Source organism: Schistocerca serialis, chromosome 3 (assembly GCF_023864345.2).
Source record: "Schistocerca serialis cubense isolate TAMUIC-IGC-003099 chromosome 3, iqSchSeri2.2, whole genome shotgun sequence".
NCBI classification, from domain to species: domain Eukaryota; kingdom Metazoa; phylum Arthropoda; class Insecta; order Orthoptera; family Acrididae; genus Schistocerca; species Schistocerca serialis.
The window spans coordinates 972,546,765-973,700,197 of record NC_064640.1 but is presented as its reverse complement, the minus strand read 5'-3'; the positions used below and the strand labels follow the sequence as shown (position 1 = coordinate 973,700,197).

The window sequence follows — 1,153,433 nt, the reverse complement described above, 5'->3', positions numbered from 1 at the left end:
AACCGCCGCTCGCCATCCGGCGGAAACTCCTCATGGTGCGACGGGTGTGTCAATTCCTTGCCTGTCCTACCTCCCCTGCGTATCCTACTGTCGCCCGACCGCCTATGGAACGTCTCTTTTCCAGTCGTCCCAGGGCAACGAGACCATTTGGGATTCGTGCCAAGCATTTGCTTGAGTCCCTTGGTGTCGAGCGTGTGGCCCCCCAACGACAAGGTTTTACTCGCCTGCCTCCCTGGTTGCTCCAGAGGCCCAGCGTCCTTTTAGACTTGTCGGAGTACCGGAGGAGCTGCACTCCTGCGTTTGTTTTTACCTCCTTATTTTATGATATTTTGACCAAGCATCCCGACCATGTACCAGTATTTACGGATGGCTCTAAACAGGGGGACTCTGTTGGCTGTGCTGTTGTTTTCCCTGATCGAGTCGTCAAGTTACGGCTTCCTGCGGCGTTTACCATCTTTGATGCCGAATTGTTTGCGATCTTGCGGGCATTGGAGCAGATGAGATGTGTTCCCAGTCTTAAGTTCCTCATCTGTTCTGACTCCCTGAGTGCCCTTCAGACCATGCAACACTTGTACCCAGCGGATACGGTCGTCCAGAACATCCATGATGCCCTCCTCCACCTGCAACGGCATGGGAAGAAGGTTTCCTTCTGCTGGGTGCCGGGGCACGTGGGTATTAGGGGAAACGAACTGGCGGATGTGGCTGCCAAAGATGCGTGTACCCTCCCTCACGTTGTTGCATGTGCCGTCCCCCTCCATGCTGTTACATCCCTCCTGCGTTTTCGCGTTCTGCGTCAGTGGGAAGAGGAGTGGCTGGCAGTCGGTGAAAATAAGCTGCGTCTGGTGAAGGCCACCACGCGGCCATGGCGTACGTCCTACCAGTCATGCAGGCGGGATGAGGTCAATCGCCTCCGCATCGGGCACAGTCCCTTAACGCATGGCTTTTTTCTCCAGCGGGAGGACCCCCCAATCTGCAGTGCTTGTGGCGTCCAGATTACTGTCCGCCACGTTTTACTTGACTGTCTTTTATTCTCTGACCAGAGGGTGGTGGTTTCTTTGCCACCGGATTTGCCCTCTATTTTACAAGATGACGCGATGACTGTAGTTAAGGTCTTACGGTTTAGTGTCCTGTCCAATTTGTTGCCTCGGATTTTAGGGAGAGGGTTTTAATGTGCTGCTGGGTGACTGGCTCACCCAGGTTTAAGGTAAGAGGTCAGCCAGTCACGATTACCTCCTTGTTTCCCTTCGGTTTCTGTTCTCTTTTCCTTTTTTCCCTTCCTTTTTAGTGTGTTCCTTCTCCTCTTGTTTTGCCTCTGTATGTGAGGATTTCACACTGCGTCAGGTCTGTGTCTTTTAGCCGTTCTCCTTGTTCGTTGTCCGTCTTAGCCCTTCCCTGCATGTGTTCCTGTTTTTATGCGATTGCGCGCTGATGACCCCCTTGTTTAGCGCCCGTAAACCTCAAACACCACCACCACCTTGAAATGTAGCTCTTCTTACTGGCCGATTGCATGAACTTAGATGCTTCTTCTGTGTTCTACTGTGCTGCTTGTAGTGTCTCCGCATACCGCAGCACGCGACAAGGGCTTGCAGACGATAAATGTAACCGTTTCAGAGAGAAAAGCGACCAATGTGACGATCTGGCGTTATGTCTATTCGATAGTAAATGACGGAAAAGGGAGATTTTTAAGGTTTTTACTACATATTAACACTTCTCACATTTTCTCGTGTTACGTCGCTACCAGTCCTCGGTTTATGCAAAATCTTAAGGTCCTCGGTCATGTCCAAGGCACCAAACCAGCCAATAATTCAATAATCGATAACTAAAACTTGAAATGTAGCTCTTCTTACTGGCCGATTACATCAACTTAGATGCTTCTTCTGTGTTGTACTGTGCTGCTTGTAGTGTCTCCGCATACCGCAGCACGCGACAAGGTCTTTCAGACGATGAATGTAACCGTTTCAGAGAGAAAAGCGACCAATGTGACGATCTGGCGTTATGTCGATTCGATAGAAAATGACGGAAACGGGAGATTATCTTAGGTTTTTACTACATATTAACACTTTTCACATTTTCTCGTGTTACATGGCTACCAGTCCTCGGTTCATGCAAAATCTTAAGGTCCGCGGTCATGTCCAAGGCATCAAACCGGCCAATAATTCACTAATCGATAACTAAAACTTGAAATGTAGCTCTTCCTACTGGCCGATTGCATCAACTTAGACGCTTCTTCTGTGTTCTACCGTGTTGCTTGTAGCGTCTCTGCATACCGCAGCACGATACAAGGGCTTGCAGACATTAAATGTAACCGTTTCAGAGAGAAAAGCGACCAATGTGACAATCTGGCGTTACGTCGATTCGATAGTAAATGACGGAAACGGGAGATTTTCTTAGGGTTTTACTACATATTAATACTTTTCACATTTTCTCGTGTTACGTGGCGGCCAGTTCTCGGTTCGTGCAAAATCTTAACGTCCTCGGCCATGTCCTAGGCACCAAACGGACTATTAATTCAATAATCGATAGCTAAAACTTGAAATGTAGCTCTTCGTACTGGCCGATTGCATCAACTTAGATGCTTCTTCTGTGTTGTACTGTGCTGCTTGTACTGTCTCCGCATCCCGCAGCACGCGACAAGGGCTTGCAGACGATAAATGTAACCGTTTCAGAGAGAAAAGCGACCAATGTGACGATCGGGCGTTATGTCGATTCGATAGTAAATGATGGAAACGGGAAATTTTCTTAGGTTTTTACTACATATTAACACCTTTCACATTTTCTCGTGTTACGTGGCTGCCAGTCCTAGGTTCATGCAAAATCTTAAGGTCCTCGGTCATGTCCAAGGCATCAAAACGGCCAATAATTCAATAATCGATAATTAAAACTTGAAATATAGCTCTTCTTACTGGCCGATTGTAACAACTTCGATGCTTCTTCTGTGTTCTACTGTGCTGCTTGTAGTGTCTCCGCATACCGCAGCACGCGACAAGGTCTTTCAGACGATGAATGTAACCGTTTCAGAGAGAAAATCGACCAATGTGACGATCTGGCGTTATGTCGATTCGATAGTAAATGACGGTAACGGGAGATTTTCTTAGCTTTCTACTACATATTAACACTCTTCACATTTTCTCGTATTACGTGGCTACCAGTCCTCGGTTCATGCAAAATCTTAAGGTCCTCGGTCATGTCCAAGGCACCAAACCACCCAATAATTCAATAATCGATAAGTACAACTTGACATGTAGCTCTTCTTACTGGCCGATTGCATCAACTTAGATGCTTCTTGTGGTGTCACCGCCAGACACCACACTTGCTAGGTGGTAGCCTTTAAATCGGCCGCGGTCCATTACTATACGCTGGAAACGCGTGTCGCCACTGTCAGTATATTGCAGACCGGGCGCCACCGCACGGCAGGTCTAGAGAGACGTCCTGGCACTCGCCCCAGTTGTACGGTCGACTTTGCTAGGAAAGGTTCATTGACAACTACGCTCTCATTTGCCGAGACGATAGTTAGCATTGCCTTCAGCTACGTCATTTGCTACGACCTAGCAAGGCGCCATTACCAACTGATATTTATTATGTGAAGCATGGGTCATCAAGAGAGATGTTCTACAATTGTGGATTAAAGTTAAGTATTACATCATCTACGTACTTTATTTGCAATTCTCAAGATGTTGTCCTGTTCCAGACTTCACGCCAGTCAGCGTGTAATAAACGCGTGCATTTTGGCCTCCTCTAGAAACACAGTGTTGGCTCTTCTGCCAACACTACACTTCTTCTGTGTTCTACTGTGCTGCTTTTAGTGTCTCCGCATACCGCAGCACGCGACAAGGGCTTGCAGACGATAAATGTAACCGTTTCAGAAAGAAAAGCGACCAATGTGACGATCTGGCGTTATGACGATTCGATAGTAAATGACGGAAACAGGAAATTTCCTTAGGTTTTTACTTCATACTAACACTTTTCACATTTTCTCTTGTTACGTGGTTGCCAGTCCTCGGTTCATGCAAAATCTTAAGGTCCTCGGTCATGCCCAAGGCACCAAACCGGCCAGTAATTCAATAATCCATAACTAAAACTTGAAATGTAGCTCTTCTTACTGGCCGATAGCATCAACTTAGACGCTTCTTCTGTGTTCTACTGTGCTGCTTGTAGTGTCTCCGCATACCGCAGCACGCGACAAGGGCTTGCAGACGATTAATGTAATCGTTTCAGACAGAAAAGCGACCAATGTCACGGGCGTTATGTCGATGACGGAAACGGGAGATTTTCTTAGGTTTTTACTACATATTAACACTTTTCACATTTTCTCGTGTTACGTGGCTGCCACTCCTCGGTTCATGCAAAATATTAAGGTCCTCGGTCATGTCCAAGGCACCAAACCAGCCAATAATTCAATAATCGATAACTAAAACTTGATATATAGCTCTTCTTACTGGCCGATTGTAACAACTTCGATGCTTCTTCTGTGTTCTACTGTGCTGCTTGTAGTGTCTCCACAAACCGCAGCACGCGACAAGGGCTTGCAGACGATCAATGTAACCATTTCCGAGAGAAAAGCGACCAACGTGACGATGTGTCGTTATGTCGATGACGGAAAGGGGAGATTTTCTAAGGTTTTTACTACATATTAACACTTTTCACATTTTCTCGTGTTACTTGGCTGCCAGTCCTCGGTTCCTGCAAAATCTTAAGGTCCTCGGTCATGTCCAAGGCACCAAACCAGCCATTAATTCAATAATCGATAACTGAAACTTTAAATGTAGCTCTTCATACTGGCCGATTGCATCAGCTTAGATGCTTCTTCTGTGTTCTGTGCTGCTTGTAGTGTCTCCGCATACCGCAGCACGCGACAAGGGCTTGGAGACGATAAATGTAACCGTTTCAGAGAGGAAAGCGACCAATGTGGCGATCTGGCGTTATGTCGATGACGGAAACGGGAGATTTTCTTTGGTTTCTACTACAATTTAACACTTTTCACATTTTCTAGTGTTACGTGTGTTCCAGTCCTCGGTTCATGCAAAATCCTAAGGTCCTCGGTCATGTCCAAGGCACCAAACCAGCCAATAATTCAATAATCGATCACTATCGATGTAGCTCTTCTTACTGGCCGATTGCATCAATTTAGGTGCTTCTTGTGGTGTCACCGCCAGACAACACACTTGCTAGGAGGTAGCCTTTAAATCGGCCACGGTCCATTAGTATACGCCGGACACGCGTGTCACCACTGTCAGTGATAGCAGACCGAGCGCCCGCAACGGCCGGTCTAGAGAGACTTACTGGCACTCGCCCCAGTTGTACAGCCGACGTTCATAGCAATGGTTCAATGACAAATACGCTCTCATTTGCCGAGACGATAGTTAGCATAGCTTTAAGCTACATTTGCTACGACCTAGCAAGGCGACGTATTCAATTGATAATTATTATTATGAAGCATACCTAACGCCAGTCAGCGTGTAATTAAACGCGTGCATTTCGGCCTCCTCTAGAAAAAATAGTGTTGGCTCTTCTGCCAACACTACACTTCTTCTGTGTTCTAGTGTGCTGCTTGTAGTGTCTCCGCATACCGCAGCACGCGACAAGGGCCTGCAGACGATACATGTAACCGTTTCAGAGAGAAAAGCGACCAATGTGACGATCAGGCGTTATGTCGATGACGGAAACGGGAGATTTTCTTAGGTTTTTACTACATATTAACACTTTCACATTTTCTCGTGTTACGTGGCTGCCAGTCCTCGGTTCATGCAAAATCTTAAGGTCCTCGGTCATGTCCAAGGCACCAAACCAGCCAATAATTCAATAATCGATAACTAAAACTTGAAATGTAGCTCTTCTTACTGGCCGATTGCATCAACTTAGATGCCTCTTCTGTGTTCTACTGTGCTGCTTGTAGTGTCTCCGCATACCGCAGCACGCGACAAGGGCTTGCAGACGATAAATGTAACCGTTTCAGAGAGAAAAGCGACCAATATGACGATCTGGCGTCGCTAGACACTACTAGCAGCACACACAGAAGAAGCATGTAAGTTGATGCAATCGGCCAGTAAGAAGAGCTACATGTCAAGTTGTACTTATCGATTATTGAATGATTGGCTGGTTTGGTGCCTTGGACATGACCGAGGACCTTAAGATTTTGCATGAACCGAGGACTGGCAGCCATGTAACACGAGAAAATGTAAAAGTGTTAGTATGTAGTAAAAACCTAAGAAAATCTCCCATTTCCGTCATCGACATAACGCCAGGTCGTCACATTGGTCGCTTTTCTCTCTGAAACGGTTACATTTATCGTCTGCAAACGTGTTTCCCGAAGTATCGGTATAGTCGGATATACAAAAAAATTTTTTGAATGTCGAGATATCGATTTATTTCGAGAATTGATTTAGTTCGAAATATTGATTCATTTCGTGATATTCGTTTATTTCAATATCGATTTATTTCGGGATATCGGTTTATTTCGTGTACTGATTTATATCGGAACATCGATGTATTTCAATACATCGATGTTTTTCGATATCGATATTTCGATATATCTCGCTATTCGACATATTTCGAGCTACCGATATATTTCGTGGTGGTGATGTTTTTCGTGGTATTGATATATTTCGAGATATCGACATATCTCGGTATATCGGTATATTTCGAAATTTCGGTATAATTCGAGAAATCGATGTAATTCGAGATGGCTATATAATTCGAGGTGTCGATATAATTTGCGATATTGATATAGTTCGATGTATCGAGACGCTTAGGCATTTCGAAACGCTTCGGCATCACGACACGTTCGAGATATCGAGCGCGTTTCGAGATATTGCGGTGTATCTACATATCGCTTACTTCGAGTTATAGTGGCTTTTCGAGATGTCGAGGCGTTTCGATATATCGAGACGTTTCGAGGTGTCGCCACGTTTTAAGATATCGAGACGATTCGAGTTATCGTGACGTTTCGAGATATCGAGACTTTCTGAGAACGAGACATTTCGAGATATCTAAACTTTTAGAGATTTCCAGTCTTTTCGAGATATCTAGACTTTTCGAGTAATCTAGACTTTTCGAGGTATCTAGATTTTTCGAGATATCTAGACTTTTCGAGATATCGAGACGTTTCATGGTATCGAGACTTTTCGCGGTGATGAGACGTTTTGCGGTGATGAGACGTTTCGAGATGTCGAGACGTTTCGAGATACCAAGACGTTCGAGATATCGAGACGCGTCGAGAAGCCGAGACGTTTCGAGTTATCGGGACGCTTTGACGTGTCGAGACGCTTCGAGATATCGAGACGCTTCGAGATATCGAAACGTACGAGGTATCTAGACGTTTCGAGGTATCGCACGTTTCGAGATATTGAGACGTTTCGAGATATTTGGACGTTTCGAGATATTGAGACGTTTCGTGATATTGACACGTTTCGATATATCGAGACGGTTCGATATATCGAGATGTTCCGCCTATCGAGACTTTTTGAGATATCGAGACGTGTCGAGGTATCGATACGTTTCGGGGTATCGATACGTTCGTGGTTTCGAGACGTTTCGGTGTATCGGTATGTCTCGGGGTGTCGGTATGTCTCGGGGTATCGGTATGTCTCGGGGTATCGGTATGTCTCAGGGTATCGGTATTTCTGGGGGTATCGATATGTCTCGAGGTATCGATATGTTTCGATACTCATAATATATATAGCAGTTCATGACATCCAGTCTTACAGATTTCAAAACTCCGCTATTTCTCTCCCCACATCCACCACTGCTGGCGGCTCACCTCCAACTGCGCCACGCTACGCGCTGTTAACATCTAGCTGACCAACACTACAATGGCAGACAACAATGCAAACAAGCCACAGACTGCACACAGCACAGCCAGTGATTTTCATACAGAGCGCTACGTGGCGTTGCCAATAAGAAAACATAAACAGCCTACTTACAATACTATGCTGCAGAAATTTCGCTGGGAAGAGCGCTTACTGATCCTGCATACGGTCGCAATCTCCCACGTGCGACGTCCATATTTTTAGAGCGGAAAGACATTCGTTGCCGTCAATTTGTTTCGGACGAGGAGGCGCACGCTTGAGTATCGTAATGGTTCTGTAGGCACCGCAAACATTTTTCCATGAAGGCATTACCGTCTTGTCGCATACTTGCATAAACGTAATAACAATTATGGTGATTATTTTTGAAATAATAATAATTTCCTTACTTTTTCCCAACTGTCTCGCTTTCGTTTCAATGCGCCTTAATGTGTTTTCATCTCCCACAGAATTCTTTCTTTCAGACGGCTGTTTTCTACTAATATGTTGAATTACGTCAGTCAGTAAGTTTCATATCGGCAAACAAAACTAAAACTTACAGATTTAATCTTGGTATCTTGTCTGGAAAGGGGCATTTGCGTCAGTCAGTGGGGCTTGCTTGCAGTTGATTACGTCTCAGATTATAAATCTATAAATAAACAAGAAACGTCATGTTCCTTCAGGGATTAGATACAAATATCGCCTGACCTTTAGCTCGGGTAAACGGCCCTGAAGCGTTAAAATATAGCTGGATGCAGATTACGATTCGTGTGCGACTTTGTAATCTCCACATTAATCCGTGGAAGTTGATCTGGTAGCTTGCAGATACGACAATAGGGACAAGAGTTGACCATGCACGTTCCAGCCCGCTGTAAGCTATGTACAGTGTTTTCGAGGGTGAATGGTCAGTAACAAAGATGTAACAAAAGTCAAGTCATAATTTTAATACGCGAACAAGAAAATTGAAGTACAGATTTTGTATATTAATCGTACAACGAGGACAATGATCCTTATGTGATTCGAAAGATACTTTGCCATAGATGTGCGCTAAGAAAAAATAATCTCTGTATTTAGCCATTAAGAGTCGTAAAAGGAAATAGAAGCTTTCACATTCGTAACACTAATCTTTCATTCTCTATCACGCATTAAAATCTCCAATGCCTGAAAATTGAAAATTGTAGAGCTTCCAACCTCTGCCTAGCGCACAGATGAAGTGCTACAGTAAAAATGACACATGAAAGTGACAACATTTCGTGAGATCGTATTGTAGGGGCTTTCGTGTTTACATGGATTTGCAGTACAACATGCATATCTGGTATGTAAAATGCGACAACTGCTAAGTCAATGATGATGTCAGCAGTGAAAAATCATATCGTAGTAACGAAGTCTGTAAATAGCGTTGTATATTGGCGTCGTTATATCGCTTAATTTTGTGTAAGACTAATTACGCGATCGTTTGCTGCCATTATCAGAAACTTTGTACTAAGTTCCGAATTTGTAATTTCTTCATTTTGAATATGTAAGACTTCCGACTTCCCTTAGTATGCAGAAACCATATTTGTTTTAGGGCATGCCTAGAAGGAGAATGTTAACGGGTCAGTGTGAAAGACGCAGAGCTAGGCAGACACAGTTTTTACGTCGAGAAAGTAATAGCAATGTGGACATTCATAATGATAACTCATCTGTTTATCGAAAACTGAAGTACCGATCCTTAAAATTAATTATACAATATGGCAAATCAAACTTGCATAACGGGTAAGGAACTTGGCCGTAGATGTCAACTAAAGGAAACCATAATGTGTGTCCATAACCATTAGAATGGGTAAATAGAAGCACACACATGTGAAAACTTTTCCTTTGTCTCTGATACTGCTACCAACTTCCAGGACCGAAGCTGCTATGTCGTTGAAGTTGTCAACAGTGGAAAACGAATCGTAGTAACGAAGTCGTCGGGGACAGCAAACGTTCTTTATTAACGTCGTTTTTTCACTTACTTTGGTCAAAGAGAAAATAGAACTAACTCTGTGTTCATTTTCCGCCGTCACCACCAAATGTAGTGTGTTCCTAATTTTCAGTATCTGCATTTTGAGTAGCTACGACGTCCTGTATTGTAACGAAACTGTACTTGTTTTAGGCTATGCCTCGAAAAAGAACATTAACGGGTCGGGCTGAAAGACGAAGAGCTAGAGACACACAATTTTTGTCAGATGTCAGTAACGATAATTCTGTTGTCGTTCTAAAAGATACAATTAAATGTGCATGGAACATAATTACAAATAATTTTGAGAGCTGTAATTGCGCTTTGATGAATTTACAACGCAGATATTGTAATGCAAATCATTTCGCGTCTGAGATGACCTTATACGGTACAATGGCATTCACATTGTGTTGTCATAAGGGTAAAATGAATTTGTCAACGTAGTGTATCAAAGACTCCCTTTAAATGCTTGAATAATTAAAGAGAAATTAAAGAACTGTTTCATAGACACACGTAGCTACAACGCAGCATTTGCCAGGGATCAGTTCTGCGGCTAAAATTTCACTTTAAGATACATGACATTATCCATCGCATATGAGATCCATTGACGCAATTGGTCGAATTTTGACCACAGGCGATACTAGTTCTATTAATATGCTTAGGTCTGCTGATCAGATACCATAAAATCCCACACAGCAGGTGAAGAATGAATTTATTGGTTGTTGCAAAGTATGATTGGTTGATTTGGGAAGAGATGACCAAACAGCGAGGTCACTGGATCAAATGCAAAGTATGCATGACGCGTTTTGGAGTTACTTCCATCTTTAGAAATCTAAGTGCAAAGGAGGCACAAGGACAAGAGCGTTACTGGTCGTGTACATAACAGAAAGTCCAAAGCGGACTCACATGCTGTACAGAGAGGTCTCGATAACGTGCAGACGTCACGGTACACCTGACAGGTCTTTATGGTGAATTGTCTTCAAATAAGAACGGATGGAGAATAAAGATGCTTGTGAATCCACCTCACACCATCACATAGGGTCAGTGCAACGGCTCTTCATGCACAACACGCGATTTAACAGTACCCCAAATTCGGCATGTCTGTCTATTCACTGCACCCTGTAGTGTAAAATCAGCCTCTTCACTGTACAGAATATTACCCAGCTATAAGTCACCAACTTCGATCCGCGCCAGAAACCGAAGAGCGAATTCATAATGTTGCTGCGCATAGTGAGGTTTCAGTTGCTGCACTGTCTGGATGTTGTATGGGTATCAGAGTAAAGTAAATCGCAGAATATCTGTCGTGTTGACCATTGGATGGATGATTATCGTCTCACTGCACGAGCTCTACCCGGGGCACATGCTGCGTAGTCAGTGCAGCAACGGCGACCTCGTCACTAACTTCCACCGGGGTAGGACGACTTCCTCTTCCGGGTATAGGTCTTGTAGAACCCCAAATGACCCCCGACCGCCGAATCATGAGTACCATGCTAACTAGTTCCTGTGGAATACAGACCTTGACTTCACCATGGCTGTCTCCCCCTTTACACAAGAGGCCCCCACGAAGGCAATAGCCAGTAACGACCTCGCCATCCGCCAACTGCTGTGGAATCGGTCCCCACCTAGGGTCCTCATCCTGTTTGTCAGCTAAGTCGCAGAAGAAACCGGGTGTCTCGGAGAGAAGGAAATTCACCCCAAGATCCGTCTCCACGTGGCCCTTGCCTTCCCCAGACTCTCCCGCGAACATACGGCTGAGAGCGTCGGCCACTTCATTATCACTGCCCCTAATATGCCAAACCCGGAGATAAAGTCATCTTAACTTTGGCATGATTTTTAGCGAACTTATTAATCAAAGATTAAGTTCTGGCACTGGCCAAATAACTCGCGGAGGCTCATTTGTTTCAGTTCAGTTGTATTGCTCACCTGTTTTCCAGATAAAGTTGTGTAGTTTATATCTCAGAATATTGTCTGCCGTTGATGTCTGTTGTGTTAGAGATAATTGGCAGCGGTCGACGCATGCATACTAGCAGCAGAGCACCACGGGGGCAGAGAGATATTTAAGGCCATGTCCTCTCCTTTACATCCTGGGTTATGTTGTCACTTTTGCGTGATTCCATCTTTCTGGTGGAGGATTATAGCATCCGAAATTCAGTTGCATTTCCAAGTTGAGTATGTTTCTATGTCATTCCCTGTCTCGTGGATCTCTCGTATTGATCTGAATCCTTTGTCTGCTTATGTCTATCGCCAATTCACACGAAATTTTGAAGCAACCTCATTTTAGGGGTATTGTCATATGATCATGTTCTAGTTGTAATCATTCTAAGAATATTGTTGATTAATCAACTGAGTAAGCAAGTTTGAAGATCGGCTTGGTCAAAATTAAAGCACCTCCTTAATTGTTTTAGTCATTTGTATATAGTGTTGTTTAGGAATGTTGGCTAGCCAAACGTTAAAAAATCTGTGTTCTTATGCTTAATCTGTTTCTCAGCTGATTGGAAGCAATGAGAGTTCTGCTGGGAATTCTATGGACATTTGTACTATTTAAGTAAAGCTAACTAAGTATATTTGCCTAGTCATATCCAAATTTCAAGTTTTACGGGTCTTGTTCCATGTAAAGAAATTTATTTATTATTTTTCCAACTGATCTGGCCTTATAAGGCAGTCTCCTGTATTATTGTGATTGTGATTTTATAATGCTTTCGATTGTAATAAAATATGTAGCAACTACAACAGATTACTATTGTGATTTTGGTGTGTCACTACCATAACTCATTTCATAGAGGATGAAATGTTTCATGAAATATTTAATTATGAAAGCATTTTTAAAGCTAAATACACTCCTGGAAATTGAAATAAGAACACCGTGAATTCATTGTCCCAGGAAGGGGAAACTTATTGACACATTCCTGGGGTCAGATACATCACATGATCACACTGACAGAACCACAGGCACATAGACACAGGCAACAGAGCATGCACAATGTCGGCACTAGTACAGTGTATATCCACCTTTCGCAGCAATGCAGGCTGCTATTCTCCCATGGAGACGATCGTAGAGATGCTGGATGTAGTCCTGTGGAACGGCTTGCCATGCCATTTCCACCTGGCGCCTCAGTTGGACCAGCGTTCGTGCTGGACGTGCAGACCGCGTGAGACGACGCTTCATCCAGTCCCAAACATGCTCAATGGGGGACAGATCCGGAGATCTTGCTGGCCAGGGTAGTTGACTTACACCTTCTAGAGCACGTTGGGTGGCACGGGATACATGCGAACGTGCATTGTCCTGTTGGAACAGCAAGTTCCCTTGCCGGTCTAGGAATGGTAGAACGATGGGTTCGATGACGGTTTGGATGTACCGTGCACTATTCAGTGTCCCCTCGACGATCACCAGTGGTGTACGGCCAGTGTAGGAGATCGCTCCCCACACCATGATGCCGGGTGTTGGCCCTGTGTGCCTCGGTCGTATGCAGTCCTGATTGTGGCGCTCACCTGCACGGCGCCAAACACGCATACGACCATCATTGGCACCAAGGCAGAAGCGACTCTCATCGCTGAAGACGACATGTCTCCATTCGTCCCTCCATTCACGCCTGTCGCGACACCACTGGAGGCGGGCTGCACAATGTTGGGGCGTGAGCGGAAGACGGCCTAACGGTGTGCGGGACCGTAGCCCAGCTTCATGGAGACGGTTGCGAATGGTCCTCGCCGATACCCCAGGAGCAACAGTGTCCCTAATTTGCTGGGAAGTGGCGGTGCGGCCCCCTACGGCACTGCGTAGGATCCTACGGTCTTGGCGTGCATCCGTGCGTCGCTGCGGTCCGGTCCCAGGTCGACGGGCACTTGCACCTTCCGCCGACCACTGGCGACAACATCGATGTACTGTGGAGACCTCACGCCCCACGTGTTGAGCAATTCGGCGGTACGTCCACCCGGCCTCCCGCATGCCCACTATACGCCCTCGCTCAAAGTCCGTCAACTGCACATACGGTTCACGTCCACGCTGTCGCGGCATGCTAGCAGTGTTAAAGACTGCGATGGAGCTCCGTATGCCACGGCAAACTGGCTGACACTGACGGCGGCGGTGCACAAATGCTGCGCAGCTAGCGCCATTCGACGGCCAACACCGCGGTTCCTGGTGTGTCTGCTGTGCCGTGCGTGTGATCATTGCTTGTACAGCCCTCTCGCAGTGTCCGGAGCAAGTATGGTGGGTCTGACACACCGGCGTCAATGTGTTCTTTTTTCCATTTCCAGGAGTGTATATTGAAACCTGAATTTGGCTTCTCGGTTGAAGTAAAAAAAAAAAAAAAACATGTCTCTGTTTTTGATACATTCAACCCATAAAAGGGGTGGAATATAGGATGAAATGTTTTATGAAAATAATTCAGTGTGAAAGAATTTTTAAAGCTAAATCTATGAAAATTGTGTTATTGAAAAATACGTGTTTCACTGTTTTTGGAACTACTGTAAGTAGGCTGTTTAGGTTTTTTTATTGGTAACGCCACCTCTGTATGAAAATCACTGGCTGTGCTGTGTGCAGTCTGTGTCTGCTTTGCATTGTTGTAATACTCGCCATTGTAGTGTTAGGCAGCTGGCTGTGAACAGCACGTAGCGTTGCACAGTTGGAGGTGAGCCGCCAGCAGTGGTGGATGTGGGGAGAGAGATGGCGGAGTTTTGAAATTTGTCATGAACTGCTATATTTATATATGATGATATCAAGGTAAATACATTGTTTGTTCTCTATTAATATCTTTCATTTGCTAACTATCCCTATCAGTAGTTAGTGCCTTCCATAGTTTGAATCTTTTATTTAGCTGGCAGTAGTGGCGCTCGCTGTATTGCAGTAGCTTGAGCAGCGAAGATTTTTGTGAGGTAAGTGATTTGTGAAAGGTATAGTTTAATGTTAGTCAGGGCCATTCTTTTGTAGGGAATTTTGAAAGTCAGATTGCGTTGCGCTAACAAAATATTGTGTGTCAGTTTAAGCACAGTCATGTATAATTCTTCAAAGGGGACGTTTCATATGTCGACCCTTGGCCTAGGATACCTCACTGGAATCTTCTGATTTTTTTTTCTTGTAGTTTGTGTAATGAGTGTAGCTATTGTTTATTGCTAGCGCGCAATTGTAGAGAGAATCTCCTTTGTAGTTGTAGTTTTTCATTGTTGTACACAGTTGTGGCATGCATGTAGATTTGCACCTAGTATTTCGCAGCTGCAATTAACTAGATATTATTTTCAGTGCTATGTTAATGTGTTCTCTTATTTTTTCTCTTCAAATTGTGCTTTTCTGTGTTATCGTGTGAAATATTGTGACAATAATGGCGTGTGAAAAACGTAACACTAGGCTCCAAAGTGAACTGAGAAATAATAGTGACGACGAGCGTAGCTTGCCAGCACCACTGTGTAAGGAATTAACAGACGTTCAAAGTAGTAATTTGGTAACTGTGCATAGGGAAATGGAGCGGGCTGCAAACAATGGCGTAGACAGTGAAACAGGTAGTGAACAGGGAAGCATTATCGATCGATCGCTCGGCAACAGCTCGCCTCAGGAATCCGAAATGACAGGACACAATTTCGCAAATACTGTAGATTCAGGTTTTGGGTCATCACCGTTTTCTCAAATAAGTCAAGACACATTTTCTGCTTGTCAAAATGTGAATGTTGCCGATGCAAATGCACTGCCGAAAAGCGTAGAGAAACAGATTCCAGACACTACTACATTATTATTGCAATTAATGCAACAAATGGAACAAAATCAGAGACAAACACAGCAAAAGCTTCAAAAGTTAGACACAATGGAACAACACTAGAGACAAACACAGCAACAGTTAGACGCAATGGAACAAAATCTTCACACCACGCTTGAACAAACACGTGAAGATTTAACTACTGAGTTACATAACATCGATTCGAAATGTCAAAACGTCTGTAATGACGTAAAAACACAAATTTGTGAGCATTTCCAACCTATTTTTTCGCGTCATGAAAATGCATTACAGAATCATGAAGCAGCCATAAAAGAACTGCAAACTATTGTTCATGAAAATCACAACACCTTGCAAGCTAAAATTGACTCAGTTGCATCTACCGATTCGGTTACGCAACTTGCAAAAACTCAAGAAAACTTAAAGGACACAGTAGATACGATTTCAACACAAATGGACACTCTGAAACTTTGTTCAGAAAAACACACTGAGGAAATAAGTACACTATCGGAGAAAGTAGCCGAACTTTCGGATCAGGTCACTAATCTATCTACGAAGGTAGATGATAATCTGAATGACACAGAAGAGTGCAAACAAATTAGGAAATTCAAACAAAATCAGAATCAGATTAATACGCAACACCAAAGAGAAATCCGGGAAGTACAAGATCAGCTGACACAGTTAATACAAGAATTACGTATTTCAGAGGATACTCGCGCCCCAATACGGGAAGAGGGACACAGAAATACGGAACAGCCACAAAATAATAACACAGGGCATTTCGGAAGTTATGAAAGAAATTGGCAATGTGCACCGAATTTTGAGATGGAACGGCCGACACGACCTAACAATGACCGATATGCGACTCGCCGACATGATGATTTTGACTATAAGCTGTTCATTACTACACGTAAATTCAAAACATTTAAGAATTCTGGCAACGACATTCATCCACAAGCATGGCTCCATCAATTCTCGCATTGTTTTCCTCCCAACTGGTCGTTAGAACACAGATTAGAATTTATGTGTGGCTACTTGGAGAATGAACCAGCTGTAAGAATGCGATCGGTAATTCACGATTGCCACAGTGAAGGAGAGTTTTACCATGCCTTCCTCTCAGCATATTGGTCTCAAGCCACACAAGACCGAGTAAAACATAGCATCATAATGATGAAACGTTTCGAACAATCTGAATTTTCCAGTCTTATGAAATATTTTGAAGACATGTTGCATAAGAATCAGTATCTTTCAAACCCATACAGCCCCTCAGAACTCATCCGCATTTGCTTAATCAAACTGCCTGAACATTTACGACATATTTTGGCAGGACGTTGCAAAGACGACATTGAAGCATTTCAGGGACTCTTACAAGAATTAGAAATTGACACTGACAATCGCGGAACGCGAAACCAGGAACACAACAATTATAGGTCACATCCGTCGCAATTCCGCGATGAAAGAAGTAATAACTTGACACGACAAGGCTATTCTCACAACACAAATCGTGACCAAAACAGACACCACCCGTATGACAACTGTTGGCAGAGTAGTAATAACTACAGGGAAAGATCACCTCTCTGTGGTAATGACTATCACAGAGACAATAAGAGAAACAGACAATATGGGAACCAAAATAAATACTATCAAGGGAGACAGAATAACTTTAGACGCGACGGACCAGCGCACAGTTACGATTCAGGGAGAAATTCTCCACCATGTGACCGACAAGAAAGAAACTATGGAATCTACCGACATGACGACAGACGATATGATCGTAACGACAGACCTGAATTGCATCAGAACTGGCGGGATTCAAACAGAGCAGGGCCCTCTCGTCACGGTGAATTTGTAGAAGTTAGGTCTCCAAATCCCAATAACGACGCGCGCCAACAAAGAGACAATAGGCAATGACTCACACCGCTGGCAGCAACAAAACGTACTTATGAAACCTCCCCTTTTAACAATTATACATGACTGTGCTTAAACTGACACACAATATTTTGTTAGCGCAACGCAATCTGACTTTCAAAATTCCCTACAAAAGAATGGCCCTGACTAACATTAAACTATACCTTTCACAAATCACTTACCTCACAAAAATCTTCGCTGCTCAAGCTACTGCAATACAGCGAGCGCCACTACTGCCAGCTAAATAAAAGATTCAAACTATGGAAGGCACTAACTACTGATAGGGATAGTTAGCAAATGAAAGATATTAATAGAGAACAAACAATGTATTTACCTTGATATCATCATATATAAATATAGCAGTTCATGACAAATTTCAAAACTCCGCCATCTCTCTCCCCACTCCACCACTGCTGGCGGCTCACCTCCAACTGTGCAACGCTACGTGCTGTTCACAGCCAGCTGCCTAACACTACAATGGCGAGTATTACAACAATGCAAAGCAGCCACAGACTGCACACAGCACAGCCAGTGCTTTTCATACAGAGGTGGCGTTACCAATAAAAAAACCTAAACAACCTACTTACTCCTCAGGGGGGTACACGCTTGCTTTGTGTACCATGTGTATGGCAACCACAAGGAACCCTAGCTAATATGGTATTTGCTTATACAACTTTACACATCGGTACCATATTTCTCTAACACACAAATTACACAGCTATCTGATCATTTAACTGAGAGATAAACATTTTTTTACTACATCAGTGTCACATGTTTACGCAATACACAGTTGGGTAACTTCACACTTATGAAACTGTATTTTGTCTGTACTTTGTAAACTGTTCATATTTTTTCGGAATCATTGTGATACTATGAGAGCTTTGAATGATGTATTTGGTAAGGGAGCATGATTTTAAAGTACGTTTGAGGTAGATGACACTATTGAAGTGAGCAGAGAATTTTTTTTAGGTTTTGAAATTATTGCAGAAAGCTACGACGTTTTTGAGATTTGATTGAGGTGTTATGATGTTATTATTACGACGACGATGTGTACTATGCTGTTGAGATATGTTTATGATCAATAAGATGATGCTACCGTATATGAGGAATAAGAAGTATGTTGGAAACCAAGAATCGTGCTTTAAGAGTTATGAAATGTGCGTAAATGCGTGACTGTATCACAATGCTGACGAATATTTTATTTGGACACTTATATTTATAGGATTTTTTTCTACAGATTTGCAACGCTAATTCTTGACCTGTGAAATATTTTTATGTGAGACTGTCACTGTAGCGGAAACTGCTGTCGTAAATACACTCCTGGAAATTGAAATAAGAACACCGTGAATTCATTGTCCCAGGAAGGGGAAACTTTATTGACACGTTCCTGGGGTCAGATACATCACATGATCACACTGACAGAACCACAGGCACATAGACACAGGCAACAGAGCATGCACAATGTCGGCACTAGTATAGTGTATATCCACCTTTCGCAGCAATGCAGGCTGCTATTCTCCCATGGAGACGATCGTAGAGATGCTGGATGTAGTCCTGTGGAACAGCTTGCCATGCCATTTCCACCTGGCGCCTCAGTTGGACCAGTGTTCGTGCTGGATGTGCAGACCGCGTGAGACGACACTTCATCCAGTCCCAAACATGCTCAATGGGGGACAGATCCGGAGATCTTGCTGGCCAGGGTAGTTGACTTACACCTTCTAGAGCACGCTGGGTGGCACGGGATACATGCGGACGTGCTTTGTCCTGTTGGAACAGCAAGTTCCAAAAAATGTTCAAATGTATGTGAAATCTTATGGGACTTAACTGCTAAGGTCATCAGTCCCTAAGCTTACACACTACTTAACCTAAATTATCCTAAGGACAAACACACATCCATGCCTGAGGGAGGACTCGAACCTCCGCCGGGACCAGCCGCACAGTCCATGACTGTTGCGCCGTAGACCGCTCGGATAATCCCGCGCGGCAGCAAGTTCCCTTGCTGGTCTAGGAATGGTAGAACGATGGGTTCGATGACGGTTTGGATGTACCGTGCACTATTCAGTGTCCCCTCGACGATCACCAGTGGTGTACGGTCAGTGTAGGAGATCGCTGCCCACACTATGATGCCGGGTGTTGGCCGTGTGTGCCTCGGTCGTATGCAGTCCTGATTGTGGCGCTCACCTGCACGGCGCCACCACGCTTACGACCATCATTGGCACCAAGGCAGAAGTGACTCTCATCGCTGAAGACGACACGTCTCCATTCGTCCCTCCATTCACGCCTGTCGCGACACCACTGGAGGCGGGCTGCACAATGTTGGGGCGTGAGCGGAAGACGGCCTAACGGTGTGCGGGACAGAAGCCCAGCTTCATGGAGACGGTTGCGAATGGTCCTCGCCGATACCCCAGGAGCAACAGTGTCCCTAATTTGCTGGGAAGTGGCGGTGTGGTCCCCTACGGCACTGCGTAGGATCCTACGGTCTTGGCGTGCATCCGTGCATCGCTGCAGTCCGGTCCCAGGTCAGCGGGCACGTGCACCTTCCGCCGACCACTGGCGACAAGATCGATGTACTGTGGAGACCTCACGCCCCACGTGTTGAGCAATTCGGCGATACGTCCACCCGGCCTCCCGCATGCCCACTATATGCCCTCGCTCAAAGTCCGTCAACTGCACATACAGTTCACGTCCACGTTGTCGCGGCATGCTACCAGTGTTAAAGACTGCGATGGAGCTCCGTATGCCACGGCAAACTGGCTGACACTGACGGCGGCGGTGCACAAATGCTGCGCAGCTAGCGCCATTCGACGGCCAACACCACGGTTCCTGGTGTGTCCGCTGTGCCGTGCGTGTGATCATTGCTTGTACAGCCCTCTCGCAGTGTCCGGAGCAAGTATGGTGGGTCTGACACACCGGTGTCAATGTGTTCTTTTTTCCATTTCCAGGAGTGTATTTCCGTAAGAAAGTTAAGTGACCACCTGCACGTGCGTCGTCGGCACACCGCTGTGTCAGACACCTGGAGAACAAGCCATTAAGGTGTGCCTTTCCGGAAGCACAGGTCGAAAAAAAAAAAAAAAAGGGGGGAGGCCATTATCCTCGCTATTGACATTTCCTTGTTGAAAGCATACTGTGGAGCTCGTAATTTATGATATTTACTGAAATGCCTAATGAAATGATGAGAAATATTTTTACATCTGCACACCTGATTACGACAAGCGTCTTTCTAAGAGAGTTGAGAGAATTTTTACTAACTTATGAAATGTCACATGACTATTGAATGATATTTGTATGCTTTGGTTTGTGTAATTGCTTATTTCATTTGATACCTGTTTTCCAGCTGTGTTACAGCATTAGTTTTATAAAATAAACTTAAATGCATTTGCTAATGTGAACACTTTCTGTCAACAGATCTATTAAATAATAATTTTGTGATCCACATTCTTCAAAAAAGGAGCACTTGGAAAGGAAAGAACAATAAGAAGGGACTAGTAACAGTAACTGCATACATAATATTCTTTTCAAGTACATGGTAATATTTCTTTTACAATAAGTTGTTGTGGTGCACCACTTTAATTACTTAAGACATTAAGATGTGGTTATACATTTCCCTTATCTGCATTGTTGTCTTTAGTGTACTATTTTTTTCTGCTTGAGCTTTGTCATGTTTAGGTATAAGTTATTTCATTTTCTGTTGTTGGTTGCCAGGCATAGTGCTACAGAATTTCAATTTGTGTTACTCTGCTAAGCCAGATTTATTTTTTTGTTTGCTGCGCATTGCCTCATATTAGCTGTAATGTTGAATTGCTTGGTAATTTAGATTTACTGTAGCTTGCTTTGCAATTTTCCATTTTTTTTGGTCATTGCTGTTTGTGTTACTTATTTTGTGCTGCTGCATTGCCTCATCCCTAAGTTTAGCATCTGAGCTCAGTAGATTTAAGTTAGCTTAAGAGGGGGTAGCCTCTAAGAGAATGAGTTGCGATGAATTGGAAGAAATGCATTCAGAAGTTATATGAAAAAAAGTACAGAAAACAGGTTTAGGTAGGATTTTCTTGGAAATAAATGTTGAGGTAAGAAATGTGTGAACATATAAATACAGAAAACATGCTTAGATAGAATTTTTTTTGGTGGAAACAAAGGATGAAATAAGAGGAAAGATATATGAAGTTTTGGGTTGGACTGCAGTACCACATGTTACACTGAAAACGAACCCTGTCCTTTCCTATTGGTATTATCCCACTATGTGTTTGTGTACCCTTGTGCATTTGTTTTCTTCCTGTCTCTGTGTAGTTTCATATAATTTTTTCTTCTTTTAATATTAAGCTACATTCACTATGATGAGGAATACTGTTATCCTCAAATATAATTGGCATTAATAATATGTTATTTACCTTATAAATATGCTTACACATTATTTATTCTGTTTTGTTTTAATGCTCATGTGTGAAGTTGATGTTTCGAAAGTGATTCTGATCTTTTATTTTTGTACTCATGTCATAATTCCTGTAACACTGATGTATATGTTTATTTCTATTCTGTTGTAAAGCCTGTACTACAAATGTTATCTGTATTGTTTTGTTCTTTAATGATGTATTTTGTACCTTTGTTATTGTATTCTCATGTTATAAAATTGTAATTGACACCAGTTCATCTTATTATTAACTTGTAAGTTACATTTCACTGCACACGTTTCTGTTGGTCATAGTATATGGACAATATGTGAGAAGTAGGGACTGTTAGTGTTTGCACGTGTGTTGATAATCCAGTAAGGGACTGGATAACAGCATTGCTCGTTCTAAGGACAATTCCAAAAACTTTGTGAGTGCACAAGTGGTGGTTTATGGACTTGCTATATTCTCCGCAAGACTCTTCGATGGTGAATGTGCACCTGCACAATCGCAACAGATGGCTGCTGGCCATCTCTACAAGGACTACAGTGAGTCTGCATCTATGATGACCCACCAACGCCATTATTTCTACAAGGACTGCAGTGGGTCTGCACCTCTGGTGGCCCACCAATACCGTAATCTCTACCAGGACTACAGTGGGTCTGCTCTGTGATGACCTACCTACCAATATTCTTCAAAACGTCGAATGACTCTGCTGTGGGTTTGCTATGTTGTGGCCCATTACCTGTCAGCATGTCAAGAGTCAGCACTGTCTTTCCGTTGGAAGGACAACACTACTTCTTCAAGACTGCATGGAAATCCACTACTTCTGTGTGCATTTTCTTTTACTGCTCAGACTTTGAGAAAAACTCTGCATTTTTACTGTGATGAACAATCTGGACTGTCTTTATGGACTGTGAGAAATTTTTAGCTTTTGACCAACATTGTATCAATAAGTGTGTGCATTTGATTTCTTTGTTATTGTAATTATGAAAAATTTTTTTCAAATCTGTATTGGCCACTGCCCAATCCCATTTGTAAAATTTTTTGTGGGGAGCATGCGGGCTATGTAAGTAGGCTGTTTAGGTTTTTTTATTGGTAACGCCACCTCTGTATGAAAATCACTGGCTGTGCTGTGTGCAGTCTGTGTCTGCTTTGCATTGTTGTAATACTCGCCATTGTAGTGTTAGGCAGCTGGCTGTGAACAGCACGTAGCGTTGCACAGTTGGAGGTGAGCCGCCAGCAGTGGTGGATGTGGGGAGAGAGATGGCGGAGTTTTGAAATTTGTCATGAACTGCTATATTTATATATGATGATATCAAGGTAAATACATTGTTTGTTCTCTATTAATATCTTTCATTTGCTAACTATCCCTATCAGTAGTTAGTGCCTTCCATAGTTTGAATCTTTTATTTAGCTGGCAGTAGTGGCGCTCGCTGTATTGCAGTAGCTTGAGCAGCGAAGATTTTTGTGAGGTAAGTGATTTGTGAAAGGTATAGTTTAATGTTAGTCAGGGCCATTCTTTTGTAGGGAATTTTGAAAGTCAGATTGCGTTGCGCTAACAAAATATTGTGTGTCAGTTTAAGCACAGTCATGTATAATTGTTAAAAGGGGAGGTTTCACTACAACCTCCAATGAGGTGCAATAAGGGCACACATATTCACTGACTCATCGCCTTCCAGCCCAACCTGCAAAGTATACGAACTTGAAATTTGATGAAGGTGTAAATCTTACGCTGTAAGCATCATTTAAGAAGAGATTGTTCGAAATCCCACTCCTAAGGGGGTGAAATATATGTTGAAAGGGTTTTTTAAAATATGTCCCTATTGAAGCTAGAACTACAAAACTACGAAAAATGGCATTTGGTTTCTTTGTCAGAAACAAAAAAAACAGGTTTTAAGCATTTTCCGAAATTCTTCCATTAGGGGAATAAAATAATTACTGAAGGTTTTTTGAAAATAAATCATTATTAAGGAACTACTAAAGCATTTTTAAAGCAGCATCTATGAAAATTGGATTTGAATTCTCGGTTGGATGGAAAAAAAAGTGTTTCGTTGTTTTTGGAAATTTAACTCACCAATAGAGTGAAATAGTGGACGAAAAGTTTTATGAAATATTTCACTATGAAAGCATTTTTAGAAATAAATCGATGAAGATTTGAATTTGGCTCCTCAGTTCTAAATAGAAGAATACATGTTTAATTGTTTTTGAAAATTCAACCCCTAAAAGGTGTGAGATGTTTCTGAAAATGTTTCATTGTGAAAGCATTACTAAATATATCTCAGAATTCGTATTTGGCTCCTCTGTTAGAATTTTTCAATGTTGCACTGGTTTTGGAACTTCAATCCTAAGGCGATGAAAAATTTTAATGAAATATTTATTGCATTATATTAAAATATTTTAAGTCTGCATCTATGGAAACCGGTATTTCACTTCTCAATTAGATATAAAGAAATAAGCATTAGGGAATGAAAGATTCTATGGAGATATCACGACAAGACTACAAACGGCTTGATTAACAAAAACCTTGGACTCCAGCTATCGGCATTGCTTTTTGGTCATAAGAACATTCAGTAAAAGACCATGCTTCAATGGCGTTAATTAGCGTGAAAAGTTAAAGTGTTGCAATTTACAAAAGACATAAAAAACGATTAAAGAAAAAAAATTCTTTGTAGACCATACGGTCTACGTAAGTAAAGAAGCGGATGATAAGCTAGCTCTTTATGCAAATGAGTTGGTCAGTTTAAGTTCCGAGACATGTCATGCAGCAAGAACCAAATCCTATAGTTGCTACGATTGGCTAAAGGGAAAGTTTTGCAGAATCAAGGGAAATCACTTCTACAAGTGGTTGAGAATCTCGTAATGAATAAAAATTATGTATTGAAGATTCCAAGGTGGGAGACGCAAGATTCCTCCCCCCCCCCTCTCGCCCCCCCTCCTCCCATTGCTATCTTCCTTTTCCTATAGAAAAAAAAAAAAAAAAAAAAAAAAAAAAAAAAAAAAAACGAGAGAAATTTCCGCTGTGAAACAATTTGCAAACAAGAGAACGGCCCTTGAAATTTAACACTTCAAAGTTTTAAGCCCTGCTCTTTCTGTATGTTGATTAGAAACTGTTAACCCACATGTGAAACCTGAGTACATAATCCCTGTGACATTTGATCAACGGTGTTCCTTAAGGACAGGTTCTGATTGAAAACGTTCGAAAATTCAATTTCTTTGTAATTGCATTTTTTTAAGGGTGTACTTGTCTAGACTCTTGGAACGGACAGGTTTTTTTAATCCTTGCGTTACAGAAGTTTCTACAGCCCATTGTTTGAAGCAGTGTCACGGCTGCCATGAGCCGCCCAGGGTAGCCGCGCTGTCTCAAACGCCTTGTCACGGTTCACGCGGCTCCCCCCGTTGGAGGTTTGAGTCCTCCTTCGGGCATGCTTGTGTGTGTGTGTGTGCGTGTGCGTGTGTGTGTGTGTGTGTGTGTGTGTGTGTGTGTGTGTGTGTGTGTGTGTGTTGTCCTTAGCATACGTTACTGTAAGTAGTGTGTAAGCATAGGGACTTGTGAGGTGTCAGGCAAATCCAACACCTTCCATGAAAACCCTGACATGATAAGCAAATCCAGTACTATGTCACATAGCTCTGAATAAATCGTGACATTAAATTAACCAAAGTAATACGAGTAACGAGTGAACAAATGGAATATCACAGACTAACACAAGAATGCCTAAATGCATGTCATACCTTCCCACTATGAGACAGACGCAGTTCCGAGGGGAGAAACGAGAACAGAAGCCAAGAGCAGAACCGTGTTAAGCTGGAAGGCCCTACGATAAGGGACGGACGGACACCCACGTCGCCAGCTAACTGCTAGGATCACACCACCCGCAAGTTTTAGCGTGAGACTTTTTCGCGCCTCTGTTACGTTAGGACCAACGCCCAGCCCATGTTAAAAGATAGAGCCCTCCAGAAGAACAGTATAGATCTTACAATAACGCTAAAAGGACCACACCAGCTGCAAGTTTTAGCGTGAGACTTTTTCGCGTCTGTTACGTTGCAAACTTTAAAAACATTGCCCCACCACGAGAAGTATAATGTTTCTCATTGGATAGACAGAATTTTTGTAGGCGGAGCTTAAGGTTAACATTGAGACCCTGATTGGTAAGATGAAAACACAGCCAGATAGTTTTTTTTTTAAACCAACTTCGGTAAATTGTAGTAAGGAGAAGTTAGGGAGAGTTACTTCCGAGACGGCGAGGTGAGCGGAGCTGTGCTGTCCGCCGCCCCCTGACGAACACCGACAAGGTAATGAACGCACGCGATGCCGCATAACAGCGCATAAAGCTTCTCTCAGAACTGCAGAAGTCTCATCTGTTACATCCCTTTTTTGCGTAATACTAGTGTCGATCGTCAATTAAAGCTCATGGTGTTCACATTTGCCACTTGAAGTAAAAATCTGAAACGCGATGATTTTTCTGTTATATTGTTATTGAGAAGCCACATCAGCCACTGTAATTTACGACAAGTTAGATAAGTAATTAAAGATAATTGAGGATCACTGTAGACCATTTTGATAGTATTCTCTCTTGTGAAACTTAATTTAAACCTACATTATAGATGTGATATGCCATAGGTCATCCTTCAATCCATTGTAGAACTTGGAAACCCATTCAGGGAATATTCGTTCACATTTTTGTTGGTTTTTACCATCCTGTATTAAAACATCTCGTTTTATCAATAGTGCAATTTATAAACAATGTTTTGTGATTAGAATAAAATTTCCAATGGTAAACTTAACTGCTTTTTCGACGTTATTTTACCAGCTAACTAAAAATAGGAAAGCCTTGAACCCCTTCCACTAAATTTAGTTAGTATTAAGATTCTTTTACAGGGAGTGCAGTGGAGCTGACGCTGAAATCATTAAGTATTTGGTTATATCATCGCTAGTCTCACTGATGATGATGAGCGGTTGGCGTCATTGGCCGGGAGGCCCCTTGCGGGGCAGGTCCGGCCGCCATATCGCAGGTCTTATTACATTCGGCGCCACATTGGGCGACCTGCACGCCGGATGGGGATGAAATGATGATGAACACAACACAACACCCAGTCCCTGAGCGGAGAAAATCTCCGACCCAGCCGGGAATCGAACCCGGGCCCAGAGGACGGCAATCCGTCACGCTGACCACTCAGCTACTGGGGCGGACGCTAGTCTCACTGAACTCTTCTGAATTCTACATGTCATGTGTGGTCTGGCGTCTCCTTACCAGCAACAGGTCCCAGGTTCAAACTAGTCAATTCCCTAAAAAACACGCTCAGAGCGTCGTTGCGCGAAAGTGGTAGGGAGAAACGATATAGAACAAACAGACACCACTCAGAATTCAAATGGCTCTGAGCACTATGGGACTTAACTTCTGAGGTCATCAGTCCCCTAGAACTTAGAACTACTTAAACCTAACTAACCTAAGTACACCACACACATCCATACCTGAGGCAGCATTCGAACCTGCGACCGTAGCGGTCACACGGTTCCAGACTGAAGCGCCTAGAACCGCACGGTCACACCGGCCGGCTAGGGACTGATGACCTCAGCAGTTTGGTCCTACAGGAGCTTACCACAGACGGACGGTTGCCATGGGACACTCTTTGAGTCGGAAACGCTTCCTCAGGAAGAAGGTCTACACTACGCTTGTCCGTCCGCTTTTAGAATATTGTTGCGCGATGTGGGATCCTTACCAGATAGGACTGTCGGAGTTCAAAGAAGGGCAGCACGTTATATCGCGAAATATGAGAGATACTGTCACTGAAATGAAAGAGGATTTGGGATGGGTATCATTAAAACAAAGGCGTTTTTCGTTGCGACGAAATTCCAATCACCAACTTTCTCCTCCGAATGCGAAAATATTTTGTTGACACCGACCTACATAGGAAGAAACGATCACCTCGATAAAATAAAGGAAATCAAAGCTCGTACGGAAAGATATAGGTGTTCGGTCTTTCCGCGCGCTATACGAGATTGGAACAATAGAGAATTGTGAAGATATATGAAGATAGTAACCGTTCTCGAAAGAACAGGTACCGCTGATGACCGTGCAGCTTCTCTAGAATAAATGATAATTAATTGAAACGCTCAGCTGCCGACAGGTGTTGATGTACCTCGGGGTACACATTTTCAGCTGTCCCCATCGAGGTATATCAACACCTGTCGGCAGCTGAGGGTTTCAATTAATTATCATTGATTCTAGAGAAGCTGCATGGTAATCAGTGGTATCTGTTCCTTCGAGAACAGTTACTATCTTCATATATGTAGTTAAAGGCTACCCAGCCATTGACCTTCGTCTGTGCGAATGCGCAAAGATTGCCCGAACTCTTACGGGAATCGTCACCTTAGTGTGCCCGAGTAATGAGTGGATGGGCAAATACCTATTACGTACATTACGTATGTAGATTGTGGACAGTTGGGAATGTGGGTCTCACGGGAAACGTGCAAGGGTTAAGTCCCTGCAGTCGCGCTATTCATCTGTGTCCTCGGTGGCTCAGATGGATAGAGCGTCTGCCATGTAAGCAGGAGATCCCGGGTTCGAGTCCCGGTCGGGGCACACATTTTCAGCTGTCCCCATCGAGGTTGTATCAACAAAACCTGTCGGCATCTGAGGGTTTCAATTAATTATCAATTCTGAAGGTAATTCTATGAACCTTCTGCCAGACACTTAAATGTGATTTGCGGAGTATCCATGTAGATGTAGATGAAAACTCGTCCCGTGTCGCACGTGCTCAAAACGATTCATACTGCGGAATGCATGCAAACATACTCGTCGAAAATACTGACGAATAACGAGTGCTGCATATCCAAGTTACATAGATCGGCCTTTCCTGCCAAGAAGAACAGGGAATTGCTATGTAGGAACAATTCGAGCTAGAGGTAGGGCTCATAAGCACTCCTTGAATTGCAGACTAAACGTAAAGAACGAAAATGAATTTTTGGTAAAAATTGGTCAAAACGTAATCCTGTGCCCTCCGTATTGGATTAGCCGTTTTGAATATTGAAAATCTGACTTCAGCTTCCTGTTCAGCGACATTAAAAATATATATGTAACACTCAGTTCATGCAAATCGAAGTAATAATATAACTAAAAGTTTTCCCTAAACTTTGAACACGTTTTTTTTCGAGAAACGTTTTTTTCTCAGAACGGCATGCAGCATAAACTAAAAGTGATTCAACCTCTTAACTTCTACCTCGGACCCCGAAAAGTAAACATTTTCCTTAGGAGCTTATAGCTATAATATGACATTTGTTAATATTAACTAATTTTTGTGTGGGCATAAGGAGTGAAACAAACCCCCAAAAATCGAACTCAAAGTTCGAATTAGCACTGTATCGTTAAATTTAAGGTTGTTTCATTGCGGTTAGGTATGCGCTCCCATAAATTTTATGTAATATCGACTGATGTTATCCATTTTTAATTTCAGAGAAATAATGTAGTATCAACTGATGTTATCCATTTTTGATTTCAGGTAACATCTGAGGGGCCACACTGCACGCACTCTGCGTACTTCAGACTCGCAGACCCTTGATCAAATCATAATTGCGGGCGCCATTTTTTTTTACTGAAAATCTAAAATAAAGCTCATAGTATGATCACTCGTAATTCCCAAACAGATTCTTCGAATGTATTTTCATTGTCTCAAAAAAATTTCCAAATGTACCATTTTTTGCTGATTTGAATGAGAACCTGGCCGTAATGGCGGAATATAGTCACGAGATTTTTTTCGGAGACGTTGTACGGTCGCGAGAAGAATTTCGTTCCACGCGCGTCGATGGACATTCCACAGATATTACTGTGTGTGTGTGTGTGTGTGTGTGTGTGCGCGCTACTCAGTCGTGCCATTTGAGTGTACATCTTTGCATAGTTTTCCTTTCACGCTGTAAACAGTGCTTGGCTCAGTTGCTAACTGGCCATTGAGTGGTTCCGAAGGTGTCGGATGTGTGGTGCGTTCGGTCTGCTAAGACAACAACAGACAGGCGTGGTGCGATGGCAGAAGCAGACACTGAGGGAGCTAGCTGTAGGGACGCCAGCGAACAATTTATGCCAAGTAAGACGAAGAGAACTATTCTAAAATTATGAGCCGTCTCGAAAGTGTTTATCATTAGTAAATCTTGTAGTTGAGACTGACAATCAATCTACAATAACTGACAGTTTTGCCTAGAGAGAGATACAGGAAATCCCCCCTCCTGAATGAAATTTTGGTTGTGATGACAGGCCGATGGGTAGTGTAGCCCGAGATCTAAGTTAGGTTGTAAGGAGGTAATTTGATTGAGAGTTGTTTATGCCAACGATTATGAATGCCGAGTAAACGTTGTGCGAGCAGATTGCCCTGTAGCGTAGCCTAGTGTTTCCGTCCGCGCCATATTTATCACATTTTCTCTAGCTGTGTACAAAAGTCGCACAACAGCCACGAAAACTACGTTTCTGGTGGGGGGAGGGGAGAGTCCACTATGTAACTTTCAGTATAATTTTTAGTAAGCGCCGAAACTAGCCGAAATAGAAGCGTAATTTTAACTATATTTCCGTTTGTGGGAAAATAGAGGTTCTCCTCTTTCGGCAGCAACTGTAATATGTAGGCGACTTATTAGTTTTTTTAACTCTGAATCATGATCTCAATAGACGCAGAGCTTTTTTTTACGTTACTTGCTTCGTGGTCTATAGTAAATAATGCAACGGTCAATTCTTTGAAGTGCGACGTGTGTCTGCAATGTTCGTAAGGCCAAGTTTGTATTTATTCGGTGTCCGTTTTTTTTAAATTTTTTTTGCCATATACTGTATAATTAAGGCGAGGAAGATAATGTTCAAGGAGCACAGCATTAGCAGTCTATGGAGAAATTGAGAATTTGGATCTGATGAACGGCATGCTCGGGCAGTTGGTGCAATTAGGTTGCCCACTGCGTAATTCGGACACAGTGATCATTGCCTCTCCCTAGTAACCAGGGGACTCGGGTGCTAATCCTGGTCTGGCACAAATTTTCAACAGTGCCCATTGACTAATGTCAGTGCCCATTGTCAGCTAATTTCATTGTTTCGGTGTTAAATTGTATTTTGTTCACGATACGCCGTTTAGCTTTTTCATGGATAACAGCTTTGGAAAGCGTACAGGCTGTACAGGTTATATTGATATTCGCTCGTCGTTAGTCCAAAGCTAGTATAGCGATTTTTAAACACAGTTGTAGTGCATATTAAGCCTACACACATATTTGTGTCCTGTGTTTCTTTACCAAGAACTTCTTCGTAGGTAATTTCCCTATAGTGGTATTTTGTTTAAGTATTTATAGCCTGCAGGCTTGGATGAAATATGAAACACATGTCCGAAGTTGCTGTTGATGCTGCAGATACTGTTTTATCCGTACTAGGGGCACAAACTCTTCATCTAATAGAGGACACAATTTGTCCCGAGAGTTAGCAATTTTTCATAATATAGGCCTAGCTTCGATATATTTTTCTCTAATTCTTGTTTGGATTTAATCTTAAAACACACTAACTCTTCCACCAATTATTCGATATGTGGTTCCATCCCTTTCGTAGCCTACAGTTCCTAAACGGTCGATAATATTAATAATTTCCTTTCTCACTTTTATTTCCTGTAGAATCTCCTGTTTATGGTTATTGCTAACCTGTTTCACGTTCTCACTTTTATTATTTTTATTTTTCTAGTTTTGTGACTGGTAGCCAAGTTTTCTCTGAATTCGGTTTTTAATTCTGAAATAGTAACAGTTAAAGGTCAAGTGATGATTGCGATCTATTTGAGGAGAGTGGTTCGGAGATTTTTCATATTAGACGTACACAGGTCATGGAGATCCTTATGTATATAACATTACTTGAAGTGTAATGTAGCCCATTCTCTTGTCATGATCTCGGCTGTATCGTAGCGCATTGTCTCGGTTAGGTTGGAGATTTTGGTTGAGAGTTGCCGAAGTCAAAGAAAGTGATTACGAAGTCAAGACTGTGCTAACAGAACGATCTGTAGCGTAGTCCAAAATGTTCTTTCGGTCCGTTTAAAATCTCTTTTAATTAAAAATAACTAAAGCTGCAAGATACAAAGACAAAAACTATTACGTAATAGAGAAATCCCAGACTACTGTGGTGTACGTTGTGCACGTATACTAATTTATTGTCAGTGAATATATATTTTTTACTCATTTGCTGGATTCCAGTTTTCCGCTTTTTGCGGCGAAAAACCTTTTCCTGCGAAGGGCCCATTAACTTGTCGGTTATATTCGTGACTTTCTCGACGGTCAGTTATTTCATGGTAGTCTATCCACCGGCGTCATTGTTAGCATCGAGTATAGATATAAGTATTAGGAAGTCTAATATGAAGCTAACGCATGAGTATGTCTAATGATGAATAAGAAAAATAGGATTGCGGGTTAGCTACTACAAACAGCATAGTGAACGCGTTATTGTGGCCAAGATAGACACGAAGCCCAAGCCCACCACAGTAGTACAAGTAGTCCGCAGATGACGAAGAAATTGATGAAATGTGTGATAAGATAAAAGAAATTATTCAGATAGTGAAAGGAGATGAAAATTTAATAGTAATGGGTGACTGGAATTCGATAGTAGAAAAAGGAAGAAAAGGAAGCGTAGTAGGTCAATATGGAATGGGGGTAAGAAATGAGAGAAAGCCGCCTGGTAGGTTTTTGTCCAGAGCATAACTTAATCATAGCTAACACTTGGTCCAAGAATCATGAAAGAAGGTTGTAAACGTGGAAGAGACCTGGAGATACTGCAAGATTTTAGATAGATTATATAATGGTAAGACAGATTTAGGAACCAGGTATTAAATTGTAAGACATTTCCAGGGGAAAATGTGGACTCTGACCACAATCTATTGGTTATGAACTGTAGATTAAAACTGAAGAAACTGGAAAAAGGTGGGAATTTAAGGAGATGGGACCTGGTTGAACTGACAGAATCAGAAGTTGTAGAGTGTTTCAGGAAGAGCATTAGGGAACGATTGACAGGAATGGGGGAAAGTAATACAGTAGAAGAAGAATGGGTAGCTTTGAGGCATGAAATAGTGAAGGGAGCAGAGGATGAAGTAGGTAAAAGGACGAGGGCTAGTAGAAATCCTTGGATAACAGAAGATATATTGAATTTAATTGATGAAAGGAGAAATTACAAAAATGCAGTAAATGAAGCAGGCAAAAAGGAATACAAACGTCTCCAAAATGAGATCGACAGGAAGTGCAAATGGCTAAGCATGGATGGCTAGAGGACAAATGTAAGGATGTAGAGGCGCATATCACTAGGGGTAAGATAGATACTGCCTACAGGAAAATTAAAGTGACAGCATAGGTGGGGGAGGTGGGAGCACTCATGGGAAAATTCCTGCAATAGTGGTTGTTAGAGCTGCACCTTTTTTTAGATGGAAGTCAGCTGATAGGTATTCCTGCTTAAGGGATTCTCTCTAACAAAATAACCACTTTTGACAAAGCTTAGGCATCCGAGTAATGAGGGAATTAGTATATTTCATCAAAATGTACAAGGATTAGAGATAAAGTTAGTGAACTGCTTATAGATGTCGACTCAGAAATTATTGGTATATCTGAACACTTCTTAAATAAGGAGATAATTCAGAGGCTTCCTTTACCAGGATACAGGTTGGCTGGCAGCTTTTCTAGGAGCTGTTTGCGGTGTGGGGGAGTAGCCATGTATGTGGAAAACGGCATCCCATTAGAGTCAATTGATGTTTCAAAGTACTTCACTGAAAAGGTGTTTGAATGTTGTGTAGGTGTGGTTAAATTTAATGGAGCTAAACTTCTAATTGTTGTTATTTATAGATCCTCAGACGCCGATTTCACAACATTTTGCTAAAGTTAGAGGAGGTTCACTTTATAGGAAATACAAAAAGTTTGTTATATGTGGTGACTTCAATATTAATTGTATAAGTGATTCTGCAAGGAAACGGATGCCGGTAGACCTCCTTAATTCATATAATCTTATGCAAACCTTGTTCTTTCCAACGAGAGTGCAAGGGAACAGTAGAACAACCATAGACAACATTTTTGTTCATTCCTCATCACTAGAAGGGCATTCTGTTAGCAAAAAGGTGAATGGCCTTTCAGGTCATGATGCACAAATTATAACTCTAAAAGATTTTTGTGCTGCAACACATGTTAAATATAGTTATCAACTGTGTAGGAAAGCTGATCCAGTTGCTGCAGAGACCTTTGTAAACCTTATCAAGGAACAAGAGTGGCAAGATGTTTATAGCACTGAGACAGTAGACGATGAATATAGTGCTTTTCTCGAGACTTTTCTCGTTCTCTTTGAAAGTTGCTTTCCCGTAGAACGTTCAAAACAGGGTACTAGCACAAACAGGCAGCCTGGGTGGTTGTCTATAGGGATAAGAATATCTTATAGAACAAAGTGGCAATTATATCAAAACGTTAGAAACAGTCAAAATCTAAATGCAGCAGCCCATTACAAACAGTAATGTAAGGTGCTTAAAAATGTTATTAGGCGGGCAAAAAGTAAGTGGTATGCAGATAGAATAGCTAAGTCTCAGGATAAAATTAAAACCATATGGTCAGTCGTAAAGGAAGTGGCTGGTCTGCAGAGACAGGTCAAGGATATAGAATCAGTGCGTAGTGTGAATGTTCGTGTTACTGATAAGTCGCATATATGTACAGTATTTAATAATCACTTTCTGAATATAGCAGGTGAACTAAACAGAAACCTAGCCCCAACAGGGAATCATATAGCGGTCTTAGAAAAAAGTGTTCCGAGACTGTTACCTGAAATGCTCCTCCATGATACTGACAAGAGGGAGATTGAGTTAATAATTAAATCACTAAAGACCAAGAACTCCCATGGATATGACGGGGTATCTAGCAGAATACTGAAGTATTGTTCTGTGTATGTTAGCCCAATACTTAACCATATCTGTAACTTTTCCTTTAGTAGTGTTCGGTTTCCTGACCGATTAAAGTACTCGGTAGTGAAGCCACTTTATAAAAAGGGAGACAGGGATAATGTTGACAACTTTAGAGCTATTTCCATGCCATCGGTGTTTGCTACAGTTATCGAGAAGGTTGTATATACAAGGTTACTGGAGCATTTAAATTCACATAATTTGCTGTCAAATGTACAGTTTGGTTTTAGAAATGATTTAACAACTGAAAATGCTATATTCTCTTTTCTCTGTGAGGTTTTGGACGGATTAAATAAAAGGTTGCGAACGCTAGGTGTTTTCTTTGATTTAACGAAAGCTTTTGACTGTGTTGACCACAAAATATTACTGCAGAAGTTGGACCGTTATGGAGTAAGGGGAGTAGCATAGAATAGGTTTTCCTCTTACTTTAAGAACAGAAAGCAGAAGGTAATTCTCTGCAATATTGAGAGTGGTAACGATATTCAGTCGCAATGGGGCTCTGTTAAGTGGGGCATTCCCCAATGGTCGGTGCTGGGGCCACTGCTGTTTCTTATTTATATAGATGATATGCCTTCTAGTATTACAGGTGATTCAAAAATATTTCTGTTTGCCGATGACACCAGTTTGGCAGTGAAGGATCTTGTGTGTAATATTGAAACAGTATCAAATAATGTAGTTCATGAAATAAGTTCGTGGCTTGTGGAAAACAATTTGATGCTAAATCACAGTAAGACTCAGTTTTTACAGTTTCTAACTCACAATTCAACAAGGACCGATATTTTGATCAGACAGAATGGGTATGTTATAAGCGAGACGGAACAGTTCAAGTTCCTAGGCGTTCGGGTAGATAGTAATCTGTTGTGGAAAGCCCATGTCCAGGATCTCGTTCAGAAACTAAATGCTGCTTTATTTACCATTAGAACAGTATCTGAAATAAGTGACAGTTCAACACGAAAAATAGTCTACTTTGTATATTTTCATACGCGTATGTCGTATGGTATTATTTTTTGGGGTAATTCTTCTGATTCAAAAATGGTATTTTTGGCTCAAAAACGGGCTGTTCGAGCTATATGTGGTGTAAGTTCGAGAACCTCTTGTCGGCCCCTATTCAATAGTCTGGGATTTCTGACATTGCCCTCACAGCATATATTTTCTTTAATGTCGTTTGTTGTTAGCATTATTAGGCGATTCCCAACAGTTAGCAGCTTTCACTCAGTTAATACTAGGCAGAAATCAAATCTATATGTGGAATGCACTTCCTTGACTCTTGTGCAGAAAGGAGTGCAGTATTCTGCTGCATCTATTTTCAATAAGCTACCACAAGAATTCAAAAATCTTAGCAGGAGCCCAAAATCTTTTAAGTCTAAACTGAAGAGTTTCCTCATGGCTCACTCCTATTCTGTCGAGGAGCTCCTGGAAGAGCTAAAAAATTAAGCTAATTCTAGTGTTACATTGTTGATTTTCTTTATTTATACTTACAACTTGTCGCCTTATTATGTTTTTATATTTCATTTTATCTGTTTCTACTATCGTGTTATAATTTTATATATTGACTCGTTCCATGACCATGGAGATTTCTCCTTAATTTGGTCCCACGGAACAATAAATAAATAAAAAACCTTTGGAGAAAAGAGATCCACTTGTATGCATATCAAGAGCTCAGATGGAAACCCTGCTATAAGCAAAGAAGGTACAGCAGAAAGGTGGAAGGAGTATATAGAGGATCTATACAAGGGCAGTGTACTTGAGGACAGTATAATGGAAATGGAAGAGGATGTAGATGAAGATGAAATGAGAGATGATATACTGCGTGAAGAGTTTGACAGAGCACTGAAAGACCTAAGTCGAAACAAGGCCCCGGGAGTAGACAACATTCCATTATAACTACTGACACCCGTGGGAGAGCCAGCCCTGACAAAACTCTACTATCTGATGAGCAAGATGTATGAGACAGGCGAAATACCGTCAGACTTCAAGAAGGATATAATAATTCCAATCTCAAAGAAAGCAGGTGTTGACAGATGTGAAAATTACCGAACTATTTGTTTAGTAAGTCACAGGTGCAAAATACTAACGCCAATTCTTTACAGACGAATGGAGAAACTGGTAGAAGCCGACCTTGGGGAACACCAGTTTGGATACCGTAGAAATACTCGAACACATGAGGCAATACTGACCCTACGACTTCTCTTAAGAGCTAGATTAAGGAAACGCACACCTACGTTTCTAGCATTTGTAGACTTAGAGAAATCTTTTGACAATGTTGACTGGAATACTCTTTCAAATTCTGAAGGTGGCAGGGGTAAAATACAGGGAGCGAAAGGCTATTTACAATTTGTACAGAAATTATACAAGTCGAGGGGCATGAAAGGGAAGCAGTGGTTGGGAAGGGAGTGAGACAGGGTTGTAGTCTATCCCCGATGTTATTCAATCTGTTTGAGCAAGCAGTAAAGGAAACTGTTGTATCCTAGCCAGTAATGCCAACCGAGCCCGCTGCCAAAAGGTTGGCAGCATCAAAGTCCGGACGCCGTCCGCATAAGCAGCGCCAGCGATACAGGAAATCGCCGCAAGTCTGCGCGCGCCACCGCTGGCTTCTGGCTTCTTAAGCGCTGGAGTCGCGAGCGCTAGGACAGTTCTGTATTCGCCGCTCAGTTGTATACTCGCCACCGAATTGTGTACTTGCTAGTCAGTTGTGTGTTCATCGCAGCAGAGTTGTTTGTCGTCAGCCGACGCTGACCTAGCCGCTCCTACTCGAACTAGACAATTTCTGTAGACACAGAGTTCACTACTATGTTTCTGTATCTTCGTTAATAAAAGATAAGTACCGACTTTTATTTAATCAGTGTGTTTGGGTTTTCATCTTTCTGTTCACTGTTCCAGCGGACCGGTCGGCCCGCTATTAAAAGTGTGGCGGTGACTTCGTAAGCCGTTTCTACAGCGAATTGCTTGTCGCTACGAACACCGCCACAAAACTGGCGACGAGGACTTCCGAACTCGTGTGCAGGGCTGGTTCAACTTGTTTCTGGTTATACTAATTATAGCGATAAAATTTTGGGGGCTGGTTTAATTTGTGTTCACTATGTCTGCCGAATTACAACAGTTGATCTTGTTACAGAGTCAGCAAATACAAAGTCTGGTGGAAGCAATCGCCAAACAAGCGGCTAATTCTCCAACACAAAAGGAACAAGCACAGGCAGCACCAACTTTCCGTGCTTTTGATGCATCACGAGAAGAATGGCGAGAATATTTCGCGCAGTTGCAGGCGCACATGACAGTCTACAAAATCACAGGTACTGAGCGGCAGCTTTATTTAATTTCCACTACAGGCGTGGAAGTCTATCGACTACTTTGTAAGTTGTTCCCGGAATCCAAGCCAGAAGCTTTAGACTATGACGTTGTTGTTAACAAGCTTGCTGAGTATTTCGAGTCGCGAGTTCATGTAGCAGCAGCCAGATTCAAGTTCTTCAGATTAAAGAAACTGCCACATCAATCTAATAAACAGTGGTTAACAGATTTACGGGGCCTCACCCGTCAGTGCCGATTTAATTGTGTGTGGAGCTTCCTACAGTGATGTCATGTTACGAGACGCTATTACTCAAAACATTGCAGATTCTCGTATTCGTGCTGCTATCTTAAAGTTGCCTGACCCGTCATTAGAGACTGTGATGAACATCATTGAAGCCCAAGATACTTTTGACTATGCTGAGTGTGAGTTAGATCAGCCATGCACTTCTCAAATTGCCTGTGCTTAGCAAGTTATGTCACGCCCGCGGCCCCACCGGCAGTCAGACTGTAAACACTAGCCGGCCGCGTCATGTTAAACACATTCGTCAGCCGCGTGTGCAAAATGATAGTTACGTCTTGCCCTAAGTGTGTTCTTGCTCATCCTCGTGAACGTTGCCCGTTAAGAAACGCGGTTTGTCAAAGGAAAGGACACATCCAGACTGTTTGTTTGCGTAAACGCAAGAACAATTCTAGTGCTGCCCAGCCCATGGATATTCATGTTCTTCAAAGCCAGCCCGCCCAGAAGGTCGCGTTTAAAGACTCTTCCACGGTTCGTGTGGGTAATAAACTTGTTCGCAATAAGCCACCCACCCAGCCCTCTGCTATGCGACCCAGGCGTAATTCAAACGCTGTAAAAAGTAATGTACAAACTGCAAGTGAAGCGGGAGTTGTTGTTCCACCCGCCCAACCCACGAGTTGTCGTAAGCAGCGAACACGCGCTAAACGCGCTGATTTTGTGTCTTCCGCCTCCACTGCACCGATCCAGAGACAGTGTAATAAACTATTTGTGAAGCTACGCATCCAGGATAAGACCTTCAATTTTCAATTAGACACTGGTGCGTCTGTGACTCTCATAAATAGTGCTACGTATGCGGCTATCGGCCGCCCTAAACTTTCAGCGGCAAAACATTCTTTGGCTACTTATAGTGGCGAACACATTCCTGTGTTAGGTGTATGTAGCGTGCCAGCCACATTCCGTGGCAATACAAAAAGTTTCCTTCACAGTGCTCCGCGCTACAGACAGTGTAAACATTTTCGGATTAGACTGTTTTGACTTGTTTGGCCTGTCTATCCAAGACAATGTGTTGCAAATTAATTCTGTTGTTCCTCAAGACAGCATAACCGATTTGTGTAAACGATACAGTGACATATTTAAAGACGAACTAGGTTGTGCTGCCAACTTTGCCGCTCATATTACGTTACAAGATAATGCTCAGCCTCGATGTTTTCGTGCTCGTCCAGTGCCTCACGCCCTCCGGGCACCTGTAGAAGATGAACTTCGTCGTTGGCAAAACAACGGTGTTATTCAACCCGTTTCAGCGAGCCAGTGGGCTTCTCCCTTAGTTATTATAAAGAAACCGTCCGGCAAGTTACGTTTGTGTGCTGATTTTAAGTCGACAGTTAATCCTCAGACTGTCATTGATTCTTTTCCTTTGCCTAGACCGGACGAGCTGATGGATAAGTTAGGGGAAGCTCGTTTCTTTTCCAAAATTGATCTCCGTGAAGCATATTTGCAATTGCCCCTGGACGAGCAATCACAACAGTATTTTGTCATAAACACGTCGTTGGGGTTGTTCCGTTTTCTGCGTTTGCCTTTTGGTTGTGCGTCAGCTCCAGCTGTTTTTCAGCGTTTTTTGTCACAACTTCTGGCTAATGTGCCATCGTGTTGCAACTATTTAGACGATATTGTGTCCGGTCGGACGCCTGCTGAACATTTCCGTAATTTGGAGTGTTTGTTTCAAGTGTTGTCTCAGGCAGGCCTACGTTGCAACATCGATAAATGTTCATTTTTCCTTACGGAGCTGGAGTATCTGGGACATGTTATTAATGCTAAAGGCATTCATTCATTCATCCCTCCCAGTCGCATTTAGCAGCTATTCGTGATTTGCCCGCCCCCTCGCAATCTGCAGGGATTGCAAGCAGTTCTTGGCAAATTGACATATTATATTAGGTTTATACCTAATGCATCACAGATTGCTGCACCGTTGCATCGTCTCCGCCGTAAGAATGTTCCATTTGTGTGGTCAGCTGATTGCCAATCAGCCTTTCAGCAGCTTAGAGGCTTTATTGAATGATCGTTGTCTGGTCCATTATGACCCTAACAAGCATCTGGTGTTAGCTTGTGATGCCTCTTCTTTCGGCCTCAGTGCTGTGTTGTCTCACCGGGTCGGTAACACCGAACGTCCTATTGCGTTCGCATCTAAATTGCTAAACAAAGCTCAGTGTAATTATAGCCAATTGGACAAGGAAGCGTTGGCTATTGTGTTCGGTGTCACAAAATTCCATCACTACCTCTATGGTAGACCATTCTATTTAGTAACAGATCACAAGCCCCTGACGTCACTGTTTCATCCGTCTAAACCAGTTCCTCAGCGGGCAGCTCAGAGACTACAACGTTGGGCTCTTTTGTTATCACAATACCAGTATGAGATACTGTATCGCCCTACAGCTCAGCATGCAAACGCTGACGCGCTTTCTAGATTACCGATTGCTGCGGATGATGTCTTCGATTTCTCTGACGACTCTTGCCATCCGATTGACGCCGATGAGCATCAATCCCTCCGGGATTTTCCGATTGATTATCGTCAGGTGGCACGTGAGACAGCTACGGATCCTCATCTGAGTTTACTATTACGTTTTGTTCAACGTGGTTGGCCGTCCAAGGCAAAGGACATATCGGATCCTGTGGTTCGTCGCTATTATCCGCAACGTCATCTGTTGTCTGTTTCGCACGGAGTTTTGCTGTTACGCACCGAGAATGACCAGCTTCGTGTAGTGGTTCCCCAAGTGCTCCAATCCAAGGTCCTCGACTTGTTGCATCAAGGTCATTGGGGAGTGGTCCGCACCAAGCAGCTTGCCCGCCGTCATTGTACATGGATCGGCATTGATAAGCAGATTACGCAGATGTCTACAGATTGTTCGACGTGTGCCGAACACCAAGCTGCTCCGCCTCAACGCTATTTTGAGTGGGCACGCCCTGCCGGTCCCTGGCAGCGAGTACATATTGATTTCGCTGGTCCATAGTGATAGATGCATTTAGTAATTTTCCGTTTGTTGTGCCCATGCAGTCTACAACGTCTGCACAAACTATACAGGCGTTGACTTCAGTTTTTTTGTATTGAGGGTCTTCCAGAAGTTTTAGTGTCTGACAATGGTCCACAATTTACCTCTGCTGAATTTGAAAGTTTTTGTTCTGCCAATGGCATTCGCCATGTTCTTACTCCGCCGTTCCACCCTCAATCGAATGGTGCAGCGGAACGTTTTGTACGCACATTCAAGGATCATATGGACCGCCTTCGTGCTACGCACTCTCGTCAGCAGGCCCTCATCACGTTCCTGTCGTCGTACCGGACCACGCCACGCGACGGCCCTTCGCCTGCGGAGCTTCTCCACGGCCGTCGTCATCGCACCCTACTACGGTTGTTGCACCCCCGGATCGACCCGCCGCTTCTGAGCATCGCACGCGTTTTCAGCGCAACGACGCCGTTTTTTTTCAGAGTTTATCACGGTCGCCGTCGTTGGGAACGTGGTACCGTGATAAGTGTCCAGGGTCGCGGTTTTTATACTGTTCAAGGTGCTACTGGGGTGCACAGGAGGCATCAGAACCAGTTGCGCCGCGCTGGCCGCCCGGATTCTGCCGCTCGTTCTTTGTCCACAGATTTGGTCCGCGGCGGGTTCCAGCCGCGCCTTCCGACTTCGCTGCCGCCCCCAGGGCAGCAGCAGCCGCCGTCGCCGCTACCATGCCGACAGCCCGTCCCGTTGATGCCTCCCGCGCAGCTTCATCCGGGAGCGCCCCCGGTGGTCGCTCCGGCGCCTACGGTCCCTCTTCAGTCGCCACCGCCTTCGGAGCTGATGGACGTCGACCCCTCAGCCGGGCCGCCTTCCCAAGCGGTGGCTGTGCAGCCTGTCCTGCAACCGCTTTCCTTGGGCACCCGCAAGGAGTCTGAAACCGCAGCGCCTTGTCCGGCGCCCACTCAGCAGCCGTCGACGCAGCGTCAGGAGACGCTGCCTCTCTTCGTGGGTCCCGACGCCCCGTCGCGTCCAGTACCAGAAGCTGCGCCCGTGGTCACAGGCGTGCACCCTGACCTCGGTTTTCAGTCGGTGTTTCCCGAGGCCCCGCACAGCCAATGCTGGGGTGCGGACCGGGGACTGCCACCGACAAGTCTCTGCCCCGGTCTCTTCTGCTACGCCTGCGGCCAGACCCCTCCCCCGCCGTCGACGCTCGCCACGTCATTATTCAACGACGGTGCGGCGATTTGGGGGGGGGGGGGGGAGTGTTGTATCCTAGCCAGTAATGCCAACCGAGCCCGCTGCCAAAAGGTTGGCAGCATCAAAGTCCGGACGCCGTCCGCATAAGCAGCGCCAGTGAGACAGGAAATCGCCGCAAGTCTGCGCGCGTCACCGCTGGCTTCTGGTTTCTTAAGCGCTGGAGTCGGGAGCGCTAGGACAGTTCTGTATTCGCCGCTCAGTTGTATACTCGCCACCGAATTGTGTACTTGCTAGTCAGTTGTGTGTTCATCGCAGCAGAGTTGTTGTTTGTCGTCAGCCGACGCTGACCTAGCCGCTCCTACTCGAACTAGACATATTTCTGTAGACACAGAGTTCACTACTATGTTTCTGTATCTTCGTTAATAAAAGATAAGTACCGACTTTTATTTAATCAGAGTGTTTGGGTTTTCATCTTTCTGTTCACTGTTCCAGCGTACCGGTCGGCCCGCTATTAAAAGTGTGGCGGTGACTTCGTAAGCCGTTTCTACAGCGAATTGCTTGTCGCTACGAACACCGCCACAAAAGAAACAAAAGAAAAATTCGGAGTAGGAATTTAAATCAATGAAGAAGAAATTAAAACCTTGAGGTTCGCCGATGACATAATAATTCTGTCAGAGACAGCAAAGGACCTGGAAGAGCAGCTGAACGCAATGGAGTGTCCTGAAAGGATGATATGAGCATCAATAAAAGCAAAACGAGGATAATGGAATGTAGTTGAATTAAGTCAGGTGGTGCTGTGGGAATTAGATTAGGAAATGAGACACTTGAAGTAGTAAATGAGTTTTGCTATTTGGGGAGCAAAATAACTGATGATGGTCGAAGTAGAGGAGATATAAATTGTAGGCTGGCAATGGCAAGGAAAGTTTCGGAAGAAAAATTTGTTAACATCAAGTACAGCTTTAGGTATCAGGAAGTCTTTTATCCGAGTATTTGTATGGACTGTAGCCATGTATGGAAGTGAATCATGGGCGATTAAGAAGAGAATAGAGGCTTTAGAAATATGGTGCTACAGAAGAATGCTGAAGATCAGATGGATAGATCACATAACTAATGACGAGGTATTGAATAGTATTGGGGAGAAGAGGAGTTTGTGGCACAACTTGACTAGCAGAAGGGGTCGGTTGGTAGGACACGTTATGAGGCATCAATTTAATATTGGAGGGCAACGTGGAGGGTAAAAATCGAGGAAGGAGACCAGGAGATGAATACACAAAGCAGATTCAGAAGGATGTAGGTTGCAGTGGGCATTGGGAGATGAAGCTTGCACATGATACAGTAGCATGGAGAGCTGCATCAAACCAGTCTCTGGACTGAAGACTAAAACAACAAAAATATGAAGGCATCTGTCTCATGTGTAACCTTCAACAGAAATGGGACAGACAAGAGGGTCAGATTAGATTTATGTACTTTCCGTTGCAATTGATCCATAATGAGGAGATACTCAGTCGGAAACTAATATGCTAATTTACCTTCCACAGATCGCAAGTAGACTGATCATGGACATGGAATGAAAATTTAGACATACTTGTGACTTGACACGCCTCCGCCTCCAGCTAAAAAAGACGACGCCAACGAGCTGGATAATCAAGCAGGCGAGGTTTCAGCGAATTGTAACAATGAACTGCCGCCTAAGAATGATAAAGTTATTGGACCTAATTGTTCTAATCTTGGGTGCTCTTGGATGACAACTGACAACACCTCCTCCTCATCTCATATTTCACCTGAAATTCTGATGCCCTTGCCAAAAGTTAACGAAAGCACGAAAAGGGCGAAACGGATGTTTTAAATGATTTGAAGTACAAAAAAAGAGTTAGAAGTCATTATTAAGGAAAAATAGAAAAGAACTTTGCCAAAGAAGACAGAGCAAAGAAAAAACTATTTGCGAAACAGAATAAAATTAAGAATTCAAAAAAGAAAAATAGGGCCTGAAGATAACTGTAAGAAAGGAGAGAGAATGCAATACTAACGGGAGTGATTACGAGGAAAGTTATGACTGTGCATGTTTATATTGTGGTGAGTTTTATTCAAAATCAGTTGAAGGTTTGGTCGCTTGTTCCACGATTCTTGTGCAGAAATAGATAGCAAAGGTGATGAGTCTTTCCTCGTGTGTGAATTTCGTAAATAACCTTAAGAAAAGGATACAATACATGAAAACTGTAGTTTGACATTAAACTAAATCAATACCGAGCAAGCAAATATTTTCTGCATTTCCGATAATTTTATACGTTTCTATAATCACTTGTACTTATCAATCCAATCTGCCCCATGCACGGGGCAGAATGGAGCAATTGACATACCTTTCTGTTTTTGAACGAAAAAAATACTGTTCCTTTATGGCAATGTTCTGGTAGTTTTGTGATTAATACTACATAATATATTCATATAAAAATTGGTAACTCTCTTATTTAAAACTTTTGTACTTTTAATCAAATGTATGACAGATGCAGTGAAAGAAACTATGAACTTAAATGACTGCATATACACCATTAAGTGCAATACAACTTCATATTCAATTTTTTGTAACTTAATGTACCTTTCCTCTCAAACCATTTATCCCAGAACCATGTAATTCTAACGGTCAGTTGTCTTACTCGACATGCATGAAGTAATATTTTTGATGCTTCCTACTATATTATAAAAAACCCTATGGTCTTTTTATTTTTGAAATTTGCCCACAAAACATCTTACTAAACTCTTCCAAAATTACACTATTAATATATTATTCATGAAAGGTTGGTTGGTCGTTTGAGGTTTAAGGGACCAAACAGCAAGGTCATCAGTCCCTTGTTTCAAATATGCTCCATTCCGCTAATGGGACATCTCAGGAAAGTCAGAACAAAAAAAACGGAAAAAGGTAAAAACGTAAAAGGGCAGTCATGTTGTCATTGGTAAAAAACAAAATGAGGGAAGTCGGCAAGAGAACGAAGCAGCATAGGCAAGACCACCTGTGACTTAAAAGGTGCAACCGCTAGAATGTAGGAATACGTATGGGAAAAGGAGACTAAGCAATCCTTACAAAAAAAGGTAAAAACAGAGTAAAAGGGGAAGAAAAGAGGATCTCTGTCGGGGAGGTGAATCGGGAATCTCCAAACACGGCTTACCGTGGGAGACACCCAAACACTCACCGCCCTGCCCCAACACCAGAGAGAGACTAAAAACCTTAAAACTGAGAACAAAAACCGCTTTCCCGGAGGAAACCGAGAACCAGAGAGACCATCCCGGATTCGTCAGCCAACATCAAAGGTAAAGTGTGGGGGGAGTCTGTACTTAGCACGCAGAGCCAAAAGAAGGGGGCATTCAACCAAAATGTGGGCTACTGACTGGAAGGTTGGTTGGTTGGTTGGTTGGTTGGTTGGTTGGTTTAAGGATTAAAGGGACCAAACTGCAGAGGTCATCGGTCCCTTTTTCCAAAAAACCTTAAAATACCCACAGAGAATAAAAAACGTTCAACAGAATAGGAGATAGACGACACAGAACAAAATAAACGTAGACAAGGACCAGACAAAACGAAATAAAATCACACAGAGTGTGACGGTGGTTGGCCGACCATAGGAACAAAAATGGAAAAGCCAACCACCGAAAACACATTAAAAACTGAGTTTAAAACCGTAGGCCAAAGGCCAGAATCAACACAAAACAATAAAATACAACATAAACACTCATATTAAATGACAAAAAAACCCTGGCCGAATAAAACGCAAAACTAAGCCATAGCAGGGTCATCTGTTAAAAGGGCAGGGAGCGTGTCAGGCAGTACGAACGTCTGCCTGAGCACAGCTAAAAGTGGACACTCCAATAAAATATGGACCACAGATAAAACGGAGCCGAAGCGACATAGAGGTGCGTCCTCACGGCGCAATAAGTGGCCGTGCGTTTGCCGAGTGTGCCCAATGGGCAGCTGGCAGAGGACAACAGACTCCTTGCGGGAGACCTGCATGGACGCCCGCCACACAGTCGTCGCCGCCTTGATTGGACGGAGTTTGTTGGGCGTGGGCAGATTGCGCCATTCAGCGTCCCAAACCGATAGAAATTCACGGCGTAAGACTGCCCGCAAATCAGTCTCCGGGAGGCCAATCTCCAGAGATGATTTACTAGTGGCCTCTTTCGCCAGGCAGTCAACATTCTCATTGCCGGGTATCCCAACATGGCCTGGGGTCAACACGAAGACCACAGAGCGGCGAGTATGCAGGGGCTCATGGATAGACATCACCAGACGAGAACAAGGAAAACACTGGTCGAGAGCTCGTAAACCGCTCAGGGAATCGCTACAGATAACGAAGGACTCACCTGAGCAGAAGCGGATATACTCTAGGGCTCGAAAGGTGGCGACCAGCTCAGCACTGTAAACGCTGCAGCCAGCGGCAAGGAACGTTGTTCGGAATGGTCCCCTAGAGTTAGCGCATAACCGACTCGACCAGCAACCATCGAGCCGTCAGTGTAAACAATGCCAGAGCCCTGATACATGGCCAGGATGGAATAAAAGCGGCGGCGGAAGGCCTCTGGAGGGACTGAGTCCTTCGGGCCCTGTGCTAAGTCGAGCCGAAGGCAAGGGCGAGGCACACACCACGGGGGTGTACGCAGAGGTGCCCGGAAAGGAGGTGGAACAGGGAAAAACCTATGCCCGGAGAGAAGTTCTTAGACGCGTACGGCGATAGGACAATCCGACCGGGGCCGACGTTCTGGCAGATGGACGACTGACTGCGGGAACAGGACACGGTAATTTGGATGCCCGGGCAAGCTAAAAACATGCGCAGCATAAGGTTCAAATGGCTCTGAGCACTATGGGACTCAACTGCTGTGTTCATAAGTCCCCTAGAACTTAGAACTACTTAAACCTAACTAACCTAAGGACAGCACACAACACCCAGCCATCACGAGGTAGAGAAAATCCCTGACCCCGCCGGGAATCGAACCCGGGAACCCGGGCGTGGGAAGCGAGAACGCTACCGCACGACCACGAGATGCGGGCAGGCAGCATAAGGAGCCAGTAATTGTTGGCGTCGTAACAGCAGTGGAGGGACACCTGCCTCCACTAGTATGCTGTCCACAGGGCTGGTGCGGAAAGCACCAGTAGCAAGGCGTATCCCGCTGTGGAGAATTGGGTCCAGCACCCGCAACGCAGATGGGGATGCGTAGCCATAAACCAGGCTCCCATAATCCAGACGGGACTGGATTAACGCCTGGTGGAGCCGTAACAGGGTAGATCGGTCGGCGCCCCAGCGGGTGTGGCTCAAGCATGTCAGAGCATTTAGATGCCGCCAACACGCCTGTTTAAGCTGCCGAATATGAGGCAACCAAGTCAGCCGGGCATCGAAAACTACACCCAAAAACCTGTGGGTCTCCACCACAGCAAGATGTTCGTCGGCAAGATAAAGCCGCGGCTCAGGATGGACTGTTCGGCGCCGGCAGAAATGCATGACGCGGGTCTTGGCAGCCGAAAACTGACAACCATGCGCTACAGCCCAAGACTGCGCCTTGTGGATAGCACACTGTAGCTGACGTTCAACAGCGGCAATGCCAGTAGAGCTGTAGTAAAGGCAGAAGTCGTCAGCATACAGGGAAGTGGAGACAATTTCCCACCGCTGCAGCGAGCCCGTTGATGGCGATTAAAAACAGGCAGACACTGAGGACAGATCCCCGTTCTCCTGGACTCGGGAGGAACTATGGGAGGCTGCGACTTGCACGCGGAAGGTACGATACGACACAAAATTGCGGATAAAGATCGGCAGAGGGCCCCGAAGACCCCATCCATGAAGCGTAGAAACTATGTGATGACGCCATGTCGTATCGTATGCCTTCTGCATGTCGAAAAAGACAGCGACCAGGTGCTGACGGCGGGAAAAGGCGGTACGGATGGCCGACTCCAGGCTCACCAGATTGTCGGCGGCGGAACGGCCTTTACGGAACCCACCCTGAGACGGAGGCAGAAGGCCCTGTGACTCCAGTACCCAGTTCAACCGCCGGCTCACCATCCGTTCAAGCAACTTGCAAAGTACGTTGGTGAGGCTAATGGGACGATAGCTGTCCACCTCCTAAGGGCTCTTGCCCGGTTTCAAAACAGGGATGACAATGCTTTCCCGCCATTGCGACTGAAACACACCCTCGACTCAGAGACGGTTGTAAACGTCGAGGAGGCGTCGCTTGCTGCCCACTGAAAGGTGTTTCAGCATCTGACAGTGAATTCGATCTGGCCCAGGAGCGGTATCAGGGCAAGCGGCAAGGGCACTGTGAAATTCCCACTCACTGAATGGAGCATTGTACGATTCAGAATGGTGGGTGCGAAATGAAAGGCTCCGACTTTCCATCCGCTCTTTAATGGAGCGGAAGGCCAGGGGATAATTGGAAGAAGCGGAACTCATAGCAAAATGCTCTGCCAAGCAGGTTGCAGTGACACCGGAGTCAGTACAAACTGCCCCATTCAGTGAGAGCGCAGGGACGCTGACCGGGGTCCGATAGCCGTAGACGCGTCGAATCTTGGCCCAGACCTGCGATGGAGTGACATGGATGCCAATGGTGGACACATACCGCTCCCAGCACTCCTGCTTGCCTTGGCGGATAAGGAGGTGGGCTCGCGCATGCAGCCGTTTGAAGGCGATAAGGTGGTCTATGGATGGATGTCGCTTGTGACGCTGTAGCGCCCGCCGGCGATCTTTAATCGCTTTAGCGATCTCAGGCGACCACCAAGGCACAGTCCGCCGCCGAGGGGACCCAGAAGAATGGGGAATGGCAAATGCGGCGGCAGTAACGATGCCGGTGTTGACCGATTGAACCACCGCATCAATGTCAGCATTAGAGAGAGGCTCAATAACGGCAGTGGAGGAGAACAAGTCCCAGTCAGCCTTATTCAGAGCCCATCTGCTAGGGCGCCCAGAAGAGTGTCGCCGTGGCAGTGACAGAATGATCGGAAAGTGGTCACTACCACACAGGTCGTCATGCACTCTCCATTGGACAGACTGTGAGAAGTGAGGGCTGCAGATGGAAAGGTCGATGGCAGAGTACGCGCCATGCTGAAGTGTGTGAAGAAACCATCATTTAAAAGCGAAAGATCGAGCTGTGCCAATAAATGCTCAATGGTGGCGCCTCGACCTGTCGCCACCGACCCACCCCATAGAGGATTATGGGCGTTGAAGTCGCCCAGTAACAGGAAAGGGGGCGGCAATTGGGCTATCAGCGCAGCCAGGATATGCTGCGCATCATCATCATCATCCGGTGGAAGGTAAAGACTGCAGATGGTAACAGCCTGTGGCGTCCACTCCCGCACAGCGACAGCCTCTAAATGTGTTTGTAGAGGGACAGACTCGCTGTGAAGAGAGTTAAGGACATATATGCAGACGCCACCAGACACCCTTTCATAAGCTGCCCGGTTCTTATAATAGCCCCGATAGCCACAGAGGGCAGGGGTTTGCATTGCTGAAAACCAAGTTTCCTGAATAGCAATGCAGAAGAAAGAGTGAAGGCTGATAAGTTGCCGGAGCTTAGCTAGATGGTGGAAGAAACCGCTGCAGTTCCACTGGAGGATGGTATTTTCCATGTCTGTGCAAGGAGTGACGGGACTGGGAAGGCAGATTACGCCGCTGGGTCACCTGTTGCCTCCGATGGAGCACCCGTGCAAATGCTATCCATTGCGTCCGAGGGACTGGCGAGATCGAGGTCCTCAGCGGACGCCAGAATTTCCACCTCGTCCTCAGAGGCAGAGCTTGTAGGAAGCGGTGGGACGGGTGCCACCAAAATATCGTTGGTCTTGGGGACTTTCTTCTTTTTCTGCTTGTCACGCTGTGCCTTCGGTGGTTCAGGCTTCATGGGCTTCACTGGGTCAGTCTCAGGGACAGACGACGACCGTGAGGCCCTACGACCAGGGACCGGTGGTAGTTTCAACCACTTGCGGGCGTCCGCTTTTCCACTGGTCGGAACTTGCGAAGGGAGGTCCCCAAGGGATCTCTTCCTGGCGAGAGTAGCCGAAGAAGTCTTACGCTTCTCCGGCTGGGAAGGGGGAGCTGATGTCCCCGATAGTTGGGAGGGCGTTGCTCCTGAAGAAGATGGAGCAGGAGCAACAGGGTGTGAAGTGCCCCCCACAATCAAGGGGGCTGTTGGATGCTGACCAATCATAGAACCATCCGTATGGGACGCCACAGGAGATGGAAGAACCGTCGTTGCAGCAGCGGCGTACGTTGACGCCATTGGCACAGGATGGAGCCTCTCATATTTCCACCTAGCCTCAGAATAGGTCAGGCGGTCCAGGGTTTTATATTCCATTAACTTCTTTTCTTTCTGGAATATCCAACAGTCCGGCGAGCAAGGGGAATGGTGTTCTCCGCAGTTAACACAAATAGGAGGTGGGGCACATGGAGTATTGGGATGCGACGAACATCCACAATCTCTACATGTGATGCTGGAAGTATAGCGAGATGACATGTGTCCGAACTTCCAGCATTTAAAACACCGCATCGGAGGAGGGATATATGGTTTCACATCACATCGGTAAACCATCACCTTAACCTTTTCGGGTAACACACCACCCTCAAAGGCCAAGATGAAGGCACCTGTGGCCACCGGATTATCCCTTATCCCTTGGACCCCGATGGACACGCCGGACGAAGTGAACACCTCGTCGTTCTAGGTTACCGCGTAGTTCATCGTCGGACTGTTGAAGAAGATCCCTGTGGAAAATAACACCCTGGACCATGTTTAAACTTTTATGGGGAGTGATGGTGACGGAAACATCCCCCAACTTGTCGCAAGTGAGCAACATCTGTGACTGGGCAGAGGATGCCGTTTTGATGAGCACAGAACCAGAGCGCATTTTGGACAAGCCCTCCACCTCCCTGAACTTGTCCTCCAAATGCTCCACAAAAAACTGGGGCTTGGTCGACATAAACGATTCCCCATCAACCCACGTACACACGAGGTACCGGGGTGAATATTCCCACTGCCTTCTTTAGCCAGGCGTTCCTCCCATGGAGTGGCCAGGGAGGGAAGCGATCTATGATCAAATTTCTTCCCGTTGAGGTTAGACCTCGATCGCTTAGAGACTGCTGGTGGCGGCCCACCAGCAAGAGATGATTTACCACGCTTCATTGTGGGTCATCCGCCCTGATGCCGCCCACTCCGACCAGGGGCTCTCCCCACGGGCGCCACCCAGCCACAGCAAAGAGCACCTGGCAGGACGGCCTTTGCCAGAAGTCCCGATGCCCCAGAGGGATAGGCATCTACTCCTTGGCATACGTGGGGAGGTAGCAGCTCAGGCATCAGCAGTGCGATTCCTGTGTAGTCAGGGGGCTACCACCAAGAGGATACATGACGACCCTACCACAAAGGACTGGCTACCGTGCTGGATGTCGGGTGTCGAAATATCCATGTACATCACGAGGGCAAAGATGGAAGTGCACAATGGGGGGAATGTACGCTATCGGGAACACACTTCAGCAGATGTGGCCGGAAGCTCGATGTACATCCAACTCCATGACAATACTGGGTGTGCCAGATCTTAGGGCAAGATGGATGTAAGATGCACCACGTAAGGCGTCCTTCCCCAAGGAAAATTTTGAAATGTAGTGGTCAAACCCCTTAGGGTACCATCATATTAAAGGCCTAAACAGTTGAGACTCCTTTTAGTCGCCTCATACGACAGGCAGGAATACCGCGGGCCTATTTTTACCCCCAAACCCGCAGGGGGTCTGACTGGAAGGCTCCACAACCACATAGTGGGGGTGGTTCATCATGCAAAAGAAAACCATGGGTCAGCCTGGTACGGCCAATGCAGAGACGACACATTGTGGATGAGTCCTTTTGGGAGAGGCGAAAGGAAGTACGCCACGGGCCTGGTGTCACCTAAACCGCACGAATTTTATTAGACAGGGGAGTAGCCTCCCAAGAATTGGCCCATGACTGTGCGAAGTGGGATTTGATGTGAAGCCGTAAATCCGCTGCAGGAGGGGTTACAGAAAACGGGGGGGGGGGGGGGGTAAGTAACTGCTCCCCCAGCCAAACGATCAGCGAGCTCATTACCTGGGACACCCACATGGCCAGGGACCCAAAGGAAGTCAATGGAACAAGCAGCACGGTGAATATCAGCGAGATGGTCATAGATGGCAGAGACCAAGGGATGGCGCCAAAAACACCGGTCAATAGCAAGAAGGCCACTCATCGCATCCGTACATAACAAAATGCGGTTGTGTTGGGACTGTTTAATAAAGGCAAGGGCCTGGGAAATTGCCATCAATTCCGCAGTAAACACCCCACATGTAGGTGGCAGCAGATGACTTTCCGTTCCAACAGAGGACGTGAAGGCATACCCAACATGATCAGCAGATTTAGAGCCATCAGTGTAAAAAACAACAGCATCCCGAAACTCCCATAAAATTTGGCGGAAGAAGGAATGGAACACCAACGGGGGGATGGAATCTTTCGGACCTCGGCGGAGATCCATCCGAATTCGAGGCCGAGTAACTAACCAAGGAGGGGTGGAGGGGAGGGAGCGAGGAAGACAGGACAAAGAAGGAAGCTGAAAATCACGGCAAAGAGACGCAAGGCGGAGCCCAACCGGTAAACCCGCCCGAGGGCGGGAGTCGGGTGGGCGACATCCATGGTCTGGGAACAAGATAGGAAGGATGAGTGGGAGATGAACGGATAGTGAGTGCATAAGACACCAGAAGCTCGGACCGCTGAACAGAAAGGGGGGGGGGATCCCAGCTTCAACCAGCAGACTATCAACAGGGCTAGTAGGGAAGGCACCTGTGGCCAAACCGATACCACGATGGTGGACTGGATCCAGCACGTGCAGTGTGGAAGGAGCAGCTGAACCATAAACTTAACAACCATAGTCCATGTGAGACAAAACTAGAGCACAATAAAGATGGAGGAGGAGGGAACGGTCCGCACCCGAAGAGGAGTGGGCAAGGAAGCGAAGGACATTGAGTTTACAAAAACATCCTACCTTCAGGAGTCTGATATGGGGCAGCCAAGTGAGCTTGTTGTCGAAAAGAAGACCCAGGAAACGAAACTGTGGGACCACAGGCAATCGTTGTGCAGCGAGATAGAGCTCTGGATCAGGGTGGATCGTAGTATGGAGACAGAAGTGGACCACTCGCGATTTTAAATGAGAGAATTGAAACCCATGTGAGAGGGTCCATCCAGAGACACGCCATATAGCTACCTGGAGCTGCCGTTCTGCAGATGCCATCGAGGAGGAACTAACCCAAATGCAGAAATCATCCACATACAGGGCAGGGGCGACCAAGGGACCGACAGAGGCCACAAGTCCATCGATAGCAATGAGGAAAAGAAGGACACTCAAGACAGAACCCTTTGGGATGCCCGTCTCCTGGGTCCGTAGAGAACTAAAAGCAGTACCAACTCGAACTCTGAATGACCAATGGATCAGGAACTGGCGGATAAAAATCGGTAGTAGGCCCCAAAGACCCCACTGATGAAGGGTAAGTAAGATGTGATGGCGCCAGGCCGTGTCATAGGCCTTGCGAAGGTCAAAAAGCACTGCAACCAAATGGCGGCGCTGGGAAAAAGCCTGCCAAACTGCGGATTCCAAGCGAAGTAAATGATCGATTGGAGACCGTCCCTCTCGAAAGCCACGCTGGTAAGGGGACAGTAGATCCCGAGATTCGGGGACCCAATTGAGCCGACGGGCTACCATCTGTTCAAGTAACTTACAAACAACACTGGTCAAACTAATTGGCCGATAGCTGTCAACAGATAGGGGGTTCTTACCAGGCTTAAGGACAGGAACCACAATGCTATCCCTCCACTGAGAAGGGAAGTCACCCTGGAGCCAGATACAGTTAAACACCCAAAGAAGATGTTGCTGTTGTGGAGCACTGAGATGTTGAAGCAGTTGGTTATGAATGGAATCTGGGCCAGGGGCCGTATCATGAGAAGAACATAGAGCAGAAAGAAATTCACATTCAGTAAAAGGTTAGTTGTAAGATTCTGACTCACAAGGGGTGAAACATAAAGTGGAAACTTCAGCCCGCTGTTTTTGATGAAGGAAAGCAGCTGGATAGGAGGCTGACGCTGATGCCACTGCAAAATGGTTCGCAAGATGTTCTGCAAGAACTAATGGGTGCATACAAATGCCATCTGGGAGGTGAAGGCCTGGGAGGGTGGACTGCCGATGGCAACCTTGGGGAGAGCGAAGTGTAGCCCATACCTGTGACAGAGGGACAGTAGAACCAAGGGAAGAAACGAATCGTTCCCAACATATCCGCTTGCTCTGTTTGATTAAATAACGGGCTTTAGCGTGAAGGCGTTTAAAGGTAGTAAGGCTGGCTACGGATAGGTGCCTCTTAAAGTGTTGCAAAGCTCGACGGCGATCACGGATGACAATGGCAATGGCAATCGCCGTACTCCACCATGGGACTCGCCGGCGACGAAATGGTCCAGATGAGCGCGGGACAGCAAGGCCAGCAGCGCGAACAATCGCGTCAGACACGTCACGTAGGACGTCATCAATACAACCCGACTAAGAGGGAGAAAACACGACCTGTGCAGTGTATAGAGGCCAATCGGCGCGTTGGAAAGACCAACGAGGTAACCTGCCCATCGGGGAGCGGGAAGGGAGCGTGATAATCAACGGGAAATGGTCACTATCACAAAGGTCGTCGTGTGGCGACCAGTGTAATGAAGGGAGGAGAGAGGGAGAAGAAAGAGAAAGATCAATGGCAGAGAAGGTACCATGACCGGCACTGAAATGAGTAGGGGAGCCATCATTATGAAGGCACAGGTCGTGGTCTGCAATAAATTGGTCGATGAGAAGACCTCGTCTAGATGGAAAGGCACTGCCCCACAAGGGATGATGAGCATTAAAATCCCCAAGGAGGAGGAAGGGAGGAGGAAGTTGCTGAATAAGGGCAGTTAAGGCAGCAGGTGTAAGAGTCCTGTCAGGAGGGAGATAAAGGTTGCAAACTGTGACCGCAGAGTCTAAGTGGACCCTAACAGCAACCGCTTCCAATGTAGTTTGAAGAGGAATCCACGTGCTAGCAATATCTGTACGGACCAACGTACAAACGCCACCAGAAGCCTGAAGGGGTCCGACCCGATTTCGACAGAAAACACGGAGGGTCGGTGAGTGAGCATCAGTAAAATGAGATTCCTGGAGAATCACACAAGCTGCAGAGTAGGACGAAAGAAGGGATTTCAATTCCGGAAGGTGACTATAGTATCCATTACAATTCCATTGGAGAACCACAGAACGATGGTTTAAATGGGGGCTGAACACGCTAAAGCCAGTCATACCGCCGGGTCCCCACCCGTCGTCATAAACGACTGGTCAGAATCCGGTTGTGAAGTCGGGGAAGGGACCTCCGGTGACACCACAGGCTCTTTGTCCCGAGACTTATGTTTCTTCTTCTTTTCAGGCTGAGATCGAGGAGGGCTGTGTGGCATAAAGGAGCCAGCTGCAGCAAGATGAGGAACAGAAAGAGACCGGGCGACCTGGGGGCCGACAGACCGCGGCTCTCGCGGTCGTCGCGCGGCAGCAGACCTTTGCCCCGGAAGGTGCCGGGAAGGTGCATCCCGGGAGAGGCGCCCTTGACCGGCAGACGCCGAAGGAGTGGGACACTTCTCCGGCTGGGGATGGGGAGCAGCACCCATAGGAGGTGTGGGAGCCTCAGGGGAGGGGTGGGGGGAGGAGAGGGGTCCGGGATGGGGGTAAGGAAGGGGGAGGAAGGGGTGTAGATGTAACCAAGGCGTAACTAGATACCATGGACACAGGGTGAAGTCGTGTATATTTCTTACGGGCCTCTGTGTAGGTTAAACGATCGAGCGACTCATACTCCAGTATCTTCTTTTCCTTCTTATATACTGGGCGATCTGGTGAACGTGGAGAATGACTACCATGACAATTTACACAGACAGGAGGGGAACACAGGGACTCCCCTAATGGAGTGGACTGTTTTTTTTTGTTTTGGTTTTAGGGCGCAAAACTTCTATGGTCATTAGCGCCCGGTCCGTGACTTACGAAACAGTAAAAAGCCGAAATTGAAAACCAGCAGCAATGGGAACGAAAGTCATAAAATTGGAGAAACTTAAAGCAGAAGGAAGGCTTAAAAATCCACTACAGAGAGGGGTTGGTTGTCCCCAAAAAAAGCTTCAAATGACTGACGTCATTTCACTGGCACTAATAAACTGGAGAACGCGGTCGGCTGAGCGCGTGTCATCTGCTAAAATCGACGATATATCAGGCGAAAGCTGTAGACGGGAGCGTAACGGATTAAAATAGGGGCACTCAATTAAAAGGTGTCTTACCGTCCACAGCTGAGAGCAGTGGGGACAGAGTGGGGGAGGATCGCCGCTTAAAAGATGTCGATGGCTAAAAAGACAGTGCCCTATCCGGAGTCTAGTTAAAATTACCTCCTCCCGACGACGCGTTCGGGAGGAAGAGGTCCAAGCACAAGGAAGAGCTTTCATGTCCCGCAATTTATTATGGGTAAGTGTCGACCAATGCGTGTGCCATAAATGAACAACACGTCGACATAGAACGCTCCGTAGATCGGCGAAGGGAATCGATTGAATAGCTGGTCGGGGAAGAGAGACTGCAGCCTTGGCTGCAATATCGGCCGCCTCATTTCCACAGATACCAACGTGTCCCGGGAGCCAGAGGACCGCCAACGAGACGCCCCCAGGTGGAGCAAGCGCAGACAGTCCTGAAACCGATGGACCAGAGGGTGCACAGGATAAAGAGCTTGGAGACTGAGGAGAAAGCTGAGAGAATCTGAGCAGATAACGTACTGTATCCGCTGATGGCGGCGGATGTAGTGGACAGCCTGGAGAACAGCGTAAAGCTCTGCAGTATAAACCGAACACTGGTCGGGAAGCCGAAAGTGATTTGGGGTGTCGCCAACAATATAGGCACTCCCTATACCTAACGATGTTTTCGAGCCGTCGGTGTAAATAAATGTGGCGTCCGTCATTTGTGCACATAGAGCAGCAAATGCCCGACGATAAACAAGTGAAGGGGTACCATCCTTGGGAAATCGACAAAGGTCACGGAGCAGGCAGATCCGGGGACGGAGCCAAGGCAGAGCTGCACCCCAAGTTGTCAAGAAGGTTTTAGGAAAGCGGAAGGAAAGAGAATGGAGCAGTTGACGGAAGCGGACTCCCTGTGGTAGTAGGGAGGAGGGGCGGCCTGCATACCCTACATCAAAGGAGGCGTCGAAAAAAATGTCATGGGCTGGATTAGCAGGCATGGAAGACAGATGGCTAGCATAACGACTCAGAAAGACTGCTCGCCGATTGGACAGCGGAGGTTCAGCAGTCTCAGCATAAAGGCTTTCCACAGGGCTGGTGTAAAAAGCTCCAGACACTAAACGTTATCCACGGTGGTGGATAGAGTCGAGACGCCGAAGAATGCTTCCATAGTCCAATTTCGAGCGCACTAAGGCGCGATAGAGGCGGAGAAGGACCACTCGGTCCGCTCCCCAGGAGGTACCATTCAGGACACGGAGGGTGTTGAGGGATCGCAGACAGCGAGCCGAAAGATAGGAAACGTGGGAGGACCAGCACAGTTTTCTGTCAAACATAAGACCCAAGAATTTAGCGACGTCTGAAAACGGAAGGTTGACAGGACCTAGATGTAAGGAGGGCGGAAGAAACTCCTTACGTCGCCAAAAATTAACACAAACGGTCTTACTGGGAGAAAAACGGAAGCCAGTTTCGATGCTCCAAGAGTGGAGGCGATCGAGACATCCTTGAAGACGTCGTTCAAGAAGGCTGGTCCGTTGAGAGCTGTAGTAGATCGCAAAATCGTCCACAAAGAGGGAGCCCGAGACATCAGGAAGGAGACAATCCATAATTGGATTGATGGCAATGGCAAACAGTACAACACTTAGCACGGAGCCCTGTGGTATCCCGTTTTCTTGGGAGAAGGTATGGGAGACAGTAGTGTTCACCCGCACCCTAAATGTGCGCTCTGCCATAAATTCGCGAAGAAAAAGGGGCAGCCGACCTCGAAAGCCCTAAGAGAACAGTGGGCGGAGGATGCCTGTCCTCCAACAGGTATCGTATGCTCTCTCCAGATCAAAAACTATTGCTACTGTTTGGCGTTTCCGGAGAAAATTGTTCATGATATAAGTGGAGAGAGCAACAAGATGGTCAACTGCAGAACGATGCTTTCGGAATCCGCATTGGGCAGGTGTTAAAAGACTGCGGGATTCCAGCCACCACGCTAAACGGTAATTCACCATACGCTCCAAAACCTTACACACACGTGAGAGAAATGGGGCGATAGCTAGAGGGGAGATGTTTGTCCTTTCCAGGTTTCGGAACAGGAACGACGATAGCTTCCCGCCATCGTCTGGGAAAAGTACTGTCGGTCCAAATTCGATTATAAAGGCGAAGGAGGTAACGAAGACTATGGGTTGATAAATGCAGCAACATTTGGACGTGGATACCATCTGGTCCTGGGGCGGAGGAGCGAGAGGACGAGAGTGCATGTTGGAGTTCCCGCAAGGAGAAAACAGTATTGTAGCTTTCGCGATTTTGAGAGGAGAAAGCAAGAGGTCGCACTTCCGCTGCACGTTTCTTCGGGATAAACGCTGGCGGGTAATTTGAAGAGCTCGAAATCTCAGCAAAGTGCTGACCCAAGGAGTTAGAAATTGCGACGGGGTCCACTAATGTGTCATGAGCGACAGTGAGCCCAGAGACCGGGGAGAAACTAGGCGCGCCTGAGAACCGTCGAAGCCGACTCCAAACTTCCGAGGAGGGAGTGAAGGTGTTAAATGAGCTAATAAAGAATTTCCAGCTTGCCTTCTTGCTATCGCGGATGACACGACGGCATCACGCTCGGAACTGCTTATAACGGATAAAGTTGGCCAAAGTAGAATGGTGGCGGAAAACGCGGAGAGCACGTCGCCGCTCACGTATTGCATCACGGCATGTCTCGTTCCAACAAGGAACTGGGGGGCGCCGGGGCAATTCGGAGGTGCGTGGTATTGAATGTTCCGCAGCTGTAAGAATAACGTCGGTAATATGTGTGACCTCATCGTCGACGCTGGGAAAGTGACGGTCATCGAATGTCGCTACAGACGAAAAAAGTGTCCAATCGGCTTGGGCAAACTTCCAGCGTCGCGGGCGCATGTATGGCAGTTGAGGCTGCAGTCTAAGGACACATGGAAAGTGGTCACTCGAGTGTGTATCGTCAAGGGCGAACCATTCGAAGCGCCGAGCTAGCGGAACAGTACCGACCGCAAGGTCCAAATGAGATAAATTTGTCGTGGAGGCAGACAAAAATGTAGGGACCCCAGTGTTGAGGCAAACTTGGTGGAAGACGTCTAGCAATAGTGAGCCACATGGAGGCCCCCAAAGCGGGTGGTGGGCATTGAAGTCCCCAACCAGCAAATATGGGGGTGGAAGCTGACCAAGAAGATGAAGGAGATCAGCTCGTGCCATTGGTGTGGACGATGGAATGTAAACAGTACAAAGAGAGAACGTGTATCCGGAAAGGGAAAGACGGACGGCGACAGCTTGGAAGGAAGTGTTTAAATGGATTGGGTGATAATGGAGAGTTTCATGGAGAAGAATCATGAGTCCTCCATGCGCTGGAGTGCTTTCAACAGAGGACGGACTGAAAATGAGGGAGAACAAAGCGGTCATGGGGACACAGCTTTGTTTCCTGAAGACAGAAGATGACTGGCGAGTAGGATCGTAAGAGGATCGACAATTCATCCCGATTGGCTCGAATACCGCCGATATTCCAGTGGATAATGGACATAGGGTGAACAGAAAATGGAGGAATGTGGCCAAGGTCGCTGTCAACTCAACGACTGCTCTGAGCTTGCGACCAACAGCATGGAATGGCATTCAGCCGAAGGCAGAAGATCCTGATCCATAGGTTGGTCAGGAGCAGCTCCTGCCACGAGCGATCGTCCGGTTGATCGGCCGCCAGCAGTGCGCCTCGGCGACACAGAAGACGGCCGAGGGCGATTTCCGCCAGGTGGTGCTGTAGATGGGACACGCCTTGGCGGAGAAGGAGAGGAACTGGGTTTCTTTGTAGCCTTCTTGGAAGTATGATGTTTAGAGGAAGGAGGAACCGATGGTTGGGAAGTTGCCGTACGTAAAAACTCTTCACGAGTATGCTCTTTTTTCGAAGTCTTGGTATCTGACTTTTGGGCTCGAGATTTAGCAGAACTCGACGAAGGGTGAGCCAGAGAGTGGGCAGGCGAAAGTGGTGAGGTTGAACGGGCGATCTTTGCGCTGGCCGACCTGACGACCGTGGCACTAAAGGTGAGGTCGCAAGTCTGCGTGGCCGCCTCCTTTGTTGGCCGAGGAGAAGCAAGGACAGTGCTGTATTTTCCTTTCTGAGGCACGGTGGGCTGTCGACTGGCGAATAATTTTCGAGCAGCAAAGGTCGACACCTTTTCCTTTACTCTAATTTCCTGGATGAGCTTTTCGTCCTTAAAAACGGGACAATCTCGAGAGGAAGCAGCGTGGTCACCCATACAGTTGATGCAACGAGGGGATGGAGGTGGACAAGCACCCTCATGGGCATCCTTGCCACACGTAACACATTTGGCCGGATTGGAACAGGACGGGCTGGTGTGATTGAACCGCTGACACCGATAGCAACGCGTAGAATTTGGGACGTAAGGGCGAACGGAAATTATCTCATAGCCTGCTTTGATTTTCGATGGGAGTTGAACTTTGTCAAATGTCAAGAGGACAGTGCGGGTTGGAATGATGTTCGTGTCAACCCTTTTCATAACCCTATGAACAGCCGTTACGCCCTGGTCAGACAGGTAGTGCTGAATTTCTTCGTCAGACAATCCATCGAGGGAGCGTGTATAAACGACTCCGCGCGAGGAATTTAAAGTACGGTGCGGTTCCACCCGGACAGGGAAGGTGTGTAGTAGTGCGGTACGCAGCAATTTTTGTGCCTGGAGAGCACTGACTGTTTCTAACAACAGGGTGCCATTCCGTAATCTGGAACAAGACTTTACAGGACCTGCAATTGCGTCGACACCTTTCTGAATAATGAAAGGGTTGACTGTGGAGAAGTCGTGACCTTCCTCAGACCGAGAAACAACAAGGAACTGTGGCAACGATGGAAGAACTGACTGTGGCTGAGACTCAGTGAACTTACGTTTGTGAGCAGACATAGTGGAAGGTGAGGAAACCATTGCGGAAGAATCCCCCATGATTACCGGCGTCTCCGATGGCGCGCTCCTCCCTCGCGGGGGCCCTCTCTGAGGGCACTCCCGCCTTAGGTGATTGTTCACACCTCAGGTCACACCTCCCGACAAACGGACGGAGGGACCAATCGGCACTTTCGGAAGGTATCAGCTCGGGTAATCACCCCTCCCTGGGCCTGGCCGTTACCAGGGGGTACATACGTGTCCTACCTGTCTACCCGGGGCGGGGAATTACGTGTTACCCCGTCACCGGCTACGCATGGAAGTGCGTGGGTCGGCCTTCAGACACGCACAGGGAGGACGAAAGAGAAAGGGAAAGGAAAGAAGAGAGGTCTCAAACGCCGCAGCGGAGACAAGGGTAAAGAGAAGAGATAAGGAAAAGAGAAGGACAAAGGAAGGATGAAGACATACAAGCAAGGAAGGCGAAGAATGCAGTACATTTACAAGCGTCCGTCTCCGGACGTAGGCACAAACCATACTCCCAGAAGGGGAGAAAGGGAAGGAAGGAGCCAGAGGTGAGGGGGGGGGGCGAAGATGGGGGATGGGGAAGGATGCGGAAAGGGAAGGTATGCAGCCCGGAAAGGAAGGAAGGCCACATTAGCTCGGGGTCCCGTGCTCGCTACGCACGTAGCCACAAAAGAGTTGTGGATCCGCTGGGGGGGGGAGGGGAGTGGACTGTGGTCACCACAGAGAGGGGCCTGCGAACAGTGGGAAGACGTGATCAAAACGCAAGCACTTAAAACACTTCATAGTAGGGGGGATGTATGGCTTCACATCACAGCGATAGACCATAATCTTAACTTTCTCAGGGAGGGTATCCCCTTCAAAGGTACCAGTATCAATACGATTGTCTTTAGGACCATTCTGAACACGCCGAACAAAGTGAACACCCCGCCGTCCGAGATTGTCCCGAAGTTCCTCATCAGTTTGAAGGATTAGGTCCCTGTGAAAAATCACACCTTGTACCATATTTAGAGACTGGTGGGGGTAATGGACACAGAAATTGTGCCAAGATGGGTACAGGCACGAAGGGCCGCAGATTGGGCAGCTGAAGCAGTTTTTATCAGCAACGAACCCGACCGCATCTTGCTGAGGGAGTCCACTTCGCCAAACTTGTCTTCAATGTGTTCCACAAAGAATAAAGGTTTGGTATTGGTGAAAGTATCTCCATCAGTCCTGGTGCAAACTAGATAACGGGGGAAAGGTTTTGCCCCTAGCCGACGGGCCTCACCCTCTTCCCAGAGGGTAGCCATGGAAGGGAAGGCCGAAGGGGCAAGAGAAGCAGCACTTGAGGAATCAGTTCCACGCAGAGAGATGGCCGCAGAAGAACAGCCAGAGTTCTGGACCCGTATGCGTTTCATTTGCATAGTGTCCGCCCTGATACCACCCACTCTGATCAGGGGCTCTCCTTATGGGTGCCACCCAGCCACAGCAAGGGCCGTCTGGTACGGCGGCCATTGCCGGGAGTTCCGATGCTCCAGGATGACGAGCAACCGCTCCAAGGCATGCATGAGGGGGTCACAGCTCAGGTATCAGAAGCGTGATCCCTGTGTGTTCAGGGGGCTCAACCAAAAGGGTACATAGCGACCCCACCACACGGGCTGGCTACCGTGCTGGCTATGCACCCTAGTATCAGACGACGACGTGAAAGAAAAGGTGGAATGTACTAGGAGGGCGCACATCGGAGACACTAGGTAAGGTGCTCTTCCCCAAATGGCTCACACTACGGAGGAGAAATTTCGTAATGGAGGTCAAACCACAGAGAGGGACCAAGGAATGCCAAAAGGAGGAGATGATTATGCAACAAAGCTGAATTGGAAAACCAACAGAACCAGAAGGATAGCGGGGGCCAACATAAGCAAGGACACCAAGAGAGGGAGAGGAGAGGGCGAGGGGAAAGGAGCAAGGAGGGGAAGGGAAAGGAAATGCAGCCCTGGAGAGAAAGAAGGCTGCAATGGCTCAGGGCCCCGTGTACGCCACGCACGTATCCACAAAAGAGTTGTGGACCCCTGGGGGAATTATTCATGAAAAAACGTCATTCTTAGAAAATAGTGGAAATCCATGTAAGAAATGTTTCGTATTCTACCGTTAGTATAATACAACTTGAGATAAGGGACATGGAAATAGGTCAATTTAACATGGTGCAGATAGAAGATACCTTCTCGCCATTAAATTTGTCTTTAAAAACAAATGACTATTTTCAAATCAACAGCTCATTTCATGAAGTCATTACTAGAAACGTGAATAATCCTCACAAAAATTTGGAAGTTAATTGCTTTGGTGCAAGAAAGTCTCCATCATTCAGGAAAACGCATTTTCAATAACGTGCCAGCAGCCATACAAAACTTTACTACTGACAAATTTCAGTTTAAGAGGAGCCTAAAGGATTTATTGCTAACCATCTCCTCCGATTCCATTAATGAACTGAATTTCTTAGTAGAATTAGCGTGCGCGCGGTTGAGAGTGAGTGAGAGAGGGGGGTAGGGGTCAAATAATGCGAGTACAATCAAAAGTATGTCTAAATTTTCATTCCACATTCCACGTCCAAGATCACTCCACTTGCGATCTGTGGAAGGTAAATTAGCATATTAGTTTCCCATTAAGTGTCTCCTCATTATGGATCAATTGTGACGGGAAGTACTATAATCCAATCTAACACTCTTATCTGTCCCACTTCTATTGAAGCTTACACATCAGACAAATACCTTTATGTTGTTGTTGTTGTTATCTTCAGTCCAGAGACTGGTTTGATGCAGCTCTCCATGCTACTCTATCCTGTGGAAGCTTCTTCATCTCCCAGTACCTCCTGCAACCTACATCCTTCTGAATCTGTTTAGTGTATTCATCTCTTGGTCTCCCTCTACGATTTTTACCCTACGCTGCCCCCCAGTACTTTACTGGTGATCCCTTGATCCCTCAGAATATGCCCTACCAACCGATCCCTTCTTTTAGTCAAGTTGTGCCACAACTTTCTCTTCTCCCCAATTCTATTCAATACCTCCTCATTAGTTATGTGATCTACCCATCAAATCTTCAGCATTCTTCTGTAGCACCACGTTCAACTGCTCTTCCAAGTGCTTTGCTGTCTGACAGAATTGCAATGTCATCGGCGAACCTCAAGGTTTTAATTTCTTCTCCATGGATTTTAATTCCTACCCCGAATTTTTCTTTTCTTTCCTTTATTGCTTGCTCAATAAACAGGTTGAATAACATCGGGGATAGACTACAACCCTGTCTCACTCCCTTCCCAACCACTGCTTCCCTTTCATATCCCTCGACTCTTGTAACTGCCATCTGGTTTCTGTACAAATTGTAAATAGCCTTTCGCTCCTTGTATTTTACCCCTGCCACCTTCAGAATTTGAAAGAGTATTCCAGTAAACATTTTCAAAGTTTTCTCTAAGTCTATAAATGTTAGAAACGTAGGTTTGAACTTCCTTAAACTATCTTCTAAGGTAAGTCGTAGGGTCAGTATTGCGTCACGCGTTCCAGTACTTCTATGGAATACAAACTCGCCTTTCCGCGAGGTCGGCTTCAACCAGTCTTTCCATTCGTCTGTAAAGAATTCGTGTTAGTATTTTGCAGCAGTGGCTTACTAAACTGGTAATTTTCACATCTGACAACACCTACTTTCTTTGAGATTTGAATTACTATATTCTTCTTGAAGTCTGACGGTATTTCGCCTGTCTCATACATCTTGCTCACGAGATGGTAGAGTTTTGTCAGAGCTGACTCTGCCAAGGCTGTCGGTAGTTATCATGGAATGTTGTCTACTCCCGGGGCCTTGTTTCGACTTAGGTCTTTCAGTGCTCTGTCAAACTCTCCACGCAGTACCGTATCTCCCATTTCAACTTCATCTACATCCTCTTCCTTTTCCGTAATATTGTCAAGTACATCGCCCTTGTACAGACCTATATACTCCTTCGACCTTTCTGCTTTCCCTTCTTTGCTTAGAACTGGCTTTCCATCTGAGCTCTTGATATTCATACAAGTGGTTCTCTTTCCTCCAAATGTCTGTTTAATTTTCCTGTAGGCAGTATCTATCTTACATTTGTCCTCTAGCCATCCCTGCTTAGCCATTTTGCACTTCCTGTCGATCTCATTTTTGACACGTTTGTATTCCTTTTTGCCTGCTTCATTTACTGCATTTGTATATTTTCTCCTTTCATCAATCAAATTCAATATCTCTTCTGTTACCCAAGGATTTCCACTTGCCCACGTCTTTTTACCTACTTGATACTCCGCTGCCTTCACTATTTCATGCTTCAAAGCTACCCATTCTTCTACTACTGTATTTCTTTCCCCCATTCCTGTCAATCGTTCCCTAATGCTCTCCCTGAAACACTCTACAACCTCTAGTTCTGTCAGTTTATCCATGTCCCATCTCCATCAATTCCCACCGTTTTGCAGTTTCTTCAGATTTAATCTACAGTTCATAACCAACAGATTGTGGTCAGAGTCCACATCTCCCCCTGGAAATGTCTTACAATTTAAAATCTGGTTCCTAAATGTCAGTCCTACCATTATAGAATCTATCTGTATCTCCAGGCTTCTTCCATGTATACAACCTTCTTTTATGGTTCTTGAACCAATTGTTAGCTATGATTAAGTTATGCTCTGTGCTAAATTCTACCAGGCAGCTTCCTCTTTCATTTCTTCCCCCCCAATCCATTTTCACCTACTACGTATCCTTCTCTCCCTTTTCCTACTACCGAATTCCAGTCACTCATGACACTTTTCGTCTCCCTTCACTATCTGAATAATTTCTTTAATGTCATCACACATTTCATCAATATCTTCGTCATCTGCGGAGCTAGTTGGCATATAAACTTGTACTACTGTGGTAGGCGTGGGCTTCGTGTCTTTCTTGGCCACAATAATGCGTTCACTATGCTGTTTGTCCTTCCACGTGAACCGCTGGTGGGGAGGCTTGCGTGCCTCAGCGACACAGATGGCCTTATCGTAGGTGCAACCACAACGGAGTGGTATCTGTTGAGACGCCAGACAAACGTGTGGTTCCTGAAGAGGGGCAGCAGCCTTTTCAGTAGTTGCAGGGGCAACAGTCTGGATGATTGACTGACCTGGCCTTGCAACATTAACCAAAACGGCCTTGCTGTGCGGGTACTGCGAACGGCTGAAAGAAAGGGGAAACTACAGGCGTAATTTTTCCCGAGGGCATTCAGTTTTACTGTATGGATAAATGATGATGGCGTCCTCTTGGGTAAAATATTCCGGAGGTAAAATAGTCCCCCTTTCGGATCTCCGGGAGGGGACTACCCAGGAGGACGTCGTTATCAGGAAAAAGAAAACTGGCGTTCTACGGATCGGAGCGTGGAACGTCAGATCCCTTAACTGAGCAGGTAGATTAGAAAATTTAAAAAGGGAAATGGATAGGTTATAGTTAGATACAGAGGGAATTAGTGAAGTTCGATGGCAGGAGGAACAAGACTTTTGGTCAGGTGAATACAGGGTTATAAACACAAAACCAAATAGGGGTAATGCAGGAGTAGGATTAATACTGAATAAAAAAAATAGGTTTGCGGGTAAGCTACTACAAACAGCATAGTGAACGCATTATTGTGGCAAAGATAGACACGAAGCCCACGCCTACCACAGTAGTACAAGTTTATATGCCAACTAGCTCTGCAGATGAAGAAATTGAAATGTATGATGAAATAAAAGAAATTATTCAGGTAGTGAAGGGAGACGAAAATTTAATAGTCATGGGTGACTGGAATTCGAGAGTAGGAAAAGGGAGAGAAGGAAACATAGTAGGTGAATATGGATTGGGGCTAAGAAATGAAAGAGGAAGTCGCCTGGTAGAGTTTTGCACAGAGCATAACTTAATCATAGCTTACACTTGGTTCAAGAACCATGAAAGAAGGTTATATACATGGAAGAATCCTGGAGATAGTAGAAGGTATCAGATAGATTATATAAGGGTAAGACAGAGATTTAGGAACCAGGTTTTAAATTGTATGACATTTCCGGGGGTAGATGTGGACCCTGACCACAATCTATTGGTTATGAACTGTAGATTAAAACTGACGAAACTGCAAAAAGGTGGGAATTTAAGAAGATGGGACCTGGATAAACTGAAAGAACCAGATGTTGTACAGTGTTTTAGGGAGATCATAAGGGAACAATTGACAGTAATGTGGGAAAGAAGTACAGAAGAAGAAGAAGAATGGATAGCTTTGCGGGATGAAGTAGTGAAGTCAGCAGAGGATCAAGTAGGTAAAAAGACGAAGGCTAGTTGAACTCCTTGGGTAACAGAAGAAATATTGAATTTAATTGATGAAAGGAGAAAATATACAAATGCAGTAAATGAAGCAGGCAAAAAGGAATACAGACGTCTCAAAAATGAGATCGACAGGAAGTGCAAAATGGCTAAGCAGGGATGGCTAGAGGACAAATGTAAGGATGTAGAGGCTTATCTCACTAGGATAAGATAGATACTGCCTACAGGAAAATTAAAGAGAACCACTTGTATGAATATCAAGAGCTCAGATGGAAACCCAGTTCTAAGGAAAGAAAGGAAAGCAGAAAGGTCGAAGGAGTATATAGGTCTGTACAAGGGCGATGTACTTGACAATATTACGGAAATGGAAGAGGATGTAGATGAAGTTGAAATGGGAGATACGATACTGCGTGAAGAGTTTGACAGCAGTGAAAGACCTGAGTCGAAACAAGGCCCCGTCAGTAGACAACATTCCATTAGAACTACTGACCCTTTTGGGAGAGTCTGTCCTGACAAAACTCTACCATCTGGTAAGCAAGATGTATGAGACAGGCGAAATACCCTCAGACTTCAAGAAGAATATAATAATTCCAATCCCAAAGAAAGCAGGTGTTTACAGATGTGAAAATCACCGAACTGTCAGTTTAATAAGTGATGGCTGCAAAATACTAACACGAATTCTTTACAGACGAATGGAAAAACTAGTAGAAGCCAACCTCGGGGAAGATCAGTTTGGATTCCGTAGAAACACTGGAACACGTGAGGCAATACTGACCTTACGACTTATCTTAGAAGAAACATTAAGGAAAGGGAAACCTACGTTTCTAGCATTTGTAGACTTAGAGAAAGCTCTTGACAATGTTGACTGGAATGCTCTCTTTCTAATTCTAAAGGTGGCAGGGGTAAAATATAGGGAGCGAAAGGCTACTTACAATTTGTACAGAAAGCAGATGGCAGTTATAAGAGTCGAGGGGCACGAAAGGGAAGCAGTGGTTGGGAAGGGAGTGAGACAGGGTTGTCGCCTCTCTCCGATGTTATTCAATCTGTATATTGAGCAAGCAGTAAAGGAAACAAAATAAAAAATCGGAGTAGGTATTAAAATCCATGGAGAAGAAATAAAAGCATTGAGGTTTGCCGATGACATTGTAATTCTATCAGAGACAGCAAAGGACTTGGAAGAGCAGTTGAACGGAATGGACAGTGTCTGGAAAAGAGGATATAAGATGAACATCAACAAAAGCAAAACGAGGGTAATGGAATGTGGTCGAATTAAGCCGGGTGTTGCTGAGGGAATTAGATTAGGGAATGAGACAAAGTAGTAAAGGAGTTTTGCTATTTGGGGAGCAAAATAACTGATGATGGTCGAAGTAGAGAGGATATAAAATGTAGACTGGCAATGGCAAGGAAAGCGTTTCTGAAGAAGAGAAATTTGTTAACATCCAGTATTGATTTAAGTGTCAGGAAGTCATTTCTGAAAGTATTCGTATGGAATGTAGCCATGTATGGAAGTGAAACATGGACGATAAATAGTTTGGACAAGAAGAGAATAGAAGCTTTCGAAATGTGGTGCTACAGAAGAATGCTGAAGATTAGATGGGTAGATCACGTAACTAATGAGGAGGTACTGGACAGAATTGGGGAGAACTTTGTGGCACCGATGACCGTAGCAGTCTAGTCCCTTTAATCCCACAACTTTGTGGCACAACTTGACTAGAAGAAGGGACCGGTTAGTAGGACATGTTCTGAGGCATCAAGGGATCACAAATTTAGCATTGGATGGCAGCGTGGAGGGTAAAAATCGTAAAGGGAGACCAAGAGATGAATACACTAAGCAGATTCAGAAGGATGTGGGTTGCAGTAAGTACTGGGGGATGAAGCTTGCACAGGATAGGGTAGCATGGAGAGCTACATCAAACCAGTCTCAGGACTGAACACAACAACAACATGCTGTTTGTAGTAGCTTACCCACATTCCTATTTTTTTTATTCGTCATTACCTACTCGTGCATTACCTTAATATTAGCCTTCCTAATACTTAAAACTATATTCGATGTTAAGAATGACACAGGTGGGCAGACTAACATGAAATTACTGACCGTCGAGATAGTCACGAATATAACCGTCAAGCCCTTCACAGGAAAAGGTTTTTCGCCGCAAAACGCGGAAAACTGAAATCCGGCAAATGAGAAAAAAATATATATTCACTGACAAAAAATTAGTGTACGTAAACAACATACACCACAAGAGTCTGTGATTTCTCTATTACATAATAGTTGTGATTGTATCTTGCAGCTTTAACTTTTTTAAATTAAAAGAGATTTTGAAAGGACAGAAAGAACGTTTTGGACTACGCTACAGATCGTTCTGTTAGCACAGTCTTTACTTCGTAATCACTTTCGTTGACTTCGGCGACTCTCAACCAAAATCTCCAACCTAACCGAGACAATGCGCTACGATACAGCCGAGATCATGACAAGAGAATGGGCTACATTACACTTGAAGTAATGTTATATACATAAGGATCTCCATGACCTGTGTACGTCTAATGTGAAAAATCTCTGAACCACTCTCCTCAAATAGATCGCAATCTTCACTTTACCTTTAACTGTTACTATTTCAGAATTAAAAATCTAATTCAGAGAAAATTTGGCTACCAGTCACAAAACTAGAAAAATGAAAATAATAAAAGTGAGAACGTAACACAGGTTAGCAAAAACCATAAACAGGAGATTCTACAGGAAATAAAAGTGAGAAAGGAAATTATTAATATTATCGACCGTTTAGGAACTCTAGGCTACGAAAGGGATGAAACCACATATCGAATAATTGGTGGAAGAGTTAATGTGTTTTAGGATTAACTATAAACAAGAATTACAGAAGAATATATCAAGGCTATATTATGAAAAATTGCTAAATGTGGAGACAAATTGTGTCCTTCAGTATTAAATGAGGCTGTGCACCTAGTACGGATAAAACAGTATCTGCAGCATCAGAAGAAACTTCGGATGTGTGTTTAGTATTTCATCGAAGTCTGCCGTCTATAAATAAACAAAAAAACCCTATAGGTAAATTACCTACGAAGAAGTTCTTGGTAAAGAAACACAGGACCCAAATACGTATGTAGGCTTAATACGCACTACATCTGTGTTTAAAAATCGCTATAGTTGCCTTGGACTAACGACGAGCGAATATCAATATAACCTGTACAGCCTGTACGCTTTCCAAAGCTGTTATCCATGAAAGAGCTAAACGGCGTATCGTGAACGAAATACAATTTAAGACCGAAACAATTAATAACATTATCTGACAATGGGCACCGATTTAAGTAAATGGGAACTGTTGAAAATTTGTGCCAGACCAGGATTAGAACCCGAGTCTCCCGATTACTAGGCAGATGCAATGATCACTGTGTCCGAATTTCGCAGTGGTCAATCCAATTGCACGAAATGCCCATGCATGCCGTCCGTCAGAACCAAATTCCCAATTCCTCCACAGACTGCTAATGCAGTGCTCCTTGTACATTATCCTCCTCGCCTTAATTATACAGTATATGCCCAAAAGAACAAACACCGAATATATACAAACTTAGCCTTACGAACATTGCAGACGCCGTCTATGTAACACACGTCACACTTCAAAGAATTTACCAATACATTGCATTGTTTACTGTAGACCACGAATCAAGTAACGTAAAAAACTCTGCTTCTAATGAGATCTTGATTCCGAGTTAAAAAAAAAGAAAAAAAACACTAATAAGTCGCCTACATATTTTAGTTGCTGCCGAAAGAGGAGAGCTACTATTTTCCCCACAAACAGAAATATAGTTAAAATTACACTTCTATTTCGGCTAGTGTCGGCGGTTATTAAAAATTGTAGTGAGAGTTACATAGTGGACTCTCCTCCTCCTCCCCCCCAACACACACACACACACACACACACACACACACACACACACACACACACACACACACACACACACACACACACACCAGAAACGTAGTTTTCGTCGCTTTTGTGCGACTTTTGTCTACAGCTAGAGAAAGTGTGTTAAATATGGCGCGGATGGAAACACTACAGGGCAATCTGCTCGCACAACGTTTACTCGTCGTTCATAATCGTTGGCATAAACAACTCTCAATCAAATTAAGCCCTTCCAACCAAATTTGGATCTCGGGCTACACTACCCATCGACCTGTCATCACAACCAAAATTCATTGTGGTAGGGGGGGGGGGGGGGGGGGACGGATTTCCTGTATCTCTCTCTAGGCAAAACTGTCAGATATTGTAGATTCATTGTCAGTCTCAACTACAAGATTTACTAATGATAAACACTTTAGAGACGGCTCATAATTTTAGAATAGTCCTCTTCGTCTTACTTGGCATAAATTGTTCGCTGGCGTCCCAGCAGCTAGCTCCCTCAGTGTGTGCTTCTGCCATCGCACCACGCCAGTCTGTTGTTGTCCTAGCAGACCCAACGCATCGCACATCCGACATCTTCGGAACCACTCACTGGTCAGTTAGCAACTGAACTGGGCACTGTTTATATTTTAAAAGGAAAACTATGCAAAGATGTACACTCAAATGGCGCGCGCGCGCACACACACACACACACACACACACACACACACACACACACACACATCAATATCTATGGAATGTACATCGACACGCGCAGAAGGAAATTCTTCTCGCGAACGTACATCGTCTCCGCAAAAAAATCTCGTGACTATATTCCGGCGTTACGGCCAGGCTCTCATTCAAATGAGCAAAAAATGGTACTTTTGGAAATTTTTTTGAGGCAATGAAAATACATTCGAAGGATATATTTGGGAATTACGAGTGATCATACTATGAGATTTATTTTAGATTTTCAGTAAAAAAAAATGGTGCCGTAATTATGATTTGATCAAGGGCCTACGAGTCTGAAGTACGCAGACTGCGTGCAGTGTGGCCTCTCAGATGTTACCTGAAATCAAAATTGGATAACAACAGTTGATAGCACATTAAATTTATCGGAGCTCATACTTCTCTCAAATTAAAAATAGATAACATCAGTCGATATTACATAAAATTTATGGGAGCTCATAACTAACCACAATGAAACAACCTTAAATTTAACGATACGGTGATAATTCTAACTTTGGGGGTTTGTTTCACTCCATATACCTTAACAAAAATTGGTTAGTATTAACAAATGTGATATATTATACGTATAAGCTCCTAAGAAAAGTGTTTACTTTTCGGGGTGATAGGTAGAAGTTAAGCGGTTCTAACCATTTTTAGTTTATGCTGCATGCCATTCTGAGAAAATCGTTTCTCGAAAAAAAAAAGTTTAAGGTTTAGGGAAAACTTTTAGTTGTATTATTACTTCAATTTGCATGAACTAAGTGTTACATATATATTTTGAATGTCGCTCAACACGAAGCTGAAGTTAGATTTTCAATATTCGAAACGGCTAATCCAATATGGAGGACCAAGGATTATGTTTTGACCAATTTTTTTTACCAAAAATGTATTTTCGTTATTTACGTTTAGTCTGCAATTCAGGGAGTACTTACCAACCCTTCTTCTAGCTCGAATTGTTCCTAGATAGCAATTCCCTGTTGTTCTCAGCAGGAAAAGCCGATCTGTCTAATAATCTGGATATGCAGCACTAGGCAGCCTGCACTCGTCATTCGTCAATATTTTCGGTGAGTATGTTTGCATGCATTCTGCAGTATGAATCATTTTGTGCACGTGCGTCACGGGACGAGTTTTCATCTACGTCTATATGTGTACCCTGGAAATCACATTTAAGTGCCTGGCAAAGGGTTCATCGAATCACCTTCACAATTGGTAATTAATTGAAACCCTCAGCTACCGACAGGTGTTGTTGATATACCTCGATGGGGACAGCTGAAAATGTGTGCCCCGACCGGGACTCGAACCCGGAATCTCCTGCTCACATGGCAGACGCTCTATCCATCTAAGCCACCGAGGACACAAATGAATAGCACGACTGCAGGGACTTATCCCTTGCACGCTTCCCGTGAGACCCACATTCCCAAGTGTCCACAATCTACATACGTTATGTACCTAATAGGTAGTTGCCCATCCACTCATTACTAGCGCACACTGAGGTGGCGATTCCCGTAAGAGTTCGGGCAGCCTGTGCCCATTCGCACAGACGGTCAGTTGCTGGGTAGCCTTTAACTATATATATGAAGATAGTAACTGTTCTCGAAAGAACAGGCGCCACTGACGACCGTGCAGCTTCTCTAGAATAAATGATAATTAATTGAAACCCACGGCTGCCAACAGGTGTTGGTTCAAATGGCTCTGAGCACTATGCGACTTAACTTCTGAGGTCATCAGTCGCCTAGAACTTAGAACTAATTAAACCTAACTAACCTAAGGACATCACACACATCCATGCCCGAGGCAGGATTCGAACCTGCGACCGTAGCGGTCGCTCGGTTCCAGACTGTAGCGCCTAGAACCACACGGCAAAGTCATCATCAATGGTATCTGTTCTTTCGAGAGCGGTTACTATCTTCATATACCTTCACAATTCTCTATTATTCCAATCCCGTATAGCGAGAGGAAAGAACGAATATCTACATCTTTCCGTGCGAGCTCTGATTTCCCTTATTTTATCGAGGTGATCGTTTCTCCCTATGTAGGTCGGTGTCAACAAAATATTTTCGCATTCGGAGGAGATAGTTGGTAATGGAATTTCGTCACAACGAAAAACGCCTTTGTTCTAATGATGTCCAGTCCAAATCCTGTATCATTTCAGTGACACTCTCCCATATTTCGCGATATAACCTGCTGCCCTTCTTTGAACTTTATCGATTTACTCCGACAATCCTATCAGGTAAGGATCCAACACCATGCAGCAGTATTGTAAAAGCGGACGGACAAGCGTACCTGAGCAGAGCGTTTCCGACTGAAGTGTGTCCCATGGCAACCGTCTGTCTACGGGAAGCTCCTGTGGAACCAAACTGCTGAGGTCATCAGTCCCTATGCTTACACACTACTTACAGTAACGTATGCTAAGGACAAAACACACACACACACACACACACACACACACACACACACACACACACACATGCCCGATGGAGGACTCGAACCTCGTAGCCAATCGTAGCGACGGGGGGAGCCGCGCGAACCGGTGTAAGGCGTTTGAGACAGCACGGCTGCACCGCGCGGATCATGGCAACCGTGACACTGCTTCAAACAATGGGCTGTAGAAACTTTTGAAAGGCATGGATCACAAAAAACCTTTCCGTTCCAAGAGTCTACACAAGTGCACCTTTAAAAAAATGCAACTACAAAGAAATTTAATTTTCGAACGTTTTGAATGAGAACCTGACCTTAAGGAACACCGTTGATCAAATGGTGCAGGGATTATGTACCCAGGTTTCACATGTGGGTTAAAAGTTTCTAATCAATATCCGCAATGAGCAGGGCTTAAAACTTTGAAGCGTTAAATTTCAAGGGCCGTTCTCTTGTTTGCAAATAGTTTCACAGTGGAAATTTCTATAGTTTTTTTGCTATAGGAAAAGGAGGATAGCAATGGGCGGAGGGGGGAGGGGAGACGGGGGGAGGAATCTTGCGTCTCCCAGCTTGGAATCTTCAGTACAAAATTTTTATTCATTACGAGATTCTCAGCCACTTGTAGAAGTGATTTCCCGTGATTCTGCAAAACTTTTCCTTTAGCCAATCGTAGCAACTAACTTTGGCACATAAATAAACTGTAGAGTGAACAACTTTTCTGGGAACACTTTTATTCTTAAAATCATGAGAGGTGGAGGGTATTTAGTTAGTCGTGATGCATTTCAAGTGCTACCCACAACTACTTCTCAGATAAGAAAGCTAACTATCCAAAATAAGGATAAACACTTGTTGTAAAACGCTCCTCTTGCTCGACCTCTCTACAGTACGGCACTTGCTTGACCTGCACATTGCAACCTCAATTAAAATCAACCGAGCAAAAATGTGTGCACTTACTGTTCATAAATCACTTGATTGTTGCGCTCCTTACTTCTGCAATAGAAGACTTCAGGCTTTTAAATCTTGGTATCCGAACACAACATGTGAAGCTATTATCCTTTCCATTACATCTCACAACCAACTAATGTCACTCAGCTTTCTTAATGCTAACGAGTGTCACACAAAGTACAGAATTTCTTTTCTCGTCAGTTACTCGCAAACGTGGACCCCCCATGATGAGTGGCTGCAGTGTCTTAACCTACATAACCGTACATATGGTTTCAGACGAAGTGTTACTTGCAAAGGAGTAGGATAACGAGCTATCGGCCTGGCAATTGAGTTGGAGTTTGGCCGAAGCAACTTTAGGCACGAAGGAGATAATGATGTTTCCCTCCGAGAATAATTTTGCTTGGGCTGTAAGCGGCGCACAGCTCAGCGTTTACAAAGTTGCCAATTAAATCTCATACCGGGAATACTATTATTAAGCCCAGTTTCCACAGCAGCGAATGGAAGCGAACGCAACCGTACGAACATTTGCAGACCACTTGCCAGTATTCACTACCTTTCGTCTACGAGGTCTGTTCAAAAAATTCCGGAACATTATCCACAAAATTTTTCTACGCTTACCTTCACTTATTTGTATATGATCTCCCCCACGACTGATACACGGCTCCCAACAAAGTTTACACTTCCGGGAGCAGACTGTGTTCGCCTTTCGCTGGACCGCGCGTCTATCGTTAACAAATCTTCGTCCTCTCAACTTGGATTTCAACTTTGGAAATAAAAAAATGTCTGCAAGGGCCAAGCTGACCTGACAAGCTTTTTATTTTTTGATCTTTGAGAACATTTCCCTACCCATTGCGATGACTGAACCTTGTTCTCAACGTAACTGCAATGTTACATTCTTCTGCAATCTATCGGACAGTCAGTCTTCGTTCAGCACGCACAGTTGCGTTGACGTTCCCGACACAAGCGTTGTTGGCAGAAGTCGAAGGACGTCCTGGACGAGGGTCGTCTTTAACTTCCGTCCGCCCTTTTTTAAACCCTGTGAACCATCCGTAGCACCGAGTACGGCTTAAGCAATCATCACCATAGGCTTCCTGCATCATTTGGTGTATGTCTGTAAAGGTGTTATTGAGTTTAGCTTTTAAGTTCCTATGGGGCCAAACTGCTGAGGTCATCAGTCCCTAGGCTTGCACCACTTACACACACCCATGCCCGAGGGAGGACTCTAGCCTCGGACGGGGGGCAGCCGCACGAACCGTGGCAAGGCCCCGAAAACTGCGCGGCTACCCCGAACAGCGGCTTCCTTGAGTTTCACGCAAAATTTATTGCAGGCGCATTGCTCCTCTAACTATCCCCTCTCGAAGTTCGCCAACTGTGCGACACGACGTTCTACTCAATACAGCACTGAACAATAAGCTAACAGACATACAACAATGAAACTTCCCGCAGTTACACATTAAGCACACGCGTGTGCAGGGATGTCAACTGCATTTCGCCCCAACACGCCATTGGCGCGAAATTACGAATGTACCGAAATTTTTTTCAACACACCTCGCGTATTCAAAATTTAGGGTATGTTCTAGACATTTTTAGCAAGTAGGCTTCCTCCGGATAGCTTACGTGTATCTTCACGCATCTGCCAATTTCTTCAGCATCTCTGTTACATTCTCCTGTGGGCCAAACAAACCTGTAACCATTCGTGCTGACTTTCTTATGAACAGTCCAATATCCCCTGCTAGTCGTATATGGGATAGGTCCCACACACTGGAGCAATATTAGAGTATGGGTCACACCAATAGTTCGAAAAAGATCATCTTTGTGCACTGATTATATTTCCCATTAATTCTAACAATGAATTACAGTCCGCCACTATCTTTACCTTCGACTGAGACAATGTGATGGTTCCATTTCTTACTTCTTTATCACCAATGTTAAGATTCTCGCTGCTCCCGTTTATGCTTCATCTCATCACTTTTGTCTTTGATTTACTCTCACCCCAAATTCTACACTCATTATGTTGTATATTCCATTCATCAGATCCTGTAGTAATTCACTTTCCTGAGGACGATAATGTTATCAGGAAATATTGTCACTGATATTCTTTCACCCCGTATTTCAGTCTGATCTTGAACCTCTCTTTTATTTTCTTCGTTGCTTCTTTGATGCGTAGATTGAACAGTAGAGGCGAATGACTATATCAAAGTCTTACTCCCTTTTTAATCCTTGCACTTCGTTCTTGGTCTTCCATTCATATTTCCTGTTGGGCCTTGTACGAATATATTACCCGTCTCTCCCTAGAGCTATTTTCTTCAGAACTTCGATCTTGCACCATTTTACATTGTCGAACGCTTTTCCAGGTCTACAAATCCTATGAACGCGTCTTGAGTTTTATTCAGTCCTGATTCTATTTCGTATCCTTACAATGTGTTACACCGAGGTATTTGTGTGAGTTGACCGATTGGAAATGAGAGCTATTGCTGTTGTAGTCATAGGATACTATGTTTTTTCGTTTTGTGAACTGCACAATTTTAGGTTTTCGAACATCTAAAGCAAGCTGCAAAAACATCCGAAATTCTGTTTGAGTCTACGTACAAAAATGCATTGTTAGAAAAGCAAACTAAACCAAGAAGGGACAAAATATCAGCAACGAACAACGTAGAATCTCTACGGCTAATCTGGATTCAACTGCGCCATCATCTTCAGCAACAATCAGGGCACAATCCAAGGAGGGATCTACACCTACATGGATATTCTGCAAATCACATCTAAGTGCCTGGCATAGGGTTTATCGAATCACCTTGACAATTGTCTATTATTCCAACTTCATGTTTTGAACTGCCCAAGGTGTATTGAAGACTAAAAGGAGTCTCACGTCCGGGTTCCCGCGTTCGATTCCCAGTGGGGTCAGGGAGTTTCTCTGCCTCGTGATGACTGGGTGTTGTGTGATGTCCTTAGGTTAGTTAGGTTTAAGTAGTTCTAAGTTCTAGGGGACTGATGACCATAGCTGTTAAATCCCATAGTGCTCAGAGCCATTTGAACCATTTCAACTAAAAGGAGTCTGTCACGGAAGACCGTATTAAGTGTGATAATTACTCCCAACAGTGGCATGAAGAATGTACAGCTTATGAAAGTCATGGTGCATTTTCTTGTTATTCGTGTTAGTGCGTACTCTTACCAGACGATGCGGCTACGAGTGCGAACGAGCAGTCTATATAATGACATTTAAGGGGCTCCGGAAAGGCTCAAAATCATGAAAAGTTCAATTTTTACTTTTTTGCGTTTTCTGAATCTGCAGACTATTACCTTTTAATAGACATATAATTTATTCAATTCCGAAGACTACAACTATTTTTAAATTTTTTTTGAAATGTGTTCTACATGGGCGTGACCCACTGTGGCGCTGTTAAACTGCTGTCAAATGGTGTTATTATTAACGTCCGTGTTCATCAGGTACATTTTAGTGATGTGAGATAAAGTATGTGTTGTGGCTAACCTGTGATGGTTCAATATATATCGCTGGTGTGATTGTCGATTGTTTTATGTTTATTTACTCTGTCGTTATCTCGAAAATATTCGTAATTAATTCTGTTTCTTGAGTCTCTGTTTTGTTGAAGTACACTCCTGGAAATTGAAATAAGAACACCGTGAATTCATTGTCCCAGGAAGGGGAAACTTTATTGACACATTCCTGGGGTCAGATACATCACATGATCACACTGACAGAACCACAGGCACATAGACACAGGCAACAGAGCATGCACAATGTCGGCACTAGTACAGTGTATATCCACCTTTCGCAGCAATACAGGCTGCTATTCTCCCATGGAGACGATCGTAGAGATGCTGGATGTAGTCCTGTGGAACGGCTTGCCATGCCATTTCCACCTGGCGCCTCAGTTGGACCAGCGTTCGTGCTGGACGTGCAGACCGCGTGAGACGATGCTTCATCCAGTCCCAAACATGCTCAATGGGGGACATATCCGGAGATCTTGCTGGCCAGGGTAGTTGACTTACACCTTCTAGAGCACGTTGGGTGGCACGGGATATGTGCGGACGTGCATTGTCCTGTTGGAACAGCAAGTTCCCTTGCCGGTCTATGAATGGTAGAACGATGGGTTCGATGACGGTTTGGATGTACCGTGCACTATTCAGTGTCCCCTCGACGATCACCAGTGGTGTACGGCCAGTGTATGAGATCGCTCCCCACACCATGATGCCGGGTGTTGGCCCTGTGTGCCTCGGTCGTATGCAGTCCTGATTGTGGCGCTCACCTGCACGGCGCCAAACACGCATACGACCATCATTGGCACCAAGGCAGAAGCGACTCTCATCGCTGAAGACGACACGTCTCCATTCGTCCCTCCATTCACGCCTGTCGCGACACCACTGGAGGCGGGCTGCACGATGTTGGGGCGTGAGCGGAAGACGGCCTAACGGTCTGCGGGACCGTAGCCCAGCTTCATGGAGACGGTTGCGAATGGTCCTCGCCGATACCCCAGGAGCAACAGTGTCCCTAATTTGCTGGGAAGTGGCGGTGCGGTCCCCTACGGCACTGCGTAGGATCCTACGGTCTTGGCGTGCATCCGTGCGTCGCTGCGGTCCGGTCCCAGGTCGACGGGCACGTGCACCTTCCGCCGACCACTGGCGACAAGATCGATGTCCTGTGGAGACCTCACGCCCCACGTGGTGAGCAATTCGGCGGTACGTCCACCCGGCCTCCCGCATGCCCACTATACGCCCTCGCTCAAAGTCCGTCAACTGCACATACGGTTCACGTCCACGCTGCCGCGGCATGCTACCAGTGTTAAAGACTGCGATGGAGCTCGGTATGCCACGGCAAACTGGCTGACACTGACGGCGGCGGTGCACAAATGCTGCGCAGCTAGCGCCATTCGACGGCCAACACCGCGGTTCCTGGTGTGTCCGCTGTGCCGTGCGTGTGATCATTGCTTGTACAGCCCTCTCGCAGTGTCCGGAGCAAGTATGGTGGGTCTGACACACCGGTGTCAATGTGTTCTTTTTTCCATTTCCAGGAGTGTATAATAATGAGTAAAAGTAAAGTTATTAGAAATCCTCTGAAGGCTTTTAAGAGAAGGAGAAATGTTGGAAAGCCAAAGGTATGTGTGATTACTGTAAACAATAAAGACGATAACCAAGTGAGTGAACCTAACCTCTCAAGTACACCTGCCCATAGCAGTCAAAGTGGGAAAGAAAATACTTCACAGAAGAAGCTTGGTTCAATGAGTTGAAACTAGGAATATTTTATGGGCGAATCGGATGTGAATGAAATATTTGATATGTCGGTTCTCAAAGGAATTTTTTCAAACTGTGTAAGATGTATTCATTGTAGTGAAGTTGGTCTGGAACTCTCCATAATAAAGTACGTAGGACTTGCTAGTGAAATACAACTGAAATGTGATAAGTGTTCATACATGACCACCTTTTGGAACGGTGTTGCAGTAACTGCAACTGAAGAAAATGGTAGCAAAATCTACGAACACAACATTAGATTTGTTTATTCCTTGCGTTCAGTTGGTAAGGGTGCTACTGCAGGTGCAATTTTCTGTGGCATCATGAATCTTCCAAATCCCCCAATCAAGTTTACGACCTATAATAAATTAATAGGGTCTAAAGTAGAAGATGTTTGTATAGAATCTATGAAGAACGCTGTGGAAGAGGCAGTAATGGAAAATAATGGTAACAGAGATTTGACTGCAGCGTTCGATGGTACCTGGCATAAACGGGGACATACATCTCTTCATGGTGTAGTATCTGCCACCAGTATGTATACAGGGAAAGTTTTAGATGTAGCAGTAATATCAAAGTATTGTAGATGTCCACAAAAATATAAAGGTACACATGAAAATAATTGCAAAGCTAACTATAGTGGAGGAATGGAAGTGGCTGGTGTTGCTAGTATATTCCAGCGTTCTGAGGCGTGTGATAAAGTGCGATATGTTAATTACCTTGGTGACGGTGATTCTAAAAGTTTCAAACATGCTCAAGGACTGAAGCCGTATGGTGATGATGTTGTAGCGCAGAAATTTGAGTGTATTGGACACGTACAGAAGCGAATGGGAACGAGACTTCGGCGACTGAAAGCTTCGTACAAAAAACAAAAACTCGGTGATGGTAAAGGGTTGGATGGGAAGGGAAGGTTAACTGACAGTGTAATTGACAAAATACAGAACTATTATGGAATGGCTATTAGGCAAAATACACAAAGTGTCGACGAAATGAAGAAGGCTGTTTGGGCTCTTTTTTTTCATACTTCTTCAACCGATGAAAATCCCCAACATAGCTTGTGTCCCAAAGAAGAAGACAGTTAGTGTAAATATAACGAAGGATTGCTAACTAGTGAAGTGTACACTCATAAGCATAGTCTGCCTCATGCAATAATGGAGGTGATAAAACCTATTTTCAGAGACTTATCAGCACCTGAACTGTTGAAAAAGTGTATTCACGGAAAAACTCAAAACCCCAATGAAAGTGTAAATAGTGTTATATGGTCCAGAATCCCCAAGACTGTATTTGTTGGAATAGAAACACTTCACTTTGGTGTGTATGATGCTGTTGCGACTTTCAATGATGGCAACGTTGTAAGGTGCAAGGTATTTAGAAATATGGGAATGAAGATAGGTTCTAACATGGTACGAGCGATGCCTGCTTTAGACAAGGAACGCCTTCGGGCTGCAGACAGGGCTGTAAAGAGTCTAGAAATACAAGCTAGAGTAAACAGGAGGAGGAACAAGAGGAAGCTAGAGGAGGAGTTTGCAGAGGATGAAGATAATCCATTCTATGAACCTGGAATGCACTAAAAAGTTAATCCAATCTTTGTCGCTCGATTCCCAAAACTTTTATTTTCTCATACTAATTACATGTTTTCTAAGGATCTTCCAAACATATTTGTTTCAAACTTTCAGTAAATGTTACACAGTACCTTCTGCATAATTTAACAAAGCCTTTTTCCAAAAAACTGTATATTTTTGAATATATAAATAAAAAAATTGCTAAAAAATGTTGCGCATTTTCATTACAATTGAAAAAAATCATCTTTAATAACTGAACTAAAATTTTGTAAAATCCCTGTGTTAAGTTGTATACCCATATTCCAATAAATAATCTGTAAAAAGTTCAACTTCCTACCTCAAATACTTTGTGAGGAAAGATGTAATTTATAAGCGTTATTTTAACATTGCAAGTATAGGGCGTTCCGGAGCCCCTTAAGGTTTGGGTTAAAAGTTACTCTGATAAATGTTGTTCGTAATTAAATGAGCAATGGTTTGCTATTTGTTTCTTTTAACTTTCTCATCAACTTGAAATGACCGATTAAATACTAAGAGCATACTCCTTCCTGACTTTCCCCTGCAAAGGCAAATTGATGAAGTCGAATAGTTTGTAGGAAGAATTTTTGTAGTTTCATGACTTTAGGTTGGCATGACTGATATGAGCTAAGAGCGGCTGACTAACAAAAAACTTTTATTTGTAACCTTAATGTTGTAATGAACAATGACGCGTCTGGTTCAAGTTTCCACATTAACTGAGCAACGTTCAGCGATGCGTTTTCCCTTTCAGAAGGTGGAAAACGGCCAAAATATTTTCTCTAATGATTTTTCAGTGTGGTCGAAGCTGTGCGAACGACGGAAATTTTCGATAAATACGTAGGACAGTTGAGAAACAATCGAACTTGAGTGACGAATGAAAAACGCCGTGGCCGGCCAATTGAAGTGTCTCCTCCTTCGGTTAAAGCCGGCTCTGACGACATTACTCCTGATGGCCGACGTGTTGCAGTAGAACTGAATAGCAAAATAGCTGCAATAGGTAGTGGCACCGTTCGTAACGTTGTCAGTGACATGCTCAAGTACAGCAAAACAAGTCCAACGTGAGTCCCGAAAGAATTCACACAACAACACCAGGAAACCAAGAGTGCTATGAATGTGAAGGTGAACCTTTTCTGATCGAGATTTTAACGTGTGATGAAACTTTCGTTCAAAATGGTGAACACGACTCGAAAAGACAAGGCGTGAAATGGAAGCACACCAGCTCACCTGTCCGAAAGAAATTCAAAACTCGAGCATCAGCGAGGAAAGTGATGCAGGCCATCATTTGGATGCCACAGTTGTCGTATTTTGGTGATTATTTGGAAGATCAGCGTACAGGACGCAGCGCTGACGACTCACACATACTGACGAGCAAAGTAAAGCCAGCGACGAGAGGAAAGGGTCGCCAATGTCAAAGAAAAGACGTGATATTATTACACAACAATGCTCGCCCACACACAGCGCAGATGATCCAAGAAACCACTGGAAGGAAAAAGAAACCATAATGGGTTGGGGAAACTCAACGTCATCGTCCCTACAGTCCAGATTTGACTTCCGTGAATTTTCATTTTCATATCGCTGATATTATGCAGAATGGAAGCTGTCTGCAGTGTAATTAACACATAAGAAAAACTTCAAAAGTCAACCCCAACTGTAGAGCATTTGTTGCTACCTGTTTGACCCGCTCAAGGACGCATCGCGTGGAAAGGATTCAGCGACAGCGAGGAGGTTAAAACAATTTCGGTTTTACTTACTTCATTCGCATTTATCGCCTATCTCTTGCCTAGCAATATGTCGCAAACGACTGGAAAAAGCGCAAGTGGCACTCGTATATAACGAGATCTATATACATTTGCCTTCTGAATATTACACCCGTAATTGGTCCAACCTATGGCAGTTTAAAAAAAAATCGCAGGTGACACTCGTGTACAAGAAGAGTAAAAGAAAGATGTGCAAAATTACAGACCAGTGTCGTTGACATCGATTTTCTGCAGAATTCTAGAACGTATTCTGAATCTGATTATAATAAATTTCCTAGACACCGGAAAGCTTACGTCCATAAATCTAGCACGGTCTTAGAAAGCTCGTGTGAAACGCAGCTTGCCCTTTTCGCACATTATATACTGCGAACCACGGATGAAGGGTGTCAGGCAGATTGCACTCTCCTAGATTTGAGAAAAGCCTTTGACACGGTGCTCCACTGCACACATTTAACGAAGGGCCTCGTATAAGCATACGGAGTAGGTTCCCAGATATGTGAGTGGCTCAATGACTACAACAGATACCAGTACGTTCTCGACGGCGAGCGTTGGTCAGAGACAAGGGTATCGTCAGGAGTGTAACAGACAGCTGTTATTCTCTATAGACATAAATGATGTGACAGGCAAAGTGAAAAGCAGTCTGCGGCTGTTGATGATGCTGTCGTGTACGGGAGAGTGTCGTCATTGAGGCACTGTAGGAGGATACAATTAACGCGAAGCGCGGACAACTGAGAAACGTGCAGGAGGCAGTGAGGTACTGAGCCATGCCGACGCCGGTCCCTCAGTCAGCTGCGCTACGTTTGTCGGTTGAGGACCCAGGACACGAACAGCCTGAGAAAGGTGGTCCCACATATTCTCGATTCCGTTATGCCCGGGAAGCCTGGTGGTCGGTGGAGTACAGCAAACTCATCCTGGTGCTTTTCACACCACGCACGTACACTGCAAGCTGTGTCACACATTCAGTTGTTCTGCTGGTAGATTCCGAGGGAAAACAAACTCGATGTAGGTGTGGCAACGGTTCCGACAGATATTTCTGCTCATCCACTGTGCCTTCCAGAACGACGAGATCACGACGGGAGTGTCACGATAACGTTTCTGAGACCATAACGATCTTTCCTCCTGTCTTAACCCTGCCGTCGGCTGTTGCAGGGTATTCACTTTCAGGTGAATCACGCCCTACACGCCAACGTCTGTCACTTGAAAAGCCCGCTTGTCACCGTGCAGTGGACGCTCAGTCGCAGAACTGGCGTGGAAATTCCAGTCTTCGTCGCCGGTGAACAGCAGTCAGCATAGGTGTGTGGACCAGGCGTCTGCTGTGGAGACCCATACGCAGCATTTTTCGCCGAGTGGTCTTTGAGGAGACACTGTCGGTAGCCCCTTGGTTCACGTGCGTGGTCAGTTGCTCAACAGTTGCACGTTATTCACCTGCGGCCTTCTTTAACTCCTGTCATCTGTGGCCCGTGGGGCACCACAACAGCCTCAGCGTCGGTTCTGGACAGCGCCACGCACGGTGCGCTTTAAATATGGCAAGACGCCAACATTTTACGAACTTTGCCGTTTCGAAAATGCATACACCCGTGGCCCGAAAGGCAATCATCACGTGCTTTTGGATGCCACATAAATCGTTGAGTTTCCGCATTACGCATACCCTACACTGCTAGTGCTGCCACCTACTGTCTGAGAGTGGTTATTGCACATTGACGTCGGACACAGGCGGTGATGATAATGTCACTGGTCCGTGTAGTTGGAAAAAGGAAACAGAAAGGGGAAAGGATGCTAATTGGTACCAGGAGCAACAAAAATGTGGTAAGTACACGAATTGCCTGTGCATGAACTCCGAACGAAATAGGAGCAGCGGCAGTTTAGAAATTGTAAATGGTAGAATCACTGCTGAACAGTAAGTTTCTCGCCCAACCTGACGAAACAGATGTGGAGATTGAGAAACGAATGCATAACTGCTGGAAAAGAGTCTGCGGAGAGGAGACAGTACCTGTTTTCCGAAGGTTTAAAGAGAAATTTCAAGATTTGCGAGATAAAGGTTTAGATTACGTCGCAAGTATGACGAATTATGAGAGAGACTGCACAGTGTAAGGGAAGCTACTGGGATGTCCCATAACCATGCCACTAATTCAGGGATTCAGCTGCGCGAAGAGATTTTGAAGGTGACTGAAGTTTTTTTGAAAATAGATAACAAATCTGTTCCAGACAAATGAATCCGGGTGATCAGTTACGAAGAAGGGGTGAAAATAAATCTCTTCTTACGGAGGGTCATTTCAAAGTTGTTCGAAACAACTGAAGCAACTGTACACCATTGCATGTAGATACCTGAAGCACAGAAGACTAGCTTTTTTACCAGAGGAAAGTCAAAATAATTGTGAAATATTTTTTTCTGCAGTGCTAGACTTCGAAATGGCTGCAAATTAAGCTATGGAAACAGTGTTCTCCGAGCCATCTATTTCCAGTTGTAATTTTCATTTCAAGCAATGCCTCTGGAAGACATAGAAGAACTGGGATTAGTGGAGAAATACTGGGATGAAAAAGTAGTTCGATAGTCTTGCCGCATGTATGCTGTAGAGCACATCCTCCACCGGACTGCCTTGATGATGGATGGATGGTAACAGCGTAGCAAATGCCCAGTAGCGAAAAGATCATGAATTCGCAGACTATATAGTCAATCAATAGATGGAAAATCCTAGTACACCATCTGAAATGTAGAATTGGTGAAGACAGACAGTCGACCGAAATAATTTCGAAATAAATTCACTCCTAACTTGGCTTCAGTTGCGTTAGGTAATACCTCGATACCTAACACAACTGTATCAAAGTTATCTGCGTTCAGAGAATTTATTTCGAAGTGACTTCGGTCAGCTATCTACCGTCATCAATTCGATGCACAGGACCATGAATGCTGGCATAGGAAACGATACTCAATAAGGCGAAGGTATTTGAACCTACAATTTCTGATCAGTACGCTAAAGGAGAATGCAATAAAATCAATACCTGAAATTAAAAAAAAATAATCCATTGGTCAGCCTCTTCAGTGAAAGAGGTAAAAGATACATATGTGTTGAGAAAGAGTTAAAAGATATTTTTAGAACACACAATGACTCGGTGGATTTAAGACGTTTAAATTTTACGACATTCCTACGAAAAGTTCGTAAAATAAGACAGGAAGTAATGTTGTAGAATGGAAAAGATAAAAAAAATTATTTTTTAATACACGGCTATGCACTATAGACAGTCTTAAGCCTAGATAAAATGTGGAGGGGCGTTCTTATTACAGAACGACACGCAGAGCCTCCCCACTGTCGCGGCTTTCTTTGAAGGTCGGAAAACCCGCAGCTAAAATGTATGTGGTCAGAAACACCGCGTTGACTCACTGGTCGCCAAGTCACACGGCCACAGAATCCCATGACACCCTTCAAGAGGCGGCGAGGCATCTCGTACAGTAGTTATTTGAGAGTGAATTTATTCCTCGCTCCTCATGAGACGTCATCAAACTGATCTTCCTGCTTCTGGAGTGTCTACAGCGAGTATGAGGGAATCCCGAAACGTTCCATCTTATTTTTGTTCTGCTCTCCGTTCCACACCTTCAAGGACCCACTTCTTTTCTGTGGTACTCGAACACTTGTACTTCTTCGATGTCATTTTCGCGACGGATTTATATACTGTGCTTATGCTTTATTGAGAAAACACGGGAATTTTTCGAAGTCGCTTCCGTTTATGGAATGTACCGAACACATGAAGTTTCTTCGATAAACAGAACTTCTTACATGGGTCTTGACAACACGAGCGAATTACAGAGAATTAAATAGTGAGACTCACCTGCGTGTAACTGCATAGGCCTATTTTCGGTCCCCACAAATAACTGTAATGCAACTAAGGACATTATAGCGACAAGAACGTCAGCCGGGTAAATAAGTCGTACACAAAGTGGACATCCAGCGGACGCAGGTAAACACTTCCTGTTATACCATGCCACTGCTGCCTCGGTGTAAACACGGAGGACAGAAGGAAGTGCTCTGCGTCCACTATCTGCGTCCACTATCTGGACTCCAGAGCAGGAAACAGCCGGGGTCCTCGGTGGTCTAGTGGTAAGGGGTCTGGAACGTTCCAGTGCCTCGGCTGGGGCTATTATCCCCGGCCGGCGCTGGAATTTTCAGATTTCCGAACACTAGCCTCCACCTCTGCCCTGGCATGTGGCGCATGCCGGGTACCCCCGTGGGGTCCTTGCTTCGGATCCCACGTGTAGCTAGCTCACTCCCACACTACAAACTAAACCTGATTATGCTGCTGCAAACATTTTAAATTTCAATTCACACACTTTCTTCGCCGGACTTCATCTACATATACTTTAAGGTACTTAATATATCTCACTATCAAAAGAAACTGCATGGTATCGTTAATATTTGTAGGATTACAACTATGAAATAAAAACCTTACCAAAAAAAATAAGTAAAAGATTTTGTTTTCCTTTGTGTACTGAATACTGCTGAGGCAAATACCCAAACATCCGCCATTTTCTTGTAGTTAACAGTCAATATTCGAAAAAAGAAGTTTATCATACTGATTCACATATTACATACTGTATTTCACACGATATCAGTGCTGAAACAGCAGTAATTATTTCAAAGTCATAAGAAAACGCAAAATATTATATCAATAGCGACACACAAGCCAACAATGTGTTCTTTTTAGTATCATGATTGACTATTTGATAAATAAATTCTGTATAAGGAATTGTTTCGTAACAGTTGACACTATCTTTTAAAAATACATTGTTTTCACTAATTGCATTTTCAAAAAAGAACACAGGCCTTCTTTTTTCTCAAATTATTCTAGCGTCAAAATGAGATGTTTGATATGACACAGGACACTAATGAGATAAACTCTTCTTTTTGTATGAAAAACGATATTTCTCGTGGTTTTATGTTAACTGAATGCTGATTCAAACAGATAACACTTAACATTAATAAGAGGAACTTCTTGGCGATTTTACTAACACGTCCATATATTTCATACAATATTTCGATTAATAGTTATATGACAACCTCTCTGCCTCTACTTTTCGTAAAAGTATCTTGTGGATCAGAAAAGAAATTATATTACTACCTCTGCAGGTTAAGTCTAGTTGAATGAAAGAGATTGTAAAGGCCGTAGCCGAAGATGCAGAATGTTACGTTCTCTGCAAGGCCTTTGCCATCAGTAATGAGTGAAACTGTAAAATAAGAAAAAGGGATGACAAACGTCTATTATTGCTGTACTATTATATCACTAACGTTGCATTGCAAGAAACTTTCTTACAGTTCCCCTTGCTGTTCAAAATTCTTTAACCCACGATACCGTGCGATTATTTTGGTACCATTTAATGTAACAGTAGCCCCGACACCTCATTGCGCATAGGAAATTGAACCGAAATTTCGTATTTTTGGTAATGAGAGAGAGAGAGAGACTGTCTGCTAGTATGGCTGTTTCTTTTGCTATTAAATTCCGAGCCACATATCCATTTTCAATGCTTAAAAGTGTGGACAAGACTTTTAGTAATACTAAATCACAAAGACTGAATGATGAATGTAACATGCTGCGTACATTAATGTCGCTGGAGATGTAGTTTGCATTATATCTTATGAGAACAGAATTATTTTGTAACGTGTGAAATACACAAAAATACGGTAACAGACAAACCGAGCAGTGATGCCATAGTCTGTTTTGTAATAATAGTGTAAAGGAAGAAATAAACAGCAACTAGACATTTAAGTCACTCAATTTTCGCGGCCATTTTGCAGTTCATCACTTTGCTGCTAGGTGTCACTACTAGTCCCTCACACACTCAGTTATCACTTCGCTGCTAGCTGTCACTACTAGTCCCTCACAAACTCAGTTATCACTTCGCTGCCAGGTGTTGCTACTAGTCCCTCACACACTCAGTTATCACTTCGCTGCTAGGTGTCACTACTAGTCCCTCATACACTCAGATGTCTGTAGTGGAGGGCTTCGCTACCAGAGGGCTCTATCAGCAACGGTGAGGACTAACTCCGTCGGCGTTTGCTGCTTCACTCCCCAACATCTATGCTAGCTGACGTGACTGCTAAATCTTCAGACTAAACGAAAAAATAACACAAATACCTAATAGCGCAAATAGTGATAAGTGCGAATACTACCGAACCATCACTTTCATACGTCCTGGCTGAAAATACTGATCCAAAATATCTACAGAGGAATGGAACAAAGAGAACACGAGCTAGAGGAAAATCGATTTTGAGAGAACACACTAGCCGCTAGAGATCGGTTGAAGAAATTCAACCTATATTTATAACATCAATAGATGTAGAAAATAACTTTTGACAGTTTTGACCAGAATATACAGTTTGAATTTAAGATGCAGCCAGGGATAAAATACAGTGAGCTGCATGTTACCTAGAGTTCTGCCAGAAATCATACAGCGGTTGTATGACTTAAAAGACATAAAGGAAAGCTGACAGTTGATAGTTGAGAAGAGAGAGTGGCTCTAGCCAATTCTCCCATGTTATTCACTTTGCATGCGTCGTGCTACACACTTATCGAGTCTGTAGAGGGAACCTAGCTGATGAAGTTTTACATAGGAATCGATGTCTGGAAACGTCATCCAGCGACGCTATAGAGTATCAAAGTTACAGGCGCTGGAGTCTATAAACCATGTGTATACAGGAAGATCCAATGAAGATGTTAGCAATTTTCTATGATGATGGAGATCGATAAATGTATCAATTTGAGGTTATGTCCCTATAACGGAAAATTATAAGAGAAGACATTCCTGTTACGTGTGATATTATGTACTGGTAGTGTTGTAGCTAAGATGTACGACAGGAAACTTTCAGAGGTGGTAGTATGGATCGAAAGAAGTAGCTAAGATTTAGGGCAGGAAACTTTCAGGGGTGGCAGTATGGACCGAAAGAAGAAAACAATGTCCAGTACACATGGGCTGTAAAATGCATACCTCAAGAGCTGTGAGGACTTGTTCATCTTCGCTAGCATAAAACATATCTCCACTATTGAACAAGTGCTCGTAGCTGCACAGGTATGCATTTTGTAGCCCATCTTTAAGGGACATTTTTTCTTACTTTGATCCATACTACCACCTTTGAAAGTTAGCAACAACAGTACCAGTACTTGTATTCCACCGTCAGAGGTATGATAACGATTTTCCATTGTAACTTTCGACTGATTTGTTTCCGGAACTGGGGCCCTTACCTCAAATTGATACATGATCACGGCATCACACTCTACTTACATACATTTGCCGGAGCTGGCGCCTGTATTTTGATGCTCCGTAGCCTCGTTAGATGACGTTTGCAGGCATGAGTTATTAGATAAAATTGCAAGCTCTAGAAATGTGAAACACCTTGTCTGAAGAAAGCAACATACGAAACAAACGAGAAATTCGGGAAATTAATCGAAGATAAGAAATAAGAAATAGAAATTGTTTCCAAATCGAACTTTCATTTTGCTGCTGCTAATTTGAAATTTCGTGGAATTTATTCGCTCTGAAGAGGATCGTTCAAACGATTGTCGAAATGTTATTTTAGTTGTTTCACTGTTTTGTAATGACATTGCCTAGTACCCAAAATGATTTTCTTCAAGCGCTAATAGAAAGCACAGAAGCTGAAATCGTTATAGATACAGAAAGCTGGCTAAAGTCTGAAATAAGTTCTGCAGAAATTTTTACGAAGTCTCAGACGCTGTTCAGGAAAGGCAGATTAGGCAGAATTGGTGATGGAGTGTTTGTGTCTGTCAGTAGTGGTTTACCTTCTAGTGAAGTCGAAGTAGATACTCCGTGCGAATTGGTATGGGTGGAGGTTATACTTAACAGCCGAACTAAGTTAAAAATTGGCTCCTTCTACCGACCCCCAGACTCCGATGATATAGTTTCTGAACAGTTCAGAGAAGATTTGAGTCTCGTAACAAATAAATACCCCACTCATACGGTTATAGTTGGTGGGGACTTCAACCATCCCTCGATATGTTGGCAAAAATACTTGTTCAAAACCGGTGGTAGGCAGAAAACATCTTCCCAGATTGTCCTAAATGCTTTCTCCGAAAATTATTTCGAGCAGTTAGTCCACGAACCCACGCGAATTGTAAATGGTTTCGAAAACACACTTTACCTCTTAACTACAGACAATCCAGAGCTAATAGAGAGCATCATGACTGATACAGGGATTAGTGACCACAAGGTCGTTGTAGCTAGGCTCAATACCGTTTCTTCCAAATCCGCCAGAAACAAACGCAAAATAATTTTATTTAAAAAAGCGGATAAAGTGTCACTAGAAGCCTTCCTAAGAGACAATCTCCATTCCTTCCGAACTGACTATGCAAATGTAGACGAGATGTGGCTGAAATTCAAAGATATAGTAGCAACAGCAATTGTGAGATTCTTACCTCATAAATTGGTAAGAGATGGAACTGATCCCCCATGGTACACAAAACATTTCCGAACGCTGTTGCAGAGGCAACGGAAAAAGCATGCGAAGTTCAGAAGAACGCGAAATCCCGAAGATTGGCTAAAATTTACAGACGCGCGAAATTTTGCACGGACTTCAATGCGAGATGCCTATAATAGGTTCCACAACGAAACATTGTCTCGAAATTTGGTAGAAAATCCGAAGAAACTCTGGTCGTTTGTAAAGCACACAAGCGGCAAGACGCAGTCAATACCTTCGCTGCGCAGTGCCGATGGTAGTGTTACAGACGACTGTGCCGCTAAAGTGGAGTTATTGAACGCAGTTTTCCGAAATTCCTTCACCAGGGAAGGCGAATGGAATATTCCAGAATTTGAAACACGAACAGCTGCTAGTATGAGTTTCTTAGAAGTAGATAGCTTAGGGGTTGCGAAGCAACTCAAATCGCTTGATAGGGCAGGTCCAGATAGTATACCGATTAGGTTCCTTTCAGATTACGCTGATACAATAGCTCCCTACTTAGCAATCATATACAGCCGCTCACTCACCGATAGATCTGTACCTACAGATTGGAAAATTGCGCAGGTCGCACCAGTGTTTAAGAAGGGTAGTAGGAGTAATCCATCGAACTACAGACCTATATAATTGACGTCGGTTTGCAGTAGGGTTTGGAACATATACTGTGTTCAAACATTATGAATCACCTCGAAGGGAACTATCTATTGATACGTAATCAGCATGGTTTCAGAAAACATCGTTCTTATTCACACGAAGTAATGGCCGCTATCGACAGGGGATCTCAAGTTGATTCCGTGTTTGTAGATTTCCAGAAAGTTTTTGACACCGTTCCTCACAAGCGACTTCTAATCAAGCTGCGGGCCTATGGGTATCGTCAAAGTTGTGCGACTGGATTCGTGATTTCCCGTCAGGAAGGTCGCAGTTCGTAGTAATAGACGGCAAATCATCGAGTAAAACTGAAGTGATATCAGGTGTTCCCCAGGGAAGCGTCCTGGGACCTCTGGTGTTCCTGATCTATATAAATGACCTGGGTGACAATCTGATCAGTTCTCTTAGGTTGTTCGCAGATGATGCTGTAATTTACCGTCTAGTAAGGTCATCCGAAGACCAGTATCAGTAGCAAAGCGATTTAGAAAAGATTGCTGTATGGTGCGGCAGGTGGCAGTTGACGCTAAATAACGAAAAGTTTGAGGTGATACACATGAGTTCCAAAAGAAATCCGTTGGAATTCGATTACTCGATAAATACTACAATTCTCGAGGATGTCAATTGAACTAAGTACCTGGGTGTTAAAATTACTAACAACTTCAGTTGGAAAGACCACATAGATAATATTGTGGGGAAGGCGAGCCAAAGGTTGCGTTTCATTGGCAGGACACTTCGAAGAGGCAACAAGTCCACTAAAGAGACAGCTTACACTACACTCGTTCGTCCTCTGTTAGAATATTGCTGCGCGGTGTAGGATCCTTACCAGGTGGGATTGACGGAGGACATCGAAAGGGTGCAAAAAAGGGCAGCTCGTTTTGTATTATCACGTCATAGGGGAGAGAGTGTGGCAGATATGATACGCGAGTGGGGATGGAAGTCATTAAAGCAAAGACGTTTCGTGGTGAGATCTATTTACGAAATTTCAGTCACCAACTTTCTCTTCCGAAAGCGAAAATATTTTGTTGAGCCCAACCTACATAGGTAAGAATGATCATCAAAATAAAATAAGAGAAACCACAGCTCGAACAGAAAGGTTTAGGTGTTCGTTTTTCCCGCGCGCTGTTCGGGAGTGGAATGGTAGAGAGATAGTATGATTGTGGTTCGATGAACCACTGCCAAGCGCTTAAATGTGAATTGCAGAGTAATCATGTAGATGTAGATGTTTGTAGGAATTCTATCGCTTCTCTCCGATATTTTCAGCATGATACTAGTATTTTTCCTACACCTAACACCGTTAATAGTACTTGAAATGATGAAAATAGTACCTAATACTTTTTGATATGAAGGCAGAAACGGTGCTTCGTTTTAATGATAACAATATACAGGAAAATTCAGCCATGTTTCTGCGAAGTTGCATAACGCCGAAATCCTGAAACACATCCGTATATTTCGAATGCGGTACAACAGCTGTAGGTAGGAGACGAGGTACTGGCGGAAGTACAGCTGTGTGGACGAGGCGTGAGTCGTTCTTGGGTAGCTCAGATGGTAGAGCACTCGCCCGCGAAAGGCAAAGGTCTCGAGTTCGAGTCTCGGTCGCGCACACAGTTTTAATCTGCCAAGAAGTTTCATATCAGCGCACACTCAGCTGCAGAGTGAACTAATTCTGGAAACAGCGGTATAGTTACTGGAGAGATACAGGATGTTCCAAAATTCCCGTTAAAAACTTCTAGGGAATTGAGTGACGATATTTTGAATTGGAACCCATGTATGGAAACGTATATCCCTGCTACAGCCGTATAAATATATCTTCGCTATTGTGGTATGCAACAGGGTAATCATCACTGGAGGGGGGTTACTTACGTCGGATCGTATGATGTCACGCAATGGTAACGAAAAGCGTGTGGGAAGGAGTCAGACGTTGTGGACAACGATCTTGATAAAGGCGACCAGCAGCTCTTCCAGCACTGTGAGCTTGGCCACACACAATACTCGTGTCGGTGTATTCGGCAAAAGTGTACTCAGCAATGTTGCTCTATCAGTCACAGACACAAGAACGAGACTCGAACCAGTTCAGACGAACCCTTTGGAAATGTCCGAAAGGACACTACGAATGTAGTGTGTGGATGTACAAGGTTGTAAGTAGGCTGTTTAGGTTTTTTTATTGGTAACGCCACCTCTGTATGAAAATCACTGGCTGTGCTGTGTGCAGCCTGTGGCTGCTTTGCATTGTTGTAATACTCGCCATTGTAGTGTTAGGCAGCTGGCTGTGAACAGCGCGTAGCGTTGCGCAGTTGGAGGTGAGCCGCCAGCAGTGGTGGATGTGGGGAGAGAGATGGCGGAGTTTTGAAATTTGTCATGAATTGCTATATTTATATATGATGATATCAAGGTAAATACATTGTTTGTTCTCTATTAATATCTTTCATTTGCTAACTATCCCTAACAGTAGTTAGTGCCTTCCATAGTTTGAACCTTTTTTTAGCTGGCAGTAGTGGCGCTTGCTGTATTGCAGTAGTGGGAGAAACGAAGATTATTGTGAGGTAAGTGATTTAGTGATTTGTGAAAGGTATAGTTTAATGTTAGTCAGGGCCCATTCTTTTGTAGGGATTATTGAAAGTCAGATTGCGTTGCGCTAACAAAATATTGTGTGTCAGGTTAAGCACAGTCATGTATAATTGTTCAAAGGGGACGTTTCATATGTCGACCCTTAGCCTAGGATACCTCACTGGAATCTTCTGATCTTTTCCTTGTAGTTTGTGTAGTTAGCGTAGATTTTGTTTATTGCTAGCGCGTAATTGTAGAGAGAATCTCCTTTGTAGTTGCAGTCTTTCATTGTTGTACAGTAAAACAGTTGTGACATGCATGTAGATTTGCACCAAGTATTTAAGTAGACATTATTTCCATTTCTATGTTAATGTGTTATCTTATTTTGCTCTTCAAATTGTGCTTTTCTGTGTTATCGTGTGAAATATTGTGACAATAATGGCGTGTGAAAAACGTAACACTAGGCTCCAAAGTAAACTGAGAAATAATAGTGACGACGAGCGTAGCTTATCAGCACCACTGGGTAGTGAATTAACAGACATTCAAAGTAGTAATTTGGCAACTGTGCATAGGGAAATGGAGCGGGCGGCAAATAATGGTGTGGACAGTGAAACAAGTAGTGAACAGGGAAGCATTATCGATCGATCGCTCGGCAACAGCTCGCCTCAGGAATCCGAAATGACAGGACACAATTTTGCAAATACTGTAGATTCAGGTTTTGCGTCCTCACCGTTTTCTCAAATGAATCAAGACACATTTTCTGCTTGTCAAAATGTGAATGTACCCGGTGAAAATGCACTGCCAAAAAGCATAGAGAAACAGATTCCAGACACTAATACATTATTATTGCAATTAATGCAACAAATGGAACAAAATCAAAGACAAATGGGACAAAATCTTCAAAAGTTAGACACAGTGGAACAAAATCTTAAAAAGTTAGACACAATGGAACAAAATCAGAGACAAACACAGCAACAGTTAGACACAATGGAACAAAATCTTAAAAAGTTAGACTCATTGGAGCAAACTCTTGAACAAATACGTGAGGATTTAACTACTGAGTTACATCACATTGATTCGAAATGTCAAAAAGTCTGTAATGAGGTAAAAACACAAATTTGTGAGCATTTTCAACCTATTTTTTCGCGGCATGAAAATGCATTACAGAATCACGAAGCAGCCATAAAGGAACTGCAAACTATTGTTCATGAAAATCATGAGACCTTGCAAGCTAAATTTGACTCAGTTGCATCTACCGATTCGGTTAAGCAACTTGCAAAAACTCAGGAAAACTTAAAGGATACAGTAGATTCGATTTCAACACAAATGGACACTCTGACACTTGGTTCAGAAAAACACATTGAGGAAATGTGTTCACTATCGAAGAAAGTAGCCGAACTTTCGGATCAGTTCACTACCTTATCTACGAAGGTAGATGATAATCTGAACGACACAAAACCGGTAGTCTTTAATGACACAGAAGAGTGCGAACAAATTAGGAAATTCAAACAAAATCAGAATCAAATTAATACGCAACACCAAAGAGAAATCCGGGAAGTACAAGATCAGCTGACTCAGGTAATACAAGAATTACGTATTTCAGAGGACACTCGCGCTCCAATACGGGAAGAGGGACACAGAAATACGGAACAACCACAAAATAATAACACAGGACACTTCGGAAATTATGAAAGAAATTGGCAAGGCGCATTGGATTTTGAGATGGAACCGCCGAAACGAAGTAACAATGACCGACATGGGACTCGCCGACATGACGATTTTGACTATAAGCTGTTCATTACTACACGTAAATTCAAAACATTTAAGAATTCTGGCAACGACATTCATCCACAAGCATGGCTCCATCAATTCTCTCATTGTTTTCCTCCCAACTGGTCGTTAGAACACAGATTAGAATTCATGTGTGGCTATTTAGAGAATGAACCAGCTGTAAGAATGCGATCGGTCATTCACGATTGCCACAGTGAAGGAGAATTTTACCATGCCTTCCTCTCAGCATATTGGTCTCAAGGCACACAAGACCGAGTAAAACATGGCATCATAATGATGAAACATTTCGAACAATCTGAATTCTCCAGTCTTGTGAAATATTTTGAAGACATGTTGCACAAGAATCAGTACCTGTCAAACCCATACAGCCCCTCAGAACTCATCCGCATTTGCTTAATCAAATTACCTGAACATTTACGACATATTATTTTAGCAGGACGTTGCAAAGAAGACATTGAGGCTTTTCAGGGACTGTTACAAGAACTGGAAATTGACACTGACAATCGGGGAACGCGGGAACAGGAGCACAACAATTACAGGTCACATCTGTCACAATTCCGCGATGACAGAAATAATACACGACAAGGCTATTCTTATAACGTAAATCGTGACCAAAACAGACACCACCCGTATGACAACCGTTGGCAGAGTAGTAATAATTACAGGGAAAGATCACCTCTCCGCGGTAATGACTATTACAGAGACAATCAGAGAAACAGACAATATGGGAACCAAAATAATTATTATTACGGGAGACAGAATAACTTTAGACGCAACGGTCCAGCGCGCAGTTACGATTCAGGGAGAAATTCTCCACCACTTAACCGACATGACGACAGACGATGTGATCGTAACGACAGACCTGAATTGCATCAGAACTGGGGGGATTTAAACAGGGCAGGGCCCTCTCGTCACGGTGAATTTGTAGAAGTTAGGTCTCCAAATCCCAATAACGACGCGCGCCAACAAAGAGACAATAGACAATGACTCACACCGCTGGCAGCCACAAAACGTTCTTATGACACTAACGACGCAGCTGCCGTAGCTAGTAATTACGTAAAAATGGAAGACATTAGGGACATCTTACTCCAAGAACACGACGTAAAACATAACAACATTGCATATCCTGTGATTCACATTACAGTAAATGACGTAAAATTTACGGCAGTACTTGACTCTGGCAGTCCCATTTCAGTAATCAGTGAAACAGCCTTTAGCAAATGCAACAAATCGAACGATTGCCCCACACTTCCGTTACGTAAGATTAAATTACAAGGTGCAATCTTTGGAAAAAGTGTAGATGTACGCCAACAAACCAATTTAGAATTCTTTTGTCAAAGCCACAGCTTCTCTATGAACTTTCTCATTGCTCCATTATTGTCGACGGAAATTATATTGGGAGTAGACTTTTTGAATGAATACGAAGCAGTCTTAAGCTTTCACGATGCTGAAATAAGTTTAGAGAAAGAAGGTAAGTCAATAGCTTTGAAATTTGAAGACTGGCTCTCAAACCATGATGAGGAAATTAATCGGCTTTACCTTCTGTTAGACAACAGTTCGGAATTTTCTACGGAACTAGACACTAACAATCACTCTGCAAATACTGACAGGGATGACATCGACGGCATATTTGAAATTAATGAGTTAATTCAGAATAAAATTCAAACAATTGAGAATTGTAATGACACTGATAGGCAGGACCTTTTTGAGATTTTACAATCACATTCCACAGTTTTTACTCACAAAACAGGTACAATCAAGGGATTTCAATACCAATTTCGTGTTCGTGAGCATACTAAATTTTGTGTTAGACCATATGTAATTCCAGCACATTATAGGGACCGTGTTAGAACAGAAATACAATCTATGCTTGACGAGGGCATTATTGAGCCTGCAGTAAGCTCATACAACAATCCATTACATGTTGGTGAGAAGAAAAATGGATCGATCAGGCTTGTCTTAGATTCGAGACAAATCAATACGATCATTATTCCTGAAACAGACAGGCCGCAAACGGTGGAAGAACTTCTTCAAAATTTTAATGGTGTAAAAGTGTTGTCTTCCATTGATCTCAGATCCAGCTTTTATCAGATCGAACTTCATCCAGAATGTAGAAAATACACAGCTTTCCTTTGTTTCGGCGTTTGTTATCAGTTTCGGAAACTTCCCTTTGGTTTGAACATTTCTTCAGCAGCATTCATTCGCGGGCTAAATTCCATATTACCTAAGTTCTTAAAACGTCACATCACCTTATATGTGGACGATATTCTAATAGCAGAAGCTTCATGGGAACTACATAATCGCATCCTCAACAGTTTGTTACGTATTTTTGCAGAATCTGGAATTACAGTTAACTTGGAAAAGTCTGAATTCGGTAGGACAAAGGTGAAGTTTTTGGGACATATTATTTCTTCTGAAGGCATTCAGCCGGATCCTGAAAAGTTAGAAGCAATCAGAGCCATTCCAGTTCCATCCACAAAAAGACAAGTCCGCAGTTTTCTAGGTATCGTAAATTTTTACCGTCGTTTTCTGAACATGCGAATTCTTGTTACACCAAAACTTTGTTCTCTCACTGGAAAAAATACTATTTGGAACTGGGACGAACAAGCACAGTTGGAATTCAATTCTTTGAAAGAATCGCTACTTAACGCGCCAATACTAGCTCATCCAGATCTGTCACAAGATTTCTGCCTTAGCACGGATTCTTCTAAAGTCGGTCTTGGTGCCCATTTATTTCAAGAAGCTATAGAAAATGACACTACCATTCAGAAAACCATTGCTTTTGCTAGCCGAGTGCTAACAAAATCTGAAAAAAATTATTCCGTTACTGAATTAGAAGCTTTAGCTATCGTTTGGGCATTTAACAAATTCCGTTTCTTTCTTTCCGGTAAGCACGTAAAAGTATACAGTGATCATCGTGCATTACAATTTCTTATGTCTTCAAAATTAAATCATGACAGGTTAAAACGTTGGGAATTGTTTCTGCAAGAATTCCGCTTCACAATAGTCTACATTCCCGGCAAGGAGAACATTGTTGCGGACACACTGTCACGCGCACCGGCTGGGCTTGAGAAAAGTACCACAGAAGGCAACCTCGAGAAAAATTTCAGTATTCTTTACATTCAGAAAGTAGCCTTTGAAAACTTCATCACCACATCTTTAAAGGACATTGCTCATGAACAAGATAAAGATCCGATTTGGAAAGACATCAAGAGCAAATGGCATGAAAAGACACACACACAGATTCGGCATTATTATCTGGTTAGAAACAACATACTGTTCAAACGCTGCACTGTTGATGACAAGCTATGGGTACTTTGCATTCCTGACGATTTTGTTAATAAGCTCATTTGGTACATTCATTTCAGCTACGCACATTTTGGTCCACGAAAATGTTATCATATTCTTCGAACGACTTGTTATTTTAACAATATGGAAAAAAGAATTCGAAGAGTCTTGTCTATTTGTAAACTTTGTCAAAAGGCGAAACCATCTAATGTCTCACATCGTGCTCCGTTGTTTCCTATTATTCCTTCTAAATTAAAAGAATTTGCTGCTGTTGATCTCTTGGGACCGCTTGTCAGAACATCCAATGGATTTTCGTACGTTCTAGTCGCTGTTGAGCTTACTTCAAAATTTGTTTCTTTCACTCCGTTACGTAAAGCCACTGGACGATCTGTATCAAACGCCTTTGTTAAAAATTTCTTACGTGAAGTTGGCCACGTTGCTAAAGTCATTTCAGATAACGGACCGCAATTTAGATCTGCTGTTTGGTCACGCACGCTTCGGAATCATAAAATTAAACCTGTTTTTATTTCATTGTACTCACCACATTGTAACCCGTCTGAACGGATTATGAAAGAAATCAATAAGCTTTGCAGACTTTATTGTCACAGAAAGCATCAGCGTTGGGACAGATATTTACATTTATTTCAAAATGTGCTGAATGAAATGCCTCATGATTCCACTGCTTTACCACCTACTCTTGTACTAAAGAATGAAGAACCACCGAACAGAATCAGAGAGCTTGTACCTTTCCCAAATACACGTAAACTTCGACACAAAGATATAATTGATTTGGCTCTTAAAAATATAAAATCTGCAGCAGACAAAAGGAGAAAACTACACGGTAAAGCAAATGCAAAGAAATTGTATATTGGTCAGAAAGTTCTCATTAAAGCTCATTCATTGTCACATAAGAAGAAACACTTGAGTCACAAATTCTTTCTAGTTTACAATGGACCTTACAGAATCCGACGTATACCACATGATAATTGCGTTGAAGTTGAAACTCTGCGCACTAGGAAGAGTAAAGGTTTACACCACATTTCACATGTAAAACCGTTTATTGAAAGATAATCTGCTTTTTAACTTTGTTTTTGCCATATAACTTTTCACTTTACATTACTAGTATGCTGTGTCAGACTTAGAATCTGTTAACATGCAACAATGTTTGAAATTAAATATCCAGTCAAGAACCAAGAGAACTTATTCAAACAGAAATTACGAATGCATTGTTATTGCGAACAGACGACACAGTGTTATTGTGTGTGTACATTCTTGCTTGTTAGTTGCACGATTAGAACATTTACCAGTACTGCTAATGAGATTTTAATGCAACATTTTGGTTTACTTGAAAATACATTCTGGGTTTAAAGTACTTTCTGTGAGATACCAGACGACACAGTGGTTAGTTTATGTGACAGCTACACGATGTTATCATGACGCTACTAATGAGTGACAATTTACAATGTTGCTTTTGCAGTGTATCTGTTTTATATCTGCACAGTTTTCTGAATTCTTCTAGGAAGAGAAACATGTTTTAGTAGGAACTTTTGTGGTATAGCAACAATGAGACAGCCTTTTCCGTAGCACAACAATACGTTACAGCACAGTACTTTCCTCATCACGGCAATAAGCGTAATAACTAAGACATTTATACGCAAAGCATTTCACTTTTGTGTATTATGAGGTAAGTACATTGACTTCTGCAGAACTTAGCTTTCGGAGGACGATAACTACGACACTTCCACACAGATTATGTTGCAACAAGACGCACATTTAGCGCTACAGTACACGTATTTGAGTGATTAATTTTGTACTTAAAACATTTATTTTTAAAGATTTTTGAATTACAAAGAAAGTTTTCCGTGACACATTTCATTCCATTGCAATGATCTGTAACACCTGAGGACATTATTCATTAATCCTCAGGGGGGTACACGCTTACTTTGTGTACCATGTGTGTGGCAACCACAAGGAACCCTAGCTAATATGGTATTTGCTTATACAACTTTACACATCGGTACCATATTTCTCTAACACACAAATTACACAGCTATCTGATCATTTAACTGAGAGATAAACATTTTTTTACTACATCAGTGACACATGTTTACGCAATACACAGTTGGGTAACTTCACACTTATGAAACTGTATTTTGTCTGTACTTTGTAAACTGTTCATATTTTTTCGGAATCATTGTGATACTATGAGAGCTTTGAATGATGTATTTGGCAAGGGAGCATGATTTTAAAGTACGTTTGAGGTAGATGACACTATTGAAATGAGCAGAGAATTTTTTTTACGTTTTGAAATTATTGGAGGAAGCTACGACGATTTTGAGATTTGACTGAGGTGTTATGATATTATTACGACGACGATGTGTACTATGCTGTTGAGGTATGTTTATGATCCATAAGCTGATGCTAAATGAGGAATTTGATTATGCTATGTATTTATTATGATAAAATATTGACAAGGTGTCGACGAATATGTATATGTGTAATAAGGTAAGGAATAATGAGTAGTGGTTAGGGACTCTGGTTTATGAAAAGGATGTTGGAAACCTAGAAACGTACTTTAAGAGTTATGAAATATGTGTGTATATGCGTGAATGTATTACAATGCAGACGAAAATTTTTTGGACACTGTTATATCAATAGCATTTTGTTTCTACAGATTTGTAACGCTAAATCTTGACCTGTGAAATATTTTTATGTGAGACTGTCACTGTAGCGGAAACTGCTGTCGTAAATATTTCCGTAAGAAAGTTAAGTGACCACCTGCACGTAATGCGTCGCGGGCACCCACCTGGGCGACAGCCGCCCGGAGAAAAAGCCATTAGGTGGAGAAAAAAAAAAAAGAGGCCATTAACCTCGCTTCTGACATTCCTTTGTAGAAAGCATCGCAAATACGACACGCTAATAATAACTTGGAAACATTCTTACATCTGCAAACCTGATAATGACAAGTGTCTTTCTACGAGAATTGAGAGCTACTGACTTACGAAATGCCACATAGCTATTGAATGATGTTTTTATGCCTTGATTTGCGTAATTGCTTATTTCATTTGACACCTGTTTTCCAGCTGTCTTGCAGCATTGCTTTTATAAAATCAAATGCATTTGCTAATGTGAACACTTTCTGTCAACAGATCTATTAAATAATAATTTTGTGATCCACATTCTTCAAAATAGGTGCACTTGGAAAGGAAAGAACAATAAGAAGGGACTAGTAACAGTAACTGCATACATAATGTTCTTTTCAAGTACATGGTAATATTTTTTTTTTACAATAAGTTGTTGTGGTGCACCACTTTAATTACTTAGACATTAAGATGTGATTATACATTTCCCTTATCTGCATTGTTATCTTTAGTGTACTATTTTTTCTGCTTGAGCTATGTCATGTTTAGATATAAGCTGCTGTTTGCCAGGCATAGTGCTACTGAACTTTAATTTATGTTACTCTGCTAAGGCAGATTTATTTTTTTTTGTTTGCTGTGCATTGCCTCATATTAGTTGTAATGTTGAATTGCTTGGTAATTTAGATTTACTGTAGCTTGCTTTGCGATTTTCCATTTTTTTCATTGCTGTTTATATTGTTTTATGTGCTGCTGCATTGCCTCGTCCCTTAGTTTAGCATCTGAGCTCAGTAGATTTAAGTTAGCTTAAGAGGGGGTAGACTATATAAGAAACGAACTATGGAGAATAGGGGAAGAATGCTTTGAAAGTTACATGAAAACGGTTTGGGCCTAAATGAGTATTGTACAATGAGCCATATTTATTTTGAAAGAAATATGAATAGAATACAGAAAGCAGGCAAGGTTAGAATGTGGGTCTCCCGGGAGGCGTGCGCGCGATAGTCCCTGCAGTCGCACTATCCTTTGTGCCGTCGGTGGCTCAGATGGATAGAGCGTCTGCCATGTAAGCAGCAGATCCCTGGTTCGAGTTCCGGTCGGGGCACACATTATCACCTGTCTTCGTTGATATATATCAACGCCCGTCGTCAGCTGAAGGTATTAATACCATTCTAATTTCGACCTGGAAAAGGCCCTCCTGTATAAACAGTGTCTCTGAAGAACGATTTTTTTTTGTTTCTTTGGTTATTAACGACTGAAACTGCAGAACAATAGATGTACTGTGTCACATCTACACTGAAATGCCAAATAAACTAGTATAATAATGCGTATTGAAACACAGAGGTATGTAAACAGGCAAAATATGGTGCTGCCGCCAGCAACGCCTGTGTAAGACGTGTGTCTGCCGCGGTTGTTAGATTTTGAACGTAGTATTATACTCGGCGCAAGAGCGATGGGACACAGGATCCCCGAGGTAGCGATGAAGTGGGGATTTTCCTGTACGACCATTTCACGAGGGCTCCGCGAATATCAGCAATCCAGTAAAACAACAAATCTCCGACATCGCTGCGGACGGAAAAAGATCCTGCAAGAATGGGAACTGAAGAGAATCGTTCAGCGTGGCGAAAGTGCAACCCGTCCGCAAATTACAGAAAATCTCAATGCTTGACCATCAACAAGTGTCAGCATGCGAACCATTCAACGAATCATCATCTATATGGGCTTTCAGAGCCGAAGGCCCACTCATGTACCCTTGCTGACAGCACAGCACGAAGCTTTACGCCTCATTTGGGCCCATCGGTACGAACATTGGACTGTTGATGACTGGAAACATATTGCCTGGTTGGACGAGTCTCACTTCAAAATGTATATAGAGTATGGACGTGTACGGGTATGAAGACAAAATCATGACTCCATGGACCCTGCATGTCAGCTGGGGACTGTTGAAGCTGGTGGAGGCTCTGTGACGTATGACGTGTGCATTTGGAGTGATGTGGGACCCCTGATACGTCTAGATACAACTCTGACTGGTGACACATGCGTAAGCATCCTGTCTGATCACCTGCATCCACTCATGTCCATTGTGCATTCAGACAGATGTGGGTAATTCCAGCAGGACAATGCGACACCCCAGAAAACCACAATTGCTACAGAGTGGCTGCAGGAACACTCTTCCGAGGTTAAACACTTCCGCTGGCCGCCAAACTCCCCAAACATCCAGTACGTTTCCAGTAAATTTTATAGCATTATCGAGCATATCTGGGATGCCTTGCAACGTGATGATCAGAGGAGACCTCTACTCCCTCGTACTCTTACGGATTTATGGGCAGCTCTGCAGGAGTCATGATGTCACTTACCTCCTGCGCGACTTCAGCCATTAGTCGATTCCATGCCACGGCGTGTTGAGGCACTTCTGCGTGCTCGCGGGGGCCCTACACGGTATTTCTTTGGCTCTTCAGTATAACAAATTACTTGTCAAAGTGACAGCGTTACCAACATGTTTGAAATAGTTGTAGCACACGTTTCCAGTCAATTGTATAGCCGTTGTCGTATTACAATTGGTATCAGAGAATACATTCCATAATTCGTGACAGATCGTGAGGCGCGACTGGAGACGTCCGCAGCGTTTACCCAGGGGGCGTCTTGGCTACGGCAGCTCTGACGCCCACGAGAATAACCGGAGGTAGAGAGCGCAGCACGGCTAGTTTGAAGGACATTTTCAACTAGTGTTGCCAGAGGTGTCTCTTTTTAGAGATACGACGACTCGCCGCACGTAAGCTTTAAGCGGAAAGCCTAATGCTCCAACTTCTGGCCTCTGCTAACATTTCGAAATACACTATCCTATCAGTAAGTGTACAGGAACCTATTAGTGCACATCAATATGCAGTGTGTCCACCCTTTGTCTCTATGGCGGCTTGAACTCTGCGCGGGACACTAAGTGAGGTGCCTGCCGACAATTTACGCACCACACACGGAAATAGTATCTACGTGTTTGTCTTTGTACATGCCAGGCAATACATTGCTCAGCAAGATTGCCATGTCTCTCACAAATTTTGAACGTTTGGAGCACAATGGGCGGGTTCTTTAAAGCAGGTCGCGATTTTGACGATGTAGCGAACCCACTGAACTGAATTTGGTACGATATCCGTCAGGAGGGCATCCACTAACTTTATCAATGTCAAGCCGTATAACTGCCCGCGTAAAGGCCAGAGGTGGACCAACACGTTAACGACTTATCAATTTGTGAAGCTCTTTCTCTTGAATTAATCATCCAGTTTTTCTACAACTCTAATCATTCATTTGCCCCTACACGTACATCACGTGTATCGATTTCCATCGCACTGGGGTATTTCCTCCGGGATACGTTTATTTTCCTTAGCGTGTAAATATATTTGGAGCGTGTCATTCAAAAACGTTTGAAACGAAATAGAGGGGAGCGGGTTGTTGTTAGGAGAACAGAATGTATTAGACTCGCGGATCGTGTTATTGGCACAGAGCGAAAGAAGTATGACTGAAATGATGAAAGAATTAAACAAGACACGTGAGTAAATTGGAATGAGAAATAATAAGAAAAATGCAAAATGTCCGGTGGTAAGTGCACGAAAAGTAAGAACAACTGTAATGCTAGGCAGGAAGATACAGAACAATTTAGTGTTTTTAGATAACTGCGACGCGCTATTACGGACGACATTAGAAGCAATAAGGAGGTGAAAACACGTATAGCAATTGCCAACGAGACGTTTCATAACAGGAGGCTTTTATGTGAGTGTGTTGATAGGGGATAAAATAGGCAGGCACAGTGAGAAATGAGGTGGTGTTGAGTGGGAGAACAGAGAGAAATTTTAAAGGTAGCAGGATGAGGAAACACAATTGACGTGGACACTGAATGAGAAGAGATTGTTTATTGATGGATGGTATGGAGGGAATAGTGAATGGAAGAAGAGGAAGAGGAAGAAGAAGAAGAAGAAGAAGAAGAAGAAGAAGACGCAGAACATACCAGGTGGTGGACAGCGTAAGGACAGAAAATAGTTGTGAGAAAACAAGAGGGTAACAAATGATGGGACTGCATGGAGAGGTACATGTGAAGACCTGCCCTAGGGCATAACACTCATGATGGCGGCGATGGTGGTGGTAGTGGTGGTGGTGGTGGTGGTGGTGGTGGTGGTGACGATGAACTTATTTAGGACATTTTCCAAGACGCCCATTTTTTTGTAATCGAAATTTAAACAAAAAATAGGCAGCATATAACATATACTCTAAAAACGACCGTGAAGTGCGTGGTAGATGGAACTTGCCACTATACCAGTTATTAGGACTTATTCCCACTCCACTGACGTATGGAGCGTGCGAATTGTGACGCTTAAAAGCCTCTGTGCGTGCTGTGCTTAGTCTAATCTGGTCTTCACGCTTCCTACAGTTACGATACGTAGGCGGTTTCAGTATATTCCTACATTCATCATGTAACGTCGGTTCTAGAAACTTTCTAAGTAGATCTCCTCGCGATACTTTGCTCTTCCACGGTATAGTCCGTGTCTATCATCAACTGTCCGTTAGTTCAGTTCTTTGAACACCTTCGTGACATTCTCCTATGGGTCAAACAAACCTTTTTTTTTTTTTTTTGTGGTTTTAGGGCGCAAAACTTCTATGGTCATTAGCGCCCAGCCCGTGACGTAGAAAACAGGAAGGTCAAACAATCCTGTGAGCATTTTTTGCTGCCCTTCTCTGTAGAAGTTCAATATCCCCTGTTCGTCCTATCTGCTACTGATTGCAATTCCCCAGTATTGTACCAATGAACCGCACGCGCTTTACCTACAAATATGCTTATATGATCGTTCCATTTCATACCCCTACAAATTTATACACTCAAGTATTTACATGAGTTAACAAATTGCAGCTGCAGCGCACTGAAGTTGTAGTCATCGGACGACGTTGTCTCATTTTGTGAAATGTTGATTTTGTTGATACCGTCACTGTAGAATATTTGGCTATGCTAACAGAGCCTCAACCTCGCCTCTGCTTGCACGGCTTCGAACTATAAAAGTCCTCGAATGTGTTCCGTAAGTTTTGGAGACAGATGAAAATCGGATGGGACCAAGTCGGGGCTGTGTGGAGGTGAATCGATGGCAGTGAACGAACGGCATCGGAGTGCTGCAGACGTCGCAGCGCTCGGCTGTAGTTTGGCGTTGTAATGCTGACCAACTCTTCGAATTCGTGCTTTCAGTTTTCTGAGCTGTTTCTCACGCACCGACATAGTTACATCACACACCGCTATGTTACACGGTACAAATCGGAACCCTCTAGCAGCAGAGGGCTGCAGATATGTAGAATAAAGATGTAGAATGTTACTAACGTTTTTTAACTAGAAAGCTTGTAAGACGTATGCTTTGCCGGCGATGGGCGAAGCATGACAGAATCTCTGACCAGAGAGTAGTTTATCGTTAGTTGTTGCTTGTCGCTAGTCTGCGCTTGTCTGCGCGAGTCGTCAGTAGTCTGGTGTAGTCTGCGTGAGTCGGCGGGAGTCGGCATGTGTCGGCTGTGTGCTCTGCTCGTGACTCTGGTCAGGACTCTGGAGCATGTGTATTGTTGTAGAAGGTAAAGAAGCAGCCTTGCGCATATTTAATAATGTATATTAATTGTAATTTAATTTGTTCCAAAAAAAATGCCCTAATAATAATTTTTATAATATAAAGTAACTCTTAAAGAAAAGCATTCATTTCAATTTAAAGAATATTTCCAATGCATGATCATTCCTTCCAATAATAAAAAAAAATATATACGCCAGCATTGCACGAGGCTGTGTCCAAAAATATCTATTTAAGAGCAGATATAATTGCAGTTTTTATTGAGGTAAGAATTTTTGCTGTTTTTATTCAGAATACAGGGCCGAAGGGAAGCGCTGCTGTCCTCATAAAATTTATCAGGTTATAATTTTTTTTTAATTATTTTGGTGTTCAGGAATTTTTCTGTTTCGAACTTAACATTAAATGAGAAAAGAATTTTGTGGGAACATTAAATGTAAATGCATTTCTGCACACAGCCTATAAATGGGAGCCAATTTTGTTCAGAGATTACAATATTTAAAATTCATTTAATTATTATTTTGTGGGGAGTTTACGCATGGTTCATATTTTAAATATAAAGAATTCGTTGGGGAGGTTACACTTGGCACAGTTTGATTTTTATATATATATATATATATATATATATATATATATATATATATATATATATTATTATTATTCTGTGGGAAGGGTACACTTGGCGACATCCGGCCAGGATCGTATTTCTTTGTGAATCTTCTGAGAAGTAGTCATATACCTGCTCTTATTTACTTAAACGTAGTTTGCATCTGGCGCAACGCATTTACTAATTTGTCACTCTTTCTTTCACAGATCATCGGCAATTTGTTGCTCTTTGTTGTAATAGTGTTTGTTGCATTTTGCATTGTCCTTGTTTTATTTGGGCTTAATTCTGATTTGTGAAAAATGCCGCGAAAAACTGTTAATAGTACATCGCGGTGTGTAATGAGTGAAATAGCCGATTCTAATAATTTGACCGATAATACTTGAGACTCTCAGTCCCCCATTTACAGACAATCAGTGCGTACTGATCACCAGTAATGATTTTAATGCTAATGATGAGCAAACAAATTCAATTGTGTCCTCTGTTAATTTAACGACAATTGATGACGCGGGACGTTCTGTTACAATGAACGCTGCCCAGTTCGACAAGCCCGATTTGCTAAATTTACGTAGCGAACAGATAATTGTTTTTGACGAAAATGAACAGTATACTCAAAGTAGGCCAGATTTATTTGATTCCGAGGTAGTGACTAACAATACACATCCGATTGGGAAACCTTTTCGAGAATCACAGAATGACCAAATGGTTCCACAAAACGTGACAATAGCAGGTACGCCATCAAACAGCACAGAGAATAGATTAGGTAATATTGGCTTGGATCAAATTATGGCAATATTGCTACAACAGAATGAAAATTCTAAACAACAGAATGAAAGACAAGACAACAATCACAAACAACTTAGTGAAAGTCTCAAACAACAAATTAATGAAAAACAAGACAACCTTAATGAAAATTTCAAACAACTTAATGAAAAACATGACAACCTTAATGAAAAATTAGACAACAATTCCAGACAGCTTAGTGAACAGATTACAGCCGTTGCCGCGCAGTGTCATGATACTAAGGAACAATTACGTGAGGAAATTAAGGCTTGTGCTAGAAACAGTAGTGAAGAAATTAGATCTGTGGCACAAGAATTAAATAATAGATATGCAGATACAACTAAATTACTTAGAGACGAAATTAGTGCAGTCGGTAAACAATGCTCTGAAAACGCAACACAGTTACGCGACGAGTTTAAGTTAATGTCAGCAGAACTTTCACGCACACTGGATGCGAAATTCGACCAACAGAACAGTCAAATTGACGAACGCTTTAATCACCACCTACAGAACAGTGAAACGCGTTACCGTAAATTCATACAGGAACAGAATAAAGTAAAGTGACAAGTCATGGAAAAAATCACCGCACAGAGACAGGAAGATAAACGTAAATTGTTTGCGAAAGCAAATACATACGTAGACAACAATATTGCTACAGTATCAGACGAAACTAATACTATCAAACAGTTGAACACCGAATTGCGTGATGAAATTTCCGATCTTAAAACAAAAACAGACACACACGCACACAGTAGACTTTCAGACAGTGACCGACAGACTTGAACAATTAGAACTAATACAGGATCCCGATGCCATCAAAGCAGACGTTAAGAAGTTAAACAAAACCACACGTAAAATACAAGAACAAATTAATGTTTGCGATACTAAAAACGATGATCAGGTAAAAATAATGACTGAAAAATATGATGAATTGGCCAGTCGTATTGACGTTATCGAAAGTAATAATGACACCAAATCAGACGATACGTCACCAGTTTAGTTTAATCAAACACCCGAATTCCAAAATTTACAGCAGACGATCAGTGAGATAGATTCGTCTAATAATACATTACGTAGAAAATTGTCAACTTTACAGCAAGAGGTAACAGAGATAAAAAATATTTCAGTTAATAACACGTCACAGCATACGGCACATTCCGAACATCTCACACTCACACAGCCAGTATAATTTGGGTAATTTACGAAGTACGTGACTTAGATTCCGAAAAGACACAGACTAACAGATTCTTATGCAATCGTGAGCCTGTTCACAAATTCAGTGACGATAACGTTGATTATAAGCAAATTTTATCCGTAAAAAAATCTAAGGTATTTGAATATGACAGAGCACAGGTACACGCTTTGAACTGGATACGTCGATTTATTTTTGTACTTTCACCGCGATTGCCTGTAATGCAGAAACTAGCATTGGCTTGGATACAACAATTTGTTTTTGAATTTTTACCGCCATTGCCTGTAACGCAAAAGCTAAAATTTATTTGCAGTGCGTAATAGACCTCAGGGGATTCATTACACTTAGATGAATATGTGCCGTAGCGTGCACAGGGCCTCGAGCCGCAGTAGTGCTGGTTCATCTTTAGTTTTCTGCACTGCTGCCTTCTATTCTACTATCCTTTATATCCATCAGAACAGCTCTTCTACTATCGATCTATCTTGTATTAAGAATGTGTAAAGAAAACCCGGTATGACAAATTTTACCGAAGTGACAGTTCTCTTTAGACACTCCCGGAATGACAACTATCGCCGTAACTTTAATAACAGATAAAATTGTAATCGTCAGTGTGTACAAAATTTTCAGCAGTCGCAAACACATTTTGGTAACAACAGACGTTTTTCACCGCAACAGCATGAAAGCCAACCGGTTAGCATACTTAACCAACAATGTAGTCTACAAGGTCAACCAAGCTTTAATGTTTCGCCGCGTGCACGTATAGCATCAGCGCCAACAAATAGTAACGCACAGCAACAAGGGAATCAGTACGTACAGAAAACACACTATTTCAATTCCTATCGCAATGCACCGTATAGAAATGACTATCACGACAGACGTAAAAATAATGAGCACAATTTTCAGCGTACATTTAATAACAGTCGATCTTATCAGCAGCAAGAACATCAGCAACAACATGTTATCATGAATGAACCAGACAGTAGATATCATCCCGAACGTAATACGTCTGGAAGAAATAATAGAACAGTACAAATAGAGGAAATGCCACAGCGTCCTCCCGAAAATAATAGCACGTCAGATAGAATTTGACTAAATACAGTACAGGTTGCAACTTCCAGTAACGCAAGCAATACTTTTGCGACGCAGAATATTGTTCACGAGAATGTTATTTGAAACATGCTTTATTGAATGCACCACTTTTATCGCACCCAGATCTCACTAGAAATTTTTCCATTGCCACCGACAGTTCTAACACCGCTTTAGGCGTACATATTTTTCAGGAAATTGAAGAAGATGGTACTACAGTAATTAAAAACATCGCTTTTGCAAGTCGCATTCTGTCACCTGCTGAACGAAATTATTCTGTTACAGAACTTGAAACATTATGTGTTGTATGGGCTTTTACCAGATTTAGGCATTTTCTTTATGGAAGACACAATACCGTTTACACAGATCACAGAGCGATACAATTTTTACTTTCGGCTAAATTTACACACGACAGATTAAGTAGATGAAAACTTTATTTGCAGGAATTTAATTTTACAGTTGTTCACATTCCCGGCACACAGAATATTGTAGCAGACACACTATCCCGTTCTCTTAACAACGATCAGCAAGACATCGCAACCAACTTCTGCAAAGCAAATTTCAGCGTCATGTACATTCAACAAGTTGCATTTGAAAATTTCATTTCGTCGTCATTACAAGACATAGCACAAGAGCAGAGTAAAGACAACGTGTGGAAAGAAATTAAACACCTTTGGCAAGATAGGAATAATGTTACCATTAGAAACCATTACACTGTACGCAATGACATTCTGTTTCGCCGCTCTCATCCTGACAGCAACAATTGGTTATTACGCATTCCTGACGAACTTGTTAACAAATTAATCTGGTATACTCATTTAAGTTACGCACATTCTGAGCCATAAAATGTTTTCTTATACTGAGACAGAACTGTTATTTTACCAACATGGAGAAACGTATACGACGAGTTTTAGCGTCATGTAAAATCTGCCAGAAAGCTAAATCATACACGACTTCACATGTTCCTCCATTGCATCCCATTGTACCTGTTAAACTGAGACATATGGCCGCTGTAGACATTTTTGGTCCGATTTCCAGAACTAATAGAGGTTTTTGCTACATCTTTGTCGCTGTTGAACTCACTTCAAAATTTGTTACCTTCACTCCGTTACGCAAAGCTACTACTAAAACTGTTTCGAAAGCATTTGTAAAACATTTTCTATTTCATGTAGGGCATGTGTTGAAAGTAATTTCCGACAATGGATCACAGTTTCGATCTGCTATATGGACACGTATGTTACGAGCAAGAAACATTTCTCCGATCTATATATCCAGGTACCATGCTTCTTCGAACCCTTGTGAACGATTAATGAAAGAAATTGGTAAACTGTGTAGAATATACTGCCATAAAAAACATATTGATTTGGACACATACATACTCTCATTCCAGGATGTAATTAATTCCATACCAAATGAATCTACTATGCTATCTCCGTCTGTTATACTGAAAAATGTTGAACCACCTAACAAAATTAAAGAATTAGTAACCTTTCCTACATCTCGTCGACTACGACACCATGAAATAATTGACATTGTGCTGAACAACTGAAAGGTGGCTACACTGAGCCACTGCGCCAGAGATTGCGCCAAAGAGTATTATTCTGCCTCCTCCACAGTGCTTGTCGAGAACTCGTACTAGGACTCGGGGTAGTCTGTGCTGAGATGTTGTAGCAGAGAGTTTTGTTGAGATGTGCTAGTAGGCAGTGCTTGCCGAGATGTGATATTGGAGAGTTCTGGTTGAGATGTGATAGTCGAGAGTCGGTGTGAGATATAATGTAAGGATTAGAGTGATTTTCATCAATATAAATGGGGTAACTAACTCAGTTTCTTTTTATTTCAGTATCCTAAATAATGCGTCATTACAGGTTCAGTCAACAAAGCATCTGGCGTGTGTTCTTGTATTAGAGTTTAATTCTGCTTTCCTTACGCAATTATAGTATTTGTAATTTTCTTTTATCACGTCAGTAAAATTGGTATTAAAAAAATTCTTGTCTTGTAGGAGAAGAACTGTGCCAGATGTGTACGTTGAGTCACACTACCACACACAGAACAATTACACTTGTGCTCTGGTTTAGTAGGTTTTATAGTTGCTGGGACTTAATTAATTAACTGTGTTTACGAAAATTTTCTTTCATTGTTTGTTGTTGTTCTTTGCAGTCAGATAGCGTAATAATACTAGTCAGGGCCAACCGATTACGAGACACAGCGTAATCGGACTCACAGCTACGAAAAATTTAAGAAGTACTTTCATTATATATAATTAAGCCCCCATGCACGTGGCGACCGCTGCTTCGGATCGTCCCTTGGATTCTTCTGATTGTAAAAATAGTAGACGGTAGTATTGTTGTAGTAATTTGTAGTTAGTAATTGTAGTCTATTTTGCATGTGTAGATTTGGTAATTGTCATTCTTCTAATGGTATTTTTTCTCAGAATTTGAATTGTTGTCTTGTCTACGGGTTTGACAATTTAGTGCAATTATTTCAATTGTTCGATTGATCGTGTTTGAGGGGACATTGCATGTAAATGGTATTGTTGGAGATAAGAGTCATTGTGTGTAATTTTCGTACAGTGACGAATTTTTTTTATGTTTTGTAAATGATTACGCGGTCGATGAAAAAGGCAAAAATGATGAATAGTGAGAATGACGAAATTGTTATCATGGCGAACTCGCCGACAGAGGAAAACAGTATGATGGATAATGAAGGGGAAAACAATGTAATAAGTCGGGAAAATAGTCCGGAACCATTTCAAAATTTTTCTCAATCAGAAAATTCACAGAATCCGAGATTAACGACAGAAGATTCTGGAATAGTATCGAACACAGATAGCTTTACAGCTATGACGAAGGAAACTGGTTTTGCGGGAAATGTTTGGGGCGAAAAGAATTCTGAACCATTTAATATGGAGCAGTTGATGGGTGCAATATTAAATTCGGGATCACAGTTACGATCTGAATTAAAAACAGAGATGGGAACTTTGGCAACACGGTTAGACTCACAAATGGAAACACGGATGGGAACAATGGAAACACGGTTAGGATCTGAATTAAAAACAGTGGCAACACGTTTAGAAACAGAGATGGAAACAATGGAAACACGGTTAGACTCACGAATAGGGACATGTTTCAAAAATATGAAAGATGAGTTAAAGAAAGAAATCAGAGAAGAAGTACAACCGATTTTGAATTCTCACAATAATAGATTAATTGCAGTAGAGATTAGACAAAGGGAACAGGATAAAGAACAGGAAGAAAGAGATCGCGTGATAGTACAAAAATTTTCAGAGTTAAATTTACAACGTGCACACGATAAGAAAGAAATATTTGAGAGAATCGAGGAATCCGTACCAAATGACAGAATAAATAATCTAACACAACAATATGAATAGTTAACTACCAAATGTGTCAATACTGAAACCCGAGTTGCGACACTTACGGAAGACGTAAATAAACAGAAAGAAAAAATAGGTGATTTAGCGGAAAGAGTTGAGGAGATATCAGATAAATTGACAAATCTTAGTTTACATGGGGACAGAGATTCAGATGATACAGCACCATTGCCATTTGCAGAAACCGAAGAGTATCAGAACATAAATAAGCATGTTGAAAATCAAGGAAAATTTAATGAACGCGTGAAAAGGGAATTTGAGGCATTACGAAAGCAAGTCAAACAAATTGAAGGCGAAATAGTAGGAAAGGACAGTAGAAGAAACTTAGAATCACAGATAGCAGAGGGGTATGAAGAAAGTAATTTATTTCATTTACGAGAAGCAACAAGAGAGCGCCAGGCGCGCGAACTTGACAATAATCGACACTCGGACTGGGACAGACGCGGTAGGTCTTTGTCGCCACGAGGCGAAAACTTTGACTATAAACACTTTTTGACTGTTCGGAAATTTAAGATCTTCCGCAATTCTAAGAATGACATACATCCATGTGCATGGTTAGATCAATTTACGTACGCACTTCCGCCAGATGTGCCACAAAGTCACAAACTAGAAATTATGTGCGGCTATTAATGTCCTCAGGGGATTCACTACTCTAAGTGAATATGTGCCGTAGCGAGCATAGGGCCCCGAGCTGTAGTGGTGCTATTTCTCTTTTAGTTTTCTGTACCGCTGCCTACTCTTTTACTATTCTTTGCATCTGTCAAACCAACTCTTCGACTATCAATCTATCTAGAGAGTAAGTAAACATTAACCGGATATGACTATGTTACCCAAACGTGACTTCGGAAATTACCGTTTGGACTTACTGTATCTTCAGCAGCATTCATTCGTAGTTTAAACGAAATTTTACCTGTTTATCTTCGTGACAATATTACTTCGTACGTGGACGATATTCTTATTGCTAAACATTCTTGGAGTGAGCACAACAAAATTTTGGATTCATTATTACGTATCTTTGCACGAGTTGGCATTACTGTGAACTTAGAAAAATCTGAATTTGGTCGTTCTCAGGTGAAATTTCTCGGTCACATTATTGCTACAGAAGGTATTCTTCCTGATCCAGAGAAACTAGATGCTATTCAATTCGCAATGACATTCTTTTTAAACGAAAATCGGTCGACAACTCTGTTTGGTTAGTTTGTATTCCTGATGAGTGGGTTAATAAGCTGATTTGGTATACGCATTTCAGTTATGCACACTTTGGTCCCAGAAAATGCTTTCATAAATTACGAGAAAATTGCTACTTTGTAATATGGAAAAACGTATTCGATCTGTTCTGGCCAAATGCAAATCATGTCAAAAGGCTAAGCCGCCAACAGTTTCTCACAGAGCACCGTTGTTTCCTATCATTCCAGCGAAATTAAAGGAGATGGCTGCAGTCGATTTGTTCGGTCCAGTGGTTCCTTCTACTAATGGTTTTGCGTACATTTTCTTAGCAGTGGAGTTGACGTCAAAATATGTGTGTTTTACACCTTTACGCAAAGCAACAGCTCGTTCAGTATCTAACGCTTTCATCAAACATTTTCTTAAAGAAGTTGGTCATGTTGATAAGGTTATATCAGATAATGGATCACAGTTTCGTTCTAAAATTTGGCTTCATACTCTACAGCGTTGTAAAATTAAACCAATTTTTATTTCACTTTTTCACCCTCAATCTAACGCTTCAGAGAGATGGATGAAGGAAATCAATAAATTGTGTCGTCTTTATTGTCATCAGAATCACAGAACTTGGGATCAGTATCTTCATATTTTTCAAAACATTATGAATGAACTCCCTAATGATTCAACTTCTTTACCGCCTATACTGGTATTAAAAAATAAAGCACCGACAAATTGCATTTCTGAAATAGTTCCTTTTCCGCCTTCACGGAAACTGCGTCATTCTGAAGTTGTCAACCTGGCTCTACGAAATATTGCATCTGCGGCTGCTAGAAGAGAGAGATCAGCTAAACGTCCTGGTTGTTTAAAAATCTTGTCAGTTGGTCAGAAGGTGTTAATTAAGTCCCACCATTTGTCTCACAAAGGAAAAGGCTTGTGTCGCAAATTTTTTCTGCTTTATAACGGTCCATATAGAATTCGTAAAATTATTCATGATAACACTGTCGAAGTAGAAACTCTTAAATCTCGACGCTCTAAAGGAATACATCATATATCTAACGTAAAAAATTTTGTGGAATGACATACTTTTGAGAAACCAACAGCTAGATGTAAACATGCGGAGAGTACAAGGATACCGCGCTGTATTTTGGCGGCGGCACATACTCAAAGCAACAGTCAAGTCTGCGCGCCGCACAAGGCAGTCGTTGACCGCAAACAATTGCTTCCTACGTCACGCGCCTACAGCTGATCGAGCGCTCAGTGCGAATGCACTAACAGCCGTAAACAAATACACAGTTTAATTTCTCCGACTAAATTCAGTATAAAGCTATAGTGACTTGATGAATTATGTTATTAACATTCAGTATCTTTCAGGATACGGTTCTATAAAATATTTAAGAACTTCAGGTAAATTCTGTGTGTCTCCGACGTTAAGAGGACTTGCTATCGAGAAATTTTCAGGAAGAATGTAATTTCGAAGAAGAAACTAATAAACTAAAAAGGGTAGCTATTAATTGAGTTCATTTTTCAGGTAACATATTTCCACTTAGGTACGTACTTTAGACGTAATTTGCTGCTCGCGATTACGTGATTCATACTTTGTGCTGATTTCATGTTATATGAATTTACGTGTGAAGCGACGTGCTTGCGTACATTTGCTGATTTTTGTCAATGTTTTATTAATGAACAGGATTGTTATTTGTATATATTATGCATCGCTTAGCTGCACTGCTTTTTCACTGATGTCATACTTTTTAATTATGTGCCTGCTGTGCTTATTTATTTAAATTATAATTGTCACCTGATTAGTTGTGCTGATATGTATGTAAGTTATACTTTGTGATTTATCTGCTTGCGCTTTCATGTTTACTGAATAAGATGACATATGAACATTTATTTGCTTATGCTGATATGATGCTAATGACCTGTTTATTATGTTAGATAACATATGTTTGCTGCTATGCGTATGGATTGCATATTTATACATATCTGTTGTTGTCACAACTACTCTTTAATTTGGTATATAGCAATGCTGATGTACAGTGTACGAACATAGAGTTTAGGTTACACTATGGTATAGGTTACAGGTTGTTCGCTTGGCAGAGCCTCGTTATAAGGATTGTGCTGCATCCACTTGTTGACATTCTGTTCTCTACTGGTATATTTACTCGCTATTGCTTGTTTTGCTTACGCTCAGTGCCTTATATTTTTAAGATAAGAAAATGAACTGCTATAATTCGACGAACGACATTGGTACAAAGAACTTCATGGAAGTCACATGAGCTGAGGTTTTATGGAAGCTGTATAACTTTATGCTAATAGGAAGGAAGCTAACGACATGACATACCATTACTAGGTTTAGACCATTAACAATTATTACACTGCATTCTTCGTGAGCAATTGAAATAGGAAGTGACACTTGACACAAGAAATACTCCACATGTTTGCTTCTGCCATAATTCTTGAAGTGATGTACACACTGTGAAATATTATGATCATTCACACTCCGTAATCGTACTTAATTACTGAGAGTTATTCGAACTAAGTCTGTTAGAGGTCATGTATGCATTTCTTTTGTTTATAATTCATAATGAATAGAAGATTTGGGTCAGACAGATTACACAGAGGTTGTGTGTTGGCAATGTGTCTTCAGATTGTATGGGATGATGAACTGAAGTTTGCATTAGGATTTTATCTGTACTTGTTCGAGGAGACTGACTAGAGGAAAGAGTTGTTATGGAAGTGAAATAAGATTGGTAATAAGGTTTATATGTATCGACGTATTGAAGAGATATTATTGAGGTATTGAGATTATATGAAGTTGTTGATTATTGGAGTTTTTGTGGACAAGAGGTAAGGTAAATGATATTGATAATAATGTTTATATGTATCGACGTATTGAAGAGGTATTATTGAGGTATTATTGAGATTGTGTGAAGTTGTTGATTATTGGAGTTTTGGTGGATAAGAGGTGAAGTAAGTGAGGAGCATATTTTTTTTTGTTGGTCTTATGGAACAAGGAGGATGAAGATAGCAGACTAGAACACTAAAGTAGAAGGAAGATAGTCTATACACACACTTTGTTAAATCACTAAGCAGTATATACTTTTTTTTTGGAGAGAGGAAGTAATTGCATATCTTGGCTCACTGACAGTTGTTCAGCAACCGTACATTTTGATCTGGCTTGGCAAACATTGGTCTTGACATGATGACTATGACGTTGACTTAACTATTATTGACTGTTATACATTGCTGCCACTACTACTTGATACACATGATGAACATCAGATTTTGACAGAATTGCATTTACACAGTTAACACTATTCAGTTACACAGTAGTACTTAATGTGGATGAAAGATGAGTGAGTGTGTTTTGTGTGTTTTCCTTTCCTAATCCTACCCACCTATCTCCCAAATATATTTTATTTGTTTGTTGTGGCTTGCACTGACACCCATAAATATTATAGGTTTACTGATATTTGAGTATTTGTAATAGTTAATATGACAATTATCTGACATCATTTGTGTGTTTGTTATGATTTGTATGTTTAGTGTAAAAGCATTTGTATGTGCATTCAAACTATTGTTCATGCCTGAACTGTCTGATCAGGGATAGTGAATATTATGGACTGTTACTTGTACTTTTTCTGCATGATTGGTGACACTAGTACATGTTTAATTTCTGCTCATGAACAGTGTGATCAGTGATAGTGAATATTATGGACTGTTACTTGTACTTTTTCTACATGATTGGTGCCACTAGGACATGTTTAATTTGTGCTTATATACTCTGATGAACAGTGTGATCAGTGATAGTGAATATCATGGACCGCTCTCTGGACCTGCTCATCATTGCTAGGTGCAACTGATGGACTACTTGTATGGAAATGAAGTCACTTCTTGCTGTCTGCACCTGCTCTCAACATTGCTGGGTGCAACTGATGGACTGTTTTTGCTGAAATGAAGTCACTTGTTGGTGTCTGCACCTGCTCAACATTACTCGGTGCACAGATGAAGCTACTTCTATGGAAATGATGTCACTTGCCGGTGTCTGCACCTACTCAACATTGCTGGGTGCCACTGATGGATTGCTTCTACTGAACTAATGTGACTTGTTGCTGTGTGTAGCTCTTCAACTTTACTGGGTGCCACAGATGGAACTGCTTCTACTGAAATGATGTCACTTGTTGGTGTCTGCACCTGCTCAACATTGCTGGGTGCAACTGATGGACTGCTTCTACTGAAATGATGTCACTTGTTGGTGTCTGCACCTGCTCAACATTGCTGGGTGCAACTGATGGACTGCTTCTACTGAAATGATGTCACTTGTTGGTGTCTGCACCTGCTCAACATTGCTGGGTGCAACTGATGGACTGCTTCTGCTGAAATTATGTCACTTGTTGGTGTTTGCACCTGTTGACCATTGCTGGGCTGGAATTATAAACTTTTTTTTTTGAATAATTAAAAGTATTTTATGTGAACATTTGTATAAACTGATTTTTTGTGTATGGGTAAACTATTATGTAAAGCCACATGTATGAAAAGAATTTGTATTGCCTACTGTATTTTATATATTAGGTTATTGAAAGGTCAGTGCAAAGCCAAAATTTTAACTAATTATGTGATATTTAGGTATTAATATTATCTTTTATTTTGTCTGTATTTTTCTGGACGAATTTGGTGGTATTTTCACCACCAATGCTGGCAAAAATACCATCAAATTCTGGCCTGTGGAGGAGGGGCATATGAAAGGTGGCTACACTGAGCCACTGCGCCAGAGATTGCGCCAAAGAGTATTATTCTGCCGCCTCCACAGTGCTTGTCGAGAGCTCGTACTAGTCAGTGCCTGTCGAGGACTCGGGGTAGTCTGTGCTGAGATGATGTAGCAGAGAGTTTTGTTGAGATGTGCTAGTAGGCAGTGCTTGCCGAGATGTGATATTGGAGAGTTCTGGTTGAGATGTGATAGTCGAGAGTCGGTGTGAGATATAATGTAAGGATTAGAGTGATTTTCATCAATATAAATGAGGTAACTAACTCAGTTTCTTTTTATTTCAGTATCCTAAATAATGCGTCATTACAGGTTCAGTCAACAAAGCATCTGGCGTGTGTTCTTGTATTAGAGTTTAATTCTGCTTTCCTTACGCAATTATAGTATTTGTAATTTTCTTTTATCACGTCAGTAAAATTGGTATTTAAAAAATTCTTGTCTTGTTGGAGAAGAACCGTGCCAGATGTGTACGTTGAGTCACACTCCCACACACAGAACAATTACACTTGTGCTTTGGTTTAGTAGGTTTTATAGTTGCTGGGGACTTAATTAATTAACTGTGTTTACGAAAATTTTCTTTCATTGTTTGTTGTTGTTCTTTGCAGTCAGATAGCGTAATAATACTAGTCAGGGCCAACCGATTACGAGACACAGCGTAATCGGACATACAGCTACTAAAAACTAAAAAATATTTTCAATCATATATAATTAAGCCCCCATGCACAACATCAAACGTGCCGCAGAGCGCCGGAGAAGACAGCAAAAACAGGTTTGTACACGCCGTGACTTTCACATTGGACAGAAGATATTAGTACGTACACACTATTTCTCCAACAGAGGAAAGAGTAGATGCAGTAAATTAGAGCTTCTATACGCAGGTCCATATCGGATTCGGAGCATTCCTCACCCCAATGTAGTACACGTCGAAACTTTGAGAACCAGAAAAACCAAAGGGAACCACCATGTCAACAACATGAAACCTTTTTTTGAATGAACATACTTTATGATTTATCACACTGTAATGGCATTTCCTAATTTTTTTTATGACCACTTATGCAACTATATTCACATGAACACTTACTGATGATTATCGTATTTTTTCTTGGCAAGTGCCCGGCAAGGTAAGGTTAGCAGGTCGCTCTTCTTGTCGTTACACATCAGACCGTGCATATTTTTCCACATGAAGTTACACATTTTTTTGACCACTTATGCAATTATATTTATGTGACTACTTACTGATGATTGTCGTATTTTTTCTTGGCAAGTGCCCGGCAAGGTAAGGTTAGCAGGTCGCTCTTCTTGTCGATACCCATCAGACCGTGCACATTTTTCCAGATAAACTTACGTATCTTATGAATAATTATGCAATTTTATCTAGTAACATATTAATTTTATTAAATTCTCTCTCCATTAAAGTCTTCAATTCTCGCCTCTATTAACTACACAACAGACAAGCTGAACACAAAGAAGGTCACATTTCTTGTCATCATATATCAGACCGTGCATATTTTCCATTTTCATGTATGTATGATTGTTTTCCTGTTTTGTTTGTATGCACTATGAAATATTTAAGATATAACAAACACCAGTTGACTTTGACATTTTGCCTTATGATATCTCAACATCGTGACTACTTTACTTTTTTTGCTGCTACATTGTGATACACTGTGTACATTTTTGCCTCTGAACACTGTTTATGTTTTTGACATATTACGTTTTCTGTCATGCTATGCTGTATGCTCAATTATGCTACTATAAACCAGTTTTTATTTAATGGGTATATAATTTAAATGCAAGACAATCTTTGTTCATCATTTTCAGAAAGAAATAACGTGTAAAAGAAATAAATTAAACAGAAATGGGAATTTAACCTTCGGAATGAATGAAAGAAGATGCAGTACCTCGTGACGAAGAGTAAATGGATCAGAATTAACAAGCATTAACGAGAATATACTATATACACCGTATGATAGCAGTCTTAACTAATTTTTTCTTTCAGAATACGAGGCGATTGATGCAGGCTGTCAGACAGAACTACACATCTTAGTTTTAGTGATGAAATATGCTAGAAATAAGGAATAGTTGTATAATGAATAATGAAGTGACTTTTTTGCAGATGATAATGAACGGTGATGAATAATGAAGAAGAATATGCTACTATGGATAATGAAGTTTTTCTTTACAGGTGATGATAATAATGGAGTTATGATAATATGGATAATGAAGTTTTTCTTTACAGATGAGGATAATGATGAAGTTTATATATTTACTGTTAGTTAAGAAATGCTATGTAGTTATTTAAGTATTTGTTGCAGTTCGTTTTGACAATATGTCTTATATTGGATGGTATGATGACTGAAGGTTTCGGAAAGGACAGCTGGAGAACATATATATTTTTTATACACATTTCGCTACCTGTTAATTCGAAGTTCACTACTTTTCAGCATAATATGCGTTTCTTCTTTCAGTTTAATAATCCATTTTGTATATTTTTCAGGAGGAATTATTCATGAAATTAATGTGCTATAAGCAGTTGTTCATTAAACCTATATGATTTATGAATGTGATCACATATACTCTACTGGTTTCATAACCTTGCTACAGCTGACTCATGACGAATGATGTTACACATCTTCATTTGCAGCAATAACTCAAAAACAAATATTGTTATGCCCCAGTAATTAATTATCGATCCCAACGCAATGCATTGCTAGCACAAAAAAAAAAAAAAAATGTATTACCAGTCCCAAATAATGCTACCAGTTTAAGAGAGTTCTGAGTAATACTGATCAGCTCTGAATAGTATGTCATTTGAATGATGAATTCTGAGTAATACTGAATGATGCTTTGTAATAATGCATAAATACTATGTGCATAATTTCTGTAAATAATATTTTTGTTATACTCTATAAATGCTATGCCAATAATTAACTCTTGTTTTGAATGATGACTTCTGAAAAATGCATAAAAGAAATGCTTTGTAACTGGCCAATGAATGCCACTGATTACTGTAATGAGATGACCTATGATGACAATGATTACTATAATTAGATGAATTATGTATAAATTCTATGCCAATAATTACTATATTCAGACAATTTATGAACATTATTCTGTAATACTACATACATGGTACAGAAATGTTCAGTAACTGGGCGATGAGTGACACCAATTACTCAAATCAGTTGTTAGACTAGTGTAATTCTCAATGAAGGCTAGTATGTGACTTAATGTCCTTCACCTTCTGACCTAATTACCAGAAATTACTGCAATATCCGTTTGTCCTGTCTATCCTCATGACCATGGAGGACTATATTTGGTTTTTGCACTAATTCTACGTTGGTGTACTTTACAAGAACATGGTGTTGCCACGAAATGCTGTCCACCACCTTGAGCGATGGAGATATTATGGTCGCACTAATTGGTGTACTAGTGTACTAGCAAAGTGATAGCATGGAATATTATTACGACATTTCAGTGTCTTGGCTACACTGATTAATACTTCAAGGAAAAGAACTTCAGATTGTCTCACTTGGTGTTGTGCTTCTATAGAAAGATATGGACTTTCAGTGCAGCTGCGTGCAACCTAAAGTGCTACAACCATGACGCAATCCTTCCCATTCCTTTCCTAGTTCTTGTAAAATGGTAAACACTTATACAATGCGTTTAAATTCTTGTAAAATAATAAAGACATATACAGTGCGTGTGCACTTCATTTCATTTGTTAACAAGATCAGTTGTCCTAAATATGCTAAAGACTTATACAGTGTGTGTGCACTTTATTTCATTCCACAATATGTTATGTAAGAATGCTAAAGACTCATACAGTGCGTGTGCACTTTATTTCACTCCATAATATGTTATGTAAAAATACTAAAGACTTCTACAGTGTGTGTGCACTTATTTCACTCCTTGATATGTTTATTTGTTGTGAAAATGCTAAAGAGTTTCACGGTGTGTGTGCACTTTATGCTATTTGTACTCATTACGTATACATTTTGTGAATCCCAGATATGTTCTGTACTACAGTGCGTGTGCACTTGTCATTTTGTTAACATGATTTGTATTCATTGCATATAAATTTTTGTGATTTGCTGATATGTTCTGAACTACAGTGCATGTGCACTTTTGTCATTTGTACTCATTATGTTTATTTGTTGTAAAAATGCTAAGGAGTTTTACAATGCGTGTGCACTTTTGCCATTTGTTAATATGTTTTGTACTCATTGTGTATACATTTTGTCATTGCCTGATATGTTCTGTACTCAGTGCATGTGCACTATATTTCATTTCATGTTCTGCACCTATATATATGTATATATTCTGTGATTGTAAAGTTAGTTAATTAAGAAAAAATTGTTGCTCATGGCAAGTCCAATTGACTCACAAACCTGTGAGCATTTTTTGCTGCCCTTCTCTGTAGAAGTTCAATATCCCCTGTTCGTCCTATCTGGTACTGATTGCAATTCCCCAGTATTGCATCAATGAACCGCACGCGCTTTACCTACAAATGTGCTTATGTGATCGTTCCATTTCATACCCCTACAAATTTATACACTCAAGTATTTACACGAGTTAACAAATTGGAGCTGCAGCGCACTGAAGTTGTAGTCATCGGACGACGTTGTCTCATTTTGTGAAATGTTGATTTTGTTGATACCGTCACTGTAGAATATTTGACTATGCTAACAGAGCCTCAACCTCGCCTCTGCTTGCACGGCTTCGAACTATAAAAGTCCTCGAATGTGTTCCGTAAGTTTTGGAGACAGATGAAAATCGGATGGGACCAAGTCGGGGCTGTGTGGAGGTGAATCGATGGCAGTGAACGAACGGCATCGGAGTGCTGCAGACGCCGCAGCGCTCGGCTGTAGTTTGGCGTTGTAATGCTGACCAACTCTTCGAATTCGTGCTTTCAGATTTCTGAGCTGTTTCTCACGCACCGACATAGTTACATCACACACCGCTATGTTACACGGTACAAATCGGAGCCCTCTAGCAGCAGAGGGCTGCAGATATGTAGAATAAAGATGTAGAATGTTACTAACGTTTTTTAACTGGAAATCTTAAGAGTTTTCAAATAAAACATTTGGAGTCATTACTTCTCAGCACGCCCACGTGTTACATGCACAAAACCAAGAAACTGTTTCCGAGCAAAGTATGCTATCCTTTTAATTGAACATCTTTGTAATGTACATCAGTGGTAAACCTTATGGTGATGGTGAAGTTTCGTGTTTATATTTACATTGGCCAATACACAATTAAAATGGCAGTAGCCAGGTGGATATTAACTGCAATACCGCCCACAATGCCACGGTAAGTGGAAGATTTGTTTACCGACACATGTCGCCATGTAACAGTCGCTCATGGTGATACATTAAAGAGTTCTCTGTTCCCACGTCAGAGAGCCAGTACCCGGCACCACTCTAATGAAATAAAGACGCAATTTCTGTGTGCCAAATTTGAAGGTGAGTTTGTACAGGCTACAAAACTAGTTAATGGAATTAATAATATTTTAAAGAGTGAGTTGTTGTTGTCTTCCGTATTTATATTCAATACACTAGTCACAGGCTCTAGATCCTCAGTGGATATGCTTAATCGGTTGTGATACTATTTGAATTGTTGAGTGCGTGATGTGTCCCTTCGAGATTAATTTTGCCTGGGATTTAAGCGACTCACCGGTCAGCATTTACAGAGCTGCAAACTACATCTCGCACCGGGAACATTATTAGGCTCAGTTTGAACCGCAGCTAAGGGAAGCGAGCGCAGATCGAACGTGCATTCGCAGTCATTCCCTCTATTGACTACCATTCGCCTATATTCAATATTTAAGGATTCCTCCGGAAATATTCCAAGTAGACTTTCTCTGGATATTTTACGTTTGTTTCCAAACGCCTGCCAGTTCAATTTCGTCAGAAACTCTGTGACACTCTCCAACGGGTCAAACAAACCTGTGGCCATTCGTGCAGCCCTTCTCTGTATACATTCAGTATCGCCTGGCAGTCGTATCTGATTATGATCCAAGAATCTCGAGCAATATTGGGGGATGGGTCGCACGAGTGATTTCTAAGCAATCTCTTTGGTACACGTATTGTATTTTCCTAGAATTCCACCAACGAATGGCAGCCTGCCACCATCTTTTCCTAAGACTGCGTCTATGTGACGGTTCCATTTCAAATCTCTAGAAATTTTTACACCCAGGTATTTGTGTGAGTTGAGCGATTGAGAATTTGACTCGCTGACACTATACCCGTAGGATAAGGTTATTTCGTTTTGTGAACCGAACAGTTTTACATTTCGGGAACATTTGAACCAAGTTGTCATGCTTTGCACTACAGTGAAATCTTATGAGGGCGTGGCTTCTTTCAGACAGTACTTCATTGCAGACGACTGCATCATTTGCGGAAAGTCTGAAGTTCCAAATAGACCACTTAACCACCGCCCCCTTCTCCCCTACAAATTGCTATCTGAAGAATGGAAGTCCCATATGTAAACCACCTTCAAAAGTTCGTTTACTTTCCGTATCAGTTAATGTGTTAAATACTTGACCTGAAGAAGCATAGCCTTTTGCAGTTGAAGATGCTCTGTTTTAAGAGAAGCTAGTTTTTCGAAAACATCTCAGCGTTTATGTCCTGAACTAGGTGTTGTACAATGCTATAATTTTTCAGGTATATTCAACGCTATGTGTGAATACTGTCTGACAAATGTGTTGCGAATAGAGTGAGTTGTAAAGAAGTAATAAATTCAAAATTCATACCTGATGCTGACGCCTTACTGCATGAACAGCTAAAATGTAGGAGTGATAAAAGTCTTTTTTCCATTCATCATTCTGTCAGGGATGTCAGCGGGAAAAAAAGTTTCGCAAAGTTTCGACATTATGTGTGAAGTTTGTTGGAAGTCGCCAAGTGCTGCCATTCACAAATGCACGGTGAATATAATCTGGATAATTTTCGCGCCATGTAACTATGCTGCCTTAGACGAGTACGCAGTTTCTAACTTTTAACGCCCGACTTATTGCGTTAAACCTATGTCTTTAAATGAAGGACGGAAGGAGGATTGTATTTAATGTGCCATCGATGTTGAGGTCATCAGAGACGCAGCAGGAAATGGCATTGCGTCAAGGAAGGGTAAAAGAAGTCCGCCGTGCCCTTTTAAAGGAACCATCCCGACATGTACTTTGAGTGATTTAGGAAAATTACGGAAAACATAAATCAGGGTGGCCGGACGCTGATTTAAACAGACGTCCTCCCCAATGGGAGTCTCGTAGCTAGCGTTTCTGCTCTAGATCATGGGATTCCGGGTTCGATTCACGGCCGGGTTGAGGACTTTCTCCGCCCGGGGACTAGGTGAGTGTGTTGTCCTTATCATTTCGTCGTCATTAGTGAAGGTGGCGAGATTGGACTGTGTAAAGATTAGGGCTTTGAACAGGCGCTGATAACCGCGCAGTTGAGCGCCCAACAAACCAATCTTCATCATCATCATCATCCAATGTACTAACCACTGCGCCAGCTCGCTCGGTATACTTTTAAATGAGTAGATTATGGCAGCATTTTTACTATTTACATTGACTTCATTCTTCATAAATGAAAGCATGAACTACGAGAAGACAAAGGAATTGGGATAACGAATGAGAAATACCTCATTGTGCTTCTGTTTGTAGATTACATAATTCAAGTGAATGAAATGACCTCCAAAGATCTGCATACCACCTGAACGAAATATGCAATGAATGCAACTTTAAAATTTCTAGTAATAAAACGAAAATAAGTGCACTTCCAGGAAAATATTCAGTCAGTTTAAAACTAGTTTTGGATAATCCTGCTTTAGAACAGGTCTCTTAATCTTTCATTTAGGGTACGCCGTAAGAACTGATTTTTACACGGATACTGAAAATAAATTACACAAATTCTAAGCTCTCTGCGGCACCATTATCCGAACATTGGGCAATAAAGTACAAAAAGAGATTGTCCCGAAATTCTATAAAGTGGTCGCGGTTCCTGTGTTATGCTATAAAGCGAAAACATGGTTAAAAGAAAAAAAATTCAGACGGCAGTGATGAGGTTCCTAAGAAATTCGAAGGACTGCAGAACAAGAAATGATTAGGAATGAAGATGCTAGAGAAAAATTAAGTATTTTCAACAGAAACTAAAAAATTCAAAAATATCGTGAAGACTGGTGAGAATGCTAAGTCCCAGACTTCCCCAAAATATTCTGAACTACAAGCGGAATGGGAGAAGTGATATTGGAAGGCCTCGGACGTGGGAGTAATTTCGTTTGAGAGACTATCCCGCGTGGCGACTACTGAAATACATTATAGAATTCTTAAGTTAAACACCAATATAAGTAACTTTTAATGTAGTTTACGTTCACTGATGTAAAGAAAAAAAATTTCTTGCTTTCTAAAGTGGGGGTATGATCTTTCTCAGGATTAAAACTGTCTCCATGCCAAATTTGAACAATATCTGTTAAGCAGTTTAGTCTCGAAAACGAAACAGATTTTGTTACAAAGCAGAAAAACAACTGAGAGAAAGAAGCGGCGTCAGTTTCTGCAGCACGCGCCCATCATTTTGCAGGACAGTGTTCGGGCAGGCTGGGTTAAAGTCATGACAGATTAGATCGGTATATGGGGATGGGAAGCGCCGCACCACTCACCAAACTCCCCGGACTTACGCCCTCGTGAGCTCAGCTTGGTTCCTAACGTGTAGGACGAACTTAAGGGTATTCGGTTCGGGGCTGTTATGGAGATTCGTCGGACAATAGTCCGCTCCATTCGAACTGCCTATACAACTGGCATAGCTAGGGGTATCTTGCTCTTTCGACATCACTGACGACGACTTATATAAGAGAGCTGTTCAAAAAACATCCGACCTTTGTTAATTGTTGAAATCAACAATGGTATCAGAGCGTGCGTGCGCTCATGTTTTCAGGCATGCATAGCACACATGCCTGATTTTCTCCACTACTTCGGAGCGCTTGTAAGTGGTACACGTTGGATTTAGTAATGTTAGCAAAATGACGTCGTTGCATCACACTTGGCTTCAAGCTTGGCGATTCTCAAGTTGAAACTATCATGTGTTTGTGGGCTAAGTAATGGGTACTACACGGCTAAAGGAGTGGTACAACCGTTTCAGAGGTAGCGGCTAATCAATGAAGGCAGAAGCCAGTTAAGGTACGCACTCAGTATCCGCATATCAGGTCGTTACTGACCCCGCAAGATCCCTGGTGAAGCAGAGTAGACGAATCACTATCACAGAAGTTGCAGTCTAATCTAAAAGCCGTAAATTCAACTAAATAACTAGGTATTACAATAACGAACAACTTAAATTGGAAGGAACACATAGAAAATGTTGCGGGAACGCTAACCAAAGACTGCGTTTTATTGTCAGGACACTTAGAAAACGTAACAGACCTACAAAGGAGACTGCCTACACTACGCTTGTTCATCCTCTTTTAGAATACTCCTGGGAGATGTGGGATCCTTACAAGATAGGCCTACTGAGTACATCGAAAAAGTTCAAAGAAAGGAAGCACGTTTTCTATTATCGAGAAATGATACAGGATTTGGGCTGGACATCATTGAAAGTAAAGTGATTTTCGTTGCGACGGAATCTTCTCACGAAATTCCATGCACCAACTTTTTCTTCCGAATGCGAAAATATTTTGTTAACACCGACTTACGTAGGGAGGAACGATCACCACGATAAAATAAGGGAAATTAGAGCTCGTACGGAAAGATACAGGTGATCATTCTTTCCGTGTGCTATACGAGATTGGAATAAGAGAGACTTCTGAAGGTGGTTCGATGAACCCTCTGCCAGGCACTTGAATGTGATTTGCAGAGTATCCATATAGATGTAGGTATAGGTGTTCACATTTTTCCTATCCCCTGTATGTACATATCTTTTCCCACGAACTTTGTTACCTCAATGTCGATATCTGCTCCATTTTCGAAATATGTGAGCTTACTTATATTATCTGTAATGTTAATATATAACATGAACAGTAAGGCTCCCAACACACTTCCCTGTGGTACAAGTGGTTACTTTTACACGTATAGATGAACTCTCCATTCAAGATGAGATGCTGTGTCATCCCTACAAAAATATTTTACTGGCCGTACTTTATATGGTACAGGCAAACGGTCAACTACAATTGCTGTTAACTGTGCGGTAACCTCTAGCGTATCAGAAGTGGTTTAGGAAAATTGTTTCAAATGAGTGTACGCACTCGTGTTTCGGCAGGTGCGCAGTTTTGCCTTTCAATTTTTGCACGTTTCCCAGATACTTTTTCGAAAATTTCGAGCAAAGCAAATCGAAATGTTTATTACATCATGAAACAAAGAAGAAGCAAATGCGGGTTTGTTCGCAAACCCGAAGCAACATCTGGTGCAAGAGTCATGGGTTTTAATAAAGTAGCTGTCGATTAGTGGTTATTCGTTGCTAACAAATGTAACTGACAAACACAAACTAATGACTTCTCAAATATCTAATTGTGATGATACAGACGTTTCGGTTAATCCTAAAAACCAATCGAAGATCACAGCTTGCAAGGGAAAACGTCAAGTAGGATCGTTAACATCTGCAGAAAGGGGCGAAACTGCAACCTGCCTCATTAGTACGTCAGCAAACGGAGGTTACATGCCTCCTACGCTCATAATTCCATGAAAGAAAAAGCAGAAAGAATTTGACTTAGGACTGGCAGCAGGAGGTTGCGCTGAGGTCCATAGCACCGCATGGATGGTCACAGAGTCATTATTTGTATGGTTTCGAAAATTTGTGGAATTTTCTAAGGCATCAAAGGACTTCCCAGTTCTCCTTATATTAGATGACCACTCCGCACATAACACGAACATTGACGTTATGGACTACGCGAGGGAGAGTGGCATTTCGTTGCTATCTTTACAACACATTGCTCTCACTGACTTCAGCCGCTTGTTGTTTGTTTTATGAAGCCTTTAAGGCTTCGTTATAGTGATTAGCTTCGAAAATGGCTACGAAGCCACGCAGGGAAAGTCGTAACTATCTTTCAAATTTCAACGCTTTTTGGTTCAGCTTTCGTCTAAAGTGCGACAACGAAAACCGCTATTAAAAGTTTCGAAGCTACTGGAATATGGCCCACGAACATTGCAGGCGCCGTCTACGTAATACCCGTCACACTTCAATGAATTTACCAATACGTTGCATTGTTTACTATAGACCACGAATCAAGTAAAGTAAAAAAAACCTCTGCGTCTATTGAGATCATGTTCCAGAGTTAAAAAAACTCTAATAAGTCGCCTACATATTACAGTTGCTGCCGAAAGAGGAGAACCACTATTTTCCCACAAACAGAAATATAGTTAAAATTACGCTTCTATTTCGGCGGTTACTAAAAATTGTAGTGGAAGTTACATAGAGGACTCTCCCCTCCACCCACCAGAAACTTAGTTTTCGTGGCTGTTGTTCAACTTTTGTACACAGCTAGAGAAAGTGTGTTAAATATGGCGCGGACGGAAACACTAGGCTACGCTACGCTACGCTATAGGGCAATATGCTCGCACAACGTTTACTCGGCATTCATAATCGTTGGCCTAAACAACTCTCAATCAAATTACCCCCTTCCAACCTAATTTAGATCTCGGGCTACACTACCCATCGGCCTGTCATCACAACCAAAATTTCATTGGGGGTAGAGGGGCGGGGAGGATTTCCTGTATATCTCTCTAGGCAAAACTGTCAGATATTGTAGATTCATTGTCAGTCTCAACTACAAGATTTACTAATGATAAACACTTTAGAGACGGCTCATAATTTTAGAATAGTTCTCTTCGTCTTACTTGGCATAAATTGTTCGCTGGCGTCCCAACAGCTAGCTCCCTCAGTGTCTGCTTCTGCCATAGCACCACGCCAGTCTGTTGTTGTCCTAGCAGACCGACCGCACCGCACATCCGACACCTTCGGAACAACTCACTGGCCAGTTAGCAACTGAGCCGAGCACTGTTTACAGCGTGAAAGGAAAACTATGCAAAGATGTACACTCAAATGGCACGACTGAGTAGCGCACACACACACACACACACACACACACACACACACACACACACACACACACACACACAGAGTAATATCTGTGGAATGTCCATCGACACGCGCAGAACGAAATTCTTCTCGCGAACGTACAGCGTCTCCAAAACAAAACTCGTGACTATATTCCGGCGTTACGGCCAGGTTCTCATTCAAATGAGCATAAAATGGTACATTTGGAAATTTTTTTGAGACAATGAAAATACATTCGAAGGATCTGTTTGGTAATTACGAGTGAACATACTATGAGCTTTATTTTAGATTTTTAGTAATAAGCAGGAACAAAATGGCGCCCGTAATTATGATTTAATCAAGGGCCTGCGAGTCTGAAGTACGCAGACTGCGTGCAGTGTGGCCCCTCAGATGACAAGTTTTATCTGCGGGTTCGGCATGTCAGGGGCAGTGACAACGAAGTGGCCGACGCTCTTAGCCGTATGTTCGCGTGAGAGTCTGGGGAAAGCAAAGGCACTTAGCTGACAAACAGGCTGAGGACCCTAGGTGGGGACCGATTCGGCAGCAGTTGGCGGATGGCGAGGTTGTTACTGGCTATTGCCTTCGTGGGGGCCTCTTGTGTAAAGGGGGAGACAACCAAGGTGAAGTGAAGGTCTGAATTCCACAGGAACTAGTTAGCATGGCACTCAGATATTTCCATGATTCGGCGGTCGGGGGTCATTTGGGGTTCTACAACACCTTCAACCGAGTTCGGGAACACATGTTTTGGCCCAACCTATATCGCGATGTCAGGCGATATGTTGGTAACTCAATCCAGTGTAAGCGCGGTAAGCCGGATGTGGGGCTGCGCAGAGAGTGTAAGTAGGCTGTTTATGTTTTCTCTATGTAAGTAGGCTGTTTAGGTTTTTTATTAGTAACGCCACCTCTAGGCTGTGCTGTGGGCAGTCTGTGGCTGCTTTGCATTGTTGTAATACTCGCCATTGTAGTGTTAGGCAGCTGGCTGTGAACAGCGCGTAGCGTTGCGCAGTTGGAGGTGAGCCGCCAGCAGTGGTGGATGTGGGGAGAGAGATGGCGGAACTTTGCAATTTGTCATGAACTGATATATATATATATATGATATCAAGGTAAATACATTGTTCGTTCTCTATTAATATCTTTCATTTGCTAACTATCCCTATCAGTAGTTAGTGCCTTCCATAGTTTGAATCTTTTATTTAGCTGGCAGTAGTGGCGCTCGCTGTATTGCAGTAGCTTGAGCAGCGAAGATTTTTGTGAGGTAAGTGATTTGTGAAAGGTATAGTTTAATGTTAGTCAGGGCCATTCTTTTGTAGGGAATTTTGAAAGTCAGATTGCGTTGCGCTAACAAAGTATTGTGTGTCAGGTTAAGCACAGTCTCGTGTATAATTGTTCAAAGGGGACGTTTCATATGTCGACCCTTAGCCTAGGATACCTCACTGGAATCTTCTGATTTTTTCTTGTAGTTTGTGTATTTAGTGTAGCTTTTGTTTATTGCTAGCGCGTAATTGTAGAGAGAATTTCCTTTGTAGTTGCAGTCTTTCATTGTTGTATAGTAAAACAGTTGTGGCATGCATGTAGATTTGCACCAAGTATTTCGCAGCTGCGCTTGCAATTAACTAGATATTATTTTCAGTGCTATGTTAATGTGTTCTCTTATTTTTGATCTTCAAATTGTGTTTTTCTGTGTTGTCGTGTGAAATACTGTGACAATAATGGCGTGTGAAAAACGTAACACTAGGCTCCAAACTAAACTGAGAAATAATAGTGATGACGAGCGTAGCTTATCAGCGCCGCCGAGTAATGAATTTACTAATGTTCAAAGTAGTACTTTGGTAACTGTGCACAGGGAAATGGAGCGGGCGTCAAACAATGGCGTGGACAGTGAAACAATTAGTGAAGAGGGAAGCATTATCGATCGACCGGTCGGCAATAGCTCGCCTCAGGAAGCCGAAATGACACGACATGATCTCGCAAATACTGTAGATTCAGGTTTTGCGTCCTCACCGTTTTCTCAAAGGAGTCAAGACACATTTTCCGCTTGTCAAACTGTGAATGTTGCCGGTGCAAATTCACTGCCGAAAAGCACTGAGGAACATGTTTCAGACACCAGTGCATTGTTATTACAATTAATGCAACAAATGGGACAAAAGCTTGAAAAGTTAGACACAATGGAACAAAATCAGAGACAAACACAGCAACAGTTAGACACAATGGAACAAAATCAGAGACAAACACAGCAAAAGCTTCAAAAGTTAGACACAACGCTTGAACAAACTCGTGAAGATTTAACTACTGAGTTACATAACATCGAATCGAAATGTCAAAAAGTCTGTAATGACGTAAAAACACAAATTTGTGAGCATTTCCAACCTATTTTTTCGCGGCATGAAAATGCACTACAGAATCACGAAGCAGCCATAAAAGAACTGCAAACTATTGTTCATGAAAATCACAACACCTTGCAAGCTAAAATTGACGCAGTTGCATCTACCGATTCGGTTACGCAACTTGCAAAAAGTCAAGAAAACTTAAAGGACACAGTAGATTCGATTTCAACACAAATGGACACTCTGAAACTTGGTTCAGAAAAACACACTGAGGAAATGTGTTCATTATCAGAGAAAGTAGTTGAACTTTCGGATCAGCTAAATAATTTATCTACGAAGGTAGATGATAATCTGAATGACGCAAAACCGGTAGTCTTTAATGACACAGAACAGAGCGAACAAATTAGGAAACTGAAACAAAATCTGAATCAAATTGATACGCAACACCAAAGAGAAATCCGGGAAGTACAAGATCAGCTGACACAGGTAATACAAGAATTACGTATTTCAGAAGACACTCGCGCTCCAACACGGGAAGAGGAACTTAGAAATACGCAAAAGCCACAAAATAATAACACAGGGCATTTCGGTAATTATGAAAGAAATTGGCAAGGTACACCGAATTTTGAGATGGAACGGCCGACACGACCTAACAATGACCGATATGCGACTCGCCGACATGATGATTTTGACTATAAGCTGTTCATTACTACACGTAAATTCAAAACGTTTAAGAATTCTGGCAACGACATTCATCCACAAGCATGGCTTCATCAATTCTCTCATTGTTTTCCTCCCAACTGGTCATTGGAGCACAGATTAGAATTTATGTGTGGCTACTTAGAGAATGAACCAGCTGTAAGAATGCGATCGGTCATTCACGATTGCCACAGTGAAGGAGAATTTTACCATGCCTTCCTCTCAGCATATTGGTCTCAAGCCACACAAGACCGCGTAAAACATGGCATCATAATGATGAAACATTTCGAACAATCTGAATTCTCCAGTCTTGTGAAATATTTTGAAGACATGTTGCATAAGAATCAGTATCTTTCAAACCCATACAGCCCCTCAGAACTCATCCGCATTTGCTTAATCAAACTGCCTGAACATTTACGACATATTATTTTGGCAGGACGTTGCAAAGACGACATTGAAGCATTTCAGGGACTCTTACAAGAATTAGAAATTGACACTGACAATCGCGGAACGCGAAACCAGGAACACAGCAATTACAGGTCACATCCGTCGCAATTCCGCGATGAAAGAAGTAATAACTTTACACGACAAGGCTATTCTCACAACACAAATCGTGACCAAAACAGACATCACCCGTATGACAACCGTTGGCAGAGTAGTAATAACTACAGGGAAAGATCACCTCTCCGTGGTAATGACTATCACAGAGACAATAAGATAAACAGACTATACGGGAACCAAAATAAATACTATCAAGGGAGACAGAATAACTTTAGACGCAACGGTTCAGCGCGCAGTTTCGATTCAGGGAGAAATTCTCCACCACGTGACCGACAAGAAAGAAACTACGGAATCTACCGAAATGACGACAGACGATATGATCAAAACGACAGACCTGAATTCCATCAGAACTGGCGAGCTTCAAACAGAGCTGGGCCCTCTCGGCAAGGCGAATTTGTAGAAGTTAGGTCTCCGAACCCGAATAACGGCGCGCGCCAACAAAGAGACAGACAATGACTCGCACAGCAGGCAGCCGCGTGCGCCGGCTGGCTCAGAGAAAAATAACATTGACGCTAACCTTGAGCAAAATTCCAGCATTCCTTACCGACGTATACCGCGTGACAATTGCATTCAAATTCAAACTCTGAGTACTATGAAAACAGACTTCACAGTGTTATTGTGTGTGTACATTCTTGCTTGTTTGTTGCACGATTACGTAACGACTATAAGGCTCACATACTTAGAACATTTACCAGTACTGCTAATGAGATTTTAATGCAACATTTTGGTTTATTTGAAAATACATTCTGAATTTAAAGTGCTTTCTGAGAGATACCAGATGACACAGTGGTTAGTTTATGTGACAGCTACACGATTTTATCACGACGCTACTAATGAGTGACAATTTACAATGTTGCTTTTGCGGTGTATCTGTTTTATATCTGCACAGTTTTCTGAATTCTTCTGGAAATCAAAACATGTTTTATTAGTAACTTTTGTGGTATAGCTACAAGGAGACAGCCTTTTCCATAGCACAACAATACGTTACAGCACAGTACTTTCATCATCACAACAATAAGCGTAATAACTAAGATATCTCTACGCAAAGCATTTCACTTTTGTTTATCATGAGGTAAGTACATTGGCTTCTGCAGAACTTACCTTTTGGAGGAAAATAACTACGACACTTCCACAGAGATTATCTTACAGCAAGACGGGCATTTAGCGCTACAGGACACGCATTTGAGTGATTAATTTTGTACTTAAAACATTTATTTTTAAAGATTTTTGAATTACAAAGAAAGTTTTCAGTGATACATTTCATTTCATTGCTGTAATCTGTAACACCTGAGGGTATAATTACATTAATCCTCAGGGGGGTACACGCTTACTTTGTGTACCATGTGTGTGGCAACCACAAGGAACCCTAGCTAATATGGTATTTGCTTATACAACTTTACACATCGGTACCATATTTCTCTAACACACAAATTACACAGCTATCTGATCATTTTACTAAGAGAGACAAACATTTATTTTTACTATATCAGTGACACATGTTTACGCAATTACACAGTTGGATAACTTCACACTTATGAAACTGTATTTTGTCTGTACTTTGTAAACTGTTCATATTTTTTCGGAATCACTGTGATACTATGAGAGCTTTGAATGATATATTGGGTATGAGATCATGATTTTTAAAGTACGTTTGAGGCAGCTGACACTTTTGACATGAGCAGAGAATTTTTTTTAATTATTGGAGGAATCTACGACGATTTTGAGATTTGACTGAGGTGTTATGATGTTATTTTTACGACGACGATGTGTATTATGCTGCTGGGGTATGTTTACGATTAATAGGCTGAGGCTACTATATGAGTTATTTGATTATGCTTCATATTTATAATGACGAAATATTGACGAGTGTCGATGGATACGTATATGTGTAATAAGGTAAGGAGTAATGAATAGTGGGTAGGGACTCTTGACTTGTGAAAAAGGATGTTGGAAACCAAGAATCGTACTTTAAGAGTTATGACATGTGTGAATCATGTGTGAATGTATCACAATGCCACTGAACATTTTTTGGACACTGTTATATCAATAGCATTTTGTTTCTACAGATTTGCAACGCTAATTCTTGACCTGTGAAATATTTTTATATGACTGCCACGGTAGCAGAAACTGCTGTCGTAAATATTTCCGTACGAAAGTTAAGTGACCACCTGCACGTAATGCGTCGCGGGCACCCAGCTGTGTCAGACGCCTGGAGAAAAAGCCATTAGCGCGTGCCTTTCAGAGCACAGGAAGAAAAAAAAAAGGGACGCCATTAACCTCGCTTCTGACATTCCTTTGTAGAAAGCATCGCAAAAACGACACGGTCGAACTTGAAAACATATGATTTTTGTAATGCGTTGTGGGCACACAGCTGTGTCAAACACCTGGAGAACAAGCCATTAGGGTGTGCCTTTGATCGCTAATGCGACACCCTCGTTACTTGAAAACATATGATTACTCGCACTTTGTGCTAATTACTGAAATGCTTATGAATTGATGGGAAATATTCTTACATCTGCAAACCTGATTATGACAAGTGTCTTTCTATGAGAGTTGAGAGAATTTCTACTAACTTATGAAATGTCACATGACTATTGAATGATATTTTTATGCTTTGCTTTTCATAGTTGCTTATTTCATTTGATATCTGGTTTCCAGCTGTGTTGCAGCATTGCTTTTATAAAATAAACTTAGATGCATTTGCTAATGTGAACACTTTCTGTCAACAGATCTATTAAATAGTTATTTTATGATCCACATTCTTTAAAAAAGGAGCACTTGGAAAGGAAAGAACAATAAGAAGGAACTAGTAACTGCATTCATAATTTTCTTTTCAAGTAATTGGTAACTTTTTGGTAGAATAACTTCTTGTGGTGCACCACTTTAATTACTTAGACATTAAGATGTGATTATACATTTGCCTTATCTGCATTGTTATCTTTAGTGTACTATTTTTTCTGCTTGAGCTATGTCATGTTTAGGTATAAGTTACTGCTGTTTGCCAGGCATAGTGTTACTGAATTTTAATTTGTGTTACTCTGCTAAGCCAGATTTAATTTTTTTGTTTACTGCGCATTGGCTCACATTAGTTGTAATGTTGCATTGCTTGTTAATTTAGATTTACTGTAGCTTGCTTTGCAAATTTCCATTTTTTTCTCATTGCTGTTTGTGTTAATTGTTTTATGTGCTGCTGCATTGCCTCATCCCTTAGTTTAGCATCTGAGCTCAGTAGATTTAAGTTAGCTTAAGAGGGGGTAGACTATATAAGAAACTGACTATGGAGAATAGGTAAAGAAATGCATTGAGAAAACAGGTTTAGGTAGGATTTTCTTGGAAATAAATGTTGAGGTAAGAAATGTATGAACATATAAATACAGAAAGCATGCTTAGATAGAATTTTTTGGGTGGAAACAAAGGATGAAATAAGAGGAAAGATATATGAAGTTTTGGGTTGGACTGCAGTACCACATGTTACACTGAAAACGAACCCTGTCCTTTCCCTTTTGTGTTATCCCACTATATGTTTGTGTACCCTTGTGTATTTGTTTTCTTCCTGTCTCTGTGTACAGTTTCATAGAATTTTTTTCTCTTTTAATATTAAGCTACATTCACTATGATGAGGAATACTGTTATCCTCGAATATAATTGGCATTAATAATATGTTATTTACTTTGTAAAGATGTTAGACATTAATTCCGTTCTGTTTAATGCTCATGTGTGAAGTTGATGTTTCGAAAGTTATTCTGATCTTTTATGTATGTACTTATGTCACTATTTTTGTAACACTGATGTATATGTTTATTTCTATTCTTTTGTAAAGCCTGTACTACAAACGTTATCTGTATTGTTATGTTCTTTAATGATGTATTTTGTACCTTTGTTATTGTATTCTTATGTTATAAAATTGTAATTTTCACCAGTTCATGATATTATTAACTTGTAAGTTCCATTTCACTGCACACGTTTCTGTTGGTCATAGTATATGGATAATATGTGAGAAGTAGGGACTGATAGTGTTTGCAGGTATGTTGGTAATTCAGCAAGGGACTGGATAACAGCATTGCTGGTTCTAAGAACAATTCCAAAAACTTTGTGAGCGCACAAGTGGTGGTTATGGACTTGCTACATTATCCGCAAGACTCTTCAATGGTGATTGTGCACCTGCACAGTCACAACAGATGGCTGCTGGCCATCTCTACAAGGACTACAGTGGGTCTGCATCTTTGATGGCCCACCAATACCGTAATCTCTACAAGGACTACAGTGGGTCTGCACCTCTGGTGGCCCACCAATACCACAATCTCTACCAGGACTCCAGTGGGTCTGCTCTGTGATGACCTACCTACCAATATTCTTCAAAACTTCGAATGACTCTGCTGTGGGTTTGCTCCATTGTGGCCCATTACCTGTCAGCATGTCAAGAGTCAGCACTGTCTTTCCATTGGAAGGACAACACTACTTCTTCAAGACTGCATGGAAATCCACTACTTCTGTGTGCATTGTCTTTTACTGCTCAGACTTTGAGAAAAGAAACGGCAGTTTCACTGTGATGAACAATGTGGACTGTCTTTATGGACTGTGAGAAATTTTTAGCTTTTGACCAACAATGTATCAATAAGTGTGCGCATTTTATATCTTTGTTACTGTAATTGTGAAAAATTTTTGTCAAATCTGTATTGGCCAGTGCCCAACACCATTTGTAAAAATTTTTTGTGGGGAGCATGGGGGCTATGTAAGTAGGCTGTTTATGTTTTCTCTATGTAAGTAGGCTGTTTAGGTTTTTTATTAGTAACGCCACCTCTAGGCTGTGCTGTGGGCAGTCTGTGGCTGCTTTGCATTGTTGTAATACTCGCCATTGTAGTGTTAGGCAGCTGGCTGTGAACAGCGCGTAGCGTTGCGCAGTTGGAGGTGAGCCGCCAGCAGTGGTGGATGTGGGGAGAGAGATGGCGGAACTTTGCAATTTGTCATGAACTGATATATATATTATGACTTGTGATGATATCAAGGTAAATACATTGTTCGTTCTCTATTAATATCTTTCATTTGCTAACTATCCCTATCAGTAGTTAGTGCCTTCCATAGTTTGAATCTTTTATTTAGCTGGCAGTAGTGGCGCTCGCTGTATTGCAGTAGCTTGAGCAGCGAAGATTTTTGTGAGGTAAGTGATTTGTGAAAGGTATAGTTTAATGTTAGTCAGGGCCATTCTTTTGTAGGGAATTTTGAAAGTCAGATTGCGTTGCGCTAACAAAGTATTGTGTGTCAGGTTAAGCACAGTCTCGTGTATAATTGTTCAAAGGGGACGTTTCAAGAGCTACTACAGTCGGTTAGGGAGCAGTGTCCTCTGGACCACGACTCAAAGATCAAAATGACGATCAATGGAAACTGGCGCCAGAAACGCACCAGCTCACTCTATTTCATCCCCTTAGGGGTTGACTTTCCAAAAACACAGAGACACGTGTTTAGCCTTGAAGTCAAATACCAATTTTCGTAGATGTAGCCTTAAAAATACTTTAATAGTTCTTCCATAATTATTTATCTCAAAATAAAACGTTCACCCACTATTTCACCTCATAGATGTTAAATTTCCAATAATACTGGAAAACATATTTCTTTATGACCTAGAAACCAGATACAAATTTTCGTACGTATAGCTTCAAAATTACCTTAATAGCTACATGTTTCATAAATCCTTTCATTTCCTGTTTCTCCCCCTTAGAGGTGGAATTTCGAAATATGCAGTATAATGTCAACACCATTTCCAAATCTCAAGGTTTCTTTTCCTTGGCGGTCGGGACTGGGTGAATTTCATAGTAATAGGCCTCCACACACACCCCACCCCACCCCTACCCATACCAATGCCCCCACCACCTCCTGGGGAAATTTCTGCGGACGCCCTTGTTCCATTGCACTCATATTTTGCCGACGACCTAAATTTAGCAGCGTGGGAAGGATAGTGTCGTGCAATAGACAGTATACTCAGTAGACAACGAACTATTCGTTGTGAAATCAGCGACATAGGAACCGAGACTGAAACAGAAGGTGCTGAAGGCGAAGCACACTAGACTCGTGTCTACCATCGATTTACCATGAACAGAAGTTCCGAAAATGAGCAAATAATTTTTCAGTAAATTCAGTACCAATGGAGAGGACATACAACGAAAAACATTTCTAAAAAATTTCTGAAATAATGAAACATTCCACTTAAGTCACGCGGCAGAAAACGCAGTGAATATGCTAGCACTTAAGACGGAAGGCCCCACGTGTTTAGGCAGGTTTACGACAAAAATTGTTCAAATGGCTCTGAGAACTATGGGACTTTACATCTATGGTCATCTGTCCCTAGAACTTAGAACTACTTAAACCTAACTAACCTAAGGACATCACACAACACCCAGTCATCACGAGCTCCAGCTTACGACAGATCGCAAAATTCGCCAGTAGGCGTAAGCCAACCTCGTGTACTGCCATCTGTTGTTGATGTCAAGCATCAAGGTCTCAGTATTACGGCTTTGCACTAGAGAGTAGTTGCTTTGTAAGCACTCCGTCTTCAGGCCACGAGTGGCCTACTGGGACGGGACTATCCGACCGCCGTGTCATCATCTTTGGAGGATGCGAACAGGAGGGGCGAGGGGTCAGCACACTGCTCTCCCGGTCGTTATGATGGTATTCTTGACCGAAGCCGCTACTATTCTGTCGAGTAGCTCCTCAATTGGCTTCACGAGGCTAAGTGCACCCCGAAAAATGACAACAGAGCATGGCGGCCTGGATGGTCACCCATCCAAGTGCCCACCACGTCCGACAACGCGCTTAACTTCGGTGATCTCACGGGAACCGGTGTAACCACCGCGGCAAGGCCGTAGCCGCAGCTATTTTAGAGTAGTTGATTACGTTTTATAATTATCTAGTTTAAGGGGCGACGGCGCCAGTAAAGAGGGGTGTTCGTTGCCAGTGGTCGCCTATGGCGTGTCGTTCGCATCAGACTTTTGGTCATCAAAGAGTGGTGTGTCGTCCATCTTCGGGTCTGCATCCCTGGTATCCATCCATAGAATGGATTCATCAGGGGGTGTACGGCTACGTTTCTTTCTCTTTCGTGTCGACCCTTGTTTTCGAACATATTGTTCAGAGTCTGATTGCGGGTGGCTTTCATCTTACTCCGGACCAGTCTGAAGGAAAGCAGAAGTAGGTACCACTCCCGGATCAACGTCCATCTCAGTGGCATTTTCAGTCACAGTGCTGCGAAGATTCGGCAGGTCAGGATCTGGCGTCTGTGGCACCTCAGAAGGAATCTCAGTAGCGATTGCATCTACCTGATCAGACGACGTCAACGGAGCAGGAAGACCCTGTGGAGAGGTGCTACCTTCCTTGGCAACCTTGGCATATGTGACCGGGATCTGAGTGATCACCACTGGGGACGCTTCCTCGCCGACCGGCATCTGGATCAGACGGCTTCGCATGCAGTCGGATCTGACGTGGCCTTCTTGTCCACAACCCGCACATGTTCGGGGTTGGCCGTCATACATGACAATGGCTCGCACCCCGCCAATTGTCAGGTATGATGGTATATGTTTTTTCAGTTAAATTTTGACCTGACGCACAACATTAAGGACATGGTAGGTTGTGAGGGTTTGCCATTTTTCCTCTACGTAACCGATGACGTTACTGTATGGTTGTAACGCAGAGACAACTTCGTCCTTCAGCACTTCAAAATCCATCTGAGCCACCGAGGACACAGTGGATATTTCGACTGCAGGGACTATCTCGCGCACGCCTCCCGCGAGATTCACATTCCCACCTTGTATGTCTACACACTACATTAGTAGTTTCCCATTCCAACACACTCATTACTCGTGGAAGACATGTCCAAAAGAACAGACACCATATCCATATAAGTATATAGTCCTGGCAATACGGGCCATGACTTCCTTCTTCTGTGCGGATGCACACGTATTCCCCGAACTCTTACGGCACTTGGTAAGAATATCTTCCACGAGTAATGAGTGTGTTGGGGTGGGACACTACGAATGTAGTGTGTGGACATACAAGGTGAGAATATCAGTCTCGCGGGAGGCGAGCACGAGATAGTCCCTGCAGTCGCACTATCGTCTGTGGCCTCGGTGGCTCCGCTGTACAGAGCGTCTGCCATGTAAGCAGCAGATCCCGGGTTCGAGTCTCGGACGGGGCACACATTTTCACCTGTCCCCGTTGATATATATCGACGCCCGTGAGCAGTTGACGGTATTAATATAATTTTAATTTAGTTCAAGACGGCTGCAGGTCATCAATGGTGTCTGTTCTTTCAGACATGTCCGAAAGAACAGACATCATGTCCATATAAGTATTTAATTTAACGTTTTGATTCCATTTATCAAGAAACTGAGAAAGTCAAAATGTTTTAATCTTTGTTCGATTTCTACGTTTATTAGAGGAAATAATGTAAATAAAAGACTGAAAATCGGTTATTACAAGAATTGGTTTTGTGACAGGCTTTAACAATTAGGTTAAAGTGAGGCTGGAGAAACTGATACAGCCTAAAACCAGTTGTTTCAGCGATAACCGCCATTCCGACTGGAGCTCTGTGTTGTAAGAGCGACGCGCAAGGACATCTTGAACAGTTTCTCAGAACTGTTACTGCAGCTCTAATGTTCTCAAAATGAAAGGGCCAGCCATTGGCGCCCGCGAGGAGGAGAGGGAGGGGGAGGGGTGGAGGTGGGGAGGGGAGGGGAGTGGTGGGGAGGAGAGGCAAAGGGGCACTTTCATCCATCGCCCCCAACCCTCCTTGGAATCTGGAGTAAAGAGTTTTTATTCGTCACAGTATACTCATACTCTTCCAGATAAGAGTTCTCCACAATACTGCCCAGCCTTAGCTTTGACCAGTTGTAGCGCTTATAGAGTTAGGGTCTTGCAGCTTGATGCCTCTCGTAACTGACCAGCTGATTTGTACACAAAGTGCCAGTTTCAGAATCATGCACTCCAACCCCGACGTGCCTCCCCCTCCCTTCCTCCCGGCCCATCCCACTGGAAATATTTCTGCAGACTCCCGTCTGTCACTGAGCATATACTTTGATGACATCCTGGTTTTAATAGCGTCGAAGGAACAGCATTGTAAAGAGTAGACCTAGCACAGAACAAACCATTCACATTGAAACCCATCATTTAGTAGATGGTAAAGTACTCTGAAGCTAGCAAGATAGAAACAGAGCCTCCTGGCATTGTATCTGACCCAAATTCTAACCCTACACTAAGCTCTTGTATCTACCCACCACGCCCTCAAAAAGCCAACGATTTACTATTATCAGAAGATCCGAAAAATGAGGAAGAAATTGACCCACACTTTTTTTCCGTTGCTCATTATATCGATTCCCCCATAAAGGGAGGGGACTGGCAGCCACAGGCTACACCAATTCGATTGATGGTTTAAAATACACAAAAAGAGATGACAATAACAGACGATTTTTAAAAACACATTGGTGCACAATATTTACGATTTTTACTGGAAGAACTGGATGACAAAATAATGGTTTTTAAAAAATACGCTGTTGGACAATATTAGTGATTTTTTATCTTTATAGATTGAAACGTCCCCTTTTATACACGACTGTCCTTAAACTGACACAAAATATTTTTAGCGCAACGCAATCTGACTATCAAAGATCCCTGAAAAAGAATGGCCCTGACTAACATTAAACTATACCTTTCACAAATCACTTACCTCACAAAAATCTTCGCTGCTCAAGCTACTGCAATACAGCGAGCGCCACTACTGCCAGCTAAATAAAAGATTCAAACTATGGAAGGCACTAACTACTGATAGGGATAGTTAGCAAATGAAAGATATTAATAGAGAACACACAATGTATTTACCTTAATATCATCACAAGTCATAATATATATATCAGTTCATGACAAATTACAAAACTCCGCCATCTCTCTCCCCACATCCACCACTGCTGGCGGCTCACCTCCAACTGCGCAACGCTACGCGCTGTTCACAGCCAGCTGCCGCTGCCTAACACTACAATGGCAGACAACAATGCAAACTAGCCACAGACTGCACACAGCACAGCCAGTGATTTTCATATTGAGCGCTACGTAACGTTGCCAATAAGAAAACATAAACAGCATAGAGAAAACATAAACAGCCTACTTACATAGAGAAAACATAAACAGCCTACTTACATAGAGAAAACATAAACAGCCTACTTACATAGAGAAAACATAAACAGCCTACTTACATAGCCCCCATGCTCCCCACAAAAAATTTTACAAATTTTGTTGGGCAGTGCCCAATAATGATTTGATAAAATTTTTCATAATTACCGTAACAAAGATATAAAATGCGCACACTTATTAATATTATGTTGGTCAAAAGATCAAAATTTCTCACAGTCCATAAAGACAGTCCACATTGTGCATCACAGTAAAAATGCAGAGTTTTTCTCAAAGTCCAAGCAGTAAAAGAAAATGCACATAGAAGTAGTGGATTTCCATGCAGTCTTGAAGAAGTAGTGTTGTCCTTCCAACGGAAAGACAGTGCTGACTCTCGACATGCAGACAAGTATTGGTCCACAACAGAGCAAACCCACAGCAGAGTCAGTCGAAGTTTTGATGAATATTGGTAGGTAGGTCATCACAGAGCAGACCCACTGTAGTCCTGGTAGAGATTACGGTATTGGTGGGCCACCAGAGGTGTAGACCCACTGCAGTCCTTGTAGAAATAATGGCGTTGATGGGTCATCATAGATGCAGACCCACTGTAGTCCTTGCAGAGATAATGGTATTGGTGGGTCATCAAAGATGCAGACCCACTGTAGTCCTTGTAGAGATGGCCAGCAGCCATCTGTTGTGACTGTGCAGGTGCACAATCACCATTGAAGAGTCTTGCGGATAATATAGCAAGTCCATAAACCACCACTTGTGCACTCACAAAGTTTTTGGAATTGTCCTTAGAACCAGCAATGCTGTTATCCAGTCCCTTGCAGAATTATTAACACACGTGCAAACACTAACAGTCCCTACTTCTCACATATTGTCCACATACTATGACCAACAGAAACGTGTGCAGTGAAAGGAATGCTTACAAGTTACTTAATTTGATGAACTGGTGTCAATTACAATATTATAACATGAGAATACAATTACAAAGGTACAAAATACATCATTAAAGAACATAACAATACAGATAACATTTGTAGTAAAACAGGCGTTACAAATGAATAGAAATAAACATATACATCAGTGTTACAAAAATAGTGGCATAAGTACATACATAAAATAATGAGAATAGTTTTCGAAACATTAATTTCACACATGAACATTGAAACAGAACAGAATTGTAAACAACTTTACAAAGAAAATAACATATTATTAATGCAACTTATATTTGAGGATAACAGTATTCCTCCTCCTAGTGAATATAGCTTAGTATTAGAAGAGAAAAAAAATTCTATGAAACAGTACACAGAGACAGGAAGAACACAAATACTCAAGGGTACACAAACACATAGTGGGATAACACCAATAGGAAAGGACAGGGTTCGTTTTCAGTGTAACATTTGGTACTGCAGTCCAACCCAAAACTTCATTCTATAGATCATTCGTCTTATTTCAACCTTTGCTTCCACCAAAAAAATCTTATCCAAGCATGCTTTCTGTATTCTGTTCATATTTCTTTCAAAATAATTATTTCTGATTGTACACTACTCATTTGGGCCCAAATCCTTTTTATATAACTTCGCAATGCATTCTTTACCTATTCTCCATAGTCAGTTTCTCATATAGTCTACCCCCTCTTAAGCTAACTTAAATCTACTGAGCTCAGATGCTAGACTAAGGGACGAGGCAATGCAGCAGCACAAAACATGTAACACAAACAGCAATGACCAAAAAAAATGCAGAGTGCAAAGCAAGCAGCAGTAAATCTAAATTAACAAATAAAACGCAAAATTACAACTAATATGAGCCAATGAGCAGCAACAAAAAAAATCAGTTGTAAAACCGGCTTAACAGAGTAATGTAATGTGAAATTTAGTAGCACTATGCCTGGCAAACAGCAGCAACTTATACCTAAACATGACATAGCGCAAGCAGAAAAAATATTACACTAAACAACAATGCAGATAAGGGAAATGTATATTCACATCTTAATGTCTATGTAATTAAAGTGGTGCACCACAACAACTGATTGTAAAAAGAAATATTACCATGTACTTGAAAAGAAAATTATGTGTTACTGTTACTACTTCCTTCTTATTGTTCTTTCCTTTCCAAGTGCTCCTTTTTTTAAAGAATGTGGATCATAAAATAATTATTTAATAGATCTGTTGACAGAAAGTGTTCACATTAGCAAATGCATTTCATTTTATAAAAGCAGTGCTGCAACACAGCTGAAAAACAGGTATCAAATGAAATAAGCAACTATGAAAAGCAAAGCATAAAAATATCATTCAGTAGTCATGTGACATTTCATAAGTTAGTAGCTCTCAACTCTCGTAGAAAGACGCTTGTCGTAATCAGGTGTGCAGATGTACGAATATTTCCCATCAATTCATAAGCATTTCAGTAATTAGCACAAAGTGCGAGTAATCATATGTTTTCAAGTAACGAGGGTGTCGCATTAGCGATGAAAGGCACACCCTAATGGCTTGTTCTCCAGGTGTTTGACACGTCCCACGTCCCCTTTTTTTTTTCTACCTGTGCCGCTGAAAAGGGCTCGCAATAATGGCTTTTTCTCCAGGCGTCTGACACAGCTGGGTGCCCGCGACGCATTACGTGCAGGTGGTCACTTAACTGTCGTACGGAAATATTTACGACAGCAGTTTCTGCTACCGTGGCAGTCTATTTAACAATATTTCACAGGTCAAGAATTAGCGTTGCAAATCTGTAGAAACAAAATCCTATAAATATAAGTGTCCAAAAAAAGAATATTCGTCAGCATTGTGATACAGTCACACATTTCATAACTCTTAAAGTACGTTTCTTGGTTTCCAACATCCTTTTCATAAATCAGAGTCCCTAAACACTACTCATTATTCCTTACCTCATTATACATATACATATTCGTCGACACTTCTTCAATATTTCATCGTGAGAAATACGTAGCATAATAAACATTCCTCAACAACATAATACACATCGTCGTCGTAATAATAACATCATAACACCTCAGTCAAATCTCAAAATCGTCGTAGCTTCCTCCAATAATTAAAAAAATTCTCTGCTCATGTCAAAAGTGTCAGCTGCCTCAAACGTACTTTAAAAATCATGCTCCCTTACCAAATATATCATTCAAATCTCTCATAGTATCACAATGGTTCCGAAAAATATGAACATTTCACAAAGTACAGACAAAATACAGTTTCATAAGTGTGAAGTTATCCAACTGTATAATTGCGTAAACATGTGTCACTGATGTAGTAAAATAAATGTTTGTCTCTCTCAGTTAAATAATCAGATAGCTGTGTAATTCTGTGTTAGAGAAATAAGGTACCGATGTGTAAAGTTGTATAAGCAAATACCATATTAGCTAGGGCTCCTTGTGCTTGCCAAACACATGGTACACAAAGTAAGCGTGTACCCCCCTGAGGATTTATGTAATTATACCCTCAGGTGTTACAGATTACAGCAATGAAATGAAATATATCACAGAAAACTTTCTTTGTAATTCAAAAATCTTTAAAAATAAATGTTTTAAGTATAAAATTGATCACTGGAATCCGTGTCCTGTAGCGCTAAATGTGCATCTTGTTGTAAGATAATCTCTGTGGAAGTGTCGTAGTTATTTTCCTCCGAAAGCTAAGTTCTGCAGAAGCCAATGTACTTACCTCATGATAAACAAAAGTGAAATGCTTTGCGTATAGATATCGTAGTTATTATGCTTATTGGCGTGATGAAGAAAGTACTGTACAGTAACGTATTGTTGTGCCACGAAAAAAGGCTGTCTCATTGTTGCTATACCACAAAAGTTACTACTAAAACATGTTTTTCTTTCCAGAAGAATTCAGAAAACTGTGCAGATATAAAACAGATACACCGCAAAAGCAACATTGTAAATTGTCACTCATTAGTAGCGTCGTGATAAAAATCGTGTAGCTGTCACATAAACTAACCTCTGTGTCATCTGGTATCTCTCAGAAAGCACTTTAAATACTGAATGTATTTTCAGGTAACCAAAATGTTGCATTAAAATCTCATTAGCAGTACTGGTAAATGTTCTAAGTATGTGAGCCTTATAGTCGTTACGTAATCGTACAACTAACAAGCAAGAATGTACACACACAATAACACTGTGACGTCTGTTCACTATAACAATGCATTCGTCATTTCTGTTTAAATAAGTTCTCTTGGTTCTTGATTGGATATTTAACTTCAAACATTGTTGTATGTTAACAGATTCTAAGTCTGACAAAGCATATTAGTAATGTGAAGCGAAAAATTTTATGACAAAGACTAAGTTAAAAAGCAGATTATCTTTCAATAAACGGTTTTACATGTGAAATGTGGTGTAAACCTTTACTCTTCCTAGTACGCAGAGTTTCAACTTCAACGCAATTATCATGTGGTATACGTCGGATTCTGTAAGGTCCATTGTAAACTAGAAAGAATTTGTGACTCAAGTGTTTCTTCTTATGTGACAATGAATGAGCTTTAATGAGAACTTTCTGACCAATATACAACTTCTTTGCATTTGCTTTACCGTGTAGTTTTCTCCTTTTGTCTGCTGCAGATTTTATATTTTTAAGAGCCAAATCAATTATGTCTTTGTGTCGAAGTTTACGTGTATTCGGGAAAGGTACAAGCTCTCTGATTCTGTTCGGTGGTTCTTCATTCTTCAGTACAAGAGTAGGTGGTAAAGCAGTGGAGTCGTGAGGCATTTCATTCAGCACGTTTTGAAATAAGTGTAAATATCTGTCCCAATGCTGATGCTTTCTGTGACAATAAAGTCTACAAAGCTTATTGATTTCTTTCATAATCCGTTCGGAGGGGTTACAATGTGGTGAGTACAATGAAATAAAAACAGGTTTGATTTTATGGTTGCGAAGCATGCGTGACCAAACAGCAGATCTGAATTGCGGTCCGTTATCTGAAATGACTTTACTAACGTGTCCAACTTCACGTAAGAAATTTTTAACAAAGGCGTTGGATACAGACCGTCCAGTGGCTTTACGTAACGGTGTGAAAGAAACAAATTTTGAAGTAAGTTCAACAGCGACTAGAACGTACGAAAATCCATTAGATGTTCTGACAAGCGGTCCCAAGAGATCAACAGCAGCAAATTCTTTTAATTTAGAAGGAATGATAGGAAACAGCGGAGCACTATGGGAGATAGTAGATGGTTTCGCCTTTTGACAAAGTTTACAAATAGACAAGACTCTTCGAATTCTCTTTTCCATATTGTTAAAATAACAAGTCGTTCGAAGAATATGATAACATTTTCGTGGGCCAAAATGTGCGTAGCTGAAATGAATGTACCAAATGAGCTTATTAACAAAATCGTCTGGAATGCAAAGTACCCATAGCTTGTCATCAACAGTGCAGCGTTTGAAGAGTATGTTGTTTCTAACCAGGTAATAATGCCGAATCTGAGTGTGTGTCTTTTCATGCCATTTACTTTTGATGTCTCTCCAAATCGGATCTTTATCTTGTTCATGAGCAATGTCTTTTAAAGATGTAGTGATGAAGTTTTCAAAGGCGACTTTCTGAATGTAAAGAATACTGAAATTTTTCTCGAGGTTGCCTTCTTTGTTACTTTTCTCAAGCCCAGCCGGTGCGCGTGACAGTGCGTCCGCAACAATGTTCTCCTTGCCGGGAATGTAGACTATTGTGAAGCGGAATTCTTGGAGAAACAATACCCAACGTTTTAACCTGTCATGATTTAATTTTGAAGACATAAGAAATTGTAATGCACGATGATCACTGTATACTTTTACGTGTTTACCAGAAAGAAAGAAACGGAATTTGTTAAATGCCCAAACGATAGCTAAAGCTTCTAATTCAGTAACGGAATAATTTTTTTCAGATTTTGTTAGCACTCGGCTAGCAAAAGCAATGGTTTTCTGAACAGTAATGTCATTTTCTATGGCTTCTTGAAATAAGTGGGCACCAAGACCGACTTTAGAAGAATCCGTGCTAAGGCAGAAATCTTGTGATAGATCTGGATGAGCTAATATTGGCGCTTGAAGTAACGCTTCTTTCAAAGAATTGAATTCCAACTGTGCTTGTTCGTCCCAGTTCCAAATAGTATTTTTTCCAGTGAGAGAACAAAGTTTTGGTGTAACAAGAATTTGCATATTCAGAAAACGACGGTAAAAATTTACGAGACCTAGAAAACTGCGGACTTGTCTTTTTGTAGATGGAACTGGAATGGCTCTGATTGTTTCTAACTTTTCAGGATCCGGCTGAATGCCTTCAGAAGAAATAATATGTCCCAAAAACTTCACTTTTGTCCTACCGAATTCAGACTTTTCCAAGTTAACTGTAATTCCAGATTCTGCAAAAATGCGTAACAAACTGTTGAGGATGCGATTATGTTGTTCCCATGAAGCTTCTGCTATTAGAATATCGTCCACATATAAGGTGATGTGACGTTTTAAGAACTCAGGCAATATGGAATTCAGCCCGCGAATGAATGCTGCTGAAGAGATGTTCAAACCAAAGAGAAGTTTCCGAAACTGATAACAAACGCCGAAACAAAGGAAAGCTGTATATTTTCTACATTCTGGATGAAGTTCGATCTGATAAAAGCTGGATCTGAGATCAATGGAAGACAACACTTTTACACCATTAAAATTTTGAAGAAGTTCTTCCATCGTCTGCGGCCTGTCTGTTTCAGGAATAATGATAGTATTGATTTGTCTCGAATCCAAGACAAGCCTGATCGATCCATTTTTCTTCTCAACAACATGTAATGGATTGTTGTATGAGCTTACTGCAGGCTCAATAATGCCCTCGTCGAGCATAGATTGTATTTCTGTTCTAACACGGTCCCTATAATGTGCTGGAATTACATATGGTCTAACACAAAATTTAGTATGCTCACGAACACGAAATTGGTATTGAAATCCCTTGATTGTTCCTGTTTTATGAGTAAAAACTGTGGAATGTTCTTGTAAAATCTCAAAAAGGTCCTGCCTATCAGTGTCATTACAATTCTCAATTGTTTGAATTTTATTCTGAATTAACTTATTAGTGTCAAACATGCCGTCGATATCATCCCTGTCAGTACTTGCAGAGTGATTGTTAGTGTCTAGTTCCGTAGAAAATTCCGAACTGTTATCTAACAGAAGGTAAAGCCGATTAATTTCCTCATCATGGTTTGAGAGCCAGTCTTCAAATTTCAAAGCTATTGACTTACCTTCTTTCTCTAAACTTATTTCAGCATCGTGAAAGCTTAAGATTGCTTTGTATTCATTCAAAAAGTCAACTCCCAGTATAATTTCCGTCGACAATAATGGAACAATAAGAAAGTTCATAGAGAAGCTGTGGCTTTGGCAAAAGAATTCTAAGTTGGTTTGTTGGCGTACATCTACACTTTTTCCAAAGATTGCACCTTGTAATTTAATCTTACGTAACGGAAGTGTGGGGCAATCGTTCGATTTGTTGCATTTGCTAAAAGCTGTTTCACTAATTACTGAAATGGGACTGCCAGAGTCAAGTACTGCCGTCAATTTTACGTCATTTACAGTAATGTGAATCACAGGATATGCAATGTTGTTATGTTTTACGTCGTGTTCCTGTAGTAAGATGTCCCTAATGTCTTCCATTTTTACGTAATTACTAGCTACGGCAGCTGCGTCGTCAGTTTCATAAGTACGTATTGTGGCTGCCAGCAGTGTGAGTCATTGCCTATTGTCTCTTTGTTGGCGCGCGTCGTTATTGGGATTTGGAGACCTAACTTCTACAAATTCACCGTGACGAGAGGGCCCTGCTCTGTTTAAATCCCGCCAGTTCTGACGCAGTTCAGGTCTGTCGTTACGATCATATCGTCTGTTGTCATGTCGGTAGATTCGATAGTTTCTTTCTTGTCGGTCACGTGGTGGAGAATTTCTCCCTGAATCGTAACTGCGCGCTGGACCGTTGCGTCTAAAGTTATTCTGTCTCCCTTGATAATAGTTATTTTGGTTCCCATATTGTCTGTTTCTCTGATTGTCTCTGTGATAGTCATTACTGCGGAGAGGTGATCTTTCCCTGCAATTATGACTACTCTGCCAACGGTTGTCATACGGGTGGTGTCTATTTTGGTCACGATTTGTGTGGTGAGAATAGCCTTGTCGCGTCCAGTTATCGTTTCTGTCGTCACGGAATTGTGACGGATGTGACCTGTAGTGATTGTTTTCCTGTTTTCGCATCCCGCGACTGTCAGTGTCAATTTCTAATTCTTGTAACAATCCCTGAAAAGCTTCAATGTCGTCTTTGCAACGTCCTGCTAAAATAATATGTCGTAAATGTTCAGGCAGTTTGATTAAGCAAATGCGGATAAGTTCTGAGGGGCTGTATGGGTTTGACAGGTATTGATTCTTGTGCAACATGTCTTCAAAATATTTCACAAGACTGGAAAATTCAGATTGTTCGAAGTGTTTCATCATTATGATGCTATGTTTTACGCGGTCTTGTGTGGCTTGAGACCAATATGCTGAGAGGAAGGCATGGTAAAATTCTCCTTCACTGTGGCAATCGTGAATGACCGATCGCATTCTTACAGCTGGTTCATTCTCTAAGTAGCCACACATAAATTCTAACCTGTGCTCCAATGACCAGTTGGGAGGGAAACAATGAGAGAATTGATGGAGCCACGCTTGTGGATGAATGTCGTTGGCAGAATTCTTAAACGTTTTGAATTTACGTGTAGTAATGAACAGCTTATAGTCAAAATCATCGTGTCGGCGAGTAGCATATCGGTCATTGTTACGTCGTGTCGGCGGTTCCATCTCAAAATTCGGTGTACCTTGCCAATTTCTTTCATAATTACCGAAATGCCCTGTGTTATTATTTTGCGGCTGTTCCGTATTTCTATGTCCCTCTTCCCTTATTGGGGCGCGAGTGTCCTCTGAAATACGTAATTCTTGTATTACCTGTGTCAGCTGATCTTGTACTTCCCGCATTTCTCTTTTGTATTGCGTATTAATTTGATTCTGATTTTGTTTGAATTTTCTTATTTGTTCATACTCTTCTGTGTCAGTGAAGGCTACGGGTCTTGTGTCCTTCAGATCATCATCTACCTTTGTAGATAAGTTAGTGACCTGATCCGAAAGTTCGGCTACTTTCTCCGAAAGTGAACACATTTCCTCAGTGTGTTTTTCTGAACCAAGTTTCAGAGTGTCCATTTGTGTTGAAATCGAATCTACTGTGTTCTTTAAGTTTTCGTGAGTTTTTGCCAGTTGCGTAACCGAATCGGTAGATGCAACTGAGTCAAATTTAGCTTGCAAGGTCTCATGATTTTCATGAACAATAATTTGCAGTTCTTTTATGGCTGCTTCGTGATTCTGTAATGCATTTTCATGCCGCGAAAAAATAGGTTGAAAATGCTCACAAATTTGTGTTTTTACGTCATTACAGACTTTTTGACATTTCGATTCAATGTTATGTAACTCAGTAGTTAAATCTTCACGTGTTTGTTCAAGTGTGGTGTCTAACTTCCGAAGATTGTGTTCCATTGTGTCTAACTTCTGAAGCTTTTGCTGTGTTTGTCTCTGATTTTGTTCCATTGTGTCTAACTTTTGCAGCTTTTGCTGTGTTTGTCTCTGATTTTGTTCCATTTGTTGCATTAGTTGTAATAACAATGCATTAGTGTCTGGAATCTGTTCCTCTACTCTTTTCGGGAGCGCATTTGCACCGGCAACATTCACATTTTGACAAGCTGAAAATGTGTCTTGACTTATTTGAGAAAACGGTGAGGACGCAAAACCTGAATCTACAGTATTTGCAAAACTGTGTCCTATCATTTCGGATTCCTGAGGCGAGCTGTTGCCGACCGATCGATCGATAATGCTTCCCTGTTCACTACCTGTTTGACTGCCTACGCCATTGTTTGACGCCCACTCCATTTCCCTATGCACAGTTACCAAATTACTACTTTGAATATTAGTTAATTCATTACATGGTGGGGCCAACACACTGCTTTCGTCTTCATTGTCATTTCTCATTTTACTTTGGAGCCGAGTGTTACGTTTTTCACACGCCATTATTGTCACAATATTTCACACGATAACACAGAAAAGCACAATTTGAATAGCAAAAATAAGAGAACACATTAACATAGCACTGAAAATAATATCTAGTTAATTACAAGCGCAGCTGCGAAATACTTGGTGCAAATCTACATGCATGCCACAACTGTTTTACAGTACAACAATGAAAGACTGCAACTACAAAGGAGATTTTCTCTACAATTACGCGCTAGCAATAAACAAAATCTACACTAATTACACAAACTACAACAAAAAATCAGAAGATTCCAGTGAGGTATCCTAGGCTAAGGGTCGACATATGAAACGTCCCCTTTGAACAATTATACACGACTGTCCTTAAACTGACACAAAATATTTTTAGCGCAACGCAATCTGACTATCAAAGATCCCTGAAAAAGAATGGCCCTGACTAACATTAAACTATACCTTTCACAAATCACTTACCTCACAAAAATCTTCGCTGCTCAAGCTACTGCAATACAGCGAGCGCCACTACTGCCAGCTAAATAAAAGATTCAAACTATGGAAGGCACTAACTACTGATAGGGATAGTTAGCAAATGAAAGATATTAATAGAGAACACACAATGTATTTACCTTAATATCATCACAAGTCATAATATATATATCAGTTCATGACAAATTACAAAACTCCGCCATCTCTCTCCCCACATCCACCACTGCTGGCGGCTCACCTCCAACTGCGCAACGCTACGCGCTGTTCACAGCCAGCTGCCGCTGCCTAACACTACAATGGCAGACAACAATGCAAACTAGCCACAGACTGCACACAGCACAGCCAGTGATTTTCATATTGAGCGCTACGTAACGTTGCCAATAAGAAAACATAAACAGCATAGAGAAAACATAAACAGCCTACTTACATAGAGAAAACATAAACAGCCTACTTACATAGAGAAAACATAAACAGCCTACTTACATAGAGAAAACATAAACAGCCTACTTACAAGATGACTAGCGGAAAAACTTGGCGTTGCCCAGGCATTTATTTATAGCTGTGCATCCACGTCCGTACTATGCAGCGTCTGGCCTTGTCTTTAGTTTTTATGACGTATCTCCTGGAACATGTGTCGTACAATGATATAATTTTTTAGGTACAATCAGCGTCATATGCGGATACTGTCTGCGAAATTAATTGCTAATATAGTAGCAAAGAAGTAACAAATTTAAATGTCACGAATGCTGTGATGCCTGCACACTTGGCTGCAACTAATGTACAAGTGACGCTTGGCACCATCATTATGGCTACCATCACCTGTGGTCGAAATTGGACCAGTTGTGTCGACGTAGTGAAAATATAAATGTGCATAACATGGTAAAAGACCATCCTTTCCAGCCATTGGATCTGATACGAGCAAAAATATCATTCATCTTAAAATAGTACACTCTACATAAAACTGACAGGCTAGGCTCAGGACAGACCACAGAAAATGCTGCGTCGGAGCCACGAATACTATTAAAATAACGGTATGAGTTCTCTTTAATTTCCAATCATCTGAAATGAGTCCTTATTTCAGTGCGCTGAAAAATAAATTTTATGTTAATGGCAAATAAATTTAATGTTAATGGCGGCAAATTAACTTTACCCTAATGACACGCAAGGTCAATACCGTTCTATCACGTAAAGTAATCTCAGATCGAAATGTTTTGCATTACAGAATCTCCAATGTAGATTCATCATACCGCAACTATAATTCTCAAAATTATTTGGAGTTACGCTCAATCCATATTTAAATTTATCTTTGAAAAAATAACAGAATTATCATTAAATTATCGTTATCAACGGCAAGAGGATACTTCGTCTAGCAAAGGCAGCATCTCTCTAGTTCTTCGTCTTTCTGCCCGAAGGGTTACTGTTTCTTTTTCGAGGCATAGCATAAGACAAGTATAGTTTCTGTCCGACAAGAAGAACCGTAGCTATTCAAAATTAAGAAATCGAAAAGTAGGAAAATACATCAGATTTTGTGGTAACGGCAACAAATCAAGACAAAGTTAATTCCGTCTGCTCTTAGACAATTAGACAAAAGTAAATGAAAACGCATGGGCCAATAACGTTATGCACAGCCTGTGTTACCATCTATGGCTTCTTCAGTACGATGTTTTGTTTTCCACTGCTGACAATAGCAACGATCTGGCAGGTGTCACATTGTAATTGCCCAGTATGAGTGTCTTAATGGAAATGAACCGTCTGGCTGTCCATAAATCAGTAAGAGTATGAGGGGGTTGCGATCTCTTCCGAACAACACGTTACAAGGCATTCCAGATATTCTCAATAATGTTCATGTCTGGGGACTTTGGTGGCCAGCGGAAGGGCTTAAATTCAGAAGTGTTCCTGGGACCACTCTGTAGCAATTGTGCACGTGTGGGGTGTCACATTGATCTGCTGGAACTGCCCAAGTCCGTCGGAAATCACAATGGACATGAGTGGAAGCATGCATCTGATCAGACAGGATGCGTACGTAAGATTCGTATCTAGAAGTATTGGGGTCCCACATCACTGCAACTGCACACACCCCACACAATTACAGAGCCTCCACCAGCTTGAACAGTCCCCTGCTGACATGAGGTTTCCATACCCATACACGTCCATCCGCTCGATACAACGAGACTCGTCAAATCAGGAACATGTTTCTAGTCGGTGTTGATGGGCCCCGGTAAGGCGTAAAGCTAAGTGTCGTGCATTCATCAAGGGTTGACGAGCTTGCCTTCGACTCAAAACCCATATCCATCATGTTTTGTTGAATGGTTCGCACGCTGACACTTGTTTATGACCCAGTATTGAAATCTTCTGCAGTTTGTGGAAGGATTGCACTTCTGTGACGTTGAACGATTCTCTTCAGTCGACGCTGGTCCCACTGTTGTAGGACCTGATATTCACGGTACACTCGTAAAATTTTACTTATTTAATCGTATCGCTAGGGTCCCCCGTCGGGCAGACCGTTCGCTAGGTGCCGGTCTTTCACTTTGAAGCCACGTAGGGACCTGCAGTCGATGATGATAATATGATGATGATGAGGACAACACAACACCAATTCCCTGGGCGGAGAAAATTCCCCGATCCAGTCGGGAATGGAACCCAGGCCCAGGGGATTGACAGTCCGTCACGCTGACCATTCAGCTACCGGGGGCTGACAACTCCTGAAATGTTCGTACACCAAAATCCCCACTTCATCGCTATCTTGGAGATGCTGTGTCCCTTCGCTTGTGAAATGATCGTATGGCTAAATCCCCACTTCATTGCTACCTCAGAGATGCTGTGTCCCTTCGTTCATGCGCCGACTATAACACCAAATTCAAACTCAATTCTTGATAACCTGCAATTGTAGCAGCAGTAATCGATCTAACAACTGCGCCAGACACTTATCTTATACAGGCGTTGCCGACCGCGGCGCCGTATTCTGCCCATTTACATATCTCTGTATTGGAATACGCATGGCTATACCAGTTTTTTGGCACTTCAGTGTGTATGAACGCTTATGATTCTACTCGCTACTGGATTATTTCGATAAATACAGTCTTCCCCATTACAGTGTAATATCGTGCTACGTTGGACGGCCACCAGCTACTCGTGAAGATTGTGATGCATCTTCAAACATGTACTGAGTTGCACTCGCAGTTTTCTTTGGATGGCGTCAGCTCTCAGGTGCCGTTATGGTAGGCCGACGGTTGATGTTTCTGACTGCAGTTTGTTAGATAACATGTGGAGCGACCTGACGCACCGAGCAAGGTGGCGCAGTGGCTAGCACACTGAATTCGCATTCGAGAGGACGACGGTTCAATCCCGGGTCTGGCCATCCTGATTTAGGTTTTCCGTGATTTCCCTAAAACGCTCCAGGCAAATGCCGGGATGGTTCTTTTGAAAGGGCACGGCCGACTTCCTTCCCCGTCTTTCCCTAATCCGATGAGACCGATGACCTCGCTGTCTGGTCTCCTTCCCCAAACAACCACCGACCTGACGCATTCTTATGATGTTACCCAGAAGATATTGAGAATTTATTCGCTCATTCAGATGATTTAACTGTTCCTTGTAAGTCAATGATTAAGGAATAAGAAGAGACGTTTACTGCATAGTTGGATGCTAACAACAAGAAGCTATCATCTGTTCAGGGTCAGTAATTTCACCAATCAGTACTCTACATCTACATTCATCTACATTGATACTCCGCAAGCCACCCAACGGTGTGTGGCGGAGGGCACTTTACGTGCCACTGTCATTACCTTCCTTTCCTGTTCCAGTCGCGTATGGTTCGCGGGAAGAACGACTGTCTGAAAGCCTCCGTGCGCGCTCTAATCTCTCTAATTTTACATTCGTGATCTCCTCGGGAGGTATAAGTAGGGGGAAGCAATATATTCGATACCTCATCCAGAAACGCATCCTCTCGAAACCTGGCGAGCAAGCTACACCGCGATGCAGAGCGCCTCTCTTGCAGAGTCTGCCACTTGAGTTTATTAAACATCTCCGTAACGCTATCACGGTTACCAAATAACCCTGTGACGAAACGCGCCGCTCTTCTTTGGATCTTCTCTATCTCCTCCGTCAGACCGATCTGGTACGGATCCCACACTGATGAGCAATACTCAAGTATAGGTCGAACGAGTGTTTTGTAAGCCACCTCCTTTGTTGATGGATTACATTTTCTAAGCACTCTCCCAATGAATCTCAACCTGGTACCCGCCTTACCAACAATTAATTTTATATGATCATTCCACTTCAAATCGTTCCGCACGCATACTCCCAGATATTTTACAGAAGTAATTGCTAGCTGTGTTTGTTCCGCTATCATATAATCATACAATAAAGGATCCTTCTTTCTATGTATTCGCAATACATTACATTTGTCTATGTTAATGGTCAGTTGCCACTCCCTGCACCAAGTGCCTATCCGCTGCAGATCTTCCTGCATTTCGCTACAATTTTCTAATGCTGCAACTTCTCTGTATACTACAGCATCATCCGCGAAAAGCCGCATGGAACTTCCGACACTATCTACTAGGTCATTTATATATATTGTGAAAAGCAATGGTCCCATAACACTCCCCTGTGGCACGCCAGAGGTTACTTTAACGTCTGTAGACGTCTCTCCATTGATAACAACATGCTGTGTTCTGTTTGCTAAAAACTCTTCAATCCAGCCACACAGCTGGTCTGATATTCCGTAGGCTCTTACTTTGTTTATCAGGCGACAGTGCGGAACTGTATCGAACGCCTTCCGGAAGTCAAGAAAAATAGCATCTACCTGGGAGCCTGTATCTAGTATTTTCTGGGTCTCATGAACAAATAAAGCGAGTTGGGTCTCACACGATCGCTGTTTCCGGAATCCATGTTGATTCCTACATAGTAGATTCTGGGTTTCCAGAAATGACATGATACGCGAGCAAAAAACATGTTCTAAAATTCTACAAGAGATCGACGTCAGAGATATAGGTCTATAGTTTTGCGCATCTGCTCGACGACCCTTCTTGAAGACTGGGACTATCTGTGCTCTTTTCCAATCATTTGGAACCCTCCGTTCCTCTAGAGACTTGCGGTACATGGCTGTTAGAAGGGGGGCAAGTTCTTTCGCGTACTCTGTGTAGAATCGAATTGGTATCCCGTCAGGTCCAGTGGACTTTCCTCTATTGAGTGATTCCAGTTGCTTTTCTATTCCTTGGACACTTATTTCGATGTCAGCCATTTTTTCGTTTGTGCGAGGATTTAGAGAAGGAACTGCAGTGCGGTCTTCCTCTGTGAAACAGCTTTGGAAAAAGGTGTTTAGTATTTCAGCTTTACGCGTGTCATCCTCTGTTTCAATGCCATCATCATCCCGTAGTGTCTGGATATGCTGTTTCGAGCCACTTACTGATTTAACGTAAGACCAGAACTTCCTAGGATTTTCTGTCAAGTCGGTACATAGAATTTTACTTTCGAATTCAATGAACGCTTCATGCATAGCCCTCCTTACGCTAACTTTGACATCGTTTAGCTTCTGTTTGTCTGAGAGGTTTTGGCTGCGATTAAACTTGGAGTGGAGCTCTCTTTGCTTTCGCAGTAGTTTCCTAACATTGTTGTTGTACCACGGTGGGTTTTTCCCGTCCCTCACAGTTTTACTCGGCACGTACCTGTCTAAAACGCATTTTACGATTGCCTTGAACTTTTTCCATAAACACTCAACATTGTCAGTCTCGGAACAGAAATTTTCGTTTTGATCTGTTAGGTAGTCTGAAATCTGCCTTCTATTACTCTTGCTAAACAGATAAACCTTCCTCCCTTTTTTTTACATTCCTATTATCTTCCATATTCAGGGATGCTGCAACGGCCTTATGATCACTGATTCCCTGTTCTGTACATACAGAGTCGAAAAGTTAAATTCTTAGCTGTGCGAGCCCATTTCTTAATTATTTCCTGGGGGAGTAAGAGCTACACTTTTTGTGTAGGTTGGAGGTTCGATGACGTAACTATCTCAGTGTACTGGAGTAACAACTGTTTCCTGTCACAATACACAGTATTCTTCAGTACACCACATCCAAATGGTGGCTAGGAACTCCCGGTAATAAACACAACAAAAAGACGAATACAGATAAAAATCGACAGTGAAAGCACCACATAAAACACCACACTCAAATTTGCACTGGTGGGGCAGTAATTTTTCCTCACTCCAATCTTTCGAGGACTAACCCAGGTCTTCTTAGTACTGGGCATCTTACCAGGTGGTAACGGTTGGCCATGGCAAAGGACCTGCCCTCTGTCCTAGTGCCAAGGCGGATGGAAGGGCTGTACTATACCTGTGGTCAGGTCGGTAATCTGCTCACGGTATTGCGCCACAGATTTCACCATTTCATGCAAATAATTTTACATCGCTGACTACGAGTAACATTGGTCTGATGCTGCATTACGAGCAAACTAAATAGCTGCTGACAACACTGCAACATGTGGGACACCATTTTCAGTGGAGCCCCTGTTCCAACCGTGTTTCTTGGCCGTCGTAGAGTGATTGACGCCAGAAGAAGTAGAGATATTTGAAAGGATGAATTTACGCTCGGCAGTGGCAAGTGAGCTGATATGGATCCACCTGGCAAATTAAAATTGTGTACCGGGTCGGGACTCGAACCCGTGACCTTTTCCTTTCAAGGGCAAGAGCTCTACTGACTGAGCTACCCAAGCACCACTCATGACCCGTCCTCACAGCTCTACTTCCACCAGTACCTCATCTCCTACAGTCCAGTCTTCACAGAAGTTCTCCTGCCTTACTTGCATGACTGGAATCCCTGGAAAAAAGCAAGGAGAAGGTACCGTGTTCGAGTACCTGTCCGGCTCAAAGTTTTAACCTGCCACAAAGTTTCAAACCTGAACAAGTTTCTTTCTCCAAGAAAACATATTTTACCACGTTCTGCAACCCAAAGAGTGGAGCGAGCTGTTCGAGGGCCGAACCATTAAAGAGCCGCAGTTCTACTCAGCCAATTATCAGACAAGCTGCTAATGGGGCAGATGGTGGATCCCAATTGGGAATATATGGGAGAGGCTTTCCAGTTTCGGAATACGCCGTACAACTAAGGGAAACCTCCCGAAATCCTTGGTCGGAAAAAGGGGATCGGTATATTGTTGAATTATTTCTGGGACATAAAAAGGAGTTTCTCGTGGGATACGAGATATGGGCCCAGAAATGGATAACCAACTGAATCAGAAACGTAGCACTTTTGTCGCTTATTCATTAGTGTTTGATGTAACTGACTTGCAATATTTGTGCGCGTGTTGACACAGAACTACAGTATTTCGGAAGCTATTAGATGTGATGCCTATGGATCGCACAATCACAGGTGGCGATATATTTGAAGTGATTTACGAATCCGTAGTGTGCTTGCCGTGGGAGAGGCTCTGTTCTGTGACACCCGGAAGAGGAAGGCGTCCTATCCCGGTGGAAGCTAGTGACGAGGTCGCCGTTGCTGCAGTGACTACGCAGCACATGCCCCGGCTAGAGCTCGTGCAGTGAGACGATAATCATCCATCCCGTGGTCAACACCACGGAAGTTCTGCGATTTACTTTACTCTGGTACCCGTACAACATCCAGACAGTGCAGCAACTGAAACCTCACTATGCGCAACAACATTATGAATTTGCTCTCCGGTTTCTGGCGCGGATCGAAGTTGGTGACTTATAGCTGGGTAATATTCTGTACAGTGAAGAGGCTGATTTTACACTACAGGGTGCAGTGAATAGACAGATCTGCTGAATTTGGGGTACTGTTAAATCACGTGTTGTGCATGAAGAGCCGTTGCACTGACCGTATGTGACCGTGTGTCGTAGATTCACAAGCATCTTTATTCTCCATCCGTTCTTCTTTGAAGACAATTCACCGTAAGGACCGGTCAGGGTGTAACACCTTCGATTTATAATTTTCGACCCGACCTGATCTGGCCGAATAGCAGCCCAAATTATTAATTAATGTGACCGTGTACGTAATGGGGCTGGCAATCGGAATTGACTGCTACGGAGTTGTTACTTTCCAGCTTGTCCTTCTCAAGTGCTGTAATAATGAAATGTCTGGTAACAAGAAGAACACCAACACAGTTTCACTAATCAAGAACCTATATTCGTCTCAAAAACACAAAAGAAGGAGACAGCCACTGCCTTCGTCATACATATTTAATTACGGCTAACCTCAGCACAGGCTTCTTCGTTATTCATTATCGTCACACGCCAATAAAATCACTGCAATCCAACACTGCAATCCAAAATGATGCCGGTGCTGTAGACGCGAAACCAAAATATCGGCACAGAAATATCACTGATCACTCTCGTAATTATACTTCTTCACTTTCCCAGTATTCTCTAACACAAAGGGGTTAAACCGTGGCGATGGCCACTCCCTTTGTCGGTAAAGCCTTGCTATAATGCAACAGGCCTCCACACAGCTCGGCCCGCAACGTGGGACTCGACTCAACTCTACTCGCTCTCGAAACACGACACAATCGATTGTTTGCCCTATCGCCTGTGCCGAGTGCAAACTTATAGTAAGGGCCTACGGACCCCTTACAAGGTGTACCGTGACGTGTGCACAGCATGTGATTCCGCTTTGGACTTTGTTATGTACACGACCAGTAACGCTCTTGTCCTTGTGCTTCCTTTGCGCTTGGATTTCTGAAGATGGAAGTAACTCCAAAACGCGTCATGCATACCTTGCATTTGGTCTGATGACCTTGCTGTTTGGCCCTCTCTTCCCAAATCAACCAATCATACTTTGCAACCAATAAAGTCATTCTTCACCTGCTGTGTGGCATTTTATGCTATCTGATCAGCTTTACTACAGACCTAAGCGTATTAATAGAACTAGTATCGCCTGTCGTCAAAATTCGACCAATTGCGTCAATGAATCTCATATGCGATGGATAATGTCATGTATCTTAAAGTGAAATTTTAGCCACAGAACGGAACACTGGCAAACGCTGCATTGTAGCTACGTGTGTTTATGAAACAGTTCTTTAAATTCTCTTTAATTATACAAGCATTTAAAGGGAGTCTTTGATACACTACGTTGACAAATTAATTTTGTGTTAATGGTGGCAAATTAACTTTACACTTATGACACCACAGTGTGAATGCCATTGTATCGCATAAGGTCATCTCAGACGCGAAATGATTTGCATTACAATATCTGCGTTGTAAATTCATCAAAGCGAAATTACAGAGTCTCAAAATTATTTGTAATTATGTTCCGTGCACATTTAATTGTATCTTTTAGAACGACAATAGAATTATCGTTACTGACATCTGCATTATTACTATTGCTTTCTCTACGCAAAAATTGTGTCTCTCTAGCTCTCCGTCTTTCAGTCCGAGACGTTAATGTTCTTTTTCGAGGCATAGCCTAAAACAAATACAGTTTCATTATAATACAGGACGTCGTAGCTACTCAAAATGCAGATACTGAAAATTAGGAACACACTAAATTTTGTGGTGACGGCGGAAAATGAACACAGAGTTAGTTCGGTTTTCTGTTTGACCAAAGTAAGTGAAACAACGACGTTAATAAACAACGTTTGTTGTCCCCGACGGCTTCGTTACTACGTTTCGTTTTCCACTGTTGACAACTTCAACGTCATAGTAGCTTCGGTCCTGGAGGTTGGTAGCAGTGTCAGAGACAAAGGAAAAGTTTTCACATGTGTGTGCTTCTATTTACCCATTCTAATGGTTATGGACACACATTATGGTTTCCTTTAGTTGACATCTACGGCCAAGTTCCTTTCCCGTTATGCAAGTTTGATTTGCCATATTGTATAATTAATTTTAAGAATCGGTACTTCAGTTTTCGATTAACAGATGCGTTATCATTATGAATGTCCACATTGCTATTACTTTCTCGACGTAAAAACTGTGTCTGCCTAGCTCTGCGTCTTTCACACTGACCCGTTAACATTCTCCTTCTAGGCATGCCCTAAAACAAATATGGTTTCTGCATACTAAGGAAGTAGGAAGTCTTACATATTCAAAATGAAGAAATTACAAATTCGGAACTTACTACAAAGCTTCTGATAATGGCAGCAAACGATCGCGTAATTACTCTTACACAAAATTAAGCGAAATAACGACGCCAATATACAACGCTATTTACAGACTTCGTTACTACGATATGATTTTTCACTGCTGACATCATCACTGACTTAGCAATTGTCGCATTTTACGTGCCAGATATGCATGTTGTACTGAAAATCCATGTAAACACGAAAGCCCCTACAATACGATCTCACGAAATGTTGTCACTTTCATGTGTCATTTTTACTGTAGCACTTCATCTGTGCGCTAGGCAGAGGTTGGAAGCTCTACAATTTTCAATTTTCAGGCATTGGAGATTTTAATGCGTGATAGAGAATGAAAGATTAGTGTTACGAATGTGAAAGCTTCTATTTCCTTTTACGACTCTTAATGGCTAAATACACAGATTAGTTTTTCTTGGCGCACATCTATGGCAAAGTATCTTTCGAATCACATAAGAATCATTGGCCTCCTTGTACGATTAATACACAAAATCTGTACTTCAATTTCCTTGTTCGCGTATTAATATTATGATTTGACTTTTTTGTTACATCTTTGTTACTGACCGTTCTCCCTCGAAAACACTGTACATAGCTTAGAGCGGGCTGGAACGAGCGTCGTCAACTCTTGTCGTCCTTATTGTCGTATCTGCAAGCTACCAGATCATCTTCCTGGGACTAATGTGGAGATTACAAAGTCGCACTCGAAACGTAATCTGCATCCAGCTATATTTTTAACGCTTCAGGGCCGTTCACCCGAGTTAAAAGTAAGGCGATATTTATATGTAATCCCTGAAGGAACATGACGTTTCTTGTTTATTTATAGATTTATAATCTGAGACGTAATCAACTGCAAGCAAGCCCCACTGACTGACGCAAATGCCCCTTTCCAGACAAGATACCAAGATTAAATCTGTAAATTTTAGTTTTGTTTGCCGATATGAAACTTATTGACTGACGTAATTCAACATTTTAGTAGAAAACAGCCGTCTGAAAGAAAGAATTCTGTGGGAGATGAAAACAAAGAGAAACACATTAAGGCGCATTGAAACGAAAGCGAGACAGTTGGGGAAAAAGTAAAGAAATTATTATTATTTCAAAAATTATCATCATAATTGTTATTACGTTTACACAAGTATGCGACAAGACGGTATATGCCTTCATGGAAAAATGTTTGCGGTGCCTACAGGACCATTACTATACTCAAGCGTGCGCCTCTTCGTTCGAAACTAATCGACGGCAACGAATGTCTTTCGGCTCTAAAAATATGGACGTCGCACGTGGGAGATTGCGACCGTATGCAGGATCTGTAAGCGCTCTTCCCAGCCTAATTTCTGCAGCGTAGTCCAAACGCTGATCTGGCCTTGCAGCACTAACCAAAACGGCCTTGCTGTGCTGGTACTGTGAACGGCTGAAAGCAAGGGGAAACTACCGCCGTAATTTATCCCGAGGGCATGCAGCTTTAAACGAGGATAATGGAATGTCGTTGAATTAAGTCGGGTGATGCTGAGGGAATTAGATTAGGAAATGAGACACTTAAACTAGTAAAGAAGTTTTGAAATTTGGGGAGCAAAATAACCGATGATGGTCGAGGTAGAGAGGATATAAAATGTAGACTGGCAATGGCAAGGAAAGTGTTTCTCAAGAAGAGAAATTTGTTAACATCTAATATAGATTTAAATGTGAGGAAGTCTTTTCTCAGAGTATTTGTATGGAGTGTAGCCATGTATGGATGTGCAACATGGGCGATAAATAGTTTGGACAAGAAGAGAATAGAAGCTTCCGAAATGTGGTGCTACAGAAGAATGCCGAAGATTAGATGGGTAGATCACATAACTAATGAGGAGGTATTGAATAGAACAGGGGAGAAGAGAAATTAGTGGCACAACATCACTAGAAGAAGGGATCGACTAGCAGGACATGCTCTGAGGCATCAAGGGATCACCAGTTTAGTACTGGAGGGCAGTGTGAAGGGTAAAAATCCTAGAGGGGGACCAAGAGATGAATACACTAAGCAGATTCAGAAGGATGTAGGTTGCGGTAGGTACTGGGAGATGAGGAAGCTTGCACAGGATAAAATAGCATGGAGAGCTGCATCAACCAGCCTCAGGACTGAAGAACACAACAACAACAACAGTACAAACGTCCGGGAATGTTGACGGATGGCATCATTGTTTACGAGGAACATGCTCGCGCACGTGTTGCCGATTTTGTTTCGCCAGGAAGCCCAGGTATAAAAAATGGTTCAAATGGCTCTGAGCACTATGGGACTTAAAATCTGTGGTCATCAGTCCCCTAGACTTAGGACTACTTAAACCTAACTAACATAAGGGCATCACACACACCCATTCCCTCGGCAGGATTCAAAGCTGCGACCGTAGCAGCATCGCGGTTCCGGACTTAAGCGTCTAGAACCGCTCGGCAACAGAGATCAGCATGTCGAAAGACCTCTTTGAAATAAACCCATAGTCACATTTACAGCAGGTAAGAAAGTGATTAGTCTAAGTAGGTGTAAATAGAATAACACATTCATTTAACGTTCAAATGGCTCTGAGCACTATGGGACTCAACTGCTGAGGTCATTAGTCCCCTAGAACTTAGAACTAGTTAAACCTAACTAACCTAAGGACATCACAAACATCCATGCCCGAGGCAGGATTCGAACCTGCGACCGTAGCGGTCTTGCGGTTCCAGACTGCAGCGCCTTTAACCGCACGGCCACTTCGGCCGGCATTCATTTAACGCTTTCATTGTTAAAACACATTTTACATACATTTTAAAAAATCAGAAACTTTCTTCTGTCGTAATCAGTGGCGTATCATCACTAACGAAGAGAGTTTATGTTTAAAATCAATGAGGCGAGAAATTTTCTGGGCCCGTTTTATGCTATCAGCTCACAAGCAGCAATTATAGGTGCACAAACGAGCAATATGTGGCAGCATTGATCTGAAACGTTTATATTGTCGTAAATTTCGATATTTGTTGTTGTTGATATAAAACGATATCTCAGAATATATCGATTTCCCGAAATATATCGGTATACCGAAATATATCGACGTGTAGAAGTTAATAGGTATATGGAAATGTGTCGATGGCTCGAAATATATCGATACATCAACGTACAGCGATACATCAATGTATATCAATACTTCGACACAAATCGATATATCGAATTAAATAGAAACTTCGTAAAAAACCGATATATCGAGATGTATCGAAATATCTAAATATATCGATATATAGATGTATATCGACATCTCGAAATATATAGGTATCTCGGAATATGTAGTGTTTTGATGTTTATCGAACTATAACGATATTCGGGTAACAGCGCCGACCTCGGGAAACAGCGCCGACCTCGGGAAACAGCGCCGACCTCGGGAAACAGCGCCGACCTCGGGAAACAGCGCCGACCTCGGGAAACAGCGCCGACCTCGGGAATTAACTTCTTATTTGATCTTGTACCTATAACTGGCGAAATTAGTTATTTTCATATTCCAGAATCGACTTCTAACAGTCTATTTGATAGTATTCCAAATGAACATAAAAACAGTATGCAATATTACAGACAGACTGAGTATAAACTTATCCATTAGACCAATTATCTGGAGTATCTCAAATCGGCATCTTGTCATGTATGTGATAAGCATGATACATCTCTTATAGCTACTGTTTCGATATATTATGGAAACATATTAGTTAAAATTACTGTGTCAACAGGACCCACAATGTGAACAAGAATGGTCTTAAGTACTTCGATCTCTTCCTGGTAACTTGAAAGAAAAAAAAATTATATTCACAGTTGATGTGCAGCTGTACAAGGAATGTATCAAATGAATTTGGCTATTCTCACTTTCATATCTGACAGAAAAGTACATTAAAACATGGATACTCGTTCTACAGAGTTTCCGAAGAATTTGCTTGAAGAGCTTGAACTTTAAGATGTATCTTTTACAACTAAAACTGATTTAGGGAGTGATATTACTGTTGACTATCTGCTGACTGGCATTACTTTTCTGAATGTATATTATGTACAAAGTCTGCCACCAATTGAACAGGAATTCTAATACTGTGAGAGTTCAACAGAACATCAGTTTGTAGTTATTACCCAGTACCATTAATTTTACACAGACACTACAACAATCACCATTAGTTTCTCAAAATGCGACCAAATTTGTGGTATTTATCTTAATACAAAAAATGGTCATGAAAGAAAAGTCTCATTCTTTGGAAAGTTTGTAATGAGATGTGCTAAATGTTACAGGTAATCTATTTACAATAATCTACAAGTACTGCACAATGAGAAGAGACTGTCAACCTCAGCACTTAGAAGTAGTGCACAGCCAGGAAGAGAGAGGTTGCTTTGCTGTTTCTAACCTCCAGTGCTTGAGATGCAGAATCCAGGATTGCCTCGAATGAGAATGGCTGGAATGAATATCCTGCACCAGCATAGAACTTACTCTGGAACTCCACCCTGTACAGAAAATCACAAGGCAGAGTTATTTAACATCATTCTCAGCAAACTACAGAAGCCTCTAATGGATGTAACGACGACGTAACCTCCTTCACCAGTGAATGTTCTCAGCAGCTATTGAGGCATGAGAAGGTGACCAATTATTATTTGTATTTCTAAGCTCATTTCAGTGTATATCGGAATACTCAGTGGACATCTTTAGCCATCATATTTTACTGTCTAAAAGATGTCAACTTTCCCGACTACCATTCCGAGTTTGTTTAGAATGGGTATCACAGTAAGCAGATCCACTGGGCATTTAGAGCAACCTGCTTTAAACAACATGAGCAGGGAGTAGACACAGAATTTGAGTGACTGTTCTCCTTATGTTGGCAGTATGTTAAGCTTGTGTCTTTCTCACAAAAGAAATCATCTGGCGAAAATGCTTGAATGGGGGGTTGAAACCACGACAACCAGTACAAGACTCATAGACTGTGTAGCACGGGATCTGTGCTTCATTTCTCTGGAAGGTAGCTGGACGTCAACTTTCCCTCCAATGACTTCACAGAACCCCTTATACTGGCGCCTCACTAGCATATAAATAGGCTTGTTGGAAGTCCTCTGCACACTTGCACCTGAAGGAGACTGGCACGCTGCCTCATTACAAACACCTTTGAATGTAACACACATCTGTTCTCCAAACTTGTAATGTCACAGCAACAAAAGCATCAGGTTTCTTAAAATGTTTTTGTGACAGTTACATATGCACGCCCCCCCCCCCACCCCCACACACACATACAAAATCGCATATCTTGTGATAAACAAAGAAATCAAATGCACACACTTATTGATAGAATGTTGGTCAAAAGCTAAAATTTTCTCACAGTCCATAAAGACAGTCCTGATCGTTCATCACAGTAAGCTTGCAGTGTTTTTTTTTTCTTAAAGTCTGAGCAGTAAAAGAGAATGCAGATAAGGAAAATGTCTATTCACATTTTAATGTCTATGTCATTAAAGTGGTGCACCACAAATTATTCTACCATAAAAATTCTCAAGTACTTGAAAAGAAAATTATGTATGCAGTTACTGTTACTAGTCCCTTCTTATTGTTCTTTTCTTTCCAAGTGCTGCTTTTTTTTTGAAGAATGTGGATCATAATCTAACAGATCTGTTGACAGAAAGTGTTCACATTAGCAAATCATTTAATTTTATTTTATAAAACCAACGATGCAACACACCTGGAAAACAGATATCAAATACAATAAGCAACTATGTACAAAGTAAAGCATAAAAATATCATTCAGTAGTCATGAGGCATTTCATAAGTTAGTAGAAATTCTCTCAATTCTCGTAGAAAGACACTTGTCTTAATCAGGTGTGCAGATGTATGAATATTTCCCATCAATTCATAAGCATTTCATTTCAGTAAGTAGCACAAAGTATGGGTAATCATATGTTTCCAAGTAATGAGCGTGTCGTATTTGCGATGATTTCTACAAAGGAATGTCAATAGCGAGGTTAATGGTCTTTTTTTTTTACCTAATGGCTCTTTCTCCAGGCGACTCGCACAGCTGGACGCCCATAACGCATTATGTCAAGGTCACTTAGCTTTCTAACCGAAATATTTACGACACCAGTTTGCACTACAGTGACAGTCTCATATAAAAAATTTCCCAGGTCGAGAATTTGCGTTGCAAATGTGTAGAAACAATATCCTATGAATATAACAGTGTCCAAAATATTTTCGACAGCATTGTAATACATTCATGCATGTACACACATTTCATAATTCTTAAAGTACCATTCTTGGTTTCCAACATCCTTTTCCACAACTCAGAGTCCCTAACCACTACTCATTATTCCTTACCTTGTTATACATATACATATTCATCGACACTTCTTCAATATTTCATCATAATAAATACGTAGCATAATCAAATTCCTCATATATGGTAGCATCATCTTATTGATCATAAACATATCTCAACAGCATAATACACATCGTCATCGTAATAATATCATAACATCTCAGTGTGTTCTCAAAATCATCATAGCTTCCTCCAATAATTTCAAAGCCTAAAAAAATTCTCTGCTCATTTCAATAGTGTCATCTACCTCAAACGTACTTTAAAATCATGATCCCATACCAAATACATCATTCAGAGCTCTCATAGTATCACAATGGTTCCGAAAAAACTATGAACAGTTCACAAAGTACAGACGAAATACAATTTCATAAGTGTGAAGTTATCCAACTGTGTAATTGCGTAAATATCTGTCACTGACGTAGTAAAAAAAATGTTTGTTTCTCTGTTAAATAATCAACTGTGTAATTCTGTGTTAGAAGAATATGGTACCGATGTGTAAAGTTGTATAAGCAAATACCATAATAGCTAGGGCTACTTGTGCTTGCCAAACACATGGTACACAAAGTAAGCGTGTACCCCCTGACGATTAATGTAATTATATCCTCAGGTGTTACAGATTACAGAAAAGGAATGAAATGTATCACGGAAAACTTTCTTTGTAATTCAAAAATCTTTAAAAATAAATGTTTTAAGTACAAAAGTAATCACTCAAATACGTGTACTGCGGTGCTAAATTGTGCGTCTTGTTGTAACATAATCTCTGTCATTACTTGAGGGTAAAAAATGTGCCAAGTGTCGTAATTATCGTCGCCCATAAGCAATGTACTGTAGAAGTCAATGTGCTTACCACGTAATAAACAAAAGTGAAATGCTATGCGTATAGACATCGTAGTTATTACTTACAGTACTGTGGTCAAGAAAGTACTATACTGTAACGTATGGTTGTGCTACGAAAAAGGTTGTCTCATTCTAGCTATACCACAAAAGTTACTACTAAAACATGTTTTCCTTTCCAGAAGAATTCAGAAAAACTGTGCAGATAGAAAACAGATCAAGCGCAAAAGCAATAATATAAATTGGGTCACTCATTAGTAGCGTCGTGATATAATCGTGTAGCTGTCAAACTAACCAATGTGTCATCTGATATATCTCAGAAAGTACTTTAAATCCAGAATGTATTTTCAAGTAAACCAAAATGTTGCATTAAAATCTCATTAGCAGTACCGGTACATGTTCTAAGTATGTGAGCCTTATGGTCGTTACATAATCGTGCAACTAACAAGCAAGAATGTACACACAATAACATTGTGTCGTCTGTTCACTATAACAATGCATTCGTAATTTCTGTTTAAATAAGTTCTCTTGGTTCTTGACTGGATAGTTAACTTTAGAACATAGTTGCATGTTAACAGTTTCTAAGTGTGACAAAGCATACTAGTAACGTGAAGTAAAATATGTTATACTAAAGACTAAATTAAAAAACAGATTATCTCTCAATAAACGGTTTTACATATGAAATGTGGTGCAAACCTTTACTCTTCCTAGTATGCAGAGCTCCAACTTCAACGGAATTATCATGTGGTATATGGTACATCGGTAAAGAATGCTCAAATTTTTCTCAAGGTTAGCGTCGATGTTATTTTTCTCTGAGCCAGCCGGCGCACGTGTCTGCCTGCGGTGCGAGTCATTGTCTGCTATCTCTTTGCTGGCGTGCGTCGGTACTGGGATGAGGAGAACTAACTTCTACAAATTCACCTTGGCGAGAGGGCCCAGCCCTGTTTGAATCCCGCCAGTTCTGATGAAATTAAGGTCTGTCGTTATGATCATATCGTCTGTCGTCATGTTGGTAGATTCTATAGTTTCTTTCTTGTCGGTCACGTGGTGGAGAATTTCTCCCTGAATCGTAACTGCGTGCTGAACCGTTGTGTCTGAAGTTATTCTGTCTCCCTTGATAATAATTATTTTGGTTCCCATATTGTCTGTTTCTCTGATTGTCTCTGTGATAGTAATTACCGCAGAGAGGTGAATTTTCCCTGTAATTATTACTACTCTTCCAACGGTTGTCATACGGGTGGTGTCTGTTTTGGTCACGATTTACGTTGTAAGAATAGCCTTGTGTCCATTTATTATTTCTGTCATCGCGGAATTGTGACGGATGTGACCTGTAGTTGTTGTGCTCCTGTTTTCGCGTTCCGCGAATGTCAGTGTCAATTTCCAATTCTTGTAACAGTCCCTGAAAAGCTTCAATGTCGTCTTTGCAACGTCCTGCCAAAACAATATGTCGTAAATGTTCAGGCAATTTGATTAAGCAAATGCGGATGAGTTCTGAAGGGCTGTAAGGGTTTGACAGGTACTGATTCTTGTGCAACATGTCTTCAAAATATTTCAGAAGACTGGAAAATTCAGATTGTTCGAAATGTTTCACCATTATGATGCTATGTTTTAATCGGTCTTGTGTAGCTTGAGACCAATATGGTGAGAGGAAGGCATGATAAAATTCTCCTTCACTGTGGCATTCGTGAATGACCGATCGCATTCTTACAGCTGGTTCATTCTCTAATCTGTGCTCTAATGACCAGTTGGGAGGAAAACAATGAGAGAATTGATGAAGCCACGCTTGTGGATGAATATAGTTGCCGGAATTCTTAAATGTTTTGAATTTACTTGTAGTAATAAACAGCTTATAGTCAAAATCATCATGTCGGCGAGTCGCATGTCGGTCATTGTTACGTGGTTTCGGCGGTTCCACCTCAAAATTCTGTGTACCTTGCCAATTTCTTTCATAATTTCCGAAGTGCCCTGTGTTATTATTTTGTGGCTGTTTCGTATTTCTATGTCCCTCTTCCCGTATTGGAGCGCGAGTGTCCTCTGAAATATGTAATTCTTGTATTACCCGTGTCAACTGATCTTGTACTTCCCGGATTTCTCTTTGGTGTTGCGTATTAATTTGATTCTGATTTTGTTTGAATTTCCTAATTTGTTCGTACTCTTCTGTGTCAGTGAAGGCTACAGGTCTTGTGTCATTCAGATCATCAACCACCTTTGTAGATAAGTTAGTGAACTGATCCGAAAGTTCGGCTACTTTCTCCGATAGTAAACTTATTTCCTCAGTGTGTTTTTCTGAACAAAGTTTCAGAGTGTCCATTTGTGTTGAAATCGTATCTACTGTGTCATTTAAGTTTTCCTGAGTTTTTGCAAGCTGCGTAACCGAATCGGTAGATGCAACTGAGTCAATTTTAGCTTGCAAGGTTTCATGATTTTCATGAACAGTAGTTTGCAGTTCTTTTATGGCTGCTTCGTGATTCTGTAATGCATTTTCATGACGCGAAAAAATTGGTTGGAATGCTCACAAATTTGTGTTTTTACGTCATTACAGACTTTTTGACATTTCGATTTGATTTTATGTAACTCAGTAGTTAAATCTTCACGTGTTTGTTCAAGCGTGGTGTCTAACTTTTGAAGATTTTGTTCCATTGTGTCTAACTGTCGCTGTGTTTGTCTCTGATTTTGTTTCATTTGTTGCATTAATTGCAATAATAATATATTAGTGTAAGGAATGTGTTCCTCTATGCTTTTCGGCAGTATATTTGCACCGGCAACATTCACATTTTGACGAGCAGAAAATGTGTCTTGACTTATTTGAAAAAACGGTGAAGACGCAAACCTGAATCTACAGTATTTGCAAGATTGTGTCCTGTCTTTTTTGAATTCCTGAGGCGAATTGTTGCCGACCGACCGATCGATCGATAATGCTTCCCTGTTCACTAATTGTTTCACTGTCTACACCATTATTTGCAGCGGGCTCCATTTCCCTATGCACAATTACCAAATTACTAGAATGAGATTTTCACTCTGCAGCGGAGTGTGCGCTAATATGAAACTTCCTGGCAGATTAAAACTGTGTGCCCGACCGAGACTCGAACTCGGGACCCTTGCCTTTCGCGGGCAAGTGCTCTACCATCTGAGCCACCGAAGCACGACTCACGCCCGGTACTCACAGCTTCACTTCTGCCAGTACCTCGTCTCCTACCTTCCAAACTTTACAGAAGCTCTGTAAAGCCTTCAAGAGGAGACAGGCTGACAAATTTCAGGAAGAGGAAGTTAACAAGAGACTCGCCTTTCTTCCATATTTGGGGCCCACATCAGCCAAAATCGGGAGGCTATTAAGAAAATCAAACATAAATACCGTCTTCCGACCACCGCCGAAGACGAAAGAGCTGCTGGGCTCAGCTAAAGACCCACTCAAACTAAACACACCTGGTATATACAGCATTGCCTGCGAATGTGGTGTGCAGTACATTGGTCAAACGCAGTGCTGCATCTCTAAAAGGTGCGAGGAACACATCAGGCATGTTCGACTTGGACACATAGAGAAATCTGCTATAGCGGAACATAGCATCAAAGAAAACCACACCTTTGATTTCGAAAACACCAGGGTGCTGTGCCGAGCCGGGAGCTATTGGGATAACGTCATTAAAGAATCAATAGAAATACGGGTCCACGAGAATCTTGTGAACAGGGACGAAGGCTATCAACTGAGTGCGGCCTGGAATCCAGCATTAGCCGCAATACGCCAGGAACGCAACAAAAACCGTCCAGCTCACGAGACGCGATCAGAATGCTCTGACGGAAACACGAACGGGGCACCCGCTTCCCCCTCCACTCCGCCCGCCGGCTCCAATGGACCCAGCCTACCGCGGCCAGGTGGCGGGGGGCACACCGCAGGTATAAAGGGACCGGCATCCGCAAAGTCTCGGCACTTCGCCAGAAGATGATGAGTATGTCACTTGTCGAAACGTCGCTGTTTGAAGACACCGCCACCCGGCTGGAAGCCCGAGAACTCTTCGCCAATATTCTAGTAATTTATAAGCAATACCCTTTGTAGACAAACTGTAGTATGATACCTGCCCTGCCCACGAAAGGGTCTCTGTGTTCGTTCCTTTTCATATTGCCCCAAAGTGTTACATCCAGGCATTTGTATGAATTGGCAGATTCCATTAGTGTCTCACTGTTGTTATAGTCACAGGATACTACACTTTTTTCGTTTAGTGGAGAGCGCAGTTTTACATTTCTGACGATTTAAAGCAAGTTGACAATCCTTGCATCACTTTGAAATCTTATCAACATCTGACTGAATATTTATGCACCTGCTCTCAGACAGTACTTCATTATAGATAACTGCATCATGAGCAAAAAAGCCTGATTTTACTATTGATATTGTCTGCAACGTCATTATCAAGAAATGAACAGCAAGGGTCCCAACACATTTCCCTAGGACACACCCCAACTTACTTCTACGTCTGACTATGACATCCAAGATAACGTGCTGTGTCCTCACTGCCAAAAATTCCTGAGCCCAGTCACAAATTTCACTCGATCTCCCCCCCCCCCCCCCCATATGATCAAACTTTTGACAATATGCGTAGGTGTGGTGCTGAGTCAAATGCTTTTCGGAAATCAAAAAATGCTGCATCTACCTGATTGCATTGATCCAAAGCTTTCAGTATGTCATGTGAGAAAAGTGAGAGTTGGATTTCACATGATCGATGTTTTCGAAATCCATGCTGGTTTGCATTGAGATGCATCACGATTTTGGAACGTCTTTTGTTTTTCAAGAAAACGGTCTATTGGCACACGGTGAAACACAACTAGCTGTTCAACCACAACAAGTGCTGAGCACTACTGCAAGGGACTTTAATCCAATTCCGCATGTCTAGATTTCCAGAAGGCTTTTGACGCCATACCTCACAAGCGGCTTGCAGTGAAATTGCGCGATTATGGAATATCGTCTCAGTCATGTGACTAGATTCGTCATTGTGGGTCACTTGTGGTGGTGTGGTGGTTAGTGTTTAACGTCCCGTCGACAACGAAATCATTAGAGACGGAGCGCAAGCTCGGGTTAGGGAAGGATTGGGAAGGAAATCGGCCGTGCCCTTTCAAAGGAACCATCCTGGCATTTCCCTGAAACGATTTAGGAAAATCACGGAAAACCTAAATCAGGATGGCCGGAGACGGGATTGAACCGTCGTCCTCCCGAATGCGAGTCCAGTTTGCTAACCACTGCGCCACCTCGCTCGGTGGGTCACTTGTACTACCCTTCTTGTAGAGGGGTGTGACCTGTGCATTTTTCCAAAGCCGGGGCACGGTTTTTTGTTCGAGGGATCTACGATAGATTGCAATTAGCTCCTTCTTCTAACTCCACCGCAAATTCAGTATAGAATCTGACAGTCATTCCATCGGGCCATGCAGCTTTGTTCAATTTTAACGATTTCAGCTGTTTCTCAACACCGCTGACGCTAATAACTACTTCATCCATCTTTTCAGTGGTACGTGGATTAAGCTGGAGCAATTCTCTTGGATTTTCCTCTGTAAAGGAACATTTGAAAACTTTAATGTTGGTCGGAGTACAAGTGTTTCTGAACAAAGCGTACGCCGAACTATGGGCCTCTGCAGCTGACGACCCGTGCATTTGCCAGTGTTAACACCATGACATAGGCAACTACGACTGAAATGCCCACGTGACCATCGGCACTGGACACATTGGCATAGCGTTGCACGGTCTGATTAGTCCCGATAGCGTTTTCTTCGTGCCAATGGAAGTGCACGAATCCTTCCTCATCCAGGGGGATAGCTCTTTGATACCCATACTGCGGTCCGAAGACAAGCTCCATTATGCTCTGGGGAACATTCACGTGGGCATCCACGGATCCAGTGGAGCTCATGCAGGCAGATGTGGTGCCAGCTCCCTCCAGCGACCTACGAAGGCCTCACTGCTTCCATGCCTCGAAGCGTCGCAGCTTTTATCCGTGCCAAAGGTGGACATGCCTGCGTGTATCCGGTATATGAATTCACAGACCAATCAATCTTGGAGTTCTGAAGATCCTCGGCATGGAGTAAAAAATAAGAATGTGTAGTGTCAGGGAACTAACAACTTGGGAAATGACGTATAGTTATTTTACGCACAATGATGTGAGTGTATATACCGCCAATGCGCTTTTGACGCCATTTCGGCAGGTTTTCTCAAATGGAAACTATCGTCGTCCTTAGACCTTCTTTTCCTTTTGTTGATTTTCAGCTTAAAACCTCTTTTCCGCTGCTGTTCCAAGTCCTCATCATCAGACCTTCAAGTTTTCTCCCTGATTTCTGATCCTATTTCCTCATTCTCCTTGGTTTCTATTACAGATTGCTCAATATACAGACTCTAATGTTCTGAACTGTAAGAAAAGTAAAAAGTATGAATTTTCAGGTAGAAATTACGGTCCAGTTTGACTCCTCAATACTCTTGCGTACCCATCTAACAGACGTAATTTTTTCGCTTGGGACATCGCATGTAAGACGGCCGCGGTGGCCGTGCGGTTCTAGGCGCTGCAGTCCGGAATCGCGGGACTGCTACGGTCGCAGGTTCGAATCCTGCCTCGGGCATGGATGTGTGTGATGGGTTTAAGTAGTTCTAAGTTCTAGGGGACTGATGACCTAAGATGTTAAGTCCCATAGTGCTCAGAGCCATTTGAACCATTTTGAATATCGCATGTAATCAGTAATGTGTCACAGGTATGTAAACCTACCTTGTTTCGTCTCATTATACTTAATGCCTCATATATCCTTTTCCCACTTTCTTACACCTCTTATCTTAAGGAACTACACCGAGTGCGTGGATTCTGTAATTCGCTATATTTATCGTTAATAACGCCCATTGATACACCTCTATGCTTCCACTGCCGAATTCTCATCATACTCCTCGGCCCTCGTCTTCAATTTTATGAATGAAAGTTTATATACCTTGTTTTAAGACAAAATAAGATTTATAAAACTGGTTGGATTTTCCAAAATTTTAGAACACGTTCAAAGTGGATGCTATTTATGTTTCTCAGTACTGTACATATTTCGAAGACCCAAAAAATGTGCAAACAATGCCTCTGGAATGTCGAAGCACAGCTCGTTGTTGAAGCGCTACATCGATAAAAAAAAAACATCGCTGATTCCTTGCGAGGAAATAAACGTTCACTTATTCGAAACTGTACGATGTATCAAAATATTGCAACTTGTCGTAAACGCGTTCTAGTTCACAGTTATAAGAAACAAACAATAAATTCCTGCATTTCTCGGAGGCACGCTGACACTGCGATAAACAGCTTTCTTTAAGATAATGATACCACCTACTGGGATCATACAGATACCGGAACAAGGGAAGCACTGATTAGCACACGTTGTAAAATGTATGCTATAATAAGGCAAAGCAAGTTTGATTCCCTGAGATGGAAAGCAATAAAGCCTTGTATGGAGCATACGCGCTACATAACGACTGAGGACGCTAGCTGTCAACGCAATTTACGGCTTTCATTGGACTGAGTGTTTGGATTTTGTCCCATTCGAGCGCCACAACAGCAGATCGATCCGAGGGTAATTCCAGGAACGGCTGTTAGGTAAACACGACATGTCTGTTTATAGTTACGTCCTTGACCGGGTTATCCCTAGATAATAGCCCGATTTTTGCTCCTAGTAATTCTAGTAGTGTCCAAGAGTGCAATGTAAATTCGACAACGGAAAATAATAGGAATTTTAGGACATGAGTGAATGACTGTCAAAAGTATCCACTACTAACTACGAACAGCTTGGAAAACAATTTTTATCTGTAATTATTCGGCAACGGTAACTAGCAAGGGGAGAGGATGATAAGTAGGTCGCCTGTTTTGATCAACTTTCTGTAAGGACGTTCTGTAATGAAAGTAGAGGGAAACGTGTTTCGGTTATTTGTTACACACTAATTTTTTAAGAAAATCTATGTCAAAGTTGATGACGGAAAATCGTATTTTCAGTGCTTTACAACGAAACATCTTCTAAGCGCATACATTTTTTTATCAGTATAATATGGGATACAAAGTTAATAATGTTCGAGTTATTAACGTTTTTGCGTTCGCATGCTGTAGGTTGGGCACCTCTGATTCGGCGATTTGGTATTAGATTGCTGGACGGTGTTCGATTCTTGGCTGTAGCTCTTTTTAGTTGTATGTGACAATAATCTGATAACTGGAATACTTTTCTTTCCCCATCTTGAAGTAAAACATCGGGAGATGTGATTAATTATTAAATAAGTATATACAATGTACTGACAGCTATTCTCATTGTGATACATACTATAAAAATAAATCTAAAGAATGTTATTGTTAACCGTAGATGATCATCTATTCGAGGGCCTTTTTGCAATGAATGAGATGAAACTTAGCATAAGGACAGGCAAAACATACTTACTTATGGCACCATGCGCAAAACACGCACAGGATCTCGCCACATTGACATATTTTCCGGTACACTGTTCTTGGAATACTTATCCGAGTCACCTTGCTAAACAGAGATATGTCAGATATCGATTTAGATGCGTGCAAAGCGTATATAAACATATCTAGAAAGATAGGCGAGGACAACTAGTTATAGACGGAGGCACGAATTTTGATACCATACGTCCTATCCTATAATTCTCTGCTCTGCTGTGATGTCGCAAGATTTTCAAGTCGTGCTCCTAAATTCTTTACTTGTCCGAAAACGTTGCTGTCACACGGTGGACAAAGAAAGGTACATTCCGGTGGTGTCAACTTCAAGATGTATGTCGGTTGAGCATTATCGTCTCGTAGCGCGTCATGTATCCCGAAGTAATGGGTGATCAAAAAGTCAGTATAAAACCCCATGTCATTCCAAGCATGTGTGTCAATTTGTACCTCTCTATCTACATTATTACGTGATTTATTCAGTTTTCAAATTTATACCGACTTTTTGATCACCCGGTAAATCAGCTGTCACATTATATATGCTCGATTATTAATTACACCTGCCGATGTTTTACTTAAAAAGAGGAAATAAAGGTACTTCCAATTATGAGAATATTATCAGTTTCGTACGGAAAAAACCCACGACCAAGAAGTGAACATGGTCCAGCAGTCTGGTAGTTTACTGTCTCGAACGATGATTTCGCTCTGCTAGATATCTACAATGATGGATGCAGAAGTTACAACACAATAACGCTAATAACTCCAACATTATTAACTTTGGACCCCATATCATACTAATAAAAAATGATTTGTTTTTAGTCGGTCTTTCTACACTCCTGGAAATGGAAAAAAGAACACATTGACACCGGTGTGTCAGACCCACCATACTTGCTCCGGACACTGCGAGAGGGCTGTACAAGCAATGATCACACGCACGGCACAGCGGACACACCAGGAACCGCGGTGTTGGCCGTCGAATGGCGCTAGCTGCGCAGCATTTGTGCACCGCCGCCGTCAGTGTCAGCCAGTTTGCCGTGGCATACGGAGCTCCATCGCAGTCTTTAACACTGGTAGCATACCGCGACAGCGTGGACGTGAACCGTATGTGCAGTTGACGGACTTTGAGCGAGGGCGTATAGTGGGCATGCGGGAGGCCGGGTGGACGTACCGCCGAATTGCTCAACACGTGGGGCGTGAGGTCTCCACAGCACATCGATGTTGTCGCCAGTGGTCGGCGGAAGGTGCACGTGCCCGTCGACCTGGGACCGGACCGCAGCGACGCACGGATGCACGCCAAGACCGTAGGATCCTACGCAGTGCCGTAGGGGACCGCACCGCCACTTCCCAGCAAATTAGGGACACTGTTGCTCCTGGGGTATCGGCGAGGACCATTCGCAACCGTCTCCATGAAGCTGGGCTACGGTCCCGCACACCGTTAGGCCGTCTTCCGCTCACGCCCCATCATCGTGCAGCCCGCCTGCAGTGGTGTCGCGACAGGCGTGAATGGAGGGACGAATGGAGACGTGTCGTCTTCAGCGATGAGAGTCGCTTCTGCCTTGGTGCCAATGATGGTCGTATGCGTGTTTGGCGCCGTGCAGGTGAGCGCCACAATCAGGACTGCATACGACCGAGGCACACAGGGCCAACACCCGGCATCATGGCGTGGGGAGCGATCTCCTACACTGGCCGTACACCACTGGTGATCGTCGAGGGGACACTGAATAGTGCACGGTACATCCAAACCGTCATCGAACCCATCGTTCTACCATTCCTAGACCGGCAAGGGAACTTGCTGTTCCAACAGGACAATGCACGTCCGCATGTATCCCGTGCCACCCAACGTGCTCTAGAAGGTGTAAGTCAACTACCCTGGCCAGCAAGATCTCCGGATCTGTCCCCCATTGAGCATGTTTGGGACTGGATGAAGCGTCGTCTCACGCGGTCTGCACGTCCAGCACGAACGCTGGTCCAACTGAGGCGCCAGGTGGAAATGGCATGGCAAGCCGTTCCACAGGACTACATCCAGCATCTCTACGATCGTCTCCATGGGAGAATAGCAGCCTGCATTGCTGCGAAAGGTGTATATACACTGTACTAGTGCCGACATTGTGCATGCTCTGTTGCCTGTGTCTATGTGCCTGTGGTTCTGTCAGTGTGATCATGTGATGTATCTGACCCCAGGAATGTGTCAATAAAGTTTCCCCTTCCTGGGACAATGATTTCACGGTGTTCTTATTTCAATTTCCAGGAGTGTATGTATAGCGTGGAAAATACGATTTTTTCCGTCGTTAACTATGACCTAGATTTTTTCAAGAACTTGGGAGCGTCTACCAAGAAAGACGAAACACATGTTTCTCTGTTTTTCAATACTGAACAACGTCCTGCAAAACTTGATCAAAATTGGCGACCCACATGGCAGGCCCCTCCCCTTATAAGTCCATGTGTGGCATAGACTTCATCTTATTCACTGAAAATATGTTTCAGAAGTTTTAAGCATATCATCCCTCAGTGAAAGAGAGGAATGAGGGCAAAATGCGGAAGAGTATTACTCGACTGCGCCGAAAACCTGTGTCCATAGCCTCGAGCGCAAAGCAAAGGCGTACGGCCAGATGGCTGTAGCGGAATTTTCTCGCGTGCAGCGACGGTTCCACAGACTAGCTTGTGCCGCTAACCCCCGGGCTTAAATAAGAGTCTCTGCCTTCTCTGTTATTAACAAACAGCTCTCAAATAGATTTCTCTGTTTGCAGCCGGACCGAATGTTTAGAGGTCCCTGCCTCTCGCACAGCGGCGTGCCGACTCTTGTAAATATTACGGCTGCCGGTTTTAATTTTTCCGTAAATATTACCGCCCCCCCCCCCCCCCCCCGAATCTTTGTGCTTGGACCGCTCGCTTGACGTGTTTCCAGAAACCGCCTAAAAGCTCGGTGCGCGGAGGGGAGAAGGCGCGGGCGGAGGTATAATCATCACCGCCTTAACTTCTCCAACTCTAGCACCCTCTCCTCTGGTTCACTTCGTTTCCTCTACCAACTGGCTCAACGTTCTAGGCAAGCCTAAAGAGACTGCCTGTACTACGCTTGTCTGTCCTCTTAGGGTGTGCGAGGGTGGTTTGATAATTCTGGTAACAAAGCAAGATGAAAAATGTTGACGAAACAAACAGCTCACCTTACTTCTGAACGAAGTCTCTTTTGAGGCATATACACTTTATTCAGCGGTCCTACAGCTTTTTCGTGCCATCGGAAAAATAGGTTCTGTCGAACTCTGCAAAATACCCGTTGACTGCAACCATCACATCCTCATTTGATGAAAATTTCTTTCCAGAAACACAAAGTTTCAAGTTAGGGAACAGGAGGAAGTCACTTGAGGCTAAATCTGGTGAAAGCGGTTGATGAGGAATCAATTCATGCACCTCCGCCACTGTTATCGCTGATGTGTGGTATGATGCATTATCCTGGTAAAGAGCACATTTTTGCGTGTCGGCTCTGGTCATTTTCCAGCCAACGAAAGTTTCAAACGACCAACAATGAAGCATAATAGCGTACCTTTCCCCTTTTCCAGGTAATCTACGAGGATCATTCCTTGCGAGTCCCAAGAGAACAGTTGTCATCACCTTCCCAGACGAGAAAATAGTCTTCGCCTTCTCCAGGGCACCCGATACAGCCCGTCGGCTTTAATCAGTGACGTCATAGTTTACTTGCAAGTATTAATGTCTTTATTTTCGAGCCAATGATAACAATCGTTTATCTTCTGTGGCGAGGCGTCATCATTGTAAACTGGAATAAATAAAAGGTTTTTAAAAGATAGGGCTACACATTGTCGATGATTTTTGTCGTTTGTATTAATGAAAATCGTTTGTTCGTTCCTATTCATTCGGTAGCTACTTTTATTCTTAGGGAGCTTGACATATTTTGGAACAATTTTTTTTTCACTCTGGAGAGTTTTTGCTTTTTGATATTCGTTTGTAGGTATGGATTTACCTATTCCTGTGAACATGGAAGACTAGAAGCAGTTCTGCATTACGGAATGCAAATTTTACTGTTATCGCTTTTTTCCGCCTTCACTAGTATTATTACGATATTTTTTAGCCGATACTAGTGCTATACAAGGCAGAAAGGCCGACATTCGAAAAATTTGTAGCCCCTACATCAGTCGACCTATATAGGTCTAGTGAAGAATAGGAAACTAGGATTCAAAGAAGCAATATACTTAATATTATGTTCGAAATATGGATGTACGTGATATGTTTTCTCCATCCCGCACTCCTTTGTTTCTCAACATTGGCCTTTGATGTTAAATCTGTTCAATACATCATCTGTGGTAACTTCTGACGTCATTGGTCAAAGCGGGACTGCTTGCATCCCATTATTTAGTAATCCCAATTTCATTAGCGTTTGTCCATTGCTTAAAGGCGAATACACGACACATTAACTCATTTGTAAAGTAATCAGACGTCTGAACCTGTTTTATATGTGTGAGTTCAGTTCTTTAAGGAATTGGAGGTGGGCAGGATGACTGGTTAATAATATGTAGTACGCTGTTGTTTCACTTGTTGTTTGGACTTTGATGTGTAATAATGGATCCAGGTTTCATCGACAGAGACAAGTCGATGAAAAAAATCTTGCAGACTGCGATTAACCAACCAGTCATTGTGCTGAAATATTGTGCCGGATACGCTTTTGGTCGACTGTGAGCAACCGCCATATCCATCTGTCACATAGATTTTTCATAGCCAATTCTCCGTGCAGGATATTATGCATTCGCTCATTTGGGATGCCTACAGCCTCAGTAGTCAAACGAATTTTTATTCGACGTCTTGCATTACCATACCACAGGTTTTGGAAATGGGTTCATTAATACAAAAGTGCATGATATTCGTAGATAGTGCAGAGTCGGTGTGAATTACATCCAGTTATGTTTTGATTTGTGCAGCACTTCAATCCTTCAAATGAAAATGTTTAACAACAGTACGAAACTCGGTGTTCTCCATTTTCAATCGCAGTCGACACACTGACTATTTGAGACGGCTGTCAACGATGAACTGTGCATTGAACAATGTTGAAAGCATTTATACGATCCTTGGAGTAATTAAGCTTACCAATGATGAAAGTGCAACGAAAATGTTGCATTCCTTCATAGAAATTCACCAGACTTACCGAACAACCCTAGTATTGCCAGGCGGTGTGGAATCGTTATGGTACCACATAGGGTTTGCGAAGGATATTGTAAAGTTGAAAGAAGGGAATTTAGTTTTGTATTATCCTGAAAAAAGAGTGTGTCACGGATATGATACGTGCTATGGTGTGGCAATCATTAAAACAAGGGCCGTTTTTCTTTGTGGTGAGACCTTTTCACAAAATTCCAAAGACAATTTTCTGTTCCGACTTCGAAAATATTTTGTACATATGGAGAGACTGGAACTCTCTTTCTTAAATTCAGGGGTAAAACGCAAGGAGCGAAGGGCTATTAACAAATAGTACAGAAACCAGTCGGCAGCTATAAGAGTCGAAGGCCCTAAAGGGAACCAGTGATTGAGATAGGGTTGTAGTCTGATCCCGATGTTATTCAAAATGAACACTGAGGAAGCCAAAGAAACTCTTCCATGATTTCTGGTGACACTAATTCTGTCAGACTCAGCAAAGTACTTCGAAGAGCAGATGAACGGGACGGACAGTGTCTTGAAAGGAGGATATAAGACGAACACCAACAAAAGCAAAACGAGGGTAATGGAATGTAGACGAATTGAATCAAGTGCCGCCGACAGAATTAGATTTGGAAATGAGACACAGTAGCAGATGAGTTTTGCTATTTGGGCAGCGAAGTAAGTGACGATGTTTGAAGTAGAGAGGATATAAAATGGCAAGGAAAGCGTTTCTGAAGAAGAGAAATTTGTTAACATCGAGTGTAGATTTAAGTGTCAGTAAGCCTATTCTGAAAGTATTTGTATGGAGTATTGCCATATATGGATGTGAAACATAGACGATGAACAGTAGACAAGAAGCTTTTGAAGCCGTGCTGCTACAGAAGAGTGCTGAAGATTAGATGGTTAGGTCACGTAACTAATGAGGAGGTACTGTGGCAAAATAAAGTTGTGCCACAGCCTGGCTAGAAGAAAGGATCACTAATTTAGTACTGGTGAGAAGTGTTGGGGATCCAAATCGTAGACGGAGATTGAGAAGGGTGAGAGTTATTCGGGGATGCGGAGGCTTGCACTGGATACATTAGCACGGAGAGCTGCATCAGATGAGTCTTCGGATTGAAGACCACAAGAAAAAATATTCATGAAATGGCGTGCAAATTCGCATACCATGTACTTAAATAATGTTTGTTGTAAGCACACCCGATGTTTGTCATAGAGTGAACAAAAACCTTAACTCACAATGTCGCCAACTCTCAAATACATGATCTCCCTCCACTGGTTCACGACCAATCTAGACAAATCTTTGAGTAATATTCCCATATGTCTTTCGACAAGATAACACAGAACTTTTTTTTGGAAGTTTCGTTTCTATTCATCCAATTTCAGTGTGTGTGTGTGTGTGTGTGTGTGTGTGTGTGTGTGTGTGTGTGTGTGTTAGCTGGATTGTTTGATTCTCCATTCAAATGTCAAATAAAAACGTAAAAAAAACTTTGTTTTCAACAAGCGCTTTGACGAGGTAACAGCGTATAACACACAGAAGAGTGTGGATTTAAGGTATGTAAATTTGATGAAACAGATTAAAATTTAACGTCGCCGCCGTGCACTAAAAACAAAGCTAGTTCCGAAAATATTATTACGCATAATACTGTAGATGACGAAATTTGTTGGCACTGCCACTGATTTGACCATAAAACAGAGCAGAGTCAATCTCGTTAATGGATGGTGTTTCAAGTGGAAATTGCGAATGCTTAGAGATAGAACGTCAGGCATGTTATTGAGGAAAGATAATGTGTCAATAGTGACAGCAGCTGTTACAACGTCCCAATACACCTAATGTCGGCACTACAGTTACAGCACTCTGTGAATTGGATTTTTTTTTTTTCTTACTTTGGTCTTCGGCTGTCACTGTTTGGTACGTAAATGCCGGGTGATTAAATTAAAGAAACGCTGTTCACAGAGGTCCAATGTGGGCTGTGATTATCGTATAGCACCTAAATTCGTAGATATTGTAAGGCCCTACTGCGAAACCGATTAATAATAGAAAAATAACTAGTTCCAATTTTGACCACCAGCTGAAAATGAGGCGCTGTGAATGCAAGAAAGACATATAGCGGTGTTTTCACATTTAATGAAATTGGAACGGCATGTAGACAGATAACGTCAGAGAGGGGTGAGCAAATGAGGAAATCCGCTTACACGAATTGTTCAGTATGAGCACCGGACGCGGCGGCGAGATGCTGCATACGTGGAACGACGTGATAAACAGTTGCTCACAGCAGATCCCGTAGAATTTGAGCAACATGTTGCTGTATACTGGCCTTCATATCAGGTAGAGATCGAATATGTCCCTGGAAAACTCATCCTTTAGACATCTCCATAGCCGTAAGTCACAGATTCCGATGAGGTGATCTTGCAGGCCATCCTTCTGGAGATAACACGTCCGTGGAAGGTGCATTTAGCAGAACTTTCACTGGGAGAGCGACATGTGGTGTTGGCCCATCTTACATGAAAACTGTGGTCTCCACACAGTTTCACTCTTCCGATGCAGGAATCACCTTCTCTACAACGAGGTCTCAATAGCGTTCACACATAACAAGCCCTGTGGGTTTTTCTCTTCAAAGAAGAATGGACCCAGAGTAAACATGCTTGTGAACCCACAATCACACACGACTAGTGCAGTGACTCTTCATGCACAACACGCGGCTTAACAGTACCCCATATTGGGTAGTTGTGTGGATTCCCTGCTGTCTATAGTACAAAATGTGCTTCGTCACATCATAGTATATTGCCCGGCCACACGTCGTCAATTTCTATCCGTGCCAGAAACTGAAGTGCAAATTCAGAATGCCGTGGACCATGTTGCTGCACATCTGGATCTTGTACGTGTTCCAGTGTAAAACAGACAGCAAAACTTCCCGTACAGTTGAGCAGGGGATGGACAATTCTCGTGAAACTGCCCGTGCACTAGCCGCGGCATGGGCTGCATAGTCAAACGGCTCTGAGCACTATGGGATTCAACATCCGAGGTCATCAGTTCCCTAGAACTTAGGTGTATGTAGTTCTAACTAAGGACATCACACACATCCATGCCTGAGGCCGGATTTGAACCTGCGACCGTAGCAGTCGCGCGGATCCGGACTGAAGCGCCTAGAACCGCTAGGCCACCGTGGCCGGCTCCACGCATGGATCTGACGTGCATTTGTACAACGGTCGTTCAATAAGTAACGCAACACATTTTTTTCTGAAAGGTTGTTTTTATTCATTACTCTAATATACTGGATTATTCCCCACAATTTTGGCCACAAAAATCTATTTTTCAACAGAATCTCCATTTGAAGCGACGGTTTGAATGCCCGAATGGTACCACTCTACTGGTCGACGCCGGAGTCAACGTCTCGCTACATCAATAACTTCCCCATCATCCACGTACTGCTTCCAGCGAAGCGAATTCTTCATTGGGACAAAGAGCTGGAAGTTGGAAGGTGCGAGATGCAGGCTATAGGGTGGATCAGGATGAACAGTCCAATGAAGTTTTGTGGGCCCCTCTTGGATGCACAAAGTTGTGTGAGGCTTGCGTTATCACGGAGACAGAGAAGTTCGTTTGCATTTCTGTGGCGACGAACACGCTAAAGTCGTTTCCTGAGAGTAGTACAATACACTTCAGAGTTGATCATCGTGCCACGAGGGAGGACATCAAACAGAGCAACCCCCTCGGAGCCCCAGAAGACAGTCGCCAGCACTTTACCGGCTGAGATTGCAGCCTGGAACGTTTACTTCGGAGGAAAGGTGGTGCGACACCTCTCCATGGATTGCCGTTTTGTTTCCGGTAGGAATTGATAAGCCGGCCGCTGTGGCCGAGCGGTTCTAGGCGCTTCAGTCCAGAACCGCGCTGCTGCTACGGTCGCAGGTTCGTATCCTGCCTCGGGCATGGATGTGTGTGATGTCCTTAGGTTTAAGTAGTTCTAACCAACCTAAGTCTAGGGGACTGGTGACCTCAGATGTTAGGTCCTATAGTGCTTAGAACCATTTTTTCGGAAGAGTGTTTATTACCTGCGATGTTGTTCGAGAAAAAATTGTCACGATCAGCCTCATAACGCGCAAGCAATTCCGCACAGATGGTCCTCCGTTGCTCTTTATGGTCGTTTGTTCGGCGGTGAGAAACGCAGAGGGCACACACTGTTGAGCACCCTATCTGGAGGACGAGTGGGTCAGTACTACCAACAGAGACGTCCAAGCGAGCAGTGAGGTGGTTCGTTGTGATCCGTCGGTCACCTCGAATGAGAGTGTCCGCATGTTCCAACATTGCAGGAATCACAGCCGAGTGCGAGAGGTCGGACAGGTTTGTGCGACCTTGTTGCGATGATAACGAACACCTCGCCCAACGACTCACCGTGCTTTTGTTCACTGCCAGGTCTCCGTAGACATCCTCCAAGCGCCTACGAATATCTGCGATGCTCTGGTTTTGCGCCAAAAGAATCTCTGCTTGGAACGCACCGCCATTACAGATGCCATTTTTAAGGCTACCTGCAGTGCCGCCACCTATCGGAACTTCATGAAACTATAGTGGCTGAAGCGGGAATATTCCACAATAACTTTCCATTTTTCATACGATACTGGCTGAAGAAAGAAGTGTATTACATTACTTATTGAACGCCCCTTGGGCCATCTCCGAATGTCCTTCAATCACCATTTACTTCGTCTTCCACAAAACTTTTTCCTTTGTATTTTCCCTTCATTGATGAGTTGTAATTACTGTCTCTCGCCTACTTGTAATGTGCCTTCCTTTGCTTTATAGTGACCAATAGTTCTTTTTGCTCTTTCATCCAATGGAAGACTGCTTCGACTCAAGTTTTCAACAGCCAAGGTAAGGGGCAGGGATACAGATACATTTCAAAAGCATTAAATTTTTTCTCTAGATGTTGGTCAAGTGTCCAAGTTTCTCATTCTCAGTTGCTGATCAAGATCCGATCTTACGAATAGTTTTTTCATGCTAACGAATAATCTATCTTGCTCTATTCTAGATCTGATCCCTTTCTTACAGTCACATTGCTCATACATCAAAGTGCCCAAATTCTTCTAGGAGGAAACACCGAACGACTAATTTACATTTGTTGACGAGATCGCCTGTATTCTTCTCTGAGAGAGGACTACCGTATTTTACGGACTATAAGACGCATCTTTTTCTTCGAAAAACTGCCTCCAAAATTCAGGTGCGTCTTATGCTCGAAATGAATATAAAAATGTCCAGTGTTTGATTTAAAATTCCCACCAGTCTTAGAAATGGCCACATATTCGATGCCGCGGGAACCTGGCAACATTAGACAAAACTCCTGTGACATTAGATGAGTCGAGTAACAGAAATTTTGCCACGAAAGGTATTAAAACAAGTGGACATGAAAAAAATGAACTACACTGCTGTCCCTGCGGTACTAAACTTAATCCAATGACCATTTTCAAGCCCAAAACCTTCTGAAATACTGCCAGATGTTGATGCTGTTCACGTACACGACAATGGTTGGATGGACGAGGCTGGTATGAAATTGTGAACTGACTGAGTGTGTGAGAGAAGAGTGGCCTTCTTGCGCTAGATCAGTTTAGAAGTCATTTGAGAAACTTTGAGACACGGAAACACAATGGTAGGTTGGTTGTTTGGGGAAGGAGACCAGACAGCGTGGTCATCGGTCTCATCGGTTTAGGGAAGGAAGTCGGCCGTGCCCTTTCAGAGGAACCATCCCGGCATTTGCCTGGAGTGATTTAGGGAAATCACAGAAAACCTAAATCAGGATGGCCGGACGCGGGATTGAACCGTCGTCCTCCCGAATGCGAGTCAAGTATCTAACCACTGCGCCACCTCGCTCGGTAAACACAGTGTTTGCTGTTCTTGCGGGAGGACTTACTTCACAACTGCAATCTCTTGATGTCTCGATAACTAAACCATTAAAAGTGGGTAGGAGAGAAGATGGAACAAATGGATGATGGATGAAACCTAACACGAATTCAGGCCGAAGGTAGCTTTAAAACGGCCTACATTGATCAAGTGTGTTGGTGCATGAAACAATCGTGGTCTAGAGTGACAGGAGGCATCAGTGTTAAATCTTTTAGAAGTGCGGCGTAAGTTATGCTCTCGATGACAGTGAAGACCATTTCATATATGGACAGGATGACAACGATGAAGATGAAGAAGTAAGTTCAGATGACTACTTTCAGGGATATTAAAGGTCAGTTCGGTTTTATAAACCAAACCTTTTTTTAGTCCAGATTTGCAATCTAATAATAAAAATTGTAAAAATGTTGTTTTATTAAAATTGCTTAAATATTAAGGTGCGTCTTATAGTCTGTAGGGTCGTACAGGCCGTAAAATACGGTACAACTTTAATCTTGAAAGTGTTGTTAAACTGGTCCCTGCAGTGGACATTGTCTATTACGTACTTCATTTGTATAGCCAAAGTGTCCGTAGTTGCTTTACAATTCTTGAGGCTATTTCTCATCTGTCGTTGCAACTACAGAAATGTGTGATTTTCTTTCAGACGCGTTTCGCTTTGTTAAGGTATGTCAGATCCCTTAATCGGGCAGGTAGGTTAGAAAATTTAAAAAGGGAAATGGATAGGTTGAAGTTAGATATAGTGGGAATTAGTGAAGTTCGGTGGCAGGAGGAACAAGACTTCTGGTCAGATGACTACAGGGTTATAAACACAAAATCAAATAGGGGTAATGCAGGAGTGGGTTTAATAATGAATAGGAAAATAGGAATGCGGGTAAGCTACTACAAACAGCATAGTGAACGCATTATTGTGGCCAAGATAGATACGAAGCCCACGCCTACTACAGTAGTACAAGTTTATATGCCAACTAGCTCTGCAGATGACGAAGAAATTGAAGAAATGTATGATGAAATAAAAGAAATTATTCAGATTGTGAAGGTAGACGAAAATTTAATAGTCATGGGTGACTGGAATTCGAGTGTAGGAAAAGGGAGAGAAGGAAACATAGTAGGTGAATATGGATTGGGGGACAGAAATGAAAGAGGAAGCCGCCTGGTCGAATTTTGCACTGAGCACAACATAATCATAACTAACACTTGGTTTAAGAATCATGAAAGAAGGTTGTATACATGGAAGAACCCTGGAGATACTAAAAGGTATCAGATAGATTATATAATGGTAAGACAGAGATTTAGGAACCAGGTTTTAAATTGTAAGACATTTCCAGGGGCAGATGTGGACTCTGACCACAATCTATTGGTTATGACCTGTAGATTAAAACTGAAGAAACTGCAAAAAGGTGGGAATTTAAGGAGATGGGACCTGGATAAACTAAAAGAACCAGAGGTTGTACAGAGATTCAGGGAGAGCATAAGGGAGCAATTGACAGGAATGGGGGAAATAAATACAGTAGAAGAAGAATGGGTAGCTTTGAGGGATGAAGTAGTGAAGGCAGCAGAGGATCAAGTAGGTAAAAAGACGAGGGCTAGTAGAAATCCTTGGGTAACAGAAGAAATATTGAATTTAATTGATGAAAGGAGAAAATATAAAAATGCAGTAAGTGAAACAGGCAAAAAGGAATACAAACGTCTCAAAAATGAGATCGACAGGAAGTGCAAAATGGCTAAGCAGGGATGGCTAGAGGACAAATGTAAGGATGTAGAGGCCTATCTCACTAGGGGTAAGATAGATACCGCCTACAGGAAAATTAAAGAGACCTTTGGAGATAAGAGAACGACTTGTATGAATATCAAGAGCTCAGATGGAAACCCAGTTCTAAGCAAAGAAGGGAAAGCAGAAAGGTGGAAGGATTATATAGCGGGTCTATACAAGGGCGATGTACTTGAGGACAATATTATGGAAATGCAAGAGGATGCCGATGAAGATGAAATGGGAGATATGATACTGCGTGAAGAGTTTGACAGAGCACGGAAAGACCTGAGTCGAAACAAGGCCCCCGGAGTAGACAATATTCCATTAGAACTACTGATGGCCTTGGGAGAGCCAGTCATGACAAAACTCTACCATCTGGTGAGCAAGATGTATGAAACAGGCGAAATACCCTCAGACTTCAAGAAGAATATAATAATTCCAACCCCAAAGAAAGCAGGTGTTGACAGATGTGAAAATTACCGAACTATCAGCTTAATAAGTCACAGCTGCAAAATACTAACACGAATTCTTTACAGACGAATGGAAAAACTAGTAGAAGCCAACCTCGGGGAAGATCAGTTTGGATTCCGTAGAAACACTGGAACACGTGAGGCAATACTGACCTTACGACTTATCTTAGAAGAAAGATTAAGGAAAGGCAAACCTACGTTTCTAGCATTTGTAGACTTAGAGAAAGCTTTTGACAATGTTGACTGGAATACTCTCTTTCAAATTCTAAGGTGGCAGGGGTAAAATACAGGGAGCGAAAGGCTATTTACAATTTGTACAGAAACCAGATGGCAGTTATAAGAGTCGAGGGACATGAAAGGGAAGCAGTGGTTGGGAAGGGAGTAAGACAGGGTTGTAGCCTCTCCCCGATGTTGTTCAATCTGTATATTGAGCAAGCAGTAAAGGAAACAAAAGAAAAATTCGGAGTAGGTATTAAAATCATGGAGAAGAAATAAAAACTTTGAGGTTCGCCGATGACATTGTAATTCTGTCAGAGACAGCAAAGGACTTGGAAGAGCAGTTGAACGGAATGGACAGTGTCTTGAAAGGAGGATATAAGATGAACATCAACAAAAGCAAAACAAGGATAATGGAATGTAGTCTAATTAAGTCAGGTGATGCTGAGGGAATTAGATTAGGAAATGAGGCACTTAAAGTAGTTAAGGAGTTTTGCTATTTGGGGAGCAAAATAACTGATGATGGTCGAAGTAGAGAGGATATAAAATGTAGGCTGTCAATGGCAAGGGAAGCGTTTCTGAAGAAGAGAAATTTGTTAACATCCATTATAGATTTAAGTGTCAGGAAGTCATTTCTGAAAGTATTCGTATGGAGTGTAGCCATGTATGGAAGTGAAACATGGACGATAAATAGTTTGGACAAGAAGAGAATAGAAGCTTTCGAAATGTGGTGCTACAGAAGAATGCTGAAGATTAGATGGGTAGATCACATAACTAATGAGGAAGTATTGAATAGGATTGGGGAGAAGAGAAGTTTGTGGGACAACTTGACCAGAAGAAGGGATCGGTTGGTAGGACATGTTCTGAGGCATCAAGGGATCACCAATTTAGTATTGGAGGGCAGCGTGGAGAGTAAAAATCGTAGAGGGAGACCAAGAGATGAATACACTAAGCAGATTCAGAAGGATGTAGGTTGCAGTAGATACTGGGAGATGAAAAAGCTTGCACAGGATAGAGTAGCATGGAGAGCTGCATCAAACCAGTCTCAGGACTGAAGACCACAACAACAACAACAACAACAACAACAAGGTAAAGCATCATCACAGTTGATGATTTTCGTTTGATTTCTCGCTTACATCGCGAAATGCCGTCTGCTAGCAAATCGTCGTTTTTCTGCGTTAGAAAGTGATAGTTTTGGTCTAATATTTAGTTTTTGTGCATCACCACGAATTTTTTATGTTTTCACAACACACATTTATGCACACCACCCACTGTATTCTGTTTGTTTTTGTACTTCAAAGTACAAAAACAAACAGAATACAGTGGTATGCATAAAAGTTTGTTGTGAAAACATAAGAAATGCATAGTGCTGCAGAACAACTAAATATTAGACCAAAATTATCAGTATCTAACTTAGAATAACGACGATGTGCTAGTAGACGGCATTTTCCGATGTAAGCGAAAATCACCACCACTGTTGATGCTTTACCTCAATAAAGCGAATCGCGTCGAGTGAAAAAAATCACGCATTTATGTAGTTCCAATGACAGAACAAAAACACCCCCAAGAATTTTCTATTATGTGTTGATGCGGAGGTAGATCATTTGCGACGACAAGCGCCGTCTGCGAACCTAATATTGTTAATTATTTTTTCGTTTATAATTATATATGACAATGAGAAATGGATGCTTGGACATAAATAAAGATGCTAGCCAAGCACGCCGATTGCGCTGTTGTATTTGCACAGGTGCCGTACGTGGTCGATGTCCCTAATTCGTTGCAAGTGTTAGCCGTGGTCACAACAGTGCATTATGACGTAGCTGACTGAATTCGAACGATGAGAAACTGTTGGTGCTTGCTTTTTTTAACCATGCCAGCGGAAATGCCTGGCAGAGGGTTCATCGAATTACCTTCACAATAATTCTCTATAATTCCAGTCCTAAACAGCGCGCTGAAGGAACGAACACCCGTATCTGTCCGTGCGAGCTCTGATTTCCCTCATTATATTATGTTGATCGTTTCTCCCTACGTAGGTCGGCGTCAACAAAATATTTTCGCATTCGGAGAAGAAAGTTGGTGATTGAAATTTCGTGAGAACATCCCGCCGCAACCAGGAACGCCATTATTGTAATGACGTCCGCCCTAAGTCCCGTACTCCATTAATCCTGTCCGGTAAGGATTCCAAACAGCGCAGCAGTATTCCAAAAGAGGGCGGACAAGCATACTGTAGGCAGTCTCTCTACTACACCTGTTGCATCTTCTAAGTTTTGTGCCAATAAAACGCAGTCTTTGGTTTGCCTTCCCCACAACATTTTCTATGTGTTCTTTCCAATTTAATTGGTTCGTAATTGTATTTCCTAGGTATTTTGTTGAATTTTAGGACTTCAGATTTGATTGATTTATCGCGTAACCGAAGTTTAACGGATTCCTTTTAGCACTCATGTGCATGACCTCGCACTTCTCATTATTTGCCAATTTTCGCACCACACAGGTAATTTTTCTAAATCGTTCTCCAGTTTTTTTGTTTTTCTGAAGATTTTGCTGGGTAATAAACGACAGCATCAGTGCAAACAAGCTAAGACGGCTACTCAGATTGTCTTATAAATCGTTTATGTAGAAAAGGTACAACCGAGGGCCTATAACACTTACCTTGGGGAACACCAGAAATCGCTTCTGTTTGCTCGATGATTTTCCGTCAGTTACTATGAGCTGTGACGTCTCTGACAGTAAATCACGAATCCAGTTGCATAACAAACGATATTCCATAAACACGCAATTTCACTACAAGCCGCTTGTGACGTACAGCGTCAAAAGCCTACTTGGAAATCTAGAACTACGGAATCAGTTTGAAATCCCGTACAATAGTGCTCAGCACATGGTGTGGTTGAAGAGCTGGTTGTGTTTCATAAGAAAAATGTTGTCTAAATCCGTGTTTACAATGTGCCAATAGACCCATTTCTGGGAGGTAATTCATGTTGTTGGAACACAATACACATTCCAAAATCCTGCTGCATATCGACGCTAATACAAGGACCTGTAATTTAGTGCATTACTCCTACTGCCTTTCTTTAGTATTGATCTGACCTGTGCAACTTTCCAGTCTTTGGGTACAGACATTACATCGAGAGAGTGGTTGTATGTGACTGGTAAGTATGGAACTATTATATTCGCATACTCTGAAAGAAACGTGAGTGGAACACAATTATCTTCGCTAAACCGAGGATATCTGATGTTAAGTTACTTACGTAGGCTGCTGTTCTCGATTCGAATACTGGAGTATTTACTTCGTCCTCTTTGGTGAATGAATTTGGGAAGGCTGTGTTTAGTAACCCTACTTTAACAGCACTGTCATCGATAGTATTTCCATTGATACTGCGCAGAGAAGGCACTGATTCTGTCTTACAGCTAGCATACTTTACATACGACGAGAATCTCTTTGGCTTTTCTGAGAGGTTTCGAGACGAAGTTTCATTGTGGGAACTATTGTAAGCATCTCGCATAATGACGATAAATAAGAGGACTATAGCCACGAAAGCCACTGCAGAACTGAATGTCGCACTTGCGAACACCATCAGCATCAAAACAACACGAAGGGCGATCCAGAAACAATGAATGACAGGGTGGGCTGGAATTCCAAAACCACTTACCCATGAAGCGCAAAAGGAAATCGTGGCACATAGGTTCAAAAAATGGTTCAAATGGCTCCGAGCACTATGGGACGTAACTTCTGAGGTCATCAGTCCCCTAGAACTTAGGACTACTTAAGCCTAACTAACCTAAGGACATCACACACATCCATGCCCGAGGCAGGATTCGAACCTGCGACCGTAGCGGTCGCGCGGTTCCAGACTGTAGCGCCTAGAACCGATGGGACACTCCGACCGCCTAAGCACATAGGTCATAAAAGCTGAACTATGACGTAACGGGGAAAAAGTCCTCGGGTCGAATGAATCTTGTTTACACTGTTCTCAACCTCTGGCCTACTTTACGTCCTAAGAGTAAAACATGGCGGGGTTCAGTGACGATTTGGGACGCCGTACGCCGCGTTTCTGCTAAAGTTCCTACACACATCAAAAAAAGTTTTGCATCACCTCATTTATCAGAACTCCTGAAGATAGACGTTGACTGGATATTGTATCACAGACACAGTCTCTTTGACTGTTCAGAGATGTCACTAAACCCGCCCAAGGATGTAAACAGCCATGCATGAGCAGCGTCTAATAGACGGAGGGGGTCCGACAGCCGATCAGTTCCAGTCATTCCACCATGGAAGAGATACACAGCTAGAGTTGTCTGTAGTTCAACCGTGCCTAGACGGTCAATACAATGACAGCAACGCCACCGTGTTTAATAATGCTTTTCGTGCAGCCTCAGGACGTCGTGTTACGACTCAAATTGTGCGCAATAGGCTGCACGATGCGCCACTTCACTCCCGACGTCCATCTTTGCAAACACGACATTGTAAGTGTCTACGGATTGCACGCTGCTGTGCGGTACTTGACACGCGCTCGCCAGCTAATTTGCTCGGTCAGTGCACGTGTGCCCAGCCGCAGTGCGACGCAGGAAGTCAGCCACTGGGCGCAGCGCGCCGCCTCGGGCGCGAATGTGTCTCTTTCCTTAGCTCACCGTGGAGCCTTTCGATACGACCATAATTAGGATGTCAGACACAGTGATGATGCGTGCGCGTAGCGAGCGTGTTTTATAATCAGCCTTTGTCAATAAAACTGTTTAAACTTACTTCTCGTGTTCGCGTATTTGCCGTACCTCAAGGACCCACAGCTTAAAAATATTTCGTCTAATTATTACCCGGGGCAACAACACCCTTATAAAAGTGGAGTCAGAAGTGGGATACTTATGGAAAAATCCACAGTCCTGAAGAGGTGCAGCACAACGTGAAATTAAAGCAGCAGCACGATCATTTTCCGACTACGCGGGGACACCCGACGCTGAAATTCAGGTTTCTCTATTCCAGTTTGGCTAGAATACCAAAGGCAGTGATGGATTTTTATTTTTCAATTGATTGACTCACTGGCGTTAAATTAGACGAAATGTCGCAATCCAGTCAGAGTAACGTTGTCTATCTACAACCAGTTATTAATGAACTGCAAGAAGAGATTCGCCAGTTAAAAGCAGAAAGAAACGAGTGTAACATTCCGAAAGACTTGTCAAATGATAATTCGTGCAGTACAGGTACAACTACAATAAAGAATTTTTTATTATTGCCATTAGTACCAGTGTTTAGTGGAGAACCCGAAAATGATGTGAAGGTATTTTTCCGTAAACTTGAAGGTGCCGCCCTGTTAGGATCGTGGTCAGATTCCGATAAGCTAGTGGTTGTCAAATTAAGAATTCGAGGCGCAGCACAAGATTTATTTAGCGCGGAGCATACTTGAGACAAAACAGAAGATTACAATGAGTTTAGAACGGTTGTTGTTCAGAGATTTAAACGTAAAAACGCGATAAGATTTTACAGAGAGCATCTTCGCAGTTTGCGAATGCGACGAGGCGAATCTATCCGACAGAATTCGAAACATCATCGCTCAAAAATACGAGTTACTAGATGATGAAAATGAACATAGCATTCAATTGTTGGAGGCCGACCAGGGAGCACTCACTCAAGCTAAACAGGTCTCTCCTGCCAAGTCATTACCACTTGTCATCGATGAAGGGTGAAAAACAAAGGAAAGAGTATTCACTTTCTTTTGCCTGATGGCGGATTTAGGGAGTGGGGATGCATGACAGAAGCGCATTCTAACGCAACTTTGGTAAAAATAAACGTACGTTTATACCGTAACAGCGTTGCTTACGTTGATTAGGACTCTATAATCATACTGATATACTAAAAAGGACAACCAAATCACCATCCACTTCAACGTGGATAGTAGCACGAGAAGATTTGTTTTTACTTTTTAGATATTACTGCAGACTTTAGAAAATTAGAAGCTCAAGGGACCGTTACAACCGAGTCTGCACAATTCGAAGTTCAAAGGATCCAAGAAAAAGTTCGAATAATTAAGAGTTCTATTTAACTCGACTTTATTCTAGATGAAATCAGGAAAAATCGAAATAAAATTATTATTTTTTTTACTATTGTATTCCCAGTTTTCTTGCATGTTATTTGCTTTCGTATTTGAAACGGAAGGCACACACAAATGTTTGAAAATACATAAATTCAGCTTCATTAATTTTTCAATGCTGAACAAACTGTCACGAATGGATGCATTTTTGTGAACTAAATTTCTTATAAACGACCTTATCACTTTGGAGTTGGCGTTTCACTCCTTATTTGTATCTGAGACTTCGGTTCTCAGACTAACCGTTAATAATTTAGCGTTCCGTTAAGCTATAACCTCCGACAAATACATTTTGCTCCCTGAACTGAGTAAGCCTATTCCATAAGCTTTCAGCAAGAGGCGGGGACTCGCCTCGCCCGGTCTGCTTGCTCCCGCCTTTTAATACTTATCAGCAACATTGTCTTCCGCTTGATGATCGTTTGCAGCATGGATGGTGGAATCCCGAAACAATTCGTTACCTGTTACTTCTTGTTGCATTCCACAGCGTCGAAACTCGTTTCTGTTTTACGAAAGTCGAAAACTTCCTGGAAGTTATTCTGACGTGAAAACGTCTACTTTCTCCTTGGTCGAAGTTTCTTGTGTGACAAAATGGCGTCAGATTTGAATCACCAATAACTACGAGACCGATAGTGCGCAAACAAAGGTTAAGTCCAGGCATATGCGCGTCATTGTTACAAATTAGCTTTGTGTGAAGTTATAGTTATAAACTGGTGTAGCTGTAAGATAGGATACTGATTTGGGTGTCACTGCGATGAACAGCTTATGGAGCGCTGCTGGGAGTCATAGAGACAAAATGAGAATATTCGCCGGAATGTAAACGAAAATCTATATTGAGTTTAAACCTATGACACAAAGGAAGAGTTCGTCTCATAGGACTTGTAAATATGCTCTAAATTACAGAAAACGCGAGAAAAGCCCTCCCAGAAGCCTAAAAAGTGCAGCGCTGAGCGAATGCGACAACTCCCGCAGAGTCGGAAAAAAAACGAGGAAACGGGGCAACGCGATAACGTAGTCAAAGGCTATATCGTACACCGGCCACTGAAAGTCCAAAATTGTGAGTAACCGTGTGACCACTGTATTAAAGACATTGATAATTAAATTACATATTAATATGAAACACATGTTACGATTTTATCCCGACGTTTTCCCGAAAAATCTACGGCGCAGACCTGAACTGCACACACAGATATTTATTTGCAACTGATTAATAATATGCTGTGGTATTTCGCGCATTGTTAAAACAACTTATGAAACAAATAGAATTATCCGGTGTAAGCTAGGCATTGACATGTAATTATAGAATGTCTGCGGGTCGTTCTGCTATGACAGTTGCTTCGATTAGTGAAGAAGTTTCTTCGGTTTTCTCGAGGCATTTGGGAACAGGTTGAAACAAACGATTAACAAGTGTCGACTGCATACAGTCGCAAAGGCTGATTCCATAATTTGATAACTGTAAAGAATCTACAGCCACGCAATAAAACTTCAGCTGGGTAAGGGGGACAACGAGCAGTCGGAGGTAAACACTTCCCCCTCACAGCGTTCTAATGTTGCCGGCTAGAGTCCGCCACTCAGCGTTTGATGTGAACACAGACAACAGGAAGTGTGACACGACTACCAGATCGAGTTCAGGGCAGGAAACGGCCGGGGTCCACGGTGGTCTAGTGGTAACGGGGTCTGGAACGTTCCGGCCGGCGCTGGAATTTTTCAGACTTCCGATCACTAGCCTCCACCTCTGCCCTGGCATGTGGCGCATTCCGGGCACCCCCGTGGGGTCCATGCTTCGGATCCCACGTGGAGCTCACTCCCACACTACAAAATAAACCCGATCATGCTGTTGCAAACATTTTAAATTTTAATACGCACACTTTCTTCACCAGATCACATCTACATATATTTTCGAGGTACTTCTACATGATATCTCACTGTCAAAAGAAACTGCATTGTATCATGAACATTTGTAGGATTACAACAATGAAATAAAATCCGTAATAAAAAACTAATACGTTTTATTTTCGTTTTTGTGCTAAATGCTGTTAAGATAAATACTAAAACAGCTTCCATTTTCTTGTAGTTAACAATCAGTAATTAGAAAAATAAGTTTGGCTATAATAATGATACAGATTTACTTAGGACATTCCCGGTGCTGAAACAAGATAAATTATTTCAGTGTCAAAAGAAATGCAAAATATTATATCAATACCATCACACAAGTGAACAGTGAAAGAAAAAAATATTTTCAGGTGTCTCAGTCTACCTTTTCTTTTTAGTATCCTGATTATTTATTATCATATAATCAAATTCTGTATCAGAAATCGTTTCGTAACAGTTCACACTGAATGCCTTTTATAAATGTATATTGGCAGTAATTGTATTTTTGTATGAAAGAGGATAATTCTCCTGGTTTTATGTGAGCTTAATGCTAAATTAAACAGATAACCTTAAACATTTTAAAAACGGATTTCTTGGCGATTTTACTGACAGTGTAAGAGGTCCGAGCAGATGTAATACAGATGTTATTTTATGTAAGAGGTCCGAGCAGATGTAATTTCGATGTATTGCTCATGCGCTGCCTGCGATATGCAAGGTATAAGAGAATCGCTGACCAGAGAGCAATGCTGACTGTACGAACTGTGTAGCAGTAGCCGTAAGTTGTTGCCAGTGTGTGTCTGGTCTGGAGTCTGCTCTAGTCTGGTGTATCATGTTGGCTGGGCCGGACGCGGTGCAGCGATGCCGGAGCCTGAGTATTATTGTATAAGGTAAAAAAAAAAAAAGCAGCCTCGCGCATATCTAGTAATATTATGTAAACTCCCATGTATATCTTTTAAATATGTCCTAATAATAACAAGCATTCGTTTCAGTTTAAAGAATTTAATAATTTTTTCAATGCATGATCATTCCGATTGTTGCAAAAGAAAAATCATTTGCTTCCTTTCATAAATAAGAAATGTATAGGCCAGCATTGCACAGAGCTGTGCCGGAAAAAAGCTATTGTAAGAGCAGATAGTTGCCGACTTTATCGAGGTGAGAATTTTCGCTTTTTATTCAGAATGATCTTACAGGGCCATGACGCAGCACTGCTGTCGTCCAAATTTTACCAGGTTACTGAATTTATTTTTTATTACGAGGTTTAGGAATTTTTCTGTTTCGAGCTTACATTAAATGAGAAAAGAATTTTGTGGGTACATTAAATGGGAACCAGTTTTGTTCTGAGGTTATACTAAAATTAGAATCATTAACCAAATAAAAAATTTAATTATATTTTGTGGGGAGGTTACAACAGGTCTACATGTTTCATATAATATTTCTGTTCGTAGTTACATGACAACCTCTCAGGCTCAGCTTTATATGAAAGTATCTTGCAGGTCAGAAAAGAATTTATATTACTACATCTACAGATTCAGTTGGTGTACTATTGTATCATTGACGTTGTATTGCAAGAGAGAGACTGCTACTATGTAATGCTGTTTTCTTTTGCTATTAAATTCCGTGCCTTATCTCCATTCTAAATGCTAAACAGCGTGGATAAAACTTTTAGTAATACTATTTTCCTATTCACCACATCGCTGCTAGGTGTCGCTACTAGTCCCTCACACAGTCAGTTGTCTATAGCGCAGGGCTTCGCTACCAGAGGGCTGCAGCGGAGCTGGCGACGACTCACTCTGCCGGGATGTGCTGCTTCACTCCTGAACGTCTACGCCAGCTGAAATAACCGCTAAATCCTCACACTAAACGAGAGACGTAATAACACCCATACCAAATAAGGCAAATCGTGGTCAGTGCGAATACTGCCAAACCACCACTATGATAACTCCTAGCTGAGAATACTGATACAAACTATTTACAGAGGAATGGAGCACCTTACAGAAGCTGATCTAGAGGAAAATCAATTTGGAGGCAACAGAACTCATATTTATAACATCTTTATATACAGAAAAACTTTTGGCAATGTTGACCAGAATATACAGTTTGAATTTAAGATGCAACCAGGAATAAAATATAGCGAGCGAAACATTGCGTAGAACTCCAGCAGAAATGAGACACAAGCTGTACGAGTTGGACATAAAAGTAAGGAAATACGTGAGAAGTGAGTGAGACAGCGTTCTCGTCCATTCTCTGATGTTATTCATTCTATATACAGGGTGTTTCACAAGTCATGCTTCACACTACTCGGGGCTGTGCAGGGGACTTAACTGATCAAGTTTTACATAGGAATCTACTTTTGAAAACGTCATCTAGCGACGCTACAAGTTATAGGCAGCGGCGCCTACAAAAATAGAGGGATCCCACGAAGATGTTACAAACTTTCTAAGATGATGCAGATGGATAAATGTATAAATTTGAGATTATGTCCTTGTACCGGAAAACTATAACAGAAAACCTTTCTGTTACCTCTGACAGTATGTACCGTTATCGTTGTGGCTAAGATGTAGGACAAGAAACTTTCAGAGGCGGTGGTATGGAACGAAAGAAGAAAACAATGTGCAGTACGCATAGGCTGTAAAATGCACACATCATAAACAATGTGCACTTTTTCATCTTCGCTATCGTGAAACCCGTCTCTACTATTGAACAAGTGCTTACAGCTCCTGAAGTATGCAGTTTAGAATCCATGTTTACTGCACATTTTTTTGTTTTGTTTTGGTCTATACTGCCGTCTCTGAACGTTGCCTACCCTACAATCCTAGTAACAACAGTACCAGTACTTGCATTCCACTGTCAGAAGTAGGATAACGATTTTCACTTACAACTTTCGACACGTTTTTCTGGTACAGGGGCCCTTACCTCAAATCGATACATTTTTCTGTTTCCATCATCCTAGAAAGTTTGTAACACAATCACGGATCATCCTGTATATACATACATTTACCGGCGCTGGCGCCTGTACCTTTGATGCTCCACGGCGTCATTGGGTGACGTTTCAGGCATCAGTTTCCAAGTAAAACTGCAAGCTCTAGAAATGTGTAACATGAATTGTGAAACACCTTGTATAAAGACAGCAACATATAAAAAGGACGAGGAATTCGGGAAATTAATCAAAGGTGAAGAAGAAGAAATAGAAGTTGATCCCTAATTGAACTCTCACTTTGCAGTGGAGGGTGCACTGATTTGAAATTTCCTGGCATTCATTCACCCTGAAGAGGATCGCTGAAAAGATGGTCGAAATGTCGGTATTTTCGTTTTTCGGTGTTTTATGACGACATGGCCTAGTACCCAAAATGATTTTCTTCAAGTTCTTTGTAGGAACTATATCGCTTCTCTCCGATATTTTGAGAATGATACAATTATTTTTTCCTAAAACCCAGCAACTGAAATAGTGCTTGAAATGATATAAATGGTACTTATGCTTTATGGTATGGAGACAGAAACGGTACTTGGCTTTAATGATACCAATATACAGGAAAATTCAGCAATGTTTCCGCAAAGTGCCATAACACCGAAACCCTGAAATATAATCGCATATTTCGAATGTGGTACGACACCAGCTGTACAGTTTACTGGACAGATACAGAGTTCTCCGAAATTCTAGCACTTTTAGAGGGAAATAAGCCACAATATTTTTAAATGGAACCCACGTACGGAAACGTATACTTTCCGTGCTACAGCTGTTTGAATACATGCTTGCTAGGTGGGCATGCAACAGGGTAGTCATCGCGGGAGGCAGAGGGGGTGGGGGGAAGTGCTCACGTCGGATGTCATTTACCGTCTGTCCTACCACTCTGACATGGCTCGTGCGTCATTCACGTGTCTGTCAGTATTAGAGCAACATTGCGGAGCGTACTTTTGCCGAATACACCGACATGATCGTTCTGTATGGCGAAGTTCGTCGCCTTTATCAAGCTCGTTCTCCGCAGCGTCCGACTTCATGGCATACACTTTTCGCCACAACTGCGCAACGACTTTGAGAAAATGGTGCGTACATCGTCAGCAGGGGTGACTGCAGTGCTTCAAAGTAACGCAGCGCAGCCGAGTTGGAAAAGGCCGTATTGTAAAGAACAGTGTTTCTGAAAACTTATTAAGTTTCCTTTTAATGAGTGGAATTGTGTAACTATTGATGTACTGAGTCACACCTAATAACTTACTTGTACAAGTGGTCGCGTTACCAACATGTTTTCAAATGGGTGTAGCGAGAAAACGGTGCGTTACAGGAGATGGGTTCCAATTCAGAATACGAGTATTGTGTACTCAGTCCCCCTCCACACTAGAAGTTTGTAACTGGGATTTCGGAACATCGTGCATGTTTAAGGTATGTTGTACAGTTGTTGTCCCACCATAATTGAAATCTGCGAAAACATTTCATAATTTCTGAGAGCTCATCAGGCGCGACTACGGTGTCCGCAGTATAAAACCCAGGGGGCGTCTTGGCTACGGCAGCTCTGACGCCCACGAGAACAACTGTAGGTAGAGAGCGCAACACAGCTACTTTGATGGACATTTTCCTCTAATGCTGCCAGATGTCTCTACTTTTAGAGGTATCTTGACCCACCCCGCACCAGCCTTAAGCGGAAAGGCAAATATCCCAACTCCTGGCCACTGCTAACATTCTGAAATACACTGTCCAATCAAAAGTATCCAGACACCTAGTAGTGGACTTCAACATGCGGTATGACCATCTTTTGTCTTTACGAGGTGTTAAACTCTGCTGGAAACGCTTTCAGTGTCGACGATATTTTACGCAGCACACATGGTGAGAGTTTCATCCGTGTGTACGTACCAGACAATACACTGGCGAGCAAGATCGCCGCCTCTCTATCCAATTTTGGAACAATATGGGCAGCTCCTTGCAACCAGGTCGGGAGTTTGACGATGTAACGAATCAATTGAACTGAATATGGTACGACATCCGTCAGGAGGACATCCACCAACTTTATCAATCAAGATCAAGCCGAATAGCTGCTTGCTTAGGGGCCAGAGGTGGACGAGCGCGTTAAGACTTTCTCCTGAATGAATCACGCCATTTTCCTGCAATTGTTATAATTTGTTTGCCTCTACACGTACATCCCATTTACCGATTTCCTTCGCACTGGGGTAATTTCTTGGTGGTACGGCTTAGAGTGTAAATATACAGGGTGTATCAAAAAGAATCAACCGATTTAAAAAAAATGTATTATGTTATTCGACATATGTGCGTGAACAGCGTACTACTGGATAGAGCAAACCCTCGAGCTTTACATGGTTACCGCTTGGCAGCAGCACTGTCCGTCCATTTCAGTCCTAGTAAAAATGGTGTCGCGGCGACAGAAAGCGTATTTTGTTCTGCATTTTCCGCAGTGTGGGCAGTAATAAGTGTTCGGCGTGACTTTCGTACAAGGTATGGTGCGCATCCTCCTACAGCACAGAGCATTAGACGATGGCATCAACGATTAAAAGAAACAGAATGTTAGCGGAAAGGCAAATCGCCGGGCCGTCCCCGAGTGCCTGACACAGGCGTCCAACGCATCCGCCACAGTTTCACAAGGGGTCCGCAGAAATCCGTTCGCCGTGCAGCTCGACAGCTCAGCACGCCCCCGATGTCCGTCTGGCGTCTATGCGTCGACGTTTATGCATTTTACAACATAAAATAGACTCTCCTAAATGTAATGTGTTTTGTGCAGTTTAACGGAAAAAGGTGTATGATTCATTATTCTTTGCCGGAAACACTGCTAAAGGAAGCATATATCTCGATATGCTTGAAAACTTTCTTTTCCCACAGTTTGATTCGAACGACTTCATTTACCAATGGGATGGAGCACCGCGACAGTGGCATCTGGAAGTGCGGGAATTTCTAAAACAAACGATTACTGAACGATGGATCGGTCACACTGGACTAAATGACTCAGCCTTAGATTACTGGACTCCAAGGTCACCTACCAAACTATATGTGGTTATATATGTATGATTTTGTAACAGACTCTTTATGTACCTACGTTACCAACACCAATAAATGAACTGAGACATCGCATAACAGCACCTGTGGAAAATCAAGACATGCTTGCTGCAGTGTTGGTACAATTTGAACACCGCATTGAGACATTCCGTGCATCTCAAGGATGCATATTGAACACCAATGAAAAGGATGACAAAAATTTTTTCAGTTTCCGTTCATCAAAAAACTACATTCATTATATGTTTCTTAGTTCCAGAAATATAGACGGCCATAATCGGATGATTGTTTTTGATACACCCGGTATAGATAACGCACTTCAAAACCTACCAATAATTAGGCCACTACCAAGATGGGAGGTAACAAGTACTCACACATGCGTCTTTGCATGTGTTGGATAAAAAGTAGTAGCACAATGCTGTAACATGAAGGATGGGAGTCATTTGGTACGAACGCTTTCTGTTGCTGATAGATGGTGGGCTGAAGTAGTAAAGTCAGCGGCATAGGTCGTGTTTGAATCAGTTGCGGTGTGTACTCTCTCAAAGTTGGAGAGACTAGCTCAAGTGCCTTAATAGTATGTTTGGGAAACACGAAAAACGTACTTGGGTCTGGACTGGAAGGGCACGTGGTCGGAGCGCGCAACAATCTTTCCTTCCGGCGCTGCATCCCATCAACTTTCACGACAGTGCACGACGCCAAACGACGAGCCCTGTGCAGGAGCTCCGCGTATGTGGCAGCGGGACATACTGCAGCATCCACCGTATTCATCCGGTAGAGTCCCCCCAATTATGACCTGATCGCCCAAATGAACGAAGTATTTCGTGGCACGCGTTACAGCAAATGATAACACACCCTATGGCGGTCCTAGCGAGACATCATCACAGATGGATGCTCTGACAGTGTATGACATTTTTCACGTGGGTGTGGAAAGTGATCGAGACGCGAGACGGAAATGTAATAAAGTGAATTTTAGTCAATGAAGTGTGGCATGAATTATAACCGAACTGCTACTACTTTTCATCCACCCCATGTATATTACCATACCCGTTTATTTTTACTAATAAAAATTTGTCAGCAGTCTTGTATGAAATGTTTTCACAATTTTGGTTTGTTTTATAGATGTATAACAATTCATTACGAAAGATGGAAGCGTTTGATTTTCACTTAGATCATGAATGTTCGATTTCCACTTACAGTACTGCCCTGGCTGCACATTTTTCTGGATTAGGAATTGATGCCCTTAGCATGAATTTACTTTGGCTTGCACCACAGCACATTTACTTGACGTAAAATACGACGAAATACTCCGCCAATACAGTTCGATTACCATCTCGTAACCGTTGGACCTGGTGGTCTACCGGCACAGCGCGTGGCTGCAAATCGAGAATCGCGGGATTGAATCCCAGTTGAACCAATAAATTTTTCAGTCTGCGTTTAATCCAGCCTTCACCTCTCAATGATATGAGGAGTCGGTAGAAACAACATGTGGTGCGGATTCCACGTTAAACTGCTGATTCCCTTTCCCCGGTTGGACAACTGGTGTACGTTAATGATAAGCAAGTCGCCAAAGTGCCGTCCAATTGAAAGACTTAAAGAAGGGGCACTGATATACGCGAAATTTGTTAGTATTATTACACTGTCGAAACGCAGTAATGTGACCACGTGTTAAAATCCCGAATAAACGCCTTTTGCAGCATGAGATGTACAGGAATAGAGTCAATGAGGCAATGACAGTGATAAGAAGCCATTCCGACTCCAGTACTTGTCCAGCTGCGATAGAATTTTATCGATTGAGGATCCGTGGCACAAACTACTCGATCGAGATGGCCCCTCAGATTCTCGATTGGGTTTAAAGCCGGGAAATTTGGCGGTCAGGGCAGTACGGTAAATTCATCCTAGAGCTTTCAGAACCACGCACATACACTGCGAGCTATGTTACACGTGCATCTAAGGGTGGATATGGTCCCCAAGGATAGGTGCGTACTTGGGTTGATCCATTGTGCCTTTCAGAATGACGAGATCACACAGGGAATGCCGCGAAAACATTCCCCACACCATTACGCTCCCTCAGGGTTGCAGGGCGTTTGCTTTCAGACGTTACACGCCAATGAAAATCTGTCCGATGGGACATAAAATGTGATTAATATGGAGAGGCCACCTGTAGCACTCAGTGGACTTTCAGTTGTGGTACCGGCGTGCAAATGCAAGCTTTCAACGCCAATGAACAGCAGTCAGCATGGGTGCAGGAACCACGTGCCTACTGCGGAAGCCCATACGTTTTTGAGGAAACATTGGTGGTAGTCCTTGGTTCGTCTGGGCGGTCAGCTGCACAGAAGTTGCACGTCTATTCGCCAGCACACATATCTGCAACTATCGTTCAACTGTGTCGCGTACTGACCGAAGTGCAACACAGTTGCCTCGGAGCCGGATTAGAATACCGAGATTTTGCCACGCACGGTTTACTTTACGTACAGTGGCATGTGAAAAGATTACAGATTTTGCCGTTTCGGAAATGCTTCCGCCCTTGGGAAGAAAGCCAACGTTTATGCCCTGTTGGACGTCACATAATTCACATTGTGACACATAAATCGCATTATGACAACGACTTCACTGTTTCTAGCCTCCCACCTCCCCCCCCCCCCCCCCAATTCATCACCTACTAATGCTATCACCTGGCGTCTATGAGTTATTACACGTTGACCTCAAAAATGGGAGTTGGTCACATTAATGTGACTGGACCTATTATTATTATTATTGAAACTTCCTGGCAGATTAGAACTGGGTGCCGGACCGAGACTCGAACTCGGGACCTTTGCCTTTCGCGGGCAAGTGCTCTACCATCTGAGCCACCAAAGCACGACTCACGCCCTGTCCTCACAGCTTTGCCAGTACCTCGTCTCCTACCTTCCAAACTTTACAGAAGCTCTCCTGCGAACCTATTATTATTACTATCATTAATATTTCGTTGTTGTTCAGTTGTCTAAATGTGTGTGTAGCGTTGTCAGGTTACATGCTACAGTAAAATTTTCTTTGCCGTTGCTAGAGTCGTCTTTCAAGTTTGCAGGGGCTACCGGTAGTTGGCGCTATTGGACTGCGACATTACTGTTCTTTCAAAATGTGCCGTTTGTTACTCTTAAAACTAACAAGGAGAGCTCCCCAGCGGTGGGATCGACTTTTTGAAATCAAATAAGCGGTAGTGTAACTTAAGATCCCCTGTATCAGACCCCAGGTGAGCCTCCGTTCGCAAGTAACTGACGGAAAAGATTTCCGAATTTTGCGTGATGCTACATAGCGTTAAGGAAGTCGTATTCCATAGTTTGGTTACGTGTCATAATGGTTAGGATAGAAGCTTAACCATGCCTCGTCAGGTGCAATAATTTCTTTTATTGTTAAATCTTTATCGAAATGACTTTGTTGCCTATTTTTACTCAATTTATTGGTTTAAATGTAATTTCTTTCGTTCCATTCCTTTGTCACATCGTTTTAATCGCCGTATGAACTTTTCCATTTGTTTAATTTTTCTTTATATAATTCTTCTTCCAATCGAAATTTTTGTGAATGTGCATTTTATTATACTAATCTGTTTGACTATTCAATTATTTCAAAACTCCGATATATTAATTAAAAAACAAAAGACGAAATAATCTATTTATATTGACTGTGCATTTGTGTGAAAAATGTATTTTTCATTACAAGACCTGCCTTTTTTGCATGGTAATCGACATACAAATATTAAAAACATAACCTAAATTCTTGCTGCACTATGGAAATAATAGTGTAGATGAAGATTTAAATGAGAGAAGGTTTTATAAGTAAAATAAAATTCAAGCAAAGTGAGAAGTCGATATAATGAACACAATAACGTAGACGAAAATACAGGGTCATAAAAACAGGAGAAATTAAATCGGAATTGATACATGAAGATAATTAAAAGTTCACGAACAAATATTTCCAGTGGAGAAGGGATGATAAGAAGAAAAATTACACCAAATGAAGTTCATATCACTATTGAATCACGTGACCGAGAAGGGGAAATAAAAAATAATAATATTTACATCAATTGAATGAAAATGATTATCAATGTTACTTCGCTAAAGACCTAAAATAGATTTCTTTCTCTTGAGAGATTCATGCATGTGAAGCCAGTATCCTTTCCATTACCCTCACAACCAACTTATATCATTCGGCTTTCTTCATGCTATCGAGTCTCACACAAAATTCCGAATTTCTTTTCTCATCAGTTCCTCGCAAACGTCGACCCACCAGGATGAATGGCTGCAGTGTGTGATACTTGGGTGCTTAACTTACATAACCGTATAGATGGTTTCAAAAAGTCGATCCTACCGCTGGAGAAATCTCCTTGTAAGACATAACGAAAGATGGCCGCCGTTTCATTATATCTACTGACATGGTGGCGGACACACACTTAGTAGTGTAGCCATAGTAACACAAACGGTCTGAAACCTGCACGATCTAAGCAAAGAAGAACGACCTCGTACTTAGTCCAAAGGAAAATCTCCAGAATTACTAGAAAACTTGGTGCATTGGCTATAAGTCCCCGGCAGTCATTTAGTCCGCGGCGACTGCTGAGAACCTTCACACCAGTCATTAGGATTCGCACTCGACTACTTTGATGTTACACGTTCGGTGTCCTACTCTATGGAGTTGAGTCATGGACGGTATTACGCATTTGAAATTCCATCATGTCGAAAAGTATTAAGGGTACCATCGACGGATATAGACAAAAGTATGGCGACACGAAGACGCAGAAATTCTCAACAGCATCCAGAGAGCAAAACTCGATTGTTTTGGTAGCGCAATTCCGCAACAATAAATAAAACCTGTTGAAATTAATAATTCAAGGAAGCATTAATGGCCGGCCAGTGTGGACGAGCGGTTCTAGGCGCTTCAGTCTGGAACCCCGCGACCGCTACGGTCGCAGGTTCGAATCCTGCCTCGGGCATGGGTGTGTGTGATGTCCTTACGTTAGTTAGGTTTAAGTAGTTCTAAGTTCTAGGGGACTGATGACCTCAGATGTTAAGTCCCATAGTGCTCAGAGCCACTTCAACCATTTTTTTGAAAGATTAATGGCATACATGATCCACGACGCACAGGATTATCCTGCCTAAATAAGTCAAACCAGCAGTTTGGGTTCAGCACTGAATCAATGTTCCGAGAAACCATGCTACCGATCGGCAGTGTTATTGGAGGACGAGGCACTTAGAGAGGAAGAATGACAATACAGACAATGCTTAAAAATTACATTAATACTCACCATTAAATCTAATACTCCTCCACTCATATAATCGCGCTAGCTACAAATAAAATTAATCTGCAACTGCCATACATTAAAATTTTTTGAACCTAGTGCTGTTAACAGCATTCATGTCAACACTTATTTTGATCAATGTACGTATTTTCGCAGACATCCACTGTACGAGGACGTACTGAAAAGTAATGTCGACAGATGTTTTATGTGAAAACTCGCAACGCTTTTTAAATAAAACAAACTTCATTAACATTCTATATCTGTATTCTTCACGTCTATAAATTTATTTCTCAACACACTCACTCTGGAAACCAGCACAATTTCCCCAACTACATACTATTTTGTTGATACCGTCACAGTATATTGTTTGACTATGTTAACAGAGCCACAACCTTACCTCTGCTTGCACCGCTTGAAACAATTGAAGTGCTCGAAGGTTTTCTTAGTTTTGCACAAAGACGAAAAGCGAGACTCTGTGTAGGATGATCGACGGCAGTGAACCAAGGACGTCGGATTGCTGCAGATGCCGCAGCGCTCGTGTGTAGTTTGGCACTGCCATGCTTAAGGAGAGTGTGCTCGACATGCGGACGAAGTCTTCGAATTCGTGCTTTTAGTTTTGTGCGCTCTTTCTCACCCACCAACATAGTCACGTCACACACCGCTATGTTACGAAAAGTCGGAGCCCTCTAACAGCAGAGGGCTGCAGATATCCATAGTAAAGATGTAGAATGTTACTGACTTTATCAAATAAAACAGACCGAGTCATTATCTTCTCAGCACGCCGTCGTGTTATACGCACAAAAATCAAAACAATTGTTTCCGAGCAAAGTATGCTGTATTTTTAAGTGAAGATCTTTGTAATGTACATCTGTAGTAAACGTTATGCTGGTGATATATGGTGACAATTCGTATTTATATTTACAATGAAAAGAGATTGACCAGTGGCCAACAGACAACTAAAACGCAAGTTGCCAGATGGATATTAACTGCAATACTGCCCACGCTGCCACGGTAAGCGGGAGGTTTTGTTTCCCGATACATGTCGCCGTGTAACTGCCGCTCGTGGCGATACATTAAAGAGTTCTCTGTCTTCTTGTCAGAGAGCCGGTACCCAGATTCACTCTAAAGAAATAAAGAAGCGAATTCTGTGCGCCACATTTGAAGATGATCCTGAAACGGCTCCAAAACTAGTTAACTCGAATTAAAAAAATTTAAAAATTGAGTTGTTGCAGTTTTCCACATTTATGTTCAGTACACATTCACAGGCACTTGAACATTGGTTCCCAGCCTTTCTTAGACCATTGCTCCTGAGTGCAATCAGACATTTGCCAGTACCCCCTGCCCTACCCCTCCACCCTGCCGTCTGTGGATATCCCCCCTCCTCCTCCTCCTCCTCCCCCCCCCACATTATCATTAACTTTGGCACATAAATAAACTGTCGAGTGAACAACTTTTCTGGGAACACTTTTATTTTTTAAAATCATGGGAGGTGGAGGGTATTTAGTTCGTGTGTGTGTGTGTGTGTGTGTGTGTGTGTGTGTGTGTGTGTGTGTGTGTGTGTGTGTGTGTGTGTGTGTGTGTGAGGGGTGTGGGGGGGGGGGCGATATTAGACTGAATGACGAAGGAATTCGAAATGCATTTCAAGTGCTACCCGCAACTGCTTCTCAGATAAGAAAGCTAACTATCCAAAATAAGGATAAACACTTGTTGTAAAACGCTCCTCTTGGTCGACCTCTCTACAGTACGGCACTTGCTTGACCTGCACATTGCAACCTCAATTAAAATCAACCGAGCAAAAATGTGTGCACTTACTGTTCATAAATCACTTGATTGTTGCGCTCCTTACTTCTGAAATAGGAGACTTCAGGCCTTTAAATCTTGGTATCCGAACACAACATGTGAAGCTATTATCCTTTCCGTTACACCTCACAACCAACTAATGCCACTCAGCTTTCTTAATGCTACCGAGTGTCACACAAAATTCAGAATTTCTTTTCTCGTCAGTTACTGGCAAACGTGGACCCACCATTATGAGTGGCTGCAGTGTCTTAACCTACATAACCGTACAGATGGTTTCAGACGAAGTGTTACTTGCAGAGGTGTAGGATAACGAGCTATCGGCCTGGCAATTGAGTTGGAGTTTGGCCGAAGCAACTTTAGGCACGAAGGAGATAATGATGTGTCCCTCAGAGAATAATTTTGCCTGGGCTGTAAGCGGTGCACAGCTCAGCGTTTACAGAGTTGCCAATAACATCTCACACCGGGAATATTATTATTAAGCCCAGTTTCCACAGCAGCGAATAGAAGCGAACGCAACCGAATGAACATTTGCAGACCACTTTCCAGTATTCACTACCTTTCGTCTACGAAGTCTGTTCCAAAAATTCTGGAACTTCTCTACCCTAACTTCCACTTATTTGTATATGATCACCCCCACGACTGATACACCGCTCCCAACACCGTTTCCACTTCCGGGAGCAGACTTGGTTCGCCTTTCACTGGACCGCGCGTCTATCGTTACAAATCTTCGTCCTCTCAACTTGGTTTTCAACTTTGGAAATAAAAAAAAAAAAAAAAAGTCTGCAAGGGCCAAGCTGACCTGACAAGCTTTTTATGTTTTGATCGTTGACAACATTTCCCTACCCATTGTGAAGACTGAACCTTGTTCTCAACGTCATAACTGCAGACCCACGTCTCATCACCAGTTGTAATTTTCGTAAGGAACATCTCGTTCTCATTTGGGTGATCCTAAAGCTCTTCTCAGATTGCGAGGCGGAGGTCTTTCTGCTCTTGACTCATGAGCCGTGACACGAACTTGGCGGCAACACGATACATTCCAAGATGCTGTATTAGGATTTCGCGATCCAACTGCAATGTTACATTATTCTGCAATCTCTCGGACAACCAGTCTTCGTTCAGCACGCACAGTTTCGTTGACGTTACTGACATAAGCGTTGCTGGCAGAAGTCGAAGGACGTCCTGCACGGGGATCGTCTTCCGTCCGGCCGTTTTTAAACCGTGTGAACCATCCGTAACACCGAGTACGGCTTAAGCACTCATCACCATAGGCTTCCTGCATCATTTGGTGTGTGTCTGTAAAGGTGTTCTTGAGTTTAGCTTTTAAGTTCCTATGGGGCCAAACTGCTGAGGTCATCAGTCCCTGGGCTTGCACCACTTACACACACCCATGCCCGAGGGAGGACTCTAGCCTCGGACGGGGGGCAACCGCACGAACCGTGGCAAGGCCCCGAAGACTGCGCGGCTACCCCGAACAGCGGCTTTCTTGAGTTTCACGCAAAATTTTGTGCAGGCGCATTGCTCCTCTAACTATCCCCTCTCGAAGTTCGCCAACTGTGCGACACAACGTTCTACTCAATACAGCACTGAGCAATAAGCTAACAGACATACAACAATGAAACTTCCCGCAGTTACACATTAAGCACACGCGTGTGCAGGGATGTCAACTGCATTTCACCCCAACACGCCTTTGGCACGAAATTACGAATGTTCTGAAATTTTTTTGAACACACCTCGCATATTCAAAATTTAGGGTATATTCTAGAAATTTTGCAAGTAGGCTTTCTCGGGATAGCTTACGTGTATCTTCAGGCATCTGCCAATTTCTTCAGCATCTCTGTTACATTCTCCTGTGGGCCAAAGAAACCTGTAGCCATTCGTGCTGACTTTCTTATGAACAGTTCAATATCCCCTGCTAGTCGTATATGGGACAGGTCCCACACACTGGAGCAATATTAGAGTATGGGTCACACCAATAGTTCGAAAAAGAGACAACGTGATGGTTCCATTTCTTACTTCTTTATCACCAATGTTAAGATTCTCGCTGCTCCCGTTTATGCTTCATCTCATCACTTTTGTCTTTGATTTACTCTCACCCCAAATTCTACACTCATTATGTTGTATGTTTCATTCATCAGATCCTGTAGTAATTCACTTTCACTGAGGACGGTAATATTATCAGCAAACCTTGTCACTGATATCCTTTCACCCCGTATTTCAGTCTGAATCTTGAACCTCTCTCTTATTTTCTTCATTGCTTCTTTGATGCGTAGATTGAACAGTAGAGGTGAATGACTATATCAAAGTCTTACTCCCTTTCAATCCTTGCACTTCGTTCTTGGTCTTCCACTCTTATTTCCTCTTGGGTCTTGTGCGAATATATTACCCGTCTCTCCCTAGAGCTATTTTCTTCAGAACTTCGATCTTGCACCATTTTACATTGTCGAACGTTTTTCCAGGTCTACAAATCCTATGAACGCGTCTTAAGTTTCATTCAGCCCTGCTTCCATTTCGTATCCTTACAATGTGTTACACTGAAGTATTTGTGTGACTTGACCGATTGAAAATGAGAGTTATTGATGTTCTAATCATAGGATACTATGTTTTTTCGTTTTGTGAACTGCACAGTTTTAGGATTTCGAACACCTAAAGCAAGCTGCAACAACATCCGAAATTCTGTTTGAGTCTACGTACAAAAATGCATTGTTAGAAAAGCAAACTAAACCAAGAAGGGACAAAATATCAGCAACGAACAACGTAGAATCTCTACGGCTAATCTGGATTCAACTGCGCCATCATCTTCAGCAACAACCAGGGCACAATTCAAGGAGGGATCTACACCCACATGGATATTCTGCAAATCATATCTGAGTGCCTGGCATAGGGTTTATCGAATCACCTTCACAATTGTCTATTATTGCAACTTCATGTTTTGAACTGCCCAAGGTGTGATGAAGACTGAAAGGCGTCTGTCACGGAAGACTGTATTAAGTATGATAACTGCTCCCAACAGTGGCATGAAGAATGAATATTTTATGAAGGTCATGGTGCATTTTCTTGTTACTGGTGTTAGTGCGTACTCTTACCAGATTATACGGCTACGAGTACGAACGAGCAGTGTCATATATACACTCCTGGAAATTGAAATAAGAACACCGTGAATTCATTGTCCCAGGAAGGGGAAACTTTATTGACACATTCCTGGGGTCAGATACATCACATGATCACACTGACAGAACCACAGGCACATAGACACAGGCAACAGAGCATGCACAATGTCGGCACTAATACAGTGTATATCCACCTTCCGCAGCAATGCAGGCTGCTATTCTCCCATGGAGACGATCGTAGAGATGCTGGATGTAGTCCTGTGGAACGGCTTGCCATGCCATTTCCACCTGGCGCCTCAGTTGGACCAGCGTTCGTGCTGGACGTGCAGACCGCGTGAGACGACGCTTCATCCAGTCCCAAACATGCTCAATGGGGGACAGATCCGGAGATCTTGCTGGCCAGGGTAGTTGACTTACACCTTCTAGAGCACGTTGGGTGGCACGGGATACATGCGGACGTGCATTGTCCTGTTGGAACAGCAAGTTCCCTTGCCGGTCTAGGAATGGTAGAACGATGGGTTCGATGACGGTTTGGATGTACCGTGCACTATTCAGTGTCCCCTCGACGATCACCAGTGGTGTACGGCCAGTGTAGGAGATAGCTCCCCACACCATGATGCCGGGTGTTGGCCCTGTGTGCCTCGGTCGTATGCAGTCCTGATTGTGGCGCTCACCTGCACAGCGCCAAACACGCATACGACCATCATTGGCACCAAGGCAGAAGCGACTCTCATCGCTGAAGACGACACGTCTCCATTCGTCCCTCCATTCACGCCTGTCGCGACACCACTGGAGGCGGGCTGCACAATGTTGGGGCGTTAGCGGAAGACGGCCTAACGGTGTGCGGGACCGTAGCCCAGCTTCATGGAGACGGTTTCGAATGGTCCTCGCCGATACCCCAGGAGCAACAGTGTCCCTAATTTGCTGGGAAGTGGCGGTGCGGTCCCCTACGGCACTGCGTAGGATCCTACGGTCTTGGCGTGCATCCGTGCGTCACTGCGGTCCAGTCCCAGGTCGACGGGCACGTGCACCTTCCGCCGACCACTGGCGACAACATCGATGTACTGCGGAGACCTCACGCCCCACGTTTGAGCAATTCGGCGGTACGTCCACCCGGCCTCCCGCATGCCCACTATACGCCCTCGCTCAAAGTCCGACAACAGCACATACGGTTCACGTCCACGCTGTCGTGACATGCTACCAGTGTTTAAGACTGCGATGGAGCTCCGTATGCCACGGCAAACTGGCTGACACTGACGGCGGCGGTGCACAAATGCTGCGCAGCTAGCGCCATTCGACGGCCAACACCGCGGTTCCTGGTGTGTCCGCTGTACCGTGCGTGTGATCATTGCTTGTACAGCCCTCTCGCAGTGTCCGGAGCAAGTATGGTGGGTCTGACACACCGGTGTCAATGTGTTCTTTTTTCCATTTCCAGGAGTGTATAATGACATTTAAGGTTTGGGTTAAAAGTTACTCAGCTGTATCTGATAACTGTTGTTCGTAAATAAATGAGCAATGTTTTGCTATTTGTTTGTTTTAACTTTCTCATCAACTTGAAATGACCGATTAAATACTAAGTGCATACTCCTTCCTGACTTTCCCCTGCAAAGGCAAATTAATGAAATCGCGTAGTTTGTAGGAAGAATTTTTGTAGTTTCATGACTTTAGGTTGGCGTGACTGAGATGAGTTGAGAGCGGCTGTTATTTATAACCTTAATGTTGCAATTAACAATGACGTGTCCGGTTGCAGTTTCCACATTAAATGAGCATCGTTCAGCGATGCGTTTTCCCTTTCAGAAGGTGGAAAACGGCCAAAATATTTTCTCTAACGATTTTTCAGTATGGTCGAAGCTGTGCGAACGACGGAAATTTTCGATAAATACGTAGGACAGTTCAAAAACAATCGAACTTCAGTGACAAATGAAAAACGCCGTGGCCGTCCAATTGAAGTATCTACTCCTTCGGTTAAAACCGGCCCAGACGACATTACTCCTGATGGCCGACGTGTTGCAGTAGAACTGAATAGCAAAATAGCTGCAATAGGTAGTGGCACCGTTCGTAACGTTGTCAGTGACATGCTCAAGTACAGCAAAACAAGTCCAACGTGAGTCCCGAAAGAATTCACACAACAACAACAACACCAGGAAACCAAGCGTGCTATGAATGTGAAGGTGAACCTTTTCTGATCGAGATTTTAACGTGTGATGAAACTTTCGTTCAAAATGGTGAACCCGACTCGAAAGGACAAGGCGTGAAATGGAAGCACACCAGCTCACCTGTCCGAAAGAAATTCAAAACTCGAGCATCAGCGAGGAAAGTGATGCAGGCCATTATTTGGATGCCACAGTTGTCGTATTTTGGTGATTATTTGGAAGATCAGCGTACAGGATGCAGCGCTGAGACTCACACATACTGATGAGCAAAGTAAAGCCAGCGATGAGAGGAAAGGGTCGCCAATGTCAAAGAAAAGACGTGATAATTTTACACAACAATGCTCGCCCACACACAGCGCAGCTGATCCAAGAAACCACTGGAAGTGGGCTGGGAAACTCTACGTCATCGTCCCTACAGTCCAGATTTGACTTCCGTGAATTTTCATTTTCGTATTGCTGATATTACGCAGAATGGAAGCTGTCTGCAGTGTAATTAACTCATAAGAAAAACTTCAAAAGTCAACCACATTTGTAGAGCATTTATATATACCTGTTTGATCCGCTCGAGGATGCATCGCGTGGAAAGGATTCAGCGACAGCGAGTAGGTTAAAACAATTTCGGTTTTACTTACTTCATTCGCATTTATCGCCTATCTCTTGCCCAGCAGTATTTCGCAAACGAGTGGGAAAAGCGCAAGTGGCACCCGTATATAACGAGATCAATATACATTTGCCTTCTGAATATTACTCATGTAATAGGTCCAACCTAAGGCAGTTTAAAAAATCGCAGGTGACACTCGTGTAGTAGAAGAGTAAAAGAAAGGATGTGCAAAATTACAAACCAGTGTCCTTGACAACGATTTTCTGCAGAATTTTAGAACGTATTCTGAATCTGATTATAATAAATTTCCGAGGCACCGAAAAGCCTATGTCCATAAATCAGCACGGTTTTAGAAAGCTCGTGTGAAACCCAGGTTGCCCTTTTCGAACATTATATACTGCGAACGGATGAAGGGTGCCAGGCAGACTGCACTCTCCTAGATTTGAGAAAAGCCTTTGACACTGTGTTCCAGTGCACGCTGTTAACGAAGGGCCTCGTATGAGCATACGGAGTAGGTTCCCAGATATGTGAGTGGCTCAAAGACAGATACCAGTACGTTCTGGACGGCGAGCGTTGATCAGCGACAAGGGTATCGTCAGGAGTGTAACAGACAGCTGTTATTCTCTACAGACATAAATGATGTGACAGGGAAAGTGAACAGCAATCTGCGGCTGTTGATGACGCTGTCGTGTACGGAAGAGTGTCGTCATTGAGTCACTGTAGGAGAATACAATTAACGCGAAGCGCGGACAACTGAGAAACGTGCAGGAGGCAGTGAGGTACTGAGCCATGCCGACGCCGGTGCCTTAGTCAGCTGCGCTATGTTTGTCGGTTGAGGACCCAGGACACGAAGAGCCTCATCGAGGTGGTCCCACATATTCTCGATTCCGTTAAGCCCGGGAAGCCTGGTGGTCGGTGGAGTACGGAAAACTCATCGTGGTGCTTTTCAGACCACGCACGTACACTGCAAGCTGTGTCACAGGTTCAGTTATTCTGCTGGTAGATTCCGAGGGAAAACAAACTCCATGTACGTGTGGCATTGGTTCCGACGGATATTTCTGCTCATCCACTGTACCTTCCAGAACGACGATATCACGACGGGAGTGTCACGATAACGTTTCTGAGACCATAACGATCTTTCCTCCTGTCTTAACCCTGCCGTCGACTGCTGCAGGATGTTCACTTTCAGGTGAATCACGCCCTACACGCCAACGTCTATCTGTCACTTGAAAAGCCCGCTTGTCACCGTGCAGTGGAAGCCCAGTCGCAGAACTGGCGTGGAAATTCCAGCCTTCGTCCCCGATAAACAGCAGTCAGCATAGGTTTGTGGACCAGGCGTCTGCTGTGGAGACCCACACGCAGCATTTTTCGCCGAATGGTCTTTGACGAGACACTGACGGTAGCCCCTTGCTGAACAGTTGCACGTTATTCACCTGCAGCCTTCTTTAACTCCTGTCATCTGTGGCCCGTGGGGCACCACATCGGCCTCAACGTCGGTTCTGGACAGCGCCATGCACGGAGTGCTTGAAATATGGCAAGACGCCAACATTTTACGAACTTTGCCGTTTCGAAAATGCGTCCACCCGTGGCCCGAAAGGTAATGATCATGTGCTTTTGGATGCCACATAAATCGTTGAGTTTCCGCATTACGCATACCCTACACTGCTTGTGCTGCCACCTACTGTTTGTGAGTGGTTATTGCACATTAACGTCGGACACAGGCGGTGATGATAATGTCACTGGACCGTGTAGTGGAAAAAGGAAAGGAAAAGGAAACAGAAAGGGGAAAGGATGCTAATCGGTACCAGGAGCACCGAAAATGTGGTAAGTATACGAATTGCCTGTGCATGAACTCCGGACGAAATAGGCAGCGGCAGTTTAAAAATTGTAAATGGTAGAATCACTGCTGAACAGTAAGTTTCTCGCCCAACCTGAAGAAACAGATGTGGAGATTGAGAAACGAATGCATAACTGCTGGCAAAGAGTCTGCGGAGAGGTGACAGTGCCTGTTTTCCGAAGGTTTAAAGAGCAATTTCAAGATTTGCGAGATAAAGGTTTAGATTACGTCGCAAGTATGACAAATTATGAGAAAGACTGCACTGTGTAAGGGAAGCTACTGGGATGTCCCATAACCATGGTACTAGTTCAGGGATTCAGCTGCGCGAAGAGATTTTGAAAGTGACTGAAGTTTTTTTTGAAAATTGATGATAAATCCGTTCCCGACAAATGAATCCGGGTGATCAGTTACGAAGAAGGGGAGAAAATGTGTGAAAATAAATCTCTTCTTATGGAGGGACGTTTCAGAGTTGTTCGAAACAACTGAAGCAACTGTACACCATTGCATGTTGATATCTGAAGCACGGAAGACTAACTTTTTTACCAGGGGAAAGTCAAAATAATTGTGAAATATTTTTTTCTGAACCGAGAAGTGTTATAACTGGGTTTTCATTTAAAACTGCAGTGCTAGACTTGGAAATAGCTGCAAATTAAGCTATGGAAACAGTGTTCTCCGAGACATCTATTTCCAGTTGTAATTTTCATTTCAAGCAATGCCTCTGGAAGACATAGAAGAACTGGGATTAGTGGAGAAATACAGGGATGAAGAAGTAGTTCGATTGTCTTACCGCATGTATGCTGTAGAGCATATCTTCCACCGGACTGCCTTGATGATGCATGGATGGTAACAGCGTAGCAAATGCCCAGTGGCGCAAAGATCATGAATTCGTAGACTATATAGTCAGTCAATAGATGGAAAATCCGAGTACACCATCTGAAATGTGGAATTGGTGAAGACAGGCAGTCGACCGAAATTATTTCGAAATAAATTCACTCTTAACTTGGCTTCAGAAGCGTTAGGTAATACCTCGATACCTAACACAACTGTATCAAAGTTATCTGCATTCAGAGAATTTATTTCGAAGTAATTTTGGTCAGCTTTCTACCGTCATCAATTCCATGCACAGGACCATGAATGCTGTCGAAGTTTGGCATAGCAAACGATACTCAATAAGCCAAAGGTATCTTAACCTACCATTTCTGATCAATACGCTAAAGGTGAATGCAATAAAATCAATACCTGAAATTAAAAAAAAATATCCGATGATCAGCCTCATCAGTGAAAGAGGTAAAAGACACTTATGTGTTGAAAAAGAGTTAAAAGATATTTCAAGAACACGTAATGACTCGGTGGATTTAAGACGTTTAAAATTTACGCCATTCCTACGAAAAGTTCGTAAAATAAGACAGGAAGTAATGTTGTAGAATGGAAAAGGCAAAAAAAAAAAATTTTTTTAAACACGGCTATGCACTATGTGCAAAGACAGTTTTAAGCCTAGATAAAATGTGGAGGGGCGTTCTTATTACAAAACGACAAGCAGAGCCTCCCCATTGTCGCTGCCTCCTTTGAAGATCCGAGAACCCGCAGCTAAAATGTATGTGGTCAGAAACACCGCGTTGACTCACGGGTCGCCAAGTCCACGGCAGCAAAATCCCATGACACCCTTCAAGAGGCGGCGAGGCATCTCGTACAGTAGTTATTTGAGAGTGAATTTATTCCTCGCTCCTCATGAGACGTCATCAAACTGATCTTCCTGCTTCTGGAGTGTCTACAGCGAGTATGAGGGAATCCCGAAACGTTACATCTTATTTTTGTTCTGCTCTCCGTTCCACACCTTCAAGGACCCACTTCTTTTCTGTGGTACTCGAACACTTGTACTTCTTCGATGTCATTTTCGCGACGGATTTATGTACTGTGCTTATGCTTTATTGAGAAAACACGGGAATTTTTCGAAGTGTATAGCGGTGAAACGATTATCTTAATAAACGATAAAACAATTCCAGATATCGAGTACTACGTACCAGCTGGCACTTCATTAGAAAATGTTTACGGGGCTGTCTGTTATGACAGTCGCTTCGGTTTATGGAATGAACCGAACAGATGAGGTTTCTTCGATAAATAGAAGTTCTTACATGGGTCTTGACAACACGATCGAATTACAAAGGTTCAAATAGTGAGACTCGACTGCGTGTAACTGCATAGGCAGATTTTCGGTCCCTGCAAATAATTGTAACGCAACTAAGGACATTATAGCGACACGAACGTCAGCCGCGTAAATAAGTCGTACACTAAGTGGACATCCAGCGGACGCAGGTAGTAGACACTTCCTGTTATACCATGCCACTGCTGCCTCGGTGTAAACACGGAGGACAGCAGGAAGTGCTCTACGACCACTAGCTGGACTCCAGAGCAGGAAACAGCCGGGGTGCTCGGTGGTCTAGTGGTAAGGGGTCTGGAACGTTCCAGCGCCTCCGCTGGGGCTATTCGCCCCAGCCGGGCCGGGGTTCTATCCCCAGCCGGCGCTGGAATTTTCAGATTTCCGAACACTAGCCTCCTCCTCTCCCCTGGCATGTGGCGCATGCCGGGTACCCCCGTGGGGTCCTTGCTTCGGATCCCACGTGTAGCTCACTCCCACACTACAAACTAAACCTGATTATGCTGCTGCAAACATTTTAAATTTCAATTCACACACTTTCTTCACCAGACTTCATCTACATACCATCTACTTTAAGGTACTTAATATATCTCACTATCAAAAGAAACTGCATGGTATCGTTAATATTTGTAGTATTACAACTATGAAATAAAAACCTTACAAAAAAAATAATAAATAAAAGATTTTGTTTTCCATCGTGTGCTGAATACCCAAACATCTGCCATTTTCTTGTAGTTAACAGCCAATATTCGAAAAAAAAAATTTATCATACTGATTCATATATTACATACTTTATTTCACACATTCTCAGTGCTGAAAAAGCAGTAATTATTTCAAAGTCATAAGAAAATGCAAAATATTATATCAATAGCAAAACACAAGCCAACAATGTGTTCTTTTTAGTATCATGATTGACTATGTGATAAATAAATTCTGTATAAGAAATAGTTTCGTAACAGTTGACAATACCTTTTAAAAATACATTGTTTTCACTAAATGAATTTTCAATAACGAACCCAGGTCTTCTGTTTTTCTCAAATTATTCAAGTGTCAAAATGGGATGTTTGATATGACACAGGTCACTAATGAGATAAACTCTTTTTTTTTTGTATGAAAAACGATATTTCTCGTGGTTTCATGTGAGCTGAATGCTGAATCAAACAGATAACACTTAACATTAATAAGAGGAATTTCTTGGCGATTTTACTAACATGTCCATATATTTCATACAATATTTCGATTAATAGTTATATGACAACCTCTCTGCCTCTACTTTTCGTAAAAGTATCTTGTGGATCAGAAAAGAAATTATACTACTACCTCTACAGGTTAAGTCTAGTTGAATGAAAGAGATTGTAAAGGCCGTAGCCGAAGATGCAGAATGTTACCTTCTCTGCAATGCGTTTGCCATCAGTAATGAGCGAAACTGTAAAATAAGAAAAAGGGATGACAAACGTCTATTATTGCTGTACTATTATATCACTAACGTTGCATTGCAAGAAACTTACTTACAGTTCCCCTTGTTGTTCAAAATTCTTTAACCCACAATTCCGTGCGATTATTTTGGTACCATTTAATGTAACAGTAGCCCCGACACCTCACTGCGCAGGGGAAATTGAACCTACATTTCGTATCTTTGGTAATGAGAGAAAGGGAGACTGTGCCAGTATGGCTGTTTCTTTTACTATTAAATTCCGAGCCACATATCCATTTTTAATGCTTAAAAGTGCGGACAAAACTTTTAGTAATACTAAATTACAAAGAGTGAATGATGAATGTAACATGCTGCATACATAAATGTCACTGGAGATGTAGTTTGCATTTTATGTTACGAGAACAGAACTATTTTGTAACGCGTGAAATACACAATGACACGGTAACAGACAAACCGAGCAGTGATGCCATAGTCTGTTTTGTTATAATAGTGTAAAGGAAGAAGTAAACAGCAACTAGACATTTAAGTCACTCAATTTTCGCGGCCATTTTGCGGTTCATCACTTTGCTGCTAGGTGTCACTACCAGTCCCTAACACACTCAGTTATCACTTCGCTGCTAGGTGTCACTACTAGTCCCTCATACACTCAGATGTCTGTAGTGCAGGGCTTCGCCACCAGAGGGCTCTATCAGCACCGGTGAAGACTAACTCCGTCGGCGTTTGCTGCTTCACTCCTGAACATCTATGCTAGCTGACGTGACTGCTAAATCTTCAGACTAAACGAAAAAATAACACAAATACCTAATAGCGCAAATAGTGATAAGTGCGAATACTACCGAACCATCACTTTCATACGTCCTGGCTGAAAATACTGATCCAAAATATTTACAGAGGAATGGAACACATTAGAGAAGACGAGCTAGAGGAAAATCGATTTTGAGAGAACACACTAGCCGCTAGAGATCGGCTGAAGAAATTCAACCCATATTTATAACATCCATAGATGTAGACAATAACTTTTGACAGTTTTAACCAGAACATACAGTTTGAATTTAAGATGCAACCACCGATAAAATACAGTTATCTGTTACATGTTATCTGGAACTCGGCCAGAAATCAGACAGCAGTTGTAAGACTTAACAGGAAGCTGGTAGTTGATAGTTGAGAAGTGAGAGAGTGAGACTGGAACTCGGCCAGAAATCAGACAGCAGTTGTAAGACTTAACAGGAAGCTGGTAGTTGATAGTTGAGAAGTGAGAGAGTGAGAGTGAGAGTGAGAGACAGAGAGAGAGAGAGAGAGAGAGAGAGAGGGAGGGAGGGAGGGAGGGGGGGCGGGAGGGGGGTTCTAGCCCCATCTTCCATGTTATTCACTTTGCATACAGAATGTTTCACACGTCATGCTACACACTTATCGAGTCTGTAGACGGGACCCAGCTGATGAAGTTTTACATAGGAATCGATGTCTGGAAACGTCATCCAGCGACGCTACAGAGTATATAAGTTACAGGCGCTGCAGTCTGTAAAATATGTGTATACAGGGAGATCTAATGAAGATGTTACCAATTTTCTATGGTGATGGAGATGGATAAATGTATCAATTTGAGGTTATGTCCCTATAACGGAAAATTAGAAGAGAAGACATCCCTGTTATGTGTGACAATATGTACCGGTAGTGTTGTAGCTCAAATGTAGGGCAGGAAACTTTCAGAGGTGGTAGTATGGACCGAAGGAAGAAGACAATGTCCAGTACACATGGGCTGTAAAATGGATACCTTGAGAGCTTTAAGGACTTGTTCATCTTCGCTAGCATAAAACATGTCTCCACTATTGAACAAGTGCTCATAGCTCCTCAGGTACGCATTTTGTGGCCCATGTTTACCGGACATTTTTTCTTACTTTGATCCATACTACCACCTTTGAAAGTTAGCAACAACAGTATCAGTACTTGTATTCCACCGTCAAAGGTATGATAACGATTTTCCCTTTTAACTTTCGACTCATTCGTTTCCCGTGCCGTGGCCCTTACCTCAAATAGATACATAATCACGGCATCACACTCTATTTACAAACATTTGCCGGAGCTGGCGCCTGTATTTTGGTGCTCCGTAGCCTCGTTAGATGACGTTTGCAGGCATGAGTTACTATGTAATATTGCCAGCTCTAGAAATGTATAAAGAAAGCAACATACGAAACGGATGAGAAATTCGGGAAATTAATCGAAGATAAAGAAGAAATAGAAGTTGTTTCCAAATCAAACTTTCATTTTGCTGCTGCTGATCTGAAATTTCGTGGCATTTACTCGCTCTGAAGAGGATCGTTCAAACGATGGTCGAAATGTCGTTATTTTAGTTGTTTGACTGTTTTATAATGACATGGCCTAGTACCCAAAATGATTTTCTTCAAGTTGTTTGTAGGAATTCTATCGCTTCTCTCCGATATTTTCAGTATGATATTAGTATGTTTTCCTACACCTAGCAACTTTAGTAGTGCTTGAAATGATGAAAATAGTACCTAATACTGTTTGATATGGAGACAGAAATGGTGTTTCGTTTTAATGATAACAATATACAGGAAAATTCAGCCATGTTTCTGCGAAGTTGCACAACGCCGAAATCCTGAAATACATCCGTATATTTCGAATGTGGTACAACAGCTGTAGGTAGGAGACGAGGTACTGGCAGAAGTAAAGCTGTGTGGGCGAGGCGTGAGTCTTGCTTGGGTAGCTCAGATGGTAGAGCACTTGCCCGCAAAAGGCAAAGCTCCCGAGTTCGAGTCTCGGTCCGGCACACAGTTTTAATCTGCCAGGAAGTTTCATATCGGTGCACACTCCGCTGCAGAGTGAACTAATTCTGGTAACAGCCGTACAGGTACTGGAGAGATACAGGACGTTCCAAAATTCCCGCTAAAAACTTCTAGGGAACTGAGTGACGATATTTTGAACTGGAACCCATGTGTGGAAGCGTATATCCGTGCTACAGCCGTATAAATACATCTTCGCTAATGTGGTATGCAACAGGGTAATCATCACTGGAGGGGGGGTTACTTACGTCGGATCGTATGATGTCATTTGACGGCTGTCCTACCTCTCTGAACTGGTTCGAGTCTCGTTCATGTGTCTGTGAGTGATAGAGCAACATTGCTGAGTACACTTTTGCCGAATACACCGACAAGAGTGTTCTGTGTGGCCAAGCTCACAGTACTGGAAGAGCTGCTCGTCGCCTTTATCAAGATCGTTGTCCACAACGCCTCACTCCTCCCCACACGCTTTTCGTTACATTTGCGCAACGTCTTCGATAAAGGGTGCCTTCACCGTCAGCAGGTGCGTCTGTGGTGCGCTATAGAGACGCAGCGCACGCGAATTGAAAATATATTTATATGGATATGGTGTCTGTTCTTTCGGACATGTCCGAAAGGACACTACGAATGTAGCGAGTGGACATACAAGGTGAGAATGTGGGTCTCGCGGAAGGCGTGCGCGAGATAGTCCCTGCAGTCCCTGTGCCCTCGATGGCTCAGATGAATAGAGCGACTGCCATGTAAGCAGGATGGTGGTGGTGGTTAGTGTTTAACGTCCCGTCGACAACGAGGTCATTAGAGACGGAGCGCAAGCTCAGGTTAGGGAAGGATTGGGAAGGAAATCGGCCGTGCCCTTTCAAAGGAACCATCCCGGCATTTGCCTGAAACGATTTAGGGAAATCACGGAAAACCTAAGTCAGGATGGCCGGAGACGGGATTGAACCGTCGTCCTCCCGAATGCGAGTCCAGTGTGCTAACCACTGCGCCACCTCGCTCGGTCATGTAAGCAGGAGATCCCTGGTTCGAGTCCCGGCCGGGGCACAGATTTTCACCTGTCTTCGTTCATATATATCAACGCCCGTCATCAGCTGAAGGTATTAATATCATTCTAATTTCGAACTGGAAAAGGCCCTCCTGTAAAAACAGTGTCTCTGTAAAAACAGTGTCTCTGAAGACCGATTTTTTTTGTGTCTTTGGTTATTAACGAGTGGAACTGTAGAACAATAGATGTATTGGGTCACATCTACTCTGAAATGCCAAAAACTGGTATAATAATGCGTATTCAAACACAGAGATATGTAAACAGGCAAAATATGGAGTTGCGGCTGGCAACGCCTGTGTAAGACATGTGTCTGGCGTAGTTGTTAGTTCGGTTACTGCTGCTCCAATGGCAGGTTATGAAGATTTAAATGACTTTGAGCGTGGTATTATACTCGGCGCAAGAACGATGGGACACAGCATCTCCGAGGTAGCGATGAAGTGGGGATTTTCCTGTACGACCAATTCAATTCACGAGGGCACCGTGAATATCAGCAATCCAGTAAAACAACAAATCTCCGGCATCGCTGCGGCCGGAAAAAGATCCTGCAAGAATGGAAACCGAAGAGAATATGTCAGCGTCGCGAAAGTGCAACCCTTACGCAAATTACAGAAAATTTCAATGCTTGACCGTCAACAAGACGGGTTACAATTAAAATTCAACGAAACATCATCTACATGGGCTTTCAGAGCCGAAGGCCCACTCGTGTACCCTTGCTGACTGCACAGCACAAGGCTTTACGCCTCATTTGGGCCCATCGGTACGAACATTGGACTGTTGTTGACTGGAAACATATTGCCTGGTTGGACGAGTCTCATTTCAAAATGTATATAGAGTATGGACGTGTACGGGTATGAAGACAACATCATGAATCCATGGACCCTGCATGTCAGCTGAGGACTGTTGAAGCTGGTGGAGGCTCTGTGACGTTGTATGGCGTGTGTATTTGGAGTGATGTGGGACCCCTGATACGTCTAGATACAACTCTGACTGGTGACACGTGTGTAAGCATCCTGTCTGATCACCTGCATCCATTCATGTCCATTGTGCATTCTGACGGATGTGGGTAATTCCAGCAGGACAATGCGACACCCCACAAAACCACAATTGCTACAGAGTGGCTGCAGGAACACTCTTCCGAGGTTAAACACTTCCGCTGGCCACGAAACTCCCCAAACATCCTGTACGTTTCCAGTAAATTTTATAGCATTATCGAGCATATCTGGGATGCCTTGCAACGTGTTGATCAGAGGAGATCGCTACTCCCTCGTACTCTTACGGCTTTATGGGCAGCTCTGCAGGATTCATTATGTCAGTTCCCTCCTGCGCGACTTCAGCCATTAGTCGATTCCATGCCACGGCGTGTTGAAGCACTTCTGCGTGCTCGCGGGGGCCCTACACGGTATTTCTTTGGCTCTTCAGTGTAACAAATTACTTGTCAAGGTGACAGCGTTACCAACATGTTTTCAAATGGTTGTAGCACACGGTACGTTTCCGGAGAGGGGTTACAACTTAAAATAAGAGTATTATGTACTCAGTCCCCTGTACAAGTTCTAGCAGTTAGTGATCGGAATTTCAGAACATCCTGTACGTTTCCAATAAATTGTGTAGCCGTTGTCGTATTATAACTGATATCTGCGAATAAATTTCATAATTCGTGACAGATCATCAGGCGCGACTGCAGACGTCCGCAGCGTTTACCCAGGCGGCGTCTTGGCTACGGCAGCTCTGACGGCCACGAGAATAACCGGAGGTAGAGAGCGCAGCACGGCTAGTTTGAAGGACATTTTCAACTAGTGTTGCCAGAGGTGTCTCTTTTTAGAGATACGACGACTCGCCGCACGTAAGCTTTAAGCGGAAAGCCTAATGCTCCAACTTCTGGCCTCTGCTAACATTTCGAAATACACTATCCTATCAGTAAGTGTACAGGAACCTATTAGTGCACATCAATATGCAGTGTGTCCACCCTTTGTCTCTATGGCGGCTTGAACTCTGCGCGGGACACTAAGTGAGGTGCCTGCCGACAATTTACGCACCACACACGGAAATAGTATCTACGTGTTTGTCTTTGTACATGCCAGGCAATACATTGCTCAGCAAGATTGCCATGTCTCTCACAAATTTTGAACGTTTGGAGCACAATGGGCGGGTTCTTTAAAGCAGGTCGCGATTTTGACGATGTAGCGAACCCACTGAACTGAATTTGGTACGATATCCGTCAGGAGGGCATCCACTAACTTTATCAATGTCAAGCCGTATAACTGCCCGCGTAAAGGCCAGAGGTGGACCAACACGTTAACGACTTATCAATTTGTGAAGCTCTTTCTCTTGAATTAATCATCCAGTTTTTCTGCAACTCTAATCATTCATTTGCCCCTACACGTACATCACGTGTATCGATTTCCATCGCACTGGGGTATTTCCTCCGGGATACGTTTATTTTCCTTAGCGTGTAAATATATTTGCAGCGTGTCATTCAAAAACGTTTGAAACGAAATAGAGGGGAGCGGGTTGTTGTTAGGAGAACAGAATGTATTAGACTCGCGGATCGTGTTATTGGCACAGAGCGAAAGAAGTATGACTGAAATGATGAAAGAATTAAACAAGACACGTGAGTAAATTGGAATGAGAAATAATAAGAAAAATGCAAAATGTCCGGTGGTAAGTGCACGAAAAGTAAGAACAACTGTAATGCTAGGCAGGAAGATACAGAACAATTTAGTGTTTTTAGATAACTGCGACGCGCTATTACGGACGACATTAGAAGCAATAAGGAGGTGAAAACACGTATAGCAATTGCCAACGAGACGTTTCATAACAGGAGGCTTTTATGTGAGTGTGTTGATAGGGGATAAAATAGGCAGGCACAGTGAGAAATGAGGTGGTGTTGAGTGGGAGAACAGAGAGAAATTTTAAAGGTAGCAGGATGAGGAAACACAATTGACGTGGACACTGAATGAGAAGAGATTGTTTATTGATGGATGGTATGGAGGGAATAGTGAATGGAAGAAGAGGAAGAAGAAGAAGAAGAAGAAGAAGAAGAAGAAGAAGAAGAAGAAGACGCAGAACATACCAGGTGGTGGACAGCGTAAGGACAGAAAATAGCTGTGAGAAAACAAGAGGGTAACAAATGATGGGACTGCATGGAGAGGTACATGTGAAGACCTGCCCTAGGGCATAAAACTCATGATGGTGGTGGTGGTGATGTGGTGGTGGTGGTGGTGGTGGTGGTGGTGGTGGTGATGGTGGTGGTGGTGGTGACGACGATGACGATGAAGAGGAGACTTATTTAGGACATTTTCCAAGACGCCCATTTTCTTGTAATCGAAATTTAAACAAAAAATTAGGCAGCGTATAATCTGTACTCTAAAAACGACCGTAAAGTGCGTGGCAGATGGAACTTGCCACTATACCAGTTATTAGGACTTATTCCCACTCCACTGACGTATGGAGCGTGCGAATTGTGACGCTTAAAAGCCTCTGTGCGTGCTGTGCTTAGTCTAATCTGGTCTTCACGCTTCTACAGTTACGATACTTAGGCGGTTTCAGTATATTCCTACATTCATCATGTAACGTCGGTTCTAGAAACTTTCTAAGTAGATCTCCTCGCGATACTTTGCTCTTCCACGGTATAGTCCGTGTCTATCATCAACTGTCCGTTAGTTCAGTTCTTTGAACACCTTCGTGACATTCTCCTATGGGTTAAACAAACCTGTGAGCATTTCTTGCTGCCCTTCTCTGTAGAAGTTCAATATCCCCTGTTCGTCCTATCTGGTACTGATTGCAATTCCCTGTATTGCATCAATGAACCGCACGCGCTTTACCTACAAATGTGCTTATGTGATCGTTCCGTTTCATACCCCTACAAATTTATACACTCAAGTATTTACGTGAGTTAACAAATTGAAGCTGCAGCGCACTGAAGTTGTAGTCATCGGACGACGTTGTCTCATTTTGTGAAATGTTGATTTTGTTGATACCGTCACTGTAGAATATTTGACTATGCTAACAGAGCCTCAACCTCGCCTCTGCTTGCACGGCTTCGAACTATAAAAGTCCTCGAATGTGTTCCGTAAATTTTGGAGACAGATGAAAATCGGATGGGACCAAGTCGGGGCTGTGTGGAGGTGAATCGATGGCAGTGAACGAACGGCATCGGAGTGCTGCAGACGCCGCAGCGCTCGGCTGTAGTTTGGCGTCGTAATGCTGACCAACTCTTCGAATTCGTGCTTTCAGTTTTCTGAGCTGTTTCTCACGCACCGACATAGTTACATCACACACCGCTATGTTACACGGTACAAATCGGAGCCATCTAGCAGCAGAGGGCTGCAGATATGTAGAATAAAGATGTAGAATGTTACTAACGTTTTTTAACTGAAAATCTTAAGAGTTTTCAAATAAAACATTTGGAGTCATTACTTCTCAGCACGCCCTCATGTTACATGCACAAAACCAAGAAACTGTTTCCGAGCAAAGTATGCTATCCTTTTAATTGAACATCTTTGTAATGTACATCAGTGGTAAACCTTATGGTGATGGTGAAATTTCGTGTTTATATTTACGTTGGCCAATACACAATTAAAATGGCAGTAGCCAGGTGGATATTAACTGCAATACCGCCCACAATGCCACGGTAAGTGGAAGAATTTGTTTACCGACACATGTCGCCATGTAACAGTCGCTCATGGTGATACATTAAAGAGTTCTCTGTTCCCACGTCAGAGAGCCAGTACCCGGCACCACTCTAATGAAATAAAGACGCAATTTCTGTGTGCCACATTTGAAGGTGAGTTTGTACAGGCTACAAACCTAGTTAATGGAATTAATAATATTTTAAAGAGTGAGTTGTTGTAGTCTTCCGTATTTATATTCAATACACTAGTCACAGTCTCTAGATCCTCAGTGGATATGCTTAATCGGTTGTGATACTATTTGAATTGTTGAGTGCGTGATGTGTCCCTTCGAGATTAATTTTGCCTGGGCTTTAAGCGACTCACCGGTCAGCATTTACAGAGCTGCAAACTACATCTCGCACCGGGAACATTATTAGGCTCAGTTTGAACCGCAGCTAAGGGAAGCGAGCGCAGATCGAACGTGCATTCGCAGTCATTCCCTCTATTGACTACCATTCGCCTATATTCAATATTTAAGGATTCCTCCGGAAATGTTCCAAGTAGACTTTCTCTGGATATTTAACGTTTGTTCCCAAACGCCTGCCAGTTCAATTTCGTCAGAAACTCTGTGACACTCTCCAACGGGTCAAACAAACCTTTGGCCATTCGTGCAGCCCTTCTCTGTATACATTCAGTATCGCCTGGCAGTCGTATCTGATTATGATCCAAGAATCTCGAGCAATATTGGGGGATGGGTCGCACGAGTGCTTTCTAAGCAATCTCTTTGGTACACGTATTGTATTTTCCTAGAATTCCACCAACGAATGGCAGCCTGCCACCATCTTTTCCTAAGACTGCGTCTATGTGACGGTTCCATTTCAAATCTCTAGAAATTTTTACACCCAGGTATTTGTGTGAGTTGAGCGATTGAGAATTTGACTCGCTGACACTATACCCGTAGGATAAGGTTATTTCGTTTTGTGAACCGAACAGTTTTACATTTCGGGAACATTTGAACCAAGTTGTCATGCTTTGCACTACAGTGAAATCTTATGAGGGCGTGGCTTCTTTCAGACAGTACTTCATTGCAGACGACTGCATCATTTGCGGAAAGTCTGAAGTTCCAAATAGACCACTTAACCACCGCCCCCTTCTCCCCTACAAATTGCTATCTGAAGACTGGAAGTCCCATATGTAAACCACCTTCAAAAGTTCGTTTACTTTCCGTATCAGTTAATGTGTTAAATACTTGACCTGAAGAAGGATAGCCTTTTGCAGTTGAAGATGCTCTGTTTTAAGAGAAGCTAGTTTTTCGAAAACATCTCAGCGTTTATGTCCTGAACTAGGTGTTGTACAATGCTATAATTTTTCAGGTATATTCAACGCTATGTGTGAATACTGTCTGACAAATGTGTTGCGAATAGAGTGAGTTGTAAAGAAGTAATAAATTCAAAATTCATACCTGATGCTGACGCCTTACTGCATGAACAGCTAAAATGTAGGAGTGATAAAAGTCTTTTTTCCATTCATCATTCTGTCAGGGATGTCAGCGGGAAAAAAAGTTTCGCAAAGTTTCGACATTATGTGTGAAGTTTGTTGGAAGTCGCCAAGTGCTGCCATTCACAAATGCACGGTGAATATAATCTGGATAATTTTCGCGCCATGTAACTATGCTGCCTTAGACGAGTACGCAGTTTCTAACTTTTAACGCCCGACTTATTGCGTTAAACCTATGTCTTTAAATGAAGGACGGAAGGAGGATTGTATTTAATGTGCCATCGATGTTGAGGTCATCAGAGACGCAGCAGGAAATGGCATTGCGTCAAGGAAGGGTAAAAGAAGTCCGCCGTGCCCTTTTAAAGGAACCATCCCGACATGTACTTTGAGTGATTTAGGAAAATTACGGAAAACATAAATCAGGGTGGCCGGACGCTGATTTAAACAGACGTCCTCCCCAATGGGAGTCTCGTAGCTAGCGTTTCTGCTCTAGATCATGGGATTCCGGGTTCGATTCACGGCCGGGTTGAGGACTTTCTCCGCCCGGGGACTAGGTGAGTGTGTTGTCCTTATCATTTCGTCGTCATTAGTGAAGGTGGCGAGATTGGACTGTATAAAGATTAGGGCTTTGAACAGGCGCTGATAACCGCGCAGTTGAGCGCCCAACAAACCAATCTTCATCATCATCATCCAATGTACTAACCACTGCGCCATCTCGCTCGGTATACTTTTAAATGAGTAGATTATGTCAGCATTTTTACTATTTACATTGACTTCATTCTTCATAAATGAAAGCATGAACTACGAGAAGACAAAGGAATTGGGATAACGAATGAGAAATACCTCATTGTGCTTCTGTTTGTAGATGACATAATTCAAGTGAATGAAATGACCTCCAAAGATCTGCATACCACCTGAACGAAATATGCAATGAATGCAACTTTAAAATTTCTAGTAATAAAACGAAAATAAGTGCACTTCCAGGAAAATATTCAGTCAGTTTAAAACTAGTTTTGGATAATCCTGCTTTAGAACAGGTCTCTTAATCTTTCATTTAGGGTACGCCGTAAGAACTGATTTTTACACGGATACTGAAAATAAATTACACAAATTCTAAGCTGTCTGTGGCACCATTATCCGAACATTGGGCAATAAAGTACAAAAAGAGATTGTCCCGAAATTCTATAAAGTGGTCGCGGTTCCTGTGTTATGCTATAAAGCGAAAACATGGTTAAAAGAAAAAAAATTCAGACGGCAGTGATGAGGTTCGGGGCTGTTATGGAGATTCGTCGGACAATAGTCCGCTCCATTCGAACTACCTATACAACTGGCGTAGCTAGGGGTATCCTGCTCTTTCGACATCACTGGCGACGACTTATATACGAGAGCTGTTCAAAAAACATCCGACCTTTTTTAATTGTTGAAATCAACAATGGTATCAGAGCGCGCGTGCGCTCATGTTTTCAGGCATGCATAGCACACATGCCTGATTTTCTCCACTACTTCGGAGCACTTGTAAGTGGTACACGTTGGATTTAGTAATGTTAGCAAAATGACGTCGTTGCATCACACTTGGCTTCAAGCTTGGCGATTCTCAAGTTGAAACTATCATGTGTTTGTGGGCTAAGTAATGGGTACTACACGGCTAAAGGAGTGGTACAACCGTTTCAGAGGTAGCGGCTAATCAATGAAGGCAGAAGCCAGTTAAGGTACGCACTCAGTATCCGCATATCAGGTCGTTACTGACCCCGCAAGATCCCTGGTGAAGCAGAATAGACGAATCACTATCACAGAAGTTGCAGTCTAATCTAAAGGCCGTAAATTCAACTAAATAATTAGGTATTACAATAACGAACAACTTAAATTGGAAGGAACACACAGAAAATGTTGCGGGAACGCTAACCAAAGACTGCGTTTTATTGTCAGGACACTTAGAAAACGTAACAGACCTACAAAGGAGACTGCCTACACTACGTTTGTACGTCATCTTTTAGAATACTGCTGGGAGATGTGGGATCCTTACAAGATAGGCTTGACTGAGTACATCGAAAAAGTTCAAAGAAAGGAAGCACGTTTTCTGTTATCGAGAAATGATACAAGATTTGGGCTGGACATCATTGAAAGTAAAGTGATTTTCGTTGCGACGGAATCTTCTCACGAAATTCCATGCACCAACTTTTTCTTCCGAATGCGAAAATATTTTGTTAACACCGACTTACGTAGGGAGGAACGATCACCACGATAAAATAAGGGAAATTAGAGCTCGTACGGAAAGATACAGGTGATCATTCTTTCCGTGTGCTATACGAGATTGGAATAAGAGAGACTTCTGAAGGTGGTTCGATGAACCCTCTGCCAGGCACTTGAATGTGATTTGCAGAGTATCCATATAGATGTAGGTATAGGTGTTCACATTTTTCCTATCCCCTGTATGTACATATCTTTTCCCACGAACTTTGTTACCTCAATGTCGATATCTGCTCCATTTTCGAAATATGTGAGCTTACTTATATTATCTGTAATGTTAATATATAACATGAACAGTAAGGCTCCCAACACACTTCCCTGTGGTACAAGTGGTTACTTTTACACGTATAGATGAACTCTCCATTCAAGATGAGATGCTGTGTCATCCCTACAAAAATATTTTACTGGCCGTACTTTATATGGCACAGGCAAACGGTCAACTACAATTGCTGTTAACTGTGCGGTAACCTCTAGCGTATCAGAAGCGGTTTAGGAAAATTGTTTCAAATGAGTGTACGCACTCGTGTTTCGGCAGGTGCGCAGTTTTGCCTTTCAATTTTTGCACGTTTCCCAGATACTTTTTCGAAAATTTCGAGCAAAGCAAATCGAAATGTTTATTACATCATGAAACAAAGAAGAAGCAAATGCGGGTTTGTTCGCAAACCCGAAGCAACATCTGGTGCAAGAGTCATGGGTTTTAATAAAGTAGCTGTCGATTAGTGGTTATTCGTTGCTAACAAATGTAACTGACAAACACAAACTAATGACTTCTCAAATATCTAATTGTGATGATACAGACGTTTCGGTTAATCCTAAAAACCAATCGAAGATCACAGCTTGCAAGGGAAAACGTCAAGTAGGATCGTTAACATCTGCAGAAAGGGGCGAAACTGCAACCTGCCTCATTAGTACGTCAGCAAACGGAGGTTACATGCCTCCTACGCTCATATTTCCATGAAAGAAAAAGCAGAAAGAATTTGACTTAGGACTGGCAGCAGGAGGTTGCGCTGAGGTCCATAGCACCGCATGGATGGTCACAGAGTCATTATTTGTATGGTTTCGAAAATTTGTGGAATTTTCTAAGGCATCAAAGGACTTCCCAGTTCTCCTTATATTAGATGGCCACTCCGCACATAACACGAACATTGACGTTATGGACTACGCGAGGGAGAGTGGCATTTCGTTGCTATCTTTACAACACATTGCTCTCACTGACTTCAGCTGCTTCTTGTTTGTTTTATGAAGCCTTTAAGGCTTCGTTATAGGGATTAGCTTCGAAAATGGCTACGAAGCCACGCAGGGAAAGTCGTAACTATCTTTCAAATTTCAACGCTTTTTGGTTCAGCTTTCGTCTAAAGTGCGACAACGAAAACCGCTATTAAAAGTTTCGAAGCTACTGGAATATGGCCCACGAACATTGCAGGCGCCGTCTACGTAATACCCGTCACACTTCAATGAATTTACCAATACGTTGCATTGTTTACTATAGACCACGAATCAAGTAAAGTAAAAAAAACCTCTGCGTCTATTGAGATCATGTTTCAGAGTTAAAAAAACTCTAATAAGTCGCCTACATATTACAGTTGCTGCCTAAAGAGGAGAACCACTATTTTCCCACAAACGGAAATATAGTTAAAATTACGCTTCTATTTCGGCGGTTACTAAAAATTGTAGTGGAAGTTACATAGAGGACTCTCCCCTCCACCCACCAGAAACTTAGTTTTCGTGGCTGTTGTTCAACTTTTGTACACAGCTAGAGAAAGTGTGTTAAATATGGCGCGGACGGAAACACTAGGCTACGCTACGCTACGCTATAGGGCAATATGCTCGCACAACGTTTACTCGGCATTCATAATCGTTGGCCTAAACAACTCTCAATCAAATTACCCCCTTCCAACCTAATTTAGATCTCGGGCTACACTACCCATCGGCCTGTCATCACAACCAAAATTTCATTGGGGGTAGAGGGGCGGGGAGGATTTCCTGTATATCTCTCTAGGCAAAACTGTCAGATATTGTAGATTCATTGTCAGTCTCAACTACAAGATTTACTAATGATAAACACTTTAGAGACGGCTCATAATTTTAGAATAGTTCTCTTCGTCTTACTTGGCATAAATTGTTCGCTGGCGTCCCAACAGCTAGCTCCCTCAGTGTCTGCTTCTGCCATAGCACCACGCCAGTCTGTTGTTGTCCTAGCAGACCGACCGCACCGCACATCCGACACCTTCGGAACAACTCACTGGCCAGTTAGCAACTGAGCCGAGCACTGTTTACAGCGTGAAAGGAAAACTATGCAAAGATGTACACTCAAATGGCACGACTGAGTAGCGCACACACACACACACACACACACACACACACACAGAGTAATATCTGTGGAATGTCCATCGACACGCGCAGAACGAAATTCTTCTCGCGAACGTACAGCGTCTCCAAAACAAATCTCGTGACTATATTCCGGCGTTACGGCCAGGTTCTCATTCAAATGAGCATAAAATGGTACATTTGGAAATTTTTTTGAGACAATGAAAATACATTCGAAGGATCTGTTTGGGAATTACGAGTGATCATACTATGAGCTTTATTTTAGATTTTCAGTAAAAAACAGGAACAAAATGGCGCCCGTAATTATGATTTAATCAAGGGCCTGCGAGTCTGAAGTACGCAGACTGCGTGAAGTGTGGCCCCTCAGATGACAAGTTTTATCTCCGGGTTCGGCATGTCAGGGGCAGTGACAACGAAGTGACCGACGCTCTTAGCCGTATGTTCGCGTGAGAGTCTGGGGAAGGCAAGGGCACTTAGCTGACAAACAGGCTGAGGACCCTAGGTGGGGACCGATTAGGCAGCGGTTGGCGGATGGCGAGGTTGTTACTGGCTATTGCCTTCGTGGGGGCCTCTTGTGTAAAGGGGGAGACAACCAAGGTGAAGTGAAGGTCTGAATTCCACAGGAACTAGTTAGCATGGTACTCAGATATTTCCGTGATTCGGCGGTCGGGGGTCATTTGGGGTTCTACAACACCTTGAACCGAGTTCGGGAACACATGTTTTGGCCCAATCTATATCGCGATGTCAGGCGATATGTTGGTAACTGTGTCCAGTGTAAGCGCGGTAAGCCCGATGTGGGGCTGCGCAGGGAACTACTACAGTCGGTTAGGGAGCAGTGTCCTCTGGACCACGACTCAAAGATCAAAATGACGATCAATGGAAACTGGCGCCAGAAACGCACCAGCTCACTCTATTTCATCCCCTTAGGGGTTGACTTTCCAAAAACACAGAAACACGTATTTTCGTATTTGTAACCTTGAAGTCAAATACCAATTTTCGTAGATGTAGCCTTAAAAATACTTTAATAGTTCTTCCATAATTATTTATCTCAAAATAAAACGTTCACCCACTATTTCACCTCATAGATGTTAAATTTCCAATAATACTGGAAAACACATTTCTTTATTTCTGACCTAGAAACCAGATACAAATTTTCGTATGTGTAGCTTCAAAATTACCTTAATAGCTACATGTTTCATAAATCCTTTCGTTTCCTGTTTCTCACCCTTAGAGGTGGAATTTCGAAATATGCAGTATAAGCAGTATAATATCAATACCCTTTCCAAATCTCAAGGTTTCTTTTCCTTGGCGGTCGGGACTGGGTGAATTTTATAGTAATAGGCCTCCACACACACACCCCACCCCACCCCACCCCTACCAATGCCCCCACCACCTCCTGGGGAAATTTCTGCGGACGCCCTTGTTCCACTGCACTCATATTTTGCCGACGACCTAAATTTAGCAGCGTGGGAGGGATAGTGTCGTGCAGTAGACAGTATACTCAGTAGACAACGGACTATTCGTTGTGAAATCAGCGACATAGGAACCGAGACTGAAACAGATGGTGCTGAAGGCGAAGCACACTAGACTCGTGTCTACCATCGATTTACCATGAACGGAAGTTCCGAAAATGAGCAAATAATTTTTCAGTAAATTCAGTACCGATGGAGAGGACATACAACGAAAAACATTTCTAAAAAATTTCTGAAATAATGGGACATTCCACTTAAGTCGCGCGGCAGAAAACGCAGTGAATATGCTAGCACTTAAGACGGAAGGCCCCACGTGTTTAGGCAGGCTTACGACAAAAATTGTTCAAATGGCTCTGAGAACTATGGGACTTTACATCTATGGTCATCTGTCCCTAGAACTTAGAACTACTTAAACCTAACTAACCTAAGGACATCACACAATACCCAATCATCACGAGCTCCAGCTTACGACAGATCGCAAAATTCGCCAGTAGGCGCAAGCCAACCTCGTGTACTGCCATCTGTTGTTGATGTCAAGCATCAAGGTCTCAGTATTACGGCTTTGCACTAGAGAGTAGTTGCTTTGTAAGCACTCCGTCTTCAGGCCACGAGTGGCCTACTGGGACGGGACTATCCGACCGCCGTGTCATCATCCTTGGAGTATGCGAACAGGAGGGGCATGGGGTCAGCACACTGCTCTCCCGGTCGTTCTGATGGTATTCTTGACCGAAGCCGCTACTATTCTGTCGAGTAGCTCCTCAATTGGCATCACGAGGCTGAGTGCACCCCGAAAAATGACAACAGCGCATGGCGGCCCGGATGGTCACCCATCCAAGTGCCGACCACGCCCGACAAAGCGCTTAACTTCGGTGATCTCACGGGAACCGGTGTAACCACCGCGGCAAGGCCGTAGCCGCAGCTATTTTAGAGTAGTTGCTTACGTTTTATAATTATCTAGTTTAAGGGGAAAATGTGAAAAAGACGATCGTCACCGAAGCTACAACTAAACTGAATTTCTGGTTAGGTATCAAGTGGTCTTGTGTGCGAGCCTGAATTTTTAATCCTTTGCGGTGGGAATGATTCAAACCCGTCATGTTCTTCTTATGAGGTATGCTATTTATTTTGCACACAATGATCGTTTGTAGCTGTGTTGAGTTACTGCCTTGATAAGTTTTTGGATGGCGCACGTATCATAACTGTGGTCTGCGCTTGCGCTTAATGGCTGAAGGTGAATTAGCGTAATGAGTAGTAGCGAATGTTATAGTAACACGTTTGTAAATTATTTCGGATGAATTACGTTAGTCGTGAACGCATCTACTTACGACTGCACGTTTGTAAATAATTTCAGGTGAATGAGGAAATGTATAGTAGTGAACACTGCAGTAATATGTTTGTAATTAACTTCAGGTGAATTACGTAAGTCGTGTAATACTATCCGTTTACGACTACATCTTGGCAACTAATTTCAGGTGAATTACGTTAGTCGTGTAATATTATCCGTATACCAGTACAGTATGTGGGACAATTACGTTAGTCGTGGAATACTATCCGTATAAGACCTTGATGTCCCGGAATTTGGTTCAATTTTGGAATCCACGAAAGAACTGGAAATTTTCCTCTACACAGCTTTCCATATAATTTCTATTACAGTGATTCAGTCTTGTCTGCCACTCGACTCTTCTGACCGTGAAATAAATTATACCACTCAGGTGCTTATTACCCCTCCGTGTTTCCATTTGCCGATATCGCGCATAAACACTCACATGTCTCGAAGTTGCTATGGACCATGACGTAACGACACACTTTTCTACGGCGACACTGCAGTTTACAGATAGAAAATCAGTTAAAACGATATCGGTATTTTAGATCTGAATAACCGCTGTGTTTCGGTATTTGTTTGCTCTCGGTTATAGCAAGTATCTTTTGATATTTTCCTAATAACCACGTAAAAAACATATATCTCAATTAGCCACAGCAGTCGTAGTAAAATTTTTAGTTTTCAAATAAACCTTTTTTTTAAAAAACGAGTAATTTTAATTTTGTAATATTTCCATAGCTTTGAAATACTGCGTTATTACAGAAAAATGGGAAAAGTGATCTATGCCACATTAATAACACTGCTGACAGAAACGAGCAACAAATGGATTGGTCCAGCATTTCCGAGATAATATTGTACCTATTATACACGCAGTGTACGAGACCTAACGCAGTTTCTCGCTGTTGTCGAACGTCAGTTGTAATACAGAATGGCACCGTCTGGAAGTATTTTACGATATGCGGTATGAGTGAAGCACAGTGGTCGATTTGGTCAACTTGCGACATCATACAAGGAAAAAAGTAAAAATTTAACAAATCATTCATAGTTCGCGATAAAAATAGAAAGTGCCTGATCTGCTGCCCGTGTCTACGTTATCTGCTTGTAGCCTTTGAAAATAGAGAAATTAAAACAAAAAGAGATTTCTCCAGCGGGAGTTTTCACCCTTTATCGCTAGACTATACGAAATGCCCACATAGTGCTGTGATAACCGATTACAATATAATTTTTGAGCAGAGCTTCTAAAAACTAAAATCAATAGGAGAATACTGGCAGTTTTCTGTAGTATAGAAGGACTCGCCATATTTAGAGAAAAGCAGCGAACAGCGGAAAAAGTTTTATTTGACTATTTAATTTAACGAAATTAGAATTATATTAATACCGTCAGTTGCTCACTGGAATTGATAAATATCAACGTGGACAGGTGAAAATGTGTGCCCCAACCGCGACTCGAACCCGGAATCTCCTGCTAAAATGACAGTCGCTGCATCCATCTTCTTTTTTTTCTTTTTTCTTTTTTTTAGAAAACCCCTTAATAAAATGGGAAAAAAAGAAAAAAAAGGAAACCTAAGTGCCACCGCCACTTTTCATCCTATAACAAAACAATCTGGTCCACTTCAGGAGTTGGCTCCTGGCTAAACCTACCCCAGAGAGCTGCCTACATACCAGGGGAAATATGGAAAACCAAGGTTAAGGCTATCCTTACAAACAAAACAAAATCTTCCTTTTTGTGAATTTTATTTTTATTTATTTTTTTATTCGTTTTATTGTTCAGTTTTGTTGTGTAATTGATCAGAGGCCTTCTGTGCCCCGCTGGTAACATGTTGAGTCACGTCTTCTCGAAATTGATGAGTTCCGTTGAATTGTTCAGAAATGTTCATTGGTTCAAACAGGAAACCTTCTTCTCTCTTGGCTTAACACATTCCAGCTGCGAGGCGGGTCGTGGAAAGAACTACCAAGGAAGTTCGAGAAAAATTGTCTGTATTTTGGGTGACGGACAACGACATAATGACGGTCATTGAGGTATGTCCAAAAATCGAGTACAGAGTCTACAGGTTGTCCAAATAGGTAGTGAATAGCATGTCCGCGAATCCAATTCACAGCATTGGTCTTTGTCCGAGGAAAATAGTAACGTGCCGGAAATAATAATGAAAGGGGAGTAATCCGATCCGGAATGTCCCGTGTCAGAAAAGCCACAATACGTCGAACCAAGTGCCAAACCTCCGCCACCGGTCAGCAAACAAAGCGATGTTTATCATTGTCTGGCACTCCACACGTGGAACATAGAGGTGATTGGGCGAGGTGGATACGATGAAGGCGAAATTGGTTGATTTCCTTACCATTGACAGTTAGGTACCAGACAGATTGAACATTCGTGTCAAGGTAAGAGGCGAACACCGCGCGCCATATATGGTGCCAGTCAACCTGGGGGAACTTTTGTTCAATCGGGTTAGGTGGACGACCTAATTGGAGGCCATTGTATACTACCTTTGTCTTGAGTAAAAGCTGTCTTGGTAAGGTGAGGCGTAGATAACTAAGTTCAAGAAAGAAGTATCGTATATAATGGAACTGGGCTGGAACGTCCGAGATCATCACTGGGGCTGACAGTGAGACCGGCGTATATGCCGACAGGAGGAGACCAGTGAGACTCGATGGGCAACGTGTCCATACCGTCATCTGGGAGCTGACAAATAGGGCGCGAGCTCTATCCGGCACGTGAAACAGACCTATCCCACCTTGTTCACGGGGAAGAGTAAGGGTTGCATAGTTAACTTTGAACAGCAGCCCTGAGCTGACGAAAGATGCCATCGCTGCCAACATGCGACGTGCCACAGTAAGCGGGAAAGGTAGAACTTGTGCTACATGCGGAACTCGGGATGCGATATATATATTGACATATCGAGATCGTTGGAGAATATCTAGGGATCGAAGGCGGTGGTCCATAATACCCGCTCTGATCATTAAAAAGAGGCGTCGGCAGTTGATGGTGGCTGAACGCCCGAGATCAGATGAAAAATCTATTCCCAAACAGCGAATGGTATCAACGGTGGTGAGAGGTGTAACGCACGCCACGGGAAGGCCCGTGCCAATGAACATAACTTGTGAGTTACGTACGTTTAAAGAGCTACCCGACGCTTCACCATAAGTCGTTACCCACATCAAAACAGCTCGAACCTCGTCAGCATTACGTAAACAGATGACTAAATCGTCAGCATAGGCCATGCAACAGAATCGGTAGCGATCTATGGACAACCCTACCGAACGTTGTCTTAGTTCACATAGCAAGGATTACAAGGAAAAGGCGTACAAAATCGCTGATAGAGGGCAACCTTGACGTATGGATCGACCTATTTTTATCGGAGGAGTGAGTCTGCCATTGTACATAACCCTGGATGAGGCACTACCGTGATAACGGCGACTGGGAAACCCATATGGTGGAGAACGGCCGTAAGGAACGAATGGTCAACCCTATCAAAAGCTTGACTAAAGTCCAAAGACGCAAGTGCCGCAGAGAGGCGTTGTGCCTGTGTAACGGTGATCATACCCCTGTAGCGGCATAAAATCGTGCGGATATTATTAACCCCTCCGAAAGATGCTTGGTCCGGCGACACAACATATCGGGCAACGTTGTTAAACGTGCCGCCAGAAGGCGAGTGAAGATTTTCATATCACTGTTCAAATGGTTCAAATGGCTCTGAGCACTATGGGACTCAACTGCTGAGGTCATTAGTCCCCTAGAACTTAGAACTAGTTAAACCTAACTAACCTAAGGACATCACAAACATCCATGCCCGAGGCAGGATTCGAACCTGCGACCGTAGCGGTCTTGCGGTTCCAGACTGCAGCGCCTTTAACCGCACGGCCACTTCGGCCGGCCATATCACTGTTAAGGAGGGTGAGGTGCCGATAATCACTGATATTGTTGCCACCATGCGGTTTATGTACAGAAGTAATAATTCCTTCCATGAAAGCGTCCGGCACAGGTACTTCCGGAGACATCAGTTCCCGACAGATGGAGGTGAAGGGGGACTCTAACAAATCACGGAAGGTGCGATAAAATTCGAGGGGAAGACTGTCGGGTCCTGGGGACCGATTGATGGTTCCTGCCCGGATCGCATCGCGGACTTCATCATCGGTCACCTCTGACATCAAGTCAATCGCCGCATCTCCTGGGATACCTCCGAAGTTGAGCTGAGAGACTTCCTCGATCAACTCTGGGGATTGTGGAATTGCGGCATAGAGCTGCTGGAAGTGGGAGTGAAGCACATTCCCTATTGCAGATTGGGTAACGTAGCGACGCCCTTCTTGGTCTGTTAGGACGTGAATCAATTTTCGGCGTCGATTTTGGCGTTCTTGGATGCTATAGTACATCGACGGATGTCCATGAGGCATGCGATCAGTAGTACGAGATCGTACTATCGCTCCTTCCAAATGCCTTCGCATGAGATTGGAGAGTTGGGCCTTAGCATGGTTCATCTGTGTATGGCGCTCAGGGGAGGCTGGTATCGTGGAGCATTCTTGTAGGATCCTGTAGTAAAAGTCCATAGTGCTCTTCCTCCAGGCGACAACATCTTTGCTATACAGGATTAAAGTTTTTCGAAGAGCAGGTTTTGCACACTGGATCCACCAGGATGTGGTAGACGGATACGTGGGTCGGCGTCTATTACATGTGATCCAAGTGTCTTCTATTAGGAGTCGACAGTCAGGTGAATTAAGAAGTGCCGTGTTCAGTTTCCATAAATCACGTCCGTGCCATACTGCCTGTCTTGTGAGAACAACATCACAGAAGTAAGCCTCATGATCTGAGAAAGCAACAGGCCAGATTTCAGCCTGTTGAGTGTGTTGAATTAGGGATCGCTTGATGTAGATGCGATCCAGTCGGCTGGAGGAGTGCGCAGTGTAGTATGTAAAGCCCAAAAGATCACCGAGAACATGTCTCCACGTGTCGACAAATTGTAGCCGCATGACGACTGTTTCCAGAGCTGCGCATGGTGAGTGACGCAGCAATTGATCCTGAGGTCGCTGGGTGCAGTTGAAGTCTCCACCCGTGACCAAGTCATCGTGTGGTCCCATAAAAAGGGGTGTAACTTCATTCGCGAAGAAGGCATTGCGTTCACGACGGTAGCTGGAGCCCGACGGCGCATAAATGTTGACGATGCTTACACCAAAGAGAGTAAGGGCCATACCTTGCCGTTGCGGAGGTATAGGAGGTATAGGACATCTTTGGCAGGAAGACCTTCTCGTAAGATGATGGCAACACCACTACCGGTGTCCGATGCGGGAGAAAGATGCGCCGTGAAACCATGTGGTGGTGAAAAATCGGCTATATGCACTTCCTGAAATAGCGCAATATCGATGTCTGCATCATAAATCATATCGCGGATCAGCGCTAGTTTCTGGGGCGCACGAATGGTCGCGAGGTAAATCGTTCCTCAGGCACAGGTGGGGCTCCTTGTTCAGGAGCGGGAGATCGTCGATCTTGCCGGTCCGCTGAAGAGGCTGCTATTGTGGAGAGTTTGCGGACGCGGGCGCACCGATGGGAGCGCCCCATCATCAGCACCACCCACCCCAGTCCCTTCGATCTCCACGTCGTCTGCCCAGGAGACTGATACTGCGGTAGGGCATCGGCTGTGCACATCATCCACGTGGAGAGGAGCCGTAGTTTTCGGCTCAGCAGATAGGCTCTCTTCAACGTCGACCTGTGGGGGCGACGGCGCCAGTAATGAGGGGTGTTCGTTGCCAGTGGTCGCCTGTGGCGTGTCGTTCGCATCAGACTTTTGGTCATTAAAGAGTGGTGTGTCGTCCATCTTCGGGTCTGCATCCCTGGTATCCATCCATAGAATGGATTCATCAGGGGGTGTACGGCTACGTTTCTTTCTCTGTCGTGTCGACCCTTGTTTTCGAACATGTCGTTCAGAGTCTGATTGCGGGTGGCTTTCATCTTACTCCGGACCAGTCTGAAGGAAAGCAGAAGTAGGTACCACTCCCGGATCAACGTCCATCTCAGTGGCATTTTCAGTCACAGTGCTGCGAAGATTCGGCAGGTCAGGATCTGGCGTCTGTGGCACCTCAGAAGGAATCTCAGTAGCGATTGCATCTACCTGATCAAACGACGTCAACGGAGCAGGAAGACCCTGTGGAGAAGTGCTACCTTCCTGGGCAACCTTGGCATATGTGACAGGGATCTGAGTGATCACCGCTGGGGACGCTTCCTCGCCGACCGGCGTCTGGATCAGGCGGCTTCGCATGCAGTCGGATCTGACGTGGCCTTCTTGTCCACAACCCGCACATGTTCGGGGTTGGCCGTCATACATGACAATGGCTCGCACCCCGCCAATTGTCAGGTATGATGGTATATGTTTTTTCAGTTAAATTTTCACCTGACGCACACCATTAAGGACATGGTAGGTTGTGAAGGTTTGCCATTTTTCCTCTACGTAACCGATGACGTTACTGTATGGTTGTAACGTAAAGACAACTTCGTCCTTCGGCACTTCAAAATCCATCTGAGCCACCGAGGACACAGTGGATATTTCGACTGCAGGGACTATCTCGCGCACGTCTCCCGCGAAACTCACATTCTCACCTCGTATGTCTACACACTACATTCGTAGTTTCCCACTCCAACACACTCATTACTCGTGGAAGACATGTCCAAAAGAACAGACACCATATCCATATAAGTATATAGTCCTGGCAATACGGGCCATGACCTCCTTCTTCTGTGCGGATGCACACATATTCCCCGAACTCTTACGGGACTTGGTAAGAATATCTTCCACGATTAATGAGTGTGTTGGGGTGGGACACTACGAATGTAGTGTGTGGACAAACAAGGTGAGAATATCAGTCTCGAGGGAGGCGAGCGCGAGATAGTCCCTGCAGCCGCACTATCGTCTGTGGCCTCGGTGGCTCAGATGGACAGAGCGTCTGACATCTAAGCAGGAGATCCCGGGTTCGAGTCTCGGATGGGGCACACATTTTCACCTGTCACCGTTGATATATATCGACGCCCGTGAGCAGTTGACGGTATTAATATAATTTTAATTTAGTTCAAGACGGCTGCAGGTCATCAATGGTGTCTGTTCTTTCAGACATGTCCGAAAGAACAGACATCATGTCCGTATAAGTATTTAATTTAACGTTTTGATTCCATTTATCAAGAAACTGAGAAAGTCAAAATGTTTTAATCTTTGTTCGATTTCTACGTTTATTAGAGGAAATAATGTAAATAAAAGACTGAAAATCGGTTATTACAAGAATTGGTTTTGTGACTGGCTTTAACAATTAGGTTAAAGTGAGGCTGGAGAAATTGATACAGCCGAAAACCCGTTGTTTCAGCGATAACCGCCATTCCGACTGGAGTTCTGTGTTGTAAGAGCGACGCGCAAGGACATCTTGAACAGTTTCTCAGAACGGTTACTGCAGCTCTAATGTTCTCAAAATGAAAGGGCCAGTCATTGGCGCCCGCGAGGAGGAGAGGGAGGGGGAGGGGTGGAGGTGGGGAGGGGTGGGGAGGAGAGGCAAAGGGGCACCTTCATCCATCGACCCCTGCCCAACCTTAGCTTTGATCAGTTGTAGCGCTTATAGAGATAGTCTTGCAGCTTGATGCCTCTCGTAACTGACCAGCTGATTTGTACACAAAGTGCCAGTTTCAGAATCATGCACTCCAACCCCGACGTGCCTCCCCCCTCCCTTACTGCTGGCCCATCCCACTGGAAATATTTCTGCAGACTCCCGTCTGCCACTGAGCATATATTTTGATAACATCCTGGTTTTAATAGCATCGAAGGAACAGCATTGTAAAGAATAGACCCAGCACAGAACAAACCATTCACATTGAAACGCATCACTTAGTAGATGGTAAAGTGCTCTGAAGGTAGCAAGATAGAAACAGAGCCTCCTGGCATTGTATCTGACCCAAATTCTAACCCTACACTAAGCTCTTGTATCTACCCACCACGCCCTCAAAAAGCCAACGATTTACTATTATCAGAAGTTCCGAAAAATGAGGAAGAAGTTGACCCATACTTTTTTCCGTTGCTCATTATATCGATTCCCCCATAAAGGGAGAGGACTGGCAGCAACAGGTTAAACCAATTCGATTGATGGTTTAAAATACACAAAAAGAGATGACAATAACAGATGATTTTTAAAAACACATTGGTGTACGATAATTACGATTTTACAGGAAGAACTGGATGACAAAATAATGGTTTTAAGAAATACGCTGGTGGACAATATTAGTGATTTTTTATCTTTATAGATGACTAGCGGAAAAACTTGGCGTTGCTCAGGCATTTATTTATAGCAGTGCATCCACGTCCGTACTATGCAGCGTCTGGCCTTGTCCTGAGTTTTTATGACGTATCTCCTGGAAAATGTGTCGTACAATGATATAATTTTGTAGATACAATCAGCGTCATATGCGGATACTGTCTGCGAAATTAATTGCTAATATAGTAGCAAAGAAGTAACAAATTTAAATGTCACGAATGCTGTGATGCCTGCACACTTGGCTGCAACTAATGTACAAGTGACGCTTGGCAACATCATTATGGCTACCATCACCTGTGGTCGAAATTGGATCAGTTGTGTCGACGTAGTGAAAATATAAATGTGCATAACATGGTAAAAGACCATCCTTTCCAGCCATTGGATCTGATACGAGCAAAAATATCATTCATCTTGAAATAGTACACCCTACATAAAACTGACAGGCTAGGCTCAGGACAGACCACAGAAAATGCTGCGTCGGAGCCACGAATATTATTAAAATAACGGTATGAGTTCTCTTTAATTTCCAATAATCTGAAATGAGTCCTTATTACAGTGCGCTGAAAAATAAATTTTATGTTAGTGGCAAATAAATTTAATGTTAATGGCGGCAAATTAACTTTACCCTAATGACACGCAAGGTCAATACCGTTCTGTCACGTAAAGTAATCTCAGATCGAAATGTTTTGCATTACAGAATCTCCAATGTAGATTCATCATACCGCAACTATAATTCTCAAAATTATTTGGAGTTACGCTCAATCCATATTTAAATTTATCTTTGAAAAAAATAACAGAATTATCATTAAATTATCATTATCAACGGCAAGAGGATACTTCGTCTACCAAAAGCGGCATCTCTCTAGTTCTTCGTCTTTCTGCCCGAAGGGTTACTGTTTCTTTTTCGAGGCATAGCATAAGACAAGTATAGTTTCTGTCCGACAAGAAGAATCGTAGCTATTCAAAATTAAGAAATCGAAAAGTAGGAAAATACATCAGATTTTGTGGGAACGGCAACAAATCAAGACAAAGTTAATTCCGTCTGCTCTTAGACAATTAGACAAAAGTAAATGAAAACGCATGGGCCAATAACGTTATGCACAGCCTGTGTTACCATCTATGGCTTCTTCAGTACGATGTTTTGTTTTCCACTGCTGACAATAGCAACGATCTGGCAGGTGTCACATTGTAATTGCCCAGTATGAGTGTCTTAATGGAAATGAACCGTCTCTGTCCATAAATCAGTAAGAGTATGAGGGGGTGGCGATCTCTTCCGAACAAAACGTTACAAGGCATTCCAGATATTCTCAATAATGTTCATGTCTGGGGAGTTTGGTGGCCAGCGGAAGGGCTTGAATTCAGAAGTGTTCCTGGGACCCCTCTGTAGCAATTGTGCACGTGTGGGTGTCACATTGTTCTGCTGGAACTGCCCAAGTCCGCCGGAAATCACAATGGACATGAGTGGAAGCATGCATCTGATCAGACAGGATGCGTACGTAAGATTCGTATCTAGAAGTATTGGGGTCCCACATCACTGCAACTGCACACGCCCCACACAATTACAGAGCCTCCACCAGCTTGAACAGTCCCCTGCTGACATGCAGGGTCCATGGATTCATGAGGTTTCCATACCCGTACACGTCCATCCGCTCGATACAGCGAGACTCGTCAAATCAGGCAACATGTTTCTAGTCGGTGTTGACGGGCCCCGGCAAGGTGTAAAGCTTTGTGTCGTGCATTCATCACGGGTTGACGAGCTTGCCTTCGACTCAAAACCCATATCCATCGTGTTTTATTGAATGGTTCGCACGCTGACACTTGTTTATGACACAGTATTGAAATCTTCTGCAGTTTGCGGAAGGGTTGCACTTCTGTGACGTTTAACGATTCTCTTCAGTCGTCGCTGGTCCCATTGTTGTAGGATCTGATATTCACGGTACACTCGTAAAATTTTACTTATTTAATCGTACCGCTAGGGTCCCCCGCCGGGCAGACCGTTCGCTAGGTGCCGGTCTTTCACTTTGACGCCACGTAGGGACCTGCGGTCGATGAGGATAATATGATGATGATGAGGACAATACAACACCAATTCCCTGGGCGGAGAAAATTCCCCGATCCAGTCGGGAATGGAACCCAGGCCCAAGGGATTGACATCCGTCACGCTGACCATTCAGCTACCGGGGGCTGACATCTCCTGAAAGGTTCGTACACCAAAATCCCCAATTCATCGCTACCTTGGAGATGCTGTGTCCCTTCGCTCGTGAAATGGTCGTACGGCAAAATCCCCACTTCATTGCTACCTCAGAGATGCTGTGTCCCTTCGTTCATGCGCCGACTATAACACCAAACTCAAACTCACTTAATTCTTGATAACCTGCAATTGTAGCAGCAGTAACCGATCTAACAACTGCGCCAGACACTTATCTTATATAGGCGTTGCCGACCGCAGCGCGGTATTCTGCCCATTTACATATCTCTGTATTGGAATACGCATGGCTATATCAGTTTCTTTGGCACTTCAGTCTGTATAAACGCTTATGGTTCTACTCGCTACTGGATTATTTCGATAAATACAGTCTTCCCCATTACAGTGTAATATCGTGCTATGTTGGACGGCCACCAGCTACTCGTGAAGATTGTGATGCATCTTCAAACATGTACTGAGTTGCACTCGCAGTTTTCTTTGGATGGCGTCAGCTCTCAGGTGCCGTTATGGTAGGCCGACGGTTGATGTTTCTGACTGCAGTTTGTTAGATAACATGTGGAGCGACCTGACGCACCGAGCAAGGTGGCGCAGTGGCTAGCACACTGAATTCGCATTCGAGAGGACGACGGTTCAATCCCGGGTCTGGCCATCCTGATTTAGGTTTTCCGTGATTTCCCTAAAACGCTCCAGGCAAATGCCGGGATGGTTCTTTTGAAAGGGCACGGCCGACTTCCTTCCCCGTCTTTCCCTAATCCGATGAGACCGATGACCTCGCTGTCTGGTCTCCTTCCCCAAACAACCACCGACCTGACGCATTCTTATGATGTTACCCAGAAGATATTGAGAATTTATTCGCTCATTCAGATGATTTAACTGTTCCTTGTAAGTCAATGATTAAGGAATAAGAAGAGACGTTTACTGCAAAGTTGGATGCTAACAACAAGAAGCTATCATCTGTTCAGGGTCAGTAATTTCACCAATCAGTACTCACTGTGTAACTTTCAATTCTTCGCTGTGCAAGCCCATTCCTTAATTATTTCCTGGGGGAGTAAGAGCTACACTTTTTGTGTAGGTTGGAGGTTCGATGACGTAACTATCTCAGTGTACTGGAGTAACAACTGTTTCCTGTCACAATACACAGTATTCTTCAGTACACCACATCCAAATGGTGGCTAGGAACTCCCGGTGATAAACAAAACAAAAAGACGAATACAGATAAAAATCGACAGGGACAGCACCACATAAAACACCACACTCAAATTTGCACGGGTTGGGGCAGTAATTTTTCCTCACTCCAATCTTTCGAGGACTAACCCAGGTCTTCTCAGCCTGCTGTTACAATAAGTACTGGGCATCTTACCAGGTGGTAACGGTTGCCCATGGCAAAGGACTTGCCCTCTGTCCTAGTGCCAAGGCGGATGGAAGGGCTGTACTATACCTGTGGTCAGGTCGGTAATCTGCTCACGGTATTGCGCCACAGATTTCACCATTTCATGCAAATAATTTTACATCGCTGACTACGAGTAACATTGGTCTGATGCTGCATTACGAGCAAGCTAAATAGTTGCCGACAACACTGCAACATGTGGGAGACCATTTTCAGTGGAGCCCCTGTTCCAACCGTGTTTCTTGGCCGTCGTAGAGTAATTGACGCCAGAAGAAGTAGAGATATTTGAAAGGATGAATTTACGCTCGGCAGTGGCAAGTGAGCTGATATGGATCCACCTGGCAAATTAAAATTGTGCACCGGGTCGGGACTCGAACCCGTGACCTTTTCCTTTCAAGGGCAAGAGCTCTACTGACTGAGCTACTCAAGCACGACTCAGGACCCGTCCTCACAGCTCTACTTCCACCAGTATCTCATCTCCTATCATCCAGTCTTCACAGAAGTTCTCCTGCCTTACTTGCATGACTGGCATCCCTGGAAGAAAGCAAGGCGAAGGTACCGGGTTCGAGTACCTGTCCGGCTCAAAGTTTTAACCTGCCACAAAGTTTCAGACCTGAACAAGTTTCTTTCTCCAAGTAAACATATTTTACCACGTTCTGCAACCCAAAGAGTGGAGCGAGCTGTTCGAGAGCCGAACCATTAAAGAGCCGCTGCCCGCATCTCGTGGTCGTGCGGTAGCGTTCTCGCTTCCCACGCCCGGGTTCCCGGGTTCGATTCCCGGCGGGGTCAGGGATTTTCTCTGCTTCGTGATAGCTGGGTGTTGTGTGCTGTCCTTAGGTTAGTTAGGTTTAAGTAGTTCAAAGTTCTAGGGGACTGATGACCATAGCTGTTAAGTCCTATAGTGCTCAGAGCCATGCCATGCAAAGAGCCGCTGTTCTACTCAGCCAATTATCAGACAAGCTGCTAATGGGGCAGATGGTGGACCCCAATTGGGAATATACAGGAGAGGCTTTCCAGTTTCGGAATACGCCGTACAACTAAGGGAAACCTCCCGAAAACCTTGGTCGGAAAAGGGGGATCGGTATATTATTGAATTATTTCTGGACATAAAAAGGAGTTTCTCGTGGGATCCGAGATATGGGCCCAGAAATGGATAACCAACTGAATCAGAAACGTAGCACTTTTGTCGCTTATTCATTAGTGTTTGATGTAACTGACTTGCAATATTTGTGCGCGTGTTGACACAGAACTACAGTTTTTCGGAAGCTATTAGATGTGATGCCTATGGATCGCACAATCACAGGTGGCGATATATTTGAAGTGATTTACGAATCCGTAGTGTGCTTGCCGTGGGAGAGGCTCTGTTCTGTGACACCCGGAAGAGGAAGGCGTCCTATCCCGGTGGAAGTTAGTGACGAGGTCGCCGTTGCTGCAGTGACTACGCAGCACATGCCCCGGCTAGAGCTCGTGCAGTGAGACGATAATCATCCATCCCGTGGTCAACACCACGGAAGTTCTGCGATTTACTTTACTCTGGTACCCGTACAACATCCAGACAGTGCAGCAACACCTCACTATGCGCAACAACATTATGAATTTGCTCTCCGGTTTCTGGCGCGGATCGAAGTTGGTGACTTATAGCTGGGTAATATTCTGTACAGTGAAGAGGCTGATTTTACACTACAGGGTGCAGTGAAAAGACAGATCTGCTGAATTTGGGGTACTGTTAAATCACGTGTTGTGCATGAAGAGCCGTTGCACTGGCCGTATGTGACCGTGTGTCGTGGATTCACAAGCATCTTTATTCTCCATCCGTTCTTCTTTGAAGACAATTCACCGTAAGGACCGGTCAGGGTGTAACACCTTCGATTTATAATTTTCGACCCGACCTGATCTGGCCGAACAGCAGCCCAAATTATTAATTAATGTGACCGTGTACCTAATGGGGCTGGGAATCGGAATTGACTGCTACGGAGTTGTTACTTTCCAGTTTGTCCTTCTCAAGTGCTGTAATAATGAAATGTCTGGTAACAAGAAGAACACCAACACAGTTTCACTAATCAAGAACCTATATTCGTCTCAAAAACACAAAAGAAGGAGACAGCCACTGCCTTCGTCATACATATTTAATTACGGCTAACCTCAGCACAGGCTTCTTCGTTATTCATTATCGTCACACGCTAATAAAATCACTGCAATCCAACACTGCAATCCAAAATGATGCCGGTGCGGTAGACGCGAAACCAAAATATCGGCACAGAAATATCACTGATCACTCTCGTAATTATACTTCTTCACTTTCCCAGTATTCTCTAACACAAAGGGGTTAAACCGCGGCGATGGCCACTCCCTTTGTCGGTAAAGCCTTGCATTATAGCAACAGGCCTCCACACAGCTCGGCCCGCAACGTGGGACTCGACTCAACTCTACTCGCTCTCGAAACACGACACAATCGATTGTTTGCCCTATCGCCTGTGCCGAGTGCAAACTTATAGTAAGGGCCTACGGACCCCTTACAAGGTGTACCGTGACGTCTGCACAGCATGTGATTCCGCTTTGGACTTTGTTATGTACACGACCAGTAACGCTCTTGTCCTTGTGCTTCCTTTGCACTTGGATTTCTGAAGATGGAAGTAACTCCAAAACGCGTCATGCATACTTTGCATTTGATCCGATGACCTTGCTGTTTGGCCCTCTCTTCCCAAATCAACCAATCATACTTTGCACCCAATAAAGTCATTCTTCACCTGCTGTGTGGCATTTTATGCTATCTGATCAGCTTTACTACAGACCTTGTAAGTAGGCTGTTTATGTTTTCTCTATGTAAGTAGGCCGTTTAGGTCTTTTTATTGGTAACGCCACCTCTGTATAAAAATCACTGGCTGTGCTGTGTGCAGTCTGTGGCTGCTTTGCATTGTTGTAATACTCGCCATTGTAGTGTTGGGCAGCGGCAGCTGGATGTTAACAGCGCGTAGCGCTGCGCAGTTGGAGGTGAGCCGCCAGCAGAGGTGGATGTGGGGAGAGAGATGGCGGAGATTTGAAATTTGTCATGAACTGCTATATTTATATATGATGATATCAAGGTAAATACATTGTTTGTTCTCTATTAATATCTTTCATTTGCTAATTATCCCTATCAGTAGTTAGTGCCTTCAGTAGTTTGAATCTTTTATTTAGCTGGCAGTGGTGGCGCTCGCTGTATTGCAGTAGCTTGAGCAGCGAAGATTTTTGTGAGGTAAGTGATTTATGAAAGGTATAGTTTAATGTTAGTCAGGGCCATTCTTTAGTAGGGAATTTTGAAAGTCAGATTGCGTTGCGCTAAAAACAAAATATTGTGTGTCAGGTTAAGCACAGTCTCGTGTAGAATTGTTCAAAGGGGACGTTTCATATGTCGACCCTTAGCCTAGGATACCTCACTGGAATCTTCTGATTTTTTTTCTTGTAGTTTGTGTAATTAGTGTAGCTATTGTTTATTGCTAGCGCGTAATTGTAGAGAGAATCTCCTTTGTAGTTGCAGTCTTTCATTGTTGTACAGTAAAACAGTTGTGGCAGGCATGTAGATTTGCACCAAGTATTTCGCAGCTGCGCTTGCAATTAACTAGATATTATTTTCAGTGCTATGTTAATGTGTTCTCTTATTTTTGATCTTCAAATTGTGTTTTTCTGTGTTGTCGTGTGAAATACTGTGACAATAATGGCGTGTGAAAAACGTAATACTATGCTCCAAAGTAAACTGAGAAATGACAGTGAAAATGAAAGCAGTGTGTTAGCGCCACCGAGTAATGAATTAACTGATGTTCAAAGTAGTAATTTGGTAATTGTGCATAGGGAAATGGAGAGGGCTGCAAACAATGGTGTAGACGTTGAAACATGTAGTGAACAGGGAAGCATTATCGATCGATCGGTCGGCAACAGCTCGCCTCAGGAATCCGAAATGACAGGACACAATTTTGCAAATACTGTAGATTCAGGTTTTGCGTCCTCACCGTTTTCTCAAATGAGTCAAGACACATTTTCCGCTTGTCAAAATGTGAATGTTGCCGGTGCAAATTCACTGCCGAAAAGCACTGAGGAACATGTTTCAGACACCAGTGCATTGTTATTACAGTTAATGCAACAAATGGGACTAAAGCTACAAAAGTTAGACACAACGCTTGAACAAAATCAGAAACAAATGGGACAAAATCTTCTAAAGTTAGACACAATGGAACAAAATCAGAGACAAACACAGCAACAGCTTCAAAAGTTAGACTCATTGGAACAAACTCTTGAACAAACGCGTGAAGATTTAACTACTGAGTTACATCACATTGAATCGAAATGTCAAAAAGTCTGTAATGACGTAAAAACTCAAATTTGTGAGCATTTTCAACCTATTTTTTCGCGGCATGAAAATGCATTACAGAATCACGAAGCAGCCATAAAAGAACTGCAAATTATTGTTCATGAAAATCATGAGACCTTGCAAGCTAAATTTGACGCAGTTGCATCTACCGATTCGGTTACGCAACTTGCAAAAAGTCAAGAAAACTTAAAAGACACAGTAGATACGATTTCAACACAAATGGACACTCTGAAACTTGGTTCAGAAAAACACACCGAGGAAATGTGTTCACTATCGGAGAAAGTAGCCGAACTTTCGGATCAGGTCACTAACTTATCTACAAAGGTAGATGATGATCTGAATGACACAACACCTGTAGCCTTCACTGACACAGAAGAGTATGAACAAATTAGGAAATTCAAACAAAATCAGAATCAAATTAATACGCAACACCAAAGAGAAATCCGGGAAGTACAAGATCAGCTGACACAGGTAATACAAGAATTACGTATTTCAGAGGACACTCGCGCTCCAACACGGGAAGAGGGACTTAGAAATACGGAAAAGCCGCAAAATAATAACACAGGGCATTTCGGAAGTTATGAAAGAAATTGGCAATGTGCACCGAATTTTGAGATGGAACGGCCGACACGACCTAACAATGACCGATATGCGACTCGCCGACATGATGATTTTGACTATAAGCTGTTCATTACTACACGTAAATTCAAAACATTTAAGAATTCTGGCAACGACATTCATCCACAAGCATGGCTCCATCAATTCTCTCATTGTTTTCCTCCCAACTGGTCGTTGGAACACAGATTAGAATTTATGTGTGGCTACTTAGAGAATGAACCAGCTGTAAGAATGCGATCGGTAATTCACGATTGCCACAGTGAAGGAGAGTTTTACCATGCCTTCCTCTCAGCATATTGGTCTCAAGCCACACAAGACCGCGTAAAACATGGCATCATAATGATGAAACATTTCGAACAATCTGAATTTTCCAGTCTTGTGAAATATTTTGAAGACATGTTGCACAAGAATCAGTACCTGTCAAACCCATACAGCCCCTCAGAACTCATCCGCATTTGCTTACTCAAATTACCTGAACATTTACGACATATTATTTTAGCAGGACGTTGCAAAGACGACATTGAAGCATTTCAGGGACTTTTAGAAGAATTAGAAATTGACACAGACAGTCGCCGGATGCGAAAACAGGAAAACAATCACTTCAGGTCACATACGTCACAATTCCGTGATGACAGAAACAATAACTGGACACGAAAAGGCTATTCTTACAACGCAAATCGTGACCAAAACAGACACCACCCGTATGACAACCACTGGCAGAGTAATAGTTACAGAGAAAGATCGCACTTTCATAATTATGAATATGAGAGAGATAACCATAGAAACAGACAATATGGAAACCAGAACTATTATTATCAAGGGAGACAGAATAATTTCAGACGCAACAGTTCAGCGCGCAGTTACGATTCAGGGAGAAATTCTCCACCACATGACCGACACGAAAGAAACTGTGTAAACTACCGACAAAACGACAGACCTGAATTCCATCAGAACTGGCGAGCTTTAAACAGAGCTGGGCCCTCTCGGCAAGGCGAATTTGTGGAAGTTAGGCCTCCTAATCCCAGTAACGACGCGCGCCAACAAAGAGACAGACAATGACTCGCACAGCAGGCAGCTGCGTGCGGCCGCTGTCTCAGGGAAAAATAACAAAGACGCTAGCCTTGAGAAAAGATTTAGCATTCTTTACCGATGTAAACAACACGATAATTGCTTTGAAGTTGAAACTCTGCGTACTAGGAAGAGTAAAGGTTTACACCACCTTTCACATGTAAAACCGTTTATTGAAAGATAATCTGCTTTTTAACTTTGTCTTTGTCATAAAACGTTTCACTTCACGTTACTAGTATGCTTAAGAAACTGTTAACATACAACAATGTTTGAAGTTAAATATCCAATCAAGAACCAAGAGAACTTATTTAAACAGAAATGACGAATGCATTGTTATATAAACAGACGTCACAGTGTTATTGTGTGTGTACATTCTTGCTTGTTAGTTGCACGATTAGAACATTTACCAGTACTGCTAATGAGATTTTAATGCAACATTTTGGTTTACTTGAAAATACATTCCGGATTTAAAGTACTTTCTGTGAGATACCAGATGAGACAATAGTTAGTTTATGTGACAGCTACACGATTTTATCACGACGCTACTAATGAGTGACAATTTACAATGTTGCTTTTGCAGTGTTTCTGTTTTATATCTGCACAGTTTTTCTGTATTATTCTGGAAAGTAAAACATGTTTTAGTAGTAACTTTTATGGTATAGCTACAAGGAGACAGCCTTTTCTGTAGCACAACAATACGTTACAGCACAGTACTTTCTTCATCACGGCAATAAGCGTAATAAGTATGATATCTATACGCAAAGCATTTCACTTTTGTTTATCATGAGGTAAGTACATTGACTTCTGTAGAACTTAGCTTTCGGAGGACGATAACTACGACACTTCCACAGAGATTATGTTGCGACAAGATGCACAGTTTAGCGCTACAGTACACGCATTTGAGTGATCAATCTTATACTTAAAACACTTATTTTTAAATATTTTTTTAATTACAAAGAAAGTTTTCCGTGATACATTTCATTCCATTGCTGTAATTTGTAACACCTGGGAGTATAATTACATTTATCCTCAGGGGGGTACACGCTTACTTTGTGTACCATGTGTGTGGCAACCACAAGGAACCCTAGCTAATATGGTATTTTGCTTATACAACTTTACACATCGGTACCATATTTCTCTAAAACACAGAATTACACAGCTATCTGATTATTTAACTGAGAGAGACAAACATTTATTTTACTACATCAGTGACACATGTTTACGCAATTACACAGTTGGATAACTTCACACTTATGAAATTGTATTTTGTCTGTACTTTGTGAAATGCTCATATTTTTTCGGAACCATTGTGATACTATGAGAGCTTTGAATGATGTATTTGGTAAGGGAGCATGATTTTAAAGTACGTTTGAGGTAGATGACACTATTTAAATGAGCAGAGAATTTTTTTAGGCTTAGAAATTATTGGAGGAAGTTACGTTATTGGAGGAAGCTACGACGATTTTGAGATTTGACTGAGGTGTTATGATGTTATTATTACGACGACGATGTGTATTATGTTGTTGAGGAATGTTTATTATGCTACGTATTGCTCATGATGAAATATTGAAGAAGTGTCGACGAATATGTATATGTATAATGAGGTAAGGAATAATGAGTAGTGTTTAGGGACTCTGATTTATGAAAAGGATGTTGAAAACCAAGAAACGTACTTTAAGAGTTATGAAATATGTGTGTATATGAGTGAATGTATCACAATGCTGGCGAAAATTTTTTGGACACTTATATTTATAGGATTTTGCTTCTACAGATTTGCAACGCTAATTCTTGACCTGTGAAATATTTTTATATGAGACTGCCACGGTAGCAGAAACTGCTGTCGTAAATATTTCCGTACGAAAGTTAAGTGACCACCTGCACGTAATGCGTCACGGGCACCCAGCTGTGTCAGACGCCTGGAGAAAAAGCCATTATTGCGAGCCCTTTTCAGCGGCACAGGTAGAACAAAAAAAAAAGGGGAGGCCATTATCCTCGGAAATATTCTTACATCTGCAAACCTGATAATGACAAGTGTCTTTCTACGAGAGTTTAGAGAATTTCTACTAGCTTATGAAATGTCACATGACTATTGAATGATATTTTTATGCTTTGGTTTGCGTAATTGCTTATTTCATTTGATATCTGGTTTCCAGCTGTGTTGCAGCATTGCTTTTATAAAATGAAATGCATTTGCTAATGTGAACACTTTCTGTCAACAGATCTATTAAATAATTATTTTATGATCCACATTCTTTAAAAAAGGAGCACTTGGAAAGGAAAGAACACTAAGAAGGAACTAGTAACAGTAACACATAATTTTCTTTTCAAGTACATGGTAATATTTTTTTTTTTACAATAAGTTGTTGTGGTGCACCACTTTAATTACATAGATATTAAGATGTGAATATACATTTCCCTTATCTGCATTGTTGTTTTTACTGTAATATTTTTTCTGCTTGAGCTATGTCATGTTTAGAGATAAGTTGCTGCTGTTTGCCAGGCATAGTGTTATTGAATTTGACTTTTGCTAATTTATGCTGCTAGCTTTGCCAATTTGCATTTTTTGCATTGCTGTTTGTGCTGATTTGTTATGTGATACTGCATTGCCTCGTCCCTTAGTTTAGCATCTGAGCTCAGTAGATTTAAGTTAGCTTAAGAGGGGGTAGCCTCTAAGAGAATGAGTTGCGATGAATAGGAAGAAATGCATTCAGAAGTTATACAAAAAAAAAGTACAGAAAACAGGTTTAGGTTGGATTTTCTTGGAAATAAATGTTGAGGTAAGAAATGTGTGAACATATAAATACAGAAAGCATGCTTAGATAGAATTTTTTTTGGTAGAAACAAAGGATGAAATAAGAGGAAAGATATATGAAGTTTTGGGTTGGACTGCAGTACCACATGTTACACTGAAAACGAACCCTGTCCTTTCCTATTGGTGTTATCCCATTACGTGTTTGTGTACCCTTGTGTATTTGTTTTCTTCCTGTCTCTGTGTAGTTTCATAGAATTTTTTTCTCTTTTAATATTAAGCTACATTCACTATGATGAGGAATACTGTTATCCTCAAATATAATTGGCATTAATAATATGTTATTTACCTTATAAATATGCTTACACATTATTTATTCTGTTTAATGCTCATGTGTGAAGTTGATGTTTCAAAAGTTATTGTGATCTTTTATGTATGTACTCATGTCATAATTCCACTGATGTATATGTTAGTTCGATTCTTTTGTAAAGCCTGTACTACAAATGTTATCTGTATTGTTATGTTCTTTAATGATGTATTTTGTACCTTTGTAATTGTATTTTCATGTTGTAAATTTATTGTTGTATAGACACCAGTTCATCAAATTAAGTAACTTGTAAGTTCCATTTCACTGCACACGTTTCTGTTGGTCGTAGTATACGGACAATATGTGAGAAGTAGGGACTGTTAGTGTTTGCACGTGTGTTAATAATTCAGCAAGGGACTGGATAACAGCATTGCTGGTTCTAAGGACAATTCCAAAAACTTTGTGAGTGCACAAGTGGTGGTTTATGGACTTGCTATATTCTCCGCAAGACTCTTCGATGGTGAATGTGCACCTGCACAATCGCAACAGATGGCTGCTGGCTATCTCTACAAGGACTACGGTGGGTCTGCACCTCTGGTGGCCCACCAATACCGTAATCTCTACCAGGACTCCAGTGGGTCTGCTCTGTGATGACCTACCTACCAATATTCATCAAAACTTCGACTGACTCTGCAGTGGGTTTGCTCTGTTGTGGCCCATTACCTGTCAGCATGTCGAGAGTCAGCACTGTCTTTCCGTTGGAAGGACCACACTACTTCTTCAAGACTGCATGGAAATCCACTACTTCTGTGTGCATTGTCTTTTACTGCTCAGACTTTGAGAAAAGAAACGGCAGTTTCACTGTGATGAACAATGTGGACTGTCTTTATGGACTGTGAGAAATTTTTAGCTTTTGACCAACAATGTATCAATAAGTGTGTGCATTTTATATCTTTGTTACTGTAATTGTGAAAAATTTTTGTCAAATCTGTATTGGCCAGTGCCCAACACCATTTGTAAAAATTTTTTGTGGGGAGCATGGGGGCTATGTAAGTAGGCTGTTTATGTTTTCTCTATGTAAGTAGGCCGTTTAGGTCTTTTTATTGGTAACGCCACCTCTGTATAAAAATCACTGGCTGTGCTGTGTGCAGTCTGTGGCTGCTTTGCATTGTTGTAATACTCGCCATTGTAGTGTTGGGCAGCGGCAGCTGGATGTTAACAGCGCGTAGCGCTGCGCAGTTGGAGGTGAGCTGCCAGCAGAGGTGGATGTGGGGAGAGAGATGGCGGAGATTTGAAATTTGTCATGAACTGCTATATTTATATATGATGATATCAAGGTAAATACATTGTTTGTTCTCTATTAATATCTTTCATTTGCTAATTATCCCTATCAGTAGTTAGTGCCTTCAGTAGTTTGAATCTTTTATTTAGCTGGCAGTAGTGGCGCTCGCTGTATTGCAGTAGCTTGAGCAGCGAAGATTTTTGTGAGGTAAGTGATTTATGAAAGGTATAGTTTAATGTTAGTCAGGGCCATTCTTTAGTAGGGAATTTTGAAAGTCAGATTGCGTTGCGCTAAAAACAAAATATTGTGTGTCAGGTTAAGCACAGTCTCGTGTAGAATTGTTCAAAGGGGACGTTTCAACCTAAGCGTATTAATAGAACTAGTATCACCTGTCGTCAAAATTCGACCAATTGCGTCAATGAATCTCATATGCGATGGATAATGTCATGTATCTTAAAGTGAAATTTTAGCCACAGAACGGATCCCTGGCAAACGCTGCAATTGTAGCTACGTGTGTTTATGAAACAGTTCTTTAAATTCTCTTTAATTATACAAGCATTTAAAGGGAGTCTTTGATACACTACGTTGACAAATTAATTTTGTGTTAATGGTGGCAAATTAACTTTACACTTATGACACCACAGTGTGAATGCCATTGTATCGCATAAGGTCATCTCAGACGCGAAATGATTTGCATTACAATATCTGCGTTGTAAATTCATCAAAGCGAAATTACAGAGTCTCAAAATTATTTGTAATTATGTTCCGTGCACATTTAATTGTATCTTTTAGAACGACAATAGAATTATCGTTACTGACATCTGCATTATTACTATTGCTTTCTCTACGAAAAAATTGTGTCTCTCTAGCTCTCCGTCTTTCAGTCCGAGACGTTAATGTTCTTTTTCGAGGCATACCCTAAAACAAATACAGTTTCATTATAATACAGGACGTCGTAGCTACTCAAAATGCAGATACTGAAAATTAGGAACACACTAAATTTTGTGGTGACGGCGGAAAATGAACACAGAGTTAGTTCTGTTTTCTGTTTGACCAAAGTAAGTGAAACAACGACGTTAATAAACAACGTTTGTTGTCCCCGACGGCTTCGTTACTACGTTTCGTTTTCCACTGTTGACAACTTCAACGTCATAGTAGCTTCGGTCCTGGAGGTTGGTAGCAGTGTCAGAGACAAAGGAAAAGTTTTCACATGTGTGTGCTTCTATTTACCCATTCTAATGGTTATGGACACACATTATGGTTTCCTTTAGTTGACATCTACGGCCAAGTTCCTTTCCCGTTATGCAAGTTTGATTTGCCATATTGTATAATTAATTTTAAGAATCGGTACTTCAGTTTTCGATAAACAGATGCGTTATCATTATGAATGTCCACATTGCTATTACTTTCTCGACGTAAAAAGTGTGTCTGCCTAGCTCTGCGTCTTTCACACTGACCCGTTAACATTCTCCTTCTAGGCATGCCCTAAAACAAATATGGTTTCTGCATACTAAGGAAGTCGGAAGTCTTACATATTCAAAATGAAGAAATTACAAATTCGGAACTTACTACAAAGCTTCTGATAATGGCAGCAAACGATCGCGTAATTACTCTTACACAAAATTAAGCGAAATAACGACGCCAATATACAACGCTATTTACATACTTCGTTACTACGATATGATTTTTCACTGCTGACATCATCACTGACTTAGCAATTGTCGCATTTTACATGCCAGATATGCATGTTGTACTGCAAATCCATGTAAACACGAAAGCCCCTACAATACGATCTCACGAAATGTTGTCACTTTCATGTGTCATTTTTACTGTAGCACTTCATCTGTGCGCTAGGCAGAGGTTGGAAGCTCTACAATTTTCAATTTTCAGGCATTGGAGATTTTAATGCGTGATAGAGAATGAAAGATTAGTGTTACGAATGTGAAAGCTTCTATTTCCTTTTACGACTCTTAATGGCTAAATACACAGATTAGTTTTTCTTGGCGCACATCTATGGCAAAGTATCTTTCGAATCACATAAGGATCATTGGCCTCCTTGTACGATTAATATACAAAATCTGTACTTCAATTTCCTCGTTCACGTATTAATATTATGATTTGACTTTTTTGTTACATCTTTGTTACTGACCGTTCTCCCTCGAAAACACTGTACATAGCTTACAGCGGGCTGGAACGAGCGTCGTCAACTCTTGTCGTCCTTATTGTCGTATCTGCAAGCTACGAGATCATCTTTCAGGAACTAATGTGGAGATTACAAAGTCGCACTCGAAACGTAATCTGCATCCAGCTATATTTTTAACGCTTCAGGGCCGTTCACCCGAGTTAAAAGTAAGGCGATATTTATATGCAATCCCTGAAGGAACATGACGTTTCTTGTTTATTTATAGATTTATAATCTGAGACGTAATCAACTGCAAGCAAGCCCCACTGACTGACGCAAATGCCCCTTTCCAGACAAGATACCAAGATTAAATCTGTAAATTTTACTTTTGTTTGCCGATATGAAACTTATTGACTGACGTAATTCAACATTTTAGTAGAAAACAGCCGTCTGAAAGAAAGAATTCTGTGTGGAGATGAAAAAAAAGAGAAACACATTAAGGCGCATTGAAACGAAAGCGAGACAGTTGGGAAAAAGTAAAGAAATTATTATTATTCAAAAATGGTCACCATAATTGTTATTACGTTTACACAAGTATGCGACAAGACGGTATATGCCTTCATGGAAAAATGTTTGCGGTGCCTACAGAACCATTACTATACTCAAGCGTGCGCCTCTTCGTCCGAAACTAATCGACGGCAACGAATGTCTTTCGGCTCTAAAAATATGGACGTCGCACGTGGGAGATTGCGATCGTATGCAGGATCTGTAAGCGCTCTTCCCAGTGAAATTTCTGCAGCGTAGTCCAAACGCTGATCTGGCCTTGTAACACTAACCAAAACGGCCTTGCTGTGCTGGTACTGCGAACGGCTGAAAGCAAGGGGAAACTACAGCTGTAATTTTTCCCGAGGGCATGCAGCTTTAAATGAGGATAATGGAATGTAGTCGAATTAAGTCGGGTGATGCCCAGAGAATTAGATTAGGAAATGAGACACTTAAACTAGTAAAGGAGTTTTGAAATTTGGGGAGCAAAATAACCGATGATGGTCGAGGTAGAGAGGATATAAAATGTAGACTGGCAATGGCAAGGAAAGTGTTTCTCAAGAATAGAAGTTTGTTAACATCTAATATAGATTTAAATGTGAGGAAGTCTTTTCTCAGAGTATTTGTATGGAGTGTAGCCATGTATGGAAGTGCAACATGGGCGATAAATAGTTTGGACAAGAAGAGAATAGAAGCTTCCGATATGTGGTGCTACAGAAGAATGCTGAAGATTAGATGGGTAGATCACATAACTAATGAGGAGGTATTGAATAGAACTGGGGAGAAGAGAAATTTGAGGCACAACATCACTAGAAGAAGGGATCGACTAGTAGGACATGCTCTGAGGCATCAAGGGATCACCAATTTAGTACTGGAGGGCAGTGTGAAGGGTAAAAATCGTAGAGGGAGACCAAGAGATGAATACACTAAGCAGATTCAGAAGGATGTAGGTTGCGGTAGGTACTGGGAGATGTAGAAGCTTGCACAGGATAGAATAGCATGGAGAGCTGCATCAAACCAGCCTCAGGACTGAAGAACACAACAACAACAACAACTGTACAAACGTCCGGGAATGTTGACGGATGGCATCATTGTTTACGAGGAACATGCTCGCGCACGTGTTGCCGATGTTGTTTCGCCAGGAAGCCCTGGTATAAAAAATGGTTCAAATGGCTCTGAGCACTATGGGACTTAAAATCTGTGGTCATCAGTCCCCTAGACTTAGAACTACTTAAACCTAACTAACATAAGGGCATCACACACACCCATTCCCTCGGCAGGATTCAAAGCTGCGACCGTAGCAGCATCGCGGTTCCGGACTTAAGCGACTAGAACCGCTCGGCAACAGAGATCAGCATGTCGAAAGACCTCTTTGAAATAAACCCATAGTCACATTTACAGCAGGTAAGAAAGTGATTAGTCTAAGTGGGTGTAAATAGAATAACACAGTCATTTAACGCTTTCATTGTTAAAACACATTTTACACACATTTTAAAAAATCAGAAACTTTCTTCTGTTGTGATCAGTGGCGTATCATCACTAACGAAAGAGTTTATGTTTAAAATCAACGAGGCGAGAAATTTTCTGGGCTCATTTTATGCTGACCATCAGCTCACAAGCAGCAATTATAGGTGCACAAACGAGCAATATGTGGCAGCATTGATCTGAAGCGTTTATATTGTTGTAAATTTCGATATTGGTTGTTGTTGATATAAATCAATACCTCGGCATATATCGACATCCCGAAATATATCGGTATATCGAAATAAATCTGCATGTCGAAGTAAACAGTATCTGGAAATATATCGATATCTCGAAATATATCGACACACAATTGTATATCGATACTTCGAAATAATTCGATATATCGAAATAAACTCATATGTCTTAAAATAACGATATATCGAAATGTATCGATATATCAAAAGACATCGACATATATAAAAATATCGATATCTCGGAATACGTGGTGTTTTGATGTTTATCGAACTATACCGATATTCGGGAAACAGCGCCGACATCGGGTAACAGCGCCGACCTCGGGAATTAACTTCCTATTTGATCTTGTACCTACAACTGGCGAAATTAGTTATTTTCATATTCCAGAATCGACTTCTAACAGTCCATTTGATAGTATTCCAAATGAACTTAAGAACAGTATGCAATATTACAGACAGACTGAGTATAAACTTATCCAGTAGACCAATTATCTGGAGTATCTCAAATCGGCATCTTGTCATGTATGTGATAAGCATGATACATCTCTTATAGCTACTGTTTCGATATATTATGGAAACATATTAGTTAAAATTACTGTGTCAACAGGACCCACAATGTGAACAAGAATGGTCTTAAGTACTTCGATCTCTTCCTGGTAACTTGAAAGAAAAAAAAATTATATTCACAGTTGATGTGCAGCTGTACAAGGAATGTATCAAATGAATTTGGCTATTCTCACTTTCATATCTGACAGAAAAGTACATTAAAACATGGATACTCGTTCTACAGAGTTTCCGAAGAATTTGCTTGAAGAGCTTGAACTTTAAGATGTATCTTTTACAACTAAAACTGATTTAGGGAGTGATATTACTGTTGACTATTTGCTGACTGGCATTACTTTTCTGAATGTATATTATGTACAAAGTCTGCCACCAATTGAACAGGAATTCTAATACTGTGAGAGTTCAACAGAACATCAGTTTGTAGTTATTACCCAGTACCATTAATTTTACACAGACACTACAACAATCACCATTAGTTTCTCAAAATGCGACCAAATTTGTGGGATTTATCTTAATACAAATAATGGTCATGACAGAAAAGTCTCATTCTTTGTAAAGTTTATAATGAGATGTGCTAAATATTACAGGTAACCTATTTACAATAATCTACAAGTACTGCACAATGAGAAGAGACTGTCAACCTCAGCACTTAGAAGTAGTGCACAGCCAGGAAGAAAGAGGTTGCTTTGCTGTTTGTAACCTCCGGTGCTTGAGATGCAGAATCCAGGATTGCCTCGAATGCGAATGGCTGGAATGAATATCTTGCACTAGCATAGAACTTACTCTGGAACTCCACCCTGTACAGAAAATCACAATGCAGAGTTATTTCACATCATTCTCAGCAAACTACAGAAGCCTCTAATGGATGTAACGACGACGTAACCTCCTTCACCAGTGAATGTTCTCAGCAGCTATTGAGGCATGAGAAGGTGACCAATTATTATTTGTATTTCAAAGCTCATTTCAGTGTATATCGGAATACTCAGAGGACATCTTTAGCCATCATATTTTACTGTCTAAAAGATGTCAACTTTCCCGACTACCATTCCGAGTTTGCTTAGAATGGGTATCACAGGAAGCAGATCCACTGGGCATTTAGAGCAACCTGCTTTAAACAACATCAGCAGGGAGTAGACACAAAATTTGAGTGACTGTTCTCCTTATGTTGGCAGTATGTTAAGCTTGTCTTTCTCACAAAAGAAATCATCTGGCGAAAATGCTTGAATGGGGGGTTGAAACCACAACAACCAGTACAAGACTCATAGACTGTGTAGCACGGGATCTGTGCTTCATTTCTCTGGAAGGTGGCTGGACGTCAACTTTCCCTCGAATGACCTCACAGTACCCCTTATACTGGCACCGCACTAGCATGTAAATAGGCTTGTTGGAAGTCCTCTGCACCCTTGCACCTGAAGGTGACTGGCACACTGCCTCATTGCAAACACCGTTGAATGTAACACACATCTGTTCTCCAATCTTGTAATGTCACAGCAACAAAAGCATCAGGTTTTTTAAAATGTTTTTGTGACAGTTACATATGCACGCCCCCCCCACCGCCACACACACATACAAAATTGCATATCTTGTGATAAACAAAGAAATCAAATGCACACACTTTTTGATAGAATGTTGGTCAAAAGCTAAAATTTTCTCACAGTCCATAAAGACAGTCCTGATCGTTCATCACAGGAAGCTTGCAGTGTTTTTTTTTCTCAAAGTCTGAGCAGTAAAAGAGAATGCAGATAAGGAAAATGTCTATTCACATTTTAATGTCTATGTCATTAAAGTGGTGCACCACAACTTATTCTACCATTAGAATTAGCAAGTACTTGAAAAGAAAATTATGTATGCAGTTACTGTTACTAGTCCCTTCTTATTGTTTTCTTTCCAAGTGCTGCTTTTTTTTGAAGAATGTGGATCATAATCTAACAGATCTGTTGACAGAAAGTGTTCACATTAGCAAATCATTTAATTTTATTTTATAAAACCAACGATGCAACACACCTGGAAAACAGATATCAAATAAAATAAGCAACTATGTACAAAGTAAAGCATGTACACACATTTCATAATTCTTAAAGTACCATTCTTGTTTTCCAACATCCTTTTCCACAAATCAGAGTCCCTAACCACTACTCATTATTCCTTACCTTGTTATAAAAATGGTTCAAATGCAACACACCTGGAAAACAGATATCAAATAAAATAAGCAACTATGTACAAAGTAAAGCATATACACACATTTCATAATTCTTAAAGTACCATTCTTGTTTTCCAACATCCTTTTCCACAAATCAGAGTCCCTAACCACTACTCATTATTCCTTACCTTGTTATAAAAATGGTTCAAATGGCTCTGAGTACTATGGGGCTCAACATCTTAGGTCATAAGTCCCCTAGAACTTAGAACTACTTAAACCTAACTAACCTAAGGACATCACACACACCCATGCCCGAGGCAGGATTCGAACCTGCGACTGTAGCAGTCCCGCGGTTCCGGACTGCAGCGCCAGAACCACTAGACCACCGCGGCCGACTTACCTTGTTATACATATACATATTCGTCGACACTTCTTCAATATTTCATCATAGTAAATACGTAGCATAATCAAATTCCTCATATGTGGTAGCATCATATTGTTGATCATAAACATATCTCAACAGCATAATACACATCGTCATCGTAATAGTATCGTAACATCTCAGTGTGTTCTCAAAATCATCGTAGCTTCCTCCAATAATTTCAAAACCTAAAAAAATTCTCTGCTCATTTCAATAGTGTCATCTACCTCAAACGTACTTTAAAATCATGATTCCATATCAAATACATCATTCAGAGCTCTCATTGTATCACAATGGTTCTGAAAAAACTATGAACAGTTCACAAAGTACAGACGAAATACAATTTCATAAGTGTGAAGTTATCCAACTGTGTAATTGCGTAAATATCTGTCACTGATGTAGTAAAAAAAATGTTTGTTTCTCTGTTAAATAATCAACTGTGTAATTCTGTGTTAGAAGAATATGGTACCGATGTGTAAAGTTGTATAAGCAAATACCATATTAGCTAGGGCTACTTGTGCTTGCCAAACACATGGTACACAAAGTAAGCGTGTACCCCCTGACGATTAATGTAATTATATCCTCAGGTGTTACAGATTACAGAAAAGGAATGAAATGTATCACGGAAAACTTTCTTTGTAATTCAAAAATCTTTAAAAATAAATGTTTTAAGTACAAAAGTAATCACTCAAATACGTGTACTGCGGTGCTAAATTGTGCGTCTTGTTGTAACATAATCTCTGTCATTACTTGAGGGTAAAAAATGTGCCAAGTGTCGTAATTATCGTCGCCTATAAGCAGTGTACTGTAGAAGTCAATGTGCTTACCACGTAATAAACAAAAGTGAAATGCTATGCGTATAGATATCATAGTTATTACTTACAGTACTGTGGTCAAGAAAGTACTATACTGTAACGTATGGTTGTGCTACGAGAAAGGCTGTCTCATTCTAGCTATACCACAAAAGTTACTACTAAAACATGTTTTCCTTTCCAGAAGAATTCAGAAAAACTATGCAGATAAAAAACAGATAAAGCGCAAAAGCAATAATATAAATTGGGTCACTCATTAGTAGCGTCGTGATATAATCGTGTAGCTGTCAAACTAACCAATGTGTCATCTGATATCTCTCAGAAAGTACTTTAAATCCAGAATGTATTTTCAAGTAAATCAAAATGTTGCATTAAAATCTCATTAGCAGTACCGGTACATGTTCTAAGTATGTGAGCCTTATGGTCGTTACATAATCGTGCAACTAACAAGCAAGAATGTACACACAATAACATTGTGTCGTCTTTTCACTATAACAATGCATTCGTAATTTCTGTTTAAATAAGTTCTCTTGGTTCTTGACTGGATAGTTAACTTTAGAACATAGTTGCATGTTAACAGTTTCTAAGTGTGACAAAGCATACTAGTAACGTGAAGTAAAAAATGTTATAGTAAGGACTAAATTAAAAAACAGATTATCTCTCAATAAACGGTTTTACGTATGAAATGTGGTGCAAACCTTTACTCTTCCTAGTATGCAGAGCTCCAGCTTCAACGGAATTATCATGTGGTGTATGGTACATCGGTAAAGAATGCTCAAATTTTTCTCAAGATTAGCGTCGATGTTATTTTTCTCTGAGGCACCCAGCGCACGTGTCTGCCTGCGGTGCTAGTCATTGTCTGCTATCTCTTTGTTGGCGTGCGTCGGTACTGGGATGAGACCTAACTTCTACAAATTCACCTTGCCCAGAGGGCCCAGCCCTGTTTGAATCCCGCCAGTTCTGATGAAATTAAGGTCTGTCGTTATGATCATATCGTCTGTCGTCATGTTGGTAGATTCTATAGTTTCTTTCTTGTCGGTCACGTGGTGAAGAATTTCTCCCTGAATCGTAACTGCGCGCTGAACCATTGCGTCTGAAGTTATTCTGTCTCCCTTGATAATAATTATTTTGGTTCCCATTTTGTCTGTTTCTCTGATTGTCTCTGTGATAGTAATTACCGCAGAGAGGTGATCTTTCCCTGTAATTATTACTACTCTTCCAACGGTTGTCATACGGGTGGTGTCTGTTTTGGTCACGATTTACGTTGTAAGAATAGCCTTGTGTCCATTTATTATTTCTGTCATCGCGGAATTGTGACGGATGTGACCTGTAGTTGTTGTGCTCCTGTTTTCGCGTTCCGCGAATGTCAGTGCCAATTTCCAATTCTTGTAACAGTCCCTGAAAAGCTTCAGTGTCGTCTTTGCAAGGTCCTGCCAAAACAATATGTCGTAAATGTTCAGGCAATTTGATTAAGCAAATGCGGATGAGTTCTGAGGGGCTGTAAGGGTTTGATAGGTACTGATTCTTGTGCAACATGTCTTCAAAATATTTCAGAAGACTGGAAAATTCAGATTGTTCGAAATGTTTCATCATTATGATGCTATGTTTTAATCGGTCATGTGTAGCTTGAGACCAATATGCTGAGAGGAAGGCATGATAAATTCTCCTTCACTGTGGCAATCGTGAATGACCGATCGCATTCTTACAGCTGGTTCATTCTCTCATCTGTGCTCTAATGACCAGTTGGGAGGAAAACAATGAGAGAATTGATGAAGCCACGCTTGTGGATGAATATAGTTGCCGGAATTCTTAAATGTTTTGAATTTACGTGTAGTAATAAACAGCTTATAGTCAAAATCGTCATGTCGGCGAGTCGCATGTCGGTCATTGTTACGTGGTTTCGGCGGTTCCACCTCAAAATTCTGTGTACCTTGCCAATTTCTTTCATAATTTCCGAAGTGCCCTGTGTTATTATTTTGTGGCTGTTCCGTATTTCTATGTCCCTCTTCCCGTGTTGGAGCGCGAGTGTCCTCTGAAATATGTAATTCTTGTATTACCCGTGTCAACTGATCTTGTACTTCCCGGATTTCTCTTTGGTGTTGCGTATTAATTTGATTCTGATTTTGTTTGAATTTCCTAATTTGTTCGTACTCTTCTGTGTCAGTGAAGGCTACAGGTCTTGTGTCATTCATATCATCATCCACCTTTGTAGATAAGTTAGTGAACTGATCCGAAAGTTCGGCTACTTTCTCCGATAGTAAACTTATTTCCTCAGTGTGTTTTTCTGAACAAAGTTTCAGAGTGTCCATTTGTGTTGAAATCGTATCTACTGTGTCCTTTAAGTTTTCCGGAGTTTTTGAAAGTTGCGTAACCGAATCGGTAGATGCAACTGAGTCAATTTTAGCTTGCAAGGTTTCATGATTTTCATGAACAGTAGTTTGCAGTTCTTTTATGGCTGCTTCGTGATTCTGTAATGCATTTTCATGAAGCGAAAAAATTGGTTGGAATGCTCACAAATTTGTGTTTTTACGTCATTACCGACTTTTTGACATTTCGATTTGATTTTATGTAACTCAGTAGTTAAATCTTCACGTGTTTGTTCAAGCGTGGTGTCTAACTTTTGAAGATTTTGTTCCATTGTGTCTAACTGTCGCTGTGTTTGTCTCTGATTTTGTTTCATTTGTTGCATTAATTGCAATAACAATATATTAGTGTATGGAATCTGTTCCTCTATGCTTTTCGGCAGTGCATTTGCACCGGCAACATTCACATTTTGACGAGCAGAAAATGTGTCTTGACTTATTTGAAAAAATGGTGAAGACGCAAAACCTGAATCTACAGTATTTGCAAGATTGTGTCCTGTCTTTTTGAATTCCTGAGGCGAATTGTTGCCGATCGATCGATCGATAATACTTTCCTGTTCACTAATTGTTTCACTGTCTACACCATTATTTGCAGCGCGCTCCATTTGCCTATGCACAATTACCAAATTACTAGTTTGAACATTAGTTAATTCATTACACGGTGGCGCTAACACACTGCTTTCGTCTTCACTATCATTTCTCAGTTTACTTTGGAGCCTAGTATTACGTTTTTCACACGCCATTATTGTCACAATATTTCACACGACAACACAGAAAAGCACAATTTGAAGAGCAAAATAAGAAAACACATTAACATATTACTGAAAATAATATCTAGTTAACTGCAAGCGCAGCTGCGAAATACTTGGTGCAAATCTACATGCATGCCACAACTGTTTTACTGTACAACAATGAAAAACTACAACTACAAAGGAAATTCTCTCTACAATTACGCGCTAGCAATAAACAATAGCTACACTAATTACACAAACTACAAGAAAAAAAATCAGAAGATTCCAGTGAGGTATCCTAGGCTAAGGGTCGACATATGAAATGTCCCCTTAGAAAAATTATACATGACTGTGCTTAAACTGACACACAATATTTTTTAGCGCAAAGTAATCTGACTTTCAATAATCCCTACAAAAGAATGGCCCTGACTAACATTAACCTATACCTTTCACAAATCACTTACCTCACAAAAATCTTCGTTACTCGAACTACTGCAATACAGCGAGCGCCACTACTGCCAGCTAAATAAAAACTACTGAAGGCACCAACTTCTGATAGGCATAGTTAGCAACTGAAAGATTTTGATAGAGAACTAACAATGTATTTACCTTAATATTGTTCAAAAGTCATATTATGTATATCAGTTAATGACATCCAGTCTTACAAATTGACTGTCTCTGTCCAGATCATCCACTCTCACAACTCCGCCATCTCACTCCCCACATCCACCACTGCTGGCGGCTCACCTCCAAGTGTGCAACGCGACGCACTGTTCACATCCAGCTGCCCCTCACTACAATGGCAGACAACAATGCAAACTAGCCACAGACTGCACACAGCACAGCCAGTGATTTTCACACAGAGCGCTACGTGGCGTTACCAATAAGGAAACCTAAACAGCCTACTTACAAACATATGGAGTAAGCAATCTACTGGACATAAAATACCTGAAGACAAAGGGCAAGAACTTATTGAGAACAATGCACAGCATCTCTATAACAAATAAAAAAAAGGTACAATGAACTGTTTATACTATTCATCCCATGTTGTACAGATTTTATGAAATTATTAAATATGAGAGAATACTGAACAAAGCACAACACTTCCAATTACAATTATGCCGAAGTTTTCATACTACAGTTTTTGCTCTCATAGTACAGTACTACCATTCGTGGTTCGGTAAGCATGTGTCTTATGTGATTTATATGGGGTGACTTGGGCCTCTGTTTCAAAATTACCTAAAATATAAAAAAACTGTAACTGTCAGAAATGAATATTTAATTCTTAACTGTGAAAACACCTAACTGCAGCAAGCTGAGCTCTCAGTAGCTCAAAATGACATCTTCCATTCTTGATACACATATCACAGTACTGTATTAGACAATATTCCGACAGGACAGAACTCCGAGTTCAAAATCACCTAACTGCATTACTTGCACAAGTTTCTTGACAGTGTGTAACTGCTGCATCAACACATTCCACAGCTTGTTATTCAAAGCTGATGGGTTCTTATTAATAAATCTGTTCCCTAGCAATCTGACACCATCTCCTCAAATGCTGCTGTGCAAGTAATTCTTTGCTGAGAACCTGATCTGTATCGGTGGCGTTATTTATCAGCACTATTACTTAATTCTCATGTCACTCTATGAAAGAAATCAAAGAAAATTCTGGGAGATGAGTAACACTGCAAGATGACCTAATAGCAATGCTATAGCTTATACAATCATGATCTCCCTGGCTGGAACCCCTCTTATGGTATCATGACAGGTATCAGATGGATGTTCTCCTCTTCCCTCTGCCTTTTCCCCGACCTGCTAACTGCATCCATTTCTCATGTCATCCAGCAATCCAAATTGTCAATGTTCTTTCCCCTCCCTTTCTTACTGTATTTCTTTTCATAACTTTGTTGCAGATAATTTTTCTACAATATATACATTCTAGCTGAGATATTTTCCTTATTCATATCATTCCATACCTTTTCTTTCCTCTTCTATTCCTAGAAGCACTTCTTCCTTCATCATTGTCACTCCATTTCACTTTTTCTCTCTCTTTCTTTCTAACTGTCCGCAGTTCATTGCTTTATAATACTAAACTCCCGACATGAAATTCTGAAAATTTACATGTAAGGCTGTGAGAGCTGGCACGAGTCGTGCTCAGATAGCTCAATAACGTAAAGGACTTGCCCACAACAAGCAAAGTTCCGAGGTTTTAATGAGTCAGGTTGTTCCAACAATATCCTTGTCTACCACCTCTCATATGTTTCCTCACTGACAATTTTCTGTGCTTGTTCTTGCTTTTTATACAGCCCCTTTATCGCTCTTTTGTCCTTTTAGTCTGCAACTACATCTTTCAAGGTGTTCAGGGAAATACTTTAGTCAACCAAATCAAACACCTTTCCTCAATAAATAAAACATTAAAATTTAGCATTCAGGGAACTGATTTTTCAGATAACTCATCATTTACAGTAACATACTGTACTATGGGCTGTAACACATATTGAAAACCTACTCATATAGCTTGGTATTTACGTAGCCTCTACAATCATCATATGATCACAATACTTTCAACAAGTGAGAAAGGCCACATCAGCTCCAATGTAAGACAATTTTTGAAACACAATGGATGTTCCGCAAAGGATTAATGTGGTAAACCACAATACCTGGCAAAATGAGACCTTCAAAGAAGAAATTCCAGTCACAGCATTTCTAATGTATATCCCCAGGGTGACGGACGGAATCGGCCACGTTCTTTGAAAGCACAGCATCGAGATAGTGTAGATACTCACTGACATAAAATTAGTGAGTGCTTCAGATTAACCAAAGACAAATGGCACCCCACTCATTGCATCTGCAGATTACACTTGCTGTATACACTGAGACGACAGAAGTCAAGGGGCAGTGATGTGCACATATACAGACAGCAGCAGTACCACATACAGGAGGTATAAAAGGCCAGTGCATTGGCGGGGCCATCATTTGTACTCGGGTGATCCCTGTTAAAAACATGTCCAATGTGATTACAGCTGCATGACAGGAATTAAACTCTGAACACGGGGCTGAAGTTGGAGCTAGACACATTTCTGCCAAAAGAGGAACAGGACCCTAAAATGAAGTATTTCATTTTCACTTGATATTTGATATTTTTGTACCAAATTTTAATTTATTGAAAATACTCTCATTTTCATGCAAGTAGTAACTAACGGAAAAATAATTTATTAAAATAATGCTTCAATATTTGCCAATTAACATTTCCATTAAATATGAAATTAAATTGAAAGTAATGGTACTGACCAAATTCCACAATCTGTATTAAATACTTTAACAAAATTAGATACCTGGTTTGATTAAAATTTGTTATAATTAAACATGGAAAAGAATGAGTTAATGGAGTTTAAATCAAAACAATAGAGGTCGACAAGATGTTCATGAACTCACACCATTTACTGCCCGAACTGCCCATTTATGAGCCAAAATATCCTTCTAGAATGGGAAGAGTTACCCCAAAACATAATACCATACGATGTAAGTGAATGAAAATCAGCAAAGTAGACTAATTTACATGTCAAAGTATCACTCACGTTTGATACCGTTCGACAGTGAAAATGGCAGTATTAAGTCTTTAAACAAGATGTTGGACTTTCCACGATGGCTTACTATCTAGCTGAACACCTAGAAATTTGATCTGTTCATTTTCACTAACCATATGCCCGTTCTGTGAGATTAAAATGTCAGGTTATGTTGAATTATGTGTTACAAACAATAGAAACTGAGTCTTACTGTCATTTAAGGTTAGTTTATTTTCTAAAAGCCATAAACTGAGGTCATGTACTGCACTACTTGAAGCCGAGTCAATGTTGCACACAACATCCTTTACTACCAAGCTTGTGTCATCAGCAAACAGAAATAATTTAGTTACCCATATCATTTTACCGAGCGAGGTGGCGCAGTGGTTAGCATACTGGACTCGCATTCGGGAGGAAGACGGTTCAATCCCGTCTCCGGCCATCCTGATTTAGGTTTTCCGTGATTTCCCTAAATCGTTTCAGGCAAATGCCGGGATGGTTCCTTTGAAAGGGCACGGCCGATTTCCTTCCCCATCCTTCCCTAACCCGAGCTTGTGCTCCGTCTCTAATGGCCTCATTGTCGACGGGACGTTAAACACCACTAACCTAACCTAACCCCATATCATTTATATAAACAAGGAACAAGAGGGGCCCCAACACTGATCCCTGGGACACCCCCCACTTGACAGTACCCCACTCAGATCCCATATCACAGCCGTTATCAACATTGTGAGTAATTACCTTTTGCTGCCTATTGCTAAAGTAAGAGGAGAACCATTTGTGAGCTATTCCCCTTATTCCGTAGAGGTCCGACTTCTGGAGCCATATTGTGAGATCAACACAGTCAAATGCATTTGTTAAATCTAAAATAAGCCAAGCGTTCGAAACTCTTTGTGTAGCAAAGTATCTCACAGAGAAAAGAGAATATAGCATTTTCATTTGTGAAACGACTTCCAAAGTCGAACTGTACATTTGCTAGCAAATTGTGTGATATAAAATGATCAATTAACCTTACATACACAGTCTTCTCGATAACTTTTACATACACTAATGGCATAGAAATAGGTCTAAAATTATCTACATCATCCCTTACTCCCGTTTTATAAAGCGGCTTTACTACTGAGTACTTTAATCGCTCAGGAAACTGACCATTCCTAAGGGAAAAATTACAAATATGGCTAAATACAGGGCTAACATGTGCAGCACAGTACTGACCATTCCTAAGCGAAAAATTACAAATATGGCTAAATACAGGGCTAACATGTGCAGCACAGTACTTTAATATTCTGCTAGGCACTCCATTAGAACCATGAGAGTCCTTAGTCTTCAGTGATTTAATTATTGACTCAATCTACCTCTTGTCTGTATCACAGAGGAGTATTTCAGACGTCAATCTCGGAATGGCATTTGCTAAGAAATTTATATGATTTCCTGTAGAAACTAAATTTTTATTTGGTTCACCAGCAATGCTCAGAAAAGGATTGTTAAATACTGTACATATATCTGATTCATCAGTAAAGGAAATATTATCTCTGCGAACTGACTTTATATCATGGACCTTGTGCTGATGACCAAACACTTCCATCACAACTGACCGTATGGCTTTAATTTTATCCTGTGAATTAGCTATTCTATTTGCATACCACATACTTTTTGCCTTGCTAATAACATTTTTAAGCACCTTACAATACTGTTTGTAATGGGCTACTGTAGCTTGATTGTGACTACTTCTAAGATTTTGATATAAATCTTAGAAGTAGTCACAATCAAGCTACAGTAGCCCATTACAAACAGTATTGTAAGGTGCTCAAAAATGTTATTAGCAAGGCAAAAAGTATGTGGTATGCAAATAGAATATAAGATATCCTTATCCCACTAGTCAGCCAACCGGGTTGTCCATTACTGCTAGTACCCCGTTTAGAATGTTCTAATGGAAAGCAACTCTCAAAGAGCATGAGAAATGTGTTATGGAAAGCATTGTATATATCATCTATATTGTCGGCACTATAAACGCCTTGCCACCCTTGTTCCTTGACAAGTTTTAAAAAACCCTCTACTGCTGTTGGATTAACTTTCCTATGTAGTTTGTAAATAAATATGTCATTGGTTTGAGTACAAAAACCTTTTAGTGTTAAAATTTGTGCATCATGGTCAGGAAGGTCATTCACCCTTTTACTAACAGAATGACCATCTAGTAATGAAAAATGAATAAAAATATTGTCTATGACTGTGCTGCTGTTCCCCTGCACCCTAGTTGGAAAAAAAATAGAGTTTGTGTCAGATCATATGAATTTAGGAGATCTACAAATATTTTTTTCTTGCACAATCATATACAAAATTAATATTGAAGTCACCACATATAACTACTTTCTGGTACCTCCTACAAATGAATCAAGAACACTCTCTAGCTTAAGCCAAAATGCTCTGAAGTCGGAGTTTAGTTTCACTAAATTCAAGTAATGCTGCACAACTTTCAAATATCTGTTTAGTGCAGTGTCGTGATACGTGTATAGACTCAAATAAAATACTGTTTTTTACGTACAGTGCCACTCCCCCACCCCGCAAGGGTCTCCTTGAGAAACAGCCAGCTAATCTGTAGCCTGGTAAAGGAAGCGTCTGAATTATGAAATTATTTAAGTTAACATCTATTAGCAGTTCATTAACTTTATCTCTAATATCTCTTATATTTTGATGAAATATGCTAATTCCTTCTCTACTTAAAAACATTACATCCACTGGAGGAGCGCCCTTAGTTAGAGGCACTTCCTTTAATTAGGTATACCTATCAGCTGAATTCAGTTTTAAAAAGTTGCAGCTCTAACACCAACTACTACAGGAATTTTTCCATGAGTGGCACCACTGCCACCACCACCACCACCACCCACTACACTGTCCTCTATAAGCTTAGCCAACCTCCACTTCCCATACCTATTGAGTTGCAGTCCATGCATAATGATACCCCATCTACTGATAGACCCAACTGGCACCACTGACATGTGATCCATACCCTTCGCCATCAGTGCCCTCCCCAGCCCCACATTAACGCGCCTAACAGCCGGATTAAGGTGAGGCCGATCATGACGCTGAAACAGTTGTACAAAACGCACATTAGTGCCACCAGTTTGAGTAGGTATCTTAACCAAGTCACCACTGACATCATATTCAACGTCCCTATCGGGACTGTTTCCTGCTCCACCCACTATCACTACCTGATCCTCCTTCGTAAAATTCTTACATAACTCCCCTATGCTTTCAGCCACCTGAGCCATCCCTGCACTAGGCATGTATGCAAAGTAAAACTGTCTGAATAGCTCATCTTCCAAGCTACCTTCTTGCCAACTGCCAGTTCCCATTCCCCAGCACCGTTCGCCCTCCTCAACCTATCTAGTTCCTCCTTTACGCATTGGAACTGCACCTGAAGGGCACAGATCTTACGCTCCTGCTCCTCTATTAACTTGTTTCTACTAGAAATTCTACATTCCCAGGAGAGGATCACCCTAAAATGACCACTGGCTTCCCCACTGCATTCCCCCCAATGAAAATATTTGGAACAAATCCCACACCATAATCCACTACTCACAAACCTACGACAGAGCCCACACTTTTCACTCATGGTAAAATTTTACAGTTACTGAAAAAAAAACAATACGTCTATGTTACCAAAGTTCAGATACACCAGTAGCACTATTTAAAAACTAACAATAATGATCTCGAAATTATCTGCCAACTAAGAAAGCAGCTACTTGTATTAATACTACTACAACACAGCTGATATCAATACCAGCAAAACTTCACAAAATTATTGGCTAAAACCAAAAAATTATAACGACCACTGTAACACTAAGCGAAGTTAAAACACTGAATGAAAATTTTACTGAAATATTTTACTAGAAAGTGTGGTGTCGCCGCCAGACACCACACTTGCTAGGTGGTCGCCTTTAAATCGGCCGCGGTCAGTTAGTATACATCGGACCCGCGTGTCGTCACTATCAGTGATTGCAGACCGAGCGCCGCCATGCGACAGGTCTCGCCTAGAGAGACCCCCTAGCATTCGCCCCAGTTGTATAGCCGACTTTGCTAGCAATGGTTCACTGTCTACGTAAGCTCTCTTTTGCCGAGACGACAGTTTAGCATAGCCTTCAGCTATGTCTTTTGCTACGACCTAGCAAGGCGCCATATTCAGTCTTCTGAACAGATAATATTGTGACTCATGTACCGTCAAGAGCGACGTTCATCATTAATGGATTAAAGTTAAGTATCAAACTAATTACGTCCTCTTTTTGAATTCCAATTCCTTGTCATGTTCCAGACCTCACGTCAGTATAGTCTTTCCCTCCTCACGCCAGCCTGCGTGAACGAAAACGCCTGTATTTCGGCCTACTCAAGTAACACGGTGTTGGCTCTTAAGCCAACACAACAGAAAGAATAATAAACGTCAGTTGAAAATTAAAGCACGAAATTTACTAAACGACTACAACACGCTGAAAACTCTACAAAACACAACGAGCGAACGATTACAAAAGTTTATTAAGTCGTTATTTCGCCAAAAACGGCACGCAACGCCACTGAAATCTATTGAATTTAGAAACTGTATTACAGAGCACACACAAGTTCATTACTTAGATTATAACCGCTACAGCTGCAGTGCACGCCGCAAAATGTAAACACACTAATTAGGCGCGAGGGTTAGACGAACGACGAAAGCACATTCGCAAATAATAGACCACTCGAGACAATAACACTGGAAGAAATACTGAGATTAATGAAAGTCCACTAATAAGTTACTTTTATGGCAAATATTAACACAAATATACTTTAAAATACGTAAATGAAGTCTAAAATTTGTAAAATATTAACGAGCTATTTCAACAGAAATGCAGCTCACGTGACGTCACACCCATGATTATCTGCTCCCCCTCACCCCTGTGAAGATGCCTATCTACCCAACCCTCGAAATATGCCTATCTACCACCCCTCGGAAGATATCTGTCTGCCTACCCCCCCTCGGAAGATGTCTGTCTACCTACCCCCCTTTGGAAGATGTGTCTTTCATCCCCCCCCACCCTCGGAATTTGTCTGTCTACCTACCCCCACTCGGAAAATGTCTGTCTACCTACCTCCCCTCAGACGATGACTGCCTCCATACCCCCCCCCCCACCCACCGGGAAGATGTCTGTCTACCTGCACCAGCCCCCCCCCCCCCAGAAGAAGTCTGTGTGCTTCTTACCCCCTCGGCATATGCCTGTCTACCTACCCCCCCTCGGCAAAAGTCAGTCTACGTGCCCCCATTTAGAAGATGTCTGTCTACATACATCCTCCCACTCAGAAACTGTCTGCCTATCTACCCACCCCCGGAAGAGGTCTGTCTACCTACCCCACCTCGGAAGAGATCTGTCCACCTACCCTCAGTACGAAAGATGTCTGTGACCTACGCACCTCGGAAGCTGTCTGTATATCTATCCCCCCTTGGAAGATGTCTGTCACCAACCACCCTGCGGAAGATGTTTGTGTACGTACCCCCCTAGGATGCTGTCTGTCTACAAAATCCCCCACCTCGGTAGATGTATTACTACCTACCTCTCCCCCGGAAGATGTCACTCTTCCTACACGCCCCACGGAAGATGTCTGTCTACTTACCCACCCTCTCGGAAGATGTCTGCCTACCTACCCCCTTCCATGGAAGATGTCTGTCAAACTACCCCTCCCCCTCAGAAGATGTCTGTCTACTTACCAATATCCCATCTCAAGATGTCTGTCTATCTACCCCCCCAGAAGATGTCTGTCTATGTACCCCCACTCAGAAGATGACTGTCTACTTAACCCCCACTCAGATGATGTCTACCTACTTCCACTCGAAAGAAGTCAATGTACCTCTCCCCCCCTCAGAATATGTCTGTCTACCCTCCCCCCCCCTCAGAAGATGTTGTATACCTACCACCCTCATAAGATGTCTGTCTACCTACCCACACCCACGGAAGATGTCTGTCTACCTATGAGCCTCTCAGAAGATGAATATCAACCTACACCCCCTCAGAAGATGTCTGTCCACCTACCACCCCCCCGTCAGAATATGACTGTCGAACCTATCCCTCCCTCGGAAAATGTCTGTCGACCTTATTCCCCCCTCGGATGATGTCTGTCTACCTACTCCCCCTTTCGAAGAAGAATATCAACCCCCCCATACCATGCAAGGACTCTACCTACCCTCCCTTTCAGGAGATGTCTATATACCTCACCTCTAGGGCCATGCCTGACAGTCCTCTCAGAGAATGTTTACCGCCATCTCGGAGGATGACTGTCTACCAACAACCCCTCGGAAGATGTGGAAGATTTCTAACACCCCTCAGAAGGTGTCTGTCTACCTACACCCACACTTCGGAAGATATCTGCCTACCTATCCCCCCTCCCCCTCGGAAGTTGTCTGTCTTCCAATTCCCTCTCGGAAGATGTCTGTCTACCTAACCCCACTGGAAGATGACAGTCACCCCCCCCCCCCTTGGAGGATGCCAGTCTACCCACCCCTTCCTCGGAAGATGTCTGTCTCCTTAAACCAACTCCTCAGAAGATATATGACTACCTACCTCTTTCCTCGGAAGATGTATGTCTACCTACCCCCGCCCCCCCCCCTCTGTAGATGTCTGTCTAGCTACCATCACTCAGAACAAGTATGTCTACCAATGCCCCCTCAGAAGATGATGTCTACCTACCTCTTACTTGGCAGATGTCTGTCTACCTGCTACCCCCTCGGAAGATAACGTTCTACCTACCACCCCTCGGAAGATGTCTGTCTACCAACCCTCCCAATCGGAGGATGTCTGTCTACCCATAAACCCCTCGGAAGGTGTCTGTCTACCTACTTGCCCCCAGAAGATGTTTGTCTACCTATGCCACACCACGGAATATGTCAGTCTACCGGCACCCCCGGAAGATGTCTGTCTACTTACCCTCCCTCGGAACATGTCTGTCTACCTCCCCCCCCTCAGAAGATGTCAGTCTACCTACACCACATCATAAGGTGTCTGTCTACCTACCCCCCCTCTTGGGAGATGCCTGTTTACCTATGCCCCCCCTCGGAAGATGTCTGTCTAATTAACCCCTTTGGAAGATGTCTGTCTATCCACCCCCCCTTGGAAGATGTTTGTCGACCTAAGTTTACTTAGTCTACCTACCAAACCCCTCTGAAACGGTCTGCCTACCTACCACCCTCAGAAGATGTCAGTTTACCTACCCCCTCTTGGAAGTCATCTGTCTACCTACCACCAAATCGGAAGAAGTCTGTGTCTCGTTAGATGTTTGTCTACCCCCTTCTCGGAAGATATCTGTCCACCCCCCTCGGAAGAAGCCTCTCTACCCACCCTGGGAAGATACCTACCTACCCCTACATTGAAAGATGCCTACCTACTCCTCCTTTGGAAGATGCCTATCTACCCCACCTCTGAAGATTATCCATCCAACCCCACCGAAGATGTCTATCTACCCCCCCTCGGAAGAAGTCTATATACCCACTTTCTCAGAAGATGTCCATCCACCTACTCCACCACTTGGAAGATATCCATCTAGCCCCCCTTTGGAATATGTTTACCCCAGTCTCGGATGATGTCTGCAGCCCCCCAACTTTCAGAGGGTGTCTACCACCCACTCGGAAAGATGTCTGTCTACCAACCCCCCCCCCATCGAAAGATGTCTGTCTACCTACCTGCTCTCGGAAGGGGTCTACACACCCTTGGAAGATGCCAATCTACCTCCCAGTCAGAAGATATCTATCTACCCATCCCACAGAAGACGTCTATCTACCCCCCCCCCCCTCGGAAGATGTCTATCTATGCCCCACATTAGATATCCATCCATCCCCAGTTGGAAGATATAAATTCCCCCCCCCCCCCCCCAAATCGGAAGATGGCAGTCTACCTTCTCCCCTCAGAAGATGTCTCCATATCCACACCCCTTGGAAGATATCTGTCTGGGTACCTACCCCCTTCGGAAGATATGTCTACCTACCCCCCCTTGGAAGATGTATGTCTACCAACAACCCCTCTGATGATATCTGTCTACCTACCCCCCTCTCGGAAGATATCTCTTTACCTACCTCCCCTCATAGAATGTCTACCTTCCTCAATCCCCCACTAGGAAGATGTCTGACCACCTAACTCCTTCCACAGAAGATGTCTGTCTATCTACACCTCCCCCTCGGAAGATGTCTATCCATCCCCCCTCTCTCGATAGAAGCCCCTCCACCTACACCAGCACTTGGAAGATGTCAATCCAGCCACCCCCTCTGAATATATTTACCCCAGTCTCGGATGATGTCTACAGCCCCCAACCTTCGGACAGTGTCTACCACCCCCTCGGAAAGATGTTTGTATACCAACCCCCCTATCGGAAGATGTCTGTCTACCTACCCCCTCTCTGTAGATGTCTGTCTACCCCCTCTCGAAAGATGTCTGTCTATACCCCGTTGGAAAATGACTATCTAAACCACCAGGCAGAAGATATCTCTCTACCTCACCATTCAGAAGATGACTAATAACACCTCCTTGTTAGATGTCTATCTACCCCACCCTCAGCAGACTCTATCTACACCCACCGGAAAATCTTTATCCCCACTTCAGAAGATGTCTACCCCCTGGAAGATGTCTATCAACCCCCCCTCTCACGGAAGATGTCTGTCTATCTACCTCCCTACTTCAGAAGTGATAGATATCTTCTGAGTGGGGAGGGAGTATGGAAACACACATTTTCCGAGGGCAGGGTAGGTATAAAGACATTGTCCGATGGGGGCGGAAGGTAGACAGACATTTCCTGAGGGGGATTAAGGTAGACAGACATCTTCCGAGGGAGGGTAGGTTGACAGACATCTTCTGTGGGGTGGAAATGGTAGGCAGTCATCTTCCGATGGGGAGTGGGTGTGTGGACAGACATCTTCCGAGGGGAGAGGTATGTAGACAGACATCTTCTGTGGAAAGGGTTAGGTAGCCAGACATCTTCTGAGGTAGGGTTTCTAGACAGACTTCTTCCAAAGAGGGGGTAAGTAGACTAACATCTTCTGAGGGCAGGTAGGAGGACAAACATCTTCCTATTGGTGTAGGTACACAGATACCTTCCAAGAGTACATAGGTGACTGGCATCTTCTGAAGGGAGGTAGGTAGACAGTTATATTCCAAAGTGGGGGTGCATGTAGACTAACATCTTCCAAGGGGGGTAGGTAGACAAACACATCCAGAGGGGGATAGGTAGACAGACATCTTCCGAGGCATGGTAGGTAGACAGACATCTTCTGTGAAGGGTGCAGGTAGACAGACATTTTCAGAGGGGACGTTATGTAGATAGATATCTTCCGAGTGGGGTCCCTAGATACACATCTTCAGAGGGGAGTTGATAGGCATCATCAAGGTGGGGTGAATAGGCATATTTCGTTTGTGGAGTGGGGTAGGTAGACAGACATTTTCCAAAGGGGCATTGGTAGATAGACATCTTCTGATGAGGGGTATGTAGACACACATCATTCAAGGGGGGTACGTAAACAGACATGTTCTGATGGGGGGGGGGGGTTGGTAGACAGACTTCTTCCAAGGATGGGGGGTTGGTAGACAGATATTTTCCAAGGTTGGTTTAGGTAGACAGACACCTTCTGATGAGGGGTAGGTAGACATACATCTTCCGAGGATTCGGGAGGTAGGTAGACAGACAGACATCTTCTAAGGTGAGGTAGGTAGACAGACAGCTTATAAGGGGGGGAGGAAGACAGACATTTTCCAAGAAGGGATTGTAGTTAGACAGAGTTCTTCCGAGAGGGGGTGTAGGTAGTCATGTATTTTCCGAGGCATGGGGGTGATAGGCATCTTCCAGGGAGGGGTAGATAGGCATCTTCCGTGGATGGTGGAGCGTAGGTTGTCAGACATTTTCCAAACGGGGGTAGACTGTCTAGTCAATTTCCAACATCTTCTGATTGTGGCGGGTTGGTAGAGAGACTTCTTCTGAGTAGTATGTAGACAGACATCTTCTGTGTGGGGGTGTAGGTAGACTGACATCTTCCGAGGGGGCTAGGTAGACAGATATATTCAGAGGGGGATAGGTAGAGAGATATCTTCCAAGGGGGGTTGAGTAGAAAGATACACATCGTTTGAGGAGCGGGTTAGGTAGGAAGTCATTTTCCGAGGGAAGGTAATTAAACAGACATCTTACATCGGCATGGTAGATAGAGAGGCATCTTCTGTAGTGGGGGGGGGGGGCAGGTAGACTGACTTCTTCCGTGCGGTTGGTAGACAATCGTCTTCTGAGGGGGGGTTGGGTAGACAGACATATTCCGAGGGTGAGCAGATAGACAGACATCTTCTTAAGGGTTTTATACATATTCAGAATGGGGGTTAGACAACTTCCAAGAGGGGTAGGAAGACAGACATCCTTGGGGAGGGGTGGTAGACAACATCTTCCGAGGGGGGATAAATAGACTTAGATCTTCCTAGGGGTTGGGGTAGGTAGACAGACATCTTCCGAGACGGGGGCTAGACATCCTTGAAGAGCGGTGGGTAGATATCTTCCGAGATGAGGGGTAGATAGATTTCTTCCATGGGGAGGATAGATAGACGTCTTCCGATTAGAGGTATTTAGACAGACATCTTCTGAGAAAGGGGGGTAGGTAGACAGATATCTTCAGAGGGGGGGTAGGGAGACATACATTTTCTGAGGGTGGGATAAGATCAATACAAATCTTCCGAGGGGGGGTAAGTAAACATATACCTCTGGAGAGAGGGTAGATAGATATCTTTCGAGGGGGTTAGGTAGACAGACATCTTCTCAAGAGGAGGGACAGTAAGTAGACTTCAATATCCCAAGAGGGTGGGGGAGGTAGACAGTCTTCTTCCGAGAAGGGGGTAGACATCCTCAAAAAGGGGTTTGTGTATCTTCCGAAAGGTGGGTTGATAGACATCTTCCGAGAGCAGGGTAGATAGATTTCTTTCTTTGGGGGGATAGATAGACTTCTTCCGAGTGGCGGAGGTAGACAGACATCTTCCGATGGGGGTGTAGGTTGACAAACATCTTCCGAGAAGGGAGGGTAGGTAGACCGACATCTTCAGAACAGGCGGTTGGGAGGCACACATCTTCCGAGTGGGGGGGGGGGGGTAGACACCTTCCGAATGTTGGGGGGCTGTAGAAATCTTCCGAGACATGAGATAAATATCTTCCGAGGGGGGGTAGATGGACATCTTGCGAGAGGGGTAGATATACGTCTTCTGAGGAGGGTTGGGTAGATAGACATCTTTGGAGTGGAAGGATAGATAATCTTCTGAGGTGGGAGTGGGTAGGCATCTTCCGAGGGGGGGTAGATTGCCATCTTCCAAAGTGGGGGGGTAGGTATTCATCTTTAGAGGAATGGGTAGGTAGGTATCTCCCCATGGGTGGCACATAGGCATCTTCCGAGGGGGGGTGGACAGACATCTCCGAGGTGGGGGGGGGGGTTAGACAAACATCTTCTGAGAGGGGGTAGGTAGACAGATATCTTCGGATGGGAGAGTAGATAGACAGACATCATCATATGGGGGTAGGTAAACTGACATCTTCCGAAGGGGGAAGGTAGACAGACAGTTTCTGAGGGTATTGTGGTAGGCAGACTGACACATTCCGAGGGGGGTAAGTAAAATTACAACTTCCGATGGGATGGCGTAGGTCGAAAGACTTCTTCCGAAAGGGGGGGGGGAGGATAGGTAGACACACATCTTCCATGGGTTGGTATGTAGACAGACACCTTCTGAAGGGGTTGTAGGTGAAAGATATCTTCCAGGGGGTGAGGTATGTAGACATACATCTTCTGATGGGAGGGGTAGGTACTCATACATCTTCGGAGTGGGGGTGACATCTTCTGACGGGGGGTAGGTAGACAGTCATCTTCCGAGGGGTGGAGGCATATTTCGAGGGTTGGGTAGGTAGCATCTTCACAGGGGGGAGGGGGAGCAGATAATCATGGGTGTGACGTCACGTGAGCTGCATTTCTGTTGAAATTGCTCGTTAATATTTTATAAATTTTAGATTTCATTTACGTATTTTGAAGTTTATTTGTTTTAATATTTGCCGTAAAAGTAACTTATTAGTGGATTATCATTAATCTCAGTCTTTCTTCCAGTGTTATTGACTTGAGTGGTCTATTGTTTGTGAGTATGCTTTCGTCGTCCGTCTAAACCTCGCGCCTCGTTAGTGTGTTTACATTTTGCGGCGTGCACTGCAGCTGTAGCGGTTATAAGCTAAGTCTGGACGAACTTGTTTGTGCTCTGTAATACAGTTTCTAAATTTAATAGATTTCAGTGGTGTTGCGTGCCGTTTCTGGCTATATAACGACTTAATAAACTTTTGTAATCATTCGCTCGCTGTGTTTTATAGAGTTTTCAGTGTGTTTAAGTCGTTTAGTAAATTTCGTGCTTTAGTTTTCAACTGAAGTTTATTATTCTTTCTAGTGAAATATTTCAGTAAAACTTTCATTCAGTGTTTTAACCTCGCTTAGTGTTAGTGGTCGTTTTAATTTTATGGTTTTAGCCATGTTGTGGCATAACAAACTTGCTACGCCACACTGGGAAGGGAGCCGAAAGAAAGGCACGCGTACACACACGCCGACTGGCGTCAAGTCTGGAACAGGATACGTTATGACTGCTATAAAGAAAATACGTAGCTTTGGAATATACTTAACTTTATTCTTTGTTGGTTTACAACGTTCTTCTGGAGACATTTATACGATAACTCTCAACTAGGTAAGGATAATGGCGCCTTGCTAGGTCGTAGCCATGGACTTAGCAGAAGGCTATTCTAACTGACTCTCGGCAAATGAGAGGAAGGCTTCGTCCGTATTGTCGCTAGCAATGTCGTCCGTACAACTGGGGCGAGTGCTATATCGTATCTCGAGACCTGTCTTGTGGTGGCGCTAGGTCTGCGATTACACAGTGGCGACACGCGGGTCCGACATGTACTAAATGGACCGCGGCCGATTTAAGCTACCACCTAGCAAGTGTGGTGTCTGGCGGTGACACCACATTCCTCCCCCGCAAATCGGCGAACGGTCGTGAGATAAGGCTTCCGCCCGCCGTGGGGAGGACCCCATGTTGACGTATGCAATGAGGTGGGGAGCCTAACAACAGGCGAGGCTGTGCCACCCGCACCCGGCCATTCGGTCCGAGGGGAGCTAGGAAACGCCTGAAAACCTAGTCCAGGGTGCACGTCAACATGCGGCGTATGCGCCCGGAAAGAGACAGGAGGGGCCGAAGGGTCGACCTCCATTGCGTCGGGGTACCCGACGCGCGAAGACGCCATGTGGTCCGGAGCGGGCAAGAGTTCCATGGCGGAGGACAGCTGGTCACGGGAAGCGATCGGCGGCGCGTGACCCAGGGAGGCGCTTGGCGGCTGCAGCGAAGCGTCGAATGCGGGCGGTGCCGGCGGGAGAACAGGCGGCGGCGGCGGCGGCGGCGGCGGCGGCTGCGGCGGCTGCGGCGGCGCGTCGCCATTCGGCAAAATGGAAGGCATCGTCGGTAACACCTGGGGATGAGGCGAGCCAGTAGATGGGTCCCCAGGGCGCTGACCGGACGGCACCGTCGCTGAAAGCAAACGGGGAGCGGCAGAACCCGTGCGACGACAGAGGCGCAGCTGATGGAGATGCCGACGCACCTCACCAGAGGCCCCCAAAACCAAATACATCGCGCGGCCGAGGCAGCGAAGAATGCATCCTGCGAGCCAACGCCGTGAACTGCGAGAGTTGCGATAGAATACGACGTCGCCTGGAGCAAAAGCAGGAGTCTGCCGCTGCACAGGAACCTGATGCGGCGGATGCAGCAAAGACATCAAGGTTCGATGAGGACGACCGTGGAGCAACTCAACCGGCGAGCGACCATCTCGGGGCGGAGAGTGATACGAGGACAAAAAGAGCAACAATGCGTCCTCCCGAGAGTGCGACTCTTTCAATTTCAACATCTGTGACTTGAAAGTCCGGACCAATCGTTCAGCGGCACCGTTTGACTGAGGCGAAAACGGCGCGGATGTCAGATGTTGAATCCCATTGGCCTTGCAGAATGACTGAAATTCTGCGGACATGAATTGTGGGCCATTGTCGGAAACAATAGTCTGCAGGAGACCTTCAATGCAAAAGATAGCAGACAACGCTTGGATGGTGGCGGAGGACGTCGTGGAAGACATCCGGACAACAAAAGGAAAATTACTGAAGGCATCTACCAGAACCAACCATCGAGCATTCCAGAATGGACCAGCAAAATCTATGTGCAAGCGTTGCCAAGGGGAAGTGGCTTTTGGCCATGCAAAGACTTTCCGCGGCGGTGCGGATTGTTGTGCGGCACACGTCATGCAAGAAGAACACATATTCGGAATCGCAGCATCGATTCCGAACCAAGTACAGTGCTGACGAGCAAGTTGTTTCGTTCGCACTATACCCCAATGTCCTTGGTGAAGAAGCCGTAAAACAGAGGACTGTAACGAACGTGGGACCACGACTCGGGACTGATCATTATCAGAACGCAACAACAAAACACCACGTCGAACAAAACGTCTCTCCTTGTGAGCAAAAAATCGGCGAACCAATGGATCCTCAATCCGAGACGTTGACAAAGGCCATTGCGTAGCAACAAAACGCAAGACGGTAGCAAGGACAGGGTCAGCAGCGGTGGCTGTAGCTACACGACGAAAATCAATCGGAAACGATTCGACCACTTCATCGGTTTCCGAATCAATGAACACGCAAGCAAGTTCGGAAGAATCGAATGCTCTATCCTCAGCAACAAGCAAACGGGACAACGCATCGGCGTTTTCGTGCTTAGCAGTGGACCGATACAAGATATCGTAGCGGTACTGCGAGAGGAAAAGAGACCAGCGCTGTACGTGGAGGTACAGGCTTGGTCGGATGAAAAAGCGATGTCAAAGGTTTGTGGTCTGTGATGATGGTAAAGTGACGACCATACAAGAAATCATGGAACTTAGTAACACCAAACACGAGAGCCAAAGCTTCTTTCTCTATCTGGGAATAATTTCTTTGTGCAGACGAGAGCAATTTGGACGCAAAGGCAATAGGGCGATCATGCGAGCCAACTTTGTGCGCAAGCACAGCACCGATCCCGAAATCCGATGCATCTACCATCAACAAAAGGGGTTTCTGGGGATCGAAAGGCGTGAGACAAATATTAGAAAGCAACGCCGATTTCAACTGGCGAAAGGCGCGTTCGCATTCCGTCGTCCAGAGAAACAGAACACATGTACGGCAGAAGCGATGAAGCGGAGCTGAAAGAGAAAAGGCATTGCGCACATGCACCCACACCTTGTGATTCTAAATCAGTTAATGTTCTTGCGACCTCATCACGCAATGCGTGGGGAACATTGCGCGCTCTGAAAAATTTCGGTTGCGCGATGACTTTCAGTTCCAAATGAGCTTCATAGTTTTTAGCGCAACCTAAGCCCGGTGCAAAAATGTCTGCATATTCGTCACACAGACGAGAAACACTGTCTGAAGGCACAGTTTGATTCACTGATAGGACCTGATTTACAATAGACATGTTAAACAATTGAAATAAATCTAAACCAAACAAGTTCACTGCAGAAGAAGAACGAAGAACGTAAAATGACACAAGTTTTGTTTGTCCCTTGTATGTGGCAAGAAGGCTGCACTGTCCTAACACAGGTATATTCTGTCCTGAATAACTATGTAACTCACATTTGAGCATGCAACGGAGGTGCGCCCAGTTGTTTGTACGTGTCGTGATTGAGCAATGAAACGGCAGCTCCGGTATCGAGCTGGAATGGTACGACCTTGCCATTAAAGTCCAAATCTACAAAAAGTTTATTGTCCTGCTGACGACAAGAGCGACTGTTTTGTGCAATTTGAACAGACACTGGTACAGAATCACTTGCTAATTGACGTGATTTCCGGCGACGTCGACGCACAGTTTTTGTGGGACGAACACAGTCACTGTTAGAGAAAGTGGCACTGGACGAATCGGAATTAACTACATGAATGTCCATGGGCGAAGGTCCACGAGCCTGAGTGTCCTTGGTTCGATTCCGGCGCGAAGCAAAGGGCCTGGAATGGTTGTGATTGTCTGATCCGAGCTTTTTCTGGCAAACACTTTGAACATGTCCTTTCCTATTGCAGAAAAAGCAAATAGCTTGGCGTGACGGGCAATGTTCACGCGAATGTCTAGTAGCATACTGCGGGCATGATTTCACTGCATTTGTGTGCTGGCGTGGCACACCTGATTTAGAGCGTGGCGGCAGCTGCGTCGAAGTGCGCGAGGGCCGGTTAGCGGGCCGCGCAGCGCGTCCGGCGGGCCAGTTAATGTTACACACTGCTGGCGAAGTTTCAAAAGATTCCTGAGCACAGTCAAGTGTGTCTTGTCTATCCAATATGTCTATCACTTGTTGATGGGAGGGATTAACTAGTTTCAAAATTAGCTCCCGTATGCGAACATCAGAAACGTTCTGTGCAATTGCATCACGTACCATTGTATCTGAATAAGAAAGGCCACAGTCACAATCAAACGCACAGTCCCTTGTAAGGCCTTGCAAAGTTGCAACCCACTCCCTATTAGTTTGACCGGCCGTACGTTTTGTACGAAAAAACATATGCCGTTTTGCAACCACATTAACTGTTTCTTTAAAATAGGCATCTAAAGCAGACAAAATTTCTTCGCAGGACAGAGTTGCTACGTCGCGTCGGGGAAACAATTTCACTATCACACGGTAGGTGGACACACCGACACAAGAAAGCAAAAACGGCTGCCGCTCATTACCTTGAATTCTGTAGGCGGCTAGATGAAATGCAAACTGGCGGGACCATTCCGTCCAAGTCTCGTGGGTTTGGTCAAACTGGCGAAACTGCGGTGCAACTGCATGGTGTGGCTGCGGTAGCGGTGAAGCGGCGGCTGCCGCATCGGTTTGAATGGCACGTTGACCCTGGACGAGCTGTCCAAGGGCATCCAATAACGCCTGCGTCTGCTGATTCTGCAAGCGATAAAATTCGGACAGTACATCTGGAGATTGTGGCGAAGCCATGACACAAATAAATCAGAGCAAAGCAAGTAGAAAGAACACGATCCTTTAAGCCTCGTCGCCAATCTGTTGTGGCGTAACAAGCTTGCTACGCCACACTGGGAAGGGAGCCGAAAGAAAGGCACGCGTACACACACGCCGACTGGCGTCAAGTCTGGAACAGGATACATTATGACTACTATAAAGAAAATACGTAGCTTTGGAATATACTTAACTTTATTCTTTGTTGGTTTACAACGTTCTTCTGGAGACATTTATACGATAACTCTCAACTAGGTAAGGCTAATGGCGCCTTGCTAGGTCGTAGCCATGGACTTAGCAGAAGGCTATTCTAACTGACTCTCGGCAAATGAGAGGAAGGCTTCGTCCGTATTGTCGCTAGCAATGTCGTCCGTACAACTGGGGCGAGTGCTATATCGTATCTCGAGACCTGTCTTGTGGTGGCGCTAGGTCTGCGATCACACAGTGGCGACACACGGGTCCGACATGTACTAAATGGACCGTGGCCGATTTAAGTTACCACCTAGCAAGTGTGGTGTCTGGCGGTGACACCACAAGCCAACAATTTTGTGAAGTTTTGCTGGTATTGGTATTGGCTGTGTTGTACTAGTATTAATACAAGTAGCTGCTTTCTTAGTTGGCAGAGAATTTCGAGACAGTCATTCTTAGTTCTTAAGTAGTGCTACTGGTGTAACTGAACTTTAGTAACGTAGACGTGTTGTGTGCGTACTGTAAGACCTTCGGTACACACACACCATCAGATTAGTTTGCTTGTCGCTCTAGCGAAGTAGGCGAGTGTCAGCAATATGTCTCGTGGTCTTATCGTGGCGTGTTTATCTTCTGCCGTTAGGTCAGACGATAGAAATGCCACTTGCACGCTTAGAGTAGCAGATTGACGGTGACGAACTTTAAACAGAACTCGATTAATTTTCACACACATTTATTAAAATAATAAAAAATATAGAGATTACGTAACTTGATTCTGGATGCTGTTTTCAATTGACAATCTGAAGGTCCTTTGGTCTTGGTACGTTAATCTTATTCTCACATATCTGATACTTGAGAAAGTGTCTATACATTTCTCTTCGTGGCTATGTACAGGAACACGATAATCTTATTAGGCGCGGACTGAAACTTGACTACAGACTATTGCAGACTGACTAATCGGAGGTCTGTACACTCGTGATAATACCTCGCGCATTCAGGTATCACTGCGCGAGTGTGATCCGCGAGGAGAAAACGTTCTACGTTAGCAGCAATCTCATTGGCTGGCTGCGTTACATATTAATACGCGGATCGGTGGAAGCAGAATTTGTTCCGTCTCTATGAGAGCGCCATCTCGTAGTGCGGAGACGGACGAGCGCTGCGCCTGCGCTGTTGTGCTTAGCAGGGCGCGCTCTAGGGGGAAATGTGTGTACGCGGACTACTCGGAACTATGTACACAACATCCCTCCCTTCCGGAGGAAGGAAAAGAGCTTTTTAAGTTTGTTTGAATAGCTTTGTTTTCTGTTTCCTTGCTTTCCGGCGTGCGTATGTCTGTGGGTGCACACATGTTGCTCCCCGTGGCATTCGCCCGCGGTCCGCTAAGAAAACCCACTCAAAACCTACGGAACAGGGAACCGGAGAAGCAAAAAATTTTGTTACATAATTGCATTTAAACATCGGTACGTTGGTCATAGCTTAAATCTAATTCTTCTTCGACGTCCATCTTCTCTGGGGATAACGGCTGGTGTAGTCGGCTGGCTCTGAAGGTGCTACGTCGGCGTCAGCGGCGGCGGTGTCGTCGGCGGCTGCCCGTGACGGCATCTGGAATCCTGCGAGCTGCTCGGGGTTGACGTCTGCTTCTGAGTCTGCAAAATGAAACAGCCTAGGAGTTCTGCCTATATGTGACTGCTGTCTTTACTGCCGTAATTGATTAGTATGGCGAATAACTATGCCGCTTTGCGTTCTTATTCTATACATGAGATATCCAGTGCCTTCTACAATGATTCCTTGTGTCCAAGTACGCTTTCCTCGACTGTAGACAGTTACGAGGATATCGTCGTTTACGTTGAATCGTCGTCCTTTTGACGTTCGTTGATCATTTGCTGGGTGCGTTGTGGGTTTTAGGATAGACATCAAAGTCCTGTGTTGTCACCCATGCAGTTTTTCTGCTGTTGACTGTGCCTCGTGCGGAGTAGCTCAGTATTGTGACAGAAAAATTAATAAGGAAGTCTCTTTGTTGTACTGTTGCACCAACTTGGTCATGTGTACCTTGAACGTTCGTACGAATCGTTCGGCGAGCCCATTAGCCTCAGGGTGAAATGGTGCCGTCCTGTAATGTGCAATTCCGTTCATCTGACAGAAGGACTGTAATTCGACGTAAATTGTGTACCGCTATCGGTCACTATGGTTTGAGGCAAACCTTCAGTGGAAAGGATCTTTGACAACGCTTTAATTGTTGTCGCCGAAGAAGGTGTACGCATTTGTAGTACAAAAGGGAATTTTGAAAATGCATCAATGACAATTAACTAAGAAGTTCCAAGAAAAGGACCTGCATAGTCAATATGCAATCTTGACCAAGGTTCTGTTGCCTGTGGCCACGGAAAATGTTCTCTTGGCGGAGCTGATTGATGCGTCTGACATAATTTACAGTTAGAAAGCATTGTTTCAATATCTTTATCAATGTTCTTCTAGTAGCAATGTTTCCTGGCCATGCGTTTCGTGCGTACTAAGCCCCAATGACATTGGTGTAACATTTTTAACACTTTATTCCTGTGAGCTTTGGGTATAACCACTCTAGTTTTTCCCGTTTCACTGTGAACTAATATGACGCCTTTGTGAGAGCATGTCTCATGTTCCAATAAGATTTCACTTCTGGCTAAGCTAACATGTTCTTATAGGTTGGCCATTCCGTAAGAATATACTGCTTTATATTTGATAACACTGGATCTTTGGGCACCAACTTAGCTATTAAGGTGGCATTGACGGGGAAATTTTCCACTTCGTCCTCACTGATGACGTCGATCTGAAAACATATGTCCTCTGATTTGTCAAAGTGTTCATCTTGATCCGCCGGTAGACGTGAAAGTACATCGGCGTTGGCATGTTTTGCCGTCGATCTATATAAGATCTCGTAGTCGTAATTAGACAGTAGCAATGCCCAACGTCGTAAACGCTGTGCTGTCTTAGTGGATACACTATTATGTGGTCCAAATATTGTCAGCAATGGCTCATGGTCTGTGAGCAGAATAAATTTTTGTCCGTATATGTAGTCATGAAACTTCTTCACTGCAAAGATAATTGCTAGTGCCTCTTTTTCCACTTGGCTATAGTTTCGTTGACTTGAGTTAAATGTTTTCGATGCGTATGCAATCGGTCGTTCAATTCCTTCATGCTTATGGGACATGACTGCACCCATCCCGTAATCTGACGAGTCCGCTGCAATAGTGATCAACTTTTGCGGGTCATGTGTCGTAAGACATTTGGCGTCTACTAAACTTTGTTTCAGTTTGTCGAATGCGCGATGGCATTCTTTGGACCAATTCCACGCGACGCCTTTGCGAAGCAATCTGTGCAACGGTTCGGAAATTTCAGCTGCTTTCGGTATGAATTTCCGGTAATTAATTTGACCTAATAAAGCTCTTAGTTGCTTTAAGTCTGTCGGAGCTGGCAATTTCTGTATTTCTTCTATATGCAGTGGTGTCGGACTGATTCCGTTATTTGATAATATATGTACTAAATACTGAATTTTCTTGACAAAAAATATACATTTGTTTTTGTTGCACCTGGGATTGGCCTTTCTGAGAACCTTGAACAGTTCTTCCAGGTTATCTAGTAAATCTTGTGGAGTTTTTCCCGATACGATTATGTCAACGAGATAGTTAACTGCGTTAGGACAGGTTCTAATTAATTGTTCCAAGTAACGTTGAAAGATGCTTGGTGCACTTGCGATACCAAATGGTAAGCGCTTGTATCTGTACAATCCAAATGGAGTATGACCATAAACTTTTGTGTATCTTTGTCTAAAGGGCTCTGCAGATATGGTTCCTTTAAATCCAGTTTCGCGAAATACACACCCCCTGCTAATTTATATATCAGTTCTTCCGGTTTCGGAATCGGATATGTATTTATAATGCACTGTGAAGTGACAGTATTCCTGAAATCTCCACAGATACGTAATCATCTATTTGGCTTTTCTATGACAACGATTGGTGTTGCCCAGGCGCTATATGTGACTGGTTCGATAATACCATTGCTTCTAAACGGTCAAGTTCTTGTTTTACGCGTTCTTTCATTGCGTAAGGGACAGTTATAGCTTTGCAGAGCTTCGGCACTGCATTCGGTGTCAGCGTAATGTATGCCTGATAATGTGTTACACTGCCTGTCACGGAGGAAAAACATATCTTCGAACATCTGCAACACTGTAATTTTCCTTTCGGAACTTCATGTGTGACCTGTTTCGCTTCATGGATTGTGAAGCCTAATTCGTTAAAGAGATCCAGACCCAGCAAGTTTGCTGCCTTCTGGGTGTTAACTACGGCTGAAGTAGATGTCTTGGTAAACTGTTTGTAAGTTACTTACGGCGTCAGTGCACCTTTGACTGGAATGTGTTCATTACTGTAGCCGTACTGTGAGCTTTCAAAATGCTGCAATTTCGGAGAACCTAGTCATTTATGCGAGTGCAGATTTATGATAGAGATCGACGATCCTGTGTCTATCTGGAATTTGATAGGTATTTTGTTCACCAGTAATGTGACATAAAAAGATTTGTTCCTGTTTTGTACAACAGCATTAACTTTATGTTTAACTTTTGAAACCTGAATATAGTCTTGCCTATTCATATCATCACACGCATTGGAGACATACTTCTTAAAATTAAGCACTTTCTTATTGCTAAACTTATTTCTAGACTGTACACTTTTCTTATTACACACATCTGATTTGTGCCCCTTTCGTTTGCAAAAGTCACAATGTGCGTTACGATAGTAACAATTGTCTCTGTGATGATTGATTTAACATTTACGATATGATTTCAACTTTAGTCTTTTAGCATGGGTGTGTGATCCGTTCTTAGATCGCGTGAGACTAGCTTTGCTGCTCTGTTTACGGCCTTGGGAACGCGGGCGGTGTTGCCCCGTGGCGCGTGCCAGTGTCGCGAACACGTCACCACCGTCGTCTTGTACCACACTCACAGAAGCTTGACGTGCCTGACAGTCCTCGGTTCATGCAGAATCTCAAGGTCTTCGGTCATGTCCAAGGCACCAAAACCGGCCAACAATTCAATAACCGATAAATAAAACTTGAATTGTAGCTCTTCTTACTGGCCGATTGCATCAACTTAGAAGCCTCTACTGTGTTTTACTGTGCTGCTCGTAGTGTCACCGCATACCGCAACACGAGACAAGGGCTTGCACACGATAAATGTAACCGTTTAAGAGAGATAAGCGACCAATGTGACGATCTGGCATTACGTCGATTCAATAGTAAAATACGGAAACGGGAGATTATCTTAGTTTTTTACTACATATTAACACTTTTCACATTTTTTCGTGTTACGTGGCTGCCAGTCCTCGGTTCATGCAAAATCTTAAGGTCCTCGACCATGTCCAAGGCACCAAACTGGCCAAAAATTCAATAATCGATAGCTAAAACTTGAAACGCAGCTCTCTTTACTGGCCGATTGCATCAACTTAGAAGCCTCTACTGTGATCTTCTGTGCTCCTTGTAGTGTCACCGCATACCGCAGCCCGTGACAAAAGCATGCAGACGATAAATGTAACCGTTTCAGAGAGAAAAGCGACCAATGTGACGATCTGGCATTACGTCGATTCAATAGTAAAAGACGGAAACGGGAGATTCTCTTTGGTTTTCACTACATATTAACACTTTTTACATTTTCACTTGTTACGTGGCTGCCAGTCCTCGGTTCATGCAAAATCTTAAGGTCATCGGTCATGTACAGGGCACCAAACCGGCCAATAATTCAATAATCGATAACTAAAACTTGAAATGTAGCTCTTCTTACTTGCCGATTACATCAACTTAGGAGCTTCTACTGTGCTCTACTGTACTGCTTGTAGTGTCCCCGCATACCGCAGCACGAGACATGGGCTTGCAGACGATAAATGTAACCGTTTCAGAGAGAAAAGTGAAGTGGACTGACAAGGCTTCCAGTCCACAGTGACGGGTAGCCGAGAGAAAGGCACGCGTACACACACACGCCGACGGGCGTCAAGTACTGGAACAGGCTACGTAATTAATGCTATGAAGAAAAGTACGTAGCTGGATTAATACTTATCTTTAATCAATCATTGTGGTACATCGCTCTTGACTATACACAGGAGACTTTAATTACAATCACTGTAAGGCTAATGGCGCCTTGCTAGTTCGTAGCCATTAACTTAGCTGAAGGCTATTCTGTCTCTCGGCTAATGAGAGTGAAAGGCTTCGTACATCTAGTCGCTAGCTAGGTCGTCCGTCCAACTGGGACGAGTGCTTGTTCGTATCACGAGACCTGCCTTGTGGTGGCGCTAGGTCTGCGATTACACTGTGGCGACACGCGCGTCCGACATGTACTAAATGGACCACGGCCGATTTAATCTACCACCTAGCAAGTGTGGTGTCTGGCGGTGACACCACATTCCTCCCCCGCAAATCGGCGAACGGTTGTAAGATAAGGCTTCCGCCCGCCGTGGGGAGGACCCCATGTTGACGTATGCTATGAGGTGGGGAGCCTAACAACAGGCGAGGCTGTGCCACCCGCACCCGGCCATTCGGTCCGAGGGGAGCTAGGAAACGCCTGAAAACCTAGTCCAGGGTGCACGTCAACATGCGGTGTATGCGCCCGTAAAGAAACAGGAGGGGCCGAAGGGTCGACCTCCATTGCGTCGGGGTAGCCGACGCGCGATGACGTCATGTGGTCCGGGGCGGGCAGGAGTTCCATGGCGGAGGACAGCTGGTCACGGGAAGCGATCGGCGGCGCGTGACCCAGGGAGGCGCTTGGCGGCTGCAGCGAAGCGTCGAATGCGGGCGGCGCCGGCGGGAGAACAGGCGGCGGCGGCGGCGGCGGCGGCGGCGGCGGCAGCGCGTCGCCATGGGGCAAAATGGAAGGCATCGACGGTAACACCTGGGGATGAGGCGAGCCAGTAGATGGGTCCCCAGGGCGCTGACCGGACGGCACCGTCGCTGAAAGCAGACGGGGAGCGGCAGAACCCGTGCGACGACAGAGGCGCAGCTGATTGAGATGCCGACGCACCTCACCAGAGGCCCCCAAAACCAAATACATCGCGCGGCCGAGGCAGCGAAGAATGCGCCCTGCGAGCCAACGCCGTGAACCTCGATAGTTGCGATAAAATACAACGTCGCCTGGAGCAAAAGCAGGAGTCTGCCGCTGCACAGGAACCTGATGCGGCGGATGCAGCAAAGACAGCAAGGTGCGATGAGGACGACCGTGGAGCAACTCAGCCGGCGAGTGACCATCTGGGGGCTGAGAGCGATACGAAGACAAAAAGAGCAACAATGCGTCCTCCCGAGAATGCGACTCTTTCAATTTCAACATCTGTGACTTGAAAGTCCGGACCAATCGTTCAGCGGCACCGTTTGACTGAGGCGAAAACGGCGCGGATGTCAGATGTTGAATACCATTGGCCTGGCAGAATGACTGAAATTCTGCGGGCATGAATTGTGGGCCATTGTCGGAAACAATAGTCTGCAGGAGACCTTCAATGCAAAAGATAGCAGACAACGCTTGGATGGTGGCGGAGGACGTCGTGGAAGACATCCGGACAACAAAAGGAAAATTACTGAAGGCGTCGACCAGAACCAACCATCGAGCATTCCAGAATGGACCAGCAAAATCAATGTGCAAGCGTTGCCAAGGGGAAGTGGCTTTTGGCCATGCAAAGACTTTCCGCGGCAGTGCGGATTGTTGTTCGGCACACGCCATGCAAGAAGAACACATATTCGTAATCGCAGCATCGATTCCGAACAAAGTACAGTGCTGACGAGCAAGTTGTTTCGTTCGCACTATACCCCAATGTCCTTGGTGAAGAAGCCGTAAGACAGAGGACTGTAACGAACGTGGGAACACGACTCGGGACTGATCATTATCAGAACGCAACAACAAAACACCACGTCGAACAAAAAGTCTCTCCCTGTGAGCAAAAAATCGGCGAACCAACGGATCCTCGATCCGAGACGTTGACAAAGGCCAGTGCGTAGCAACAAAACGCAAAACAGTAGCAAGGACAGGGTCAGCAGCTGTGGCTGTAGCTACACGACGAAAATCAACCGGAAACGATTCGACCACTTCATCGGTTTCCGAATCAATGAACATGCAAGCAAGTTCGGAAGAATCGAATGCTCTATCCTTAGCAACAAGCAAACGGGACAACGCATCGGCGTTTTCGTGCTTAGCAGTGGACCGATACAAGATATCGTAGCGGTACTGCGAGAGGAAAAGAGACCAGCGCTGTACGTGGAGGTACAGGCTTGGTCGGATGAAAAAGCGATGTCAAAGGTTTGTGGTCTGTGATGATGGTAAAGTGACGACCATACAAGAAATCATGGAACTTAGTAACACCAAACACGAGAGCCAAAGCTTCTTTCTCTATCTATGAATAGTTTCTTTGCGCAGACGAGAGCAATTTTGACGCAAAGGCAATAGGGCGATCATGCGAGCCAACTTTGTGCGCAAGCACAGCACCGATCCCGAAATCCAATGCATCTACCATCAACAAAAGGGGTTTCCGGGGATCGAACAGCGTGAGGCAAGTATTAGAAAGCAACGCCGATTTCAACTGGCGAACAGCGCGTTCGCATTCCGTCGTCCAGAGAAACGGAACACCTGCACGGCGTACGTGATGAAGCGGAGCTGAAAGAGAAGAGGCATTGCGCACATTCACTCACACCATGTGATTCTACATTGTTCAATGTTCTTACGACCTCATCACGCAATGCGTGGGGAACGTTGCGCGCTCTGAAAAATTTCGGTTGCGCGTTGACCTTCAGTTCCAAATGTGCTTCATAGTTTTTAGCGCAACCTAAGCCCGGTGCAAAAATGTCTGCAAATTCGTCACATAAGCGAGAAACACTGTCTGAAGGCACAGTTTGATTCACTGATAGCACCTGATTTACAATAGACATGTTAAACAACTGAAATAAATCTAAACCAAACAAGTTCACTGCCGTAGAAGAACGAAGAACGTAAAACGACACAAGTTTTGTTTGTCCCTTGTATGTTGCAAGAAGGCTGCACTGTCCTAACACAGGAATTTTCTGTCCTGAATATGTGGTTAGCTTAACATTTGCTGCACGCAACGGAGGTGCGCCCAGTTGTTTGTACGTGTCGTGATTGAGCAATGAAACTGCAGCTCCGGTATCGAGCTGGAATGGTATCACTTTGCCTTCAAAGTCTAAGTCGACAAAAAGTTTAATGTCCTGCTGACGACAAGAGCGACTGTTTTGTGCAATTTGAGTAGACACTGGTACAGAATCACTTGCTAATTGACGTGATTTCTGGCGACGTCGACGCACAGTTTTTGTGGGACGAACACAGTCACTGTTAGAGAAAGTGGCACTGGACGAATCGGAATTAACTACATGAATGTCCATGGGCGAAGGTCCACGATCCTGAGTGTCCTTGGTTCGATTCCGGCGCGAAGCAAAGGGCCTGGAATGATTGTGATTGTCTGATCGGAGCTTTTGCTGGCAAACACTTTGAACATGTCCTTTCCTATTGCAGAAAAAGCAAATAGCTTGGCGTGACAGGCAATGTTCACGCGAATGTCTAGTAGCACACCGCGGGCATGATTTCACTGCATTTGTGGGCTGGCGCGGCACACCTGGTTTATAACGCGGCGGCAGCTGCGTTTGTTTGCGCGAGGGCAGTTGACCGGGCCGCGCAGCTCGCCCGGCGGACCGGTTAATGTTACACACTGCTGGCGAAGTTTCAAAAGATTCCTGAGCACAGTCAAGTGTGTCTTGTCTAGCTAATATGTCGATCACTTGTTGAAGGGAGGGATTAACTAGTTTCAATATTTGCTCCCGTATGCGAACATCAGAAATGTTCTGTGCAATTGCATCACGTACCATTGTATCTGAATAAGAAAGACCAAAGTCACAGTCAAAGGAACACTCCCTCGTAAGTCCTTGCAATGTTGCTACCCACTCCCTATTAGTTTGACCGGCCGTACGTTTTGTACGAAAAAACGTATACCGCTTTGCAACCACATTAACTGTTTCTTTGAAATAGGCATCTAAAGCAGACAAAATTTCCTCGTAGGACAGAGTTGCTACGTCGCGTCGGGGAAACAATTTCACTATCACACGGTAGGTGGACACACCGACACAAGAAAGCAAAAACGGCTGCCGCTCATTACCTTGAATTCTGTATGCGGCGAGGTGGAAGGCAAACTGGCGGGACCATTCCCCCCAAGTCTCGTGGTTCGGGTCGTAGTGCCGAAAAGGCGGTACTACGGCAGGTTGTGGCTGCGGTACCGGTGAAGCGGCGGCGGCCGCATCGGTTTGAATGGCACGTTGACCCTGGACGAGCTGTCCAAGGGCATCCAATAACGCCTGCGTCTGCTGATTCTGCAAGCGATAAAATTCGGACAGTATATCTGGCGAAGCCATGACACAAGTAAATGTAAGCAATCAGAAAGAATACTTTAACTCGTCGCCAATGCAGTGGACTGACAAGGCTTCCAGTCCACAGTGACGGGTAGCCGAAAGAAAGGCACGTGTACACACACACGCTGATGGGCGTCAAGTACTGGAACAGGCTACGTAATTAATGCTATGAAGAAAAGTACGTAGCTGGATTAATGCTTATCTTTAATCAATCTTGACTATACACAGGAGACTTTAATTACAATCACTGTAAGGCTAATGGCGCCTTGCTAGTTCGTAGCCATTAACTTAGCTGAAGGCTATTCTGTCTCTCGGCTAATGAGAGTGAAAGGCTTCGTACATCTAGTCGCTAGCTAGGTCGTCCGTCCAACTGGGACGAGTGCTTGCTCGTATCACGAGACCTGCCTTGTGGTGGCGCTAGGTCTACGATTACACAGTGGCGACATGCGGGTCCGACATGTACTAAATGGACCGCGGCCGATATAATCTACCACCTAGCAAGTGTGGTGTCTGGCGGTGACACCACAAAAAGCTACCAATGTGACGATCCGGCATTACGCCGATTCGATAGAAAAAGACGGAAACGGGAGATTTTCTTAGGTTTTCACTACATATTAACACTTTTCACATTTTCTCGTGTTACGTGGCTGCCAGTCCTCGGTTCATGCAAAATCTGAAGGTCCTTGGTAATATTCAAGGCAAGAAAGCGGCCAATAATTCAGTAATCGATAACTAAAACTTGAAACGCAGCTCTTCTTACTGGCCGATTGCATCAACTTAGAAGCCTCTACTGTGTTCTACTGTGCTGCTTGTAGTGTCTCAGCGTACCTCACCACGAGGCAAGGGCTTGCAGACGATAAATGTAACCGTTTCAGAGAGAAAAACGACCAATGCGACGAACTGGGATTAGGTCGATTCGATAGTAAATGATTAAAACGGGAGATGTTCTTAGGTTTTTACTACATATTAAAACTTTTCACTTTTTCCCGTTTTACGTGGCTGCCAGTCTTCGGTTCATGCAAAATCTTAAGGTCCTCGGTCATGTCCAAGGCACCAAATCGGCCAATAAATCAATATTCGATAATTAAGACTTGAAATGTAGCTCTTCTTACTGGCCGATTGCTTCAACTTAGAAGCTTCTACAGTGTTCTCCTGAGTTGCTTGTAGTGTCACCGGTTACCGCAGCACGCGACAAGGTCTTGCATGCGATAAATGTAACCTTTTCAGAGAGAAAAGCGACCAATGTGACGATCTAGCATTACGTCGATGCGATAGCAAGGGACAGAAACGGGAGATGTTCTTAGGTTTTTACTACACATTAACACTTTTCACTTTTTCTCGTGTTACGTGGATGCCAGTCTTCGGCTCATGCAAAATCTTAAGGTCCTCGGTCATGTCCAAGGCACCAAACCGGCCAATAATTCCATAATCGATAACTAAAACTTGATAAGTAGCACTTCATACTGGCCGATTGCATCAACTTAGAAGCTTCTACTGTGTTCTACTGTGCAGCTTGTAGTGTCTCCGGGTACCGCAGCACGCGACAAGGTCTTGCGATCGATAAATGTAACCGTTTCAAATAGAAAAGCGCCAATGTGACGATCTGGCATTACGTCGATTGATAGTAAATGACGGAAACGGGAGATTTTCTTAGGTTTTTACTACATATTAACACTTTTCACATCTTCACGTGTTACGTGGCTGCCAGTCCTTTGTTCCTGCAAAATCTTAAGGTACTCGGTCATGGCCATGGCACCAAACCGGCCAATATTTAAATAATCCATAACTAAAACTTGAAATGTAGGTCTTCTTACTGGCCGATTGCATCAACTTAGAAGCTTCTACTGTGTTCTACTGTGCTGCTTGTAGTGTCTCTGCATACCGCAGCACGCGACAAGGGCTTGCAGACGATAATGTAACCTCTGCAGAGAGAAAAGCCACCAATGTGACGATCTGGCATTACGTCAATTCGATAGTAAATGTGGGAAACGGACGATTTTCTTAGGTTTTTACTACATATTAACACATTTCAAATTGTCTCGAGTTACGTGGCTGCCAGTCCTCGGTTCATGCAAACTCTGAAGATACCCGGTCATGTCCATGTCACCAAACCGGTCAATAATTAAATAATCGATAACTAAAACTTGAAATGTAGCTCTCCTTACTGGCGGATTGCATCAACTTAGAAGCTTCTACTGTGGTCTTCTGTGGTGCTTGTAGCGTCTCTGCATACCGCAGCACGCGACAAGGGCCTGCCGACGGTAAATGTAACCCTTGCAGAGGGAAAAGCGACCAATGTGACGATCTGGCATTACGTCGATTCGGTAGTAATTGAAGGAAACGGAAGATTTTCTTAGGTTTTTACTACATATTAACACTTTTCAAATTGCCTCAAGTTACGTGGCGGCCAGTCGTCGGCTCATGTAAGGACCTCGCTCATGTGCAATGCACCAAACCGGTCAATAATTCAATAATCGATGACTAAAACTTGAAACGTAGCTCTTCTTACTGGCCGATTGCATCATCTTAGAAGCTTCTACCGTGCTCTACTGTGCTGCTTGTATTGCTACCAACGTGACGATCTGGCATTACGACGATTAGATAGTAAATGATGGAAACAGGAGATTTTCTTGGGTTATCACTACATATTAACACTTTTCACATTTTGTCGTGTTACGTGGCTGCCAGTCGTTTGGTCATGCAAAATCTTAGAGTACTCGGCCATGTCCATGGCACCAAACCGGCCAATAATTCAATAATCAATAACTAAATCTTGAAATGCAGCCCTTCTTACTGGCCGGATGCATCAATTGAGAAGCCTTTACCGTGTTCTTCTGTGCTGCTTGTAGTGTCTCCGGTTACCGCAGCACGCGACAAGGTTTTGCATACGATAAGTGTAACCTTTTCAGAGAGAAAAGCGACCAATGTGACGATCTGGCATTACGTCGATGCGATAGTAAGTGACAGAAACAGGAGATGTTCTTAGGTTTTTACTAGACATTAACACTTTTCACGTTTTCTCGTGTTACGAGGCTGCCTGTCCTCGGATCATGCAAAATCTTAAGGTACTCGGTCATGTCCATGTCACCAAACCGGTCAATAATTAAATAATCGAAAACTAAAACTTTAAATGTAGCTCTCCTTACTGGCCGATTGCATCAACTTAGAAGCTTCTACTGTGTACTACTGTGCTGCTCGTAGTGTCTCCGCATTCCGAAGCACGCGACATGGGCTTGCAGGCGTTAAATTTAATCGTTGCAGAGGGAAAAGCGACCAATGTGACGATCTGGCATTCGCGTCGATTCGATAGTAAACGAAGGAAACGGAAGATTTTCTTAGGTTTTTACTACATAGTAACACTTTTCACTTTTTCTGGTATTATGTGGCTGCCAGTCCTCGCTTCATGCAAAACCTTAAGGTCCTCGCTCATGTCCAAGGCACCAAATCGGCAAATAATTCAATAATCGATAACTAAGACTTGAAATGTAGCTCTTCATACTGGCCGATTGCATCAACTTAGAAGCTTCTACTGTGTTCTACTGTGCTGCTTGTAGTGTCTCCGGTTGCCGCAGCACGCGGCAAGGGCTTGCAGACGATAAATGTAACCGTTTCAGAGAGAAAAGCGACCAATGTGACGATCTGGCATTACGTCGATGCGATAGTAAGTGAATGAAACGGGAGATGTTCTTCGGTTTTTTAATACATATTAATACTTTTTACTTTTTCTGCTGTTACGTGGCTGCCAGTCGTCGGTCCATGCACAATCTTAAGGTCCTCGGTCATGTCCAAGGCACCAAACCAGCCAATAATTCAATAATCGATAACTAAGACTTGAAATGTAGCTCTTCATACTGGCCGATTGCATCAACTTAGAAGCTTCTACTGTGTTCTACTGTGCTGCCTGTTGTTTCTCCGGTTACCGCGGCACGCCACAAGGTCTTGCGGTTGATAAATGTAACCGTTTCAAATAAAAAACCGACCAATGTGACGATTTGGCATTACGTCGATTCGATAGTAAGTGACGGAAACGGGAGATTTTCTTAGGTTTTAACTACATATTAAAACATTTCACATTTTCTCGTGTTACGTGGCTGCCAGTCCTCGGCTCTTGCAAGGTCCTCGGTCATGCCCAAGCCACCAAACCGGCCAATAATTCAATAACCGATAACTAAAACTTGAAACGCAGCCCTTCTTACTGGCCGGATGCATCAATTTAGAAGCCTTAACTGTGTTCTTCTGTGCTGCTTGTAGTGTCTCCGGTTACCGCAACACGCGACATGGTTTTGCATACGATAAATGTAACCTTTTCAGAGAGAAAAGCGACCAATTTGACGATCTGGCTTTACGTCGATGCGATAGTAAGTGACAGAAACGGGAGATGTTCTTAGGTTTATACTACACATTAACACTTTTCACGATTTCTCTTGTTACGAGGCTGCCTGTCCTCGGATCATGCTAAATCTTAAGGTACTCGGCCATGTCCATGGCACCAAACCGGTCAATAATTAAATAATCGATAAGTAAAACTTGAAATGTAGCTCTTCTTACTGGCCGATTGCATCAACTTAGAAGCTTCTACTGTGTACTACTATGCTGCTCGTTGTGTCTCCGCATTCCGCAGCACGCGATAAGGGCTTGCAGCCGATAAATGTAACCGTTGCAGAGGGAAAAGCGACCAATGTGACGATCTGGCATTACGTCGATTGGATAGTAAACGAAGGAAACGGAAGATTTTCTTAGGTTTTTACTACATATTAACACGTTTCACTTTTTCTCGGCTTATGTGGCTGTCAGTCCTCGCTTCATGCAAAACCTTAAGGTCCTCGGTCATGTCCAAGGCACCAAACCGGCCAATAATTCAATAATCGATAACTAAGACTTGAAATATAGCTCTTCATACTAGCCGATTGCATCAACTTAGAAGCTTCTACTGTGTTTTACTGTACTGCTTGTAGTGTCTCCGGTTGCCGCAACGCGCCAAGGGCTTGCAGACGATAAATGTAACCGTTTCAGAGAGAAAAGCGACCAATGTGACGATCTGGCATTACGTCGATGCGATAGTAAATGTGGGAAACGGAAGGTTTTCTTAGGTTTTTACTACATATTAACACTTTTAACTTTTTCTCGTGTTATGTGGCTGCCAGTCCTCGGTTCATGCAGAATCCTAAGGTCCTCGGTCATGTCCAATGCACCAAACCGGCCAATAATTCAATAATCGATAACTAAGACAGAAATGTAGCACTTGATACTGGCGGATTGCATCAACTTAGAAGCTTCTACTGTGTTCTACTCTGCTACTTGTAGTGTCTCTGCATTCCGCAGCACGCGACAAGGGCTTGCAGACGATAAATGTAACCATTGCAGAGAGAAAAGCCACCAATGTGTTGATCTGACATTACGTCGATTCGATAGTAAATGTGGGAAATGGAAGATTTTATTAGGTTTTTACTACATATTAACACATATCAAATTGTCTCGAGTTACGTGGCTACCAGTCCTCGTTTCATGCAAGATCTTAAGGTACTCGGTCATGTCCATGGCATCAAACCGGTCAATAATTAAATAATCGATAACTAAAACTTGAAATGTAGCTCTTCTTACTGGCGGATTGCATCAACTTAGAAGCTTCTACTGTGGTCTACTGTGCTGCTTGTAGTGTCTCCGGATACCGTAGCACGCGACAAGGCCTTGCATACGTTAAATATAGCCTTTTAAGAGACTAAAGCGACCAATGTGACGATCTGGCATTATGTCGATGCGATAGTAAGTGACAGAAACTGGAGATGTTCTTAGGTTTTTACTACATATTAACACTTTGCACTTTTTCTCGTGTTACGTGGCTGCCAGTCCTCGATTCATGCAAAATCTTAAGGTCCTCGGTCATGTCCAAGCTACCAAACCGGCCAATAATTCCATAATAGATAACTAAGATTGAAATGCAGCACTACATACTGGCGGATTGCATCAACTTAGAAGCTTCTACTGTGTTCTACTGTGCTGCTTGTAGTGTCCCTGCATACCGCAGCACGCGACAAGGGCTTGCAGACGATAAATGTAACCTTTTCCGAGAGAAAAGCGACCAATGTGACGTTCGGGCATTACGGCGATGCTATAGTAAGTGACAGAAAGGGGTGATGTTCTTAGGTTTTTACTACATATTAACACTTTTCACTTTTCCTCGTGTTACGTGGCTGCCTGTCCTCAGTTCATGCAAAATGTTAAGGTCCTCGGTCATGTCCAAGACACCAAACCGGTCAATAATTAAATAATCGATAACTAAAACTTTTAATTTAGCTTTTCTTACTGGCGGATTGCATCAAATTAGAATCTTCTACCGTGTTCTACCGTGCTGCTTGTAGTGTCTCCGCATACCGCAGCAGACGACAAGGGCTTGCAGACGATAAATGTAACCGTTGCAGAGGGAAAAGCGATCAATATGACGATCCGGCATTACGCCGATTCGGTAGTAATTGAAGGAAACGGAAGATATTCTTAGGTTATTACTACATATTAACACATTTCAAATTGTCTCAAGTTACGTGGCTGCCAGTCATCGGCTCATGTAAGGACATCAGTCATGTCCAATGCACGAAACCGGTCAATAATTCAATAATCGATAACTAAAACTTGAAACGTAGCTCTTCTTACTGGCCGATTGCATCATCTTAGAAGCTTCTACTATGTTCTACTGCGCTGCTTGTAGTGTCTCCGCATACCGCAGCACGCGACAAGGGCCTGCAGACGGTAAATGTAACCGTTTCAGAGAGAAAAGCGACCAATGAGACGATCTGGCGTTATGTCGATTCGAAAGTAAATGACGGAAACGGCAGATTTTCTTAGGTTTTTACTACATATTAACACTTTTCACATTTTTCGTGTTACGTGGCGGCCAGCCCTTGGTTCATGCAAAATCTTAAGGTCCTCGGTCATGTCCAAGGCACCAATCCGGCCAATAATTCAATAATCGATAACTAAAACGCGAAATGTAGGTCTTCTTACTGGCCGACTACATCAACGTAGATGCTTCTTCTGTGTTGTACTGTGGTGCTTGTATTGTCTCCGCATACCGCAGCGCGCGACATGGGCTTGCAGACGATAAATGTAACCGTGTCAGAGAGAAAAGCGACCAATGTGGCGTTCTGGCGTTATGTCGATTCGAAAGTAAATGACGGAAACGGCAGATTTTCTTAGGTTTTTACTACATATTAACACTTTTCACATTTTTTGGTGCTACGTGGCTGCCATTCCTCGGTTCATGCAAAATCGTAAGGTCCTCGGTCACTTCCAAGGCACCAAACCGGCCAATAATTCAATAATCGATAACTAAAACTTTAAATGTAGCTCGTCTTACTGGCCGATTGCATCAACTTAGAAGCTTCTACTGTATTCTACTGTGCTGCTTGTAGTGTCCCCGCATACCGCAGCACGCGACAAGGGCCGGCAGACGATAAATGTAACCGTTGCAGACAGAAAAGCGACCAATGTGACGATCTGGCATTACGTCGATTCGATAGTAAATGAAGGGAACGTAAGATTTTCTTCGGTTTTCACTACATATTAAAACTTTTCAAATTGTCTTGAGTTAAGTGGCTGCCAGTCATCGGCTCATGCAAGGTCCTCGGTCATGTCCAAGGAACCAAACCGGCCAATAATTCAATAATCGATAGCTAAAACTTGAAATGTAGCTCTTCTTACTGGCCGATTGCATCAACTTAGATGCTTCTTCTGTGTTCTACTGTGCTGCTTGTAGTGTCTCCGCATACCGCAGCACGCGACAAGGGCCTGCAGACGTTAAATGTAACCGTTTCAAAGAGAAAAGAGACCAATGTCACTATCTGGCGTTATGTCGATTCGATAGTAATATACGGAAACGGGAGATTTTCTTAAGTTTTTACTACATATTAACGCGTTTCACATCTTCTCGTGTTACGTGGCTTCCAGTCCTCGGATCATGCAAAATCTTAAGCTCCTCGGTCATGTCCAAGACAGCATACCGGCCAATAGTTCAATAATCGATAACTATGACTTTAAATGTAGCTCTCCTTACTGGCCGATTGCGTCAACTTAGATGCTTCTTCTGTGTTCTACTGTGCTGCTTGTAGTGTCTCCGCATACCGCAGCACGCGACAAAGGTTTGCAGACGATAAATGTAACCGTTTCAGAGAGAAAGCGACCAAAGTGACGATCTGGCGTTATGTCAATTCGTTAGTAAATCTACATCTACATTTATACGACGGAAACGGGAGATTTTTTAGGTTTTTACTACATATTAACACTTTTCACATTTTGTAGTGTTACGTGGCTGCCAGTCCTCGGTTCATGCAAAATCTTAAAGTCCTCGGTCATGTCCAAGGCACCAAACCGGTCAATAATTCAATAATCGATAACTAAAAATTTAAAAGTAGCTCTTCTCACTGGCCGAGTGCATCAACTTAGATGCTTCTTCTGTGTTCTACTGTGCTGCTTGTAGTGTCTCCGCATACCGCAGCACGCGACAAGGGCTTGCAGACGATAAATGTAACTGTTTCAGAGAGAAAAGCGACCAATGTGACGATCTGGCGTTATGTCGATTCGATAGTATTTGATGGAAACGTGAGAATTTCTCAGGTTTTTACTACATATTAACACTTTTCACATTTTCTCGTGTTACGTGGCTGCCAGTCCTCGGATCATGCAAAATCTTAAGGTCCTCGGTCATGTCCGAGCCACCAAAACGGCCAATAATTCAATAATCAATAACTAAAACTTGAATTGTAAATCTCCTTACTGGCCGATTGCATCAACTTAGATGCTTCTACTGTGTCCTACTGTGCTGCTTGTAGTGTCTCCGCATACCGCAGTACGCGACAACGGCTTGCAGACGGTAAATGTAACCGTTTGAGAGAGAAAAGCGACCAATGTGACGATCTGGCGTTATGTCGATTCGATAGTAATTGATGGAAACGGGAGATTTTCTTAGGTTTTTACTACATATTAACACTTTTCACATTTTCTCGTCTTACGTTGCTGCCAGTCCTCGGCTCATGCAAAATATTAAGGTCCTCGGTCATGTCCAAGTCACCAAACCGGCAAATAATTCAATAATCGATGACTGAAATTAAAAATGTAGCTCATCTTACTGGCCTACTGCATAAACTTTAGATGCTTCTTCTGTGATCGACTGTGCTGCATGTAGTGTCTCCGGATACTGCAGCACGCGACAAGGTCTTGCAGACGATAAATGTAACCGTTTCAGAGAGAAAAGCAACCAATGTGACGATCTGGCGTTATGTCGATTCGATAGTAAATGAAGGAAACGGGAGATTTTCTTAGGTTTTTACTACATATTAACACTTTTCACATTTTCTCGTGTTACGTGGCTGCCAGTCGTCGGTTCATGCAAAATCTTAAGGTCCTCGGTCGTCTCCAAGGCACCAAACCGGCCAATAATTCAATAATCGATAACTGAAACTATAAATGTATCTCTACTTACTGGCCGACTGCATTAACTTACATGCTTCTTCTGTGTTCTACTGTGCTGCTTGTAGTGTCTCCGCATACCGCAGCACGCGACAAGGGATTCTAGACGGTAAATGTAACCGTTTCAGAGAGAAAGCGACCAAAGTGACGATCTGGCGTTATGTCAATTCGATAGTAAATCTACATCTACATTTATACGACGGAAACGGGAGATTTTTTAGGTTTTTACTACATATTAACACTTTTCACATTTTCTAGTGTTACGTGGCTGCCAGTCCTCGGTTCATGCAAAATCTTAAAGTCCTCGGTCATGTCCAAGGCACCAAACCGGTCAATAATTCAATAATCGATAACTAAAACTTTAAAAGTAGCTCTTCTCACTGGCCGATTGCATCAACTTAGATGCTTCTTCTGTGTTCTACTGTGCTGCTTGTAGTGTCTCCGCATACCGCAGCACGCGACAAGGGCTTGCAGACGATAAATGTAACTGTTTCAGAGAGAAAAGCGACCAATGTGACGATCTGGCGTTATGTCGATTCGATAGTATTTGTTGGAAACGTGAGATTTTCTTAGGTTTTTACTACATATTAACAATTTTCACATTTTCTCGTGTTACGTGGCTGCCAGTCGTCGGTTCATGCAAAATCTTAAGGTCCTCGGTCGTCTCCAAGGCACCAAACCGGCCAATAATTCAATAATCGATAACTGAAACTATAAATGTATCTCTACTTACTGGCCGACTGCATTAACTTACATGCTTCTTCTGTGTTCTACTGTGCTGCTTGTAGTGTCTCCGCATACCGCAGCACGCGACAAGGGCTTGCAGACGATAAATGTAACCGTTTCAGATAGAAAAGCAACCAATGTAACGATCTGGTGTTACGTCAATTCGATAGTAAATGACGGAAACGGGTGATTCTCTGAGGTTTTTACTACATATTAACACTTTTCACATTGTCTCGTGTTACGTGGCTGCCAGTCCTCGTTTCATGCAAAATCTTAAGATGCTCGGTCATGTCCAAGGCTCCAAACCGGCCAATAGTTCAATAATCGATAACTATGACTTTAAATGTAGCTCTCCTTACTGGCCGATTGCATCAACTTAGATGCTTCTTCTGTGTTCTACTGTGCTGCTTGTAGTGTCTCCGCATACCGCAGCACGCGACAAAGGCTTGCAGACGATAAATGTAACCGTTTCAGAGAGAAAAGCGACCAATGTTACGATCTGGCGTTATGTCGATTCGATAGTAAATGAAGGAAACGGGAGATTTTCTTAGGTTTTTACTACATATTAACACTTTTCACATTTTCTAGTGTTACGTGGCTGCCAGTCCTCGGTTCATGCAAAATCTTAAGCTCATCGGTCATGTCCAAGACAGCATACCGGCCAATAATTAAATAATCGATAACTAAAACTTGAAATGTAGCTCTTCTTACTGGCCGATTGCATCAACTTAAATGCTCCTTGTGTGTTCTACTGTGCTGCTTGTAGTGTCTTCGCATACCGCAGCACGCGACAAGGGCTTGCAGACGATAAATGTAACCGTTTCAGATAGAAAAGCGACCAATGTAACGATCTGGTGTTACGTCAATTCGATAGTAAATGACGGAAACGGGTGATTCTCTGAGGTTTTTACTACATATTAACACTTTTCACATTGTCTCGTGTTACGTGGCTGCCAGTCCTCGTTTCATGCAAAATCTTAAGATGCTCGGTCATCTCCAAGGCACCAAACCGGCCAATAATTCAATAATCGATAACTGAAACTATAAATGTATCTCTACTTACTGGCCGACTGCATTAACTTACATGCTTCTTCTGTGTTCTACTGTGCTGCTTGTAGTGTCTCCGCATACCGCAGCACGCGACAAGGGATTGCAGACGGTATATGTAACCGTTTCAGAGAGAAAGCGACCAAAGTGACGATCTGGCGTTATGTCAATTCGATAGTAAATCTACATCTACATTTATACGACGGAAACGGGAGATTTTTTAGGTTTTTACTACATATTAACACTTTTCACATTTTCTAGTGTTACATGGCTGCCAGTCCTCGGTTCATGCAAAATCTTAAAGTCCTCGGTCATGTCCAAGGCACCAAACCGGTCAATAATTCAATAATCGATAACTAAAACTTTAAAAGTAGCTCTTCTCACTGGCCGATTGCATCAACTTAGATGCTTCTTCTGTGTTCTACTGTGCTGCTTGTAGTGTCTCCGCATACCGCAGCACGCGACAAGGGCTTAAAGACGATAAATGTAACCGTTTCAGAGAGAAAAGCGACCAATGTGACGATCTGGCGTTATGTCGATCCGATAGTATTTGTTGGAAACGTGAGATTTTCTTAGGTTTTTACTACATATTAACACTTTTCACATTTTCTCGTGTTACGTGGCTTCCAGTCCTCGGATCATGCAAAATCTTAAGCTCATCGGTCATGTCCAAGACAGCATACCGGCCAATAATTAAATAATCGATAACTAAAACTTGAAATGTTGCTCTTCTTACTGGCCGATTGCATCAACTTAAATGCTCCTTCTGTGTTCTACTGTGCTGCTTGTAGTGTCTTCGCATACCGCAGCACGCGACAAGGGCTTGCAGACGATAAATGTAACCGTTTCAGATAGAAAAGCAACCAATGTAACGATCTGGTGTTACGTCAATTCGATAGTAAATGACGGAAACGGGTGATTCTCTGAGGTTTTTACTACATATTAACACTTTTCACATTGTCTCGTGTTACGTGGCTGCCAGTCCTCGTTTCATGCAAAATCTTAAGATGCTCGGTCATGTCCAAGGCTCCAAACCGGCCAATAGTTCAATAATCGATAACTATGACTTTAAATGTAGCTCTCCTTACTGGCCGATTGCATCAACTTAGATGCTTCTTCTGTGTTCTACTGCGCTGCTTGTAGTGTCTCCGCATACCGCAGCACGCGACAAGGGCTTGCAGACGATAAATGTAACCGTATCAGAGAGAAAAGCGACCGATGTGACGATCTGCCGTTATGTCGATTCGGTAGTAAATGACGGAAACGGGAGATTTTCTTAGGTTTTTACTACATATTAACACTTTTCACATTTTGTCGTGTTACGTGGCTTCCAGTTCTCGGTTCATGCAAAATCTTAAGGTCCTCGGTCATGTCCAAGGCACCAAACAGGCCGATAATTCAATAATCGATAGCTAAATCTTCAAATGTAGCTCTACTTACTGGCCGGTTGAATCAACTGACAAGGGAACCTCCCCATCGCACCCCCCTACGATTTAGTTATAAGTTGGCACAGTGGATAGGCCTTGATAAACTGAACACAGATCAATTGAGAAAACAGGAAGAAGTTGTGTGGAACTGTGAAAAAATAAGCAAAATATACAAAGTGAGTAGTCCATGGGCGACATAAGCATCATAATGGATAAAGTGGGCTTAGAAGCGCCGTGGTCCCGTGGTAGCCTGAGCAGCTGCAGAACGTGAGGTCCTTGGTTCAAGTCTTCCCTCTAGTGAAAATTTTACTTTCTTTATTTTTATATAGTTATTATCTGTCCGTTCGTTCATTGACATCTCTGTTCTCTGTAATAAGTTTAGTGTCTGTGTTTTGCGACCGCATCGCAATACCGTGCGATTAGTAGACGAAAGGACGTGCCTCTCCAATGGGAACAGAAAACATTTGATCGCAAGGTCATAGGTCAACCGATTCCTCCACAGGAAAACAAATCTGATATATTCTGTACGACACTGGTGACGGCATGTACGTCACATGACAGGAATATGTTGTCGACCCACCCAACTTGTACACTTGGCGAATGGGTAAAAAGATTCTTCTACCTTGCCCAATTTAGGTTTTCTTGTGGATGTGATAATCACTCCCAAAAAAGTGATGAAAACACAAGAGTTTGTCACATAAACTGAAAATAACAAATTAAAATTTTCACTTGAAGCAAGATTTGAACTAAGGACCTTCCGTTCCACAACTGCTCACGTTAAAACGAGACCACGGCACTCCTCCGTTATCACCGTCCTTATTGTTGCATATCTTCCATCGAACTACTTAGTTTGTATATTTTGCTTATTTTTCCAGAGTTCCACTCAACTTCTTCCTGTTTTCGCAATTGATCTGTGTTCAGATTATCAAGGCCTATCCACTGTGCCAACTTATAACTAAATCTGAGGGGGGAGCGATGGGGACGTTCCCTTGTGAGATGCTTCTTCTGTGTTCTACTGTGCTGCTTGTAGTGTCTGCACATACCGCAGCACGCGACAAGGGCTTGCAGACGATAAATGTAACCGTTTCAGAGAGAAAAGCGACCAATGTGACGATATGGCGTTATGTCGATTCGATAGTAAATGTTGGAAACGGGAGACTTTCATAGGTTTTTACTACCTAATAACACTTTTCACGTTTTCTCGTGTTACGTGGCTGCCAGTCCTCGGTTCATGCAAATTCTTAAGGTCCTTGGTCATGTCCAAGGCACCAAACCAGCCAATAATTCAATAATCGATAGCTAAAACCTGAAATGTATCTCTACCTACTGGCCGATTGCATCAACTTCGATGCTTCTTCTGTGTTCTACTGTGCTACTTGTAGTGACTCCGCATACCGCAAAACGCGACAAGGGCTTGCAAACAATAAATGTAACCGTTTCAGAGAGAAAAGCGACCAATTTGACGATCTGGCGTTATGTCGATTCGATAGTAAATGTCGGAAACGGGAGATTTTCTTAGGTTTTTACTACATACTAACACTTTCCACATTTTCTCGTTCTTCGCGGCTGCCAGTCCTCGGTTCATGCAAATTATTAGGGTCCTCGGTCATGTCGAATTACCAAACCGGCAAATAATTCAGTGATCGATAACTATAACTTGAAATGTAGCTCTATTTACTGGCCGATTGCATCAACTTAGATGCTTCTTCTGTGTTCTACTGTGCTGCTTGTAGTGTCTCCGCATACCGCAGCACGCGACAAGGGCTTGCAGACGATAAATGTAACTGTTTCAGAGAGAAAAGCGACCAATGTGACGATCTGGCGTTATGTCGATTCGATAGTAAATGAAGGATACGGGAGATTTCTTAGGTTTATACTACATATTAACACTTTCCCCATCTTCTCGTGTTACGTGGCTGCCAGTCCTCGGTTCATGCAAAATCTTAAGGTCCTCGGTCATGTCCATAGTACCAAACCGGCCAATAAATCAATAATCGATAACTAAAACTTGAAATGTAGCTCTTCTTACTGGCCGATTGCATCATCTTAGAAGCTTCTACCGTGCTCTACTGTGCTGCTTGCAGTGCTACCAATGTGACGATCTGGCATTACGACGATTAGATAGTAAATGATGGAAACAGGAGATTTTCTTGGGTTATCACTACATATTAACACTTTTCACATTTTGTCGTGTTACGTGGCTGCCAGTGCATTGGTCATGCAAAATCTTAGAGTACTCGGTCATGTCCATGGCACCAAACCGGTCAATAATTAAATAATCGATAAGTAAAAGTTGATATGTAGCTCTTCTTACTGGCCGATTGCATTAACTTAGAAGATTCCACTGTGTTCTACTGTGCTGCTTGTGGTGACTCCGTATACCGCTGCACGAGACAAGGTCTTGCAGACGATAAATTTAACCGTTTCAAAGAAACAAGCGACCAATGTGACGATCTGGCATTACGCAGATTCGATAGCAGATGACAGAAACGGGAGATTTTCTTAGGTTTTTACTACATATGAACACTTTTCACATTATCTCGTGTTACGTGACTGCCAGTCCTCGGCTTTTGCAAGGTCCTCGGTCATGTCCAAGGCACCAAACCGGCCAATAATTCAATAATCAATAACTAAATCTTGAAATGCAGCCCTTCTTACTGGCCGGATGCATCAATTTAGAAGCCTTTACTGTGTTCTTCTGTGCAGCTTGTAGTGTCTCCGGTTACCGCAGCACGCGGCAAGGGCTTGCAGACGATAAATGTAATCGTTTCAGAGAGACCAGTAACGAATGCGACGCTCTGGGATTACGTCGATTCGATAGTAATTGATTAAAACGGGCGATTTTCTTAGGTTTTAACTACATATTAACACTTTTCACATTTTCTCGTGTTACGTGGCTGCCAGTCGTCGGCTCTTGCAAGGTCCTCGGTCATGTCCAAGCCACCAAACCGGCCAATAATTCAATAACCGATAACTAAAACTTGAAACGCAGCCCTTCTTACTGGCCGGATGCATCAATTTAGAAGCCTTTACTGTGCTCTTCTGTGCTGCTTGTAGTGTCTCCGGTTACCTTAGCACGCGACAAGGTTTTGCATACGATAAGTGTAACCTTTTCAGAGAGAAAAGCGACCAATGTGACGATCTGGCATTACGTCGATGCGATAGTAAGTGACAGAAACAGGAGATGTTCTTAGATTTTTACTAGACATTAACACTTTTCACGTTTTCTCGTGTTACGAGGCTGCCTGTCCTCGGATCATGCTAAATCTTAAGGTACACGGTCATGTCCATGTCACCAAACCGGTCAATAATTAAATAATCGAAAACTAAAACTTTAAATGTAGCTCTCCTTACTGGCCGATTGCATCAACTTAGAAACTTCTACTGTGTACTACTGTGCTGCTCGTAGTGTCTCCGCATTCCGCAGCACGCGACAAGGGCTTGCAGCCGATAAATTTAACCGTTGCAGAGGGAAAAGCGACCAATGTCACGATCTGGCATTCGCGTCGATTCGATAGTAAACGAAGGAAACGGAAGAGTTTTCTTAGGTTTTTACTACATATCAACACTTTTCACTTTATCTCGTGTTACGTGGCTGCCAGTCCTCGGCTCTTGCAAGGTCCTCGGTCATGTCCAAGGCACCAAACCGGCCAATAATTCAATAATCAATAACTAAATCTTGAAATGCAGCCCTTCTTACTGGCCGGATGCATCAATTTAGAAGCCTTTACTGTGTTCTTCTGTGCAGCTTGTAGTGTCTCCGGTTACCGCAGCACGCGGCAAGGGCTTGCAGACGATAAATGTAATCGTTTCAGAGAGACCAGTAACGAATGCGACGCTCTGGGATTACGTCGATTCGATAGTAATTGATTAAAACGGGCGATTTTCTTAGGTTTTAACTACATATTAACACTTTTCACATTTTCTCGTGTTACGTGGCTGCCAGTCGTCGGCTCTTGCAAGGTCCTCGGTCATGTCCAAGCCACCAAACCGGCCAATAATTCAATAACCGATAACTAAAACTTGAAACGCAGCCCTTCTTACTGGCCGGATGCATCAATTTAGAAGCCTTTACTGTGCTCTTCTGTGCTGCTTGTAGTGTCTCCGGTTACCTTAGCACGCGACAAGGTTTTGCATACGATAAGTGTAACCTTTTCAGAGAGAAAAGCGACCAATGTGACGATCTGGCATTACGTCGATGCGATAGTAAGTGACAGAAACAGGAGATGTTCTTAGATTTTTACTAGACATTAACACTTTTCACGTTTTCTCGTGTTACGAGGCTGCCTGTCCTCGGATCATGCTAAATCTTAAGGTACACGGTCATGTCCATGTCACCAAACCGGTCAATAATTAAATAATCGAAAACTAAAACTTTAAATGTAGCTCTCCTTACTGGCCGATTGCATCAACTTAGAAGCTTCTACTGTGTACTACTGTGCTGCTCGTAGTGTCTCCGCATTCCGCAGCACGCGACAAGGGCATGCAGCCGATAAATTTAACCGTTGCAGAGGGAAAAGCGACCAATGTCACGATCTGGCATTCGCGTCGATTCGATAGTAAACGAAGGAAACGGAAGATTTTTCTTAGGTTTTTACTACATATGAACACTTTTCACTTTATCTCGTGTTACGTGGCTGCCAGTCCTCGGCTCTTGCAAGGTCCTCGGTCATGTCCAAGGCACCAAACCGGCCAATAATTCAATAATCAATAACTAAATCTTGAAATGCAGCCCTTCTTACTGGCCGGATGCATCAACTGAGAAGCCTTTACCGTGTTCTTCTGTGCTGCTTGTAGTGTCTCCGGTTACCGCGGCACGCGACAAGGTCTTGCGGTTGATAAATGTAACCGTTTCAAATAAAAAAGCGACCAATGTGACGATTTGGCATTACGTCGATTCGATAGTGAGTGACGGAAACGGGAGATTTTCTTAGGTTTTTACTACATATTAACACTTTTCACATCTTCACGTGTTACGTGGCTGCCAGTCCTTTGTTCCTGCTAAGTCTTATGGTACTCGGTCATGTCCATGGCACAAAAACGGTCAATAATTAAATAATCCATAACTATAACTTGAAATGTAGCTCTTCTTACTGGCCGATTGCATCAACTTAGATGCTTCTTCTGTGTTTTACTGTGCTGCTAGTAGTGTCACCGGATACCGTAGCACGCGACATGGGCTTGCAGACGATAAATGTAATCGTTTCAGAGAGACCAGCAACGAATGCGACGCTCTGGGATTACGTCGATTCGATAGTAATTGATTAAAGCGGGAGATTTTCTTAGGTTTTAACTACATATTAACACTTTTCACATTTCCTCGTGTTACGTGGCTGCCAGTCGTCGGCTCTTGCAAGGTCCTCGGTCATGTCCAAGCCACCAAACCGGCCAATAATTCAATAACCGATAACTAAAACTTGAAACGCAGCCCTTCTTACTGGCCGGATGCATCAATTTAGAAGCCTTTACTGTGCTCTTCTGTGCTGCTTGTAGTGTCTCCGGTTACCGCAGCACGCGACAAGGTTTTGCATTCGATAAGTGTAACCTTTTCAGAGAGAAAAGCGACCAATGTGACGATCTGGCATTACGTCGATGCGATAGTAAGTGACAGAAACAGGAGATGTTCTTAGATTTTTACTAGACATTAACACTTTTCACGTTTTCTCGTGTTACGAGGCTGCCAGTCCTCGGATCATGCAAAATCTTAAGGTACTCGGTCATGTCCATGTCACCAAACCGGTCAATAATTAAATAATCGAAAACTAAAACTTTAAATGTAGCTCTTCTTACTGGCCGATTGCATCAACTTAGCAGCTTCTACTGTGTACTACTGTGCTGCTCGTAGTGTCTCCGCATTCCGCAGCACGCGACAAGGGCTTGCAGCCGATAAATTTAAACGTTGCAGAGGGAAAAGCGACCAATGTCACGATCTGGCATTCGCGTCGATTCGATAGTAAACGAAGGAAACAGAAGATTTTTCTTAGGTTTTTACTACATATTAACACTTTTCACTTTTTCTCGGATTATGTGGCTGCCAGTCCTCGCTTCATGCAAAACCTTAAGGTCATCGGTCATGTCCAAGGCACCAAATCGGCCAATAATTCAATAATCGATAACTAAGACTTGAAATGTAGCTCTTCATACTGGCCGATTGCATCAACTTAGCAGCTTCTACTGTGTTCTACTGTGCTGCTTGTAGTGTCTCCGGTTGCCGCAGCACGCGGCAAGGGCTTGCAGAAGATAAATGTAACCGTTTCAGAGAGAAAAGCGACCAATGTGACGATCTGCCATTACGTCGATTCGGTAGTAATTGAAGGAAACGGAAGATTTTCTTAGGTTTTTACTACATATTAGCACTTTTCAAATTGCCTCATGTTACGTGGCTGCCAGTCGTCGGCTCATGTAAGGACCTCGGTCATGTCCAATGCACCAAACCGGTCAATAATTAAATAATCGATAACTAAAAGTTGAAATGTAGATCTTCTCACTGGCCAATTGCATCAACTTAGAAGCTTCTACTGTGTTCTACTGTGCTGCTTGTAGTGCTACCAATGTGACGATCTGGCATTACGTCGATTCGATAGTAAATGAAGGAAACGTAAGATTTTCTTCGGTTTTCACTACATATTAAAACTTTTCAAATTGTCTCGAGTTAAGTGGCTGCCAGTCATCGGCTCATGCAAGGTCCTCGGTCATGTCCAAGGAACCAAACCGGCCAATAATTCAATAATCGTTTGCTAAAACTTGAAATGTAGCTCTTTTTACTGGCCGATTGCATCAACTTAAATGCTTCTTCTCTGTTCTACTGTGCTGCTTGTAGTGTCTCCGCATACCGCAGTACGCGACAAGGGTTTGGTGACGATAAATGTAACCGTTTCAGAGAGAAAGGCGACCAATGTGACGATCTGGCGTTATGTCGATTCGATAGTAAATGACGGACACGGGAGAGTTTTTCAGGATTTTCTTACATATTAACACTTTTCACATTTTCTCGTGTTCCGTGGCTGCCAGTCCTCGGTTCATGCAAAATCTTATGGTCCTCGGTCATGTCCAAGGCACCAAACCGGCCAATAATTCAATAATCGATAACTAAAACTTGAAATGTAGCTCTTCTTAATGGCCGATTGCATCAACTTAGATGCTTCTTCTGTGTTGTACTGAGGTGCTTGTAGTGTCTCGGCATACCGAAGCGCGCGACATGGTCTCTCGGACGATCGATAAATGTAACCGTTTCAGAGAGAAAAGCGACCAATGTGACGATCTGGCGTTATGTCGATTCGAAAGTAAATGACGGAAACGGCAGATTTTCTTAGGTTTTTACTACATATTAACACATTTCACATTTTTCGTGTTACGTGGCGGCCAGCCCTCGGTTCATACAAAATCTTAAGGTCCTCGGTCATGTCCAAGGCACCAAACCGGCCAATAATTCAATAATCGATAACTACAACTTGAAATGTAGCTCTCCTTACTGGCCGATTGCATCAACTCAGATGCTTCTTCTGTGTTCCGCTGTGGTGCTTGTAGTGTCTCCGCATAGCCCAGCACGCGACAAGAGCTCACAGACGATAAATGTAACCGTTTCAGAGAGAAAAGAGACCAATGTGACGATCTGACGTTAAGTCGATTCGATAGTAATTGACGGAAACGGGAGATTTTCTTAAGTTTTTACCACATATTATCACTTTTCAAATTTTTTCGTGTTACGTGGCTGCGAGTCCTCGGCACATTCAAAATCTTAAGGTCCTCGGTCATGTCCAAGGCACCAAACCGGCCAATAATTCAATACTCGATAACTAAAACTTGAAACGTAGCTCTTCTTACTGGCCGATTTCATCACCTTAGACGCTTGTTCTGTGTTCTACTGCACTGTTTGTAGTGTCTCCACATATGGCAGCACGCGAAAAGGGCTTGCATACGATAAATATAACCGTTTCAGAGAGAAGAGCGACGAATGTGACGATCTGTTGTTATGTCGATTCGATAGTAATTGATAGAAACGTGGGTTTTTCTTAGGTTTTTACTACATATTAACACTTTTCACATTTTCTCGTGTTACGTGGGTGCCAGTCCTCGGCTCATGCAAAACCTTAAGGTCCTCGGTCATGTCCAAGGCACCAAACCGACCAATAATTCAATAATCGATAACTAAAACTCTAAATATACCTCTTCCTACTGGCCGATTACATCACCTTAGATGCTTCTTCTATGTTCTACTGTGTTGCTTGTAGTGTCTCCGCACACCGCAGCACGCGACAAGGGCTTGCAGACGATAAATGTAACCGTTTGAGAGAGAAAAGCGACAAATGTGACGATCTGGCGTTATGTTGATTCGATAGTAATTGATGGAAACGGGATGTTTTCTTAGGTTTTTACTACATATTATCACTTTTCACATTTTCTCGTGTTACGTGGCTGCCAGTCCTCGGCTGATGCAAAATCTTAAGGTCCTCGGTCATGTCCAAGGCACCAAACCGGCCAATAATTCAATAATCGATAACTACAACTTTAAATGTAGCTCTTCTTACTGGCCGATTACATCACCTTAGATGCTTCTTCTGTGTTCTACTGTGCTGCTTGTAGTGTCTCCGCAAACGGCAGCACGCGACAAGGGCTTGCAGACGATAAATGTAACCGTTTCAGAGAGATAAATGACCAATGTGACGATTGGCGTTATGTCGTTTCGATAGTAATTGATGGAAACGGGAGATTTTCTTAGGTTTTTACTACATATTAAAACTTTTCACATTGTCTCGTTTTACGTTGCTGCCAGTCCTCGCTTCATGCAAAAACTTAAGGTCCTCGGTCATGTCCAACGCACGAAACCGGCCAATAATTCAATAGTCGATAACTAATACTTGAAATGTACCTCTCCTTACTGGCCGAATGCATCAACTTATATGCTCTTCTGTGTTCTACTGTGCTGTTTCTGGTGTCTTCGCATACCGCAGCACGCGACAAGGACTTGCAGACGATAAATGTAACTGTTTCAGAGAGAAAAGCGACCAATGTGACGATCTGGCGTTATGTCGCTTTGGTAGTAAATGAAGGATACGGGAGATTTTAGTTAGGTTTTTACTTCATATTAACACTTTTCACATTTGCTCGTGTTACGTGGCTGCCAGACCTCGGTTCATGCAAAATCGTAAGGTCCTCGGTCATGTCGAAGGCACTAAACCGGCCAATAATTGAATAATCGATAACGAAAACTTTAAATGTAGCTCTTCTTACTGGCCGATTGCATCAACTTAGATGCTTCTTCTGTGTTCTACTGTGCTGCTTGTAGCGTCTCCGCATACCGTAGCACACGACAAGGGCTTGCAGACGATAAATGTAACCGTTTCAGAGATAAAAGCGACCAATGTGACGATCTGGCGTTATGTCGATTCGATAGTAAATGACGGAAACGGGAGAATTTCTTAGGTTTTTACTACATATTAACACTTATCACATTTTCTCGTGTTACGTGGCTGCCAGTCCGTGGTTCACGAAAAATGTTAAGGTCCTCGGTCATGTCCAAGGCACCTAACCGATCAATAATTCAATAATCGATAACTAAAAGTTGAAATGTAGCTCTTCTTAGTGGCCGATTGCATCAACTTATATGCTTCTTCTGTGTCCTACTGTGCTGCTTGTAGTGTCGCCGCATACCGCAGCACGCGACAAGGGCTAGCAATCGATAAATGTAACCGTTTCAGAGAGAAAAACGCCTATGTGACGTTCTGGCGTTTTTTCGATTCGATAGTAAATGACGGAAACGGGAGATTTTCTTAGGGCTTTTACAACATCTTAACACTTTTCACATTTTCTCGTGTTACGTGGCTGCCAGTCCTCGGTTCATGCAAAATCTTAAGGTCCTCTGTCATGTCCAAGGCATAAAAGCGGCCTATGATTCAGTAATCGATAACTCTAACTTGAAATGTAGCTCTTCTTACTCACCGATTGCATCTATTTAGATGCTTCTTGTGTGTTGTACTGTGCTGCTTGTAGTGTCTCCGCATACCGCAGCACGCGACATGCGCTTGCAGACGATAAATGTAACCGTTTCAGAGAGAAAAGCGACCAATGTTACGATCTGGCGTTAAGTCGATTCGATAGTAAATCTACATCTACATTTATTCTCCGCAAGCCACCCGACGGTGTGTGGCGGAGGGCACTTTACGTGCCACTGTCGTTACCTCCCTTTCCTGTTCGAGTCGCGTATGGTTCGCGGGAAGAACGACTGTCTGAAAGCCTCCGTGCGCGCTCGAATCTCTCTAATTTTACATTCATGATCTCCTCGGGAGGTATAAATAGGGGGAAGCAATATATTCGATACCTCATCCAGAAAAGCACCCTCTCGAAACCTGGCGAGCAAGCTACACCGCGATGCAGAGCGCCTCTCATGTAGAGTCTGCCAATTGAGTTTGTTAAACATCTCTGTAACGCTATCACGGTTACCAAATAACCCTGTGACGAAACGCGCCGCTCTTCTTTGGATCTTCTCTATCTCCTCCGTCAACCCGATCTGGTACGGATGCCACAGTGATGAGCAATACTCAAGTATGGGTCGAACGAGTGTTTTGTAAGCCACCTTGTTTGTTGATGGACTACATTTTCTAAGGACTCTCCCAATGAATATCAACCTGATACCCGTCTTGCCAACAATTAATTTTATATGATCATTCCACTTCAAATCGTTCCGCACACATACTCCCAGATATTTTACAGAAGTTACTGCTACCAGTGTTTGTTCCGCTATCATATACTCATACAATAAAGGATCCTTCTTTCTATGTATTCGCAATACATTACATTTGTCTATGTTAAGGGTCAGTTGCCACTCCCTGCACCAAGTGCCTATCCGCTGCAGATCATCCTGCATTTCGCTACAATTTTCTAATGCTGCAACTTCTCTGTATACTACAGCATCATCCGCGAAAAGCCGAATGGGACTTCCAACACTATCTACTAGGTCATTTATATATATATTGTGAAAAGCAATGGTCCCATAACACTCCCCTGTGGCACGCCAGAGGTTACTTTAACGTCTGTAGACGTCTCACCATTGACAACAACATGCTGTGTTCTGTTTGCTAAAAACTCTTCAATCCAGCCACACAGCTGGTCTGATATTCCGTAGGCTCTTACTTTGTTTATCAGGCGACAGTGCGGAACTGTATCGAACGCCTTCCGGAAGTCAAGAAAAATAGCATCGACCTGGGAGCCTGTATCTAATATTTTCTAGGTCTCATGAACAAATAAAGCGAGTTGGGTCTCACACGATCGCTGTTTCCGGAATCCATGTTGATTCCTACATAGTAGATTCTGGGTTTCCAAAAACGACATGATACTCGAGCAAAAAACATGTTCTAAAATTCTACAACAGATTGACGTCAGAGATATAGGTCTATAGTTTTGCGCATCTGCTCGACGACCCTTCTTGAAGACTGGGACTACCTGTGCTCTTTTCCAATCATTTGGAACCTTCCGTTCCTCTAGAGACTTGCGGTACACGGCTGTTAGAAGGGGGGCAAGTTCTTTCGCGTACTCTGTGTAGAATCGAATTGGTATCCCGTCAGGTCCAGTGGACTTCCCTCCGTTGAGTGATTCCAGTTGCTTTTCTATTCCTTGGACACTTATTTCGATGTCAGCCATTTTTTCGTTTGTGCGAGGATTTAGAGAAGGAACTGCAGTGCGGTCTTCCTTTGTGAAACAACTTTGGAAAAAGGTGTTTAGTATTTCAGCTTTACGCGTGTCATCCTCTGTTTCAATGCCATCATCATCCCGGAGTGTCTGGATATGCTGTTTCGAGCCACTTACTGATTTAACGTAAGACCAGAACTTCCTAGCATTTTCTGTCAAGTCGGTACATAGAATTTTACTTTCGAATTCACTGACCGCTTCACGCATTGCCCTCCATACGCTAACTTTGACATCGTTTAGCTTCTGTTTGTCTGAGAGGTTTTGGCTGCGTTTAAACTTAGAGTGAAGCTCTCTTTGCTTTCGCAGTAGTTTCCTAACTTTGTTGTTGTACCACGTTGGGTTTTTCCCGTCCCTCACAGTTTTACCCGGCACGTACCTGTCTAAAACGCATTTTACGATTGCCTTGAACTTTTTCCATAAACACTCAACATTGTCAGTGTCGGAACAGAAATTTTCGATTTGATCTGTTAGGTAGTCTGAAATCAGCCTTCTATTACTCTTGCTAAACAGATAAACCTTCCTCCCTTTTTTTATATTCCTAATAACTTCCATATTCAGGGATGTTGCAACGGCCTTATGATCACTGATTCCCTGTTCTGGACATACAGAATCGAAAAGTTCTGGTCTGTTTGTTATCAGCGGGAGATTTTCGTAGGTTTTACTTCATATTAACTCTTTTCACATTTTCTCGTGTTACGTGCCTGCCAGTCCTCGGTTCATGCAAAATCTTAAGGTCCTCGGTCATGTCCAAGGCACCAAACCGGCCAATAATTCAATAATCGATAATTAAACTTGAAATGTAGCTCTTCTTTCTGGCCGATTGCATTAACTCAGATGCTTCTTCTGTGTTCTACTTTGCTGCTTGTAGTGTCTCCGCGTACCGCAGCACGCGACAAGGGCATGGAGACGATAAATGTAACCGTTTCAGAGAGAAAAGCGACCAATGTGACGAGCTGGCGTTATGCCGATTCGATAGGAAATGATGGAAACGGGAGATTTTCTCAGGTTTTTACTACATATTAACACTTTTCACATTTTCTCGTGTTACGTGGCTGCCAGTCCTCGGTTCATGAAAAATTTTAAGGTCCTCGGTCATGTCCAACGCACGAAACCGGCCAATAATTCAATAATCGATAACTGATACTTGAAATGTACCTCTCCTTACTGGCCGATTCCATCAACTTATATGCTTCTTCATTGTTCTACTGTGCTGATTGTAGTGTCTCCGCATACCGCAGCACGCGACAGGGGCTTTCAGACGATAAACGTAACCGTTTCAGAGAGAAAAGCGACCAATGTAACGATCTGGCGTTATGTCGATTCGATAGTAAATGACGGAAACGGGAGATTTTCTTAGGTTTTTACTACATATTAATATATTTCACATTTTCTCGTGTTACGTGGCTGCCAGTCCTCGTTTCATGCAAAATCTTAACGTCCTCGGTCATGTCCAAGACACCAAAGCAGCCAAAAATTTAATAATCGATAACTGAAACTTGAAATGTAGCGCTTCTTACTGGCCGATCGCATCAACTTAGATGCTTCTTCTGTGTTCTACTGTGTTGCTTGTAGTGTCTCCGCATACCGCCGCACGCGACAAGGACTTGCAGACGATAAATGTAACCGTTTCAGAGGGAAATAACGACCAATGTGACGAACTGGCATTACGTTGATTCGATAGTAAATGTAGAAAACGGGAGGTTTTCGTAGGTTTTTACTTCATATTAACGATTTTTACATTATCTCGTGTTACGTCGCTGCTAGTCCTCGGTTCATGCAAAATCTTAAGGTCCTCGGTCATGTCCAAGGCACCAAACCGGCTAATAATTCAATAATTGATAATTAAAACTTTAAATGTAGCTCTTCTTACTGGCCGATTGCATCAACTTACATGCTTCTTCTGTGTTCTACTGTGTTGCTTGTAGTGTCTCCGTATACCGAGGCACGCGACATGGGCTTGCAGACGATAAATGTAACCGTTTCAGAGAGAAAAGCGACCAATGTGACGATCTGCCATTACGTCGATTCGGTAGTAATTGAAGGAAACGGAAGATTTTCTTAGGTTTTTACTACATATTAGCACTTTTCAAATTGCCTCATGTTACGTGGCTGCCAGTCGTCGGCTCATGTAAGGACCTCGGTCATGTCCAATGCACCAAACCGGTCAATAATTAAATAATCGATAACTAAAAGTTGAAATGTAGATCTTCTCACTGGCCAATTGCATCAACTTAGAAGCTTCTACTGTGTTCTACTGTGCTGCTTGTAGTGCTACCAATGTGACGATCTGGCATTACGTCGATTCGATAGTAAATGAAGGAAACGTAAGATTTTCTTCGGTTTTCACTACATATTAAAACTTTTCAAATTGTCTCGAGTTAAGTGGCTGCCAGTCATCGGCTCATCAAGGTCCTCGGTCATGTCCAAGGAACCAAACCGGCCAATAATTCAATAATCGATAGCTAAAACTTGAAATGTAGCTCTTTTTACTGGCCGATTGCATCAACTTAAATGCTTCTTCTCTGTTCTACTGTGCTGCTTGTAGTGTCTCCGCATACCGCAGTACGCGACAAGGGTTTGGTGACGATAAATGTAACCGTTTCAGAGAGAAAGGCGACCAATGTGACGATCTGGCGTTGTGTCGATTCGATAGTAAATGACGGACACGGGAGAGTTTTTCAGGATTTTCTTACATATTAACACTTTTCACATTTTCTCGTGTTCCGTGGCTGCCAGTCCTCGGTTCATGCAAAATCTTATGGTCCTCGGTCATGTCCAAGGCACCAAACCGGCCAATAATTCAATAATCGATAACTAAAACTTGAAATGTAGCTCTTCTTAATGGCCGATTGCATCAACTTAGATGCTTCTTCTGTGTTCTACTGAGGTGCTTGTAGTGTCTCGGCATACCGAAGCGCGCGACATGGGCTTGCGGACGATCGATAAATGTAACCGTTTCAGAGAGAAAAGCGACCAATGTGACGATCTGGCGTTATGTCGATTCGAAAGTAAATGACGGAAACGGCAGATTTTCTTAGGTTTTTACTACATATTAACACTTTTCACATTTTTCGTGTTACGTGGCGGCCAGCCCTCGGTTCATACAAAATCTTAAGGTCCTCGGTCATGTCCAAGGCACCAAACCGGCCAATAATTCAATAATCGATAACTACAACTTGAAATGTAGCTCTCCTTACTGGCCGATTGCATCAACTCAGATGCTTCTTCTGTGTTCCGCTGTGGTGCTTGTAGTGTCTCCGCATAGCCCAGCACGCGACAAGAGCTCACAGACGATAAATGTAACCGTTTCAGAGAGAAAAGAGACCAATGTGACGATCTGACGTTAAGTCGATTCGATAGTAATTGACGGAAACGGGAGATTTTCTTAAGTTTTTACCACATATTATCACTTTTCAAATTTTTTCGTGTTACGTGGCTGCGAGTCCTCGGCACATTCAAAATCTTAAGGTCCTCGGTCATGTCCAAGGCACCAAACCGGCCAATAATTCAATACTCGATAACTAAAACTTGAAACGTAGCTCTTCTTACTGGCCGATTTCATCACCTTAGACGCTTGTTCTGTGTTCTACTGCACTGTTTGTAGTGTCTCCACATATGGCAGCACGCGAAAAGGGCTTGCATACGATAAATATAACCGTTTCAGAGAGAAGAGCGACGAATGTGACGATCTGTTGTTATGTCGATTCGATAGTAATTGATAGAAACGTGGGTTTTTCTTAGGTTTTTACTACATATTAACACTTTTCACATTTTCTCGTGTTACGTGGGTGCCAGTCCTCGGCTCATGCAAAACCTTAAGGTCCTCGGTCATGTCCAAGGCACCAAACCGACCAATAATTCAATAATCGATAACTAAAACTCTAAATGTACCTCTTCCTACTGGCCGATTACATCACCTTAGATGCTTCTTCTATGTTCTACTGTGTTGCTTGTAGTGTCTCCGCACACCGCAGCACGCGACAAGGGCTTGCAGACGATAAATGTAACCGTTTGAGAGAGAAAAGCGACAAATGTGACGATCTGGCGTTATGTTGATTCGATAGTAATTGATGGAAACGGGATGTTTTCTTAGGTTTTTACTACATATTATCACTTTTCACATTTTCTCGTGTTACGTGGCTGCCAGTCCTCGGTTCATGCAAAATCTTAAGGTCCTCGGTCATGTCCAAGGCACCAAACCGGCCAATAATTCAATAATCGATAACTACAACTTTAAATGTAGCTCTTCTTACTGGCCGATTACATCACCTTAGATGCTTCTTCTGTGTTCTACTATGCTGCTTGTAGTGTCTCCGCAAACGGCAGCACGCGACAAGGGCTTGCAGACGATAAATGTAACCGTTTCAGAGAGATAAATGACCAATGTGACGATTGGCGTTATGTCGTTTCGATAGTAATTGATGGAAACGGGAGATTTTCTTAGGTTTTTACTACATATTAAAACTTTTCACATTGTCTCGTTTTACGTTGCTTCCAGTCCTCGCTTCATGCAAAATCTTAAGGTCCTCGGTCATGTCCAACGCACGAAACCGGCCAATAATTCAATAGTCGATAACTAATACTTGAAATGTACCTCTCCTTACTGGCCGAATGCATCAACTTATATGCTCTTCTGTGTTCTACTGTGCTGTTTCTGGTGTCTTCGCATACCGCAGCACGCGACAAGGACTTGCAGACGATAAATGTAACTGTTTCAGAGAGAAAAGCGACCAATGTGACGATCTGGCGTTATGTCGCTTTGGTAGTAAATGAAGGATACGGGAGATTTTAGTTAGGTTTTTACTTCATATTAACACTTTTCACATTTGCTCGTGTTACGTGGCTGCCAGACCTCGGTTCATGCAAAATCGTAAGGTCCTCGGTCATGTCGAAGGCACTAAACCGGCCAATATTTGAATAATCGATAACGAAAACTTTAAATGTAGCTCTTCTTACTGGCCGATTGCATCAACTTAGATGCTTCTTCTGTGTTCTACTGTGCTGCTTGTAGCGTCTCCGCATACCGTAGCACACGACAAGGGCTTGCAGACGATAAATGTAACCGTTTCAGAGATAAAAGCGACCAATGTGACGATCTGGCGTTATGTCGATTCGATAGTAAATGACGGAAACGGGAGAATTTCTTAGGTTTTTACTACATATTAACACTTATCACATTTTCTCGTGTTACGTGGCTGCCAGTCCGTGGTTCACGAAAAATGTTAAGGTCCTCGGTCATGTCTAAGGCACCCAACCGATCAATAATTCAATAATCGATAACTAAAAGTTGAAATGTAGCTCTTCTTAGTGGCCGATTGCATCAACTTATATGCTTCTTCTGTGTCCTACTGTGCTGCTTGTAGTGTCGCCGCATACCGCAGCACGCGACAAGGGCTAGCAATCGATAAATGTAACCGTTTCAGAGAGAAAAACGCCTATGTGACGTTCTGGCGTTTTGTCGATTCGATAGTAAATGACGGAAACGGGAGATTTTCTTAGGGCTTTTACAACATCTTAACACTTTTCACATTTTCTCGTGTTACGTGGCTGCCAGTCCTCGGTTCATGCAAAATCTTAAGGTCCTCTGTCATGTCCAAGGCATAAAAGCGGCCTATGATTCAGTAATCGATAACTCTAACTTGAAATGTAGCTCTTCTTACTCACCGATTGCATCTATTTAGATGCTTCTTGTGTGTTGTACTGTGCTGCTTGTAGTGTCTCCGCATACCGCAGCACGCGACATGCGCTTGCAGACGATAAATGTAACCGTTTCAGAGAGAAAAGCGACCAATGTTACGATCTGGCGTTAAGTCGATTCGATAGTAAATCTACATCTATATTTATTCTCCGCAAGCCACCCGACGGTGTGTGGCGGAGGGCACATTACGTGCCACTGTCGTTACCTCCCTTTCCTGTTCGAGTCGCGTATGGTTCGCGGGAAGAACGACTGTCTGAAAGCCTCCGTGCGCGCTCGAATCTCTCTAATTTTACATTCGTGATCTCCTCGGGAGGTATAAATAGGGGGAAGCAATATATTCGATACCTCATCCAGAAAAGCACCCTCTCGAAACCTGGCGAGCAAGCTACACCGCGATGCAGAGCGCCTCTCATGTAGAGTCTGCCAATTGAGTTTGTTAAACATCTCTGTAACGCTATCACGGTTACCAAATAACCATGTGACGAAACGCGCCGCTCTTCTTTGGATCTTCTCTATCTCCTCCGTCAACCCGATCTGGTACGGATGCCACAGTGATGAGCAATACTCAAGTATGGGTCGAACGAGTGTTTTGTAAGCCACCTTGTTTGTTGATGGACTACATTTTCTAAGGACTCTCCCAATGAATATCAACCTGATACCCGTCTTGCCAACAATTAATTTTATATGATCATTCCACTTCAAATCGTTCCGCACGCATACTCCCAGATATTTTGCAGAAGTTACTGCTACCAGTGTTTGTTCCGCTATCATATACTCATACAATAAAGGATCCTTCTTTCTATGTATTCGCAATACATTACATTTGTCTATGTTAAGGGTCAGTTGCCACTCCCTGCACCAAGTGCCTATCCGCTGCAGATCATCCTGCATTTCGCTACAATTTTCTAATGCTGCAACTTCTCTGTATACTACAGCATCATCCGCGAAAAGCCGAATGGGACTTCCAACACTATCTACTAGGTCATTTATATATATATTGTGAAAAGCAATGGTCCCATAACACTCCCCTGTGGCACGCCAGAGGTTACTTTAACGTCTGTAGACGTCTCACCATTGACAACAACATGCTGTGTTCTGTTTGCTAAAAACTCTTCAATCCAGCCACACAGCTGGTCTGATATTCCGTAGGCTCTTACTTTGTTTATCAGGCGACAGTGCGGAACTGTATCGAACGCCTTCCGGAAGTCAAGAAAAATAGCATCGACCTGGGAGCCTGTATCTAATATTTTCTAGGTCTCATGAACAAATAAAGCGAGTTGGGTCTCACACGATCGCTGTTTCCGGAATCCATGTTGATTCCTACATAGTAGATTCTGGGTTTCCAAAAACGACATGATACTCGAGCAAAAAACATGTTCTAAAATTCTACAACAGATTGACGTCAGAGATATAGGTCTATAGTTTTGCGCATCTGCTCGACGACCCTTCTTGAAGACTGGGACTACCTGTGCTCTTTTCCAATCATTTGGAACCTTCCGTTCCTCTAGAGACTTGCGGTACACGGCTGTTAGAAGGGGGGCAAGTTCTTTCGCGTACTCTGTGTAGAATCGAATTGGTATCCCGTCAGGTCCAGTGGACTTCCCTCTGTTGAGTGATTCCAGTTGCTTTTCTATTCCTTGGACACTTATTTCGATGTCAGCCATTTTTTCGTTTGTGCGAGGATTTAGAGAAGGAACTGCAGTGCGGTCTTCCTTTGTGAAACAACTTTGGAAAAAGGTGTTTAGTATTTCAGCTTTACGCGTGTCATCCTCTGTTTCAATGCCATCATCATCCCGGAGTGTCTGGATATGCTGTTTCGAGCCACTTACTGATTTAACGTAAGACCAGAACTTCCTAGCATTTTCTGTCAAGTCGGTACATAGAATTTTACTTTCGAATTCACTGACCGCTTCACGCATTGCCCTCCATACGCTAACTTTGACATCGTTTAGCTTCTGTTTGTCTGAGAGGTTTTGGCTGCGTTTAAACTTAGAGTGAAGCTCTCTTTGCTTTCGCAGTAGTTTCCTAACTTTGTTGTTGTACCACGTTGGGTTTTTCCCGTCCCTCACAGTTTTACCCGGCACGTACCTGTCTAAAACGCATTTTACGATTGCCTTGAACTTTTTCCATAAACACTCAACATTGTCAGTGTCGGAACAGAAATTTTCGATTTGATCTGTTAGGTAGTCTGAAATCAGCCTTCTATTACTCTTGCTAAACAGATAAACCTTCCTCCCTTTTTTTATATTCCTAATAACTTCCATATTCAGGGATGTTGCAACGGCCTTATGATCACTGATTCCCTGTTCTGGACATACAGAATCGAAAAGTTCTGGTCTGTTTGTTATCAGCGGGAGATTTTCGTAGGTTTTACTTCATATTAACTCTTTTCACATTTTCTCGTGTTACGTGCCTGCCAGTCCTCGGTTCATGCAAAATCTTAAGGTCCTCGGTCATGTCCAAGGCACCAAACCGGCCAATAATTCAATAATCGATAATTAAACTTGAAATGTAGCTCTTCTTTCTGGCCGATTGCATTAACTCAGATGCTTCTTCTGTGTTCTACTTTGCTGCTTGTAGTGTCTCCGCGTACCGCAGCACGCGACAAGGGCATGGAGACGATAAATGTAACCGTTTCAGAGAGAAAAGCGACCAATGTGACGAGCTGGCGTTATGCCGATTCGATAGGAAATGATGGAAACGGGAGATTTTCTCAGGTTTTTACTACATATTAACACTTTTCACATTTTCTCGTGTTACGTGGCTGCCAGTCCTCGGTTCATGAAAAATTTTAAGGTCCTCGGTCATGTCCAACGCACGAAACCGGCCAATAATTCAATAATCGATAACTGATACTTGAAATGTACCTCTCCTTACTGGCCGATTCCATCAACTTATATGCTTCTTCATTGTTCTACTGTGCTGATTGTAGTGTCTCCGCATACCGCAGCACGCGACAGGGGCTTTCAGACGATAAACGTAACCGTTTCAGAGAGAAAAGCGACCAATGTAACGATCTGGCGTTATGTCGATTCGATAGTAAATGACGGAAACGGGAGATTTTCTTAGGTTTTTACTACATATTAATATATTTCACATTTTCTCGTGTTACGTGGCTGCCAGTCCTCGTTTCATGCAAAATCTTAACGTCCTCGGTCATGTCCAAGACACCAAAGCAGCCAAAAATTTAATAATCGATAACTGAAACTTGAAATGTAGCGCTTCTTACTGGCCGATCGCATCAACTTAGATGCTTCTTCTGTGTTCTACTGTGTTGCTTGTAGTGTCTCCGCATACCGCCGCACGCGACAAGGACTTGCAGACGATAAATGTAACCGTTTCAGAGGGAAATAACGACCAATGTGACGAACTGGCATTACGTTGATTCGATAGTAAATGTAGAAAACGGGAGGTTTTCGTAGGTTTTTACTTCATATTAACGATTTTTACATTATCTCGTGTTACGTCGCTGCTAGTCCTCGGTTCATGCAAAATCTTAAGGTCCTCGGTCATGTCCAAGGCACCAAACCGGCTAATAATTCAATAATTGATAATTAAAACTTTAAATGTAGCTCTTCTTACTGGCCGATTGCATCAACTTACATGCTTCTTCTGTGTTCTACTGTGTTGCTTGTAGTGTCTCCGTATACCGAGGCACGCGACATGGGCTTGCAGACGATAAATGTAACCGTTTCAGAGAGAAAAGCGACCAATGTGACGATCTGCCATTACGTCGATTCGGTAGTAATTGAAGGAAACGGAAGATTTTCTTAGGTTTTTACTACATATTAGCACTTTTCAAATTGCCTCATGTTACGTGGCTGCCCGTCGTCGGCTCATGTAAGGACCTCGGTCATGTCCAATGCACCAAACCGGTCAATAATTAAATAATCGATAACTAAAAGTTGAAATGTAGATCTTCTCACTGGCCAATTGCATCAACTTAGAAGCTTCTACTGTGTTCTACTGTGCTGCTTGTAGTGCTACCAATGTGACGATCTGGCATTACGTCGATTCGATAGTAAATGAAGGAAACGTAAGATTTTCTTCGGTTTTCACTACATATTAAAACTTTTCAAATTGTCTCGAGTTAAGTGGCTGCCAGTCATCGGCTCATCAAGGTCCTCGGTCATGTCCAAGGAACCAAACCGGCCAATAATTCAATAATCGATAGCTAAAACTTGAAATGTAGCTCTTTTTACTGGCCGATTGCATCAACTTAAATGCTTCTTCTCTGTTCTACTGTGCTGCTTGTAGTGTCTCCGCATACCGCAGTACGCGACAAGGGTTTGGTGACGATAAATGTAACCGTTTCAGAGAGAAAGGCGACCAATGTGACGATCTGGCGTTATGTCGATTCGATAGTAAATGACGGACACGGGAGAGTTTTTCAGGATTTTCTTACATATTAACACTTTTCACATTTTCTCGTGTTCCGTGGCTGCCAGTCCTCGGTTCATGCAAAATCTTATGGTCCTCGGTCATGTCCAAGGCACCAAACCGGCCAATAATTCAATAATCGATAACTAAAACTTGAAATGTAGCTCTTCTTAATGGCCGATTGCATCAACTTAGATGCTTCTTCTGTGTTGTACTGAGGTGCTTGTAGTGTCTCGGCATACCGAAGCGCGCGACATGGGCTTGCGGACGATCGATAAATGTAACCGTTTCAGAGAGAAAAGCGACCAATGTGACGATCTGGCGTTATGTCGATTCGAAAGTAAATGACGGAAACGGCAGATTTTCTTAGGTTTTTACTACATATTAACACTTTTCACATTTTTCGTGTTACGTGGCGGCCAGCCCTCGGTTCATACAAAATCTTAAGGTCCTCGGTCATGTCCAAGGCACCAAACCGGCCAATAATTCAATAATCGATAACTACAACTTGAAATGTAGCTCTCCTTACTGGCCGATTGCATCAACTCAGATGCTTCTTCTGTGTTCCGCTGTGGTGCTTGTAGTGTCTCCGCATAGCCCAGCACGCGACAAGAGCTCACAGACGATAAATGTAACCGTTTCAGAGAGAAAAGAGACCAATGTGACGATCTGACGTTAAGTCGATTCGATAGTAATTGACGGAAACGGGAGATTTTCTTAAGTTTTTACCACATATTATCACTTTTCAAATTTTTTCGTGTTACGTGGCTGCGAGTCCTCGGCACATTCAAAATCTTAAGGTCCTCGGTCATGTCCAAGGCACCAAACCGGCCAATAATTCAATACTCGATAACTAAAACTTGAAACGTAGCTCTTCTTACTGGCCGATTTCATCACCTTAGACGCTTGTTCTGTGTTCTACTGCACTGTTTGTAGTGTCTCCACATATGGCAGCACGCGAAAAGGGCTTGCATACGATAAATATAACCGTTTCAGAGAGAAGAGCGACGAATGTGACGATCTGTTGTTATGTCGATTCGATAGTAATTGATAGAAACGTGGGTTTTTCTTAGGTTTTTACTACATATTAACACTTTTCACATTTTCTCGTGTTACGTGGGTGCCAGTCCTCGGCTCATGCAAAACCTTAAGGTCCTCGGTCATGTCCAAGGCACCAAACCGACCAATAATTCAATAATCGATAACTAAAACTCTAAATGTACCTCTTCCTACTGGCCGATTACATCACCTTAGATGCTTCTTCTATGTTCTACTGTGTTGCTTGTAGTGTCTCCGCACACCGCAGCACGCGACAAGGGCTTGCAGACGATAAATGTAACCGTTTGAGAGAGAAAAGCGACAAATGTGACGATCTGGCGTTATGTTGATTCGATAGTAATTGATGGAAACGGGATGTTTTCTTAGGTTTTTACTACATATTATCACTTTTCACATTTTCTCGTGTTACGTGGCTGCCAGTCCTCGGTTCATGCAAAATCTTAAGGTCCTCGGTCATGTCCAAGGCACCAAACCGGCCAATAATTCAATAATCGATAACTACAACTTTAAATGTAGCTCTTCTTACTGGCCGATTACATCACCTTAGATGCTTCTTCTGTGTTCTACTATGCTGCTTGTAGTGTCTCCGCAAACGGCAGCACGCGACAAGGGCTTGCAGACGATAAATGTAACCGTTTCAGAGAGATAAATGACCAATGTGACGATTGGCGTTATGTCGTTTCGATAGTAATTGATGGAAACGGGAGATTTTCTTAGGTTTTTACTACATATTAAAACTTTTCACATTGTCTCGTTTTACGTTGCTTCCAGTCCTCGCTTCATGCAAAATCTTAAGGTCCTCGGTCATGTCCAACGCACGAAACCGGCCAATAATTCAATAGTCGATAACTAATACTTGAAATGTACCTCTCCTTACTGGCCGAATGCATCAACTTATATGCTCTTCTGTGTTCTACTGTGCTGTTTCTGGTGTCTTCGCATACCGCAGCACGCGACAAGGACTTGCAGACGATAAATGTAACTGTTTCAGAGAGAAAAGCGACCAATGTGACGATCTGGCGTTATGTCGCTTTGGTAGTAAATGAAGGATACGGGAGATTTTAGTTAGGTTTTTACTTCATATTAACACTTTTCACATTTTCTCGTGTTACGTGGCTGCCAGTCCTCGTTTCATGCAAAATCTTAACGTCCTCGGTCATGTCCAAGACACCAAAGCAGCCAAAAATTTAATAATCGATAACTGAAACTTGAAATGTAGCGCTTCTTACTGGCCGATCGCATCAACTTAGATGCTTCTTCTGTGTTCTACTGTGTTGCTTGTAGTGTCTCCGCATACCGCCGCACGCGACAAGGACTTGCAGACGATAAATGTAACCGTTTCAGAGGGAAATAACGACCAATGTGACGAACTGGCATTACGTTGATTCGATAGTAAATGTAGAAAACGGGAGGTTTTCGTAGGTTTTTACTTCATATTAACGATTTTTACATTATCTCGTGTTACGTCGCTTCTAGTCCTCGGTTCATGCAAAATCTTAAGGTCCTCGGTCATGTCCAAGGCACCAAACCGGCTAATAATTCAATAATTGATAATTAAAACTTTAAATGTAGCTCTTCTTACTGGCCGATTGCAACAACTTACATGCTTCTTCTGTGTTCTACTGTGTTGCTTGTAGTGTCTCCGTATACCGAGGCACGCGACATGGGCTTGCAGACGATAAATGTAACCGTTTCAGAGAGAAAAGCGACCAATGTTAGGATCTGGCGTTATGTCGATTCGATAGTGAATGACGGAAACTGGAGATTTTCTTAGGTTTTTACTACATATTAACACTTTTCACATTTTCTCATGTTACGTAGCTGCAATGCCTCAGTTCATGCAAAATCTTAAGGTCCTCGCTCAAGTCCAAGGCACCAAACCAGGCAATAATTCAATAATCGATAGCTAAAACTTGAAATGTAGCCCTTCTTACCGGCCGATTGCATCAACTTAGATGCTTCTTCTATTTTCTACTGTGCTACTTGTAGTGTCTCCGCATACTGCAGCATGCGACAAGGGCTTGCAGACGACAAATGTAACCGTTTCAGAGGGAAATAGCGACCAATGTGACGATCTGGCATTATGTCGAATCGATAGTAAAAAACGGAAACGGGATATTTTCTTAGGTTTTTACTACATATTAACACTTTACACATTTTCTTGTGTTACGTGGCTGCAAGTCCTCGGTTCATGCAGAATCTAAAGGTCCTCAGTCATGTCCAAGGCCAATAATTCAATAATCGATAACTAAATTTTTAAACGTAGCTGTACTTACTGGCAGATTGCATCAACTTAGATGCGACTTCTGTGTTCTACTGTGCTGCTTGTAGTGTCTCCGCATACCGTAGCACGCGACAAGGGCTTGCAGACGATAAATGTAACCGTTTCATAGATAAAAGTGACCAATGTGACGATCTGGCGTTATGTCGATTCGATAGTAAATGACGGAAACGGGAGATTTTCTTAGGTTTTTACTACACATTAACACTTTTCACATTTTCTCGTGTTACGTGGCTGCCAGTCCTCGGTTCATGCAAAATCTTAAGGTCCTCGGTCATGTCCAAGGAACCGAACCGGCCAATAATTTAATAATTGATAACAAATGCTTGAAATGTAGCTCTACTTACTGGCCGATAGCATAAACTTAGATGCTTCTTGTGAGTTCTACCGTGCTGCTTGTAGTGTCTCCGCATACCGCAGCACGCGACAAGGGCTTGCAGACGATAAATATAACCGTTTCAGAGAGAAAAGCGACCAATGTGACGATCTAGCGTTATGGCGATTTGATAGTAAATGACGAAACGGGAGATTTTCTTAGGTGTTTACTACATATTAACACTTTTCACATTTTCTCGTGTTACGTGGCTGCCAGTCCTCGGTTCATGCAAAATCTTAAGGTCCTCGGTCATGTGCAAGGCACCAAACCGGCCAATAATTCAATAATTGATAACTAAAACTTTAAATGTAGCTCTACTTACTTTCCGATTGCATAAACTTAGATGCATCTTGTGAGTTCTACTGTGTTGCTTGTAGTGTCTCCGCATCCCGCAGCACGCGACAAGGGCTTGCAGACGAAAAATGTAACCGTTTCAGAGAGAAAAGCGACCAATGCGACGATCTGGCGTTATGTCGATTTGAAAGTAATTGACGGAAACGAGAGATTTTCTTAGGTTTTTAATACATATTAACACATTTCACATTTTCTCGTGTTACGTGGTTGCCAGTCCTCGGTTCATGCAAAATTGTAAGGTCCACGGTCATGTCAAGGCACCAAACCTGCCAATAATTCAATTATCGATAACAAAAACTTTAAATGTAGCTCTACTTACTGGCCGATTGCATAAACTTAGATGCTTCTTGTGAGTTCTACTGTGTTGCTTGTAGTGTCCCGCATACCGCAGCAAGCGACAAGGCCTTGCAGACGATAAATGTAACCGTTTCAGAGAGAAAAGTGACCAATGTGACGATCTGGCGTCATGTTGAATCGATAGTAAATGACGGAAACGGGAGATTTTCTTAGGTTTTTACTACATATTAACACTTTTCCCTTTTTCTCCTGTTACGTGGCTGCCAGCCCTCGGTTCATGCAAAGTCTTAAGGTCCTCGGTCATGTCCAAGGCACCAAACCGGCCAATATTTCAATAATCGATAACTGAAACTTGAAATGTAGCTCTTCTTACTGGCCGATTGCATTAACTTAGATGCGTCTTCTGTGTTCTACTGTGCTGCTTGTAGTGTCTCCGCATACCGCAGCACCCGACAAGGGCTTGCAGACGATAAATGTAACCGTTTCAGTGAGTAAAGCGACCAATGTGACGATCTGGCGTCATGTGGAATCGATGGTAAATGACGGAAACGGGAGATTTTCTTAGGTTTTTACTACATATTAACACTTTTCACATTTTCTCGTGTTACGTGGCTGCCAGTCCTCGGTTCATGCAAAATCTTAAGGTCAACGGTTATGTCTAAGACACCAAACCGGCCATTAAATGAATAATCGATAAGTAGGTCTTTAAATGTAGATCTCGTTTCTGGCCGATTGCATCAATTTAGATGCATCTTCTGTGTTCTATTGTGCTCGTTGTAGTGTCTCCTCATACCGTAGCACGCCTCAAGGGATTGCAGACGTTAAATGTTACCGTTTCAGAGAGAAAAGCGACCAATGTGACGATCAGGCGTTATGTCGATTCGATAGTAAATGACGGAAACGGGAGATTTTCTTAGGTTTTTACTAATATTAATACTTTTCACATTTTCTCGTGTTACGTGGCTGCCAGTCCTTGGTTCATGCAAAATCGTTTGGTCCACGGTCATGTCCAAGGCACCAAACCTGCCAATAATTCAATAATCGATAACTAAAACTTGAAATGTAGCTCTTCTTACTGGCCGATTACATCGACATAGATGCTTCTTCTGTGTTATACTGTGCTGCTTGTAGTGTCATCGCATACCGCAGCACGCGACTAGGTCATCCAGACGATAAATGTAACCGTTTCAGAGAGATTGCGACCAATGAGATGATCTGGCGTTATGTCGATTCGATAGTAAATGACGGAAACGGGAGATTTTCTTAGGCTTTTACTACATATCAACACTTTTCACATTTTCTCGTGTTACGTGGCTGCCAGTCCTCAGTTCATGCAAAATCTTAAGGTCCTCGGTCATGTCCAAGGCATCAAACCGGCCAATAATTCAATATATTATAACCAAAACTCTAAAAGTAGCTCTACTTACTGGCCGATTGCATAAGCTTAGATGCTACTTGTGAGTTCTACTTTGCTGCTTGTAGTGTCTCCGCATACCGCAGCACGCGACAAGGGCTTGCAGACGATAAATGTAGCCGTTTCAGCGAGAAATGCGGCCTATGTGAAGATCTGGCGTTATGTCGAATCGATAGTAAATGACGGAAACGGGAGATTTTCTTAGGTTTTTACTACATATTAACACGTTTCACATTTTCTCGTGTTACGTGGCTGCCAGGCCTCGGTTCATGCAAAATCTAAAGGTCCACGGTCATGTCCAAGGCACCAAACCAGCCAATAATTCAATAATCGATAACTAAAACTTGAAATGTAGCTTCTCTTACTGGCCGATTGCATCACCTTAGATGCCTCTTCTGGATTCTACTGTGCTGCTTGTAGTGTCTCCGCAAATCGCAGTATGCGACAAGGGCTTGCAGACGATAAATGTAACCGTTTCAGAGAGAAAAGCGACCAATGTGACGATCTGGCGTTATGTCGATTCGATAGTAAATGACGGAAACGGGAGATTTTCTTAGCTTTTTACTACATATTAACACTTTTCACATTTTCTCGTGTTAAGTGGCTGCCAGTCCTCGGTTCATGCAAAATCTCAAGGTCCTCGGTCATGTCCAAGGCACCAAACCAGTAAAAACCTTAGAAAGTCTCCCGTTTTCGTCATTTACTATCGAATCGACATAATGCCACATCGTCACATTGGTCGCTTTTCTCTCTGAAACGGTTACATTTATCGTCTGCAAGCCCTTGTCGCGTGCTGCGGTATAAGGAGACACTACAGGCAGCACAGAAGAACACAGAAGAAGCATCTAAGTTGATGCAATTGGCCAGGAAGAAGAGCTACATTTCAAGTTTTAGTTATCGATTATTGCATTTTTGGCTGGTTTGGTGCCTTTGACATGGCCGAGGACGTTCAGATTTTGCATGAACCGAGGACTGGCAGCCACGTAACACGAGAAAATGTGAAAAGTGTTAATATGTATTAAAAATCTAAGAAAATCTCCCGTTTCCGACATTTACTATCGAATCGACATAACACCAGATCGTCACATTGGTCGCTTTTCTCTCTGAAACGGTTACATTTATCGTCTGCATGCCCTTGTGGCGTGCTGCGGTATGCGGAGACACTACAAGCAGCACAGTATAACACATAAGAAGCATCTTCGTTGATGCAATCGGCCAGTAAGTAGAGCTACTTTTATAGGTTTAGTTATCGATTATTGAATTATAGATTGGTTTGGTGCCTTGGACATGACCGAGAACCTTAAGATTCTGCATGAACCGAGGACTGGCATCCACGTAACACGAGGAAATGTGAAAAGTGTTAATATGTAGTAGAAACCTAAGAAAATCTCCCGTTTCCGTCATTTACTATCGAATCGGTATAACGCCAGATCGTCACATTGGTCGCTTTTCTCTCTGAAATGGTTACTTTTAACATCTGCAAGCCCTTGTCGCGTGCTGCGGTATGCGGAGACACTACAAACAGCACAGTAGCTCAGAAGACGCATGCAAGGTGATGCAATCGGCCAGTAAGTAGAGCTACATTTCAAGTTTAAGTTATCGATTATTGAATTTTTGGCTGGTTTGGTGCCTCTGACATGACCGAGGACGTTCAGATTTTGCATGAACCGAGGACTGGCAGCCACGTAACACGAGAAAATGTGAAAAGTGTTAATATGTATTAAAAACCTAAGAAAATCTCCCGTTTCCGACATTTACTATCGAATCAACATAACACCTGATCGTCACAATGGTCGCTTTTCACCCTGAAACGGTTACATTTATCGTCTTTAAGCCCTTGTCGCGTGCTGCGGTATGCGGAGAGACTACAAGCAGCACAGTAGAACACAGAAGAAGCATCTAAGTTGATGCAATCGGCCTGTAAGTAGAGCTACATTGCAAGTTTTAGTTATCGATTATTGAATTAATGGCCAATTTGGAGCCTGGGACATGACCGAACACCTTAAGATTTTTCATGAACCGAGGAATGGCAGCCGCGTAACACGAGGAAATGTGAAAAGTGTTAATATGTAGTAAAAACCTAAGAAAATCTCCCGGTTCCGTCATTTACTATCGACTCGACATAACTCATGATCGTCAGATTGGTCGCTTTTCTCTCTGAAACGGTTACATTTATCGTCTGTAATCCCTTGTCACATGCTGTGGTATGCGGAGACACTACAAGCGGCACAGTAGAACACAGACGACGTGTCCTAGTTGATGCAATCGTCCAGTAAGAAGAGCTACATTTCAAGTTTTAGTTATCGATTATTTAATTATTGGGCGGTTTGGTGCCTTGGACATGACCGAGGACCTTAAGATTTTGCATGACCCGAGGACTGGCAGCCACGTAACACGACAAATTGTGAAAAGTGTTAATATGTAGTAAAAACCTAAGAAAATTTCCAGTTTCCGTCATTTACTATCGAATCGACATAACGCCAGATCGTCACATTGGTCGCTTTTCTCTCTGTAACGGTTACATTTATCGTCTGCAAGCCCTTGTCGCGTGCTGCGGTATGCGGAGACAATACAAGCAGCACAGTACAACACTGAAGAAGCATCTAAGGTGATGCAATGGGCCAGTAAGAAGAGCTACATTTCAAGTTTTAGTTCTCGATTATTGAATCATTGGCTGGTTTGGTTTCTTGAGCATGACCGAGGACCTTAAGATTTTGCATGAATGGAGGACTGGCAGCCACGTAACACGAGAAAATGTGAAAAGTGTTAATATGTAGTAAAAACCTAAAAAAATCTCCCGTTTCCTTCATTTAATATCGAATCGACATAACGCCACATCGTCACATTGGTCACTTTTCACTCTGAAACGGTTACATTTATCGTCTGCAAGCCGTTGTCGCGTGCTGCGGTATGCGGAGACACTACAAGCAGCACAGTAGAACACAGAAGACGCGTCTTAGTTGATGCAGTCGGCCAGTAAGAAGAGCTACATTTCAAGTTTTAGTTATCGATTATTGAATTATTGGCTGGTTTGGCGCCTTGGAGATGACCGATGACCTTAAGATTTTGAATGATCCGAAGACTGGCAGCCACGTAACACGAGAAAATGTGAAAAGTGTTAATATGTAGTAAAAACCTTACAAAATCTCCCGGTTCCGTCATTTACTATCGAATCGACATAACGCCAGATCGTCACATCGGTGGCTTTTCTCTTTGAAACGGTTACATTTATCGTCTGCAAGCCCTTGTCGCGTGCTGCGGTATGCGGAGACACTACAAGCAGCACAGTAGCACAGAATAAGCATCTAAGGTGATGCAATCTGGCAGTTAGTGGAGCTACATTTCAAGTTCTTGTTATCGATTATTGAATTATTGGCTGGTTTGGTGCCTTGGACATGACCGAGGACCTTAAGATTTTTCATGAACCTGGGACTGGCAGCCACGTAACACGACAAATTGTGAAAAGTGTTAATATGTAGTAAATCCTTTAGAAAATCTCCGTTTTCTTCATTTAATATCGAATCGACATAACGCCAGATCGTCACATTGGTCGCTTTTCTCTCTGAAACGGTTACATTCATCGTCTGCAAGCACTTGTAATGTACTGCGGTATGCGGGGACACTACAAGCAGCACAGTAGTACAGAAGTCGCATCTAAGGTGATGCAATCGGCCAGTAAGAAGAGCTACATTTAAAGGTTTAGTTATCGATTATTGAATTATTGATCGGTTTGGTGCGTTGGACATGACTGAGGACGTTAAGATTTTGCTTGAACCGAGGACTGGCAGCCACGTAACACGAGAAAATGTGAAAAGTGTTAATAGGTAGTAAAAAGCTAAGAAATCTCCCGTTTCCCTCATTTACTACCGAATCGACATAACGCCAGAACGTCACATTGGTAGCTTTTCTCTCTGAAACGGTTACATTTATCGTCTGCAGGCCCTTGTGGCGTGCTGCGGTATGCGGAGACACTACAAGCAGCACAGTAGCACAGAAGACGCATCTAAGGTGATGCAATCGGCCAGTAAGAAGAGCTACATTTCAAGTTTTAGTTATCGATTATTGAATTATTGGCTGGTTTGGCACCTTGGAGATGACCGAGGACCTTAAGATTTTGCAAGATCCGAAGATTGGCAGCCACGTAACACGATAAAATGTGAAAAGTGTTAATATGTAGTAAAAACGTAAGAAAATCTCCCGCTTCCATCATTTACTATCGAATCGACATAACGCGATATCGTCACATTGGTTCCTTTTCCTTCTGAAACGGTTACATTTATCGTCTGCAAGCCCTTGTCGCGTGCTGCGGTATGCGGAGACACTACAAGCAGCACAGTAGTACAGAAGTCGCATCTAAGGTGATGCAATGTGGCAGTAAGTGGAGCTACATTTCAAGTTCTTGTTATCGATTATTGAATTATTGGCTGGTTTGGTGCCTTGGACATGACCGAGGACCTTAAGTTTTTGCATTATCCTAGGACTGGCAGCCACGTAACACGACAAAATGTGAAAAGTGTTATTATGTAGTAAATCCTTTAGAAAATCTCCCGTTTTCTTCATTTAATATCGAATCGACATAACGCCAGATCGTCACATTGGTCGCTTTTCTCTCTGAAACGGTTACATTCATCGTCTGCAAGTACTTGTAATGTACTGCGGTATGCGGGGATACTACAAACAGCACAGTAGAACATACACTCCTGGAAATGGAAAAAAGAACACATTGACACCGGTGTGTCAGACCCACCATACTTGCTCCGGACACTGCGAGAGGGCTGTACAAGCAATGATCACACGCACGGCACAGCGGACACACCAGGAACCGCGGTGTTGGCCGTCGAATGGCGCTAGCTGCGCAGCATTTGTGCACCGCCGCCGTCAGTGTCAGCCAGTTTGCCGTGGCATACGGAGCTCCATCGCAGTCTTTAACACTGGTAGCATGCCGTGACAGCGTGGACGTGAACCGTATGTGCAGTTGACGGACTTTGAGCGAGGGCGTATAGTGGGCATGCGGGAGGCCAGGTGGACGTACCGCCGAATTGCTCAACACGTGGGGCGTGAGGTCTCCACAGTACATCGATGTTGTTGCCAGTGGTCGGCGGAAGGTGCACGTGCCCGTCGACCTGGGACCGGACCGCAGCGACGCACGGGTGCACGCCAAGACCGTAGGATCCTACGCGGTGCCGTAGGGGACCGCACCGCCACTTCCCAGCAAATTAGGGACACTGTTGCTCCTGGGGTATCGGCGAGGACCATTCGCAACCGTCTCCATGAAGCTGGGCTACGGTCCCGCACACCGTTAGGCCGTCTTCCGCTCACGCCCCAACACCGTGCAGCCCGCCTCCAGTGGTGTCGCGACAGGCGTGAATTGACGGACGAATGGAGACGTGTCGTCTTCAGCGATGATAGTCGCTTCTGCCTTGGTGCCAATGATGGTCGTATGCCTGTTTGGCGCCGTGCAGGTGAGCGCCACAATCAGGACTGCATACGACCGAGGCACACAGGGCCAACACCCGGCATCATGGTGTGGGGAGCGATCTCCTACACTGGCTGTACACCACTGGTGATCGTCGAGGGGACACTGAATAGTGCACGGTACATCCAAACCGTCATCGAACCCATCGTTCTACCATTCCTAGACCGGCAAGGGAACTTGCTGTTCCAACATGACAATGCACGTCCGCATGTATCCCGTGCCACCCAGCGTGCTCTAGAAGGTGTAAGTCAACTACCCTGGCCAGCAAGATCTCCGGATCTGTCCCCCATTGAGCATGTTCGGGACTGGGTGAAGCGTCGTCTCACGCGGTCTGCACGTCCAGCACGAACGCTGGCCCAACAGAGGCGCCAGGTGGAAATGGCATGGCAAGCCGTTCCACAGGACTACATCCAGCATCTCTACGATCGTCTCCATGGGAGAATAGCAGCCTGCATTGCTGCGAAAGGTGGATATACACTGAACTAGTGCCGACATTGTGCATGCTCTGTTGCCTGTGTCTATGTGCCTGTGGTTCTGTCAGTGTGATCATGTGATGTATCTGACCCAAGGAATGTGTCAATAAAGTTTCCCCTTCCTGGGACAATGAATTCACGGTGATCTTATTTCAATTTCCAGGAGTGTAGAAGAAGCATCTAAGTCGATGCAATCGGCCAGTAAGAAGAGCTACATTTCAAGCTTTAGTTATCGAATATTGCATTATTGGCTGGTTTGGTGCCTTTGACTTGACTGAGGACCTTATGATTTTGCATGATCCTAGGACTGGCAGCCACGTAACACGAGAAAATGTGAAAAGTGTTAATATGTATTAAAAACCTAAGAAAATCTCCCGTTTCCGACATTTACTATCGAATCGACATAACACCAGATCGTCACATTGGTCGCTTTTCTCTCTGAAACGGTTACATTTATCGTCTGTATGCCCTTGTCGCGTGCTGCGGTATGCGGAGACACTACAAGCAGCACAGTAGTACAGAAGACGCATCTAAGGTGATGCAATCAAACAGAAAGAGGAGCTTCATTTAAAGTTGTAGTTATCGATTATTGAATTATTGCCTGGTTTGGTGACTTACACATGACCGAGGACCTTAAGATTTTGCATGAACCGAGGACTGGCAGCCACGTAACACGAGAAAATGTGAAAAGTGTTAACATGTAGTAAAAACCTAAGAAAATCTTCCGTTTCCGTCAATTACTATCAAATCGACATAACGCCAGATCGTCACATTGGTCGCTTTTCTCTCTGAAACGGTTCAATTTATCGTCAGCAAGCCCTTGTCGTGTGCCGCGGTATGCGGAGACACTACAAGCAGCACAGTAGAACACAGAAGAAGCATCTAAGTTGATGCAATCGGCCAGTAAGAAGAGCTAGATTTCAAGTTTTAGTCATCGATTATTGAATTATTGGCTGGTTTGGTGCCTTGGACATGACCGAGGACCTTAAGATTTTCCATGATCCGAAGACTGGCAAACACGTAACACGAGAATATGTGAAAAGTGTTAATATGTGGTAAAAACCTAAGAAAATCTCCCGTTTCCGTCAATTACTATCGAATCGACATAACGCCAGATCGTCACATTGGTCGCTTTTCTCTCTGAAACGGTTACATTTATCGTCTGTATGCCCTTGTCGCGTGCTGCGGTATGCGGAGACACTACAAGCAGCACAGTAGTACAGAAGACGCATCTAAGGTGATGCAATCAAACAGAAAGAGGAGCTTCATTTAAAGTTGTAGTTATCGATTATTGAATTATTGGCTGGTTTGGTGACTTACACATGACCGAGGACCTTAAGATTTTGCATGAACCGAGGACTGGCAGCCACGTAACACGAGAAAATGTGAAAAGTGTTAACATGTAGTAAAAACCTAAGAAAATCTTCCGTTTCCGTCAATTACTATCAAATCGACATAACGCCAGATCGTCACATTGGTCGCTTTTCTCTCTGAAACGGTTCAATTTATCGTCAGCAAGCCCTTGTCGTGTGCCGCGGTATGCGGAGACACTACAAGCAGCACAGTAGAACACAGAAGAAGCATCTAAGTTGATGCAATCGGCCAGTAAGAAGAGCTAGATTTCAAGTTTTAGTCATCGATTATTGAATTATTGGCTGGTTTGGTGCCTTGGACATGACCGAGGACCTTAAGATTTTCCATGATCCGAAGACTGGCAAACACGTATCACGAGAATATGTGAAAAGTGTTAATATGTGGTAAAAACCTAAGAAAATCTCCCGTTTCCGTCAATTACTATCGAATCGACATAACGCCAGATCGTCACATTGGTCGCTTTTCTCTCTGAAACGGTTACATTTATCGTCTTTAAGCCCTTGTCGCGTGCTGCGGTATGCGGAGAGACTACAAGCAGCACAGTAGAACACAGAAGAAGCATCTAAGTTGATGCAATCGGCCTGTAAGTAGAGCTACATATCAAGTTTTAGTTATCGAATGCTGAATTATTGGCAATTTGGTGCATTGAACATAACCGAGAACCTTAAGATTTTGCATGAACTAAGGAGTGGCACCTACGCAACACGACAAAATGTGAAAAGTGTTACTATATAGTAAAAACCTAAGAAAATCTCCCGTTTCCGTCATTTACTATCGAATCGACATAACTCATGATCGTCACATTGGTCGCTTTTCTCTCTGAAACGGTTACATTTATCCTCTGTAATCCCTTGTCGCATGCTGTGGTATGCGGAGACACTACAAGCAGCACAGTAGAACACAGAAGACGTGTCTTAGTTGATGCAATCGGACAGTATGAAGAGCTACTTTCAAGTTTTAGTTATCGATTATTGAATTATTGGGCGGTTTGGTGCCTTGAACATGACCGAGGACGTTAAGATTTCGCATGAACCGAGGACTGGCATCCACGTAACACGAGAAAATGTGAAAAGTGTTAATATGTAGTAGAAACTTAAGAAAATCTCCCGTTTCCGTCATTTACTATCGAATCGGTATAACGCCAGATCGTCACATTGGTTGCGTTTCTCTCTGAAATGGTTACTTTTTTCATCTGCAAGCCCTTGTGCGTGCTGCGGTATGCGGAGACACTACACGCAGCACAGTAGAACACAGAAGAAGCATCTAAGTTGATGCAATCGGCCAGTAAGTAGAGCTACATTTCAAGTTATAGGTATCGATTATTGAATTATTGGCTGGTTTGGTTTCTTGAGCATGACCGAGGACCTTAAGATTTTACATGAACCGAGGACTGGCAGCCACGTAACACGAGGAAATGTGAGAAGTGTTAATATGTATTAAAAAACTAAGAAAATCTCCCGATTCCGTCATTTACTATCGAATCGATATAACGCCAGATCGTCACATTGGTCGCCTTTCTCTCTGAAACGGTTACATTTATCGTCTGCAAGCCCGTCTCGCGTGCTGCGGTATGCGGAGACACTATAAGAAGCACAGTAGCACAGAAGACGCATCTAACGTGATGCAATCGAACAGAAAGGGGAGGTACATGTAAAGTTTTAGTTATCGATTATTGAATTATTGGCCGGTTTGGTTCCTTGGACATGACCGAGGACCTTAAGATTTTGCATGACCCGAGGACTGGCAGCCACGTAACACGACCAAATGTGAAAAGTACTAATATGTAGTAAAAACCTAAGAAAATTTCCAGTTTCCGTCATTTACTATCGAATCGACATAACGCCAGATCGTCACATTGGTCGCTTTTCTCTCTGAAACGGTTACATTTATCGTCTGCAAGCCCTTGTCGCGTGCTGCGGTATGCGGAGACAATACAAGCAGCACAGTACCACACAGAAGAAGCATCTAAGTTGATGCAATCGGCCAGTAAGAAGAGCTACATTTCAAGTTTTAGTTCTCGATTATTGGATTATTGGCTGGTTTGGTTTCTTGAGCATGACCGAGGACCTTAAGATATTGCATGAATGGAGGACTGGCAGCCACGTAACACGAGAAAATGTGAAAAGTGTTAATATGTAGTAAAAACCTAAGAAAATCTCCCGTTTCGTTCATTTACTATCGAATCGACATAACGCCAGATCGTCACATTGGTCACTTTTCTCTCTGAAACGGTTACATTTATCGTCTGCAAGCCGTTGTCGCGTGCTGCGGTATGCAGAGACACTACAAGCAGCAGAGTAGAACACAGACAACGCGTCTTAGTTGATGCAATCGGCCAGTAAGAAGAGCTACATTTCAAGTTTTAGTTATCGATTATATAATTATTGGCTGGTTTGCCGCCTTGGAGATGACCGATGACCTTAAGATTTTGAATGATCCGAAGACTGGCAGCCACGTAACACGAGAAAATGAGAAAAGTGTTAATATGTAGTAAAAACCGAAGAAAATCTCCCGTTTCCTTCATTTAATATCGAATCGACATAACGCCAGATCGTCACATCCGTCACTTTTCTCTTTGATACGGTTACATTTATCGTCTGCAAGCCCTTGTCGCGTGCTGCGGTATGCGGAGACACTACAAGCAGCACAGTAGCACAGAATACGCATGTAAGGTGATGCCATCTGGCAGTAAGTGGAGCTACATTTCAAGTTCTTGTTATCGATTATTGAATTATTGGCTGGTTTGCCGCCTTGGAGATGACCGATGACCTTAAGATTTTGAATGATCCGAAGACTGGCAGCCACGTAACACGAGAAAATGAGAAAAGTGTTAATATGTAGTAAAAACCGAAGAAAATCTCCCGTTTCCTTCATTTACTATCGAATCGACATAACGCCAGATCGTCGCATTGGTCGCTTTTCTCTCTGAAACGGATACATTTATCGTCTGCAAGCCCTTGAGCGTGCTGCGGTATGCGGAGACACTACATGCAGCACAGTAGCACAGAAGACGCAACTAAGGTGATGCAATCGAACAGAAAGAGGAGCTACATTTAAAGTTGCAGTTATCGATTATTGAATTATTGGCTGGTTTGGTGCCTTGGACATGACCGAGGACCTTAAGATTTTTCATGAACCTTGGACTGTGTAACGGAACTGAAATGATGGTGGGCGGACAGTAATTTGGAGCCCGCGCGTCGGAAACGGGCGCGCTGGTGTGAGACTGCCAGGGAGTGCACCCTGATGCCATCTATTGGCGAAACTGGGAAATAGCGCTGCCTCTCAGACAATGCACAAAGCTCTTGGAGTCAAATGTATTCTTTTTCTTGGTAATTATAAGCTATTACTGTATGATTTAATGTTATAAAGCGCTAGTAGTAAATTATTATGACTGGTATGAACTCCAGGGTAATAAATATAAATATTCTTAAATACTAAATGATTTCGGTGAAAAGGTGGTAGGGGAACGCCCCCACTCTTGGTGGTACGAGCGTAGCTAGAGGTAGCTGGAGACACAGGGACTGAACAATGGAAAGGCCTGGGGAGTGTTGACGTGACAGGACGTGCGTAACTGTGCTCACGCAAAAGTGATTGTGCAACCGCGAAGAGGCGAATATCGTCGCCGTTTGTGGAGTAGAACGCGACGAATGGTTGTCAAAGCCGTCTCTATGCCACTGGTGCTGATTGTAAGAGTTCCTGCGCCCAGATTTTATGGCGGACGTGCAGTAGCTTATACGAGTGCTACAGCTCGTAGTTCCAGCCGCCACTAAGGGCATGAAGCGTGAAGAGCTGCGTCAGCCACATGCATCTCACCACCAGCACCGACACGTCTACCCAAGGCAAGACTGCTTGCAATTGTTAAGTCGAGCTTTGTATACATGTAAAAGGAGAATACCAGTTTTCTTTTGTGCAAGTGCAGAAGACAGAATATAGTAATGAGTAAAATTACGACGCATGTTGTTCATTGTAAGTGTAGTAACCTGAAACATAGTGTAGTGAAATCAGACTGAGGCCACCATCGCCTCTTTCATTTACAATTCTTTTGGGTGTAGAATACTTTAGCGTATAAGAATGAGTCGCCTATTTATAGTTACTTAAATTTTTCTGAGTAACCTTTCAAGTAAAGTCACTTAACTAATTCTATATCAATTGCCCAAAGAGTAATATTCAAAATCATTAAATAAGTTGAAGGATAGAATTTTGTTAACCTAAGTTGCATAAATTGTCTTGGTGGTAATCACCAAGCCAACTCACAGAAATTGAGAGAGTATTTGCTTTGTAGAATCACCTAGAATGATCAGAAATAGTAATATTCAGACTTAAGTTTAAATTCAACTCAAGTCGTTTCACTTTGAAATGAGCCAAAAAATTGATTTATTCTTTTGCTCCTTCAGAGCTGGCGACCGTAGTTATAAGTATTTTCAGGAGGATTCGACGGTACGTCTGCTGCTCTCGTCGTGCTGATAGGATTATCTACTGCTGCTAGCAGTGGTGATTGGATACTTAAGCTCACTACCAAGTTAAGTGGGTCAGGTAGGCAGTGTTACCGTGTGAACTGTAGGGCACTGTAGGCCGTGGATCGAACCCGTTCAATCATCACAGCTCTTTGAGAAATAGTCCGGTTAGGAGTGTACTAATCATTAGGTAAATACTGGCGAGTAACGGTCAAAAAGGTATACGCAAGTGAATTTAGCAAGGTCCATGTAGCACCTAGTTAATGTGGTGTAATGGCGAGGGTAGGAGTGGAGTAAAAGTGAGTTGAGCTTGTGGCAGCTGTGCTGTCTTCAAAGATTAATAACGTGAATTCACTACTACCTCGTACCATTAGGGCTGAGCTATTTACGGTTAAAATACGTAGCAGTAAGCGCAAAGGCGTGACAGCTACAAGTCCGTATTGGCTTTATACATACGGAAGTAGGAAGCGGGTCATTCCGTCAGTGGAGGGGTTAAAACAACTGAGTCAGTTGAGAACATCCCCCATTTATTGATGGAAAGATTCGGCGGTTCGGTCGCATGTGGCGACCGTGACAGGACTTACCAAGTTTGTAGAATAATGGCTGCAATAAAAGTGTTTTATATAAACTGGTAGTTTCAAGAAAATTTTAAATTTAAAATTCTGTTGTAGACAAATATACCACAATTGGTAAGTTCAAGACGACAACCTGCAAAGCAGCAAAAGAAAGTCCAATAGTAGGAGTTAAACAAGTAATACTTGGTTTAATAAACATTTCTATTAGGCACGAAATACAGCAGTATAAGATGGAGTCGAATAGTAACAAGCAAGACGAAAACATTACAAGGTCAGACCCAGAATTAGGGACCATAGATACTGTTGTAGGGTTGAAAAATCCTATAGATGAATCCACACCCACGAAACAGGAGGAACGGGAAGTGAAACCAAAGGTAGTGAAAAGTGAACCCAATGTATCTGTGGATGCAAGTCACAAGGGAGAGGATATGGAATTAACAAGTTTGTTAAATAGTATGATGGCGCAAATTCGAGAAGGGAATGCTAGTTTGAAAGCAGAAATGGCTAGTCATATATCCCAACTGGATGAAAACCTATCTGGTAAAATAAAAGCCAATTTAGATATTTTGAATACGCAAAGCCAACGTATCACAGAGGTAAACAAATCAGTAAATAGCATTAGGGCTGAAATAACAAATGTTCAGAGAAAAGTCACAGAAATAGAGAAAAGATTTGATACCGAAATTCAGAAAATAGAGAAATCAGTGGAACCTTTGGTTAGTGAAAAACTAGAACCGATAATTGAAAGTAAATTACAGGTGATAGTACCAGTTGTAAAGAAAGAGATTGTTAAAGAAACTGCAGCTGATATTGAAACACTGCGCAATACCATGTTGAGTTTTGATGCATGTGTGCAGGAGCAGGAAAATACACTGCGTAATGAGATAAAATTGTTAAGTCAGCAAGTTCAGAATCAGACGTTTCTTAACTGTAGTGGTATCCCATTGGTAATGCAAAAATCGGAAATACTGAGTAGGGAGGAAAAATACGATCCTCAAAAGAAACAAGGTGGATGGCATCCAATGGATTTTATAAAAAATTGTGAACGTGTCTTACCAACAGACATGTTGGATAAAGAAAAAATTAATTTAGTAATAGACGCTTTAGCAGGTCATGCTAAACGTTGGGGATTGAATTTGGATATCGACAATTTGAAGTTTACAGACTTCAAAGAAAAGTTCCTTGAGGAATTCTGGGGCACACAACAGAGGGATAGGTTGTGGAGAGAATTCGTTGTCGCCAGAATGCCAGAACTTGGGCGTGGGCTCATGAAAGAATACTGTGAAGGATGGTTCAAGCGTTTGGAGTATCTTAAAGATCGTAGATCAGAATCGGAGATAGTGTGGGAGTTGTGGAAAAAGCTACCTGACGATTCAAAGCGTTATGTAGGAGGCACTCATCGAACATTCGATGAATTTTTAGAAAAAATCGAGAATGAAGATAGGTGGCGTGAAACTAGAGAGTTTCGAGGTTTCAGAAATCAGAATGGAATAGTAAAAGGTGGTAGGAATGAACCGCAAATTAACATGATGAGAGGAAGAGGTCGAGGAGGTAACTCTCAGCGAGGGAGAGGACACTATCAGGGAAACGGGATGCATTATCAAAATCAGGAAAACTAAATACCGCGCAGGTCAAGGGCCTAACGCGCGCGGAAAGAAAGAAATGGCCCAAATATAGGGAAGATCGGAGTAGTCAGTACTATAGTAGGATAGTGCGTCGTTCGCCTGAAGAGCAGTTACATAAACGAAACTTTGCGAAGTATAATGCAGGGATACAAACAGAGGAGAGAGAGCAGGGAGGAATTATTAAGGGAAATGAAGTAGGAAAAGAATATCGGTCGGATGTGAAGGCTCACGTGAATGAAATAAGTACAATTCGAGGTCAGAGTGACGAATTGATGAAGGAAGAGTCAGAGAAGGCGTTGTTTGTCGGTAGGGATGGCAACTGTGCAGAGAGGCAGGGGCAAGGTAGGAGTGATGTGATTTATGGTAAAAGGTTCGTACGAATAGTCGACGAATCGCATCGAGAAGTAATTAAAGAGGAAAGGGTGGATAAGAAAAAGGGGCATAGTGCAGAGACGCATGCCGATTCAGAAATTACCTCGTATGCAGAATATGTACATCAGCTCAAAAGCCAGCCAGCACAATTAGAAAGATCTTCCACTCAAGTGATTAATTTGGACCCGAATATGACAGTGTTAGAGAGCCATACCGATTATGATGTGTACCTAGTGACAGCAAGAGTACATGACTGTGATGAAGATTCTTTTAAAGAAATTAGAGAAAGTGTATCTAACCAAGAGAAAGAGTGTTGTGATCCCTGTAGTAGTGAAGCAGATGAGTTGAGTGAGACTGGAATTCCATTAGTAGGGGAAAATAATGAAAGTAAGAGTGGCGAATGCACTATCCAACAAAGGGAAAGTAGAGAAAGGGATTATAATTTGCGAGAATTATTTGAATCCGAAGAAGGTCATATTTCTAAGGAGGAGGAATTATCGTCAGAATCATCAGAAAGCATCCAGGGAGAAAAAGAAGTAGAGGAAGTTTCCGATTCTGCAACCGAGAGTTCAGGCATGACAGATTCGAATGAGAACGAGATGGCATTAAAGAGCCTAGACGAAGGACTATTGGAAAAAGTGGTGAAAGAATTTAGGATGAAAAGGAGAAAGAAACCTCCAGATGGAATGGTCAGTATAAAAACCGGAAAAATAATATGGCAAGACTTGGCGGTGGAAAAGGATTTATTATGGGAAGATAAAGAAAGTATGAAAGAGAACAATAGGATGCAAACAATCCTACCCATTAATATATGTGGATACGATTTATATGTATTGTTGGATACGGGTGCTCAAATAAGTGCTATTTCGCACGCATTTTTTGAGATGATCAAAGAGCAACGAGGAGTAGTCATGATGCCAGTAACAGGTGTTAAAGTGATAGGGGCGACAGGGAAATGTAGTAAACCTGTTAAACATCAAGTGATGATGGAATTTAAGATAAATAACAAGCAATTTTCGAATGCATTTTTAGTAGTTCCAGAGCTCAGTGCCGAGATCATTTTAGGCATTGACTGGTTAATAAAACAGAAAGTAATTATAGATTGTGACAAAGGGATAATAGTTTGTAAAGTTGATAGTGCGGTATTAGAAATACCATTTGAATCATCTAGAGTAATGGAAGAGAACCAGCTGAGATGGGTAGAATTTAGAGATGATCATGATTCAGGAATAGGTCAAAAATTCGATTGGTGTCTGGTGAGGCAGATAGTTGAAGATGGAAATAAGGAGACACTCCTTCGAAATGTAGTGGATAAAACGGAAGGACTATCTGATGCCCAAAGGGAGGATCTATGGCAAATACTGAAAGAAAATCAGGAAGTATTTTCGGACAAACCGGGACGAGTGATAAATTATGAGTACTGCATGGAGGTAGAGGAGCATGAACCTTTCTTTAAACCACCATATAATGTACCCTTGTCTAAGAAAGAAGCAGTTCAAAAAGAAATAGATAAAATGGTTTCATGTGGGGTCATTGAACGGAGTTCTAGCCCATATAATAACCCACTGGTGATAGTAGGTAAGAAGGATGGAAGTGTACGAATAGTGACAGATGCTCGTACTCTGAATAAAGTAGTGAAGAGGGAGTTGGATCGTCCAGAGAACATAGATAATTTATTGCAGAAGTTTAATGGTGTAAAGTACATGACTAGTTTAGACCTAACTGCAGGATACTGGCAAATCCCATTAAGTGAGGAGTCTAGGAAGTACACGGCATTTTTATTCAATGGCAAATGCTACCATTTCACAGTGGTACCATTTGGCCTAAATACTTCCGTTTCAGTGTTCATTCGGGTTTTAGACAAAATTTTAGGGAATGAACTTAGTTCACTAATCACGGTTTATGTAGATGATCTGTTAATTGCTACAAGGACATGGGAAGAGCACATGGAGTTATGCGACAGGGTGTTCAAAGCTTTAATTAAAGGAGGAATGACCCTGAACCTGAAAAAATGCGAGTTTGTGAAGAAAGAAATAAAGTTTTTAGGTCACATAGTAACACCAGAGGGAATTGAGAAGGATCCCGATAAAGTCAAAGCAATAAGAAATTGTCTGGCTCCCAAGAATAAAAAACAACTAAAGTCGTTTATAGGACTTTGTTCCTTTTATCGTAAGTATGTGGATGATCAGGTGTTCAATAGCCCACATCTGAACAACCTACTTAAGAAGAACAGTGTATATATATGGACTGAGGAATGTGAAACAGCATTCAACCGGCTAAAAGACAATTTGGCTAAAAACATAAAGTTATGGCACCCTGACCTGTGTGAACCATTCCACATGGCAACAGATAGTTCAGATTATGGATTGGGAGTATCCATATTTCAGGAGGTAATGATAGATGGGGAAAAAACTCATAGACAAATAGCATTTGCGAGTAGAACCATGTCTAAGTACGAAAGAAACTATACGGTTTCAGAGAAGGAGGCTTTAGCTATAGTATGGGGTTTTAGGAAATTTCAACTTTTCTTATGGGGACATAAGACTGTGGTCCATACAGACCACAAAGCTTTAATATTTTTGAAGGACTGCAGATTGTTACATAACAGGTTGACCAGATGGGCGCTGTTTTTACAACAATTTGATATAGAGATCAAGTATGTTAAAGGGAAAGAACATGCAGTACCAGATGCTTTGTCGAGATTACCGGAAGGATGTGAGACACTAGAAAGTGTAAAGAATAGGGAAGATGTTTTTGAGGTGAATTACTTCAAAAAAGCGGAAGGAAGAGAAAAAATTAGTTAAATATGTCGGAATATGCGAAGATATCAAAGTGATGATGATGCACTCAAGTCGTTAAAGGTCAAGTTTGACAATCCGGACGCAACTAACATAAGGGCTTCATATAAAATACACAAAGGTGTACTGTATCTTCAAAGATTAAATAATCCAGGGAAGTGGAGAGTATGTTGGCCGGAACGACACACTGAAGTGCTGATAGATTATGTTCACTTGGCATATGGCCATTGTGGTGCACGGAAGTGTACCGATAAGTTAGATGAATGCATTACCTTTAACAACATGGCACGAAGGGTAGCACAGAGGATAAGATCTTGTGATCTATGCCAAAAGGCGAAAGTAACAAATGCAACTAATCAAGGGCCCATGCAATCAATAAAACCTGATGAAGTATTAGAAATAGTAGCAGTAGATATCTTTGGACCATTACCGAAAACCATGGGGGGTTTTGTATACATATTTGTAGCAGTTGAACTTTTCTCAAAGTATATAAAGCTATATCCCTTGAGAAAAGCTACTGCCAGAGCTGTGTATGATAAAATGGTGTGTGATTATTTTGTGAAAGTAGGGAAGCCAAAGAGAATACTATCAGATAATGGTGTTCAGTTTTGCTCAAAAATGTGGAAGGATGGGATAACTGAGAAACAGGTAGAAGTGGTCCATATATCAGCTTATCACCCATCAAGCAATCCGGCAGAAAGATATATGCGTGAGATAGGTCGGTTATTTAGGACGTACTGCCATAGTAACCACAAAAAGTGGGGCATGTATGTGAGTGAATTCGAAGAAATCATGAATTCATTAACAAACGAGAGCACTGGATTTACTCCAGAAGAAATCCTGAAAAAGACGAGAAGTAAAAGTCTAGTAGAAGACCTACTAGAATTTCCAGATAGAGTTGAATTAGATTATGATAGTAAAAAGAACTTAGTAAAAGACAAGATGAGAAAACAAGCAGATGCGAGAATTCGTCGTCATGACGAAAAAGTAAGGAATCCTAAATTCAAAATAGGTGATCTCGTTCTTGTAAAAACACATGAAAAGTCAAGTGAAATTAATAACGAGATCAGGAAATTTAAATATATATATAATGGACCATTTAAAATAGTGTCCATACCCAATGTGAACGCTTATTATTTAGAGTACCCATTAACAAGCAAACGCCTGGGAGTAAGAAACATAGTGGATCTCAAAAGGTATGAACCACGAATTCTACCAGATTGAAATTAAATATATAAATAAATATTAAAATAAACCAATATGTAAATAGTTTTGTTTCTTTTGTTCTATGTGAAAGATAAATGTTCACTAAAATATGTTGCAGTATTCTAATGAAACTTCTAGTTTAAGTAGAGACTAAACAGACTGGGAAAGACTGAGCTTCTAAGAAAGCCTTAATAGATGTGTAAATAAGTGTTGTGGAAGAGGTAGAAAAGTGAGGAGGTAAAGTGAAAAGGACGGGCTATAAAGTAATAGGCGCTTAACGTGTGTTTTACTTGCCTGAGATAAAAGAAGTGTATTTAAAATTTTTGTAAAAAAAGATGTTTAAAGTGTACTGTGTTTAGATGTAAGAAAATTGTAAAGAATATATGTAAATCATTTATGTAATGTTTAGCAGGAAAGATAGAAAGAATTGGTGTTTAATTTTACATAAGTAATATAAGTACTGAGGTGTATCAGTAAGAAAGAGAAAACCCTTGGTAAAAAGCTTAACGAAAATTTCAGATTCATTATAGGAGAGACTTCTTATTGAATTATCACTGTTAGATACTTCAATAAGAAGTGGGGCATGTGTAACGGAACTGAAATGATGGTGGGCTGACAGTAATTTGGAGCCCGCGCGTCGGAAACGGGCGCGCTGGTGTGAGACTGCCAGGGAGTGCACCCTGATGCCATCTATTGGCGAAACTGGGAATTAGCGCTGCCTCTCAGACAATGCACAAAGCTCTTGGAGTCAAATGTATTCTTTTTCTTGGTAATTATAAGCTATTACTGTATGATTTAATGTTATAAAGCGCTAGTAGTAAATTATTATGACTGGTATGAACTCCAGGGTAATAAATATAAATATTCTTAAATACTAAATGATTTCGGTGAAAAGGTGGTAGGGGAACGCCCCCACTCTTGGTGGTACGAGCGTAGCTAGAGGTAGCTGGAGACACAGGGACTGAACAATGGAATGGCCTGGGGAGTGTTGACATGACAGGACGTGCGTAACTGTGCTCACGCAAAAGTGATTGTGCAACCGCGAAGAGGCGAATATCGTCGCCGTTTGTGGAGTAGAACGCGACGAATGGTTGTCGAAGCCGTCTCTATGCCACTGGTGCTGATTGTAAGAGTTCCTGCGCCCAGATTTTATGGCGGACGTGCAGTAGCTTATACGAGTGCTACAGCTCGTAGTTCCAGCCGCCATTAAGGGCATGAAGCGTGAAGAGCTGCGTCAGCCACATGCATCTCACCACCAGCACCGACACGTCTACCCAAGGCAAGACTGCTTGCAATTGTTAAGTCGAGCTTTGTATACATGTAAAAGGAGAATACCAGTTTTCTTTTGTGCAAGTGCAGAAGACAGAATATAGTAATGAGTAAAATTACGACGCATGTTGTTCATTGTAAAGTGTAGTAACCTGAAACATAGTGTAGTGAAATCAGACTGAGGCCACCATCGCCTCTTTCATTTACAATTCTTTTGGGTGTAGAATACTTTAGCGTATAAGAATGAGTCGCCTATTTATAGTTACTTAAATTTTTCTGAGTAACCTTTCAAGTAAAGTCACTTAACTAATTCTATATCAATTGTCCAAAGAGTAATATTCAAAATCATTAAATAAGTTGAAGGATAGAATTTTGTTAACCTATGTTGCATAAATTGTCTTGGTGGTAATCACCAAGCCAACTCACAGAAATTGAGAGAGTATTTGCTTTGTAGAATCACCTAGAATGATCAGAAATAGTAATATTCAGACTTAAGTTTAAATTCAACTCAAGTCGTTTCACTTTGAAATGAGCCAAAAAATTGATTTATTCTTTTGCTCCTTCAGAGCTGGCGACCGTAGTTATAAGTATTTTCAGGAGGATTCGACGGTACGTCTGCTGCTCTCGTCGTGCTGATAGGATTATCTACTGCTGCTAGCAGTGGTGATTGGATACTTAAGCTCACTACCAAGTTAAGTGGGTCAGGTAGGCAGTGTTACCGTGTGAACTGTAGGGCACTGTAGGCCGTGGATCGAACCCGTTCAATCATCACAGCTCTTTGAGAAATAGTCCGGTTAGGAGTGTACTAATCATTAGGTAAATACTGGCGAGTAAAGGTCAAAAAGGTATACGCAAGTGAATTTAGCAAGGTCCATGTAGCACCTAGTTAATGTGGTGTAATGGCGAGGGTAGGAGTGGAGTAAAAGTGAGTTGAGCTTGTGGCAGCTGTGCTGTCTTCAAAGATTAATAACGTGAATTCACTACTACCTCGTACCATTAGGGCTGAGCTATTTACGGTTAAAATACGTAGCAGTAAGCGCAAAGGCGTGACAGCTACAAGTCCGTATTGGCTTTATACATACGGAAGTAGGAAGCGGGTCATTCCGTCAGTGGAGGGGTTAAAACAACTGAGTCAGTTGAGAACATCCCCCATTTACTGATGGAAAGATTCGGCGCTTCGGTCGCAACTGGCAGCCACGTAACACGAGAAAATGTGAAAAGTGTTAATATGTAGTAAAAACCTAAGAAAATCTTCCGTTTCCGTCAATTACTATCAAATCGACATAACGCCAGATCGTCACATTGGTCGCTTTTCTCTCTGAAACGGTTCAATTTATCGTCAGCAAGCCCTTGTCGTGTGCCGCGGTATGCGGAGACACTACAAGCAGCACAGTAGAACACAGAAGAAGCATCTAAGTTGATGCAATCTGCCAGTAAGAAGAGCTAGATTTCAAGTTTTAGTCATCGATTATTGAATTATTGGCTGGTTTGGTGCCTTGGACATGACCGAGGACCTTAAGATTTTCCATGATCCGAAGACTGGCAAACACGTAACACGAGAAAATGTGAAAAGTGTTAATATGTGGTAAAAACCTAAGAAAATCTCCCGTTTCCGTCAATTACTATCGAATCGACATAACGCCAGATCGTCACATTGGTCGCTTTTCTCTCTGAAACGGTTACAATTATCGTCTGTAAGCCCTTGTCGCGTGCTGCGGTATGCGGAGAGACTACAAGCAGCACAGTAGAACACAGAAGAAGCATCTAAGTTGATGCAATCGGCCTGTAAGTAGAGCTAAATTTCAAGTTTTAGTTATCGAATGCTGAATTATTGGCAATTTGGTGCATTGAACATAACCGAGGACCTTAAGATTTTGCATGAACTAAGGACTGGCACCTACGCAACACGACAAAATGTGAAAAGTGTTACTATATAGTAAAAACCTAAGAAAATCTCCCGTTTCCGTCATTTACTATCGAATCGACATAACTCATGATCGTCACATTGGTCGCTTTTCTCTCTGAAACGGTTACATTTATCCTCTGTAATCTCTTGTCGCATGCTGTGGTATGCGGAGACACTACAAGCAGCACAGTAGAACACAGAAGACGTGTCTTAGTTGATGCAATCGGACAGTAAGAAGAGCTACATTTCAAGTTTTAGTTATCGATTATTGAATTATTGGGCGGTTTGGTGCCTTGAACATGACCGGGGAAGTTAAGATTTCGCATGAACCGAGGACTGGCATCAACGTAACACGAGAAAATGTGAAAAGTGTTAATATGTAGTAGAAACTTAAGAAAATCTCCCGTTTCCGTCATTTACTATCGAATCGGTATAACGCCAGATCGTCACATTGGTCGCTTTTCTCTCTGAAATGGTTACTTTTATCATCTGCAAGCCCTTGTGCGTGCTGCAGTTTGCGGAGACACTACACGCAGCACAGTAGAACACAGAAGAAGCATCTAAGTTGATGCAATCGGCCAGTAAGTAGAGCTACATTTCAAGTTTTAGGTATCGATTATTGAATTATTGGCTGGTTTGGTGCATTGGACATGACCGAGGACCTTAAGATTTTGCATGAACCGAGGACTGGCAGCCACGTAACACGAGGAAATGTGAGAAGTGTTAATATGTATTAAAAAACTAAGAAAATCTCCCGATTCCGTCATTTACTATCGAATCGACATAACGCCAGATCGTCACATTGGTCGCCTTTCTCTCTGAAACGGTTACATTTATCGTCTGCAAGCCCTTCTCGCGTGCTGCGGTATGCGGAGACACTATAAGCAGCACAGTAGCACAGAAGGCGCATCTAACGTGATGCAATCGAACAGAAAGGGGAGCTACATTTAAAGTTTTAGTTATCGATTATTGAATTATTGGCTGGTTTGGTTTCTTGAGCATGACCGAGGACCTTAAGATTTTGCATGAATGGAGGACTGGCAGCCACGTAACACGAGAAAATGTGAAAAGTGTTAATATGTAATAAAAACCTAAGAAAATCTCCCGTTTCGTTCATTTACTATCGAATCGACATAACGCCAGATCGTCACATTGGTCACTTTTCTCTCTGAAACGGTTACATTTATTGTGGTGTCACCGCCAGACACCACACGTGCTAGGTGGTAGCTTAAATCGGCCGCGGTCCATTTAGTACATGTCGGACCCGCGTGTCGCCACTGTGTAATCGCAGACCTAGCGCCACCACAAGGCAGGTCTCGAGAGACGATATAGCACTCGCCCCAGTCGTACGAGGAGATTGCTAGCGACCATACGGACGAAGCCTTCCTCTCATTTGCCGAGAGCCAGTTAGAATAGCCTTCTGCTAAGTCCATGGCTACGACCTAGCAAGGCACCATTAGCCTCACCTACTTTGAGAGTTATAGTATAAATGTCTCAAGAAGAATGCTGTAGTCATCAAATAATAAAGTTAAGTATAAAGCAGCTACGTACTTTTCTTGCTACCATTCAATAGTTATCCTGTTCCAGAATTGACGCCCGTCGGCGTGAGTGTGTACGCGTGCCTTTCTATCGGCTACCCGTCACTGTGGACTGGCTGCCTTGTTAGTCCACTTCATTTATCGTCTGCAAGCCGTTGTCGCGTGCTGCGGTATGCAGAGACACTACAAGCAGCAGAGTAGAACACAGACGACGCGTCTTAGTTGATGCAATCGGCCAGTAAGAAGAGCTACATTTCAAGTTTTAGTTATCGATTATTGAATTATTGGCTGGTTTGGCGCCTTGGAGATGACCGATGACCTTAAGATTTTGAATGATCCGAAGACTGGCAGCCACGTAACACGAGAAAATGTGAAAAGTGTTAATATGTAGTAAAAACCGAAAAAATCTCCCGTTTCCGTCATTTACTATCGAATCGACATAACGCCAGATCGTCACATCGGTCGCTTTTCTCTTTGAAACGGTTACATTTATCGTCTGCAAGCCCTTGTCGCGTGCTGCGGTATGCGGAGACACTACAAGCAGCACAGTAGCACAGAAGACGCATCTAAGGTGATGCAATCTGGCAGTAAGTGGAGCTACATTTCAAGTTCTTGTTATCGATTATTGAATTATTGGCTGGTTTGGTGCCTTGGACATGACCGAGGACCTTAAGATTTTGCATGATCCGAGGACTGGCAGCCACGTAACACTAGAAAATGTGAAAAGTGTTAATATGTATTAAAATCCTAAGAAAATCTCCCGTTTCCGTCATTTACTATCGAATCGACATAACGCCAGATCGTCGCATTGGTCGCTTTTCTATCTGAAACGGAAACATTTATCGTCTGCAAGCCCTTGTCGCGTGCTGCGGTATGCGGAGACACTACATGCAGCACAGTAGCACAGAAGACGCAACTAAGGTGATGCAATCGAACAGAAAGAGGAGCTACATTTAAAGTTGCAGTTATCGATTTTTGAATTATTGTCAGGTTTGGTGCCTTGGACATGACCGAGGACCTTAAGATTTTGCATGAACCGAGGACTGGCAGCCACGGAACACGAGAAAATGTGAAAAGTGTTAACACGTAGTGAAAACCTAAGAATATTTCCCGTTTCCGTCATATGCTATCGAATCGACATGACGCCAGATCGTCACATTGGTCGCTATTCTGTCTGAAACGGTTACATTTCTCTTCTGCAAGCCCTTGTCGCGTGCTGCGGTATGCGTAGACACAACAAGCAGCACAGTACAACACAGAAGAAGCATCTAAGCTGATGCAATCGGCCAGTAAAAAGAGCTCCATTTCAAGCTTCAGTGATCGATTATTGAATTATTGGCCTGTTTGATGCCTTTGACATGACCGAGGATCTTAATATTTTGCGTGAACCGATGACTGGCAGCCATGTAACACGAGAAAATGTTAAAAGTGTTAATATGTAGTAACAACCTAAGAAAATCTCCCGTTTCCGTCATTTACTATCGAATCGACATAACGCCAGATCGTCACATTGGCCGCTTTTCTCTCTTAAACGGTTACATTTGCCTTGAAAGTCTTTTCGGGTTTGCTGCCGGATCCTAAAATCAACTTGACTCGATATTTCGGCGATCCAACTGTTCGCCATCTTCAGGGAATGCTGCTTCTGCTGATGAGTCCCGCTGAGAACTGACGCAAGATTGCAATTCGACGTCCTATATAGGCCACCGTTCAGTACACGGCGCATGCGCCGCCCATCACGGTTTCTGACTTCCAAAACAGGGAGGTGGCGCCGCCCTTAGTGAAACACTGCTAGCAACGATATATCGCAATCAAGGCCGCATCGAAGAACGTTCAGTTTTGATGCGAGATAATACCGGATTCCACGTTTTGCTAAGAGGAAACCCATTGTCCCTGTTGATTAAATTATCAGCCAACCTAATTTCTATCGCCTCTTTATACACACTATTCCAAAAACCGGAAATGTTGGCAATTACAACAGTTTCCTCAAATTTCATTTTATGTCTCTCATTCAGGCAGTGTTCTGCTACGGCCGATTTTTCCGGCTGTTGTAGCCTCGTGTGACGGCGATGTTCCACACACCTGTCATTCACTGTGCGAATAGAACGGCCAACGTAAGCTTTTCCACATTGACACGGGATTTTGTACACCCCGGGTTTCTTAAGTCCCAAATCATCCTTCACAGAGCCGAGCAGAGCCCTAATCTTAGAGGGTGGACGGAACACACTCTTAATGTTAAAACTCCTTAAAATTCGTCCAATCTTAAACGATAAGCCTCCAGCATAAGGAAGAAAGGCCACAGATCTATGTTCCTCTTCGGACACCTCCGGAGACGGTCCAAATTCCATAGCCCGACGAATCTGTTTCTCGGTGTATCCATTTTCCTTAAAAACAGTCATCAAATGCTCAAGTTCTATGGTTAAGCTGTCTGCGTCGGAAATGGCATATGCTCTCCGTACCAAAGTCCTAAGGACGCCACTACGTTGGTGTGGTGGATGACAACTCTTAGGGTGCAGATACAAATCTGTATGTGTCGGCTTTCGGTGAACGCTGTGTCCCAAAGTTCCATCTGGTTTTTTATAAACCATAACGTCTAAAAATGGAAGCATCCCATCATTTTCAACCTCCATAGTAAATTTGATACGGGGATGAAGACAGTTGAAGTGGTCCAAAAACCTGTTAAGAGCATCACGTCCATGCGGCCATACGAAGAAGGTATCGTGCTTCTGGAGATACGTGGACGAAATGTAGCTCTTCTTACTGGCCAATTGCATCAAGTTCGTTGGTTCTTCTGTGTTCTACTGTGCTGCTTGTGGTGTCTCCGCATACCGCAGCACGCGACAAGGGCATGCAGACGATAAATATAAACGTTTCAGAGAGAAAAGCGACCAATGTGACGATTTGGCGTCATGTCGATTCGATTGTAAATAACGGAAACGGAAGATTTTCTTAGGTTCTTACTACATATTAACACCTTTCGCATTTTCTCGTGTTACGTGGCTGCATGTCCTTGGATCATGCAAAATCTTAAGGTCCTCGGTCATGTCCAAGACACCAAACCAGCCAATAATTCAATAATCGATAACTAAAACTTGAAATGTAGCTCCTCTTACTGGCTGATTGCATCACCTTAGATGCGTCTTCTGTGCGACTGTGCTGATTGTAGTGTCTCCGCATATCGCAGCACGCGACAAGGGCTTGCAGACGATAAATGTAACCGTTTCAGAGAAAAAAGCGACCAAAGTGGGGATCTGGCGTTATGTCGATTCGATAGTAAATGACGGAAACGGGTGATTTTCTTAGGTTTTTACTACATATTAACACTTTTCACATTTTCTCGTGTTACGTGGCTACCAGTTCTCGATTCATGCAAAATCTTAAGGTCCTCGGTCTTATCAAAGGCACCAAACCGGCCAATAATTCAATAATCGATAACTAAAACTTGAAATGTAGCTCTACTTACTAGCCGATAGTATCAACTTAGATGCTTCTTCTGTGTTCTACTGAGCTGCTTGTAGTGTCTCCGCATACCGCAGCACGCGACAAGGTCTTGCAGACGATAAATATAACCGTTACAGAGACAAAAGCGACCAATGTGACTGTGGTGTCACCGCCAGACACCACACTTACTAGGTGGTAGCTTAAATCGGCCGCGGTCTATTTAGTACATGTCGGACCCGCGTGTCGCCACTGTGTGATCGCAGACCTAGCGCCACCACAAGGCAGGTCTCGATATACGATAGAGCACTCGCCCCAGTTGTACGACGACATTGCTAGCGACAATACGGACAAAGCCTTCCTCGCATTTGCCGAGAGACAGTTAGAATAGCCTTCTGCTAAGTCCATGGCTACGACCTAGCAAGGCGCCAATTGTAACAGTGCATGTATCTTACGAGTCTCATTTGTATAGTCAAGAGAGATGTATCACAAGGAGAAAATAAAGTTAAGTATATTCCAAAGCTACGTATTTTCTTGATAGCAGTCATAACGTATCTTGTTCCAGAGTTGACGCCAGTCGGCGTGTGCGTACGCGTGTCATTCTTTCGGCTACTTCAGTGTGACGTAACAGTCTTGTTACGTCACAACAGTGACGATCTGGCGTCATGTCGATTCGATGGTAAATGACGGAAACGGGAGATTTTCTTAGGTTTTTACTACATATTAACACTTTTCACATTTTCTCGTGTTACGTGGCTGCCAGTCCTCGGTTCATGCAAAATCTTATGGTCCTCGGTCATGTCCAAGGCCCCGAACTACCCAAAAATTCAATAATCGATAACTGAAACTTGAAATGTAGCTCCCCTTACTGGCCGATTGCATCACCTTAGATGAGTCTTCTGTGCTGCTGTGCTGCTTGTAGTGTCTCCGCATACCGCAGTACACTACAAGGGCTTGCAGACGATGAATGTAACAGTTTCAGAGAGAAAAGCGACCAATGTGACGATCTGGCTTTATGTCGATTCGATAGTAAATGACGCAAACGGGAGATTTTCTTAGGTTTTTACTACATATTAACACATTTCACATTTTCTCGTGTTACGTGGCTGGCAGTCCTCGGATCATGCAAAATCTTAAGCCCCTCGGTCATGTCCAAGGCACCAAACCGGCCAATTATTAAACAATCGATTATAAAATCTTTAAATGTAACTCTACTTACTGGCCGATTGCATCAACTTAGTTGCGTCTTCTGTGTTCTACTGTGCTGCTTGTAGTGTCTCCGCATACCGCAGCACCCGATAAGGGCTTGCAGATGATAAATGTAACCGTTGCAAAGAGAAAAGCGACCAATGTGACGATCTGGCGTTATGTCGATTCGATAGTAAATGACGGACACGGAAGATTTTCTTAGGATTTTACTACATATTAACACTTTTCACATTTTGTCGTGTTACGTGGCAGCCAGTCCTCGGTTCATGCAAAATCTTAAGGTCCTCGGTCATGTCCAAGGCACCAATCCAGAAATTAATTCAATAATCGATAACTAATACTTGAAATGTAGCTGCTCTTTCACGCCGTCTGCATCACCTTAGTTGCGTCTTCTGTGCTACTGTGCCGCTTGTAGTGTCTCCGCATACCGCAGCACGCGACAAGGGCTTGCAGACGATAAATATAACCGTTACAGAGACAAAAGCTACCAATGTGACGATCTGGCGTCATGTCGATTCGATAGTAAATGACGGAAAAGGGAGATTTTCTTAGGTTTTTACAACATATTAACACTTTTCACATTTTCTCGTGTTACGTGGCTACCAGTTCTCGATTCATGCAAAATCTTAAGGTCCTCGGTCTTATCAAAGGCACCAAACCGGCCAATAATTCAATAATCGATAACTAAATCTTGAAATGTAGCTCTACTTACTAGCCGATAGTATCAACTTAGAAGCTTCTTCTGTGTTCTACTGAGCTGCTTGTAGTGTCTCCGCACACCGCAGCACGCGACAAGGGCTTGCAGACGATAAATGTAACCGTTTCAGAGAGAAAAGCGACCAATGTGACGAACTGGCGTTATGTCGATTCGATAGTAAATGAAGGAAAAGGGAGATTTTCTTAGGTTTTTACAACATATTAACACTTTTCACATTTTCTCGTGTGACGTGGCTGCCCGTCCTCGATTCATGTAAAATATTAAGGTCCTCGGTCATGTCAAAGGCACCAAACCATCCAATAATTCAATAATCGATAACTAAAACTTGAAATGTAGCTCTACTTCCTAGCCGATAGTATCAACTTAGATGTTTCTTCTGCGTTCTACTGTGCTGCTTGTAGTGTCTCCGCATACCGCAGCACGCGACAAGGGCTTGCAGACGATAAATATAACCGTTACAGAGACAAAAGCTACCAAGGTGACGATCTGGCGTCATGTCGATTCGATAGTAAGTGACGGAAACGGAGATTTTCTTAGGTTTTTGCTACATATTAACACTTTTTACATTTTCTCGTGTTACGTTGCTGCCATTCCTCGGTTCATGCAAAATCATAAGGTCCTCGGTCTTGTCCAAGGCACCAAACCGGCCAATAATTCAATAATCGATAACTAAAACTTCAAACGTAGCTCTACTTACTGGCTGATTGCATTAACTTAGATGCTTCTTCTGTGTTCTACTGTGCTGCTTGTAGTGTCTCCGCATACCGCAGCACGCGACAAGGGATTACAGACGATAAATGTAACCGTTGCAAAGAGAAAAGCGACCAATGTGACGATCTGGCGTTATGTCGATTCGATAGTAAATGACGGACACGGAAGTTTTTCTTAGGATTTTACTACATATTAACAGTTTTCACATTTTGTCGTGTTACGTGGCAGCCAGTCCTCGGTTCATGCAAAATCTTAAGGTCCTCGGTCAAGTCCAAGGCACCAAACCGGCAAATAAATCAAAAATCGAAAGCTAAAACTGTAAATGTTGCTCAACTTACTGGCCGATTGCATCAACTTAGAAGCGTCTTCTGTGTTCTACTGTGCTGCTTGTAGTGTCTGCGCATACCGCAGCACGCGACAAGGGCTTGCAGACGATAAATGTAACCGTTTCAGAGAGAAAAGCGACCAATGTGACGAACTGGCGTTATGTCGATTCGATAGTAAATGAAGGAAAAGGGAGATTTTCTTAGGTTTTTACAACATATTAACACTTTTCAAATTTTCTCGTGTTACGTGGCTGCCAGTCCTCGATTCATGTAAAATATTAAGGTCCTCGGTCATGTCAAAGGCACCAAACCATCCAATAATTCAATAATCGATAACTAAAACTTGAAATGTAGCTCTACTTCCTAGCCGATAGTATCAACTTAGATGTTTCTTCTGTGTTCTACTGAGCTGCTTGTAGTGTCTCCGCATACCGCAGCACGCGACAAGGGCTTGCAGACGATAAATATAACCGTTACAGAGACAAAAGCTACCAATGTGACGATCTGGCGTCATGTCGATTCGATAGTAAGTGACGGAAACGGAGATTTTCTTAGGTTTTTGCTACATATTAACACTTTTCACATTTTCTCGTGTTACGTTGCTGCCATTCCTCGGTTCATGCAAAATCATAAGGTCCTCGGTCTTGTCCAAGGCACCAAACCGGCCAATAATTCAATAATCGATAACTAAAACTTGAAACGTAGCTCTACTTACTGGCTGATTGCATTAACTTAGATGCTTCTTCTGTGTTCTACTGTGCTGCTTGTAGTGTCTCCGCATACCGCAGCACGCGACAAGGGATTACAGACGATAAATGTAACCGTTCGAGAGAGAAAAGCAACCAATGTGTCGATCTGGCGGTATGTCGATTCGATGGTAAATGACGGAAACGGGAGATTTTCTTAGGTTTTTACTACATATTAACACTTTTCACATTTTCTCGTGTTACGTGGCTGCCAGTCCTCGGTTCATGCAAAATTTAAGGTCCTCGGTCATGTCCAAATCACCAACCCAGCATATAATTCAATTTTCGATAACTAAAACTTGAAATGTTGCTTCCGTTACTGGCAGATTGCATCACCATAGATGCGTCTTCTGTGCTACTGTGCTGCTTGTAGTGTCTCCGTATGCCGCAGCACGCGTTAAGGGCTTGCAGACGATAAATGTAACCGTTTCAGAGAGAAAAGCGACCAATGTGACGATCTGGCGTCATGTCGATTCAATAGTAAATGACGGAAACGGGAAATGTTCTTAGGTTTTTACTACATATTAACACTTTCCACATTTTCTCGTGTTACGTGGCGGCCAGTCCTAGGATCATGCAAAATCATAAGGTCCTAAGTCATGTCCAAGGCACCAAACCATCCAATAATTCAATAATCGATAAATGAAACTTGAGATGTAGCTCTTCTTACTGGCCGATTGCATCAACTTAGATGCTTCTTTTGTGTTCTACTGTGCTGCTTGTAGTGTATCCGTATACCGCAGCACGCGACAAGGGCTTGCAGACGATAAATGTAATCGTTTCAGAGAGAGAAGCGACCAATGTGACGATCTGGCGTTATCTCGATTCGATAGTAAATCCACATCTACATCCATACTCCGCAAGCCGCCTGACGGGGTGTGACGCAGGGTACCTTGAGTACCTATATCGGTTCTCCCTTCTATTCCAGTCTCGTATTGTTCGTGGAAAGAAGGATTGTCGGTATGCCTCTGTGTGGGCTCTAATCTCTCTGATTTTATCCTCATGGTCTCTTCGCGAGATATACGTAGGAGTGAGCACTATACTGCTTGACTCTTCGGTGATGGTATGTTATCGAAACTTTGACAAAAGCCTATACCGAGCTACTGAGTGTCTCTCCTGCAGAGTCTTCCACTGGAGTTTATCTATCATATCCGTAACGCTTTCGCGATTACTAAATGATCCTGTAACGAAGGACGCTGCTCTCCGTTGGATCTTCTCTATATCTTCTATCAACCTTATCTGGTACGATTCCCACACTGCTGAGCAGTATTCATGCAGTGGGCGAACAAGCGAACTGTAACCTACTTCCTTTGCTTTCGGATTGCATTTCCTTAGAACGGAAACGGGAGATTTTCTTGGGTTTTTACTACATTTTAACACTTTTCACATTTTCTCGTGTTACGTGGCTGCCAGTCCTCGTTTCATGCAAAATGTTAACGTCCTCGGTCATGTCCAAGCCACCAAAGCGGTCAATAATTCAATAATCGATAACTAAAACTTGATATGTAGCTCTTCTTACTGGCCGATTCCATCAACTAAGATGCTTCTTTTGTATTGTACTGTGCTGCTTGTAGTGTCTCCGCATACTGCAGCACGCGACAAGGGCTTGCAGACGACAAATGTAACCGTTTCAGAGAGAAAAGCGACCAATGTGACGATCTGGCGTTATGTCGATTCGAAAGTAAATGACGGAAACGGGAGGATTTCGTAGGTTTTTACTACATAGTAACACTTTTCACATATTGTCGTGTTACGTGGTTGCCAGTCCTCGGTTCATGCAAAATCATTAGGTCCTCGGTCATGTCCGAGTCACCACACCGGCCAATAATTCAATAATCGATTACTAAAACTTTAAATGTAGCTCTACTTCTGGCCGAATGCATCAACTTAGATGCGTCTTTTGTGTTGTACTGTGCTGCTTGTAGTGTCGCCGCATACCGCAGCACGCGACAAGGGCTTGCAGACGACAGTTAATGGCGTATCGCTTCAGGTGAACTGGCTAGAAGAAGCTTGAAAATGTGACTGTGGTAAAACGGGGAGCAACTGACAGGAGTAACTATGACCCTCTTAAGGTAGCCAAATGCCTCGTCAACAGGCGAAATACATGGGAAAACTCGAGAAGCTCCCGGCAGGAGTACTGTGAAAGTCTTAATGTCGACAGATGTTGGCGTATCGCTTCAGGTGAAGTGGCCAGAGTAAGCTTGTAGATGTGACTGTTGTTAAATGGGGAGCAACTGTCAGGAGTAACTATGACTCTCTTAAGGTAGCCAAAAGCCTCGTCAACAGGCGAAATACATCGGCAAGACGAGAAGCTCCCGGCAGGAGTACTGTGAAAATCGTTATGTCGACAGATAATGGGGTATTGCTTCAGGTGCACTGGCCAGAGTAAGTTTGTAGATGTGACTGTTGTAAAACGGGGTGCAACTGGCAGGAGTAACTATGACTCTCTTAAAGTAGCAAAATGCCACGTCAACAGTCGTAATGCATCAGCAAACTTGAAAAGCTCCCGGCAGGAGTACTGTGAAAGTTCTTATGTCGACAGATAATGGGGTATCGCTTCAGGTGAACTGGCCAGGGTAAGCTTGAAAACGTGACTTGGTAAAACGGGAAACAATTGGCAGGAGTAACTATGACTCCCTAAAGGTAGCCAAGTGCCCCGTCAACAGGCGAAATACATTTCCAACTGGAGGAGCCCCTAGCAGGAGTACTGTGAAAGTCATAATGTCGACATATAATGGCGTATCGGTTCTCGTGAAAGGGGCAGAGGAGCCTGTAGATGTGACTACGGTTTAACGGGGAAACACTGGCAGGAGTAACTACGACTCTCTTAAGGTAGCCAAATGCCACGTCAAGAGGAGCAATAAATCGGCAAACTCGCGAAGCTTCCGGCAGAAGTACTGAAAAATTCTTTATGACGACAGATAATGGCGTATCTCTTCAGGTGAACTGGCCAGAATAAGATTGAAAATGTGACTGTGGTAAAACGGGGAACAACTGGCAGGAGTAACTATGACTCTCTAAAGGTAGCGAAATGCCTCGTCAACAGGCGAAATACATTGGTAATCTGGAGGTGCCCCTAGCAGGAGTACTGTGAAAGGCATATTGTCGACAAATAATGGCATATCGCTTCTGGTGAAAGGGGCTGATGAAAATTGTAGATGTGACTGTCGTTTAACGGGGAGACACTCGCAGGAGTAACTATGAATCCCTTAAGGAAGCGAAATTCCTCGTCAACAGCCAAAATACATCGGCAAACTCGAGAAGCTCCCGGCAGGAGTACTGTGAAAGTCTTAATGTCGACAGATATTGGCGTATCGCTTCAGGTGAACTGGCCACAGTAAGCTTGTGCATGTGACTTTTGTTAAATGGGGAGCAACTGACAGGAGTAACTATGACTCTCTTAAGGTAGCCAAATGCCACGTCAACAGACGAAATACATCAGCAAACTCGAGAAGGTCCTGGCAGGAGTACTGTGTAAGTCTTTATGTCGATAGATCATGGGGTATCGCTTCAGGTGCACTGGCCAGAGTAAGTTTGTAGATGTGACTGTTGGAAAACGGGTTGCAACTGATAGGAGTAACTATGACTCTCTTAAGGTTGCAAAATGCCACGTCAACAGTCGAAATGCATCAACAAACTCGAGAAGCTCCTGGCAAGAGAACTTTGAAAATCTTTATGTAACAGATAATGGGGTATCGCTTCAGGTGAACTGGCCAGAGTAAATTAGTAGATGTGAAAGTTGTAAAACGGCGAACAACTGACAGCAGTAACGATTACTCTCTTAAGGTAGCCAAATGACACGTCAAAATGCGAAATACATCGGTAAACTCGAGAAGCTCCCGGCAGGAGTACTGTGAAATTCTTTATGTCGACCGATAATAGCGGATCTCTTAAGGTGAACGGGCCAGAGTACGCTTGAAAACGTGACTGAGGTTAAACGGGGAACAATTGGCAGGAGTAACTATCACTCCCTAAAGGTAGCTAAGTGCCCCGTCAACAGGCGAAATATATTGGCAAACTGGAGGAGCCCCTAGCAGGAGTACTGTGAAAGTCTTTATGTTAACAGATAATGGCGTATCACATCAGGTGCACCGGCCAGAGTAAGTTTGTAGATGTGACTGCTGTTAAATGGGGAGCAACTGTCAGGAGTAACTATGTCTCTGTTTAGGTTGCCAAATGCCTCGTCAACAGGCGAAACACATCGGCAAAGTCGAGAAGCTCCCGGCAGGAGTACTGTGAAATTCTTTATGTCTACAGATAATGGGGTATTGCTTTAGGTGAACTGGCCAGAGTAAGCTTGTAGATGTGACTGCTGTAAAACGGGCAGCATCTGACAGGAGTATCTATGACTCTCTTAAGGTAGCCAAATGCTACGTCAACAGACGAAATACATCGGCAAATTCGAGAAGCTCCCGGCAGGAGTACTGTGAAAGTCTTTATGTCGACAGATAATGGGGTTATATCTTCAGGTGAACTGGCCAGAGTAAGCTTGTAGATGAGACTGCTGTAAAACGGGGAGCATTTGACAGGAGTATCTATGACTCTCTTAAGGTAGCCAAATGCCACGTCAACAGACGAAATACATCGGCAAACTCGAGAAGCTCCCGGCAGAAGTACTGTGAAAGTCTTTATGTCGACAGATAATGGGGTATCACATCAGGTGCACCGGCCAGAGTAAGTTTGTAGATGTGACTGTTGTAAAACAGGGTGCAACAGACAGGAGTAACTATGACACTCTTAAGGTAGCAAAATGCCACGTCAACAGTCGAAATGCATCGGTAAAGTCGAGGAGCTCCTGGCAGGAGTACTGTGAAAATGTTTATGTCGACAGATAATGGGGTATCGCTTCAGGTGAACTGGCCAGAGTAAGCTAGTAGATGTGACTGTTGTTAAATGGGGAGCAAGTGACAGGAGTAACTATGACTCTGTTAAGGGAGCCAAATGTCCCGTCAACAGGCGGAATACATCGGTAAAGTCGAGAAGCTCCTGGCAGGAGTACTGTGAAAATCTTTATGTCGACAGATAATGGGGTATCGCTTCAGGTGAACTGGCCAGAGTAAGTTAGTAGATGTGACTGTTGTAAAACGGGGAGCAACTGACAGGAGTAACTATCACTCTCTTAAGGTAGCAAAATGCCACGTCAACAGAGGAAATGCAATGGCAAACTTGAGAAGCTCCCGGCAGGAGCACTGTGAAAGTCTAAGTCGAGAGATAATGGCGTATCGCCTATGGTGACCGGCCAGAGTAAGCTTGTAGATGTGACTGTTATAAAACGGGGAGCAACTGCAATTAGTAACTATGACTCTCTAAAGGTAGCCAAATGTCTCGTCAACAAGCGAAATACATTGGCAAAGTCGATAAGCTCCACGCACTAGTACTGTGAAGTTGTTTATGTTGACATATAATTGCGTCTCGCATCAGGTGATCTAGCTATAGGAAACTTGAAAATGTGACTGTGGTAAAACGGGGAGCAACTGACAGGAGTAACTATGACTCTCTTAAGGTAGTCAAATGCCTCGTCAACAGGCGAAATACGTGGGCAAACTCGAAAAGCTCCCGACAGGAGTACTGTGAAACTCTTTATGTCGACAGATAATGGGGTATTTCTTCAGGTGAACTGGCCAGAGTAAGCTTGTAGATGTGACTGCTGTTAAATGGGGAGCAACTGTCAGGAGTAACTATGACTCTCTTAAGGTAGCCAAATGCCACGCCCACAGACAAAATACATCGGCAAACTCGAGAAGCTCCCGGCAGGAGTACTGTGAAAGTCTTTATGTCGACAGATAATGGGGTATCACTTCAGGTGCACCGGCCAGAGTAAGTTTGTAGATGTGACTGTTGTAAAACAGGGTGCAACAGACAGGAGTCACTATGACACTCTTAAGGTAGCAAAATGCCACGTCAAGAGTCGAAATGCATCGGTAAAGTCGAATAGCTCCAGGCAGGAGAACTGTGAAAATCTTTATTTCGACAGATAATGGGGTATCGCTTCAGGTGAACTGGCCAGAGTAAGTTTGTAGATGTGACTGTTGTAAAACGGGTTGCAACTGAAGGGAGTAACTATGACTCTCTTAAGGTAGCAAAATGCCACGTCAACAGTCGAAATGAATCGGCAAACTCGAGAAGCTCACGGCAGGAGTACTGTGAAAGTCTTTATGTCGACAGATAATGGGGTAACGCTTCAGGTGCAGTGGACTGAGTAAGTTTGTAGATGTGACTGTTGTAAAACGGGGTGCAACTGAGACGAGTAACTATGACTCTCTTAAGGTAGCAAAATGCCACGTGAACAGTCGAAATGAATCGGCAAACTCGAGAAGCTCCCGGCAGGAGTACTGTAAAAGTCTTTATGTCGACAGATAATGGCGTATCGCTTCAGGTGAACTGGGCAGAGTAAGCTTGTAGATGTGACTGCTGTTAAATGGGGAGCAACTGTCAGGAGTAACTATGTCTCTGTTTAGGTAGCCAAATGCCTCGTCAACAGGCGAAACACATCGGCAAAGTCGAGAAGCTCCCGGCAAGAGTACTGTGAAATTCTTTATGTCTACAGATAATGGGGTATTGCTTTAGGTGAACTGGCCAGAGTAAGCTTGTAGATGTGACTGCTGTAAAACGGGCAGCATCTGACAGGAGTGTCTATGACTCTCTTAAGGTAGCCAAATGCCACGTCAACAGACGAAATACATCGGCAAATTCGAGAAGCTCCTGGCAGGAGTGCTGTGAAAGTCTTTATGTCGACAGATAATGGGGTTATATCTTCAGGTGAACTGGCCAGAGTAAGCTTGTAGATAAGACTGCTGTAAAACGGGGAGCATCTGACAGGAGTATCTATGACTCTCTTAAGGTAGCCAAATGCCACGCCCACAGACGAAATACATCGGCAAACTCGAGAAGCTCCCGGCAGGAGTACTGTGAAAGTCTTTATGTCGACAGATAATGGGGTATCACTTCAGGTGCACCGGCCAGAGTAAGTTTGTAGATGTGACTGTTGTAAAACAGGGTGCAACAGACAGGAGTCACTATGACACTCTTAAGGTAGCAAAATGCCACGTCAAGAGTCGAAATGCATCGGTAAAGTCGAATAGCTCCAGGCAGGAGAACTGTGAAAATCTTTATTTCGACAGATAATGGGGTATCGCTTCAGGTGAACTGGCCAGAGTAAGCTAGTAGATGTGACTGTTGTTGAATGGGGAGCAAGTGTCAGGAGTAGCTATGACTCTGTTAAGGGAGCCAAATGCCTCGTCAACAGGCGGAATACATCGCTAGAGTCGAGAAGCTCCTGGCAGGAGTACTGTGAAAATGTTTATGTCGACAGATAATGGGGTATCGCTTCAGGTGAACTGGCCAGAGTAAGTTTGTAGATGTGACTGCTGTTAAATGGGGAGCAACTGTCAGGAGTAACTATGTCTCGGTTAAGGTAGCCAAATGCCTCGTCAACAATCGAAACACATCGGCAAAGTCGAGAAGCTCCCGGCAGGAGTACTGTGAAAGTCTTTATGTCTACAGATAATGGGGTATTGCTTCAGGTGAACTGGCCAGAGTAAGCTTGTAGATGTGACTGCTGTAAAACGGGGAGCATCTGACAGGAGTATCCATGACTCTCTTAAGGTAGCAAAATGCCACGTCAACAGAGGAAATGCATCGGCAAACTTGAGAAGCTCCCGGCAGGAGCACTGTGAAAATCTTTATGTAACAGATAATGGGGTATCGCTTCAGGTGAACTGGCCAGAGTAAGTTAAGAGATGTGAAAGTTGTAAAACGGCGAGCAACTGACAGCAGTAACGATTACTCTCTTAAGTTAGCTAAATTCATCGTCAAAATGCGAAATACATCGGTAAACTCGAGAAGCTCCCGGCAGGAGTACTGTGAAATTCTTTATGTCGACATATAATAGCGGATCTCTTAAGGTGAAGGGGCCAGAGTAAGCTTGAAATCGAGACTGAAATTAAACGGGGAGCAATTGGCAGGAGTAACTATGACTCCCTAAAGGTAGCCAAGTGCCCCGTCAACAGGCGAAATACATCGGTAAAGTCGAGAAGCTCCTGGCAGGAGTACTTTGAAAATCTTTGTGTCGACAGATAATGGCGTATCGCTTCAGGTGAACGGCCAGAGTAAGTTTGTAGATGCGACTGTTGTAAAACAGGGTGCAACAGACAGGAGTAACTATGACTCTCTTATGGTAGCAAAATGCCACGTCAACAGTCGAAATACATCAGCAAACTCTAAAAGTTCCCGGCAGGAGTACTGTAAAAGTCTTTATGTCGACAGATAATGGCGTATCGCTTCAGGTGAACTGGCCAGAGTAAGCTTGTGGATGTGACTGTTGTTAAATGGGGAGCAACTTTCAGGCGTAACTATGACTCTCTTAAGGTAGCCAAATGCCTCGTCAACAGGCGAAATACATCGGCAAAGACGAGAAGCTCCCGGCAGGAGTACTGTGAAAGTCTTTATGTCGACAGATAATGGGGTAACGCTTCAGGTGCAGTGGCCAGAGTAAATTTTTAGATGTGACTGTTGTAAAACGGGGTGCAAGTGAGACGAGTAACTATGACTCTCTTAAGGTAGCAAATTGCCACGTCAACAGTCGAAATGAATCGGCAAACTCGAGAAGCTCCCGGCAGGAGTACTGTAAAGGTCTTTATGTCGACAGATAATGGCGTATCGCTACAGGTGAACTGGGCAGAGTAAGCTTGTAGATGTGACTGCTGTTAAATGGGGAGCAACTGTCAGGAGTAACTATGTCTCGGTTAATGTAGCCAAATGCCTAGTCAACAATCGAAACACATCGGCAAAGTCGAGAAGCTCCCGGCAGGAGTACTGTGAAAGTCTTTATGTCTACAGATAATGGGGTATTGCTTCAGGTGAACTGGCCAGAGTAAGCTTGTAGATGTGACTGCTGTAAAACGGGGAGCATCTGACAGGAGTATCTATGACTCTCTTAAGGTAGCCAAATGCCACGTCAACAGTCGAAATACATCAGCAAACTCTAAAAGTTCCCGGCAGGAGTACTGTAAAAGTCTTTATGTCGACAGATAATGGCGTATCGCCTCAGGTGAACTGGCCAGAGTAAGCTTGTAGATGTGACTGTTGTTAAATGGGGAGCAACTGTCAGGCGTAACTATGACTCTCTTAAGGTAGCCAAATGCCTCGTCAACAGGCGAAATACATCGGCAAAGACGAGAAGCTCCCGGCAGGAGTACTGTGAAAGTCTTTATGTCGACAGATAATGGGGTAACGCTTCAGGTGCAGTGGCCAGAGTAAATTTGTAGATGTGACTGTTGTAAAACGGGGTGCAAGTGAGACGAGTAACTATGACTCTCTTAAGGTAGCAAATTGCCACGTCAACAGTCGAAATGAATCGGCAAACTCGAGAAGCTCCCGGCAGGAGTACTGTAAAGGTCTTTATGTCGACAGATAATGGCGTATCGCCTCAGGTGAACTGGCCAGAGTAAGCTTGTAGATGTGACTGTTGTTAAATGGGGAGCAACTTTCAGGCGTAACTATGACTCTCTTAAGGTAGCCAAATGCCTCGTCAACAATCGAAACACATCGGCAAAGTCGAGAAGCTCCCGGCCGGAGTACTGTGAAAGTCTTTATGTCTACAGATAATGGGGTATTGCTTCAGGTGAACTGGCCAGAGTAAGCTTGTAGATGTGACTGCTGTAAAACGGGGAGCATCTGACAGGAGTATCTATGACTCTCTTAAGGTAGCCAAATGCCACGTCAACAGACGAAATACATCAGCAAATTCGAGAAGCTCCCGGCAGGAGTACTGTGAAAGTCTGTATGTCGACAGATAATGGGGTATATCTTCAGGTGAACTGGCCAGAGTAAGCTTGTAGATAAGACTACTGTAAAACGGGGAGCATGTGACAGGAGTATCTATGACTCTGTTAAGGTAGCCAAATGCCACGTCAACAGACGAAATACATGCCTCCAGGGGCTCAGCATTCATTTGCTGAGTACGGGCTTGGCGACCCCGGGGTCTTGAGCTGGGGACTGGTCGGCGCCGCCAGTCTCCTGTCACCGTAACCCCCGGACATGCTTCAGCGACCACCGTATGGCGCGGCGGTGGAATGTTGTGGGCTGCGGGGAATGGTAATCTTGGCTTGACCGCCTGGATTGCGAGGAAGGCTGACCTCTCTAAAAACCCCTCAATTCTCCGGTGTGCTCCGCGCCTATGAGATGCATGGCTGTTGAGGTGGAACAGTCGCAAGCGGGCAACCTCTGGGGCACCTGCCGCACCCCAGTTGTATTAGGCTTACTCAGGCATGCGGGGCCCTGTCTGAGCGGACCTTTAGTTCCCTAGCTGCTCGTGGGACCGCAATGGACCCTTCGACCTCTACATTTCCCCCTGCCAGTGGCTTGGGTGGGCCACTGGTAGGAAAAGACACCCCATCGAAGAAGCGACTTCGTGCTGCGAGTCCTCCAGCGCCTAGTGTTGATCGAGATTTGTCAGACTGTCGTAACAGAGCACATGCTGATAATCAGAATGTGTTTTTGATTATTAAACGGAAGGAGGGTAGCTTTGAGAGGGTTTCTCCCTTTTACATCCACAAGGGTCTTGAGGGAATTGCAGGAACACTTAAATCTGTGAAGCGACTTCGCAATGGGACTCTGTTAGTTGAGACATCTAGTTCCCGTCAAGTCGCTTCTCTTCGGAAAGCAACCTGTCTCGGTGAGTACGCTATCGAGACCTAGCTTCACTCCACTCTGAACTACAGTAAGGGTGTTGTGACATGTAGGGACCTGGTGGATATCCCCACAGACGAGTTAAAATCTGAATGGGCTGATGAAGGTATTGTTGACGTGCAGCATATTATGAAACGAGTCGATGGGGACCTAGTCAAATCCGACTCGTTTATTCTCACGTTCAGTTGCCCACGACTCCCAGAGCATGTTAAAGCGGGGTTCTTACGTTTACCAGTAAGGCCATATTTCCCCAACCCAATGCGCTGCTTTAAATGTCAGCGCTTTGGGCATACTACGTTGGGGTGCAATGGGATAGCCACTTGTGGTAAATGTGGTCAGCCTGCCCATGAAGGAGCTGATTGTTCGTCGCCTGTGAAGTGCGTGAATTGCTCTGGGAGTCACCCTGTCTGGAGCCGGGTCTGCCCCATCTATCTCGACGAACGGAAGGTACAGGAGATTAAAACATCTAAGCGCATCCCCTATGGTGAGGCCAAGAAGCTCTTTAAGGCCATGCAACCTCCTGTGTTTACTACATCTTTCGCTTCCGTTCTGAAAAAACCGGTACAAATGGCCACTGTTGCTACGCAAACGGAGGTTGCTAGTGTTAGCACTAATACCTGCATTTGCCAGTGCACTTGTGCTGCTGCGGTTGTTTTGCAACCTGCGGCTCTCCCCGCAACGTCGGACAAGGCTGTGGTTGCTGACATTGGGGTACTTCCTCCCTCTCCCCATATGGGGCCTTCTACCCAGGCGAGTAATGCTCCACTTGTTGACAAGGCTCTGCCTTCTAAGCCCCCCAAGACGAAGACGCCGAAGCTGAAGGTTTTGCCACCTGCGGAGACTAGTCAGGGGCGGTCCGATGACGAGGCCATCGTACTGTCTGACGTCTCCCGTGGGTCGTCATCGGAGCTGATGGACATTGACGTCGGCCGGGGGCGATCTTCTCGCCCCAGGAATAAATCTCCGGCCAGTACGGGCTCTCCTCCAAAGCACAGAGGCAGGGTGAGAGTTCAGCCCCCCTGATCACTGGCTCCCATATTACAGTGGAACCTGAATGGGTTCAGGACGCATGTGGCCGAATTACAGCTCCTTGTAAGAGAGTGCCCTTTGTGCTTATGTCTCCAAGAGACACATTTTCGGGCCACTGATGCTCCTTCTTTACGGGGCTATACCATCTATCGGAAAGATGATCTGATGGGGGAAAGGGCGAAGGGTGGTGTTGCGGTTTTTGTCCGTGACATGCACCCCTCCTCTGAGCTCCCTCTCGTTACAGACTTGCAAGCAGTTGCAGTTGACCTTCTTGTGGGTCGGAGGCTCACAGTCTGTTCACTTTACTTACCACCTCAGGATGCGATAGACTCTGAGGCTCTCGCAGACCTTATTAGCCAACTCCCCCGCCCATTTCTTCTTCTGGGGGACTTCAATGCTCATAATGTCTTATGGGGCTCTTCGACTACTTGCCCCAGGGGTCGCATTCTGGAAAGCCTCATGATGTCTGAAGAACTGTGCATCCTCAACTCTGGTGCTCCCACTCATTTCTGTACTGCTTCTGGGTCGTCATCAGCTATTGACCTTTCCTTTTGCTCTCCAGCCCTCGCGGATTCTGCTCTGTGGGAGCTTGCTGCTGACCTCCATTCTAGTGACCACTTTCCCCTTTGGATTCGCCTCCTGGATGAGGCTATGGCATTTCCAGTACCGCCCCGGTGGCACCTCTGCAGGGCTGACTGGACACTTTTCAGCCAACTGGCTGTTTTGGAACACCGTGCCAGCGTCCACGAATGGGTAGACCATGTTACAGCCATGATCCCATGCTGCTGAATTGTCAATCCCACGGTCATCCGGTCATCCCAAGAGGCGTCCTGTCCCTTGGTGAACCACTGAGTGCCGCTCAGCTATCCGAGCCCGCCGTGCAGCTCTGCGCCGCTTCAGGTGCCGTCCCTCAGCTGACAATCTTGCGGCCTTTCGGGTGGCAAGGGCCAAGGCGCGGCGAGTGGTTAAAGAGAGCAAACGACGGTCCTGGCAATCGTTCTTGAACTCCATCTCCCGCTCCACTAGTTCTACGAAAGTATGGGAAGCCATCAGGAGAATTTCCGGGAAACTCGGCCAGCTACCTGTCACGGCATTGCTGCTTCAGGGAAGTCTCCTCACGGCGCCGAGAGACATTGCCCAGACACTGGCCATGCATTTTGCGGAATCTACCGCTACTATTAACTGTGATCCGGATGTCTGCCGGTACCGCACTGCCATCGAGAGGGGTCACTTGGACTTCCGGTCTCCAAATTCTGAACCCTACAACTGCCCCTTCACAATGTGGGAACTGGATTCGGCCCTGTCTGAGGCTCATGATACTGCGCCTGGCCATGATCAAATCCGGTACAGCATGCTGCAGCACTTGTTACTGCCTTCCAAGGAAGTTCTCTTGACTTTTTTTAATATGATATGGTTATCTGGCACGTACCCTGACTCGTGGAAGGAGGCGATTTTGATCCCCCTCCTCAAACCGGGGAAGGACCGAACGCATCCCAGCAGTTACCGAAGTTTCGCTTTGACGAGCTGTGTCGGGAAGACGTTAGAACGCATGGTCAAGCGTCGCCTGGTTTGGCTGCTCGAAACCAGGCAGCTCCTTAGCCCCTCGCAGTGTGGCTTTCGGAGATGTCGTTCAACTATAGACAACTTGACCCTGCTTGAGGCGGCCATCCAGCAGGCCTTCCTCCGTAACCAGCATTGTCTCGGTGTCTTCTTTGACATTCATAAGGCGTATGACACTACTTGGCGCCGCCATATCCTCAATCAACTCCATGAGTGGGGTTTTCGTGGCCATCTCCCCATCTTCCTTCGGTCCTTTCTTTCCCACCGCCTCTTTCGATATAGGGTTGGTAATGTGCTATCTGATTTGTATGTGCAGGAGAATGGTGTTCCTCAGGGAAGCGTTTTAAGTGTCACCCCCTTTGCCGTCGCCATTAACAGTATCACGTCCACTATCCGGAGTCCTGCCCAATGCTCCTTGTTTGTGGACGATTTTGCTGTTTTCTGTTCTTCCTCCAGTCTTGTCACTGCTAGTCGGCAGTTGCAGCTTACGATACAGCGATTAGAGGCATGGACTGTGAAGACGGGTTTTACCTTTTCTGCCGACAAATGTGTGTGTGTTCATTTTAATCGTTCTCGACGTCTTTTTACCTCCCCTGAATTGCGTCTGAGGGACACCATTCTTCCTTTTAGCGATACTGTGCAGTTCCTGGGCCTCACTTTTGATTCCAAACTGTCGTGGTTGCCTCACCTTAAAGACCTCAAGGTGCGGGCCCTGAAGGCACTGAATATTTTGAAGTGTCTGAGCCATCGGTCCTGGGGAGCAGATCGGGCACGTCTGCTGCAGTTTTATAGGGCTTTCGTCCGATCGCGTCTTGACTATGGTTGCACCGTGTATGGGTCAGCAAGGCCTTCGTATCTGAAGATACTTGACGCAGTACACCATGAGGGTATCAGGCTGGCCACTGGTGCCTTCCGTACCAGTCCCATCCCCAGCCTGTGTGCTGAGGCAGGGGAACCGCCGCTCGCCATCCGGCGGCAACTCCTCATGGTGCGACGGGTGTGTCAATTTCTTGCCTGTCCTACATCCCCTGCGTACCCTACCGTTGCCCGACCGCCTATCGAACGTCTCTTTTCCAGTCGTCCCAGGGCAACGAGACCATTTGGGATTCGTGCCAAGCATTTGCTTGAGTCACTTGGTGTGGAGCGTGTGGCCCCCCAACGACAAGGTTTTACTCGCCAGCCTCCCTGGTTGCTCCAGAGGCCCTGCGTCCTTTTAGACTTGTCGGAGTACCGGAGGAGCTGCACTCCTGCGTTTGTTTTTACCGCCTTATTTTATGATATTTTAAACCAGCATCCCGACCATGTACCAGTATTTACGGATGGCTCTAAACAGGGGGACTCTGTTGGTTGTGCTGTTGTTTTCCCTGATCGAGTCGTCAAGTTACGGCTTCCTGCGGCGTTTACCATCTTTGATGCCGAATTGTTTGCGATCTTGCGGGCATTGGAGCAGATGAGATGTGTTCCCAGTCGTAAGTTCCTCATCTGTTCTGACTCCCTGACTGCCCTTCAAACCATGCAACACTTGTACCCAGCGGATACGGTCGTCCAGAACATCCATGATGCCCTCCTCCACCTGCAGCGGCTGGGGAAGGAGGTTTCCTTCTGCTGGGTGCCGGGGCACGTGGGTATTAGGGGAAACGAGCTGGCGGATGTGGCTGCCAAAGATGCATGTTCCCTCCCTCACGTTGTTGACTGTGCCGTCCCCCTCCATGCTGTTACCTCCCTCCTGCGTTTTCGCGTTATGCGTCAGTGGGAAGAGGAGTGGCTGGCAGTCGGTGAAAATAAGCTGCGTCTGGCCAAGGCCACCACGCGGCCATGGCGTACGTCCTACCCGTCATGCAGGCGGGATGAGGATCTCCTCACTCGCCTCCGCATCGGGCACAGTCCCTTCACACATGGTTTTTTACTCCGGCGGGAGGATCCCCCAATCTGCAGTGCTTGTGGCGTCCAGATTACTGTCCGCCACATTTTACTTGACTGTCTTTTATTCTCTGACCAGAGGGCGGTGGTTTCTTTGCCACCGGATTTGCCCTCTATTTTGAAAGACGACGCAACGTCTGTGTTTAAGGTTTTACGGTTTTGTGTCCTGTCCAATTTGTTGCCACGGCTTTTAGGGAGAGGTTTTTAATGTGCTGCTGGATGACTGGCTCACACAGATTTTAGGTAAGAGGTCAACCAGTCACGTCTACCTCCTTGTTTCCATTCGGTTTCTGTCCTTTCCTTGTGTTTCCTTTCATTTTTTAGTGCACTCCTTCTCCTCCTGTTTTGCCTCTGTATGTGAGGATTTGGCACTGCGTCAGGTCTGTGTCTTTTAGCTGTTCCCCTTGTTCATTGTTCGTCTTAGTCCCTTCACTGCATGTGTTCCTGTTTTTATGCGTTTGGGCGCTGATGACCCCGCTGTTCAGCGCCCGTAAACCTCAAACACACACACACACACACACACGAAATACATCGGCAAACTCGAGAAGCTCCCGGCAGGAGTACTGTGAAAGTCTTTGTGTCGACAGATAATGGGGTATCGCTTCAGGTGCACTGGCCAGAGTAAATTTGTAGATGTGACTGTTGTAAAACGGGGTGCAACTGACAGGAGTAACTATGACTCTCTTAAGGTAGCAAAATGCCACGTCAACAGACGGAATGCATCGACAAACTTGAGAAGCTCCCGGCAGGAGTACTGTGAAAGTCTTTATCCGACAGATAATGGCGTATCGCTTCAGGTGAACTGGCCAGAGTTATCTTGTAGATGTGACTGTTGTTAAATCTGGAGCAACTGAGAGGAGTAACTATGACTCTCTTAAGGTTGCCAAATGCCTCGTCAACAGGCGAAATACGTGGGCAAACTCGAAAAACTCCCGACAGGAATACTGTGAAAGTGTTTATGTCGACCGATATTGGCGTATAGCTTCAGGTCAACTGGACAGAGTAAGCTCGTACATGTGACTGTTGTTAAATGGGGAGCAACTGACAGGAGTAACTATGACTCAGTTAAGGCAGCCAAATGCCTCGTCAACAGGCGAAATACATCGGCAAAGTCGAGAAGCTCCTGGCAGGAGTAATGTGAAAGACTTTATGTCGGCAAATAATGCGGTATCGCTTCAGGTGAACTGGCCAGAGTAAGCTTGTAGATGTGACTGTTGTTAATTGGGGAGCAACCGACAGGGGTAACTATGACACTCTTAAGGTAGCCAAATTCTTCGTCAACAGGCGAGAGTCATCGGCAAAGAAGAGAAGCTCCCGGCAAGAGTACTGTGAAAGTCTTTATGTCGACAGATACTGGGGTATCGCTTCAGGTGCACTGGCCGGAGTAAGTTTGTAGATGTGACTGTTGTTAAATGGGGAGCAACTGTCAGGAGTAACTATGACTCTGTTAAGGTAGCCAAATGCCTCGTCAACAGGCGAAATACATCGGCAAACTCGAGAAGCTCCCGGCAGGAGTACTGTGAAAGTCTTTATGTCGACAGATAATGGCGTATTGCTTCAGGTGAATTGGCCAGAGCAAGCATGTAGATAAGACTGCTGTAAAACGGGGAGCATCTGACAGGAGTATCTATGACTCTCTTAAGGTAGCCAAATGCCACGTCAACAGACGAAATACATCGGCAAACTCGAAAAGCTCCCGGCAGGAGTACTGTGAAAGTCTTTATGTCGACAGATAATGGGGTATAGCTTCAGGTGTACTGGCCAGAGCAAGTTTGTAGATGTGACTGTTGTTAAACGGGGTCCAACTGACAGGAGGAACTATGACTCTCTTAAGGTAGCAAAATGCCACCTCAACAGTCGAAATGCATCAGCAAACTCGAGAAGCTCCCGGCAGGAGTACTGTGAAAGTCCTTATGTCGACAGATAATGGCGTATCTCTTCAGGAGAAATGGACAGAGTAAGCTTGAAGATGTGACTGTTGTTAAAAGGGGAGCAACTGACAGGTGTAATTATGATTCTGTTAAGGTAGCCAAATGACTCGTCAACAGGCGAAATACGTGGGCAAAGTCGAGAAGCTCCCGGCAGGAGTACTGTGAAAGTCTTGGTGACGACAGATAATGGGGTATCGCTTCAGGGGAACTGGCCAGAGTAAGCTTGTAGATGTGACTGTAGTAAAACGAGGAGCAACTGATAGGAGTAACTATGAATCTCTTTAGGTAGCAAAATGCCACGTCAACCGACGAAATGCATCGGCAAACTCGAGAAGCTCCCGGCAGGAGTACTGTGAAAGTCTGTATGTCGACAGATAATGGCGTATCTCTTCAGGTGAACTGGCCAGAATAGGACTGAAAATTTGGGTGTGGTAAAACGGGGAACAATTGGCAGGAGTAACTATGACTCACTAAATGTAGCCAAATGCCTCGTTAACAAGCGAAATACATTGGTATACTGGAGGAGCCCCTAGCAGGAGTACTGTGAAAGTCATATTGTCAACAAATATTGGCGTATCGCTTCTGGTGAAAGGGGCAGAGGAAAATTGTAGATGTGACTGTCGTTTAACGGGGAGACATTCGCAGGAGTAACTATGACTATCTTAAGGTAGACAAATTCCTCGTCAACAGGCGAAATACATCGGCAAACTCGAGAAGCTCCCGGGAGGAGTACTGTGTAAGTCTTCATGTCGACAGATAATGGGGTATCGCTTCAGGTGCACTGGCCAGAGTAACTTTGTAGATGTGACTGTTGTAAAACGGGGTGCAACTGACAGGAGTAACTATGACTCTATTATGGTAGCAAAATGCCAATTCATCAGTCGAAATACATCAGCAAACTCTAGAAGCTCCCGGCAGGAGTACTGTGAAAGTCTTTATGTCGACACATAATGGGGTATCGCTTCAGGTGAACTGGCCAGAGGAAGCTTGTAGATGTGACTGTTGTTAAATGGGGAGCAACTGACAGGAGTAATTATGACTCTGTTATGGTTGCCAAGTGCCTCGTCAACAGGCGAAATACGTGGGCAAAGTCGAGAAGCTCCCGGCAGAAGTACTGTGAAAGTCTTTATGTCGATAGATATTGGCGTATCGCTTCAGGTGAACTGGCCAGAGTAAGCTTGTAGATATGACTGTTGTTAGATGGGGAGCAACTGACAGGAGTAATTATGACTCTGTTAAGGTAGCCAAATGCCTCGTCAACAGGCGAAATACGTGGGCAAACTCGAAAAGCTCCCGACAGGAGTACTGTGAAAGTGTTTATGTTGACAGATAATGGCGTTTCTCTTCAGGTGAACTGGCCCGAATAGGACTGAAAATATGGCTGTGGTAAAACGGGGAACAATTGGCAGGAGTAACTATGACTCTCTAAATGTAGCCAAATGCCTCGTTAACTAGCGATATACATTGGTAAACTGGAGGAGCCCCTAGCAGGAGTACTGTGAAAGTCATATTGTCAACAAATATTGGCGTATCGCTTCTGGTGAAAGGGGCAGAGGAAAATTGTAGATGTGACTGTCGTTTAACGGGGAGACATTCGCAGGAGTAACTATGACTATCTTAAGGTAGACAAATTCCTCGTCAACAGGCGAAATACATCGGCAAACTCGAGAAGCTCCCGGCAGGAGTACTGTGAAAGTATTTATGTCGATAGATATTTGCGTATCGCTTCAGGTGAACGGGCCAGAGTAAGCTTGTACATGTGACTGTTGTTAAATGGGGAGCAACTGACAGGAGTAATAATGACTCTGTTAAGGTAGCCAAATGCCTCGTCAACAGGCGAAATACATCGGCAAAGTCGAGAAGCTTCTGGCAGGAGTACTGTGAAAGTCTTTATGTCGACAGATAATGCGGTATCGCTTCAGGTGAACTGGCCAGAGTAAGTTTGTAGATGTGACTGTTGTATAACGAGGAGCAACTGACAGGAGTAACTATGACTCTCTTAAGGTAGCAATATGCCACGTCAACAGACGAAATGCATCGGCAAACTCGAGAAGCTCCCGGCAGGAGTACTGTGAAAGTATTTATGTCGACAGATATTGGGGTATTGCTCCAGGTGAACTGGCCAGAGTAAGCTTGTAGATAAGACTGCTATAAAACATGGAGCATCTGACAGGAGTATCTATGACTCTCTTAAGGTAGCCAAATGCCACGTCAACAGACGAAATACATCGGCAAACTCGAGAAGCTCCCGGCAGGAGTACTGTGAAAGTCTTTATGTCGATAGATATTGGCGTAGCGCTTCAGGAGAAATGGACAGAGTAAGCTTGTAGATGTGACTGTTGTTGAATGGGGAGCATCTGTCAGGAGTAACTATGACTCTGTTAAGGTAGCCAAATGCCTCGTCAACAGCGAAATACATCGGCAAAGTCGAGAAGCTCCCGGCAGGAGTACTGTGAAAGTCCTGATGACGATAGATAATTGGGTATGGCATCAGGTGAACTTGCTACAGTAAGCTTGTTGATGTGAGTGTAGTAAAACGGGGAGCAACTGACAGGAGTAACTATGATTTTCTTTATGTAGCAAAATGCCACGTCCACAGACGAAATGCATCGGCAAACTTGAGAAGCTCCCGGCAGGAGTACTGTGAAAGTCTTTATGTCGACACATAGTGGGATATCGCTTCAGGTGAACTGGCCAGAGGAAGCTTGTAGATGTGACTGTTGTTAAATGGGGAGCAACTGACAGGAGTAATTATGACTCTGTTAAGGTAGCCAAATTTCTGGTCAACATGCGAAATACGTGGGCAAACACGTAAAGCTCCCGACAGGAGTACTGTGAAAGTCTTTATGTCGACAGATAATGGGGTATTGCTTCAGGTGTACTGGCCAGAGCGAGTTTGTAGATGTGACTGTTGTTAAACGGGGTCCAACTGACAGGAGTAACTAGGACTCTCTTAAGGTAGCAAAATGCCACGTCAACAGTCGAAATGCATCAGCAAACTCGAGAAGCTCCCGGCAGGTGTACTGTGAAAGTCTTTATGTCGACAGATAATGGCGTATCTCTTCAGGTGAACGGGCCAGAGTAAGCTTGTGCATGTGACTGTTGTTAAATGGGGAGCAACTGACAGGAGTAATTATGACTCTGTTAAGGTAGCCAAATGCCTCGTCAACAGGCGAAATACATCGGCAAAGTCGAGAAGCTTCTGGCAGGAGTACTGTGAAAGTCTTTATGTCGACAGATAATGCAGTATCGCTTCAGGTGAACTGGCCAGAGTAAGTTTGTAGATGTGACTGTTGTATAACGAGGAGCAACTGACAGGAGTAACTATGACTCTCTTAAGGTAGCAATATGCAACGTCAACAGACGAGATGCATCGGCAAACTCGAGAAGCTCCCGGCAGGAGTACTGTGAAAGTCTTTATGTTGACAGATATTGGGGTATTGCTCCAGGTGAACTGGCCAGAGTAAGCTTGTAGATAAGACTGCTGTAAAACATGGAGCATCTGACAGGAGTATCAATGACTCTCTTAAGGTAGCCAAATGCCACGTCAACAGACGAAATACATCGGCAAACTCGAGAAGCTCCCGGGAGGAGTACTGTGAAAGTCTTTATGTCGATAGATATTGGCGTATCGCTTCAGGTGAACTGGCCAGAGTAAGCTTGTAGATGTGACTGTTGCTAAATGGGGAGCAACTGACAGGAGTAATTATGACTCTGTCAAGGTAGCCAAATGCCTCGTCAACAGGCGAAATACGTGGGCAAACTCGAAAATCTCCCGACAGGAGTACTGTGAAAGTGTTTCTGTCGACAGATAATGGCGTATCGCCTCAGGTGAACTGGCCAGAGTAAGCTTGTAGATGTGACTGTTGTTAAATGGGGAGCAACTGACACGCGTAACTATGACTCTCTTATGGTAGCCAAATGCCTCGTTAACAGGCGAAATACATCGGCAAAGACGAGAAGCTCCCGGCAGGAGTACTGTGGAAGTCTTTATGTCGACAGATAATAGCGTATTGCTTAAGGTGAACTGGCCAGAGCAAGCTTGTAGATAAGACTGCTGTAAAATGGGGAGCATCTGACAGGAGTATTTATGACTCTCTTAAGGTAGACAAATGCCACGTCAACAGACGAAATACATCGGCAAACTCGAGAAGCTCCCGGCAGGAGTACTGTGAAAGTCTTTATGTCGACAGATAATGGGGTATCGCTCCAGGTGTACTGGCCAGAGCAAGTTTGTAGATGTGACAGTTGTTAAACGGGGTCCTACTGACAGGAGTAAGTATGACTCTCTTAAGGTAGCAAAATGCCACCTCAACAGTCGAAATGCATCAGCAAACCCGAGAAGCTCCCGGCAGGAGTACTGTGAAAGTCCTTATGTCGACAGATAATGGCGTATCGCTTCAGGTGAACTGGCTAGAGTAAGCTTGTTTATGTGACTGTCGTTTAACGAGGAGACACTCGCAGGAGTAACTATGACTATCTTAAGGTAGCCAAATTCCTCGTCAACAGGCGAAATACATCGGCAAACTCGAGAAGCTCCCGGCAGGAGTACTGTGAAAGTCTTTATGTCGACAGATAATGGGGTATCGCTTCAGGTGAACTGGCCAGAGGAAGCTTGTAGATGTGATTGTTGTTAAATGGGGAGCAACTGACAGGAGTAATTATGACTCTGTTAAGGTAGCCAAATGCCTCATCAACAGGCGAAATACGTGGGCAAAGTCGAGAAGCTCCCGGCAGGAGTACTGTGAAAGTCTTGTTGTCGACAGATAATGGGGTAACGCTTCAGGGGAACTGGCCAGAGTAAGCTTGTAGATGTGACTGTAGTAAAACGGGGAGCAACTGAAAGGAGTAACTATGATTCTCTTTAGGTAGCAAAATGCCACGTCAACAGACGAAATGCATCGGCAAACTCGAGAAGCTCCCGGCAGGAGTACTGTGAAAGTCTTTATGTCGACAGATAATGGCGTATCTCTTCAGGGGAAGTGGCCAGAATAAGACTGAAAATTTGGCTGTGGTAAAACGGGGAACAATTGGCAGGAGTAACTATGACTCTCTAAATGTAGCCAAATGCCTCGTTAACAAGCGAAATACATAGGTAAACTGGAGGAGCCCCTAGCAGGAGTACTGTGAAAGTCATATAGTCGACAAATATTGGCGTATCGCTTCTGGTAAAAGGGGCAGAGGAAAATTGTAGATGTGACTGTCGTTTAACGGGGAGACACTCGCAGGAGTAACTATGACTATCTTAAGGTAGCCAAATTCCTCGTCAACAGGCGAAATACATCGGCAAACTCGAGAAGCTCCCGGCATGAGTACTGTGAAAGTCTTTATGTCGATAGATATTGGCGTATCGATTCAGGTGAACTGGCCAGAGTAAGCTTGTAGATATGACTGTTATTAAATGGGAAGCAACTGACAGGAGTAGTTATGACTCTTTTAAGGTAGCCAAATGCCTCGTCAACAGGCGAAATACGTGGGCAATCTCGAAAAGCTCCCGACAGGAGTACTGTGAAAGTGCTTCTGTCGACAGATAATGGCGTATCGCTTCAGGTGAACTGGCCAGAGTAAGCTTGAAGATGTGACTGTTGTTAAATGGGGAGCAACTGACACGCGTAACTATGACTCTCTTATGGTAGCCAATTGCCTCGTTAACAGGCGAAATACATCGGCAAAGACGAGAAGCTCCCGGCAGGAGTACTGTGAAAGTCTTGATGTCGATAGATAATGGGGTATGGCATCAGGTGATTTGGCTAGAGTAAGCTTGTTTATGTGACTGTAGTAAAACGGGGAGCAACTGACAGGAGTAACTATGACTCTGTTAAGGTGGCCAAATGCCTAGTCAACAGCGAAATACATCGGCAAAGTCGAGAAGCTCCCGGCAGGAGTACTGTGAAAGTCTTGATGTCGATAGATAATGGGGTATGGCATCAGGTGAACTGGCTAGAGTAAGCTTGTTTATGTGACTGTAGTAAAACGGGGAGCAACTGACAGGAGTAACTATGATTTTCTTTAGGTAGCAAAATGCCACGTCCACAGACGAAATGCTTCGGCAAACTTGAGAAGCTCCCGGCAGGAGTACTGTGAAAGTCTTTATGTCGACAGATAATGGGGTATCGCTTCAGGTGAACTGGCCAGAGGAAGCTTGTAGATGTGAGTGTTGTTAAATGGGGAGCAGCTGACAGGAGTAATTATGACTCTGTTAAGGTAGCCAAATGCCTCGTCAACAGGCGAAATACGTGGGCAAAGTCGAGAAGCTCCCGGCAGGAGTACTGTGAAGGTCTTGGTGTCGACAGATAATGGGGTATCGCTTCAGGGGAACTGGCCAGAGTAAGCTTGTAGATGTGACTGTAGTAAAACGGGGAGCAACTGAAGGAGTACCTATGATTCTCTTTAGGTAGCAAAATGCCACGTCAACAGACGAAATGCATCCGCAAACTCGAGAAGCTCCCGGCAGGAGTACTGTGAAAGTCTTTATGTCGACAGATAATGGGGTATCGCTTCAGGTGAACTGGGCAGAGGAAGCTTGTAGATGTGATTGTTGTTAAATGTGGAGCAACTGACAGGAGTAATTATGACTCTGTTAAGGTAGCCAAATGCCTCATCAACAGGCGAAATACGAGGGCAAAGTCGAGAAGCTCCCGGCAGGAGTACTGTGAAAGTCTTGTTGTCGACAGATAATGGGGTATCGCTTCAGGGGAACTGGCCAGAGTAAGCTCTTAGATGTGACTGTAGTAAAACGGGGAGCAACTGAAAGGAGTAACTATGATTCTCTTTAGGTAGCAAAATGCCACGTCAACAGACGAAATGCATCGGCAAACTCGAGAAGCTCCCGGCAGGAGTACTGTGAAAGTCTTTATGTCGACAGATAATGGCGTATCTCTTCAGGGGAAGTGGCCAGAATAAGACTGAAAATTTGGCTGTGGTAAAACGGGGAACAATTGGCAGGAGTAACTATGACTCTCTAAATGTAGCCAAATGCCTCGTTAACAAGCGAAATACATAGGTAAACTGGAGGAGCCCCTAGCAGGAGTACTGTGAAAGTCATATAGTCGACAAATATTGGCGTATCGCTTCTGGTAAAAGGGGCAGAGGAAAATTGTAGATGTGACTGTCGTTTAACGGGGAGACACTCGCAGGAGTAACTATGACTATCTTAAGGTAGCCAAATTCCTCGTCAACAGGCGAAATACATCGGCAAACTCGAGAAGCTCCCGGCATGAGTACTGTGAAAGTCTTTATGTCGATAGATATTGGCGTATCGATTCAGGTGAACTGGCCAGAGTAAGCTTGTAGATATGACTGTTATTAAATGGGAAGCAACTGACAGGAGTAGTTATGACTCTTTTAAGGTAGCCAAATGCCTCGTCAACAGGCGAAATACGTGGGCAATCTCGAAAAGCTCCCGACAGGAGTACTGTGAAAGTGCTTCTGTCGACAGATAATGGCGTATCGCTTCAGGTGAACTGGCCAGAGTAAGCTTGAAGATGTGACTGTTGTTAAATGGGGAGCAACTGACACGCGTAACTATGACTCTCTTATGGTAGCCAAATGCCTCGTTAACAGGCGAAATACATCGGCAAAGACGAGAAGCTCCCGGCAGGAGTACTGTGAAAGTCTTGATGTCGATAGATAATGGGGTATGGCATCAGGTGAACTGGCTAGAGTAAGCATGTTTATGTGACTGTAGTAAAACGGGGAGCAACTGACAGGAGTAACTATGACTCTGTTAAGGTGGCCAAATGCCTAGTCAACAGCGAAATACATCGGCAAAGTCGAGAAGCTCCCGGCAGGAGTACTGTGAAAGTCTTGATGTCGATAGATAATGGGGTATGGCATCAGGTGAACTGGCTAGAGTAAGCTTGTTTATGTGACTGTAGTAAAACGGGGAGCAACTGACAGGAGTAACTATGATTTTCTTTAGGTAGCAAAATGCCACGTCCACAGACGAAATGCTTCGGCAAACTTGAGAAGCTCCCGGCAGGAGTACTGTGAAAGTCTTTATGTCGACAGATAATGGGGTATCGCTTCAGGTGAACTGGCCAGAGGAAGCTTGTAGATGTGAGTGTTGTTAAATGGGGAGCAGCTGACAGGAGTAGTTATGACTCTGTTAAGGTAGCCAAATGCCTCGTCAACAGGCGAAATACGTGGGCAAAGTCGAGAAGCTCCCGGCAGGAGTACTGTGAAGGTCTTGGTGTCGACAGATAATGGGGTATCGCTTCAGGGGAACTGGCCAGAGTAAGCTTGTAGATGTGACTGTAGTAAAACGGGGAGCAACTGAAAGGAGTACCTATGATTCTCTTTAGGTAGCAAAATGCCACGTCAACAGACGAAATGCATCCGCAAACTCGAGAAGCTCCCGGCAGGAGTACTGTGAAAGTCTTTATGTCGACAGATAATGGCGTATCTCTTCAGGTGAACTGGCCAGAATAGGACTGAAAATTTGGCTGTGGTAAAACGGGGAACAATTGGCAGGAGTAACTATGACTCTCTAAATGTAGCCAAATGCCTCGTTAACAAGCCAAATACATTGGTAATGTGGAGGAGCCGCTAGCAGGAGTACTGTGAAAGTCATATTGTCGACAAATATTGGCGTATCGCTTCTGGTGAAAGGGGCAGAGGAAAATTGTAGATGTGACTGTCGTTTAGCGGGGAGACACTCGCAGGAGTAACTATGACTATCTTAAGGTAGCCAAATTCCTCGTCAACAGGCGAAATACATCGGCAAACTCGAGAAGCTCCCGGCAGGAGTACTGTGAAAGTCTTTATGTCGATAGATATTGGCGTATCACTTCAGGTGAACTGGCCAGAGTAAACTTGTACATGTGACTGTTGTTAAATGGGGAGCAACTGACAGGAGTAATATTGACTCTGTTAAGGTAGCCAAATGCCTCGTCAACAGGCGAAATACATCGGCAAAGTCGAGAAGCTTCTGGCAGGAGTACTGTGAAAGTCTTTATGTCGACAGATAATGCGGTATCGCTTCAGGTGAACTGGCCAGAGTAAGTTTGCAGATGTGACTGTTGTATAATGAGGAGCAATTGACAGGACTAACTATGACTCTCTTAAGGTAGCAATATGCCACGTCAACAGACGAAATGCATCGGCAAACTCTAGAAGCTCCCGGCAGGAGTACTGTGAAAGTCTTTATGTCGACAGATATTGAGGTATTGCTCCAGGTGAACTGGCCAGAGTAAGCTTGTAGATAAGACTGCTGTAAAACATGGAGCATCTGACAGGAGTATCTATGACTCTCTTAAGGTAGCCAAATGCCACGTCAACAGACGAAATACATCGGCAAACTCGAGAAGCTCCCGGCAGGAGTACTGTGAAAGTCTTTATGTCGACAGATATTGGCGTATCGCTTCAGGTGATCTGGCCAGAGTAAGCTTGTAGATGTGACTGTTGTTATATGGGGAGCAACTGACACGCGTAACTATGACTCTTTTATGGTAGCCAAATGCCTCGTTAACAGGCGAAATACATCGGCAAAGTCGAGAAGCTCCCGGCAGGAGTACTGTGAAAGTCTTTATGTCGACAGATAATGGCGTATTGCTTCAGGTGAACTGGCCAGAGCAAGCTTGTAGATAAGACTGCTGTAAAACGGGGAGCATCTGACAGGAGTATCTATGACTCTCTTAAGGTAGACAAATGCCACGTCAACAGACGAAATACATCGGCAAACTCGAGAAGCTCCCGGCAGGAGTACTGTGAAAGTCTTTATGTCGACAGATAATGGCGTATCGCTTCAGGTGTACTGGCCAGAGCAAGTTTGTAGATGTGACTGTTGTTAAACGGGGTCCAACTGACAGGAGTAACTATGACTCTCTTAAGGTAGCAAAATGCCACCACAACAGTCGAAATGCATCAGCAAACCCGAGAAGCTCCCGGCAGGAGTACTGTGAAAGTCCTTATGTCGACAGATAATGGCGTATCGCTTCAGGAGAAATGGACAGAGTAAGCTTGTAGATGTGACTGTTGTTAAATGGGGAGCAACGGTCAGGAGTAACTATGACTCTGTTAAGGTGGCCAAATGCCTCGTCAACAGCGAAATACATGGGCAAAGTCGAGGAGCTCCCGGCAGGAGTACTGTGAAAGTCTTGATGTCGATAGATTATGGGGTATGGCATCAGGTGAACTGGTTAGAGTAAGCTTGTTGATGTGACTGTAGTAAAACGGGGAGCAACTGAGAGGAGTAACTATGATTTTCTTTAGGTAGCAAAATGCCACGTCCACAGATGAAATGCATCGGCAAACTTGAGAAGCTCCCGGCAGGAGTACTGTGAAAGTCTTTATGTCGATAGATATTGGCGTATCGCTTCAGGTGAACTGGCCAGAGTAAGCTTGTACATGTGACTGTTGTTAAATGGGGAGCAACCGACAGGAGTAACTATGACTCTGTTAAGGTAGCCAAATGCCTCGTCAACAGGCGAAATATATCGGCAAAGTCGAGAAGCTTCTGGCAGGAGTACTGTGAAAGTCTTTATGTCGACAGATAATGCGGTATCGCTTCACGTGAACTGGCCAGAGTAAGTTTGTAGATGTGACTGTTGTATAACGAGGAGCAACTGACAAGAGTAACTATGACTCTCTTAAGGTAGCAATATGCCACGTCAACAGACGAAATGCATCGGTAAACTCGAGAAGCTCCCGGCAGGAGTACTGTGAAAGTCTTTATGTCGACAGATATTCGGGTATTGCTCCAGGTGAACTGGCCAGAGTAAGCTTGTAGATAAGACTGCTGTAAAACATGGAGCATCTGACAGGAGTATCTATGACTCTCTTAAGGTAGCCAAATGCCACGTCAACAGACGAAATACATTGGCAAACTCGAGAAGCTCCCGGCAGGAGTACTGTGAAAGTCTTTATGTCGACAGATAATGGGGTATCGCTTCAGGTGTACTGGCCAGAGCAAGTTTGTAGATGTGACTGTTGTTAAACGGGGTCCAACTGACAGTAGTAACTATGACTCTGTTAAGGTAGCCAAATGCCTCGTCAACAGGCGAAATACGTGGGCAAAGTCGAGAAGCTCCGGGCAGGAGTACTGTGAAAGTCTTGGTGTCGACAGATAAAGGGGTATCGCTTCAGGGGAACTGGCCAGAGTAAGCTTGTAGATGTTACTGTAGTAAAACGGGGAGCAACTGACAGGTGTAACTATGATTTTCTGTAGGTAGCAAAATGCCACGTCCACAGACGAAATGCTTCGGCAAACTTGAGAAGCTCCCGGCAGGAGTACTGTGAAAGTCTTTATGTCGACAGATAATGGGGTATCGCTTCAGGTGAACTGGCCAGAGGAAGCTTGTAGATGTGAGTGTTGTTAAATGGGGAGCAGCTGACAGGAGTAATTATGACTCTGTTAAGGTAGCCAAATGCCTCGTCAACAGGCGAAATACGTGGGCAAAGTCGAGAAGCTCCCGGCAGGAGTACTGTGAAGGTCTTGGTGTCGACAGATAATGGGGTATCGCTTCAGGGGAACTGGCCAGAGTAAGCTTGTAGATGTGACTGTAGTAAAACGGGGAGCAACTGAAAGGAGTACCTATGATTCTCTTTAGGTAGCAAAATGCCACGTCAACAGACGAAATGCATCCGCAAACTCGAGAAGCTCCCGGCAGGAGTACTGTGAAAGTCTTTATGTCGACAGATAATGGCGTATCTCTTCAGGTGAACTGGCCAGAATAGGACTGAAAATTTGGCTGTGGTAAAACGGGGAACAATTGGCAGGAGTAACTATGACTCTCTAAATGTAGCCAAATGCCTCGTTAACAAGCGAAATACATTGGTAATGTGGAGGAGCCGCTAGCAGGAGTACTGTGAAAGTCATATTGTCGACAAATATTGGCGTATCGCTTCTGGTGAAAGGGGCAGAGGAAAATTGTAGATGTGACTGTCGTTTAGCGGGGAGACACTCGCAGGAGTAACTATGACTATCTTAAGGTAGCCAAATTCCTCGTCAACAGGCGAAATACATCGGCAAACTCGAGAAGCTCCCGGCAGGAGTACTGTGAAAGTCTTTATGTCGATAGATATTGGCGTATCGCTTCAGGTGAACTGGCCAGAGTAAACTTGTACATGTGACTGTTGTTAAATGGGGAGCAACTGACAGGAGTAATATTGACTCTGTTAAGGTAGCCAAATGCCTCGTCAACAGGCGAAATACATCGGCAAAGTCGAGAAGCTTCTGGCAGGAGTACTGTGAAAGTCTTTATGTCGACAGATAATGCGGTATCGCTTCAGGTGAACTGGCCAGAGTAAGTTTGCAGATGTGACTGTTGTATAATGAGGAGCAATTGACAGGACTAACTATGACTCTCTTAAGGTAGCAATATGCCACGTCAACAGACGAAATGCATCGGCAAACTCTAGAAGCTCCCGGCAGGAGTACTGTGAAAGTCTTTATGTCGACAGATATTGAGGTATTGCTCCAGGTGAACTGGCCAGAGTAAGCTTGTAGATAAGACTGCTGTAAAACATGGAGCATCTGACAGGAGTATCTATGACTCTCTTAAGGTAGCCAAATGCCACGTCAACAGACGAAATACATCGGCAAACTCGAGAAGCTCCCGGCAGGAGTACTGTGAAAGTCTTTATGTCGACAGATATTGGCGTATCGCTTCAGGTGATCTGGCCAGAGTAAGCTTGTAGATGTGACTGTTGTTATATGGGGAGCAACTGACACGCGTAACTATGACTCTTTTATGGTAGCCAAATGCCTCGTTAACAGGCGAAATACATCGGCAAAGTCGAGAAGCTCCCGGCAGGAGTACTGTGAAAGTCTTTATGTCGACAGATAATGGCGTATTGCTTCAGGTGAACTGGCCAGAGCAAGCTTGTAGATAAGACTGCTGTAAAACGGGGAGCATCTGACAGGAGTATCTATGACTCTCTTAAGGTAGACAAATGCCACGTCAACAGACGAAATACATCGGCAAACTCGAGAAGCTCCCGGCAGGAGTACTGTGAAAGTCTTTATGTCGACAGATAATGGCGTATCGCTTCAGGTGTACTGGCCAGATCAAGTTTGTAGATGTGACTGTTGTTAAACGGGGTCCAACTGACAGGAGTAACTATGACTCTCTTAAGGTAGCAAAATGCCACCACAACAGTCGAAATGCATCAGCAAACCCGAGAAGCTCCCGGCAGGAGTACTGTGAAAGTCCTTATGTCGACAGATAATGGCGTATCGCTTCAGGAGAAATGGACAGAGTAAGCTTGTAGATGTGACTGTTGTTAAATGGGGAGCAACGGTCAGGAGTAACTATGACTCTGTTAAGGTGGCCAAATGCCTCGTCAACAGCGAAATACATGGGCAAAGTCGAGGAGCTCCCGGCAGGAGTACTGTGAAAGTCTTGATGTCGATAGATTATGGGGTATGGCATCAGGTGAACTGGTTAGAGTAAGCTTGTTGATGTGACTGTAGTAAAACGGGGAGCAACTGAGAGGAGTAACTATGATTTTCTTTAGGTAGCAAAATGCCACGTCCACAGATGAAATGCATCGGCAAACTTGAGAAGCTCCCGGCAGGAGTACTGTGAAAGTCTTTATGTCGATAGATATTGGCGTATCGCTTCAGGTGAACTGGCCAGAGTAAGCTTGTACATGTGACTGTTGTTAAATGGGGAGCAACCGACAGGAGTAACTATGACTCTGTTAAGGTAGCCAAATGCCTCGTCAACAGGCGAAATATATCGGCAAAGTCGAGAAGCTTCTGGCAGGAGTACTGTGAAAGTCTTTATGTCGACAGATAATGCGGTATCGCTTCACGTGAACTGGCCAGAGTAAGTTTGTAGATGTGACTGTTGTATAACGAGGAGCAACTGACAAGAGTAACTATGACTCTCTTAAGGTAGCAATATGCCACGTCAACAGACGAAATGCATCGGTAAACTCGAGAAGCTCCCGGCAGGAGTACTGTGAAAGTCTTTATGTCGACAGATATTCGGGTATTGCTCCAGGTGAACTGGCCAGAGTAAGCTTGTAGATAAGACTGCTGTAAAACATGGAGCATCTGACAGGAGTATCTATGACTCTCTTAAGGTAGCCAAATGCCACGTCAACAGACGAAATACATCGGCAAACTCGAGAAGCTCCCGGCAGGAGTAGTGTGAAAGTCTCTATGTCGATAGATATTTGCGTATCGCTTCAGGTGAACTGGCCAGAGTAAGCTTGTAGATATGACTGTTGTTAAATGGGGAGCAACTGACAGGAGTAATTATGACTCTGTTAATGTAGCCAAATGCCTCGTCAACAGGCGAAATACGTGGGCAAACTCGAAAAGCTCCCGACAGGAGTACTGTGAAAGTGTTTATGTCGACAGATAATGGGGTATCGCTTCAGGGGAACTGGCCAGAGTAACCTTGTAGATGTGACTGTAGTAAAACGGGGAGCAATTGATAGGAGTAATTATGATTCTCTTTAGGTAGCAAAATGCCACGTCAACAGACGAAATTAATCGGCAAACTCGAGAATCTCCCGGCAGGAGTACTGTGAAAGTCTTTATGTCGACAGATAATGGCGTATCTCTTTAGGTGAACTGGCCAGAATAGGACTGAAAATTTGGCCGTGGTAAAACGGGGAACAATTGGCAGGAGTAACTATGACTCTCTAAATGTAGCCAAATGCCTCGTTAACAAGCGAAATACATAGGTAAACTGGAGGAGCCCCTAGCAAGAGTACTTAGAAAGTCACATTGTCGACAAATATTGGCGTATCGCTTCTGGTGAAAGGGGCAGAGGAAAATTGTAGATGTTACTGTCGTTTAACGGGGAGACACTCGCAGGAGTAACTATGACTATATTAAGGTAGCCTAATTCCTCGTCAACAGGCGCAATACATCGGCAAATTCGAGAAGCTCCCGGCAGGAGTACTGTGAAAGTCTTTATGTCGATAGATATTGGCGTATCGCTTCAGGTGAACTGGCCAGAGTAAGCTTGTACATGTGACTGTTGTTAAATGGGGAGCAACTGACAGGAGTAATATTGACTCTGTTAAGGTAGCCAAATGCCTCGTCAACAGGCGAAATACATCGGCAAAGTCGAGAAGCTTCTGGCAGGAGTACTGTGAAAGTCTTTATGTCGACAGATAATGCGGTATCGCTTCAGGTGAACTGGCCAGAGTAAGTTTGTAGATGTGACTGTTGTATAACGAGGAGCAACTGACAGGAGTAACTAGGACTCTCTTAAGGTAGCAATATGCCACGTCAACAGACGAAATGCATCGGCAAACTCGAGAAGCTCCCGGCAGGAGTACTGTGAAAGTCTTTATGTCGACAGATATTGAGGTATTGCTCCAGGTGAACTGGCCAGAGTAGGCTTGTAGATAAGACTACTGTAAAACATGGAGCATCTGACAGGAGTATCTATGACTCTCTTAAGGTAGCCAAATGCCACGTCAACAGACGAAATACATTGGCAAACTCGAGAAGCTCCCGGCAGGAGTACTGTGAAAGTCTTTATGTCGACAGATAATGGGGTATCGCTTCAGGTGTACTGGCCAGAGCAAGTTTGTAGATGTGACTGTTGTTAAACGGGGTCCAACTGACAGTAGTAACTATGACTCTGTTAAGGTAGCCAAATGCCTCGTCAACAGGCGAAATACGTGGGCAAAGTCGAGAAGCTCCGGGCAGGAGTACTGTGAAAGTCTTGGTGTCGACAGATAAAGGGGTATCGCTTCAGGGGAACTGGCCAGAGTAAGCTTGTAGATGTTACTGTAGTAAAACGGGGAGCAACTGACAGGAGTAACTATGATTTTCTGTAGGTAGCAAAATGCCACGTCCACAGACGAAATGCTTCGGCAAACTTGAGAAGCTCCCGGCAGGAGTACTGTGAAAGTCTTTATGTCGACAGATAATGGGGTATCGCTTCAGGTGAACTGGCCAGAGGAAGCTTGTAGATGTGAGTGTTGTTAAATGGGGAGCAGCTGACAGGAGTAATTATGACTCTGTTAAGGTAGCCAAATGCCTCGTCAACAGGCGAAATACGTGGGCAAAGTCGAGAAGCTCCCGGCAGGAGTACTGTGAAGGTCTTGGTGTCGACAGATAATGGGGTATCGCTTCAGGGGAACTGGCCAGAGTAAGCTTGTAGATGTGACTGTAGTAAAACGGGGAGCAACTGAAAGGAGTACCTATGATTCTCTTTAGGTAGCAAAATGCCACGTCAACAGACGAAATGCATCCGCAAACTCGAGAAGCTCCCGGCAGGAGTACTGTGAAAGTCTTTATGTCGACAGATAATGGCGTATCTCTTCAGGTGAACTGGCCAGAATAGGACTGAAAATTTGGCTGTGGTAAAAGGGGGAACAATTGGCAGGAGTAACTATGACTCTCTAAATGTAGCCAAATGCCTCGTTAACAAGCGAAATACATTGGTAATGTGGAGGAGCCGCTAGCAGGAGTACTGTGAAAGTCATATTGTCGACAAATATTGGCGTATCGCTTCTGGTGAAAGGGGCAGAGGAAAATTGTAGATGTGACTGTCGTTTAGCGGGGAGACACTCGCAGGAGTAACTATGACTATCTTAAGGTAGCCAAATTCCTCGTCAACAGGCGAAATACATCGGCAAACTCGAGAAGCTCCCGGCAGGAGTACTGTGAAAGTCTTTATGTCGATAGATATTGGCGTATCGCTTCAGGTGAACTGGCCAGAGTAAACTTGTACATGTGACTGTTGTTAAATGGGGAGCAACTGACAGGAGTAATATTGACTCTGTTAAGGTAGCCAAATGCCTCGTCAACAGGCGAAATACATCGGCAAAGTCGAGAAGCTTCTGGCAGGAGTACTGTGAAAGTCTTTATGTCGACAGATAATGCGGTATCGCTTCAGGTGAACTGGCCAGAGTAAGTTTGCAGATGTGACTGTTGTATAATGAGGAGCAATTGACAGGACTAACTATGACTCTCTTAAGGTAGCAATATGCCACGTCAACAGACGAAATGCATCGGCAAACTCTAGAAGCTCCCGGCAGGAGTACTGTGAAAGTCTTTATGTCGACAGATATTGAGGTATTGCTCCAGGTGAACTGGCCAGAGTAAGCTTGTAGATAAGACTGCTGTAAAACATGGAGCATCTGACAGGAGTATCTATGACTCTCTTAAGGTAGCCAAATGCCACGTCAACAGACGAAATACATCGGCAAACTCGAGAAGCTCCCGGCAGGAGTACTGTGAAAGTCTTTATGTCGACAGATATTGGCGTATCGCTTCAGGTGATCTGGCCAGAGTAAGCTTGTAGATGTGACTGTTGTTATATGGGGAGCAACTGACACGCGTAACTATGACTCTTTTATGGTAGCCAAATGCCTCGTTAACAGGCGAAATACATCGGCAAAGTCGAGAAGCTCCCGGCAGGAGTACTGTGAAAGTCTTTATGTCGACAGATAATGGCGTATTGCTTCAGGTGAACTGGCCAGAGCAAGCTTGTAGATAAGACTGCTGTAAAACGGGGAGCATCTGACAGGAGTATCTATGACTCTCTTAAGGTAGACAAATGCCACGTCAACAGACGAAATACATCGGCAAACTCGAGAAGCTCCCGGCAGGAGTACTGTGAAAGTCTTTATGTCGACAGATAATGGCGTATCGCTTCAGGTGTACTGGCCAGATCAAGTTTGTAGATGTGACTGTTGTTAAACGGGGTCCAACTGACAGGAGTAACTATGACTCTCTTAAGGTAGCAAAATGCCACCACAACAGTCGAAATGCATCAGCAAACCCGAGAAGCTCCCGGCAGGAGTACTGTGAAAGTCCTTATGTCGACAGATAATGGCGTATCGCTTCAGGAGAAATGGACAGAGTAAGCTTGTAGATGTGACTGTTGTTAAATGGGGAGCAACGGTCAGGAGTAACTATGACTCTGTTAAGGTGGCCAAATGCCTCGTCAACAGCGAAATACATGGGCAAAGTCGAGGAGCTCCCGGCAGGAGTACTGTGAAAGTCTTGATGTCGATAGATTATGGGGTATGGCATCAGGTGAACTGGTTAGAGTAAGCTTGTTGATGTGACTGTAGTAAAACGGGGAGCAACTGAGAGGAGTAACTATGATTTTCTTTAGGTAGCAAAATGCCACGTCCACAGATGAAATGCATCGGCAAACTTGAGAAGCTCCCGGCAGGAGTACTGTGAAAGTCTTTATGTCGATAGATATTGGCGTATCGCTTCAGGTGAACTGGCCAGAGTAAGCTTGTACATGTGACTGTTGTTAAATGGGGAGCAACCGACAGGAGTAACTATGACTCTGTTAAGGTAGCCAAATGCCTCGTCAACAGGCGAAATACATCGGCAAAGTCGAGAAGCTTCTGGCAGGAGTACTGTGAAAGTCTTTATGTCGACAGATAATGCGGTATCGCTTCACGTGAACTGGCCAGAGTAAGTTTGTAGATGTGACTGTTGTATAACGAGGAGCAACTGACAAGAGTAACTATGACTCTCTTAAGGTAGCAATATGCCACGTCAACAGACGAAATGCATCGGTAAACTCGAGAAGCTCCCGGCAGGAGTACTGTGAAAGTCTTTATGTCGACAGATATTCGGGTATTGCTCCAGGTGAACTGGCCAGAGTAAGCTTGTAGATAAGACTGCTGTAAAACATGGAGCATCTGACAGGAGTATCTATGACTCTCTTAAGGTAGCCAAATGCCACGTCAACAGACGAAATACATCGGCAAACTCGAGAAGCTCCCGGCAGGAGTAGTGTGAAAGTCTCTATGTCGATAGATATTTGCGTATCGCTTCAGGTGAACTGGCCAGAGTAAGCTTGTAGATATGACTGTTGTTAAATGGGGAGCAACTGACAGGAGTAATTATGACTCTGTTAAGGTAGCCAAATGCCTCGTCAACAGGCGAAATACGTGGGCAAACTCGAAAAGCTCCCGACAGGAGTACTGTGAAAGTGTTTATGTCGACAGATAATGGGGTATCGCTTCAGGGGAACTGGCCAGAGTAACCTTGTAGATGTGACTGTAGTAAAACGGGGAGCAATTGATAGGAGTAATTATGATTCTCTTTAGGTAGCAAAATGCCACGTCAACAGACGAAATTAATCGGCAAACTCGAGAATCTCCCGGCAGGAGTACTGTGAAAGTCTTTATGTCGACAGATAATGGCGTATCTCTTTAGGTGAACTGGCCAGAATAGGACTGAAAATTTGGCCGTGGTAAAACGGGGAACAATTGGCAGGAGTAACTATGACTCTCTAAATGTAGCCAAATGCCTCGTTAACAAGCGAAATACATAGGTAAACTGGAGGAGCCCCTAGCAAGAGTACTTAGAAAGTCACATTGTCGACAAATATTGGCGCATCGCTTCTGGTGAAAGGGGCAGAGGAAAATTGTAGATGTTACTGTCGTTTAACGGGGAGACACTCGCAGGAGTAACTATGACTATATTAAGGTAGCCTAATTCCTCGTCAACAGGCGCAATACATCGGCAAATTCGAGAAGCTCCCGGCAGGAGTACTGTGAAAGTCTTTATGTCGATAGATATTGGCGTATCGCTTCAGGTGAACTGGCCAGAGTAAGCTTGTACATGTGACTGTTGTTAAATGGGGAGCAACTGACAGGAGTAATATTGACTCTGTTAAGGTAGCCAAATGCCTCGTCAACAGGCGAAATACATCGGCAAAGTCGAGAAGCTTCTGGCAGGAGTACTGTGAAAGTCTTTATGTCGACAGATAATGCGGTATCGCTTCAGGTGAACTGGCCAGAGTAAGTTTGTAGATGTGACTGTTGTATAACGAGGAGCAACTGACAGGAGTAACTAGGACTCTCTTAAGGTAGCAATATGCCACGTCAACAGACGAAATGCATCGGCAAACTCGAGAAGCTCCCGGCAGGAGTACTGTGAAAGTCTTTATGTCGACAGATATTGAGGTATTGCTCCAGGTGAACTGGCCAGAGTAGGCTTGTAGATAAGACTACTGTAAAACATGGAGCATCTGACAGGAGTATCTATGACTCTCTTAAGGTAGCCAAATGCCACGTCAACAGACGAAATACATTGGCAAACTCGAGAAGCTCCCGGCAGGAGTACTGTGAAAGTCTTTATGTCGACAGATAATGGGGTATCGCTTCAGGTGTACTGGCCAGAGCAAGTTTGTAGATGTGACTGTTGTTAAACGGGGTCCAACTGACAGTAGTAACTATGACTCTGTTAAGGTAGCCAAATGCCTCGTCAACAGGCGAAATACGTGGGCAAAGTCGAGAAGCTCCGGGCAGGAGTACTGTGAAAGTCTTGGTGTCGACAGATAAAGGGGTATCGCTTCAGGGGAACTGGCCAGAGTAAGCTTGTAGATGTTACTGTAGTAAAACGGGGAGCAACTGACAGGAGTAACTATGATTTTCTGTAGGTAGCAAAATGCCACGTCCACAGTCGAATTGCATCGGCAAACTTGAGAAGCTCCCGGCAGGAGTACTGTGAAAGTCTTTATGTCGACAGTTAATGGGGTATCGCTTCAGGTGAACTGGCCAGAGTAAACTTGCAGATAAGACTGCTGTAAATCATGGAGCATCTGACAGGAGTATCTATGACTCTCCTAAGGTAGCCAAATGCCACGTCAACAGACGAAATACATCGGCAAACTCGAGAAGCTCCCGGGAGGAGTACTGTGTAAGTCTTCATGTCGACAGATAATGGGGTATCGCTTCAGGTGCACTGGCCAGAGGAAGCTTGTAGATGTGACTGTTGTTAAATGGGGAGCAACCGACAGGAGTGATTATGACTCTGTTAAGGTAGCCAAATGCCTCGTCAACAGGCGAAATACGTGGGCAAAGTCGAGAAGCTGCGGGCAGGAGTACTGTGAAAGTCTTGGTGTCGACAGATAATGGGGTATCGCTTCAGGGGAACTGGCCAGAGTAAGCTTGTAGATGTGACTGTAGTAAAACGGGGAGCAACTGATAGGAGTAACTATGATTCTCTTTAGGTAGCAAAATGCCACGTCAACAGACGAAATGCACCGGCAAACTCGAGAAGCTCCCGGCAGTAGTACTGTGAAAGTCTTTATGTCGACAGATAATGGCGTATCTCTTCAGGTGAACTGGCCAGAATAGGACTGAAAATTTGGCTTTGGTAAAACGGGGAACAATTGGCAGGAGTAACTATGACTCTCTAAATGTAGCCAAATGCCTCGTTAACAAGCGAATTACATTGGTAAACTGGAGGAGCCCCTAGCAGGAGTACTGCGAAAAGCCATATTGTCGACAAATATTGGCGTATCGCTTCTGGTGAAACGGGCAGAGGAAAATTGTAGATGTGACTGTCGTTTAACGGGGAGACACTCGCAGGAGTAACCAAGACTATCTTAAGGTAGCCTAATTCCTCGTCAACAGGCGAAATACATCGGCAAACTCGAGAAGCTCCCGGCAGGAGTACTGTGAAAGTCTTTATGTCGATAGATATTGGCGTATCGCTTCAGGTGATCTGGCCAGAGTAAGCTTGTATATGTGACTGTTGTTAAATGGGGAGCAACTGACAGGAGTAACTATGACTCTGTTAAGGTAGCCAAATGCCTCGTCAATAGCGAAATACATCGGCAAAGTCGAGAAGCTTCTGGCAGGAGTACTGTGAAAGTCTTTATGTCGACAGATAATTACGTATCGCTTCAGGTGAACTGGCCAGAGCAAGCTTGTAGATAAGACTGCTGTAAAACGGGGAGCATCTGAACGAAGTATCTAAGACTCTCTTAAGGTAGCCAAATGCCACGTCAACAGACGAAATACATCGGCAAACTCGAGAAGCTCCCGTCAGGAGTACTGTGAAAGTCTTTATGTCGACAGATAATGGGGTATCGCTTCAGGTGTACTGCCCAGAGCAAGTTTGTAGATGTGACTGTTGTTAAACGGGGTCCAACTGACAGGAGTATCTATGACTCTCTTAAGGTAGCAAAATGCCACGTCAACAGTCGAAATGCATCAGCAAACTCGAGAAGCTCCCGGCAGGAGTACTGTGAAAGTCCTTATGTCGACAGATAATGGCGTATCGCTTCAGGAACAATGGGCAGAGTAAGCTTGTAGATGTGACTGTTGTTAAATGAGGAGCAACTGTCAGGAGTTACTATGACTCTGTTAAGGTAGCCAAATGCCTCGTCAACAGCGAAATACATCGGCAAAGTAGAGAAGCTCCCGGCAGGAGTACTGTGAAAGTCTTGATGTCGATAGATAATGGGGTATGGCATCAGGTGAACTGGCTAGAGTAAGCTTGTTGATGTGACTGTAGTAAAACGGGGAACAACTGACAGGAGTAACTATGATTTTCTTTAGGTAGCAAAATGCCACGTCCACAGACGAAATGCATCGGCAAACTCGAGAAGCTCCCGGCAGGAGTACTGTGAAAGTCTTTATGTCGATAGATATTGGGGTATCGCTTCAGGTGTACTGCCCAGAGCAAGTTTGTAGATGAGACTGTTGTTAAACGGGGTCCAACTGACAGGAGTAACTATGACTCTCTTAAGGTAGCAAAATGCCACGTCAACAGTCGAAATGCATCAGCAAATTCGAGAAGCTCCCGGCAGGAGTACTGTGAAAGTCTTTATGTCGACAGATAATGGCGTTTCTCTTCAGGTGAACTGGAGAGAATAGGACTGAAAATTTGGCTGTGGTAAAAAGGGGAACTATTGGCAGGAGTAACTATGTCTCTCTAAAGGTAGCCTAATACCTCGTTAACAAGCGAAATACATTGGTAAACTGGAGGAGCCCCTAGCAGGAGTACTGTGAAAGTCATATTGTCGACAAATATTGGCGTATCACTTCTGGTGAAAGGGGTAGAGGAAAATTGTAGATGTGACTGTCGTTTAACGGGGAGACACTCGCAGGAGTAACTATGACTATCTTAAGGTAGCCAAATTCCTCATCAACAGGCGAAATACATCGGCAAACTCGAGAAGCTCCCGGCAGGAGTACTGTGAAAGTCTTTATGTCGATAGATATTGGCGTATCGCTTCAGGTGAACTAGCCAGAGTAAGCTTGTATATGTGACTGTTGTTAAATGGGGAGCAACTGACAGGAGTAACTATGACTCTGTTAAGGTAGCGAAATGCCACGTCAACAGACGAAATACATCGGCAAACTCGAGAAGCTCCCGGCAAGAGAACTGTGAAAGTCTTTATGTCGACAGATAATGGGGTATCGCTTCAGGTGTACTGCCCAGAGCAAGTTTGTATATGTGACTGTTGTTAAACGGGGTCCAACTGACAGGAGTAACTATGACTCTCTTAAGGTAGCAAAATGCCACGTCAACAGACGAAATGCATCGGCAAACTCGAGAAGCTCCAGGCAGGAGTACTGTGAAAGTCATTATGTCCACAGATATTGGGGTATTGCTTCAGGTGAACTGGCCAGAGTAAACTTGCAGATAAGACTGCTGTAAATCATGGAGCATCTGACAGGAGTATCTATGACTCTCCTAAGGTAGCCAAATGCCACGTCAACAGACGAAATACATCGGCAAACTCGAGAAGCTCCCGGCAGGAGTACTGTGAAAGTCCTTATGTCGACACATAATGGCGTATCGCTTCAGGAAGAATGGGCAGAGTAAGCTTGTAGATGTGACTGTTGTTAAATGAGGAGCAACTGTCAGGAGTTACTATGAATCTGTTAAGGTAGCCAAATGCCTCGTCAACAGCGAAATACATCGGCAAAGTAGAGAAGCTCCCGGCAGGAGTACTGTGAAAGTCTTGATGTCGATAGATAATGGGGTATGGCATCAGGTGAACTGGCTAGAGTAAGCTTGTTGATGTGACTGTAGTAAAGCGGGGAGCAACTGACAGGAGTAACTATGATTTTCTTTAGGTAGCAAAATGCCACGTCCACAGACGAAATGCATCGGCAAACTCGAGAAGCTCCCGGCAGGAGTACTGTGAAAGTCTTTATGTCGACAGATAATGGCGTATCTCTTCAGGTGAACTGCAGAGAATAGGACTGAAAATTTGGCTGTGGTAAAAAGGGGAACTATTGGCAGGAGTAACTATGACTCTCTAAAGGTAGCCAAATACCTCGTTAACAAGCGAAATACATTGGTAAACTGGAGGAGCCCCTAGCAGGAGTACTGTGAAAGTCATATTGTCGACAAATATTGGCGTATCACTTCTGGTGAAAGGGGCAGAGGAAAATTGTAAATGTGACTGTCGTTTAACGGGGAGACACTCGCAGGAGTAACTATGACTATCTTAAGGTAGCCAAATTCCTCGTCAACAGGCGAAATACATCGGCAAACTCGAGAAGCTCCCGGCAGGAGTACTGTGAAAGTCTTTATGTCGATAGATATTGGCGTATCGCTTCAGGTGATCTGGCCAGAGTAAGCTTGTATATGTGACTGTTGTTAAATGGGGAGCAACTGACAGGAGTAACTATGACTCTGTTAAGGTAGCCAAATGCCTCGTCAATAGCGAAATACATCGGCAAAGTCGAGAAGCTTCTGGCAGGGGTACTGTGAAAGTCTTTATGTCGACAGATAATGGCGTATCGCTTCAGGTGAACTGGCCAGAGCAAGCTTGTAGATAAGACTGCTGTAAAACGGGGAGCATCTGAACGAAGTATCTATGACTCTCTTAAGGTAGCCAAATGCCACGTCAACAGACGAAATACATCGGCAGACTCGAGAAGCTCCCGGCAAGAGAACTGTGAAAGTCTTTATGTCGACAGATAATGGGGTATCGCTTCAGGTGTACTGCCCAGAGCAAGTTTGTAGATGTGACTGTTGTTAAACGGGGTCCAACTGACAGGAGTAACTATGACTCTCTTAAGGTAGCAAAATGCCACGTCAACAGTCGAAATGCATCAGCAAACTCGAGAAGCTCCCGGCAGGAGTACTGTGAAAGTCCTTATGTCGACAGATAATGGCGTATCGCTTCAGGAACAATGGGCAGAGTAAGCTTGTAGATGTGACTGTTGTTAAATGAGGAGCAACTGTCAGGAGTTACTATGACTCTGTTAAGGTAGCCAAATGCCTCGTCAACAGCGAAATACATCGGCAAAGTAGAGAAGCTCCCGGCAGGAGTACTGTGAAAGTCTTGATGTCGATAGATAATGGGGTATGGCATCAGGTGAACTGGCTAGAGTAAGCTTGTTGATGTGACTGTAGTAAAACGGGGAGCAACTGACAGGAGTAACTATGATTTTCTTTAGGTAGCAAAATGCCACGTCCACAGACGAAATGCATCGGCAAACTCGAGAAGCTCCCGGCAGGAGTACTGTGAAAGTCTTTATGTCGATAGATATTGGCGTATCGCTTCAGGTGAACTGGCAAGAGTAAGCTTGTAGATAAGACTGCTGTAAAACATGGAGCATCTGACAGGAGTATCTATTACTCTCCTAAGGTAGCCAAATGCCACGTCAACAGACGAAATACATCGGCAAACTCGAGAAGCTCCCGGGAGGAGTACTGTGTAAGTCTTCATGTCGACAGATAATGGGGTATCGCTTCAGGTGAACTGGCCAGAGGAAGCTTGTAGATGTGACTGTTGTTAAATGGGGAGCAACTGACAGGAGTAACTATGACTCTGTTAAGGTAGCCAAATGCCTCGTCAATAGCGAAATACATCGGCAAAGTCGAGAAGCTTCTGGCAGGAGTACTGTGAAAGTCTTTATGTCGACAGATAATGCGGTATCGCTTCAGGTGAACTGGCCAGAGTAAGTTTGTAGATGTGACTGTTGTGAAACGAGGAGCAGCTGACAGGAGTAACTATGACTCTCTTAAGGTAGCAATATGACACGTCAACAGACGAAATGCATCGGCAAACTCGAGAAGCTCCAGGCAGGTGTACTGTGAAAGTCATTATGTCGACAGATATTGGGGTATTGCTTCAGGTGAACTGGCCAGAGTAAACTTGTAGATAAGACTGCTGTAAATCATGGAGCATCTGACAGGAGTATCTATGACTCTCCTAAGGTAGCCAAATGCCACGTCAACAGACGAAATACATCGGCAAACTCGAGAAGCTCCCGGGAGGAGTACTGTGTAAGTCTTCATGTCGACAGATAATGGGGTATCGCTTCAGGTGAACTGGCCAGAGGAAGCTTGTAGATGTGACTGTTGTTAAATGGGGAGCAACTGACAGGAGTAATTATGACTCTGTTAAGGTAGCCAAATGCCTCGTCAACAGGCGAAATACGTGGGCAAAGTCGAGAAGCTCCGGGCAGGAGTACCTTGAAAGTCTTGGTGTCGACAGATAATGGGGTATCGCTTCAGGGGAACTGGCCAGAGTAAGCTTGTAGATGTGACTGTAGTAAAACGGGGAGCAACTGATAGGAGTAACTATGATTCTCTTTAGGTAGCAAAATGCCACGTCAACAGACGAAATGCACCGGCAAACTCGAGAAGCTCCCGGCAGTAGTACTGTGAAAGTCTTTATGTCGACAGATAATGGCGTATCTCTTCAGGTGAACTGGCCAGAATAGGACTGAAAATTTGGCTTTGGTAAAACGGGGAACAATTGGCAGGAGTAACTATGACTCTCTAAATGTAGCCAAATGCCTCGTTAACAAGCGAATTACATTGGTAAACTGGAGGTGCCCCTAGCAGGAGTACTGCGAAAGTCATATTGTCGACAAATATTGGCGTATCGCTTCTGGTGAAACGGGCAGAGGAAAATTGTAGATGTGACTGTCGTTTAACGGGGAGACACTCGCAGGAGTAACCAAGACTACCTTAAGGTAGCCAAATTCCTCGTCAACAGGCGAAATAAATCGGCAAACTCGAGAAGCTCCCGGCAGGAGTACTGTGAAAGTCTTTATGTCGATAGATATTGGCGTATCGCTTCAGGTGAACTGGCCAGAGTAAGCTTGTTCATGTGACTGTTGTTAAATGGGGAGCAACTGACAGGAGTAACTATGACTCTGTTAAGGTAGCCAAATGCCTCGTCAACAGCCGAAATACATCGGCAAAGTCGAGAAGCTTCTGGCAGGAGTACTGTGAAAGTCTTTATGTTGACAGATAATGGCGTATTGCTTCAGGTGAACTGGCCAGAGCAAGCTTGTAGATAAGACTGCTGTAAAACGGTGAGCATCTGACAGAAGTATCTATGACTCTCTTAAGGTAGCCAAATGCCACGTCAACAGACGAAATACATCGGCAAACTCGAGAAGCTCTCGGCAGGAGTACTGTGAAAGTCTTTATGTCGACAGATAATGGGGTATCGCTTCAGGTGTACTGCCCAGAGCAAGTTTGTAGATGTGACTGTTGTTAAACGGGGTCCAACTGACAGGAGTAACTATGACTCTCTTAAGGTAGCAAAATGCCACGTCAACAGTCGAAATGCATCAGCAAACTCGAGAAGGTCTCGGCAGGAGTACTGTGAAAGTCCTTATGTCGACAGATAATGGCGTATCGCTTCAGGAGCAATGGGCAGAGTAAGCTTGTAGATGTGACTGTTGTTAAATGAGGAGCAACTGTCAGGAGTTACTATGACTCTGTTAAGGTAGCCAAATGCCTCGTCAACAGCGAAATACATCGGAAAAGTAGAGAAGCTCCCGGCAGGAGTACTGTGAAAGTCTTGATGTCGATAGATAATGGGGTATCGCTTTAGGAGAAATGGGCAGAGTAAGCTTGTAGATGTGACTGTTGTTAAATGAGGAGCAACTGTCAGGAGTAACTTTGACTCTGTTAAGGTAGCCAAATGCCTCGTCAACAGCGAAATGCATCGGCAAAGTAGAGAAGCTCCCGGCAGGAGTACTGTGAAAGTCTTGATGTCGATAGATAATGGGGTATGGCATCAGGTGAACTGGCTAGAGTATGCTTGTTGATGTGACTGTAGTAAAACGGGGAGCAACTGACAGGAGTAACTGTGATTTTCTTTAGGTAGCAAAATGCCACGTCCACAGACGAAATGCATCGGCAAACTCGAGAAGCTCCCGGCAGGAGTACTGTGAAAGTCTTTATGTCGACAGATATTGGGGTATTGCTTCAGGTGAACTGGCCAGAGTAAGCTTGTAGATAAGACTGCTGTAAAACATGGAGCATCTGACAGGAGTATCTATGACTGTCCTAAGGTAGCCAAATGCCACGTCAACAGACGAAATACATCGGCAAACTCGAGAAGCTCCCGGGAGGAGTACTGTGTAAGTCTTCATGTCGACAGATAATGGGGTATCGCTTCAGGTGCACTGGCCAGAGTAATTTTGTAGATGTGACTGTTGTAAAACGGGGTGCAACTGACTGGAGTAACTATGACACTCTTATGGTAGCAAAATGCTAATTCATCAGTCGAAATACATCAGCAAACTCGAGAAGCTCCCGGCAGGAGTACTGTAAAAGTCTTTATGTCGACAGATAATGGCGTATCGCTTCAAGTGAACTGGCCAGAGCAAGCTTGTAGATAAGACTGCTGTAAAACGGGGAGCATCTGAACGAAGTATCTATGACTCTCTTAAGGTAGCCAAATGCCACGTCAACAGACGAAATACATCGGCAAACTCGAGAAGCTCCCGGCAGGAGTACTGTGAAAGTCTTTATGTCGACAGATAATGGCGTATCTCTTCAGGTGAACTGGAGAGAATAGGACTGAAAATTTGGCTGTGGTAAAAAGGGGAACTATTGGCAGGAGTAACTATGACTCTCTAAAGGTAGCCAAATACCTCGTTAACAAGCGAAATACATTGGTAAACTGGAGGAGCCCCTAGCAGGAGTACTGTGAAAGTCATATTGTCGACAAATATTGGCTTATCACTTCTGGTGATAGGGGCAGAGGAAAATTGTAGATGTGACTGTCGTTTAACGGGGAGACACTCGCAGGAGTAACTATGACTATCTTAAGGTAGCCAAATTCCTCGTCAACAGGCGAAATACATCGGCAAACTCGAGAAGCTCCCGGCAGGAGTACTGTGAAAGTCTTTATGTCGATAGATATTGGCGTATCGCTTCAGGTGAACTGGCCAGAGTAAGCTTGTATATGTGACTGTTGTTAAATGGGGAGCAACTGACAGGAGTAACTATGACTCTGTTAAGGTAGCCAAATGCCTCGTCAATAGCGAAATACATCGGCAAAGTCGAGAAGCTTCTGGCAGGAGTACTGTGAAAGTCTTTATGTCGACAGATAATGCGGTATCGCTTCAGGTGAACTGGCCAGAGTAAGTTTGTAGATGTGACTGTTGTGAAACGAGGAGCAGCTGACAGGAGTAACTATGACTCTCTTAAGGTAGCAATATGACACGTCAACAGACGAAATGCATCGGCAAACTCGAGAAGCTCCAGGCAGGAGTACTGTGAAAGTCATTATGTCGACAGATATTGGGGTATTGCTTCAGGTGAACTGGCCAGAGTAAACTTGTAGATAAGACTGCTGTAAATCATGGAGCATCTGACAGGAGTATCTATGACTCTCCTAAGGTAGCCAAATGCCACGTCAACAGACGAAATACATCGGCAAACTCGAGAAGCTCCCGGGAGGAGTACTGTGTAAGTCTTCATGTCGACAGATAATGGGGTATCGCTTCAGGTGAACTGGCCAGAGGAAGCTTGTAGATGTGACTGTTGTTAAATGGGGAGCAACTGACAGGAGTAATCAGACCGCCGATTCCGCTCGCTTGATGATCTCGTGGCTCTGGGTCCCACCACTAGCCGTGAAACAATCCAGGCTATGTTGCTGTCAGCTCTTGACGAAGTAGGCAGCAGGGAGCCAGCCGTCCACCAAGCTGCGAGTGTGCGGACCCAACAGCCCCCAGAGCGGAAGCGTGCACGCAGGAGATGGGAGTATGCGGTGGTTCAGCGTGCTTTCAAGAAGAACGGAGCACGCTGTATCAACGGACTTCTTGATGGCACACTCTTGCATCAGCCACCATCCATCCCAGGGCTGATTGAGTTTTGGACAGACCTCTTCTCTCCACCACGTGTCAGGTCTCGACCTCCGCGTGGGGAGGGTCTGTCCGATGAGCTGCTGCCATTCTCGAAGAGGGTGCCCTTCCGTGACCTCTGGGCTCCCATTTCTGCAGAAGAAGCCACCGCTGCTCTCCCGCCTCGCAATTCTGCTGCAGGTCCTGACGGCCTCACGCCGACGCAACTGCGTCGCCTTCCCCGGGAGGTACTCCTCAAGATCCTTAATTTCCTTCTCCTTTCCCGTTCCCTTCCATCCCGACTCCTTCAGGCCAGAACAACCCTGCTGCCCAAGAAGACCGCCGCAGCATCCCCTGCTGACTTTCGTCCGATCACAGTGTGCTCGGTGCTGACCAGAGCCTTTCACAAGGTTCTGGTTGGCCGCCTGATGCGCTACTGTGTGTTGGACGGTCGCCAGCGGGCTTTCATCCCTCAGGATGGGATGCTTCATAACACCTTTCTTCTGGATCTGGCGATGACCCAGGCGTGCCGAGCTGCCGGCTCGCTGTACTTGGCATCTCTGGATGTGTCAAAGGCCTTCGACTCGCTTGCCCATGGTGCCCTTGGTCCTGTGCTAAGGGCCCATGGTCTGCCGGTCGAGTTCGTTGACTACATCCAGGGATGCTATGAGGCGGGATCGACGGTTATCTGCGCGGATGGGAAGTCGTCAGATCTAGTGCGGCCTTCGAGGGGTGTTCGGCAGGGTGACCCGCTGTCTCCTATTCTCTTCAACATGTCCATTGACATTCTCTTGTCTCGTCTGCCTGCTCATATTGGTGCACGCATTCTTGGACGGCGGATAAATGCGGCTGCATTCGCTGATGACCTCCTGCTGTTCGCCGAGACTCGTGATGGATTGCAGGAACTTCTCACCATCGCCACGTCGGCCCTGGGGGATCTCGGGCTCGAGGTCAACCCACGGAAGTGTTTTTCTCTCGCCCTTGTCTCATCAGGCCGGGAGAAGAAAACCAAGGTCGACGAGACTGTCATCTTTCGTGCTGGGGGGAACAACATCCCAGCACTGGCGATGGGAGATACTTTCAAGTATCTAGGCCTGCAATTTTCCACGTGCGGACGCAGTCTTTTTCATCCCCGGCGGGAGGTCGAGAAGCAGTTGAACATCATCAAGCGTGCACCACTCAAACCTCAGCAGCGGCTTTTTGCCCTTCGTTCTGTCATCCTCCCGGGTATTTTCCATGGCCTCGCCCTGGGGAGGACTCGTCTTGGGGCCCTCTCTTCCCTTGACGTCTGTGTTCGTGCAGCCCTTCGATCTTGGCTGCACCTGCCAGCAGATACGCCGGTCGGTTACTTCCACGCCCCCATCTCTCATGGGGGCTTGGGGGTGCCTGCAGCCCGCTGGCTGGGCCCTCTTCTTCGCAGGAGAAGATTGGCGAAGATGCAAGGACTGGGTGCGGCAGTGGACGATTCTTCCCAGGACTTAATCCAGCGAGAAATTCACCAACTGGACCACGCCCTGCAATGGCAGGGGGAAGTTATAAAGTCCAGTTACCAGTTGGGCCGGTGTTGGGCCGACCGCCTGCACTCGTCGGTCGACGGCGCTGCGCTACACGAGTCTGCCCGAACACCAGGGCAGCACTGCTGGGTCTCCAATACGCGGCAGTTCGTAACCGGCCGCGACTACATCTCATGCCTGCGTGTCCGGATTAATGCCTTACCAACTCGGGCACGGCTGCTACGTGGGAGGGAAGGTGACACCAGTTGCCGCGCTGGCTGCAATGCCACGGAGACTGCCAACCATGTCATTCAACAGTGCTGGAGAAGCGACGGGGCTCGCATTGCTCGACACGATGCCATGGCGTCCTATCTGGCGCGAGGCCTCCGCCGCAGAGGCTACAATGTTCTGCTAGAGCCTCACCTTCGTACATCTGAAGGCCTGAAAAAGCCAGACATCGTGGCGGTCCGTGACACTGCAGCATTTGTCATCGATGCGCAGGTGGTTGGCGACAACCGTGATCTTGGTAGGTGTCACCGTGAGAAAGTAGCCGTCTACGACACGCAGGCTGTCTACGACAAGATCCGCGAGCTGTTTCCAGTGGTTACGGAATTCACCACCACGTCGGCGACCATCAACTGGCGAGGGGTTTGGTCTCCAGCCTCTGCTAAAGCATTGCAGGATGTCGGTGTGACGAAGGGCCACCTTTCAACATTGAGCACCAGAGTACTTCTGGGCAGCATCATGGCGGCGCGGCGTTTCGAATCTATGACTGCCCCTCGCCGCCGCACGATGCCCCGCACTGGCGTTGGTTAGCGTGGTCTCAATCCTTCGGCTGCTGCCTGGCCTCTCAGGCATAATACCTCTCTTTGTTCATGTACTGTGTCTACTGTTAAGTGTGTTTTGTAATTTATGTACCATCTGTAAACCCGCTTTGTGGGTACTCACTTATTTGTGTTATTCACTGTACGTGAATAAAGACGGCTTTGATAGCCAAATGCCGCGTCAACAGGCGAAATACGTGGGCAAAGTCGAGAAGCTCCGGGCAGGAGTACCTTGAAAGTCTTGGTGTCGACAGATAATGGGGTATCGCTTCAGGGGAACTGGCCAGAGTAAGCTTGTAGATGTGACTGTAGTAAAACGGGGAGCAACTGATAGGAGTAACTATGATTCTCTTTAGGTAGCAAAATGCCACGTCAACAGACGAAATGCACCGGCAAACTCGAGAAGCTCCCGGCAGTAGTACTGTGAAAGTCTTTATGTCGACAGATAATGGCGTATCTCTTCAGGTGAACTGGCCAGAATAGGACTGAAAATTTGGCTTTGGTAAAACGGGGAACAATTGGCAGGAGTAACTATGACTCTCTAAATGTAGCCAAATGCCTCGTTAACAAGCGAATTACATTGGTAAACTGGAGGTGCCCCTAGCAGGAGTACTGCGAAAGTCATATTGTCGACAAATATTGGCGTATCGCTTCTGGTGAAACGGGCAGAGGAAAATTGTAGATGTGACTGTCGTTTAACGGGGAGACACTCGCAGGAGTAACCAAGACTATCTTAAGGTAGCCAAATTCCTCGTCAACAGGCGAAATAAATCGGCAAACTCGAGAAGCTCCCGGCAGGAGTACTGTGAAAGTCTTTATGTCGATAGATATTGGCGTATCGCTTCAGGTGAACTGGCCAGAGTAAGCTTGTTCATGTGACTGTTGTTAAATGGGGAGCAACTGACAGGAGTAACTATGACTCTGTTAAGGTAGCCAAATGCCTCGTCAACAGCCGAAATACATCGGCAAAGTCGAGAAGCTTCTGGCAGGAGTACTGTGAAAGTCTTTATGTTGACAGATAATGGCGTATTGCTTCAGGTGAACTGGCCAGAGCAAGCTTGTAGATAAGACTGCTGTAAAACGGTGAGCATCTGACAGAAGTATCTATGACTCTCTTAAGGTAGCCAAATGCCACGTCAACAGACGAAATACATCGGCAAACTCGAGAAGCTCTCGGCAGGAGTACTGTGAAAGTCTTTATGTCGACAGATAATGGGGTATCGCTTCAGGTGTACTGCCCAGAGCAAGTTTGTAGATGTGACTGTTGTTAAACGGGGTCCAACTGACAGGAGTAACTATGACTCTCTTAAGGTAGCAAAATGCCACGTCAACAGTCGAAATGCATCAGCAAACTCGAGAAGGTCCCGGCAGGAGTACTGTGAAAGTCCTTATGTCGACAGATAATGGCGTATCGCTTCAGGAGCAATGGGCAGAGTAAGCTTGTAGATGTGACTGTTGTTAAATGAGGAGCAACTGTCAGGAGTTACTATGACTCTGTTAAGGTAGCCAAATGCCTCGTCAACAGCGAAATACATCGGAAAAGTAGAGAAGCTCCCGGCAGGAGTACTGTGAAAGTCTTGATGTCGATAGATAATGGGGTATCGCTTTAGGAGAAATGGGCAGAGTAAGCTTGTAGATGTGACTGTTGTTAAATGAGGAGCAACTGTCAGGAGTAACTTTGACTCTGTTAAGGTAGCCAAATGCCTCGTCAACAGCGAAATGCATCGGAAAAGTAGAGAAGCTCCCGGCAGGAGTACTGTGAAAGTCTTGATGTCGATAGATAATGGGGTATGGCATCAGGTGAACTGTCTAGAGTATGCTTGTTGATGTGACTGTAGTAAAACGGGGAGCAACTGACAGGAGTAACTATGATTTTCTTTAGGTAGCAAAATGCCACGTCCACAGACGAAATGCATCGGCAAACTCGAGAAGCTCCCGGCAGGAGTACTGTGAAAGTCTTTATGTCGACAGATATTGGGGTATTGCTTCAGGTGAACTGGCCAGAGTAAGCTTGTAGATAAGACTGCTGTAAAACATGGAGCATCTGACAGGAGTATCTATGACTCTCCTAAGGTAGCCAAATGCCACGTCAACAGACGAAATACATCGGCAAACTCGAGAAGCTCCCGGGAGGAGTACTGTGTAAGTCTTCATGTCGACAGATTATGGGGTATCGCTTCAGGTGCACTGGCCAGAGTAATTTTGTAGATGTGACTGTTGTAAAACGGGGTGCAACTGACTGGAGTAACTATGACTCTCTTATGGTAGCAAAATGCTAATTCATCAGTCGAAATACATCAGGAAACTCGAGAAGCTCCCGGCAGGAGTACTGTAAAAGTCTTTATGTCGACAGATAATGGCGTATCGCTTCAGGTGAACTGGCCAGAGCAAGCTTGTAGATAAGACTGCTGTAAAACGGGGAACATCTGAACGAAGTATCTATGACTCTCTTAAGGTAGCCAAATGCCACGTCAACAGACGAAATACATCGGCAAAGTAGAGAAGCTCCCGGCAGGAGTACTGTGAAAGTCTTGATGTCGATAGATAATGGGGTATGGGATCAGGTGAACTGGCTAGAGTAAGTTTGTTGATGTGACTGTAGTAAAACAGGGAGCAACTGACAGGAGTAACTATGATTTTCTTTAGGTAGCAAAATGCCACGTCCACAGACGAAATGCATCGGCAAACTCGAGAAGCTCCCGGCAGGAGTACTGTGAAAGTCTTTATGTCGACACATAATGGCGTATCTCTTCAGGTGAACTGGAGAGAATAGGACTGAAAATTTGGCTGTGGTAAAAAGGGAAACAATTGGCAGGAGTAACTATGACTTTCTAAAGGTAGCCAAATACCTCGTTAACAAGCGAAATACATTGGTAAACTGGAGGAGCCCCTAGCAGGAGTACTGTGAAAGTTATATTGTCGACAAATATTGGCGTATCACTTCTGGTGAAAGGGGCACAGGAAAATTGTAGATGTGTCTGTCGTTTAACGGGGAGACACTCGCAGGAGTAACTATGACTATCTTAAGGTAGCCAAATTCCTCGTCAACAGGCGAAATACATCGGCAAACTCGAGAAGCTCCCGGCAGGAGTACTGTGTAAGTCTTTATTTCGATAGATATCGGCGAATCGCTTCAGGTGAACTGGCCAGAGTAAGCTTGTACATGTGACTGTTGTTAAATGAGGAGCAACTGACAGGAGTAACTATGACTCTATTAAGGTAGCCAAATGCCTCGTCAACAGGCGAAATACATCGGCAAAGTCGAGAAGCTTCTGGCAGGAGTACTGTGAAAGTCTTTATGTCGACAGATAACGCGGTATCGCTTCAGGTGAACTGGCCAGAGTAACTTTGTAGATGTGACTGTTGTAAAACGAGTAGCAACTGACAGGAGTAACTATGACTCTCTTAAGGTAGCAATATGCCATGTCAACAGACGAAATGCATCGGCAAACTCGAAAAGCTCCCGACAGGAGTACTGTGAAAGTGTTTATGTCGACAGATAATGGCGTATCGCTTCAGGTGAACTGGCCAGAGTAAGCTTGTAGATGTGACAGTTGTTAAATGGGGAGCAACTGACACGCATAACTATGACTCTCTTATGGTAGCCAAATGCCTCGTTAACAGGCGAAATACATCGGCAAAGACGAGAAGCTCCCGGCAGGAGTACTGTGAAAGTCTCTATGTCGACAGATAATGGCGTATTGCTTCAGGTGAACTGGCCAGAGTTAGCTTGTAGATAAGAATGCTGTAAAACATGGAGCATCTGGCAGGAGTATCTATGACTCTCTTAAGGTAGCCAAATGCCACGTCAACAGACGAAATACATCGGCAAACACGAGAAGCTCCCGGGAGGAGTACTGTGTAAGTCTTCATGTCGACAGATAATGGGGTATCGCTTCAGGTACACTGGCCAGAGTAATTTTGTAGATGTGGCTGTTGTAAAACGGGGTGCAACTGACTGGAGTATCTATGACTCTCTTATGGTAGCAAAATGCTAATTCATCGGTCGAAATACATCAGCAAACTCGAGAAGCTCCCGGCAGGAGTACTGTAAATGTCTTTATGTCGACAGATATTGGCGTATCGCTTCAGGTGAACTGGCCAGATCAAGCTTGTAGATGTGACTGTTGTTAAACGGGGTCCAACTGACAGGAGTAACTATGACTCTCTTAAGGTAGCAAAATGCCACGTCAACAGTCGAAATGCATCAGCAAACTCGAGAAGCTCCCGGCAGGAGTACTGTGAAAGTCCTTATGTCGACAGATAATGGCGTATCGCTTTAGAAGAAATGGGCAGAGTAAGCTTGTAGATGTGACTGTTGTAAAATGAGGAGCAACTGTCAGGAGTAACTATGTGTTCTTCAGGTAGCAAAATGCCACGTCCACAGACGAAATGCATCGGCAAACTCGAGAAGCTCCTGGCAGGAGTACTGTGAAAGTCTTTATGTCGACAGATAATGGCGTATCTCTTCAGGTGAACTGGAGAGAATAGGACTGAAAATTTGGCTGCGGTAATAAGGGGAACAATTGGCAGGAGTAACTATGACTCTCTAAATGTAGCCAAATACCTCGTTAACAAGCGAAATACATTGGTAAACTGGAGGAGCCCCTAGCAGGAGTACTGTGAAAGTCATATTGTCGAAAAATATTGGCGTATCACTTCTAGTGAAAGGGGCAGAGGAAAATTGTAGATGTTACTGTCGTTTAACGGGGAGACTCTCGCAGGAGTAACTATGACTATCTAAAGGTAGCCAAATTCCACGTCAACGGGCGAAATACATCGGCAAACTCGAGAAGTACCCGGCAGGAGTACTGTGAAAGTCTTTATGTCGATAGATATTGGCGCATCCCTTCAGGTGAACTGGCCAGAGTAAGCTTGTATATGTGACTGTTGTTAAATGGGGAGCAACTGTCAGGAGTAACTATGACTCTGTTAAGGTAGCCAAATGCCTCGTCAACAGCGAAATACATCGGCAAAGTCGAGAAGCTTCTGGCAGGAGTACTGTGAAGGTCTTTATGTCGACAGATAATGCGGTTTCGCCTCAGGTGAACTGGCCAGAGTAAGTTTGTAGATGTGACTGTTGTAAAACGAGGAGCAACTGACAGGGGTAACTATGACTCTCTTAAGGTAGCAATATGCCACGTCAACAGACGAAATGCATCGGCAAACTCGAGAAGCTCCCGGGAGGAGTACTGTGTAAGTCTTCATGTCGACAGATAATGGGGTATCGCTTCAGGTGCACTCTCCAGAGTAATTTTGTAGATGTGACTGTTGTAAAACGGGGTGCAACTGACTGGAGTAACTATGACTCTCTTATGGTAGCAAAATGCTAATTCATCAGTCGAAATACATCAGCAAACTCGACAAGCTCCCGGCAGGAGTACTGTGAAAGTCTTGATGTCGATAGATAATGGGATATGGCATCAGGTGAACTGGCTAGAGTAAGCTTGTTGATGTGACTGTAGTAAAACGGGGAGCAACTGACAGGAGTAACTATGATTTTCTTTAGGTGGCAAAATGCCACGTCCACAGACGAAATGCATCGGCAAACTTGGGAAGCTCCCGGCAGGGGTACTGTGATAGTCTTTATGTCACAGACAATGGCGTATCTCTTCAGGTAAACTGGCCAGAATAGGACTGAAAATTTGGCTGTGGTAAAACGGGGAACAATTGGCAGGAGTAATTATGACTCTCTAAAGGTAGGCAAATGCCTCGTAAACAAGCGAAATACATTGGTAAACTGGAGGAGCCCCTAGCAGGAGTACTGTGAATGTCATATTGTTGACAAATATTGGCGTATCGCTTCTGGTGAAAGGGGCAGAGGAAATTTGTAGATGTGACTGTCGTTTAACGGGGGACCCTCGCAGGAGTAACTATGACTATCTTAAGGTAGCCAAATTCCTCGTCAACAGGAAAAATACATCGGCAAACACGAGAAGCTCCCGGCAGGAGTACTGTGAAAGTCTTTATGTCGATAGATATTGGCGTATCGCTTCAGGTGAACTGGGCAGAGCTTGTACATGTGACTGTTAATAAATAGGGAGCAACTGACAGGAGTAACTATGACTCTGTTAAGGTAGCCAAGTGCCTCGTCAACAGGCGAAATACATCGGCAACGTCGAGAAGCTTCTGGCAGGAGTACTGAGAAAGTCTTTATGTCGACAGATATTGGGGTATTGCTTCAGGTGAACTGGCCAGAGTAAGCTTGTAGATAAGACTGCTGTAAAACATGGAGCATCTGACAGGAGTATCTATGACTCTCTTAAGGTAGCCAAATGCCACGTCAACAGACGAAATACATCGGCAAACTCGAGAAGCTCCCGGGAGGAGTACTGTGTAAGTCTTTATGTCGACAGATAATGGCGTATTGCTTCATGTGAACTGGCCAGAGCAAGCTTGTATATAAGACTGCTGTAAAACGGGGAGCATCTGACAGGAGTATCTATGACTCTCTTAAGGTAGCCAAATGCCACGTCAACAGTCGAAATGCATCAGCAAACTCGAGAAGCTCTTGGCAGGAGTACTGTGAAAGTCCTTATGTCGACAGATAATGGCGTATCGCTTCAGGAGAAATGGACGGAGTAAGCTTGTAGATGTGACTGTTGTTAAATGGGGAGCAACTGTCAAAAGTAACTATGACTCTGTTAAGGTAGCCAAATGCCTCGTCAACAGCGAAATACATCGGCAAAGTCGAGAAGCTCCCGGCAGGTGTACTGTGAAAGTCTTGATGTCGATAGATAATGGGATATGGCATCAGGCGAACTGGCTAGAGTAAGCTTGTTGATGTGACTGTAGTAAAACGGGGACCAACTGACAGGAGTAACTATGAATTTCTTTAGGTAGCAAAATGCCACGTACAGAGACGAAATGCATCGGCAAAATTGAGAAGCTCCCGGCAGGAGTACTGTGAAAGTCTTTATGTCGACAGATAATGGGGTATCGCTTCAGGTGAACTGGCCAGAGGAAGCTTGTAGATGTGACTGTTGTTAAATGGGGAGCAACTGACAGGAGTAATTATGACTCTGTTAAGGTAGCCAAATGCCTCGTCAAGAGGCGAAATACGTGCGCAATGTCGAGAAGCTCCCGGCAGGAGTACTGTGAATGTCTTTATGTCGACAGATATTGGGGTATTGCTTCAGGTGAACTGGCCAGAGCAAGCTTGTATATAAGACTGCTGTAAAACATGGAGCATCTGATAGGAGTATCTATGACTCTCTTAAGGTAGCCAAATGCCACGTCAACAGACGAAATACATCGGCAAACTCGAGAAGCTCCCGGGAGGAGTACTGTGTAAGTCTTCATGTCGACAGATAATGGGGTATCGGTTCAGGTGCACTGGCCAGAGTAAGCTTGTAGATGTGACTGTTGTAAAACGGGGTGCCACTGACAGGAGTAACTATGACTCTCTTATGGAAGCAAAATGCGAATTCATCAGTCGAAATACATCAGCAAACTCGAGAAGCTCCCGGCAGGAGTACTGTGAAAGTCTTTATGTCGACAGATAATGGCGTATTGCTTCAGGTGAACTGGCCAGAGCAAGCTTGTAGATAAGACTGCTGCAAAACGGGGAGCATCTGACAGGAGTATCTATGACTCTCTTAAGGTAGCCAAATGCCTCGTCAACAGACGAAATACATCGGCAAACTCGAGAAGCTCCCGGCAGGAGTACTGTGAAAGTCTGTATGTCGACTGATAATGGGGTATCGCTTCAGGTGCACTGGCCAGAGCAAATTTGTGGATGTGACTGTTGTTGAACGGGGTCCAAGTGACAGGAGTAACTATGACTCTCTTAAGGTAGCAAAATGCCACGTCAACAGTCGAAATGCATCAGCAAACTCGAGAAGCTCTTGACAGGAGTACTGTGAAAGTCTTTATGTCGACAGATAATGCGGTATCGCTTCAGGTGAACTGGCCAGAGTAAGTTTTTTAGATGTGACTGTTGTATAACGAGGAGCAACTGACAGGAGTAACTACGACTCTCTTAAGGTAGCAATATGCCACGTCAATAGACGAAATGAATCGGCAAACCTGAGAAGCTCCCAGCAGGAGTACTGTGAAAGTCTTTATGTCGACAGATATTGGAGTATCGCTTCAGGTGAACTGGCCAGAGTAAGCTTGTAGATAAGACTGCTGTAAAACATGGAGCAACTGACAGGAGTAACTACGAGTCTCTTAAGGTAGCAATATGCCACGTCAACAGACGAAATGCATCGGCAAACTCGAGAAGCTCCCGGGGGGTGTACTGTGTAAGTCTTCATGTCGACAGATAATGGGGTATCGCTTCAGGTGTACTGGCCAGAGCGAGTTTGTAGATGTGACTGTTATAAAACGGGCTGCAACTGGCAGGAATAACTATGACTCTCTTATGGTAGCCAAATGCCTCGTTAACAGGCGAAATACATCGGCAAACACGAGAAGCTCCCGGCAGGAGTATTGTGAAAGTCTTTATGTCGACAGATGTCGTTTAACGGGGAGACCCTCGCAGGAGTAACCATGACTATCTTAAGGTAGCCAAATGCCTAGTCAACAGGCGAAATACGTGGGCAAACTCGAAAAGCTCCCGACAGGAGTCCTGTGAAAGTGTTTATGTCGACAGATAATGGCGTATTGCTTCAGGTGAACTGGCCAGATCAAGCTCGTAGATAAGACTGCTGCAAAACGGGGAGCATCTGACAGGAGTATCTATGACTCTCTTAAGGTAGCCAAATGCCACGTCAACAGACGAAATACATGGGCAAACTCGAGAAGCTCCCGGCAGGAGTACTGTGAAAGTCTTTATGTCGACTGATAATGGGGTATCGCTTCAGGTGTACTGGCCAGAGCGAGTTTGTAGATGTGACTGTTGTTAAACGGAGTCTAACTGACAGGAGTACCTATGACTCTCTTAAGGTAGCAAAATGCCACCTCAACAGTCGAAATGCATCAGCAAACTCGAGAAGCTCTTGGCAGGAGTACTATGAAAGTCCTTATGTCGACAGATAATGGCGTATCGCATCAGGAGAAATGGACAGAGTAAGCTTGTAGATGTGACTGTTGTTAAATGGGGAGCAACTGTCAGGAGTAACTATGACTCTGTTAAGGTAGCCAAATGCCTCGTCAACAGCGAAATACATCGGCAAAGTCGAGAAGCTCCCGGAAGGAGTACTGTGAAAGTCTTGATGTCGATAGATAATGGGGTATGGCATCAGATGAACTAGCTAGAGTAAGCTTGTTGATGTGACTGTAGTAAAACGGGGAGCAACTGACAGGAGTAACTATGACTTCCTTTAGGTAGCAAAATGCCACGTCCACAGACGAAATGCATCGGCAAACATGAGAAGCTCCCGGCAGGAGTACTGTGAAAGTCTTTATGTCGACAGATAATGGGGTATCGCTTCAGGTGAACTGGCCAGAGGAAGCTTGTAGATGTGACTGCTGTTAAATGGGGAGCAACTGACAGGAGTAATTATGACTCTGTTAAGGTAGCCAAATGCCTCGTCAACAGGCGAAATACGTGGGCAAAGTCGAGAAGCTCCCGGAAGGAGTACTGTGAAAGTCTTTATGTCGACAGATAATGCGGTATCGCTGCAGGTGAACTGGCCAGAGTAAGTTTGTAGATTAGACTGTTGTATAACGAGGAGCAATTGACAGGAGTAACTATGACTCTCTTAAGGTAGCAATATGCCACGTCAACAGACGAAATGCATCGGCAAACCTGAGAAGCTCCCGGCAGGAGTACTGTGAAAGTCTTTATGTCGACAGATATTGGGGTATTGCTTCAGGTGAACTGGCCAGGGCAGGCTTGTAGATAAGACTGCTGTAAAACATGGAGCATCTGACAGGAGTATCTATGACTCTCTTAAGGTAGCCAAATGCCACGTCAACAGACGAAATACATCGGCAACCTCGAGAAGCTCCCGGGAGGAGTACTGTGTAAGTCTTCATGTCGACAGATAATGGGGTATCGGTTCAGATGCACTGGCCAGAGTAAGTTTGTAGATGTGACTGTTGTAAAACGGGGTGCCACTGACAGGAGTAACTATGACTCTCTTAAGGTAGCAATATGCCACGTCAACAGACGAAATGCATCGGCAAACCTGAGATGCTCCCGGCAGGAGTACTGTGAAGGTCTTTATGTCGATAGATATTGGAGTATCGCTTGAGGTGAACTGGCCAGAGTAAGCTTGTAGATAAGACTGCTGTAAAACATGGAGCATCTGACAGGAGTATCTATGACTCTCTTAATGTAGCCAAATGCCACGTCAACAGACGAAATACATCGGCAAACTCGAGAAGCTCCCGGGAGGAGTACTGTGTAAGTCTTCATGTCGAGAGATAATGGGGAATCGCTTCTGGTGCACTGGCCAGAGTAAGTTTGTAGATGTGACTGTTGTAAAACGGGGTGCAACTGACAGGAGTAACTATGACTCTCTTATGGTAGCAAAATGCCAATTCATCAGTCGAAATACATCAGCAAACTCGAGAAGCTCCCAGCAGGAGTACTGTATAAGTCTTGATGTCGACAGATAATGGCGTATCGCTTCAGGTGAACTGGCCAGATTAAGCTTGTAGATGTGACTGTTGTTAAATGGGGAGCAACTGACACGCGTAACTATGACTCTCTTATGGTAGCCAAATGCCTCGTTAACAGGCGAAATACATCGGCAACGTCGAGAAGCTTCTGGCTGGAGTACTATGAAAGTCTTTATGTCGACAGATAATGCGGTATCGCTTCAGGTGAACTGGCCAGAGTAAGTTTGTAGATGTGACTGTTGTAAAACGGGGTGCCACTGACAGGAGTAACTATGACTCTCTTAAGGTAGCAATATGCCACGTCAACAGACGAATGCATCTGCAAACTCGAGAAGCTCCCGGCAGGAGTACAGTGAAAGACTTTATGACGACAGATAATGGGGTATCGCTTCAGGTGAACTGGCCAGAGTAAGCTTGTAGATATGACTGTTGGTAAATGGGGAGCAACTGACAGGAGTAATTATGACTCTGTTAAGGTAGCCAAATGCCTCGTCAACTGGCGAAATACGTGGGCAAACTCGAAAAGCTCCCGACAGGAGTACTGTGAAAGTGTTTACGTCAACAGATAATGGCGTATCGCTTCAGGTGAACGGCCAGAGTAAGCCTGTAGATGTGACAGTTTTAAAACGGGGAGCAACTGCAAGGAGTAACTATGACTCTCTTACGGTACCCAAATACCTCGTCAACAGGCGAAATACATCGCAAAGTCGAGAAGCTCCCGGCAGGAGTACTGTGAAAGTCTTTATGTCGACATATAATGCCGTATCTCTTCGGGTGAACTGGCCAGAGTAAGCTTGAAAACGTGACTGTGGTAAAACGGGGAACTATTGGCAGGAGTAACTATGACTCTCTAAAGGTAGCCAAGTGCCCCGTCAACAGGCGAAATACATTGGCAAACTGGAGGAGCTCCTAGCAGGAGTACTGTGAAAGTCATAATGTCGACAAATAATGGCGTATCGCTTCTGGTGAAAGGGGCAGAGGAAATTTGTAGATGTGACTGTCGTTTAACGGGGAGACCCCCGCTGTAGTAACTATGACTATCTTAAGGTAGCCAAATTCCTTGTCAACAGGCGAAATACACCGCCAACTCGAGAAGCTCCCGGCAGGAGTACTGTGAAAGACTTTATGTCGATAGATATTGGCGTATCGCTTCAGGTGAACGCCAGAGTAATGTTGTACATGTGACTATTGTTAAATGGGGAGCAACTGACAGGAGTAACTATGACTCTTTTAAGGTAGCCAAATGCCTCGTCAACAGGCGAAATACATCGGCAACGTCGAGAAGCTTCTGGCAGGAGTACTATGAAAGTCTTTATGTCAACTGATAATGCGGTATCGCTTCAGGTGAACTGGCCAGAGTAAGTTTGTAGATGTGACTGTTGTAAAACGGGGTGCCACTGACAGGAGTAACTATGACTCTCTTAAGGTAGCAATATGCCACGTCAACAGACGAAATGCATCGGCAAACCTGAGATGCTCCCGGCAGGAGTACTGTGAAGGTCTTTATGTCGATAGATATTGGAGTATCGCTTCAGGTGAACTGGCCAGAGTAAGCTTGTAGATAAGACTGCTGTAAAACATGGAGCATCTGACAGGAGTATCTATGACTCTCTTAATGTAGCCAAATGCCACGTCAACAGACGAAATACATCGGCAAACTCGAGAAGCTCCCGGGAGGAGTACTGTGTAAGTCTTCATGTGGAGAGATAATGGGGAATCGCTTCAGGTGCACTGGCCAGAGTAAGTTTGTAGAAGTGACTGTTGTAAAACGGGGTGCAACTGACAGGAGTAACTATGACTCTCTTATGGTAGCAAAATGCCAATTCATCAGTCGAAATACATCAACAAACTCGAGAAGCTCCCGGCAGGAGTACTGTAAAAGTCTTTATGTCTACTGATAATGGCGTATCGCTTCAGGTGAACTGGCCAGATTAAGCTTGTAGATGTGACTGTTGTTTAATGGGGAGCAACTGACACGCGTAACTATGACTCTCTTATGGTAGCCAAATGCCTCTTTAACAGGCGAAATACATCGGCAAAGACGAGAAGCTCCCGGCAGGAGTACTGTGAAAGTCTTTATGTCGACAGATAATGGGGTATTGCTTCAGGTGAACTGGCCAGAGCAAGCTTGTAGATAAGACAGCTGTAAAACGGGGAGCATCTGACAGGAGTATCTATGACTCTCTTAAGGTAGCCAAATGCCACGTCAACAGACGAAATACATCGGCAAACTCGAGAAGCTCCCGGCAGGATTACTGTGAAAGTCTTTATGTCGACAGATAATGGGGTATCGCTTCAGGTGTACTGGCCAGAGCAAGTTTGTAGATGTGACTGTTGTTAAACGGGGTCCAACTGACAGGAGTAACTATGACTCTCTTAAGGTAGCAAAATGCCACGTCAACAGTCGAAATGCATCAGCAAACTCGAGAAGCTCCCGGCAGGAGTACTGTGAAAGTCTTTATGTCGACAGATAATGGCGTATCGCTTCAGGAGAATTGGACAGAGTAAGCTTGTAGATGTGAATGTTGTTAAATGGGGAGCAACTGTCAGGAGTAACTATGACTCTGTTAAGGTAGCCAGATGCCTCGTCAACAGCGAAATACATTGGCAAAGTCTAGAAGCTCCCGGCAGGAGTACTGTGAAAGTCTTCATGTCGACAGATAATGGGGTAGCGCTGGAGTTGCACCGGCCAGAGTAAGCTTGTAGATATGACTGTTGGTAAATGGGGAGCAACTGACTGGAGTAATTATGACTCTGTTAAGGTAGCCAAATGCCTCGTCAACTGGCGAAATACGTGGGCAAACTCGAAAAGCTCCCGACAGGAGTACTGTGAAAGTGTTTACGTCTACAGATAATGGCGTATCGCCTCAGGTGAACGGCCAGTGTAAGCCTTTAGATGTGACAGTTTTAAAACGGGGAGCAACTGCAAGGAGTAACTATGACTCTCTTAAGGTACCCAAATACCTCGTCAACAGGCGAAATACATCGCAAAGTCGAGAAGCTCCCGGCAGGAGTACAGTGAAAGTCTTTATGTCGACAGATAATGCCGTATCTCTTCTGGTGAACTGGCCAGAGTAAGCTTGAAAACGTGACTGTGGTAAAACGGGGAACTATTGGCAGGAGTAACTATGACTCTCTAAAGGTAGCCAAGTGCCCCGTCAACAGGCGAAATACATTGGCAAACTGGAGGAGCTCCTAGCAGGAGTACTGTGAAAGTCATAATGTCGACAAATAATGGCGTATCGCTTCTGGTGAAAGGGGCAGAGGAAATTTGTAGATGTGACTGTCGTTTAACGGGGAGACCCTCGCAGGAGTAACTATGACTATCTTAAGGTAGCCAAATTCCTTGTCAACAGGCGAAATACATCGCCAACTCGAGAAGCTCCCGGCAGGAGTACTGTGAAAGACTTTATGTCGATAGATATTGGCGTATCGCTTCAGGTGAACGCCAGAGTAAGCTTGTACATGTGACTATTGTTAAATGGGGAGCAACTGACAGGAGTAACTATGACTCTTTTAAGGTAGCCAAATGCCTCGTCAACAGGCGAAATACATCGGCAACGTCGAGAAGCTTCTGGCAGGAGTACTGTGAAAGTGCTTCTGTCGACAGATAATGGCGTATCGCTTCAGGTGAACTGGCCAGAGTAAGCTTGTACATGTGACTGTTGTTAAATGGGGAGCAACTGACAGGAGTAACTATGACTCTTTTAAGGTAGCCAAATGCCTCGTCAACAGGCGAAATACATCGGCAAAGAAGAGAAGCTCCCGGCAGGAGTACTGTGAAAGTCTTTATGTCGACAGATAATAGCGTATTGCTTCAGGTGAACTGGCCAGAGCAAGCTTGTAGATAAGACTGCTGTAAAACGGGGAGCATCTGACAGGAGTATCTATGACTCTCTTAAGGTAGCCAAATGCCACGTCAACAGACGATATACATCGGCAAACTCGAGAAGCTCCCGGCAGGAGTACTGTGAAAGTCTGTATGTCGACAGATAATGGGGTATCGCTTCAGGTGAACTGGCCAGAGGAAGCTTGTAGATGTGACTGCTGTTAAATGGGGAGCAACTGACAGGAGTAATTATGACTCTGTTAAGGTAGCCAAATGCCTCGTCAACTGGCGAAATACGTGGGCAAACTCGAGAAGCTCCCTGGAGGAGTACTGTGAAAGTCTTCATGTCGACAGATAATGGGGTAGCGCTTCAGGTGCACCGTCCAGAGTAAGTTTGTAGATGTGACTGTTGTAAAACGAGGAGCAACTGACAGGAGTAACTATGATTCTCTTTAGGTAGCAAAATGCCACGTCCACAGACGAAATGCATCGGCAAACTCGAGTAGTTCCCGGCAGGAGTACTGTGAAAGTCTTTATGTCGACAGATAATGGCGTATCGTTTCAGGCGAACTGGCCAGAGTAAGTTTGAAAATATGACTGTGGTATAACAGGCAACAATTGGCAGTAGTAACTATGACTCTCTAAAGGTAGCCAAATGCCTCGTCTACAGGGAAAATACATCGGTAAAGTCGAGAAGCTCCTGGCAGGAGCACTGTGAAAATCTTTATGTCAACAGATAATGGGGTATCGCTTCAGGTGAACTGGCCAGAGTAAGTTAGTAGATGTGACTGTTGTAAAACGGGGAGCAACTGACAGGGGTAACTATGATTCTCTTTAGGTAGCAGAATGCCACGTCCACAGACGAAAAGCATCGGCAAACTTGAGAAGCTCCCGGCAGGAGTAGTGTGAAAGTCTGTATGTCGACAGATAATGGGGTATCGTTGCAGGTGAACTGGCCAGAGGAACCTTGTAGATGTGACTGTTGTTAAATGGGGAGCAACTGACAGGAGTAATTATGACTCTGTTAAGGTAGCCAAATGCCTCGTCAACTGGCGAAATACGTGGGAAAACTCGAAAAGCTCCCGACAGGAGTACTGTGAAAGTGTTTACGTCGACAGATAACGGCGTATCGCTTCAGGTGAACGGCCAGAGTAAGCCTGTAGATGTGACAGTTGTAAAACGGGGAGCAACTGCAAGGAGTAACTATGACTCTCTTAAGGTAGCCAAATACCTCGTCAACAGGCGAAATACATCGCAAAGTCGAGACGCTCCCGGCAGGAGTACTGTGAAATTCTTTATGTCGACAGATAATGCCGTATCTCTTCAGGTGAACTGGCCAGAGTAAGCTTGAAAACGTGACTGTGGTAAAACGGGGAACTATTGGTAGGAGTAACTATGACTCTCTAAAGGTAGCCAAGTGCCCCGTCAACAGGCGAAATACATTGGCAAACTGGAGGAGCTTCTAGCAGGAGTACTGTGAAAGTCATAATGTCGACAAATAATGGCATATCGGTTCTGGTGAACGGGGAAAGGAGACTGTAGATGTGACTTCTGTTTAGCGGGGAGACACTGGCAAAAGTAACTATGACTCTCTTAAGGTAGCCAAATGCCACGTAAACAGGCGAAATACATCGGCAAACTCGAGAAGCTCCCGGCAGAAGTAACGAGAAATTCTTTATGTCGACAGATAATGGCGTATCTCTTCAGGTGAACTGGCCAGAAAAAGATTGAAAATGTGAAAGTGGTAAAACGGGGAACAATTGACATGAGTAACTATGACTCTCTAAAGGTTGCCAAATGCCTCGTCAACTGGCGAAATACATTGGTAAACTGGAGGAGCCCCTAGGAGGAGTACTGTGAAAGTCATATTGTCGACAAATAATGGCGTATCGCTTCTGGTGAAAGGGGCAGAGGAAATTTGTAGATGTGACTGTCGTTTAACGGGGAGACCCTCGCAGGAGTAACTATGACTATCTTAAGGTAGCCAAAATCCTTGTCAACAGGCGAAATACATCGCCAACTCGAGAACCTCCCGGCAGGAGTACTGTGAAAGACTTTATGACGATAGATATTGGCGTATCGCTTCAGGTGAACTGGCCAGAGTAAGCTTGTACATGTGACTGTTGTTAAATGGGGAGCAACTGACAGGAGTAACTATGACTCTGTTAAGGTAGCCAAATGCCTCGTCAACAGGCGAAATACATCGGCAACGTCTAGAAGCTTCTGGCAGGAGTACTGTGAAAGTCTTTATGTCGACAGATAATGCGGTATCGCTTCAGGTGAACTGGCCAGAGCAAATTTGTATATGTGACTATTGTTAAACGGGGTCCAACTGACAGGAGTAACTATGACTCTCATAAGGTAGCAAAATGCCACGTCACCAGTCGAAAAGCATCAGCAAACTCGAGAAGCTCCAGGCAGGAGTACTGTGAAAGTCTTTATGTCGACAGATAAAGGGGTATCGCTTCAGGTGAACTGGCCAGAGGAAGCTTGTAGATGTGACTGTTGTTAAATGGGGAGCAACTGACAGGAGTAATTATGACTCTGTTAAGGTAGCCAAATGCCACGTCAACAGACGAAATACATCGGCAAACTCGAGAAGCTCCCTGGAGGAGTACTGTGAAAGTCTTCATGTCGACAGATAATGGGGTAGCGCTTCAGGTGCACCGTCCAGAGTAAGTTTGTAGATGTGACTGTTGTAAAACGAGGAGCAACTGACAGGAGTAACTATGATTCTCTTTAGGTAGCAAAATGCCACGTCCACAGACGAAATGCATCGGCAAACTCGAGTAGTTCCCGGCAGGAGTACTGTGAAAGTCTTTATGTCGACAGATAATGGCGTATCGTTTCAGGCGAACTGGCCAGAGTAAGTTTGAAAATATGACTGTGGTATAACAGGCAACAATTGGCAGTAGTAACTATGACTCTCTAAAGGTAGCCAAACGCCTCGTCTACAGGGAAAATACATCGGTAAAGTCGAGAAGCTCCTGGCAGGAGCACTGTGAAAATCTTTATGTCAACAGATAATGGGGTATCGCTTCAGGTGAACTGGCCAGAGTAAGTTAGTAGATGTGACTGTTGTAAAACGGGGAGCAACTGACAGGGGTAACTATGATTTTCTTTAGGTAGCAGAATGCCACGTCCACAGACGAAAAGCATCGGCAAACTTGAGAAGCTCCCGGCAGGAGTAGTGTGAAAGTCTGTATGTCGACAGATAATGGGGTATCGCTTCAGGTGAACTGGCCAGAGGAAGCTTGTAGATGTGACTGTTGTTAAATGGGGAGCAAGTGACAGGAGTAATTATGACTCTGTAAAGGTAGCCAAATGCCTCGTCAACTGGCGAAATACGTGGGCAAACTCGAAAAGCTCCCGACAGGAGTACTGTGAAAGTGTTTACGTCGACAGATAATGGCGTATCGCTTCAGGTGAACGGCCAGAGTAAGCCTGTAGATGTGACAGTTGTAAAACGGGGAGCAACTGCAAGGAGTAACTATGACTCTCTTAAGGTAGCCAAATTCCTTGTCAACAGGCGAAATTCATCGCCAACTCGAGAAGCTCCCGGCAGGAGTACTGTGAAAGAATTTATGTCGATAGATATTGGAGTATCGCTTCAGGTGAACTGGCCAGAGTAAGCTTGTAGATAAGACTGCTGTAAAACATGGAGCATCTGACAGGAGTATCTTTGACTCTCTTAATGTAGCCAAATGCCACGTCAACAGACGAAATACATCGGCAAACTCGAGAAGCTCCCGGGAGGAGTACTGTGTAAGTCTTCATGTCGACAGATAATGGGGAATCGCTTCAGGTGCACTGGCCAGAGTAAGTTTGTAGATGTGACTGTTGAAAACGGGGTGCAACAGACAGGAGTAACTATGACTCTCTTATGGTAGCAAAATGCCAATTCATCAGTCGAAATACATCAGCAAACTCGAGAAGCTACCGGCAGGAGTACTGTAAAAGTCTTTATGTCGACAGATAATGGCGTATCGCTTCAGGTGAACTGGCCAGATTAAGGTTGTAGATGTGACTGTTGTTAAATGGGGAGCAACTGACACGCGTAACTATGACTCTCTTATGGTAGCCAAATGCCTCGTTAACAGGCGAAATACATCGGCAAAGACGAGAAGCTCCCGGCAGGAGTACTGTGAAAGTCTTTATGTCGACAGATAATGGCGTATTGCTTCAGGTGAACTGGCCAGAGCAAGCTTGTAGATAAGACAGCTGTAAAACGGGGAGCATCTGACAGGAGTATCTATGACTCTCTTAAGGTAGCCTAATGCCACGTCAACAGAAGAAATACATCGGCAAACTCGAGAAGCTCCCGGCAGGAGTACTGTGAAAGTTTTTATGTCGACAGATAATGGGGTATCGCTTCAGGTGTACTGGCCAGAGCAAGTTTGTAGATGTGACTGTTGTTAAACGGGGTCCAACTGACAGGAGTAACTACGACTCTCTTAAGGTAGCAAAATGCCACGTCAACAGTCGAAATGCATCAGCAAACTCGGGAAGCTCCCGGCAGGAGTACTGTGAAAGTTCTTATGTCGACAGATAATGGCGTATCACTTCAGGAGAAATGGACAGAGTAGGCTTGTAGATGTGAATGTTGTTAAACGGGGTCCAACTGACAGGAGTAACCATGACTCTCTTAAGGTAGCAAAATGCCACGTCAACAGTCGAAATGCATCAGCAAACTCGAGAAGCTCCCGGCAGGAGTACTGTGAAAGTCCTTATGTCGGCAGATAATGGCGTATCGCTTCAGGAGAAAAGGCCAGATTAAGCTTGTAGATGTGACTGTTGTTAAATGGGGAGCAACTGTGAGGAGTATCTATGACTCTGTTAAGGTAGCCAAATGCCTCGTCAACAGCGAAATACATCGGCAAAGTCGAGAAGCTCCCGGCAGGAGTACTGTGAAAGTCTTGATGTCGATAGATAATGGGGTATGGCATCAGGTGAAATAGCTAGAGTAAGCTTGTTGATGTGACTGTAGTAAAACGGGGAGCAACTGACAGGATTAACTATGATTCTCTTTAGGTAGCAAAATGCCACGACCACAGACGAAATGCATCGGCAAACTTGAGAAGCTCCCGGCAGGAGTACTGTGAAAGTCTGTATGTCGACAGATAATGGGGTATCGCTTCAGTTGAACTGGCCAGAGGAAGCTTGTAGATGTGACTGCAATTAAATTGGGAGCAACTGACATGAGTAATTATGACTCTGTTAAGGTAGCCAAATGCCTCGTCAACTGGCGAAATACGTGGGCCAACTCGAAAAGCTCCCGACAGGAGTACTGTGAAAGTGTTTACGTCGACAGATAATGGCGTATCGCTTCAGGTGAACTGGCCAGAGTAAGCTTGTAGATGTGACTGTAGTAAAACGGGGAGCAACTGAAAGTAGTAACTATGATTCTCTTTAGGTAGCAAAATGCCACGTCCACAGACGAAATGCATTGGCAAACTCGAGTAGTTCCCGGCGGGAGTACTGTGAAAGTCTTTATGTCGACAGATAATGGCGTATCGTTTCAGGCGAACTGGCCAGATTAAGCTTGTAGATGTGACTGTTGTTAAATGGGGAGCAACTGACACGCGTAACTAAGACTCTCTTATGGTAGCCAAATGCCTCGTTAACAGGCGAAATACATCGCAAAGACGAGAAGCTCCCGGCAGGAGTACTGTGAAAGTCTTTATGTCGACAGATAATGGCGTATTGCTTCAGGTGAACTGGCCAGAGCAAGCTTGTAGATAAGACAGCTGTATAACGGGGAGCATCTGACAGGAGTATCTATGACTCTCTTAAGGTAGCCTAATGCGACGTCAACAGAAGAAATACATCGGCAAACTCGAGAAGCTCCCGGCAGGAGTACTGTGAAAGTCTTTATGTCGACAGGTAATGGGGTATCGCTTCAGGTGTACTGGCCAGAGCAAGTTTGTAGATGTGACTGTTGTTAAACGGGGTCCAACTGACAGGAGTAACTATGACTCTCTTAAGGAAGCAAAATGCCACGTCAACAGTCGAAATGCATCAGCAAACTCGAGAAGCTCCCGGCAGGAGTACTGTGAAAGTCCTTATGTCGACAGATAATGGCGTATCGCATCAGGAAAAATGGACAGAGTAAGCTTGTAGATGTGAATGTTGTTAAATGGGGAGCAACTGTCAGGAGTAACTATGACTCTGTTAAGGTAGCCAGATGCCTCGTCAACAGCGAAATACATAGGCAAAGTCGAGAAGCTCCCGGCAGGAGTACTGTGAAAGTCTTCATGTCGACAGATAATGGGGTAGCGCTTCAGGTGCACCGGCCAGAGTAAGCTTGTAGATGTGACTGTAGTAAAACGGGGAGCAACTGAAAGTAGTAACTATGACTCTCTTAAGGTAGCAATATGCCACGTCAACAGACGAATGCATCTGCACACTCGAGAAGCTCCCGGCAGGAGTACAGTGAAAGACTTTATGACGACAGATAATGGGGTATCGCTTCAGGTGAACTGGCCAGAGTAAGCTTGTAGATACGACTGTTGGTAAATGGGGAGCAACTGACAGGAGTAATTATGACTCTGTTAAGGTAGCCAAATGCCTCGTCAACAGGCGAAATACGTGGGCAAACTCGAAAAGCTCCAGACAGGAGTACTGTGAAAGTGTTTATGTCGACAGATAATGGCGTATCGCTTCAGGTGAACTGGCCCGAGTAAGCTGGTAGTTGTGACTGTTGTTAAATGGGAAGCAACTGACACGCGTAACTATGACTCTCTTATGGTAGCCAAATGCCTTGTTAACAGGCGAAATACATCGGCAAAGACGAGAAGCTCCCGGCAGGAGTACTGTGAAAGTCTTTATGTCGACAGATAATGGGGTATCGCATCAGGTGTACTGGCCAGAGCTAGTTTGTAGATGTGACTGTTGTTAAACGGGGTCCAACTGACAGGAGTAACTATGACTCTCTTAAGGTAGCAAAATGCCACGTCAACAGTCGAAATGCATCAGCAAACTCGGGAAGCTCCCGGCAGGAGTACTGTGAAAGTTCTTATGTCGACAGATAATGGCGTATCACTTCAGGAGAAATGGACAGAGTAGGCTTGTAGATGTGAATGTTGTTAAACGGGGTCCAACTGACAGGAGTAACTATGACTCTCTTAAGGTAGCAAAATGCCACGTCAACAGTCGAAATGCATCAGCAAACTCGAGAAGCTCCCGGCAGGAGTACTGTGAAAGTCCTTATGTCGGCAAATAATGGCGTATCGCTTCAGGAGAAATGGCCAGATTAAGCTTGTAGATGTGACTGTTGTTAAATGGGGAGCAACTGTGAGGAGTATCTATGACTCTGTTAAGGTAGCCAAATGCCTCGTCAACAGCGAAAAACATCGGCAAAGTCGAGAAGCTCCCGGCAGGAGTACTGTGAAAGTCTTGATGTCGATAGATAATGGGGTATGGCATCAGGTGAACTAGCTAGAGTAAGCTTGTTGATGTGACTGTAGTAAAACGGGGAGCAACTGACAGGATTAACTATGATTCTCTTTAGGTAGCAAAATGCCACGTCCACTGACGAAATGCATCGGCAAACTTGAGAAGCTCCCGGCAGGAGTACTGTGAAAGTCTGTATGTCGACAGATAATGGGGTATCGCTTCAGGTGAACTGGCCAGAGGAAGCTTGTAGATGTGACTGCTGTTAAATTGGGAGCAACTGACAGGAGTAATTATGACTCTGTTAAGGTAGCCAAATGCCTCGTCAACTGGCGAAATACGTGGGCCAACTCGAAAAGCTCCCGACAGGAGTACTGTGAAAGTTCTTATGTCGACAGATAATGGCGTATCACTTCAGGAGAAATGGACAGAGTAGGCTTGTAGATGTGAATGTTGTTAAACGGGGTCCAACTGACAGGAGTAACCATGACTCTCTTAAGGTAGCAAAATGCCACGTCAACAGTCGAAATGCATCAGCAAACTCGAGAAGCTCCCGGCAGGAGTACTGTGAAAGTCCTTATGTCGGCAGATAATGGCGTATCGCTTCAGGAGAAAAGGCCAGATTAAGCTTGTAGATGTGACTGTTGTTAAATGGGGAGCAACTGTGAGGAGTATCTATGACTCTGTTAAGGTAGCCAAATGCCTCGTCAACAGCGAAATACATCGGCAAAGTCGAGAAGCTCCCGGCAGGAGTACTGTGAAAGTCTTGATGTCGATAGATAATGGGGTATGGCATCAGGTGAAATAGCTAGAGTAAGCTTGTTGATGTGACTGTAGTAAAACGGGGAGCAACTGACAGGATTAACTATGATTCTCTTTAGGTAGCAAAATGCCACGACCACAGACGAAATGCATCGGCAAACTTGAGAAGCTCCCGGCAGGAGTACTGTGAAAGTCTGTATGTCGACAGATAATGGGGTATCGCTTCAGTTGAACTGGCCAGAGGAAGCTTGTAGATGTGACTGCAATTAAATTGGGAGCAACTGACATGAGTAATTATGACTCTGTTAAGGTAGCCAAATGCCTCGTCAACTGGCGAAATACGTGGGCCAACTCGAAAAGCTCCCGACAGGAGTACTGTGAAAGTGTTTACGTCGACAGATAATGGCGTATCGCTTCAGGTGAACTGGCCAGAGTAAGCTTGTAGATGTGACTGTAGTAAAACGGGGAGCAACTGAAAGTAGTAACTATGATTCTCTTTAGGTAGCAAAATGCCACGTCCACAGAAGAAATGCATTGGCAAACTCGAGTAGTTCCCGGCGGGAGTACTGTGAAAGTCTTTATGTCGACAGATAATGGCGTATCGTTTCAGGCGAACTGGCCAGATTAAGCTTGTAGATGTGACTGTTGTTAAATGGGGAGCAACTGACACGGGTAACTAAGACTCTCTTATGGTAGCCAAATGCCTCGTTAACAGGCGAAATACATCGCAAAGACGAGAAGCTCCCGGCAGGAGTACTGTGAAAGTCTTTATGTCGACAGATAATGGCGTATTGCTTCAGGTGAACTGGCCAGAGCAAGCTTGTAGATAAGACAGCTGTATAACGGGGAGCATCTGACAGGAGTATCTATGACTCTCTTAAGGTAGCCTAATGCGACGTCAACAGAAGAAATACATCGGCAAACTCGAGAAGCTCCCGGCAGGAGTACTGTGAAAGTCTTTATGTCGACAGGTAATGGGGTATCGCTTTAGGTGTACTGGCCAGAGCAAGTTTGTAGATGTGACTGTTGTTAAACGGGGTCCAACTGACAGGAGTAACTATGACTCTCTTAAGGAAGCAAAATGCCACGTCAACAGTCGAAATGCATCAGCAAACTCGAGAAGCTCCCGGCAGGAGTACTGTGAAAGTCCTTATGTCGACAGATAATGGCGTATCGCATCAGGAAAAATGGACAGAGTAAGCTTGTAGATGTGAATGTTGTTAAATGGGGAGCAACTGTCAGGAGTAACTATGACTCTGTTAAGGTAGCCAGATGCCTCGTCAACAGCGAAATACATAGGCAAAGTCGAGAAGCTCCCGGCAGGAGTACTGTGAAAGTCTTCATGTCGACAGATAATGGGGTAGCGCTTCAGGTGCACCGGCCAGAGTAAGCTTGTAGATGTGACTGTAGTAAAACGGGGAGCAACTGAAAGTAGTAACTATGACTCTCTTAAGGTAGCAATATGCCACGTCAACAGACGAATGCATCTGCACACTCGAGAAGCTCCCGGCAGGAGTACAGTGAAAGACTTTATGACGACAGATAATGGGGTATCGCTTCAGGTGAACTGGCCAGAGTAAGCTTGTAGATACGACTGTTGGTAAATGGGGAGCAACTGACAGGAGTAATTATGACTCTGTTAAGGTAGCCAAATGCCTCGTCAACAGGCGAAATACGTGGGCAAACTCGAAAAGCTCCAGACAGGAGTACTGTGAAAGTGTTTATGTCGACAGATAATGGCGTATCGCTTCAGGTGAACTGGCCCGAGTAAGCTGGTAGTTGTGACTGTTGTTAAATGGGAAGCAACTGACACGCGTAACTATGACTCTCTTATGGTAGCCAAATGCCTTGTTAACAGGCGAAATACATCGGCAAAGACGAGAAGCTCCCGGCAGGAGTACTGTGAAAGTCTTTATGTCGACAGATAATGGGGTATCGCATCAGGTGTACTGGCCAGAGCTAGTTTGTAGATGTGACTGTTGTTAAACGGGGTCCAACTGACAGGAGTAACTATGACTCTCTTAAGGTAGCAAAATGCCACGTCAACAGTCGAAATGCATCAGCAAACTCGGGAAGCTCCCGGCAGGAGTACTGTGAAAGTTCTTATGTCGACAGATAATGGCGTATCACTTCAGGAGAAATGGACAGAGTAGGCTTGTAGATGTGAATGTTGTTAAACGGGGTCCAACTGACAGGAGTAACTATGACTCTCTTAAGGTAGCAAAATGCCACGTCAACAGTCGAAATGCATCAGCAAACTCGAGAAGCTCCCGGCAGGAGTACTGTGAAAGTCCTTATGTCGGCAAATAATGGCGTATCGCTTCAGGAGAAATGGCCAGATTAAGCTTGTAGATGTGACTGTTGTTAAATGGGGAGCAACTGTGAGGAGTATCTATGACTCTGTTAAGGTAGCCAAATGCCTCGTCAACAGCGAAAAACATCGGCAAAGTCGAGAAGCTCCCGGCAGGAGTACTGTGAAAGTCTTGATGTCGATAGATAATGGGGTATGGCATCAGGTGAACTAGCTAGAGTAAGCTTGTTGATGTGACTGTAGTAAAACGGGGAGCAACTGACAGGATTAACTATGATTCTCTTTAGGTAGCAAAATGCCACGTCCACTGACGAAATGCATCGGCAAACTTGAGAAGCTCCCGGCAGGAGTACTGTGAAAGTCTGTATGTCGACAGATAATGGGGTATCGCTTCAGGTGAACTGGCCAGAGGAAGCTTGTAGATGTGACTGCTGTTAAATTGGGAGCAACTGACAGGAGTAATTATGACTCTGTTAAGGTAGCCAAATGCCTCGTCAACTGGCGAAATACGTGGGCCAACTCGAAAAGCTCCCGACAGGAGTACTGTGAAAGTGTTTACGTTGACAGATAATGGCGTATCGCTTCAGGTGAACTGGCCAGAGTAAGCTTGTAGATGTGACTGTAGTAAAACGGGGAGCAACTGAAAGTAGTAACTATGATTCTCTTTAGGTAGCAAAATGCCACGTCCACAGACGAAATGCATTGGCAAACTCGAGTAGTTCCCGGCGGGAGTACTGTGAAAGTCTTTATGTCGACAGATAATGGCGTATCGTTTCAGGCGAACTGGCCAGAGTAAGTTTGAAAATATGACTGTGGTATAACAGGCAACAATTGGCAGGAGTAACTATGACTCTCTAAAGGTAGCCAAATGCCTCGTCTACAGGCAAAATACATCGGTAAAGTCGAGAAGCTCCTGGCAGGAGTACAGTGAAAATCTTTATGTCAACAGATAATGGGGTATCGCTTCAGGTGAACTGGCCAGAGTAAGTTAGAAGATGTGACTGTTGTAAAACGGGGAGCAACTGACAGGAGTAACTATGATTCTCTTTAGGTAGCAAAATGCCACGTCCACAGACGAAATGCATCGGCTAACTTGAGAAGCTCCCGGCAGGAGTAGTGTGAAAGTCTGTATGTCGACAGATAATGGGGTATCGCTTCAGGTGAACTGGCCAGAGGAAGCTTGTAGATGTGACTGTTGTTAAATGGGGAGCAAGTGACAGGAGTAATTATGACTCTGTTAAGGTAGCCAAATGCCTCGTCAACTGGCGAAATACGTGGGCAAACTCGAAAAGCTCCCGACAGGAGTACTGTGAAAGTGTTTACGTCGACAGATAATGTCGTATCGCTTCAGGTGAACGGCCAGAGTAAGCCTGTAGATGTGACAGTTGTAAAACGGGGAGCAACTGCAAGGAGTAACTATGACTTTCTTAAGGTAGCCAAATACCTCTTCAACAGGCGAAATACAGCGCAAAGTCGAGAAACTCCCGGCAGGAGTACTGTGAAATTCTTTATGTCGACAGATAATGCCGTATCTCTTCGGGTGAACTGGCCAGAGTAAGCTTGAAAACGTGACTGTGGTAAAACGGGGAACTATTGGCAGGAGTAACTATGACTCTCTAAAGGTTGCCAAGTGCCCCGTCAACAGGCGAAATACATTGGCAAACTGGAGGAGCTTCTAGCAGGAGTACTGTGAAAGTCATAATGTCGACAAATAATGGCATATCGGTTCTGGTGAACGGGGAAAGGAGACTGTAGATGTGACTTCTGTTTAGCGGGGAGACACTGGCAGGAGTAACTATGACTCTCTTAAGGTAGCCAAATGCCACGTAAACAGGCGAAATACATCGGCAAACTCGAGAAGCTCCCGGCAGAAGTACCGAGAAATTCTTTATGTCGACAGATAATGGCGTATCTCTTCAGGTGAACTGGCCAGAAAAAGATTGAAAATGTGAAAGTGGTAAAATGGGGAACAATTGACATAAGTAACTATGACTCTCTAAAGGTTGCCAAATGCCTCGTCAACTGGCGAAATACATTGGTAAACTGGAGGAGCCCCTAGGAGGAGTACTGTGAAAGTCATATTGTCGACAAATAATGGCGTATCGCTTCTGGTGAAAGGGGCAGAGGAAATTTGTAGATGTGACTGTCGTTTAACGGGGAGACCCTCGCAGGAGTAACTATGACTATCTTAAGGTAGCCAAAATCCTTGTCAACAGGCGAAATACATCGCCAACTCGAGAAGCTCCCTGCAGGAGTACTGTGAAAGACTTTATGTCGATAGATATTGGCGTATCGCTTCAGGTGAACTGGCCAGAGGAAGCTTGTACATGTGACTGTTGTTAAATGGGGAGCAACTGACAGGAGTAACTATGACTCTGTTAAGGTAGCCAAATGCCTCGTCAACAGGCGAAATACATCGGCAACGTCTAGAAGCTTCTGGCAGGAGTACTGTGAAAGTCTTTATGTCTACAGATAATGCGGTATCGCTTCAGGTGAACTGGCCAGAGTAAGTTTGTAGATGTGACTGTTGTATAACGAGGAGCAACTGACAGGAGTAACTATGACTGTCTTAAGGTAGCAATATGCCACGTCAACAGACGTAATGCATCGGCAAACCTGAGAAGCTCCCGGCAGGAGTACTGTGAAAGTCTTTATGTCGACAGATAATGGGGTATCGCTTCAGGTGTACTGGCCAGAGCAAATTTGTATATGTGACTGTTGTTAAACGGGGTCCAACTGACAGGAGTAACTATGACTCTCATAAGGTAGCAAAATGCCATGTCACCAGTCGAAATGCATCGGCAAACTTGAGAAGCTCCCGGCAGGAGTAGTGTGAAAGTCTGTATGTCGACAGATAATGGGGTATCGCTTCAGGTGAACTGGCCAGAGGAAGCTTGTAGATGTGACTGTTGTTAAATGGGGAGCAAGTGACAGGAGTAATTATGATTCTGTTAAGGTAGCCAAATGCCTCGTCAACTGGCGAAATACGTGGGCAAACTCGAAAAGCTCCCGACAGGAGTACTGTGAAAGTGTTTACGTCGACAGATAATGGCGTATCGCTTCAGGTTAACGGCCAGAGTAAGCCTGTAGATGTGACAGTTTTAAAACGGGGAGCAACTGCAAGGAGTAACTATGACTCTCTTAAGGTAGCCAAATACCTCGTCAACAGGCGAAATACATTGCAAAGTCGAGAAGCTCCCGGCAGGAGTACTGTGAAATTCTTTATGTCGACAGATAATGCCGTATCTCTTCGGGTGAACTGGCCAGAGTAAGCTTGAAAACGTGACTGTGGTAAAACGGGGAACTATTGGCAGGAGTAACTATGACTCTCTAAAGGTAGCCAAGTGCCCCGTCAACAGGCGAAATACATTGGCAAACTGGAGGAGCTCCTAGCAGGAGTACTGTGAAAGTCATAATGTCGACAAATAATGGCGTATCGCTTCTGGTGAAAGGGGCAGAGGAAATTAGTAGATGTGACTGTCGTTTAACGGGGAGACCCTCGCAGGAGTAACTATGACTATCTTAAGGTAGCCAAATTCCTTGTCAAAAGGGAAATACATCGCCAACTCGAGAAGCTCCCGGCAGGAGTACTGTGAAAGTCTTTATGTCGACAGATAATGGCGTGTTGCTTCAGGTGAACTGGCCAGAGCAAGCTTGTAGATAAGACAGCTGTAAACTGGGGAGCATCTGACAGGAGTAACTATGACTCTTTTAAGGTAGCCAAATGCCACGTCAACAGACGAAATACATCGGCAAACTCGAGAAGCTCCCGGCAGGAGTACTGTGATAGTCTTTATGTCGGCAGATAATGGGGTATCGCTTCAGGTGTACTGGCCAGAGCAAGTTTGTAGATGTGACTGTTGTTAAACGGGGTCCAACTGACAGGAGTAACTATGACTCTCTTAAGGTAGCAAAATGCCACGTCAACAGTCGAAATGCATCAGCAAACTCGAGAAGCTCCCGGTAGGAGTACTGTGAAAGTCCTTATGTCGACAGATAATGGCGTATCGCTTCAGGAGAAATGGTCAGAGTAAGCTTGTAGATGTGAATGTTGTTAAATGGGGAGCAACTGTCAGGAGTAACTATGACTCTGTTAAGGTAGCCAGATGCCTCGTCAACAGCGAAATACATAGGCAAAGTCGAGAAGCTCCCGGCAGGAGTACTGTGAAAGTCTTCATGTCGACAGATAATGGGGTAGCGCTTCAGGTGCACCGGCCAGAGTAGGTTTGTAGATGTGACTGTTGTAAAACGAGGAGCAACTGACAGGAGTAACTATGACTCTCTTAAGGTGGCAATATGCCACGTCAACAGACGAATGCATCTGAAAACTCGAGAAGCTCCCGGCTGGAGTACAGTGAAAGACTTTATGACGACAGATAATGGGGTATCGCTTCAGGTGAACTGGCCAGAGTAAGCTTGTAGATATGACTGTTGGTAAATGGGGAGCAACTGACAGGAGTAATTATGACTCTGTTAAGGTAGCCAAATGCCTCGTCAACAGGCGAAATACGTGGGCAAACTCGAAAAGCTCCAGACAGGAGTACTGTGAAAGTGTTTATGTCGACAGATAATGGCGTATCGCTTCAGGTGAAATGGCCCGAGTAAGCTTGTAGATGTGACTGTTGTTAAATGGGGAGCAACTGACACGCGTAACTACGACTCTGTTATGGTAGCCAAATGCCTCGTTATCAGGCGAAATACATCGGCAAAGACGAGAAGCTCCCGGCAGGAGTACTGTGAAAGTCTTTACGTCGACAGATAATAATGTATTGCTTCAGGTGAACTGGCCAGAGCAAGCTTGTAGATAAGACAGCTGTAAAACGGGGAGCATCTGACAGGAGTATCTATGACTCTCTTAAGGTAGCCAAATGCCACGTCAACAGACGAAATACATCGGCAAACTCGAGAAGCTCTAGGCAGGAGTACTGTGAAAGTCTTTATGTCGACAGATAATGGGGTATCGCTTCAGGTGTACTGGCCAGAGCAAGTTTGTAGATGTGACTGTTGTTAAACGGGGTCCAACTGACAGGAGTAACTATGACTCTCTTAAGGTAGCAAAATGCCACATCAACAGTCGAAATGCATCAGCAAACTCGAGAAGCTCCCGGCAGGAGTACTGTGAAATTCCTTATGTCGACAGAAAATGGCGTATCGCTACAGGAGAAATGGACAGAGTAAGCTTGTAGATGTGAATGTTGTTAAATGGGGAGTCTCTGTCAGGAGTAACTATGACTCTGTTAAGGTAGCCAGATGCCTCGTCAACAGCGAAATACATAGGCAAAGTCGAGAAGCTCCAGGCAGGAGTACTGTGAAAGTCCTGATGTCGATAGATAATGGGGTATGGCATCAGGTGAACTGGCTAGAGTAAGCTTGTTGATGTGACTGTAGTAAAACGGGGAGCAACTGACAGGAGTAACTATGATTTTCTTTAGGTAGCAAAATGCCACGTCAACAGACGAAATACATCGGCAAACTCGAGAAGCTCCCGGGAGGAGTACTGTGAAAGTCTTCATGTCGACAGATAATGGGGTAGCGCTTCAGGTGCACCGGCCAGAGTAAGTTTGTAGATGTGACTGTTGTAAAACGAGGAGCAACTGACAGGAGTAACTATGACTCCCTTAAGGTAGCAATATGCGACGTCAACAGACGAATGCATCTGCAAACTCGAGAAGCCCCCGGCAGGAGTACAGTGAAAGACTTTATGACGACAGATAATGGGGTATCGCTTCAGGTGAACTGGCCAGAGTAAGCTTGTAGATATGACTGTTGGTAAATGGGGAGCAACTGACAGGAGTAATTATGACTCTGTTAAGGTAGCCAAATGCCTCGTCAACAGGCGAAATACGTGGGCAAACTCGAAAAGCTCCAGACAGGAGTACTGTGAAAGTGTTTATGTCGACAGATAATGGCGTATCGCTTCAGGAGAACTGGCCCGAGTAAGTTTGTAGATGTGACTGTTGTTAAATGGGGAGCAACTGACACGCGTAACTATGACTCTCTTATGGTAGCCAAATGCCTCGTTAACAGGCGAAATACATCGGCAAAGAAGAGAAGCTCCCGGCAGGAGTACTGTGAAAGTCTTTATGTCGACAGATAATAGCGTATTGCTTCAGGTTAACTGGCCAGAGCAAGCTTGTAGATAAGACTGCTGTAAAACGGGGAGCATCTGACAGGAGTATCTATGACTCTCTTAAGGTAGCCAAATCCACGTCAACAGACGAAATACATCGTTAAAGTCGAGAAACTCCCGGCAGGAGTACTGTGAAAGTCTTTATGTCGACAGATAATGGGGTATCGCTTCAGGTGTACTGGCCAGAGCAAGTTTGCACATGTGAATGTTGTTAAACGGGGTCCAACTGACAGGAGTAACTATGACTCTGTTAAGGTACCAAAATGCCACGTCAACAGTCGAAATGCATCAGCAAACTCGAGAAGCTCCCGGCAGGAGTACTGTGAAAGTCCTTATGTCGACAGAAAATGGTGTATCGCTTCAGGAGAAATGGACAGAGTAGGCTTGTAGATGTGAATGTTGTTAAACGGGGTCCAAATGACAGGAGTAACTATGACTCTCTTAAGGTAGCAAAATGCCACGTCAACACTCGAAATGCATCAGCAAACTCGAGAAGCTCCCGGCAGGAGTACTGTGAAAGTCCTTATGTCGGCAGATAATGGCGTATCGCTTCAGGAGAAATGGCCAGATTAAGCTTGTAGATGTGACTGTTGTTAAATGGGGAGCAACTGTCAGGAGTATCTATGACTCTGTTAAGGTAGCCATATGCCTCGTCAACAGCGAAATACATCGGCAAAGTCGAGAAGCTCCCGGCAGGAGTACTGTGAAAGTCTTGATGTCGATAGATAATGGGGTATGGCATCAGGTGAACTAGCTAGAGTAAGCTTGTTGATGTGACTGTAGTAAAACGGGGAGCAACTGACAGGATTAACTATGATTCTCTTTAGGTAGCAAAATGCCACGTCCACTGACGAAATGCATCGGCAAACTTGAGAAGCTCCCGGCAGGAGTACTGTGAAAGTCTGTATGTCGACAGATAATGGGGTATCGCTTCAGGTGAACTGGCCAGAGGAAGCTTGTAGATGTGACTGCTGTTAAATTGGGAGCAACTGACAGGAATAATTATGACTCTGTTAAGGTAGCCAAATGCCTCGGCAACTGGCGAAATACGTGGGCCAGCTCGAAAAGCTCCCGACAGGAGTACTGTGAAAGTGTTTACGTCGACAGATAATGGCGTAACGCTTCAGGTGAACTGGCCAGAGTAAGCTTGTAGATGTGACTGTAGTAAAACGGGGAGCAACTGAAAGTAGTAACTATGATTCTCTTTAGGTAGCAAAATGCCACGTCCACAGAAGAAATGCATAGGCAAACTCGAGTAGTTCCCGGCGGGAGTACTGTGAAAGTCTTTATGTCGACAGATAATGGCGTATCGTTTCAGGCGAACTGGCCAGAGTAAGTTTGAAAATATGACTGTGGTATAACAGGCAACAATTGGCAGGAGTAACTATGACTCTCTAAAGGTAGCCAAATGCCTCGTCTACAGGCAAAATACATCGGTAAATTCGAGAAGCTCCTGGCAGGAGTACAGTGAAAATCTTTATGTCAACAGATAATGGGGTATCGCTTCAGGTGAACTGGCCAGAGTAAGTTAGAAGATGTGACTGTTGTAAAACGGGGAGCAACTGACAGGAGTAACTATGATTCTCTTTAGGTAGCAAAATGCCACGTCCACAGACGAAATGCATCGGCTAACTTGAGAAGCTCCCGGCAGGAGTAGTGTGAAAGTCTGTATGTCGACAGATAATGGGGTATCGCTTCAGGTGAACTGGCCAGAGGAAGCTTGTAGATGTGACTGTTGTTAAATGGGGAGCAAGTGACAGGAGTAATTATGACTCTGTTAAGGTAGCCAAATGCCTCGTGAACTGGCGAAATACGTGGGCAAACTCGAAAAGCTCAGGACAGGAGTACTGTGAAAGTGTTTACGTCGACAGATAATGTCGTATCGCTTCAGGTGAACGGCCAGAGTAAGCCTGTAGATGTGACAGTTGTAAAACGGGGAGCAACTGCAAGGAGTAACTATGACTCTCTTAAGGTAGCCAAATACCTCTTCAACAGGCGAAATACAGCGCAAAGTCGAGAAACTCCCGGCAGGAGTACTGTGAAATTCTTTATGTCGACAGATAATGCCGTATCTCTTCGGGTGAACTGACCAGAGTAAGCTTGAAAACGTGACTGTGGTAAAACGGGGAACTATTGGCAGGAGTAACTATGACTCTCTAAAGGTAGCCAAGTGCCCCGTCAACAGGCGAAATACATTGGCAAACTGGAGGAGCTTCTAGCAGGAGTACTGTGAAAGTCATAATGTCGACAAATAATGGCATATCGGTTCTGGTGAACGGGGAAAGGAGACTGTAGATGTGACTTCTGTTTAGCGGGGAGACACTGGCAGGAGTAACTATGACTCTCTTAAGGTAGCCAAATGCCACGTAAACAGGCGAAATACATCGGCAAACTCGAGAAGCTCCCGGCAGAAGTACCGAGAAATTCTTTATGTCGACAGATAATGGCGTATCTCTTCAGGTGAACTGGCCAGAAAAAGATTGAAAATGTGAAAGTGGTAATACGGGGAACAATTGACATAAGTAACTATGACTCTCTAAAGGTTGCCAAATACCTCGTCAACTGGCGAAATACATTGGTAAACTGGAGGAGCCCCTAGGAGGAGTACTGTGAAAGTCATATTGTCGACAAATAATGGCGTATCGCTTCTGGTGAAAGGGGCAGAGGAAATTTGTAGATGTGACTGTCGTTTAACGGGGAGACCCTCGCAGGAGTAACTATGACTATCTTAAGGTAGCCAAAATCCTTGTCAACAGGCGAAATACATCGCCAACTCGAGAAGCTCCCTGCAGGAGTACTGTGAAAGACTTTATGTCGATAGATATTGGCGTATCGCTTCAGGTGAACTGGCCAGAGGAAGCTTGTACATGTGACTGTTGTTAAATGGGGAGCAACTGAAAGGAGTAACTATGACTCTGTTAAGGTAGCCAAATGCCTCGTCAACAGGCGAAATACATCGGCAACGTCTAGAAGCTTCTGGCAGGAGTACTGTGAAAGTCTTTATGTCTACAGATAATGCGGTATCGCTTCAGGTGAACTGGCCAGAGTAAGTTTGTAGATGTGACTGTTGTATAACGAGGAGCAACTGACAGGAGTAACTATGACTCTCTTAAGGTAGCAATATGCCACGTCAACAGACGTAATGCATCGGCAAACCTGAGAAGCTCCCGGCAGGAGTACTGTGAAAGTCTTTATGTCGACAGATAATGGGGTATCGCTTCAGGTGTACTGGCCAGAGCAAATTTGTATATGTGACTGTTGTTAAACGGGGTCCAACTGACAGGAGTAACTATGACTCTCATAAGGTAGCAAAATGCCATGTCACCAGTCGAAATGCATCGGCAAACTTGAGAAGCTCCCGGCAGGAGTAGTGTGAAAGTCTGTATGTCGACAGATAATGGGGTATCGCTTCAGGTGAACTGGCCAGAGGAAGCTTGTAGATGTGACTGTTGTTAAATGGGGAGCAAGTGACAGGAGTAATTATGACTCTGTTAAGGTAGCCAAATGCCTCGTCAACTGGCGAAATACGTGGGGAAACTCGAAAAGCTCCCGACAGGAGTACTGTGAAAGTGTTTACGTCGACAGATAATGGCGTATCGCTTCAGGTGAACGGCCAGAGTAAGCCTGTAGATGTGACAGTTTTAAAACGGGGAGCAACTGCAAGGAGTAACTATGACTCTCTTAAGGTAGCCAAATACCTCGTCAACAGGCGAAATACATTGCAAAGTCGAGAAGCTCCCGGAAGGAGTACTGTGAAATTCTTTATGTCGACAGATAATGCCGTATCTCTTCGGGTGAACTGGCCAGAGTAAGCTTGAAAACGTGACTGTGGTAAAACGGGGAACTATTGGCAGGAGTAACTATGACTCTCTAAAGGTAGCCAAGTGCCCCGTCAACAGGCGAAATACATTGGCAAACTGGAGGAGCTCCTAGCAGGAGTACTGTGAAAGTCATAATGTCGACAAATAATGGCGTATGGCTTCTGGTGAAAGGGGCAGAGGAAATTAGTAGATGTGACTGTCGTTTAACGGGGAGACCCTCGCAGGAGTAACTATGACTATCTTAAGGTAGCCAAATTCCTTGTCAAAAGGGAAATACATCGCCAACTCGAGAAGCTCAAGGCAGGAGTACTGTGAAAATCTTTATGTCGACAGATAATGGCGTATTGCTTCAGGTGAACTGGCCAGAGCAAGCTTGTAGATAAGACAGCTGTAAAACGGGGAGCATCTGACAGGAGTAACTATGACTCTCTTAAGGTAGCCAAATGCCACGTCAACAGACGAAATACATCGGCAAACTCGAGAAGCTCCCGGCAGGAGTACTGTGATAGTCTTTATGTCGGCAGATAATGGGGTATCGCTTCAGGTGTACTGGCCAGAGCAAGTTTGTAGATGTGACTGTTGTTAAACGGGGTCCAACTGACAGGAGTAACTATGACTCTCTTAAGGTAGCAAAATGCCACGTCAACAGTCAAAATGCATCAGCAAACTCGAGAAGCTCCCGGCAGGAGTACTGTGAAAGTCCTTATGTCGACTGATAATGGCGTATCGCTTCAGGAGAAATGGACAGAGTAAGCTTGTAGATGTGAATGTTGTTAAATGGGGAGCAACTGTCAGGAGTAACTATGACTCTGTTAAGGTAGCCAGATGCCTAGTCAACAGCGAAATACATAGGCAAAGTCGAGAAGCTCCCGGCAGGAGTACTGTGAAAGTCTTCATGTCGACAGATAATGGGGTAGCGCTTCAGGTGCACCGGCCAGAGTAGGTTTGTAGATGTGACTGTTGTAAAACGAGGAGCAACTGACAGGAGTAACTATGACTCTCTTAAGGTAGCAATATGCCACGTCAACAGACGAATGCATCTGTAAACTATAGAAGCTCCCGGCTGGAGTACAGTGAAAGACTTTATGACGACAGATAATGGGGTATCGCTTCAGGTGAACTGGCCAGAGTAAGCTTGTAGATATGACTGTTGGTAAATGGGGAGCAACTGACAGGAGTAATTATGACTCTGTTAAGGTAGCCAAATGCCTCGTCAACAGGCGAAATACGTGGGCAAACTCGAAAAGCTCCAGACAGGAGTACTGTGAAAGTGTTTATGTCGACAGATAATGGCGTATCGCTTCAGGTGAAATGGCCCGAGTAAGCTTGTAGATGTGACTGTTGTTAAATGGGGAGCAACTGACACGCGTAACTATGACTCTCTTATGGTAGCCAAATGCCTCGTTATCAGGCGAAATACATCGGCAAAGACGAGAAGCTCCCGGCAGGAGTACTGTGAAAGTCTTTACGTCGACAGATAATAATGTATTGCTTCAGGTGAACTGGCCAGAGCAAGCTTGTAGATAAGACAGCTGTAAAACGGGGAGCATCTGACAGGAGTATCTATGACTCTCTTAAGGTAGCCAAATGCCACGTCAACAGACGAAATACATCGGCAAACTCGAGAAGCTCTAGGCAGGAGTACTGTGAAAGTCTTTATGTCGACAGATATTGGGGTATCGCTTCAGGTGTACTGGCCAGAGCAAGTTTGTAGATGTGACTGTTGTTAAACGGGGTCCAACTGACAGGGTAACTATGACTCTCTTAAGGTAGCAAAATGCCACATCAACAGTCGAAATGCATCAGCAAACTCGAGAAGCTCCCGGCAGGAGTACTGTGAAAGTCCTTATGTCGACAGAAAATGGCGTATCGCTTCAGGAGAAATGGACAGAGTAAGCTTGTAGATGTGAATGTTGTTAAATGGGGAGCAACTGTAAGGAGTAACTATGACTCTGTTAAGGTAGCCAGATGCCTCGTCAACAGCGAAATACATAGGCAAAGTCGAGAAGCTCCAGGCAGGAGTACTGTGAAAGTCCTGATGTCGTTAGATAATGGGGTATGGCATCAGGTGAACTGGCTAGAGTAAGCTTGTTGATGTGACTGTAGTAAAACGGGGAGCAACTGACAGGAGTAACTATGATTTTCTTTAGGTAGCAAAATGCCACGTCAACAGACGAAATACATCGGCAAACTCGAGAAGCTCCCGGGAGGAGTACTGTGAAAGTCTTCATGTCGACAGATAATGGGGTAGCGCTTCAGGTGCACCGGCCAGAGTAAGTTTGTAGATGTGACTGTTGTAAAACGAGGAGCAACTGACAGGAGTAACTATGACTCTCTTAAGGTAGCAATATGCCACGTCAACAGACGAATGCATCTGCAAACTCGAGAAGCTCCCGGCAGGAGTACAGTGAAAGACTTTATGACGACAGATAATGGGGTATCGCTTCAGGTGAACTGGCCAGAGTAAGCTTGTAGATATGACTGTTGGTAAATGGGGAGCAACTGACAGGAGTAATTATGACTCTGTTAAGGTAGCCAAATGCCTCGTCAACAGGCGAAATACGTGGGCAAACTCGAAAAGCTCCAGACAGGAGTACTGTGAAAGTGTTTATGTCGACAGATAATGGCGTATCGCTTCAGGAGAACTGGCCCGAGTAAGTTTGTAGATGTGACTGTTTTTAAATGGGGAGCAACTGACACGCGTAACTATGACTCTCTTATGGTAGCCAAATGCCTCGTTAACAGGCGAAATACATCGGCAAAGAAGAGAAGCTCCCGGCAGGAGTACTGTGAAAGTCTTTATGTCGACAGATAATGGCGTATTGCTTCAGGTGAACTGGCCAGAGCAAGCTTGTAGATAAGACTGCTGTAAAACGGGGAGCATCTGACAGGAGTATCTATGACTCTCTTAAGGTGGCCAAAGGCCACGTCAACAGACGAAATACATCGGCAAAGTCGAGAAGCTCCCGGCAGGAGTACTGTGAAAGTCTTTATGTCGACAGATAATGGGGTATCGCATCAGGTGTACTGGCCAGAGCAAGTTTGCACATGTGAATGTTGTTAAACGGGGTCCAACTGACAGGAGTAACTATGACTCTCTTAAGGTAGCAAAATGCCACGTCAACAGTCGAAATGCTTCAGCAAACTCGAGAAGCTCCCGGCAGGAGTACTGTGAAAGTCCTTATGTCGACAGAAAATGGCGTATCGCTTCAGGAGAAATGGACAGAGTAGGCTTGTAGATGTGAATGTTGTTAAACGGGGTCCAAATGACAGGAGTAACTATGACTCTCTTAAGGTAGCAAAATGCCACGTCAACAGTCGAAATGCATCAGCAAACTCGAGAAGCTCCCGGCAGGAGTACTGTGAAAGTCCTTATGTCGACAGATAATGGCGTATCGCTTCAGGAAAAATGGCCAGAGTAAGCTAGTAGATGTGACTGTTGTTAAATGGGGAGCAACTGTCAGGAGTAACTATGACTCTGTTAAGGTAGCCAAATGCCTCGTCAACAGCGAAATACATCGGCAAAGTCGAGAAGCTCCAGACAGGAGTACTGTGAAAGTGTTTATGTCGACAGATAATGGCGTATCGCTTCAGGTGAACTGGCCCGAGTAAGCTTGTAGATGTGACTGTTGTTAAATGGGGAGCAACTGACACGCGTAACTATGATTTTCTTTAGGTAGCAAAATGCCACGTCACAGACGAAATACATCGGCAAACTCGAGAAGCTCCCGGGAGGAGTACTGTGAAAGTCTTCATGTCGACAGATAATGGGGTAGCGCTTCAGGTGCACCGGCCAGAGTAAGTTTGTAGATGTGACTGTTGTAAAACGAGGAGCAACTGACAGGAGTAACTATGACTCTCTTAAGGTAGCAATATGCCACGTCAACAGACGAATGCATCTGCAAACTCGAGAAGCTCCCGGCAGGAGTACAGTGAAAGACTTTATGACGACAGATAATGGGGTATCGCTTCAGGTGAACTGGCCAGAGTAAGCTTGTAGATATGACTGTTGGTAAATGGGGAGCAACTGACAGGAGTAATTATGACTCTGTTAAGGTAGCCAAATGCCTCGTCAACAGGCGAAATACGTGGGCAAACTCGAAAAGCTCCAGACAGGAGTACTGTGAAAGTGTTCATGTCGACAGATAATGGCGTATCGCGTCAGGAGAACTGGCCCGAGTAAGTTTGTAGATGTGACTGTTGTTAAATGGGGAGCAACTGACACGCGTAACTATGACTCTCTTATGGTAGCCAAATGCCTCGTTAACAGGCGAAATACATCGGCAAAGAAGAGAAGCTCCCGGCAGGAGTACTCTGAAAGCCTTTATGTAGACAGATAATGGGGTATCGCTTCAGGTGTACTGGCCAGAGCAAGTTTGCACATGTGACTGTTGTTAAACGGGGTCCAACTGACAGGAGTAACTATGACTCTCTTAAGGTAGCAAAATGCCACGTCAACAGTCGAAATGCATCAGCAAACTCGAGAAGCTCCCGGCAGGAGTACTGTGAAAGTCCTTATGTCGACAGAAAATGGCGTATCGCTTCAGGAGAAATGGACAGAGTAGGCTTGTAGATGTGAATGTTGTTAAACGGGGTCCAAATGACAGGAGTAACTATGACTCTCTTAGGGTAGCAAAATGCCACGTCAACAGTCGAAATGCATCAGCAAACTCGAGAAGCTCCCGGCAGGAGTACTGTGAAAGTCCTTATGTCGACAGATAATGGCGTATCGCTTCAGGAAAAATGGCCAGAGTAAGCTTGTAGATGTGACTGTTGTTAAATGGGGAGCAACTGTCAGGAGTAACTATGACTCTGTTAAGGTAGCCAAATGCCTCGTCAACAGCGAAATACATCGGCAAAGTCGAGAAGCTCCCGGCAGAGGTACTGTGAAAGTCTTGATGTCGATAGATAATGGGGTATGGCATCAGGTGAACTAGCTAGAGTAAGCTTGTTGATGTGACTGTAGTAAAACGGGGAGCAACTGACAGGATTAACTATGATTCTCTTTAGGTAGCAAAATGCCACGTCCAAAGACGAAATGCATCGGTAAACTTGAGAAGCTCCTGGCAGGAGTACTGTGAAAGTCTGTATGTCGACAGATAATGGGGAATCGCTTGAGGTGAACTGGCCAGAGGAAGCTTGTAGATGTGACTGCTGTTAAATGGGGAGCAACTGACAGGAGTAATTATGACTCTGTTAAGGTAGCCAAATGCCTCGTCAACTGGCGAAATACGTGGGCAAACTCGAAAAGCTCCCGACAGGAGTACTGTGAAAGTGTTTACGTCGACAGATAATGGCGTATCGCTTCAGGTGAACTGGCCAGAGTAAGCTTGTAGATGTGACTGTAGTAAAACGGGAAGCAACTGAAAGTAGTAACTATGATTCTCTTTAGGTAGCAAAATGCCACGTCCACAGACGAAATGCATCGGCAAACTGGAGTAGTTCCCGCCGGAGGACTGTGAAAGTCTTTATGTCGACAGATAATGGCGTATCGTTTCAGGCGAACTGGCCAGAGTAAGTTTGAAAATATGACTGTGGTATCACAGGCAACAATTGGCAGGAGTAACTATGACTCTCTAAAGGTAACCAAATGCCTCGTCTAAAGGCAAAATACATCGGTAAAGTCGAGAAGCTCCTGGCAGGAGAACAGTGAAAATCTTTATGTCAACAGATAATGGGGTATCGCTTCAGGTGTACTGGCCAGAGTAAGTTAGTAGATGTGACTGTTGTAAAACGGGGAGCAACTGACAGGAGTAACTATGATTCTCTTTAGGTAGCAAAATGCCACGTCCACAGACGAAATGCATCGGCAAACTTGAGAAGCTCCAGGCAGGAGTAGTGTGAAAGTCTGTATGTCGACAGATAATAGGGTATCGCTGCAGGTGAACTGGCCAGAGGAAGCTTGTAGATGTGACTGTTGTTAAATGGGGAGCAACTGACAGGAGTAATTATGACTCTGTTAAGGTAGCCAAATGCCTCGTCAACTGGCGAAATACGTGGGCAAACTCGAAAACCTCCCGACAGGAGTACTGTGAAAGTGTTTACGTCGACAGAAGATGGCGTATCGCTTCAGGTGAACGGCCAGAGCAAGCCTGTAGATGTGACAGTTGTAAAACGGGGAGCAACTGCAAGGAGTAACTATGACTCTCTTAAGGTAGCAATATGCCACGTCAACAGACGAAATGCATCGGCAAACCTGAGAAGCTCACGGCAGGAGTACTGTGAAAGTCTTTATGTCGACAGATAATGGGGTATCGCTTCAGGTGTACTGGCCAGAGCAAATTTGTATATGTGACTGTTGTTAAACGGGGTCCAACTGACAGGAGTAACTATGACTCTCATAAGGTAGCAAAATGCCACGTCACCAGTCGAAATGCATCAGCAAACTCGAGAAGCTCCCGGCAGGAGTACTGTGAAAGTCATTATGTCGACAGATAATGACGTATCGCTTCAGGAGAAATGGACAGAGTAAGCTTGTAGATGTGAATGTTGTTAAATGGGGAGCAACTGTCAGGAGTAACTATGACTCTGTTAAGGTAGCCAAATGCCTCGTCAACAGCGAAATACATTGGCAAAGTCGAGAAGCTCCCTTCAGGAGTACTGTGAAAGTCTTTATGTCGACAGATAATGGTTTATCGCTTCAGGTGAACTGGCCAGAGGAAGCTTGTAGATGTGAATGTTGTTAAATGGGGAGCAACTGACAGGAGTAATTATGACTCTGTTAAGGTAGCCAAATGCCACGTCAACAGACGAAATACATCGGCAAACTCGAGAAGCTCCCGGGAGGAGTAGTGTGAGAGTCTTCATGTCGACAGATAATGGAGTAGCGCTTCAGGTGCACCGGCCAGAGTAAGTTTGTAGATGTGACTGTTGTAAAACGAGGAGCAACTGACAGGAGTAACTATGACTCTCTTAAGGTAGCAATATGCCACGTCAACAGACGAATGCATCTGCAAACTCGAGAAGCTCCCGGCAGGAGTACAGTGAAAGACTTTATGTCGACAGATAATGGGGTATCGCTATTGGTGAACTGGCCAGAGTAAGCTTGTAGATATGACTGTTGGTAAATGGGGAGCAACTGACAGGAGTAATTATGACTGTGTTAAGGTAGCCAAATGCCTCGTCAACAGATGAAATACGTGGGCAAACTCGAAAAGCTCCCGACAGGAGTACTGTGAAAGAGTTTATGTCGACAGATAATGGCGTATCGCTTCAGGTGAACTGGCCAGAGTAAGCTTGTAGATGTGACCGTTGTTAAATGGGGAGCAACTGACACGCCTATCTATGTCTCTCTTATGGTAGCCAAATGCCTCGTTAACAGGCGAAATACATCGGCAAGGACGAGAAGCTCCCGGCAGGAATACTGTGAAAGTCTTTATGTCGACAGATAATAGCGTATTGCTTCAGGTGAACTGGCCAGAGCAAGCTTGTAGATAAGACTGCTGTAAAACGGGGAGCATCTGACAGGAGTATCTATGACTCTCTTAAGGTAGCCAAATGCCACGTCAACAGGCGAAATACATCGGCAAACTCGAGTAGCTCCCGGCAGGAGTACTGTGAAAGTCTTTATGTCGACAGATAATGGGGTATCGCTTCAGGTGCACTGGCCAGAGCAAGTTTGTAGATGTGACTGTTGTCAAACGGGGTCCAACTGACAGGAGTAACTATGACTCTCTTAAGGTAGCAAAATGCCACCTCAACAGTCGAAATGCATCAGCAAACTCGAGAAGCTCCCGGCAGGAGTACTGTGAAAGTCCTTATGTCGACAGATAATGGCGTATCGCTTCAGGAGAAATGGCCAGAATAAACTTGTAGATGTGACTGTTGTTAAATGGGGAGCAACTGTCAGGAGTAACTATGACTCTGTTAAGGTAGCCAAATGCCTCGTCAACAGCGAAATACATCGGCAAAGTCGAGAAGCTCCCGGCAGGAGTACTGTGAAAGTCTTGATGTCGATAGATAATGGGGTATGGCATCAGGTGAACTAGCTAGAGTAAGCTTGTTGATGTGACTGTAGTAAAACGGGGAGCAACTGACAGGATTAACTATGATTCTCTTTAGGTAGCAAAATGCCACGTCCACAGACGAAATGCATCGGCAAAGTTAAGAAGCTCCCGGCAGGAGTACTGTGAAAGTGCTTACGTCGACAGATAATGGCGTATCGCTTCAGGTGAACTGGCCAGAGTAAGCTTGTAGATGTGACTGTAGTAAAACGGGAAGCAACTGAAAGTAGTAACTATGATTCTCTTTAGGTAGCAAAATGCCACGTCCACAGACGAAATGCATCGGCAAACTTGAGAAGCTCCAGGCAGGAGTAGTGTGAAAGTCTGTATGTCGACAGATAATAGGGTATCGCTGCAGGTGAACTGGCCAGAGGAAGCTTGTAGATGTGACTGTTGTTAAATGGGGAGCAACTGACAGGAGTAATTATGACTCTGTTAAGGTAGCCAAATGCCTCGTCAACTGGCGAAATACGTGGGCAAACTCGAAAACCTCCCGACAGGAGTACTGTGAAAGTGTTTACGTCGACAGAAGATGGCGTATCGCTTCAGGTGAACGGCCAGAGCAAGCCTGTAGATGTGACAGTTGTAAAACGGGGAGCAACTGCAAGGAGTAACTATGACTCTCTTAAGGTAGCAATATGCCACGTCAACAGACGAAATGCATCGGCAAACCTGAGAAGCTCACGGCAGGAGTACTGTGAAAGTCTTTATGTCGACAGATAATGGGGTATCGCTTCAGGTGTACTGGCCAGAGCAAATTTGTATATGTGACTGTTGTTAAACGGGGTCCAACTGACAGGAGTAACTATGACTCTCATAAGGTAGCAAAATGCCACGTCACCAGTCGAAATGCATCAGCAAACTCGAGAAGCTCCCGGCAGGAGTACTGTGAAAGTCATTATGTCGACAGATAATGACGTATCGCTTCAGGAGAAATGGACAGAGTAAGCTTGTAGATGTGAATGTTGTTAAATGGGGAGCAACTGTCAGGAGTAACTATGACTCTGTTAAGGTAGCCAAATGCCTCGTCAACAGCGAAATACATTGGCAAAGTCGAGAAGCTCCCTTCAGGAGTACTGTGAAAGTCTTTATGTCGACAGATAATGGTTTATCGCTTCAGGTGTACTGGCCAGAGGAAGCTTGTAGATGTGAATGTTGTTAAATGGGGAGCAACTGACAGGAGTAATTATGACTCTGTTAAGGTAGCCAAATGCCACGTCAACAGACGAAATACATCGGCAAACTCGAGAAGCTCCCGGGAGGAGTAGTGTGAGAGTCTTCATGTCGACAGATAATGGAGTAGCGCTTCAGGTGCACCGGCCAGAGTAAGTTTGTAGATGTGACTGTTGTAAAACGAGGAGCAACTGACAGGAGTAACTATGACTCTCTTAAGGTAGCAATATGCCACGTCAACAGACGAAATGCATCGGCAAACCTGAGAAGCTCACGGCAGGAGTACTGTGAAAGTCTTTATGTCGACAGATAATGGGGTATCGCTTCAGGTGTACTGGCCAGAGCAAATTTGTATATGTGACTGTTGTTAAACGGGGTCCAACTGACAGGAGTAACTATGACTCTCATAAGGTAGCAAAATGCCACGTCACCAGTCGAAATGCATCAGCAAACTCGAGAAGCTCCCGGCAGGAGTACTGTGAAAGTCATTATGTCGACAGATAATGACGTATCGCTTCAGGAGAAATGGACAGAGTAAGCTTGTAGATGTGAATGTTGTTAAATGGGGAGCAACTGTCAGGAGTAACTATGACTCTGTTAAGGTAGCCAAATGCCTCGTCAACAGCGAAATACATTGGCAAAGTCGAGAAGCTCCCTTCAGGAGTACTGTGAAAGTCTTTATGTCGACAGATAATGGTTTATCGCTTCAGGTGAACTGGCCAGAGGAAGCTTGTAGATGTGAATGTTGTTAAATGGGGAGCAACTGACAGGAGTAATTATGACTCTGTTAAGGTAGCCAAATGCCACGTCAACAGACGAAATACATCGGCAAACTCGAGAAGCTCCCGGGAGGAGTAGTGTGAGAGTCTTCATGTCGACAGATAATGGAGTAGCGCTTCAGGTGCACCGGCCAGAGTAAGTTTGTAGATGTGACTGTTGTAAAACGAGGAGCAACTGACAGGAGTAACTATGACTCTCTTAAGGTAGCAATATGCCACGTCAACAGACGAATGCATCTGCAAACTCGAGAAGCTCCCGGCAGGAGTACAGTGAAAGACTTTATGTCGACAGATAATGGGGTATCGCTATTGGTGAACTGGCCAGAGTAAGCTTGTAGATATGACTGTTGGTAAATGGGGAGCAACTGACAGGAGTAATTATGACTGTGTTAAGGTAGCCAAATGCCTCGTCAACAGATGAAATACGTGGGCAAACTCGAAAAGCTCCCGACAGGAGTACTGTGAAAGAGTTTATGTCGACAGATAATGGCGTATCGCTTCAGGTGAACTGGCCAGAGTAAGCTTGTAGATGTGACCGTTGTTAAATGGGGAGCAACTGACACGCCTATCTATGTCTCTCTTATGGTAGCCAAATGCCTCGTTAACAGGCGAAATACATCGGCAAGGACGAGAAGCTCCCGGCAGGAATACTGTGAAAGTCTTTATGTCGACAGATAATAGCGTATTGCTTCAGGTGAACTGGCCAGAGCAAGCTTGTAGATAAGACTGCTGTAAAACGGGGAGCATCTGACAGGAGTATCTATGACTCTCTTAAGGTAGCCAAATGCCACGTCAACAGGCGAAATACATCGGCAAACTCGAGTAGCTCCCGGCAGGAGTACTGTGAAAGTCTTTATGTCGACAGATAATGGGGTATCGCTTCAGGTGCACTGGCCAGAGCAAGTTTGTAGATGTGACTGTTGTCAAACGGGGTCCAACTGACAGGAGTAACTATGACTCTCTTAAGGTAGCAAAATGCCACCTCAACAGTCGAAATGCATCAGCAAACTCGAGAAGCTCCCGGCAGGAGTACTGTGAAAGTCCTTATGTCGACAGATAATGGCGTATCGCTTCAGGAGAAATGGCCAGAATAAACTTGTAGATGTGACTGTTGTTAAATGGGGAGCAACTGTCAGGAGTAACTATGACTCTGTTAAGGTAGCCAAATGCCTCGTCAACAGCGAAATACATCGGCAAAGTCGAGAAGCTCCCGGCAGGAGTACTGTGAATGTCTTGATGTCGATAGATAATGGGGTATGGCATCAGGTGAACTAGCTAGAGTAAGCTTGTTGATGTGACTGTAGTAAAACGGGGAGCAACTGACAGGATTAACTGTGATTCTCTTTAGGTAGCAAAATGCCACGTCCACAGACGAAATGCATCGGCAAAGTTAAGAAGCTCCCGGCAGGAGTACTGTGAAAGTGCTTACGTCGACAGACAATGGCGTATCGCTTCAGGTGAACTGGCCAGAGTAAGCTTGTAGATGTGACTGTAGTAAAACGGGAAGCAACTGAAAGTAGTAACTATGATTCTCTTTAGGTAGCAAAATGCCACGTCCACAGACGAAATGCATCGGCAAACTGGAGTAGTTCCCGGCAGGAGTACTGTGAAAGTCTTTATGTCGACAGATAATGGCGTATCGTTTCAGGCGAACTGGCCAGAGTAAGTTTGAAAATATGACTGTGGTATCACAGGCAACAATTGGCAGGAGTAACTATGACTCTCTAAAGGTAACCAAATGCCTCGTCTAAAGGCAAAATACATCGGTAAAGTCGAGAAGCTCCTGGCAGGAGAACAGTGAAAATCTTTATGTCAACAGATAATGGGGTATCGCTTCAGGTGTACTGGCCAGAGTAAGTTAGTAGATGTGACTGTTGTAAAACGGGGAGCAACTGACAGGAGTAACTATGACTCTCTTTAGGTAGCAAAATGCCACGTCCACAGACGAAATGCATCGGCAAACTTGAGAAGCTCCAGGCAGGAGTAGTGTGAAAGTCTGTATGTCGACAGATAATAGGGTATCGCTGCAGGTGAACTGGCCAGAGGAAGCTTGAAGATGTGACTGTTGTTAAATGGGGAGCAACTGACAGGAGTAATTATGACTCTGTTAAGGTAGCCAAATGCCTCGTCAACTGGCGAAATACGTGGGCAAACTCGAAAACCTCCCGACAGGAGTACTGTGAAAGTGTTTACGTCGACAGAAGATGGCGTATCGCTTCAGGTGAACGGCCAGAGCAAGCCTGTAGATGTGACAGTTGTAAAACGGGGAGCAACTGCAAGGAGTAACTATGACTCTCTTAAGGTAGCAATATGCCACGTCAACAGACGAAATGCATCGGCAAACCTGAGAAGCTCACGGCAGGAGTACTGTGAAAGTCTTTATGTCGACAGATAATGGGGTATCGCTTCAGGTGTACTGGCCAGAGTAAGTTAGTAGATGTGACTGTTGTTAAACGGGGTCCAACTGACAGGAGTAACTATGACTCTCATAAGGTAGCAAAATGCCACGTCACCAGTCGAAATGCATCAGCAAACTCGAGAAGCTCCCGGCAGGAGTACTGTGAAAGTCATTATGTCGACAGATAATGACGTATCGCTTCAGGAGAAATGGACAGAGTAAGCTTGTAGATGTGAATGTTGTTAAATGGGGAGCAACTGTCAGGAGTAACTATGACTCTGTTAAGGTAGCCAAATGCCTCGTCAACAGCGAAATACATTGGCAAAGTCGAGAAGCTCCATTCAGGAGTACTGTGAAAGTCTTTATGTCGACAGATAATGGGGTATCGCTTCAGGTGAACTGGCCAGAGGAAGCTTGTAGATGTGACTGTTGTTAAATGGGGAGCAACTGACAGGAGTAATTATGACTCTGTTAAGGTAGCCAAATGCCACGTCAACAGACGAAAAACATCGGCAAACTCGAGAAGCTCCCGGGAGGAGTAGTGTGAGAGTCTTCATGTCGACAGATAATGGAGTAGCGCTTCAGGTGCACCGGCCAGAGTAAGTTTGTAGATGTGACTGTTGTAAAACGAGGAGCAACTGACAGGAGTAACTATGACTCTCTTAAGGTAGCAATATGCCACGTCAACAGACGAATGCATCTGCAAACTCGAGAAGCTCCCGGCAGGAGTACAGTGAAAGACTTTATGTCGACAGATAATGGGGTATCGCTATTGGTGAACTGGCCAGAGTAAGCTTGTAGATATGACTGTTGGTAAATGGGGAGCAACTGACAGGAGTAATTATGACTGTGTTAAGGTAGCCAAATGCCTCGTTAACAGATGAAATACGTGGGCAAACTCGAAAAGCTCCCGACAGGAGTACTGTGAAAGTGTTTATGTCGACAGATAATGGCGTATCGCTTCAGGTGAACTGGCCAGAGTAAGCTTGTAGATGTGACCGTTGTTAAATGGGGAGCAACTGACACGCCTATCTATGTCTCTCTTATGGTAGCCAAATGCCTCGTTTACAGGCGAAATACATCGGCAAGGACGAGAAGCTCCCCTCAGGAATACTGTGAAAGTCTTTATGTCGACAGATAATAGCGTATTGCTTCAGGTGAACTGGCCAGAGCAAGCTTGTAGATAAGACTGCTGTAAAACGGGGAGCATCTGACAGGAGTATCTATGACTCTCTTAAGGTAGCCAAATGCCACGTCAACAGACGAAATACATCGGCAAACTCGAGTAGCTCCCGGCAGGAGTACTGTGAAAGTCTTTATGTCGACAGATAATGGGGTATCGCTTCAGGTGCACTGGCCAGAGCAAGTTTGTAGATGTGACTGTTGTCAAACGGGGTCCAACTGACAGGAGTAACTATGACTCTCTTAAGGTAGCAAAATGCCACCTCAACAGTCGAAATGCATCAGCAAACTCGAGAAGCTCCCGGCAGGAGTACTGTGAAAGTCCTTATGTCGACAGATAATGGCGTATCGCTTCAGGAGAAATGGCCAGAATAAACTTGTAGATGTGACTGTTGTTAAATGGGGAGCAACTGTCAGGAGTAACTATGACTCTGTTAAGGTAGCCAAATGCCTCGTCAACAGCGAAATACATCGGCAAAGTCGAGAAGCTCCCGGCAGGAGTACTGTGAAAGTCTTGATGTCGATAGATAATGGGGTATGGCATCAGGTGAACTAGCTAGAGTAAGCTTGTTGATGTGACTGTAGTAAAACGGGGAGCAACTGACAGGATTAACTATGATTCTCTTTAGGTAGCAAAATGCCACGTCCACAGACGAAATGCATCGGCAAAGTTAAGAAGCTCCCGGCAGCAGTACTGTGAATGTGCTTACGTCGACAGATAATGGCGTATCGCTTCAGGTGAACTGGCCAGAGTAAGCTTGTAGATGTGACTGTAGTAAAACGGGGAGCATCTGAAAGTAGTAACTATGATTCTCTTTAGGTAGCAAAATGCCACGTCCACAGACGAAATGCATCGGGAAACTCGAGTACTTCCCGGCAGGAGCACTGTGAAAGTCTTTATGTCGACAGATAATGGCGTATCGTTTCAGGCGAACTGGCCAGAGTAAGTTTGAAAATATGACTGTGGTATAACAGGCAACAATTGGCAGGAGTAACTATGACTCTCTAAACGTAGCCAAATGCCTCGTCAACTGGCGAAATACGTGGGCAAACTCGAAAAGCTCCCGACAGGAGCACTGTGAAAGTGTTTACGTCGTCAGATAATGGCGTATCGCTTCAGGTGAACAGCCAGAGTAAGCCTGTAGATGTGACAGTTGTAAAACGGTGAGCAACTGCAAGGAGTAACTATGACTCTCTTAAGGTAGCCAAATACCACGTCAACAGGCGAAATACATCGCAAAGTCGAGAAGCTCCCGGCAGGAGTACTGTGAAATTCTTTATGTCAAGAGATAATGCCGTATCTCTTCGGGTGAACTGGCCAGAGTAAGCTAGAAAACGTGACTGTGGTAAAACGGGGAACTATTGGCAGGAGTAACTATGACTCTCTAAAGGTAGCCAAGTGCCCCGTCAACAGGCGAAATACATTGGCAAACTGGAGGAGCTACTAGCAGGAGTACTGTGAAAGTCATAATGTCGACAAATAATGGCGTATCGGTTCTGGTGAACGGGGAAAGGAGAATGTAGATGTGACTTCTGTTTAGCGGGGAGACACTGGCAGGAGTAACTATGACTCTCTTAAGGTAGCCAAATGCCACGTCAACAGGCGAAATACATCGGCAAACTCGAGAAGCTCCCGGCAGGAGTACTGTAAAAGTCTTTATGTCGACAGATAATGGCATATCGCTTTAGGTGAACGGCCAGAGTAAGCTTGCAGATGTGACTGTTATAAAACGAGGAGCAACTGCAAGGAGTAACTATGACTCTCTCAAGGTAGCCAAATGTCTCGTCAACAGGCGAAATACATCGGCAAAGTCAAGAAGCTCCTGGCAGGAGTACTGTGAAAGTCTTGATGTCGATAGATAATGGGGTATGGCATCAGGTCAACTAGCTAGAGTAAGCTTGTTGATGTGACTGTAGTAAAACGGGGAGCAACTGACAGGATTAACTATGATTCTCTTTAGGTAGCAAAATGCCACGTCCACAGACAAAATGCATCAGCAAACTTGAGAAGCTCCCGGCAAGAGTACTGTGATAGCTGTATGTCGACAGATAATGGGATATCGCTTCAGGTGAACTGGCCAGAGGAAGCTTGTAGATGTGACTGTTGTTAAATGGGGAGCAACTGACAGGAGTAATTATGACTCTGTTAAGGTAGCCAAATGCCTCGTCAACTGGCGAAATACGTGGGCAAACTCGAAAAGCTCCCGACAGAAGTACTGTGAAAGTGTTTACGTCGATAGATAATGGCGTATCGCTTCAGGTGAACGGCCAGAGTAAGCCTGTAGATGTGACAGTTGTGAAACGGGGAGCAACTGCAAGGAGTAACTATGACTCTCTTAAGGTAGCCAAATACCTCGTCAACAGGCGAAATACCTCGCAAAGTCGAGAAGCTCCCGGCAGGAGTACTGTGAAATTCTTTACGTCGATAGAGAATGCCGTATCTCTTCGGGTGAACTAGCCAGAGTAAGCTTGAAAACGTGACTGTGGTAAAACGGGGAACTATTGGCAGGAGTAACTATGACTCTCTAATGGTAGCCAAGTGCCCCCTCAACAGGCGAAATACATTGGCAAACTGGAGGAGCTCCTAGCAGGAGTACTGTGAAAGTCATAATGTCGACAAATAATGGCGTATCGGTTCTAGTGATCAGGGAAAGGAGAATGTAGATGTGACTTCAGTTTAGCGGGGAGACACTGGCAGGAGCAACTATGACTCTCTTCAGGTAGACAAATGCCACGTCAACAGGCGAAATACATCGGAAAACTCGAGAAGCTCCCGGCAGAAGTACTGAGAAATTCTTTATGTCGACAGATAATGGCGTATCGCTTCAGGAGCACTGGCCAGAGTAAGTTTGTAGAAGTGACTGTTGTAAAACGGGGTGTAACTGACAGGAGCAACTATGACTCTCTTAAGGTAGCAAAATGCCACGTCAACAGTCGAAATGCATCAGCAAACTCGAGAACCTCCCGGCAGGAGTACTGTGAAAGTCTTTATGTCGACAGATAATGGCGTATTGCTTCAGGTGAACGGCCATAGTAAGCTTGTAGATGTGACTGTTATAAAACGAGGAGCAACTGCAAGGAGTAACTATGACTCTCTCAAGGTAGCCAAATGTCTCGTCAACAGGCGACATACATCGGCAAAGTCAAGAAGCTCCCGGCAGGAGTACTGTGAAAGTCTTGATGTCGATAGATAATGGGGTATGGCATCAGGTGAACTGGCCAGAGGAAGCTTGTAGATGTGACTGTTGTTAAATGGGGAGCAACTGACAGGATTATCTATGATTCTCTTTAGGTAGCAAAATGCCACGTCCACAGACGAAATGCATCGGCAAACTTGAGAAGCTCCCGGCAGGAGTTCTGTGAAAGTCTGTATGTCGACAGATAATGGGGTATCTCTTCAGGTGAACTGGCCAGAGGAAGCTTGTAGATGTGACTGTTGTTAAATGGGGAGCAACTGACAGGAGTAATTATGACTTTGTTAAGGTAGCCAAATGCCTCGTCAACTGGCGAAATACGTGGGGAGACTCGAAAAGCTCCCGACAGGAGTACTGTGAAAGTGTTTACGTTGACAGATAATGGCGTATCGCTTCAGGTGAACTGGCCAGAGTAAGCTTGTAGATGTAGCTGTAGTAAAACGGGGAGCAACTGAAAGTAGCAACTATGATTCTCTTTAGGTAGCAAAATGCCACGTCCACAGACGAAATGCATCGGCAAACTCGAGTAGTTCCCGGCAGGAGTACTGTGCAAGTCTTTATGTGGACAGATAATGGCGTATCGCTTCAGGAGAACTGGCCAGAGTAAGTTTGAAAATATGACTGTGAAATAATAGGCAACAATTGGCAGGAGTAACTATGACTCTCTAAAGGTAGACAAATGCCTCGTCTACAGTCGAAATACATCGGTAAAGTCGAGAAGCTCCTGGCAGGAGTAGTGTGAAAATCTTTATGTCAACAGATTATGGGGTATCGCTTCAGGTGAACTGGGCAGAGTAAGCTTGAAAACGTGACTGTGGTAAAACGGGGAACTATTGGCAGGAGTAACTAAGACTCTCTAAAGGTAGCCAAGAGCCCCGTCAACAGGCGAAATCTATTGGCAAACTGGAGGAGTTCCTAGCAGGAGTACTGTGAAAGTCATAATGTCGACAAATAAAGGCGTATCGGTTCTGGTGAACGGGGAAAGGAGACTGTAGATGTGACTTCTGTTTAGCGGGGAGACACTGGCAGGAGCAACTATGACTCTCTTAAGGTAGCCAAATGCCACGTCAACAGGCGAAATACATCGGCAAACTCGAGAAGCTCCCGGCAGAAGTACTGAGAATTTCTTTATGACGACAGATAATGGCGTATCTCTTCAGGTGAACTGGCCAGAAAAAGGTTGAAAATGTGAAAGTGGTAAAACGGGGAACAATTGACATAAGTAACTATGACTCTCTAAAGGTTGCCAAATGCTTCGTCAACAGGAAAAATACATTGTTAACCTGGAGGAGCCCCTAGGAGGAGTACTGTGAAAGTCATATTGTCGACAAATAATGGCGTATCGCTTCTGGTGAAAGGGGCAGAGGAAAATTGTAGATGTGACTGTCGTTTAACGGGGAGACACTCGCAGGAGTAACTATGACCCTCTTAAGGTTGCCAAATTCCTCGTCAACAGGCGTAATTCATCGGCAAACTCGAGAAGCTCCCAGCAGAAGTATTGTGAAAGTCTTTATGTCGACAGATAATGGGTTATCGCTTCAGGAGCACTGGCCAGAGTAAGTTTGTAGAAGTGACTGTTGTAAAACGGGGTGTAACTGACAGGAGCAACTATGACTCTCTTAAGGTAGCAAAATGCCACGTCAACAGTCGAAATGCATCAGCAAACTCGAGATGCTCCCGGCAGGAGTACTGTGAAAGTCTCTATGTCGACAGATAATGACGTATCGCTTCAGGAGAAATGGGCAGAGTAAGCTTGTAGATGTGACTGTTGTTGAATGGGGAGCAACTGTCAGGAGTACTATGACTCTGTTAAGGTAGCCAAATGCCTCGTCAACAGCGAAATACATCGGCAACGTCGAGAAGCTCCCGGCAGGAGTACTGTGAAAGTCTTGATGTCGATAGATAATGGGGTATGGCATCATTTGAACTAGCTAGAGTAAGCTTGTCGATGTGACTGTAGTAAAACGGGGAGGAACTGACAGGATTAACTATGATTCTCTTTAGGTAGCAAAATGCCACGTCCACAGACGAAATGCATCGGCAAACATTAGAAGCTCCCTGCAGGAGTACTGTGAAAGTCTTTATGTCGACAGATAATGGGGTATCGCTTCAGATGAACTGGCCAGAGGAAGCTTGTAGATGTGACTGTTGTTAAATGGGGAGCAACTGACAGGAGTAATTATGACTCTGTTAAGGTAGCCAAATGCCTCGTCAACTGGCGAAATACGTGGGCAAACTCCAAAAGCTCCCGACAGGAGTACTGTGAAAGTCTTTATGTCGACAGATAATGGCGTATCGCTTCAAGCGAACTGGCCAGAGGAAGCTTGTAGATGTGACTGTTGTTAAATGGGGAGCAACTGACAGGAGTAATTATGACTTTGTTAAGGTAGCCAAATGCCTCGTCAACTGGCGAAATACGTGGGGAGACTCGAAAAGCTCCCGACAGGAGTACTGTGAAAGTGTTTACGTTGACAGATAATGGCGTATCGCTTCAGGTGAACTGGCCAGAGTAAGCTTGTAGATGTAGCTGTAGTAAAACGGGGAGCAACTGAAAGTAGTAACTATGATTCTCTTTAGGTAGCAAAATGCCACGTCCACAGACGAAATGCATCGGCAAACTCGAGTAGTTCCCGGCAGGAGTACTGTGCAAGTCTTTATGTGGACAGATAATGGCGTATCGCTTCAGGAGAACTGGCCAGAGTAAGTTTGAAAATATGACTGTGAAATAATAGGCAACAATTGGCAGGAGTAACTATGACTCTCTAAAGGTAGACAAATGCCTCGTCTACAGTCGAAATACATCGGTAAAGTCGAGAAGCTCCTGGCAGGAGTAGTGTGAAAATCTTTATGTCAACAGATTATGGGGTATCGCTTCAGGTGAACTGGGCAGAGTAAGCTTGAAAACGTGACTGTGGTAAAACGGGGAACTATTGGCAGGAGTAACTAAGACTCTCTAAAGGTAGCCAAGAGCCCCGTCAACAGGCGAAATCTATTGGCAAACTGGAGGAGCTCCTAGCAGGAGTACTGTGAAAGTCATAATGTCGACAAATAAAGGCGTATCGGTTCTGGTGAACGGGGAAAGGAGACTGTAGATGTGACTTCTGTTTAGCGGGGAGACACTGGCAGGAGCAACTATGACTCTCTTAAGGTAGCCAAATGCCACGTCAACAGGCGAAATACATCGGCAAACTCGAGAAGCTCCCGGCAGAAGTACTGAGAAATTCTTTATGACGACAGATAATGGCGTATCTCTTCAGGTGAACTGGCCAGAAAAAGGTTGAAAATGTGAAAGTGGTAAAACGGGGAACAATTGACATAAGTAACTATGACTCTCTAAAGGTTGCCAAATGCTTCGTCAACAGGAAAAATACATTGTTAACCTGGAGGAGCCCCTAGGAGGAGTACTGTGAAAGTCATATTGTCGACAAATAATGGCGTATCGCTTCTGGTGAAAGGGGCAGAGGAAAATTGTAGATGTGACTGTCGTTTAACGGGGAGACACTCGCAGGAGTAACTATGACCCTCTTAAGGTTGCCAAATTCCTCGTCAACAGGCGTAATTCATCGGCAAACTCGAGAAGCTCCCAGCAGAAGTATTGTGAAAGTCTTTATGTCGACAGATAATGGGTTATCGCTTCAGGAGCACTGGCCAGAGTAAGTTTGTAGAAGTGACTGTTGTAAAACGGGGTGTAACTGACAGGAGCAACTATGACTCTCTTAAGGTAGCAAAATGCCACGTCAACAGTCGAAATGCATCAGCAAACTCGAGATGCTCCCGGCAGGAGTACTGTGAAAGTCTCTATGTCGACAGATAATGACGTATCGCTTCAGGAGAAATGGGCAGAGTAAGCTTGTAGATGTGACTGTTGTTGAATGGGGAGCAACTGTCAGGAGTACTATGACTCTGTTAAGGTAGCCAAATGCCTCGTCAACAGCGAAAACATCGGCAACGTCGAGAAGCTCCCGGCAGGAGTACTGTGAAAGTCTTGATGTCGATAGATAATGGGGTATGGCATCATTTGAACTAGCTAGAGTAAGCTTGTCGATGTGACTGTAGTAAAACGGGGAGCAACTAACAGGATTAACTATGATTCTCTTTAGGTAGCAAAATGCCACGTCCACAGACGAAATGCATCGGCAAACATTAGAAGCTCCCTGCAGGAGTACTGTGAAAGTCTGTATGTCGACAGATAATGGGGTATCGCTTCAGATGAACTGGCCAGAGGAAGCTTGTAGATGTGACTGTTGTTAAATGGGGAGCAACTGACAGGAGTAATTATGACTCTGTTAACGTAGCCAAATGCCTCGTCAACTGGCGAAATACGTGGGCAAACTCCAAAAGCTCCCGACAGGAGTACTGTGAAAGTCTTTATGTCGACAGATAATGGCGTATCGCTTCAGGCGAACTGGCCAGAGTAAGTTTGAAAATATGACTGTGGTATAACAGGCAACAACTAGCAGGAGTAACTACGACTCTCTAAAGGTAGCCAAATGCCTCGTCTACAGGCGAAATACATCGGTAAAGTCGAGAAGCTCCTGGCAGGAGTACTGTGAAAATCTTTGTGTCAACAGATAATGGGGTATCGCTTCAGGTGAACTGGCCAGAGTAGGTTAGCAGATGTGACTGTTGTAAAACGGGGAGCAACTGACAGGAGTAACTATAACTCTCTTAAGATTGCAAAATGCCACGTCAACAGACGAAATGCATTGGCAAACTTGAGAAGCTCCCGGCAGGAGCACTGTGAAAGGCTTAATGTCGACAGATAATGGCGTATCACTTCAGGTGACCGGCCAGAGTAAGCCTGTAGATGTGACAGTTGTAAAACGGGGAGCAACTGCAAGGAGTAACTATGACTCTCTTAAGGTAGCCAAATGCCTCGTCTACAGGCGAAATACATCGGTAAAGTCGAGAAGCTCCTGGCAGGAGTACTGTGAAAATCTTTATGTCGACAGATAATGCCGTATCTCTTCGGGTGAACTGGCCAGAGTAAGCTTGAAAACATGACTGTGGTAAATGGGAAACTATTGGCAGGAGTAACTATGACTCTCTAAAGGTAGCCAAGTGCCCCGTCAACAGGCGAAATACATCGCAAAGTCGAGAAGCTCCCGGCAGGAGTACTGTGAAATTCTTTATGTCGACAGATAATGCCGTATCTCTTCGGGTGAACTGGCCAGAGTAAGCTTGAAAACGTGAGTGTGGTAAAACGGGGAACTATTGGCAGGAGTAACTATGACTCTCTAAAGGTAGCCAAGTGCCCCGTCAACAGGCGAAATACATTGGCAAACTGGAGGAGCTCCTAGCAGGAGTACTGTGAAAGTCATAATGTCGACATATAATGGCGTATCGGTTCTGGTGAACGGGGAAAGGAGACTGTAGATGTGACTTCTGTTTAGCGGGAAGACACTGGCAGGAGTAACTATGACTCTCTTAAGGTAGCCAAATGCCACGTCAACAGTCGAAATGCATCAGAAAACTCGAGATGCTACCGGCAGGAGTACTGTGAATGTCTTTATGTCGGCAGATAATGGCGTATCGTTTCAGGTGAACTAGCCAGAGTAAGCTTGTAGATGTGACTGTTGTTAAATGGGGAGCAACTGTCAGGAGTAACTATGACTCTGTTAAGGTAGCCAAATGCCTCGTTAACAGGCGAAATACATTGGCGAAGTCGAGAAGCTCCCGGCAGGAGTACTGTGAAAGTCTTTATGTCGACAGATAATGGAGTATCACTTCAGGTGGACTGGCTAGAAGAAGCTTGAAAATGTGACTGTGGTAAAATGGGGAGATGCTCCCGGCAGGAGTACTGTGAAAGTCCTTATGTCGACAGATAATGGCGTATAGCTTCAGGAGAAATGGCCAGAGTAAGCTTGTAGATGTGACTGTTATTAAATGGGGAGCAACTGTCAGGAGTAACTATGAGTCTGTTAAGGTAGCCAAATGCCTCGTCAACTGGCGAAATACGTGGGCAAACTCGAAAAGCTCCCGACAGGAGTACTGTGAAAGTCTTTATGTCGACAGATAATGGCGTATCGCTTCAGGTGAACTGGCCAGAGTAAGCTTGTAGATGTGACTGTTGTTAAATGGGGAGCAACTGACACGCGTAACTATGACTCTCTTATGGGAGCCAAATGCCTCGTTAACAGGCGAAATACATCGGCAAACACGAGAAGCTCCCGGCAGGAGTACTGTGAAAGTCTTTATGTCGACAGATAATGGGGTATCGCTTCAGGTGCACTGGCCAGAGCAAGTTTGTACATGTGACTGTTGTCAAACGGGGTCCAACTGACAGGAGTAACTATGACTCTCTTAAGGTAGCAAAATGCCACGTCAACAGTCGAAATGCATAGGCAAACTCGAGAAGCTCCTGGCAGGAGTACTGTGAAAGTCCTTGTGTCGACAGATAATGGCGTATCGCTTCAGGTGAACTGGCCAGAGTAAGCTTGTAGATGTGACTGTTATTAAATGGGGAGCAACTGTCAGGAGTAACTATGACTCTGTTGAGGTAGCCAATTGCCTCGTCAACAGCGAAATACATCGGCAACGTCGAGAAGCGCCCGGCGGGAGTACTGTGAAAGTCTTGATGTCGATAGATAATGGGGTATGACATCATTTGAACTAGCTAGAGTAAGGTTGTTGATGTGACTGTAGTAAAACAGGGAGCAACTGACAGGATTAACTATGATTCTCTTTAGGTAGCAAAATGCCACGTCCACAGACGAAATGCATCGGCAAACTTGAGAAGCTCCCGGCAGGAGTACTGTAAAAGTCTGTATGTCGACAGATAATGGGGTATCGCTTCAGGTGAACTGGCCAGAGGAGGCTTGTAGATGTGACTGTTGTTAAATGGGGAGCAACTGACAGGAGTAATTATGACTCTGTTAAGGTAGCCAAATGCCTCGTCAACTGGCGAAATACGTGGGCAAACTCGAAAAGCTCCCGACAGGAGTACTGTGAAAGTGTTTACGTCGACAGATAATGGCGTATCGCTTCAGGTGAACTGGCCACAGTAAGCTAGTAGATGTGACTGTAGTAAAACGGGGAGCAACTGAAAATAGTAACTATGATTCTCTTTAGGTAGCAAAATGTCACGTCCACAGACGAAATGCATCGGCAAACGCGAGTAGTTCCCGGCAGGAGTTCTGTGCAAGTCTTTATGTGGACAGATAATGGCGTATCGCTTCAGGAGAACTGGCCAGAGTAAGTTTGAACATATGACTGTGAAATAATAGGCAACAATTGGCAGGAGTAACTATGACTCTCTAAAGGTAGCCAAATGCCACGTCAACAGGCGAAATACATTGGCGAAGTCGAGAAGCTCCCGGCAGGAGTACTGTGAAAGTCTAGATGTCGACAGATAATGGGGTATCGCTTCAGGTGAACTGGCCAGAGTAGGCATGTAGATGTGACTGTAGTAAAACGGGGAGCAACTGGTAGGAGTAACTATGATTCTCATTAGGTAGCAACATGCCACGTCAACAGACGAAATGCATCGGCAAACTTGAGAAGCTCAAGGCAGGAGCACTGTGAAAGTCTTTATGTCGACAGAAAATGGCATATCGCTTCAGGTGAACGGCCAGAGTAAGCTTGTAGATGTGACTGTTGTGAAACGAGGAGCAACTGCAAGGAGTAACTATGCATCTCTCAAGGTAGCCAAATATCTCGTCAACAGGCGAAATACATCGGCAAAGTGAAGAAGCTCCTGGCAGGAGTACTGTGAAAGTCTTTATGTCGACAGATAATGGGGTATCGCTTCAGGAGCACTGGCCAGAGTAAGCTTGTAGATGTGACGGTTGTTAATTGGGGAGCAACTGCAAGGAGTAACTATGACTCTCTTAAGGTAGCCAAATACCTCGTCAACAGGCGAAATACATCGCAAAGTCGAGAAGCTCCCGGCAGGAGTACTGTGAAATTCTTTATGTCGACAGATAATGCCGTATCGCTTCAGGTGAACTGGCCAGAGTAAGCTTGTAGATGTGACGGTTGTTAATTGGGGAGCAACTGCAAGGAGTAACTATGACTCTCTTAAGGTAGCCAAATACCTCGTCAACAGGCGAAATACATCGCAAAGTCGAGAAGCTCCCGGCAGGAGTACTGTGAAATTCTTTATGTCGACAGATAATGCCGTATCGCTTCAGGTGAACTGGCCAGAGTAAGCTTGTAGATGTGACTGTTGTTAATTGGGGAGCAACTGTCAGGAGTAACTATGACTCTGTTAAGGTAGCCAAATGCCGCGTCAACAGGCGAAATACATTGGCGAAGTCGAGAAGCTCCCGGCAGGAGTACTGTGAAAGTCTTGATGTCGACAGATAATGGGGTATCGCTTCAGGTGTACTGGCCAGAGTAAGCATGTAGATGTGACTGTAGTAAAACGGGGAGCAACTGGCGGGAGTAACTATGATTCTCATTAGGTAGCAACATGCCACGTCAACAGACTAAATGCATCGGCAAACTTGAGAAGCTCCCGGCAGGAGCACTGTGAAAGTCTTTATGTCGACAGAAAATGGTATATCGCTTCAGGTGAACGGCCAGAGTAAGCTTGTAGATGTGACTGTTATAAATCGGAGAGCAACTGCAAGGAGTAACTATGACTCTCTCAAGGTAGCCAAATGCCACGTCAACAGGCGAAATACATCGGCAAACTCGAGAAGCTCCCGGCAGAAGTACTGAGAAATTCTTTATGTCGACAGATAATGGCGTATCTCTTCAGGTGAACTGGCCAGACAAAGATTGAAAATGTGAAAGTGGTAAAACGGGGAACAATTGACATAAGTAACTATGACTCTCTAAAGGTTGCCAAATGCCTCGTCAACAGGCGAAATACATTGGTAAACTGGAGGAGCCCCTAGGAGGAGTACTGTGAAAGTCATATTGTCGACAAATAATGGCGTATCGCTTCTGGTGAAAGGGGCAGAGGAAAATTGTAGATGTGACTGTCGTTTCACGCGGAGACACTCGCAGGAGTAACTATGACCCTCCTAAGGTAGCCAAATTCCTCGTCAACAGGCGAAATTCATCGGCAAACTCGAGAAGCTCCCAGCAGAAGTTTTGTGAAAGTCTTTATGTCGACAGATAATGGGGTATCGCTTCAGGAGCACTGGCCAGAGTAAGTTTGTACATGTGACTGTTTTCAAATGGGGTCCAACTGACAGGAACAACTATGACTATCTTAAGGTAGCAAAATGCCACGTCAACAGACGAAATTCATCAGCAAACTCGAGAAGCTCCCGGCAGGAGAACTGTGAAAGTCCTTTTGTCGACAGATAATGGCGTATCGCGTCAGGAGAAATCGCCAGAGTAAGCTTGTATATGTGACTGTTGTCAAATGGGGAGCAACTGTCAGGAGTAACTATGACTTTGTTAAGGTAGCCAAATGCCTCGTCAACAGCGAAATACATCGGCAACGTCGAGAAGCTCCCAGCGGGAGTACTGTGAAAGTCTTGATGTCGATAGATAATGGGGTATGGCATCATTTGAACTAGCTAGAGTAAGGTTGTTGATGTGACTGTAGTAAAACGGGGAGCAACTGACAGGATTAACTATGATTCTCTTTAGGTAGCAAAATGCCACGTCCACAGACGAAATGCATCGGCAAACTTGAGAAGCTCCCGGCAGGAGTACTGTGAAAGTCTGTATGTCAACAGATAATGGGGTATCGCTTCAGGTGAACTGGCCAGAGGAAGCTTGTAGATGTGACTGTTGTTAAATGGGGAGCAACTGACATTAGTAATTATGACTCTGTTAAGTTAGCCAAATGCCTCGTGAACTGGCGAAATACGTGGGCAATCTCGAAAAGCTCCCGACAGAAGTACTGTGAAAGTGTTTACGTCGACAGATAATAGCGTATCGCTTCAGGTGAACTAGCCACAGTAAGCTTGTAGATGTGACTGTAGTAAAACGGGGTGCAACTGAAAGTAGTAACTATGATTCTCTTTAGGTAGCAAAATGCCACGTCCACAGACGAATTGCATCGGCAAACTCGAGTAGTTCCCGGCAGGAGTACTGTGAAAGTCTTTATGTCGACAGATAATGGCGTATCGCTTCAGGCGAACTGGCCAGAGTAAGTTTGAAAATATGACTGTGGTATAACAGGCAACAACTAGCAGGAGTAACTACGACTCTCTAAAGGTAGCCAAATGCCTCATCTACAGGCGAAATACATCGGTAAAGTCGAGAAGCTCCTGGCAGGAGTACTGTGAAAATCTTTATGTCAACATATAATGGGGTATCGCTTGAGGTGAACTGGCCAGAGTAAGTTAGTAGATGTGACTGTTGTAAAACGGGGAGCAACTGACAAGAGTAACTATGACTCTCTTAAGGTTGCAAAATGCCACGTCAACAGTGGAAATGCATTGGCAAACTTGAGAAGCTCCCGGCAGGAGCACTGTGAAAGGCTTAATGTCGACAGATAATGGCGTACCACTTCAGGTGAACGGCCAGAGTAAGCCTGTAGATGTGACAGTTGTAAAACGGGGAGCAACTGCAAGGAGTAACTATGACTCTCTTAAGGTAGCCAAATACCTCGTCAACAGGCGAAATACATCGCAAAGTCGAGAAGCTCCCGGCAGGAGTACTGTGAAATTCTTTATGTCGACAGATAATGCCGTATCGCTTCAGGTGAACTGGCCAGAGTAAGCTTGTAGATGTGACTGTTGTTAATTGGGGAGCAACTGTCAGGAGTAACTATGACTGTGTTAAGGTAGCCAAATGCCGCGTCAACAGGCGAAATACATTGGCGAAGTCGAGAAGCTCCCGGCAGGAGTACTGTGAAAGTCTTGATGTCGACAGATAATGGGGTATCGCTTCAGGTGAACGGCCAGAGTAAGCTTGTAGATGTGACTGTTATAAAACGGAGAGCAACTGCAAGGAGTAACTATGACTCTCTCAAGGTAGCCAAATACCTCGTCAACAGGCGAAATACATCGCAAAGTCGAGAAGCTCCCGGCAGGAGTACTGTGAAATTCTTTATGTCGACAGATAATGCCGTATCTCTTCGGGTGAACTGGCCAGTGTAAGCTTGAAAACGTGACTGTGGTAAAACGGCGAACTATTGGCAGGAGTAACTATGACTCTCTAAAGGTTGCCGGTGTTGGGCCGACCGCCTGCACTCGTCGGTCGACGGCGCTGCGCTACATGAGTCTGCCCGAACACCAGGGCAGCACTGCTGGGTCTCCAATACTCGGCAGTTCGTAACCGGCCGCGACTACATCTCATGCCTGCGTGTCCGGATTAATGCCTTACCTACTCGGGCACGGCTGCTACGTGGGAGGGAAGGTGACACCAGTTGCCGCGCTGGCTGCAATGCCACGGCGACTGCCAACCATGTCATTCAACAGTGCTGGAGAATCGACGGGGCTCGCATTGCTCGACACGATGCCATGGCGTCCTATCTGGCGCGAGGCCTCCGCCGCAGAGGCTACAATGTTCTGCTAGAGCCTCACCTTCGTACATCTGAAGGCCTGAAAAAGCCAGACATCGTGGCGGTCCGTGACACTGCAGCATTTGTCATCGATGCGCAGGTGGTTGGTGACAACCGTGATCTTGGTAGGTGTCACCGTGAGAAAGTAGCCGTCTACGACAAGCAGGCTGTTTACGACAAGGTACGCAAGCTGTTTCCAGTGGTTAAGGAATTCACCACCACGTCGGCGACCATCAACTGGCGTGGGGTTTGGTCTCCAGCCTCTGCTAAAGCATTGCAGGAGGTTGGTGTGACGAAGGGCCACCTTTCAACATTGAGCACCAGAGTACTTCTGGGCAGCATCATGGCGGTGCGGCGTTTCGAATCTATGACTGCCCCTTGCCGCCGCACGATGTCCCGCACTGGCGTCGGTTAGCGTGGTCTCAATTCTTCGGCTGCTGCCTGGCCTTCTCAGGCATAATACCTTTCTTTGTTCATGTACTGTGTTTATTATTAAGTGTGTTTTGTAATTTATGTACCATCTGTAAACCCGTTTTGTGGGTATTCACTTATTTGTGTTATTCACTGTACGTGAATAAAGACGGCTATGATAGCCAAGTGCCCCGTCAACAGTCGAAATACATTGGCAAACTGGAGGAGCTCCTAGCAGGAGTACTGTGAAAGTCATAATGTCGACAAATCATGGCGTATCGGTTCTGGTGAACGGGGAAAGGAGACTGTAGATGTGACTTCTGTTTAGCGGGAAGACACTGGCAGGAGTAACTATGAATCTCTTAAGGTAGCCAACTGCCATGTCAACAGGCGAAATACATCGGCAAACTCGAGAAGCTCCCGGCAGAAGTACTGAAAAATTCTTTATGTCGACAGATAATGGCGTATGTCTTCAGGTGAACTGGCCAGAAAAAGATTGAAAATGTGAAAGTGGTAAAACGGGGAACAATTGACATAAGTAACTATGACTCTCTAAAGGTTGCCAAATGCCTCGTCAACAGGCGAAATACATTGGTAAACTGGAGGAGCCCCTAGGAGGAGTACTGTGAAAGTCATATTGTCGACAAATAATGGCGTATCGCTTCTGGTGAAAGGGGCAGAGGAAATATGTAGATGTGACTGTCGTTTAACGGGGAGACACTCGCAGGAGTAACTATGACCCTCTTAAGGTAGCCAAATTCCTTGTCAACAGGCGAAATTCATCGGCAAACTCGAGAAGCTCCCAGCAGAAGTATTGTGAAAGTCTTTAAGTCGACAGATAATGGGGTATCGCTTCAGGAGCACTGGCCAGAGTAAGTTTGTAGAAGTGACTGTTGTAAAACGGGGTGTAACTGACTGGAGCAGCTATGACTCTCTCAAGGTAGCAAAATGCCACGTCAAAAGTCGAAATGCATCAGAAAACTCGAGATGCTCCCGGCAGGAGTACTGTGAAAGTCTTGATGTCGATAGATAATGGGGATGGCATCAGATGAACTAGCTAGAGTAAGCTTGTTGATGTGACTGTAGTAAAACGGGGAGCAACTGACAGGATTAACTATGATTCTCTATAGGTAGCAAAATGCCACGTCCACAGACGAAATGCATAGGCAAACTTGAGAAGCTCCCGGCAGGAGTACTGTGAAAGTCTGTATGTCGACAGATAATGGGGTATCGCTTCAGGTGAACTGGCCAGAGGAAGCTTGATGATGTGACTGTTGTTAAATGGGGAGCAACTGACAGGAGTAATTATGACTCTGTTAAGGTAGCCAAATGCCTCGTCAACTGGCGAAATACGTGGGCAAACTCGAAAAGCTCCCGACAGGAGCACTGTGAAAGTGTTTACGTCGACAGATAATGGCGTATCGCTTCAGGAGAAATGGCCAGAGTAAGCTTGTAGATGTGACTGTTGTTAAATGGGGAGCAATTGTCAGGAGTGTCAGGAGTTACTATGACTCTGTTAAGGTAGCCAAATGCCTCGTCAACAGCGAAATACATCGGCAAAGTCGAGAAGCTCCCGTCAGGAGTACTGTGAATGTCTTGATGTTGATAGATAATGGGGTATGGCATCAGGTGAACTAGCTAGAGTAAGCTTGTTGATGTGACTGTAGTAAAACGGGGAGCAACTGACAGGATTAACTATGATTCTCTTTAGGTAGCAAAATGCCACGTCCACAGACGAAATGCATCGGCAAACTTGAGAAGCTCCCGGCAGGAGTACTGTGAAAGTCTGTATGTCGACAGATAATGGGGTATCGCTTCAGGTGAACTGGCCAGAGTAAGCATGTAGATGTGACTGTAGTAAAACGGGGAGCAACTGGCAGGTGTAACTATGATTCTCATTAGGCAGCAACATGCCACTTCAACAGACGAAACGCATCGGCAAACTTTAGAAGCTCCCGGCAGGAGCACTGTGAAAGTCTTTATGTCGACAGAAAATGGCGTATCGCATCAGGTGAACGGCCAGAGTAAGCTTGTAGATGTGACTGTTATAAATCAAGGAGCAACTGCAAGGAGTAACTATGACTCTCTCAAGGTAGCCACATGTCTCGTCAACAGGCGAAATACACCGGCAAAGTCAAGAAGCTCCTGGCAGGAGTACTGTGAAAATCATTATGTCGACAGATAATGGCGTATCGCTTCAGGTGAACTGGCCAGAGTAAGTTTGAAAATATGACTGGGGTATAACAGGCAACAATTGGCAGGAGTAACTATGACTCTCTATAGGAAGCCAAATGCCTCGTCTACAGGCGAAATACATCGGTAAAGTCGAGAAGCTCCTGGCAGGAGTACTGTGAAAATCTTTATGTTATCAGATAATGGGGTATCTCTTCGGGTGAACTGGCCAGAGTAAGCTTGAAACCGTGACTGTGGTAAAACGGGGAACTATTGGCAGGAGTAACTATGACTCTCTAAAGGTAGCCAAATGCCCCGTCAACAGGCGAAATACATTGGCAAACTGGAGGAGCTCCTAGCAGGAGTACTGTGAAAGTCATAATGTCGACAAATAATGGCGTATCGGTTCTGGTGAACGGGGAAAGGAGACTGTAGATGTGACTTCTGTTTAGCGGGAAGACACTGGCAGGAGTAACTATGAATCTCTTAAGGTAGCCAAATGCCATGTCAACAGGCGAAATACATCGGCAAACTCGAGAAGCTCCCGGCAGAAGTACTGAAAAATTCTTTATGTCGACAGATAATGGCGTATGTCTTCAGGTGAACTGGCCAGAAAAAGATTGAAAATGTGAAAGTGGTAAAACGGGGAACAATTGACATAAGTAACTATGACTCTCTAAAGGTTGCCAAATGCCTCGTCAACAGGCGAAATACATTGGTAAACTGGAGGAGCCCCTAGGAGGAGTACTGTGAAAGTCATATTGTCGACAAATAATGGCGTATCGCTTCTGGTGTAAGGGGCAGAGGAAATATGTAGATGTGACTGTCGTTTAACGGGGAGACACTCGCAGGAGTAACTATGACCCTCTTAAGGTAGCCAAATTCCTTGTCAACAGGCGAAATTCATCGGCAAACTCGAGAAGCTCCCAGCAGAAGTATTGTGAAAGTCTTTAAGTCGACAGATAATGGGGTATCGCTTCAGGAGCACTGGCCAGAGTAAGTTTGTAGAAGTGACTGTTGTAAAACGGGGTGTAACTGACAGGAGTAACTATGACCCTCTTAAGGTAGCCAAATTCCTTGTCAACAGGCGAAATTCATCGGCAAACTCGAGATGCTCCCGGCAGGAGTACTTTGAAAGTCTTTATGTCGACAGATAATGGCGTTTCGCTTCAGGTGGACTGGCTAGAAGAAGCTTGAAAATGGGACTGTGGTAAAACGGGGAGCAACTGAAAGGAGTAACTACGACCCTCTTAAGGTAGCCAAATGTATCGTCAACAGGCGAAATACATCGGCAAAGTCAAGACGCTCCTGGCAGGAGTACTGTGAAAGTCATTATGTCGACAGATAATGGGGTATCGCTTCAGATGAGCGGCCAGAGTAAGCTTGTAGATGTGACTGTAGTAAAACGGGGAGCAACTGGCGGGAGTTACTATGATTTTCTTTAGGTAGCAAAATGCCACGTCAACAGTCGAAATGCATCAGCAAACTCGAGATGCTCCCGGCAGGAGTACTGTGAAAGTCTTTATGTCGAAAGATAATGGCGTATGTCTTCAGGTGAACTGGCCAGAAAAAGATTGAAAATGTGAAAGTGGTAAAACGGGGAACAATTGACATAAGTAACTATGACTCTCTAAAGTTTGCCAAATGCCTCGTCAACAGGCGAAATACATTGGTAAACTGGAGGAGCCCCTAGGAGGAGTTCTGTGAAAGTCATATTGTCGACAAATAATGGCGTATCGCTTCTGGTGAAAGGGGCAGAGGAAAATTGTAGATGTGACTGTCGTTTAACGGGGAGACACTCGCAGGAGTAACTATGACCCTCTTAAGGTAGCCAAATTCCTCGTCAACAGGCGAAACACATCGGCAAAGTCAAGATGCTCAAGGCAGGAGTACTGTGAAAGTCCTTATGTCGACAGATAATGGCGTATCGCTTCAGGAGAAATGGCCAGAGTAAGCTTGTAGATGTGACTGTTGTCAACTGGGGAGCAATTGTCAGGAGTAACAATGAGTCTGTTAAGGTAGCCAAATGCCTCGTCAACAGCGAAATACATCGGCAAAGTCGAGAAGCTCCCGGCAGGAGTACTGTGAAAGTCTTGATGTCGATAGATAATGGGGTATGGCATCAGATGAACTAGCTAGAGTAAGCTTGTTGATGTGACTGTAGTAAAACGGGGAGCAACTGACAGGATTAACTATGATTCTCTTTAGGTAGCAAAATGCCACGTCCACAGACGAAATGCATAGGCAAACTTGAGAAGCTCCGGGCAGGAGTACTGTGAAAGTCTGTATGTCGACAGATAATGGGGTATCGCTTCAGGTGAACTGGCCAGAGAAAGCTTGATGATGTGACTGTTGTTAAATGGGGAGCAACTGACACGCGTAACTATGACTCTCTTATGGTAGCCAAATGCCTCGTTAACAGGCGAAATACATCGGCAAAGGCGAGAAGCTCCCGGCAGGAGTACTGTGAAAGTCTATATGTCGACAGATAATAGCATATTGCTTCAGGTGAACTGGCCAGAGCAAGCTTGTAGATAAGACTGCTGTAAAACGGGGAGCATCTGACAGGAGTATCTATGACTCTCTTAAGGTAGCCAAATGCCACGTGAACAGACGAAATACATCGGCAAACTCGAGAAGCTCCCTTCAGGAGTTCTGTGAAAGTCTTGATGTTGATAGATAATGGGGTATGGCATCAGGTGAACTAGCTAGAGTAAGCTTGTTGATGTGACTTTAGTAAAACGGGGAGCAACTGACAGGATTAACTATGATTCTCTTTAGGTAGCAAAATGCCACGTCCACAGACGAAATACATCGGCAAACTTGAGAAGCTGCCGGCAGGAGTACTGTGAAAGTCCGTATGTCGACAGATAATGGGGTATCGCTTCAGGTGAACTGGCCAGAGTAAGCATGTAGATGTGACTGTAGTAAAACGGGGAGCAACTGGCAGGAGTAACTATGATTCTCATTAGGTAGCAAAATGCCACGTCCACAGACGAAATGCATCGGCAAACTATAGAAGCTCCCGGCAGGAGCACTGTGAAAGTCTTCATGTCGACAGAAAATGGCGTATCGCTTCAGGTGAACGGCCAGAGTAAGCTTGTAGATGTGACTGTTATAAATCGAGGAGCAACTGCAAGGAGTAACTATGACTCTCTCAAGGTAGCCGAATGTCTCGTCAACAGGTGAAATACATCGGCAAAGTCAAGAAGCTCATGGCAGGAGTACTGAGAAAGTCATTATGTCGACAGATAATGGCGTATCGCTTCAGGTGAACTGGCCAGAGTAAGTAAGTAGATGTGACTGTTGTAAAACGGGGAGCAACTGACAGGAGTAACTATGACTCTCTTAAAGTTGCAAAATGCCACGTCAACAGACGAAATGCATTGGCAAACTTGCGAAGCTCCCGGCAGGAGCACTGTGAAAGGCTTAATGTCAACAGATAATGGCGTATCGCTTCAGGTGAACGACCAGAGTAAGCCTGTAGATGTGACCGTTGTAAAACGGGGAGCAACTGCAAGGAGTAACTATGACTCTCTTAAGGTAGCCAAATACCTCGTCAACAGGCGAAATACATCGCAAAGTCGAGAAACTCCCGGCAGGAGTACTGTGAAATTCTTTATGTCGACAGATAATGCCGTATCTCTTCGGGTGAACTGGATAGAGTAAGCTTGAAAACGTGACTGTGGTAAAACGGGGAACTATTGGCAGGAGTAACTATGACTCTCTAAAGGTAGCCAAGTGCCCCGTCAACAGGCGAAATACATTGGCAAACTGGAGGAGCTCCTAGCAGGAATACTGTGAAAGTCATAATGTCGACAAATAATGGCGTATCGGTTCTGGTGAACGGGGAAAGGAGACTGTAGATGTGACTTCTGTTTAGCGGGAAGACACTGGCAGGAGTAACTATGACTCTCTTAAGGTAGCCAAATGCCACGTCAACAGGCGAAATACATCGGCAAACTCGAGAAGCTCCCGGCACAAGTACTGAGAAATTCTTTATGTCGACAGATAATGGCGTATGTCTTCAGGTGAACTGGCCAGAAAAAGATTGAAAATGTGAAAGTGGTAAAACGGGGAACAATTGACATAAGTAACTATGACTCTCTAAAGGTTGCCAAATGCCTCGTCAACAGGCGAAATACATTGGTAAACTCGAGAAGCTCCCAGCAGAAGTATTGTGAAAGTCTTTATGTCGACAGATAATGGGGTATCGCTTCAGGAGCACTGGCCAGAGTAAGTTTGTAGAAGTGACTGTTGTAAAACGGGGTGTAACTGACAGGATCAATTATGACTCTCTTGAGGTAGCAAAATGCCACGTCAACAGTCGAAATGCATCAGCAAACTCGAGATGCTCCCGGCAGGAGTACTGTGAATGTCTTTATGTCGACAGATAATGGCGTATCGCTTCAGGTGAACTGGCCAGAAAAAGATTGAAAATGTGAAAGTGGTAAAACGGGGAACAATTGACATAAGTAACTATGACCCTCTAAAGGTTGCCAAATGCCTCGTCAACAGGCGAAATACATTGGTAAACTGGAGGAGCCCCTAGGAGGAGTACTGTGAAAGTCATATTGTCGACAAATAATGGCGTATCGCTTCTGGTGAAAGGGGCAGAGGAAATATGTAGATGTGACTGTCGTTTAACGGGGAGACACTCGCAGGAGTAACTATGACCCTCTTAAGGTAGCCAAATTCCTTGTCAACAGGCGAAATTCATCGGCAAACTCGAGAAGCTCCCAGCAGAAGTATTGTGAAAGTCTTTAAGTCGACAGATAATGGGGTATCGCTTCAGGAGCACTGGCCAGAGTAAGTTTGTAGAAGTGACTGTTGTAAAACGGGGTGTAACTGACAGGAGTAACTATGACCCTCTTAAGGTAGCCAAATTCCTTGTCAACAGGCGAAATTCATCGGCAAACTCGAGATGCTCCCGGCAGGAGTACTTTGAAAGTCTTTATGTCGACAGATAATGGCGTATCGCTTCAGGTGGACTGGCTAGAAGAAGCTTGAAAATGTGACTGTGGTAAAACGGGGAGCAACTGAAAGGAGTAACTACGACCCTCTTAAGGTAGCCAAATGTTTCGTCAACAGGCGAAATACATCGGCAAAGTCAAGACGCTCCTGGCAGGAGTACTGTGAAAGTCATTATGTCGACAGACAATGGGGTATCGCTTCAGATGAACGGCCAGAGTAAGCTTGTAGATGTGACTGTAGTAAAACGGGGAGCAACTGGCGGGAGTTACTATGATTTTCTTTAGGTAGCAAAATGCCACGTCAAGAGACGAAAAGCATCGGCAAACTTGAGAAGCTCCCGGCAGGTGCACTGTGAATGTCTTTATGTCGACAGATAATGTTGTATCTCGTCAGGTGAACTGGCCAGAAAAAGATTGAAAATGTGAAAGTGGTAAAACGGGGAACAATTGACATAAGTAACTATGACTCTCTAAAGGTTGCCAAATGCCTCGTCAACAGGCGAAATACATTGGTAAACTGGAGGAGCCCCTAGGAGGAGTTCTGTGAAAGTCATATTGTCGACAAATAATGGCGTATCGGTTCTGGTGAAAGGGGCAGAGGAAAATTGTACATGTGACTGTCGTTTAACGGGGAGACACTCGCAGGAGTAACTATGACCCTCTTAAGGTAGCCAAATTCCTCGTCCACAGGCGAAACACATCGGCAAAGTCAAGATGCTCAAGGCAGGAGTACTGTGAAAGTCTTGATGTCGATAGATAATGGGGTATGGCATCAGATGAACTAGCTAGAGTAAGCTTGTTGATGTGACTGTAGTAAAACGGGGAGCAACTGACAGGATTAACTATGATTCTCTTTAGGTAGCAAAATGCCACGTCCACAGACGAAATGCATAGGCAAACTTGAGAAGCTCCGGGCAGGAGTACTGTGAAAGTCTGTATGTCGACAGATAATGGGGTATCGCTTCAGGTGAACTGGCCAGAGAAAGCTTGATGATGTGACTATTGTTAAATGGGGAGCAACTGACACGCGTAACTATGACTCTCTTATGGTAGCCAAATGCCTCGTTAACAGGCGACATACATCGGCAAAGGCGAGAAGCTCCCGGCAGGAGTACTGTGAAAGTCTATATGTCGACAGATAATAGCATATTGCTTCAGGTGAACTGGCCAGAGCAAGCTCGTAGATAAGACTGCTGTAAAACGGGGAGCATCTGACAGGAGTATCTATGACTCTCTTAAGGTAGCCAAATGCCACGTGAACAGACGAAATACATCGGCAAACTCGAGAAGCTCCCGGCAGGATTACTGTGAAAGTCTTTATGTCCACAAATAATGGGGTATCGCTTCATGTGCACTTGAAAGAGCAAGTTTGTAGATGTGACTGTTGTGAAACGGGGTCCAACTGACAGGAGTAACTATGACTCTCTTAAGGTAGCAAAATGCCACGTCAACAGTCGAAATGCATCAGCAAACTCGAGAAGCTCCCGGCAGGAGTACTGTGAAAGTCCTTATGTCGACAGATAATGGCGTATCGCTTCAGGAGAAATGGCCAGATTAAGCTTGTAGATGTGACTGTTGTTAAATGGGGAGCAACTGTCAGGAGTTACTATGACTCTGTTAAGGTAGCCAAATGCCTCGTCAGCAGCGAAATACATCGGCAAAGTCGAGAAGCTCCCGGCAGGAGTTCTGTGACAGTCTTGATGATGATAGATAATGGGGTATGGCATCAGGTGAACTAGCTAGAGTAAGCTTGTTGATGTGACTGTAGTAAAACGGGGAGCAACTGACAGGATTAACTATGATTCTCTTTAGGTAGCAAAATGCCACGTCCACAGACGAAATACATCGGCAAACTTGAGAAGCTGCCGGCAGGAGTACTGTGAAAGTCCGTATGTCGACAGATAATGGGGTATCGCTTCAGGTGAACTGGCCAGAGTAAGCATGTAGATGTGACTGTAGTGAAACGGGGAGCAACTGGCAGGAGTAACTATGATTCTCATTAGGTAGCAACATGCCACGTCAACAGACGAAATGCATCGGCAAACTATAGAAGCTCCCGGCAGGAGCACTGTGAAAGTCTTTATGTCGACAGAAAATGGCGTATCGCTTCAGGTGAACGGCCAGAGTAAGCTTGTAGATGTGACTGTTATAAATCGAGGAGCAACTGCAAGGAGTAACTATGACTCTCTCAAGGTAGCCGAATGTCTCGTCAACAGGCGAAATACATCGGCAAAGTCAAGAAGCTCATGGCAGGAGTACTGAGAAAGTCATTATGTCGACAGATAATGGCGTATCGCTTCAGGTGAACTGGCCAGAGTAAGTTTGAAAAAATGACTGTGGTATAACAGGCAACAATAGGCAGGAGTAACTATGACTCTCTAAAGGTAGCCAAATGCCTCGTCTGCAGGCGAAATACATCGGTAAAGTCGAGAAGCTCCTGGCAGGAGTTCTGTAAAAATCTTTATGTCAACAGATAATGGGTTATCGCTTCAGGTGAACTGGCCAGAGTAAGTTAGTAGATGTGACTGTTGTAAAACGGGGAGCAACTGACAGGAGTAACTATGACTCTCTTAAAGTTGCAAAATGCCACTTCAACAGACGAAATGCATTGGCAAACTTGCGAAGCTCCCGGCAGGAGCACTGTGAAAGGCTTATTGTCAACAGATAATGGCGTATCGCTTCAGGTGAACGACCAGAGTAAGCCTGTAGATGTGACCGTTGTAAAACGGGGAGCAACTGCAAGGAGTAACTATGACTCTCTTAAGGTAGCCAAATACCTCGTCAACAGGCGAAATACATCGCGAAGTCGAGAAACTCCCGGCAGGAGTACTGTGAAATTCTTTATGTCGACAGATAATGCCGTATCTCTTCGGGTGAACTGGATAGAGTAAGCTTGAAAACGTGACTGTGGTAAAATGGGGAACTATTGGCAGGAGTAACTATGACTTTCTAAAGGTAGCCAAGTGCCCCGTCAACAGGCGAAATACATTGGCAAACTGGAGGAGCTCCTAGCAGGAATACTGTGAAAGTCATAATGTCGACAAATAATGGCGTATCGGTTCTGGTGAACGGGGAAAGGAGACTGTAGATGTGACTTCTGTTTAGCGGTAAGACACTGGCAGGAGTAACTATGACTCTCTTATGGTAGCCAAATGCCAAGTCAACAGGCGAAATACATCGGCAAACTCGAGAAGCTCCCGGCAGAAGTACTGAGAAATTCTTTATCTCGACAGATAATGGCGTATGTCTTCAGGTGAACTGGCCAGAAAAAGATTGAAAATGTGAAAGTGGTAAAATGGGGAACAATTGACATAAGTAACTATGACTCTCTAAAGGTTGCCAAATGCCTCGTCAACAGGCGAAATTCATCGGCAAACTCGAGAAGCTCCCAGCAGAAGAATTGTGAAAGTCTTTATGTCGACAGATAATGGGGTATCGCTTCAGGAGCACTGGCCAGAGTAAGTTTGTAGAAGTGACTGTTGTAAAACGGGGTGTAACTGACAGGATCAAATATGACTCTCTTGAGGTAGCAAAATGCCACGTCAACAGTCGAAATGCATCAGCAAACTCGAGATGCTCCCGGCAGGAGTACTGTGAATGTCTTTATGTCGACAGATAATGGCGTATCGCTTCAGGTGAACTGGCCAGAGTAAGCTTGTAGATGTGACTGTTGTTAAATGGGGAGCAACTGTCAGGAGTAACTATGACTCTGTTAAGGTAGCCAAATGCCTCGTCAACAGGCGAAATACATTGGCGAAGTCGAGAAGCTCCCGGCAGGAGTACTGTGAAAGTCTTTATGTCGGCAGATAATAGGGTATCGCTTCAGGTGAACTGGCCAGAGTAAGCATGTAGATGTGACCGTAGTAAAACGGGGAGCAACTGGCAGGAGTAACTATGATTCTCATTAGGTAGCAACATGCCACGTCAACAAACGAAATGCACCGTCAAACTAGAGATGCTCCCGGCAGGAGCACTGTGAAAGTCCTTATGTCGACAGAAAATGGCATATCGCTTCAGGTGAACGGCCAGAGTAAGCTTGTAGATGTGACTATTATAAAACGAGGAACAACTGCAAGGAGTAACTATGACTCTCTCAAGGTAGCCAAATGTCTCGTCAACAGGCGAAATACATCGGCAAAGTCAAGAAGCTCCTGGCAGGAGTACTGTGAAAGTCATTATGTCGACAGATAATGGGGTATTGCTTCAGATGAACGGCCAGAGTAAGCTTGTAGATGTGACTGTAGTAAAACGGGGAGCAACTGGCAGGAGTAACTATGATTTTCTTTAGGTAGCAACATGCCACGTCCACAGACGAAATGCATAGGCAAACTTAAGAAGCTCCCGGCAGGGGTACTGTGAAAGTCTGTATGTCGACAGATAATGGGGTATCGCTTCAGGTGAACTGGCCAGAGGAAGCTTGATGATGTGACTGTTGTTAAATGGGGAGCAACAGACACGCGTAACTATGACTCTCTTATGGTAGCCAAATGCCTCGTTAACAGGCGAAATACATCGGCAAAGACGAGAAGCTCCCAGCAGGAGTACTGTGAAAGTCTTTATGTCGACAGATAATGGCATATTGCTTCAGGTGAACTGGCCAGAGCAAGCTTGTAGATAAGACTGCTGTAAAACGGGGAGCATCTGACAGGAGTATCTATGACTCTCTTAAGGTAGCCAAATGCCACGTCAACAGACGAAATACATCGGCAAACTCGAGAAGCTCCCGGCAGGAGTACTGTGAAAGTCTTTATGTCCACAAATAATGGGCTATCGCTTCAGGTGCACTGGCCATGGCAAGTTTGTAGATGTGACTGTTGTCAAACGGGGTCCAACTGACAGGAGTAACTATGACTCTCTTAAGGTAGCAAAATGCCACGTCAACAGTCGAAATGCATCAGCAAACTCGAGAAGCTCCCGGCAGGAGTACTGTGAAAGTCCTTATGTCGACAGATAATGGCGTATCGCTTCAGGAGAAATGGCCAGAGTAAGCTTGTAGATGTGACTGTTGTTAAATGGGGAGCTACTGTCAGGAGTTACTATGACTCTGTTAAGGTATCCAAATGCCTCGTCAACAGCGAAATACATCGGCAAAGTCGAGAAGCTCCCGGCAGGAGTACTGTGAAAGTCTTGATGTTGATAGATAATGGGGTATGGCATCAGGTGAACTAGCTAGAGTAAGCTTGTTGATGTGACTGTAGTAAAACGGGGAGCAACTGACAGGATTAACTATGATTCTCTTTAGGTAGCAAAATGCCACGTCCACAGACGAAATGCATCGGCAAACTTTAGAAGCTCCCGGCAGGAGCACTGTGAAAGTCTTTATGTCGACAGAAAATGGCGTATCGCTTCAGGTGAACGGCCAGAGTAAGCTTGTAGATGTGACTGTTATAAATCGAGGAGCAACTGCAAGGAGTAACTATGACTCTCTTAAGGTAGCCAAATACCTCGTCAACAGGCGAAATACATCGCAAAGTCGAGAAGCTCGCGGCAGGAGTACTGTGAAATTCTTTATGTCGACAGATAATGCCGTATCTCTTCGGGTGAACTGGATAGAGTAAGCTTGAAAACGTGACTGTGGTAAAACGGGGAACTATTGCCAGGAGTAACTATGACTCTCTAAAGGTAGCCAAGTGCCCCGTCAACAGGCGAAATACATTGGCAAACTGGAGGAGCTCCTAGCAGGAGTACTGTGAAAGTCATAATGTCGACAAATAATGACGTATCGGTTCTGGTGAACGGGGGAAGGAGACTGTAGATGTGACTTCTGTTTAGCGGGAAGACACTGGCAGGAGTAACTATGACTCTCTTAAGGTAGCCAAATGCCACGTCAACAGGCGAAATACATCGGCAAACTCGAGAAGCTCCCGGCAGAAGTACTGAGAAATTCTTTATGTCGACAGATAAAGGCGTATGTCTTCAGGTGAACTGGCCAGAAAAAGATTGAAAATGTGAAAGTGGTAAAACGGGGAACAATTGACATAAGTAACTATGACTCTCTAAAGGTTGCCAAATGCCTCGTCAACAGGCGAAATACATTGGTAAACTGGAGGAGACCCTAGGAGGAGTATTGTGAAAGTCATATTGTCGACAAATAATGGCGTATCGCTTCTGGTGAAAGGGGCAGAGGAAAATTGTAGATGTGACTGTCGTTTAACGGGGAGACACTCGCAGGAGTAACTATGACCCTCTTAAGGTAGCCAAATTCCTCGTCAACAGGGGAAATTCATCGGCAAACTCGAGAAGCTCCCAGCAGAAGTATTGTGAAAGTCTTTATGTCGACAGATAATGGGGTATCGCTTCAGGAGCACTGGCCAGAGTAAGTTTGTAGAAGTGACTGTTGTAAAACGGGGTGTAACTGACAGGAGCAACTATGACTCTCTTAAGGTAGCAAAATGCCACGTCGACAGTCGAAATGCATCAGCAAACTCGAGAAGCTCCCGGCAGGTGCACTGTGAAAGTCTTTATGTCGTCAGATAATGGCGTATGTCTTCAGGTGAACTGGCCAGAAAAAGATTGAAAATGTGAAAGTGGTAAAACGGGGAACAATTGACATAAGTAACTATGACTCTCTAAAGGTTGCCAAATGCCTCGTCAACAGGCGAAATACATTGGTAAACTGGAGGAGCCCCTAGGAGGAGTTCTGTGAAAGTCATATTGTCGACAAATAATGGCGTATCGCTTCTGGTGAAAGGGGCAGAGGAAAACTGTAGATGTGACTGTCGTTTAACGGGGAGACACTCGCAGGAGTAACTATGACCCTCTTAAGGTAGCCAAATTCCTCGTCAATAGGCGAAATACATCGGCAAAGTCAAGATGCTCCCGGCCGGAGTACTGTGAAAGTCCTTATGTCGACAGATAATGGCGTATCGCTTCATGAGAAATGGCCAGAGTAAGCTTGTAGATGTGACTGTTGTTAAATGGGGAGCAACTGACACGCGTAACTATGACTCTCTTATGGTAGCCAAATACCTCGTTAACAGGCGAAATACATCGGCAAACTTGAGAAGCACCCGGCAGGAGTACTGTGAAATTCTGTATGTCGACAGATAATGGGGTATCGCTTCAGGAGCACTGGCCAGAGTAAGTTTGTAGAAGTGACTGTTGTAAAACGGGGTGTAACTGACAGGAGCAACTATGACTCTCTTAAGGTAGTAAAATGCCACGTCAACAGTCGAAATGCATCAGCAAACTCGAGATGCTCCCGGCAGGAGTACTGTGAAAGTCTTTATGTTGACAGATAATGGCGTATCGCTTCAGGTGAACTGGCCAGAGTAAGCTTGTAGATCTGACTGTTGTTAAATGGGGAGCAACTGTTAGGAGTAACTATGACTCGGTTAAGGTAGCCAAATGCCTCGTCAACAGGGGAATTACATTGGCGAAGTCGAGAAGCTCCAGGCAGGAGTACTGTGAAAGTCTTTATGTCGACAGATAATGGGGTATCGCTTCAGGTGAACTGGCCAGAGTAAGCATGTAGATGTGACCGTAGTAAAACGGGGAACAACTGGCAGGAGTAACTATGATACTCATTAGGTAGCAACATGCCACGTCAACAGACGAAATGCATCGGCAAGCTTGAGATGCTCCCGGCAGGAGCACTGTGAAAGTCTTTATGTCGACAGAAAATGGCATATCGCTTCAGGTGAACGGCCAGAGTAAGCTTGTAGACGTGACTATTATAAAACGAGGAGCAACTGCAAGGAGTAACTATGACTCTCTCAAGGTAGCCAAATGTCTCGTCAACAAGCGAAATACATCGGCAAAGTCAAGAAGCTCCTGGCAGGAGTACTGTGAAAGTCATTATGTCGTCTGATAATGGCGTATCGCTTCAGGTGAACTGGCCAGATAAGCTTGTAGATGTGACTGTTGTTAAATGGGGAGCAACTGTCAGGAGTAACTATGACTCTGTTAAGGTAGCCAAATGCCTCGTCAACAGGCGAAATACATTGGCGAAGTCGAGAAGCTCCCGGCAGGAGTACTGTGAAAGTCTTTATGTCGACAGATAATGGAGTACCGCTTCAGGTGGACTGGCTAGAAGAAGCTTGAAAATGTGACTGTGGTAAAACGGTGAGCAACTGAAAGGAGTAACTACGACCCTCTTAAGGTAGCCAAATGTCTCGTCAACAGGCGAAATACATCGGCAAAGTCAGAAAGCTCCTGGCAGGAGTACTGTGAAAGTCATTATGTCGACAGATAATGGGGTATCGCTTCAAATGAACGGCCAGAGTAAGCTTGTAGATGTGACTGTAGTAAAACGGGGAGCAACTGGCAGGAGTAACTATGATTTTCTTTAGGTAGCAAAATGCCACGACCACAGACGAAATGCATAGGCAAACTTGAGAAGCTCCCGGCAGGAGTACTGTGAAAGTCTTTATGTCGACAGATAATGGCGTATCTCTTCAGGTGAACTGGCCAGAAAAAGATTGAAAATGTGAAAGTGGTAAAACGGGGAACAATTGACATAAGTAACTGTGACTCTCTAAAGGTTGCCAAATGCCTCGTCAACAGGCGAAATACATTGGTAAACTGGAGGAGCGCCTAGGATGAGTTCTGTGAAAGTCATATTGCCGACAAATAATGGCGCATTGCTTCTGGTGAAAGGGGCAGAGGAAAATTGTAGATGTGGCTGTCGTTTAACGGGGAGACACTCACAGGAGTAACTACGACCGTCTTAAGGTAGCCGAATTCCTCGTCAACAGGCGAAATACATCGGCAAAGTCGAGAAACTCCCGGCAGGAGTACTGTGAAAGTCTTGATGTCGATAGATAATGGGGTATGGCATCAGATGAACTAGCTAGAGTAAGCTTGTTGATGTGACTGTAGAAAACGGGGAGCAACTGACAGGATTAACTATGATTCTCTTTAGGTAGCAAAATGCCACGTCCACAGACGAAATGCATAGGCAAACTTGAGAAGCTCCCGGCAGGAGTACTGTGAAAGTCTGTATGTCGACAGATAATGGGGTATCGCTTCAGGTGAATTGGCCAGAGGAAGCTTGATGATGTGACTGTTGTTAAATGGGGAGCAACTGACAGGAGTAATTATGACTCTGATAAGGTAGCCAAATGCCTCGTCAACTGGCGAAATACGTGGGCAAACTCGAAAAACTCCCGACAGGAGTACTGTGAAAGTGTTTACGTCGACAGATAATGGCGTATCGCTTCAGGTGAACTGGCCAGAGTAAGCTTGTAGATTTGACTGTTGTTAAATGGGGAGCAACTGACACGCGTAACTATGACTCTCTTATGGTAGCCAAATGCCTCGTTAACAGGCGAAATACATCGGCAAAGACGAGAAGCTCCCGGCAGGAGTACTGTGAAAGTCTTTATGTAGACAGATAATAGCGTATTGCTTCAGGTGAACTGGCCAGAGCAAGCTTGTAGATAAGACTGCTGTAAAACGGGGAGCATCTGACAGGCGTATCTATGACTCTCTTAAGGTACCCAAATGCCACGTCAACAGCCGAAATACATCGGCAAACTCGAGAAGCTCCCGGCAGGAGTACTGTGAAAGTCTTTATGTCGACAGATAATGGGGTATCGCTTCAGGTGCACTGGCCACAGCAAGTTTGTACATGTGACTGTTGTCAAACGGGGTCCAACTGACAGGAGTAACTATGACTCTCTTAAGGTAGCAAAATGCCACGTCAACAGTCGAAATGCATCAGCAAACTCGAGAAGCTCCCGGCAAGAGTACTGTGAAAGTCCTTATGTCGACAGATAATGGCGTATCGCTTCAGGAGAAATGGCCAGAGTAAGCTTGTAGATGTGACTGTTGTTAAGTGGGGAGCAACTGTCAGGAGTTACTATGACTCTGTTAAGGTAGCCAAATGCCTCGTCAACAGCGAAATACATCGGCAAAGTCGAGAAGCTCCCGGCAGGAGTACTTTGAGAGTCTTGATGTCGATAGATAATGGGATATGGCATCAGGTGAACTAGCTAGAGTAAGCTTGTTGATGTGCCTGTAGTAAAACGGGGAGCAACTGACAGGATTAACTATGATTCTTATTAGGTAGCAAAATGCCACGTCCACAGACGAAATGCATCGGCAAACTTGAGAAGCTCCCGGCAGGAGTACTGTGAAAGTCTGTATGTCGACAGATAATGTTGTATCGCTTCAGGTGAACTGGCCAGAGTAAGGATGTAGATGTGACAGTAGTAAAACGGGGAGCAACTATCAGGAGTAGCTATGATTTTCTTTAGGTAGCAACATGCCACGTCAAGAGACGAAAAACATCGGCAAACTTGAGAAGCTCCCGGCAGGTGCACTGTGAAAGTCTTTATGTCGACAGATAATGGCGTATCACTTCAGGTGAACTGGCCAGAAAAAGATTGAAAATGTGAAAGTGGTAAAACGGGGAACAATTGACATAAGTAACTATGACTCTCTAAAGGTTGCCAAATGCCTCGTCAACAGGCGAAATACATTGGTAAACTGGAGGAGCCCCTAGGAGGAGTTCTGTGAAAGTCATATTGTCGACATATAATGGCGTATCGCTTCTGGTGAAAGGGGCAGAGGAAAATTGTAGATGTGACTGTCGTTTAACGGGGAGACACTCGCAGGAGTAACTATGACCCTCTATGAGCCTCTTCACGACAGAGCCACCTTCCAACGCTGGCTCCATTCCCGATCGGCTTCTCCCGTGCTCGGAGTCTGTTGACTTTGAGCGCCTATGGAGGCCGATCACTGCAGAAGAGGTTGCGGCCGCCTTGCCGCCCAGAGGCTCCGTTGCCGGCCCTGACGGCCTCTCGCCGGTGCAGCTGCGCCGCCTTCCAGCGGAGGTCACCACCAAACTCCTAAACCTTTTCCTGCTTACCCGCAAGCTTCCCTCTTCCCTCCTCCGAGCCAGGACCTCTTTGCTCCCTATGACAGCCGCCCCAGCATCCCCCGCTGACTTTCGGCCCATCACCGTCTGCTCGGTGCTAGCCCGAACCTTCCATAAGGTTCTGGCGACTCGCCTTAAGCAGATGTGTGCTGTGGACGAACGTCAGCGGGCTTTCATCCCAAGGGATGGGATGCTGGAGAACACTTTCCTCCTCGACCGGATACTCGTCGGCGCCGTCCGCCGCTGTCGTTCTGTGTTCATGGCATCCCTCGATGTGTCCAAGGCGTTCGATTCGTTGGACCATGCGGCTTTGCGTCCTGTGCTTAAAGCCCATGGTCTGCCGGACGAATTCATTGACTACGTCGAGGGCTGCTATGCGGACAGCACGACGGAAATTGCGGGGGGTGGCGACGAGTCCCCGGCCGTGCGGCCAGCAAGAGGTGTTCGGCAAGGAGATCCTCTGTCCCCTCTCCTGTTCAATTTCGCTGTTGATTATGTTCTAGATCAGCTGCCCTCTCATGTAGGTGTCAAGGTGTTGGGCCGCCAGACGAACGCGGCGGCCTTCGCGGATGACATCCTGCTCTTCGCCTCCACGAGGGGGGGCCTGCAGTCCCTTATCAACGCAGCAGTAGCAGCCCTCGACCAGCTGGGGCTGCGGGTTAACCCGCGGAAGTGTCTCACCCTCGCACTCGTGGCGTCCGGCCGCGAGAAGAAAGTGAAAGTGGATGCGAGCGTCACCTTCACGGCCGGCGAAACCACCATGCCGGCGTTGGGAGTGGGTGAGACCTTCCGCTACCTGGGACTGCAGTTCTCCTCCTCTGGGCGGTGTCTGTTCCATCCGAGGCACCACATCGAGGAGCAGCTGTCGATCATCACGCGGGCGCCGCTGAAGCCGCAGCAGCGGCTCTTTGCACTTCGTGAGGTCCTTCTCCCGGGCCTGTATCATGGCCTAGCACTGAGTCGCACCCGTATCGGTGCGCTCAAGGCCATGGACAATTGCGTCCGAGCCGCCGTGAGGAGATGGTTCCGCCTCCCAGCCGACACCCCCTTGGGCTACTTTCACGCTCCAATTGCCCATGGGGGCCTTGGGATTCCATCAGCCCGCTGGATAGGGCCAACCCTGAGGCGGGGCAGGCTCCTCACCCTGTTGCAGCTCGAGACCACCACCACCGACGCAGACCTGGGGGAGGCACGACATGAAGTGGCGGCGCTTGAACGACACCTCACGTGGGAGGGCCATCTGCTGCCAACGGCTGCAAAAGTTGGTGAGATGTGGGCGGCGCGCCTGCATATTTCCTTCGACGGGGCAGCTCTCTCGTCGTCAGCCAGGACATCAGGCCAACACAGCTGGGTCGAGGACACCAGTCGCTTCCTGTCTGGCCGTGACTACGTCGCGTGCATCCGCACGCGCATTAACGCTCTACCATCCAAGGCGCGCAGGAGTCGCGGCCGAGACAGGGAGAAGATGTGTCGCGCAAGATGCAACGCCGTCGAGACCGCGAACCACGTCGTCCAGGGCTGCGGGCTGACCAGCCGAGCCCGGGTGCGACGACACGACGCGGTTGTGAAATACGTCGCGCGCGGGCTGGCTCAACGAGGGTTCGACGTGTCTGTCGAGCCACACCTTCGTACACCAGAGGGAGTCCGCAAGCCCGACGTTGTGGCGTCTAAGGACGGCGTGGTGCATGTCATCGACGCACAAATCGTCGGCGACCATCTTGACACCGACTGGTGTCACCGGCAGAAGGCGGCGAAATACGACGTCCCGTCGGTGCGGCAAGCCGTCGGCGCTCTCCGACCTGCAGCCAGCAGCATACAGTTTAGAACAGTGACCCTGAACTGGAGGGGGACTTGGGCACCTACATCAGCCCGCCAGCTCCTACAACTTGGCTTCCGCAGGCGGGAGTTAAGCACCATCAGCACGCGGGTGCTCTGTGGAACGACGTGGATCTTCGGCCTGTTCGAAGATATGACGTCGACCAGGCCGAAGTACAGGGAGGGCGTAGGCTAGTTAGTCGGTTAGATTTAGGTTAGTTTGCCCCGACTCCCGGGGCTTCAATATCGGGAGATTCCGCTCTTCATTCAATTTTTGTATGTTAATTGTGATACTGTGTTTAATATTAAGGTAACAGCGGTTACACAACATCGGTAACCGGCGCCCTTGTGAGCTCCTCTCGGGGAGCAAGGCGCAATAGATTAAGAGTGTTATGTATTACCTTGTGTTATTCACTGTATTTGTGAATAAAGACGGCTGTATAGCCAAATTCCTCGTCAACAGGCGAAATTCATCGGCAAACACGAGAAGCACCCAGCAGAAGTATTGTGAAAGTCTTTATGTCGACAGATAACGGGGTATCGCTACAGGAGCACTGGCCACAGTAAGTTAGTAGAAGTGACTGTTGTAAAACGGGGTGTAACTGACAGGAGCAACTATGACTCTCTTAAGGCAGCAAAATGCCACGTCAAGACAGGATTAACTATGATTCTTATTAGGTAGCAAAATGCCACGTCCACAGACGAAATGCATCGGCAAACTTGAGAAGCTCCCGGCAGGAGTACTGTGAAAGTCTGTATGTCGACAGATAATGGGGTATCGCTTCAGGTGAACTGGCCAGAGTAAGCATGTAGATGTGACAGTAGTAAAACGGGGAGCAACTATAAGGAGTAACTATGATTCTCATTAAGTAGCAACATGCCACGTCAACAGACGAAATGCATCGGCAAACTTTAGAAGCTCCCGGCAGGAGCACTGTGAAAGTCTTTATGTCGACAGAAAATGGCGTATCGCTTAAGGTGATCGGCTAGAGTAAGCTTGTAGATGTGACTGTTATAAATCGAGGAGCAACTGCAAGGAGTAACTATGACTCTCTTAAGGTAGCCAAATGTCTCATCAACAGATGAAATACATCGGCAAAGTCAAGAAGCTCCTGGCAGGAGTACTGTGAAAGTCATTATGTCGACAGATAAAGGGGTATCGCTTCAGGTTAACTGCCAGAGTAAGCTAGTAGATGTGACTGTAGTTAAACGGGGAACAAATGGCAGGAGTAACTATGATTTTCTTTAGGTAGCAACATGCCACGTCAAGAGACGAAAAGCATCGGCAAACTTGAGAAGCTCCCGGCAGGTGCACTGTCAAAGTCTTTATGTCGACAGATAATGGCGTATCACTTCAGGTGAACTGGCCAGAAAAAGATTGAAAATGTGAAAGTGGTAAAACGGGGAACAATTGACATAAGTAACTATGACTCTCTAAAGGTTGCCAAATGCCTCGTCAACAGGCGAAATACATTGGTAAACTGGAGGAGCCCCTAGGAGGAGTTCTGTGAAAGTCATATTGTCGACAAATAATGGCGTATCGCTTCTGGTGAAAGGGGCAGAGGAAAATTGTAGATGTGACTGTCGTTTAACGGGGAGACACTCGCAGGAGTAACTATGACCCTCTTAAGGTAGCCAAATTCCTCGTCAACAGGCGAAATTCATCGGCAAACTCGAGAAGCTCCCAGCAGAAGTATTGTGAAAGTCTTTATGTCGACAGATAACGGGGTATCGCTTCAGGAGCACTGGCCAGAGTAAGTTAGTAGAAGTGACTGTTGTAAAACGGGGTGTAACTGACAGGAGCAACTATGACTCTCTTAAGGTAGCAAAATGCCACGTCAACAGTCGAAATGCATCAGCAAACTCGAGATGCTCCCGGCAGGAGTACTGTGAAAGTCTTTATGTCGAAAGATAATGGCGTATGTCTTCAGGTGAACTGACCAGAAAAAGATTGAAAATGTGAAAGTGGTAAAACGGGGAACAATTGACATAAGTAACTATGACTCTCTAAAGGTTGCCAAATGCCTCGTCAACAGGCGAAATACATTGATAAACTGGAGGGGCCCCTAGGAGGAGTACTGTGAAAGTCATATTGTCGACAAATAATGGCGTATCGCTTCTGGTGAAAGGGGCAGAGGAAAATTGTAGATGTGACTGTCGTTTAACGGGGAGACAATCGCAGGAGTAACTATGACCCTCTTAAGGTAGCCAAATTCCTCGTCAACAGGCGAAATTCATCGGCAATGTCGAGAAGCTCCCGGCAGGAGTACTGTGAAAGTCTTGATGTCGATAGATAATGGGGTATGGCATCAGGTGAACTAGCTAGAGTAAGCATGTTGATGTGACTGTAGTAAAACGGGGAGCAACTGACAGGATTAACTATGATTCTCTTTAGGTAGCAAAATGCAACGTCCACAGACGAAATGCATCGGCAAACATGAGAAGCTCCCGGCAGGAGTACTGTGAAAGTCTGTATGTCGACAGATAATGGCGTATCGCTTCAGGAGAAATGGCGAGAGTAAGCTTTTAGATGTGACTGTTGTTAAATGGGGAGCAACTGTCAGTAGTAACTATGACTCTGTTAAGGTAGACAAATGCCTCGTGAACAGCGAAATACATCGGCAAAGTCGAGAAGCTCCCGGCAGGAGTACTGTGAAAGTCTCTATGTCGACAGATAATAGCGTTTTGCTTCAGGTGAACTGGCCAGAGCAAGCTTGTAGATAAGACTGCTGTAAAACGGGGAGCATCTGACAGGAGTATCTATGACTCTCTTAAGGTAGCCAAATGCCACGTCAACAGTCGAAATGCATCAGGAAACTCGAGAAGCTCCCGGCAGGAGTACTGTGAAAGTCTGTATGTCGACATATAATGAGGTATCGCTTCAGGTGAACAGGCCAGAGTAAGCATGTAGATGTGACTGTAGTAAAACGGGGAGCAACTGGCAGGAGTAACTATGATTCTCATTAGGTAGCAACATGACACGTCAACAGTCGAAATGCAGCGGCAAACTTGAGAAGCTCCCGGCAGGAGCACTGTGAAAGCCTTGATGTCGACAGAAAATGGCATATCGCTTCAGGTGAACGGCCAGAGTAAGCTTGTAGATGTGACTGTTATAAAACGAGGAGCAACTGCAAGGAGTAACTATGACTCTCTCAAGGTAGCCAAATGTCTCGTCAACAGGCGAAATACATCGGCAAAGTCAAGAAGCTCCTGGCAGGAGTACTGTGAAAGTCATTATGTCGACAGATAATGGCGTATCGCTTCAGGTGAACTGGCCAGAGTAAGCTTGTAGATGTGACTGTTGTTAAATGGGGAGCAACTGTCAGGAGTAACTATGACTCTGTTAAGGTAGCCAAATGCCTCGTCAACAGGCGAAATACATTGGCGAAGTCGAGAAGCTCCCGGCAGGAGTACTGTGAAAGTCTTTATGTCGACAGATAATGGAGTATCGCTTCAGGTGGACTGGCTAGAAGAAGCTTGAAAATGTGACTGTGGTAAAACGGGGAGCAACTGAAAGGAGTAACTACGACCCTCTAAAGGTAGCCAAATGTCTCGTCAACAGGCGAAATACATCGGCAAAGTCAAGAAGCTCCTGGCAGGAGTACCGTGAAAGTCATTATGTCGACAGATAATAAGGTATCGCTTCAGATGAACGGCCAGAGTAAGCTTGTAGATGTGACTGTAGTAAAACGGGGAGCAACTGGCAGGAGTAACTATGATTTTCTTCAGGTAGCAACATGCCACGTCAAGAGACGAAAAGCATCGGCAAACTTGAGAAGCTCCCGGCAGGTGCACTGTGAAAGTCTTTATGTCGACAGATAATGGCGTATCTCTTCAGGTGAACTAACCAGAAAAAGATTGAAAATGTGAAAGTGGTAAAACGGGGAACAATTGACATAAGTAACTATGACTCTCTAAAGGTTGCCAAATGCCTCGTCAACAGGCGAAATACATTGGTAAACTGGAGGAGCCCCTAGGAGGAGTTCTGTGAAAGTCATATTGTCGACAAATAATGGCGTATCGCTTCTGGTGAAAGGGGCAGAGGAAATTTGTAGATGTGACTGTCGTTTAACGGGGAGACACTCGCAGGAGTAACTATGACCCTCTTAAGGTAGCCAAATTCCTCGTCGACAGGCGAAATTCATCGGCAAACTCGAGAAGCTCCCGGCAGGAGAACTGTGAAAGTCTTTATGTCGACAGATAATGGGGTATCGCTTCAGGTGCACTGGCCAGAGCATGTTTGTAGATGTGACTGTTGTCAAACGGGGTCCAACTGATAGGAGTAACTATGACTGTCTTAAGGTAGCAAAATGCCACGTCAACAGTCGAAATGCATCAGCAAACTCGAGAAGCTCACGGCAGGAGTACTGTGAAAGTCCATATGTCGACAGATAATGGCGTATCGCTTCAGGAGAAATGGCCAGAGTAAGCTTGTAGATGTGACTGTTGTTAAATGGGGAGCAACTGTCAGGAGTAACTATGACTCTGTTAAAGTAGCCAAATGCCTCGTCAACAGCGAAATACATCGGCAAAGTCGAGAAGCTCCCAGCAGGAGTACTGTGAAAGTCTTTATGTCGACAGATAATGGAGTATCGCTTCAGGTGGACTGGCTAGAAGAGGCTTGAAAATGTGACTGTGGTAAAACGGGGAGCAACTGAAAGGAGTAACTAAGACCCTCTTAAGGTAGCCAAATGTCTCGTCAACAGGCGAAATACATCGGCAAAGTCAAGAAGCTCCTGGCAGGAGTACTGTGAAAGTCATTATGTCGACAGATAAAGGGGTATCGCTTCAGATGAACGGCCAGAGTAAGCTAGTAGATGTGACTGTAGTTAAACGGGGAACAAATGGCAGGAGTAACTATGATTTTCTTTAGGTAGCAACATGCCACGTCAAGAGACGAAAAGCATCGGCAAACTTGAGAAGCTCCCGGCAGGTGCACTGTAAAAGTCTTTATGTCGACAGATAATGGCGTAACACTTCAGGTGAACTGGCCAGAAAAAGATTGAAAATGTGAAAGTGGTAAAACGGGGAACAATTGACATAAGTAACTATGACTCTCTACAGGTTGCCAAATGCCTCGTGAACAGGCGAAATACATTGGTAAACTGGAGGAGCCCCTAGGAGGAGTTCTGTGAAAGTCATATTGTCGACAAATAATGGCGCATCGCCTCTGGTGAAAGGGGCAGAGGAAAATTGTAGATGTGACTGTCGTTTAACGGGGAGACACTCGCAGGAGTAACTATGACCCTCTTAAGGTAGCCAAATTCCTCGTCAACAGGCGAAATTCATCGGCAAACTCGAGAAGCTCCCAGCAGAAGTATTGTGAAAGTCTTTATGTCGACAGATAACGGGGTATCGCTTCAGGAGCACTGGCCAGAGTAAGTTAGTAGAAGTGACTGTTGTAAAACGGGGTGTAACTGACAGGAGCAACTATGACTCTCTTAAGGTAGCAAAATGCCACGTCAACAGTCGAAATGTATCAGCAAACTCGAGATGCTCCCGGCAGGAGTACTGTGAAAGTCTTTAAGTCGACAGATAATGGCGTATCGCTTCAGGTGAACTGGCCAGAGTAAGCTTGTAGATGTGACTGTTGTTAAATGGGGAGCAACTGACACGCGAACCTATGACTCTCTTATGGTAGCCAAATGCCTCGTTAACAGGCGAAATGCATCGGCAAAGACGAGAAGTTCCCGGCAGCAGTACTGTGAAAGTCTTTATGTCGACAGATAATAGCGTATTGCTTCAGGTGAACTGGCCAGAGCAAGCTTGTAGATAAGACTGCTGTAAAACGGGGAGCATCTGACAGGAGTATCTATGACTCTCTTAAGGTAGCCAAATGCCACGTCAACAGACGAAATACTTCGGCACACTGGAGAAGCTCCCGGCAGGAGTACTGTGAAAGTCTTTATGTCGACAGATAATGGGGTATCGCTTCAGGTGCACTGGCGAGGGCAGGTTTGTAGATATGACTGTTGTCAAACGGGGTCCAACTGACAGGAGTAACTATGACTCTCTTAAGGTAGCAAAATGCCCCGTCAACAGTCGAAATGCATCAGCAAACTCGAGAAGCTCCCGGCAGGAGTACTGTGAAAGTCCTTATGTCGACAGATAATGGCGTATCGCTTCAGGAGAAATGGCCAGAGTAAGCTTGTATATGTGACGGTTGTTAAATGGGGAGCAACTGTCAGGAGTAACTATGACTCTGTTAAGGAAGCCAAATGCCTCGTCAACAGCGAAATACATCGGCAATGTCGAGAAGCTCCCGGCAGAAGTACTGTGAAAGTCTTGATGTCGATAGATAATGGGGTATGGCATCAGGTGAACTAGCTAGAGTAAGCTTGTTGATGTGACTGTAGTAAAACGGGGAGCAACTGACAGGATTAACTATGATTCTCTTTAGGTAGCAAAATGCCACGTCCACAGACGAAATGCATCGGCAAACTTGAGAAGCTCCCGGCAGGAGTACTGTGAAAGTCTGTATGTCGACAGATAATGGGGTATCGCTTCAGGTGAACTGGCCAGAGTAAGCATGTAGATGTGACTGTAGTAAAACGGGGAGCAACTGGCAGGAGTAACTATGATTCTCATTAGGTAGCAACATGCCACGTAACAGTCGAAATGCAGCGGCAAACTCGAGAAGCTCCCGGCAGGGGCACTGTGAAAGCCTTGATGTCGACAGAAAATGGCGTATCGCTTCAGGTCAACGGCCAGAGTAAGCTTGTAGATGTGACTGTTGTTAAATGGGGAGCAACTGTCAGGAGTAACTATGACTCTGTTAAGGTAGCCAAATGCCTCGTCAACAGGCGAAATACAATGGCGAAGTCGAGAAGCTCCTGGCAGGAGTACTGTGAAAGTCTTTATGTCGACAGATAATGGAGTATCGCTTCAGGTAGACTGGCTAGAAGAAGCTTGAAAATGTGACTGTGGTAAAACGGGGAGCAAGTGAAAGGAGTAACTACGACCCTCTAAAGGTAGCCAAATGTCTGGTCAACAGGCGAAATACATCGGCAAAGTCAAGAAGCTCCTGGCAGGAGTACTGTGAAAGTCATTATGTCGACAGATAAAGGGGTATCGCTTCAGATGAACGGCCAGAGTAAGCTAGTAGATGTGACTGTAGTTAAACGGGGAACAAATGGCAGGAGTAACTATGATTTTCTTTAGGTAGCAACATGCCACGTCAAGAGACGAAAGGCATCGGCAAACTTGAGAAGCTCCCGGCAGGTGCACTGTGAAAGTCTTTATGTCGACAGATAATGGCGTAACTCTTCAGGTGAACTAACCAGAAAAAGATTGAAAATGTGAAAGTGGTAAAACGGGGAACAATTGACATAAGTAACTATGACTCTCTAAAGGTTGCCAAATGCCTCGTCAACAGGCGAAATACATTGGTAAACTGGAGGAGCCCCTAGGAGGAGTTCTGTGAAAGTCATATTGTCGACAAATAATGGCGTATCGCTTCTGGTGAAAGGGGCAGAGGAAAATTGTAGATGTGACTGTCGTTTAACGGGGAGACACTCGCAGGAGTAACTATGACCCTCTTAAGGTAGCCAAATTCCTCGTCAACAGGCGAAATTCATCGGCAAACTCGAGAAGCTCCCAGCAGAAGTATTGTGAAAGTCTTTATGTCGACAGATAACGGGGTATCGCTTCAGGAGCACTGGCCAGAGTAAGTTAGTAGAAGTGACTGTTGTAAAACGGGGTGTAACTGACAGGAGCAACTATGACTCTCTTAAGGTAGCAAAATGCCACGTAAACAGTCGAAATGCATCAGCAAACTCGAGATGCTCCCGGCAGGAGTACTGTGAAAGTCTTTATGTCGACAGATAATGGCGTATCGCTTCAGGTGAACTGGCCAGAGTAAGCTTGTAGATGTGACTGTTGTTAAATGGGGAGCAACTGACACGCGAAATTATGACTCTCTTATGGTAGCCAAATGCCTCGTTAACAGGCGAAATGCATCGGCAAAGACGAGAAGCTCCCGGAAGCAGTACTGTGAAAGTCTTTATGTCGACAGAAAATAATGTATTGCTTCAGGTGAACTGGCCAGAGCAAGCTTGTAGATAAGACTGCTGTAAAACGGGGAGCATCTGACAGGAGTATCTATGACTCTCTTAAGGTAGCCAAATGCCACGACAACAGACGAAATACATCGGCAAACTGGAGAAGCTCCGGCAGGAGTACTGTGAAAGTCTTTATGTCGACAGATAATGGGGAATCGCTTCAGGTGCACTGGCGAGAGCAAGTTTGTAGATGCGACTGTTGTCAAACGGGGTCCAACTGACAGGAGTAACTATGACTCTCTTAAGGTAGCAAAATGCACCGTCAACAGTCGAAATGCATCAGCAAACTCGAGAAGCTCCCGGCAGGAGTAGAGTGAAAGTCCTTATGTCGACAGATAATGGCGTATCGCTTCAGGAGAAATGGCTAGAGTAAGCTTGTAGATGTGACGGTTGTTAAATGGGGAGCAACTGTCAGGAGTAACTATGACTCTGTTAAGGTAGCCAAATGCCTCGTCAACAGCGAAATACATCGGCAATGTCGAGAAGCTCCCGGCAGGAGTACTGTGAAAGTCTTGATGTCGATAGATAATGGGGTATGGTAACAGGTGAACTAGCTAGAGTAAGATTGTTGATGTGACTGTAGTAAAACGGGGAGCAACTGACAGGATTAACTATGATTCTCTTTAGGTAGCAAAATGCAACGTCCACAGACGAAATGCATCGGCAAACTTGAGAAGCTCCCGGCAGGAGTACTGTGAAAGTCTGTATGTCGACAGATAATGGCGTATCGCTTCAGGAGAAATGGCGAGAGTAAGCATTTAGATGTGACTGTTGTTAAATGGGGAGCAAGTGTCAGGAGTAACTATGACTCTGTTAAGGTTGCCAAATGCCTCGTCCACAGCGAAATACATTGGCAAAGTCGAGAAGCTCTCGGCAGGAGTACTGTGAAAGTCTCTATGTCGACAGATAATAGCGTTTTGCTTCAGGTGAACTGGCCAGAGTAAGCTTGTAGATGTGACTGTTGTTAAATGGGGAGCAACTGTCAGGAGTAACTATGACTCTGTTAAAGTAGCCAAATGCCTCGTCAACAGCGAAATACATCGGCAAAGTCGAGAAGCTCCCGGCAGGAGTACTGTGAAAGTCTTTATGTCGACAGATAATAGCGTATTGCTTCAGGTGAACTGGCCAGAGCAAGCTTGTAGATAAGACTGCTGTAAAACGGGGAGCATCTGACAGGAGTATCTATGACTCTCTTAAGGTAGCCAAATGCCACGTCAACAGACGAAATACTTCGGCACACTGGAGAAGCTCCCGGCAGGAGTACTGTGAAAGTCTTTATGTCGACAGATAATGGGGTATCGCTTCAGGTGCACTGGCGAGGGCAGGTTTGTAGATATGACTGTTGTCAAACGGGGTCCAACTGACAGGAGTAACTATGACTCTCTTAAGGTAGCAAAATGCCGCGTCAACAGTCGAAATGCATCAGCAAACTCGAGAAGCTCCCGGCAGGAGTACTGTGAAAGTCCTTATGTCGACAGATAATGGCGTATCGCTTCAGGAGAAATGGCCAGAGTAAGCTTGTATATGTGACGGTTGTTAAATGGGGAGCAACTGTCAGGAGTAACTATGACTCTGTTAAGGAAGCCAAATGCCTCGTCAACAGCGAAATACATCGGCAATGTCGAGAAGCTCCCGGCAGGAGTACTGTGAAAGTCTTGATGTCGATAGATAATGGGGTATGGCATCAGGTGAACTAGCTAGAGTAAGCTTGTTGATGTGACTGTAGTAAAACGGGGAGCAACTGACAGGATTAACTACTATTCTCTTTAGGTAGCAAAATGCCACGTCCACAGACGAAATGCATCGGCAAACTTGAGAAGCTCCCGGCAGGAGTACTGTGAAAGTCTGTATGTCGACAGATAATGGGGTATCGCTTCAGGTGAACTGGCCAGAGTAAGCATGTAGATGTGACTGTAGTAAAACGGGGAGCAACTGGCAGGAGTAACTATGATTCTCATTAGGTAGCAACATGCCACGTAACAGTCGAAATGCAGCGGCAAACTCGAGAAGCTCCCGGCAGGGGCACTGTGAAAGCCTTGATGTCGACAGATAATGGAGTATCGCTTCAGGTAGACTGGCTAGAAGAAGCTTGAAAATGTGACTGTGGTAAAACGGGGAGCAAGTGAAAGGAGTAACTACGACCCTCTAAAGGTAGCCAAATGTCTGGTCAACAGGCGAAATACATCGGCAAAGTCAAGAAGCTCCTGGCAGGAGTACTGTGAAAGTCATTATGTCGACAGATAAAGGGGTATCGCTTCAGATGAACGGCCAGAGTAAGCTAGTAGATGTGACTGTAGTTAAACGGGGAACAAATGGCAGGAGTAACTATGATTTTCTTTAGGTAGCAACATGCCACGTCAAGAGACGAAAGGCATCGGCAAACTTGAGAAGCTCCCGGCAGGTGCACTGTGAAAGTCTTTATGTCGACAGATAATGGCGTAACTCTTCAGGTGAACTAACCAGAAAAAGATTGAAAATGTGAAAGTGGTAAAACGGGGAACAATTGACATAAGTAACTATGACTCTCTAAAGGTTGCCAAATGCCTCGTCAACAGGCGAAATACATTGGTAAACTGGAGGAGCCCCTAGGAGGAGTTCTGTGAAAGTCATATTGTCGACAAATAATGGCGTATCGCTTCTGGTGAAAGGGGCAGAGGAAAATTGTAGATGTGACTGTCGTTTAACGGGGAGACACTCGCAGGAGTAACTATGACCCTCTTAAGGTAGCCAAATTCCTCGTCAACAGGCGAAATTCATCGGCAAACTCGAGAAGCTCCCAGCAGAAGTATTGTGAAAGTCTTTATGTCGACAGATAACGGGGTATCGCTTCAGGAGCACTGGCCAGAGTAAGTTAGTAGAAGTGACTGTTCTAAAACGGGGTGTAACTGACAGGAGCAACTATGACTCTCTTAAGGTAGCAAAATGCCACGTAAACAGTCGAAATGCATCAGCAAACTCGAGATGCTCCCGGCAGGAGTACTGTGAAAGTCTTTATGTCGACAGATAATGGCGTATCGCTTCAGGTGAACTGGCCAGAGTAAGCTTGTAGATGTGACTGTTGTTAAATGGGGAGCAACTGACACGCGAAATTATGACTCTCTTATGGTAGCCAAATGCCTCGTTAACAGGCGAAATGCATCGGCAAAGACGAGAAGCTCCCGGAAGCAGTACTGTGAAAGTCTTTATGTCGACAGAAAATAGCGTATTGCTTCAGGTGAACTGGCCAGAGCAAGCTTGTAGATAAGACTGCTGTAAAACGGGGAGCATCTGACAGGAGTATCTATGACTCTCTTAAGGTAGCCAAATGCCACGACAACAGACGAAATACATCGGCAAACTGGAGAAGCTCCGGCAGGAGTACTGTGAAAGTCTTTATGTCGACAGATAATGGGGAATCGCTTCAGGTGCACTGGCGAGAGCAAGTTTGTAGATGCGACTGTTGTCAAACGGGGTCCAACTGACAGGAGTAACTATGACTCTCTTAAGGTAGCAAAATGCACCGTCAACAGTCGAAATGCATCAGCAAACTCGAGAAGCTCCCGGCAGGAGTAGAGTGAAAGTCCTTATGTCGACAGATAATGGCGTATCGCTTCAGGAGAAATGGCTAGAGTAAGCTTGTAGATGTGACGGTTGTTAAATGGGGAGCAACTGTCAGGAGTAACTATGACTCTGTTAAGGTAGCCAAATGCCTCGTCAACAGCGAAATACATCGGCAATGTCGAGAAGCTCCCGGCAGGAGTACTGTGAAAGTCTTGATGTCGATAGATAATGGGGTATGGTAACAGGTGAACTAGCTAGAGTAAGATTGTTGATGTGACTGTAGTAAAACGGGGAGCAACTGACAGGATTAACTATGATTCTCTTTAGGTAGCAAAATGCAACGTCCACAGACGAAATGCATCGGCAAACTTGAGAAGCTCCCGGCAGGAGTACTGTGAAAGTCTGTATGTCGACAGATAATGGCGTATCGCTTCAGGAGAAATGGCGAGAGTAAGCATTTAGATGTGACTGTTGTTAAATGGCGAGCAACTGTCAGGAGTAACTATGACTCTGTTAAGGTAGCCAAATGCCTCGTCCACAGCGAAATACATTGGCAAAGTCGAGAAGCTCTCGGCAGGAGTACTGTGAAAGTCTCTATGTCGACAGATAATAGCGTTTTGCTTCAGGTGAACTGGCCAGAGTAAGCTTGTAGATGTGACTGTTGTTAAATGGGGAGCAACTGTCAGGAGTAACTATGACTCTGTTAAAGTAGCCAAATGCCTCGTCAACAGCGAAATACATCGGCAAAGTCGAGAAGCTCCCGGCAGGAGTACTGTGAAAGTCTTTATGTCGACAGATAATGGGGTATGGCATCAGGTGAACTAGCTAGAGTAAGCTTGTTGATGTGACTGTAGTAAAACGGGGAGCAACTGACAGGATTAACTATGATTCTCTTTAGGTAGAAAAATGCCACGTCCACAGACGAAATGCATCGGCAAACTTGAGAAGCTCCCGGCAGGAGTACTGTGAAAGTCTGTATGTCAACAGATAATGGGGTATCGCTTCAGGTGAACTGGCCAGAGTAAGCATGTAGATGTGACTGTAGTAAAACGGGGAGCAACTGGCAGGACTAACTATGATTCTCATTAGGTAGCAACATGCCACGTCAACAGACGAAATGCATCGGCAAACTTGAGAAGCTCCCGGCAGGAGCACTGTGAAAGCCTTTATGTCGACAGAAAACGGCGTATCGCTTCAGGTGAACGGCCAGAGTGAGCTTGTAGATGTGTCTGTTATAAAACGAGGAGCAACTGCAAGGAGTAACAATGACTCTCTCAAGGTAGCCAAATGTCTCGTCAACAGGCGAAATACATCGGCAAAGTCAAGAAGCTCCTGGCAGGAGTACCGTGAAAGTCATTATGTCGACAGATAATGGCGTATCGCTTCAGGTGAACTGGCCAGAGTAAGCATGTAGATGTGACTGTAGTAAAACGGGGAGCAACTGGCAGGAGTAACTATGATTCTCATTAGGTAGCAACATGCCACGTCAACAGTCGAAATGCAGCGGCAAACTCGAGAAGCTCCCGGCAGGAGCACTGTGAAAGCCTTGATGCCGACAGAAAATGGCGTATCGCTTCAGGTGAACGGCCAGAGTAAGCTTGTAGATGTGACTGTTGTTAAATGGGGAGCAACTGTCAGGAGTAACTATGACTCTGTTAAGGTAGCCAAGTGCCTCGTCAACAGGCGAAATACAATGGCGAAGTCGAGAAGCTCCCGGCAGGAGTACTGTGAAAGTCTTTATGTCGACAGATAATGGAGTATCGCTTCAGGTAGACTGGCTAGAAGAAGCTTGAAAATGTGACTGTGGTAAAACGGGGAGCAACTGAAAGGAGTAACTACGACCCTCTAAAGGTAGCCAAATGTCTCGTCAACAGGCGAAATACATCGGCAAAGTCAAGAAGCTCCTGGCAGGAGTACTGTGAAAGTCATTATGTCGACAGATAAAGGGGGATCGCTTCAGATGAACGGCCAGAGTAAGCTAGTAGATGTGACTGTAGTTAAACGGGGAACAAATGGCAGGAGTAACTATGATTTTCTTTAGGTAGCAACATGCCACGTCAAGAGACGAAAAGCATCGGCAAACTTGAGAAGCTCCTGGCAGGTGCACTGTAAAAGTCTTTATGTCGACAGATAATGGCGTATCACTTCAGGTGAACTGGCCAGAAAAAGATTGAAAATGTGAAAGTGATAAAACGGGGAACAATTGACATAAGTAAGTATGACTCTCTACAGGTTGCCAAATGCCTCGTGAACAGGCGAAATACATTGGTAAACTGGAGGAGCCCCTAGGAGGAGTTCTGTGAAAGTCATATTGTCGACAAATAATGGCGTATCGCTTCTGGTGAAAGGGGCAGAGGAAAATTGTAGATGTGACTGTCGTTTAACGGGGAGACACTCGCAGGAGTAACTATGACCCTCTTAAGGTAGCCAAATTCCTCGTCAACAGGCGAAATTCATCGGCAAACTCGAGAAGCTCCCAGCAGAACTATTGTGAAAGTCTTTATGTCGACAGATAACGGGGTATCGCTTCAGGAGCACTGGCCAGAGTAAGTTAGTAGAAGTGACTGTTGTAAAACGGGGTGTAACTGACAGGAGCAACTATGACTCTCTTAAGGTAGCAAAATGCCACGTCAACAGTCGAAATGCATCAGCAAACTCGAGATGCTCCCGGCAGGAGTACTGTGAAAGTCTTTATGTCGACAGATAATGGCGTATTGCTTCAGGTGAACTGGCCAGAGTAAGCTTGTAGATGTGACTGTTGTTAAATGGGGAGCAACTGACACGCGAACCTATGACTCTCTTATGGTAGCCAAATGCCTCGTTAACAGGCGAGATACATCGGCAAAGACGAGAAGCTCCCGGCAGCAGTACTGTGAAAGTCTTTATTTCGACAGATAATAGCGTATTGCTTCAGGTGAACTGGCCAGAGCAAGCTTGTAGATAAGACTGCTGTAAAACGGGGAGCATCTGACAGGAGTATCTATGACTCTCTTAAGGTAGCCAAATGCCACGTCAACAGACGAAATACATCGGCAAACTGGAGAAGCTCCGGCAGGAGTACTGTGAAAGTCTTTATGTCGACAGATAATGGGGAATCGCTTCAGGTGCACTGGCGAGAGCAAGTTTGTAGATGTGACTGTTGTCAAACGGGGTCCAACTGACAGGAGTAACTATGACTCTCTTAAGGTAGCAAAATGCACCGTCAACAGTCGAAATGCATCAGCAAACTCGAGAAGCTCCCGGAAGGAGTAGAGTGAAAGTCCTTATGTCGACAGATAATGGCGTATCGCTTCAGGAGAAATGGCCAGAGTAAGCTTGTAGATGTGACGGTTGTTAAATGGGGAGCAACTGTCAGGAGTAACTATGACTCTGTTAAGGTAGCCAAATGCCTCGTCAACAGCGAAATACATCGGCAATGTCGAGAAGCTCCCGGCAGGAGTACTGTGAAAGTCTTGATGTCGATAGATAATGGGGTATGGCAACAGGTGAACTAGCTAGAGTAAGATTGTTGATGTGACTGTAGTAAAACGGGGAGCAACTGACAGGATTAACTATGATTCTCTTTAGGTAGCAAAATGCAACGTCCACAGACGAAATGCATCGGCAAACTTGAGAAGCTCCCGGCAGGAGTACTGTGAAAGTCTGTATGTCGACACATAATGGCGTATCGCTTCAGGAGAAATGGCGAGAGTAAGCTTTTAGATGTGACTGTTGTTAAATGGGGAGCAACTGTCAGGAGTAACTATGACTCTGTTAAGGTATCCAAATGCCTCGTCCACAGAGAAATACATTGGCAAAGTCGAGAAGCTCTCGGCAGGAGTACTGTGAAAGTCTCTATGTCGACAGATAATAGCGTTTTGCTTCAGGTGAACTGGCCAGAGGAAGCTTGTAGATGTGACTGTTGTTAAATGGGAAGCAACTGTCAGGAGTAACTATGACTCTGTTAAAGTAGCCAAATGCCTCGTCAACAGCGAAATACATCGGCAAAGTCGAGAAGCTCCCGGCAGGAGTACTGTGAAAGTCTTTATGTCGACAGATAATGGGGTATGGCATCAGGTGAACTAGCTAGAGTAAGCTTGTTGATGTGACTGTAGTAAAACGGGGAGCAACTGACAGGATTAACTATGATTCTCTTTAGGTAGAAAAATGCCACGTCCACAGACGAAATGCATCGGCAAACTTGAGAAGCTTCCGGCAGGAGTACTGTGAAAGTCTGTATGTCAACAGATAATGGGGTATCGCTTCAGGTGAACTGGCCAGAGTAAGCATGTAGATGTGACTGTAGTAAAACGGGGAGCAACTGGCAGGACTAACTATGATACTCATTAGGTAGCAACATGCCACGTCAACAGACGAAATGCATCGGCAAACTTGAGAAGCTCCCGGCAGGAGCACTGTGAAAGCCTTCATGTCGACAGAAAAAGGCGTATCGCTTCGGGTGAACGGCCAGAGTAAGCTTGTAGATGTGACTGTTATAAAACGAGGAGCAACTGCAAGGAGTAACTATGACTCTCTCAAGGTAGCCAAATGTCTCGTAAACAGGCGAAATACATCGGCAAAGTCAAGAAGCTCCTGGCAGGAGTACCGTGAAAGTCATTATGTCGACAGATAATGGCGTATCGCTTCAGGTGAACTGGCCAGAGTAAGCTTGTAGATGTGACTGTTGTTAAATGGGGAGCAACTGACACGCGAACCTATGACTCTCTTATGGTAGCCAAATGCCTCGTTAACAGGCGAAATACATCGGCAAAGACGAGAAGCTCCCGGCAGCAGTACTGTGAAAGTCTTTATTTCGACAGATAATAGCGTATTGCTTCAGGTGATCTGGCCAGAGCAAGCTTGTAGATAAGACTGCTGTAAAACGGGGAGCATCTGACAGGAGTATCTATGACTCTCTTAAGGTAGCCAAATGCCACGTCAACAGACGAAATACTTCGGCACACTGGAGAAGCTCCCGGCAGGAGTACTGTGAAAGTCTTTATGTCGACAGATAATGGGGTATCGCTTCAGGTGCACTGGCGAGGGCAGGTTTGTAGATGTGACTGTTGTCAAACGGGGTCCAACTGACAGGAGTAACTATGACTCTCTTAAGGTAGCAAAATGCACCGTCAACAGTCGAAATGCATCAGCAAACTCGAGAAGCTCCCGGCAGGAGTACTGTGAAAGTCCTTATGTCGACAGATAATGGCGTATCGCTTCAGGAGAAATGGCCAGAGTAAGCTTGTATATGTGACGGTTGTTAAATGGGGAGCAACTGTCAGGAGTAACTATGACTCTGTTAAGGTAGCCAAATGCCTCGTCAACAGCGAAATACATCGGCAATGTCGAGAAGCTCCCGGCAGGAGTACTGTGAAAGTCTTGATGTCGATAGAATATGGCGTATGGCATCAGGTGAACTAGCTAGAGTAAGCTTGTTGATGTGACTGTAGTAAAACGGGGAGCAACTGACAGGATTAACTATGATTCTCTTTAGGTAGCAAAATGCAACGTCCACAGACGAAATGCATCGGCAAACTTGAGAAGCTCCCGGCAGGAGTACTGTGAAAGTCTGTATGTCGACAGATAATGGCGTATCGCTTCAGGAGAAATGGCCAGAGTAAGCTTGTATATGTGACGGTTGTTAAATGGGGAGCAACTGTCAGGAGTAACTATGACTCTGTTAAGGTAGCCAAATGCCTCGTCAACAGCGAAATACATCGGCAATGTCGAGAAGCTCCCGGCAGGAGTACTGTGAAAGTCTTGATGTCGATAGATAATGGGGTATCGCTTCAGGTGAACTGGCCAGAGTAAGCATGTAGCTGTGACTGTAGTAAAACGGGGAGCAACTGGCAGGAGTAACTATGATTCTCATTAGGTAGCAACATGCCACGTCAACAGTCGAAATGCAGCGGCAAACTCGAGAAGCTCCCGGCAGGAGCACTGTGAAAGCCTTGATGTCGACAGAAAATGGCGTATCGCTTCAGGTGAACGGCCAGAGTAAGCTTGTAGATGAGACTGTTGTTAAATGGGGAGCAACTGTCAGGAGTAACTATGACTCTGTTAAGGTAGCCAAATGCCTCGTCAACAGGCGAAATACAATGGCGAAGTCGAGAAGCTCCCTGCAGGAGTACTGTGAAAGTCTTTATGTCGACAGATAATGGAGTATCGCTTCAGGTAGACTGGCTAGAAGAAGCTTTAAAATGTGACTGTGGTAAAACGGGGAGCAACTGAAAGGAGTAACTACGACCCTCTAAAGGTAGCCAAATGTCTCGTCAACAGGCGAAATACATCGGCAAAGTCAAGAAGCTCCTGGCAGGAGTACTGTGAAAGTCATTATGTCGACAGATAAAGGGGTATCGCTTCAGATGAACGGCCAGAGTAAGCTAGTAGATGTGACTGTAGTTAAACGGGGAACAAATGGCAGGAGTAACTATGATTTTCTTTAGGTAGCAACATGCCACGTCAAGAGACGAAAGGCATCGGCAAACTTGAGAAGCTCCCGGCAGGTGCACTGTGAAAGTCTTTATGTCGACAGATAATGGCGTAACTCTTCAGGTGAACCAACCAGAAAAAGATTGAAAATGTGAAAGTGATAAAACGGGGAACAATTGACATAAGTAACTATGACTCTCTAAAGGTTGCCAAATGCCTCGTCAACAGGCGAAATACATTGGTAAACTGGAGGAGCCCCTAGGAGGAGTTCTGTGAAAGTCATATTGTCGACAAATAATGGCGTATCGCTTCTGGTGAAAGGGGCAGAGGAAAATTGTAGATGTGACTGTCGTTTAACGGGGAGACACTCGCAGGAGTAACTATGACCCTCTTAAGGTAGCCAAATTCCTCGTCAACAGTCGAAATTCATCGGCAAACTCGAGAAGCTCCCAGCAGAAGTATTGTGAAAGTCTTTATGTCGACAGATAACGGGGTATCGCTTCAGGAGCACTGGCCAGAGTAAGTTAGTAGAAGTGACTGTTGTAAAACGGGGTGTAACTGACAGGAGCAACTATGACTCTCTTAAGGTAGCAAAATGCCACGTCAACAGTCGAAATGCATCAGCAAACTCGAGATGCTCCCGGCAGGAGTACTGTGAAAGTCTTTATGTCGACAGATAATGGCGTATCGCTTCAGGTGAACTGGCCAGAGTAAGCTTGTAGATGTGACTGTTGTTAAATGGGGAGCAACTGACACGCGAACCTATGACTCTCTTATGGTAGCCAAATGCCTCGTTAACAGGCGAAATGCATCGGCAAAGACGAGAAGCTCCCGGCAGCAGTACTGTGAAAGTCTTTATGTCGACAGAAAATAGCGTATTGCTTCAGGTGAACTGGCCAGAGCAAGCTTGTAGATAAGACTGCTGTAAAACGGGGAGCATCTGACAGGAGTATCTATGACTCTCTTAAGGTAGCCAAATGCCACGTCAACAGACGAAATACATCGGCAAACTGGAGAAGCTCCGGCAGGAGTACTGTGAAAGTCTTTATGTCGACAGATAATGGGGAATCGCTTCAGGTGCACTGGCGAGAGCAAGTTTGTAGATGTGACTGTTGTCAAACGGGGTCCAACTGACAGGAGTAACTATGACTCTCTTAAGGTAGCAAAATGCACCGTCAACAGTCGAAATGCATCAGCAAACTCGAGAAGCTCCCGGAAGGAGTAGAGTGAAAGTCCTTATGTCGACAGATAATGGCGTATCGCTTCAGGAGAAATGGCCAGAGTAAGCTTGTAGATGTGACGGTTGTTAAATGGGGAGCAACTGTCAGGAGTAACTATGACTCTGTTAAGGTAGCCAAATGCCTCGTCAACAGCGAAATACATCGGCAATGTCGAGAAGCTCCCGGCAGGAGTACTGTGAAAGTCTTGATGTCGATAGATAATGGGGTATGGCAACAGGTGAACTAGCTAGAGTAAGATTGTTGATGTGACTGTAGTAAAACGGGGAGCAACTGACAGGATTAACTATGATTCTCTTTAGGTAGCAAAATGCAACGTCCACAGACGAAATGCATCGGCAAACTTGAGAAGCTCCCGGCAGGAGTACTGTGAAAGTCTGTATGTCGACACATAATGGCGTATCGCTTCAGGAGAAATGGCGAGAGTAAGCTTTTAGATGTGACTGTTGTTAAATGGGGAGCAACTGTCAGGAGTAACTATGACTCTGTTAAGGTATCCAAATGCCTCGTCCACAGAGTAATACATTGGCAAAGTCGAGAAGCTCTCGGCAGGAGTACTGTGAAAGTCTCTATGTCGACAGATAATAGCGTTTTGCTTCAGGTGAACTGGCCAGAGGAAGCTTGTAGATGTGACTGTTGTTAAATGGGGAGCAACTGTCAGGAGTAACTATGACTCTGTTAAAGTAGCCAAATGCCTCGTCAACAGCGAAATACATCGGCAAAGTCGAGAAGCTCCCGGCAGGAGTACTGTGAAAGTCTTTATGTCGACAGATAATGGGGTATGGCATCAGGTGAACTAGCTAGAGTAAGCTTGTTGATGTGACTGTAGTAAAACGGGGAGCAACTGACAGGATTAACTATGATTCTCTTTAGGTAGAAAAATGCCACGTCCACAGACGAAATGCATCGGCAAACTTGAGAAGCTTCCGGCAGGAGTACTGTGAAAGTCTGTATGTCAACAGATAATGGGGTATCGCTTCAGGTGAACTGGCCAGAGTAAGCATGTAGATGTGACTGTAGTAAAACGGGGAGCAACTGGCAGGACTAACTATGATACTCATTAGGTAGCAACATGCCACGTCAACAGACGAAATGCATCGGCAAACTTGAGAAGCTCCCGGCAGGAGCACTGTGAAAGCCTTCATGTCGACAGAAAAAGGCGTATCGCTTCAGGTGAACGGCCAGAGTAAGCTTGTAGATGTGACTGTTATAAAACGAGGAGCAACTGCAAGGAGTAACTATGACTCTCTCAAGGTAGCCAAATGTCTCGTAAACAGGCGAAATACATCGGCAAAGTCAAGAAGCTCCTGGCAGGAGTACCGTGAAAGTCATTATGTCGACAGATAATGGCGTATCGCTTCAGGTGAACTGGTCAGAGTAACCCAGAGTAAGCTTGTAGATGTGACTGTTGTTAAATGGGGAGCAACTGTCAGGAGTAACTATAACTCTGTTAAGGTAGCCAAATGCCTCGTCAACAGGCGAAATACATTGGCGAAGTCGAGAAGCTCCCGGCAGGAGTACTGTGAAAGTCTTTATGTCGACAGATAATGGAGTATTGCTTCAGGTGAACTGGCCAGAGCATGCTTGTAGATAAGACTGCTGTATAACGGGGAGCATCTGACAGGGGTATCTATGACTCTCTTAAGGTAGCCAAATGCCACGTCAACAGACGAAATACATCGGCAAACTCGAGAAGCTCCCGGCAGGAGTACTGTGAAAGTCTTTATGTCGACACATAATGGGGTATCGCTTCAGGTGCACTGGCCAGAGCAAGTTTGTAGATGTGACTGTTGTCAAACGGGGTCCAACTGATAGGAGTAACTATGACTCTCTTAAGGTAGCAAAATGCCACGTCAACAGTCGAAATGCATCAGCAAACTCGAGAAGCTCCCGGCAGGAGTACTGTGAAAGTCCTTATGTCGACAGATAATGGAGTATCGCTTCAGGTGAACTGGCCAGAGTAAGCTTGTAGATGTGACTGTTGTCAAATGGGGAGCAACTGTCAGGAGTAACTATGACTCTGTTAAGGTAGCCAAATGCCTCGTCATCAGGCGAAATACATTGGCGAAGTCGGGAAGCTCCCGGTAGGAGTACTGTGAATGTCTTTATGTCGACAGATAATGGAGTATCGCTTCAGGTGGACTGGCTAGAAGAAGCTTGAAAATGTGACCGTGGTAAAACGGGGAGCAACTGAAAGGAGTTACTACGACCCTCTTAAGGTAGCCAAATGTCTCGTCAACAGGCGAAATACATCGGCAAAGTCAAGAAGCTCCTGGTAGGAGTACTGTGAAAGTCATTATGTCGACAGATAATGGGGTATCGCTTCAGATGAACGGCCAGAGTAAGCTTGTAGATGTGACTGTAGTAAAACGGGGAGCAACTGGCAGGAGTAACTATGATTTTCTTTAGGTAGCAACATGCCACGTCAAGAGACGAAAAGCATCGGCAAACTTGAGAAGCTCCCGGCAGGTGCACTGTGAAAGTCTTTATGTCGACAGATAATGGGGTATCGCTTCAGGTGCACTGGCCAGAGCAAGTTTGTAGATGTGACTGTTGTCAAACGGGGTCCAACTGACAGGAGTAACTATGACTCTCATAAGGTAGCAAAATGCCACGTCAACAGTCGAAATGCATCAGCAAACTCGAGAAGCTCCCGGCAGGAGTACCGTAAAAGTCCTTATGTCGACAGATAATGGCGTATCGCTTCAGGAGAAATGGCCAGAGTAAGCTTGTAGATGTGACTGTTGTTAAATGGGGAGCAACTGTCAGGAGTAACTATGAATCTGTTAAGGTAGCCAAATGCCTCATCAACAGCGAAATACATCGGCAAAGTCGAGAAGCTCCCGGCAGGAGTACTGTGAAAGTCTTGATGTCGATTGATAATGGGGTATGGCATCAGGTGAACTAGCTAGGGTAAGCTTGTTGATGTGACTGTAGTAAAAGGGGGAGCAACTGACAGGATTAACTATGATTCTCTTTAGGTAGCAAAAACCACGTCCACAGACGAAAAGCATAGTCAAACTTGAGAAGCTCCCGGCAGGAGTACTGTGAAAGTCTGTATGTCGACAGATAATGGGGTATCGCTTCAGGTGAACTGGCCAGAGTAAGCATGTAGATGTGACTGTAGTAAAACGGGGAGCAACTGGCAGGAGTAACTATGATTCTCATTAGGTAGCAACATGTCACGTCAACAGACGAAATGCATCGGCAAACTTGAGAAGCTCCCGGCAGGAGCACTGCGAAAGCCTTTATGTCGACAGAAAATGGCGTATCACTTCAGGTGAACGGCCAGAGTAAGCTTGTAGATGTGACTGTTATAAAACGAGATGCAACTGCAAGGAGTAACTATGACTCTCTCAAGGTGGCCAAATGTCTCGTCAACAGGCGAAATACATCGGCAAAGTCAAGAAGCTCCTGGCAGGAGTACTGTGAAAGTCATTATGTCGACAGATAATGGCGTATCGCTTCAGGTGAACTGGCCAGAGGAAGCTTGTAGATGTGACTGTTGTTAAATGGGGAGCAACTGTCAGGAGTAACTATGACTCTGTTAAGGTAGCCAAATGCCTCGTCATCAGGCGAAATACATTGGCGAAGTCGAGAAGCTCCCGGCAGGAGTACTGTGAAAGTCTTTATGTCGACAGATAATGGAGTATCGCTTCAGGTGGACTGGCTAGAAGAAGCTTGAAAATGTGACTGTGGTAAAACGGGGAGCAACTGAAAGGAGTAACTACGACCCTCTTAAGGTAGCCAAATGTCTCGTCAACAGGCGAAATACATCGGCAAAGTCAAGAAGCTCCTGGCAGGAGTACTGTGAAAGTCATTATGTCGAAAGTTAATGGGGTGTCGCTTCAGATGAACGGCCAGAGTAAGCTTGTAGATGTGACTGTAGTAAAACGGGGAGCAACTGGCAGGAGTAACTATGATTTTCTTTAGGTAGCAACATGGCACGTCAAGAGACGAAAAGCATCGGCAAATTTGAGAAGCTCCCGGCAGGTGCACTGTGAAAGTCTTTATGTCGACAGATAATGGCGAATCTCTTCAGGAGAACTGGCCAGAAAAAGATTGAAAATGTGAAAGTGGTAAAACGGGGAACAATTGGGCATAAGTAACTATGACTCTCTAAAGGTTATCAAAAACCTCATCAACAGGCGAAATACATTGGTAAACTGGAGGAGCCCCTAGGAGGAGTCTGTGAAAGTCATATTGTCGACAAATAATGGCGTATCGCTTCTGGTGAAAGGGGCAGAGGAAAATTGTAGATGTGACTGTCGTTTAACGGGTAGACACTCGCAGGAGTAACTATGACCCTCTTAAGGTAGCCAAATTCCTCGTCAACAGGCGAAATTCATCGGCAAACTCGAGAAGGTCCCAGCAGAAGTATTGTGAAAGTCTTTATGTCGACAGATAACGGGGTATCACTTCAGGAGCACTGGCACGAGTAAGTTTGTAGAAGTGACTCTTATAAAACGGGGTGTAACTGACAGGAGCAACTATGACTCTCTTTAGGTAGAAAAATGTTACGTCAACAGTCGAAATGCATCAGCAAACTCGAGATGCTCCCGGCAGGAGTACTGTGAAAGTCTTTATGTCGACAGATAATGGCAAATCGCTTCAGGTGAACTGGCCAGAGTAAGCATGTAGATGTGACTGTTGTTAAATGGGGAGCAACTGACACGCGTAACTATGACTCTCTTATGGTAGCCAAATGCCTCGTTAACAGGCGAAATACATCGGCAAATACGAGAAGCCGCCGGCAGGAGTACTGTGAAAGTCCTTATATCGACAGATAATGGCGTATCGCTTCAGGAGAAATGGCCAGAGTAAGCTTGTAGATGTGACTGTTGTTAAATGGGGAGCAACTGTCAGGAGTAACTATAACTCTGTTAAGTTAGCCAAATGCCTCGTCAACAGCGAAATACATCGGCAAACTCGAGAAGCTCCCGGCAGGAGTACTGTGAAAGTCTGTATGTCGACAGATAATGGTGTATCGCTTCAGGTGAACTGGCCAGAGGAAGCTTGTAGATGTGACTGTTGTTAAATGGGGAGCAACTGACAGGAGTAATTATGACTCTGTTAAGGTAGCCAAATGCCTCGTCAACTGGCGAAATACGTGGGCAAACTCAAAAAGCTCCCGACAGGAGTACTGTGAAAGTGTTTACATCGACAGATAACGGCGTATCGCTTCAGGTGAACTGGCCAGAGTAAGATTGTAGATGTGACTGTTGTGAAATGGGGAGGAACTGACACGCGTAACTATGACTCTCTTATGGTAGCCAAATGCCTCGTTAACAGGCGAAATACATCGGCAAAGACGAGAAGCTCCCGTCAGGAGTACTGTGAAAGTCTTTATGTCGACAGGTAATAGCGTATTGCTTCAGGTGAACTGGCCAGAGCAAGCTTGTACATAAGACTGCTGTAAAACGGGGAGCATCTGACAGGATTATCTATGACTCTCTTAAGGTAGCCAAATGCCACGTCAACAGACGAAATACATCGGCAAACTCGAGAAGCTCCAAGCAGGAGTACTGTGAAAGTCTTTATGTCGACAGATGATGGGGTATCGCTTCAGGTGCACTAGCCAGAGCAAGTTTGTAGATGTGACTGTTGTCAAACGGGGTCCAACTGACAGGAGTAACTATGATTCTCTTATGGTAGCAAAATGCCACTTCAACAGTCGAAATGCATCAGCAAACTCGAGAAGCTCCCGACAGGAGTACTGTAAAAGTCCTTATGTCGACAGATAATGGCGTATCGCTTCAGGAGAAATGGCCAGAGTAAGCTTGTAGATGTGACTGTTATAAAACGAGGAGCAACTGCAAGGAGTAACTATGACACTCTCAAGGTAGCCAAATGTCTCGTCAACAGGCGAAATACATCGGCAAAGTCAAGAAGCTCCTGGCAGGAGTACTGTGTAAGTCATTATGTCGACAGATAATGGCGTATCGCTTCAGGTGAACTGGCCAGAGTAAGCTTGTAGATGTGACTGTTGTTAAATGGGGAGCAACTGTCACGAGTAACTATGACTCTGTTAAGGTAGCAAAATGCCTCGTCAACAGGCGAAATACATTGGCGAAGTCGAGAAGCTCCCGGCAGGAGTACTGTGAAAGTCTTTATGTCGACAGATAATGGAGTATCGCTACTAGTGGACTGGCTAGAAGAAGCTTGAAAATGTGATTGTGGTAAAACGGGAGCAACTGAAAGGAGTAACTACGACCCTCTTAAGGTAGCCAAATGGCTCGTCAATAGGCGAAATACATCGGCAAAGTCAAGAAGCTCCTTGCAGGAGTACTGTGAAAGTCATTATGTCGACAGATAATGGGGTATCGCTTCAGATGAACGGCCAGAGTAAGCTTGTAGAAGTGACTGTAGTAAAACGGGGAGCAACTGGCAGGAGTAACTATGATTCTCTTTAGGTAGCAACATGCCACGTCAAGAGACGAAAAGCATCGGCAAACTTGAGAAGCTCCCGGCAGGTGCACTGTGAAAGTCTTTATGTCGACAGATAATGGCGTATCTCTTCAGGTAAACTGGCCATAAAAACATTGAAAATGTGAAAGTGGTAAAACAGGGAACAATTGACATAAGTAACTATGACTCTCTAAAGGTTGCCAAATGCCTCGTCAACGGACGAAATACATTGGTAAACTGGAGGATCCCCTAGGAGGAGTTCTGTGAAAGTCATATTGTCGACAAATAATGGCGTATCGCTTCTGGTGAATGGGGCAGAGGAAAATTGTAGATGTGACTGTCTTTTAACGGGGAGACACTCGCAGGAGTAACTATGACCCTCTTAAAGTAGCCAAATTCCTCGTCAACAGGCGAAATTCATCGGCAAACTCGAGAAGCTCCCAGCAGAAGTATTGAGAAAGTCTTTATGTCGACAGATAATGGGGTATCGCTTCAGGAGCACTAGCCAGAGTAAGTTTGTAGACGTGACTGTTGTAAAACGGGGTGTAACTGACAGGAGCAACTATAACTCTCTTAAGGTAGCAAAATGCCACGTCAACAATCGAAATGCATCAGCAAACTCGAGATGCTCCCGGCAGGAGTACTGAGAAAGTCCTTATGTCGACAGATAATGGCGTATCGCTTCAGGAGAAATGGCCAGAGTAAGCTTGTAGATGTGACTGTTGTTAAATGGGGAGCAACTGTCAGGAGTAACTATGACTCTGTTAAGGTAGCCAAATGCATCGTCAACAGCGAAATACATCGGCAAAGTCGAGAAGCTCCCTGCAGGAGTACTGTGAAAGTCTTGATGTCGATAGATAATGGGGTATGGCATCAGGTGAACTAGCTAGAGTAAGCTTGTTGATGTGACTGTAGTAAAACGGGGAGCAACTGACAGGGTTAACTATGATTCTCTTTAGTCAGCAAAATGCTACGTCCACAGACGAAATGCATCGGCTAACTTGAGAAGCTCCCGGCAGGAGTACTGTGAAAGTCTGTATGTCGACAGATAATGGGGTATCGCTTCAGGTGAACTGGCCAGAGTAAGCTTGTAGATGTGACTGTTGTTAAACGGGGAGCAACTGTCAGGAGTAACTATGACTCTGTTAAAGTTGCCAAATGCCTCGTCAACAGCGAAATACATCGGCAAAGTCGAGAAGCTCCCGGCAGGAGTACTGTGAAAGTCTTGATGTCGATTGATAATGGGGTATGGCATCAGGTGAACTAGCTAGAGTAAGCTTGTTGATGTGACTGTAGTAAAACGGGGAGCAACTGGCAGGAGTAACTATGATTCTCATTGGGTAGCAACATGCCACGTCAACAGACGAAATGCATCGGCAAACTTGAGAAGCTCCCGGCAGGAGTACTGTGAAAATCTGTATGTCGACAGATAATGGGTATCGCTTCATGTGAATTGGCCAGAGTAAGCATGTAGATGTGACTGTAGTAAAATGGGGAGCAACTGGCAGGAGTAACTACGATTCTCATTAGGTAGCAACATGCCACGTCAACAGACGAAATGCATCGGCAAACTTGAGAAGCTCCCAGCAGGAGCACTGTGAAAGCCTTTATGTCGACAGAAAATGGCGTATCGCTTCAGGTGAACGGCCAGAGAAAGCTTGTAGATGTGACTGTTATAAAACGAGGAGCAACTGCAAGGAGTAACTATGACTCTCTCAAGGTAGCCAAATGTCTCGTCAACAGGCGAAATACATCGGCAAAGTCAAGAAGCTCCTGGCAGGAGTACTGTGAAAGTCATTATGTCGACAGATAATGGCGTATCGCTTCAGGTGAACTGGCCAGAGGAAGCTTGTAGATGTGACTGATGTTAAATGGGGAGCAACTGTCAGGAGTAACTATGACTCTGTTAAGGTAGCAAAATGCCTCGTCAACAGGCGAAATACATTGGCGAAGTCGAGAAGCTCCCGGGAGGAGTACTGTGAAAGTCTTTATGTCGACAGATAATGGAGTATCGCTTCAGGTGGACTGGCTAGAAGAATCTTGAAAATGTGACTGTGGTAAAACGGGGAGCAACTGACAGGATTAACTATGATTCTCTTTAGGTAGAAAAATGCCACGTCCACAGACGAAATGCATCGGCAAACTTGAGAAGCTTCCGGCAGGAGTACTGTGAAAGTCTGTATGTCAACAGATAATGGGGTATCGCTTCAGGTGAACTGGCCAGAGTAAGCATGTAGATGTGACTGTAGTAAAACGGGGAGCAACTGGCAGGACTAACTATGATACTCATTAGGTAGCAACATGCCACGTCAACAGACGAAATGAATCGGCAAACTTGAGAAGCTCCCGGCAGGAGCACTGTGAAAGCCTTCATGTCGACAGAAAAAGGCGTATCGCTTCAGGTGAACGGCCAGAGTAAGCTTGTAGATGTGACTGTTATAAAACGAGGAGCAACTGCAAGGAGTAACTATGACTCTCTCAAGGTAGCCAAATGTCTCGTAAACAGGCGAAATACATCGGCAAAGTCAAGAAGCTCCTGGCAGGAGTACCGTGAAAGTCATTATGTCGACAGATAATGGCGTATCGCTTCAGGTGAACTGGCCAGAGTAAGCTTGTAGATGTGACTGTTGTTAAATGGGGAGCAACTGACACGCGAACCTATGACTCTCTTATGGTAGCCAAATGCCTCGTTAACAGGCGAAATACATCGGCAAAGACGAGAAGCTCCCGGCAGCAGTACTGTGAAAGTCTTTATTTCGACAGATAATAGCGTATTGCTTCAGGTGATCTGGCCAGAGCAAGCTTGTAGATAAGACTGCTGTAAAACGGGGAGCATCTGACAGGAGTATCTATGACTCTCTTAAGGTAGCCAAATGCCACGTCAACAGACGAAATACTTCGGCACACTGGAGAAGCTCCCGGCAGGAGTACTGTGAAAGTCTTTATGTCGACAGATAATGGGGTATCGCTTCAGGTGCACTGGCGAGGGCAGGTTTGTAGATGTGACTGTTGTCAAACGGGGTCCAACTGACAGGAGTAACTATGACTCTCTTAAGGTAGCAAAATGCACCGTCAACAGTCGAAATGCATCAGCAAACTCGAGAAGCTCCCGGCAGGAGTACTGTGAAAGTCCTTATGTCGACAGATAATGGCGTATCGCTTCAGGAGAAATGGCCAGAGTAAGCTTGTATATGTGACGGTTGTTAAATGGGGAGCAACTGTCAGGAGTAACTATGACTCTGTTAAGGTAGCCAAATGCGTCGTCAACAGCGAAATACATCGGCAATGTCGAGAAGCTCCCGGCAGGAGTACTGTGAAAGTCTTGATGTCGATAGAATATGGCGTATGGCATCAGGTGAACTAGCTAGAGTAAGCTTGTTGATGTGACTGTAGTAAAACGGGGAGCAACTGACAGGATTAACTATGATTCTCTTTAGGTAGCAAAATGCAACGTCCACAGACGAAATGCATCGGCAAACTTGAGAAGCTCCCGGCAGGAGTACTGTGAAAGTCTGTATGTCGACAGATAATGGCGTATCGCTTCAGGAGAAATGGCCAGAGTAAGCTTGTATATGTGACGGTTGTTAAATGGGGAGCAACTGTCAGGAGTAACTATGACTCTGTTAAGGTAGCCAAATGCCTCGTCAACAGCGAAATACATCGGCAATGTCGAGAAGCTCCCGTCAGGAGTACTGTGAAAGTCTTGATGTCGATAGATAATGGGGTATCGCTTCAGGTGAACTGGCCAGAGTAAGCATGTAGCTGTGACTGTAGTAAAACGGGGAGCAACTGGCAGGAGTAACTATGATTCTCATTAGGTAGCAACATGCCACGTCAACAGTCGAAATGCAGCGGCAAACTCGAGAAGCTCCCGGCAGGAGCACTGTGAAAGCCTTGATGTCGACAGAAAATGGCGTATCGCTTCAGGTGAACGGCCAGAGTAAGCTTGTAGATGAGACTGTTGTTAAATGGGGAGCAACTGTCAGGAGTAACTATGACTCTGTTAAGGTAGCCAAATGCCTCGTCAACAGGCGAAATACAATGGCGAAGTCGAGAAGCTCCCTGCAGGAGTACTGTGAAAGTCTTTATGTCGACAGATAATGGAGTATCGCTTCAGGTAGACTGGCTAGAAGAAGCTTTAAAATGTGACTGTGGTAAAACGGGGAGCAACTGAAAGGAGTAACTACGACCCTCTAAAGGTAGCCAAATGTCTCGTCAACAGGCGAAATACATCGGCAAAGTCAAGAAGCTCCTGGCAGGAGTACTGTGAAAGTCATTATGTCGACAGATAAAGGGGTATCGCTTCAGATGAACGGCCAGAGTAAGCTAGTAGATGTGACTGTAGTTAAACGGGGAACAAATGGCAGGAGTAACTATGATTTTCTTTAGGTAGCAACATGCCACGTCAAGAGACGAAAGGCATCGGCAAACTTGAGAAGCTCCCGGCAGGTGCACTGTGAAAGTCTTTATGTCGACAGATAATGGCGTAACTCTTCAGGTGAACCAACCAGAAAAAGATTGAAAATGTGAAAGTGATAAAACGGGGAACAATTGACATAAGTAACTATGACTCTCTAAAGGTTGCCAAATGCCTCGTCAACAGGCGAAATACATTGGTAAACTGGAGGAGCCCCTAGGAGGAGTTCTGTGAAAGTCATATTGTCGACAAATAATGGCGTATCGCTTCTGGTGAAAGGGGCAGAGGAAAATTGTAGATGTGACTGTCGTTTAACGGGGAGACACTCGCAGGAGTAACTATGACCCTCTTAAGGTAGCCAAATTCCTCGTCAACAGTCGAAATTCATCGGCAAACTCGAGAAGCTCCCAGCAGAAGTATTGTGAAAGTCTTTATGTCGACAGATAACGGGGTATCGCTTCAGGAGCACTGGCCAGAGTAAGTTAGTAGAAGTGACTGTTGTAAAACGGGGTGTAACTGACAGGAGCAACTATGACTCTCTTAAGGTAGCAAAATGCCACGTCAACAGTCGAAATGCATCAGCAAACTCGAGATGCTCCCGGCAGGAGTACTGTGAAAGTCTTTATGTCGACAGATAATGGCGTATCGCTTCAGGTGAACTGGCCAGAGTAAGCTTGTAGATGTGACTGTTGTTAAATGGGGAGCAACTGACACGCGAACCTATGACTCTCTTATGGTAGCCAAATGCCTCGTTAACAGGCGAAATGCATCGGCAAAGACGAGAAGCTCCCGGCAGCAGTACTGTGAAAGTCTTTATGTCGACAGAAAATAGCGTATTGCTTCAGGTGAACTGGCCAGAGCAAGCTTGTAGATAAGACTGCTGTAAAACGGGGAGCATCTGACAGGAGTATCTATGACTCTCTTAAGGTAGCCAAATGCCACGTCAACAGACGAAATACATCGGCAAACTGGAGAAGCTCCGGCAGGAGTACTGTGAAAGTCTTTATGTCGACAGATAATGGGGAATCGCTTCAGGTGCACTGGCGAGAGCAAGTTTGTAGATGTGACTGTTGTCAAACGGGGTCCAACTGACAGGAGTAACTATGACTCTCTTAAGGTAGCAAAATGCACCGTCAACAGTCGAAATGCATCAGCAAACTCGAGAAGCTCCCGGAAGGAGTAGAGTGAAAGTCCTTATGTCGACAGATAATGGCGTATCGCTTCAGGAGAAATGGCCAGAGTAAGCTTGTAGATGTGACGGTTGTTAAATGGGGAGCAACTGTCAGGAGTAACTATGACTCTGTTAAGGTAGCCAAATGCCTCGTCAACAGCGAAATACATCGGCAATGTCGAGAAGCTCCCGGCAGGAGTACTGTGAAAGTCTTGATGTCGATAGATAATGGGGTATGGCAACAGGTGAACTAGCTAGAGTAAGATTGTTGATGTGACTGTAGTAAAACGGGGAGCAACTGACAGGATTAACTATGATTCTCTTTAGGTAGCAAAATGCAACGTCCACAGACGAAATGCATCGGCAAACTTGAGAAGCTCCCGGCAGGAGTACTGTGAAAGTCTGTATGTCGACACATAATGGCGTATCGCTTCAGGAGAAATGGCGAGAGTAAGCTTTTAGATGTGACTGTTGTTAAATGGGGAGCAACTGTCAGGAGTAACTATGACTCTGTTAAGGTATCCAAATGCCTCGTCCACAGAGTAATACATTGGCAAAGTCGAGAAGCTCTCGGCAGGAGTACTGTGAAAGTCTCTATGTCGACAGATAATAGCGTTTTGCTTCAGGTGAACTGGCCAGAGGAAGCTTGTAGATGTGACTGTTGTTAAATGGGGAGCAACTGTCAGGAGTAACTATGACTCTGTTAAAGTAGCCAAATGCCTCGTCAACAGCGAAATACATCGGCAAAGTCGAGAAGCTCCCGGCAGGAGTACTGTGAAAGTCTTTATGTCGACAGATAATGGGGTATGGCATCAGGTGAACTAGCTAGAGTAAGCTTGTTGATGTGACTGTAGTAAAACGGGGAGCAACTGACAGGATTAACTATGATTCTCTTTAGGTAGAAAAATGCCACGTCCACAGACGAAATGCATCGGCAAACTTGAGAAGCTTCCGGCAGGAGTACTGTGAAAGTCTGTATGTCAACAGATAATGGGGTATCGCTTCAGGTGAACTGGCCAGAGTAAGCATGTAGATGTGACTGTAGTAAAACGGGGAGCAACTGGCAGGACTAACTATGATACTCATTAGGTAGCAACATGCCACGTCAACAGACGAAATGCATCGGCAAACTTGAGAAGCTCCCGGCAGGAGCACTGTGAAAGCCTTCATGTCGACAGAAAAAGGCGTATCGCTTCAGGTGAACGGCCAGAGTAAGCTTGTAGATGTGACTGTTATAAAACGAGGAGCAACTGCAAGGAGTAACTATGACTCTCTCAAGGTAGCCAAATGTCTCGTAAACAGGCGAAATACATCGGCAAAGTCAAGAAGCTCCTGGCAGGAGTACCGTGAAAGTCATTATGTCGACAGATAATGGCGTATCGCTTCAGGTGAACTGGTCAGAGTAACCCAGAGTAAGCTTGTAGATGTGACTGTTGTTAAATGGGGAGCAACTGTCAGGAGTAACTATAACTCTGTTAAGGTAGCCAAATGCCTCGTCAACAGGCGAAATACATTGGCGAAGTCGAGAAGCTCCCGGCAGGAGTACTGTGAAAGTCTTTATGTCGACAGATAATGGAGTATTGCTTCAGGTGAACTGGCCAGAGCATGCTTGTAGATAAGACTGCTGTATAACGGGGAGCATCTGACAGGGGTATCTATGACTCTCTTAAGGTAGCCAAATGCCACGTCAACAGACGAAATACATCGGCAAACTCGAGAAGCTCCCGGCAGGAGTACTGTGAAAGTCTTTATGTCGACACATAATGGGGTATCGCTTCAGGTGCACTGGCCAGAGCAAGTTTGTAGATGTGACTGTTGTCAAACGGGGTCCAACTGATAGGAGTAACTATGACTCTCTTAAGGTAGCAAAATGCCACGTCAACAGTCGAAATGCATCAGCAAACTCGAGAAGCTCCCGGCAGGAGTACTGTGAAAGTCCTTATGTCGACAGATAATGGAGTATCGCTTCAGGTGAACTGGCCAGAGTAAGCTTGTAGATGTGACTGTTGTCAAATGGGGAGCAACTGTCAGGAGTAACTATGACTCTGTTAAGGTAGCCAAATGCCTCGTCATCAGGCGAAATACATTGGCGAAGTCGGGAAGCTCCCGGTAGGAGTACTGTGAATGTCTTTATGTCGACAGATAATGGAGTATCGCTTCAGGTGGACTGGCTAGAAGAAGCTTGAAAATGTGACCGTGGTAAAACGGGGAGCAACTGAAAGGAGTTACTACGACCCTCTTAAGGTAGCCAAATGTCTCGTCAACAGGCGAAATACATCGGCAAAGTCAAGAAGCTCCTGGTAGGAGTACTGTGAAAGTCATTATGTCGACAGATAATGGGGTATCGCTTCAGATGAACGGCCAGAGTAAGCTTGTAGATGTGACTGTAGTAAAACGGGGAGCAACTGGCAGGAGTAACTATGATTTTCTTTAGGTAGCAACATGCCACGTCAAGAGACGAAAAGCATCGGCAAACTTGAGAAGCTCCCGGCAGGTGCACTGTGAAAGTCTTTATGTCGACAGATAATGGGGTATCGCTTCAGGTGCACTGGCCAGAGCAAGTTTGTAGATGTGACTGTTGTCAAACGGGGTCCAACTGACAGGAGTAACTATGACTCTCATAAGGTAGCAAAATGCCACGTCAACAGTCGAAATGCATCAGCAAACTCGAGAAGCTCCCGGCAGGAGTACCGTAAAAGTCCTTATGTCGACAGATAATGGCGTATCGCTTCAGGAGAAATGGCCAGAGTAAGCTTGTAGATGTGACTGTTGTTAAATGGGGAGCAACTGTCAGGAGTAACTATGAATCTGTTAAGGTAGCCAAATGCCTCATCAACAGCGAAATACATCGGCAAAGTCGAGAAGCTCCCGGCAGGAGTACTGTGAAAGTCTTGATGTCGATTGATAATGGGGTATGGCATCAGGTGAACTAGCTAGGGTAAGCTTGTTGATGTGACTGTAGTAAAAGGGGGAGCAACTGACAGGATTAACTATGATTCTCTTTAGGTAGCAAAAACCACGTCCACAGACGAAAAGCATAGTCAAACTTGAGAAGCTCCCGGCAGGAGTACTGTGAAAGTCTGTATGTCGACAGATAATGGGGTATCGCTTCAGGTGAACTGGCCAGAGTAAGCATGTAGATGTGACTGTAGTAAAACGGGGAGCAACTGGCAGGAGTAACTATGATTCTCATTAGGTAGCAACATGTCACGTCAACAGACGAAATGCATCGGCAAACTTGAGAAGCTCCCGGCAGGAGCACTGCGAAAGCCTTTATGTCGACAGAAAATGGCGTATCACTTCAGGTGAACGGCCAGAGTAAGCTTGTAGATGTGACTGTTATAAAACGAGATGCAACTGCAAGGAGTAACTATGACTCTCTCAAGGTGGCCAAATGTCTCGTCAACAGGCGAAATACATCGGCAAAGTCAAGAAGCTCCTGGCAGGAGTACTGTGAAAGTCATTATGTCGACAGATAATGGCGTATCGCTTCAGGTGAACTGGCCAGAGGAAGCTTGTAGATGTGACTGTTGTTAAATGGGGAGCAACTGTCAGGAGTAACTATGACTCTGTTAAGGTAGCCAAATGCCTCGTCATCAGGCGAAATACATTGGCGAAGTCGAGAAGCTCCCGGCAGGAGTACTGTGAAAGTCTTTATGTCGACAGATAATGGAGTATCGCTTCAGGTGGACTGGCTAGAAGAAGCTTGAAAATGTGACTGTGGTAAAACGGGGAGCAACTGAAAGGAGTAACTACGACCCTCTTAAGGTAGCCAAATGTCTCGTCAACAGGCGAAATACATCGGCAAAGTCAAGAAGCTCCTGGCAGGAGTACTGTGAAAGTCATTATGTCGAAAGTTAATGGGGTGTCGCTTCAGATGAACGGCCAGAGTAAGCTTGTAGATGTGACTGTAGTAAAACGGGGAGCAACTGGCAGGAGTAACTATGATTTTCTTTAGGTAGCAACATGGCACGTCAAGAGACGAAAAGCATCGGCAAATTTGAGAAGCTCCCGGCAGGTGCACTGTGAAAGTCTTTATGTCGACAGATAATGGCGAATCTCTTCAGGAGAACTGGCCAGAAAAAGATTGAAAATGTGAAAGTGGTAAAACGGGGAACAATTGGGCATAAGTAACTATGACTCTCTAAAGGTTATCAAAAACCTCATCAACAGGCGAAATACATTGGTAAACTGGAGGAGCCCCTAGGAGGAGTCTGTGAAAGTCATATTGTCGACAAATAATGGCGTATCGCTTCTGGTGAAAGGGGCAGAGGAAAATTGTAGATGTGACTGTCGTTTAACGGGTAGACACTCGCAGGAGTAACTATGACCCTCTTAAGGTAGCCAAATTCCTCGTCAACAGGCGAAATTCATCGGCAAACTCGAGAAGGTCCCAGCAGAAGTATTGTGAAAGTCTTTATGTCGACAGATAACGGGGTATCACTTCAGGAGCACTGGCACGAGTAAGTTTGTAGAAGTGACTCTTATAAAACGGGGTGTAACTGACAGGAGCAACTATGACTCTCTTTAGGTAGAAAAATGTTACGTCAACAGTCGAAATGCATCAGCAAACTCGAGATGCTCCCGGCAGGAGTACTGTGAAAGTCTTTATGTCGACAGATAATGGCAAATCGCTTCAGGTGAACTGGCCAGAGTAAGCATGTAGATGTGACTGTTGTTAAATGGGGAGCAACTGACACGCGTAACTATGACTCTCTTATGGTAGCCAAATGCCTCGTTAACAGGCGAAATACATCGGCAAATACGAGAAGCCGCCGGCAGGAGTACTGTGAAAGTCCTTATATCGACAGATAATGGCGTATCGCTTCAGGAGAAATGGCCAGAGTAAGCTTGTAGATGTGACTGTTGTTAAATGGGGAGCAACTGTCAGGAGTAACTATAACTCTGTTAAGTTAGCCAAATGCCTCGTCAACAGCGAAATACATCGGCAAACTCGAGAAGCTCCCGGCAGGAGTACTGTGAAAGTCTGTATGTCGACAGATAATGGTGTATCGCTTCAGGTGAACTGGCCAGAGGAAGCTTGTAGATGTGACTGTTGTTAAATGGGGAGCAACTGACAGGAGTAATTATGACTCTGTTAAGGTAGCCAAATGCCTCGTCAACTGGCGAAATACGTGGGCAAACTCAAAAAGCTCCCGACAGGAGTACTGTGAAAGTGTTTACATCGACAGATAACGGCGTATCGCTTCAGGTGAACTGGCCAGAGTAAGATTGTAGATGTGACTGTTGTGAAATGGGGAGGAACTGACACGCGTAACTATGACTCTCTTATGGTAGCCAAATGCCTCGTTAACAGGCGAAATACATCGGCAAAGACGAGAAGCTCCCGTCAGGAGTACTGTGAAAGTCTTTATGTCGACAGGTAATAGCGTATTGCTTCAGGTGAACTGGCCAGAGCAAGCTTGTACATAAGACTGCTGTAAAACGGGGAGCATCTGACAGGATTATCTATGACTCTCTTAAGGTAGCCAAATGCCACGTCAACAGACGAAATACATCGGCAAACTCGAGAAGCTCCAAGCAGGAGTACTGTGAAAGTCTTTATGTCGACAGATGATGGGGTATCGCTTCAGGTGCACTAGCCAGAGCAAGTTTGTAGATGTGACTGTTGTCAAACGGGGTCCAACTGACAGGAGTAACTATGATTCTCTTATGGTAGCAAAATGCCACTTCAACAGTCGAAATGCATCAGCAAACTCGAGAAGCTCCCGACAGGAGTACTGTAAAAGTCCTTATGTCGACAGATAATGGCGTATCGCTTCAGGAGAAATGGCCAGAGTAAGCTTGTAGATGTGACTGTTATAAAACGAGGAGCAACTGCAAGGAGTAACTATGACACTCTCAAGGTAGCCAAATGTCTCGTCAACAGGCGAAATACATCGGCAAAGTCAAGAAGCTCCTGGCAGGAGTACTGTGTAAGTCATTATGTCGACAGATAATGGCGTATCGCTTCAGGTGAACTGGCCAGAGTAAGCTTGTAGATGTGACTGTTGTTAAATGGGGAGCAACTGTCACGAGTAACTATGACTCTGTTAAGGTAGCAAAATGCCTCGTCAACAGGCGAAATACATTGGCGAAGTCGAGAAGCTCCCGGCAGGAGTACTGTGAAAGTCTTTATGTCGACAGATAATGGAGTATCGCTACTAGTGGACTGGCTAGAAGAAGCTTGAAAATGTGATTGTGGTAAAACGGGAGCAACTGAAAGGAGTAACTACGACCCTCTTAAGGTAGCCAAATGGCTCGTCAATAGGCGAAATACATCGGCAAAGTCAAGAAGCTCCTTGCAGGAGTACTGTGAAAGTCATTATGTCGACAGATAATGGGGTATCGCTTCAGATGAACGGCCAGAGTAAGCTTGTAGAAGTGACTGTAGTAAAACGGGGAGCAACTGGCAGGAGTAACTATGATTCTCTTTAGGTAGCAACATGCCACGTCAAGAGACGAAAAGCATCGGCAAACTTGAGAAGCTCCCGGCAGGTGCACTGTGAAAGTCTTTATGTCGACAGATAATGGCGTATCTCTTCAGGTAAACTGGCCATAAAAACATTGAAAATGTGAAAGTGGTAAAACAGGGAACAATTGACATAAGTAACTATGACTCTCTAAAGGTTGCCAAATGCCTCGTCAACGGACGAAATACATTGGTAAACTGGAGGATCCCCTAGGAGGAGTTCTGTGAAAGTCATATTGTCGACAAATAATGGCGTATCGCTTCTGGTGAATGGGGCAGAGGAAAATTGTAGATGTGACTGTCTTTTAACGGGGAGACACTCGCAGGAGTAACTATGACCCTCTTAAAGTAGCCAAATTCCTCGTCAACAGGCGAAATTCATCGGCAAACTCGAGAAGCTCCCAGCAGAAGTATTGAGAAAGTCTTTATGTCGACAGATAATGGGGTATCGCTTCAGGAGCACTAGCCAGAGTAAGTTTGTAGACGTGACTGTTGTAAAACGGGGTGTAACTGACAGGAGCAACTATAACTCTCTTAAGGTAGCAAAATGCCACGTCAACAATCGAAATGCATCAGCAAACTCGAGATGCTCCCGGCAGGAGTACTGAGAAAGTCCTTATGTCGACAGATAATGGCGTATCGCTTCAGGAGAAATGGCCAGAGTAAGCTTGTAGATGTGACTGTTGTTAAATGGGGAGCAACTGTCAGGAGTAACTATGACTCTGTTAAGGTAGCCAAATGCATCGTCAACAGCGAAATACATCGGCAAAGTCGAGAAGCTCCCTGCAGGAGTACTGTGAAAGTCTTGATGTCGATAGATAATGGGGTATGGCATCAGGTGAACTAGCTAGAGTAAGCTTGTTGATGTGACTGTAGTAAAACGGGGAGCAACTGACAGGGTTAACTATGATTCTCTTTAGTCAGCAAAATGCTACGTCCACAGACGAAATGCATCGGCTAACTTGAGAAGCTCCCGGCAGGAGTACTGTGAAAGTCTGTATGTCGACAGATAATGGGGTATCGCTTCAGGTGAACTGGCCAGAGTAAGCTTGTAGATGTGACTGTTGTTAAACGGGGAGCAACTGTCAGGAGTAACTATGACTCTGTTAAAGTTGCCAAATGCCTCGTCAACAGCGAAATACATCGGCAAAGTCGAGAAGCTCCCGGCAGGAGTACTGTGAAAGTCTTGATGTCGATTGATAATGGGGTATGGCATCAGGTGAACTAGCTAGAGTAAGCTTGTTGATGTGACTGTAGTAAAACGGGGAGCAACTGGCAGGAGTAACTATGATTCTCATTGGGTAGCAACATGCCACGTCAACAGACGAAATGCATCGGCAAACTTGAGAAGCTCCCGGCAGGAGTACTGTGAAAATCTGTATGTCGACAGATAATGGGTATCGCTTCATGTGAATTGGCCAGAGTAAGCATGTAGATGTGACTGTAGTAAAATGGGGAGCAACTGGCAGGAGTAACTACGATTCTCATTAGGTAGCAACATGCCACGTCAACAGACGAAATGCATCGGCAAACTTGAGAAGCTCCCAGCAGGAGCACTGTGAAAGCCTTTATGTCGACAGAAAATGGCGTATCGCTTCAGGTGAACGGCCAGAGAAAGCTTGTAGATGTGACTGTTATAAAACGAGGAGCAACTGCAAGGAGTAACTATGACTCTCTCAAGGTAGCCAAATGTCTCGTCAACAGGCGAAATACATCGGCAAAGTCAAGAAGCTCCTGGCAGGAGTACTGTGAAAGTCATTATGTCGACAGATAATGGCGTATCGCTTCAGGTGAACTGGCCAGAGGAAGCTTGTAGATGTGACTGATGTTAAATGGGGAGCAACTGTCAGGAGTAACTATGACTCTGTTAAGGTAGCAAAATGCCTCGTCAACAGGCGAAATACATTGGCGAAGTCGAGAAGCTCCCGGGAGGAGTACTGTGAAAGTCTTTATGTCGACAGATAATGGAGTATCGCTTCAGGTGGACTGGCTAGAAGAATCTTGAAAATGTGACTGTGGTAAAACGGGGAGCAACTGACAGGATTAACTATGATTCTCTTTAGGTAGAAAAATGCCACGTCCACAGACGAAATGCATCGGCAAACTTGAGAAGCTTCCGGCAGGAGTACTGTGAAAGTCTGTATGTCAACAGATAATGGGGTATCGCTTCAGGTGAACTGGCCAGAGTAAGCATGTAGATGTGACTGTAGTAAAACGGGGAGCAACTGGCAGGACTAACTATGATACTCATTAGGTAGCAACATGCCACGTCAACAGACGAAATGAATCGGCAAACTTGAGAAGCTCCCGGCAGGAGCACTGTGAAAGCCTTCATGTCGACAGAAAAAGGCGTATCGCTTCAGGTGAACGGCCAGAGTAAGCTTGTAGATGTGACTGTTATAAAACGAGGAGCAACTGCAAGGAGTAACTATGACTCTCTCAAGGTAGCCAAATGTCTCGTAAACAGGCGAAATACATCGGCAAAGTCAAGAAGCTCCTGGCAGGAGTACCGTGAAAGTCATTATGTCGACAGATAATGGCGTATCGCTTCAGGTGAACTGGCCAGAGTAAGCTTGTAGATGTGACTGTTGTTAAATGGGGAGCAACTGACACGCGAACCTATGACTCTCTTATGGTAGCCAAATGCCTCGTTAACAGGCGAAATACATCGGCAAAGACGAGAAGCTCCCGGCAGCAGTACTGTGAAAGTCTTTATTTCGACAGATAATAGCGTATTGCTTCAGGTGATCTGGCCAGAGCAAGCTTGTAGATAAGACTGCTGTAAAACGGGGAGCATCTGACAGGAGTATCTATGACTCTCTTAAGGTAGCCAAATGCCACGTCAACAGACGAAATACTTCGGCACACTGGAGAAGCTCCCGGCAGGAGTACTGTGAAAGTCTTTATGTCGACAGATAATGGGGTATCGCTTCAGGTGCACTGGCGAGGGCAGGTTTGTAGATGTGACTGTTGTCAAACGGGGTCCAACTGACAGGAGTAACTATGACTCTCTTAAGGTAGCAAAATGCACCGTCAACAGTCGAAATGCATCAGCAAACTCGAGAAGCTCCCGGCAGGAGTACTGTGAAAGTCCTTATGTCGACAGATAATGGCGTATCGCTTCAGGAGAAATGGCCAGAGTAAGCTTGTATATGTGACGGTTGTTAAATGGGGAGCAACTGTCAGGAGTAACTATGACTCTGTTAAGGTAGCCAAATGCGTCGTCAACAGCGAAATACATCGGCAATGTCGAGAAGCTCCCGGCAGGAGTACTGTGAAAGTCTTGATGTCGATAGAATATGGCGTATGGCATCAGGTGAACTAGCTAGAGTAAGCTTGTTGATGTGACTGTAGTAAAACGGGGAGCAACTGACAGGATTAACTATGATTCTCTTTAGGTAGCAAAATGCAACGTCCACAGACGAAATGCATCGGCAAACTTGAGAAGCTCCCGGCAGGAGTACTGTGAAAGTCTGTATGTCGACAGATAATGGCGTATCGCTTCAGGAGAAATGGCCAGAGTAAGCTTGTATATGTGACGGTTGTTAAATGGGGAGCAACTGTCAGGAGTAACTATGACTCTGTTAAGGTAGCCAAATGCCTCGTCAACAGCGAAATACATCGGCAATGTCGAGAAGCTCCCGTCAGGAGTACTGTGAAAGTCTTGATGTCGATAGATAATGGGGTATCGCTTCAGGTGAACTGGCCAGAGTAAGCATGTAGCTGTGACTGTAGTAAAACGGGGAGCAACTGGCAGGAGTAACTATGATTCTCATTAGGTAGCAACATGCCACGTCAACAGTCGAAATGCAGCGGCAAACTCGAGAAGCTCCCGGCAGGAGCACTGTGAAAGCCTTGATGTCGACAGAAAATGGCGTATCGCTTCAGGTGAACGGCCAGAGTAAGCTTGTAGATGAGACTGTTGTTAAATGGGGAGCAACTGTCAGGAGTAACTATGACTCTGTTAAGGTAGCCAAATGCCTCGTCAACAGGCGAAATACAATGGCGAAGTCGAGAAGCTCCCTGCAGGAGTACTGTGAAAGTCTTTATGTCGACAGATAATGGAGTATCGCTTCAGGTAGACTGGCTAGAAGAAGCTTTAAAATGTGACTGTGGTAAAACGGGGAGCAACTGAAAGGAGTAACTACGACCCTCTAAAGGTAGCCAAATGTCTCGTCAACAGGCGAAATACATCGGCAAAGTCAAGAAGCTCCTGGCAGGAGTACTGTGAAAGTCATTATGTCGACAGATAAAGGGGTATCGCTTCAGATGAACGGCCAGAGTAAGCTAGTAGATGTGACTGTAGTTAAACGGGGAACAAATGGCAGGAGTAACTATGATTTTCTTTAGGTAGCAACATGCCACGTCAAGAGACGAAAGGCATCGGCAAACTTGAGAAGCTCCCGGCAGGTGCACTGTGAAAGTCTTTATGTCGACAGATAATGGCGTAACTCTTCAGGTGAACCAACCAGAAAAAGATTGAAAATGTGAAAGTGATAAAACGGGGAACAATTGACATAAGTAACTATGACTCTCTAAAGGTTGCCAAATGCCTCGTCAACAGGCGAAATACATTGGTAAACTGGAGGAGCCCCTAGGAGGAGTTCTGTGAAAGTCATATTGTCGACAAATAATGGCGTATCGCTTCTGGTGAAAGGGGCAGAGGAAAATTGTAGATGTGACTGTCGTTTAACGGGGAGACACTCGCAGGAGTAACTATGACCCTCTTAAGGTAGCCAAATTCCTCGTCAACAGTCGAAATTCATCGGCAAACTCGAGAAGCTCCCAGCAGAAGTATTGTGAAAGTCTTTATGTCGACAGATAACGGGGTATCGCTTCAGGAGCACTGGCCAGAGTAAGTTAGTAGAAGTGACTGTTGTAAAACGGGGTGTAACTGACAGGAGCAACTATGACTCTCTTAAGGTAGCAAAATGCCACGTCAACAGTCGAAATGCATCAGCAAACTCGAGATGCTCCCGGCAGGAGTACTGTGAAAGTCTTTATGTCGACAGATAATGGCGTATCGCTTCAGGTGAACTGGCCAGAGTAAGCTTGTAGATGTGACTGTTGTTAAATGGGGAGCAACTGACACGCGAACCTATGACTCTCTTATGGTAGCCAAATGCCTCGTTAACAGGCGAAATGCATCGGCAAAGACGAGAAGCTCCCGGCAGCAGTACTGTGAAAGTCTTTATGTCGACAGAAAATAGCGTATTGCTTCAGGTGAACTGGCCAGAGCAAGCTTGTAGATAAGACTGCTGTAAAACGGGGAGCATCTGACAGGAGTATCTATGACTCTCTTAAGGTAGCCAAATGCCACGTCAACAGACGAAATACATCGGCAAACTGGAGAAGCTCCGGCAGGAGTACTGTGAAAGTCTTTATGTCGACAGATAATGGGGAATCGCTTCAGGTGCACTGGCGAGAGCAAGTTTGTAGATGTGACTGTTGTCAAACGGGGTCCAACTGACAGGAGTAACTATGACTCTCTTAAGGTAGCAAAATGCACCGTCAACAGTCGAAATGCATCAGCAAACTCGAGAAGCTCCCGGAAGGAGTAGAGTGAAAGTCCTTATGTCGACAGATAATGGCGTATCGCTTCAGGAGAAATGGCCAGAGTAAGCTTGTAGATGTGACGGTTGTTAAATGGGGAGCAACTGTCAGGAGTAACTATGACTCTGTTAAGGTAGCCAAATGCCTCGTCAACAGCGAAATACATCGGCAATGTCGAGAAGCTCCCGGCAGGAGTACTGTGAAAGTCTTGATGTCGATAGATAATGGGGTATGGCAACAGGTGAACTAGCTAGAGTAAGATTGTTGATGTGACTGTAGTAAAACGGGGAGCAACTGACAGGATTAACTATGATTCTCTTTAGGTAGCAAAATGCAACGTCCACAGACGAAATGCATCGGCAAACTTGAGAAGCTCCCGGCAGGAGTACTGTGAAAGTCTGTATGTCGACACATAATGGCGTATCGCTTCAGGAGAAATGGCGAGAGTAAGCTTTTAGATGTGACTGTTGTTAAATGGGGAGCAACTGTCAGGAGTAACTATGACTCTGTTAAGGTATCCAAATGCCTCGTCCACAGAGAAATACATTGGCAAAGTCGAGAAGCTCTCGGCAGGAGTACTGTGAAAGTCTCTATGTCGACAGATAATAGCGTTTTGCTTCAGGTGAACTGGCCAGAGGAAGCTTGTAGATGTGACTGTTGTTAAATGGGGAGCAACTGTCAGGAGTAACTATGACTCTGTTAAAGTAGCCAAATGCCTCGTCAACAGCGAAATACATCGGCAAAGTCGAGAAGCTCCCGGCAGGAGTACTGTGAAAGTCTTTATGTCGACAGATAATGGGGTATGGCATCAGGTGAACTAGCTAGAGTAAGCTTGTTGATGTGACTGTAGTAAAACGGGGAGCAACTGACAGGATTAACTATGATTCTCTTTAGGTAGAAAAATGCCACGTCCACAGACGAAATGCATCGGCAAACTTGAGAAGCTCCCGGCAGGAGCACTGTGAAAGCCTTCATGTCGACAGAAAAAGGCGTATCGCTTCAGGTGAACGGCCAGAGTAAGCTTGTAGATGTGACTGTTATAAAACGAGGAGCAACTGCAAGGAGTAACTATGACTCTCTCAAGGTAGCCAAATGTCTCGTAAACAGGCGAAATACATCGGCAAAGTCAAGAAGCTCCTGGAAGGAGTACCGTGAAAGTCATTATGTCGACAGATAATGGCGTATCGCTTCAGGTGAACTGGTCAGAGTAACCCAGAGTAAGCTTGTAGATGTGACTGTTGTTAAATGGGGAGCAACTGTCAGGAGTAACTATAACTCTGTTAAGGTAGCCAAATGCCTCGTCAACAGGCGAAATACATTGGCGAAGTCGAGAAGCTCCCGGCAGGAGTACTGTGAAAGTCTTTATGTCGACAGATAATGGAGTATTGCTTCAGGTGAACTGGCCAGAGCATGCTTGTAGATAAGACTGCTGTATAACGGGGAGCATCTGACAGGGGTATCTATGACTCTCTTAAGGTAGCCAAATGCCACGTCAACAGACGAAATACATCGGCAAACTCGAGAAGCTCCCGGCAGGAGTACTGTGAAAGTCTTTATGTCGACACATAATGGGGTATCGCTTCAGGTGCACTGGCCAGAGCAAGTTTGTAGATGTGACTGTTGTCAAACGGGGTCCAACTGATAGGAGTAACTATGACTCTCTTAAGGTAGCAAAATGCCACGTCAACAGTCGAAATGCATCAGCAAACTCGAGAAGCTCCCGGCAGGAGTACTGTGAAAGTCCTTATGTCGACAGATAATGGAGTATCGCTTCAGGTGAACTGGCCAGAGTAAGCTTGTAGATGTGACTGTTGTCAAATGGGGAGCAACTGTCAGGAGTAACTATGACTCTGTTAAGGTAGCCAAATGCCTCGTCATCAGGCGAAATACATTGGCGAAGTCGGGAAGCTCCCGGTAGGAGTACTGTGAAAGTCTTTATGTCGACAGATAATGGAGTATCGCTTCAGGTGGACTGGCTAGAAGAAGCTTGAAAATGTGACCGTGGTAAAACGGGGAGCAACTGAAAGGAGTTACTACGACCCTCTTAAGGTAGCCAAATGTCTCGTCAACAGGCGAAATACATCGGCAAAGTCAAGAAGCTCCTGGTAGGAGTACTGTGAAAGTCATTATGTCGACAGATAATGGGGTATCGCTTCAGATGAACGGCCAGAGTAAGCTTGTAGATGTGACTGTAGTAAAACGGGGAGCAACTGGCAGGAGTAACTATGATTTTCTTTAGGTAGCAACATGCCACGTCAAGAGACGAAAAGCATCGGCAAACTTGAGAAGCTCCCGGCAGGTGCACTGTGAAAGTCTTTATGTCGACAGATAATGGGGTATCGCTTCAGGTGCACTGGCCAGAGCAAGTTTGTAGATGTGACTGTTGTCAAACGGGGTCCAACTGACAGGAGTAACTATGACTCTCATAAGGTAGCAAAATGCCACGTCAACAGTCGAAATGCATCAGCAAACTCGAGAAGCTCCCGGCAGGAGTACCGTAAAAGTCCTTATGTCGACAGATAATGGCGTATCGCTTCAGGAGAAATGGCCAGAGTAAGCTTGTAGATGTGACTGTTGTTAAATGGGGAGCAACTGTCAGGAGTAACTATGAATCTGTTAAGGTAGCCAAATGCCTCATCAACAGCGAAATACATCGGCAAAGTCGAGAAGCTCCCGGCAGGAGTACTGTGAAAGTCTTGATGTCGATTGATAATGGGGTATGGCATCAGGTGAACTAGCTAGGGTAAGCTTGTTGATGTGACTGTAGTAAAAGGGGGAGCAACTGACAGGATTAACTATGATTCTCTTTAGGTAGCAAAAACCACGTCCACAGACGAAAAGCATAGTCAAACTTGAGAAGCTCCCGGCAGGAGTACTGTGTAAGTCTGTATGTCGACAGATAATGGGGTATCGCTTCAGGTGAACGGCCAGAGTAAGCTTGTAGATGTGACTGTAGTAAAACGGGGAGCAACTGGCAGGAGTAACTATGATTCTCATTAGGTAGCAACATGTCACGTCAACAGACGAAATGCATCGGCAAACTTGAGAAGCTCCCGGCAGGAGCACTGCGAAAGCCTTTATGTCGACAGAAAATGGCGTATCACTTCAGGTGAACGGCCAGAGTAAGCTTGTAGATGTGACTGTTATAAAACGAGATGCAACTGCAAGGAGTAACTATGACTCTCTCAAGGTGGCCAAATGTCTCGTCAACAGGCGAAATACATCGGCAAAGTCAAGAAGCTCCTGGCAGGAGTACTGTGAAAGTCATTATGTCGACAGATAATGGCGTATCGCTTCAGGTGAACTGGCCAGAGGAAGCTTGTAGATGTGACTGTTGTTAAATGGGGAGCAACTGTCAGGAGTAACTATGACTCTGTTAAGGTAGCCAAATGCCTCGTCATCAGGCGAAATACATTGGCGAAGTCGAGAAGCTCCCGGCAGGAGTACTGTGAAAGTCTTTATGTCGACAGATAATGGAGTATCGCTTCAGGTGGACTGGCTAGAAGAAGCTTGAAAATGTGACTGTGGTAAAACGGGGAGCAACTGAAAGGAGTAACTACGACCCTCTTAAGGTAGCCAAATGTCTCGTCAACAGGCGAAATACATCGGCAAAGTCAAGAAGCTCCTGGCAGGAGTACTGTGAAAGTCATTATGTCGAAAGTTAATGGGGTGTCGCTTCAGATGAACGGCCAGAGTAAGCTTGTAGATGTGACTGTAGTAAAACGGGGAGCAACTGGCAGGAGTAACTATGATTTTCTTTAGGTAGCAACATGGCACGTCAAGAGACGAAAAGCATCGGCAAATTTGAGAAGCTCCCGGCAGGTGCACTGTGAAAGTCTTTATGTCGACAGATAATGGCGAATCTCTTCAGGAGAACTGGCCAGAAAAAGATTGAAAATGTGAAAGTGGTAAAACGGGGAACAATTGGGCATAAGTAACTATGACTCTCTAAAGGTTGCCAAAAACCTCATCAACAGGCGAAATACATTGGTAAACTGGAGGAGCCCCTAGGAGGAGTCTGTGAAAGTCATATTGTCGACAAATAATGGCGTATCGCTTCTGGTGAAAGGGGCAGAGGAAAATTGTAGATGTGACTGTCGTTTAACGGGTAGACACTCGCAGGAGTAACTATGACCCTCTTAAGGTAGCCAAATTCCTCGTCAACAGGCGAAATTCATCGGCAAACTCGAGAAGGTCCCAGCAGAAGTATTGTGAAAGTCTTTATGTCGACAGATAACGGGGTATCACTTCAGGAGCACTGGCACGAGTAAGTTTGTAGAAGTGACTCTTATAAAACGGGGTGTAACTGACAGGAGCAACTATGACTCTCTTTAGGTAGAAAAATGTTACGTCAACAGTCGAAATGCATCAGCAAACTCGAGATGCTCCCGGCAGGAGTACTGTGAAAGTCTTTATGTCGACAGATAATGGCAAATCGCTTCAGGTGAACTGGCCAGAGTAAGCATGTAGATGTGACTGTTGTTAAATGGGGAGCAACTGACACGCGTAACTATGACTCTCTTATGGTAGCCAAATGCCTCGTTAACAGGCGAAATACATCGGCAAATACGAGAAGCCGCCGGCAGGAGTACTGTGAAAGTCCTTATATCGACAGATAATGGCGTATCGCTTCAGGAGAAAAGGCCAGAGTAAGCTTGTAGATGTGACTGTTGTTAAATGGGGAGCAACTGTCAGGAGTAACTATAACTCTGTTAAGTTAGCCAAATGCCTCGTCAACAGCGAAATACATCGGCAAACTCGAGAAGCTCCCGGCAGGAGTACTGTGAAAGTCTGTATGTCGACAGATAATGGTGTATCGCTTCAGGTGAACTGGCCAGAGGAAGCTTGTAGATGTGACTGTTGTTAAATGGGGAGCAACTGACAGGAGTAATTATGACTCTGTTAAGGTAGCCAAATGCCTCGTCAACTGGCGAAATACGTGGGCAAACTCAAAAAGCTCCCGACAGGAGTACTGTGAAAGTGTTTACGTCGACAGATAACGGCGTATCGCTTCAGGTGAACTGGCCAGAGTAAGATTGTAGATGTGACTGTTGTGAAATGGGGAGGAACTGACACGCGTAACTATGACTCTCTTATGGTAGCCAAATGCCTCGTTAACAGGCGAAATACATCGGCAAAGACGAGAAGCTCCCGTCAGGAGTACTGTGAAAGTCTTTATGTCGACAGGTAATAGCGTATTGCTTCAGGTGAACTGGCCAGAGCAAGCTTGTACATAAGACTGCTGTAAAACGGGGAGCATCTGACAGGATTATCTATGACTCTCTTAAGGTAGCCAAATGCCACGTCAACAGACGAAATACATCGGCAAACTCGAGAAGCTCCAAGCAGGAGTACTGTGAAAGTCTTTATGTCGACAGATGATGGGGTATCGCTTCAGGTGCACTAGCCAGAGCAAGTTTGTAGATGTGACTGTTGTCAAACGGGGTCCAACTGACAGGAGTAACTATGATTCTCTTATGGTAGCAAAATGCCACTTCAACAGTCGAAATGCATCAGCAAACTCGAGAAGCTCCCGACAGGAGTACTGTAAAAGTCCTTATGTCGACAGATAATGGCGTATCGCTTCAGGAGAAATGGCCAGAGTAAGCTTGTAGATGTGACTGTTATAAAACGAGGAGCAACTGCAAGGAGTAACTATGACACTCTCAAGGTAGCCAAATGTCTCGTCAACAGGCGAAATACATCGGCAAAGTCAAGAAGCTCCTGGCAGGAGTACTGTGTAAGTCATTATGTCGACAGATAATGGCGTATCGCTTCAGGTGAACTGGCCAGAGTAAGCTTGTAGATGTGACTGTTGTTAAATGGGGAGCAACTGTCACGAGTAACTATGACTCTGTTAAGGTAGCAAAATGCCTCGTCAACAGGCGAAATACATTGGCGAAGTCGAGAAGCTCCCGGCAGGAGTACTGTGAAAGTCTTTATGTCGACAGATAATGGAGTATCGCTACTAGTGGACTGGCTAGAAGAAGCTTGAAAATGTGATTGTGGTAAAACGGGAGCAACTGAAAGGAGTAACTACGACCCTCTTAAGGTAGCCAAATGGCTCGTCAATAGGCGAAATACATCGGCAAAGTCAAGAAGCTCCTTGCAGGAGTACTGTGAAAGTCATTATGTCGACAGATAATGGGGTATCGCTTCAGATGAACGGCCAGAGTAAGCTTGTAGATGTGACTGTAGTAAAACGGGGAGCAACTGGCAGGAGTAACTATGATTCTCTTTAGGTAGCAACATGCCACGTCAAGAGACGAAAAGCATCGGCAAACTTGAGAAGCTCCCGGCAGGTGCACTGTGAAAGTCTTTATGTCGACAGATAATGGCGTATCTCTTCAGGTAAACTGGCCATAAAAACATTGAAAATGTGAAAGTGGTAAAACAGGGAACAATTGACATAAGTAACTATGACTCTCTAAAGGTTGCCAAATGCCTCGTCAACGGGCGAAATACATTGGTAAACTGGAGGATCCCCTAGGAGGAGTTCTGTGAAAGTCATATTGTCGACAAATAATGGCGTATGGCTTCTGGTGAATGGGGCAGAGGAAAATTGTAGATGTGACTGTCTTTTAACGGGGAGACACTCGCAGGAGTAACTATGACCCTCTTAAGGTAGCCAAATTCCTCGTCAACAGGCGAAATTCATCGGCAAACTCGAGAAGCTCCCAGCAGAAGTATTGAGAAAGTCTTTATGTCGACAGATAATGGGGTATCGCTTCAGGAGCACTAGCCAGAGTAAGTTTGTAGACGTGACTGTTGTAAAACGGGGTGTAACTGACAGGAGCAACTATAACTCTCTTAAGGTAGCAAAATGCCACGTCAACAATCGAAATGCATCAGCAAACTCGAGATGCTCCCGGCAGGAGTACTGAGAAAGTCCTTATGTCGACAGATAATGGCGTATCGCTTCAGGAGAAATGGCCAGAGTAAGCTTGTAGATGTGACTGTTGTTAAATGGGGAGCAACTGTCAGGAGTAACTATGACTCTGTTAAGGTAGCCAAATGCATCGTCAACAGCGAAATACATCGGCAAAGTCGAGAAGCTCCCTGCAGGAGTACTGTGAAAGTCTTGATGTCGATAGATAATGGGGTATGGCATCAGGTGAACTAGCTAGAGTAAGCTTGTTGATGTGACTGTAGTAAAACGGGGAGCAACTGACAGGGTTAACTATGATTCTCTTTAGTCAGCAAAATGCTACGTCCACAGACGAAATGCATCGGCTAACTTGAGAAGCTCCCGGCAGGAGTACTGTGAAAGTCTGTATGTCGACAGATAATGGGGTATCGCTTCAGGTGAACTGGCCAGAGTAAGCTTGTAGATGTGACTGTTGTTAAACGGGGAGCAACTGTCAGGAGTAACTATGACTCTGTTAAAGTTGCCAAATGCCTCGTCAACAGCGAAATACATCGGCAAAGTCGAGAAGCTCCCGGCAGGAGTACTGTGAAAGTCTTGATGTCGATTGATAATGGGGTATGGCATCAGGTGAACTAGCTAGAGTAAGCTTGTTGATGTGACTGTAGTAAAACGGGGAGCAACTGGCAGGAGTAACTATGATTCTCATTGGGTAGCAACATGCCACGTCAACAGACGAAATGCATCGGCAAACTTGAGAAGCTCCCGGCAGGAGTACTGTGAAAATCTGTATGTCGACAGATAATGGGTATCGCTTCATGTGAATTGGCCAGAGTAAGCATGTAGATGTGACTGTAGTAAAATGGGGAGCAACTGGCAGGAGTAACTACGATTCTCATTAGGTAGCAACATGCCACGTCAACAGACGAAATGCATCGGCAAACTTGAGAAGCTCCCAGCAGGAGCACTGTGAAAGCCTTTATGTCGACAGAAAATGGCGTATCGCTTCAGGTGAACGGCCAGAGAAAGCTTGTAGATGTGACTGTTATAAAACGAGGAGCAACTGCAAGGAGTAACTATGACTCTCTCAAGGTAGCCAAATGTCTCGTCAACAGGCGAAATACATCGGCAAAGTCAAGAAGCTCCTGGCAGGAGTACTGTGAAAGTCATTATGTCGACAGATAATGGCGTATCGCTTCAGGTGAACTGGCCAGAGGAAGCTTGTAGATGTGACTGATGTTAAATGGGGAGCAACTGTCAGGAGTAACTATGACTCTGTTAAGGTAGCAAAATGCCTCGTCAACAGGCGAAATACATTGGCGAAGTCGAGAAGCTCCCGGGAGGAGTACTGTGAAAGTCTTTATGTCGACAGATAATGGAGTATCGCTTCAGGTGGACTGGCTAGAAGAATCTTGAAAATGTGACTGTGGTAAAACGGGGAGCAACTGAAAGGAGTAACTACGACCCTCTTAAGGTAGCCAAATGTCTCGTGAACAGTCGAAATACATCGGCAAAGTCAAGAAGCTCCTGGCAGGAGTACTGTGAAAGTCATTATGTGGACAGATAATGGGGTATCGCTTCAGATGAACGGCCAGAGTAAGCTTGTAGATGTGACTGTAGTAAAACGGGGGGCAACTGGCAGGAGTAACTATGATTTTCTTTAGGTAACAACATGCCACGTCAAGAGACGAAAAGCATCGGCAAACTTGAGAAGCTCCCGGCAGGTGCACTGTGAAAGTCTTTATGTGGACAGATAATGGCGTATCTCTTCAGGTAAACTGGCCAGAAAAAGATTGAAAATGTGAAAGTGGTAAAATGGGGAACAATTGACATAAGTAACTATGACTCTCTAAATGTTGCCAAATGCCTCGTCAACAGGCGAAATACATTGGTAAACTGGAGGAGCCCCTAGGAGGAGTTCTGTGAAAGTCATATTGTCGACAAATAATGGCGTATCGCTTCTGGTGAAAGGGGCAGAGGAAAATCGTAGATGTGACTGTCGTTTAACGGGGAGACACTTGCAGGAGTAACTATGACCCTCTTAAGGTAGACAAATTCCTAGTCAACAGGCGAAATTCATCGGCAAACTCGAGAAGCTCCCAGCAGAAGTATTGTGAAAGTCTTTATGTCGACAGATAATAAGGTATCGCATCAGGAGCACTGGCCAGAGTAAGTTTGTAGAAGTGACTGTTGTAAAACGGGGTGTAACTGACAGGAGCAACTATGACTCTCTTAAGGTAGCAAAATGTTACGTCAACAGTCGAAATGCATCAGCAAACTCGAGATGCTCCCGGCAGGAGTACTGTGAAAGTCTTTATGTCGACAGATAATGGCGTATCGCTTCAGGTGAACTGGCCGGAGTAAGCTTGTAGATGTGACTGTTGTTAAATGGGGAGCAACTGATACGCGTAACTATGACTCTCTTATGGTAGCCAAATGCCTCGTTAACAGGCGAAATACATCGGCAAAGACAAGAAGCTCCCGGCAGGAGTACTGTGAAAGTCTTTATGTCGACAGATAATAGCGTATTGCTTCAGATGAACTGGCCAGAGCAAGCTTGTAGATAAGACTGCTGTAAAACGGGGAGCATCTGACAGGAGTATCTATGACTCTCTTAAGGTAGCCAAATGCCACGTCAACAGACGAAATACATCGGCAAACTCGAGAAGCTCCCAGCAGGAGTACTGTGAAAGTCTTTATGTCGACAGATAATGGGGTATCGCTTCAGGTGCACTGGCCAGAGCAAGTTTGTAGATGTGACTGTTGTCAATCGGGATCCAACTGACAGGAGTAACTATGACTCTCTTAAGGTAGCAAAATGCCACGTCAACAGTCGAAATGCATCAGCAAACTCGAGATGCTCCCGGCAGGAGTACTGTGAAAGTCCTTATGTCGACAAATAATGGCGTATCGCTTCAGGAGAAATGGCCAGAGTAAGCTTGTAGATGTGACTGTTGTTAAATGGGGAGCAACTGTCAGGAGTAACTATGACTCTCTTAAGGTAGCCAAATGCCTCGTCAGCAGCGAAATACATCGGCAAAGTCGAGAAGCTCCCGGCAGGAGTACTGTGAAAGTCTTTATGTCGACAGATAATGGGGTATCGCTTCAGGTGCACTGGCCAGAGCAAGTTTGTAGATGTGACTGTTGTCAATCGGGATCCAACTGACAGGAGTAACTATGACTCTCTTAAGGTAGCAAAATGCCACGTCAACAGTCGAAATGCATCAGCAAACTCGAGATGCTCCCGGCAGGAGTACTGTGAAAGTCCTTATGTCGACAAATAATGGCGTATCGCTTCAGGAGAAATGGCCAGAGTAAGCATGTAGATGTGACTGTTGTTAAATGGGGAGCAATTGTCAGGAGTAACTATGACTCTGTTAAGGTAGCCAAATGCCTCGTCAGCAGCGAAATACATCGGCAAAGTCGAGAAGCTCCCGGCAGGAGTACTGTGAAAGTCTTGATGTCGATAGATAATGGGGTATGACATCAGGTGAACTAGCTAGAGTATGCTTGTTGATGTGACTGTAGTAAAACGGGGAGGAACTGACAGGATTAACTATGATTCTCTTTAGTCAGCAAAATGCCACGTCCACAGACGAAATGCATCGGCAAACTTGAGAAGCTACCGGCAGGAGTACTCTGAAAGTCTGTATGTCGACAGATAATGGGGTATCGCTTCAGGTGAACTGGCCAGAGTAAGCTTGTAGATGTGACTGTTGTTAAATGGGGAGCAACTGACACGCGTAACTATCACTCTCTTATGGTAGCCAAATGCCTCGATAACAGGCACAATACATCGGTAAAGACGAGAAGCTCCCGGCAGGAGTACTATGAAAGTCTTTATGTCGACAGATAATGGGGTATCGCTTCAGGTGCACTGGCCAGAGCAAGTTTGTAGATGTGACTGTTGTCAAACGCGGTCCAACTGACAGGAGTAACTATGATTCTCATTAGGTAGCAACATGCCACGTCAACAGACGAAATGCATCGGCAAACTTCAGAAGCTCCCGGCAGGAGCACTGTGAAAGCCTTTATGTCGACAGAAAATGGCGTATCGCTTCAGGTGAACGGCCAGAGTAAGCTTGTAGATGTGACTGTTATAAAACGAGGAGCAACTGCAAGGAGTAACTATGACTCTCTCAAGGTAGCCAAATGTCTCGTCAACAGGCGAAATACATCGGCAAAGTCAAGAAGCTCCTGGCAGGAGTACTGTGAAAGTCATTATGTCGACAGATAATGGCGTATCGCTTCAGGTGAACTGGCCAGAGTAAGCTTCTAGATGTGACTGTTGTTAAATGGGGAGCAACTGTCAGGAGTAACTATGACTCTGTTAAGGTAGCAAAATGCCTCGTCAACAGGCGAAATACATTGGCGAAGTCGAGAAGCTCCCGGCAGGAGTACTGTGAAAGTCTTTATGTCGACAGATAATGGAGTATCGCTTCAGGTGGACTGGCTAGAAGAAGCTTGAAAATGTGACTGTGGTAAAACGGGGAGCAACTGGAAGGAGTAACTACGACCCTCTTAAGGTAGCCTAATGTCTCGTGAACAGGCGACATACATCGGCAACGTCAAGAAGCTCCTGGCAGGAGTACTGTGAAAGTCATTATGTCGACAGATAATGGGGTATCGCTTCAGATGAACGGCCAGAGTAAGCTTGTAGATGTGACTGTTGTTAAATGGGGAGCAACTGTCAGGAGTAACTATGAATCTGTTAAGGTAGCCAAATGCCTCGTCAACAGCGAAATACATCGGCAAAATCGAGAAGCTCCCGGCAGGAGTACTGTGAAAATCTTGATGTCGATAGATAATGGGGTATGGCATCAGGTGAACTAGCTAGAGTAAGCTTCTTGATGTGACTGTAGTAAAAGGGGGAGCAACTGACAGGATTAACTATGATTCTCTTTAGGTAGCAAAATGCCACGTCAACAGACGAAATACATCGGCAAACTCGAGCAGCTCCCGGCAGGAGTACTGTGAAAGTTTTTATGTCGACAGATAATGGGGTATCGCTTCAGGTGCACTGGCCAGAGCAAGTTTGTAGATGTGACTGTTGTCAAACGGGGTCCAACTGACAGGAGTAACTATGATTCTCATTAGGTGGCAACATGCCACGTCAACAGACGAAATGCATCGGCAAACTTCAGAAGCTCCCGGCAGGAGCACTGTGAAAGCCTTTATGTCGACAGAAAATGGCGTATCGCTTCAGGTGAACGGCCAGAGTAAGCTTGTAGATGTGACTGTTATAAAACGAGGAGCAACTGCAAGGAGTAACTATGACTCTCTCAAGGTAGCCAAATGTCTCGTCAACAGGCGAAATACATCGGCAAAGTCAAGAAGCTCCTGGCAGGAGTACTGTGAAAGTCATTATGTCGACAGATAATGGCGTATCGCTTCAGGTGAACTGGCCAGAGTAAGCATGTAGATGTGACTGTTGTTAAATGGGGAGCAACTGTCAGGAGTAACTATGACTCTGTTAAGGTAGCAAAATGCCTCGTCAACAGGCGAAATACATTGGCGAAGTCGAGAAGCTCCCGGCAGGAGTACTGTGAAAGTCTTTATGTCGACAGATAATGGAGTATCGCTTCAGGTGGACTGGCTAGAAGAAGCTTGAAAATGTGACTGTGGTAAAACGGGGAGCAACTGGAAGGAGTAACTACGACCCTCTTAAGGTAGCCTAATGTCTCGTGAACAGGCGACATACATCGGCAACGTCAAGAAGCTCCTGGCAGGAGTACTGTGAAAGTCATTATGTCGACAGATAATGGGGTATCGCTTCAGATGAACGGCCAGAGTAAGCTTGTAGATGTGACTGTTGTTAAATGGGGAGCAACTGTCAGGAGTAACTATGAATCTGTTAAGGTAGCCAAATGCCTCGTCAACAGCGAAATACATCGGCAAAATCGAGAAGCTCCCGGCAGGAGTACTGTGAAAATCTTGATGTCGATAGATAATGGGGTATGGCATCAGGTGAACTAGCTAGAGTAAGCTTCTTGATGTGACTGTAGTAAAAGGGGGAGCAACTGACAGGATTAACTATGATTCTCTTTAGGTAGCAAAATGCCACGTCCACAGACGAAATGCACCGGCAAACTTGAGAAGCTCCCGGCAGGAGTACTGTGAAAGTCTGTATGTCGACAGATAATGGGGTATCGCTTCAGGTGAACTGGCCAGAGTAAGCTTGTAGATGTGACTGTTGTGAAATGGGAAGCAACTGACACGCGTAACTATGACTCTCTTATGGTAGCCAAATGCCTCGTTAACAGGCGAAATACATCGGCAAAGACGAGAAGCTCCCGGCAGGAGTACTATGAAAGTCTTTATGTCGACAGATAATAGCGTATTGCTTCAGGTGAACTGGCCAGAGCAAGCTTGTAGATAAGACTGCTGTAAAACGGCGAGCATCTGACAGGAGTATCTATGACTCTCTTAAGGTAGCCAAATGCCACGTCAACAGACGAAATACATCGGCAAACTCGAGCAGCTCCCGGCAGGAGTACTGTGAAAGTTTTTATGTCGACAGATAATGGGGTATCGCTTCAGGTGCACTGGCCAGAGCAAGTTTGTAGATGTGACTGTTGTCAAACGGGGTCCAACTGACAGGAGTAACTATGATTCTCATTAGGTGGCAACATGCCACGTCAACAGACGAAATGCATCGGCAAACTTCAGAAGCTCCCGGCAGGAGCACTGTGAAAGCCTTTATGTCGACAGAAAATGGCGTATCGCTTCAGGTGAACGGCCAGAGTAAGCTTGTAGATGTGACTGTTATAAAACGAGGAGCAACTGCAAGGAGTAACTATGACTCTCTCAAGGTAGCAAAATGTCTCGTCAACAGGCGAAATACATCGGCAAAGTCAAGAAGCTCCTGGCAGGAGTACTGTGAAAGTCATTATGTCGACAGATAATGGCGTATCGCTTCAGGTGAACTGGCCAGAGTAAGCTTGTAGATGTGACTGTTGTTAAATGGGGAGCAACTGTCAGGAGTAACTATGACTCTGTTAAGGTAGCCAAATGCCTCGTCAGCAGCGAAATACATCGGCAAAGTCGAGAAGCTCCCGGCAGGAGTACTGTGAAAGTCTTGATGTCGATAGATAATGGGGTATGACATCAGGTGAACTAGCTAGAGTATGCTTGTTGATGTGACTGTAGTAAAACGGGGAGGAACTGACAGGATTAACTATGATTCTCTTTAGTCAGCAAAATGCCACGTCCACAGACGAAATGCATCGGCAAACTTGAGAAGCTACCGGCAGGAGTACTCTGAAAGTCTGTATGTCGACAGATAATGGGGTATCGCTTCAGGTGAACTGGCCAGAGTAAGCTTGTAGATGTGACTGTTGTTAAATGGGGAGCAACTGACACGCGTAACTATCACTCTCTTATGGTAGCCAAATGCCTCGATAACAGGCAAAATACATCGGTAAAGACGAGAAGCTCCCGGCAGGAGTACTATGAAAGTCTTTATGTCGACAGATAATAGCGTATTGCTTCAAGTGAAGTGGCCAGAGCAAGCTTGTTGATAAGACTGCTGTAAAACGGGGAGCATCTGACAGGAGTATCTATGACTCTCTTAAGGTAGCGAAATGTCACGTCAACAGACGAAATACATCGGCAAAATCGAGAAGCTCCCGGCAGGAGTACTGTGAAAGTCTTTATGTCGACAGATAATGGGGTATCGCTTCAGGTGCACTGGCCAGAGCAAGTTTGTAGATGTGACTGTTGTCAAACGGGGTCCAACTGACAGGAGTAACTATGATTCTCATTAGGTAGCAACATGCCACGTCAACAGACGAAATGCATCGGCAAACTTCAGAAGCTCCCGGCAGGAGCACTGTGAAAGCCTTTATGTCGACAGAAAATGGCGTATCGCTTCAGGTGAACGGCCAGAGTAAGCTTGTAGATGTGACTGTTATAAAACGAGGAGCAACTGCAAGGAGTAACTATGACTCTCTCAAGGTAGCCAAATGTCTCGTCAACAGGCGAAATACATCGGCAAAGTCAAGAAGCTCCTGGTAGGAGTACTGTGAAAGTCATTATGTTGACAGATAATGGCGTATCGCTTCAGGTGAACTGGCCAGAGTAAGCTTGTAGATGTGACTGTTGTTAAATGGGGAGCAACTGTCAGGAGTAACTATGACTCTGTTAAGGTAGCAAAATGCCTCGTCAACAGGCGAAATACATTGGCGAAGTCGAGAAGCTCCCGGCAGGAGTACTGTGAAAGTCTTTATGTCGACAGATAATGGAGTATCGCATCAGGTGGACTGGCTAGAAGAAGCTTGAAAATGTGACTGTGGTAAAACGGGGAGCAACTGGAAGGAGTAACTACGACCCTCTTAAGGTAGCCTAATGTCTCGTGAACAGGCGACATACATCGGCAAAGTCAAGAAGCTCCTGGCAGGAGTACTGTGAAAGTCATTATGTCGACAGATAATGGGGTATCGCTTCAGATGAACGGCCAGAGTAAGCTTGTAGATGTGACTGTTGTTAAATGGGGAGCAACTGTCAGGAGTAACTATGACTCTGTTAAGGTAGCCAAATGCCTCGTCAACAGCGAAATACATCGGCAAAGTCGAGAAGCTCCCGGCAGGAGTACTGTGAAAATCTTGATGTCGATAGATAATGGGGTATGGCATCAGGTGAACTAGCTAGAGTAAGCTTCTTGATGTGACTGTAGTAAAAGGGGGAGCAACTGACAGGATTAACTATGATTCTCTTTAGGTAGCAAAATGCCACGTCCACAGACGAAATGCATCGGCAAACTTGAGAAGCTCCCGGCAGGAGTACTGTGAAAGTCTGTATGTCGACAGATAATGGGGTATCGCTTCAGGTGAACTGGCCAGAGTAAGCTTGTAGATGTGACTGTTGTGAAATGGGAAGCAACTGACACGCGTAACTATGACTCTCTTATGGTAGCCAAATGCCTCGTTAACAGGCGAAATACATCGGCAAAGACGAGAAGCTCCCGGCAGGAGTACTATGAAAGTCTTTATGTCGACAGATAATAGCGTATTGCTTCAGGTGAACTGGCCAGAGCAAGCTTGTAGATAAGACTGCTGTAAAACGGCGAGCATCTGACAGGAGTATCTATGACTCTCTTAAGGTAGCCAAATGCCACGTCAACAGACGAAATACATCGGCAAACTCGAGCAGCTCCCGGCAGGAGTACTGTGAAAGTTTTTATGTCGACAGATAATGGGGTATCGCTTCAGGTGCACTGGCCAGAGCAAGTTTGTAGATGTGACTGTTGTCAAACGGGGTCCAACTGACAGGAGTAACTATGATTCTCATTAGGTGGCAACATGCCACGTCAACAGACGAAATGCATCGGCAAACTTCAGAAGCTCCCGGCAGGAGCACTGTGAAAGCCTTTATGTCGACAGAAAATGGCGTATCGCTTCAGGTGAACGGCCAGAGTAAGCTTGTAGATGTGACTGTTATAAAACGAGGAGCAACTGCAAGGAGTAACTATGACTCTCTCAAGGTAGCAAAATGTCTCGTCAACAGGCGAAATACATTGGCAAAGTCAAGAAGCTCCTGGCAGGAGTACTGTGAAAGTCATTATGTCGACAGATAATGGCGTATCGCTTCAGGTGAACTGGCCAGAGTAAGCTTGTAGATGTGACTGTTGTTAAATGGGGAGCAACTGTCAGGAGTAACTATGACTCTGTTAAGGTAGCCAAATGCCTCGTCAGCAGCGAAATACATCGGCAAAGTCGAGAAGCTCCCGGCAGGAGTACTGTGAAAGTCTTGATGTCGATAGATAATGGGGTATGACATCAGGTGAACTAGCTAGAGTATGCTTGTTGATGTGACTGTAGTAAAACGGGGAGGAACTGACAGGATTAACTATGATTCTCTTTAGTCAGCAAAATGCCACGTCCACAGACGAAATGCATCGGCAAACTTGAGAAGCTACCGGCAGGAGTACTCTGAAAGTCTGTATGTCGACAGATAATGGGGTATCGCTTCAGGTGAACTGGCCAGAGTAAGCTTGTAGATGTGACTGTTGTTAAATGGGGAGCAACTGACACGCGTAACTATCACTCTCTTATGGTAGCCAAATGCCTCGATAACAGGCAAAATACATCGGTAAAGACGAGAAGCTCCCGGCAGGAGTACTATGAAAGTCTTTATGTCGACAGATAATAGCGTATTGCTTCAAGTGAAGTGGCCAGAGCAAGCTTGTTGATAAGACTGCTGTAAAACGGGGAGCATCTGACAGGTGTATCTATGACTCTCTTAAGGTAGCGAAATGTCACGTCAACAGACGAAATACATCGGCAAAATCGAGAAGCTCCCGGCAGGAGTACTGTGAAAGTCTTTATGTCGACAGATAATGGGGTATCGCTTCAGGTGCACTGGCCAGAGCAAGTTTGTAGATGTGACTGTTGTCAAACGGGGTCCAACTGACAGGAGTAACTATGATTCTCATTAGGTAGCAACATGCCACGTCAACAGACGAAATGCATCGGCAAACTTCAGAAGCTCCCGGCAGGAGCACTGTGAAAGCCTTTATGTCGACAGAAAATGGCGTATCGCTTCAGGTGAACGGCCAGAGTAAGCTTGTAGATGTGACTGTTATAAAACGAGGAGCAACTGCAAGGAGTAACTATGACTCTCTCAAGGTAGCCAAATGTCTCGTCAACAGGCGAAATACATCGGCAAAGTCAAGAAGCTCCTGGCAGGAGTACTGTGAAAGTCATTATGTTGACAGATAATGGCGTATCGCTTCAGGTGAACTGGCCAGAGTAAGCTTGTAGATGTGACTGTTGTTAAATGGGGAGCAACTGTCAGGAGTAACTATGACTCTGTTAAGGTAGCAAAATGCCTCGTCAACAGGCGAAATACATTGGCGAAGTCGAGAAGCTCCCGGCAGGAGTACTGTGAAAGTCTTTATGTCGACAGATAATGGAGTATCGCATCAGGTGGACTGGCTAGAAGAAGCTTGAAAATGTGACTGTGGTAAAACGGGGAGCAACTGGAAGGAGTAACTACGACCCTCTTAAGGTAGCCTAATGTCTCGTGAACAGGCGACATACATCGGCAAAGTCAAGAAGCTCCTGGCAGGAGTACTGTGAAAGTCATTATGTCGACAGATAATGGGGTATCGCTTCAGATGAACGGCCAGAGTAAGCTTGTAGATGTGACTGTTGTTAAATGGGGAGCAACTGTCAGGAGTAACTATGACTCTGTTAAGGTAGCCAAATGCCTCGTCAACAGCGAAATACATCGGCAAAGTCGAGAAGCTCCCGGCAGGAGTACTGTGAAAATCTTGATGTCGATAGATAATGGGGTATGGCATCAGGTGAACTAGCTAGAGTAAGCTTCTTGATGTGACTGTAGTAAAAGGGGGAGCAACTGACAGGATTAACTATGATTCTCTTTAGGTAGCAAAATGCCACGTCCACAGACGAAATGCATCGGCAAACTTGAGAAGCTCCCGGCAGGAGTACTGTGAAAGTCTGTATGTCGACAGATAATGGGGTATCGCTTCAGGTGAACTGGCCAGAGTAAGCTTGTAGATGTGACTGTTGTGAAATGGGAAGCAACTGACACGCGTAACTATGACTCTCTTATGGTAGCCAAATGCCTCGTTAACAGGCGAAATACATCGGCAAAGACGAGAAGCTCCCGGCAGGAGTACTATGAAAGTCTTTATGTCGACAGATAATAGCGTATTGCTTCAGGTGAACTGGCCAGAGCAAGCTTGTAGATAAGACTGCTGTAAAACGGCGAGCATCTGACAGGAGTATCTATGACTCTCTTAAGGTAGCCAAATGCCACGTCAACAGACGAAATACATCGGCAAACTCGAGCAGCTCCCGGCAGGAGTACTGTGAAAGTTTTTATGTCGACAGATAATGGGGTATCGCTTCAGGTGCACTGGCCAGAGCAAGTTTGTAGATGTGACTGTTGTCAAACGGGGTCCAACTGACAGGAGTAACTATGATTCTCATTAGGTGGCAACATGCCACGTCAACAGACGAAATGCATCGGCAAACTTCAGAAGCTCCCGGCAGGAGCACTGTGAAAGCCTTTATGTCGACAGAAAATGGCGTATCGCTTCAGGTGAACGGCCAGAGTAAGCTTGTAGATGTGACTGTTATAAAACGAGGAGCAACTGCAAGGAGTAACTATGACTCTCTCAAGGTAGCCAAATGTCTCGTCAACAGGCGAAATACATCGGCAAAGTCAAGAAGCTCCTGGCAGGAGTACTGTGAAAGTCATTATGTCGACAGATAATGGCGTATCGCTTCAGGTGAACTGGCCAGAGTAAGCATGTAGATGTGACTGTTGTTAAATGGGGAGCAACTGTCAGGAGTAACTATGACTCTGTTAAGGTAGCAAAATGCCTCGTCAACAGGCGAAATACATTGGCGAAGTCGAGAAGCTCCCGGCAGGAGTACTGTGAAAGTCTTTATGTCGACAGATAATGGAGTATCGCTTCAGGTGGACTGGCTAGAAGAAGCTTGAAAATGTGACTGTGGTAAAACGGGGAGCAACTGGAAGGAGTAACTACGACCCTCTTAAGGTAGCCTAATGTCTCGTGAACAGGCGACATACATCGGCAACGTCAAGAAGCTCCTGGCAGGAGTACTGTGAAAGTCATTATGTCGACAGATAATGGGGTATCGCTTCAGATGAACGGCCAGAGTAAGCTTGTAGATGTGACTGTTGTTAAATGGGGAGCAACTGTCAGGAGTAACTATGAATCTGTTAAGGTAGCCAAATGCCTCGTCAACAGCGAAATACATCGGCAAAATCGAGAAGCTCCCGGCAGGAGTACTGTGAAAATCTTGATGTCGATAGATAATGGGGTATGGCATCAGGTGAACTAGCTAGAGTAAGCTTCTTGATGTGACTGTAGTAAAAGGGGGAGCAACTGACAGGATTAACTATGATTCTCTTTAGGTAGCAAAATGCCACGTCCACAGACGAAATGCATCGGCAAACTTGAGAAGCTCCCGGCAGGAGTACTGTGAAAGTCTGTATGTCGACAGATAATGGGGTATCGCTTCAGGTGAACTGGCCAGAGTAAGCTTGTAGATGTGACTGTTGTGAAATGGGAAGCAACTGACACGCGTAACTATGACTCTCTTATGGTAGCCAAATGCCTCGTTAACAGGCGAAATACATCGGCAAAGACGAGAAGCTCCCGGCAGGAGTACTATGAAAGTCTTTATGTCGACAGATAATAGCGTATTGCTTCAGGTGAACTGGCCAGAGCAAGCTTGTAGATAAGACTGCTGTAAAACGGCGAGCATCTGACAGGAGTATCTATGACTCTCTTAAGGTAGCCAAATGCCACGTCAACAGACGAAATACATCGGCAAACTCGAGCAGCTCCCGGCAGGAGTACTGTGAAAGTTTTTATGTCGACAGATAATGGGGTATCGCTTCAGGTGCACTGGCCAGAGCAAGTTTGTAGATGTGACTGTTGTCAAACGGGGTCCAACTGACAGGAGTAACTATGATTCTCATTAGGTGGCAACATGCCACGTCAACAGACGAAATGCATCGGCAAACTTCAGAAGCTCCCGGCAGGAGCACTGTGAAAGCCTTTATGTCGACAGAAAATGGCGTATCGCTTCAGGTGAACGGCCAGAGTAAGCTTGTAGATGTGACTGTTATAAAACGAGGAGCAACTGCAAGGAGTAACTATGACTCTCTCAAGGTAGCCAAATGTCTCGTCAACAGGCGAAATACATCGGCAAAGTCAAGAAGCTCCTGGCAGGAGTACTGTGAAAGTCATTATGTCGACAGATAATGGCGTATCGCTTCAGGTGAACTGGCCAGAGTAAGCTTGTAGATGTGACTGTTGTTAAATGGGGAGCAACTGTCAGGAGTAACTATGACTCTGTTAAGGTAGCCAAATGCCTCGTCAGCAGCGAAATACATCGGCAAAGTCGAGAAGCTCCCGGCAGGAGTACTGTGAAAGTCTTGATGTCGATAGATAATGGGGTATGACATCAGGTGAACTAGCTAGAGTATGCTTGTTGATGTGACTGTATTAAAACGGGGAGGAACTGACAGGATTAACTATGATTCTCTTTAGTCAGCAAAATGCCACGTCCACAGACGAAATGCATCGGCAAACTTGAGAAGCTACCGGCAGGAGTACTCTGAAAGTCTGTATGTCGACAGATAATGGGGTATCGCTTCAGGTGAACTGGCCAGAGTAAGCTTGTAGATGTGACTGTTGTTAAATGGGGAGCAACTGACACGCGTAACTATCACTCTCTTATGGTAGCCAAATGCCTCGATAACAGGCAAAATACATCGGTAAAGACGAGAAGCTCCCGGCAGGAGTACTATGAAAGTCTTTATGTCGACAGATAATAGCGTATTGCTTCAAGTGAAGTGGCCAGAGCAAGCTTGTTGATAAGACTGCTGTAAAACGGGGAGCATCTGACAGGAGTATCTATGACTCTCTTAAGGTAGCCAAATGTCACGTCAACAGACGAAATACATCGGCAAAATCGAGAAGCTCCCGGCAGGAGTACTGTGAAAGTCTTTATGTCGACAGATAATGGGGTATCGCTTCAGGTGCACTGGCCAGAGCAAGTTTGTAGATGTGACTGTTGTCAAACGGGGTCCAACTGACAGGAGTAACTATGATTCTCATTAGGTAGCAACATGCCACGTCAACAGACGAAATGCATCGGCAAACTTCAGAAGCTCCCGGCAGGAGCACTGTGAAAGCCTTTATGTCGACAGAAAATGGCGTATCGCTTCAGGTGAACGGCCAGAGTAAGCTTGTAGATGTGACTGTTATAAAACGAGGAGCAACTGCAAGGAGTAACTATGACTCTCTCAAGGTAGCCAAATGTCTCGTCAACAGGCGAAATACATCGGCAAAGTCAAGAAGCTCCTGGCAGGAGTACTGTGAAAGTCATTATGTCGACAGATAATGGCGTATCGCTTCAGGTGAACTGGCCAGAGTAAGCTTGTAGATGTGACTGTTGTTAAATGGGGAGCAACTGTCAGGAGTAACTATGACTCTGTTAAGGTAGCAAAATGCCTCGTCAACAGGCGAAATACATTGGCGAAGTCGAGAAGCTCCCGGCAGGAGTACTGTGAAAGTCTTTATGTCGACAGATAATGGAGTATCGCATCAGGTGGACTGGCTAGAAGAAGCTTGAAAATGTGACTGTGGTAAAACGGGGAGCAACTGGAAGGAGTAACTACGACCCTCTTAAGGTAGCCTAATGTCTCGTGAACAGGCGACATACATCGGCAAAGTCAAGAAGCTCCTGGCAGGAGTACTGTGAAAGTCATTATGTCGACAGATAATGGGGTATCGCTTCAGATGAACGGCCAGAGTAAGCTTGTAGATGTGACTGTTGTTAAATGGGGAGCAACTGTCAGGAGTAACTATGACTCTGTTAAGGTAGCCAAATGCCTCGTCAACAGCGAAATACATCGGCAAAGTCGAGAAGCTCCCGGCAGGAGTACTGTGAAAATCTTGATGTCGATAGATAATGGGGTATGGCATCAGGTGAACTAGCTAGAGTAAGCTTCTTGATGTGACTGTAGTAAAAGGGGGAGCAACTGACAGGATTAACTATGATTCTCTTTAGGTAGCAAAATGCCACGTCCACAGACGAAATGCATCGGCAAACTTGAGAAGCTCCCGGCAGGAGTACTGTGAAAGTCTGTATGTCGACAGATAATGGGGTATCGCTTCAGGTGAACTGGCCAGAGTAAGCTTGTAGATGTGACTGTTGTGAAATGGGAAGCAACTGACACGCGTAACTATGACTCTCTTATGGTAGCCAAATGCCTCGTTAACAGGCGAAATACATCGGCAAAGACGAGAAGCTCCCGGCAGGAGTACTATGAAAGTCTTTATGTCGACAGATAATAGCGTATTGCTTCAGGTGAACTGGCCAGAGCAAGCTTGTAGATAAGACTGCTGTAAAACGGCGAGCATCTGACAGGAGTATCTATGACTCTCTTAAGGTAGCCAAATGCCACGTCAACAGACGAAATACATCGGCAAACTCGAGCAGCTCCCGGCAGGAGTACTGTGAAAGTTTTTATGTCGACAGATAATGGGGTATCGCTTCAGGTGCACTGGCCAGAGCAAGTTTGTAGATGTGACTGTTGTCAAACGGGGTCCAACTGACAGGAGTAACTATGATTCTCATTAGGTGGCAACATGCCACGTCAACAGACGAAATGCATCGGCAAACTTCAGAAGCTCCCGGCAGGAGCACTGTGAAAGCCTTTATGTCGACAGAAAATGGCGTATCGCTTCAGGTGAACGGCCAGAGTAAGCTTGTAGATGTGACTGTTATAAAACGAGGAGCAACTGCAAGGAGTAACTATGACTCTCTCAAGGTAGCCAAATGTCTCGTCAACAGGCGAAATACATCGGCAAAGTCAAGAAGCTCCTGGCAGGAGTACTGTGAAAGTCATTATGTCGACAGATAATGGCGTATCGCTTCAGGTGAACTGGCCAGAGTAAGCTTGTAGATGTGACTGTTGTTAAATGGGGAGCAACTGTCAGGAGTAACTATGACTCTGTTAAGGTAGCAAAATGCCTCGTCAACAGGCGAAATACATTGGCGAAGTCGAGAAGCTCCCGGCAGGAGTACTGTGAAAGTCTTTATGTCGACAGATAATGGAGTATCGCTTCAGGTGGACTGGCTAGAAGAAGCTTGAAAATGGGACTGTGGTAAAACGGGGAGCAACTGGAGGGAGTAACTACGACCCTCTTAAGGTAGCCAAATGTCTCGTGAACAGGCGACATACATCGGCAAAGTCAAGAAGCTCCTGGCAGGAGTACTGTGAAAGTCATTATGTCGACAGATAATGGGGTATCGCTTCAGATGAACGGCCAGAGTAAGCTTGTAGATGTGACTGTTGTTCAATGGGGAGCAACTGTCAGGAGTAACTATGACTCTTTTAAGGTAGCCAAATGCCTCGTCAACAGCGAAATACATCGGCAAAGTCGAGAAGCTCCCGGCAGGAGTACTGTGAAAATCTTGATGTCGATAGATAATGGGGTATGGCATCAGGTGAACTAGCTAGAGTAAGCTTCTTGATGTGACTGTAGTAAAAGGGGGAGCAACTGACAGGATTAACTATGATTCTCTTTAGGTAGCAAAATGCCACGTCCACAGTCGAAATGCATTGGCAAACTTGAGAAGCTCCCGGCAGGAGTACTGTGAAAGTCTGTATGTCGACAGATAATGGGGTATCGCTTCAGGTGAACTGGCCAGAGTAAGCTTGTAGATGTGACTGTTGTGAAATGGGGAGCAACTGACACGCGTAACTATGACTCTCTTATGGTAGCCAAATGCCTCGTTAACAGGTGAAATACATCGGCAAAGACGAGAAGCTCCCGGCAGGAGTACTATGAAAGTCTTTATGTCGACAGATAATAGCGTATTGCTTCAGGTGAACTGGCCAGAGCAAGCTTTGTAGATAAGACTGCTGTAAAACGGCGAGCATCTGACAGGAGTATCTATGACTCTCTTAAGGTAGCCAAATGCCACGTCAACAGACGAAATACATCGGCAAACTCGAGCAGCTCCCGGCAGGAGTACTGTGACAGTTTTTATGTCGACAGATAATGGGGTATCGCTTCAGGTGCACTGGCCAGAGCAAGTTTGTTGATGTGACTGTTGTCAAACGGGGTCCAACTGACAGGAGTAACTATGACTCTCTTAAGGTAGCAAAATGCCACGTCAACAGTCGAAATGCATCAGCAAACTCGAGAAGCTCCCGGCAGGAGTACTGTGAAAGTCTGTATGTCGACAGATAATGGGGTATCACTTCAGGTGAACTGGCCAGAGGAAGCGTGTAGATGTGACTGTTGTTAAATGGGGAGCAACTGACAGGAGTAATTATGACTCTGTTAAGGTAGCCAAATGCCTCGTCAACTGGCGAAATACATTGGCGAAGTTGAGAAGCTCCCGGCAGGAGTACTGTGAAAGACTTTATGTCGACAGATTATGGAGTATCGCTGCAGGTGGACTGGCTAGAAGAAGCTTGAAAATGTGACTGTGGTAAAACGGGGAGCAACTGAAAGGAGTTACTACGACCCTCTTAAGGTAGCCAAATGTCTCGTCAACAGGCGAAATACATCGGCAAAGTCAAGAAGCTCCTGGCAGGAGTACTGTGAAAGTCATTATGTGGACAGATAATGGGGTATCGCTTCAGATGAACGGCCAGAGTAAGCTTGTAGATGTGACTGTAGTAAAACGGGGAGCAACTGGCAGGAGTAACTATGATTTTCTTTAGGTAGCAACATGCCACGTCAAGAGACGAAAAGCATCGGCAAACTTGAGAAGCTCCCGGCAGGTGCACTGTGAAAGTCTTTATGTCGACAGATAATGGCGTATCTCTTCAGGTGAACTGGCCAGAAAAAGATTGAAAATGTGAAAGTGGTAAAACGGGGAACAATTGACATAAGTAACTATGACTCTCTAAATGTTGCCAAATGCCTCGTCAACAGGCGAAATACATTGGTAAACTGGAGGAGCCCCTAGGAGGAGTTCTGTGAAAGTCATATTGTCGACAAATAATGGCGTATCGCCTCTGGTGAAAGGGGCAGAGTAAAATCGTAGATGTGACTGTTGTTTAACGGGGAGACACTCGCAGGGGTAACTATGACCCTCTTAAGGTAGACAAATTCCTAGTCAACAGGCGAAATTCATCGGCAAACTGGAGAAGCTCCCAGCAGAAGTATTGTGAAAGTCTTTATGTCGACAGATAATGGGGTATCGCTTCAGGAGCACTGGCCAGAGTAAGTTTGTAGAAGTGACTGTTGTAAAACTGGGTGTAACTGACAGGAGCAACTATGACTCTCTTAAGGTAGCAAAATGTTACGTCAACAGTCGAAATGCATCAGCAAACTCGAGATGCTCCCGGCAGGAGTACTGTGAAAGTCTTTATGTCGACAGATAATGGGGTATCGCTTCAGGTGAACTGGCGAGAGTAAGCTTGTAGATGTGACTGTTGTGAAATGGGGAGCAACTGACACGCGTAACTATGATTTTCTTATGGTAGCCAAATGTCTCGTCAACAGGCGAAATACATCGGCAAAGTCAAGAAGCTCCTGGCAGTAGTACTGTGAAAGTCATTATGTCGACAGATAATTGGGTATCGCTTCAGATGAACGGCCAGAGTAAGCTTGTAGATGTGACTGTTGTTAAATGGGGAGCAACTGTCAGGAGTAACTATGACTCTGTTAAGGTAGCCAAATGCCTTGTCAACAGCGAAATACATCGGCAAAGTCGAGAAGCTCCCGGCAGGAGTACTGTGAAAGTCTTGATGTCGATAGATAATGGGGTATGGCATCAGGTGAACTAGCTAGAGTAAGCTTCTTGATGTGACTGTAGTAAAAGGGGGAGCAACTGACAGGATTAACTATGATTCTCTTTAGGTAGCAAAATGCCACGTAGACAGACGAAATGCATCGGCAAACTTGAGAAGCTCCCGGCAGGAGTACTGTGAAAGTCTGTATGTCGACAGATAATGGGGTATCGCTTCAGGTGAACTGGCGAGAGTAAGCTTGTAGATGTGACTGTTGTGAAATGGGGAGCAACTGACACGCGTAACTATGACTCTCTTATGGTAGTCAAATGCCTCGTTAACAGGCGAAATACATCGGCAAAGACGAGAAGCTCCCGGCAGGAGTACTATGAAAGTCTTTATGTCGACAGATAATAGCGTATTGCTTCAGGTGAACTGGCCAGAGCAAGCTTGTAGATAAGACTGCTGTAAAACGGCGAGCATCTGACAGGAGTATCTATGACTCTCTTAAGGTAGCCAAATGCCACGTCAACAGACGAAATACATCGGCAAACTCGAGCAGCTCCCGGCAGGAGTACTGTGAAAGTTTTTATGTCGACAGATAATGGGGTATCGCTTCAGGTGCACTGGCCAGAGCAAGTTTGTAGATGTGACTGGTGTCAAACGGCGTCCAACTGACAGGAGTAACTATGACTCTCTTAAGGTAGCAAAATGCCACGTCAACAGTCGAAATGCATCAGCAAACTCGAGAAGCTCCCGGCAGGAGTACTGTAAAAGTCCTTATGTCGACAGATATTGGCGTATCGATTCAGGAGAAATGGCCAGAGTGAGCTTGTAGATGTGACTGTTATAAAACGAGGAGCAACTGCAAGGAGTAACTATGACTCTCTCAAGGTAGCCAAATGTCTCGTCAACAGGCGAAATACATCGGCAAAGTCAAGAAGCTCCTGGCAGGAGTACTGTGAAAGTCATTATATCGACAGATAATGGCGTATCGCTTCAGGTGAACTGGCCAGAGTAAGCTTGTAGATGTGACTGTTGTTAAATGGGGAGCAACTGTCAGGAGTAACTATGACTCTGTTAAGGTAGCAAAATGCCTCGTCAACAGGCGAAATACATTGGCGAAGTCGAGAAGCTCCCGGCAGGAGTACTGTGAAAGTCTTTATGTCGACAGATAATGGAGTATCGCTTCAAGTGGACTGGCTAGAAGAAGCTTGAAAATGTGACTGTGGTAAAACGGGAGCAACTGAAAGGAGTAACTACGACCCTCTTAAGGTAGCCAAATGTCTCGTCAATAGGCGAAATACATCGGCAAAGTCAAGAAGCTCCTGGCAGGAGTACTGTGAAAGTCATTATGTCGACAGATAATGGGGTATCGCTTCAGATGAACGGCCAGAGTAAGCTTGTAGATGTGACTGTAGTAAAACGGGGAGCAACTGGCAGGAGTAACTATGATTTTCTTTAGGTAGCAACATGCCACGTCAAGAGACGAAAAGCATCGGCAAACTTGAGAAGCTCCCAGCAGGAGTACTGTGAAAGTCTGTATGTCGACAGATAATGGGGTATCACTTCAGGTGAACTGGCCAGAGGAAGCGTGTAGATGTGACTGTTGTTAAATGGGGAGCAACTGACAGGAGTAATTATGACTCTGTTAAGGTAGCCAAATGCCTCGTCAACTGGCGAAATACATTGGCGAAGTTGAGAAGCTCCCGGCAGGAGTACTGTGAAAGTCTTTATGTCGACAGATTATGGAGTATCGCTGCAGGTGGACTGGCTAGAAGAAGCTTGAAAATGTGACTGTGGTAAAACGGGGAGCAACTGAAAGGAGTTACTACGACCCTCTTAAGGTAGCCAAATGTCTCGTCAACAGGCGAAATACATCGGCAAAGTCAAGAAGCTCCTGGCAGGAGTACTGTGAAAGTCATTATGTGGACAGATAATGGGGTATCGCTTCAGATGAACGGCCAGAGTAAGCTTGTAGATGTGACTGTAGTAAAACGGGGAGCAACTGGCAGGAGTAACTATGATTTTCTTTAGGTAGCAACATGCCACGTCAAGAGACGAAAAGCATCGGCAAACTTGAGAAGCTCCCGGCAGGTGCACTGTGAAAGTCTTTATGTCGACAGATAATGGCGTATCTCTTCAGGTGAACTGGCCAGAAAAAGATTGAAAATGTGAAAGTGGTAAAACGGGGAACAATTGACATAAGTAACTATGACTCTCTAAATGTTGCCAAATGCCTCGTCAACAGGCGAAATACATTGGTAAACTGGAGGAGCCCCTAGGAGGAGTTCTGTGAAAGTCATATTGTCGACAAATAATGGCGTATCGCCTCTGGTGAAAGGGGCAGAGTAAAATCGTAGATGTGACTGTTGTTTAACGGGGAGACACTCGCAGGAGTAACTATGACCCTCTTAAGGTAGACAAATTCCTAGTCAACAGGCGAAATTCATCGGCAAACTGGAGAAGCTCCCAGCAGAAGTATTGTGAAAGTCTTTATGTCGACAGATAATGGGGTATCGCTTCAGGAGCACTGGCCAGAGTAAGTTTGTAGAAGTGACTGTTGTAAAACTGGGTGTAACTGACAGGAGCAACTATGACTCTCTTAAGGTAGCAAAATGTTACGTCAACAGTCGAAATGCATCAGCAAACTCGAGATGCTCCCGGCAGGAGTACTGTGAAAGTCTTTATGTCGACAGATAATGGGGTATCGCTTCAGGTGAACTGGCGAGAGTAAGCTTGTAGATGTGACTGTTGTGAAATGGGGAGCAACTGACACGCGTAACTATGATTTTCTTATGGTAGCCAAATGTCTGGTCAACAGGCGAAATACATCGGCAAAGTCAAGAAGCTCCTGGCAGTAGTACTGTGAAAGTCATTATGTCGACAGATAATTGGGTATCGCTTCAGATGAACGGCCAGAGTAAGCTTGTAGATGTGACTGTTGTTAAATGGGGAGCAACTGTCAGGAGTAACTATGACTCTGTTAAGGTAGCCAAATGCCTTGTCAACAGCGAAATACATCGGCAAAGTCGAGAAGCTCCCGGCAGGAGTACTGTGAAAGTCTTGATGTCGATAGATAATGGGGTATGGCATCAGGTGAACTAGCTAGAGTAAGCTTCTTGATGTGACTGTAGTAAAAGGGGGAGCAACTGACAGGATTAACTATGATTCTCTTTAGGTAGCAAAATGCCACGTAGACAGACGAAATGCATCGGCAAACTTGAGAAGCTCCCGGCAGGAGTACTGTGAAAGTCTGTATGTCGACAGATAATGGGGTATCGCTTCAGGTGAACTGGCGAGAGTAAGCTTGTAGATGTGACTGTTGTGAAATGGGGAGCAACTGACACGCGTAACTATGACTCTCTTATGGTAGTCAAATGCCTCGTTAACAGGCGAAATACATCGGCAAAGACGAGAAGCTCCCGGCAGGAGTACTATGAAAGTCTTTATGTCGACAGATAATAGCGTATTGCTTCAGGTGAACTGGCCAGAGCAAGCTTGTAGATAAGACTGCTGTAAAACGGCGAGCATCTGACAGGAGTATCTATGACTCTCTTAAGGTAGCCAAATGCCACGTCAACAGACGAAATACATCGGCAAACTCGAGCAGCTCCCGGCAGGAGTACTGTGAAAGTTTTTATGTCGACAGATAATGGGGTATCGCTTCAGGTGCACTGGCCAGAGCAAGTTTGTAGATGTGACTGTTGTCAAACGGGGTCCAACTGACAGGAGTAACTATGACTCTCTTAAGGTAGCAAAATGCCACGTCAACAGTCGAAATGCATCAGCAAACTCGAGAAGCTCCCGGCAGGAGTACTGTAAAAGTCCTTATGTCGACAGGTATTGGCGTATCGATTCAGGAGAAATGGCCAGAGTGAGCTTGTAGATGTGACTGTTATAAAACGAGGAGCAACTGCAAGGAGTAACTATGACTCTCTCAAGGTAGCCAAATGTCTCGTCAACAGGCGAAATACATCGGCAAAGTCAAGAAGCTCCTGGCAGGAGTACTGTGAAAGTCATTATATCGACAGATAATGGCGTATCGCTTCAGGTGAACTGGCCAGAGTAAGCTTGTAGATGTGACTGTTGTTAAATGGGGAGCAACTGTCAGGAGTAACTATGACTCTGTTAAGGTAGCAAAATGCCTCGTCAACAGGCGAAATACATTGGCGAAGTCGAGAAGCTCCCGGCAGGAGTACTGTGAAAGTCTTTATGTCGACAGATAATGGAGTATCGCTTCAAGTGGACTGGCTAGAAGAAGCTTGAAAATGTGACTGTGGTAAAACGGGAGCAACTGAAAGGAGTAACTACGACCCTCTTAAGGTAGCCAAATGTCTCGTCAATAGGCGAAATACATCGGCAAAGTCAAGAAGCTCCTGGCAGGAGTACTGTGAAAGTCATTATGTCGACAGATAATGGGGTATCGCTTCAGATGAACGGCCAGAGTAAGCTTGTAGATGTGACTGTAGTAAAACGGGGAGCAACTGGCAGGAGTAACTATGATTTTCTTTAGGTAGCAACATGCCACGTCAAGAGACGAAAAGCATCGGCAAACTTGAGAAGCTCCCGGCAGGAGTACTGTGAAAGTCTGTATGTCGACAGATAATGGGGTATCACTTCAGGTGAACTGGCCAGAGGAAGCGTGTAGATGTGACTGTTGTTAAATGGGGAGCAACTGACAGGAGTAATTATGACTCTGCTAAGGTAGCCAAATGCCTCGTCAACTGGCGAAATACGTGGGCAAACTCGAAAAGCTCCCGACAGGAGTACTGTGAAAGTGTTTACGTCGATAGATAACGGCGTATCGCTTCAGGTGAACGGCCAGAGTAAGCTTGTAGATGTGACTGTTATAAAACGAGGAGCAACTGCAAGGAGTAACTATGACTCTCTCAAGGTAGCCAAATGTCTCGTCAACAGGCGAAATACATCGGCAAAGTCGAGAAGCTCCCGGCAGGAGTACTGTGAAAGTCTTTATGTCGACAGATAATGGAGTATCGCTTCAGGTGGACTGGCTAGAAGAAGCTTGTAGATGTGACTGATGTTAAATGGGGAGCAACTGTCAGGAGTAACTATGACTCTGTTAAGGTAGCCAAATGCCTCGTCAACAGCGAAATACATCGGCAAAGTCGAGAAGCTGCCGGCAGGAGTACTGTGAAAGTCTTGATGTCGACAGATAATGGGGTATGGCATCAGGTGAACTAGCTAGAGTAAGCTTGTAGATGTGACTGTTGTTAAATGGCGAGCAACTGACACGCTTAACTATGACTCTCTTATGGTAGCCAAATGCTTCGTTAACAGGCGAAATACATCGGCAAAGACGAGAAGCTCCCGGCAGAAGTACTGTGAAAGTCTTAATGTCGACAGATAATGGGGTATCGCTTCAGGTGCACTAGCCAGAGCAAGTTTGTAGATGTGACTGTTGTCAAACGGGGTCCAACTGACAGGAGTAACTATGACTCACTTAAGGTAGCAAAATGCCACGTCAACAGACGAAATGCATCAGCAAACTCGAGAAGCTCCCGGCAGGAGTACTGTGAAAGTCTTTATGTCGACAGATAATGGAGTATCGCTTCAGGTGGACTGGCTAGAAGAAGCTTGAAAATGTGACTGTGGTAAAACGGGGACCAACTGAAAGGAGTAACTACGACCCTCTTAAGGTAGCCAAATGTCTCGTCAACATGCGAAATACATCGGCAAAGTCAAGAAGCTCCTGGCAGGAGTACTGTGAAAGTCTTTATGTCGACAGATAATGGGGTATCGCTTCAGATGAACGGCCAGAGTAAGCTTGTAGATGTGACTGTAGTAAAACGGGGAGCAACTGGCAGGAGTAACTATGATTTTCTTTAGGTAGCAACATGCCACGTCAAGAGACGAAAAGCATCGGCAAACTTGAGAAGCTCCCGGCAGGTGCACTGTGAAAGTCTTTATGTCGACAGATAATGGCGTATCTCTTCAGGTGAACTGGCCAGAAAAAGATTGAAAATGTGAAAGTGGTAAAACGGGGAACAAATGACATAAGTAACTATGACTCTCTAAATGTTGCCAAATGCCTCGTCAACAGGCGAAATACATTGGTAAACTGGAGGAGCCCCTAGGAGGAGTTCTGTGAAAGTCATATTGTCGACAAATAATGGCGTATCGCTTCTGGTGAAAGGGGCAGAGTAAAATCGTAGATGTGACTGTTGTTTAACGGGGAGACACTCGCAGGAGTAACTATGACCCTCTTAAGGTAGACAAATTCCTAGTCAACAGGCGAAATTCATCGGCAAACTCGAGAAGCTCCCAGCAGAAGTATTGTGAAAGTCTTTATGTCGACAGATAATGGGGTATGGCATCAGGTGAACTAGCTAGAGTAAGCTTCTTGATGTGACTGTAGTAAAAGGGGGAGCAACTGACAGGATTAACTATGATTCTCTTTAGGTAGCAAAATGCCACGTAGACAGACGAAATGCATCGGCAAACTTGAGAAGCTCCCGGCAGGAGTACTGTGAAAGTCTGTATGTCGACAGATAATGGGGTATTGCTTCAGGTGAACTGGCGAGAGTAAGCTTGTAGATGTGATTGTTGTGAAATGGGGAGCAACTGACACGCGTAAATATGATTTTCTTATGGTAGCCAAATGCCTCGTTAACAGGCGAAATACATCGGCAAAGACGAGAAGCTCCCGGCAGGAGTACTGTGAAAGTCTTTATGTCGACAGATAATAGCGTATTGCTTCAGGTGAACTGGCCAGAGCAAGCTTGTAGATAAGACTGCTGTAAAACGGCGAGCATCTGCCAGGAGTATCTATGACTCTCTTAAGGTAGCCAAATGCCACGTCAACAGACGAAATACATCGGCAAACTCGAGAAGCTCCCGGCAGGAGTACTGTAAAAGTCCTTATGTCGACAGATATTGGCGTATCGATTCAGGAGAAATGGCCAGAGTGAGCTTGTAGATGTGACTGTTATAAAACGAGGAGCAACTGCAAGGAGTAACTATGACTCTCTCAAGGTAGCCAAATGTCTCGTCAACAGGCGAAATTCATCGGCACAGTCAAGAAGCTCCTGGCAGGAGTACTGTGAAAGTCATTATGTCGACAGATAATGGCGTATCGCTTCAGGTGAACTGGCCAGAGTAAGCTTGTAGATGTGACTGTTGTTAAATGGGGAGCAACTGTCAGGAGTAACTATGACTCTGTTAAGGTAGCAAAATGCCTCGTCAACAGGCGAAATACATTGGCGAAGTCGAGAAGCTCCCGGCAGGAGTACTGTGAAAGTCTTTATGTCGACAGATAATGGAGTATCGCTTCAAGTGGACTGGCTAGAAGAAGCTTGAAAATGTGACTGTGGTAAAACGGGAGCAACTGAAAGGAGTAACTACGACCCTCTTAAGGTAGCCAAATGTCTCGTCAATAGGCGAAATACATCGGCAAAGTCAAGAAGCTCCTGGCAGGAGTACTGTGAAAGTCATTATGTCGACAGATCATGGGGTATCGCTTCAGATGAACGGCCAGAGTAAGCTTGTAGATGTGGCTGTAGTAAAACGGGGAGCAACTGGCAGGAGTAACTATGATTTTCTTTAGGTAGCAACATGCCACGTCAAGAGACGAAAAGCATCGGCAAACTTGAGAAGCTCCCGGCAGGTGCACTGTGAATGTCTTTATGTCGACAGATAATGGCGTAGCGCTTCAGGAGCACTGGCCAGGGTAAGTTTGTAGACGTGACTGTTGTAAAACGAGGTGTAACTGACAGGAGCAACTATGACTCTCTTAAGGTAGCAAAATGCCACGTCAACAGTCGAAATGCATCAGCAAACTCGAGATGCTCCCGGCAGGAGTACTGTGAAAGTCCTTATGTCGACAGATAATGGCGTATCGCTTCAGGAAAAATGGCCAGAGTAAGCTTGTAGATGTGACTGTTGTTAAATGGGGAGCAACTGTCAGGAGTAACTATGACTCTTTTGAGGTAGCCAAATGCCTCGTCAACAGCGAAATACATCGGCAAAGTCGAGAAGCTGCCGGCAGGAGTACTGTGAAAGTCTCGATGTCGACAGATAATGGGGTATGGCATCAGGTGAACTAGCTAGAGTAAGCTTGTTGATGTGACTGTAGTAAAACGGGGAGCAACTGACAGGATTAACTATGTTTCTCTTTAGGCAGCAAAATGCCACGTCCACAGACGAAATGCATCGGCAAACTTGAGAAGCTCCCAGCAGGAGTACTGTGAAAGTCTGTATGTCGACAGATAATGAGGTATCGCTTCAGGTGAACTGGCCAGAGTAAGCTTGTAGATGTGACTGTTGTTAAATGGCGAGCAACTGACACGCTTAACTATGACTCTCTTATGGTAGCCAAATGCTTCGTTAACAGGCGAAATACATCGGCAAAGACGAGAAGCTCCCGGCAGGAGTACTGTGAAAGTCTTAATGTCGACAGATAATGGGGTATCGCTTCAGGTGCACTAGCCAGAGCAAGTTTGTAGATGTGACTGTTGTCAAACGGGGTCCAACTGACAGGAGTAACTATGACTCTCTTAAGGTAGCAAAATGCCACCTCAACAGTCGAAATGCATCAGCAAACTCGAGAAGCTCCCGGCAGGAGTACTGTGAAAGTCCTTATGTCGACAGATAATGGCGTATCGCTTCAGGAGAAATGGCCAGAGTAAGCTTGTAGATGTGACTGTTGTTAAATGGGGAGCAACTGTCAGGAGTAACTATGACTCTGTTAAAGTAGCCAAATGCTTCGTGAACAGCGAAATACATCGGCAAAGTCGAGAAGCTCCCGGCAGGAGTACTGTGAAAGTCTTTATGTCGACAGATAATGGAGTATCGCTTCAGGTGGACTGGCTAGAAGAAGCTTGAAAATGTGACTGTGGTAAAACGGGGACCAACTGAAAGGAGTAACTACGACCCTCTTAAGGTAGCCAAATGTCTCGTCAACATGCGAAATACATCGGCAAAGTCAAGAAGCTCCTGGCAGGAGTGCTGTGAAAGTCTTTATGTCGACAGATAATGGGGTATCGCTTCAGATGAACGGCCAGAGTAAGCTTGTAGATGTGACTGTAGTAAAACGGGGAGCAACTGGCAGGAGTAACTATGATTTTCTTTAGGTAGCAACATGCCACGTCAAGAGACGAAAAGCATCGGCAAACTTGAGAAGCTCCCGGCAGGTGCACTGTGAAAGTCTTTATGTCGACAGATAATGGCGTATCTCTTCAGGTGAACTGGCCAGAAAAAGATTGAAAATGTGAAAGTGGTAAAACGGGGAACAATTGACATAAGTAACTATGACTCTCTAAATGTAGCCAAATGCCTCGTCAACAGGCGAAATACATTGGTAAACTGGAGGAGCCCCTAGGAGGAGTTCTGTGAAAGTCATATTGTCGACAAATAATGGAGTATCGCTTCTGGTGAAAGGGGCAGAGTAAAATCGTAGATGTGACTGTTGTTTAACGGGGAGACACTCCCAGGAGTAACTATGACCCTCTTAAGGTAGACAAATTCCTAGTCAACAGGCGAAATTCATCGGCAAACTCGAGAAGCTCCCAGCAGAAGTATTGTGAAAGTCTTTATGTCGACAGATAATGGGGTATCGCTTCAGGAGCTCTGGCCAGAGTAAGTTTGTAGAAGTGACTGTTGTAAAACGGGGTGTAACTGACAGGAGCAACTATGAGTCTCTTAAGGTAGCAAAATGTTACGTCAACAGTCGAAATGCATCAGCAAACTCGTGATGCTCCCGGCAGGAGTACTGTGAAAGTCTTTATGTCGACAGATAATGGGGTATCGCTTCAGGTGAACTGGCGAGAGTAAGCTTGTAGATGTGACTGTTGTGAAATGGGGAGCAACTGACACGCGTAACTATGATTTTCTTATGGTAGCCAAATGTCTCGTCAACAGGCGAAATACATCGGCAAAGTCAAGAAGCTCCTGGCAGGAGTACTGTGAAAGTCATTATGTCGACAGATAATTGGGTATCGCTTCAGGTGCACTAGCCAGAGCAAGTTTGTAGATGTGACTGTTGTCAAACGGGGTCCAACTGACAGGAGTAACTATGACTCTCTTAATGTAGCAAAATGCCACGTCAACAGTCGAAATGCATCAGCAAACTCGAGAAGCTCCCGGCAGGAGTACTGTAAAAGTCCTTATGTCGACAGATATTGGCGTATCGATTCAGGAGAAATGGCCAGAGTGAGCTTGTAGATGTGACTGTTATAAAACGAGGAGCAACTGCAAGGAGTAACTATGACTCTCTCAAGGTAGCCAAATGTCTCGTCAACAGGCGAAATACATCGGCAAAGTCAAGAAGCTCCTGGCAGGAGTACTGTGAAAGTCATTATGTCGACAGATAATGGCGTATCGCTTCAGTTGAACTGGCCAGAGTAAGCTTGTAGATGTGACTGTTGTTAAATGGGGAGCAACTGTCAGGAGTAACTACGACTCTGTTAAGGTAGCAAAATGCCTCGTCAACAGGCGAAATACATTGGCGAAGTCGAGAAGCTCCCGGCAGGAGTACTGTGAAAGTCTTTATGTCGACAGATAATGGAGTATCGCTTCAAGTGGACTGGCTAGAAGAAGCTTGAAAATGTGACTGTGGTAAAACGGGAGCAACTGAAAGGAGTAACTACGACCCTCTTAAGGTAGCCAAATGTCTCGTCAATAGGCGAAATACATCGGCAAAGTCAAGAAGCTCCTGGCAGGAGTACTGTGAAAGTCATTATGTCGACAGATCATGGGGTATCGCTTCAGATGAACGGCCAGAGTAAGCTTGTAGATGTGACTGTAGTAAAACGGGGAGCAACTGGCAGGAGTAACTATGACTTTCTTTAGGTAGCAACATGCCACGTCAAGAGACGAAAAGCATCGGCAAACTTGAGAAGCTCCCGGCAGGTGCACTGTGAAAGTCTTTATGTCGACAGATAATGGCGTATCGCTTCAGGAGCACTGGCCAGGGTAAGTTTGTAGACGTGACTGTTGTAAAACGAGGTGTAACTGACAGGAGCAACTATGACTCTCTTAAGGTAGCAAAATGCCACGTCAACAGTCGAAATGCATCAGCAAACTCGAGATGCTCCCGGCAGGAGTACTGTGAAAGTCCTTATGTCGACAGATAATGGCGTATCGCTTCAGGAAAAATGGCCAGAGTAAGCTTGTAGATGTGACTGTTGTTAAATGGGGAGCAACTGTCAGGAGTAACTATGACTCTGTTAAGGTAGCCAAATGCCTCGTCAACAGCGAAATACATTGGCAAAGTCGAGAAGCTGCCGGCAGGAGTACTGTGAAAGTCTTGATGTCGACAGATAATGGGGTATGGCATCAGGTGAACTAGCTAGAGTAAGCTTGTTGATGTGACTGTAGTAAAACGGGGAGCAACTGACAGGATTAACTATGTTTCTCTTTAGGCAGCAAAATGCCTTATCCACAGACGAAATGCATCGGCAAACTTGAGAAGCTCCCAGCAGGAGTACTGTGAAAGTCTGTATGTCGACAGATAATGGCGTATCTCTTCAGGTGAACTGGCCAGAAAAAGATTGAAAATGTGAAAGTGATAAAACGTGGAACAATTGACATAAGTAACTATGACTCTCTAAAGGTTGCCAAATGCCTCGTCAACAGGCGAAATACATTGGTAAACAGGAGGAGCCCCTAGGAGGAGTTCTGTGAAAGTCATATTGTCGACAAATAATGGCGTATCGCTTCTGGTGAAAGGGGCAGAGGAAAATTGTAGATGTGACTGTCGTTTAACGGGGAGACACTCGCAGGAGTAACTATGACCCTCTTAAGGTAGCCAAATTCCTAGTCAACAGGCGAAAGTCATCGGCAAAGTCGAGAAGCACCTAGCAGAAGTATTGTGAAAGTCTTTATGTCGACAGATAACGGGGTATCGCTTCAGGAGCACTGGCCAGAGTAAGTTTGTAGAAGTGACTGTTGTAAAACGGGGTGTAACTGACAGGAGCAACTATGACTCTCTTAAGGTAGCAAAATGTTACGTCAACAGTCGAAATGCATCAGCAAACTCGAGATGCTCCCGGTAGGAGTACTGTGAAAGTCTTTATGTCGACAGATAATGGAGTATCGCTTCAAGTGGACTGGCTAGAAGAAGCTTGAAAATGTGACTGTGGTAAAACGGGAGCAACTGAAAGGAGTAACTACGACCCTCTTAAGGTAGCCAAATGTCTCGTCAATAGGCGAAATACATCGGCAAAGTCAAGAAGCTCCTGGCAGGAGTACTGTGAAAGTCATTATGTCGACAGATAATGGGGTATCGCTTCAGATGAACGGCCAGAGTAAGCTTGTAGATGTGACTGTAGTAAAACGGGGAGCAACTGGCAGGAGTAACTATGATTTTCTTTAGGTAGCAACATGCCACGTCAAGAGACGATATGCATCGGCAAACTTGAGAAGCTCCAGGCAGGTGCACTGTGAAAGTCTTTATGTCGACAGATAATGGCATATCGCTTCAGGAGCACTGGCCAGGGTAAGTTTGTAGACGTGACTGTTGTAAAACGAGGTGTAACTGACAGGAGCAACCATTACTCTCTTAAGGTAGCAAAATGCCACGTCAACAGTCGAAATGCATCAGCAAACTCGAGATGCTCCCGGCAGGAGTACTGTGAAAGTCCATATGTCGACAGATAATGGCGTATCGCTTCAGGAAAAATGGCCAGATTAAGCTTGTAGATGTGACTGTTGTTAAATGGGGAGCAACTGTCAGGAGTAACTATGACTCTGTTAAGGTAGCCAAATGCCTCGTCAACAGCGAAATACATCGGCAAAGTCGAGAAGCTGCCGGCAGGAGTACTGTGAAAGTCTTGATGTCGATAGATAATGGGGTATGGCATCAGGTGAACTAGCTAGAGTAAGCTTGTTGATGTGACTGTAGTAAAACGGGGAGCAACTGACAGGATTAACTATGATTCTCTTTAGGTAGCAAAATGCCACGTCCACAGACGAAATGCATCGGCAAACTTGAGAAGCTCCCGGCAGGAGTACTGTGAAAGTCTGTATGTCGACAGATAATGGGGTATCACTTCAGGTGAACTGGCCAGAGGAAGCGTGTAGATGTGACTGTTGTTAAATGGGGAGCAACTGACAGGAGTAATTATGACTCTGTTAAGGTAGCCAAATGCCTCGTCAACTGGCGAAATACGTGGGCAAACTCGAAAAGCTCCCGACAGGAGTACTGTGAAAGTGTTTACGTCGATAGATAACGGCGTATCGCTTCAGGTGAACTGGCCAGAGTAAGCTTGTAGATGTGACTGTTGTGAAATGGGGAGCAACTGACACGCGTAACTATGACTCTCTTATGGTAGCCAAATGCCTCGTTAACAGGCGAAATACATCGGCAAAGACGAGAAGCTCCCGGCAGGAGTACTGTGAAAGTCTTTATGTCGACAGATAATAGCGTATTGCTTCAGGTGAACTGGCCAGAGCAAGCTTGTAGATAAGTCTGCTGTAAAATGGGGAGCATCTGACAGGAGTATCTATGACTCTCTTAAGGTAGCAAAATTCCACGTCAACAGTCGAAATGCACCAGCAAACTCGAGAAGCTCCCGGCAGGAGTACTGCAAAAGTCCTTATGTCGACAGATAATGGCGTATCGCTACAGGAGAAATGGCCAGAGTAAGCTTGTAGATGCGACTGTTATAAAACGAGGACCAACTGCAAGGAGTAACTATGACTCTCTCAAGGTAGCCAAATGTCTCGTCAACAGGCGAAATACATCGGCAAAGTCAAGAAGCTCCTGGCAGGAGTACTGTGAAAGTCATTATGTCGACAGATAATGGGGTATCGCATCAGATGAACGGCCAGAGAAAGCTTGTAGATGTGACTGTAGTAAAACGGGGAGCAACTGGCAGGAGTAACTATGATTTTCTTTAGGTAGCAACATGCCACGTCAAGAGACGAAAAGCATCGGCAAACTTGAGAAGCTCCCGGCAGGTGCACTGTGAAAGTCTTTATGTCGACAGATAATGGCGTATCTCTTCAGGTGAACTGGCCAGAAAAAGATTGAAAATGTGAAAGTGGTAAAACAGGGAACAAATGACATAAGTAACTATGACTCTCTGAAGGTTGCCACATGCCTCGTCAACAGGCGAAATACATTGGTAAATCGGATGAGCCCCTAGGAGGAGTACTGTGAAAGTCATATTGTCGACAAATAATGGCGTATCGCTTCTGGTGAATGGGGCAGAGGAAAATTGTAGATGTGACTGTCGTTTAACGGGGAGACACTCGCAGGAGTAACTATGACACTCTTAAGGTAGCCAAATTCCTCTACAACAGGCGAAATTCATCGGCAAACTCGAGACGCTCCCAGCAGATGTATTGTGAAAATCTTTATGTCGACAGATAATGGGGTATCGCTTCAGGAGCATTAGCCAGAGTAAGTTTGAAGACGTGACTGTTGTAAAACGGGGTGTAACTGACAGGAGCAACTATGACTCTCTTAAGGTAGCAAAATGCCACGTCAACAGTCGAAATGCATCAGCAAACTCGAAATGCTCCCGGCAGGAGTACTGTGAAAGTCCTTATGTCGACAGATAATGGCGTATCGCTTCAGGAGAAATGGCTAGAGTAAGCTTCTAGATGTGACTGTTGTTAAATGGGGAGCAACTGTCAGGAGTAACTATGACTCTGTTAAGGTAGCCAAATGCCTCGTCAACAGCGATATACATCGGCAAAGTCGAGAAGCTCCCGGCAGGAGGACTGTGAAAGTCTTGATGTCGATTGATAATGGGGTATGGCATCAGGTGAACTAGCTAGAGTAAGCTTGTTGATGTGACTGTAGTAAAACGGGGAGCAACTGACAGGATTAACTGTGATTCTCTTTAGGTAGCAAAATGCCACGTCCACAGACGAAATGCATCGCAAACTTGAGAAGCTCTCGGCAGGAGTACTGTGAAAGTCTGTATGTCGACAGATAATGGAGTATCGCTTCAGGTGGACTGGCTAGAAGAAGCTTGAAAATGTGACTGTGGTACAACGAGGAGCAACTGAAAGGAGTAACTACGACCCTCTTAAGGTAGCCAAATGTCTCGTCAACAGGCGAAATACATCGGCAAAGTCAAGAAGCTCCTGGCAGGAGTACTGTGAAAGTCATTATGTCGACAGATAATGGGGTATCGCTTCAGATGAACGGCCAGAGTAAGCTTGTAGATGCGACAGTTGTTAAATGGGGAGCAACTGACAGGAGTAATTATGACTCTGTTAAGGTAGCCAAATGCCTCGTCAACTGGCGAAATACGTGGGCAAACTCGAAAAGCTCCCGACAGGAGTACTGTGAAAGTGTTTACGTCGTCAGATAACGGCGTATCGCTTCAGATGAACTGGCCAAAGTAAGTTTGTAGATGTGACTGTAGTAAAACGGGGAGCAACTGAAAGTAGTATCTATGATTCTCTTTAGGTAGCAAAATGCCACGTCAACAGACGAAATACATCGGCAAACTCGAGAAGCTCCCGGCAGGAGTACTGTGAAAGTCTTTATGTCGACAGATAATGGGGTATCGCTTCAGGTGCACTGGCCAGAGCAAGTTTGTAGATGTGACTTTTGTCAAACGGGGTCCAACTGACAGGAGTAACTATGACTCTCTTAAGGTAGCAAAATTCCACGTCAACAGTCGAAATGCACCAGCAAACTCGAGAAGCTCCCGGCAGGAGTACTGCAAAAGTCCTTATGTCGACAGATAATGGCGTATCGCTACAGGAGAAATGGCCAGAGTAAGCTTGTAGATGCGACTGTTATAAAACGAGGACCAACTGCAAGGAGTAACTATGACTCTCTCAAGGTAGCCAAATGTCTCGTCAACAGGCGAAATACATCGGCAAAGTCAAGAAGCTCCTGGCAGGAGTACTGTGAAAGTCATTATGTCGACAGATAATGGGGTATCGCATCAGATGAACGGCCAGAGAAAGCTTGTAGATGTGACTGTAGTAAAACGGGGAGCAACTGGCAGGAGTAACTATGATTTTCTTTAGGTAGCAACATGCCACGTCAAGAGACGAAAAGCATCGGCAAACTTGAGAAGCTCCCGGCAGGTGCACTGTGAAAGTCTTTATGTCGACAGATAATGGCGTATCTCTTCAGGTGAACTGGCCAGAAAAAGATTGAAAATGTGAAAGTGGTAAAACAGGGAACAATTGACATAAGTAACTATGACTCTCTAAAGGTTGCCACATGCCTCGTCAACAGGCGAAATACATTGGTAAATCGGATGAGCCCCTAGGAGGAGTACTGTGAAAGTCATATTGTCGACAAATAATGGCGTATCGCTTCTGGTGAATGGGGCAGAGGAAAATTGTAGATGTGACTGTCGTTTAACGGGGAGACACTCGCAGGAGTAACTATGACACTCTTAAGGTAGCCAAATTCCTCTACAACAGGCGAAATTCATCGGCAAACTCGAGAAGCTCCCAGCAGATGTATTGTGAAAATCTTTATGTCGACAGATAATGGGGTATCGCTTCAGGAGCATTAGCCAGAGTAAGTTTGAAGACGTGACTGTTGTAAAACGGGGTGTAACTGACAGGAGCAACTATGACTCTCTTAAGGTAGCAAAATGCCACGTCAACAGTCGAAATGCATCAGCAAACTCGAGATGCTCCCGGCAGGAGTACTGTGAAAGTCCTTATGTCGACAGATAATGGCGTATCGCTTCAGGAGAAATGGCTAGAGTAAGCTTCTAGATGTGACTGTTGTTAAATGGGGAGCAACTGTCAGGAGTAACTATGACTCTGTTAAGGTAGCCAAATGCCTCGTCAACAGCGATTTACATCGGCATAGTCGAGAAGCTCCCGGCAGGAGGACTGTGAAAGTCTTGATGTCGATTGATAATGGGGTATGGCATCAGGTGAACTAGCTAGAGTAAGCTTGTTGATGTGACTGTAGTAAAACGGGGAGCAACTGACAGGATTAACTGTGATTCTCTTTAGGTAGCAAAATGCCACGTCCACAGACGAAATGCATCGCAAACTTGAGAAGCTCTCGGCAGGAGTACTGTGAAAGTCTGTATGTCGACAGATAATGGAGTATCGCTTCAGGTGGACTGGCTAGAAGAAGCTTGAAAATGTGACTGTGGTACAACGAGGAGCAACTGAAAGGAGTAACTACGACCCTCTTAAGGTAGCCAAATGTCTCGTCAACAGGCGAAATACATCGGCAAAGTCAAGAAGCTCCTGGCAGGAGTACTGTGAAAGTCATTATGTCGACAGATAATGGGGTATCGCTTCAGATGAACGGCCAGAGTAAGCTTGTAGATGCGACAGTTGTTAAATGGGGAGCAACTGACAGGAGTAATTATGACTCTGTTAAGGTTGCCAAATGCCTCGTCAACTGGCGAAATACGTGGGCAAACTCGAAAAGCTCCCGACAGGAGTACTGTGAAAGTGTTTACGTCGTCAGATAACGGCGTATCGCTTCAGATGAACTGGCCAAAGTAAGTTTGTAGATGTGACTGTAGTAAAACGGGGAGCAACTGAAAGTAGTATCTATGATTCTCTTTAGGTAGCAAAATGCCACGTCCACAGACGAAATGCATCGGCAAACTCGAGTAGATCCCGGCAGGAGTACTGTGAAAGTCTTTATGTCGACAGAAAATGGCGTATCGCTTCAGGCGAACTGGCCAGAGTAAGTTTGAGATTATGACTGTGGTATAAAAGGCAACAGTTGGCAGGAGTAACTATAGCTCTCTAAAGGTAGCCAAATGCCTCGTCTACAGGCGAAATACATCGGTAAAGTCGAGAAGCTCCTGGCAGGAGTACTGTGAAAATCTTTATGTCAACAGATAATGGGGTATCGCTTCAGGTGAACTGGCCAGAGTAAGACAGTAGATGTGACTGTTGTAAAACGGGGAGCAACTGACAGGAGTAACTATGACTCTCTTAAGGTTGCAAAATGCCACGTCAACAGACGAAATGCATTGGCAAACTTGAGAAGCTCCCGGCAGGAGCACTGTGAAAGGCTTAATGTCGACAGATAATGGCGTATCGCTTCGGGTGAATGGCCAGAGTAAGCTTGAAAACGTGACTGTGGTAAAACGGGGAACTATTGGCTGGAGTAACTATGACTCTCTGCATGTTTCCTTCGACGGGGCAGCTCTTTCGTCGTCAGCCAGGACATCAGGCCAACACAGCTGGGTCGAGGACACCAGTCGCTTCCTGTCTGGCCGTGACTACGTCGCGTGCATCCGCACGCGCATTAACGCTCTACCATCCAAAGCGCGCAGGAGTCGCGGCCGAGACAGGGAGAAGATGTGTCGCGCAAGATGCAACGCCGTCGAGACCGCAAACCACGTCGTCCAGGGCTGCGGGCTGACCAGCCGAGCCCGGGTGCGACGACATGACGCGGTTGTGAAATACGTCGCGCGCGGGCTGGCTCAACGAGGGTTCGACGTGTCTGTCGAGCCACACCTTCGTACACCAGAGGGAGTCCGCAAGCCCGACGTTGTGGCGTCTAAGGACGGCGTGGTGCATGTCATCGACGCACAGATCGTCGGCGACCATCTTGACACCGACTGGTGTCATCGGCAGAAGGCGGCGAAATACGACGTCCCGTCGGTGCGGCAAGCCGTCGGCGCTCTCCGACCTGCAGCCAGCAGCATACAGTTTAGAACAGTGACCCTGAACTGGAGGGGGACTTGGGCACCTACATCAGCCCGCCAGCTCCTACAACTTGGCTTCCGCAGGCGGGAGATAAGCACCATCAGCACGCGGGTGCTCTGTGGAACGACGTGGATCTTCGGCCTGTTCGAAAATATGACGTCGTCCAGGCCGAAGTACAGGGAGGGCGTAGGCTAGTTAGTCGGTTAGTTTTAGGTTAGTTTGCCCCGACTCCCGGGGCTTCAATATCGGGAGCAATTCCGCTCTTTATTCAAATTTTGTATGTAACTTGTGATACTGTGATTAATATTAAGGTAACAGCGGTTACACAACATCGGTAACCGGCGCCCTTGTGAGCTCCTCTCGGGGAGCAAGGCGCAATAGATTAAGAGTGTTATGTATTACCTTGTGTTATTCACTGTATTTGTGAATAAAGACGGCTGTATAGCCAAGTGCCCCGTCAACAGGCGAAATACATTGGCAAACTGGAGGAGCTCCTAGCAGGAGTACTGTGAAAGTCATAATGTCGACAAATAAAGGCGTATCGGTTCTGGTGAACGGGGAAAGGAGACTGTAGATGTGACTTCTGTTTAGCGGGGAGACACTGGCAGGAGTAACTATGACTCTCTTATAGTAGCCAAATGCCACGTCAACAGGCGAAATACATCGGCAAACTCGAGAAGCTCCCGGCAGAAATACTGAGAAATTCTTTATGTCGACAGATAATGGCGTATCTCTTCAGGTTAACTGGCCAGAAAAAGATTGAAAATATGAAAGTGGTAAAACGGGGAACAACTGACATAAGTAACAATGACTCTCTAAAGGTTGCCAAATGCCTCGTCAACAGGCGAAATACATTGGTAAACTGGAGGAGCCACTAGGAGGAGATCTGTGAAAGTCATATTGTCGACAAATAATGGCGTATCGCTTCTGGTGAAAGGGGCAGAGGAAAATTGTAGATGTGACTGTCGTTTAACGGGGAGACACTCGCAGGAGTAACTATGACCCTCTTAAGGTAGCCAAATTCCTCGTCAACAGGTGAAATTCATCGGCAAACTCGAGAAGCTCCCAGCAGAAGTATTGTGAAAGTCTTTATGTCGACAGATAATGAGGTATCGCTTCAGGAGCACTGGCCATAGTAAGTTTGTAGAAGTGACTGTTGTAAAACGGGGTGTAACTGACAGGAGCAACTATGACTCTCTTAAGGTAGCAAAATGCCACGTCAACAGTCGAAATGCATCAGCAAACTCGAGATGCTCCCGGCAGGAGTACTGTGAAAGTCTTTATGTCGATAGATAATGGCGTATCGCTTCAGGTGAACGGCCAGAGTAAGCTTGTATATGTGACTGTTATAAAACGAGGAGCAACTGCAAGGAGTAACTATGACTCTCTCAAGGTAGCCAAATGTCTCGTCAACAGGCGAAATACATCGGCAAACTCGAGAAGCTCCCGGCAGGAGTACTGTGAAAGTATGTATGTCAACAGATAATGGGGTATCGCTTCAGGTGAACTGGCCAGAGGAAGCTTGTAGATGTGACTGTTGTTAAATGGGGAGCAACTGACAGGAGTAATTATGACTCTGTTAAGGTAGCCAAATGCCTCGTCAACTGGCGAAATACGTGGGCAAACTCGAAAAGCTCCCGACAGGAGTACTGTGAAAGTGTTTACGTCGTCAGATAACGGCGTATCGCTTCAGATGAACTGGCCAGAGTAAGCTTGTAGATGTGACTGTAGTTAAACGGGGAGCAACTGAAAGTAGTAACTATGATTCTCTTTAGGTAGCAAAATGCCACGTCCACAGACGAAATGCATCGGCAAACTTGAGTAGTTCCCGGCAGGAGTACTGTGAAAGTCTTTATGTAGACAGAAAATGGCGTATCGCTTCAGGCGAACTGGCCAGAGTAAGTTTGAAAATATGACTGTGGTATAACAGGCAACAATTGGCAGGAGTAACTATGACTCTCTAAAGGTTGCCAAATGCCTCGTCAACAGGCGAAATACATTGGTTACCGGGAGGTGCCCCTAGGAGGAGTACTGTGAAAGTCATATTGTCCACAAATATTGGCGTATCGCTTCTGGTGAAAGGGGCAGAGGAAAATTGTGGATGTGACTGTCGTTTAACGGGGAGACACTCACAGGAGGAACTATGACTATCTTAAGGTAGCCAAATTCCTCGTCAACAGGCGAAATACATCGGCAAACTCGAGAAGCTCCCGGCAGGAGTACTGTGAAAGTCTTCATGTCGACAGAAAATGGGGTATCGCTTCAGGTGCACTGGCCAGAGTAAGCTTGTAGATGTGACTGTTGTTAAAAGGGGAGCAACTGACAGGAGTAACTATGACTCTCTTAAGGTAGCCAAATGCCTCATCAACAGGCGAAATACGTGGGCAAACTCGAAAAGCTCCCGACAGGAGTACTGTGAAAGTGTTTATGACGACAGATAATGGCGTATCGCTTCAGGTGAACTGGCCAGAGTAAACTTGTAGATAAGACTGCTGTAAAATGGGGAGCATCTGACAGGAGTATCTATGACTCTCTTTAGGTAGCCAAATGCCACGTCAACAGACGAAATACATCGGCAAACTCGAGAAGCTCCCGGCAGGAGTTTTGTGAAAGTCTTTATCTCTACAGATAATGGGGTATCGCTTCAGGTGCACTGGCCAGAGCAAGTTTGTAGATGTGACTGTTGTAAAACGGGGTCCAACTGACAGGAGTTACTATGACTCTCTTAAGGTAGCAAAATGCCACGTCAACAGTCGAAATGCATCAGCAAACTCGAGAAGCTCCCGGCAGGAGTACTATGAAAGTCTTTATGTCGACAGATAATGGCGTATCGCTTCAGGTGAACGGCTAGAGTAAGCTTGTAGATGTGACTGTTATAAAACGGGGAGCAACTGCAAGGAGTAACTACGACTTTCTTAAGGTAGCCAAATGTCTCGTCAACAGGCGAAATAAATCGACAAAGTCGAGAATCTCCACGCACTAGTACTGTGAAATTTTTTATGTTGACATATAATGGCGTCTCGCTTCAGGTGATCTAGCTAGAGGAAACTTGAAAATGTGACTGTGGTAAAACGGGGAGCAACTGACAGGAGTAACTATGACTCTCTTAAGGTAGCCAAATGCCTCGTCAACATGCGAAATACATCGTTAAACTCGAGAAGCTCCCGGCAGGAGTACTGTGAAAGTCTTTATGTCGACAGATAACGGGGTATCGCTTCAGGTGCACTGGCCAGAGTAAGCTTGTAGATGTGACTGTTGTTAAATGGGGAGCAACTGTCAGGAGTAACTATGACACTGTTAAGGTAGCCAAATGCCTCGTCAACAGCCGAAATACATTGGCGAAGACGAAAAGCTCCCGGCAGGAGTACTGTGATAGTCCTTATGTCGACAGATAATGGCGTATTGCTTCAGGTGAACTGGCCAGAGCAAGCTTGTATATAAGACTGCTGTAAAATGGGGAGTATCTGACAGGAGTATCTATGACTCTCTTAAGGTAGCCAAATGCCACGTCAACAGACGAAATACATCGGGAAACTCGAGAAGCTCCCGGCAGGAGTACTGTGAAAGTCTTTATGTCTACAGATAATGGGGTATCGCTTCAGGTGCACTGGCCAGAGCAAGTTTGTAGATGTGACTGTTGTAAAACGGGGTCCAACTGACAGGAGTAACTATGACTCTCTTAAGGTAGCAAAATGCCACGTCAACAGTCGAAATGCATCAGCAAACTCGAGAAGCTCCCGGCAGAAATACTGAGAAATTCTTTATGTCGACAGATAATGGCGTATCTCTTCAGGTTAACTGGCCAGAAAAAGATTGAAAATATGAAAGTGGTAAAACGGGGAACAACTGACATAAGTAACAATGACTCTCTAAAGGTTGCCAAATGCCTCGTCAACAGGCGAAATACATTGGTAAACTGGAGGAGCCACTAGGAGGAGATCTGTGAAAGTCATATTGTCGACAAATAATGGCGTATCGCTTCTGGTGAAAGGGGCAGAGGAAAATTGTAGATGTGACTGTCGTTTAACGGGGAGACACTCGCAGGAGTAACTATGACCCTCTTAAGGTAGCCAAATTCCTCGTCAACAGGTGAAATTCATCGGCAAACTCGAGAAGCTCCCAGCAGAAGTATTGTGAAAGTCTTTATGTCGACAGATAATGAGGTATCGCTTCAGGAGCACTGGCCATAGTAAGTTTGTAGAAGTGACTGTTGTAAAACGGGGTGTAACTGACAGGAGCAACTATGACTCTCTTAAGGTAGCAAAATGCCACGTCAACAGTCGAAATGCATCAGCAAACTCGAGATGCTCCCGGCAGGAGTACTGTGAAAGTCTTTATGTCGATAGATAATGGCGTATCGCTTCAGGTGAACGGCCAGAGTAAGCTTGTATATGTGACTGTTATAAAACGAGGAGCAACTGCAAGGAGTAACTATGACTCTCTCAAGGTAGCCAAATGTCTCGTCAACAGGCGAAATACGTCGGCAAACTCGAGAAGCTCCCGGCAGGAGTACTGTGAAAGTATGTATGTCAACAGATAATGGGGTATCGCTTCAGGTGAACTGGCCAGAGGAAGCTTGTAGATGTGACTGTTGTTAAATGGGGAGCAACTGACAGGAGTAATTATGACTCTGTTAAGGTAGCCAAATGCCTCGTCAACTGGCGAAATACGTGGGCAAACTCGAAAAGCTCCCGACAGGAGTACTGTGAAAGTGTTTACGTCGTCAGATAACGGCGTATCGCTTCAGATGAACTGGCCAGAGTAAGCTTGTAGATGTGACTGTAGTTAAACGGGGAGCAACTGAAAGTAGTAACTATGATTCTCTTTAGGTAGCAAAATGCCACGTCCACAGACGAAATGCATCGGCAAACTTGAGTAGTTCCCGGCAGGAGTACTGTGAAAGTCTTTATGTAGACAGAAAATGGCGTATCGCTTCAGGCGAACTGGCCAGAGTAAACTTGTAGATAAGACTGCTGTAAAATGGGGAGCATCTGACAGGAGTATCTATGACTCTCTTTAGGTAGCCAAATGCCACGTCAACAGACGAAATACATCGGCAAACTCGAGAAGCTCCCGGCAGGAGTTTTGTGAAAGTCTTTATCTCTACAGATAATGGGGTATCGCTTCAGGTGCACTGGCCAGAGCAAGTTTGTAGATGTGACTGTTGTAAAACGGGGTCCAACTGACAGGAGTTACTATGACTCTCTTAAGGTAGCAAAATGCCACGTCAACAGTCGAAATGCATCAGCAAACTCGAGAAGCTCCCGGCAGGAGTACTATGAAAGTCTTTATGTCGACAGATAATGGCGTATCGCTTCAGGTGAACGGCTAGAGTAAGCTTGTAGATGTGACTGTTATAAAACGGGGAGCAACTGCAAGGAGTAACTACGACTTTCTTAAGGTAGCCAAATGTCTCGTCAACAGGCGAAATAAATCGACAAAGTCGAGAATCTCCACGCACTAGTACTGTGAAATTTTTTATGTTGACATATAATGGCGTCTCGCTTCAGGTGATCTAGCTAGAGGAAACTTGAAAATGTGACTGTGGTAAAACGGGGAGCAACTGACAGGAGTAACTATGACTCTCTTAAGGTAGCCAAATGCCTCGTCAACATGCGAAATACATCGTTAAACTCGAGAAGCTCCCGGCAGGAGTACTGTGAAAGTCTTTATGTCGACAGATAACGGGGTATCGCTTCAGGTGCACTGGCCAGAGTAAGCTTGTAGATGTGACTGTTGTTAAATGGGGAGCAACTGTCAGGAGTAACTATGACACTGTTAAGGTAGCCAAATGCCTCGTCAACAGCCGAAATACATTGGCGAAGACGAAAAGCTCCCGGCAGGAGTACTGTGATAGTCCTTATGTCGACAGATAATGGCGTATTGCTTCAGGTGAACTGGCCAGAGCAAGCTTGTATATAAGACTGCTGTAAAATGGGGAGTATCTGACAGGAGTATCTATGACTCTCTTAAGGTAGCCAAATGCCACGTCAACAGACGAAATACATCGGGAAACTCGAGAAGCTCCCGGCAGGAGTACTGTGAAAGTCTTTATGTCTACAGATAATGGGGTATCGCTTCAGGTGCACTGGCCAGAGCAAGTTTGTAGATGTGACTGTTGTAAAACGGGGTCCAACTGACAGGAGTAACTATGACTCTCTTAAGGTAGCAAAATGCCACGTCAACAGTCGAAATGCATCAGCAAACTCGAGAAGCTCCCGGCAGAAATACTGAGAAATTCTTTATGTCGACAGATAATGGCGTATCTCTTCAGGTTAACTGGCCAGAAAAAGATTGAAAATATGAAAGTGGTAAAACGGGGAACAATTGACATAAGTTACAATGACTCTCTATAGGTTGCCAAATGCCTCGTCAACAGGCGAAATACATTGGTAAACTGGAGGAGCCCCTACGAGGAGTACTGTGAAAGTCATATTGTCGACAAATAATGGCGTATCGCTTCTGGTGAAAGGGGCAGAGGAAAATTGTAGATGTGACTGTCGTTTAACGGGGAGACACTCGCAGGAGTAACTATGACCCTCTTAAGGTAGCCAAATTCCTCGTCAACAGGTGAAATTCATCGGCAAACTCGAGAAGCTCCCAGCAGAAGTATTGTGAAAGTCTTTATGTCGACAGATAATGAGGTATCGCTTCAGGAGCACTGGCCATAGTAAGTTTGTAGAAGTGACTGTTGTAAAACGGGGTGTAACTGACATGAGCAACTATGACTCTCTTAAGGTAGCAAAATGCCACGTCAACAGTCGAAATGCATCAGCAAACTCGAGATGCTCCCGGCAGGAGTACTGTGAAAGTCTTTATGTCGACAGATAATGGCGTATCGCTTCAGGTGAACGGCCAGAGTAAGCTTGTAGATGTGACTGTTATAAAACGAGGAGCAACTGCAAGGAGTAACTATGACTCTCTCAAGGTAGCCAAATGTCTCGTCAACAGGCGAAATACATCGGCAAACTCGAGAAGCTCCTGGCAGGAGTACTCTGAAAGTCATTATGTCGACAGATAATGGCGTATCGCTTCAGGAGAAATGGCCAGATTAAGCTTGTAGATGTGACTGTTGTTGAATGGGGAGCAACTATCAGTAGTAACTATGACTCTGTTAAGGTAGCCAAATGCCTCGTCAACAGCGAAATACATCGGCAAAGTCGAGAAGCTCCCGGCAGGAGTACTGTGAAAGTCTTGATGTCGATAGATAATGGGGTATGGCATCAGGTGAACTAGCTAGAGTAAGCTTGTTGATGTGACTGTAGTAAAACGGGGAGCAACTGAAAGTAGTAACTATGATTCTCTTTAGGTAGCAAAATGCCACGTCCACAGACGAAATGCATCGGCAAACTTGAGAAGCTCCCGGCAGGAGTACTGTGAAAGTATGTATGTCGACAGATAATGGGGTATCGCTTCAGGTGAACTGGCCAGAGGAAGCTTGTAGATGTGACTGTTGTTAAATGGGGAGCAACTGACAGGAGTAATTATGACTCTGTTAAGGTAGCCAAATGCCTCGTCAACTGGCGAAATACATGGGCAAACTCGAAAAGCTCCCGACAGGAGTACTGTGAAAGTGTTTACGTCGTCAGATAACGGCGTATCGCTTCAGATGAACTGGCCAGAGTAAGCTTGTAGATGTGACTGTAGTAAAACGGGGAGCAACTGAAAGTAGTAACTATGATTCTCTTTAGGTAGCAAAATGCCACGTCCACAGACGAAATGCATCGGCAAACTTGAGTAGTTCCCGGCAGGAGTACTGTGAAAGTCTTTATGTAGACAGAAAATGGCGTATCGCTTCAGGCGAACTGGCCAGAGTAAACTTGTAGATAAGACTGCTGTAAAATGGGGAGCATCTGACAGGAGTATCTATGACTCTCTTAAGGTAGCCAAATGCCTCATCTACAGGCGAAATACGTTCGCAAACCCGAAAAGCTCCCGACAGGAGTACTGTGAAAGTGTTTATGTCGACAGATAATGGCGTATCGCTTCAGGTGAAATGGCCAGAGTAAGCTTGTAGATGTGACTGTTGTTAAATGGGGAGCAACTGTCAGGAGTAACTATGACACTGTTAAGGTAGCCAAATGCCTCGTCAACAGCCGAAATACATTGACGAAGACGAAAAGCTCCCGGCAGGAGTACTGTGAAAGTCCTTATGTCGACAGATAATGGCGTATCGCTTAAGGTGAACGGCTAGAGTAAGCTTGTAGATGTGACTGTTATAAAACGGGGAGCAACTGCAAGAAGTAACTACGACTTTCTTATGGTAGCCAAATGTCTCGTCAACAGGCGAAATAAATCGGCAAAGTCGAGAAGCTCCACGCACTAGTACTTTGAAATATTTTATGTTGACATATAATGGCGTCTCGCTTCAGGTGATCTAGGTAGAGGAAGCTTGAAAATGTGACTGTGGTAAAACGGGGAGCAACTGACAGGAGTAACAATGAATCTCTTAAGGTAGCCAAATGCCTCGTCAACATGCGAAATACATCGTTAAACTCGAGAAGCTCCCGGCAGGAGGACTGTGAAAGTCTTCATGTCGACAGATAATGGGGTATCGCTTCAGGTGCACTGGCCAGAGTAAGCTTGTAGATGTGACTGTTTTTAAAAAGGGAGCAACTGACAGGAGTAACTATGACTCTCTTAAGGTAGCCAAATGCCTCATCAACAGGCGAAATACGTGGGCAAACTCGAAAGCTCCCGACAGCAGTACTGTGAAAGTTTTTATGTCGACAGATAATGGCGTACCGCTTCAGGTGAACTGGCCAGAGTAAGCTTGTAGATGTGACAGTTGTTAAATGGGGAGCAGCTGACACGCGTAACTATGACTCTCTTATGGTAGCCAAATGCCTCTTTAACAGGCGAAATACATCGGCAAAGACGAGAAGCTCCCGGCAGGAGTACTGTGAAAGTCTTTATGTCGACAGATAATGGCGTATTACTTCAGGTGAACTGGCCAGAGCAAGCTTGTATATAAGACTGCTGTAAAATGGGGAGTATCTGACAGGAGTATCTATGACTCTCTTAAGGTAGCCAAATGCCACGTCAACAGACGAAATACATCGGGAAACTCGAGAAGCTCCCGGCAGGAGTACTGTGAAAGTCTTTATGTCTACAGATAATGGGGTATCGCTTCAGGTGCACTGGCCAGAGCAAGTTTGTAGATGTGACTGTTGTAAAACGGGGTCCAACTGACAGGAGTAACTATGACTCTCTTAAGGTAGCAAAATGCCACGTCAACAGTCGAAATGCATCAGCAAATTCGAGAAGGTCCCGGCAGAAATACTGAGAAATTCTTTATGTCGACAGATAATGGCGTATCTCTTCAGGTTAACTGGCCAGAAAAAGATTGAAAATATGAAAGTGGTAAAATGGGGAACAATTGACATAAGTAACAATGACTCTCTAAAGGTTGCCAAATGCCTCGTCAACAGGCGAAATACATTGGTAAACTGGAGGAGCCCCTAGGAGGAGATCTGTGAAAGTCATATTGTCGACAAATAATGGCGTATCGCTTCTGGTGAAAGGGGCAGAGGAAAATTGTAGATGTGACTGTCGTTTAACGGGGAGACACTCGCAGGAGTAACTATGACCTTCTTAAGGTAGCCAAATTCCTCGTCAACAGGTGAAATTCATCGGCAAACTCGAGAAGCTCCCAGCAGAAGTATTGTGAAAGTCTTTATGTCGACAGATAATGAGGTATCGCTTCAGGAGCACTGGCCATAGTAAGTTTGTAGAAGTGACTGTTGTAAAACGGGGTGTAACTGACAGGAGCAACTATGACTCTCTTAAGGTAGCAAAATGCCACGTCAACAGTCGAAATGCATCAGCAAACTCGAGATGCTCCCGGCAGGAGTACTGTGAAAGTCTTTATGTCGACAGATAATTTCGTATCGCTTCAGGTGAACGGCTAGAGTAAGCTTGTAGATGTGACTGTTATAAAACGAGGAGCAACTGCAAGGAGTAACTATGACTCTCTCAAGGTAGCCAAGTGTCTCGTCAACAGGCGAAATACATCGGCAAACTCGAGAAGCTCCTGGCAGGAGTACTCTGAAAGTCATTATGTCGACAGATAATGGCGTATCGCTTCAGGAGAAATGGCAAGATTAAGCTTGTAGATGTGACTGTTGTTGAATGGGGAGCAACTGTCAGGAGTAACTATGACACTGTTAAGGTAGCCAAATGCCTCGTCAACAGGCGAAATACATTGGGGAAGTCGAAAAGCTCCCGGCAGGAGTACTGTGAAAGTCCTTATGTCGACAGATAATGGCGTATCGCTTCAGGTGAACGGCTAGAGTAAGCTTGTAGATGTGACTGTTATAAAACGGGGAGCAACTGAAGGAGTAACTACGACTTTCTTAAGGTAGCCAAGTGTCTCGTCAACAGGCGAAATAAATCGGCAAAGTCGAGAAGCTCCACGCACTAGTACTGTGAAATTTTTTATGTTGACATATAATGGCGTCTCGCTTCAGGTGATCTAGCTAGAGGAAGCTTGAAAGTGTGACTGTGGTAAAACGGGGAGCAACTGACAGGAGTAACTATGACTCTCTTAAGGTAGCCAAATGCCTCGTCAACATGCGAAATACATCGTTAAACTCGAGAAGCTCCCGGCAGGAGTACTGTGAAAGTCTTCATGTCGACAGATAATGGGGTATCGCTTCAGGTGCTCTGGCCAGAGTAAGCTTGTAGATGTGACTGTTGTTAAAAAGGGAGCAACTGACAGGAGTAACTATGACTCTCTTAAGGTAGCCAAATGCCTCATCAACAGGCGAAATACGTGGGCAAACCCGAAAAGCTCCCGACAGGAGTACTGTGAAAGTGTTTATGTCGACAGATAATGGCGTATCGCTTCAGGTGAACTGGCCAGAGTAAGCTTGTAGATGTGACTGTTGTTAAATGGGGAGCAACTGTCAGGAGTAACTATGACACTGTTAAGGTAGCCAAATGCCTCGTCAACAGGCGAAATACATTGGGGAAGTCGAAAAGCTCCCGGCAGGAGTACTGTGAAAGTCTTGATGTCGACAGATAATGGCGTATCGCTTCAGGTGAACGGCTAGAGTAAGCTTGTAGATGTGACTGTTATAAAACGGGGAGCAACTGCAAGGAGTAACTACGACTTTCTTAAGGTAGCCAAATGTCTCGTCAACAGGCGAAATAAATCGGCAAAGTAGAGAAGCTCCACGCACTAGTACTTTGAAATTTTTTATGTTGACATATAATGGCGTCTCGCTTCAGGTGATCTAGCTAGAGGAAGCTTGAAAATGTGACTGTGGCAAAACGGGGAGCAACTGACAGGAGTAACTATGACTCTCTTAAGGTAGCCAAATGCCTCGTCAACATGCGAAATACATCGTTAAACTCGAGAAGCTCCCGGCAGGAGTACTGTGAAAGTCTTCATGTCGACAGATAATGGGGTATCGCTTCAGGTGCACTGGCCAGAGTAAGCATGTAGATGTGACTGTTTTTAAAAAGGGAGCAACTGACAGGAGTAACTATGACTCTCTTGAGGTAGCCAAATGCCTCATCAACAGGCGAAATACGTGGGCAAACTCGAAAGCTCCCGACAGCGTGTAACGCCGGAAATGCATATCCTCCTATTTCCATCTATTGTACTATTATTTTTTTTCCTTGTTTTGTTACCTCAAGATATGACATTTCTGTCTCTTTATATATCGTAATTGCTTTACTGTTTGGATATACTCGTATATATATTTATGCACTTATGTCGATGTATAATTGGTTTGTTTCGTAAATATTATTTGTATTTTTACGCTGGGTCTTGCCTAGGGAAAACTGCTATCGAACGATTACGTCGATAGGTCGTGTGAAGAATCAAAGTGTGTAGGATCTTTGGTAGTGTTAACTCTGCCGCGTGGAGCGCGGGCAGAGGGAGTCTGGCTGGAGTAGCGAGTGGAGCAGGTGTGTTGTGTGAAGCTCCCGCGAGTTGCCGCGCTTTCGGGGTTTAGCAGCATGTAATTGCGCTCGACTCGCGATGATAGTTTCTGACATGGTGTCGCGGACGGGAAGCATTAGCTGGCGCACATCAAGAGCCCGTTTCGCCTGGTGACCGTGTCGAGAAGAAGGCGCGCCAACATCCAGCTTCTGCAACAGCGACGGCCGACAATGAGTGACTGTCGCCACCTCCTCGATCGACGGCTTCAAACCTTCAATCAACCAACAAGGAAGACTAAAAGCACGTAAAGTTTCAGAACTGTATGGCAGACCTCAGCTTTTCAAATTGTTCCATTCGCCTCGCAAAATTACAGCAACTTAGCATGAACCTTTGTTGCTCATTGTCCCAATTGCATTGCCAAGCAGGGTCCCTTCCTTTTCCGAAATGAACCCGAGTGTCGTTGAAATTCAAACGCCAGCATAATTCCATTTCACTGCTTTAATTTCAAATTTCACTTAAAGTATTCATAGCTGGCTACAATACTTAGATTACACAAGCACAAATTAAGAGTGCTAGTTTTGTTACCATATTTTAGTTACCTGTGACTGCAGCTCAGCTTGGAACGTACTAAATTTTACTATTGTTAATTGTTCAGAATCATTTAATTCAAGTTCAAAGTTAATTCTCTTATTTCTAAATTGCGTAGATTCAAGTAGCTTTTGAAATGATTGTTGAGGTAGTCCAAGACTAACCTTATTTTAATGAATTTCGATGTGCTTCAGAAAGAAAGCTCACTATTAACTTCAGTCACTAAATTAACTTTCAGTTTTCCGGTTTCATTAATTCTTTTGCTAAATTAAGTGTAGCGAAATTTATTACTTCTGACAAACTTTCAGTTTTCACGCTACACGTGTCAACCTTCAGTTGCCACGCTTCTAGTGCTAATTATATGTGTAATAACCTTTCTTTTTCAGTTATTATAGTAATTGTCCATAGGACTGGCGACCGTAATTTCCCCCAAATCTCAAATATCTAATTACCGCTAGTTAATTGTTAACGTAACGGCCGCACATTTACTTTCTTTGTTAACTTTATCCCTATTTCAAAATTAATTTCCACCAGTTTCACTTGCATTTTTCCTTTCATTTAGATGTAACCCTTTCCTCCCTCTTTACCGACAGGTTAACTTCGGTGACGATTGCTTTTCCAAAATTCCCATTAGGTACACGCGGTTTCATTTTTCACTGTCATTAAGGTCGATAAGTGAGGGGGGAGGTTACACGTGGCGACCTGGTGACAGGACAATCTTCGGATTTGAGGTTGTTCTGGACACGAATTTTGTATGTTGCAAATCTCGTAACAAAGTACTGGTTACGTACAGGCCGTTACGTCAGCGAGAATAAGTAGTGGGAGTAATCCTAATTATATTTGAGTTTTGGCATTTATATTGAAAAATATTAAAATGAGTGAAGGCAACAATTGCCAAAATTTGGTAGACTTGGATACGGAACAATCGGTCGAACAGTGGGAAACGCGCACCACGGTACCCATTGTTCAGGGGCAGGCGGCTAGCATGAAAGACGCGACCGCCGAAACGCAACAAAGAGCAGAAATGGAATCCCAAACTTTAGAACTTGTTTCGGAATCGGAAGTGAAAATCGAATCTGAATCCCTTGATGAAGAATACGGGGGGACAATTAAAGAGGAAGCCACTGCGGAAGTAAAACCGGTAGTTTCCGGGAATTTAACTGATTTATTGAATGTTTTGATTAACGAAATCAAGAGTCAATCGGCCAAGCAAGAAGATCAGGCTGCCAAACAAGAAGCTCAGGCTGCCAAGCAAGAAGCTCAGTCTGAAAAATTTGAACGGATGCTAGACAATCAGAACAAAGCTATTAACGTTGTTATCAACAATGTTGGAGTTGTTAACACAAAAGTTGATAAAATCAAAGAAGATATTGTTGTAATTAATACCGAAATCGGTAATCTTAAACAGGAAATGATAGGTGTTCAGGCGGAAATTGCGAGCATAAATACTCGCTTTGATTCCGAAATTAGCAGAATCGAGAAAAGTGTAGGAGACGCAGTTGCTCCGATCATCGAGAATAAGGTGACGGAACAAATTCGATTAGTGAGAAAAGAGGATCATCAGAAGGTGGAAACTTTAAAGGCTTTAGTATCCGAAGTAGATACCAAAGTGACGAAGCAGGCTAATACCTGCGAAGAGAAAAAGAGGGAAGTGGAAACGCTTGCGACAACCACTTGCCAAGTGATTACGAGGGTGTCGGAATTAGAAAGGAAACTTGACGAAAAACAGAGCTATGTGCCAATCTGTGCGCATAGTTCGGAATTGTTGACGAAAGAGGAGCGGTTCGACCCCTTGAAAAAAGGCGGTATACATGCGACGGATTTCATTAAAATTTGTGAAAGAGTTTTACCCAGATCATGGACTAATGAGAGAAAAATTAATGCGGTTATTGATGTGTTGGCTGGTGATGCCAAGCGTTGGGGTTTAAACCTCAACATTACGAACATGACTTTTGACGAGTTTAAAAATTTGTTTCTGGCTGAATACTGGTCAGAGCAAAAACAGCAAAGTGTCTGGCGCGAATTTGTCGTATCGAGGCCTTTCGATGCGAATTCGCGCGGCTCGATGAGGGAGTTTTGTGAGGGCTGGATCCGCAAGTTGGAATATTTGCGTGATCGCCGCACGGAATCCGAAATAGTCTGGGAACTCTACAAAAAGCTTCCAGATGATACAAAACGCTACGTAGGAAGCAATTACAGGACAATAAATGATTTCCTGGAAAGAGTGGAGGACGAGGACAATTGGCGCAATAATCGCGACAGTGGTAGAGGCCGTGGTAACAAAGACGGGTACCACAGCAACCACAACAACGATAACCATGGGAATAATGCATACCGCAACCATGGCAGCAATAACAATAATGGTTCGGACCGTAATAACAATCGGTACAATGCAAATAATAACTGGAATAACGGAAACCAGTATCATACTAGCGTGATACGGGCTTCGCGCAATAGTAATAACGTCAGAGGGTGTGATAAGCCGCCTCAGCAGCATCCGGGGAGCGTATCTGCTGGGACGAGACAGGGAAACCATTAGCCGCGCCGGTGAGGGGCCGACCGGGCGTGGAGAAGTTTTGGCGGCCCAATAACAGCAGAAAACCGAGGTGTCGTCGTTATGAAAATTCCGTATGGAATAATCAACGGCGGGAGAGTGTGCCAGTATTAGGAGAAAGGAGTGCGCCCACAAGTAGTAGATCAGCTGTAGATACGGCAGTAGAAAATACATTCACTGTCAGTGAGAACAATTTAAGTAGTGTTCCGGAAATCGACTATAAAGTGGCAGCTGTAATACCCACAGTGGAACTGGAGATTGAGTTTAAGAATGATTCGCAAGTGTTGAAAGAAGATCAGATGTCGGATAAAACGTCCGTCATCGAGCGAGGGGATGCAGAGAGGGATGAGGTCTGGTTAAGGCAGTTCGGTCGCTTATACGACGAACTAAGAGATTATAGGGGCCTGTACGGGAGAAGTGTTTATGGGGAGCGCGGGCAGGATTTGCCGCGTTTCGTCCCGCAGGAACATAGTATTTGTGAAGTGATGGAAAGTTCTGGCCCTAACCGGCAGACTTTACCAGAAATAGTTGATGTTAAGGGGGAGCACGAGCAAGATGCGTCGTGTTTCGTCCCGCAGGAGTTGAATGTTGAAGTAGTAACGGAAAGTTCTGGCCCTAACCGGCAGACTTTACCGAAAGTTGTAGTGGTAGAAGTAGCCGACCCATCCGACGCGAACATCCAGTTTAAACATTGCGAGAGTATTAAGGAGAAAGATTATGAAAATTTTAGTGGTAGCCGGACACGATTGGTAGAAAAGCACGTAGATTACAGCGTGTATGAGGTTAGAGCTGACATTATACAGTCAGACGATAGCAGTGTGGGTTGCGCAGATCCAGAGGAAGTAATTTCAGATGCTACTGGGCACATTCCTCCAGGTAGATTGGCAGATGAGATCAATCTGACCAAAGTGGAATCAACAAAGGTGACAATTAGTGAATTGATAGCAAAGCAACACTCACTAGTTGACAAGTTACAGGAAAAGGTTTCGGTATTGGAGGCGAAGCTACAGACTAAGCCTCAGGACAAACGTGTTGAAATTAAAACTGTATGTGAACAGAGGCTGAAAAAGCCGCCAGATAAACCGGATTTAGGATCAAAGCCGGATGGTTTTTTCTGGAATGACCTGGATATAGACGAGGATTTACTGTGGGAAAATAAAGAAACAGTCGAGGACAAGTGTAGACAGATAGTGGTGTCTGTTAATATGCACGACCTACAACTAAACGTGTTGATTGACACCGGTGCAGAATTGAGTGCTGTATCTGGGAAAATATTTGAGTTACTGAAAGACAGACCTGGCATCGTAGTTATGCCAGTAACAGGAGTGAAAATTATCGGTGCTACTGGGAAGGCCAGTAAACCGGTCACAAAACAGATTTTTGTCAACTTCGAGATATGTGGGGCACGATTTGAACAAGAGTTTGTCGTCGTGCCAGACTTAACTACGGAAGTAATTATCGGGTTAGATTGGCTATTAAAGTACCATGCAGTGATTAACTGCGAAAGCAAAACTTTGACATGTACGTCCCAAGATAAAACAATAGTAGTTAGTTTTGACGAGGCAGGAGACGGTGTGCATAGGCAATACCAGCCTATACACATTGTTAACTGGCCGAATGGTATTGACGTAGGTATGAATTTGAACTACTGTAATGTGAGGAATCTCGGCATTGACAATAGTGTAGAAAGTGAATTGGAAAGTATTGTAGACGGTGTGTCAAACGTAACACACGAACAAAGACGAGGCCTGTATGAAGTAATAATGAGGAATAAGGGTGTGTTTTCAGACAAACCGGGTCTTGTGGAAGGATATAAATGCAAGTTGCATGTAATTCCGCACGAACCATTCTTCGTGAGACCGTATGCTATACCGCTGTCCAAAAAGGAAGCAGTGCAACGGGAGATAGATAAGATGATCGAATGGGGAGTGATTGAAAGAAGTACAAGTCCATACAATAACGGTTTGGTCATTGTAGCAAAACGGGATGGTAGTGTGCGTATTGTGATTGACGAACGCACGTTGAATAGGGTCGTTCAACGTGAAACAGACAGACCAGAGAGTATGGAGGAGATTTTGCAACGTTTTCATGACGTTAAGTTCATGACTAGCCTCGATCTGACGGCTAGTTACTGGCAAATAGAACTCGAAGAAGAATCTAGGCCATACACCGCCTTCTTGTTTGCGGGCAGGTGTTATCAGTATAGAGTACTGCCGTTTGGACTTAATATATCTGTGTCCGTATTCATCAGGGCCCTAGATAAAGTGCTAGGACCGGCTTTGAGTTCAAGATTAACTGTATATGTTGACGACCTATTGTTGGCAAATGCCACTTGGCATGACCATTGTGACCTGTTAGATGAAGTTTTTAGAGCATTGCGCCGTGGCGGAATGACTCTAAAGCTAAAGAAATGCGAATTTGTGAAGCAGGAACTGAAATTTTTAGGGCATGTAATTACCACTGCGGGTATTACGAAAGACCCAGAGAAACTAGAGGCAATAAGGAATTGTCCTCCACCCATGTCTAGGAAACAGTTAAAAAGTTTTCTAGGGCTCACAGGATTTTACCGTAAATTTGTAAAAGGACAAGTGTTTAATGATGAAAATTTGAATAACCTCTTACGCAAAAATGTTCCGTTTGTGTGGACTGACGGGTGTCAGACCGCTTTCGAGAGATTAAAAGACGAGTTGTTAAGATCTAACATACTATTTCATCCTGATTTATCGCTACCCTTCCATCTGGGAACGGATTCGTCGAATTACGGGGTGGGGGTAGAACTGTTCCAAGAAGTTGGTAAAGGAGAGGATAAGGAACACTGGACGATAGCGTTCGCGAGTCGAACTTTATCAAAAAGTGAGCGAAACTACACGATTTCTGAGAAAGAGTGTCTCGCTATCGTGTGGGGATTCAAGAAGTTCAAGGGTTACCTATGGGACCGTAAGGTGATTATTCATACGGACCATAAGGCGCTCACTTATCTGAAGGATTGTAAACTACTTCACGAAAGACTGACTAGGTGGTCGCTGTATTTACAGCAATTTAACTATGACATCTGTTACGTAAAAGGGACCGACAATTGCGTAGCGGATGCGCTGTCGCGGTTGCCCGAGTCTAATCAAGGTCTATTGAAAGATGAGGCAGATGGAGTGGTCAAATTGTACTATTTTAAAGAAGTTGAGGGACGTAAATTAATAATGAACATTTGTAAGAATCTACGTCGTCATCAGAACGAGGATGGTTGTTTAAATATGGTGAAAACCCGATATGATGAAAAAAGTCCAGAAGGAGAGAAATTAAGGAAGTATTACAAGATATACGATCATATCTTGTACATACGTAAGGGTGAAGATAGTAATATTTGGCGGGTATGCTGGCCCAGCAAATACGTCACGGAAATAATAGACTACTACCATTTGGCGTATGGTCACTGTGGACCAAAGAAATGTACGGAAAAGCTGAGTGAAGTAGTGCATTTCAACAACATGTTAAAACGAGTTACTGACAGAGTGAAAACTTGCGATTTATGTCAGAAGGTGAAGGTTACCAACTGTACGAGTCGTGGTCCCATGCAAAGTATAAGGCCTAACGACACCTTTGAATTACTGTGCGTGGACTTGTACGGACCTTTGCCCAAGTCATCAGGAAACTTTGCCTACATTTTAGTAGTGCTAGAAGCTTTTTCCAAGTTCATCAAGCTATACCCGATTAGGAAAGCTACAGCCAAAGCGGTCTATAGCAAGCTTGTGAACGATTATTTTTTTCATATTGGTAAGCCCAAGGCGATTCTATCAGACAATGGGGCACAATTTACTTCTAAGTTGTGGAATGAAGGCATGGAAAGTAATGGGGTCGAGGTGATCCATATTTCAGCTTATTGTCCGGCTGGGAATCCCGCTGAGAGGTATATGCGCGAGCTAGGCCGACTGTGCCGAACCTATTGCCATCACAACCATAGGGCATGGAGCAAATATGTAGCAGTATTTGAGAGAATTATGAACACCTTGAGACATGAATCTACGGGATTTTCTCCAGAGGAAATCCTGTTGGATGACAGAAGTAAAAGTTTAGTGGAAGAGATAATCAAATTCCCTCCACGGATTGACATTAGTATTGGTGTGAAAAAAGATCGTTTGCGAGAAGTAATGAAGCTTAAAGCCGATGCTCGCATACGTCGTCATGACGCTAAAGCGCGTTTTGCTAAGTTTGCGATCGGAGACTTAGTACTTGTAAAAGCTCATGAGAAATCGAGCGAGATAGACAATGAAATCTCTAAATTTACGTTCGTTTATAATGGACCATATAAAGTCATTCGTATACCTCACACAAATGCTTATTGCTTAGAGTATCCAAGCTCTGGAAAGCTATTAGGTATACGAAATATAGTAGATTTGAAATTGTACCAACCTAGGATCGATTAATACCACACAATGGGTAATTTGTACAATATGTAAATATAGAGTGTAAGATTTAACGATTTGCTAGATTGCCATGCTTTTGACTGACCAAGGTCATTAAAGAAGTTGTAATTAATAAGTAATTAATTTTGATTAATCAATTTAATTTTAATCAATTTAATCATGATCTAATCAACTGAAAAATCCAAGCTGCTAGTTTAAGTTTTCAGCTGAGTCACAGTAGATTAAGGAATGTAAATATGGTTTTGTAAATAGCTGTAAGATTTCATAAATATGTGATTTACTAGTCATTGCCGATGTACTTAGACGCTGTTTTAAGTTTCAGGCTAGTACATGCGTGTGATGATGGACAGTGTTGAGTTATCCACTGTGATAGTGTTTATGGACTCCTTGAGATTACTCGGGAGTGAGTTTTTCCGAAAGAATTCAGTGAAACGGACGTTCTGGAAACGCCGTCACAAGGGCGAGTGAGATCAAGCGTGCCGCACACGCGGGCGCAACAATACTGGCGAGGCGAGCCGCTGTCGGCTCTTGTGCCGCTGTTGGCTTTTGGGCCGCTGTCGGCATTCTTTGTACTTGCGAGTACGGAAGGCGGAATTGTTTTTCTTCCTGGACAGCTGAAAGAATTCTACTGTCAATATTTATGTTTTTTTCGATCTGATGTGTGTTATTTTCTTGTTTAGCGTTTAATGGACTCCCATGACGAGAATATTAATTATGAAAGGGTTATGTAAAAATGTGTATTCTATGTAATTAATTATTAATTTGCGTATTTTGATCTACCTGTTTTTATGACCATGTACTCTGATTAATTTTGTAAATAGTATTCCATTTCTTGATACTGTTGGGAATTTTGACAATTTTAGAATAGCTAAACCATTTTCTACGTTTTCTATGAATTTTAATATGTTGTCAACCTGTTTTATTTTGTGCAAGATGACAGAGTGGAATAAGATTAGGAGTGTCTCCACTCAATTATTATGGTCTAAAAATTGATTTATGCTTAATTAGACGAATGCTAAATTTTGTTGATGTTTTGAGCATATGCATTTCCGCTGTTTCTTTTTTGGGACATTTTCTGAGTCTGTTTACGTTACACGAACATCCTCAGACAATGTGGGGCACGTGTAACGCCGGAAATGCATATCCTCCTATTTCCATCTATTGTACTATTATTTTTTTTCCTTGTTTTGTTACCTCAAGATATGACATTTCTGTCTCTTTATATATTGTAATTGCTTTACTGTTTGGATATACTCGTATATATATTTATGCACTTATGTCGATGTATAATTGGTTTGTTTCGTAAATATTATTTGTATTTTTACGCTGGGTCTTGCCTAGGGAAAACTGCTATCGAACGATTACGTCGATAGGTCGTGTGAAGAATCAAAGTGCGTAGGATCTTTGGTAGTGTTAACTCTGCCGCGTGGAGCGCGGGCAGAGGGAGTCTGGCTGGAGTAGCGAGTGGAGCAGGTGTGTTGTGTGAAGCTCCCGCGAGTTGCCGCGCTTTCGGGGTTTGGCAGCATGTAATTGCGCTCGACTCGCGATGATAGTTTCTGACATGGTGTCGCGGACGGGAAGCATTAGCTGGCGCACATCAAGAGCCCGTTTCGCCTGGTGACCGTGTCGAGAAGAAGGCGCGCCAACATCCAGCTTCTGCAACAGCGACGGCCGACAATGAGTGACTGTCGCCACCTCCTCGATCGACGGCTTCAAACCTTCAATCAACCAACAAGGAAGACTAAAAGCACGTAAAGTTTCAGAACTGTATGGCAGACCTCAGCTTTTCAAATTGTTCCATTCGCCTCGCAAAATTACAGCAACTTAGCATGAACCTTTGTTGCTCATTGTCCCAATTGCATTGCCAAGCAGGGTCCCTTCCTTTTCCGAAATGAACCCGAGTGTCGTTGAAATTCAAACGCCAGCATAATTCCATTTCACTGCTTTAATTTCAAATTTCACTTAAAGTATTCATAGCTGGCTACAATACTTAGATTACACAAGCACAAATTAAGAGTGCTAGTTTTGTTACCATATTTTAGTTACCTGTGACTGCAGCTCAGCTTGGAACGTACTAAATTTTACTATTGTTAATTGTTCAGAATCATTTAATTCAAGTTCAAAGTTAATTCTCTTATTTCTAAATTGCGTAGATTCAAGTAGCTTTTGAAATGATTGTTGAGGTAGTCCAAGACTAACCTTATTTTAATGAATTTCGATGTGCTTCAGAAAGAAAGCTCACTATTAACTTCAGTCACTAAATTAACTTTCAGTTTTCCGGTTTCATTAATTCTTTTGCTAAATTAAGTGTAGCGAAATTTATTACTTCTGACAAACTTTCAGTTTTCACGCTACACGTGTCAACCTTCAGTTGCCACGCTTCTAGTGCTAATTATATGTGTAATAACTTTTCTTTTTCAGTTATAATAGTAATTGTCCATAGGACTGGCGACCGTAATTTCCCCCAAATCTCAAATATCTAATTCCCGCTAGTTAATTGTTAACGTAACGGCCGCACATTTACTTTCTTTGTTAACTTTATCCCTATTTCAAAATTAATTTCCACCAGTTTCACTTGCATTTTTCCTTTCATTTAGATGTAACCCTTTCCTCCCTCTTTACCGACAGGTTAACTTCGGTGACGATTGCTTTTCCAAAATTCCCATTAGGTACACGCGGTTTCATTTTTCACTGTCATTAAGGTCGATAAGTGAGGGGGAGGTTACACGCAGTACTGTGAAAGTTTTTATGTCGACAGATAATGGCGTATCGCTTCAGGTGAACTGGCCAGAGTAAGCTTGTAGATGTGACTGTTGTTAAATGAGGAGCAGCTGACATGAGTAACTATAACTCTCTTATGGTAGCCAAATGCCTCGTTAACAGGCGAAATACATCGGCAAAGACGAGAAGCTCTCGGCAGGAGTACTGTGAAAGTCTTTATGTCGACAGATAATGGCGTATTGCTTCAGGTGAACTGGCCAGAGCAAGCTTGTATATAAGACTGCTGTAAAATGGGGAGTATCTGACAGGAGTATCTATGACTCTCTTAAGGTAGCCAAATGCCACGTCAACAGACGAAATACATCGGGAAACTCGAGAAGCTCCCGGCAGGAGTACTGTGAAAGTCTTTATGTCTACAGATAATGGGGTATCGTTTCAGGTGCACTGGCCAGAGCAAGTTTGTAGATGTGACTGTTGTAAAACGGGGTCCAACTGACAGGAGTAACTATGACTCTCTTAAGGTAGCAAAATGCCACGTCAACAGTCGAAATGCATCAGCAAACTCGAGAAGCTCCCGGCAGGAGTACTATGAAAGTCTTTATGTCGACAGATAATGGCGTATCGCTTCAGGTGAATGGGTAGAGTAAGCTTGTAGATGTGACTGTTATAAAACGGGGAGCAACTGCAAGGAGTAACTACGACTTTCTTAAGGTAGCCAAATGTCTCGTCAACAGGCGAAATAAATCGGCAAAGTCGAGAAGCTCCACGCACTAGTACTGTGAAATTTTTTATGTTGACATATAATGGCGTCTCGCTTCAGGTGATCTAGCTAGAGGAAGCTTTAAAATGTGACTGTGGTAAAACGGGGAGCAACTGACAGGAGTAACTATGACTCTCTTAAGGTAGCAAAATGCCTCGTCAACATGCGAAATACATCGTTAAACTCGAGAAGCTCCCGGCAGGAGTACTGTGAAGGTCTTCATGTCGACAGATAATGGGGTATCGCTTCAGGTGCACTGGCCAGAGTAAGCTTGTAGATATGACTGTTGTTAAAAAGGGAGCAACTGACACGCGTAACTATGACTCTCTTATGGTAGCCAAATGCCTCGTTAACAGGCGAAATATATCGGCAAAGACGACAAGCTCCCGGCAGGAGTACTGTGAAAGTCTGTATGTCGACAGATAATGGCGTATTGCTTCAGGTGAACTGGCCAGAGCAAGCTTGTATATAAGACTGCTGTAAAATGGGGAGTATCTGACAGGAGTATCTATGACTCTCTTAAGGTAGCCAAATGCCACGTCAACAGACGAAATACATCGGGAAACTTGAGAAGCTCCCGGCAGGAGTACTGTGAAAGTCCTTATGTCGACAGATAATTGAGTATCGCTTCAGGTGGACTGGCTATATGAAGCTTGAAAATGTGACTGTGGTAAAACGGGGAGCAACTGAAAGGAGTAACTACGACCCTCTTAAGATATCCAAATGTCTCGTCAACTGGCGAAATACATCGGCAAAGTCAAGAAGCTCCTGGCAGGAGTACTGTGAAAGTTATTATGTCGACAGATAATGGGGTATTGCTTAAGGTGAACGGCCAGAGTAAGCTTGTAGATGTGACTGTAGTAAAACGGGGAGCAACTGGCAGGAGTAACTATGATTTTCTTTAGGAAGCAACATGCCACGTCAAGAGACGAAAAGCATCGGCAAACTTGAGAAGCTCCCGGCAGGTGCACTGTGAAAGTCTTTATGTCGACAGATAATGGCGTATCTCTTCAGGTGAACTGGCCAGAAAAAGATTGAAAATGTGAAAGTGGTAAAACGGGGAGCAATTGACATAAGTAACTATGACTCTCTAAAGGTTGCCAAAATGCCTCGTCAACATGCGAAATACATCGTTAAACTCGAGAAGCTCCCGGCAGGAGTACTGTGAAAGTCTTCATGTCGACAGATAATGGGGTATCGCTTCAGGTGCACTGGCCAGAGTAAGCTTGTAGATGTGACTGTTGTTAAAAAGGGAGCAACTGACACGCGTAACTATGACTCTCTTATGGTAGCCAAATGCCTCGTTAACAGGCGAAATACATCGGCAAAGACGACAAGCTCCCGGCAGGAGTACTGTGAAAGTCTGTATGTCGACAGATAATGGCGTATTGCTTCAGGTGAACTGGCCAGAGCAAGCTTGTATATAAGACTGCTGTAAAATGGGGAGTATCTGACAGGAGTATCTATGACTCTCTTAAGGTAGCCAAATGCCACGTCAACAGACGAAATACATCGGGAAACTCGAGAAGCTCCCGGCAGGAGTACTGTGAAAGTCTTTATGTCGACAGATAATTGAGTATCGCTTCAGGTGGACTGGCTATATGAAGCTTGAAAATGTGACTGTGGTAAAACGGGGAGCAACTGAAAGGAGTAACTACGACCCTCTTAAGGTAGCCAAATGTCTCGTCAACTGGCGAAATACATCGGCAAAGTCAAGAAGCTCCTGGCAGGAGTACTGTGAAAGTCATTATGTCGACAGATAATGGGGTATTGCTTAAGGTGAACGGCCAGAGTAAGCTTGTAGATGTGACTGTAGTAAAACGGGGAGCAACTGGCAGGAGTAACTATGATTTTCTTTAGGAAGCAACATGCCACGTCAAGAGACGAAAAGCATCGGAAAACTTGAGAAGCTCCCGGCAGGTGCACTGTGAAAGTCTTTATGTCGACAGATAATGGCGTATCTCTTCAGGTGAACTGGCCAGAAAGAGATTGAAAATGTGAAAGTGGTAAAACGGGGAGCAATTGACATAAGTAACTATGACTCTCTAAAGGTTGCCAAATGCCTCGTCAACAGGAGAATTACATTGGTAAACTGGAGGAGCCCCTAGGAGGAGTACTGTGAAAGTCATATTGTCGACAAATAATGGCGTATCGCTTCTGGTGAATGGGGCAGAGGAAAACTGTAGATGTGAGTGTCGTTTAACGGGGAGACACTCGCAGCAGTAACTATGACCCTCTTAAGGTAGCCAAATTCCTCGTCAACAGGCGAAATTCATATGCAAACTCGAGAAGCTCCCAGCAGAAGTATTGTGAAAGTCTTTATGTCGACAGATAATGGGGTATCGCTTCAGGAGCACTGGCCAGAGTAAGTTTGTAGACGTGACTGTTGTCAAACGGGGTGTAACTGACAGGAGCAACTATGACTCTCTTAAGGTAGCAAAATGCCACGTCAACAGTCGAAATGCATCAGCAAACTCGAGATGCTCCCGGCAGGAGTACTGTGAAAGTCCTTATGTCGAAAGATAATGGCGTATCGCTTCAGGAGAAATGGCCAGAGTAAGCTTGTAGATGTGACTGTTGTTAAATGGGGAGCAACTGTCAGGAGTAACTATGACTCTGTTAAGGTAGCCAAATGCCTCGTCAACAGCGAAATACATCGGCAAAGTCGAGAAGCTCCCTGCAGGAGTACTGTGAAAGTCTTGATGTCGATAGATAATGGGGTATGGCATCAGGTGAACTAGCTAGAGTAAGCTTGTTGATGTGACTGTAGTAAAACGGGGAGCAACTGACAGGATTAACTCTGATTCTCTTTAGTCAGCAAAATGCCACGTCCACAGACGAAATGCATCGACAAACTTGAGAAGCTCCCGGCAGGAGTACTGTGAAAGTCTGTATGTCGACAGATAATGGGGTATCGCTTCAAGTGAACTAGCCAGAGTAAGCTTGTAGATGTGACTGTTGTTAAATGGGGAGCAACTGACACGCGTAACTATGACTCTCTTATGGTAGCCAAATGCCTCGATAACAGGCGAAATACATCGGCAAAGACGAGAAGCTCCCGGCAGGAGTACTGTGAAAGTCTTTATGTCGACAGATAATGGCGTATTGCTTCAGGTGAACTGGCCAGAGCAAGCTTGTATATAAGACTGCTGTAAAATGGGGAGTATCTGACAGGAGTATCTATGACTCTCTTAAGGTAGCCAAATGCCACGTCAACAGACGAAATACATCGGGAAACTCGAGAAGCTCCCGGCAGGAGTACTGTGAAAGTCATTATGTCTACAGATAATGGGGTATCGTTTCAGGTGCACTGGCCAGAGCAAGTTTGTAGATGTGACTGTTGTAAAACGGGGTCCAACTGACAGGAGTAACTATGACTCTCTTAAGGTAGCAAAATGCCACGTCAACAGTCGAAATGCATCAGCAAACTCGAGAAGCTCCCGGCAGGAGTACTATGAAAGTCTTTATGTCGGCAGATAATGGCGTATCGCTTCAGGTGAATGGGTAGAGTAAGCTTGTAGATGTGACTGTTATAAAACGGGGAGCAACTGCAAGGAGTAACTACGACTTTCTTAAGGTAGCCAAATGTCTCGTCAACAGGCGAAATAAATCGGCAAAGTCGAGAAGCTCCACGCACTAGTACTGTGAAATTTTTTATGTTGACATATAATGGCGTCTCGCTTCAGGTGATCTAGCTAGAGGAAGCTTTAAAATGTGACTGTGGTAAAACGGGGAGCAACTGACAGGAGTAACTATGACTCTCTTAAGGTAGCAAAATGCCTCGTCAACATGCGAAATACATCGTTAAACTCGAGAAGCTCCCGGCAGGAGTACTGTGAAGGTCTTCATGTCGACAGATAATGGGGTATCGCTTCAGGTGCACTGGCCAGAGTAAGCTTGTAGATATGACTGTTGTTAAAAAGGGAGCAACTGACACGCGTAACTATGACTCTCTTATGGTAGCCAAATGCCTCGTTAACAGGCGAAATATATCGGCAAAGACGACAAGCTCCCGGCAGGAGTACTGTGAAAGTCTGTATGTCGACAGATAATGGCGTATTGCTTCAGGTGAACTGGCCAGAGCAAGCTTGTATATAAGACTGCTGTAAAATGGGGAGTATCTGACAGGAGTATCTATGACTCTCTTAAGGTAGCCAAATGCCACGTCAACAGACGAAATACATCGGGAAACTTGAGAAGCTCCCGGCAGGAGTACTGTGAAAGTCTTTATGTCGACAGATAATTGAGTATCGCTTCAGGTGGACTGGCTATATGAAGCTTGAAAATGTGACTGTGGTAAAACGGGGAGCAACTGAAAGGAGTAACTACGACCCTCTTAAGATATCCAAATGTCTCGTCAACTGGCGAAATACATCGGCAAAGTCAAGAAGCTCCTGGCAGGAGTACTGTGAAAGTCATTATGTCGACAGATAATGGGGTATTGCTTAAGGTGAACGGCCAGAGTAAGCTTGTAGATGTGACTGTAGTAAAACGGGGAGCAACTGGCAGGAGTAACTATGATTTTCTTTAGGAAGCAACATGCCACGTCAAGAGACGAAAAGCATCGGCAAACTTGAGAAGCTCCCGGCAGGTGCACTGTGAAAGTCTTTATGTCGACAGATAATGGCGTATCTCTTCAGGTGAACTGGCCAGAAAAAGATTGAAAATGTGAAAGTGGTAAAACGGGGAGCAATTGACATAAGTAACTATGACTCTCTAAAGGTTGCCAAAATGCCTCGTCAACATGCGAAATACATCGTTAAACTCGAGAAGCTCCCGGCAGGAGTACTGTGAAAGTCTTCATGTCGACAGATAATGGGGTATCGCTTCAGGTGCACTGGCCAGAGTAAGCTTGTAGATGTGACTGTTGTTAAAAAGGGAGCAACTGACACGCGTAACTATGACTCTCTTATGGTAGCCAAATGCCTCGTTAACAGGCGAAATACATCGGCAAAGACGACAAGCTCCCGGCAGGAGTACTGTGAAAGTCTGTATGTCGACAGATAATGGCGTATTGCTTCAGGTGAACTGGCCAGAGCAAGCTTGTATATAAGACTGCTGTAAAATGGGGAGTATCTGACAGGAGTATCTATGACTCTCTTAAGGTAGCCAAATGCCACGTCAACAGACGAAATACATCGGGAAACTCGAGAAGCTCCCGGCAGGAGTACTGTGAAAGTCTTTATGTCGACAGATAATTGAGTATCGCTTCAGGTGGACTGGCTATATGAAGCTTGAAAATGTGACTGTGGTAAAACGGGGAGCAACTGAAAGGAGTAACTACGACCCTCTTAAGGTAGCCAAATGTCTCGTCAACTGGCGAAATACATCGGCAAAGTCAAGAAGCTCCTGGCAGGAGTACTGTGAAAGTCATTATGTCGACAGATAATGGGGTATTGCTTAAGGTGAACGGCCAGAGTAAGCTTGTAGATGTGACTGTAGTAAAACGGGGAGCAACTGGCAGGAGTAACTATGATTTTCTTTAGGAAGCAACATGCCACGTCAAGAGACGAAAAGCATCGGAAAACTTGAGAAGCTCCCGGCAGGTGCTCTGTGAAAGTCTTTATGTCGACAGATAATGGCGTATCTCTTCAGGTGAACTGGCCAGAAAGAGATTGAAAATGTGAAAGTGGTAAAACGGGGAGCAATTGACATAAGTAACTATGACTCTCTAAAGGTTGCCAAATGCCTCGTCAATAGGCGAAATACATTGGTAAACGGGAGGAGCCCCTAGGAGGAGTACTGTGAAAGTCATATTGTCGACAAATATTGGCGTATCGCTTCTGGTGAAAGGGGCAGAGCAAAATTGTGGATGTGACTGTCGTTTAACCGGGAGACACTCGCAGGAGCAACTATGACTATCTTAAGGTAGCCAAATTCCTCGTCAACAGGCGAAATACATCGGCAAACTCGAGAAGCTCCCGGCAGGAGTACTGTGAAAGTCTTCATGTCGACAGATAATGGGGTATCGCTTCAGGTGCACTGGGCAGAGCAAGTTTGTAGATGTGACTGTTGTAAAACGGAGTCCAACTGACAGGAGTAACTATGACTCTCTTAAGGTAGCCAAATGCCTCATCAACAGGCGAAATACGTGGGCAAACTCGAAAAGCTCCCGACAGGAGTACTGTGAAAGTGTTTATGTCGACAGCTAATGGCGTATCGCTATAGGTGAACTGGCCAGGGTAAGCTTGTAGATAAGACTGCTGTAAAATGGGGAGCATCTGACAGGAGTATCTATGACTCTCTTAAGGTAGCCAAATGCAACGTCAACAGATGAAATACATCGGCAAACTCGAGAAGCTCCTGGCAGGAGTTCTGTGAAAGTCTTTATGTCTACAGATAATGGGGTATCGCTTCAGGTGCACTGGGCAGAGCAAGTTTGTAGATGTGACTGTTGTAAAACGGGGTCCAACTGACAGGAGTAACTATGACTCTCTTAAGGTAGCAAAATGCCACGTCAACAGTCGAAATGCATCAGCAAACTCGAGAAGCTCCCGGCAGGAGTACTGTGAAAGTCTTTATGTCGACAGATAATGGAGTATCGCTACTAGTAGACTGGCTAGAAGAAGCTTGAAAATGTGACTGTGGTAAAACGGGAGCAACTGAAAGGAGTAACTACGACCCTCTTAAGGTATCCAAATGTCTCGTCAATAGGCGAAATACATCGGCAAAGTCAAGAACCTCCTGGCAGGAGTACTGTGAAAGTCATTATGTCGACAGATATTGGGGTATCGCTTCAGATGAACGGCCAGAGTAAGCTTGTAGATGTGACTGTAGTAAAACGGGGAGCAACTGGCAGGAGTAACTATGAATTTCTTTAGGTAGCAACATGCCACGTCAAGAGACGAAAAGCATCGGCAAACTTGAGAAGCTCCCGGCAGGTGCACTGTGAAAGTCTTTATGTCGACAGATAATTGCGTATCTCTTTAGGTGAACTGGCCATAAAAAGATTGGAAACGTGAAAGTGGTAAAACAGGGAACAATTGACATAAGTAACTATGACTCTCTAAAGGTTGCCAAATGCCTCGTCAACAGGAGAATTACATTGGTAAACTGGAGGAGCCCCTAGGAGGAGTACTGTGAAAGTAATATTGTCGACAAATAAAGGCGTATCGCTTCTGGTGAATGGGGCAGAGGAAAACTGTAGATGTGAGTGTCGTTTAACGGGGAGACACTCGCAGCAGTAACTATGACCCTCTTAAGGTAGCCAAATTCCTCGTCAACAGGCGAAATTCATCGGCAAACTCGAGAAGCTCCCAGCAGAAGTATTGTGAAAGTCTTTATGTCGACAGATAATGGGGTATCGCTTCAGGAGCACTGGCCAGAGTAAGTTTGTAGACGTGACTGTTGTCAAACGGGGTGTAACTGACAGGAGCAACTATGACTCTCTTAAGGTAGCAAAATGCCACGTCAACAGTCGAAATGCATCAGCAAACTCGAGATGCTCCCGACAGGAGTACTGTGAAAGTCCTTATGTCGAAAGATAATGGCGTATCGCTTCAGGAGAAATGGCCAGAGTAAGCTTGTAGATGTGACTGTTGTTAAATGGGGAGCAACTGTCAGGAGTAACTATGACTCTGTTAAGGTAGCCAAATGCCTCGTCAACAGCGAAATACATCGGCAAAGTCGAGAAGCTCCCTGCAGGAGTACTGTGAAAGTCTTGATGTCGATAGATAATGGGGTATGGCATCAGGTGAACTAGCTAAAGTAAGCTTGTTGATGTGACTGTAGTAAAACGGGGAGCAACTGACAGGATTAACTATGATTCTCTTTAGTCAGCAAAATGCCACGTCCACAGACGAAATGCATCGGCAAACTTGAGAAGCTCCCGGCAGGAGTACTGTGAAAGTCTGTATGTCGACAGATAATGGGGTATCGCTTCAAGTGAACTAGCCAGAGTAAGCTTGTAGATGTGACTGTTGTTAAATGGGGAGCAACTGATACGCGTAACTATGACTCTTTTATGGTAGCCAAATGCCTCGATAACAGGCGAAATACATCGGCAAAGACGAGAAGCTCCCGGCAGGAGTACTGTGAAAGTCTTTATGTCGACAGATAATAGCGTATTGCTTCAGGTGAACTGGCCAGAGCAAGCTTGTAGATAAGACTGCTGTAAAACGGGGAGCATCTGACAGGAGTATCTATGACTCTCTTAAGGTAGCCAAATGCCACGTCAACAGACGAAATACATCGGCAAACTCGAGAAGCTCCTGGCAGGAGTACTGTGAAAGTCTTTATGTCGACAGATAATGGGGTATCGCTTCAGGTGCACTGGCCAGAGAAAGTTTGTAGATGTGACTGTTGTCAAACGGGGTCCGACTGACAGGAGTAACTATGACTCTCTTAAGGTAGCAAAATGCCACATCAACAGTCGAAATGCATCAGCAAACTCGAGAAGCTCCCGGCAGGAGTACTGTGAAAGTCCTTATGTCGACAGATAAGGGCGTATCGCTTCAGGAGAAATGGCCAGAGTAAGCTTGTAGATGTGACTGTTGTTAAATGGGGAGCAACTGTCAGGAGTAACTATGACTCTGTTAAAGTAGCCAAATGCCTCGTCAACAGCGAAATACATCGGCAAAGTCGAGAAGCTCCCGGCAGGAGTACTGTGAAAGTCTTGATGTCGATTGATAATGGGGTATGGCAACAGGTGAACTAGCTAGAGTAAGTTTGTTGATGTGACTGTAGTAAAACGGGGAGCAACTGACAGGATTAACTATGATTCTCTTTAGGTAGCAAAATGCCACGTCAACAGACGAAATGCATCGACAAACTTGAGAAGCTCCCGGCAGGAGCACTGTGAAAGCCTTTATGTCGGCAGAAAATGACGTATCGCTGCAGGTGAACGGCCAGAGTAAGCTTGTAGATGTGACTGTTATAAAACGAGGAGCAACTGCAAGGAGTAACTATGACTCTCTCAAGGTAGCCAAATGTCTCGTCAATAGGCGAAATACATCGGCAAAGTCAAGAAGCTCCTGGCAGGAGTACTGTGAAAGTCATTATGTCGACAGATAATGGCGTATTGCTTCTGGTGAACTGGCCAGAGCAAGCTTGTATATAAGACTGCTGTAAAATGGGGAGTATCTGACAGGAGTATCTATGACTCTCTTAAGGTAGCAAAATGCCACGTCAACAGTCGAAATGCATAAGCAAACTCGAGAACCTCCCGGAAGGAGTACTGTGAAAGTCTTTATGTCGACAGATAATGGAGTATCGCTACTAGTGGACTGGCTAGAAGAAGCTTGAAAATGTGACTGTGGTAAAACGGGAGCAACTGAAAGGTGTAACTACGACCCTCTTAAGGTAGCCAAATGTCTCGTCAATAGGCGAAATTCATCGGCAAAGTCAAGAAGCTCCTGGCAGGAGTACTGTGAAAGTCATTATGTCGACAGATATTGGGGTATCGCTTCAGATGAACGGCCAGAGTATGCTTGTAGATGTGACTGTAGTAAAACGGGGAGCAACTGGCAGGAGTAACTATGATTTTCTTTAGGTAGCAACATGCCACGTCAAGAGACGAAAAGCATCGGCAAACTTGAGAAGCTCCCGGCAGGTGCACTGTGAAAGTCTATATGTCGACAGATAATGGCGTATCTCTTCAGGTGAACTGGCCATAAAAACATTGAAAATGTGAAAGTGGTAAAACAGGGAACAATTGACATAAGTAACTATGACTCTCTAAAGGTTGCCAAATGCCTCGTCAACAGGCGAAATACATTGGTAAACTGGAGGAGCCCCTAGGAGGAGTACTGTGAAAGTCATATTGTCGACAAATAATGGCGTATCACTTCTGGTGAATGGGGCAGAAGAAAATTGTAGATGTGACTGTCGTTTAACGGGGAGACACTCGCAGGAGTAACTAAGACCCTCTTAAGGTAGCCAAATTCCTCGTCAACAGGCGAAATTCATCGGCTAACTCGAGAAGCTCCCAGCAGAAGTATTTGAAAGTCTTTATGTCGACAGATAATGGGGTATCGCTTCAGGAGCACTGGCCAGAGTAAGTTTGTAGAAGTGACTGTTGTAAAACGGGGTGTAACTTACAGGAGCAACTATGACTCCCTTAAGGTAGCAAAACGCCACGTCAACAGTCGAAATGCATCAGCAAACTCGAGATGCTCCCGGCAGGATTACTGTGAAAGTCCTTATGTCGACAGATAATGGCGTATCGCTTCAGGAGAAAAGGCCAGAGTAAGCCTGTAGATGTGACTGTTGTTAAATGGGGAGCAACTGTCAGGAGTAACTATGACTCTGTTAAGGTAGCCAAATGCCTCGTCAACAGCGAAATACATCGGCAAAGTCGAGAAGCTCCCTGCAGGAGAACTGTGAATGTCTTGATGTCGATAGATAATGGGGTATGGCATCAGGTGAACTAGCTAGAGTAAGCTTGTTGATGTGACTGTAGTAAAACGGGGAGCAACTGACAGGATTAACTATGATTCTCTTTAGTCAGCAAAATGCCACGTCCACAGACGAAATGCATCGGCAAACTTGTGAAGCTCCCGGCAGGAGTACTGTGAAAGTCTGTATGTCGACAGATAATGGGGTATCGCTTCAGGTGAACTGGCCAGAGTAAGCTTGTAGATGTGACTGTTGTTAAATGGGGAGCAACTGACACGCGTAACTATGACTCTCTTATGGTAGCCAAATGCCTCGATAACAGGCGAAATACATCGGCAAACACGAGAAGCTCCCGGCAGGAGTACTGTGAAAGTCTTTATGTCGACAGATAATGGGGTATCGCTTCAGGTGCACTAGCCAGAGCAAGTTTGTAGATGTGACTGTTGTCAAACGGGGTCCAACTGACAGGAGTAACTATGACTTAAGGTAGCAAAATGCCACGTCAACAGTCGAAATGCATCAGCAAACTCGAGAAGCTCCCGGCAGGAGTACTGTGAAAGTCCTTATGTCGACAGATAATGGCGTATCGCTTCAGGAGAAATGGCCAGAGTAAGCTTGTAGATGTGACTGTTGTTAAATGGGGAGCAACTGTCAGGAGTAACTATGACTCTGTTAAGGTAGCCAAATGCCTTGTCAACAGCCAAATACATCGGCAAAGTCGAGAAGCTCCCGGCAGGAGTACTGTGAAAGTCTTGATGTCGATTGATAATGGGGTATGGCGTCAGGTGAACTAGCTAGAGTAAGCTTGTTGATGTGACTGTAGTAGAAGGGGGAGCAACTGACAGGATTAACTATGATTCTCTTTAGGTAGCAAAATGCCACGTCCACAGACGAAATGCATCGGCAAACTTGAGAAGCTCCCGGCAGGAGTACTGTGAAAGTCTGCATGTCGACAGATAATGGGGTATCGCTTCAGGTGAACTGGCCAGAGGAAGCTTGTAGATGTGACTGTTGTTAAATGGGGAGCAACTGACAGGAGTAATTATGACTCTGTTCAGGTAGCCAAATGTCTCGTCAACTGGTGAAATACGTGGGCAAACTCGAAAAGCTCCCGACAGGAGTAATGTGAAAGTGTTTACGTCGACAGATAAAGGCGTATCGCATCAGGTGAACTGGCCAGAGTAAGCTTGTAGATGTGACTGTTGTGAAATGGGGAGCAACTGACACGCGTAACTATGACTCTCTTATGGTAGCCAAATGCCTCGTTAACAGGCGAAGTACATCGGCAAAGACGAGAAGCTCCCGGCAGGAGTACTGTGAAAGTCTTTATGTCGACAGATAATAGCGTATTGCTTCAGGTGAACTGGCCAGAGCAAGCTTGTAGATAAGACTGCTGTAAAACGACGAGCATCTGACAGGAGTATCTATGACTCTCTTAAGGTAGTCAAATTCCACGTCAACAGACGAAATACATCGGCAAACTCGAGAGGCTCCCGGCAGGAGTACTGTGAAAGTCTTTATGTCGACAGATAATGGGGTATCGCTTCAGGTGCACTGGCCAGAGCAAGTTTGTAGATGTGACTGTTGTCAAACGGGGTCCAACTCACAGGAGTAACTATGACTCTCTTAAGGTAGCAAAATGCCACGTCAACAGTCGAAATGCATCGGCAAACTCGAGAAGCTCCCGGCAGGAGTACTGTAAAAGTCCTTATGTCGACAGATAATGGCGTACCGATTCTGGAGAAATGGCCAGAGTAAGCTTGTAGTTGTGACTGTTATAAAACGAGGAGCAACTGCAAGGAGTAACTATGACTCTCTCAAGGTAGCCAAATGTCTCGTCAACAGGGGAAATACATCGGCAAACTCGACAAGCTCCCGGCAGGAGTACTGTGAAAGTCTTTATGTCGACAGATAATGGGGTATCGCTTCAGGTGCACTGGCCTGAGCAAGTTTGTAGAAGTGACTGTTGTCAAACGGGGTCCAACTGACAGGAGTAACTATGACTCTCTTAAGGTAGCAAAATGCCACGTCAACAGTCGAAATGCATCAGCAAACTCGAGAAGCTCCCGGCAGGAGTATTGTGGAAGTCCTTATGTCGACAACTATTGGCGTATCGCTTCAGGAGAAATGGCCAGAGTAAGCTTGTAGATGTGACTGTTGTTAAATGGGGAGCAACTGTCAGGAGTAACTATGACTTTGTTAAAGTAGCCAAATGCCTCGTGAACAGCGAAATACATCGGCAAAGTCGAGAAGCTCCCGGCATGAGTACTGTGAAAGTCTTGATGTCGATTGATAATGGGGTATGGAATCAGGTGAACTAGCTAGAGTAAGCTTGTTGATGTGACTGTAGTAAAACGGGGATCAACTGGCAGGTGTAACTATGATTCACATTAGGTAGCAACATGCCACGTCAACGGACGAAATGCATCGGCAAACTTGAGAAGCTCCCGGCAGGTGCACTGTGAAAGTCTTTATGTCGACAGATAATGACGTATCGCTTCAGGAGCACTGGCCAGGGTAAGTTTGTAGACGTGACTGTTGTAAAACGAGGTGTTACTGACAGGAGCAACTATGACTCTCTTAAGGTAACAAAATGCCACGTCAACAGTCGAAATGCATCAGCAAACTCGAGAAGCTCCCGGCAGGAGTACTGTGAAAGTCCTTATGTCGAGAGATAATGGCGTATCGCTTCAGGAGAAATGGCCAGAGTAAGCTTGTAGATGTGACTGTTGTTAAATGGGGAGCAACTGTCAGGAGTAACTATGACTCTGTTAAAGTAGCCAAATGCCTCGTCAACAGCGAAATACATCGGCAAAGTCGAGAAGCTCCCGGCAGGTGTACTGTGAAAGTCTTGATGTCGATTGATAATGGGGTATGGCATCAGGTGAACTAGCTAGAGTAAGCTTGTTGATGTGACTGTAGTAAAACGGGGAGCAACTGACAGGATTAACTATGATTCTCTTTAGGTAGCAAAATGCCACGTCCACAGACGAAATGCATCGGCAAACTTGAGAAGCTCCCGGCAGGAGTACTGTGAAAGTCTGTATGTCGACAGATAATGGGGTATCGCTTCAGGTGAACTGGCCAGAGGAAGCTTGTAGATGTGACTGTTGTTAAATGGGGAGCAACTGACAGGAGTAATTATGACTCTGTTAAGGTAGCCAAATGCCTCGTCAACTGGTGAAATACGTGGGCAAACTCGAAAAGCTCCCGACAGGAGTAATGTGAAAGTGTTTACGTCGACAGATAAAGGCGTATCGCATCAGGTGAACTGGCCAGAGTAAGCTTGTAGATGTGACTGTTGTGAAATGGGGAGCAACTGACACGCGTAACTATGACTCTCTTATGGTAGCCAAATGCCTCGTTAACAGGCGAAGTACATCGGCAAAGACGAGAAGCTCCCGGCAGGAGTACTGTGAAAGTCTTTATGTCGACAGATAATAGCGTATTGCTTCAGGTGAACTGGCCAGAGCAAGCTTGTAGATAAGACTGCTGTAAAACGACGAGCATCTGACAGGAGTATCTATGACTCTCTTAAGGTAGTCAAATTCCACGTCAACAGACGAAATACATCGGCAAACTCGAGAAGCTCCCGGCAGGAGTACTGTGAAAGTCTTTATGTCGACAGATAATGGGGTATCGCTTCAGGTGCACTGGCCAGAGCAAGTTTGTAGATGTGACTGTTGTCAAACGGGGTCCAACTCACAGGAGTAACTATGACTCTCTTAAGGTAGCAAAATGCCACGTCAACAGTCGAAATGCATCGGCAAACTCGAGAAGCTCCCGGCAGGAGTACTGTAAAAGTCCTTAGGTCGACAGATAATGGCGTACCGATTCTGGAGAAATGGCCAGAGTAAGCTTGTAGTTGTGACTGTTATAAAACGAGGAGCAACTGCAAGGAGTAACTATGACTCTCTCAAGGTAGCCAAATGTCTCGTCAACAGGGGAAATACATCGGCAAACTCGACAAGCTCCCGGCAGGAGTACTGTGAAAGTCTTTATGTCGACAGATAATGGGGTATCGCTTCAGGTGCACTGGCCTGAGCAAGTTTGTAGAAGTGACTGTTGTCAAACGGGGTCCAACTGACAGGAGTAACTATGACTCTCTTAAGGTAGCAAAATGCCACGTCAACAGTCGAAATGCATCAGCAAACTCGAGAAGCTCCCGGCAGGAGTACTGTGGAAGTCCTTATGTCGACAGATATTGGCGTATCGCTTCAGGAGAAATGGCCAGAGTAAGCTTGTAGATGTGACTGTTGTTAAATGGGGAGCAACTGTCAGGAGTAACTATGACTTTGTTAAAGTAGCCAAATGCCTCGTGAACAGCGAAATACATCGGCAAAGTCGAGAAGCTCCCGGCATGAGTACTGTGAAAGTCTTGATGTCGATTGATAATGGGGTATGGAATCAGGTGAACTAGCTAGAGTAAGCTTGTTGATGTGACTGTAGTAAAACGGGGATCAACTGGCAGGAGTAACTATGATTCTCATTAGGTAGCAACATGCCACGTCAACAGACGAAATGCATCGGCAAACTTGAGAAGCTCCCGGCAGGTGCACTGTGAAAGTCTTTATGTCGACAGATAATGACGTATCGCTTCAGGAGCACTGGCCAGGGTAAGTTTGTAGACGTGACTGTTGTAAAACGAGGTGTTACTGACAGGAGCAACTATGACTCTCTTAAGGTAACAAAATGCCACGTCAACAGTCGAAATGCATCAGCAAACTCGAGAAGCTCCCGGCAGGAGTACTGTGAAAGTCCTTATGTCGACAGATAATGGCGTATCGCTTCAGGAGAAATGGCCAGAGTAAGCTTGTAGATGTGACTGTTGTTAAATGGGGAGCAACTGTCAGGAGTAACTATGACTCTGTTAAAGTAGCCAAATGCCTCGTCATCAGCGAAATACATCGGCAAAGTCGAGAAGCTCCCGGCAGGTGTACTGTGAAAGTCTTGATGTCGATTGATAATGGGGTATGGCATCAGGTGAACTAGCTAGAGTAAGCTTGTTGATGTGACTGTAGTAAAACGGGGAGCAACTGACAGGATTAACTATGATTCTCTTTAGGTAGCAAAATGCCACGTCCACAGACGAAATGCATCGGCAAACTTGAGAAGCTCCCGGCAGGAGTACTGTGAAAGTCTGTATGTCGACAGATAATGGGGTATCGCTTCAGGTGAACTGGCCAGAGGAAGCTTGTAGATGTGACTGTTGTTAAATGGGGAGCAACTGACAGGAGTAATTATGACTCTGTTAAGGTAGCCAAATGCCTCGTTAACAGGCGAAGTACATCGGCAAAGACGAGAAGCTCCCGGCAGGAGTACTGTGAAAGTCTTTATGTCGACAGATAATAGCGTATTGCTTCAGGTGAACTGGCCAGAGCAAGCTTGTAGATAAGACTGCTGTAAAACGACGAGCATCTGACAGGAGTATCTATGACTCTCTTAAGGTAGTCAAATTCCACGTCAACAGACGAAATACATCGGCAAACTCGAGAAGCTCCCGGCAGGAGTACTGTGAAAGTCTTTATGTCGACAGATAATGGGGTATCGCTTCAGGTGCACTGGCCAGAGCAAGTTTGTAGATGTGACTGTTGTCAAACGGGGTCCAACTCACAGGAGTAACTATGACTCTCTTAAGGTAGCAAAATGCCACGTCAACAGTCGAAATGCATCGGCAAACTCGAGAAGCTCCCGGCAGGAGTACTGTAAAAGTCCTTATGTCGACAGATAATGGCGTACCGATTCTGGAGAAATGGCCAGAGTAAGCTTGTAGTTGTGACTGTTATAAAACGAGGAGCAACTGCAAGGAGTAACTATGACACTCTCAAGGTAGCCAAATGTCTCGTCAACAGGGGAAATACATCGGCAAACTCGAGAAGCTCCCGGCAGGAGTACTGTGAAAGTCTTTATGTCGACAGATAATGGGGTATCGCTTCAGGTGCACTGGTCTGAGCAAGTTTGTAGAAGTGACTGTTGTCAAACGGGGTCCAACTGACAGGAGTAACTATGACTCTCTTAAGGTAGCAAAATGCCACGTCAACAGTCGAAATGCATCAGCAAACTCGAGAAGCTCCCGGCAGGAGTACTGTGGAAGTCCTTATGTCGACAGATATTGGCGTATCGCTTCAGGAGAAATGGCCAGAGTAAGCTTGTAGATGTGACTGTTGTTAAATGGGGAGCAACTGTCAGGAGTAACTATGACTCTGTTAAAGTAGCCAAATGCCTCGTCAACAGCGAAATACATCGGCAAAGTCGAGAAGCTCCCGGCAGGTGTACTGTGAAAGTCTTGATGTCGATTGATAATGGGGTATGGCATCAGGTGAACTAGCTAGAGTAAGCTTGTTGATGTGACTGTAGTAAAAGGGGGAGCAACTGACAGGATTAACTATGATTCTCTTTAGGTAGCAAAATGCCACGTCCACAGACGAAATGCATCGGCAAACTTGAGAAGCTCCCGGCAGGAGTACTGTGAAAGTCTGTATGTCGACAGATAATGGGGTATCGCTTTAGGTGAACTGGCCAGAGGAAGCTTGTAGATGTGACTGTTGTTAAATGGGGAGCAACTGACAGGAGTAATTATGACTCTGTTAAGGTAGCCAAATGCCTCGTCAACTGGCGAAATACGTGGGCAAACTCGAAAAGCTCCCGACAGGAGTAATGTGAAAGTGTTTACGTCGACAGATAACGGCGTATCGTTCAGGTGAACTTGCCAGAGTAAGCTTGTAGATGTGACTGTTGTGAAATGGGGAGCAACTGACACGCGTAACTATGACTCTCTTATGGTAGCCAAGTGCCTCGTTAACAGGCGAAATACATCGGCAAAGAGGAGAAGCTCCCGGCAGGAGTACTGTGAAAGTCTTTATGTCGACAGATAATAGCGTATTGCTTCAGGTGAACTGGCCAGAGCAAGCTTGTAGATAAGACTGCTGTAAAACGGGGAGCATCTGACAGGAGTATGTATGACTCTCTTAAGGTAGCCAAATGCCACGTCAACAGACGAAATACATCGGCAAACTCGAGAAGCTACCGGCAGGAGTACTGTGAAAGTCTTTATGTCGACAGATAATGGGGTATCGCTTCAGGTGCACTGGCCAGAGCAAGTTTGTAGATGTGACTGTTGTCAAACGGGGTCCAACTGACAGGAGTAACTATGACTCTCTTAAGGTAGCAAAATGCCACGTCAACAGTCGAAATGCATCAGCAAACTCGAGAAGCTCCCGGCAGGAGTACTGTAAAAGTCCTTATGTCGACAGATAATGGCGTATCGATTCAGGAGAAATGGCCAGAGTAAGCTTGTAGATGTGACTTTTATAAAACGAGGAGCAACTGCAAGGAGTAACTATGACTCTCTCAAGGTAGCCAAATGTCTCGTCAACAGGCGAAATACATCGGCAAAGTCAAGAAGCTCCTGGCAGGAGTACTGTGAAAGTCATTATGTCGACAGATAATGGCGTATCGCTTCAGGTGAACTGGCCAGAGTAAGCTTGTAGATGTGACTGTTGTTAAATGGGGAGCAACCGTCGGGAGTAACTATGACTCTGTTAAGGTAGCAAAATGCCTCGTCAACAGGCGAAATACATTGGCGAAGTCGAGAAGCTCCCTGCAGGAGTACTGTGAAAGTCTTTATGTCGACAGATATTGGAGTATCGCTTCAAGTGGACTGGCTAGAAGAAGCTTGAAAATGTGACTGTGGTAAAACGGGAGCAACTGAAAGGAGTAACTACGACCCTCTTAAGGTAAACAAATGTCTCGTCAATAGGCGAAATACATCGGTAAAGTCAAGAAGCTCCTGGCAGGAGTACTGTGAAAGTCATTATGTCGACAGATAATGGGGTATCGCTTGAGATGAACGGCCAGAGTAAACTTGTCGATGTGACTGTAGTAAAACGGGGAGCAACTGGCAGGAGTAACTATGATTTTCTTTAGGTAGCAACATGCCACGTCAAGAGACGAACAGCATCGGCAAACTTGAGAAGCTCCCGGCAGGTGCACTGTGAAAGTCTTTATGTCAGCAGATAATGGCGTATCGCTTCAGGAGCACTGGCCAGGGTAAGTTTGTAGACGTGACTGTTGTAAAACGAGGTGTTACTGACAGGAGCAGCTATGACTCTCTTAAGGTAGCAAAATGCCACGTCAACAGTCGAAATGCATCAGCAAACTCGAGATGCTCCCGGCAGGAGTACTGTGAAAGTCCTTATGTCGACAGATAATGGCGTATCGCTTCAGGAAAAATGGCCAGAGTAAGCTTGTAGATGTGACTGTTGTTAAATGGGGAGCAACTGTCAGGAGTAACTAGGACTCTGTTAAGGTAGCCAAATGCCTCGTCAACAGCGAAATACATCGGCAAAGTCGAGAAGCTGCCGGCAGGAGTACTGTTAAAGTCATTATGTCGACAGATAATGGCGTATCGCTTCAGGTGAACTGGCCAGAGTAAGCTTGTAGATGTGACTGTTGTTAAATGGGGAGCAACTGTCAGGAGTAACTACGACTCTGTTAAGGTAGCCAAATGCCTCGTCAACAGGCGAAATACATTGGCGAAGTCGAGAAGCTCCCGGCAGGAGTACTGTGAAAGTCTTTATGTCGACAGATAATGGAGTATCGCTTCAGGCGGACTGGCTAGAAGAAGCTTGAAAATGTGACTGTGGTAAAACGGGGAGCAATTGAAAGGAGTTACTACGACCCTCTTAAGGTAGCCAAATGTCTCGTCAACATGCGAAATACATTGGCAAAGTCAAGGAGCTCCTGGCAGGAGTACTGTGAAAGTCATTAGGTCGACAGATAATGGGGTATCGCTTCAGGTGAACGGCCAGAGTAAGCTTGTAGATGTCACTGTAGTAAAACGGGGAGCAACTGGCAGGAGTAACTATGATTTTCTTTAGGTAGCAACATGCCACGTCAAGAGACGAAAAGCATCGGCAAACTTGAGAAGCTCCCGGCAGGTGCACTGTGAAAGTTTTTATGTCGACAGATAATGGCGTATCTCTTCAGGTGAACTGGCCAGAAAAAGATTGAAAATGTGAAAGTGGTAAAACGGGGAACAATTGACATAAGTAACTATGACTCTCTAAAGGTTGCCAAATGCCTCGTCAACAGGCGAAATACATTGGTAAACTGGAGGAGCCCCTAGAGGAGTTCTGTGAAAGTCATATTGTCGACAAATAATGGCGTATCGCTTCTGGTGAAAGGGGCAGAGGAAAATTGTAGATGTGACTGTCGTTTAACGGGGAGACACTCGCAGGAGTAACTATGACCCTCTTATGGTAGCCAAATTCCTAGTCAACAGGCGAAATTCATCGGCAAACTCGAGAAGCTCCCAGCAGAAGTATTGTGAAAGTCTTTATGTCGACAGATAACGGGGTAACGCTTCAGGGGCACTGGCCAGAGTAAGTTTGTAGAAGTGACTGTTGTAAAACGGGGTGTAACTGACAGGAGCAACTATGACTCTCTTAAGGTAGCAAAATGTTACGTCAACAGTAGAAATGCATCAGCAAACTCGAGATGCTCCCGGCAGGAGTACTGTGAAAGTCTTTATGTCGACAGATAATGGCGTATCGCTACAGGTGAACTGGCCAGAGTAAGCTTGTAGATGTGACTGTTGTTAAATGGGGAGCAACTGACACGCGTAACTATGACTCTCTTATGGTAGCCAAATGCCTCGTTAACAGGCGAATTACATCGGCAAAGACGAGAAGCTCCCGGCAGGAGTACTGTGAAAGTATTTATGTCGAGAGATAATAGCGTATTGCTTCAGGTGAACGGGCCAGAGCAAGCTTGTAGGTAAGACTGCTGTAAAACGGGGAGCATCTGACAGGAGTATCTATGACTCTCTTAAGGTAGCCAAATGCCACGTCACAGACGAAATACATCGGCAAACTCGAGAAGCTCCTGGCAGGAGTTCTGTGAAAGTCTTTATGTCTACAGATAATGGGGTATCGCTTCAGGTGCACTGGGCAGAGCAAGTTTGTAGATGTGACTGTTGTAAAACGGGGTCCAACTGACAGGAGTAACTATGACTCTCTTAAGGTAGCAAAATGCCACGTCAACAGTCGAAATGCATCAGCAAACTCGAGAAGCTCCCGGCAGGAGTACTGTGAAAGTCTTCATGTCGACAGATAATGGGGTATCGCTTCAGGTGCACTGGCCAGAGCAAGTTTGTAGATGTGACTGTTGTCAAACGGGGTCCAACTGACAGGAGTAACTATGACTCACTTAAGGTAGCAAAATGCCACGTCAACAGTCGAAATGCATCAGCAAACTCGAGAAGCTCCCGGCAGGAGTACTGTAAAAGTCCTTATGTCGACAGATAATGGCGTATCGCTTCAGGAGAAATGGCCAGAGTAAGCTTGAAGATGTGACTGTTGTTAAATGGGGAGCAACTGTCAGGAGTAACTATGACTCTGTTAAGGTAGCCAAATGCCTCGTCAACAGCGAAATACATCGGCAAAGTCGAGAAGCTCCCGTCAGGAGTACTGTGAAAGTCTTGATGTCGATTGATAATGGTGTATGGCATCAGGTGAACTAGCTAGAGTAAGCTTGTTGATGTGACTGTAGTAAAACGGGGAGCAACTGACAGGATTAACTATGATTCTCTTTAGGTAGCAAAATGCCACGTCCACAGACGAAATGCATCGGCAAACTTGAGAAGCTCCCGGCAGGAGTACTGTGAAAGTCTGTATGTCGACAGATAATGGGGTATCACTTCAGGTGAACTGGCCAGAGGAAGCGTGTAGATGTGACTGTTGTTAAATGGGGAGCAACTGACAGGAGTAATTATGACTCTGTTAAGGTAGCCAAATGCCTCGTCAACTGGCGAAATACGTGGGCAAACTCGAAAAGCTCCCGACAGGAATACTGTGAAAGTGTTTACGTCGATAGATAACGGCGTACCGCTTCAGGTGAACTGGCCAGAGTAAGCTTGTAGATGTGACTGTTGTGAAATGGGGAGCAACTGACACGCATAACTATGACTCTCTTATGGTAGCCAAATGCCTCGTTAACAGGCGAAATACATCGGCAAAGACGAGAAGCTCCCGGCAGGAGTACTGTGAAAGTATTTATGTCGACAGATAATAGCGTATTGCTTCAGGTGAACTGGCCAGAGCAAGCTTGTAGATAAGACTGCTGTAAAACGGGGAGCATCTGACAGGAGTATCTATGACTCTCTTAAGGTAGCCAAATGCAACGTCAACAGACGAAATACATCGGCAAACTCATGAAGCTCCCGGCAGGAGTACTGTGAAAGTCTTTATGTCGACAGATAATGGGGTATCGCTTCAGGTGCACTGGCCAGAGCAAGTTTGTAGATGTGACTGTTGTCAAACGGGGTCCAACTGACAGGAGTAACTATGACTCTCTTAAGGTAGCAAAATGTCAAGTCAACAGTTGAAATGCATCAGCAAACTCGAGAAGCTCCCGGCAGGAGTACTGCAAAAGTCCTTATGTCGACAGATAAGGGCGTATCGCTTCAGGAGAAATGGCCAGAGTAAGCTTGTAGATGTGACTGTTATAAAACGAGGACCAACTGCAAGGAGTAACTATGACTCTCTCAAGAAAGCCAAATGTCTCGTCAACAGGCGAAATACATCGGCAAAGTCAAGAAGCTCCTGGCAGGAGTACTGTGAAAGTCATTATGTCGACAGATAATGGGGTATCGCTTCAGATGAACGGCCAGAGAAAGCTTGTAGATGTGACTGTAGTAAAACGGGGAGCAACTGGCAGGAGTAACTATGAATTTCTTTAGGTTGCAACATGCCACGTCAAGAGACGAAAAGCATCGGCAAACATGAGAAGCTCCCGGCAGGTGCACTGTGAAAGTCTTTATGTCGACAGATAATGGCGTATCTCTTCAGGTGAACTGGCCAGAAAAAGATTGAAAATGTGAAAGTGGTAAAACAAGGAACAATTGACATAAGTAACTATGACTCTCTAAAGGTTGCCAAATGCCTTGTCAACAGGCAAAATACATTATTAAACTGGAGGAGCCCCTGAGAGGAGTACTGTGAAAGTCATATTGTCGACAAATAATGGCGTATCGCTTCTGGTGAATGGGGCAGAGGAAAATTGTAGATGTGACTGTCGTTTAACGGGGAGACACTCGCAGGAGTAACTATGACCCTCTTAAGGTAGCCAAATTCCTCGTCAACAGGCGAAATTCATCGGCAAACTCGAGAAGCTCCCAGCAGATGTATTTTGAAAGTCTTTATGTCGACAGATAATGTGGTATCGTTTCAGGAGCACTGGCCAGAGTAAGTTTGTAGACGTGACTGTTGTAAAACGGGGTGTAACTGACAGGAGCAACTATGACTCTCTCAAGGTAGCAAAATGCCACGTCAACAGTCGAAATGCATCAGCATACTCGAGATGCTCCCGGCAGGAGTACTGTGAAAGTCCTTATGTCGAAAGATAATGGCGTATCGCTTCAGGAGAAATGGCCAGAGTAAGCTTGTAGATGTGACTGTTGTTAAATGGGGAGCAACTGTCAGGAGTAACTATGACTCTGTTAAGGTAGCCAAATGCCTCGTCAACAGCGATATACATCGGCAAAGTCGAGAAGCTCCCGGCAGGAGTACTGTGAAAGTCTTGATGTCGATAGATAATGGGGTATGGCATCAGGTGAACTAGCTAGAGTAAGCTTGTTGATGTTACTGTAGTAAAACGGGGAGCAACTGACAGGATTAACTATGATTCTCTTTAGGCAGCAAAATGCCACGTCCACAGACGAAATGCATCGGCAAACTTGAGAAGCTCCCGGCAGGAGTACTGTGAAAGTCTGTATGTCGACAGATAATGGGGTATCGCTTCAGGTGAACTGGCCAGAGGAAGCTTGTAGATGTGACTGTTGTTAAATGGGGAGCAACTGACAGGAGTAATTATGACTCTGTTAAGGTAGCCAAATGCCTCGACAACTGGCGAAATACGTGGGCAAACTCGAAAAGCTCCCAACAGGAGTACTGTGAAAGTCTTTATGTCGACAGATAATAGCGTATTGCTTCAGGTGAACTGGCCAGAGCAAGCTTGTAGATAAGACTGCTGTAAAACGGGGAGCATCTGACAGGAGTATCTATGACGCTCTTAAGGTAGCCAAATGTCTCGTCAACAGGCGAAATACATCGGCAAAGTCAAGAAGCTCCCGGCAGGAGTACTGTGAAAGTCCTTATGTCGACAGATAATGGCGTATCGCTTCAGGAGAAATGGCTAGAGTAAGCTTGAAAATATGACTGTGGTATAACAGGCAACAATTGGCAGGAGTAACTATGGCTCTCTCAAGGTAGCCAAATGCCTCGTCTACAGTCGAAATACATCGGTAAAGTCGAGAAGCTCCTGGCAGGAGTACTGTGAAAATATTTATGTCAACAGATAATGGGGTATCGCTTCAGGTGAACTGGCCAGAGTAAGATAATAGATGTGACTGTTGTAAAACGGGGAGCAACTGACAGGAGTAAGTATGACTCTCTTAAGGTTGCAAAATGCCACGTCAACAGACGAAATGCATTGGCAAACTTGAGAAGCTCCCGGCAGGAGCACTGTGAAAGGCTTAATGTCGACAGATAATGGCGTATCGCTTCGGGTGAATGGCCAGAGTAAGCCTGTAGATGTGACAGTTGTAAAACGGGGAGCAACTGCAAGGAGTAACTATGACTCTCTTAAGGTAGCCAAATACCTCGTCAACAGGCGAAATACATCGCAAAGTCGAGAAGCTCCCGGCAGGAGTACTGTGAAATTCTTTATGTCGACAGATAATGGCGTATCTCTTCGGGTGAACTGGCCTGAGTAAGCTTGAAAACGTGACTGTGGTAAAACGGGGAACTATTGGCAGGAGTAACTATGACTCTCTAAAGGTAGCCAAGTGCCCCGTCAACAGGCGAAATACATTGGCAAACTGGAGGAGCTCCTAGCAGGAGTACTGTGAAAGTCATAATGTCGACAAATAAAGGCGTATCGGTTCTGGTGAACGGGGAAAGGAGACTGTAGATGTGACTTCTGTTCAGCGGGGAGACACTGGCAGGAGTAACTATGACTCTCTTATAGTAGCCAAATGCCACGTCAACAGGCGAAGTACATCGGCAAACTCGAGAAGCTCCCGGCAGAAATACTGAGAAATTCTTTATGTCGACAGATAATGGCGTATCTCTTCAGGTTAACTGGCCAGAAAAAGATTGAAAATGTGAAAGTGGTAAAACGGGGAACAATTGACATAAGTAACAATGACTCTCTAAAGGTTGCCAAATGCCTCGTCAACAGGCGAAATACATTGGTAAACTGGAGGAGCCCCTAGGAGAAGAACTGTGAAAGTCATATTGTCGACAAATAATGGCGTCTCGCTTCTGGTGAAAGAGGCAGAGGAAAATTGTAGATGTGACTGTCGTTTAACGGGGAGACACTCGCAGGAGTAACTATGACCCTCTTAAGGTAGCCAAATTCCTCGTCAACAGGTGAAATTCACCGGCAAACTCGAGAAGCTCCCAGCAGAAGTATTGTGAAAGTCTTGGTCGACAGATAATGAGGTATCGCTTCAGGAGCACTGGCCAGAGTAAGTTTGTAGAAGTGACTGTTGTGAAACGGGGTGTAACTGACAGGAGCAACTATGACTCTCTTAAGGTAGCAAAATGTTACGTCAACAGTCGAAATGCATCAGCAAACTCGAGATGCTCCCGGCAGGAGTACTCTGAAAGTCTTTATGTCGACAGATAATGGCGTATCGCTTCAGGTGAACGGCCAGAGTAAGCTTGTAGATGTGACTGTTATAAAACGAGGAGCAACTGCAAGGAGTAACTATGACTCTCTCAAGGTAGCCAAATGTCTCGTCAACAGGCGAAATACATCGGCAAAGTCAAGAAGCTCCTGGCAGGAGTACTCTGAAAGTCATTATGTCTACAGATAATGGCGTATCGCTTCAGGAGAAATGGCCAGATTAAGCTTGTAGATGTGACTGTTGTTAAATGGGGAGCAACTATCAGCAGTAACTATGACTCTGTTAAGGTATCCAAATGCCTCGTCAACAGCGAAATACACCGGCAAAGTCCAGAAGCTCCCGGCAGGAGTACTGTGAAAGTCTTGATGTCGATAGATAATGGGGTATGGCATCAGGTGAACTAGCTAGAGTAAGCTTGTTGATGTGACTGTAGTAAAACGGGGAGCAACTGACAGGATTAACTATGATTCTCTTTAGGTAGCAAAATGCCACGTCCACAGACGAAATGCATCGGCAAACTTGAGAAGCTCCCGGCCGGAGTACTGTGAAAGTATGTATGTCGACAGATAATGGGGTATCGCTTCAGGTGAACTGGCCAGAGGAAGCTTGTAGATGTTACTGTTGTTAAATGGGGAGCAACTGACAGGAGTAATTATGACTCTGTTAAGGTAGCCAAATGCCTCGACAACTGGCGAAATACGTGGGCAAACTCGAAAAGCTCCCAACAGGAGTACTGTGAAAGTGTTTACGTCGTCAGATAACGGCGTATCGCTTCAGATGAACTGGCCAGAGTAAGCTTGTAGATGTGACTGTAGTAAAACGGGGAGCAACTGAAAGTAGTAACTATGATTCTCGCTAGGTAGCAAAATGCCACGTCCACAGACGAAATGCATCGGCAATCTTGAGAAGCTCTCGGCAGGAGTACTGTGAAAGTCTGTATGTCGACAGATAATGGAGTATCGCTTCAGGTGGACTGGCTAGAAGAAGCTTGAAAATGTGACTGTGGTAAAACGGGGAGCAACTGAAAGGAGTAACTACGACCCTCTTAAGGTAGCCAAATGTCTCGTCAACAGGCGAAATACATCGGCAAAGTCAATAAGCTCCCGGCAGGAGTACTGTGAAAGTCCTTATGTCGACAGATAATGGCGTATCGCTTCAGGAGAAATGGCTAGAGTAAGCTTGAAAATATGACTGTGGTATAACAGGCAACAATTGGCAGGAGTAACTATGGCTCTCTAAAGGTAGCCAAATGCCTCGTCTACAGGCGAAATACATCGGTAAAGTCGAGAAGCTCCTGGCAGGAGTACTGTGCAAATCTTTATGTCAACAGATAATGGGGTATCGCTTCAGGTGAACTGGCCAGAGTAAGATAGTACATGTGACTGTTGTAAAACGGGGAGCAACTGACAGGAGTAACTATGACTCTCTTAAGGTTGCAAAATGCCACGTCAACAGACGAAATGCATTGGCAAACTTGAGAAGCTCCCGGCAGGAGCACTGTGAAGGGCTTAATGTCGACAGATAATGGCGTATCGCTTCAGGTGATCTGGCCAGAGTAAGCTTGTAGATAAGACTGCTGTAAAATTGGGAGCATCTGACAGGAGTATCTATGACTCTCTTAAGGTAGCCAAATGCCACGTCAACAGACTAAATACATCGGCAAACTCGAGAAGCTCCCTGCAGGAGTACTGTGAAAGTCTTTATGTCGACAGATAATGGGGTATCGGTTCAGGTGCACTGGCCAGAGCAAGTTTGTAGATGTGACTGTTGTCAAACGGGGTCCAACTGACAGGAGTAACTATGACTCTCTTAAAGTAGCAAAATGCCACGTCAACAGTCGAAATGCATCAGCAAGCTCGAGAAGCTCCCGGCAGGAGTACTGCAAAAGTCCTTATGTCGACAGATAAGGGCGTATCGCTTCAGGAGAAATGGCCAGAGTAAGCTTGTATATGTGACTGTTATAAAACGAGGACCAACTGCAAGGAGTAACTATGACTCTCTCAAGGTAGCCAAATGTCTCGTCAACAGGCGAAATACATCGGCAAAGTCAAGAAGCTCCCGGCAGGAGTACTGTGAAAGTCATTATGTCGACAGATAATGGGTTATCGCTTCAGATGAACGGCCAGAGGAAGCTTGTAGATGTGACTGTAGTAAAAAGGGGAGCAACTGGCAGGAGTAACTATGATTCTCTTTAGGTAGCAACATGCCAAGTCAAGAGACGAAAAGCATCGGCAAACTTGAGAAGCTCCCGGCAGGAGTACTGTGAAAGTCTGTATGTCGACAGATAATGGGGTATCGCTTCAGGTGAACTGGCCAGAGTAAGCTTGTAGATGTGACTGTTGTTAAATGGGGAGCAACTGACACGCGTAACTATGACTCTCTTATGGTAGCCAAATGCCTCGTTAACAGGCGAAATACATCGGCAAAAACGAGAAGCTCCCGGCAGGAGTACTGTGAAAGTCTTTATGTCGACAGATAATAGCGTATTGCTTCAGGTGAACTGGCCAGAGCAAGCTTGTAGATAAGACTGCTGTAAAACGGGGAGCATCTGACAGGAGTATCTATGACTCTCTTAAGGTAGCCAAATGCCACGTCAACAGACGAAATACATCGGCAAACTCGAGAAGCTCCCGGCAGGAGTACTGTGAAAGTCTTTATGTCGACAGATAATGGGGTATCGCTTCAGGTGCACTGGCCAGAGCAAGTTTGTAGATGTGACTGTTGTCAAACGGGGTCCAACTGACAGGAGTAACTATGACTCTCTTAAGGTAGCAAAATGCCACGTCAACAGCCGAAATGCATCAGCAAACTCGAGAAGCTCCCGGCAGGAGTACTGTGAAAGTCCTTATGTCGACAGATAATGGCGTATCGCTTCAGGAGAAATGGCTAGAGTAAGCTTGTAGATGTGACAGTTGTTAAATGGGGAGCAACTGTCAGGAGTAACTATGACTCTGTTAAGGTAGCCAAATGCCTCGTCAACAGCGAAATACATCGGTAAAGTCGAGAAGCTCCCGGCAGGAGGACTGTGAAAGTCTTGATGTCGATTGATAATGGGGTATGGCATCAGGTGAACTAGCTAGAGTAAGCTTGTTGATGTGACTGTAGTAAAACGGGGAGCAACTGACAGGATTAACTGTGATTCTCTTTAGGTAGCAAAATGCCACGTCCACAGACGAAATGCATCGGCAAACTTGAGAAGCTCTCGGCAGGAGTACTGTGAAAGTCTGTATGTCGACAGATAATGGAGTATCGCTTCAGGTGGACTGGCTAGAAGAAGCTTGAAAATGTGACTGTGGTTAAACGGGGAGCAACTGAAAGGAGTAACTATGGCCCTCTTAAGGTAGCCAAATGTCTCGTCAACAGGCGAAATACATCGGGAAAGTCAAGAAGCTCCCGGCAGGAGGACTGTGAAAGTCTTGATGTCGATTGATAATGGGGTATGGCATTAGGTGAACTAGCTAGAGTAAGCTTGTTGATGTGACTGTAGTAAAACGGGGAGCAACTGACAGGATTAACTGTGATTCTCTTTAGGTAGCAAAAGGCCACGTCCACAGACGAAATGCAATGGCAAACTTGAGAAGCTCTCGGCAGGAGTACTGTGAAAGTTTTTATGTAGACAGAAAATGGCGTATCGCTTCAGGCGAACTGGCCAGAGTAAGTTTGAAAATATGACTGTGGTATAACAGGCAACAATTGGCAGGAGTAACTATGGCTCTCTAAAGGTAGCCAAATGCCTCGTCTACAGGCGAAATACATCGGTAAAGTCGAGAAGCTCCTGGCAGGAGTACTGCGAAAATCTTTATGTCAACAGATAATGGGGTATCGCTTCAGGTGAACTGGCCAGAGTAAGATAGTAGATGTGACTGTTGTAAAACGGGGAGCAACTGACAGGAGTAACTATGACTCTCTTAAGGTTGCAAAATGCCACGTCAACAGACGAAATGCATTGGCAAACTTGAGAAGCTCCCGGCAGGAGCACTGTGAAAGGCTTAATGTCGACAGATAAATGCGTATCGCTTCGGGTGAATGGCCAGAGTAAGCCTGTAGATGTGACAGTTGTAAAACGGGGAGCAACTGCAAGGAGTAACTATGACTCTCTTAAGGTAGCCAAATACCTCGTCAACAGGCGAAATACATCGCAAAGTCGAGAAGCCCACGGCAGGAGTACTGTGAAATTATTTATGTCGACAGATAATGGCGTATCTCTTCGGGTGAACTGGCCAGAGTAAGCTTGAAAACGTGACTGTGGTAAAACGGGGAACTATTGGCAGGAGTAACTATGACTCTCTAAAGGTAGCCAAGTGCCCCGTCAACAGGCGAAATACATTGGCAAACTGGAGGAGCTCCTAGCAGGAGTACTGTGAAAGTCATAATGTCGACAAATAAAGGCGTATCGGTTATGGTGAACGGGGAAAGGAGACTGTAGACGTGACTTCTGTTTAGCGGGGAGACACTGGCAGGAGTAACTATGACTCTCTTATAGTAGCCAAATGCCACGTCAACAGACGAAATACATCGGCAAACTCGAGAAGCTCCCGGCAGAAATACTGAGAAATTCTTTATGTCGACAGATAATGGCGTATCTCTTCAGGTTAACTGGCCAGAAAAAGATTGAAAATGTGAAAGTGGTAAAACAGGGAACAATTGACATAAGTAACAATGACTCTCTAAAGGTTGCCAAATGCATCGTCAACAGGCGAAATACAGTGGTAAACTGGAGGAGCCCCTAGGAGGAGAACTGTGAAAGTCATATTGTCGACAAATAATGGCGTATCGCTTCTGGTGAAAGGGGCAGAGGAAAATTATAGATGTGACTGTCGTTTAACGGGGAGACACTCGCAGGAGTAACTATGACCCTCTTAAGGTAGCCAAATTCCTCGTCAACAGGTGAAATTAATCGGCAAACTCGAGAAGCTCCCTGCAGAAGTATTGTGAAAGTCTTTATGTCGACAGATAATGAGGTATCGCTTCAGGAGCACTGGCCAGAGTAAGTTTGTAGAAGTGACTGTTGTAAAACGGGGTGTAACTGACAGGGCAACTATGACTCTCTTAAGGTAGCAAAATGCCACGTCAACAGTCGAAATGCATCAGCAAACTCGAGATGCTCCCGGCAGGAGTACTGTGAAAGTCTTTATGTCGACAGATAATGGCGTATCGCTTCAGGAGAAATGGCCAGATTAAGCTTGTAGATGTGACTATTGTTAAATGGGGAGCAACTATCAGCAGTAACTATGACTCTGTTAAGGTAGCCAAATGCCTCGTCAACAGCGAAATACATCGGCAAAGTCGAGAAGCTCCCGGCAGGAGTACTGTGAAAGTCTTGATGTCGATAGATAATGGGGTATGGCATCAGGTGAACTAGCTAGAGTAAGCTTGTTGATGTGACTGTAGTAAAACGGGGAGCAACTGACAGGATTAACTATGATTCTCTTTAGGTAGCAAAATGCCACGTCCACAGAAGAAATGCATCGGCAAACTTGAGAAGCTCCCGGCAGGAGTACTGTGAAAGTATGTATGTCGACAGATAATGGGGTATCGCTTCAGGTGAACTGGCCAGAGGAAGCTTGTAGATGTGACTGTTGTTAAATGGGGAGCAACTGACAGGAGTAATTATGACCCAGTTAAGGTAGCCAAATGCCTCGTCAACTGGCGAAATACGTGGGCAAACTCGAAAAGCTCCCGACAGGAGTACTGTGAAAGTGTTTACGTCGTCAGATAACGGCGTATCGCTTCAGATGAACTGGCTAGAGTAAGCTTGTAGATGTGACTGTAGTAAAACGGTGAGCAACTGAAAGTAGTAACTATGATTCTCTTTAGGTAGCAAAATGCCACGTCCACAGACGAAATGCATCGGCAAACTTAAGTAGTTCCCGGCAGGAGTACTGTGAAAGTCTTTATGTAGACAGAAAATGGCGTATCGCTTCAGGCGAACTGGCCAGAGTAAGTTTGAAAATATGACTGTGGTATAACAGGCAACAATTGGCAGGAGTAACTATGACTCTCTAAAGGTAGCCAAATGCCTCGTCTACAGGCGAAATACATCGGTAAAGTCGAGAAACTCCTGGCAGGAGTACTGTGAAAATCTTTATGTCAACAGATAATGGGGTATCGCTTAAGGTGAACGGCCAGAGTAAGCTTGTAGATGTGACTGTTGTTAAATGGGGAGCAACTGACACGCGTAACTATGACTCTCTTATGGTAGCCAAATGCCTCGTTAACAGGCGAAATACATCGGCAAAGACGAGAAGCTCCCGGCAGGAGTACTGTGAAAGTCTTTATGTCGACAGATAATGGCGTATTGCTTCAGGTGAACTGGCCAGAGCAAGATTGTATATAAGACTGCTGTAAAATGGGGAGTATCTGACAGGAGTATCTATGACTCTCTTAAGGTAGCCAAATGCCACGTCATCAGACGAAATACATCGGGAAACTCGAGAAGCTCCCGGCAGGAGTACTGTGAAAGTCTTTATGTCGACAGATAATGGAGTATCGCTTCAGGTGGACTGGCTAGAAGAAGCTTGAAAATGTGACTGTGGTAAAACGGGGAGCAACTGAAAGGAGTAACTAGGACCCTCTTAAGGTAGCCAAATGTCTCGTCAACTGGCGAAATACATCGGCAAAGTCAAGAAGCTCCTGGCAGGAGTACTGTGAAAGTCATTATGTCGACAGATAATGGGGTATTGCTTAAGGTGAACGGCCGGAGTAAGCTTGTAGATGTGACTGTAGTAAAACGGGGAGCAACTGGCAGGAGTAACTATGATTTTCTTTAGGAAGCAACATGCCACGTCAAGAGACGAAAAGCATCGGCAAACTTGAGAAGCTCCCTTCAGGTGCACTGTGAAAGTCTTTATGTTGACAGATAATGGCGTATCTCTTCAGGTGAACTGGCCAGAAAAAGATTGAAAATGTGAAAGTGGTAAATCGGGGAGCAATTGACATAAGTAACTATGACTCTCTAAAGGTTGCCAAATGCCTCGTCAATAGGCGAAATACATTGGTAAACGGGAGGAGCCCCTAGGAGGAGTACTGTGAAAGTCATATTGTCGACAAATATTGGCGTATCGCTTCTGGTGAAAGGGGCAGAGCAAAATTGTGAATGTGACTGTCCTTTAACGGGGAGACACTCGCAGGAGGAACTATGACTATCTTAAGGTAGCCAAATTCCTCGGCAACAGGTGAAATACATCGGCAAACTCGAGAAGCTCCCGGCAGGAGTACTGTGAAAGTCTTCATGTCGACAGATAATGGGGTATCGCTTCAGGTGCACTGGCCAGAGTAAGCTTGTAGATGTGACTGTTGTTAAAAGGGGAGCAACTGACAGGAGTAACTATGACTCTCTTAAGGTAGCCAAATGCCTCATCAACAGGCGAAATACGTGGGCAAACTCGAAAAGCTCCCGACAGGAGTACTGTGAAAGTGTTTATGTCGACAGATAATGGCGTATCGCTTCAGGTGAACTGGCCAGAGTAAGCTTGTAGATAAGACTGCTGTAAAATGGGGAGCATCTGACAGGAGTATCTATGACTCTCTTAAGGTAGCCAAATGCCTCGTTAACAAGCGAAATACATTGGTAAACTGGAGGAGCCCCTAGCAGGAGTACTGTGAAACCCATATTGTCGACAAATATTGGCGTATCGCTTCTGGTGAAAGGGGCAGAGTTAAATTGTAGATGTGATTGTCGTTTAACGGGGAGACACTCGCAGGAGTAACTATGACTATCTTATGGTAGCCAAATTCCTCGTCAACAGGCGAAATACATCGGCAACTCGGGAAGACCCCTGCAGGAGTACTGTGAAAGTCTTCATGTCGACAGATAATGGGGTATCGCTTCAGGTGCACTGGCCAGAGTAAGCTTGTAGATGTGACTGTTGTTAAAAGGGGAGATCCTGGCAGGAGTAACTATGACTCTCTTAAGGTAGCCAAATGCCTCATCAACAGGCGAAATACGTGGGCAAACTAGAAAAGCTCCCGACAGCAGTACTGTGAAAGTTTTTATGTCGACAGATAATGGCGTATCGCTTCAGGTGAACTGGCCAGAGTAAGCTTGTAGATGTGACTGTTGTTAAATGGGGAGCAAGTGACACGCGTAACTATGACTCTCTTATGGTAGCCAAATGCCTCGTTAACAGGCGAAATACATCGGCAAAGACGAGAAGCTCCCGGCAGGAGAACTGTGAAAGTCTTTATGTCGACAGATAATGGCCTATTGCTTCAGGTGAACTGGCCAGAGCAAGCTTGAAGATAAGACTGCTGTAAAATGGGGAGCAACTGACTGGAGTATCTATGACTCTCTTAAGGTAGCCAAATGCTACGTCAACAGACGAAATACATCGGCAAACTCGAGAAGCTCCCGGCAGGACTACTGTGAAAGTCTTTATGTCGACAGATAATGGGGTATCGCTTCAGGTGCAGTGGCCAGAGCAAGTTTGTAGATGTGACTGTCGTAAAACGGAGTCCAACTGACAGGAGTAACTATGACTCTCTTAAGGTAGCAAAATGCCACGTCAACAGTCGAAATGCATCAGCAAACTCGAGAAGCTCCCGGCAGGAGTGCTGTGAAACTCCTTATGTCGACAGATAATGGCGTATCGCTTCAGGGGAACGGCGAGAGTAAGCTTGTAGATGTGACTGTTATAAAACGGGGAGCAACTGCAAGGAGTAACTGTGACTTTCTTAAGGTAGCCAAATGTCTCGTCAACAGGCGAAATACATCGGCAAAGTCGAGAAGCTCCATGTACTAGTACTGTGAAATTTTTTATGTTGACATATAATGGCGTCTCGCTTCAGGTGGTCTAGCTAGAGGAAGCCTGAAAATGTGACTGTGGTAAAACGGGGAGCAACTGACAGGAGTAACTAAGACTCTCTTAAGGTAGTCAAATGCCTCGTCAACATGCGAAATACATCGTTAAACTCGAGAAGCTCCCGGCAGGAGTACTGTGAAAGTCTTCATAACGACAGATATTGGGGTATCACTTCAAGTGCACTGGCCAGAGTAAGCTTGTAGATGTGACTGTTGTTAAAAAGGGAGGAACTGACAGGAGTAACTATGACTCTCCTAAGGTAGCCAAATGCCTCATCAACAGGCGAAATACGTGGGCAAACTCGAAAAGCTCCCGACAGGAGTACTGTGAAAGTGTTTATGTCGACAGATAATGGCGTATCGCTTCAGGTGAACTGGCCAGAGTAAGCTTGTACATGTGACTGTTGTTAAATGGGGAGCAACCGGCAGGGGTAACTATGACTCTGTTAAGGTAGCCAAATGCCTTGTCAACAAGCGAAATACATTGGTAAACTGGAGGAGCCCCTAGCAGGAGTACTGTGAAAGTCATATTGTCGACAAATATTGGCGTATCGCTTCTGGTGAAAGGGGCAGAGCAAAATTGTGGATGTGACTGTCCTTTAACGGGGAGACACTCGCAGGAGTAACTATGACTATCTTAAGGTACCCAAATTCCTCGTCAACAGGCGAAATACATCGGCAGCTCGAGAAGATCCCGGAAGGAGTACTGTGAAAGTTTTCATGCCGACAGATAATGGGGTATCGCTTCAGGTGCACTGGCCAGAGTAAGCTTGTAGATGTGACTGTTGTTAAAAGGGGAGATCCTGACAGGAGTAACTATGACTCTCTTAAGGTAGCCAAATGCCTCATCAACCGGCGAAATACGTGGGCAAACCCGAAAAGCTCCCGACAGCAGTACTGTGAAAGTGTTTATGTCGACAGATATTGGCGTATCGCTTCAGGTGAACTGGCCAGAGTAAGCTTGTAGATGTGACTGTTGTTAAATGGGGAGCAACTGACACGCGTAACTATGACTCTCTTATGGTAGCCAAATGCCTCGTTAACAGGCGAAATACATCGGCAAAGACGAGAAGCTCCCGGCAGGAGAACTGTGAAAGTCTTTATGTCGACAGATAATGGCCTATTGCTTCAGGTGAACTGGCCAGAGCAAGCTTGAAGATAAGACTGCTGTAAAATGGGGAGCAACTGACTGGAGTATCTATGACTCTCTTAAGGTAGCCAAATGCCACGTCAACAGACGAAATACATCGGCAAACTCGAGAAGCTCCCGGCAGGAGTACTGTGAAAGTCTTTATGTCGACAGATAATGGGGTATCGCTTCAGGTGCACTGGCCAGAGCAAGTTTGTAGATGTGACTGTCGTAAAACGGGGTTCAACTGACAGGAGTAACTATGACTCTCCTAAGGAGGCAAAATGCCACGTCAACAGTCGAAATGCATCAGCAAACTCGAGAAGCTCCCGGCAGGAGTGCTGTGAAACTCCTTATGTCGACAGATAATGGCGTATCGCTTCAGGGGAACGGCGAGAGTAAGCTAGTAGATGTGACTGTTATAAAACGGGGAGGAAATGCAAGGAGTAACTGTGACATTCTTAAGGTAGCCAAATGTCTCGTCAACAGGCGAAATACATCGGCAAAGTCGAGAAGCTCCACGTACTAGTACTGTGAATTTTTTTATGTTGACATATAATGGCGTCTCGCTTCAGGTGGTGTAGCTAGAGGAAGCCTGAAAATGTGACTGTGGTAAAACGGGGAGCAACTGACAGGAGTACTATGACTCTCTTAAGGTAGTCAAATGGCTCGTCAACATGCGAAATACATCGTTAAACTCGAGAAGCTCCCGGCAGGAGTACTGTGAAAGTCTTCATAACGACAGATAATGGGGTATCACTTCAAGTGCACTGGCCAGAGTAAGCTTGTAGATGTGACTGTTGTTAAAAAGGGAGCAACTGACAGGAGTAACTATGACTCTCCTAAGGTAGCCAAATGCATCATCAACAGGCGAAATACGTGGGCAAACTCGAAAAGCTCCCGACAGGAGTACTGTGAAAGTGTTTATGTCGACATATAATGGCGTATCGCTTCAGGTAAACTGGCCAGAGTAAGCTTGTAGATGTGACTGTTGTTAAATGGGGAGCAACCGACAGGGGTAACTATGACTCTGTTAAGGTAGCCAAATGCCTCGTCAACAAGCGAAATACATTGGTAAACTGGAGGAGCCCCTAGCAGGAGTACTGTGAAAGTCATATTGTCGACAAATATTGGCGTATCGCTTCTGGTGAAAGCGGCAGAGCAAAATTGTGGATGTGACTGTCCTTTAACGGGGAGACACTCGCAGGAGGAACTATGACTATCTTAAGGTAGCCAAATTCCTCGTCAACAGGCGAAATACATCGGCAAACTCGAGAAGCTCCCGGCAGGAGTACTGTGAAAGTCTTTATGTCGACAGATAATGGGGTATCGCTTCAGGTGCACTGGCCAGAGTAAGCTTGTAGATGTGACTGTTGTTAAAAAGGGAGCATCTGACAGGAGTAACTATGACTCTCTTAAGGTAGCCAAATGCCTCATCAACAGGCCTAATACGTGGGCAAACTCGAAAAGCTACCTACAGGAGTACTGTGAAAGTTTTTATGTCGACAGATAATGGCGTATCGCTTCAGGTGAACTGGCCAGAGTAAGCTTGTATATGTGACTGTTGTTAAATGGGGAGCAACCGGCAGGGGTAACTATGACTCTGTTAAGGTAGCCAAATGCCTCGTCAACAAGCCAAATACATTGGTAAACTGGAGGAGCCCCTAGCAGGAGTACTGTGAAAGTCATATTGTCGACAAATATTGGCGTATCGCTTCTGGTGAAAGGGGCAGAGCAAAATTGTGGATGTGACTGTCCTTTAACGGGGAGACACTCGCAGGAGTAACTATGACTATCTTAAGGTACCCAAATTCCTCGTCAACAGGCGAAATACATCGGCAGCTCGAGAAGATCCCGGAAGGAGTACTGTGAAAGTTTTCATGCCGACAGATAATGGGGTATCGCTTCAGGTGCACTGGCCAGAGTAAGCTTGTAGATGTGACTGTTGTTAAAAGGGGAGATCCTGACAGGAGTAACTATGACTCTCTTAAGGTAGCCAAATGCCTCATCAACCGGCGAAATACGTGGGCAAACCCGAAAAGCTCCCGACAGCAGTACTGTGAAAGTGTTTATGTCGACAGATATTGGCGTATCGCTTCAGGTGAACTGGCCAGAGTAAGCTTGTAGATGTGACTGTTGTTAAATGGGGAGCAACTGACACGCGTAACTATGACTCTCTTATGGTAGCCAAATGCCTCGTTAACAGGCGAAATACATCGGCAAAGACGAGAAGCTCCCGGCAGGAGAACTGTGAAAGTCTTTATGTCGACAGATAATGGCCTATTGCTTCAGGTGAACTGGCCAGAGCAAGCTTGAAGATAAGACTGCTGTAAAATGGGGAGCAACTGACTGGAGTATCTATGACTCTCTTAAGGTAGCCAAATGCCACGTCAACAGACGAAATACATCGGCAAACTCGAGAAGCTCCCGGCAGGAGTACTGTGAAAGTCTTTATGTCGACAGATAATGGGGTATCGCTTCAGGTGCACTGGCCAGAGCAAGTTTGTAGATGTGACTGTCGTAAAACGGGGTTCAACTGACAGGAGTAACTATGACTCTCCTAAGGAGGCAAAATGCCACGTCAACAGTCGAAATGCATCAGCAAACTCGAGAAGCTCCCGGCAGGAGTGCTGTGAAACTCCTTATGTCGACAGATAATGGCGTATCGCTTCAGGGGAACGGCGAGAGTAAGCTAGTAGATGTGACTGTTATAAAACGGGGAGGAAATGCAAGGAGTAACTGTGACATTCTTAAGGTAGCCAAATGTCTCGTCAACAGGCGAAATACATCGGCAAAGTCGAGAAGCTCCACGTACTAGTACTGTGAATTTTTTTATGTTGACATATAATGGCGTCTCGCTTCAGGTGGTCTAGCTAGAGGAAGCCTGAAAATGTGACTGTGGTAAAACGGGGAGCAACTGACAGGAGTACTATGACTCTCTTAAGGTAGTCAAATGGCTCGTCAACATGCGAAATACATCGTTAAACTCGAGAAGCTCCCGGCAGGAGTACTGTGAAAGTCTTCATAACGACAGATAATGGGGTATCACTTCAAGTGCACTGGCCAGAGTAAGCTTGTAGATGTGACTGTTGTTAAAAAGGGAGCAACTGACAGGAGTAACTATGACTCTCCTAAGGTAGCCAAATGCATCATCAACAGGCGAAATACGTGGGCAAACTCGAAAAGCTCCCGACAGGAGTACTGTGAAAGTGTTTATGTCGACATATAATGGCGTATCGCTTCAGGTAAACTGGCCAGAGTAAGCTTGTAGATGTGACTGTTGTTAAATGGGGAGCAACCGACAGGGGTAACTATGACTCTGTTAAGGTAGCCAAATGCCTCGTCAACAAGCGAAATACATTGGTAAACTGGAGGAGCCCCTAGCAGGAGTACTGTGAAAGTCATATTGTCGACAAATATTGGCGTATCGCTTCTGGTGAAAGCGGCAGAGCAAAATTGTGGATGTGACTGTCCTTTAACGGGGAGACACTCGCAGGAGGAACTATGACTATCTTAAGGTAGCCAAATTCCTCGTCAACAGGCGAAATACATCGGCAAACTCGAGAAGCTCCCGGCAGGAGTACTGTGAAAGTCTTCATGTCGACAGATAATGGGGTATCCCTTCAGGTGCACTGGCCAGAGTAAGTTAGTAGATGTGACTGTTGTTAAAGGGGGAGCAACTGACAGGAGTTACTATGACTCTCTTTAGGTAGCCAAATGCCTCATCAACAGGCGAAATACGTGGGCAAACTCGAAAAGCTCCCGACAGGAGTACTGTGAAAGTTTTTATGTCGACAGATAATGGCGTATCGCTTCAGGTGAACTGGCCAGAGTAAGCTTGTAGATAAGACTGCTGTAAAATGGGGAGCATCTGACAGGAGTATCTATGACTCTCTTAAGGTAGCCAAATGCCTCGTTAACAAGCGAAATACATTGGTAAACTGGAGGAGCCCCTAGCAGGAGTACTGTGAAAGTCATATTGTCGACAAATATTGGCGTATCGCTTCTGGTGAAAGGGGCAGAGGTAAATTGTAGATGTGATTGTCGTTTAACGGGAAGACACTCGCAGGAGTAACTATGACTATCTTATGGTAGCCAAATTCCTCGTCAACAGGCGAAATACATCGGCAACTCGGGAAGACCCCTGCAGGAGTACTGTGAAAGTCTTCATGTCGACAGATAATGGGGTATCGCTTCAGGTGCACTGGCCAGAGTAAGCTTGTAGATGTGACTGTTGTTAAAAGGGGAGATCCTGCCAGGAGTAACTATGACTCTCTTAAGGTAGCCAAATGCCTCATCAACAGGCGAAATACGTGGGCAAACTCGAAAAGCTCCCGACAGCAGTACTGTGAAAGTTTTTATGTCGACTGATAATGGCGTAACGCTTCAGGTGAACTGGCCAGAGTAAGCTTGTAGATGTGACTGTTGTTAAATGGGGAGCAACTGACGCGCGTAACTATGACTCTCTTATGGTAGCCAAATGCCTCGTTAACAGGCGAAATACATCGGCAAAGACGAGAAGCTCCCGGCAGGAGTACTGTGAAAGTCTTTATGTCGACAGATAATGGCGTATTGCTTCAGGTGAACTGGCCAGAGCAAGCTTGTATATAAGACCGCTGTAAAATGGGGAGTATCTGACAGGAGTATCTATGACTCTCTTAAGGTAGGCAAATGCCACGTCAACAGACGAAATACATCGGCAAACTCGAGAAGCTCCCGGCAGGAGTACTGTGAAAGTCTTTATGTCGACAGATAATGGGGTATCGCTTCAGGTGCACTGGCCAGAGTAAGCTTGTTGATGTGACTGTTGTTAAAAAGGGAGCATCTGACAGGAGTAACTATGACTCTCTTAAGGTAGCCAAATGCCTCATCAACAGGCCTAATACGTGGGCAAACTCGAAAAGCTACCTACAGGAGTACTGTGAAAGTGTTTATGTCGACAGATAATGGCGTATCGCTTCAGGTGAACTGGCCAGAGTAAGCTTGTATATGTGACTGTTGTTAAATGGGGAGCAACCGGCAGGGGTAACTATGACTCTGTTAAGGTAGCCAAATGCCTCGTCAACAAGCCAAATACATTGGTAAACTGGAGGAGCCCCTAGCAGGAGTACTGTGAAAGTCATATTGTCGACAAATATTGGCGTATCGCTTCTGGTGAAAGGGGCAGAGGTAAATTGTAGATGTGACTGTCCTTTAACGGGGAGACACTCGCAGGAGTAACTATGACTATCTTAAGGTAGCCTAATTCCTCGTCAACAGGCGAAATACATCGGCAGCTCGAGAAGATCCCGGAAAAGTACTGTGAAAGTTTTCATGTCGACAGATAATGGGGTATCGCTTCAGGTGCACTGGCCAGAGTAAGCTTGTAGATGTGACTGTTGTTAAAAGGGGAGATCCTGACAGGAGTAACTATGACTCTCTTAAGGTAGCCAAATGCCTCATGAACCGGCGAAATACGTGGGCAAACTCGAAAAGCTCCCGACAGCAGTACTGTGAAAGTGTTTATGTCGACAGATAATGGCGTATCGCTTCAGGTGAACTGGCCAGAGTAAGCTTGTAGATGTGACTGTTGTTAAATGGGGAGCAACTGACACGCGTAACTATGACTCTCTTATGGTAGCCAAATACCTCGTTAACAGGCGAAATACATCGGCAAAGACGAGAAGCTCCCGGCAGGAGAACTGTGAAAGTCTTTATGTCGACAGATAATGGCCTATTGCTTCAGGTGAACTGGCCAGAGCAAGTTTGTAGATGTGACTGTCGTAAAACGGGGTCCAACTGACAGGAGTAACTATGACTCTCTTAAGGTAGCAAAATGCCACGTCAACAGACGAAATACATCGGCAAACTCGAGAAGCTCCCGGCAGGAGTACTGTGAAAGTCTTTATGTCGACAGATAATGGGGTATCGCTTCAGGTGCACTGGCCAGAGCAAGTTTGTAGATGTGACTGTCGTAAAACGGGGTCCAACTGACAGGAGTAACTATGACTCTCTTAAGGTAGCAAAATGCCACGTCAACAGTCGAAATGCATCAGCAAACTCGAGAAGCTCCCGGCAGGAGTACTGTGAAACTCCTTATGTCGACAGATAATGGCGTATCGCTTCAGGGGAACGGCGAGAGTAAGCTTGTAGATGTGACTGTTATAAAACGGGGAGCAACTGCAAGGAGTAACTGCGACTTTCTTAAGGTAGCGAAATGTCTCGTCAACAGGCGAAATACATCGGCAAAGTCGAGAAGCTCCACGTACTAGTACTGTGAAATTATTTATGTTGACATATAATGGCGTCTCGCTTCAGGTGGTCTAGCTAGAGGAGGCTTGAAAATGTGACTGTGGTAAAACGGGGAGCAACTGACAGGAGTAACTATGACTCTCTTAAGGTAGTCAAATGCCTCGTCAACATGCGAAATACATCGTTAAACTCGAGAAGCTCCCGGCAGGAGTACTGTGAAAGTCTTCATAACGACAGATAATGGGGTATCACTTCAAGTGCACTGGCCAGAGTAAGCTTGTAGATGTGACTGTTGTTAAAAAGGGAGCAACTGACAGGAGTAACTATGACTCTCCTAAGGTAGCCAAATGCCTCATCAACAGGCGAAATACATCGGCAAAGTCAAGAAGCTCCCGGCAGGAGTACTGTGAAAGTCTTTATGTCGACAGATAATGGAGTATCGCTTCAGGTGGACTGGCTAGAAGAAGCTTGAAAATGTGACTGTGGTAAAACGGGGAGCAACTGAAAAGAGTAACTACGACCCTCTTAAGGTAGCCAAATGTCTCGTCAACTTGCGAAACACATCGGCAAAGTCAAGAAGCTCCTGGCAGGAGTACTGTGAAAGTCATTATGTCGACAGATAATGGGGTATCGCTTAAGGTGAACGGCCAGAGTAAGCTTGTAGATGTGACAGTAGTAAAACGGGGAGCAACTGGCAGGAGTAACTATGATTTTCTTTAGGAAGCAACACGCCACGTCAAGAGACGAAAAGCATCGGCAAACTTGAGAAGCTCCCGGCAGGTGCACTGTGAAAGACTTTATGTCGACAGATAATGGCGTGTCTCTTCAGGTGAACTGGCCAGAAAAAGATTGAAAATGTGAAAGTGGATAAACGGGGAACAATTGACATAAGTAACTATGACTCTCTAAAGGTTGCCAAATGCCTCGTCAACAGGCGAAATACATTGGTAAACGGGAGGAGCCCCTAGGAGGAGTACTGTGAAAGTCATATTGTCAACAACTATTGGCGTATCGCTTCTGGTGAAAGGGGCAGAGGAAAATTGTGGATGTGACTGTCGTTTAACGGGGAGACACTCGCAGGAGGAACTATGACTATCTTAAGGTAGCCAAATTCCTCGTCAACAGGCGAAATACATCGGCAAAGACGAGAAGCTCCCGGCAGGAGTACTGTGAAAGTCTTTATGTCGACAGATAATGGCGTATTGCTTCAGGTGAAGGCCTGAAAAAGCCAGACATCGTGGCTGTCCGTGACACTGCAGCATTTGTCATCGATGCGCATGTGGTTGGCGACAACCGTGATCTTGGTAGGTGTCATCGTGAGAAAGTAGCCGTCTACGACAAGCAGGCTGTTTACGACAAGATACGCGAGCTGTTTCCAGTGGTTACGGAATTCACCACCACGTCGGCGACCATCAACTGGCGTGGGGTTTGGTCTCCAGCCTCTGCTAAAGCATTGCAGGAGGTTGGTGTGACGAAGGGCCACCTTTCAACATTAAGCACCAGAGTACTTCTGGGCAGCATCATGGCGGCGCGGCGTTTCGAATCTATGACTGCAACTCGCCGCCGCACGATGCCCCGCACAGGCGTCGGTTAGCGTGGTCTCAATTCTTCGGCTGCTGCGTGGCCCCTCAGGCATAATACCTTTCTTTGTTCATGTACTGTGTTTATTATTAAGTGTGTTTTGTAATTTATGTACCATCTGTAAACCCGCTTTGTGGGTATTCACTTATTTGTGTTATTCACTGTACGTGAATAAAGACGGCTATGATAGCCAAATGCCACGTCAACAGACGAAATACATCGGCAAACTCGAGAAGCTCCCGGCAGGAGTACTGAGAAAGTCTTTATGTCGACAGATAATGGGGTATCGCTTCAGGTGCACTGGCCAGAGTAAGCTTGTAGATGTGACTGTTGTTAAAAAGGGAGCAACTGACAGGAGTAACTATGACTCTCTTAAGGTATCCAAATGCCTCATCAACAACGAAATACGTGGGCAAACTCGAAAAGCTCCCGACAGGAGTACTGTGAAAGTGTTTATGTCGACAGATAATGGCGTATCGCATCAGGTGAACTGGCCAGAGTAAGCTTGTAGATGTGACTGTTGTTAAATGGGGATCAACCGGCAGGGGTAACTATGACTCTGTTAAGGTAGCCAAATGCCTCGTCAACAAGCGAAATACATTGGTAAACTGGAGGAGCCCCTAGCAGGAGTACTGTGAAAGTCATATTGTCGACAAATATTGGCGTATCGCTTCTGGTGAAAGGGGCAGAGCAAAATTGTGGATGTGACTGTCCTTTAACGGGGAGACACTCGCAGGAGTAACTATGACTATCTTAAGGTACCCAAATTCCTCGTCAACAGGCGAAATACATCGGCAGCTCGAGAAGATCCCGGAAGGAGTACTGTGAAAGTTTTCATGTCGACAGATAATGGGGTATCGCTTCAGGTGCACTGGCCAGAGTAAGCTTGTAGATGTGACTGTTGTTAAATGGGGAGCAACTGACAGGAGTATCTATGACTCTCTTAAGGTAGCCAAATGCCACGTCAACAGACGAAATACATCGGCAAACTCGAGAAGCTCCCGGCTGGAGTTCTGTGAAAGTCTTTATGTCTACAGATAATGGGGTATCGCTTCAGGTGCACTGGCCAGAGCAAGTTTGTAGATGTGACCGTTGTAAAACGGGGTCCAACTGACAGGAGTAACTATGACTCTCTTAAGGTAGCAAAATGCCACGTCAACAGTCGAAATGCATCAGCAAACTCGAGAAGCTCCCGGCAGGAGTACTGTGAAAGTCCTTATGTCGACAGATAATGGCGTATCGCTTCAGGTGAACGGCTAGAGTAAGCTTGTAGATGTGACCGTTATAAAACGGGGAGCAACTGCAAGAAGTAACTACGACTTTCTTAAGGTAGCCAAATGTCTCGTCAACAGGCGAAATAAATCGGCAAGGTCGAGAAGCTCCACGCACTAGTACTGTGAAATTTTTTATGTTGACATATAATGGCGTCTCGCTTCAGGTGATCTAGCTAGAGGAAGCTTGAAAATGTGACTGTGGTAAAACGGGGAGCAACTGACAGGAGTAACTATGACTCTCTTAAGGTAGCCAAATGCCTCGTCAACATGCGAAATACATCGTTAAACTCGAGAAGCTCCCGGCAGGAGTACTGTGAAAGTCTTCATGTCGACAGATAATGGGGTATCGCTTCAGGTGCACTGGCCAGAGTAAGCTTGTAGATGTGACTGTTGTTAAAAAGGGAGCAACTGACAGGGGTAACTATGACTCTCTTAAGGTAGCCAAATGCCTCATCAACAGGCGAAATACGTGGGCAAACTCGAAAAGCTCCCGACAGGAGTACTGTGAAAGTGTTTATGTCGACAGATAATGGCGTATCGATTCAGGTGAACTGGCCAGAGTAAGCTTGTAGATGTGACTGTTGTTAAATGGGGAGCAACCGACAGGGGTAACTATGACTCTGTTAAGGTAGCCAAATGCCTCGTCAACAAGCGAAATACATTGGTAAACTGGAGGAGCCCCTAGCAGGAGTACTGTGAAAGACATATTGTCGACAAATATTGGCGTATCGCTTCTGGTGAAAGGGGCAGAGGTAAATTGTAGATGTGATTGTCGTTTAACGGGGAGACACTCGCAGGAGTAACTATGACTATCTTAAGGTAGCCAATTTCCTCGTCAACAGGCGAAATACATCGGCAAAGTCAAGAAGCTCCCGGCAGGAGTACTGTAAAAGTCTTTATGTCGACAGATAATGGAGTATCGCTTAAGGTGGACTCGTTAGAAGAAGCTTGAAAATGTGACTGTGGTAAAACGGGGAGCAACTGAAAGGAGTAACTACTACCCTCTTAAGGTAGCCAAATGTCTCATCAACTATCGAAATACATCGGAGAAGTCAAGAAGCTCCTGGCAGGAGTACTGTGAAAGTCATTATGTCGACAGATAATGGGGTATCGCTTAACGTGAACGGCCAGAGTAAGCTTGTAGATGTGACTGTTGTAAAACGGGGAGCAACTGGCAGGAGTAACTATGATTTTCTTTAGGAAGCAACATGCCACGTCAAGAGACGAAAAGCATCGGCAAACTTGAGAAGCTCCCGGCAGGTACACTGTGAAAGTCTTTATGTCGACAGATAATGGCGTATCTCTTCAGGTGAACTGGCCAGAGTAAGCTTGTAGATGTGACTGTTGTTAAAAAGGGAGCAACTGACAGGAGTAACTATGACTCTCTTAAGGTAGCAAAATGCCACGTCAACAGTCGAAATGCATCAGCAAACTCGAGAAGCTCCCGGCAGGAGTACTGTGAAACTCCTTATGTCGACAGATAATGGCGTATCGCTTCAGGGGAACGGCGAGAGTAAGCTTGTAGATGTGACTGTTATAAAACGGGGAGCAACTGCAAGGAGTAACTGCGACTTTCTTAAGGTAGCGAAATGTCTCGTCAACAGGCGAAATACATCGGCAAAGTCGAGAAGCTCCACGTACTAGTACTGTGAAATTATTTATGTTGACATATAATGGCGTCTCGCTTCAGGTGGTCTAGCTAGAGGAGGCCTGAAAATGTGACTGTGGTAAAACGGGGAGCAACTGACAGGAGTAACTATGACTCTCTTAAGGTAGTCAAATGCCTCGTCAACATGCGAAATACATCGTTAAACTCGAGAAGATACCGGCAGGAGTACTGTGAAAGTCTTCATGTAGACAGATAATGGGGTATCGCTTCAGGTGCACTGGCCAGAGTAAGCTTGTAGATGTGACTGTTGTTAAAAAGGGAGCAACTGACAGGAGTAACTATGACTCTCTTAAGGTAGCAAAATGCCACGTCAACAGTCGAAATGCATCAGCAAACTCGAGAAGCTCCCGGCAGGAGTACTGTGAAACTCCTTATGTCGACAGATAATGGCGTATCGCTTCAGGGGAACGGCGAGAGTAAGCTTGTAGATGTGACTGTTATAAAACGGGGAGCAACTGCAAGGAGTAACTGCGACTTTTTTAAGGTAGCGAAATGTCTCGTCAACAGGCGAAATACATCGGCAAAGTCGAGAAGCTCCACGTACTAGTACTGTGAAATTATTTATGTTGACATATAATGGCGTCTCGCTTCAGGTGGTCTAGCTAGAGGAGGCCTGAAAATGTGACTGTGGTAAAACGGGGAGCAACTGACAGGAGTAACTATGACTCTCTTAAGGTAGTCAAATGCCTCGTCAACATGCGAAATACATCGTTAAACTCGAGAAGCTCCCGGCAGGAGTACTGTGAAAGTCTTCATAACGACAGATAATGGGGTATCACTTCAAGTGCACTGGCCAGAGTAAGCTTGTAGATGTGACTGTTGTTAAAAAGGGAGCAACTGACAGGAGTAACTATGACTCTCCTAAGGTAGCCAAATGCCTCATCAACAGGCGAAATACATCGGCAAAGTCAAGAAGCTCCCGGCAGGAGTACTGTGAAAGTCTTTATGTCGACAGATAATGGAGTATCGCTTCAGGTGGACTGGCTAGAAGAAGCTTGAAAATGTGACTGTGGTAAAACGGGGAGCAACTGAAAAGAGTAACTACGACCCTCTTAAGGTAGCCAAATGTCTCGTCAACTTGCGAAACACATCGGCAAAGTCAAGAAGCTCCTGGCAGGAGTACTGTGAAAGTCATTATGTCGACAGATAATGGGGTATCGCTTAAGGTGAACGGCCAGAGTAAGCTTGTAGATGTGACAGTAGTAAAACGGGGAGCAACTGGCAGGAGTAACTATGATTTTCTTTAGGAAGCAACACGCCACGTCAAGAGACGAAAAGCATCGGCAAACTTGAGAAGCTCCCGGCAGGTGCACTGTGAAAGACTTTATGTCGACAGATAATGGCGTGTCTCTTCAGGTGAACTGGCCAGAAAAAGATTGAAAGTGTGAAAGTGGATAAACGGGGAACAATTGACATAAGTAACTATGACTCTCTAAAGGTTGCCAAATGCCTCGTCAACAGGCGAAATACATTGGTAAACGGGAGAAGCCCCTAGGAGGAGTACTGTGAAAGTCATATTGTCAACAACTATTGGCGTATCGCTTCTGGTGAAAGGGGCAGAGGAAAATTGTGGATGTGACTGTCGTTTAACGGGGAGACACTCGCAGGAGGAACTATGACTATCTTAAGGTAGCCAAATTCCTCGTCAACAGGCGAAATACATCGGCAAAGACGAGAAGCTCCCGGCAGGAGTACTGTGAAAGTCTTTATGTCGACAGATAATGGCGTATTGCATCAGGTGAAGGCCTGAAAAAGCCAGACATCGTGGCTGTCCGTGACACTGCAGCATTTGTCATCGATGCGCATGTGGTTGGCGACAACCGTGATCTTGGTAGGTGTCATCGTGAGAAAGTAGCCGTCTACGACAAGCAGGCTGTTTACGACAAGATACGCGAGCTGTTTCCAGTGGTTACGGAATTCACCACCACGTCGGCGACCATCAACTGGCGTGGGGTTTGGTCTCCAGCCTCTGCTAAAGCATTGCAGGAGGTTGGTGTGACGAAGGGCCACCTTTCAACATTAAGCACCAGAGTACTTCTGGGCAGCATCATGGCGGCGCGGCGTTTCGAATCTATGACTGCAACTCGCCGCCGCACGATGCCCCGCACAGGCGTCGGTTAGCGTGGTCTCAATTCTTCGGCTGCTGCGTGGCCCCTCAGGCATAATACCTTTCTTTGTTCATGTACTGTGTTTATTATTAAGTGTGTTTTGTAATTTATGTACCATCTGTAAACCCGCTTTGTGGGTATTCACTTATTTGTGTTATTCACTGTACGTGAATAAAGACGGCTATGATAGCCAAATGCCACGTCAACAGACGAAATACATCGGCAAACTCGAGAAGCTCCCGGCAGGAGTACTGAGAAAGTCTTTATGTCGACAGATAATGGGGTATCGCTTCAGGTGCACTGGCCAGAGTAAGCTTGTAGATGTGACTGTTGTTAAAAAGGGAGCAACTGACAGGAGTAACTATGACTCTCTTAAGGTATCCAAATGCCTCATCAACAACGAAATACGTGGGCAAACTCGAAAAGCTCCCGACAGGAGTACTGTGAAAGTGTTTATGTCGACAGATAATGGCGTATCGCATCAGGTGAACTGGCCAGAGTAAGCTTGTAGATGTGACTGTTGTTAAATGGGGATCAACCGGCAGGGGTTACTATGACTCTGTTAAGGTAGCCAAATGCCTCGTCAACAAGCGAAATACATTGGTAAACTGGAGGAGCCCCTAGCAGGAGTACTGTGAAAGTCATATTGTCGACAAATATTGGCGTATCGCTTCTGGTGAAAGGGGCAGAGCAAAATTGTGGATGTGACTGTCCTTTAACGGGGAGACACTCGCAGGAGTAACTATGACTGTCTTAAGGTACCCAAATTCCTCGTCAACAGGCGAAATACATCGGTAGCTCGAGAAGATCCCGGAAGGAGTACTGTGAAAGTTTTCATGTCGACAGATAATGGGGTATCGCTTCAGGTGCACTGGCCAGAGTAAGCTTGTAGATGTGACTGTTGTTAAATGGGGAGCAACTGACAGGAGTATCTATGACTCTCTTAAGGTAGCCAAATGCCACGTCAACAGACGAAATACATCGGCAAACTCGAGAAGCTCCCGGCTGGAGTTCTGTGAAAGTCTTTATGTCTACAGATAATGGGGTATCGCTTCAGGTGCACTGGCCAGAGCAAGTTTGTAGATGTGACTGTTGTAAAACGGGGTCCAACTGACAGGAGTAACTATGACTCTCTTAAGGTAGCAAAATGCCACGTCAACAGTCGAAATGCATCAGCAAACTCGAGAAGCTCCCGGCAGGAGTACTGTGAAAGTCCTTATGTCGACAGATCATGGCGTATCGCTTCAGGTGAACGGCTAGAGTAAGCTTGTAGATGTGACCGTTATAAAACGGGGAGCAACTGCAAGAAGTAACTACGACTTTCTTAAGGTAGCCAAATGTCTCGTCAACAGGCGAAATAAATCGGCAAGGTCGAGAAGCTCCACGCACTAGTACTGTGAAATTTTTTATGTTGACATATAATGGCGTCTCGCTTCAGGTGATCTAGCTAGAGGAAGCTTGAAAATGTGACTGTGGTAAAACGGGGAGCAACTGACAGGAGTAACTATGACTCTCTTAAGGTAGCCAAATGCCTCGTCAACATGCGAAATACATCGTTAAACTCGAGAAGCTCCCGGCAGGAGTACTGTGAAAGTCTTCATGTCGACAGATAATGGGGTATCGCTTCAGGTGCACTGGCCAGAGTAAGCTTGTAGATGTGACTGTTGTTAAAAAGGGAGCAACTGACAGGGGTAACTATGACTCTCTTAAGGTAGCCAAATGCCTCATCAACAGGCGAAATACGTGGGCAAACTCGAAAAGCTCCCGACAGGAGTACTGTGAAAGTGTTTATGTCGACAGATAATGGCGTATCGATTCAGGTGAACTGGCCAGAGTAAGCTTGTAGATGTGACTGTTGTTAAATGAGGAGCAACCGACAGGGGTAACTATGACTCTGTTAAGGTAGCCAAATGCCTCGTCAACAAGCGAAATACATTGGTAAACTGGAGGAGCCCCTAGCAGGAGTACTGTGAAAGACATATTGTCGACAAATATTGGCGTATCGCTTCTGGTGAAAGGGGCAGAGGTAAATTGTAGATGTGATTGTCGTTTAACGGGGAGACACTCGCAGGAGTAACTATGACTATCTTAAGGTAGCCAATTTCCTCGTCAACAGGCGAAATACATCGGCAAAGTCAAGAAGCTCCCGGCAGGAGTACTGTAAAAGTCTTTATGTCGACAGATAATGGAGTATCGCTTAAGGTGGACTCGTTAGAAGAAGCTTGAAAATGTGACTGTGGTAAAACGGGGAGCAACTGAAAGGAGTAACTACGACCCTCTTAAGGTAGCCAAATGTCTCATCAACTATCGAAATACATCGGAGAAGTCAAGAAGCTCCTGGCAGGAGTACTGTGAAAGTCATTATGTCGACAGATAATGGAGTATCGCTTAACGTGAACGGCCAGAGTAAGCTTGTAGATGTGACTGTTGTAAAACGGGGAGCAACTGGCAGGAGTAACTATGATTTTCTTTAGGAAGCAACATGCCACGTCAAGAGACGAAAAGCATCGGCAAACTTGAGAAGCTCCCGGCAGGTACACTGTGAAAGTCTTTATGTCGACAGATAATGGCGTATCTCTTCAGGTGAACTGGCCAGAAAAAGTTTGAAAATGTGAAAGTGGTTAAACGGGGAACAATTGACATAAGTAACTATGACTCTCTAAAGGTTGCCAAATGCCTCGTCAACAGGCGAAATACATTGGTAAACGGGAGGAGCCCCTAGGAGGAGTACTGCGAAAGTCATATTGTCGACAAATATTGGCGTATCGCTTCTGGTGAAAGGGGCAGAGGTAAATTGTAGATGTGATTGTCGTTTAACGGGGAGACACTCGCAGGAGTAACTATGACTATCTTAAGGTAGCCAAATTCCTCGTCAACAGGCGAAATTCATCGGCAACTCGAGAAGATACCGGCAGGAGTACTGTGAAAGTCTTCATGTAGACAGATAATGGGGTATCGCTTCAGGTGCACTGGCCAGAGTAAGCTTGTAGATGTGACTGTTGTTAAAAGGGGAGCCACTGACAGGAGTAACTATGACTCTCTTAAGGTAGCCAAATGCCTCATCAACAGGCGAAATACCTGGGCAAACTCGAAAACCTCCCGGCAGGAGTACTGTGAAAGTGTTTATGTCGACAGATAATGGCGTATCGCTTCAGGTGCACTGGCCAGAGTAAGCTTGTAGATGTGACTGTTGTTAAAAAGGGAGCAACTGACAGGGGTAACTATGACTCTCTTAAGGTAGCCAAATGCCTCATCAACAGGCGAAATACGTGGGCAAACTCGAAAAGCTCCCGACAGGAGTACTGTGAAAGTGTTTATGTCGACAGATAATGGCGTATCGATTCAGGTGAACTGGCCAGAGTAAGCTTGTAGATGTGACTGTTGTTAAATGGGGAGCAACCGACACGGGTAACTATGACTCTGTTAAGGTAGCCAAATGCCTCGTCAACAAGCGAAATACATTGGTAAACTGGAGGAGCCCCTAGCAGGAGTACTGTGAAATTCATATTGTCGACAAGTATTGGTGTATTGCTTCTGGTGAAAGGGGCAGAGGTAAATTGTAGATGTGATTGTCGTTTAACGGGGAGACACTCGCAGGAGTAACTATGACTATCTTAAGGTAGCCAATTTCCTCGTCAACAGGCGAAATACATCGGCAAAGTCAAGAAGCTCCCGGCAGGAGTACTGTAAAAGTCTTTATGTCGACAGATAATGGAGTATCGCTTAAGGTGGACTCGTTAGAAGAAGCTTGAAAATGTGACTGTGGTAAAACGGGGAGCAACTGAAAGGAGTAACTACGACCCTCTTAAGGTAGCCAAATGTCTCATCAACTATCGAAATACATCGGAGAAGTCAAGAAGCTCCTGGCAGGAGTACTGTGAAAGTCCTTATGTCGACAGATAATGGCGTATCGCTTCAGGTGAACGGCTAGAGTAAGCTTGTAGATGTGACTGTTATAAAACGGGGAGCAACTGCAAGGAGTAACTACGACTTTCTTAAGGTAGCCAAATGTCTCGTCAACAGGCGAAATAAATCGGCAAAGTCGAGAAGCTCCACGCACTAGTACTGTGAAATTTTTTATGTTGACATATAATGGCGTCTCACTTCAGGTGATATAGCTAGAGGAAGCTTGAAGATGTGACTGTGGTAAAACGGGGAGCAACTGACAGGAGTAACTATGACTCTCTTAAGGTAGCCAAATGCCTCGTCAACATGCGAAATACATCGTTAAACTCGAGAAGCTCCCGGCAGGAGTACTGTGAAAGGCTTCGTGTCGACAGATAATGGGGTATCGCTTCAGGTGCACTGGCCAGAGTAAGCTTGTAGATGTGACTGTTGTTAAAAAGGGAGCATCTGACAGGAGTAACTATGACCCTCTTAAGGTAGCCAAATGCCTCATCAACAGGCGAAATACGTGGGCAAACTCGAAAAGCTCCCTACAGGAGTACTGTGAAAGTGTTTATGTCGACAGATAATGGCGTATCGCTTCAGGTGAACTGGCCAGAATAAGCTTGCAGATGTGACTGTTGTTAAATGGGGAGCAACCGACAGGGGTAACTATGACTCTGTTAAGGTAGCCAAATGCCTCGTCAACAAGCGAAATACATTGGTAAACTGGAGGAGCCCCTAGCAGGAGTACTGTGAAAGTCATATTGTCGACAAATATTGGCGTATCGCTTCTGGTGAAAGGGGCAGAGGTAAATTGTAGATGTGATTGTCGTTTAACGGGGAGACACTCGCAGGAGTAACTATGACTATCTTAAGGTAGCCAAATTCCTCGTCAACAGGCGAAATACATCGGCAACTGGAGAAGATCCCGGCAGGAGTACTGTGAAAGTCTTCATGTCGACAGATAATGGGGTATAGCTTCAGGTGCACTGGCCAGAGTAAGCTTGTAGATGTGACAGTTGTTAAATGGGGAGATCCTGACAGGAGTAACTATGACTCTCTTAAGGTAGCCAAATGCCTCATCAACAGGCGAAATACGTGGGCAAACTCGATAAGCTCCCGACAGCAGTACTGTGAAAGTTTTTATGTCGACAGATAATGGCGTATCGCTTCAGGTGAACTGGCCAGAGTAAGCTTGTAGATGTGACTGTTGTTAAATGGGGAGCGACTGACACGCGTAACTATGACTCTCTTATGGTAGCCAAATGCCTCGTTTAACAGGCGATATACATCGGCAAAGACGAGAAGCTCCCGGCAGGAGTACTGTGAATGTCTTTATGTCGACAGATAATGGCGTATTGCTTCAGGTGAACTGGCCAGAGCAAGCTTGTATATAAGACTGCTGTAAAATGGGGAGTATCTGACAGGAGTATCTATGACTCTCTTAAGGTAGCCAAATGCCACGTCAACAGACGAAATACATCGGCAAACTCGAGAAGCCCCCGGCAGGAGTACTGTGAAAGTCTTTATGTCGACAGATAATGGGGTATCGCTTCAGGTGCACTGGCCAGAGTAAGATTGTAGATGTGACTGTTGTTAAAAAGGGAGCAACTAACATGAGTAACTATGACTCTCTTAAGGTAGACGATTGCCTCATCAACAGGCGAAATACATTGTCAAACTCGAAAAGCTCCCGACAGGAGTACTGTGAAAGTGTTTATGTCGACAGATAATGGCGTATCGCTTCAGGTGAACTGGCCAGAGTAAGGTTGTAGATGTGACTGTTGTTAAATGGGGAGCAACCGGCAGGGGTAACTATGACTCTGTTAAGGTAGGCAAATGCCTCGTCAACAAGCGAAATACATTGTTAAACTGGAGGAGCCTCTAGCAGGAGTACTGTGAAAGTCATATTGTCGACAAATATTGGCGTATCGCCTCTGGTGAAAGGAGGCAGAGGTATATTGTAGATGTGATTGTCGTTTAAAGGGGAGACACTCGCAGGAGTAACTATGACTATCTTAAGGTAGCCAAATTCCTCGTCAACAGGCGAAATACATCGGCAACTCGAGAATATCCCGGCAGGAGTACTGTGAAAGTTTTCATGTCGACAGATAATGGGGTATCGCTTCAGGTGCACTGGCCAGAGTAAGCTTGTAGATGTGACTGTTGTTAAAAGGGGAGATCCTGACAGGAGTAACTATGACTCTCTTAAGGTAGCCAAATGCCTCATCAACAGGCGAAATACGTGGGCAAACTCGAAAAGCTCCCGACAGCAGTACTGTGAAACTGTTTATGTCGACAGATAATGGCGTATCGCTTCAGATGAACTGGCCAGAGTAAGCTTGTAGATGTGACTGTTGTTAAATGGGGAGCAACTGACACGCGTATCTATGACTCTCTTATGGTAGCCAAATGCCTCGTTAACAGGCGAAATACATCGGCAAAGACGAGAAGCTCCCGACAGGAGAACTGTGAAAGTCTTTATGTCGACAGATAATGGCGTATCGCTTCAGGTGAACGGCCAGAGTAAGCTTGTAGATGTGACTGTTATAAAACGAGGAGCAACTGCAAGGAGTAACTGTGACTCTCTCAAGGTAGCCAAATGTCTCGTCAACAGGCGAAATACATCGGCAAAGTCAAGAAGCTCCTGGCAGGAGTACTGTGAAAGTCATTATGTCGACAGATAATGGCGTACCGCTTCAGGTGAACTGGCCAGAGTAAGCTTGTAGATGAGACTGTTGTTAAATGGGGAGCAACTGTCACGAGAAACTATGAATCTGTTAAGGTAGCCAAATGCCTCGTCAACAGGCAAAATGCATTGGCGAAGTCGAGAATCTCCCGGCAGGAGTACTGTGAAAGTCTTTATGTTGACAGATAATGGAGTATCTCTTCAGGTGGACTGGCTAGAAGAAGCTAGAAAATGTGCCTGTGGTGAAACGGGGAGCAACTGAAAGGAGTAACTACGACCCTCTTAAGGTAGCCAAATGTCTCGTCAACAGGCGAAATACATCGGCAAAGTCGAGAAGCTCCTGGCATGAGTACTGTGAAAGTCATTATGTCGACAGATAATGGGGTATCGCTTCAGGTGAACGGCCAGATTAAGCTTGTAGATGTGACTGTTGTAAAACGGGGAGCAACTGGCAGGAGTAACTATGATTTTCTTTAGGTAGCAACATGCCACGTCAAGAGACGAAAAGTATCGGAAACTTGAGAAGCTCCCGGCAGGTGCACTGTGAAAGTATTTATGTCGACAGATAATGGCGTATCGCTTCTGGTGAACGGCCAGAGTAAGCTTGTAGATGTGACTGTTATAAAACGGGGAGCAACTGCAAGGAGTAACTATGACTTTCTTAAGGTAGCCAAATGTCTCGTCAACAGGCGTAATACATCGGCAAAGACGAGAAGCTCCCGGCAGGAGTACTGTGAAAGTCTTTATGTCGACAGATAATGGCGTATTGCTTCAGGTGAACTGGCCAGAGCAAGCTTGTAGATAAGACTGCTGTAAAATGGGGAGCATCTGACCGGAGTATCTATGACTCTCTTAAGGTAGCCAAATGCCACGTCAACAGACGAAATACATCGGCAAACTCGAGAAGCTCCCGGCAGGAGTACTGTGAAAGTCTTTATGTCGACAGATAATGGGGTATCGCTTCAGGTGCACTGGCCAGAGTAAGCTTGTAGATGTGACTGTTGTTAAAAGGGGAGCAACTGACAGGAGTAACTATGACTCTCTTAAGGTAGCCAAATGTCTCGTCAACAGGCGAAATACATCGGCAAAGTCGAGAAGCTCCACGCACTAGTACTGTGAAATTTTTTATGTTGACATATAATGGCGTCTCGCTTCAGGTGATGAAGCTAGAGGAAGCTTGAAAATGTGACTGTGGTAAAACGGGGAGCAACTGACAGGAGTAACTATGACCCTCTTAAGGTAGCCAAATGCCTCGTCAACATGCTAAATACATTGTTAAACTCGAGAAGCTCCCGGCAGGAGTACTGTGAAAGTCTTCATGTCGACAGATAATGGGGTATCGCTTCAGGTTCACTGGCCAGAGTAAGCTTGTAGATGTGACTTTTGTAAAAAAGGGAGCAACTGACAGGAGTAACTATGACTCTCTTAAGGTAGCCAAATGCCTCATCAACAGACGAAATACGTGGACAAACTCGAAAAGCTCCCGACAGCAGTACTGTGAAAGTGTTTATGTCGACAGATAATGGCGTATCGCTTCAGGTGAACTGGCCAGAGTAAGCTTGTAGATGTGACTGTTGTTAAATGGGGAGCAACTGACACGCGTAACTATGACTCTCTTATGGTAGCCAAATGCCTCGTTAACAGGCGAAATACATCGGCAAAGACGAGAAGCTCCCGGCAGGAGTACTGTGAAAGTCTTTATGTCGACAGATAATGGCGTATTGCTTCAGGTGAACTGGCCAGAGGAAGCTTGTAGATAAGACTGCTGTAAAATGGGGAGCATCTGACAGGAGTATCTATGACTCTCTTAAGGTAGCCAAATGCCACGTCAACAGACGAAATACATCGGCAAACTCGAGAAGCTCCTGGCAGGAGTACTGTGAAAGTCTTTATGTCGACAGATAATGGGGTATCGCTTCAGGTGCACTGGCCAGAGTAAGCTTGTAGATGTGACTGTTGTTAAAAGGGGAGCAACTGACAGGAGTAACTATGACTCTCTTAAGGTAGCCAAATGTCTCGTTAACAGGCGAAAAACATCGGCAAAGTCGAGAAGCGCCACGCACTAGTACTGTGAAATTTTTTGTGTTGACATATAATGGCGTCTCGCTTCAGGTGGTCTAGCTAGAGGAAGCTTGAAAATGTGACTGTGGTAAAACGGGGAGCAACTGACAGGAGTAACTATGACTCTCTTAAGGTAGTCAAATGCCTCGGCAACATGCGAAATACATAGTTAAACTCGAGAAGCTCCCGGCAGGAGTACCGTGAAAGTCTTGATGTCGACAGATAATGGGGTATCGCTTCAGGTGCACTGGCCACAGTAAGCTTGTAGATGTGACTGTTGTTAAAAGGGGAGCAACTGACAGGAGTAACTATGACTCTCTTAACGTAGCCAAATGCCTCATCAACAGGCGAAATACGTGGGCAAACTCGAAAAGCTCCCGACAGGAGTACTGTGAATGTGTTTATGTCGACAGATAATGGCGTATCTCTTCAGGTGAACTATCCAGAAAAAGATTGAAAATGTGAAAGTGGTAAAACGGGGAACCATTGACATAAGTAACTATGACTCTCTAAAGGTTGCCAAATGCCTCGTCAACAGGCGAAATACATTGGTAAACTGGAGGAGCCCCTAGGAGGAGTACTGTGAAAGTCATATTGTCGACAATTAATGGCGTATCGCTTCTGGTGAAAGGTGCAGAGGAAAATTGTAGATGTGACTGTCGTTTAACAGGGAGATACTCATAGGAGTAACTATGACCCTCTTAATGTAGCCAAATTCCACGTCAACAGACGAAATTCATCGGCAAACTCTAGAAGCTCAGAGCATAAGTATTGTGAATGTCTATATGTCGACAGATAATGGGGTATCGCTTCAGGTGCACTGGCCAGAGAAAGTTTGTAGAAGTGACTGTTGTAAAACGGGCTATAACTGACAGGAGCAACTATGACTCTCTTAAGATAGCAAAATGCCACGTCAACAATCGATATGCATCAACAAACTCGAGATGCTCCCGGCAGGAGTACTGTGAAAGTCTTTATGTCGACAGATAATGGAATATCGCTTCAGGTGGACTGGCTAGAAGAGGCTTGAAAATGTGACTGTGGTGAAACGGGGAGCAATTGAAAGGAGTAACTACGACCCTCTTAAGGTAGCCAAATGTCTCGTCAACAGGCGAAATACATCGGCAAAGTCGAGAAGCTCCTGGCAGGAGTACTGTGAAAGTCATTATGTCGACAGATAATGGGGAATCGCTTCAGGTGAACGGCCAGAGTAAGCTTGTAGATGTGACCGTAGTAAAACGGGGAGCAACTGGCAGGAGTAACTATGATTATCTTTAGGTAGCAAAGTGCCACGTCCACATACGAAATGCATCGGCAAACTCGAGTAGTTCCCGGCAGGAGTACTGTGAAAGTCTTTATGTCGACAGAAAATGGCGTATCGCTTCAGGTGAACGGCCAGAGTAAGCTTGTAGATGTGACTGTTATAAAACGAGGAGCAACTACAAGGAGTAACTATGACTCTTTGAAGGTAGCCAAATGTCTCGTCAACAGGCGAAATACATCGGCAAAGTCGAGAAGCTCCTGGCAGGAGTACTGTGAAAGTCATTATGTCGACAGATAATGGCGTATCGCTTCAGGTGAACTGGCCAGAGTAAGCTTGTAGATGTGACTGTTGTTAAATGGGGAGCTACTGTCAGGAGTAACTATGACTCTGTTAAGGTAGCAAAATGCCTCGTCAACAGGCGAAATACATTGGCGAAGTCGAGAAGCTCCCGGCAGGAGTACTGTGAAAGTCTTGATGTCGACAGATAATGGGGTAACGCTTCAGGTGAACTGGCCAGAGTAAGCATGTAGATGTGACTGTAATAAAATGGGGAGCAACTGGCAGGAGTAACTATGATTCTCATTAGGTAGCAACATGCCACGTCAACAGACGAAATGCATCGGAAAACTTGAGAAGCTCCCGGCAGGAGCACTGTGAAAGTCTTTATGTCGACAGATAATGGCGTATCGCTTCCGGTGAACGGCCAGAGTAAGCTTGTAGATGTGACTGTTATAAAACGGGGAGCAACTGCAAGGAGTAACTATGACTTTCTTAAGATAGCCAAATGTCTCGTCAACAGGTGAAATACATCGGCAAAGTCAAGAAGTTCCTGGCAGGAGTACTGTGAAAGTCATTATGTCGACAGATAATGGCGTATCGCTTCAGATGAACTGGCCAGAGTAAGCTTGTAGATGTGACTGTTGTTAAATGGGGAGCAACTGTCAGGAGTAACTATGACTCTGTTAAGGTAGCCAAATGCCTCGTCAACAGGCGAAATACATTGGCGAAGTCGAGAAGCTCCCGGCAGGAGTACTGTGAAAGTCTTGATGTCGACAGATAATGGGGTATCGCTTCAGGTGAACTGGCCAGAGTAAGCATGTATATGTGACTGTAGTAAAACGGGGAGCAACTGGCAGGCGTAACTATGACTCTCATTAGGTAGCAACATGCCACGTCAACAGACGAAATGCATCGGAAAACTTGAGGAGCTCCCGGCAGAAGCACTGTGAAAGTCTTTATGTCGACAGATAATGGCGTATCGCTTCAGGTGAACGGCCAGAGTAAGCTTGTAGATGTGACTGTTATAAAACGAGGAGCAACTGCAAGGAGTATCTATGACTCTCTCAAGGTAGCCAAATGTCTCGTCAACAGGCGAAATACATCGGCAAACTCAAGATGCTCCTGGCAGGAGTACTGTGAAAGTCATTATGTCGACAGATAATGGCGTATTGCTTCAGGTGAACTGGCTAGAGTAAGCTTGTAGATGTGACTGTTGTTAAATAGGGAGCAACTGTCAGGAGTAACTATGAATCTGTTAAGGTAGCCAAATGCCTCGTCAACAGGCAAAATGCATTGGGGAAGTCGAGAATCTCCCGGCAGGGGTAGTGTGAAAGTCTTAATGTCGACAGATAATGGAGTATCGCTTCAGGTGGACTGGCCAGAGTAAGCATGTAGATGGGACTGTAGTAAAACGGGGAGCTACTGCAAGGAGTAACTATGACTTTTTTAAGGTAGCCAAATGTCTCGTCAACATGCGAAATACATTGGTAAACTGGAGGAGCCCCCAGGAGGAGTACTGTGAAAGTCATATTGTCGACAATTAATGGCGTATCGCTTCTGGTGAAAGGTGCAGAGGAAAATTGTAGATGTGACTGTCGTTTAACAGGGAGATACTCATAGGAGTAACTATGACCCTCTTAAGGTAGCCAAATTCCTCGTCAACAGGCGAAATACATCGGCAAAGTCGAGAAGCTCCTGGCAGGAGTACTGTGAAAGTCATTATGTCGACAGATAATGGGGTATCGCTTAAGGTGAACGGCCAGAGTAAGCTTGTAGATGTGACCGTAGTAAAACGGGGAGCAACTGGCAGGAGTAACTATGATTTTCTTTAGGTAGCAAAATGCCACGTCCACATACGAAATGCATCGGCAAACTCGAGTAGTTCCCGGCAGGAGTACTGTGAAAGTCTTTATGTCGACAGAAAATGGCGTATCGCTTCAGGTGAACGGCCAGAGTAAGCTTGTAGATGTGACTGTTATAAAACGAGGAGCAACTGCAAGGAGTAACTATGACTCTCTGAAGGTAGCCAAATGTCTCGTCAACAGGCGAAATACATCGGCAAAGTCAAGAAGCTCCTGGCAGGAGTACTGTGAAAGTCATTATGTCGACAGATAATGGGGTATCGCTTTAGGTGAACGGCCAGAGTAAGCTTGTAGATGTGACTGTTGTTAAATGGGGAGCAACAATCAGGAGTAACTATGACTCTGTTAAGGTAGCAAAATGCCTCGTCAACAGGCAAAATACATTGGCGAAGTCGAGAAGCTTCCGGCAGGAGTACTGTGAAAGTCTTGATGTCGACAGATAATGGGGTATCGCTTCAGGTGAACTGGCCAGAGTAAGCATGTAGATGTGACTGTAATAAAACGGGGAGCAACTGGCAGGAGTAACTATGATTCTCATTAGGTAGCAACATGCCACGTCAACAGACAAATGCATCGGAAAACTTGAGAAGCTCCCGGCAGGAGCACTGTGAAAGTCTTTATGTCGACAGATAATGGCGTATCGCTTCCGGTGAACGGCCAGAGTAAGCTTGTAGATGTGACTGTTATAAAACGGGGAGCAACTGCAAGCAGTAACGATGACTTTCTTAAGGTAGCCAAATGTCTCGTCAACAGGCGAAATACATCGGCAAAGTCGAGAAGCTCCACGCACTAGTACTGTGAAATTTTTTATGTTGACATATAATGGCGTCTCTCTTCATGTGATGTAGCTAGAGGAAGCTTGAAAATGTGACTTTGGTAAAACGGGGAGCAACTGACAGGAGTAACTATGACTCTCTTAAGGTAGCCAAATGCCTCGTCAACATGCTAAATATATCGTTAAACTCGAGAAGCTCCCGGCAGGAGTACTGTGAAAGTCTTGATGTCGACAGATAATGGGGTATCGCTTCAGGTTCACTGGCCAGAGTAAGCTTGTAGATGTGACTGTTGTTAAAAAGGGAGCAACTGACAGGAGTAACTATGACTCTCTTAAGGTAGCCAAATGCCTCATCAACAGGTGAAATACGTGGGCAAACTCGAAAAGCTCCCGACAGCAGTACTGTGAAAGTGTTTATGTCGACAGATAATGGCGTATCGCCTTAGGTGAACTGGCCAGAGTAAGCTTGTAGATGTGACTGTTGTTAAATGGGGAGCAACTGACACCCGTAACTATGACTCTCTTATGGTAGCCAAATGCCTCGTTAACAGGCGAAATACATCGGCAAAGACGAGAAGCTCCCGGCAGGAGTACTGTGAAAGTCTTTATGTCGACAGATAATGGTGTATTGCTTCAGGTGAACTGGCCAGAGCAAGCTTGTAGATAAGACTGCTGTAAAATGGAGAGCATCTGACAGGAGTATCTATGACTCTCTTAAGGTAGCCAAATGCAACGTCAACAGACGAAATACATCGGCAAACACGAGAAGCTCCCGGCAGGAGTACTGTGAAAGTCTTGATGTCGACAGATAATGGGGTATCGCTTCAGGTTCACTGGCCAGAGTAAGCTTGTAGATGTGACTGTTGTTAAAAAGGGAGCAACTGACAGGAGTAACTATGACTCTCTTAAGGTAGCCAAATGCCTCATCAACAGGTGAAATACGTGGGCAAACTCGAAAAGCTCCCGACAGCAGTACTGTGAAAGTGTTTATGTCGACAGATAATGGCGTATCGCCTTAGGTGAACTGGCCAGAGTAAGCTTGTAGTTGTGACTGTTTTTAAATGGGGAGCAACTGACACCCGTAACTATGACTCTCTTATGGTAGCCAAATGCCTCGTTAACAGGCGAAATACATCGGCAAAGACGAGAAGCTCCCGGCAGGAGTACTGTGAAAGTCTTTATGTCGACAGATAATGGTGTATTGCTTCAGGTGAACTGGCCAGAGCAAGCTTGTAGATAAGACTGCTGTAAAATGGAGAGCATCTGACAGGAGTATCTATGACTCTCTTAAGGTAGCCAAATGCAACGTCAACAGACGAAATACATCGGCAAACTCGAGAAGCTCCCGGCAGGAGTACTGTGAAAGTCTTTATGTCGACAGATAATGGGGTATCGCTTCATGTGCACCGGCCAGAGTAAGCTTGTAGATGTGACTGTTGTTAAAAGGGGAGCAACTGACAGGAGTAACTATGACTCTCTTAAGGTAGCCAAATGTCTCGTTAACAGGCGAAATACATCGGCAAAGTCGAGAAGCTCCACGCACTAGTACTGTGAAATTTTTTATGTTGACATATAATGGCGTCTCGCTTCAGGTGGTCTAGCTAGAGGAAGCTTGAAAATGTGACTGTGGTAAAACGGGGAGCAACTGACAGGAGTAACTATGACTCTCTTAAGGTAGTCAAATGCCTCGGCAACATGCGAAGTACATCGTTAAACTCGAGAAGCTCCCGGCAGGAGTACTGTGAAAGTCTTCATGTCGACAGATAATGGGGTATCGCTTCAGGTGCACTTGCCAGAGTAAGCTTGTAGATGTGACTGTTGTTAAAAGGGGAGCAACTGACAGGAGTAACTATTACTCTCTTAACGTAGCCAAATGCCTCATCAACAGGCGAAATACGTTGGCAAACTCGAAAAGCTCCCGACAGGAGTACTGTGAAAGTGTTTATGTCGACAGATAATGGCGTTCCTCTTCAGGTGAACTATCCAGAAACAGATTGAAAATGTGAAAGTGGTAAAACGGGGAACAATTGACATAAGTAACTATGACTCTCTAATGATTGCCAAATGCCTCGTCAACAGGCGAAATACATTGGTAAACTGGAGGAGCCCCTAGGAGGAGTACTGTGAAAGTCATATTGTCGACAATTAATGGCGTATCGATTCTGGTGTAAGGTGCAGAAGAAAATTGTAGATGTGACTGTCGTTTAACGGGGAGACACACGCAGGAGTAACTATGACCCTCTTAAGGTAGCCAAATTCCTCGTCAACAGGCGAAATTCATCGGCATACTCGAGAAGCTCCCAGCAGAACTATTATGAAAGTCTTTATGTCGACAGATAATGGGGTATCGCTTCAGGTGCACTGGCCAGAGAAAGTTTGTAGAAGTGACTGTTGTAAAACGGGGTGTAACTGACAGGAGCAACTATGACTCTCTTAAGATAGCAAAATGCCACGTCAACAATCGATATGCATCATCAAACTCGAGATGCTCCCGGCAGGAGTACTGTGAAAGTCTTTATGTCGACAGATAATGGAGTATCGCTTCAGGTGGACTGGCTAGAAGAAGCTTGAAAATGTGACTGTGGTGAAACGGGGAGCAACCGAAAGGAGTAACTACGACCCTCTTAAGGTAGCCAAATGTCTCGTCAACAGGCGAAATACATCGGCAAAGTCGAGAAGCTCCTGGCAGGAGTACTGTGAAAGTCATTATGTCGACAGATAATGGGGTATCGCTTCAGGTGAACGGCCAGAGTAAGCTTGTAGATGTGACCGTAGTAAAACGGGGAGCAACTGGCAGGAGTAACTATGATTTTCTTTAGGTAGCAACATGCCACGTCAAGAGACGAAAAGCATCGGCAAACTTGAGAAGCTCCCGGCAGGTGCACTGTGAAAGTCTTTATGTCGACAGATAATGGCGTATCGCTTCAGGTGAACGGCCAGAGTAAGCTTGTAGATGTGACTGTTATAAAGCGGGGAGCAACTCCAAGGAGTAACTATGACTTTCTTAAGGTAGCCAAACGTCTCGTCAACAGGCGAAATACATCGGCAAAGTCGAGAAGCTCCACGCACTAGTACTGTGAAATTTTTTATGTTGACATATAATGGCGTCTCGCTTCAGGTGATCTAGCTAGAGGAAGCTTGAAAATGTGACTGTGGTAAAACGGTGAGCAACTGACTGGAGTAACTATGACTCTCTTAAGGTAGCCAAATGCCTCGTCAACATGCGAAATACATCGATAAACTCGAGAAGCTCCCGGCAGGAGTACTGTGAAAGTCTTCATGTCGACAGATAATCAGCAACTGAAAGTAGTAACTATGATTCTCTTTAGGTAGCAAAATGCAACGTCCACAGACGAAATGCATCGGCAAACTCGAGTAGTTCCCGGCAGGAGTACTGTGAAAGTCTTTATGTCGACAGAAAATGGCGTATCGCTTCAGGCGAACTGGCCAGAGTAAGCTTGTAGATGTGTCTGTTGTTAAATGGGGATCGACTGTCAGGAGTAACTATGACTCTGTTAAGGTAGCCAAATGCCTCGTCAACAGGCGAAATACATTGGCGAAGTCGAGAAGCTCCCGGCAGGAGCACTGTGAAAGGCTTAATTTCGACAGATAAAAGCGTATTGCTTCAGGTGAACGGCCAGAGTAAGCCTGTAGATGTGACAGTTGTAAAACGGGGAGCAACTGCAAGGAGTAACTATGACTCTCTTAAGGTAGCCAAATACCTCGTCAACAGGCGAAATACATCGCAAAGTCGAGAAGCTCCTGGCAGGAGTACTGTGAAAATCTTTATGTCAACAGATAATGGGGTATCGCTTCAGGTGAACTGGCCAGAGTAAGTTAGTAGATGTGACTGTTGTAAAACGGGGAGCAACTGACAGGAGTAACTATGACTCTCTTAAGGTTGCAAAATGCCACGTCAACAGACGAAATGCATTGGCAAACTTGAGAAGCTCCCGGCAGGAGCACTGCGAAAGGCATAATGTCGACAGATAAAAGCGTATCGCTTCAGGTGAATGGCCAGATTAAGCCTGTAGATGTGACAGTTGTAAAACGGGGAGCAAATGCAAGGAGTAACTATGACTCTATAAAGGTAGCCAAATACCTCGTCAACAGGTGAAATACATCGCAAATTCGAGAAGCTCCCGGCAGGAGTAGTGTGAAATTCTTTATATCGACAGATAATAGCGTATCTCTTCGGGTGAACTGGCCAGAGTAAGCTTGAAAACGTGACTGTGGTAACACGGAGAACTATTGGCAGCAATAACTATGACTCTCTAAAGGTAGCCAAGTGCCCCGTCAACAGGCGAAATACATTGGCAAACTGGAGGAGCTCCTAGCAGGAGAACTGTGAAAGTCATAATGTCGACAAATTATGGCGTATCGATTCTGGTGAATGGGGAAGAGGAGAATGTAAATGTGACTTCTGTTTAGCGGGGAGACACTGGCAGGAGTAACTATGACTCTCTTAAGTTAGCCAAATGCCACGTCAACAGGCGAAATACATCGGCAAACTCGAGAAACTCCCGGCAGAAGTACTGAGAAATTCTTTATGTCGACAGATAATGGCGTATCTCATCAGGTGAACTGGCCAGAAAAAGATTGAAAATGAGAAAGTCGTAGAACGGGGAACAATTGATATAAGTAACTATGACTCTCTAAAGGTTGCCAAATGCCTCGTCAACAGGCGAAATACATTGGTAAACTGGAGGAGCCCCTAGGAGGAGTACTGTGAAAGTCATATTGTCGACAAATAATGGCGTATCGCTTCTGGTGAAAGGGGCAGAGGAAAATTGTAGATGTGATTGTCGTTTAACGGGGAGACATTCGCAGGAGTAACTATGATCCTCTTAAGGTAGCCAAATTCCTCGTCAACAAGCGAAATTCATCGGCAAACTCGAGAAGCTCCCAGCAGAAGTATTGTGAAAGTCTTTATGTCGACAGATAAAGGGGTATCGCTTCAGGTGCACTGGCCAGAGTAAGTTTGTAGAAGTGGCTGTTGTATAACGGGGTGTAACTGACAGGAGCAACTATGTCTCTCTTAAGGTAGCAAAATGCCACGTCAACAATCGAAATGCATCAGCAAACTCGAGATGCTCCCGGCAGGAGTACTGTGAAAGTCTTTATGTCGACAGATAATGGCGTATCGCTTCAGGTGAACTCGCCAGAGCAAGCTTGTAGATAAGACTGCTGCAAAACGGGGAGCATCTGACAGGAGTATCTATGACTCTCTTAAGGTAGCCAAAGGCCACGTCAACAGACGAAATACATTGGCAAACTCGAGAAGCTCCCGGCAGGAGTACTGTGAAAGTCTTCATGTCGACAGATAATGGGGTATCGCTTCAGGTGCACTGGCCAGAGTAAGCTTGTAGATGTGACTGTTGTTAAAAGGGGAGCAACTGACAGGAGTAACTATGACTCTCTTAAGGTAGCCAAATGCCTCATCAACAGGCGAAGTACGTGGGCAAACACGAAAAGCTCCCGACAGGAGTACTGTGAAAGTGTTTTCGTCGACAGATAATGGCGTATCGCTTCAGGTGAACTGGCCAGAGTAAGTTTGTAGATGTGACTGTTGTAAAACGGTGAGCAACTGAAAGTAGTAACTATGATTCTCTTTAGGTAGCAAAATGCCACGTCCACAGACGAAATGCATCGGCAAACTCGAGTAGTTCCCGGCAGGAGTACTGTGAAAGTCTTTATGTCGACAGAAAATGGCGTATCGCTTCAGGCGAACTGGCCAGAGTAAGTTTGAAAATATGACTGTGGTATAACAGGCAACAATTGGCAGGAGTAACTATGACTCTCTAAAGGTAGCCAAATGCCTCGTCTACAGGCGAAATACATCGGTAAAGTCGAGAAGCTCCTGGCAGGAGTACTGTTTAAATCTTTATGTCAACAGATAATGGGGTATCGCTTCAGGTGAACTGGCCAGAGTAAGTTAGTAGATGTGACTGTTGTAAAACGGGGAGCAACTGACAGGAGTAACTATGACTCTCTTAAGGTTGCAAAATGCCACGTCAACAGACGAAATGCATTGGCAAACTTGAGAAGCTCCCGGCAGGAGCACTGTGAAAGGCTTAATGTCGACAGATAAAAGCGTATCGCTTCAGGTGAACGGCCAGAGTAAGCCTGTACATGTGACAGTTGTAAAACGGGGAGCAACTGCAAGGAGTAACTATGACTCTCTTAAGGTAGCCAAATACCTCGTCAACAGGCGAAATACATCGCAAAGTCGAGAAGCTCCCGGCAGGAGTAGTGTGAAATTCTTTATGTCGACAGATAATGGCGTATCTCTTCGGGTGAACTGGCCAGAGTAAGCTTGAAAACGTGACTGTGGTAAAACGGGGAACTATTGGCAGGAGTAACTATGACTCTCTAAAGGTAGCCAAGCGCCCCGTCAACAGGCGAAATACATTGGCAAACTGGAGGAGCTCCTAGCAGGAGAACTGTGAAAGTCATAATGTCGACAAATAATGGCTTATCGATTCTGGTGAACGGGGAAGAGGAGACTGTAAATGTGACTTCTGTTTAGCGGGGAGACACTGGCAGGAGTAACTATGACTCTCTAAAGGTTGGCAAAAGCCTCTTCAACAGGCGAAATACATTGGTAAACTGGAGGAGCCCCTAGGAGGAGTACTGTGAAAGTCATATTGTCGACAAATAATGGCGTATCGCTTCTGGTGAAAGGGGCAGAGGAAAATTGTAGATGTGACTGTCGTTTAACGGGGAGACACTCGCAGGAGTAACTATGACCCTCTTAAGGTATCAAATTCCTCGTCAACAGGCGAAATTCATCGGCCAACTCGAGAAGCTCCCAGCAGAAGTATTGTGAAAGTCTTTATGTCGACAGATAATGGGGTATAGCTTCAGGTGCACTGGCCAGAGTAAGTTTGTAGAAGTGACTGTTGTAAAACGGGGTGTAACTGACAGGAGCAACTATGACTCTCTTAAGGTAGCAAAATGCCACGTCAACAATCGAATTGCATCAGCAAACTAGAGATGCTCCCGGCAGGAGTACTGTGAAAGTCTTTATGTCGACAGATAATGGCGCATCGTTTCAGGTGAACTCGCCAGAGCAAGCTTGTAGATAAGACTGCTGCAAAACGGGGAGCATCTGACAGGAGTATCTATGACTCTCTTAAGGTAGCCAAAGGCCACGTCAACAGACGAAATACATTGGCAAAGTCGAGAAGCTCCCGGCAGGAGTACTGTGAAAGTCTTCATGTCGACAGATAATGGGGTATCGCTTCAGGTGCACTGGCCAGAGTAAGCTTGTAGATGTGACTGTTGTTAAAAGGGGAGCAACTGACAGGAGTAACTATGACTCTCTTAAGGTAGCCAAATGCCTCGTCTACAGGCGAAATACATCGGTAAAGTCGAGAAGCTCCTGGCAGGAGTACTGTGAAAATCTTTATGTCAACAGATAATGGGGTATCGCTTCAGGTGAACTGGCCAGAGTAAGTTAGTAGATGTGACTGTTGTAAAACGGGGAGCAACTGACAGGAGTAACTATGACTCCCTTAAGGTTGCAAAATGCCACGTCAACAGACGAAATGCATTGGCAAACTTGAGAAGCTCCCGGCAGGAGCACTGTGAAAGGCTTAATGTCGACAGATAAAAGCGTATCGCTTCAGGTGAACGGCCAGAGTAAGCCTGTACATGTGACAGTTGTAAAACGGGGAGCAACTGCAAGGAGTAACTATGACTCTCTTAAGGTAGCCAAATACCTCGTCAACAGGCGAAATACATCGCAAAGTCGAGAAGCTCCCGGCAGGAGTAGTGTGAAATTCTTTATGTCGACAGATAATGGCGTATCTCTTCGGGTGAACTGGCCAGAGTAAGCTTGAAAACGTGACTGTGGTAAAACGGGGAACTATTGGCAGGAGTAACTATGACTCTCTAAAGGTAGCCAAGCGCCCCGTCAACAGGCGAAATACATTGGCAAACTGGAGGAGCTCCTAGCAGGAGAACTGTGAAAGTCATAATGTCGACAAATAATGGCGTATCGATTCTGGTGAACGGGGAAGAGGAGACTGTAAATGTGACTTCTGTTTAGCGGGGAGACACTGGCAGGAGTAACTATGACTCTCTAAAGGTTGGCAAATGCCTCGTCAACAGGCGAAATACATTGGTAAACTGGAGGAGCCCCTAGGAGGAGTACTGTGAAAGTCATATTGTCGACAAATAATGGCGTATCGCTTCCGGTGAAAGGGGCAGAGGAAAATTGTAGATGTGACTGTCGTTTAACGGGGAGACACTCGCAGGAGTAACTATGACCCTCTTAAGGTAGCCAAATTCCTCGTCAACAGGCGAAATTCATCGGCCAACTCGAGAAGCTCCCAGCAGAAGTATTGTGAAAGTCTTTATGTCGACAGATAATGGGGTATAGCTTCAGGTGCACTGGCCAGAGTAAGTTTGTAGAAGTGACTGTAGTAAAACGGGGAGCAACTGGCAGGAGTAAATATGATTTTCTTTAGGTAGCAACATGCCACGTCAAGAGATGAAAAGCATCGGCAAACTTGAGAAGCTCCCGGCAGGTGCACTGTGAAAGTCTTTATGTCGACAGATAATGGCGTATCGCTTCAGGTGAACGGCCAGAGTAAGCTTGTAGATGTGACTGTTGTTAAAAGGGGAGCAACTGACAGGAGTAACTATGACTTTCTTAAGGTAGCCAAATGACTCATCAACAGGCGAAATACGTGGGCAAACACGAAAAGCTCCCGACAGGAGTACTGTGAAAGTGTTTTCGTCGACAGATAATGGCGTATCGCTTCAGGTGAACTGGCCAGAGTAAGTTTGTAGATGTGACTGTTGTAAAACGGGGAGCAACTGAAAGTAGTAACTATGATTCTCTTTAGGTAGCAAAATGCCACGTCCACAGACGAAATGCATCGGCAAACTCTAGTAGTTCCCGGCAGGAGTACTGTGAAAGTCTTTATGTCGACAGAAAATGGCGTATAGCTTCAGGCGAACTGGCCAGAGTAAGCTTGTAGATGTGACTGTTGTTAAATGGGGAGCAACTGTCAGGAGTAACTATTACTCTGTTAAGGTAGCCAAATGCCTCGTCAACAGGCGAAATACATTGGCGAAGTCGAGAAGCTCCTGGCAGGAGTACTGTGAAAATCTTTATGTCAACAGACAATGGGGTATCGCTTCAGGTGAACTGGCCAGAGTAAGTTAGTAGATGTGACTGTTGTAAAACGGGGAGCAACTGACAGGAGTAACTATGACTCTCTTAAGGTTGCAAAATGCCACGTCAACAGACGAAATGCATTGGCAAACTTGAGAAGCTCCCGGCAGGAGCACTGCGAAAGGCATAATGTCGACAGATAAAAGCGTATCGCTTCAGGTGAACGGCCAGATTAAGCCTGTAGATGTGACAGTTGTAAAACGGGGAGCAAATGCAAGGAGTAACTATGACTCTCTAAAGGTAGCCAAATACCTCGTCAACAGGTGAAATACATCGCAAATTCGAGAAGCTCCCGGCAACAGTAGTGTGAAATTCTTTATATCGACAGATAATGGCGTAACTCTTCGGGTGAACTGGCCAGAGTAAGCTTGAAAACGTGACTGTGGTAAAACGGAGAACTATTGGCAGCAATAACTATGACTCTCTAAAGGTAGCCAAGTGCCCCGTCAACAGGCGAAATACATTGGCAAACTGGAGGAGCTCCTAGCAGGAGAACTGTGAAAGTCATAATGTCGACAAATAATGGCGTATCGATTCTGGTGAATGGGGAAGAGGAGAATGTAAATGTGACTTCTGTTTAGCGGGGAGACACTGGCAGGAGTAACTATGACTCTCTTTAGTTAGCCAAATGCCACGTCAACAGGCGAAATACATCGGCAAACTCGAGAAACTCCCGGCAGAAGTACTGAGAAATTCTTTATGTCGACAGATAATGGCGTATCTCATCAGGTGAACTGGCCAGAAAAAGATTGAAAATGTGAAAGTCGTAGAACGGGGAACAATTGACATAAGTAACTATGACTCTCTAAAGGTTGCCAAATGCCTCGTCAACAGGCGAAATACATTGGTAAACTGGAGGAGCCCCTAGGAGGAGTACTGTGAAAGTCATATTGTCGACAAATAATGGCGTATCGCTTCTGGTGAAAGGGGCAGAGGAAAATTGTAGATGTGATTGTCGTTTAACGGGGAGACATTCGCAGGAGTAACTATGATCCTCTTAAGGTAGCCAAATTCCTCGTCAACAAGCGAAATTCATCGGCAAACTCGAGAAGCTCCCAGCAGAAGTATTGTGAAAGTCTTTATGTCGACAGATAAAGGGGTATCGCTTCAGGTGCACTGGCCAGAGTAAGTTTGTAGAAGTGACTGTTGTATAACGGGGTGTAACTGACAGGAGCAACTATGTCTCTCTTAAGGTAGCAAAATGCCACGTCAACAATCGAAATGCAGCAGCAAACTCGAGATGCTCCCGGCAGGAGTACTGTGAAAGTCTTTATGTCGACAGATAATGGCGTATCGCTTCAGGTGAACTCGCCAGAGCAAGCTTGTAGATAAGACTGCTGCGAAACGGGGAGCATCTGACAGGAGTATCTATGACTCTCTTAAGGTAGCCAAAGGCCACGTCAACAGACGAAATACATTGGCAAACTCGAGAAGCTCCCGGCAGGAGTACTGTGAAAGTCTTCATGTCGACAGATAATGGGGTATCGCTTCAGGTGCACTGGCCAGAGTAAGCTTGTAGATGTGACTGTTGTTAAAAGGGGAGCAACTGACAGGAGTAACTATGACTCTCTTAAGGTAGCCAAATGCCTCATCAACAGGCGAAATACGTGGGCAAACACGAAAAGCTCCCGACAGGAGTACTGTGAAAGTGTTTTCGTCGACAGATAATGGCGTATCGCTTCAGGTGAACTGGCCAGAGTAAGTTTGTAGATGTGACTGTTGTAAAACGGTGAGCAACTGAAAGTAGTAACTATGATTCTCTTTAGGTAGCAAAATGCCACGTCCACAGACGAAATGCATCGGTAAACTCGCGTAGTTCCTGGCAGGAGTACTGTGAAAGTCTTTATGTCGACAGAAAATGGCGTATCGCTTCAGGCGAACTGGCCAGAGTAAGTTTGAAAATATGACTGTGGTATAACAGGCAACAATTGGCAGGAGTAACTATGACTCTCTAAAGGTAGCCAAATGCCTCGTCTACAGGCGAAATACATCGGTAAAGTCGAGAAGCTCCTGGCAGGAGTAGTGTGAAATTCTTTATGTCGACAGATAATGGCGTATCTCTTCGGGTGAACTGGCCAGAGTAAGCTTGAAAACGTGACTGTGGTAAAACGGGGAACTATTGGCAGGAGTAACTATGACTCTCTAAAGGTAGCCAAGCGCCCCGTCAACAGGCGAAATACATTGGCAAACTGGAGGAGCTCCTAGCAGGAGAACTGTGAAAGTCATAATGTCGACAAATAATGGCGTATCGATTCTGGTGAACGGGGAAGAGGAGACTGTAAATGTGACTTCTGTTTAGCGGGGAGACACTGGCAGGAGTAACTATGACTCTCTAAAGGTTGGCAAATACCTCGTCAACAGGCGAAATACATTGGTAAACTGGAGGAGCCCCTAGGAGGAGTACTGTGAAAGTCATATTGTCGACAAATAATGGCGTATCGCTTCTGGTGAAAGGGGCAGAGGAAAATTGTAGATGTGACTGCCGTTTAACGGGGAGACACTCGCAGGAGTAACTATGACCCTCTTAAGGTAGCCAAATTCCTCGTCAACAGGCGAAATTCATCGGCCAACTCGAGAAGCTCCCAGCAGAAGTATTGTGAAAGTCTTTATGTCGACAGATAATGGGGTATAGCTTCAGGTGCACTGGCCAGAGTAAGTTTGTAGAAGTGACTGTTGTAAAACGGGGTGTAACTGACAGGAGCAACTATGACTCTCTTAAGGTAGCAAAATGCCACTTCAACAATCGAATTGCATCAGCAAACTAGAGATGCTCCCGGCAGGAGTACTGTGAAAGTCTTTATGTCGACAGATAATGGCGTATCGTTTCAGGTGAACTCGCCAGAGCAAGCTTGTAGATAAGACTGCTGCAAAACGGGGAGCATCTGACAGGAGTATCTATGACTCTCTTAAGGTAGCCAAAGGCCACGTCAACAGACGAAATACATTGGCAAACTCGAGAAACTCCCGGCAGGAGTACTGTGAAAGTCTTCATGTCGACAGATAATGGGGTATCGCTTCAGGTGCACTGGCCAGAGTAAGCTTGTAGATGTGACTGTTGTTAAAAGGGGAGCAACTGACAGGATTAACTATGACTCTCTTAAGGTAGCCAAATGCCTCATCAACAGGCGAAGTACGTGGGCAAACACGAAAAGCTCCCGACAGGAGTACTGTGAAAGTGTTTTCGTCGGCAGATAATGGCGTATCGCTTCAGGTGAACTGGCCAGAGTAAGTTTGTAGATGTGACTGTTGTAAAACGGTGAGCAACTGAAAGTAGTAACTATGATTCTCTTTAGGTAGCAAAATGCCACGTCCACAGACGAAATGCATCGGCAAACTCGAGTAGCTCCCGGCAGGAGTACTGTGAAAGTCTTTATGTCGACAGAAAATGGCGTATCGCTTCAGGCGAACTGGCCAGAGTAAGTTTGAAAATATGACTGTGGTATAACAGGCAACAATTGGCAGGAGTAACTATGACTCTCTAAAGGTAGCCAAATGCCTCGTCTACAGGCGAAATACATCGGTAAAGTCGAGAAGCTCCTGGCAGGAGTACTGTGAAAATCTTTGGCAACAGATAATGGGGTATCGCTTCAGGTGAACTGGCCAGAGTAAGTTAGTAGATGTGACTGTTGTAAAACGGGGAGCAACTGACAGGAGTAACTATGACTCTCTTAAGGTTGCAAAATGCCACGTCAACAGACGAAATGCATTGGCAAACTTGAGAAGCTCGCGGCAGGAGCACTGTGAAAGGCTTAATGTCGACAGATAAAAGCGTATCGCTTCAGGTGAACGGCCAGAGTAAGCCTGTACATGTGACAGTTGTAAAACGGGGAGCAACTGCAAGGAGTAACTATGACTCTCTTAAGGTAGCCAAATACCTCGTCAACAGGCGAAATACATCGCAAAGTCGAGAAGCTCCCGGCTGGAGTAGTGTAAAATTCTTTATGTCGACAGATAATGGCGTATCTCTTCGGGTGAACTGGCCAGAGTAAGCTTGAAAACGTGACTGTGGTAAAACGGGGAACTATTGGCAGGAGTAACTATGACTCTCTAAAGGTAGGCAAGCGCCCCGTCAACAGGCGAAATACATTGGCAAACTGGAGGAGCTCCTAGCAGGAGAACTGTGAAAGTCATAATGTCGACAAATAATGGCGTATCGATTCTGGTGAACGGGGAAGAGGAGACTGTAAATGTGACTTCTGTTTAGCGGGGAGACACTGGCAGGAGTAACTATGACTCTCTAAAGGTTGGCAAAGCCTCGTCAACAGGCGAAATACATTGGTAAACTGGAGGAGCCCCTAGGAGGAGTACTGTGAAAGTCATATTGTCGACAAATAATGGCGTATCGCTTCTGGTGAAAGGGGCAGAGGAAAATTGTAGATGTGACTGTCGTTTAACGGGGAGACACTCGCAGGAGTAACTATGACCCTCTTAAGGTAGCCAAATTCCTCGTCAACAGGCGAAATTCATCGGCCAACTCGAGAAGCTCCCAGCAGAAGTATTGTGAAAGTCTTTATGTCGACAGATAATGGGGTATAGCTTCAGGTGCACTGGCCAGAGTAAGTTTGTAGAAGTGACTGTTGTAAAACGGGCTGTAACTGACAGGAGCAACTATGACTCTCTTAAGGTAGCAAAATGCCACGTCAACAATCGAATTGCATCAGCAAACTAGAGATGCTCCCGGCAGGAGTACTGTGAAAGTCTTTATGTCGACAGATAATGGCGAATCGCTTCAGGTGAACTGGCCAGAGAAAGCATGTAGATGTGACTGTAGTAAAACGGGGAGCAACTGGCAGGAGTAACTATGATTCTCATTAGGTAGCAACATGCCACGTCAACAGACGAAATGCATCGGAAAACATGAGAAGCTCCTGGCGGGAGCACTGTGAAAGTCTTTATGTCGACAGATAATGGCGTATCGCTTCAGGTGAACGGCCAGAGTAAGCTTGTAGATGTGACTTATAAAACGAGGAGCAACTGCAAGGAATAACTATGACTCTCTCAAGGTAGCCAAATGTCTCGTCAACAGGCGAAATACATCGGCAAAGTCAAGAAGCTCCTGGCAGGAGTACTGTGAAAGTCATTATGTCGACAGATAATGGGGTATCGCTTCAGGTGAAGGGCCAGAGTAAGCTTGTAGATGTGACTGTAGTAAAACGGGGAGCAACTGGCAGGAGTAAATATGATTTTCTTTAGGTAGCAACATGCCACGTCAAGAGATGAAAAGCATCGGCAAACTTGAGAAGCTCCCGGCAGGTGCACTGTGAAAGTCCTTATGTCGACAGATAATGGCGTATCGCTTCAGGTGAACGGCCAGAGTTAGCTTGTAGATGTGACTGTTGTTAAAAGGGGAGCAACTGACAGGAGTAACTATGACTCTCTTAAGGTAGCCAAATGACTCATCAACAGGCGAAATACGTGGGCAAACACGAAAAGCTCCCGACAGGAGTACTGTGAAAGTGTTTTCGTCTACAGATAATGGCGTATCGCTTCAGGTGAACTGGCCAGAGTAAGCTTGTAGATGTGACTGTTGTTAAATGGGGAGCAACTGTCAGGAGTAACTATTACTCTGTTAAGGTAGCCAAATGCCTCGTCAACTGGCGAAATACATTGGCGAAGTCGAGAAGCTCCTGGCAGGAGTACTGTGAAAATCTTTATGTCAACAGATAATGGGGTATCGCATCAGGTGAACTGGCCAGAGTAAGTTAGTAGATGTGACTGTTGTAAAACGGGGAGCAACTGACAGGAGTAACTATGACTCTCTTAAGGTTGCAAAATGCCACGTCAACAGACGAAATGCATTGGCAAACTTGAGAAGCTCCCGGCAGGAGCACTGTGAAGGGCTTAATGTCGACAGATAAAAGCGTATCGCTTCAGGTGAACGGCCAGAGTAAGCCTGTACATGTGACAGTTGTAAAACGGGGAGCAACTGCAAGGAGTAACTATGACTCTCTTAAGGTAGCCAAATACCTCGTCAACAGGCGAAAAACATCGCAAAGTCGAGAAGCTCCCGGCAGGAGTAGTGTGAAATTCTTTATGTCGAGAGATAATGGCGTATCTCTTCGGGTGAACTGGCCAGAGTAAGCTTGAAAACGTGACTGTGGTATAACGGAGAATTATTGGCAGGAGTAACTATGACTCTCTAAAGGTAGCCAAGTGCCCCGTCAACAGGCGAATTACATTGGCAAACTGGAGGAGCTCCTAGCAGGAGAACTGTGAAAGTCATAATGTCGACAAATAATGGCGTATCGATTCTGGTGAACGGGGAAGAGGAGACTGTAAATGTGACTTCTGTTTAGCGGGGAGACACTGGCTGGAGTAACTATGACTCTCTTAAGGTAGCCAAATGCCACGTCAACAGGCGAAATACATCGGCAAACTCGAGAAGCTCCCGGCAGAAGTACTGAGAAATTCTTTATGTCGACAGATAATGGCGTATCTCATCAGGTGAACTGTCCAGAAAAAGATTGAAAATGTGAAAGTCGTAGAACGGGGAACAATTGACGTAAGTAACTATGACTCTCTAAAGGTTGCCAAATGCCTCGTCAACAGGCGAAATCCATTGGTAAACTGGAGGAGCCCCTAGGAGGAGTACTGTGAAAGTCATATTGTCGACAAATAATGGCGTATCGCTTCTGGTGAACGGGGCGGAGGAAAATTGTAGATGTGACTGTCGTTTAACGGGGAGACACTCGCAGGGGTAACTATGACCCTCTTAAGGTAGCCAAATTCCTCGTCAACAGGCGAAATTCATCGGCCAACTCGAGAAGCTCCCAGCAGAAGTATTGTGAAAGTCTTTATGTCGACAGATAATGGGGTATCGCTTCAGGTGAACGGCCAGAGTAAGCTTGTAGATGTGACTGTTATAAAACGGGGAGCAACTGCAAGGAGTAACTATGATTTTCTTAAGGTAGCCAAATGTCTCGTCAACAGGCGAAATACATCGGCAAAGTCGAGAAGCTCCACGCACTAGTACTGTGAAATTTTTTATGTTGACATATAATGGCGTCTCGCTTCAGGTGATCTTACTAGAGGATGCTTGAAAATGTGACTGTGGTAAAACGGGGAGCAACTGACAGGAGTAAATATGACTCTTTTAAGGTAGCCGAATGCCTCTTCAACATGCGAAATACATCATTAAACTCGAGAAGCTCCCGGCAGGAGTACTGTGAAAGTCTTCATGTCGACAGATAATGGGGTATCGCTTCAGGTGCACTGGCCAGAGTAAGCTTGTAGATGTGACTGTTGTTAAAAGGGGAGCAACTGACAGGAGTAACTATGACGCTCTTAAAGTAGCCAAATGCCTCATCAACAGGCGAAATACGTGGGAAAACACGAAAAGCTCCCGACAGGAGTACTGTGAAAGTGTTTTCGTCGACAGATAATGGCGTATCGCTTCAGGTGAATTGGCCAGAGTAAGTTTGTAGATGTGACTGTTGTAAAACGGGGAGCAACTGAAAGTAGTAACTATGATTCTCTTTAGCTAGCAAAATGCCACGTCCACAGACGAAATGCATCGGCAAACTCGAGTAGTTCCCGGCAGGAGTACTGTGAAAGTCTTTATGTCGACAGAAAATGGCGTATCGCTTCAGGCGAACTGGCCAGAGTAAGTTAGTAGATGAGACTGTTGTAAAACGGGGAGCAACTGACAGGAGTAACTATGACTCTCTTAAGGTTGCAAAATGCCACGTCAACAGACGAAATGCATTGGCAAACTTGAGAAGCTCCTGGCAGGAGCACTGTGAAAGGCTTAATGTCGACAGATAAAAGCGTATCGCTTCAGGTGAACGGCCAGAGTAAGCCTGTAGATGTGACAGTTGTAAAACGGGGAGCAACTGCAAGGAGTAACTATGACTCTCTTAAGGTAGCCAAATACCTCGTCAACAGGCGAAATACATCGCAAAGTCGAGAAGCTCCCGGCAACAGTAGTGTGAAATTCTTTATGTCGACAGATAATGGCGTATCTCTTCGGGTGAACTGGCCAGAGTAAGCTTGAAAACGTGACTGTGGTAAAACGGGGAACTATTGGCAGGAGTAACTATGACTCTCTAAAGGTAGCCAAGTGCCCCGTCAACAGGCGAAATACATTGGTAAACTGGAGGAGCCCCTAGGAGGAGTACTGTGAAAGTCATATTGTCGACAAATAATGGCGTATCGCTTCTGGTGAAAGGGGCAGAGGAAAATTGTAGATGTGACTGTCGTTTAACGGAGAGACACTCGCAGGAGTAACTATGACCCTCTTAAGGTAGCCAAATTCCTCGTCAACAGGCGAAATTCATCGGCCAACTCGAGAAGCTCCCAGCAGAAGTATTGTGAAAGTCTTTATGTCGACAGATAATGGGGTACCGCTTCAGGTGCACTGGCCAGAGTAAGTTTGTAGAAGTGACTGTTGTAAAACGGGGTGTAACTGACAGGAGCAACTATGACTCTCTTAAGGTAGCAAAATGTCACGTCAACAATCGAATTGCATCAGCAAACTCGAGATGCTCCCGGCAGGAGTACTGTGAAAGTCCTTATGTCGACAGATAATGGCGTATCGCTTCAGGTGAACTTTTCAGAGTGAGCTTGTAGATGTGACTGTTGTTAAATGGGGAGCAACTGTCAGGAGTAACTATGACTCTGTTAAGGTAGCCAAATGCCTCGTCAACAGGCGAAATACATTGGCAAAGTCGAGAAGCGCCCGGCAGGAGTACTGTGAAAGTCTTGATGTCGACAGATAATGGGGTATCGCTTCAGGTGAACTGGCCAGAGTAAGCATGTAGATGTGACTGTAGTAAAACGGGGAGCAACTGGCAGGAGTAACTATGATTCTCATTAGGTAGCAACATGCCACGTCAACAGACGATATGCATCGGAAAACATGAGAAGCTCCCGGCGGGAGCACTGTGAAAGTCTTTATGTCGACAGATAATTGCGTATCGCTTCAGGAGAACGGCCAGAGTAAGCTTGTGGATGTGACTGTTATAAAACGAGGTGCAACTGCAAGGAGTAACTATGACTCTCTCAAGGTAGCCAAATGTCTCGTCAACAGGCGAAATACATCGGCAAAGTCAAGAAGCTCCTGGCAGGAGTACTGTGAAAGTCATTATGACGACAGATAATGGCGTATCGCTTCAGGTGAACTGGCCAGAGTAAGCTTGTAGATGTGACTGTTGTTAAATGGGGAGCAACTGTCAGGAGTAACTATGACTCTATTAAGGTAGCGAAATGCCTCGTCAACAGGCGAAATATATTGGCGAAGTCGAGAATCTCCCGGCAGGAGTACTGTGAAAGTCTATATGTCGACAGATAATGGAGTATCGCTTCAGGTGGACTGGCTAGAAGAAGCTTGAAAATGTGACTGTGGTAAAACGGGGAGCAACTGAAAGGAGTACCTACGACCCTCTGAAGGTAGCCATCTGCTTCGTCAACAGGCGAAATACATTGGTAAACTGGAGGAGCCACTAGCAGAAGTACTGTGATAGTCATAATGTCGACAAATAATGGCGGATCGCTTCTGGTGAACGGGGCAGAGGAAGCTTGTAGATGTGACTACGGTTTAACGGGGAGACACTGCCAGGAGTAACTATGACTCTCTTAAGGTAGCCAATTGCCCCGTCAAGAGCCGAAATACATTGGCAAACTCGAGAAGCTCCCGGCAGGAGTACTGTGAAAGTCTTTATGTCGACAGATAATGGTGTATCGCTTCAGGTGAACTGGCTAGTGGAAGCTTGAAAATGTGACTCTGGTAAAACGGGGAGCAACTGACAGGAGTAACTATGACTCTCTTAAGGTAGCCAAATGCCTCGTCAACGTGCGAAATACATCATTAAACTCGAGAAGCTCCCGGCAGGAGTACTGTGAAAGTCTTCATGTCGACAGATAATGGGGTATCGCTTCAGGTGCACTGGCCAGAGTAAGCTTGTAGATGTGGCTGTTGTTAAAAGGGGAGCAACTGACAGGAGTAACTATGACTCTCTTAAGGTAGTCAAATGCCTCATCAACAGGCGAAATACGTGGGCAAACACGAAAAGCTCCCGACAGGAGTACTGTGAAAGTCTTGATGTCGACAGATAATGGCGTATCGCTTCAGGTGAACTGGCCAGAGTAAGTCTGTAGATGTGACTGTAGTAAAACGGGGAGCAACTGAAAGTTGTAACTATGATTGTCTTTAGGTAGCAAAATGCCACGTCCACAGACGAAATGCATCGGCAAACTCGAGTAGTTCCCGGCAGGAGTACTGTGAAAGTCTTTATGTCGAAAGAAAATGGCTTATCGCTTCAGGCAAACTGGCCAGAGTAAGTTTGAAAATATGACTGTGGTATAACCGGCAACAATTGGCAGGAGTAACTATGACTCTCTAAAGGTAGCCAAATGCCTCGTCAACAGGCGAAATACATCGGTAAAGTCGAGAAGCTCCTGGCAGGAGTACTGTGAAAATCTTTATGTCAACAGATAATGGGGTATCGCTTCAGGTGAACTGGCCAGAGTAAGTTAGTAGATGTGTTTGTTGAAAAACGGGGAGCAACTGACAGGAGTAACTATGACTCTCTTAAGGTTGCAAAATGCCACGTCAACAGACGAAATGCATTGGCAAACTTGAGAAGCTCCCGGCAGGAGCACTGTGAAAGGCTTAATGTCGACAGATAAAAGCGTATCGCTTCAGGTGAATGGCCAGAGTAAGCCTGTAGATGTGACAGTTGTAAAACGGGGAGCAACTGCAAGGAGTAACTATGACTCTCTTAAGGTAGCCAAATACCTCGTCAACAGGCGAAATACATCGCAAAGTCGAGAAGCTCCCGGCAGGAGTAGTGTGAAATTCTTTATGTCGACAGATAATGGCGTATCCCTTCGGGTGAACTGGCCAGAGTAAGCTTGAAACCGTGACTGTGGTAAAACGGGGAACTATTGGCAGGAGTAACTATGACTCTCTAAAGGTAGCCAAGTGCCCCGTCAACAGGCGAAATACATTGGCAAACTTGAGGAGCTCCTAGCAGGAGAACTGTGAAAGTCATAATGTCGACAAATAATGGCGTATCGATTCTGGTGAACGGGGAAGAGGGGACTGTAAATGTGACTTCTGTTTAGCGGGGAGACACTGGCAGGAGTAACTATGACCCTCTTAAGGTAGCCAAATGCCACGTCAACAGGCGAAATACATCGGCAAACTCGAGAAACTCCCGGCAGAAGTACTGAGAAATTCTTTAGGTCGACAGATAATGGCGTATCTCATCAGGTGAACTGGCCAGAAAAAGATTGAAAATGTGAAAGTCGTAGAACGGGGAACAATTGACATAAGTAACTATGACTCTCTAAAGGTTGCCAAATGCCTCGTCAACAGGCGAAATACATTGGTAAACTGGAGGAGCCCCTAGGAGGAATACTGTGAAAGTCATATTGTCGACAAATAATAGCGTATCGCTTCTGGTGAAAGGGGCAGAGGAAAATTGTAGATGTGACTGTCGTTTAACGGGGAGACACTCGCAGGAGTAACTATGACCCTCTTAAGGTAGCCAAAGTCCTTGTCAACAGGCGAAATTCATCGGCCAACTCCAGAAGCTCCCAGCAGAAGTATTGTGAAAGTCTTTATGTCGACAGATAATGGGGTATCGCTTCAGGTGCACTGGCCAGAGTAAGCATGTAGATGTGACTGTAGTAAAACGGGGAACAACTGGCAGGAGTAACTATGATTCTCATTAGGTAGCAACATGCCACGTCAACAGACGAAATGCATCGGAAAACATGAGAAGCTCCCGGCGGGAGCACTGTGAAAGTCTTTATGTCGACAGATAATGGCGTATCGCTTCAGGTGAACGGCCATAGTAAGCTTGTGGATGTGACTGTTATAAAACGAGGAGCAACTGCAAGGAGTAACTATGACTCTCTCAAGGTAGCCAAATGTCTCGTCAACAGGCGAAATACATCGGCAAAGTCAAGAAGCTCCTGGCAGGAGTTCTGTGAAAGTCATTATGACGACAGATAATGGCGTATCGCTTCAGGTGAACTGGCTAGAAGAAGCTTGAAAATGTGACTGTGGTAAAACGGGGAGCAACTGACAGGAGTAACTACGACCCTCTGAAGGTAGCCAACTGCTTCGTCAACAGGCGAAATACATTGGTAAACTGGAGGAGCCACTAGCAGAAGTACTGTGATAGTCATAATGTCGACAAATAATGGCGGATCGCTTCATGTGAACTGGTCAGAGTGAGCTTGTAGATGTGACCGATGTTAAATGGGGAGCAACTGTCAGGAGTAACTATGATTCTCATTAGGTAGCAACATGCCACGTCAACAGAAGAAATGCATCGGAAAACATGAGAAGATCCCGGCGGGAGCACTGTGAAAGTCTTTATGTCGACAGATAATAGCGTATCACTTCAGGTGAACGGCCAGAGTAAGCTTGTAGATGTGACTGTTGTTAAATGGGGAGCAACTGTCAGGAGTAACTATGACTCTGTTAAGGTAGCGAAATACCTCGTCAACAGGCGAAATACATTGGCGAAGTCGAGAATCTCCCGGCAGGAGTACTGTGAAAGTCTAGATGTCGACAGATAATGGAGTATCGCTTTAGGTGGACTGGCTAGAAGAAGCTTGAAAATGTGACTGTGGTAAAACGTGGAGCAACTGAAAGGAGTAACTATGACCCTCTGAAGGTAGCCAACTGCTTCGTCAACAGGCGAAATACATTGGTAAACTGGAGGAGCCACTAGCAGAAGTACTGTGATAGTCATAATGTCGACAAATAATGGCGGATCGCTTCTGGTGAACGGGGCAGAGGCAGCTTGTAGATGTGACTACGGTTTAACGGGGAGACACTGCCAGGAGTAACTATGACTCTCTTAAGGTAGCCAATTGCCCCGTCTAGAGCCGAAATACATTGGCAAACTCGAGAAGCTCCCGGCAGGAGTACTGTGAAAGTCTTTATGTCGAAAGAAAATGGCTTATCGCTTCAGGCGAACTGGCCAGAGTAAGTTTGAAAATATGACTGTGGTATCACAGGCAACAATTGGCAGGAGTAACTATGACTCTCTAAAGGTAGCCAAATGCCTCGTCAACAGGCGAAATACATCGTAAAGTCGAGAAGCTCCTGGCAGGAGTACTGTGAAAATCTTTATGTCAACAGATAATGGGGTATCGCTTCAGGTGAACTGGCCAGAGTAAGTTAGTAGATGTGACTGTTGTAAAACGGGGAGCAACTGACAGGAGTAGCTATGACTCTCTTAAGGTTGCAAAATGCCACGTCAACAGACGGAATGCATTGGCAAACTTGAGAAGCTCCCAGCAGGAGCACTGTGAAAGGCTTAATGTCGACAGATAAAAGCGTATCGCTTCAGGTGAACGGCCAGAGTAAGCCTGTAGATGTGACAGTTGTAAAACGGGGAGCAACTGCAAGGAGTAACTATGACTCTCTTAAGGTAGCCAAATACCTCGTCAACAGGCGAAATACATCGCAAAGTCGAGAAGCTCCCGGCAGGAGTAGTGTGAAATTCTTTATGTCGACAGATAATGGCGTATCTCTTCGGGTGAACTGGCCAGAGTAAGCTTGAAACCGTGACTGTGGCAAAACGGGGAACTATTGGCAGGAGTAACTATGACTCTCTAAAGGTAGCCAAGTGCCCCGTCAACAGGCGAAATACATTGGCAAACTGGAGGAGCTCCTAGCAGGAGAACTGTGAAAGTCATAATGTCGACAAATAATGGCGTATCGATTCTGGTGAACGGGGAAGAGGGGACTGTAAATGTGACTTCTGTTTAGCGGGGAGACACTGGCAGGAGTAACTATGACTCTCTTAAGGTAGCCAAATGCCACGTCAACAGGCGAAATACATCGGCAAACTCGAGAAGCTCCCGGCAGAAGTACTGAGAAATTCTTTATGTCGACAGATAATGGCGTATCTCATCAGGTGAACTGGCCAGAAAAAGATTGAAAATGTGAAAGTCTTAGAACGGGGAACAATTGACATAAGTAACTATGACTCTCTAAAGTTTGCCAAATGCCTCGTCAACAGGCGAAATACATTGGTAAACTGGAGGAGCCCCTAGGAGGAATACTGTGAAAGTCATATTGTCGACAAATAATGGCGTATCGCTTCTGGTGAAAGGGTCAGAGGAAAATTGTAGATGTGACTGTCATTTAACGGGGAGACACTCGCAGGAGTAACTATGACCCTCTTAAGGTAGCCAAATTCCTCGTCAACAGGCGAAATTCATCGGCCAACTCTAGAAGCACCCAGCAGAAGTATTGTGAAAGTCTTTATGTCGACAGATAATGGGGTATCGCTTCAGGTGCACCGGCCAGAGTAAGTTTGTAGAAGTGACTGTTGTAAAACGGGGTGTAACTGACAGGAGCAACTATGACTCTCTTAAGGTAGCAAAATGCCACGTCAACAATCGAATTGCATCAGCAAACTCGAGATGCTCCCGGCAGGAGTACTGTGAAAGTCCTTATGTCGACAGATAATGGCGTATCGCTTTAGGTGAACTTTTCAGAGTGAGCTTGTAGATGTGACTGTTGTTAAATGGGGAGCAACTGTCAGGAGTAACTATGACTCTGTTAAGGTAGCCAAATGCCTCGTCAACAGGCGAAATACATTGGCAAAGTCGAGAAGCACCCGGCAGGAGTACTGTGAAAGTCTTGATGTCGACAGATAATGGGGTATCGCTTCAGGTGAACTGGCCAGAGTAAGCATGTAGATGTGACTGTAGTAAAACGGGGAGCAACTGGCAGGAGTAACTATGATTCTCATTAGGTAGCAACATGCCACGTCAACAGACGAAATGCAGCGGAAAACATGAGAAGCTCCCGGCAGGAGCACTGTGAAAGACTTTATGTCGACAGATAATGGCGTATCGCTTCAGGTGAACGGCCAGAGTAAGCTTGTGGATGTGACTGTTATAAAACGAGGAGCAACTGCAAGGAGTAACTATGACTCTCTCAAGGTAGCCAAATGTCTCGTCAACAGGCGAAATACATCGGCAAAGTCAAGAAGCTCCTGGCAGGAGTACTGTGAAAGTCATTATGACGACAGATAATGGCGTATCGCTTCAGGTGAACTGGCTAGAAGAAGCTTGAAAATGTGACTGTGGTAAAACGGGGAGCAACTGAAAGGAGTAACTACGACCCTCTGAAGGTAGCCAACTGCTTCGTCAACAGGCGAAATACATTGGTAAACTGGAGGAGCCACTAGCAGAAGTACTGTGATAGTCATAATGTCGACAAATAATGGCGGATCGCTTCAGGTGAACTGGCCAGAGTGAGCTTGTAGATGTGACTGTTGTTAAGTGGGGAGCAACTGTCAGGAGTAGCTATGATTCTCATTAGGTAGCAACATGCCACGTCAACAGACGAAATGCAGCGGAAAACATGAGAAGCTCCCGGCAGGAGCACTGTGAAAGACTTTATGTCGACAGATAATGGCGTATCGCTTCAGGTGAACGGCCAGAGTAAGCTTGTAGATGTGACTGTTGTTAAATGGGGAGCAACTGTCAGGTGTAACTATGACTCTGTTAAGGTAGCGAAATGCCTCGTCAACAGGCGAAATACATTGGCGAAGTCGAGAATCTCCCGGCAGGAGTACTGTGAAAGTCTATATGTCGACAGATAATGGAGTATCGCTTCAGGTGAACTGGCTAGAAGAAGCTTGAAAATGTGACTGTGGTAAAACGGGGATCAACTGAAAGGAGTAACTACGACCCTCTGAAGGTAGCCAACTGCTTCGTCAACAGGCGAAATACATTGGTAAACTGGAGGAGCCACTAGTAGAAGTACTGTGATAGTCATAATGTCGACAAATAATGGCGGATCGCTTCTGGTGAACGGGGCAGAGGAAGCTTGTAGATGTGACTACGGTTTAACGGGGAGACACTGCCAGGAGTAACTATGACTCTCTTAAGGTAGCCAATTGCCCCGTCAAGAGCCGAAATACATCGGCAAACTCGAGAAGCTCCCGGCAGGAGTACTGTGAAGTCTTTATGTCGACAGATAATGGTGTATCGCTTCAGGTGAACTGGCTAGTGGAAGCTTGAAAATGTGACTGTGGTAAAACGGGGAGCAACTGACAGGAGTAACTATGACTCTCTTAAGGTAGCCAAATGCCTCGTCAACATGCGAAATACATCATGAAACTCGAGAAACTCCCGGCAGGAGTACTGTGAAAGTCTTCATGTCGACAGATAATGGGGTATCGCTTCAGGTGCACTGGCCAGAGTAAGCTTGTAAATGTCGCTGTTGTTAAAAGGGGAGTAACTGACAAGAGTAACTATGACTCTCTTAAGGTAGTCAAATGCCTCATCAACAGGCGAAATACGTGGGCAAACACGAAAAGCTCCCGACAGGAGTACTGTGAAAGTCTTCATGTCTACAGATAATGTCGTATCGCTTCAGGTGAACTGGCCAGAGTAAGTCTGTAGATGTGACTGTAGTAAAACGGGGAGCAACTGAAAGTAGTAACTATGATTCTCTTTAGGTAGCAAAATGCCACGTCCACACACGAAATGCATCGGCAAACTCGAGTAGTTCCCGGCAGGAGTACTGTGAAAGTCTTTATGTAGAAAGAAAATGGCGTATCGCTTCAGGCGAACTGGCTAGAAGAAGCTTGAAAATGTGACTGTGGTAAAACGGGGAGCAACTGAAAGGAGTAACTACGACCCTCTGAAGGTAGCCAACTGCTTCGTCAACAGGCGAAATACATTGGTAAACTGGAGGAGCCACTAGTAGAAGTACTGTGATAGTCATAATGTCGACAAATATTGGCGGATCGCTTCTGGTGAACGGGGCAGAGGAAGCTTGTAGATGTGACTACGGTTTAACGGGGAGACACTGCCAGGAGTAACTATGACTCTCTTAAGGTAGCCAATTGCCCCGTCAAGAGCCGAAATACATCGGCAAACTCGAGAAGCTCCCGGCAGGAGTACTGTGAAGTCTTTATGTCGACAGATAATGGTGTATCGCTTCAGGTGAACTGGCTAGTGGAAGCTTGAAAATGTGACTGTGGTAAAACGGGGAGCAACTGACAGGAGTAACTATGACTCTCTTAAGGTAGCCAAATGCCTCGTCAACGTGCGAAATACATCATTAAACTCGAGAAGCTCCCGGCAGGAGTACTGTGAAAGTCTTCATGTCGACAGATAATGGGGTATCGCTTCAGGTGCACTGGCCAGAGTAAGCTTGTAAATGTGGCTGTTGTTAAAAGGGGAGCAACTGACAGGAGTAACTATGACTCTCTTAAGGTAGTCAAATGCCTCATCAACAGGCGAAATACGTGGGCAAACACGAAAAGCTCCCGACAGGAGTACTGTGAAAGTCTTCATGTCGACAGATAATGGCGTATCGCTTCAGGTGAACTGGCCAGAGTAAGTCTGTAGATGTGACTGTAGTAAAACGGAGGGCAACCGAAAGTAGTAACTATGATTCTCTTTAGGTAGCAAAATGCCACGTCCACACACGAAGTGCATCGGCAACCTCGAGTAGTTCCCGGCAGGAGTACTGTGAAAGTCTTTATGTCGAAAGAAAATGGCGTATCGCTTCAGGCGAACTGGCTAGAAGAAGCTTGAAAATGTGACTGTGGTAAAACGGGGAGCAACTGAAAGGAGTAACTACGACCCTCTGAAGGTAGCCAACTGCTTCGTCAACAGGCGAAATACATTGGTAAACTGGAGGAGCCACTAGCAGAAGTACTGTGATAGTCATAATGTCGACAAATAATGGCGGATCGCTTCAGGTGAACTGGCCAGAGTGAGCTTGTAGATGTGACTGTTGTTAAATGGGGAGCAACTGTCAGGAGTAACTATGATTCTCATTAGGTAGCAACATGCCACGTCAACAGACGAAATGCATCGGAAAACATGAGAAGATCCCGGCGGGAGCACTGTGAAAGTCTTTATGTCGACAGATAATGGCGTATCGCTTCAGGTGAACGGCCAGAGTAAGCTTGTAGATGTGACTGTTGTTAAATGGGGAGCAACTGTCAGGAGTAACTATGACTCTGTTAAGGTAGCGAAATGCCTCGTCAACAGGCGAAATACATTGGCGAAGTCGAGAATCTCCCGGCAGGAGTACTGTGAAAGTCTATATGTCGACAGATAATGGAGTATCGCTTCCGGTGGACTGGCTAGAAGAAGCTTGAAAATGTGACTGTGGTAAAACGGGGAGCAACTGAAAGGAGTAACTACGACCCTCTGAAGGTAGCCAACTGCTTCGTCAACAGGCGAAATACATTGGTAAACTGGAGGAGCCACTAGTAGAAGTACTGTGATAGTCATAATGTCGACAAATATTGGCGGATCGCTTCTGGTGAACGGGGCAGAGGAAGCTTGTAGATGTGACTACGGTTTAACGGGGAGACACTGCCAGGAGTAACTATGACTCTCTTAAGGTAGCCAATTGCCCCGTCAAGAGCCGAAATACATCGGCAAACTCGAGAAGCTCCCGGCAGGAGTACTGTGAAGTCTTTATGTCGACAGATAATGGTGTATCGCTTCAGGTGAACTGGCTAGTGGAAGCTTGAAAATGTGACTGTGGTAAAACGGGGAGCAACTGACAGGAGTAACTATGACTCTCTTAAGGTAGCCAAATGCCTCGTCAACGTGCGAAATACATCATTAAACTCGAGAAGCTCCCGGCAGGAGTACTGTGAAAGTCTTCATGTCGACAGATAATGGGGTATCGCTTCAGGTGCACTGGCCAGAGTAAGCTTGTAAATGTGGCTGTTGTTAAAAGGGGAGCAACTGACAGGAGTAACTATGACTCTCTTAAGGTAGTCAAATGCCTCATCAACAGGCGAAATACGTGGGCAAACACGAAAAGCTCCCGACAGGAGTACTGTGAAAGTCTTCATGTCGACAGATAATGGCGTATCGCTTCAGGTGAACTGGCCAGAGTAAGTCTGTAGATGTGACTGTAGTAAAACGGAGGGCAACCGAAAGTAGTAACTATGATTCTCTTTAGGTAGCAAAATGCCACGTCCACACACGAAGTGCATCGGCAACCTCGAGTAGTTCCCGGCAGGAGTACTGTGAAAGTCTTTATGTCGAAAGAAAATGGCGTATCGCTTCAGGCGAACTGGCTAGAAGAAGCTTGAAAATGTGACTGTGGTAAAACGGGGAGCAACTGAAAGGAGTAACTACGACCCTCTGAAGGTAGCCAACTGCTTCGTCAACAGGCGAAATACATTGGTAAACTGGAGGAGCCACTAGCAGAAGTACTGTGATAGTCATAATGTCGACAAATAATGGCGGATCGCTTCAGGTGAACTGGCCAGAGTGAGCTTGTAGATGTGACTGTTGTTAAATGGGGAGCAACTGTCAGGAGTAACTATGATTCTCATTAGGTAGCAACATGCCACGTCAACAGACGAAATGCATCGGAAAACATGAGAAGATCCCGGCGGGAGCACTGTGAAAGTCTTTATGTCGACAGATAATGGCGTATCGCTTCAGGTGAACGGCCAGAGTAAGCTTGTAGATGTGACTGTTGTTAAATGGGGAGCAACTGTCAGGAGTAACTATGACTCTGTTAAGGTAGCGAAATGCCTCGTCAACAGGCGAAATACATTGGCGAAGTCGAGAATCTCCCGGCAGGAGTACTGTGAAAGTCTATATGTCGACAGATAATGGAGTATCGCTTCCGGTGGACTGGCTAGAAGAAGCTTGAAAATGTGACTGTGGTAAAACGGGGAGCAACTGAAAGGAGTAACTACGACCCTCTGAAGGTAGCCAACTGCTTCGTCAACAGGCGAAATACATTGGTAAACTGGAGGAGCCACTAGTAGAAGTACTGTGATAGTCATAATGTCGACAAATATTGGCGGATCGCTTCTGGTGAACGGGGCAGAGGAAGCTTGTAGATGTGACTACGGTTTAACGGGGAGACACTGCCAGGAGTAACTATGACTCTCTTAAGGTAGCCAATTGCCCCGTCAAGAGCCGAAATACATCGGCAAACTCGAGAAGCTCCCGGCAGGAGTACTGTGAAGTCTTTATGTCGACAGATAATGGTGTATCGCTTCAGGTGAACTGGCTAGTGGAAGCTTGAAAATGTGACTGTGGTAAAACGGGGAGCAACTGACAGGAGTAACTATGACTCTCTTAAGGTAGCCAAATGCCTCGTCAACGTGCGAAATACATCATTAAACTCGAGAAGCTCCCGGCAGGAGTACTGTGAAAGTCTTCATGTCGACAGATAATGGGGTATCGCTTCAGGTGCACTGGCCAGAGTAAGCTTGTAAATGTGGCTGTTGTTAAAAGGGGAGCAACTGACAGGAGTAACTATGACTCTCTTAAGGTAGTCAAATGCCTCATCAACAGGCGAAATACGTGGGCAAACACGAAAAGCTCCCGACAGGAGTACTGTGAAAGTCTTCATGTCGACAGATAATGGCGTATCGCTTCAGGTGAACTGGCCAGAGTAAGTCTGTAGATGTGACTGTAGTAAAACGGAGGGCAACCGAAAGTAGTAACTATGATTCTCTTTAGGTAGCAAAATGCCACGTCCACACACGAAGTGCATCGGCAACCTCGAGTAGTTCCCGGCAGGAGTACTGTGAAAGTCTTTATGTCGAAAGAAAATGGCGTATCGCTTCAGGCGAACTGGCTAGAAGAAGCTTGAAAATGTGACTGTGGTAAAACGGGGAGCAACTGAAAGGAGTAACTACGACCCTCTGAAGGTAGCCAACTGCTTCGTCAACAGGCGAAATACATTGGTAAACTGGAGGAGCCACTAGCAGAAGTACTGTGATAGTCATAATGTCGACAAATAATGGCGGATCGCTTCAGGTGAACTTGCCAGAGTGAGCTTGTACATGTGACTGTTGTTAAATGGGGAGCAACTGTTAGGAGTAACTATGATTCTCATTAGGTAGCAACATGCCACGTCAACAGACGAAATGCATCGGAAAACATGAGAAGCTCCCGGCAGGAGCACTGTGAAAGACTTTATGTCGACAGATAATGGCGTATCGCTTCAGGTGAACGGCCAGAGTAAGCTTGTGGATGTGACTGTTATAAAACGAGGAGCAACTGCAAGGAGTAACTATGACTCTCTCAAGGTAGCCAAATGTCTCGTCAACAGGCGAAATACATCGGCAAAGTCAAGAAGCTCCTGGCAGGAGTACTGTGAAAGTCATTATGACGACAGATAATGGCGTATCGCTTCAGGTGAACTGGCTAGAAGAAGCTTGAAAATGTGACTGTGGTAAAACGGGGAGCAACTGAAAGGAGTAACTACGACCCTCTGAAGGTAGCCAACTGCTTCGTCAACAGGCGAAATACATTGGTAAACTGGAGGAGCCACTAGCAGAAGTACTGTGATAGTCATAATGTCGACAAATAATGGCGGATCGCTTCAGGTGAACTGGCCAGAGTGAGCTTGTAGATGTGACTGTTGTTAAGTGGGGAGCAACTGTCAGGAGTAACTATGATTCTCATTAGGTAGCAACATGCCACGTCAACAGACGAAATGCAGCGGAAAACATGAGAAGCTCCCGGCAGGAGCACTGTGAAAGACTTTATGTCGACAGATAATGGCGTATCGCTTCAGGTGAACGGCCAGAGTAAGCTTGTAGATGTGACTGTTGTTAAATGGGGAGCAACTGTCAGGTGTAACTATGACTCTGTTAAGGTAGCGAAATGCCTCGTCAACAGGCGAAATACATTGGCGAAGTCGAGAATCTCCCGGCAGGAGTACTGTGAAAGTCTATATGTCGACAGATAATGGAGTATCGCTTCAGGTGAACTGGCTAGAAGAAGCTTGAAAATGTGACTGTGGTAAAACGGGGATCAACTGAAAGGAGTAACTACGACCCTCTGAAGGTAGCCAACTGCTTCGTCAACAGGCGAAATACATTGGTAAACTGGAGGAGCCACTAGTAGAAGTACTGTGATAGTCATAATGTCGACAAATAATGGCGGATCGCTTCTGGTGAACGGGGCAGAGGAAGCTTGTAGATGTGACTACGGTTTAACGGGGAGACACTGCCAGGAGTAACTATGACTCTCTTAAGGTAGCCAATTGCCCCGTCAAGAGCCGAAATACATCGGCAAACTCGAGAAGCTCCCGGCAGGAGTACTGTGAAGTCTTTATGTCGACAGATAATGGTGTATCGCTTCAGGTGAACTGGCTAGTGGAAGCTTGAAAATGTGACTGTGGTAAAACGGGGAGCAACTGACAGGAGTAACTATGACTCTCTTAAGGTAGCCAAATGCCTCGTCAACGTGCGAAATACATCATGAAACTCGAGAAACTCCCGGCAGGAGTACTGTGAAAGTCTTCATGTCGACAGATAATGGGGTATCGCTTCAGGTGCACTGGCCAGAGTAAGCTTGTAAATGTCGCTGTTGTTAAAAGGGGAGTAACTGACAAGAGTAACTATGACTCTCTTAAGGTAGTCAAATGCCTCATCAACAGGCGAAATACGTGGGCAAACACGAAAAGCTCCCGACAGGAGTACTGTGAAAGTCTTCATGTCTACAGATAATGTCGTATCGCTTCAGGTGAACTGGCCAGAGTAAGTCTGTAGATGTGACTGTAGTAAAACGGGGAGCAACTGAAAGTAGTAACTATGATTCTCTTTAGGTAGCAAAATGCCACGTCCACACACGAAATGCATCGGCAAACTCGAGTAATTCCCGGCAGGAGTACTGTGAAAGTCTTTATGTAGAAAGAAAATGGCGTATCGCTTCAGGCGAACTGGCTAGAAGAAGCTTGAAAATGTGACTGTGGTAAAACGGGGAGCAACTGAAAGGAGTAACTACGACCCTCTGAAGGTAGCCAACTGCTTCGTCAACAGGCGAAATACATTGGTAAACTGGAGGAGCCACTAGCAGAAGTACTGTGATAGTCATAATGTCGACAAATAATGGCGGATCGCTTCAGGTGAACTGGCCAGAGTGAGCTTGTAGATGTGACTGTTGTTAAATGGGGAGCAACTGTCAGGAGTAACTATGATTCTCATTAGGTAGCAACATGCCACGTCAACAGACGAAATGCATCGGAAAACATGAGAAGATCCCGGCGGGAGCACTGTGAAAGTCTTTATGTCGACAGATAATGGCGTATCGCTTCAGGTGAACGGCCAGAGTAAGCTTGTAGATGTGACTGTTGTTAAATGGGGAGCAACTGTCAGGAGTAACTATGACTCTGTTAAGGTAGCGAAATGCCTCGTCAACAGGCGAAATACATTGGCGAAGTCGAGAATCTCCCGGCAGGAGTACTGTGAAAGTCTATATGTCGACAGATAATGGAGTATCGCTTCCGGTGGACTGGCTAGAAGAAGCTTGAAAATGTGACTGTGGTAAAACGGGGAGCAACTGAAAGGAGTAACTACGACCCTCTGAAGGTAGCCAACTGCTTCGTCAACAGGCGAAATACATTGGTAAACTGGAGGAGCCACTAGTAGAAGTACTGTGATAGTCATAATGTCGACAAATATTGGCGGATCGCTTCTGGTGAACGGGGCAGAGGAAGCTTGTAGATGTGACTACGGTTTAACGGGGAGACACTGCCAGGAGTAACTATGACTCTCTTAAGGTAGCCAATTGCCCCGTCAAGAGCCGAAATACATCGGCAAACTCGAGAAGCTCCCGGCAGGAGTACTGTGAAGTCTTTATGTCGACAGATAATGGTGTATCGCTTCAGGTGAACTGGCTAGTGGAAGCTTGAAAATGTGACTGTGGTAAAACGGGGAGCAACTGACAGGAGTAACTATGACTCTCTTAAGGTAGCCAAATGCCTCGTCAACGTGCGAAATACATCATTAAACTCGAGAAGCTCCCGGCAGGAGTACTGTGAAAGTCTTCATGTCGACAGATAATGGGGTATCGCTTCAGGTGCACTGGCCAGAGTAAGCTTGTAAATGTGGCTGTTGTTAAAAGGGGAGCAACTGACAGGAGTAACTATGACTCTCTTAAGGTAGTCAAATGCCTCATCAACAGGCGAAATACGTGGGCAAACACGAAAAGCTCCCGACAGGAGTACTGTGAAAGTCTTCATGTCGACAGATAATGGCGTATCGCTTCAGGTGAACTGGCCACAGTAAGTTTGTAGATGTGACTGTAGTAAAGCGGGGTGCAACTGCAAGTGGTAACTATGATTCTCTTTAGGTAGCAAAATGCCACGTCCACAGACGAAATGCATCGGCAAACTCGAGTAGTTCCCGGCAGGAGTACTGTGAAAGTCTTTATGTCGACAGATAATGGCGTATCGCTTCAGGTGAACTGGCCGGAGTGAGCTTGTAGATGTGACTGTTGTTAAATGGGGAGCAACTGTCAGGAGTAACTATGACTCTGTTAAGGTAGGCAAATGCCTCGTCAACAGGCGAAATACATTGGCGAAGTCGAGAAGCGCCCGGCAGGAGTACTGTGAAAGTCTTGATGTCGACAGATAATGGGGTATCGCTTCAGGTGAACCGGCCAGAGTAAGCATGTAGATGTGACTGTAGTAAAACGGGGAGCAACTGGCAGGAGTAACTATGATTCTCATTAGGTAGCAACATGCCACGTCAACAGACGAAATGCATCGGAAAACTTGAGAAGCTCGCGGCAGGAGCACTGTGAAAGTCTTTATGTCGACAGATAATGGCGTATCGCTTCAGGTGAACGGCCAGAGTAAGCTTGTAGATGTGACTGTTATAAAACGAGGAGCAATTGCAAGGAGTAACTATGACTCTCTCAAAGTAGCAAAATGTCTCGTCAACAAGCGAAATACATCGGCAAAGTCAAGAAGCTCCTAGCAGGAGTTCTGTGAAAGTCATTATGTCGACAGATAATGGCGTATCGCTTCAGGTGAACTGGCCAGAGTAAGCATGTAGATGTGACTGTAGTAGAACGGGGAGCAACTGGCAGGAGTAACTATGATTCTCATTAGGTAGCAACATGCCACGTCAACAGACGAAATGCATCGGAAAACATGAGAAGCTCCCGGCAGGGGCACTGTGAAAGTCTTTATGTCGACAGATAATGGCGTATTGCTTCAGGTGAACGGCCAGAGTAAGCTTGTAGATGTGACTGTTATAAAACGAGGAGCAACTGCAAGGAGTAACTATGACTCTCTCAAGGTAGCCAAATGTCTCGTCAACAGGCGAAATACATCGGCAAAGTCGAGAAGCTCACGGCAGGATTACTGTGAAAGTCTTCATGTCGACAGATAATGGGGTATCGCTTCAGGTGCACTGGCCAGAGTAAGCTTGTAGATGTGACTGTTGTTAAAAGGGGAGCAACTGACAGGAGTAACTATGACTCTCTTAAGGTATCCAAATGCCTCATCAACAGGCGAAATACGTGGGCAAATACGAAAAGCTCCCGACAGGAGTACTGTGAAAGTGTTTTCGTCGACAGATAATGGCGTATCGCTTCAGGTGAACTGGCCAGAGTGAGCTTGTAGATGTGACTGTTGCTAAATGGGGAGCAACTGTCAGGAGTAACTATGACTCTGTTAAGGTAGGCAAATGCCTCGTCAACAGGCGAAATACATTGGCGAAGTCGAGAAGCGCCCGGCAGGAGTACTGTGAAAGTCTATATGTCGACAGATATTGGAGTATCGCTTCCGGTGGACTGGCTAGAAGAAGCTTGAAAATGTGACTGTGGTAAAACGGGGAGCAACTGAAAGGAGTAACTACGACCCTCTGAAGGTAGCCAACTGCTTCGTCAACAGGCGAAATACATTGGTAAACTGGAGGAGCCACTAGCAGAAGTACTGTGATAGTGATAATGTCGACAAATAATGGCGGATCGCTTCAGGTGAACTGGCCAGAGTGAGCTTGTAGATGTGACTGTTGTTAAATGGGGAGCAACTGTCAGGAGTAACTATGATTCTCATTAGGTAGCAACATGCCACGTCAACAGACGAAATGCATCGGAAAACATGAGAAGATCCCGGCGGGAGCACTGTGAAAGTCTTTATGTCGACAGATAATGGCGTATCGCTTCAGGTGAACGGCCAGAGTAAGCTTGTAGATGTGACTGTTGTTAAATGGGGAACAACTGTCAGGAGTAACTATGACTCTGTTAAGGTAGCGAAATGCCTCGTCAACAGGCGAAATACATTGGCGAAGTCGAGAATCTCCCGGCAGGAGTACTGTGAAAGTCTATATGTCGACAGATAATGGAGTATCGCTTCCGGTGGACTGGCTAGAAGAAGCTTGAAAATGTGACTGTGGTAAAACGGGGAGCAACTGAAAGGAGTAACTACGACCCTCTGAAGGTAGCCAACTGCTTCGTCAACAGGCGAAATACATTGGTAAACTGGAGGAGCCACTAGTAGAAGTACTGTGATAGTCATAATGTCGACAAATATTGGCGGATCGCTTCTGGTGAACGGGGCAGAGGAAGCTTGTAGATGTGACTACGGTTTAACGGGGAGACACTGCCAGGAGTAACTATGACTCTCTTAAGGTAGCCAATTGCCCCGTCAAGAGCCGAAATACATCGGCAAACTCGAGAAGCTCCCGGCAGGAGTACTGTGAAGTCTTTATGTCGACAGATAATGGTGTATCGCTTCAGGTGAACTGGCTAGTGGAAGCTTGAAAATGTGACTGTGGTAAAACGGGGAGCAACTGACAGGAGTAACTATGACTCTCTTAAGGTAGCCAAATGCCTCGTCAACGTGCGAAATACATCATTAAACTCGAGAAGCTCCCGGCAGGAGTACTGTGAAAGTCTTCATGTCGACAGATAATGGGGTATCCCTTCAGGTGCACTGGCCAGAGTAAGCTTGTAAATGTGGCTGTTGTTAAAAGGGGAGCAACTGACAGGAGTAACTATGACTCTCTTAAGGTAGTCAAATGCCTCATCAACAGGCGAAATACGTGGGCAAACACGAAAAGCTCCCGACAGGAGTACTGTGAAAGTCTTCATGTCGACAGATAATGGCGTATCGCTTCAGGTGAACTGGCCAGAGTAAGTCTGTAGATGTGACTGTAGTAAAACGGGGAGCAACTGAAAGTAGTAACTATGATTCTCTTTAGGTAGCAAAATGCCACGTCCACACACGAAATGCATCGGCAAACTCGAGTAGTTCCCGGCAGGAGTACTGTGAAAGTCTTTATGTCGAAAGAAAATGGCGTATCGCTTCAGGCGAACTGGCTAGAAGAAGCTTGAAAATGTGACTGTGGTAAAACGGGGAGCAACTGAAAGGAGTAACTACGACCCTCTGAAGGTAGCCAACTGCTTCGTCAACAGGCGAAATACATTGGTAAACTGGAGGAGCCACTAGCAGAAGTACTGTGATAGTCATAATGTCGACAAATAATGGCGGATCGCTTCAGGTGAAATGGCCAGAGTGAGCTTGTAGATGTGACTGTTGTTAAATGGGGAGCAACTGTCAGGAGTATCTATGATTCTCATTAGGTAGCAACATGCCACGTCAACAGACGAAATGCATCGGAAAACATGAGAAGCTCCCGGCAGGGGCACTGTGAAAGTCTTTATGTCGACAGATAATGGCGTATTGCTTCAGGTGAACGGCCAGAGTAAGCTTGTAAATGTGACTGTTATAAAACCAGGAGCAACTGCAAGGAGTAACTATGACTCTCTCAAGGTAGCCAAATGTCTCGTCAACAGGCGAAATACATCGGCAACGTCGAGAAGCTCACGGCAGGATTACTGTGAAAGTCTTCATGTCGACAGATAATGGGTTATCGCTTCAGGTGCACTGGCCAGAGTAAGCTTGTAGATGTGACTGTTGTTAAAAGGGGAGCAACTGACAGGAGTAACTATGACTCTCTTAAGGTATCCAAATGCCTCATCAACAGGCGAAATACGTGGGCAAATACGAAAAGCTCCCGACAGGAGTACTGTGAAAGTGTTTTCGTCGACAGATAATGGCGTATCGCTTCAGGTGAACTGGCCAGAGTGAGCTTGTAGATGTGACTGTTGTTAAATGGGGAGCAACTGTCAGGAGTAACTATGACTCTGTTAAGGTAGGCAAATGCCTCGTCAACAGGCGAAATACATTGGCGAAGTCGAGAAGCGCCCGGCAGGAGTACTGTGAAAGTCTTGATGTCGACAGATAATGGGGTATCGCTTCAGGTGAACTGGCCAGAGTAAGCATGTAGATGTGACTGTTATAAAACGAGGAGCAACTGCAAGGAGTAACTATAACTCTCTCAAGGTAGCCAAATGTCTCGTCAACAAGCGAAATACATTGGCAAAGTCAAGAAGCTCCTAGCAGGAGTACTGTGAAAGTCATTATGTCGACAGATAATGGCGTATCGCTTCAGGCGAACTGGCTAGTGGATGCTTGAAAATGTGACTGTGGTAAAACGGGGAGCAACTGACAGGAGTAACTATGACTCTCTTAAGGTAGCCAAATGCCTCGTCAACAGGTGAAAAACATCGGCAAACTCGAGAAGCTACCGGCAGGAGTACTGTGAAAGTCTTTATGTCGACAGATAATGGAGTATAGCTTCAGGTGATATGGCTAGAGGATGTTTGAAAATGTGACTGTGGTAAAACGGAGAGCAACCGACAGGAGTAACTACGACTCTCTGAAGGTAGCCAACTGCTTCGTCAACAGGCGAAATACATTGGTAAACTGGAGGAGCCACTAGCAGAAGTACTGTGATAGTCATAATGTCGACAAATAATGGCGGATCGCTTCTGGTGAACGGGGCAGAGGAAGCTTGTTGATGTGACTACGGTTTAACGGGGAGACACTGGCAGGAGTAACTATGACTCTCTTAAGGTAGCCAATTGCCCCGTCAAGAGCCGAAATACATCGGAAACTCGAGAAACTCCCGGCAGGAGTACTGTGAAAGTCTTTATGTCGACAGATAATGGTGTATCGCTTCAGCTGAACTGGCTAGTGGATGCTTGAAAATGTGACTGTGGTAAAACGGGGAGCAACTGACAGGAGTAACTATGACTCTCTTAAGGTAGGCAAATGCCTCGTCAACATGCGAAATACATCATTAAACTCGAGAAGCTCCCGGCAGGAGTACTGTGAAAGTCTTCATGTCGACAGATAATGGGGTATCGCTTCAGGTGCACTGGCTAGAGTAAGCTTGTAGATGTGGCTGTTGTTAAAAGGGGAGCAACTGACAGGAGTAACTATGACTTTCTTAAGGTAGTCAAATGCCTCATCAACAGGCGAAATACGTGGGCAAACACGAAAAGCTCCCGACAGGAGTACTGTGAAAGTCTTCATGTCGACAGATAATGGCGTATCGCTTCAGGTGAACTGGCCACAGTAAGTTTGTAGATGTGACTGTAGTAAAACGGGGTGCAACTGAAAGTAGTAACTATGATTCTCTTTAGGTAGCAAAATGCCACGTCCACAGACGAAATGCATCGGCAAACTCGAGTAGTTCCCGGCAGGAGTACTGTGAAAGTCTTTATGTCGACAGATAATGGCGTATCGCTTCAGGTGAACGGCCAGAGTAAGCTTGTAGATGTGACTGTTATAAAACGAGGAGCAATTGCAAGGAGTAACTATGACTCTCTCAAAGTAGCAAAATGTCTCGTCAACAAGCGAAATACATCGGCAAAGTCAAGAAGCTCCTAGCAGGAGTTCTGTGAAAGTCATTATGTCGACAGATAATGGCGTATCGCTTCAGGTGAACTGGCCAGAGTAAGCATGTAGATGTGACTGTAGTAGAACGGGGAGCAACTGGCAGGAGTAACTATGATTCTCATTAGGTAGCAACATGCCACGTCAACAGACGAAATGCATCGGAAAACATGAGAAGCTCCCGGCAGGGGCACTGTGAAAGTCTTTATGTCGACAGATAATGGCGTATTGCTTCAGGTGAACGGCCAGAGTAAGCTTGTAGATGTGACTGTTATAAAACGAGGAGCAACTGCAAGGAGTAACTATGACTCTCTCAAGGTAGCCAAATGTCTCGTCAACAGGCGAAATACATCGGCAAAGTCGAGAAGCTCACGGCAGGATTACTGTGAAAGTCTTCATGTCGACAGATAATGGGGTATCGCTTCAGGTGCACTGGCCAGAGTAAGCTTGTAGATGTGACTGTTGTTAAAAGGGGAGCAACTGACAGGAGTAACTATGACTCTCTTAAGGTATCCAAATGCCTCATCAACAGGCGAAATACGTGGGCAAATACGAAAAGCTCCCGACAGGAGTACTGTGAAAGTGTTTTCGTCGACAGATAATGGCGTATCGCTTCAGGTGAACTGGCCAGAGTGAGCTTGTAGATGTGACTGTTGCTAAATGGGGAGCAACTGTCAGGAGTAACTATGACTCTGTTAAGGTAGGCAAATGCCTCGTCAACAGGCGAAATACATTGGCGAAGTCGAGAAGCGCCCGGCAGGAGTACTGTGAAAGTCTATATGTCGACAGATAATGGAGTATCGCTTCCGGTGGACTGGCTAGAAGAAGCTTGAAAATGTGACTGTGGTAAAACGGGGAGCAACTGAAAGGAGTAACTACGACCCTCTGAAGGTAGCCAACTGCTTCGTCAACAGGCGAAATACATTGGTAAACTGGAGGAGCCACTAGCAGAAGTACTGTGATAGTGATAATGTCGACAAATAATGGCGGATCGCTTCAGGTGAACTGGCCAGAGTGAGCTTGTAGATGTGACTGTTGTTAAATGGGGAGCAACTGTCAGGAGTAACTATGATTCTCATTAGGTAGCAACATGCCACGTCAACAGACGAAATGCATCGGAAAACATGAGAAGATCCCGGCGGGAGCACTGTGAAAGTCTTTATGTCGACAGATAATGGCGTATCGCTTCAGGTGAACGGCCAGAGTAAGCTTGTAGATGTGACTGTTGTTAAATGGGGAACAACTGTCAGGAGTAACTATGACTCTGTTAAGGTAGCGAAATGCCTCGTCAACAGGCGAAATACATTGGCGAAGTCGAGAATCTCCCGGCAGGAGTACTGTGAAAGTCTATATGTCGACAGATAATGGAGTATCGCTTCCGGTGGACTGGCTAGAAGAAGCTTGAAAATGTGACGGTGGTAAAACGGGGAGCAACTGAAAGGAGTAACTACGACCCTCTGAAGGTAGCCAACTGCTTCGTCAACAGGCGAAATACATTGGTAAACTGGAGGAGCCACTAGTAGAAGTACTGTGATAGTCATAATGTCGACAAATATTGGCGGATCGCTTCTGGTGAACGGGGCAGAAGAAGCTTGTAGATGTGACTACGGTTTAACGGGGAGACACTGCCAGGAGTAACTATGACTCTCTTAAGGTAGCCAATTGCCCCGTCAAGAGCCGAAATACATCGGCAAACTCGAGAAGCTCCCGGCAGGAGTACTGTGAAGTCTTTATGTCGACAGATAATGGTGTATCGCTTCAGGTGAACTGGCTAGTGGAAGCTTGAAAATGTGACTGTGGTAAAACGGGGAGCAACTGACAGGAGTAACTATGACTCTCTTAAGGTAGCCAAATGCCTCGTCAACGTGCGAAATACATCATTAAACTCGAGAAGCTCCCGGCAGGAGTACTGTGAAAGTCTTCATGTCGACAGATAATGGGGTATCCCTTCAGGTGCACTGGCCAGAGTAAGCTTGTAAATGTGGCTGTTGTTAAAAGGGGAGCAACTGACAGGAGTAACTATGACTCTCTTAAGGTAGTCAAATGCCTCATCAACAGGCGAAATACGTGGGCAAACACGAAAAGCTCCCGACAGGAGTACTGTGAAAGTCTTCATGTCGACAGATAATGGCGTATCGCTTCAGGTGAACTGGCCAGAGTAAGTCTGTAGATGTGACTGTAGTAAAACGGGGAGCAACTGAAAGTAGTAACTATGATTCTCTTTAGGTAGCAAAATGCCACGTCCACACACGAAATGCATCGGCAAACTCGAGTAGTTCCCGGCAGGAGTACTGTGAAAGTCTTTATGTCGAAAGAAAATGGCGTATCGCTTCAGGCGAACTGGCTAGAAGAAGCTTGAAAATGTGACTGTGGTAAAACGGGGAGCAACTGAAAGGAGTAACTACGACCCTCTGAAGGTAGCCAACTGCTTCGTCAACAGGCGAAATACATTGGTAAACTGGAGGAGCCACTAGCAGAAGTACTGTGATAGTCATAATGTCGACAAATAATGGCGGATCGCTTCAGGTGAAATGGCCAGAGTGAGCTTGTAGATGTGACTGTTGTTAAATGGGGAGCAACTGTCAGGAGTATCTATGATTCTCATTAGGTAGCAACATGCCACGTCAACAGACGAAATGCATCGGAAAACATGAGAAGCTCCCGGCAGGGGCACTGTGAAAGTCTTTATGTCGACAGATAATGGCGTATTGCTTCAGGTGAACGGCCAGAGTAAGCTTGTAAATGTGACTGTTATAAAACCAGGAGCAACTGCAAGGAGTAACTATGACTCTCTCAAGGTAGCCAAATGTCTCGTCAACAGGCGAAATACATCGGCAACGTCGAGAAGCTCACGGCAGGATTACTGTGAAAGTCTTCATGTCGACAGATAATGGGTTATCGCTTCAGGTGCACTGGCCAGAGTAAGCTTGTAGATGTGACTGTTGTTAAAAGGGGAGCAACTGACAGGAGTAACTATGACTCTCTTAAGGTATCCAAATGCCTCATCAACAGGCGAAATACGTGGGCAAATACGAAAAGCTCCCGACAGGAGTACTGTGAAAGTGTTTTCGTCGACAGATAATGGCGTATCGCTTCAGGTGAACTGGCCAGAGTGAGCTTGTAGATGTGACTGTTGTTAAATGGGGAGCAACTGTCAGGAGTAACTATGACTCTGTTAAGGTAGGCAAATGCCTCGTCAACAGGCGAAATACATTGGCGAAGTCGAGAAGCGCCCGGCAGGAGTACTGTGAAAGTCTTGATGTCGACAGATAATGGGGTATCGCTTCAGGTGAACTGGCCAGAGTAAGCATGTAGATGTGACTGTTATAAAACGAGGAGCAACTGCAAGGAGTAACTATAACTCTCTCAAGGTAGCCAAATGTCTCGTCAACAAGCGAAATACATTGGCAAAGTCAAGAAGCTCCTAGCAGGAGTACTGTGAAAGTCATTATGTCGACAGATAATGGCGTATCGCTTCAGGCGAACTGGCTAGTGGATGCTTGAAAATGTGACTGTGGTAAAACGGGGAGCAACTGACAGGAGTAACTATGACTCTCTTAAGGTAGCCAAATGCCTCGTCAACAGGTGAAAAACATCGGCAAACTCGAGAAGCTACCGGCAGGAGTACTGTGAAAGTCTTTATGTCGACAGATAATGGAGTATAGCTTCAGGTGATATGGCTAGAGGATGTTTGAAAATGTGACTGTGGTAAAACGGAGAGCAACCGACAGGAGTAACTACGACTCTCTGAAGGTAGCCAACTGCTTCGTCAACAGGCGAAATACATTGGTAAACTGGAGGAGCCACTAGCAGAAGTACTGTGATAGTCATAATGTCGACAAATAATGGCGGATCGCTTCTGGTGAACGGGGCAGAGGAAGCTTGTTGATGTGACTACGGTTTAACGGGGAGACACTGGCAGGAGTAACTATGACTCTCTTAAGGTAGCCAATTGCCCCGTCAAGAGCCGAAATACATCGGAAACTCGAGAAACTCCCGGCAGGAGTACTGTGAAAGTCTTTATGTCGACAGATAATGGTGTATCGCTTCAGCTGAACTGGCTAGTGGATGCTTGAAAATGTGACTGTGGTAAAACGGGGAGCAACTGACAGGAGTAACTATGACTCTCTTAAGGTAGGCAAATGCCTCGTCAACATGCGAAATACATCATTAAACTCGAGAAGCTCCCGGCAGGAGTACTGTGAAAGTCTTCATGTCGACAGATAATGGGGTATCGCTTCAGGTGCACTGGCTAGAGTAAGCTTGTAGATGTGGCTGTTGTTAAAAGGGGAGCAACTGACAGGAGTAACTATGACTTTCTTAAGGTAGTCAAATGCCTCATCAACAGGCGAAATACGTGGGCAAACACGAAAAGCTCCCGACAGGAGTACTGTGAAAGTCTTCATGTCGACAGATAATGGCGTATCGCTTCAGGTGAACTGGCCACAGTAAGTTTGTAGATGTGACTGTAGTAAAACGGGGTGCAACTGAAAGTAGTAACTATGATTCTCTTTAGGTAGCAAAATGCCACGTCCACAGACGAAATGCATCGGCAAACTCGAGTAGTTCCCGGCAGGAGTACTGTGAAAGTCTTTATGTCGACAGATAATGGCGTATCGCTTCAGGTGAACTGGCCAGAGTAAGCATGTAGATGTGACTGTTATAAAACGAGGAGCAACTGCAAGGAGTAACTATAACTCTCTCAAGGTAGCCAAATGTCTCGTCAACAAGCGAAATACATTGGCAAAGTCAAGAAGCTCCTAGCAGGAGTACTGTGAAAGTCATTATGTCGACAGATAATGGCGTATCGCTTCAGGCGAACTGGCTAGTGGAAGCTTGAAAATATGACTGTGGTCAAACGGGGAGCAACTGACAGGAGTAACTATGACTCTCTTAAGGTAGCCAAATGCCTCGTCAACAGGTGAAAAACATCGGCAAACTCGAGAAGCTACCGGCAGGAGTACTGTGAAAGTCTTTATGTCGACAGATAATGGTGTATAGCTTCAGGTGATATGGCTAGAGGATGTTTGAAAATGTGACTGTGGTAAAACGGAGAGCAACCGACAGGAGTAACTACGACTCTCTGAAGGTAGCCAACTGCTTCGTCAACAGGCGAAATACATTGGTAAACTGGAGGAGCCACTAGCAGAAGTACTGTGATAGTCATAATGTCGACAAATAATGGCGGATCGCTTCTGGTGAACGGGGCAGAGGAAGCTTGTTGATGTGACTACGGTTTAACGGGGAGCAACTGACAGGAGTAACTATGACTCTCTTAAGGTAGGCAAATGCCTCGTCAACAAGCGAAATACATCATTAAACTCGAGAAGCTCCCGGCAGGAGTACTGTGAAAGTCTTCATGTCGACAGATAATGGGGTATCGCTTCAGGTGCACTGGCTAGAGTAAGCTTGTAGATGTGGCTGTTGTTAAAAGGGGAGCAACTGACAGGAGTAACTATGACTTTCTTAAGGTAGTCAAATGCCTCATCAACAGGCGAAATACGTGGGCAAACACGAAAAGCTCCCGACAGGAGTACTGTGAAAGTCTTCATGTCGACAGATAATGGCGTATCGCTTCAGGTGAACTGGCCACAGTAAGTTTGTAGATGTGACTGTAGTAAAGCGGGGTGCAACTGCAAGTGGTAACTATGATTCTCTTTAGGTAGCAAAATGCCACGTCCACAGACGAAATGCATCGGCAAACTCGAGTAGTTCCCGGCAGGAGTACTGTGAAAGTCTTTATGTCGACAGATAATGGCGTATCGCTTCAGGTGAACTGGCCGGAGTGAGCTTGTAGATGTGACTGTTGTTAAATGGGGAGCAACTGTCAGGAGTAACTATGACTCTGTTAAGGTAGGCAAATGCCTCGTCAACAGGCGAAATACATTGGCGAAGTCGAGAAGCGCCCGGCAGGAGTACTGTGAAAGTCTTGATGTCGACAGATAATGGGGTATCGCTTCAGGTGAACCGGCCAGAGTAAGCATGTAGATGTGACTGTAGTAAAACGGGGAGCAACTGGCAGGAGTAACTATGATTCTCATTAGGTAGCAACATGCCACGTCAACAGACGAAATGCATCGGAAAACTTGAGAAGCTCGCGGCAGGAGCACTGTGAAAGTCTTTATGTCGACAGATAATGGCGTATCGCTTCAGGTGAACGGCCAGAGTAAGCTTGTAGATGTGACTGTTATAAAACGAGGAGCAATTGCAAGGAGTAACTATGACTCTCTCAAAGTAGCAAAATGTCTCGTCAACAAGCGAAATACATCGGCAAAGTCAAGAAGCTCCTAGCAGGAGTTCTGTGAAAGTCATTATGTCGACAGATAATGGCGTATCGCTTCAGGTGAACTGGCCAGAGTAAGCATGTAGATGTGACTGTAGTAGAACGGGGAGCAACTGGCAGGAGTAACTATGATTCTCATTAGGTAGCAACATGCCACGTCAACAGACGAAATGCATCGGAAAACATGAGAAGCTCCCGGCAGGGGCACTGTGAAAGTCTTTATGTCGACAGATAATGGCGTATTGCTTCAGGTGAACGGCCAGAGTAAGCTTGTAGATGTGACTGTTATAAAACGAGGAGCAACTGCAAGGAGTAACTATGACTCTCTCAAGGTAGCCAAATGTCTCGTCAACAGGCGAAATACATCGGCAAAGTCGAGAAGCTCACGGCAGGATTACTGTGAAAGTCTTCATGTCGACAGATAATGGGGTATCGCTTCAGGTGCACTGGCCAGAGTAAGCTTGTAGATGTGACTGTTGTTAAAAGGGGAGCAACTGACAGGAGTAACTATGACTCTCTTAAGGTATCCAAATGCCTCATCAACAGGCGAAATACGTGGGCAAATACGAAAAGCTCCCGACAGGAGTACTGTGAAAGTGTTTTCGTCGACAGATAATGGCGTATCGCTTCAGGTGAACTGGCCAGAGTGAGCTTGTAGATGTGACTGTTGCTAAATGGGGAGCAACTGTCAGGAGTAACTATGACTCTGTTAAGGTAGGCAAATGCCTCGTCAACAGGCGAAATACATTGGCGAAGTCGAGAAGCGCCCGGCAGGAGTACTGTGAAAGTCTATATGTCGACAGATAATGGAGTATCGCTTCCGGTGGACTGGCTAGAAGAAGCTTGAAAATGTGACTGTGGTAAAACGGGGAGCAACTGAAAGGAGTAACTACGACCCTCTGAAGGTAGCCAACTGCTTCGTCAACAGGCGAAAAACATTGGTAAACTGGAGGAGCCACTAGCAGAAGTACTGTGATAGTCATAATGTCGACAAATAATGGCGGATCGCTTCAGGTGAACTGGCCAGAGTGAGCTTGTAGATGTGACTGTTGTTAAATGGGGAGCAACTGTCAGGAGTAACTATGATTCTCATTAGGTAGCAACATGCCACGTCAACAGACGAAATGCATCGGAAAACATGAGAAGATCCCGGCGGGAGCACTGTGAAAGTCTTTATGTCGACAGATAATGGCGTATCGCTTCAGGTGAATGGCCAGAGTAAGCTTGTAGATGTGACTGTTGTTAAATGGGGAACAACTGTCAGGAGTAACTATGACTCTGTTAAGGTAGCGAAATGCCTCGTCAACAGGCGAAATACATTGGCGAAGTCGAGAATCTCCCGGCAGGAGTACTGTGAAAGTCTATATGTCGACAGATAATGGAGTATCGCTTCCGGTGGACTGGCTAGAAGAAGCTTGAAAATGTCACTGTGGTAAAACGGGGAGCAACTGAAAGGAGTAACTACGACCCTCTGAAGGTAGCCAACTGCTTCGTCAACAGGCGAAATACATTGGTAAACTGGAGGAGCCACTAGTAGAAGTACTGTGATAGTCATAATGTCGACAAATATTGGCGGATCGCTTCTGGTGAACGGGGCAGAGGAAGCTTGTAGATGTGACTACGGTTTAACGGGGAGACACTGCCAGGAGTAACTATGACTCTCTTAAGGTAGCCAATTGCCCCGTCAAGAGCCGAAATACATCGGCAAACTCGAGAAGCTCCCGGCAGGAGTACTGTGAAGTCTTTATGTCGACAGATAATGGTGTATCGCTTCAGGTGAACTGGCTAGTGGAAGCTTGAAAATGTGACTGTGGTAAAACGGGGAGCAACTGACAGGAGTAACTATGACTCTCTTAAGGTAGCCAAATGCCTCGTCAACGTGCGAAATACATCATTAAACTCGAGAAGCTCCCGGCAGGAGTACTGTGAAAGTCTTCATGTCGACAGATAATGGGGTATCCCTTCAGGTGCACTGGCCAGAGTAAGCTTGTAAATGTGGCTGTTGTTAAAAGGGGAGCAACTGACAGGAGTAACTATGACTCTCTTAAGGTAGTCAAATGCCTCATCAACAGGCGAAATACGTGGGCAAACACGAAAAGCTCCCGACAGGAGTACTGTGAAAGTCTTCATGTCGACAGATAATGGCGTATCGCTTCAGGTGAACTGGCCAGAGTAAGTCTGTAGATGTGACTGTAGTAAAACGGGGAGCAACTGAAAGTAGTAACTATGATTCTCTTTAGGTAGCAAAATGCCACGTCCACACACGAAATGCATCGGCAAACTCGAGTAGTTCCCGGCAGGAGTACTGTGAAAGTCTTTATGTCGAAAGAAAATGGCGTATCGCTTCAGGCGAACTGGCTAGAAGAAGCTTGAAAATGTGACTGTGGTAAAACGGGGAGCAACTGAAAGGAGTAACTACGACCCTCTGAAGGTAGCCAACTGCTTCGTCAACAGGCGAAATACATTGGTAAACTGGAGGAGCCACTAGCAGAAGTACTGTGATAGTCATAATGTCGACAAATAATGGCGGATCGCTTCAGGTGAAATGGCCAGAGTGAGCTTGTAGATGTGACTGTTGTTAAATGGGGAGCAACTGTCAGGAGTATCTATGATTCTCATTAGGTAGCAACATGCCACGTCAACAGACGAAATGCATCGGAAAACATGAGAAGCTCCCGGCAGGGGCACTGTGAAAGTCTTTATGTCGACAGATAATGGCGTATTGCTTCAGGTGAACGGCCAGAGTAAGCTTGTAAATGTGACTGTTATAAAACCAGGAGCAACTGCAAGGAGTAACTATGACTCTCTCAAGGTAGCCAAATGTCTCGTCAACAGGCGAAATACATCGGCAACGTCGAGAAGCTCACGGCAGGATTACTGTGAAAGTCTTCATGTCGACAGATAATGGGTTATCGCTTCAGGTGCACTGGCCAGAGTAAGCTTGTAGATGTGACTGTTGTTAAAAGGGGAGCAACTGACAGGAGTAACTATGACTCTCTTAAGGTATCCAAATGCCTCATCAACAGGCGAAATACGTGGGCAAATACGAAAAGCTCCCGACAGGAGTACTGTGAAAGTGTTTTCGTCGACAGATAATGGCGTATCGCTTCAGGTGAACTGGCCAGAGTGAGCTTGTAGATGTGACTGTTGTTAAATGGGGAGCAACTGTCAGGAGTAACTATGACTCTGTTAAGGTAGGCAAATGCCTCGTCAACAGGCGAAATACATTGGCGAAGTCGAGAAGCGCCCGGCAGGAGTACTGTGAAAGTCTTGATGTCGACAGATAATGGGGTATCGCTTCAGGTGAACTGGCCAGAGTAAGCATGTAGATGTGACTGTTATAAAACGAGGAGCAACTGCAAGGAGTAACTATAACTCTCTCAAGGTAGCCAAATGTCTCGTCAACAAGCGAAATACATTGGCAAAGTCAAGAAGCTCCTAGCAGGAGTACTGTGAAAGTCATTATGTCGACAGATAATGGCGTATCGCTTCAGGCGAACTGGCTAGTGGAAGCTTGAAAATATGACTGTGGTCAAACGGGGAGCAACTGACAGGAGTAACTATGACTCTCTTAAGGTAGCCAAATGCCTCGTCAACAGGTGAAAAACATCGGCAAACTCGAGAAGCTACCGGCAGGAGTACTGTGAAAGTCTTTATGTCGACAGATAATGGAGTATAGCTTCAGGTGATATGGCTAGAGGATGTTTGAAAATGTGACTGTGGTAAAACGGAGAGCAACCGACAGGAGTAACTACGACTCTCTGAAGGTAGCCAACTGCTTCGTCAACAGGCGAAATACATTGGTAAACTGGAGGAGCCACTAGCAGAAGTACTGTGATAGTCATAATGTCGACAAATAATGGCGGATCGCTTCTGGTGAACGGGGCAGAGGAAGCTTGTTGATGTGACTACGGTTTAACGGGGAGACACTGGCAGGAGTAACTATGACTCTCTTAAGGTAGCCAATTGCCCCGTCAAGAGCCGAAATACATCGGAAACTCGAGAAACTCCCGGCAGGAGTACTGTGAAAGTCTTTATGTCGACAGATAATGGTGTATCGCTTCAGCTGAACTGGCTAGTGGATGCTTGAAAATGTGACTGTGGTAAAACGGGGAGCAACTGACAGGAGTAACTATGACTCTCTTAAGGTAGGCAAATGCCTCGTCAACATGCGAAATACATCATTAAACTCGAGAAGCTCCCGGCAGGAGTACTGTGAAAGTCTTCATGTCGACAGATAATGGGGTATCGCTTCAGGTGCACTGGCTAGAGTAAGCCTGTAGATGTGGCTGTTGTTAAAAGGGGAGCAACTGACAGGAGTAACTATGACTTTCTTAAGGTAGTCAAATGCCTCATCAACAGGCGAAATACGTGGGCAAACACGAAAAGCTCCCGACAGGAGTACTGTGAAAGTCTTCATGTCGACAGATAATGGCGTATCGCTTCAGGTGAACTGGCCACAGTAAGTTTGTAGATGTGACTGTAGTAAAACGGGGTGCAACTGAAAGTAGTAACTATGATTCTCTTTAGGTAGCAAAATGCCACGTCCACAGACGAAATGCATCGGCAAACTCGAGTAGTTCCCGGCAGGAGTACTGTGAAAGTCTTTATGTCGACAGATAATGGCGTATCGCTTCAGGTGAACTGGCCGGAGTTAGCTTGTAGATGTGACTGTTGTTAAATGGGGAGCAACTGTCAGGAGTAACTATGACTCTGTTAAGGTAGGCAAATGCCTCGTCAACAGGCGAAATACATTGGCGAAGTCGAGAAGCGCGCGGCAGGAGTACTGTGAAAGTCTTGATGTCGACAGATAATGGGGTATCGCTTCAGGTGAACCGGCCAGAGTAAGCATGTAGATGTGACTGTAGTAAAACGGGGAGCAACTGGCAGGAGTAACTATGATTCTCATTAGGTAGCAACATGCCACGTCAACAGACGAAATGCATCGGAAAACTTGAGAAGCTCGCGGCAGGAGCACTGTGAAAGTCTTTATGTCGACAGATAATGGCGTATCGCTTCAGGTGAACGGCCAGAGTAAGCTTGTAGATGTGACTGTTATAAAACGAGGAGCAACTGCAAGGAGTAACTATGACTCTCTCAAAGTAGAAAAATGTCTCGTCAACAAGCGAAATACATCGGCAAAGTCAAGAAGCTCCTAGCAGGAGTTCTGTGAAAGTCATTATGTCGACAGATAATGGCGTATCGCTTCAGGTGAACTGGCCAGAGTAAGCATGTACATGTGACTGTAGTAGAACGGGGAGCAACTGGCAGGAGTAACTATGATTCTCATTAGGTAGCAACATGCCACGTCAACAGACGAAATGCATCGGAAAACATGAGAAGCTCCCGGCAGGGGCACTGTGAAAGTCTTTATGTCGACAGATAATGGAGTATAGCTTCAGGTGATATGGCTAGAGGATGTTTGAAAATGTGACTGTGGTAAAACGGAGAGCAACCGACAGGAGTAACTACGACTCTCTGAAGGTAGCCAACTGCTTCGTCAACAGGCGAAATACATTGGTAAACTGGAGGAGCCACTAGCAGAAGTACTGTGATAGTCATAATGTCGACAAATAATGGCGGATCGCTTCTGGTGAACGGGGCAGAGGAACCTTGTTGATGTGACTACGGTTTAACGGGGAGACACTGGCAGGAGTAACTATGACTCTCTTAAGGTAGCCAATTGCCCCGTCAAGAGCCGAAATACATCGGAAACTCGAGAAACTCCCGGCAGGAGTACTGTGAAAGTCTTTATGTCGACAGATAATGGTGTATCGCTTCAGCTGAACTGGCTAGTGGATGCTTGAAAATGTGACTGTGGTAAAACGGGGAGCAACTGACAGGAGTAACTATGACTCTCTTAAGGTAGGCAAATGCCTCGTCAACATGCGAAATACATCATTAAACTCGAGAAGCTCCCGGCAGGAGTACTGTGAAAGTCTTCATGTCGACAGATAATGGGGTATCGCTTCAGGTGCACTGGCTAGAGTAAGCTTGTAGATGTGGCTGTTGTTAAAAGGGGAGCAACTGACAGGAGTAACTATGACTTTCTTAAGGTAGTCAAATGCCTCATCAACAGGCGAAATACGTGGGCAAACACGAAAAGCTCCCGACAGGAGTACTGTGAAAGTCTTCATGTCGACAGATAATGGCGTATCGCTTCAGGTGAACTGGCCACAGTAAGTTTGTAGATGTGACTGTAGTAAAACGGGGTGCAACTGAAAGTAGTAACTATGATTCTCTTTAGGTAGCAAAATGCCACGTCCACAGACGAAATGCATCGGCAAACTCGAGTAGTTCCCGGCAGGAGTACTGTGAAAGTCTTTATGTCGACAGATAATGGCGTATCGCTTCAGGTGAACTGGCCGGAGTTAGCTTGTAGATGTGACTGTTGTTAAATGGGGAGCAACTGTCAGGAGTAACTATGACTCTGTTAAGGTAGGCAAATGCCTCGTCAACAGGCGAAATACATTGGCGAAGTCGAGAAGCGCCCGGCAGGAGTACTGTGAAAGTCTTGATGTCGACAGATAATGGGGTATCGCTTCAGGTGAACCGGCCAGAGTAAGCATGTAGATGTGACTGTAGTAAAACGGGGAGCAACTGGCAGGAGTAACTATGATTCTCATTAGGTAGCAACATGCCACGTCAACAGACGAAATGCATCGGAAAACTTGAGAAGCTCGCGGCAGGAGCACTGTGAAAGTCTTTATGTCGACAGATAATGGCGTATCGCTTCAGGTGAACGGCCAGAGTAAGCTTGTAGATGTGACTGTTATAAAACGAGGAGCAACTGCAAGGAGTAACTATGACTCTCTCAAAGTAGCAAAATGTCTCGTCAACAAGCGAAATACATCGGCAAAGTCAAGAAGCTCCTAGCAGGAGTTCTGTGAAAGTCATTATGTCGACAGATAATGGCGTATCGCTTCAGGTGAACTGGCCAGAGTAAGCATGTAGATGTGACTGTAGTAGAACGGGGAGCAACTGGCAGGAGTAACTATGATTCTCATTAGGTAGCAACATGCCACGTCAACAGACGAAATGCATCGGAAAACATGAGAAGCTCCCGGCAGGGGCACTGTGAAAGTCTTTATGTCGACAGATAATGGCGTATTGCTTCAGGTGAACGGCCAGAGTAAGCTTGTAAATGTGACTGTTATAAAACCAGGAGCAACTGCAAGGAGTAACTATGACTCTCTCAAGGTAGCCAAATGTCTCGTCAACAGGCGAAATACATCGGCAACGTCGAGAAGCTCACGGCAGGATTACTGTGAAAGTCTTCATGTCGACAGATAATGGGTTATCGCTTCAGGTGCACTGGCCAGAGTAAGCTTGTAGATGTGACTGTTGTTAAAAGGGGAGCAACTGACAGAAGTAACTATGACTCTCTTAAGGTATCCAAATGCCTCATCAACAGGCGAAATACGTGGGCAAATACGAAAAGCTCCCGACAGGAGTACTGTGAAAGTGTTTTCGTCGACAGATAATGGCGTATCGCTTCAGGTGAACTGGCCAGAGTGAGCTTGTAGATGTGACTGTTGTTAAATGGGGAGCAACTGTCAGGAGTAACTATGACTCTGTTAAGGTAGGCAAATGCCTCGTCAACAGGCGAAATACATTGGCGAAGTCGAGAAGCGCCCGGCAGGAGTACTGTGAAAGTCTTGATGTCGACAGATAATGGGGTATCGCTTCAGGTGAACTGGCCAGAGTAAGCATGTAGATGTGACTGTTATATAACGAGGAGCAACTGCAAGGAGTAACTATAACTCTCTCAAGGTAGCCAAATGTCTCGTCAACAAGCGAAATACATTGGCAAAGTCAAGAAGCTCCTAGCAGGAGTACTGTGAAAGTCATTATGTCGACAGATAATGGCGTATCGCTTCAGGCGAACTGGCTAGTGGAAGCTTGAAAATATGACTGTGGTCAAACGGGGAGCAACTGACAGGAGTAACTATGACTCTCTTAAGGTAGCCAAATGCCTCGTCAACAGGTGAAAAACATCGGCAAACTCGAGAAGCTACCGGCAGGAGTACTGTGAAAGTCTTTATGTCGACAGATAATGGAGTATAGCTTCAGGTGATATGGCTAGAGGATGTTTGAAAATGTGACTGTGGTAAAACGGAGAGCAACCGACAGGAGTAACTACGACTCTCTGAAGGTAGCCAACTGCTTCGTCAACAGGCGAAATACATTGGTAAACTGGAGGAGCCACTAGCAGAAGTACTGTGATAGTCATAATGTCGACAAATAATGGCGGATCGCTTCTGGTGAACGGGGCAGAGGAAGCTTGTTGATGTGACTACGGTTTAACGGGGAGACACTGGCAGGAGTAACTATGACTCTCTTAAGGTAGCCAATTGCCCCGTCAAGAGCCGAAATACATCGGAAACTCGAGAAACTCCCGGCAGGAGTACTGTGAAAGTCTTTATGTCGACAGATAATGGTGTATCGCTTCAGCTGAACTGGCTAGTGGATGCTTGAAAATGTGACTGTGGTAAAACGGGGAGCAACTGACAGGAGTAACTATGACTCTCTTAAGGTAGGCAAATGCCTCGTCAACATGCGAAATACATCATTAAACTCGAGAAGCTCCCGGCAGGAGTACTGTGAAAGTCTTCATGTCGACAGATAATGGGGTATCGCTTCAGGTGCACTGGCTAGAGTAAGCTTGTAGATGTGGCTGTTGTTAAAAGGGGAGCAACTGACAGGAGTAACTATGACTTTCTTAAGGTAGTCAAATGCCTCATCAACAGGCGAAATACGTGGGCAAACACGAAAAGCTCCCGACAGGAGTACTGTGAAAGTCTTCATGTCGACAGATAATGGCGTATCGCTTCAGGTGAACTGGCCACAGTAAGTTTGTAGATGTGACTGTAGTAAAACGGGGTGCAACTGAAAGTAGTAACTATGATTCTCTTTAGGTAGCAAAATGCCACGTCCACAGACGAAATGCATCGGCAAACTCGAGTAGTTCCCGGCAGGAGTACTGTGAAAGTCTTTATGTCGACAGATAATATCGTATCGCTTCAGGTGAACTGGCCGGAGTTAGCTTGTAGATGTGACTGTTGTTAAATGGGGAGCAACTGTCAGGAGTAACTATGACACTGTTAAGGTAGGCAAATGCCTCGTCAACAGGCGAAATACATTGGCGAAGTCGAGAAGCGCGCGGCAGGAGTACTGTGAAAGTCTTGATGTCGACAGATAATGGGGTATCGCTTCAGGTGAACCGGCCAGAGTAAGCATGTAGATGTGACTGTAGTAAAACGGGGAGCAACTGGCAGGAGTAACTATGATTCTCATTAGGTAGCAACATGCCACGTCAACAGACGAAATGCATCGGAAAACTTGAGAAGCTCGCGGCAGGAGCACTGTGAAAGTCTTTATGTCGACAGATAATGGCGTATCGCTTCAGGTGAACGGCCAGAGTAAGCTTGTAGATGTGACTGTTATAAAACGAGGAGCAACTGCAAGGAGTAACTATGACTCTCTCAAAGTAGCAAAATGTCTCGTCAACAAGCGAAATACATCGGCAAAGTCAAGAAGCTCCTAGCAGGAGTTCTGTGAAAGTCATTATGTCGACAGATAATGGCGTATCGCTTCAGGTGAACTGGCCAGAGTAAGCATGTAGATGTGACTGTAGTAGAACGGGGAGCAACTGGCAGGAGTAACTATGATTCTCATTAGGTAGCAACATGCCACGTCAACAGACGAAATGCATCGGAAAACATGAGAAGCTCCCGGCAGGGGCACTGTGAAAGTCTTTATGTCGACAGATAATGGCGTATTGCTTCAGGTGAACGGCCAGAGTAAGCTTGTAGATGTGACTGTTATAAAACGAGGAGCAACTGCAAGGAGTAACTATGACTCTCTCAAGGTAGCCAAATGTCTCGTCAACAGGCGAAATACATCGGCAAAGTCGAGAAGCTCACGGCAGGATTACTGTGAAAGTCTTCATGTCGACAGATAATGGGGTATCGCTTCAGGTGCACTGGCCAGAGTAAGCTTGTAGATGTGACTGTTGTTAAAAGGGGAGCAACTGACAGGAGTAACTATGACTCTCTTAAGGTATCCAAATGCCTCATCAACAGGCGAAATACGTGGGCAAATACGAAAAGCTCCCGACAGGAGTACTGTGAAAGTGTTTTCGTCGACAGATAATGGCGTATCGCTTCAGGTGAACTGGCCAGAGTGAGCTTGTAGATGTGACTGTTGTTAAATGGGGAGCAACTGTCAGGAGTAACTATGACTCTGTTAAGGTAGGCAAATGCCTCGTCAACAGGCGAAATACATTGGCGAAGTCGAGAAGCGCCCGGCAGGAGTACTGTGAAAGTCTTGATGTCGACAGATAATGGGGTATCACTTCAGGAGAACTAGCCAGAGTAAGCATGTAGATGTGACTGTAGTAGAACGGTTAGCAACTGGCAGGAGTAACTATGATTCTCATTAGGTAGCAACATGCCACGTCAACAGACGAAATGCATCGGAAAACTTGAGAAGCTCGCGGCAGGAGCACTGTGAAAGTCTTTATGTCGACAGATAATGGCGTATCGCTTCAGGTGAACGGCCAGAGTAAGCTTGTAGATGTGACTGTTATAAAACGAGGAGCAACTGCAAGGAGTATCTATGACTCTCTCAAGGTAGCCAAATGTCTCGTCAACAAGCGAAATACATTGGCAAAGTCAAAAAGCTCCTAGCAGGAGTACTGTGAAAGTCATTATGTCGACAGATAATGGCGTATCGCTTCAGGCGAACTGGCTAGTGGAAGCTTGAAAATATGACTGTGGTCAAACGGGGAGCAACTGACAGGAGTAACTATGACTCTCTTAAGGTAGCCAAATGCCTCGTCAACAGGTGAAAAACATCGGCAAACTCGAGAAGCTACCGGCAGGAGTACTGTGAAAGTCTTTATGTCGACAGATAATGGTGTATAGCTTCAGGTGATATGGCTAGAGGATGTTTGAAAATGTGACTGTGGTAAAACGGAGAGCAACCGACAGGAGTAACTACGACTCTCTGAAGGTAGCCAACTGCTTCGTCAACAGGCGAAATACATTGGTAAACTAGAGGAGCCACTAGCAGAAGTACTGTGATAGTCATAATGTCGACAAATAATGGCGGATCGCTTCTGGTGAACGGGGCAGAGGAAGCTTGTTGATGTGACTACGGTTTAACGGGGAGACACTGGCAGGATTAACTATGACTCTCTTAAGGTAGCCAATTGCCCCGTCAAGAGCCGAAATACATCGGCAAACTCGAGAAACTCCCGGCAGGAGTACTGTGAAAGTCTTTATGTCGACAGATAATCGTGTATCGCTTCAGCTGAACTGGCTAGTGGATGCTTGAAAATGTGACTGTGGTAAAACGGGGAGCAACTGACAGGAGTAACTATGACTCTCTTAAGGTAGGCAAATGCCTCGTCAACATGCGAAATACATCATTAAACTCGAGAAGCTCCCGGCAGGAGTACTGTGAAAGTCTTCATGTCGACAGATAATGGGGTATCGCTTCAGGTGCACTGGCTAGAGTAAGCTTGTAGATGTGGCTGTTGTTAAAAGGGGAGCAACTGACAGGAGTAACTATGACTTTCTTAAAGTAGTCAAATGCCTCATCAACAGGCGAAATACGTGGGCAAACACGAAAAGCTCCCGACAGGAGTACTGTGAAAGTCTTCATGTCGACAGATATTGGCGTATCGCTTCAGGTGAACTGGCCACAGTAAGTTTGTAGATGTGACTGTAGTAAAACGGGGTGCAACTGAAAGTAGTAACTATGATTCTCTTTAGGTAGCAAAATGCCACGTCCACAGACGAAATGCATCGGCAAACTCGAGTAGTTCCCGGCAGGAGTACTGTGAAAGTCTTTATGTCGACAGATAATGGTGTATCGCTTCAGGTGAACTGGCCGGAGTGAGCTTGTAGATGTGACTGTTGTTAAATGGGGAGCAACTGTCAGGAGTAACTATGACTCTGTTAAGGTAGGCAAATGCCTCGTCAACAGGCGAAATACATTGGCGAAGTCGAGAAGCGCCCGGCAGGAGTACTGTGAAAGTTTTGATGTCGACAGATAATGGGGTATCGCTTCAGGTGAACCGGCCAGAGTAAGCATGTAGATGTGACTGTAGTAAAACGGGGAGCAACTGGCAGGAGTAACTATGATTCTCATTAGGTAGCAACATGCCACGTCAACAGACGAAATGCATCGGAAAACTTGAGAAGCTCGCGGCAGGAGCACTGTGAAAGTCTTTATGTCGACAGATAATGGCGTATCGCTTCAGGTGAACGGCCAGAGTAAGCTTGTAGATGTGACTGTTATAAAACGAGGAGCAACTGCAAGGAGTAACTATGACTCTCTCAAAGTAGCAAAATGTCTCGTCAACAACCGAAATACATCGGCAAAGTCAAGAAGCTCCTAGCAGGAGTTCTGTGAAAGTCATTATGTCGACAGATAATGGCGTATCGCTTCAGGTGAACTGGCTAGAGTAAGCATGTAGATGTGACTGTAGTAGAACGGGGAGCAACTGGCAGGAGTAACTATGATTCTCATTAGGTAGCAACATGCCACGTCAACAGACGAAATGCATCGGAAAACAAGAGAAGCTCCCGGCAGGGGCACTGTGAAAGTCTTTATGTCGACAGATAATGGCGTATTGCTTCAGGTGAACGGCCAGAGTAAGCTTGTAGATGTGACTGTTATAAAACGAGGAGCAACTGCAAGGAGTAACTATGACTCTCTCAAGGTAGCCAAATGTCTCGTCAACAGGCGAAATACATCGGCAAAGTCGAGAAGCTCACGGCAGGATTACTGTGAAAGTCTTCATGTCGACAGATAATGGGGTATCGCTTCAAGTGCACTGGCCAGAGTAAGCTTGTAGATGTGACTGTTGTTAAAAGGGGAGCAACTGACAGGAGTAACTATGACTCTCTTAAGGTATCCAAATGCCTCATCAACAGGCGAAATACGTGGGCAAATACGAAAAGCTCCCGACAGGAGTACTGTGAAAGTGTTTTCGTCGACAGATAATGGCGTATCGCTTCAGGTGAACTAGCCAGAGTAAGCATGTAGATGTGACTGTAGTAGAACGGGGAGCAACTGGCAAGAGTAACTTTGATTCTCATTAGGTAGCAACATGCCACGTCAACAGACGAAATGCATCGGAAAACTTGAGAAGCTCGCGGCAGGAGCACTGTGAAAGTCTTTATGTCGACAGATAATGGCGTATCGCTTCAGGTGAACGGCCAGAGTAAGCTTGTAGATGTGACTGTTATAAAACGAGGAGCAACTGCAAGGAGTATCTATGACTCTCTCAAGGTAGCCAAATGTCTCGTCAACAAGCGAAATACATTGGCAAAGTCAAAAAGCTCCTAGCAGGAGTACTGTGAAAGTCATTATGTCGACAGATAATGGCGTATCGCTTCAGGCGAACTGGCTAGTGGAAGCTTGAAAATATGACTGTGGTCAAACGGGGAGCAACTGACAGGAGTAACTATGACTCTCTTAAGGTAGATAAATGCCTCGTCAACAGGTGAAAAACATCGGCAAACTCGAGAAGCTACCTGCAGGAGTACTGTGAAAGTCTTTATGTCGACAGATAATGGTGTATAGCTTCAGGTGATATGGCTAGAGGATGTTTGAAAATGTGACTGTGGTAAAACGGAGAGCAACCGACAGGAGTAACTACGACTCTCTGAAGGTAGCCAACTGCTTCGTCAACAGGCGAAATACATTGGTAAACTGGAAGAGCCACTAGCAGAAGTACTGTGATAGTCATAATGTCGACAAATAATGGCGGATCGCTTCTGGTGAACGGGGCAGAGGAAGCTTGTAGATGTGACTACGGTTTAACGGGGAGACACTGGCAGGAGTAACTATGACTCTCTTAAGGTAGCCAATTGCCCCGTCAAGAGCCGAAATACATCGGCAAACTCGAGAAGCTCCCGGCAGGAGTACTGTGAAAGTCTTTATGTCGACAGATAATGGCGTATCGCTTCAGGTGAACTGGCCACAGTAAGTTTGTAGATGTGACTGTAGTAAAACGGGGTGCAACTGAAAGTAGTAACTATGATTCTCTTTAGGTAGCAAAATGCCACGTCCACAGACGAAATGCATCGGCAAACTCGAGTAGTTCCCGGCAGGAGTACTGTGAAAGTCTTTATGTCGACAGATAATGGCGTATCGCTTCAGGTGAACTGGCCAGAGTGAGCTTGTAGATGTGACTGTTGTTAAATGGGGAGCAACTGTCAGGAGTAACTATGACTCTGTTAATGTAGGCAAATGCCTCGTCAACAGGCGAAATACATTGGCGAAGTCGAGAAGCGCCCGGCAGGAGTACTGTGAAAGTCTTGATGTCGACAGATAATGGGGTATCGCTTCAGGTGAACCGGCCAGAGTAAGCATGTAGATGTGACTGTAGTAAAACGGGGAGCAACTGGCAGGAGTAACTATGATTCTCATTAGGTAGCAACATGCCACGTCAACAGACGAAATGCATCGGAAAACTTGAGAAGCTCGCGGCAGGAGCACTGTGAAAGTCTTTATGTCGACAGATAATGGCGTATCGCATCAGGTGAATGGCCAGAGTAAGCTTGTAGATGTGACTGTTATAAAACGAGGAGCAACTGCAAGGAGTAACTATGACTCTCTCAAAGTAGCAAAATGTCTCGTCAACAAGCGAAATACATCGGCAAAGTCAAGAAGCTCCTAGCAGGAGTACTGTGAAATTCATTATGTCGACAGATAATGGCGTATCGCTTCAGGTGAAATGGCCAGAGTAAGCATGTAGATGTGACTGTAGTAAAACGGGGAGCAACTGGCAGGAGTAACTATGATTCTCATTAGGTAGCAACATGCCACGTCAACAGACGAAATGCATCGGAAAACATGAGAAGCTCCCGGCGGGAGCACTGTGAAAGTCTTTATGTCGACAGATAATGGCGTATCGCTTCAGGTGAACTGGCCAGAGTAAGCTTGTAGATGTGACTGTTATAAAACGAGGAGCAACTGCAAGGACTAACTATGACTCTCTCAAGGTAGCCAAATGTCTCGTCAACAAGCGAAATACATTGGCAAAGTCAAGAAGCTCCTAGCAAGAGTACTGTGAAAGTCATTATGTCGACAGATAATGGCGTATCGCTTCAGGCGAACTGGCTAGTGGAAGCTTGAAAATATGACTGTGGTCAAACGGGGAGCAACTGACAGGAGTAACTATGACTCTCTTAAGGTAGTCAAATGCCTCGTCAACAGGTGAAGAACATCGGCAAACTCGAGAAGCTACCGGCAGGAGTACTGTGAAAGTCTTTATGTCGACAGATAATGGTGTATAGCTTCAGGTGATATGGCTAGAGGATGTTTGAAAATGTGACTGTGGTAAAACGGAGAGCAACCGACAGGAGTAACTACGACTCTCTGAAGGTAGCCAACTGCTTCGTCAACAGGCGAAATACATTGGTAAACTGGAGGAGCCACTAGCAGAAGTACTGTGATAGTCATAATGTCGACAAATTATGGCGGATCGCTTCTGGTGAACGGGGCAGAGGAAGCTTGTAGATGTGACTACGGTTTAACGGGGAGACACTGGCAGGAGAACTATGACTCTCTTAAGGTAGCCAATTGCCCCGTCAAGAGCCGAAATACATCGGCAAACTCGAGAAGCTCCCGGCAGGAGTACTGTGAAAGTCTTCATGTCGACAGATAATGGGGTATCGCTTCAGGTGCACTGGCTAGAGTTAGCTTGTAGATGTGGCTGTTGTTAAAAGGGGAGCAACTGACAGGAGTAACTATGACTCTCTTAAGGTAGTCAAATGCCTCATCAACAGGCGATATACGTGGGAAAACACGAAAAGCTCCCGACAGGAGAACTGTGAAAGTCTTCATGTCGACAGATAATGGCGTATCGCTTCAGGTGAACTGGCCACAGTAAGATTGTAGATGTGACTGTAGTAAAACGGGGAGCAACTGAAAGTAGTAACTATGATTCTCTTTAGGTAGCAAAATGCCACGTCCACAGACGAAATGCATCGGCAAACTCGAGTAGTTCCCGACAGGAGTACTGTGAAAGTCTTTATGTCGACAGATAATGGCGTATCGCTTCAGGTGAACTGGCCAGAGTAAGCTTGTAGATGTGACTGTTGTTAAAAGTCGAGCAACTGACAGGAGTAACTATGACTCTCTTAAGGTATCCAAATGCCTCATCAACAGGCGAAATACGTGGGCAAATACGAAAAGCTCCCGACAGGAGTACTGTGAAAGTGTTTTCGTCGACAGATAATGGCGTATCGCTTCAGGTGAACTGGCCAGAGTGAGCTTGTAGATGTGACTGTTGTTAAATGGGGAGCAACTGTCAGGAGTAACTATGACTCTGTTAAGGTAGGCAAATGCCTCGTCAACAGGCGAAATACATTGGCGAAGGCGAGAAGCGCCCGGCAGGAGTATTGTGAAAGTCTTGATGTCGACAGATAAAGGGGTATCGCTTCAGGTGAACCGGCCAGAGTAAGCATGTAGATGTGACTGTAGTAAAACGGGGAGCAACTGGCAGGAGTAACTATGATTCTCATTAGGTAGCAACATGCCACGTCAACAGACGAAATGCATCGGAAAACTTGAGAAGCTCGCGGCAGGAGCACTGTGAAAGTCTTTATGTCGACAGATAATGGCGTATCGCTTCAGGTGAACGGCCAGAGTAAGCTTGTAGATGTGACTGTTATAAAACGAGGAGCAACTGCAAGGACTAACTATGACTCTCTCAAGGTAGCCAAATGTCTCGTCAACAAGCGAAATACATTGGCAAAGTCAAGAAGCTCCTAGCAGGAGTACTGTGAAAGTCATTATGTCGACAGATAATGGCGTATCGCTTCAGGCGAACTGGCTAGTGGAAGCTTGAAAATATGACTGTGGTCAAACGGGGAGCAACTGACAGGAGTAACTATGACTCTCTTAAGGTAGCCAAATGCCTCGTCAACAGGTGAAGAACATCGGCAAACTCGAGAAGCTACCGGCAGGAGTACTGTGAAAGTCTTTATGTCGACAGATAATGGTGTATAGCTTCAGGTGATATGGCTAGAGGATGTTTGAAAATGTGACTGTGGTAAAACGGAGAGCAACCGACAGGAGTAACTACGACTCTCTGAAGGTAGCCAACTGCTTCGTCAACAGGCGAAATACATTGGTAAACTGGAGGAGCCACTAGCAGAAGTACTGTGATAGTCATAATGTCGACAAATAATGGCGGATCGCTTCTGGTGAACGGGGCAGAGGAAGCTTGTTGATGTGACTACGGTTTAACGGGGAGACACTGGCAGGAGTAACTATGACTCTCTTAAGGTAGCCAATTGCCCCGTCAAGAGCCGAAATACATCGGCAAACTCGAGAAACTCCCGGCAGGAGTACTGTGAAAGTCTTTATGTCGACAGATAATGGTGTATCGCTTCAGCTGAACTGGCTAGTGGATGCTTGAAAATGTGACTGTGGTAAAACGGGGAGCAACTGACAGGAGTAACTATGACTCTCTTAAGGTAGGCAAATGCCTCGTCAACATGCGAAATACATCATTAAACTCGAGAAGCTCCCGGCAGGAGTACTGTGAAAGTCTTCATGTCGACAGATAATGGGGTATCGCTTCAGGTGCACTGGCTAGAGTAAGCTTGTAGATGTGGCTGTTGTTAAAAGGGGAGCAACTGACAGGAGTAACTATGACTTTCTTAAGGTAGTCAAATGCCTCATCAACAGGCGAAATACGTGGGCAAACACGAAAAGCTCCCGACAGGAGTACTGTGAAAGTCTTCATGTCGACAGATAATGGCGTATCGCTTCAGGTGAACTGGCCACAGTAAGTTTGTAGATGTAACTGTAGTAGAACGGGGTGCAACTGAAAGTAGTAACTATGATTCTCTTTAGGTAGCAAAATGCCACGTCCACAGACGAAATGCATCGGCAAACTCGAGTAGTTCCCGGCAGGAGTACTGTGAAAGTCTTTATGTCGACAGATAATGGCGTATCGCTTCAGGTGAACTGGCCAGAGTGAGCTTGTAGATGTGACTGTTGTTAAATGGGGAGCAACTGTCAGGAGTAACTATGACTCTGTTAATGTAGGCAAATGCCTCGTCAACAGGCGAAATACATTGGCGAAGTCGAGAAGCGCCCGGCAGGAGTACTGTGAAAGTCTTGATGTCGACAGATAATGGGGTATCGCTTCAGGTGAACCGGCCAGAGTAAGCATGTAGATGTGACTGTAGTAAAACGGGGAGCAACTGGCAGGAGTAACTATGATTCTCATTAGGTAGCAACATGCCACGTCAACAGACGAAATGCATCGGAAAACTTGAGAAGCTCGCGGCAGGAGCACTGTGAAAGTCTTTATGTCGACAGATAATGGCGTATCGCATCAGGTGAATGGCCAGAGTAAGCTTGTAGATGTGACTGTTATAAAACGAGGAGCAACTGCAAGGAGTAACTATGACTCTCTCAAAGTAGCAAAATGTCTCGTCAACAAGCGAAATACATCGGCAAAGTCAAGAAGCTCCTAGCAGGAGTACTGTGAAATTCATTATGTCGACAGATAATGGCGTATCGCTTCAGGTGAAATGGCCAGAGTAAGCATGTAGATGTGACTGTAGTAAAACGGGGAGCAACTGGCAGGAGTAACTATGATTCTCATTAGGTAGCAACATGCCACGTCAACAGACGAAATGCATCGGAAAACATGAGAAGCTCCCGGCGGGAGCACTGTGAAAGTCTTTATGTCGACAGATAATGGCGTATCGCTTCAGGTGAACGGCCAGAGTAAGCTTGTAGATGTGACTGTTATAAAACTAGGAGCAACTGCAAGGACTAACTATGACTCTCTCAAGGTACCCAAATGTCTCGTCAACAAGCGAAATACATTGGCAAAGTCAAGAAGCTCCTAGCAGGAGTACTGTGAAAGTCATTATGTCGACAGATAATGGCGTATCGCTTCAGGCGAACTGGCTAGTGGAAGCTTGAAAATATGACTGTGGTCAAACGGGGAGCAACTGACAGGAGTAACTATGACTCTCTTAAGGTAGCCAAATGCCTCGTCAACAGGTGAAGAACATCGGCAAACTCGAGAAGCTACCGGCAGGAGTACTGTGAAAGTCTTTATGTCGACAGATAATGGTGTATAGCTTCAGGTGATATGGCTAGAGGATGTTTGAAAATGTGACTGTGGTAAAACGGAGAGCAACCGACAGGAGTAACTACGACTCTCTGAAGGTAGCCAACTGCTTCGTCAACAGGCGAAATACATTGGTAAACTGGAGGAGCCACTAGCAGAAGTACTGTGATAGTCATAATGTCGACAAATAATGGCGGATCGCTTCTGGTGAACGGGGCAGAGGAAGCTTGTAGATGTGACTACGGTTTAACGGGGAGACACTGGCAGGAGTAACTATGACTCTCTTAAGGTAGCCAATTGCCCCGTCAAGAGCCGAAATACATCGGCAAACTCGAGAAGCTCCCGGCAGGAGTACTGTGAAAGTCTTCATGTCGACAGATAATGGTGTATCGCTTCAGCTGAACTGGCTAGTGGATGCGTGAAAATGTGACTGTGGTAAAACGGGGAGCAACTGACAGGAGTAACTATGACTCTCTTAAGGTAGCCAAATGCCTCGTCAACATGCGAAATACATCATTAAACTCGAGAAGCTCCCGGCAGGAGTACTGTGAAAGTCTTCATGTCGACAGATAATGGGGTATCGCTTCAGGTGCACTGGCTAGAGTAAGCTTGTAGATGTGGCTGTTGTTAAAATGGAAGCAACTGACAGGAGTAACTATGACTCTCTTAAGGTAGTCAAATGCCTCATCAACAGGCGAAATACGTGGGCAAACACGAAAAGCTCCCGACAGGAGTACTGTGAAAGTCTTCATGTCGACAGATAATGGCGTATCGCTTCAGGTGAACTGGCCAGAGTGAGCTTGTAGATGTGACTGTTGTTAAATGGGGAGCAACTGTCAGGAGTAACTATGACTCTGTTAAGGTAGGCAAATGCCTCGTCAACAGGCGAAATACATTGGCGAAGTCGAGAAGCGCCCGGCAGGAGTACTGTGAAAGTCTTGATGTCGACAGATAATGGGGTATCGCTTCAGGTGAACCGGCCAGAGTAAGCATGTAGATGTGACTGTAGTAAAACGGGGAGCAACTGGCAGGAGTAACTATGATTCTCATTAGGTAGCAACATGCCACGTCAACAGACGAAATGCATCGGAAAACTTGAGAAGCTCGCGGCAGGAGCACTGTGAAAGTCTTTATGTCGACAGATAATGGCGTATCGCTTCAGGTGAATGGCCAGAGTAAGCTTGTAGATGTGACTGTTATAAAACGAGGAGCAACTGCAAGGAGTAACTATGACTCTCTCAAAGTAGCAAAATGTCTCGTCAACAAGCGAAATACATCGGCAAAGTCAAGAAGCTCCTAGCAGGAGTACTGTGAAATTCATTATGTCGACAGATAATGGCGTATCGCTTCAGGTGAACTGGCCAGAGTAAGCATGTAGATGTGACTGTAGTAAAACGGGGAGCAACTGGCAGGAGTAACTATGATTCTCATTAGGTAGCCACATGCCACGTCAACAGACGAAATGCATCGGAAAACATGAGAAGCTCCCGGCGGGAGCACTGTGAAAGTCTTTATGTCGACAGATAATGGCGTATCGCTTCAGGTGAACTGGCCAGAGTAAGCTTGTAGATGTGACTGTTATAAAACGAGGAGCAACTGCAAGGACTAACTATGACTCTCTCAAGGTAGCCAAATGTCTCGTCAACAAGCGAAATACATTGGCAAAGTCAAGAAGCTCCTAGCAAGAGTACTGTGAAAGTCATTATGTCGACAGATAATGGCGTATCGCTTCAGGCGAACTGGCTAGTGGAAACTTGAAAATATGACTGTGGTCAAACGGGGAGCAACTGACAGGAGTAACTATGACTCTCTTAAGGTAGTCAAATGCCTCGTCAACAGGTGAAGAACATCGGCAAACTCGAGAAGCTTCCGGCAGGAGTACTGTGAAAGTCTTTATGTCGACAGATAATGGTGTATAGCTTCAGGTGATATGGCTAGAGGATGTTTGAAAATGTGACTGTGGTAAAACGGAGAGCAACCGACAGGAGTAACTACGACTCTCTGAAGGTAGCCAACTGCTTCGTCAACAGGCGAAATACATTGGTAAACTGGAGGAGCCACTAGCAGAAGTACTGTGATAGTCATAATGTCGACAAATTATGGCGGATCGCTTCTGGTGAACGGGGCAGAGGAAGCTTGTAGATGTGACTACGGTTTAACGGGGAGACACTGGCAGGAGTAACTATGACTCTCTTAAGGTAGCCAATTGCCCCGTCAAGAGCCGAAATACATCGGCAAACTCGAGAAGCTCCCGGCAGGAGTACTGTGAAAGTCTTCATGTCGACAGATAATGGGGTATCGCTTCAGGTGCACTGGCTAGAGTAAGCTTGTAGATGTGGCTGTTGTTAAAAGGGGAGCAACTGACAGGAGTAACTATGACTCTCTTAAGGTAGTCAAATGCCTCATCAACAGGCGAAATACGTGGGAAAACACGAAAAGCTCCCGACAGGAGTACTGTGAAAGTCTTCATGTCGACAGATAATGGCGTATCGCTTCAGGTGAACTGGCCACAGTAAGTTTGTAGATGTGACTGTAGTAAAACGGGGTGCAACTGAAAGTAGTAACTATGATTCTCTTTAGGTAGCAAAATGCCACGTCCACAGACGAAATGCATCGGCAAACTCGAGTAGTTCCCGGCAGGAGTACTGTGAAAGTCTTTATGTCGACAGATAATGGCGTATCGCTTCAGGTGAACTGGCCAGAGTGAGCTTGTAGATGTGACTGTTGTTAAATGGGGAGCAACTGTCAGGAGTAACTATGACTCTGTTAATGTAGGCAAATGCCTCGTCAACAGGCGAAATACATTGGCGAAGTCGAGAAGCGCCCGGCAGGAGTACTGTGAAAGTCTTGATGTCGACAGATAATGGGGTATCGCTTCAGGTGAACCGGCCAGAGTAAGCATGTAGATGTGACTGTAGTAAAACGGGGAGCAACTGGCAGGAGTAACTATGATTCTCATTAGGTAGCAACATGCCACGTCAACAGACGAAATGCATCGGAAAACTTGAGAAGCTCGCGGCAGGAGCACTGTGAAAGTCTTTATGTCGACAGATAATGGCGTATCGCATCAGGTGAATAACCAAAGTAAGCTTGTAGATGTGACTGTTATAAAACGAGGAGCAACTGCAAGGAGTAACTATGACTCTCTCAAAGTAGCAAAATGTCTCGTCAACAAGCGAAATACATCGGCAAAGTCAAGAAGCTCCTAGCAGGAGTACTGTGAAATTCATTATGTCGACAGATAATGGCGTATCGCTTCAGGTGAAATGGCCAGAGTAAGCATGTAGATGTGACTGTAGTAAAACGGGGAGCAACTGGCAGGAGTAACTATGATTCTCATTAGGTAGCAACATGCCACGTCAACAGACGAAATGCATCGGAAAACATGAGAAGCTCCCGGCGGGAGCACTGTGAAAGTCTTTATGTCGACAGATAATGGCGTATCGCTTCAGGTGAACGGCCAGAGTAAGCTTGTAGATGTGACTGTTATAAAACTAGGAGCAACTGCAAGGACTAACTATGACTCTCTCAAGGTACCCAAATGTCTCGTCAACAAGCGAAATACATTGGCAAAGTCAAGAAGCTCCTAGCAGGAGTACTGTGAAAGTCATTATGTCGACAGATAATGGCGTATCGCTTCAGGCGAACTGGCTAGTGGAAGCTTGAAAATATGACTGTGGTCAAACGGGGAGCAACTGACAGGAGTAACTATGACTCTCTTAAGGTAGCCAAATGCCTCGTCAACAGGTGAAGAACATCGGCAAACTCGAGAAGCTACCGGCAGGAGTACTGTGAAAGTCTTTATGTCGACAGATAATGGTGTATAGCTTCAGGTGATATGGCTAGAGGATGTTTGAAAATGTGACTGTGGTAAAACGGAGAGCAACCGACAGGAGTAACTACGACTCTCTGAAGGTAGCCAACTGCTTCGTCAACAGGCGAAATACATTGGTAAACTGGAGGAGCCACTAGCAGAAGTACTGTGATAGTCATAATGTCGACAAATAATGGCGGATCGCTTCTGGTGAACGGGGCAGAGGAAGCTTGTAGATGTGACTACGGTTTAACGGGGAGACACTGGCAGGAGTAACTATGACTCTCTTAAGGTAGCCAATTGCCCCGTCAAGAGCCGAAATACATCGGCAAACTCGAGAAGCTCCCGGCAGGAGTACTGTGAAAGTCTTCATGTCGACAGATAATGGTGTATCGCTTCAGCTGAACTGGCTAGTGGATGCTTGAAAATGTGACTGTGGTAAAACGGGGAGCAACTGACAGGAGTAACTATGACTCTCTTAAGGTAGCCAAATGCCTCGTCAACATGCGAAATACATCATTAAACTCGAGAAGCTCCCGGCAGGAGTACTGTGAAAGTCTTCATGTCGACAGATAATGGGGTATCGCTTCAGGTGCACTGGCTAGAGTAAGCTTGTAGATGTGGCTGTTGTTAAAATGGGAGCAACTGACAGGAGTAACTATGACTCTCTTAAGGTAGTCAAATGCCTCATCAACAGGCGAAATACGTGGGCAAACACGAAAAGCTCCCGACAGGAGTACTGTGAAAGTCTTCATGTCGACAGATAATGGCGTATCGCTTCAGGTGAACTGGCCACAGTAAGTTTGTAGATGTGACTGTAGTAAAACGGGGTGCAACTGAAAGTAGTAACTATGATTCTCTTTAGGTAGCAAAATGCCACGTCCACAGACGAAATGCATCGGCAAACTCGAGTAGTTCCCGGCAGGAGTACTGTGAAAGTCTTTATGTCGACAGATAATGGCGTATCGCTTCAGGTGAACTGGCCAGAGTGAGCTTGTAGATGTGACTGTTGTTAAATGGGGAGCAACTGTCAGGAGTAACTATGACTCTGTTAAGGTAGGCAAATGCCTCGTCAACAGGCGAAATACATTGGCGAAGTCGAGAAGCGCCCGGCAGGAGTACTGTGAAAGTCTTGATGTCGACAGATAATGGGGTATCGCTTCAGGTGAACCGGCCAGAGTAAGCATGTAGATGTGACTGTAGTAAAACGGGGAGCAACTGGCAGGAGTAACTATGATTCTCATTAGGTAGCAACATGCCACGTCAACAGACGAAATGCATCGGAAAACTTGAGAAGCTCGCGGCAGGAGCACTGTGAAAGTCTTTATGTCGACAGATAATGGCGTATCGCTTCAGGTGAATGGCCAGAGTAAGCTTGTAGATGTGACTGTTATAAAACGAGGAGCAACTGCAAGGAGTAACTATGACTCTCTCAAAGTAGCAAAATATCTCGTCAACAAGCGAAATACATCGGCAAAGTCAAGAAGCTCCTAGCAGGAGTACTGTGAAATTCATTATGTCGACAGATAATGGCGTATCGCTTCAGGTGAACTGGCCAGAGTAAGCATGTAGATGTGACTGTAGTAAAACGGGGAGCAACTGGCAGGAGTAACTATGATTCTCATTAGGTAGCAACATGCCACGTCAACAGACGAAATGCATCGGAAAACATGAGAAGCTCCCGGCGGGAGCACTGTGAAAGTCTTTATGTCGACAGATAATGGCGTATCGCTTCAGGTGAACTGGCCAGAGTAAGCTTGTAGATGTGACTGTTATAAAACGAGGAGCAACTGCAAGGACTAACTATGACTCTCTCAAGGTAGCCAAATGTCTCGTCAACAAGCGAAATACATTGGCAAAGTCAAGAAGCTCCTAGCAAGAGTACTGTGAAAGTCATTATGTCGACAGATAATGGCGTATCGCTTCAGGCGAACTGGCTAGTGGAAGCTTGAAAATATGACTGTGGTCAAACGGGGAGCAACTGACAGGAGTAACTATGACTCTCTTAAGGTAGTCAAATGCCTCGTCAACAGGTGAAGAACATCGGCAAACTCGAGAAGCTACCGGCAGGAGTACTGTGAAAGTCTTTATGTCGACAGATAATGGTGTATAGCTTCAGGTGATATGGCTAGAGGATGTTTGAAAATGTGACTGTGGTAAAACGGAGAGCAACCGACAGGAGTAACTACGACTCTCTGAAGGTAGCCAACTGCTTCGTCAACAGGCGAAATACATTGGTAAACTGGAGGAGCCACTAGCAGAAGTACTGTGATAGTCATAATGTCGACAAATTATGGCGGATCGCTTCTGGTGAACGGGGCAGAGGAAGCTTGTAGATGTGACTACGGTTTAACGGGGAGACACTGGCAGGAGTAACTATGACTCCCAAAGCCCACCTGATGCGTAATATATGGACCCTCTCGATTCACCCCTCAGCATCCTTGTGATGTCGGGTGGATGATGGTTCAATTAGCCTCTCGGTGGGAAATCCTAGCTCTGGCCTTCAAGTGGCGGGAGTCGTGAGGGTGCTGTGAAAGGTTTCACGTAGGTGTACCTTTCCAGTATCCCGACCGACAGAGCAGGGTGCTTTTCGGGCTTGGGGGTTACCTCCCCCCCTGCCTTTGTTACAGCTGGTGCAACTAATAGAAGCGAACGTGGTACCAGGCCTCCCGCTGGAGCGCCTGTGCCAGCTGATGAGCCCTCGTCTGCCTGCTCATATTGGTGCACGCATTCTTGGACGGCGGATAAATGCGGCTGCATTCGCTGATGACCTCCTGCTGTTCGCCGAGACTCGTGATGGATTGCAGGAACTTCTCACCATCGCCACGTCGGCCCTGGGGGATCTCGGGCTCGAGGTCAACCCACGGAAGTGTTTCTCTCTCGCCCTTGTCTCATCAGGCCGGGAGAAGAAAACCAAGGTCGACGAGACTGTCATCTTTCGTGCTGGGGGGAACAACATCCCAGCACTGGCGATGGGAGATACTTTCAAGTATCTAGGCCTGCAATTTTCCACGTGCGGACGCAGTCTTTTTCATCCCCGGCGGGAGGTCGAGAAGCAGTTGGACATCATCAAGCGTGCACCACTCAAACCTCAGCAGCGGCTTTTTGCCCTTCGTTCTGTCATCCTCCCGGGTATTTTCCATGGCCTCGCCCTGGGGAGGACTCGTCTGGGGGCCCTCTCTTCCCTTGACGTCTGTGTTCGTGCAGCCCTTCGATCTTGGCTGCACCTGCCAGCAGATACGCCGGTCGGTTACTTCCACGCCCCCATCTCTCATGGGGGCTTGGGGGTGCCTGCAGCCCGCTGGCTGGGCCCTCTTCTTCGCAGGAGAAGATTGGCGAAGATGCAAGGACTGGGTGCGGCAGTGGACGATTCTTCCCAGGACTTAATCCAGCGAGAAATTCACCAACTGGACCACGCCCTGCAATGGCAGGGGGAAGTTATAAAGTCCAGTTACCAGTTGGGCCGGTGTTGGGCCGACCGCCTGCACTCGTCGGTCGACGGCGCTGCGCTACACGAGTCTGCCCGAACACCAGGGCAGCACTGCTGGGTCTCCAATACGCGGCAGTTCGTAACCGGCCGCGACTACATCTCATGCCTGCGTGTCCGGATTAATGCCTTACCAACTCGGGCACGGCTGCTACGTGGGAGGGAAGGTGACACCAGTTGCCGCGCTGGCTGCAATGCCACGGAGACTGCCAACCATGTCATTCAACAGTGCTGGAGAAGCGACGGGGCTCGCATTGCTCGACACGATGCCATGGCGTCCTATCTGGCGCGAGGCCTCCGCCGCAGAGGCTACAATGTTCTGCTAGAGCCTCACCTTCGTACATCTGAAGGCCTGAAAAAGCCAGACATCGTGGCGGTCCGTGACACTGCAGCAATTGTCATCGATGCGCAGGTGGTTGGCGACAACCGTGATCTTGGTAGGTGTCACCGTGAGAAAGTAGCCGTCTACGACAAGCAGGCTGTCTACGACAAGATCCGCGAGCTGTTTCCAGTGGTTACGGAATTCACCACCACGTCGGCGACCATCAACTGGCGTGGGGTTTGGTCTCCAGCCTCTGCTAAAGCATTGCAGGATGTCGGTGTGACGAAGGGCCACCTTTCAACATTGAGCACCAGAGTACTTCTGGGCAGCATCATGGCGGCGCGGCGTTTCGAATCTATGACTGCCCCTCGCCGCCGCACGATGCCCCGCACTGGCGTTGGTTAGCGTGGTCTCAATCCTTCGGCTGCTGCCTGGCCTCTCAGGCATAATACCTCTCTTTGTTCATGTACTGTGTCTATTATTAAGTGTGTTTTGTAATTTATGTACCATCTGTAAACCCGCTTTGTGGGTATTCACTTATTTGTGTTATTCACTGTACGTGAATAAAGACGGCTTTGATAGCCAATTGCCCCGTCAAGAGCCGAAATACATCGGAAAACTCGAGAAGCTCCCGGCAGGAGTACTGTGAAAGTCTTCATGTCGACAGATAATGGGGTATCGCTTCAGGTGCACTGGCTAGAGTAAGCTTGTAGATGTGGCTGTTGTTAAAAGGGGAGCAACTGACAGGAGTAACTATGACTCTCTTAAGGTAGTCAAATGCCTCATCAACAGGCGAAATACGTGGGAAAACACGAAAAGCTCCCGACAGGAGTACTGTGAAAGTCTTCATGTCGACAGATAATGGCGTATCGCTTCAGGTGAACTGGCCACAGTAAGATTGTAGATGTGACTGTAGTAAAACGGGGAGCAACTGAAAGTAGTAACTATGATTCTCTTTAGGTAGCAAAATGCCACGTCCACAGACGAAATGCATCGGCAAACTCGAGTAGTTCCCGGCAGGAGTACTGTGAAAGTCTTTATGTCGACAGATAATGGCGTATCGCTTCAGGTGAACTGGCCAGAGTAAGCTTGTAGATGTGACTGTTGTTAAAAGTGGAGCAACTGACAGGAGTAACTATGACTCTCTTAAGGTATCCAAATGCCTCATCAACAGGCGAAATACGTGGGCAAATACGAAATGCTCCCGACAGGAGTACTGTGAAAGTGTTTTCGTCGACAGATAATGGCGTATCGCTTCAGGTGAACTGGCCAGAGTGAGCTTGTAGATGTGACTGTTGTTAAATGGGGAGCAACTGTCAGGAGTAACTATGACTCTGTTAAGGTAGGCAAATGCCTCGTCAACAGGCGAAATACATTGGCGAAGGCGAGAAGCGCCCGGCAGGAGTATTGTGAAAGTCTTGATGTCGACAGATAAAGGGGTATCGCTTCAGGTGAACCGGCCAGAGTAAGCATGTAGATGTGACTGTAGTAAAACGGGGAGCAACTGGCAGGAGTAACTATGATTCTCATTAGGTAGCAACATGCCACGTCAACAGACGAAATGCATCGGAAAACTTGAGAAGCTCGCGGCAGGAGCACTGTGAAAGTCTTTATGTCGACAGATAATGGCGTATCGCTTCAGGTGAACGGCCAGAGTAAGCTTGTAGATGTGACTGTTATAAAACGAGGAGCAACTGCAAGGACTAACTATGACTCTCTCAAGGTAGCCAAATGTCTCGTCAACAAGCGAAATACATTGGCAAAGTCAAGAAGCTCCTAGCAGGAGTACTGTGAAAGTCATTATGTCGACAGATAATGGCGTATCGCTTCAGGCGAACTGGCTAGTGGAAGCTTGAAAATATGACTGTGGTCAAACGGGGAGCAACTGACAGGAGTAACTATGACTCTCTTAAGGTAGCCAAATGCCTCGTCAACAGGTGAAGAACATCGGCAAACTCGAGAAGCTACCGGCAGGAGTACTGTGAAAGTCTTTATGTCGACAGATAATGGTGTATAGCTTCAGGTGATATGGCTAGAGGATGTTTGAAAATGTGACTGTGGTAAAACGGAGAGCAACCGACAGGAGTAACTACGACTCTCTGAAGGTAGCCAACTGCTTCGTCAACAGGCGAAATACATTGGTAAACTGGAGGAGCCACTAGCAGAAGTACTGTGATAGTCATAATGTCGACAAATAATGGCGGATCGCTTCTGGTGAACGGGGCAGAGGAAGCTTGTTGATGTGACTACGGTTTAACGGGGAGACACTGGCAGGAGTAACTATGACTCTCTTAAGGTAGCCAATTGCCCCGTCAAGAGCCGAAATACATCGGCAAACTCGAGAAACTCCCGGCAGGAGTACTGTGAAAGTCTTTATGTCGACAGATAATGGGGTATCGCTTCAGGTGCACTGGCTAGAGTAAGCTTGTAGATGTGGCTGTTGTTAAAAGGGGAGCAACTGACAGGAGTAACTATGACTTTCTTAAGGTAGTCAAATGCCTCATCAACAGGCGAAATACGTGGGCAAACACGAAAAGCTCCCGACAGGAGTACTGTGAAAGTCTTCATGTCGACAGATAATGGCGTATCGCTTCAGGTGAACTGGCCGGAGTGAGCTTGTAGATGTGACTGTTGTTAAATGGGGAGCAACTGTCAGGAGTAACTATGACTCTGTTAAGGTAGGCAAATGCCTCGTCAACAGGCGAAATACATTGGCGAAGTCGAGAAGCGCCCGGCAGGAGTACTGTGAAAGTCTTGATGTCGACAGATAATGGGGTATCGCTTCAGGTGAACCGGCCAGAGTAAGCATGTAGATGTGACTGTAGTAAAACGGGGAGCAACTGGCAGGAGTAACTATGATTCTCATTAGGTAGCAACATACCACGTCAACAGACGAAATGCATCGGAAAACTTGAGAAGCTCGCGGCAGGAGCACTGTGAAAGTCTTTATGCCGACAGATAATGGCGTATCGCTTCAGGTGAACGGCCAGAGTAAGCTTGTAGATGTGACTGTTATAAAACGAGGAGCAACTGCAAGGAGTAACTATGACTCTCTCAAAGTAGCAAAATGTCTCGTCAACAAGCGAAATACATCGGCAAAGTCAAGAAGCTCCTAGCAGGAGTTCTGTGAAAGTCATTATGTCGACAGATAATGGCGTATCGCTTCAGGTGAACTGGCCAGAGTAAGCATGTAGATGTGACTGTAGTAGAACGGGGAGCAACTGGCAGGAGTAACTATGATTCTCATTAGGTAGCAACATGCCACGTCAACAGACGAAATGCATCGGAAAACATGAGAAGCTCCCGGCAGGGGCACTGTGAAAGTCTTTATGTCGACAGATAATGGCGTATTGCTTCAGGTGAACGGCCAGAGTAAGCTTGTAGATGTGACTGTTATAAAACGAGGAGCAACTGCAAGGAGTAACTATGACTCTCTCAAGGTAGCCAAATGTCTCGTCAACAGGCGAAATACATCGGCAAAGTCGAGAAGCTCACGGCAGGATTACTGTGAAAGTCTTCATGTCGACAGATAATGGGGTATCGCTTCAGGTGCACTGGCCAGAGTAAGCATGTAGATGTGACTGTTGTTAAAAGGGGAGCAACTGAAAGGAGTAACTATGACTCTCTTAAGGTATCCAAATGCCTCATCAACAGGCGAAATACGTGGGCAAATACGAAAAGCTCCCGACAGGAGTACTGTGAAAGTGTTTTCGTCGACAGATAATGGCGTATCGCTTCAGGTGAACTGGCCAGAGTGAGCTTGTAGATGTGACTGTTGTTAAATGGGGAGCAACTGTCAGGAGTAACTATGACTCTGTTTAGGTAGGCAAATGCCTCGTCAACAGGTGAAATACATTGGCGAAGTCGAGAAGCGCCCGGCAGGAGTACTGTGAAAGTCTTGATGTCGACAGATAATGGGGTATCGCTTCAGGAGAACTAGCCAGAGTAAGCATGTAGATGTGACTGTAGTAGAACGGGGAGCAACTGGCAGGAGTAACTATGATTCTCATTAGGTAGCAACATGCCACGTCAACAGACGAAATGCATCGGAAAACTTGAGAAGCTCGCGGCAGGAGCACTGTGAAAGTCTTTATGTCGACAGATAATGGCGTATCGCTTCAGGTGAACGGCCAGAGTAAGCTTGTAGATGTGACTGTTATAAAACGAGGAGCAACTGCAAGGAGTATCTATGACTCTCTCAAGGTAGCCAAATGTCTCGTCAACAAGCGAAATACATTGGCAAAGTCAAAAAGCTCCTAGCAGGAGTACTGTGAAAGTCATTATGTCGACAGATAATGGCGTATCGCTTCAGGCGAACTGGCTAGTGGAAGCTTGAAAATATGACTGTGGTCAAACGGGGAGCAACTGACTGGAGTAACTATGACTCTCTTAAGGTAGCCAAATGCCTCGTCAACAGGTGAAAAACATCGGCAAACTCGAGAAGCTACCGGCAGGAGTACTGTGAAAGTCTTTATGTCGACAGATAATGGTGTATAGCTTCAGGTGATATGGCTAGAGGATGTTTGAAAATGTGACTGTGGTAAAACGGAGAGCAACCGACAGGAGTAACTACGACTCTCTGAAGGTAGCCAACTGCTTCGTCAACAGGCGAAATACATTGGTAAACTGGAGGAGCCACTAGCAGAAGTACTGTGATAGTCATAATGTCGACAAATAATGGCGGATCGTTTCTGGTGAACGGGGCAGAGGAAGCTTGTAGATGTGATTACGGTTTAACGGGGAGACACTGGCAGGAGTAACTATGACTCTCTTAAGGTAGCCAATTGCCCCGTCAAGAGCCGAAATACATCGGCAAACTCGAGAAGCTCCCGGCAGGAGTACTGTGAAAGTCTTCATACAGATAATGGTGTATCGCTTCAGCTGAACTGGCTAGTGGATGCTTGAAAATGTGACTGTGGTAAAACGGGGAGCAACTGACAGGAGTAACTATGACTCTCTTAAGGTAGCCAAATGCCTCGTCAACATGCGAAATACATCATTAAACTCGAGAAGCTCCCGGCAGGAGTACTGTGAAAGTCTTCATGTCGACAGATAATGGGGTATCGCTTCAGGTGCATTGGCTAGAGTAAGCTTGTAGATGTGGCTGTTGTTAAAATGGGAGCAACTGACAGGAGTAACTATGACTCTCTTAAGGTAGTCAAATGCCTCATCAACAGGCGAAATACGTGGGCAAACACGAAAAGCTCCCGACAGGAGTACTGTGAAAGTCTTCATGTCGACAGATAATGGCGTATCGCTTCAGGTGAACTGGCCACAGTAAGTTTGTAGATGTGACTGTAGTAAAACGGGGTGCAACTGAAAGTAGTAACTATGATTCTCTTTAGGTAGCAAAATGCCACGTCCACAGACGAAATGCATCGGCAAACTCGAGTAGTTCCCGGCAGGAGTACTGTGAAAGTCTTTATGTCGACAGATAATGGCGTATCGCTTCAGGTGAACTGGCCAGAGTGAGCTTGTAGATGTGACTGTTGTTAAATGGGGAGCAACTGTCAGGAGTAACTATGACTCTGTTAAGGTAGGCAAATGCCTCGTCAACAGGCGAAATACATTGGCGAAGTCGAGAAGCGCCCGGCAGGAGTACTGTGAAAGTCTTGATGTCGACAGATAATGGGGTATCGCTTCAGGTGACCCGGCCAGAGTAAGCATGTAGATGTGACTGTAGTAAAACGGGGAGCAACTGGCAGGAGTAACTATGATTCTCATTAGGTAGCAACATGCCACGTCAACAGACGAAATGCATCGGAAAACACGAGAAGCTCGCGGCAGGAGCACTGTGAAAGTCTTTATGTCGACAGATAATGGCGTATCGCTTCAGGTGAATGGCCAGAGTAAGCTTGTAGATGTGACTGTTATAAAACGAGGAGCAACTGCAAGGAGTAACTATGACTCTCTCAAAGTAGCAAAATGTCTCGTCAACAAGCGAAATACATCGGCAAAGTCAAGAAGCTCCTAGCAGGAGTACTGTGAAATTCATTATGTCGACAGATAATGGCGTATCGCTTCAGGTGAACTGGCCAGAGTAAGCATGTAGATGTGACTGTAGTAAAACGGGGAGCAACTGGCAGGAGTAACTATGATTCTCATTAGGTAGCAACATGCCACGTCAACAGACGAAATGCATCGGAAAACATGAGAAGCTCCCGGCGGGAGCACTGTGAAAGTCTTTATGTCGACAGATAATGGCGTATCGCTTCAGGTGAACGGCCAGAGTAAGCTTGTAGATGTGACTGTTATAAAACGAGGAGCAACTGCAAGGACTAACTATGACTCTCTCAAGGTAGCCAAATGTCTCGTCAACAAGCGAAATACATTGGCAAAGTCAAGAAGCTCCTAGCAGGAGTACTGTGAAAGTCATTATGTCGACAGATAATGGCGTATCGCTTCAGGCGAACTGGCTAGTGGAAGCTTGAAAATATGACTGTGGTCAAACGGGGAGCAACTGACAGGAGTAACTATGACTCTCTTAAGGTAGCCAAATGCCTCGTCAACAGGTGAAGAACATCGGCAAACTCGAGAAGCTACCGGCAGGAGTACTGTGAAAGTCTTTATGTCGACAGATAATGGTGTATAGCTTCAGGTGATATGGCTAGAGGATGTTTGAAAATGTGACTGTGGTAAAACGGAGAGCAACCGACAGGAGTAACTACGACTTTCTGAAGGTAGCCAACTGCATCGTCAACAGGCGAAATACATTGGTAAACTGGAGGAGCCACTAGCAGAAGTACTGTGATAGTCATAATGTCGACAAATTATGGCGGATCGCTTCTGGTGAACGGGGCAGAGGAAGCTTGTAGATGTGACTACGGTTTAACGGGGAGACACTGGCAGGAGTAACTATGACTCTCTTAAGGTAGCCAATTGCCCCGTCAAGAGCCGAAATACATCGGCAAACTCGAGAAGCTCCCGGCAGGAGTACTGTGAAAGTCTTCATGTCGACAGATAATGGGGTATCGCTTCAGGTGCACTGGCTAGAGTAAGCTTGTAGATGTGGCTGTTGTTAAAAGGGGAGCAACTGACATGAGTAACTATGACTCTCTTAAGGTAGTCAAATGCCTCATCAACAGGCGAAATACGTGGGAAAACACGAAAAGCTCCCGACAGGAGTACTGTGAAAGTCTTCATGTCGACAGATAATGGCGTATCGCTTCAGGTGAACTGGCCACAGTAAGATTGTAGATGTGACTGTAGTAAAACGGGGAGCAACTGAAAGTAGTAACTATGATTCTCTTTAGGTAGCAAAATGCCACGTCCACAGACGAAATGCATCGGCAAACTCGAGTAGTTCCCGGCAGGAGTACTGTGAAAGTCTTTATGTCGACAGATAATGGCGTATCGCTTCAGGTGAACTGGCCAGAGTAAGCTTGTAGATGTGACTGTTGTTAAAAGTGGAGCAACTGACAGGAGTAACTATGACTCTCTTAAGGTATCCAAATGCCTCATCAACAGGCGAAATACGTGGGCAAATACGAGAAGCTCCCGACAGGAGTACTGTGAAAGTGTTTTCGTCGACAGATAATGGCGTATCGCTTCAGGTGAACTGGCCACAGTAAGTTTGTAGATGTGACTGTAGTAAAACGGGGTGCAACTGAAAGTAGTAACTATGATTCTCTTTAGGTAGCAAAATGCCACGTCCACAGACGAAATGCATCGGCAAACTCGAGTAGTTCCCGGCAGGAGTACTGTGAAAGTCTTTATGTCGACAGATAATGGCGTATCGCTTCAGGCGAACTGGCTAGTGGAAGCTTGAAAATATGACTGTGGTCAAACGGGGAGCAACTGACTGGAGTAACTATGACTCTCTTAAGGTAGCCAAATGCCTCGTCAACAGGTGAAAAACATCGGCAAACTCGAGAAGCTACCGGCAGGAGTACTGTGAAAGTCTTTATGTCGACAGATAATGGTGTATAGCTTCAGGTGATATGGCTAGAGGATGTTTGAAAATGTGACTGTGGTAAAACGGAGAGCAACCGACAGGAGTAACTACGACTCTCTGAAGGTAGCCAACTGCTTCGTCAACAGGCGAAATACATTGGTAAACTGGAGGAGCCACTAGCAGAAGTACTGTGATAGTCATAATGTCGACAAATAATGGCGGATCGTTTCTGGTGAACGGGGCAGAGGAAGCTTGTAGATGTGATTACGGTTTAACGGGGAGACACTGGCAGGAGTAACTATGACTCTCTTAAGGTAGCCAATTGCCCCGTCAAGAGCCGAAATACATCGGCAAACTCGAGAAGCTCCCGGCAGGAGTACTGTGAAAGTCTTCATACAGATAATGGTGTATCGCTTCAGCTGAACTGGCTAGTGGATGCTTGAAAATGTGACTGTGGTAAAACGGGGAGCAACTGACAGGAGTAACTATGACTCTCTTAAGGTAGCCAAATGCCTCGTCAACATGCGAAATACATCATTAAACTCGAGAAGCTCCCGGCAGGAGTACTGTGAAAGTCTTCATGTCGACAGATAATGGGGTATCGCTTCAGGTGCATTGGCTAGAGTAAGCTTGTAGATGTGGCTGTTGTTAAAATGGGAGCAACTGACAGGAGTAACTATGACTCTCTTAAGGTAGTCAAATGCCTCATCAACAGGCGAAATACGTGGGCAAACACGAAAAGCTCCCGACAGGAGTACTGTGAAAGTCTTCATGTCGACAGATAATGGCGTATCGCTTCAGGTGAACTGGCCACAGTAAGTTTGTAGATGTGACTGTAGTAAAACGGGGTGCAACTGAAAGTAGTAACTATGATTCTCTTTAGGTAGCAAAATGCCACGTCCACAGACGAAATGCATCGGCAAACTCGAGTAGTTCCCGGCAGGAGTACTGTGAAAGTCTTTATGTCGACAGATAATGGCGTATCGCTTCAGGTGAACTGGCCAGAGTGAGCTTGTAGATGTGACTGTTGTTAAATGGGGAGCAACTGTCAGGAGTAACTATGACTCTGTTAAGGTAGGCAAATGCCTCGTCAACAGGCGAAATACATTGGCGAAGTCGAGAAGCGCCCGGCAGGAGTACTGTGAAAGTCTTGATGTCGACAGATAATGGGGTATCGCTTCAGGTGACCCGGCCAGAGTAAGCATGTAGATGTGACTGTAGTAAAACGGGGAGCAACTGGCAGGAGTAACTATGATTCTCATTAGGTAGCAACATGCCACGTCAACAGACGAAATGCATCGGAAAACACGAGAAGCTCGCGGCAGGAGCACTGTGAAAGTCTTTATGTCGACAGATAATGGCGTATCGCTTCAGGTGAATGGCCAGAGTAAGCTTGTAGATGTGACTGTTATAAAACGAGGAGCAACTGCAAGGAGTAACTATGACTCTCTCAAAGTAGCAAAATGTCTCGTCAACAAGCGAAATACATCGGCAAAGTCAAGAAGCTCCTAGCAGGAGTACTGTGAAATTCATTATGTCGACAGATAATGGCGTATCGCTTCAGGTGAACTGGCCAGAGTAAGCATGTAGATGTGACTGTAGTAAAACGGGGAGCAACTGGCAGGAGTAACTATGATTCTCATTAGGTAGCAACATGCCACGTCAACAGACGAAATGCATCGGAAAACATGAGAAGCTCCCGGCGGGAGCACTGTGAAAGTCTTTATGTCGACAGATAATGGCGTATCGCTTCAGGTGAACGGCCAGAGTAAGCTTGTAGATGTGACTGTTATAAAACGAGGAGCAACTGCAAGGACTAACTATGACTCTCTCAAGGTAGCCAAATGTCTCGTCAACAAGCGAAATACATTGGCAAAGTCAAGAAGCTCCTAGCAGGAGTACTGTGAAAGTCATTATGTCGACAGATAATGGCGTATCGCTTCAGGCGAACTGGCTAGTGGAAGCTTGAAAATATGACTGTGGTCAAACGGGGAGCAACTGACAGGAGTAACTATGACTCTCTTAAAGTAGCCAAATGCCTCGTCAACAGGTGAAGAACATCGGCAAACTCGAGAAGCTACCGGCAGGAGTACTGTGAAAGTCTTTATGTCGACAGATAATGGTGTATAGCTTCAGGTGATATGGCTAGAGGATGTTTGAAAATGTGACTGTGGTAAAACGGAGAGCAACCGACAGGAGTAACTACGACTCTCTGAAGGTAGCCAACTGCATCGTCAACAGGCGAAATACATTGGTAAACTGGAGGAGCCACTAGCAGAAGTACTGTGATAGTCATAATGTCGACAAATTATGGCGGATCGCTTCTGGTGAACGGGGCAGAGGAAGCTTGTAGATGTGACTACGGTTTAACGGGGAGACACTGGCAGGAGTAACTATGACTCTCTTAAGGTAGCCAATTGCCCCGTCAAGAGCCGAAATACATCGGCAAACTCGAGAAGCTCCCGGCAGGAGTACTGTGAAAGTCTTCATGTCGACAGATAATGGGGTATCGCTTCAGGTGCACTGGCTAGAGTAAGCTTGTAGATGTGGCTGTTGTTAAAAGGGGAGCAACTGACATGAGTAACTATGACTCTCTTAAGGTAGTCAAATGCCTCATCAACAGGCGAAATACGTGGGAAAACACGAAAAGCTCCCGACAGGAGTACTGTGAAAGTCTTCATGTCGACAGATAATGGCGTATCGCTTCAGGTGAACTGGCCACAGTAAGATTGTAGATGTGACTGTAGTAAAACGGGGAGCAACTGAAAGTAGTAACTATGATTCTCTTTAGGTAGCAAAATGCCACGTCCACAGACGAAATGCATCGGCAAACTCGAGTAGTTCCCGGCAGGAGTACTGTGAAAGTCTTTATGTCGACAGATAATGGCGTATCGCTTCAGGTGAACTGGCCAGAGTAAGCTTGTAGATGTGACTGTTGTTAAAAGTGGAGCAACTGACAGGAGTAACTATGACTCTCTTAAGGTATCCAAATGCCTCATCAACAGGCGAAATACGTGGGCAAATACGAGAAGCTCCCGACAGGAGTACTGTGAAAGTGTTTTCGTCGACAGATAATGGCGTATCGCTTCAGGTGAACTGGCCACAGTAAGTTTGTAGATGTGACTGTAGTAAAACGGGGTGCAACTGAAAGTAGTAACTATGATTCTCTTTAGGTAGCAAAATGCCACGTCCACAGACGAAATGCATCGGCAAACTCGAGTAGTTCCCGGCAGGAGTACTGTGAAAGTCTTTATGTCGACAGATAATGGCGTATCGCTTCAGGTGAACTGGCCAGAGTGAGCTTGTAGATGTGACTGTTGTTAAATGGGGAGCAACTGTCAGGAGTAACTATGACTCTGTTAAGGTAGGCAAATGCCTCGTCAACAGGCGAAATACATTGGCGAAGTCGAGAAGCGCCCGGCAGGAGTACTGTGAAAGTCTTGATGTCGACAGATAATGGGGTATCGCTTCAGGTGACCCGGCCAGAGTAAGCATGTAGATGTGACTGTAGTAAAACGGGGAGCAACTGGCAGGAGTAACTATGATTCTCATTAGGTAGCAACATGCCACGTCAACAGACGAAATGCATCGGAAAACACGAGAAGCTCGCGGCAGGAGCACTGTGAAAGTCTTTATGTCGACAGATAATGGCGTATCGCTTCAGGTGAATGGCCAGAGTAAGCTTGTAGATGTGACTGTTATAAAACGAGGAGCAACTGCAAGGAGTAACTATGACTCTCTCAAAGTAGCAAAATGTCTCGTCAACAAGCGAAATACATCGGCAAAGTCAAGAAGCTCCTAGCAGGAGTACTGTGAAATTCATTATGTCGACAGATAATGGCGTATCGCTTCAGGTGAACTGGCCAGAGTAAGCATGTAGATGTGACTGTAGTAAAACGGGGAGCAACTGGCAGGAGTAACTATGATTCTCATTAGGTAGCAACATGCCACGTCAACAGACGAAATGCATCGGAAAACATGAGAAGCTCCCGGCGGGAGCACTGTGAAAGTCTTTATGTCGACAGATAATGGCGTATCGCTTCAGGTGAACGGCCAGAGTAAGCTTGTAGATGTGACTGTTATAAAACGAGGAGCAACTGCAAGGACTAACTATGACTCTCTCAAGGTAGCCAAATGTCTCGTCAACAAGCGAAATACATTGGCAAAGTCAAGAAGCTCCTAGCAGTAGTACTGTGAAAGTCATTATGTCGACAGATAATGGCGTATCGCTTCAGGCGAACTGGCTAGTGGAAGCTTGAAAATATGACTGTGGTCAAACGGGGAGCAACTGACAGGAGTAACTATGACTCTCTTAAGGTAGCCAAATGCCTCGTCAACAGGTGAAGAACATCGGCAAACTCGAGAAGCTACCGGCAGGAGTACTGTGAAAGTCTTTATGTCGACAGATAATGGTGTATAGCTTCAGGTGATATGGCTAGAGGATGTTTGAAAATGTGACTGTGGTAAAACGGAGAGCAACCGACAGGAGTAACTACGACTCTCTGAAGGTAGCCAACTGCATCGTCAACAGGCGAAATACATTGGTAAACTGGAGGAGCCACTAGCAGAAGTACTGTGATAGTCATAATGTCGACAAATTATGGCGGATCGCTTCTGGTGAACGGGGCAGAGGAAGCTTGTAGATGTGACTACGGTTTAATGGGGAGACACTGGCAGGAGTAACTATGACTCTCTTAAGGTAGCCAATTGCCCCGTCAAGAGCCGAAATACATCGGCAAACTCGAGAAGCTCCCGGCAGGAGTACTGTGAAAGTCTTCATGTCGACAGATAATGGGGTATCGCTTCAGGTGCACTGGCTAGAGTAAGCTTGTAGATGTGGCTGTTGTTAAAAGGGGAGCAACTGACATGAGTAACTATGACTCTCTTAAGGTAGTCAAATGCCTCATCAACAGGCGAAATACGTGGGAAAACACGAAAAGCTCCCGACAGGAGTACTGTGAAAGTCTTCATGTCGACAGATAATGGCGTATCGCTTCAGGTGAACTGGCCACAGTAAGATTGTAGATGTGACTGTAGTAAAACGGGGAGCAACTGAAAGTAGTAACTATGATTCTCTTTAGGTAGCAAAATGCCACGTCCACAGACGAAATGCATCGGCAAACTCGAGTAGTTCCCGGCAGGAGTACTGTGAAAGTCTTTATGTCGACAGATAATGGCGTATCGCTTCAGGTGAACTGGCCAGAGTAAGCTTGTAGATGTGACTGTTGTTAAAAGTGGAGCAACTGACAGGAGTAACTATGACTCTCTTAAGGTATCCAAATGCCTCATCAACAGGCGAAATACGTGGGCAAATACGAGAAGCTCCCGACAGGAGTACTGTGAAAGTGTTTTCGTCGACAGATAATGGCGTATCGCTTCAGGTGAACTGGCCACAGTAAGTTTGTAGATGTGACTGTAGTAAAACGGGGTGCAACTGAAAGTAGTAACTATGATTCTCTTTAGGTAGCAAAATGCCACGTCCACAGACGAAATGCATCGGCAAACTCGAGTAGTTCCCGGCAGGAGTACTGTGAAAGTCTTTATGTCGACAGATAATGGCGTATCGCTTCAGGTGAACTGGCCAGAGTGAGCTTGTAGATGTGACTGTTGTTAAATGGGGAGCAACTGTCAGGAGTAACTATGACTCTGTTAAGGTAGGCAAATGCCTCGTCAACAGGCGAAATACATTGGCGAAGTCGAGAAGCGCCCGGCAGGAGTACTGTGAAAGTCTTGATGTCGACAGATAATGGGGTATCGCTTCAGGTGACCCGGCCAGAGTAAGCATGTAGATGTGACTGTAGTAAAACGGGGAGCAACTGGCAGGAGTAACTATGATTCTCATTAGGTAGCAACATGCCACGTCAACAGACGAAATGCATCGGAAAACTTGAGAAGCTCGCGGCAGGAGCACTGTGAAAGTCTTTATGTCGACAGATAATGGCGTATCGCATCAGGTGAATGGCCAGAGTAAGCTTGTAGATGTGACTGTTATAAAACGAGGAGCAACTGCAAGGAGTAACTATGACTCTCTCAAAGTAGCAAAATGTCTCGTCAACAGGCGAAATACATCGGCAAAGTCAAGAAGCTCCTAGCAGGAGTACTGTGAAATTCATTATGTCGACAGATAATGGCGTATCGCTTCAGGTGAACTGGCCAGAGTAAGCATGTAGATGTGACTGTAGTAAAACGGGGAGCAACTGGCAGGAGTAACTATGATTCTCATTAGGTAGCAACATGCCACGTCAACAGACGAAATGCATCGGAAAACATGAGAAGCTCCTGGCGGGAGCACTGTGAAAGTCTTTATGTCGACAGATAATGGCGTATCGCTTCAGGTGAACGGCCAGAGTAAGCTTGTAGATGTGACTGTTATAAAACGAGGAGCAACTGCAAGGACTAACTATGACTCTCTCAAGGTAGCCAAATGTCTCGGCAACAAGCGAAATACATTGGCAAAGTCAAGAAGCTCCTAGCAGGAGTACTGTGAAAGTCATTATGTCGACAGATAATGGCGTATCGCTTCAGGCGAACTGGCTAGTGGAAGCTTGAAAATATGACTGTGGTCAAACGGGGAGCAACTGACAGGAGTAACTATGACTCTCTTAAGGTAGCCAAATGCCTCGTCAACAGGTGAAGAACATCGGCAAACTCGAGAAGCTACCGGCAGGAGTACTGTGAAAGTCTTTATGTCGACAGATAATGGTGTATAGCTTCAGGTGATATGGCTAGAGGATGTTTGAAAATGTGACTGTGGTAAAACGGAGAGCAACCGACAGGAGTAACTACGACTCTCTGAAGGTAGCCAACTGCTTCGTCAACAGGCGAAATACATTGGTAAACTGGAGGAGCCACTAGCAGAAGTACTGTGATAGTCATAATGTCGACAAATTATGGCGGATCGCTTCTGGTGAACGGGGCAGAGGAAGCTTGTAGATGTGACTACGGTTTAACGGGGAGACACTGGCAGGAGTAACTATGACTCTCTTAAGGTAGCCAATTGCCCCGTCAAGAGCCGAAATACATCGGCAAACTCGAGAAGCTCCCGGCAGGAGTACTGTGAAAGTCTTCATGTCGACAGATAATGGGGTATCGCTTCAGGTGCACTGGCTAGAGTAAGCTTGTAGATGTGGCTGTTGTTAAAAGGGGAGCAACTGACAGGAGTAACTATGACTCTCTTAAGGTAGTCAAATGCCTCATCAACAGGCGAAATACGTGGGAAAACACGAAAAGCTCCCGACAGGAGTACTGTGAAAGTCCTCATGTCGACAGATAATGGCGTATCGCTTCCGGTGAACTGGCCACAGTAAGATTGTAGATGTGACTGTAGTAAAACGGGGAGCAACTGAAAGTAGTAACTATGATTCTCTTTAGGTAGCAAAATGCCACGTCCACAGACGAAAGGCATCGGCAAACTCGAGTAGTTCCCGGCAGGAGTACTGTGAAAGTCTTTATGTCGACAGATAATGGCGTATCGCTTCAGGTGAACGGCCAGAGTAAGCTTGTAGATGTGACTGTTATAAAACGAGGAGCAACTGCAAGGACTAACTATGACTCTCTCAAGGTAGCCAAATGTCTCGGCAACAAGCGAAATACATTGGCAAAGTCAAGAAGCTCCTAGCAGGAGTACTGTGAAATTCATTATGTCGACAGATAATGGCGTATCGCTTCAGGCGAACTGGCTAGTGGAAGCTTGAAAATATGACTGTGGTCAAACGGGGAGCAACTGACAGGAGTAACTATGACTCTCTTAAGGTAGCCAAATGCCTCGTCAACAGGTGAAGAACATCGGCAAACTCGAGAAGCTACCGGCAGGAGTACTGTGAAAGTCTTTATGTCGACAGATAATGGTGTATAGCTTCAGGTGATATGGCTAGAGGATGTTTGAAAATGTGACTGTGGTAAAACGGAGAGCAACCGACAGGAGTAACTACGACTCTCTGAAGGTAGCCAACTGCTTCGTCAACAGGCGAAATACATTGATAAACTGGAGGAGCCACTAGCAGAAGTACTGTGATAGTCATAATGTCGACAAATTATGGCGGATCGCTTCTGGTGAACGGGGCAGAGGAAGCTTGTAGATGTGACTACGGTTTAACGGGGAGACACTGGCAGGAGTAACTATGACTCTCTTAAGGTAGCCAATTGCCCCGTCAAGAGCCGAAATACATCGGCAAACTCGAGAAGCTCCCGGCAGGAGTACTGTGAAAGTCTTCATGTCGACAGATAATGGGGTATCGCTTCAGGTGCACTGGCTAGAGTAAGCTTGTAGATGTGGCTGTTGTTAAAAGGGGAGCAACTGACAGGAGTAACTATGACTCTCTTAAGGTAGTCAAATGCCTCATCAACAGGCGAAATACGTGGGAAAACACGAAAAGCTCCCGACAGGAGTACTGTGAAAGTCTTCATGTCGACAGATAATGGCGTATCGCTTCAGGTGAACTGGCCACAGTAAGATTGTAGATGTGACTGTAGTAAAACGGGGAGCAACTGAAAGTAGTAACTATGATTCTCTTTAGGTAGCAAAATGCCACGTCCACAGACGAAAGGCATCGGCAAACTCGAGTAGTTCCCGGCAGGAGTACTGTGAAAGTCTTTATGTCGACAGATAATGGCGTATCGCTTCAGGTGAACTGGCCAGAGTAAGCTTGTAGATGTGACTGTTGTTAAAAGTGGAGCAACTGACAGGAGTAACTATGACTCTCTTAAGGTATCCAAATGCCTCATCAACAGGCGAAATACGTGGGCAAATACGAAAAGCTCCCGACAGGAGTACTGTGAAAGTGTTTTCGTCGACAGATAATGGCGTATCGCTTCAGGTGAACTGGCCAGAGTGAGCTTGTAGATGTGACTGTTGTTAAATGGGGAGCAACTGTCAGGAGTAACTATGACTCTGTTAAGGTAGGCAAATGCCTCGTCAACAGGCGAAATACATTGGCGAAGGCGAGAAGCGCCCGGCAGGAGTATTGTGAAAGTCTTGATGTCGACAGATAAAGGGGTAACGCTTCAGGTGAACCGGCCAGAGTAAGCATGTAGATGTGACTGTAGTAAAACGGGGAGCAACTGGCAGGAGTAACTATGATTCTCATTAGGTAGCAACATGCCACGTCAACAGACGAAATGCATCGGAAAACCTGAGAAGCTCGCGGCAGGAGCACTGTGAAAGTCTTTATGTCGACAGATAATGGCGTATCGCTTCAGGTGAACGGCCAGAGTAAGCTTGTAGATGTGACTGGTATAAAACGAGGAGCAACTGCAAGGAGTAACTATGACTCTCTCAAAGTAGCAAAATGTCTCGTCAACAAGCGAAATACATCGGCAAAGTCAAGAAGCTCCTAGCAGGAGTACTGTGAAATTCATTATGTCGACAGATAATGGCGTATCGCTTCAGGTGAACTGGCCAGAGTAAGCATGTAGATGTGACTGTAGTAAAACGGGGAGCAACTGGCAGGAGTAACTATGATTCTCATTAGGTAGCAACATGCCACGTCAACAGACGAAATGCATCGGAAAACATGAGAAGCTCCTGGCGGGAGCACTGTGAAAGTCTTTATGTCGACAGATAATGGCGTATCGCTTCAGGTGAACGGCCAGAGTAAGCTTGTAGATGTGACTGTTATAAAACGAGGAGCAACTGCAAGGACTAACTATGACTCTCTCAAGGTAGCCAAATGTCTCGGCAACAAGCGAAATACATTGGCAAAGTCAAGAAGCTCCTAGCAGGAGTACTGTGAAAGTCATTATGTCGACAGATAATGGCGTATCGCTTCAGGCGAACTGGCTAGTGGAAGCTTGAAAATATGACTGTGGTCAAACGGGGAGCAACTGACAGGAGTAACTATGACTCTCTTAAGGTAGCCAAATGCCTCGTCAACAGGTGAAGAACATCGGCAAACTCGAGAAGCTACCGGCAGGAGTACTGTGAAAGTCTTTATGTCGACAGATAATGGTGTATAGCTTCAGGTGATATGGCTAGAGGATGTTTGAAAATGTGACTGTGGTAAAACGGAGAGCAACCGACAGGAGTAACTACGACTCTCTGAAGGTAGCCAACTGCTTCGTCAACAGGCGAAATACATTGGTAAACTGGAGGAGCCACTAGCAGAAGTACTGTGATAGTCATAATGTCGACAAATTATGGCGGATCGCTTCTGGTGAACGGGGCAGAGGAAGCTTGTAGATGTGACTACGGTTTAACGGGGAGACACTGGCAGGAGTAACTATGACTCTCTTAAGGTAGCCAATTGCCCCGTCAAGAGCCGAAATACATCGGCAAACTCGAGAAGCTCCCGGCAGGAGTACTGTGAAAGTCTTCATGTCGACAGATAATGGGGTATCGCTTCAGGTGCACTGGCTAGAGTAAGCTTGTAGATGTGGCTGTTGTTAAAAGGGGAGCAACTGACAGGAGTAACTATGACTCTCTTAAGGTAGTCAAATGCCTCATCAACAGGCGAAATACGTGGGAAAACACGAAAAGCTCCCGACAGGAGTACTGTGAAAGTCTTCATGTCGACAGATAATGGCGTATCGCTTCAGGTGAACTGGCCACAGTAAGATTGTAGATGTGACTGTAGTAAAACGGGGAGCAACTGAAAGTAGTAACTATGATTCTCTTTAGGTAGCAAAATGCCACGTCCACAGACGAAAGGCATCGGCAAACTCGAGTAGTTCCCGGCAGGAGTACTGTGAAAGTCTTTATGTCGACAGATAATGGCGTATCGCTTCAGGTGAACTGGCCAGAGTAAGCTTGTAGATGTGACTGTTGTTAAAAGTGGAGCAACTGACAGGAGTAACTATGACTCTCTTAAGGTATCCAAATGCCTCATCAACAGGCGAAATACGTGGGCAAATACGAAAAGCTCCCGACAGGAGTACTGTGAAAGTGTTTTCGTCGACAGATAATGGCGTATCGCTTCAGGTGAACTGGCCAGAGTGAGCTTGTAGATGTGACTGTTGTTAAATGGGGAGCAACTGTCAGGAGTAACTATGACTCTGTTAAGGTAGGCAAATGCCTCGTCAACAGGCGAAATACATTGGCGAAGGCGAGAAGCGCCCGGCAGGAGTATTGTGAAAGTCTTGATGTCGACAGATAAAGGGGTAACGCTTCAGGTGAACCGGCCAGAGTAAGCATGTAGATGTGACTGTAGTAAAACGGGGAGCAACTGGCAGGAGTAACTATGATTCTCATTAGGTAGCAACATGCCACGTCAACAGACGAAATGCATCGGAAAACCTGAGAAGCTCGCGGCAGGAGCACTGTGAAAGTCTTTATGTCGACAGATAATGGCGTATCGCTTCAGGTGAACGGCCAGAGTAAGCTTGTAGATGTGACTGGTATAAAACGAGGAGCAACTGCAAGGAGTAACTATGACTCTCTCAAAGTAGCAAAATGTCTCGTCAACAAGCGAAATACATCGGCAAAGTCAAGAAGCTCCTAGCAGGAGTACTGTGAAATTCATTATGTCGACAGATAATGGCGTATCGCTTCAGGTGAACTGGCCAGAGTAAGCATGTAGATGTGACTGTAGTAAAACGGGGAGCAACTGGCAGGAGTAACTATGATTCTCATTAGGTAGCAACATGCCACGTCAACAGACGAAATGCATCGGAAAACATGAGAAGCTCCTGGCGGGAGCACTGTGAAAGTCTTTATGTCGACAGATAATGGCGTATCGCTTCAGGTGAACGGCCAGAGTAAGCTTGTAGATGTGACTGTTATAAAACGAGGAGCAACTGCAAGGACTAACTATGACTCTCTCAAGGTAGCCAAATGTCTCGGCAACAAGCGAAATACATTGGCAAAGTCAAGAAGCTCCTAGCAGGAGTACTGTGAAAGTCATTATGTCGACAGATAATGGCGTATCGCTTCAGGCGAACTGGCTAGTGGAAGCTTGAAAATATGACTGTGGTCAAACGGGGAGCAACTGACAGGAGTAACTATGACTCTCTTAAGGTAGCCAAATGCCTCGTCAACAGGTGAAGAACATCGGCAAACTCGAGAAGCTACCGGCAGGAGTACTGTGAAAGTCTTTATGTCGACAGATAATGGTGTATAGCTTCAGGTGATATGGCTAGAGGATGTTTGAAAATGTGACTGTGGTAAAACGGAGAGCAACCGACAGGAGTAACTACGACTCTCTGAAGGTAGCCAACTGCTTCGTCAACAGGCGAAATACATTGGTAAACTGGAGGAGCCACTAGCAGAAGTACTGTGATAGTCATAATGTCGACAAATTATGGCGGATCGCTTCTGGTGAACGGGGCAGAGGAAGCTTGTAGATGTGACTACGGTTTAACGGGGAGACACTGGCAGGAGTAACTATGACTCTCTTAAGGTAGCCAATTGCCCCGTCAAGAGCCGAAATACATCGGCAAACTCGAGAAGCTCCCGGCAGGAGTACTGTGAAAGTCTTCATGTCGACAGATAATGGGGTATCGCTTCAGGTGCACTGGCTAGAGTAAGCTTGTAGATGTGGCTGTTGTTAAAAGGGGAGCAACTGACAGGAGTAACTATGACTCTCTTAAGGTAGTCAAATGCCTCATCAACAGGCGAAATACGTGGGAAAACACGAAAAGCTCCCGACAGGAGTACTGTGAAAGTCTTCATGTCGACAGATAATGGCGTATCGCTTCAGGTGAACTGGCCACAGTAAGATTGTAGATGTGACTGTAGTAAAACGGGGAGCAACTGAAAGTAGTAACTATGATTCTCTTTAGGTAGCAAAATGCCACGTCCACAGACGAAAGGCATCGGCAAACTCGAGAAGTTCCCGGCAGGAGTACTGTGAAAGTCTTTATGTCGACAGATAATGGCGTATCGCTTCAGGTGAACTGGCCAGAGTAAGCTTGTAGATGTGACTGTTGTTAAAAGTGGAGCAACTGACAGGAGTAACTATGACTCTCTTAAGGTATCCAAATGCCTCATCAACAGGCGAAATACGTGGGCAAATACGAAAAGCTCCCGACAGGAGTACTGTGAAAGTGTTTTCGTCGACAGATAATGGCGTATCGCTTCAGGTGAACTGGCCAGAGTGAGCTTGTAGATGTGACTGTTGTTAAATGGGGAGCAACTGTCAGGAGTAACTATGACTCTGTTAAGGTAGGCAAATGCCTCGTCAACAGGCGAAATACATTGGCGAAGGCGATAAGCGCCCGGCAGGAGTATTGTGAAAGTCTTGATGTCGACAGATAAAGGGGTAACGCTTCAGGTGAACCGGCCAGAGTAAGCATGTAGATGTGACTGTAGTAAAACGGGGAGCAACTGGCAGGAGTAACTATGATTCTCATTAGGTAGCAACATGCCACGTCAACAGACGAAATGCATCGGAAAACCTGAGAAGCTCGCGGCAGGAGCACTGTGAAAGTCTTTATGTCGACAGATAATGGCGTATCGCTTCAGGTGAACGGCCAGAGTAAGCTTGTAGATGTGACTGGTATAAAACGAGGAGCAACTGCAAGGAGTAACTATGACTCTCTCAAAGTAGCCAAATGTCTCGTCAACAAGCGAAATACTTCGGCAAAGTCAAGAAGCTCCTGGCAGGAGTACTGTGAAAGTCATTATGTCGACAGATAATGGCGTATCGCTTCAGGTGAACTGGCCAGAGTAAGCTTGTAGATGTGACTGTTGTTAAATGGGGAGCAACTGTCAGGAGTAGCTATGACTCTCTTAAGGTAGCCAAATGCCTCGTCAACAGGTGAAAAACATCGGCAAACTCGAGAAGCTACCGGCAGGAGTACTGTGAAAGTCTTTATGTCGACAGATAATGGTGTATAGCTTCAGGTGATATGGCTAGAGGATGTTTGAAAATGTGACTGTGGTAAAACGGAGAGCAACCGACAGGAGTAACTACGACTCTCTGAAGGTAGCCAACTGCTTCGTCAACAGGCGAAATACATTTGTAAACTGGAGGAGCCACTAGCAGAAGTACTGTGATAGTCATAATGTCGACAAATAATGGCGGATCGCTTCTGGTGAACGGGGCAGAGGAAGCTTGTAGATGTGACTACGGTTTAACGGGGAGACACTGGCAGGAGTAACTATGACTCTCTTAAGGTAGCCAATTGCCCCGTCAAGAGCCGAAATACATCGGCAAACTCGAGAAGCTCCCGGCAGGAGTACTGTGAAAGTCTTTATGTCGACAGATAATGGTGTATCGCTTCAGCTGAACTGGCTAGTGGATGCTTGAAAATGTGACTGTGGTAAAACGGGGAGCAACTGACAGGAGTAACTATGACTCTCTTAAGGTAGCCAAATGCCTCGTCAACATGCGAAATACATCATTAAACTCGAGAAGCTCCCGGCAGGAGTACTGTGAAAGTCTTCATGTCGACAGATAATGGGGTATCGCTTCAGGTGCACTGGCTAGAGTAAGCTTGTAGATGTGGCTGTTGTTAAAAGGGGAGCAACTGACAGGAGTAACTATGACTCTCTTAAGGTAGTCAAATGCCTCATCAACAGGCGAAATACGTGGGCAAACACGAAAAGCTCCCGACAGGAGTACTGTGAAAGTCTTCATGTCGACAGATAATGGCGTATCGCTTCAGGTGAACTGGCCACAGTAAGTTTGTAGATGTGACTGTAGTAAAACGGGGTGCAACTGAAAGTAGTAACTATGATTCTCTTTAGGTAGCAAAATGCCACGTCCACAGACGAAATGCATCGGCAAACTCGAGTAGTTCCCGGCAGGAGTACTGTGAAAGTCTTTATGTCGACAGATAATGGCGTATCGCATCAGGTGAACTGGCCAGAGTAAGCTTGTAGATGTGACTGTTGTTAAAAGGGGAGCAACTGACAGGAGTAACTATGACTCTCTTAAGGTATCCAAATGCCTCATCAACAGGCGAAATACGTGGGCAAATACGAAAAGCTCCCGACAGGAGTACTGTGAAAGTGTTTTCGTCGACAGATAATGGCGTATCGCTTCAGGTGAACTGGCCAGAGTGAGCTTGTAGTTGTGACTGTTGTTAAATGGTGAGCAACTGTCAGGAGTATCTATGATTCTCATTAGGTAGCAACATGCCACGTCAACAGACGAAATGCATCGGAAAACATGAGAAGCTCCCGGCAGGGGCTCTGTGAAAGTCTCTATGTCGACAGATAATGGCGTATTGCTTCAGGTGAACGGCCAGAGTAAGCTTGTAGATGTGACTGTTATAAAACGAGGAGCAACTGCAAGGAGTAACTATGACTCTCTCAAGGTAGCCAAATGTCTCGTCAACAGGCGAAATACATCGGCAAAGTCGAGAAGCTCACGGCAGGATTACTGTGAAAGTCTTCATGTCGACAGATAATGGGGTATCGCTTCAGGTGCACTGGCCAGAGTAAGCTTGTTGATGTGACTGTTGTTAAAAGGGGAGCAACTGACAGGAGTAACTATGACTCTCTTAATGTATCCAAATGCCTCATCAACAGGCGAAATACGTGGGCAAATACGAAAAGCTCCCGACAGGAGTACTGTGAAAGTGTTTTCGTCGACAGATAATGGCGTATCGCTTCAGGTGAACTGGCCAGAGTGAGCTTGTAGATGTGACTGTTGTTAAATGGGGAGCAACTGTCAGGAGTAACTATGACTCTGTTAAGGTAGGCAAATGCCTCGTCAACAGGCGAAATACATTGGCGAAGTCGAGAAGCGCCCGGCAGGAGTACTGTGAAAGTCTTGATGTCGACAGATAATGGGGTATCGCTTCAGGTGAACCGGCCAGAGTAAGCATGTAGATGTGACTGTAGTAAAACGGGGAGCAACTGGCAGGAGTAACTATGATTCTCATTAGGTAGCAACATGCCACGTCAACAGACGAAATGCATCGGAAAACTTGAGAAGCTCGCGGCAGGAGCACTGTGAAAGTCTTTATGTCGACAGATTATGGCGTATCGCTTCAGGTGAACGGCCAGAGTAAGCTTGTAGATGTGACTGTTATAAAACGTGGAGCAACTGCAAGGAGTAACTATGACTCTCTCAAGGTAGCCAAATGTCTCGTCAACAAGCGAAATACTTTGGCAAAGTCAAGAAGCTCCTGGCAGGAGTACTGTGAAAGTCATGATGTCGACAGATAATGGCGTATCGCTTCAGGTGAACTTGCCAGAGTAAGCTTGTAGATGTGACTGTTGTTAAATGGGGAGCAACTGTCAGGAGTAGCTATGACTCTCTTAAGGTAGCCAAATGCCTCGTCAACAGGTGAAAAACATCGGCAAACTCGAGAAGCTACCGGCAGGAGTACTGTGAAAGTCTTTATGTCGACAGATAATGGTGTATAGCTTCAGGTGATATGGCTAGAGGATGTTTGAAAATGTGACTGTGGTAAAACGGAGAGCAACCGACAGGAGTAACTACGACTCTCTGAAGGTAGCCAACTGCTTCGTCAACAGGCGAAATACATTGGTAAACTGGAGGAGCCACTAGCAGAAGTACTGTGATAGTCATAATGTCGACAAATAATGGCGGATCGCTTCTGGTGAACGGGGCAGAGGAAGCTTGTAGATGTGACTACGGTTTAACGGGGAGACACTGGCAGGAGTAACTATGACTCTCTTAAGGTAGCCAATTGCCCCGTCAAGAGCCGAAATACATCGGCAAACTCGAGAAGCTCCCGGCAGGAGTACTGTGAAAGTCTTTATGTCGACAGATAATGGTGTATCGCTTCAGCTGAACTGGCTAGTGGATGCTTGAAAATGTGACTGTGGTAAAACGGGGAGCAACTGACAGGAGTAACTATGACTCTCTTAAGGTAGCCAAATGCCTCGTCAACATGCGAAATACATCATTAAACTCGAGAAGCTCCCGGCAGGAGTACTGTGAAAGTCTTCATGTCGACAGATAATGGGGTATCGCTTCAGGTGCACTGGCTAGAGTAAGCTTGTAGATGTGGCTGTTGTTAAAAGGGGAGCAACTGACAGGAGTAACTATGACTCTCTTAAGGTAGTCAAATGCCTCATCAACAGGCGAAATACGTGGGCAAACACGAAAAGCTCCCGACAGGAGTACTGTGAAAGTCTTCATGTCGACAGATAATGGCGTATCGCATCAGGTGAACTGGCCAGAGTAAGCTTGTAGATGTGACTGTTGTTAAAAGGGGAGCAACTGACAGGAGTAACTATGACTCTCTTAAGGTATCCAAATGCCTCATCAACAGGCGAAATACGTGGGCAAATACGAAAAGCTCCCGACAGGAGTACTGTGAAAGTGTTTTCGTCGACAGATAATGGCGTATCGCTTCAGGTGAACTGGCCAGAGTGAGCTTGTAGTTGTGACTGTTGTTAAATGGTGAGCAACTGTCAGGAGTATCTATGATTCTCATTAGGTAGCAACATGCCACGTCAACAGACGAAATGCATCGGAAAACATGAGAAGCTCCCGGCAGGGGCTCTGTGAAAGTCTCTATGTCGACAGATAATGGCGTATTGCTTCAGGTGAACGGCCAGAGTAAGCTTGTAGATGTGACTGTTATAAAACGAGGAGCAACTGCAAGGAGTAACTATGACTCTCTCAAGGTAGCCAAATGTCTCGTCAACAGGCGAAATACATCGGCAAAGTCGAGAAGCTCACGGCAGGATTACTGTGAAAGTCTTCATGTCGACAGATAATGGGGTATCGCTTCAGGTGCACTGGCCAGAGTAAGCTTGTTGATGTGACTGTTGTTAAAAGGGGAGCAACTGACAGGAGTAACTATGACTCTCTTAATGTATCCAAATGCCTCATCAACAGGCGAAATACGTGGGCAAATACGAAAAGCTCCCGACAGGAGTACTGTGAAAGTGTTTTCGTCGACAGATAATGGCGTATCGCTTCAGGTGAACTGGCCAGAGTGAGCTTGTAGATGTGACTGTTGTTAAATGGGGAGCAACTGTCAGGAGTAACTATGACTCTGTTAAGGTAGGCAAATGCCTCGTCAACAGGCGAAATACATTGGCGAAGTCGAGAAGCGCCCGGCAGGAGTACTGTGAAAGTCTTGATGTCGACAGATAATGGGGTATCGCTTCAGGTGAACCGGCCAGAGTAAGCATGTAGATGTGACTGTAGTAAAACGGGGAGCAACTGGCAGGAGTAACTATGATTCTCATTAGGTAGCAACATGCCACGTCAACAGACGAAATGCATCGGAAAACTTGAGAAGCTCGCGGCAGGAGCACTGTGAAAGTCTTTATGTCGACAGATTATGGCGTATCGCTTCAGGTGAACGGCCAGAGTAAGCTTGTAGATGTGACTGTTATAAAACGTGGAGCAACTGCAAGGAGTAACTATGACTCTCTCAAGGTAGCCAAATGTCTCGTCAACAAGCGAAATACTTTGGCAAAGTCAAGAAGCTCCTGGCAGGAGTACTGTGAAAGTCATTATGTCGACAGATAATGGCGTATCGCTTCAGGTGAACTTGCCAGAGTAAGCTTGTAGATGTGACTGTTGTTAAATGGGGAGCAACTGTCAGGAGTAGCTATGACTCTCTTAAGGTAGCCAAATGCCTCGTCAACAGGTGAAAAACATCGGCAAACTCGAGAAGCTACCGGCAGGAGTACTGTGAAAGTCTTTATGTCGACAGATAATGGTGTATAGCTTCAGGTGATATGGCTAGAGGATGTTTGAAAATGTGACTGTGGTAAAACGGAGAGCAACCGACAGGAGTAACTACGACTCTCTGAAGGTAGCCAACTGCTTCGTCAACAGGCGAAATACATTGGTAAACTGGAGGAGCCACTAGCAGAAGTACTGTGATAGTCATAATGTCGACAAATAATGGCGGATCGCTTCTGGTGAACGGGGCAGAGGAAGCTTGTAGATGTGACTACGGTTTAACGGGGAGACACTGGCAGGAGTAACTATGACTCTCTTAAGGTAGCCAATTGCCCCGTCAAGAGCCGAAATACATCGGCAAACTCGAGAAGCTCCCGGCAGGAGTACTGTGAAAGTCTTTATGTCGACAGATAATGGTGTATCGCTTCAGCTGAACTGGCTAGTGGATGCTTGAAAATGTGACTGTGGTAAAACGGGGAGCAACTGACAGGAGTAACTATGACTCTCTTAAGGTAGCCAAATGCCTCGTCAACATGCGAAATACATCATTAAACTCGAGAAGCTCCCGGCAGGAGTACTGTGAAAGTCTTCATGTCGACAGATAATGGGGTATCGCTTCAGGTGCACTGGCTAGAGTAAGCTTGTAGATGTGGCTGTTGTTAAAAGGGGAGCAACTGACAGGAGTAACTATGACTCTCTTAAGGTAGTCAAATGCCTCATCAACAGGCGAAATACGTGGGCAAACACGAAAAGCTCCCGACAGGAGTACTGTGAAAGTCTTCATGTCGACAGATAATGGCGTATCGCTTCAGGTGAACTGGCCACAGTAAGTTTGTAGATGTGACTGTAGTAAAACGGGGTGCAACTGAAAGTAGTAACTATGATTCTCTTTAGGTAGCAAAATGCCACGTCCACAGACGAAATGCATCGGCAAACTCGAGTAGTTCCCGGCAGGAGTACTGTGAAAGTCTTTATGTCGACAGATAATGGCGTATCGCATCAGGTGAACTGGCCAGAGTAAGCTTGTAGATGTGACTGTTGTTAAAAGGGGAGCAACTGACAGGAGTAACTATGACTCTCTTAAGGTATCCAAATGCCTCATCAACAGGCGAAATACGTGGGCAAATACGAAAAGCTCCCGACAGGAGTACTGTGAAAGTGTTTTCGTCGACAGATAATGGCGTATCGCTTCAGGTGAACTGGCCAGAGTGAGCTTGTAGTTGTGACTGTTGTTAAATGGTGAGCAACTGTCAGGAGTATCTATGATTCTCATTAGGTAGCAACATGCCACGTCAACAGACGAAATGCATCGGAAAACATGAGAAGCTCCCGGCAGGGGCTCTGTGAAAGTCTCTATGTCGACAGATAATGGCGTATTGCTTCAGGTGAACGGCCAGAGTAAGCTTGTAGATGTGACTGTTATAAAACGAGGAGCAACTGCAAGGAGTAACTATGACTCTCTCAAGGTAGCCAAATGTCTCGTCAACAGGCGAAATACATCGGCAAAGTCGAGAAGCTCACGGCAGGATTACTGTGAAAGTCTTCATGTCGACAGATAATGGGGTATCGCTTCAGGTGCACTGGCCAGAGTAAGCTTGTTGATGTGACTGTTGTTAAAAGGGGAGCAACTGACAGGAGTAACTATGACTCTCTTAATGTATCCAAATGCCTCATCAACAGGCGAAATACGTGGGCAAATACGAAAAGCTCCCGACAGGAGTACTGTGAAAGTGTTTTCGTCGACAGATAATGGCGTATCGCTTCAGGTGAACTGGCCAGAGTGAGCTTGTAGATGTGACTGTTGTTAAATGGGGAGCAACTGTCAGGAGTAACTATGACTCTGTTAAGGTAGGCAAATGCCTCGTCAACAGGCGAAATACATTGGCGAAGTCGAGAAGCGCCCGGCAGGAGTACTGTGAAAGTCTTGATGTCGACAGATAATGGGGTATCGCTTCAGGTGAACCGGCCAGAGTAAGCATGTAGATGTGACTGTAGTAAAACGGGGAGCAACTGGCAGGAGTAACTATGATTCTCATTAGGTAGCAACATGCCACGTCAACAGACGAAATGCATCGGAAAACTTGAGAAGCTCGCGGCAGGAGCACTGTGAAAGTCTTTATGTCGACAGATTATGGCGTATCGCTTCAGGTGAACGGCCAGAGTAAGCTTGTAGATGTGACTGTTATAAAACGTGGAGCAACTGCAAGGAGTAACTATGACTCTCTCAAGGTAGCCAAATGTCTCGTCAACAAGCGAAATACTTTGGCAAAGTCAAGAAGCTCCTGGCAGGAGTACTGTGAAAGTCATTATGTCGACAGATAATGGCGTATCGCTTCAGGTGAACTTGCCAGAGTAAGCTTGTAGATGTGACTGTTGTTAAATGGGGAGCAACTGTCAGGAGTAGCTATGACTCTCTTAAGGTAGCCAAATGCCTCGTCAACAGGTGAAAAACATCGGCAAACTCGAGAAGCTACCGGCAGGAGTACTGTGAAAGTCTTTATGTCGACAGATAATGGTGTATAGCTTCAGGTGATATGGCTAGAGGATGTTTGAAAATGTGACTGTGGTAAAACGGAGAGCAACCGACAGGAGTAACTACGACTCTCTGAAGGTAGCCAACTGCTTCGTCAACAGGCGAAATACATTGGTAAACTGGAGAAGCCACTAGCAGAAGTACTGTGATAGTCATAATGTCGACAAATAATGGCGGATCGCTTCTGGTGAACGGGGCAGAGGAAGCTTGTAGATGTGACTACGGTTTAACGGGGAGACACTGGCAGGAGTAACTATGACTCTCTTAAGGTAGCCAATTGCCCCGTCAAGAGCCGAAATACATCGGCAAACTCGAGAAGCTCCCGGCAGGAGTACTGTGAAAGTCTTTATGTCGACAGATAATGGTGTATCGCTTCAGCTGAACTGGCTAGTGGATGCTTGAAAATGTGACTGTGGTAAAACGGGGAGCAACTGACAGGAGTAACTATGACTCTCTTAAGGTAGCCAAATGCCTCGTCAACATGCGAAATACATCATTAAACTCGAGAAGCTCCCGGCAGGAGTACTGTGAAAGTCTTCATGTCGACAGATAATGGGGTATCGCTTCAGGTGCACTGGCTAGAGTAAGCTTGTAGATGTGGCTGTTGTTAAAAGGGGAGCAACTGACAGGAGTAACTATGACTCTCTTAAGGTAGTCAAATGCCTCATCAACAGGCGAAATACGTGGGCAAACACGAAAAGCTCCCGACAGGAGTACTGTGAAAGTCTTCATGTCGACAGATAATGGCGTATCGCATCAGGTGAACTGGCCAGAGTAAGCTTGTAGATGTGACTGTTGTTAAAAGGGGAGCAACTGACAGGAGTAACTATGACTCTCTTAAGGTATCCAAATGCCTCATCAACAGGCGAAATACGTGGGCAAATACGAAAAGCTCCCGACAGGAGTACTGTGAAAGTGTTTTCGTCGACAGATAATGGCGTATCGCTTCAGGTGAACTGGCCAGAGTGAGCTTGTAGTTGTGACTGTTGTTAAATTGTGAGCAACTGTCAGGAGTATCTATGATTCTCATTAGGTAGCAACATGCCACGTCAACAGACGAAATGCATCGGAAAACATGAGAAGCTCCCGGCAGGGGCTCTGTGAAAGTCTCTATGTCGACAGATAATGGCGTATTGCTTCAGGTGAACGGCCAGAGTAAGCTTGTAGATGTGACTGTTATAAAACGAGGAGCAACTGCAAGGAGTAACTATGACTCTCTCAAGGTAGCCAAATGTCTCGTCAACAGGCGAAATACATCGGCAAAGTCGAGAAGCTCACGGCAGGATTACTGTGAAAGTCTTCATGTCGACAGATAATGGGGTATCGCTTCAGGTGCACTGGCCAGAGTAAGCTTGTTGATGTGACTGTTGTTAAAAGGGGAGCAACTGACAGGAGTAACTATGACTCTCTTAATGTATCCAAATGCCTCATCAACAGGCGAAATACGTGGGCAAATACGAAAAGCTCCCGACAGGAGTACTGTGAAAGTGTTTTCGTCGACAGATAATGGCGTATCGCTTCAGGTGAACTGGCCAGAGTGAGCTTGTAGATGTGACTGTTGTTAAATGGGGAGCAACTGTCAGGAGTAACTATGACTCTGTTAAGGTAGGCAAATGCCTCGTCAACAGGCGAAATACATTGGCGAAGTCGAGAAGCGCCCGGCAGGAGTACTGTGAAAGTCTTGATGTCGACAGATAATGGGGTATCGCTTCAGGTGAACCGGCCAGAGTAAGCATGTAGATGTGACTGTAGTAAAACGGGGAGCAACTGGCAGGAGTAACTATGATTCTCATTAGGTAGCAACATGCCACGTCAACAGACGAAATGCATCGGAAAACTTGAGAAGCTCGCGGCAGGAGCACTGTGAAAGTCTTTATGTCGACAGATTATGGCGTATCGCTTCAGGTGAACGGCCAGAGTAAGCTTGTAGATGTGACTGTTATAAAACGTGGAGCAACTGCAAGGAGTAACTATGACTCTCTCAAGGTAGCCAAATGTCTCGTCAACAAGCGAAATACTTTGGCAAAGTCAAGAAGCTCCTGGCAGGAGTACTGTGAAAGTCATTATGTCGACAGATAATGGCGTATCGCTTCAGGTGAACTTGCCAGAGTAAGCTTGTAGATGTGACTGTTGTTAAATGGGGAGCAACTGTCAGGAGTAGCTATGACTCTCTTAAGGTAGCCAAATGCCTCGTCAACAGGTGAAAAACATCGGCAAACTCGAGAAGCTACCGGCAGGAGTACTGTGAAAGTCTTTATGTCGACAGATAATGGTGTATAGCTTCAGGTGATATGGCTAGAGGATGTTTGAAAATGTGACTGTGGTAAAACGGAGAGCAACCGACAGGAGTAACTACGACTCTCTGAAGGTAGCCAACTGCTTCGTCAACAGGCGAAATACATTGGTAAACTGGAGGAGCCACTAGCAGAAGTACTGTGATAGTCATAATGTCGACAAATAATGGCGGATCGCTTCTGGTGAACGGGGCAGAGGAAGCTTGTAGATGTGACTACGGTTTAACGGGGAGACACTGGCAGGAGTAACTATGACTCTCTTAAGGTAGCCAATTGCCCCGTCAAGAGCCGAAATACATCGGCAAACTCGAGAAGCTCCCGGCAGGAGTACTGTGAAAGTCTTTATGTCGACAGATAATGGTGTATCGCTTCAGCTGAACTGGCTAGTGGATGCTTGAAAATGTGACTGTGGTAAAACGGGGAGCAACTGACAGGAGTAACTATGACTCTCTTAAGGTAGCCAAATGCCTCGTCAACATGCGAAATACATCATTAAACTCGAGAAGCTCCCGGCAGGAGTACTGTGAAAGTCTTCATGTCGACAGATAATGGGGTATCGCTTCAGGTGCACTGGCTAGAGTAAGCTTGTAGATGTGGCTGTTGTTAAAAGGGGAGCAACTGACAGGAGTAACTATGACTCTCTTAAGGTAGTCAAATGCCTCATCAACAGGCGAAATACGTGGGCAAACACGAAAAGCTCCCGACAGGAGTACTGTGAAAGTCTTCATGTCGACAGATAATGGCGTATCGCTTCAGGTGAACTGGCCACAGTAAGTTTGTAGATGTGACTGTAGTAAAACGGGGTGCAACTGAAAGTAGTAACTATGATTCTCTTTAGGTAGCAAAATGCCACGTCCACAGACGAAATGCATCGGCAAACTCGAGTAGTTCCCGGCAGGAGTACTGTGAAAGTCTTTATGTCGACAGATAATGGCGTATCGCATCAGGTGAACTGGCCAGAGTAAGCTTGTAGATGTGACTGTTGTTAAAAGGGGAGCAACTGACAGGAGTAACTATGACTCTCTTAAGGTATCCAAATGCCTCATCAACAGGCGAAATACGTGGGCAAATACGAAAAGCTCCCGACAGGAGTACTGTGAAAGTGTTTTCGTCGACAGATAATGGCGTATCGCTTCAGGTGAACTGGCCAGAGTGAGCTTGTAGTTGTGACTGTTGTTAAATGGTGAGCAACTGTCAGGAGTATCTATGATTCTCATTAGGTAGCAACATGCCACGTCAACAGACGAAATGCATCGGAAAACATGAGAAGCTCCCGGCAGGGGCTCTGTGAAAGTCTCTATGTCGACAGATAATGGCGTATTGCTTCAGGTGAACGGCCAGAGTAAGCTTGTAGATGTGACTGTTATAAAACGAGGAGCAACTGCAAGGAGTAACTATGACTCTCTCAAGGTAGCCAAATGTCTCGTCAACAGGCGAAATACATCGGCAAAGTCGAGAAGCTCACGGCAGGATTACTGTGAAAGTCTTCATGTCGACAGATAATGGGGTATCGCTTCAGGTGCACTGGCCAGAGTAAGCTTGTTGATGTGACTGTTGTTAAAAGGGGAGCAACTGACAGGAGTAACTATGACTCTCTTAATGTATCCAAATGCCTCATCAACAGGCGAAATACGTGGGCAAATACGAAAAGCTCCCGACAGGAGTACTGTGAAAGTGTTTTCGTCGACAGATAATGGCGTATCGCTTCAGGTGAACTGGCCAGAGTGAGCTTGTAGATGTGACTGTTGTTAAATGGGGAGCAACTGTCAGGAGTAACTATGACTCTGTTAAGGTAGGCAAATGCCTCGTCAACAGGCGAAATACATTGGCGAAGTCGAGAAGCGCCCGGCAGGAGTACTGTGAAAGTCTTGATGTCGACAGATAATGGGGTATCGCTTCAGGTGAACCGGCCAGAGTAAGCATGTAGATGTGACTGTAGTAAAACGGGGAGCAACTGGCAGGAGTAACTATGATTCTCATTAGGTAGCAACATGCCACGTCAACAGACGAAATGCATCGGAAAACTTGAGAAGCTCGCGGCAGGAGCACTGTGAAAGTCTTTATGTCGACAGATTATGGCGTATCGCTTCAGGTGAACGGCCAGAGTAAGCTTGTAGATGTGACTGTTATAAAACGTGGAGCAACTGCAAGGAGTAACTATGACTCTCTCAAGGTAGCCAAATGTCTCGTCAACAAGCGAAATACTTTGGCAAAGTCAAGAAGCTCCTGGCAGGAGTACTGTGAAAGTCATTATGTCGACAGATAATGGCGTATCGCTTCAGGTGAACTTGCCAGAGTAAGCTTGTAGATGTGACTGTTGTTAAATGGGGAGCAACTGTCAGGAGTAGCTATGACTCTCTTAAGGTAGCCAAATGCCTCGTCAACAGGTGAAAAACATCGGCAAACTCGAGAAGCTACCGGCAGGAGTACTGTGAAAGTCTTTATGTCGACAGATAATGGTGTATAGCTTCAGGTGATATGGCTAGAGGATGTTTGAAAATGTGACTGTGGTAAAACGGAGAGCAACCGACAGGAGTAACTACGACTCTCTGAAGGTAGCCAACTGCTTCGTCAACAGGCGAAATACATTGGTAAACTGGAGGAGCCACTAGCAGAAGTACTGTGATAGTCATAATGTCGACAAATAATGGCGGATCGCTTCTGGTGAACGGGGCAGAGGAAGCTTGTAGATGTGACTACGGTTTAACGGGGAGACACTGGCAGGAGTAACTATGACTCTCTTAAGGTAGCCAATTGTCCCGTCAAGAGCCGAAATACATCGGCAAACTCGAGAAGCTCCCGGCAGGAGTACTGTGAAAGTCTTTATGTCGACAGATAATGGTGTATCGCTTCAGCTGAACTGGCTAGTGGATGCTTGAAAATGTGACTGTGGTAAAACGGGGAGCAACTGACAGGAGTAACTATGACTCTCTTAAGGTAGCCAAATGCCTCGTCAACATGCGAAATACATCATTAAACTCGAGAAGCTCCCGGCAGGAGTACTGTGAAAGTCTTCATGTCGACAGATAATGGGGTATCGCTTCAGGTGCACTGGCTAGAGTAAGCTTGTAGATGTGGCTGTTGTTAAAAGGGGAGCAACTGACAGGAGTAACTATGACTCTCTTAAGGTAGTCAAATGCCTCATCAACAGGCGAAATACGTGGGCAAACACGAAAAGCTCCCGACAGGAGTACTGTGAAAGTGTTCATGTCGACAGATAATGGCGTATCGCTTCAGGTGAACCGGCCACAGTAAGTTTGTAGATGTGACTGTAGTAAAACGGGGTGCAACTGAAAGTAGTAACTATGATTCTCTTTAGGTAGCAAAATGCCACGTCCACAGACGAAATGCATCGGCAAACTCGAGTAGTTCCCGGCAGGAGTACTGTGAAAGTCTTTATGTCGACAGATAATGGCGTATCGCTTCAGGTGAACTGGCCAGAGTGAGCTTGTAGATGTGACTGTTGTTAAATGGGGAGCAACTGTCAGGAGTAACTATGACTCTGTTAAGGTAGGCAAATGCCTCGTCAACAGGCGAAATACATTGGCGAAGTCGAGAAGCGCCCGGCAGGAGTACTGTGAAAGTCTTGATGTCGACAGATAATGGGGTATCGCTTCAGGTGAACCGGCCAGAGTAAGCATAAAGATGTGACTGTAGTAAAACGGGGAGCAACTGGCAGGAGTAACTATGATTCTCATTAGGTAGCAACATGCCACGTCAACAGACGAAATGCATCGGAAAACTTGAGAAGCTCGCGGCAGGAGCACTGTGAAAGTCTTTATGTCGACAGATAATGGCGTATCGCTTCAGGTGAACGGCCAGAGTAAGCTTGTAGATGTGACTGTTATAAAACGAGGAGCAACTGCAAGGAGTAACTATGACTCTCTCAAAGTAGCAAAATGTCTCGTCAACAAGCGAAATACATCGGCAAAGTTTAGAAGCTCCTAGCAGGAGTACTGTGAGAGTCATTATGTCGACAGATAATGGCGTATCGCTTCAGGTGAACTGGCTAGAGTAAGCTTGTAGATGTGGCTGTTGTTAAAAGGGGAGCAACTGACAGGAGTAACTATGACTCTCTTAAGGTAGTCAAATGCCTCATCAACAGGCGAAATACGTGGGCAAACACGAAAAGCTCCCGACAGGAGTACTGTGAAAGTCTTCATGTCGACAGATAATGGCGTATCGCTTCAGGTGAACTGGCCACAGTAAGTTTGTAGATGTGACTGTAGTAAAACGGGGTGCAACTGAAAGTAGTAACTATGATTCTCTTTAGGTAGCAAAATGCCACGTCCACAGACGAAATGCATCGGCAAACTCGAGTAGTTCCCGGCAGGAGTACTGTGAAAGTCTTTATGTCGACAGATAATGGCGTAACGCTTCAGGTGAACTGGCCAGAGTAAGCTTGTAGATGTGACTGTTGTTAAAAGGGGAGCAACTGACAGGAGTAACTATGACTCTCTTAAGGTATCCAAATGCCTCATCAACAGGCGAAATACGTGGGCAAATACGAAAAGCTCCCGACAGGAGTACTGTGAAAGTCTTCATGTCGACAGATAATGGCGTATCGCTTCAGGTGAACTGGCCACAGTAAGTTTGTAGATGTGACTGTAGTAAAACGGGGTGCAACTGAAAGTAGTAACTATGATTCTCTTTAGGTAGCAAAATGCCACGTCCACAGACGAAATGCATCGGCAAACTCGAGTAGTTCCCGGCAGGAGTACTGTGAAAGTCTTTATGTCGACAGATAATGGCGTAACGCTTCAGGTGAACTGGCCAGAGTAAGCTTGTAGATGTGACTGTTGTTAAAAGGGGAGCAACTGACAGGAGTAACTATGACTCTCTTAAGGTATCCAAATGCCTCATCAACAGGCGAAATACGTGGGCAAATACGAAAAGCTCCCGACAGGAGTACTGTGAAAGTGTTTTCGTCGACAGATAATGGCGTATCGCTTCAGGTGAACTGGCCAGAGTGAGCTTGTAGTTGTGACTGTTGTTAAATGGGGAGCAACTGTCAGGAGTATCTATGATTCTCATTAGGTAGCAACATGCCACGTCAACAGACGAAATGCATCGGAAAACATGAGAAGCTCCCGGCAGGGGATCTGTGAAAGTCTTTATGTCGACAGATAATGGCGTATTGCTTCAGGTGAACGGCCAGAGTAAGCTTGTAGATGTGACTGTTATAAAACGAGGAGCAACTGCAAGGAGTAACTATGACTCTCTCAAGGTAGCCAAATGTCTCGTCAACAGGCAAAATACATCGGCAAAGTCGAGAAGCTCACGGCAGGATTACTGTGAAAGTGTTCATGTCGACAGATAATGGGGTATCGCTTCAGGTGCACTGGCCAGAGTAAGCTTGTTGATGTGACTGTTGTTAAAAGGGGAGCAACTGACAGGAGTAACTATGACTCTCTTAAGGTATCCAAATGCCTCATCAACAGGCGAAATACGTGGGCAAGTACGAAAAGCTCCCGACAGGAGTACTGTGAAAGTGTTTTCGTCGACAGATAATGGCGTATCGCTTCAGGTGAACTGGCCAGAGTGAGCTTGTAGTTGTGACTGTTGTTAAATGGTGAGCAACTGTCAGGAGTATCTATGATTCTCATTAGGTAGCAACATGCCACGTCAACAGACGAAATGCATCGGAAAACATGAGAAGCTCCCGGCAGGGGCTCTGTGAAAGTCTCTATGTCGACAGATAATGGCGTATTGCTTCAGGTGAACGGCCAGAGTAAGCTTGTAGATGTGACTGTTATAAAACGAGGAGCAACTGCAAGGAGTAACTATGACTCTCTCAAGGTAGCCAAATGTCTCGTCAACAGGCGAAATACATCGGCAAAGTCGAGAAGCTCACGGCAGGATTACTGTGAAAGTCTTCATGTCGACAGATAATGGGGTATCGCTTCAGGTGCACTGGCCAGAGTAAGCTTGTTGATGTGACTGTTGTTAAAAGGGGAGCAACTGACAGGAGTAACTATGACTCTCTTAATGTATCCAAATGCCTCATCAACAGGCGAAATACGTGGGCAAATACGAAAAGCTCCCGACAGGAGTACTGTGAAAGTGTTTTCGTCGACAGATAATGGCGTATCGCTTCAGGTGAACTGGCCAGAGTGAGCTTGTAGATGTGACTGTTGTTAAATGGGGAGCAACTGTCAGGAGTAACTATGACTCTGTTAAGGTAGGCAAATGCCTCGTCAACAGGCGAAATACATTGGCGAAGTCGAGAAGCGCCCGGCAGGAGTACTGTGAAAGTCTTGATGTCGACAGATAATGGGGTATCGCTTCAGGTGAACCGGCCAGAGTAAGCATGTAGATGTGACTGTAGTAAAACGGGGAGCAACTGGCAGGAGTAACTATGATTCTCATTAGGTAGCAACATGCCACGTCAACAGACGAAATGCATCGGAAAACTTGAGAAGCTCGCGGCAGGAGCACTGTGAAAGTCTTTATGTCGACAGATTATGGCGTATCGCTTCAGGTGAACGGCCAGAGTAAGCTTGTAGATGTGACTGTTATAAAACGTGGAGCAACTGCAAGGAGTAACTATGACTCTCTCAAGGTAGCCAAATGTCTCGTCAACAAGCGAAATACTTTGGCAAAGTCAAGAAGCTCCTGGCAGGAGTACTGTGAAAGTCATTATGTCGACAGATAATGGCGTATCGCTTCAGGTGAACTTGCCAGAGTAAGCTTGTAGATGTGACTGTTGTTAAATGGGGAGCAACTGTCAGGAGTAGCTATGACTCTCTTAAGGTAGCCAAATGCCTCGTCAACAGGTGAAAAACATCGGCAAACTCGAGAAGCTACCGGCAGGAGTACTGTGAAAGTCTTTATGTCGACAGATAATGGTGTATAGCTTCAGGTGATATGGCTAGAGGATGTTTGAAAATGTGACTGTGGTAAAACGGAGAGCAACCGACAGGAGTAACTACGACTCTCTGAAGGTAGCCAACTGCTTCGTCAACAGGCGAAATACATTGGTAAACTGGAGGAGCCACTAGCAGAAGTACTGTGATAGTCATAATGTCGACAAATAATGGCGGATCGCTTCTGGTGAACGGGGCAGAGGAAGCTTGTAGATGTGACTACGGTTTAACGGGGAGACACTGGCAGGAGTAACTATGACTCTCTTAAGGTAGCCAATTGTCCCGTCAAGAGCCGAAATACATCGGCAAACTCGAGAAGCTCCCGGCAGGAGTACTGTGAAAGTCTTTATGTCGACAGATAATGGTGTATCGCTTCAGCTGAACTGGCTAGTGGATGCTTGAAAATGTGACTGTGGTAAAACGGGGAGCAACTGACAGGAGTAACTATGACTCTCTTAAGGTAGCCAAATGCCTCGTCAACATGCGAAATACATCATTAAACTCGAGAAGCTCCCGGCAGGAGTACTGTGAAAGTCTTCATGTCGACAGATAATGGGGTATCGCTTCAGGTGCACTGGCTAGAGTAAGCTTGTAGATGTGGCTGTTGTTAAAAGGGGAGCAACTGACAGGAGTAACTATGACTCTCTTAAGGTAGTCAAATGCCTCATCAACAGGCGAAATACGTGGGCAAACACGAAAAGCTCCCGACAGGAGTACTGTGAAAGTGTTCATGTCGACAGATAATGGCGTATCGCTTCAGGTGAACCGGCCACAGTAAGTTTGTAGATGTGACTGTAGTAAAACGGGGTGCAACTGAAAGTAGTAACTATGATTCTCTTTAGGTAGCAAAATGCCACGTCCACAGACGAAATGCATCGGCAAACTCGAGTAGTTCCCGGCAGGAGTACTGTGAAAGTCTTTATGTCGACAGATAATGGCGTATCGCTTCAGGTGAACTGGCCAGAGTGAGCTTGTAGATGTGACTGTTGTTAAATGGGGAGCAACTGTCAGGAGTAACTATGACTCTGTTAAGGTAGGCAAATGCCTCGTCAACAGGCGAAATACATTGGCGAAGTCGAGAAGCGCCCGGCAGGAGTACTGTGAAAGTCTTGATGTCGACAGATAATGGGGTATCGCTTCAGGTGAACCGGCCAGAGTAAGCATAAAGATGTGACTGTAGTAAAACGGGGAGCAACTGGCAGGAGTAACTATGATTCTCATTAGGTAGCAACATGCCACGTCAACAGACGAAATGCATCGGAAAACTTGAGAAGCTCGCGGCAGGAGCACTGTGAAAGTCTTTATGTCGACAGATAATGGCGTATCGCTTCAGGTGAACGGCCAGAGTAAGCTTGTAGATGTGACTGTTATAAAACGAGGAGCAACTGCAAGGAGTAACTATGACTCTCTCAAAGTAGCAAAATGTCTCGTCAACAAGCGAAATACATCGGCAAAGTTTAGAAGCTCCTAGCAGGAGTACTGTGAGAGTCATTATGTCGACAGATAATGGCGTATCGCTTCAGGTGAACTGGCTAGAGTAAGCTTGTAGATGTGGCTGTTGTTAAAAGGGGAGCAACTGACAGGAGTAACTATGACTCTCTTAAGGTAGTCAAATGCCTCATCAACAGGCGAAATACGTGGGCAAACACGAAAAGCTCCCGACAGGAGTACTGTGAAAGTCTTCATGTCGACAGATAATGGCGTATCGCTTCAGGTGAACTGGCCACAGTAAGTTTGTAGATGTGACTGTAGTAAAACGGGGTGCAACTGAAAGTAGTAACTATGATTCTCTTTAGGTAGCAAAATGCCACGTCCACAGACGAAATGCATCGGCAAACTCGAGTAGTTCCCGGCAGGAGTACTGTGAAAGTCTTTATGTCGACAGATAATGGCGTAACGCTTCAGGTGAACTGGCCAGAGTAAGCTTGTAGATGTGACTGTTGTTAAAAGGGGAGCAACTGACAGGAGTAACTATGACTCTCTTAAGGTATCCAAATGCCTCATCAACAGGCGAAATACGTGGGCAAATACGAAAAGCTCCCGACAGGAGTACTGTGAAAGTCTTCATGTCGACAGATAATGGCGTATCGCTTCAGGTGAACTGGCCACAGTAAGTTTGTAGATGTGACTGTAGTAAAACGGGGTGCAACTGAAAGTAGTAACTATGATTCTCTTTAGGTAGCAAAATGCCACGTCCACAGACGAAATGCATCGGCAAACTCGAGTAGTTCCCGGCAGGAGTACTGTGAAAGTCTTTATGTCGACAGATAATGGCGTAACGCTTCAGGTGAACTGGCCAGAGTAAGCTTGTAGATGTGACTGTTGTTAAAAGGGGAGCAACTGACAGGAGTAACTATGACTCTCTTAAGGTATCCAAATGCCTCATCAACAGGCGAAATACGTGGGCAAATACGAAAAGCTCCCGACAGGAGTACTGTGAAAGTGTTTTCGTCGACAGATAATGGCGTATCGCTTCAGGTGAACTGGCCAGAGTGAGCTTGTAGTTGTGACTGTTGTTAAATGGGGAGCAACTGTCAGGAGTATCTATGATTCTCATTAGGTAGCAACATGCCACGTCAACAGACGAAATGCATCGGAAAACATGAGAAGCTCCCGGCAGGGGATCTGTGAAAGTCTTTATGTCGACAGATAATGGCGTATTGCTTCAGGTGAACGGCCAGAGTAAGCTTGTAGATGTGACTGTTATAAAACGAGGAGCAACTGCAAGGAGTAACTATGACTCTCTCAAGGTAGCCAAATGTCTCGTCAACAGGCAAAATACATCGGCAAAGTCGAGAAGCTCACGGCAGGATTACTGTGAAAGTGTTCATGTCGACAGATAATGGGGTATCGCTTCAGGTGCACTGGCCAGAGTAAGCTTGTTGATGTGACTGTTGTTAAAAGGGGAGCAACTGACAGGAGTAACTATGACTCTCTTAAGGTATCCAAATGCCTCATCAACAGGCGAAATACGTGGGCAAGTACGAAAAGCTCCCGACAGGAGTACTGTGAAAGTGTTTTCGTCGACAGATAATGGCGTATCGCTTCAGGTGAACTGGCCAGAGTGAGCTTGTAGATGTGACTGTTGTTAAATGGGGAGCAACTGTCAGGAGTAACTATGACTCTGTTAACGTAGGCAAATGCCTCGTCAACAGGCGAAATACATTGGCGAAGTCGAGAAGCGCCCGGCAGGAGTACTGTGAAAGTCTTGATGTCGACAGATAATGGGGTATCGCTTCAGGTGAACTGGCCAGAGTAAGCATGTAGATGTGACTGTAGTAAAACGGGGAGCAACTGAAAGTAGTAACTATGATTCTCTTTAGGTAGCAAAATGCCACGTCCACAGACGAAATGCATCGGCAAACTCGAGTAGTTCCCGGCAGGAGCACTGTGAAAGTCTTTATGTCGACAGATAATGGCGTATCGCTTCAGGTGAACGGCCAGAGTAAGCTTGTAGATGTGACTGTTATAAAACGAGGAGCAACTGCAAGGAGTAACTATGACTCTCTCAAAGTAGCAAAATGTCTCGTCAACAAGCGAAATACATCGGCAAAGTTTAGAAGCTCCTAGCAGGAGTACTGTGAGAGTCATTATGTCGACAGATAATGGCGTATCGCTTCAGGTGAACTGGCTAGAGTAAGCTTGTAGATGTGGCTGTTGTTAAAAGGGGAGCAACTGACAGGAGTAACTATGACTCTCTTAAGGTAGTCAAATGCCTCATCAACAGGCGAAATACGTGGGCAAACACGAAAAGCTCCCGACAGGAGTACTGTGAAAGTCTTCATGTCGACAGATAATGGCGTATCGCTTCAGGTGAACTGGCCACAGTAAGTTTGTAGATGTGACTGTAGTAAAACGGGGTGCAACTGAAAGTAGTAACTATGATTCTCTTTAGGTAGCAAAATGCCACGTCCACAGACGAAATGCATCGGCAAACTCGAGTAGTTCCCGGCAGGAGTACTGTGAAAGTCTTTATGTCGACAGATAATGGCGTAACGCTTCAGGTGAACTGGCTAGAGTAAGCTTGTAGATGTGACTGTTGTTAAAAGGGGAGCAACTGACAGGAGTAACTATGACTCTCTTAAGGTATCCAAATGCCTCATCAACAGGCGAAATACGTGGGCAAATACGAAAAGCTCCCGACAGGAGTACTGTGAAAGTCTTCATGTCGACAGATAATGGCGTATCGCTTCAGGTGAACTGGCCACAGTAAGTTTGTAGATGTGACTGTAGTAAAACGGGGTGCAACTGAAAGTAGTAACTATGATTCTCTTTAGGTAGCAAAATGCCACGTCCACAGACGAAATGCATCGGCAAACTCGAGTAGTTCCCGGCAGGAGTACTGTGAAAGTCTTTATGTCGACAGATAATGGCGTAACGCTTCAGGTGAACTGGCCAGAGTAAGCTTGTAGATGTGACTGTTGTTAAAAGGGGAGCAACTGACAGGAGTAACTATGACTCTCTTAAGGTATCCAAATGCCTCATCAACAGGCGAAATACGTGGGCAAATACGAAAAGCTCCCGACAGGAGTACTGTGAAAGTGTTTTCGTCGACAGATAATGGCGTATCGCTTCAGGTGAACTGGCCAGAGTGAGCTTGTAGTTGTGACTGTTGTTAAATGGGGAGCAACTGTCAGGAGTATCTATGATTCTCATTAGGTAGCAACATGCCACGTCAACAGACGAAATGCATCGGAAAACATGAGAAGCTCCCGGCAGGGGATCTGTGAAAGTCTTTATGTCGACAGATAATGGCGTATTGCTTCAGGTGAACGGCCAGAGTAAGCTTGTAGATGTGACTGTTATAAAACGAGGAGCAACTGCAAGGAGTAACTATGACTCTCTCAAGGTAGCCAAATGTCTCGTCAACAGGCAAAATACATCGGCAAAGTCGAGAAGCTCACGGCAGGATTACTGTGAAAGTCTTCATGTCGACAGATAATGGGGTATCGCTTCAGGTGCACTGGCCAGAGTAAGCTTGTTGATGTGACTGTTGTTAAAAGGGGAGCAACTGACAGGAGTAACTATGACTCTCTTAAGGTATCCAAATGCCTCATCAACAGGCGAAATACGTGGGCAAGTACGAAAAGCTCCCGACAGGAGTACTGTGAAAGTGTTTTCGTCGACAGATAATGGCGTATCGCTTCAGGTGAACTGGCCAGAGTGAGCTTGTAGATGTGACTGTTGTTAAATGGGGAGCAACTGTCAGGAGTAACTATGACTCTGTTAACGTAGGCAAATGCCTCGTCAACAGGCGAAATACATTGGCGAAGTCGAGAAGCGCCCGGCAGGAGTACTGTGAAAGTCTTGATGTCGACAGATAATGGGGTATCGCTTCAGGTGAACTGGCCAGAGTAAGCATGTAGATGTGACTGTAGTAAAACGGGGAGCAACTGAAAGTAGTAACTATGATTCTCTTTAGGTAGCAAAATGCCACGTCCACAGACGAAATGCATCGGCAAACTCGAGTAGTTCCCGGCAGGAGCACTGTGAAAGTCTTTATGTCGACAGATAATGGCGTATCGCTTCAGGTGAACGGCCAGAGTAAGCTTGTAGATGTGACTGTTATAAAACGAGGAGCAACTGCAAGGAGTAACTATGACTCTCTCAAAGTAGCAAAATGTCTCGTCAACAAGCGAAATACATCGGCAAAGTTTAGAAGCTCCTAGCAGGAGTACTGTGAGAGTCATTATGTCGACAGATAATGGCGTATCGCTTCAGGTGAACTGGCTAGAGTAAGCTTGTAGATGTGGCTGTTGTTAAAAGGGGAGCAACTGACAGGAGTAACTATGACTCTCTTAAGGTAGTCAAATGCCTCATCAACAGGCGAAATACGTGGGCAAACACGAAAAGCTCCCGACAGGAGTACTGTGAAAGTCTTCATGTCGACAGATAATGGCGTATCGCTTCAGGTGAACTGGCCACAGTAAGTTTGTAGATGTGACTGTAGTAAAACGGGGTGCAACTGAAAGTAGTAACTATGATTCTCTTTAGGTAGCAAAATGCCACGTCCACAGACGAAATGCATCGGCAAACTCGAGTAGTTCCCGGCAGGAGTACTGTGAAAGTCTTTATGTCGACAGATAATGGCGTAACGCTTCAGGTGAACTGGCCAGAGTAAGCTTGTAGATGTGACTGTTGTTAAAAGGGGAGCAACTGACAGGAGTAACTATGACTCTCTTAAGGTATCCAAATGCCTCATCAACAGGCGAAATACGTGGGCAAATACGAAAAGCTCCCGACAGGAGTACTGTGAAAGTCTTCATGTCGACAGATAATGGCGTATCGCTTCAGGTGAACTGGCCACAGTAAGTTTGTAGATGTGACTGTAGTAAAACGGGGTGCAACTGAAAGTAGTAACTATGATTCTCTTTAGGTAGCAAAATGCCACGTCCACAGACGAAATGCATCGGCAAACTCGAGTAGTTCCCGGCAGGAGTACTGTGAAAGTCTTTATGTCGACAGATAATGGCGTAACGCTTCAGGTGAACTGGCCAGAGTAAGCTTGTAGATGTGACTGTTGTTAAAAGGGGAGCAACTGACAGGAGTAACTATGACTCTCTTAAGGTATCCAAATGCCTCATCAACAGGCGAAATACGTGGGCAAATACGAAAAGCTCCCGACAGGAGTACTGTGAAAGTGTTTTCGTCGACAGATAATGGCGTATCGCTTCAGGTGAACTGGCCAGAGTGAGCTTGTAGTTGTGACTGTTGTTAAATGGGGAGCAACTGTCAGGAGTATCTATGATTCTCATTAGGTAGCAACATGCCACGTCAACAGACGAAATGCATCGGAAAACATGAGAAGCTCCCGGCAGGGGATCTGTGAAAGTCTTTATGTCGACAGATAATGGCGTATTGCTTCAGGTGAACGGCCAGAGTAAGCTTGTAGATGTGACTGTTATAAAACGAGGAGCAACTGCAAGGAGTAACTATGACTCTCTCAAGGTAGCCAAATGTCTCGTCAACAGGCAAAATACATCGGCAAAGTCGAGAAGCTCACGGCAGGATTACTGTGAAAGTCTTCATGTCGACAGATAATGGGGTATCGCTTCAGGTGCACTGGCCAGAGTAAGCTTGTTGATGTGACTGTTGTTAAAAGGGGAGCAACTGACAGGAGTAACTATGACTCTCTTAAGGTATCCAAATGCCTCATCAACAGGCGAAATACGTGGGCAAGTACGAAAAGCTCCCGACAGGAGTACTGTGAAAGTGTTTTCGTCGACAGATAATGGCGTATCGCTTTAGGTGAACTGGCCAGAGTGAGCTTGTAGATGTGACTGTTGTTAAATGGGGAGCAACTGTCAGGAGTAACTATGACTCTGTTAACGTAGGCAAATGCCTCGTCAACAGGCGAAATACATTGGCGAAGTCGAGAAGCGCCCGGCAGGAGTACTGTGAAAGTCTTGATGTCGACAGATAATGGGGTATCGCTTCAGGTGAACTGGCCAGAGTAAGCATGTAGATGTGACTGTAGTAAAACGGGGAGCAACTGAAAGTAGTAACTATGATTCTCTTTAGGTAGCAAAATGCCACGTCCACAGACGAAATGCATCGGCAAACTCGAGTAGTTCCCGGCAGGAGTACTGCGAAAGTCTTTATGTCGACAGATAATGGCGTATCGCTTCAGGTGAACTGGCCAGAGTAAGCTTGTAGATGTGACTGTTGTTAAAAGTGGAGCAACTGACAGGAGTAACTATGACTCTCTTAAGGTATCCAAATGCCTCATCAACAGGCGAAATACGTGGGCAAATACGAAAAGCTCCCGACAGGAGTACTGTGAAAGTGTTTTCGTCGACAGATAATGGCGTATCGCTTCAGGTGAACTGGCCAGAGTGAGCTTGTAGATGTGACTGTTGTTAAATGGGGAGCAACTGTCAGGAGTAACTATGACTCTGTTAAGGTAGGCAAATGCCTCGTCAACAGGCGAAATACATTGGCGAAGGCGAGAAGCGCCCGGCAGGAGTATTGTGAAAGTCTTGATGTCGACAGATAAAGGGGTATCGCTTCAGGTGAACCGGCCAGAGTAAGCATGTAGATGTGACTGTAGTAAAACGGGGAGCAACTGGCAGGAGTAACTATGATTCTCATTAGGTAGCAACATGCCACGTCAACAGACGAAATGCATCGGAAAACTTGAGAAGCTCGCGGCAGGAGCACTGTGAAAGTCTTTATGTCGACAGATAATGGCGTATCGCTTCAGGTGAACGGCCGGAGTAAGCTTGTAGATGTGACTGTTATAAAACGAGGAGCAACTGCAAGGAGTAACTATGACTCTCTCAAAGTAGCCAAATGTCTCGTCAACAAGCGAAATACTTCGGCAAAGTCAAGAAGCTCCTGGTAGGAGTACTGTGAAAGTCATTATGTCGACAGATAATGGTGTATCGCTTCAGGTGAACTGGCCAGAGTAAGCTTGTAGATGTGACTGTTGTTAAATGGGGAGCAACTGTCAGGAGTAGCTATGACTCTCTTAAGGTAGCCAAATGCCTCGTCAACAGGTGAAAAACATCGGCAAACTCGAGAAGCTACCGGCAGGAGTACTGTGAAAGTCTTTATGTCGACAGATAATGGTGTATAGCTTCAGGTGATATGGCTAGAGGATGTTTGAAAATGTGACTGTGGTAAAACGGAGAGCAACCGACAGGAGTAACTACGACTCTCTGAAGGTAGCCAACTGCTTCGTCAACAGGCGAAATACATTGGTAAACTGGAGGAGCCACTAGCAGAAGTACTGTGATAGTCATAATGTCGACAAATAATGGCGGATCGCTTCTGGTGAACGGGGCAGAGGAAGCTTGTAGATGTGACTACGGTTTAACGGGGAGACACTGGCAGGAGTAACTATGACTCTCTTAAGGTAGCCAATTGCCCCGTCAAGAGCCGAAATACATCGGCAAACTCGAGAAGCTCCCGGCAGGAGTACTGTGAAAGTCTTTATGTCGACAGATAATGGTGTATCGCTTCAGCTGAACTGGCTAGTGGATGCTTGAAAATGTGACTGTGGTAAAACGGGGAGCAACTGACAGGAGTAACTATGACTCTCTTAAGGTAGCCAAATGCCTCATCAACATGCGAAATACATCATTAAACTCGAGAAGCTCCCGGCAGGAGTACTGTGAAAGTCTTCATGTCGACAGATAATGGGGTATCGCTTCAGGTGCACTGGCTAGAGTAAGCTTGTAGATGTGGCTGTTGTTAAAAGGGGAGCAACTGACAGGAGTAACTATGACTCTCTTAAGGTAGTTAAATGCCTCATCAACAGGCGAAATACGTGGGAAAACACGAAAAGCTCCCGACAGGAGTACTGTGAAAGTCTTCATGTCGACAGATAATGGCGTATCGCTTCAGGTGAACTGGCCACAGTAAGATTGTAGATGTGACTGTAGTAAAACGGGGAGCAACTGAAAGTAGTAACTATGATTCTCTTTAGGTAGCAAAATGCCACGTCCACAGACGAAATGCATCGGCAAACTCGAGTAGTTCCCGGCAGGAGTACTGTGAAAGTCTTTATGTCGACAGATAATGGCGTATCGCTTCAGGTGAACTGGCCAGAGTAAGCTTGTAGATGTGACTTGTTAAAAGTGGAGCAACTCACAGGAGTAACTATGACTCTCTTAAGGTATCCAAATGCCTCATCAACAGGCGAAATACGTGGGCAAATACGAAAAGCTCCCGACAGGAGTACTGTGAAAGTGTTTTCGTCGACAGATAATGGCGTATCGCTTCAGGTGAACTGGCCAGAGTGAGCTTGTAGATGTGACTGTTGTTAAATGGGGAGCAACTGTCAGGAGTAACTATGACTCTGTTAAGGTAGGCAAATGCCTCGTCAACAGGCGAAATACATTGGCGAAGTCGAGAAGCGCCCGGCAGGAGTACTGTGAGAGTCTTGATGTCGACAGATGAAGGGGTAACGCTTCAGGTGAACCGGCCAGAGTAAGCATGTAGATGTGACTGTAGTAAAACGGGGAGCAACTGGCAGGAGTAACTATGATTCTCATTAGGTAGCAACATGCCACGTCAACAGACGAAATGCATCGGAAAACCTGAGAAGCTCGCGGCAGGAGCACTGTGAAAGTCTTTATGTCGACAGATAATGGCGTATCGCTTCAGGTGAACGGCCAGAGTAAGCTTGTAGATGTGACTGGTATAAAACGAGGAGCAACTGCAAGGAGTAACTATGACTCTCTCAAAGTAGCCAAATGTCACGTCAACAAGCGAAATACTTCGGCAAAGTCAAGAAGCTCCTGGCAGGAGTACTGTGAAAGTCATTATGTCGACAGATAATGGCGTATCGCTTCAGGTGAACTGGCCAGAGTAAGCTTGTAGATGTGACTGTTGTTAAATGGGGAGCAACTGTCAGGAGTAGCTATGACTCTCTTAAGGTAGCCAAATGCCTCGTCAACAGGTGAAAAACATCGGCAAACTCGAGAAGCTACCGGCAGGAGTACTGTGAAAGTCTTTATGTCGACAGATAATGGTGTATAGCTTCAGGTGATATGGCTAGAGGATGTTTGAAAATGTGACTGTGGTAAAACGGAGAGCAACCGACAGGAGTAACTACGACTCTCTGAAGGTAGCCAACTGCTTCGTCAACAGGCGAAATACATTGGTAAACTGGAGGAGCCACTAGCAGAAGTACTGTGATAGTCATAATGTCGACAAATAATGGCGGATCGCTTCTGGTGAACGGGGCAGAGGAAGCTTGTAGATGTGACTACGGTTTAACGGGGAGACACTGCCAGGAGTAACTATGACTCTCTTAAGGTAGCCAATTGCCCCGTCAAGAGCCGAAATACATCGGCAAACTCGAGAAGCTCCCGGCAGGAGTACTGTGAAAGTCTTTATGTCGACAGATAATGGTGTATCGCTTCAGCTGAACTGGCTAGTGGATGCTTGAAAATGTGACTGTGGTAAAACGGGGAGCAACTGACAGGAGTAACTATGACTCTCTTAAGGTAGCCAAATGCCTCGTCAACATGCGAAATACATCATTAAACTCGAGAAGCTCCCGGCAGGAGTACTGTGAAAGTCTTCATGTCGACAGATAATGGGGTATCGCTTCAGGTGCACTGGCTAGAGTAAGCTTGTAGATGTGGCTGTTGTTAAAAGGGGAGCAACTGACAGGAGTAACTATGACTCTCTTAAGGTAGTCAAATGCCTCATCAACAGGCGAAATACGTGGGCAAACACGAAAAGCTCCCGACAGGAGTACTGTGAAAGTCTTCATGTCGACAGATAATGGCGTATCGCTTCAGGTGAACTGGCCACAGTAAGTTTGTAGATGTGACTGTAGTAAAACGGGGTGCAACTGAAAGTAGTAACTATGATTCTCTTTAGGTAGCAAAATGCCACGTCCACAGACGAAATGCATCGGCAAACTCGAGTAGTTCCCGGCAGGAGTACTGTGAAAGTCTTTATGTCGACAGATAATGGCGTATCGCATCAGGTGAACTGGCCAGAGTAAGCTTGTAGATGTGACTGTTGTTAAAAGGGGAGCAACTGACAGGAGTAACTATGACTCTCTTAAGGTATCCAAATGCCTCATCAACAGGCGAAATACGTGGGCAAATACGAAAAGCTCCCGACAGGAGTACTGTGAAAGTGTTTTCGTCGACAGATAATGGCGTATCGCTTCAGGTGAACTGGCCAGAGTGAGCTTGTAGTTGTGACTGTTGTTAAATGGTGAGCAACTGTCAGGAGTATCTATGATTCTCATTAGGTAGCAACATGCCACGTCAACAGACGAAATGCATCGGAAAACATGAGAAGCTCCCGGCAGGGGCTCTGTGAAAGTCTCTATGTCGACAGATAATGGCGTATTGCTTCAGGTGAACGGCCAGAGTAAGCTTGTAGATGTGACTGTTATAAAACGAGGAGCAACTGCAAGGAGTAACTATGACTCTCTCAAGGTAGCCAAATGTCTCGTCAACAGGCGAAATACATCGGCAAAGTCGAGAAGCTCACGGCAGGATTACTGTGAAAGTCTTCATGTCGACAGATAATGGGGTATCGCTTCAGGTGCACTGGCCAGAGTAAGCTTGTTGATGTGACTGTTGTTAAAAGGGGAGCAACTGACAGGAGTAACTATGACTCTCTTAATGTATCCAAATGCCTCATCAACAGGCGAAATACGTGGGCAAATACGAAAAGCTCCCGACAGGAGTACTGTGAAAGTGTTTTCGTCGACAGATAATGGCGTATCGCTTCAGGTGAACTGGCCAGAGTGAGCTTGTAGATGTGACTGTTGTTAAATGGGGAGCAACTGTCAGGAGTAACTATGACTCTGTTAAGGTAGGCAAATGCCTCGTCAACAGGCGAAATACATTGGCGAAGTCGAGAAGCGCCCGGCAGGAGTACTGTGAAAGTCTTGATGTCGACAGATAATGGGGTATCGCTTCAGGTGAACCGGCCAGAGTAAGCATGTAGATGTGACTGTAGTAAAACGGGGAGCAACTGGCAGGAGTAACTATGATTCTCATTAGGTAGCAACATGCCACGTCAACAGACGAAATGCATCGGAAAACTTGAGAAGCTCGCGGCAGGAGCACTGTGAAAGTCTTTATGTCGACAGATTATGGCGTATCGCTTCAGGTGAACGGCCAGAGTAAGCTTGTAGATGTGACTGTTATAAAACGTGGAGCAACTGCAAGGAGTAACTATGACTCTCTCAAGGTAGCCAAATGTCTCGTCAACAAGCGAAATACTTTGGCAAAGTCAAGAAGCTCCTGGCAGGAGTACTGTGAAAGTCATTATGTCGACAGATAATGGCGTATCGCTTCAGGTGAACTTGCCAGAGTAAGCTTGTAGATGTGACTGTTGTTAAATGGGGAGCAACTGTCAGGAGTAGCTATGACTCTCTTAAGGTAACCAAATGCCTCGTCAACAGGTGAAAAACATCGGCAAACTCGAGAAGCTACCGGCAGGAGTACTGTGAAAGTCTTTATGTCGACAGATAATGGTGTATAGCTTCAGGTGATATGGCTAGAGGATGTTTGAAAATGTGACTGTGGTAAAACGGAGAGCAACCGACAGGAGTAACTACGACTCTCTGAAGGTAGCCAACTGCTTCGTCAACAGGCGAAATACATTGGTAAACTGGAGGAGCCACTAGCAGAAGTACTGTGATAGTCATAATGTCGACAAATAATGGCGGATCGCTTCTGGTGAACGGGGCAGAGGAAGCTTGTAGATGTGACTACGGTTTAACGGGGAGACACTGGCAGGAGTAACTATGACTCTCTTAAGGTAGCCAATTGTCCCGTCAAGAGCCGAAATACATCGGCAAACTCGAGAAGCTCCCGGCAGGAGTACTGTGAAAGTCTTTATGTCGACAGATAATGGTGTATCGCTTCAGCTGAACTGGCTAGTGGATGCTTGAAAATGTGACTGTGGTAAAACGGGGAGCAACTGACAGGAGTAACTATGACTCTCTTAAGGTAGCCAAATGCCTCGTCAACATGCGAAATACATCATTAAACTCGAGAAGCTCCCGGCAGGAGTACTGTGAAAGTCTTCATGTCGACAGATAATGGGGTATCGCTTCAGGTGCACTGGCTAGAGTAAGCTTGTAGATGTGGCAGTTGTTAAAAGGGGAGCAACTGACAGGAGTAACTATGACTCTCTTAAGGTAGTCAAATGCCTCATCAACAGGCGAAATACGTGGGCAAACACGAAAAGCTCCCGACAGGAGTACTGTGAAAGTCTTCATGTCGACAGATAATGGCGTATCGCTTCAGGTGAACTGGCCAGAGTAAGCATGTAGATGTGACTGTAGTAAAACGGGGAGCAACTGGCAGGAGTAACTATGATTCTCATTAGGTAGCAACATGCCACGTCAACAGACGAAATGCATCGGAAAACTTGAGAAGCTCGCGGCAGGAGCACTGTGAAAGTCTTTATGTCGACAGATAATGGCGTATCGCTTCAGGTGAACGGCCAGAGTAAGCTTGTAGATGTGACTGTTATAAAACGAGGAGCAACTGCAAGGAGTAACTATGACTCTCTCAAGGTAGCCAAATGTCTCGTCAACAAGCGAAATACATTGGCAAAGTCAAGAAGCTCCTAGCAGGAGTACTGTGAAAGTCATTATGTCGACAGATAATGGCGTATCGCTTCAGGTGAACTGGCCAGAGTAAGCATGTAGATGTGACTGTAGTAGAACGGGGAGCAACTGGCAGGAGTAACTATGATTCTCATTAGGTAGCAACATGCCTCGTCAACAGGTGAAAAACATCGGCAAACTCGAGAAGCTACCGGCAGGAGTACTGTGAAAGTCTTTATGTCGACAGATAATGGTGTATAGCTTCAGGTGATATGGCTAGAGGATGTTTGAAAATGTGACTGTGGTAAAACGGAGAGCAACCGACAGGAGTAACTACGACTCTCTGAAGGTAGCCAACTGCTTCGTCAACAGGCGAAATACATTGGTAAACAGGAGGAGCCACTAGCTGAAGTACTGTGATAGTCATAATGTCGACAAATAATGGCGGATCGCTTCTGGTGAACGGGGCAGAGGAAGCTTGTAGATGTGACTACGGTTTAATGGGGAGACACTGGCAGGAGTAACTATGACTCTCTTAAGGTAGCCAATTGCCCCGTCAAGAGCCGAAATACATCGGCAAACTCGAGAAGCTCCCGGCAGGAGTACTGTGAAAGTCTTCATGTCGACAGATAATGGGGTATCTCTTCAGGTGCACTGGCTAGAGTAAGCTTGTAGATGTGGCTGTTGTTAAAAGGGGAGCAACTGACAGGAGTAACTATGACTCTCTTAAGGTAGTCAAATGCCTCATCAACAGGCGAAATACGTGGGCAAACACGAAAAGCTCCCGACAGGAGTACTGTGAAAGTGTTCATGTCGACAGATAATGGCGTATCGCTTCAGGTGAACCGGCCACAGTAAGTTTGTAGATGTGACTGTAGTAAAACGGGGTGCAACTGAAAGTAGTAACTATGATTCTCTTTAGGTAGCAAAATGCCACGTCCACAGACGAAATGCATCGGCAAACTCGAGTAGTTCCCGGCAGGAGTACTGTGAAAGTCTTTATGTCGACAGATAATGGCGTATCGCTTCAGGTGAACTGGCCAGAGTGAGCTTGTAGATGTGACTGTTGTTAAATGGGGAGCAACTGTCAGGAGTAACTATGACTCTGTTAAGGTAGGCAAATGCCTCGTCAACAGGCGAAATACATTGGCGAAGTCGAGAAGCGCCCGGCAGGAGTACTGTGAAAGTCTTGATGTCGACAGATAATGGGGTATCGCTTCAGGTGAACCGGCCAGAGTAAGCATAAAGATGTGACTGTAGTAAAACGGGGAGCAACTGGCAGGAGTAACTATGATTCTCATTAGGTAGCAACATGCCACGTCAACAGACGAAATGCATCGGAAAACTTCAGAAGCTCGCGGCAGGAGCACTGTGAAAGTCTTTATGTCGACAGATAATGGCGTATCGCTTCAGGTGAACGGCCAGAGTAAGCTTGTAGATGTGACTGTTATAAAACGAGGAGCAACTGCAAGGAGTAACTATGACTCTCTCAAAGTAGCAAAATGTCTCGTCAACAAGCGAAATACATCGGCAAAGTTTAGAAGCTCCTAGCAGGAGTACTGTGAAAGTCATTATGTCGACAGATAATGGCGTATCGCTTCAGGTGAAATGGCCAGAGTGAGCATGTAGATGTGACTGTAGTAAAACGGGGAGCAACTGGCAGGAGTAACTATGATTCTCATTAGGTAGCAACATGCCACGTCAACAGACGAAATGCATCGGAAAACATGAGAAGCTCCCGGCGGGAGCACTGTGAAAGTCTTTATGTCGACAGATAATGGCGTATCGCTTCAGGTGAACTGGCTAGAGTAAGCTTGTAGATGTGGCTGTTGTTAAAAGGGGAGCAACTGACAGGAGTAACTATGACTCTCTTAAGGTAGTCAAATGCCTCATCAACAGGCGAAATACGTGGGCAAACACGAAAAGCTCCCGACAGGAGTACTGTGAAAGTCTTCATGTCGACAGATAATGGCGTATCGCTTCAGGTGAACTGGCCACAGTAAGTTTGTAGATGTGACTGTAGTAAAACGGGGTGCAACTGAAAGTAGTAACTATGATTCTCTTTAGGTAGCAAAATGCCACGTCCACAGACGAAATGCATCGGCAAACTCGAGTAGTTCCCGGCAGGAGTACTGTGAAAGTCTTTATGTCGACAGATAATGGCGTAACGCTTCAGGTGAACTGGCCAGAGTAAGCTTGTAGATGTGACTGTTGTTAAAAGGGGAGCAACTGACAGGAGTAACTATGACTCTCTTAAGGTATCCAAATGCCTCATCAACAGGCGAAATACGTGGGCAAATACGAAAAGCTCCCGACAGGAGTACTGTTAAAGTGTTTTCGTCGACAGATAATGGCGTATCGCTTCAGGTGAACTGGCCAGAGTGAGCTTGTAGTTGTGACTGTTGTTAAATGGGGAGCAACTGTCAGGAGTATCTATGATTCTCATTAGGTAGCAACATGCCACGTCAACAGACGAAATGCATCGGAAAACATGAGAAGCTCCCGGCAGGGGATCTGTGAAAGTCTTTATGTCGACAGATAATGGCGTATTGCTTCAGGTGAACGGCCAGAGTAAGCTTGTAGATGTGACTGTTATAAAACGAGGAGCAACTGCAAGGAGTAACTATGACTCTCTCAAGGTAGCCAAATGTCTCGTCAACAGGCAAAATACATCGGCAAAGTCGAGAAGCTCACGGCAGGATTACTGTGAAAGTCTTCATGTCGACAGATAATGGGGTATCGCTTCAGGTGCACTGGCCAGAGTAAGCTTGTTGATGTGACTGTTGTTAAAAGGGAAGCAACTGACAGGAGTAACTATGACTCTCTTAAGGTATCCAAATGCCTCATCAAAAGGCGAAATACGTGGGCAAGTACGAAAAGCTCCCGACAGGAGTACTGTGAAAGTGTTTTCGTCGACAGATAATGGCGTATCGCTTCAGGTGAACTGGCCAGAGTGAGCTTGTAGATGTGACTGTTGTTAAATGGGGAGCAACTGTCAGGAGTAACTATGACTCTGTTAACGTAGGCAAATGCCTCGTCAACAGGCGAAATACATTGGCGAAGTCGAGAAGCGCCCGGCAGGAGTACTGTGAAAGTCTTGATGTCGACAGATAATGGGGTATCGCTTCAGGTGAACTGGCCAGAGTAAGCATGTAGATGTGACTGTAGTAAAACGGGGAGCAACTGGCAGGAGTAACTATGATTCTCATTAGGTAGCAACATGCCACGTCAACAGACGAAATGCATCGGAAAACTTGAGAAGCTCGCGGCAGGAGCACTGTGAAAGTCTTTACGTCGACAGATAATGGCGTATCGCTTCAGGTGAACGGCCTGAGTAAGCTTGTAGATGTGACTGTTATAAAACGAGGAGCAACTGCAAGGAGTAACTATGACTCTCTCAAAGTAGCAAAATGTCTCGTCAACAAGCGAAATACATCGGCAAAGTCAAGAAGCTCCTAGCAGGAGTACTGTGAAAGTCGTTATGTCGACAGATAATGGCGTATCGCTTCAGGTGAACTGGCTAGAGTAAGCATGTAGATGTGACTGTAGTAGAACGGGGAGCAACTGGCAGGAGTAACTATGATTCTCATTAGGTAGCAACATGCCACGTCAACAGACGAAATGCATCGGAAAACTTGAGAAGCTCCCGGCAGGAGCACTGTGAAAGTCTTTATGTCGACAGATAATGGCGTATCGCTTCAGGTGAACGGCCAGAGTAAGCTTGTAGATGTGACTGTTATAAAACGAGGAGCAACTGCAAGGAGTAACTATGACTCTCTCAAGGTAGCCAAATGTCTCGTCAACAAGCGAAATACATTGGCAAAGTCAAGAAGCTCCTAGCAGGAGTACTGTGAAAGTCATTATGTCGACAGATAATGGCGTATCGCTTCAGGCGAACTGGCCAGAGTAAGCATGTAGATGTGACTGTAGTAGAACGGGGAGCAACTGGCAGGAGTAACTATGATTCTCATTAGGTAGCAACATGCCTCGTCAACAGGTGAAAAACATCGGCAAACTCGAGAAACTACCGGCAGGAGTACTGTGAAAGTCTTTATGTCTACAGATAATGGTGTATAGCTTCAGGTAATATGGCTAGAGGATGTTTGAAAATGTGACTGTGGTAAAACGGAGAGCAACCGACAGGAGTAACTACGACTCTCTGAAGGTAGCCAACTGCTTCGTCAACAGGCGAAATACATTGGTAAACTGGAGGAGCCACTAGCAGAAGTACTGTGATAGTCATAATGTCGACAAATAATGGCGGATCGCTTCTGGTGAACGGGGCAGAGGAAGCTTGTAGATGTGACTATGGTTTAACGGGGAGACACTGGCAGGAGTAACTATGACTCTCTTAAGGTAGCCAATTGCCCCGTCAAGAGCCGAAATACATCGGCAAACTCGAGAAGCTCCCGGCAGGAGTACTGTGAAAGTCTTCATGTCGACAGATAATGGGGTATCTCTTCAGGTGCACTGGCTAGAGTAAGCTTGTAGATGTGGCTGTTGTTAAAAGGGGAGCAACTGACAGGAGTAACTATGACTCTCTTTAGGTAGCAAAATGCCACGTCCACAGACGAAATGCATCGGCAAACTCGAGTAGTTCCCGGCAGGAGTACTGTGAAAGTCTTTATGTCGACAGATAATGGCGTATCGCTTCAGGTGAACTGGCCAGAGTGAGCTTGTAGATGTGACTGTTGTTAAATGGGGAGCAACTGTCAGGAGTAACTATGACTCTGTTAAGGTAGGCAAATGCCTCGTCAACAGGCGAAATACATTGGCGAAGTCGAGAAGCGCCCGGCAGGAGTACTGTGAAAGTCTTGATGTCGACAGATAATGGGGTATCGCTTCAGGTGAACCGGCCAGAGTAAGCATAAAGATGTGACTGTAGTAAAACGGGGAGCAACTGGCAGGAGTAACTATGATTCTCATTAGGTAGCAACATGCCACGTCAACAGACGAAATGCATCGGAAAACATGAGAAGCTCCCGGCAGGGGCTCTGTGAAAGTCTTTATGTCGACAGATAATGGCGTATTGCTTCAGGTGAACGGCCAGAGTAAGCTTGTAGATGTGACTGTTATAAAACGAGGAGCAACTGCAAGGAGTAACTATGACTCTCTCAAGGTAGCCAAATGTCTCGTCAACAGGCAAAATACATCGGCAAAGTCGAGATGCTCACGGCAGGATTACTGTGAAAGTCTTCATGTCGACAGATAATGGGGTATCGCTTCGGGTGCACTGGCCAGAGTAAGCTTGTTGATGTGACTGTTGTTAAAAGGGGAGCAACTGACAGGAGTAACTATGACTCTCTTAAGGTATCCAAATGCCTCATCAACAGGCGAAATACGTGGGCAAGTACGAAAAGCTCCCGACAGGAGTACTGTGAAAGTGTTTTCGTCGACAGATAATGGCGTATCGCTTCAGGTGAACTGGCCAGAGTGAGCTTGTAGATGTGACTGTTGTTAAATGGGGAGCAACTGTCAGGAGTAACTATGACTCTGTTAAGGTAGCCAAATGCCTCGTCAACAGGCGAAATACATTGGCGAAGTCGAGAAGCGCCCGGCAGGAGTACTGTGAAAGTCTTGATGTCGACAGATAATGGGGTATCGCTTCAGGTGAACTGGCCAGAGTAAGCATGTAGATGTGACTGTAGTAGAACGGGGAGCAACTGGCAGGAGTAACTATGATTCTCATTAGGTAGCAACATGCCACGTCAACAGACGAAATGCATCGGAAAACTTGAGAAGCTCCCGGCAGAAGCACTGTGAAAGTCTTTATGTCGACAGATAATGGCGTATCGCTTCAGGTGAACGGCCAGAGTAAGCTTGTAGATGTGACTGTTATAAAACGAGGAGCAACTGCAAGGAGTAACTATGACTCTCTCAAGGTAGCCAAATGTCTCGTCAACAAGCGAAATACATTGGCAAAGTCAAGAAGCTCCTAGCAGGAGTACTGTGAAAGTCATTATGTCGACAGATAATGGCGTATCGCTTCAGGCGAACTGGCCAGAGTAAGCATGTAGATGTGACTGTAGTAGAACGGGGAGCAACTGGCAGGAGTAACTATGATTCTCATTAGGTAGCAACATGCCTCGTCAACAGGTGAAAAACATCGGCAAACTCGAGAAGCTACCGGCAGGAGTACTGTGAAAGTCTTTATGTCGACAGATAATGGTGTATAGCTTCAGGTGATATGGCTAGAGGATGTTTGAAAATGTGACTGTGGTAAAACGGAGAGCAACCGACAGGAGTAACTACGACTCTCTGAAGGTAGCCAACTGCTTCGTCAACAGGCGAAATACATTGGTAAACTGGAGGAGCCACTAGCAGAAGTACTGTGATAGTCATAATGTCGACAAATAATGGCGGATCGCTTCTGGTGAACGGGGCAGAGGAAGCTTGTAGATGTGACTACGGTTTAACGGGGAGACACTGGCAGGAGTAACTATGACTCTCTTAAGGTAGCCAATTGCCCCGTCAAGAGCCGAAATACATCGGCAAACTCGAGAAGCTCCCGGCAGGAGTACTGTGAAAGTCTTCATGTCGACAGATAATGGGATATCTCTTCAGGTGCACTGGCTAGAGTAAGCTTGTAGATGTGGCTGTTGTTAAAAGGGGAGCAACTGACAGGAGTAACTATGACTCTCTTAAGGTAGTCAAATGCCTCATCAACAGGCGAAATACGTGGGCAAACACGAAAAGCTCCCGACAGGAGTACTGTGAAAGTGTTCATGTCGACAGATAATGGCGTATCGCTTCAGGTGAACTGGCCACAGTAAGTTTGTAGATGTGACTGTAGTAAAACGGGGTGCAACTGAAAGTAGTAACTATGATTCTCTTTAGGTAGCAAAATGCCACGTCCACAGACGAAATGCATCGGCAAACTCGAGTAGTTCCCGGCTGGAGTACTGTGAAAATCTTTATGTCGACAGATAATGGCGTATCGCTTCAGGTGAACTGGCCAGAGTGAGCTTGTAGATGTGACTGTTGTTAAATGGGGAGCAACTGTCAGGAGTAACTATGACTCTGTTAAGGTAGGCAAATGCCTCGTCAACAGGCGAAATACATTGGCGAAGTCGAGAAGCGCCCGGCAGGAGTACTGTGAAAGTCTTGATGTCGACAGATAATGGGGTATCGCTTCAGGTGAACCGGCCAGAGTAAGCATAAAGATGTGACTGTAGTAAAACGGGGAGCAACTGGCAGGAGTAACTATGATTCTCATTAGGTAGCAACATGCCACGTCAACAGACGAAATGCATCGGAAAACATGAGAAGCTCCCGGCAGGGGCTCTGTGAAAGTCTTTATGTCGACAGATAATGGCGTATTGCTTCAGGTGAACGGCCAGAGTAAGCTTGTAGATGAGACTGTTATAAAACGAGGAGCAACTGCAAGGAGTAACTATGACTCTCTCAAGGTAGCCAAATGTCTCGTCAACAGGCAAAATACATCGGCAAAGTCGAGAAGCTCACGGCAGGATTACTGTGAAAGTCTTCATGTCGACAGATAATGGGGTATCGCTTCAGGTGCACTGGCCAGAGTAAGCTTGTTGATGTGACTGTTGTTAAAAGGGGAGCAACTGACAGGAGTAACTATGACTCTCTTAAGGTATCCAAATGCCTCATCAACAGGCGAAATACGTGGGCAAGTACGAAAAGCTCCCGACAGGAGTACTGTGAAAGTGTTTTCGTCGACAGATAATGGCGTATCGCTTCAGGTGAACTGGCCAGAGTGAGCTTGTAGATGTGACTGTTGTTAAATGGGGAGCAACTGTCAGGAGTAACTATGACTCTGTTAAGGTAGGCAAATGCCTCGTCAACAGGCGAAATACATTGGCGAAGTCGAGAAGCGCCGGGCAGGAGTACTGTGAAAGTCTTGATGTCGACAGATAATGGGGTATCGCTTCAGGTGAACTGGCCAGAGTAAGCATGTAGATGTGACTGTAGTAGAACGGGGAGCAACTGGCAGGAGTAACTATGATTCTCATTAGGTAGCAACATGCCACGTCAAAAGACGAAATGCATCGGAAAACTTGAGAAGCTCCCGGCAGGAGCACTGTGAAAGTCTTTATGTCGACAGATAATGGCGTATCGCTTCAGGTGAACGGCCAGAGTAAGCTTGTAGATGTGACTGTTATAAAACGAGGAGCAACTGCAAGGACTAACTATGACTCTCTCAAGGTAGCCAAATGTCTCGTCAACAAGCGAAATACATTGGCAAAGTCAAGAGGCTCCTAGCAGGAGTACTGTGAAAGTCATTATGTCGACAGATAATGGCGTATCGCTTCAGGCGAACTGGCTAGTGGAAGCTTGAAAATATGACTGTGGTCAAACGGGGAGCAACTGACAGGAGTAACTATGACTCTCTTAAGGTAGCCAAATGCCTCGTCAACAGGTGAAGAACATCGGCAAACTCGAGAAGCTACCGGCAGGAGTACTGTGAAAGTCTTTATGTCGACAGATAATGGTGTATAGCTTCAGGTGATATGGCTAGAGGATGTTTGAAAATGTGACTGTGGTAAAACGGAGAGCAACCGACAGGAGTAACTACGACTCTCTGAAGGTAGCCAACTGCTTCGTCAACAGGCGAAATACATTGGTAAACTGGATGAGCCACTAGCAGAAGTACTGTGATAGTCATAATGTCGACAAATTATGGCGGATCGCTTCTGGTGAACGGGGCAGAGGAAGCTTGTAGATGTGACTACGGTTTAACGGGGAGACACTGGCAGGAGTAACTATGACTCTCTTAAGGTAGCCAATTGCCCCGTCAAGAGCCGAAATACATCGGCAAACTCGAGAAGCTCCCGGCAGGAGTACTGTGAAAGTCTTTATGTCGACAGATAATGGTGTATCGCTTCAGCTGAACTGGCTAGTGGATGCTTGAAAATGTGACTGTGGTAAAACGGGGAGCAACTGACAGGAGTAACTATGACTCTCTTAAGGTAGCCAAATGCCTCGTCAACATGCGAAATACATCATTAAACTCGAGAAGCTCCCGGCAGGAGTACTGTGAAAGTCTTCATATCGACAGATAATGGGGTATCGCTTCAGGTGCACTGGCTAGAGTAACCTTGTAGATGTGGCTGTTGTTAAAAGGGGAGCAACTGACAGGAGTAACTATGACTCTCTTAAGGTAGTCAAATGCCTCATCAACAGGCGAAATACGTGGGCAAACACGAAAAGCTCCCGACAGGAGTACTGTGAAAGTCTTCATGTCGACAGATAATGGCGTATCGCTTCAGGTGAACTGGCCACAGTAAGTTTGTAGATGTGACTGTAGTAAAACGGGGTGCAACTGAAAGTAGTAACTATGATTCTCTTTAGGTAGCAAAATGCCACGTCCACAGACGAAATGCATCGGCAAACTCGAGTAGTTCCCGGCAGGAGTACTGTGAAAGTCTTTATGTCGACAGATAATGGCGTATCGCTTCAGGTGAACTGGCCAGAGTGAGCTTGTAGATGTGACTGTTGTTAAATGGGGAGCAACTGTCAGGAGTAACTTTGACTCTGTTAAGGTAGGCAAATGCCTCGTCAACAGGCGAAATACATTGGCGAAGTCGAGAAGCGCCCGGCAGGAGTACTGTGAAAGTCTTGATGTCGACAGATAATGGGGTATCGCTTCAGGTGAACCGGCCAGAGTAAGCATGTAGATGTGACTGTAGTAAAACGGGGAGCAACTGGCAGGAGTAACTATGATTCTCATTAGGTAGCAACATGCCACGTCAACAGACGAAATGCATCGGAAAACTTGAGAAGCTCGCGGCAGGAGCACTGTGAAAGTCTTTATGTCGACAGATAATGGCGTATCGCTTCGGGTGAACGGCCAGAGTAAGCTTGTAGATGTGACTGTTATAAAACGTGGAGCAACTGCAAGGAGTAACTATGACTCTCTCAAGGTAGCCAAATGTCTCGTCAACAAGCGAAATACTTTGGCAAAGTCAAGAAGCTCCTGGCAGGAGTACTGTGAAAGTCATTATGTCGACAGATAATGGCGTATCGCTTCAGGTGAACTGGCCAGAGTAAGCTTGTAGATGTGACTGTTGTTAAATGGGGAGCAACTGTCAGGAGTAGCTATGACTCTCTTAAGGTAGCCAAATGCCTCGTCAACAGGTGAAAAACATCGGCAAACTCGAGAAGCTACCGGCAGGAGTACTGTGAAAGTCTTTATGTCGACAGATAATGGTGTATAGCTTCAGGTGATATGGCTAGAGGTTGTTTGAAAATGTGACTGTGGTAAAACGGAGAGCACCCGACAGGAGTAACTACGACTCTCTGAAGGTAGCCAACTGCTTCGTCAACAGGCGAAATACATTGGTAAACTGGAGGAGCCACTAGCAGAAGTACTGTGATAGTCATAATGTCGACAAATAAAGGCGGATCGCTTCTGGTGAACGGGGCAGAGGAAGCTTGTAGATGTGACTACGGTTTAACGGGGAGACACTGGCAGGAGTAACTATGACTCTCTTAAGGTAGCCAATTGTCCCGTCAAGAGCCGAAATACATCGGCAAACTCGAGAAGCTCCCGGCAGGAGTACTGTGAAAGTCTTTATGTCGACAGATAATGGTGTATCGCTTCAGCTGAACTGGCTAGTGGATGCTTGAAAATGTGACTGTGGTAAAACGGGGAGCAACTGACAGGAGTAACTATGACTCTCTTAAGGTAGCCAAATGCCTCGTCAACATGCGAAATACATCATTAAACTCGAGAAGCTCCCGGCAGGAGTACTGTGAAAGTCTTCATGTCGACAGATAATGGGGTATCGCTTCAGGTGCACTGGCTAGAGTAAGCATGTAGATGTGGCTGTTGTTAAAAGGGGAGCAACTGACAGGAGTAACTATGACTCTCTGAAGGTAGTCAAATGCCTCATCAACAGGCGAAATACGTGGGCAAACACGAAAAGCTCCCGACAGGAGTACTGTGAAAGTCTTCATGTCGACAGATAATGTCGTATCGCTTCAGGTGAACTGGCCAGAGTGAGCTTGTAGATGTGACAGTAGTAGAACGGGGAGCAACTGGCAGGAGTAACTATGATTCTCATTAGGTAGCAACATGCCACGTCAACAGACGAAATGCATCGGAAAACTTGAGAAGCTCCCGGCAGGAGCACTGTGAAAGTCTTTATGTCGACATATAATGGCGTATCGCTTCAGGTGAACTGGCCAGAGTAAGCATGTAGATGTGACTGTAGTAGAACGGGGAGCAACTGGCAGGAGTAACTATGATTCTCATTAGGTAGCAACATGCCACGTCAACAGACGAAATGCATCGGAAAACTTGAGAAGCTCCCGGCAGGAGCACTGTGAAAGTCTTTATGTCGACAGATAATGGCGTATCGCTTCAGGTGAACGGCCAGAGTAAGCTTGTAGATGTGACTGTTATAAAACGAGGAGCAACTGCAAGGACGAACTATGACTCTCTCAAGGTAGCCAAATGTCTCGTCAACAAGCGAAATACATTGGCAAAGGCAAGAAGCTCCTAGCAGGAGAACTGTGAAAGTCATTATGTCGACAGATAATGGCGTATCGCTTCAGGCGAACTGGCTAGTGGAAGCTTGAAAATATGACTGTGGTCAAACGGGGAGCAACTGACAGGAGTAACTATGACTCTCTTAAGGTAGCCAAATGCCTCGTCAACAGGTGAAGAACATCGGCAAACTCGAGAAGCTACCGGCAGGAGTACTGTGAAAGTCTTTATGTCGACAGATAATGGTGTATAGCTTCAGGTGATATGGCTAGAGGTTGTTTGAAAATGTGACTGTGGTAAAACGGAGAGCAACCGACAGGAGTAACTACGACTCTCTGAAGGTAGCCAACTGCTTCGTCAACAGGCGAAATACATTGGTAAACTGGAGGAGCCACTAGCAGAAGTACTGTGATAGTCATAATGTCGACAAATAATGGCGGATCGCTTCTGGTGAACGGGGCAGAGGAAGCTTGTAGATGTGACTACGGTTTAACGGGGAGACACTGGCAGGAGTAACTATGACTCACTTAAGGTAGCCAATTGTCCCGTCAAGAGGCGAAATACATCGGCAAGCTCGAGAAGCTCCCGGCAGGAGTACTGTGAAAGTCTTTATGTCGACAGATAATGGTGTATCGCTTCAGCTGAACTGGCTAGTGGATGCTTGAAAATGTGACTGTGGTAAAACGGGGAGCAACTGACAGGAGTAACTATGACGCTCTTAAGGTAGCCAAATGCCTCGTCAACATGCGAAATACATCATTAAACTCGAGAAGCTCCCGGCAGGAGTACTGTGAAAGTCTTCATGTCGACAGATAATGGGGTATCGCTTCAGGTGCACTGGCTAGAGTAAGCTTGTAGATGTGGCTGTTGTTAAAAGGGGAGCAACTGACAGGAGTAACTATGACTCTCTTAAGGTAGTCAAATGCCTCATCAACAGGCGAAATACGTGGGCAAACACGAAAAGCTCCAGACAGGAGTACTGTGAAAGTCTTCATGTCGACAGATAATGTCGTATCGCTTCAGGTGAACTGGCCAGAGTGAGCTTGTAGATGTGACAGTAGTAGAACGGGGAGCAACTGGCAGGAGTAACTATGATTCTCATTAGGTAGCAACATGCCACGTCAACAGACGAAATGCATCGGAAAACTTGAGAAGCTCCCGGCAGGAGCACTGTGAAAGTCTTTATGTCGACATATAATGGCGTATCGCTTCAGGTGAACTGGCCAGAGTAAGCATGTAGATGTGACTGTAGTAGAACGGGGAGCAACTGGCAGGAGTAACTATGATTCTCATTAGGTAGCAACATGCCACGTCAACAGACGAAATGCATCGGAAAACTTGAGAAGCTCCCGGCAGGAGCACTGTGAAAGTCTTTATGTCGACAGATAATGGCGTATCGCTTCAGGTGAACGGCCAGAGTAAGCTTGTAGATGTGACTGTTATAAAACGAGGAGCAACTGCAAGGACGAACTATGACTCTCTCAAGGTAGCCAAATGTCTCGTCAACAAGCGAAATACATTGGCAAAGTCAAGAAGCTCCTAGCAGGAGAACTGTGAAAGTCATTATGTCGACAGATAATGGCGTATCGCTTCAGGCGAACTGGCTAGTGGAAGCTTGAAAATATGACTGTGGTCAAACGGGGAGCAACTGACAGGAGTAACTATGACTCTCTTAAGGTAGCCAAATGCCTCGTCAACAGGTGAAGAACATCGGCAAACTCGAGAAGCTACCGGCAGGAGTACTGTGAAAGTCTTTATGTCGACAGATAATGGTGTATAGCTTCAGGTGATATGGCTAGAGGTTGTTTGAAAATGTGACTGTGGTAAAACGGAGAGCAACCGACAGGAGTAACTACGACTCTCTGAAGGTAGCCAACTGCTTCGTCAACAGGCGAAATACATTGGCAAACTGGAGGAGCCACTAGCAGAAGTACTGTGATAGTCATAATGTCGACAAATAATGGCGGATCGCTTCTGGTGAACGGGGCAGAGGAAGCTTGTAGATGTGACTACGGTTTAACGGGGAGACACTGGCAGGAGTAACTATGACTCACTTAAGGTAGCCAATTGTCCCGTCAAGAGCCGAAATACATCGGCAAGCTCGAGAAGCTCCCGGCAGGAGTACTGTGAAAGTCTTTATGTCGACAGATAATGGTGTATCGCTTCAGCTGAACTGGCTAGTGGATGCTTGAAAATGTGACTGTGGTAAAACGGGGAGCAACTGACAGGAGTAACTATGACGCTCTTAAGGTAGCCAAATGCCTCGTCAACATGCGAAATACATCATTAAACTCGAGAAGCTCCCGGCAGGAGTACTGTGAAAGTCTTCATGTCGACAGATAATGGGGTATCGCTTCAGGTGCACTGGCTAGAGTAAGCTTGTAGATGTGGCTGTTGTTAAAAGGGGAGCAACTGACAGGAGTAACTATGACTCTCTTAAGGTAGTCAAATGCCTCATCAACAGGCGAAATACGTGGGCAAACACGAAAAGCTCCCGACAGGAGTACTGTGAAAGTCTTCATGTCGACAGATAATGGCGTATCGCTTCAGGTGAACTGGCCAGAGTGAGCTTGTAGATGTGACTGTTGTTAAATGGGGAGCAACTGTCAGGAGTAACTATGACTCTGTTAACGTAGGCAAATGCCTCGTCAACAGGCGAAATACATTGGCGAAGTCGAGAAGCGCCCGGCAGGAGTACTGTGAAAGTCTTGATGTCGACAGATAATGGGGTATCGCTTCAGGTGAACTGGCCAGAGTAAGCATGTAGATGTGACTGTAGTAAAACGGGGAGCAACTGGCAGGAGTAACTATGATTCTCATTAGGTAGCAACATGCCACGTCAACAGACGAAATGCATCGGAAAACTTGAGAAGCTCGCGGCAGGAGCACTGTGAAAGTCTTTACGTCGACAGAAAATGGCGTATCGCTTCAGGTGAACGGCCTGAGTAAGCTTGTAGATGTGACTGTTATAAAACGAGGAGCAACTGCAAGGACTAACTATGACTCTCTCAAGGTAGCCAAATGTCTCGTCAACAAGCGAAATACATTGGCAAAGTCAAGAAGCTCCTAGCAGGAGAACTGTGAAAGTCATTATGTCGACAGATAATGGCGTATCGCTTCAGGCGAACTGGCTAGTGGAAGCTTGAAAATATGACTGTGGTCAAACGGGGAGCAACTGACAGGAGTAACTATGACCCTCTTAAGGTAGCCAAATGCCTCGTCAACAGGTGAAGAACATCGGCAAACTCGAGAAGCTACCGGCAGGAGTACTGTGAAAGTCTTTATGTCGACAGATAATGGTGTATAGCTTCAGGTGATATGGCTAGAGGTTGTTTGAAAATGTGACTGTGGTAAAACGGAGAGCAACCGACAGGAGTAACTACGACTCTCTGAAGGTAGCCAACTGCTTCGTCAACAGGCGAAATACATTGGTAAACTGGAGGAGCCACTAGCAGAAGTACTGTGATAGTCATAATGTCGACAAATAATGGCGGATCGCTTCTGGTGAACGGGGCAGAGGAAGCTTGTAGATGTGACTACGGTTTAACGGGGAGACACAGGCAGGAGTAACTATGACTCTCTTAAGGTAGCCAATTGTCCCGTCAAGAGCCGAAATACATCGGCAAGCTCGAGAAGCTCCCGGCAGGAGTACTGTGAAAGTCATTATGTCGACAGATAATGGTGTATCGCTTCAGCTGAACTGGCTAGTGGATGCTTGAAAATGTGACTGTGGTAAAACGGGGAGCAACTGACAGGAGTAACTATGACTCTCTTAAGGTAGCCAAATGCCTCGTCAACATGCGAAATACATCATTAAACTCGAGAAGCTCCCGGCAGGAGTACTGTGAAAGTCTTCATGTCGACAGATAATGGGGTATCGCTTCAGGTGCACTGGCTAGAGTAAGCTTGTAGATGTGGCTGTTGTTAAAAGGGGAGCAACTGACAGGAGTAACTATGACTCTCTTAAGGTAGTCAAATGCCTCATCAACAGGCGAAATACGTGGGCAAACACGAAAAGCTCCCGACAGGAGTACTGTGAAAGTCTTCATGTCGACAGATAATGGCGTATCGCTTCAGGTGAACTGGCCAGAGTGAGCTTGTAGATGTGACTGTTGTTAAATGGGGAGCAACTGTCAGGAGTAACTATGACTCTGTTAACGTAGGCAAATGCCTCGTCAACAGGCGAAATACATTGGCGAAGTCGAGAAGCGCCCGGCAGGAGTACTGTGAAAGTCTTGATGTCGACAGATAATGGGGTATCGCTTCAGGTGAACTGGCCAGAGTAAGCATGTAGATGTGACTGTAGTAAAACGGGGAGCAACTGGCAGGAGTAACTATGATTCTCATTAGGTAGCAACATGCCACGTCAACAGACGAAATGCATCGGAAAACTTGAGAAGCTCGCGGCAGGAGCACTGTGAAAGTCTTTACGTCGACAGATAATGGCGTATCGCTTCAGGTGAACGGCCTGAGTAAGCTTGTAGATGTGACTGTTATAAAACGAGGAGCAACTGCAAGGAGTAACTATGACTCTCTCAAAGTAGCAAAATGTCTCGTCAACAAGCGAAATACATCGGCAAAGTCAAGAACCTCCTAGCAGGAGTACTGTGAAAGACATTATGTCGACAGATAATGGCGTATCGCTTCAGGTGAACTGGCCAGAGTAAGCATGTAGATGTGACTGTAGTAGAACGGGGAGCAATTGGCAGGAGTAACTATGATTCTCATTAGGTAGCAACATGCCACGTCAACAGACGAAATGCATCGGAAAACTTGAGAAGCTCCCGGCAGGAGCACTGTGAAAGTCTTTATGTCGACAGATAATGGCGTATCGCTTCAGGTGAACGGCCAGAGTAAGCTTGTAGATGTGACTGTTATAAAACGAGGAGCAACTGCAAGGAGTAACTATGACTCTGTCAAGGTAGCCAAATGTCTCGTCAACAAGCGAAATACATTGGCAAAGGCAAGAAGCTCCTAGCAGGAGTACTGTGAAAGTCATTATGTCGACAGATAATGGCGTATCGCTTCAGTCGAACTGGCCAGAGTAAGCATGTAGATGTGACTGTAGTAGAACGGGGAGCAACTGGCAGGAGTAACTATGATTCTCATTAGGTAGCAACATGCCTCGTCAACAGGTGAAAAACATCGGCAAACTCGAGAAGCTACCGGCAGGAGTACTGTGAAAGTCTTTATGTCGACAGATAATGGTGTATAGCTTCAGGTGATATGGCTAGAGGTTGTTTGAAAATGTGACTGTGGTAAAACGGAGAGCAACCGACAGGAGTAACTACGACTCTCTGAAGGTAGCCAACTGCTTCGTCAACAGGCGAAATACATTGGTAAACTGGAGGAGCCACTAGCAGAAGTACTGTGATAGTCATAATGTCGACAAATAATGGCGGATCGCTTCTGGTGAACGGGGCAGAGGAAGCTTGTAGATGTGACTACGGTTTAACGGGGAGACACTGGCAGGAGTAACTATGACTCTCTTAAGGTAGCCAATTGTCCCGTCAAGAGCCGAAATACATCGGCAAGCTCGAGAAGCTCCCGGCAGGAGTACTGTGAAAGTCATTATGTCGACAGATAATGGTGTATCGCTTCAGCTGAACTGGCTAGTGGATGCTTGAAAATGTGACTGTGGTAAAACGGGGAGCAACTGACAGGAGTAACTATGACTCTCTTAAGGTAGCCAAATGCCTCGTCAACATGCGAAATACATCATTAAACTCGAGAAGCTCCCGGCAGGAGTACTGTGAAAGTCTTCATGTCGACAGATAATGGGGTATCGCTTCAGGTGCACTGGCTAGAGTAAGCTTGTAGATGTGGCTGTTGTTAAAAGGGGAGCAACTGACAGGAGTAACTATGACTCTCTTAAGGTAGTCAAATGCCTCATCAACAGGCGAAATACGTGGGCAAACACGAAAAGCTCCCGACAGGAGTACTGTGAAAGTCTTCATGTCGACAGATAATGGCGTATCGCTTCAGGTGAACTGGCCAGAGTGAGCTTGTAGATGTGACTGTTGTTAAATGGGGAGCAACTGTCAGGAGTAACTATGACTCTGTTAACGTAGGCAAATGCCTCGTCAACAGGCGAAATACATTGGCGAAGTCGAGAAGCGCCCGGCAGGAGTACTGTGAAAGTCTTGATGTCGACAGATAATGGGGTATCGCTTCAGGTGAACTGGCCAGAGTGAGCTTGTAGATGTGACTGTTGTTAAATGGGGAGCAACTGTCAGGAGTAACTATGACTCTGTTAACGTAGGCAAATGCCTCGTCAACAGGCGAAATACATTGGCGAAGTCGAGAAGCGCCCGGCAGGAGTACTGTGAAAGTCTTGATGTCGACAGATAATGGGGTATCGCTTCAGGTGAACTGGCCAGAGTAAGCATGTAGATGTGCCTGTAGTAAAACGGGGAGCAACTGGCAGGAGTAACTATGATTCTCATTAGGTAGCAACATGCCACGTCAACAGACGAAATGTATCGGAAAACTTGAGAAGCTCGCGGCAGGAGCACTGTGAAAGTCTTTACGTCGACAGATAATGGCGTATCGCTTCAGGTGAACGGCCTGAGTAAGCTTGTAGATGTGACTGTTATAAAACGAGGAGCAACTGCAAGGAGTAACTATGACTCTCTCAAAGTAGCAAAATGTCTCGTCAACAAGCGAAATACATCGGCAAAGTCAAGAACCTCCTAGCAGGAGTACTGTGAAAGACATTATGTCGACAGATAATGGCGTATCGCTTCAGGTGAACTGGCCAGAGTAAGCATGTAGATGTGACTGTAGTAGAACGGGGAGCAATTGGCAGGAGTAACTATGATTCTCATTAGGTAGCAACATGCCACGTCAACAGACGAAATGCATCGGAAAACTTGAGAAGCTCCCGGCAGGAGCACTGTGAAAGTCTTTATGTCGACAGATAATGGCGTATCGCTTCAGGTGAACGGCCAGAGTAAGCTTGTAGATGTGACTGTTATAAAACGAGGAGCAACTGCAAGGAGTAACTATGACTCTCTCAAGGTAGCCAAATGTCTCGTCAACAAGCGAAATACATTGGCAAAGTCAAGAAGCTCCTAGCAGGAGTACTGTGAAAGTCATTATGTCGACAGATAATGGCGTATCGCTTCAGTCGAACTGGCCAGAGTAAGCATGTAGATGTGACTGTAGTAGAACGGGGAGCAACTGGCAGGAGTAACTATGATTCTCATTAGGTAGCAACATGCCTCGTCAACAGGTGAAAAACATCGGCAAACTCGAGAAGCTACCGGCAGGAGTACTGTGAAAGTCTTTATGTCGACAGATAATGGTGTATAGCTTCAGGTGATATGGCTAGAGGATGTTTGAAAATGTGACTGTGGTAAAACGGAGAGCAACCGACAGGAGTAACTACGACTCTCTGAAGGTAGCCAACTGCTTCGTCAACAGGCGAAATACATTGGTAAACTGGAGGAGCCACTAGCAGAAGTACTGTGATAGTCATAATGTCGACAAATAATGGCGGATCGCTTCTGGTGAACGGGGCAGAGGAAACTTGTAGATGTGACTACGGTTTAACGGGGAGACACTGCCAGGAGTAACTATGACTCTCTTAAGGTAGCCAATTGCCCCGTCAAGAGCCGAAATACATCGGCAAACTCGAGAAGCTCCCGGCAGGAGTACTGTGAAAGTCTTTATGTCGACAGATAATGGTGAATCGCTTCAGCTGAACTGGCTAGTGGATGCTTGAAAATGTGACTGTGGTAAAACGGGGAGCAACTGACAGGAGTAACTATGACTCTCTTAAGGTAGCCAAATGCCTCGTCAACATGCGAAATACATCATTAAACTCGAGAAGCTCCCGGCAGGAGTACTGTGAAAGTCTTCATGTCGACAGATAATGGGGTATCGCTTCAGGTGCACTGGCTAGAGTAAGCTTGTAGATGTGGCTGTTGTTAAAAGGGGAGCAACTGACAGGAGTAACTATGACTCTCTTAAGGTAGTCAAATGCCTCATCAACAGGCGAAATACGTGGGCAAACACGAAAAGCTCCCGACAGGAGTACTGTGAAAGTCTTCATGCCTACAGATAATGGCGTATCGCTTCAGGTGAACTGGCCACAGTACGTTTGTAGATGTGACTGTAGTAAAACGGGGTGCAACTGAAAGTAGAACTATGATTCTCTTTAGGTAGCAAAATGCCACGTCCACAGACGAAATGCATCGGCAAACTCGAGTAGTTCACGGCCGGAGTACTGTGAAAGTCTTTATGTCGACAGATAATGGCGTATCGCTTCAGGTGAACGGCCAGAGTAAGCTTGTAGATGTGACTGCTATAAAACGTGGAGCAACTGCAAGGAGTAACTATGACTCTCTCAAGGTAGCCAAATGTCTCGTCAACAAGCGAAATACTTTGGCAAAGTCAAGAAGCTCCTGGCAGGAGTACTGTGAAAGTCATTATGTCGACAGATAATGGCGTATCGCTTCAGGTGAACTGGCCAGAGTAAGCTTGTAGATGTGACTGTTGTTAAATGGGGAGCAACTGTCAGGAGTAGCTATGACTCTCTTAAGGTAGGCAAATGCCTCGTCAACAGGCGAAATACATTGGCGAAGTCGAGAAGCGTCCGGCAGGAGTACTGTGAAAGTCTTGATGTCGACAGATAATGGGGTATCGCTTCAGGTGCACTGGCTAGAGTAAGCTTGTAGATGTGGCTGTTGTTAAAAGGGGAGCAACTGACAGGAGTAACTATGACTCTCTTAAGGTAGTCAAATGCCTCATCAATAGGCGAAATACGTGGGCAAACACGAAAAGCTCCCGACAGGAGTACTGTGAAAGTCTTCATGTCGACAGATAATGGCGTATCGCTTCAGGTGAACTGGCCAGAGTGAGCTTGTAGATGTGACTGTAGTAGAACGGGGAGCAACTGGCAGGAGTAACTATGATTCTCATTAGGTAGCAACATGCCACGTCAACAGACGAAATGCATCGGAAAACTTGAGAACCTCTCGGCAGGAGCACTGTGAAAGTCTTTATGTCGACAGATAATGGGGTATCGCTTCAGGTGAACTGGCCAGAGTAAGCATGTAGATGTGACTTTAGTAGAACGGGGAGCAACTGGCAGGAGTAACTATGATTCTCATTAGGTAGCAACATGCCACGTCAACAGACGAAATGCATCGGAAAACTTGAGAAGCTCCCGGCAGGAGCACTGTGAAAGTCTTTATGTCGACAGATAATGGCGTATCGCTTCAGGTGAACGGCCAGAGTAAGCTTGTAGATGTGACTGTTATAAAACGAGGAGCAACTGCAAGGAGTAACTATGACTCTCTCAAGGTAGCCAAATGTCTCGTCAACAAGCGAAATACATTGGCAAAGTCAAGAAGCTCCTAGCAGGAGAACTGTGAAAGTCATTATGTCGACAGATAATGGCGTATCGCTTCAGGCGAACTGGCTAGTGGAAGCTTGAAAATATGACTGTGGTCAAACGGGGAGCAACTGACAGGAGTAACTATGACTCTCTTAAGGTAGCCAAATGCCTCGTCAACAGGTGAAGAACATCGGCAAATTCGAGAAGCTACCGGCAGGAGTACTGTGAAAGTCTTTATGTCGACAGATAATGGTGTATAGCTTCAGGTGATATGGCTAGAGGTTGTTTGAAAATGTGACTGTGGTAAAACGGAGAGCAACCGACAGGAGTAACTACGACTCTCTGAAGGTAGCCAACTGCTTCGTCAACAGGCGAAATACATTGGTAAACTGGAGGAGCCACTAGCAGATGTACTGTGATAGTCATAATGTCGACAAATAATGGCGGATCGCTTCTGGTGAACGGGGCAGAGGAAGCTTGTAGATGTGACTACGGTTTAACGGGGAGACACTGGCAGGAGTAACTATGACTCTCTTAAGGTAGCCAATTGTCCCGTCAAGAGCCGAAATACATCGGCAAACTCGAGAAGCTCCCGGCAGGAGTACTGTGAAAGTCTTTATGTCGACAGATAATGGTGTATCGCTTCAGCTGAACTGGCTAGTGGATGCTTGAAAATGTGACTGTGGTAAAACGGGGAGTAACTGACAGGAGTAACTATGACTTTCTTAAGGTAGCCAAATGCCTCGTCAACATGCGAAATACATCATTAAACTCGAGAAGCTCCCGGCAGGAGTACTGTGAAAGTCTTCATGTCGACAGATAATGGGGTATCGCTTCAGGTGCACTGGCTAGAGTAAGCTTGTAGATGTGGCTGTTGTTAAAAGGGGAGCAACTGACAGGAGTAACTATGACTCTCTTAAGGTAGTCAAATGCCTCATCAACAGGCGAAATACGTGGGCAAACACGAAAAGCTCCCGACAGGAGTACTGTGAAAGTCTTCATGTCGACAGATAATGGCGTATCGCTTCAGGTGAACTGGCCAGAGTGAGCTTGTAGATGTGACAGTAGTAGAACGGGGAGCAACTGGCAGGAGTAACTATGATTCTCATTAGGTAGCAACATGCCACGTCAACAGACGAAATGCATCGGAAAACTTGAGAAGCTCCCGGCAGGAGCACTGTGAAAGTCTTGATGTCGACAGATAATGGGGTATCGCTTCAGGTGAACTGGCCAGAGTAAGCATGTAGATGTGACTGTAGTAAAACGGGGAGCAACTGGCAGGAGTAACTATGATTCTCATTAGGTAGCAACATGCCACGTCAACAGACGAAATGCATCGGAAAACTTGAGAAGCTCGCGGCAGGAGCACTGTGAAAGTCTTTACGTCGACAGATAATGGCGTATCGCTTCAGGTGAACGGCCTGAGTAAGCTTGTAGATGTGACTGTTATAAAACGAGGAGCAACTGCAAGGAGTAACTATGACTCTCTCAAAGTAGCAAAATGTCTCGTCAACAAGCGAAATACATCGGCAAAGTCAAGAAGCTCCTAGCAGGAGTACTGTGAAAGTCATTATGTCGACAGATAATGGCGTATCGCTTCAGGTGAACTGGCCAGAGTAAGCATGTAGATGTGACTGTAGTAGAACGGGGAGCAACTGGCAGGAGTAACTATGATTCTCATTAGGTAGCAACATGCCACGTCAACAGACGAAATGCATCGGAAAACTTGAGAAGCTCCCGGCAGGAGCACTGTGAAAGTCTTTATGTCGACAGATAATGGCGTATCGCTTCAGGTGAACGGCCAGAGTAAGCTTGTAGATGTGACTGTTATAAAACGTGGAGCAACTGCCAGGAGTAACTATGACTCTCTCAAGGTAGCCAAATGTCTCGTCAGCAAGCGAAATACTTTGGCAAAGTCAAGAAGCTCCTGGCAGGAGTACTGTGAAAGTCATTATGTCGACAGATAATGGCGTATCGCTTCAGGTGAACTGGCCAGAGTAAGCTTGTAGATGTGACTGTTGTTAAATGGGGAGCATCTGTCAGGAGTAGCTATGACTCTCTTAAGGTAGGCAAATGCCTCGTCAACAGCCGAAATACATTGGCGAAGTCGAGAAGCGCCCGGCAGGAGTACTGTGAAAGTCTTGATGTCGACAGATAATGGGGTATCGCTTCAGGTGAACCGGCCAGAGTAAGCATGTAGATGTGACTGTAGTAAAACGGGGAGCAACTGGCAGGAGTAACTATGATTCTCATTAGGTAGCAACATGCCACGTCAACAGACGAAATGCATCGGAAAACTTGAGAAGCTCGCGGCAGGAGCACTGTGAAAGTCTTTATGTCGACAGATAATGGCGTATCGCTTCAGGTGAACGGCCAGAGTAAGCTTGTAGACGTGACTGTTATAAAACGTGGAGCAACTGCAAGGAGTAACTATGACTCTCTCAAGGTAGCCAAATGTCTCGTCAACAAGCGAAATACTTTGGCAAAGTCAAGAAGCTCCTGGCAGGAGTACTGTGAAAGTCATTATGTCGCCAGATAATGGCGTATCGCTTCAGGTGAACTGGCCAGAGTAAGCTTGTAGATGTGACTGTTGTTAAATGGGGAGCAACTGTCAGGTGTAGCTATGACTCTCTTATGGTAGCCAAATGCCTCGTCAACAGGTGAAAAACATCGGCAAACTCGAGAAGCTACCGGCAGGAGTACTGTGAAAGTCTTTATGTCGACAGATAGTGGTGTATAGCTTCAGGTGATATGGCTAGAGGATGTTTGAAAATGTGACTGTGGTAAAACGGAGAGCAACCGACAGGAGTAACTACGACTCTCTGAAGGTAGCCAACTGCTTCGTCAACAGGCGAAATACATTGGTAAACTGGAGGAGCCACTAGCAGAAGTACTGTGATAGTCATAATGTCGACAAATAATGGCGGATCGCTTCTGGTGAACGGGGCAGAGGAAGCTTGTCGATGTGACTACGGTTTAACGGGGAGACACTGGCAGGAGTAACTATGACTCTCTTAAGGTAGCCAATTGTCCCGTCAAGAGCCGAAATACATCGGCAAACTCGAGAAGCTCCCGGCAGGAGTACTGTGAAAGTCTTTATGTCGACAGATAATGGTGTATCGCTTCAGCTGAACTGGCTAGTGGATGCTTGAAAATGTGACTGTGGTAAAACGGTGAGCAACTGACAGGAGTAACTATGACTCTCTTAAGGTAGCCAAATGCCTCGTCAACATGCGAAATACATCATTAAACTCGAGAAGCTCCCGGCAGGAGTACTGTAAAAGTCTTCATGTCGACAGATAATGGGGTATCGCTTCAGGTGCACTGGCTAGAGTAAGCTTGTAGATGTGGCTGTTGTTAAAAGGGGAGCAACTGACAGGAGTAACTATGACTCTCTTAAGGTAGTCAAATGCCTCATCAACAGGCGAAATACGTGGGCAAACACGAAAAGCTCCCGACAGGAGTACTGTGAAAGTCTTCATGTCGACAGATAATGGCGTATCGCTTCAGGTGAACTGGCCAGAGTGAGCTTGTAGATGTGACTGTTGTTAAATGGGGAGCAACTGTCAGGAGTAACTATGACTCTGTTAACGTAGGCAAATGCCTCGTCAACAGGCGAAGTACATTGGCGAAGTCGAGAAGCGCCCGGCAGGAGTACTGTGAAAGTCTTGATGTCGACAGATAATGGGGTATCGCTTCAGGTGAACCGGCCAGAGTAAGCATGTAGATGTGACTGTAGTAAAACGGGGAGCAACTGGCAGGAGTAACTATGATTCTCATTAGGTAGCAACATGCCACGTCAACAGACGAAATGCATCGGAAAACTTGAGAAGCTCGCGGCAGGAGCACTGTGAAAGTCTTTATGTCGACAGATAATGGCGTATCGCTTCAGGTGAACGGCCAGAGTAAGCTTGTAGATGTGACTGTTATAAAACGTGGAGCAACTGCAAGGAGTAACTATGACTCTCTCAAGGTAGCCAAATGTCTCGTCAACAAGCGAAATACTTTGGCAAAGTCAAGAAGCTCCTGGCAGGAGTACTGTGAAAGTCATTATGTCGCCAGATAATGGCGTATCGCTTCAGGTGAACTGGCCAGAGTAAGCTTGTAGATGTGACTGTTGTTAAATGGGGAGCAACTGTCAGGTGTAGCTATGACTCTCTTAAGGTAGCCAAATGCCTCGTCAACAGGTGAAAAACATCGGCAAACTCGAGAAGCTACCGGCAGGAGTACTGTGAAAATCTTTATGTCGACAGATAGTGGTGTATAGCTTCAGGTGATATGGCTAGAGGATGTTTGAAAATGTGACTGTGGTAAAACGGAGAGCAACCGACAGGAGTAACTACGACTCTCTGAAGGTAGCCAACTGCTTCGTCAACAGGCGAAATACATTGGTTAACTGGAGGAGCCACTAGAAGAAGTACTGTGATAGTCATAATGTCGACAAATAATGGCGGATCGCTTCTGGTGACGGGGCAGAGGAAGCTTGTAGATGTGACTACGGTTTAACGGGGAGACACTGCCAGGAGTAACTATGACCCTCTTAAGGTAGCCAATTGCCCCGTCAAGAGCCGAAATACATCGGCAAACTCGAGAACCTCCCGGCAGGAGTACTGTGAAAGTCTTTATGTCGACAGATAATGGTGAATCGCTTCAGCTGAACTGGCTAGTGGATGCTTGAAAATGTGACTGTGGTAAAACGGGGAGCAACTGACAGGAGTAACTATGACTCTCTTAAGGTAGCCAAATGCCTCGTCAACATGCGAAATACATCATTAAACTCGAGAAGCTCCCGGCAGGAGTACTGTGAAAGTCTTCATGTCGACAGATAATGGGGTATCGCTTCAGGTGCACTGGCTAGAGTAAGCTTGTAGATGTGGCTGTTGTTAAAAGGGGAGCAACTGACAGGAGTAACTATGACTCTCTTAAGGTAGTCAAATGCCTCATCAACAGGCGAAATACGTTGGCAAACACGAAAAGCTCCCGACAGGAGTACTGTGAAAGTCTTCATGCCGACAGATAATGGCGTATCGCTTCAGGTGAACTGGCCACAGTAAGTTTGTAGATGTGACTGTAGTAAAACGGGGTGCAACTGAAAGTAGTAACTATGATTCTCTTTAGGTAGCAAAATGCCACGTCCACAGACGAAATGCATCGGCAAACTCGAGTAGTTCCCGGCAGGAGTACTGTGAAAGTCTTTATGTCGACAGATAATGGCGTATCGCTTCAGGTGAACGGCCAGAGTAAGCTTGTAGATGTGACTGTTATAAAACGTGGAGCAACTGCCAGGAGTAACTATGACTCTCTCAAGGTAGCCAAATGTCTCGTCAGCAAGCGAAATACTTTGGCAAAGTCAAGAAGCTCCTGGCAGGAGTACTGTGAAAGTCATTATGTCGACAGGTAATGGCGTATCGCTTCAGGTGAACTGGCCAGAGTAAGCTTGTAGATGTGACTGTTGTTAAATGGGGAGCATCTGTCAGGAGTAGCTATGACTCTCTTAAGGTAGTCAAATGCCTCGTCAACAGCCGAAATACATTGGCGAAGTCGAGAAGCGCCCGGCAGGAGTACTGTGAAAGTCTTGATGTCGACAGATAATGGGGTATCGCTTCAGGTGAACCGGCCAGAGTAAGCATGTAGATGTGACTGTAGTAAAACGGGGAGCAACTGGCAGGAGTAACTATGATTCTCATTCGGTAGCAACATGCCACGTCAACAGACGAAATGCATCGGAAAACTTGAGAAGCTCGCGGCAGGAGCACTGTGAAAGTCTTTATGTCGACAGATAATGGCGTATCGCTTCAGGTGAACGGCCAGAGTAAGCTTGTAGATGTGACTGTTATAAAACGTGGAGCAACTGCAAGGAGTAACTATGACTCTCTCAAGGTAGCCAAATGTCTCGTCAAGAAGCGAAATACTTTGGCAAAGTCAAGAAGCTCCTAGCAGGAGTACTGTGAAAGTCATTATGTCGACAGATAATGGCGTATCGCTTCAGGTGAACTGGCCAGAGTAAGCTTGTAGATGTGACTGTTGTTAAATGGGGAGCAACTGTCAGGTGTAGCTATGACTTTCTTAAGGTAGCCAAATGCCTCGTCAACAGGTGAAAAACATCGGCAAACTCGAGAAGCTACCGGCAGGAGTACTGTGAAAGTCTTTATGTCGACAGATAATGGTGTATAGCTTCAGGTGATATGGCTAGAGGATGTTTGAAAATGTGACTGTGGTAAAACGGAGAGCAACCGACAGGAGTAACTACGACTCTCTGAAGGTAGCCAACTGCTTCGTCAACAGGCGAAATACATTGGTAAACTGGAGGAGCCACTAGCAGAAGTACTGTGATAGTCATAATGTCGACAAATAATGGCGGATCGCTTCTGGTGAACGGGGCAGAGGAAGCTTGTAGATGTGACTACGGTTTAACGGGGAGACACTGGCAGGAGTAACTATGACTCTCTTAAGGTAGCCAATTGTCCCGTCAAGAGCCGAAATACATCGGCAAACTCGAGAAGCTCCCGGCAGGAGTACTGTGAAAGTCTATATGTCGACAGATAATGGTGTATCGCTTCAGTTGAACTGGCTAGTGGATGCTTGAAAATGTGACTGTGGTAAAACGGTGAGCAACTGACAGGAGTAACTATGACTCTCTTAAGGTAGCCAAATGCCTCGTCAACATGCGAAATACATCATTAAACTCGAGAAGCTCCCGGCAGGAGTACTGTAAAAGTCTTCATGTCGACAGATAATGGGGTATCGCTTCAGGTGCACTGGCTAGAGTAAGCTTGTAGATGTGGCTGTTGTTAAAAGGGGAGCAACTGACAGGAGTAACTATGACTCTCTTAAGGTAGTCAAATGCCTCATCAACAGGCGAAATACGTGGGCAAACACGAAAAGCTCCCGACAGGAGTACTGTGAAAGTCTTCATGTCGACAGATAATGGCGTATCGCTTCAGGTGAACTGGCCAGAGTGAGCTTGTAGATGTGACTGTTGTTAAATGGGGAGCAACTGTCAGGAGTAACTATGACTCTGTTAACGTAGGCAAATGCCTCGTCAACAGGCGAAGTACATTGGCGAAGTCGAGAAGCGCCCGGCAGGAGTACTGTGAAAGTCTTGATGTCGACAGATAATGGGGTATCGCTTCAGGTGAACTGGCCAGAGTAAGCATGTAGATGTGACTGTAGTAGAACGGGGAGCAACTGGCAGGAGTAACTATGATTCTCATTAGGTAGCAACATGCCACGTCAACAGACGAAATGCATCGGAAAACTTGAGAAGCTCCCGGCAGGAGCACTGTGAAAGTCTTTATGTCGACAGATAATGGCGTATCGCTTCAGGTGAACGGCCAGAGTAAGCTTGTAGATGTGACTGTTATAAAACGAGGAGCAACTGCAAGGAGTAACTATGACTCTCTCAAGGTAGCCAAATGTCTCGTCAACAAGCGAAATACATTGGCAAAGTCAAGAAGCTCCTAACAGGAGTACTGTGAAAGTCATTATGTCGACAGATAATGGCGTATCGCTTCAGGCGAACTGGCCAGAGTAAGCATGTAGATGTGACTGTAGTAGAACGGGGAGCAACTGGCAGGAGTAACTATGATTCTCATTAGGTAGCAACATGCCTCGTCAACAGGTGAAAAACATCGGCAAACTCGAGAAGCTACCGGCAGGAGTACTGTGAAGGTCTTTATGTCGACAGATAATAGTGTATAGCATCAGGTGATATGGCTAGAGGATGTTTGAAAATGTGACTGTGGTAAAACGGAGAGCAACCGACAGGAGTAACTACGACTCTCTGAAGGTAGCCAACTGCTTCGTCAACAGGCGAAATACATTGGTAAACTGGAGGAGCCACTAGCAGAAGTACTGTGATAGTCATAATGTCGACAAATAATGGCGGATCGCTTCTGGTGAACGGGGCAGAGGAAGCTTGTAGATGTGACTACGGTTTAACGGGGAGACACTGCCAGGAGTAACTATGACTCTCTTAAGGTAGCCAATTGCCCCGTCAAGAGCCGAAATACATCGGCAAACTCGAGAAGCTCCCGGCAGGAGTACTGTGAAAGTCTTTATGTCGACAGATAATGGTGAATCGCTTCAGCTGAACTGGCTAGTGGATGCTTGAAAATGTGACTGTGGTAAAACGGGGAGCAACTGACAGGAGTAACTATGACTCTCTTAAGGTAGCCAAATGCCTCGTCAACATGCGAAATACATCATTAAACTCGAGAAGCTCCCGGCAGGAGTACTGTGAAAGTCTTCATGTCGACAGATAATGGGGTATCGCTTCAGGTGCACTGGCTAGAGTAAGCTTGTAGATGTGGCTGTTGTTAAAAGGGGAGCAACTGACAGGAGTAACTATGACTCTCTTAAGGTAGTCAAATGCCTCATCAACAGGCGAAATACGTGGGCAAACACGAAAAGCTCCCGACAGGAGTACTGTGAAAGTCTTCATGCCGACAGATAATGGCGTATCGCTTCAGGTGAACTGGCCACAGTAAGTTTGTAGATGTGACTGTAGTAAAACGGGGTGCAACTGAAAGTAGTAACTATGATTCTCTTTAGGTAGCAAAATGCCACGTCCACAGACGAAATGCATCGGCAAACTCGAGTAGTTCCCGGCAGGAGTACTGTGAAAGTCTTTATGTCGACAGATAATGGCGTATCGCTTCAGGTGAACTGGCCAGAGTGAGCTTGTAGATGTGACTGTTGTTAAATGGGGAGCAACTGTCAGGAGTAACTATGACTCTGTTAAGGTAGGCAAATGCCTCGTCAACAGGCGAAATACATTGGCGAAGTCGAGAAGCGCCCGGCAGGAGTACTGTGAAAGTCTTGATGTCGACAGATAATGGGGTATCGCTTCAGGTGAACCGGCCAGAGTAAGCATGTAGATGTGACTGTAGTAAAACGGGGAGCAACTGGCAGGAGTAACTATGATTCTCATTAGGTAGCAACATGCCACGTCAACAGACGAAATGCATCGGAAAACTTGAGAAGCTCGCGGCAGGAGCACTGTGAAAGTCTTTATGTCGACAGATAATGGCGTATCGCTTCAGGTGAACGGCCAGAGTAAGCTTGTAGATGTGACTGTTATAAAACGAGGAGCAACTGCAAGGAGTAACTATGACTCTCTCAAAGTAGCAAAATGTCTCGTCAACAAGCGAAATACTTCGGCAAAGTTTAGAAGCTCCTAGCAGGAGTACTGTGAAAGTCATTATGTCGACAGATAATGGCGTATCGCTTCAGGTGAACTGGCCAGAGTAAACATGTAGATGTGACTGTAGTAGAACGGGGAGCAACTGGCAGGAGTAACTATGATTCTCATTAGGTAGCAACATGCCACGTCAACAGACGAAATGCATCGGAAAACTTGAGAAGCTCCCGGCAGGAGCACTGTGAAAGTCTTTATGTCGACAGATAATGGCGTATCGCTTCAGGTGAACGGCCAGAGTAAGCTTGTAGATGTGACTGGTATAAAACGAGGAGCAACTGCAAGGAGTAACTATGACTCTCTCAAGGTAGCCAAATGTCTTGTCAACAAGCGAAATACATTGGCAAAGTCAAGAAGCTCCTAACAGGAATACTGTGAAAGTCATTATGTCGACAGATAATGGCGTATCGCTTCAGGCGAACTGGCCAGAGTAAGCATGTAGATGTGACTGTAGTAGAACGGGGAGCAACTGGCAGGAGTAACTATGATTCTCATTAGGTAGCAACATGCCTCGTCAACAGGTGAAAAACATCGGCAAACTCGAGAAGCTACCGGCAGGAGTACTGTGAAAGTCTTTATGTCGACAGATAATGGAGTATAGCTTCAGGTGATATGGCTAGAGGATGTTTGAAAATGTGACTGTGGTAAAACGGAGAGCAACCGACAGGAGTAACTACGACTCTCTGAAGGTAGCCAACTGCTTCGTCAACGGGCTAAATACATTGGTAAACTGGAGGAGCCACTAGCAGAAGTACTGTGATAGTCATAATGTCGACAAATAATGGCGGATCGCTTCTGGTGAACGGGGCAGAGGAAGCTTGTAGATGTGACTACGGTTTAACGGGGAGACACTGGCAGGAGTAACTATGACTCTCTTAAGGTAGCCAATTGCCCCGTCAAGAGCCGAAATACATCGGCAAACTCGAGAAGCTCCTGGCAGGAGTACTGTGAAAGTCTTTATGTCGACAGATAATGGTGAATCGCTTCAGCTGAACTGGCTAGTGGATGCTTGAAAATGTGACTGTGGTAAAACGGGGAGCAACTGACAGGAGTAACTATGACTCTCTTAAGGTAGCCAAATGCCTCGTCAACATGCGAAATACATCATTAAACTCGAGAAGCTCCCGGCAGGAGTACTGTGAAAGTCTTCATGTCGACAGATAATGGGGTATCGCTTCAGGTGCACTGGCTAGAGTAAGCTTGTAGATGTGGCTGTTGTTAAAAGGGGAGCAACTGACAGGAGTAACTATGACTCTCTTAAGGTTGTCAAATGCCTCATCAACAGGCGAAATACGTGGGCAAACACGAAAAGCTCCCGACAGGAGTACTGTGAAAGTCTTCATGCCGACAGAGAATGGCGTATCGCTTCAGGTGAACTGGCCACAGTAAGTTTGTAGATGTGACTGTAGTAAAACGGGGTGCAACTGAAAGTAGTAACTATGATTCTCTTTAGGTAGCAAAATGCCACGTCCACAGACGAAATGCATCGGCAAACTCGAGTAGTTCCCGGCAGGAGTACTGTGAAAGTCTTGATGTCGACAGATAATGGGGTATCGCTTCTGGTGAACCGGCCAGAGTAAGCATGTAGATGTGACTGTAGTAAAACGGGGAGCAACTGGCAGGAGTAACTATGATTCTCATTAGGTAGCAACATGCCACGTCAACAGACGAAATGCATCGGAAAACTTGAGAAGCTCGCGGCAGGAGCACTGTGAAAGTCTTTATGTCGACAGATAATGGCGTATCGCTTCAGGTGAACGGCCAGAGTAAGCTTGTAGATGTGACTGTTATAAAACGAGGAGCAACTGCAAGGAGTAACTATGACTCTCTCAAAGTAGCAAAATGTCTCGTCAACAAGCGAAATACATCGGCAAAGTTTAGAAGCTCCTAGCAGGAGTACTGTGAAAGTCATTATGTCGACAGATAATGGCGTATCGCTTCAGGTGATCTGGCCAGATTAAGCATGTAGATGTGACTGTAGTAAAACGGGGAGCAACTGGCAGGAGTAACTATGATTCTCATTAGGTAGCAACATGCCACGTCAACAGACGAAATGCATCGGAAAACTTGAGAAGCTCGCGGCAGGAGCACTGTGAAAGTCTTTATGTCGACAGATAATGGGGTATCGCTTCAGGTGAACTGGCCAGAGTGAGCTTGTAGATGTGACTGTTGTTAAATGGGGAGCAACTGTCAGGAGTAACTATGACTCTGTTAAGGTAGGCAAATGCCTCGTCAACAGGCGAAATACATTGGCGAAGTCGAGAAGCGCCCGGCAGGAGTACTGTGAAAGTCTTGATGTCGACAGATAATGGGGTATCGCTTCAGGTGAACCGGCCAGAGTAAGCATGTAGATGTGACTGTAGTAAAACGGGGAGCAACTGGCAGGAGTAACTATGATTCTCATTAGGTAGCAACATGCCACGTCAACAGACGAAATGCATCGGAAAACTTGAGAAGCTCGCGGCAGGAGCACTGTGAAAGTCTTTATGTCGACAGATAATGGCGTATCGCTTCAGGTGAACGGCCAGAGTAAGCTTGTAGATGTGACTGTTATAAAACGAGGAGCAACTGCAAGGAGTAACTATGACTCTCTCAAGGTAGCCAAATGTCTCGTCAACAAGCGAAATACATTGGCAAAGTCAAGAAGCTCCTAGCAGGAGTACTGTGAAAGTCATTATGTCGACAGATAATGGCGTATCGCTTCAGGCGAACTGGCTAGTGGAAGCTTGAAAATATGACTGTGGTCAAACGGGGAGCAACTGACAGGAGTAACTATGACTCTCTTAAGGTAGCCAAATGCCTCGTCAACAGGTGAAAAACATCGGCAAACTCGAGAAGCTACCGGCAGGAGTACTGTGAATGTCTTTATGTCGACAGATAATGGTGTATAGCTTCAGGTGATATGGCTAGAGGATGTTTGAAAATGTGACTGTGGTAAAACGGAGAGCAACCGTCAGGAGTAACTACGACTCTCTGAAGGTAGCCAACTGCTTCGTCAACAGGCGAAATACATTGGTAAACTGGAGGAGCCACTAACAGAAGTACTGTGATAGTCATAATGTCGACAAATAATGGCGGATCGCTTCTGGTGAACGGTGCAGAGAAAGCTTGTAGATGTGACTACGGTTTAACGGGGAGACACTGGCAGGAGTAACTATGAGTCTCTTAAGGTAGCCAATTGCCCCGTCAAGAGCCGAAATACATCGGCAAACTCGAGAAGCTCCCGGCAGGAGTACTGTGAAAGTCTTTATGTCGACAGATAATGGTGTATCGCTTCAGGTGAACTGGCTAGTGGATGCTTGAAAATGTGACTGTGGTAAAACGGGGAGCAACTGACAGGAGTAACTATGACGCTCTTAAGGTAGCCAAATGCCTTGTCAACATGCGAAATACATCATTAAACTCGAGAAGCTCCCGGCAGGAGTACTGTGAAAGTCTTCATGTCGACAGATAATGGGGTATCGCTTCAGGTGCACTGGCTAGAGTAAGCTTGTCGATGTGGCTGTTGTTAAAAGGGGAGCAACTGACAGGAGTAACTATGACTCTCTTAAGGTAGTCAAATGCCTCATCAACAGGCGAAATACGTAGGCAAACACGAAAAGCTCCCGACAGGAGTACTGTGAAAGTCTTCATGTCGACAGATAATGGCGTATCGCTTCAGGTGAACTGGCCAGAGTGAGCTTGTAGATGTGACTGTTGTTAAATGGGGAGCAACTGTCAGGAGTAACTATCACTCTGTTAAGGTAGGCAAATGCCTCGTCAACAGGCGAAATACATTGGCGAAGTCGAGAAGCGCCCGGCAGGAGTACTGTGAAAGTCTTATGGTCGACAGATAAATGGGTATCGCTTCAGGTGAACTGGCCAGAGTAAGCATGTAGATGTGACTGTAGTAAAACGGGGAGCAACTGGCAGGAGTAACTATGATTCTCATTAGGTAGCAACATGCCACGTCAACAGACGAAATGCATCGGAAAACTTGAGAAGCTCGCGGCAGGAGCACTGTGAAAGTCTTAATGTCGACAGATAATGGCGTATCGCTTCAGGTGAACGGCCAGAGTAAGCTTGTAGATGTGACTGTTATAAAACGAGGAGCAACTGCAAGGAGTAACTATGACTCTCTCAAAGTAGCAAAATGTCTCGTCAACAAGCGAAATACATCGGCAAAGTCAAGAAGCTCCTAGCAGGAGTACTGTGAAAGTCATTATGTCGACAGATAATGGCGTATTGCTTCAGGTGAACTGGCCAGAGTAAGCATGTAGATGTGACTGTAGTAGAACGGGGAGCAACTGGCAGGAGTAACTAGGATTCTCATTAGGTAGCAACATGCCACGTCAACAGACGAAATGCATCGGAAAACTTGAGAAGCTCCCGGCTGGAGCACTGTGAAAGTCTTTATGTCGACAGATAATGGCGTATCGCTTCAGGCGAACTGGCTAGTGGAAGCTTGAAAATATGACTGTGGTCAAACGGGGAGCAACTGACAGGAGTAACTATGACTCTCTTAAGGTAGCCAAATGCCTCGTCAACATGCGAAATACATCATTAAACTCGAGAAGCTCCCGGCAGGAGTACTGTGAAAGTCTTCATGTCGACAGATAATGGGGTATCGCTTCAGGTGCACTGGCTAGAGTAAGCTTGTCGATGTGGCTGTTGTTAAAAGGGGAGCAACTGACAGGAGTAACTATGACTCTCTTAAGGTAGTCAAATGCCTCATCAACAGGCGAAATACGTGGGCAAACACGAAAAGCTCCCGACAGGAGTACTGTGAAAGTCTTCATGTCGACAGATAATGGCGTATCGCTTCAGGTGAACTGGCCAGAGTGAGCTTGTAGATGTGACTGTTGTTAAATGGGGAGCAACTGTCAGGAGTAACTATGACTCTGTTAAGGTAGGCAAATGCCTCGTCAACAGGCGAAATACATTGGCGAAGTCGAGAAGCGCCCGGCAGGAGTACTGTGAAAGTCTTGATGTCGCAGATAATTGGGTATCGCTTCAGGTGAACCGGCCAGAGTAAGCATGTAGATGTGACTGTAGTAAAACGGGGAGCAACTGGCAGGAGTAACTATGATTCTCATTAGGTAGCAACATGCCACGTCAACAGACGAAATGCATCGGAAAACTTGAGTAGCTCGCGGCAGGAGCACTGTGAAAGTCTTTATGTCGACAGATAATGGCGTATCGCTTCAGGTGAACGGCCAGAGTAAGCTTGTAGATGTGACTGTTATAAAACGAGGAGCAACTGCAAGGAGTAACTATGACTCTCTCAAAGTAGCAAAATGTCTCGTCAACAAGCGAAATACATCGGCAAAGTCAAGAAGCTCCTAGCAGGAGTACTGTGAAAGTCATTATGTCGACAGATAATGGCGTATCGCTTCAGGTGAACTGGCCAGAGTAAGCATGTAGATGTGACTGTAGTAAAACGGGGAGCAACTGGCAGGAGTAACTATGATTCTCATTAGGTAGCAACATGCCACGTCAACAGACGAAATGCATCGGAAAACATGAGAAGCTCCCGGCGGGAGCACTGTGAAAGTCTTTATGTCGACAGATAATGGCGTATCGCTTCAGGTGAACGGCCAGAGTAAGCTTGTAGATGTGACTGTTATAAAACGAGGAGCAACTGCAAGGAGTAACTATGACTCTCTCAAGGTAGCCAAATGTCTCGTCAACAAGCGAAATACTTCGGCAAAGTCAAGAAGCTCCTGGCAGGCGTAGTGTGAAAGTCATTATGTCGACAGATAATGGCGTATCGCTTCAGGTGAACGGCCAGAGTAAGCTTGTAGATGTGACTGTTATAAAACAAGGAGCAACTGCAAGGAGTAACTATGACTCTCTCAAGGTAGCCAAATGTCTCGTCAACAAGCGAAATACTTCGGCAAAGTCAAGAAGCTCCTGGCAGGAGTACTGTGAAAGTCTTTATGTCGACAGATAATGGTGTATAGCTTCAGGTGATATGGCTAGAGGATGTTTGAAAATGTGACTGTGGTAAAACGGAGAGCAACCGACAGGAGTAACTACGACTCTCTGAAGGTAGCCAACTGCTTCGTCAACAGGCGAAATACATTGGTAAACTGGAGGAGCCACTAGCAGAAGTACTGTGATAGTCATAATGTCGACAAATAATGGCGGATCGCTTCTGGTGAACGGGGCAGAGGAAGCTTGTAGATGTGACTACGGTTTAACGGGGAGACACTGGCAGGAGTAACTATGACTCTCTTAAGGTAGCCAATTGCCCCGTCAAGAGCCGAAATACATCGGCAAACTCGAGAAGCTCCCGGCAGGAGTACTGTGAAAGTCTTTATGTCGACAGATAATGGTGTATCGCTTCAGGTGAACTGGCTAGTGGATGCTTGAAAATGTGACTGTGGTAAAACGGGGAGCAACTGACAGGAGTAACTATGACTCTCTTAAGGTAGCCAAATGCCTTGTCAACATGCGAAATACATCATTAAACTCGAGAAGCTCCCGGCAGGAGTACTGTGAAAGTCTTCATGTCGACAGATAATGGGGTATCGCTTCAGGTGCACTGGCTAGAGTAAGCTTGTAGATGTGGCTGTTGTTAAAAGGGGAGCAACTGACAGGAGTAACTATGACTCTCTTAAGGTAGTCAAATGCCTCATCAACAGGCGAAATACGAGGGCAAACACGAAAAGCTCCCGACAGGAGTACTGTGAAAGTCTTCATGTCGACAGATAATGGCGTATCGCTTCAGGTGAACTGGCCAGAGTAAGCATGTAGATGTGACTGTAGTAGAACGGGGAGCAACTGGCAGGAGTAACTATGATTCTCATTAGGTAGCAACATGCCACGTCAACAGACGAAATGCATCGGAAAACTTGAGAAGCTCCCAGCAGGAGCACTGTGAAAGTCTTTATGTCGACAGATAATGGCGTATCGCTTCAGGTGAACCGCCAGAGTAAGCTTGTAGATGTGACTGTTATAAAACGAGGAGCTACTGCAAGGAGTAACTATGACTCTCTCAAGGTAGAAAAATGTCTCGTCAACAAGCGAAATACTTTGGCAAAGTCAAGAAGCTCCTAGCAGGAGGACTGTGAAAGTCATTATGTCGACAGATAATGGCGTATCGCTTCAGGCGAACTGGCTAGTGGAAGCTTGAAAATATGACTTTGGTCAAACGGGGAGCAACTGACAGGAGTAACTATGACTCTCTTAAGGTAGCCAAATGCCTCGTCAACAGGTGAAAAACATCGGCAAACTCGAGAAGCTACCGGCAGGAGTACTGTGAATGTCTTTATGTCGACAGATAATGGTGTATAGCTTCAGGTGATATGGCTAGAGGTTGTTTGAAAATGTGACTGTGGTAAAACGGAGAGCAACCGACAGGAGTAACTACGACTCTCTGAAGGTAGCCAACTGCTTCGTCAACAGGCGAAATACATTGGTAAACTGGAGGAGCCACTAGCAGAAGTACTGTGATAGTCATAATGTCGACAAATAATGGCGGATCGCTTCTGGTGAAGGGGGCAGTTAAAGCTTGTAGATGTGACTACGGTTTAACGGGGAGACACTGGCAGGAGTAACTATGACTCTCTTAAGGTAGCCAATTGCCCCGTCAAGAGCCGAAATACATCGGCAAACTCGAGAAGCTCCCGGCAGGAGTACTGTGAAAGTCTTTATGTCGACAGATAATGGTGTATCGCTTCAGGTGAACTGGCTAGTGGATGCTTGAAAATGTGACTGTGGTAAAACGGGGAGCAACTGACAGGAGTAACTATGACGCTCTTAAGGTAGCCAAATGCCTTGTCAACATGCGAAATACATCATTAAACTCGAGAAGCTCCCGGCAGGAGTACTGTGAAAGTCTTCATGTCGACAGATAATGGGGTATCGCTTCAGGTGCACTGGCTAGAGTAAGCTTGTCGATGTGGCTGTTGTTAAAAGGGGAGCAACTGACAGGAGTAACTATGACTCTCTTAAGGTAGTCAAATGCCTCATCAACTGGCGAAATACGTGGGCAAACACGAAAAGCTCCCGACAGGAGTACTGTGAAAGTCTTCATGTCGACAGATAATGGCGTATCGCTTCAGGTGAACTGGCCACAGTAAGTTTGTAGATGTGACTGTAGTAAAACGGGGTGCAACTGAAAGTAGTAACTATGATTCTCTTTAGGTAGCAAAATGCCACGTCCACAGACGAAATGCATCGGCAAACTCGAGTAGTTCCCGGCAGGAGTACTGTGAAATTCTTTATGTCGACAGATAATGGCGTATCGCTTCAGGTGAACTGGCCAGAGTGAGCTTGTAGATGTGACTGTTGTTAAATGGGGAGCAACTGTCAGGAGTAACTATGACTCTGTTAAGGTAGGCAAATGCCTCGTCAACAGGCGAAATACATTGGCGAAGTCGAGAAGCGCCCGGCAGGAGTACTGTGAAAGTCTTGATGTCGCAGATAATGGGGTATCGCTTCAGGTGAACCGGCCAGAGTAAGCATGTAGATGTGACTGTAGTAAAACGGGGAGCAACTGGCAGGAGTAACTATGATTCTCATTAGGTAGCAACATGCCACGTCAACAGACGAAATGCATCGGAAAACTTGAGAAGCTCGCGGCAGGAGCACTGTGAAAGTCTTTATGTCGACAGATAATGGCGTATCGCTTCAGGTGAACGGCCAGAGTAAGCTTGTAGATGTGACTGTTATAAAACGAGGAGCAACTGCAAGGAGTAACTATGACTCTCTCAAAGTAGCAAAATGTCTCGTCAACAAGCGAAATACATCGGCAAAGTCAAGAAGCTCCTAGCAGGAGTACTGTGAAAGTCATTATGTCGACAGATAATGGCGTATCGCTTCAGGTGAACTGGCCAGAGTAAGCATGTAGATGTGACTGTAGTAAAACGGGGAGCAACTGGCAGGAGTAACTATGATTCTCATTAGGTAGCAACATGCCACGTCAACAGACGAAATGCAACGGAAAACATGAGAAGCTCCCGGCGGGAGCACTGTGAAAGTCTTTATGTCGACAGATAATGGCGTATCGCTTCAGGTGAACGGCCAGAGTAAGCTTGTAGATGTGACTGTTATAATACGAGGAGCAACTGCAAGGAGTAACTATGACTCTCTCAAGGTAACCCAATGTCTCGTCAACAATCGAAATACTTCGGCAAAGTCAAGAAGCTCCTGGCAGGAGTACTGTGAAAGTCATTATGTCGACAGATAATGGCGTATCGCTTCAGGTGAACGGCCAGAGTAATCTTGTAGATGTGACTGTTATAAAACAAGGAGCAACTGCAAGGAGTAACTATGACTCTCTCAAGGTAGCCAAATGTCTCGTCAACAAGCAAAGTACTTCGGCATAGTCAAGAAGCTCGTGGCAGGAGTACTGTGAAAGTCTTTATGTCGACAGATAATGGTGTATAGCTTCAGGTGATATGGCTAGAGGATGTTTGAAAATGTGACTGTGGTAAAACGGAGAGCAACCGACAGGAGTAACTACGACTCTCTGAAGGTAGCCAACTGCTTCGTCAACAGGCGAAATACATTGGTAAACTGGAGGAGCCACTAGCAGAAGTACTGTGATAGTCATAATGTCGACAAATAATGGCGGATCGCTTCTGGTGAACGGGGCAGAGGAAGCTTGTAGATGTGACTACGGTTTAACGGGGAGACACTGGCAGGAGTAACTATGACTCTCTTAAGGTAGCCAATTGCCCCGTCAAGAGCCGAAATACATCGGCAAACTCGAGAAGCTCCCGGCAGGAGTACTGTGAAAGTCTTTATGTCGACAGATAATGGTGTATCGCTTCAGGTGAACTGGCTAGTGGATGCTTGAAAATGTGACTGTGGTAAAACGGGGAGCAACTGACAGGAGTAACTATGACTCTCTTAAGGTAGCCAAATGCCTTGTCAACATGCGAAATACATCATTAAACTCGAGAAGCTCCCGGCAGGAGTACTGTGAAAGTCTTCATGTCGACAGATAATGGGGTATCGCTTCAGGTGCACTGGCTAGAGTAAGCTTGTAGATGTGGCTGTTGTTAAAAGGGGAGCAACTGACAGGAGTAACTATGACTCTCTTAAGGTAGTCAAATGCCTCATCAACAGGCGAAATACGAGGGCAAACACGAAAAGCTCCCGACAGGAGTACTGTGAAAGTCTTCATGTCGACAGATAATGGCGTCTCGCTTCAGGTGAACTGGCCAGAGTAAGCATGTAGATGTGACTGTAGTAGAACGGGGAGCAACTGGCAGGAGTAACTATGATTCTCATTAGGTAGCAACATGCCACGTCAACAGACGAAATGCATCGGAAAACTTGAGAAGCTCCCAGCAGGAGCACTGTGAAAGTCTTTATGTCGACAGATAATGGCGTATCGCTTCAGGTGAACCGCCAGAGTAAGCTTGTAGATGTGACTGTTATAAAACGAGGAGCTACTGCAAGGAGTAACTATGACTCTCTCAAGGTAGAAAAATGTCTCGTCAACAAGCGAAATACTTTGGCAAAGTCAAGAAGCTCCTAGCAGGAGGACTGTGAAAGTCATTATGTCGACAGATAATGGCGAATCGCTTCAGGCGAACTGGCTAGTGGAAGCTTGAAAATATGACTTTGGTCAAACGGGGAGCAACTGACAGGAGTAACTATGACTCTCTTAAGGTAGCCAAATGCCTCGTCAACAGGTGAAAAACATCGGCAAACTCGAGAAGCTACCGGCAGGAGTACTGTGAATGTATTTATGTCGACAGATAATGGTGTATAGCTTCAGGTGATATGGCTAGAGGTTGTTTGAAAATGTGACTGTGGTAAAACGGAGAGCAACCGACAGGAGTAACTACGACTCTCTGAAGGTAGCCAACTGCTTCGTCAACAGGCGAAATACATTGGTAAACTGGAGGAGCCACTAGCAGAAGTACTGTGATAGTCATAATGTCGACAAATAATGGCGGATCGCTTCTGGTGAAGGGGGCAGTTAAAGCTTGTAGATGTGACTACGGTTTAACGGGGAGACACTGGCAGGAGTAACTATGACTCTCTTAAGGTAGCCAATTGCCCCGTCAAGAGCCGAAATACATCGGCAAACTCGAGAAGCTCCCGGCAGGAGTACTGTGAAAGTCTTTATGTCGACAGATAATGGTGTATCGCTTCAGGTGAACTGGCTAGTGGATGCTTGAAAATGTGACTGTGGTAAAACGGGGAGCAACTGACAGGAGTAACTATGACGCTCTTAAGGTAGCCAAATGCCTTGTCAACATGCGAAATACATCATTAAACTCGAGTAGCTCCCGGCAGGAGTACTGTGAAAGTCTTCATGTCGACAGATAATGGGGTATCGCTTCAGGTGCACTGGCTAGAGTAAGCTTGTCGATGTGGCTGTTGTTAAAAGGGGAGCAACTGACAGGAGTAACTATGACTCTCTTAAGGTAGTCAAATGCCTCATCAACTGGCGAAATACGTGGGCAAACACGAAAAGCTCCCGACAGGAGTACTGTGAAAGTCTTCATGTCGACAGATAATGGCGTATCGCTTCAGGTGAACTGGCCACAGTAAGTTTGTAGATGTGACTGTAGTAAAACGGGGTGCAACTGAAAGTAGTAACTATGATTCTCTTTAGGTAGCAAAATGCCACGTCCACAGACGAAATGCATCGGCAAACTCGAGTAGTTCCCGGCAGGAGTACTGTGAAATTCTTTATGTCGACAGATAATGGCGTATCGCTTCAGGTGAACTGGCCAGAGTGAGCTTGTAGATGTGACTGTTGTTAAATGGGGAGCAACTGTCAGGAGTAACTATGACTCTGTTAAGGTAGGCAAATGCCTCGTCAACAGGCGAAATACATTGGCGAAGTCGAGAAGCGCCCGGCAGGAGTACTGTGAAAGTCTTGATGTCGCAGATAATGGGGTATCGCTTCAGGTGAACCGGCCAGAGTAAGCATGTAGATGTGACTGTAGTAAAACGGGGAGCAACTGGCAGGAGTAACTATGATTCTCATTAGGTAGCAACATGCCACGTCAACAGACGAAATGCATCGGAAAACTTGAGAAGCTCGCGGCAGGAGCACTGTGAAAGTCTTTATGTCGACAGATAATGGCGTATCGCTTCAGGTGAACGGCCAGAGTAAGCTTGTAGATGTGACTGTTATAAAACGAGGAGCAACTGCAAGGAGTAACTATGACTCTCTCAAAGTAGCAAAATGTCTCGTCAACAAGCGAAATACATCGGCAAAGTCAAGAAGCTCCTAGCAGGAGTACTGTGAAAGTCATTATGTCGACAGATAATGGCGTATCGCTTCAGGTGAACTGGCCAGAGTAAGCATGTAGATGTGACTGTAGTAAAACGGGGAGCAACTGGCAGGAGTAACTATGATTCTCATTAGGTAGCAACATGCCACGTCAACAGACGAAATGCAACGGAAAACATGAGAAGCTCCCGGCGGGAGCACTGTGAAAGTCTTTATGTCGACAGATAATGGCGTATCGCTTCAGGTGAACGGCCAGAGTAAGCTTGTAGATGTGACTGTTATAAAACGAGGAGCAACTGCAAGGAGTAACTATGACTCTCTCAAGGTAACCCAATGTCTCGTCAACAATCGAAATACTTCGGCAAAGTCAAGAAGCTCCTGGCAGGAGTACTGTGAAAGTCATTATGTCGACAGATAATGGCGTATCGCTTCAGGTGAACGGCCAGAGTAATCTTGTAGATGTGACTGTTATAAAACAAGGAGCAACTGCAAGGAGTAACTATGACTCTCTCAAGGTAGCCAAATGTCTCGTCAACAAGCGAAGTACTTCGGCATAGTCAAGAAGCTCGTGGCAGGAGTACTGTGAAAGTCTTTATGTCGACAGATAATGGTGTATAGCTTCAGGTGATATGGCTAGAGGATGTTTGAAAATGTGACTGTGGTAAAACGGAGTGCAACCGACAGGAGTAACTACGACTCTCTGAAGGTAGCCAACTGCTTCGTCAACAGGCGAAATACATTGGTAAACTGGAGGAGCCACTAGCAGAAGTACTGTGATAGTCATAATGTCAACAAATAATTGCGGATCGCTTCTGGTGAACGGGGCAGAGGAAGCTTGTAGATGTGACTACGGTTTAACGGGGAGACACTGGCAGGAGTAACTATGACTCTCTTAAGGTAGCCAATTGCCCCGTCAAGAGCCGAAATACATCGGCAAACTCGAGAAGCTCCCGGCAGGAGTACTGTGAAAGTCTTTATGTCGACAGATAATGGTGTATCGCTTCAGGTGAACTGGCTAGTTAATGCTTGAAAATGTGACTGTGGTAAAACGGGGAGCAGCTGACAGGAGTAACTATGACTCGCTTAAGGTAGCCAAATGCCTTGTCAACATGCGAAATACATCATTAAACTCGAGAAGCTCCCGGCAGGAGTACTGTGAAAGTCTTCATGTCGACAGATAATGGGGTATCGCTTCAGGTGCACTGGCTAGAGTAAGCTTGTCGATGTGGCTGTTGTTAAAAGGGGAGCAACTGACAGGAGTAACTATGACTCTCTTAAGGTAGTCAAATGCCTCATCAACAGGCGAAATACGTGGGCAAACACGAAAAGCTCCTGACAGGAGTATTGTGAAAGTCTTCATGTCGACAGATAATGGCGTATCGCTTCAGGTGAACCGGCCAGAGTAAGCATGTAGATGTGACTGTAGTAAAACGGGGAGCAACTGGCAGGAGTAACTATGATTCTCATTAGGTAGCAACATGCCACGTCAACAGACGAAATGCATCGGAAAACTTGAGTAGCTCGCGGCAGGAGCACTGTGAAAGTCTTTATGTCGACAGATAATGGCGTATCGCTTCAGGTGAACGGCCAGAGTAAGCTTGTAGATGTGACTGTTATAAAACGAGGAGCAACTGCAAGGAGTAACTATGACTCTCTCAAAGTAGCAAAATGTCTCGTCAACAAGCGAAATACATCGGCAAAGTCAAGAAGCTCCTAGCAGGAGTACTGTGAAAGTCATTATGTCGACAGATAATGGCGTATCGCTTCAGGTGAACTGGCCAGAGTAAGCATGTAGATGTGACTGTAGTAAAACGGGGAGCAACTGGCAGGAGTAACTATGATTCTCATTAGGTAGCAACATGCCACGTCAACAGACGAAATGCATCGGAAAACATGAGAAGCTCCCGGCGGGAGCACTGTGAAAGTCTTTATGTCGACAGATAATGGCGTTTCGCTTCAGGTGAACGGCCAGAGTAAGCTTGTAGATGTGACTGTTATAAAACGAGGAGCAACTGCAAGGAGTAACTATGACTTTCTCAAGGTAGCCAAATGTCTCGTCAACAAGCGAAATACTTCGGCAAAGTCAAGAAGCTCCTGGCAGGCGTAGTGTGAAAGTCATTATGTCGACAGATAATGGCGTATCGCTTCAGGTGAACGGCCAGAGTAAGCTTGTAGATGTGACTGTTATAAAACAAGGAGCAACTGCAAGGAGTAACTATGACTCTCTCAAGGTAGCCAAATGTCTCGTCAACAAGCGAAATACTTCGGCAAAGTCAAGAAGCTCCTGGCAGGAGTACTGTGAAAGTCTTTATGTCGACAGATAATGGTGTATAGCTTCAGGTGATATGGCTAGAGGATGTTTGAAAATGTGACTGTGGTAAAACGGAGAGCAACCGACAGGAGTAACTACGACTCTCTGAAGGTAGCCAACTGCTTCGTCAACAGGCGAAATACATTGGTAAACTGGAGGAGCCACTAGCAGAAGTACTGTGATAGTCATAATGTCGACAAATAATGGCGGATCGCTTCTGGTGAACGGGGCAGAGGAAGCTTGTAGATGTGACTACGGTTTAACGGGGAGACACTGGCAGGAGTAACTATGACTCTCTTAAGATAGCCAATTGCCCCGTCAAGAGCCGAAATACATCGGCAAACTCGAGAAGCTCCCGGCAGGAGTACTGTGAAAGTCTTTATGTCGACAGATTATGGTGTATCGCTTCAGGTGAACTGGCTAGTGGATGCTTGAAAATGTGACTGTGGTAAAACGGGGAGCAACTGACAGGAGTAACTATGACTCTCTTGAGGTAGCCAAATGCCTTGTCAACATGCGAAATACATCATTAAACTCGAGAAGCTCCCGGCAGGAGTACTGTGAAAGTCTTCATGTCGACAGATAATGGGGTATCGCTTCAGGTGCACTGGCTAGAGTAAGCTTGTAGATGTGGCTGTTGTTAAAAGGGGAGCAACTGACAGGAGTAACTATGACTCTCTGAAGGTAGTCAAATGCCTCATCAACAGGCGAAATACGAGGGCAAACACGAAAAGCTCCCGACAGGAGTACTGTGAAAGTCTTCATGTCGACAGATAATGGCGTATCGCTTCAGGTGAACTGGCCACAGTAAGTTTGTAGATGTGACTGTAGTAAAACGGGGTGCAACTGAAAGTAGTAACTATGATTCTCTTTAGGTAGCAAAATGCCACGTCCACAGACGAAATGCATCGGCAAACTCGAGTAGTTCCCGGCAGGAGTACTGTGAAATTCTTTATGTCGACAGATAATGGCGTATCGCTTCAGGTGAACTGGCCAGAGTGAGCTTGTAGATGTGACTGTTGTTAAATGGGGAGCAACTGTCAGGAGTAACTATGACTCTGTTAAGGTAGGCAAATGCCTCGTCAACAGGCGAAATACATTGGCGAAGTCGAGAAGCGCCCGGCAGGAGTACTGTGAAAGTCTTGATGTCGCAGATAATGGGGTATCGCTTCAGGTGAACCGGCCAGAGTAAGCATGTAGATGTGACTGTAGTAAAACGGGGAGCAACTGGCAGGAGTAACTATGATTCTCATTAGGTAGCAACATGCCACGTCAACAGACGAAATGCATCGGAAAACTTGAGAAGCTCGCGGCAGGAGCACTGTGAAAGTCTTTATGTCGACAGATAATGGCGTATCGCTTCAGGTGAACGGCCAGAGTAAGCTTGTAGATGTGACTGTTATAAAACGAGGAGCAACTGCAAGGAGTAACTATGACTCTCTCAAAGTAGCAAAATGTCTCGTCAACAAGCGAAATACATCGGCAAAGTCAAGAAGCTCCTAGCAGGAGTACTGTGAAAGTCATTATGTCGACAGATAATGGCGTATCGCTTCAGGTGAACTGGCCAGAGTAAGCATGTAGATGTGACTGTAGTAAAACGGGGAGCAACTGGCAGGAGTAACTATGATTCTCATTAGGTAGCAACATGCCACGTCAACAGACGAAATGCAACGGAAAACATGAGAAGCTCCCGGCGGGAGCACTGTGAAAGTCTTTATGTCGACAGATAATGGCGTATCGCTTCAGGTGAACGGCCAGAGTAAGCTTGTAGATGTGACTGTTATAAAACGAGGAGCAACTGCAAGGAGTAACTATGACTCTCTCAAGGTAACCCAATGTCTCGTCAACAATCGAAATACTTCGGCAAAGTCAAGAAGCTCCTGGCAGGAGTACTGTGAAAGTCATTATGTCGACAGATAATGGCGTATCGCTTCAGGTGAACGGCCAGAGTAATCTTGTAGATGTGACTGTTATAAAACAAGGAGCAACTGCAAGGAGTAACTATGACTCTCTCAAGGTAGCCAAATGTCTCGTCAACAAGCGAAGTACTTCGGCATAGTCAAGAAGCTCGTGGCAGGAGTACTGTGAAAGTCTTTATGTCGACAGATAATGGTGTATAGCTTCAGGTGATATGGCTAGAGGATGTTTGAAAATGTGACTGTGGTAAAACGGAGTGCAACCGACAGGAGTAACTACGACTCTCTGAAGGTAGCCAACTGCTTCGTCAACAGGCGAAATACATTGGTAAACTGGAGGAGCCACTAGCAGAAGTACTGTGATAGTCATAATGTCAACAAATAATTGCGGATCGCTTCTGGTGAACGGGGCAGAGGAAGCTTGTAGATGTGACTACGGTTTAACGGGGAGACACTGGCAGGAGTAACTATGACTCTCTTAAGGTAGCCAATTGCCCCGTCAAGAGCCGAAATACATCGGCAAACTCGAGAAGCTCCCGGCAGGAGTACTGTGAAAGTCTTTATGTCGACAGATAATGGTGTATCGCTTCAGGTGAACTGGCTAGTTAATGCTTGAAAATGTGACTGTGGTAAAACGGGGAGCAACTGACAGGAGTAACTATGACCCGCTTAAGGTAGCCAAATGCCTTGTCAACATGCGAAATACATCATTAAACTCGAGAAGCTCCCGGCAGGAGTACTGTGAAAGTCTTCATGTCGACAGATAATGGCGTATCGCTTCAGGTGCACTGGCTAGAGTAAGCTTGTCGATGTGGCTGTTGTTAAAAGGGGAGCAACTGACAGGAGTAACTATGACTCTCTTAAGGTAGTCAAATGCCTCATCAACAGGCGAAATACGTGGGCAAACACGAAAAGCTCCTGACAGGAGTATTGTGAAAGTCTTCATGTCGACAGATAATGGCGTATCGCTTCAGGTGAACCGGCCAGAGTAAGCATGTAGATGTGACTGTAGTAAAACGGGGAGCAACTGGCAGGAGTAACTATGATTCTCATTAGGTAGCAACATGCCACGTCAACAGACGAAATGCATCGGAAAACTTGAGTAGCTCGCGGCAGGAGCACTGTGAAAGTCTTTATGTCGACAGATAATGGCGTATCGCTTCAGGTGAACGGCCAGAGTAAGCTTGTAGATGTGACTGTTATAAAACGAGGAGCAACTGCAAGGAGTAACTATGACTCTCTCAAAGTAGCAAAATGTCTCGTCAACAAGCGAAATACATCGGCAAAGTCAAGAAGCTCCTAGCAGGAGTACTGTGAAAGTCATTATGTCGACAGATAATGGCGTATCGCTTCAGGTGAACTGGCCAGAGTAAGCATGTAGATGTGACTGTAGTAAAACGGGGAGCAACTGGCAGGAGTAACTATGATTCTCATTAGGTAGCAACATGCCACGTCAACAGACGAAATGCATCGGAAAACATGAGAAGCTCCCGGCGGGAGCACTGTGAAAGTCTTTATGTCGACAGATAATGGCGTTTCGCTTCAGGTGAACGGCCAGAGTAAGCTTGTAGATGTGACTGTTATAAAACGAGGAGCAACTGCAAGGAGTAACTATGACTTTCTCAAGGTAGCCAAATGTCTCGTCAACAAGCGAAATACTTCGGCAAAGTCAAGAAGCTCCTGGCAGGCGTAGTGTGAAAGTCATTATGTCGACAGATAATGGCGTATCGCTTCAGGTGAACGGCCAGAGTAAGCTTGTAGATGTGACTGTTATAAAACAAGGAGCAACTGCAAGGAGTAACTATGACTCTCTCAAGGTAGCCAAATGTCTCGTCAACAAGCGAAATACTTCGGCAAAGTCAAGAAGCTCCTGGCAGGAGTACTGTGAAAGTCTTTATGTCGACAGATAATGGTGTATAGCTTCAGGTGATATGGCTAGAGGATGTTTGAAAATGTGACTGTGGTAAAACGGAGAGCAACCGACAGGAGTAACTACGACTCTCTGAAGGTAGCCAACTGCTTCGTCAACAGGCGAAATACATTGGTAAACTGGAGGAGCCACTAGCAGAAGTACTGTGATAGTCATAATGTCGACAAATAATGGCGGATCGCTTCTGGTGAACGGGGCAGAGGAAGCTTGTAGATGTGACTACGGTTTAACGGGGAGACACTGGCAGGAGTAACTATGACTCTCTTAAGATAGCCAATTGCCCCGTCAAGAGCCGAAATACATCGGCAAACTCGAGAAGCTCCCGGCAGGAGTACTGTGAAAGTCTTTATGTCGACAGATTATGGTGTATCGCTTCAGGTGAACTGGCTAGTGGATGCTTGAAAATGTGACTGTGGTAAAACGGGGAGCAACTGACAGGAGTAACTATGACTCTCTTGAGGTAGCCTAATGCCTTGTCAACATGCGAAATACATCATTAAACTCGAGAAGCTCCCGGCAGGAGTACTGTGAAAGTCTTCATGTCGACAGATAATGGGGTATCGCTTCAGGTGCACTGGCTAGAGTAAGCTTGTAGATGTGGCTGTTGTTAAAAGGGGAGCAACTGACAGGAGTAACTATGACTCTCTGAAGGTAGTCAAATGCCTCATCAACAGGCGAAATACGAGGGCAAACACGAAAAGCTCCCGACAGGAGTACTGTGAAAGTCTTCATGTCGACAGATAATGGCGTATCGCTTCAGGTGAACTGGCCAGAGTAAGCATGTAGATGTGACTGTAGTAGAACGGGGAGCAACTGGCAGGAGTAACTATGATTCTCATTAGGTAGCAACATGCCACGTCAACAGACGAAATGCATCGGAAAACTTGAGAAGCTCCCAGCAGGAGCACTGTGAAAGTCTTTATGTCGACAGATAATGGCGTATCGCTTCAGGTGAACCGCCAGAGTAAGCTTGTAGATGTGACTGTTATAAAACGAGGAGCAACGGCAAGGAGTAACTATGACTCTCTCAAGGTAGAAAAATGTCTCGTCAACAAGCGAAATACTTTGGCAAAGTCAAGAAGCTCCTAGCAGGAGGACTGTGAAAGTCATTATGTCGACAGATAATGGCGTATCGCTTCAGGCGAACTGGCTAGTGGAAGCTTGAAAATATGACTTTGGTCAAACGGGGAGCAACTGACAGGAGTAACTATGACTCTCTTAAGGTAGCCAAATGCCTCGTCAACAGGTGAAAAACATCGGCAAACTCGAGAAGCTACCGGCAGGAGTACTGTGAATGTCTTTATGTCGACAGATAATGGTGTATAGCTTCAGGTGATATGGCTAGAGGATGTTTGAAAATGTGACTGTGGTAAAACGGAGAGCAACCGACAGGAGTAACTACGACTCTCTGAAGGTAGCCAACTGCTTCGTCAACAGGCGAAATACATTGGTAAACTGGAGGAGCCACTAGCAGAAGTACTGTGATAGTCATAATGTCGACAAATAATGGCGGATCGCTTCTGGTGAAGGGGGCAGTTAAAGCTTGTAGATGTGACTACGGTTTAACGGGGAGACACTGGCAGGAGTAACTATGACTCTCTTAAGGTAGCCAATTGCCCCGTCAAGAGCCGAAATACATCGGCAAACTCGAGAAGCTCCCGGCAGGAGTACTGTGAAAGTCTTTATGTCGACAGATAATGGTGTATCGCTTCAGGTGAACTGGCTAGTGGATGCTTGAAAATGTGACTGTGGTAAAACGGGGAGCAACTGACAGGAGTAACTATGACGCTCTTAAGGTAGCCAAATGCCTTGTCAACATGCGAAATACATCATTAAACTCGAGAAGCTCCCGGCAGGAGTACTGTGAAAGTCTTCATGTCGACAGATAATGGGGTATCGCTTCAGGTGCACTGGCTAGAGTAAGCTTGTCGATGTGGCTGTTGTTAAAAGGGGAGCAACTGACAGGAGTAACTATGACTCTCTTAAGGTAGTCAAATGCCTCATCAACTGGCGAAATACGTGGGCAAACACGAAAAGCTCCCGACAGGAGTACTGTGAAAGTCTTCATGTCGACAGATAATGGCGTATCGCTTCAGGTGAACTGGCCACAGTAAGTTTGTAGATGTGACTGTAGTAAAACGGGGTGCAACTGAAAGTAGTAACTATGATTCTCTTTAGGTAGCAAAATGCCACGTCCACAGACGAAATGCATCGGCAAACTCGAGTAGTTCCCGGCAGGAGTACTGTGAAATTCTTTATGTCGACAGATAATGGCGTATCGCTTCAGGTGAACTGGCCAGAGTGAGCTTGTAGATGTGACTGTTGTTAAATGGGGAGCAACTGTCAGGAGTAACTATGACTCTGTTAAGGTAGGCAAATGCCTCGTCAACAGGCGAAATACATTGGCGAAGTCGAGAAGCGCCCGGCAGGAGTACTGTGAAAGTCTTGATGTCGCAGATAATGGGGTATCGCTTCAGGTGAACCGGCCAGAGTAAGCATGTAGATGTGACTGTAGTAAAACGGGGAGCAACTGGCAGGAGTAACTATGATTCTCATTAGGTAGCAACATGCCACGTCAACAGACGAAATGCATCGGAAAACTTGAGAAGCTCGCGGCAGGAGCACTGTGAAAGTCTTTATGTCGACAGATAATGGCGTATCGCTTCAGGTGCACGGCCAGAGTAAGCTTGTAGATGTGACTGTTATAAAACGAGGAGCAACTGCAAGGAGTAACTATGACTCTCTCAAAGTAGCAAAATGTCTCGTCAACAAGCGAAATACATCGGCAAAGTCAAGAAGCTCCTAGCAGGAGTACTGTGAAAGTCATTATGTCGACAGATAATGGCGTATCGCTTCAGGTGAACTGGCCAGAGTAAGCATGTAGATGTGACTGTAGTAAAACGGGGAGCAACTGGCAGGAGTAACTATAATTCTCATTAGGTAGCAACATGCCACGTCAACAGACGAAATGCAACGGAAAACATGAGAAGCTCACGGCGGGAGCACTGTGAAAGTCTTTATGTCGACAGATAATGGCGTATCGCTTCAGGTGAACGGCCAGAGTAAGCTTGTAGATGTGACTGTTATAAAACGAGGAGCAACTGCAAGGAGTAACTATGACTCTCTCAAGGTAGCCCAATGTCTCGTCAACAATCGAAATACTTCGGCAAAGTCAAGAAGCTCCTGGCAGGAGTACTGTGAAAGTCATTATGTCGACAGATAATGGCGTATCGCTTCAGGTGAACGGCCAGAGTAATCTTGTAGATGTGACTGTTATAAAACAAGGAGCAACTGCAAGGAGTAACTATGACTCTCTCAAGGTAGCCAAATGTCTCGTCAACAAGCGAAGTACTTCGGCATAGTCAAGAAGCTCGTGGCAGGAGTACTGTGAAAGTCTTTATGTCGACAGATAATGGTGTATAGCTTCAGGTGATATGGCTAGAGGATGTTTGAAAATGTGACTGTGGTAAAACGGAGAGCAACCGACAGGTGTTACTACGACTCTCTGAAGGTAGCCAACTGCTTCGTCAACAGGCGAAATACATTGGTAAACTGGAGGAGCCACTAGCAGAAGTACTGTGATAGTCATAATGTCGACAAATAATGGCGGATCGCTTCTGGTGAACGGGGCAGAGGAAGCTTGTAGATGTGACTACGGTTTAACGGGGAGACACTGGCAGGAGTAACTATGACTCTCTTAAGGTAGCCAATTGCCCCGTCAAGAGCCGAAATACATCGGCAAACTCGAGAAGCTCCCGGCAGGAGTACTGTGAAAGTCTTTATGTCGACAGATAATGGTGTATCGCTTCAGGTGAACTGGCTAGTGGATGCTTGAAAATGTGACTGTGGTAAAACGGGGAGCAACTGACAGGAGTAACTATGACTCTCTTAAGGTAGCCAAATGCCTCGTCAACATGCGAAATACATCATTAAACTCGAGAAGCTCCCGGCAGGAGTACTGTGAAAGTCTTCATGTCGACAGATAATGGGGTATCGCTTCAGGTGCACTGGCTAGAGTAAGCTTGTAGATGTGGCTGTTGTTAAAAGGGGAGCAACTGACAGGAGTAACTATGACTCTCTTAAGGTAGTCAAATGCCTCATCAACAGGCGAAATACGTGGGCAAACACGAAAAGCTCCCGACAGGAGTACTGTGAAAGTCTTCATGTCGACAGATAATGGCGTATCGCTTCAGGTGAACTGGCCGGAGTAAGCATGTAGATGTGACTGTAGTAAAACGGGGAGCAACTGGCAGGAGTAACTATGATTCTCATTAGGTAGCAACATGCCACGTCAACAGACGAAATGCATCGGAAAACTTGAGAAGCTCGCGGCAGGAGCACTGTGAAAGTCTTTATGTCGACAGATAATGGCGTATCGCTTCAGGTGAACGGCCAGAGTAAGCTTGTAGATGTGACTGTTATAAAACGTGGAGCAACTGCAAGAAGTAACTATGACTCTCTCAAAGTAGCAAAATGTCTCGTCAACAAGCGAAATACATCGGCAAAGTCAAGAAGCTCCTAGCAGGAGTACTGTGAAAGTCATTATGTCGACAGATAATGGCGTATCGCTTCAGGTGAACTGGCCAGAGTGAGCTTGTAGATGTGACTGTTGTTAAATGGGGAGCAACTGTCAGGAGTAACTATGACTCTGTTAAGGTAGGCAAATGCCTCGTCAACAGGCGAAATACATTGGCGAAGTCGAGAAGCGCCCGGCAGGAGTACTGTGAAAGTCTTGATGTCGCAGATAATGGGGTATCGCTTCAGGTGAACCGGCCAGAGTAAGGATGTAGTTGTGACTGTAGTAAAACGGGGAGCAACTGGCAGGAGTAACTATGATTCTCATTATGTAGCAACATGAAACGTCAACAGGCGAAATGCATCGGAAAACTTGAGAAGCTCGCGGCAGGAGCACTGTGAATGTCTTTATGTCGACAGATAATGGCGTATCGCTTCAGGTGAACGGCCAGAGTAAGCTTGTAGATTTGACTGTTATAAAACGAGGAGCAACTGCAAGGAGTAACTATGACTCTCTCAAAGTAGCAAAATGTCTCGTCAACAAGCGAAATACATCGGCAAAGTCAAGAAGCTCCTAGCAGGAGTACTGTGAAAGTCATTATGTCGACAGATAATGGCGTATCGCTTCAGGTGAACTGGCCAGAGTAAGCATGTAGATGTGACTGTAGTAAAACGGGGAGCAACTGGCAGGAGTAACTATAATTCTCATTAGGTAGCAACATGCCACGTCAACAGACGAAATGCAACGGAAAACATGAGAAGCTCACGGCGGGAGCACTGTGAAAGTCTTTATGTCGACAGATAATGGCGTATCGCTTCAGGTGAACGGCCAGAGTAAGCTTGTAGATGTGACTGTTATAAAACGAGGAGCAACTGCAAGGAGTAACTATGACTCTCTCAAGGTAGCCCAATGTCTCGTCAACAATCGAAATACTTCGGCAAAGTCAAGAAGCTCCTGGCAGGAGTACTGTGAAAGTCATTATGTCGACAGATAATGGCGTATCGCTTCAGGTGAACGGCCAGAGTAATCTTGTAGATGTGACTGTTATAAAACAAGGAGCAACTGCAAGGAGTAACTATGACTCTCTCAAGGTAGCCAAATGTCTCGTCAACAAGCGAAGTACTTCGGCATAGTCAAGAAGCTCGTGGCAGGAGTACTGTGAAAGTCTTTATGTCGACAGATAATGGTGTATAGCTTCAGGTGATATGGCTAGAGGATGTTTGAAAATGTGACTGTGGTAAAACGGAGAGCAACCGACAGGTGTTACTACGACTCTCTGAAGGTAGCCAACTGCTTCGTCAACAGGCGAAATACATTGGTAAACTGGAGGAGCCACTAGCAGAAGTACTGTGATAGTCATAATGTCGACAAATAATGGCGGATCGCTTCTGGTGAACGGGGCAGAGGAAGCTTGTAGATGTGACTACGGTTTAACGGGGAGACACTGGCAGGAGTAACTATGACTCTCTTAAGGTAGCCAATTGCCCCGTCAAGAGCCGAAATACATCGGCAAACTCGAGAAGCTCCCGGCAGGAGTACTGTGAAAGTCTTTATGTCGACAGATAATGGTGTATCGCTTCAGGTGAACTGGCTAGTGGATGCTTGAAAATGTGACTGTGGTAAAACGGGGAGCAACTGACAGGAGTAACTATGACTCTCTTAAGGTAGCCAAATGCCTCGTCAACATGCGAAATACATCATTAAACTCGAGAAGCTCCCGGCAGGAGTACTGTGAAAGTCTTCATATCGACAGATAATGGGGTATCGCTTCAGGTGCACTGGCTAGAGTAAGCTTGTAGATGTGGCTGTTGTTAAAAGGGGAGCAACTGACAGGAGTAACTATGACTCTCTTAAGGTAGTCAAATGCCTCATCAACAGGCGAAATACGTGGGCAAACACGAAAAGCTCCCGACAGGAGTACTGTGAAAGTCTTCATGTCGACAGATAATGGCGTATCGCTTCAGGTGAACTGGCCGGAGTAAGCATGTAGATGTGACTGTAGTAAAACGGGGAGCAACTGGCAGGAGTAACTATGATTCTCATTAGGTAGCAACATGCCACGTCAACAGACGAAATGCATCGGAAAACTTGAGAAGCTCGCGGCAGGAGCACTGTGAAAGTCTTTATGTCGACAGATAATGGCGTATCGCTTCAGGTGAACGGCCAGAGTAAGCTTGTAGATGTGACTGTTATAAAACGTGGAGCAACTGCAAGAAGTAACTATGACTCTCTCAAAGTAGCAAAATGTCTCGTCAACAAGCGAAATACATCGGCAAAGTCAAGAAGCTCCTAGCAGGAGTACTGTGAAAGTCATTATGTCGACAGATAATGGCGTATCGCTTCAGGTGAACTGGCCAGAGTGAGCTTGTAGATGTGACTGTTGTTAAATGGGGAGCAACTGTCAGGAGTAACTATGACTCTGTTAAGGTAGGCAAATGCCTCGTCAACAGGCGAAATACATTGGCGAAGTCGAGAAGCGCCCGGCAGGAGTACTGTGAAAGTCTTGATGTCGCAGATAATGGGGTATCGCTTCAGGTGAACCGGCCAGAGTAAGGATGTAGTTGTGACTGTAGTAAAACGGGGAGCAACTGGCAGGAGTAACTATGATTCTCATTAGGTAGCAACATGAAACGTCAACAGGCGAAATGCATCGGAAAACTTGAGAAGCTCGCGGCAGGAGCACTGTGAAAGTCTTTATGTCGACAGATAATGGCGTATCGCTTCAGGTGAACGGCCAGAGTAAGCTTGTAGATTTGACTGTTATAAAACGAGGAGCAACTGCAAGGAGTAACTATGACTCTCTCAAAGTAGCAAAATGTCTCGTCAACAAGCGAAATACATCGGCAAAGTCAAGAAGCTCCTAGCAGGAGTACTGTGAAAGTCATTATGTCGACAGATAATGGCGTATCGCTTCAGGTGAACTGGCCAGAGTAAGCATGTAGATGTGACTGTTATAAAACGAGGAGCAACTGCAAGGAGTAACTATGACTCTCTCAAGGTAGCCAAATGTCTCGTCAACAAGCGAAATACATTGGCAAAGTCAATAAGCTCCTAGCAGGAGTACTGTGAATGTCATTATGTCGACAGATAATGGCGTATCGCTTCAGGCGAACTGGCTAGTGGAAGCTTGAAAATATGACTGTGGTCAAACGGGGAGCAACTGACAGGAGTAACTATGACTCTCTTAAGGTAGCCTAATGCCTCGTCAACATGTGAAATACATCATTAAACTCGAGAAGCTCCCGGCAGGAGTACTGTGAAAGTCTTCATGTCGACAGATAATGGGGTATCGCTTCAGGTGCACTGGCTAGAGTAAGCTTGTAGATGTGGCTGTTGTTAAAAGGGGAGCAACTGACAGGAGTAACTATGACTCTCTTAAGGTAGCAACATGCCACGTCAACAGACGAAATGCATCGGAAAACTTGAGAAGCTCGCGGCAGGAGCACTGTGAAAGTCTTTATGTCGACAGATAATGGCGTATCGCTTCAGGTGAACGGCCAGAGTAAGCTTGTAGATGTGACTTTTATAAAACGAGGAGCAACTGCAAGGAGTAACTATGACTCTCTCAAAGTAGCAAAATGTCTCGTCAACAAGCGAAATACATCGGCAAAGTCAAGAAGCTCCTAGCAGGAGTACTGTGAAAGTCATTATGTCGACAGATAATGGCGTATCGCTTCAGGTGAACTGGCCAGAGTAAGCATGTAGATGTGACTGTAGTAGAACGGGGAGCAACTGTCAGGAGTAACTATGATTCTCATTAGGTAGCAACATGGCACGTCAACAGACGAAATGCATCGGAAAACTTGAGAAGCTCCCGGCAGGAGCACTGTGAAACTCTTTATGTCGACAGATAATTGCGTATCGCTTCAGGTGAACGGCCAGAGTAAGCTTGTAGATGTGACTGTTATAAAACGAGGAGCAACTGCAAGGAGTAACTATGACTCTCTCAAGGTAGCCAAATGTCTCGTCAACAAGCGAAATACATTGGCAAAGTCAAGAAGCTCCTAGCAGGAGTACTGTGGAAGTCATTATGTCGACAGATAATGGCGTATCGCTTCAGGCGAACTGGCTAGTGGAAGCTTGACAATATGACTGTGGTCAAACGGGGAGCAACTGACAGGAGTAACTATGATTCTCTTAAGGTAGCCAAATGCCTCGTCAACAGGTGAAAAACATCGGCAAACTCGAGAAGCTACCGGCAGGAGTACTGTGAATGTCTTTATGTCGACAGATAATGGTGTATAGCTTCAGGTGATATGGCTAGAGGATGTTTGAAAATGTGACTGTGGTAAAACGGAGAGCAACCGACAGGAGAAACTACGACTCTCTGAAGGTAGCCAACTGCTTCGTCAACAGGCGAAATACATTGGTAAACTGGAGGACCTACTAGCAGAAGTACTGTGATAGTCATAATGTCGACAAATAATGGCGGATCGCTTCTGGTGAACGGGGCAGAGGAAGCTTGTAGATGTGACTACGGTTTAACGGGGAGACACTGGCAGGAGTAACTATGACTCTCTTAAGGTAGCCAATTGCCCCGTCAAGAGCCGAAATACATCGGCAAACTCGAGAAGCTCCCGGCAGGAGTACTGTGAAAGTCTTTATGTCGACAGATAATGGTGTATCGCTTCAGGTGAACTGGCTAGTGGATGCTTGAAAATGTGACTGTGGTAAAACGGGGAGCAACTGACAGGAGTAACTATGACTCTCTTAAGGTAGCCAAATGCCTTGTCAACATGCGAAATACATCATTAAACTCGGGAAGCTCCCGGCAGGAGTACTGTGAAAGTCTTCATGTCGACAGATAATGGGGTATCGCTTCAGGTGCACTGGCTAGAGTAAGCATGTAGTTGTGACTGTAGTAAAACGGGGAGCAACTGGCAGGAGTAACTATGATTCTCATTAGGTAGCAACATGAAACGTCAACAGGCGAAATGCATCGGAAAACTTGAGAAGCTCGCGGCAGGAGCACTGTGAAAGTCTTTATGTCGACAGATAATGGCGTATCGCTTCAGGTGAACGGCCAGAGTAAGCTTGTAGATTTGACTGTTATAAAACGAGGAGCAACTGCAAGGAGTAACTATGACTCTCTCAAAGTAGCAAAATGTCTCGTCAACAAGCGAAATACATCGGCAAAGTCAAGAAGCTCCTAGCAGGAGTACTGTGAAAGTCATTATGTCGACAGATAATGGCGTATCGCTTCAGGTGAACTGGCCAGAGTAAGCATGTAGATGTGACTGTTATAAAACGAGGAGCAACTGCAAGGAGTAACTATGACTCTCTAAAGGTAGCCAAATGTCTCGTCAACAAGCGAAATACATTGGCAAAGTCAAGAAGCTCCTAGCAGGAGTACTGTGAATGTCATTATGTCGACAGATAATGGCGTATCGCTTCAGGCGAACTGGCTAGTGGAAGCTTGAAAATATGACTCTGGTCAAACGGGGAGCAACTGACAGGAGTAACTATGACTCTCTTAAGGTAGCCAAATGCCTCGTCAACATGCGAAATACATCATTAAACTCGAGAAGCTCCCGGCAGGAGTACTGTGAAAGTCTTCATGTCGACAGATAATGGGGTATCGCTTCAGGTGCACTGGCTAGAGTAAGCTTGTAGATGTGGCTGTTGTTAAAAGGGGAGCAACTGACAGGAGTAACTATGACTCTCTTAAGGTAGTCAAATGCCTCATCAACAGGCGAAATACGTGGGCAAACACGAAAAGCTCCCGACAGGAGTACTGTGAAAGTCTTCATGTCGACAGATAATGGCGTATCGCTTCAGGTGAACCGGCCAGAGTAAGCATGAAGATGTGACTGTAGTAAAACGGGGAGCAACTGGCAGGAGTAACTATGATTCTCATTAGGTAGCAACATGCCACGTCAACAGACGAAATGCATCGGAAAACTTGAGAAGCTCGCGGCAGGAGCACTGTGAGAGTCTTTATGTCGACAGATAATGGCGTATCGCTTCAGGTGAACGGCCAGAGTAAGCTTGTAGATGTGACTGTTATAAAACGAGGAGCAACTGGAAGGAGTAACTATGACTCTCTCAAAGTAGCAAAATGTCTCGTCAACAAGCGAAATACATCGGCAAAGTCAAGAAGCTCCTAGCAGGAGTACTGTGAAAGTCATTATGTCGACAGATAATGGCGTATCGCTTCAGGTGAACTGGCCAGAGTAAGCATGTAGATGTGACTGTAGTAGAACGGGGAGCAACTGTCAGGAGTAACTATGATTCTCATTAGGTAGCAACATGGCACGTCAACAGACGAAATGCATCGGAAAACTTGAGAAGCTCCCGGCAGGAGCACTGTGAAACTCTTTATGTCGACAGATAATTGCGTATCGCTTCAGGTGAACGGCCAGAGTAAGCTTGTAGATGTGACTGTTATAAAACGAGGAGCAACTGCAAGGAGTAACTATGACTCTCTCAAGGTAGCCAAATGTCTCGTCAACAAGCGAAATACATTGGCAAAGTCAAGAAGCTCCTAGCAGGAGTACTGTGGAAGTCATTATGTCGACAGATAATGGCGTATCGCTTCAGGCGAACTGGCTAGTGGAAGCTTGACAATATGACTGTGGTCAAACGGGGAGCAACTGACAGGAGTAACTATGATTCTCATTAGGTAGCAACATGGCACGTCAACAGACGAAATGCATCGGAAAACTTGAGAAGCTCCCGGCAGGAGCACTGTGAAACTCTTTATGTCGACAGATAATTGCGTATCGCTTCAGGTGAACGGCCAGAGTAAGCTTGTAGATGTGACTGTTATAAAACGAGGAGCAACTGCAAGGAGTAACTATGACTCTCTCAAGGTAGCCAAATGTCTCGTCAACAAGCGAAATACATTGGCAAAGTCAAGAAGCTCCTAGCAGGAGTACTGTGGAAGTCATTATGTCGACAGATAATGGCGTATCGCTTCAGGCGAACTGGCTAGTGGAAGCTTGACAATATGACTGTGGTCAAACGGGGAGCAACTGACAGGAGTAACTATGATTCTCTGAAGGTAGCCAAATGCCTCGTCAACAGGTGAAAAACATCGGCAAACTCGAGAAGCTACCGGCAGGAGTACTGTGAATGTCTTTATGTCGACAGATAATGGTGTATAGCTTCAGGTGATATGGCTAGAGGATGTTTGAAAATGTGACTGTGGTAAAACGGAGAGCAACCGACAGGAGAAACTACGACTCTCTGAAGGTAGCCAACTGCTTCGTCAACAGGCGAAATACATTGGTAAACTGGAGGACCTACTAGCAGAAGTACTGTGATAGTCATAATGTCGACAAATAATGGCGGATCGCTTCTGGTGAACGGGGCAGAGGAAGCTTGTAGATGTGACTACGGTTTAACGGGGAGACACTGGCAGGAGTAACTATGACTCTCTTAAGGTAGCCAATTGCCCCGTCAAGAGCCGAAATACATCGGCAAACTCGAGAAGCTCCCGGCAGGAGTACTGTGAAAGTCTTTATGTCGACAGATAATGGTGTATCGCTTCAGGTGAACTGGCTAGTGGATGCTTGAAAATGTGACTGTGGTAAAACGGGGAGCAACTGACAGGAGTAACTATGACTCTCTTGAGGTAGCCAAATGCCTTGTCAACATGCGAAATACATCATTAAACTCGAGAAGCTCCCGGCAGGAGTACTGTGAAAGTCTTCATGTCGACAGATAATGGGGTATCGCTTCAGGTGCACTGGCTAGAGTAAGCTTGTAGATGTGGCTGTTGTTAAAAGGGGAGCAACTGACAGGAGTAACTATGACTCTCTTAAGGTAGTCAAATGCCTCATCAACGGGCGAAATACGTGGGCAAACACGAAAAGCTCCCGACAGGAGTACTGTGAAAGTCTTCATGTCGACAGATAATGGCGCATCGCTTCAGGTGAACTGGCCAGAGTGAGCTTGTAGATGTGACTGTTGTTAAATGGGGAGCAACTGTCAGGGGTAACTATGACTCTGTTAAGGTAGGCAAATGCCTCGTCAACAGGCGAAATACATTGGCGAAGTCGAGAAGCGCCCGGCAGGAGTACTGTGAAAGTCTTGATGTCGACAGATAATGGGGTATCGCTTCAGGTGAACTGGCCAGAGTAAGCATGTAGATGTGACTGTAGTAGAACGGGGAGCAACTGGCAGGAGTAACTATGATTCTCATTAGGTAGCAACATGCCACGTCAACAGACGAAATGCATCGGAAAACTTGAGAAGCTCCCGGCAGGAGCACTGTGAAAGTCTTTATGTCGACAGATAATGGCGTATCGCTTCAGGTGAACGGCCAGAGTAATCTTGTAGATGTGACTCTTATAAAACGAGGATCAACTGCAAGGAGTAACTATGACACTCTCAAGGTAGCCAAATGTCTCGTCAACAAGCGAAATACATTGGCAAAGTCAAGAAGCTCCTAGCCGGAGTACTGTGAAAGTCATTATGTCGACCGATAATGGCGTATCGCTTCAGGCGAACTGGCTAGTGGAAGCTTGACAATATGACTGTGGTCAAACGGGGAGCAACTGACAGGAGTAACTATGACTCTCTTAAGGTAGCCAAATGCCTCGTCAACAGGTGAAAAACATCGGCAAACTCGAGAAGCTACCGGCAGGAGTACTGTGAATGTCTTTATGTAGACAGATAATGCTGTATAGCTTCAGGTGATATGGCTAGAGGATGTTTGAAAATGTGACTGTGGTAAAACGGAGAGCAACCGACAGGAGTAACTACGACTCTCTGAAGGTAGCCAACTGCTTCGTCAACAGGCGAAATACATTGGTAAACTGGAGGAGCCACTAGCAGAAGTACTGTGATAGTCATAATGTCGACAAATAATGGCGGATCGCTTCTGGTGAACGGGGCAGAGGAAGCTTGTAGATGTGACTACGGTTTAACGGGGAGACACTGGCAGGAGTAACTATGACTCTCTTAAGGTAGCCAATTGCCCCGTCAAGAGCCGAAATACATCGGCAAACTCGAGAAGTTCCCGGCAGGAGTACTGTGAAAGTCTTTATGTCGACAGATAATGGTGTATCGCTTCAGGTGAACTGGCTAGTGGATGCTTGAAAATGTGACTGTGGTAAAACGGGGAGCAACTGACAGGAGTAACTATGACTCTCTTAAGGTAGCCAAGTGCCTCGTCAACAGGTGAAAAACATCGGCAAACTCGAGAAGCTACCGGCAGGAGTACTGTGAATGTCTTTATGTCGACAGATAATGGTGTATAGCTTCAGGTGATATGGCTAGAGGATGTTTGAAAATGTGACTGTGGTAAAACGGAGAGCAACCGACAGGAGTAACTACGACTCTCTGAAGGTAGCCAACTGCTTCGTCAACAGGCGAAATACATTGGTAAACTGGAGGAGCCACTAGCAGAAGTACTGTGATAGTCATAATGTCGACAAATAATGGCGGATCGCTTATGGTGAACGGGGCAGAGGAAGCTTGTAGATGTGACTACGGTTTAACGGGGAGACACTGGCAGGAGTAACTATGACTCTCGTAAGGTAGCCAATTGCCCCGTCAAGAGCCGAAATACATCGGCAAACTCGAGAAGCTCACGGCAGGAGTACTGTGAAAGTCTTTATGTCGACAGATAATGGCGTATCGCTTCAGGGGAACTGGCTAGTGGAACCTTGAAAATGTGACTGTGGTAAAACGGGGAGCAACTGACAGGAGTAACTATGACTCTCTTAAGGTAGCCATATGCCTCGTCAACTGGCGAAATACATCGGCAATCTCGAGAAGCTCCCACCAGGAGTACTGTGAAAGTCTTCATGTCGACAGATAATGGGGTATCGCTTCAGGTGCACTGGCTAGAGTAAGCTTGTAGATGTGGCTGTTGTTAAAAGGGGAGCAACTGACAGGAGTAACTATGACTCTCTTAAGGTCGTCAAATGCCTCATCAACAGGCGAAATACCTGGGCAAACACGAAAAGCTCCCGACAGGAGTACTGTGACAGTCTATAGGTTGACAGATAATGGCGTATCGCTTCAGGGGAACTGGCTGGTGGAACCTTGAAAATGTGACTGTGGTAAAACGGGGAGCAACTGACAGGAGTAACTATGACTCTCTTAAGGTAGCCATATGCCTCGTCAACAGGCGAAATACATCGGCAATCTCGAGAAGCTCCCACCAGGAGTACTGTGACAGTCTATAGGTTGACAGATAATGGCGTATCGCTTCAGGGGAACTGGCTAGTGGAACCTTGAAAATGTGACTGTGGTAAAACGGGGAGCAACTGACAGGAGTAACTATGACTCTCTTAAGGTAGCCATATGCCTCGTCAACAGGCGAAATACATCGGTAATCTAGAGAAGCTCCCACCAGGAGTACTGTGACAGTCTATAGGTTGACAGATAATGACGTATCGCTTCAGGGGAACTGGCTAGTGGAACCTTGAAAATGTGACTGTGGTAAAACGGGGAGCAACTGACAGGAGTAACTATGACTCTCTTAAGGTAGCCAAATGCTTCGTCAACTGGCGAAATACATCGGCAAACTCGAGAAGCTCACGGCAGGAGTACTGTGAAAGACATTAGGTTGACAGACAATGGCGTATCGCGTCAGGTGAACTGGCTAGAGGAAGCTTGAAAATGTGACTGTGGTAAAACGGGGAGCAACTGACAGGAGTAACTATGATCTCTTAAGGTAGCCAAATGCCTCGTCAACAGGCGAAATACATCGGCAAACTCGAGAATCTCCCACCAGGAGTACTGTGACAATCTATAGGTTGACAGATAATGGCGTATCGCGTCAGGTCAACTGGCTAGAGGAAGCTTGAAAATGTGACTGTGGTAAACCGGGGAGCAACTGACAGGAGTAACTATGACTCTCTTAAGGTAGCCAAATGCCTCGTCAACCGGAGAAATACATCGGCAAACTCGAGAAGCTCCCATCAGGAGTGCTGTGAAATTCTTTATGTTGACAGTTAATGGCGTATCGCCTCTGGTAAACTGGCCAGAGTAAGCTTGTAGATGTGACTGTTGTAAAACGGGGAGCAACTGACAGGAGTAACTATGACTCTCTTAAGGTAGCCAAATGCCTCGTCAACCGGAGAAATACATCGGCAAACTCGAGAAGCTCCCGGCAGGAGTACTGTGAAAGACATTAGGTTGACAGACAATGGCGTATCGCGTCAGGTGAACTGGCTAGAGGAAGCTTGAAAATGTGACTTAGGTAAAACGGGGAGCAACTGGTAGGAGTAACTATGACTCTCTTAAGGTAGCCAAATGCCTCGTCAACCGGAGAAATACATCGGCAAACTCGAGAAGCTCCCATCAGGAGTGCTGTGAAAGTCTTTAGGTTGACAGATAATGGCGTATCGCTTCAGGGGAACTGGCTAGTGGAACCTTGAAAATGTGACTGTGGTAAAACGGGGAGCAACTGACAGGAGTAACTATGACTCTCTTAAGGTAGCCAAATGCCTCGTCAACAGGCGAAATACATCGGCAAACTCGAGAAGCTCCCACCAGGAGTACTGTTACAGTCTATAGGTTGACAGATAATGGCGTATCGCTTCAGGGGAACTGGCTAGCGGAACCTTGAAATTGTGACTGTGGTAAAACGGGGAGCAACTAACAGGAGTAACTATGACTCTCTTAAGGTAGCCAAATGCCTCCTCAACAGGCGAAATATATCGGCAAACTCGAGAAGCTCCCACCAGGAATACTGTGACAGTCTATAGGTTGACAGATAATGGCGTATCGCTTCAGGGGAACTGGCTCGTGGAACGTTGAAAATGTGACTGTGGTAAAACGGGGAGCAACTGACAGGAGTAACTATGACTCTCTTAAGGTAGCCATATGCCTCGTCAACAGGCGAAATACATCGGCAATCTCGAGAAGCTCCCACCAGGAGTACTGTGACAGTCTATAGGTTGACAGATAATGGCGTATCGCTTCAGGGGAACTGGCTAGTGGAACCTTGAAAATGTGACTGTGGTAAAACGGGGAGCAACTGACAGGAGTAACTATGACTCTCTTAAGGTAGCCAAATGCTTCGTCAACAGGCGAAATACATCGGCAAACTCGAGAAGCTCACGGCAGGAGTACTGTGAAAGACATTAGGTTGACAGACAATGGCGTATCGCGTCAGGTGAACTGGCTAGAGGAAGCTTGAAAATGTGACTGTGGTAAAACGGGGAGCAACTGACAGGAGTAACTATGATCTCTTAAGGTAGCCAAATGCCTCGTCAACAGGCGAAATACATCGGCAAACTCGAGAATCTCCCACCAGGAGTACTGTGACAATCTATAGGTTGACAGATAATGGCGTATCGCGTCAGGTCAACTGGCTAGAGGAAGCTTGAAAATGTGACTGTGGTAAACCGGGGAGCAACTGACAGGAGTAACTATGACTCTCTTAAGGTAGCCAAATGCCTCGTCAACCGGAGAAATACATCGGCAAACTCGAGAAGCTCCCATCAGGAGTGCTGTGAAATTCTTTATGTTGACAGTTAATGGCGTATCGCCTCTGGTAAACTGGCCAGAGTAAGCTTGTAGATGTGACTGTTGTAAAACGGGGAGCAACTGACAGGAGTAACTATGACTCTCTTAAGGTAGCCAAATGCCTCGTCAACCGGAGAAATACATCGGCAAACTCGAGAAGCTCCCGGCAGGAGTACTGTGAAAGACATTAGGTTGACAGACAATGGCGTATCGCGTCAGGTGAACTGGCTAGAGGAAGCTTGAAAATGTGACTTAGGTAAAACGGGGAGCAACTGGTAGGAGTAACTATGACTCTCTTAAGGTAGCCAAATGCCTCGTCAACCGGAGAAATACATCGGCAAACTCGAGAAGCTCCCATCAGGAGTGCTGTGAAAGTCTTTAGGTTGACAGATAATGGCGTATCGCTTCAGGGGAACTGGCTAGTGGAACCTTGAAAATGTGACTGTGGTAAAACGGGGAGCAACTGACAGGAGTAACTATGACTCTCTTAAGGTAGCCAAATGCCTCGTCAACAGGCGAAATACATCGGCAAACTCGAGAAGCTCCCACCAGGAGTACTGTTACAGTCTATAGGTTGACAGATAATGGCGTATCGCTTCAGGGGAACTGGCTAGCGGAACCTTGAAATTGTGACTGTGGTAAAACGGGGAGCAACTAACAGGAGTAACTATGACTCTCTTAAGGTAGCCAAATGCCTCCTCAACAGGCGAAATACACTCCTGGAAATTGAAATAAGAACACCGTGAATTCATTGTCCCAGGAAGGGGAAACTTTATTGACACATTCCTGGGGTCAGATACATCACATGATCACACTGACAGAACCACAGGCACATAGACACAGGCAACAGAGCATGCACAATGTCGGCGCTAGTACGGTGTATATCCACCTTTCGCAGCAATGCAGGCTGCTATTCTCCCATGGAGACGATCGTAGAGATGCTGGATGTAGTCCTGTGGAACGGCTTGCCATGCCATTTCCACCTGGCGCCTCAGTTGGACCAGCGTTCGTGCTGGACGTGCAGACCGCGTGAGACGACGCTTCATCCAGTCCCAAACATGCTCAATGGGGGACAGATCCGGAGATCTTGCTGGCCAGGGTAGTTGACTTACACCTTCTAGAGCACGTTGGGTGGCACGGGATACATGCGGACGTGCATTGTCCTGTTGGAACAGCAAGTTCCCTTGCCGGTCTAGGAATGGTAGAACGATGGGTTCGATGACGGTTTGGATGTACCGTGCACTATTCAGTGTCCCCTCGACGATCACCAGTGGTGTACGGCCAGTGTAGGAGATCGCTCCCCACACCATGATGCCGGGTGTTGGCCCTGTGTGCCTCGGTCGTATGCAGTCCTGATTGTGGCGCTCACCTGCACGGTGCCAAACACGCATACGACCATCATTGGCACCAAGGCAGAAGCGACTCTCATCGCTGAAGACGACACGTCTCCATTCGTCCCTCCATTCACGCCTGTCGCGACACCACTGCAGGCGGGCTGCACGATGTTGGGGCGTGAGCGGAAGACGGCCTAACGGTGTGCGGGACCGTAGCCCAGCTTCATGGAGACGGTTGCGAATGGTCCTCGCCGATACCCCAGGAGCAACAGTGTCCCTAATTTGCTGGGAAGTGGCGGTGCGGTCCCCTACGGCACTGCGTAGGATCCTACGGTCTTGGCGTGCATCCGTGCGTCGCTGCGGTCCGGTCCCAGGTCGACGGGCACGTGCACCTTCCGCCGACCACTGGCGACAACATCGATGTACTGTGGAGACCTCACGCCCCACGTGTTGAGCAATTCGGCGGTACGTCCACCCGGCCTCCCGCATGCCCACTATACGCCCTCGCTCAAAGTCCGTCAACTGCACATACGGTTCACGTCCACGCTGTCGCGGCATGCTACCAGTGTTAAAGACTGCGATGGAGCTCCGTATGCCACGGCAAACTGGCTGACACTGACGGCGGCGGTGCACAAATGCTGCGCAGCTAGCGCCATTCGACGGCCAACACCGCGGTTCCTGGTGTGTCCGCTGTGCCGTGCGTGTGATCATTGCTTGTACAGCCCTCTCGCAGTGTCCGGAGCAAGTATGGTGGGTCTGACACACCGGTGTCAATGTGTTCCTTTTTCCATTTCCAGGAGTGTATATCGGCAAACTCGAGAAGCTCCCACCAGGAATACTGTGACAGTCTATAGGTTGACAGATAATGGCGTATCGCTTCAGGGGAACTGGCTCGTGGAACGTTGAAAATGTGACTGTGGTAAAACGGGGAGCAACTGACAGGAGTAACTATGACTCTCTTAAGGTAGCCATATGCCTCGTCAACAGGCGAAATACATCGGCAATCTCGAGAAGCTCCCACCAGGAGTACTGTGACAGTCTATAGGTTGACAGATAATGGCGTATCGCTTCAGGGGAACTGGCTAGTGGAACCTTGAAAATGTGACTGTGGTAAAACGGGGAGCAACTGACAGGAGTAACTATGACTCTCTTAAGGTAGCCAAATGCTTCGTCAACAGGCGAAATACATCGGCAAACTCGAGAAGCTCACGGCAGGAGTACTGTGAAAGACATTAGGTTGACAGACAATGGCGTATCGCGTCAGGTGAACTGGCTAGAGGAAGCTTGAAAATGTGACTGTGGTAAAACGGGGAGCAACTGACAGGAGTAACTATGATCTCTTAAGGTAGCCAAATGCCTCGTCAACAGGCGAAATACATCGGCAAACTCGAGAATCTCCCACCAGGAGTACTGTGACAATCTATAGGTTGACAGATAATGGCGTATCGCGTCAGGTCAACTGGCTAGAGGAAGCTTGAAAATGTGACTGTGGTAAACCGGGGAGCAACTGACAGGAGTAACTATGACTCTCTTAAGGTAGCCAAATGCCTCGTCAACCGGAGAAATACATCGGCAAACTCGAGAAGCTCCCATCAGGAGTGCTGTGAAATTCTTTATGTTGACAGTTAATGGCGTATCGCCTCTGGTAAACTGGCCAGAGTAAGCTTGTAGATGTGACTGTTGTAAAACGGGGAGCAACTGACAGGAGTAACTATGACTCTCTTAAGGTAGCCAAATGCCTCGTCAACCGGAGAAATACATCGGCAAACTCGAGAAGCTCCCGGCAGGAGTACTGTGAAAGACATTAGGTTGACAGACAATGGCGTATCGCGTCAGGTGAACTGGCTAGAGGAAGCTTGAAAATGTGACTTAGGTAAAACGGGGAGCAACTGGTAGGAGTAACTATGACTCTCTTAAGGTAGCCAAATGCCTCGTCAACCGGAGAAATACATCGGCAAACTCGAGAAGCTCCCATCAGGAGTGCTGTGAAAGTCTTTAGGTTGACAGATAATGGCGTATCGCTTCAGGGGAACTGGCTAGTGGAACCTTGAAAATGTGACTGTGGTAAAACGGGGAGCAACTGACAGGAGTAACTATGACTCTCTTAAGGTAGCCAAATGCCTCGTCAACAGGCGAAATACATCGGCAAACTCGAGAAGCTCCCACCAGGAGTACTGTTACAGTCTATAGGTTGACAGATAATGGCGTATCGCTTCAGGGGAACTGGCTAGCGGAACCTTGAAATTGTGACTGTGGTAAAACGGGGAGCAACTAACAGGAGTAACTATGACTCTCTTAAGGTAGCCAAATGCCTCCTCAACAGGCGAAATACACTCCTGGAAATTGAAATAAGAACACCGTGAATTCATTGTCCCAGGAAGGGGAAACTTTATTGACACATTCCTGGGGTCAGATACATCACATGATCACACTGACAGAACCACAGGCACATAGACACAGGCAACAGAGCATGCACAATGTCGGCGCTAGTACGGTGTATATCCACCTTTCGCAGCAATGCAGGCTGCTATTCTCCCATGGAGACGATCGTAGAGATGCTGGATGTAGTCCTGTGGAACGGCTTGCCATGCCATTTCCACCTGGCGCCTCAGTTGGACCAGCGTTCGTGCTGGACGTGCAGACCGCGTGAGACGACGCTTCATCCAGTCCCAAACATGCTCAATGGGGGACAGATCCGGAGATCTTGCTGGCCAGGGTAGTTGACTTACACCTTCTAGAGCACGTTGGGTGGCACGGGATACATGCGGACGTGCATTGTCCTGTTGGAACAGCAAGTTCCCTTGCCGGTCTAGGAATGGTAGAACGATGGGTTCGATGACGGTTTGGATGTACCGTGCACTATTCAGTGTCCCCTCGACGATCACCAGTGGTGTACGGCCAGTGTAGGAGATCGCTCCCCACACCATGATGCCGGGTGTTGGCCCTGTGTGCCTCGGTCGTATGCAGTCCTGATTGTGGCGCTCACCTGCACGGTGCCAAACACGCATACGACCATCATTGGCACCAAGGCAGAAGCGACTCTCATCGCTGAAGACGACACGTCTCCATTCGTCCCTCCATTCACGCCTGTCGCGACACCACTGCAGGCGGGCTGCACGATGTTGGGGCGTGAGCGGAAGACGGCCTAACGGTGTGCGGGACCGTAGCCCAGCTTCATGGAGACGGTTGCGAATGGTCCTCGCCGATACCCCAGGAGCAACAGTGTCCCTAATTTGCTGGGAAGTGGCGGTGCGGTCCCCTACGGCACTGCGTAGGATCCTACGGTCTTGGCGTGCATCCGTGCGTCGCTGCGGTCCGGTCCCAGGTCGACGGGCACGTGCACCTTCCGCCGACCACTGGCGACAACATCGATGTACTGTGGAGACCTCACGCCCCACGTGTTGAGCAATTCGGCGGTACGTCCACCCGGCCTCCCGCATGCCCACTATACGCCCTCGCTCAAAGTCCGTCAACTGCACATACGGTTCACGTCCACGCTGTCGCGGCATGCTACCAGTGTTAAAGACTGCGATGGAGCTCCGTATGCCACGGCAAACTGGCTGACACTGACGGCGGCGGTGCACAAATGCTGCGCAGCTAGCGCCATTCGACGGCCAACACCGCGGTTCCTGGTGTGTCCGCTGTGCCGTGCGTGTGATCATTGCTTGTACAGCCCTCTCGCAGTGTCCGGAGCAAGTATGGTGGGTCTGACACACCGGTGTCAATGTGTTCCTTTTTCCATTTCCAGGAGTGTATATCGGCAAACTCGAGAAGCTCCCACCAGGAATACTGTGACAGTCTATAGGTTGACAGATAATGGCGTATCGCTTCAGGGGAACTGGCTCGTGGAACGTTGAAAATGTGACTGTGGTAAAACGGGGAGCAACTGACAGGAGTAACTATGACTCTCTTAAGGTAGCCATATGCCTCGTCAACAGGCGAAATACATCGGCAATCTCGAGAAGCTCCCACCAGGAGTACTGTGACAGTCTATAGGTTGACAGATAATGGCGTATCGCTTCAGGGGAACTGGCTAGTGGAACCTTGAAAATGTGACTGTGGTAAAACGGGGAGCAACTGACAGGAGTAACTATGACTCTCTTAAGGTAGCCAAATGCTTCGTCAACAGGCGAAATACATCGGCAAACTCGAGAAGCTCACGGCAGGAGTACTGTGAAAGACATTAGGTTGACAGACAATGGCGTATCGCGTCAGGTGAACTGGCTAGAGGAAGCTTGAAAATGTGACTGTGGTAAAACGGGGAGCAACTGACAGGAGTAACTATGATCTCTTAAGGTAGCCAAATGCCTCGTCAACAGGCGAAATACATCGGCAAACTCGAGAATCTCCCACCAGGAGTACTGTGACAATCTATAGGTTGACAGATAATGGCGTATCGCGTCAGGTCAACTGGCTAGAGGAAGCTTGAAAATGTGACTGTGGTAAACCGGGGAGCAACTGACAGGAGTAACTATGACTCTCTTAAGGTAGCCAAATGCCTCGTCAACCGGAGAAATACATCGGCAAACTCGAGAAGCTCCCATCAGGAGTGCTGTGAAATTCTTTATGTTGACAGTTAATGGCGTATCGCCTCTGGTAAACTGGCCAGAGTAAGCTTGTAGATGTGACTGTTGTAAAACGGGGAGCAACTGACAGGAGTAACTATGACTCTCTTAAGGTAGCCAAATGCCTCGTCAACCGGAGAAATACATCGGCAAACTCGAGAAGCTCCCGGCAGGAGTACTGTGAAAGACATTAGGTTGACAGACAATGGCGTATCGCGTCAGGTGAACTGGCTAGAGGAAGCTTGAAAATGTGACTTAGGTAAAACGGGGAGCAACTGGTAGGAGTAACTATGACTCTCTTAAGGTAGCCAAATGCCTCGTCAACCGGAGAAATACATCGGCAAACTCGAGAAGCTCCCATCAGGAGTGCTGTGAAAGTCTTTAGGTTGACAGATAATGGCGTATCGCTTCAGGGGAACTGGCTAGTGGAACCTTGAAAATGTGACTGTGGTAAAACGGGGAGCAACTGACAGGAGTAACTATGACTCTCTTAAGGTAGCCAAATGCCTCGTCAACAGGCGAAATACATCGGCAAACTCGAGAAGCTCCCACCAGGAGTACTGTTACAGTCTATAGGTTGACAGATAATGGCGTATCGCTTCAGGGGAACTGGCTAGCGGAACCTTGAAATTGTGACTGTGGTAAAACGGGGAGCAACTAACAGGAGTAACTATGACTCTCTTAAGGTAGCCAAATGCCTCCTCAACAGGCGAAATATATCGGCAAACTCGAGAAGCTCCCACCAGGAATACTGTGACAGTCTATAGGTTGACAGATAATGGCGTATCGCTTCAGGGGAACTGGCTAGTGGAACCTTGAAAATGTGACTGTGGTAAAACGGGGAGCAACTGACAGGAGTAACTATGACTCTCTTAAGGTAGCCAAATGCCTCGTCAACAGGCGAAATACATCGGCAAACTCGAGAAGCTCCCACCAGGAGTACTGTTACAGTCTATAGGTTGACAGATAATGGCGTATCGCTTCAGGGGAACTGGCTAGCGGAACCTTGAAATTGTGACTGTGGTAAAACGGGGAGCAACTAACAGGAGTAACTATGACTCTCTTAAGGTAGCCAAATGCCTCCTCAACAGGCGAAATATATCGGCAAACTCGAGAAGCTCCCACCAGGAATACTGTGACAGTCTATAGGTTGACAGATAATGGCGTATCGCTTCAGGGGAACTGGCTCGTGGAACGTTGAAAATGTGACTGTGGTAAAACGGGGAGCAACTGACAGGAGTAACTATGACTCTCTTAAGGTAGCCATATGCCTCGTCAACAGGCGAAATACATCGGCAATCTCGAGAAGCTCCCACCAGGAGTACTGTGACAGTCTATAGGTTGACAGATAATGGCGTATCGCTTCAGGGGAACTGGCTAGTGGAACCTTGAAAATGTGACTGTGGTAAAACGGGGAGCAACTGACAGGAGTAACTATGACTCTCTTAAGGTAGCCAAATGCTTCGTCAACAGGCGAAATACATCGGCAAACTCGAGAAGCTCACGGCAGGAGTACTGTGAAAGACATTAGGTTGACAGACAATGGCGTATCGCGTCAGGTGAACTGGCTAGAGGAAGCTAGAAACTGTGACTGTGGTAAAACGGGGAGCAACTGACAGGAGTAACTATGATCTCTTAAGGTAGCCAAATGCCTCGTCAACAGGCGAAATACATCGGCAAACTCGAGAATCTCCCACCAGGAGTACTGTGACAGTCTATAGGTTGACAGATAATGGCGTATCGCTTCAGGGGAACTGGCGAGAGGAAGCTTAAAATTGTGACTGTGGTGAAACGGGGAGCAACTGACAGGAGTAACTATGACTCTCTTAAGGTAGCCAAATGCCTCGTCAACAGGCGAAATACATCGGCAAACTCGAGAAGCTCCTGGCAAGAGTACTGTGAAAGACATTAGGTTGACAGACAATGGCGTATCGCGTCAGGTAAACTGGCCAGAGTAAGCTTGTAGATGTGACTGTTGTAAAACGGGGAGCAACTGACAGGAGTAACTATGACTCTCTTAAGGTAGCCAAATGCCTCGTCAACCGGAGAAATACATCGGCAAACTCGAGAAGCTCCCGGCAGGAGTACTGTGAAAGACATTAGGTTGACAGACAATGGCGTATCGCGTCAGGTGAACTGGCTAGAGGAAGCTTGAAAATGTGACTTAGGTAAAACGGGGAGCAACTGATAGGAGTAACTATGACTCTCTTAAGGTAGCCAAATGCCTCGTCAACCGGAGAAATACATCGGCAAACTCGAGAAGCTCCCATCAGGAGTGCTGTGAAAGTCTTTAGGTTGACAGATAATGGCGTATCGCTTCAGGGGAACTGGCTAGTGGAACCTTGAAAATGTGACTGTGGTAAAACGGGGAGCAACTGACAGGAGTAACTATGACTCTCTTAAGGTAGCCAAATGCCTCGTCAACAGGCGAAATACATCGGCAAACTCGAGAAGCTCCCACCAGGAGTACTGTTACAGTCTATAGGTTGACAGATAATGGCGTATCGCTTCAGGGGAACTGGCTAGCGGAACCTTGAAAATGTGACTGTGGTAAAACGGGGAGCAACTAACAGGAGTAACTATGACTCTCTTAAGGTAGCCAAATGCCTCCTCAACAGGCGAAATATATCGGCAAACTCGAGAAGCTCCCACCAGGAATACTGTGACAGTCTATAGGTTGACAGATAATGGCGTATCGCTTCAGGGGAACTGGCTCGTGGAACGTTGAAAATGTGACTGTGGTAAAACGGGGAGCAACTGACAGGAGTAACTATGACTCTCTTAAGGTAGCCATATGCCTCGTCAACAGGCGAAATACATCGGCAATCTCGAGAAGCTCCCACCAGGAGTACTGTGACAGTCTATAGGTTGACAGATAATGGCGTATCGCTTCAGGGGAACTGGCTAGTGGAACCTTGAAAATGTGACTGTGGTAAAACGGGGAGCAACTGACAGGAGTAACTATGACTCTCTTAAGGTAGCCAAATGCTTCGTCAACAGGCGAAATACATCGGCAAACTCGAGAAGCTCACGGCAGGAGTACTGTGAAAGACATTAGGTTGACAGACAATGGCGTATCGCGTCAGGTGAACTGGCTAGAGGAAGCTAGAAACTGTGACTGTGGTAAAACGGGGAGCAACTGACAGGAGTAACTATGATCTCTTAAGGTAGCCAAATGCCTCGTCAACAGGCGAAATACATCGGCAAACTCGAGAATCTCCCACCAGGAGTACTGTGACAGTCTATAGGTTGACAGATAATGGCGTATCGCTTCAGGGGAACTGGCTCGTGGAACGTTGAAAATGTGACTGTGGTAAAACGGGGAGCAACTGACAGGAGTAACTATGACTCTCTTAAGGTAGCCATATGCCTCGTCAACAGGCGAAATACATCGGCAATCTCGAGAAGCTCCCACCAGGAGTACTGTGACAGTCTATAGGTTGACAGATAATGGCGTATCGCTTCAGGGGAACTGGCTAGTGGAACCTTGAAAATGTGACTGTGGTAAAACGGGGAGCAACTGACAGGAGTAACTATGACTCTCTTAAGGTAGCCAAATGCTTCGTCAACAGGCGAAATACATCGGCAAACTCGAGAAGCTCACGGCAGGAGTACTGTGAAAGACATTAGGTTGACAGACAATGGCGTATCGCGTCAGGTGAACTGGCTAGAGGAAGCTAGAAACTGTGACTGTGGTAAAACGGGGAGCAACTGACAGGAGTAACTATGATCTCTTAAGGTAGCCAAATGCCTCGTCAACAGGCGAAATACATCGGCAAACTCGAGAATCTCCCACCAGGAGTACTGTGACAGTCTATAGGTTGACAGATAATGGCGTATCGCTTCAGGGGAACTGGCTCGTGGAACGTTGAAAATGTGACTGTGGTAAAACGGGTAGCAACTGACAGGAGTAACTATGACTCTCTTAAGGTAGCCATATGCCTCGTCAACAGGCGAAATACATCGGCAATCTCGAGAAGCTCCCACCAGGAGTACTGTGACAGTCTATAGGTTGACAGATAATGGCGTATCGCTTCAGGGGAACTGGCTAGTGGAACCTTGAAAATGTGACTGTGGTAAAACGGGGAGCAACTGACAGGAGTAACTATGACTCTCTTAAGGTAGCCAAATGCTTCGTCAACAGGCGAAATACATCGGCAAACTCGAGAAGCTCACGGCAGGAGTACTGTGAAAGACATTAGGTTGACAGACAATGGCGTATCGCGTCAGGTGAACTGGCTAGAGGAAGCTAGAAACTGTGACTGTGGTAAAACGGGGAGCAACTGACAGGAGTAACTATGATCTCTTAAGGTAGCCAAATGCCTCGTCAACAGGCGAAATACATCGGCAAACTCGAGAATCTCCCACCAGGAGTACTGTGACAGTCTATAGGTTGACAGATAATGGCGTATCGCTTCAGGGGAACTGGCGAGAGGAAGCTTAAAATCGTGACTGTGGTGAAACGGGGAGCAACTGACAGGAGTAACTATGACTCTCTTAAGGTAGCCAAATGCCTCGTCAACAGGCGAAATACATCGGCAAACTCGAGAAGCTCCTGGCAAGAGTACTGTGAAAGACATTAGGTTGACAGACAATGGCGTATCGCGTCAGGTAAACTGGCCAGAGTAAGCTTGTAGATGTGACTGTTGTAAAACGGGGAGCAACTGACAGGAGTAACTATGACTCTCTTAAGGTAGCCAAATGCCTCGTCAACCGGAGAAATACATCGGCAAACTCGAGAAGCTCCCGGCAGGAGTACTGTGAAAGACATTAGGTTGACAGACAATGGCGTTTCGCGTCAGGTGAACTGGCTAGAGGAAGCTTGAAAATGTGACTTAGGTAAAACGGGGAGCAACTAACAGGAGTAACTATGACTCTCTTAAGGTAGCCAAATGCCTCCTCAACAGGCGAAATATATCGGCAAACTCGAGAAGCTCCCACCAGGAATACTGTGACAGTCTATAGGTTGACAGATAATGGCGTATCGCTTCAGGGGAACTGGCTCGTGGAACGTTGAAAATGTGACTGTGGTAAAACGGGGAGCAACTGACAGGAGTAACTATGACTCTCTTAAGGTAGCCATATGCCTCGTCAACAGGCGAAATACATCGGCAATCTCGAGAAGCTCCCACCAGGAGTACTGTGACAGTCTATAGGTTGACAGATAATGGCGTATCGCTTCAGGGGAACTGGCTAGTGGAACCTTGAAAATGTGACTGTGGTAAAACGGGGAGCAACTGACAGGAGTAACTATGACTCTCTTAAGGTAGCCAAATGCTTCGTCAACAGGCGAAATACATCGGCAAACTCGAGAAGCTCACGGCAGGAGTACTGTGAAAGACATTAGGTTGACAGACAATGGCGTATCGCGTCAGGTGAACTGGCTAGAGGAAGCTAGAAACTGTGACTGTGGTAAAACGGGGAGCAACTGACAGGAGTAACTATGATCTCTTAAGGTAGCCAAATGCCTCGTCAACAGGCGAAATACATCGGCAAACTCGAGAATCTCCCACCAGGAGTACTGTGACAGTCTATAGGTTGACAGATAATGGCGTATCGCTTCAGGGGAACTGGCGAGAGGAAGCTTAAAATTGTGACTGTGGTGAAACGGGGAGCAACTGACAGGAGTAACTATGACTCTCTTAAGGTAGCCAAATGCCTCGTCAACAGGCGAAATACATCGGCAAACTCGAGAAGCTCCTGGCAAGAGTACTGTGAAAGACATTAGGTTGACAGACAATGGCGTATCGCGTCAGGTAAACTGGCCAGAGTAAGCTTGTAGATGTGACTGTTGTAAAACGGGGAGCAACTGACAGGAGTAACTATGACTCTCTTAAGGTAGCCAAATGCCTCGTCAACCGGAGAAATACATCGGCAAACTCGAGAAGCTCCCGGCAGGAGTACTGTGAAAGACATTAGGTTGACAGACAATGGCGTATCGCGTCAGGTGAACTGGCTAGAGGAAGCTTGAAAATGTGACTTAGGTAAAACGGGGAGCAACTGATAGGAGTAACTATGACTCTCTTAAGGTAGCCAAATGCCTCGTCAACCGGAGAAATACATCGGCAAACTCGAGAAGCTCCCATCAGGAGTGCTGTGAAAGTCTTTAGGTTGACAGATAATGGCGTATCGCTTCAGGGGAACTGGCTAGTGGAACCTTGAAAATGTGACTGTGGTAAAACGGGGAGCAACTGACAGGAGTAACTATGACTCTCTTAAGGTAGCCAAATGCCTCGTCAACAGGCGAAATACATCGGCAAACTCGAGAAGCTCCCACCAGGAGTACTGTTACAGTCTATAGGTTGACAGATAATGGCGTATCGCTTCAGGGGAACTGGGCTAGCGGAACCTTGAAAATGTGACTGTGGTAAAACGGGGAGCAACTAACAGGAGTAACTATGACTCTCTTAAGGTAGCCAAATGCCTCCTCAACAGGCGAAATATATCGGCAAACTCGAGAAGCTCCCACCAGGAATACTGTGACAGTCTATAGGTTGACAGATAATGGCGTATCGCTTCAGGGGAACTGGCTCGTGGAACGTTGAAAATGTGACTGTGGTAAAACGGGGAGCAACTGACAGGAGTAACTATGACTCTCTTAAGGTAGCCATATGCCTCGTCAACAGGCGAAATACATCGGCAATCTCGAGAAGCTCCCACCAGGAGTACTGTGACAGTCTATAGGTTGACAGATAATGGCGTATCGCTTCAGGGGAACTGGCTAGTGGAACCTTGAAAATGTGACTGTGGTAAAACGGGGAGCAACTGACAGGAGTAACTATGACTCTCTTAAGGTAGCCAAATGCTTCGTCAACAGGCGAAATACATCGGCAAACTCGAGAAGCTCACGGCAGGAGTACTGTGAAAGACATTAGGTTGACAGACAATGGCGTATCGCGTCAGGTGAACTGGCTAGAGGAAGCTAGAAACTGTGACTGTGGTAAAACGGGGAGCAACTGACAGGAGTAACTATGATCTCTTAAGGTAGCCAAATGCCTCGTCAACAGGCGAAATACATCGGCAAACTCGAGAATCTCCCACCAGAAGTACTGTGACAGTCTATAGGTTGACAGATAATGGCGTATCGCTTCAGGGGAACTGGCGAGAGGAAGCTTAAAATTGTGACTGTGGTGAAACGGGGAGCAACTGACAGGAGTAACTATGACTCTCTTAAGGTAGCCAAATGCCTCGTCAACAGGCGACATACATCGGCAAACTCGAGAAGCTCCTGGCAAGAGTACTGTGAAAGACATTAGGTTGACAGACAATGGCGTATCGCGTCAGGTAAACTGGCCAGAGTAAGCTTGTAGATGTGACTGTTGTAAAACGGGGAGCAACTGACAGGAGTAACTATGACTCTCTTAAGGTAGCCAAATGCCTCGTCAACCGGAGAAATACATCGGCAAACTCGAGAAGCTCCCGGCAGGAGTACTGTGAAAGACATTAGGTTGACAGACAATGGCGTATCGCGTCAGGTGAACTGGCTAGAGGAAGCTTGAAAATGTGACTTAGGTAAAACGGGGAGCAACTGATAGGAGTAACTATGACTCTCTTAAGGTAGCCAAATGCCTCGTCAACAGGCGAAATACATCGGCAAACTCGAGAAGCTCCCACCAGGAGTACTGTTACAGTCTATAGGTTGACAGATAATGGCGTATCGCTTCAGGGGAACTGGCTAGCGGAACCTTGAAAATGTGACTGTGGTAAAACGGGGAGCAACTAACAGGAGTAACTATGACTCTCTTAAGGTAGCCAAATGCCTCCTCAACGGGCGAAATATATCGGCAAACTCGAGAAGCTCCCACCAGGAATACTGTGACAGTCTATAGGTTGACAGATAATGGCGTATCGCTTCAGGGGAACTGGCTCGTGGAACGTTGAAAATGTGACTGTGGTAAAACGGGGAGCAACTGACAGGAGTAACTATGACTCTCTTAAGGTAGCCATATGCCTCGTCAACAGGCGAAATACATCGGCAATCTCGAGAAGCTCCCACCAGGAGTACTGTGACAGTCTATAGGTTGACAGATAATGGCGTATCGCTTCAGGGGAACTGGCTAGTGGAACCTTGAAAATGTGACTGTGGTAAAACGGGGAGCAACTGACAGGAGTAACTATGACTCTCTTAAGGTAGCCAAATGCTTCGTCAACAGGCGAAATACATCGGCAAACTCGAGAAGCTCACGGCAGGAGTACTGTGAAAGACATTAGGTTGACAGACAATGGCGTATCGCGTCAGGTGAACTGGCTAGAGGAAGCTAGAAACTGTGACTGTGGTAAAACGGGGAGCAACTGACAGGAGTAACTATGATCTCTTAAGGTAGCCAAATGCCTCGTCAACAGGCGAAATACATCGGCAAACTCGAGAATCTCCCACCAGGAGTACTGTGACAGTCTATAGGTTGACAGATAATGGCGTATCGCTTCAGGGGAACTGGCGAGAGGAAGCTTAAAATTGTGACTGTGGTGAAACGGGGAGCAACTGACAGGAGTAACTATGACTCTCTTAAGGTAGCCAAATGCCTCGTCAACAGGCGAAATACATCGGCAAACTCGAGAAGCTCCTGGCAAGAGTACTGTGAAAGACATTAGGTTGACAGACAATGGCGTATCGCGTCAGGTAAACTGGCTAGAGGAAGCTTGAAAATTGTGACTTAGGTAAAACGGTGAGCAACTGACAGGAGTAACTATGACTCTCTTAAGGTAGCCAAATGCCTCGTCAACCGGAGAAATACATCGGCAAACTCGAGAAGCTCCCATCAGGAGTGCTGTGAAAGTCTTTAGGTTGACAGATAATAGCGTATCGTTTCAGGGGAACTGGCTCGTGGAACGTTGAAAATGTGACAGTGGTAAAACGGGGAGCAACTGACAGGAGTAACTATGACTCTCTTAAGGTAGCCATATGCCTCGTCAACAGGCGAAATACATCGGCAATCTCGAGAAGCTCCCACCAGGAGTACTGTGACAGTCTATAGGTTGACAGATAATGGCGTATCGCTTCAGGGGAACTGGCTAGCGGAACCTTGAAAATGTGACTGTGGTAAAACGGGGAGCAACTAACAGGAGTAACTATGACTCTCTTAAGGTAGCCAAATGCCTCCTCAACGGGCGAAATATATCGGCAAACTCGAGAAGCTCCCACCAGGAATACTGTGACAGTCTATAGGTTGACAGATAATGGCGTATCGCTTCAGGGGAACTGGCTCGTGGAACGTTGAAAATGTGACTGTGGTAAAACGGGGAGCAACTGACAGGAGTAACTATGACTCTCTTAAGGTAGCCATATGCCTCGTCAACAGGCGAAATACATCGGCAATCTCGAGAAGCTCCCACCAGGAGTACTGTGACAGTCTATAGGTTGACAGATAATGGCGTATCGCTTCAGGGGAACTGGCTAGTGGAACCTTGAAAATGTGACTGTGGTAAAACGGGGAGCAACTGACAGGAGTAACTATGACTCTCTTAAGGTAGCCAAATGCTTCGTCAACAGGCGAAATACATCGGCAAACTCGAGAAGCTCACGGCAGGAGTACTGTGAAAGACATTAGGTTGACAGACAATGGCGTATCGCGTCAGGTGAACTGGCTAGAGGAAGCTAGAAACTGTGACTGTGGTAAAACGGGGAGCAACTGACAGGAGTAACTATGATCTCTTAAGGTAGCCAAATGCCTCGTCAACAGGCGAAATACATCGGCAAACTCGAGAATCTCCCACCAGGAGTACTGTGACAGTCTATAGGTTGACAGATAATGGCGTATCGCTTCAGGGGAACTGGCGAGAGGAAGCTTAAAATTGTGACTGTGGTGAAACGGGGAGCAACTGACAGGAGTAACTATGACTCTCTTAAGGTAGCCAAATGCCTCGTCAACAGGCGAAATACATCGGCAAACTCGAGAAGCTCCTGGCAAGAGTACTGTGAAAGACATTAGGTTGACAGACAATGGCGTATCGCGTCAGGTAAACTGGCTAGAGGAAGCTTGAAAATTGTGACTTAGGTAAAACGGTGAGCAACTGACAGGAGTAACTATGACTCTCTTAAGGTAGCCAAATGCCTCGTCAACCGGAGAAATACATCGGCAAACTCGAGAAGCTCCCATCAGGAGTGCTGTGAAAGTCTTTAGGTTGACAGATAATAGCGTATCGTTTCAGGGGAACTGGCTCGTGGAACGTTGAAAATGTGACAGTGGTAAAACGGGGAGCAACTGACAGGAGTAACTATGACTCTCTTAAGGTAGCCATATGCCTCGTCAACAGGCGAAATACATCGGCAATCTCGAGAAGCTCCCACCAGGAGTACTGTGACAGTCTATAGGTTGACAGATAATGGCGTATCGCTTCAGGGGAACTGGCTAGTGGAACCTTGAAAATGAGACTGTGGTAAAACGGGGAGCAACTGACAGGAGTAACTATGACTCTCTTAAGGTAGCCATATGCCTCGTCAACAGGCGAAATACATCGGCAATCTCGAGAAGCGCCCACCAGGAGTACTGTGACAGTCTATAGGTTGACAGATAATGGCGTATCGCTTCAGGGGAACTGGCTAGTGGAACCTTGAAAATGTGACTGTGGTAAAACGGGGAGCAACTGACAGGAGTAACTATGACTCTCTTAAGGTAGCCATATGCCTCGTCAACAGGCGAAATACATCGGTAATCTAGAGAAGCTCCCACCAGGAGTACTGTGACAGTCTATAGGTTGACAGATAATGGCGTATCGCTTCAGGGGAACTGGCTAGTGGAACCTTGAAAATGTGACTGTGGTAAAACGGGGAGCAACTGACAGGAGTAACTATGACTCTCTTAAGGTAGCCAAATGCTTCGTCAACAGGCGAAATACATCGGCAAACTCGAGAAGCTCACGGCAGGAGTACTGTGAAAGACATTAGGTTGACAGACAATGGCGTATCGCGTCAGGTGAACTGGCTAGAGGAAGCTTGAAACTGTGTCTGTGGTAAAACGGGGAGCAACTGACAGGAGTAACTATGATCTCTTAAGGTAGCCAAATGCCTCGTCAACAGGAGAAATACATCGGCAAACTCGAGAATCTCCCACCAGGAGTACTGTGACAGTCTATAGGTTGACAGATAATGGCGTATCGCTTCAGGGGAAGTGGCGAGAGGAAGCTTAAAATTGTGACTGTGGTGAAACGGGGAGCAACTGACAGGAGTAACTATGACTCTCTTAAGGTAGCCAAATGCTTTTCGTCAACAGGCGAAATACATCGGCAAACTCGAGAAGCTCACGGCAGGAGTACTGTGAAAGACATTAGGTTGACAGACAATGGCGTATCGCGTCAGGTGAACTGGCTAGAGGAAGCTTGAAAATGTGACTTAGGTAAAACGGGGAGCAACTGACAGGAGTAACTGTGACTCTCTTAAGGTAGCCAAATGCCTCGTCAACCGGAGAAATACATCGGCAAACTCGAGAAGCTCCCATCAGGAGTGCTGTGAAAGTCTTTAGGTTGACAGATAATAGCGTATCGCTTCAGGGGAACTGGCTCGTGGAACGTTGAAAATGTGACAGTGGTAAAACGGGGAGCAACTGACAGGAGTAACTATGACTCTCTTAAGGTAGCCATATGCCTCGTCAACAGGCGAAGTACATCGGCAATCTCGAGAAGCTCCCACCAGGAGTACTGTGACAGTCTATAGGTTGACAGATAATGGCGTATGGCTTCAGGGGAACTGGCTAGTGGAACCTTGAAAATGTGACTGTGGTAAAACGGGGAGCAACTGACAGGAGTAACTATGACTCTCTTAAGGTAGCCAAATGCTTCGTCAACAGGCGAAATACATCGGCAAACTCGAGAAGCTCACGGCAGGAGTACTGTGAAAGACATTAGGTTGACAGACAATGGCGTATCGCGTCAGGTGAACTGGCTAGAGGAAGCTTGAAAATGTGACTTAGGTAAAACGGGGAGCAACTGACAGGAGTAACTGTGACTCTCTTAAGGTAGCCAAATGCCTCGTCAACCGGAGAAATACATCGGCAAACTCGAGAAGCTCCCATCAGGAGTGCTGTGAAAGTCTTTAGGTTGACAGATAATAGCGTATCGCTTCAGGGGAACTGGCTCGTGGAACGTTGAAAATGTGACAGTGGTAAAACGGGGAGCAACTGACAGGAGTAACTATGACTCTCTTAAGGTAGCCATATGCCTCGTCAACAGGCGAAATACATCGGCAATCTCGAGAAGCTCCCACCAGGAGTACTGTGACAGTCTATAGGTTGACAGATAATGGCGTATGGCTTCAGGGGAACTGGCTAGTGGAACCTTGAAAATGTGACTGTGGTAAAACGGGGAGCAACTGACAGGAGTAACTATGACTCTCTTAAGGTAGCCAAATGCTTCGTCAACAGGCGAAATACATCGGCAAACTCGAGAAGCTCACGGCAGGAGTACTGTGAAAGACATTAGGTTGACAGACAATGGCGTATCGCGTCAGGTGAACTGGCTAGAGGAAGCTTGAAAATGTGACTTAGGTAAAACGGGGAGCAACTGACAGGAGTAACTGTGACTCTCTTAAGGTAGCCAAATGCCTCGTCAACCGGAGAAATACATCGGCAAACTCGAGAAGCTCCCATCAGGAGTGCTGTGAAAGTCTTTAGGTTGACAGATAATAGCGTATCGCTTCAGGGGAACTGGCTCGTGGAACGTTGAAAATGTGACAGTGGTAAAACGGGGAGCAACTGACAGGAGTAACTATGACTCTCTTAAGGTAGCCATATGCCTCGTCAACAGGCGAAATACATCGGCAATCTCGAGAAGCTCCCACCAGGAGTACTGTGACAGTCTATAGGTTGACAGATAATGGCGTATCGCTTCAGGGGAACTGGCTAGTGGAACCTTGAAAATGTGACTGTGGTAAAACGGGGAGCAACTGACAGGAGTAACTATGACTCTCTTAAGGTAGCCAAATGCTTCGTCAACAGGCGAAATACATCGGCAAACTCGAGAAGCTCACGGCAGGAGTACTGTGAAAGACATTAGGTTGACAGACAATGGCGTATCGCGTCAGGTGAACTGGCTAGAGGAAGCTTGAAACTGTGTCTGTGGTAAAACGGGGAGCAACTGACAGGAGTAACTATGATCTCTTAAGGTAGCCAAATGCCTCGTCAACAGGAGAAATACATCGGCAAACTCGAGAATCTCCCACCAGGAGTACTGTGACAGTCTATAGGTTGACAGATAATGGCGTATCGCTTCAGGGGAAGTGGCGAGAGGAAGCTTAAAATTGTGACTGTGGTGAAACGGGGAGCAACTGACAGGAGTAACTATGACTCTCTTAAGGTAGCCAAATGCTTTTCGTCAACAGGCGAAATACATCGGCAAACTCGAGAAGCTCACGGCAGGAGTACTGTGAAAGACATTAGGTTGACAGACAATGGCGTATCGCGTCAGGTGAACTGGCTAGAGGAAGCTTGAAAATGTGACTTAGGTAAAACGGGGAGCAACTGACAGGAGTAACTGTGACTCTCTTAAGGTAGCCAAATGCCTCGTCAACCGGAGAAATACATCGGCAAACTCGAGAAGCTCCCATCAGGAGTGCTGTGAAAGTCTTTAGGTTGACAGATAATAGCGTATCGCTTCAGGGGAACTGGCTCGTGGAACGTTGAAAATGTGACAGTGGTAAAACGGGGAGCAACTGACAGGAGTAACTATGACTCTCTTAAGGTAGCCATATGCCTCGTCAACAGGCGAAATACATCGGCAATCTCGAGAAGCTCCCACCAGGAGTACTGTGACAGTCTATAGGTTGACAGATAATGGCGTATGGCTTCAGGGGAACTGGCTAGTGGAACCTTGAAAATGTGACTGTGGTAAAACGGGGAGCAACTGACAGGAGTAACTATGACTCTCTTAAGGTAGCCAAATGCTTCGTCAACAGGCGAAATACATCGGCAAACTCGAGAAGCTCACGGCAGGAGTACTGTGAAAGACATTAGGTTGACAGACAATGGCGTATCGCGTCAGGTGAACTGGCTAGAGGAAGCTTGAAAATGTGACTTAGGTAAAACGGGGAGCAACTGACAGGAGTAACTGTGACTCTCTTAAGGTAGCCAAATGCCTCGTCAACCGGAGAAATACATCGGCAAACTCGAGAAGCTCCCATCAGGAGTGCTGTGAAAGTCTTTAGGTTGACAGATAATAGCGTATCGCTTCAGGGGAACTGGCTCGTGGAACGTTGAAAATGTGACAGTGGTAAAACGGGGAGCAACTGACAGGAGTAACTATGACTCTCTTAAGGTAGCCATATGCCTCGTCAACAGGCGAAATACATCGGCAATCTCGAGAAGCTCCCACCAGGAGTACTGTGACAGTCTATAGGTTGACAGATAATGGCGTATCGCTTCAGGGGAACTGGCTAGTGGAACCTTGAAAATGTGACTGTGGTAAAACGGGGAGCAACTGACAGGAGTAACTATGACTCTCTTAAGGTAGCCAAATGCTTCGTCAACAGGCGAAATACATCGGCAAACTCGAGAAGCTCACGGCAGGAGTACTGTGAAAGACATTAGGTTGACAGACAATGGCGTATCGCGTCAGGTGAACTGGCTAGAGGAAGCTAGAAACTGTGACTGTGGTAAAACGGGGAGCAACTGACAGGAGTAACTATGATCTCTTAAGGTAGCCAAATGCCTCGTCAACAGGCGAAATACATCGGCAAACTCGAGAATCTCCCACCAGGAGTACTGTGACAGTCTATAGGTTGACAGATAATGGCGTATCGCTTCAGGGGAACTGGCGAGAGGAAGCTTAAAATTGTGACTGTGGTGAAACGGGGAGCAACTGACAGGAGTAACTATGACTCTCTTAAGGTAGCCAAATGCCTCGTCAACAGGCGAAATACATCGGCAAACTCGAGAAGCTCCTGGCAAGAGTACTGTGAAAGACATTAGGTTGACAGACAATGGCGTATCGCGTCAGGTAAACTGGCTAGAGGAAGCTTGAAAATGTGACTTAGGTAAAACGGGGAGCAACTGACAGGAGTAACTATGACTCTCTTAAGGTAGCCAAATGCCTCGTCAACCGGAGAAATACATCGGCAAACTCGAGAAGCTCCCATCAGGAGTGCTGTGAAAGTCTTTAGGTTGACAGATAATAGCGTATCGCTTCAGGGGAACTGGCTCGTGGAACGTTGAAAATGTGACAGTGGTAAAACGGGGAGCAACTGACAGGAGTAACTATGACTCTCTTAAGGTAGCCATATGCCTCGTCAACAGGCGAAATACATCGGCAATCTCGAGAAGCTCCCACCAGGAGTACTGTGACAGTCTATAGGTTGACAGATAATGGCGTATCGCTTCAGGGGAACTGGCTAGTGGAACCTTGAAAATGTGACTGTGGTAAAACGGGGAGCAACTGACAGGAGTAACTATGACTCTCTTAAGGTAGCCATATGCCTCGTCAACAGGCGAAATACATCGGCAATCTCGAGAAGCTCACGGCAGGAGTACTGTGAAAGACATTAGGTTGACAGACAATGGCGTATCGCGTCAGGTGAACTGGCTAGAGGAAGCTTGAAACTGTGACTGTGGTAAAACGGGGAGCAACTGACAGGAGTAACTATGACTCTCTTAAGGTAGCCATATGCCTCGTCAACAGGCGAAATACATCGGCAATCTCGAGAAGCTCCCACCAGGAGTACTGTGACAGTCTATAGGTTGACAGATAATGGCGTATCGCTTCAGGGGAACTGGCTAGTGGAACCTTGAAAATGTGACTGTGGTAAAACGGGGAGCAACTGACAGGAGTAACTATGACTCTCTTAAGGTAGCCAAATGCTTCGTCAACAGGCGAAATACATCGGCAAACTCGAGAAGCTCACGGCAGGAGTACTGTGAAAGACATTAGGTTGACAGACAATGGCGTATCGCGTCAGGTGAACTGGCTAGAGGAAGCTTGAAAATGTGACTGTGGTAAAACGGGGAGCAACTGACAGGAGTAACTATGATCTCTTAAGGTAGAAAAATGCCTCGTCAACAGGCGAAATACATCGGCAAACTCGAGAATCTCCCACCAGGAGTACTGTGACAGTCTATAGGTTGACAGATAATGGCGTATCGCTTCAGGGGAACTGGCGAGAGGAAGCTTAAAATTGTGACTGTGGTGAAACGGGGAGCAACTGACAGGAGTAACTATGACTCTCTTAAGGTAGCCAAATGCCTCGTCAACAGGCGAAATGCATCGGCAAACTCGAGAAGCTCCCATCAGGAGGGCTGTGAAAGTCTTTAGGTTGACAGATAATAGCGTATCGCTTCAGGGGAACTAGCTCGTGGAACGTTGAAAATGTGACAGTGGTAAAACGGGGAGCAACTGACAGGAGTAACTATGACTCTCTTAAGGTAGCCATATGCCTCGTCAACAGGCGAAATACATCGGCAATCTCGAGAAGCTCCCACCAGGAGTACTGTGACAGTCTATAGGTTGACAGATAATGGCGTATCGCTTCAGGGGAACTGGCTAGTGGAACCTTGAAAATGTGACTGTGGTAAAACGGGGAGCAACTGACAGGAGTAACTATGACTCTCTTAAGGTAGCCATATGCCTCGTCAACAGGCGAAATACATCGGCAATCTCGAGAAGCTCCCACCAGGAGTACTGTGACAGTCTATAGGTTGACAGATAATGGCGTATCGCTTCAGGGGAACTGGCTAGTGGAACCTTGAAAATGTGACTGTGGTAAAACGGGGAGCAACTGACAGGAGTAACTATGACTCTCTTAAGGTAGCCAAATGCTTCGTCAACAGGCGAAATACATCGGCAAACTCGAGAAGCTCACGGCAGGAGTACTGTGAAAGACATTAGGTTGACAGACAATGGCGTATCGCGTCAGGTGAACTGGCTAGAGGAAGCTTGAAACTGTGTCTGTGGTAAAACGGGGAGCAACTGACAGGAGTAACTATGATCTCTTAAGGTAGCCAAATGCCTCGTCAACAGGCGAAATACATCGGCAAACTCGAGAATCTCCCACCAGGAGTACTGTGACAGTCTATAGGTTGACAGATAATGGCGTATCGCTTCAGGGGAACTGGCGAGAGGAAGCTTAAAATTGTGACTGTGGTGAAACGGGGAGCAACTGACAGGAGTAACTATGACTCTCTTAAGGTAGCCAAATGCCTCGTCAACAGGCGAAATACATCGGCAAACTCGAGAAGCTCCTGGCAAGAGTACTGTGAAAGACATTAGGTTGACAGACAATGGCGTATCGCGTCAGGTAAACTGGCTAGAGGAAGCTTGAAAATGTGACTTAGGTAAAACGGGGAGCAACTGACAGGAGTAACTATGACTCTCTTAAGGTAGCCAAATGCCTCGTCAACCGGAGAAATACATCGGCAAACTCGAGAAGCTCCCATCAGGAGTGCTGTGAAAGTCTTTAGGTTGACAGATAATAGCGTATCGCTTCAGGGGAACTGGCTCGTGGAACGTTGAAAATGTGACAGTGGTAAAACGGGGAGCAACTGACAGGAGTAACTATGACTCTCTTAAGGTAGCCATATGCCTCGTCAACAGGCGAAATACATCGGCAATCTCGAGAAGCTCCCACCAGGAGTACTGTGACAGTCTATAGGTTGACAGATAATGGCGTATCGCTTCAGGGGAACTGGCTAGTGGAACCTTGAAAATGTGACTGTGGTAAAACGGGGAGCAACTGACAGGAGTAACTATGACTCTCTTAAGGTAGCCATATGCCTCGTCAACAGGCGAAATACATCGGCAATCTCGAGAAGCTCACGGCAGGAGTACTGTGAAAGACATTAGGTTGACAGACAATGGCGTATCGCGTCAGGTGAACTGGCTAGAGGAAGCTTGAAACTGTGACTGTGGTAAAACGGGGAGCAACTGACAGGAGTAACTATGACTCTCTTAAGGTAGCCATATGCCTCGTCAACAGGCGAAATACATCGGCAATCTCGAGAAGCTCCCACCAGGAGTACTGTGACAGTCTATAGGTTGACAGATAATGGCGTATCGCTTCAGGGGAACTGGCTAGTGGAACCTTGAAAATGTGACTGTGGTAAAACGGGGAGCAACTGACAGGAGTAACTATGACTCTCTTAAGGTAGCCAAATGCTTCGTCAACAGGCGAAATACATCGGCAAACTCGAGAAGCTCACGGCAGGAGTACTGTGAAAGACATTAGGTTGACAGACAATGGCGTATCGCGTCAGGTGAACTGGCTAGAGGAAGCTTGAAAATGTGACTGTGGTAAAACGGGGAGCAACTGACAGGAGTAACTATGATCTCTTAAGGTAGAAAAATGCCTCGTCAACAGGCGAAATACATCGGCAAACTCGAGAATCTCCCACCAGGAGTACTGTGACAGTCTATAGGTTGACAGATAATGGCGTATCGCTTCAGGGGAACTGGCGAGAGGAAGCTTAAAATTGTGACTGTGGTGAAACGGGGAGCAACTGACAGGAGTAACTATGACTCTCTTAAGGTAGCCAAATGCCTCGTCAACAGGCGAAATACATCGGCAAACTCGAGAAGCTCCCATCAGGAGTGCCGGCCGAAGTGGCCGTGCGGTTAAAGGCGCTGCAGTCTGGGACCGCAAGACCGCTACGGTCGCAGGTTCGAATCCTGCCTCGGGCATGGATGTTTGTGATGTCCTTAGGTTAGTTAGGTTTAACTAGTTCTAAGTTCTAGGGGACTAATGACCTCAGCAGTTGAGTCCCATAGTGCTCAGAGCCATTCAGAGCCAGCCCATCAGGAGTGCTGTGAAAGTCTTTAGGTTGACAGATAATAGCGTATCGCTTCAGGGGAACTGGCTCGTGGAACGTTGAAAATGTGACAGTGGTAAAACGGGGAGCAACTGACAGGAGTAACTATGACTCTCTTAAGGTAGCCATATGCCTCGTCAACAGGCGAAATACATCGGCAATCTCGAGAAGCTCCCACCAGGAGTACTGTGACAGTCTATAGGTTGACAGATAATGGCGTATCGCTTCAGGGGAACTGGCTAGTGGAACCTTGAAAATGTGACTGTGGTAAAACGGGGAGCAACTGACAGGAGTAACTATGACTCTCTTAAGGTAGCCATATGCCTCGTCAACAGGCGAAATACATCGGCAATCTCGAGAAGCTCCCACCAGGAGTACTGTGACAGTCTATAGGTTGACAGATAATGGCGTATCGCTTCAGGGGAACTGGCTAGTGGAACCTTGAAAATGTGACTGTGGTAAAACGGGGAGCAACTGACAGGAGTAACTATGACTCTCTTAAGGTAGCCAAATGCTTCGTCAACAGGCGAAATACATCGGCAAACTCGAGAAGCTCACGGCAGGAGTACTGTGAAAGACATTAGGTTGACAGACAATGGCGTATCGCGTCAGGTGAACTGGCTAGAGAAAGCTTGAAACTGTGTCTGTGGTAAAACGGGGAGCAACTGACAGGAGTAACTATGATCTCTTAAGGTAGCCAAATGCCTCGTCAACAGGCGAAATACATCGGCAAACTCGAGAATCTCCCACCAGGAGTACTGTGACAGTCTATAGGTTGACAGATAATGGCGTATCGCTTCAGGGGAAGTGGCGAGAGGAAGCTTAAAATTGTGACTGTGGTGAAACGGGGAGCAACTGACAGGAGTAACTATGACTCTCTTAAGGTAGCCAAATGCCTCGTCAACAGGCGAAATACATCGGCAAACTCGAGAAGCTCCTGGCAAGAGTACTGCGAAAGACATTAGGTTGACAGACAATGGCGTATCGCGTCAGGTGAACTGGCTAGAGGAAGCTTGAAAATGTGACTTAGGTAAAACGGGGAGCAACTGACAGGAGTAACTATGACTCTCTTAAGGTAGCCAAATGCCTCGTCAACCGGAGAAATACATCGGCAAACTCTAGAAGCTCCCATCAGGAGTGCTGTGAAAGTCTTTAGGTTGACAGATAATAGCGTATCGCTTCAGGGGAACTGGCTCGTGGAACGTTGAAAATGTGACAGTGGTAAAACGGGGAGCAACTGACAGGAGTAACTATGACTCTCTTAAGGTAGCCATATGCCTCGTCAACAGGCGAAATACATCGGCAATCTCGAGAAGCTCCCACCAGGAGTACTGTGACAGTCTATAGGTTGACAGATAATGGCGTATCGCTTCAGGGGAACTGGCTAGTGGAACGTTGAAAATGTGACTGTGGTAAAACGGGGAGCAACTGACAGGAGTAACTATGACTCTCTTAAGGTAGCCATATGCCTCGTCAACAGGCGAAATACATCGGCAATCTCGAGAAGCTCCCACCAGGAGTACTGTGACAGTCTATAGGTTGACAGATAATGGCGTATCGCTTCAGGGGAACTGGCTAGTGGAACCTTGAAAATGTGACTGTGGTAAAACGGGGAGCAACTGACAGGAGTAACTATGACTCTCTTAAGGTAGCCAAATGCTTCGTCAACAGGCGAAATACATCGGCAAACTCGAGAAGCTCACGGCAGGAGTACTGTGAGAGACATTAGGTTGACAGACAATGGCGTATCGCGTCAGGTGAACTGGCTAGAGGAAGCTTGAAAATGTGACTGTGGTAAAACGGGGAGCAACTGACAGGAGTAACTATGATCTCTTAAGGTAGCCAAATGCCTCGTCAACAGGCGAAATACATCGGCAAACTCGAGAATCTCCCACCAGGAGTACTGTGACAGTCTATAGGTTGACAGATAATGGCGTATCGCTTCAGGGGAAGTGGCGAGAGGAAGCTTAAAATTGTGACTGTGGTGAAACGGGGAGCAACTGACAGGAGTAACTATGACTCTCTTAAGGTAGCCAAATGCCTCGTCAACAGGCGAAATACATCGGCAAACTCGAGAAGCTCCTGGCAAGAGTACTGTGAAAGACATTAGGTTGACAGACAATGGCGTATCGCGTCAGGTGAACTGGCTAGAGGAAGCTTGAAAATGTGACTTAGGTAAAACGGGGAGCAACTGACAGGAGTAACTATGACTCTCTTAAGGTAGCCAAATGCCTCGTCAACCGGAGAAATACATCGGCAAACTCGAGAAGCTCCCATCAGGAGTGCTGTGAAAGTCTTTAGGTTGACAGATAATAGCGTATCGCTTCAGGGGAACTGGCTCGTGGAACGTTGAAAATGTGACAGTGGTAAAACGGGGAGCAACTGACAGGAGTAACTATGACTCTCTTAAGGTAGCCATATGCCTCGTCAACAGGCGAAATACATCGGCAATCTCGAGAAGCTCCCACCAGGAGTACTGTGACAGTCTATAGGTTGACAGATAATGGCGTATCGCTTCAGGGGAACTGGCTAGTGGAACCTTGAAAATGTGACTGTAGTAAAACGGGGAGCAACTGACAGGAGTAACTATGACTCTCTGACTCTCTTAAGGTAGCCATATGCCTCGTCAACTGGCGAAATACATCGGCAATCTCGAGAAGCTCCCACCAGGAGTACTGTGACAGTCTATAGGTTGACAGATAATGGCGTATCGCTTCAGGGGAACTGGCTAGTGGAACCTTGAAAATGTGACTGTGGTAAAACGGGGAGCAACTGACAGGAGTAACTATGACTCTCTTAAGGTAGCCAAATGCTTCGTCAACAGGCGAAATACATCGGCAAACTCGAGAAGCTCACGGCAGGAGTACTGTGAAAGACATTAGGTTGACAGACAATGGCGTATCGCGTCAGGTGAACTGGCTAGTGGAACCTTGAAAATGTGACTGTGGTAAAACGGGGAGCAACTGACAGGAGTAACTATGACTCTCTTAAGGTAGCCATATGCCTCGTCAACAGGCGAAATACATCGGCAATCTCGAGAAGCTCCCACCAGGAGTACTGTGACAGTCTATAGGTTGACAGATAATGGCGTATCGCTTCAGGGGAACTGGCTAGTGGAACCTTGAAAATGTGACTGTGGTAAAACGGGGAGCAACTGACAGGAGTAACTATGACTCTCTTAAGGTAGCCAAATGCTTCGTCAACAGGCGAAATACATCGGCAAACTCGAGAAGCTCACGGCAGGAGTACTGTGAAAGACATTAGGTTGACAGACAATGGCGTATCGCGTCAGGTGAACTGGCTAGTGGAACCTTGAAAATGTGACTGTGGTAAAACGGGGAGCAACTGACAGGAGTAACTATGACTCTCTTAAGGTAGCCATATGCCTCGTCAACAGGCGAAATACATCGGCAATCTCGAGAAGCTCCCACCAGGAGTACTGTGACAGTCTATAGGTTGACAGATAATGGCGTATCGCTTCAGGGGAACTGGCTAGTGGAACCTTGAAAATGTGACTGTGGTAAAACGGGGAGCAACTGACAGGAGTAACTATGACTCTCTTAAGGTAGCCAAATGCTTCGTCAACAGGCGAAATACATCGGCAAACTCGAGAAGCTCACGGCAGGAGTACTGTGAAAGACATTAGGTTGACAGACAATGGCGTATCGCGTCAGGTGAACTGGCTAGAGGAAGCTTGAAACTGTGTCTGTGGTAAAACGGGGAGCAACTGACAGGAGTAACTATGATCTCTTAAGGTAGCCAAATGCCTCGTCAACAGGCGAAATACATCGGCAAACTCGAGAATCTCCCACCAGGAGTACTGTGACAGTCTATAGGTTGACAGATAATGGCGTATCGCTTCAGGGGAAGTGGCGAGAGGAAGCTTAAAATTGTGACTGTGGTGAAACGGGGAGCAACTGACAGGAGTAACTATGACTCTCTTAAGGTAGCCAAATGCCTCGTCAACAGGCGAAATACATCGGCAAACTCGAGAAGCTCCTGGCAAGAGTACTGTGAAAGACATTAGGTTGACAGACAATGGCGTATCGCGTCAGGTGAAATGGCTAGAGGAAGCTTGAAAATGTGACTTAGGTAAAACGGGGAGCAACTGACAGGAGTAACTATGACTCTCTTAAGGTAGCCAAATGCCTCGTCAACCGGAGAAATACATCGGCAAACTCGAGAAGCTCCCATCAGGAGTGCTGTGAAAGTCTTTAGGTTGACAGATAATAGCGTATCGCTTCAGGGGAACTGGCTCGTGGAACGTTGAAAATGTGACAGTGGTAAAACGGGGAGCAACTGACAGGAGTAACTATGACTCTCTTAAGGTAGCCATATGCCTCGTCAACAGGCGAAATACATCGGCAATCTCGAGAAGTTCCCACCAGGAGTACTGTGACAGTCTATAGGTTGACAGATAATGGCGTATCGCTTCAGGGGAACTGGCTAGTGGAACCTTGAAAATGTGACTGTGGTAAAACGGGGAGCAACTGACAGGAGTAACTATGACTCTCTTAAGGTAGCCATATGCCTCGTCAACAGGCGAAATACATCGGCAATCTCGAGAAGCTCCCACCAGGAGTACTGTGACAGTCTATAGGTTGACAGATAATGGCGTATCGCTTCAGGGGAACTGGCTAGTGGAACCTTGAAAATGTGACTGTGGTAAAACGGGGAGCAACTGACAGGAGTAACTATGACTCTCTTAAGGTAGCCAAATGCTTCGTCAACAGGCGAAATACATCGGCAAACTCGAGAAGCTCACGGCAGGAGTACTGTGAGAGACATTAGGTTGACAGACAATGGCGTATCGCGTCAGGTGAACTGGCTAGAGGAAGCTTGAAAATGTGACTGTGGTAAAACGGGGAGCAACTGACAGGAGTAACTATGATCTCTTAAGGTAGCCAAATGCCTCGTCAACAGGCGAAATACATCGGCAAACTCGAGAATCTCCCACCAGGAGTACTGTGACAGTCTATAGGTTGACAGATAATGGCGTATCGCTTCAGGGGAACTGGCGAGAGGAAGCTTAAAATTGTGACTGTGGTGAAACGGGGAGCAACTGACAGGAGTAACTATGACTCTCTTAAGGTAGCCAAATGCCTCGTCAACAGGCGAAATACATCGGCAAACTCGAGAAGCTCCTGGCAAGAGTACTGTGAAAGACATTAGGTTGACAGACAATGGCGTATCGCGTCAGGTGAACTGGCTAGAGGAAGCTTGATAATGTGACTTAGGTAAAACGGGGAGCAAATGACAGGAGTAACTATGACTCTCTTAAGGTAGCCAAATGCCTCGTCAACCGGAGAAATACATCGGCAAACTCGAGAATCTCCCACCAGGAGTACTGTGACAGTCTATAGGTTGACAGATAATGGCGTATCGCTTCAGGGGAAGTGGCAAGAGGAAGCTTAAAATTGTGACTGTGGTGAAACGGGGAGCAACTGACAGGAGTAACTATGACTCTCTTAAGGTAGCCAAATGCCTCGTCAACAGGCGAAATACATCGGCAAACTCGAGAAGCTCCTGGCAAGAGTACTGTGAAAGACATTAGGTTGACAGACAATGGCGTATCGCGTCAGGTGAACTGGCTAGAGGAAGCTTGAAAATGTGACTTAGGTAAAACGGGGAGCAACTGACAGGAGTAACTATGACTCTCTTAAGGTAGCCAAATGCCTCGTCAACCGGAGAAATACATCGGCAAACTCGAGAAGCTCCCATCAGGAGTGCTGTGAAAGTCTTTAGGTTGACAGATAATAGCGTATCGCTTCAGGGGAACTGGCTCGTGGAACGTTGAAAATGTGACAGTGGTAAAACGGGGAGCAACTGACAGGAGTAACTATGACTCTCTTAAGGTAGCCATATGCCTCGTCAACAGGCGAAATACATCGGCAATCTCGAGAAGCTCCCACCAGGAGTACTGTGACAGTCTATAGGTTGACAGATAATGGCGTATCGCTTCAGGGGAACTGGCTAGTGGAACCTTGAAAATGTGACTGTGGTAAAACGGGGAGCAACTGACAGGAGTAACTATGACTCTCTTAAGGTAGCCAAATGCTTCGTCAACAGGCGAAATACATCGGCAAACTCGAGAAGCTCACGGCAGGAGTACTGTGAGAGACATTAGGTTGACAGACAATGGCGTATCGCGTCAGGTGAACTGGCTAGAGGAAGCTTGAAAATGTGACTGTGGTAAAACGGGGAGCAACTGACAGGAGTAACTATGATCTCTTAAGGTAGCCAAATGCCTCGTCAACAGGCGAAATACATCGGCAAACTCGAGAATCTCCCACCAGGAGTACTGTGACAGTCTATAGGTTGACAGATAATGGCGTATCGCTTCAGGGGAACTGGCGAGAGGAAGCTTAAAATTGTGACTGTGGTGAAACGGGGAGCAACTGACAGGAGTAACTATGACTCTCTTAAGGTAGCCAAATGCCTCGTCAACAGGCGAAATACATCGGCAAACTCGAGAAGCTCCTGGCAAGAGTACTGTGAAAGACATTAGGTTGACAGACAATGGCGTATCGCGTCAGGTGAACTGGCTAGAGGAAGCTTGATAATGTGACTTAGGTAAAACGGGGAGCAACTGACAGGAGTAACTATGACTCTCTTAAGGTAGCCAAATGCCTCGTCAACCGGAGAAATACATCGGCAAACTCGAGAATCTCCCACCAGGAGTACTGTGACAGTCTATAGGTTGACAGATAATGGCGTATCGCTTCAGGGGAAGTGGCAAGAGGAAGCTTAAAATTGTGACTGTGGTGAAACGGGGAGCAACTGACAGGAGTAACTATGACTCTCTTAAGGTAGCCAAATGCCTCGTCAACAGGCGAAATACATCGGCAAACTCGAGAAGCTCCTGGCAAGAGTACTGTGAAAGACATTAGGTTGACAGACAATGGCGTATCGCGTCAGGTGAACTGGCTAGAGGAAGCTTGAAAATGTGACTTAGGTAAAACGGGGAGCAACTGACAGGAGTAACTATGACTCTCTTAAGGTAACCAAATGCCTCGTCAACCGGAGAAATACATCGGCAAACTCGAGAAGCTCCCATCAGGAGTGCTGTGAAAGTCTTTAGGTTGACAGATAATAGCGTATCGCTTCAGGGGAACTGGCTCGTGGAACGTTGAAAATGTGACAGTGGTAAAACGGGGAGCAACTGACAGGAGTAACTATGACTCTCTTAAGGTAGCCATATGCCTCGTCAACAGGCGAAATACATCGGCAATCTCGAGAAGCTCCCACCAGGAGTACTGTGACAGTCTATAGGTTGACAGATAATGGCGTATCGCTTCAGGGGAACTGGCTCGTGGAACGTTGAAAATGTGACAGTGGTAAAACGGGGAGCAACTGACAGGAGTAACTATGACTCTCTTAAGGTAGCCATATGCCTCGTCAACAGGCGAAATACATCGGCAATCTCGAGAAGCTCCCACCAGGAGTACTGTGACAGTCTATAGGTTGACAGATAATGGCGTATCGCTTCAGGGGAACTGGCTAGTGGAACCTTGAAAATGTGACTGTGGTAAAACGGGGAGCAACTGACAGGAGTAACTATGACTCTCTTAAGGTAGCCAAATGCTTCGTCAACAGGCGAAATACATCGGCAAACTCGAGAAGCTCACGGCAGGAGTACTGTGAGAGACATTAGGTTGACAGACAATGGCGTATCGCGTCAGGTGAACTGGCTAGAGGAAGCTTGAAAATGTGACTGTGGTAAAACGGGGAGCAACTGACAGGAGTAACTATGATCTCTTAAGGTAGCCAAATGCCTCGTCAACAGGCGAAATACATCGGCAAACTCGAGAATCTCCCACCAGGAGTACTGTGACAGTCTATAGGTTGACAGATAATGGCGTATCGCTTCAGGGGAACTGGCGAGAGGAAGCTTAAAATTGTGACTGTGGTGAAACGGGGAGCAACTGACAGGAGTAACTATGACTCTCTTAAGGTAGCCAAATGCCTCGTCAACAGGCGAAATACATCGGCAAACTCGAGAAGCTCCTGGCAAGAGTACTGTGAAAGACATTAGGTTGACAGACAATGGCGTATCGCGTCAGGTGAACTGGCTAGAGGAAGCTTGAAAATGTGACTTAGGTAAAACGGGGAGCAACTGACAGGAGTAACTATGACTCTCTTAAGGTAGCCAAATGCCTCGTCAACCGGGGAAATACATCGGCAAACTCGAGAAGCTCCCATCAGGAGTGCTGTGAAAGTCTTTAGGTTGACAGATAATAGCGTATCGCTTCAGGGGAACTGGCTCGTGGAACGTTGAAAATGTGACAGTGGTAAAACGGGGAGCAACTGACAGGAGTAACTATGACTCTCTTAAGGTAGCCATATGCCTCGTCAACAGGCGAAATACATCGGCAATCTCGAGAAGCTCCCACCAGGAGTACTGTGACAGTCTATAGGTTGACAGATAATGGCGTATCGCTTCAGGGGAACTGGCTAGTGGAACCTTGAAATTGTGACTGTGGTAAAACGGGGAGCAACTGACAGGAGTAACTATGACTCTCTTAAGGTAGCCATATGCCTCGTCAACTGGCGAAATACATCGGCAATCTCGAGAAGCTCCCACCAGGAGTACTGTGACAGTCTATAGGTTGACAGATAATGGCGTATCGCTTCAGGGGAACTGGCTAGTGGAACCTTGAAAATGTGACTGTGGTAAAACGGGGAGCAACTGACAGGAGTAACTATGACTCTCTTAAGGTAGCCAAATGCTTCGTCAACAGGCGAAATACATCGGCAAACTCGAGAAGCTCACGGCAGGAGTACTGTGAAAGACATTAGGTTGACAGACAATGGCGTATCGCGTCAGGTGAACTGGCTAGTGGAACCTTGAAAATGTGACTGTGGTAAAACGGGGAGCAACTGACAGGAGTAACTATGACTCTCTTAAGGTAGCCATATGCCTCGTCAACAGGCGAAATACATCGGCAATCTCGAGAAGCTCCCACCAGGAGTACTGTGACAGTCTATAGGTTGACAGATAATGGCGTATCGCTTCAGGGGAACTGGCTAGTGGAACCTTGAAAATGTGACTGTGGTAAAACGGGGAGCAACTGACAGGAGTAACTATGACTCTCTTAAGGTAGCCAAATGCTTCGTCAACAGGCGAAATACATCGGCAAACTCGAGAAGCTCACGGCAGGAGTACTGTGAAAGACATTAGGTTGACAGACAATGGCGTATCGCGTCAGGTGAACTGGCTAGAGGAAGCTTGAAACTGTGTCTGTGGTAAAACGGGGAGCAACTGACAGGAGTAACTATGATCTCTTAAGGTAGCCAAATGCCTCGTCAACAGGCGAAATACATCGGCAAACTCGAGAATCTCCCACCAGGAGTACTGTGACAGTCTATAGGTTGACAGATAATGGCGTATCGCTTCAGGGGAAGTGGCGAGAGGAAGCTTAAAATTGTGACTGTGGTGAAACGGGGAGCAACTGACAGGAGTAACTATGACTCTCTTAAGGTAGCCAAATGCCTCGTCAACAGGCGAAATACATCGGCAAACTCGAGAATCTCCCACCAGGAGTACTGTGACAGTCTATAGGTTGACAGATAATGGCGTATCGCTTCAGGGGAAGTGGCGAGAGGAAGCTTAAAATTGTGACTGTGGTGAAACGGGGAGCAACTGACAGGAGTAACTATGACTCTCTTAAGGTAGCCATATGCCTCGTCAACAGGCGAAATACATCGGCAATCTCGAGAAGCTCCCACCAGGAGTACTGTGACAGTCTATGGGTTGACAGATAATGGCGTATCGCTTCAGGGGAACTGGCTAGTGGAACCTTGAAAATGTGACTGTGGTAAAACGGGGAGCAACTGACAGGAGTAACTATGACTCTCTTAAGTTAGCCATATGCCTCGTCAACTGGCGAAATACATCGGCAATCTCGAGAAGCTCCCACCAGGAGTACTGTGACAGTCTATAGGTTGACAGATAATGGCGTATCGCTTCAGGGGAACTGGCTAGTGGAACCTTGAAAATGTGACTGTGGTAAAACGGGGAGCAACTGACAGGAGTAACTATGACTCTCTTAAGGTAGCCAAATGCTTCGTCAACAGGCGAAATACATCGGCAAACTCGAGAAGCTCACGGCAGGAGTACTGTGAAAGACATTAGGTTGACAGACAATGGCGTATCGCGTCAGGTGAACTGGCTAGTGGAACCTTGAAAATGTGACTGTGGTAAAACGGGGGGCAACTGACAGGAGTAACTATGACTCTCTTAAGGTAGCCATATGCCTCGTCAACAGGCGAAATACATCGGCAATCTCGAGAAGCTCCCACCAGGAGTACTGTGACAGTCTATAGGTTGACAGATAATGGCGTATCGCTTCAGGGGAACTGGCTAGTGGAACCTTGAAAATGTGACTGTGGTAAAACGGGGAGCAACTGACAGGAGTAACTATGACTCTCTTAAGGTAGCCAAATGCTTCGTCAACAGGCGAAATACATCGGCAAACTCGAGAAGCTCACGGCAGGAGTACTGTGAAAGACATTAGGTTGACAGACAATGGCGTATCGCGTCAGGTGAACTGGCTAGAGGAAGCTTGAAACTGTGTCTGTGGTAAAACGGGGAGCAACTGACAGGAGTAACTATGATCTCTTAAGGTAGCCAAATGCCTCGTCAACAGGCGAAATACATCGGCAAACTCGAGAATCTCCCACCAGGAGTACTGTGACAGTCTATAGGTTGACAGATAATGGCGTATCGCTTCAGGGGAAGTGGCGAGAGGAAGCTTAAAATTGTGACTGTGGTGAAACGGGGAGCAACTGACAGGAGTAACTATGACTCTCTTAAGGTAGCCATATGCCTCGTCAACAGGCGAAATACATCGGCAATCTCGAGAAGCTCCCACCAGGAGTACTGTGACAGTCTATGGGTTGACAGATAATGGCGTATCGCTTCAGGGGAACTGGCTAGTGGAACCTTGAAAATGTGACTGTGGTAAAACGGGGAGCAACTGACAGGAGTAACTATGACTCTCTTAAGTTAGCCATATGCCTCGTCAACTGGCGAAATACATCGGCAATCTCGAGAAGCTCCCACCAGGAGTACTGTGACAGTCTATAGGTTGACAGATAATGGCGTATCGCTTCAGGGGAACTGGCTAGTGGAACCTTGAAAATGTGACTGTGGTAAAACGGGGAGCAACTGACAGGAGTAACTATGACTCTCTTAAGGTAGCCAAATGCTTCGTCAACAGGCGAAATACATCGGCAAACTCGAGAAGCTCACGGCAGGAGTACTGTGAAAGACATTAGGTTGACAGACAATGGCGTATCGCGTCAGGTGAACTGGCTAGTGGAACCTTGAAAATGTGACTGTGGTAAAACGGGGAGCAACTGACAGGAGTAACTATGACTCTCTTAAGGTAGCCATATGCCTCGTCAACAGGCGAAATACATCGGCAATCTCGAGAAGCTCCCACCAGGAGTACTGTGACAGTCTATAGGTTGACAGATAATGGCGTATCGCTTCAGGGGAACTGGCTAGTGGAACCTTGAAAATGTGACTGTGGTAAAACGGGGAGCAACTGACAGGAGTAACTATGACTCTCTTAAGGTAGCCAAATGCTTCGTCAACAGGCGAAATACATCGGCAAACTCGAGAAGCTCACGGCAGGAGTACTGTGAAAGACATTAGGTTGACAGACAATGGCGTATCGCGTCAGGTGAACTGGCTAGAGGAAGCTTGAAACTGTGTCTGTGGTAAAACGGGGAGCAACTGACAGGAGTAACTATGATCTCTTAAGGTAGCCAAATGCCTCGTCAACAGGCGAAATACATCGGCAAACTCGAGAATCTCCCACCAGGAGTACTGTGACAGTCTATAGGTTGACAGATAATGGCGTATCGCTTCAGGGGAAGTGGCGAGAGGAAGCTTAAAATTGTGACTGTGGTGAAACGGGGAGCAACTGACAGGAGTAACTATGACTCTCTTAAGGTAGCCAAATGCCTCGTCAACAGGCGAAATACATCGGCAAACTCGAGAATCTCCCACCAGGAGTACTGTGACAGTCTATAGGTTGACAGATAATGGCGTATCGCTTCAGGGGAAGTGGCGAGAGGAAGCTTAAAATTGTGACTGTGGTGAAACGGGGAGCAACTGACAGGAGTAACTATGACTCTCTTAAGGTAGCCATATGCCTCGTCAACAGGCGAAATACATCGGCAATCTCGAGAAGCTCCCACCAGGAGTACTGTGACAGTCTATAGGTTGACAGATAATGGCGTATCGCTTCAGGGGAACTGGCTAGTGGAACCTTGAAAATGTGACTGTGGTAAAACGGGGAGCAACTGACAGGAGTAACTATGACTCTCTTAAGGTAGCCATATGCCTCGTCAACTGGCGAAATACATCGGCAATCTCGAGAAGCTCCCACCAGGAGTACTGTGACAGTCTATAGGTTGACAGATAATGGCGTATCGCTTCAGGGGAACTGGCTAGTGGAACCTTGAAAATGTGACTGTGGTAAAACGGGGAGCAACTGACAGGAGTAACTATGACTCTCTTAAGGTAGCCAAATGCTTCGTCAACAGGCGAAATACATCGGCAAACTCGAGAAGCTCACGGCAGGAGTACTGTGAAAGACATTAGGTTGACAGACAATGGCGTATCGCGTCAGGTGAACTGGCTAGTGGAACCTTGAAAATGTGACTGTGGTAAAACGGGGAGCAACTGACAGGAGTAACTATGACTCTCTTAAGGTAGCCATATGCCTCGTCAACAGGCGAAATACATCGGCAATCTCGAGAAGCTCCCACCAGGAGTACTGTGACAGTCTATAGGTTGACAGATAATGGCGTATCGCTTCAGGGGAACTGGCTAGTGGAACCTTGAAAATGTGACTGTGGTAAAACGGGGAGCAACTGACAGGAGTAACTATGACTCTCTTAAGGTAGCCAAATGCTTCGTCAACAGGCGAAATACATCGGCAAACTCGAGAAGCTCACGGCAGGAGTACTGTGAGAGACATTAGGTTGACAGACAATGGCGTATCGCTTCAGGGGAACTGGCTAGTGGAACCTTGAAAATGTGACTGTGGTAAAACGGGGAGCAACTGACAGGAGTAACTATGACTCTCTTAAGGTAGCCATATGCCTCGTCAACTGGCGAAATACATCGGCAATCTCGAGAAGCTCCCACCAGGAGTACTGTGACAGTCTATAGGTTGACAGATAATGGCGTATCGCTTCAGGGGAACTGGCTAGTGGAACCTTGAAAATGTGACTGTGGTAAAACGGGGAGCAACTGACAGGAGTAACTATGACTCTCTTAAGGTAGCCAAATGCTTCGTCAACAGGCGAAATACATCGGCAAACTCGAGAAGCTCACGGCAGGAGTACTGTGAGAGACATTAGGTTGACAGACAATGGCGTATCGCGTCAGGTGAACTGGCTAGAGGAAGCTTGAAAATGTGACTGTGGTAAAACGGGGAGCAACTGACAGGAGTAACTATGATCTCTTAAGGTAGCCAAATGCCTCGTCAACAGGCGAAATACATCGGCAAACTCGAGAATCTCCCACCAGGAGTACTGTGACAGTCTATAGGTTGACAGATAATGGCGTATCGCTTCAGGGGAACTGGCGAGAGGAAGCTTAAAATTGTGACTGTGGTGAAACGGGGAGCAACTGACAGGAGTAACTATGACTCTCTTAAGGTAGCCAAATGCCTCGTCAACAGGCGAAATACATCGGCAAACTCGAGAAGCTCCTGGCAAGAGTACTGTGAAAGACATTAGGTTGACAGACAATGGCGTATCGCGTCAGGTGAACTGGCTAGAGGAAGCTTGAAAATGTGACTTAGGTAAAACGGGGAGCAACTGACAGGAGTAACTATGACTCTCTTAAGGTAGCCAAATGCCTCGTCAACCGGGGAAATACATCGGCAAACTCGAGAAGCTCCCATCAGGAGTGCTGTGAAAGTCTTTAGGTTGACAGATAATAGCGTATCGCTTCAGGGGAACTGGCTCGTGGAACGTTGAAAATGTGACAGTGGTAAAACGGGGAGCAACTGACAGGAGTAACTATGACTCTCTTAAGGTAGCCATATGCCTCGTCAACAGGCGAAATACATCGGCAATCTCGAGAAGCTCCCACCAGGAGTACTGTGACAGTCTATAGGTTGACAGATAATGGCGTATCGCTTCAGGGGAACTGGCTAGTGGAACCTTGAAAATGTGACTGTGGTAAAACGGGGAGCAACTGACAGGAGTAACTATGACTCTCTTAAGGTAGCCATATGCCTCGTCAACTGGCGAAATACATCGGCAATCTCGAGAAGCTCCCACCAGGAGTACTGTGACAGTCTATAGGTTGACAGATAATGGCGTATCGCTTCAGGGGAACTGGCTAGTGGAACCTTGAAAATGTGACTGTGGTAAAACGGGGAGCAACTGACAGGAGTAACTATGACTCTCTTAAGGTAGCCAAATGCTTCGTCAACAGGCGAAATACATCGGCAAACTCGAGAAGCTCACGGCAGGAGTACTGTGAAAGACATTAGGTTGACAGACAATGGCGTATCGCGTCAGGTGAACTGGCTAGTGGAACCTTGAAAATGTGACTGTGGTAAAACGGGGAGCAACTGACAGGAGTAACTATGACTCTCTTAAGGTAGCCATATGCCTCGTCAACAGGCGAAATACATCGGCAATCTCGAGAAGCTCCCACCAGGAGTACTGTGACAGTCTATAGGTTGACAGATAATGGCGTATCGCTTCAGGGGAACTGGCTAGTGGAACCTTGAAAATGTGACTGTGGTAAAACGGGGAGCAACTGACAGGAGTAACTATGACTCTCTTAAGGTAGCCAAATGCTTCGTCAACAGGCGAAATACATCGGCAAACTCGAGAAGCTCACGGCAGGAGTACTGTGAAAGACATTAGGTTGACAGACAATGGCGTATCGCGTCAGGTGAACTGGCTAGAGGAAGCTTGAAACTGTGTCTGTGGTAAAACGGGGAGCAACTGACAGGAGTAACTATGATCTCTTAAGGTAGACAAATGCCTCGTCAACAGGCGAAATACATCGGAAAACTCGAGAATCTCCCACCAGGAGTACTGTGACAGTCTATAGGTTGACAGATAATGGCGTATCGCTTCAGGGGAAGTGGCGAGAGGAAGCTTAAAATTGTGACTGTGGTGAAACGGGGAGCAACTGACAGGAGTAACTATGACTCTCTTAAGGTAGCCAAATGCCTCGTCAACAGGCGAAATACATCGGCAAACTCGAGAATCTCCCACCAGGAGTACTGTGACAGTCTATAGGTTGACAGATAATGGCGTATCGCTTCAGGGGAAGTGGCGAGAGGAAGCTTAAAATTGTGACTGTGGTGAAACGGGGAGCAACTGACAGGAGTAACTATGACTCTCTTAAGGTAGCCAAATGCCTCGTCAACAGGCGAAATACATCGGCAAACTCGAGAATCTCCCACCAGGAGTACTGTGACAGTCTATAGGTTGACAGATAATGGCGTATCGCTTCAGGGGAAGTGGCGAGAGGAAGCTTAAAATTGTGACTGTGGTGAAACGGGGAGCAACTGACAGGAGTAACTATGACTCTCTTAAGGTAGCCATATGCCTCGTCAACAGGCGAAATACATCGGCAATCTCGAGAAGCTCCCACCAGGAGTACTGTGACAGTCTATAGGTTGACAGATAATGGCGTATCGCTTCAGGGGAACTGGCTAGTGGAACCTTGAAAATGTGACTGTGGTAAAACGGGGAGCAACTGACAGGAGTAACTATGACTCTCTTAAGGTAGCCAAATGCTTCGTCAACAGGCGAAATACATCGGCAAACTCGAGAAGCTCACGGCAGGAGTACTGTGAAAGACATTAGGTTGACAGACAATGGCGTATGGCGTCAGGTGAACTGGCTAGTGGAACCTTGAAAATGTGACTGTGGTAAAACGGGGAGCAACTGACAGGAGTAACTATGACTCTCTTAAGGTAGCCATATGCCTCGTCAACAGGCGAAATACATCGGCAATCTCGAGAAGCTCCCACCAGGAGTACTGTGACAGTCTATAGGTTGACAGATAATGGCGTATCGCTTCAGGGGAACTGGCGAGAGGAAGCTTAAAATTGTGACTGTGGTGAAACGGGGAGCAACTGACAGGAGTAACTATGACTCTCTTAAGGTAGCCAAATGCCTCGTCAACAGGCGAAATACATCGGCAAACTCGAGAAGCTCCTGGCAAGAGTACTGTGAAAGACATTAGGTTGACAGACAATGGCGTATCGCGTCAGGTGAACTGGCTAGAGGAAGCTTGAAAATGTGACTTAGGTAAAACGGGGAGCAACTGACAGGAGTAACTATGACTCTCTTAAGGTAGCCAAATGCCTCGTCAACCGGGGAAATACATCGGCAAACTCGAGAAGCTCCCATCAGGAGTGCTGTGAAAGTCTTTAGGTTGACAGATAATAGCGTATCGCTTCAGGGGAACTGGCTCGTGGAACGTTGAAAATGTGACAGTGGTAAAACGGGGAGCAACTGACAGGAGTAACTATGACTCTCTTAAGGTAGCCATATGCCTCGTCAACAGGCGAAATACATCGGCAATCTCGAGAAGCTCCCACCAGGAGTACTGTGACAGTCTATAGGTTGACAGATAATGGCGTATCGCTTCAGGGGAACTGGCTAGTGGAACCTTGAAAATGTGACTGTGGTAAAACGGGGAGCAACTGACAGGAGTAACTATGACTCTCTTAAGGTAGCCATATGCCTCGTCAACTGGCGAAATACATCGGCAATCTCGAGAAGCTCCCACCAGGAGTACTGTGACAGTCTATAGGTTGACAGATAATGGCGTATCGCTTCAGGGGAACTGGCTAGTGGAACCTTGAAAATGTGACTGTGGTAAAACGGGGAGCAACTGACAGGAGTAACTATGACTCTCTTAAGGTAGCCAAATGCTTCGTCAACAGGCGAAATACATCGGCAAACTCGAGAAGCTCACGGCAGGAGTACTGTGAAAGACATTAGGTTGACAGACAATGGCGTATCGCGTCAGGTGAACTGGCTAGTGGAACCTTGAAAATGTGACTGTGGTAAAACGGGGAGCAACTGACAGGAGTAACTATGACTCTCTTAAGGTAGCCATATGCCTCGTCAACAGGCGAAATACATCGGCAATCTCGAGAAGCTCCCACCAGGAGTACTGTGACAGTCTATAGGTTGACAGATAATGGCGTATCGCTTCAGGGGAACTGGCTAGTGGAACCTTGAAAATGTGACTGTGGTAAAACGGGGAGCAACTGACAGGAGTAACTATGACTCTCTTAAGGTAGCCAAATGCTTCGTCAACAGGCGAAATACATCGGCAAACTCGAGAAGCTCACGGCAGGAGTACTGTGAAAGACATTAGGTTGACAGACAATGGCGTATCGCGTCAGGTGAACTGGCTAGAGGAAGCTTGAAACTGTGTCTGTGGTAAAACGGGGAGCAACTGACAGGAGTAACTATGATCTCTTAAGGTAGACAAATGCCTCGTCAACAGGCGAAATACATCGGAAAACTCGAGAATCTCCCACCAGGAGTACTGTGACAGTCTATAGGTTGACAGATAATGGCGTATCGCTTCAGGGGAAGTGGCGAGAGGAAGCTTAAAATTGTGACTGTGGTGAAACGGGGAGCAACTGACAGGAGTAACTATGACTCTCTTAAGGTAGCCAAATGCCTCGTCAACAGGCGAAATACATCGGCAAACTCGAGAATCTCCCACCAGGAGTACTGTGACAGTCTATAGGTTGACAGATAATGGCGTATCGCTTCAGGGGAAGTGGCGAGAGGAAGCTTAAAATTGTGACTGTGGTGAAACGGGGAGCAACTGACAGGAGTAACTATGACTCTCTTAAGGTAGCCAAATGCCTCGTCAACAGGCGAAATACATCGGCAAACTCGAGAATCTCCCACCAGGAGTACTGTGACAGTCTATAGGTTGACAGATAATGGCGTATCGCTTCAGGGGAAGTGGCGAGAGGAAGCTTAAAATTGTGACTGTGGTGAAACGGGGAGCAACTGACAGGAGTAACTATGACTCTCTTAAGGTAGCCATATGCCTCGTCAACAGGCGAAATACATCGGCAATCTCGAGAAGCTCCCACCAGGAGTACTGTGACAGTCTATAGGTTGACAGATAATGGCGTATCGCTTCAGGGGAACTGGCTAGTGGAACCTTGAAAATGTGACTGTGGTAAAACGGGGAGCAACTGACAGGAGTAACTATGACTCTCTTAAGGTAGCCAAATGCTTCGTCAACAGGCGAAATACATCGGCAAACTCGAGAAGCTCACGGCAGGAGTACTGTGAAAGACATTAGGTTGACAGACAATGGCGTATGGCGTCAGGTGAACTGGCTAGTGGAACCTTGAAAATGTGACTGTGGTAAAACGGGGAGCAACTGACAGGAGTAACTATGACTCTCTTAAGGTAGCCATATGCCTCGTCAACAGGCGAAATACATCGGCAATCTCGAGAAGCTCCCACCAGGAGTACTGTGACAGTCTATAGGTTGACAGATAATGGCGTATCGCTTCAGGGGAACTGGCTAGTGGAACCTTGAAAATGTGACTGTGGTAAAACGGGGAGCAACTGACAGGAGTAACTATGACTCTCTTAAGGTAGCCAAATGCTTCGTCAACAGGCGAAATACATCGGCAAACTCGAGAAGCTCACGGCAGGAGTACTGTGAAAGACATTAGGTTGACAGACAATGGCGTATCGCGTCAGGTGAACTGGCTAGAGGAAGCTTGAAACTGTGTCTGTGGTAAAACGGGGAGCACTGACAGGAGTAACTATGATCTCTTAAGGTAGCCAAATGCCTCGTCAACAGGCGAAATACATCGGCAAACTCGAGAATCTCCCACCAGGAGTACTGTGACAGTCTATAGGTTGACAGATAATGGCGTATCGCTTCAGGGGAAGTGGCGAGAGGAAGCTTAAAATTGTGACTGTGGTGAAACGGGGAGCAACTGACAGGAGTAACTATGACTCTCTTAAGGTAGCCAAATGCCTCGTCAACAGGCGAAATACATCGGCAAACTCGAGAATCTCCCACCAGGAGTACTGTGACAGTCTATAGGTTGACAGATAATGGCGTATCGCTTCAGGGGAAGTGCGAGAGGAAGCTTAAAATTGTGACTGTGGTGAAACGGGGAGCAACTGACAGGAGTAACTATGACTCTCTTAAGGTAGCCATATGCCTCGTCAACAGGCGAAATACATCGGCAATCTCGAGAAGCTCCCACCAGGAGTACTGTGACAGTATATAGGTTGACAGATAATGGCGTATCGCTTCAGGGGAACTGGCTAGTGGAACCTTGAAAATGTGACTGTGGTAAAACGGGGAGCAACTGACAGGAGTAACTATGACTCTCTTAAGGTAGCCATATGCCTCGTCAACTGGCGAAATACATCGGCAATCTCGAGAAGCTCCCACCAGGAGTACTGTGACAGTCTATAGGTTGACAGATAATGGCGTATCGCTTCAGGGGAACTGGCTAGTGGAACCTTGAAAATGTGACTGTGGTAAAACGGGGAGCAACTGACAGGAGTAACTATGACTCTCTTAAGGTAGCCAAATGCTTCGTCAACAGGCGAAATACATCGGCAAACTCGAGAAGCTCACGGCAGGAGTACTGTGAAAGACATTAGGTTGACAGACAATGGCGTATCGCGTCAGGTGAACTGGCTAGTGGAACCTTGAAAATGTGACTGTGGTAAAACGGGGAGCAACTGACAGGAGTAACTATGACTCTCTTAAGGTAGCCATATGCCTCGTCAACAGGCGAAATACATCGGCAATCTCGAGAAGCTCCCACCAGGAGTACTGTGACAGTCTATAGGTTGACAGATAATGGCGTATCGCTTCAGGGGAACTGGCTAGTGGAACCTTGAAAATGTGACTGTGGTAAAACGGGGAGCAACTGACAGGAGTAACTATGACTCTCTTAAGGTAGCCAAATGCTTCGTCAACAGGCGAAATACATCGGCAAACTCGAGAAGCTCACGGCAGGAGTACTGTGAAAGACATTAGGTTGACAGACAATGGCGTATCGCGTCAGGTGAACTGGCTAGAGGAAGCTTGAAACTGTGTCTGTGGTAAAACGGGGAGCAACTGACAGGAGTAACTATGATCTCTTAAGGTAGCCAAATGCCTCGTCAACAGGCGAAATACATCGGCAAACTCGAGAATCTCCCACCAGGAGTACTGTGACAGTCTATAGGTTGACAGATAATGGCGTATCGCTTCAGGGGAAGTGGCGAGAGGAAGCTTAAAATTGTGACTGTGGTGAAACGGGGAGCAACTGACAGGAGTAACTATGACTCTCTTAAGGTAGCCAAATGCCTCGTCAACAGGCGAAATACATCGGCAAACTCGAGAATCTCCCACCAGGAGTACTGTGACAGTCTATAGGTTGACAGATAATGGCGTATCGCTTCAGGGGAAGTGGCGAGAGGAAGCTTAAAATTGTGACTGTGGTGAAACGGGGAGCAACTGACAGGAGTAACTATGACTCTCTTAAGGTAGCCATATGCCTCGTCAACAGGCGAAATACATCGGCAATCTCGAGAAGCCCCTACCAGGAGTACTGTGACAGTCTATAGGTTGACAGATTATGGCGTATCGCTTCAGGGGAACTGGCTAGTGGAACCTTGAAAATGTGACTGTGGTAAAACGGGGAGCAACTGACAGGAGTAACTATGACTCTCTTAAGGTAGCCATATGCCTCGTCAACTGGCGAAATACATCGGCAATCTCGAGAAGCTCCCACCAGGAGTACTGTGACAGTCTATAGGTTGACAGATAATGGCGTATCGCTTCAGGGGAACTGGCTAGTGGAACCTTGAAAATGTGACTGTGGTAAAACGGGGAGCAACTGACAGGAGTAACTGTGACTCTCTTAAGGTAGCCAAATGCTTCGTCAACAGGCGAAATACATCGGCAAACTCGAGAAGCTCACGGCAGGAGTACTGTGAAAGACATTAGGTTGACAGACAATGGCGTATCGCGTCAGGTGAACTGGCTAGTGGAACCTTGAAAATGTGACTGTGGTAAAACGGGGAGCAACTGACAGGAGTAACTATGACTCTCTTAAGGTAGCCATATGCCTCGTCAACAGGCGAAATACATCGGCAATCTCGAGAAGCTCCCACCAGGAGTACTGTGACAGTCTATAGGTTGACAGATAATGGCGTATCGCTTCAGGGGAACTGTCTAGTGGAACCTTGAAAATGTGACTGTGGTAAAACGGGGAGCAACTGACAGGAGTAACTATGACTCTCTTAAGGTAGCCAAATGCTTCGTCAACAGGCGAAATACATCGGCAAACTCGAGAAGCTCACGGCAGGAGTACTGTGAAAGACATTAGGTTGACAGACAATGGCGTATCGCGTCAGGTGAACTGGCTAGAGGAAGCTTGAAACTGTGTCTGTGGTAAAACGGGGAGCAACTGACAGGAGTAACTATGATCTCTTAAGGTAGCCAAATGCCTCGTCAACAGGCGAAATACATCGGCAAACTCGAGAATCTCCCACCAGGAGTACTGTGACAGTCTATAGGTTGACAGATAATGGCGTATCGCTTCTGGGGAAGTGGCGAGAGGAAGCTTAAAATTGTGACTGTGGTGAAACGGGGAGCAACTGACAGGAGTAACTATGACTCTCTTAAGGTAGCCAAATGCCTCGTCAACAGGCGAAATACATCGGCAAACTCGAGAAGCTCCCACCAGGAGTACTGTGACAGTCTATAGGTTGACAGATAATGGCGTATCGCTTCAGGGGAACTGGCTCGTGGAACGTTGAAAATGTGACAGTGGTAAAACGGGGAGCAACTGACAGGAGTAACTATGACTCTCTTAAGGTAGCCATATGCCTCGTCAACAGGCGAAATACATCGGCAATCTCGAGAAGCTCCCACCAGGAGTACTGTGACAGTCTATAGGTTGACAGATAATGGCGTATCGCTTCAGGGGAACTGGCTAGTGGAACCTTGAAAATGTGACTGTGGTAAAACGGGGAGCAACTGACAGGAGTAACTATGACTCTCTTAAGGTAGCCAAATGCTTCGTCAACAGGCGAAATACATCGGCAAACTCGAGAAGCTCACGGCAGGAGTACTGTGAGAGACATTAGGTTGACAGACAATGGCATATCGCGTCAGGTGAACTGGCTAGAGGAAGCTTGAAAATGTGACTGTGGTAAAACGGGGAGCAACTGACAGGAGTAACTATGATCTCTTAAGGTAGCCAAATGCCTCGTCAACAGGCGAAATACATCGGCAAACTCGAGAATCTCCCACCAGGAGTACTGTGACAGTCTATAGGTTGACAGATAATGGCGTATCGCTTCAGGGGAAGTGCGAGAGGAAGCTTAAAATTGTGACTGTGGTGAAACGGGGAGCAACTGACAGGAGTAACTATGACTCTCTTAAGGTAGCCATATGCCTCGTCAACAGGCGAAATACATCGGCAATCTCGAGAAGCTCCCACCAGGAGTACTGTGACAGTATATAGGTTGACAGATAATGGCGTATCGCTTCAGGGGAACTGGCTAGTGGAACCTTGAAAATGTGACTGTGGTAAAACGGGGAGCAACTGACAGGAGTAACTATGACTCTCTTAAGGTAGCCATATGCCTCGTCAACTGGCGAAATACATCGGCAATCTCGAGAAGCTCCCACCAGGAGTACTGTGACAGTCTATAGGTTGACAGATAATGGCGTATCGCTTCAGGGGAACTGGCTAGTGGAACCTTGAAAATGTGACTGTGGTAAAACGGGGAGCAACTGACAGGAGTAACTATGACTCTCTTAAGGTAGCCAAATGCTTCGTCAACAGGCGAAATACATCGGCAAACTCGAGAAGCTCACGGCAGGAGTACTGTGAAAGACATTAGGTTGACAGACAATGGCGTATCGCGTCAGGTGAACTGGCTAGTGGAACCTTGAAAATGTGACTGTGGTAAAACGGGGAGCAACTGACAGGAGTAACTATGACTCTCTTAAGGTAGCCATATGCCTCGTCAACAGGCGAAATACATCGGCAATCTCGAGAAGCTCCCACCAGGAGTACTGTGACAGTCTATAGGTTGACAGATAATGGCGTATCGCTTCAGGGGAACTGTCTAGTGGAACCTTGAAAATGTGACTGTGGTAAAACGGGGAGCAACTGACAGGAGTAACTATGACTCTCTTAAGGTAGCCAAATGCTTCGTCAACAGGCGAAATACATCGGCAAACTCGAGAAGCTCACGGCAGGAGTACTGTGAAAGACATTAGGTTGACAGACAATGGCGTATCGCGTCAGGTGAACTGGCTAGAGGAAGCTTGAAACTGTGTCTGTGGTAAAACGGGGAGCAACTGACAGGAGTAACTATGATCTCTTAAGGTAGCCAAATGCCTCGTCAACAGGCGAAATACATCGGCAAACTCGAGAATCTCCCACCAGGAGTACTGTGACAGTCTATAGGTTGACAGATAATGGCGTATCGCTTCAGGGGAAGTGGCGAGAGGAAGCTTAAAATTGTGACTGTGGTGAAACGGGGAGCAACTGACAGGAGTAACTATGACTCTCTTAAGGTAGCCAAATGCCTCGTCAACAGGCGAAATACATCGGCAAACTCGAGAAGCTCCCACCAGGAGTACTGTGACAGTCTATAGGTTGACAGATAATGGCGTATCGCTTCAGGGGAACTGGCTCGTGGAACGTTGAAAATGTGACAGTGGTAAAACGGGGAGCAACTGACAGGAGTAACTATGACTCTCTTAAGGTAGCCATATGCCTCGTCAACAGGCGAAATACATCGGCAATCTCGAGAAGCTCCCACCAGGAGTACTGTGACAGTCTATAGGTTGACAGATAATGGCGTATCGCTTCAGGGGAACTGGCTAGTGGAACCTTGAAAATGTGACTGTGGTAAAACGGGGAGCAACTGACAGGAGTAACTATGACTCTCTTAAGGTAGCCAAATGCTTCGTCAACAGGCGAAATACATCGGCAAACTCGAGAAGCTCACGGCAGGAGTACTGTGAGAGACATTAGGTTGACAGACAATGGCATATCGCGTCAGGTGAACTGGCTAGAGGAAGCTTGAAAATGTGACTGTGGTAAAACGGGGAGCAACTGACAGGAGTAACTATGATCTCTTAAGGTAGCCAAATGCCTCGTCAACAGGCGAAATACATCGGCAAACTCGAGAATCTCCCACCAGGAGTACTGTGACAGTCTATAGGTTGACAGATAATGGCGTATCGCTTCAGGGGAACTGGCGAGAGGAAGCTTAAAATTGTGACTGTGGTGAAACGGGGAGCAACTGACAGGAGTAACTATGACTCTCTTAAGGTAGCCAAATGCCTCGTCAACAGGCGAAATACATCGGCAAACTCGAGAAGCTCCTGGCAAGAGTACTGTGAAAGACATTAGGTTGACAGACAATGGCGTATCGCGTCAGGTGAACTGGCTAGAGGAAGCTTGAAAATGTGACTTAGGTAAAACGGGGAGCAACTGACAGGAGTAACTATGACTCTCTTAAGGTAGCCAAATGCCTCGTCAACCGGAGAAATACATCGGCAAACTCGAGAAGCTCCCATCAGGAGTGCTGTGAAAGTCTTTAGGTTGACAGATAATAGCGTATCGCTTCAGGGGAACTGGCTCGTGGAACGTTGAAAATGTGACAGTGGTAAAACGGGGAGCAACTGACAGGAGTAACTATGACTCTCTTAAGGTAGCCATATGCCTCGTCAACAGGCGAAATACATCGGCAATCTCGAGAAGCTCCCACCAGGAGTACTGTGACAGTCTATAGGTTGACAGATAATGGCGTATCGCTTCAGGGGAACTGGCTAGTGGAACCTTGAAAATGTGACTGTGGTAAAACGGGGAGCAACTGACAGGAGTAACTATGACTCTCTTAAGGTAGCCATATGCCTCGTCAACTGGCGAAATACATCGGCAATCTCGAGAAGCTCCCACCAGGAGTACTGTGACAGTCTATAAGTTGACAGATAATGGCGTATCGCTTCAGGGGAACTGGCTAGTGGAACGTTGAAAATGTGACTCTGGTAAAACGGGAAGCAACTGACAGGAGTAACTATGACTCTCTTAAGGTAGCCAAATGCTTCGTCAACAGGCGAAATACATCGGCAAACTCGAGAAGCTCACGGCAGGAGTACTGTGAGAGACATTAGGTTGACAGACAATGGCATATCGCGTCAGGTGAACTGGCTAGAGGAAGCTTGAAAATGTGACTGTGGTAAAACGGGGAGCAACTGACAGGAGTAACTATGACTCTCTTAAGGTAGCCAAATGCCTCGTCAACAGGCGAAATACATCGGCAAACTCGAGAAGCTCCCACCAGGAGTACTGTGACAGTCTATAGGTTGACAGATAATGGCGTATCGCTTCAGGGGAACTGGCTCGTGGAACGTTGAAAATGTGACAGTGGTAAAACGGGGAGCAACTGACAGGAGTAACTATGACTCTCTTAAGGTAGCCATATGCCTCGTCAACAGGCGAAATACATCGGCAATCTCGAGAAGCTCCCACCAGGAGTACTGTGACAGTCTATAGGTTGACAGATAATGGCGTATCGCTTCAGGGGAACTGGCTAGTGGAACCTTGAAAATGTGACTGTGGTAAAACGGGGAGCAACTGACAGGAGTAACTATGACTCTCTTAAGGTAGCCAAATGCTTCGTCAACAGGCGAAATACATCGGCAAACTCGAGAAGCTCACGGCAGGAGTACTGTGAAAGACATTAGGTTGACAGACAATGGCGTATCGCGTCAGGTGAACTGGCTAGTGGAACCCTGAAAATGTGACTGTGGTAAAACGGGGAGCAACTGACAGGAGTAACTATGACTCTCTTAAGGTAGCCATATGCCTCGTCAACAGGCGAAATACATCGGCAATCTCGAGAAGCTCCCACCAGGAGTACTGTGACAGTCTATAGGTTGACAGATAATGGCGTATCGCTTCAGGGGAACTGTCTAGTGGAACCTTGAAAATGTGACTGTGGTAAAACGGGGAGCAACTGACAGGAGTAACTATGACTCTCTTAAGGTAGCCAAATGCTTCGTCAACAGGCGAAATACATCGGCAAACTCGAGAAGCTCACGGCAGGAGTACTGTGAAAGACATTAGGTTGACAGACAATGGCGTATCGCGTCCGGTGAACTGGCTAGAGGAAGCTTGAAACTGTGTCTGTGGTAAAACGGGGAGCAACTGACAGGAGTAACTATGATCTCTTAAGGTAGCCAAATGCCTCGTCAACAGGCGAAATACATCGGCAAACTCGAGAATCTCCCACCAGGAGTACTGTGACAGTCTATAGGTTGACAGATAATGGCGTATCGCTTCAGGGGAAGTGGCGAGAGGAAGCTTAAAATTGTGACTGTGGTGAAACGGGGAGCAACTGACAGGAGTAACTATGACTCTCTTAAGGTAGCCAAATGCCTCGTCAACAGGCGAAATACATCGGCAAACTCGAGAAGCTCCCACCAGGAGTACTGTGACAGTCTATAGGTTGACAGATAATGGCGTATCGCTTCAGGGGAACTGGCTCGTGGAACGTTGAAAATGTGACAGTGGTAAAACGGGGAGCAACTGACAGGAGTAACTATGACTCTCTTAAGGTAGCCATATGCCTCGTCAACAGGCGAAATACATCGGCAATCTCGAGAAGCTCCCACCAGGAGTACTGTGACAGTCTATAGGTTGACAGATAATGGCGTATCGCTTCAGGGGAACTGGCTAGTGGAACCTTGAAAATGTGACTGTGGTAAAACGGGGAGCAACTGACAGGAGTAACTATGACTCTCTTAAGGTAGCCAAATGCTTCGTCAACAGGCGAAATACATCGGCAAACTCGAGAAGCTCACGGCAGGAGTACTGTGAGAGACATTAGGTTGACAGACAATGGCATATCGCGTCAGGTGAACTGGCTAGAGGAAGCTTGAAAATGTGACTGTGGTAAAACGGGGAGCAACTGACAGGAGTAACTATGATCTCTTAAGGTAGCCAAATGCCTCGTCAACAGGCGAAATACATCGGCAAACTCGAGAATCTCCCACCAGGAGTACTGTGACAGTCTATAGGTTGACAGATAATGGCGTATCGCTTCAGGGGAAGTGCGAGAGGAAGCTTAAAATTGTGACTGTGGTGAAACGGGGAGCAACTGACAGGAGTAACTATGACTCTCTTAAGGTAGCCATATGCCTCGTCAACAGGCGAAATACATCGGCAATCTCGAGAAGCTCCCACCAGGAGTACTGTGACAGTATATAGGTTGACAGATAATGGCGTATCGCTTCAGGGGAACTGGCTAGTGGAACCTTGAAAATGTGACTGTGGTAAAACGGGGAGCAACTGACAGGAGTAACTATGACTCTCATAAGGTAGCCATATGCCTCGTCAACTGGCGAAATACATCGGCAATCTCGAGAAGCTCCCACCAGGAGTACTGTGACAGTCTATAGGTTGACAGATAATGGCGTATCGCTTCAGGGGAACTGGCTAGTGGAACCTTGAAAATGTGACTGTGGTAAAACGGGGAGCAACTGACAGGAGTAACTATGACTCTCTTAAGGTAGCCAAATGCTTCGTCAACAGGCGAAATACATCGGCAAACTCGAGAAGCTCACGGCAGGAGTACTGTGAAAGACATTAGGTTGACAGACAATGGCGTATCGCGTCAGGTGAACTGGCTAGTGGAACCTTGAAAATGTGACTGTGGTAAAACGGGGAGCAACTGACAGGAGTAACTATGACTCTCTTAAGGTAGCCATATGCCTCGTCAACAGGCGAAATACATCGGCAATCTCGAGAAGCTCCCACCAGGAGTACTGTGACAGTCTATAGGTTGACAGATAATGGCGTATCGCTTCAGGGGAACTGGCTAGTGGAACCTTGAAAATGTGACTGTGGTAAAACGGGGAGCAACTGACAGGAGTAACTATGACTCTCTTAAGGTAGCCAAATGCTTCGTCAACAGGCGAAATACATCGGCAAACTCGAGAAGCTCACGGCAGGAGTACTGTGAAAGACATTAGGTTGACAGACAATGGCGTATCGCGTCAGGTGAACTGGCTAGAGGAAGCTTGAAACTGTGTCTGTGGTAAAACGGGGAGCAACTGACAGGAGTAACTATGATCTCTTAAGGTAGCCAAATGCCTCGTCAACAGGCGAAATACATCGGCAAACTCGAGAATCTCCCACCAGGAGTACTGTGACAGTCTATAGGTTGACAGATAATGGCGTATCGCTTCAGGGGAAGTGGCGAGAGGAAGCTTAAAATTGTGACTGTGGTGAAACGGGGAGCAACTGACAGGAGTAACTATGACTCTCTTAAGGTAGCCAAATGCCTCGTCAACAGGCGAAATACATCGGCAAACTCGAGAATCTCCCACCAGGAGTACTGTGACAGTCTATAGGTTGACAGATAATGGCGTATCGCTTCAGGGGAAGTGGCGAGAGGAAGCTTAAAATTGTGACTGTGGTGAAACGGGGAGCAACTGACAGGAGTAACTATGACTCTCTTAAGGTAGCCATATGCCTCGTCAACAGGCGAAATACATCGGCAATCTCGAGAAGCCCCTACCAGGAGTACTGTGACAGTCTATAGGTTGACAGATTATGGCGTATCGCTTCAGGGGAACTGGCTAGTGGAACCTTGAAAATGTGACTGTGGTAAAACGGGGAGCAACTGACAGGAGTAACTATGACTCTCTTAAGGTAGCCATATGCCTCGTCAACTGGCGAAATACATCGGCAATCTCGAGAAGCTCCCACCAGGAGTACTGTGACAGTCTATAGGTTGACAGATAATGGCGTATCGCTTCAGGGGAACTGGCTAGTGGAACCTTGAAAATGTGACTGTGGTAAAACGGGGAGGAACTGACAGGAGTAACTATGACTCTCTTAAGGTAGCCAAATGCTTCGTCAACAGGCGAAATACATCGGCAAACTCGAGAAGCTCACGGCAGGAGTACTGTGAAAGACATTAGGTTGACAGACAATGGCGTATCGCGTCAGGTGAACTGGCTAGTGGAACCTTGAAAATGTGACTGTGGTAAAACGGGGAGCAACTGACAGGAGTAACTATGACTCTCTTAAGGTAGCCATATGCCTCGTCAACAGGCGAAATACATCGGCAATCTCGAGAAGCTCCCACCAGGAGTACTGTGACAGTCTATAGGTTGACAGATAATGGCGTATCGCTTCAGGGGAACTGGCTAGTGGAACCTTGAAAATGTGACTGTGGTAAAACGGGGAGCAACTGACAGGAGTAACTATGACTCTCTTAAGGTAGCCAAATGCTTCGTCAACAGGCGAAATACATCGGCAAACTCGAGAAGCTCACGGCAGGAGTACTGTGAGAGACATTAGGTTGACAGACAATGGCATATCGCGTCAGGTGAACTGGCTAGAGGAAGCTTGAAAATGTGACTGTGGTAAAACGGGGAGCAACTGACAGGAGTAACTATGATCTCTTAAGGTAGCCAAATGCCTCGTCAACAGGCGAAATACATCGGCAAACTCGAGAATCTCCCACCAGGAGTACTGTGACAGTCTATAGGTTGACAGATAATGGCGTATCGCTTCAGGGGAACTGGCGAGAGGAAGCTTAAAATTGTGACTGTGGTGAAACGGGGAGCAACTGACAGGAGTAACTATGACTCTCTTAAGGTAGCCAAATGCCTCGTCAACAGGCGAAATACATCGGCAAACTCGAGAAGCTCCTGGCAAGAGTACTGTGAAAGACATTAGGTTGACAGACAATGGCGTATCGCGTCAGGTGAACTGGCTAGAGGAAGCTTGAAAATGTGACTTAGGTAAAACGGGGAGCAACTGACAGGAGTAACTATGACTCTCTTAAGGTAGCCAAATGCCTCGTCAACCGGAGAAATACATCGGCAAACTCGAGAAGCTCCCATCAGGAGTGCTGTGAAAGTCTTTAGGTTGACAGATAATAGCGTATCGCTTCAGGGGAACTGGCTCGTGGAACGTTGAAAATGTGACAGTGGTAAAACGGGGAGCAACTGACAGGAGTAACTATGACTCTCTTAAGGTAGCCATATGCCTCGTCAACAGGCGAAATACATCGGCAATCTCGAGAAGCTCCCACCAGGAGTACTGTGACAGTCTATAGGTTGACAGATAATGGCGTATCGCTTCAGGGGAACTGGCTAGTGGAACCTTGAAAATGTGACTGTGGTAAAACGGGGAGCAACTGACAGGAGTAACTATGACTCTCTTAAGGTAGCCATATGCCTCGTCAACTGGCGAAATACATCGGCAATCTCGAGAAGCTCCCACCAGGAGTACTGTGACAGTCTATAAGTTGACAGATAATGGCGTATCGCTTCAGGGGAACTGGCTAGTGGAACCTTGAAAATGTGACTCTGGTAAAACGGGAAGCAACTGACAGGAGTAACTATGACTCTCTTAAGGTAGCCAAATGCTTCGTCAACAGGCGAAATACATCGGCAAACTCGAGAAGCTCACGGCAGGAGTACTGTGAGAGACATTAGGTTGACAGACAATGGCATATCGCGTCAGGTGAACTGGCTAGAGGAAGCTTGAAAATGTGACTGTGGTAAAACGGGGAGCAACTGACAGGAGTAACTATGACTCTCTTAAGGTAGCCAAATGCCTCGTCAACAGGCGAAATACATCGGCAAACTCGAGAAGCTCCCACCAGGAGTACTGTGACAGTCTATAGGTTGACAGATAATGGCGTATCGCTTCAGGGGAACTGGCTCGTGGAACGTTGAAAATGTGACAGTGGTAAAACGGGGAGCAACTGACAGGAGTAACTATGACTCTCTTAAGGTAGCCATATGCCTCGTCAACAGGCGAAATACATCGGCAATCTCGAGAAGCTCCCACCAGGAGTACTGTGACAGTCTATAGGTTGACAGATAATGGCGTATCGCTTCAGGGGAACTGGCTAGTGGAACCTTGAAAATGTGACTGTGGTAAAACGGGGAGCAACTGACAGGAGTAACTATGACTCTCTTAAGGTAGCCATATGCCTCGTCAACAGGCGAAATACATCGGCAATCTCGAGAAGCTCCCACCAGGAGTACTGTGACAGTCTATAGGTTGACAGATAATGGCGTATCGCTTCAGGGGAACTGTCTAGTGGAACCTTGAAAATGTGACTGTGGTAAAACGGGGAGCAACTGACAGGAGTAACTATGACTCTCTTAAGGTAGCCAAATGCTTCGTCAACAGGCGAAATACATCGGCAAACTCGAGAAGCTCACGGCAGGAGTACTGTGAAAGACATTAGGTTGACAGACAATGGCGTATCGCGTCAGGTGAACTGGCTAGAGGAAGCTTGAAACTGTGTCTGTGGTAAAACGGGGAGCAACTGACAGGAGTAACTATGATCTCTTAAGGTAGCCAAATGCCTCGTCAACAGGCGAAATACATCGGCAAACTCGAGAATCTCCCACCAGGAGTACTGTGACAGTCTATAGGTTGACAGATAATGGCGTATCGCTTCAGGGGAAGTGGCGAGAGGAAGCTTAAAATTGTGACTGTGGTGAAACGGGGAGCAACTGACAGGAGTAACTATGACTCTCTTAAGGTAGCCAAATGCCTCGTCAACAGGCGAAATACATCGGCAAACTCGAGAAGCTCCCACCAGGAGTACTGTGACAGTCTATAGGTTGACAGATAATGGCGTATCGCTTCAGGGGAACTGGCTCGTGGAACGTTGAAAATGTGACAGTGGTAAAACGGGGAGCAACTGACAGGAGTAACTATGACTCTCTTAAGGTAGCCATATGCCTCGTCAACAGGCGAAATACATCGGCAATCTCGAGAAGCTCCCACCAGGAGTACTGTGACAGTCTATAGGTTGACAGATAATGGCGTATCGCTTCAGGGGAACTGGCTAGTGGAACCTTGAAAATGTGACTGTGGTAAAACGGGGAGCAACTGACAGGAGTAACTATGACTCTCTTAAGGTAGCCAAATGCTTCGTCAACAGGCGAAATACATCGGCAAACTCGAGAAGCTCACGGCAGGAGTACTGTGAGAGACATTAGGTTGACAGACAATGGCATATCGCGTCAGGTGAACTGGCTAGAGGAAGCTTGAAAATGTGACTGTGGTAAAACGGGGAGCAACTGACAGGAGTACCTATGATCTCTTAAGGTAGCCAAATGCCTTGTCAACAGGCGAAATACATCGGCAAACTCGAGAATCTCCCACCAGGAGTACTGTGACAGTCTATAGGTTGACAGATAATGGCGTATCGCTTCAGGGGAACTGGCGAGAGGAAGCTTAAAATTGTGACTGTGGTGAAACGGGGAGCAACTGACAGGAGTAACTATGACTCTCTTAAGGTAGCCAAATGCCTCGTCAACAGGCGAAATACATCGGCAAACTCGAGAAGCTCCTGGCAAGAGTACTGTGAAAGACATTAGGTTGACAGACAATGGCGTATCGCGTCAGGTGAACTGGCTAGAGGAAGCTTGAAAATGTGACTTAGGTAAAACGGGGAGCAACTGACAGGAGTAACTATGACTCTCTTAAGGTAGCCAAATGCCTCGTCAACCGGAGAAATACATCGGCAAACTCGAGAAGCTCCCATCAGGAGTGCTGTGAAAGTCTTTAGGTTGACAGATAATAGCGTATCGCTTCAGGGGAACTGGCTCGTGGAACGTTGAAAATGTGACAGTGGTAAAACGGGGAGCAACTGACAGGAGTAACTATGACTCTCTTAAGGTAGCCATATGCCTCGTCAACAGGCGAAATACATCGGCAATCTCGAGAAGCTCCCACCAGGAGTACTGTGACAGTCTATAGGTTGACAGATAATGGCGTATCGCTTCAGGGGAACTGGCTAGTGGAACCTTGAAAATGTGACTGTGGTAAAACGGGGAGCAACTGACAGGAGTAACTATGACTCTCTTAAGGTAGCCATATGCCTCGTCAACTGGCGAAATACATCGGCAATCTCGAGAAGCTCCCACCAGGAGTACTGTGACAGTCTATAAGTTGACAGATAATGGCGTATCGCTTCAGGGGAACTGGCTAGTGGAACCTTGAAAATGTGACTCTGGTAAAACGGGAAGCAACTGACAGGAGTAACTATGACTCTCTTAAGGTAGCCAAATGCTTCGTCAACAGGCGAAATACATCGGCAAACTCGAGAAGCTCACGGCAGGAGTACTGTGAGAGACATTAGGTTGACAGACAATGGCATATCGCGTCAGGTGAACTGGCTAGAGGAAGCTTGAAAATGTGACTGTGGTAAAACGGGGAGCAACTGACAGGAGTAACTATGACTCTCTTAAGGTAGCCAAATGCCTCGTCAACAGGCGAAATACATCGGCAAACTCGAGAAGCTCCCACCAGGAGTACTGTGACAGTCTATAGGTTGACAGATAATGGCGTATCGCTTCAGGGGAACTGGCTCGTGGAACGTTGAAAATGTGACAGTGGTAAAACGGGGAGCAACTGACAGGAGTAACTATGACTCTCTTAAGGTAGCCAAATGCTTCGTCAACAGGCGAAATACATCGGCAAACTCGAGAAGCTCACGGCAGGAGTACTGTGAGAGACATTAGGTTGACAGACAATGGCATATCGCGTCAGGTGAACTGGCTAGAGGAAGCTTGAAAATGTGACTGTGGTAAAACGGGGAGCAACTGACAGGAGTAACTATGACTCTCTTAAGGTAGCCAAATGCCTCGTCAACAGGCGAAATACATCGGCAAACTCGAGAAGCTCCCACCAGGAGTACTGTGACAGTCTATAGGTTGACAGATAATGGCGTATCGCTTCAGGGGAACTGGCTCGTGGAACGTTGAAAATGTGACAGTGGTAAAACGGGGAGCAACTGACAGGAGTAACTATGACTCTCTTAAGGTAGCCATATGCCTCGTCAACAGGCGAAATACATCGGCAATCTCGAGAAGCTCCCACCAGGAGTACTGTGACAGTCTATAGGTTGACAGATAATGGCGTATCGCTTCAGGGGAACTGGCTAGTGGAACCTTGAAAATGTGACTGTGGTAAAACGGGGAGCAACTGACAGGAGTAACTATGACTCTCTTAAGGTAGCCATATGCCTCGTCAACAGGCGAAATACATCGGCAATCTCGAGAAGCTCCCACCAGGAGTACTGTGACAGTCTATAGGTTGACAGATAATGGCGTATCGCTTCAGGGGAACTGTCTAGTGGAACCTTGAAAATGTGACTGTGGTAAAACGGGGAGCAACTGACAGGAGTAACTATGACTCTCTTAAGGTAGCCAAATGCTTCGTCAACAGGCGAAATACATCGGCAAACTCGAGAAGCTCACGGCAGGAGTACTGTGAAAGACATTAGGTTGACAGACAATGGCGTATCGCGTCAGGTGAACTGGCTAGAGGAAGCTTGAAACTGTGTCTGTGGTAAAACGGGGAGCAACTGACAGGAGTAACTATGATCTCTTAAGGTAGCCAAATGCCTCGTCAACAGGCGAAATACATCGGCAAACTCGAGAATCTCCCACCAGGAGTACTGTGACAGTCTATAGGTTGACAGATAATGGCGTATCGCTTCAGGGGAAGTGGCGAGAGGAAGCTTAAAATTGTGACTGTGGTGAAACGGGGAGCAACTGACAGGAGTAACTATGACTCTCTTAAGGTAGCCAAATGCCTCGTCAACAGGCGAAATACATCGGCAAACTCGAGAAGCTCCCACCAGGAGTACTGTGACAGTCTATAGGTTGACAGATAATGGCGTATCGCTTCAGGGGAACTGGCTCGTGGAACGTTGAAAATGTGACAGTGGTAAAACGGGGAGCAACTGACAGGAGTAACTATGACTCTCTTAAGGTAGCCATATGCCTCGTCAACAGGCGAAATACATCGGCAATCTCGAGAAGCTCCCACCAGGAGTACTGTGACAGTCTATAGGTTGACAGATAATGGCGTATCGCTTCAGGGGAACTGGCTAGTGGAACCTTGAAAATGTGACTGTGGTAAAACGGGGAGCAACTGACAGGAGTAACTATGACTCTCTTAAGGTAGCCAAATGCTTCGTCAACAGGCGAAATACATCGGCAAACTCGAGAAGCTCACGGCAGGAGTACTGTGAGAGACATTAGGTTGACAGACAATGGCATATCGCGTCAGGTGAACTGGCTAGAGGAAGCTTGAAAATGTGACTGTGGTAAAACGGGGAGCAACTGACAGGAGTAACTATGATCTCTTAAGGTAGCCAAATGCCTCGTCAACAGGCGAAATACATCGGCAAACTCGAGAATCTCCCACCAGGAGTACTGTGACAGTCTATAGGTTGACAGATAATGGCGTATCGCTTCAGGGGAACTGGCGAGAGGAAGCTTAAAATTGTGACTGTGGTGAAACGGGGAGCAACTGACAGGAGTAACTATGACTCTCTTAAGGTAGCCAAATGCCTCGTCAACAGGCGAAATACATCGGCAAACTCGAGAAGCTCCTGGCAAGAGTACTGTGAAAGACATTAGGTTGACAGACAATGGCGTATCGCGTCAGGTGAACTGGCTAGAGGAAGCTTGAAAATGTGACTTAGGTAAAACGGGGAGCAACTGACAGGAGTAACTATGACTCTCTTAAGGTAGCCAAATGCCTCGTCAACCGGAGAAATACATCGGCAAACTCGAGAAGCTCCCATCAGGAGTGCTGTGAAAGTCTTTAGGTTGACAGATAATAGCGTATCGCTTCAGGGGAACTGGCTCGTGGAACGTTGAAAATGTGACAGTGGTAAAACGGGGAGCAACTGACAGGAGTAACTATGACTCTCTTAAGGTAGCCATATGCCTCGTCAACAGGCGAAATACATCGGCAATCTCGAGAAGCTCCCACCAGGAGTACTGTGACAGTCTATAGGTTGACAGATAATGGCGTATCGCTTCAGGGGAACTGGCTAGTGGAACCTTGAAAATGTGACTGTGGTAAAACGGGGAGCAACTGACAGGAGTAACTATGACTCTCTTAAGGTAGCCATATGCCTCGTCAACTGGCGAAATACATCGGCAATCTCGAGAAGCTCCCACCAGGAGTACTGTGACAGTCTATAAGTTGACAGATAATGGCGTATCGCTTCAGGGGAACTGGCTAGTGGAACCTTGAAAATGTGACTCTGGTAAAACGGGAAGCAACTGACAGGAGTAACTATGACTCTCTTAAGGTAGCCAAATGCTTCGTCAACAGGCGAAATACATCGGCAAACTCGAGAAGCTCACGGCAGGAGTACTGTGAGAGACATTAGGTTGACAGACAATGGCATATCGCGTCAGGTGAACTGGCTAGAGGAAGCTTGAAAATGTGACTGTGGTAAAACGGGGAGCAACTGACAGGAGTAACTATGACTCTCTTAAGGTAGCCAAATGCCTCGTCAACAGGCGAAATACATCGGCAAACTCGAGAAGCTCCCACCAGGAGTACTGTGACAGTCTATAGGTTGACAGATAATGGCGTATCGCTTCAGGGGAACTGGCTCGTGGAACGTTGAAAATGTGACAGTGGTAAAACGGGGAGCAACTGACAGGAGTAACTATGACTCTCTTAAGGTAGCCATATGCCTCGTCAACAGGCGAAATACATCGGCAATCTCGAGAAGCTCCCACCAGGAGTACTGTGACAGTCTATAGGTTGACAGATAATGGCGTATCGCTTCAGGGGAACTGGCTAGTGGAACCTTGAAAATGTGACTGTGGTAAAACGGGGAGCAACTGACAGGAGTAACTATGACTCTCTTAAGGTAGCCAAATGCTTCGTCAACAGGCGAAATACATCGGCAAACTCGAGAAGCTCACGGCAGGAGTACTGTGAGAGACATTAGGTTGACAGACAATGGCATATCGCGTCAGGTGAACTGGCTAGAGGAAGCTTGAAAATGTGACTGTGGTAAAACGGGGAGCAACTGACAGGAGTAACTATGATCTCTTAAGGTAGCCAAATGCCTCGTCAACAGGCGAAATACATCGGCAAACTCGAGAATCTCCCACCAGGAGTACTGTGACAGTCTATAGGTTGACAGATAATGGCGTATCGCTTCAGGGGAACTGGCTAGTGGAACCTTGAAAATGTGACTGTGGTAAAACGGGGAGCAACTGACAGGAGTAACTATGACTCTCTTAAGGTAGCCATATGCCTCGTCAACAGGCGAAATACATCGGCAATCTCGAGAAGCTCCCACCAGGAGTACTGTGACAGTCTATAGGTTGACAGATAATGGCGTATCGCTTCAGGGGAACTGGCTAGTGGAACCTTGAAAATGTGACTGTGGTAAAACGGGGAGCAACTGACAGGAGTAACTATGACTCTCTTAAGGTAGCCATATGCCTCGTCAACAGGCGAAATACATCGGCAATCTCGAGAAGCTCCCACCAGGAGTACTGTGACAGTCTATAGGTTGACAGATAATGGCGTATCGCTTCAGGGGAACTGTCTAGTGGAACCTTGAAAATGTGACTGTGGTAAAACGGGGAGCAACTGACAGGAGTAACTATGACTCTCTTAAGGTAGCCAAATGCTTCGTCAACAGGCGAAATACATCGGCAAACTCGAGAAGCTCACGGCAGGAGTACTGTGAAAGACATTAGGTTGACAGACAATGGCGTATCGCGTCAGGTGAACTGGCTAGAGGAAGCTTGAAACTGTGTCTGTGGTAAAACGGGGAGCAACTGACAGGAGTAACTATGATCTCTTAAGGTAGCCAAATGCCTCGTCAACAGGCGAAATACATCGGCAAACTCGAGAATCTCCCACCAGGAGTACTGTGACAGTCTATAGGTTGACAGATAATGGCGTATCGCTTCAGGGGAAGTGGCGAGAGGAAGCTTAAAATTGTGACTGTGGTGAAACGGGGAGCAACTGACAGGAGTAACTATGACTCTCTTAAGGTAGCCAAATGCCTCGTCAACAGGCGAAATACATCGGCAAACTCGAGAAGCTCCCACCAGGAGTACTGTGACAGTCTATAGGTTGACAGATAATGGCGTATCGCTTCAGGGGAACTGGCTCGTGGAACGTTGAAAATGTGACAGTGGTAAAACGGGGAGCAACTGACAGGAGTAACTATGACTCTCTTAAGGTAGCCATATGCCTCGTCAACAGGCGAAATACATCGGCAATCTCGAGAAGCTCCCACCAGGAGTACTGTGACAGTCTATAGGTTGACAGATAATGGCGTATCGCTTCAGGGGAACTGGCTAGTGGAACCTTGAAAATGTGACTGTGGTAAAACGGGGAGCAACTGACAGGAGTAACTATGACTCTCTTAAGGTAGCCAAATGCTTCGTCAACAGGCGAAATACATCGGCAAACTCGAGAAGCTCACGGCAGGAGTACTGTGAGAGACATTAGGTTGACAGACAATGGCATATCGCGTCAGGTGAACTGGCTAGAGGAAGCTTGAAAATGTGACTGTGGTAAAACGGGGAGCAACTGACAGGAGTAACTATGATCTCTTAAGGTAGCCAAATGCCTCGTCAACAGGCGAAATACATCGGCAAACTCGAGAATCTCCCACCAGGAGTACTGTGACAGTCTATAGGTTGACAGATAATGGCGTATCGCTTCAGGGGAACTGGCGAGAGGAAGCTTAAAATTGTGACTGTGGTGAAACGGGGAGCAACTGACAGGAGTAACTATGACTCTCTTAAGGTAGCCAAATGCCTCGTCAACAGGCGAAATACATCGGCAAACTCGAGAAGCTCCTGGCAAGAGTACTGTGAAAGACATTAGGTTGACAGACAATGGCGTATCGCGTCAGGTGAACTGGCTAGAGGAAGCTTGAAAATGTGACTTAGGTAAAACGGGGAGCAACTGACAGGAGTAACTATGACTCTCTTAAGGTAGCCAAATGCCTCGTCAACCGGAGAAATACATCGGCAAACTCGAGAAGCTCCCATCAGGAGTGCTGTGAAAGTCTTTAGGTTGACAGATAATAGCGTATCGCTTCAGGGGAACTGGCTCGTGGAACGTTGAAAATGTGACAGTGGTAAAACGGGGAGCAACTGACAGGAGTAACTATGACTCTCTTAAGGTAGCCATATGCCTCGTCAACAGGCGAAATACATCGGCAATCTCGAGAAGCTCCCACCAGGAGTACTGTGACAGTCTATAGGTTGACAGATAATGGCGTATCGCTTCAGGGGAACTGGCTAGTGGAACCTTGAAAATGTGACTGTGGTAAAACGGGGAGCAACTGACAGGAGTAACTATGACTCTCTTAAGGTAGCCATATGCCTCGTCAACTGGCGAAATACATCGGCAATCTCGAGAAGCTCCCACCAGGAGTACTGTGACAGTCTATAAGTTGACAGATAATGGCGTATCGCTTCAGGGGAACTGGCTAGTGGAACCTTGAAAATGTGACTCTGGTAAAACGGGAAGCAACTGACAGGAGTAACTATGACTCTCTTAAGGTAGCCAAATGCTTCGTCAACAGGCGAAATACATCGGCAAACTCGAGAAGCTCACGGCAGGAGTACTGTGAGAGACATTAGGTTGACAGACAATGGCATATCGCGTCAGGTGAACTGGCTAGAGGAAGCTTGAAAATGTGACTGTGGTAAAACGGGGAGCAACTGACAGGAGTAACTATGACTCTCTTAAGGTAGCCAAATGCCTCGTCAACAGGCGAAATACATCGGCAAACTCGAGAAGCTCCCACCAGGAGTACTGTGACAGTCTATAGGTTGACAGATAATGGCGTATCGCTTCAGGGGAACTGGCTCGTGGAACGTTGAAAATGTGACAGTGGTAAAACGGGGAGCAACTGACAGGAGTAACTATGACTCTCTTAAGGTAGCCATATGCCTCGTCAACAGGCGAAATACATCGGCAATCTCGAGAAGCTCCCACCAGGAGTACTGTGACAGTCTATAGGTTGACAGATAATGGCGTATCGCTTCAGGGGAACTGGCTAGTGGAACCTTGAAAATGTGACTGTGGTAAAACGGGGAGCAACTGACAGGAGTAACTATGACTCTCTTAAGGTAGCCAAATGCTTCGTCAACAGGCGAAATACATCGGCAAACTCGAGAAGCTCACGGCAGGAGTACTGTGAGAGACATTAGGTTGACAGACAATGGCATATCGCGTCAGGTGAACTGGCTAGAGGAAGCTTGAAAATGTGACTGTGGTAAAACGGGGAGCAACTGACAGGAGTAACTATGATCTCTTAAGGTAGCCAAATGCCTCGTCAACAGGCGAAATACATCGGCAAACTCGAGAATCTCCCACCAGGAGTACTGTGACAGTCTATAGGTTGACAGATAATGGCGTATCGCTTCAGGGGAACTGGCGAGAGGAAGCTTAAAATTGTGACTGTGGTGAAACGGGGAGCAACTGACAGGAGTAACTATGACTCTCTTAAGGTAGCCAAATGCCTCGTCAACAGGCGAAATACATCGGCAAACTCGAGAAGCTCCTGGCAAGAGTACTGTGAAAGACATTAGGTTGACAGACAATGGCGTATCGCGTCAGGTGAACTGGCTAGAGGAAGCTTGAAAATGTGACTTAGGTAAAACGGGGAGCAACTGACAGGAGTAACTATGACTCTCTTAAGGTAGCCAAATGCCTCGTCAACCGGAGAAATACATCGGCAAACTCGAGAAGCTCCCATCAGGAGTGCTGTGAAAGTCTTTAGGTTGACAGATAATAGCGTATCGCTTCAGGGGAACTGGCTCGTGGAACGTTGAAAATGTGACAGTGGTAAAACGGGGAGCAACTGACAGGAGTAACTATGACTCTCTTAAGGTAGCCATATGCCTCGTCAACAGGCGAAATACATCGGCAATCTCGAGAAGCTCCCACCAGGAGTACTGTGACAGTCTATAGGTTGACAGATAATGGCGTATCGCTTCAGGGGAACTGGCTAGTGGAACCTTGAAAATGTGACTGTGGTAAAACGGGGAGCAACTGACAGGAGTAACTATGACTCTCTTAAGGTAGCCATATGCCTCGTCAACTGGCGAAATACATCGGCAATCTCGAGAAGCTCCCACCAGGAGTACTGTGACAGTCTATAAGTTGACAGATAATGGCGTATCGCTTCAGGGGAACTGGCTAGTGGAACCTTGAAAATGTGACTCTGGTAAAACGGGAAGCAACTGACAGGAGTAACTATGACTCTCTTAAGGTAGCCAAATGCTTCGTCAACAGGCGAAATACATCGGCAAACTCGAGAAGCTCACGGCAGGAGTACTGTGAGAGACATTAGGTTGACAGACAATGGCATATCGCGTCAGGTGAACTGGCTAGAGGAAGCTTGAAAATGTGACTGTGGTAAAACGGGGAGCAACTGACAGGAGTAACTATGATCTCTTAAGGTAGCCAAATGCCTCGTCAACAGGCGAAATACATCGGCAAACTCGAGAATCTCCCACCAGGAGTACTGTGACAGTCTATAGGTTGACAGATAATGGCGTATCGCTTCAGGGGAACTGGCGAGAGGAAGCTTAAAATTGTGACTGTGGTGAAACGGGGAGCAACTGACAGGAGTAACTATGACTCTCTTAAGGTAGCCAAATGCCTCGTCAACAGGCGAAATACATCGGCAAACTCGAGAAGCACCTGGCAAGAGTACTGTGAAAGACATTAGGTTGACAGACAATGGCGTATCGCGTCAGGTGAACTGGCTAGAGGAAGCTTGAAAATGTGACTTAGGTAAAACGGGGAGCAACTGACAGGAGTAACTATGACTCTCTTAAGGAAGCCAAATGCCTCGTCAACCGGAGAAATACATCGGCAAACTCGAGAAGCTCCCATCAGGAGTGCTGTGAAAGTCTTTAGGTTGACAGATAATAGCGTATCGCTTCAGGGGAACTGGCTCGTGGAACGTTGAAAATGTGACAGTGGTAAAACGGGGAGCAACTGACAGGAGTAACTATGACTCTCTTAAGGTAGCCATATGCCTCGTCAACAGGCGAAATACATCGGCAATCTCGAGAAGCTCCCACCAGGAGTACTGTGACAGTCTATAGGTTGACAGATAATGGCGTATCGCTTCAGGGGAACTGGCTAGTGGAACCTTGAAAATGTGACTGTGGTAAAACGGGGAGCAACTGACAGGAGTAACTATGACTCTCTTAAGGTAGCCATATGCCTCGTCAACTGGCGAAATACATCGGCAATCTCGAGAAGCTCCCACCAGGAGTACTGTGACAGTCTATAAGTTGACAGATAATGGCGTATCGCTTCAGGGGAACTGGCTAGTGGAACCTTGAAAATGTGACTCTGGTAAAACGGGGAGCAACTGACAGGAGTAACTATGACTCTCTTAAGGTAGCCAAATGCTTCGTCAACAGGCGAAATACATCGGCAAACTCGAGAAGCTCACGGCAGGAGTACTGTGAAAGACATTAGGTTGACAGACAATGGCGTATCGCGTCAGGTGAACTGGCTAGTGGAACCTTGAAAATGTGACTGTGGTAAAACGGGGAGCAACTGACAGGAGTAACTACGACTCTCTTAAGGTAGCCATATGCCTCGTCAACAGGCGAAATACATCGGCAATCTCGAGAAGCTCCCACCAGGAGTACTGTGACAGTCTATAGGTTGACAGATAATGGCGTATCGCTTCAGGGGAACTGGCTAGTGGAACCTTGAAAATGTGACTGTGGTAAAACGGGGAGCAACAGACAGGAGTAACTATGACTCTCTTAAGGTAGCCAAATGCTTCGTCAACAGGCGAAATACATCGGCAAACTCGAGAAGCTCACGGCAGGAGTACTGTGAAAGTCATTAGGTTGACAGACAATGGCGTATCGCGTCAGGTGAACTGGCTAGAGGAAGCTTGAAACTGTGTCTGTGGTAAAACGGGGAGCAACTGACAGGAGTAACTATGATCTCTTAAGGTAGCCAAATGCCTCGTCAACAGGCGAAATACATCGGCAAACTCGAGAATCTCCCACCAGGAGTACTGTGACAGTCTATAGGTTGACAGATAATGGCGTATCGCTTCAGGGGAAGTGGCGAGAGGAAGCTTAAAATTGTGACTGTGGTGAAACGGGGAGCAACTGACAGGAGTAACTATGACTCTCTTAAGGTAGCCAAATGCCTCGTCAACAGGCGAAATACATCGGCAAACTCGAGAAGCTCCTGGCAAGAGTACTGTGAAAGACATTAGGTTGACAGACAATGGCGTATCGCGTCAGGTGAACTGGCTAGAGGAAGCTTGAAAATGTGACTTAGGTAAAACGGGTAGCAACTGACAGGAGTAACTATGACTCTCTTAAGGTAGCCAAATGCATCGTCAACCGGAGAAATACATCGGCAAACTCGAGAAGCTCCCATCAGGAGTGCTGTGAAAGTCTTTAGGTTGACAGATAATAGCGTATCGCGTCAGGGGAACTGGCTCGTGGAACGTTGAAAATGTGACAGTGGTAAAACGGGGAGCAACTGACAGGAGTAACTATGACTCTCTTAAGGTAGCCATATGCCTCGTCAACAGGCGAAATACATCGGCAATCTCGAGAAGCTCCCACCAGGAGTACTGTGACAGTCTATAGGTTGACAGATAATGGCGTATCGCTTCAGGGGAACTGGCGAGAGGAAGCTTAAAATTGTGACTGTGGTGAAACGGGGAGCAACTGACAGGAGTAACTATGACTCTCTTAAGGTAGCCAAATGCCTCGTCAACAGGCGAAATACATCGGCAAACTCGAGAAGCTCCTGGCAAGAGTACTGTGAAAGACATTAGGTTGACAGACAATGGCGTATCGCGTCAGGTGAACTGGCTAGAGGAAGCTTGAAAATGTGACTTAGGTAAAACGGGGAGCAACTGACAGGAGTAACTATGACTCTCTTAAGGTAGCCAAATGCCTCGTCAACCGGAGAAATACATCGGCAAACTCGAGAAGCTCCCATCAGGAGTGCTGTGAAAGTCTTTAGGTTGACAGATAATAGCGTATCGCTTCAGGGGAACTGGCTCGTGGAACGTTGAAAATGTGACAGTGGTAAAACGGGGAGCAACTGACAGGAGTAACTATGACTCTCTTAAGGTAGCCATATGCCTCGTCAACAGGCGAAATACATCGGCAATCTCGAGAAGCTCCCACCAGGAGTACTGTGACAGTCTATAGGTTGACAGATAATGGCGTATCGCTTCAGGGGAACTGGCTAGTGGAACCTTGAAAATGTGACTGTGGTAAAACGGGGAGCAACTGACAGGAGTAACTATGACTCTCTTAAGGTAGCCATATGCCTCGTCAACTGGCGAAATACATCGGCAATCTCGAGAAGCTCCCACCAGGAGTACTGTGACAGTCTATAAGTTGACAGATAATGGCGTATCGCTTCAGGGGAACTGGCTAGTGGAACCTTGAAAATGTGACTCTGGTAAAACGGGGAGCAACTGACAGGAGTAACTATGACTCTCTTAAGGTAGCCAAATGCTTCGTCAACAGGCGAAATACATCGGCAAACTCGAGAAGCTCACGGCAGGAGTACTGTGAAAGACATTAGGTTGACAGACAATGGCGTATCGCGTCAGGTGAACTGGCTAGTGGAACCTTGAAAATGTGACTGTGGTAAAACGGGGAGCAACTGACAGGAGTAACTACGACTCTCTTAAGGTAGCCATATGCCTCGTCAACAGGCGAAATACATCGGCAATCTCGAGAAGCTCCCACCAGGAGTACTGTGACAGTCTATAGGTTGACAGATAATGGCGTATCGCTTCAGGGGAACTGGCTAGTGGAACCTTGAAAATGTGACTGTGGTAAAACGGGGAGCAACTGACAGGAGTAACTATGACTCTCTTAAGGTAGCCAAATGCTTCGTCAACAGGCGAAATACATCGGCAAACTCGAGAAGCTCACGGCAGGAGTACTGTGAAAGTCATTAGGTTGACAGACAATGGCGTATCGCGTCAGGTGAACTGGCTAGAGGAAGCTTGAAACTGTGTCTGTGGTAAAACGGGGAGCAACTGACAGGAGTAACTATGATCTCTTAAGGTAGCCAAATGCCTCGTCAACAGGCGAAATACATCGGCAAACTCGAGAATCTCCCACCAGGAGTACTGTGACAGTCTATAGGTTGACAGATAATGGCGTATCGCTTCAGGGGAAGTGGCGAGAGGAAGCTTAAAATTGTGACTGTGGTGAAACGGGGAGCAACTGACAGGAGTAACTATGACTCTCTTAAGGTAGCCAAATGCCTCGTCAACAGGCGAAATACATCGGCAAACTCGAGAAGCTCCTGGCAAGAGTACTGTGAAAGACATTAGGTTGACAGACAATGGCGTATCGCGTCAGGTGAACTGGCTAGAGGAAGCTTGAAAATGTGACTTAGGTAAAACGGGGAGCAACTGACAGGAGTAACTATGACTCTCTTAAGGTAGCCAAATGCCTCGTCAACCGGAGAAATACATCGGCAAACTCGAGAAGCTCCCATCAGGAGTGCTGTGAAAGTCTTTAGGTTGACAGATAATAGCGTATCGCGTCAGGGGAACTGGCTCGTGGAACGTTGAAAATGTGACAGTGGTAAAACGGGGAGCAACTGACAGGAGTAACTATGACTCTCTTAAGGTAGCCATATGCCTCGTCAACAGGCGAAATACATCGGCAATCTCGAGAAGCTCCCACCAGGAGTACTGTGACAGTCTATAGGTTGACAGATAATGGCGTATCGCTTCAGGGGAACTGGCGAGAGGAAGCTTAAAATTGTGACTGTGGTGAAACGGGGAGCAACTGACAGGAGTAACTATGACTCTCTTAAGGTAGCCAAATGCCTCGTCAACAGGCGAAATACATCCGCAAACTCGAGAAGCTCCTGGCAAGAGTACTGTGAAAGACATTAGGTTGACAGACAATGGCGTATCGCGTCAGGTGAACTGGCTAGAGGAAGCTTGAAAATGTGACTTAGGTAAAACGGGGAGCAACTGACAGGAGTAACTATGACTCTCTTAAGGTAGCCAAATGCCTCGTCAACCGGAGAAATACATCGGCAAACTCGAGAAGCTCCCATCAGGAGTGCTGTGAAAGTCTTTAGGTTGACAGATAATAGCGTATCGCTTCAGGGGAACTGGCTCGTGGAACGTTGAAAATGTGACAGTGGTAAAACGGGGAGTAACTGACAGGAGTAACTATGACTCTCTTAAGGTAGCCATATGCCTCGTCAACAGGCGAAATACATCGGCAATCTCGAGAAGCTCCCACCAGGAGTACTGTGACAGTCTATAGGTTGACAGATAATGGCGTATCGCTTCAGGGGAACTGGCTAGTGGAACCTTGAAAATGTGACTGTGGTAAAACGGGGAGCAACTGACAGGAGTAACTATGACTCTCTTAAGGTAGCCATATGCCTCGTCAACTGGCGAAATACATCGGCAATCTCGAGAAGCTCCCACCAGGAGTACTGTGACAGTCTATAAGTTGACAGATAATGGCGTATCGCTTCAGGGGAACTGGCTAGTGGAACCTTGAAAATGTGACTCTGGTAAAACGGGGAGCAACTGACAGGAGTAACTATGACTCTCTTAAGGTAGCCAAATGCTTCGTCAACAGGCGAAATACATCGGCAAACTCGAGAAGCTCACGGCAGGAGTACTGTGAAAGTCATTAGGTTGACAGACAATGGCGTATCGCGTCAGGTGAACTGGCTAGAGGAAGCTTGAAACTGTGTCTGTGGTAAAACGGGGAGCAACTGACAGGAGTAACTATGATCTCTTAAGGTAGCCAAATGCCTCGTCAACAGGCGAAATACATCGGCAAACTCGAGAATCTCCCACCAGGAGTACTGTGACAGTCTATAGGTTGACAGATAATGGCGTATCGCTTCAGGGGAAGTGGCGAGAGGAAGCTTAAAATTGTGACTGTGGTGAAACGGGGAGCAACTGACAGGAGTAACTATGACTCTCTTAAGGTAGCCAAATGCCTCGTCAACAGGCGAAATACATCGGCAAACTCGAGAAGCTCCTGGCAAGAGTACTGTGAAAGACATTAGGTTGACAGACAATGGCGTATCGCGTCAGGTGAACTGGCTAGAGGAAGCTTGAAAATGTGACTTAGGTAAAACGGGTAGCAACTGACAGGAGTAACTATGACTCTCTTAAGGTAGCCAAATGCCTCGTCAACCGGAGAAATACATCGGCAAACTCGAGAAGCTCCCATCAGGAGTGCTGTGAAAGTCTTTAGGTTGACAGATAATAGCGTATCGCGTCAGGGGAACTGGCTCGTGGAACGTTGAAAATGTGACAGTGGTAAAACGGGGAGCAACTGACAGGAGTAACTATGACTCTCTTAAGGTAGCCATATGCCTCGTCAACAGGCGAAATACATCGGCAATCTCGAGAAGCTCCCACCAGGAGTACTGTGACAGTCTATAGGTTGACAGATAATGGCGTATCGCTTCAGGGGAACTGGCGAGAGGAAGCTTAAAATTGTGACTGTGGTGAAACGGGGAGCAACTGACAGGAGTAACTATGACTCTCTTAAGGTAGCCAAATGCCTCGTCAACAGGCGAAATACATCGGCAAACTCGAGAAGCTCCTGGCAAGAGTACTGTGAAAGACATTAGGTTGACAGACAATGGCGTATCGCGTCAGGTGAACTGGCTAGAGGAAGCTTGAAAATGTGACTTAGGTAAAACGGGGAGCAACTGACAGGAGTAACTATGACTCTCTTAAGGTAGCCAAATGCCTCGTCAACCGGAGAAATACATCGGCAAACTCGAGAAGCTCCCATCAGGAGTGCTGTGAAAGTCTTTAGGTTGACAGATAATAGCGTATCGCTTCAGGGGAACTGGCTCGTGGAACGTTGAAAATGTGACAGTGGTAAAACGGGGAGCAACTGACAGGAGTAACTATGACTCTCTTAAGGTAGCCATATGCCTCGTCAACAGGCGAAATACATCGGCAATCTCGAGAAGCTCCCACCAGGAGTACTGTGACAGTCTATAGGTTGACAGATAATGGCGTATCGCTTCAGGGGAACTGGCTAGTGGAACCTTGAAAATGTGACTGTGGTAAAACGGGGAGCAACTGACAGGAGTAACTATGACTCTCTTAAGGTAGCCATATGCCTCGTCAACTGGCGAAATACATCGGCAATCTCGAGAAGCTCCCACCAGGAGTACTGTGACAGTCTATAAGTTGACAGATAATGGCGTATCGCTTCAGGGGAACTGGCTAGTGGAACCTTGAAAATGTGACTCTGGTAAAACGGGGAGCAACTGACAGGAGTAACTATGACTCTCTTAAGGTAGCCAAATGCTTCGTCAACAGGCGAAATACATCGGCAAACTCGAGAAGCTCACGGCAGGAGTACTGTGAAAGACATTAGGTTGACAGACAATGGCGTATCGCGTCAGGTGAACTGGCTAGTGGAACCTTGAAAATGTGACTGTGGTAAAACGGGGAGCAACTGACAGGAGTAACTACGACTCTCTTAAGGTAGCCATATGCCTCGTCAACAGGCGAAATACATCGGCAATCTCGAGAAGCTCCCACCAGGAGTACTGTGACAGTCTATAGGTTGACAGATAATGGCGTATCGCTTCAGGGGAACTGGCTAGTGGAACCTTGAAAATGTGACTGTGGTAAAACGGGGAGCAACTGACAGGAGTAACTATGACTCTCTTAAGGTAGCCAAATGCTTCGTCAACAGGCGAAATACATCGGCAAACTCGAGAAGCTCACGGCAGGAGTACTGTGAAAGTCATTAGGTTGACAGACAATGGCGTATCGCGTCAGGTGAACTGGCTAGAGGAAGCTTGAAACTGTGTCTGTGGTAAAACGGGGAGCAACTGACAGGAGTAACTATGATCTCTTAAGGTAGCCAAATGCCTCGTCAACAGGCGAAATACATCGGCAAACTCGAGAATCTCCCACCAGGAGTACTGTGACAGTCTATAGGTTGACAGATAATGGCGTATCGCTTCAGGGGAAGTGGCGAGAGGAAGCTTAAAATTGTGACTGTGGTGAAACGGGGAGCAACTGACAGGAGTAACTATGACTCTCTTAAGGTAGCCAAATGCCTCGTCAACAGGCGAAATACATCGGCAAACTCGAGAAGCTCCTGGCAAGAGTACTGTGAAAGACATTAGGTTGACAGACAATGGCGTATCGCGTCAGGTGAACTGGCTAGAGGAAGCTTGAAAATGTGACTTAGGTAAAACGGGGAGCAACTGACAGGAGTAACTATGACTCTCTTAAGGTAGCCAAATGCCTCGTCAACCGGAGAAATACATCGGCAAACTCGAGAAGCTCCCATCAGGAGTGCTGTGAAAGTCTTTAGGTTGACAGATAATAGCGTATCGCGTCAGGGGAACTGGCTCGTGGAACGTTGAAAATGTGACAGTGGTAAAACGGGGAGCAACTGACAGGAGTAACTATGACTCTCTTAAGGTAGCCATATGCCTCGTCAACAGGCGAAATACATCGGCAATCTCGAGAAGCTCCCACCAGGAGTACTGTGACAGTCTATAGGTTGACAGATAATGGCGTATCGCTTCAGGGGAACTGGCGAGAGGAAGCTTAAAATTGTGACTGTGGTGAAACGGGGAGCAACTGACAGGAGTAACTATGACTCTCTTAAGGTAGCCAAATGCCTCGTCAACAGGCGAAATACATCGGCAAACTCGAGAAGCTCCTGGCAAGAGTACTGTGAAAGACATTAGGTTGACAGACAATGGCGTATCGCGTCAGGTGAACTGGCTAGAGGAAGCTTGAAAATGTGACTTAGGTAAAACGGGGAGCAACTGACAGGAGTAACTATGACTCTCTTAAGGTAGCCAAATGCCTCGTCAACCGGAGAAATACATCGGCAAACTCGAGAAGCTCCCATCAGGAGTGCTGTGAAAGTCTTTAGGTTGACAGATAATAGCGTATCGCTTCAGGGGAACTGGCTCGTGGAACGTTGAAAATGTGACAGTGGTAAAACGGGGAGCAACTGACAGGAGTAACTATGACTCTCTTAAGGTAGCCATATGCCTCGTCAACAGGCGAAATACATCGGCAATCTCGAGAAGCTCCCACCAGGAGTACTGTGACAGTCTATAGGTTGACAGATAATGGCGTATCGCTTCAGGGGAACTGGCTAGTGGAACCTTGAAAATGTGACTGTGGTAAAACGGGGAGCAACTGACAGGAGTAACTATGACTCTCTTAAGGTAGCCATATGCCTCGTCAACTGGCGAAATACATCGGCAATCTCGAGAAGCTCCCACCAGGAGTACTGTGACAGTCTATAAGTTGACAGATAATGGCGTATCGCTTCAGGGGAACTGGCTAGTGGAACCTTGAAAATGTGACTCTGGTAAAACGGGGAGCAACTGACAGGAGTAACTATGACTCTCTTAAGGTAGCCAAATGCTTCGTCAACAGGCGAAATACATCGGCAAACTCGAGAAGCTCACGGCAGGAGTACTGTGAAAGACATTAGGTTGACAGACAATGCCGTATCGCGTCAGGTGAACTGGCTAGTGGAACCTTGAAAATGTGACTGTGGTAAAACGGGGAGCAACTGACAGGAGTAACTACGACTCTCTTAAGGTAGCCATATGCCTCGTCAACAGGCGAAATACATCGGCAATCTCGAGAAGCTCCCACCAGGAGTACTGTGACAGTCTATAGGTTGACAGATAATGGCGTATCGCTTCAGGGGAACTGGCTAGTGGAACCTTGAAAATGTGACTGTGGTAAAACGGGGAGCAACTGACAGGAGTAACTATGACTCTCTTAAGGTAGCCAAATGCTTCGTCAACAGGCGAAATACATCGGCAAACTCGAGAAGCTCACGGCAGGAGTACTGTGAAAGTCATTAGGTTGACAGACAATGGCGTATCGCGTCAGGTGAACTGGCTAGAGGAAGCTTGAAACTGTGTCTGTGGTAAAACGGGGAGCAACTGACAGGAGTAACTATGATCTCTTAAGGTAGCCAAATGCCTCGTCAACAGGCGAAATACATCGGCAAACTCGAGAATCTCCCACCAGGAGTACTGTGACAGTCTATAGGTTGACAGATAATGGCGTATCGCTTCAGGGGAAGTGGCGAGAGGAAGCTTAAAATTGTGACTGTGGTGAAACGGGGAGCAACTGACAGGAGTAACTATGACTCTCTTAAGGTAGCCAAATGCCTCGTCAACAGGCGAAATACATCGGACAACTCGAGAAGCTCCTGGCAAGAGTACTGTGAAAGACATTAGGTTGACAGACAATGGCGTATCGCGTCAGGTGAACTGTCTAGAGGAAGCTTGAAAATGTGACTTAGGTAAAACGGGGAGCAACTGACAGGAGTAACTATGACTCTCTTAAGGTAGCCAAATGCCTCGTCAACCGGAGAAATACATCGGCAAACTCGAGAAGCTCCCATCAGGAGTGCTGTGAAAGTCTTTAGGTTGACAGATAATAGCGTATCGCGTCAGGGGAACTGGCTCGTGGAACGTTGAAAATGTGACAGTGGTAAAACGGGGAGCAACTGACAGGAGTAACTATGACTCTCTTAAGGTAGCCATATGCCTCGTCAACAGGCGAAATACATCGGCAATCTCGAGAAGCTCCCACCAGGAGTACTGTGACAGTCTATAGGTTGACAGATAATGGCGTATCGCTTCAGGGGAACTGGCGAGAGGAAGCTTAAAATTGTGACTGTGGTGAAACGGGGAGCAACTGACAGGAGTAACTATGACTCTCTTAAGGTAGCCAAATGCCTCGTCAACAGGCGAAATACATCGGCAAACTCGAGAAGCTCCTGGCAAGAGTACTGTGAAAGACATTAGGTTGACAGACAATGGCGTATCGCGTCAGGTGAACTGGCTAGAGGAAGCTTGAAAATGTGACTTAGGTAAAACGGGGAGCAACTGACAGGAGTAACTATGACTCTCTTAAGGTAGCCAAATGCCTCGTCAACCGGAGAAATACATCGGCAAACTCGAGAAGCTCCCATCAGGAGTGCTGTGAAAGTCTTTAGGTTGACAGATAATAGCGTATCGCTTCAGGGGAACTGGCTCGTGGAACGTTGAAAATGTGACAGTGGTAAAACGGGGAGCAACTGACAGGAGTAACTATGACTCTCTTAAGGTAGCCATATGCCTCGTCAACAGGCGAAATACATCGGCAATCTCGAGAAGCTCCCACCAGGAGTACTGTGACAGTCTATAGGTTGACAGATAATGGCGTATCGCTTCAGGGGAACTGGCTAGTGGAACCTTGAAAATGTGACTGTGGTAAAACGGGGAGCAACTGACAGGAGTAACTATGACTCTCTTAAGGTAGCCATATGCCTCGTCAACTGGCGAAATACATCGGCAATCTCGAGAAGCTCCCACCAGGAGTACTGTGACAGTCTATAAGTTGACAGATAATGGCGTATCGCTTCAGGGGAACTGGCTAGTGGAACCTTGAAAATGTGACTCTGGTAAAACGGGGAGCAACTGACAGGAGTAACTATGACTCTCTTAAGGTAGCCAAATGCTTCGTCAACAGGCGAAATACATCGGCAAACTCGAGAAGCTCACGGCAGGAGTACTGTGAAAGACATTAGGTTGACAGACAATGGCGTATCGCGTCAGGTGAACTGGCTAGTGGAACCTTGAAAATGTGACTGTGGTAAAACGGGGAGCAACTGACAGGAGTAACTACGACTCTCTTAAGGTAGCCATATGCCTCGTCAACAGGCGAAATACATCGGCAATCTCGAGAAGCTCCCACCAGGAGTACTGTGACAGTCTATAGGTTGACAGATAATGGCGTATCGCTTCAGGGGAACTGGCTAGTGGAACCTTGAAAATGTGACTGTGGTAAAACGGGGAGCAACTGACAGGAGTAACTATGACTCTCTTAAGGTAGCCAAATGCTTCGTCAACAGGCGAAATACATCGGCAAACTCGAGAAGCTCACGGCAGGAGTACTGTGAAAGTCATTAGGTTGACAGACAATGGCGTATCGCGTCAGGTGAACTGGCTAGAGGAAGCTTGAAACTGTGTCTGTGGTAAAACGGGGAGCAACTGACAGGAGTAACTATGATCTCTTAAGGTAGCCAAATGCCTCGTCAACAGGCGAAATACATCGGCAAACTCGAGAATCTCCCACCAGGAGTACTGTGACAGTCTATAGGTTGACAGATAATGGCGTATCGCTTCAGGGGAAGTGGCGAGAGGAAGCTTAAAATTGTGACTGTGGTGAAACGGGGAGCAACTGACAGGAGTAACTATGACTCTCTTAAGGTAGCCAAATGCCTCGTCAACAGGCGAAATACATCGGACAACTCGAGAAGCTCCTGGCAAGAGTACTGTGAAAGACATTAGGTTGACAGACAATGGCGTATCGCGTCAGGTGAACTGGCTAGAGGAAGCTTGAAAATGTGACTTAGGTAAAACGGGGAGCAACTGACAGGAGTAACTATGACTCTCTTAAGGTAGCCAAATGCCTCGTCAACCGGAGAAATACATCGGCAAACTCGAGAAGCTCCCATCAGGAGTGCTGTGAAAGTCTTTAGGTTGACAGATAATAGCGTATCGCTTCAGGGGAACTGGCTCGTGGAACGTTGAAAATGTGACAGTGGTAAAACGGGGAGCAACTGACAGGAGTAACTATGACTCTCTTAAGGTAGCCATATGCCTCGTCAACAGGCGAAATACATCGGCAATCTCGAGAAGCTCCCACCAGGAGTACTGTGACAGTCTATAGGTTGACAGATAATGGCGTATCGCTTCAGGGGAACTGGCTAGTGGAACCTTGAAAATGTGACTGTGGTAAAACGGGGAGCAACTGACAGGAGTAACTATGACTCTCTTAAGGTAGCCATATGCCTCGTCAACTGGCGAAATACATCGGCAATCTCGAGAAGCTCCCACCAGGAGTACTGTGACAGTCTATAAGTTGACAGATAATGGCGTATCGCTTCAGGGGAACTGGCTAGTGGAACCTTGAAAATGTGACTCTGGTAAAACGGGGAGCAACTGACAGGAGTAACTATGACTCTCTTAAGGTAGCCAAATGCTTCGTCAACAGGCGAAATACATCGGCAAACTCGAGAAGCTCACGGCAGGAGTACTGTGAAAGACATTAGGTTGACAGACAATGGCGTATCGCGTCAGGTGAACTGGCTAGTGGAACCTTGAAAATGTGACTGTGGTAAAACGGGGAGCAACTGACAGGAGTAACTACGACTCTCTTAAGGTAGCCATATGCCTCGTCAACAGGCGAAATACATCGGCAATCTCGAGAAGCTCCCACCAGGAGTACTGTGACAGTCTATAGGTTGACAGATAATGGCGTATCGCTTCAGGGGAACTGGCTAGTGGAACCTTGAAAATGTGACTGTGGTAAAACGGGGAGCAACTGACAGGAGTAACTATGACTCTCTTAAGGTAGCCAAATGCTTCGTCAACAGGCGAAATACATCGGCAAACTCGAGAAGCTCACGGCAGGAGTACTGTGAAAGTCATTAGGTTGACAGACAATGGCGTATCGCGTCAGGTGAACTGGCTAGAGGAAGCTTGAAACTGTGTCTGTGGTAAAACGGGGAGCAACTGACAGGAGTAACTATGATCTCTTAAGGTAGCCAAATGCCTCGTCAACAGGCGAAATACATCGGCAAACTCGAGAATCTCCCACCAGGAGTACTGTGACAGTCTATAGGTTGACAGATAATGGCGTATCGCTTCAGGGAAGTGGCGAGAGGAAGCTTAAAATTGTGACTGTGGTGAAACGGGGAGCAACTGACAGGAGTAACTATGACTCTCTTAAGGTAGCCAAATGCCTCGTCAACAGGCGAAATACATCGGACAACTCGAGAAGCTCCTGGCAAGAGTACTGTGAAAGACATTAGGTTGACAGACAATGGCGTATCGCGTCAGGTGAACTGGCTAGAGGAAGCTTGAAAATGTGACTTAGGTAAAACGGGGAGCAACTGACAGGAGTAACTATGACTCTCTTAAGGTAGCCAAATGCCTCGTCAACCGGAGAAATACATCGGCAAACTCGAGAAGCTCCCATCAGGAGTGCTGTGAAAGTCTTTAGGTTGACAGATAATAGCGTATCGCGTCAGGGGAACTGGCTCGTGGAACGTTGAAAATGTGACAGTGGTAAAACGGGGAGCAACTGACAGGAGTAACTATGACTCTCTTAAGGTAGCCATATGCCTCGTCAACAGGCGAAATACATCGGCAATCTCGAGAAGCTCCCACCAGGAGTACTGTGACAGTCTATAGGTTGACAGATAATGGCGTATCGCTTCAGGGGAACTGGCGAGAGGAAGCTTAAAATTGTGACTGTGGTGAAACGGGGAGCAACTGACAGGAGTAACTATGACTCTCTTAAGGTAGCCAAATGCCTCGTCAACAGGCGAAATACATCGGCAAACTCGAGAAGCTCCTGGCAAGAGTACTGTGAAAGACATTAGGTTGACAGACAATGGCGTATCGCGTCAGGTGAACTGGCTAGAGGAAGCTTGAAAATGTGACTTAGGTAAAACGGGGAGCAACTGACAGGAGTAACTATGACTCTCTTAAGGTAGCCAAATGCCTCGTCAACCGGAGAAATACATCGGCAAACTCGAGAAGCTCCCATCAGGAGTGCTGTGAAAGTCTTTAGGTTGACAGATAATAGCGTATCGCTTCAGGGGAACTGGCTCGTGGAACGTTGAAAATGTGACAGTGGTAAAACGGGGAGCAACTGACAGGAGTAACTATGACTCTCTTAAGGTAGCCATATGCCTCGTCAACAGGCGAAATACATCGGCAATCTCGAGAAGCTCCCACCAGGAGTACTGTGACAGTCTATAGGTTGACAGATAATGGCGTATCGCTTCAGGGGAACTGGCTAGTGGAACCTTGAAAATGTGACTGTGGTAAAACGGGGAGCAACTGACAGGAGTAACTATGACTCTCTTAAGGTAGCCATATGCCTCGTCAACTGGCGAAATACATCGGCAATCTCGAGAAGCTCCCACCAGGAGTACTGTGACAGTCTATAAGTTGACAGATAATGGCGTATCGCTTCAGGGGAACTGGCTAGTGGAACCTTGAAAATGTGACTCTGGTAAAACGGGGAGCAACTGACAGGAGTAACTATGACTCTCTTAAGGTAGCCAAATGCTTCGTCAACAGGCGAAATACATCGGCAAACTCGAGAAGCTCACGGCAGGAGTACTGTGAAAGACATTAGGTTGACAGACAATGGCGTATCGCGTCAGGTGAACTGGCTAGTGGAACCTTGAAAATGTGACTGTGGTAAAACGGGGAGCAACTGACAGGAGTAACTACGACTCTCTTAAGGTAGCCATATGCCTCGTCAACAGGCGAAATACATCGGCAATCTCGAGAAGCTCCCACCAGGAGTACTGTGACAGTCTATAGGTTGACAGATAATGGCGTATCGCTTCAGGGGAACTGGCTAGTGGAACCTTGAAAATGTGACTGTGGTAAAACGGGGAGCAACTGACAGGAGTAACTATGACTCTCTTAAGGTAGCCAAATGCTTCGTCAACAGGCGAAATACATCGGCAAACTCGAGAAGCTCACGGCAGGAGTACTGTGAAAGTCATTAGGTTGACAGACAATGGCGTATCGCGTCAGGTGAACTGGCTAGAGGAAGCTTGAAACTGTGTCTGTGGTAAAACGGGGAGCAACTGACAGGAGTAACTATGATCTCTTAAGGTAGCCAAATGCCTCGTCAACAGGCGAAATACATCGGCAAACTCGAGAATCTCCCACCAGGAGTACTGTGACAGTCTATAGGTTGACAGATAATGGCGTATCGCTTCAGGGGAAGTGGCGAGAGGAAGCTTAAAATTGTGACTGTGGTGAAACGGGGAGCAACTGACAGGAGTAACTATGACTCTCTTAAGGTAGCCAAATGCCTCGTCAACAGGCGAAATACATCGGCAAACTCGAGAAGCTCCTGGCAAGAGTACTGTGAAAGACATTAGGTTGACAGACAATGGCGTATCGCGTCAGGTGAACTGGCTAGAGGAAGCTTGAAAATGTGACTTAGGTAAAACGGGGAGCAACTGACAGGAGTAACTATGACTCTCTTAAGGTAGCCAAATGCCTCGTCAACCGGAGAAATACATCGGCAAACTCGAGAAGCTCCCATCAGGAGTGCTGTGAAAGTCTTTAGGTTGACAGATAATAGCGTATCGCGTCAGGGGAACTGGCTCGTGGAACGTTGAAAATGTGACAGTGGTAAAACGGGGAGCAACTGACAGGAGTAACTATGACTCTCTTAAGGTAGCCATATGCCTCGTCAACAGGCGAAATACATCGGCAATCTCGAGAAGCTCCCACCAGGAGTACTGTGACAGTCTATAGGTTGACAGATAATGGCGTATCGCTTCAGGGGAACTGGCGAGAGGAAGCTTAAAATTGTGACTGTGGTGAAACGGGGAGCAACTGACAGGAGTAACTATGACTCTCTTAAGGTAGCCAAATGCCTCGTCAACAGGCGAAATACATCGGCAAACTCGAGAAGCTCCTGGCAAGAGTACTGTGAAAGACATTAGGTTGACAGACAATGGCGTATCGCGTCAGGTGAACTGGCTAGAGGAAGCTTGAAAATGTGACTTAGGTAAAACGGGGAGCAACTGACAGGAGTAACTATGACTCTCTTAAGGTAGCCAAATGCCTCGTCAACCGGAGAAATACATCGGCAAACTCGAGAAGCTCCCATCAGGAGTGCTGTGAAAGTCTTTAGGTTGACAGATAATAGCGTATCGCTTCAGGGGAACTGGCTCGTGGAACGTTGAAAATGTGACAGTGGTAAAACGGGGAGCAACTGACAGGAGTAACTATGACTCTCTTAAGGTAGCCATATGCCTCGTCAACAGGCGAAATACATCGGCAATCTCGAGAAGCTCCCACCAGGAGTACTGTGACAGTCTATAGGTTGACAGATAATGGCGTATCGCTTCAGGGGAACTGGCTCGTGGAACGTTGAAAATGTGACAGTGGTAAAACGGGGAGCAACTGACAGGAGTAACTATGACTCTCTTAAGGTAGCCATATGCCTCGTCAACAGGCGAAATACATCGGCAATCTCGAGAAGCTCCCACCAGGAGTACTGTGACAGTCTATAGGTTGACAGATATTGGCGTATCGCTTCAGGGGAACTGGCTAGTGGAACCTTGAAAATGTGACTGTGGTAAAACGGGGAGCAACTGACAGGAGTAACTATGACTCTCTTAAGGTAGCCAAATGCTTCGTCAACAGGCGAAATACATCGGCAAACTCGAGAAGCTCACGGCAGGAGTACTGTGAGAGACATTAGGTTGACAGACAATGGCATATCGCGTCAGGTGAACTGGCTAGAGGAAGCTTGAAAATGTGACTGTGGTAAAACGGGGAGCAACTGACAGGAGTAACTATGATCTCTTAAGGTAGCCAAATGCCTCGTCAACAGGCGAAATACATCGGCAAACTCGAGAATCTCCCACCAGGAGTACTGTGACAGTCTATAGGTTGACAGATAATGGCGTATCGCTTCAGGGGAACTGGCGAGAGGAAGCTTAAAATTGTGACTGTGGTGAAACGGGGAGCAACTGACAGGAGTAACTATGACTCTCTTAAGGTAGCCAAATGCCTCGTCAACAGGCGAAATACATCGGCAAACTCGAGAAGCTCCTGGCAAGAGTACTGTGAAAGACATTAGGTTGACAGACAATGGCGTATCGCGTCAGGTGAACTGGCTAGAGGAAGCTTGAAAATGTGACTTAGGTAAAACGGGGAGCAACTGACAGGAGTAACTATGACTCTCTTAAGGTAGCCAAATGCCTCGTCAACCGGAGAAATACATCGGCAAACTCGAGAAGCTCCCATCAGGAGTGCTGTGAAAGTCTTTAGGTTGACAGATAATAGCGTATCGCTTCAGGGGAACTGGCTCGTGGAACGTTGAAAATGTGACAGTGGTAAAACGGGGAGCAACTGACAGGAGTAACTATGACTCTCTTAAGGTAGCCATATGCCTCGTCAACAGGCGAAATACATCGGCAATCTCGAGAAGCTCCCACCAGGAGTACTGTGACAGTCTATAGGTTGACAGATAATGGCGTATCGCTTCAGGGGAACTGGCTAGTGGAACCTTGAAAATGTGACTGTGGTAAAACGGGGAGCAACTGACAGGAGTAACTATGACTCTCTTAAGGTAGCCATATGCCTCGTCAACTGGCGAAATACATCGGCAATCTCGAGAAGCTCCCACCAGGAGTACTGTGACAGTCTATAAGTTGACAGATAATGGCGTATCGCTTCAGGGGAACTGGCTAGTGGAACCTTGAAAATGTTACTCTGGTAAAACGTGGAGCAACTGACAGGAGTAACTATGACTCTCTTAAGGTAGCCAAATGCTTCGTCAACAGGCGAAATACATCGGCAAACTCGAGAAGCTCACGGCAGGAGTACTGTGAAAGACATTAGGTTGACAGACAATGGCGTATCGCGTCAGGTGAACTGGCTAGTGGAACCTTGAAAATGTGACTGTGGTAAAACGGGGAGCAACTGACAGGAGTAACTACGACTCTCTTAAGGTAGCCATATGCCTCGTCAACAGGCGAAATACATCGGCAAACTCGAGAATCTCCCACCAGGAGTACTGTGACAGTCTATAGGTTGACAGATAATGGCGTATCGCTTCAGGGGAAGTGGCGAGAGGAAGCTTAAAATTGTGACTGTGGTGAAACGGGGAGCAACTGACAGGAGTAACTATGACTCTCTTAAGGTAGCCAAATGCCTCGTCAACAGGCGAAATACATCGGCAAACTCGAGAAGCTCCCACCAGGAGTACTGTGAAAGACATTAGGTTGACAGACAATGGCGTATCGCGTCAGGTGAACTGGCTAGAGGAAGCTTGAAAATGTGACTTAGGTAAAACGGGGAGCAACTGACAGGAGTAACTATGACTCTCTTAAGGTAGCCAAATGCCTCGTCAACCGGAGAAATACATCGGCAAACTCGAGAAGCTCCCATCAGGAGTGCTGTGAAAGTCTTTAGGTTGACAGATAATAGCGTATCGCGTCAGGGGAACTGGCTCGTGGAACGTTGAAAATGTGACAGTGGTAAAACGGGGAGCAACTGACAGGAGTAACTATGACTCTCTTAAGGTAGCCATATGCCTCGTCAACAGGCGAAATACATCGGCAATCTCGAGAAGCTCCCACCAGGAGTACTGTGACAGTCTATAGGTTGACAGATAATGGCGTATCGCTTCAGGGGAACTGGCGAGAGGAAGCTTAAAATTGTGACTGTGGTGAAACGGGGAGCAACTGACAGGAGTAACTATGACTCTCTTAAGGTAGCCAAATGCCTCGTCAACAGGCGAAATACATCGGCAAACTCGAGAAGCTCCTGGCAAGAGTACTGTGAAAGACATTAGGTTGACAGACAATGGCGTATCGCGTCAGGTGAACTGGCTAGAGGAAGCTTGAAAATGTGACTTAGGTAAAACGGGGAGCAACTGACAGGAGTAACTATGACTCTCTTAAGGTAGCCAAATGCCTCGTCAACCGGAGAAATACATCGGCAAACTCGAGAAGCTCCCATCAGGAGTGCTGTGAAAGTCTTTAGGTTGACAGATAATAGCGTATCGCGTCAGGGGAACTGGCTCGTGGAACGTTGAAAATGTGACAGTGGTAAAACGGGGAGCAACTGACAGGAGTAACTATGACTCTCTTAAGGTAGCCATATGCCTCGTCAACAGGCGAAATACATCGGCAATCTCGAGAAGCTCCCACCAGGAGTACTGTGACAGTCTATAGGTTGACAGATAATGGCGTATCGCTTCAGGGGAACTGGCGAGAGGAAGCTTAAAATTGTGACTGTGGTGAAACGGGGAGCAACTGACAGGAGTAACTATGACTCTCTTAAGGTAGCCAAATGCCTCGTCAACAGGCGAAATACATCGGCAAACTCGAGAAGCTCCTGGCAAGAGTACTGTGAAAGACATTAGGTTGACAGACAATGGCGTATCGCGTCAGGTGAACTGGCTAGAGGAAGCTTGAAAATGTGACTTAGGTAAAACGGGGAGCAACTGACAGGAGTAACTATGACTCTCTTAAGGTAGCCAAATGCCTCGTCAACCGGAGAAATACATCGGCAAACTCGAGAAGCTCCCATCAGGAGTGCTGTGAAAGTCTTTAGGTTGACAGATAATAGCGTATCGCTTCAGGGGAACTGGCTCGTGGAACGTTGAAAATGTGACAGTGGTAAAACGGGGAGCAACTGACAGGAGTAACTATGACTCTCTTAAGGTAGCCATATGCCTCGTCAACAGGCGAAATACATCGGCAATCTCGAGAAGCTCCCACCAGGAGTACTGTGACAGTCTATAGGTTGACAGATAATGGCGTATCGCTTCAGGGGAACTGGCTCGTGGAACGTTGAAAATGTGACAGTGGTAAAACGGGGAGCAACTGACAGGAGTAACTATGACTCTCTTAAGGTAGCCATATGCCTCGTCAACAGGCGAAATACATCGGCAATCTCGAGAAGCTCCCACCAGGAGTACTGTGACAGTCTATAGGTTGACAGATATTGGCGTATCGCTTCAGGGGAACTGGCTAGTGGAACCTTGAAAATGTGACTGTGGTAAAACGGGGAGCAACTGACAGGAGTAACTATGACTCTCTTAAGGTAGCCAAATGCTTCGTCAACAGGCGAAATACATCGGCAAACTCGAGAAGCTCACGGCAGGAGTACTGTGAGAGACATTAGGTTGACAGACAATGGCATATCGCGTCAGGTGAACTGGCTAGAGGAAGCTTGAAAATGTGACTGTGGTAAAACGGGGAGCAACTGACAGGAGTAACTATGATCTCTTAAGGTAGCCAAATGCCTCGTCAACAGGCGAAATACATCGGCAAACTCGAGAATCTCCCACCAGGAGTACTGTGACAGTCTATAGGTTGACAGATAATGGCGTATCGCTTCAGGGGAACTGGCGAGAGGAAGCTTAAAATTGTGACTGTGGTGAAACGGGGAGCAACTGACAGGAGTAACTATGACTCTCTTAAGGTAGCCAAATGCCTCGTCAACAGGCGAAATACATCGGCAAACTCGAGAAGCTCCTGGCAAGAGTACTGTGAAAGACATTAGGTTGACAGACAATGGCGTATCGCGTCAGGTGAACTGGCTAGAGGAAGCTTGAAAATGTGACTTAGGTAAAACGGGGAGCAACTGACAGGAGTAACTATGACTCTCTTAAGGTAGCCAAATGCCTCGTCAACCGGAGAAATACATCGGCAAACTCGAGAAGCTCCCATCAGGAGTGCTGTGAAAGTCTTTAGGTTGACAGATAATAGCGTATCGCTTCAGGGGAACTGGCTCGTGGAACGTTGAAAATGTGACAGTGGTAAAACGGGGAGCAACTGACAGGAGTAACTATGACTCTCTTAAGGTAGCCATATGCCTCGTCAACAGGCGAAATACATCGGCAATCTCGAGAAGCTCCCACCAGGAGTACTGTGACAGTCTATAGGTTGACAGATAATGGCGTATCGCTTCAGGGGAACTGGCTAGTGGAACCTTGAAAATGTGACTGTGGTAAAACGGGGAGCAACTGACAGGAGTAACTATGACTCTCTTAAGGTAGCCATATGCCTCGTCAACTGGCGAAATACATCGGCAATCTCGAGAAGCTCCCACCAGGAGTACTGTGACAGTCTATAAGTTGACAGATAATGGCGTATCGCTTCAGGGGAACTGGCTAGTGGAACCTTGAAAATGTTACTCTGGTAAAACGTGGAGCAACTGACAGGAGTAACTATGACTCTCTTAAGGTAGCCAAATGCTTCGTCAACAGGCGAAATACATCGGCAAACTCGAGAAGCTCACGGCAGGAGTACTGTGAAAGACATTAGGTTGACAGACAATGGCGTATCGCGTCAGGTGAACTGGCTAGTGGAACCTTGAAAATGTGACTGTGGTAAAACGGGGAGCAACTGACAGGAGTAACTACGACTCTCTTAAGGTAGCCATATGCCTCGTCAACAGGCGAAATACATCGGCAAACTCGAGAATCTCCCACCAGGAGTACTGTGACAGTCTATAGGTTGACAGATAATGGCGTATCGCTTCAGGGGAAGTGGCGAGAGGAAGCTTAAAATTGTGACTGTGGTGAAACGGGGAGCAACTGACAGGAGTAACTATGACTCTCTTAAGGTAGCCAAATGCCTCGTCAACAGGCGAAATACATCGGCAAACTCGAGAAGCTCCCACCAGGAGTACTGTGAAAGACATTAGGTTGACAGACAATGGCGTATCGCGTCAGGTGAACTGGCTAGAGGAAGCTTGAAAATGTGACTTAGGTAAAACGGGGAGCAACTGACAGGAGTAACTATGACTCTCTTAAGGTAGCCAAATGCCTCGTCAACCGGAGAAATACATCGGCAAACTCGAGAAGCTCCCATCAGGAGTGCTGTGAAAGTCTTTAGGTTGACAGATAATAGCGTATCGCGTCAGGGGAACTGGCTCGTGGAACGTTGAAAATGTGACAGTGGTAAAACGGGGAGCAACTGACAGGAGTAACTATGACTCTCTTAAGGTAGCCATATGCCTCGTCAACAGGCGAAATACATCGGCAATCTCGAGAAGCTCCCACCAGGAGTACTGTGACAGTCTATAGGTTGACAGATAATGGCGTATCGCTTCAGGGGAACTGGCGAGAGGAAGCTTAAAATTGTGACTGTGGTGAAACGGGGAGCAACTGACAGGAGTAACTATGACTCTCTTAAGGTAGCCAAATGCCTCGTCAACAGGCGAAATACATCGGCAAACTCGAGAAGCTCCTGGCAAGAGTACTGTGAAAGACATTAGGTTGACAGACAATGGCGTATCGCGTCAGGTGAACTGGCTAGAGGAAGCTTGAAAATGTGACTTAGGTAAAACGGGGAGCAACTGACAGGAGTAACTATGACTCTCTTAAGGTAGCCAAATGCCTCGTCAACCGGAGAAATACATCGGCAAACTCGAGAAGCTCCCATCAGGAGTGCTGTGAAAGTCTTTAGGTTGACAGATAATAGCGTATCGCTTCAGGGGAACTGGCTCGTGGAACGTTGAAAATGTGACAGTGGTAAAACGGGGAGCAACTGACAGGAGTAACTATGACTCTCTTAAGGTAGCCATATGCCTCGTCAACAGGCGAAATACATCGGCAATCTCGAGAAGCTCCCACCAGGAGTACTGTGACAGTCTATAGGTTGACAGATAATGGCGTATCGCTTCAGGGGAACTGGCTCGTGGAACGTTGAAAATGTGACAGTGGTAAAACGGGGAGCAACTGACAGGAGTAACTATGACTCTCTTAAGGTAGCCATATGCCTCGTCAACAGGCGAAATACATCGGCAATCTCGAGAAGCTCCCACCAGGAGTACTGTGACAGTCTATAGGTTGACAGATAATGGCGTATCGCTTCAGGGGAACTGGCTAGTGGAACCTTGAAAATGTGACTGTGGTAAAACGGGGAGCAACTGACAGGAGTAACTATGACTCTCTTAAGGTAGCCAAATGCTTCGTCAACAGGCGAAATACATCGGCAAACTCGAGAAGCTCACGGCAGGAGTACTGTGAAAGTCATTAGGTTGACAGACAATGGCGTATCGCGTCAGGTGAACTGGCTAGAGGAAGCTTGAAACTGTGTCTGTGGTAAAACGGGGAGCAACTGACAGGAGTAACTATGATCTCTTAAGGTAGCCAAATGCCTCGTCAACAGGCGAAATACATCGGCAAACTCGAGAATCTCCCACCAGGAGTACTGTGACAGTCTATAGGTTGACAGATAATGGCGTATCGCTTCAGGGGAAGTGGCGAGAGGAAGCTTAAAATTGTGACTGTGGTGAAACGGGGAGCAACTGACAGGAGTAACTATGACTCTCTTAAGGTAGCCAAATGCCTCGTCAACAGGCGAAATACATCGGCAAACTCGAGAAGCTCCTGGCAAGAGTACTGTGAAAGACATTAGGTTGACAGACAATGGCGTATCGCGTCAGGTGAACTGGCTAGAGGAAGCTTGAAAATGTGACTTAGGTAAAACGGGGAGCAACTGACAGGAGTAACTATGACTCTCTTAAGGTAGCCAAATGCCTCGTCAACCGGAGAAATACATCGGCAAACTCGAGAAGCTCCCATCAGGAGTGCTGTGAAAGTCTTTAGGTTGACAGATAATAGCGTATCGCGTCAGGGGAACTGGCTCGTGGAACGTTGAAAATGTGACAGTGGTAAAACGGGGAGCAACTGACAGGAGTAACTATGACTCTCTTAAGGTAGCCATATGCCTCGTCAACAGGCGAAATACATCGGCAATCTCGAGAAGCTCCCACCAGGAGTACTGTGACAGTCTATAGGTTGACAGATAATGGCGTATCGCTTCAGGGGAACTGGCTCGTGGAACGTTGAAAATGTGACAGTGGTAAAACGGGGAGCAACTGACAGGAGTAACTATGACTCTCTTAAGGTAGCCATATGCCTCGTCAACAGGCGAAATACATCGGCAATCTCGAGAAGCTCCCACCAGGAGTACTGTGACAGTCTATAGGTTGACAGATAATGGCGTATCGCTTCAGGGGAACTGGCTAGTGGAACCTTGAAAATGTGACTGTGGTAAAACGGGGAGCAACTGACAGGAGTAACTATGACTCTCTTAAGGTAGCCAAATGCTTCGTCAACAGGCGAAATACATCGGCAAACTCGAGAAGCTCACGGCAGGAGTACTGTGAGAGACATTAGGTTGACAGACAATGGCATATCGCGTCAGGTGAACTGGCTAGAGGAAGCTTGAAAATGTGACTGTGGTAAAACGGGGAGCAACTGACAGGAGTAACTATGATCTCTTAAGGTAGCCAAATGCCTCGTCAACAGGCGAAATACATCGGCAAACTCGAGAATCTCCCACCAGGAGTACTGTGACAGTCTATAGGTTGACAGATAATGGCGTATCGCTTCAGGGGAACTGGCGAGAGGAAGCTTAAAATTGTGACTGTGGTGAAACGGGGAGCAACTGACAGGAGTAACTATGACTCTCTTAAGGTAGCCAAATGCCTCGTCAACAGGCGAAATACATCGGCAAACTCGAGAAGCTCCTGGCAAGAGTACTGTGAAAGACATTAGGTTGACAGACAATGGCGTATCGCGTCAGGTGAACTGGCTAGAGGAAGCTTGAAAATGTGACTTAGGTAAAACGGGGAGCAACTGACAGGAGTAACTATGACTCTCTTAAGGTAGCCAAATGCCTCGTCAACCGGAGAAATACATCGGCAAACTCGAGAAGCTCCCATCAGGAGTGCTGTGAAAGTCTTTAGGTTGACAGATAATAGCGTATCGGTTCAGGGGAACTGGCTCGTGGAACGTTGAAAATGTGACAGTGGTAAAACGGGGAGCAACTGACAGGAGTAACTATGACTCTCTTAAGGTAGCCATATGCCTCGTCAACAGGCGAAATACATCGGCAATCTCGAGAAGCTCCCACCAGGAGTACTGTGACAGTCTATAGGTTGACAGATAATGGCGTATCGCTTCAGGGGAACTGGCTAGTGGAACCTTGAAAATGTGACTGTGGTAAAACGGGGAGCAACTGACAGGAGTAACTATGACTCTCTTAAGGTAGCCATATGCCTCGTCAACTGGCGAAATACATCGGCAATCTCGAGAAGCTCCCACCAGGAGTACTGTGACAGTCTATAGGTTGACAGATAATGGCGTATCGCTTCAGGGGAACTGGCTAGTGGAACCTTGAAAATGTGACTGTGGTAAAACGGGGAGCAACTGACAGGAGTAACTATGACTCTCTTAAGGTAGCCAAATGCTTCGTCAACAGGCGAAATACATCGGCAAACTCGAGAAGCTCACGGCAGGAGTACTGTTAAAGACATTAGGTTGACAGACAATGGCGTATCGCGTCAGGTGAACTGGCTAGTGGAACCTTGAGAATGTGACTGTAGTAAAACGGGGAGCAACTGACAGGAGTAACTACGACTCTCTTAAGGTAGCCATATGCCTCGTCAACAGGCGAAATACATCGGCAATCTCGAGAAGCTCCCACCAGGAGTACTGTGACAGTCTATAGGTTGACAGATAATGGCGTATCGCTTCAGGGGAAGTGGCGAGAGGAAGCTTAAAATTGTGACTGTGGTGAAACGGGGAGCAACTGACAGGAGTAACTATGACTCTCTTAAGGTAGCCAAATGCCTCGTCAACAGGCGAAATACATCGGCAAACTCGAGAAGCTCCTGGCAAGAGTACTGTGAAAGACATTAGGTTGACAGACAATGGCGTATCGCGTCAGGTGAACTGGCTAGAGGAAGCTTGAAAATATGACTTAGGTAAAACGGGGAGCAACTGACAGGAGTAACTATGACTCTCTTAAGGTAGCCAAATGCCTCGTCAACCGGAGAAATACATCGGCAACCTCGAGAAGCTCCCATCAGGAGTGCTGTGAAAGTCTTTAGGTTGACAGATAATAGCGTATCGCGTCAGGGGAACTGGCTCGTGGAACGTTGAAAATGTGACAGTGGTAAAACGGGGAGCAACTGACAGGAGTAACTATGACTCTCTTAAGGTAGCCATATGCCTCGTCAACAGGCGAAATACATCGGCAATCTCGAGAAGCTCCCACCAGGAGTACTGTGACAGTCTATAGGTTGACAGATAATGGCGTATCGCTTCAGGGGAACTGGCGAGAGGAAGCTTAAAATTGTGACTGTGGTGAAACGGGGAGCAACTGACAGGAGTAACTATGACTCTCTTAAGGTAGCCATATGCCTCGTCAACAGGCGAAATACATCGGCAATCTCGAGAAGCTCCCACCAGGAGTACTGTGACAGTCTATAGGTTGACAGATAATGGCGTATCGCTTCAGGGGAACTGGCTCGTGGAACGTTGAAAATGTGACAGTGGTAAAACGGGGAGCAACTGACAGGAGTAACTATGACTCTCTTAAGGTAGCCATATGCCTCGTCAACAGGCGAAATACATCGGCAATCTCGAGAAGCTCCCACCAGGAGTACTGTGACAGTCTATAGGTTGACAGATAATGGCGTATCGCTTCAGGGGAACTGGCTCGTGGAACGTTGAAAATGTGACAGTGGTAAAACGGGGAGCAACTGACAGGAGTAACTATGACTCTCTTAAGGTAGCCATATGCCTCGTCAACAGGCGAAATACATCGGCAATCTCGAGAAGCTCCCACCAGGAGTACTGTGACAGTCTATAGGTTGACAGATAATGGCGTATCGCTTCAGGGGAACTGGCTAGTGGAACCTTGAAAATGTGACTGTGGTAAAACGGGGAGCAACTGACAGGAAAACTATGACTCTCTTAAGGTAACCAAATGCTTCGTCAACAGGCGAAATACATCGGCAAACTCGAGAAGCTCACGGCAGGAGTACTGTGAAAGTCATTAGGTTGACAGACAATGGCGTATCGCGTCAGGTGAACTGGCTAGAGGAAGCTTGAAACTGTGTCTGTGGTAAAACGGGGAGCAACTGACAGGAGTAACTATGATCTCTTAAGGTAGCCAAATGCCTCGTCAACAGGCGAAATACATCGGCAAACTCGAGAATCTCCCACCAGGAGTACTGTGACAGTCTATAGGTTGACAGATAATGGCGTATCGCTTCAGGGGAAGTGGCGAGAGGAAGCTTAAAATTGTGACTGTGGTGAAACGGGGAGCAACTGACAGGAGTAACTATGACTCTCTTAAGGTAGCCAAATGTCTCGTCAACAGGCGAAATACATCGGCAAACTCGAGAAGCTCCTGGCAAGAGTACTGTGAAAGACATTAGGTTGACAGACAATGGCGTATCGCGTCAGGTGAACTGGCTAGAGGAAGCTTGAAAATGTGACTTAGGTAAAACGGGGAGCAACTGACAGGAGTAACTATGACTCTCTTAAGGTAGCCAAATGCCTCGTCAACCGGAGAAATACATCGGCAAACTCGAGAAGCTCCCATCAGGAGTGCTGTGAAAGTCTTTAGGTTGACAGATAATAGCGTATCGCGTCAGGGGAACTGGCTCGTGGAACGTTGAAAATGTGACAGTGGTAAAACGGGGAGCAACTGACAGGAGTAACTATGACTCTCTTAAGGTAGCCATATGCCTCGTCAACAGGCGAAATACATCGGCAATCTCGAGAAGCTCCCACCAGGAGTACTGTGACAGTCTATAGGTTGACAGATAATGGCGTATCGCTTCAGGGGAACTGGCGAGAGGAAGCTTAAAATTGTGACTGTGGTGAAATGGGGAGCAACTGACAGGAGTAACTATGACTCTCTTAAGGTAGCCAAATGCCTCGTCAACAGGCGAAATACATCGGCAAACTCGAGAAGCTCCTGGCAAGAGTACTGTGAAAGACATTAGGTTGACAGACAATGGCGTATCGCGTCAGGTGAACTGGCTAGAGGAAGCTTGAAAATGTGACTTAGGTAAAACGGGGAGCAACTGACAGGAGTAACTATGACTCTCTTAAGGTAGCCAAATGCCTCGTCAACCGGAGAAATACATCGGCAAACTCGAGAAGCTCCCATCAGGAGTGCTGTGAAAGTCTTTAGGTTGACAGATAATAGCGTATCGCTTCAGGGGAACTGGCTCGTCGAACGTTGAAAATGTGACAGTGGTAAAACGGGGAGCAACTGACAGGAGTAACTATGACTCTCTTAAGGTAGCCATATGCCTCGTCAACAGGCGAAATACATCGGCAATCTCGAGAAGCTCCCACCAGGAGTACTGTGACAGTCTATAGGTTGACAGATAATGGCGTATCGCTTCAGGGGAACTGGCTCGTGGAACGTTGAAAATGTGACAGTGGTAAAACGGGGAGCAACTGACAGGAGTAACTATGACTCTCTTAAGGTAGCCATATGCCTCGTCAACAGGCGAAATACATCGGCAATCTCGAGAAGCTCCCACCAGGAGTACTGTGACAGTCTATAGGTTGACAGATAATGGCGTATCGCTTCAGGGGAACTGGCTCGTGGAACGTTGAAAATGTGACAGTGGTAAAACGGGGAGCAACTGACAGGAGTAACTATGACTCTCTTAAGGTAGCCATATGCCTCGTCAACAGGCGAAATACATCGGCAATCTCGAGAAGCTCCCACCAGGAGTACTGTGACAGTCTATAGGTTGACAGATAATGGCGTATCGCTTCAGGGGAACTGGCTAGTGGAACCTTGAAAATGTGACTGTGGTAAAACGGGGAGCAACTGACAGGAAAACTATGACTCTCTTAAGGTAACCAAATGCTTCGTCAACAGGCGAAATACATCGGCAAACTCGAGAAGCTCACGGCAGGAGTACTGTGAAAGTCATTAGGTTGACAGACAATGGCGTATCGCGTCAGGTGAACTGGCTAGAGGAAGCTTGAAACTGTGTCTGTGGTAAAACGGGGAGCAACTGACAGGAGTAACTATGATCTCTTAAGGTAGCCAAATGCCTCGTCAACAGGCGAAATACATCGGCAAACTCGAGAATCTCCCACCAGGAGTACTGTGACAGTCTATAGGTTGACAGATAATGGCGTATCGCTTCAGGGGAAGTGGCGAGAGGAAGCTTAAAATTGTGACTGTGGTGAAACGGGGAGCAACTGACAGGAGTAACTATGACTCTCTTAAGGTAGCCAAATGCCTCGTCAACAGGCGAAATACATCGGCAAACTCGAGAAGCTCCTGGCAAGAGTACTGTGAAAGACATTAGGTTGACAGACAATGGCGTATCGCGTCAGGTGAACTGGCTAGAGGAAGCTTGAAAATGTGACTTAGGTAAAACGGGGAGCAACTGACAGGAGTAACTATGACTCTCTTAAGGTAGCCAAATGCCTCGTCAACCGGAGAAATACATCGGCAAACTCGAGAAGCTCCCATCAGGAGTGCTGTGAAAGTCTTTAGGTTGACAGATAATAGCGTATCGCTTCAGGGGAACTGGCTCGTGGAACGTTGAAAATGTGACAGTGGTAAAACGGGGAGCAACTGACAGGAGTAACTATGACTCTCTTAAGGTAGCCATATGCCTCGTCAACAGGCGAAATACATCGGCAATCTCGAGAAGCTCCCACCAGGAGTACTGTGACAGTCTATAGGTTGACAGATAATGGCGTATCGCTTCAGGGGAACTGGCTAGTGGAACCTTGAAAATGTGACTGTGGTAAAACGGGGAGCAACTGACAGGAGTAACTATGACTCTCTTAAGGTAGCCATATGCCTCGACAACTGGCGAAATACATCGGCAATCTCGAGAAGCTCCCACCAGGAGTACTGTGACAGTCTATAGGTTGACAGATAATGGCGTATCGCTTCAGGGGAACTGGCTAGTGGAACCTTGAAAATGTGACTGTGGTAAAACGGGGAGCAACTGACAGGAGTAACTATGACTCTCTTAAGGTAGCCAAATGCTTCGTCAACAGGCGAAATACATCGGCAAACTCGAGAAGCTCACGGCAGGAGTACTGTTAAAGACATTAGGTTGACAGACAATGGCGTATCGCGTCAGGTGAACTGGCTAGTGGAACCTTGAGAATGTGACTGTGGTAAAACGGGGAGCAACTGACAGGAGTAACTACGACTCTCTTAAGGTAGCCATATGCCTCGTCAACAGGCGAAATACATCGGCAATCTCGAGAAGCTCCCACCAGGAGTACTGTGACAGTCTATAGGTTGACAGATAATGGCGTATCGCTTCAGGGGAAGTGGCGAGAGGAAGCTTAAAATTGTGACTGTGGTGAAACGGGGAGCAACTGACAGGAGTAACTATGACTCTCTTAAGGTAGCCAAATGCCTCGTCAACAGGCGAAATACATCGGCAAACTCGAGAAGCTCCTGGCAAGAGTACTGTGAAAGACATTAGGTTGACAGACAATGGCGTATCGCGTCAGGTGAACTGGCTAGAGGAAGCTTGAAAATGTGACTTAGGTAAAACGGGGAGCAACTGACAGGAGTAACTATGACTCTCTTAAGGTAGCCAAATGCCTCGTCAACCGGAGAAATACATCGGCAACCTCGAGAAGCTCCCATCAGGAGTGCTGTGAAAGTCTTTAGGTTGACAGATAATAGCGTATCGCGTCAGGGGAACTGGCTCGTGGAACGTTGAAAATGTGACAGTGGTAAAACGGGGAGCAACTGACAGGAGTAACTATGACTCTCTTAAGGTAGCCATATGCCTCGTCAACAGGCGAAATACATCGGCAATCTCGAGAAGCTCCCACCAGGAGTACTGTGACAGTCTATAGGTTGACAGATAATGGCGTATCGCTTCAGGGGAACTGGCGAGAGGAAGCTTAAAATTGTGACTGTGGTGAAACGGGGAGCAACTGACAGGAGTAACTATGACTCTCTTAAGGTAGCCAAATGCCTCGTCAACAGGCGAAATACATCGGCAAACTCGAGAAGCTCCTGGCAAGAGTACTGTGAAAGACATTAGGTTGACAGACAATGGCGTATCGCGTCAGGTGAACTGGCTAGAGGAAGCTTGAAAATGTGACTTAGGTAAAACGGGGAGCAACTGACAGGAGTAACTATGACTCTCTTAAGGTAGCCAAATGCCTCGTCAACCGGAGAAATACATCGGCAAACTCGAGAAGCTCCCATCAGGAGTGCTGTGAAAGTCTTTAGGTTGACAGATAATAGCGTATCGCTTCAGGGGAACTGGCTCGTGGAACGTTGAAAATGTGACAGTGGTAAAACGGGGAGCAACTGACAGGAGTAACTATGACTCTCTTAAGGTAGCCATATGCCTCGTCAACAGGCGAAATACATCGGCAATCTCGAGAAGCTCCCACCAGGAGTACTGTGACAGTCTATAGGTTGACAGATAATGGCGTATCGCTTCAGGGGAACTGGCTCGTGGAACGTTGAAAATGTGACAGTGGTAAAACGGGGAGCAACTGACAGGAGTAACTATGACTCTCTTAAGGTAGCCATATGCCTCGTCAACAGGCGAAATACATCGGCAATCTCGAGAAGCTCCCACCAGGAGTACTGTGACAGTCTATAGGTTGACAGATAATGGCGTATCGCTTCAGGGGAACTGGCTAGTGGAACCTTGAAAATGTGACTGTGGTAAAACGGGGAGCAACTGACAGGAGTAACTATGACTCTCTTAAGGTAGCCAAATGCTTCGTCAACAGGCGAAATACATCGGCAAACTCGAGAAGCTCACGGCAGGAGTACTGTGAGAGACATTAGGTTGACAGACAATGGCATATCGCGTCAGGTGAACTGGCTAGAGGAAGCTTGAAAATGTGACTGTGGTAAAACGGGGAGCAACTGACAGGAGTAACTATGATCTCTTAAGGTAGCCAAATGCCTCGTCAACAGGCGAAATACATCGGCAAACTCGAGAATCTCCCACCAGGAGTACTGTGACAGTCTATAGGTTGACAGATAATGGCGTATCGCTTCCGGGGAACTGGCGAGAGGAAGCTTAAAATTGTGACTGTGGTGAAACGGGGAGCAACTGACAGGAGTAACTATGACTCTCTTAAGGTAGCCAAATGCCTCGTCAACAGGCGAAATACATCGGCAAACTCGAGAAGCTCCTGGCAAGAGTACTGTGAAAGACATTAGGTTGACAGACAATGGCGTATCGCGTCAGGTGAACTGGCTAGAGGAAGCTTGAAAATGTGACTTAGGTAAAACGGGGAGCAACTGACAGGAGTAACTATGACTCTCTTAAGGTAGCCAAATGCCTCGTCAACCGGAGAAATACATCGGCAAACTCGAGAAGCTCCCATCAGGAGTGCTGTGAAAGTCTTTAGGTTGACAGATAATAGCGTATCGCTTCAGGGGAACTGGCTCGTGGAACGTTGAAAATGTGACAGTGGTAAAACGGGGAGCAACTGACAGGAGTAACTATGACTCTCTTAAGGTAGCCATATGCCTCGTCAACAGGCGAAATACATCGGCAATCTCGAGAAGCTCCCACCAGGAGTACTGTGACAGTCTATAGGTTGACAGATAATGGCGTATCGCTTCAGGGGAACTGGCTCGTGGAACGTTGAAAATGTGACAGTGGTAAAACGGGGAGCAACTGACAGGAGTAACTATGACTCTCTTAAGGTAGCCATATGCCTCGTCAACAGGCGAAATACATCGGCAATCTCGAGAAGCTCCCACCAGGAGTACTGTGACAGTCTATAGGTTGACAGATAATGGCGTATCGCTTCAGGGGAACTGGCTAGTGGAACCTTGAAAATGTGACTGTGGTAAAACGGGGAGCAACTGACAGGAGTAACTATGACTCTCATAAGGTAGCCAAATGCTTCGTCAACAGGCGAAATACATCGGCAAACTCGAGAAGCTCACGGCAGGAGTACTGTGAGAGACATTAGGTTGACAGACAATGGCATATCGCGTCAGGTGAACTGGCTAGAGGAAGCTTGAAAATGTGACTGTGGTAAAACGGGGAGCAACTGACAGGAGTAACTATGATCTCTTAAGGTAGCCAAATGCCTCGTCAACAGGCGAAATACATCGGCAAACTCGAGAATCTCCCACCAGGAGTACTGTGACAGTCTATAGGTTGACAGATAATGGCGTATCGCTTCCGGGGAACTGGCGAGAGGAAGCTTAAAATTGTGACTGTGGGGAAACGGGGAGCAACTGACAGGAGTAACTATGACTCTCTTAAGGTAGCCAAATGCCTCGTCAACAGGCGAAATACATCGGCAAACTCGAGAAGCTCCTGGCAAGAGTACTGTGAAAGACATTAGGTTGACAGACAATGGCGTATCGCGTCAGGTGAACTGGCTAGAGGAAGCTTGAAAATGTGACTTAGGTAAAACGGGGAGCAACTGACAGGAGTAACTATGACTCTCTTAAGGTAGCCAAATGCCTCGTCAACCGGAGAAATACATCGGCAAACTCGAGAAGCTCCCATCAGGAGTGCTGTGAAAGTCTTTAGGTTGACAGATAATAGCGTATCGCTTCAGGGGAACTGGCTCGTGGAACGTTGAAAATGTGACAGTGGTAAAACGGGGAGCAACTGACAGGAGTAACTATGACTCTCTTAAGGTAGCCATATGCCTCGTCAACAGGCGAAATACATCGGCAATCTCGAGAAGCTCCCACCAGGAGTACTGTGACAGTCTATAGGTTGACAGATAATGGCGTATCGCTTCAGGGGAACTGGCTCGTGGAACGTTGAAAATGTGACAGTGGTAAAACGGGGAGCAACTGACAGGAGTAACTATGACTCTCTTAAGGTAGCCATATGCCTCGTCAACAGGCGAAATACATCGGCAATCTCGAGAAGCTCCCACCAGGAGTACTGTGACAGTCTATAGGTTGACAGATAATGGCGTATCGCTTCAGGGGAACTGGCTAGTGGAACCTTGAAAATGTGACTGTGGTAAAACGGGGAGCAACTGACAGGAGTAACTATGACTCTCTTAAGGTAGCCAAATGCTTCGTCAACAGGCGAAATACATCGGCAAACTCGAGAAGCTCACGGCAGGAGTACTGTGAGAGACATTAGGTTGACAGACAATGGCATATCGCGTCAGGTGAACTGGCTAGAGGAAGCTTGAAAATGTGACTGTGGTAAAACGGGGAGCAACTGACAGGAGTAACTATGATCTCTTAAGGTAGCCAAATGCCTCGTCAACAGGCGAAATACATCGGCAAACTCGAGAATCTCCCACCAGGAGTACTGTGACAGTCTATAGGTTGACAGATAATGGCGTATCGCTTCCGGGGAACTGGCGAGAGGAAGCTTAAAATTGTGACTGTGGTGAAACGGGGAGCAACTGACAGGAGTAACTATGACTCTCTTAAGGTAGCCAAATGCCTCGTCAACAGGCGAAATACATCGGCAAACTCGAGAAGCTCCTGGCAAGAGTACTGTGAAAGACATTAGGTTGACAGACAATGGCGTATTGCGTCAGGTGAACTGGCTAGAGGAAGCTTGAAAATGTGACTTAGGTAAAACGGGGAGCAACTGACAGGAGTAACTATGACTCTCTTAAGGTAGCCAAATGCCTCGTCAACCGGAGAAATACATCGGCAAACTCGAGAAGCTCCCATCAGGAGTGCTGTGAAAGTCTTTAGGTTGACAGATAATAGCGTATCGCTTCAGGGGAACTGGCTCGTGGAACGTTGAAAATGTGACAGTGGTAAAACGGGGAGCAACTGACAGGAGTAACTATGACTCTCTTAAGGTAGCCATATGCCTCGTCAACAGGCGAAATACATCGGCAATCTCGAGAAGCTCCCACCAGGAGTACTGTGACAGTCTATAGGTTGACAGATAATGGCGTATCGCTTCAGGGGAACTGGCTAGTGGAACCTTGAAAATGTGACTGTGGTAAAACGGGGAGCAACTGACAGGAGTAACTATGACTCTCTTAAGGTAGCCATATGCCTCGTCAACTGGCGAAATACATCGGCAATCTCGAGAAGCTCCCACCAGGAGTACTGTGACAGTCTATAGGTTGACAGATAATGGCGTATCGCTTCAGGGGAACTGGCTCGTGGAACGTTGAAAATGTGACAGTGGTAAAACGGGGAGCAACTGACAGGAGTAACTATGACTCTCTTAAGGTAGCCATATGCCTCGTCAACAGGCGAAATACATCGGCAATCTCGAGAAGCTCCCACCAGGAGTACTGTGACAGTCTATAGGTTGACAGATAATGGCGTATCGCTTCAGGGGAACTGGCTAGTGGAACCTTGAAAATGTGACTGTGGTAAAACGGGGAGCAACTGACAGGAGTAACTATGACTCTCTTAAGGTAGCCAAATGCTTCGTCAACAGGCGAAATACATCGGCAAACTCGAGAAGCTCACGGCAGGAGTACTGTGAGAGACATTAGGTTGACAGACAATGGCATATCGCGTCAGGTGAACTGGCTAGAGGAAGCTTGAAAATGTGACTGTGGTAAAACGGGGAGCAACTGACAGGAGTAACTATGATCTCTTAAGGTAGCCAAATGCCTCGTCAACAGGCGAAATACATCGGCAAACTCGAGAATCTCCCACCAGGAGTACTGTGACAGTCTATAGGTTGACAGATAATGGCGTATCGCTTCCGGGGAACTGGCGAGAGGAAGCTTAAAATTGTGACTGTGGTGAAACGGGGAGCAACTGACAGGAGTAACTATGACTCTCTTAAGGTAGCCAAATGCCTCGTCAACAGGCGAAATACATCGGCAAACTCGAGAAGCTCCTGGCAAGAGTACTGTGAAAGACATTAGGTTGACAGACAATGGCGTATCGCGTCAGGTGAACTGGCTAGAGGAAGCTTGAAAATGTGACTTAGGTAAAACGGGGAGCAACTGACAGGAGTAACTATGACTCTCTTAAGGTAGCCAAATGCCTCGTCAACCGGAGAAATACATCGGCAAACTCGAGAAGCTCCCATCAGGAGTGCTGTGAAAGTCTTTAGGTTGACAGATAATAGCGTATCGCTTCAGGGGAACTGGCTCGTGGAACGTTGAAAATGTGACAGTGGTAAAACGGGGAGCAACTGACAGGAGTAACTATGACTCTCTTAAGGTAGCCATATGCCTCGTCAACAGGCGAAATACATCGGCAATCTCGAGAAGCTCCCACCAGGAGTACTGTGACAGTCTATAGGTTGACAGATAATGGCGTATCGCTTCAGGGGAACTGGCTCGTGGAACGTTGAAAATGTGACAGTGGTAAAACGGGGAGCAACTGACAGGAGTAACTATGACTCTCTTAAGGTAGCCATATGCCTCGTCAACAGGCGAAATACATCGGCAATCTCGAGAAGCTCCCACCAGGAGTACTGTGACAGTCTATAGGTTGACAGATAATGGCGTATCGCTTCAGGGGAACTGGCTAGTGGAACCTTGAAAATGTGACTGTGGTAAAACGGGGAGCAACTGACAGGAGTAACTATGACTCTCATAAGGTAGCCAAATGCTTCGTCAACAGGCGAAATACATCGGCAAACTCGAGAAGCTCACGGCAGGAGTACTGTGAGAGACATTAGGTTGACAGACAATGGCATATCGCGTCAGGTGAACTGGCTAGAGGAAGCTTGAAAATGTGACTGTGGTAAAACGGGGAGCAACTGACAGGAGTAACTATGATCTCTTAAGGTAGCCAAATGCCTCGTCAACAGGCGAAATACATCGGCAAACTCGAGAATCTCCCACCAGGAGTACTGTGACAGTCTATAGGTTGACAGATAATGGCGTATCGCTTCCGGGGAACTGGCGAGAGGAAGCTTAAAATTGTGACTGTGGTGAAACGGGGAGCAACTGACAGGAGTAACTATGACTCTCTTAAGGTAGCCAAATGCCTCGTCAACAGGCGAAATACATCGGCAAACTCGAGAAGCTCCTGGCAAGAGTACTGTGAAAGACATTAGGTTGACAGACAATGGCGTATCGCGTCAGGTGAACTGGCTAGAGGAAGCTTGAAAATGTGACTTAGGTAAAACGGGGAGCAACTGACAGGAGTAACTATGACTCTCTTAAGGTAGCCAAATGCCTCGTCAACCGGAGAAATACATCGGCAAACTCGAGAAGCTCCCATCAGGAGTGCTGTGAAAGTCTTTAGGTTGACAGATAATAGCGTATCGCTTCAGGGGAACTGGCTCGTGGAACGTTGAAAATGTGACAGTGGTAAAACGGGGAGCAACTGACAGGAGTAACTATGACTCTCTTAAGGTAGCCATATGCCTCGTCAACAGGCGAAATACATCGGCAATCTCGAGAAGCTCCCACCAGGAGTACTGTGACAGTCTATAGGTTGACAGATAATGGCGTATCGCTTCAGGGGAACTGGCTCGTGGAACGTTGAAAATGTGACAGTGGTAAAACGGGGAGCAACTGACAGGAGTAACTATGACTCTCTTAAGGTAGCCATATGCCTCGTCAACAGGCGAAATACATCGGCAATCTCGAGAAGCTCCCACCAGGAGTACTGTGACAGTCTATAGGTTGACAGATAATGGCGTATCGCTTCAGGGGAACTGGCTAGTGGAACCTTGAAAATGTGACTGTGGTAAAACGGGGAGCAACTGACAGGAGTAACTATGACTCTCTTAAGGTAGCCAAATGCTTCGTCAACAGGCGAAATACATCGGCAAACTCGAGAAGCTCACGGCAGGAGTACTGTGAGAGACATTAGGTTGACAGACAATGGCATATCGCGTCAGGTGAACTGGCTAGAGGAAGCTTGAAAATGTGAGTGTGGTAAAACGGGGAGCAACTGACAGGAGTAACTATGATCTCTTAAGGTAGCCAAATGCCTCGTCAACAGGCGAAATACATCGGCAAACTCGAGAATCTCCCACCAGGAGTACTGTGACAGTCTATAGGTTGACAGATAATGGCGTATCGCTTCCGGGGAACTGGCGAGAGGAAGCTTAAAATTGTGACTGTGGTGAAACGGGGAGCAACTGACAGGAGTAACTATGACTCTCTTAAGGTAGCCAAATGCCTCGTCAACAGGCGAAATACATCGGCAAACTCGAGAAGCTCCTGGCAAGAGTACTGTGAAAGACATTAGGTTGACAGACAATGGCGTATCGCGTCAGGTGAACTGGCTAGAGGAAGCTTGAAAATGTGACTTAGGTAAAACGGGGAGCAACTGACAGGAGTAACTATGACTCTCTTAAGGTAGCCAAATGCCTCGTCAACCGGAGAAATACATCGGCAAACTCGAGAAGCTCCCATCAGGAGTGCTGTGAAAGTCTTTAGGTTGACAGATAATAGCGTATCGCTTCAGGGGAACTGGCTCGTGGAACGTTGAAAATGTGACAGTGGTAAAACGGGGAGCAACTGACAGGAGTAACTATGACTCTCTTAAGGTAGCCATATGCCTCGTCAACAGGCGAAATACATCGGCAATCTCGAGAAGCTCCCACCAGGAGTACTGTGACAGTCTATAGGTTGACAGATAATGGCGTATCGCTTCAGGGGAACTGGCTAGTGGAACCTTGAAAATGTGACTGTGGTAAAACGGGGAGCAACTGACAGGAGTAACTATGACTCTCTTAAGGTAGCCATATGCCTCGTCAACTGGCGAAATACATCGGCAATCTCGAGAAGCTCCCACCAGGAGTACTGTGACAGTCTATAGGTTGACAGATAATGGCGTATCGCTTCAGGGGAACTGGCTAGTGGAACCTTGAAAATGTGACTGTGGTAAAACGGGGAGCAACTGACAGGAGTAACTATGACTCTCTTAAGGTAGCCAAATGCTTCGTCAACAGGCGAAATACATCGGCAAACTCGAGAAGCTCACGGCAGGAGTACTGTGAAAGACATTAGGTTGACAGACAATGGCGTATCGCGTCAGGTGAACTGGCTAGTGGAACCTTGAGAATGTGACTGTGGTAAAACGGGGAGCAACTGACAGGAGTAACTACGACTCTCTTAAGGTAGCCATATGCCTCGTCAACAGGCGAAATACATCGGCAATCTCGAGAAGCTCCCACCAGGAGTACTGTGACAGTCTATAGGTTGACAGATAATGGCGTATCGCTTCAGGGGAACTGGCTAGTGGAACCTTGAAAATGTGACTGTGGTAAAACGGGGAGCAACTGACAGGAGTAACTATGACTCTCTTAAGGTAGCCAAATGCTTCGTCAACAGGCGAAATACATCGGCAAACTCGAGAAGCTCACGGCAGGAGTACTGTGAAAGTCATTAGGTTGATAGACAATGGCGTATCGCGTCAGGTGAACTGGCTAGAGGAAGCTTGAAACTGTGTCTGTGGTAAAACGGGGAGCAACTGACAGGAGTAACTATGATCTCTTAAGGTAGCCAAATGCCTCGTCAACAGGCGAAATACATCGGCAAACTCGAGAATCTCCCACCAGGAGTACTGTGACAGTCTATAGGTTGACAGATAATGGCGTATCGCTTCAGGGGAAGTGGCGAGAAGAAGCTTAAAATTGTGACTGTGGTGAAACGGGGAGCAACTGACAGGAGTAACTATGACTCTCTTAAGGTAGCCAAATGCCTCGTCAACAGGCGAAATACATCGGCAAACTCGAGAAGCTCCTGGCAAGAGTACTGTGAAAGACATTAGGTTGACAGACAATGGCGTATCGCGTCAGGTGAACTGGCTAGAGGAAGCTTGAAAATGTGACTTAGGTAAAACGGGGAGCAACTGACAGGAGTAACTATGACTCTCTTAAGGTAGCCAAATGCCTCGTCAACCGGAGAAATACATCGGCAAACTCGAGAAGCTCCCATCAGGAGTGCTGTGAAAGTCTTTAGGTTGACAGATAATAGCGTATCGCTTCAGGGGAACTGGCTCGTGGAACGTTGAAAATGTGACAGTGGTAAAACGGGGAGCAACTGACAGGAGTAACTATGACTCTCTTAAGGTAGCCATATGCCTCGTCAACAGGCGAAATACATCGGCAATCTCGAGAAGCTCCCACCAGGAGTACTGTGACAGTCTATAGGTTGACAGATAATGGCGTATCGCTTCAGGGGAACTGGCTCGTGGAACGTTGAAAATGTGACAGTGGTAAAACGGGGAGCAACTGACAGGAGTAACTATGACTCTCTTAAGGTAGCCATATGCCTCGTCAACAGGCGAAATACATCGGCAATCTCGAGAAGCTCCCACCAGGAGTACTGTGACAGTCTATAGGTTGACAGATAATGGCGTATCGCTTCAGGGGAACTGGCTAGTGGAACCTTGAAAATGTGACTGTGGTAAAACGGGGAGCAACTGACAGGAGTAACTATGACTCTCTTAAGGTAGCCAAATGCTTCGTCAACAGGCGAAATACATCGGCAAACTCGAGAAGCTCACGGCAGGAGTACTGTGAGAGACATTAGGTTGACAGACAATGGCATATCGCGTCAGGTGAACTGGCTAGAGGAAGCTTGAAAATGTGACTGTGGTAAAACGGGGAGCAACTGACAGGAGTAACTATGATCTCTTAAGGTAGCCAAATGCCTCGTCAACAGGCGAAATACATCGGCAAACTCGAGAATCTCCCACCAGGAGTACTGTGACAGTCTATAGGTTGACAGATAATGGCGTATCGCTTCAGGGGAAGTGGCGAGAAGAAGCTTAAAATTGTGACTGTGGTGAAACGGGGAGCAACTGACAGGAGTAACTATGACTCTCTTAAGGTAGCCAAATGCCTCGTCAACAGGCGAAATACATCGGCAAACTCGAGAAGCTCCTGGCAAGAGTACTGTGAAAGACATTAGGTTGACAGACAATGGCGTATCGCGTCAGGTGAACTGGCTAGAGGAAGCTTGAAAATGTGACTTAGGTAAAACGGGGAGCAACTGACAGGAGTAACTATGACTCTCTTAAGGTAGCCAAATGCCTCGTCAACCGGAGAAATACATCGGCAAACTCGAGAAGCTCCCATCAGGAGTGCTGTGAAAGTCTTTAGGTTGACAGATAATAGCGTATCGCTTCAGGGGAACTGGCTCGTGGAACGTTGAAAATGTGACAGTGGTAAAACGGGGAGCAACTGACAGGAGTAACTATGACTCTCTTAAGGTAGCCATATGCCTCGTCAACAGGCGAAATACATCGGCAATCTCGAGAAGCTCCCACCAGGAGTACTGTGACAGTCTATAGGTTGACAGATAATGGCGTATCGCTTCAGGGGAACTGGCTCGTGGAACGTTGAAAATGTGACAGTGGTAAAACGGGGAGCAACTGACAGGAGTAACTATGACTCTCTTAAGGTAGCCATATGCCTCGTCAACAGGCGAAATACATCGGCAATCTCGAGAAGCTCCCACCAGGAGTACTGTGACAGTCTATAGGTTGACAGATAATGGCGTATCGCTTCAGGGGAACTGGCTAGTGGAACCTTGAAAATGTGACTGTGGTAAAACGGGGAGCAACTGACAGGAGTAACTATGACTCTCTTAAGGTAGCCAAATGCTTCGTCAACAGGCGAAATACATCGGCAAACTCGAGAAGCTCACGGCAGGAGTACTGTGAGAGACATTAGGTTGACAGACAATGGCATATCGCGTCAGGTGAACTGGCTAGAGGAAGCTTGAAAATGTGACTGTGGTAAAACGGGGAGCAACTGACAGGAGTAACTATGATCTCTTAAGGTAGCCAAATGCCTCGTCAACAGGCGAAATACATCGGCAAACTCGAGAATCTCCCACCAGGAGTACTGTGACAGTCTATAGGTTGACAGATAATGGCGTATCGCTTCAGGGGAACTGGCGAGAGGAAGCTTAACATTGTGACTGTGGTGAAACGGGGAGCAACTGACAGGAGTAACTATGACTCTCTTAAGGTAGCCAAATGCCTCGTCAACAGGCGAAATACATCGGCAAACTCGAGAAGCTCCTGGCAAGAGTACTGTGAAAGACATTAGGTTGACAGACAATGGCGTATCGCGTCAGGTGAACTGGCTAGAGGAAGCTTGAAAATGTGACTTAGGTAAAACGGGGAGCAACTGACAGGAGTAACTATGACTCTCTTAAGGTAGCCAAATGCCTCGTCAACCGGAGAAATACATCGGCAAACTCGAGTAGCTCCCATCAGGAGTGCTGTGAAAGTCTTTAGGTTGACAGATAATAGCGTATCGCTTCAGGGGAACTGGCTCGTGGAACGTTGAAAATGTGACAGTGGTAAAACGGGGAGCAACTGACAGGAGTAACTATGACTCTCTTAAGGTAGCCATATGCCTCGTCAACAGGCGAAATACATCGGCAATCTCGAGAAGCTCCCACCAGGAGTACTGTGACAGTCTATAGGTTGACAGATAATGGCGTATCGCTTCAGGGGAACTGGCTAGTGGAACCTTGAAAATGTGACTGTGGTAAAACGGGGAGCAACTGACAGGAGTAACTATGACTCTCTTAAGGTAGCCATATGCCTCGTCAACAGGCGAAATACATCGGCAATCTCGAGAAGCTCCCACCAGGAGTACTGTGACAGTCTATAGGTTGACAGATAATGGCGTATCGCTTCAGGGGAACTGGCTCGTGGAACGTTGAAAATGTGACAGTGGTAAAACGGGGAGCAACTGACAGGAGTAACTATGACTCTCTTAAGGTAGCCATATGCCTCGTCAACAGGCGAAATACATCGGCAATCTCGAGAAGCTCCCACCAGGAGTACTGTGACAGTCTATAGGTTGACAGATAATGGCGTATCGCTTCAGGGGAACTGGCTAGTGGAACCTTGAAAATGTGACTGTGGTAAAACGGGGAGCAACTGACAGGAGTAACTATGACTCTCTTAAGGTAGCCAAATGCTTCGTCAACAGGCGAAATACATCGGCAAACTCGAGAAGCTCACGGCAGGAGTACTGTGAGAGACATTAGGTTGACAGACAATGGCATATCGCGTCAGGTGAACTGGCTAGAGGAAGCTTGAAAATGTGACTGTGGTAAAACGGGGAGCAACTGACAGGAGTAACTATGATCTCTTAAGGTAGCCAAATGCCTCGTCAACAGGCGAAATACATCGGCAAACTCGAGAATCTCCCACCAGGAGTACTGTGACAGTCTATAGGTTGACAGATAATGGCGTATCGCTTCAGGGGAAGTGGCGAGAAGAAGCTTAAAATTGTGACTGTGGTGAAACGGGGAGCAACTGACAGGAGTAACTATGACTCTCTTAAGGTAGCCAAATGCCTCGTCAACAGGCGAAATACATCGGCAAACTCGAGAAGCTCCTGGCAAGAGTACTGTGAAAGACATTAGGTTGACAGACAATGGCGTATCGCGTCAGGTGAACTGGCTAGAGGAAGCTTGAAAATGTGACTTAGGTAAAACGGGGAGCAACTGACAGGAGTAACTATGACTCTCTTAAGGTAGCCAAATGCCTCGTCAACCGGAGAAATACATCGGCAAACTCGAGAAGCTCCCATCAGGAGTGCTGTGAAAGTCTTTAGGTTGACAGATAATAGCGTATCGCTTCAGGGGAACTGGCTCGTGGAACGTTGAAAATGTGACAGTGGTAAAACGGGGAGCAACTGACAGGAGTAACTATGACTCTCTTAAGGTAGCCATATGCCTCGTCAACAGGCGAAATACATCGGCAATCTCGAGAAGCTCCCACCAGGAGTACTGTGACAGTCTATAGGTTGACAGATAATGGCGTATCGCTTCAGGGGAACTGGCTCGTGGAACGTTGAAAATGTGACAGTGGTAAAACGGGGAGCAACTGACAGGAGTAACTATGACTCTCTTAAGGTAGCCATATGCCTCGTCAACAGGCGAAATACATCGGCAATCTCGAGAAGCTCCCACCAGGAGTACTGTGACAGTCTATAGGTTGACAGATAATGGCGTATCGCTTCAGGGGAACTGGCTAGTGGAACCTTGAAAATGTGACTGTGGTAAAACGGGGAGCAACTGACAGGAGTAACTATGACTCTCTTAAGGTAGCCAAATGCTTCGTCAACAGGCGAAATACATCGGCAAACTCGAGAAGCTCACGGCAGGAGTACTGTGAGAGACATTAGGTTGACAGACAATGGCATATCGCGTCAGGTGAACTGGCTAGAGGAAGCTTGAAAATGTGACTGTGGTAAAACGGGGAGCAACTGACAGGAGTAACTATGATCTCTTAAGGTAGCCAAATGCCTCGTCAACAGGCGAAATACATCGGCAAACTCGAGAATCTCCCACCAGGAGTACTGTGACAGTCTATAGGTTGACAGATAATGGCGTATCGCTTCAGGGGAACTGGCGAGAGGAAGCTTAACATTGTGACTGTGGTGAAACGGGGAGCAACTGACAGGAGTAACTATGACTCTCTTAAGGTAGCCAAATGCCTCGTCAACAGGCGAAATACATCGGCAAACTCGAGAAGCTCCTGGCAAGAGTACTGTGAAAGACATTAGGTTGACAGACAATGGCGTATCGCGTCAGGTGAACTGGCTAGAGGAAGCTTGAAAATGTGACTTAGGTAAAACGGGGAGCAACTGACAGGAGTAACTATGACTCTCTTAAGGTAGCCAAATGCCTCGTCAACCGGAGAAATACATCGGCAAACTCGAGTAGCTCCCATCAGGAGTGCTGTGAAAGTCTTTAGGTTGACAGATAATAGCGTATCGCTTCAGGGGAACTGGCTCGTGGAACGTTGAAAATGTGACAGTGGTAAAACGGGGAGCAACTGACAGGAGTAACTATGACTCTCTTAAGGTAGCCATATGCCTCGTCAACAGGCGAAATACATCGGCAATCTCGAGAAGCTCCCACCAGGAGTACTGTGACAGTCTATAGGTTGACAGATAATGGCGTATCGCTTCAGGGGAACTGGCTAGTGGAACCTTGAAAATGTGACTGTGGTAAAACGGGGAGCAACTGACAGGAGTAACTATGACTCTCTTAAGGTAGCCATATGCCTCGTCAACTGGCGAAATACATCGGCAATCTCGAGAAGCTCCCACCAGGAGTACTGTGACAGTCTATAGGTTGACAGATAATGGCGTATCGCTTCAGGGGAACTGGCTAGTGGAACCTTGAAAATGTGACTGTGGTAAAACGGGGAGCAACTGACAGGAGTAACTATGACTCTCTTAAGGTAGCCAAATGCTTCGTCAACAGGCGAAATACATCGGCAAACTCGAGAAGCTCACGGCAGGAGTACTGTGAAAGACATTAGGTTGACAGACAATGGCGTATCGCGTCAGGTGAACTGGCTAGTGGAACCTTGAGAATGTGACTGTGGTAAAACGGGGAGCAACTGACAGGAGTAACTACGACTCTCTTAAGGTAGCCATATGCCTCGTCAACAGGCGAAATACATCGGCAATCTCGAGAAGCTCCCACCAGGAGTACTGTGACAGTCTATAGGTTGACAGATAATGGCGTATCGCTTCAGGGGAACTGGCTAGTGGAACCTTGAAAATGTGACTGTGGTAAAACGGGGAGCAACTGACAGGAGTAACTATGACTCTCTTAAGGTAGCCAAATGCTTCGTCAACAGGCGAAATACATCGGCAAACTCGAGAAGCTCACGGCAGGAGTACTGTGAAAGTCATTAGGTTGACAGACAATGGCGTATCGCGTCAGGTGAACTGGCTAGAGGAAGCTTGAAACTGTGTCTGTGGTAAAACGGGGAGCAACTGACAGGAGTAACTATGATCTCTTAAGGTAGCCAAATGCCTCGTCAACAGGCGAAATACATCGGCAAACTCGAGAATCTCCCACCAGGAGTACTGTGACAGTCTATAGGTTGACAGATAATGGCGTATCGCTTCAGGGGAAGTGGCGAGAAGAAGCTTAAAATTGTGACTGTGGTGAAACGGGGAGCAACTGACAGGAGTAACTATGACACTCTTAAGGTAGCCAAATGCCTCGTCAACAGGCGAAATACATCGGCAAACTCGAGAAGCTCCTGGCAAGAGTACTGTGAAAGACATTAGGTTGACAGACAATGGCGTATCGCGTCAGGTGAACTGGCTAGAGGAAGCTTGAAAATGTGACTTAGGTAAAACGGGGAGCAACTGACAGGAGTAACTATGACTCTCTTAAGGTAGCCAAATGCCTCGTCAACCGGAGAAATACATCGGCAAACTCGAGAAGCTCCCATCAGGAGTGCTGTGAAAGTCTTTAGGTTGACAGATAATAGCGTATCGCTTCAGGGGAACTGGCTCGTGGAACGTTGAAAATGTGACAGTGGTAAAACGGGGAGCAACTGACAGGAGTAACTATGACTCTCTTAAGGTAGCCATATGCCTCGTCAACAGGCGAAATACATCGGCAATCTCGAGAAGCTCCCACCAGGAGTACTGTGACAGTCTATAGGTTGACAGATAATGGCGTATCGCTTCAGGGGAACTGGCTCGTGGAACGTTGAAAATGTGACAGTGGTAAAACGGGGAGCAACTGACAGGAGTAACTATGACTCTCTTAAGGTAGCCATATGCCTCGTCAACAGGCGAAATACATCGGCAATCTCGAGAAGCTCCCACCAGGAGTACTGTGACAGTCTATAGGTTGACAGATAATGGCGTATCGCTTCAGGGGAACTGGCTAGTGGAACCTTGAAAATGTGACTGTGGTAAAACGGGGAGCAACTGACAGGAGTAACTATGACTCTCTTAAGGTAGCCAAATGCTTCGTCAACAGGCGAAATACATCGGCAAACTCGAGAAGCTCACGGCAGGAGTACTGTGAGAGACATTAGGTTGACAGACAATGGCATATCGCGTCAGGTGAACTGGCTAGAGGAAGCTTGAAAATGTGACTGTGGTAAAACGGGGAGCAACTGACAGGAGTAACTATGATCTCTTAAGGTAGCCAAATGCCTCGTCAACAGGCGAAATACATCGGCAAACTCGAGAATCTCCCACCAGGAGTACTGTGACAGTCTATAGGTTGACAGATAATGGCGTATCGCTTCAGGGGAACTGGCGAGAGGAAGCTTAACATTGTGACTGTGGTGAAACGGGGAGCAACTGACAGGAGTAACTATGACTCTCTTAAGGTAGCCAAATGCCTCGTCAACAGGCGAAATACATCGGCAAACTCGAGAAGCTCCTGGCAAGAGTACTGTGAAAGACATTAGGTTGACAGACAATGGCGTATCGCGTCAGGTGAACTGGCTAGAGGAAGCTTGAAAATGTGACTTAGGTAAAACGGGGAGCAACTGACAGGAGTAACTATGACTCTCTTAAGGTAGCCAAATGCCTCGTCAACCGGAGAAATACATCGGCAAACTCGAGTAGCTCCCATCAGGAGTGCTGTGAAAGTCTTTAGGTTGACAGATAATAGCGTATCGCTTCAGGGGAACTGGCTCGTGGAACGTTGAAAATGTGACAGTGGTAAAACGGGGAGCAACTGACAGGAGTAACTATGACTCTCTTAAGGTAGCCATATGCCTCGTCAACAGGCGAAATACATCGGCAATCTCGAGAAGCTCCCACCAGGAGTACTGTGACAGTCTATAGGTTGACAGATAATGGCGTATCGCTTCAGGGGAACTGGCTAGTGGAACCTTGAAAATGTGACTGTGGTAAAACGGGGAGCAACTGACAGGAGTAACTATGACTCTCTTAAGGTAGCCATATGCCTCGTCAACTGGCGAAATACATCGGCAATCTCGAGAAGCTCCCACCAGGAGTACTGTGACAGTCTATAGGTTGACAGATAATGGCGTATCGCTTCAGGGGAACTGGCTAGTGGAACCTTGAAAATGTGACTGTGGTAAAACGGGGAGCAACTGACAGGAGTAACTATGACTCTCTTAAGGTAGCCAAATGCTTCGTCAACAGGCGAAATACATCGGCAAACTCGAGAAGCTCACGGCAGGAGTACTGTGAAAGACATTAGGTTGACAGACAATGGCGTATCGCGTCAGGTGAACTGGCTAGTGGAACCTTGAGAATGTGACTGTGGTAAAACGGGGAGCAACTGACAGGAGTAACTATGATCTCTTAAGGTAGCCATATGCCTCGTCAACAGGCGAAATACATCGGCAATCTCGAGAATCTCCCACCAGGAGTACTGTGACAGTCTATAGGTTGACAGATAATGGCGTATCGCTTCAGGGGAACTGGCGAGAGGAAGCTTAACATTGTGACTGTGGTGAAACGGGGAGCAACTGACAGGAGTAACTATGACTCTCTTAAGGTAGCCAAATGCCTCGTCAACAGGCGAAATACATCGGCAAACTCGAGAAGCTCCTGGCAAGAGTACTGTGAAAGACATTAGGTTGACAGACAATGGCGTATCGCGTCAGGTGAACTGGCTAGAGGAAGCTTGAAAATGTGACTTAGGTAAAACGGGGAGCAACTGACAGGAGTAACTATGACTCTCTTAAGGTAGCCAAATGCCTCGTCAACCGGAGAAATACATCGGCAAACTCGAGTAGCTCCCATCAGGAGTGCTGTGAAAGTCTTTAGGTTGACAGATAATAGCGTATCGCTTCAGGGGAACTGGCTCGTGGAACGTTGAAAATGTGACAGTGGTAAAACGGGGAGCAACTGACAGGAGTAACTATGACTCTCTTAAGGTAGCCATATGCCTCGTCAACAGGCGAAATACATCGGCAATCTCGAGAAGCTCCCACCAGGAGTACTGTGACAGTCTATAGGTTGACAGATAATGGCGTATCGCTTCAGGGGAACAGGCTAGTGGAACCTTGAAAATGTGACTGTGGTAAAACGGGGAGCAACTGACAGGAGTAACTATGACTCTCTTAAGGTAGCCATATGCCTCGTCAACTGGCGAAATACATCGGCAATCTCGAGAAGCTCCCACCAGGAGTACTGTGACAGTCTATAGGTTGACAGATAATGGCGTATCGCTTCAGGGGAACTGGCTAGTGGAACCTTGAAAATGTGACTGTGGTAAAACGGGGAGCAACTGACAGGAGTAACTATGACTCTCTTAAGGTAGCCAAATGCTTCGTCAACAGGCGAAATACATCGGCAAACTCGAGAAGCTCACGGCAGGAGTACTGTGAAAGACATTAGGTTGACAGACAATGGCGTATCGCGTCAGGTGAACTGGCTAGTGGAACCTTGAGAATGTGACTGTGGTAAAACGGGGAGCAACTGACAGGAGTAACTACGACTCTCTTAAGGTAGCCATATGCCTCGTCAACAGGCGAAATACATCGGCAATCTCGAGAAGCTCCCACCAGGAGTACTGTGACAGTCTATAGGTTGACAGATAATGGCGTATCGCTTCAGGGGAACTGGCTAGTGGAACCTTGAAAATGTGACTGTGGTAAAACGGGGAGCAACTGACAGGAGTAACTATGACTCTCTTAAGGTAGCCAAATGCTTCGTCAACAGGCGAAATACATCGGCAAACTCGAGAAGCTCACGGCAGGAGTACTGTGAAAGTCATTAGGTTGACAGACAATGGCGTATCGCGTCAGGTGAACTGGCTAGAGGAAGCTTGAAACTGTGTCTGTGGTAAAACGGGGAGCAACTGACAGGAGTAACTATGATCTCTTAAGGTAGCCAAATGCCTCGTCAACAGGCGAAATACATCGGCAAACTCGAAAATCTCCCACCAGGAGTACTGTGACAGTCTATAGGTTGACAGATAATGGCGTATCGCTTCAGGGGAAGTGGCGAGAGGAAGCTTAAAATTGTGACTGTGGTGAAACGGGGAGCAACTGACAGGAGTAACTATGACTCTCTTAAGGTAGCCAAATGCTTCGTCAACAGGCGAAATACATCGGCAAACTCGAGAAGCTCACGGCAGGAGTACTGTGAAAGACATTAGGTTGACAGACAATGGCGTATCGCGTCAGGTGAACTGGCTAGTGGAACCTTGAGAATGTGACTGTGGTAAAACGGGGAGCAACTGACAGGAGTAACTATGATCTCTTAAGGTAGCCATATGCCTCGTCAACAGGCGAAATACATCGGCAATCTCGAGAATCTCCCACCAGGAGTACTGTGACAGTCTATAGGTTGACAGATAATGGCGTATCGCTTCAGGGGAACTGGCGAGAGGAAGCTTAACATTGTGACTGTGGTGAAACGGGGAGCAACTGACAGGAGTAACTATGACTCTCTTAAGGTAGCCAAATGCCTCGTCAACAGGCGAAATACATCGGCAAACTCGAGAAGCTCCTGGCAAGAGTACTGTGAAAGACATTAGGTTGACAGACAATGGCGTATCGCGTCAGGTGAACTGGCTAGAGGAAGCTTGAAAATGTGACTTAGGTAAAACGGGGAGCAACTGACAGGAGTAACTATGACTCTCTTAAGGTAGCCAAATGCCTCGTCAACCGGAGAAATACATCGGCAAACTCGAGTAGCTCCCATCAGGAGTGCTGTGAAAGTCTTTAGGTTGACAGATAATAGCGTATCGCTTCAGGGGAACTGGCTCGTGGAACGTTGAAAATGTGACAGTGGTAAAACGGGGAGCAACTGACAGGAGTAACTATGACTCTCTTAAGGTAGCCATATGCCTCGTCAACAGGCGAAATACATCGGCAATCTCGAGAAGCTCCCACCAGGAGTACTGTGACAGTCTATAGGTTGACAGATAATGGCGTATCGCTTCAGGGGAACTGGCTAGTGGAACCTTGAAAATGTGACTGTGGTAAAACGGGGAGCAACTGACAGGAGTAACTATGACTCTCTTAAGGTAGCAATATGCCTCGTCAACTGGCGAAATACATCGGCAATCTCGAGAAGCTCCCACCAGGAGTACTGTGACAGTCTATAGGTTGACAGATAATGGCGTATCGCTTCAGGGGAACTGGCTAGTGGAACCTTGAAAATGTGACTGTGGTAAAACGGGGAGCAACTGACAGGAGTAACTATGACTCTCTTAAGGTAGCCAAATGCTTCGTCAACAGGCGAAATACATCGGCAAACTCGAGAAGCTCACGGCAGGAGTACTGTGAAAGACATTAGGTTGACAGACAATGGCGTATCGCGTCAGGTGAACTGGCTAGTGGAACCTTGAGAATGTGACTGTGGTAAAACGGGGAGCAACTGACAGGAGTAACTACGACTCTCTTAAGGTAGCCATATGCCTCGTCAACAGGCGAAATACATCGGCAATCTCGAGAAGCTCCCACCAGGAGTACTGTGACAGTCTATAGGTTGACAGATAATGGCGTATCGCTTCAGGGGAACTGGCTAGTGGAACCTTGAAAATGTGACTGTGGTAAAACGGGGAGCAACTGACAGGAGTAACTATGACTCTCTTAAGGTAGCCAAATGCTTCGTCAACAGGCGAAATACATCGGCAAACTCGAGAAGCTCACGGCAGGAGTACTGTGAAAGTCATTAGGTTGACAGACAATGGCGTATCGCGTCAGGTGAACTGGCTAGAGGAAGCTTGAAACTGTGTCTGTGGTAAAACGGGGAGCAACTGACAGGAGTAACTATGATCTCTTAAGGTAGCCAAATGCCTCGTCAACAGGCGAAATACATCGGCAAACTCGAGAATCTCCCACCAGGAGTACTGTGACAGTCTATAGGTTGACAGATAATGGCGTATCGCTTCAGGGGAAGTGGCGAGAGGAAGCTTAAAATTGTGACTGTGGTGAAACGGGGAGCAACTGACAGGAGTAACTATGACTCTCTTAAGGTAGCCAAATGCCTCGTCAACAGGCGAAATACATCGGCAAACTCGAGAAGCTCCTGGCAAGAGTACTGTGAAAGACATTAGGTTGACAGACAATGGCGTATCGCGTCAGGTGAACTGGCTAGAGGAAGCTTGAAAATGTGACTTAGGTAAAACGGGGAGCAACTGACAGGAGTAACTATGACTCTCTTAAGGTAGCCAAATGCCTCGTCAACCGGAGAAATACATCGGCAAACTCGAGAAGCTCCCATCAGGAGTGCTGTGAAAGTCTTTAGGTTGACAGATAATAGCGTATCGCTTCAGGGGAACTGGCTCGTGGAACGTTGAAAATGTGACAGTGGTAAAACGGGGAGCAACTGACAGGAGTAACTATGACTCTCTTAAGGTAGCCATATGCCTCGTCAACAGGCGAAATACATCGGCAATCTCGAGAAGCTCCCACCAGGAGTACTGTGACAGTCTATAGGTTGACAGATAATGGCGTATCGCTTCAGGGGAACTGGCTAGTGGAACCTTGAAAATGTGACTGTGGTAAAACGGGGAGCAACTGACAGGAGTAACTATGACTCTCTTAAGGTAGCCAAATGCTTCGTCAACAGGCGAAATACATCGGCAAACTCGAGAAGCTCACGGCAGGAGTACTGTGAAAGTCATTAGGTTGACAGACAATGGCGTATCGCGTCAGGTGAACTGGCTAGAGGAAGCTTGAAACTGTGTCTGTGGTAAAACGGGGAGCAACTGACAGGAGTAACTATGATCTCTTAAGGTAGCCAAATGCCTCGTCAACAGGCGAAATACATCGGCAAACTCGAGAATCTCCCACCAGGAGTACTGTGACAGTCTATAGGTTGACAGATAATGGCGTATCGCTTCAGGGGAAGTGGCGAGAGGAAGCTTAAAATTGTGACTGTGGTGAAACGGGGAGCAACTGACAGGAGTAACTATGACTCTCTTAAGGTAGTCAAATGCCTCGTCAACAGGCGAAATACATCGGCAAACTCGAGAAGCTCCTGGCAAGAGTACTGTGAAAGACATTAGGTTGACAGACAATGGCGTATCGCGTCAGGTGAACTGGCTAGAGGAAGCTTGAAAATGTGACTTAGGTAAAACGGGGAGCAACTGACAGGAGTAACTATGACTCTCTTAAGGTAGCCAAATGCCTCGTCAACCGGAGAAATACATCGGCAAACTCGAGAAGCTCCCATCAGGAGTGCTGTGAAAGTCTTTAGGTTGACAGATAATAGCGTATCGCGTCAGGGGAACTGGCTCGTGGAACGTTGAAAATGTGACAGTGGTAAAACGGGGAGCAACTGACAGGAGTAACTATGACTCTCTTAAGGTAGCCATATGCCTCGTCAACAGGCGAAATACATCGGCAAACTCGAGAAGCTCACGGCAGGAGTACTGTGAAAGTCATTAGGTTGACAGACAATGGCGTATCGCGTCAGGTGAACTGGCTAGAGGAAGCTTGAAACTGTGTCTGTGGTAAAACGGGGAGCAACTGACAGGAGTAACTATGATCTCTTAAGGTAGCCAAATGCCTCGTCAACAGGCGAAATACATCGGCAAACTCGAGAATCTCCCACCAGGAGTACTGTGACAGTCTATAGGTTGACAGATAATGGCGTATCGCTTCAGGGGAAGTGGCGAGAGGAAGCTTAAAATTGTGACTGTGGTGAAACGGGGAGCAACTGACAGGAGTAACTATGACTCTCTTAAGGTAGCCAAATGCCTCGTCAACAGGCGAAATACATCGGCAATCTCGAGAAGCTCCCACCAGGAGTACTGTGACAGTCTATAGGTTGACAGATAATGGCGTATCGCTTCAGGGGAACTGGCTAGTGGAACCTTGAAAATGTGACTGTGGTAAAACGGGGAGCAACTGACAGGAGTAACTATGACTCTCTTAAGGTAGCCAAATGCTTCGTCAACAGGCGAAATACATCGGCAAACTCGAGAAGCTCACGGCAGGAGTACTGTGAGAGACATTAGGTTGACAGACAATGGCATATCGCGTCAGGTGAACTGGCTAGAGGAAGCTTGAAAATGTGACTGTGGTAAAACGGGGAGCAACTGACAGGAGTAACTACGACTCTCTTAATGTAGCCATATGCCTCGTCAACAGGCGAAATACATCGGCAATCTCGAGAAGCTCCCACCAGGAGTACTGTGACAGTCTATAGGTTGACAGATAATGGCGTATCGCTTCAGGGGAACTGGCTAGTGGAACCTTGAAAATGTGACTGTGGTAAAACGGGGAGCAACTGACAGGAGTAACTATGACTCTCTTAAGGTAGCCAAATGCTTCGTCAACAGGCGAAATACATCGGCAAACTCGAGAAGCTCACGGCAGGAGTACTGTGAAAGTCATTAGGTTGACAGACAATGGCGTATCGCGTCAGGTGAACTGGCTAGAGGAAGCTTGAAACTGTGTCTGTGGTAAAACGGGGAGCAACTGACAGGAGTAACTATGATCTCTTAAGGTAGCCAAATGCCTCGTCAACAGGCGAAATACATCGGCAAACTCGAGAATCTCCCACCAGGAGTACTGTGACAGTCTATAGGTTGACAGATAATGGCGTATCGCTTCAGGGGAAGTGGCGAGAGGAAGCTTAAAATTGTGACTGTGGTGAAACGGGGAGCAACTGACAGGAGTAACTATGACTCTCTTAAGGTAGCCAAATGCCTCGTCAACAGGCGAAATACATCGGCAAACTCGAGAAGCTCCTGGCAAGAGTACTGTGAAAGACATTAGGTTGACAGACAATGGCGTATCGCGTCAGGTGAACTGGCTAGAGGAAGCTTGAAAATGTGACTTAGGTAAAACGGGGAGCAACTGACAGGAGTAACTATGACTCTCTTAAGGTAGCCAAATGCCTCGTCAACCGGAGAAATACATCGGCAAACTCGAGAAGCTCCCATCAGGAGTGCTGTGAAAGTCTTTAGGTTGACAGATAATAGCGTATCGCTTCAGGGGAACTGGCTCGTGGAACGTTGAAAATGTGACAGTGGTAAAACGGGGAGCAACTGACAGGAGTAACTATGACTCTCTTAAGGTAGCCATATGCCTCGTCAACAGGCGAAATACATCGGCAATCTCGAGAAGCTCCCACCAGGAGTACTGTGACAGTCTATAGGTTGACAGATAATGGCGTATCGCTTCAGGGGAACTTGAAAATGTGACTGTGGTAAAACGGGGAGCAACTGACAGGAGTAACTATGACTCTCTTAAGGTAGCCAAATGCTTCGTCAACAGGCGAAATACATCGGCAAACTCGAGAAGCTCACGGCAGGAGTACTGTGAAAGTCATTAGGTTGACAGACAATGGCGTATCGCGTCAGGTGAACTGGCTAGAGGAAGCTTGAAACTGTGTCTGTGGTAAAACGGGGAGCAACTGACAGGAGTAACTATGATCTCTTAAGGTAGCCAAATGCCTCGTCAACAGGCGAAATACATCGGCAAACTCGAGAATCTCCCACCAGGAGTACTGTGACAGTCTATAGGTTGACAGATAATGGCGTATCGCTTCAGGGGAAGTGGCGAGAGGAAGCTTAAAATTGTGACTGTGGTGAAACGGGGAGCAACTGACAGGAGTAACTATGACTCTCTTAAGGTAGTCAAATGCCTCGTCAACAGGCGAAATACATCGGCAAACTCGAGAAGCTCCTGGCAAGAGTACTGTGAAAGACATTAGGTTGACAGACAATGGCGTATCGCGTCAGGTGAACTGGCTAGAGGAAGCTTGAAAATGTGACTTAGGTAAAACGGGGAGCAACTGACAGGAGTAACTATGACTCTCTTAAGGTAGCCAAATGCCTCGTCAACCGGAGAAATACATCGGCAAACTCGAGAAGCTCCCATCAGGAGTGCTGTGAAAGTCTTTAGGTTGACAGATAATAGCGTATCGCGTCAGGGGAACTGGCTCGTGGAACGTTGAAAATGTGACAGTGGTAAAACGGGGAGCAACTGACAGGAGTAACTATGACTCTCTTAAGGTAGCCATATGCCTCGTCAACAGGCGAAATACATCGGCAATCTCGAGAAGCTCCCACCAGGAGTACTGTGACAGTCTATAGGTTGACAGATAATGGCGTATCGCTTCAGGGGAACTGGCGAGAGGAAGCTTAAAATTGTGACTGTGGTGAAACGGGGAGCAACTGACAGGAGTAACTATGACTCTCTTAAGGTAGCCAAATGCCTCGTCAACAGGCGAAATACATCGGCAAACTCGAGAAGCTCCTGGCAAGAGTACTGTGAAAGACATTAGGTTGACAGACAATGGCGTATCGCGTCAGGTGAACTGGCTAGAGGAAGCTTGAAAATGTGACTTAGGTAAAACGGGGAGCAACTGACAGGAGTAACTATGACTCTCTTAAGGTAGCCAAATGCCTCGTCAACCGGAGAAATACATCGGCAAACTCGAGAAGCTCCCATCAGGAGTGCTGTGAAAGTCTTTAGGTTGACAGATAATAGCGTATCGCTTCAGGGGAACTGGCTCGTGGAACGTTGAGAATGTGACAGTGGTAAAACGGGGAGCAACTGACAGGAGTAACTATGACTCTCTTAAGGTAGCCATATGCCTCGTCAACAGGCGAAATACATCGGCAATCTCGAGAAGCTCCCACCAGGAGTACTGTGACAGTCTATAGGTTGACAGATAATGGCGTATCGCTTCAGGGGAACTGGCTCGTGGAACGTTGAAAATGTGACAGTGGTAAAACGGGGAGCAACTGACAGGAGTAACTATGACTCTCTTAAGGTAGCCATATGCCTCGTCAACAGGCGAAATACATCGGCAATCTCGAGAAGCTCCCACCAGGAGTACTGTGACAGTCTATAGGTTGACAGATAATGGCGTATCGCTTCAGGGGAACTGGCTAGTGGAACCTTGAAAATGTGACTGTGGTAAAACGGGGAGCAACTGACAGGAGTAACTATGACTCTCTTAAGGTAGCCAAATGCTTCGTCAACAGGCGAAATACATCGGCAAACTCGAGAAGCTCACGGCAGGAGTACTGTGAGAGACATTAGGTTGACAGACAATGGCATATCGCGTCAGGTGAACTGGCTAGAGGAAGCTTGAAAATGTGACTGTGGTAAAACGGGGAGCAACTGACAGGAGTAACTATGATCTCTTAAGGTAGCCAAATGCCTCGTCAACAGGCGAAATACATCGGCAAACTCGAGAATCTCCCACCAGGAGTACTGTGACAGTCTATAGGTTGACAGATAATGGCGTATCGCTTCAGGGGAACTGGCGAGAGGAAGCTTAAAATTGTGACTGTGGTGAAACGGGGAGCAACTGACAGGAGTAACTATGACTCTCTTAAGGTAGCCAAATGCCTCGTCAACAGGCGAAATACATCGGCAAACTCGAGAAGCTCCTGGCAAGAGTACTGTGAAAGACATTAGGTTGACAGACAATGGCGTATCGCGTCAGGTGAACTGGCTAGAGGAAGCTTGAAAATGTGACTTAGGTAAAACGGGGAGCAACTGACAGGAGTAACTATGACTCTCTTAAGGTAGCCAAATGCCTCGTCAACCGGAGAAATACATCGGCAAACTCGAGAAGCTCCCATCAGGAGTGCTGTGAAAGTCTTTAGGTTGACAGATAATAGCGTATCGCTTCAGGGGAACTGGCTCGTGGAACGTTGAAAATGTGACAGTGGTAAAACGGGGAGCAACTGACAGGAGTAACTATGACTCTCTTAAGGTAGCCATATGCCTCGTCAACAGGCGAAATACATCGGCAATCTCGAGAAGCTCCCACCAGGAGTACTGTGACAGTCTATAGGTTGACAGATAATGGCGTATCGCTTCAGGGGAACTGGCTAGTGGAACCTTGAAAATGTGACTGTGGTAAAACGGGGAGCAACTGACAGGAGTAACTATGACTCTCTTAAGGTAGCCATATGCCTCGTCAACTGGCGAAATACATCGGCAATCTCGAGAAGCTCCCACCAGGAGTACTGTGACAGTCTATAGGTTGACAGATAATGGCGTATCGCTTCAGGGGAACTGGCTAGTGGAACCTTGAAAATGTGACTGTGGTAAAACGGGGAGCAACTGACAGGAGTAACTATGACTCTCTTAAGGTAGCCATATGCCTCGTCAACAGGCGAAATACATCGGCAATCTCGAGAAGCTCCCACCAGGAGTACTGTGACAGTCTATAGGTTGACAGATAATGGCGTATCGCTTCAGGGGAACTGGCTCGTGGAACGTTGAAAATGTGACAGTGGTAAAACGGGGAGCAACTGACAGGAGTAACTATGACTCTCTTAAGGTAGCCATATGCCTCGTCAACAGGCGAAATACATCGGCAATCTCGAGAAGCTCCCACCAGGAGTACTGTGACAGTCTATAGGTTGACAGATAATGGCGTATCGCTTCAGGGGAACTGGCTAGTGGAACCTTGAAAATGTGACTGTGGTAAAACGGGGAGCAACTGACAGGAGTAACTATGACTCTCTTAAGGTAGCCAAATGCTTCGTCAACAGGCGAAATACATCGGCAAACTCGAGAAGCTCACGGCAGGAGTACTGTGAGAGACATTAGGTTGACAGACAATGGAATATCGCGTCAGGTGAACTGGCTAGAGGAAGCTTGAAAATGTGACTGTGGTAAAACGGGGAGCAACTGACAGGAGTAACTATGATCTCTTAAGGTAGCCAAATGCCTCGTCAACAGGCGAAATACATCGGCAAACTCGAGAATCTCCCACCAGGAGTACTGTGACAGTCTATAGGTTGACAGATAATGGCGTATCGCTTCAGGGGAACTGGCGAGAGGAAGCTTAAAATTGTGACTGTGGTGAAACGGGGAGCAACTGACAGGAGTAACTATGACTCTCTTAAGGTAGCCAAATGCCTCGTCAACAGGCGAAATACATCGGCAAACTCGAGAAGCTCCTGGCAAGAGTACTGTGAAAGACATTAGGTTGACAGACAATGGCGTATCGCGTCAGGTGAACTGGCTAGAGGAAGCTTGAAAATGTGACTTAGGTAAAACGGGGAGCAACTGACAGGAGTAACTATGACTCTCTTAAGGTAGCCAAATGCCTCGTCAACCGGAGAAATACATCGGCAAACTCGAGAAGCTCCCATCAGGAGTGCTGTGAAAGTCTTTAGGTTGACAGATAATAGCGTATCGCTTCAGGGGAACTGGCTCGTGGAACGTTGAAAATGTGACAGTGGTAAAACGGGGAGCAACTGACAGGAGTAACTATGACTCTCTTAAGGTAGCCATATGCCTCGTCAACAGGCGAAATACATCGGCAATCTCGAGAAGCTCCCACCAGGAGTACTGTGACAGTCTATAGGTTGACAGATAATGGCGTATCGCTTCAGGGGAACTGGCTAGTGGAACCTTGAAAATGTGACTGTGGTAAAACGGGGAGCAACTGACAGGAGTAACTATGACTCTCTTAAGGTAGCCATATGCCTCGTCAACTGGCGAAATACATCGGCAATCTCGAGAAGCTCCCACCAGGAGTACTGTGACAGTCTATAGGTTGACAGATAATGGCGTATCGCTTCAGGGGAACTGGCTAGTGGAACCTTGAAAATGTGACTGTGGTAAAACGGGGAGCAACTGACAGGAGTAACTATGACTCTCTTAAGGTAGCCAAATGCTTCGTCAACAGGCGAAATACATCGGCAAACTCGAGAAGCTCACGGCAGGAGTACTGTGAAAGACATTAGGTTGACAGACAATGGCGTATCGCGTCAGGTGAACTGGCTAGTGGAACCTTGAGAATGTGACTGTGGTAAAACGGGGAGCAACTGACAGGAGTAACTACGACTCTCTTAAGGTAGCCATATGCCTCGTCAACAGGCGAAATACATCGGCAATCTCGAGAAGCTCCCACCAGGAGTACTGTGACAGTCTATAGGTTGACAGATAATGGCGTATCGCTTCAGGGGAACTGGCTAGTGGAACCTTGAAAATGTGACTGTGGTAAAACGGGGAGCAACTGACAGGAGTAACTATGACTCTCTTAAGGTAGCCAAATGCTTCGTCAACAGGCGAAATACATCGGCAAACTCGAGAAGCTCACGGCAGGAGTACTGTGAAAGTCATTAGGTTGACAGACAATGGCGTATCGCGTCAGGTGAACTGGCTAGAGGAAGCTTGAAACTGTGTCTGTGGTAAAACGGGGAGCAACTGACAGGAGTAACTATGATCTCTTAAGGTAGCCAAATGCCTCGTCAACAGGCGAAATACATCGGCAAACTCGAGAATCTCCCACCAGGAGTACTGTGACAGTCTATAGGTTGACAGATAATGGCGTATCGCTTCAGGGGAAGTGGCGAGAGGAAGCTTAAAATTGTGACTGTGGTGAAACGGGGAGCAACTGACAGGAGTAACTATGACTCTCTTAAGGTAGCCAAATGCCTCGTCAACAGGCGAAATACATCGGCAAACTCGAGAAGCTCCTGGCAAGAGTACTGTGAAAGACATTAGGTTGACAGACAATGGCGTATCGCGTCAGGTGAACTGGCTAGAGGAAGCTTGAAAATGTGACTTAGGTAAAACGGGGAGCAACTGACAGGAGTAACTATGACTCTCTTAAGGTAGCCAAATGCCTCGTCAACCGGAGAAATACATCGGCAAACTCGAGAAGCTCCCATCAGGAGTGCTGTGAAAGTCTTTAGGTTGACAGATAATAGCGTATCGCGTCAGGGGAACTGGCTCGTGGAACGTTGAAAATGTGACAGTGGTAAAACGGGGAGCAACTGACAGGAGTAACTATGACTCTCTTAAGGTAGCCATATGCCTCGTCAACAGGCGAAATACATCGGCAATCTCGAGAAGCTCCCACCAGGAGTACTGTGACAGTCTATAGGTTGACAGATAATGGCGTATCGCTTCAGGGGAACTGGCGAGAGGAAGCTTAAAATTGTGACTGTGGTGAAACGGGGAGCAACTGACAGGAGTAACTATGACTCTCTTAAGGTAGCCAAATGCCTCGTCAACAGGCGAAATACATCGGCAAACTCGAGAAGCTCCTGGCAAGAGTACTGTGAAAGACATTAGGTTGACAGACAATGGCGTATCGCGTCAGGTGAACTGGCTAGAGGAAGCTTGAAAATGTGACTTAGGTAAAACGGGGAGCAACTGACAGGAGTAACTATGACTCTCTTAAGGTAGCCAAATGCCTCGTCAACCGGAGAAATACATCGGTAAACTCGAGAAGCTCCCATCAGGAGTGCTGTGAAAGTCTTTAGGTTGACAGATAATAGCGTATCGCTTCAGGGGAACTGGCTCGTGGAACGTTGAAAATGTGACAGTGGTAAAACGGGGAGCAACTGACAGGAGTAACTATGACTCTCTTAAGGTAGCCATATGCCTCGTCAACAGGCGAAATACATCGGCAATCTCGAGAAGCTCCCACCAGGAGTACTGTGACAGTCTATAGGTTGACAGATAATGGCGTATCGCTTCTGGGGAACTGGCTAGTGGAACCTTGAAAATGTGACTGTGGTAAAACGGGGAGCAACTGACAGGAGTAACTATGACTCTCTTAAGGTAGCCAAATGCCTCGTCAACCGGAGAAATACATCGGTAAACTCGAGAAGCTCCCATCAGGAGTGCTGTGAAAGTCTTTAGGTTGACAGATAATAGCGTATCGCTTCAGGGGAACTGGCTCGTGGAACGTTGAAAATGTGACAGTGGTAAAACGGGGAGCAACTGACAGGAGTAACTATGACTCTCTTAAGGTAGCCATATGCCTCGTCAACAGGCGAAATACATCGGCAATCTCGAGAAGCTCCCACCAGGAGTACTGTGACAGTCTATAGGTTGACAGATAATGGCGTATCGCTTCAGGGGAACTGGCTAGTGGAACCTTGAAAATGTGACTGTGGTAAAACGGGGAGCAACTGACAGGAGTAACTATGACTCTCTTAAGGTAGCCATATGCCTCGTCAACTGGCGAAATACATCGGCAATCTCGAGAAGCTCCCACCAGGAGTACTGTGACAGTCTATAGGTTGACAGATAATGGCGTATCGCTTCAGGGGAACTGGCTAGTGGAACCTTGAAAATGTGACTGTGGTAAAACGGGGAGCAACTGACAGGAGTAACTATGACTCTCTTAAGGTAGCCAAATGCTTCGTCAACAGGCGAAATACATCGGCAAACTCGAGAAGCTCACGGCAGGAGTACTGTGAAAGACATTAGGTTGACAGACAATGGCGTATCGCGTCAGGTGAACTGGCTAGTGGAACCTTGAGAATGTGACTGTGGTAAAACGGGGAGCAACTGACAGGAGTCACTACGACTCTCTTAAGGTAGCCATATGCCTCGTCAACAGGCGAAATACATCGGCAATCTCGAGAAGCTCCCACCAGGAGTACTGTGACAGTCTATAGGTTGACAGATAATGGCGTATCGCTTCAGGGGAACTGGCTAGTGGAACCTTGAAAATGTGACTGTGGTAAAACGGGGAGCAACTGACAGGAGTAACTATGACTCTCTTAAGGTAGCCAAATGCTTCGTCAACAGGCGAAATACATCGGCAAACTCGAGAAGCTCACGGCAGGAGTACTGTGAAAGTCATTAGGTTGACAGACAATGGCGTATCGCGTCAGGTGAACTGGCTAGAGGAAGCTTGAAACTGTGTCTGTGGTAAAACGGGGAGCAACTGACAGGAGTAACTATGATCTCTTAAGGTAGCCAAATGCCTCGTCAACAGGCGAAATACATCGGCAAACTCGAGAATCTCCCACCAGGAGTACTGTGACAGTCTATAGGTTGACAGATAATGGCGTATCGCTTCAGGGGAAGTGGCGAGAGGAAGCTTAAAATTGTGACTGTGGTGAAACGGGGAGCAACTGACAGGAGTAACTATGACTCTCTTAAGGAGGCCAAATGCCTCGTCAACAGGCGAAATACATCGGCAAACTCGAGAAGCTCCTGGCAAGAGTACTGTGAAAGACATTAGGTTGACAGACAATGGCGTATCGCGTCAGGTGAACTGGCTAGAGGAAGCTTGAAAATGTGACTTAGGTAAAACGGGGAGCAACTGACAGGAGTAACTATGACTCTCTTAAGGTAGCCAAATGCCTCGTCAACCGGAGAAATACATCGGCAAACTCGAGAAGCTCCCATCAGGAGTGCTGTGAAAGTCTTTAGGTTGACAGATAATAGCGTATCGCGTCAGGGGAACTGGCTCGTGGAACGTTGAAAATGTGACAGTGGTAAAACGGGGAGCAACTGACAGGAGTAACTATGACTCTCTTAAGGTAGCCATATGCCTCGTCAACAGGCGAAATACATCGGCAATCTCGAGAAGCTCCCACCAGGAGTACTGTGACAGTCTATAGGTTGACAGATAATGGCGTATCGCTTCAGGGGAACTGGCGAGAGGAAGCTTAAAATTGTGACTGTGGTGAAACGGGGAGCAACTGACAGGAGTAACTATGACTCTCTTAAGGTAGCCAAATGCCTCGTCAACAGGCGAAATACATCGGCAAACTCGAGAAGCTCCTGGCAAGAGTACTGTGAAAGACATTAGGTTGACAGACAATGGCGTATCGCGTCAGGTGAACTGGCTAGAGGAAGCTTGAAAATGTGACTTAGGTAAAACGGGGAGCAACTGACAGGAGTAACTATGACTCTCTTAAGGTAGCCAAATGCCTCGTCAACCGGAGAAATACATCGGTAAACTCGAGAAGCTCCCATCAGGAGTGCTGTGAAAGTCTTTAGGTTGACAGATAATAGCGTATCGCTTCAGGGGAACTGGCTCGTGGAACGTTGAAAATGTGACAGTGGTAAAACGGGGAGCAACTGACAGGAGTAACTATGACTCTCTTAAGGTAGCCATATGCCTCGTCAACAGGCGAAATACATCGGCAATCTCGAGAAGCTCCCACCAGGAGTACTGTGACAGTCTATAGGTTGACAGATAATGGCGTATCGCTTCAGGGGAACTGGCTCGTGGAACGTTGAAAATGTGACAGTGGTAAAACGGGGAGCAACTGACAGGAGTAACTATGACTCTCTTAAGGTAGCCATATGCCTCGTCAACTGGCGAAATACATCGGCAATCTCGAGAAGCTCCCACCAGGAGTACTGTGACAGTCTATAGGTTGACAGATAATGGCGTATCGCTTCAGGGGAACTGGCTAGTGGAACCTTGAAAATGTGACTGTGGTAAAACGGGGAGCAACTGACAGGAGTAACTATGACTCTCTTAAGGTAGCCAAATGCTTCGTCAACAGGCGAAATACATCGGCAAACTCGAGAAGCTCACGGCAGGAGTACTGTGAAAGACATTAGGTTGACAGACAATGGCGTATCGCGTCAGGTGAACTGGCTAGTGGAACCTTGAGAATGTGACTGTGGTAAAACGGGGAGCAACTGACAGGAGTAACTACGACTCTCTTAAGGTAGCCATATGCCTCGTCAACAGGCGAAATACATCGGCAATCTCGAGAAGCTCCCACCAGGAGTACTGTGACAGTCTATAGGTTGACAGATAATGGCGTATCGCTTCAGGGGAACTGGCTAGTGGAACCTTGAAAATGTGACTGTGGTAAAACGGGGAGCAACTGACAGGAGTAACTATGACTCTCTTAAGGTAGCCAAATGCTTCGTCAACAGGCGAAATACATCGGCAAACTCGAGAAGCTCACGGCAGGAGTACTGTGAAAGTCATTAGGTTGACAGACAATGGCGTATCGCGTCAGGTGAACTGGCTAGAGGAAGCTTGAAACTGTGTCTGTGGTAAAACGGGGAGCAACTGACAGGAGTAACTATGATCTCTTAAGGTAGCCAAATGCCTCGTCAACAGGCGAAATACATCGGCAAACTCGAGAATCTCCCACCAGGAGTACTGTGACAGTCTATAGGTTGACAGATAATGGCGTATCGCTTCAGGGGAAGTGGCGAGAGGAAGCTTAAAATTGTGACTGTGGTGAAACGGGGAGCAACTGACAGGAGTAACTATGACTCTCTTAAGGTAGCCAAATGCCTCGTCAACAGGCGAAATACATCGGCAAACTCGAGAAGCTCCTGGCAAGAGTACTGTGAAAGACATTAGGTTGACAGACAATGGCGTATCGCGTCAGGTGAACTGGCTAGAGGAAGCTTGAAAATGTGACTTAGGTAAAACGGGGAGCAACTGACAGGAGTAACTATGACTCTCTTAAGGTAGCCAAATGCCTCGTCAACCGGAGAAATACATCGGTAAACTCGAGAAGCTCCCATCAGGAGTGCTGTGAAAGTCTTTAGGTTGACAGATAATAGCGTATCGCTTCAGGGGAACTGGCTCGTGGAACGTTGAAAATGTGACAGTGGTAAAACGGGGAGCAACTGACAGGAGTAACTATGACTCTCTTAAGGTAGCCATATGCCTCGTCAACAGGCGAAATACATCGGCAATCTCGAGAAGCTCCCACCAGGAGTACTGTGACAGTCTATAGGTTGACAGATAATGGCGTATCGCTTCAGGGGAACTGGCTAGTGGAACCTTGAAAATGTGACTGTGGTAAAACGGGGAGCAACTGACAGGAGTAACTATGACTCTCTTAAGGTAGCCAAATGCTTCGTCAACAGGCGAAATACATCGGCAAACTCGAGAAGCTCACGGCAGGAGTACTGTGAAAGACATTAGGTTGACAGACAATGGCGTATCGCGTCAGGTGAACTGGCTAGTGGAACCTTGAGAATGTGACTGTGGTAAAACGGGGAGCAACTGACAGGAGTAACTACGACTCTGTTAAGGTAGCCATATGCCTCGTCAACAGGCGAAATACATCGGCAATCTCGAGAAGCTCCCACCAGGAGTACTGTGACAGTCTATAGGTTGACAGATAATGGCGTATCGCTTCAGGGGAACTGGCTAGTGGAACCTTGAAAATGTGACTGTGGTAAAACGGGGAGCAACTGACAGGAGTAACTATGACTCTCTTAAGGTAGCCAAATGCTTCGTCAACAGGCGAAATACATCGGCAAACTCGAGAAGCTCACGGCAGGAGTACTGTGAAAGTCATTAGGTTGACAGACAATGGCGTATCGCGTCAGGTGAACTGGCTAGAGGAAGCTTGAAACTGTGTCTGTGGTAAAACGGGGAGCAACTGACAGGAGTAACTATGATCTCTTAAGGTAGCCAAATGCCTCGTCAACAGGCGAAATACATCGGCAAACTCGAGAATCTCCCACCAGGAGTACTGTGACAGTCTATAGGTTGACACATAATGGCGTATCGCTTCAGGGGAAGTGGCGAGAGGAAGCTTAAAATTGTGACTGTGGTGAAACGGGGAGCAACTGACAGGAGTAACTATGACTCTCTTAAGGTAGCCAAATGCCTCGTCAACAGGCGAAATACATCGGCAAACTCGAGAAGCTCCTGGCAAGAGTACTGTGAAAGACATTAGGTTGACAGACAATGGCGTATCGCGTCAGGTGAACTGGCTAGAGGAAGCTTGAAAATGTGACTTAGGTAAAACGGGGAGCAACTGACAGGAGTAACTATGACTCTCTTAAGGTAGCCAAATGCCTCGTCAACCGGAGAAATACATCGGTAAACTCGAGAAGCTCCCATCAGGAGTGCTGTGAAAGTCTTTAGGTTGACAGATAATAGCGTATCGCTTCAGGGGAACTGGCTCGTGGAACGTTGAAAATGTGACAGTGGTAAAACGGGGAGCAACTGACAGGAGTAACTATGACTCTCTTAAGGTAGCCATATGCCTCGTCAACAGGCGAAATACATCGGCAATCTCGAGAAGCTCCCACCAGGAGTACTGTGACAGTCTATAGGTTGACAGATAATGGCGTATCGCTTCAGGGGAACTGGCTCGTGGAACGTTGAAAATGTGACAGTGGTAAAACGGGGAGCAACTGACAGGAGTAACTATGACTCTCTTAAGGTAGCCATATGCCTCGTCAACTGGCGAAATACATCGGCAATCTCGAGAAGCTCCCACCAGGAGTACTGTGACAGTCTATAGGTTGACAGATAATGGCGTATCGCTTCAGGGGAACTGGCTAGTGGAACCTTGAAAATGTGACTGTGGTAAAACGGGGAGCAACTGACAGGAGTAACTATGACTCTCTTAAGGTAGCCAAATGCTTCGTCAACAGGCGAAATACATCGGCAAACTCGAGAAGCTCACGGCAGGAGTACTGTGAAAGACATTAGGTTGACAGACAATGGCGTATCGCGTCAGGTGAACTGGCTAGTGGAACCTTGAGAATGTGACTGTGGTAAAACGGGGAGCAACTGACAGGAGTAACTACGACTCTCTTAAGGTAGCCATATGCCTCGTCAACAGGCGAAATACATCGGCAATCTCGAGAAGCTCCCACCAGGAGTACTGTGACAGTCTATAGGTTGACAGATAATGGCGTATCGCTTCAGGGGAACTGGCTAGTGGAACCTTGAAAATGTGACTGTGGTAAAACGGGGAGCAACTGACAGGAGTAACTATGACTCTCTTAAGGTAGCCAAATGCTTCGTCAACAGGCGAAATACATCGGCAAACTCGAGAAGCTCACGGCAGGAGTACTGTGAAAGTCATTAGGTTGACAGACAATGGCGTATCGCGTCAGGTGAACTGGCTAGAGGAAGCTTGAAACTGTGTCTGTGGTAAAACGGGGAGCAACTGACAGGAGTAACTATGATCTCTTAAGGTAGCCAAATGCCTCGTCAACAGGCGAAATACATCGGCAAACTCGAGAATCTCCCACCAGGAGTACTGTGACAGTCTATAGGTTGACAGATAATGGCGTATCGCTTCAGGGGAAGTGGCGAGAGGAAGCTTAAAATTGTGACTGTGGTGAAACGGGGAGCAACTGACAGGAGTAACTATGACTCTCTTAAGGTAGCCAAATGCCTCGTCAACAGGCGAAATACATCGGCAAACTCGAGAAGCTCCTGGCAAGAGTACTGTGAAAGACATTAGGTTGACAGACAATGTGGTATCGCGTCAGGTGAACTGGCTAGAGGAAGCTTGAAAATGTGACTTAGGTAAAACGGGGAGCAACTGACAGGAGTAACTATGACTCTCTTAAGGTAGCCAAATGCCTCGTCAACCGGAGAAATACATCGGTAAACTCGAGAAGCTCCCATCAGGAGTGCTGTGAAAGTCTTTAGGTTGACAGATAATAGCGTATCGCTTCAGGGGAACTGGCTCGTGGAACGTTGAAAATGTGACAGTGGTAAAACGGGGAGCAACTGACAGGAGTAACTATGACTCTCTTAAGGTAGCCATATGCCTCGTCAACAGGCGAAATACATCGGCAATCTCGAGAAGCTCCCACCAGGAGTACTGTGACAGTCTATAGGTTGACAGATAATGGCGTATCGCTTCAGGGGAACTGGCTCGTGGAACGTTGAAAATGTGACAGTGGTAAAACGGGGAGCAACTGACAGGAGTAACTATGACTCTCTTAAGGTAGCCATATGCCTCGTCAACTGGCGAAATACATCGGCAATCTCGAGAAGCTCCCACCAGGAGTACTGTGACAGTCTATAGGTTGACAGATAATGGCGTATCGCTTCAGGGGAACTGGCTAGTGGAACCTTGAAAATGTGACTGTGGTAAAACGGGGAGCAACTGACAGGAGTAACTATGACTCTCTTAAGGTAGCCAAATGCTTCGTCAACAGGCGAAATACATCGGCAAACTCGAGAAGCTCACGGCAGGAGTACTGTGAAAGACATTAGGTTGACAGACAATGGCGTATCGCGTCAGGTGAACTGGCTAGTGGAACCTTGAGAATGTGACTGTGGTAAAACGGGGAGCAACTGACAGGAGTAACTACGACTCTCTTAAGGTAGCCATATGCCTCGTCAACAGGCGAAATACATCGGCAATCTCGAGAAGCTCCCACCAGGAGTACTGTGACAGTCTATAGGTTGACAGATAATGGCGTATCGCTTCAGGGGAACTGGCTAGTGGAACCTTGAAAATGTGACTGTGGTAAAACGGGGAGCAACTGACAGGAGTAACTATGACTCTCTTAAGGTAGCCAAATGCTTCGTCAACAGGCGAAATACATCGGCAAACTCGAGAAGCTCACGGCAGGAGTACTGTGAAAGTCATTAGGTTGACAGACAATGGCGTATCGCGTCAGGTGAACTGGCTAGAGGAAGCTTGAAACTGTGTCTGTGGTAAAACGGGGAGCAACTGACAGGAGTAACTATGATCTCTTAAGGTAGCCAAATGCCTCGTCAACAGGCGAAATACATCGGCAAACTCGAGAATCTCCCACCAGGAGTACTGTGACAGTCTATAGGTTGACAGATAATGGCGTATCGCTTCAGGGGAAGTGGCGAGAGGAAGCTTAAAATTGTGACTGTGGTGAAACGGGGAGCAACTGACAGGAGTAACTATGACTCTCTTAAGGTAGCCAAATGCCTCGTCAACAGGCGAAATACATCGGCAAACTCGAGAAGCTCCTGGCAAGAGTACTGTGAAAGACATTAGGTTGACAGACAATGGCGTATCGCGTCAGGTGAACTGGCTAGAGGAAGTTTGAAAATGTGACTTAGGTAAAACGGGGAGCAACTGACAGGAGTAACTATGACTCTCTTAAGGTAGCCAAATGCCTCGTCAACCGGAGAAATACATCGGCAAACTCGAGAAGCTCCCATCAGGAGTGCTGTGAAAGTCTTTAGGTTGACAGATAATAGCGTATCGCGTCAGGGGAACTGGCTCGTGGAACGTTGAAAATGTGACAGTGGTAAAACGGGGAGCAACTGACAGGAGTAACTATGACTCTCTTAAGGTAGCCATATGCCTCGTCAACAGGCGAAATACATCGGCAATCTCGAGAAGCTCCCACCAGGAGTACTGTGACAGTCTATAGGTTGACAGATAATGGCGTATCGCTTCAGGGGAACTGGCGAGAGGAAGCTTAAAATTGTGACTGTGGTGAAACGGGGAGCAACTGACAGGAGTAACTATGACTCTCTTAAGGTAGCCAAATGCTTCGTCAACAGGCGAAATACATCGGCAAACTCGAGAAGCTCACGGCAGGAGTACTGTGAGAGACATTAGATTGACAGACAATGGCATATCGCGTCAGGTGAACTGGCTAGAGGAAGCTTGAAAATGTGACTGTGGTAAAACGGGGAGCAACTGACAGGAGTAACTATGATCTCTTAAGGTAGCCAAATGCCTCGTCAACAGGCGAAATACATCGGCAATCTCGAGAAGCTCCCACCAGGAGTACTGTGACAGTCTATAGGTTGACAGATAATGGCGTATCGCTTCAGGGGAACTGGCTCGTGGAACGTTGAAAATGTGACAGTGGTAAAACGGGGAGCAACTGACAGGAGTAACTATGACTCTCTTAAGGTAGCCATATATCTCGTCAACAGGCGAAATACATCGGCAATCTCGAGAAGCTCCCACCAGGAGTACTGTGACAGTCTATAGGTTGACAGATAATGGCGTATCGCTTCAGGGGAACTGGCTAGTGGAACCTTGAAAATGTGACTGTGGTAAAACGGGGAGCAACTGACAGGAGTAACTATGACTCTCTTAAGGTAGCCAAATGCTTCGTCAACAGGCGAAATACATCGGCAAACTCGAGAAGCTCACGGCAGGAGTACTGTGAGAGACATTAGGTTGACAGACAATGGCATATCGCGTCAGGTGAACTGGCTAGAGGAAGCTTGAAAATGTGACTGTGGTAAAACGGGGAGCAACTGACAGGAGTAACTATGACTCTCTTAAGGTAGCCAAATGCTTCGTCAACAGGCGAAATACATCGGCAAACTCGAGAAGCTCACGGCAGGAGTACTGTGAGAGACATTAGGTTGACAGACAATGGCATATCGCGTCAGGTGAACTGGCTAGAGGAAGCTTGAAAATGTGACTGTGGTAAAACGGGGAGCAACTGACAGGAGTAACTATGATCTCTTAAGGTAGCCAAATGCCTCGTCAACAGGCGAAATACATCGGCAAACTCGAGAATCTCCCACCAGGAGTACTGTGACAGTCTATAGGTTGACAGATAATGGCGTATCGCTTCAGGGGAACTGGCGAGAGGAAGCTTAAAATTGTGACTGTGGTGAAACGGGGAGCAACTGACAGGAGTAACTATGACTCTCTTAAGGTAGCCAAATGCCTCGTCAACAGGCGAAATACATCGGCAAACTCGAGAAGCTCCTGGCAAGAGTACTGTGAAAGACATTAGGTTGACAGACAATGGCGTATCGCGTCAGGTGAACTGGCTAGAGGAAGCTTGAAAATGTGACTTAGGTAAAACGGGGAGCAACTGACAGGAGTAACTATGACTCTCTTAAGGTAGCCAAATGCCTCGTCAACCGGAGAAATACATCGGCAAACTCGAGAAGCTCCCATCAGGAGTGCTGTGAAAGTCTTTAGGTTGACAGATAATAGCGTATCGCTTCAGGGGAACTGGCTCGTGGAACGTTGAAAATGTGACAGTGGTAAAACGGGGAGCAACTGACAGGAGTAACTATGACTCTCTTAAGGTAGCCATATGCCTCGTCAACAGGCGAAATACATCGGCAATCTCGAGAAGCTCCCACCAGGAGTACTGTGACAGTCTATAGGTTGACAGATAATGGCGTATCGCTTCAGGGGAACTGGCTAGTGGAACCTTGAAAATGTGACTGTGGTAAAACGGGGAGCAACTGACAGGAGTAACTATGACTCTCTTAAGGTAGCCATATGCCTCGTCAACTGGCGAAATACATCGGCAATCTCGAGAAGCTCCCACCAGGAGTACTGTGACAGTCTATAGGTTGACAGATAATGGCGTATCGCTTCAGGGGAACTGGCTAGTGGAACCTTGAAAATGTGACTGTGGTAAAACGGGGAGCAACTGACAGGAGTAACTATGACTCTCTTAAGGTAGCCAAATGCTTCGTCAACAGGCGAAATACATCGGCAAACTCGAGAAGCTCACGGCAGGAGTACTGTGAAAGACATTAGGTTGACAGACAATGGCGTATCGCGTCAGGTGAACTGGCTAGTGGAACCTTGAGAATGTGACTGTGGTAAAACGGGGAGCAACTGACAGGAGTAACTACGACTCTCTTAAGGTAGCCATATGCCTCGTCAACAGGCGAAATACATCGGCAATCTCGAGAAGCTCCCACCAGGAGTACTGTGACAGTCTATAGGTTGACAGATAATGGCGTATCGCTTCAGGGGAACTGGCTAGTGGAACCTTGAAAATGTGACTGTGGTAAAACGGGGAGCAACTGACAGGAGTAACTATGACTCTCTTAAGGTAGCCAAATGCTTCGTCAACAGGCGAAATACATCGGCAAACTCGAGAAGCTCACGGCAGGAGTACTGTGAAAGTCATTAGGTTGACAGACAATGGCGTATCGCGTCAGGTGAACTGGCTAGAGGAAGCTTGAAACTGTGTCTGTGGTAAAACGGGGAGCAACTGACAGGAGTAACTATGATCTCTTAAGGTAGCCAAATGCCTCGTCAACAGGCGAAATACATCGGCAAACTCGAGAATCTCCCACCAGGAGTACTGTGACAGTCTATAGGTTGACAGATAATGGCGTATCGCTTCAGGGGAAGTGGCGAGAGGAAGCTTAAAATTGTGACTGTGGTGAAACGGGGAGCAACTGACAGGAGTAACTATGACTCTCTTAAGGTAGCCAAATGCCTCGTCAACAGGCGAAATACATCGGCAAACTCGAGAAGCTCCTGGCAAGAGTACTGTGAAAGACATTAGGTTGACAGACAATGGCGTATCGCGTCAGGTGAACTGGCTAGAGGAAGTTTGAAAATGTGACTTAGGTAAAACGGGGAGCAACTGACAGGAGTAACTATGACTCTCTTAAGGTAGCCAAATGCCTCGTCAACCGGAGAAATACATCGGCAAACTCGAGAAGCTCCCATCAGGAGTGCTGTGAAGTCTTTAGGTTGACAGATAATAGCGTATCGCGTCAGGGGAACTGGCTCGTGGAACGTTGAAAATGTGACAGTGGTAAAACGGGGAGCAACTGACAGGAGTAACTATGACTCTCTTAAGGTAGCCATATGCCTCGTCAACAGGCGAAATACATCGGCAATCTCGAGAAGCTCCCACCAGGAGTACTGTGACAGTCTATAGGTTGACAGATAATGGCGTATCGCTTCAGGGGAACTGGCGAGAGGAAGCTTAAAATTGTGACTGTGGTGAAACGGGGAGCAACTGACAGGAGTAACTATGACTCTCTTAAGGTAGCCAAATGCTTCGTCAACAGGCGAAATACATCGGCAAACTCGAGAAGCTCACGGCAGGAGTACTGTGAGAGACATTAGGTTGACAGACAATGGCATATCGCGTCAGGTGAACTGGCTAGAGGAAGCTTGAAAATGTGACTGTGGTAAAACGGGGAGCAACTGACAGGAGTAACTATGATCTCTTAAGGTAGCCAAATGCCTCGTCAACAGGCGAAATACATCGGCAAACTCGAGAATCTCCCACCAGGAGTACTGTGACAGTCTATAGGTTGACAGATAATGGCGTATCGCTTCAGGGGAACTGGCGAGAGGAAGCTTAAAATTGTGACTGTGGTGAAACGGGGAGCAACTGACAGGAGTAACTATGACTCTCTTAAGGTAGCCAAATGCCTCGTCAACAGGCGAAATACATCGGCAAACTCGAGAAGCTCCTGGCAAGAGTACTGTGAAAGACATTAGGTTGACAGACAATGGCGTATCGCGTCAGGTGAACTGGCTAGAGGAAGCTTGAAAATGTGACTTAGGTAAAACGGGGAGCAACTGACAGGAGTAACTATGACTCTCTTAAGGTAGCCAAATGCCTCGTCAACCGGAGAAATACATCGGCAAACTCGAGAAGCTCCCATCAGGAGTGCTGTGAAAGTCTTTAGGTTGACAGATAATAGCGTATCGCTTCAGGGGAACTGGCTCGTGGAACGTTGAAAATGTGACAGTGGTAAAACGGGGAGCAACTGACAGGAGTAACTATGACTCTCTTAAGGTAGCCATATGCCTCGTCAACAGGCGAAATACATCGGCAATCTCGAGAAGCTCCCACCAGGAGTACTGTGACAGTCTATAGGTTGACAGATAATGGCGTATCGCTTCAGGGGAACTGGCTAGTGGAACCTTGAAAATGTGACTGTGGTAAAACGGGGAGCAACTGACAGGAGTAACTATGACTCTCTTAAGGTAGCCATATGCCTCGTCAACTGGCGAAATACATCGGCAATCTCGAGAAGCTCCCACCAGGAGTACTGTGACAGTCTATAGGTTGACAGATAATGGCGTATCGCTTCAGGGGAACTGGCTAGTGGAACCTTGAAAATGTGACTGTGGTAAAACGGGGAGCAACTGACAGGAGTAACTATGACTCTCTTAAGGTAGCCAAATGCTTCGTCAACAGGCGAAATACATCGGCAAACTCGAGAAGCTCACGGCAGGAGTACTGTGAAAGACATTAGGTTGACAGACAATGGCGTATCGCGTCAGGTGAACTGGCTAGTGGAACCTTGAGAATGTGACTGTGGTAAAACGGGGAGCAACTGACAGGAGTAACTACGACTCTCTTAAGGTAGCCATATGCCTCGTCAACAGGCGAAATACATCGGCAATCTCGAGAAGCTCCCACCAGGAGTACTGTGACAGTCTATAGGTTGACAGATAATGGCGTATCGCTTCAGGGGAACTGGCTAGTGGAACCTTGAAAATGTGACTGTGGTAAAACGTGGAGCAACTGACAGGAGTAACTATGACTCTCTTAAGGTAGCCAAGTGCTTCGTCAACAGGCGAAATACATCGGCAAACTCGAGAAGCTCACGGCAGGAGTACTGTGAAAGTCATTAGGTTGACAGACAATGGCGTATCGCGTCAGGTGAACTGGCTAGAGGAAGCTTGAAACTGTGTCTGTGGTAAAACGGGGAGCAACTGACAGGAGTAACTATGATCTCTTAAGGTAGCCAAATGCCTCGTCAACAGGCGAAATACATCGGCAAACTCGAGAATCTCCCACCAGGAGTACTGTGACAGTCTATAGGTTGACAGATAATGGCGTATCGCTTCAGGGGAAGTGGCGAGAGGAAGCTTAAAATTGTGACTGTGGTGAAACGGGGAGCAACTGACAGGAGTAACTATGACTCTCTTAAGGTAGCCAAATGCCTCGTCAACAGGCGAAATACATCGGCAAACTCGAGAAGCTCCTGGCAAGAGTACTGTGAAAGACATTAGGTTGACAGACAATGGCGTATCGCGTCAGGTGAACTGGCTAGAGGAAGTTTGAAAATGTGACTTAGGTAAAACGGGGAGCAACTGACAGGAGTAACTATGACTCTCTTAAGGTAGCCAAATGCCTCGTCAACCGGAGAAATACATCGGCAAACTCGAGAAGCTCCCATCAGGAGTGCTGTGAAAGTCTTTAGGTTGACAGATAATAGCGTATCGCGTCAGGGGAACTGGCTCGTGGAACGTTGAAAATGTGACAGTGGTAAAACGGGGAGCAACTGACAGGAGTAACTATGACTCTCTTAAGGTAGCCATATGCCTCGTCAACAGGCGAAATACATCGGCAATCTCGAGAAGCTCCCACCAGGAGTACTGTGACAGTCTATAGGTTGACAGATAATGGCGTATCGCTTCAGGGGAACTGGCGAGAGGAAGCTTAAAATTGTGACTGTGGTGAAACGGGGAGCAACTGACAGGAGTAACTATGACTCTCTTAAGGTAGCCAAATGCCTCGTCAACAGGCGAAATACATCGGCAAACTCGAGAAGCTCCTGGCAAGAGTACTGTGAAAGACATTAGGTTGACAGATAATGGCGTATCGCGTCAGGTGAACTGGCTAGAGGAAGCTTGAAAATGTGACTTAGGTAAAACGGGGAGCAACTGACAGGAGTAACTATGACTCTCTTAAGGTAGCCAAATGCCTCGTCAACCGGAGAAATACATCGGCAAACTCGAGAAGCTCCCATCAGGAGTGCTGTGAAAGTCTTTAGGTTGACAGATAATAGCGTATCGCTTCAGGGGAACTGGCTCGTGGAACGTTGAAAATGTGACAGTGGTAAAACGGGGAGCAACTGACAGGAGTAACTATGACTCTCTTAAGGTAGCCATATGCCTCGTCAACAGGCGAAATACATCGGCAATCTCGAGAAGCTCCCACCAGGAGTACTGTGACAGTCTATAGGTTGACAGATAATGGCGTATCGCTTCAGGGGAACTGGCTAGTGGAACGTTGAAAATGTGACTGTGGTAAAACGGGGAGCAACTGACAGGAGTAACTATGACTCTCTTAAGGTAGCTATATGCCTCGTCAACAGGCGAAATACATCGGCAATCTCGAGAAGCTCCCACCAGGAGTACTGTGACAGTCTATAGGTTGACAGATAATGGCGTATCGCTTCAGGGGAACTGGCTAGTGGAACCTTGAAAATGTGACTGTGGTAAAACGGGGAGCAACTGACAGGAGTAACTATGACTCTCTTAAGGTAGCCAAATGCTTCGTCAACAGGCGAAATACATCGGCAAACTCGAGAAGCTCACGGCAGGAGTACTGTGAGAGACATTAGGTTGACAGACAATGGCGTATCGCGTCAGGTGAACTGGCTAGAGGAAGCTTGAAAATGTGACTGTGGTAAAACGGAGAGCAACTGACAGGAGTAACTATGATCTCTTAAGGTAGCCAAATGCCTCGTCAACAGGCGAAATACATCGGCAAACTCGAGAATCTCCCACCAGGAGTACTGTGACAGTCTATAGGTTGACAGATAATGGCGTATCGCTTCAGGGGAACTGGCTAGTGGAACGTTGAAAATGTGACTGTGGTAAAACGGGGAGCAACTGACAGGAGTAACTATGACTCTCTTAAGGTAGCTATATGCCTCGTCAACAGGCGAAATACATCGGCAATCTCGAGAAGCTCCCACCAGGAGTACTGTGACAGTCTATAGGTTGACAGATAATGGCGTATCGCTTCAGGGGAACTGGCTAGTGGAACCTTGAAAATGTGACTGTGGTAAAACGGGGAGCAACTGACAGGAGTAACTATGACTCTCTTAAGGTAGCCAAATGCTTCGTCAACAGGCGAAATACATCGGCAAACTCGAGAAGCTCACGGCAGGAGTACTGTGAGAGACATTAGGTTGACAGACAATGGCGTATCGCGTCAGGTGAACTGGCTAGAGGAAGCTTGAAAATGTGACTGTGGTAAAACGGAGAGCAACTGACAGGAGTAACTATGATCTCTTAAGGTAGCCAAATGCCTCGTCAACAGGCGAAATACATCGGCAAACTCGAGAATCTCCCACCAGGAGTACTGTGACAGTCTATAGGTTGACAGATAATGGCGTATCGCTTCAGGGGAACTGGCGAGAGGAAGCTTAAAATTGTGACTGTGGTGAAACGGGGAGCAACTGACAGGAGTAACTATGACTCTCTTACGGTAGCCAAATGCCTCGTCAACAGGCGAAATACATCGGCAAACTCGAGAAGCTCCTGGCAAGAGTACTGTGAAAGACATTAGGTTGACAGACAATGGCGTATCGCGTCAGGTGAACTGGCTAGAGGAAGTTTGAAAATGTGACTTAGGTAAAACGGGGAGCAACTGACAGGAGTAACTATGACTCTCTTAAGGTAGCCAAATGCCTCGTCAACCGGAGAAATACATCGGCAAACTCGAGAAGCTCCCATCAGGAGTGCTGTGAAAGTCTTTAGGTTGACAGATAATAGCGTATCGCTTCAGGGGAACTGGCTCGTGGAACGTTGAAAATGTGACAGTGGTAAAACGGGGAGCAACTGACAGGAGTAACTATGACTCTCTTAAGGTAGCCATATGCCTCGTCAACAGGCGAAATACATCGGCAATCTCGAGAAGCTCCCACCAGGAGTACTGTGACAGTCTATAGGTTGACAGATAATGGCGTATCGCTTCAGGGGAACTGGCTAGTGGAACCTTGAAAATGTGACTGTGGTAAAACGGGGAGCAACTGACAGGAGTAACTATGACTCTCTTAAGGTAGCCATATGCCTCGTCAACTGGCGAAATACATCGGCAATCTCGAGAAGCTCCCACCAGGAGTACTGTGACAGTCTATAGGTTGACAGATAATGGCGTATCGCTTCAGGGGAACTGGCTAGTGGAACCTTGAAAATGTGACTGTGGTAAAACGGGGAGCAACTGACAGGAGTAACTATGACTCTCTTAAGGTAGCCAAATGCTTCGTCAACAGGCGAAATACATCGGCAAACTCGAGAAGCTCACGGCAGGAGTACTGTGAAAGACATTAGGTTGACAGACAATGGCGTATCGCGTCAGGTGAACTGGCTAGTGGAACCTTGAGAATGTGACTGTGGTAAAACGGGGAGCAACTGACAGGAGTAACTACGACTCTCTTAAGGTAGCCATATGCCTCGTCAACAGGCGAAATACATCGGCAATCTCGAGAAGCTCCCACCAGGAGTACTGTGACAGTCTATAGGTTGACAGATAATGGCGTATCGCTTCAGGGGAACTGGCTAGTGGAACCTTGAAAATGTGACTGTGGTAAAACGGGGAGCAACTGACAGGAGTAACTATGACTCTCTTAAGGTAGCCAAATGCTTCGTCAACAGGCGAAATACATCGGCAAACTCGAGAAGCTCACGGCAGGAGTACTGTGAAAGTCATTAGGTTGACAGACAATGGCGTATCGCGTCAGGTGAACTGGCTAGAGGAAGCTTGAAACTGTGTCTGTGGTAAAACGGGGAGCAACTGACAGGAGTAACTATGATCTCTTAAGGTAGCCAAATGCCTCGTCAACAGGCGAAATACATCGGCAAACTCGAGAATCTCCCACCAGGAGTACTGTGACAGTCTATAGGTTGACAGATAATGGCGTATCGCTTCAGGGGAAGTGGCGAGAGGAAGCTTAAAATTGTGACTGTGGTGAAACGGGGAGCAACTGACAGGAGTAACTATGACTCTCTTAAGGTAGCCAAATGCCTCGTCAACAGGCGAAATACATCGGCAAACTCGAGAAGCTCCTGGCAAGAGTACTGTGAAAGACATTAGGTTGACAGACAATGGCGTATCGCGTCAGGTGAACTGGCTAGAGGAAGTTTGAAAATGTGACTTAGGTAAAACGGGGAGCAACTGACAGGAGTAACTATGACTCTCTTAAGGTAGCCAAATGCCTCGTCAACCGGAGAAATACATCGGCAAACTCGAGAAGCTCCCAACAGGAGTGCTGTGAAAGTCTTTAGGTTGACAGATAATAGCGTATCGCGTCAGGGGAACTGGCTCGTGGAACGTTGAAAATGTGACAGTAGCAAAACGGGGAGCAACTGACAGGAGTAACTATGACTCTCTTAAGGTAGCCATATGCCTCGTCAACAGGCGAAATACATCGGCAATCTCGAGAAGCTCCCACCAGGAGTACTGTGACAGTCTATAGGTTGACAGATAATGGCGTATCGCTTCAGGGGAACTGGCTAGTGGAACGTTGAAAATGTGACTGTGGTAAAACGGGGAGCAACTGACAGGAGTAACTATGACTCTCTTAAGGTAGCCATATGCCTCGTCAACAGGCGAAATACATCGGCAATCTCGAGAAGCTCCCACCAGGAGTACTGTGACAGTCTATAGGTTGACAGATAATGGCGTATCGCTTCAGGGGAACTGGCTAGTGGAACCTTGAAAATGTGACTGTGGTAAAACGGGGAGCAACTGACAGGAGTAACTATGACTCTCTTAAGGTAGCCAAATGCTTCGTCAACAGGCGAAATACATCGGCAAACTCGAGAAGCTCACGGCAGGAGTACTGTGAGAGACATTAGGTTGACAGACAATGGCGTATCGCGTCAGGTGAACTGGCTAGAGGAAGCTTGAAAATGTGACTGTGGTAAAACGGAGAGCAACTGACAGGAGTAACTATGATCTCTTAAGGTAGCCAAATGCCTCGTCAACCGGAGAAATACATCGGCAAACTCGAGAAGCTCCCATCAGGAGTGCTGTGAAAGTCTTTAGGTTGACAGATAATAGCGTATCGCGTCAGGGGAACTGGCTCGTGGAACGTTGAAAATGTGACAGTGGTAAAACGGGGAGCAACTGACAGGAGTAACTATGACTCTCTTAAGGTAGCCATATGCCTCGTCAACAGGCGAAATACATCGGCAATCTCGAGAAGCTCCCACCAGGAGTACTGTGACAGTCTATAGGTTGACAGATAATGGCGTATCGCTTCAGGGGAACTGGCGAGAGGAAGCTTAAAATTGTGACTGTGGTGAAACGGGGAGCAACTGACAGGAGTAACTATGACTCTCTTAAGGTAGCCAAATGCCTCGTCAACAGGCGAAATACATCGGCAAACTCGAGAAGCTCCTGGCAAGAGTACTGTGAAAGACATTAGGTTGACAGATAATGGCGTATCGCGTCAGGTGAACTGGCTAGAGGAAGCTTGAAAATGTGACTTAGGTAAAACGGGGAGCAACTGACAGGAGTAACTATGACTCTCTTAAGGTAGCCAAATGCCTCGTCAACCGGAGAAATACATCGGCAAACTCGAGAAGCTCCCATCAGGAGTGCTGTGAAAGTCTTTAGGTTGACAGATAATAGCGTATCGCTTCAGGGGAACTGGCTCGTGGAACGTTGAAAATGTGACAGTGGTAAAACGGGGAGCAACTGACAGGAGTAACTATGACTCTCTTAAGGTAGCCATATGCCTCGTCAACAGGCGAAATACATCGGCAATCTCGAGAAGCTCCCACCAGGAGTACTGTGACAGTCTATAGGTTGACAGATAATGGCGTATCGCTTCAGGGGAACTGGCTAGTGGAACGTTGAAAATGTGACTGTGGTAAAACGGGGAGCAACTGACAGGAGTAACTATGACTCTCTTAAGGTAGCTATATGCCTCGTCAACAGGCGAAATACATCGGCAATCTCGAGAAGCTCCCACCAGGAGTACTGTGACAGTCTATAGGTTGACAGATAATGGCGTATCGCTTCAGGGGAACTGGCTAGTGGAACCTTGAAAATGTGACTGTGGTAAAACGGGGAGCAACTGACAGGAGTAACTATGACTCTCTTAAGGTAGCCAAATGCTTCGTCAACAGGCGAAATACATCGGCAAACTCGAGAAGCTCACGGCAGGAGTACTGTGAGAGACATTAGGTTGACAGACAATGGCGTATCGCGTCAGGTGAACTGGCTAGAGGAAGCTTGAAAATGTGACTGTGGTAAAACGGAGAGCAACTGACAGGAGTAACTATGATCTCTTAAGGTAGCCAAATGCCTCGTCAACAGGCGAAATACATCGGCAAACTCGAGAATCTCCCACCAGGAGTACTGTGACAGTCTATAGGTTGACAGATAATGGCGTATCGCTTCAGGGGAACTGGCGAGAGGAAGCTTAAAATTGTGACTGTGGTGAAACGGGGAGCAACTGACAGGAGTAACTATGACTCTCTTACGGTAGCCAAATGCCTCGTCAACAGGCGAAATACATCGGCAAACTCGAGAAGCTCCTGGCAAGAGTACTGTGAAAGACATTAGGTTGACAGACAATGGCGTATCGCGTCAGGTGAACTGGCTAGAGGAAGTTTGAAAATGTGACTTAGGTAAAACGGGGAGCAACTGACAGGAGTAACTATGACTCTCTTAAGGTAGCCAAATGCCTCGTCAACCGGAGAAATACATCGGCAAACTCGAGAAGCTCCCATCAGGAGTGCTGTGAAAGTCTTTAGGTTGACAGATAATAGCGTATCGCTTCAGGGGAACTGGCTCGTGGAACGTTGAAAATGTGACAGTGGTAAAACGGGGAGCAACTGACAGGAGTAACTATGACTCTCTTAAGGTAGCCATATGCCTCGTCAACAGGCGAAATACATCGGCAATCTCGAGAAGCTCCCACCAGGAGTACTGTGACAGTCTATAGGTTGACAGATAATGGCGTATCGCTTCAGGGGAACTGGCTAGTGGAACCTTGAAAATGTGACTGTGGTAAAACGGGGAGCAACTGACAGGAGTAACTATGACTCTCTTAAGGTAGCCATATGCCTCGTCAACTGGCGAAATACATCGGCAATCTCGAGAAGCTCCCACCAGGAGTACTGTGACAGTCTATAGGTTGACAGATAATGGCGTATCGCTTCAGGGGAACTGGCTAGTGGAACCTTGAAAATGTGACTGTGGTAAAACGGGGAGCAACTGACAGGAGTAACTATGACTCTCTTAAGGTAGCCAAATGCTTCGTCAACAGGCGAAATACATCGGCAAACTCGAGAAGCTCACGGCAGGAGTACTGTGAAAGACATTAGGTTGACAGACAATGGCGTATCGCGTCAGGTGAACTGGCTAGTGGAACCTTGAGAATGTGACTGTGGTAAAACGGGGAGCAACTGACAGGAGTAACTACGACTCTCTTAAGGTAGCCATATGCCTCGTCAACAGGCGAAATACATCGGCAATCTCGAGAAGCTCCCACCAGGAGTACTGTGACAGTCTATAGGTTGACAGATAATGGCGTATCGCTTCAGGGGAACTGGCTAGTGGAACCTTGAAAATGTGACTGTGGTAAAACGGGGAGCAACTGACAGGAGTAACTATGACTCTCTTAAGGTAGCCAAATGCTTCGTCAACAGGCGAAATACATCGGCAAACTCGAGAAGCTCACGGCAGGAGTACTGTGAAAGTCATTAGGTTGACAGACAATGGCGTATCGCGTCAGGTGAACTGGCTAGAGGAAGCTTGAAACTGTGTCTGTGGTAAAACGGGGAGCAACTGACAGGAGTAACTATGATCTCTTAAGGTAGCCAAATGCCTCGTCAACAGGCGAAATACATCGGCAAACTCGAGAATCTCCCACCAGGAGTACTGTGACAGTCTATAGGTTGACAGATAATGGCGTATCGCTTCAGGGGAAGTGGCGAGAGGAAGCTTAAAATTGTGACTGTGGTGAAACGGGGAGCAACTGACAGGAGTAACTATGACTCTCTTAAGGTAGCCAAATGCCTCGTCAACAGGCGAAATACATCGGCAAACTCGAGAAGCTCCTGGCAAGAGTACTGTGAAAGACATTAGGTTGACAGACAATGGCGTATCGCGTCAGGTGAACTGGCTAGAGGAAGTTTGAAAATGTGACTTAGGTAAAACGGGGAGCAACTGACAGGAGTAACTATGACTCTCTTAAGGTAGCCAAATGCCTCGTCAACCGGAGAAATACATCGGCAAACTCGAGAAGCTCCCAACAGGAGTGCTGTGAAAGTCTTTAGGTTGACAGATAATAGCGTATCGCGTCAGGGGAACTGGCTCGTGGAACGTTGAAAATGTGACAGTAGCAAAACGGGGAGCAACTGACAGGAGTAACTATGACTCTCTTAAGGTAGCCATATGCCTCGTCAACAGGCGAAATACATCGGCAATCTCGAGAAGCTCCCACCAGGAGTACTGTGACAGTCTATAGGTTGACAGATAATGGCGTATCGCTTCAGGGGAACTGGCTAGTGGAACGTTGAAAATGTGACTGTGGTAAAACGGGGAGCAACTGACAGGAGTAACTATGACTCTCTTAAGGTAGCCATATGCCTCGTCAACAGGCGAAATACATCGGCAATCTCGAGAAGCTCCCACCAGGAGTACTGTGACAGTCTATAGGTTGACAGATAATGGCGTATCGCTTCAGGGGAACTGGCTAGTGGAACCTTGAAAATGTGACTGTGGTAAAACGGGGAGCAACTGACAGGAGTAACTATGACTCTCTTAAGGTAGCCAAATGCTTCGTCAACAGGCGAAATACATCGGCAAACTCGAGAAGCTCACGGCAGGAGTACTGTGAGAGACATTAGGTTGACAGACAATGGCGTATCGCGTCAGGTGAACTGGCTAGAGGAAGCTTGAAAATGTGACTGTGGTAAAACGGAGAGCAACTGACAGGAGTAACTATGATCTCTTAAGGTAGCCAAATGCCTCGTCAACAGGCGAAATACATCGGCAAACTCGAGAATCTCCCACCAGGAGTACTGTGACAGTCTATAGGTTGACAGATAATGGCGTATCGCTTCAGGGGAACTGGCGAGAGGAAGCTTAAAATTGTGGCTGTGGTGAAACGGGGAGCAACTGACAGGAGTAACTATGACTCTCTTACGGTAGCCAAATGCCTCGTCAACAGGCGAAATACATCGGCAAACTCGAGAAGCTCCTGGCAAGAGTACTGTGAAAGACATTAGGTTGACAGACAATGGCGTATCGCGTCAGGTGAACTGGCTAGAGGAAGTTTGAAAATGTGACTTAGGTAAAACGGGGAGCAACTGACAGGAGTAACTATGACTCTCTTAAGGTAGCCAAATGCCTCGTCAACCGGAGAAATACATCGGCAAACTCGAGAAGCTCCCATCAGGAGTGCTGTGAAAGTCTTTAGGTTGACAGATAATAGCGTATCGCTTCAGGGGAACTGGCTCGTGGAACGTTGAAAATGTGACAGTGGTAAAACGGGGAGCAACTGACAGGAGTAACTATGACTCTCTTAAGGTAGCCATATGCCTCGTCAACAGGCGAAATACATCGGTAATCTCGAGAAGCTCCCACCAGGAGTACTGTGACAGTCTATAGGTTGACAGATAATGGCGTATCGCTTCAGGGGAACTGGCTAGTGGAACGTTGAAAATGTGACTGTGGTAAAACGGGGAGCAACTGACAGGAGTAACTATGACTCTCTTAAGGTAGCTATATGCCTCGTCAACAGGCGAAATACATCGGCAATCTCGAGAAGCTCCCACCAGGAGTACTGTGACAGTCTATAGGTTGACAGATAATGGCGTATCGCTTCAGGGGAACTGGCTAGTGGAACCTTGAAAATGTGACTGTGGTAAAACGGGGAGCAACTGACAGGAGTAACTATGACTCTCTTAAGGTAGCCAAATGCTTCGTCAACAGGCGAAATACATCGGCAAACTCGAGAAGCTCACGGCAGGAGTACTGTGAAAGACATTAGGTTGACAGACAATGGCGTATCGCGTCAGGTGAACTGGCTAGTGGAACCTTGAGAATGTGACTGTGGTAAAACGGGGAGCAACTGACAGGAGTAACTACGACTCTCTTAAGGTAGCCATATGCCTCGTCAACAGGCGAAATACATCGGCAATCTCGAGAAGCTCCCACCAGGAGTACTGTGACAGTCTATAGGTTGACAGATAATGGCGTATCGCTTCAGGGGAACTGGCGAGAGGAAGCTTAAAATTGTGACTGTGGTGAAACGGGGAGCAACTGACAGGAGTAACTATGACTCTCTTACGGTAGCCAAATGCCTCGTCAACAGGCGAAATACATCGGCAAACTCGAGAAGCTCCTGGCAAGAGTACTGTGAAAGACATTAGGTTGACAGACAATGGCGTATCGCGTCAGGTGAACTGGCTAGAGGAAGTTTGAAAATGTGACTTAGGTAAAACGGGGAGCAACTGACAGGAGTAACTATGACTCTCTTAAGGTAGCCAAATGCCTCGTCAACCGGAGAAATACATCGGCAAACTCGAGAAGCTCCCATCAGGAGTGCTGTGAAAGTCTTTAGGTTGACAGATAATAGCGTATCGCTTCAGGGGAACTGGCTCGTGGAACGTTGAAAATGTGACAGTGGTAAAACGGGGAGCAACTGACAGGAGTAACTATGACTCTCTTAAGGTAGCCATATGCCTCGTCAACAGGCGAAATACATCGGCAATCTCGAGAAGCTCCCACCAGGAGTACTGTGACAGTCTATAGGTTGACAGATAATGGCGTATCGCTTCAGGGGAACTGGCTAGTGGAACCTTGAAAATGTGACTGTGGTAAAACGGGGAGCAACTGACAGGAGTAACTATGACTCTCTTAAGGTAGCCAAATGCCTCGTCAACCGGAGAAATACATCGGCAAACTCGAGAAGCTCCCATCAGGAGTGCTGTGAAAGTCTTTAGGTTGACAGATAATAGCGTATCGCTTCAGGGGAACTGGCTCGTGGAACGTTGAAAATGTGACAGTGGTAAAACGGGGAGCAACTGACAGGAGTAACTATGACTCTCTTAAGGTAGCCATATGCCTCGTCAACAGGCGAAATACATCGGTAATCTCGAGAAGCTCCCACCAGGAGTACTGTGACAGTCTATAGGTTGACAGATAATGGCGTATCGCTTCAGGGGAACTGGCTAGTGGAACGTTGAAAATGTGACTGTGGTAAAACGGGGAGCAACTGACAGGAGTAACTATGACTCTCTTAAGGTAGCTATATGCCTCGTCAACAGGCGAAATACATCGGCAATCTCGAGAAGCTCCCACCAGGAGTACTGTGACAGTCTATAGGTTGACAGATAATGGCGTATCGCTTCAGGGGAACTGGCTAGTGGAACCTTGAAAATGTGACTGTGGTAAAACGGGGAGCAACTGACAGGAGTAACTATGACTCTCTTAAGGTAGCCAAATGCTTCGTCAACAGGCGAAATACATCGGCAAACTCGAGAAGCTCACGGCAGGAGTACTGTGAGAGACATTAGGTTGACAGACAATGGCGTATCGCGTCAGGTGAACTGGCTAGAGGAAGCTTGAAAATGTGACTGTGGTAAAACGGAGAGCAACTGACAGGAGTAACTATGATCTCTTAAGGTAGCCAAATGCCTCGTCAACAGGCGAAATACATCGGCAAACTCGAGAATCTCCCACCAGGAGTACTGTGACAGTCTATAGGTTGACAGATAATGGCGTATCGCTTCAGGGGAACTGGCGAGAGGAAGCTTAAAATTGTGACTGTGGTGAAACGGGGAGCAACTGACAGGAGTAACTATGACTCTCTTACGGTAGCCAAATGCCTCGTCAACAGGCGAAATACATCGGCAAACTCGAGAAGCTCCTGGCAAGAGTACTGTGAAAGACATTAGGTTGACAGACAATGGCGTATCGCGTCAGGTGAACTGGCTAGAGGAAGTTTGAAAATGTGACTTAGGTAAAACGGGGAGCAACTGACAGGAGTAACTATGACTCTCTTAAGGTAGCCAAATGCCTCGTCAACCGGAGAAATACATCGGCAAACTCGAGAAGCTCCCATCAGGAGTGCTGTGAAAGTCTTTAGGTTGACAGATAATAGCGTATCGCTTCAGGGGAACTGGCTCGTGGAACGTTGAAAATGTGACAGTGGTAAAACGGGGAGCAACTGACAGGAGTAACTATGACTCTCTTAAGGTAGCCATATGCCTCGTCAACAGGCGAAATACATCGGCAATCTCGAGAAGCTCCCACCAGGAGTACTGTGACAGTCTATAGGTTGACAGATAATGGCGTATCGCTTCAGGGGAACTGGCTAGTGGAACCTTGAAAATGTGACTGTGGTAAAACGGGGAGCAACTGACAGGAGTAACTATGACTCTCTTAAGGTAGCCATATGCCTCGTCAACTGGCGAAATACATCGGCAATCTCGAGAAGCTCCCACCAGGAGTACTGTGACAGTCTATAGGTTGACAGATAATGGCGTATCGCTTCAGGGGAACTGGCTAGTGGAACCTTGAAAATGTGACTGTGGTAAAACGGGGAGCAACTGACAGGAGTAACTATGACTCTCTTAAGGTAGCCAAATGCTTCGTCAACAGGCGAAATACATCGGCAAACTCGAGAAGCTCACGGCAGGAGTACTGTGAAAGACATTAGGTTGACAGACAATGGCGTATCGCGTCAGGTGAACTGGCTAGTGGAACCTTGAGAATGTGACTGTGGTAAAACGGGGAGCAACTGACAGGAGTAACTACGACTCTCTTAAGGTAGCCATATGCCTCGTCAACAGGCGAAATACATCGGCAATCTCGAGAAGCTCCCACCAGGAGTACTGTGACAGTCTATAGGTTGACAGATAATGGCGTATCGCTTCAGGGGAACTGGCTAGTGGAACCTTGAAAATGTGACTGTGGTAAAACGGGGAGCAACTGACAGGAGTAACTATGACTCTCTTAAGGTAGCCAAATGCTTCGTCAACAGGCGAAATACATCGGCAAACTCGAGAAGCTCACGGCAGGAGTACTGTGAAAGTCATTAGGTTGACAGACAATGGCGTATCGCGTCAGGTGAACTGGCTAGAGGAAGCTTGAAACTGTGTCTGTGGTAAAACGGGGAGCAACTGACAGGAGTAACTATGATCTCTTAAGGTAGCCAAATGCCTCGTCAACAGGCGAAATACATCGGCAAACTCGAGAATCTCCCACCAGGAGTACTGTGACAGTCTATAGGTTGACAGATAATGGCGTATCGCTTCAGGGGAAGTGGCGAGAGGAAGCTTAAAATTGTGACTGTGGTGAAACGGGGAGCAACTGACAGGAGTAACTATGACTCTCTTAAGGTAGCCAAATGCCTCGTCAACAGGCGAAATACATCGGCAAACTCGAGAAGCTCCTGGCAAGAGTACTGTGAAAGACATTAGGTTGACAGACAATGGCGTATCGCGTCAGGTGAACTGGCTAGAGGAAGTTTGAAAATGTGACTTAGGTAAAACGGGGAGCAACTGACAGGAGTAACTATGACTCTCTTAAGGTAGCCAAATGCCTCGTCAACCGGAGAAATACATCGGCAAACTCGAGAAGCTCCCAACAGGAGTGCTGTGAAAGTCTTTAGGTTGACAGATAATAGCGTATCGCGTCAGGGGAACTGGCTCGTGGAACGTTGAAAATGTGACAGTAGCAAAACGGGGAGCAACTGACAGGAGTAACTATGACTCTCTTAAGGTAGCCATATGCCTCGTCAACAGGCGAAATACATCGGCAATCTCGAGAAGCTCCCACCAGGAGTACTGTGACAGTCTATAGGTTGACAGATAATGGCGTATCGCTTCAGGGGAACTGGCTAGTGGAACGTTGAAAATGTGACTGTGGTAAAACGGGGAGCAACTGACAGGAGTAACTATGACTCTCTTAAGGTAGCCATATGCCTCGTCAACAGGCGAAATACATCGGCAATCTCGAGAAGCTCCCACCAGGAGTACTGTGACAGTCTATAGGTTGACAGATAATGGCGTATCGCTTCAGGGGAACTGGCTAGTGGAACCTTGAAAATGTGACTGTGGTAAAACGGGGAGCAACTGACAGGAGTAACTATGACTCTCTTAAGGTAGCCAAATGCTTCGTCAACAGGCGAAATACATCGGCAAACTCGAGAAGCTCACGGCAGGAGTACTGTGAGAGACATTAGGTTGACAGACAATGGCGTATCGCGTCAGGTGAACTGGCTAGAGGAAGCTTGAAAATGTGACTGTGGTAAAACGGAGAGCAACTGACAGGAGTAACTATGATCTCTTAAGGTAGCCAAATGCCTCGTCAACAGGCGAAATACATCGGCAAACTCGAGAATCTCCCACCAGGAGTACTGTGACAGTCTATAGGTTGACAGATAATGGCGTATCGCTTCAGGGGAACTGGCTAGTGGAACCTTGAAAATGTGACTGTGGTAAAACGGGGAGCAACTGACAGGAGTAACTATGACTCTCTTAAGGTAGCCAAATGCTTCGTCAACAGGCGAAATACATCGGCAAACTCGAGAAGCTCACGGCAGGAGTACTGTGAAAGTCATTAGGTTGACAGACAATGGCGTATCGCGTCAGGTGAACTGGCTAGAGGAAGCTTGAAACTGTGTCTGTGGTAAAACGGGGAGCAACTGACAGGAGTAACTATGATCTCTTAAGGTAGCCAAATGCCTCGTCAACAGGCGAAATACATCGGCAAACTCGAGAATCTCCCACCAGGAGTACTGTGACAGTCTATAGGTTGACAGATAATGGCGTATCGCTTCAGGGGAAGTGGCGAGAGGAAGCTTAAAATTGTGACTGTGGTGAAACGGGGAGCAACTGACAGGAGTAACTATGACTCTCTTAAGGTAGCCAAATGCCTCGTCAACAGGCGAAATACATCGGCAAACTCGAGAAGCTCCTGGCAAGAGTACTGTGAAAGACATTAGGTTGACAGACAATGGCGTATCGCGTCAGGTGAACTGGCTAGAGGAAGTTTGAAAATGTGACTTAGGTAAAACGGGGAGCAACTGACAGGAGTAACTATGACTCTCTTAAGGTAGCTATATGCCTCGTCAACAGGCGAAATACATCGGCAATCTCGAGAAGCTCCCACCAGGAGTACTGTGACAGTCTATAGGTTGACAGATAATGGCGTATCGCTTCAGGGGAACTGGCTAGTGGAACCTTGAAAATGTGACTGTGGTAAAACGGGGAGCAACTGACAGGAGTAACTATGACTCTCTTACGGTAGCCAAATGCCTCGTCAACAGGCGAAATACATCGGCAAACTCGAGAAGCTCCTGGCAAGAGTACTGTGAAAGACATTAGGTTGACAGACAATGGCGTATCGCGTCAGGTGAACTGGCTAGAGGAAGTTTGAAAATGTGACTTAGGTAAAACGGGGAGCAACTGACAGGAGTAACTATGACTCTCTTAAGGTAGCCAAATGCCTCGTCAACCGGAGAAATACATCGGCAAACTCGAGAAGCTCCCATCAGGAGTGCTGTGAAAGTCTTTAGGTTGACAGATAATAGCGTATCGCTTCAGGGGAACTGGCTCGTGGAACGTTGAAAATGTGACAGTGGTAAAACGGGGAGCAACTGACAGGAGTAACTATGACTCTCTTAAGGTAGCCATATGCCTCGTCAACAGGCGAAATACATCGGCAATCTCGAGAAGCTCCCACCAGGAGTACTGTGACAGTCTATAGGTTGACAGATAATGGCGTATCGCTTCAGGGGAACTGGCTAGTGGAACCTTGAAAATGTGACTGTGGTAAAACGGGGAGCAACTGACAGGAGTAACTATGACTCTCTTAAGGTAGCCATATGCCTCGTCAACTGGCGAAATACATCGGCAATCTCGAGAAGCTCCCACCAGGAGTACTGTGACAGTCTATAGGTTGACAGATAATGGCGTATCGCTTCAGGGGAACTGGCTAGTGGAACCTTGAAAATGTGACTGTGGTAAAACGGGGAGCAACTGACAGGAGTAACTATGACTCTCTTAAGGTAGCCAAATGCTTCGTCAACAGGCGAAATACATCGGCAAACTCGAGAAGCTCACGGCAGGAGTACTGTGAAAGACATTAGGTTGACAGACAATGGCGTATCGCGTCAGGTGAACTGGCTAGTGGAACCTTGAGAATGTGACTGTGGTAAAACGGGGAGCAACTGACAGGAGTAACTACGACTCTCTTAAGGTAGCCATATGCCTCGTCAACAGGCGAAATACATCGGCAATCTCGAGAAGCTCCCACCAGGAGTACTGTGACAGTCTATAGGTTGACAGATAATGGCGTATCGCTTCAGGGGAACTGGCTAGTGGAACCTTGAAAATGTGACTGTGGTAAAACGGGGAGCAACTGACAGGAGTAACTATGACTCTCTTAAGGTAGCCAAATGCTTCGTCAACAGGCGAAATACATCGGCAAACTCGAGAAGCTCACGGCAGGAGTACTGTGAAAGTCATTAGGTTGACAGACAATGGCGTATCGCGTCAGGTGAACTGGCTAGAGGAAGCTTGAAACTGTGTCTGTGGTAAAACGGGGAGCAACTGACAGGAGTAACTATGATCTCTTAAGGTAGCCAAATGCCTCGTCAACAGGCGAAATACATCGGCAAACTCGAGAATCTCCCACCAGGAGTACTGTGACAGTCTATAGGTTGACAGATAATGGCGTATCGCTTCAGGGGAAGTGGCGAGAGGAAGCTTAAAATTGTGACTGTGGTGAAACGGGGAGCAACTGACAGGAGTAACTATGACTCTCTTAAGGTAGCCAAATGCCTCGTCAACAGGCGAAATACATCGGCAAACTCGAGAAGCTCCTGGCAAGAGTACTGTGAAAGACATTAGGTTGACAGACAATGGCGTATCGCGTCAGGTGAACTGGCTAGAGGAAGTTTGAAAATGTGACTTAGGTAAAACGGGGAGCAACTGACAGGAGTAACTATGACTCTCTTAAGGTAGCCAAATGCCTCGTCAACCGGAGAAATACATCGGCAAACTCGAGAAGCTCCCAACAGGAGTGCTGTGAAAGTCTTTAGGTTGACAGATAATAGCGTATCGCGTCAGGGGAACTGGCTCGTGGAACGTTGAAAATGTGACAGTAGCAAAACGGGGAGCAACTGACAGGAGTAACTATGACTCTCTTAAGGTAGCCATATGCCTCGTCAACAGGCGAAATACATCGGCAATCTCGAGAAGCTCCCACCAGGAGTACTGTGACAGTCTATAGGTTGACAGATAATGGCGTATCGCTTCAGGGGAACTGGCTAGTGGAACGTTGAAAATGTGACTGTGGTAAAACGGGGAGCAACTGACAGGAGTAACTATGACTCTCTTAAGGTAGCCATATGCCTCGTCAACAGGCGAAATACATCGGCAATCTCGAGAAGCTCCCACCAGGAGTACTGTGACAGTCTATAGGTTGACAGATAATGGCGTATCGCTTCAGGGGAACTGGCTAGTGGAACCTTGAAAATGTGACTGTGGTAAAACGGGGAGCAACTGACAGGAGTAACTATGACTCTCTTAAGGTAGCCAAATGCTTCGTCAACAGGCGAAATACATCGGCAAACTCGAGAAGCTCACGGCAGGAGTACTGTGAGAGACATTAGGTTGACAGACAATGGCGTATCGCGTCAGGTGAACTGGCTAGAGGAAGCTTGAAAATGTGACTGTGGTAAAACGGAGAGCAACTGACAGGAGTAACTATGATCTCTTAAGGTAGCCAAATGCCTCGTCAACAGGCGAAATACATCGGCAAACTCGAGAATCTCCCACCAGGAGTACTGTGACAGTCTATAGGTTGACAGATAATGGCGTATCGCTTCAGGGGAACTGGCTAGTGGAACCTTGAAAATGTGACTGTGGTAAAACGGGGAGCAACTGACAGGAGTAACTATGACTCTCTTAAGGTAGCCAAATGCTTCGTCAACAGGCGAAATACATCGGCAAACTCGAGAAGCTCACGGCAGGAGTACTGTGAAAGTCATTAGGTTGACAGACAATGGCGTATCGCGTCAGGTGAACTGGCTAGAGGAAGCTTGAAACTGTGTCTGTGGTAAAACGGGGAGCAACTGACAGGAGTAACTATGATCTCTTAAGGTAGCCAAATGCCTCGTCAACAGGCGAAATACATCGGCAAACTCGAGAATCTCCCACCAGGAGTACTGTGACAGTCTATAGGTTGACAGATAATGGCGTATCGCTTCAGGGGAAGTGGCGAGAGGAAGCTTAAAATTGTGACTGTGGTGAAACGGGGAGCAACTGACAGGAGTAACTATGACTCTCTTAAGGTAGCCAAATGCCTCGTCAACAGGCGAAATACATCGGCAAACTCGAGAAGCTCCTGGCAAGAGTACTGTGAAAGACATTAGGTTGACAGACAATGGCGTATCGCGTCAGGTGAACTGGCTAGAGGAAGTTTGAAAATGTGACTTAGGTAAAACGGGGAGCAACTGACAGGAGTAACTATGACTCTCTTAAGGTAGCTATATGCCTCGTCAACAGGCGAAATACATCGGCAATCTCGAGAAGCTCCCACCAGGAGTACTGTGACAGTCTATAGGTTGACAGATAATGGCGTATCGCTTCAGGGGAACTGGCTAGTGGAACCTTGAAAATGTGACTGTGGTAAAACGGGGAGCAACTGACAGGAGTAACTATGACTCTCTTACGGTAGCCAAATGCCTCGTCAACAGGCGAAATACATCGGCAAACTCGAGAAGCTCCTGGCAAGAGTACTGTGAAAGACATTAGGTTGACAGACAATGGCGTATCGCGTCAGGTGAACTGGCTAGAGGAAGTTTGAAAATGTGACTTAGGTAAAACGGGGAGCAACTGACAGGAGTAACTATGACTCTCTTAAGGTAGCCAAATGCCTCGTCAACCGGAGAAATACATCGGCAAACTCGAGAAGCTCCCATCAGGAGTGCTGTGAAAGTCTTTAGGTTGACAGATAATAGCGTATCGCTTCAGGGGAACTGGCTCGTGGAACGTTGAAAATGTGACAGTGGTAAAACGGGGAGCAACTGACAGGAGTAACTATGACTCTCTTAAGGTAGCCATATGCCTCGTCAACAGGCGAAATACATCGGCAATCTCGAGAAGCTCCCACCAGGAGTACTGTGACAGTCTATAGGTTGACAGATAATGGCGTATCGCTTCAGGGGAACTGGCTAGTGGAACCTTGAAAATGTGACTGTGGTAAAACGGGGAGCAACTGACAGGAGTAACTATGACTCTCTTAAGGTAGCCATATGCCTCGTCAACTGGCGAAATACATCGGCAATCTCGAGAAGCTCCCACCAGGAGTACTGTGACAGTCTATAGGTTGACAGATAATGGCGTATCGCTTCAGGGGAACTGGCTAGTGGAACCTTGAAAATGTGACTGTGGTAAAACGGGGAGCAACTGACAGGAGTAACTATGACTCTCTTAAGGTAGCCAAATGCTTCGTCAACAGGCGAAATACATCGGCAAACTCGAGAAGCTCACGGCAGGAGTACTGTGAAAGACATTAGGTTGACAGACAATGGCGTATCGCGTCAGGTGAACTGGCTAGTGGAACCTTGAGAATGTGACTGTGGTAAAACGGGGAGCAACTGACAGGAGTAACTACGACTCTCTTAAGGTAGCCATATGCCTCGTCAACAGGCGAAATACATCGGCAATCTCGAGAAGCTCCCACCAGGAGTACTGTGACAGTCTATAGGTTGACAGATAATGGCGTATCGCTTCAGGGGAACTGGCTAGTGGAACCTTGAAAATGTGACTGTGGTAAAACGGGGAGCAACTGACAGGAGTAACTATGACTCTCTTAAGGTAGCCAAATGCTTCGTCAACAGGCGAAATACATCGGCAAACTCGAGAAGCTCACGGCAGGAGTACTGTGAAAGTCATTAGGTTGACAGACAATGGCGTATCGCGTCAGGTGAACTGGCTAGAGGAAGCTTGAAACTGTGTCTGTGGTAAAACGGGGAGCAACTGACAGGAGTAACTATGATCTCTTAAGGTAGCCAAATGCCTCGTCAACAGGCGAAATACATCGGCAAACTCGAGAATCTCCCACCAGGAGTACTGTGACAGTCTATAGGTTGACAGATAATGGCGTATCGCTTCAGGGGAAGTGGCGAGAGGAAGCTTAAAATTGTGACTGTGGTGAAACGGGGAGCAACTGACAGGAGTAACTATGACTCTCTTAAGGTAGCCAAATGCCTCGTCAACAGGCGAAATACATCGGCAAACTCGAGAAGCTCCTGGCAAGAGTACTGTGAAAGACATTAGGTTGACAGACAATGGCGTATCGCGTCAGGTGAACTGGCTAGAGGAAGTTTGAAAATGTGACTTAGGTAAAACGGGGAGCAACTGACAGGAGTAACTATGACTCTCTTAAGGTAGCCAAATGCCTCGTCAACCGGAGAAATACATCGGCAAACTCGAGAAGCTCCCAACAGGAGTGCTGTGAAAGTCTTTAGGTTGACAGATAATAGCGTATCGCGTCAGGGGAACTGGCTCGTGGAACGTTGAAAATGTGACAGTAGCAAAACGGGGAGCAACTGACAGGAGTAACTATGACTCTCTTAAGGTAGCCATATGCCTCGTCAACAGGCGAAATACATCGGCAATCTCGAGAAGCTCCCACCAGGAGTACTGTGACAGTCTATAGGTTGACAGATAATGGCGTATCGCTTCAGGGGAACTGGCTAGTGGAACGTTGAAAATGTGACTGTGGTAAAACGGGGAGCAACTGACAGGAGTAACTATGACTCTCTTAAGGTAGCCATATGCCTCGTCAACAGGCGAAATACATCGGCAATCTCGAGAAGCTCCCACCAGGAGTACTGTGACAGTCTATAGGTTGACAGATAATGGCGTATCGCTTCAGGGGAACTGGCTAGTGGAACCTTGAAAATGTGACTGTGGTAAAACGGGGAGCAACTGACAGGAGTAACTATGACTCTCTTAAGGTAGCCAAATGCTTCGTCAACAGGCGAAATACATCGGCAAACTCGAGAAGCTCACGGCAGGAGTACTGTGAGAGACATTAGGTTGACAGACAATGGCGTATCGCGTCAGGTGAACTGGCTAGAGGAAGCTTGAAAATGTGACTGTGGTAAAACGGAGAGCAACTGACAGGAGTAACTATGATCTCTTAAGGTAGCCAAATGCCTCGTCAACAGGCGAAATACATCGGCAAACTCGAGAATCTCCCACCAGGAGTACTGTGACAGTCTATAGGTTGACAGATAATGGCGTATCGCTTCAGGGGAACTGGCGAGAGGAAGCTTAAAATTGTGACTGTGGTGAAACGGGGAGCAACTGACAGGAGTAACTATGACTCTCTTACGGTAGCCAAATGCCTCGTCAACAGGCGAAATACATCGGCAAACTCGAGAAGCTCCTGGCAAGAGTACTGTGAAAGACATTAGGTTGACAGACAATGGCGTATCGCGTCAGGTGAACTGGCTAGAGGAAGTTTGAAAATGTGACTTAGGTAAAACGGGGAGCAACTGACAGGAGTAACTATGACTCTCTTAAGGTAGCCAAATGCCTCGTCAACCGGAGAAATACATCGGCAAAGTCGAGAAGCTCCCATCAGGAGTGCTGTGAAAGTCTTTAGGTTGACAGATAATAGCGTATCGCTTCAGGGGAACTGGCTCGTGGAACGTTGAAAATGTGACAGTGGTAAAACGGGGAGCAACTGACAGGAGTAACTATGACTCTCTTAAGGTAGCCATATGCCTCGTCAACAGGCGAAATACATCGGCAATCTCGAGAAGCTCCCACCAGGAGTACTGTGACAGTCTATAGGTTGACAGATAATGGCGTATCGCTTCAGGGGAACTGGCTAGTGGAACCTTGAAAATGTGACTGTGGTAAAACGGGGAGCAACTGACAGGAGTAACTATGACTCTCTTAAGGTAGCCATATGCCTCGTCAACTGGCGAAATACATCGGCAATCTCGAGAAGCTCCCACCAGGAGTACTGTGACAGTCTATAGGTTGACAGATAATGGCGTATCGCTTCAGGGGAACTGGCTAGTGGAACCTTGAAAATGTGACTGTGGTAAAACGGGGAGCAACTGACAGGAGTAACTATGACTCTCTTAAGGTAGCCAAATGCTTCGTCAACAGGCGAAATACATCGGCAAACTCGAGAAGCTCACGGCAGGAGTACTGTGAAAGACATTAGGTTGACAGACAATGGCGTATCGCGTCAGGTGAACTGGCTAGTGGAACCTTGAGAATGTGACTGTGGTAAAACGGGGAGCAACTGACAGGAGTAACTACGACTCTCTTAAGGTAGCCATATGCCTCGTCAACAGGCGAAATACATCGGCAATCTCGAGAAGCTCCCACCAGGAGTACTGTGACAGTCTATAGGTTGACAGATAATGGCGTATCGCTTCAGGGGAACTGGCTAGTGGAACCTTGAAAATGTGACTGTGGTAAAACGGGGAGCAACTGACAGGAGTAACTATGACTCTCTTAAGGTAGCCAAATGCTTCGTCAACAGGCGAAATACATCGGCAAACTCGAGAAGCTCACGGCAGGAGTACTGTGAAAGTCATTAGGTTGACAGACAATGGCGTATCGCGTCAGGTGAACTGGCTAGAGGAAGCTTGAAACTGTGTCTGTGGTAAAACGGGGAGCAACTGACAGGAGTAACTATGATCTCTTAAGGTAGCCAAATGCCTCGTCAACAGGCGAAATACATCGGCAAACTCGAGAATCTCCCACCAGGAGTACTGTGACAGTCTATAGGTTGACAGATAATGGCGTATCGCTTCAGGGGAAGTGGCGAGAGGAAGCTTAAAATTGTGACTGTGGTGAAACGGGGAGCAACTGACAGGAGTAACTATGACTCTCTTAAGGTAGCCAAATGCCTCGTCAACAGGCGAAATACATCGGCAAACTCGAGAAGCTCCTGGCAAGAGTACTGTGAAAGACATTAGGTTGACAGACAATGGCGTATCGCGTCAGGTGAACTGGCTAGAGGAAGTTTGAAAATGTGACTTAGGTAAAACGGGGAGCAACTGACAGGAGTAACTATGACTCTCTTAAGGTAGCCAAATGCCTCGTCAACCGGAGAAATACATCGGCAAACTCGAGAAGCTCCCAACAGGAGTGCTGTGAAAGTCTTTAGGTTGACAGATAATAGCGTATCGCGTCAGGGGAACTGGCTCGTGGAACGTTGAAAATGTGACAGTGGTAAAACGGGGAGCAACTGACAGGAGTAACTATGACTCTCTTAAGGTAGCCATATGCCTCGTCAACAGGCGAAATACATCGGCAATCTCGAGAAGCTCCCACCAGGAGTACTGTGACAGTCTATAGGTTGACAGATAATGGCGTATCGCTTCAGGGGAACTGGCTAGTGGAACGTTGAAAATGTGACTGTGGTAAAACGGGGAGCAACTGACAGGAGTAACTATGACTCTCTTAAGGTAGCCATATGCCTCGTCAACAGGCGAAATACATCGGCAATCTCGAGAAGCTCCCACCAGGAGTACTGTGACAGTCTATAGGTTGACAGATAATGGCGTATCGCTTCAGGGGAACTGGCTAGTGGAACCTTGAAAATGTGACTGTGGTAAAACGGGGAGCAACTGACAGGAGTAACTATGACTCTCTTAAGGTAGCCAAATGCTTCGTCAACAGGCGAAATACATCGGCAAACTCGAGAAGCTCACGGCAGGAGTACTGTGAGAGACATTAGGTTGACAGACAATGGCGTATCGCGTCAGGTGAACTGGCTAGAGGAAGCTTGAAAATGTGACTGTGGTAAAACGGAGAGCAACTGACAGGAGTAACTATGATCTCTTAAGGTAGCCAAATGCCTCGTCAACAGGCGAAATACATCGGCAAACTCGAGAATCTCCCACCAGGAGTACTGTGACAGTCTATAGGTTGACAGATAATGGCGTATCGCTTCAGGGGAACTGGCGAGAGGAAGCTTAAAATTGTGACTGTGGTGAAACGGGGAGCAACTGACAGGAGTAACTATGACTCTCTTACGGTAGCCAAATGCCTCGTCAACAGGCGAAATACATCGGCAAACTCGAGAAGCTCCTGGCAAGAGTACTGTGAAAGACATTAGGTTGACAGACAATGGCGTATCGCGTCAGGTGAACTGGCTAGAGGAAGTTTGAAAATGTGACTTAGGTAAAACGGGGAGCAACTGACAGGAGTAACTATGACTCTCTTAAGGTAGCCAAATGCCTCGTCAACCGGAGAAATACATCGGCAAACTCGAGAAGCTCCCATCAGGAGTGCTGTGAAAGTCTTTAGGTTGACAGATAATAGCGTATCGCTTCAGGGGAACTGGCTCGTGGAACGTTGAAAATGTGACAGTGGTAAAACGGGGAGCAACTGACAGGAGTAACTATGACTCTCTTAAGGTAGCCATATGCCTCGTCAACAGGCGAAATACATCGGCAATCTCGAGAAGCTCCCACCAGGAGTACTGTGACAGTCTATAGGTTGACAGATAATGGCGTATCGCTTCAGGGGAACTGGCTAGTGGAACCTTGAAAATGTGACTGTGGTAAAACGGGGAGCAACTGACAGGAGTAACTATGACTCTCTTAAGGTAGCCATATGCCTCGTCAACTGGCGAAATACATCGGCAATCTCGAGAAGCTCCCACCAGGAGTACTGTGACAGTCTATAGGTTGACAGATAATGGCGTATCGCTTCAGGGGAACTGGCTAGTGGAACCTTGAAAATGTGACTGTGGTAAAACGGGGAGCAACTGACAGGAGTAACTATGACTCTCTTAAGGTAGCCAAATGCTTCGTCAACAGGCGAAATACATCGGCAAACTCGAGAAGCTCACGGCAGGAGTACTGTGAAAGACATTAGGTTGACAGACAATGGCGTATCGCGTCAGGTGAACTGGCTAGTGGAACCTTGAAAATGTGACTGTGGTAAAACGGGGAGCAACTGACAGGAGTAACTATGACTCTCTTAAGGTAGCCATATGCCTCGTCAACAGGCGAAATACATCGGCAATCTCGAGAAGCTCCCACCAGGAGTACTGTGACAGTCTATAGGTTGACAGATAATGGCGTATCGCTTCAGGGGAACTGGCTAGTGGAACCTTGAAAATGTGACTGTGGTAAAACGGGGAGCAACTGACAGGAGTAACTATGACTCTCTTAAGGTAGCCAAATGCTTCGTCAACAGGCGAAATACATCGGCAAACTGGAGAAGCTCACGGCAGGAGTACTGTGAAAGACATTAGGTTGACAGACAATGGCGTATCGCGTCAGGTGAACTGGCTAGAGGAAGCTTGAAACTGTGTCTGTGGTAAAACGGGGAGCAACTGACAGGAGTAACTATGATCTCTTAAGGTAGCCAAATGCCTCGTCAACAGGCGAAATACATCGGCAAACTCGAGAATCTCCCACCAGGAGTACTGTGACAGTCTATAGGTTGACAGATAATGGCGTATCGCTTCAGGGGAACTGGCGAGAGGAAGCTTAAAATTGTGACTGTGGTGAAACGGGGAGCAACTGACAGGAGTAACTATGACTCTCTTAAGGTAGCCAAATGCCTCGTCAACAGGCGAAATACATCGGCAATCTCGAGAAGCTCCTGGCAAGAGTACTGTGAAAGACATTAGGTTGACAGACAATGGCGTATCGCGTCAGGTGAACTGGCTAGAGGAAGTTTGAAAATGTGACTTAGGTAAAACGGGGAGCAACTGACAGGAGTAACTATGACTCTCTTAAGGTAGCCATATGCCTCGTCAACTGGCGAAATACATCGGCAATCTCGAGAAGCTCCCACCAGGAGTACTGTGACAGTCTATAGGTTGACAGATATTGGCGTATCGCTTCAGGGGAACTGGCTAGTAGAACCTTGAAAATGTGACTGTGGTAAAACGGGGAGCAACTGACAGGAGTAACTATGACTCTCTTAAGGTAGCCAAATGCTTCGTCAACAGGCGAAATACATCGGCAAACTCGAGAAGCTCACGGCAGGAGTACTGTGAAAGACATTAGGTTGACAGACAATGGCGTATCGCGTCAGGTGAACTGGCTAGTGGAACCTTGAAAATGTGACTGTGGTAAAACGGGGAGCAACTGACAGGAGTAACTATGACTCTCTTAAGGTAGCCATATGCCTCGTCAACAGGCGAAATACATCGGCAATCTCGAGAAGCTCCCACCAGGAGTACTGTGACAGTCTATAGGTTGACAGATAATGGCGTATCGCTTCAGGGGAACTGGCTAGTGGAACCTTGAAAATGTGACTGTGGTAAAACGGGGAGCAACTGACAGGAGTAACTATGACTCTCTTAAGGTAGCCAAATGCTTCGTCAACAGGCGAAATACATCGGCAAACTCGAGAAGCTCACGGCAGGAGTACTGTGAGAGACATTAGGTTGACAGACAATGGCATATCGCGTCAGGTGAACTGGCTAGAGGAAGCTTGAAAATGTGACTGTGGTAAAACGGGGAGCAACTGACAGGAGTAACTATGATCTCTTAAGGTAGCCAAATGCCTCGTCAACAGGCGAAATACATCGGCAAACTCGAGAATCTCCCACCAGGAGTACTGTGACAGTCTATAGGTTGACAGATAATGGCGTATCGCTTCAGGGGAACTGGCGAGAGGAAGCTTAAAATTGTGACTGTGGTGAAACGGGGAGCAACTGACAGGAGTAACTATGACTCTCTTAAGGTAGCCAAATGCCTCGTCAACAGGCGAAATACATCGGCAAACTCGAGAAGCTCCTGGCAAGAGTACTGTGAAAGACATTAGGTTGACAGACAATGGCGTATCGCGTCAGGTGAACTGGCTAGAGGAAGCTTGAAAATGTGACTTAGGTAAAACGGGGAGCAACTGACAGGAGTAACTATGACTCTCTTAAGGTAGCCAAATGCCTCGTCAACCGGAGAAATACATCGGCAAACTCGAGAAGCTCCCATCAGGAGTGCTGTGAAAGTCTTTAGGTTGACAGACAATAGCGTATCGCTTCAGGGGAACTGGCTCGTGGAACGTTGAAAATGTGACAGTGGTAAAACGGGGAGCAACTGACAGGAGTAACTATGACTCTCTTAAGGTAGCCATATGCCTCGTCAACAGGCGAAATACATCGGCAATCTCGAGAAGCTCCCACCAGGAGTACTGTGACAGTCTATAGGTTGACAGATAATGGCGTATCGCTTCAGGGGAACTGGCTAGTGGAACCTTGAAAATGTGACTGTGGTAAAACGGGGAGCAACTGACAGGAGTAACTATGACTCTCTTAAGGTAGCCATATGCCTCGTCAACTGGCGAAATACATCGGCAATCTCGAGAAGCTCCCACCAGGAGTACTGTGACAGTCTATAGGTTGACAGATATTGGCGTATCGCTTCAGGGGAACTGGCTAGTAGAACCTTGAAAATGTGACTGTGGTAAAACGGGGAGCAACTGACAGGAGTAACTATGACTCTCTTAAGGTAGCCAAATGCTTCGTCAACAGGCGAAATACATCGGCAAACTCGAGAAGCTCACGGCAGGAGTACTGTGAAAGACATTAGGTTGACAGACAATGGCGTATTGCGTCAGGTGAACTGGCTAGTGGAACCTTGAAAATGTGACTGTGGTAAAACGGGGAGCAACTGACAGGAGTAACTATGACTCTCTTAAGGTAGCCATATGCCTCGTCAACAGGCGAAATACATCGGCAATCTCGAGAAGCTCCCACCAGGAGTACTGTGACAGTCTATAGGTTGACAGATAATGGCGTATCGCTTCAGGGGAACTGGCTAGTGGAACCTTGAAAATGTGACTGTGGTAAAACGGGGAGCAACTGACAGGAGTAACTATGACTCTCTTAAGGTAGCCAAATGCTTCGTCAACAGGCGAAATACATCGGCAAACTCGAGAAGCTCACGGCAGGAGTACTGTGAGAGACATTAGGTTGACAGACAATGGCATATCGCGTCAGGTGAACTGGCTAGAGGAAGCTTGAAAATGTGACTGTGGTAAAACGGGGAGCAACTGACAGGAGTAACTATGATCTCTTAAGGTAGCCAAATGCCTCGTCAACAGGCGAAATACATCGGCAAACTCGAGAATCTCCCACCAGGAGTACTGTGACAGTCTATAGGTTGACAGATAATGGCGTATCGCTTCAGGGGAACTGGCGAGAGGAAGCTTAAAATTGTGACTGTGGTGAAACGGGGAGCAACTGACAGGAGTAACTATGACTCTCTTAAGGTAGCCAAATGCCTCGTCAACAGGCGAAATACATCGGCAAACTCGAGAAGCTCCTGGCAAGAGTACTGTGAAAGACATTAGGTTGACAGACAATGGCGTATCGCGTCAGGTGAACTGGCTAGAGGAAGCTTGAAAATGTGACTTAGGTAAAACGGGGAGCAACTGACAGGAGTAACTATGACTCTCTTAAGGTAGCCAAATGCCTCGTCAACCGGAGAAATACATCGGCAAACTCGAGAAGCTCCCATCAGGAGTGCTGTGAAAGTCTTTAGGTTGACAGACAATAGCGTATCGCTTCAGGGGAACTGGCTCGTGGAACGTTGAAAATGTGACAGTGGTAAAACGGGGAGCAACTGACAGGAGTAACTATGACTCTCTTAAGGTAGCCATATGCCTCGTCAACAGGCGAAATACATCGGCAATCTCGAGAAGCTCCCACCAGGAGTACTGTGACAGTCTATAGGTTGACAGATAATGGCGTATCGCTTCAGGGGAACTGGCTAGTGGAACCTTGAAAATGTGACTGTGGTAAAACGGGGAGCAACTGACAGGAGTAACTATGACTCTCTTAAGGTAGCCATATGCCTCGTCAACTGGCGAAATACATCGGCAATCTCGAGAAGCTCCCACCAGGAGTACTGTGACAGTCTATAGGTTGACAGATAATGGCGTATCGCTTCAGGGGAACTGGCTAGTGGAACCTTGAAAATGTGACTGTGGTAAAACGGGGAGCAACTGACAGGAGTAACTATGACTCTCTTAAGGTAGCCAAATGCTTCGTCAACAGGCGAAATACATCGGCAAACTCGAGAAGCTCACGGCAGGAGTACTGTGAAAGACATTAGGTTGACAGACAATGGCGTATCGCGTCAGGTGAACTGGCTAGTGGAACCTTGAGAATGTGACTGTGGTAAAACGGGGAGCAACTGACAGGAGTAACTACGACTCTCTTAAGGTAGCCATATGCCTCGTCAACAGGCGAAATACATCGGCAATCTCGAGAAGCTCCCACCAGGAGTACTGTGACAGTCTATAGGTTGACAGATAATGGCGTATCGCTTCAGGGGAACTGGCTAGTGGAACCTTGAAAATGTGACTGTGGTAAAACGGGGAGCAACTGACAGGAGTAACTATGACTCTCTTAAGGTAGCCAAATGCTTCGTCAACAGGCGAAATACATCGGCAAACTCGAGAAGCTCACGGCAGGAGTACTGTGAAAGTCATTAGGTTGACAGACAATGGCGTATCGTGTCAGGTGAACTGGCTAGAGGAAGCTTGAAACTGTGTCTGTGGTAAAACGGGGAGCAACTGACAGGAGTAACTATGATCTCTTAAGGTAGCCAAATGCTTCGTCAACAGGCGAAATACATCGGCAAACTCGAGAATCTCCCACCAGGAGTACTGTGACAGTCTATAGGTTGACAGATAATGGCGTATCGCTTCAGGGGAAGTGGCGAGAGGAAGCTTAAATTTGTGACTGTGGTGAAACGGGGAGCAACTGACAGGAGTAACTATGACTCTCTTAAGGTAGCCAAATGCCTCGTCAACAGGCGAAATACATCGGCAAACTCGAGAAGCTCCTGGCAAGAGTACTGTGAAAGACATTAGGTTGACAGACAATGGCGTATCGCGTCAGGTGAACTGGCTAGAGGAAGTTTGAAAATGTGACTTAGGTAAAACGGGGAGCAACTGACAGGAGTAACTATGACTCTCTTAAGGTAGCCAAATGCCTCGTCAACCGGAGAAATACATCGGCAAACTCGAGAAGCTCCCATCAGGAGTGCTGTGAAAGTCTTTAGGTTGACAGATAATAGCGTATCGCGTCAGGGGAACTGGCTCGTGGAACGTTGAAAATGTGACAGTGGTAAAACGGGGAGCAACTGACAGGAGTAACTATGACTCTCTTAAGGTAGCCATATGCCTCGTCAACAGGCGAAATACATCGGCAATCTCGAGAAGCTCCCACCAGGAGTACTGTGACAGTCTATAGGTTGACAGATAATGGCGTATCGCTTCAGGGGAACTGGCTAGTGGAACCTTGAAAATGTGACTGTGGTAAAACGGGGAGCAACTGACAGGAGTAACTATGACTCTCTTAAGGTAGCCAAATGCTTCGTCAACAGGCGAAATACATCGGCAAACTCGAGAAGCTCACGGCAGGAGTACTGTGAGAGACATTAGGTTGACAGACAATGGCGTATCGCGTCAGGTGAACTGGCTAGAGGAAGCTTGAAAATGTGACTGTGGTAAAACGGAGAGCAACTGACAGGAGTAACTATGATCTCTTAAGGTAGCCAAATGCCTCGTCAACAGGCGAAATACATCGGCAAACTCGAGAATCTCCCACCAGGAGTACTGTGACAGTCTATAGGTTGACAGATAATGGCGTATCGCTTCAGGGGAACTGGCGAGAGGAAGCTTAAAATTGTGACTGTGGTGAAACGGGGAGCAACTGACAGGAGTAACTATGACTCTCTTACGGTAGCCAAATGCCTCGTCAACAGGCGAAATACATCGGCAAACTCGAGAAGCTCCTGGCAAGAGTACTGTGAAAGACATTAGGTTGACAGACAATGGCGTATCGCGTCAGGTGAACTGGCTAGAGGAAGTTTGAAAATGTGACTTAGGTAAAACGGGGAGCAACTGACAGGAGTAACTATGACTCTCTTAAGGTAGCCAAATGCCTCGTCAACCGGAGAAATACATCGGCAAACTCGAGAAGCTCCCATCAGGAGTGCTGTGAAAGTCTTTAGGTTGACAGATAATAGCGTATCGCTTCAGGGGAACTGGCTCGTGGAACGTTGAAAATGTGACAGTGGTAAAACGGGGAGCAACTGACAGGAGTAACTATGACTCTCTTAAGGTAGCCATATGCCTCGTCAACAGGCGAAATACATCGGCAATCTCGAGAAGCTCCCACCAGGAGTACTGTGACAGTCTATAGGTTGACAGATAATGGCGTATCGCTTCAGGGGAACTGGCTAGTGGAACCTTGAAAATGTGACTGTGGTAAAACGGGGAGCAACTGACAGGAGTAACTATGACTCTCTTAAGGTAGCCATATGCCTCGTCAACTGGCGAAATACATCGGCAATCTCGAGAAGCTCCCACCAGGAGTACTGTGACAGTCTATAGGTTGACAGATAATGGCGTATCGCTTCAGGGGAACTGGCTAGTGGAACCTTGAAAATGTGACTGTGGTAAAACGGGGAGCAACTGACAGGAGTAACTATGACTCTCTTAAGGTAGCCAAATGCTTCGTCAACAGGCGAAATACATCGGCAAACTCGAGAAGCTCACGGCAGGAGTACTGTGAAAGACATTAGGTTGACAGACAATGGCGTATCGCGTCAGGTGAACTGGCTAGTGGAACCTTGAGAATGTGACTGTGGTAAAACGGGGAGCAACTGACAGGAGTAACTACGACTCTCTTAAGGTAGCCATATGCCTCGTCAACAGGCGAAATACATCGGCAATCTCGAGAAGCTCCCACCAGGAGTACTGTGACAGTCTATAGGTTGACAGATAATGGCGTATCGCTTCAGGGGAACTGGCTAGTGGAACCTTGAAAATGTGACTGTGGTAAAACGGGAAGCAACTGACAGGAGTAACTATGACTCTCTTAAGGTAGCCAAATGCTTCGTCAACAGGCGAAATACATCGGCAAACTCGAGAAGCTCACGGCAGGAGTACTGTGAAAGTCATTAGGTTGACAGACAATGGCGTATCGCGTCAGGTGAACTGGCTAGAGGAAGCTTGAAACTGTGTCTGTGGTAAAACGGGGAGCAACTGACAGGAGTAACTATGATCTCTTAAGGTAGCCAAATGCCTCGTCAACAGGCGAAATACATCGGCAAACTCGAGAATCTCCCACCAGGAGTACTGTGACAGTCTATAGGTTGACAGATAATGGCGTATCGCTTCAGGGGAACTGGCGAGAGGAAGCTTAAAATTGTGACTGTGGTGAAACGGGGAGCAACTGACAGGAGTAACTATGACTCTCTTAAGGTAGCCAAATGCCTCGTCAACAGGCGAAATACATCGGCAAACTCGAGAAGCTCCTGGCAAGAGTACTGTGAAAGACATTAGGTTGACAGACAATGGCGTATCGCGTCAGGTGAACTGGCTAGAGGAAGCTTGAAACTGTGTCTGTGGTAAAACGGGGAGCAACTGACAGGAGTAACTATGATCTCTTAAGGTAGCCAAATGCTTCGTCAACAGGCGAAATACATCGGCAAACTCGAGAATCTCCCACCAGGAGTACTGTGACAGTCTATAGGTTGACAGATAATGGCGTATCGCTTCAGGGGAAGTGGCGAGAGGAAGCTTAAATTTGTGACTGTGGTGAAACGGGGAGCAACTGACAGGAGTAACTATGACTCTCTTAAGGTAGCCAAATGCCTCGTCAACAGGCGAAATACATCGGCAAACTCGAGAAGCTCCTGGCAAGAGTACTGTGAAAGACATTAGGTTGACAGACAATGGCGTATCGCGTCAGGTGAACTGGCTAGAGGAAGTTTGAAAATGTGACTTAGGTAAAACGGGGAGCAACTGACAGGAGTAACTATGACTCTCTTAAGGTAGCCAAATGCCTCGTCAACCGGAGAAATACATCGGCAAACTCGAGAAGCTCCCATCAGGAGTGCTGTGAAAGTCTTTAGGTTGACAGATAATAGCGTATCGCGTCAGGGGAACTGGCTCGTGGAACGTTGAAAATGTGACAGTGGTAAAACGGGGAGCAACTGACAGGAGTAACTATGACTCTCTTAAGGTAGCCATATGCCTCGTCAACAGGCGAAATACATCGGCAATCTCGAGAAGCTCCCACCAGGAGTACTGTGACAGTCTATAGGTTGACAGATAATGGCGTATCGCTTCAGGGGAACTGGCTAGTGGAACCTTGAAAATGTGACTGTGGTAAAACGGGGAGCAACTGACAGGAGTAACTATGACTCTCTTAAGGTAGCCAAATGCTTCGTCAACAGGCGAAATACATCGGCAAACTCGAGAAGCTCACGGCAGGAGTACTGTGAGAGACATTAGGTTGACAGACAATGGCGTATCGCGTCAGGTGAACTGGCTAGAGGAAGCTTGAAAATGTGACTGTGGTAAAACGGAGAGCAACTGACAGGAGTAACTATGATCTCTTAAGGTAGCCAAATGCCTCGTCAACAGGCGAAATACATCGGCAAACTCGAGAATCTCCCACCAGGAGTACTGTGACAGTCTATAGGTTGACAGATAATGGCGTATCGCTTCAGGGGAACTGGCGAGAGGAAGCTTAAAATTGTGACTGTGGTGAAACGGGGAGCAACTGACAGGAGTAACTATGACTCTCTTACGGTAGCCAAATGCCTCGTCAACAGGCGAAATACATCGGCAAACTCGAGAAGCTCCTGGCAAGAGTACTGTGAAAGACATTAGGTTGACAGACAATGGCGTATCGCGTCAGGTGAACTGGCTAGAGGAAGTTTGAAAATGTGACTTAGGTAAAACGGGGAGCAACTGACAGGAGTAACTATGACTCTCTTAAGGTAGCCAAATGCCTCGTCAACCGGAGAAATACATCGGCAAACTCGAGAAGCTCCCATCAGGAGTGCTGTGAAAGTCTTTAGGTTGACAGATAATAGCGTATCGCTTCAGGGGAACTGGCTCGTGGAACGTTGAAAATGTGACAGTGGTAAAACGGGGAGCAACTGACAGGAGTAACTATGACTCTCTTAAGGTAGCCATATGCCTCGTCAACAGGCGAAATACATCGGCAATCTCGAGAAGCTCCCACCAGGAGTACTGTGACAGTCTATAGGTTGACAGATAATGGCGTATCGCTTCAGGGGAACTGGCTAGTGGAACCTTGAAAATGTGACTGTGGTAAAACGGGGAGCAACTGACAGGAGTAACTATGACTCTCTTAAGGTAGCCATATGCCTCGTCAACTGGCGAAATACATCGGCAATCTCGAGAAGCTCCCACCAGGAGTACTGTGACAGTCTATAGGTTGACAGATAATGGCGTATCGCTTCAGGGGAACTGGCTAGTGGAACCTTGAAAATGTGACTGTGGTAAAACGGGGAGCAACTGACAGGAGTAACTATGACTCTCTTAAGGTAGCCAAATGCTTCGTCAACAGGCGAAATACATCGGCAAACTCGAGAAGCTCACGGCAGGAGTACTGTGAAAGACATTAGGTTGACAGACAATGGCGTATCGCGTCAGGTGAACTGGCTAGTGGAACCTTGAGAATGTGACTGTGGTAAAACGGGGAGCAACTGACAGGAGTAACTACGACTCTCTTAAGGTAGCCATATGCCTCGTCAACAGGCGAAATACATCGGCAATCTCGAGAAGCTCCCACCAGGAGTACTGTGACAGTCTATAGGTTGACAGATAATGGCGTATCGCTTCAGGGGAACTGGCTAGTGGAACCTTGAAAATGTGACTGTGGTAAAACGGGAAGCAACTGACAGGAGTAACTATGACTCTCTTAAGGTAGCCAAATGCTTCGTCAACAGGCGAAATACATCGGCAAACTCGAGAAGCTCACGGCAGGAGTACTGTGAAAGTCATTAGGTTGACAGACAATGGCGTATCGCGTCAGGTGAACTGGCTAGAGGAAGCTTGAAACTGTGTCTGTGGTAAAACGGGGAGCAACTGACAGGAGTAACTATGATCTCTTAAGGTAGCCAAATGCCTCGTCAACAGGCGAAATACATCGGCAAACTCGAGAATCTCCCACCAGGAGTACTGTGACAGTCTATAGGTTGACAGATAATGGCGTATCGCTTCAGGGGAACTGGCGAGAGGAAGCTTAAAATTGTGACTGTGGTGAAACGGGGAGCAACTGACAGGAGTAACTATGACTCTCTTAAGGTAGCCAAATGCCTCGTCAACAGGCGAAATACATCGGCAAACTCGAGAAGCTCCTGGCAAGAGTACTGTGAAAGACATTAGGTTGACAGACAATGGCGTATCGCGTCAGGTGAACTGGCTAGAGGAAGTTTGAAAATGTGACTTAGGTAAAACGGGGAGCAACTGACAGGAGTAACTATGACTCTCTTAAGGTAGCCAAATGCCTCGTCAACCGGAGAAATACATCGGCAAACTCGAGAAGCTCCCATCAGGAGTGCTGTGAAAGTCTTTAGGTTGACAGATAATAGCGTATCGCTTCAGGGGAACTGGCTCGTGGAACGTTGAAAATGTGACAGTGGTAAAACGGGGAGCAACTGACAGGAGTAACTATGACTCTCTTAAGGTAGCCATATGCCTCGTCAACAGGCGAAATACATCGGCAATCTCGAGAAGCTCCCACCAGGAGTACTGTGACAGTCTATAGGTTGACAGATAATGGCGTATCGCTTCAGGGGAACGGGCTAGTGGAACCTTGAAAATGTGACTGTGGTAAAACGGGGAGCAACTGACAGGAGTAACTATGACTCTCTTAAGGTAGCCATATGCCTCGTCAACTGGCGAAATACATCGGCAATCTCGAGAAGCTCCTACCAGGAGTACTGTGACAGTCTATAGGTTGACAGATATTGGCGTATCGCTTCAGGGGAACTGGCTAGTGGAACCTTGAAAATGTGACTGTGGTAAAACGGGGAGCAACTGACAGGAGTAACTATGACTCTCTTAAGGTAGCCAAATGCTTCGTCAACAGGCGAAATACATCGGCAAACTCGAGAAGCTCACGGCAGGAGTACTGTGAAAGACATTAGGTTGACAGACAATGGCGTATCGCGTCAGGTGAACTGGCTAGTGGAACCTTGAAAATGTGACTGTGGTAAAACGGGGAGCAACTGACAGGAGTAACTATGACTCTCTTAAGGTAGCCATATGCCTCGTCAACAGGCGAAATACATCGGCAATCTCGAGAAGCTCCCACCAGGAGTACTGTGACAGTCTATAGGTTGACAGATAATGGCGTATCGCTTCAGGGGAACTGGCTAGTGGAACCTTGAAAATGTGACTGTGGTAAAACGGGGAGCAACTGACAGGAGTAACTATGACTCTCTTAAGGTAGCCAAATGCTTCGTCAACAGGCGAAATACATCGGCAAACTCGAGAAGCTCACGGCAGGAGTACTGTGAAAGACATTAGGTTGACAGACAATGGCGTATCGCGTCAGGTGAACTGGCTAGAGGAAGCTTGAAACTGTGTCTGTGGTAAAACGGGGAGCAACTGACAGGAGTAACTATGATCTCTTAAGGTAGCCAAATGCCTCGTCAACAGGCGAAATACATCGGCAAACTCGAGAATCTCCCACCAGGAGTACTGTGACAGTCTATAGGTTGACAGATAATGGCGTATCGCTTCAGGGGAACTGGCGAGAGGAAGCTTAAAATTGTGACTGTGGTGAAACGGGGAGCAACTGACAGGAGTAACTATGACTCTCTTAAGGTAGCCAAATGCCTCGTCAACAGGCGAAATACATCGGCAAACTCGAGAAGCTCCTGGCAAGAGTACTGTGAAAGACATTAGGTTGACAGACAATGGCGTATCGCGTCAGGTGAACTGGCTAGAGGAAGTTTGAAAATGTGACTTAGGTAAAACGGGGAGCAACTGACAGGAGTAACTATGACTCTCTTAAGGTAGCCAAATGCCTCGTCAACCGGAGAAATACATCGGCAAACTCGAGAAGCTCCCATCAGGAGTGCTGTGAAAGTCTTTAGGTTGACAGATAATAGCGTATCGCTTCAGGGGAACTGGCTCGTGGAACGTTGAAAATGTGACAGTGGTAAAACGGGGAGCAACTGACAGGAGTAACTATGACTCTCTTAAGGTAGCCATATGCCTCGTCAACAGGCGAAATACATCGGCAATCTCGAGAAGCTCCCACCAGGAGTACTGTGACAGTCTATAGGTTGACAGATAATGGCGTATCGCTTCAGGGGAACTGGCTAGTGGAACCTTGAAAATGTGACTGTGGTAAAACGGGGAGCAACTGACAGGAGTAACTATGACTCTCTTAAGGTAGCCATATGCCTCGTCAACTGGCGAAATACATCGGCAATCTCGAGAAGCTCCTACCAGGAGTACTGTGACAGTCTATAGGTTGACAGATATTGGCGTATCGCTTCAGGGGAACTGGCTAGTGGAACCTTGAAAATGTGACTGTGGTAAAACGGGGAGCAACTGACAGGAGTAACTATGACTCTCTTAAGGTAGCCAAATGCTTCGTCAACAGGCGAAATACATCGGCAAACTCGAGAAGCTCACGGCAGGAGTACTGTGAAAGACATTAGGTTGACAGACAATGGCGTATCGCGTCAGGTGAACTGGCTAGTGGAACCTTGAAAATGTGACTGTGGTAAAACGGGGAGCAACTGACAGGAGTAACTATGACTCTCTTAAGGTAGCCATATGCCTCGTCAACAGGCGAAATACGTCGGCAATCTCGAGAAGCTCCCACCAGGAGTACTGTGACAGTCTATAGGTTGACAGATAATGGCGTATCGCTTCAGGGGAACTGGCTAGTGGAACCTTGAAAATGTGACTGTGGTAAAACGGGGAGCAACTGACAGGAGTAACTATGACTCTCTTAAGGTAGCCAAATGCTTCGTCAACAGGCGAAATACATCGGCAAACTCGAGAAGCTCACGGCAGGAGTACTGTGAAAGACATTAGGTTGACAGACAATGGTGTATCGCGTCAGGTGAACTGGCTAGAGGAAGCTTGAAACTGTGTCTGTGGTAAAACGGGGAGCAACTGACAGGAGTAACTATGATCTCTTAAGGTAGCCAAATGCCTCGTCAACAGGCGAAATACATCGGCAAACTCGAGAATCTCCCACCAGGAGTACTGTGACAGTCTATAGGTTGACAGATAATGGCGTATCGCTTCAGGGGAACTGGCGAGAGGAAGCTTAAAATTGTGACTGTGGTGAAACGGGGAGCAACTGACAGGAGTAACTATGACTCTCTTAAGGTAGCCAAATGCCTCGTCAACAGGCGAAATACATCGGCAAACTCGAGAAGCTCCTGGCAAGAGTACTGTGAAAGACATTAGGTTGACAGACAATGGCGTATCGCGTCAGGTGAACTGGCTAGAGGAAGTTTGAAAATGTGACTTAGGTAAAACGGGGAGCAACTGACAGGAGTAACTATGACTCTCTTAAGGTAGCCAAATGCCTCGTCAACCGGAGAAATACATCGGCAAACTCGAGAAGCTCCCATCAGGAGTGCTGTGAAAGTCTTTAGGTTGACAGATAATAGCGTATCGCTTCAGGGGAACTGGCTCGTGGAACGTTGAAAATGTGACAGTGGTAAAACGGGGAGCAACTGACAGGAGTAACTATGACTCTCTTAAGGTAGCCATATGCCTCGTCAACAGGCGAAATACATCGGCAATCTCGAGAAGCTCCCACCAGGAGTACTGTGACAGTCTATAGGTTGACAGATAATGGCGTATCGCTTCAGGGGAACTGGCTAGTGGAACCTTGAAAATGTGACTGTGGTAAAACGGAGAGCAACTGACAGGAGTAACTATGACTCTCTTAAGGTAGCCATATGCCTCGTCAACTGGCGAAATACATCGGCAATCTCGAGAAGCTCCCACCAGGAGTACTGTGACAGTCTATAGGTTGACAGATATTGGCGTATCGCTTCAGGGGAACTGGCTAGTGGAACCTTGAAAATGTGACTGTGGTAAAACGGGGAGCAACTGACAGGAGTAACTATGACTCTCTTAAGGTAGCCAAATGCTTCGTCAACAGGCGAAATACATCGGCAAACTCGAGAAGCTCACGGCAGGAGTACTGTGAAAGACATTAGGTTGACAGACAATGGCGTATCGCGTCAGGTGAACTGGCTAGTGGAACCTTGAAAATGTGACTGTGGTAAAACGGGGAGCAACTGACAGGAGTAACTATGACTCTCTTAAGGTAGCCATATGCCTCGTCAACAGGCGAAATACATCGGCAATCTCGAGAAGCTCCCACCAGGAGTACTGTGACAGTCTATAGGTTGACAGATAATGGCGTATCGCTTCAGGGGAACTGGCTAGTGGAACCTTGAAAATGTGACTGTGGTAAAACGGGGAGCAACTGACAGGAGTAACTATGACTCTCTTAAGGTAGCCAAATGCTTCGTCAACAGGCGAAATACATCGGCAAACTCGAGAAGCTCACGGCAGGAGTACTGTGAAAGACATTAGGTTGACAGACAATGGCGTATCGCGTCAGGTGAACTGGCTAGAGGAAGCTTGAAACTGTGTCTGTGGTAAAACGGGGAGCAACTGACAGGAGTAACTATGATCTCTTAAGGTAGCCAAATGCCTCGTCAACAGGCGAAATACATCGGCAAACTCAAGAATCTCCCACCAGGAGTACTGTGACAGTCTATAGGTTGACAGATAATGGCGTATCGCTTCAGGGGAACTGGCGAGAGGAAGCTTAAAATTGTGACTGTGGTGAAACGGGGAGCAACTGACAGGAGTAACTATGACTCTCTTAAGGTAGCCAAATGCCTCGTCAACAGGCGAAATACATCGGCAAACTCGAGAAGCTCCTGGCAAGAGTACTGTGAAAGACATTAGGTTGACAGACAATGGCGTATCGCGTCAGGTGAACTGGCTAGAGGAAGTTTGAAAATGTGACTTAGGTAAAACGGGGAGCAACTGACAGGAGTAACTATGACTCTCTTAAGGTAGCCAAATGCCTCGTCAACCGGAGAAATACATCGGCAAACTCGAGAAGCTCCCATCAGGAGTGCTGTGAAAGTCTTTAGGTTGACAGATAATAGCGTATCGCTTCAGGGGAACTGGCTCGTGGAACGTTGAAAATGTGACAGTGGTAAAACGGGGAGCAACTGACAGGAGTAACTATGACTCTCTTAAGGTAGCCATATGCCTCGTCAACAGGCGAAATACATCGGCAATCTCGAGAAGCTCCCACCAGGAGTACTGTGACAGTCTATAGGTTGACAGATATTGGCGTATCGCTTCAGGGGAACTGGCTAGTGGAACCTTGAAAATGTGACTGTGGTAAAACGGGGAGCAACTGACAGGAGTAACTATGACTCTCTTAAGGTAGCCATATGCCTCGTCAACTGGCGAAATACATCGGCAATCTCGAGAAGCTCCCACCAGGAGTACTGTGACAGTCTATAGGTTGACAGATATTGGCGTATCGCTTCAGGGGAACTGGCTAGTGGAACCTTGAAAATGTGACTGTGGTAAAACGGGGAGCAACTGACAGGAGTAACTATGACTCTCTTAAGGTAGCCAAATGCTTCGTCAACAGGCGAAATACATCGGCAAACTCGAGAAGCTCACGGCAGGAGTACTGTGAAAGACATTAGGTTGACAGACAATGGCGTATCGCGTCAGGTGAACTGGCTAGTGGAACCTTGAAAATGTGACTGTGGTAAAACGGGGAGCAACTGACAGGAGTAACTATGACTCTCTTAAGGTAGCCATATGCCTCGTCAACAGGCGAAATACATCGGCAATCTCGAGAAGCTCCCACCAGGAGTACTGTGACAGTCTATAGGTTGACAGATAATGGCGTATCGCTTCAGGGGAACTGGCTAGTGGAACCTTGAAAATGTGACTGTGGTAAAACGGGGAGCAACTGACAGGAGTAACTATGACTCTCTTAAGGTAGCCAAATGCTTCGTCAACAGGCGAAATACATCGGCAAACTCGAGAAGCTCACGGCAGGAGTACTGTGAAAGACATTAGGTTGACAGACAATGGCGTATCGCGTCAGGTGAACTGGCTAGAGGAAGCTTGAAACTGTGTCTGTGGTAAAACGGGGAGCAACTGACAGGAGTAACTATGATCTCTTAAGGTAGCCAAATGCCTCGTCAACAGGCGAAATACATCGGCAAACTCGAGAATCTCCCACCAGGAGTACTGTGACAGTCTATAGGTTGACAGATAATGGCGTATCGCTTCAGGGGAACTGGCGAGAGGAAGCTTAAAATTGTGACTGTGGTGAAACGGGGAGCAACTGACAGGAGTAACTATGACTCTCTTAAGGTAGCCAAATGCCTCGTCAACAGGCGAAATACATCGGCAAACTCGAGAAGCTCCTGGCAAGAGTACTGTGAAAGACATTAGGTTGACAGACAATGGCGTATCGCGTCAGGTGAACTGGCTAGAGGAAGTTTGAAAATGTGACTTAGGTAAAACGGGGAGCAACTGACAGGAGTAACTATGACTCTCTTAAGGTAGCCAAATGCCTCGTCAACCGGAGAAATACATCGGCAAACTCGAGAAGCTCCCATCAGGAGTGCTGTGAAAGTCTTTAGGTTGACAGATAATAGCGTATCGCTTCAGGGGAACTGGCTCGTGGAACGTTGAAAATGTGACAGTGGTAAAACGGGGAGCAACTGACAGGAGTAACTATGACTCTCTTAAGGTAGCCATATGCCTCGTCAACAGGCGAAATACATCGGCAATCTCGAGAAGCTCCCACCAGGAGTACTGTGACAGTCTATAGGTTGACAGATAATGGCGTATCGCTTCAGGGGAACTGGCTAGTGGAACCTTGAAAATGTGACTGTGGTAAAACGGGGAGCAACTGACAGGAGTAACTATGACTCTCTTAAGGTAGCCATATGCCTCGTCAACTGGCGAAATACATCGGCAATCTCGAGAAGCTCCCACCAGGAGTACTGTGACAGTCTATAGGTTGACAGATATTGGCGTATCGCTTCAGGGGAACTGGCTAGTGGAACCTTGAAAATGTGACTGTGGTAAAACGGGGAGCAACTGACAGGAGTAACTATGACTCTCTTAAGGTAGCCAAATGCTTCGTCAACAGGCGAAATACATCGGCAAACTCGAGAAGCTCACGGCAGGAGTACTGTGAAAGACATTAGGTTGACAGACAATGGCGTATCGCGTCAGGTGAACTGGCTAGTGGAACCTTGAAAATGTGACTGTGGTAAAACGGGGAGCAACTGACAGGAGTAACTATGACTCTCTTAAGGTAGCCATATGCCTCGTCAACAGGCGAAATACATCGGCAATCTCGAGAAGCTCCCACCAGGAGTACTGTGACAGTCTATAGGTTGACAGATAATGGCGTATCGCTTCAGGGGAACTGGCTAGTGGAACCTTGAAAATGTGACTGTGGTAAAACGGGGAGCAACTGACAGGAGTAACTATGACTCTCTTAAGGTAGCCAAATGCTTCGTCAACAGGCGAAATACATCGGCAAACTCGAGAAGCTCACGGCAGGAGTACTGTGAAAGACATTAGGTTGACAGACAATGGCGTATCGCGTCAGGTGAACTGGCTAGAGGAAGCTTGAAACTGTGTCTGTGGTAAAACGGGGAGCAACTGACAGGAGTAACTATGATCTCTTAAGGTAGCCAAATGCCTCGTCAACAGGCGAAATACATCGGCAAACTCGAGAATCTCCCACCAGGAGTACTGTGACAGTCTATAGGTTGACAGATAATGGCGTATCGCTTCAGGGGAACTGGCGAGAGGAAGCTTAAAATTGTGACTGTGGTGAAACGGGGAGCAACTGACAGGAGTAACTATGACTCTCTTAAGGTAGCCAAATGCCTCGTCAACAGGCGAAATACATCGGCAAACTCGAGAAGCTCCTGGCAAGAGTACTGTGAAAGACATTAGGTTGACAGACAATGGCGTATCGCTTCAGGTGAACTGGCTAGAGGAAGTTTGAAAATGTGACTTAGGTAAAACGGGGAGCAACTGACAGGAGTAACTATGACTCTCTTAAGGTAGCCAAATGCCTCGTCAACCGGAGAAATACATCGGCAAACTCGAGACGCTCCCATCAGGAGTGCTGTGAAAGTCTTTAGGTTGACAGATAATAGCGTATCGCTTCAGGGGAACTGGCTCGTGGAACGTTGAAAATGTGACAGTGGTAAAACGGGGAGCAACTGACAGGAGTAACTATGACTCTCTTAAGGTAGCCATATGCCTCGTCAACAGGCGAAATACATCGGCAATCTCGAGAAGCTCCCACCAGGAGTACTGTGACAGTCTATAGGTTGACAGATAATGGCGTATCGCTTCAGGGGAACTGGCTAGTGGAACCTTGAAAATGTGACTGTGGTAAAACGGGGAGCAACTGACAGGAGTAACTATGACTCTCTTAAGGTAGCCATATGCCTCGTCAACTGGCGAAATACATCGGCAATCTCGAGAAGCTCCCACCAGGAGTACTGTGACAGTCTATAGGTTGACAGATATTGGCGTATCGCTTCAGGGGAACTGGCTAGTGGAACCTTGAAAATGTGACTGTGGTAAAACGGGGAGCAACTGACAGGAGTAACTATGACTCTCTTAAGGTAGCCAAATGCTTCGTCAACAGGCGAAATACATCGGCAAACTCGAGAAGCTCACGGCAGGAGTACTGTGAAAGACATTAGGTTGACAGACAATGGCGTATCGCGTCAGGTGAACTGGCTAGTGGAACCTTGAAAATGTGACTGTGGTAAAACGGGGAGCAACTGACAGGAGTAACTATGACTCTCTTAAGGTAGCCATATGCCTCGTCAACAGGCGAAATACATCGGCAATCTCGAGAAGCTCCCACCAGGAGTACTGTGACAGTCTATAGGTTGACAGATAATGGCGTATCGCTTCAGGGGAACTGGCTAGTGGAACCTTGAAAATGTGACTGTGGTAAAACGGGGAGCAACTGACAGGAGTAACTATGACTCTCTTAAGGTAGCCAAATGCTTCGTCAACAGGCGAAATACATCGGCAAACTCGAGAAGCTCACGGCAGGAGTACTGTGAAAGACATTAGGTTGACAGACAATGGCGTATCGCGTCAGGTGAACTGGCTAGAGGAAGCTTGAAACTGTGTCTGTGGTAAAACGGGGAGCAACTGACAGGAGTAACTATGATCTCTTAAGGTAGCCAAATGCCTCGTCAACAGGCGAAATACATCGGCAAACTCGAGAATCTCCCACCAGGAGTACTGTGACAGTCTATAGGTTGACAGATAATGGCGTATCGCTTCAGGGGAACTGGCGAGAGGAAGCTTAAAATTGTGACTGTGGTGAAACGGGGAGCAACTGACAGGAGTAACTATGACTCTCTTAAGGTAGCCAAATGCCTCGTCAACAGGCGAAATACATCGGCAAACTCGAGAAGCTCCTGGCAAGAGTACTGTGAAAGACATTAGGTTGACAGACAATGGCGTATCGCTTCAGGTGAACTGGCTAGAGGAAGTTTGAAAATGTGACTTAGGTAAAACGGGGAGCAACTGACAGGAGTAACTATGACTCTCTTAAGGTAGCCAAATGCCTCGTCAACCGGAGAAATACATCGGCAAACTCGAGACGCTCCCATCAGGAGTGCTGTGAAAGTCTTTAGGTTGACAGATAATAGCGTATCGCTTCAGGGGAACTGGCTCGTGGAACGTTGAAAATGTGACAGTGGTAAAACGGGGAGCAACTGACAGGAGTAACTATGACTCTCTTAAGGTAGCCATATGCCTCGTCAACAGGCGAAATACATCGGCAATCTCGAGAAGCTCCCACCAGGAGTACTGTGACAGTCTATAGGTTGACAGATAATGGCGTATCGCTTCAGGGGAACTGGCTAGTGGAACCTTGAAAATGTGACTGTGGTAAAACGGGGAGCAACTGACAGGAGTAACTATGACTCTCTTAAGGTAGCCATATGCCTCGTCAACTGGCGAAATACATCGGCAATCTCGAGAAGCTCCCACCAGGAGTACTGTGACTGTCTATAGGTTGACAGATAATGGCGTATCGCTTCAGGGGAACTGGCTAGTGGAACCTTGAAAATGTGACTGTGGTAAAACGGGGAGCAACTGACAGGAGTAACTATGACTCTCTTAAGGTAGCCAAATGCTTCGTCAACAGGCGAAATACATCGGCAAACTCGAGAAGCTCACGGCAGGAGTACTGTGAAAGACATTAGGTTGACAGACAATGGCGTATCGCGTCAGGTGAACTGGCTAGTGGAACCTTGAAAATGTGACTGTGGTAAAACGGGGAGCAACTGACAGGAGTAACTATGACTCTCTTAAGGTAGCCATATGCCTCGTCAACAGGCGAAATACATCGGCAATCTCGAGAAGCTCCCACCAGGAGTACTGTGACAGTCTATAGGTTGACAGATAATGGCGTATCGCTTCAGGGGAACTGGCTAGTGGAACCTTGAAAATGTGACTGTGGTTAAACGGGGAGCAACTGACAGGAGTAACTATGACTCTCTTAAGGTAGCCAAATGCTTCGTCAACAGGCGAAATACATCGGCAAACTCGAGAAGCTCACGGCAGGAGTACTGTGAAAGACATTAGGTTGACAGACAATGGCGTATCGCGTCAGGTGAACTGGCTAGAGGAAGCTTGAAACTGTGTCTGTGGTAAAACGGGGAGCAACTGACAGGAGTAACTATGATCTCTTAAGGTAGCCAAATGCCTCGCCAACAGGCGAAATACATCGGCAAACTCGAGAATCTCCCACCAGGAGTACTGTGACAGTCTATAGGTTGACAGATAATGGCGTATCGCTTCAGGGGAACTGGCGAGAGGAAGCTTAAAATTGTGACTGTGGTGAAACGGGGAGCAACTGACAGGAGTAACTATGACTCTCTTAAGGTAGCCAAATGCCTCGTCAACAGGCGAAATACATCGGCAAACTCGAGAAGCTCCTGGCAAGAGTACTGTGAAAGACATTAGGTTGACAGACAATGGCGTATCGCTTCAGGTGAACTGGCTAGAGGAAGTTTGAAAATGTGACTTAGGTAAAACGGGGAGCAACTGACAGGAGTAACTATGACTCTCTTAAGGTAGCCATATGCCTCGTCAACAGGCGAAATACATCGGCAATCTCGAGAAGCTCCCACCAGGAGTACTGTGACAGTCTATAGGTTGACAGATAATGGCGTATCGCTTCAGGGGAACTGGCTAGTGGAACCTTGAAAATGTGACTGTGGTAAAACGGGGAGCAACTGACAGGAGTAACTATGACTCTCTTAAGGTAGCCATATGCCTCGTCAACTGGCGAAATACATCGGCAATCTCGAGAAGCTCCCACCAGGAGTACTGTGACAGTCTATAGGTTGACAGATAATGGCGTATCGCTTCAGGGGAACTGGCTAGTGGAACCTTGAAAATGTGACTGTGGTAAAACGGGGAGCAACTGACAGGAGTAACTATGACTCTCTTAAGGTAGCCAAATGCTTCGTCAACAGGCGAAATACATCGGCAAACTCGAGAAGCTCACGGCAGGAGTACTGTGAAAGACATTAGGTTGACAGACAATGGCGTATCGCGTCAGGTGAACTGGCTAGTGGAACATTGAAAATGTGACTGTGGTAAAACGGGGAGCAACTGACAGGAGTAACTATGACTCTCTTAAGGTAGCCATATGCCTCGTCAACAGGCGAAATACATCGGCAATCTCGAGAAGCTCCCACCAGGAGTACTGTGACAGTCTATAGGTTGACAGATAATGGCGTATCGCTTCAGGGGAACTGGCTAGTGGAACCTTGAAAATGTGACTGTGGTAAAACGGGGAGCAACTGACAGGAGTAACTATGACTCTCTTAAGGTAGCCAAATGCTTCGTCAACAGGCGAAATACATCGGCAAACTCGAGAAGCTCACGGCAGGAGTACTGTGAAAGACATTAGGTTGACAGACAATGGCGTATCGCGTCAGGTGAACTGGCTAGAGGAAGCTTGAAACTGTGTCTGTGGTAAAACGGGGAGCAACTGACAGGAGTAACTATGATCTCTTAAGGTAGCCAAATGCCTCGTCAACTGGCGAAATACATCGGCAAACTCGAGAATCTCCCACCAGGAGTACTGTGACAGTCTATAGGTTGACAGATAATGGCGTATCGCTTCAGGGGAACTGGCGAGAGGAAGCTTAAAATTGTGACTGTGGTGAAACGGGGAGCAACTGACAGGAGTAACTATGACTCTCTTAAGGTAGCCAAATGCCTCGTCAACAGGCGAAATACATCGGCAAACTCGAGAAGCTCCTGGCAAGAGTACTGTGAAAGACATTAGGTTGACAGACAATGGCGTATCGCTTCAGGTGAACTGGCTAGAGGAAGTTTGAAAATGTGACTTAGGTAAAACGGGGAGCAACTGACAGGAGTAACTATGACTCTCTTAAGGTAGCCATATGCCTCGTCAACAGGCGAAATACATCGGCAATCTCGAGAAGCTCCCACCAGGAGTACTGTGACAGTCTATAGGTTGACAGATAATGGCGTATCGCTTCAGGGGAACTGGCTAGTGGAACCTTGAAAATGTGACTGTGGTAAAACGGGGAGCAACTGACAGGAGTAACTATGACTCTCTTAAGGTAGCCATATGCCTCGTCAACTGGCGAAATACATCGGCAATCTCGAGAAGCTCCCACCAGGAGTACTGTGACAGTCTATAGGTTGACAGATAATGGCGTATCGCTTCAGGGGAACTGGCTAGTGGAACCTTGAAAATGTGACTGTGGTAAAACGGGGAGCAACTGACAGGAGTAACTATGACTCTCTTAAGGTAGCCAAATGCTTCGTCAACAGGCGAAATACATCGGCAAACTCGAGAAGCTCACGGCAGGAGTACTGTGAAAGACATTAGGTTGACAGACAATGGCGTATCGCGTCAGGTGAACTGGCTAGTGGAACATTGAAAATGTGACTGTGGTAAAACGGGGAGCAACTGACAGGAGTAACTATGACTCTCTTAAGGTAGCCATATGCCTCGTCAACAGGCGAAATACATCGGCAATCTCGAGAAGCTCCCACCAGGAGTACTGTGACAGTCTATAGGTTGACAGATAATGGCGTATCGCTTCAGGGGAACTGGCTAGTGGAACCTTGAAAATGTGACTGTGGTAAAACGGGGAGCAACTGACAGGAGTAACTATGACTCTCTTAAGGTAGCCAAATGCTTCGTCAACAGGCGAAATACATCGGCAAACTCGAGAAGCTCACGGCAGGAGTACTGTGAAAGACATTAGGTTGACAGACAATGGCGTATCGCGTCAGGTGAACTGGCTAGAGGAAGCTTGAAACTGTGTCTGTGGTAAAACGGGGAGCAACTGACAGGAGTAACTATGATCTCTTAAGGTAGCCAAATGCCTCGTCAACAGGCGAAATACATCGGCAAACTCGAGAATCTCCCACCAGGAGTACTGTGACAGTCTATAGGTTGACAGATAATGGCGTATCGCTTCAGGGGAACTGGCGAGAGGAAGCTTAAAATTGTGACTGTGGTGAAACGGGGAGCAACTGACAGGAGTAACTATGACTCTCTTAAGGTAGCCAAATGCCTCGTCAACAGGCGAAATACATCGGCAAACTCGAGAAGCTCCTGGCAAGAGTACTGTGAAAGACATTAGGTTGACAGACAATGGCGTATCGCTTCAGGTGAACTGGCTAGAGGAAGCTTGAAACTGTGTCTGTGGTAAAACGGGGAGCAACTGACAGGAGTAACTATGATCTCTTAAGGTAGCCAAATGCCTCGTCAACAGGCGAAATACATCGGCAAACTCGAGAATCTCCCACCAGGAGTACTGTGACAGTCTATAGGTTGACAGATAATGGCGTATCGCTTCAGGGGAACTGGCGAGAGGAAGCTTAAAATTGTGACTGTGGTGAAACGGGGAGCAACTGACAGGAGTAACTATGACTCTCTTAAGGTAGCCAAATGCCTCGTCAACAGGCGAAATACATCGGCAAACTCGAGAAGCTCCTGGCAAGAGTACTGTGAAAGACATTAGGTTGACAGACAATGGCGTATCGCTTCAGGTGAACTGGCTAGAGGAAGTTTGAAAATGTGACTTAGGTAAAACGGGGAGCAACTGACAGGAGTAACTATGACTCTCTTAAGGTAGCCATATGCCTCGTCAACAGGCGAAATACATCGGCAATCTCGAGAAGCTCCCACCAGGAGTACTGTGACAGTCTATAGGTTGACAGATAATGGCGTATCGCTTCAGGGGAACTGGCTAGTGGAACCTTGAAAATGTGACTGTGGTAAAACGGGGAGCAACTGACAGGAGTAACTATGACTCTCTTAAGGTAGCCAAATGCTTCGTCAACAGGCGAAATACATCGGCAAACTCGAGAAGCTCACGGCAGGAGTACTGTGAAAGACATTAGGTTGACAGACAATGGCGTATCGCGTCAGGTGAACTGGCTAGAGGAAGCTTGAAACTGTGTCTGTGGTAAAACGGGGAGCAACTGACAGGAGTAACTATGATCTCTTAAGGTAGCCAAATGCCTCGTCAACAGGCGAAATACATCGGCAAACTCGAGAATCTCCCACCAGGAGTACTGTGACAGTCTATAGGTTGACAGATAATGGCGTATCGCTTCAGGGGAACTGGCGAGAGGAAGCTTAAAATTGTGACTGTGGTGAAACGGGGAGCAACTGACAGGAGTAACTATGACTCTCTTAAGGTAGCCAAATGCCTCGTCAACAGGCGAAATACATCGGCAAACTCGAGAAGCTCCTGGCAAGAGTACTGTGAAAGACATTAGGTTGACAGACAATGGCGTATCGCTTCAGGTGAACTGGCTAGAGGAAGCTTGAAACTGTGTCTGTGGTAAAACGGGGAGCAACTGACAGGAGTAACTATGATCTCTTAAGGTAGCCAAATGCCTCGTCAACAGGCGAAATACATCGGCAAACTCGAGAATCTCCCACCAGGAGTACTGTGACAGTCTATAGGTTGACAGATAATGGCGTATCGCTTCAGGGGAACTGGCGAGAGGAAGCTTAAAATTGTGACTGTGGTGAAACGGGGAACAACTGACAGGAGTAACTATGACTCTCTTAAGGTAGCCATATGCCTCGTCAACTGGCGAAATACATCGGCAATCTCGAGAAGCTCCCACCAGGAGTACTGTGACAGTCTATAGGTTGACAGATAATGGCGTATCGCTTCAGGGGAACTGGCTAGTGGAACCTTGAAAATGTGACTGTGGTAAAACGGGGAGCAACTGACAGGAGTAACTATGACTCTCTTAAGGTAGCCAAATGCTTCGTCAACAGGCGAAATACATCGGCAAACTCGAGAAGCTCACGGCAGGAGTACTGTGAAAGACATTAGGTTGACAGACAATGGCGTATCGCGTCAGGTGAACTGGCTAGTGGAACCTTGAAAATGTGACTGTGGTAAAACGGGGAGCAACTGACAGGAGTAACTATGACTCTCTTAAGGTAGCCATATGCCTCGTCAACAGGCGAAATACATCGGCAATCTCGAGAAGCTCCCACCAGGAGTACTGTGACAGTCTATAGGTTGACAGATAATGGCGTATCGCTTCAGGGGAACTGGCTAGTGGAACCTTGAAAATGTGACTGTGGTTAAACGGGGAGCAACTGACAGGAGTAACTATGACTCTCTTAAGGTAGCCAAATGCTTCGTCAACAGGCGAAATACATCGGCAAACTCGAGAAGCTCACGGCAGGAGTACTGTGAAAGACATTAGGTTGACAGACAATGGCGTATCGCGTCAGGTGAACTGGCTAGAGGAAGCTTGAAACTGTGTCTGTGGTAAAACGGGGAGCAACTGACAGGAGTAACTATGATCTCTTAAGGTAGCCAAATGCCTCGTCAACAGGCGAAATACATCGGCAAACTCGAGAATCTCCCACCAGGAGTACTGTGACAGTCTATAGGTTACAGATAATGGCGTATCGCTTCAGGGGAACTGGCGAGAGGAAGCTTAAAATTGTGACTGTGGTGAAACGGGGAGCAACTGACAGGAGTAACTATGACTCTCTTAAGGTAGCCAAATGCCTCGTCAACAGGCGAAATACATCGGCAAACTCGAGAAGCTCCTGGCAAGAGTACTGTGAAAGACATTAGGTTGACAGACAATGGCGTATCGCTTCAGGTGAACTGGCTAGAGGAAGTTTGAAAATGTGACTTAGGTAAAACGGGGAGCAACTGACAGGAGTAACTATGACTCTCTTAAGGTAGCCATATGCCTCGTCAACAGGCGAAATACATCGGCAATCTCGAGAAGCTCCCACCAGGAGTACTGTGACAGTCTATAGGTTGACAGATAATGGCGTATCGCTTCAGGGGAACTGGCTAGTGGAACCTTGAAAATGTGACTGTGGTAAAACGGGGAGCAACTGACAGGAGTAACTATGACTCTCTTAAGGTAGCCATATGCCTCGTCAACTGGCGAAATACATCGGCAATCTCGAGAAGCTCCCACCAGGAGTACTGTGACAGTCTATAGGTTGACAGATAATGGCGTATCGCTTCAGGGGAACTGGCTAGTGGAACCTTGAAAATGTGACTGTGGTAAAACGGGGAGCAACTGACAGGAGTAACTATGACTCTCTTAAGGTAGCCAAATGCTTCGTCAACAGGCGAAATACATCGGCAAACTCGAGAAGCTCACGGCAGGAGTACTGTGAAAGACATTAGGTTGACAGACAATGGCGTATCGCGTCAGGTGAACTGGCTAGTGGAACATTGAAAATGTGACTGTGGTAAAACGGGGAGCAACTGACAGGAGTAACTATGACTCTCTTAAGGTAGCCATATGCCTCGTCAACAGGCGAAATACGTCGGCAATCTCGAGAAGCTCCCACCAGGAGTACTGTGACAGTCTATAGGTTGACAGATAATGGCGTATCGCTTCAGGGGAACTGGCTAGTGGAACCTTGAAAATGTGACTGTGGTAAAACGGGGAGCAACTGACAGGAGTAACTATGACTCTCTTAAGGTAGCCAAATGCTTCGTCAACAGGCGAAATACATCGGCAAACTCGAGAAGCTCACGGCAGGAGTACTGTGAAAGACATTAGGTTGACAGACAATGGCGTATCGCGTCAGGTGAACTGGCTAGAGGAAGCTTGAAACTGTGTCTGTGGTAAAACGGGGAGCAACTGACAGGAGTAACTATGATCTCTTAAGGTAGCCAAATGCCTCGTCAACAGGCGAAATACATCGGCAAACTCGAGAATCTCCCACCAGGAGTACTGTGACAGTCTATAGGTTGACAGATAATGGCGTATCGCTTCAGGGGAACTGGCGAGAGGAAGCTTAAAATTGTGACTGTGGTGAAACGGGGAGCAACTGACAGGAGTAACTATGACTCTCTTAAGGTAGCCAAATGCCTCGTCAACAGGCGAAATACATCGGCAAACTCGAGAAGCTCCTGGCAAGAGTACTGTGAAAGACATTAGGTTGACAGACAATGGCGTATCGCTTCAGGTGAACTGGCTAGAGGAAGTTTGAAAATGTGACTTAGGTAAAACGGGGAGCAACTGACAGGAGTAACTATGACTCTCTTAAGGTAGCCAAATGCCTCGTCAACCGGAGAAATACATCGGCAAACTCGAGACGCTCCCATCAGGAGTGCTGTGAAAGTCTTTAGGTTGACAGATAATAGCGTATCGCTTCAGGGGAACTGGCTCGTGGAACGTTGAAAATGTGACAGTGGTAAAACGGGGAGCAACTGACAGGAGTAACTATGACTCTCTTAAGGTAGCCATATGCCTCGTCAACAGGCGAAATACATCGGCAATCTCGAGAAGCTCCCACCAGGAGTACTGTGACAGTCTATAGGTTGACAGATAATGGCGTATCGCTTCAGGGGAACTGGCTAGTGGAACCTTGAAAATGTGACTGTGGTAAAACGGGGAGCAACTGACAGGAGTAACTATGACTCTCTTAAGGTAGCCATATGCCTCGTCAACTGGCGAAATACATCGGCAATCTCGAGAAGCTCCCACCAGGAGTACTGTGACAGTCTATAGGTTGACAGATAATGGCGTATCGCTTCAGGGGAACTGGCTAGTGGAACCTTGAAAATGTGACTGTGGTAAAACGGGGAGCAACTGACAGGAGTAACTATGACTCTCTTAAGGTAGCCAAATGCTTCGTCAACAGGCGAAATACATCGGCAAACTCGAGAAGCTCACGGCAGGAGTACTGTGAAAGACATTAGGTTGACAGACAATGGCGTATCGCGTCAGGTGAACTGGCTAGAGGAAGCTTGAAACTGTGTCTGTGGTAAAACGGGGAGCAACTGACAGGAGTAACTATGATCTCTTAAGGTAGCCAAATGCCTCGTCAACAGGCGAAATACATCGGCAAACTCGAGAATCTCCCACCAGGAGTACTGTGACAGTCTATAGGTTGACAGATAATGGCGTATCGCTTCAGGGGAACTGGCGAGAGGAAGCTTAAAATTGTGACTGTGGTGAAACGGGGAGCAACTGACAGGAGTAACTATGACTCTCTTAAGGTAGCCAAATGCCTCGTCAACAGGCGAAATACATCGGCAAACTCGAGAAGCTCCTGGCAAGAGTACTGTGAAAGACATTAGGTTGACAGACAATGGCGTATCGCTTCAGGTGAACTGGCTAGAGGAAGTTTGAAAATGTGACTTAGGTAAAACGGGGAGCAACTGACAGGAGTAACTATGACTCTCTTAAGGTAGCCAAATGCCTCGTCAACCGGAGAAATACATGGGCAAACTCGAGACGCTCCCATCAGGAGTGCTGTGAAAGTCTTTAGGTTGACAGATAATAGCGTATCGCTTCAGGGGAACTGGCTCGTGGAACGTTGAAAATGTGACAGTGGTAAAACGGGGAGCAACTGACAGGAGTAACTATGACTCTCTTAAGGTAGCCATATGCCTCGTCAACAGGCGAAATACATCGGCAATCTCGAGAAGCTCCCACCAGGAGTACTGTGACAGTCTATAGGTTGACAGATAATGGCGTATCGCTTCAGGGGAACTGGCTAGTGGAACCTTGAAAATGTGACTGTGGTAAAACGGGGAGCAACTGACAGGAGTAACTATGACTCTCTTAAGGTAGCCATATGCCTCGTCAACTGGCGAAATACATCGGCAATCTCGAGAAGCTCCCACCAGGAGTACTGTGACAGTCTATAGGTTGACAGATAATGGCGTATCGCTTCAGGGGAACTGGCTAGTGGAACCTTGAACATGTGACTGTGGTAAAACGGGGAGCAACTGACAGGAGTAACTATGACTCTCTTAAGGTAGCCAAATGCTTCGTCAACAGGCGAAATACATCGGCAAACTCGAGAAGCTCACGGCAGGAGTACTGTGAAAGACATTAGGTTGACAGACAATGGCGTATCGCGTCAGGTGAACTGGCTAGTGGAACCTTGAAAATGTGACTGTGGTAAAACGGGGAGCAACTGACAGGAGTAACTATGACTCTCTTAAGGTAGCCATATGCCTCGTCAACAGGCGAAATACATCGGCAATCTCGAGAAGCTCCCACCAGGAGTACTGTGACAGTCTATAGGTTGACAGATAATGGCGTATCGCTTCAGGGGAACTGGCTAGTGGAACCTTGAAAATGTGACTGTGGTTAAACGGGGAGCAACTGACAGGAGTAACTATGACTCTCTTAAGGTAGCCAAATGCTTCGTCAACAGGCGAAATACATCGGCAAACTCGAGAAGCTCACGGCAGGAGTACTGTGAAAGACATTAGGTTGACAGACAATGGCGTATCGCGTCAGGTGAACTGGCTAGAGGAAGCTTGAAACTGTGTCTGTGGTAAAACGGGGAGCAACTGACAGGAGTAACTATGATCTCTTAAGGTAGCCAAATGCCTCGTCAACAGGCGAAATACATCGGCAAACTCGAGAATCTCCCACCAGGAGTACTGTGACAGTCTATAGGTTGACAGATAATGGCGTATCGCTTCAGGGGAACTGGCGAGAGGAAGCTTAAAATTGTGACTGTGGTGAAACGGGGAGCAACTGACAGGAGTAACTATGACTCTCTTAAGGTAGCCAAATGCCTCGTCAACAGGCGAAATACATCGGCAAACTCGAGAAGCTCCTGGCAAGAGTACTGTGAAAGACATTAGGTTGACAGACAATGGCGTATCGCTTCAGGTGAACTGGCTAGAGGAAGTTTGAAAATGTGACTTAGGTAAAACGGGGAGCAACTGACAGGAGTAACTATGACTCTCTTAAGGTAGCCATATGCCTCGTCAACAGGCGAAATACATCGGCAATCTCGAGAAGCTCCCACCAGGAGTACTGTGACAGTCTATAGGTTGACAGATAATGGCGTATCGCTTCAGGGGAACTGGCTAGTGGAACCTTGAAAATGTGACTGTGGTAAAACGGGGAGCAACTGACAGGAGTAACTATGACTCTCTTAAGGTAGCCATATGCCTCGTCAACTGGCGAAATACATCGGCAATCTCGAGAAGCTCCCACCAGGAGTACTGTGACAGTCTATAGGTTGACAGATAATGGCGTATCGCTTCAGGGGAACTGGCTAGTGGAACCTTGAAAATGTGACTGTGGTAAAACGGGGAGCAACTGACAGGAGTAACTATGACTCTCTTAAGGTAGCCAAATGCTTCGTCAACAGGCGAAATACATCGGCAAACTCGAGAAGCTCACGGCAGGAGTACTGTGAAAGACATTAGGTTGACAGACAATGGCGTATCGCGTCAGGTGAACTGGCTAGTGGAACATTGAAAATGTGACTGTGGTAAAACGGGGAGCAACTGACAGGAGTAACTATGACTCTCTTAAGGTAGCCATATGCCTCGTCAACAGGCGAAATACGTCGGCAATCTCGAGAAGCTCCCACCAGGAGTACTGTGACAGTCTATAGGTTGACAGATAATGGCGTATCGCTTCAGGGGAACTGGCTAGTGGAACCTTGAAAATGTGACTGTGGTAAAACGGGGAGCAACTGACAGGAGTAACTATGACTCTCTTAAGGTAGCCAAATGCTTCGTCAACAGGCGAAATACATCGGCAAACTCGAGAAGCTCACGGCAGGAGTACTGTGAAAGACATTAGGTTGACAGACAATGGCGTATCGCGTCAGGTGAACTGGCTAGAGGAAGCTTGAAACTGTGTCTGTGGTAAAACGGGGAGCAACTGACAGGAGTAACTATGATCTCTTAAGGTAGCCAAATGCCTCGTCAACAGGCGAAATACATCGGCAAACTCGAGAATCTCCCACCAGGAGTACTGTGACAGTCTATAGGTTGACAGATAATGGCGTATCGCTTCAGGGGAACTGGCGAGAGGAAGCTTAAAATTGTGACTGTGGTGAAACGGGGAGCAACTGACAGGAGTAACTATGACTCTCTTAAGGTAGCCAAATGCCTCGTCAACAGGCGAAATACATCGGCAAACTCGAGAAGCTCCTGGCAAGAGTACTGTGAAAGACATTAGGTTGACAGACAATGGCGTATCGCTTCAGGTGAACTGGCTAGAGGAAGTTTGAAAATGTGACTTAGGTAAAACGGGGAGCAACTGACAGGAGTAACTATGACTCTCTTAAGGTAGCCAAATGCCTCGTCAACCGGAGAAATACATCGGCAAACTCGAGACGCTCCCATCAGGAGTGCTGTGAAAGTCTTTAGGTTGACAGATAATAGCGTATCGCTTCAGGGGAACTGGCTCGTGGAACGTTGAAAATGTGACAGTGGTAAAACGGGGAGCAACTGACAGGAGTAACTATGACTCTCTTAAGGTAGCCATATGCCTCGTCAACAGGCGAAATACATCGGCAATCTCGAGAAGCTCCCACCAGGAGTACTGTGACAGTCTATAGGTTGACAGATAATGGCGTATCGCTTCAGGGGAACTGGCTAGTGGAACCTTGAAAATGTGACTGTGGTAAAACGGGGAGCAACTGACAGGAGTAACTATGACTCTCTTAAGGTAGCCATATGCCTCGTCAACTGGCGAAATACATCGGCAATCTCGAGAAGCTCCCACCAGGAGTACTGTGACAGTCCATAGGTTGACAGATAATGGCGGATCGCTTCAGGGGAACTGGCTAGTGGAACCTTGAAAATGTGACTGTGGTAAAACGGGGAGCAACTGACAGGAGTAACTATGACTCTCTTAAGGTAGCCAAATGCTTCGTCAACAGGCGAAATACATCGGCAAACTCGAGAAGCTCACGGCAGGAGTACTGTGAAAGACATTAGGTTGACAGACAATGGCGTATCGCGTCAGGTGAACTGGCTAGTGGAACCTTGAAAATGTGACTGTGGTAAAACGGGGAGCAACTGACAGGAGTAACTATGACTCTCTTAAGGTAGCCATATGCCTCGTCAACAGGCGAAATACATAGGCAATCTCGAGAAGCTCCCACCAGGAGTACTGTGACAGTCTATAGGTTGACAGATAATGGCGTATCGCTTCAGGGGAACTGGCTAGTGGAACCTTGAAAATGTGACTGTGGTAAAACGGGGAGCAACTGACAGGAGTAACTATGACTCCCTTAAGGTAGCCATATGCCTCGTCAACTGGCGAAATACATCGGCAATCTCGAGAAGCTCCCACCAGGAGTACTGTGACAGTCTATAGGTTGACAGATAATGGCGTATCGCTTCAGGGGAACTGGCTAGTGGAACCTTGAAAATGTGACTGTGGTAAAACGGGGAGCAACTGACAGGAGTAACTATGACTCTCTTAAGGTAGCCAAATGCTTCGTCAACAGGCGAAATACATCGGCAAACTCGAGAAGCTCACGGCAGGAGTACTGTGAAAGACATTAGGTTGACAGACAATGGCGTATCGCGTCAGGTGAACTGGCTAGAGGAAGCTTGAAACTGTGTCTGTGGTAAAACGGGGAGCAACTGACAGGAGTAACTATGATCTCTTAAGGTAGCCAAATGCCTCGTCAACAGGCGAAATACATCGGCAAACTCGAGAATCTCCCACCAGGAGTACTGTGACAGTCTATAGGTTGACAGATAATGGCGTATCGCTTCAGGGGAACTGGCGAGAGGAAGCTTAAAATTGTGACTGTGGTGAAACGGGGAGCAACTGACAGGAGTAACTATGACTCTCTTAAGGTAGCCAAATGCCTCGTCAACAGGCGAAATACATCGGCAAACTCGAGAAGCTCCTGGCAAGAGTACTGTGAAAGACATTAGGTTGACAGACAATGGCGTATCGCGTCAGGTGAACTGGCTAGAGGAAGTTTGAAAATGTGACTTAGGTAAAACGGGGAGCAACTGACAGGAGTAACTATGACTCTCTTAAGGTAGCCAAATGCCTCGTCAACAGGCGAAATACATCGGCAAACTCGAGAAGCTCCTGGCAAGAGTACTGTGAAAGACATTAGGTTGACAGACAATGGCGTATCGCTTCAGGTGAACTGGCTAGAGGAAGTTTGAAAATGTGACTTAGGTAAAACGGGGAGCAACTGACAGGAGTAACTATGACTCTCTTAAGGTAGCCAAATGCCTCGTTAACCGGAGAAATACATCGGCAAACTCGAGACGCTCCCATCAGGAGTGCTGTGAAAGTCTTTAGGTTGACAGATAATAGCGTATCGCTTCAGGGGAACTGGCTCGTGGAACGTTGAAAATGTGACAGTGGTAAAACGGGGAGCAACTGACAGGAGTAACTATGACTCTCTTAAGGTAGCCATATGCCTCGTCAACAGGCGAAATACATCGGCAATCTCGAGAAGCTCCCACCAGGAGTACTGTGACAGTCTATAGGTTGACAGATAATGGCGTATCGCTTCAGGGGAACTGGCTAGTGGAACCTTGAAAATGTGACTGTGGTAAAACGGGGAGCAACTGACAGGAGTAACTATGACTCTCTTAAGGTAGCCATATGCCTCGTCAACTGGCGAAATACATCGGCAATCTCGAGAAGCTCCCACCAGGAGTACTGTGACAGTCTATAGGTTGACAGATAATGGCGGATCGCTTCAGGGGAACTGGCTAGTGGAACCTTGAAAATGTGACTGTGGTAAAACGGGGAGCAACTGACAGGAGTAACTATGACTCTCTTAAGGTAGCCAAATGCTTCGTCAACAGGCGAAATACATCGGCAAACTCGAGAAGCTCACGGCAGGAGTACTGTGAAAGACATTAGGTTGACAGACAATGGCGTATCGCGTCAGGTGAACTGGCTAGTGGAACCTTGAAAATGTGACTGTGGTAAAACGGGGAGCAACTGACAGGAGTAACTATGACTCTCTTAAGGTAGCCATATGCCTCGTCAACAGGCGAAATACATCGGCAATCTCGAGAAGCTCCCACCAGGAGTACTGTGACAGTCTATAGGTTGACAGATAATGGCGTATCGCTTCAGGGGAACTGGCCAGTGGAACCTTGAAAATGTGACTGTGGTAAAACGGGGAGCAACTGACAGGAGTAACTATGACTCTCTTAAGGTAGCCAAATGCTTCGTCAACAGGCGAAATACATCGGCAAACTCGAGAAGCTCACGGCAGGAGTACTGTGAAAGACATTAGGTTGACAGACAATGGCGTATCGCGTCAGGTGAACTGGCTAGAGGAAGCTTGAAACTGTGTCTGTGGTAAAACGGGGAGCAACTGACAGGAGTAACTATGATCTCTTAAGGTAGCCAAATGCCTCGTCAACAGGCGAAATACATCGGCAAACTCGAGAATCTCCCACCAGGAGTACTGTGACAGTCTATAGGTTGACAGATAATGGCGTATCGCTTCAGGGGAACTGGCGAGAGGAAGCTTAAAATTGTGACTGTGGTGAAACGGGGAGCAACTGACAGGAGTAACTATGACTCTCTTAAGGTAGCCAAATGCCTCGTCAACAGGCGAAATACATCGGCAAACTCGAGAAGCTCCTGGCAAGAGTACTGTGAAAGACATTAGGTTGACAGACAATGGCGTATCGCGTCAGGTGAACTGGCTAGAGGAAGTTTGAAAATGAGACTTAGGTAAAACGGGGAGCAACTGACAGGAGTAACTATGACTCTCTTAAGGTAGCCAAATGCCTCGTCAACAGGCGAAATACATCGGCAAACTCGAGAAGCTCCTGGCAAGAGTACTGTGAAAGACATTAGGTTGACAGACAATGGCGTATCGCTTCAGGTGAACTGGCTAGAGGAAGTTTGAAAATGTGACTTAGGTAAAACGGGGAGCAACTGACAGGAGTAACTATGACTCTCTTAAGGTAGCCAAATGCCTCGTTAACCGGAGAAATACATCGGCAAACTCGAGACGCTCCCATCAGGAGTGCTGTGAAAGTCTTTAGGTTGACAGATAATAGCGTATCGCTTCAGGGGAACTGGCTCGTGGAACGTTGAAAATGTGACAGTGGTAAAACGGGGAGCAACTGACAGGAGTAACTATGACTCTCTTAAGGTAGCCATATGCCTCGTCAACAGGCGAAATACATCGGCAATCTCGAGAAGCTCCCACCAGGAGTACTGTGACAGTCTATAGGTTGACAGATAATGGCGTATCGCTTCAGGGGAACTGGCTAGTGGAACCTTGAAAATGTGACTGTGGTAAAACGGGGAGCAACTGACAGGAGTAACTATGACTCTCTTAAGGTAGCCATATGCCTCGTCAACTGGCGAAATACATCGGCAATCTCGAGAAGCTCCCACCAGGAGTACTGTGACAGTCTATAGGTTGACAGATAATGGCGGATCGCTTCAGGGGAACTGGCTAGTGGAACCTTGAAAATGTGACTGTGGTAAAACGGGGAGCAACTGACAGGAGTAACTATGACTCTCTTAAGGTAGCCAAATGCTTCGTCAACAGGCGAAATACATCGGCAAACTCGAGAAGCTCACGGCAGGAGTACTGTGAAAGACATTAGGTTGACAGACAATGGCGTATCGCGTCAGGTGAACTGGCTAGTGGAACCTTGAAAATGTGACTGTGGTAAAACGGGGAGCAACTGACAGGAGTAACTATGACTCTCTTAAGGTAGCCATATGCCTCGTCAACAGGCGAAATACATCGGCAATCTCGAGAAGCTCCCACCAGGAGTACTGTGACAGTCTATAGGTTGACAGATAATGGCGTATCGCTTCAGGGGAACTGGCCAGTGGAACCTTGAAAATGTGACTGTGGTAAAACGGGGAGCAACTGACAGGAGTAACTATGACTCTCTTAAGGTAGCCAAATGCTTCGTCAACAGGCGAAATACATCGGCAAACTCGAGAAGCTCACGGCAGGAGTACTGTGACAGTCTATAGGTTGACAGATAATGGCGTATCGCTTCAGGGGAACTGGCTAGTGGAACCTTGAAAATGTGACTGTGGTAAAACGGGGAGCAACTGACAGGAGTAACTATGACTCCCTTAAGGTAGCCATATGCCTCGTCAACTGGCGAAATACATCGGCAATCTCGAGAAGCTCCCACCAGGAGTACTGTGACAGTCTATAGGTTGACAGATAATGGCGTATCGCTTCAGGGGAACTGGCTAGTGGAACCTTGAAAATGTGACTGTGGTAAAACGGGGAGCAACTGACAGGAGTAACTATGACTCTCTTAAGGTAGCCAAATGCTTCGTCAACAGGCGAAATACATCGGCAAACTCGAGAAGCTCACGGCAGGAGTACTGTGAAAGACATTAGGTTGACAGACAATGGCGTATCGCGTCAGGTGAACTGGCTAGAGGAAGCTTGAAACTGTGTCTGTGGTAAAACGGGGAGCAACTGACAGGAGTAACTATGATCTCTTAAGGTAGCCAAATGCCTCGTCAACAGGCGAAATACATCGACAAACTCGAGAATCTCCCACCAGGAGTACTGTGACAGTCTATAGGTTGACAGATAATGGCGTATCGCTTCAGGGGAACTGGCGAGAGGAAGCTTAAAATTGTGACTGTGGTGAAACGGGGAGCAACTGACAGGAGTAACTATGACTCTCTTAAGGTAGCCAAGTGCCTCGTCAACAGGCGAAATACATCGGCAAACTCGAGAAGCTCCTGGCAAGAGTACTGTGAAAGACATTAGGTTGACAGACAATGGCGTATCGCGTCAGGTGAACTGGCTAGAGGAAGTTTGAAAATGTGACTTAGGTAAAACGGGGAGCAACTGACAGGAGTAACTATGACTCTCTTAAGGTAGCCAAATGCCTCGTCAACAGGCGAAATACATCGGCAAACTCGAGAAGCTCCTGGCAAGAGTACTGTGAAAGACATTAGGTTGACAGACAATGGCGTATCGCTTCAGGTGAACTGGCTAGAGGAAGTTTGAAAATGTGACTTAGGTAAAACGGGGAGCAACTGACAGGAGTAACTATGACTCTCTTAAGGTAGCCAAATGCCTCGTTAACCGGAGAAATACATCGGCAAACTCGAGACGCTCCCATCAGGAGTGCTGTGAAAGTCTTTAGGTTGACAGATAATAGCGTATCGCTTCAGGGGAACTGGCTCGTGGAACGTTGAAAATGTGACAGTGGTAAAACGGGGAGCAACTGACAGGAGTAACTATGACTCTCTTAAGGTAGCCATATGCCTCGTCAACAGGCGAAATACATCGGCAATCTCGAGAAGCTCCCACCAGGAGTACTGTGACAGTCTATAGGTTGACAGATAATGGCGTATCGCTTCAGGGGAACTGGCTAGTGGAACCTTGAAAATGTGACTGTGGTAAAACGGGGAGCAACTGACAGGAGTAACTATGACTCTCTTAAGGTAGCCATATGCCTCGTCAACTGGCGAAATACATCGGCAATCTCGAGAAGCTCCCACCAGGAGTACTGTGACAGTCTATAGGTTGACAGATAATGGCGGATCGCTTCAGGGGAACTGGCTAGTGGAACCTTGAAAATGTGACTGTGGTAAAACGGGGAGCAACTGACAGGAGTAACTATGACTCTCTTAAGGTAGCCAAATGCTTCGTCAACAGGCGAAATACATCGGCAAACTCGAGAAGCTCACGGCAGGAGTACTGTGAAAGACATTAGGTTGACAGACAATGGCGTATCGCGTCAGGTGAACTGGCTAGTGGAACCTTGAAAATGTGACTGTGGTAAAACGGGGAGCAACTGACAGGAGTAACTATGACTCTCTTAAGGTAGCCATATGCCTCGTCAACAGGCGAAATACATCGGCAATCTCGAGAAGCTCCCACCAGGAGTACTGTGACAGTCTATAGGTTGACAGATAATGGCGTATCGCTTCAGGGGAACTGGCCAGTGGAACCTTGAAAATGTGACTGTGGTAAAACGGGGAGCAACTGACAGGAGTAACTATGACTCTCTTAAGGTAGCCAAATGCTTCGTCAACAGGCGAAATACATCGGCAAACTCGAGAAGTTCACGGCAGGAGTACTGTGAAAGACATTAGGTTGACAGACAATGGCGTATCGCGTCAGGTGAACTGGCTAGAGGAAGCTTGAAACTGTGTCTGTGGTAAAACGGGGAGCAACTGACAGGAGTAACTATGATCTCTTAAGGTAGCCAAATGCCTCGTCAACAGGCGAAATACATCGGCAAACTCGAGAATCTCCCACCAGGAGTACTGTGACAGTCTATAGGTTGACAGATAATGGCGTATCGCTTCAGGGGAACTGGCGAGAGGAAGCTTAAAATTGTGACTGTGGTGAAACGGGGAGCAACTGACAGGAGTAACTATGACTCTCTTAAGGTAGCCAAATGCCTCGTCAACAGGCGAAATACATCGGCAAACTCGAGAAGCTCCTGGCAAGAGTACTGTGAAAGACATTAGGTTGACAGACAATGGCGTATCGCGTCAGGTGAACTGGCTAGAGGAAGTTTGAAAATGTGACTTAGGTAAAACGGGGAGCAACTGACAGGAGTAACTATGACTCTCTTAAGGTAGCCAAATGCCTCGTCAACAGGCGAAATACATCGGCAAACTCGAGAAGCTCCTGGCAAGAGTACTGTGAAAGACATTAGGTTGACAGACAATGGCGTATCGCTTCAGGTGAACTGGCTAGAGGAAGTTTGAAAATGTGACTTAGGTAAAACGGGGAGCAACTGACAGGAGTAACTATGACTCTCTTAAGGTAGCCAAATGCCTCGTTAACCGGAGAAATACATCGGCAAACTCGAGACGCTCCCATCAGGAGTGCTGTGAAAGTCTTTAGGTTGACAGATAATAGCGTATCGCTTCAGGGGAACTGGCTCGTGGAACGTTGAAAATGTGACAGTGGTAAAAGGGGAGCAACTGACAGGAGTAACTATGACTCTCTTAAGGTAGCCATATGCCTCGTCAACAGGCGAAATACATCGGCAATCTCGAGAAGCTCCCACCAGGAGTACTGTGACAGTCTATAGGTTGACAGATAATGGCGTATCGCTTCAGGGGAACTGGCTAGTGGAACCTTGAAAATGTGACTGTGGTAAAACGGGGAGCAACTGACAGGAGTAACTATGACTCTCTTAAGGTAGCCATATGCCTCGTCAACTGGCGAAATACATCGGCAATCTCGAGAAGCTCCCACCAGGAGTACTGTGACAGTCTATAGGTTGACAGATAATGGCGGATCGCTTCAGGGGAACTGGCTAGTGGAACCTTGAAAATGTGACTGTGGTAAAACGGGGAGCAACTGACAGGAGTAACTATGACTCTCTTAAGGTAGCCAAATGCTTCGTCAACAGGCGAAATACATCGGCAAACTCGAGAAGCTCACGGCAGGAGTACTGTGAAAGACATTAGGTTGACAGACAATGGCGTATCGCGTCAGGTGAACTGGCTAGTGGAACCTTGAAAATGTGACTGTGGTAAAACGGGGAGCAACTGACAGGAGTAACTATGACTCTCTTAAGGTAGCCATATGCCTCGTCAACAGGCGAAACACATCGGCAATCTCGAGAAGCTCCCACCAGGAGTACTGTGACAGTCTATAGGTTGACAGATAATGGCGTATCGCTTCAGGGGAACTGGCCAGTGGAACCTTGAAAATGTGACTGTGGTAAAACGGGGAGCAACTGACAGGAGTAACTATGACTCTCTTAAGGTAGCCAAATGCTTCGTCAACAGGCGAAATACATCGGCAAACTCGAGAAGCTCACGGCAGGAGTACTGTGAAAGACATTAGGTTGACAGACAATGGCGTATCGCGTCAGGTGAACTGGCTAGAGGAAGCTTGAAACTGTGTCTGTGGTAAAACGGGGAGCAACTGACAGGAGTAACTATGATCTCTTAAGGTAGCCAAATGCCTCGTCAACAGGCGAAATACATCGGCAAACTCGAGAATCTCCCACCAGGAGTACTGTGACAGTCTATAGGTTGACAGATAATGGCGTATCGCTTCAGGGGAACTGGCGAGAGGAAGCTTAAAATTGTGACTGTGGTGAAACGGGGAGCAACTGACAGGAGTAACTATGACTCTCTTAAGGTAGCCAAATGCCTCGTCAACAGGCGAAATACATCGGCAAACTCGAGAAGCTCCTGGCAAGAGTACTGTGAAAGACATTAGGTTGACAGACAATGGCGTATCGCGTCAGGTGAACTGGCTAGAGGAAGTTTGAAAATGTGACTTAGGTAAAACGGGGAGCAACTGACAGGAGTAACTATGACTCTCTTAAGGTAGCCAAATGCCTCGTCAACAGGCGAAATACATCGGCAAACTCGAGAAGCTCCTGGCAAGAGTACTGTGAAAGACATTAGGTTGACAGACAATGGCGTATCGCTTCAGGTGAACTGGCTAGAGGAAGTTTGAAAATGTGACTTAGGTAAAACGGGGAGCAACTGACAGGAGTAACTATGACTCTCTTAAGGTAGCCAAATGCCTCGTTAACCGGAGAAATACATCGGCAAACTCGAGACGCTCCCATCAGGAGTGCTGTGAAAGTCTTTAGGTTGACAGATAATAGCGTATCGCTTCAGGGGAACTGGCTCGTGGAACGTTGAAAATGTGACAGTGGTAAAACGGGGAGCAACTGACAGGAGTAACTATGACTCTCTTAAGGTAGCCATATGCCTCGTCAACAGGCGAAATACATCGGCAATCTCGAGAAGCTCCCACCAGGAGTACTGTGACAGTCTATAGGTTGACAGATAATGGCGTATCGCTTCAGGGGAACTGGCTAGTGGAACCTTGAAAATGTGACTGTGGTAAAACGGGGAGCAACTGACAGGAGTAACTATGACTCTCTTAAGGTAGCCATATGCCTCGTCAACTGGCGAAATACATCGGCAATCTCGAGAAGCTCCCACCAGGAGTACTGTGACAGTCTATAGGTTGACAGATAATGGCGGATCGCTTCAGGGGAACTGGCTAGTGGAACCTTGAAAATGTGACTGTGGTAAAACGGGGAGCAACTGACAGGAGTAACTATGACTCTCTTAAGGTAGCCAAATGCTTCGTCAACAGGCGAAATACATCGGCAAACTCGAGAAGCTCACGGCAGGAGTACTGTGAAAGACATTAGGTTGACAGACAATGGCGTATCGCGTCAGGTGAACTGGCTAGTGGAACCTTGAAAATGTGACTGTGGTAAAACGGGGAGCAACTGACAGGAGTAACTATGACTCTCTTAAGGTAGCCATATGCCTCGTCAACAGGCGAAATACATCGGCAATCTCGAGAAGCTCCCACCAGGAGTACTGTGACAGTCTATAGGTTGACAGATAATGGCGTATCGCTTCAGGGGAACTGGCCAGTGGAACCTTGAAAATGTGACTGTGGTAAAACGGGGAGCAACTGACAGGAGTAACTATGACTCTCTTAAGGTAGCCAAATGCTTCGTCAACAGGCGAAATACATCGGCAAACTCGAGAAGCTCACGGCAGGAGTACTGTGAAAGACATTAGGTTGACAGACAATGGCGTATCGCGTCAGGTGAACTGGCTAGAGGAAGCTTGAAACTGTGTCTGTGGTAAAACGGGGAGCAACTGACAGGAGTAACTATGATCTCTTAAGGTAGCCAAATGCCTCGTCAACAGGCGAAATACATCGGCAAACTCGAGAATCTCCCACCAGGAGTACTGTGACAGTCTATAGGTTGACAGATAATGGCGTATCGCTTCAGGGGAACTGGCGAGAGGAAGCTTAAAATTGTGACTGTGGTGAAACGGGGAGCAACTGACAGGAGTAACTATGACTCTCTTAAGGTAGCCAAATGCCTCGTCAACAGGCGAAATACATCGGCAAACTCGAGAAGCTCCTGGCAAGAGTACTGTGAAAGACATTAGGTTGACAGACAATGGCGTATCGCGTCAGGTGAACTGGCTAGAGGAAGTTTGAAAATGTGACTTAGGTAAAACGGGGAGCAACTGACAGGAGTAACTATGACTCTCTTAAGGTAGCCAAATGCCTCGTCAACAGGCGAAATACATCGGCAAACTCGAGAAGCTCCTGGCAAGAGTACTGTGAAAGACATTAGGTTGACAGACAATGGCGTATCGCTTCAGGTGAACTGGCTAGAGGAAGTTTGAAAATGTGACTTAGGTAAAACGGGGAGCAACTGACAGGAGTAACTATGACTCTCTTAAGGTAGCCAAATGCCTCGTTAACCGGAGAAATACATCGGCAAACTCGAGACGCTCCCATCAGGAGTGCTGTGAAAGTCTTTAGGTTGACAGATAATAGCGTATCGCTTCAGGGGAACTGGCTCGTGGAACGTTGAAAATGTGACAGTGGTAAAACGGGGAGCAACTGACAGGAGTAACTATGACTCTCTTAAGGTAGCCATATGCCTCGTCAACAGGCGAAATACATCGGCAATCTCGAGAAGCTCCCACCAGGAGTACTGTGACAGTCTATAGGTTGACAGATAATGGCGTATCGCTTCAGGGGAACTGGCTAGTGGAACCTTGAAAATGTGACTGTGGTAAAACGGGGAGCAACTGACAGGAGTAACTATGACTCTCTTAAGGTAGCCATATGCCTCGTCAACTGGCGAAATACATCGGCAATCTCGAGAAGCTCCCACCAGGAGTACTGTGACAGTCTATAGGTTGACAGATAATGGCGGATCGCTTCAGGGGAACTGGCTAGTGGAACCTTGAAAATGTGACTGTGGTAAAACGGGGAGCAACTGACAGGAGTAACTATGACTCTCTTAAGGTAGCCAAATGCTTCGTCAACAGGCGAAATACATCGGCAAACTCGAGAAGCTCACGGCAGGAGTACTGTGAAAGACATTAGGTTGACAGACAATGGCGTATCGCGTCAGGTGAACTGGCTAGTGGAACCTTGAAAATGTGACTGTGGTAAAACGGGGAGCAACTGACAGGAGTAACTATGACTCTCTTAAGGTAGCCATATGCCTCGTCAACAGGCGAAATACATCGGCAATCTCGAGAAGCTCCCACCAGGAGTACTGTGACAGTCTATAGGTTGACAGATAATGGCGTATCGCTTCAGGGGAACTGGCCAGTGGAACCTTGAAAATGTGACTGTGGTAAAACGGGGAGCAACTGACAGGAGTAACTATGACTCTCTTAAGGTAGCCAAATGCTTCGTCAACAGGCGAAATACATCGGCAAACTCGAGAAGCTCACGGCAGGAGTACTGTGAAAGACATTAGGTTGACAGACAATGGCGTATCGCGTCAGGTGAACTGGCTAGAGGAAGCTTGAAACTGTGTCTGTGGTAAAACGGGGAGCAACTGACAGGAGTAACTATGATCTCTTAAGGTAGCCAAATGCCTCGTCAACAGGCGAAATACATCGGCAAACTCGAGAATCTCCCACCAGGAGTACTGTGACAGTCTATAGGTTGACAGATAATGGCGTATCGCTTCAGGGGAACTGGCGAGAGGAAGCTTAAAATTGTGACTGTGGTGAAACGGGGAGCAACTGACAGGAGTAACTATGACTCTCTTAAGGTAGCCAAATGCCTCGTCAACAGGCGAAATACATCGGCAAACTCGAGAAGCTCCTGGCAAGAGTACTGTGAAAGACATTAGGTTGACAGACAATGGCGTATCGCTTCAGGTGAACTGGCTAGAGGAAGTTTGAAAATGTGACTTAGTTAAAACGGGGAGCAACTGACAGGAGTAACTATGACTCTCTTAAGGTAGCCAAATGCCTCGTCAACCGGAGAAATACATCGGCAAACTCGAGACGCTCCCATCAGGAGTGCTGTGAAAGTCTTTAGGTTGACAGATAATAGCGTATCGCTTCAGGGGAACTGGCTCGTGGAACGTTGAAAATGTGACAGTGGTAAAACGGGGAGCAACTGACAGGAGTAACTATGACTCTCTTAAGGTAGCCATATGCCTCGTCAACAGGCGAAATACATCGGCAATCTCGAGAAGCTCCCACCAGGAGTACTGTGACAGTCTATAGGTTGACAGATAATGGCGTATCGCTTCAGGGGAACTGGCTAGTGGAACCTTGAAAATGTGACTGTGGTAAAACGGGGAGCAACTGACAGGAGTAACTATGACTCTCTTAAGGTAGCCATATGCCTCGTCAACTGGCGAAATACATCGGCAATCTCGAGAAGCTCCCACCAGGAGTACTGTGACAGTCTATAGGTTGACAGATAATGGCGGATCGCTTCAGGGGAACTGGCTAGTGGAACCTTGAAAATGTGACTGTGGTAAAACGGGGAGCAACTGACAGGAGTAACTATGACTCTCTTAAGGTAGCCAAATGCTTCGTCAACAGGCGAAATACATCGGCAAACTCGAGAAGCTCACGGCAGGAGTACTGTGAAAGACATTAGGTTGACAGACAATGGCGTATCGCGTCAGGTGAACTGGCTAGTGGAACCTTGAAAATGTGACTGTGGTAAAACGGGGAGCAACTGACAGGGGTAACTATGACTCTCTTAAGGTAGCCATATGCCTCGTCAACAGGCGAAATACATAGGCAATCTCGAGAAGCTCCCACCAGGAGTACTGTGACAGTCTATAGGTTGACAGATAATGGCGTATCGCTTCAGGGGAACTGGCTAGTGGAACCTTGAAAATGTGACTGTGGTAAAACGGGGAGCAACTGACAGGAGTAACTATGACTCTCTTAAGGTAGCCAAATGCTTCGTCAACAGGCGAAATACATCGGCAAACTCGAGAAGCTCACGGCAGGAGTACTGTGAAAGACATTAGGTTGACAGACAATGGCGTATCGCGTCAGGTGAACTGGCTAGAGGAAGCTTGAAACTGTGTCTGTGGTAAAACGGGGAGCAACTGACAGGAGTAACTATGATCTCTTAAGGTAGCCAAATGCCTCGTCAACAGGCGAAATACATCGGCAAACTCGAGAATCTCCCACCAGGAGTACTGTGACAGTCTATAGGTTGACAGATAATGGCGTATCGCTTCAGGGGAACTGGCGAGAGGAAGCTTAAAATTGTGACTGTGGTGAAACGGGGAGCAACTGACAGGAGTAACTATGACTCTCTTAAGGTAGCCAAATGCCTCGTCAACAGGCGAAATACATCGGCAAACTCGAGAAGCTCCTGGCAAGAGTACTGTGAAAGACATTAGGTTGACAGACAATGGCGTATCGCTTCAGGTGAACTGGCTAGAGGAAGTTTGAAAATGTGACTTAGGTAAAACGGGGAGCAACTGACAGGAGTAACTATGACTCTCTTAAGGTAGCCAAATGCCTCGTCAACCGGAGAAATACATCGGCAAACTCGAGACGCTCCCATCAGGAGTGCTGTGAAAGTCTTTAGGTTGACAGATAATAGCGTATCGCTTCAGGGGAACTGGCTCGTGGAACGTTGAAAATGTGACAGTGGTAAAACGGGGAGCAACTGACAGGAGTAACTATGACTCTCTTAAGGTAGCCATATGCCTCGTCAACAGGCGAAATACATCGGCAATCTCGAGAAGCTCCCACCAGGAGTACTGTGACAGTCTATAGGTTGACAGATAATGGCGTATCGCTTCAGGGGAACTGGCTAGTGGAACCTTGAAAATGTGACTGTGGTAAAACGGGGAGCAACTGACAGGAGTAACTATGACTCTCTTAAGGTAGCCATATGCCTCGTCAACTGGCGAAATACATCGGCAATCTCGAGAAGCTCCCACCAGGAGTACTGTGACAGTCTATAGGTTGACAGATAATGGCGTATCGCTTCAGGGGAACTGGCTAGTGGAACCTTGAAAATGTGACTGTGGTAAAACGGGGAGCAACTGACAGGAGTAACTATGACTCTCTTAAGGTAGCCAAATGCTTCGTCAACAGGCGAAATACATCGGCAAACACGAGAAGCTCACGGCAGGAGTACTGTGAAAGACATTAGGTTGACAGACAATGGCGTATCGCGTCAGGTGAACTGGCTAGTGGAACCTTGAAAATGTGACTGTGGTAAAACGGGGAGCAACTGACAGGAGTAACTATGACTCTCTTAAGGTAGCCATATGCCTCGTCAACAGGCGAAATACATCGGCAATCTCGAGAAGCTCCCACCAGGAGTACTGTGACAGTCTACAGGTTGACAGATAATGGCGTATCGCTTCAGGGGAACTGGCTAGTGGAACCTTGAAAATGTGACTGTGGTAAAACGGGGAGCAACTGACAGGAGTAACTATGACTCTCTTAAGGTAGCCATATGCCTCGTCAACTGGCGAAATACATCGGCAATCTCGAGAAGCTCCCACCAGGAGTACTGTGACAGTCTATAGGTTGACAGATAATGGCGGATCGCTTCAGGGGAACTGGCTAGTGGAACCTTGAAAATGTGACTGTGGTAAAACGGGGAGCAACTGACAGGAGTAACTATGACTCTCTTAAGGTAGCCAAATGCTTCGTCAACAGGCGAAATACATCGGCAAACTCGAGAAGCTCACGGCAGGAGTACTGTGAAAGACATTAGGTTGACAGACAATGGCGTATCGCGTCAGGTGAACTGGCTAGTGGAACCTTGAAAATGTGACTGTGGTAAAACGGGGAGCAACTGACAGGAGTAACTATGACTCTCTTAAGGTAGCCATATGCCTCGTCAACAGACGAAATACATAGGCAATCTCGAGAAGCTCCCACCAGGAGTACTGTGACAGTCTATAGGTTGACAGATAATGGCGTATCGCTTCAGGGGAACTGGCTAGTGGAACCTTGAAAATGTGACTGTGGTAAAACGGGGAGCAACTGACAGGAGTAACTATGACTCTCTTAAGGTAGCCAAATGCTTCGTCAACAGGCGAAATACATCGGCAAACTCGAGAAGCTCACGGCAGGAGTACTGTGAAAGACATTAGGTTGACAGACAATGGCGTATCGCGTCAGGTGAACTGGCTAGAGGAAGCTTGAAACTGTGTCTGTGGTAAAACGGGGAGCAACTGACAGGAGTAACTATGATCTCTTAAGGTAGCCAAATGCCTCGTCAACAGGCGAAATACATCGGCAAACTCGAGAATCTCCCACCAGGAGTACTGTGACAGTCTATAGGTTGACAGATAATGGCGTATCGCTTCAGGGGAACTGGCGAGAGGAAGCTTAAAATTGTGACTGTGGTGAAACGGGGAGCAACTGACAGGAGTAACTATGACTCTCTTAAGGTAGCCAAATGCCTCGTCAACAGGCGAAATACATCGGCAAACTCGAGAAGCTCCTGGCAAGAGTACTGTGAAAGACATTAGGTTGACAGACAATGGCGTATCGCTTCAGGTGAACTGGCTAGAGGAAGTTTGAAAGTGTGACTTAGGTAAAACGGGGAGCAACTGACAGGAGTAACTATGACTCTCTTAAGGTAGCCAAATGCCTCGTCAACCGGAGAAATACATCGGCAAACTCGAGACGCTCCCATCAGGAGTGCTGTGAAAGTCTTTAGGTTGACAGATAATAGCGTATCGCTTCAGGGGAACTGGCTCGTGGAACGTTGAAAATGTGACAGTGGTAAAACGGGGAGCAACTGACAGGAGTAACTATGACTCTCTTAAGGTAGCCATATGCCTCGTCAACAGGCGAAATACATCGGCAATCTCGAGAAGCTCCCACCAGGAGTACTGTGACAGTCTATAGGTTGACAGATAATGGCGTATCGCTTCAGGGGAACTGGCTAGTGGAACCTTGAAAATGTGACTGTGGTAAAACGGGGAGCAACTGACAGGAGTAACTATGACTCTCTTAAGGTAGCCATATGCCTCGTCAACTGGCGAAATACATCGGCAATCTCGAGAAGCTCCCACCAGGAGTACTGTGACAGTCTATAGGTTGACAGATAATGGCGGATCGCTTCAGGGGAACTGGCTAGTGGAACCTTGAAAATGTGACTGTGGTAAAACGGGGAGCAACTGACAGGAGTAACTATGACTCTCTTAAGGTAGCCAAATGCTTCGTCAACAGGCGAAATACATCGGCAAACTCGAGAAGCTCACGGCAGGAGTACTGTGAAAGACATTAGGTTGACAGACAATGGCGTATCGCGTCAGGTGAACTGGCTAGTGGAACCTTGAAAATGTGACTGTGGTAAAACGGGGAGCAACTGACAGGGGTAACTATGACTCTCTTAAGGTAGCCATATGCCTCGTCAACAGGCGAAATACATAGGCAATCTCGAGAAGCTCCCACCAGGAGTACTGTGACAGTCTATAGGTTGACAGATAATGGCGTATCGCTTCAGGGGAACTGGCTAGTGGAACCTTGAAAATGTGACTGTGGTAAAACGGGGAGCAACTGACAGGAGTAACTATGACTCTCTTAAGGTAGCCAAATGCTTCGTCAACAGGCGAAATACATCGGCAAACTCGAGAAGCTCACGGCAGGAGTACTGTGAAAGACATTAGGTTGACAGACAATGGCGTATCGCGTCAGGTGAACTGGCTAGAGGAAGCTTGAAACTGTGTCTGTGGTAAAACGGGGAGCAACTGACAGGAGTAACTATGATCTCTTAAGGTAGCCAAATGCCTCGTCAACAGGCGAAATACATCGGCAAACTCGAGAATCTCCCACCAGGAGTACTGTGACAGTCTATAGGTTGACAGATAATGGCGTATCGCTTCAGGGGAACTGGCGAGAGGAAGCTTAAAATTGTGACTGTGGTGAAACGGGGAGCAACTGACAGGAGTAACTATGACTCTCTTAAGGTAGCCAAATGCCTCGTCAACAGGCGAAATACATCGGCAAACTCGAGAAGCTCCTGGCAAGAGTACTGTGAAAGACATTAGGTTGACAGACAATGGCGTATCGCTTCAGGTGAACTGGCTAGAGGAAGTTTGAAAATGTGACTTAGGTAAAACGGGGAGCAACTGACAGGAGTAACTATGACTCTCTTAAGGTAGCCAAATGCCTCGTCAACCGGAGAAATACATCGGCAAACTCGAGACGCTCCCATCAGGAGTGCTGTGAAAGTCTTTAGGTTGACAGATAATAGCGTATCGCTTCAGGGGAACTGGCTCGTGGAACGTTGAAAATGTGACAGTGGTAAAACGGGGAGCAACTGACAGGAGTAACTATGACTCTCTTAAGGTAGCCATATGCCTCGTCAACAGGCGAAATACATCGGCAATCTCGAGAAGCTCCCACCAGGAGTACTGTGACAGTCTATAGGTTGACAGATAATGGCGTATCGCTTCAGGGGAACTGGCTAGTGGAACCTTGAAAATGTGACTGTGGTAAAACGGGGAGCAACTGACAGGAGTAACTATGACTCTCTTAAGGTAGCCATATGCCTCGTCAACTGGCGAAATACATCGGCAATCTCGAGAAGCTCCCACCAGGAGTACTGTGACAGTCTATAGGTTGACAGATAATGGCGTATCGCTTCAGGGGAACTGGCTAGTGGAACCTTGAAAATGTGACTGTGGTAAAACGGGGAGCAACTGACAGGAGTAACTATGACTCTCTTAAGGTAGCCAAATGCTTCGTCAACAGGCGAAATACATCGGCAAACTCGAGAAGCTCACGGCAGGAGTACTGTGAAAGACATTAGGTTGACAGACAATGGCGTATCGCGTCAGGTGAACTGGCTAGTGGAACCTTGAAAATGTGACTGTGGTAAAACGGGGAGCAACTGACAGGAGTAACTATGACTCTCTTAAGGTAGCCATATGCCTCGTCAACAGGCGAAATACATCGGCAATCTCGAGAAGCTCCCACCAGGAGTACTGTGACAGTCTATAGGTTGACAGATAATGGCGTATCGCTTCAGGGGAACTGGCTAGTGGAACCTTGAAAATGTGACTGTGGTAAAACGGGGAGCAACTGACAGGAGTAACTATGACTCTCTTAAGGTAGCCAAATGCTTCGTCAACAGGCGAAATACATCGGCAAACTCGAGAAGCTCACGGCAGGAGTACTGTGAAAGACATTAGGTTGACAGACATTGGCGTATCGCGTCAGGTGAACTGGCTAGAGGAAGCTTGAAACTGTGTCTGTGGTAAAACGGGGAGCAACTGACAGGAGTAACTATGATCTCTTAAGGTAGCCAAATGCCTCGTCAACAGGCGAAATACATCGGCAAACTCGAGAATCTCCCACCAGGAGTACTGTGACAGTCTATAGGTTGACAGATAATGGCGGATCGCTTCAGGGGAACTGGCTAGTGGAACCTTGAAAATGTGACTGTGGTAAAACGGGGAGCAACTGACAGGAGTAACTATGACTCTCTTAAGGTAGCCAAATGCTTCGTCAACAGGCGAAATACATCGGCAAACTCGAGAAGCTCACGGCAGGAGTACTGTGAAAGACATTAGGTTGACAGACAATGGCGTATCGCGTCAGGTGAACTGGCTAGTGGAACCTTGAAAATGTGACTGTGGTAAAACGGGGAGCAACTGACAGGAGTAACTATGACTCTCTTAAGGTAGCCATATGCCTCGTCAACAGACGAAATACATAGGCAATCTCGAGAAGCTCCCACCAGGAGTACTGTGACAGTCTATAGGTTGACAGATAATGGCGTATCGCTTCAGGGGAACTGGCTAGTGGAACCTTGAAAATGTGACTGTGGTAAAACGGGGAGCAACTGACAGGAGTAACTATGACTCTCTTAAGGTAGCCAAATGCTTCGTCAACAGGCGAAATACATCGGCAAACTCGAGAAGCTCACGGCAGGAGTACTGTGAAAGACATTAGGTTGACAGACAATGGCGTATCGCGTCAGGTGAACTGGCTAGAGGAAGCTTGAAACTGTGTCTGTGGTAAAACGGGGAGCAACTGACAGGAGTAACTATGATCTCTTAAGGTAGCCAAATGCCTCGTCAACAGGCGAAATACATCGGCAAACTCGAGAATCTCCCACCAGGAGTACTGTGACAGTCTATAGGTTGACAGATAATGGCGTATCGCTTCAGGGGAACTGGCGAGAGGAAGCTTAAAATTGTGACTGTGGTGAAACGGGGAGCAACTGACAGGAGTAACTATGACTCTCTTAAGGTAGCCAAATGCCTCGTCAACAGGCGAAATACATCGGCAAACTCGAGAAGCTCCTGGCAAGAGTACTGTGAAAGACATTAGGTTGACAGACAATGGCGTATCGCTTCAGGTGAACTGGCTAGAGGAAGTTTGAAAATGTGACTTAGGTAAAACGGGGAGCAACTGACAGGAGTAACTATGACTCTCTTAAGGTAGCCAAATGCCTCGTCAACCGGAGAAATACATCGGCAAACTCGAGACGCTCCCATCAGGAGTGCTGTGAAAGTCTTTAGGTTGACAGATAATAGCGTATCGCTTCAGGGGAACTGGCTCGTGGAACGTTGAAAATGTGACAGTGGTAAAACGGGGAGCAACTGACAGGAGTAACTATGACTCTCTTAAGGTAGCCATATGCCTCGTCAACAGGCGAAATACATCGGCAATCTCGAGAAGCTCCCACCAGGAGTACTGTGACAGTCTATAGGTTGACAGATAATGGCGTATCGCTTCAGGGGAACTGGCTAGTGGAACCTTGAAAATGTGACTGTGGTAAAACGGGGAGCAACTGACAGGAGTAACTATGACTCTCTTAAGGTAGCCATATGCCTCGTCAACTGGCGAAATACATCGGCAATCTCGAGAAGCTCCCACCAGGAGTACTGTGACAGTCTATAGGTTGACAGATAATGGCGTATCGCTTCAGGGGAACTGGCTAGTGGAACCTTGAAAATGTGACTGTGGTAAAACGGGGAGCAACTGACAGGAGTAACTATGACTCTCTTAAGGTAGCCAAATGCTTCGTCAACAGGCGAAATACATCGGCAAACTCGAGAAGCTCACGGCAGGAGTACTGTGAAAGACATTAGGTTGACAGACAATGGCGTATCGCGTCAGGTGAACTGGCTAGTGGAACCTTGAAAATGTGACTGTGGTAAAACGGGGAGCAACTGACAGGAGTAACTATGACTCTCTTAAGGTAGCCATATGCCTCGTCAACAGGCGAAATACATCGGCAATCTCGAGAAGCTCCCACCAGGAGTACTGTGACAGTCTATAGGTTGACAGATAATGGCGTATCGCTTCAGGGGAACTGGCTAGTGGAACCTTGAAAATGTGACTGTGGTAAAACGGGGAGCAACTGACAGGAGTAACTATGACTCTCTTAAGGTAGCCAAATGCTTCGTCAACAGGCGAAATACATCGGCAAACTCGAGAAGCTCACGGCAGGAGTACTGTGAAAGACATTAGGTTGACAGACAATGGCGTATCGCGTCAGGTGAACTGGCTAGAGGAAGCTTGAAACTGTGTCTGTGGTAAAACGGGGAGCAACTGACAGGAGTAACTATGATCTCTTAAGGTAGCCAAATGCCTCGTCAACAGGCGAAATACATCGGCAAACTCGAGAATCTCCCACCAGGAGTACTGTGACAGTCTATAGGTTGACAGATAATGGCGTATCGCTTCAGGGGAACTGGCGAGAGGAAGCTTAAAATTGTGACTGTGGTGAAACGGGGAGCAACTGACAGGAGTAACTATGACTCTCTTAAGGTAGCCAAATGCCTCGTCAACAGGCGAAATACATCGGCAAACTCGAGAAGCTCCTGGCAAGAGTACTGTGAAAGACATTAGGTTGACAGACAATGGCGTATCGCGTCAGGTGAACTGGCTAGAGGAAGTTTGAAAATGTGACTTAGGTAAAACGGGGAGCAACTGACAGGAGTAACTATGACTCTCTTAAGGTAGCCAAATGCCTCGTCAACCGGAGAAATACATCGGCAAACTCGAGAAGCTCCCATCAGGAGTGCTGTGAAAGTCTTTAGGTTGACAGATAATGGCGTATCGCTTCAGGGGAACTGGCTAGTGGAACCTTGAAAATGTGACTGTGGTAAAACGGGGAGCAACTGACAGGAGTAACTATGACTCTCTTAAGGTAGCCATATGCCTCGTCAACTGGCGAAATACATCGGCAATCTCGAGAAGCTCCCACCAGGAGTACTGTGACAGTCTATAGGTTGACAGATAATGGCGTATCGCTTCAGGGGAACTGGCTAGTGGAACCTTGAAAATGTGACTGTGGTAAAACGGGGAGCAACTGACAGGAGTAACTATGACTCTCTTAAGGTAGCCAAATGCTTCGTCAACAGGCGAAATACATCGGCAAACTCGAGAAGCTCACGGCAGGAGTACTGTGAAAGACATTAGGTTGACAGACAATGGCGTATCGCGTCAGGTGAACTGGCTAGTGGAACCTTGAAAATGTGACTGTGGTAAAACGGGGAGCAACTGACAGGAGTAACTATGACTCTCTTAAGGTAGCCATATGCCTCGTCAACAGGCGAAATACATCGGCAATCTCGAGAAGCTCCCACCAGGAGTACTGTGACAGTCTATAGGTTGACAGATAATGGCGTATCGCTTCAGGGGAACTGGCTAGTGGAACCTTGAAAATGTGACTGTGGTAAAACGTGGAGCAACTGACAGGAGTAACTATGACTCTCTTAAGGTAGCCAAATGCTTCGTCAACAGGCGAAATACATCGGCAAACTCGAGAAGCTCACGGCAGGAGTACTGTGAAAGACATTAGGTTGACAGACAATGGCGTATCGCGTCAGGTGAACTGGCTAGAGGAAGCTTGAAACTGTGTCTGTGGTAAAACGGGGAGCAACTGACAGGAGTAACTATGATCTCTTAAGGTAGCCAAATGCCTCGTCAACAGGCGAAATACATCGGCAAACTCGAGAATCTCCCACCAGGAGTACTGTGACAGTCTATAGGTTGACAGATAATGGCGTATCGCTTCAGGGGAACTGGCGAGAGGAAGCTTAAAATTGTGACTGTGGTGAAACGGGGAGCAACTGACAGGAGTAACTATGACTCTCTTAAGGTAGCCAAATGCCTCGTCAACAGGCGAAATACATCGGCAAACTCGAGAAGCTCCTGGCAAGAGTACTGTGAAAGACATTAGGTTGACAGACAATGGCGTATCGCGTCAGGTGAACTGGCTAGAGGAAGTTTGAAAATGTGACTTAGGTAAAACGGGGAGCAACTGACAGGAGTAACTATGACTCTCTTAAGGTAGCCAAATGCCTCGTCAACCGGAGAAATACATCGGCAAACTCGAGAAGCTCCCATCAGGAGTGCTGTGAAAGTCTTTAGGTTGACAGATAATAGCGTATCGCTTCAGGGGAACTGGCTCGTGGAACGTTGAAAATGTGACAGTGGTAAAACGGGGAGCAACTGACAGGAGTAACTATGACTCTCTTAAGGTAGCCATATGCCTCGTCAACAGGCGAAATACATCGGCAATCTCGAGAAGCTCCCACCAGGAGTACTGTGACAGTCTATAGGTTGACAGATAATGGCGTATCGCTTCAGGGGAACTGGCTAGTGGAACCTTGAAAATGTGACTGTGGTAAAACGGGGAGCAACTGACAGGAGTAACTATGACTCTCTTAAGGTAGCCATATGCCTCGTCAACTGGCGAAATACATCGGCAAACTCGAGAATCTCCCACCAGGAGTACTGTGACAGTCTATAGGTTGACAGATAATGGCGGATCGCTTCAGGGGAACTGGCTAGTGGAACCTTGAAAATGTGACTGTGGTAAAACGGGGAGCAACTGACAGGAGTAACTATGACTCTCTTAAGGTAGCCAAATGCTTCGTCAACAGGCGAAATACATCGGCAAACTCGAGAAGCTCACGGCAGGAGTACTGTGAAAGACATTAGGTTGACAGACAATGGCGTATCGCGTCAGGTGAACTGGCTAGTGGAACCTTGAAAATGTGACTGTGGTAAAACGGGGAGCAACTGACAGGAGTAACTATGACTCTCTTAAGGTAGCCATATGCCTCGTCAACAGACGAAATACATAGGCAATCTCGAGAAGCTCCCACCAGGAGTACTGTGACAGTCTATAGGTTGACAGATAATGGCGTATCGCTTCAGGGGAACTGGCTAGTGGAACCTTGAAAATGTGACTGTGGTAAAACGGGGAGCAACTGACAGGAGTAACTATGACTCTCTTAAGGTAGCCAAATGCTTCGTCAACAGGCGAAATACATCGGCAAACTCGAGAAGCTCACGGCAGGAGTACTGTGAAAGACATTAGGTTGACAGACAATGGCGTATCGCGTCAGGTGAACTGGCTAGAGGAAGCTTGAAACTGTGTCTGTGGTAAAACGGGGAGCAACTGACAGGAGTAACTATGATCTCTTAAGGTAGCCAAATGCCTCGTCAACAGGCGAAATACATCGGCAAACTCGAGAATCTCCCACCAGGAGTACTGTGACAGTCTATAGGTTGACAGATAATGGCGTATCGCTTCAGGGGAACTGGCGAGAGGAAGCTTAAAATTGTGACTGTGGTGAAACGGGGAGCAACTGACAGGAGTAACTATGACTCTCTTAAGGTAGCCAAATGCCTCGTCAACAGGCGAAATACATCGGCAAACTCGAGAAGCTCCTGGCAAGAGTACTGTGAAAGACATTAGGTTGACAGACAATGGCGTATCGCGTCAGGTGAACTGGCTAGAGGAAGTTTGAAAATGTGACTTAGGTAAAACGGGGAGCAACTGACAGGAGTAACTATGACTCTCTTAAGGTAGCCAAATGCCTCGTCAACCGGAGAAATACATCGGCAAACTCGAGAAGCTCCCATCAGGAGTGCTGTGAAAGTCTTTAGGTTGACAGATAATAGCGTATCGCTTCAGGGGAACTGGCTCGTGGAACGTTGAAAATGTGACAGTGGTAAAACGGGGAGCAACTGACAGGAGTAACTATGACTCTCTTAAGGTAGCCATATGCCTCGTCAACAGGCGAAATACATCGGCAATCTCGAGAAGCTCCCACCAGGAGTACTGTGACAGTCTATAGGTTGACAGATAATGGCGTATCGCTTCAGGGGAACTGGCTAGTGGAACCTTGAAAATGTGACTGTGGTAAAACGGGGAGCAACTGACAGGAGTAACTATGACTCTCTTAAGGTAGCCATATGCCTCGTCAACTGGCGAAATACATCGGCAAACTCGAGAATCTCCCACCAGGAGTACTGTGACAGTCTATAGGTTGACAGATAATGGCGGATCGCTTCAGGGGAACTGGCTAGTGGAACCTTGAAAATGTGACTGTGGTAAAACGGGGAGCAACTGACAGGAGTAACTATGACTCTCTTAAGGTAGCCAAATGCTTCGTCAACAGGCGAAATACATCGGCAAACTCGAGAAGCTCACGGCAGGAGTACTGTGAAAGACATTAGGTTGACAGACAATGGCGTATCGCGTCAGGTGAACTGGCTAGTGGAACCTTGAAAATGTGACTGTGGTAAAACGGGGAGCAACTGACAGGAGTAACTATGACTCTCTTAAGGTAGCCATATGCCTCGTCAACAGACGAAATACATAGGCAATCTCGAGAAGCTCCCACCAGGAGTACTGTGACAGTCTATAGGTTGACAGATAATGGCGTATCGCTTCAGGGGAACTGGCTAGTGGAACCTTGAAAATGTGACTGTGGTAAAACGGGGAGCAACTGACAGGAGTAACTATGACTCTCTTAAGGTAGCCAAATGCTTCGTCAACAGGCGAAATACATCGGCAAACTCGAGAAGCTCACGGCAGGAGTACTGTGAAAGACATTAGGTTGACAGACAATGGCGTATCGCGTCAGGTGAACTGGCTAGAGGAAGCTTGAAACTGTGTCTGTGGTAAAACGGGGAGCAACTGACAGGAGTAACTATGATCTCTTAAGGTAGCCAAATGCCTCGTCAACAGGCGAAATACATCGGCAAACTCGAGAATCTCCCACCAGGAGTACTGTGACAGTCTATAGGTTGACAGATAATGGCGTATCGCTTCAGGGGAACTGGCGAGAGGAAGCTTAAAATTGTGACTGTGGTGAAACGGGGAGCAACTGACAGGAGTAACTATGACTCTCTTAAGGTAGCCAAATGCCTCGTCAACAGGCGAAATACATCGGCAAACTCGAGAAGCTCCTGGCAAGAGTACTGTGAAAGACATTAGGTTGACAGACAATGGCGTATCGCGTCAGGTGAACTGGCTAGAGGAAGTTTGAAAATGTGACTTAGGTAAAACGGGGAGCAACTGACAGGAGTAACTATGACTCTCTTAAGGTAGCCAAATGCCTCGTCAACCGGAGAAATACATCGGCAAACTCGAGAAGCTCCCATCAGGAGTGCTGTGAAAGTCTTTAGGTTGACAGATAATAGCGTATCGCTTCAGGGGAACTGGCTCGTGGAACGTTGAAAATGTGACAGTGGTAAAACGGGGAGCAACTGACAGGAGTAACTATGACTCTCTTAAGGTAGCCATATGCCTCGTCAACAGGCGAAATACATCGGCAATCTCGAGAAGCTCCCACCAGGAGTACTGTGACAGTCTATAGGTTGACAGATAATGGCGTATCGCTTCAGGGGAACTGGCTAGTGGAACCTTGAAAATGTGACTGTGGTAAAACGGGGAGCAACTGACAGGAGTAACTATGACTCTCTTAAGGTAGCCATATGCCTCGTCAACTGGCGAAATACATCGGCAATCTCGAGAAGCTCCCACCAGGAGTACTGTGACAGTCTATAGGTTGACAGATAATGGCGTATCGCTTCAGGGGAACTGGCTAGTGGAACCTTGAAAATGTGACTGTGGTAAAACGGGGAGCAACTGACAGGAGTAACTATGACTCTCTTAAGGTAGCCAAATGCTTCGTCAACAGGCGAAATACATCGGCAAACTCGAGAAGCTCACGGCAGGAGTACTGTGAAAGACATTAGGTTGACAGACAATGGCGTATCGCGTCAGGTGAACTGGCTAGTGGAACCTTGAAAATGTGACTGTGGTAAAACGGGGAGCAACTGACAGGAGTAACTATAACTCTCTTAAGGTAGCCATATGCCTCGTCAACAGGCGAAATACATCGGCAATCTCGAGAAGCTCCCACCAGGAGTACTGTGACAGTCTATAGGTTGACAGATAATGGCGTATCGCTTCAGGGGAACTGGCTAGTGGAACCTTGAAAATGTGACTGTGGTAAAACGGGGAGCAACTGACAGGAGTAACTATGACTCTCTTAAGGTAGCCAAATGCTTCGTCAACAGGCGAAATACATCGGCAAACTCGAGAAGCTCACGGCAGGAGCACTGTGAAAGACATTAGGTTGACAGACAATGGCGTATCGCGTCAGGTGAACTGGCTAGAGGAAGCTTGAAACTGTGTCTGTGGTAAAACGGGGAGCAACTGACAGGAGTAACTATGATCTCTTAAGGTAGCCAAATGCCTCGTCAACAGGCGAAATACATCGGCAAACTCGAGAATCTCCCACCAGGAGTACTGTGACAGTCTATAGGTTGACAGATAATGGCGTATCGCTTCAGGGGAACTGGCGAGAGGAAGCTTAAAATTGTGACTGTGGTGAAACGGGGAGCAACTGACAGGAGTAACTATGACTCTCTTAAGGTAGCCAAATGCCTCGTCAACAGGCGAAATACATCGGCAAACTCGAGAAGCTCCTGGCAAGAGTACTGTGAAAGACATTAGGTTGACAGACAATGGCGTATCGCTTCAGGTGAACTGGCTAGAGGAAGTTTGAAAATGTGACTTAGGTAAAACGGGGAGCAACTGACAGGAGTAACTATGACTCTCTTAAGGTAGCCAAATGCCTCGTCAACCGGAGAAATACATCGGCAAACTCGAGACGCTCCCATCAGGAGTGCTGTGAAAGTCTTTAGGTTGACAGATAATAGCGTATCGCTTCAGGGGAACTGGCTCGTGGAACGTTGAAAATGTGACAGTGGTAAAACGGGGAGCAACTGACAGGAGTAACTATGACTCTCTTAAGGTAGCCATATGCCTCGTCAACAGGCGAAATACATCGGCAATCTCGAGAAGCTCCCACCAGGAGTACTGTGACAGTCTATAGGTTGACAGATAATGGCGTATCGCTTCAGGGGAACTGGCTAGTGGAACCTTGAAAATGTGACTGTGGTAAAACGGGGAGCAACTGACAGGAGTAACTATGACTCTCTTAAGGTAGCCATATGCCTCGTCAACTGGCGAAATACATCGGCAATCTCGAGAAGCTCCCACCAGGAGTACTGTGACAGTCTATAGGTTGACAGATAATGGCGTATCGCTTCAGGGGAACTGGCTAGTGGAACCTTGAAAATGTGACTGTGGTAAAACGGGGAGCAACTGACAGGAGTAACTATGACTCTCTTAAGGTAGCCAAATGCTTCGTCAACAGGCGAAATACATCGGCAAACTCGAGAAGCTCACGGCAGGAGTACTGTGAAAGACATTAGGTTGACAGACAATGGCGTATCGCGTCAGGTGAACTGGCTAGTGGAACCTTGAAAATGTGACTGTGGTAAAACGGGGAGCAACTGACAGGAGTAACTATGACTCTCTTAAGGTAGCCATATGCCTCGTCAACAGGCGAAATACATCGGCAATGTCGAGAAGCTCCCACCAGGAGTACTGTGACAGTCTATAGGTTGACAGATAATGGCGTATCGCTTCAGGGGAACTGGCTAGTGGAACCTTGAAAATGTGACTGTGGTAAAACGTGGAGCAACTGACAGGAGTAACTATGACTCTCTTAAGGTAGCCAAATGCTTCGTCAACAGGCGAAATACATCGGCAAACTCGAGAAGCTCACGGCAGGAGTACTGTGAAAGACATTAGGTTGACAGACAATGGCGTATCGCGTCAGGTGAACTGGCTAGAGGAAGCTTGAAACTGTGTCTGTGGTAAAACGGGGAGCAACTGACAGGAGTAACTATGATCTCTTAAGGTAGCCAAATGCCTCGTCAACAGGCGAAATACATCGGCAAACTCGAGAATCTCCCACCAGGAGTACTGTGACAGTCTATAGGTTGACAGATAATGGCGTATCGCTTCAGGGGAACTGGCGAGAGGAAGCTTAAAATTGTGACTGTGGTGAAACGGGGAGCAACTGACAGGAGTAACTATGACTCTCTTAAGGTAGCCAAATGCCTCGTCAACAGGCGAAATACATCGGCAAACTCGAGAAGCTCCTGGCAAGAGTACTGTGAAAGACATTAGGTTGACAGACAATGGCGTATCGCGTCAGGTGAACTGGCTAGAGGAAGTTTGAAAATGTGACTTAGGTAAAACGGGGAGCAACTGACAGGAGTAACTATGACTCTCTTAAGGTAGCCAAATGCCTCGTCAACCGGAGAAATACATCGGCAAACTCGAGAAGCTCCCATCAGGAGTGCTGTGAAAGTCTTTAGGTTGACAGATAATAGCGTATCGCTTCAGGGGAACTGGCTCGTGGAACCTTGAAAATGTGACTGTGGTAAAACGGGGAGCAACTGACAGGAGTAACTATGACTCTCTTAAGGTAGCCATATGCCTCGTCAACTGGCGAAATACATCGGCAATCTCGAGAAGCTCCCACCAGGAGTACTGTGACAGTCTATAGGTTGACAGATAATGGCGTATCGCTTCAGGGGAACTGGCTAGTGGAACCTTGAAAATGTGACTGTGGTAAAACGGGGAGCAACTGACAGGAGTAACTATGACTCTCTTAAGGTAGCCAAATGCTTCGTCAACAGGCGAAATACATCGGCAAACTCGAGAAGCTCACGGCAGGAGTACTGTGAAAGACATTAGGTTGACAGACAATGGCGTATCGCGTCAGGTGAACTGGCTAGTGGAACCTTGAAAATGTGACTGTGGTAAAACGGGGAGCAACTGACAGGAGTAACTATGACTCTCTTAAGGTAGCCATATGCCTCGTCAACAGGCGAAATACATCGGCAATGTCGAGAAGCTCCCACCAGGAGTACTGTGACAGTCTATAGGTTGACAGATAATGGCGTATCGCTTCAGGGGAACTGGCTAGTGGAACCTTGAAAATGTGACTGTGGTAAAACGTGGAGCAACTGACAGGAGTAACTATGACTCTCTTAAGGTAGCCAAATGCTTCGTCAACAGGCGAAATACATCGGCAAACTCGAGAAGCTCACGGCAGGAGTACTGTGAAAGACATTAGGTTGACAGACAATGGCGTATCGCGTCAGGTGAACTGGCTAGAGGAAGCTTGAAACTGTGTCTGTGGTAAAACGGGGAGCAACTGACAGGAGTAACTATGATCTCTTAAGGTAGCCAAATGCCTCGTCAACAGGCGAAATACATCGGCAAACTCGAGAATCTCCCACCAGGAGTACTGTGACAGTCTATAGGTTGACAGATAATGGCGTATCGCTTCAGGGGAACTGGCGAGAGGAAGCTTAAAATTGTGACTGTGGTGAAACGGGGAGCAACTGACAGGAGTAACTATGACTCTCTTAAGGTAGCCAAATGCCTCGTCAACAGGCGAAATACATCGGCAAACTCGAGAAGCTCCTGGCAAGAGTACTGTGAAAGACATTAGGTTGACAGACAATGGCGTATCGCGTCAGGTGAACTGGCTAGAGGAAGTTTGAAAATGTGACTTAGGTAAAACGGGGAGCAACTGACAGGAGTAACTATGACTCTCTTAGGGTAGCCAAATGCCTCGTCAACCGGAGAAATACATCGGCAAACTCGAGAAGCTCCCATCAGGAGTGCTGTGAAAGTCTTTAGGTTGACAGATAATAGCGTATCGCTTCAGGGGAACTGGCTCGTGGAACGTTGAAAATGTGACAGTGGTAAAACGGGGAGCAACTGACAGGAGTAACTATGACTCTCTTAAGGTAGCCATATGCCTCGTCAACAGGCGAAATACATCGGCAATCTCGAGAAGCTCCCACCAGGAGTACTGTGACAGTCTATAGGTTGACAGATAATGGCGTATCGCTTCAGGGGAACTGGCTAGTGGAACCTTGAAAATGTGACTGTGGTAAAACGGGGAGCAACTGACAGGAGTAACTATGACTCTCTTAAGGTAGCCATATGCCTCGTCAACTGGCGAAATACATCGGCAATCTCGAGAAGCTCCCACCAGGAGTACTGTGACAGTCTATAGGTTGACAGATAATGGCGTATCGCTTCAGGGGAACTGGCTAGTGGAACCTTGAAAATGTGACTGTGGTAAAACGGGGAGCAACTGACAGGAGTAACTATGACTCTCTTAAGGTAGCCAAATGCTTCGTCAACAGGCGAAATACATCGGCAAACTCGAGAAGCTCACGGCAGGAGTACTGTGAAAGACATTAGGTTGACAGACAATGGCGTATCGCGTCAGGTGAACTGGCTAGTGGAACCTTGAAAATGTGACTGTGGTAAAACGGGGAGCAACTGACAGGAGTAACTATAACTCTCTTAAGGTAGCCATATGCCTCGTCAACAGGCGAAATACATCGGCAATCTCGAGAAGCTCCCACCAGGAGTACTGTGACAGTCTATAGGTTGACAGATAATGGCGTATCGCTTCAGGGGAACTGGCTAGTGGAACCTTGAAAATGTGACTGTGGTAAAACGGGGAGCAACTGACAGGAGTAACTATGACTCTCTTAAGGTAGCCAAATGCTTCGTCAACAGGCGAAATACATCGGCAAACTCGAGAAGCTCACGGCAGGAGTACTGTGAAAGACATTAGGTTGACAGACAATGGCGTATCGCGTCAGGTGAACTGGCTAGTGGAACCTTGAAAATGTGTCTGTGGTAAAACGGGGAGCAACTGACAGGAGTAACTATGATCTCTTAAGGTAGCCAAATGCCTCGTCAACAGGCGAAATACATCGGCAAACTCGAGAATCTCCCACCAGGAGTACTGTGACAGTCTATAGGTTGACAGATAATGGCGTATCGCTTCAGGGGAACTGGCGAGAGGAAGCTTAAAATTGTGACTGTGGTGAAACGGGGAGCAACTGACAGGAGTAACTATGACTCTCTTAAGGTAGCCAAATGCCTCGTCAACAGGCGAAATACATCGGCAAACTCGAGAAGCTCCTGGCAAGAGTACTGTGAAAGACATTAGGTTGACAGACAATGGCGTATCGCGTCAGGTGAACTGGCTAGAGGAAGTTTGAAAATGTGACTTAGGTAAAACGGGGAGCAACTGACAGGAGTAACTATGACTCTCTTAAGGTAGCCAAATGCCTCGTCAACCGGAGAAATACATCGGCAAACTCGAGAAGCTCCCATCAGGAGTGCTGTGAAAGTCTTTAGGTTGACAGATAATAGCGTATCGCTTCAGGGGAACTGGCTCGTGGAACGTTGAAAATGTGACAGTGGTAAAACGGGGAGCAACTGACAGGAGTAACTATGACTCTCTTAAGGTAGCCATATGCCTCGTCAACAGGCGAAATACATCGGCAATCTCGAGAAGCTCCCACCAGGAGTACTGTGACAGTCTATAGGTTGACAGATAATGGCGTATCGCTTCAGGGGAACTGGCTAGTGGAACCTTGAAAATGTGACTGTGGTAAAACGGGGAGCAACTGACAGGAGTAACTATGACTCTCTTAAGGTAGCCATATGCCTCGTCAACTGGCGAAATACATCGGCAATCTCGAGAAGCTCCCACCAGGAGTACTGTGACAGTCTATAGGTTGACAGATAATGGCGTATCGCTTCAGGGGAACTGGCTAGTGGAACCTTGAAAATGTGACTGTGGTAAAACGGGGAGCAACTGACAGGAGTAACTATGACTCTCTTAAGGCAGCCAAATGCTTCGTCAACAGGCGAAATACATCGGCAAACTCGAGAAGCTCACGGCAGGAGTACTGTGAAAGACATTAGGTTGACAGACAATGGCGTATCGCGTCAGGTGAACTGGCTAGTGGAACCTTGAAAATGTGACTGTGGTAAAACGGGGAGCAACTGACAGGAGTAACTATAACTCTCTTAAGGTAGCCATATGCCTCGTCAACAGGCGAAATACATCGGCAATCTCGAGAAGCTCCCACCAGGAGTACTGTGACAGTCTATAGGTTGACAGATAATGGCGTATCGCTTCAGGGGAACTGGCTAGTGGAACCTTGAAAATGTGACTGTGGTAAAACGGGGAGCAACTGACAGGAGTAACTATGACTCTCTTAAGGTAGCCAAATGCTTCGTCAACAGGCGAAATACATCGGCAAACTCGAGAAGCTCACGGCAGGAGTACTGTGAAAGACATTAGGTTGACAGACAATGGCGTATCGCGTCAGGTGAACTGGCTAGAGGAAGCTTGAAACTGTGTCTGTGGTAAAACGGGGAGCAACTGACAGGAGTAACTATGATCTCTTAAGGTAGCCAAATGCCTCGTCAACAGGCGAAATACATCGGCAAACTCGAGAATCTCCCACCAGGAGTACTGTGACAGTCTATAGGTTGACAGATAATGGCGTATCGCTTCAGGGGAACTGGCGAGAGGAAGCTTAAAATTGTGACTGTGGTGAAACGGGGAGCAACTGACAGGAGTAACTATGACTCTCTTAAGGTAGCCAAATGCCTCGTCAACAGGCGAAATACATCGGCAAACTCGAGAAGCTCCTGGCAAGAGTACTGTGAAAGACATTAGGTTGACAGACAATGGCGTATCGCTTCAGGTGAACTGGCTAGAGGAAGTTTGAAAATGTGACTTAGGTAAAACGGGGAGCAACTGACAGGAGTAACTATGACTCTCTTAAGGTAGCCAAATGCCTCGTCAACCGGAGAAATACATCGGCAAACTCGAGACGCTCCCATCAGGAGTGCTGTGAAAGTCTTTAGGTTGACAGATAATAGCGTATCGCTTCAGGGGAACTGGCTCGTGGAACGTTGAAAATGTGACAGTGGTAAAACGGGGAGCAACTGACAGGAGTAACTATGACTCTCTTAAGGTAGCCATATGCCTCGTCAACAGGCGAAATACATCGGCAATCTCGAGAAGCTCCCACCAGGAGTACTGTGACAGTCTATAGGTTGACAGATAATGGCGTATCGCTTCAGGGGAACTGGCTAGTGGAACCTTGAAAATGTGACTGTGGTAAAACGGGGAGCAACTGACAGGAGTAACTATGACTCTCTTAAGGTAGCCATATGCCTCGTCAACTGGCGAAATACATCGGCAATCTCGAGAAGCTCCCACCAGGAGTACTGTGACAGTCTATAGGTTGACAGATAATGGCGTATCGCTTCAGGGGAACTGGCTAGTGGAACCTTGAAAATGTGACTGTGGTAAAACGGGGAGCAACTGACAGGAGTAACTATGACTCTCTTAAGGTAGCCAAATGCTTCGTCAACAGGCGAAATACATCGGCAAACTCGAGAAGCTCACGGCAGGAGTACTGTGAAAGACATTAGGTTGACAGACAATGGCGTATCGCGTCAGGTGAACTGGCTAGTGGAACCTTGAAAATGTGACTGTGGTAAAACGGGGAGCAACTGACAGGAGTAACTATGACTCTCTTAAGGTAGCCATATGCCTCGTCAACAGGCGAAATACATCGGCAATCTCGAGAAGCTCCCACCAGGAGTACTGTGACAGTCTATAGGTTGACAGATAATGGCGTATCGCTTCAGGGGAACTGGCTAGTGGAACCTTGAAAATGTGACTGTGGTAAAACGGGGAGCAACTGACAGGAGTAACTATGACTCTCTTAAGGTAGCCAAATGCTTCGTCAACAGGCGAAATACATCGGCAAACTCGAGAAGCTCACGGCAGGAGTACTGTGAAAGACATTAGGTTGACAGACAATGGCGTATCGCGTCAGGTGAACTGGCTAGAGGAAGCTTGAAACTGTGTCTGTGGTAAAACGGGGAGCAACTGACAGGAGTAACTATGATCTCTTAAGGTAGCCAAATGCCTCGTCAACAGGCGAAATACATCGGCAAACTCGAGAATCTCCCACCAGGAGTACTGTGACAGTCTATAGGTTGACAGATAATGGCGTATCGCTTCAGGGGAACTGGCGAGAGGAAGCTTAAAATTGTGACTGTGGTGAAACGGGGAGCAACTGACAGGAGTAACTATGACTCTCTTAAGGTAGCCAAATGCCTCGTCAACAGGCGAAATACATCGGCAAACTCGAGAAGCTCCTGGCAAGAGTACTGTGAAAGACATTAGGTTGACAGACAATGGCGTATCGCGTCAGGTGAACTGGCTAGAGGAAGTTTGAAAATGTGACTTAGGTAAAACGGGGAGCAACTGACAGGAGTAACTATGACTCTCTTAAGGTAGCCAAATGCCTCGTCAACCGGAGAAATACATCGGCAAACTCGAGAAGCTCCCATCAGGAGTGCTGTGAAAGTCTTTAGGTTGACAGATAATAGCGTATCGCTTCAGGGGAACTGGCTCGTGGAACGTTGAAAATGTGACAGTGGTAAAACGGGGAGCAACTGACAGGAGTAACTATGACTCTCTTAAGGTAGCCATATGCCTCGTCAACAGGCGAAATACATCGGCAATCTCGAGAAGCTCCCACCAGGAGTACTGTGACAGTCTATAGGTTGACAGATAATGGCGTATCGCTTCAGGGGAACTGGCTAGTGGAACCTTGAAAATGTGACTGTGGTAAAACGGGGAGCAACTGACAGGAGTAACTATGACTCTCTTAAGGTAGCCATATGCCTCGTCAACTGGCGAAATACATCGGCAATCTCGAGAAGCTCCCACCAGGAGTACTGTGACAGTCTATAGGTTGACAGATAATGGCGTATCGCTTCAGGGGAACTGGCTAGTGGAACCTTGAAAATGTGACTGTGGTAAAACGGGGAGCAACTGACAGGAGTAACTATGACTCTCTTAAGGTAGCCAAATGCTTCGTCAACAGGCGAAATACATCGGCAAACTCGAGAAGCTCACGGCAGGAGTACTGTGAAAGACATTAGGTTGACAGACAATGGCGTATCGCGTCAGGTGAACTGGCTAGTGGAACCTTGAAAATGTGACTGTGGTAAAACGGGGAGCAACTGACAGGAGTAACTATGACTCTCTTAAGGTAGCCATATGCCTCGTCAACAGGCGAAATACATCGGCAATCTCGAGAAGCTCCCACCAGGAGTACTGTGACAGTCTATAGGTTGACAGATAATGGCGTATCGCTTCAGGGGAACTGGCTAGTGGAACCTTGAAAATGTGACTGTGGTAAAACGTGGAGCAACTGACAGGAGTAACTATGACTCTCTTAAGGTAGCCAAATGCTTCGTCAACAGGCGAAATACATCGGCAAACTCGAGAAGCTCACGGCAGGAGTACTGTGAAAGACATTAGGTTGACAGACAATGGCGTATCGCGTCAGGTGAACTGGCTAGAGGAAGCTTGAAACTGTGTCTGTGGTAAAACGGGGAGCAACTGACAGGAGTAACTATGATCTCTTAAGGTAGCCAAATGCCTCGTCAACAGGCGAAATACATCGGCAAACTCGAGAATCTCCCACCAGGAGTACTGTGACAGTCTATAGGTTGACAGATAATGGCGTATCGCTTCAGGGGAACTGGCGAGAGGAAGCTTAAAATTGTGACTGTGGTGAAACGGGGAGCAACTGACAGGAGTAACTATGACTCTCTTAAGGTAGCCAAATGCCTCGTCAACAGGCGAAATACATCGGCAAACTCGAGAAGCTCCTGGCAAGAGTACTGTGAAAGACATTAGGTTGACAGACAATGGCGTATCGCGTCAGGTGAACTGGCTAGAGGAAGTTTGAAAATGTGACTTAGGTAAAACGGGGAGCAACTGACAGGAGTAACTATGACTCTCTTAAGGTAGCCAAATGCCTCGTCAACCGGAGAAATACATCGGCAAACTCGAGAAGCTCCCATCAGGAGTGCTGTGAAAGTCTTTAGGTTGACAGATAATAGCGTATCGCTTCAGGGGAACTGGCTCGTGGAACGTTGAAAATGTGACAGTGGTAAAACGGGGAGCAACTGACAGGAGTAACTATGACTCTCTTAAGGTAGCCATATGCCTCGTCAACAGGCGAAATACATCGGCAATCTCGAGAAGCTCCCACCAGGAGTACTGTGACAGTCTATAGGTTGACAGATAATGGCGTATCGCTTCAGGGGAACTGGCTAGTGGAACCTTGAAAATGTGACTGTGGTAAAACGGGGAGCAACTGACAGGAGTAACTATGACTCTCTTAAGGTAGCCATATGCCTCGTCAACTGGCGAAATACATCGGCAATCTCGAGAAGCTCCCACCAGGAGTACTGTGACAGTCTATAGGTTGACAGATAATGGCGTATCGCTTCAGGGGAACTGGCTAGTGGAACCTTGAAAATGTGACTGTGGTAAAACGGGGAGCAACTGACAGGAGTAACTATGACTCTCTTAAGGTAGCCAAATGCTTCGTCAACAGGCGAAATACATCGGCAAACTCGAGAAGCTCACGGCAGGAGTACTGTGAAAGACATTAGGTTGACAGACAATGGCGTATCGCGTCAGGTGAACTGGCTAGTGGAACCTTGAAAATGTGACTGTGGTAAAACGGGGAGCAACTGACAGGAGTAACTATGACTCTCTTAAGGTAGCCATATGCCTCGTCAACAGGCGAAATACATCGGCAATCTCGAGAAGCTCCCACCAGGAGTACTGTGACAGTCTATAGGTTGACAGATAATGGCGTATCGCTTCAGGGGAACTGGCTAGTGGAACCTTGAAAATGTGACTGTGGTAAAACGGGGAGCAACTGACAGGAGTAACTATGACTCTCTTAAGGTAGCCAAATGCCTCGTCAACAGGCGAAATACATCGGCAAACTCGAGAAGCTCCTGGCAAGAGTACTGTGAAAGACATTAGGTTGACAGACAATGGCGTATCGCGTCAGGTGAACTGGCTAGAGGAAGTTTGAAAATGTGACTTAGGTAAAACGGGGAGCAACTGACAGGAGTAACTATGACTCTCTTAAGGTAGCCAAATGCCTCGTCAACCGGAGAAATACATCGGCAAACTCGAGAAGCTCCCATCAGGAGTGCTGTGAAAGTCTTTAGGTTGACAGATAATAGCGTATCGCTTCAGGGGAACTGGCTCGTGGAACGTTGAAAATGTGACAGTGGTAAAACGGGGAGCAACTGACAGGAGTAACTATGACTCTCTTAAGGTAGCCATATGCCTCGTCAACAGGCGAAATACATCGGCAATCTCGAGAAGCTCCCACCAGGAGTACTGTGACAGTCTATAGGTTGACAGATAATGGCGTATCGCTTCAGGGGAACTGGCTAGTGGAACCTTGAAAATGTGACTGTGGTAAAACGGGGAGCAACTGACAGGAGTAACTATGACTCTCTTAAGGTAGCCATATGCCTCGTCAACTGGCGAAATACATCGGCAATCTCGAGAAGCTCCCACCAGGAGTACTGTGACAGTCTATAGGTTGACAGATAATGGCGTATCGCTTCAGGGGAACTGGCTAGTGGAACCTTGAAAATGTGACTGTGGTAAAACGGGGAGCAACTGACAGGAGTAACTATGACTCTCTTAAGGTAGCCAAATGCTTCGTCAACAGGCGAAATACATCGGCAAACTCGAGAAGCTCACGGCAGGAGTACTGTGAAAGACATTAGGTTGACAGACAATGGCGTATCGCGTCAGGTGAACTGGCTAGTGGAACCTTGAAAATGTGACTGTGGTAAAACGGGGAGCAACTGACAGGAGTAACTATGACTCTCTTAAGGTAGCCATATGCCTCGTCAACAGGCGAAATACATCGGCAATCTCGAGAAGCTCCCACCAGGAGTACTGTGACAGTCTATAGGTTGACAGATAATGGCGTATCGCTTCAGGGGAACTGGCTAGTGGAACCTTGAAAATGTGACTGTGGTAAAACGGGGAGCAACTGACAGGAGTAACTATGACTCTCTTAAGGTAGCCAAATGCTTCGTCAACAGGCGAAATACATCGGCAAACTCGAGAAGCTCACGGCAGGAGTACTGTGAAAGACATTAGGTTGACAGACAATGGCGTATCGCGTCAGGTGAACTGGCTAGAGGAAGCTTGAAACTGTGTCTGTGGTAAAACGGGGAGCAACTGACAGGAGTAACTATGATCTCTTAAGGTAGCCAAATGCCTCGTCAACAGGCGAAATACATCGGCAAACTCGAGAATCTCCCACCAGGAGTACTGTGACAGTCTATAGGTTGACAGATAATGGCGTATCGCTTCAGGGGAACTGGCGAGAGGAAGCTTAAAATTGTGACTGTGGTGAAACGGGGAGCAACTGACAGGAGTAACTATGACTCTCTTAAGGTAGCCAAATGCCTCGTCAACAGGCGAAATACATCGGCAAACTCGAGAAGCTCCTGGCAAGAGTACTGTGAAAGACATTAGGTTGACAGACAATGGCGTATCGCGTCAGGTGAACTGGCTAGAGGAAGTTTGAAAATGTGACTTAGGTAAAACGGGGAGCAACTGACAGGAGTAACTATGACTCTCTTAAGGTAGCCAAATGCCTCGTCAACCGGAGAAATACATCGGCAAACTCGAGAAGCTCCCATCAGGAGTGCTGTGAAAGTCTTTAGGTTGACAGATAATAGCGTATCGCTTCAGGGGAACTGGCTCGTGGAACGTTGAAAATGTGACAGTGGTAAAACGGGGAGCAACTGACAGGAGTAACTATGACTCTCTTAAGGTAGCCATATGCCTCGTCAACAGGCGAAATACATCGGCAATCTCGAGAAGCTCCCACCAGGAGTACTGTGACAGTCTATAGGTTGACAGATAATGGCGTATCGCTTCAGGGGAACTGGCTAGTGGAACCTTGAAAATGTGACTGTGGTAAAACGGGGAGCAACTGACAGGAGTAACTATGACTCTCTTAAGGTAGCCATATGCCTCGTCAACTGGCGAAATACATCGGCAATCTCGAGAAGCTCCCACCAGGAGTACTGTGACAGTCTATAGGTTGACAGATAATGGCGTATCGCTTCAGGGGAACTGGCTAGTGGAACCTTGAAAATGTGACTGTGGTAAAACGGGGAGCAACTGACAGGAGTAACTATGACTCTCTTAAGGTAGCCAAATGCTTCGTCAACAGGCGAAATACATCGGCAAACTCGAGAAGCTCACGGCAGGAGTACTGTGAAAGACATTAGGTTGACAGACAATGGCGTATCGCGTCAGGTGAACTGGCTAGTGGAACCTTGAAAATGTGACTGTGGTAAAACGGGGAGCAACTGACAGGAGTAACTATGACTCTCTTAAGGTAGCCATATGCCTCGTCAACAGGCGAAATACATCGGCAATCTCGAGAAGCTCCCACCAGGAGTACTGTGACAGTCTATAGGTTGACAGATAATGGCGTATCGCTTCAGGGGAACTGGCTAGTGGAACCTTGAAAATGTGACTGTGGTAAAACGTGGAGCAACTGACAGGAGTAACTATGACTCTCTTAAGGTAGCCAAATGCTTCGTCAACAGGCGAAATACATCGGCAAACTCGAGAAGCTCACGGCAGGAGTACTGTGAAAGACATTAGGTTGACAGACAATGGCGTATCGCGTCAGGTGAACTGGCTAGAGGAAGCTTGAAACTGTGTCTGTGGTAAAACGGGGAGCAACTGACAGGAGTAACTATGATCTCTTAAGGTAGCCAAATGCCTCGTCAACAGGCGAAATACATCGGCAAACTCGAGAATCTCCCACCAGGAGTACTGTGACAGTCTATAGGTTGACAGATAATGGCGTATCGCTTCAGGGGAACTGGCTAGTGGAACCTTGAAAATGTGACTGTGGTAAAACGGGGAGCAACTGACAGGAGTAACTATGACTCTCTTAAGGTAGCCAAATGCTTCGTCAACAGGCGAAATACATCGGCAAACTCGAGAAGCTCCCATCAGGAGTGCTGTGAAAGTCTTTAGGTTGACAGATAATAGCGTATCGCTTCAGGGGAACTGGCTCGTGGAACGTTGAAAATGTGACAGTGGTAAAACGGGGAGCAACTGACAGGAGTAACTATGACTCTCTTAAGGTAGCCATATGCCTCGTCAACAGGCGAAATACATCGGCAATCTCGAGAAGCTCCCACCAGGAGTACTGTGACAGTCTATAGGTTGACAGATAATGGCGTATCGCTTCAGGGGAACTGGCTAGTGGAACCTTGAAAATGTGACTGTGGTAAAACGGGGAGCAACTGACAGGAGTAACTATGACTCTCTTAAGGTAGCCATATGCCTCGTCAACTGGCGAAATACATCGGCAATCTCGAGTAGCTCCCACCAGGAGTACTGTGACAGTCTATAGGTTGACAGATAATGGCGTATCGCTTCAGGGGAACTGGCTAGTGGAACCTTGAAAATGTGACTGTGGTAAAACGGGGAGCAACTGACAGGAGTAACTATGACTCTCTTAAGGTAGCCAAATGCTTCGTCAACAGGCGAAATACATCGGCAAACTCGAGAAGCTCACGGCAGGAGTACTGTGAAAGACATTAGGTTGACAGACAATGGCGTATCGCGTCAGGTGAACTGGCTAGTGGAACCTTGAAAATGTGACTGTGGTAAAACGGGGAGCAACTGACAGGAGTAACTATGACTCTCTTAAGGTAGCCATATGCCTCGTCAACAGGCGAAATACATCGGCAATCTCGAGAAGCTCCCACCAGGAGTACTGTGACAGTCTATAGGTTGACAGATAATGGCGTATCGCTTCAGGGGAACTGGCTAGTGGAACCTTGAAAATGTGACTGTGGTAAAACGTGGAGCAACTGACAGGAGTAACTATGACTCTCTTAAGGTAGCCAAATGCTTCGTCAACAGGCGAAATACATCGGCAAACTCGAGAAGCTCACGGCAGGAGTACTGTGAAAGACATTAGGTTGACAGACAATGGCGTATCGCGTCAGGTGAACTGGCTAGAGGAAGCTTGAAACTGTGTCTGTGGTAAAACGGGGAGCAACTGACAGGAGTAACTATGATCTCTTAAGGTAGCCAAATGCCTCGTCAACAGGCGAAATACATCGGCAAACTCGAGAATCTCCCACCAGGAGTACTGTGACAGTCTATAGGTTGACAGATAATGGCGTATCGCTTCAGGGGAACTGGCGAGAGGAAGCTTAAAATTGTGACTGTGGTGAAACGGGGAGCAACTGACAGGAGTAACTATGACTCTCTTAAGGTAGCCAAATGCCTCGTCAACAGGCGAAATACATCGGCAAACTCGAGAAGCTCCTGGCAAGAGTACTGTGAAAGACATTAGGTTGACAGACAATGGCGTATCGCGTCAGGTGAACTGGCTAGAGGAAGTTTGAAAATGTGACTTAGGTAAAACGGGGAGCAACTGACAGGAGTAACTATGACTCTCTTAAGGTAGCCAAATGCCTCGTCAACCGGAGAAATACATCGGCAAACTCGAGAAGCTCCCATCAGGAGTGCTGTGAAAGTCTTTAGGTTGACAGATAATAGCGTATCGCTTCAGGGGAACTGGCTCGTGGAACGTTGAAAATGTGACAGTGGTAAAACGGGGAGCAACTGACAGGAGTAACTATGACTCTCTTAAGGTAGCCATATGCCTCGTCAACAGGCGAAATACATCGGCAATCTCGAGAAGCTCCCACCAGGAGTACTGTGACAGTCTATAGGTTGACAGATAATGGCGTATCGCTTCAGGGGAACTGGCTAGTGGAACCTTGAAAATGTGACTGTGGTAAAACGGGGAGCAACTGACAGGAGTAACTATGACTCTCTTAAGGTAGCCATATGCCTCGTCAACTGGCGAAATACATCGGCAATCTCGAGAAGCTCCCACCAGGAGTACTGTGACAGTCTATAGGTTGACAGATAATGGCGTATCGCTTCAGGGGAACTGGCTAGTGGAACCTTGAAAATGTGACTGTGGTAAAACGGGGAGCAACTGACAGGAGTAACTATGACTCTCTTAAGGTAGCCAAATGCTTCGTCAACAGGCGAAATACATCGGCAAACTCGAGAAGCTCACGGCAGGAGTACTGTGAAAGACATTAGGTTGACAGACAATGGCGTATCGCGTCAGGTGAACTGGCTAGTGGAACCTTGAAAATGTGACTGTGGTAAAACGGGGAGCAACTGACAGGAGTAACTATGACTCTCTTAAGGTAGCCATATGCCTCGTCAACAGGCGAAATACATCGGCAATCTCGAGAAGCTCCCACCAGGAGTACTGTGACAGTCTATAGGTTGACAGATAATGGCGTATCGCTTCAGGGGAACTGGCTAGTGGAACCTTGAAAATGTGACTGTGGTAAAACGGGGAGCAATTGACAGGAGTAACTATGACTCTCTTAAGGTAGCCAAATGCTTCGTCAACAGGCGAAATACATCGGCAAACTCGAGAAGCTCACGGCAGGAGTACTGTGAAAGACATTAGGTTGACAGACAATGGCGTATCGCGTCAGGTGAACTGGCTAGAGGAAGCTTGAAACTGTGTCTGTGGTAAAACGGGGAGCAACTGACAGGAGTAACTATGATCTCTTAAGGTAGCCAAATGCCTCGTCAACAGGCGAAATACATCGGCAAACTCGAGAATCTCCCACCAGGAGTACTGTGACAGTCTATAGGTTGACAGATAATGGCGTATCGCTTCAGGGGAAGTGGCGAGAGGAAGCTTAAAATTGTGACTGTGGTGAAACGGGGAGCAACTGACAGGAGTAACTATGACTCTCTTAAGGTAGCCAAATGCCTCGTCAACAGGCGAAATACATCGGCAAACTCGAGAAGCTCCTGGCAAGAGTACTGTGAAAGACATTAGGTTGACAGACAATGGCGTATCGCGTCAGGTGAACTGGCTAGAGGAAGCTTGAAAATGTGACTTAGGTAAAACGGGGAGCAACTGATAGGAGTAACTATGACTCTCTTAAGGTAGCCAAATGCCTCGTCAACCGGAGAAATACATCGGCAAACTCGAGAAGCTCCCATCAGGAGTGCTGTGAAAGTCTTTAGGTTGACAGATAATAGCGTATCGCTTCAGGGGAACTGGCTCGTGGAACGTTGAAAATGTGACAGTGGTAAAACGGGGAGCAACTGACAGGAGTAACTATGACTCTCTTAAGGTAGCCATATGCCTCGTCAACAGGCGAAATACATCGGCAATCTCGAGAAGCTCCCACCAGGAGTACTGTGACAGTCTATAGGTTGACAGATAATGGCGTATCGCTTCAGGTGAACTGGCTAGAGGAAGCTTGAAACTGTGTCTGTGGTAAAACGGGGAGCAACTGACAGGAGTAACTATGATCTCTTAAGGTAGCCAAATGCCTCGTCAACAGGCGAAATACATCGGCAAACTCGAGAATCTCCCACCAGGAGTACTGTGACAGTCTATAGGTTGACAGATAATGGCGTATCGCTTCAGGGGAACTGGCTAGTGGAACCTTGAAAATGTGACTGTGGTAAAACGGGGAGCAACTGACAGGAGTAACTATGACTCTCTTAAGGTAGCCAAATGCTTCGTCAACAGGCGAAATACATCGGCAAACTCGAGAAGCTCCCATCAGGAGTGCTGTGAAAGTCTTTAGGTTGACAGATAATAGCGTATCGCTTCAGGGGAACTGGCTCGTGGAACGTTGAAAATGTGACAGTGGTAAAACGGGGAGCAACTGACAGGAGTAACTATGACTCTCTTAAGGTAGCCATATGCCTCGTCAACAGGCGAAATACATCGGCAATCTCGAGAAGCTCCCACCAGGAGTACTGTGACAGTCTATAGGTTGACAGATAATGGCGTATCGCTTCAGGGGAACTGGCTAGTGGAACCTTGAAAATGTGACTGTGGTAAAACGGGGAGCAACTGACAGGAGTAACTATGACTCTCTTAAGGTAGCCATATGCCTCGTCAACTGGCGAAATACATCGGCAATCTCGAGAAGCTCCCACCAGGAGTACTGTGACAGTCTATAGGTTGACAGATAATGGCGTATCGCTTCAGGGGAACTGGCTAGTGGAACCTTGAAAATGTGACTGTGGTAAAACGGGGAGCAACTGACAGGAGTAACTATGACTCTCTTAAGGTAGCCAAATGCTTCGTCAACAGGCGAAATACATCGGCAAACTCGAGAAGCTCACGGCAGGAGTACTGTGAAAGACATTAGGTTGACAGACAATGGCGTATCGCGTCAGGTGAACTGGCTAGTGGAACCTTGAAAATGTGACTGTGGTAAAACGGGGAGCAACTGACAGGAGTAACTATGACTCTCTTAAGGTAGCCATATGCCTCGTCAACAGGCGAAATACATCGGCAATCTCGAGAAGCTCCCACCAGGAGTACTGTGACAGTCTATAGGTTGACAGATAATGGCGTATCGCTTCAGGGGAACTGGCTAGTGGAACCTTGAAAATGTGACTGTGGTAAAACGTGGAGCAACTGACAGGAGTAACTATGACTCTCTTAAGGTAGCCAAATGCTTCGTCAACAGGCGAAATACATCGGCAAACTCGAGAAGCTCACGGCAGGAGTACTGTGAAAGACATTAGGTTGACAGACAATGGCGTATCGCGTCAGGTGAACTGGCTAGAGGAAGCTTGAAACTGTGTCTGTGGTAAAACGGGGAGCAACTGACAGGAGTAACTATGATCTCTTAAGGTAGCCAAATGCCTCGTCAACAGGCGAAATACATCGGCAAACTCGAGAATCTCCCACCAGGAGTACTGTGACAGTCTATAGGTTGACAGATAATGGCGTATCGCTTCAGGGGAACTGGCGAGAGGAAGCTTAAAATTGTGACTGTGGTGAAACGGGGAGCAACTGACAGGAGTAACTATGACTCTCTTAAGGTAGCCAAATGCCTCGTCAACAGGCGAAATACATCGGCAAACTCGAGAAGCTCCTGGCAAGAGTACTGTGAAAGACATTAGGTTGACAGACAATGGCGTATCGCGTCAGGTGAACTGGCTAGAGGAAGTTTGAAAATGTGACTTAGGTAAAACGGGGAGCAACTGACAGGAGTAACTATGACTCTCTTAAGGTAGCCAAATGCCTCGTCAACCGGAGAAATACATCGGCAAACTCGAGAAGCTCCCATCAGGAGTGCTGTGAAAGTCTTTAGGTTGACAGATAATAGCGTATCGCTTCAGGGGAACTGGCTCGTGGAACGTTGAAAATGTGACAGTGGTAAAACGGGGAGCAACTGACAGGAGTAACTATGACTCTCTTAAGGTAGCCATATGCCTCGTCAACAGGCGAAATACATCGGCAATCTCGAGAAGCTCCCACCAGGAGTACTGTGACAGTCTATAGGTTGACAGATAATGGCGTATCGCTTCAGGGGAACTGGCTAGTGGAACCTTGAAAATGTGACTGTGGTAAAACGGGGAGCAACTGACAGGAGTAACTATGACTCTCTTAAGGTAGCCATATGCCTCGTCAACTGGCGAAATACATCGGCAATCTCGAGAAGCTCCCACCAGGAGTACTGTGACAGTCTATAGGTTGACAGATAATGGCGTATCGCTTCAGGGGAACTGGCTAGTGGAACCTTGAAAATGTGACTGTGGTAAAACGGGGAGCAACTGACAGGAGTAACTATGACTCTCTTAAGGTAGCCAAATGCTTCGTCAACAGGCGAAATACATCGGCAAACTCGAGAAGCTCACGGCAGGAGTACTGTGAAAGACATTAGGTTGACAGACAATGGCGTATCGCGTCAGGTGAACTGGCTAGTGGAACCTTGAAAATGTGACTGTGGTAAAACGGGGAGCAACTGACAGGAGTAACTATGACTCTCTTAAGGTAGCCATATGCCTCGTCAACAGGCGAAATACATCGGCAATCTCGAGAAGCTCCCACCAGGAGTACTGTGACAGTCTATAGGTTGACAGATAATGGCGTATCGCTTCAGGGGAACTGGCTAGTGGAACCTTGAAAATGTGACTGTGGTAAAACGGGGAGCAATTGACAGGAGTAACTATGACTCTCTTAAGGTAGCCAAATGCTTCGTCAACAGGCGAAATACATCGGCAAACTCGAGAAGCTCACGGCAGGAGTACTGTGAAAGACATTAGGTTGACAGACAATGGCGTATCGCGTCAGGTGAACTGGCTAGAGGAAGCTTGAAACTGTGTCTGTGGTAAAACGGGGAGCAACTGACAGGAGTAACTATGATCTCTTAAGGTAGCCAAATGCCTCGTCAACAGGCGAAATACATCGGCAAACTCGAGAATCTCCCACCAGGAGTACTGTGACAGTCTATAGGTTGACAGATAATGGCGTATCGCTTCAGGGGAAGTGGCGAGAGGAAGCTTAAAATTGTGACTGTGGTGAAACGGGGAGCAACTGACAGGAGTAACTATGACTCTCTTAAGGTAGCCAAATGCCTCGTCAACAGGCGAAATACATCGGCAAACTCGAGAAGCTCCTGGCAAGAGTACTGTGAAAGACATTAGGTTGACAGACAATGGCGTATCGCGTCAGGTGAACTGGCTAGAGGAAGCTTGAAAATGTGACTTAGGTAAAACGGGGAGCAACTGATAGGAGTAACTATGACTCTCTTAAGGTAGCCAAATGCCTCGTCAACCGGAGAAATACATCGGCAAACTCGAGAAGCTCCCATCAGGAGTGCTGTGAAAGTCTTTAGGTTGACAGATAATAGCGTATCGCTTCAGGGGAACTGGCTCGTGGAACGTTGAAAATGTGACAGTGGTAAAACGGGGAGCAACTGACAGGAGTAACTATGACTCTCTTAAGGTAGCCATATGCCTCGTCAACAGGCGAAATACATCGGCAATCTCGAGAAGCTCCCACCAGGAGTACTGTGACAGTCTATAGGTTGACAGATAATGGCGTATCGCTTCAGGGGAACTGGCTAGTGGAACCTTGAAAATGTGACTGTGGTAAAACGGGGAGCAACTGACAGGAGTAACTATGACTCTCTTAAGGTAGCCATATGCCTCGTCAACTGGCGAAATACATCGGCAATCTCGAGAAGCTCCCACCAGGAGTACTGTGACAGTCTATAGGTTGACAGATAATGGCGTATCGCTTCAGGGGAACTGGCTAGTGGAACCTTGAAAATGTGACTGTGGTAAAACGGGGAGCAACTGACAGGAGTAACTATGACTCTCTTAAGGTAGCCAAATGCTTCGTCAACAGGCGAAATACATCGGCAAACTCGAGAAGCTCACGGCAGGAGTACTGTGAAAGACATTAGGTTGACAGACAATGGCGTATCGCGTCAGGTGAACTGGCTAGTGGAACCTTGAAAATGTGACTGTGGTAAAACGGGGAGCAACTGACAGGAGTAACTATGACTCTCTTAAGGTAGCCATATGCCTCGTCAACAGGCGAAATACATCGGCAATCTCGAGAAGCTCCCACCAGGAGTACTGTGACAGTCTATAGGTTGACAGATAATGGCGTATCGCTTCAGGGGAACTGGCTAGTGGAACCTTGAAAATGTGACTGTGGTAAAACGGGGAGCAACTGACAGGAGTAACTATGACTCTCTTAAGGTAGCCAAATGCTTCGTCAACAGGCGAAATACATCGGCAAACTCGAGAAGCTCACGGCAGGAGTACTGTGAAAGACATTAGGTTGACAGACAATGGCGTATCGCGTCAGGTGAACTGGCTAGAGGAAGCTTGAAACTGTGTCTGTGGTAAAACGGGGAGCAACTGACAGGAGTAACTATGATCTCTTAAGGTAGCCAAATGCCTCGTCAACAGGCGAAATACATCGGCAAACTCGAGAATCTCCCACCAGGAGTACTGTGACAGTCTATAGGTTGACAGATAATGGCGTATCGCTTCAGGGGAAGTGGCGAGAGGAAGCTTAAAATTGTGACTGTGGTGAAACGGGGAGCAACTGACAGGAGTAACTATGACTCTCTTAAGGTAGCCAAATGCCTCGGCAACAGGCGAAATACATCGGCAAACTCGAGAAGCTCCTGGCAAGAGTACTGTGAAAGACATTAGGTTGACAGACAATGGCGTATCGCGTCAGGTGAACTGGCTAGAGGAAGCTTGAAAATGTGACTTAGGTAAAACGGGGAGCAACTGACAGGAGTAACTATGACTCTCTTAAGGTAGCCAAATGCCTCGTCAACCGGAGAAATACATCGGCAAACTCGAGAAGCTCCCATCAGGAGTGCTGTGAAAGTCTTTAGGTTGACAGATAATAGCGTATCGCGTCAGGGGAACTGGCTCGTGGAACGTTGAAAATGTGACAGTGGTAAAACGGGGAGCAACTGACAGGAGTAACTATGACTCTCTTGAGGTAGCCATATGCCTCGTCAACAGGCGAAATACATCGGCAATCTCGAGAAGCTCCCACCAGGAGTACTGTGACAGTCTATAGGTTGACAGATAATGGCGTATCGCTTCAGGGGAACTGGCTAGTGGAACCTTGAAAATTTGACTGTGGTAAAACGGGGAGCAACTGACAGGAGTAACTATGACTCTCTTAAGGTAGCCATATGCCTCGTCAACAGGCGAAATACATCGGCAATCTCGAGAAGCTCCCACCAGGAGTACTGTGACAGTCTATAGGTTGACAGATAATGGCGTATCGCTTCAGGGGAACTGGCGAGAGGAAGCTTAAAATTGTGACTGTGGTGAAACGGGGAGCAACTGACAGGAGTAACTATGACTCTCTTAAGGTAGCCAAATGCCTCGTCAACAGGCGAAATACATCGGCAAACTCGAGAAGCTCCTGGCAAGAGTACTGTGAAAGACATTAGGTTGACAGACAATGGCGTATCGCGTCAGGTGAACTGGCTAGAGGAAGTTTGAAAATGTGACTTAGGTAAAACGGGGAGCAACTGACAGGAGTAACTATGACTCTCTTAAGGTAGCCAAATGCCTCGTCAACCGGAGAAATACATCGGCAAACTCGAGACGCTCCCATCAGGAGTGCTGTGAAAGTCTTTAGGTTGACAGATAATAGCGTATCGCTTCAGGGGAACTGGCTCGTGGAACGTTGAAAATGTGACAGTGGTAAAACGGGGAGCAACTGACAGGAGTAACTATGACTCTCTAAAGGTAGCCATATGCCTCGTCAACAGGCGAAATACATCGGCAATCTCGAGAAGCTCCCACCAGGAGTACTGTGACAGTCTATAGGTTGACAGATAATGGCGTATCGCTTCAGGGGAACTGGCTAGTGGAACCTTGAAAATGTGACTGTGGTAAAACGGGGAGCAACTGACAGGAGTAACTATGACTCTCTTAAGGTAGCCATATGCCTCGTCAACTGGCGAAATACATCGGCAATCTCGAGAAGCTCCCACCAGGAGTACTGTGACAGTCTATAGGTTGACAGATAATGGCGTATCGCTTCAGGGGAACTGGCTAGTGGAACCTTGAAAATGTGACTGTGGTAAAACGGGGAGCAACTGACAGGAGTAACTATGACTCTCTTAAGGTAGCCAAATGCTTCGTCAACAGGCGAAATACATCGGCAAACTCGAGAAGCTCACGGCAGGAGTACTGTGAAAGACATTAGGTTGACAGACAATGGCGTATCGCGTCAGGTGAACTGGCTAGAGGAAGCTTGAAACTGTGTCTGTGGTAAAACGGGGAGCAACTGACAGGAGTAACTATGATCTCTTAAGGTAGCCAAATGCCTCGTCAACAGGCGAAATACATCGGCAAACTCGAGAATCTCCCACCAGGAGTACTGTGACAGTCTATAGGTTGACAGATAATGGCGTATCGCTTCAGGGGAAGTGGCGAGAGGAAGCTTAAAATTGTGACTGTGGTGAAACGGGGAGCAACTGACAGGAGTAACTATGACTCTCTTAAGGTAGCCAAATGCCTCGGCAACAGGCGAAATACATCGGCAAACTCGAGAAGCTCCTGGCAAGAGTACTGTGAAAGACATTAGGTTGACAGACAATGGCGTATCGCGTCAGGTGAACTGGCTAGAGGAAGCTTGAAAATGTGACTTAGGTAAAACGGGGAGCAACTGACAGGAGTAACTATGACTCTCTTAAGGTAGCCAAATGCCTCGTCAACCGGAGAAATACATCGGCAAACTCGAGAAGCTCCCATCAGGAGTGCTGTGAAAGTCTTTAGGTTGACAGATAATAGCGTATCGCGTCAGGGGAACTGGCTCGTGGAACGTTGAAAATGTGACAGTGGTAAAACGGGGAGCAACTGACAGGAGTAACTATGACTCTCTTGAGGTAGCCATATGCCTCGTCAACAGGCGAAATACATCGGCAATCTCGAGAAGCTCCCACCAGGAGTACTGTGACAGTCTATAGGTTGACAGATAATGGCGTATCGCTTCAGGGGAACTGGCTAGTGGAACCTTGAAAATTTGACTGTGGTAAAACGGGGAGCAACTGACAGGAGTAACTATGACTCTCTTAAGGTAGCCATATGCCTCGTCAACAGGCGAAATACATCGGCAATCTCGAGAAGCTCCCACCAGGAGTACTGTGACAGTCTATAGGTTGACAGATAATGGCGTATCGCTTCAGGGGAACTGGCGAGAGGAAGCTTAAAATTGTGACTGTGGTGAAACGGGGAGCAACTGACAGGAGTAACTATGACTCTCTTAAGGTAGCCAAATGCCTCGTCAACAGGCGAAATACATCGGCAAACTCGAGAAGCTCCTGGCAAGAGTACTGTGAAAGACATTAGGTTGACAGACAATGGCGTATCGCGTCAGGTGAACTGGCTAGAGGAAGTTTGAAAATGTGACTTAGGTAAAACGGGGAGCAACTGACAGGAGTAACTATGACTCTCTTAAGGTAGCCAAATGCCTCGTCAACCGGAGAAATACATCGGCAAACTCGAGACGCTCCCATCAGGAGTGCTGTGAAAGTCTTTAGGTTGACAGATAATAGCGTATCGCTTCAGGGGAACTGGCTCGTGGAACGTTGAAAATGTGACAGTGGTAAAACGGGGAGCAACTGACAGGAGTAACTATGACTCTCTAAAGGTAGCCATATGCCTCGTCAACAGGCGAAATACATCGGCAATCTCGAGAAGCTCCCACCAGGAGTACTGTGACAATCTATAGTTTGACAGATAATGGCGTATCGCTTCAGGGGAACTGGCTAGTGGAACCTTGAAAATGTGACTGTGGTAAAACGGGGAGCAACTGACAGGAGTAACTATGACTCTCTTAAGGTAGCCATATGCCTCGTCAACTGGCGAAATACATCGGCAATCTCGAGAAGCTCCCACCAGGAGTACTGTGACAGTCTATAGGTTGACAGATAATGGCGTATCGCTTCAGGGGAACTGGCTAGTGGAACCTTGAAAATGTGACTGTGGTAAAACGGGGAGCAACTGACAGGAGTAACTATGACTCTCTTAAGGTAGCCAAATGCTTCGTCAACAGGCGAAATACATCGGCAAACTCGAGAAGCTCACGGCAGGAGTACTGTGAAAGACATTAGGTTGACAGACAATGGCGTATCGCGTCAGGTGAACTGGCTAGTGGAACCTTGAAAATGTGACTGTGGTAAAACGGGGAGCAACTGACAGGAGTAACTATGACTCTCTTAAGGTAGCCATATGCCTCGTCAACAGGCGAAATACATCGGCAATCTCGAGAAGCTCCCACCAGGAGTACTGTGACAGTCTATAGGTTGACAGATAATGGCGTATCGCTTCAGGGGAACTGGCTAGTGGAACCTTGAAAATGTGACTGTGGTAAAACGGGGAGCAACTGACAGGAGTAACTATGACTCTCTTAAGGTAGCCAAATGCTTCGTCAACAGGCGAAATACATCGGCAAACTCGAGAAGCTCACGGCAGGAGTACTGTGAAAGACATTAGGTTGACAGACAATGGCGTATCGCGTCAGGTGAACTGGCTAGAGGAAGCTTGAAACTGTGTCTGTGGTAAAACGGGGAGCAACTGACAGGAGTAACTATGATCTCTTAAGGTAGCCAAATGCCTCGTCAACAGGCGAAATACATCGGCAAACTCGAGAATCTCCCACCAGGAGTACTGTGACAGTCTATAGGTTGACAGATAATGGCGTATCGCTTCAGGGGAAGTGGCGAGAGGAAGCTTAAAATTGTGACTGTGGTGAAACGGGGAGCAACTGACAGGAGTAACTATGACTCTCTTAAGGTAGCCAAATGCCTCGGCAACAGGCGAAATACATCGGCAAACTCGAGAAGCTCCTGGCAAGAGTACTGTGAAAGACATTAGGTTGACAGACAATGGCGTATCGCGTCAGGTGAACTGGCTAAAGGAAGCTTGAAAATGTGACTTAGGTAAAACGGGGAGCAACTGACAGGAGTAACTATGACTCTCTTAAGGTAGCCAAATGCCTCGTCAACCGGAGAAATACATCGGCAAACTCGAGAAGCTCCCATCAGGAGTGCTGTGAAAGTCTTTAGGTTGACAGATAATAGCGTATCGCGTCAGGGGAACTGGCTCATGGAACGTTGAAAATGTGACAGTGGTAAAACGGGGAGCAACTGACAGGAGTAACTATGACTCTCTTGAGGTAGCCATATGCCTCGTCAACAGGCGAAATACATCGGCAATCTCGAGAAGCTCCCACCAGGAGTACTGTGACAGTCTATAGGTTGACAGATAATGGCGTATCGCTTCAGGGGAACTGGCTAGTGGAACCTTGAAAATTTGACTGTGGTAAAACGGGGAGCAACTGACAGGAGTAACTATGACTCTCTTAAGGTAGCCATATGCCTCGTCAACAGGCGAAATACATCGGCAATCTCGAGAAGCTCCCACCAGGAGTACTGTGACAGTCTATAGGTTGACAGATAATGGCGTATCGCTTCAGGGGAACTGGCGAGAGGAAGCTTAAAATTGTGACTGTGGTGAAACGGGGAGCAACTGACAGGAGTAACTATGACTCTCTTAAGGTAGCCAAATGCCTCGTCAACAGGCGAAATACATCGGCAAACTCGAGAAGCTCCTGGCAAGAGTACTGTGAAAGACATTAGGTTGACAGACAATGGCGTATCGCGTCAGGTGAACTGGCTAGAGGAAGTTTGAAAATGTGACTTAGGTAAAACGGGGAGCAACTGACAGGAGTAACTATGACTCTCTTAAGGTAGCCAAATGCCTCGTCAACCGGAGAAATACATCGGCAAACTCGAGACGCTCCCATCAGGAGTGCTGTGAAAGTCTTTAGGTTGACAGATAATAGCGTATCGCTTCAGGGGAACTGGCTCGTGGAACGTTGAAAATGTGACAGTGGTAAAACGGGGAGCAACTGACAGGAGTAACTATGACTCTCTAAAGGTAGCCATATGCCTCGTCAACAGGCGAAATACATCGGCAATCTCGAGAAGCTCCCACCAGGAGTACTGTGACAGTCTATAGGTTGACAGATAATGGCGTATCGCTTCAGGGGAACTGGCTAGTGGAACCTTGAAAATGTGACTGTGGTAAAACGGGGAGCAACTGACAGGAGTAACTATGACTCTCTTAAGGTAGCCATATGCCTCGTCAACTGGCGAAATACATCGGCAATCTCGAGAAGCTCCCACCAGGAGTACTGTGACAGTCTATAGGTTGACAGATAATGGCGTATCGCTTCAGGGGAACTGGCTAGTGGAACCTTGAAAATGTGACTGTGGTAAAACGGGGAGCAACTGACAGGAGTAACTATGACTCTCTTAAGGTAGCCAAATGCTTCGTCAACAGGCGAAATACATCGGCAAACTCGAGAAGCTCACGGCAGGAGTACTGTGAAAGACATTAGGTTGACAGACAATGGCGTATCGCGTCAGGTGAACTGGCTAGTGGAACCTTGAAAATGTGACTGTGGTAAAACGGGGAGCAACTGACAGGAGTAACTATGACTCTCTTAAGGTAGCCATATGCCTCGTCAACAGGCGAAATACATCGGCAATCTCGAGAAGCTCCCACCAGGAGTACTGTGACAGTCTATAGGTTGACAGATAATGGCGTATCGCTTCAGGGGAACTGGCTAGTGGAACCTTGAAAATGTGACTGTGGTAAAACGGGGAGCAACTGACAGGAGTAACTATGACTCTCTTAAGGTAGCCAAATGCTTCGTCAACAGGCGAAATACATCGGCAAACTCGAGAAGCTCACGGCAGGAGTACTGTGAAAGACATTAGGTTGACAGACAATGGCGTATCGCGTCAGGTGAACTGGCTAGAGGAAGCTTGAAACTGTGTCTGTGGTAAAACGGGGAGCAACTGACAGGAGTAACTATGATCTCTTAAGGTAGCCAAATGCCTCGTCAACAGGCGAAATACATCGGCAAACTCGAGAATCTCCCACCAGGAGTACTGTGACAGTCTATAGGTTGACAGATAATGGCGTATCGCTTCAGGGGAACTGGCGAGAGGAAGCTTAAAATTGTGACTGTGGTGAAACGGGGAGCAACTGACAGGAGTAACTATGACTCTCTTAAGGTAGCCAAATGCCTCGTCAACAGGCGAAATACATCGGCAAACTCGAGAAGCTCCTGGCAAGAGTACTGTGAAAGACATTAGGTTGACAGACAATGGCGTATCGCGTCAGGTGAACTGGCTAGAGGAAGTTTGAAAATGTGACTTAGGTAAAACGGGGAGCAACTGACAGGAGTAACTATGACTCTCTTAAGGTAGCCAAATGCCTCGTCAACCGGAGAAATACATCGGCAAACTCGAGACGCTCCCATCAGGAGTGCTGTGAAAGTCTTTAGGTTGACAGATAATAGCGTATCGCTTCAGGGGAACTGGCTCGTGGAACGTTGAAAATGTGACAGTGGTAAAACGGGGAGCAACTGACAGGAGTAACTATGACTCTCTAAAGGTAGCCATATGCCTCGTCAACAGGCGAAATACATCGGCAATCTCGAGAAGCTCCCACCAGGAGTACTGTGACAGTCTATAGGTTGACAGATAATGGCGTATCGCTTCAGGGGAACTGGCTAGTGGAACCTTGAAAATGTGACTGTGGTAAAACGGGGAGCAACTGACAGGAGTAACTATGACTCTCTTAAGGTAGCCAATGCCTCGTCAACTGGCGAAATACATCGGCAATCTCGAGAAGCTCCCACCAGGAGTACTGTGACAGTCTATAGGTTGACAGATAATGGCGTATCGCTTCAGGGGAACTGGCTAGTGGAACCTTGAAAATGTGACTGTGGTAAAACGGGGAGCAACTGACAGGAGTAACTATGACTCTCTTAAGGTAGCCAAATGCTTCGTCAACAGGCGAAATACATCGGCAAACTCGAGAAGCTCACGGCAGGAGTACTGTGAAAGACATTAGGTTGACAGACAATGGCGTATCGCGTCAGGTGAACTGGCTAGTGGAACCTTGAAAATGTGACTGTGGTAAAACGGGGAGCAACTGACAGGAGTAACTATGACTCTCTTAAGGTAGCCATATGCCTCGTCAACAGGCGAAATACATCGGCAATCTCGAGAAGCTCCCACCAGGAGTACTGTGACAGTCTATAGGTTGACAGATAATGGCGTATCGCTTCAGGGGAACTGGCTAGTGGAACCTTGAAAATGTGACTGTGGTAAAACGGGGAGCAACTGACAGGAGTAACTATGACTCTCTTAAGGTAGCCAAATGCTTCGTCAACAGGCGAAATACATCGGCAAACTCGAGAAGCTCACGGCAGGAGTACTGTGAAAGACATTAGGTTGACAGACAATGGCGTATCGCGTCAGGTGAACTGGCTAGAGGAAGCTTGAAACTGTGTCTGTGGTAAAACGGGGAGCAACTGACAGGAGTAACTATGATCTCTTAAGGTAGCCAAATGCCTCGTCAACAGGCGAAATACATCGGCAAACTCGAGAATCTCCCACCAGGAGTACTGTGACAGTCTATAGGTTGACAGATAATGGCGTATCGCTTCAGGGGAAGTGGCGAGAGGAAGCTTAAAATTGTGACTGTGGTGAAACGGGGAGCAACTGACAGGAGTAACTATGACTCTCTTAAGGTAGCCAAATGCCTCGTCAACAGGCGAAATACATCGGCAAACTCGAGAAGCTCCTGGCAAGAGTACTGTGAAAGACATTAGGTTGACAGACAATGGCGTATCGCGTCAGGTGAACTGGCTAGAGGAAGTTTGAAAATGTGACTTAGGTAAAACGGGGAGCAACTGACAGGAGTAACTATGACTCTCTTAAGGTAGCCAAATGCCTCGTCAACCGGAGAAATACATCGGCAAACTCGAGACGCTCCCATCAGGAGTGCTGTGAAAGTCTTTAGGTTGACAGATAATAGCGTATCGCTTCAGGGGAACTGGCTCGTGGAACGTTGAAAATGTGACAGTGGTAAAACGGGGAGCAACTGACAGGAGTAACTATGACTCTCTAAAGGTAGCCATATGCCTCGTCAACAGGCGAAATACATCGGCAATCTCGAGAAGCTCCCACCAGGAGTACTGTGACAGTCTATAGGTTGACAGATAATGGCGTATCGCTTCAGGGGAACTGGCTAGTGGAACCTTGAAAATGTGACTGTGGTAAAACGGGGAGCAACTGACAGGAGTAACTATGACTCTCTTAAGGTAGCCATATGCCTCGTCAACTGGCGAAATACATCGGCAATCTCGAGAAGCTCCCACCAGGAGTACTGTGACAGTCTATAGGTTGACAGATAATGGCGTATCGCTTCAGGGGAACTGGCTAGTGGAACCTTGAAAATGTGACTGTGGTAAAACGGGGAGCAACTGACAGGAGTAACTATGACTCTCTTAAGGTAGCCAAATGCTTCGTCAACAGGCGAAATACATCGGCAAACTCGAGAAGCTCACGGCAGGAGTACTGTGAAAGACATTAGGTTGACAGACAATGGCGTATCGCGTCAGGTGAACTGGCTAGTGGAACCTTGAAAATGTGACTGTGGTAAAACGGGGAGCAACTGACAGGAGTAACTATGACTCTCTTAAGGTAGCCATATGCCTCGTCAACAGGCGAAATACATCGGCAATCTCGAGAAGCTCCCACCAGGAGTACTGTGACAGTCTATAGGTTGACAGATAATGGCGTATCGCTTCAGGGGAACTGGCTAGTGGAACCTTGAAAATGTGACTGTGGTAAAACGGGGAGCAACTGACAGGAGTAACTATGACTCTCTTAAGGTAGCCAAATGCTTCGTCAACAGGCGAAATACATCGGCAAACTCGAGAAGCTCACGGCAGGAGTACTGTGAAAGACATTAGGTTGACAGACAATGGCGTATCGCGTCAGGTGAACTGGCTAGAGGAAGCTTGAAACTGTGTCTGTGGTAAAACGGGGAGCAACTGACAGGAGTAACTATGATCTCTTAAGGTAGCCAAATGCCTCGTCAACAGGCGAAATACATCGGCAAACTCGAGAATCTCCCACCAGGAGTACTGTGACAGTCTATAGGTTGACAGATAATGGCGTATCGCTTCAGGGGAACTGGCGAGAGGAAGCTTAAAATTGTGACTGTGGTGAAACGGGGAGCAACTGACAGGAGTAACTATGACTCTCTTAAGGTAGCCAAATGCCTCGTCAACAGGCGAAATACATCGGCAAACTCGAGAAGCTCCTGGCAAGAGTACTGTGAAAGACATTAGGTTGACAGACAATGGCGTATCGCGTCAGGTGAACTGGCTAGAGGAAGTTTGAAAATGTGACTTAGGTAAAACGGGGAGCAACTGACAGGAGTAACTATGACTCTCTTAAGGTAGCCAAATGCCTCGTCAACCGGAGAAATACATCGGCAAACTCGAGACGCTCCCATCAGGAGTGCTGTGAAAGTCTTTAGGTTGACAGATAATAGCGTATCGCTTCAGGGGAACTGGCTCGTGGAACGTTGAAAATGTGACAGTGGTAAAACGGGGAGCAACTGACAGGAGTAACTATGACTCTCTAAAGGTAGCCATATGCCTCGTCAACAGGCGAAATACATCGGCAATCTCGAGAAGCTCCCACCAGGAGTACTGTGACAGTCTATAGGTTGACAGATAATGGCGTATCGCTTCAGGGGAACTGGCTAGTGGAACCTTGAAAATGTGACTGTGGTAAAACGGGGAGCAACTGACAGGAGTAACTATGACTCTCTTAAGGTAGCCATATGCCTCGTCAACTGGCGAAATACATCGGCAATCTCGAGAAGCTCCCACCAGGAGTACTGTGACAGTCTATAGGTTGACAGATAATGGCGTATCGCTTCAGGGGAACTGGCTAGTGGAACCTTGAAAATGTGACTGTGGTAAAACGGGGAGCAACTGACAGGAGTAACTATGACTCTCTTAAGGTAGCCAAATGCTTCGTCAACAGGCGAAATACATCGGCAAACTCGAGAAGCTCACGGCAGGAGTACTGTGAAAGACATTAGGTTGACAGACAATGGCGTATCGCGTCAGGTGAACTGGCTAGTGGAACCTTGAAAATGTGACTGTGGTAAAACGGGGAGCAACTGACAGGAGTAACTATGACTCTCTTAAGGTAGCCATATGCCTCGTCAACAGGCGAAATACATCGGCAATCTCGAGAAGCTCCCACCAGGAGTACTGTGACAGTCTATAGGTTGACAGATAATGGCGTATCGCTTCAGGGGAACTGGCTAGTGGAACCTTGAAAATGTGACTGTGGTAAAACGGGGAGCAACTGACAGGAGTAACTATGACTCTCTTAAGGTAGCCAAATGCTTCGTCAACAGGCGAAATACATCGGCAAACTCGAGAAGCTCACGGCAGGAGTACTGTGAAAGACATTAGGTTGACAGACAATGGCGTATCGCGTCAGGTGAACTGGCTAGAGGAAGCTTGAAACTGTGTCTGTGGTAAAACGGGGAGCAACTGACAGGAGTAACTATGATCTCTTAAGGTAGCCAAATGCCTCGTCAACAGGCGAAATACATCGGCAAACTCGAGAATCTCCCACCAGGAGTACTGTGACAGTCTATAGGTTGACAGATAATGGCGTATCGCTTCAGGGGAACTGGCGAGAGGAAGCTTAAAATTGTGACTGTGGTGAAACGGGGAGCAACTGACAGGAGTAACTATGACTCTCTTAAGGTAGCCAAATGCCTCGTCAACAGGCGAAATACATCGGCAAACTCGAGAAGCTCCTGGCAAGAGTACTGTGAAAGACATTAGGTTGACAGACAATGGCGTATCGCGTCAGGTGAACTGGCTAGAGGAAGTTTGAAAATGTGACTTAGGTAAAACGGGGAGCAACTGACAGGAGTAACTATGACTCTCTTAAGGTAGCCAAATGCCTCGTCAACCGGAGAAATACATCGGCAAACTCGAGACGCTCCCATCAGGAGTGCTGTGAAAGTCTTTAGGTTGACAGATAATAGCGTATCGCTTCAGGGGAACTGGCTCGTGGAACGTTGAAAATGTGACAGTGGTAAAACGGGGAGCAACTGACAGGAGTAACTATGACTCTCTAAAGGTAGCCATATGCCTCGTCAACAGGCGAAATACATCGGCAATCTCGAGAAGCTCCCACCAGGAGTACTGTGACAGTCTATAGGTTGACAGATAATGGCGTATCGCTTCAGGGGAACTGGCTAGTGGAACCTTGAAAATGTGACTGTGGTAAAACGGGGAGCAACTGACAGGAGTAACTATGACTCTCTTAAGGTAGCCAATGCCTCGTCAACTGGCGAAATACATCGGCAATCTCGAGAAGCTCCCACCAGGAGTACTGTGACAGTCTATAGGTTGACAGATAATGGCGTATCGCTTCAGGGGAACTGGCTAGTGGAACCTTGAAAATGTGACTGTGGTAAAACGGGGAGCAACTGACAGGAGTAACTATGACTCTCTTAAGGTAGCCAAATGCTTCGTCAACAGGCGAAATACATCGGCAAACTCGAGAAGCTCACGGCAGGAGTACTGTGAAAGACATTAGGTTGACAGACAATGGCGTATCGCGTCAGGTGAACTGGCTAGTGGAACCTTGAAAATGTGACTGTGGTAAAACGGGGAGCAACTGACAGGAGTAACTATGACTCTCTTAAGGTAGCCATATGCCTCGTCAACAGGCGAAATACATCGGCAATCTCGAGAAGCTCCCACCAGGAGTACTGTGACAGTCTATAGGTTGACAGATAATGGCGTATCGCTTCAGGGGAACTGGCTAGTGGAACCTTGAAAATGTGACTGTGGTAAAACGGGGAGCAACTGACAGGAGTAACTATGACTCTCTTAAGGTAGCCAAATGCTTCGTCAACAGGCGAAATACATCGGCAAACTCGAGAAGCTCACGGCAGGAGTACTGTGAAAGACATTAGGTTGACAGACAATGGCGTATCGCGTCAGGTGAACTGGCTAGAGGAAGCTTGAAACTGTGTCTGTGGTAAAACGGGGAGCAACTGACAGGAGTAACTATGATCTCTTAAGGTAGCCAAATGCCTCGTCAACAGGCGAAATACATCGGCAAACTCGAGAATCTCCCACCAGGAGTACTGTGACAGTCTATAGGTTGACAGATAATGGCGTATCGCTTCAGGGGAAGTGGCGAGAGGAAGCTTAAAATTGTGACTGTGGTGAAACGGGGAGCAACTGACAGGAGTAACTATGACTCTCTTAAGGTAGCCAAATGCCTCGTCAACAGGCGAAATACATCGGCAAACTCGAGAAGCTCCTGGCAAGAGTACTGTGAAAGACATTAGGTTGACAGACAATGGCGTATCGCGTCAGGTGAACTGGCTAGAGGAAGCTTGAAAATGTGACTTAGGTAAAACGGGGAGCAACTGACAGGAGTAACTATGACTCTCTTAAGGTAGCCAAATGCCTCGTCAACCGGAGAAATACATCGGCAAACTCGAGAAGCTCCCATCAGGAGTGCTGTGAAAGTCTTTAGGTTGACAGATAATAGCGTATCGCTTCAGGGGAACTGGCTCGTGGAACGTTGAAAATGTGACAGTGGTAAAACGGGGAGCAACTGACAGGAGTAACTATGACTCTCTAAAGGTAGCCATATGCCTCGTCAACAGGCGAAATACATCGGCAATCTCGAGAAGCTCCCACCAGGAGTACTGTGACAGTCTATAGGTTGACAGATAATGGCGTATCGCTTCAGGGGAACTGGCTAGTGGAACCTTGAAAATGTGACTGTGGTAAAACGGGGAGCAACTGACAGGAGTAACTATGACTCTCTTAAGGTAGCCATATGCCTCGTCAACTGGCGAAATACATCGGCAATCTCGAGAAGCTCCCACCAGGAGTACTGTGACAGTCTATAGGTTGACAGATAATGGCGTATCGCTTCAGGGGAACTGGCTAGTGGAACCTTGAAAATGTGACTGTGGTAAAACGGGGAGCAACTGACAGGAGTAACTATGACTCTCTTAAGGTAGCCAAATGCTTCGTCAACAGGCGAAATACATCGGCAAACTCGAGAAGCTCACGGCAGGAGTACTGTGAAAGACATTAGGTTGACAGACAATGGCGTATCGCGTCAGGTGAACTGGCTAGTGGAACCTTGAAAATGTGACTGTGGTAAAACGGGGAGCAACTGACAGGAGTAACTATGACTCTCTTAAGGTAGCCATATGCCTCGTCAACAGGCGAAATACATCGGCAATCTCGAGAAGCTCCCACCAGGAGTACTGTGACAGTCTATAGGTTGACAGATAATGGCGTATCGCTTCAGGGGAACTGGCTAGTGGAACCTTGAAAATGTGACTGTGGTAAAACGGGGAGCAACTCACAGGAGTAACTATGACTCTCTTAAGGTAGCCAAATGCTTCGTCAACAGGCGAAATACATCGGCAAACTCGAGAAGCTCACGGCAGGAGTACTGTGAAAGAAATTAGGTTGACAGACAATGGCGTATCGCGTCAGGTGAACTGGCTAGAGGAAGCTTGAAACTGTGTCTGTGGTAAAACGGGGAGCAACTGACAGGAGTAACTATGATCTCTTAAGGTAGCCAAATGCCTCGTCAACAGGCGAAATACATCGGCAAACTCGAGAATCTCCCACCAGGAGTACTGTGACAGTCTATAGGTTGACAGATAATGGCGTATCGCTTCAGGGGAAGTGGCGAGAGGAAGCTTAAAATTGTGACTGTGGTGAAACGGGGAGCAACTGACAGGAGTAACTATGACTCTCTTAAGGTAGCCAAATGCCTCGTCAACAGGCGAAATACATCGGCAAACTCGAGAAGCTCCTGGCAAGAGTACTGTGAAAGACATTAGGTTGACAGACAATGGCGTATCGCGTCAGGTGAACTGGCTAGAGGAAGCTTGAAAATGTGACTTAGGTAAAACGGGGAGCAACTGACAGGAGTAACTATGACTCTCTTAAGGTAGCCAAATGCCTCGTCAACCGGAGAAATACATCGGCAAACTCGAGAAGCTCCCATCAGGAGTGCTGTGAAAGTCTTTAGGTTGACAGATAATAGCGTATCGCTTCAGGGGAACTGGCTCGTGGAACGTTGAAAATGTGACAGTGGTAAAACGGGGAGCAACTGACAGGAGTAACTATGACTCTCTAAAGGTAGCCATATGCCTCGTCAACAGGCGAAATACATCGGCAATCTCGAGAAGCTCCCACCAGGAGTACTGTGACAGTCTATAGGTTGACAGATAATGGCGTATCGCTTCAGGGGAACTGGCTAGTGGAACCTTGAAAATGTGACTGTGGTAAAACGGGGAGCAACTGACAGGAGTAACTATGACTCTCTTAAGGTAGCCATATGCCTCGTCAACTGGCGAAATACATCGGCAATCTCGAGAAGCTCCCACCAGGAGTACTGTGACAGTCTATAGGTTGACAGATAATGGCGTATCGCTTCAGGGGAACTGGCTAGTGGAACCTTGAAAATGTGACTGTGGTAAAACGGGGAGCAACTGACAGGAGTAACTATGACTCTCTTAAGGTAGCCAAATGCTTCGTCAACAGGCGAAATACATCGGCAAACTCGAGAAGCTCACGGCAGGAGTACTGTGAAAGACATTAGGTTGACAGACAATGGCGTATCGCGTCAGGTGAACTGGCTAGTGGAACCTTGAAAATGTGACTGTGGTAAAACGGGGAGCAACTGACAGGAGTAACTATGACTCTCTTAAGGTAGCCATATGCCTCGTCAACAGGCGAAATACATCGGCAATCTCGAGAAGCTCCCACCAGGAGTACTGTGACAGTCTATAGGTTGACAGATAATGGCGTATCGCTTCAGGGGAACTGGCTAGTGGAACCTTGAAAATGTGACTGTGGTAAAACGGGGAGCAACTGACAGGAGTAACTATGACTCTCTTAAGGTAGCCAAATGCTTCGTCAACAGGCGAAATACATCGGCAAACTCGAGAAGCTCACGGCAGGAGTACTGTGAAAGACATTAGGTTGACAGACAATGGCGTATCGCGTCAGGTGAACTGGCTAGAGGAAGCTTGAAACTGTGTCTGTGGTAAAACGGGGAGCAACTGACAGGAGTAACTATGATCTCTTAAGGTAGCCAAATGCCTCGTCAACAGGCGAAATACATCGGCAAACTCGAGAATCTCCCACCAGGAGTACTGTGACAGTCTATAGGTTGACAGATAATGGCGTATCGCTTCAGGGGAAGTGGCGAGAGGAAGCTTAAAATTGTGACTGTGGTGAAACGGGGAGCAACTGACAGGAGTAACTATGACTCTCTTAAGGTAGCCAAATGCCTCGTCAACAGGCGAAATACATCGGCAAACTCGAGAAGCTCCTGGCAAGAGTACTGTGAAAGACATTAGGTTGACAGACAATGGCGTATCGCGTCAGGTGAACTGGCTAGAGGAAGCTTGAAAATGTGACTTAGGTAAAACGGGGAGCAACTGACAGGAGTAACTATGACTCTCTTAAGGTAGCCAAATGCCTCGTCAACCGGAGAAATACATCGGCAAACTCGAGAAGCTCCCATCAGGAGTGCTGTGAAAGTCTTTAGGTTGACAGATAATAGCGTATCGCTTCAGGGGAACTGGCTCGTGGAACGTTGAAAATGTGACAGTGGTAAAACGGGGAGCAACTGACAGGAGTAACTATGACTCTCTAAAGGTAGCCATATGCCTCGTCAACAGGCGAAATACATCGGCAATCTCGAGAAGCTCCCACCAGGAGTACTGTGACAGTCTATAGGTTGACAGATAATGGCGTATCGCTTCAGGGGAACTGGCTAGTGGAACCTTGAAAATGTGACTGTGGTAAAACGGGGAGCAACTGACAGGAGTAACTATGACTCTCTTAAGGTAGCCATATGCCTCGTCAACTGGCGAAATACATCGGCAATCTCGAGAAGCTCCCACCAGGAGTACTGTGACAGTCTATAGGTTGACAGATAATGGCGTATCGCTTCAGGGGAACTGGCTAGTGGAACCTTGAAAATGTGACTGTGGTAAAACGGGGAGCAACTGACAGGAGTAACTATGACTCTCTTAAGGTAGCCAAATGCTTCGTCAACAGGCGAAATACATCGGCAAACTCGAGAAGCTCACGGCAGGAGTACTGTGAAAGACATTAGGTTGACAGACAATGGCGTATCGCGTCAGGTGAACTGGCTAGTGGAACCTTGAAAATGTGACTGTGGTAAAACGGGGAGCAACTGACAGGAGTAACTATGACTCTCTTAAGGTAGCCATATGCCTCGTCAACAGGCGAAATACATCGGCAATCTCGAGAAGCTCCCACCAGGAGTACTGTGACAGTCTATAGGTTGACAGATAATGGCGTATCGCTTCAGGGGAACTGGCTAGTGGAACCTTGAAAATGTGACTGTGGTAAAACGGGGAGCAACTGACAGGAGTAACTATGACTCTCTTAAGGTAGCCAAATGCTTCGTCAACAGGCGAAATACATCGGCAAACTCGAGAAGCTCACGGCAGGAGTACTGTGAAAGACATTAGGTTGACAGACAATGGCGTATCGCGTCAGGTGAACTGGCTAGAGGAAGCTTGAAACTGTGTCTGTGGTAAAACGGGGAGCAACTGACAGGAGTAACTATGATCTCTTAAGGTAGCCAAATGCCTCGTCAACAGGCGAAATACATCGGCAAACTCGAGAATCTCCCACCAGGAGTACTGTGACAGTCTATAGGTTGACAGATAATGGCGTATCGCTTCAGGGGAAGTGGCGAGAGGAAGCTTAAAATTGTGACTGTGGTGAAACGGGGAGCAACTGACAGGAGTAACTATGACTCTCTTAAGGTAGCCAAATGCCTCGTCAACAGGCGAAATACATCGGCAAACTCGAGAAGCTCCTGGCAAGAGTACTGTGAAAGACATTAGGTTGACAGACAATGGCGTATCGCGTCAGGTGAACTGGCTAGAGGAAGCTTGAAAATGTGACTTAGGTAAAACGGGGAGCAACTGACAGGAGTAACTATGACTCTCTTAAGGTAGCCAAATGCCTCGTCAACCGGAGAAATACATCGGCAAACTCGAGAAGCTCCCATCAGGAGTGCTGTGAAAGTCTTTAGGTTGACAGATAATAGCGTATCGCGTCAGGGGAACTGGCTCGTGGAACGTTGAAAATGTGACAGTGGTAAAACGGGGAGCAACTGACAGGAGTAACTATGACTCTCTTAAGGTAGCCATATGCCTCGTCAACAGGCGAAATACATCGGCAATCTCGAGAAGCTCCCACCAGGAGTACTGTGACAGTCTATAGGTTGACAGATAATGGCGTATCGCTTCAGGGGAACTGGCTAGTGGAACCTTGAAAATGTGACTGTGGTAAAACGGGGAGCAACTGACAGGAGTAACTATGACTCTCTTAAGGTAGCCATATGCCTCGTCAACTGGCGAAATACATCGGCAATCTCGAGAAGCTCCCACCAGGAGTACTGTGACAGTCTATAGGTTGACAGATAATGGCGTATCGCTTCAGGGGAACTGGCTAGTGGAACCTTGAAAATGTGACTGTGGTAAAACGGGGAGCAACTGACAGGAGTAACTATGACTCTCTTAAGGTAGCCAAATGCTTCGTCAACAGGCGAAATACATCGGCAAACTCGAGAAGCTCACGGCAGGAGTACTGTGAAAGACATTAGGTTGACAGACAATGGCGTATCGCGTCAGGTGAACTGGCTAGAGGAAGCTTGAAACTGTGTCTGTGGTAAAACGGGGAGCAACTGACAGGAGTAACTATGATCTCTTAAGGTAGCCAAATGCCTCGTCAACAGGCGAAATACATCGGCAAACTCGAGAATCTCCCACCAGGAGTACTGTGACAGTCTATAGGTTGACAGATAATGGCGTATCGCTTCAGGGGAAGTGGCGAGAGGAAGCTTAAAATTGTGACTGTGGTGAAACGGGGAGCAACTGACAGGAGTAACTATGACTCTCTTAAGGTAGCCAAATGCCTCGTCAACAGGCGAAATACATCGGCAAACTCGAGAAGCTCCTGGCAAGAGTACTGTGAAAGACATTAGGTTGACAGACAATGGCGTATCGCGTCAGGTGAACTGGCTAGAGGAAGCTTGAAAATGTGACTTAGGTAAAACGGGGAGCAACTGACAGGAGTAACTATGACTCTCTTAAGGTAGCCAAATGCCTCGTCAACCGGAGAAATACATCGGCAAACTCGAGAAGCTCCCATCAGGAGTGCTGTGAAAGTCTTTAGGTTGACAGATAATAGCGTATCGCGTCAGGGGAACTGGCTCGTGGAACGTTGAAAATGTGACAGTGGTAAAACGGGGAGCAACTGACAGGAGTAACTATGACTCTCTTAAGGTAGCCATATGCCTCGTCAACAGGCGAAATACATCGGCAATCTCGAGAAGCTCCCACCAGGAGTACTGTGACAGTCTATAGGTTGACAGATAATGGCGTATCGCTTCAGGGGAACTGGCTAGCGGAACCTTGAAAATGTGACTGTGGTAAAACGGGGAGCAACTAACAGGAGTAACTATGACTCTCTTAAGGTAGCCATATGCCTCGTCAACTGGCGAAATACATCGGCAATCTCGAGAAGCTCCCACCAGGAGTACTGTGACAGTCTATAGGTTGACAGATAATGGCGTATCGCTTCAGGGGAACTGGCTAGTGGAACCTTGAAAATGTGACTGTGGTAAAACGGGGAGCAACTGACAGGAGTAACTATGACTCTCTTAAGGTAGCCAAATGCTTCGTCAACAGGCGAAATACATCGGCAAACTCGAGAAGCTCACGGCAGGAGTACTGTGAAAGACATTAGGTTGACAGACAATGGCGTATCGCGTCAGGTGAACTGGCTAGTGGAACCTTGAAAATGTGACTGTGGTAAAACGGGGAGCAACTGACAGGAGTAACTATGACTCTCTTAAGGTAGCCATATGCCTCGTCAACAGGCGAAATACATCGGCAATCTCGAGAAGCTCCCACCAGGAGTACTGTGACAGTCTATAGGTTGACAGATAATGGCGTATCGCTTCAGGGGAACTGGCTAGTGGAACCTTGAAAATGTGACTGTGGTAAAACGGGGAGCAACTGACAGGAGTAACTATGACTCTCTTAAGGTAGCCAAATGCTTCGTCAACAGGCGAAATACATCGGCAAACTCGAGAAGCTCACGGCAGGAGTACTGTGAAAGACATTAGGTTGACAGACAATGGCGTATCGCGTCAGGTGAACTGGCTAGAGGAAGCTTGAAACTGTGTCTGTGGTAAAACGGGGAGCAACTGACAGGAGTAACTATGATCTCTTAAGGTAGCCAAATGCCTCGTCAACAGGCGAAATACATCGGCAAACTCGAGAATCTCCCACCAGGAGTACTGTGACAGTCTATAGGTTGACAGATAATGGCGTATCGCTTCAGGGGAAGTGGCGAGAGGAAGCTTAAAATTGTGACTGTGGTGAAACGGGGAGCAACTGACAGGAGTAACTATGACTCTCTTAAGGTAGCCAAATGCCTCGTCAACAGGCGAAATACATCGGCAAACTCGAGAAGCTCCTGGCAAGAGTACTGTGAAAGACATTAGGTTGACAGACAATGGCGTATCGCGTCAGGTGAACTGGCTAGAGGAAGCTTGAAAATGTGACTTAGGTAAAACGGGGAGCAACTGACAGGAGTAACTATGACTCTCTTAAGGTAGCCAAATGCCTCGTCAACCGGAGAAATACATCGGCAAACTCGAGAAGCTCCCATCAGGAGTGCTGTGAAAGTCTTTAGGTTGACAGATAATAGCGTATCGCGTCAGGGGAACTGGCTCGTGGAACGTTGAAAATGTGACAGTGGTAAAACGGGGAGCAACTGACAGGAGTAACTATGACTCTCTTAAGGTAGCCATATGCCTCGTCAACAGGCGAAATACATCGGCAATCTCGAGAAGCTCCCACCAGGAGTACTGTGACAGTCTATAGGTTGACAGATAATGGCGTATCGCTTCAGGGGAACTGGCTAGTGGAACCTTGAAAATTTGACTGTGGTAAAACGGGGAGCAACTGACAGGAGTAACTATGACTCTCTTAAGGTAGCCATATGCCTCGTCAACAGGCGAAATACATCGGCAATCTCGAGAAGCTCCCACCAGGAGTACTGTGACAGTCTATAGGTTGACAGATAATGGCGTATCTCTTCAGGGGAACTGGCTAGTGGAACGTTGAAAATGTGACTGTGGTAAAACGGGGAGCAACTGACAGGAGTAACTATGACTCTCTTAAGGTAGCCATATGCCTCGTCAACAGGCGAAATACATCGGCAATCTCGAGAAGCTCCCACCAGGAGTACTGTGACAGTCTATAGGTTGACAGATAATGGCGTATCGCTTCAGGGGAACTGGCTAGTGGAACCTTGAAAATGTGACTGTGGTAAAACGGGGAGCAACTGACAGGAGTAACTATGACTCTCTTAAGGTAGCCAAATGCTTCGTCAACAGGCGAAATACATCGGCAAACTCGAGAAGCTCACGGCAGGAGTACTGTGAAAGACATTAGGTTGACAGACAATGGCGTATCGCGTCAGGTGAACTGGCTAGAGGAAGCTTGAAAATGTGACTGTGGTAAAACGGGGAGCAACTGACAGGAATAACTATGATCTCTTAAGGTAGCCAAATGCCTCGTCAACAGGCGAAATACATCGGCAAACTCGAGAATCTCCCACCAGGAGTACTGTGACAGTCTATAGGTTGACAAATAATGGCGTATCGCTTCAGGGGAACTGGCTAGTGGAACCTTGAAAATGTGACTGTGGTAAAACGGGGAGCAACTGACAGGAGTAACTATGACTCTCTTAAGGTAGCCAAATGCTTCGTCAACAGGCGAAATACATCGGCAAACTCGAGAAGCTCACGGCAGGAGTACTGTGAAAGACATTAGGTTGACAGACAATGGCGTATCGCGTCAGGTGAACTGGCTAGAGGAAGCTTGAAACTGTGTCTGTGGTAAAACGGGGAGCAACTGACAGGAGTAACTATGATCTCTTAAGGTAGCCAAATGCCTCGTCAACAGGCGAAATACATCGGCAAACTCGAGAATCTCCCACCAGGAGTACTGTGACAGTCTATAGGTTGACAGATAATGGCGTATCGCTTCAGGGGAAGTGGCGAGAGGAAGCTTAAAATTGTGACTGTGGTGAAACGGGGAGCAACTGACAGGAGTAACTATGACTCTCTTAAGGTAGCCAAATGCCTCGTCAACAGGCGAAATACATCGGCAAACTCGAGAAGCTCCTGGCAAGAGTACTGTGAAAGACATTAGGTTGACAGACAATGGCGTATCGCGTCAGGTGAACTGGCTAGAGGAAGCTTGAAAATGTGACTTAGGTAAAACGGGGAGCAACTGACAGGAGTAACTATGACTCTCTTAAGGTAGCCAAATGCCTCGTCAACCGGAGAAATACATCGGCAAACTCGAGAAGCTCCCATCAGGAGTGCTGTGAAAGTCTTTAGGTTGACAGATAATAGCGTATCGCGTCAGGGGAACTGGCTCGTGGAACGTTGAAAATGTGACAGTGGTAAAACGGGGAGCAACTGACAGGAGTAACTATGACTCTCTTAAGGTAGCCATATGCCTCGTCAACAGGCGAAATACATCGGCAATCTCGAGAAGCTCCCACCAGGAGTACTGTGACAGTCTATAGGTTGACAGATAATGGCGTATCGCTTCAGGGGAACTGGCTAGTGGAACCTTGAAAATTTGACTGTGGTAAAACGGGGAGCAACTGACAGGAGTAACTATGACTCTCTTAAGGTAGCCATATGCCTCGTCAACAGGCGAAATACATCGGCAATCTCGAGAAGCTCCCACCAGGAGTACTGTGACAGTCTATAGGTTGACAGATAATGGCGTATCTCTTCAGGGGAACTGGCTAGTGGAACGTTGAAAATGTGACTGTGGTAAAACGGGGAGCAACTGACAGGAGTAACTATGACTCTCTTAAGGTAGCCAAATGCTTCGTCAACAGGCGAAATACATCGGCAAACTCGAGAAGCTCACGGCAGGAGTACTGTGAAAGACATTAGGTTGACAGACAATGGCGTATCGCGTCAGGTGAACTGGCTAGAGGAAGCTTGAAAATGTGACTGTGGTAAAACGGGGAGCAACTGACAGGAATAACTATGATCTCTTAAGGTAGCCAAATGCCTCGTCAACAGGCGAAATACATCGGCAAACTCGAGAATCTCCCACCAGGAGTACTGTGACAGTCTATAGGTTGACAAATAATGGCGTATCGCTTCAGGGGAACTGGCTAGTGGAACCTTGAAAATGTGACTGTGGTAAAACGGGGAGCAACTGACAGGAGTAACTATGACTCTCTTAAGGTAGCCAAATGCTTCGTCAACAGGCGAAATACATCGGCAAACTCGAGAAGCTCACGGCAGGAGTACTGTGAAAGACATTAGGTTGACAGACAATGGCGTATCGCGTCAGGTGAACTGGCTAGAGGAAGCTTGAAACTGTGTCTGTGGTAAAACGGGGAGCAACTGACAGGAGTAACTATGATCTCTTAAGGTAGCCAAATGCCTCGTCAACAGGCGAAATACATCGGCAAACTCGAGAATCTCCCACCAGGAGTACTGTGACAGTCTATAGGTTGACAGATAATGGCGTATCGCTTCAGGGGAAGTGGCGAGAGGAAGCTTAAAATTGTGACTGTGGTGAAACGGGGAGCAACTGACAGGAGTAACTATGACTCTCTTAAGGTAGCCAAATGCCTCGTCAACAGGCGAAATACATCGGCAAACTCGAGAAGCTCCTGGCAAGAGTACTGTGAAAGACATTAGGTTGACAGACAATGGCGTATCGCGTCAGGTGAACTGGCTAGAGGAAGCTTGAAAATGTGACTTAGGTAAAACGGGGAGCAACTGACAGGAGTAACTATGACTCTCTTAAGGTAGCCAAATGCCTCGTCAACCGGAGAAATACATCGGCAAACTCGAGAAGCTCCCATCAGGAGTGCTGTGAAAGTCTTTAGGTTGACAGATAATAGCGTATCGCGTCAGGGGAACTGGCTCGTGGAACGTTGAAAATGTGACAGTGGTAAAACGGGGAGCAACTGACAGGAGTAACTATGACTCTCTTAAGGTAGCCATATGCCTCGTCAACAGGCGAAATACATCGGCAATCTCGAGAAGCTCCCACCAGGAGTACTGTGACAGTCTATAGGTTGACAGATAATGGCGTATCGCTTCAGGGGAACTGGCTAGTGGAACCTTGAAAATTTGACTGTGGTAAAACGGGGAGCAACTGACAGGAGTAACTATGACTCTCTTAAGGTAGCCATATGCCTCGTCAACAGGCGAAATACATCGGCAATCTCGAGAAGCTCCCACCAGGAGTACTGTGACAGTCTATAGGTTGACAGATAATGGCGTATCTCTTCAGGGGAACTGGCTAGTGGAACGTTGAAAATGTGACTGTGGTAAAACGGGGAGCAACTGACAGGAGTAACTATGACTCTCTTAAGGTAGCCATATGCCTCGTCAACAGGCGAAATACATCGGCAATCTCGAGAAGCTCCCACCAGGAGTACTGTGACAGTCTATAGGTTGACAGATAATGGCGTATCGCTTCAGGGGAACTGGCTAGTGGAACCTTGAAAATGTGACTGTGGTAAAACGGGGAGCAACTGACAGGAGTAACTATGACTCTCTTAAGGTAGCCAAATGCTTCGTCAACAGGCGAAATACATCGGCAAACTCGAGAAGCTCACGGCAGGAGTACTGTGAAAGACATTAGGTTGACAGACAATGGCGTATCGCGTCAGGTGAACTGGCTAGTGGAACCTTGAAAATATGACTGTGGTAAAACGGGGAGCAACTGACAGGAGTAACTATGACTCTCTTAAGGTAGCCATATGCCTCGTCAACAGGCGAAATACATCGGCAATCTCGAGAAGCTCCCACCAGGAGTACTGTGACAGTCTATAGGTTGACAGATAATGGCGTATCGCTTCAGGGGAACTGGCTAGTGGAACCTTGAAAATGTGACTGTGGTAAAACGGGGAGCAACTGACAGGAGTAACTATGACTCTCTTAAGGTAGCCAAATGCTTCGTCAACAGGCGAAATACATCGGCAAACTCGAGAAGCTCACGGCAGGAGTACTGTGAAAGACATTAGGTTGACAGACAATGGCGTATCGCGTCAGGTGAACTGGCTAGAGGAAGCTTGAAACTGTGTCTGTGGTAAAACGGGGAGCAACTGACAGGAGTAACTATGATCTCTTAAGGTAGCCAAATGCCTCGTCAACAGGCGAAATACATCGGCAAACTCGAGAATCTCCCACCAGGAGTACTGTGACAGTCTATAGGTTGACAGATAATGGCGTATCGCTTCAGGGGAAGTGGCGAGAGGAAGCTTAAAATTGTGACTGTGGTGAAACGGGGAGCAACTGACAGGAGTAACTATGACTCTCTTAAGGTAGCCAAATGCCTCGTCAACAGGCGAAATACATCGGCAAACTCGAGAAGCTCCTGGCAAGAGTACTGTGAAAGACATTAGGTTGACAGACAATGGCGTATCGCGTCAGGTGAACTGGCTAGAGGAAGCTTGAAAATGTGACTTAGGTAAAACGGGGAGCAACTGACAGGAGTAACTATGACTCTCTTAAGGTAGCCAAATGCCTCGTCAACCGGAGAAATACATCGGCAAACTCGAGAAGCTCCCATCAGGAGTGCTGTGAAAGTCTTTAGGTTGACAGATAATAGCGTATCGCGTCAGGGGAACTGGCTCGTGGAACGTTGAAAATGTGACAGTGGTAAAACGGGGAGCAACTGACAGGAGTAACTATGACTCTCTTAAGGTAGCCATATGCCTCGTCAACAGGCGAAATACATCGGCAATCTCGAGAAGCTCCCACCAGGAGTACTGTGACAGTCTATAGGTTGACAGATAATGGCGTATCGCTTCAGGGGAACTGGCTAGTGGAACCTTGAAAATTTGACTGTGGTAAAACGGGGAGCAACTGACAGGAGTAACTATGACTCTCTTAAGGTAGCCATATGCCTCGTCAACAGGCGAAATACATCGGCAATCTCGAGAAGCTCCCACCAGGAGTACTGTGACAGTCTATAGGTTGACAGATAATGGCGTATCTCTTCAGGGGAACTGGCTAGTGGAACGTTGAAAATGTGACTGTGGTAAAACGGGGAGCAACTGACAGGAGTAACTATGACTCTCTTAAGGTAGCCATATGCCTCGTCAACAGGCGAAATACATCGGCAATCTCGAGAAGCTCCCACCAGGAGTACTGTGACAGTCTATAGGTTGACAGATAATGGCGTATCGCTTCAGGGGAACTGGCTAGTGGAACCTTGAAAATGTGACTGTGGTAAAACGGGGAGCAACTGACAGGAGTAACTATGACTCTCTTAAGGTAGCCAAATGCTTCGTCAACAGGCGAAATACATCGGCAAACTCGAGAAGCTCACGGCAGGAGTACTGTGAAAGACATTAGGTTGACAGACAATGGCGTATCGCGTCAGGTGAACTGGCTAGAGGAAGCTTGAAAATGTGACTGTGGTAAAACGGGGAGCAACTGACAGGAATAACTATGATCTCTTAAGGTAGCCAAATGCCTCGTCAACAGGCGAAATACATCGGCAAACTCGAGAATCTCCCACCAGGAGTACTGTGACAGTCTATAGGTTGACAAATAATGGCGTATCGCTTCAGGGGAACTGGCGAGAGGAAGCTTAAAATTGTGACTGTGGTGAAACGGGGAGCAACTGACAGGAGTAACTATGACTCTCTTAAGGTAGCCAAATGCCTCGTCAACAGGCGAAATACATCGGCAAACTCGAGAAGCTCCTGGCAAGAGTACTGTGAAAGACATTAGGTTGACAGACAATGGCGTATCGCGTCAGGTGAACTGGCTAGAGGAAGCTTGAAAATGTGACTTAGGTAAAACGGGGAGCAACTGACAGGAGTAACTATGACTCTCTTAAGGTAGCCAAATGCCTCGTCAACCGGAGAAATACATCGGCAAACTCGAGAAGCTCCCATCAGGAGTGCTGTGAAAGTCTTTAGGTTGACAGATAATAGCGTATCGCTTCAGGGGAACTGGCTCGTTGAACGTTGAAAATGTGACAGTGGTAAAACGGGGAGCAACTGACAGGAGTAACTATGACTCTCTTAAGGTAGCCATATGCCTCGTCAACAGGCGAAATACATCGGCAATCTCGAGAAGCTCCCACCAGGAGTACTGTGACAGTCTATAGGTTGACAGATAATGGCGTATCGCTTCAGGGGAACTGGCTAGTGGAACCTTGAAAATGTGACTGTGGTAAAACGGGGAGCAACTGACAGGAGTAACTATGACTCTCTTAAGGTAGCCAAATGCTTCGTCAACAGGCGAAATACATCGGCAAACTCGAGAAGCTCACGGCAGGAGTACTGTGAAAGACATTAGGTTGACAGACAATGGCGTATCGCGTCAGGTGAACTGGCTAGAGGAAGCTTGAAACTGTGTCTGTGGTAAAACGGGGAGCAACTGACAGGAGTAACTATGATCTCTTAAGGTAGCCAAATGCCTCGTCAACAGGCGAAATACATCGGCAAACTCGAGAATCTCCCACCAGGAGTACTGTGACAGTCTATAGGTTGACAGATAATGGCGTATCGCTTCAGGGGAAGTGGCGAGAGGAAGCTTAAAATTGTGACTGTGGTGAAACGGGGAGCAACTGACAGGAGTAACTATGACTCTCTTAAGGTAGCCAAATGCCTCGTCAACAGGCGAAATACATCGGCAAACTCGAGAAGCTCCTGGCAAGAGTACTGTGAAAGACATTAGGTTGACAGACAATGGCGTATCGCGTCAGGTGAACTGGCTAGAGGAAGCTTGAAAATGTGACTTAGGTAAAACGGGGAGCAACTGACAGGAGTAACTATGACTCTCTTAAGGTAGCCAAATGCCTCGTCAACCGGAGAAATACATCGGCAAACTCGAGAAGCTCCCATCAGGAGTGCTGTGAAAGTCTTTAGGTTGACAGATAATAGCGTATCGCGTCAGGGGAACTGGCTCGTGGAACGTTGAAAATGTGACAGTGGTAAAACGGGGAGCAACTGACAGGAGTAACTATGACTCTCTTGAGGTAGCCATATGCCTCGTCAACAGGCGAAATACATCGGCAATCTCGAGAAGCTCCCACCAGGAGTACTGTGACAGTCTATAGGTTGACAGATAATGGCGTATCGCTTCAGGGGAACTGGCTAGTGGAACCTTGAAAATTTGACTGTGGTAAAACGGGGAGCAACTGACAGGAGTAACTATGACTCTCTTAAGGTAGCCATATGCCTCGTCAACAGGCGAAATACATCGGCAATCTCGAGAAGCTCCCACCAGGAGTACTGTGACAGTCTATAGGTTGACAGATAATGGCGTATCGCTTCAGGGGAACTAGCGAGAGGAAGCTTAAAATTGTGACTGTGGTGAAACGGGGAGCAACTGACAGGAGTAACTATGACTCTCTTAAGGTAGCCAAATGCCTCGTCAACAGGCGAAATACATCGGCAAACTCGAGAAGCTCCTGGCAAGAGTACTGTGAAAGACATTAGGTTGACAGACAATGGCGTATCGCGTCAGGTGAACTGGCTAGAGGAAGTTTGAAAATGTGACTTAGGTAAAACGGGGAGCAACTGACAGGAGTAACTATGACTCTCTTAAGGTAGCCAAATGCCTCGTCAACCGGAGAAATACATCGGCAAACTCGAGACGCTCCCATCAGGAGTGCTGTGAAAGTCTTTAGGTTGACAGATAATAGCGTATCGCGTCAGGGGAACTGGCTCGTGGAACGTTGAAAATGTGACAGTGGTAAAACGGGGAGCAACTGACAGGAGTAACTATGACTCTCTTGAGGTAGCCATATGCCTCGTCAACAGGCGAAATACATCGGCAATCTCGAGAAGCTCCCACCAGGAGTACTGTGACAGTCTATAGGTTGACAGATAATGGCGTATCTCTTCAGGGGAACTGGCTAGTGGAACGTTGAAAATGTGACTGTGGTAAAACGGGGAGCAACTGACAGGAGTAACTATGACTCTCTTAAGGTAGCCATATGCCTCGTCAACAGGCGAAATACATCGGCAATCTCGAGAAGCTCCCACCAGGAGTACTGTGACAGTCTATAGGTTGACAGATAATGGCGTATCGCTTCAGGGGAACTGGCTAGTGGAACCTTGAAAATGTGACTGTGGTAAAACGGGGAGCAACTGACAGGAGTAACTATGACTCTCTTAAGGTAGCCAAATGCTTCGTCAACAGGCGAAATACATCGGCAAACTCGAGAAGCTCACGGCAGGAGTACTGTGAAAGACATTAGGTTGACAGACAATGGCGTATCGCGTCAGGTGAACTGGCTAGAGGAAGCTTGAAAATGTGACTGTGGTAAAACGGGGAGCAACTGACAGGAATAACTATGATCTCTTAAGGTAGCCAAATGCCTCGTCAACAGGCGAAATACATCGGCAAACTCGAGAATCTCCCACCAGGAGTACTGTGACAGTCTATAGGTTGACAAATAATGGCGTATCGCTTCAGGGGAACTGGCGAGAGGAAGCTTAAAATTGTGACTGTGGTGAAACGGGGAGCAACTGACAGGAGTAACTATGACTCTCTTAAGGTAGCCAAATGCCTCGTCAACAGGCGAAATACATCGGCAAACTCGAGAAGCTCCTGGCAAGAGTACTGTGAAAGACATTAGGTTGACAGACAATGGCGTATCGCGTCAGGTGAACTGGCTAGAGGAAGCTTGAAAATGTGACTTAGGTAAAACGGGGAGCAACTGACAGGAGTAACTATGACTCTCTTAAGGTAGCCAAATGCCTCGTCAACCGGAGAAATACATCGGCAAACTCGAGAAGCTCCCATCAGGAGTGCTGTGAAAGTCTTTAGGTTGACAGATAATAGCGTATCGCTTCAGGGGAACTGGCTCGTTGAACGTTGAAAATGTGACAGTGGTAAAACGGGGAGCAACTGACAGGAGTAACTATGACTCTCTTAAGGTAGCCATATGCCTCGTCAACAGGCGAAATACATCGGCAATCTCGAGAAGCTCCCACCAGGAGTACTGTGACAGTCTATAGGTTGACAGATAATGGCGTATCGCTTCAGGGGAACTGGCTAGTGGAACCTTGAAAATGTGACTGTGGTAAAACGGGGAGCAACTGACAGGAGTAACTATGACTCTCTTAAGGTAGCCAAATGCTTCGTCAACAGGCGAAATACATCGGCAAACTCGAGAAGCTCACGGCAGGAGTACTGTGAAAGACATTAGGTTGACAGACAATGGCGTATCGCGTCAGGTGAACTGGCTAGAGGAAGCTTGAAACTGTGTCTGTGGTAAAACGGGGAGCAACTGACAGGAGTAACTATGATCTCTTAAGGTAGCCAAATGCCTCGTCAACAGGCGAAATACATCGGCAAACTCGAGAATCTCCCACCAGGAGTACTGTGACAGTCTATAGGTTGACAGATAATGGCGTATCGCTTCAGGGGAAGTGGCGAGAGGAAGCTTAAAATTGTGACTGTGGTGAAACGGGGAGCAACTGACAGGAGTAACTATGACTCTCTTAAGGTAGCCAAATGCCTCGTCAACAGGCGAAATACATCGGCAAACTCGAGAAGCTCCTGGCAAGAGTACTGTGAAAGACATTAGGTTGACAGACAATGGCGTATCGCGTCAGGTGAACTGGCTAGAGGAAGCTTGAAAATGTGACTTAGGTAAAACGGGGAGCAACTGACAGGAGTAACTATGACTCTCTTAAGGTAGCCAAATGCCTCGTCAACCGGAGAAATACATCGGCAAACTCGAGAAGCTCCCATCAGGAGTGCTGTGAAAGTCTTTAGGTTGACAGATAATAGCGTATCGCGTCAGGGGAACTTGCTCGTGGAACGTTGAAAATGTGACAGTGGTAAAACGGGGAGCAACTGACAGGAGTAACTATGACTCTCTTGAGGTAGCCATATGCCTCGTCAACAGGCGAAATACATCGGCAATCTCGAGAAGCTCCCACCAGGAGTACTGTGACAGTCTATAGGTTGACAGATAATGGCGTATCTCTTCAGGGGAACTGGCTAGTGGAACGTTGAAAATGTGACTGTGGTAAAACGGGGAGCAACTGACAGGAGTAACTATGACTCTCTTAAGGTAGCCATATGCCTCGTCAACAGGCGAAATACATCGGCAATCTCGAGAAGCTCCCACCAGGAGTACTGTGACAGTCTATAGGTTGACAGATAATGGCGTATCGCTTCAGGGGAACTGGCTAGTGGAACCTTGAAAATGTGACTGTGGTAAAACGGGGAGCAACTGACAGGAGTAACTATGACTCTCTTAAGGTAGCCAAATGCTTCGTCAACAGGCGAAATACATCGGCAAACTCGAGAAGCTCACGGCAGGAGTACTGTGAAAGACATTAGGTTGACAGACAATGGCGTATCGCGTCAGGTGAACTGGCTAGAGGAAGCTTGAAAATGTGACTGTGGTAAAACGGGGAGCAACTGACAGGAATAACTATGATCTCTTAAGGTAGCCAAATGCCTCGTCAACAGGCGAAATACATCGGCAAACTCGAGAATCTCCCACCAGGAGTACTGTGACAGTCTATAGGTTGACAAATAATGGCGTATCGCTTCAGGGGAACTGGCGAGAGGAAGCTTAAAATTGTGACTGTGGTGAAACGGGGAGCAACTGACAGGAGTAACTATGACTCTCTTAAGGTAGCCAAATGCCTCGTCAACAGGCGAAATACATCGGCAAACTCGAGAAGCTCCTGGCAAGAGTACTGTGAAAGACATTAGGTTGACAGACAATGGCGTATCGCGTCAGGTGAACTGGCTAGAGGAAGCTTGAAAATGTGACTTAGGTAAAACGGGGAGCAACTGACAGGAGTAACTATGACTCTCTTAAGGTAGCCAAATGCCTCGTCAACCGGAGAAATACATCGGCAAACTCGAGAAGCTCCCATCAGGAGTGCTGTGAAAGTCTTTAGGTTGACAGATAATAGCGTATCGCGTCAGGGGAACTGGCTCGTGGAACGTTGAAAATGTGACAGTGGTAAAACGGGGAGCAACTGACAGGAGTAACTATGACTCTCTTAAGGTAGCCATATGCCTCGTCAACAGGCGAAATACATCGGCAATCTCGAGAAGCTCCCACCAGGAGTACTGTGACAGTCTATAGGTTGACAGATAATGGCGTATCGCTTCAGGGGAACTGGCTAGTGGAACCTTGAAAATTTGACTGTGGTAAAACGGGGAGCAACTGACAGGAGTAACTATGACTCTCTTAAGGTAGCCATATGCCTCGTCAACAGGCGAAATACATCGGCAATCTCGAGAAGCTCCCACCAGGAGTACTGTGACAGTCTATAGGTTGACAGATAATGGCGTATCTCTTCAGGGGAACTGGCTAGTGGAACGTTGAAAATGTGACTGTGGTAAAACGGGGAGCAACTGACAGGAGTAACTATGACTCTCTTAAGGTAGCCATATGCCTCGTCAACAGGCGAAATACATCGGCAATCTCGAGAAGCTCCCACCAGGAGTACTGTGACAGTCTATAGGTTGACAGATAATGGCGTATCGCTTCAGGGGAACTGGCTAGTGGAACCTTGAAAATGTGACTGTGGTAAAACGGGGAGCAACTGACAGGAGTAACTATGACTCTCTTAAGGTAGCCAAATGCTTCGTCAACAGGCGAAATACATCGGCAAACTCGAGAAGCTCACGGCAGGAGTACTGTGAAAGACATTAGGTTGACAGACAATGGCGTATCGCGTCAGGTGAACTGGCTAGTGGAACCTTGAAAATGTGACTGTGGTAAAACGGGGAGCAACTGACAGGAGTAACTATGACTCTCTTAAGGTAGCCATATGCCTCGTCAACAGGCGAAATACATCGGCAATCTCGAGAAGCTCCCACCAGGAGTACTGTGACAGTCTATAGGTTGACAGATAATGGCGTATCGCTTCAGGGGAACTGGCTAGTGGAACCTTGAAAATGTGACTGTGGTAAAACGGGGAGCAACTGACAGGAGTAACTATGACTCTCTTAAGGTAGCCAAATGCTTCGTCAACAGGCGAAATACATCGGCAAACTCGAGAAGCTCACGGCAGGAGTACTGTGAAAGACATTAGGTTGACAGACAATGGCGTATCGCGTCAGGTGAACTGGCTAGAGG

The 1,153,433-nt window shown here is 45.5% G+C and overlaps 1 non-coding gene across 1 annotated transcript; it reads left to right on the top strand.

The window, feature by feature from the left end:
• Positions 1-28,258: 28,258 nt before the first annotated feature.
• On the top strand, positions 28,259-28,332 carry Trnat-ugu (transfer RNA threonine (anticodon UGU)). The gene has a single exon. It is a non-coding gene; the product is annotated as a tRNA-Thr (tRNA).
• Positions 28,333-1,153,433: the final 1,125,101 nt, after the last annotated feature.